The 983,139-nt window shown below is 45.5% G+C and overlaps 1 protein-coding gene and 1 long non-coding RNA gene across 2 annotated transcripts; one reads left to right on the top strand and one right to left on the bottom strand.

Moving 5' to 3' along the window:
* Positions 1–4,706: 4,706 nt before the first annotated feature.
* On the bottom strand, positions 4,707–510,800 carry LOC143808072 (putative cation-transporting ATPase 13A4). The gene is made up of 30 exons (XM_077290329.1): positions 510,657–510,800; positions 382,709–382,882; positions 376,610–376,744; positions 352,264–352,334; positions 351,952–352,032; positions 351,774–351,843; positions 348,496–348,630; positions 333,424–333,496; positions 304,001–304,132; positions 278,427–278,597; positions 277,262–277,419; positions 267,221–267,409; positions 262,282–262,343; positions 261,486–261,636; positions 252,299–252,385; positions 250,630–250,786; positions 249,621–249,738; positions 249,365–249,489; positions 247,179–247,342; positions 91,116–91,220; positions 89,578–89,657; positions 86,663–86,705; positions 81,645–81,754; positions 80,984–81,080; positions 80,496–80,568; positions 58,546–58,720; positions 42,941–43,113; positions 28,762–28,850; positions 22,507–22,587; positions 4,707–5,243 (listed from the first exon to the last, which is right to left on the bottom strand). Exons 1-30 carry the CDS (start codon positions 510,714–510,716, stop codon positions 4,995–4,997), a joined length of 3,588 nt encoding a protein of 1,195 aa, XP_077146444.1. The 5' UTR covers positions 510,717–510,800; the 3' UTR covers positions 4,707–4,994.
* Positions 484,855–485,512, top strand: LOC143809994 (uncharacterized). The gene is made up of 3 exons (XR_013222580.1): positions 484,855–484,919; positions 485,156–485,215; positions 485,321–485,512. It is a non-coding gene; the product is annotated as an uncharacterized LOC143809994 (long non-coding RNA).
* Positions 510,801–983,139: the final 472,339 nt, after the last annotated feature.

A 983,139-nucleotide genomic window follows, 5' to 3' on the forward strand; every position in this document is an offset into this window, starting at 1 on the left:
CGTTCCTTTTTGGGACGCTCGCCCACGTTGTCATGGTCAGGCGACGTGGGGGCGTCGGCTCAGCCGCGTCTGCGGTCGCAGCCGTAACACTAATCTTGACATTTTGGGCTAGGTGCCAAAAGGTTACACAGTGATATTCCAAAATGGTGACCTCCACTTGCTGGATGATGTGTTCATCAATAGCAGAGTGGGGTCGCCCTGGAATTGGAGCTGTTTGCACTGCAAGTTCGACCACATTTGAATTGACAATGCCAGTTCTTGACTACATCATATCATGGGGAATTATCACCATAAACCTCTTTCATCTGATCGAATGGCCTTGTGGACATTCAAGTAGAGGAACTTGATGACTGCTCTGTATTCCGCTGGCTCCATTATCAAACCTCACACCACTTCAATACCAGTAAAATCAAGTTCGGTATCAGTTCTGAGTTGCAAATTGGCACGTAACCCATAGAGACATATCATTACAAGTGCAGTTTCAGCGTCTTGTGATAAATAGAAGTGGGTCAGGAGAAATCTTTAATGAACGCTCCTCGTATAAAGCATGTAAGGGTCCTAAAAGCCCGAACAAACTTTTGTATCTGCAAAAATGCATTTTAATATAAAAAGGAAAGCTTTTCGGAAAGACACATGAAAGTATGGAATCCCCATGTCTATCTCTGTTAAAATAACCTCATAGCTATAACCAATCTTTTTTATATTGATAAAGTACAAAATAATAAAGTGTGGGCTTAAAAACACTGCTGTGTAGGGATGAGCGAACCTGAGCTAACATTCAGGGTTTGTATGTCCGAATGCAGACTTTGTACCAGAAGTCTGTTTTTCTGCTCGGATTCGGTGTCAAATTAAGTATGTTGAAAAGCTCTAGCACAGACCATCAACAAGCTTTTAGGCTGTGAGCACTTCTGGAGGGAGTGCTCCGTGGGAGTACTGTGCCAAAAAGTCCCTGTATACTCTGCACCCGTGTCTGTGGGAGTACTGTGCCAAAAAGCCTCTGTGTACTCTCCATCCACGTCAGTGGGAGGACTGTGCCAAAAAGCCTCTGTGTTCTATGCATCCATGTCAGTGGCAGGACTGTGCCAAAAAGCCTCTGTGTACTCTGCACCCATGTCTGTGGGAGTATTGTGGGACTACTCTGAAAAAAAGCCTCTGTGGGCGTACTCTGCAAAAAAAAAGAATGTGTGTGTCTGTACTCTACAAGGGTGACTACTATGCCCAAAAGTCTGTGTGTGAACTCTACAGGCATCTCTGTGGGAGTACTCTGAAAAACGCCTCTGTGGTGGTAATCTGCAAAAAAGCCTCTGCGTGTGTACTATGCACCGTCTCTGCGGGAGTAGTCTGGAAAAATGTCTGGAAAAAGTCTTGTGGGATCCACACCTGGTTCATTTTGATGATTATGAGCTTGCCCACTGTGTCTGTAGACAGTTGGATGCGCGGGTCCACAGATCACAACCCCTGCTATGCTAAACACAAGTTCCGAAAGTACACTTTCCACAGGGCAGGCCAAAACCTCCAAGGCGTAACAGGCAAGCTCAGACCATGTGTCCAATTTGGAGATACCAATGTTTAATGGGACAGATTCATCACTCAGTACGTGGAGATATGTGGATACATACTCTTCCATTAGATTGTTGAAACTGTCTGTGGTTGGCATCTCTTTCTGCCAAACTACAGGAGACACATGTTTCTCTGGGTATTTGGGTTCTGTTTTCTGGCTGCAGTCTATGTACACAGCAAAGAAGTGAAGTATAAAAGTTAACTTTTAATAATTAATAATAAAAGAGTGCTGCTTAAAAAAATTGAAAAGTGGCTAACACAAGAGGCCCATTTCCCATAAAATAGTCAGATATACCATAATAGGTGTTCAGACTATAGTGGTAAATATGAGCAACTCCTAAGCTGTCTATTTTGTGGAAAACACTATTATGATTATGGTCAGGTACTTCCAATGTATTCTAATTATGGTTCGATAGGATTCCTGCTGACCTCAAGGCTGGTATTTAGTATTTGGAGCACAGTGCGTTCCATGGCCTGGATATAATGTCACAAGTTAACCTCAATGTAGGAAGCAAGCACAATGCATTCCACAGATCGAATGTGATGTCACCGGTCAGCCGGATATAGCATTTGGTGCACATTTGTGGTCCAAAGACCGGATGTGATGTCATCCGGTAGACTGGAAATAGGAGATAGGGGTGCTTGTGAATGCACTGCATTCCAAAAGGATGATGGGGTGGCATGCATTCCAGTGAAGGTAATACATGGATTCTAACTGATCTTGTGGCTTTCCCTTGGGGATTGGACTAGCCTAAATGATACGGAAGCATTTTTTCAAGCAGGCATTGCTGTGGGGTAGTAACACTGATGATGGCATCATCAGCGCTGGCCATGTTGATGGAGTACTTGAAGCAACACAACACCGCACAGTTGTCCTGCTTGGAGGATCACTCTTTGGTGGTGATGTTGCTCAGCAGAGCGACTCAACCATGCATGCTGCAGCTGAAATTCCAGTATCGCCTGCTGCTGCTCACAGTCTATCCTTTATATGCAAGGTGGATTTCCCCCTTGTGGGTATGTCACATATGAGGTGGTTAGTGAAAAGGCAGGAGTGATGCTGCAGCGTAGGCAGGCGAGCAGTAGCAGCAGGTTGAGAATACCGAAAGAGCCTGCACTTTCTGCAGCAGCTCTGACATCTCAGGGTAATTTTTCAGGAAGCTCTGCACCACCAAATTCAGGCAAGGCATGTGCATGAAACCGACTAGGCCCAAACTACTACAAGATTTTGCCCGTTATCACACTCCACCAGGCCAGGCTTGAGATTCAGCGGCACCAACCACTCATCGATTGGTTTCACAACAGCCTACTGTTGTTTTACCCTGTGTGTGCAGAAGTTGGCCCTGCGTATGAGGAAACAGTAGAGGAAGCAGAGAAGGAGGTAGAGACAACATAGAGAAAGAAACATAAAAAAATCCAACAATCCTCGGTGGTGGTAGGGCATACATCAAAACGCTTTCTACCTCAGGCCCAGCCACCACAACATTTACAAAGTGTTCAGTTAGAGAGATATAACTTTCCTGACCATACTTATAGGTCCACATTTTGGTGGTTATGTTGACCTTTACACTGATGGCGTTGTGCGGCACCCGATTTTGCACGCAACTTGTTCGTGATCGACAGGGATGGCCCACCTGGAAAAGTAGTGGCAGCTGAAACCACATACTGTGGTTCCCTGTGATCTCAATGTATAGTTAGCCTTTGTGAGGCCACATGTAAAAAATCCAATGTTTAGAGGATGTACAGCTGAATGCTTCAATGGGATGTTATGGAGATGTTCGGTGACGCGGTTGGTGGTGATGCTGTCACCATCTCTCTTTGGTGGAGCCAGGAGGCCCTGTTGCTAGGGAGAATCATTAAGAGGCTAAGACTGCAGCAGAAGAGGGAATGGGAGGAGGCTCAGATATTTCAGAGGAGGTGTGTACTCCACTACAGTTCGTGCTTTGCATTCAGATGCCTAGTCATGCAGGTGGTGCTCAGGTTAAGAACATTTATGCCTCGCTTCAGTCTCTGATGGCACTGCATGCAAACCACCCATGTCTTGTTAGGGATCTCCTTTGAGCTGGCTTTGGTGTGCTCAGTTTGTCAGCGCGGTGGGCAGTAGCAGCCAACACACTGGCTAGGGGCTGCCCCCAGTTAGATATGGATAAAAAAACCTGAAATATAAAATGTATTAAACATAACAGTTTAAAACTAATTAGTATAAACAGATTTGTAATATTTTTTATTAAATAAATATCACAACAGTAAATGAAAGCTTACACAATACAGTAAAAAGGTTGCACTAACACCACTCCTCCTAACCTTATCTTTTATTCTGAAAAACAGTTCAAATCAGTTTTTGTCAAATCAATATTTACTGACAGCTGAATGAAGAGTGTCCATCCTTTTACAGTTTCAAATAGAACCTTTGGAGAGGGGATAAGGAGGAAGAGACACTGACACAGGTGAAGAAACAGATCACAGTTGCAGCTGTCAGCAATTAATTTATCTCACTCTAGTGCTGGATTCACAACTACACTACTCAATACTGCTGTATAATATCTTCCATGGTGCTGCATCTGCTTGTGTGCTACACAAAGAGAAGAGCAGTATTATTGTTTCTGTGTGTACAGTGTATGTGAGACATCATAGTATCTAGTTTCAGCCCACTAGCTCATAGACAACTGAAAATTACAGATGGAGCATGAATATGTAGGGAAGACTGATGAAAAATACTGCTGTAAGGGGAACTGTTATCTGTCTTGACGTGTGTTTTAATAATTCACCTCATTTTCCACAATGCAAGTCTGAAGGCTCATTTCTTAGATCTATGTAATGTTGAGCTCCTTTGTTAGTCCTACTAAACATTTATGAAGAAATTGACAGCTAAAGTGGTGGAAATAAGTATTTGATCCCTTGCTGATTTTGTAAGTTTGCCCACTGACAAGAACATGAACAGTCTATAATTTTAAGCATAGGTTAATTTTAACATTGAGAGATAGAATATCGAAAATAAAATTAAGAAAATCATATTGTATAAATTATATATATTTATTTGCATTTCGCAGTGAGAAATAAGTATTTGATCCCCAACCAACCATTAACAGTTCTGGCTCCTACAGACCAGTTAGACGCTCTTTTGCCAGTGTGTTCTTTCATTGTCTCACACTGTCCAATCAGAGCTTACAATATCAAACTTTGTGGAGACACGCCCTTTTGACAAGGGGAATGGTAACTCCTAGTTGTCATTGAATCCATTAATTTTTGAAAGGAAATATAAGAAGAATGGCACAAACCAATGTTTGAAAAAAAGATACTTCAAACTGGTATTTGGTAACACAGCCATATCAGGAAAGCCGACAAGTCTTTTCTAACCCTCTTTGTATATGTGCAAACAGTTCCAATTGCAGACGGATTTTTGGCAATGCTTCTGCTCTGTGCAGTGTAGGCATTGATTATGGTCGATGCTTAGTTCCATTGTAAAGAGTTTTCTCCGTTTCGCCAACAAACATTGGGTTATCATATACACATTTCTGTACATCTTTTCCAAGTTCTGATTGGTTAGAGTAGTAAGTTTGGCTTATTGGGGGCCACATTGGGTCATCACAGAGAGCTCTTTCTAATACTCTATATTGGCTCCTTGATCGGTAGTTAAAACATGATTTTATCATTAGCCACAGTCTTCGGTTTTCAATAAATCCTTCCTGTAAGATAGTGGAAAATATTATTGTTACCGCTTGACTTGCATCCATAGATTATCTCTATATGTGCACAGATATGTAAAAATACATTTATCCTTGTGTGTGTTTGACTAGGCTGCAACTATCTAAATACAGATGTATCCAATTCCTAGTCCACTTTATAGGGAAGTAGCAAACCAACTTCAGTTTGCTCCCCCTAGTGGTAACATTGTGGTGCACATACTTAGCTGTGTGCGCTGTATAAAGGGAACAATATTTGTATCATAGGTAGTGTTGAGCGATACCTTCTGATACTTGAAAGTATCGGTATCGGATAGTATCGGCCGATACCCGAAAAATATCGGATATCGCCGATACTGATACCCGATACCAATACAAGTCAATGGGACACAAGTATCGGAAGCTATCCTGGATGGTTCCCAGGGTCTGAAGGAGAGGAAACTCTCCTTCAGGCCCTGGGATCCATATTCATGTAAAAAATAAAGAATTAAAATAAAAAATATGGATATACTCACCCGTCCGGCGGCCCCTGGACCTTACCGATTGTAACCGGCAGCCTCCATTCCTAAGAATGAGGAGTTTAGGACCCTCGATGACGTCACGGCTTGTGATTGGTCGCGTGCCGCTCATGTGACCGCTCACGCGACCAATCACAAGCCGCTACGTCATCGCAGGTCCTAAACTCCTCATTCTTAGGAACGGAGGCTGCCGGTTACAATCGGTAAGGTCCAGGGCCGCCGGACGGGCGAGTATATCCATATTTTTTATTTTAATTCTTTATTTTTTACATGAATATGGATCCCAGGGCCTGAAGGAGAGTCTCCTCTCCTCCAGACCCTGGGAACCATACACTGGGAACTTCCGATTCCGATTTCCAATACCACAAAAATATCGGAACTCGGTATCGGAATTCCGATACCGCAAGTATCGGCCGATACCCGATACTTGCGGTATCGGAATGCTCAACAATAATCATAGGTAGTTGAGAACCATGTCACAAAATAGTATTACATTTATCTATTTGGCTCAGGTTATACATTTGAAAAAATATAATGAAAATTACACTTTTCCCATTCCCTGATATCAATTTAAGGTACAATTTTCAGTTGTATAATGTTTGCCATGGACATTGTTCATTTTAATGGAATTTAAATTAATATTTATTTTATTTATTGGATGGATGTGCTGTTTTCCCTCTCGTTTTATCATGTGCTACTTCACCGGCTGGATCTAGCACCCACCTGTCACAAGTTTTCCAGCTATCTGCACAACCAGAAAACATGGTGAGCTCTCTCTTGCCCCTATAATTTTATTTTGCTTAAATGCATATATTTTGACAAAAAAATATTTTTGCAAAAGGATTTTTGACTTCTATGGCTTCTAATTATAACGACAACATACATAGCAAACTGTGGAATGCAATAACACTACCTCTATCAGAGTTCTAGCAAAGGGTCTGTAACCCTTACATTCCTTCTCCTATGCTATGTTAGAAGATAATATCTGCCCACATCAAAGTTCCAGTTTGATGCGGTTATAGATCATTTTACAATTTAAAAATCTAAAATCAATAACCAATGGTGCTAGCGTGACTGGGGTCCATGCTGCAAATATTGAGACAATACCACCCTTTTGTCACAGTTTGTCTAGATGAATGAAAAAGATACATATTTGTGCTCAGATATGCCCCTAGTAAATGCCAAAACTTGAATGGAAGATACACGGTCAGTGAACCTTGACAGCCATTAATGGTAGTGTGGCAATGAGCCGTTTGGCTCAGGGCACTTAGGTTAGAAATTGGTACCGCCGTGGAACAGGTATTTGTATCTATCTATTTCTAACCTAAGTGCCCTGATTTACCCAAATTGTATTTCAGACATTTATCTACGACGTGGGGCACAGGATAAATACGACTTTTACTCTTTGCTGTCAGCCAAATGTCTCATTGCCACACTACCGTTACTGGCTGTCAAGGTTCACTGACTGTGTTTGTATCTTCCATTCAAGTTTTGGCATTTACTAGGGGTATATCCGAGCACAAATATATATATATATATATATATATATATATATATATATATATATATATATATATATATATATATAGGTATATAGATATATATATAGGTATATAGATAGATATATATATATATATACAGTACATATATATATATATATATATATATATATATATATATATATATATAATCTTTTGCATTTTAAAATATAGTTCAAGAGAAGAAAGATAAAGATTACAAACCCTTGAGATTGAGCTCATTTTTTAATTTAATTGTAAACCCATTCTGCAATATGCTATGCACTGTGTGTTAGAGTTGGCGGAACCTACTGCTAGTAAAGGCGGTACTATATGGCGGTATAAAAGAACTCTGCTACTTCACAGAGTCCGTTAGCAAAGAGAACTCTGTGCCCTGTTAAGTTCACAGAGGAACACAGCTACTTAGTAGAGCCGATAGTGGTCATGCAGTCAATAGCAAACACGCAGCTCCTCTCCGGTGGAGCCGGAATTCTAATGGCTATACGCCAGCCCTGAATCCAAACACACAAAACTCCTCACCGGAGGTGCCAGCATTCTAGGGGCTTATTTCAGCCAAACCCTGACCGCATACAAACATGACCACACTGGCGCTGAGCTCATACATAAATTGACACTAGCGCATAGCCGTGTGGCCATGCGAACATTTTATAGTTGCAGCACTAGAGGACCTTCCTGGAGGACCAATGGGAGCTGCTACAGGGCCTGAGCGTGTGACCCCCGACCTCCAATGAGAGGTCCTCTCGTGGGCATGCTTAGTGTGTGCAAACCAGGACTTAGTCCGAGAAAAGCCTGCACACCACAGACCAGTTGTCATGTCGGACACTGTTCAGACCAGGTCGTTCGACAGACAGCGGTAATTCCGCTTTTGACCACTATGTGCTCATTGGCGTCGGCTAGATTTTATCTAGCTGGTCCGGGGTTAGTTTACCTGATGCTCGGATTGGAAGCTGGGCCATGCCCATTGCCTTTAAATAGTTCTCTTGAACATTGGGCGTCGCCGATTATAGCTTCTGTCTTGTGCGTTGTTATCTCGGTCTGGAGTGGTGAGCTAGTAGTTGGAGTATCGTATCTGGTGGTGTATTTTCCCTTTGTCTTATTTACTCCTTCCTATATTTGTATTTATTTTGCCCTGCGCATTTATAGTGTATTCCTGAGTGACTGCGGCGTGGTGTATATTTTCCGTTATCCTTGTCTGTGCTAACTGTGGATATTGGTGTATCTTTTCACTGGTTAGTGGGCGGTGGTTTCAGCCTAGGGTTGAAACAGGAGACAGGGTGAGGGTCGAGGCCTAGACATGCACACCATCAGTGTAAACTCTAGGTAGAGGGTCAGTCAGGATTTCCCTAGTCTGAGGGAAATTGCAGGGGCCCGGGTTATTAGCTCTTGCCCACCTAGTCTCCCCGTGACATTATAATTGGTCTTTAAAAAAAAAAAAAAAAAAAAGGGGGTTTCCTTTTTTTTTTGTTTTGTCATGGATCCCATGACTTCCATAACCCGTCAGTTGGAGGCGCTGTCCCTACAGGTCACTGAGTTGAGGGGGGCAGTGCAGCAACAGGGACTAGCAGTATCTAATGTGCAAGCTGGAGCGACAGGTAGAATTGCTGAGCCTAAGTTTCCTTTGCCTGAAAAATTTGCTGGGGAACGCAGTAAATTTGTTTCTTTTCGTGAAGCTTGCAAACTATATTTCCATTTGCGCCCGATCTCCTCAGGTAATGAGTCTCAGCGTGTGGGCCTGGTGTTGTCATTGTTAAGCGGGGATCCCCAAGCATGGGCATTTTCTTTGCCATCTGATTCTGCTGCATTTGACTCTGTGGAGAGTTTTTTTTCCTTTCTTGGAAACATTTACGATGAGCCAGACAGAATGGCTCTAGCAGAATCTAAGATACGCACTATTCGCCAGAGGGAGTGAGTTGCAGAGGATTACTGTTCTGAATTTCATCGCTGGGCGATCGATACACAGTGGAATGATCCAGCGCTGCAGAGTCAGTTTATTCATGGGGTTACTGGAAGGGTTAAAAAAGCCCTTCTGATGTACAAGACTCCTACTTCTCTAGATTCCGCTATGAGTCTGGTTGTCCGCATTGATCTCCTTTTGCGTCAGGGGGAGCATGAGACATCGCCTATGGGAGAGGGTTTAGGTTCACGTGTGGTTGCTGCAGGTGAGCCCATGGAGCCTATGCAAATCGCAGGGGTGTCACATGTGAATTGTCGAGCCCCTGAGCTCAGGAAGCAGGGAGCCTGTTTTTACTGTGGTAAGACTGGTCATTTTATTAACATCTGTCATCTACTGTCTAAGAAAAACGCAAACGGCGGAAAACTTCTAAGCTCAGAGGGTGTGGAGGAGACCAATCTGAGCTAATGTATATCCTCCATGGTGGTTTCTCAATGCATGCTCCATGCTAAGGTTATAATTGCTGGCAGTGAGCTGCCAATTACTGTTTTTGTGGATAGTGGTTCAGCCACAAATCTCATTGATGAGGAGTTTGCGCGCACAGCAGGTTTTAGGATTGAAAAACTGCCTCATCCTATCTGCGTGGTCACCATCAATGCTGCTCCTCTCTCACAGGGGGAGATTACTGAATTTGTGGCTGAGGTAAAACTCCACATTGGGGTTCTTCATTCCGAGCAGGTTACATGTAAGGTGCTCAGGAATCTTCCTGCTCAGGTGGTTTTGGGTTTTCCATGGTTGTCGATGCACAACCCGGTAATTGACTGGAAAACTCAGGACATAATCCAGTGGAGCTAATTCTGCCAGGAGAATTGCCTGGCCACATGTGTGTCTGCTGTGACTTCAAGCGTTCCGGAGTCACTTCTGGATTTTGTGGATGTGTTCTCTGAGAAGGGTTGTTCAGAGTTGCCGCCACATCGCCCCTATGACTGTACTATCAGGTTTAAACCAGGGTTCAAATTGCCTAAAGCAAGGATGTTTAACATCTCCGGTCTGGAGAGACAAGCATTAAAGGATTACATTGCTGAAAGTTTGAGCAAAGGGCACATCAGGCCTTCATCCTCGCCTGTGGCAGCAGGGTTCTTCTTCGTGAAGAAGAAAGATGGCGGATTACGCCCGTGTTTGGATTTCAGGGAATTGAACCAGATTACGGTTCGTGATCCATACCCTATGCCACTAATACCAGATTTGTTCAACCAGGTGGCAGGTGCTAAGTGGTTTACCAAGCTTGACCTCAGGGGGGCGTACAACCTCATAAGAGTCCGTCAAGGTGATGAGTGGAAGACGGCTTTTAATACCCCTGAGGGTCATTTTGAAAGTTTGGTGATGCCATTTGGGTTGACTAACGCACCTGCAGTGTTCCAACATTTCATTAATGATGTGTTTTCACATGTTTTGGGGAAATTAGTTATCGTGTACCTAGATGACATTCTCATATATTCTTGCGACTGTGATACTCATTTAGATCATGTCAGGCAGGTGTTACAGCTTCTCAGAGAGAATAAGCTGTATGCTAAACTTGAGAAATGTGTATTTTCTGTTCAAGAGTTGCCTTTCTTGGGTTATATTGTGTCTGCTTCTGGTTTTAAAATAGACGCCGCTAAGGTGCAAGCGGTGCTGCATTGGGAACGGCCTGATAACCTGAAAGCACTTCAGCGGTTCCTTGGGTTTTCTAACTACTATAGGAAATGTATCAAGGATTTTTCCATCATTGCTAAACCGCTAACTGACATGACTAAAAAGGGTACCAATTTCTCCGTTTGGCCTGAGGCTGCTGTGCGCGCATTTGAATTTCTTAAGAACAGTTTTGTTTCGGCCCCCATGCTTGTGCAGCCAGACGTGTCAAAACCTTTTGTTGTGGAAGTCGATGCGTCTGAGGTTGGTGTGGGGGCGGTACTGTCACAAGGCTCATCTTTGAGTGATTTGCGTCCATGCGCCTATTTCTCCAGGAAACTGTCGTCCGCCGAACGTAACTACGATATCGGCAACAGGGAGTTGTTGGCAATCAAGTTGGCCTTTGAGGAATGGCGGCACATCTTGGAGGGGTCGGTTCATCAGGTTACTGCTATTACCGATCATAAGAATCTGCTGTATTTGGAGTCAGCCAAGCGTCTGTCCCCCAGGCAGGCTCGCTGGGCATTGTTTTTCACGCGGTTCAATTTTGTTGTCACTTACAGACCGTGGTCTAAAAACACTAAGGCGGATGCTCTGTCCAGGTGTTTTCTGGGGGGAGAACCTCGGGAGGATCCAGTACCCATCCTCCAAAAGGGTGTTGTGGTTTCGGCTCTCACTACCGAGGTTGAGGCTGAGATTGCCGAGGCTCAGGAGGTGGTACCATCTGAGCTTCCCATCAACAAATCTTTTGTACCGCTTCATCTCCACTTAAAGGTTTTGGCGGAGCATCATGATGCTGTCCTGGCTGGCCACCCAGGGGTTAGAGGTACCTTGGAGTTGGTGTCACGTCAGTTTTGGTGGCACAAGATCCGACAGGACGTGGTCTCATACGTGTCAGCTTGTACCACGTGCGCTAGGGCTAAGACGCCCCGCTCCCGTCCTGTTGGCACACTACTTCTTCTTGAGGTACCTAGTAAGCCATGGACGGAAATCTCCATGGATTTCATCACTGATTTGCCCTCCTCAGCTGGGAACACGGTCATCTTGGTGATTGTTGATCGGTTTTCAAAAATGTTGCACTTTGTGTCTTTGCCTTCGTTGCCTAACGCTAAAACTCTGGCTCAGGTATTTGTGCAGGAGGTGGTCAGACTTCATGGGGTTCCGTCTGACATTATGTCTGATAGGGGTACTCAGTTTGTGGCAAAATTTTGGAAAGCATTTTGCTCACGGCTGGGGATCAAGTTGTCCCATTCTTCGGCGTTTCATCCTCAGTCAAATGGTCAGACTGAGCGTATGAACCAAAATTTGGAACAGTACTTACGCTGCTTTGTCTCTGATAAGAAGGAGGAGTGGTCTACCTTCCTTCTTTTGGCTGAGTTTGCCATCAATAATCACCGCCAGGAGTCGTCTGGGGAGTCTCCATTTTTTTGTGTTTACGGGCTACATCCTCAATTTTGTACTTTGAGTCAGAGGGGCTCTTCCGGTGTTCCGGAGGAAGACCAGTTAGGAGCACAATTGTCATCAATCTGGAGGAGAGTTAAACAGCGCCTGTTAAGTGTGGGTGCCAGGTACAAACGTGTGGCTGACAGTAGGCGTATGCCAGGTCCGGACCTGAGTGTGGATGACTGGGTGTGGTTATCCACAAAAAACATAAGACTCAAAATACCATCCCTTAAATTGGGTCCACGGTTTATTGGTCCATTTAGGGTCACCGCTGTCATTAACCCAGTAGCGTCCCGATTGGAGCTTCCTACGGTGTATAAGATACACAACGTGTTCCACAGGTCTCTTTTAAAGAAGGTGGTGGGTTCTGTGGACGTGGCGCCTATGCCACCTCCAGTCTTGGTGCATGGTAATTTGGAATTTGAAGTCTCCAAGGTGGTTGACTCTCATGTAGTGCGCCGCACTTTACAGTACTTGGTACACTGGCGTGGTTATGGGCCTGAGGAGAGGTTCTGGGTTCCAGCCTCGGACATTCATGCGGATCGGCTGGTCAGGTTTTTTCACCGCCGCCATCCGGACAAGCCGGGTCCTATAAGCCGTGAGGGCCCTGGGGTCCCTCGTAGAAGGCGGGGTACTGTCATGTCGGATGCTGTTCAGACCAGGTCGTTCGACAGACAGCGGTAATTCCGCTTTTGACCACTATGTGCTCATTGGCATCGGCTAGATTTTATCTAGCTGGTCCGTGGTTAATTTACCTGATGCTCGGATTGGAAGCTGGGCCATGCCCATTGCCTTTAAATAGTTCTCCTGAACATTGGGCGTCGCCGATTATAGCTTCTGTCTTGTGCGTTGTTATCTCGGTCTGGAGTGGTGAGCTAGTAGTTGGAGTATCGTATCTGGTGGTGTATTTTCCCTTTGTCTTATTTACTCCTTCCTATATTTGTACTTATTTTGCCCTGCGCATTTATAGTGTATTCCTGAGTGAGCGTGCGGTATATTTTCCGTTATCCTTGTCTGTGCTAACTGTTTGTATTGGTGTATTATCTTTTCACTGGGTGGTGGGCGGTGGTTTCAGCCTAGGGTTGAAACAGGAGACAGGGCGAGGGTCGAGGCCTAGACATGCACACCATCAGTGTAAACTCTAGGTAGAGGGTCAGTCAGGATTTCCCTAGTCTGAGGGAAATTGCAGGGGCCCGGGTTATTAGCTCTTGCCCACCTAGTCTCCCCATGACACCAGTGCAGGGTACAATAGCAGAGCCGGGAAAGGCAGCAGTAACCCTTTGCACAGTATCAGGCAGAGCAAGACGCTGGGACCGACGTCTAAGCTGCAGAATGGGAGACCGCAGAAGACATGGTTCGAGATTCCCCCTGTGCAGAGGTGGGAACTCGACCCCTAACATTACCCCCCTTGAGCCTCACTATGCTCAAAGGCTGCAATGAGTAACGGAGCCCGAATGTGCTCCACAGGTTCCCAGGTTCTGTCCTCTGGGCCGTGGCCCTTCCAGTCCACCAGTAGTATTTTTTTGTCACGCACTACCTTTGAACCCACAATAGCATTCAGCTCATACTCGTCCGTGGACAAAGCCGATGTCCCGGCAGATGACTCGGAAAACCGGGACATATAGATGGGCTTTAAGAGGGAAATGTGGAAAGGTGTCGGTGATAACAAGGCATGGAGTAGAAGCCAAACGGTAGACCACAGGGTTAACCTGTTCCAGAACTTTGAAAGAACCAATGTAGCGAGGCGCAAACTTAGTGGACTCTACTCGAAGCCTGATGTTATGGGCGGAAAGCCACACTAAGTCACCAATAGCGAAGGTCAGAGCGGGGCGCCGGTGAGCATCGGCAGAAACCCTCATTCTCTCCTTCGAAGCCCGAATGGCATCCTGTGTGCGGTCCCAAATGTCACGTGCCTCCACTGCCCAGTCTGCCACCCTGGAATCAGTGGATGGCATGGGCACAGGGACACGCGGATGCTGGCTGTAATTAAGGAGAAAAGGAGTCTGCCCAGTGGAATTGGCTACGGCGTTGTTCAGAGCAAATTCCGCCCAAGGTAGCAAAGATGCCCAGTCATCCTGTTCAAGAGACAAAATGACGCAAATATGTCACCAGAGTCTGGTTTGCCCTCTCTACCAACCAATTCATCTCGGGATGATATGCAGAGGAGAGATTCAGTTCTATGCTGAGTAAATGACAGAGCTCTCTCCAAAACCGAGACGCGAACTGGGGACCCCGGCCACTGACAATTTTATCAGACATGCCATGTAAACGGAAAATATGTTTTACGAACAACGCCACCAAGGCCCCTGCATAAAGTAACCGTGGAAGTGGCACCAAGTGCACCATCTTAGAGAAATGATCAGTGACTACCCATATAATGGTGCAGTTACGAGACATGGGTAAGCCCACCACGAAGTCCATTCCGACCATCTCCCAGGGCCTGTCTGCCACCGGTAAGGGGTAACGTAGCGCAGCCGGCCGTTGCTAAGAAGGCTGACTCTTGGCGCAGGAGACACACGCCCAAATATAGTCCCCGAAGTCATTGGCCATATGCGGCCACCAGTACGTCTTCGCCAAAAGCTCAGATGTCCTCTTGGTCCCAAAATCTCCACTCACTCTGGAGGAGTGAGCCCAAGAGAGAACCTCTGGTCGCAAATTGGATGGAACAAAAGTCTTGCCTGGGGGCACAGACTGTAGCGAAATCGGAGAGTAAAATGAAACCGGGAGAAGAACAGGGACGATCTAGCCTGGCGAGAATTCAGCTGCTGGGCCGTCTGTAAATATATCAAGTTCTTGTGGTCTGTGAACACTTGGAAGGGAAAGCGGGCTCCCTCCAAGAGGTGTCTCCACTCTGAGAATGCCAACTTCATGGCTAGCAACTCCCTGTCCCCAATGGAGTAATTCCTCTCCGCTGGTGAAAAGGTCTTGGAGAAGAAGAAGCAAGGATGCTTCCGACCTTGAGCATCCTTTTGGAAGAGGACTGCTCCAGCACCAACGGATGAGGCATCCACCTCCATCCATAATAAATGGCTTATCTACATCAGTGCGATGTAGGAAAGGGAGCGCTAGTGAAGTGTGACTTAATCGAGAGTAAGGCCTTGGAGACCTCCTCTGACCACAACTTGGGATTTGCTCCCTTCTTGGTGAGGGCAACCAAGGGAGCTACCAAAGTTGAGAAGTGTAGGATGAACTGGTGATAGTAATTAATGAACCCCATAAAGCGCTGCACCGCTTTAAGAGAATGGGGTTCCTGCCAGTCCATCACAGCCTGTAGCTTGGCAGGATCCATAGCCAATCCCTGGGCAGAGATGATATAACCAAGGAAAGGCAAGGACTCCTGCTCAAACACACACTTCTCCAACTTGGCATAGAGGGAGTTTGCCCGTAAGAGGTCAAAGACTTTGCGAACATCTCTCCGATGGGAGTCAATATCTGGAGAGTAGATGAGGATATCATCCAGATAGACTACGACCGAGGTGGTGAGCATATCCCAGAAGATGTCATTCACAAAGTCTTGGAAAACGGCTGAGCCATTACAGAGCCCAAAGGGCATCACTAGATATTCATAGTGCCCATCCCAGGTGTTAAAGCCATCTTCCATTTGTCCCCCTCAAGGATGCAAATCAGGTTGTAAGCACCCTGCAGATCTAATTTAGCAAATACCCTTTCTCCCCGTAGCCTATCAAAGAGCTCAGATATCAGAGGTAGTGGGTAGGGTTGAGCTAAACGGGACGGCAATTTTCAGAAGTCGCCGACTTTTGGCAAAGTCGGGTTTCATGAAACCCGACCCCTGTGTGGGGTCGGCCATGAAGTCGGCGATCTTCTGAATCTGGAATCGGAATTCCGATACCGATTCCCGATATGTTTAAGATATCGGGAATTGGTATCGGAATTCAGATTTAAGTGTAAAATAAAGAATTAAAATAAAAAATATCGCTATACTTATCCTCTGACGGGCCCTGGTACTAACCGGGAACCTTTCTTCCTTAGAATCAGCCTTCCAGGACCTTGCGGTGACGTAGCGGGAACGTCGCGGCTTGTGATTGGTCGCGCGGCCGCCCATGTGACTGCTCACGCGACCAATCACAAGCCGCGACGTCACCGTGACGTCACCGAAGGTCCTGGAAGGGCTGATTCTTAGGAAGGAAGGCTGCCGGAACGAAGCCGAGGGTGAGTATATTCCTATTAGGTATATACTCACCCTCGGACACGCCCTGCTTCTTTCCGGCAGCCTTCCTTCCTAAGAATCAGCCCTTCCAGGACCTTCGGTGACGTCACGGTGACGTCGCGGCTTGTGATTGGTCGCACGAGCGGTCACATGGGCGGCCGCGCGACCAATCACAAGCCGCGACGTCACCGTGACGTCACTGCAAGGTCCTGGAAGGCTGATTCTAAGGAAGGAAGGTTCCCGGTTAGTACCAGGGCGCATCAGAGTGTAAGTATAGCGATATTTTTTATTTTAATTCTTTATTTTACTCTTAAATATGGATCCCAGGGCCTGAAGGAGAGTTTCCGCTCCTTCAGACCCTGGGAACCATTGGAAACCCAATGCACTGCATTGGGTTTCGTGTTTCGGCCGACCCTGACTTTTTTATAGGATCGGCCGATTTCACTCGACCCGACTTTTGAAAAAGTCGGGTTCCGTGAAACCCGACCCGATCCTATAAAAGTAAAGGTCGCTCAACCCTAGTAGTGGGTACTTGCTCTTAACGGTGATGGTGTTAAGACCTCTGTACTCTATGCATGGATGTAGTTCTCCACTCTTCTTCTCCACGAAGAAGAACCCAGCCCCTGCAGGTGACACTGACTTCCTAATGAATCCTCTTGACAGATTCTCTTGGATATACTGAGACATTGCCTCCGTCTCCGGGAGAGATAACAGATAGACTCGACACCGGGGAGGCTCTGCACCAGGCACGAAGTCAATAGGACAGTGATGGGGCGGTGAGGTGGAGGGGTCTCCGCAGCCCTTTTGGAGAACACATCCGCATAGGGCCAATAGTGCTTGAGGAGAGAGGAAAGATCTGCGGGTACCTCTGTTGTAGCAAACTGAACGCACTCCCTCTGACATCTACCCTCACAGGATTTACTCCACCCCAAAATTCTCCCTGAGGACCACTCTATATGAGGAGAATGATAGCGTAGCCATGGTATCCCCAACAGGACCTCATCAATTCCCTCAGGAATGACTAGTAGAGAGATAATCTCCTGATGTGATGGAGACATAGAAAGAGTGAAAGGAATGGTTTGGTGTGTAATCTGGGTAGGTAGTGTCAACCCATTTACTACTCGGTTACTGGTTTGGTGAGCATCACCAGGGGTATTGCGTGTCGCTGGGCGAAAGCGGATGACATAAAATTACCCTCCGCCCCAGAGTCCACGCAAAGCTCTACGATCAAAGTGGATGGGCCTATGTTAATTGTCCCCTTGAAGGACAACTTAGAGGAAAACGTCGCCATGTCTAGTGTACCTCCTCCATCTACCACTAGATGCTGACGTTCCCCCAATCACTGAGGACACCTGGAGGCAAGATGTTCTGACTGCCAGCAAACATGACAGACCTCAAATGTACGAGCGGACAGGGACTTGGATCCCTCTCGTGACACCTCTATGGCCTCATGTGACTCGGGCGCCTGGACCAGAGATTCCAAAGGTTTAGCGAAGGTGGGAGCCAGCCAAAACCTCTGCCTACACTGGGCTCGCTCCAACCTTCGCTCGTGAAAACTAAGGTCGATGCAAGTTGATATAGCTTTGAGCTCCTCCAGTGTGGCGGGAATCTCCCTAGTGGACAAAGCATCTGTTAGGTGTCGAGTTCCTGCCTCTACACAGGGGGAATCTTGAACCATCTCCGCTGCATTCTCCGATTCTTCTCCAGCCGCAGTGGAGCCTGCTCAGCAGATTCGTCGGTCCTAGCGTCTGGCTCAGGCTGATACTGTGCGACTGGATACTGCTGCCATTCCAGCCTCTGCCTTTGTAGCCAGCACTGCTCAGCAGTGAGCAGGTCTTTCTGGGACTAAGTCCTGCTTTTCTCATACTGAGCATGCCCACGGGACGACCTCCCATTGGAGGTCGGGGGTCACATGTTCAGGTCCTGTTGCGGCTCCTATTAGACCATCTGGAAGGTCTTGTAGCACTGCTGCTATAAAAGGTTTGCATGGCCGCTCGGCCATGCGCTAGTGTATACTTGAAAACTTGTGTGTGTGTTGATGTGTAAAAGTTGCTCATTAATCATCCCCTCCATTGTGTATGACTGCTTGTGTAAGGAGGATGATTGCTATCTAGCGCATATTGCTGTGACCGCCAGTGCGGCGCCGTGCGCTATTAGAGCGCTTTCCTGACCCAAGTCTGGGTGGTTAGTGGCATCTGCCAGAGCGGCACTGCATGCACTCTTGTGCATAAAGATTATTATTTAAGTTATATTCTGACACCCACTAGCGGTGTCGAGCGCAAGTGGTCTAGACAAACTCTAATCCTGATTTTTGGGATTGAGTTCTGTGACTCCTTGCTTGTGCTTTTTGTGCGGTACCGTGGCCCTGTGATGCAACAGGGTTCACTTCTTTCATACAGGGTGAAGCTAACCTGTGTGTGTATCCTCATTGTACAGCAATATAGTCCGTCATTACTCATCAGCAGGTTCCATCTCTGCACGGTGGACCCGGGGCTACGAACGCACCTTTTACCATCTCTCTAATTATTTGGTGCATTCCGCTAGCCCTAACAGGATCCTTCACATGGTCAGCCACCCCCTCCAAAATACCGGGATGAGGGCTTTATCCGACCACTCCAGCTCAGATGCTAATGTCCAGAAGTGGACGGCAAAATGGCTGACCATGTTCGAACCCTGAGTCAATGCCAGCAGTTGGAGCGCTGTATCATAGGTGACTCAAGGTCCCAAAAAGACCTGTTTCAGAGTGCTCAGAGACTGAGGAACACTCTGCACCACATAATCGTTGCGCTTCCACAGTGGCGTAGCCCACTGCAAACCTCTGTCCGACAGAAGAGAGATTATGAATCCCACCTTTGCCCGCTCCATGGGAAAACCTGCAGCCAGGAGCACGAGGTGTATACCGCACTGGCCCATGAAACCCCTACAGGATTTACTGTCACCAGAGTATTTTTTGGGCAGCGGGAGGTGAGATAAAGTCGGAACAGAGGTGGTAGTGGGTAAAATTGCTGCAGCCACGCTAGCAGCCTGAACAGCTATTGCGGTAACATCCACTGCTGAGGTTGCACGCTCGAGAGCCGCCAACCTGCCCTCCAGCAGCTGGATCTACCCCTGCAATCGCTCTTTATCCGCCATTATTTAACTAGACCCTGGCGGAACGCACCGAATATATATATCAGAAGCAGTAGGTGCGTTCGCAACCCGGGGTCCACCGTGCAGGAAAAAACCTACTGCTAGTAAAGGCGGTACTATATGGCGGTATAAATGAACTGTGCTACTTCAAAGTCCGTTAGCAAAGAGAAAGCTGTGCCCTGCTAAGTTCACAGAGGAACACAGCTACTTAGTAGAGCCGATAGTGGCCATGCAGTCAATAGCAAACACGCAGCTCCTCTCCGGTGGAGCCAGAATTCTAATGGCTATATGCCAGCCCTGAATCCACACAGCCTTATAGGGGCTTATTTCATCCAAACTCTGACCACATACAAACATGACCACACTGGCGCTGAGCTCATACATAAATTGACACTAGCGTATGGCCGTGCAAACGTTTTATAGTTGCAGCACTACAGGACCTTCCTGGAGGACCAATGGGAGCTGCTACAGGGCTGAGCGTGAGAGGTCCCCCCGTGGGCATGCTCAGTGTGTGCAAAATAGGACTTAGTCCCAGAAAAGCCTGCTCACCGCAGACCAGTGCAGGGTACAATAGCAGAGCCGGGAAGGGCAGCAGTAACCCTTTGCACAGTATCAGGCTGAGCAAGACGCTGGGACAGACATCTCCGCTGAGCAGACTCCACTGCGGCTGATGCAGAATGGGAGACCGCAGCAGACATAGTTCGAGATTCCCCCTGTGCAGAGGCAGGAACTCAACCCCTAACACTGTGGTACATAGTGGCTGCAGAAGCCAAATGGTCCAAAACTTTTAATGCACCTCAATTGCAAATATTATGTTCAGTCAAAAATACATAAATTTAAGTAAAATAAATGCCCCAAAGGAATCCATATCATTTAAGCACCGGTTTCTGTATTCATTATAGCAATAAAATAAATCAATCTCAAATGTGCACATGTATCCTTTTAGAACTATTATTTATTTGTTATAACTGATTATGCTATTATAGCATATGAAGATTTATTTTGTATTTTTATTTTGTTTTATTTTATTTTTTTTCTCCAAGGGTGCACACATGTATTTTGTTATTGATCTAAATATTCTATCTGGCATATACAGTATATTGTGTGTCACAGAAACATGTAAACTGTGCTTATTGTTCCACTATAATAATTGAATTGATTTCATACAGCAAAGGAACAGTGGATGCTAAAGGAAGACAATAAAAATAGCCCATTGCTCACATTTGAGTAAAGTATAAAGTAGCTTTGTTGAAATGCAGAAAAGGAATGTAAACCTGAGCAAGGATGACTGACCATTAGTGTTGAGCATTCCGATACCGCAGGTATCGGGTATCGGCCGATATTTGCTGTATCGGAATTCCGATACCGAGTTCCAATATTTTTGTGATATCGGAAATCGGAATCGGAAGTTCCCAGTGTATGGTTCCCAGGGTCTGGAGGAGAGGACACTCTCTTTCAGGCCCTGGGATCCATATTCATGTAAAAAATAAAGAATAAAAATAAAATATATGGATATACTCACCCGTCCGGCAGACCCTGGACCTTAGCGATGTAACCGGCAGCCTCCGTTCCTAAGAATGCAGTGAGTGTAGGACCTGCAATGACGTCGCGGCTTGTGATTGGTCGCGTGAGCGGTCACATGAGCGGTCACGCGACCAATCACAAGCCGCGACGTCATCGAAGGTCCTTCACTCTGCATTCTTAGGACCGGAGGCTGCCGGTTACATCGCTAAGGTCCAGGGTCCGCCGGAGGGGTGAGTATATCCATATTTTTTATTTTTATTCTTTATTTTTTACATGAATATGGATCCCAGGGCCTGAAGGAGAGTTTCCTCTCCTTCAGACCCTGGGAACCATCCAGGATACCTTCCGATATTTGTGTCCCATTGACTTGTATTGGTATCGGTATCGGTGAGATCCGATATTTTGCCGGTATCGGCCGATCCAATCTGATACCGATATTTTCGAATATCGGAAGGTATCGCTCAACACTACTGACCATTGCTACTAATCAAAAACATCTCATCTCCAGAATACTGGAAAACTAATGTCAGTTTAAACCAGCACAAATTACTACAAAATAGCGTAGGGTACCCAGGCTTTGACTGGCCCTCAGGAGAACATGAGAATCCTCTGGTGGGCCCCTGTGCAGGAGTGGACCACCGTCCTCTTATATGAGTAGTACTTGGTACTATATTCTTGAATCACTACATACAGACATAGACGGCATCGTATTCATTTAACAATGTACCCAGTTCATTGTTAGATACATTTGGGATTGAGGATAATGTCACATTTGCATCTAGCTGAAAAGTGAGGCCCTGGACTTGGTTTCTGTGCCCTTGGCACCCCAGTCCGACACTGGATATACCACTAATAGACCATGCGGCTGCTATGGGGCCCGTGAGTCTGGGGTGCCTGATGCCAGCACGTGCCCTGTCAGCCCAACTTTCAACTGTATCTGCATCCTGAATGCAGATACAGCTGAAAACAATAATGATTATGTATCTTTTAAATCAATGAGCACTTTGTGGGGCCATCATACTATGTGAATGGTTATTTATGGGGTCATCATATTATGGGGAGGGCTATTAATGGAGCAATCGTACGTCATACTATGTGGAGGACTATATATGGGGACATCATACTATGTGGAGGTCTATTTATGGGTCTACCATACTATGTGGAGGACTATTTGTTGGGTCATCAGACTATGTGGAGAAAAATGGGTTTTTTTATGGGGTCATCATAATATGTTGAGAACTCTTTTGCTATAGGGCCCCATGATTTTTATGTACGTCCCTGACAAAATATGTCCATTTAAGAACAACAGTAATAATAGCAATAAAGTAACAAAGATAATTGCATAGTTGCACTGTGTTAAAATAAATAAAATAAGAAGTATTACCTCAACTAGATATGAAACCACAAATAGAGCAGCCACCATAATTATGGTATTCCTCCTCCAATAATATGGTGTGCAGACAAGCTGAGTAGGAAAATAAACAAGACTAATATTATCTGTTTCATTATTCTAGCAATTAACACAACTGTCACTTATGTCATTTGCTGGTTTAATTAGGGTCCAACAAAAGGATTATAAAGTGGTAAAAAGCAAAATAACGTTTAGTTAGTAGAAGTCGGATAGAAAATACAAACCAGAATAGCCTCTGTACAGTAAAATAAGCTGTTCTGAATCTATTGACATGTGTGTGTATATATATATATATATATATATATATATATATATATATATATATATATATATACACTCACCGGCCACTTTATTAGGTACACCATGCTAGTAACGGGTTGGACCCCCTTTTGCCTTCAGAACTGCCTCAATTCTTCGTGGCATAGATTCAACAAGGTGCTGGAAGCATTCCTCAGAGATTTTGGTCCATATTAACATGATGGCATCACACAGTTGCCGCAGATTTGTCGGCTGCACATCCCTGATGCGAATCTCCCATTCCACCACATCCCAAAGATTTAATGTTGTTTACGCCAAATTCTGACCCTACCATCCGAATGTCGCAGCAGAAATCGAGACTCATCAGACCAAGCAACGTTTTTCCAATCTTCTACTGTCCAATTTCGATGAGCTTGTGCAAATTGTAGCCTCAGTTTCCTGTTCTTAGCTGAAAGGAGTGGTACCCAGTGTGGTCTTCTGCTGCTGTAGCCCATCTGCCTCAAAGTTCGACGCACTGTGCGTTCAGAGATGCTCTTAGGCCTACCTTGGTTGTAACGGGTGGCGATTTGAGTCACTGTTGCCTTTCTATCAGCTCGAACCAGTCTGCCCATTCTCCTCTGACCTCTGGCATCAACAAGGCATTTCCGCCCACAGAACTGCCGCTCACTGGATTTTTTTTCTTTTTCGGACCATTCTCTGTAAACCTTAGAGATGGTTGTGCGTGAAAATCCCAGTAGATCAGCAGTTTCTGAAATACTCAGACCAGCCCTTCTGGCACCAACAACCATGCCACATTCAAAGGCACTCAAATCACCTTTCTTCCCCATACTGATACTCGGTTTGAACTGCAGGAGATTGTCTTGACCATGTCTACATGCCTAAATGCACTGAGTTGCCGCCATGTGATTGGCTGATTAGAAATTAAGTGTTAACAAGAAGTTGGACAGGTGTACCTAATAAAGTGGCCAGTGAGTGTATATATATATATATATATATATATATATATATATATATATATACTTATATATCTATCTATAAATATATATATGTTTGATCAGATACTGATCAAAAGTTCACATACGCTGGTAATTTTGGCCTGATGACATGCACAGAAGTTGACACAAATTTGTGTGAATGGCTACTCAGGTAACATCCTCACCTGAATAATTCCGGAAATGCTCGGTGCTCACTGTGTAGACTGAGCACAGTGATACTCGGGCAAGTATCGAGTAGTGGCGAGCACATTCGCTCATCACTAATGAACATGTGTTCTTTTTCAGACCAGCAGAGCTATCAGTGCCATCGGTTTGTTACCGCAGCTGCTGGAGCTTTCTCACTTCTTGGCATATTTCAAAATAAAAAAGACAAGGACAATATTGATAAGCAATAAATAAACTGAAACTTAGCACAATAAAAACGTAGAACAAAGCTATTTAATTGATCAATATTTTTAAAGAACATCCTTACGGCTCATGCTTCTGTACACCTGTGAAGCACAAGAAAAACTTATGTTTTTAATTTAATGCATGCATTATAGTTTGTTCATTTCTTTGCTTTTCCTGCTGATCTGCCATGTTGCTTTACATTAGTTCTTTTACTTCTTTTCCAGATGTCATATGAATAAATCAAAACCTTTGAAAAAGAAACCAATCAGCCAAACAAGAATTGTCTAAATGTTAATGCTACAGAGGAACAGAAAATTTCAAAAGCATGCAAAATTGGCTCCGATCAATTACTGAATATTATAATTACTCGATAATGGCAATGCCTCTCACCAATCATCATCCCAAGCAAAGTTAAGAATACTTTCCCCTTTAATCCAACCATCATTATGACTTTTAGAAGAAAAAAAAAAGTATAAAGTTGACACTAATTGAAATATTTCACAAAATGTCAGTTTCTTTGGAGAGAAAGCCACTATGAAGAGCCTCTCTAATCTATCTTCATCCTTTCCATTTTTTACATTTAATGCCCATTGATGTCAACATGTATTCATAAGCCCTTTCCTTTAGCAATAACATCTAATCACCAATCATCTTCTTTAGAAGGTCAAACACTTTACACGTGGATGTATATTTTTGCAAATAACACACTTAGGAAGCATGGACTAGATTGCAATATTACAGAAGAGATTGTACACAATGCTAGGAATGCGAGAAAAATTAGCAATGCTCAGAGCATGAGAAAACTGCTCAACATTGGTCATTCTTCTCAATACATATCTGCTCATGAAGCTCTTGTGATTACTCCCTTCCCAAATGTAATGTGCTGCTGCAGTGCAGTATAGTGCAACCTCCACAAGAAGGTGCTGGGGAGGGAAGAGATTTTGCACACACAGCATAGCAACACTGAGCAGCAGCACAAGTGCCACAGGTAACAAAAGAGTAGTCAGACAAGCCGAATCCCAAACTGTCTGGAGCCAAAGTACCAAAGATAACAGGAAAACACGTAGTCAGGGACAAGTAAGAAGTTAGAGCCTACCGGGAATGAGGTAACCAAAACGTGAGATGAAAGATGAAGTCAGGGTACAGGCCGGAGTCGAAGCCAGTCATGGAGAGTGGTATCAGATGGAAAACAAAGGGCGAAGTCCAGAGATCAGGTTGAGTCATACATGGGTACAGGCAGTCAGAAGCATAAGGAACACTAAGGTTTTCAGATCAGAGGCTCAAGCCAGGAAGCATGAACTATAGCTGACACTGGCCTGCAGGCTGCAGAGGACTGAATTAGCTCAGCCAGCTTCAAAAGGAGGCAGAGGGGATAAACTCCTGCATGAGCATTCCAAAGACGAGACAGCTGAAAACAAACTCAGGACTGGATAATGACACCAACATAGTAATTTTCCGTTTTTTCCATTTTTGCTTTCTTCCTCCACTTCTACTAAGATCATAAGTTTTTTTTTATTACTCCATTCACATAGTCATATGAGGGCTTTGATTTTTGCCAAATGTTTTGTAATTTTAAATATCACCATACATTTTACCATTCAGTGTAATGGAACACAGGAAAAATTACAAGTCAAGTGATGTGAAATTCTACACACAAAAAAAAAACAATCACGCAATTGTTTTATAGGTTGTTTATTTACAACAGTCATTGTTTGGCTGTGTCACCATGTTTAAAGGTCTGTAACATTTTCATTTTTGGTCAATGGAGCTTTGTGAAGGCTTGTTTTTTTACACCGTGACCTGATGTTTTTATTGATACAATTTTGAGGTAAATACATTTTGATTTTCTCTTATTGCATTTTTTTGCTGCTTTTCGGCAACCAAAAAAAAAGCTATTATGGAATTTTCTTTTTTTATCATACCATTTACTGATTTTGATATATTATTTTACATTTAGATAAACTTTTATGGAAGATATTAAATGGAGAAGAAAATCGGTGACATGTCCAATTTTGACCGAAGTTTTGGATCAAAATCAGTAATGCCAGTCTGTGGGTCCGTGGAAAACATCGGACAGCACTCAGATGACATCTGATCCGATTTTCACAGACTGACAGAATTGAGAAGGTGGGAAAACTTTTTTTTCTCTCCACCTCCAAGAAAAAATTATCTCACTCTGATCAAACTCTAATCAGAGTCTGATCAGCATAATAGAACCGTTTTTCTCGGATTGAGAGAAAAACGGTCGTGGGCCCCTGACCTTGTAGAGGTGTAAAGGATGGTTTATTTCTTGGCAGAACAAAGGATCAGAATGGTTAAACCCAACAATGCCTGTTATTCATTCAGGACTGGCCCTACTAGTGTGTGCCATTTACCACAAAACAGAGAACCTTGATCATGCACAGAAGTTGACACAAATTTGTGTGAATGGCTACTAAAGGTAACATCCTCACCTGTGACCTTTTTGCTTGCAATAAGTGTGTGCATAAAAGCTTAGTGAGTTCTGGGATGCAGAAAGACCCTTGCATCTTTCATTCAGTCACTGACATTTCTGAATTGTGAATCATGGGGAAAGCAAAAGAATTGTCAATGGATCTATGGGAAAATGTAGTTGAACTGTATAAAACAGGAAAGGGATACAAAAAGATATCCAAGGAATTGATAATTCCAGTCTGCAGCGTTCAAAATGTGATTAACAAATGGAAAATCAGTGGCTCTGTAAAAACAAAACCACAGTGAGGAAGATCAACAAAAATGTCATCCACAATTGCCAGGAAAATTGTTCGGGATTCAAAGAAAAGCCCACAAATAACATCAGCTGATATACAGGACTCTCTGAAAACTAGCAGTGTGGCTGTTTCAACATGCACAATAAGGAGGCACTTGAAGAAAAATGGGCTGCATGGTCAATTCGCCACGAGAAAACCATTACTGCGCAAATGCCACAAAGTATCTCACCTACAATACGGAAAACAGCACATAGACAAGCCTCAAAACTTCTGAAACAAGGTAATATGGAGTGATGCAAACAAAATTAACCTTTTTGGCCACAACCAAAAACGTTACATTTGGAGAGAGGTCAACAAGGCCTATGATGAAAGGAACAACATTCCTACTGTAAAGCACGGAGGTGGATCGCTGATGTTTTGGGGATGCGTGAGCTACAAAGGCACAGGAAACTTGGTCAAAGTTGAAGGAAAGATGAATGCAGCATGTTATCAGCAAATGCTAGAGGCAAATTTGCACTCATCAGCTTGGAAGATACGCACAGGATGCACTTGGACGTTCCAACATGACAACGATCCAAAACACAAGGTCAAGTTGACCTGTCATTGGCTACAGCAGAACAAAGTGAAGGTTCTGAAGTATCCACCTCAGTCTCCTGACCTCAGTATCATTGAGACACTCTGGGGAGATATCAAGACTGCAATTCATGCTATACAGCCCAGGAATTTACAGGAACTGGAGGCTTTCTGACAAGAAGAGTGGGCAGCTTTACCATCTGTGTAAATAAAGAAGTTCATCCACAACTACAACAAAAGACTTTAAGCTGTTATTGATGTTAGAGGGGGCAATACATGGTATTAAGAAATGGGGTATGTGAACTTTTGGTCAGGGTTATTTGGATATTTTGGGTTGTCATTATGATTTAAAAAGAGAAAGTAGTTTGACAATAAATGGTTTCACCCAAACACTAACCATGAGTGGAGAAAAAGTTTTGGTGTTATCATTCATATTCTCTGAAAAAAGGCCAAGAAAGCAAACATTCTGCCGGGGTATGTATACTTTTGAGCACAACTGTATATATATTCATGTATTTCATACATAAACATATGTATATATGTATAGATTTGAACACATAGCTACAGATCTATGGAACATAATTCATTTTTCAAAAAATAGATACCATGGACAGGCTAAGCCACTCTATCTACCAGATCCCGGGGCTTGCCCTGGCCTTCACACTTAAGCCCCTGTACAGGGAGCTAGACTTACACAGGGGCCCCAGGGTTAAGGTCACAAGACTGGCTGCTGGTTGATGATGCATGCTGGCAGAAAGCAAGCATAGTCTGGTAGCCAGGTAAGCACAGAACATGCATGTAGGGACAAAATCGTAAGGCAAGAGAATAGTCAGTAAACAAGGCAAGCTCAGAAACAGGAATATCCATTGGAAATACAAGTAAAGCACACAGTCATTCTCCAAATTAAAATGGAGAGCAACATTTCGGGAGCTCAAATCAGCCTAGGCAACATAGCAGAGAGTAAACACTGACCGAAATTAACTATTGAACTCTTGAACTCCCAGCCTGGGTGGAACTACAAATCCCAGAAAACAAAGAACTAAAGTTGTTGCCCATGTTGCCCTCGATGTGAGCACAGTGCCGCCCGGCGACAGAAGAGACAGGAAGTGCAGGCACCAATACCGATGTCACTCCAGTGTTTTAATCCTCAACATTTAGAAGATAGTGGGCAGTCAAGAAAAAATCTCTACTATTAGTTGCTGTAAGTTAGTGGAATAAGCAAAAAACACAAATAGGCACATTACACTCTATATAAGATACACAAATTTAAAAGTGGTTCTCACCTGCATATCTTGATACAAGGATTCAATATTCGCAAAATAGATAAATAAATAGGCGATCAGTTGTGCAATCATTATTATGGTAAACACATCTACAAATGAAAAATGGAAATATAAAACATTGAAATTATAGAATGGAGATTAGTACTTTAGATTTCAATCTAGAAAAACTGTGGTATTGTTGACCTGTACAATAAGAAGATATAATGTACCTTCTGCTTAGAATATTGTAACAAAAATTCATTAGATATAAAAAGAATTACAAGGGAGCCATTACTCAATATGTAAAAATAACAAATAAAATCTAATACCTACAATACAGTACTATACTGTGCTTAAGTAAATACCATTATGGATTAACTAAATAACTCCTAATAGCTCCAATCATAAAGTAATATGTTATCAGCCATTTCTAAATCTAAATAATCCTACTATAATATGATTAATTTTGAAGGTAACACATCTTGGATGCCAGGTGAACATAAATTTCTCTTTCAGTTGGAGAGGTTGATGGGCTCTTGTGCACATGCATGTGTTTCCCCAAAAACAATACCTACCTCGACAATAAGCCCTAGTATGATTTTATAGGATGTTTGGAGTATGTTTAAAATATAAGCCCTGTTCAAAAAATAAACCCTAGTTACAGTCATGGCAGGCATAAGAGGGAGTACAAACTGGAAAATTGCCCAAGGTCCTCACTCTCTTAGGAGGGCCCAGCATTTCTATTCCGAGGTAAAACTACTTAAAGATCTTTGGTGGCATCATGGTCATGTGACCATCATGTCACCAAAGGTCTTTTACCTGCATGAATCTAGAGGAATTGAAGTGGAGACAGGCTGGAAATAGGGACCAGTGTTAGGTGGGGAATTGGGAAATTACCCAAGGTTCTCACTCTCTTAAGGGCCTCCAGCATTTCTATTCCAAGGTTAAGATTACTTAAGGATCTTTGGTGACATCATAGTCATGTGACCATGATGTAACAAATGGTCTTTTAACTCCAAAAGTCTAGAGGAACTGAACATGAGACAGGCTGGTATGTATGTGCAGTGTGTATAAACATTTGTATGTACAGCGTGTGTATGTATATACATGTGTATGTGTAGTGTGTGTATATACATGTGTATGTGCAATGTGAATACATACATGTGTATGTGCAGTGTGGGTATATAAATGTGTATGTGCAGTGTTTGTGTGAATGTACATGTGTATGTACAGTGTGTGTGATTACAATTATACTGTGTGTGAATAAATAATTTTTTTTTCAAGAATAAATGTGGATGTTGGTCATGGAAAAAAATAAGACATTCCCTGAAAATAAACCCTAACCCATCTTTCAGAGCAAAAATAATATAAGGCCCTGTCTTAATTATGGGGAAACGTAGTATGACAATGAATTGTCCAATGCACAAATATTACACAGATGGTGGCCCGATTCTAAGGTATCGGGTATTCTAGAATATGTATGTGTGTATGTACATCGCGCTGTGAGTGGGGGTTAAATTCCATGCCAATATCGCTGATTGGCCATGCCCAGCTGGCGGATCAGCGAAGCATGGTTCAAATCCGGGGCCAATTCGCGGCCGGACTGTGCCTGTCGCTGATTGGTCATAGCCGGCCATGCGCGACCAATCAATGAAGCGGTGTTTATATCCCGCACCAATGTCGCTGAATGGTTGCGGCCGGCCGGGTGCGACCAGTCAGCGCAGCGTGGTTTAAATCCCACGTCAATTTGCGGCTGGACTGCCTCTGTCGCTGATTGGTTGCAGGATGTCGGGGGTTTGGGGTGCTGGATGTCGGGGGTGCGGGATATAGTACAGCCACATAGTATATAACACAGCCATGTAGTATACAGCACAGCCACGTAGTATATAGCACAGCCACGTAGTATATAGCACAGCCCGTAGTATATAGCACACCCACATAGTATATAGCACAGCCTGTAGTATATAGCAGCCACGTAGTATATAGCACAGCGACGTAGTATATAGCACAGCCACATAGTATATAACACAGCCCACGTAGTATATAACACAGCTAAGTAGCATATAGCACAGCCACGTAGTATATAGGACAGCCACGTAGTATATTGCACAGCCACGTAGTACATAGCACAGCCACGTAGTACATAGCACAGCCACATAGTATATAGCACAGCCACGTAGTATATAGCACAGCCCGTAGTATATAGCACAGCCATGTAGTATATAGCACAGCCACGTAGTATATAGCACAGCCACATAGTATATTGCACAGCCATGTAGTATTGCACAGCCATGTAGTATATAGCACAGCCACGTAGTATATAGCACAGCCAGGTAGTATATAGCACAGCCACATAGTGTATAACACAGACAGCCATGTAGTATATAGCAGAGCCACGTAGTATATAGCAGAGCCACGTATTATATAACACAGCCTCATAGTATGTAACACAGCTACGTAGTATATATCACAGCCTCGTAGTATATAGGACAGCCACGTAGTATATTGCACAGCCACGTAGTACATAGCACAGCCACGTAGTACATAGCCCAGCCACATAGTATATAGCACAGCCCGCAGTATATAGCACAGCCATGTAGTATATAGCACAGTCATGTAGTATATAGCACAGCCACGTAGTATATAGCACAGCCACATAGTATATTGCACAGCCATGTAGTATTGCACAGCCACGTAGTATATAGCACAGCCACGTAGTATATAGCACAGCCAGGTAGTATATAGCACAGCCACGTAGTATATAACACAGACAGCCATGTAGTATATAGCAGAGCCACATAGTATATAGCAGAGCCATGTAGTATATAACACAGCCACGTAGTATATAGCACAGCCACGTAGTATATAGCAGCCACATAGTATATAGCACAGCCCACGTAACACAGACAACCACGTAGTATATAGCACAGCCACGTAGTATATAGCAGCCACGTAGTATATAACACAGCCCATGCAGTAAATAACACAGCCCATGCAGTATATAGCATTGCCCACGTAGTATATATCAGTCAGCAGTATATAACACACCCCACGTAGTATATAACACAGCTCACATAGTATAGTGTGGGCACCATATCCCTGTTAAAAAAAGAATTAAAATAAAAAATAGTTATATAGTCACCCTCCAGGTGTCCAGCGAGACCGCTAAATCATCTGGGTAATTTCGCAATGCATCACTGGGAACAGAAGCTGGTGGCAGCCTCGCCGCTCGCACGCATCGGATGATGCCGGAGGGTGAGAATAGCACCATTTTTTTTTTTTAATTATTTTAACATTGTATCTTTTTACTATTGATGCTGCATAGGCAGCATCAATAGTAGAAAGTTCATCACACAGGTTTAATAGCAGCGTTAACAGATTGCGTTACACTGCGTTATGCCACGGTGAAAAGCAGTCGGTTTAATGGACTGTTAAAGCGCTATGTGGGCGGCGGGTGCTGACTGGGTGGGAGTATGGAGGGGGCACTGACTGCAGGGGAGTAGGGAGTGGCCAATTCATGGCCGGACTGTGCCCGCCGCTGATTGGTCGTGGCCATTTGGCCGCGACTAGTGTTGAGCATTCCGATACTGAAAATATTGGGTATCGACCGATATTCGTGGTATCGGAGTTCCGATACTGAGTTCCGATACTTTTAGTATATCAAATACCGAAATCGGAAGTTCACATAATGCATTGAGCCCGTTTGATTTTATTCAGCCAATGAGGATCCTAAAAAGTGTGGGCACATCCTTTTAGGCATGTTAGGCATGTTAACTAATGGCATGGCTGTGATTGGCTGCTGAAATGATGTCATGATGCACTATGAAAGCCGCCACCGCCATTTTGTGTTCACTCAGCTGTGAATTCAGTTAGGGACAGGACACTGCTGTTCTGAGGGACAGTTTGAGCTAGCGATTTGCTTTATTGTGCTTTACCCAGGCTACTTTATCAACCGCTGTGTGAGAGGCTTTCTTTTGCCTTGCAGCGCTGTTCATGGCTGTCTGCGAGGTCTCTGTGTGTGAGTGCAGCTCACACTGTAGTGTGTTCTGCATCCACCTATGGTTTTAGTCCGCTCAGCGTGCGTCACTGCCTCATACATTGTCCTTTTTTGCATTAGTGCTGCTCATTTTTCCTGATTTCTCCTGTTAGTGTGGTTCCATCCGTATCCAGCTGAATGGGCACATCCAGTGTCTTTTTGTGAAAAAAAAACAAAAAGTTAATAAAGTTCACCAAACACTCCTCTTTACAGTTGTGTAGGCCACATTAGCTCATATTAAAGTCTAGTCCACACTTTATAAAATTAGTGTTTCTTATACCTGTTAGCAGCTGTTCAGGAATAAGCACACTAAGCCCTTAGTACTTTTCTGCCTATCCTTATCAGTCTACCAAGATGAAGAAGGCAGGGAGTAAGGCACGTGGTCGTGGGCATGGAGTTTCTGCAGGGAGAGGATGTGGGGATTCTGTGCCTGCTGCGGGCACCAGTGACTCAGCATCCCCCAGTTTTACCAGGGAACAGTCCTTTATGCACAGCTTTGTAGGAGCTCGCTGTACCCCACTGCTGCGGGAGGAACAAATTGAAGCTGTTGTCGGATGGATGGCAGCTAACACATCGACTTCAATTAGTTCCAGATCCTCTCAGGTCCAGAGCACTGAAGAGCACCCATCTGTCTCTTCACCACCTGCCAAATTGCCCAGGAAGTCAGAGAGCCCTGGACAGGAGCCATCTCTACTTCTGTTCTCTGAGTCTCTTGACTTGGAAAGAGGGGACAAGCCAAGCAGCATTCTAGAATTTGAAGAATAGGTAGTATGCAGTGATGCGCAACAGCTTTGTCTCTCTGAATCTGAAGAGGTGGGTGGGCCAGTGCCTTTGGTCAGCACACCTCAGTACGCATCTGATGATCAGGTGCTACTTTCTGGTGCGTACTGTGCTGTCGAGACTACCCAGGAGAAGCAGTTGTTTGAAGAGGGTAGTGTAGATGATGAGGTCCTTGACCCATCATGGCGTGAGGTACAGGAAGGTGGTGGGAGCAGCTCTGAGGAAGAGATTACCTGATTGGCCCAAAAAGGAGGGAGAGGGAGGGGGCAGACTTGGTTGCCTGTAGCCTCCACTTCGGCACCCATTAGGAGCATGCATCTTCCAAAACCCAAAATGGGCACTCCCAAGACTTGCAGTGCCTGGTCCTTTTTTGACGCAGTTGCAGATGACATTTGCTTTGTCAAGCTGTGTAATCAAAAAGTGAAAAGAGGGAAAAGTGTCAGCAACCTCAATACCACAAATATGTGGAAACATGTGCGGACCAAGCACGTGGTGGAGTTACAAAGACACACTGAAGACCTAGGCCAACCTACAGTGCCACCTACCACCTCTTCAGCTCGTGTTGTAGCCTCTTCCTCCTGCTCACACACAGCTGGTTCGGCTTCCTCACAGGATCGCCATGGAAGAACCTCTGGCACTGTTGTACAGAGACACAGTTTCATTCCACCCACAGCACCACGTTCCCTGTCATCCTCACATTCCCAGGCCAGTCTATAGCCATTGGAAGCACAGGCATGGGAGAAAAGGTGGCCCATACTCGGCAAACCACCCCCGAGCACAGGCTCTGAATGCTGGCATTGCAAAACTACTGTCCCTTGAAATGCTCTCATTCAGGCTGGTGGAGACTGACACCTTCCATAACTTCATGACATTGGCTGTCCCACAATACAATGTGCCCAGCCGCTTTTATTTCAGCAGGCAGGCCGTCCTTGCCCTGCAAAAGCATGTGGAGGGAAAAATTAAACATGCGCTACTAAATGCCGTCAGTAGCAAGGTCCACCTGACCACCGATGCGTGGACCAGTAACCATGGACAGGGACAATACCTTTCCCTCACTGCCCATTGGGTAAAAGTTGTGGAGCCGGGTACAGATCTTGAGAGTGGCGCTGTACATGTTCTGCCAACTCCAAGGATTGCAGGAATCCAGTCTGTACACATTGACTCCTCCTCATACTCCAGTTTCTCTGAATCAGCGCTGCAGGAGCCATCACGGTCTACATGCACATGGACCCGTGAATGCTTACCTGTTATGACCGATATGAGCACAGCCGTGGCCAAATGTCAACAGGCCGTATTGAAATTAATTTCTTTGGGGAATCGAAGCCACACAGCGCAGGAACTCTGGAATGCCATCAAGCAGCAGAGCGACATGTGGTTTGAGCCAGCGAATCTCCAGCCAGGCATGGTAGTGTGTGACAATGGCCGAAATCTGGTGGCAGCTCTGGGCCTAGGCAACTTCACTCACATCACATGTCTGGCACATGTGCTTAACTTGGTCATGCAGAGTTTTTTGAGGGACTATCCGGATCTTGATGCACTGCTGCACAAGGTCCACATAGAGTGCGCTCACTTGCGGCGTTCCAACATGGCAAGATCGCACATTGCAGCTCTGCAGCACCGATTCCGCCTTCCGGAACATCGCATCATATGTGACCTACCCACCAGGTGGAATTCAACGTTACATATGTTGGAGAGGTTGTGTGAGCAGCAGTCAGCAGTAATGGAGTACCAGCTGCATTAGGCGCAAACAAGTCGCACTGCGCGCCGTTCACACTTCACCACCACTGAGTGGGCCTCTATGAAAGACATCTGCCACGTTTTGCATGCCTTCGATGATTCCACGCGAATGGCGAGTGCAGATGATGCACAAGTCAGCATGACTATCCCCCTTATCTGCCTGCTTCAAAAAACACTGCAAGTGCTAAGGGATGAGGTTGTGGAAGAGGTGGAGGATGAGGAGTCACAAATGCCATCTGCTTCTGAGCAGTCTGCGCAACATGGTTCCTCACAAAGGCCTAGGCAGGGGACACTTTGTGAGGAGGATAAGGAGGAGTCAATGGAGGAGGAAGACATCTGTCCAGAGGAGGGAGGCACACAATGCTCTAGTAGTCAGTATGTAGAGCGAGGGTGAGGTGATACAGAGCAGACAGAGATGACGCCTCAAGCAGGGGACATCGTTTCTTGGCCAGTTGGCAGTCTGCAGCACATGGTTGATTTCATGCTGCAGTGCCTGAGAAACGATCGCTGCATCGCCCACATTCTCAAGACGGCTGATTATTGGGTGTACACCCTCCTAGATCCTCGCTACCGGGACAACTTACAAAGCCTCATAACACCGTTGAATCGGTAGCTTAAAATGCGGGAGTACCAAGACACGCTGGTGCACTCCATCATGTTCTCCATTCCACCCGAGAGCAGTGCTGCTAGTGCTTTACAAAGCAGCTCAGTGCATCGAGGCAGTGGAGGAAGCTCTGCACAAAGAGGAAGCAGAAGCAGCGCCTCAGCAGAAGGCAAGACCAAATGTGGCAAAGTTTTGTGTCCCCGCCACAAATGTCTACACCATCACAGACGGCTCCAGTCAGCAGGAGGCAACATTTCCGTCAGATGGTGACAGACTGCATGTCTTGCCCTCTCTGTGTACTCCGAGACAGCTCTTCCCCCTTCAAGTTTTGGGGGATACATGGCCAGAGCTTAGCCAGTATGCATTGGAGGTGCTGGCTTGCCCTGCTGCTAGTGTATTAACGGAAAGTGTCTTTAGTGCCGCAGGTGGTGTACTAACAGACCGTCGCATGTGACTATCCTCCGATATCATTGACCGGCTTACTTTTCTGAAAATGAACATGGCCTGGATCTCACAGGAATTTGCCAGTCTTCTTCCAGATTAAATGATTGGTTGGCAACAGTATCCAGGTCTCCTGTTGTGTTCATGTTTCTACCACCTGAACTGTAATCCCTGGGCTCCAACACCGCCAGTTGCTGCTCAGAAGTGCCGTCTGCACAGTCAACACATGCTCCAGTGTTATTGGGGTTCAGTAACATCAGCTGATCCCCTGCTGTGTGTCCGGCAATTTCTCCTGCTCTGTCCACATTCACACTACTAATGATTTTAAACTTGCTCCAAATAGGCCTCTGGCTACACTCTGTTTCTAGTATTTACCCTGGGCTCCAACACCGCCAGTTGCTGCTCAGAAGTGCCGTCTGCACAGTCAACACATGCTCCAGTGTTATTGGGGTTCAGTAACCTCAGCTGATCCCCTGCTCTGCGTCTGGCAATTTCTCCTGCTCTGTCCACATTCACACTACTACTGATTTTAAACTTGCTCCAAATAGGCCTCTGGCTACACTCTGTTTCTAGTATTTACCCTGGGCTCCAACACCGCCAGTTGCTGCTCAGAAGTGCCATCTGCTCAGTCAACACATGCTCCAGTGTTATTGGGGTTTAGTAATGTCAGCTGATCCCCTGCTCTGTGTCTGGCAATTTCTCCTGCTCTGTCCACATTCACACTACTATTGATTGGTAACTCCGTCCGGCTCACGGCCTTGCAACTTTTTTTTTCATGTGTACCTTCTGCTGCCTATCTGAGTTCCAGTACCATTAGCTGGTTCTTTGGAAGTCAATCTTGAATATGTCCCCTTGGGTTCCATTAACATCAGCTGGTTCCAGGCAGTGCCTTAGGCTTAGGTGCCTCCTTCTCGGTATCCGAGTTCCACCAACATCTGCTTGTCCTTGGTAGTGCTTTCTGGCACAGGTACCTGCTGCTGAGTAACCGGGTTCCAGTACCATCAGCTGGTCCTCGGTAGTTCCATTGGCTCTTGTACCTTCTGCTACCCATCCGGGTTCCAGTACCGTCAGCTGGTTCTCGGCAGTTCTTCAGTCTTCTTGTACCTTCTGCTACATTTCCAAGTTCAAGCTTTTTTAAATGGTTTTTGGTAATCACTCTGGATCTCCCTGACAATGACCCTGAAGACGATGACCCTGAAGACCACCCCGAAGAAGACGACGATGACCCTGAAGTCGACGACCCTGAAGACCACCCCTAAGAAGACGATGACCCGAAAGACGACGACCCTGAAGACCACCCTGAAGAAGACGACGACCCCGAAGATGATGACCCTGAAGACGACGACGCTGAAGACCACCCCAAAGAAGACCAAGAAGATGACCAAGAGGACAAAGAACAAGAAGACAACCACCAGAACATTAAGCATAAGACTAAAAATCAGAGCAAAAGATATTATCTAAATTATAAGCAGAAGAAGACTAAGCAGTGAATGGGGGTGAGTCCATTCCTCCTCATGGTGCCCCTGGAAAAAACCTGCTGCTGCATGCAAAACTGAATGCGGACAAATCCTGTTGTAAAACTTTTATGACAGGCAGAACGGAAGGTGTAATCTTCAAATGTTTATAGATAGCAACTACAGGAATGCCTGTCACAAATAAGAATATGAAGAAGAAGAAGAATATAAAGAATATGAAGAAGCAGAATATGAAGAATAATAATAGTTGAATAAGAAGAATGTAAAAAAAAGAATAATAAGAAGGTAAAGAAGAATAAGAGGAATAAGATGAAGAAAAAGTTGATGAAAAAGATGTTGCTGCTGAGGATGATGAAGGAGAAAGTGTGGGAGAAGTAAAAAAGTAGGTGAAGAGCATGGAAGTAGTGAAACATAAATATCTGACAAAATATAAAAAAGCTTAACATAGTCAATATCTTTGTAACTCCGAATGTCTTAAAAAAAAATAATTCCTGCTATTCCATATGATTTGGATAAACCTCTATGCCTTTAATGTCTCCTCCACCTCCCCCAATTCATTCTACATTATTCTTAGTTGTTTTCCTTCATGTAGAATTAACCTACAAGGAAATAAAGGGTTTATTTTCATTCTGATATTTGTGTCCCATTGACTTGCATTGGTTTTCGATATCCGATATTTTTTGGGTATCGGTCCAATCCAATCCTATACGATATTTCCCGATATCGGAAGGTATCACTCAACACTAGCCGTGACCAATCAGCGACTTGGTATTTCCGTGACAGACAGACAAACAGACAGACAGACAGACAGAAGGAAGTGCCCCTTAGACGATTATATATACAGGTCCTTCTCAAAAAATTAGCATATAGTGTTAAATTTCATTATTTACCATAATGTAATGATTACAATTAAACTTTCATATATTATAGATTCATTATCCACCAACTGAAATTTGTCAGGTCTTTTATTGTTTTAATACTGATGATTTTGGCATACAACTCCTGATAACCCAAAAAACCTGTCTCAATAAATTAGCATATCAAGAAAAGGTTCTCTAAACGACCTATTACCCTAATCTTCTGAATCAACTAATTAACTCTAAACACATGCAAAAGATACCTGAGGCTTTTAAAAACTCCCTGCCTGGTTCATTACTCAAAACCCCCATCATGGGTAAGACTAGCGACCTGACAGATGTCAAGAAGGCCATCATTGACACCCTCAAGCAAGAGGGTAAGACCCAGAAAGAAATTTCTCAACAAATAGGCTGTTCCCAGAGTGCTGTATCAAGGCACCTCAATGGTAAGTCTGTTGGAAGGAAACAATGTGGCAGAAAACGCTGTACAACGAGAAGAGGAGACAGGACCCTGAGGAAGATTGTGGAGAAGGACCGATTCCAGACCTTGGGGAACCTGAGGAAGCAGTGGACTGAGTCTGGTGTGGAAACATCCAGAGCCACCGTGCACAGGCGTGTGCAGGAAATGGGCTACAGGTGCCGCATTCCCCAGGTAAAGCCACTTTTGAACTTTTGAACCATAAACAACGGCAGAAGCGCCTGACCTGGGCTACAGAGAAGCAGCACTGGACTGTTGCTAAGTGGTCCCAAGTACTTTTTTCTGATGAAAGCAAATTTTGCATGTCATTCGGAAATCAAGGTGCCAGAGTCTGGAGGAAGACTGGGGAGAAGGAAATGCCAAAATGCCTGAAGTCCAGTGTCAAGTACCCACAGTCAGTGATGGTGTGGGGTGCCATGTCAGCTGCTGGTGTTGGTCCACTGTGTTTCATCAAGGGCAGGGTCAATGCAGCTAGCTATCAGGAGATTTTGGAGCACTTCATGCTTCCATCGGCTGAAATGCTTTATGGAGATGAAGATTTCATTTTTCAGCACGACCTGGCACCTGCTCACAGTGCCAAAACCACTGGTAAATGGTTTACTGACCATGGTATTACTGTGCTCAATTGGCCTGCCAACTCTCCTGACCTGAACCCCATAGAGAATCTGTGGGATATTGTGAAGAGAAAGTTGAGAGACGCAAGACCCAACACTCTGGATGAGCTTAAGGCCGCTATTGAAGCATCCTGGGCCTCCATAACATATCAGCAGTGTCACAGGCTGATTGCCTCCATGCCACGCCGCATTGAAGCAGTCATTTCTGCCAAAGGATTCCCGACCAAGTATTGAGTGCATAACTGAACATTATTATTTGATGGTTTTTTTGTTTGTTATTAAAAAACACTTTTATTTGATTGGACGGGTGAAATATGCTAATTTATTGAGACAGGTTTTTTGGGTTATCAGGAGTTGTATGCCAAAATCATCAGTATTAAAACAATAAAAGACCTGACAAATTTCAGTTGGTGGATAATGAATCTATAATATATGAAAGTTTAATTGTAATCATTAAATTATGGTAAATAATGAAATTTAACACTATATGCTAATTTTTTGAGAAGGACCTGTATACTAGCTATTGAAGCCGTTCTACGCCCGGGTGGCGAGCATTTATATTGGTATATGGTCTCCATCCTGGTATGTGCTGCTGCCATCTTGCTCTCCCATCCTGTCATGTGCTGCTCCATCCTGCGCCCCCATCCTGTCATGTGCTGCTCCACCCTGTCATGTACTGCTCCATCCTGCATCCCCATCCTGTCATGTGCTCCCATCCTGCGCCCCCATCCTATCATGTGCTGCTCCATCCTGCGCCCCCATCAGTGCGGGCGGCTGTGCTGAGTGCGGGCGGCTGTATGTGGCTGTGCTGTGCGTGGGCGGCTGCGCGTGGCTGTGCTGGGTGCGGGTGGCTGCGCGTGGCTGTGCTGGGTTTGGGCGGCTGGGCGTGGCTGTGCTGGGTTCGGGCGGCTGGGCGTGGCTGTGCTGGGTGCGGGTGGCTGCGTGGCTGTGCTGAGTGCGGGCGGCTGTGCGTGGCGGTACTGAGTGCGGGCGGCTGTGCGTGGCGGTACTGAGTGCAGGCGGCTGTGCGTGGCTGCGGGCGGCTGTGCATGGCTGTGCTGGGTGCGGCGGCTGTGCGTGGCTGTGCTTGGTGTGGGCGGCTGTGCGTGGCTGTGCTGGGTGCGGGCGGCTGTGCGTGGCTGTGCTTGGTGTGGGCGGCTGTGCGTGGCTGTGCTGGGTGCGGCGGCTGTGCTGGGTGCGGCAGCTGTGCGTGGCGGTGCTGGGTGTGCGGTGGCTGTGCGTGGCTATGCTGGGTGCGGCGGCTGTATATGGCTGTGCTGTGCGTGGGCGGCTGTGCGTGGCGGTGCTGAGTGCGGGCGGCTGTGCGTGGCGGTGCTGAGTGCTGGCGGCTGTGCTGGGTGTGGGCGGCTGTGCTGAGTGCAGGCGGCTGTGCGTGGCTGTGGGTGGGTGTGCGTGGCTGTGCTGGGTGCGGTGGCTGTGCTGGGTGCGGCGGCTGTGCTGGGTGCGGTGGCTGTGCTGGGTGCGGCGGCTGTGCGTGGCTGTGCTGGGTGCGGTGGCTCAGGCTGTGCTGGGTGCGGGCGGCTGTGCTGGGTGCGGTGGCTGTGCTGGGTGCGGTGGCTGTGCTGCTCCATCCTGCGCCCCCATCCTGTCATGTGCTGCTCCACCCTGTCATGTGCTGCTCCATCCTGCGCCCCCATCCTGTCATGTGCTGCTCCATCCTATCATGTGCTGCTCCATCCTGCACCCCATCAGTGCAGGCGGCTGTGCTAAGTGCGGGCGGCTGTATGTGGCTGTGCTGTGCGTGGGCGGCTGTGCGTGGCAGTGCTGAGTGCGGGCAGCTGTGCGCGGCGGTGCTGAGTGCAGGGGGCTGTGCGTGGCTGTGGGCAGCTGTGCGTGGCTGTGCTGAGTGCAGGCGGCTGTGCTGGGTGCGGGCGGCTGTGCGTGGCTGTGCTGGGTGTGGGCGGCTGTGCGTGGCTGTGCTGGGTGCGGCGGCTGTGCGTGGCTGTGCTGGGTGCGGTGGCTGTGCGTGGCTATGCTGGGTGCGGCGGCTGTGCGTGGCCATGCTGGGTGCGGCAGCTGTATGTGGCTGTGCTGTGTGTGGCGGTGCTGAGTGCGGGCGGCTGTGCGTGGCGGTGCTGAGTGCGGGCGGCTGTGCGTGGCTGTGCTGAGTGCAGGCGGCTGTGCTGGGTGCGGTGGCTGTGCGTGGCTAACCTGGGTGCGGCGGCTGTATGTGGCTGTGCTGTGCGTGGGCGGCTGTGCGTGGCGGTGCTGAATGCGGGCGGCTGTGTGTGGCGGTGCTGAGTGCGGGCGGCTGTGCTGGGTGCGGGCGGCTGTGCTAGGTGTGCGTGGCTGTGCTGGGTGCGGTGGCTGTGCGTGGCTGTGCTGGGTGCGGCGGCTGTATGTGGCTGTGCTGTGCGTGGGCGGCTGTGTGTGGCGGTGCTGAGTGCGGGCGGCTGTGTGTGGCGGTGCTGAGTGCGGGCGGCTGTGCTGGGTGCGGGCGGCTGTGCTAGGTGTGTGTGGCTGTGCTGGGTGCGGTGGCTGTGCGTGGCTGTGCTGGGTGCGGCGGCTGTGCGTGGCTGTGCTGGGTGCGGTGGCTCAGGCTGTGCTGGGTGCGGTGGCTCAGGCTGTGCTGGGTGCGGTGGCTCAGGCTGTGCTGGGTGCGGTGGCTCAGGCTGTGCTGGGTGCGGTGGCTGTGCGCGGCGGTGCTGGGGGCCTGAGCAGGCAGGGACACCGGCGCGCTGTGGGGGGTCAGGTGTCGGAGTCGCCACTAGCTCAGGCCCCCGGCACTTGCTATAGTTACCTGGGCCTGATCCAGCGCTGCGCGCCGGTCTGTCTTCCGGGTCCTCTGGCTGTGACTGTTCAGTCAGAGGGCGGCGCGCATTAAGCGCGTCATCGCGCCCTCTGAACTGTGAACGTCACAGGCAGAGGATGTGGACCGGAGGACGGAGGAGCAGCGCGCAACGGAGGAACGGGACAGGTAAATATATCATACTTACCCTCCTGGCGGTCCCTGCTTCTCCGTTGGAGATCGCGGTGTGCGTTCAGTGTTTACGCATACCGCGATCTCCTGGGAGCGTCGCTCTGTGGGGCCTAGACTGCGCCGGCGCGTGCGCTTGCGCAGTCTATAGAGGCTTCGGACAGAGTGACGCTCCCAGCGTTATATTATAGATATATATATATATATATAGATAATTGCTTTGTTACATTTCATACTTACAGTTAGTGTAGATTGGCTTCCTGAAAGGTTTTCCTTTACAAAATACAAATTCTACAGTCATGAGATTCATCCCACTTATGAACCACATTGTGGTCGTTAAAAAATTTTGACTAACCAATATTGCATCATCTACAGTATTGTTCAGTGCACTGTGATTCGAAGTAAGACATCCACTGCAAAAGAGAATGGATCTCAAAATAGGTCAAATAATTTATAAATATACCACAGTTCAAAAGTTTTAGGCAGGTATGAAAGAAATGCTGCATAGTAAAAACTCTTAAAATAAAAATAAGTAAATAAATAAATAAAAGTTTTAATAGTTTGCATTTTGCTAATTAATGAAAGCAAAGTGAATTAACAAAACAGAAATCTAAATCAAATCAATATCGGGTGCAACCACCTTTTCCCTTCCAAACAGCATCAAAGCATCAATTCTTCTAGGTTTACTTTGATTAAATTTTTGAATGAACTTGGCAGAGAGGTTGTTCTAGATATCTTGGTGAACTAAACACAGATTTTTCCTTCTGTATCTTCATTTAATAAATACAGACTTTATGATTTTGAGATCAGAGTTCTGTGAGGGTCATATCATCACTTTCAGAACTCTGTGTTCTTATTTACACTAAAGATTGTTCTTAATGACACCTGCCTAAAATTTTTCCACAGTAAAGTTTACAAATAAAATATAAGTCAATAGTTTGGACACACCTCTTCATGCAATGGTTTTCCTTATTCTTATTGTAATGTGAGTGTTGTAGATTCAGATGAAAGCAGCAAACTACAAAGGAAAACCAAGAATTACCTTTGCTGTGGCAGATAAGTTCATCAGAGTTCCCAGCCTCAGAAAATACAAATTAACAGCACTTCAGATACAGGCCGTCATAAATTATGCACAGACATCAAGTAGTAAAAATTTATCAACATCAAATGTGCAGAGGAGACTGCAAGAACAAGGTTTTATGGTCAAATTGCTGCAAAGAAACCACTACTGAGGACCACAAACAAGAAGAGACAAGCCACACAAGGACTAGACATTAGATAACTGGAAATTTGTACTGTGGTCTGATGAGTCAAAATTTGAGATTTTTGATACCAACTGCCATGTCTTTGTGAGATGTAGGAAAGGTGAGCAGATGGTTTCTACATCTATGGGGCCCACTGTGAAGCCTTCAGTCTGTATCTACAATGTGCACATTTCAATTATGAACACAGAAAACCACTGGATGAGCAGGTGTGTCCAAACTTGTGATAAGTGCAGTAAATACTTTTGTTAACAATGCATGTTAGCTAAATTATATTCAGGTGATTCTCATAAAATTAGAATATCATCAAAAAGGTCCTTTATTTCAGTTCTTCGATACAAAAAGTGAAACTCCTATATTATATAGAGTCATAAACAAATGCCTCACTTTATTTGTAATTTCTGTTAATGTTGATGATTATGGATTACAGCCAATGAAAACCCAAAAGTCATTATCTCAGTTAATTAGAATAACTAATGAAAAACACCTGCAAAGGCTTCATAAGCATTTAAAAAGATCATTTAGTCTGTTTCAGTAGGCTCCACAATCATGGGGAAGACTGCTGTCTTGACAGATGTCCAGAAGCAGTCATAGACACACTCCACATGGAGAGCAAGCCACAAAAGGTCATTGCTAATGAAGCTGGCTATTCACAGAGTGCTGTATCCAAGCATATTAATGGAAGGTTAAGTGGAAGGAAAACATGTGGTACAAAAAGGTGCACAAGGATAGCCGCAGATTTGAAAGGATTATTAAGAAAAGGCCATTCAAAAATTTTGGGGAGATTCATAAGGAGTGGACTGCTCGATTCATTGATTCAAGAGACACCACACACAGACATATCCAGAACATGGGCTACAAGTGTCACATTCCTTTTGTCAAGCCACTCATGACCAGTAGGCAACGTCAGAAGGGTCTTACCTGGGCCAAGGAGAAAAAGAACTAGGCTGTTGATCAGTGGTCTAAGGTGTTGTTTTCAGATGAAAGAAATTTTACATTTCATTTGGAAATCAAGATCCCAGAGTCTGTAGGAAGAGTGGAGAGGCACACAATCCAAGTGTCCTGAGATCTAGTGTGAAATTTCCACCATCAGTGATGGTTTGAGGAGCCATGTCATCTGATGGTGTAGGTCCAGGGTGTTTTATGAAGACCAAAGTCAGAGCAGCCATCTGTTAGGGTTTGCGGAACGCACCGAATATATTTATTGATGTGATTGGTGCGTTCGCAACCCGGGATCCACCGTGCAGGAAATATCCTGCCGCTAAGTAAATGGCGGCACTATATGGCGGTATTAACCAGCTCTGTTAGCTTCACAGAGCGGCCAAGAAAGCAACGCTCTGTGCCCTGTTAACTCTCACAGAGACACAGGCTAACTACCCAGAAGAGAGCAGTCAGTGGTCATGCATGCACACAACACTCCTCGCCGGAGGTGCCAGCATTCTAGGGGCTTATTTCATCCGGGTCCCTGAATACTCTCATACACAATCTCCTCACCGGAGGTGCCAGCATTCTAGGGGCTTATTTCAGCTAGGTCCCTGAACACATTCACGCATATGACCACAGTGGCGCAAAGCATGTAACTTTAGAAGATACTAGCGCATGGCCGTGCGGCCATGCGAGCCTTAAATAGCTGTAGCACGTTCAGGACCTTAAAGAAGAGGACCAATGAGAGATTGCTACAGAGTCTGCGTACCTACAGGACCTTCCTAGAAAGACCAATAGACTTGGCTGCAGTACCTGAACATGTGACCCTTGATCTCCACTGAGAGATCTTACCCTGGGCATGCTCAGTATGTGCAAAGCAGGACTTAGTCCCAGAAAAGCCTGTTCGCCGTAGATCAGTGCAGGGTACAATAGCAGAGCCTGGAGAGGCAGCAAAAACCCTTTGCACTGAATCAGACTCAGTGAGACGCTGGGACCAACGTCTCCGCTGAGCAGGCTCCACTGCGGCCGAAGGAGAATGGGAGACCGCAGCAGAGGCGGATCGAGATTCCCCCTGTGCAGCAGAGGAAACTTGACTCCTAACACCATCTACCAGGAAATTTTAGAGCAATTCATGCTTCCCTCTGCCAACAAGCTTTTTGGAGATGGAAATTTCATTCTCCAGCAGGACTTGGCACCTGTCCACACTGCCAAAAGTACCAATACTTAGTTTATAAACAACCGTGTCACTGTACTTGATTGACCAGGAAACTCGCCTGACCTTAAGCACATAGAGAATCTATGGGATATTGTCAAGAGGAAAATGAGACACGCCAGACTCAACAATGTATATGAACTGAAGGCTGCTATCAAAGCAACCTGGGCTTCCATAACACCTCAGCAGTGCCACAGGCTGGTCGCCTCCATGCCACGCCACATTGATGCAGTAATTGATGGAAAAGGAACCCCGACCAAGTATTGAGTGCATTTACTGAACATACATTTCAGTAGGCCAACATTTTGGATTTTACAATCATTTTTCAAGCTGGTGTTATAAAGTATTCTAATTTACTGAGATATTGACTTTTAGGTTTTCATTGTCTGTAAGCCATAATCATCAACATTGACATAAATAAATACTTGAAATAGATCTCTCTATTTGTAATGACTCTATATAAGATATGAGTTTCACTTTTTGTATTGAATAGCTGAAATTACGGTTGAGCGAAACGGATCGAACATTTTCAAAAGTCGTCGACTTTTGGCAAAGTCGGGTTTCGTGAAACCCGACCTGATCCCAGTGTGGGATCGGCCACGCGGTCGGCGATCTTAGCGCCAAAGTCACGTTTCGTATGACGCTTTCAGCGCCTTTTCTCAGCCAATGAAGGTGGACGCAGAGTGTGGGCAGCGTGATGACATAGCTCTCGGTCCCCACCATCTTAGAGAAGAGCATGGCAGTGATTGGCTTGCTCTCTGTGGCGTCACAGGGGCTATAAAGGGGCATGCACGCCGACCGCCATCTTACTGCTGCCAAGCTGAGCATAGGGAGAGGTTGCTGCAGCTTCGTCAGAAGCAGGGATAGCATTAGGCAGGGTACATTAACCCCCAAACTGCTTGTGCTGTAGCGATTTCCACTGTCCAACACCACCTTTTCTTTGCAGGGACAGTGGAGGCTAGATTTCTCTTCATCAGCTCTGTAGCTTATTGGGCTGCCTTAGAAGGCTCCCTGATAGCTGCATTGCTGTTTGTACGCCGCTGTGCAAACCAACTGCTTTTTTAAAAACACAAATCCTGTTGCTCCTTCCTTTCTGCACAGCTATCCTTTGCACAGCAGTCCTTTTTATTGCTGCCAGCCATACTTTTCAGAGATTATTGTAGGGAGATAGTAATTGTAGTACAGTCCCTTTTGTTTTTTATTTATATATCTTCCAGCCACTTTCTGCCCCTGAAACTGTGTAGTGTAAAACAGTGGGCCTGTATTTTTCTGCACTGTCCCACACCTGAAAAGGGAGATTAATATTGCCAATCAGTGCATCTGCGCCAGTCCTGTCTGTGGTATCTCTGTCAGTCATTTTGTGCCACAGAAACTATATTGTAATATAGTGGGCCTGATTTATTCACTAGTCTCCCATAAAAAAAAATAAAAATAAAGGGAGAGTAATATTGCCAAATCTGTGCATCTGTGCCAGTCGTGTCTGTGGTATCTCTGTCAGTCATTTTGTGCCACAGAAACTATACTGTAATATAGTGGGCCTGATTTATTCACTAGTCTCCCATATAAAAAAATAAATAAAGGGAGAATAATATTGCCAACCAGTGCATCTGTGCCAGTCCTGTCTGTGGTATCTCTGTCAGTCATTTTGTGCCACAGAAACTATACTGTTATATAGTGGGCCTGATTCATTCACTAGTCTCCCATATAAAAAAAATTAAAATAAAGGGAGAATAATATTGCCAAATCTGTGCATCTGTGCTAGTCGTGTCTGTGGTATCTCTGTCAGTCATTTTGTGCCACAGAAACTATACTGTAATATAGTGGGCCTGATTTATTCACTAGTCTCCCATATAAAAAAAAAAATAAAGGGTGAAGAATATTGCCAAATCTGTGCATCTGTGCCAGTCGTGTCTGTGGTATCTCTGTCAGTCATTTTGTGCCACAGAAACTATACTGTAATATAGTGGGCCTGATTTATTCACTAGTCTCCCATATAAAAAAATAAAAATAAAGGGAGAATAATATTGCCAAATCTGTGCATCTGTGCCAGTCGTGTCTGTGGTACCTCTGTCAGTCATGTTGTGCCACAGAAACTATACTGTAATATAGTGGGCCTGATTTATTCACTAGTCTCCCATATAAAAAAAAAATAAAGGGAGAATAATATTGCCAATCAGTGCATCTGTGCCCGTCCTGTCTGTGGTATCTCTGTCAGTCATTTTGTGCCACAGAAACTATACTGTAATATAGTGGTCCTGATTTATTCACTAGTCTCCCTTTTAAAAAAATAAATAAATAAAGGGAGAATAATATTGCCAAATCTGTGCATCTGTGCCAGTCGTGTCTGTGGTATCTCTGTCAGTCATTTTGTGCCACAGAAACTAAACTGTCATACATTGGGCCTGATTTATTCACTAGTCTCCCATTTAAAAAAACAAAAATAAAGGGAGAATAATATTGCCAAATCTGTGCATCTGTGCTAGTCGTGTCTGTGGTATCTCTGTCAGTCACTTTGTGCCACAGAAAATATACTGTCATACATTGGGCCTGATTTATTCACTAGTCTCCCCCAAAAAAATTAAAATAAAGGGTGAAGAATATTGCCAAATCTGTGCATCTGTGCTAGTCGTGTCTGTGGTATCTCTGTCAGTCATTTTGTGCCACAGAAACTATACTGTAATATAGTGGGCCTGATTTATTCACTAGTCTCCCATAAAAAAAAATAAAAATAAAGGGAGAGTAATATTGCCAAATCTGTGCATCTGTGCCAGTCGTGTCTGTGGTATCTCTGTCAGTCATTTTGTGCCACAGAAACTATACTGTAATATAGTGGGCCTGATTTATTCACTAGTCTCCCATATAAAAAAATAAATAAAGGGAGAATAATATTGCCAACCAGTGCATCTGTGCCAGTCCTGTCTGTGGTATCTCTGTCAGTCATTTTGTGCCACAGAAACTATACTGTTATATAGTGGGCCTGATTCATTCACTAGTCTCCCATATAAAAAAAATTAAAATAAAGGGAGAATAATATTGCCAAATCTGTGCATCTGTGCTAGTCGTGTCTGTGGTATCTCTGTCAGTCATTTTGTGCCACAGAAACTATACTGTCATACATTGGGCCTGATTTATTCACTAGTCTCCCATTTAAAAAAACAAAAATAAAGGGTGAAGAATATTGCCAAATCTGTGCATCTGTGCCAGTCGTGTCTGTGGTATCTCTGTCAGTCATTTTGTGCCACAGAAACTATATTGTAATATAGTGGGCCTGATTTATTCACTAGTCTCCCTTATAAAAAAAAATAAAAATAAAGGGAGAATAATATTGCCAAATCTGTGCATCTGTGCCAGTCGTGTCTGTGGTACCTCTGTCAGTCATGTTGTGCCACAGAAACTATACTGTAATATAGTGGGCCTGATTTATTCACTAGTCTCCCATATAAAAAAAAAAATAAAGGGAGAATAATATTGCCAATCAGTGCATCTGTGCCCGTCCTGTCTGTGGTATCTCTGTCAGTCATTTTGTGCCACAGAAACTATACTGTAATATAGTGGGCCTGATTTATTCACTAGTCTCCCTTTTAAAAAAATAAATAAATAAAGGGAGAATAATATTGCCAAATCTGTGCATCTGTGCCAGTCGTGTCTGTGGTATCTCTGTCAGTCATTTTGTGCCACAGAAACTATACTGTAATATAGTGGGCCTGATTCATTCACTAGTCTCCCATATAAAAAAATTAAAATAAAGGGAGAATAATATTGCCAAATCTGTGCATCTGTGCTAGTCGTGTCTGTGGTATCTCTGTCAGTCATTTTGTGCCACAGAAACTATACTGTCATACATTGGGCCTGATTTATTCACTAGTCTCCCATTTAAAAAAACAAAAATAAAGGGAGAATAATATTGCCAAATCTGTGCATCTGTGCTAGTCGTGTCTGTGGTATCTCTGTCAGTCATTTTGTGCCACAGAAAATATACTGTCATACATTGGGCCTGATTTATTCACTAGTCTCCCCCCAAAAAATTAAAATAAAGGGTGAAGAATATTGCCAAATCTGTGCATCTGTGCTAGTCGTGTCTGTGGTATCTCTGTCAGTCATTTTGTGCCACAGAAACTATACTGTAATATAGAGGGCCTGATTTATTCACTAGTCTCCCATTTAAAAAAAATAAAAATAAAGGGAGAATAATATTGCCAGATCTGTGCATCTGTGCCAGTCGTGTCTGTGGTACCTCTGTCAGTCATTTTGTGCCACAGAAACTACTGTAATATAGTGGGCCTGATTTATTCAGCACTCACCCACACATAAAAAGGGAGATTTATATTCACAACAAGTTGACATACAGCTTCTACCTTGTTTTTCAGTACCATATAACGGTTGTTAGTTTGGTTACATTTTCCCAAGAATGAGGAAGGCTGGTGGAAGAGGTCGTGGCCGTGGGCGGTCAATGCCATCTGGTAATGCTGATGGTGGTGGTGCTGCTGGTGGAGCATCGGATGGGAGAGGGAAAATCAAAATAGCACCTAAGTCTTGAGTTTTTGAGCCAGCATCATCGTCCGGCTACACAAGGCCTCGAACGCTACCTTTTCTGGGAGTTAAAACCCGAATGATCAGTGCAAAGTGATCTGTCAGAATGTCAAAAGTTTAAATACAACTTGCATGTGTCGACATTTAACCACCATGCACTTGCAAGCCTGGACTAGCTACCAAACATCCCGTAACATTGTTGCACCCGCTCACAATGAAGCTAGTCAGCAACGCTACATTCCTTCCCTCACTGTAAGCCCACCGGTTAGAACAACGACAGCAGCAAATGTGGAGGTGTCGTCGCTAGGGTAAAGCAGTCAGGGAATCACAAGTTTATTGGTAGGAAACACAGCATGTAGGCCTAGATCGAGAATTTCATCACCAACTCTCTCTCAATCTGCCATGTCCACCACCACCACCACCGCAAGTCCCACCATATGCACCTCGCCAGTCCAGCTCACCCTCCAAGAGACTCTCATTAGGAAAAGAAGGTACTCACCCTCTCATCCGCATACACAGGGTTTGAACGCCCACATTGCTAGACTTATATCGTTAGAGATGATGCCCTACCGCTTGGTTGAAAGCGAAGCTTTGAAAGCCTTGATGGCCTACGCAGTACCATGCTATGAGCTACCCAGTCGACACTTCTTTTCGAGAAAAGCCATCCCAGCCCTCCACCAGCATGTCAAAGACAGCATTCTCCATGCACTGAGGCAATCAGTCAGTAGAAAGGTGAACCTCACAACTGATGCATGGACCAGTAGGCATGGTCAGGGACGTTACGTGTCCATCACGGCACACTTGGTTAATGTGGTGGATGCAGGGTCCACAGGGGACAGCCACAGTGGGACAGTTCTGCCTAGCCCACGGTCTAGGAAACAGTTGGCTGTAGGTGTTATGGAAATATTAGGGTTGGATAAATATATCCCTGTGTGTGCTGTGGCCGCTCCCAATTAGACTGAGTATTTTGAGCGCTCATCAAGAATGGACTGTACACAACTGTGACAGAACAACATTCCATCAATACTGATACTTTATTGTACATACATAGTTTTATATTTTCACATAGAAAGGAGTGGTTAGGGGTTGTCAGGGGTGGTTAGTTAATTATCATATTGTCTAGCTCCTCTGTCATTGGTTATCTAAAACATATATGGAATATTGTGATTAATGCTCATATGACTGCTGATCAAGCAACTAAACTCGAGTTCTCTGTCTAGGACAAAGTGGAGACACCTGACCAGCAGTCACCAAACATCTGACTCTCTTCTGCTTTTAGGGGTGGAAAACCCCATATGATCTGTCTGGGTTATATCAGGCTTATATCAGTTCAGTTTGTGTCAGCCATTTTAAACCATTGATTATAATATATATATTAGCTGTGAGCATATAAGTATATATTTGATTATAGAGGAGTATACATGCAAGTGAGATCTACATGATATATATATTTCTATCACATAGGCGTTTGCCACCCCTCCTCCTCCTCCTCTTCCAGCCTAAGCGAAAGCTCATCCACAGAGCGCAGTCGCACGACCACTCCATCCACAGCTGCCAGTGTTGCACACGAAGTGTCCCATTATGGACAGCTAGTGGTAAGCATCAGCAGGCTGTGTTGGAAATGAAGTGCTTGGGTGACAACAGACACACCGCGGAAGTTTTGGCCAAGTTCTTACAGCAAGAAACTCAGTCATGACTGGGCAGTGTACATCTTGAGGCAGGCAAGGTAGTCAGTGATAACGGGAGGAATTTTATGGCTGCCATAGCCCTTTCAGAACTGAAACACATACCTTGCCTGGCTCACACCTTGAACCTGGTGGTGCAGTGCTTCCTGAAAAGTTATCCGGGGTTACCAGTCCTGCTCCTCAAGGTGTGACGACTTTGCTCTCACATCCGCCGTTCGCCCGTACACTCCAGCTGTATGCAGAACCATCAGCGATCGTTGAAGCTTCCCCAGCACTGCCTAATAATCGACGTTGCAACAAGGTGGAACTCTACACTGCACATGCTTCAGAGGCTGTGCGAACAGTGGCGTGCTGTCATGTATTTGTGGGAGGATACACATACATGGGCAGGCAGTTGGATGGCAGACATGGAGTTTTCTGCTGTGCAGTAGTCGAAGCTCCAAGACCTGTGTCAAGTCCTTCAGTGTTTTGAGGAAGGCACACGGCTGGTCAGTGCGGACGACGCCATCATAAGCAAGAGCATTGCACTAATGCGTCTGCTGATGCAAAGTTTGACGCACATTAAGGAGCAGGCGTCTGCAGCTGAGGAGGAGGGAAGCCTTGATGACAGTCAGCCATTGTGCGCTCAGGGAAGTCTCGGGGACGAGGTTGCGGACGAAGAGGAGGAGGAGGAGGAAGATGGGGATGATTATTTATGGGAGGAGGAAGCATCTCAGGGGGAAATAGAAAGTGTTGGTGGTGCAAGGTCAGGTACAGGTTTTTTGCGGGAGACAAGTGATGTGGATTTTCCAGAAAGTGCTCCTCAACCCAGCACAAGCATTGATTTGACACCTGTAACATTGGCCCACATGGCTGATTATGCCTTGCGTATCCTAACAAGGGACCGCATTATCAAAATGATGACCGATGAGGATTACTGGTTGGCCTGCCTCCTGGATCCACGCTATAAAGGGAAATTGCAAAATATCATGCCACATGAGAACCTTGAGCAAATATTGGCTACCAAACAAGCAACTCTTGTAGACCATTTGGTTCAGGCATTCCCAGCACACAGCGGCGGTGATGGTTCTGACAAGAGCTGCAGGGGGCAACATGCAAGAGGTGTTAGAGGGGCACAAATCCCCTCTAGGCACGTCAGAGGGTGAGTATATCCCTATTTTTAATTTTAATTCTTTATTTTTTACATGGATATGGATCCCAGGGCCTGAAGCAGAGTTTCCTCTCCTTCAGACCCTGGGAACCATACACTGGGAACTTCCGATTCCGATTCCCGATACCACAAAAGTATCGGATCTCGGTATCGGAATTCCGATACCGCAAGTATCGGCCGATACCCGATACTTGCGGTATCGGAATGCTCAACACTAGAAGTGGCATTAGACAGAGGGGTTTTATGACCAGGTTGTGGAGTAATTTCGCAATGACCGCAGACACGACAGGTACTGCAGCATCGATTTAAAGTGACAGGAGACAACATTTGTCCAGTATGGTTACTAACTATTTTTCCTCCCTTATCGATGTTCTCCCTCACACGTCATTCCCCTTTGATTACTGGGCATCTAAAATAGACACCTGGCCTGAATTGGCAGAATATGCATTACAGGAGCTCGCTTGCCCAGCTGCTAGTGTGCTATCAGAAAGAGTATTCAGTGCTGCTGGTTCAATACTGACCAAAAAATGGACTTGTCTGGCTATCCAAAATGTTGATGATCTAACCTTCATTAAAATTAACCAATCATGGATTTCTAATTATTTTGCCCCACCTTTCCCTGCTGACACCTAGCTTTCCTGTAAAAAAGGTCTTGCTTTTGGACTCGTCTTACTGACTGCTCCAATTTCTCCATTTGCAGCTGCTGTATGTCCACCATAGGCCTTTTTTACACCTCCCTAAATGGGCTGACTCCCCCCATGGGGCCGTGGTCACCACTTGATGAAAGCACCCGTGCGAGTGCCGTTTGGCTAAACAGGTGGGTGTGCCCACTTTTGGGTGACGGCACTGGCACAGGGTCCCTCATAGTACAATGAAGTGTCTCTGACGGGGGTGGTGCACACCCAATGTCAGACACACCGTCGTAACATGAGGGGCCCTGGGCCAGTACCGCCGCCCACGAGAGAGTGTCCCCCCCAGCTCAAACAGTGCTCTACCACTTGCAAAATTACCTCTCACTGCTCCACCACTGTTTAGTCTGTGCTGTTAAATCCTTCAATGGCACTGCCAATACCAATTTGTTGACATGATTATTGATAGTAAAAATATTCAGGGGCCCTGCCCTACATTTACACCAGTTAATACTTTGCGCCAACTACCACTGTCTGCAAGTCAGCAGAGGAGCCCACCCCTGTACCTAGGTATGCCACCTGTTTATTTGTGAATTTTTTGGGGGGCTAGACATTAACCTCACTTTATTATTTTGGCCTACTAACTGTGTCAGACACTCCTTACAGTTGTCCTCCACTGAACAAAGCTAGGCCGCCTGCGTACTCCTGTAACCTATTTTTAACTGCATTTTGCCTATTACTTTTTGGCCCTACTAACTGTGTCTGCCCCTTGGTGCAATCGTCCTCCGCTGACCACACCAATGCTGCCTGTGTAACCCTGTAACCTATTTAAACCTGCATAGAGCCTACATTTTTATTTTAGGCCTAGTAAGTCTGTCTGCGGTCCCTCCTTGCAATCGTCCTCCGCTGACCACACCAATGCTGCCTGTGTAACCCTGTAACCTATTTAAACCTGCATAGAGCCTACATTTTATTTTAGGCCTAGTAAGTCTGTCTGCGGTCCCCCCTTGCAATCGTCCTCCGCTGACCACACCAATGCTGCCTGTGTAACCCTGTAACCTATTTAAACCTGCATAGAGCCTACATTTTATTTTAGGCCTAGTAAGTCTGTCTGCGGTCCCTCCTTGCAATCGTCCTCCGCTGACCACACCAATGCTGCCTGTGTAACCCTGTAACCTATTTAAACCTGCATAGAGCCTACATTTTATTTTAGGCCTAGTAAGTCTGTCTGCGGTCCCCCCTTGCAATCGTCCTCCGCTGACCACACCAATGCTGCCTGTGTAACCCTGTAACCTATTTAAACCTGCATAGAGCCTACTTTTTTATTTTAGGCCTAGTAAGTCTGTCTGCAGTCCCGCCTTGCAATCGTCCTCCGCTGACCACACCAATGCTGCCTGTGTAACCCTGTAACCTATTTAAACCTGCATAGAGCCTACATTTTATTTTAGGCCTAGTAAGTCTGTCTGCGGTCCCCCCTTGCAATCGTCCTCCGCTGACCACACCAATGCTGCCTGTGTAACCCTGTAACCTATTTAAACCTGCATAGAGCCTACATTTTTATTTTAGGCCTAGTAAGTCTGTCTGCGGTCCCTCCTTGCAATCGTCCTCCGCTGACCACACCAATGCTGCCTGTGTAACCCTGTAACCTATTTAAACCTGCATAGAGCCTACTTTTTTAATTCAGGCCTAGTAAGTCTGCGCCAGTCCTTCCAATTGTCCTCCGCTGACCACACCAATGATGCCTGTGTACCCCTGTAACCTGTTTAAACCTGCATAGAGCCTACATTTTTACTTTAGGCCTAGTAAGTCTGTCTGCAGTCCCTCCTTGCAATCGTCCTCCGCTGACCACACCAATGCTGCCTGTGTAACCCTGTAACCTATTTAAACCTGCATAGAGCCTACATTTTTATTTTAGGCCTAGTAAGTCTGCCTGCGGTCCCTCCTTGCAATCGTCCTCCACTGACCACACCAATGCTGCCTGTGTAACCCTGTAACCTATTTAAACCTGCATAGAGCCTACTTTTTTACTTTAGGCCTAGTAAGTCTGCGCCACTCCTTCCAATTGTCCTCCGCTGACCACACCAATGCTGCCTGTGTATGCCTGTAACCTTTTTTAAACTGCATTGAGCCAACTTTTTTGTTTAAGGCCTACTACCTGTGTCTGTCTGCGCCACTCAATACAGCTGTCCTCCTCTGAAAAAGCTGAGCTTCAATTGTCAGGTTTTCAGCCTATAGGAATTTGAAAACTGCATTGGGCCTACTAGTTTGGTTGGGGCCTACTAACCGTGTCTGCCGCTCCTTGGTGTTCTCCTGGTTTTTTTTCCTGAGCTTCAATCTTCAGGCTTTCGGCCTATATTTGAAATATGAAACTGCATTTAGGATACTAGTTGGGTTGGGCCTACTAACGGTGTCTGCCGCTCCCTAGTGTTGTCCTCCACTGAACAAAGCTGAGCTTCAATCTTCAGGCTCTCGTTAAGTAGTTGTTAATATAACACTGCAGTTGGCCTACTAGTTTGGTTGGGGCCTACTAACGGTGTCTGCCGCTCCAAGTTGTTCTCCAGGTTTACTTGCCTGAGCTTCAATCTTCATGCTCTCATTAAGTAGTTGTTAATATAACACTGCAGTTGGCCTACTAGTTTGGTTGGGGCCTACTAACGGTGTCTGCCGCTCAAAGGTGTTCTCCTTCACTGAACAAAGCAGTGCCGCCTGTTTACTCCTGTTACCAATTTTGAACTTTATTTTGCACACTTTATTATTTGGGCCTACTAACTGTGTCTGCTTCTCATTACAGTTGTCCTCCACTGAACTAAGCAATGACGCCTGGTTAGTCCTGTTACCAATTTTGAACTGCATTTAGCCCACTTTATTATTTGGGCCTATATCTGTGTTTCCTCCTCATCCTGCCCATTGCCCAGCCAGTGCTAGATGACTCTTGTGGTACATTGACCCAGACCACTAAATTCCCCTTGCACGCTACACAGCCACAATCTGACCCTGCTGAAAGTCAGGTTCCCCTTCCCGCATACTATACCACCTTACACAGGGACAAAGAGGAAGGTGCAGATGAAAGTGCAGGTTCCTTCATCAGGGGTGCATACTCGTTGGCGACGTCACTGGCACAGGGCCCCTAATAGTATGCAAAAGTGTCGCTGCCGGTGGGAGGCGCCCCCACCGTGCAAACACACCACCGTACTTTAAGGGGCCCTGTGCCAGTGCCAATGCGAACGAGTGGGCCCCCCTGCTTGCTCAGGATCACAGCACTTGCAAAGTTGAAATACTTACCTTTCACTGCTCCACCGCCGTGATGTAGTCCACGTTTCTTGGGCCCACTAAAAACTTGAACCAGCCCTACCCCCCACAACTTTAGCCAAATGACCCCCAATTTCCAATGCCTAACTATTATTATAAAGTAAATTAAGATTGACAAGCTTCAGTAACAAGAATGGATGTTTTTGCCATTAAAATGGGCACTGTAGGTGTTTTCCTGGCCTCCATTCACTGCCGACTATGCTTCCCCATTGACTTGCATTGGGTTTTGTGTTTCGATTGATCCCCGACTTTTGGCGATAATTGGACGATTTCACTCGACTCGACTTTTGACAAAGTCGGGTTTCGCGAAACCCGACTTGATCCTAAAAAAGTGAAAGTTGCTCAACCCTAACTGAAATAAATTAACTTTTTGATGATATTCTAATTTTGTGAGAAGCACCTGTATGTAACTTCACTGCACACTCCCAAAATGATGCAACTAAAAGAATCTTAATTTTGTAATCCCACAGGGTATTTGAAAACTAATTCAGTACTGTTCGATGTTTCGACTATCCTGAATCTTTGTCACGGTGTTGCATTTTTGGAATTGAATAAACTTTGGGTTGATTGTGGCTGCACTGATGTGAAGAGAGAGGCTGTGCAGTGTTGGGAGATTCACAACAATTTATCTAGTCACCTATATAAGCGAATTATTTTTCATTCATCCTGTGTTATTATGAAATAAAGATCCATTTATTTGCATAGTTTTGGGAGTGTGCAGTGAAGTTTCTTATATGTGTCATGGGACCCATTCTGATCTGCTTGCACCCCCGTCCCATTGACACAGAGTGCACCCCAAATTATTCTTACTTGCTAGCAATATTATTATAGACTGTGTATAGTAGTAGTCTAAACCTTGTTTCATATTTTTTTAATCTTTTTTTAGAACGTATTAGACAATCTCAGCTTACAGGGGTTCTGTTTCATGTTCCATTGATATACAGTTTAGCCACCTACCCACAATTAAAGAAATGTATTATTCTTTGTGGAGAACATCAAATTTGCATCATTGTTAGTGAAATATTAAATTCTAATACAAATTTAACGTCCAGCTTGCTCTGGTATAATTTTAATTTAGCATATAATAAATGTTAACACAATCAGTGCCATCCTATGTCTGTAGACAGGGTAATATAAATTTACCTGAAAACATCATAATCATCATAAAATGGCTGCGTCTGAACCACTGTGAAAGCAATTGATTGCACAATCAAACTAAAGATGGTGTGCAGAACAATTGACAATAGCAAAGGTGGAGAAATGAGCTGTCCAGAAGGCCGATAAGGAGCCAATTTCTGAGCTGGGCCAGTTAAACTCACTGAAAAAGAATATTATCTGATAAGTAAATGACAGCACAATTTTATTAGAAACACAAATTTCCATCAACCATCTACTAGGATATGGCATAGAAGTAATCGATTTACTTTTGAGGCATACAGAAAATTCTAAATATTACAACATTAGATGAGAGAATTGATTAAATAAATGGAACTAGAGTCAGTTTCAAAAGCATTTGTTAAATTTCCTGAATCCAGTGGCAGATAGCCACACTTTTGTTAGATTAGTTGTAGGGTTAGGGTACCGTCACACATTGAAATTTTCACGATTCGTGACGTCGCAGCGTCGTATAATCATCGCTCCAGCGTCGTAGACGTGCGGTCACACGTTGCAATCACGGCGCTGGAGCGATGCCGAAGTCCCCGGGTAACCAGGGTAAACATCGGGTAACTAAGCGCAGGGCCGCGATGTTTACCCTGGTTACCAGCGTAAACGTAAAAAAACAAACAGTACATACTCACCCGTCGGTGTCCTTCAGGTCCCTTGCCGTCTGCTTCCTGCTCTGAGTGCAGCCGTACAGTGAGAGCAGATCGCAGCACCGCTGCGCTCTGCTCTCACTTTCAGGCCGGCACTCAGAGCAGGAAGCAGACGGCAAGGGACCTGAAGGACACCGACGGGTGAGTATGTACTGTTTGTTTTTTTACGTTTACGCTTGTAACCAGGGTAAACATCGGGTTACTAAGCGCGGCCCTGCGCTTAGTTACCCGATGTTTACCCTGGTTACAAGCGAAGACATCGCTGGATCGCTGTCACACACAACGATCCAGCGATGTCAGCGGGTGATCAAGCGACGAAAGAAAGTTCCAAACGATCTGCTACGACGTACGATTCTCAGCAGGGTGTCTGATCGCAGTAGCGTGTCAGACACTACGATATCGTAACGATATCGCTAGAACGTCACGAATCGTAACGTCGTAGCGATGGAAATTTCAATGTGTGACGGTACCCTTAGGAATAGAAAAACAAATAAATAAATGAGGCCTGATTAGTGCCAGAGCCTAAAAAGCCCTGATGTGCAACTGGATCAAAAACTTTGTGCAGTGGTACAAGTGAAGGCCAAGAAGAGGTATTGTGCTAATGTTCTTTTTCAATTATGCGCCATGGTCTGAGTGACCTCAGATCATAATAAACGTTTGTTTTCACATCTAATCTAATTTAGGCAGATTTGCTCATTATAATTACAAATATCGTAAATCATTATTAAAAAAACGTTCACTTTATTCCCACAGAAATTAAGATACCTAGATATACAATAAAGATATAAAATTTCTGTGAAAAAGATATATGTAGAAAATATCTTTATAGCTACTATCTATATATATAAGAGGCATCGTAATTACTAGCTAATCCCACCCCCTGCACAGTAGCTCTGCCCCCACACATCACCACACACAATCCCGCCCCCACCACATTACCACACACAATACCGCCTCCCACCACATTACCACACACAATCCCGCCCCCCACCACATTACCACACATAATCCCGCCCCCCACCACATTACCACACACAATCCTGCCCCCCACCACATTACCACACATAATCCCGCCCCCCACCACTTTACCACACACAATCCCGCCCCCCACCACATTACCACAAATAATCCCGCCCCACCACATTCCCATACATAATCCCGCCCCCCCCCAAATTACCACACACAATCCCGCCCCCCACCACATTACCACACACAATCCCGCCCCCACCACATTACCACACACAATCCCGCCCCCCACCACATTACCACACACAATCCCACCCCCCACATTACCACACACAATCCCGCGCCCCACCACATTACCACACACAATCACGCCACCCACCACATTACCACACATAATCCCACCCCCCACCACATTACTACACAATATCCCGCCCCCCACCACATTACCACAAACAATCCCGCCCCCCACCACATTACCACACACAATCCCGCCCCCCACCACATTACCACACACAATCCCACCCCACACCACATTACCACACACAATCCTGCCCCCACCACATTACCACACACAATCCCGCCCCCCACCACATTACCACACACAATCCAGCCCTCCACCACATTACCACACATAATCCTGCCCCCCACCACATTACCACACACAATCCCGCCCCCCCACCACATTACAACACACAATCCCGCCCCCCACCACATTACCACACACAATCCCGCCCCCCCACCACATTACCACACACAATCCCGCCCCCCACCATATTACCACACACAATCCCGCCCCACACCACATCACCACACACAATCGCGCCCCCCACCACATTACCACACACAATCCCGCCCCCCACCACATCACCACACATAATCCCGCCCCCACCACATTACCACACACAATCCCGCCCCCCACCACATTACCACACACACTCCCGCCCCCAACCACACCACCACACACAATCCCGCCCCCACCACATTACCACACATAATCCCGCCCCCCACCACACCACCACACATAATCCCGCCCCCCACCACATTACCACACACAATCCCGCCCCCCACCACATTAACACACACAATCCCGCCCCCCACCACATTACCACATATAATCCCGCCTCCCCACCACCTTACCACACACAATCCTGCCCCCCACCAAATTACCACACACAATCCCGCCCCCCACCACATTACCACACATAATCACACCCCCCACCACATTACCACACACAATCCTGCCCCCCACCACATTACCACACACAATCTCGTCCCCCCACCACATCACCACATTACCACACACAATTCTGCCCCCACCACATTACCACACGCAATCCAGCCCCACACCACATTACCACACACAATCCCGCCCCCCCACCACATTACCACACATAATCCCAGCCCCAACCACATTACCACACACAATCCCGCCCCCATCACATTACCACACACAATCCCGCACACCACCACATTACCACGCACAATCCCGCACCCCCACCACATTACCACACATAATCCCACCCCCCACCACAGTACCACACACAATCCCGCCCCCCATCACATTACCACACATAATCCCGCCCCCCAACACACCACCACACATAATCCCGCACCCCACCACATTACCACACACAATCCCGCCCCCCACCACATTACCACACACAATCCCACCCCCCACCACATTACCACACATAATCCTGCCCCCCACCACACCACCACACATAATCCCGCCCCCACCACATTACCACACACAATCCCGCCCCCCACCACATTACCACATATAATCCCGCCTCCCCACCACATTACCACACACAATCCTGCCACCCACCACATTACCACACACAATCCCGCCCCCACCACATTACCACACATAATCCCACCCCCCACCACATTACCACACACAATCCTGCCCCCCAGCACATTACCAAACACAATCCTGCCCCCCACCACATTACCACACATAATCCCGCCCCCCACCATATTACCACACACAATCCCACCCCCCTACCACATTACCACACACAATCCCGCCCTCCACCACATTACCACACACAATCCCGCCCCCCACCACACCACCACACATAATCCCGCCCCCCACCACATTACCACACACAATCCCGCCCCCCACCACATTACCACATATAATCCCGCCTCCCCACCACATTACCACACACAATCCTGCCCCCCACCAAATTACCACACACAATCCCGCCCCCCACCACATTACCACACATAATCACACCCCCCACCACATTACCACACACAATCCTGCCCCCCACCACATTACCACACACAATCTCCTCCCCCCACCACATCACCACATTACCACACACAATTCCGCCCCCACCACATTACCACACGCAATCCAGCCCCACACCACATTACCACACACAATCCCGCCCCCCCACCACATTACCACACATAATCCCAGCCCCCACCACATTACCGCACACAATCCCGCCCCCCATCACATTACCACACACAATCCCGCCCACCACCACATTACCACGCACAATCCCGCACCCCCACCACATTACCACACACAATCCCACCCCCCACCACAGTACCACACATAATCCCGCCCCCCACCACAGTACCACACACAATCCCGCCCCCCATCACATTACCACACATAATCCCGCCCCCCAACACACCACCACACATAATCCCGCACCCCACCACATTACCACACACAATCCCGCCCCCCACCACATTACCACACACAATCCCACCCCCCACCACATTACCACACATAATCCTGCCCCCCACCACACCACCACACATAATCCCGCCCCCCACCACATTACCACACACAATCCCGCCCCCCACCACATTACCACATATAATCCCGCCTCCCCACCACATTACCACACACAATCCTGCCCCCCACCACATTACCACACACAATCCCGCCCCCACCACATTACCACACATAATCCCACCCCCCACCACATTACCACACACAATCCTGCCCCCCAGCACATTACCAAACACAATCCTGCCCCCCACCACATTACCACACATAATCCCGCCCCCCACCATATTACCACACACAATCCCACCCCCCTACCACATTACCACACACAATCCCGCCCTCCACCACATTACCACACACAATCCCGCCCCCCACCACACCACCACACATAATCCCGCCCCCACCACATTACCACACACAATCCCGCCCCCCCACCACATCACCACATTACCACACAAAATCCCGCCCCCCACCACATCACCACATTACCACACAAAATCCCGCCCCCCACCACATTACCACACACAATCCAGCCCCACACCACATTACCACACACAATCCTGCCCCCCACCATATTACCACACACAATCCACCTCAAACCACATTACCACACATAATCCCGCCCCCCACCATATTACCACACAAAATACCGCCCCCCTACCACATTACCACACACAATCCCGCCCTCCACCACATTACCACACACAATCCTGCCCCCCACCACATTACCACACACAATCCCGCCCCCCACCACATTACCACACACAATCCCGCCCCCCAACACATCACCACACACAATCCCGCCCCCACCACATTACCACAGACAATCCATCCCCACACCACATTACCACACACAATCCCGACCCCCACCACATTACCACACATAATCCCACCCCCCACCACATTACCCTACATAATCCCGCCCCCCCACACCATTACCACACACAATCCCGCCCCCCACCACATTACCACAAATAATCCAGACCCCCACCACATTACCACACATAATCCCACTTCCCCACATTACCACACACAATCCCGCCCCCCACCACATTACCACACATAATTCCACCCCCCCACATTACCACACACAATCCCGCCCCCCCACCACATTACCACACACAATCCCGACCCACCACATTACCACACACAATCCCACCCCCACCACATTACCACACACAATCCCGCCCCCACCACATTACCACACACAATCCCGCCTCCCCACCACATTACCACACATAAACCCGCCCCCCCACCACATTACCACACACAATCCCGCCCCCCACCACATTACCACACATAATCCCGCCCCCCACCACATTACCACACAGAATCCCGCCCCCCCACCACATTACCACACATAATCCCGCCCCCAACAACACCACCACACATAATCCCGCCCCCCACCACATTACCACACACAATCCCGCCCCCCACCACATTACCACACACAATCCCGCACCCCATCACATTACCACACATAATCCCGCCCCCCACCACACCACCACACATAATCCCGCCACCCACCACACCACCACACATAATCCCGCCCCCACCACATTACCACATATAATCCCGCCTCCCCACCACATTACCACACACAATCCCGCCCCCCACCACATTACCACACACAATCCCACCCCCCACCTCATTACCACATATAATCCCGCCTCACCACCACATTACCACACACAATCCTGCCCCCCACCACATTACAACACACAATCCCGCCCCCCACCACATTACCACACATAATATCACCCCCCCACCACATTACCACACACAATCCTGCCCCCCACCACATTACCACACACAATCCCGTCCCACCACCACATCACCACAATACCACACACAATTCCGCACCCCACCACATTACCACACACAACCCAGCCCCACACAACATTATTACACACAATCCCGCCCCCCCACCACATTACCACACATAATCCCACCCCCCACCACATTACCACACACAATCCCGCCCCCCACCACATTACCACACACAATCCCGCCCCCACCACATTACCACACACAATCCCGCCCCCCACCACCTTACCACACACAATCCCGCCCCCCACATTACCACACACAATCCCGCCCCCCACCACATTACCGCACATAATCCCGCCCCCCCACCACATTACCACACACAATCCCGCTCCCCCACCACATTACCACCCATAATCCCGCCCCCCACCACACCACCACACATAATCCCACCTCCCACCACATTACCACACACAATCCCGCCCCCACCACATTACCACACACAATCCCGCCCCCCACCACATTGCCACCCATAATCCCGCCCCCCACCAAACCAGCACACAAAATCCCGCCCCCCACCACATTACCACACACAATCCCGCCCCCCACCACATTACCACACATAATCTCGCCCCGCCCCCCAACCACACCACCACACATAATCCCGCCGCCCACCACATTACCACACACAATCCCGCCCCCCACCACATTACCACACACAATCCCGCCCACCACCACATTACCACACATAATCCCGCCCCCCACCACACCACCACACAGAATCCCGCCCCCCACCACATTACTACTCACAATCCCGCCCCCCACCACATTACAACACACAATCCCTCCCCCCACCACATTACCACACACAATCCCGCCCCCCCACCACATTACAACACACAATCCCACCCCCCACCACATTACCCTACATAATCCTGCCCCCCTACAACATTACCACACACAATCCCACCCCCCGCCACATTACCCCAAATAATCCCGCCCCCCACCACATTACCACACATAATCCCACTCCCCCACATTACCACACACAATCCCGCCCCCCACCACATTACCACACACAATCCCGCCCCCACCACATTACCACACATAATCCCACCCCCCCACATTACCACACACAATCCTGCCCCCCACCACATTACCACACACAATCCCGCCCCCACCACATTACCACACACAATCCCACCCCCCCACCACATTACCACACACAATCCCGCCCCCCACCACATTACCACGCACAATCCCGACCCCCACCACATTACCACACACAATCCCGCCCCCCACCACATTACCACACACAATCCCGCCTCCCACCACATTACCACACATAATCCCGCCCCCCCACCACATTACCACACAGAATCCCGCCCCCCCACTACATTACCACACATAGTCCCGCCCCCACCACACCACCACACATAATCCCGCCCCCCACCACATTACCACACACAATCCCGCCCCCCACCACATTACCACACATAATCCCGCCTCCCATCACATTACCACACACAATCCCGCCCCCCACCACATCACCACACACAATCCCGCCCCCCCACCACATTACCACACACAATCCAGCCCCACACCACATTACCACACACAATCCCGCCCCACACCACATTACCACACACAATCCCGCCCCCCACCACATTACCACACATAATCCCACACCCCAACACAATACCACACACAATCCCGCCCCCCCACCACATTACCACAGAGAATCCCGCCCCCCACCACATTACCACACAGAATCACGCCCCTCCACCACATTACAACACACAATCCCACCCCTCACCACATTACCCTACATAATCCCGCCCCCCTCAACATTACCACACAAAATCCCGCCCCCCACCACATTACCACAAATAATCCCGCCCCCCCTCCACATTACCACACATAATCTGGCCCCCCACCACAATACCACGCATAATCCCGCCCCCCACCACATTACCACACACAATCCCGCCCCCCTCCTCATCACCACACATAATCCTGCCCCCCACCACATTACCACACACAATCCCGCCCCCCACCACATTACCACACATACTCCTGCTCCCCACAACATTACCACACATAATCCAACCCCCCCACATTACCACACACAATCCCGCCCCCCACCACATTACCACACACAATCCCGCCCCCACCACATTAGCACACACAATCCCACCCCCCCACCACATTACCACACACAGTCCCGCCCCCACCACATTACCACACATAATCCCACCCTCCACCATATTACCACACACAATCCCGCCCTCCACCACATTACCACACACAATCCCGCCCCACACCACATTACCACACACAATCCCGCCCCCCACCACATCACCACACACAATCCTGCCCCCCACCACATTACCACACACAATCCCGCCCCCCCACCACATTACCACACATAATCCCGCCCCCCTACAACATTACCACACACAATCTCGCCCCACACCACATTACCACACACAATCCCGCCCCCCACCACATTACCACACACAATCCTGCCCCCCACCACATTACAACACACAATCCCGCCCCCCACCACATTACCACACATAATATCACCCCCCCACCACATTACCACACACAATCCTGCCCCCCACCACATTACCACACACAATCCCGTCCCACCACCACATCACCACAATACCACACACAATTCCGCACCCCACCACATTACCACACACAACCCAGCCCCACACAACATTATTACACACAATCCCGCCCCCCCACCACATTACCACACATAATCCCACCCCCACCACATTACCACACACAATCCCGCCCCCCACCACATTACCACACACAATCCCGCCCCCACCACATTACCACACACAATCCCGCCCCCCACCACCTTACCACACACAATCCCGCCCCCCACATTACAACACACAATCCCGCCCCCCACCACATTACCGCACATAATCCCGCCCCCCCACCACATTACCACACACAATCCCGCTCCCCCACCACATTACCACCCATAATCCCGCCCCCCACCACACCACCACACATAATCCCTCCTCCCACCACATTACCACACACAATCCCGCCCCCACCACATTACCACACACAATCCCGCCCCCCACCACATTGCCACCCATAATCCCGCCCCCCACCAAACCAGCACACAAAATCCCGCCCCCCACCACATTACCACACACAATCCCGCCCCCCACCACATTACCACACATAATCTCGCCCCGCCCCCCACCACACCACCACACATAATCCCGCCGCCCACCACATTACCACACACAATCCCGCCCCCCACCACATTACCACACACAATCCCGCCCACCACCACATTACCACACATAATCCCGCCCCCCACCACACCACCACACAGAATCCCGCCCCCCACCACATTACTACTCACAATCCCGCCCCCCACCACATTACAACACACAATCCCTCCCCCCACCACATTACCACACACAATCCCGCCCCCCCACCACATTACAACACACAATCCCACCCCCCACCACATTACCCTACATAATCCTGCCCCCCTACAACATTACCACACACAATCCCACCCCCCGCCACATTACCCCAAATAATCCCGCCCCCCACCACATTACCACACATAATCCCACTCCCCCACATTACCACACACAATCCCGCCCCCCCACCACATTACCACACACAATCCCGCTCCCCCACCACATTACCACCCATAATCCCGCCCCCCACCACACCACCACACATAATCCCTCCTCCCACCACATTACCACACACAATCCCGCCCCCACCACATTACCACACACAATCCCGCCCCCCACCACATTGCCACCCATAATCCCGCCCCCCACCAAACCAGCACACAAAATCCCGCCCCCCACCACATTACCACACACAATCCCGCCCCCCACCACATTACCACACATAATCTCGCCCCGCCCCCCACCACACCACCACACATAATCCCGCCGCCCACCACATTACCACACACAATCCCGCCCCCCACCACATTACCACACACAATCCCGCCCACCACCACATTACCACACATAATCCCGCCCCCCACCACACCACCACACAGAATCCCGCCCCCCACCACATTACTACTCACAATCCCGCCCCCCACCACATTACAACACACAATCCCTCCCCCCACCACATTACCACACACAATCCCGCCCCCCCACCACATTACAACACACAATCCCACCCCCCACCACATTACCCTACATAATCCTGCCCCCCTACAACATTACCACACACAATCCCACCCCCCGCCACATTACCCCAAATAATCCCGCCCCCCACCACATTACCACACATAATCCCACTCCCCCACATTACCACACACAATCCCGCCCCCCACCACATTACCACACACAATCCCGCCCCCACCACATTACCACACATAATCCCACCCCCCCACATTACCACACACAATCCTGCCCCCCACCACATTACCACACACAATCCCGCCCCCACCACATTACCACACACAATCCCACCCCCCCACCACATTACCACACACAATCCCGCCCCCCACCACATTACCACGCACAATCCCGACCCCCACCACATTACCACACACAATCCCGCCCCCCACCACATTACCACACACAATCCCGCCCCCCACCACATTACCACGCACAATCCCGACCCCCACCACATTACCACACACAATCCCGCCCCCCACCACATTACCACACACAATCCCGCCCCCCACCACATTACCACACATAATCCTGCCCCCCCACCACATTACCACACATAATCCCACCCCCCCACATTACCACACACAATCCTGCCCCCCACCACATTACCACACACAATCCCGCCCCCACCACATTACCACACACAATCCCACCCCCCCACCACATTACCACACACAATCCCGCCCCCCACCACATTACCACACAAAATCCCGCCCCCCACCACATTACCACACACAATCCCGCCCCCCACCACATTACCACACATAATCTCGCCCCGCCCCCCACCACACCACCACACATAATCCCGCCGCCCACCACATTACCACACACAATCCCGCCCCCCACCACATTACCACACACAATCCCGCCCACCACCACATTACCACACATAATCCCGCCCCCCACCACACCACCACACAGAATCCCGCCCCCCACCACATTACTACTCACAATCCCGCCCCCCACCACATTACAACACACAATCCCTCCCCCCACCACATTACCACACACAATCCCGCCCCCCCACCACATTACAACACACAATCCCACCCCCCACCACATTACCCTACATAATCCTGCCCCCCTACAACATTACCACACACAATCCCACCCCCCGCCACATTACCCCAAATAATCCTGCCCCCCACCACATTACCACACATAATCCCACTCCCCCACATTACCACACACAATCCCGCCCCCCACCACATTACCACACACAATCCCGCCCCCACCACATTACCACACATAATCCCACCCCCCCACATTACCACACACAATCCTGCCCCCCACCACATTACCACACACAATCCCGCCCCCACCACATTACCACACACAATCCCACCCCCCCACCACATTACCACACACAATCCCGCCCCCCACCACATTACCACGCACAATCCCGACCCCCACCACATTACCACACACAATCCCGCCCCCCACCACATTACCACACACAATCCCGCCCCCCACCACATTACCACACATAATCCTGCCCCCCCACCACATTACCACACAGAATCCCGCCCCCCCACTACATTACCACACATAGTCCCGCCCCCACCACACCACCACACATAATCCCGCCCCCCACCACATTACCACACACAATCCCGCCCCCCACCACATTACCACACATAATCCCGCCTCCCATCACATTACCACACACAATCCCGCCCCCCACCACATCACCACACACAATGCCGCCCCCCCACCACATTACCACACACAATCCAGCCCCACACCACATTACCACACACAATCCCGCCCCACACCACATTACCACACACAATCCCGCCCCCCACCACATTACCACACATAATCCCACACCCCAACACAATACCACACACAATCCCGCCCCCCCACCACATTACCACACAGAATCCCGCCCCCCACCACATTACCACACAGAATCACGCCCCTCCACCACATTACAACACACAATCCCACCCCTCACCACATTACCCTACATAATCCCGCCCCCCTCAACATTACCACACAAAATCCCGCCCCCCACCACATTACCACAAATAATCCCGCCCCCCCTCCACATTACCACACATAATCTGGCCCCCCACCACAATACCACGCATAATCCCGCCCCCCACCACATTACCACACACAATCCCGCCCCCCTCCTCATCACCACACATAATCCTGCCCCCCACCACATTACCACACACAATCCCGCCCCCCACCACATTACCACACATACTCCTGCTCCCCACAACATTACCACACATAATCCAACCCCCCCACATTACCACACACAATCCCGCCCCCCACCACATTACCACACAAAATCCCGCCCCCCCAACATTAGCACACACAATCCCACCCCCCCACCACATTACCACACACAGTCCCGCCCCCACCACATTACCACACATAATCCCACCCTCCACCATATTACCACACACAATCCCGCCCTCCACCACATTACCACACACAATCCCGCCCCACACCACATTACCACACACAATCCCGCCCCCCACCACATCACCACACACAATCCTGCCCCCCACCACATTACTACACACAATCCCGCCCCCCCACCACATTACCACACATAATCCCGCCCCCCTACAACATTACCACACACAATCTCGCCCCCACCACATTACCACACACAATCCCGCCCCCACCACATTAGCACACACAATCCCACCCCCCACCACATTACCACACACAATCCCGCCCCCCACCACATTACCACACAGAATCCTGCCCCCACCACATTAGCACACACAATCCCACCCCCCTACCACATTACCACACACAATCCCGCCCCCACCACATTACCACACATAATCTCACCCTCCACCATATTACCACAAACAATCCCGCCCCCCACCACATTACCACACACAATCCCGCCCCACACCACATTACCACACACAATCCCACCCCCACCACATCACCACACACAATCCCGCCCCCCACCACATTACCACACACAATCCCGCCCTCCCACATTACCACACACAATCCCGCCCCCCACCACATTACCACACACAATCCCACCCCCCCACCACATTACAACACACAATCCCACCCCTCACCACATTACCCTACATAACCCCGCCCCCCACAACATTACCACACACAATCCCGCCCCCCACCACATTACCACAAATAATCCCGCCCCCCACCACAATACCACGCATAATCCCGCCCCCACCACATTACCACACACAATCCCGCCCCCCACCACATTACCACACATAATCCCACCCCCCCACATTACCACACACAATCGCGCCCCCCCACCACACCACCACACACAATCCCGCCCCCACCACATTACCACACACAATCCCACCACGCCACCACATTACCACACACAATCCCGCCCCCCACCACATTACCACACTTAAACCCACCCCCCACCACATTACCAAACATAATCCCACCCCCACCACATTACCACACATAATCCTGCCCACCACCACATTACCACACATAATCCCGCCCCCGCACCACATTACCACACATATTTCCGCCCCGCACCACACATAATCCCACCCCCCACGTTACAACACATAATCCCGCCCCGCCACCACATTACCACACATAATCCCGGCCCCCACCACTTTACCACACATAATCCCACCCCCCCACCACATTACCACACATAATCCCGCCCCTCACCACATTACCACACATAATCTCGCCCCCCACCACATTACCACAAATAATCCCGTCCCCCACCACATTACCACACATAATCCCGCCCCCCACCACATTACCACACATAAACACATTTTCACACATAATCCCACCCCTCACCACATTTCCACACATAATTCCACCCCACCACATTACCACACACAATCCCACCCCCACCACATTACCACACATAAACACATTTTCACACATAATCCCACCCCTCACCACATTACCACCCACTATCACGCCCCCACCACATTACCACACACAATCCCACCCCCACCACATTACCACACATAATCCCACCCCCCCACCATATTACCACACTGTTATGGTTCTCAATGGCAAGAGAACATAGCCCAGCAAACATACGAACTAGCTCTTGGAAGGATGGAAACTAAACTGACCATGAACTAAACCTGCCGCACAACTAACAGTAGCCGGGTAGCGTAGCCTGCGTTTTATCCCTAGACGCCCAGCGCCGGCCGGAGGACTAACTAATCCTGGCAGAGGAAAATATAGTCCTGGCTCACCTCTAGAGAAAATTCCCCGAAAGGCAGACAGAGGCCCCCACAAATATTGGCGGTGATTTTAGATGAAATGACAAACGTAGTATGAAAATAGGTTTAGCAAAATTGAGGTCCGCTTACTAGATAGCAGGAAGACAGAAAGGGCACTTTCATGGTCAGCTGAAAACCCTATCAAAATACCATCCTGAAATTACTTTAAGACTCTAGTATTAACTCATAACATCAGAGTGGCAATTTCAGATCACAAGAGCTTTCCAGACACAGAAACGAAACTGCAGCTGTGAACTGGAACAAAATGCAAAAACAAACAAGGACTAAGTCCAACTTAGCTGGGAGTTGTCTAGCAGCAGGAACATGCACAGAAAGGCTTCTGATTACAATGTTGACCGGCATGGAAGTGACAGAGGAGCAAGGCTAAATAGCGACTCCCACATCCTGATGGAAACAGGTGAACAGAGAGGATGATGCACACCAGTTCAATTCCACCAGTGGCCACCGGGGGAGCCCAAAATCCAATTTCACAACAGTACCCCCCCCTCAAGGAGGGGGCACCGAACCCTCACCAGAACCACCAGGGCGATCAGGATGAGCCCTATGAAAGGCACGGACCAAATCGGAGGCATGAACATCAGAGGCAGTCACCCAAGAATTATCCTCCTGACCGTATCCCTTCCATTTGACCAGATACTGGAGTTTCCGTCTGGAAACACGGGAGTCCAAGATTTTTTCCACAACGTACTCCAACTCGCCCTCAACCAACACCGGAGCAGGAGGCTCAACGGAAGGCACAACCGGTACCTCATACCTGCGCAATAATGACCGATGAAAAACATTATGAATAGAAAAAGATGCAGGGAGGTCCAAACGGAAGGACACAGGGTTAAGAATCTCCAATATCTTGTACGGGCCGATGAACCGAGGCTTAAACTTGGGAGAAGAAACCCTCATAGGGACAAAACGAGAAGACAACCACACCAAGTCCCCAACACAAAGCCGAGGACCAACCCGACGCCGGCGGTTGGCAAAAAGCTGAGTCTTCTCCTGGGACAACTTCAAATTGTCCACTACCTGCCCCCAAATCTGATGCAACCTCTCCACCACAGCATCCACTCCAGGACAATCCGAAGATTCCACCTGACCAGAAGAAAATCGAGGATGAAACCCCGAATTACAGAAAAAGGGAGACACCAAGGTGGCAGAACTGGCCCGATTATTGAGGGCAAACTCCGCTAAAGGCAAAAAAGCAACCCAATCATCCTGATCTGCAGACACAAAACACCTCAAATATGTCTCCAAGGTCTGATTCGTCCGCTCGGTCTGGCCATTAGTCTGAGGATGGAAAGCAGACGAGAAAGACAAATCTATGCCCATCCTAGCACAGAATGCTCGCCAAAATCTAGACACGAATTGGGTACCTCTGTCAGAAACGATATTCTCCGGAATACCATGCAAACGGACCACATTTTGAAAAAACAGAGGAACCAACTCGGAAGAAGAAGGCAACTTAGGCAGGGGAACCAAATGGACCATCTTAGAGAAACGATCACACACCACCCAGATGACAGACATCTTCTGAGAAACAGGAAGATCCGAAATAAAATCCATCGAGATGTGCGTCCAGGGCCTCTTCGGGATAGGCAAGGGCAACAACAATCCACTAGCCCGAGAACAACAAGGCTTGGCCCGAGCACAAACGTCACAAGACTGCACAAAGCCTCGCACATCTCGAGACAGGGAAGGCCACCAGAAGGACCTTGCCACCAAATCCCTGGTACCAAAGATTCCAGGATGACCTGCCAACGCAGAAGAATGAACCTCAGAAATGACTTTACTGGTCCAATCATCAGGAACAAACAGTCTACCAGGTGGGCAACGATCAGGTCTATCCGCCTGAAACTCCTGCAAGGCCCGCCGCAGGTCTGGAGAAATGGCAGACAATATCACTCCATCCTTAAGGATACCTGTAGGTTTAGAATTACCAGGGGAGTCAGGCTCAAAACTCCTAGAAAGGGCATCCGCCTTAACATTCTTAGAACCCGGCAGGTAGGACACCACAAAATTAAACCGAGAGAAAAACAACGACCAGCGCGCCTGTCTAGGATTCAGGCGTCTGGCGGACTCAAGATAAATTAGATTTTTGTGGTCAGTCAATACCACCACCTGATGTCTAGCCCCCTCAAGCCAATGACGCCACTCCTCAAAAGCCCACTTCATGGCCAAAAGCTCCCGATTCCCAACATCATAATTCCGCTCGGCGGGCGAAAATTTACGCGAGAAAAAAGCACAAGGTCTCATCACGGAGCAATCGGAACTTCTCTGCGACAAAACCGCCCCAGCTCCGATTTCAGAAGCGTCGACCTCAACCTGAAAAGGAAGAGCAACATCAGGCTGACGCAACACAGGGGCGGAAGAAAAGCGGCGCTTAAGCTCCCGAAAGGCCTCCACAGCAGCAGGGGACCAATCAGCAACATCAGCACCCTTCTTAGTCAAATCAGTCAATGGTTTAACAACATCAGAAAAACCAGCAATAAATCGACGATAAAAGTTAGCAAAGCCCAAAAATTTCTGAAGACTCTTAAGAGAAGAGGGTTGCGTCCAATCACAAATAGCCTGAACCTTGACAGGATCCATCTCGATGGAAGAGGGGGAAAAAATATATCCCAAAAAGGAAATCTTTTGAACCCCAAAAACGCACTTAGAACCCTTCACACACAAGGAATTAGACCGCAAAACCTGAAAAACCCTCCTGACCTGCTGGACATGAGAGTCCCAGTCATCCGAAAAAATCAAAATATCATCCAGATACACAATCATAAATTTATCCAAATAATCACGGAAAATGTCATGCATAAAGGACTGAAAGACTGAAGGGGCATTTGAAAGACCAAAAGGCATCACCAAATACTCAAAGTGGCCCTAGGGCGTATTAAATGCGGTTTTCCACTCATCCCCCTGCTTAATTCGCACCAAATTATACGCCCCACGAAGATCTATCTTAGAGAACCACTTGGCCCCCTTTATGCGAGCAAACAAATCAGTCAGCAGTGGCAACGGATATTGATATTTAACCGTGATTTTATTCAAAAGCCGATAATCAATGCACGGCCTCAAAGAGCCATCTTTCTTAGCCACAAAGAAAAAACCGGCTCCTAAGGGAGATGACGAAGGACGAATATGTCCCTTTTCCAAGGACTCCTTTATATATTCTCGCATAGCAGCATGTTCAGGCACAGACAGATTAAATAAACGACCCTTAGGGTATTTACTACCCGGAATCAAATCTATGGCACAATCGCACTCCCGGTGCGGAGGTAATGAACCAAGCTTAGGTTCTTCAAAAACGTCACGATATTCAGTCAAGAATTCAGGAATCTCAGAGGGAATAGATGATAAAATGGAAACCACAGGTACATCCCCATGCGTCCCCTTACATCCCCAGCTTAACACAGACATAGCTTTCCAGTCAAGGACTGGGTTATGAGATTGCAGCCATGGCAATCCAAGCACCAACACATCATGTAGGTTATACAGCACAAGAAAGCGAATAATCTCCTGGTGATCCGGATTAATCCGCATAGTTACTTGTGTCCAGTATTGTGGTTTATTGCTAGCCAATGGGGTGGAGTCAATCCCCTTCAGGGGTATAGGAGTTTCAAGAGGCTCCAAATCATACCCACAGCGTTTGGCAAAGGACCAATCCATAAGACTCAAAGCGGCGCCAGAGTCGACATAGGCATCCGCGGTAATAGATGATAAAGAACAAATCAGGGTCACAGATAGAATAAACTTAGACTGTAAAGTGCCAATTGAAACAGACTTATCAAGCTTCTTAGTACGCTTAGAGCATGCTGATATAACATGAGTTGAATCACCGCAATAGAAGCACAACCCATTTTTTCGTCTAAAATTCTGCCGTTCACTTCTGGACAGAATTCTATCACATTGCATATTCTCTGGCGTCTTCTCAGTAGACACCGCCAAATGGTGCACAGGTTTGCGCTCCCGCAGACGCCTATCGATCTGTATAGCCATTGTCATGGACTCATTCAGACCCGCAGGCACAGGGAACCCCACCATAACATCCTTAATGGCATCAGAGAGACCCTCTCTGAAATTCGCCGCCAGGGCGCACTCATTCCACTGAGTAAGCACAGCCCATTTACGGAATTTCTGGCAGTATATTTCAGCTTCGTCTTGCCCCTGAGATAGGGACATCAAGGCCTTTTCCGCCTGAAGTTCTAACTGAGGTTCCTCATAAAGCAACCCCAAGGCCAGAAAAAACGCATCCACATTGAGCAACGCAGGATCCCCTGGAGCCAATGCAAAAGCCCAATCCTGAGGGTCGCCCCGGAGCAAAGAAATCACAATCCTGACCTGCTGAGCAGGATCTCCAGCAGAGCGAGATTTCAGGGACAAAAACAACTTGCAATTATTTTTGAAATTTTGAAAGCAAGATCTATTCCCCGAGAAAAATTCAGGCAAAGGAATTCTAGGTTCAGATATAGGAACATGAACAACAAAATCTTGTAAGTTTTGAACTTTCGTGGTGAGATTATTCAAACCTGCAGCTAAACTCTGAATATCCATTTTAAACAGGTGAACACAGAGCCATTCCAGGATTAGAAGGAGAGAGAGAGAGAAAGGCTGCAATATAGGCAGACTTGCAAGAGATTCAATTACAAGCACACTCAGAACTGAGAAAAAAAAAAAAAAAAAAATCTTCAGCAGACTTCTCTATTCTCTCCTTTCTCTGTCAATTAATTTAACCCTTTTAGGCCGGTCAAACTGTTATGGTTCTCAATGGCAAGAGAACATAGCCCAGCAAACATACGAACTAGCTCTTGGAAGGATGGAAACTAAACTGACCATGAACTAAACCTGCCGCACAACTAACAGTAGCCGGGTAGCGTAGCCTGCGTTTTATCCCTAGACGCCCAGCGCCGGCCGGAGGACTAACTAATCCTGGCAGAGGAAAATATAGTCCTGGCTCACCTCTAGAGAAAATTCCCCGAAAGGCAGACAGAGGCCCCCACAAATATTGGCGGTGATTTTAGATGAAATGACAAACGTAGTATGAAAATAGGTTTAGCAAAATTGAGGTCCGCTTACTAGATAGCAGGAAGACAGAAAGGGCACTTTCATGGTCAGCTGAAAACCCTATCAAAATACCATCCTGAAATTACTTTAAGACTCTAGTATTAACTCATAACATCAGAGTGGCAATTTCAGATCACAAGAGCTTTCCAGACACAGAAACGAAACTACAGCTGTGAACTGGAACAAAATGCAAAAACAAACAAGGACTAAGTCCAACTTAGCTGGGAGTTGTCTAGCAGCAGGAACATGCACAGAAAGGCTTCTGATTACAATGTTGACCGGCATGGAAGTGACAGAGGAGCAAGGCTAAATAGCGACTCCCACATCCTGATGGAAACAGGTGAACAGAGAGGATGATGCACACCAGTTCAATTCCACCAGTGGCCACCGGGGGAGCCCAAAATCCAATTTCACAACACCACACATAATCCCGCCCTCCCACATTACCACACGAGGCTCCGTCCCCACACATTACCACACAAGGCTCCGTCCCCACACATTACCACACAAGGCTCTGTCCCGACACATTACCATACGAGGCTCCGTTCCTCCACATTAACACATGAGGCTCCATCCCTCCACATTACCACACGAGGCTCCGTCCTCACACATTACCACATGAGGCTCCGTACCCACACATTACCACACGAGGCTCAGTACCCACACATTACCACATGAGGCTCCGTACCCACACGTTACCACACGAGGCTCCGTCTTCACACATTACCATACGAGGCTCTGTCCTCACACATGACCACACGAGGCTCTGTCCCCACACATTACCACACGAGTCTCTGTCCTCACACATTACCACACGAGGCTCTGTCCGCACACATTACCATATGAGGCTCCGTCCCTCCACATTACCATATGAGGCTCCGTCCCTCCACATTACCACACGAGACTCCGTCCCCACACATTACCACACGAGGCTCCGTCCCCACACATTACCACACGAGGCTCCGTCCTCACACATTACCACACGAGGCTGCATCCCCACACATTACCACACGAGGCTCAGTCCCCACACATTACCACACGAATCCAGTTTGCTTTTTATTTTACACTGTGATTAAAATGTATTAGTATTATTCTGATTTTGAATAATTATTATTATTATTATTATTATTAACTTCATTTTAAGTTAATTTACCACCTGCGTAAGCGCTATCGAATGTTGTCATTATTTACTTTAGTTTAATCACTAGCAGCGTTAATTAGATAGCAATGAGCATGCCGAGCGTTAGCTGGCTGGAAACAGCTAGTTATTTTATTAAAGTGTGTGTAAGGTTGGTTGATTGCACTAAATAAAATAAATAATAAAGCACAATCGCCACCCGATGTCCACCGTGCAGAGATGGAAAACTGCTGCTAGTGAATAATGACGGAATACACGGCAAGCGATTACCCGTACACACTGGGTTAAATGCCGCTCAGTGTGAACAGCAAGTGAACTGAACTCACACGCATTAACAAAACAAATGCTCTGCAACTGAGCTGTGTCACTCGCACACAGAAACAAAACAGATGCGCTGAGCTTAATACCCTGACTAGGGTTGTGCTTGCTCTGGAACTCTACTGTGCTAACTGCACACATGTAGGAACCAGATGCTAAGCCAACTACTAAATGCCCCCAATGTCGCTAGCTGCCTGCCCACATGTACAGTCCCAAGCTACACAGACACAAAACACTTACAGACAGAGTGGTAATAATAATAATTTTATTTATATAGCACCAACATATTCCGCAGTGCTATAGAGATTCCACTCACATAGCCATACATAAAATGATACTAGTGCACCCGTGTGTGCCGCTGAGGGCTTTTTATACATAAGGCTCCACCTCAAACACTTGCGCCCAGTCAGGAGAGTCATCGCACGTGGGACAATCCGGAGCTGCCACGTGACCAGAGCTGGAGATGTCCGACAACCAATAGGAAGACACCACATCACGGACATGCTCAGTAGGGTGATTTCTGGAATTTAGACTCAAGAGCATCTGGTCGCCACTGCCTATTGCTGGTTATGATAGACTTGGCTGGAGAGCCAGCAGTAACTAAACGAGCAGCACGAGCCTGAACAAGATGCTGGGACCGACGTCTATGGTCAGCAGCACCTGCAGCATCCAAAGCTGAATGGGAGACCACAGAGGCAGATAAGGCTTGGGATCTATCCCGTGCAGCAGGAGAATCCTGATGCCTAACAGTGTGAACACAGTTTATCATAAAGTACAGCAAAATTATAATAATTCACGTACATGCATTCATTTTTCATGGATTTCCCTCAGCATACTTACTTAATAAAGTGACGGCAATGGTTATAGCCACATCTTGCATCATAAAAAGATAGACTCCAACAACCTTGCTTTTCTACATAAATAGAAAAAGCAAAAGGTATAAACTTTTTAGCAAAACTACAGCAAAAAAAGATAACCGAAAGTTTGGGAGCAAGATTATTATGCAACCTATAATATTATTATGCATAAATCTGCAATGTAAGTTACACATCTACAATGTTAGTTTTTAGTTGTAATATACCCAGTGTGCATGCCCTATTGTTGAAGCTCTCATATAAGGGCCTAGCGTTGTTTTCCGATAATTTTCAAGTTAGGAAAGTAGCAGAAATGTTAAAGGCTTATTCACTATATTGAAAATGATCACTTGTCCACTTATATGCTCCGTTCACCCTCTATTTTTAATGGGACTATTGGGAAATAAACAATTAATTAAACAATTGCCAACAAAAGATGGCAACAATTTAACATATTATAGTATATAATCATACCCAAAACAGAATCAGCATACATATGCATCCAATGATAGCATACATCGCTATATACTTGAACACGCAGAATGATGTTACAAGGCAGTTTCTTCCTTCTCTGAAAAGAAAAATAAATACCTAACTAAATAGAAATAAGTGGCATAATTGATTAGTTTTTATTTACCAATTAATTAACTGCCATACTTTTATCTTGATGGTAATAAACATTTTATCTTGAAGATAACTAGTGGTGTTTTGCCGGAATGAAATGTGTATTGTAGACAATAGTTTCTAATTTATACCGTATATGATCTATTAGTGCTATATTTATGACTCATAATTGCATGAGTGCTATAAGTATGCTCTTAAATAAAACTTGATATAATGTCATGGTGAGAAAAATAATTCATTGCTTTGTGATTCAAATAAAAAAAAATGACTAAAGTTTGCACACTGAATTTGTAGTAAGGTAAAGAAAATAATATCTATGAGACTAGAAAACATATGAACTGGCAAACCTGAAACTGTATTTGTGTTTAGTCTGTTAAATTGAATGCCTATTGTTTAAATTTTTTAATAGCTCAAAACATTGGCTGCAACTCAATACAGAAAATTTGGGATGATCCTTATTAAAATGGTACTTTCTATAGTTATTAGAAGCCTTCACTTTAGTAAAACTCACTTGATCAGTTTTGGCACACATTCAATATTTGGGATTTTCGAAGTAAATGGCGAGGCTACAGAGGCCTCCAGTTCTGATAAAGCGATTCCAGCATGAGCCACCTTTAAGGCCTGAAAAAATACAACAATGTTTAGCTGAGAAAGTGAATATTTAGGCAGTGCCATATTCCTCTCACATGCTGCTCGTGCCAGTTGGTATTGATTCTTAATCTGAAATTGTTGTACTGATACATCACCCATTAATTCTCTTGTAGTTATCAATAAATGCCTCCATATTTATTACAGCTCAATAAACATCTACGTAATGTTCTGACAGTAAGAACCAACATAGCTAATAATTCATTTACTTGAAGGGGTTGTTCAGACTTTTCACCAAAGTGTTTAGTGACTCTATGTAATTGAATCCTCCTAGAGTGCATTAGCGGTGAAACTGAGGAGTCACGTGATCGTAAGTATGAGATATGGCACATTCCAACTAGACATGTGTGGTAGCACTGAGTGCAAGTGAATTGAGCACTTCAAGTTGGAATGTGGCTGGGAGTAAACATATGGCACACTTTCATGATAAACCTGTACAACCCCTTTAAAGAAGTTATTCCTTGTATCCTCCCACCAGCTCAGAGTCAATTGCAAATTAGGAATAGAGCCTGCCGAAGGGAAAATGGTGATAATTCAAGTTATATACCAGCCAAAGATAGTGTTGTTCTTCATGTACACATGTGGGACAGTTTATTTTGAAAAGTTTCATGAAAGTATAGTTATATACTTTCATGAAACTTTTCAAAATAAACTGTCCCACATGTGTACATGAAGAACAACACTATCTTTGGCTGGTATATAACTTGAATTATCACCATTTTCCCTTCGGCAGGCTCTATTCCTAATTTGCAATTGACTCTGAGCTGGTGGGAGGATACAAGGTGCTATGATGTCTCCCATACACAGAAAAGCACAGAACAGCACATAGACAGTTCTGCAATGTTGATAATCAAGTAAAATACATGTAAGAAAGCTCTACATGATATTTATTTAATCTGCTGTCATGAATGTGCCACACCCTGCTGGAACCTGTGGTGCTTCTGGGATTAGAAGATCATGGCGTTTAGCTGACCACAGGTCCTCTTTGGTATCGGAGTGGCCATTTATGAGTTAAACAGGTTTATGGTTTCTTGTGGTAAGAATGTTGTTAAGAATTCCTTGTTTGAACTCTGCTGAGTTTTCCATTGGCTTCTGTCTCAGCAGCGGCTTATTGAGACTACTCCCCTTTCATTATTTAAACCCTCTCCTAGCTTCTTTTTATTCCAGCTATAGAGTTTCTATCCTGTGCATTACATCTCTGGAGACGGTGATCCTGCAGAAGCCGTTGTGTTCCTTTTGAAACCAGTGTAGTTCCAAAAATGTATAATAACAATAATAATTTGTTTGTGTGGTTGTCTCCTGTCTGTCTCTTTCCCGTTGTTGTCTTATCATAGTAGTAAGACAAGTGTCTTGCTGTCCTTCCACTATCTGAGGCTAAGCCCAGGGTCAGCCAGGGCTTAGGCACATGATGGTGCATGGGGGAAGGACCCATTTAGGGTGATTAGGTGAGTGTTTAGGGGGTCACCATCCTTTCCCTCTCTCTATCGTCAGTGCTCATCTTGTGCTGTTTCCCCACTTCTTTGCATAGTACATCGGGCATCTATCAGTACCATTTATTATATATTATACAAAAAAAATTACCATTTATTATTTTATTTTTGGGGGAAAGTGAAGTTTAGAACATTTGTTGTGATACTGTTAGAACAATTGGACTAGAACTCTCTGTTAGAGGAAATTATCATGGCGAATTAATCAAAATAATAAAAAAATGGAACAAAATGCCTTTTGTGAAGAATAATAATACAAATGTTATGCACTAAATTGCAGAGATGGGTTGATGATGCATAAATTTATTCTTATTCTGTGATACTGTGATATTTGGAGTCAGGAAGGAATATTTCCCTACAATATGTCTTTTGTTTTACTCAGTAGCGTAGCTACCAGGGGGGCTGAGGGTGCAGGCACCCTGGGCCCGTAGCTCAGAGGGGGCCCACCCGGAGCTACGCTATACAGTTACAGTTACATTCTGCGGCAGAGCAGGGAGAATCGATCTCCCTGCTCTTCCGCCTAGCCGCTATGGGGACCCTGAGCAGGCGGGGGGGCCCTGGTGCCAGCAGTGGGCCCCCCGCCGTCATCGGAAGATCAGCTGTACCGGCATTTAGCCGATACAGCTGATCGCATTGATGGGTGAAGAAGCGCTGCGCTCCTTCTCCCATCATCCCCCTGTCAGTGTCGGCGTCTGATGTCACCGACACTGACAGCTGGCGCGATGACGTCACTGCCCGTCGCCCGCTGTCAGGAAATCAGGAAATCAGCAGGGGCAGCGCAGGAACCAGGAAGAAGAGAGGTATTTATTTATTTTTTTTATGGGTGTTGCTGCCTTATTACAGGGTCTGCCTATGGGGGGCTGCCATATCACAGGGTCTGACTATAGGGGTGCTGCCTCATTACAGGGTCTGAGTATGGGGGTGCTGCCTTATTATAGGGTCAGCCTATGGGGGCTGCCTTATTACAGGGTCTGACTATAGGGGTGCTACCTTATCACAGGGTCTGACTATAGGGGGTGCTGCCTTATTACAGGGTCTGACTATAGAGGTGCTACCTTATTACAGGGTCAGACTATAGGGGTGCTGCCTTATTACAGCGTCTGACTGTAGGGGCTGCCTTATTACAGGGTCTGACTGTGGGGGTGCTGCCTTATTACAGGGTCTGCCTATAGGGTTGCTGCCTTATTACAGGGTCTGACTATGGGGATGCTGCCTTATTACAGGGTCTGCCGCCTTATTACAGGGTCTGCCTATGGTGGGCTGCCTTATCACAGGGTCTGACTATGGGGGTGCTGCCTTATTACAGGGCCTGCCTATGGGGGTGTTGCATTATTACAGGGTCTGACTATGGGGGCTGCCTTATTACAGGGCCTGCCTATGATGTGATGCCTTATCACAGGGTCTGACTATGGGGGCTGCTTCATTACAGTGTCTGCCTGTGGGGGCTGCCTTATTACAGGGTCTGACTATGGGGGCTGCCTTATTACAGGGCCTGCCTATGATGTGATGCCTTATTACAGGGTCTGACTATGGGGGCTGCCTTATGATACAGTATAAAGTCTGCCTATGGGGAGTGCATTACACTATATTGTGGACTATTTGGTGCATTATGCTACTGTATATGGAGGCTATCTAGGAGGCCATCATACAGTATGGAGATTACAGTGAAGGAGCCATCATACAGTGTTGGAACTGTCAAACAGTTTGGGGGCTACTAAGGGGTCAGTATACTGTGTGGGTGGTACTATACAGTGAGGGGGTGCATTTTACTGTGTATATGAGAGCATCATGCTGTGTATAGGGGAGCTTTACAGGGGGAGACTTGGGACATTATTAAATGTAAAGTGGGCACTTATTGTTATAGGGGAACTCAGGTTACTGTGACTATCAAAGGGGCACACAGGGCAATATTACTTTCTAGGGGGCAAAATATGGGCACTGTTTTCTGGGGCACTTGCACCCTGCATTACTACATTATAGAGGGGTGCTTTAGAATTTAGAGAGCACAGAGAACCACACAGCAGGTGTAGTAATAGGGTCACATACGGCAGCAGCGGCTCAGTATTGGGGTATCAGGTGCAGTAATAGGGACACATACGGCAGCAGCGGCTCAGTATTGGGGTATCAGGGGAAGTAATAGGGACACATACGGCAGCAGCAGCTCAGTATTGGGGTATCAGGGGCAGTAATAGGGACACATGGCAGCAGTAGCTCAGTATTGGGGTATCAGGGTCAGTAATAGGGACATACCTCAGCAGTGCCTCAGTATTGGGGTATCAGGTGCAGTAATAGGGACACATACGGCAGCAGTGGCTCAGTATTGGGGTATCAGGTGCAATAATAGGGGCACATATGGCAGCAGCGGCTCAGTATTGGAGTATCAGGTGCAGTAATAGGGACACATACGGCAGCAGTGGCTCAGCATTGGGGTATCAGGGGCAGTAATAGGGACACATATGGCAGCAGCGGCTCAGCATTGGGGTATCAGGGGCAGTAATAGGGACACATATGGCAGCAGCAGCTCAGTATTGGGGTATCAGGTGCAGTAATAGAGGCACATACGGCAGCATCAGCTCAGTATTGGGGTATCAGGTGCAGTAATAGGGACACATACAGCAGCAGCGGCTCAGTATTGGGGTATCAGCAGGATGAGGAGTTTGTGCAGGTTGGGAATAGATGGTGATGGGGCTGGAATATGAGAAGTTAAATGTGTCTTTGCTGCAGACGATTTGTACTTGAAGAAGTTGTCATGTTGGTTGGGCCAGATGGAAAAGACGGGAAAAATGAACGATTCCATCAGAAAGAACATCAGCGGTAAGACATTATTTGTAACTGTGCTGTGATCTATGTTCTGTAGGGCTGGTATCTACCACTGACAATATGGCGGTAATATCCATGTTGGTCTTTATATAGAGATTATTTTCAGTAACAGCACGGTCATCTGCTGAGGCTCTCCTCCACTATTAGGGTGCGTCACCCAGTTATAATCAAAGTTACCTGGTTAGGGGCCCACTCCGAAGTTTCGCCCCCCCCGAACCAAAACCCTAGCTATGCCTCTGGTCTTACCGAAGAAAAGAGGGTTTGTCTTCCACTGATTCAATATTGCAATAGAATAGGTTGAACTAGATGGACTTAAGGTTTGTAGACTGTATTGCTATATTGTTGAATTAGATGGACTTAAGGTCTGTAGACTGTATTGCTATGTTTGTCATTGTTAATGATAATTTTATTCATTGCATAGCTCACTGTTAATATGACCCATATTTATTGATCAATATTAGTTTGACGAGATTCAGAAAACTATGGATCACTCCATTTAGAATGAAAAACAAATGGAAGAACTTATGGAAAATCTAAGCATAAGTTATAACAAAGAATTCTAAATGTTACTCACCCCGCAGTCATTTGCTCCATCACCACACATTCCAGCATAATAACTAAAGAAAATTGGATATTAATTTATTTCATATTTGTATAATGTACTGTAAGTCTTTGCTAAGTTTCTTCTTTAAAATCTTAAACATATAAACCAGGGGTCCCAAACCTATGGCTTGGAACCACATGTGGCTTGCGTGCTTATATTGTGTGCCTTGTGGCTGTTCTCCAGCTTGGTGTATTAGCACCAGGATTAGCAAATAATTATGAGGAACAGGTTTACAGATGGTGACTTTTGTGAGTAGCCCTGCACAGAAGGGCAGAACTGGATGCACATATACTGAAGAGAGGATGATACTTCCAGTTAGAGGGCTGCATGAAGCTAGATGCAATGGTGTGATGGCTGTGCTTAATGCAAGAATGCCAAAAGGGAGCAATGTGGAAACCCCTGGTTGAAAATATACTGCATATAAGGGAAGAGAAGAGATAGGGTTTTGTTGTGTTTCCTGTGAGGAATCTATCGCTGTTATTATATTGGGACTGTAGGGCTCTTGGTCTCACAATGGCATAAGTGGGAGGAGGGTTCCTGCTTAATGTGACTTGCTCTATCTACAGTTGTGCTCAAAAGTTTACATACCAAGTCAGAATTTTTGCTTTCTTTGCCCTTTTTCAGAGAATATGAATGATAACACCAAAACTTTTTCTCCACTCATGGTTAGTGGTTGGGTGAAGCCATTTATTGTCAAACTACTGTGTTTTCTCTTTTTAAATCATAATAACAACCCAAAACATCCAAATGACCCTGACCAAAAGTTCACATACCACATTTCTTAATATTGTGTATTGCCCCCTCTACCATCAATGACAGCATTAAGTCTTTTGTGGTAGTTGTGGACGAATTTCTTTATTTTCTCAAATGGTAAAGCTACCCACTCTTCTTGGCAAAAAGCTTCCAGTTTCTGTAAATTCCTGGGCTGTTTAGCATGAACTGCACTCTTGAGTTCTCCCTAGAGTGGCTCAATGATATTGAGGTCAGGAGACTGAGATGGCCACTCCAGAACCTTAACCTTCACGTCGGCACGTCCCATTCGTAGCTTTTGGGCTGATGAGTGCAAATTTGCCTCCAGTATTTGCTGAAAACATGCTGCATTCATCTTTCCTTCAACTTTGACCAGGTTTCCTGTGCCTTTGTAGGGCACACATGTCCAAAACATCAGTGATCCACCTGCTTTACAGTAGGAATGGTGTTCCTTTCATCATAGGCTTTGTTGACCTCTCTCCAAATGTAACATTTATCGTTGTGGCCAAAAAGTTCAATTTTGGTCTCATTACTCCAAACTACCTTGTTCCAGAAGTTTTGAGGCTTGTCTCTGTGCTGATTTGGGTATTGTAGGTGAGATACTTTGTGGTATTTGTGCATTAATGGCTTTCCTCTGGCTACTCGACCATGCAGACCATTTTTCTTCAAGTGCCTCCTTAGGGTTCTTTCACACTTCAGTTGTTTGGCGTCAGTCTGCTCCGACATAGTGATGGATCGACGGATCCGTCACAATTGTTAAGAAAATGGTTCTAACAGATCCGTTTTTTTGACGGATCCATTACTTGGGGGTTGTCTGGGGAAAGTATCTACTTTTTGGAGCATGCACAATTGAAAAAGCAGATTGGGGCTACGGATCCGCCGAAATGACGGTCGCGACGGATCCGTTGTCCATAGGCGGCCATTATATGGAATGGCGGACGCGACAAATCCGTCGCGAACCGCCAGTTCGGCGCAGATAAAAAACTTTATAATGTCCGTCTATGTCTAGATGACGTCTGCCAAATTTCGAAGGATCCGTCACATGGCGGATGGAACGGACGACCATCCGTCACAATCTGTCACTAATGCAAATCTATGGGAAAATAGTGGATCCGCCCCCAAAAAATGGCAGATCCGCTATTTGATGAAGACGGCGGATTCAAATTGACGCCAAACAACTGAAGTATGAAAGAAGCCTTATTGTGCATCTTGAAACAGCCACACCACTAGTTTTCAGAGAGTCCTGTATTTCAGCTGGTGTTATTTGTGAGTCTTTCTTTGCATCCCGAGCAATTTTCCTGGCAGTTGTGGATGACATTTCTGTTGGTCTACTTGAACTTGGTTATGTTTTTACAGAGCCCCTGATTTTCCATTTGATAATCACAGTTTGAACACTGCTGACTGGCATTATCAATTCCTTGGATATTTTTTTGTATCCCTTTCCTGTCTTATACAGTTCAATACATTTTCCTGTAAATCCATTGACAATTATTTTGCTTTCCCTATTACTCACAATCCAGAAACATCAATGGCTGGATGAAAGATGCAAAAGTCTGTCTGGATCACAGAAACTCACTCAGCTTTTATGCACACACACTGAATACAAGCAAACAGGTCACAAATGAGGATGTTACATTTAGTAGCCATTTAAACCCATTTGTGTCAACTTCTGTGCATGTTATCAGGCCAAAATCACCAGGGTACGTGAACTTCTCATCAGGGTCATTTGGATGCTTTGGGTTGTCATTATTATTTAAAAAAGATAAAACAAACTATCCATGAGTGGAGAAAACATTTTGGTGTTATCATTCATATTCTCTGAAAAAAGGCCAAGAATGCACAAATTCTGCCAGTGTATGTAAACTTTTGAGCACAACTGTATCAAAGATGAATGTGGCTCGAGGCAAAAAAGGTTGTGAGCCACTGATATACACATGTTCATTTGCAGTATTATGGTACATTGATGTGTTTTAGTAAAGCTGTCTCATCCGTGTAGTAACTCTTACGTCATTTGAATATGTAGCATTCATGTTCCCAGCAAAGTCATGCCTTTTCTGAATATGTGTTAAAAGGTAAATTGCATAAACATACAATCTCCTACATATCAGCTTGTTAACATCACTAACTAAACTTACTCTATTTTTTGTAATTCTTCAACAAGATTGGATTTTTGTCCTGGATTCATTCTAGCAAAAATTGTGCCTTTGAGAAGGATCTGTAAAATAATTATATGTTATACTTAATACGTAAATTATTGATGTAGCACAAAAAAGTTAAGTGGATTTCACATTTAAGCATTGCAATCATCCGGCTGATGTTTCTGTGGATAGGCAAGAAATGCAATTTTCGGGACAGCTGTTGTAAAGCGGTTGTCCACTACTTTAACATTCATGACCTATCCTTGGGTGTCTTGTTTTTTTTTTCCTTGATAACTGTGATTCATTTATTTTAATTGATTTAATTAAAGGTTGTATTTTAACTTCTCACATTTTGCTGGATATATAGAGATAGAAAGACATAAAAGACAGTATGATGTATTACTGCAGCAGTTAAGAACATACATAGAAAATGGAAGTTGTAGTCTCAGTCTGTGAATAATAGTACACAGATTCAGGTTCTAGGGAGGTGCAGGCCCGATAGAGTCTGTGTGACTGTGTTGATTGATATGTGAAATACTACATTTTAGCACCTTCATATTACAGTTTTTTTCATTCTTGATGAACTACAGAAAAAGAGAACAAATAATGAACTCTCAGGCTTATTTTTTCCACTGAAGAAAAATACTGAAAACAAGGATTGAATGGCACAGAAAATATTATTCCTGACTTGTGAGGAAGACAAGCCATAAGCTATACAATGTTTTGCATTTCTTTTGCACTTTATTTGTAAAGTTTGTAAAGTTGTTTTTTTGTTTTGTTTAATTTATTTACTTATTTATTTATTTAAGACAATATAAGACAAATGAAAAATCTCAACATTCCAGAAATCTAAATTTAAATGTCTACCGCAAAATTTTTAATACTATAACAGTAAAATATTTGATTCATAAACGGTCTCCCGAATACAGTAGCATGTTACAGGCGCTTGCTGTTGGGACGTAAGCCTACCTAGATTTCCTTGTCATATCCTTTTTCGTAAAGGACTAAGGGGATGGTTTTTTTGTTTTTTTTTTAATCTTTAAAAAATTTGCCATCTTAATATTTGCATGTATGTTTTACTAGTCCAATTTTGCAACTGTATACGCGACAACAATACTGTTTGACTTTTGTTGCATCTTACTTTCTGTGTGTATGCAACAATGTAGGTTTTTTTGTGTTAAATATTTTTTTCAAGGGAGAAGATAATTTAATAGAAACAACAATATATGCAATGAAGGGCAAATCTCTTGGTGGGAATCAGATGGCGGGGCAAGCAGCTCCTGCCATTTTCCACAAAGAGGCAATTTTCAACCAAATCAGGGATGACTATGATGATGATGATGATTCTGTGGTGGCCAAGACTTGGAAACCAGATAGGGGAACTATTTTTGTACAGTTGTGCGTTATGTCCTTCTCTTGAACACATTTGTGGCTTTTGCCTTAAATGCATTAAAAACTTGAAGGCGAGAACACAGACTAAGCCATTATTTCTATATTGAAAATAGTGCAAGTGATACAAATGTTGTTATACTCACTTTAGGAAGTAATTCATAGAAATGATTTACAATAACCTGATATGATTTTCCAGTCATAGCAAAATGAAAACTCGTTTTTGCGTCACAGATGCTGATACATGAGTCCTGGATATCAAAATAAAAAACAAATATTATCAACTTGACAACAAAATATTTTGAAATTGTAATTTACTGGCTTTGCTGAAGTCTTCCAAGAAATGTGATTTGTAGCAGAGCAATTCACCTAGAATTACAAGTATCCAATCACCCAGAAAAGACACAAATAACACTCAGGTCCTTTAGCCCCTGTGTCCAATCCTTTAGTAATGTAACCTCAACACATTTGCCTATGGGTAAATGGAGGGTTAGTGTTCTTCACTGCCCTGCTATCACAAACACAACCTGCACAGGTCCACCTAAGTTGATAGCATAAGCCACTCAGTGCTGCAGAGCTCACCTATTAGCTGCAGCACTGTCAACTTGATGTCAGTACTAGAGATAAGCAAATTTTCAATGTTTGGTTTGAATTACGATTGCCGAATTGCCAATATTCGCCAATTAATTCTTCAAATATTTGCATAACATTACCGAATGCCATTCATCTCAATGGGAGACAAAAACAAATGCATGCACAACACCTTATAACAGCTCCAACACATGCAGCCAAAACACATCAAATGAGGGACAGACACCAGGAAAGTGACCTCAATTCACCCACAGTACAAATTGCAGCATGGCACTGCAGCAATCAGCCAGGCATGAGGTATCGGGGTCTGGAAGAGCATTTACAGCTTTCAATTGAAAGTCACAGTAAGACTAGGTCAGTGAGGGATCGGTGTAGGCCTCCTTTGCTGGGATCCCTGATACCACATGCAGGGCCGCCATCAGGGCATTACTGCCCTGAGTGGCATATGGGGCACAATCAACAGAGAGGGCCTACATCAAGCCCTGTCTCTTCTGCTCCGGGCTCCAGCGGCAGGATTCTGCCTGTGCAGTAACTGAACCTGTATCAGAGATGCAGGTTCAGTTACTCTATTGCCGTGAGGAATCTTATGGCCAAAACAAAAGCTGCTGGCTATATGTGTGATCTGGTGATGGGAAATGTTAATGTGCGATTGTGAGAAGTGGAATTTTTCAAAGAGAGCAGTGGGACTGTGGCCATTTCGAGAAGTGGAGGTGGGGCTGGGGTGGAGCCTGGGTGGAGTCTCAAGGGGGGCCTGAAAATTTTGCCAGTATGGGGCCCCGAAATTCCAAGTGGCAACCCTGACCACATGCAACACCTCTACCTGCTTTCATGCTGAGCCACACTCAGGTGGCACAAATATCAGTTTTGTAGACTACCATTGTTAGAAAAATTTAAGGGTAGTAAGTTAGTAACATGTTGAGTCCAAGGAAGTGGATGCTTGACGGTCTCGGAGGTCTACTACTACAGGCAACAAGCATGAAGGAGACCCAATCAGGAGTGTTTACATTTACAAAAATTATTGACAGACAATGCCAAAGTGGCATCAAATTCACCACAGTATAGATAGTATAATAGAGATCGACAGGTCTTCCACTACACCCAATCCAACAGATGGACACAAAACCAGGAGTGTTCATAATTCAAAAAATTACTGGCAGACACCACAAAAGTGACATCAATTTCACCACAGTAGAAATAGTATAACAGGAACAGACAGGTCTTTCACTTCACCCAATCCAGCAGATGGACACCCAACCAGGAGTGTTCACATTTAAACAAATGAGGACCTTACACCACAGGAGTGGCATAAATTTCACGAGAGTAGAAATAGTATAACAGGCACTGACAGGTCTTCCACTACACCCATTTGAACAGATGGATACACAACTAGGAGTGTTCACATTTCCAAAAATTGCTGGCAGACATCACAAAAGTGGCATCAATTTCACCACAGTAGAAATAGTATAATAGGGACCGACAGGTCTTCCACATCACCGAATCCAGAAGATGGACACCCAGCCAGGAGAGTTCAGATTTAAACAAATGAGGGCCTTACACCACAGAAGTGGTATCAATTTCACGAGAGTAGAAATAGTATAATAAAGACCAACAGGTCTTCCATTACACCCAATTCAACAGATGGACACACAACCAGGAGTGTTCACATTTCAAAACATTACTGGCCGACACCACAAAAATGGCATCAATTTCATCACAGTAGAAATAGTATAACAGGGACTTAAAGGTCTTCCACTACACCCAATCCAGCATATGGAAACCCAACCAGGTGTGTTTAAATTTTCCTAAATTATTGGCAGACAATACCAAAGTGGCATCAATCTCACAAAAGTATGGATAGTATAATAAGGATTGACAGATGTTCCACTACACCCAATCTAGCAGGTGGACACCCAACCAAGAGGGTTCACATTTCCAAAAAATACTAGCAGACACCACAAAAGTGGCATCAATTTAGCCAGAGTAGAAAGAGTATAATAGAGTCTGACAGGTCTTCCAGTACACCATATCTGTAAGATGGACACCCAACCCGTTACACCCTGATTTGCTCTCTGCCCATTTACTCAGTTCCCCTCACTTCCCATTCCTACTTCCCCACTCGTCTTGCTGTGTGGTCCCCATGCTCTGACCTTGGTATCTGACCCAGCTTGTCCTCTGACCTGTTTTTCTTTCTCATGTCTTTGACATCTCCGCTCCTGACTGGCTCCAACTTTACCTTGTATCTGACCATGTGTATTGCTATTTCCCCTGGTACTGCGTTTCCTGTCAGTTCCTGACCCGGCTTGTCTGACCACTCTCGCCACCTAGTGTCACCTGCCCTGCCGCACTGTAGTGTTACACTGTGAGTACAACCTATCTTCCCTAACCAGCATCCCCCGTGGTATAGGATGACAAGGCAACTGTTAGGTGGATTCATAAATGGCTTAGTGATCGGACCCAAAGAGTGGTCATAAATAGCTGCACATCCAGTTGGAAGAATGTCTCAAGTGGGGTACCACAAAGCTTTGTCCTGGGCCCTGTATTGTTCAACATCTTTATCAATGATTTAGATGAAGGAATTGAGGGTAAACTGATTGAATTTGCTGATGACACAAAGCTAGGAGGGGTAGCTAATACTAGGGAAGAGAGAGAGAGGATTCAAAAAGATATAAATAAACTGGAGCAGTGGGCAGCAACTAACAGAATGGTTTTTAACCCCTTCACCCCCAAGGGTGGTTTGCACGTTAATGACCAGGCCAATTTTTACAATTCTGACCACTGTCCCTTTATGAGGTTATAACTCTGGAACGCTTCAACAAATCCTGGTGATTCTGACACTGTTTTCTCGTGACATATTGTACTTCATGATAGTGGTAAAATTTCTTTGATATTACCTGCGTTTATTTGTGAAAAAAACGGAAATTTGGCAAAAATTTAGAAAATTTCGCAATTCTCCAACTTTGAATTTTTATGCAATTAAATCACAGTGATGTGTCACACAAAATACTTAATAAGTAACATTTGCACCATGTCTACTTTACATCAGCACAATTTTGGAACCAAAATTTTTTTTGTTAGGGAGTTATAAGGGTTAAAAGTTGACCAGCAATTTCTCATTTTTACAACACCATTTTTTTTAGGGACCACATCTCATTTGAAGTAGTTTTGAGGGGTCTATATGATAGAAAATAACCAAGTGTGACACCATTCTAAAAACTGCACCCCTCAAGGTGCTCAAAATCACATTCAAGAAGTTTATTAACCCTTCAGGTGTTTCACAGGAATTTTTGGAATGTTTAAATAAAAATGAACATTTAACTTTTTTTCACAGAAAATTTATTTCAGCTCCAATTTATTTTATTTTACCAAAGGTAACAGGAGAAAATGGACCCCAAAAGATGTTGTACAATTTTTCCTGAGTACGCTAATACCCCATATATGGGGGTAAACCACTGTTTGGGCGCATGACAGAGCTCGGAAGCGAAGGAGTGCCATTTAACTTTTCAATGCAAAATTGACCGGAATTGAGATGGGACGCCATGTTGCGTTTGGAGAGCCCCTGATGTGCCTAAACATTGAAACCCCCCACAAGTGACACCATTTTGGAAAGTAGACCCCCTAAGGAACTGATCTAGAGGTGTGGTGAGTAGGGTTGAGCGACTTTTATTTTTATAGGATCGGGTCGGGTTTCACGAAACCCGACTTTATCAAAAGTCGGGTCGAGTGAAATCGGCCGATCCTATAAAAAAGTCGGGGTCGGGGTCGGCCGAAACCCGAAACCCTATGCAGTGCAATGGGATACTATGGTTCCCAGGGTCTGAAGGAGAGGAAACTCTCCTTCAGGCCCTGGGAACCATATTTAAGTGTAAAATAAAGAATCAAAATAAAAAATATTGATATACTCACCCCCGGACGAGCCCTGGTACTAACCGGCAGCCTTCCTTCCTAAGAATGAGCGCGTGAATGACCTGCGGTGACGTCACGGCTTGTGATTGGTCGCGTGAGCGGTCACATGGGCGGCCGCGACCAATCACAAGCTGTGACGTCATCTAAGGCCCTTCACGTGCTCATTCTTAGAAAGGAAGGCCGAGGGTGAGTATATTCCTACTAAGTATATACTCACCCTCGGACGTGCCCTGCTTCTTTCCGGCAGCCTTCCTTCTTAAGAATGAGCACGTGAAGGGCCTTAGATGACGTCACGGCTTGTGATTGGTCGCGGCCGCCCATGTGACCGCTCACGCGACCAATCACAAGCCGTGACGTAATTCTCAGGTCCTAAATTCCTAAATTAGGAATTTAGGACCTGAGAATTACGTCACGGCATGTGATTGGTCGCGTGGCGGTCACATGAGCGGCACGTGACCAATCAGAAGCCGTGACATCATGGAAGGCCCTAAACGCGCTCATTTTAAGCAAAGAAGGCTGCCGGTTACCAGCGGCGATGTCCAGGGGCCTCCGGAGAGGTGAGTATATCAATATTTTTTATTTTAATTCTTTATTTTACACTTAAATGTGGATTCTGATACCGATTTCCGATATCGCAAACATATCGGAACTCGGTATCGGAATTCCGATACCAGATTCAGAAGATCGCCGACCTCATGGCCGACCCCACACAGGGGTCGGGTCGGGTTTCATGAAACCCGACTTTGCCAAAAGTCGGCGACTTCTGAAAATGGCTGACCCGTTTCGCTCAACCCTAGTGGTGAGCACTTTGACCCACCAAGTGCTTCACAGAAGTTTATAATGCAGAACCGTAAAAATAAAAAATCATATTTTTTCAAAAAAATTATCTTTTCGCCCCCAATTTTTTTTCCCAAGGGTAAGAGAAGAAATTGGACCCTAAACGTTGTTGTACAATTTGTCCTGAGTACGCTGATACCCCATATGTGGGGGTAAACCACTGTTTGGGCGCATGGGAGAGCTTGGAAGGGAAGGAGCGCCGTTTGACTTTTCACTGCAAAATTGACAGGAATTGAGATCGGACTCTGGCGTCTGGAGAGCCACTGATGTGCCTAAACATTGAAACCCCCCCAAGTGACACCATTTTGGAAAGTAGACCCCCTAAGGAACTTATCTAGAGGTGTGGTGAGCACTTTGACCCACCAAGTGCTTCACAGAAGTGTATAATGCAGAGCCGTAAAAATGAAACAAAAATTTTTTCCCACAAAAATTATTTTTTAGCCCCCAGTATTGTATTTTCCCGAGGGTAACAGGAGAAATTGGACCCGAAAAGTTGTTGTTAAATTTGTCGTGAGTACGCTGATACCCCATATGTGGGGGGAATCACCGTTTGGGCGCATGGGAGGGCTCGGAAGGGATGGAGAGCAATTTGGAATGCAGACTTAGATAGAATGCTCTGCATGCGTCACATTGCGTTTGCAGAGCCCCTAATGTACCTAAACAGTAAAACCTCCCCAAAAGTGACACCATTTTGGAAAGTAGACCCCCTAAGGAACTCATCTAGATGTGTTGTGAGAGCTTTGAACCCCCAAGTGTTTCAATACAGTTTATAACGCAGAGCCGTGCAAATAAAAAATATTTTTTTTCCACAAAAATTATTTTTTAGCCCCCAGTTTTGAATTTTTCCAAGGGTAACAGGAGAAATTGGACCCTAAATATTGTTGTCCAATTTGTCGTGAGTACGCTGATACCTGATATGTGGGGGGGAACCACCGTTTGAGTGCATGGCAGAGCTTGGAAGGGAAGGAGCATCATTTGGAATGCAGACTTAGATGGATTGGTCTGCAGGCGTCACATTGCGTTTGCAGAGCCCCTAATGTACCTAAACAGTAGAAACCCCCCAATATTGGAAAATAGACCCCCCTAGGAACTTATCTAGTTGTGCTGTGAGAACTTTGAACCCCCAAGTGTTTCACTACAGTTTATAACGCAGAGCCATGAAAATTTAAAAAAAAAAAATTCCCCCCAAAAATATTTTTTAGCCCCCAGTTTTCTATTTTCCCGAGGGTAACAGGAGAAATTGGACCCCAAAAGTTGTTCTCCAATGTGATCCGAGTACGCTGATACCCCATATGTTGGGGTAAACCCCTGTTTGGGCGCATGGGAGAGCTCAGAAGGGAAGGAGCACTGTTTTACTTTTTCAATGCAGAAATGGCTGGAATTGAGATCGGACGCCATGTCGCGTTTGGAGAGCCCCTGATGTGCCTAAACAGTGGAAACCCCCCAATTATAACTGAAACCCTAATCCAAACACACCCCTAACCCTAATCCCAACGGTAACCCTAACCACACCTCTAACCCAGACACACCCCTAACCCTAATCCCAACCCTATTCCCAACCGTAAATGTAATCCAAACCCTATTATTTCAGCCCCAACCCTAACCCTAACTTTAGCCCCAACCCTAACTGTAGCCTTTACCCTAGCCCCAACCCTAGCCCTAACCCTAACCCTAGCCCTAACCCTAACCCTAGCCCTAACCCTAGCCCTAACCCTAGCCCTAACCCTAACACTAGCCCTATCCCTAGCCCTAGCCCTAATCCTAACCCTAGCCCTAACCCTAGCCCTTACCCTAGCCCTAGCACTAGCCCTAGCCCTAACCCTAGCCCTAATGGGAAAATGGAAATAAATACATTTTTTTAATTTTTTTAATTTTTCCCTAACTAAGCGAGTGATGTAGGGGGGATTGATTTACTTTTATAGTGGGTTTTTTAGCGGATTTTTATGATTGGCAGCCGTCACACACTGAAAGACGCTTTTTATTGCAAAAAATATTTTTTGCGTTACCACATTTTGAGAGCTATAATTTTTCCATATTTTGGTCCACAGAGTCATGTGAGGTCTTGTTTTTTGTGGGACGAGTTGACGTTTTTATTGGTAACATGTTCGGGCACGGGAGTATTTTGATCGCTTTTTATTCCGATTTTTGTGAGGCAGAATGACCAAAAACCAGCTATTCATTAATTTCTTTTGGGGGAGGCGTTTATACCGTTCCGCGTTTGGTAAAATTGATAAAGCAATTTTATTCTTCGGGTCAGTACGATTACAGTGATGCCTCATTTATATCAGTTTTTTATGTTTTGGCGCTTTTATACGATAAAAACTATTTTATAGAAAAAATAATTATTTTGTCATTGCTTTATTCTGAGGACTATAACTTTTTTATTTTTTTGCTGATGATGCTGTATGGCAGCCCGTTTTTTGTGGGATAAGATGATGTTTTCAGTGGTACCATGGTTATTTATATCCGTCTTTTTAATCACGTGTTATTCCACTTTTTGTTTGGCGGTATGAGAATAAAGCGTTGTTTTTTGGCTCGTTTTTTTTGGTTTTTTTTACGTTGTTCACTGAAGGGGTTAAGTAGTGATATAGTTTTATAGGTGGGGTCGTTACCGACGTGGAGATACTAAATATGTGTACTTTTATTGTTTGATTTTTTTATTTAGATAAAGAAATGTATTTATGGGAATATTTTTTTTTAATTTATTTATTTAAGATTTTTTTTTTCTTTTTTTTTTACACTTATGGAAAAATTTTTTTTAACTTTTTTACTTTGTCCCAGGGGGGGACATCACAGATCGGTGATCTTACAATTTGCACAGCACTCTGTCAGATCACCGATCTGAGTTCCAGTGCTGCAGGCTTACCAGAGCCTGGTCTGCACCCGGAAGTAATCCCTGCAGGATCCGGATGTAGCTCCGTGGCCATTTTGGATCTGGGGTCTGCAGGGATAGGAGGTAAGAGACCCTCGCAGCAACGCAATTACATCGTGTTGCTCCGGGGGTCTCAGGGAAGCCCGCAGGGAGCCCCCTCCCTGCGCGATGCTTCCCTGTACCGCCGGCACACAGCGATCATGTTTGATGGCGGTGTGCCGGGGGTTAGTGTGCCGGGGGAGGTCCGTGACCGCTCCTGGCACATAGTGCCGGATGTCAGCTGTGATAATCAGCTGACACCCGGCCGCGATCGGCCGCGCTCCCCCCGTGAGCGCGGCCGATCGCGCTGGACGTACTAATCCGTCCTTGGGAATTAGGGCCCACCCCACATGGACGGAATAGTACGTCCAATGGCAGAATGGGGTTAACAAGGAAAAATGCAAAGTACTGCATCTGGGCAATAAAAATGAAAAAGCATATACAGAATGGGAGGAATAGAACTAAGCAACAGCACATGTAAAAAAGACTTGGGTATACTAATAGATCACAGACTGAACATGAGTCAACAGTGTGATGCAGCAGCAAAAAAGGCAAATGCAATTCTAGGATGTATTAACAGAAGTATACAGTCTAGATAACATAAAGTCATTATTGCCCTCTACTCCTCTTTGGTCAGACCTCATCTGGAATACAGTGTCCAGTTTTGGGCACCACATTTTAAAAAAGACATCAACAAACTGGAGCAAGTTCGGAGAAGAGCAACCAAAATGGTGACCGGTCTGCAAACCATGTCCTATGAGGAACATTTACAGGATTTGGGATTGTTTAGCTTGCAAAAAAGCAGACTGAGAGGAGACTTAATAGCGGTCTACAAATATCTCAAGGGCTGTCACATTCTAGAAGAATCATCTTTATTCTCGTTTGCACAAGGAAAGACTAGAAGCAATGGGATGAAACTGAATGGGAGGAGACACAGATAGATATTAGAAAAAACTTTTTGACAGTTAGGGTGATCAATGAGTGGAACAGGCTGCCACAAGAGGTGGTGAGTGAGTTCTCCTTCAATGGAAGTCTTCAAACAGAGGCTGGACAGACATCTGTCTGGGATGATTTAGTGAATCCTGCTTTGAGCAGGGTGTTGGACGAGATGACCCAGGAGGTCCCTTCCAACTCTACCATTCTATAATTCTATGCACGATACTGCACTGCGGCAGCATTACAGACAGGTCTTCCACTACACCAAATCCAACAGATGGACACACAACCAATAGTGTTCATGTTTCAAAAAATTACTGGCAGACACCACAAATGTGGCACCAATTTTACCACAATAGAAATAGTATAATAGGGACCGACAGGCCTTCCACTACACACAATCAAGCAGATGTACAAGCAACCAGGAGTGTTCACATTTAAACAAATGTTGGCCTTAAACCACAAGTGGCATCAATTTCACAAAAGTAGAAATAGTATAGTACGACTGACAGGTCTTCCACAACACCCAATCCAGCAGATGGACATCCAACCAGGAGTGTTCACATTTAAACAAATGTGGGCCTTACAGCACAGAAGTGGCATCAATTTCACGAGAGTAGAAATAGTATAATAGGGACCTACAGTTATTCCACTACACCCAATCCATCAGAAGGACACCAACCAGGAGTGTTCACATTTTAAAAAATGAGGGCCTGACACAACCAAAGTGGAATAACTGTCACGGGAATAGAAATAGTATAATTGGGACCGAGATGTCTTCCACTACAGCTAAACCAGCAGATGTAGACCAACCATGACTGTTCACATTTTCATAAATTTGAGTTAACATCAGTAACAGCAACAGCCACAGTAGGCACAGAAGCCACACTAAAGATATCACAGAGTGCAGTTACGTGACATTAATGCATCACACTAAAAAATGCAATATCACCTAGTCTGTATGGTCTGCAATTGGGGTACAAAAGTCCTTGGAGATCCATGACGTGTTCATAATGATGAAAGTTAGGTGGTCTACACTTTCAGGGGACAGCTGGCTGCGCTTATCCGTCAGGATACCACCAGCAGCGCTGAAGACTCGTTCTGAGGGAACTCTGGCTGCCAGGCATGATAAAAACCCCAAGGCAAGTGAAGCGAGCTCAGGCCACTCATTCATTTTGGAAGACCAAAGTGTAAAAGGGTCCAAACCCTCCCTGATGGTATTTATACTGTAGATACTCCTTCACCATCCTCTCCATTCATTCACCAAGTGTAAGACTTGGACTCTGTTGTGCTGGTGCACAAGTTGGTCTAAAAAAAAGTGTCAAAGGACTCACAGAAATGTCTTCTTCCACTTCCACCACTACTGTTGCTGCTGCTGCTAATGTTTTGGCATTGACAAATTGGCATGCCGGAGGTTGGAAGCCTAGACCTGCGATGTGCACTGTGTGCTTCACTGCTGTCTTGGGTGAAAGCTCTCTTAACCCCTTAGCGACCGCCGATACATGTTTTAACGGCGGTAGTTAAGGGTACTTAAACCACAGCGCCATTAATTAACGGCGCTGTGGAAAAAGTGTATCGCGCCCCCCAGAGTCAGATTTTCTCTGAGGTTTCGGTTGCCGGGGGTAGGTGAGACCCCAGAGAACATGATTCGGGATGGTTTTTACCATTAGCCATTTACCGGTGACCGCAAAAAAAACCCCGCGATTTGCCATTACATTTCTCTGTCCTCCAATGTGATTGCACATCAGAGGACAGAGAAATAGGGGAATCAGGGACCCTGTCATACTTACCTTTGTCCCTGGGTCCTCCTGCTTCTTCTCCTGGCTGCCGGCTTCTTCCTCCGGTAAGAAAATGGCGGGCGAATGCACAGTGCGCCTGCCGTGGTCTGCTGGCTGGCAGAGGAAAATTCTTCCTCTTGTTTCATTTTGGTCACTGTGATAGATCCTATCACAGTGATGAAAAAAAAATAGTAAATAAACCCTTCCTTTATCACCCCCTTAGTTAGGAAAAAATAATACAATAAAAAAGTATATATTTCCATTTTCCAATTAGGTTTAGGGCTAGGGTTAGGGTCAGTGTTGTGAATTCTGCTCTTGGGCTCCCTCCAGTGGTTATAAGTGGTAGCGCTGCTGTCTTCAATCACAGCATTTCATCAGGTGGGCCCACTTAATGCATTTCTCTGGGCTATTTAGTTTTGTTCCACCCTTTAGTCAGTGCCAGTTGTCCATTGTTTTTGGAGGATTCACATCTCTGCCTGGTCTGTCCTGCTTTGCAGTTCATTTCTACAAAGATAAGTTCTGGTTTTGTTTTTGCAGTCCACATGCTGTGGCTTTATAGTTCAAGTGCATTTCTATGTTTTGTCTTGTCCAGCTTGGTTTGTATAAGGACTTGCTCATCCAAGCTGGTATCTCTGGAGATGCAGATATACCCTCTATATCTTTAGTTAAATGTGAGACTTTGTATTTTCTGTGGTGGATATTTTCTAGTATTTTAATACTGACCGCATAGTACTCTGTCCTATCTTTTCTATCTAGCTAGAATGGCCTCCTTTGCTAAATCCTGATTTCAGTCTGTGTATGTTAATTCCCTCTCCTCTCACCGTCAATATTTGTGGGGGGCTGTCTATCCTTTGGGGATTTTCTCAGAGGCAAGATAGTTTTCCCTTTTCTATCTTTAGGGGTATTTAGTCCTCCAGCTGTGACGAGGTGTCTAGGGAGTGTCAGGAACATCCCACGGCTACTTCTAGTTGCGGTGTTAAGTTCAGGGTGCGTGGTCAGTACAGGTACCACCTTCTCCAGGGTACGTCTCATGCTGCTCCTAGGCCACCAGATCATAACAGGTCGGGGCTAAAGCTAGGGTTAGGGTTGGGGCCAGGGTTAGGGTTATGGCTAGGGTTAGGGTTGGGGCTAAAGTTAGGGTTAGGGTTAGGGTTGGGGCTAAAGATGGTGTTAGGGCTAGGGTTGAGGCTAGATTTAGGGTTAGAGTTGGGGTTAGGGTTAAGTTTGGGATTAGGGTTTTTATTAGGGTTAGGGTTGGCATTAGGGTTAGGGTTGGCATTAGGGTTACGTTTGGGATTAGGGTTAGGTTTCGGATTAGGGTTATGGTTAGGGTTGGGATTAGGATTAGGGGTGTATTGGGTTTAGTGTTAGGTTTGAGATTAGGGTTGAGATTAGGATTAGGGGTGTGTTGGGCTTAGGGTTTTGATTAGAGTTATGGTTAGGGTTGGGATTAGGGTTAGGGGTGTTCTGGGGTTAGGGTTGTGATTGGGGTTATGGTTAGGGTTGTGATTAGAATTATGGATCGGGTTGGGATTAGGGTTAGGGTTGTGTTGGGGTGAGGGTTGGAGTGAGAATTGGGGGGTTTCCACTGTTTAGGTAGATCAGGGGGTCTCCAAACGTGACAGCCAATTTTGCGCTCAAAAAGTCAAATGGTGTGCCCTCCCTTCTGAGCTCTGCCGTGCACCCAAACAGTGGTTTAACCCACATATGCGGCATCAGCGTACTAAGTACTAATTGGACAACAATTTTTGGCGTCCAGTTTCTCCTGTTACTCTTGCAAAAATTAAAAAAAGGGGAAATTTTTGTGGAATTTTTTTTTTTATTTTCACGGCTCTGCGTCAAACTTCTGTGAAACACTCGGGTGTTCAAAATGCTCCCACATATCTAGATAAGTTTCTTGGGGGGTCTAGTTTCCAAAGTGGGGTCACTTGTGGGGGGTTTCTACTGTTTAGGTACATCAGGGGCTCTGGAAATGCAACATGACACCCGCAGACCATTCCATAAAAGTCTGCATTTTAAAACATCACTACTTCCCTTTCGAGCCCCGATGTGTGCCCTAACAATGGGATCCCACACATGGGGTATCAACGTGCTCAGGACAAATTGGACAACAACTGTTGGGGTCCAATTTCTCCTGTTACCCTTGGGAAAATAAAAAATTGGGGGCTAAAAAAAATCATTTTTGTGGAAAAAATTTTTTTTTTATTTTCACAACGACGAATGGGGTCACTTGTGTGTGGTTTCTACCGATTAGGTACATCAGGGGCCCTGCAAATGCAACATAATGCCAACAGATTATTCTATCAAAGTCTGCATTCCAAAATGGCGTACCTTCCTTGCAAGCTCTGCCATGTGCCCAAACAGTGGTCCCCCCACATATGGGGTATCAGCGTACAAACTGGACAACAAATTCTGGGGTCCAATTTCTCCTGTTACTCTTGAAAAAATAAAAAATTGTGAGCTAAAAAATCATTTTTGAGGAAAAAAAAGGATTTTTTATTTTCACGGCTCTACGTTATAAATTTCTGTGAAGCACTTGGGGGTTCAAAGTGCTCACCACTAGTGTTGAGCGATACCGTCCGATGCTTGAAAGTATCGGTATCGGATAGTATCGGCCGATACCCGAAAAATATCGGATATCGCCGATACCGATACCCGATACCAATGCAAGTCAATGGGACACAAGTATCGGAAGGTATCCCTGGATGGTTCCCAGGGTCTGAAGGAGAGGAAACTCTCCTTCAGGCCCTGGGATCCATATTTATGTGTAAAATAAAGAATTAAAATAAAAAATATGGATATACTCACCTCTCCGGCAGCCCCTGGACCTTACCGCTGTAACCGCCAGCCTCCGTTCCTAAGAATGAGGAGTTTAGGACCTTCGATGCCGTCACGGCTGACGTTGCGGCTTCTGATTGGTCGCGTGAGCGGTCACATGAGCGCTTACGCGACCGATCACAAGCTGCGACATCAGCCGCGACGTCATCGAAGGTCCTAAACTCCTCATTCTTAGGAACGGAGGCTGGCGGTTACAGCGGTAAGGTCCAGGGGCCGCCGGAGAGGTGAGTATATCCCTATTTTTTATTTTAATTCTGTATTTTTTACATGAATATGGATCCGATTCCGATTTCCGATATCACAAAAGTATCGGAACTCGGTATCAGAATTCCGATACCGCAAGTATCGGCCGATACCCGATACTTGCGGTATCGGAATGCTCAACACTAGTGGTGAGTAGTGTTGAGCATTCCGATACCGCAAGTATCGGGTATCGGCCGATACTTGCGGGTATCGGAATTCCGATACCGAGATCCGATACTTTTGTAGTATCGGGTATCGGTATCGAAACAACATTAATGTAATAATGTGTAAAAGAAAGAATTAAAATAAAAATATTGCTATGCTCACCTCTCCGACGCAGCCTGGACCTCACCGAGGGAACCGGCAGCGTTCTTTGCTTAAAATTCGCGCGTTTACTTCGTTCCGTGAAGTCCCGGCTTGTGATTGGTCGCGTGCCGCCCATGTGGCCGCGACGCGACCAATCACAAGCCGGGACGTCACGGGAGGCAGGACACGCGCGCATTTTAAAATGCGCGCGTTTCCTGCCTCCCGTGACGTCACGGCTTGTGATTGGTCGCGTCGCCCATGTGACCGTGACGCGACCAATCACAAGCCAGAACGTAATTTTAAAATCCTGAAGGACCTGAAATTACGTCACGGCTTGCTGTGATTGGTCGCGTCGCGGCCACATGGGCGGCACGCGACCAATCACAAGCCGGGACTTCACGGAAGGAAGTAAACGCGCAAATTTTAAGCAAAGAACGCTGCCGGTTCCCTCGGTGAGGTCCAGGCTGCGTCGGAGAGGTGAGTATAGCAATATTTTTTATTTTAATTCTTTCTTTTACACATTAATATGGATCCCAGGGCCTGAAGGAGAGTTTCCTCTCCTTCAGACCCTGGGAAAAATCAGGGATACCATCCGATACTTGAGTCCCATTGACTTGTATTGGTATCGGGTATCGGTATCGGATTGGATCCGATACTTTGCCGGTATCGGCCGATACTTTCCGATACCGATACTTTCAAGTATCGGACGGTATCGCTCAACACTACTCACCACACATCTAAATAAGTTCCTTAATGAGCCTAGTTTCCAAAATAGGGTCAATTGTGAGGGGTTTCCACTGTTTAGGCACATCAGGGGCTCCCCAAATGCGACATGACGTCAATATGGGGTTTGTGGTCTAATTTCTCCTGTTACCCTTGTGAAAATAAAAACTTGGGGGCAAAAATATCATTTTTGTGCAAAAAATGTGATTTTTTATTTTCATGGCTCTACGTTATAAACTTCTGTGAAACACTTAGGGGTTCAAAGTGCTCACCACACATCTAGATAGGTTCCTTAAGGGGTCTAGTTTCCAAAATGGTGTCACTTGTGAGGGGTTTCCACTGTTTAGGCAAATCAGGGGCTCTCCAAACGTGACATGGCGTCTGATCTCAATTCCAGCCAATTCTGCATTGAAAAAGTCAAACGGTGCTCCTTCTCTTCCAAGCCCTGCCTTGAGCCCAAACAGTTTTTTACCCCCATATATGGGGTATCGACGTATTCAGGAGAAATTGCACAATACATTTTGTGGTTCATTTTCTCTTTATACACTTGTGAAAATAAAAAAAATTGGTTCTGAATTAAAATGTTTGCAAAAAAAAGTTAAATGTTCATTTTTTCCTTCCACATTGTTTCAGTTCCTGTGAAGCACGTAAAGAGTTAATAAACTTCTTGAATGTCGATTTTATCACATTGAGGGGTGTAGTTTTTAGAATGGTGTCATGTTTAGGCATTTTTGGTCATGTACACCCCTCAAAGTGACTTTAAATGTGAGATGGTCCCTAAAAAAATGGTTTTGTAAATGTTGTTGTAAAAATAAGAAATCGCTGGTCAACTTTTAACCCTTATAACTTCCTAACAAAAAAATGTTGTTTCCGAAATTGTGCTGATGTAAAGTAGATATGTGGGAAATGTTATTTATTAACTCTCTTGTGTGACATATCTCTCTGATTTACGGGTATAAAAATTCGAAGTTTGAAAATTGCAAAATCTTAAAAATTTTCAGCATATTTCGCTTTTTTCATAAATAAGCGTAAGAAATAGCAAAGAAATTTTACCACTAACACAAATTCAGTATGTCACGAAATAACAATCTCAGAATCATCAGGATCCATTAAAGTGTTCCAGAGTAATAACCTCATAGAGTGACAGTGGTCAGAATTGTATTTATTAACTATTTTATGTGACATATCTTTCTGATTTAAGAACATAAAAATTAAAAGTTTGAAAATTGCAAAATTTTAATTTTTTTTTGTTTTTTCATAAATAATTCTAAGTAATATCGAGTAAATGTTACAAATATCATGAAGTACCATATGTCACGAAAAAACATTCTTAGAATCAGCGGGATCTGTTAAAGCGTTCCAGAGTTACAACCTCATAAAGTGACAGTGGTCAGAATTGTAAAAATTGTCTCGGTCATTAAGTAGCAAATTGACTCTGTCACTAAGGGGTTAAGGTTGTGTAAAAATGCGTTTTAATACTCCAGCATTCGCGGGTCCTTTCTATTGTGGGAATCATCTGGCAGAATATGGTTTTATAACGTGCATCTACCAGATGGCAGGGCTGCCACTAGGAATTTTGGGGCACCAAACTGGCAAAATTTTCAGGGCTCCCTTGAGACTCTGGCCAAGCCCCACCCCAGCCCCGCCTCCACCCCTTGAACTGTCCAAAGTCAAAAGATTTTTAAAGCCGCCACCACGACAAGGTCAGGCCCTACCCTACTCTAACCTATTAAACATTTGTTAAAGTATCCAATACAATTTAGGTATATTTTTATTTTTCAATTTTTAAAATGACCAATAACACATACAGGGGACAATTACCACTGCACCATGACCAGACGACATATTACCACCACATATTACCAACACATAGTGACCAAATAATAGCACATATAAGGAACAAATACCGCCACACCATGGCCGGACAACATATTACCACCACATAGTGACTCAATGCTACAATACTGATCAGTAAAAAAAAAAAATACTAATATCACTATAAGTGCCAGTATTCACAGGAGATCTGTAGTTAGTATGCAGTGTCTGTGTACAGGTAATACAGTGATCACCGGTGACATTATACACTGGTGCTCTGTATATAGTGCATGATGTAAAGGTAATTCAGTGATCACTCGGGTTGAGCGACTTTCATTTTTTTAAGGTCGAGTTGGGTTTTGTGAAACCCGACTTTGTCCAGAGTCGAGTCGAGTGCAGTCGGCCGATTATCGCTAAAAGTCGGGGATCGACCGAAACATGAAACCCAATGCAAGTCAATGGGGAAGTGTTGTGAAATTGGATTTGGGCTCCCCCGGTGGCCACTGGTGGAATTGAACTTGTGTGCATCATCCCCTCTGTTCACCTGTTCCCATCAGGATGTGGGAGTCGCTATTTAACCTTGCTCCTCTGTCACTTCCATGCCGGTCAACATTGTAATCAGAAGCCTTTCTGTGCATGTTCCTGCTACCAGACAACTTCCAGCTAAGTCGGACTTTTGTCCTTGTTTGTTTTTTGCATTTTGTTCCAGTTCACAGCTGCAGTTTCATTTCTGTGTCTGGAAAGCTCTTGTGATCTGAAATTGCCACTCTGATGTTATGAGTTAATACTAGAGTCTTAAAGTAATTTCAGGATGGTGTATTGATAGGGTTTTCAGCTGACCATGAAAGTACCCTTTCTGTCTTCCTGCTATCTAGTAAGCGGACCTCGATTTTGCTAAACCTATTTTCATACTACGTTTGTCATTTTCATCTTAAATCACCGCCAATATATGTGGGGGCCTCTGTCTGCCTTTCGGGGAAATTTCTCTAGAGGTGAGCCAGGACTATATTTTCCTCTGCCAGGATTAGTTAGTCCTCCGGCCGGCGCTGGGCGTCTAGGGATAAAACGCAGGCTACGCTACCCGGCTACTGTTAGTTGTGCGGCAGGTTTAGTTCATGGTCAGTTTAAGTTTCCATCCTTCCAAGAGCTAGTTCCTATGTATGCTGGGCTATGTTCTCTTGCCATTGAGAACCATAACAGTTTGACCGGCCCACAAAGGGTTAAATTAATTGGCAGAGAAAGGAGAGAAAAAAGAAGTCTGCTGAAAAATTTTTTTTTTTTTTTTTTCCTTCAGTTCTGAGTGTGCTTTCAATTGAATCACTTGCAAGTCTGCCTATATTGCAGCCTTCCTCTCTCTCTCTCCTTCTAATCCTGGAATGGCTCTGTGTTCACCTGTTTAAAATGGATATTCAGAGTTTAGCTGCAGGTTTGAATAATCTCACCACGAAAGTTCAAAATTTACAAGATTTTGTTGTTCATGTTCCTATATCTGAACCTAGAATTCCTTTGCCTGAATTTTTCTCGGGGAATAGATCTTGCTTTCAAAATTTCAAAAATAATTGCAAGTTGTTTTTGTCCCTGAAATCTCACTCTGCTGGAGATCCTGCTCAGCAGGTCAGGATTGTGATTTCCTTGCTCCGGGGCGACCCTCAAGATTGGGCTTTTGCATTGGCTCCAGGGGATCCTGCGTTGCTCAATGTGGATGCGTTTTTTCTGGCCTTGGGGTTGCTTTATGAGGAACCTCATTTAGAGCTTCAGGCGGAAAAAGCCTTGATGTCCCTATCTCAGGGGCAAGATGAAGTTGAAATATACTGCCAAAAATTCCGTAAATGGTCTGTGCTTACTCAGTGGAATGAGTGCGCCCTGGCGGCGAATTTCAGAGAGGGTCTCTCTGATGCCGTTAAGGATGTTATGGTGGGGTTCCCTGTGCCTGCGGGTCTGAATGAGTCCATGACAATGGCTATCCAGATCGATAGACGTCTGCGGGAGCGCAAACCTGTGCACCATTTGGCGGTGTCTACTGAGAAGACGCCAGAGAATATGCAATGTGATAGAATTCTGTCCAGAAGCGAACGGCAGAATTTTAGACGAAAAAATGGGTTGTGCTTTTATTGTGGTGATTCAACTCATGTTATATCAGCATGCTCTAAGCGTACTAAGAAGCTTGATAAGTCAGTTTCAATTGGCACTTTTCAGTCTAAGTTTATTCTATCTGTGACCCTGATTTGTTCTTTATCATCTATTACCGCGGATGCCTATGTCGACTCTGGCGCCGCTTTGAGTCTTATGGATTGGTCCTTTGCCAAACGCTGTGGGTATGATTTAGAGCCTCTTGAAACTCCTATACCTCTGAAGGGGATTGACTCCACCCCATTGGCTAGTAATAAACCACAATACTGGACACAAGTAACTATGCGAATTAATCCGGATCATCAGGAGATTATTCGCTTTCTTGTGCTGTATAATCTACATGATGTGTTGGTGCTTGGATTGCCATGGCTGCAATCTCATAACCCAGTCCTCGACTGGAACGCTATGTCTGTGTTAAGCTGGGGATGTAAGGGGATGCATGGGGACGTACCTTTGGTTTCCATTTCGTCATCTATTCCCTCTGAGATTCCTGAATTCTTGTCTGACTATCGTGACGTTTTTGAAGAACCTAAGCTTGGTTCATTACCTCCGCACCGGGAGTGCGATTGTGCCATAGATTTGATTCCGGGTAGTAAATACCCTAAGGGTCGTTTATTTAATCTGTCTGTGCCTGAACATGCTGCTATGCGAGAATATATAAAGGAGTCCTTGGAAAAGGGACATATTCGTCCTTCGTCATCTCCCTTAGGAGCCCGTTTTTTCTTTGTGTCTAAGAAAGATGGCTCTTTGAGGCCGTGTATTGATTATCGGCTTTTGAATAAAATCACGGTTAAATATCAATATCCGTTGCCACTGCTGACTGATTTGTTTGCTCGCATAAAGGGGGCCAAGTGGTTCTCTAAGATAGATCTCCGTGGGGCGTATAATTTGGTGCGAATTAAGCAGGGGGATGAGTGGAAAACCGCATTTAATACGCCCGAGGGCCACTTTGAGTATTTGGTGATGCCTTTTGGCCTTTCAAATGCCCCTTCAGTCTTTCAGTCCTTTATGCATGACATTTTCCGTGATTATTTGGATAAATTTATGATCGTGTATCTGGATGATATTCTGATTTTTTCGGATGACTGGGACTCTCATGTCCAGCAGGTCAGGAGGGTTTTTCAGGTTTTGCGGTCTAATTCCTTGTGTGTGAAGGGTTCTAAGTGCGTTTTTGGGGTTCAAAAGATTTCCTTCTTGGGATACATTTTTTCCCCCTCTTCCATCGAGATGGATCCTGTCAAGGTTCGGGCTATTTGTGATTGGACGCAACCCTCTTCTCTTAAGAGTCTTCAGAAATTTTTGGGCTTTGCTAACTTTTATCGTCGATTTATTGCTGGTTTTTCTGATGTTGTTAAACCATTGACTGATTTGACTAAGAAGGGTGCTGATGTTGCTGATTGGTCCCCTGCTGCTGTGGAGGCCTTTCGGGAGCTTAAGCGCCGCTTTTCTTCCGCCCCTGTGTTGCGTCAGCCTGATGTTGCTCTTCCTTTTCAGGTTGAGGTCGACGCTTCTGAAATCGGAGCTGGGGCGGTTTTGTCGCAAAGAAGTTCCGACTGCTCCGTGATGAAACCTTGTGCTTTTTTTTCTCGTAAATTTTCGCCCGCCGAGCGGAATTATGATATTGGGAATCGGGAGCTTTTGGCCATGAAGTGGGCTTTTGAGGAGTGGCGTCATTGGCTTGAGGGGGCTAGACATCAGGTGGTGGTATTGACCGACCACAAAAATTTAATTTATCTTGAGTCCGCCAGACGCCTGAATCCTAGACAGGCGCGCTGGTCGTTGTTTTTCTCTCGGTTTAATTTTGTGGTGTCATACTTACCGGGTTCTAAGAATGTTAAGGCTGATGCCCTTTCTAGGAGTTTTGAGCCTGACTCCCCTGGTAATTCTGAACCTACAGGTATCCTTAAGGATGGAGTGATATTGTCTGCCGTTTCTCCAGACCTGCGGCGGGCCTTGCAGGATTTTCAGGCGGATAGACCTGATCGTTGCCCACCTGGTAGACTGTTTGTTCCTGATGATTGGACCAGTAAAGTCATTTCTGAGGTTCATTCTTCTGCGTTGGCAGGTCATCCTGGAATCTTTGGTACCAGGGATTTGGTGGCAAGGTCCTTCTGGTGGCCTTCCCTGTCACGAGATGTACGAGGCTTTGTGCAGTCTTGTGACGTTTGTGCTCGGGCCAAGCCTTGTTGTTCTCGGGCTAGTGGATTGTTGTTGCCCTTGCCTATCCTGAAGAGGCCTTGGACGCACATCTCGATGGATTTTATTTCGGATCTTCCTGTTTCTCAGAAGATGTCTGTCATCTGGGTGGTGTGTGACCGTTTCTCTAAGATGGTCCATTTGGTTCCCTGCCTAAGTTGCCTTCTTCTTCCGAGTTGGTTCCTCTGTTTTTTCAAAATGTGGTTCGATTGCATGGTATTCCGGAGAATATCGTTTCTGACAGAGGAACCCAATTCGTGTCTAGATTTTGGCGGGCATTCTGTGCTAGGATGGGCATAGATTTGTCTTTCTCGTCTGCTTTCCATCCTCAGACTAATGGCCAGACCGAGCGGACGAATCAGACTTTGGAGACATATTTGAGGTGTTTTGTGTCTGCAGATCAGGATGATTGGGTTGCTTTTTTGCCTTTAGCGGAGTTTGCCCTCAATAATCGGGCCAGCTCTGCCACCTTGGTGTCTCCTTTTTTCTGTAATTCCGGGTTTCATCCTCGATTTTCCTCCGGTCAGGTGGAATCTTCGGATTGTCCTGGAGTGGATGCTGTGGTGGAGAGGTTGCATCAGATTTGGGGGCAGGTGGTGGACAATTTGAAGTTGTCCCAGGAGAAGACTCAGCTTTTTGCCAACCGCCGGCGTCGGGTTGGTCCTCGGCTTTGTGTCGGGGACTTGGTGTGGTTGTCTTCTCGTTTTGTCCCTATGAGGGTTTCTTCTCCCAAGTTTAAGCCTCGGTTCATCGGCCCGTACAAGATATTGGAGATTCTTAACCCTGTGTCCTTCCGTTTGGACCTCCCTGCATCTTTTTCTATTCATAATGTTTTTCATCGGTCATTGTTGCACAGGTATGAGGTACCGGTTGTGCCTTCCGTTGAGCCTCCTGCTCCGGTGTTGGTTGAGGGCGAGTTGGAGTACGTTGTGGAAAAAATCTTGGACTCCCGTGTTTCCAGACGGAAACTCCAGTATCTGGTCAAATGGAAGGGATACGGTCAGGAGGATAATTCTTGGGTGACTGCCTCTGATGTTCATGCCTCCGATCTGGTCCGTGCTTTTCATAGGGCTCATCCTGATCGCCCTGGTGGTTCTGGTGAGGGTTCGGTGCCCCCTCCTTGAGGGGGGGGTACTGTTGTGAAATTGGATTTGGGCTCCCCCGGTGGCCACTGGTGGAATTGAACTTGTGTGCATCATCCCCTCTGTTCACCTGTTCCCATCAGGATGTGGGAGTCGCTATTTAACCTTGCTCCTCTGTCACTTCCATGCCGGTCAACATTGTAATCAGAAGCCTTTCTGTGCATGTTCCTGCTACCAGACAACTTCCAGCTAAGTCGGACTTTTGTCCTTGTTTGTTTTTTGCATTTTGTTCCAGTTCACAGCTGCAGTTTCGTTTCTGTGTCTGGAAAGCTCTTGTGATCTGAAATTGCCACTCTGATGTTATGAGTTAATACTAGAGTCTTAAAGTAATTTCAGGATGGTGTATTGATAGGGTTTTCAGCTGACCATGAAAGTACCCTTTCTGTCTTCCTGCTATCTAGTAAGCGGACCTCGATTTTGCTAAACCTATTTTCATACTACGTTTGTCATTTTCATCTTAAATCACCGCCAATATATGTGTGGGCCTCTGTCTGCCTTTCGGGGAAATTTCTCTAGAGGTGAGCCAGGACTATATTTTCCTCTGCCAGGATTAGTTAGTCCTCCGGCCAGCGCTGGGCGTCTAGGGATAAAACGCAGGCTACGCTACCCGGCTACTGTTAGTTGTGCGGCAGGTTTAGTTCATGGTCAGTTTAAGTTTCCATCCTTCCAAGAGCTAGTTCCTATGTATGCTGGGCTATTGTTGTGAATTTGCTTTTTGCTCCCTCTAGTGGTTACTAGTTTTTTGACTCTGGTTTTTCTGTCATTCCTTTTATCCGCACCTGGGTCGTTAGTTAGGGGTGTTGCTATTTAAGCTCCCTGGACCTTCAGTTCAATGCCTGGCAACGTAGTTATCAGAGCTAGTCTGCTGTGCTCTTGTCTACTGATCCTGGTTCCAGTTATATCAGCTAAGTCTGCCTTTTGCTTTTTGCTATTTGTTTTGGTTTTGTATTTTTGTCCAGCTTGTTCCTAATCTATATCCTGACCTTTGCTGGAAGCTCTAGGGGGCTGGTGTTCTCCCCCCGGACCGTTAGACGGTTCGGGGGTTCTTGAATTTCCAGTGTGGATTTTGATAGGGTTTTTGTTGACCATATAAGTTACCTTTCTTTATTCTGCTATCAGTAAGCGGGCCTCTCTGTGCTAAACCTGATTCATTTCTGTGTTTGTCATTTCCTCTTACCTCACCGTCATTATTTGTGGGGGGCTTCTATCCAGCTTTGGGGTCCCCTTCTATGGAGGCAAGAAAGGTCTTTGTTTTCCTCTACTAGGGGTAGCTAGATTCTCCGGCTGGCGCGTGTCATCTAGAATCAACGTAGGAATGATCCCCGGCTACGTCTAGTGTTGGCGTTAGGAGTAGATATATGGTCAACCCAGTTACCACTGCCCTATGAGCTGGATTTTTGTATTCTGCAGACTTCCACGTTCCTCTGAGACCCTCGCCATTGGGGTCATAACAGTTTGCCAGGCCAGTATTAAATGTTTAATGCATTGCAGAAGAGGGATTATAAGAAAGAAGATTCTGAGTTTTTTTTGGCTATGCTTGCTGCAGACATGAATGTCCAGACCTTGATTACAAGTGTGGACCAGCTGGCTACTCGTGTGCAGGGCATACAAGACTATGTTATCAGAAATCCTAGGTCAGAACCTAAAATACCGATTCCTGAACTGTTTTCCGGAGACAGGTTTAAGTTTAGGAATTTCGTGAATAATTGTAAATTGTTTTTGTCCCTGAGACCCTGTTCATCTGGAGATTCTGCTCAGCAAGTAAAAATTGTTTGCCCGGATTAAGGGTGCCAAGTGGTTCACCAAGATAGACCTTCGTGGTGCGTACAACCTTGTGCGCATTAAGCAAGGTGATGAATGGAAAACCGCATTCAATACGCCCGAAGGTCATTTTGAGTACTTGGTGATGCCTTTTGGGCTCTCCAATGCGCCTTCAGTTTTTCAGTCCTTTATGCATGACATTTTCCGGAAGTATCTGGATAAATTTTTGATTGTTTATCTGGATGATATTTTGGTTTTTTCTGATAATTGGGATTCGCATGTGGAGCAGGTCAGGTTGGTCTTTAAAATTTTGCGTGAAAATTCTTTGTTTGTCAAGGGCTCAAAGTGTCTCTTTGGTGTACAGAAGGTTCCCTTTTTGGGGTTCATTTTTTCCCCTTCTGCTGTGGAGATGGACCCAGTCAAGGTCCAAGCTATTCTTGATTGGACTCAGCCCTCGTCAGTTAAGAGTCTTCAGAAGTTCTTGGGCTTCGCTAACTTTTACCGTCGTTTTATTGCTAATTTTTCTAGCATTGTGAAACCTTTGACGGATATGACCAAGAAGGGCTCCGATGTAGCTAACTGGGCTCCTGCTGCCGTGGAGGCTTTCCAGGAGTTGAAACGCCGGTTTACTTCGGCGCCTGTTTTGTGCCAGCCTGACGTCTCACTTCCCTTTCAGGTTGAGGTGGATGCTTCGGAGATTGGGGCAGGGGCCGTTTTGTCGCAGAGAGGCCCTGGTTGCTCTGTTATGAAACCTTGTGCCTTTTTCTCTAGGAAGTTTTCGCCTGCCGAGCGAAATTATGATGTGGGCAATCGGGAGTTGTTGGCCATGAAATGGGCATTTGAGGAGTGGCGTCATTGGCTCGAGGGTGCTAAGCATCGTGTGGTGGTCTTGACTGATCACAAAAATCTGATGTATCTCGAGTCTGCTAAACGCCTTAATCCGAGACAGGCCCGCTGGTCATTGTTTTTCTCCCGCTTTGATTTTGTTGTCTCGTATTTACCAGGTTCAAAGAATGTGAAGGCCGATGCTCTTTCTAGGAGCTTTGTGCCTGATGCTCCTGGAGTCGCTGATCCTGTTGGTATTCTTAAAGATGGAGTTATCTTGTCAGCTATTTCTCCGGATCTGCGACGTGTGTTGCAGAGATTTCAGGCTGATAGGCCTGAGTCTTGTCCACCTGACAGACTGTTTGTCCCGGATAAGTGGACCAGCAGAGTCATTTCCGAGGTTCATTCCTCGGTGTTGGCAGGTCACCCGGGAATTTTTGGCACCAGAGATCTGGTGGCCAGGTCCTTTTGGTGGCCTTCCTTGTCAAGGGATGTGCGGTCATTTGTGCAGTCCTGTGGGACTTGTGCTCGAGCTAAGCCTTGCTGTTCTCGTGCCAGCGGTTTGCTCTTGCCCTTGCCTGTCCCGAAGAGACCTTGGACACATATCTCCATGGATTTCATTTCTGATCTTCCGCTATCTCAGGGCATGTCTGTTATCTGGGTGATATGTGATCGCTTCTCCAAGATGGTCCATTTGGTTCCTTTGCCTAAGCTGCCTTCCTCTTCCGATCTGGTTCCTGTGTTTTTCCAGAACGTGGTTCGTTTGCACGGCATCCCTGAGAATATTGTGTCAGACAGAGGATCCCAGTTCGTTTCCAGGTTCTGGCGATCCTTTTGTAGTAGGATGGGCATTGATTTGTCGTTTTCGTCTGCTTTCCATCCTCAGACTAATGGACAGACGGAGCGAACCAATCAGACTTTGGAGGCTTATTTGAGGTGTTTTGTCTCTGCTGATCAGGACGATTGGGTGACATTCTTGCCGTTGGCTGAGTTTGCCCTTAATAATCGGGCTAGTTCCGCCACCTTGGTTTCGCCTTTTTTCTGCAACTCTGGTTTCCATCCTCGCTTTTCTTCGGGTCATGTGGAGCCTTCTGACTGTCCTGGGGTGGATTCTGTGGTGGATAGGTTGCAGCAGATCTGGAATCATGTGGTGGACAACTTGAAGTTGTCACAGGAGAAGGCTCAGCGCTTTGCCAACCGCCGCCGCGGTGTGGGTCCCCGACTACGCGTTGGGGATTTGGTATGGCTTTCTTCCCGCTTTGTTCCTATGAAGGTCTCCTTTCCCAAATTTAAGCCTCGTTTTATTGGGCCTTACAAGATATTGGAAATCCTTAATCCTGTATCTTTTCGTCTGGATCTTCCTGTGTCGTTTGCTATTCACAATGTATTTCATAGGTCCTTGTTGCGGCGGTACATTGTGCCTGTAGTTCCTTCTGCTGAGCCTCCTGCTCCGGTGTTGGTTGAGGGCGAGTTGGAGTACGTGGTGGAGAAGATCTTGGATTCTCGCCTCTCCAGGCGGAGGCTTCAGTACCTGGTCAAGTGGAAGGGCTATGGTCAGGAGGATAATTCCTGGGTGGTCGCCTCTGATGTTCATGCGGCCGATTTAGTTCGTGCCTTTCATGCCGCTCATCCTGATCGCCCTGGTGGTCGTGGTGAGGGTTCGGTGACCCCTCACTAAGGGGGGGTACTGTTGTGAATTTGCTTTTTGCTCCCTCTAGTGGTTACTAGTTTTTTGACTCTGGTTTTTCTGTCATTCCTTTTATCCGCACCTGGGTCGTTAGTTAGGGGTGTTGCTATATAAGCTCCCTGGACCTTCAGTTCAATGCCTGGCAACGTAGTTATCAGAGCTAGTCTACTGTGCTCTTGTCTACTGATCCTGGTTCCAGTTATATCAGCTAAGTCTGCCTTTTGCTTTTTGCTATTTGTTTTGGTTTTGTATTTTTGTCCAGCTTGTTCCTAATCTATATCCTGACCTTTGCTGGAAGCTCTAGGGGGCTGGTGTTCTCCCCCCGGACCGTTAGACGGTTCGGGGGTTCTTGAATTTCCAGTGTGGATTTTGATAGGGTTTTTGTTGACCATATAAGTTACCTTTCTTTATTCTGCTATCAGTAAGCGGGCCTCTCTGTGCTAAACCTGATTCATTTCTGTGTTTGTCATTTCCTCTTACCTCACCGTCATTATTTGTGGGGGGCTTCTATCCAGCTTTGGGGTCCCCTTCTCTGGAGGCAAGAAAGGTCTTTGTTTTCCTCTACTAGGGGTAGCTAGATTCTCCGGCTGGCGCGTGTCATCTAGAATCAACGTAGGAATGATCCCCGGCTACTTCTAGTGTTGGCGTTAGGAGTAGATATATGGTCAACCCAGTTACCACTGCCCTATGAGCTGGATTTTTGTATTCTGCAGACTTCCACGTTCCTCTGAGACCCTCGCCATTGGGGTCATAACAGGCTATGTTCTCTTGCCATTGAGAACCATAACAGGGAAGCATAGTCGGCAGTGAGTGGAGGCCAGGAAAACACCTACAGTGCCCATTTTAATGCCAAAAACATCCATTCTTGTTTCTGAAGCTTGTCAATCTTAATTAACTTTATAATAATAGTTGTTCAATGGAACTTGGGGGTCATTTGGCAAATTTGTGGGGGGTAGGGTTGGTTCAAGGTTTTAGTGGGCCCAGGAATCGTGGACTACGTCACGGCGGTGGAGCAGGGAGAGGAAAGTATTTCAACGTTGCAAGTGCTGTGATCCTGAGCAAGCAGGGGGGCACACTTGTTCGCATTGGCACTGGCACAGGGCCCCTCAAAGTACAGCGGTGTGTTTGCACGGCGGGGGCGCCTCCCACCAGCAGCGACACTTTTGCGTACTCTGAGGGGCCCTGTGCCAGTGACATCGCCAACGAGTATGCCCCCCCCACCTGATGAAGGAACCTGCACTTTCATCTGCACCTTCCTCTTTGTCCCTGTGTAAGGTGATATAACATGCGGGAAGGGGAACCTTACTTTCAGCAGGGTCAGATTCTGGCTGTGTAGAGTGCAAGGGGAATGTAGTGGTCTAGGTCAATGTACCAGCAGACTCATGTAGCAGTGGCTGGGCAGTGGGCAGGATGAGGAGGAAACAGATATAGGGCCAAAGAATAAAGTAGGCTAAATGCAGTTCAAAATTGGTAACAGGACAGGACTAAACAGGCGGCATTGTTTTGTTCAGTGGAGTAGCAAACTCAGGAGCAGCAGACACTGTTTTAAGGGCCCAACCACACTAGTAGGCCAAATGCAGTTTAATATCTGATACTATAGGCCCAAAGCCAGAAGGCGAAGCTCAGCTTTATTCAGTTTAGGGCAAACACCAGGGAGGGGCAGACACCGTTAGTAGGCCCTAACCACCAATGTTTAAAATAACAGCACTTAATGAGAGCCAGAAGGTTGAAGCTCAGCTTTATTCAGTTGAGGAAAAACACCAGGGAGGGGCAGACACCGTTAGTAGGCCCTAACCACCAATTTTTAAAATAACAGCACTTAATGAGAGCCAGAAGGTTGAAGCTCAGCTGTATTCAGTTGAGGAAAAACACCAGGCAGGGGCAGACACCGTTAGTAGGCCGTAACCAAAGTTGAAGGCCAAATGCAGTTTAATATCTGATACTATAGGCCCAAAGCCAGAAGGTTGAAGCTCAGCTTTATTCAGTTGAGAGCAAACACCAGGGAGGGGCAGACACCGTTAGTAGGCCCTAACCACCAATTTTTGAAAACACAGCACTTAATGAGAGCCAGAAGGATGAAGCTCAGCTTTATTCAGTTGAGGACAAACACCAGGCAGGGGCAGACACCGTTATTAGGCCCTAACCACCAATTTTTAAAATAACAGCACTTAATTAGAGCCAGAAGGTTGAAGCTCAGCTTTATTCAGTTGAGGAAAAACACTAGGCAGGGGCAGACACCGTTAGTAGGCCGTAACCAAAGTTGAAGGCCAAATGCAGTTTAATTTCTGATACTATAGGCCGAAAGCCAGAAGGTGGAAGCTCCGATTTAGACAGTGGAGGACAATTTGAATTAGGGACTGCAGACAGACTTAGTAGGCTGTCCCCTGTGGACCATGCATCCAACACATTAACCCATTGCGCCGTAATGGACACGTAATCTTCCGTGGCCATGCCTACAGGTCCATGCGTCTGTTGTCAGGTGCACCTTTGTACTCACAGATTGCCAGAGTGCATGGACAATGCGGTCTTTTACATGCTGGTGGAGGGTTGGGATGGCTTTTCTCGCAAAAGAAGTGTCGACTGGTTAGCTTGTAGCGTGGTACAGCGTAGTCCATCATGGCCTTATTAATAGTGAATAAAATATATAACTAGGCTCTATGAACTTTTAAATAGGTTCCAGGGGTACACGGGCAGCATTGGTGTGGTCAGTGGAGGAGTATTGCAAGTAGGGGCCGCAGACAGGCTCACAAAGGCCTAAAATAACAAACAGTAGGCAGTCATGGCAGTTTTACATCGGTTACATGGATACACAGGCAGGCAGCATTGTGGTCAGTGGAGGAGTATTGCAAGTAGGGGCCGCAGACAGGCTCACAAAGGCCTAAAATAACAAACAGTAGGCAGTCATGGCAGTTTTACATCGGTTACATGGATACACAGGCAGGCACTCCAGGCAGCATTGTGGTCAGTGGAGGAGTATTGCAAGTAGGGGCCGCAGACAGGCTCACAAAGGCCTAAAATAACAAACAGTAGGCAGTCATGGCAGTTTTACATCGGTTACATGGATACACAGGCAGGCAGCATTGTGGTCAGTGGAGGAGTATTGCAAGTAGGGGCCGCAGACAGGCTATCAAAGGCCTAAAATAACAAACAATAGGCTCATGGCAGTTTTACATCGGTTACATGGATGCACAGGCAGGCAGCATTGTGGTCAGTGGAGGAGTAATGCAAGTAGGGACGGCAGACAGGCTATCAAAAGCCTAAAATAACAAACAATAGGCTCATGGCAGTTTTACATCGGTTACATGTATACACAGGCAGGCAGCATTGTGGTCAGTGGAGGAGTATTGCAAGGAGTGTCTGACACAGTTAGTACTCCAAAAAAATAAATAGATGTTAATGTCTCGCAAAACAACTATAAGTAAAAAAAGGGTGGCATGCTTAGGTACAGGGGTGGGCTCATCTGCAGAGTTTATGACAAAGTAATTTGGCAGTAAATTAGTATTTACTGGTGTCAATATAGGACACTGACCCAGACTACTTTAACTAGCATCATAGATGCAAACAAATTGGTATTGTTTGTCAGTGCCAGGCATTGAATGATGTCAGTGCATAGACTAAACATTGGTGGAGCTGTGCGAGATAATTTTGCACCTGGTAGAGCACAGTTTGAGCTGGGGGGGGGGGAACTCTCTTGTGGCCGGCGGTACCGCCCCAGGGCCCCTCATGTTACAACGGTGTGTCTGACGTTGGGTGCGCACCACCACCGCCAGAGACACTACATTGTACTATGAGGGACCCAGTGGCAATGCAGTCAACCAAAAGTGGGCACACCCGCCTCCTCAGACAATCAGCACTGTAACGGGTGCTTGCGCCAAGTGGCGAGACAACGGCCCCGTGGGGGTATTTTTCCCATTGGGGGAGGTGTAAACATGTCGTATGCTGGACAAACAGCTGCTGCAAATTAACAGATTGGAACACTTAGTAAGACCAGTCCACAAGCAAGACCTTTTTATAGGAAAGCTAGGTGTCAGCCGGGAAAGGTGGGGCAAAATAATTGGAAATCCAGGAGTGGTTCATTTTAATGAAGGTGAGATCATCCACATTTTGGGTAGCCAGACGAGTCCTTTTTTCGGTTAATATTGAACCAGCAGCACTGAATACTCTTTCTGATAGCACACTAGCTGCTGGGCAAGCAAGCTCCTGCAATGCATATTCTGCCAATTCAGGCCAGGTGTCTAATTTTGATGCCCAGTAATCAAATGGGAATGACGGTTGAGGGAGAACATCGATAAGGGAAGAAAAATAGTTAGTAACCATACTGGACAAATGTTGTCTCCTGTCACTTTTGAATAGATGCTGCAGTACCTGTCCTGTCTGCGGTCATTGCGAAATCACTCCACAACCTGGTCAGAAAACCCCTCTGTCCAACGCCACTTCTGATCTGTGCACCTCTAACACCTCTGCCATGTAGCCCCCTGCAGCTTGTGTGAGAACCATCACCGGCGCTGTGTGCTGGGAATGCCTGAATCAAACGGTCTACAAGAGTAGCTTGTTTGGTTGTTAAGATTTGTTCGAGGTTCTCATGTGGCATAATATTTTGCAATTTGCCTTTATAGCGAGGGTCAAGGATGCAGGCCAACCAGTAATCGTCATCGCTCATCATTTTAGTAATGCGTGGGTCCTTTTTGAGGATACGTAAGGCATAATCCGCCATGTGGGCCAAAGTTCCTGTTGGCAAATCTGCGGTTGTGCTGGTTTGAGGGGCAGTTACAGGCAAATCTACGTCACTTGTCTCCCTTAAAAAAACAGAACCCGGCCTTGCAACGCCACTAATTTCTGTTGGCCCAGGAGAAGCTTCCTCATTAAAAAAGTACTCATCCCCATCATCCTCCTCCTCTTCGCCCGCTACCGCGTCCTCTACATGGCCCTGACCAGACAATGGCTGACTGTCATCAAGGCTTTCCTCTTCCTCTGCTTCAGACGCCTTCTCCTTTATGTGCGTCAAACTTTGCATCAGTAGACGCATTAGGGGGATGCTCATGCTTATTATGGCGTTGTCTGCACTAACCAGCCATGTGCATTCCTCAAAACACTGAAGGACTTGACACAGGTCTTGTAGCTTCGACCACTGCACACTTGACAACTCCATGTCTGCCATCCAACTGCCTGCCCGTGTATGTGTATCCTCCCACAAAAACATAACAGCACGCCTCTGTTCGCACAGTCTCTGAAGCATGTGCAGTGTGGAGTTCCACCTTGTTGAAATGTCGATGATTAGGCGATGCTGGGGAAGGTTCAAAGACCGCTGATAGTTCTGCATACGGCTGGAGTGTACGGGCGAACGGCGGATATGCGAGCAAAGTCTGCGCACTTTGAGGAGCAGGTCGGGTAACCCCGGGTAACTTTTCAGGAAGCACTGCACCACCAGGTTTAAGGTGTGAGCCAGGCAAGGAATGTGTTTCAGTTGGGAAAGGGCTATGGCAGCCATGAAATTCCTTCCGTTATCACTCACAACCTTGCCTGCCTCAAGATGTACAGTGCCCAGCCATGACTGAGTTTCATTCTGCAAGAACTCTGACAGAACTTCCGCGGTGTGTCTGTTATCGCCCAAACACTTCATTGCCAATACAGCCTGCTGACGCTTGCCACTAGCTGTCCCATAATGGCACACCTGGTGTGCAACAGTGGCAGCTGCGGATGGAGTGGATGTGCGACTGCGGTGTGTGGACGAGCTCTTGCTTCTGCATGAGGAGGAGGAAGAGGAGGAGGGGGGGCGAACGCCTACAGCCAACTCTTTCCTTGACCGTGGACTAGGCAAAACTGTCCCAATATTGCTGTCCCCTGTGGACCCTGCATCCACCACATTCACCCAGTGTGCCGTGATGGACACGTAACGTCCCTGGCCATGCCTACTGGTCCAGGCATCTGTTGTCAGGTGCACCTTTGTAGTCACAGACTGCCTGAGTGCATGGACGATGCGGTCTTTAACATGCTGTTGGAGGGCTGGGATGGCTTTTCTAGAAAAGAAGTGCCGACTGGGTAGTTCGTAGCGTGGTACAGCGTAGTCCATCAGCGCTTTGAAAGCTTCGCTTTCAACTAACCGGTAGGGCATCATCTCTAATGAGATTAGTCTAGCAATGTGGGCGTTCAAACCCTGTGTACGCGGATGCGAGGATGAGTACTTCCTTTTCCTAACAAGAGTCTCATGTAGGGTGAGCTGGACTGGAGAGCTGGAGATCGTGGAACTACCGGTGGTGCCGGTGGACATGGGTGACTGAGAGAGGGTTGGAGATGGTATTCTTGCCTTTGCCCTACATGCAGTGTTTCCTACTGCAAACCTGGTGATTCCCTGACTGCTTTGGCCTGGCGACGAAAGCTGCACAGATACTGCAGGTGGTGTGGGAAATGGTCGGCTTACAGGGAGGGAAGGGATGTAGCGTTGCTGACTAGCTTCATTGGCCGAGGGTGCTGCAACCTTTAGGGACGTTTGGTAGTTAGTCCAGGCTTGCAAATGCATGGTGGATAAATGTCTATGCATGCAACTTGTATTTAGACTTTTAAGATTCTGACCTCTGCTTAAGGTTGTTGAACATTTTTGACAGATGACTTTGCGCTGATCATTTGGATGTTGTTTAAAAAAATGCCAGACTGCACTCTTTCTACTATCGGATACCTTTTCAGGCATTGCAGATTGAGCTTCTTTAACCGAATGGCCACGCTGTCCTCCAACTGGTTTTGGTTTTGCCACGCGTTTTTGGCCAGATACAGGCCCGGTAGATGGAACCTGTTGTGATGTTGATGCCTGCTGCGGCTCCTCCTCCTCCGCTTCAGAACTACTGCCGCCAGCACCCTGTTCCCCCAATGGCTGCCAATCGGGGTCCACAACTGGGTCATCTATGACCTCCTCTTCTATGTCGTGTGCGATTTCGTCTGTGTCACTGTGTAAGCCGGTGGTATAGCGTCCGTGACGGGGCACCATAGTCTCCGCTGGGTTTGATTCTGCCTCAGTACACTGCGAGGGCAATGTTCTGGTCTGAGTCAAAGGAACAGCATAGTAATCTGGCTGTGGCTGTGCATCTGTGCACTCCATGTCCGATTCAACTTCTAATGGACATGGCCTGTTAACTGTTTCACTGTCTAACCCAGGAACGGTATGTGTAAAGAGCTCCATGGAGTAACCCGTTGTGTCTCCTGACGCATCCTTCTCTCTTGTTCTGGGTGAAGAAGACAAGGAAGCGACTTGTCCCTGACCGGGAGCATCCACTGACGATGCACTGCTCTGACATTTGGCACTTTGCGAGGAGGAGGCGAAAGAGCTAGAGGCAGAGTCAGCAATGAAAGCCAATACTTGTTCCTGCTGCTCCGGCTTCAAAAGTGGTTTTCCTACTCCCAGAAAAGAGAGCGTTCGAGGCCTTGTGTAGCCAGTCAACGAACCTGGCTCAACAACTCGAGACTTAGGTGCTGTACTGCTTTTACCACGACCACCTGATGCTCCACCACCACTACCATCATTACCAGCTGACAATGACCGCCCACGGCCACGACCTCTTCCACTAGACTTCCTCATTGCTTGCAAAACGTAACCAAAGTAACACTATTTGTTACTGTAAAACAACTTATAAGGTGAACTCAAACTTCTGTAGGATTTATATATACCTTTATAGGTGCCTGACACTGAAAGGAAAATCAGGCCCAATGTCACACACTAGGTTTTCTGTGGCCCAATAATTTGAGACAGATGGCACACACAAGCCCAGCACTCAAGCAGAAATGCCAATCTTAATCTCCCACTATTTTTTTTCTGGGAGAATTTACCCTAAAAAAAAAAATAAAAAGGGACAGTATTACACAGTGTTTTCGGTGCCACACAATGAGAGAGAGATGCCACACACAGCAATGGCACGGAGGCAGACTTGACAATATTTATCTCCCACTAATTTTTTTTTTTGGAAAAGGGAGAATTTAGAAAAAAAAAAAAAAAGGCCAAGTATTACACAGTGTTTTCGGTGCCACACAATGAGAGAGAGATGCCACACACAGCAATGGCACGGAGGCAGACTTGACAATATTTATCTCCCACTAATTTTTTTTGGGAAAAGGGAGAATTTAGAAAAAAAAAAAAAAAAAGGCCAAGTATTACACAGTGTTTTCGGTGCCACACAATGAGAGAGAGATGCCACACACAGCAATGGCACGGAGGCAGACTTGCCAATATTTACCGTATCTCCCAATAATTTTTTTTTTTTTTTTAAAGGGAGAATGTACCCCCCCCCAAAAAAAATGGCCAACTATTACACAGTGTTTTCAGTGCCACACAATGAGAGAGAGATGCCACACACAGCAATGGCACGGAGGCAGACTTGACAATATTTATCTCCCACTAATTTTTTTTTTGGAAAAGGGAGAATTTAGAAAAAAAAAAAAAAAAAGGCCAAGTATTACACAGTGTTTTCGGTGCCACACAATGAGAGAGAGATGACACACACAGCAATGGCACGGAGGCAGACTTGACAATATTTATCTCCCACTAATTTTTTTTGGGGAAAAGGGAGAATTTAGAAAAAAAAAAAAAAAGGCCAAGTATTACACAGTGTTTTCGGTGCCACACAATGAGAGAGAGATGCCACACACAGCAATGGCACGGAGGCAGACTTGCCAATATTTATCTCCCAATATTTTTTTTTTTTTTAAAGGGAGAATGTACCCCCCCCCAAAAAAATGGCCAACTATTACACAGTGTTTTCAGTGCCACACAATGAGAGAGAGATGCCACACACAGCAATGGCACGGAGGCAGACTTGACAATATTTATCTCCCACTAATTTTTTTTTTTTGGAAAAGGGAGAATTTAGAAAAAAAAAAAAAAAAGGCCAAGTATTACACAGTGTTTTCGGTGCCACACAATGAGAGAGAGATTCCACACACAGCAATGGCACGGAGGCAGACTTGCCAATATTTATCTCCCACTAATTTTTTTTGGGGGAAAAGGGAGAATTTAGGAAAAAAAAAAAAAGGCCAAGTATTACACAGTGTTTTCGGTGCCACACAATGAGAGAGAGATGCCACACACAGCAATGGCACGGAGGCAGACTTGACAATATTTATCTCCCACTAATTTTTTTTTTTTTGGAAAAGGGAGAATTTAGAAAAAAAAAAAAAAAAGGCCAAGTATTACACAGTGTTTTCAGTGCCACACAATGAGAGAGAGATGCCACACACAGCAATGGCACGGAGGCAGACTTGCCAATATTTATCTCCCACTAATTTTTTTGGGGGGAAAAGGGAGAATTTAGGAAAAAAAAATAAAAGGCCAAGTATTACACAGTGTTTTCGGTGCCACACAATGAGAGAGAGATGCCACACACAGCAATGGCACGGAGGCAGACTTACCCATATTTATCTCCCTGCAGTTATCTCAGAAAAGTATGGCAGGCAGCTGTAAAAAGGACTGCTGCACACAAAAGTGTGGACAAACACACAAGATAGCTGTGCAGAAAGGAAGGAAAAACGGGATTTGTGCTTTGAAAAAAGCAGTTGGTTTACACAGCGGCGTACACACAAAGCAACACAGCTATCAGGGAGCCTTCTAGGGCAGCCCAATGAGCTACAGCGCTGAGGAAAAAAAAATGTAGCTTCCACTGTCCTGCAAACAAAAGGTGGTATTGGACAGTGGAAATCGCTACAGCACAAGCGGTTTGTGGCTTTATGTACCCTGCCTATCACTATCCCTGCTTCCGAAGAAGCTGCAGCAACCTCTCCCTACGCTCAGATCAGCAGCAGTAAGATGGCGGTCGGCGGGAACGCCCCTTTATAGCCCCTGTGACGCCGCAGAAAGCAAGCCAATCACTGCAATGCCCTTCTCTAAGATGGTGGGGACTGAGATCTATGTCATGACTAGTGTTGAGCATTCCGATGCTGCAAGTATCGGGTATCGGCCGATACTTGCTGTATCGGAATTCCGATACCGGGATTCCGATACTCTTGTGGTATCGGGTATCGGGTATCGCAACAACATTAATGTTAAAATGTGTAAAAGAGAGAATTAAAATAAAAAATATCGCTATACTCACCTCTCCGACGCAGCCGGGACTTCAGCGAGGGAACCGGCAGCGTTGTTTGTTTAAAATTCGCGCTATTACTTGGTTACGTGAATTCCCGGCTTGTGATTGGTCAGGTCGGCCACGTTGCCGGGACACGGACCAATCACAGCAAGCCGTGACGAAATTACGTCACGGCTTGCTGTGATTGGTCCGCGTCCCGGCAATATGGCCGCCCTGACCAATCACAAGCCGTGACGTCACGGGAGGCTGGACACGCGCCCATTTTAAAATGAGCGCGTCCAGCCTCCCGGCTTGTGATTGGTTGACCGCGGCGCAACCAATCACAAGCCGTGACGTCACGGGAGGCTGGACACGCGCCCATTTTAAAATGAGCGCGTCCAGCCTCCCGGCTTGTGATTGGTTGACCGCGGCGCAACCAATCACAAGCCGTGACGTCACGGGAGGCTGGACACGCGCCCATTTTAAAATGAGCGCGTGTCCAGCCTCCCGTGACGTCACGGCTTGTGATTGGTCAGGGCGGCCATATTGCCGGGACGCGGACCAATCACAGCAAGCCGTGACGTAATTTCGTCACGGCTTGCTGTGATTGGTCCGCGTCCCGGCAACATGGCCGACCTGACCAATCACAAGCCGGGAATTCACGTAACCAAGTAATAGCGCGAATTTTAAACAAACAACGCTGCCGGTTCCCTCGCTGAAGTCCCGGCTGCGTCGGACAGGTGAGTATAGCGATATTTTTTATTTTAATTCTTTCTTTTACACATTTATATGGTTCCCAGGGCCTGAAGGAGAGTTTCCTCTCCTTCAGACCCTGGGAACCATCAGGAATACCGTCCGATACCTGAGTCCCATTGACTTGTATTGGTATCGGGTATCGGTATCGGATTGGATCCGATACTTTGCCGGTATCGGCCGATACTTTCCGATACCGATACTTTCAAGTATCGGACGGTATCGCTCAACACTAGTCATGACGCTGCCCACACTCTGCGTCCACCTTCATTGGCTGAGAAATGGCGCTTTTAGCGTCATTGAAATGCGACTTTGGCGCGAAAGTCGCGTACCTTATATCCTGAGACATAAAAGTACACAAAGAAAATGGGAGACATTTATTAGCATCCTGGATAGGACCTGTGCACAGTATATACCGTATGGGAATAAACATACTAGAAATAGGAGGAAACCAATATGGCTAAATAAAGCTGTAAGGGGCGCAATAAGTGACAAAAGGAAAGCATTTAGAGAATTAAAGGAAGTATGTAGTGAGGAGGCATTAAATAAATACAAAAATTTAAATAAATTATGTAAAAAGCAAATCAAGGCAGCAAAGATTGAGACAGAGAGACTCATTGCTAGAGAGAGCAAAAATAACCCCAAAATATTCTTTAACTACATAAATAGTAAGAAACTAAAAAATGATAGTGTTGGCCCCCTTAAAAATAGTCTGGGTGAAATGGTGGATGAGGATGAGGAAAAAGCCAGTATGCTAAATGACTTTTTTTCATCAGTATTTACAAAAGAAAATCCCATGGCAGCCAATATGACTAGTGATAATAATTCCCAATTTAATGTTACCTGCTTAACCCAGCAGGAAGTACGGCGGCGTCTAAAAATCACAAAAATTGACAAATCTCCGGGCCCGGATGGGATACACCCCCGAGTACTGCAGGAATTAAGTACAGTCATTGATAGACCATTATTTTTAATCTTTAAAGAGTCCATAATAACAGGGTCTGTACCACAGGACTGGCGTATAGCAAATGTGGTGCCAATATTCAAAAAGGGGAGAAAAACTGAACTCGGAAATTATAGGCCAGTAAGTTTAACCTCTACTGTGGGTAAAATCCTGGAGGGCATTCTAAGGGATGCTATACTGGAGTATCTGAAGAGGAATAACCTCATGACCCAGTATCAGCACGGGTTTACTAGGGACCGTTCATGTCAGACTAATTTGATCAGCTTCTATGAAGAGGTAAGTTCCGGACTGGACCAAGGGAGCCCAGTGGATGTAGTGTATATGGACTTTTCAAAAGCTTTTGATACGGTGCCACACAAAAGGTTGATACATAAAATGAGAATAATGGGGATAGGGGAAAATATGTGCAAGTGGGTTGAGAGTTGGCTCAGGGATAGGAAACAAAGGGTGGTTAATAATGGAGCACACTCGGACTGTTTCACGGTTAGTAGTGGGGTACCACAGGGGTCAGTATTGGGCCCTCTTCTTTTTAACATATTTATTAATGACCTTGTAGGGGGCATTCAGAGTAGAATTTCAATATTTGCAGATGACACTAAACTCTGCAGGGTAATCAATACAGGGGAGGACAATTTTATATTACAGGCTGATTTATGTAAACTAGAAGCTTGGGCTGATAAATGGCAAATGAGCTTTAATGGGGATAAATGTAAGGTCATGCACTTGGTTAGAAGTAATAAGATCAACCAATAAAGAGAAGCACCAAATGAACCTAATTTATATAAAAGTAACAATTTTATTGACATACAAAATACATAAACAATGAAAAGAGAGATAACAGGGAGATGACAGGAAACTCACCAAATAAAGTGGCAAAGCGGTACCCACCAGGTAAATACTATTTAACATGAATTAATAGCTCTAGAAAAAGTGCCAATGCTTTGTGCAGAAATTTCCATAAAGGAGTAAACAAAGCCCATTTGTAAGGGATACATAGGACATCAACCGATCATAGCAGCAGCAAAATTCAACCATAATAAGAGAGCATAACCCAAGTGGGAAAAATGGATAAATGATAAGTGTAATTACCTGGGGGACCACGATGCCACTCACCCCAACGCGCGTTTCGGCGCGTTGGGGTGAGTGGCATCGTGGTCCCCCAGGTAATTACACTTATCATTTATCCATTTTTCCCACTTGGGTTATGCTCTCTTATTATGGTTGAATTTTGCTGCTGCTATGATCGGTTGATGTCCTATGTATCCCTTACAAATGGGCTTTGTTTACTCCTTTATGGAAATTTCTGCACAAAGCATTGGCACTTTTTCTAGAGCTATTAATTCATGTTAAATAGTATTTACCTGGTGGGTACCGCTTTGCCACTTTATTTGGTGAGTTTCCTGTCATCTCCCTGTTATCTCTCTTTTCATTGTTTATGTATTTTGTATGTCAATAAAATTGTTACTTTTATATAAATTAGGTTCATTTGGTGCTTCTCTTTATTGGTTGATCTATGTGCATGCACTGAACCGTTTTCTTTAGATCCTGGCACTTTATAATTTGGTGTTATAGTGCTGTTTTTGGGTTAGGTTTATATGAGAAGTAATAATATGTATAACTATGTGCTTAATTCTAAAACTCTGGGCAAAACCGTCAATGAAAAAGACCTGGGTGTATGGGTGGATGACAAACTAATATTCAGTGGCCAGTGTCAGGCAGCTGCTACAAAGGCAAATAAAATAATGGGATGCATTAAAAGAGGCATAGATGCTCATGAGGAGAACATAATTTTACCTCTATACAAGTCACTAGTGCGACCACACTTAGAATACTGTGCACAGTTCTGGTCTCCGGTGTATAAGAAAGACATAGCTGAACTGGAGCGGGTGCAGAGAAGAGCAACCAAGGTTATTAGAGGACTGGGGGGTCTGCAATACCAAGATAGGTTATTACACTTGGGGCTATTTAGTTTGGAAAAAAGAAGACTAAGGGGTGATCTTATGTTAATGTATAAATATATGAGGGGACAGTACAAAGACCTTTCTGCTGATCTTTTTAATCATAGACCGGTGACAGGGACAAGGGGGCATCCTCTACGTCTGGAGGAAAAAAGGTTTAAGCATAATAACAGACGCGGATTCTTTACTGTAAGAGCAGTGAGACTATGGAACTCTCTGCCATATGATGTTGTAATGAGTGACTCATTGCTTCAATTTAAGAGGGGACTGGATGCCTTTCTGGAAAAGTATAATGTTACAGGGTATATACACTAGATTCCTTGATAAGGCGTTGATCCAGGGAACTAGTCAGATTGCCGTATGTGGAGTCGGGAAGGAATTTTTTTCCCCATGATGGAGCTTACTCTTACCACATGGGGTTTTTTTGCCTTCCCCTGGATCAACATGTTAGGGCATGTTAGGTTAGGCTATGGGTTGAACTAGATGGACTTAAAGTCTTCCTTCAACCTTAATAACTATGTAACTATGTAACTATGTACCGCATGGCAGACCCCACACAGGGATCGGCTCGGTTTCATGAGACGCCGACTTTGCCAAAAGTTGGCGACTTATGAAAATGAACGATCCGTTTCGCTCCACCCTAGTGATCACTGGTGACATTGTACACAGGACCACTGTATATAGTATACAGTGTATAGCATCAGTGTACAGGTAACACACTGACTCACTAGTGACATCTCTAGGTGAAGTCCTTCATCTTTGCTTTTAATCTTCAGCACAGACTGCCGTTACTTCATCCAGCCAGGGCTTGTCTCTGCAGGAAATAACAGTTATCTAGAGGACTGCTTTCAGGACACATTACTTATTTTTTTTCCCAAATTCTAAGCTACAACAAAAGAAGAAAAAAATCTACAGTCTTGGTCTGCACAATAACAGGACTGCCCCCCCATTTAAAACAGTATCCTCAAAAGATAAAATTAATACATTACTGCAGTAATAATATCCCTTAATTAGCCCTTATAGTAACAATATCCCCCATCCTGGCCCCCGTGTGTCTCATTCCTGGCTCCAGCCATATGTTCTCCTATCCTGTCCCCATGTGATGTCCCATCCTCCCCATGATCCTGCCCCATCTGTCCCATGATCCTGCCCCATCTGTCTCCATCCTGCCCGATCTTTCTCCATTCTGCCCCTTGTCTCCATTCTGGCCCTTGTCTCCATTATGCCCCTGTCTCCATTCTTGCCCCGTGTCTCCATTCTGCCCCATGTCTGCATTCTGCCCCCATGTCTCCATTCTTCCCCCTTGTCTCCATTCTGCCCCAGGGTCTGCATTCTGCCCCGTGTCTCCATTCTGCCCTCTGTCTCCCATCCTGCCCCTGTGTCTCCCATCCTGCCCCTGTGTCTCCCATCCTGCCCCAGTGTCTCCTATCCTGCCCCTGTGTCTCCCATCCTGCCCCAGTGTCTCCCATCCTGCCCTTGCGTCTGCATTCTGCCCCATGTCTCCATTCTTCCCCCGTGTCTCCCTTCCTGCTCCCGTGTCTGCATTCTGCCCCCGTGTCTGCATTCTACCCCAGTGTCTGCATTCTGCCCCCTTGTCTCTATTCCACCCCCTTGTCTCCATTCTGCCCCAGTGTCTCCATTCTGCCCCAAAGTCTGCATTCTGCCCCAGTGTCACCATTCTGCCCCAGTGTCTCCATTCTGCCCCAGTGTCTGCATTCTGCCCCAGTGTCTGCATTCTGCCGCCTTGTCTCCAATCCTGCCCCCGTCCTTGTGTCTCCATCTTGAAACATTGCGGCAAAGAAATTATGCTACAAGCAATTTGAAAGTCAGGTCCCCTACTTTATGACACAAGGAAGAGAATAATTTTTATGTGGCAAATGGATCAGGCCTTTCTAACAAACTAGATGATACAAACTATTTTAAAGTCAGGTCCCCTACTATATGACGCAAGAAACAGAAGAATTTTTATATGGCCTATGGATCAGGCCTCTATTACACACTAGTTGGTACAAACTATTTTAAATTCAGGTCCCCTACTGTATGACACAAGGAGCAGAAGGATTTTTTTGTGAACTATGGATCAGGCCTCTAAAACACACTGGATGCTACAAACAATTTGAAAGCCAGGTCCCCTACTGTATGACACTAGGAACAGAAGAATTTATTTGTGGCCTATGGATCAGACCTCTGTAACACACTAGATTCTACAAAATTAGATTTTAAACTCTGCACCACCTCTGCAAACAGCTGAATTTCAGCGACAGTAAATTCAAAGTTGAAATATGACATGTTGTATCGTGTTAGTCACAGAACAAAAACTGTTTGAGTGTGAATGGGGCTAGTATGACAAAGAAGTTATGCTACAAACAATTTTAAAGTTAGGTTCCTTACTGTATGATGTTAATAACAGAAGACTTTTTTGTGGTCTATGGATCAGGCCTCTATAACCATCTAGATGCTACAAACTATTTTAAAGTCAGGTCCCCTACTGTATGACACTAGGAACAGAAGAATTTGTTTGTGGCCTATGGATCAGGCCTCTGCAAAACACTAGATGCTGCAAAATACAAAAAGGATGTGAAAACCACAAACAAACACGTGACCGTATAGTCCAATATATAAAATATAAACTTTATTAGGAACATTCAAGTTTAAGTAAATGACAGGGACGGTACTGCATAAAGTGCTAACACTGAAAAACGTGCAACATTTTAAGAGATACCCCAGGCCACATAATTAACATGATATGTGTCGAATGCAATCCAATATTTATATAGCTAGAGTCAAAAAGCCCCTACAAATGGGCTCAACAGTTGTTCACAAAGTAATGCTAGATTATCAAGGTCCGTAAGGTCCGTTGCAGGGCTAGCACATTGGGGTGATGCGCTAGCCCTGCAATCCTGGTGTGTCACATTTATGAGGTAAACATATAAATACCGTTGTTTATTATACACCCCCCATTTACTATGTGGCGCTGGTTGGACCTTATGGACCTTGATATTCTAGCATTACTTTGTGAACATCTGTTGAGCCCATTCGTAGGGGCTTTTTGACTCTAGCTATATAAATATTGGATTGCATTCGACACATGTCATGTTAATTATGTGGGCTGGGGTATCTCTTTTAATGTTGCACGTTTTTCAGTGTTAGCACTTTGTGCAGTATGTTCCCTGTCATTTACTTAAACTTGAATGTTCCTAACAAAGTTTATATTTTATATATTGGACTATATGGTCACGTGTTTGTTTGTGGTTTATACATCCTTTTTGTATCATATGGTTTATGGTGACCAGTCCTTATTTAAGTCCTGGTGTGAATGCAACAGTACTTAGTTTGATCTATAGTTCTATATATATTGTAGGGTATTTCTAGATAGTTGTGACATGTTGCTGTTTCTGGTCTTTGGCATCCTTTATATTTGTATGACACTAGAAACAGAAGAATTTTTTGTGGCCTAAGGAACAGGCCTTTATAACACACTAGATGCTGCAAACAATTTGAAAGTCAGGTCCCCTACTGTATGACACTAGGAACAGAAGATTTTTTTGTGGCCTATGGATCAGGCCTCTTTAACATACTAGAAGCTACAAACGATTTTAAAATCAGGTCCCACACTGTATCACACTAGGTACAGAATAATTTTTTGCGGCATATGGATCAGAATTCTATAACAAACTAGATGTTACAAACTATTTTAAAGTCAGGTCCTCTATTGTATAACACTAAGAACAGAAGAATGTTTTTGTGGCCTATGGATCAGGCCTCTATAACACACTATATGGTGCAAACTATTTTAAAGTCAGGTCCTCTAATGTATGACACTAGGAACAGAAGAATTTTTTGTAGCCTATGGATCAGGCCTTTATAACAAACTAGATGCTACAAACAATTTGAAAGTCAGGTCCCCTACTGTAACACACTAGGTACAGAATAATTTTTTGTGGCATATGGATCAGAATTCTATAACAAACTATACACAATGGATACACATGATGAGAGCATGGATATACATGATGAGAGCATTATACTGCCTCTGTACAAATCCCTAGTTAGACCGCACATGGAGTACTGTGTCCAGTTTTGGGCACCGGTGCTCAGGAAGGATATAATGGAACTAGAGAGAGTACAAAGGATGGCAACAAAATTAATAAAGGGGATGGGAGAACTACAATACCCAGATAGATTAGCGAAATTAGGATTATTTAGTCTAGAAAAAAGACGACTGAGGGGCGATCTAATAACCATGTATAAGTATATAAGGGGACAATACAAATATCTCGCTGAGGATCTGTTTATACCAAGGAAGGTGACGGACACAAGGGGGCATTCTTTGCGTCTGGAGGAGAGAAGGTTTTTCCACCAACATAGAAGAGGATTCTTTACTGTTAGGGCAGTGAGAATCTGGAATTGCTTGCCGGAGGAGGTGGTGATGGCGAACTCAGTCGAGGGGTTCAAGACAGGCCTGGATGTCTTCCTGGAGCAGAACAATATTGTATCATACAATTATTAGGTTCTGTAGAAGGATGTAGATCTGGGGATTTATTATGATGGAATATAGGCTGAACTGGATGGACAAATGTATTTTTTCGGCCTTACTAACTATACTATACTATACTATACTATACTATACTATACTATATGCTACAAACTATTTTAAAGTCAGGTCCCCTACTGTATGACACTAGGTACAGAATAATTTTTCGTGGCCTATGGATCAGGCCTCTATAATAGACTAGAAGCTACAAACTATTTTAAAGTCAGATCTGTAAGGCACTATGAACAGAATCATTTTTTGTGGCCTATGTATCAGGCCTCAATAACACACTAGATGCTACAAACAATATGAAAGTCAGGTCCCCTACTGTATGACACTAGGTACCGAAGAATTTTTGTGGTGCCTCTGGATCAGGACTCCACAGCTTAATTTCTACCCAACAAAATGACAAAGTGTGATACGGTGGGTTGTCTAACTTTTTGCAACTGAAAAATTATATTTTATTTTAATATGCCTTAGGTCTGCAGACAGGTTCGTGTCACCACCACAAAATGACAACATGGGTTACAGCAGTCTGTTTCACATTTAGCAACAGAAAAAGTTATATATTTTTTTAATATGACTTAGGACTGCAGACAGTTTCATATCACCACAGCACTAAATGACAAGATGGGATACAGCAGGCTGATTCTGTTTTGATCCAGTGACCTTGGAGCAGCATGAGACTTTCTCTGGAGTAGGTGGAACCTGTACTGACCGCAAACCCTAAACTGACACCGCAACTAGAAGTAGCCGTGGGGTGTACCTAACACATCCTAGACACCTCGACACAGCCGGAGGACTGAATACCCCTATAGATGGAAATGGGAATTCTATCTTGCCTCAGAGCAGAACCCCAAAGGATAGGCAGCCCCCCACAAATATTGACTGTGAGTAGGAGAGGATAGACACACGCAGGCAGAAAACAGGACTTAGCAAAAGAGGCCACTCTAGCTAAATAGGAAAGGATAGGACAGAATACTAAGCGGTCAGTATTAAAACCCTAAAAATATCCACAGCAGATAATACAAAAATTCCACCATCTACCTAAAGACATGGAATGTATATCTGCATCTCCTGAGAATCCAACTTGACTGAAAAAATCCTAACACAGTCTAAGCTGGACAAGAAAAAACAATGAATAGCACTGAATAGTAAAGCACACAGCATGTGTGCTGCAGAAACAAAAACCAGACACTTATCTTTGCTGACTTGGCAACAGGGCAGGAGGAACCAGACAGAGGTGCAAAACCTCCAAGAACAATGGACAACTGGCAAGGACTAATGACTCCTGCACACCTAAATATCCCAGTCAGAGCTGCAATCAGCAGAGACACCTGACCAAGATTGCAACCCAGGGACAACTGCATTACCACCAACAACCACCGGAGGGAACCCAAGAGCAGAATTCACAACAGATTCACATTTAGCTAGTGAAAATATAGCAAAATAGAAGCAGTGCACAACACACTTGTAGGACATGTGCCCTCTTTGCTTTGTCTGTGTACCTCAGTATTGGACAAAATAAAGTATTGCTGGAAGGTAAATTTAACAGCCACACTAGACACTAGCTAGCTGCACTATTTCACTGATATACAACCACCTAACTAGCTAAAATCTTGCTGTTAACATTGCCAGAATCAGGAGCAACCTCTTTGCGCTGTTGTAAGGAGAAGAACCGGATAAGGTGTACATTCTCCGTGACAGATCCGGAACTGTCGGGACTGTCACCCAGGTTGCATGGGGGAAAACATAAGGCCAAGGACCAACCTTTGCATCCAGGTGTAGGGGACATGACTAAGTTAAAAGAGCTTCAGCACTCCAGAAAGCAGTCAGTTAGAGCAGGAATGCACAGCGCATAGGAGGGCAATGTCAGGGCTCTTACTTTCGGACCTCCAGGCAAGGCAGACCACAATCAGATGGTTTTGCAAGCCGTGACCAGACACTGCCGACAGGGTCGTAGCCGGTCATCCCTGACAGCATTGACCATGAGTGACAAGCTCTGTAGTCAGGACATAGACACGAGCATTTTTCTTTGGGGAAGTCATGACACCAGCCATGAGTGGTTTCCCGCTACACGTGCTTCCAACCAGTTACGGTCTCTGGACTCTGACAAGACAAAGTACTGTGTTCCCTACTGCTCACCACTTCTAGACTCACCGATTGCAGACCAGATCACAAGGATTCACCACCGCCGCCTGGATCCAGGACGCCACCTTCTCCAGAACTGCACTGGACCCCTCATGCGCCAGGGCCTTGGCGCCAACATACACCGCCTGGAAACTGCGTTCTAAAGTCGTCGGACTGATAAGTTTTGCCTTACTGGAACTTACTATCCTATCCCCTACACCTATAACTCTGAGTTTCAATCCCTTGTTCATATGTGCTGTTTATTATATTTTCTCCCTGCGAGGAGTATATCTGTTAAAGTAAACCCCACGTTAACCCTTGCTCTGCCTTCGACCCGTTAATGCATCCCACAACCTGCTTACACTCTTATAGTGTCAAGATGGTGCTAAAACAAGATGTCCGCTATTTATATGGACACGGACATGTGATTTCAGCAGCCAATGGCACAAGCCGCTGTGTCAGGACATTGTGGGTGTTTCCTGTGCCCTGATTGGCTACCTGCAATGTGCACACATAAAAAAATACTATTTACAAGAACACCGAGACTCAAAGCTCTGCAAACCACCTTCCCTCATTAAACACGTGCCAAAGGCTCATGATACACCACCATTATCAATACTAAAATGCTGAAAATATTTCTGTGGCAAAACAAATACTTTCCCGCACTTTTCCCGAATGTTACCGTTTTTTCCCAATTTTATAAAATTTTGCTTGGGTTTCCGATCACGAATCTGAATGTGCCATATTGGTGCCAAATTTATGTTTGGTGATCGTTTTCTGAACAAATTCGCTCACCACTAGTCAATACTGCAAATAATAACAGTCAATTAGAACAGCTGTGAAGACTCATTGCTGGACTCGAGAATGGTTAGTAATGCACAGTTGTTGTTTTTTTTGTTTTGTTTTAATAAACAGCAGCCTGGGACACAGGTTTTACAGAACTGTAAAACCCTTTTAACCCCTTCAAGACATGCGTGTCACTTATCCCGCCCATCGTTTCCTGTGTCACATGATAACAGATCGCTAATGGGATGGCATGACAACCCGGGGTCTGCACCAGCGGTCAACGCTTATAGTAAGTGAGCATTTCTGCTACACAGAGCAGGGTTGTAGCCCTTCTGGGTGTAGCACAAGTAGTCATAATATCGCAGATGATTAAAGCAAGTATAAAGTTAAAAAAAGTTTTAAAAAATATTTAAAACCAAAAAAAAATTAAATAATGAATTCACCCCCCTTTCAAAATAACACAATTAAAAAAATGCAAATATATTTATATATAAAACTAATTATTCCAATCGGTAAGTGGTGTGAAGCAAAAAAATATTCAAATCTTCAGAATTAGTTTATTTGTCGCCAAAACATTGCATTAAAATGCAATAATGGGTGCGATCAAAACATGATATCTACACCAAAATGATATAAAAAAACCCCATCAGCTTGGCAAGTAAGCCCTCACTCAGATGCAGATCCCAAAAGACGGAGATGCTATGGGTCTTGGGAAATTAAGCTTTTTTTTTATAACAAACTTTGGAATTTTTTTTAGCACTACTTAAATAAAAAAGAATCTACATATGTCTGCTATCTACGAACTGATAATGACCTGGAGAATCATAATGGCAGGTCAGTTTTAGCATTTGGTGAACATGGTGAATAAAAACAGTTGTGGAATTGCACTTTTTTTGCAATTTCCCCGCACTTGGATTTTTTCCCCCATTTTACAGTACACCATATGGTAAAACCAATGGTGCTATTCAAAAATAAAGTTATGGCTATAGGAAGAAGGAGAGCAAAAACCAGAAACGCAAAAATGGAAAATGGCTCAGGGGTGACATACCATAAAACAGTGTGACCATAATTAATGAATTGGAAAATGCAGTGGTTCAGCGGTTGAGAGAATCTCTATGTAGAGCCTATTCAGGGATGGACTGACTTACTAGAAGTCTAGCACATCCAACATCATGTTCATATGGAGTATCTGTTAGAGTGGGTACAGAAAGTATTGAGACTAGTGATGAGCGAATATACTCGTTGCTCTGGTTTTCCCGAGCATGCTCGGGTGGTCTCCGAGTATTTATGACTGCTCGGAGATTTTGTTTTCCTTGCCTCAGCTGCATGATTTGCGGCTATTAGACAGCTTGATTACATGTGGGGATTCCCTAGCAACCAGGCAACCCCCACATGTACTCAGGCTGGCTAGCAGCCGTAAATCATGCAGCTGCGTCAACAAAAACGAAATCTCCGAGCAGTCACAAATACTCGGAGACCAACCAAGCATGCTCAGGAAAACCCGAGCAACGAGTACACTCGCTCATCACTAATTGAGACGCCTTTAAATTTTTCACTCTTTGTTTCATTGTAGCCATTTGGTAAATTTAAAAAAGTTCATATTTTTCTCATTAATGTATACTCTGCACCCCATCTTGACTGAAAAAAAACATAAATGTAGTAATTTTTGCTAATTTTAAAAAAAAGAAAAACTGAAATATCATATGGTTATAAGTAGTGTTGAGCGATACCGTCCGATACTTGAAAGTATCGGTATCGGATAGTATCGGCCGATACCCGAAAAATATCGGATATCGCCGATACCGATACCCGATACCAATGCAAGTCAATGGGACACAAGTATCGGAAGGTATCCCTGGATGGTTCCCAGGGTCTGAAGGAGAGGAAACTCTCCTTCAGGCCCTGGGATCCATATTTATGTGTAAAATATAGAATTAAAATAAAAAAATATGGATATACTCACCTCTCCGGCGGCCCCTGGACCTTACCGCTGTAACCGCCAGCCTCCGTTCCTAAGAATGAGGAGTTTAGGACCTTCGATGACGTCGCGGCTGACATCGCGGCTTCTGATTGGTCGCGTGAGCGGTCACATGAACGGAGGCTGGCGGTTACAGCGGTAAGGTCCAGGGGCCGCCGGAGAGGTGAGTATATCCATATTTTTTATTTAAATTCTTTATTTTGTACATGAATATGGATCCGATTCCAATTTCCGATATCACAAAAGTATCGGAACTCGGTATTGGAATTCCGATACCGCAAGTATCGGCCAATACCCGATACTTGCGGTATCGGAATGCTCAACACTAGTCATAAGTATTCAGACCCTTTGTTCAGTATTGAATAGAAGCATCCTTTTGAGCTAGTACAGCCATGAGTCTTCTTGGGAATGATGCAACAAGTTTTTCACACCTGGATTTGGGGATTCTCTGCTATTCTTCCTTGCAGATCCTCTCCAGTTCCATCAGGTTGGATGGTGAACATTGGTGGACAGCGATTTTCAGGTCTCTCTAGAGATGCTCAATTGGGTTTAGGTCAGGGCTCTGGCTGGGCCAGTCAAGAATGGTCACAGAGTTGTTCTGAAACCACTCCTTTGTTTTTTTAGCTGTGTGCTTAGGGTCATTGTCTTGTTGGAAGGTGAACCTTCGGCCAAGCCTGAGGTCCAGAGCACTCTGGAAGAGGTTTTCATCCAGGATATCTCTGTATTTCACCGCATTCATGTTTCCTTCAATTGCAACTAGTCGTCCTGTCCCTGCAGCTGAAAATTACTCTCATAGCATGATGCTGCTATCACCATGTTTCATTTTTGGTATTGTATTAGGCAGGTGATGAGCAGTGCCTCGTTTTCTCCACACATACCACTTAGAATTATCAGAAAAATGTTCTATCTTCATTTCATCAGACCAAGGAATCTTGTTTCTCATAGTCTGGGAGTCGTTCATGTGTATTTTAGCAATCTCTATGCGGGCATTTATATGTCTTGCACTAAGGAGAGGCTTCCGTCAGGCCACTCTGCCATAAAGTCCTGACTGGTTGAGGGCTGCAGTGATAGTTGACTTTGTGGAACTTTCTCCTATCTCCCTACTTCATCTCTGGAGCTCAGCCACAGTGATTTTGGGGTTTTTCTTTACCTCTCTCACCAAGGCTCTTCTCCCACTATTGCTCAGTTTGACTGGACAGCCAGGTCTAGGAAGACTTCTGTTGGTCCCAAACTTCTTCCATTTTAGGATTATGGAGGCCACTGTGCTCTTAGGAACCTTGAATACAGCAGAAATAATTTTGTAACCTTGGCCAGATCTGTGTCATTCCACAATTCTGTCTCTGAGCTCCTTGGCCACTTCCTTTGACCTCATGATTCTCATTTGGTCTGACATGCACTGCGAGCTGTGAGGTCTTAAACAGACAGGTGTGTGCCTTTCCAAATCTAGTCCTATCAGTTTAATTTAACACAGCTGGACTCCATTGAAGGAGTAGAACCATCTTAAGGAGGATCACAAGGAAATGGGAAGCATGTGACTTAAATATGAGTGTCTGAGCAAAGAGTCTGAATACTTATGACCATTAGTGTTGAGCATTCCGATACCACAACTATCGGGTATCGGCCGATACTTGCGGTATCGGAATTCCGATACCGAGATCCGATACTTGCCGCATATCGGATACCGGAATCGGAAGTTCCCAGGATTCAAACTGCACTAATTCAGCCAATGAGGAATGATTCTGAGTGTGGGCACATCCTGTTCAGCATGGTGGGCATGAAACTACTGGCAAGGCTGTGATTGGCTGCTGAAATGATGAAATGCTGCAGTTTAAAAGTCACTGGTGCCATTTTGTGCTCACTCTGCTGTGAATTCAGTTAGACATAGGACGCTGTGTTCTGACTGAGGGCCAGTTGAGATAGCGATTGGCTTCATTGTTCTTTTCCAAGCCTAATTTAGCAACCGCTGTGTTCACCTAATAATCACCTTGCTTTTGCCTTGCAGTGCTGTTTTCACAGCGATCTGCAAGGTCTGTGTGTGTGAGAGAGTGCAGCCCACTCTCTAGTTTGTGTGCAGCCATAGGCCATAGCTGGTTGTATTCAGTTCAGGGAGGGTGGTTCACTGCCCCATACTGTTCTATCCAATTTTTTTTTGTTCAAGTAGTGCAGGCTGCTGCACATTTTTTCTAATAATTCCTATTAGTGACTTTCTACCCGTATCCAGCTAAATTGTGGAAAAACACTACATAGGATAACGTAGAGGAGTGTTTTTGGGCCTTGCAGCGCCGTTTACGGCTGTCTGCACAGTCTCCGTGTGACTGCAGCTTGCCCTGTAGTCTGTGTGCAGCCATAGCCGGTTGTATCCAGCTCAGGGTGCGTCACTGCGTCATACCGTAAAATCCATTTTCCTTTTTTTAAGTAGTGCAGGCTGCTGCACATTTTTTCAAAAAATTCCTATTAGTGTCTTTCCACCCGTATCCAGCTATATTGTGGAAAAACACTACATAGGATAACGTAGAGTAGTTTTTTTGGGCCTTGCAGCGCCGTTTACGGCTGTCTGCATGGTCTCCGTGTGAGTGCAGCTCTCCCTGTTGTCAGTTCAGCCCCCCAAAAATAAATAAATAATAAAGTTCACCAAACGCACCACTTTACAGTTGTGTAGGCCACATTAGCTCATATTAAAGTCTAGTCCACACTTTAGAAAATTAGTGTTTCTTATACCTGTTAGGAGCTGTTCAGGAATAAGCACACAAAGCCGTTAGTACTTTTCTGCTTATCTTTATCAGTCAACCAAGATGAAGAAGGCAGGGAGTAAAGGTACCTTCACATTAAGCGACGCTGCAGCGATAGCGACAACGATGCCGATCGCTGCAGCGTCACTGTGTGGTCGCTGGGTAGCTGTCACACAGACCGCTCTCCAGCGACCAACGATGCCGAGGTCCCCGGGTAACCAGGGTAAACATCGGGTTGCTAAGTGCAGGGCCGCGCTTAGTAACCCGATGTTTACCCTGGTTACCAGCGTAAAATGTAAAAAAACAAACAGTACATACTTACATGCGTCCCCCGGCGTCCGCTTCCTGCACTGACTGAGCGCCGGCAGTAGCAACGCACAGTGGTGACGTCACCGCTGTGCTGTGCTTTCACTTTCACTTTGCGGCGCTCAGTCAGTGTGGGAAGCGGACGCCGGGGGACGCATGTAAGTATGTACTGTTTGTTTTTTTTACATTTTACGCTGGTAACCAGGGTAAACATCGGGGTACTACGCGCGGCCCTGCGCTTAGTAACCCGATGTTTACCCTGGTTACCAGTGTAAAATATCGCTGGTATCGTTGCTTTTGCTGTCAAACACAATGATACACGGCGATCGGACGACCAAATAAAGTTCTGAACTTTATTCAGCGACCAGCGACATCACAGCAGGATCCTGATCGCTGCTGCGTGTCAAACTAAACAATATCGCTAGCCAGGATGCTGCAACGTCACGGATCGCTAGCGATATCGTTTCGTGTGAAGGTACCTTAAGGCACATGGGCGTGGGCGCAGAGCAGGGAGAGGACGTGGGGATTCTGTGCCTGCTGCGGGCACCGGTGAATCATCAGCACCCAGTTTCAGCAGGGAACAGTCCTTCATGCGCAGCTTTGTCGGAGAGAGCTGTACACCGCTGCTACGTGAAGACCAAATTGAAGCCGTTGTCAGATGGATGGCAGCTAACGCATCGACTTCAATTAGTGCCACATCCTCTCAGACACAGAGCACTGGAGAGCACCCATCTGTCTCTTCACCACCTGCCAAATTGCCCAGGCAGACAGAGAGCCCAGGACAGGTGCCATCTCTACTTCTGTTCTCTGAATCTCTTGGCTTGGAAACAGGGGGCCAGCCAAGCAGCATTGGAGAAATGGAAGAAGAGGCAGTGTGCAGTGATGCCCAACAGCTTTTTCTCTCTGAGTCTGAAGAGGCGGGTGGGCCAGTGCCTCCGGTCACCACAACGCAGAACGCATCCGCTGATGACACTCAGGTGCCACTTTCTGGTGCATGCTCTGCTGCTGAGACTACCCAGGAGGAGCAGTTGGTGGCAGAGGGTAGTGTAGATGATGAGGTCCTTGACCCATCGTGGCTTGAGGGACAGGAAGGTGGTGGGAGCAGCTCTGAGGAAGAGATTCCCCGAATGGGCCGGAGAGGGAGGGGGAAGACTGCAGATCCTGTAGCCTCCAATTTGGCACCCGTTAGGAGCATGTCTCTTCCAAAAGCCAAAAAGGGCGCTCCCAAGACTTGCAGCGCCTGGGCCTTTTTTGACACAGTTGCAGATGACATTTGCTATGTCAAATGCAAGGTGTGTCATCAGAAAGTCAAAAGAGGGAGAAATGTCAGCTTCCTCAATACCTCCAACATGTGGAAACATGTGCGGACCAGGCACGTGGCGGGGTTACAAAAACACACTGAAGAGCTAGGCCAACCAACAGCGGCAGCTACCACCTCTTCAGCTCATGTTGCCTTTTCCTCCAGCTCACACGCAGCTGGTTCGGCTTCCTCACAGGATCGCCATGGAAGAACCTCTGGCACTGTTGTCCAGAGACCCACTGTAATTCCACCCGCAGAACCACGTTCCCAGTCATCCTCACACTCCCAGCCCAGTCTACAGTCATCGGTAGGGTTGAGCGACTTTCATTTTTTTAAGATCGAGTAGGGTTTTGGGAAACCCGATTTTGTCCAGAGTCGAGTCGAGTGCAGTCGGCCGATTATCGCTAAAAGTCGGGGATCGACCGAAACACGAAACCCAATGCAAGTCAATGGGGAAGCATAGTCGGCAGTGAGTGGAGGCCAGGAAAACACCTACAGTGCCCATTTTAATGCCAAAAACATCCATTCTTGTTTCTGAAGCTTGCCAATCTTAATTAACTGTATAATAATAGTTGGGCATAGGGAATTGGGGGAAAGTTGTGGGGGGAGTAGGGCTGGCTCAAGTTTTTCGTGGGCCCAGGAAATGCGGACTACGTCACGGCGGTGTTGCAGGGAAAGGTAAGTATTTAAAAGTTGCAAGTGCTGTGATCCTGAGCAAGCAGGGGGGGGCCCACTCGTTCGCATTGCCACTGGCACAGGGCCCCTCAAAGTACGGCGGTGTGTTTGCATGGCGGGGGCGCCTCCCACCAGCAGCGACACTTTTGCGTACTCTGAGGGGCCCTGTTCCAGTGACGTCGCCAACGAGTATGCCCCCCCACCTGATGAAGGAACCTGCACTTTCATCTGCACCTTCCTCTTTGTCCCTGTGTAAGGTGGTATAACATGCGGGAAGGGGAACCTTACTTTCAGCAGGGACAGATTCTGGCTGTGTAGAGTACAAGGGGAATGTAGTGGTCTAGGTCAATGTACCAGCAGACTCATTTAGCAGTGGCTGGGCAATGGGCAGGATGAGGAGGAAACAGATATAGGGCCAAAGAATAAAGTAGGCTACATGCAGTTCAAAATTGGTAACAGGACTAAACAGGCGGCATTGCTTTGTTCAGTGGAGTAGCAAACCCAAGAGCAGCAGACACTGTTTCAAGGGCCTAACCACACTAGTAGGCCAAATGCAGTTTAATATCTGATAGTATAGGGTGAAAGCCAGAATGTGGAAGCTCAGCTTTGTTCAGTTGAGGACAACACCAGGGAGGGGCAGACACCTTTAGTAGGCCGGAAAAGCCTATTGCATTTTTTAAAATGGTAATTTGGAGCAGAAGGTTGAAGCTCAGCTTTATTTAGTTGAGGGCAACACCAGGGAGGGGCACACAGACAGACACCTTTAGTAGGCCGGAAAAGCCTATTGCATTTTTTAAAATGGTAATTTGGAGCAGAAGGTTGAAGCTCAGCTTTATTTAGTTGAGGGCAACACCAGGGAGGGGCAGAAGCCGTTAGTAGGCCCTAACCACCATTTTTTTTTTTTAAAACCACTTAATGAGAGCCGGAAGGTTGAAGCTCAGCTTTATTTAGTTGAGGACAACACCAGGCAGGGGCACACAGACAGACACCTTTAGTAGGCCGGAAAAGCCTATTGCATTTTTTAAAATGGTAATTTGGAGCAGAAGGTTGAAGCTCAGCTTTATTTAGTTGAGGGCAACACCAGGGAGGGGCACACAGACAGACACCTTTAGTAGGCCGGAAAAGCCTATTGCATTTTTTAAAATGGTAATTTGGAGCAGAAGGTTGAAGCTCAGCTTTATTTAGTTGAGGACAACACCAGGCAGGGGCACACAGACAGACACCTTTAGTAGGCTGGAAAAGCCTATTGCATTTTTTAAAATGGTAATTTGGAGCAGAAGGTTGAAGCTCAGCTTTATTTAGTTGAGGGCAACACCAGGGAGGGGCAGAAGCCGTTAGTAGGCCCTAACCACCATTTTTTTTTTTTAAAACCACTTAATGAGAGCCGGAAGGTTGAAGCTCAGCTTTATTTAGTTGAGGACAACACCAGGCAGGGGCACACAGACAGACACCTTTAGTAGGCCGGAAAAGCCTATTGCATTTTTTAAAATGGTAATTTGGAGCAGAAGGTTGAAGCTCAGCTTTATTTAGTTGAGGGCAACACCAGGCAGGGGCAGAAGCCGTTACTAGGCCCTAACCACCATTTTTTTTTTTTTTAACCACTTAATGAGAGCCGGAAGGTTGAAGCTCAGCTTTATTTAGTTGAGGACAACACCAGGCAGGGGCACACAGACAGACACCTTTAGTAGGCCGGAAAAGCCTATTGCATTTTTTAAAATGGTAATTTGGAGCAGAAGGTTGAAGCTCAGCTTTATTTAGTTGAGGGCAACACCAGGGAGGGGCAGAAGCCGTTAGTAGGCCCTAACCACCATTATTTTTTTTAAAACCACTTAATGAGAGCCGGAAGGTTGAAGCTCAGCTTTATTTAGTTGAGGACAACACCAGGCAGGGGCACACAGACAGACACCTTTAGTAGGCCGGAAAAGCCTATTGCATTTTTCAAAATGGTAATTTGGAGCAGAAGGTTGAAGCTCAGCTTTATTTAGTTGAGGGCAACACCAGGCAGGGGCACACAGACAGACACCTTTAGTAGGCCGGAAAAGCCTATTGCATTTTTTAAAATGGTAATTTGGAGCAGAAGGTTGAAGCTCAGCTTTATTTAGTTGAGGACAACACCAGGCAGGGGCACACAGACAGACACCTTTAGTAGGCCGGAAAAGCCTATTGCATTTTTTAAAATGGTAATTTGGAGCAGAAGGTTGAAGCTCAGCTTTATTTAGTTGAGGGCAACACCAGGCAGGGGCACACAGACAGACACCTTTAGTAGGCCGGAAAAGCCTATTGCATTTTTTAAAATGGTAATTTGGAGCAGAAGGTTGAAGCTCAGCTTTATTTAGTTGAGGACAACACCAGGCAGGGGCACACAGACAGACACCTTTAGTAGGCCGGAAAAGCCTATTGCATTTTTTAAAATGGTAATTTGGAGCAGAAGGTTGAAGCTCAGCTTTATTTAGTTGAGGGCAACACCAGGGAGGGGCAGAAGCCGTTAGTAGGCCCTAACCAAAGTTGAAGGCCAAATGCAGTTTAATTTCTGATACTATAGGCCGAAAGCCAGAAGGTGGAAGCTCCGATTTAGACAGTGGAGGACAATTTGAATTAGGGACTGCAGACAGACTTAGTAGGCTGTCCCCTGTGGACCATGCATCCACCACATTAACCCATTGCGCCGTAATGGACACGTAATCTTCCGTGGCCATGCCTACAGGTCCATGCGTCTGTTGTCAGGTGCACTTTTGTACTCACAGATTGCCAGAGTGCATGGACAATGCGGTCTTCTACATGCTGGTGGAGGGTTGGGATGGCTTTTCTCGCAAAAGAAGTGTCGACTGGTTAGCTTGTAGCGTGGTACAGCGTAGTCCATCATGGCCTTATTAATAGTAAATAAAATATATAACTAGGCTCTATGAACTTTTAAATAGGTTCCAGGGGTACACGGGCAGCATTGGTGTGGTCAGTGGAGGAGTATTGCAAGTAGGGGCCGCAGACAGGCTATCAAAGGCCTAAAATAACAAACAGTAGGCAGTCATGGCAGTTTTACATCGGTTACATGGATACACAGGCAGGCACTCCAGGCAGCATTGTGGTCAGTGGAGGAGTATTGCAAGTAGGGGCCGCAGACAGGCTATCAAAGGCCTAAAATAACAAACAGTAGGCAGTCATGGCAGTTTTACATCGGTTACATGGATACACAGGCAGGCACTCCAGGCAGCATTGTGGTCAGTGGAGGAGTATTGCAAGTAGGGGCCGCAGACAGGCTATCAAAGGCCTAAAATAACAAACAGTAGGCAGTCATGGCAGTTTTACATCGGTTACATGGATACACAGGCAGGCACTCCAGGCAGCATTGTGGTCAGTGGAGGAGTATTGCAAGTAGGGGCCGCAGACAGGCTATCAAAGGCCTAAAATAACAAACAATAGGCTCATTGCAGTTTTACAGCGGTTACATGGATACACAGGCAGGCACTCCAGGCAGCATTGTGGTCAGTGGAGGAGTATTGCAAGTAGGGGCCGCAGACAGGCTATCAAAGGCCTAAAATAACAAACAGTAGGCAGTCATGGCAGTTTTACATCGGTTACATGGATACACAGGCAGGCACTCCAGGCAGCATTGTGGTCAGTGGAGGAGTATTGCAAGTAGGGGCCGCAGACAGGCTATCAAAGGCCTAAAATAACAAACAGTAGGCAGTCATGGCAGTTTGACATCGGTTACATGGATACACAGGCAGGCACTCCAGGCAGCATTGTGGTCAGTGGAGGAGTATTGCAAGTAGGGGCCGCAGACAGGCTATCAAAGGCCTAAAATAACAAACAGTAGGCAGTCATGGCAGTTTTACATCGGTTACATGGATACACAGGCAGGCACTCCAGGCAGCATTGTGGTCAGTGGAGGAGTATTGCAAGTAGGGGCCGCAGACAGGCTATCAAAGGCCTAAAATAACAAACAGTAGGCAGTCATGGCAGTTTTACATCGGTTACATGGATACACAGGCAGGCACTCCAGGCAGCATTGTGGTCAGTGGAGGAGTATTGCAAGTAGGGGCCGCAGACAGGCTATCAAAGGCCTAAAATAACAAACAGTAGGCAGTCATGGCAGTTTTACATCGGTTACATGGATACACAGGCAGGCACTCCAGGCAGCATTGTGGTCAGTGGAGGAGTATTGCAAGTAGGGGCCGCAGACAGGCTATCAAAGGCCTAAAATAACAAACAATAGGCTCATTGCAGTTTTACAGCGGTTACATGGATACACAGGCAGCTAGGTGGTGAGTGGAGGAGTATTTAAAGTAAGGACCGCAGACAGGCTATCAAAGGCCTAACATAACAAACAATAGGCTCATGGCAGTTTTACAGCGGTTACATGGATACACGGGCAGGCAGCTTGGTGGTCAGTGGAGGAGTATTTAAAGTAGGGACCGCAGACAGGCTTCAAAGGCCTAACATAAGAAAATGGGCTGGCTGTAGGCACTTTATAATTGGTTCCAGGGGTACACGGGCAGCAGTGGTCTGGCCAGTGGAGGACTAGTGGAAGGAGGGACCGCAGACAGGCTTCAAAGGCCTAACATAAAAAAATGGGCTGGCTGTAGGCACTTTATAATTGGTTCCAGGGGTACACGGGCAGCAGTGGTCTGGTCAGTGGAGGACTAGTGGAAGGAGGGACCGCAGACAGGCTTCAAAGGCCTAACATAAAAAAATGGGCTGGCTGTAGGCACTTTATAATTGGTTCCAGGGGTACACGGGCAGCAGTGGTCTGGCCAGTGGAGGACTAGTGGAAGGAGGGACCGCAGACAGGCTTCAAAGGCCTAACATAAAAAAATGGGCTGGCTGTAGGCACTTTATAATTGGTTCCAGGGGTACACGGGCAGCAGTGGTCTGGCCAGTGGAGGACTAGTGGAAGGAGGGACCGCAGACAGGCTTCAAAGGCCTAACATAAAAAAATGGGCTGGCTGTAGGCACTTTATAATTGGTTCCAGGGGTACACGGGCAGCAGTGGTCTGGTCAGTGGAGGACTAGTGGAAGGAGGGACCGCAGACAGGCTTCAAAGGCCTAAAATAACAAACAATAGGCTCATGGCAGTTTTACAGCGGTTACATGGATACACGGGCAGCTTGGTGGTGAGTGGAGGAGTAGTGCAAGGAGTGTCTGTCCCAGTACTCCCAAAATATAAATAGATGTTAATGTCTCGCAAAACAACCAAAACAAAAAAAAAGGTGGCATACTTAGGTACAGGGGTGGGCTCATCTGCTGAGTTTCTGACATAGTAATTTGGCAGTAACTATTTAATGGTGCCAATATAGGACACAGACACAGACTACTTTAAGTTGCATCATAGATGTCTACAAATTTGTATTGTCAGTGCCAGACATTGAATGATGTCAGCGAATAGACTAAAGATTGGTGGAGCTGTGCGACATAATTTTGCACGTGGTAGAGCACATTTTGAGCTGGGGTAGGGGGGAACTCTCTTGAGGCCGGCGGGACCGCCCCAGGGCCCCTCATGTTACAACGGTGTGTCTGACGTTGGGTGCGCACCACCACCGCCAGAGACACTACATTGTACTATGAGGGACCCAGTAGCAATGCCGTCAACCAAAAGCGAGCACACCCACCTCTTCAGACAAACAGCAGTCTCACGGGTGCTTGCGCCAAGTCGCGATACCACGGCCCCGTGTGGGGAGTTTTGCCATTTAGGGAGGTGTAAACATGTCATATGCTGTACAATCAGCTGCAGCAAATTAGACATTAGAAAAGTAATTCACAGGCAAGAGCTTTTCATAGGAAAGCTAGGTGTCGGCCGGGCAAGGTGGGGCAAAAGATTTCGAAATCCAGTTGTGGTTCATTTTAATGAATGTTAGATCGTCAACATTTTGGGTAGCCAGACGAGTCCTTTTTTCGGTTAATATTGAACCTGCAGCACTGAATACTCTTTCTGATAGGACACTTGCTGCCGGGCAAGCAAGCTCCTGCAATGCATATTCTGCCAATTCTGGCCAGGTGTCTAATTTGGAGGCCCAGTAATCAAATGGGAATGACGGTTGAGGGAGAACATCGATAAGGGATGAAAAATAGTTAGTAACCATACTGGACAAATGTTGTCTCCTGTCACTTTCAATTGATGCAGCAGTACCTGTCCTGTCTGCGGTCATAGCAAAATCACTCCACAACCTGGTCAGAAAACCCCTCTGTCCAACGCCACTTCTGATGTGTGCACCCCTAACACTCCTAGTCTGCTGCCCCCTGGAGCTCGTGTGAGAACGATCACGTGCGCTGTGTGCTGGGAATGCCTGAAGCAAACGGTCAACAAGAGTTGATTGTTTGGTTGCTAATATTAGTTCCAAGTTCTCATGTGGCATAATATTTAGCAATTTGCCTTTATAGCGTGGATCAAGGAGGCAGGCCAACCAGTAATCGTCATCGTTCATCATTTTCGTAATGCGTGTGTCCCTTTTTAGGATACGTAAGGCATAATCCGCCATGTGGGCCAAAGTTCCAGTTGTCAAATCTCCGGTTGTGATTGGTTGAGGGGCAGTTGCAGGCAAATCTACGTCACTTGTGTCCCTCAAAAAACCAGAACCCGGGCGTGACACGCAACCAATTTCCTGTGCCCCCGGGAAAGGTTCGGCATTAAAAATATACTCATCCCCATCATCCTCCTCGTCCTCCACCTCCTCTTCGCCCGCTACCTCGTCCTGTACACTGCCCTGACCAGACAATGGCTGACTGTCATCAAGGCTTTCCTCTTCCTCTGGTGCAGACGCCTGCTCCTTTATGTGCGTCAAACTTTGCATCAGCAGACGCATTAGGGGGATGCTCATGCTTATTACGGCGTTGTCTGCACTAACCAGCCGTGTGCATTCCTCAAAACACTGAAGGACTTGACACATGTCTTGTATCTTAGACCACTGCACACCTGACAACTCCATGTCTGCCATCCTACTGCCTGCCCGTGTATCCTCCCACAAATAAATAACAGCACGCCTCTGTTCGCACAGTCTCTGAAGCATGTGCAGTGTTGAGTTCCACCTTGTTGCAACGTCTATGATTAGGCGATGCTGGGGAAGGTTCAAAGACCGCTGATAGGTCTGCATACGGCTGGCGTGTACAGGCGAACGTCGGATATGTGAGCAAAGTGCACGCACTTTGAGGAGCAGGTCGGAGAACCCAGGATAAGTTTTCAATAAGCACTGCACCACCAGGTTTAAGGTGTGAGCCAGGCAAGGAATGTGTTTCAGTTGGGAAAGGGAGATGGCAGCCATGAAATTCCTTCCGTTATCACTCACTACCTTGCCTGCCTCAAGATCTACTGTGCCCAGCCACGACTGCGTTTCTTGTTGCAAGAACTCGGATAAAACTTCCGCGGTGTGTCTGTTGTCGCCCAAACACTTCATAGCCAATACAGCCTGCTGACGCTTGGCAGTAGCTGGCCCATAATGGGACAACTGGTGTGCAACAGTGTCATCTGCCGATGGAGTGGTTGGCAGACTGCGTTCTGTGGAAGAGCTGTAGCTTCTGCAGGAGGACGAGGAGGAGGAGGAGGAGGGGGTGCGAACGCCTACAGCCAACTGTTTCCTAGACCGTGGGCTAGGCACAACTGTCCCTAAATTGATGTCGCCTGTGGACCCTGCATCCACCACATTCACCCAGTGTGCCGTGATGGACACATAACGTCCCTGGCCATGCCTACTGGTCCATGCATCTGTAGTCAGGTGCACCTTTGTACTCACAGATTGCCTGAGTGCATGGGCGATGCGCTGTTTAACATGCTGGTGCAGGGCTGGGATGGCTTTTCTGGAAAAAAAGTGTCGACTGGGTAGCTCGTATCGTGGTTCAGCGTACTCCATCAGGGCTTTGAAAGCTTCGCTTTCAACTAACCGGTAGGGCATCATCTCTAACGAGATTAGTCTAGCTATGTGGGCGTTAAAACCCTGTGTACGCGGATGCGAGGATAAGTACTTCCTTTTTCTAACCAGAGTCTCATGTAGGGTGAGCTGGACTGGAGAGCTGGAGATCGTGGAACTTTCGGGTGTGCCGGTGTACATGGCAGACTGAGAGACGGTTGGAGACGGTATTGTTTCCGCCGGTGCCCTAGATGCAATATTTCCTCCTACAAAACTGGTGGTTCCCTGACCCTGACTGCTTTTGGCTGGCAAAGAAACCTGCACAGATACTGCCGGTGGTGCGGAAAATGGTGGCCTTACAGTGACGGAAGGGATGTTGCGTTGCTGACTAGCTTCATTGGCCGAGGGTGCTACAACCTTAAGGGACGTTTGGTAGTTAGTCCAGGCTTGAAAATGCATGGTGGTTAAGTGTCTATGCATGCAACTAGTATTTAGACTTTTCAGATTCTGACCTCTGCTTAAGCTAGTTGAACATTTTTGACAGATGACTTTGCGCTGATCAGTTGGATGTTGTTTAAAAAAATGCCAGACTGCACTCTTCCTAGACTCGGATCCCTTTTCAGGGATTGCAGACTGAGCTTTAACCGGATGGCCACGCTGTCCTCCAACAGGTTTTGGCTTTGACACGCGTTTTGGGCCAGATACGGGCCCGGCAGATGGAACCTGTTGCGATGTTGATGCCTGCTGCGGCCCCTCCTCCACCTCCGCTTCTGAACTACTGCCGCCTGCACCCTGTTCCCCCAATGGCTGCCAATCGGGGTCAATAACTGGGTCATCTATTACCTCCTCTTCGAGCTCGTGTGCAACTTCGTCTGTGTCACTGTGTCGGTCGGTGGTATAGCGTTCGTGGCGGGGCAACATAGTCTCATCAGGGTCTGATTGTGGATCTGTACCCTGAGAGGGCAATGTGGTGGTCTGAGTCAAAGGAGCAGCATAGTACTCTGGCTGTGGCTGTGCATCAGTGCACTCCATGTCAGAATATACTTGTAATGGGCATGGCCTGTTAAATGTTTCACTTTCTAAGCCAGGGACGGTATGTGTAAAGAGCTCCATGGAGTGACCCGTTGTGTCGCCTGCTGCATCCTTCTCTCTTGTTGTAGTTTTTGCTGAGGAGGACAAGGAAGCGACTTGTCCCTGACCGTGAACATCCACAAGCGACGCGCTGCTTTTACATTTACCAGTTTCGGAAGAGGAGGCAAAAGAGCTAGAGGCTGAGTCTGCAATGTAAGCCAAAACTTGCTGTTGCTGCTCCGCCTTTAAAAGCGGTTTTCCTACTCCCAGAAAAGAGAGCGTTCGAGGCCTTGTGTAGCCTGACGACGAAACTGGCTCCACAGCTCCAGACTTAGGTGGAATATTTTTATCCCCACGACCACCTGATGCTCCACTACCACTACCATCATTACCAGCTGACAATGAACGCCCACGACGACCTCTTGCACCAGACTTCCTCATTGTTTTAAAATCTTAACCAAAGTAACTTTATTTGTTGCTGTCAAACAACTTACACGGTGAGCTATAACTTCAGTATGATTTCAATATCCCTTAACAGGTTGGTGAGACCACAAGGAAAATCAGGCACAATGTTACACACTCTGTTTTCTGTGGCACAAAATCACAGAGATGACACACACGCAGGACTGTCACTCAAGCACTAATGTCAATATTAATCTCCCACCTAATTTTTTTTTTTTTTTTCTCAGGGAGACTTTAGAAACCAAATAATATTAAAAAAAAAAAAAAAAGGCTTTCTATGGCCCACAATTAGAGAGAGAGAGGTGGCACACCCAGGAGTCAAGACTGGCGCACAAGCTGAAAGGGCAATATTACTCTCCCACTGTTTTTTTAAGTTTTTTTTTTTATTTCAGGGAGACTTTAGAAACCAAATAATATTAAAAAAACCACAAAAAAAAATAGCCTTTCTATGGCCCACAATTAGAGAGAGAGAGGTGGCACACCCAGGAGTCAAGACTGGCACACAAGCTGAAAGGGCAATATTACTCTCCCACTGTTTTTTTATGGTTTTTTTTTTTTTTTTCAGGGAGACTTTAGAAACCAAATAATAAGAAAAAAAATAAATAAATAAATAGGCTTTCTATAGCCCACTGAATGAGAGATAGCACACACAGCAGTGGCACACAAGCCCTGATTGAGGCCAATATTTTTCTCCCACTGATTGATGTAGTGTTTTTGTGTTGAGGTAGATTTTAGAACACAAATCAAGGAAAAAAAAAAAAAAATGCTTTCTATGGCCCACTGAATGAGAGAGAGGTGGCACACCCAGGAGTCAAGACTGGCACACAAGCTGAAAGGGCAATATTACTCTCCCACTGTTTTTTTATGTATTTTTTGTTTTTTAAGGGAGACTTTAGAAACCCAATAATATTAAAAAAAAAAAAAAATAGGCTTTCTATGGCCCACAATTAGGCCGGAGACACACTGGTGCGAGATACGGCCGAGTCTCGCTGGTTAAAAGCAAGCTGTGGCACCGGCATTCCGGAGCGGAGCGTGCAGCTGCATAGCAATACATGGAGCCGCACGCTCCGCTCCGGAGTGCCGGTGCCACAGCTTGCTTTTAACCACCGAGACTCGGCCGTATCTCGCACCAGTGTGTCTCCGGCCTTAGAGAGAGAGAGGTGGCACACCCAGGAGTCAAGACTGGCGCACAAGCTGAAAGGGCAATATTACTCTCCCACTGTTTTTTTATGTATTTTTTGTTTTTTAAGGGAGACTTTAGAAACCCAATAATATTTAAAAAAAAAAAAATATAGGCTTTCTATGGCCCACAATTAGAGAGAGAGAGGTGGCACACCCAGGAGTCAAGACTGGCGCACAAGCTGAAAGGGCAATATTACTCTCCCACTGTTTTTTTAAGTTTTTTTTTTATTTCAGGGAGACTTTAGAAACCAAATAATATTAAAAAAACCACAAAAAAAAATAGCCTTTCTATGGCCCACTGAATGAGAGAGAGAGGTGGCACACCCAGGAGTCAAGACTGGCACACAAGCTGAAAGGGCAATATTACTCTCCCACTGTTTTTTTATTTTTTATTTTTTTTTTTCAGGGAGACTTTAGAAACCAAATAATAAGAAAAAAAAAAATAAATAAATAGGCTTTCTATAGCCCACTGAATGAGAGATAGCACACACAGCAGTGGCACACAAGCCCTGACTGAGGCCAATATTTTTCTCCCACTGATTGATGTAGTGTTTTTGTGTTGAGGTAGATTTTAGAACACAAATCAAGGAATAAAAAAAAAATGCTTTCTATGGCCCACTGAATGAGAGAGAGGTGGCACACCCAGGAGTCAAGACTGGCACACAAGCTGAAAGGGCAATATTACTCTCCCACTGTTTTTTTATGTATTTTTTGTTTTTTAAGGGAGACTTTAGAAACCCAATAATATTTAAAAAAATAAATAAATAGGCTTTCTATGGCCCACTGAATGAAAGGGAGAGAGGTGGCACACCCAGGAGTCAAGACTGGCACACAAGCTGAAAGGGCAATATTACTCTCCCACTGTTTTTTTATGTATTTTTTGTTTTTTAAGGGAGACTTTAGAAACCCAATAATATTTAAAAAAATAAATAAATAGGCTTTCTATGGCCCACTGAATGAAAGGGAGAGAGGTGGCACACCCAGGAGTCAAGACTGGCACACAAGCTGAAAGGGCAATATTACTCTCCCACTGTTTTTTGTATGTTTTTTTTTTTTTTTTTCAGGGAGACTTTAGAAACCAAATAATATTAAAAAAACCAAAAAAAAAATAGCCTTTCTATGGGCCACTGAATGAGAGAGAGACGTGGCACACCCAGGAGTCAAGACTGGCACACAAGCTGAAAGGGCAATATTACTCTCCCACTGTTTTTTTTATGTATTTTTTGTTTTTTAAGGGAGACTTTAGAAACCCAATAATATTTAAAAAAAAAAATAAATAGCCTTTCTATGGCCCACTGAATGAGAGAGAGAGGTGGCACACCCAGGAGTCAAGACTGGCACACAAGCTGAAAGGGCAATATTACTCTCCCACTGTTTTTTTTATGTATTTTTTGTTTTTTAAGGGAGACTTTAGAAACCCAATAATATTTAAAAAAAAAAATAAATAGCCTTTCTATGGCCCACTGAATGAGAGAGAGAGGTGGCACACCCAGGAGTCAAGACTGGCACACAAGCTGAAAGGGCAATATTACTCTCCCACTGTTTTTTGTATGGTTTTTTTTTTTTTTTTTCAGGGAGACTTTAGAAACCAAATAATATTAAAAAAACCAAAAAAAAAATAGCCTTTCTATGGCCCACTGAATGAGAGAGAGAGGTGGCACACCCAGGAGTCAAGACTGGCACACAAGCTGAAAGGGCAATATTACTCTCCCACTGTTTTTTTATGTATTTTTTGTTTTTTAAGGGAGACTTTAGAAACCCAATAATATTTAAAAAAAAAAATAAATAGGCTTTCTATGGCCCACTGAATGAAAGGGAGGGAGGTGGCACACCCAGGAGTCAAGACTGGCACACAAGCTGAAAGGGCAATATTACTCTCCCACTGTTTTTTGTATGTTTTTTTTTTTTTCAGGGAGACTTTAGAAACCAAATAATATTAAAAAAACCAAAAAAAAAATAGCCTTTCTATGGCCCACTGAATGAGAGAGAGAGGTGGCACACCCCGGAGTCAAGACTGGCACACAAGCTGAAAGGGCAATATTACTCTCCCACTGTTTTTTTATGTATTTTTTGTTTTTTAAGGGAGACTTTAGAAACCCAATAATATTTAAAAAAAAAAATAAATAGGCTTTCTATGGCCCACTGAATGAGAGGGAGAGAGGTGGCACACCCAGGAGTCAAGACTGGCACACAAGCTGAAAGGGCAATATTACTCTCCCACTGTTTTTTTAGGTTTTTGTTTTTTTTTCAGGGAGACTTTAGAAACCAAATAATATTAAAAAAAAATAAAAAATAAATAGGCTTTCTATGACCCACTGAGTGAGACATGGCGCTCACAGGAGTCAGGATCAGGAGCGGCACACAAGCACTGAGGACAATATTAATCTCCCACTGATTGATGTAGTGTTTTTTTTCAGGTAGATTTTAGAACCCAAATCAAGCAAAAAAATAAATAGGCTTTCTATGGCCCACTGAGTGAGAGATGGCGCGCACAGGAGTTAGGATCAGGAGTGGCACACAAGCCCTGAGGACAATATTAATCTCCCATTGATTGATGTAGTGTTTTTTTTTCAGGTAGATTTTAGAACCCAAATCAAGCAAAAAAATAAATAGGCTTTCTATTGCCCACTGAGTGAGAGATGGCGCGCACAGGAGTCAGGATCAGGAGTGGCACACAAGCCCTGAGGACAGTATTAATCTCCCACTGATGGATGTAGTGATTTTTTTTTCAGGTAGATTTTAGAACCCAAATCAAGCAAAAAAATAAATAGGCTTTCTATGGCCCACTCAGTGAGAGATGGCACACACAGGGATGGCACTGTAGCAGAAATGCCAATCTTAATCTCCCACAAAAAAAAAAAAAAAAAAAAAAAAAAAACTGTCCTACAATTACTATCTCCCTGCAGTAATGTAAGCCAGGTATGGCAGGCAGCAATAGGAGTGGACTGATGCACAAATTAAATAAAAAGTGTGGACAAACAAAAAAGATAGCTGTGCAGAAAGGAAGGAACAAGAGGATATGTGCTTTGAAAAAAGCAGTTGGTTTCCACAGTGGCGTACACACAGCAATACAGCTATCACGGAGCCTTCTAGGGCAGCCCAATGAGCTACAGCGCTGAGGGGAAAAAAAAAAAAAAATAGCTTCCACAGTCCCTGCACACCGAAGGTGGTGTTGGACAGTGGAAATCGCTGCAGCACAAGCGGTTTGGTGGTTAGTGGACCCTGCCTAACGCTCTCCCTGCTTCTGACGAAGCGGCAGCAACCTGTCCCTAAGCTCAGATCAGCAGCAGTAAGATGGCGGTCGGCGGGAACGCCCCTTTATAGCCCCTGTGACGCCGCAGACAGCAAGCCAATCACTGCAATGCCCTTCTCTAAGATGGTGGGGACCAGGATCTATGTCATCACGCTGCCCACACTCTGCGTTCACCTTCATTGGCTGAGAAATGGCGCTTTTCGCGTCATTGAAACGCGACTTTGGCGCGAAAGTCGCGTACCGCATGGCCGACAAGCACAGGGGTCGGATCGGGTTTCATGAGACGCCGACTTAGCCAAAAGTCGGCGACTTTTGAAAATGATCGACCCGTTTCGCTCAACCCTAGTCATCGGTAGTACAGGCATGGGAGAAAAGGCGGCCTTTCTCGGCAAACCACCCAAGAGCACAGGCTCTGACTGCAGGCATTGCCAAGCTTCTGTCACTGGAAATGCTGTCATTCAGGCTGGTGGAGACTGACAGCTTCCGTGACTTGATGTCATTGGCAGTCCCACAGTATATTGTGCCCAGCCGCTTTTATTTCAGCAGGCAAGCCATCCCTGCCCTGCACAAGCATGTGGAGGGACACATAAAACACGCGCTACTGAACGCCGTCAGTAGCAAGGTCCACCTCACCACCGATGCGTGGACCAGTCAACATGGACAGGGGCGATACCTTTCCCTCACTGCCCATTGGGTTAATGTTGTTGAGCCGGGTACAGATCGTGCGAGTGGCGCAGGACCTGTCCTGCCCACTCCAAGGATTGCAGGAATCCAGTCTGTACGCATTGACTCCTCCTCTTACACAAGTTCCTCAGAATCATCGCTGCAGGAGCCATCACAGTCCACCTCCACATGGACCCGTGAACGTTTACCTGTTATGACCGACATGAGCACAGCCATGGCCAAACGTCAACAGGCCGTCTTGAAATTCATTTCTTTGGGGAATCGAAGCCACACAGCGCAGGAGCTCTGGAATGCCATCAAGCAGGAGAGCGATGTGTGGTTTGTGCCAGGGAATATCCAGCCAGGCATGGTAGTGTGTGACAATGGCCGAAATCTGGTGGCAGCTCTGGGCCTCGGCAACCTCACTCACATCCCATGTCTGGCACATGTGCTCAACTTGGTCGTGCAGAGTTTTTTGAGGGACTATCCGGATCTTGATGCACTGCTGCACAAGGTCCGCCTAGAGTGTGCTCACTTGCGGCGTTCCAGCACGGCAAAATTGCGCATTGCGGCTCTGCAGCGCCGATTCCGCCTTCCGGAACATCGCATCATATGTGACCTACCTACCAGGTGGAATTTCCACGTTACATATGTTGGAGCGGTTTTGTGAGCAGCAGCAAGCAGTAATGGAGTACCAGCTGCATCAGGCGCAAAGAAGTCGCACTCCGCGCCGTTCAGACTTCACAACCACAGAGTGGGCCACTATGAAGGACGTCTGCCAGGTTTTGCGTCCCTTCGATTATTCCATGCGGATGGCGAGTGCAGATGATGCACTAGTCAGCATGACTGTCCCCCTTATCTGCCTGCTTGAAAAATCACTGCAAGCGCTAAGGGATGATGTTGTGGAAGAGGTGGAGGATGAGGAGTCACCAATTCCAATTGCTTCTGGACAGTCCACGCCACGTGGTTCCTCACAAAGCCGTAGGCAGGGGACACTTTGTGAGGAGGTTGAGGAGGAGTCAATGGAGGAGGAAGACATCCGTCCAGAGGAGGGAGTTACACAATTGTCCAGTACTCAGTGTGTACAGCGAGGGTGGGGTGATGAAGAGTGGGCAGAGATCACACCTCAAGCAGGGGACAGCGTTTCTTGGCCAGTTGGCAGTCTGCAGCACATGGTGGATTACATGCTGCAGTGCCTGAGAAACGACCGCCGCATCTCCCACATTCTCAACATGGGTGACTACTGGGTGTACACCCTCCTCGATCCTCGCTACCGGGACAACGTACAAAGCCTCATCACACCGTTGAACCGGGATCGTAAAATGCGGGAGTACCAAGACACACTGGTGAATTCCATCATCTTCTCCAGTCCAACTGAGAGCAGTGCTGCTAGTGCTTTACAAAGCAGCTCAGTGCGTCCAGGCAGTGGAGGAGGCTCTGCACAAAGAGGGAGCAGAAGCAGTGCCTCTGCCCAAGGCAAGACCAGTATGGCCCAACTGTGGCACAGTTTTCTGTGCCCGCCACAAATGTCTACACCATCACAGGCGGCTCCGGTCAGCAGGAGGCAACGGTTCCATCAGATGGTGACAGACTACATGTCTTGTCCTCTTGCTGTACTCCCAGACGGCTCTTCCCCTTTCAAATTTTGGGTCTCTAAGCTGGATACATGGTCAGAGCTAAGCCAGTATGCATTGGAGGTGCTGGCTTGCCCTGTGTCTAGTGTATTATCGGAACGCGTCTTTAGTGCAGCAGGTGGTGTACTAACAGACCGTCGCATGCGACTATCCTCCGATAATGTTGACCGGCTTACTTTCCTGAAAATGAACAAGGCCTGGATCTCGCAGGAATTTGCCACTCCTCTTCCTGATTAAATAATTGGATGATTGTCTACAGTATCCAGGCCTCCTGTTGTGTTCATATTTCTACACCCTGAACTGTAATTCCTGGGCTCCAACAACGCCAGTTGAGGCCCAGAAGTGCCGCCTGCATAGTCAAAACATACGACCCAGTGTTATTGGGTTTCAGTAACGTCAGCTGATCCCCAGCTGTGTAGCCGGCAATGTGTCCTGCGACCGCCACGCTGACTTAACTTAAATGTAAGGGAACCTGTCCCCCCCAAAGGCGTTTGTTACTGAAAGAGCCACCTTGTGCAGCAGTAATGCTGCACAAGGAAAATGTAGCTCTTTTACTTTTGCTCCTTGCACATGCAGAACTTAACACTATTCTAAAATGTGTCCACTGATACCGTGAGACCGTCCCGGAGGTGGGACTTTCCTTCGTAATGGGACGCAGCGCAGCCGTCATTCCTACCCCCTTGGTGCCGTGCGCCACCTCCTCAGCGTTGTTTGAATCTGTCCCGGAGCCTGCCCTGTTATGTTATCCCTTAGCCATGCACACTTAGCGCTGCCCGTCTTCTGACATTATTTGGTGTCAGGCTGGCTGCGCCTGTACGGCCGCGCTGGACGAGATCCCGCCTCGCAGTTTCTTCTGATTTAATCCCACTGCGGGCCTGTGATCCATGGACATGCGCAGTGCATATCTTAACCTCCGCCTCTCACTCATCTCCCTACGCCTTCTTCAGAATGTGCGCCGTCAGCTGATCCCTAATAGCATGCCACGGCCGTGACGCCGCACAGTCTGAAGAAGCCGTAGGGAGGGGAGTGAGAGGCGAGGATATGCACTGCTCATGCCCATGGATCCCAGGTCCGCAGAGTGATTAAATTAGATGACACAGCGAGGCGGGATCTCGTCCAGCGCAGCCGCACAGGCGCAGCCAGCCTGACACCAAATGATGTCAGAAGACGGGCAGCGCAAAATGTGCATGGCCAAGGGATAACATAACAGCGCAGGCTCCGGGACAGATTCAAACAAGGCTGAGGAGGCGGCGCACGGCTCCAAGGGGGTAAGAATGATGGCTGTGCTGCGTCACATGACAAAGGAAAGTTCCACCTACCGGACGGTTTAACAGTGTGAGGGGACACATTTCATAAGTGTCAAGTTCAGCGTTTGCAAGGACCATAACTAAAAGAGCTAAGTTTACCTTTTTCAGCATTAGTGCTGTACAAGATGGCTCTTTCAGCTACAAACACCTGGGGGGGGTTAAAGGTTTCCTTTCAACTTGCTCCAGTGCAGGCTTCGGCCTACACTCTGCTCCTCCTGCTGACCCTGGGCTCTAACACCGCCAGTTGGCGCCCGGAAGTGCTGGCTGCACAGAGCAAAACACCCACCACTCTGTCAGTGTTGTTCAGCACCGCCAGCTGTTCCCCTGCTGTGTAGCCGGCAACGTGTCCTGCAAAAGCCACGCAGACACAAAGCTGCCGCCATTGCAGGCTTCGGCCTACACTCTGCTCCCTCTGCTCCTCCTGCTGACCCCGGGCTCTAACACTGCCAGTTGGTGCCCCGAAGTGCTGGCTGCACAGAGAAAAACACCAGCCAATGTGTCAGTGGGGTTCAGCAACGCCAGCTGTTCCCCCGCTGTGTAGCCGGCATCGTGTCCTGCAACAGCCATGCAGACACAAAGCTGCCGCCAGTGCAGGCTTCGGCCTACACTCTGCTCCCTCTGCTCCTCCTGCTGACCCCGGGCTCTAACACCGCCAGTTGGTGCCCCGAAGTGCTGGCTGCACAGAGAAAAACACCCGCCAATGTGTCAGTGAGGTTCAGCAATGCCAGCTGTTCCCCCGCTGTGTAGCCGGCATTGTGTCCTGCAACAGCCACGCAGACACAAAGATGCCGCCAGTGCAGGCTTCGGCCTACACTCTGCTCCCTCTGCTCCTCCTGATGACCCCGGGCTCTAACACCGCCAGTTGGTGCCCAGAAGTGCTAGCTGCACAGAGAAAAACACCAGCCAATGTGTCAGTGGGGTTCAGCAACGCCAGCTGTGCCCCTGCTGTGTAGCCGGCATTGTGTCCTGCAAACGCCTCGCAGACACAAGAACTGAAATTGAAGGGAACCTGTCCCCCCTCCTCCAGGCATTTGTATGTTTTACAGCCACCTTGTCCAGCAGTAATGCTGCATGTGTGCAAGGTGGCTCATAAACTTATTCTCCTTGCACACGTGGAACTGAACACGTCTAAAATGTGTCCCCTGAGACCATTAAAATGTCCCTCAGGTGTGAGTTTCCTTTGTAAAGACACGCAGCAACCCCCTTGGTAGCGCTGCCCATCTTCTGGAATCATTGGTTGGCTGGCTGCGCCTCTGCTGCCGCCCTGCCCGACACAACGGCCCTCGGTGTCTTATTTATGTAGACTGCGAGGGTGTGATTGATGGGCATGAGCAGTGCATATCTTCGCCTGTCCCTCATCTCCTTCCGCCTTCTTCAGACTGTGCGGCTTCATGGCCGTGGCATGCGATAAGGGATCAGCTGATGCCGCTCAGTCTGAAGCAGGTGTAAGGACTCGAGTGAGAGGCGAACATATGTACTGCGCAAGGCCATGAATCCCAGCCCCGCAGTGTGAATTAATAAAAAGACACTGCGCGGCTGGTATTCATGGGCATCGCGAACCGCACCAGCCGACATGAAATGATGTAAGAAGACGGGCAGCGCTAACAGCGCAGGGCCAAGGGATAACACGACAGCGCAGACTCCTGTGCAGCAAAATGCGATGCTCAGGAGCCCGCGCCCAGCACCAAGGTGGTTTTTTTCACAGCTGTGCTGCGTCTCATTAAGAAGGAAACTTCCACCTCCAACACAGTTTGACTGTATAAAGGGCTAAATGTTATATGTGTTTCATTCAGCGTGTGCAAGGAGAAAAATTAAAAGAGCAACCTTTGACTTGTGCAGCACTACTGCTGCACAAGGTGGCTCTTGTAGTTTGTAACACCTGAGGGGGGGTTAAAGGCTACCTTTAAAATTGGTTCAATTAGGCTTCAGCCTAAACTCTGCTCCTCCTGCAGAGCCCGGGCTCCAACACCGCCAGTTGGTGCCTGGAAGTGCTGGCTGCACAGAGAAAAACACCCGCCAATGTGTCAGTGGGGTTCAGCAACGCCAGCTGTTCCCCCGCTGTGTAGCCGGCAACGTGTCCTGCAAACGCCACGCAGACACCAAGCTGCCACCAGTGCAGGCTTCGGCCTACACTCAGCTCCCCCTGCTGACCCTTTGCTCCAACACCGCTAGTTGGGGCTCTAGGAAGACAATCTTAAATAGGTCCCCATCCTGGTTCCAGTACCGTCAGCTGGTTCTCGGCAGTGTCTTTTGCTCTTGTACCTTCTGCTCCCCATCCTGGTTCCAGTACCGTCAGCTGGTTCTGGGCAGAGCCTTTAGCTTAGGTGCCTCCTTCTGGGTATCCGAGTTCCACCAATGTCAGGTGGTCCTTGGTAGTGCTTTTAGGCACAGGTACCTCCTGCTTAGTAACCGGGTTCCAGTAATGTCAGCTGGTCCTCGGTAGTTCCATTGGCTCTTGGACTTTCGGGTAGCCATCCGAGTTCCAGTTCCATCAGCTGTTTCTCGGCATTTTCTCAGTTTTCTTGTACCTTCTGCTACATTTCCAAGTTCAACACCCTAAAGACGATGACCCAGAAGACCACCCCTAAGATGACGACGACACCAGAGACGACAACCACTGAGATGACGACGACCCTGGAGACGATGACCCTGAAGACCACCCCGATGACGACGAGCCCAAAGACGACGACCCTGGAGACGACGACGACATGGGAGACCGAGAAGCAGAAGAACAAGAGGCTGCAGAACAAAGAGCAAAAGAACATTAAGCATAACACTAAATATCAGAGCAAAAGATATTATCTAAATTATAAGCAGAAGAAGACTAAGGCTAGGGTCACACTGCGTTAGGGCAATCCGTTTAGCGCTAAGCGCTAGCAGATTGCGCTAACGCAATGTCTTTTTCGGGGTCGCGTTAAACGTCCCTGCTAGCGCAGATCCCCGATCTGCGAGAGTGGGGGAACGGACCTCGGGCGCGCCGCGGGCGCTGCAAGCAGCGTCCAAGGCGCGCTACAGAAGAACGGCACATTGCTAGCGCCCGCCCAATGTGGGCGGGCGCTAGCGACGCATTCACCATTAGAGGCAATGGCGGCGTTAATGGACTACGTTAACCCGCGTTATGCCGCGGTGTAACGTAGTCCGTTTAACGCGGTCACATTAACGCAATGTGACCCTAGCCTAAGTAGTGTATGGGGGTGAGTCCGTTCCTCCTCGTGGTGCCCCTGGATAAAGCCTGATGCTGCAGGCCAAACTGAACGCGGACAAAAGTATTTTTTTTGTGACAGGCAGAACGGAAGGTGTAATCTTCAAACTTTTATAGATAACAACTACAGGAATGCCTGTCACAAATAAGAATATGATGAAGAAGTAGAATATGAAGAATAATAATAGTTGAATAAAAAGAATATGAAGAATGTAACAAAAAAAATTATAGGTAGAAGATGAAGAAGAAGATGAATAAGGTGAAGAAGAACTTGATGTCAAAGATGCTGCTGCTGAGGATGATGAAGAAGAAAGTGTGGGAGAAGTAAAAAAAAAGGTGGAGGGCATGGAAGTAGTGAAACATCAATATCTGACAAAATAAAAATCTTAACATAGTCAATATCTTTGTAACTCCGAACGTCTTAAAAAAAAATTAAAATTCCTGCTATTCTATTTGATTGGGCTAAACCTCTATGCTTTTAATGTCTCCGCCACGTCCCCCAATACATCCTACATTATTCTTAGTTGTTTTCCTTCATGTAGAATGAACCTACAAGGAAAGAAAGGGTTTATTTTAATTCCGATATTTTCGTCCCATTGACTTGCATTGGTATCGGGTATCGGAATCGGCGAGATCCGATACTTTGCCGGTATCGGCCGATACTTTCTGATACCGATACTTTCCGATATCGGACGGTATCGCTCAACACTAATGACCATGTGATATTTCAGTTTTTCTTTTTTAATACATTTGCAAAAATTTCTACATTTCTGTTTTTTTCAGTCAAGATCAGGTGCACAGTACACATTAATGAGAAAAAAAAACTTTTTTGAATTTACAAAATGGCTGCAATGAAACAATGAGTGAAAATGTTAAAGGGGTCTGAATACTTTACGTACCCACTGTATATCTGATGAAGAAGTTTACACTTTAAAATACATTTAAAGCTTAAAGGTACTCTGTCAGTAGGTTTCCGCTGTGTAATCTGAGACCATCATGATGTATAGGCACATAGCCTGATTCCAGCAATGTGTCACTTACTGGACTGCTAATTGTTGTTCTGTTGCTCAGAATGCTGAGCTGTGTAAAACCCCTCCCACACCCCTGATTGGAAGCTGTCTGACAATGCACAGTGTAAACAGGAAGCGGCCAATCAGTGGTGGGGCGGAGCTACACAGATTAGTGCTACTATCCAGCACATGAGATCTAGTCAGGTAGTGACAATCTAATACTGATCAAACACTCATTCTATTGAAACTACAACACTCAGCCTAATAAGTGATATATCACTGGAATCAGGATTTCTTGCTCTATTTTATGTTGCTCTCAGATTATATAACAAATACCTGCTGACATATTCCCAAATACCTGCTGACAGACCTCATTCAGAAGTCTGTGAATTTTCTCATACATAAAAACATGGACTGTAGTTCATCAGTGTTTTGGATCCGAGTTTCATCTTTTTTTTGTCTTTGTTTCAGTTTTCATTATCAGTGTTTCATCAGTGATTTTTTGCTGATTAAAAAAATAAATAAACTGTAATGCCTCTGCTATATATTTAAATGTTAACCACAGACATCACATTCTGTCTGTGATTTTTATGGAACCATAGATTTTCATGGGTAATTTTGATTTGTGACTTGGATTAAATATATATATATATATATATATATATATATATATATATATATATATATATATATATATATTTTGCTGTGAATTTTCGTGGTAACAGACATGTGAAAAGTACCACAGACTTTAATGGGTATGTGCTCTATCAGGGAAAATCATTAATAGAAACTGTACATGATTCACAGACATCTAAAACATATCACTAAAACATTTTTACAAGGGTCAAAAATCGACCCCGACAAATGTTTGTAAGAACTCTGGTTCTGATTATTGGCTCAAGTAAAAACATCACCAAAAAAACAGCAAATGCAAATCTACTTGCCAACTGGCTGATCATATCTTTAATATAGCCTACAAATCAATCATCATCTGCAACAAGTCTCCCTTTTTAAACAAGGGATCTGCTTCCGACCATATGCTGTCTTGGGAATGAACAATTGTAATAACAATTGTCCCCATACAGATTGCATTGGACTGCATAAAATGGCTTTTAAATTATATAATCATTGATCGATGATCTTTATGTTGGCAGATATGCAACAGATACAGACTTATTTGTGTGCAGAAGGAGTTTACACTTTTCTGACAGTAGATGGTGATGTTTTACTGTTATATGCTTAGTTGAATGTAATGCATATACTTGTACTTTGGTTTCATTTTCTCTCTGGTAAAAGGTCTTTTCAGACTACCTGTTATGCTGCATTAAGAAGTTGATGCATGTACTTCATGTTCTGTGAAGATAAAACTTGAATTATCCCATATAATCTACTCTCACAAGTTTCTTCTGGGACCAAACTATGCAACAGGTTATGGGCCCAGCATAGAAGACAAAAGGGACTTGATGAATGCAAAAGAATACTTCAGAGCAATTCTCTCCAAAAAAAATAAGACAAATAAGTTAAAGGTGAGCAGCAGTTCAGAGCTAAGACTCACAGTGGCTAAGCTGAACAATGAGAACTATCAGTGGAGATGTTATGGTTTAAAGATGATTTATGGGAGGTAATCACTACAGACAGACTCAATGATAATAATCAAACATGGGATAAGAAAAACAGACTAGCAAGAGCCACTATCAGCTTATAAATTGAGGATGATCAGTTAATCCACATAAGGAATGAGAATACAGCAAAGGGAATGTGGGAAGCATTGAGAAAGCTACTTGAAAGATCCAGCTTAAATCACAAACTATTCCTGCAAAGAAAACTTTACAAGATGAGATTAAGTGCAAAGAAAGACATGCAGGTGCATCTAAACTTCTTGATGGAGATGGTAACACAGCTGAAATCAGTCGGTGAAGACATTAATGAAAGCCATATAGCAGCAATATTATTGTGCAGTTTATCAGATTCATACACTGCTCTGATAAGTGCACTAGAGACAAGACTTAAAGCAGACATTACACTATAGTTTGTAAAGACCAGACTTATAGATGAATATCATAGGAGAAAAGAGCAAACGATTCCATTGAAAGGGATAGTGAAAATGATCTTAAAGTGACAGACAAGAAGCCCCATAATACAGAGACAAGAGATTTTTTCTGATGTAAGAAAAAGGGACATTTAGGCTAAGTGCACACGTCGCAGAATTTCCGCAGAAATTTCCACAGCAATTCTGCAACACCTGCCGCGGATATATCATATGCGGAATTGGCATGCATATTCCTGCTAAACACTAGCATTTTGCAAGCATAATTAGCTTGCAGAATGCTAGCGTTTTCCAAGCGATCTGTAGCATCGCTTGGAAAACTGATTGACAAGTTGGTCACACATGTCAAACAAAGTGTTTGACAAGTGTGCCCAGCTTTTTACTATTGATGCTGCCTATGCAGCATCAATAGTAAAAATATCTAATGTTAAAAATAATAAAAAAATTAAAAAATGGTTATTCTCACCTTCCGAAGGCCCCCGATCTCCTCAGCAATGCACGCGGTGGCTTCTGTTCCTATAGATGCTTTGTGTGCAGGACCTGCAATGAAGTCACAGTCATGTGACCGCGACATCATCACAGGTCCTTCACACAAAGCATCCATGGGAATGGAAGCAGCCACGTGCACCGCTGAGAGGCGGGAGGACTCCGGGGGCCATCAGAAGGTGAGTATATCACTATTTTGTATTTTAATTCTATTTTTTAACAATTATGTGGTGCCCAGTCCATGGAGGAAAGTCTCCTCTCCTTCACCCTGGGTACCAACCGCACATGATCCGCTTATTTCCTGTATGGTGGGCATTAGCCCATGCGGGAAGTAAGCGGATCAATGCATTCCTATGTGTGCAGAATCCCTAATAAACAGAAAGTAAAAAGCACAATTTCTAACCCACATGCAGATCACTGGAATGGTACATTCAAAGTAACTGATAATGAGTCATTGTCAGGCTGGTTTATTGACTCAGGAGCAACAAGTCACATGACTAGTAATAAAAGCTTTACTGAACTTGATGAACATAAGAAGGAAGCAATGTATCTTGCAGATGGAAGTAAAATAACCGCAGAAGGTATTGGACAAGGAATGCTTATCTGTCCTGATAGATCTGGGCATAATTCAAAATTACTAGTAAAGGATTTGTTACATGTTCCAGGACTAGAAGGAGGATTGCTATCCTTAAAGCGTCTGACAACCAAAGGACTTACTGTAAAATTCAAAGATGATAATTGTACAATACTAGCGGTTAGGGTTGAGCGACTTTCATTTTTTTAAGATCGAGTAGGGTTTTGGGAAACCCGATTTTGTCCAGAGTCGAGTCGAGTGCAGTCGGCCGATTATCGCTAAAAGTCGGGGATCGACCGAAACACGAAACCCAATGCAAGTCAATGGGGAAGCATAGTCGGCAGTGAGTGGAGGCCAGGAAAACACCTACAGTGCCCATTTTAATGCCAAAAACATCCATTCTTGTTTCTGAAGCTTGCCAATCTTAATTAACTGTATAATAATAGTTGGGCATAGGGAATTGGGGGAAAGTTGTGGGGGGAGTAGGGCTGGCTCAAGTTTTTCGTGGGCCCAGGAAATGCGGACTACGTCACGGCGGTGTTGCAGGGAAAGGTAAGTATTTAAAAGTTGCAAGTGCTGTGATCCTGAGCAAGCAGGGGGGGCCCACTCGTTCGCATTGCCACTGGCACAGGGCCCCTCAAAGTACGGCGGTGTGTTTGCATGGCGGGGGCGCCTCCCACCAGCAGCGACACTTTTGCGTACTCTGAGGGGCCCTGTGCCAGTGACGTCGCCAACGAGTATGCCCCCCCACCTGATGAAGGAACCTGCACTTTCATCTGCACCTTCCTCTTTGTCCCTGTGTAAGGTGGTATAACATGCGGGAAGGGGAACCTTACTTTCAGCAGGGACAGATTCTGGCTGTGTAGAGTACAAGGGGAATGTAGTGGTCTAGGTCAATGTACCAGCAGACTCATTTAGCAGTGGCTGGGCAATGGGCAGGATGAGGAGGAAACAGATATAGGGCCAAAGAATAAAGTAGGCTACATGCAGTTCAAAATTGGTAACAGGACTAAACAGGCGGCATTGCTTTGTTCAGTGGAGTAGCAAACCCAAGAGCAGCAGACACTGTTTCAAGGGCCTAACCACACTAGTAGGCCAAATGCAGTTTAATATCTGATAGTATAGGGCGAAAGCCAGAATGTGGAAGCTCAGCTTTGTTCAGTTGAGGACAACACCAGGGAGGGGCAGACACCTTTAGTAGGCCGGAAAAGCCTATTGCATTTTTTAAAATGGTAATTTGGAGCAGAAGGTTGAAGCTCAGCTTTATTTACTTGAGGGCAACACCAGGGAGGGGCAGAAGCCGTTAGTAGGCCCTAACCACCATTTTTTTTTTTTAAACCACATAATGAGAGCCGGAAGGTTGAAGCTCAGCTTTATTTAGTTGAGGACAACACCAGGGAGGGGCACACAGACAGACACCTTTAGTAGGCCTGAAAAGCCTATTGCATTTTTCAAAATGGTAATTTGGAGCAGAAGGTTGAAGCTCAGCTTTATTTAGTTGAGGGCAACACCAGGGAGGGGCAGAAGCCGTTAGTAGGCCCTAACCACCATTTTTTTTTTAAAACCACATAATGAGAGCCGGAAGGTTGAAGCTCAGCTTTGTTCAGTTGAGGACAACACCAGGGAGGGGCAGACACCTTTAGTAGGCCGGAAAAGCCTATTGCATTTTTTAAAATGGTAATTTGGAGCAGAAGGTTGAAGCTCAGCTTTATTTAGTTGAGGGCAACACCAGGGAGGGGCAGAAGCCGTTAGTAGGCCCTAACCACCATTTTTTTTTTAAAACCACATAATGAGAGCCGGAAGGTTGAAGCTCAGCTTTATTTAGTTGAGGACAACACCAGGGAGGGGCAGAAGCCGTTAGTAGGCCCTAACCACCATTTTTTTTTTTAAAACCACATAATGAGAGCCGGAAGGTTGAAGCTCAGCTTTATTTAGTTGAGGACAACACCAGGGAGGGGCACACAGACAGACACCTTTAGTAGGCCTGAAAAGCCTATTGCATTTTTCAAAATGGTAATTTGGAGCAGAAGGTTGAAGCTCAGCTTTATTTAGTTGAGGGCAACACCAGGGAGGGGCAGAAGCCGTTAGTAGGCCCTAACCACCATTTTTTTTTTAAAACCACATAATGAGAGCCGGAAGGTTGAAGCTCAGCTTTATTTAGTTGAGGACAACACCAGGGAGGGGCAGAAGCCGTTAGTAGGCCCTAACCACCATTTTTTTTTTAAAACCACATAATGAGAGCCGGAAGGTTGAAGCTCAGCTTTATTTAGTTGAGGACAACACCAGGGAGGGGCAGAAGCCGTTAGTAGGCCCTAACCACCATTTTTTTTTTTAAAACCACATAATGAGAGCCGGAAGGTTGAAGCTCAGCTTTATTTAGTTGAGGACAACACCAGGGAGGGGCACACAGACAGACACCTTTTGTAGGCCTGAAAAGCCTATTGCATTTTTCAAAATGGTAATTTGGAGCAGAAGGTTGAAGCTCAGCTTTATTTAGTTGAGGGCAACACCAGGGAGGGGCAGAAGCCGTTAGTAGGCCCTAACCACCATTTTTTTTTTAAAACCACATAATGAGAGCCGGAAGGTTGAAGCTCAGCTTTATTTAGTTGAGGACAACACCAGGGAGGGGCAGAAGCCGTTAGTAGGCCCTAACCACCATTTTTTTTTTTAAAACCACATAATGAGAGCCGGAAGGTTGAAGCTCAGCTTTATTTAGTTGAGGACAACACCAGGGAGGGGCAGAAGCCGTTAGTAGGCCCTAACCACCATTTTTTTTTTTAAAACCACATAATGAGAGCCGGAAGGTTGAAGCTCAGCTTTATTTAGTTGAGGACAACACCAGGGAGGGGCACACAGACAGACACCTTTAGTAGGCCTGAAAAGCCTATTGCATTTTTCAAAATGGTAATTTGGAGCAGAAGGTTGAAGCTCAGCTTTATTTAGTTGAGGGCAACACCAGGGAGGGGCAGAAGCCGTTAGTAGGCCCTAACCACCATTTTTTTTTTAAAACCACATAATGAGAGCCGGAAGGTTGAAGCTCAGCTTTATTTAGTTGAGGACAACACCAGGGAGGGGCAGAAGCCGTTAGTAGGCCCTAACCACCATTTTTTTTTTAAAACCACATAATGAGAGCCGGAAGGTTGAAGCTCAGCTTTATTTAGTTGAGGACAACACCAGGGAGGGGCAGAAGCCGTTAGTAGGCCCTAACCACCATTTTTTTTTTTAAAACCACATAATGAGAGCCGGAAGGTTGAAGCTCAGCTTTATTTAGTTGAGGACAACACCAGGGAGGGGCACACAGACAGACACCTTTTGTAGGCCTGAAAAGCCTATTGCATTTTTCAAAATGGTAATTTGGAGCAGAAGGTTGAAGCTCAGCTTTATTTAGTTGAGGGCAACACCAGGGAGGGGCAGAAGCCGTTAGTAGGCCCTAACCACCATTTTTTTTTTAAAACCACATAATGAGAGCCGGAAGGTTGAAGCTCAGCTTTATTTAGTTGAGGACAACACCAGGGAGGGGCAGAAGCCGTTAGTAGGCCCTAACCACCATTTTTTTTTTTAAAACCACATAATGAGAGCCGGAAGGTTGAAGCTCAGCTTTATTTAGTTGAGGACAACACCAGGGAGGGGCAGAAGCCGTTAGTAGGCCCTAACCACCATTTTTTTTTTTAAAACCACATAATGAGAGCCGGAAGGTTGAAGCTCAGCTTTATTTAGTTGAGGACAACACCAGGGAGGGGCACACAGACAGACACCTTTAGTAGGCCTGAAAAGCCTATTGCATTTTTCAAAATGGTAATTTGGAGCAGAAGGTTGAAGCTCAGCTTTATTTAGTTGAGGGCAACACCAGGGAGGGGCAGAAGCCGTTAGTAGGCCCTAACCACCATTTTTTTTTTAAAACCACATAATGAGAGCCGGAAGGTTGAAGCTCAGCTTTATTTAGTTGAGGACAACACCAGGGAGGGGCAGAAGCCGTTAGTAGGCCCTAACCACCATTTTTTTTTTAAAACCACATAATGAGAGCCGGAAGGTTGAAGCTCAGCTTTATTTAGTTGAGGACAACACCAGGGAGGGGCAGAAGCCGTTAGTAGGCCCTAACCACCATTTTTTTTTTTAAAACCACATAATGAGAGCCGGAAGGTTGAAGCTCAGCTTTATTTAGTTGAGGACAACACCAGGGAGGGGCACACAGACAGACACCTTTTGTAGGCCTGAAAAGCCTATTGCATTTTTCAAAATGGTAATTTGGAGCAGAAGGTTGAAGCTCAGCTTTATTTAGTTGAGGGCAACACCAGGGAGGGGCAGAAGCCGTTAGTAGGCCCTAACCACCATTTTTTTTTTAAAACCACATAATGAGAGCCGGAAGGTTGAAGCTCAGCTTTATTTAGTTGAGGACAACACCAGGGAGGGGCAGAAGCCGTTAGTAGGCCCTAACCACCATTTTTTTTTTTAAAACCACATAATGAGAGCCGGAAGGTTGAAGCTCAGCTTTATTTAGTTGAGGACAACACCAGGGAGGGGCAGAAGCCGTTAGTAGGCCCTAACCACCATTTTTTTTTTTAAAACCACATAATGAGAGCCGGAAGGTTGAAGCTCAGCTTTATTTAGTTGAGGACAACACCAGGGAGGGGCACACAGACAGACACCTTTAGTAGGCCTGAAAAGCCTATTGCATTTTTTAAAATGGTAATTTGGAGCAGAAGGTTGAAGCTCAGCTTTATTTAGTTGAGGGCAACACCAGGGAGGGGCAGAAGCCGTTAGTAGGCCCTAACCACCATTTTTTTTTTTTAAACCACATAATGAGAGCCGGAAGGTTGAAGCTCAGCTTTATTTAGTTGAGGGCAACACCAGGGAGGGGCAGAAGCCGTTAGTAGGCCCTAACCAAAGTTGAAGGCCAAATGCAGTTTAATTTCTGATACTATAGGCCGAAAGCCAGAAGGTGGAAGTTCCGATTTAGACAGTGGAGGACAATTTGAATTAGGGACTGCAGACAGACTTAGTAGGCTGTCCCCTGTGGACCATGCATCCACCACATTAACCCATTGCGCCGTAATGGACACGTAATCTTCCGTGGCCATGCCTACAGGTCCATGCGTCTGTTGTCAGGTGCACCTTTGTACTCACAGATTGCCAGAGTGCATGGACAATGCGGTCTTCTACATGCTGGTGGAGGGTTGGGATGGCTTTTCTCGCAAAAGAAGTGTCGACTGGTTAGCTTGTAGCGTGGTACAGCGTAGTCCATCATGGCCTTATTAATAGTAAATAAAATATATAACTAGGCTCTATGAACTTTTAAATAGGTTCCAGGGGTACACGGGCAGCATTGGTGTGGTCAGTGGAGGAGTATTGCAAGTAGGGGCTGCAGACAGGCTATCAAAGGCCTAAAATAACAAACAGTAGGCAGTCATGGCAGTTTTACATCGGTTACATGGATACACAGGCAGGCACTCCAGGCAGCATTGTGGTCAGTGGAGGAGTATTGCAAGTAGGGGCCGCAGACAGGCTATCAAAGGCCTAAAATAACAAACAATAGGCTCATGGCAGTTTTACAGCGGTTACATGGATACACGGGCAGGCAGCTTGGTGGTCAGTGGAGGAGTATTTAAAGTAGGGACCGCAGACAGGCTTCAAAGGCCTAACATAAGAAAATGGGCTGGCTGTAGGCACTTTATAATTGGTTCCAGGGGTACACGGGCAGCAGTGGTCTGGTCAGTGGAGGAGTATTTAAAGTAGGGACCGCAGACAGGCTATCAAAGGCCTAACATAACAAACAATAGGCTCATGGCAGTTTCACAGCGGTTACATGGATACACGGGCAGGCAGCTTGGTGGTCAGTGGAGGAGTATTGCAAGTAGGGGCTGCAGACAGGCTATCAAAGGCCTAAAATAACAAACAGTAGGCAGTCATGGCAGTTTTACATCGGTTACATGGATACACAGGCAGGCACTCCAGGCAGCATTGTGGTCAGTGGAGGAGTATTGCAAGTAGGGGCCGCAGACAGGCTATCAAAGGCCTAAAATAACAAACAATAGGCTCATGGCAGTTTTACAGCGGTTACATGGATACACGGGCAGGCAGCTTGGTGGTCAGTGGAGGAGTATTTAAAGTAGGGACCGCAGACAGGCTTCAAAGGCCTAACATAAGAAAATGGGCTGGCTGTAGGCACTTTATAATTGGTTCCAGGGGTACACGGGCAGCAGTGGTCTGGTCAGTGGAGGAGTATTTAAAGTAGGGACCGCAGACAGGCTATCAAAGGCCTAACATAACAAACAATAGGCTCATGGCAGTTTCACAGCGGTTACATGGATACACGGGCAGGCAGCTTGGTGGTCAGTGGAGGAGTATTGCAAGTAGGGGCCGCAGACAGGCTATCAAAGGCCTAAAATAACAAACAATAGGCTCATGGCAGTTTTACAGCGGTTACATGGATACACAGGCAGCTTGGTGGTGAGTGGAGGAGTAGTGCAAGGAGTGTCTGTCCCAGTACTCCCAAAATATAAATAGATGTTAATGTCTCGCAAAACAACCAAAACAAAAAAAAAAGGTGGCATACTTAGGTACAGGGGTGGGCTCATCTACTGAGTTTCTGACATAGTAATTTGGCAGTAACTATTTAATGGTGCCAATATAGGACACAGACACAGACTACTTTAAGTTGCATCATAGATGTCTACAAATTTGTATTGTCAGTGCCAGACATTGAATGATGTCAGCGAATAGACTAAAGATTGGTGGAGCTGTGCGACATAATTTTGCACGTGGTAGAGCACATTTTGAGCTGGGGTAGGGGGGAACTCTCTTGAGGCCGGCGGGACCGCCCCAGGGCCCCTCATGTTACAACGGTGTGTCTGACGTTGGGTGCGCACCACCACCGCCAGAGACACTACATTGTACTATGAGGGACCCAGTAGCAATGCCGTCAACCAAAAGCGAGCACACCCACCTCTTCAGACAAACAGCAGTCTCACGGGTGCTTGCGCCAAGTCGCGATACCACGGCCCCGTGTGGGGAGTTTTGCCATTTAGGGAGGTGTAAACATGTCGTATGCTGTACAATCAGCTGCAGCAAATTAGACATTAGAAAAGTAATTCACAGGCAAGAGCTTTTCATAGGAAAGCTAGGTGTCGGCCGGGCAAGGTGGGGCAAAAGATTTCGAAATCCAGTTGTGGTTCATTTTAATGAATGTTAGATCGTCAACATTTTGGGTAGCCAGACGAGTCCTTTTTTCGGTTAATATTGAACCTGCAGCACTGAATACTCTTTCTGATAGGACACTTGCTGCCGGGCAAGCAAGCTCCTGCAATGCATATTCTGCCAATTCTGGCCAGGTGTCTAATTTGGAGGCCCAGTAATCAAATGGGAATGACGGTTGAGGGAGAACATCGATAAGGGATGAAAAATAGTTAGTAACCATACTGGACAAATGTTGTCTCCTGTCACTTTCAATTGATGCAGCAGTACCTGTCCTGTCTGCGGTCATAGCAAAATCACTCCACAACCTGGTCAGAAAACCCCTCTGTCCAATGCCACTTCTGATGTGTGCACCCCTAACACTCCTAGTCTGCTGCCCCCTGGAGCTCGTGTGAGAACGATCACGTGCGCTGTGTGCTGGGAATGCCTGAAGCAAACGGTCAACAAGAGTTGATTGTTTGGTTGCTAATATTAGTTCCAAGTTCTCATGTGGCATAATATTTTGCAATTTGCCTTTATAGCGTGGATCAAGGAGGCAGGCCAACCAGTAATCGTCATCGTTCATCATTTTCGTAATGCGTGTGTCCCTTTTTAGGATACGTAAGGCATAATCCGCCATGTGGGCCAAAGTTCCAGTTGTCAAATCTCCGGTTGTGATTGGTTGAGGGGCAGTTGCAGGCAAATCTACGTCACTTGTGTCCCTCAAAAAACCAGAACCCGGCCGTGACACGCAACCAAATTCCTGTGCCCCCGGGAAAGGTTCGGCATTAAAAATATACTCATCCCCATCATCCTCCTCGTCCTCCACCTCCTCTTCGCCCGCTACCTCGTCCTGTACACTGCCCTGACCAGACAATGGCTGACTGTCATCAAGGCTTTCCTCTTCCTCTGGTGCAGACGCCTGCTCCTTTATGTGCGTCAAACTTTGCATCAGCAGACGCATTAGGGGGATGCTCATGCTTATTACGGCGTTGTCTGCACTAACCAGCCGTGTGCATTCCTCAAAGCACTGAAGGACTTGACACATGTCTTGTATCTTAGACCACTGCACACCTGACAACTCCATGTCTGCCATCCTACTGCCTGCCCGTGTATCCTCCCACAAATAAATAACAGCACGCCTCTGTTCGCACAGTCTCTGAAGCATGTGCAGTGTTGAGTTCCACCTTGTTGCAACGTCTATGATTAGGCGATGCTGGGGAAGGTTCAAAGACCGCTGATAGGTCTGCATACGGCTGGCGTGTACAGGCGAACGTCGGATATGTGAGCAAAGTGCACGCACTTTGAGGAGCAGGTCGGAGAACCCAGGATAAGTTTTCAATAAGCACTGCACCACCAGGTTTAAGGTGTGAGCCAGGCAAGGAATGTGTTTCAGTTGGGAAAGGGAGATGGCAGCCATGAAATTCCTTCCGTTATCACTCACTACCTTGCCTGCCTCAAGATCTACTGTGCCCAGCCACGACTGCGTTTCTTGTTGCAAGAACTCGGACAGAACTTCCGCGGTGTGTCTATTGTCGCCCAAGCACTTCATAGCCAATACAGCCTGCTGACGCTTGGCAGTAGCTGGCCCATAATGGGACAACTGGTGTGCAACAGTGTCATCTGCCGATGGAGTGGTTGGCAGACTGCGTTCTGTGGAAGAGCTGTAGCTTCTGCAGGAGGACGAGGAGGAGGAGGAGGAGGGGGTGCGAACGCCTACAGCCAACTGTTTCCTAGACCGTGGGCTAGGCACAACTGTCCCTAAATTGATGTCGCCTGTGGACCCTGCATCCACCACATTCACCCAGTGTGCCGTGATGGACACATAACGTCCCTGGCCATGCCTACTGGTCCATGCATCTGTAGTCAGGTGCACCTTTGTACTCACAGATTGCCTGAGTGCATGGACGATGCGCTGTTTAACATGCTGGTGCAGGGCTGGGATGGCTTTTCTGGAAAAAAAGTGTCGACTGGGTAGCTCGTATCGTGGTTCAGCGTACTCCATCAGGGCTTTGAAAGCTTCGCTTTCAACTAACCGGTAGGGCATCATCTCTAACGAGATTAGTCTAGCTATGTGGGCGTTAAAACCCTGTGTACGCGGATGCGAGGATAAGTACTTCCTTTTTCTAACCAGAGTCTCATGTAGGGTGAGCTGGACTGGAGAGCTGGAGATCGTGGAACTTTCGGGTGTGCCGGTGTACATGGCAGACTGAGAGACGGTTGGAGACGGTATTGTTTCCGCCGGTGCCCTAGATGCAATATTTCCTCCTACAAAACTGGTGATTCCCTGACCCTGACTGCTTTTGGCTGGCAAAGAAACCTGCACAGATACTGCCTGTGGTGCGGAAAATGGTGGCCTTACAGTGACGGAAGGGATGTTGCGTTGCTGACTAGCTTCATTGGCCGAGGGTGCTACAACCTTGAGGGACGTTTGGTAGTTAGTCCAGGCTTGAAAATGCATGGTGGTTAAGTGTCTATGCATGCAACTAGTATTTAGACTTTTCAGATTCTGACCTCTGCTTAAGCTAGTTGAACATTTTTGACAGATGACTTTGCGCTGATCAGTTGGATGTTGTTTAAAAAAATGCCAGACTGCACTCTTCCTAGACTCGGATCCCTTTTCAGGGATTGCAGACTGAGCTTTAACCGGATGGCAACGCTGTGCTCCAACAGGTTTTGGCTTTGACACGCGTTTTGGGCCAGATACGGGCCCGGCAGATGTAACCTGTTGCGATGTTGATGCCTGCTGCGGCCCCTCCTCCACCTCCGCTTCTGAACTACTGCCGCCTGCACCCTGTTCCCCCAATGGCTGCCAATCGGGGTCAATAACTGGGTCATCTATTACCTCCTCTTCGAGCTCGTGTGCAACTTCGTCTGTGTCACTGTGTCGGTCGGTGGTATAGCGTTCGTGGCGGGGCAACATAGTCTCATCAGGGTCTGATTGTGGATCTGTACCCTGAGAGGGCAATGTGGTGGTCTGAGTCAAAGGAGCAGCATAGTACTCTGGCTGTGGCTGTGCATCAGTGCACTCCATGTCAGAATATACTTGTAATGGGCATGGCCTGTTAAATGTTTCACTTTCTAAGCCAGGGACGGTATGTGTAAAGAGCTCCATGGAGTGACCCGTTGTGTCGCCTGCTGCATCCTTCTCTCTTGTTGTAGTTTTTGCTGAGGAGGACAAGGAAGCGACTTGTCCCTGACCGTGAACATCCACAAGCGACGCGCTGCTTTTACATTTACCAGTTTCGGAAGAGGAGGCAAAAGAGCTAGAGGCTGAGTCTGCAATGTAAGCCAAAACTTGCTGTTGCTGCTCCGCCTTTAAAAGCGGTTTTCCTACTCCCAGAAAAGAGAGCGTTCGAGGCCTTGTGTAGCCTGACGACGAAACTGGCTCCACAGCTCCAGACTTAGGTGGAATATTTTTATCCCCACGACCACCTGATGCTCCTCTACCACTACCATCATTACCAGCTGACAATGAACGCCCACGACGACCTCTTGCACCAGACTTCCTCATTGTTTTAAAATCTTAACCAAAGTAACTTTATTTGTTGCTGTCAAACAACTTACACGGTGAGCTATAACTTCAGTATGATTTCAATATCCCTTAACAGGTTGGTGAGACCACAAGGAAAATCAGGCACAATGTTACACACTCTGTTTTCTGTGGCACAAAATCACAGAGATGACACACACGCAGGACTGTCACTCAAGCACTAATGTCAATATTAATCTCCCACCTAATTTATTTTTTTTTTTTTCTCAGGGAGACTTTAGAAACCAAATAATATTAAAAAAAAAAAAAAAAAAGGCTTTCTATGGCCCACAATTAGAGAGAGAGAGGTGGCACACCCAGGAGTCAAGACTGGCACACAAGCTGAGAGGGCAATATTACTCTCCCACTGTTTTTTTATGTATTTTTTGTTTTTTCAGGGAGACTTTAGAAACCCAATAATATTTTAAAAAAAAAATAAATAGGCTTTCTATGGCCCACTGAATGAGAGGGAGAGAGGTGGCACACCCAGGAGTCAAGACTGGCACACAAGCTGAAAGGGCAATATTACTCTCCCACTGTTTTTTTATGTATTTTTTGTTTTTTCAGGGAGACTTTAGAAACCCAATAATATTTTTTAAAAAAAATAAATAGGCTTTCTATGGCCCGCTGAATGAGAGGGAGAGAGGTGGCACACCCAGGAGTCAAGACTGGCACACAAGCTGAAAGGGCAATATTATTCTCCCACTGTTTTTTTAGGTTTTTTTTTTTTTTTCAGGGAGAATTAGAAACCAAATAATATTAAAAAAAAAAAATAAATAGGCTTTCTATGGCCCACTGAATGAGAGGGAGAGAGGTGGCACACCCAGGAGTCAAGACTGGCACACAAGCTGAAAGGGCAATATTACTCTCCCACTGTTTTTTTATGTATTTTTTGTTTTTTCAGGGAGACTTTAGAAACCCAATAATATTTAAAAAAAAAAATAAATAGGCTTTCTATGGCCCACTGAATGAGAGGGAGAGAGGTGGCACACCCAGGAGTCAAGACTGGCACACAAGCTGAAAGGGCAATATTACTCTCCCACTGTTTTTTTAGGTTTTTTTTTTTTTTTCAGGGAGACTTTAGAAACCAAATAATATAAAAAAAAAAAAAAAAAATAGGCTTGCTATAGCCCACTGAATGAGAGATAGCACACACAGCAGTGGCACACAAGCCCTGACTGAGGCCAATATTTTTCTCCCACTGATTGATGTAGTGTTTTTGTGTTGAGGTAGAATTTAGAACACAAATCACGGAAAAAATAAATAGGCTTTCTATGGCCCACTGAATGAAAGGGAGAGAGGTGGCACACCCAGGAGTCAAGACTGGCACACAAGCTGAAAGGGCAATATTACTCTCCCACTGTTTTTTTATGTATTTTTTGTTTTTTCAGGGAGACTTTAGAAACCCAATAATATTTAAAAAAAAAAATAAATAGGCTTTCTATGGCCCACTGAATGAGAGGGAGAGAGGTGGCACACCCAGGAGTCAAGACTGGCACACAAGCTGAAAGGGCAATATTACTCTCCCACTGTTTTTTTAGGTTTTTTTTTTTTTTTTCAGGGAGACTTTAGAAACCCAATAATATTTTAAAAAAAAAATAAATAGGCTTTCTATGGCCCACTGAATGAGAGGGAGAGAGGTGGCACACCCAGGAGTCAAGACTGGCACACAAGCTGAAAGGGCAATATTACTCTCCCACTGTTTTTTTAGGTTTTTTTTTTTTTTTCAGGGAGACTTTAGAAACCCAATAATATTTAAAAAAAAAAATAAATAGGCTTTCTATGGCCCACTGAATGAAAGGGAGAGAGGTGGCACACCCAGGAGTCAAGACTGGCACACAAGCTGAAAGGGCAATATTACTCTCCCACTGTTTTTTTATGTATTTTTTGTTTTTTCAGGGAGACTTTAGAAACCCAATAATATTTTTTAAAAAAAATAAATAGGCTTTCTATGGCCCGCTGAATGAGAGGGAGAGAGGTGGCACACCCAGGAGTCAAGACTGGCACACAAGCTGAAAGGGCAATATTATTCTCCCACTGTTTTTTTAGGTTTTTTTTTTTTTTTCAGGGAGAATTAGAAACCAAATAATATTAAAAAAAAAAAATAAATAGGCTTTCTATGGCCCACTGAATGAGAGGGAGAGAGGTGGCACACCCAGGAGTCAAGACTGGCACACAAGCTGAAAGGGCAATATTACTCTCCCACTGTTTTTTTAGGTTTTTTTTTTTTTTTCAGGGAGACTTTAGAAACCAAATAATATTAAAAAAAAAAAAAAAAAAAAAAAAAATAGGCTTGCTATAGCCCACTGAATGAGAGATAGCACACACAGCAGTGGCACACAAGCCCTGACTGAGGCCAATATTTTTCTCCCACTGATTGATGTAGTGTTTTTGTGTTGAGGTAGAATTTAGAACACAAATCACGGAAAAAATAAATAGGCTTTCTATGGCCCACTGAATGAAAGGGAGAGAGGTGGCACACCCAGGAGTCAAGACTGGCACACAAGCTGAAAGGGCAATATTACTCTCCCACTGTTTTTTTATGTATTTTTTGTTTTTTCAGGGAGACTTTAGAAACCCAATAATATTTTTTAAAAAAAATAAATAGGCTTTCTATGGCCCACTGAATGAGAGGGAGAGAGGTGGCACACCCAGGAGTCAAGACTGGCACACAAGCTGAAAGGGCAATATTACTCTCCCACTGTTTTTTTAGGTTTTTTTTTTTTTTCAGGGAGACTTTAGAAACCAAATAATATTAAAAAAAAAAAAAAAAAATAGGCTTGCTATAGCCCACTGAATGAGAGATAGCACACACAGCAGTGGCACACAAGCCCTGACTGAGGCCAATATTTTTCTCCCACTGATTGATGTAGTGTTTTTGTGTTGAGGTAGATTTTAGAACACAAATCACGGAAAAAATAAATAGGCTTTCTATGGCCCACTCAGTGAGAGATGGCACACACAGGGATGGCACTGTAGCAGAAATGCCAATCTTAATCTCCCACAAAAAAAAAAAAAAAAAAAAAAAAAAACTGTCCTACAATTACTATCTCCCTGCAGTAATGTAAGCCAGGTATGGCAGGCAGCAATAGGAGTGGACTGATGCACAAATTAAATAAAAAGTGTGGACAAACAAAAAAGATAGCTGTGCAGAAAGGAAGGAACAAGAGGATATGTGCTTTGAAAAAAGCAGTTGGTTTCCACAGTGGCGTACACACAGCAATACAGCTATCACGGAGCCTTCTAGGGCAGCCCAATGAGCTACAGCGCTGAGGGGAAAAAAAAAAAAAAATAGCTTCCACAGTCCCTGCACACCGAAGGTGGTGTTGGACAGTGGAAATCGCTGCAGCACAAGCGGTTTGGTGGTTAGTGGACCCTGCCTAACGCTCTCCCTGCTTCTGACGAAGCGGCAGCAACCTCTCCCTAAGCTCAGATCAGCAGCAGTAAGATGGCGGTCGGCGGGAACGCCCCTTTATAGCCCCTGTGACGCCGCAGACAGCAAGCCAATCACTGCAATGCCCTTCTCTAAGATGGTGGGGACCAGGATCTATGTCATCACGCTGCCCACACTCTGCGTTCACCTTCATTGGCTGAGAAATGGCGCTTTTCGCGTCATTGAAACGCGACTTTGGCGCGAAAGTCGCGTACCGCATGGCCGACAAGCACAGGGGTCGGATCGGGTTTCATGAGACGCCGACTTAGCCAAAAGTCGGCGACTTTTGAAAATGATCGACCCGTTTCGCTCAACCCTACTAGCGGTAGTTAAGGTAATAATGTCAAAGCAGGTGAACAATTATATAATCTAGACACATTAAAGAAACAGATGAAGTTGTGTACACATGATCACAAGAATTGTATTCACATGCTGCATAGATGTCGAGGACACAGACATTCTGAAAGTATAATGGTGTTACAAAAGAAGAATTTGACAAAAGACCTATTGATATCTGATTGCTCAATTACCGTAAAATGTGAATGTTATATAAAATCTAAAGCTACAAGAGTATCTATACCTAAAGAGAGTGAGACAAAAAGCACAAGAAAACTTGACTTGGTACACACTGATGTATGTGGACCCATGAAAGTGACCACATCAGGAGGTAATAGATATACAGTATAGTGACCTTCATAGATGACTACTCAAGATATATAGTCATGTACTTGATAAAGAACAAAAGTGAAGTTTTTGAAAAATTAGAACACTATGTGACAGTCAAATAACAAGTTTCAGAGGAACCCAGTCATCATCAGAAGTGATAATGAAGGTGAATTTACCAGACACCAAATATAAAACTACTTAAGACAGAATGGAATAGAGCATCAAAAGACTGTTCCATACACACCTGAATAAAACAGGATAGAAGAAAGAAAAAAACAGAACTCTTACTGAAATGATAAGATGTATACTAACAGACTCCAAACTACCAGAGAAATACTGGGGTGAATGTTGTGAATTCTGCTTTTGGGCTCCCTCTGATGGTTGTAGGTGGTAATGCAGTTGTCTCTGGGTTGCAGCCCTGGTCAGGTGTTTCCGCTGATTGCAGTTCTGACTGGGGTATTTAGGCGTGCAGGATTCATTAGTCCTTGCCAGTTGTCCATTGTTTTTGGAGGTTTTGTCCTTGCCTGGTTCCTTCTGCCTTGCTGCCAAATCTGCAAAGATAAGTGTCTGGTTTTTGTGGCACACATGCTGTGTGCTTAACAATTTAGTGCTATTCAGTGTTTTTTTGTCCAGCTTAGATTGTATCAGTATTTTCTCAGTCTTGTTGGATTCTCAGGAGCTGCAGATATACCTTCCATGTCTCCAGTTAGATTGTGGAACTTTTAGTATTTTCTGCTGTGGATAGTTTTAGAGTTTTAATACTGACCGCTTAGTATTCTGTCCTATCTTTCCCTGTTTAGCTAGAGTGGCCTCTTTTGCTGAAATCTGTTTTCTGCCTGTGTGTGTCTTTCCTCTCCTATTCACAGTCAATATTTGTGGGGGGCTGCCTATCCTTTGGGGTTCTGCTCTGAGGCAAGATAGTATTCCTAATTCTATCTATAGGGGTATTTAGTCCTCCGGCTGTGACGAGGTGTCTAGGGTTTTGTTAGGCACACCCCACGGCTACTTCTAGTTGCGGTGTTAGTTCAGGGTTTGCGGTCAGTATAGATTCCACTTCTCCTGAGAAAGTCTCATGCGGCTCCAAAGTCACCGGATCATAACAGTACAACTGTCCGACAATGAGTTAAATGCATCTCAGAAGAAGGGAAGAAAGGTGTTGAGTCATTTTTTTTTTCTGTAGTCTGTTTTGCCTGTTCCTCCCTCTTTTTCCCTGGGTGGCTGAGGAGTCTTGTGTTAGCATGGATGTTCATGAATTAGCTTCTCGTGTAGACCAGCTTGCTGCTAGGGTGCAGGGAATTTCTGATTATATTGTTCATACTCCGGTTTTGGAGCCGAAGATTCCTACTCCTGATTTGTTTTTTGGTGACAGGTCTAAATTTCTGAGTTTTAAAAACAACTGTAAACTGTTTTTTGCTTTGAGACCTCGATCCTCTGGTGATTCCATTCAGCAGGTTAAAATCGTTATTTCCCTGTTGCGTGGCGATCCACAGGATTGGGCATTTTCCCTGGAATCTGGGAGTCCTGCTTTGCTTAATGTAGATTCCTTTTTGCAGGCTTTAGGACTATTGTATGATGAACCTAATTCTGTGGATCAAGCGGAGAAGACCTTGTTGGTTCTGTCTCAGGGCCAAGAGGCGACAGAATTGAATTGTCAGAAATATAGAAAATGGTCTGTGTTGACTAAATGGAATGATGATGCTTTGGCGGCAATTTTCAGAAAGGGTCTTTCTGAATCCATTAAAGATGTTATGGTGGGGTTTCCCACGCCTGTCGGTCTGAGTGATTCTATGTCTCTGGCCATTCAGATTGATCGGTGCTTGCGGGAGAGCAGAACTATGCATACTGTGGCGTTGTCCTCACAGCAGAGTCCTGAGCCAATGCAGTGTGATAGCATTCTGTCTAGAACAGAAAGACAAGGATTCAGACATCAGAATAAGTTGTGATATTATTGTGGCGACGCTTCTCATGTCATTTCAGTCTGCCCTAAGCGGACAAAGAAGATCGCTAGTTCATTTACCATCAGTACTGTACAACCTAAATTTCTGTTATCTGTGTCCTTGATCTGCTCATTGTCATCATTTTCTGTCATGGCATTTGTGGATTCAGGCGCCGCTTTGAACTTAATGGACTTTGAGTTTGCCAGGCGTTGTGGTTTTCCCTTGCAGCCTTTGCAGAACCTTATTCCTTTAAGGGGCATTGATGCTACACCTTTGGCTAAAAATAAGCCCCAGTTTTGGACTCAGGTGACCATGCGCATGGCGCCAGCCCATCAGGAAGATTGTCGATTTCTGGTGTTGCATAATTTGCATGATGCTATCGTGCTGGGTTTTCCGTGGTTGCAGGTACATAATCCTGTGTTGGATTGGAAGTCTATGTCTGTGACTAGTTGGGGTTGTCAGGGGGTTCATAATGAGGTTCCTTTAATGTCCATCTCCTCTTCTTCCTCTTCCAAAATTCCAGAGTTTTTGTCTGATTTTCAGGATGTATTCGATGAGCCCAAGTCCTGTTCTCTTCCACCGCACAGGGACTGTGATTGTGCTATTGATTTGATTCTAGGTTGTAAGTTTCTTAAGGGCCAACTTTTCAACCTGTCTGTGCCTGAACATACCGCTATGCGGAGTTATGTTAAGGAGTCTTTGGAGAAAGGGCATATTCGGCCATCTTCTTCACCGATGGGAGCAGGTTTTTTTTTTGTTGCTAAGAAGGATGGCTCCTTGAGACCCTGTATTGATTATCGCCTCTTGAATAAGATCACGGTCAAATTTCAATACCCTTTACCCTTGCTTTCCGATTTGTTTGCTAGGATTAAGGGGGCTAGTTGGTTTACAAAGATTGACCTTCGAGGGGCGTATAATCTTGTTCGTATTAAGCAGGGTGATGAATGGAAAACTGCGTTCAATATGCCCGAAGGCCATTTTGAATATCTTGTGATGCCGTTCGGGCTCACTAATGCTCCATCTGTTTTTCAATCTTTCATGCATGATATCTTCTGGACGTATATTGATAAATTCTTGATTGTATATCTGGACGATATTTTGATTTTTTCTGATGATTGGGAGTCTCATGTGGAGCAGGTCAGGATGGTGTTTCAGATCCTTCGTGACAATGCTTTGTTTGTGAAGGGGTCTAAGTGTCTCTTTGGGGTGCAGAGGGTTTCTTTCTTGGGTTTTATTTTTTCTCCTTCATCTATTGAGATGGACCCGGTTAAGGTTCATGCCATTCATGATTGGATTCAACCCACGTCCATAAAGAGCCTTCAGAAATTTTTGGGTTTTGCAAATTTTTATCGCCGTTTCATTGCTAACTTTTCCAGCGTGGTTAAACCCTTGACCGATTTGACTAAGAAAGGAGCTGATGTGGCGAATTGGTCCTCTGCGGCTGTTTCTGCCTTTCAGGAGCTTAAACGTCGATTTACTTCTGCTCCGGTGTTGCGTCAACCTGATGTTTCTCTTCCATTTCAGGTTGAGGTTGACGCTTCTGAGATTGGGGCAGGGGCCGTTTTGTCTCAGAGGGATCCTGCTGGTTCCTTGATGAAACCGTGTGCCTTCTTTTCCCATAAATTTTCGCCTGCTGAACGCAATTATGATGTCGGCAATCGGGAGTTATTGGCTATGAAGTGGGCGTTTGAGGAGTGGCGACATTGGCTTGAGGGATTAAGCACCGTATTGTGGTCTTGACCGATCATAAGAATCTGATTTACCTTGAGTCTGCCAAACGGTTGAATCCTAGACAGGCTCGATGGTCTTTGTTTTTTTCCCGTTTTGATTTTGTGGTCTCGTATCTTCCGGGTTCTAAGAATATTAAGGCTGATGCCCTTTCTAGGAGTTTTTTGCCTGATTCTCCTGAGGTCCTGGAACCGGTCGGCATTCTGAAAGAAGGGGTGGTTCTTTCTGCCATTTTCCTTGATTTACGACGGGTTCTTCAGGAATTTCAGGCTGACAGACCTGACCGCTGTCCAGTGGGGAAACTGTTTGTTCCTGACAGATGGACTAGTAGAGTGATTTCTGAGGTTCATTGTTCTGTGTTGGCTGGTCATCCTGGTATTTTTGGTACCAGAGACTTGGTTGGTAGGTCCTTTTGGTGGCTTTCTTTATCACGTGATGTGAGTTCTTTTGTGCAGTCCTGTGGGACTTGTGTGCGGGCCAAGCCTTGTTGTTCCCATGCTAGTGGGTTGCTTTTGCCGTTGCCGGTCCCTGAGAGGCCTTGGACGCATATTTCTATGGATTTTATTTCTGATCTTCCGGTTTCCCAGAAGATGTTGGTTATCTGGGTTGTTTGTGACCGGTTTTCTAAGATGGTTCATTTGGTGCCTTTGCCTAAATTGCCTTCCTCCTCAGATTTGGTTTAGTTGTTTTTCCAGCATGTGGTTCGTTTGCATGGTATTCCGGAGAATATTGTGTCTGACAGAGGTTCCCAGTTTGTTTCTAGGTTTTGGCGAGCCTTTTGTGCTAGGCTGGGCATTGATTTAACTTTTTCCTCTGCATTTCATCCTCAGACAAATGGCCAAACCGAGCGAACTAATCAGACCTTGGAGACTTATTTGAGATGCTTTGTGTTTGCTGATCAGGATGATTGGGTGGCCTTTTTGCCATTGGCCGAGTTTGCCCTTAATAATCGGGCTAGTTCTGCTACTTTGGTTTCGCCTTTTTTTGTAATTTTGGTTTTCATTTTCGTTTTTCTTCTGGGCAGGTTGAGCCTTCTGACTGTCCTGGTGTGGATTCTGTGGTTGACAGGTTGCAGCAGATTTGGACTCATGTGGTAGACAATTTGGTGTTGTCTCAGGAGAAGGCTCAACGTTTTGCTAACCGTCGTCGGGGTGTTGGTTCCCGGCTTCGTGTTGGTGATCTGGTCTGGTTGTCTTCCCGTCATGTTCCTATGAAGGTTTCTTCTCTTAAGTTTATGCCTCGGTTTATTGGTCCTTATAGGATTTCTGAGATTATTAATCCGGTGTCTTTTCGATTGGCGCTTCCGGCCTCTTTTGCTATCCATAATGTCTTCCATAGATCTTTATTGCGGAAATATGTGGTACAAGTTGTTCCCTCTGTTGATCCTCCGGCCCCTGTGTTGGTTGATGGGGAGTTGGAGTATGTGGTTGAGAAGATTTTGGATTCTTGTTTTTCGAGGCGGAGGCTTCAGTATCTTGTTAAATGGAAGGGTTATGGCCAGGAGAATAATTCTTGGGTTTTTGCCTCCGATGTCCATGCTGCTGATTTGGTTCATGCTTTTCATCTGGCTCGTCCTGATCGGCCTGGGGGCTCTAGTGAGGGTTAGGTGACCCCTCCTCAAGGGGGGGTACTGTTGTGAATTCTGCTTTTGGGCTCCCTCCGGTGGTTGTAGGTGGTAATGCAGTTGTCTCTGGGTTGCAGCCCTGGTCAGGTGTTTCCGCTGATTGCAGTTCTGACTGGGGTTTTTAGGTGTGCAGGATTCATTAGTCCTTGCCAGTTGTCCATTGTTTTTGGAGGTTTTGTCCTTGCCTGGTTCCTTCTGCCTTGCTGCCAAACCTGCAAAGATAAGTGTCTGGTTTTTGTGGCACACATGCTGTGTGCTTAACAATTTAGTGCTATTCAGTGTTTTTTTGTCCAGCTTAGATTGTATCAGTATTTTCTCAGTCTTGTTGGATTCTCAGGAGCTGCAGATATACATTCCATGTCTTTAGTTAGATTGTGGAACTTTTTGTATTTTCTGCTGTGGATATTTTTAGAGTTTTAATACTGACCGCTTAGTATTCTGTCCTATCTTTCCCTGTTTAGCTAGAGTGGCCTCTTTTGCTGAAATCTGTTTTCTGCCTGTGTGTGTCTTTCCTCTCCTATTCACAGTCAATATTTGTGGGGGGCTGCCTATCCTTTGGGGTTCTGCTCTGAGGCAAGATAGTATTCCTATTTCTATCTATAGGGGTATTTAGTCCTCCGGCTGTGACGAAGTGTCTAGGGTTTTGTTAGGCACACCCCACGGCTACTTCTAGTTGCAGTGTTAGTTCAGGGTTTGCGGTCAGTATAGATTCCACTTCTCCTGAGAAAGTCTCATGCGGCTCCAAAGTCACCGGATCATAACAGTACAACTGTCCGACAATGAGTTAAACGCATCTCAGAAGAAGGGAAGAAAGGTGTTGAGTCATTTTTTTTTCTGTAGTCTGTTTTGCCTGTTCCTCCCTCTTTTTCCCTGGGTGGCTGAGGAGTCTTGTGTTAGCATGGATGTTCATGAATTAGCTTCTCGTGTAGACCAGCTTGCTGCTAGGGTGCAGGGAATTTCTGATTATATTGTTCATACTCCGGTTTTGGAGCCGAAGATTCCTACTCCTGATTTGTTTTTTGGTGACAGGTCTAAATTTCTGAGTTTTAAAAACAACTGTAAACTGTTTTTTGCTTTGAGACCTCGATCCTCTGGTGATTCCATTCAGCAGGTTAAAATCGTTATTTCCCTGTTGCGTGGCGATCCACAGGATTGGGCATTTTCCCTGGAATCTGGGAGTCCTGCTTTGCTTAATGTAGATTCCTTTTTGCAGGCTTTAGGACTATTGTATGATGAACCTAATTCTGTGGATCAAGCGGAGAAGACCTTGTTGGTTCTGTCTCAGGGCCAAGAGGCGGCAGAATTGAATTGTCAGAAATTTAGAAAATGGTCTGTGTTGACTAAATGGAATGATGATGCTTTGGTGGCAATTTTCAGAAAGGGTCTTTCTGAATCCGTTAAAGATGTTATGGTGGGGTTTCCCACGCCTGTCGGTCTGAGTGATTCTATGTCTCTGGCCATTCAGATTGATCGGTGCTTGCGGGAGAGCAGAACTATGCGTACTGTGGCGTTGTCCTCAGAGCAGAGTCCTGAGCCAATGCAGTGTGATAGCATTCTGTCTAGAACAGAAAGACAAGGATTCAGACGTCAGAATAAGTTGTGTTATTATTGTGGCGACGCTTCTCATGTCATTTCAGTCTGCCCTAAGCGGACAAAGAAGATCGCTAGTTCATTTACCATCAGTACTGTACAACCTAAATTTCTGTTATCTGTGTCTTTGATCTGCTCATTGTCATCATTTTCTGTCATGGCGTTTGTGGATTCAGGCGCCGCTTTGAACTTAATGGACTTTGAGTTTGCCAGGCGTTGTGGTTTTCCCTTGCAGCCTTTGCAGAACCTTATTCCTTTAAGGGGCATTGATGCTACACCTTTGGCTAAAAATAAGCCCCAGTTTTGGACTCAGGTGACCATGCGCATGGCGCCAGCCCATCAGGAAGATTGTCGATTTCTGGTGTTGCATAATTTGCATGATGCTATCGTGCTGGGTTTTCCGTGGTTGCAGGTACATAATCCTGGGTTGGATTGGAAGTCTATGTCTGTGACTAGTTGGGGTTGTCAGGGGGTTCATAATGAGGTTCCTTTAATGTCCATCTCCTCTTCTTCCTCTTCCGAAATTCCAGAGTTTTTGTCTGATTTTCAGGATGTATTCGATGAGCCCAAGTCCTGTTCTCTTCCACTGCACAGGGACTGTGATTGTGCTATTGATTTGATTCTAGGTTGTAAGTTTCTTAAGGGCCAACTTTTCAACCTGTCTGTGCCTGAACATACCGCTATGCGGAGTTATGTTAAGGAGTCTTTGGAGAAAGGGCATATTCGGCCATCTTCTTCACCGATGGGAGCAGGTTTTTTTTTTGTTGCTAAGAAGGATGGCTCCTTGAGACCCTGTATTGATTATCGCCTCTTGAATAAGATCACGGTCAAATTTCAATACCCTTTACCCTTGCTTTCCGATTTGTTTGCTAGGATTAAGGGGGCTAGTTGGTTTACAAAGATTGACCTTCGAGGGGCGTATAATCTTGTTCGTATTAAGCAGGGTGATGAATGGAAAACTGCGTTCAATATGCCCGAAGGCCATTTTGAATATCTTGTGATGCCGTTCGGGCTCACTAATGCTCCATCTGTTTTTCAATCTTTCATGCATGATATCTTCTGGACGTATATTGATAAATTCTTGATTGTATATCTGGACGATATTTTGATTTTTTCTGATGATTGGGAGTCTCATGTGGAGCAGGTCAGGATGGTGTTTCAGATCCTTCGTGACAATGCTTTGTTTGTGAAGGGGTCTAAGTGTCTCTTTGGGGTGCAGAGGGTTTCTTTCTTGGGTTTTATTTTTTCTCCTTCATCTATTGAGATGGACCCGGTTAAGGTTCATGCCATTCATGATTGGATTCAACCCACGTCCATAAAGAGCCTTCAGAAATTTTTGGGTTTTGCAAATTTTTATCGCCGTTTCATTGCTAACTTTTCCAGCGTGGTTAAACCCTTGACCGATTTGACTAAGAAAGGAGCTGATGTGGCGAATTGGTCCTCTGCGGCTGTTTCTGCCTTTCAGGAGCTTAAACGTCGATTTACTTCTGCTCCGGTGTTGCGTCAACCTGATGTTTCTCTTCCGTTTCAGGTTGAGGTTGACGCTTCTGAGATTGGGGCAGGGGCCGTTTTGTCTCAGAGGGATCCTGCTGGTTCCTTGATGAAACCGTGTGCCTTCTTTTCCCATAAATTTTTGCCTGCTGAACGCAATTATGATGTCGGCAATCGGGAGTTATTGGCTATGAAGTGGGCGTTTGAGGAGTGGCGACATTGGCTTGAGGGACTAAGCACCGTATTGTGGTCTTGACCGATCATAAGAATCTGATTTACCTTGAGTCTGCCAAAAGGTTGAATCCTAGACAGGCTCGATGGTCTTTGTTTTTTTCCCGTTTTGATTTTGTGGTCTCGTATCTTCCGGGTTCTAAGAATATTAAGGCTGATGCCCTTTCTAGGAGTTTTTTGCCTGATTCTCCTGAGGTCCTGGAACCGGTCGGCATTCTGAAAGAAGGGGTGGTTCTTTCTGCCATTTTCCTTGATTTACGACGGGTTCTTCAGGAATTTCAGGCTGACAGACCTGACCGCTGTCCAGTGGGGAAACTGTTTGTTCCTGACAGATGGACTAGTAGAGTGATTTCTGAGGTTCATTGTTCTGTGTTGGCTGGTCATCCTGGTATTTTTGGTACCAGAGACTTGGTTGGTAGGTCCTTTTGGTGGCTTTCTTTATCACGTGATGTGCGTTCTTTTGTGCAGTCCTGTGGGACTTGTGTGCGGGCCAAGCCTTGTTGTTCCCATGCTAGTGGGTTGCTTTTGCCGTTGCCGGTCCCTGAGAGGCCTTGGACGCATATTTCTATGGATTTTATTTCTGATCTTCCGGTTTCCCAGAAGATGTTGGTTATCTGGGTGGTTTGTGACCGGTTTTCTAAGATGGTTCATTTGGTGCCTTTGCCTAAATTGCCTTCCTCCTCAGATTTGGTTTAGTTGTTTTTCCAGCATGTGGTTCGTTTGCATGGTATTCCGGAGAATATTGTGTCTGACAGAGGTTCCCAGTTTGTTTCTAGGTTTTGGCGAGCCTTTTGTGCTAGGCTGGGCATTGATTTAACTTTTTCCTCTGCATTTCATCCTCAGACAAATGGCCAAACCGAGCGAACTAATCAGACCTTGGAGACTTATTTGAGATGCTTTGTGTTTGCTGATCAGGATGATTGGGTGGCCTTTTTGCCATTGGCCGAGTTTGCCCTTAATAATCGGGCTAGTTCTGCTACTTTGGTTTCGCCTTTTTTTGTAATTTTGGTTTTCATCTTCGTTTTCTTCTGGGCAGGTTGAGCCTTCTGACTGTCCTGGTGTGGATTCTGCGGTTGACAGGTTGCAGCAGATTTGGACTCATGTGGTAGACAATTTGGTGTTGTCTCAGGAGAAGGCTCAACGTTTTGCTCACCGTCGTCGGGGTGTAGGTTCCCGGCTTCGTGTTGGTGATCTGGTCTGGTTGTCTTCCCGTCATGTTCCTATGAAGGTTTCTTCTCTTAAGTTTATGCCTCGGTTTATTGGTCCTTATAGGATTTCTGAGATTATTAATCCGGTGTCTTTTCGATTGGCGCTTCCGGCCTCTTTTGCTATCCATAATGTCTTCCATAGATCTTTATTGCGGAAATATGTGGTACAAGTTGTTCCCTCTGTTGATCCTCCGGCCCCTGTGTTTGTTGATGGGGAGTTGGAGTATGTGGTTGAGAAGATTTTGGATTCTTGTTTTTCGAGGCGGAGGCTTCAGTATCTTGCTAAATGGAAGGGTTATGGCCAGGAGAATAATTCTTGGGTTTTTGCCTCTGATGTCCATGCTGCTGATTTGGTTCATGCTTTTCATCTGGCTCGTCCTGATCGGCCTGGGGGCTCTAGTGAGGGTTAGGTGACCCCTCCTCAAGGGGGGGTACTGTTGTGAATTCTGCTTTTGGGCTCCCTCCGGTGGTTGTAGGTGGTAATGCAGTTGTCTCTGGGTTGCAGCCCTGGTCAGGTGTTTCCGCTGATTGCAGTTCTGACTGGGGTTTTTAGGCGTGCAGGATTCATTAGTCCTTGCCAGTTGTCCATTGTTTTTGGAGGTTTTGTCCGTGCCTGGTTCCTTCTGCCTTGCTGCCAAACCTGCAAATATAAGTGTCTGGTTTTTGTGGCACACATGCTGTGTGCTTAACAATTTAGTGCTATTCAGTGTTTTTTTGTCCAGCTTAGATTGTATCAGTATTTTCTCAGTCTTGTTGGATTCTCAGGAGCTGCAGATATACATTCCATGTCTTTAGTTAGATTGTGGAACTTTTTGTATTTTCTGCTGTGGATATTTTTAGAGTTTTAATACTGACCGCTTAGTATTCTGTCCTATCTTTCCCTGTTTAGCTAGAGTGGCCTCTTTTGCTGAAATCTGTTTTCTGCCTGTGTGTGTCTTTCCTCTCCTATTCACAGTCAATATTTGTGGGGGGCTGCCTATCCTTTGGGGTTCTGCTCTGAGGCAAGATAGTATTCCTAATTCTATCTATAGGGTTATTTAGTCCTCCGGCTGTGACGAGGTGTCTAGGGTTTTGTTAGGCACACCCCACGGCTACTTCTAGTTGCAGTGTTAGTTCAGGGTTTGGGGTCAGTATAGATTCCACTTCTCCTGAGAAAGTCTCATGCGGCTCCAAAGTCACCGGATCATAACAGGTGAAGCAGCAAAGACAGGTACTTGTCAGCAAAACAGACTTTTTTTAAGAAAACTAAAAAAAAAACATATGAACTGTTTCAAGGTAAGAAACCAAGTGTATATCATTTAAGAGATTTTGGTTGCAAAGTTTTTGTGTCTTTTCCAGAAGAAAAACACTCCAAACTTCTAAAATAGAGCCATTGAAGGAATATTTGTTGGATATAGTGACAATTGCAAAGGATACAGAATCCTAGATCCCAAGACAGACAGAATCACAGTGAGTAACAGTGTAACATACATTGAAGATCTAAATGATGACATAACAACATCACTGGAAATGAAAAATGAGAGAAACAACAGTGATATAACTGTAGAAACATCTGATGAGAAAGAAGTGGAAATCAATGAAAATAAAAAAAACTAAAAGTCAAGAGATATAGCTCCATACAGACATAGAACCAAGACACTCATTAAGAGAAAACAATGGAAGACCACCTCGATGTCTTTCATACAAGGCAAGTACAAATAAAATTTATGAACCTACATCTTGGGAGGACATATCTCAACAGATGCAAGCTGGAGTATCTGAAGAATAACCTCATGACTAGTGTTGAGCATTCCGATACCGCAAGTATCGGGTATCGGCCGATACTTAGTGGTATCGGAATTCCGATACCGAGATCCGATACTTGCCGCGTATCGGATACCGGAATCGGAAGTTCCCAGGATTCAAACTGCACAAATTTGCACGAAATCAGCCAATGAGAATGATTCCAAGTGTGGGCACATCCTGTTCAGCATGGAGGGCCTGAAACTACTGGCAAGGCTGTGATTGGCTGCTGAAATGATGTCATGATGCAGTTTAAAAGTCGCTGGCGCCATTTTTCGCTCACTCTGCTGTGAATTCAGTTAGTGACAGGACGCTGTTTGCTGACTGAGGGCCAGTTTAGAGATAGCGATTTGCTTCTTTGTGCTTTTCCAAGGCTAATTTACCAACCGCTGTGATCACCTACTAATCACCTTGCTTTTGCCTTGCAGCGCTGTTTTCACAGCGATCTGCAAGGTCTGTGTGTGTGTGTGTGAGTGCAGCCCACTCTCTAGTCTGTGTGCAGCCATAGGCCATCCATAGCTGGTTGTATTCAGTTCAGGGAGGGTGGTTCATTGCCTCATACTGTTCTTTTTTTTTTTTTTTTTTTCAAGTAGTGTAGTCTGCTGCTCATTTTTTCTAATAATACCTATTAGTGACTTTCCACCCGTATCCAGCTAACTTGTGGAAAAACACTACATAGGATAAAGTAGAGGAGGTTTTTTGGGCCTTGCAGCACCGTTTACGGCTGTCTGCAGGTCTCTGTGTGACTGCAGCTCGCCCTGTAGTCTGTGAGCAGCCATAGCCTGGTTGTATCCAGCTCAGGGTTGTTCACTGCGTCATACCGTAAAATCAATTTTCCTTTTGTTTTAAGTAGTGCAGGCTGCTGCACATTTTTTCAAAAAATTCCTATTAGTGTCTTTCCACCCGTATCCAGCTAACTTGTGGAAAAACACTACATAGGATAACGTAGAGGAGGGTTTTTGGGCGTTGCAGCGCCGTTTACGGCTGTCTGCACGGTCTCCGTGTGACTGCAGCTCGCCCTGTAGTCTGTGAGCAGCCATAGCCTGGTTGTATCCAGCTCAGGGTTGTTCACTGCGTCATACCGTAAAATCAATTTTCCTTTTGTTTTAAGTAGTGCAGGCTGCTGCTCATTGTTTCAAAAAATTCCTATTAGTGTCTTTCCACCCGTATCCAGCTAACTTGTGGAAAAACACTATATAGGATAACGTAGAGGGGGGTTTTTGGGCGTTGCAGTGCCGTTTACGGCTGTCTGCACGGTCTCCGTGTGACTGCAGCTCGCCCTGTAGTCTGTGAGCAGCCATAGCCTGGTTGTATCCAGCTCAGGGTTGTTCACTGCGTCATACCGTAAAATCAATTTTCCTTTTGTTTTAAGTAGTGCAGGCTGCTGCACATTTTTTCAAAAAATCCCTATTAGTGTCTTTCCACCCGTATCCAGCTAACTTGTGGAAAAACACTACATAGGATAAAGTAGAGGAGGTTTTTTGGGCCTTGCAGCGCCGTTTACGGCTGTCTGCACGGTCTCCGTGTGACTGCAGCTCGCCCTGTAGTCTGTGAGCAGCCATAGCCAGGTAGTATCCAGCTCAGGGTTCTTCACTGCGTCATACCGTAAAATCAATTTTCCTTTTGTTTTAAGTAGTGCAGGCTGCTGCACATTTTTTCAAAAAATTCCTATTAGTGTCTTTCCACCCGTATCCAGCTAACTTGTGGAAAAACACTACATAGGATAAAGTAGAGGAGGTTTTTTGGGCCTTGCAGCGCCGTTTATGGCTGTCTGCATGGTCTCCTTGTGACTGCAGCTCGCCCTGTAGTCTGTGAGCAGCCATAGCCTGGTTGTATCCAGCTCAGGGTTCTTCACTGCGTCATACCGTAAAATCAATTTTCCTTTTGTTTTAAGTAGTGCAGGCTGCTGCACATTTTTTCAAAAAATTCCTATTAGCGTCTTTCCACCCGTATCCAGCTAACTTGTGGAAAAACACTACATAGGATAAAGTAGAGGAGGTTTTTTGGGCCTTGCAGCGCCGTTTACGGCTGTCTGCACGGTCTCCGTGTGACTGCAGCTCTCTCTGTTGTCAGTTCAGCCCCCAAAAAAATAAATAAATAATAAAGTTCACCAAACACACCACTTTATATTTGTGTAGGCCACATTAGCTCATATTAAAGTCTAGTCCACACTTTAGAAAATTAGTGTTTCCTATACCTGTTAGGACTCGGAGCTACTCAGGAATAAGCACACAAAGCCGTTAGTACTTTTCTGCTTATCTTTATCAGTCAACCAAGATGAAGAAGGCACGTGGGCGTGGGCACGGAGCAGGGAGAGGACGTGGGGATTCTGTGCCTGCTGCGGGCACCGGTGACTCCTCAGCACCCAGTTTCAGCAGGGAACAGTCCTTCATGCGCAGCTTTGTCGCAGAGAGCCGTACACCGCTGCTGCGTGAAGACCAAATTGAAGCCGTTGTCGGATGGATGGCAGCTAACGCATCGACTTCAATTAGTGCCACATCCTCTCAGACACAGAGCACTGGAGAGCAGCCATCTGTCTCTTCACCACCTGCCAAATTGGCCAGGCAGACAGAGAGTCCAGGATAGGAGCCGTCTCTACTTCTGTTCTCTGAATCTCTTGGCTTGGAAACAGGGGGCCAGCCAAGCAGCATTGGAGAAATGGAAGAAGAGGCAGGGTGCAGTGATGCCTAACAGCTTTTTCTCTCTTCCTCTGAAGAGGCGGGTGGGCCAGTGCCTCCGGTCACCACATCGCAGGCCGCATCCGCTGATGATGACACTCAGGTGCCACTTTCTGGTGCGTGCTCTGCTGCTGAGACTACCCAGGAGGAGCAGTTGGTGGCAGAGGGTAGTGTAGATGATGAGGTCCTTGACCCATCATGGCGTGAGGGACAGGAAGGTGGTGGGAGCAGCTCCGAGGAAGAGATTCCTAGAACGGGCCAAAGAGGTAGAGGGAGGGGGAAGACTGCGCAGCCTGTAGCCTCCACTTTGGCATCCGTTAGGAGCATGTCTGTTCCAAAAGCTAAAAAGGGCGCTCCCAAGACTTGCAGTGTCTGGCCCTTTTTTGACACAGTTGCAGATGACATCTGCTATGTCAAATGCAAGGTGTGTCATCACAAAGTCAAAAGAGGTCGAAATGTCAGCAACCTCAATACCTCCAACATGTGGAAACATGTGCGCAACAGGCACGCGGCGGAGTTAGAAAAACACACTGAAGAGCTAGGCCAACCAACAGCGGCAGCTACCACCTCTTCAGCTCGTGTTGCCTCTTCCTCCAGCTCACACGCAGCTGGTTCGGCTTCCTCCCAGGATCGCCGTGGAAGAACCTCTGGCCCTGTTGTCCAGAGACCTACTGTAATTCCACCCGCAGCACCACTTTCCCAGTCATCCACACACTCCCAGCCCAGTCTACAGCCATCGGTAGTACAGGCATGGGAGAAAAGGCGGCCTTTCTCGTCAAACCACCCACGAGCACAGGCTCTGACTGCAGGCATTGCCAAACTTCTGTCATTGGAAATGCTGTCATTCAGGCTGGTGGAGACTGACAGCTTCCGTGACTTGATGTCATTGGCAGTCCCACAGTACAATGTGCCCAGCCGCTTTTACTTCAGCAGTCAAGCTGTCCCTGCCCTGCACAAGCATGTGGAGGGACACATAAAACACGCGCTACTGAATGCCGTCAGTAGCAAGGTCCACCTCACCACCGATGCGTGGACCAGTCAACATAGACAGGGGCGATACATTTCCCTCACTGCCCATTGGGTTAATGTTGTTGAGCCGGGTACAGATCGTGCGAGTGGCGCAGGACGTGTCCTGCCCACTCCAAGGATTGCAGGAATCCATTCTGTATGCATTGACTCCTCCTCTTACACCAGTTCCTCAGAATCATCGCTGCAGGATCCGTCACAGTCCACCTCCACATGGACCCGTGATGAACGTTTACCTGTTATGACCGACATGAGCACAGCCATGGCCAAACGTCAACAGGCCGTCTTGAAATTAATTTCTTTGGGGAATCGAAGCCACACAGCGCAGGAGCTCTGGAATGCCATCAAGCAGGAGAGCGATGTGTGGTTTGTGCCAGCGAATCTCCAGCCAGGCATGGTAGTGTGTGATAATGGCCGAAATCTGGTGGCAGCTCTGGGCCTCGGCAACCTCACTCACATCCCATGTCTGGCACATGTGCTCAATTTGGTCGTGCAGAGTTTTTTGAGGGACTATCCGGATCTTGATGCACTGCTGCACAAGGTCCGCCTAGAGTGTGCTCACTTGCGGCGTTCCAGCACGGCAAAATCGCGCATTGCGGCTCTGCAGTGCCGACACCGCCTGCCGGAATATCGCATCATATGTGACCTACCTACCAGGTGGAATTCCACGTTACATATGTTGGAGCGGTTGTGTGAGCAGCAGCAAGCTGTAATGAAGTACCAGCTGCATCAGGCGCAAAGAAGTCGCACTCCGCGCCGTTCAGACTTCACAACCACAGAGTGGGCCACTATGAAGGACGTCTGCCAGGTTTTGCGTCCCTTCGATTATTCCACGCGGATGGCGAGTGCAGATGATGCACTAGTCAGCATGACTGTCCCCCTTATCTGCCTGCTTGAAAAATCACTGCAAGCGCTAAGGGATGATGTTGTGGAAGAGGTGGAAGATGAGGAGTCACCATTTCCATCATCTTCTGGACAGTCAGCGCCACGTGGTTCCTCACAAACGCGTAGGCAGGGGACACTTTGTGAGGAGGATGAGGAGGAGACAATGGAGGAGGAAGACATCTGTCCAGAGGAGGGAGTTACACAATTGTCCAGTACTCAGTGTGTACAGCGAGGGTGGGGTGATGACGAGCGGGCAGAGATCACGCCTCCAGCAGGGGACAGCGTTTCTTGGCCAGTTGGCAGTCTGCAGCACATGGTGGATTACATGCTACAGTGCCTGAGAAACGACCGCCACATCGCCCACATTCTCAACATGTCTGATTATTGGGTGTTCACCCTCCTCGATCCTCGCTACCGGGACAATGTAGAAAGCCTCATCACACTGTTGAACCGGGAGCGAAAAATGCGGGAGTACCAAGACACACTGGTAAATTCCATCATCTTCTCCATTCCAACTGAGAGAAGTGCTGCTAGTGCATTACAAAGCAGCTCAGTGCGTCCAGGCAGTGGAGGAGGCGCTGCACAAAGAGGGAGCAGAAGCAGTGCCTCTGCCCAAGGCAAGACCAGTATGGCCCAACTGTGGCACAGTTTTGTGTGCCCGCCACAAAAGTCTACACCATCACAGACGGCTCCAGTCAGCAGGAGGCAACGGTTCCGTCAGATGGTGACAGACTACATGTCTTGCCCTCTTGCTGTACTCCCAGACGGCTCTTCCCCTTTCAAGTTTTGGGTCTCAAAGCTGGATACATGGCCAGAGCTAAGCCAGTATGCATTGGAGGTGCTGGCTTGCCCTGCGGCTAGTGTATTATCGGAACGCGTCTTTAGTGCTGCAGGTGGTGTACTAACTGACCGTCGCATGCGACTATCCTCCGATAACATTGACCGGCTTGCTTTCCTGAAAATGAACAAGGCCTGGATCTCGCAGGAATTTGCCACTCCTCTTCCTGATTAAATAATTAGGAGACTGTCTACAGTATCCAGGTCTCCTGTTGTGTTCATCTTTCTACCACCTGAACTTTAATTCCTGGGCTCCAACACCGCCAGTTGAGGCTCAGAAGTGCCATCTGCACAGTCAAAACATACGACCCAGTGTAATTGGGTTTCAGTAACGTCAGCTTATCCCCAGCTGTGTAGCCGGCAATGTGTCCTGCGACCGCCATGCTGACACAACAACTGAAATGTAAGGGAACTTGTCCCCCCCCCCCAAGGCGTTTGTTACTGAAAGAGCCACCTTGTGCAGCAGTAATGCTGCACAAGGAAAAGGTAGCTATTTTTGTTTAGCTCCTTGCACACGCAGAACTTAACACTTATAAAATGTGTCCACTGATACCATAAAACCGTCCCGGAGGTGGGACTTTCCTTCGTAATATGACGCAGCACAGCTGTCATTCCTACCCCCTTGGCGCCGTGCCCTGGCTCCTCAGCGTTGTTTGATTCCGTCCCGGAGCCTGCGCTGTTATGTTATCCCTTGGCCAGGCACACTTAGCGCTGCCCCTCTTCTGACATCATTTGGTGTCAGGCTGACTGCGCCTGTGCGGCCGCGCTGGCCGAGAGCCCGCCTCGCAGTTTCTTCTGATTTAATCCCACTGGGGGCCTGAGATCCATGGACATGCGCAGTGCATATCTGAACCTCCGCCTCTCACTCATCTCCCTACGCCTTCTTCAGACTGTGCACCGTCAGCTGATCCGTAATAGCATGCCACGGCTGTGACGCCGCACAGTCTGAAGAAGCCGTAGGGAGGGGAGTGAGAGGCGAGGATATGCACTGCGCATGGCCACGGTTCCCAGGCCCGCGGTGGGATTACATTAGACGACACTGCGAGGCGGGCTTTCGGCCAGCGCGGCCACACAGGCGCAGCCAGCCTGACACCAAATGATGTCAGAAGATGGGCAGCGCTAAGTGTGCCTGGCCAAGGGATAACATAGCGCAGGCTCCGGGACGGAATCAAACAACGCTGAGGAGCCGGGGCACGGCGCCAAGGGGGTAGGAATGACAGCTGTGCTACGTCATATTACGAAGGAAAGTCCCACCTCCGGGACGGTCTCACGGTATCAGGGGACACATTTTATAAGTGTTTAGTTCTGTGTTTGCAAGGAGCATAATGAAAAGAGCCACCTTTTCCTTTTGCATCCTTTGTGCTGCACAAGCTGGCTCTTTCAGCTACAAACGCCTTGGGGGGGTTAAAGGTTCCCTTTCGACTTTCTCCAATCAGGCTTCGGCCTACACTGTGTTCCTCTGCTCCTCCTGCTGTCCCTGGGCTCCAACACCGCTAGTTGTTGCCTGGTAGTGCTGTACGCACAGTCAACAGTCGCTCCTCTGTTATTGGGGTTCAGTAACGTCAGCTGTTCCCCAGCTGTGTGTGTGGCAATCCCTCCTATCTCCTCCACCTCCTCCTCCTCCTGTCCCTGGGCTCCAACACCGCTAGTTGTTGCCTGGTAGTGCTGTACGCACAGTCAACAGTCGCTCCTCTGTTATTGGGGTTCAATAACGTCAGCTGTTCCCCAGCTGTGTGTGTGGCAATCCCTCCTATCTCCTCCACCTCCTCCTCCTGCTGTCCCTGGGCTCCAACACCGCTAGTTGTTGCCTGGTAGTGCTGTACGCACAGTCAACAGTCGCTCCTCTGTTATTGGGGTTCAGTAACGTCAGCTGTTCCCCAGCTGTGTGTGTGGCAATCCCTCCTATCTCCTCCACCTCCTCCTCCTCCTGTCCCTGGGCTCCAACACCGCTATTTGTTGCCTGGTAGTGCTGTACGCACAGTCAACAGTCGCTCCTCTGTTATTGGGGTTCAGTAACGTCAGCTGTTCCCCAGCTGTGTGTGTGGCTATCCCTCCTATCTCCTCCACCTCCTCATCCTCCTGTCCCTGGGCTCCAACACCGCTAGTTGTTGCCTGGTAGTGCTGTACGCACAGTCAACAGTTGCTCCTCTGTTATTGGGGTTCAGTAACGTCAGCTGTTCCCCAGCTGTGTGTGTGGCAATCCCTCCTATCTCCTCCACCTCCTCCTCCTCCTGTCCCTGGGCTCCAACACCGCTAGTTGTTGCCTGGTAGTGCTGTACGCACAGTCAACAGTCGCTCCTCTGTTATTGGGGTTTAGTAACGTCTGCTGTTCCCCAGCTGTGTGTGTGGCAATCCCTCCTATCTCCTCCACCTCCTCCTCCTCCTGTCCCTGGGCTCCAACACCGCTAGTTGTTGCCTGGTAGTGCTGTACGCACAGTCAACAGTCGCTCCTCTGTTATTGGGGTTCAGTAACGTCAGCTGTTCCCCAGCTGTGTGTGTGGCAATCCCTCCTATCTCCTCCACCTCCTCCTCCTCCTGTCCCTGGGCTCCAACACCGCTAGTTGTTGCCTGGTAGTGCTGTACGCACAGTCAACAGTCGCTCCTCTGTTATTGGGGTTCAGTAACGTCAGCTGTTCCCCAGCTGTGTGTGTGGCAATCCCTCCTATCTCCTCCACCTCCTCCTCCTCCTGTCCCTGGGCTCCAACACCACTAGTTGTTGTCCAGAAGTGCTGTCGGCACAGAGCCAAACACCTCGCCAATGTGTTTGTGGGGTTCAGTAATGCCTGCTGCTCCCCTGCTGTGTATATGGCAACGTGTCATGCGACCGCCACGCAGGCACAACAACTTAAATTTAAGGGAACCTGCCCCCCCCAAGGCGTTTGTTACTGAAAGAGCCACCTTGTGCAGCAGTAATGATGCAAAAGTAAAAAGTGCCTCTTTTCGTGGTGCTCCTTGCACATGCTGAACCTAACACTTATGAAATGGAACTTTCCTTTGTCATGTGACGCAGCACAGCCGTCATTCTTACCCCCTTGGCGCCGTGCGCTGTCTCCTCAGCGTTGTTTGAATCTGTTCCGGAGCCTGCGCTGTTAGGTTACCCCTTGGCCATGCACACATTTTGCGCTGCCAGTCTTCTGACATCATTTGGTGTCAGGCTGGCTGCGCCTGTGCGACCGCGCTGGCCGAGATCCCGCCTCGCAGTGTCTTCTGATTTAATCCCACTGGGGGCCTATGATCCATGGACATGCGCAGTGCATATCTGAACCTCCACCTCTCACTCATCTCCCTACGGCTTCTTCAGACTGTGCGGTGTCAGCTGATCCCTAATAGCATGCCACGGCCGTGACACCGCACAGTCTAAAGAAGCCATAGGGAGGGGAGTGAGAGGTGAGGATATGCACTGCGCATGGCCACGGATCCCAGGCCCGCGGTGGGATTACATTAGACGACACTGCGAGGCGGGCTCTCGGCCAGCGCGGCCGCACAGGCGCAGCCAGCCTGACACCAAATGATGTCAGAAGACGGGCAGCGCAAAATGTGTGCATGGCCAAGGGCTAACCTAACAGCGCAGGCTCCGGGACAGATTCAAACAAAGCTGAGGAGGCGGCGCACAGCGCCAAGGGGGTATGAATGATGGCTGTGCTGCGTCACATGACAAAGGAAAGTTCCACCGACCGGACGGTTTAACGGTGTGAGGGGACACATTTCATAAGTGTTAGGTTCAGCATGTGCAAGGACCATAATTAAAAGAGCTAAGTTTACCTTTTCCAGCATTAGTGCTGTACAAGATGGCTCTTTCAGCTACAAACGCCTGGGGGGGGGGGTTAAAGGTTCCCTTTCAACTTGCTCCAGTGCAGGCTTCGGCCTACACTGTGTTCCTCTGCTCCTCCTGCTGTGCCTGGGCTCCAACGCCAGTTGGCGCCCGGTACTGCTGGCTGCACAGAGCCAAACACCTCGCCAATGTGTCAGTGGGGTTCAGCACCGCCAGCTGTTCCCCTGCTGTGTAGCCGGCAACGTGTCCTGCAACAGCCACGCAGACACAAAGCTGCCGCCAGTGCAGGCTTCGGCCTACACTCTGCTCCCTCTCCTCCTGCTGACCCCGGGCTCTAACACCGCCAGTTGGGGCCCGGTACTGCTACCGCCCTGCCCCACACAACGCCCCTCGGTGTCTTATTTATTTTGACTGCGAGGGTGTGATAGATGGGCATGAGCAGTGCATATGTTCGCCTGTCCCTCATCTCCTTCCGCCTTCTTCAGACTGTGCGGCTTCATGGCCGTGGCATGCGATAAGGGATCAGCTGACGCCGCACAGTCTGAAACAGGTGTAAGGACCCGAGTGTGAGAGGCGAACATATGTACTGCACAAGGCCATGAATCCCAGCCCCGCAGTGTTTTAACAATGTAAAGACACTGCGGGGCTGGGATTCATGGGCATCGCGAACCGCATTGGCCGACATTAAATGATGTCAGAAGATGGGTAGCGCTAACAGCGCAAGGCGAAGGGATAACACGACAGCGCAGACTCCTGTGCAGCAAATAAGGCCGCTCAGGAGGCCACGCCCAGCACCAAGGTGGGATTTTTGACAGCTGTGCTGCATCTCATTTTGAAGGGAACTCTCGCCTCCAAAACAGTTTGACTGCTTAAGGGCCTAAATGTTATACGTGTTTCTTTCTGCGTGTGCAAGGAGCAAAATTAAAAGAGCAACCTTAGACTTGTGCAGCATTAATGCTGCCCAAGCTGTGGCTCTTGTAGTTTGTAACCCCTGAGGGGGGGTTAAAGGTTAACTTTAAAATCGGTTCAATTAGGCTTCGGCCTACACTCTGCTCCACCTGCAGAGCCCGGGCTCCAACACTGCTAGTTGCTGTCCGGAAGTGCTGGCTGCACAGAGCAAAACACCCGCCACTCTGTCAGTGGGGTTCAGCACCGCCAGTTGTTCCCCTGCTGTGTAGCCGGCAACGTGTCCTGCAACAGCCACGCAGACACAAAGCTGCCGCCAGTGCAGGCTTCGGCCTACACTCTGCTCCCTCTCCTCCTGCTGACCCCGGGCTCTAACACCGCCAGTTGGGGCCCGGTACTGCTAGCTGCACAGAGAAAAACACCAGCCAATGTGTCAGTGGGGTTCAGCACCGCCAGCTGTTCCCCTGCTGTGTAGCCGGCAACGTGTCCTGCAACAGCCACGCAGACACAAGAACTGAAATTGAAGGGAACCTGTCCCCCCTCTCCCAGGCGTTTGTATGTTTCACCGCCACCTTGTACAGCAGTAATGCTGCATGTGTGCAAGGTGGCTCAGAAACTTATTCCCCTTGCACACGTGGAACTGAACACGTCTAAAATGTGTCCTCTGTGACCATTAAACCGTCCCTGAGGTGTGACTTTCCTTTGTAATGACACGCTGCAACCCCCTTGGTAGCGCTGCCCGTCTTCTGGCATCATTGTTTGGCTGGCTGCGCCTCTGCGGCCGCCATGGCCCACACAACGCCCCTCGGTGTCTTATTTATTTTGACTGCGAGGGTGTGATTGATGGGCATGAGCAGTGCATATGTTCGCCTGTCCCTCATCTCCTTCCGCCTTCTTCAGACTGTGCGGCTTCATGGCCGTGGCATGCGATAAGGGATCAGCTGACGCCGCACAGTCTGAAGCAGGTGTAAGGACCCGAGTGTGAGAGGCGAACATATGTACTGCGCAAGGCCATGAATCCCAGCCCCGCAGTGTTTTAACAATGTAAAGACACTGTGGGGCTGGGATTCATGGGCATCGCGAACCGCACCGGCCGACATCAAATGATGTCAGAGGACGGGCAGCGCTAACATCGCAAGGCCAAGGGATAACACGACAGCGCAGACTCCTGTGCAGCAAATAACAATGCTCAGGAGGCCACGCCAAGCACCAAGGTGGGATGTTTGCCAGCTGTGCTACGTCTCATTATGAAGGGAACTCTCGCCTCCAACACAGTTTGACTGTATAAAGGGCTAAATGTTATACGTGTTTCATTCAGCGTGTGCAAGGAGAAAAATTAAAAGAGCAACCTTTGACTTGTGCAGCACTACTGCTGCATAAGGTATGGCTCTTCTAGTTTGTAACACCTGAGGGGGGGTTAAAGGTTACCTTTGAAATTGGTTCAATTAGGCTTCAGCCTACACTCTGCTCCCTCTCCTCCTCCTGCTGACCCTGGGCTCCAACACCGCTAGTTGCTGTCCGGAAGTGCTGGCTGCACAGAGCAAAACACCCGCAACTCTGTCAGTGGGGTTCAGCACCGCCAGCTGTTCCCCTGCTGTGTAGCCGGCAACGTGTCCTGCAACAGCCACACAGACACAACAGACCCAAAGCTGCCGCCAGTGCAGGCTTCGGCCTACACTCTGCTCCCCTGCTGACCCTTTGCTCCAACACTGCTAGTTGGGGCTCTAGGAAGACAAGCTTGAATAGGTCCCCATCCTGGTTCCAGCACCGTCAGCTGGTTCCGGGCAGAGTCTTTGGCTTAGGTGCCTCCTTCTGGGTATCCGAGTTCCAGCAACGTCAGGTGGTCCTTGGTAGTGGTTTCAGGCACGGGTACCTCCTGCTTAGTAACCGGGTTCCAGTAACGTCAGCTGGTCCACGGTAGTTCCATTGGCTCTTGGACATTCGGCTACCCATCCGGGTTCCAGTACCGTCAGCTGGTTCTCGGCAGTGTCTTTTGCTCTTGTACCTTCTTCTCCCCATCCTGGTTCCAGTACCGTCAGCTGGTTCCAGGCAGAGCCTTTGGCTTAGGTGCCTCCCTCTGGGTATCCGAGTTCCACCAACGTCAGGTGGTCCTTGGTAGTGCTTTCAGGCACGGGTACCTCCTGCTTAGTAACCGGGTTCCAGTAACGTCAGCTGGTCCTCGGTAGTTCCATTGGCTCTTGGACCTTCGGGTAGCCATCCGAGTTCCAGTTCCATCAGCTGTTTCTCAGCATTTTCTCAGCCTTCTTGTACCTTCTGCTACATTTCCTAGTTCAAGAGAATAAAGACGATGACCCGGAAGACCACCCCTAAGATGACGACGACACCAGAGACGACAACCACTGAGATGACGACGACCCTGGAGACGATGACCCTGAAGACCACCCCGATGACGACGACCCCGGAGACGACGACCCTGGAGACGACGATGACCTGGAAGACCGAGAAGCAGAAGAACAAGAGGCTGCAGAACAAAGAGCAGAAGAACATTAAGCATAAGACTAAATATCAGAGCAAAAGATATTATCTAAATTATAAGCAGAAGAAGACTAAGCAGTGTATGGGGGTGAGTCCGTTCCTCCTCGTGGTGCCCCTGGATAAAGCCTGATGCTGCAGGCCAAACTGAACGCGGACAAATGTAACTCTTTTGTGACAGGCGGAACGGAAGGTGTAATCTTCAAACTTTTATAGATAACAACTTTGGGAATACCTGTCACAAATAAGAATATGATGAAGAAGTTGAATATGAAGAAGATAATAGTTAAATAAAAAGAATATGAACAATGTAACAAAAAAATAATAGGTAGAAGATGAAGAAGATGAATAAGGTGAAGAAGTTGATGTCAAAGAAGCTGATGATGAGGATAATGAAGAAGAAAGTGTGGGAGAAGTAAAAAAGAAGGTGAAGGGCGTGGAAGTAGTGAAACATCAATATCTGACAAAATAAAAAAAAAATTAACATAGTCAAAATCTTTCTAACGCCGAACGTCATAAAAAAAAATAAAATTCCTGCTATTCTATTTGATTGGGCTAAACCTCTGTGCCTTTAATGTCTCCGCCACCTCCACCAATACATCCTACATTATTCTTAGTTGTTTTCCTTCATGTAGAATGAACCTACAAGGAAAGAAAGGGTTTATTTTAATTCCGATATTTTCGTCCCATTGACTTGCATTGGGATCGGGTATCGGTATCGGATTAGATCCGATACTTTGACGGTATCGGCCGATACTTTCCGATACCGATACTTTCCAATATCGGAAGGTATCGCTCAACACTACTCATGACCCAATATCAATATGGGTTTTACATTCATGTCAAACTAATCTGATAAGCTCCTATGAAGAGGTATGTTACAGACTGGGCAAAGGGAATGCAATGGACGTGGTGTATATGAACTTTTCAAAAGCTTTTGAAACAGTGCCACACAAAAAGTTGGCACATAACATGAGAACATGAGAACAATGAGAATGGGGAAAATATGTGTAAGTGGGTTAAGACCTGGCTCAGGGATAGTACACAAAGGGGTCACAGTTAACAGTGGGGTACTACAGGGGTCAGTATTAGGCCCACTTCTTTTTAACATATTTATTCATGATCTTGTAGGGGGCATTCAGAGTAGAATTTCAATATTTGCAGATGACACTAAACTCTGCAGGGTAATCAATACAGAGGAGAACAATTTTATATTGCATGAGGATTTATGTAAACTAGAAGCTTGGGCTGATAAATGGCAAATGAGCTTTAATGAGGTTAAATATAAGGTGTATAATTATGTGCTTAATTGTAAAACACTGGGCAAAACTGTCACTGAAAATGACCTGAGTGTATGGGTGGATGACAAACTCACATTTAGTGGCCAGTGTCAGGCAGCTGCTTCAAAGGCAAATAAAATGGGATGCATTAAAAGAGGTATAGATGTTCATGAGGAAAACATAATTTTACCTTTATACAAGTCACTAGTGCGACCACACTTAGAATACTGTGTACAGTTCTGGATTCCGGTGTATAAGAAAGACATAGCTGAACTAGAGCGGGTGCAGAGAAGAGTGACCAAGGTTATTAGAGGACTGGGGGGTCTGCAATACCAAGATAGGTTATTACACTTGGGGCTATTTAGTTTGGAAAAATGAAGACTAAGGGGTGATCTTATTTTAATGTATAAATACATGAGGGGACAGTACAAGACCTTTCTGATGATCTTCTTAATCGTAGACCTGAGACAGGGACAAAGGGGCATCCTCTACGTCTGGAGGAAAGAAAGTTTAATCATAATAACAGACGAAGATTCTTTACTGTAAGAGCAGTGAGACTATGGAACTCTCTGCCGTATGATGTTGCAATGAGTGATTCATTACTAAAATTTAAGAAGGGACTGGATGCCGTTCTTGAAAATTGTAATGTTACAAGTCATATACACTAGATTCCTTGATAGGGCGTTGATCCAGAAAACTAGTCTGATTGCCGTATGTGGAGTCGGGAAGGAATTTTTTCCCCAATGTGGAGCTTACTGTTTGCCACATGGGTATTCTTTTTTACTTCCTCTGGATCAACATATTAGACTATGGGTTGAACTATATGGACTTAAAGTCTTCCTTCAACCTTAAAAAAACAAACAAAATAAAACTATGGTAACTAAAACTTTCAGAAGAAGAGGCCAACAAATGAACAAAGGCTGTGGAAACAGAAATAAAATCAATGCATGATTCAAAGACATGGACACTGACCGAACTACCAAAGGAATAAAAGGCTATAGGATGTAAATGGGTTTTTAAAGTAAAATACCAAGGAGACAGCACAGCTGATCGATACCAAGCAAGACTCGTAGCTTAAGGCTATTCTCAGAAACATGGAGAAGACTATGATGAGACATTTGCTCCAGTTCTCAAACATACCACAATCAGAACTTTGTTTGCAGTTGCAGCAATGAAACAAATGCAGTTGAAACATCTGGATGTAAAGGCAGCATTTCCAAATGGAGGCTTAATCCCTTAGTGACCGAGCCAATTTGCAGCTTAATGACCAGGCCAATTTTTACAATTCTGACCTTTGTCACTCTATGAGGTTATTACTCTGGAATGCTTTAATGGATCCTGATGATTCTGAGATTGTTATTTCGTGACATATTGTATTCATGTTAGTGGTAAAATTTATTTGCCATTTCTTGCATTTATTTATAAAAAAAACGGAAATATGCTGAAACTGTTTAAGATTTAGCAATTTTCAAACTTCAAATTTTTATGCCCTTAAATCAGAGAGATATGTCACACAAGATAGTTAATACATAACATTTCCCACATGTCTACTTTACATCAGCCCAATTTTGGAAACAACATTTTTTTTGGTTCCGAAGTTATAAGGGTTAAAAGTTGACCAGCGATTTCTCATTTTTACAACAAAATTTATAAAACCATTTTTTTAAGGACCACATTTACAGTCACTGTGAGGGGTGTACACGACAGAAAATACCCAAAAGTGACACCATTCTAAAAACTGCACCCTTCAAGGTGCTCAAAACCACATTCAAGAAGTTTATTAACCCTTTACGTGCTTCACAGGAACTGAAGCAATGTGGAAGGAAAAAATTAACATTTAACTTTATTTACAAACATTTTACTTGAGAACTAATTTTGTTTTATTTTCACAAGTGCAAAAAGAGAAAGTGAACCACAAAATTTGTTGTGCAATGTCTACTGAATACGGCGATACACCATATGAGGGAGAAAACCACTGTTTGGGCGCACGGCAGAGCTTGGAAGAGAAGGAGCGCCGTTTGACTTTTTCAATGCAGAATTGACTGGTATTTAGATCGGACACCATGTTGCATTTGGAGAGCCCCTGATGTGCCTAAACAGTGGAAACCCCCCACAAGTGAAAGCATTTTGGAAACTAGACCCCTTAAGGAACTTATCTAGATGTCTGGTGAGCACTTTGAACACCCATGTATGTCACAGATTTTTATAACGTAGAGCCATTAAAATAAAAAATCTTTTTTTCCTCAAAAATGATTTTTTAGCCGGCAGATTATTATTTTCATAAGTCTAACAGGAGAAATTGGACCACAAAAGTTGTTGTCCAGTTTATCCTGAGTACTCTGATACTCTACATGTGAGGGAGCCACTGTTTGAGCACATGGCAGAGCTCGGAAGGGAAGTAGTGCCATTTTGGAATGTAGACTTTGATAGAATGCTTTGCAGGCATCATGTTGCATTTGCAGAGCCCCTGATGTGCCTAAACAGTAAACCCCCCAAAAAATTACCCCATTTTGGAAAATAGACCCCCCAAGGCACTTATCTAGATGTGTTGTGTGAAATTTGAACCCCCAAGTGTTTCACTAAAGTTTATAACGCAGAGTGGTGAAAATAAAAAAATCATTTTTTTCCACAAAAATTATTTTTTAGTCTGCAATTTTTTATTTTCCCAAGGGTAACAGGAGAAATTGGACCCCAAAAGTTTTCCAATTTGTCATGAGTATGCTGATACCCCATATGTGGGAGAAAACTACTTTTTTGGGCACACATCCGGGCTCAGAAGGGAAGTAGTGATCTTTTGGAATGCAGACTTTGATGGAATGGTCTGCAGGTGTCATGTCACATTTGCAGAGCCCCTGATGTGCATAAACAGTAGAAACACCCCTCAAGTGACCTCATTTTGGAAAACCCACCATGGAGCTTATCTAGATGTGTGGTGAGCACTTTGAACGCCCAAGTGCTTCACAGAAGTTTAAGACAGAGAGCCGTGAAAATAAAGTCATTTTTTTCCACAAATGATTTTTTAGCCCCCAATTTTTTATTTTCCAAGGGTAACAGGGGAAATTGAACCCCATGAGTTGCTGTCCAATTTATTCTGAGAACGATGATGCCCCATATGTGGGGGTAAACCACTGTTTGTGCGCACGGCAGAGCTCAGAAAGGAGAGAGCACCATTGACTTTTTGAACGCAAAATTGGCTGGAATCAATGGTGGCGCCATGTCACGTTTGGAGACCCCTTGATGTACTTAAACAGTGGAAATCCCCCAATTCTAACTCTAACCCGAACCCCAATATACACCTAACCCTAATCCCAACCCTAACCATAACCCTACTCACAACCCTAACCCCAACACTAGCCATAACCCTAATCACAACCCTAACCCCAACACACCCCTAACCCTAATCACAACCCTAACCCTAATCCCAACCATAACCCTAATCCTAACCCTAATCCCAACATACCCCTAACCCTAATCCTAAACACAATCCTAACCCTAAGGGGGTGATAAAAGGGGAGTTTATTTACTATATTTTTTATTTTGATCACTGTGATAGGGTCTATCACAGTGACCAAAATAAACCAATAGGAAAAATCTTCCTATTGTTGCCGGGTGCCGGCTGGCAGATCTCGGCGGGTGTGCACTGCACATGCGCCCACTATTTTCTTACCAGAAGAAGTCACCAGCAGCCGTGGGGGAAGCAGGAGGACCCAGGGACACCGGGAGACACTGGTAAGTATCGGTGTGGGGATCGGGGATCCTATTTCTCTGTCCTCTGGTGTGCGATCACATCAGAGGACAGGGAAATTAAATGGCAAATGGTGCATTTGTTTTTGTGGTTGCCGTTATACGGTTAATAATTACGATTGCAACCTGGTGGTCAGCAGCCGAGAACCCAGAGAAAATCTGAGTCTGGGGGGCGCTATACACTTCTTCCACTGCTCTGTTAACTAATGGCACTGTGGTTTAAGTACCCTTAACTGCCGCCGTTAAGATGTGTATTGGCGGATGTTCAGTGGTTAACAGAAGATATTTACATGGAACAACCCCCAGGATACAAGGATAAAAGGAAACCAAATATGGTTTGTAAGTTACAGAAAAGTATATATGGTTTAAAATAAGCCGCTAAAGCGTGGAATGATAAAATCACAGAAGTACTCCTAAATGAACATTTTCAACTACGCAAAGTGGATCCTTTTCTATATACAAAGAGACTGACAGACAGATGGATCTAAGTGCTAATATATGTGGACAATATTTTTGTTTGTTTTGAAAAAGAAAGGGATGAAGTGGATATAGTGAAAGTTTTGGATGAACACTTCGAGATCAAAGATCTGGGAAATGTGAAACAGTACCTAGGAATACAGATAGAAAGAGAAGAAGACGGGAGTTTCCTTCTTAATCAAAATCACATGACTCAACACATAATCAAAACATTTGGATTGAAAGATGCAAAACCAGTAAAGTCTCCAATGGAAACAAACTATCTGAAGGAAATAAATAGTGAACAGAATTTGTTACCGAATAATGAACAATGCAGAAAGGCAATGGGAAAATTATTATATCTTGCGACTGCTACAAGGACAGACATTGCAGCAGCAGTGGGAATTTTGAGCAGGAAGGTGTCAAAGCCAAACAAAATGGATCGGAATGCAGTGAAGAGAGTAATCCACCATTTTTTGAAAGGGACTAGCAGTGTTAAACTGAAACTACCTGCAAGGGAGAAATGAATTTTAACCGGATACGTTGATGCAGACTGGGCTGGAGATCCAATTGACAGGAAATCTACCAGTGGCTTTCTTTTCTTGCTCTCAGGCGGACTAATTAGTTGGAATAGTAAGAAACAATCTATAGTATCACTGTCGCCAACAGAAGCAGAATATGTCACTTCAGCACATTCCAGTCAAGAAGTTATATGGATAAGACAACTGCTAACAGACTTAAGACAACAATTGGGACCAACAACGATGTCTGAGGACAATCAAGGATGTCCAGTTCTTGCTCAGATTGAAAGAGTTAATCCAAGAACTAAACACATTGATGTGAAGTTTCACTTCTTGAGAGATCACCAGGAACAAGGAATCCTAAATTTGGAGAACTGCTCAACTGAAGATATGACTGCAGATATTTTAACAATGGCATTTAATGCTGAAAGACATCAGAGACTGATGAAGAAATTAGGCTTAACTGAATAAGTCCTTACTGTTGAGAAAGGGTGTTGGTGATGTGCAACAGATACAGACTTATTTGTGTGCAGGAGGAGTTTACACTTTTCTGACAGTAGATGGTGATGTTGTTACTGTTATATGCTTAGTTGAATGTAATTCATATACTTGTTGTACTTAGGTTTCATTTTCTCTCTCGTAAAAGATCTTTTCAGACTTCCTGTTATGCTGTATTAAGAAGCTAATGCATGTACATCATGTTCTGTGAAAATAAAAGTTGAATTACCCCATATAATCTACTCTCACAAGATTTTTCTGCGACCTAACTGTACAACACTTTATGGGCAGAAATCTGTGAAAAGGACCCTTAGAAATCAATGTAGTCTACACATTGTGGATTTGTCTTCTCCCAAGTACAAGAGTAGGTTGCAACTGAAATCCATTTTCATACACCAAAAATGTCATAGTGGCCAACTGCAGTTTATAATACTTTAAAGGGTATCTGTCACCAGGATTTTGCTACCCCATTTGAGAGCAGAATGATATAAGGGTAGACACACTAATTCATGCGATATATTGTGTAATGGTTTGCTTGCTATACTTTTAATAAAATCACAGTTTTTTCAGCAGATTATAAATAGAGGAATAGTAAACCTGCTGCCATATAGTCCTCCATATTCATAAGCTCTGTGTAAGCACACCTCACCACTGATTGGCAGCTGTCTGTGAGCACTGTATATGGGGGGAGAGTTGCCAATCAGTGATGTGGGAAGGGTTATTCACAGCTCAGCATTCTGAGAAATGATAAATCTGTAATAGATAAAACAGTAATTTTATAAAAAATACAGCAAGCAGACTATTAAGTGATACATTGCAGGAATCAGTTTCCCTGCACCTATAGCATTCTGATCTCAGATGGGGTTGCAAAAACTTGGTGATAGATTCCCTTTAAATCTGTCACCCCCTGGATGCTTTACTATGGATATACAGTTAATAGAATTGTTAAAGTGAACCTGTCAGCAGAATTTTACTCAGTAAAATACAGATATTGTCAGGTTGGTGCCGTTATACTGATTAAAATGATACCTAAGTTGATTAAATATTGTGCGTAAAAAAATATAACATTCATCAAAATGGCTGCGGCAGTATCATGATACAATGGCTAATATACATATATTAATTTATGAATTAGTCACATAGTATTGTGAGGAGGAAAAAAAAATATCGTCATCTAGATGACAGAACCGGTCACCTGCTCAGTAGCATCTATTGCATTCCGATAGATTCTACAGCGCATGCCCCGCAGCCAATATTTCGCCAGAGAAAAAAACATTGGATCCATCAAAAAGGCGTAGGATTATTATTATTAGTATTATTATTATTATAGCAGGATTGCTATAATGAAGAATACTGCCCATAGAAGGGTATTAACCCAATGTCTCTATCCAAATTTGGCTGACATTAGGTTTCAAGAAACTATCTTAGTATCTTTAAGTAGTAATGACTCATAATTATAAATGTTGTCAGCAAGGATGGGTAGGGTTGAGCGACTTTTACTTTTTTAGGATCGAGTCAGGTTTCGCGAAACCCGACTTCGTCAAAAGTCGAGTCGAGTGAAATTGGCTGATTATCGCGCAAAGTCGGGGATCGACCGAAACACGAAACCCAATGAAAGTCAATGGGGAAGCAAAGTTGTAAGGGGGTAGGGCTGGCCAGTGGCGTAGGAAGGGGGGTGCGGGGGGGGCGGGCCGCCCCGGGCGGCACAATGCGGGGGGGGCGGCACAATGCGGCGGTGAGTCAGTGGCGTACTTAGGGGGGAGCAGCCGGCAGGGGGGCGCAGTCGGGCCGCCTAAAGCGGCGGTCCGCAGTGTCTCCCCCGGCGGCTGCATTCTGCCACCCCCCCCGCACTGGGAGTCAGCTGTTCTCTGTGCCGACTGTCAAGCTGACAGCCGGCACAGAGAAGCTGCGGCGCGCCGGCTCCCAGTGTTCAATTGTACTCGTATCTGTGATGCGAGTACAATTGAAGCTCTGACTGCCGGGTCAGAGCGACGCCAGCAGCGTGATCAGGTCATGTGATCACGCTGCTGACGTCACTCACCTGCGCGGCAGAGCAGGAGACACAGAGCGGTGGTAAGTGCTCCTGTGGAGCTGAAGACACCGAAGGTGCAGGGGGGGATTTACTGTAAGTGGGAATGGGGGGGGGATATATTGTGGGGGGGGGATTTACTGTGAGTGGATGGGGGGCATATATTGTGGGGGGGGGATTTACTGTGAGTGGATGGGGGGCATATATTGTGGGGGGGGATTTACTGTGAGTGGGGATGGGGGCATATATTGTGGGGGGGGATTTACTGTGAGTGGGGATGGGGGCATATATTGTGGGGGGGATTTACTGTGAGTGGGGATGGGGGCATATATTGTGGGGGGGATTTACTGTGAGTGGGGATGGGGGCATATATTGTGGGGGGATTTACTGTGAGGGGATGGGGGGCATATATTGTGGGGGGGATTTACTGTGAGGGGATGGGGGGCATATATTGTGGGGGGGATTTACTGTGAGTGGGGATGGGGGCATATATTGTGGGGGGGATTTAATGTGAGTGGGGATGGGGGGATATATTGTGGGGGGGATTTACTGTGACTGGGGGGGATTTAATGTGAGTGGGGATAGTGGGATATATTATTGGATTGGGGATTTACTGTGAGTGGAGATGGGGGGATTTATTGTGGGGGGAGATTTAATGTGAGTGGAGATGGGGGATTGAATGTGTGGGGGGAGATTTGTCATGGGAATGGGGGGATTTAATGTGTGGGGGAGATCTGAGGACACAAAATGAAGAGCAAAGGGGGAGATGGGGGGCATATATGAGGAAACAGTATGGGGGATGGGTGCAGACAGCTTGGGGTCAAACGGGGGAATGTATGCAGACACAGTATGAGTAGCGATGTGAAAAACGTATGTGGACAGAGTACGGGGAGTGAGGGTGTTGGGATGTGTGCATGCGTAGCATGGGAGACAGTGTAAGGGCACAGCCAGGAGGGGACAGTATACCAAGGAGGGGGAGTGTGATGAGAGAGTACAGTATAAATACTGGGCCCTATAGGGGGACACAGTGTGAGAGGACAGTGTGAAGAGGGGTCCGGTATAGAAAGGAGAGGTCAGTGTGAAGAGCATGTACCATAAGAGGGACAGTGTGGGGGTCATATTTTGTGCAGACAATATAGTGAGGGGAAATTTTTCATTCAGGAGCATTATAATGACACTTGTATCTTTAAGGGCGTCATGTGGAGATTTTCTGCAAAAGAACAGAGAAGATGGAAGTCTGCAGAGACGGCTGTGGATGAGAAAACTCATCATGGGGTCTGGATAAGATGAAGAAAAGGAGAACGACTCCAGAGACGACGCCATCTATCAGGTACCTGGATGTAAATGTTATTTGTGATACTGACTAACTCTCATGTTTTTATTTATGTTAGGAGCATTAAAGGGGATGTCCAGGTTTGTGATGAGTCTGCAGTCATTCTTTGTGACTGCAGACTTCTGAGTTCTCACAGTGCGCCCTGCACACTGTCAGGATTCTCTGGTGCTGGCGATTTACATACATGCGGTCACGTGCTGACTAGACACGTGTGGCCTCACTCTATGAAAATGAACTGAGCGAGGCCAGGCACGTCTAGTCGGAATGTGGTCAGAAGTATACAAATCGCATGCTTGTGCTGACATGACTGTCCACCGGCCAGGGAGAATCCTAAAAGTGTGCAGTGCATTAGTTGTGAGAATTCAGAAGCGTGCGATGTCAGGATTCAGCTCCGCAGGTTCCAGTCGTCGACACATGGACACGTCACTCATATGCGATTTTCATACTCATAGTCCTGTAACAACGAGCTTCTCTTCTGCTTCTCTCAGTTTTTCACTGAACATTGAGAGCTTAAGGGAGAGGAGCTCGTCGGTACATGACTAAGTGTGAAAATCGCATACGTTCTGGGGGGGGGGGGGGCGCCAAACTCGGGAACAGCCCCGGGCGGCAAAAGCTCTAGCTACGCCCCTGGGGCTGGCTCAAGTTTTTCGTGGGCCCAGGAAACGCGGACTACGTCACGGCGGTGGAGCAGGGAGAGGTCAGTATTTCAACTTTGCAAGTGCTGTGATCCTTAGCAAGCAGGGGGGGCCACTCGTTCGCATTGGCACTGGCACAGGGCCCCTCAAAGTACGGCATTGTGTTTGACGGCGGGGGCACCTCCCACCGGCAGAGACACTTTTGCGTACTATGAGGGGCCCTGTGACAGTGACGTCACCAACGAGTATGCCCTCCCCACTTGATGAAGGAACCTGCACTTTCATCTGCGCCTTCCTCTTTGTCCCCATGTAAGGTGGTAAAGTATGCAGGAAGGGGAACCTGACTTTCAGCAGGGTCAGATTCTGGCTGTGTAGAATGCAAGGGGAATGTAGTGGTCTGGGTCAATGTACCAGCAGACTCATGTAGCACTGGCTGGGCAATGGGCAGGATGAGAAGGAAACACAGATATAGGCCCAAATAATAAAGTGGGCTAAATGCAGTTCAAAATTGGTAACAGGACTAATCAGGCGGCATTGCTTTGTTCAGTGGAGGACAACTGTAATGAAAGGCAGACACAGTTAGTAGGCCCAAATAATAAAGTGGGCCAAATAAAGTTCAAAATTGGTAACAGGAGTAAACAGGCGGCACTGCTTTGTTCAGTGGAGGAGAACACAAAAGAGCGGCAGACACCGTTAGTAGGGCCCAAACAAACTAGTAGGCCAAATGCAGTTTAAAATTTGTAAATATAGGCCGAAAACCTGAAGATTGAAGCTCAGCTTTGTTCAGTGGAGGAGAACACCAAGGAGCGGCAGACACCGTTAGTAGGGCCCAACCAAACTAGTCGGCCAAATGCAGTTTAAAATTTGTAAATATAGGCCGAAAGCCTGAAGATTGAAGCTCAGCTTTGTTCAGTGGAGGAGAACACCAAGGAGCGGCAGACACCGTTAGTAGGGCCCAACCAAACTAGTAGGCCAAATGCAGTTTAAAATTTGTAAATATAGGCCGAAAGCCTGAAGATTGAAGCTCAGCTTTGTTCAGTGGAGGAGAACACCAAGGAGCGGCAGACACCGTTAGTAGGGCCCAACCAAACTAGTAGGTAGGCCAAATGCAGTTTTAAATTTGTAAATATAGGCTGAAAGCCTGAAGATTGAAGCTCAGCTTTGTTCAGTGGAGGAGAACACCAAAGAGCGGCAGACACCGTTAGTAGGCCCAACCAAACTAGTAGCCCCAATGCAGTTTCCAAATTCCTATAGGCTGAAAACCTGACAATTGAAGCTCAGCTTTTTTCAGAGGAGGACAGCTGTATTGAGTTGCGCAGACAGACACAGGTAGTAGGCCTTAACCAAAAAGTTGGCTCAATGCACTTTAAAAAAAGGTTACAGGGGTACACAGGCAGCATTGGCGTGGTCAGTGGAGGACAATTGGAAGGAAGGACCGCAGACAGACTTACTAGGCCTAAAATAAAAAAGTAGGCTCTATGCAGTTTTAAATAGGTTACAGGGGTACAAAGGCAGCATTGGTTTGGTCAGCGGAGGACGATTGCAAGGAGGGACCGCAGACAGACTTCCTAGGCCTAAAATAAAAAAGTAGGCTCTATGCGGTTTAAAATAGGTTACAGAGGTACACAGGCAGCATTGGTTTGGTCACCGGAGGACGATTGCAAGGAGGGACCGCAGACAGACTTACTAGGCCTAAAATAAAAAAGTAGGCTCTAGGCTGTTTAAAATAGGTTACAGGGGTACACAAGCTGCATTGGTTTGGTCAGCGGAGGACGATAGCAAGGAGGGACTGCAGACAGACTTACTAAGCATAAAATAAAAAAGTAGGCTCTATGCAGTTTAAAATAGGTCACAGGGGTACACAGGCAGCATTGGTGTGGTCAGCGGAGGACGACTGCAAGGAGGGACCACAGACAGACTTACTAGGCCTAAAATAAAAAAGTAGGCTCTATGCAGTTTAAAATAGGTTACAGGGGTACACAGGCAGCATTGGTGTGGTCAGCGGAGGACGATTGCAAGGAGGGACCGCAGACAGACTTACTAGGCCTAAAATAAAAAGGTTGGCTCTATGCAGTTTAAAATAGGTTACAGGCGTACACAGGCAGCATTGGTGTGGTCAGCGGAGGACAATTGCAAAGAGGGACCGCAGACAGACTTACTAGGCCTAAAATAAAAAAGTTGGCTCTATGCAGTTTAAAATAGGTTACAGGGGTACACAGGCAGCATTGGTGTGTTCAGTGGAGGACGATTGCAATGAGGGGCAGACCCAGTTAGTAGGGCCAAAAAAGTAATAGGCAAAATGCAGTTAAAAATAGGTTACAGGAGTACCCAGGCGGCCTAGCTTTGTTCAGTGGAGGACAACTATGAGAAGTGTCTGACACAGTTAGTAGGCTAAATTAATAAAGTGAGGTTAATGTCTGGCAAAAATATTTTTTCACAAATAAACAGGTGGCATACCTAGGTACAAGGGTGGGCTCCTCTGCTGACTTGCAGACAGTGGTAGTTGGTGCAAAGTATTAACTTTGGTGTTATGGTGTAAATGTAGGACAGGGCCCCTGAATATTTTTACTAGCATCAATCATATCAACAAATTGGTATTGCCAGTGCTATTGAAGGATTTAACAGCACAGACTAAACAGTGGTGGAGCAGTGAGAGGTAATTTTGCAAGTGGTAGAGCACTGTTTGAGATGGAGGGGGGAACACTCTCTCATCGGCGGCGGTACTGGCCCAGGGACCCTCATGTTATAACGGTGTGTCTGACGTTGGGTGTGCACCACCACCGCCAGAGACACTTCATTGTACTATGAGGGACCCTGTGCCAGTGCCGTCGCCCAAAAGTGGGCACACCCACCTGTTCAGCCAAACGGCACTCGCACGGGTGCTTGCGCCAAGTGGTGACCATGGCCCCGTGGGGGGAGTCAGCCCATTTAGGGAGGTGTAAAAATGGCCTATGGTGGACATACAGCAGCTGCAAATGGAGAAATTGGAGCAGTCAGTAAGACGAGTCCAAAAGCAAGACCTTTTTACAGGAAAGCAAGGTGTCAGCAGGGAAAGGTGGGGCAAAATAATTAGAAATCCATGATTGGTTCATTTTAATGAAGGTTAGATCATCAACATTTTGGGTAGCCAGACGAGTCCTTTTTTCGGTCAGTATTGAACCAGCAGCTGAATACTCTTTCTGATAGCACACTAGCAGCTGGACAAGCAAGCTCCTGTAATGCATATTCTGCCAATTCAGGCCAGGTGTCTATTTTGGATGCCCAGTAATCAAATAGGAATGACATGTGAGGGAGAACATCGATAAGGGAGGAAAAATAGTTAGTAACCATACTGGACAAATGTTGTCTCCTGTCACTTTGAATTGATGCTGCAGTACCTGTCTTGTCTGCGGTCATTGCGAAATCACTCCACAACCTGGTCATAAAAACCCTCTGTCCAACGCCACTTCTGATTTGTGCACCTCTAACACCTCTGCCATGTTTCCCTCTGCAGCTCGTGTGAGAACCATGACCGCCGCTGTGTGCTGGGAATGCCTGAACCAAACGGTCTACAAGAGTTGCTTGTTTGGTAGCCAATATGTGCTCAAGGTTCTCATGTGGCATGATATTTAGCAATTTCCCTTTATAGCGTGGATCCAGGAGGCAGGCCAACCAGTAATCGTCATCGGTCATCATTTTGATAATGCGGGGTTCCCTTTTTAGGATACGCAAGGCATAATCCGCCATGTGGGCCAATGTTCCAGGTGTCAATTCACTGCTTGTGCTGGGTTGAGGAGCACTTTCTGGCAAATCAACATCACTTGTCTCCCTCAAAAACCCTGTACCTGACCTTGCAACGCCACCAGTTTCTATTGCCCCCTGAGAAGCTTCCTCCTCCCATAAATATTCATCCCCATCATCCTCCTCGTCCTCCTCCTCTTCGTCCGCCACCTCGTCCAGGAGACTTCCCTGAGCAGACAATGGCTGACTGTCATCAAGGCTTCCCTCGTCCTCGGCTGCAGACGCCTGCTCCTTTATGTGCGTCAAACTTTGCATCAGCAGACGCATTAGGGGGATGCTCATGCTTATGATGGCGTCGTCTCCACTAACCAGGCGTGTGCATTCCTCAAAACACTGAAGGACTTGACACAGGTCTTGTAGCTTCGACCACTGCACACCTGACAACTCCATGTCTGCCATCCAACTGCCTGCCCGTGTATGTGTATCCTCCCACAAATACATCACAGTACGCCTCTGTTCGCATAGCATCTGAAGCATGTGCAGTGTGGAGTTCCACCTTGTTGCAACGTCGATTATTAGGCGGTGCTGGGGAAGCTGCAAAGATCGCTGATGGTTGTGCATATGGCTGGAGTGTACGGTCGAATGGCGGATGTGCGAGCAAAGTCGTCGCACCTTCAGGAGCAGGGCGGGTAACCCCGGATAACTTTTCAGGAAGCACTGCACCACCAGGTTCAAGGTGTGAGCCAGGCAAGGAAAGTGTTTCAGTTGTGAAAGGGCTATGGCAGCCATAAAATTCCTTCCGTTATCACTGACTACCTTGCCTGCCTCAAGATGTACACTGCCCAGCCATGACTGAGTTTCTTGCTGCAAGAACTCGGACAGAACTTCCACAGTGTGTCTGTTGTCGTCCAAACACTTCATTTCCAACACAGCCTGCTGACACTTACCACTAGCTGTTCCATAATGGGACACCTCGTGTGCAACACTGGCAGCTGCGGATGGAGTGGTCATTTGACTGCGGTCTGTGGACGAGCACTCGCTTCTGCTGGAGGAGGAGGAGGAGGGGTGGCGAATGCCTACAGCCAACTGTTTCCTAGACCGTGGGCTAGGCAGAACTGTCCCACTATGGCTGTCCCCTGTGGACCCTGCATCCACCACATTAACCCAGTGTGCCGTGATGGACACGTAACGTCCCTGGCCATGCCTACTGGTCTATGCATCTGTTGTGAGGTGCACCTTTCTACTGACAGATTGCCTGAGTGCATGGACAATGCGGTCTTTGACATGCTGGTGGAGGGCTGGGATGGCTTTTCTCGCAAAGAAGTGTCGACTGGGTAGGTCATAGCGTGGTACTGCGTAGGCCATCAGGGCTTTGAAAGCTTCGCTTTCAACTAACCGGTAGGACATCATCTCTAACGAGATTAGTCAAGCAATGTGGGCGTTCAAACCCTGTGTACGCGGATGAGAGGACGAGTACTTCCTTTTCCTAAAAAGAGTCTCTTGTAGGGTGAGCTGGACTGCAGAGCTGCACATGGTGGAACTAGCGGGGGTGGTGGTGGACATGGCAGACTGAGAGAGGGTTGGTGATGGTATTCTCGCTCTTGGCCTACATACAGTGTTTCCTGCCAAGAACCTGGTGATTCCCTGACTGCTTTGGCCTTGCGACGATACCTCCACATTTGCTGCAGGTGGTGTCGTAAACGGTGGGCTTACAGTGAGGGAAGGAATGTAGCATTGCTGACTAGCTTCATTGTGAGCGGGTGCAACAACGTTATGGGACGTTTGGTTAGTCCAGGCTTGCAAGTGCATGGTGGTTAAATGTCTACGCATGCAAGTTGTATTTAAATTTTTGACATTCTGACCTCTGCTAAAGGTCCTTGAGCATTTCTTACAGCACACTTTGCACTGATCATTCGGATATTGGTTAAAAAATTGCCAGACTGCACTCTTCCTACTATCAAATACCTTTTCAGGCATTGCACACTGTGCTACTTTAACCGGATGGCCACAGTGTCCTACAACTGTTTTGGTTTTGACACATGTTTTTGGCCAGATACGGGCCTGCCAGATGAAAGCTGTTGTGATGTTGATGGCTGCTGCGGCTCCTCCTCCTCCGCTTCAGAGCTACTCCCAGCGGCACCCTGTTCCCTGTTATGATCCTTAGTGGCTGAGGATCACAGAACTGACGAGCTAAGTAACTGAACATAGAACGAGCTCTAGGGAGGTGGTAACTGGACTGACCGCAATCCTGATCCTAACCAAACACACTAAAGGTAGCCGGTGAACGTGCCTGAATTCCTAGACGTCACGACGCAGCCTGAGAAACTAGCTACCCCTAGAGATAGAAAGTCAGACCTCACTTGCCTCAGAGAATTAACCCCAAAGATATAGAAAGCCCCCAACAAATAATAACGGTGAGGTAAGGGGAAAATACAAACGTAGAAATGAAAACAGATTCAGCAAATGAGGCCCGCTAGTACTAGATAGCAGAAGACAGATAGGAAACTGTGCGGTCAGTAGAAAAACCTATACAAAATATCCACGCTGAGAATTCAAGAACCCCCACACCAACTAATGGTGTGAGGGGAGAAACTCAGTCCTCTAGAGCTACCAGCAAGCAAGGAAATCACATATTAGCAAGCTGGACAAGGACAGATAATAAACCAAGAAACATATTGAACACTGATGATCAAAAAATAAACAAACAGAAACTTAGCTTCTCTTGGAGAGACTGATAATGAAGGTAATCAGGAGACATCGAAATAGCACTGAATACATCGGCAGCAGGCAACAACTGAAAGTCCAGGTGAGCTAAATAGGAAACCATCTAGCAGATAACGAGACAGCTGATCCCAGCCACAGACCTGCAGAATGACAAAAAGAGCCACCAGAGGGAGCCCAATGATAGCACTCACACAGTACCACTTGTGACCACAAGAGGGAGCCCAAAAACAGAGTTCACAACAGTACCCCCCTTGAGGAGGGGTCACCGAACCCTCATCAAAACCCCAGGGCGATCAGGATGAGCAACATGGAAGGCATGAACCAAATCGGCCGCATGAACATCAGAGGCGACAACCCAGGAATTATCCTCCTGACCATAGCCCTTCCACTTAACCAAATACTGAAGCCTCCATCTAGAAATACGAGAATCCAAGATCTTCTCCACCACGTACTCCAATTCGCCCTCAACCAGCACCGGAGCAGGGGGCTCAATGGAAGGAACCACAGGCACCACATACCTCCGCAACAAAGACCTATGGAACACATTATGAATGGCAAACGACGCTGGGAGGTTTAAACGAAATGACACAGGGTTAAGGATTTCCAAAATCTTATAAGGACCGATGAAGCGAGGTTTGAACTTAGGAGAGGAGACCTTCATAGGAACATACCGAGAAGACAGCCATACCAAATCCCCAACACGAAGTCGGGGACCCACACCGCGACGACGGTTGGCAAAGCGCTGAGCCTTCTCCTGTGACAACTTCAAATTGTCCACCACATGGTTCCAAATCTGCTGCAACCTATCCACCACAGAATCCACCCCAGGACAGTCAGACGGCTCCACCTGACCCGAGGAAAAACGAGGATGAAACCCTGAATTACAAAAAAAAGGCGAAACCAAAGTAGCAGAACTAGCCCGATTATTAAGGGCAATCTCGGCCAATGGCAAAAAAGTAACCCAATCATCCTGATAAGCAGAAACAAAACATCTTAAATAAGTCTCCAAGGTCTGATTAGTTCGCTCGGTTTGGCCATTCGTCTGAGGATGGAAGGCAGATGAAAAAGACAAATCAATGCCCATCTTAGCACAAAAGATCCGCCAAAATCTGGACACAAACTGGGATCCTCTGTCAGACACAATATTTTCAGGGATGCCGTGCAAGCGAACCACATTCTGAAAAAATAGAGGAACCAAATCGGAGGAGGAAGGCAACTTAGGCAAGGGCACCAAATGGACCATTTTAGAAAAACGATCACACACCACCCAGATGACAGACATTCTCTGAGAGACTGGAAGATCCGAAATAAAATCCATGGAAATGTGCGTCCAAGGCCTCTTCGGGACAGGCAAAGGCAAAAGCAAACCGCTGGCACGAGAACAGCAAGGCTTTGCCCGAGCACAAATCCCACAGGACTGCACAAAGGAACGCACATCCCGCAACAAGGAAGGCCACCAGAAGGATCTAGCCACCAAATCTCTGGTACCAAAAATCCCAGGATGACCTGCCAACACTGAAGAATGAACCTCGGAAATAACTCTGCTGGTCCATCTATCTGGGACAAACAGTCTCTCTGGTGGACAACGGTCAGGTCTATCCGCCTGAAATTCCTGCAGCACTCGTCGCAAATCTGGGGAAATGGCAGACAAAATCACTCCCTCTCTGAGGATACCAGCCGGCTCTGAAACTCCCAGAGAGTCAGGCACAAAACTCCTAGAAAGAGCATCAGCCTTCACGTTCTTCGAACCAGGCAGGTACGAGACCACAAAATCGAAACGGGAGAAAAACAACGACCAACGAGCCTGTCTAGGATTCAGCCGCTTGGCAGACTCGAGATAGATCAGATTTTTGTGATCAGTCAAGACCACCACACGATGCTTAGCTCCCTCGAGCCAATGTCACCACTCCTCAAATGCCCACTTCATAGCCAACAACTCCCGATTACCAACATCATAATTCCGCTCGGCAGGCGAAAACTTTCTTGAAAAGAAAGCACAAGGCTTCATCACAGAGCAATCAGAGCTTCTCTGCAACAAAACAGCCCCTGCTCCAATCTCAGAAGCATCAACCTCGACCTGAAAAGGAAGAGAGACATCAGGCTGACATAAAACTGGAGCCGAAGAAAACCGGCGCTTCAGCTCCTGAAAGGCTTCCACGGCCGCAGAAGACCAATTAGTCACATCAGAACCCTTCTTGGTCAAATCCGTCAAGGGTTTAACCACGCCAGAAAAATTAGCAATGAAGCGACAGTAAAAATTAGCAAAACCCAAGAACTTCTGGAGACTCTTAACAGATGTAGGCCGAGTCCAGTCATGAATAGCCTGGAACTTGACCGGGTCCATCTCAATAGTAGAAGGAGAAAAAATAAAACCCAAAAAGGAAACCTTCTGTACTCCGAAGAGACATCTTGAGCCCTTCACAAATAAGGCATTAGCACGCAGGACCTGAAATACCATCCTGACCTGCTTCACATGGGACTCCCAATCCTCAGAAAAGACCAAAATGTCATCCAGATACACAATCATAAATTTATCCAGATATTCTCGGAAGATGTCATGCATGAAGGACTGAAACACAGAAGGAGCATTAGAGAGTCCAAAAGGCATCACCAAGTACTCAAAATGGCCTTCGGGCGTATTAAATGCTGTTTTCCATTCATCCCCCTGCTTAATACGCACAAGGTTATACGCACCACGAAGATCTATCTTGGTGAACCAACTGGACCCCTTAATCCGAGCAAGCAGATCAGACAATAATGACAAAGGATACTGAAATTTGACCGTGATTTTATTTAGAAGACGATAATCTATACAAGGTCTCAGAGAACCATCCTTCTTGGCCACAAAAAAGAATCCTGCACCAAGAGGGGATGAGGACGGCTGAATATGTCCCTTCTCCAAAGACTCCTTTATATAACTCCGCATAGTGGCATGTTCTGGTACAGACAAATTAAAAAGTCGTCCCTTAGGGAACTTACTACCAGGAATCAAATTTATAGCACAATCACAATCCCTATGAGGAGGCAGGGCACCGGATCTGGGCTCATCAAATACATCCTGGTAGTCCGACAAAAACTCAGGGACCTCAGAAGGAGTGGAAGAAGCAATTGACACCAAAGGAGCATCGCCATGAATCCCCTGGCAACCCCAACTTGACACAGACATAGCTTTCCAATCCAAAACTGGATTATGGGCCTGCAACCATGGCAGACCCAAAACGACAACATCATGCAAATTATGCAGCACAAGAAAGCGAATCACCTCCTGATGTACAGGAGTCATTCACATGGTCACTTGAGTCCAATACTGAGGCTTATTCTCAGCCAATGGTGTAGCATCAATTCCCCTCAGAGGAATAGGGAATTTCAAGGGCTTGTTCACACGATCCTTTTTTTGCTGCGGATCCGCAGCGGATTTGCAGCTGCGGATCCGCAGCCGTTTTCCATGCAGGGTACAGTACAATGTTACCCTATGGAAAACAAAAACCGCTGTGCCCACTATCCTTTTTTTCGCATGCAAATCCGTGCGGATTTGCCTGCAGAAAAAAAGAAGTACAATGTCTATTCTTTCTGCGGATTCCGCTCCTGTTTTCAACATGCACCAATAGGAAAGTGCTGTTGAAAACCCGCAGAGGAATCCGCAGAAGAATCCACAGGAAAATCAGCAGTGCAGTTTTGCACTGCGGGTTTTCCAAATCAGGACCTGAAAAAAACTGCAGCAAAAAAAGGATCGTGTGAACATAGCCCAAAGGCTCCAGGACCAAACCACAGTGCCTGGCAAACGACAAATCCATCAGATTCAGGGCAGCACCTGAATCCACAAAAGCCATAACCGAGTAGGATGACAAAGAACAAATTAAAGTAACAGACAAAATGAATTTAGGCTGTATAGTACCAACGGTGACAGATTTAGCGATTTTTTTTAAGCGCTTAGAGCATACTGAGATAACATGAGTAGAATCACCACAGTAAAAGCACAACCCATTTTGACGTCTATGACTTTGCCGCTCAATTCTGGTCAGAATTCTGTCACATTGCATAGACTCAGGTCTCTGTTCAGAAAACACCGCCAGATGGTGCGCAGATTTGCGCTCCCACAAACGCCTATCAATCTGAATGGCCAAAGCCATTGAGTCATTCAGACTTGCAGGCGTGGGGAACCCCTCCATAACATTCTTAATGGCTTCAGAAAGACCTTCTCTGAAATTTGCAGCCAGGGCACACTCATTTCATTGAGTAAGCACTGACCATTTCCTAAATTTTTGACAATACACCTCTGCTTCATCCTGTCCCTGAGATAGGGCCAGCAAAGCCTTTTCTGCCTGGTTCTCAAGATTAGGTTCCTCATAAAGCAGTCCAAGCGCCAGAAAAAACGCATCCACATTCAGCAAGGCAGGATATCCTGGCGCCAGGGAGAAAGCCCAATCTTGAGGGTCACCACGTAACAAGGAGATAACAATTTTAACTTGCTGAGCGGAATCACCAGAGGAACGAGGTCTCAAGGAAAGAAATAATTTACAATTATTCTTAAAAATTCAGAAACCTAGATCTATCTCCAGAAAACAACTCAGGAATAGGTATTTTTGGCTCTGACATAGGACTGTGAACAGCAAAATCCTGAATGCTTTGCACCCTTGCAGCAAGATGATCCACACTAGAAGTCAGACTCTGAATATCCATGTCTGCAGCTGAACTCAAAGCCACCCAGAGATTAAGGGGATGAGAGAAGCTGGACAGACTGCAGCAAAGGGAGAAAAAAAAAAATTGCACTCAGGACTTCTCTTATCCCACTTCTGCGATGCATTAAACACTCTTTGGCCTGCTGTACTAGATAGCAGAAGACAAATAGGAAACTGTGCGGTCAGTAGAAAAACCCTATACAAAATATCCACGCTGAGAATTCAAGAACCCCCACACCAACTAACGGTGTGAGGGGAGAAACTCAGTCCTCTAGAGCTACCAGCAAGCAAGGAAATCACATATTAGCAAGCTGGACAAGGACAGATAATAAACCAAGAAACATATTGAGCACTGATGATCAAAAAATGAACAAACAGAAACTTAGCTTCTCTTGGAGAGACTGATAACGAAGGTAGTCAGGAGAGATCAAAATAGCACTGAATACATCGGCAGCAGGCAACAACTGAAAGTCCAGGTGAGCTAAATAGGAAACCAACTAGCGGATAACGAGACAGCTGATCCCAGCCACAGACCTGCAGAATGACAAAAAGAGCCACCAGAGGGAGCCCAAAGATAGCACTCACACAGTACCACTTGTGACCACAAGAGGGAGCCCAAAAACAGAGTTCACAACAGTTCCCCCAATGGCTGCCAATCGGGGTCAACAACTGGGTCATCTATCACCTCCTCTTCTATGTCCTGTGCACCTTCCTCTGTGTCACCGTGTAAGCCGGTGCTATAGCGTTCGGGACGGGGCACCATAGTCTCATCAGGGTCAGATTGTGGCTCAGTACACTGTTGTGATCTGAGTCAATGGAACAGCATAATAATCTAGCTGTGGCTGTGTATCTGTGCACTTCATGTCCAATTCATCTTGTAATGGGCATGGCCTGTTAACAATTTCCCTTTCTAACCCAGGCACGGTATGTGTAAAGAGCTCCATGGAGTAACCTGTTGTGTCGCCTGACGCATCCTTCACTGTTGTTCTGGGTGAAGGACACAAGGAAGTGACTTGTTCCTGACCGGGAGCATCCACTGACGACGCGCTGCTTTTAAATTTTGCACTTTCCAAAGAGGAGGTGAAAGAGCTAGAGGCAGAGTCAGCAAGGAAAGCCAAAACGTTTTCAGACGATGACGCTGGCTCAACAACTCGAGACTTAGGTGCTATTTTGCTTTTCCCACGACCACCTGATGCTCCACCACCACTACCATCATTACCAGCTGGCAATGACCGCCCACGGCCACGACCTCTTCCACCAGACTTCCTCATTCTTGGCAAAATGTAACCAAACTAACAACCGTTATATGGTACTGTAAAACCAGGTAGAAGGTGTACGTAAACTTGTTGTGAATTTAAATCTCCCTTTATAGGTGTGGGAGACTGTTTGAAAAATCTGGCCCACTGTATTACACTACACAGTTTCAGTGTCAGAAAGTGGCTGACAGATATGCCACAAACAGGACTGATGCAGATGCCCTTAGTGGCAATAGTAATTTCCCTTAATAGGTGTGGGAGACTTCTGGGAAAATCAGGCCCACTGTATTACATTACACAGTTTCAGTGTCAGAAAGAGGCTGACAGATATGCCAGAAACAAGACTGACACAGATGCACTTTGTGGCAATAGAAATTTCCCTTTATAGGTGTGGGAGACTGCTGGGAAAATCAGGCCCACTGTATTACACTACACAGTTTCAGTGTCAGAAAGTGGCTGACAGATATGCCACAAACAGGACTGACGCAGATGCACTTAGTGGCAATATAAATCTCCCTTTTTATGTGTGGGATACAGCAGAAAGAAATCAGGCCCACTGTATTATACTACACAGTTTGAGTGGCAGAAGGTGGCTGGCAGATATGCCACAAACAGGACTGAAGCAGATGCACTCAGTGGCAATATAAATCTCCCTTTTTATGTGTGGGAGACAGCAGAAAAATCAGGCCCACTGTATTACACTACACAGTTTGAGTGGCAGAAACTGGCTGGCAGATATGCCACAAACAGGACTGATGCAGATGCACTCAGTAGTAATATAAATCTCCCATTTTATGTGTAGGAAAAGGCAGAATGAAATCAGGCCCACTGTATTACACTACACAGTTTAAGTGGCAAAAAGTGGCTGGCAGATATGCCTCAAACAGGACTGACACAGATGCACTCAGTGGCAATATAAATCTCCCTTTTTATGTGTGGGAGACAGCAGAAATATCAGGCCCACTGTATCACACTACACAGTTTGAGTGACAGAAAGTGGCTGGCAGATATGCCACAAACAGGACTGACGCAGATGCACTCAGTGGCAATATAAATCTCCCTTTTTATGTGTGGGAGACAGCAGAAAGAAATCAGGCCCACTGTATTACACTACACAGTTTGATTGGCAGAAAGTGGCTGGCAGATATATCAAAAAATACAAGGGCTGTAGTAGAATTTCAATCTCCCTACAACGATCAAAGGACAAGTATGGCAGCAATAAAAAGGACTGCTGCACACAAGAGTGTGGACAAATGCAGCGCCCCAGAGTCCTGGTCGTTGCAGTACTGATGCTCCGCCACTAAGGGGGGCTATGGTACATCTGATGGCACTGAAGGAGTTCACCTGACCAGGTATCACAGACACCAATACACTTCACAGTCTGGCCTCCAGGGGGAGCTAAGGGTGCTATGTATTAGGCCACTCCTCACAGTCTGGTAAAACTGGGGATTAGATAGGAAGTTAGAAGCTGACTGGGTTGGAACCAGGCAACATCCTGTGGCAGAGGGTGTTGCAGGGGAAGATTCAGGGGGTCCCTGTCAGGAGTGGGATCCTGACAGAGGCCTAGCGAACAGAAAGAATGTTACGGGACCGCGCCTGCACTTCATCGCGGTGGTACGGTACCCCAAGAAAGGACAAGAAGCGAGGTTTATTGTGCTGAGTGAGAAACGAGATCAACGCAACAAGGAGAAACACCCGTAGGAGTCGTGCTGTAAGACGAGGCAACATCTTACTGAGGCGCGCAGCCGGTGGCCGGAACACCAAGGAAGTATTGAGCTCCAGGCCTTACTTCAAACCTATGGCAGGACAGTCAGTTATAGGCGGGCTGTCTCACTCAAATCACCTAATTACACAAAGGGGGCAACATTTGGAGAGGGGCGACACTAGGGTCCTGGAAGAACTCCGAGCCTACCCGTCATACGGGTGCGTCCTAGCCATATCATCTGGGGGACAAAGAAGAACATCATAATCAAGTTGTGAGGGAACTTCAGAAACAGACACAACAGTTGTGGGGACTATCCCATAAGCACAGCAGGGGAGGACCACAACACACAAGTGCTAGAAGGTAGGCACAGATTTCCACCTGCAAAGGGAACTCTGGAGGTGCCATCGGACCGGCCGGACTTACGCAGCCCGGTTAACCGTATTCCGGACTGAGGATCCTGAAGCCATCAGTAAAGAGGTAAAGAGACTGCAACCTGATGTCCTTTTAATTTACTGCGACCTGCACCGCACCACGACAACACCACCAAACACTCCTTTCATTGGACGCCCCTCAGCAGGGTCACGGACCGGGTCTAGCCACCGTGACAACCCCAGAGCAGAGACTCAGAGGCCCGGTACCGGGTACCCCTCGGCCCTGCTGCAGTGGTGGCGCTCCACAAAGAAACAAGATAACTGTGCAGAAAGAAGCAACATGATATTTGCTTTGAAAAAAGCAGTTGGTTTGTACAGCGGCGTACAAACAGCAATGCAGCTATCAGGGAGCCTTATAAGCTACAGAGCTGATGCACAGAAATCTAGCCTCCGCTGTCCCTGCAAAGAAAAGATGGTGATGGACAGTGGAAATCGCTACAGCACAAGCGGTTTGGGGGTTAATCTTTCCTCCCTAACAATATCCCTGCTTCTGACGAAGCTGCAGCAACCTCTTCCTATGCTACGATCGGCAGAAGTAAGATGGTGGTAGGCATGCATGCCCCTTTATAGCCCCTGTGAGGACGCTGAAAGCAAGTCAATCACTGTAATGCCCTTCTCTACGATGGTGGAGACCGAGACCTATGTCATCACGCTGCCCACACTCTGCGTCCACCTTCATTGGCTGAGAAATGGCGCTGAACGCGTCATATGAAACGCGACTTTGGCACGAAGATCGTCGACCACATGGCCGATCCCACACTGGGATCAGCTCTGGTTTCACGAAAGCCAACTTTGCTGAATGTCGGCGATTTATGAAATTGACCGATCCGTTTCGCTCAACCCTAGTTATGGGCAAGCACTAAAATGCTCGGGTGCTCGTTGCTCAGGTCGAGCAAATTGAAATGCTTGGGTTCTCGACCTGAGCAACGAGCCCAATATATGTCTATGGGAAATGCAAGCATTTTTGCCGCATCCTCCCCCGGGGGTCTTTTGACAGACTAAAAATGGCGGAATTCGATGGAAAGTGCTCAAATGACATGGGAACATCATGCGGAAGACCCGTGGAAGCATTTCTGACTCACAGGTCACTGCTGTGAATAATGTTGTCAAAGTCGTACGCCACTTTTACAGGCGCACAATAAAACATACAAAAACTAAACCAAAATGCATTCCTGGGAAATATGTTAAGGAACATCCTTTCCAAAGTTACACGCACCCAAATAACCCTTTGAACAGGCGTCCTGGATGGTTACATGAAAACAAAGTTCCCATTATTACTCATTTGGTACTCCCATACTCTTTGCCCAGGCTGAAATACCTGAAGTGGAGAATTTCAGTGTTGAGGCTGAAGAACATACAGTGGAGAATTTCAGTGTTGAGGCTGAAGAAACTGCAGTGGAGTATTGCAGCTTTGAGGCTGAAGACATGGCAGTGGAGCAATGCAGTGTTGAAGCTGAACACCTGGCAGTGGAGCATTGCAGTGTTTAGGCTGAACGCCCAGCAGTGGAGCATTTCAGTGTTGAGGATGAAGACCCAGCAGTAGAGAATTGCATTGTTGAGGCTGAAGAACCTGAAGTGGAGAATTTCAGTGTTGAGGCTGAAGAAATTGCAGTGGAGAATTGCAGTGTTGAGGCTGAAAACCTGCATGGGTGAATTGCAGTGGGGAGCCTGAAGAACCTGCAGTGGACAATTGCAGTGTTGAGGCTGGAGACACAGCAGTGGAGCACTGTAGTGTTGAGGCTGAGCAGGCTGCAGTGAAGCATTGCAGCGTTGAGGCTGAACACCCGGCAGTGGAGCATTTTCAGTGTTGAGCCTGAAGAACCTGCATTGGAGAATTGCAGTTTTGAGGATGAAGACCCGGCAGTGGAGAATGTCAGTGTTGAGGCTGAAAAACCTGCAGTGGAGAATTGCAGTGTTGAGGATGAAAAACCTGCATTGGTGAATTGCATTTGTGAGCCCAAATAACCTGCAGTGGACAATTGCAGTGTTGAGGCTGAAGACACAGCAATGGAGCATTGCAGTGTTGAGGCTGAACACCTGAGAGTGGAGCATTGCAATGTTGAGGCTGAACACCTGGCAGTGGAGCATTTCAGTGTTGAGCCTGAAGAACCTGCATTGGAGAATTGCATTGTTGAGGCTGAAGAACCTGCAGTGGAGAATTGCATTGTTGAGGCTGAAGAACCTGCATTGGAGAATGTCAGTGTTGAGGCTGAAGACCCGGCAGTGGAGAATTGCAGTGTTGAGGCTGGACACCTGGCAGTGGAGCATTGCAGTGTTGAGCCTGAAGAACCTGCATTGGAGAATGTCAGTGTTGAGGCTGAAAACCCGGCAGTGGAGAATTGCATTGTTGAAGATGACCAACCCCTACATTTCCCATTATTAGGAAGTGGGTCTCCTGTACTGTGGCCTACCATGCCTATGAATTGAATGCAAGCCCCAAATTTGGACACACCCTAATACCCCTTAGAAGAGATGTGGAGAAGGACCTCCTAAAAATATTTTCCCATTACAAAGGAGTGGGTCTCCTATACTCATAATGCCCATGCAGTAAGTGTATGGGCTGGCAAACATTTTCCCCTGGGGGAGTATACATCAATATACTGCATAAAAAAAAATTGTTTACGGACATCATAAACACCCTTTACAACACTAATGTGGGTGTTACATCATGCACAATGGTCACCCTGGTGATCTAGTAGTGGTGGATGAAGAGATGTTGAGGAGGGCCTCCTAAAAATCTGTTCCCATTACAAAGGAGCGGGTCTCCTATACTTGTAATGCCCATGCTCTAAGTGTATGGGCTGAAAAAGATTTCCCCCTAGGGGGTATACATCAACATACTGTATTAAATACAGTACTGTATTGTACGGGCATCATAAACACCCTTTACAACACTAATGCGGGTGGTGCACCATGGAGCACGGTCACCATGATGATCTAGTGGTGGTGTGGATGATGATGGATGAACAAGGGCCCTCTGGTACTGCACCATTTTAGTACACCTGTCTGCCTCTGGAATAAGAGATAGAAAGTTCTCCTTGTAGCCTAAATCTAGAAGTGTCACCAACCAGTAATGACTGTCACCAAAAATTTTGAGAATGTGAGGGTCACCAGAAACATAAACTCAGCCATGCGTGCCAGACTGCTAACAGGGAGACGATTTCCACAGCACTTAACCTCTATACCAGGGTTGGACACGAGGTGGATGGTGACAGAGGAATAGCTGGGGATGACGAACATGTGGTGAGATCTACCCAAGCACATGGGATTAGTCCATATATGTGATCGCATGCATCTCAGTGTTCCTATAACACTCCACCTGTATTAACCCTTGTAGGTGCCACAAACGAACCCATTTGGGAACACTCATGTAACATGAAATGAGAAATATATGTATCCCATAGGTTTATGGATGGGTAATTGGTTATATATGGCATCTTTACAGGTTGGGTATATGTGCTGCTACTCTGCACTGACAGGGCTCCAATCCTGGATATGGCATTTTTCTTTATGAACATCTAAATGTAATGGTAATATGCTGTGTCTTGGAAATTGTATAGTACACAAAGCATAATGCATTTTGTTGTTTAGAGGCCATTTAACAGTACATCACAGAGACTGCATATCTTGTGTAGTCGGGTAGACACAAATACAGAGAGTGACCTAATTATAGGACAGCAATCTGTGTCCAATATACCCTAGTTTTTTGAGCTGTACATACAATTTATTGGCTCATGGTCAGTGAGCTTATGGAAACTATTGTGGATTGGAAGCCATTTCAATACTGGCAGTGTTGTTTGTTTTTTTTGTTATTTGTCTTGTATTGTTTCCCCATTCTGTGAAGGTAATAGGGCACTAATCACATAGGTTTTTGTTTTGTCTGTATTTTTGGTTTGTATTAGTGTGCCATATTTGGCTTTTAAAGAGTACCTAATAAAGGTTATTTTTTATCCAGTTGCTAATACATACAGACTGCTAACAGGCAAGACTTCTGTGTCCTCACCAAGAGGACAACCGACCATGCTCTCCTCCTCCTTTTCCTCTTCCCTGTCCTCAGATCATCCATACTAAACAAACGGTATGACAGTTGTGCTTGTTGTACCATAGTATATAGCACATGAAACTAGCTCCTGTTCTTCCTCCTCCTCCTCTTCCTGATTGTCATCCAATCCACGCTAGGAGGAGATGAGGCTGGGCTGTGTGTAATCACCCTGAATGGTTCCTTGCTCCGTCTCATCATGCTCCAGCAGCAATGCACCCTCTTTGATTGTGAGCAGAGAGCACTTCAGAACACAAGTGGACAGAAGTGGAATGGTGCTGCTAATTATGGCATCATCACCGCTCACCATCTTGGTGGAGTCCTCAAAGTTTTGGAGCATGGTACATTTGTCTGACATCCATGTCCACTCCTGAGGTCTTATGTGTGGAGTCTGTACTGAATACCGACGGCCTTGTTGATGCTGGTAGTCAACAACTGCCCCCTTCTGCTCACAAATTCTTTCCAACATATGCAGTGTAGAGTTCCAACATGTGGGGACATCACGCAAAAGTCGGTGAGCAGGAAGCTGCAAAAGCTGCTGAAGCACAGTAAGGGTGGTGGAAGCTGTAGCTGATTTTCTAAAATGGGTACACAGTTGGCGTACTTTCACAAGCAGATCTGGCAGCTATGGGCAGCTTTTGAGAAACCGTTGAACAACGAGGTTAAGCACATAAGCCAGGCACAGTACGTGTGTGAGCTCGCCTCTCTTCAAAGCCGCCATAAGGTTTCAGCCATTGTCACACATGACCATGCCTGGCTGGAGGTTCAGTGGTGTCAGCCACAGATCTGCCTGCTCTTTCAGAGCTGTCCACAACTCTTCAGCATTGGCTGAGGCATTTGCTGCAGTGCTTCCAGCTTGTGACTGATGTGGTCATTTTGGATATGGAGGCTGAAGAGGAGGAGGTGCAGGAGCTGTAGGCAACCCTGATTGACGAAGGACCCACAAGGGAGGATGTGTTCCATTCCAAAGTCAAACTGGGTCCCGGCTTCCACTATGTTAACCCAGTGTGTCGTCAGCGAGATGTACCGGCCCTGGCCATTAGCACTTGTCCACATGTCCGTGGTTAGGTGGACTTTCCCAGTAACTGCATTGTTGAGGGCATGGCTAATGTTGTGGGACACGTGCTTATGTAGTGCAGGGACGGCACACCGGGAGAAATAGAGGTGACTGGTTACCAAGGACCGATGGACGGCCACCTCCATCAGGTTGTGGAAAGCGTCCATCTTCACGAGCATAAAAGGCAAGATTTGGAGAGCAAGCAGATTAAAAATGTGTGAATACAGTAGTGTGGCCTGTGGGTCTTTGGCTGCATATTTGTGCTTGCATTCCAAGGACTGGGGAATGGACAACTGTGCTGGGAAAAGGACATGGATGTGCTTGTTGATGGTGGTAACAGGTGCAGAGCAGGAGGTATCTTCGCATGCACCATGGACAGTATCTTTCATGCACAACAGCAGAAGATGCAGTGGTGTCGCAGATACTGTTCATGGATCCTGGGGTTCGGCCCAAAAAGTGATTTGCTGCTATGAGCCTGATCATGCTGGTGGTGGTGAGGCTGGCAGGTTTGCTACCCCTGCTGATGCTGGCCTGCCAGGTGGTGATTTGAAGTCTCCCATAATAATGACTTCCTTGAGTCTCAGCTTCATCTATTTAATTTACTAGGATATTCTCCGTTGCTTCAATTATTTTTGGAGACTTATAACAAACCACTATCAGTAATTTATTAATTTTTCCCCCCTTCCCTTTTCTCCACCCACAGGGACTCTACATTTTCATTAGAGTCACCTATATTATCACGCCGGATGGGTTTTAAGGATGATTTTACATATAGACACACACCTCCCCCTCTCTTATCTGTATGGCAATTTCTGAACAGGCTATAGCCCTGCAAGTTAACAGCCCAGTCATGGCTCTCATCCAGCCATGTCTCAGATATCCCCACCATGTCATAATTATGCTCCAACAACATTAATTCTAATTCGTCCTTTTTGTTGGTGAGGCTTCTGGCATTAGTATACATACATTTTATGTATCTCTCTGTACCTCTATTCTTTCTTAAATTATTAATTGTTCTAACCCCACCCCCCATGCCACTACCACCCCCAACTTCCTTATTTGTGCCCAGGTCTCTATCTGCACTATCTTCCCCTAATATAAAATGAATACCCTCCACACCAATCCCTAGTTTAAACACTCCTCTAACCTTCTAGCCATTTTCTCCCCCAGCACAGCTGCACCTTCCCCATTGAGGTGCAGCCCATCCCTAGCATAGAACCTGTAGCCAACTGAGAAGTTGGCCCAGTTCTGCAGGAACCCAAACCCCTCCTTCCTACACCAATTCTTGAGCCACTTATTAACCTCCCTAATCTCCCATTGCCTCTCTGGCATGGCACGTGGTACAGGCAGTATTTTGGAAAATAACACCTTGGAGGTCCTTGCTTTCAGTTTGCAGCCTAAGTCCCTGAAATCATCTTTAACCCCTTCACCCCCAAGGGTGGTTTGCACGTTAATGACCGGGCCAATTTTTACAATTCTGACCACTGTCCCTTTATGAGGTTATAACTCTGGAACGCTTCAACGAATCTTGGCGATTCTGACATTGTTTTCTCGAGACATATTGTACTTCATGATAGTGGTAAAATTTCTTCGATATAACTTGCATTTATTTGTGAAAAAAATGAATATTTGGCGAAAATTTTGAAAATTTCGCAATTTTCCAACTTTGAATTTTTATGCCCTTAAATCACAGACATATGTCATGCAAAATACTTAATAAGTAACATTTCCCACATGTCTACTTTACATCAGCACAATTTTGGAACCAAAATTTTTTTTTGTGACGGAGTTATAAGGGTTAAAAGTTGACCAGCAATTTCTCATTTTTACAACACCATTTTTTTTTAGGGACCACATCTCATTTGAAGTCATTTTGAGGGGTCTATATGATAGAAAATACCCAAGTGTGACACCATTCTAAAAACTGCACCCCTCAAGGTACTCAAAACCACTTTCAAGAAGTTTATTAACCCTTCAGGTGTTTCACAGGAATTTTTGGAATGTTTAAATAAAAATAAACATTTAACTTTTTTTCACACAAAATTTATTTCAGCTCCAATTTGTTTTATTTTACCAAGGGTAACAGGAGAAAATAGACCCCAAAATTTGTTGTACAATTTGTCCTGAGTACGCTGATACCCCAAATGTGGGGGTAAACCACTGTTTGGGCGCATGGCAGAGCTCGGAAGGAAAGGAGCGCCATTTGACTTTTCAATGCAAAATTGACTGGAATTGAGATGGGACGCCATGTTGCATTTGGAGAGCCCCTGATGTGCCTAAACATTGAAACCCCCCACAAGTGACACCATTTTGGAAAGTAGACCCCCTAAGGATCTTATCTAGATGTGTGGTGAGCACTTTGACCCAACAAGTGCTTCACAGAAGTTTATAATGCAGAGCCGTAAAAATAAAAAATCATATTTTTTCACAAAAATGATCTTTTCGCCCCCAATTTTTTATTTTCCCAAGGGTAAGAGAAGAAATTGGACCCCAAAAATTGTTGTGCAATTTGTCCTGAGTACGCTGATACCCCATATGTGGGTGTAAACCATTGTTTGGGCGCAGGGCAGAGCTCGGAAGGGAAGGAGCGCCATTTGACTTTTCAATGCAAAATTGACTGGAATTGAGATGGGACGCCATGTTGCGTTTGGAGAGCCCCTGATGTGCCTAAACATTGAAACCCCCCACAAGTGACACCATTTTGGAAAGTAGACCCCTTAAGGAACTTATCTAGATGTGTGTTGAGCACTTTGACCCAACAAGTGCTTCACAGAAGTTTATAATGCAGAGCCGTAAAAATAAAAAATCATATTTTTTCACAAAAATGATCTTTTCACCCCCGTTTTTTTATTTCCCCAAGGGTAAGAGAAGAAATTAGACCACAAAAGTTGTTGTGCAATTTGTCCTGAGTATGACGATACCCCATATGTGGGGGTAAACCACTGTTTGGGTGCATAGCAGAGCTCGGAAGGGAAGGAGCGCTATTTTACTTTTCAATGCAAAATTGACTGGAATTAAGATGGGATGCCATGTTGCGTTTGGAGAGCCCCTGATGTGCCTAAACATTAAAAACCCCCACAAGTGACACCATTTTGGAAAGTAGACCCCCTAAGGAACTTATCTAGATGTGTTTTGATAGCTTTGAACCCCCAAGTGTTTCACTACAGTTTATAACGCAGAGCCGTGAAAATAAAAATTCTTTTTTTTCACAAAAATGATTTTTAGCCCCCAGTTTTGTATTTTCACAAGGGTATCAGGATAAATTGGACTCCAAAAGTTGTTGTTCAATTTGTCCTGAGTACGCTGATACCCCATATGTGGGGGGGAATCACTGTTTGGGCGCATGACAGAGCTCGGAAGGGAAGGAGCGCCATTTGGAATGCAGACTTAAATGGATTGGTCTGCAGGCGTCACGTTGCATTTGCAGAGCCCCTGATGTACCCAAACAGTACAAACCCCCCACAAGTGACCCCATATTGGAAATTAGACCTCCCAAGGAACTTATCTAGATGTGTTGTGAGAACTTTGAACCCCCAAGTGTTTCACTACAGTTTACAACGCAGAGCCGTGAAAATAAAAAATCCTTTTTTTCCCACAAAACTTATTTTTTGGCCCCCAGTTTTGTATTTTCCCAAGCGTAGCAGGATAAATTGGACCCCAAAAGATGATGTCCAATTTGTCCTGAGTACGCTGATACCCCATATGTTGGGGTAAACCCCTGTTTGGGCACACGGGAGAGCTCTGAAGGGAAGGAGCACTGTTTTCCTTTTTCAACGCAGAATTGGCTGGAATTCAGATCGGATGCCATGTCCCGTTTGGAGAGCCCCTGATGTGCCTAAACAGTGGAAACCCCCCAATTATAACTGAAACCCTAATCCAAACACACCCCTTACCCTAATCCCAACAGTAACCCTAACCACTCCTCTAACCCAGACACACCCAACCCTATTCCCAACCGTAAATGTAATCCAAACCCTAACCCTAGCTTTAGCCCCAACCCTAACTGTAGCCCCAACCCTAGCCCCAACCCTAGCCCTAACCCTAGCAATAACCCTAGCCCTAACTCTAGTCCTAACTCTAGCCCTAACCCTAACCCTAATGGGAAAATGGAAATAAATACATTTTTTATTTTTTTTATTTTTCCCTAACTAAGGGGGTGATAAAGGGGGGTTTGATTTACTTTTATAGTGGGTTTTTTAGCGGATTTTTATGATTGGCAGCCGTCACACACTGAAAGACACTTTTCATTGCAAAAAATATTTTTTGCGTTACCACATTTTGAGAGCTGTAATTTTTCCATATTTGAGTCCACAGAGTCATGTGAGATCTTGTTTTTTGCGGGATGCGTTGACGTTTTTATTGGTAACATTTTCGGACACGTGACATTTTTTGATCGCTTTTTATTCCGATTTTTGTGAGGCAGAGTGATCAAAAACCAGCTATTCATGAATTTCTTTTGGGGGAGGCGTTTATACCGTTCCGCGTTTGGTAAAATTGATAAAGCAGTTTTATTCGTCGGGCCAGTACGATTACAGCGATATCTCATTTATATCATTTTTTTTATGTTTTGGCGCTTTTATACGATAAAAACTATTTTATAGAAAAAATAATTATTTTGGTATTGCTTTATTCTCAGGACTATAACTTTTTAATTTTTTTGCTGATGATGCTGTATGGTGGCTCGTTTTTTGCGGGACAAGATGACGTTTTCAGCGGTACCATGGTTATTTATATCAGTCTTTTTGATCGCGTGTTATTCCACTTTTTGTTTGGCGGTATGATAATAAAGCGTTGTTTTTTGCCTCGTTTTTTTTTTTTTTTTCTTACGGTGTTTACTGAAGGGGTTAACTAGTGGGGCAGTTTTATAGGTTGGGTCGTTTTGGACGCGGCGATGCTAAATATGTGTACTTTTATTGTTTTTTTTATTTTATTTAGCTAAAGAAATGTATTTATGGGAATAATATATATATTTTTTTTCTTTATTTAGGATATTTTTTTTATTTTTTTTTTACACACATGTGGGGAATTTTTTTTTACTTTTTTACTTTGTCCCAGGGGGGGGACATCACAGATCATTGATCTGGCAGTGTGCACAGCACTCTGCCAGATCTGCGATCTGCTGTGCAGGGCTGCAGGCTTACCAAGTGTCTGCTCTGAGCAGACACTCGGTAAGCCACCTCCCTCCCTGCAGGACCCGGATGCCGCGGCCATCTTGGATCCGGGACCTGCGGCGAGGAGGGAGGTAGGAGACCCTCAGAGCAACGCAATCACATCGCGTTGCTCCGGGGGTCTCAGGGAAGCCCGCTGGGAGCCCCCTCCCTGCGCGATGCTTCCCTATACCGCCGGTACACCGCGATCATGTTTGATCGCGGTGTGCCGGGGGTTAATGTGCCGGGGGCGGTCCGTGACCACTCCTGGCACATAGTGCCGGATGTCAGCTGCGATATGCAGCTGACACCCGGCCGTGATCGGCCGCGCTCCCCCCATGAGCGCCGCTGATCGGTGATGACGTACTATCCCGTCGGCGGTCATACGGGCCCACCCCACCTCGACGGGATAGTACGTCAAATGTCGGGAAGGGGTTAAGGACCTTCCACCTACCTCTAACTTTGTTATTTGTGCCAATGTGCACAATGACCGCTGGGTCCTCACCAGCCCCTCCCAGTAATCTGTCAATCCAATCAGCGATGTGTCGGACTCGAGCGCCAGGTAGGCAGCACACCGTTCGATGATCCCTGACTTTGTGACAGATTGCCCTATCTGTTCCCCTAATAATTGAGTCCCCCACTACCAGCACCTGTCTGGCCTGCCCTGCTCTCCTATTTCCCCCCTTACTGTAGCAGTCTCTCCTTCGGCTTTCAGAGGACATGCCTGGCTGCAGCAGTGTACCCCTGTACTGGCAGCCCCCTCATCTGCCAACTTAGCAAACTTATTGGGGTGTGCCAGATCAGGACTAGCCTCCCTGGCACTCTTCCCTCTACCCGGCCTTCTAACTGTCACCCAGCTTGCTGCTCCACTGTCCTGCAGCTCCATCCTACCATCCCCCCTCTTCTATCCCATTGAGCATATGCTCAGTGAGCAGAAGACTCCTTTCCATATTGTCAATGGATCTCAGTGTTGCCAGCTGCACATTTAGATCCGGAATCTGGGTTTCCAAATGCACAACGTGCTCCCATCTAGGATTGCATACATGTGGCAAGAAGTGCACTGGATGATATTGTCGAATATGGTGCACATTTCCTAATGGGAATTGCACCAGACAGAAAAGTTAAATAAAAAATACTGTAAATGCAAAGTATTAATAAAATACAGACAGCAATTCAGTTATTCCTCCCTTGGAAACTCCCAGAATCCAAAGTCACAGAATCACAAGTCACACACTTACCGCGGTTCGCACTTACGCTCAGGTCACACTCAGCTCATTCACACTCACTAAGATGAAGATTTAAAGATTTTTTTTTCTTTTTCCCCTGAGCAGCAATCCACCTTGCTGTTCAATGCACTTCGAAATGGGGCCTGTGTGTTTTTTTTTTGCAGCAAATGGATGTCAATAACTAGGCTAAGATACAGCAAAAAAAAAAAAGGAATGGAGTCCTGAAACGGCACAATTTTGAGCGCACTGATATGTGAGGTTACAGAGATACTTTCAAATATCTGGCCTGCATTATTTTTTTCTCCAAACGAGTGTCAGTAACTTGGCTAAGTCACAGCAAAAAAAATGCAATGGAGCCCTTAAATGGCACAATTTTGACCACACTGATATGTGAGACGTGTGACTCGCACAACCCAGTGAAAAATACCTGCCCTCTAGTTAACTATTTTTTTCACCAAACTTGTGTCAATAAATTGTATCACACACACCAACAAAATTTTACAGTAGCACAGAAATGGCAGAATTTTCTGCGCACTCAGATGTGATTGTTGTGACAGCAAAACCCCTGTTTAAAATAGCTGGATTTTCACGCAGTACTATGGAAAGGATCTGGCTGTATTTTGCAGTGCCAACAAGCTAATGGAGAAAATAAACCGTGTGCTTTGGATTGCTTTTTTAGAAAATAATCAGGATTAAGATACAAACATTTTTTTCCTGGCCACTGATACCTGGGGCTATGTATATACAGTAAATATCTGTAATAGGCAGCAGCAGACAGTAATGGAATGGACCATCTTGCTGCATGCAATGAAGTCTGCCACATACACTGCCTGTCTAGCACTGATACATATATATACCATAGTTAGTCCTCAGAAGGACTTTTGGTTTAGCTGGATTTGTGTATTCTATATGGTATACCCACACTAATTATACACCACCAAATCTGTCCGTATCTCAGCAGCACCTCTCCCTACACTGCCCGATTCCGGAGTAGACTGTGACGAGCAGGACGGCACCAAGTCTGATATAGACCTGATGACACTGTGCGGGCAGCCAATCACTGTAATTCACAACCAACATGGCTGCGGCATTACAGTGCGTAGCAGACAGTTCCAAGCTACCGACGAACAAACCAGGAAATGCTCGGTGCTTGCCCATGACTAGTTATTAGTTCTGTAAGAAGACTTTGGGACTTTATTGGTACGCGAATAAGTGGTAACTTAAAATACTGAACCATACCTGTGGAGCTTTACTCTTGTCTTGGATCATCTCACTACTTCTCCAAGTAATTGATGCAGGAGAACTTTCTTTTGGAGCATTCGCTTCTATGACAATCAACTCACTCCCTGGAGGAATCATGTCTGAAGCTTTCCCAATAGTACAAGCAGTCTGGAGGTTGTCACCTAAGAAAAACAACTGCAAGTAAATAGAATGTCCTACTTGCTCTTGTCTCTGTCTCTGCTGATGTGCTGTAATTGTTTAGCCAAAAGAACATGGTTTGAATGCAATCCAGAGGATAGAAACGTATCTTATTTTTTAGTTATATTATTATTATTTATTTATATAGCACCATGGTGCCGTATATTATTTATATTTTATTATTAATGTTATATATTATTTGCTTCAGTAGATAACACTTTGGACAATTGTCAAATATTACATAATGAAATATTCAATGGCGCCACAGTGAAACTTCAAGCCAATCACATACAATAATGAGCCATTCTTATAATATATACGATACGATGCGATACACTTTATTGATCCCGGGGGAAATTACGGTATTACAGCAGCAATACAAACAGCAGTACATAAGATATTAGGACACAAATCTTGCACAAGTATACCAACATTACATAACAAATAAATGTGGGTAGTTCAGGAATGTGAGTCACTGTTAATTGAAATTAGTACACCTGCAATCAGTCAATGTTGTCTACCACTCTTAGGAAATTATTATACATTCCTGAATTTCTCCTTCTTACACCTTAGTAGGATTAGACGGCTACTGAATGTGCTCCTCTGCTTCAAGAACAGCTCGTATAGTGGGTGTGTGTTATTGTTCATTATAGCCCTACACTTCTTCTGAGTCCTATCCTCCAATAACTCCTCAAAAGAGTCCAGATGGAAGCCAATAACTGCGCTTGCCTTAAGGCCCCGTCTCACATAGCGAGATCGCTAGCGAGATCGCTGCTGAGTCACAAGTTTTGTGACGCAACAGCGACCTCCATAGCGATCTCGCTATGTGTGACACGTACCAGCGATCAGGCCCCTGCTGCGAGATCGCTGGTCGTGTCAGAATGGCCTGGACCTTTTTTTGGTCGTTGAGGCCCCGCTGACATCGCTGAATCGGTGTGTGTGACACCGATCCAGCGATGTCTTCACTGGTAACCAGGGTAAACATCGGGTTACTAAGCGCAGGGCCGCGCTTAGTAACCCGATGTTTACCCTGGTTACCAAAAAAAACAAACAGTACATACTCGCCTTTCGGTGTCCCTTGCCGTCTGCTTCCTGCTCTCACTGACTCCCGGCCGTACAGTGAGAAGTGAGAGCGCAGCAGTGACGTCACCGCTGCGCTCTGCTCTCACAGTACGGCGGCTCAGTCAGAGCAGGAAGCAGACGCCAAGGGACCTGGACACCGAAAGGCGAGTATGTAGTGTTTGTTTTTTTTGGTAACCAGGGTAAACATCGGGTTACTAAGCGCGGCCCTGCGCTTAGTAACCCGATGTTTACCCTGGTTACCCGGGTGCTGCAGGGGGACTTTGGCATCGTTGAAGACAGTTTCAACGATGCCGAAGTCGTTCCCCTGATCGTTGGTCGCTGGGGAGAGCGGTCTGTGTGACAGCTCCCCAGCGACCACACAGCGACTTACCAACGATCACGGCCAGGTTATATCGCTGGTCGTGATCGTTGGTAAATCGCTTAGTGAGACGGGGCCTTTACTGATAAGTTTGTTGAGCTTATTAGCGTCAGCTACTTGCACACTACTGCCCCAGCATGTGATAGCAAAAAAAATGGTACTTGCCAAAATGGACTGGTAGAACATTTCCAGCATTTTACTGCACACATTGAACGCCCTGAGTGTCCGAAGAAAGTAGAGTCTGCTCATTCCCTTCTTGTAAATCTTCTCTGTATGATACCTCCAATCGAGTTTACTGACAAGGTGAACCCCCAAATATTTGTAGCTCTCAACCATCTCCAACTCCTGGCCTGCAATATTGATCGGTAAGTAATCCTCCTTTTTCCTTCTATAACTCACCACCAACTCCTTGGTTTTCTTTACATATAGTTCTAGACGTAGTCCGGGACCAATCCACAAAGTCAGAAACCACCCTTCTATATTCCTCTTCTCCCCGACCTCCCACAATGACCCCTACAATCTTATTATATAGATTTGTAGTAGTAGTAGTAAAATACAAATGTACCAGTTATCATGACAGTCCTTATTTTTGCTTCCGTAAGTTCCTGAATCACTAGTTTTGTCTCAGGTTTTATTTTATTTTCCATTATAAGAAATCCAAGAAACACTAAATCAGACTCTACTTCTTCCCTAAGAAAACATAATAAGAATGAATGAGGAAATAAATAAAATGGTATGGAATGTACTGATAATATGTAAAGACGATGATCATTTCCGACAAACATAAAAAGCTTATAATTACTCGCATTGTATTACTTTACCTTTCTAAGCTTTCTATGATCTGGGCATTATTTGTAGCTAGCGTCTTGTATGCCAGCGCAATCACTCGGAAACCTTGTGAAGTATAAAGTTCAAGTTCTCTGTGGTAATTTAGTGGCACTGCACAACAAAAAAATATATTCTTGGAGTTATTAACATTAAAGATGTTATTTCTGATCGATTTTCACATATACTAATTTGCACTGTCACATGCCCCATGTTATTTCTACACAATGATATCTGATCTTGATTGGCCTGCACAGTTCATGCTGAAGATCAATAAATAATTTATGCAATAATTTAACACTGTATTCATCTATAAATAATTGGTAAAAATACAAATTTTGATTTATTGAATTTATTAAACTGAAAGCTATATACAGATAAAACCACAAGTTTACATTCACTATATAAAAAGACACATGTATTTCTCAATATCTGACATGAAATCAGAATAAATCTTTCCAGTTTTACGTCAATTACGATTACCATAATTATTAAATATTTTCCAAATGCCAGAACAATGAGAAGGGGAAATAATGTTTTAAGACATTTTTATTACTTTAAATGGGAAATCATAACCATTCTTACATTTTATATATTTATTGTTTTTTCCATAAAAAACTTTTCCCTATTTTCCTTGATTCTTTCATTTTAATCATGTGTTAAATGGGTGAAATCTATGATGCAATTGTAATTAGACACAACCTGTATTTTAGCTCATTTATTGGACTGGGATAGTTGCTGTGAATGGTAAAGGTAAAGCTTGAATAGTATAATCAGTAAAAAGCCTGCACCTTTTCATTTTTGGATTTAAAAAAAGTGTTACTAATAAAATAGGGTTTTTTAATCTTCTGGATGCTGGACTCAACTTTCTACTTTTAAGAGTAGTGTATATTCTTGCATTCTACACAAGCTAAATTTCTTATATTGGTAAAAGTACATTCACTGCAGTACAAAAAATGTATTTAAAGATGTCAATGGCTTCAATTTTTGTTCTTGTAACAATACCTGTGTCTGGTGCACAAAAGTGCTCTACCATTTCCGGAGCTCCTTTCATAAAAACGAGAAATTCATCTTCTCCCATGATCTCCACAATGACTGACATGCGCTGTAGGCTGGATGAGAAAGGAAACTGGTGCAGGATGGCAATACCTTCCACTGGAACCTGATCGATGATAATCAGTTTTGTCACTAAATATATTATTCAATAAGGTTTTCACAGCTTTGTTCTATTAAGTTCATGCTTAGACATGTAGAATAATATTGTCTACTGCAATACGTGCAATATTGTGCCAAATTTTAGTAAGCAAATAAGATCGCCAACAGGCTGTGTAAATTTAAATGCAAATGTCTGAAGATGCTCCTAGTATATTACCCTGCACGAGCCATTACAATGAATTTATATTTATTTTAAAGATAACATGTGATGTCAGAAAATACCCATACCTGCATATATGGGGTTAATCTTCAGGTTTATAGTGTTCTGAAGCTGTGCGGCCACCACACTGAAAGCCCAGCTTGCAAGAGGAAATTAATTTTATTTTTCTCCCACAAATCTTGGGCTTTCAGTCAAAGAGGTGCAGCCAGTGTGGCTTCAGTCACCCCTCAATCCATAGTGAGAGGTGGCTGAAACCATGTCCCAGCACTGACTGACAGCCAGCTCTTCAGTGCATCAGTGCAGAGACAGCTGTCAGTTGCCTGGTTTCAGCCATCGCTCATGATCACTGAAGCTACGTGTCTATGACTGAATGCCCAAGGCTCCCAGTAGGAATAATACTGATTACTAGTGTTGAGCATTCCGATACTGCAAATATCGGGTATCGGCCGATATTCGCTATATCGGAATTCCGATACCGAGTTCCGATACTTTTGCGATATCGGATACCGGAATCAGAAGTTCCTATAGTGCAATTATGCACTATAATGGAGTGTGGGCGGAGACTGCATGTGTATGTGTGTGCAGGCGAGGTCTGTGTGTGACCGTGGGGGGTCTGTTCGTGCCTGCCGGGGCTCTGTGCGGGCTGCCGGGGGTCTGTGCAGGCACGCACTGAGCCCCGGCAGCCCCGCACAGAGCCTCGGCAGCCCGCACAGAGCCCCGGCAGGCACTCACAGAGCCCCTGCGGGCCCGCACAGAGTCCCGGAAGCCCGCACAGAGCCCCGGCAGCCCGCATAGAGCCCCGGCAGGCACGCACAGACCCCCAGCAGCCCGCACAGACCCCCCGAGAGGCCCGTACAGATCCCCAGCAGGCACGCACAGACCCCGCCCACACACACAGACACGCACAGTGTCCGCCCACACTCTTCCCCCCTCCGGAACAGGAAGGACAAGGACAGAAAGGGCTTATTTACATTCCGATATTTGTCCCATTGACTTGCATTGGTATCGGGTATCGGTATCGGCGATATCCGATATTTTTTGGATATCGGCCGATCCAATCCGATACCGATACTTCTGGATATCGGAAGGTATCGCTCAACACTACTGATTACCTATTGCAAATATTAATCTTCACCATTGTTTAAATAATCTTTATAATAATTACATTTTATATAAAATCATCAACATACTATAAAACTACGAATAAGAAACAATTATATCATACTGCTATATGTACATTTGCTAAGCTATATGCAATAGAAGAACATGTTTGAACAAGGTGCGTTCTGGAGAATTTACCTTTTCAGAATCTAATCCAGGTTTAACAATTTTATATGACTGCGAGTCCTCCTCTTCTTTGGTTTTTATGTCAGCATCTTGTAAAACCTAAACACATAATCACATATTATTAATATGTACATAGTATATACTGTGCTGACATCATCACACACTTGTTTTGCTAACCTAATTGTTTTATGAACTTTGAATAAGCACCCATAAATGTAAAAGCAGAAATTATGAAACAGAAGTTTCACAAAATAGATAACATTTTTGTTTACATAGTAAGGATACTGAATGCTTGCATTCAGGCATTACTTTGTATGTTCCACTTTTAGGAATCAAATAAAATACATTTTCAAAATTTATAATTGATACAACTGATCCAGGGAGACCCCATTCATTATTGTGGGGTCAGCCTTGGTTCCATTATGTGTCCCTTTTTAGAATGGAAAAAAAATGTACATTTTACAGAACCTTTTTTTCCCTTTCTAAAAACTGACATAAATGAATCCAAATCCTTTAAACTGGAGTGCACTGAATCATCTGGTGAATAGAGGTGCTAGTAGACAGAGGTGCAGCCCCAACATACATAGAAATGAACTTCACTGTACAATCCCAATTGTTAATGGTTTGTTTAGTGCAGCAAGTACCTATCATGAATACATAGAAATATTCAGTACTTCAGGTGAAAATGAATATGAAACGTTTCGACTCTCCTGAGTCTTTGTTAGATGCCACATAGAAGTCCTCTATGTCTAAAATCCACAGAAACAGTGTATGTATGGGGTTGTACTGGTGTAATATGCTTTAAGCAGTGCTATAAGTAGGAGCTCCCATTCATCGCTGCTTAGAGCCCATTACACCCAAACTCCTCCTTAGGGCTGTCCCACACGTCCAGATAATTCCGGTACCGGAATAAATCGGTACCGGAGTTATCCATGTCCGTGTGCCTGGGAACTCACGTAGGCCATACGGGCGGCACACGTGTGCCGCCCGTATGGAGAGTGGGTACCACACGGAGCGTGTGGTACCCACGCGTGTGGTACCCTGCATCGCGCTGAAGCCGCGATTCATATGTTCCCTGCAGCAGCGTTTGCTGCAGAGAAAATATGAATAATAGTGTTTAAAATAAAGATCTATGTGTCCGCCGCCCTCCCACCCCCTGTGCGCCCCCCCGCTGTTCAGAAAATACTTACCCGCCTCCCTCGTTGCTTCCTGGTCTGGCCGCGGCTTCTAGTGTTTGCGATCACGTGGGGCCGATCATTTACAGTCATGAATATGTGGCTCCACCTCCCATAGGGGCGGAGCCGACTATTCATGATTGTAAATGATCGGCCCCACGTGACCGCATACAGTAGGAGGCGCGGGGCAGAGAGGAAGGAGTGACAGCCAACGTGGGAGCGGGTGAGTATTTTCAGGACAGCGGGGGGGCGCACAGGGGGTGGGAGGGCGGGGGACACATAGATCTTTATTTTAAACACTATTATTCATATTTTCTCTGCAGCAAACACTGCTGCAGGGAACATATGAATGGCAGCTTCAGCACCATGTGGGGGGGACAGCGCTTACTGTAGCGCTGTCTCCTGCATGCACACGGACCCCAGACGGAGAAGGTCCATGTGAGGTCCGTGTTTTACACGGACCCATTGACTTTAATGGGTCCGTGTAATACGTGCGCTCCCACGAACACTGACATGTCTCCGTGTTTGGCACACGGAGACACGGTCCGCAAAAAATCAATGACATCTGCACAGATGCATTGATTTTTATGGGTCTACGTGTGTCAGTGTCTCCGGTACATGAGGAAACTGTCACCTCACGTACCGGAGCCACTGACGTGTGAAACCAGCCTTAGGCCAATTTCAGACATCAGTGTGTCCAGTACATGTAGTGACCACTTCCACACATAGCAGAGACACTTACACAGGTAGACTCATTCAAGTGTAGAGGTTTGTGGACATGTCAGTGTGTTTCCACAGACCATGTATCCACTGGCAAAATACTGTACATGTCCATTTTTTAACAGCTGCAAAACGTCCTGCACACATGCGCACTGGTGACACATGGATGACATCTGAATGTCATCAGTGTGACATGCACCGGCGCCTGGGACGCAACAGTACAGTTAGCGCTGTTACCCAGCACCAGGTACTGAAGACGATCAGCCTGAGCAGGGGTGAAAGATGAGATTTATATTCAAGTGACAACAGCGAGAGCAAGCAGTGGCCGAAGGGAATATAACTCGACTATAACATCGGCCTATACCTGCTGCCGCTAGTAACAGTGAGAACAGGAGGCCGCTGATGGCAGTATTCATCAGCCGCTGACTGCGCTTTAAATAAATAATATAGAATTATATAACATTATAAATAAAATGGCGTGGGTTCCCTTGTATTTTTGCTAACCAGACAGGCAAACTGACAGCTGTGTGCTGCAACCTTCAGCTGTCAGCTTAGAGGGGTCCCCACGCTGTTTTTCTTTGTAATTTGAAAAAAATAATCAAAACAAAAAGGGATGTGGTACCCCCATTTTTGAAAACCAGCCTTGCTAAAGCAGACAGCTGGGGGCTGGTATTCTCAGGCTATTAAGGAGACATGGATATTGACCCCCAGCCTACAAATAGCAGCCCACATCCAGCCCAGAAAAGGCAAATCTATTAGATGCGCCAATTCTGGAGCTTTGTCTGGCTCTTCCCAGTTGCCCTGTAACAGTGGCAATTGGGGTAATATTTGTGGGGTTGATGTCACTTTTGTATTGTCTGGTGACATCAAGCCCACGGGTTAGTAATGGACACCTGTCTATTACTAATCCTATAGTTGTAGTGTAAATAAAGACACAGCAATATAAAGTCTTTTATTAGAAGTAAAACAAAACACAATTTTTCATTTTTGTTTAAAAATAATAAACGTAGTTATACTCACCTAACACTCATTTCTATTGAAGCGCTCATCTCCTGTAATAAAATAAAAAATAAAAACAACAATATTCCTCACCTGTCCGACATTCTGTCCCACGTTGAAATCCATGTCTGGGGATTAATAGCTTTCAACTTGGATGGTGTCAAGATGCGACCGTCCAGTCTGAGAACCACTGGTGAATGAGCTGCTGAGAGTGCAGCATCAATTACTAGCGGTGACCTCATCAAGGTTACCGTGAGTCACTGAGGCTGCGTTCCCAGCCGGGCTGCAGTGCAGTGACTTCAGCACTGTGATAAAAAGTCACTGAGTTCAACGCAGTTCAGCTCAGTGAGTTCAGGTCAGATCACTGTGAGAATTTACTATGAGAATTCACGGTGATCTACGCTGAACTCACTGAGCTGAACTGTGGTGAACTCAGTGACTTTTTCTCATGGTGCTGAAGTCACTGCTGTTCAGCCCAGCTAGGAATACAGCTTCAGTGACCCGCAGTAAGCTGGATGATGTCACCACTAGTCATTGATGCTGCACTAAGTGCCAGGAGCGGTCACACACCGCTTCCAACACTATTACCCCCTAAATGCTGTGATCAAATGTGATTGCAGCATTCCAGGAGCCAGAAGAGAGATGACAGCTCCTCTGCCTTAGGATCGGAGACCACGTGACGCGGGGTCCCGATCATTGCCATGGTGATCCGATGTCATCATGACGACATCCGGGTGACCAGAGGTAGGAACATTGCTTGATCATGCGCAGTGCATGATCTGCAACTTTCTCTGTCAGTGCAGAGCTGACAGTTTGCAAAGCATGGGAATGCTGCTGCATCCCCATGCTGTACAAGCAATCAGCCTTCAAAAAATTACAGTCCCATAGTGGGACAAACTAAAAAAGTAAAAAAAAAAAAAAATGTTTTAAATAATTGTAAATATATATATATTTTTAAATATAAAATAGTAATAAAATTCAAAAGTTATTGTATCCATAGATAAATATTGGTATGAAAAAAAAATATAAACAATAAAAGTACACATAATTGGTATCGCCACGTCCGCAACGACCCGACCTATAAAACTTTCCCACTACTTAACCCCTTTAGTGAGCACCATAAAAAATAAATAAAAACCAAAGCAAAAAACAATGCTTTATCATCATGCCACCGAACTAAAAAGTGGAATAAAACGCGATAAAATAGATGGATATAAATATCCATTGTGCTGCTGAAAACATCATCTTATCCCTCAAAAAACAAGCCACCATACAGCTCCATCAGCAGAAAAATAAAAATGTTATAGCTCTCAGAGTAAAGCAATGCAAAAATAACTATTTTTTCTATAAAACACTTTTCAATGTGTAAAAGCGCCAAAACATAAAAAAATACAAATATGGTATCACTAACATTGTACTGATCCTACAATAAAACTGCCTCATCAATTTTAGTACACATGGAATGGCATAATCCCACGAAAAAATTCCTGAATTGCTGGGTTTTGTTCATTCTGTCTCCCTAAAATCAAATTAGAAAGCAATAAAAAAGTCATGTGCTCATCATGTGCAATAAAAACATCAACTTGTCCCGCAAAACACAAGCCCTCACAAGACTGTGTGGACCAATCGTATATTGGAAAATTATAGCTTGCAAAATATGGTGATACAAAAACTATTTTTTCAAATAAAAAGTGTCTTTTACTGTGACAGCAGCCAAACATAAAAACCCAATATAAATAGGTATCTCTGTAATTGCACCGACCTGAAGAATAAAGTCGCCTAATCACTTATACCATACGAGGAATGGCATAAAAAAAAATTCTTCACCTGCGGTTATTTTTTTCATTCTGCCTTCCAAAGATCGCAGTAATGCTCGGCGCACATTTATCATGCACTATGCACTGAGTGCTTGCACCTGGGTTTTCATGTAAATCTCTGAAATACATCAATCAGATGGAACCCCTGGATGAAGATTCAATATATGAGGCAGATGAAGGCACTGTGGACGCCGTCTGTGATCCGGTGGTTTGAGTCTTTTTAGGACTGCATAAAAATGCCGTCGGCCACAGTTTTGTGCATTTGTAAAAAGAAAGACACCGCTGAACAGAGGTTAGACGGAATCCAATAGTACCTCTGGTGCCTCATTATAGTGAATGTATCCCTCAGGGGTTTCATCTGAATCACATCACTCAGAGATTTAGATGGAAACCCCAAAGTAAGTGGTCAGTGTAAAGCACTGGATAATGTGATCCCAAACGTTATGTAAAATGTTCCAAATAAAATTTTCAATTTAATCCACAAAAAAAGCAAGTCCCCACTCAGGTCTGCCATCTGTTAACAGATGCAGGGCTTCCACGTTAGTGGTAGCACAAAGGATTTGGAAAAGTGAAATGGCTCCTCATGAGCCAAAAGAAATTCAGCAAATTCTCTGCTCCCAAATCCAAATGCCCCTTCCTTTCTGAGCCCTACAGTGTACCTAAACTACATATACTGTTGACTGCAATGTTCTGGTGACTGCAATGTACTGGTCATTACAGCATACTGGTCACTACAACGTCAGTTTGCAATTTTCACTAGGCAACATTAATTGCTGCATGTTTTTGGAAAATGCCCATGGAGTCAAAATCATCACTACACCTGTAGATAAATTCTCCACGGGGTATATTTTCCAAAATGGGTCATTGAGGGGGAATTTTGCTCTTCAAGCAATCAGATGCTCTGTATATGGAGTTCTGCAAACTGTTCTAGGAACATCTGCGCTCCATGAGGCAAGAGTGTTCCATCCATCCCGAGTCTCTCCGTATGGCTAAGTAGTACTGTACAGCCACATATGGGGTATTGCCAAGTTCAGTAGAAATTATGGGACAAATTTTGCTGCCATTTTTACCCACTTCTTTTGTGACAATGTAAAATCCGGGGCTAAACTAAATTTTTGTGGTAAAAATGTAGTTATCTTTTTTTCACTGACCAATGGTATAAAATTATATGACACACCAGTGGTGTCAATATGATCATTGCACCCCTAGATAAATTCATTGCGAGGTGCAGTTTACAAAATGGGGTCACTTATGGTTCTGCTGTGAGGGCATCTCATGGGCTCTCCCAGTGTGTCATGTTACTTGCAAACCATAATAGTAAAATCTGGCACACCTTGCCTTCTGAGCTCTGAACTGTGCCTGAAAAATATTTCCTGAATACATGTAGAAAAACATGTACCTCAGTTGATTGTGAAATAAATCATATTAGCCCTTAGAAAAATGAAAAACATGGGGCTAAAACATTTTACTGGTAAAAATGTAATTTATTATTTCTTTACCGCTCAATGGTATAAAATTCTGTGAGGCACATGTGTTGTCAATATGATCATTGAACTACTAGATGAATTCATTGGGGAATGTAGTTTGCAAAATGAGTTCACATAAAGGGGGTTTCAGTTGTTCTGGCATCTCTGGGGCTCTGACAATGTGACATGGCACCCTCAAACCATTCCAGCAAAATCTTCACTCCAATATGGCGCATTTTCCCTTCTGAGCTTTGTACTTTGCCTCAAAAGTAGTATTCCGCCACATATGAGGTAGCTGTGTACTCAGCAGAAATTGCACAAAAAATTGTATGGCGCAATTTCTCCTGTTCACCTTATGAAAATGCATAATTTGGGGCCAAAATAACATTTTTGTAGAGAAATTTGATTTTTTTATTTTCATGGCTCAATGTTATAAACTTTTATAAAGCACCCTGGGGTTCAAGGTGCTCACTACTCATCTAAATGCATTCCTTAACCCATTACTTGCCAAAATAAAATGTTTACAAGTACGGATTTTTCAGAAAAGGGCGTCCCAATATTCAATTAAAAATGACATTGACATGATTTCCTATTTTAAAAACATTCATTTTACAAACACAACACCAAAAATTGGACCTAATTATAAAAACTATAAAATCTTAGGGTTAAGGGGTATAGTTTCCAAAATGGGGTGACTTATGGGGGGTTTCCACTGTTTAGGGACATCAGAGGCTCTTCAACCGCGACATTGAGGCCGCCAATTGTTCCAGCAAATTTTGCATTCAAAAAGTCAAATGGCGCACCTTCCCTTCTGAGCTCTGCAGTGTGCTCAAACAGTGGTTTTCTCCCCCATATGAGGTATTGTTATGCTCAGGAGAAATTACAAAAAAAAAATTGGGGTGCATTTTTTCTTGTTAATAAAAATAATAAATTTAAAAAAAAAATTGGATCTGATGTAAATATTTTGTGAAAAAAGCTAAATGTTTATTTATTTTTCCACATTCCAAAAATTCCTGTGAAGCACCTGAAGGGTTAAAAAACTTCTTGAAAGTGGCATTGAGCACCTTGAGGGGTTTTTACAATGGTGTCGCTTTTGGGTATCTTCTATCATATAGACCCTTTCAAAGTTATTTTGAATATGATGTGGTCCCTAAAAAAATGTTTTTGTAAATTTTGTTGGAAAAATGACAAATTGCTGGTCAAATGATGACCCTTATAACTTCCTAACAAAAAAAATTGGGTTCCAAAATTGTGCTGATGTAAAGTAGACATGTGGAAAATGTTACTTATTAACTATTTTGTGTGACATATTTCTGTGATTTCAGGGCATAAAAATTCAAGAAATATTAACACTATCATAAAGTACAATAAATTCTGAAAAAAAATATCTCAGAATTAGTGGGATCCGTTGAAGCGTTCCAGAGTTATTACCTCATAAAGTGACAGTGGTCAAAATTGTAAAAATTGGTCTGGTCATTAATGTGCAAGCCACCTTAGGGGGCAAAGAGGTTAATCATCAGATATGGATTACACCATGAGACAGAACAACGGAGATGTGAGGGTTATTTTTTTATTTTTGTTTTATTAAAGGAGACAAGGGTTTCAATGGAATGGACCCTAGGTGAGTATAACTGTGTTCGTTATTTTTAAATAAAAAAGAAAAAATGTGCTTTGTTTTATTTCAAATAAAAGACTTTATACTGGCTGTGCCTTTATTTACAATACAACTATAGAACTATAGCATTAGTAATGGAAAGATGTCTCATAGATGCCTCTCCATTACTAACCCATGAGCTTTATGTCACCAGGCAATACAAAGGTGACATCAACCCCACAAATATTACCCAATTGCCACCGCTACAGAGCAAGTGGGAAGAGCCAGACAAAGCTCCAGAATTAGTGCATCTATTGGAAGTGTCTTTTCTGGGTGGCTTCTGGCTGCTATTTTTAGGCTGTGAGGTCAATATCCATGGTCCCTTACCAGCCTGAGAATACTAGCCTCCAGTTGTCTGCTTTAGCAAGGCTAAAGCGGACCCACATCATTTTTTTAAATTATGTATTTAAATAATTTAAAAAAAGAGCATGGGGACCACTCTATTCTTGATAACTACCCTTGCTAATGCTGCAGCTGAGGGTTGCAGCCCCCAGCTGTCAGTTCTGTTGTGCTGGTTCTCAAAAAAATAGGAGAACCCAAGCTGGATTTTCTATTAATTTATTTATAGCACAGGCGATGGCTGATGAATGCCCCCATCAGCTGCCACCTGCTCTGACTATTATCAGCAGCAAGTGTAGGCTGAAGGGAGTAATTGTCCCATCAGCCTACTCCTGCTCTAGCTGTTATCACTTTAATAAAACTCTCATCATTCTACCCTGCTCTCACGGATCGCTGGCAGAGCAGGGGAGAATGATGAGAGCTAACTGTACCACTGCTTCCCTGGCACCGGTACGTATGGTACTGATGTGGCTCTCGGGTGGTATACGGTTGCCGTAAGTTTTACACATGGACACATGGACGCGGATATCTCAGTACCATTTTTTATGGTACCGGGAATATTAGAACTTGTGAAACAGGCCTTACATATATTGTGCTGTTGCATTTAGACAAAAAATCAGGAGAGTCAAAATGTCTCTTATTCAGTGTCTCCCGAAGCACTAAATATTTTTAGCCATTCATGATATGTACATGCTGCACTAAATATATCCCTCAGGATTGCATTTACTTGGGAGTGTGCATTGAAGTTCTTTTCCACATAATGAAATCGAGACAACTAGTAGCGTCCTTCTGATTTTGTTTACATCAGTTATGCAAGGGATTCATTGTGGACCTGCATTCTGTTTTGTTTTTTTTTTCACAGAAAAATAATTCAGCTAGTGTGGTGCTAGAGGGACTTCTGCTGTAAGGGCTAAGTGGCATAGGGAGAATATAACAAGACCCTTAAATAAGAAATTTAGATACTGAGCAGGTATATCAGGGAACATTTCCAGAAACTTCCTTTTTGAATTTTTTTTATAGAGAACATACCCAGCCTGTACCCTCGAACATTTTCAGGTCTAGTGGGTCTCCCTGTATTTTGCCATCCAGGAAAATCAATGAATGACAACTGACCATTCCTACTAGAACCGGACTCCATGGCAAGCTACTCCCTGGTGTAAATAAGTAAACTCCCTGGAAGCTGCAAGACAGTTCAAATGTTATCATAAAAATATTTTAGACATACAGCAAAATGTTGCATTAAATCAGTCAAAAATAATGAGTGATTTAACCTTAAAGTACAGGAAAAATATATTTATTTCCGTCCATTCTAGTCAACTACATATTTTCCAAAGAAATGTTAATGATCCAAACTCTTCACAATACTGACCCAATATTGCTGTTTCTGATTTCTGAGCTATTCCACATTCACATTCTATTAGGATATTATTTCTATTAGTTTTATTAGGCTCAGATCACAGAGCTCACTGGTTGGGAAAATACAGATGAAGAGAGAATGGGACTCATGATGAACGACATGGTCAGTTGTTAAGTGTTAGGCGTTAGGCAGTGGACATTCACCCTCATAGCTAAAGAAGTGATATTGAGTGGCCTGATATACTATTAATGTCTTTTATCAATGAAAATTGAGCAAAACTGACCAAGGTCAATCAGAATGTAACTCTAATGTAGGTACTGAGAAAGTATTTCTACTAATGAATGTTGTGGATTGTGTAATGTCAATGGACTTTTTCTCATTTTACCATATTTCTTGTTTCTTCTCCCACTTACTCAAACACATACTGTATATTGTCAATTTGTGTCCTATTATGCAGTACAAACTTACCTTCTCTTATCAGAAGGAACAATACCCCATAATTCCATTCCATCTTCTGTTAAAGTGCCTGTCTGTACAAAAAAATCATTATTAAATATAAAAATGTTCATGGATATCTGAAAAAAGGAAGTCGCAAAAGATCTTAAAAAGCGGGTTGACAATCAAAACCATAGCTCAAAAACATTTCATTGGTATGAAAATTAGCATTTTTTAAATTTATTGAAATTAAATATTTGCCACTATTCTCCACCTAACTTTTGGCTGTCAGTACTGGTTCTAATTCTGATGATACTCCACTTGTAATCTCAAGCATGCCTAGTGTAGTCTCAAATAGAATGCCATTACTGCCATCAGATGTTTAAGGCTGGCTATTGCATTTAGCAGTGAGCATTCAAATCACCAGTCAGGTATTACGAGTCGACGTAAGCTCAGTGGAGTCTTCTTCCAGAGTCACTCTCCATTTTAGTATGAAATACTCTTCATTACCAGTGCCAGTGCAGTCTGTGTCTAAGGCAGGCCGACAGGTCAAAAGAGAAGAGTGATAGAAAGTTAGAAAAGTAGGCTTGACCAGACCGTACAAACACTGTATGAAAACAAGCACTTAGCTTTATGAGAAATGTGATCAATTGGGTGGCAAGAAAGCCTGTGTGTAGACAAGCTGACCTATAACACTGATATGGAGGAAAGGGGTGAGTACAGTATAAAATGGAAACACTTTGGGGGACATTAATAAGTATCTTAGAAAATAGATTGTGGTTTTGAAAAATGAATTGGATATTGGACAATTGTTTAATGCCCATTGATTTCGAGGTGGCTGTAACAATATGGTCATTTGTCCATCATCAATGTCTGAACTATAAGCTCTAAAGATCTATAAAGGATCAGCTAAGCTCACAGCTCATCTAAAATGTGTATGACTAGCTGTAGAGGCCTAGCTCCTAGCTTGTTACTTTATTTTTAAGAGCACATTAAAAACACAAAGAACCCTGTAAATGGCAAATATACCGTATATACTCGAGTATAAGCCGACCCGAGTATAAGCCGACCCCCCTAATTTTGCCACAAAAAACTGGGAAAACTTATTGACTCGAGTATAAGCCTAGGGTGGAAAATGCAGCAGGTATCGGTGAATTTCAAAATTAAAAATAGATACTCCATACCATTCATTATGGCCCCATAGACGCTCCACATAAAGCTGTGCCACATATAATGCTCTGCACCGTTCATTATGGCCCCATAGATGCTCCATAGAAAGCTGTGCCATATATAATGCTCTGCACCGTTCATTATGGCCCCATAGATGCTCCACATAAAGCTGTGCCATATATAATGCTCTGCACCGTTGCCCCATAGATACTCCACATAAAGCTGTGCCATATATATAATGCTCTGCACCGTTGCCCCATAGCTGTGCCATATATATAATGCTCTGCACCGTTGCCCCATAGCTGTGCCATATATATAATGCTCTGCACCGTTGCCCCATAGCTGTGCCATATAGTGCTCTGCACCGTTGCCCTATAGCTGTGCCATATATATAATGCTCTGCACCGTTGCCCCATAGCTGTGCCATATAGTGCTCTGCACCGTTGCCCCATAGCTGTGCCATATAGTGCTCTGCACCGTTGCCCCATAGATACTCCACATAAACCTGTGCCATTGCTGCTGCTGCAATAAAAAAAAAAAACACATACTCACCTCTCTTGCTTGCAGCTCCTCGGCGCCATCTTCCCGGCGTCTCTCCACACTGACTGATCAGGCAGAGGGCGCCGCGCACACTATATGCGTCATCGCGCCCTCTGACCTGCACAGTCAGTGCAGAGAGACGCCGGGAAGATGGCGCGGCGCCCGGCGTGTGGAACGAGGGAAGGTAAATATGACATACTTACCTGCTCCCGGCATCCCGCTCCTTCCCCCGGACAGCTGGTCTTCGGTGCCGCAGCCTCTTCCTCTGTCAGCGGTCACCGGCACCGCTGATTAGAGAAATGAATTATGCGGCTCCGCCCCTATGGGAGGTGGAGCAGCCTATTCATTTCTCTAATGAGCGGTCCCACGTGACCGCTCAGGGGAAGAGCCTGCGGCACCCGGAGACCGTGGGACGGGCAGGGGGAGCGTCAGGATCGCCAGGACTAGGTAAGTATGCCTCAGCGCCCTCTCCCCCTCACCCGCCGACCGTGACTCGAGTATAAGCCGAGAGGGGCACTTTCAGCCCAAAAATTTGGGCTGAAAATCTCGGCTTATACTCAAGTATATACGGTAACTTTATATCTGGTCATTATTTAGAAAATTGCACTTAATTCTCTAACATATGTCTAAGTCAAATCAAATGAATCAGACTTATTTTAATACCACAGTGTGCATGGCTCATGTGTTTGTTTAAACCCATTTTTTTCTTGTTTCTACAAGACTAGGGAGGTTCCCACCCCTCCTTTATGAGCCATGCACATAAAAGCCGTTCTATACTACGTGTCCACATTGGACATTTCCTTTCTGCATCCTACTCACACAGGTACTATACATATGACCAGGTTTTAAAATACATCAGATAGGGATTACATACATTAGTTAGGACTGATCTAATATGGGTATGCCTTGACATTTGGTAGCGTGGCTTAATATACATTTTTTGCAAAAAACGTATTAACCAAATACCCTGTGTTTTTCCATCTTTTTACTAGCACTTGCTGTTTACTGATATTTCCTGCAACAGAGTGTTTTTTGGTTTTACTGTGCCTTTTTTGTGCTTCAGTTTCTTGGTGGTGTGAACGGTGTCCCTACAGGCCTGTTCACAGTGTGAATGGATCATGTGTTTGTTTTATTTTAATATCAGTACAATTTAAATTTTCAGCTATACAATTTGTGTTTGCAAAAAAAACATTTCTCAAGCAACTGGTCAATAAACATACCTACATATACTGAATAGTATGCTAAACATGTACAGTACAGACCAAATTATTTACTTAACAAAAAAGTGTGAAACAACTGAAAATATGTCTTATATTCTAGGTTCTTCAAAGCAGCCACCTTTTGCTTTGATTATTGCTTTGCACACTCTTGGCACTCTCTTGATGAGCTTCAATACGAGTGGCAGGTTCCAGTGCTAAGGATTGTATGCTATCATGTGACCGCGATGTCATCACAGGCCCTGCGCGCCTGCGCGAGAAGGACCTGCCATGATGTCACGGTCATGTGACCGCGATGTCAATGGTCATGTGACCGCAATGTTATCACAGGCCCTGCGCGCCTGTGCGTAGGACCTGCCATGACGTCACGGTCATGTGACTGCGACGTCATCACACCCTGGGACCGGAAGCTGTAGTGTCACAGCACACAGGCGACAGAACTACAAGGGTACCCTCGGAAGGTGAGTATATGTTTATTTTTAATTTTTTAACCTGTGACATACGTGCCTGGGCAATATACTATGTAGCTGGGCAATATACTATGTGACTGGCCAATATACTACGTGGCTGGGCAATATACTATGTGGCTCTGTGCTGTATACTACGTCGCTGTGCAATATAATACGTGGCTCTGTGCTGTATACTACGTAACTGGGCAATATACTACGTGACTGGGCAATATACTATGTCACTGGGCAATGTACTACGTAACTGGGCAATATACTATGTGGCTGGGCAATATACTATGTGGACATGAATATTCTAGAATACCCGATGCGTTAGAATCGGGCCACCATCTAGTACAGTATATGTAGGTAGGAAATTCAACTATTGCACACAATGGCCGCAGTTCATCAAGACTTGAACTTTTCATGTTGGTTTTGATGAGGGCTCAAGGCTGGAGTGTGAGGCACCTGATTCAATAAGAAGTTATTAATGAATCAAGCAAGGCGCAATGTGGCATGCACGTCTGTGTGCACCTCACCACAAATCTTACTCCAGTTGGAGAATGGACTAAGAATTCTGGAGTAAGGAACACTGCCACTCATTACAAATGTGACAAGTGCGGTCACCCCAACTCTGCCCACTTTGTCAGTGTTAGGGCTAGTGGAACGCACCGAGTAAATAGAGATGTTTTTATTGATATTGGTGCGTTTGCAGCCCGGGGTCCACCATGCAGGAGTACCTGCTGCTAGCAAACGGCGGCACTATATGGCGGTATGGACTAACTCAGTTAATTCACCGAGTAGCTGTGAAAGCAAAGCACTGTGCCCTGTTAGACTTCACAGAGGCACAGGCTAACTGCCCAAACAGAGAGCAGTCAGTGGTCACGCATGCACACAAAACTCCTCGCCGGAGGTGCCAGCATTCTAGGGGCTTATTTCAGCCGGGTCCCTGAACACAATCTCACGTGACCACACTGGCGCAAAGTACATAATAAAGGACAATACTAGCGCATGGCCATTGCAGCACGTACAGGACCTTCCTAGAAGGACCAATGAGAGGCTGCCACAGAGCGTGAGCACCTACAGGACCTTCCTGAAGGACCAATGGCCTTAGCTGCAGTATCTGATCATGTGACCCTCGATCTCCACTGAGAGATCTTACTCTGGGCATGCTCAGAACAAAAAAAGCAGGACTTAGTCCCAGAAGCGTCTGCTCGCCGCTGCCCAGCACTGACTTCAATGGCAGAAGCAGGAAAGGCATCAGTAACTCTTTGTAAAGAGTCAGACTGAGTGAGACGCTGGGACCGACGTCTCCGCTGAGCAGGCTCCACTGCAGCAGGAGAAGAATGGGAGACTGCAGTGGAGATGGCCCGAAATTCCCTTTGTGCAGAGGCGGGAACTTGACCCCTAACAATCAGTGCCAGGCAAAAACGGTGGGAAAAAGTTGCAAAAATTTAAAACAGCCTTGGTTGAGCAAACATTTTACGATTTTTCAAAGTTTTTATGCTAGAATTCTGGCACAAAATCATTGATGAATAGGGGCCATTAAATGTTTGATCATAAAATAATTAGACAACAAAACACATAATGATAATTTACCTTATCAAAACAAATAATGTTTAGTTGTCCGCACATATTAATCCGCTGTGCACTTAGACAAAATATGCCATTCCTCTGAAGCCTTATTTGGGAATAAAGTATACAGACTTGGATAGCTGCTGGAAGAGCTGCAGGAATGCCGCCAGTAATGATATTGAATGTCCAGATGACAATTTCGAAAGTGGAAGCCTAAATCATAAACATGAGACTGAATTTATCAAAATCGTAAATGAAATATCTTATACTTACATCATAATTCACATAATAAGTTTATACGGCTTTATAGCTGCAAAAACACTAACGGATGATAAAATACTAAACAACGTGGCTCTACCATGTATCATAATAATACTGATAGTCAATATAGAAACTGTTTTATTACTATTGTCAGAAATGATATTAGGAGAAAATTCTATGTAAACTCTATAGTATGTCCTGAAAACAGACGTTTGTTTTGTTATGTTATGTATAAACTTCTTCATCTACAGCCAAGTAGAGCAACATAGGATCTCGAAAAATGCGCCATGAATGTAAGTAAAAATAGTGTAAACTCCGTATGTCTGAACACAAGCTAAAATGTAATTGTTGGATAACTAAAATGGGAATTTGTTTTTCAGATGGAGTTTCTCCTTAATCCCTTTACCTCTGAGCGTGGTTTGCATGATAATGACAGGGCCAATTTTTTACAATACTGACCATTGTCCCTTTATTAAGTAATATCTCTGGAATGCTTTAACGGATCAAGGCGATTCTGAGATTTTTATGGTGGGACATATTGTACTTCACGTTAGTGGTAAAATTTCTTTGATATAACTTGAGTTTGTATAAAAAATGGAAATTTGGTGAAAATTTGGAACATTTTGCAATTTTTAAACTTAGAATTTGTATGCCCTTATTCAAATTAAATATGTCACACATCAGAACAATTTTGGAAACAAAACTTTTTTTCATTAAGAAGTTATAAAGGTTGACCAGCGATTTCTAATTTTTACAACAAAATTTACAAAACCATTTTTTTAGGCTAGTTTCAGACTAGCGTTTACCTGATCTGCGGCGAGCTGCGGACTTCCTCCGTGAAGCCCCGCCCCCCACCGCACCTCCGCCGCTAGCTCCGCCTACTTCTGCATGTGGCCTGTGTACCTATATTTAACATTAGGTACGCAGGTCGTGCCGCAGTATGCGGATGGTGCCGCATGCGTCTGCGTCTACGCTGGTCGCCGCATCGTCAAAATGACGCATGCGGCACCATCCGCATACTGCGGTGGGGGGCAGGGCTTCATGGAGGAAGTCCGCAGCCCGCCGCAGATCAGGTAAACGCTAGTGTGAAACTAGCCTTAGGGACCACCTCACATTTGAAGTCACTTTGAGAGGTCTATATGGCAGAAAATACCCAAAAGTTACATCATTCTAAAAACTGCACCCCTCAGACTGACCAAAACCACATTCAAGAAGTTTATTATCCCTTCAGGTGCTCCACAGGAATTGATGGAATGTGAAAGGAAAAAATGAACATGTAACTTTTTTTCAATAAAATGTAACTTTAGACAATTTTTTTTATTTTCACGAGGGTAAGAGGAAAAAATGAACCCCAAAATATATAATGCAATTCCTCCTGAACATTCCGATTTCCAATATATGGGGAAAAACCACTGTTTAGGCACATGGCGGAGTTCAGAAATGAAGGAGCGCCGTTTGACTTTTTCAATGCAAAATTGGCTGAAATTGAGATCAGATGCCATGCCGCATTTGGAGAGCTCCTGATGTGCCTAAACAGTGGAACGCCCCCACAATTGACCCCAATTTGGAAACTAGACCCCCTAAGGAACTTATCTAGATGTGTGGTGAGAACTCTTAGCCCGCAAGTGTTTCACTAAAGTTTATAATGTAGAGTTGTGAAAATAAAAAATCATACAGCTCTGGCAAAAATTAAGAGACCACCACATCAAAACCCTGTCACGGGCAGCCGAACCTCCAGACCTGATCCCCATTGAAAACCTCTGGAATGTAATCAAGAGGATGATGGATAGTCACAAGCCATCAAACAAAGAACTGCTAAAATTTTTTGCACCAGAAGCAGAGTGAGACTCGTGGAAAGCATGCCAAGACGCATTAAAGCTGTGATTAAAAATCATGGTTTTCCATAAAATATTGATTTCTGAACTCTTCCTAGTATTGTTGTTTCTAAATGATTATGAACTTGTTTTCTTTGCATTATTTGAGGTCTGAAAGCACTGGGTTCATTTTGTAATTTTGACCATTTCTCCTTTCCGGAAAAAAAATCCAAAATGTATTGCTTGGAAATTCGGAGACATGTTGTCAGTAGTTTACAGAATAAAAGAAAAAAATTACATGTTACTCAAAAATATACCTATAAAGAGAAAAATCAGACAAACTGAACATTTTACAGTGGTCTCTTAATTTTTGCCAGAGCTATATTTTTTCCACAAAATATGATCTTTTAGCCCCTATTTTTTTTCACAAGGGTACCAGGAAACATTTGACCCCAAAAGTTGTCCAATTTGTCCTCGGTATGCTGATACCCCATATGTGGACGAAAACTACTGTTTGGGCACACGTCCGGGCTCGGAAGGGAAGTAGTGATGTTTTGAAATGCAGACTTTAATGGAATGGTCTACGGACATCATGTCGCTTTTGCAGAGTCCATGATTTGCCTAAACAGTAAAAAAAATCCACAAGTGACCCCATTTTGGAAACTAGACCCCCATAGGAGCTTATCTAGGGGTGCCTAAACAATGGCAATGCCCAACAAGTGCCCCTTTTTGGAACTAATCTACTGTTTCCTTGTATGGGAATTTTATAATGTAGTGGAATACGTGAGTTGTGCAGTATTTGTCAGGTTGTCATATGTCAATTGTGTAGTGTTCATCAGGTTATCATACGTCAGTTGGTTATGTCAGAATTGAATTTAGTAGTGTATAGAGGTGTGGTACAGTCTGGAGCATTCTTTCATACTCGGGCCAGGTTTCTTGGGGCAGGTGTCACATTGACAAATGGTTTCCTTGTGCATTCCCCTTTTGTAACACACTCAGCACCACTTTTGCGACTTGCCTTTTATTTTCACTTTAAGGGACCTCCCCCGGGAAATGGTGACCTGGTACGATCCGAGCACCTTCAGTTCCAGAGGTACTGGGGCCCGCTCCTTCCTGATCTTCAATGATTAAGGCCTTACTCACTGCCTCCTGGAACTGAGGGTATGGCGTAACGGTCTGGCCGGCACATCGTGACAGCAGTAAAGCATTGAGCATTGCCATCTGTATGATGTGCATGGCCAGCTTCTTTTACCACACCTTGGCCTTTCTCAAAGCACTGTATGACTGGAGGAGTTGATTAGAGAGATCAACACCCTCTATGTTTTTGTTGTACCCCAGTGCACAGTCCAGTTTGTAGATCTGCACAGAGGTACCTCGTACAGTGCCAAGGGCGCTGCCATCACCGTGTATGGTGGTAAAAAAAATACATCCCTCTTGTCCTTTTACTTGACCACCAGTAGGTGGTTGCTACATTGGGCTCTGCTGTCACCCCTTCTGAGCATCTGCCCAATTAGTCTTTTTGGAGGCCTCTTATTTTTGCAGACAGTACTGTAGACTGCGGTACCTCACGCAGAGAGTGATTTGACAAGTGGGAACCCCGTATAAAAGTTATCCACATAGTGGTGATAACCTTTATCCAGCAGTGAGTGCACCAAATCCCACACATTTTTTGTACTCACTCCCAGGACAGGGGGGCATTCAGGGGGTTCAATTTGAGTGTCTTTCCCTTCATAAACTCTAAACCTGTGGGTGTACCTTGAGGTACTCTCACACAGCTTATAGAGTTTAATTCCATACCTGGCCCTCTTACTGGCAGGTACTGATGGAATTTGAGCCTCCCCTTGAAATGAATTAGGAACTCTTCCATGCAGATGTCCCTTTGGGGCATGTACACTTCACCAAACATTTTGTTGAAGTGTTAGATGACCGGCCGAACTTTGAACAGACGTCAAAGTTGGGGTCATCTCAAGGAAGACACCGAGCATTATCGTTATAATGCAGGAATTTGTGGATGGCCTCAAAACGTGTCCGGGTCATACTCATTCGGAACACTGGATTGTTGTATAAAACATCAATACTCCAATATAGCTGAATTTCTGGCTTCTTCAGGATCCTCATGTTTAGGACCAGGCCCCAAAACTGCATCCTTTCAACTATAGGAGACCAGTTAGAAACTGTTGAATTGGGGTTTTGTGCCCAAAATTGATGACCATCAAATTAGTTTGACCCACCATGAGGTTAACAAAATCCTCGGAGAAAAGACTTTGAACAAGGCTACTTCTGTGAGGCCGGTAGTGTCAAACTTGATTCCTGATTTTGCCACAAAATCAGGAATCAGTGGCTCATTATTTTTGAGGGGGCGAGGTCCATATGGGATCAGGAATGAGGGGCACTGGTTCATCTTCTGAAATGGGGAGCGCTGCTTCATCTTCTTTCCTGGAACATCTGTGTGACGGTTCAGCAGCACCTGAAGAGGAAGATGATGAGGAGGAAGATTCTGAAAAATAAAGAAATGTGGGATCCTCTCCATCGCTATCAGTGTCGTAGGCAAGGAAAGCATATGCCTCCTCCCCTGAATAGCATTTTTGGGATGATAAGCTAGACAACATTTTTTTATATATGTTGTCATTGTTTCAGTACTTTATTTAACTGTTTGTGTGTGAGATAGTGCTTGGTGTTAACTTTTTTGTTTGAAAAGAAAAACCTGAAAGAAAAAAGCAGCAACCAGGAAAAAAAAGTAAGCGAAAAGAAAAGTGTAAAACAGCAGGCATGAGGTCTGATGAGTGAACGGCATCATTAATCAAAGCTCAGCAGCTGCTGGATGTGCATATGGGAGTGGAGAAAAAGAAAAGTGTTTGTGTGTGCGAGATAGTGCTTGGTGTAAACTTTTTTGTTTCAAAAGGAAAAGCTAAAAGAAGCTGAAAAAAGCAGCAACCAGGGAAAGTAAGTGAAAAGAAAAGTGTAAAACAGCAGGCACAAGCTCTGAAGAGTGAGCTGCGTCACTAATAAAAGCTCAGCGGCTGCTGGATGTGCACACTGAGGTGGCGCAAAAGGGGGTGAGAAAGAAAAGTGGATAACAGCAGGCACGAGCTCTAGTGAGTGAACTGCGTCACTAATCAAAGCTCAGTGACTGCTGTATGTGCGCAAGAGGGTGGCGCAAAGGGGAGTGAAAAAGAAAAGTGGAAAACAGTGAGCATGAGTGCTGAGTAAACCAATCAATGCTTGACGGCTACTGGATGTGCGCACTAGGGTGAATAACAAAAGAAAAAAGGAATGTAGTCAGCTTACCGGTCTTAGACGAAAACCCCAGACCTGCCAACGCCCAGCACTGTTTGGGGTGAGCGCCCACAGCAAATGAAGACAAAAAGAGAAATGATCCAGCTGGAGGTGGAGGCAGTTCAGACTTTGTGAGACTTTATTAGACAACTAAAGCAATAAATATTTCTTCAAAAAGAAAAATCTTTACATAGCAAACACCTAAGCACACCAGTGAGGAGGATCAACGCGTTTCAACTATGAAGTCTTACTCATGATCATGAGTCTCACAAAGTCTGAACTGCCTCCACCTCCAGCTGGATCATTTCTCTTTTTGTCTTCGTGCGTTCTAGGGTGGCGCAAAGGGGGTGAAAGAAAAGTGAAAGACAGCGAGCACAAGTGCTGATCAGTGATCTGCGTCACCAATCAATGCTTGGTGGCTGCTGGATGTGCACTTGGAGGTGGCGCAAAGGGGGTGAAAGAAAAGTGGAAAACAGTGAGCATGAGTGTTGATCGTGAACTGCGTCACTAATCAATGCTCAGCGGCTGCTGGATGTGCGCACGGGGTGGTGCAAAGGGGGATGGAGGGTGGTAAAAAGAGGAGGAAGGGGGATGGGGGAAGGGGGAAGAGGGGATTGGGGTGGATGGGGAGAGATCGGGCAGGGATCAGGGATCAAAACACTTAACATAGTAACATAGTAACATAGTTAGTAAGGCCGAAAAAAGATTCCAGATTCTCACTGCCCTAACAGTAAAGAATCCTCTTCTATGTTGGTGGAAAAACCTTCTCTCCTCCAGACGCAAAGAATGCCCCCTTGTGCCCGTCACCTTCCTTGGTATAAACAGATCCTCAGCAAGATATTTGTATTGTCCCCTTATATACTTATACATGGTTATTAGATCGCCCCTCAATCGTCTTTTTTCTAGACTAAATAATCCTAATTTCGCTAATCTATCTGGGTATTGTAGTTCTCCCATCCCCTTTATTCATTTTGTTGCCCTCCTTTGTACTCTCTCTAGTTCCATTATATCCTTCCTGAGCACCGGTGCCCAAAACTGGACACAGTACTCTATGTGCGGTCTAACTAGGGATTTGTACAGAGGCAGTATAATGCTCTCATCATGTGTATCCAGACCTCTTTTAATGCACCCCATGATCCTGTTTGCCTTGGCAGCTGCTGCCTGGCACTGGCTGCTCCAGGTAAGTTTATCATTAACTAGGATCCCCAAGTCCTTCTCCCTGTCAGATTTACCCAGTGGTTTCCCGTTCAGTGTGTAATGGTGATATTGATTCCTTCTTCCAATGTGTATAACCTTACATTTATCATTGTTAAACCTCATCTGCCACCTTTCAGCCCAAGTTTCCAACTTATCCAGATCCATCTGTAGCAGAATACTATCTTTTGTATTAACTGCTTTACATAGTTTTGTATCATCTGCAAATATCAATATTTTACTGTGTAAACCTTCTACCAGATCATTAATGAATATGTTGAAGAGAACAGGTCCCAATACCGACCCCTGCGGTACCCCACTGGTCACAGCGACCCAGTTAGAGACTATACCATTTATAACCACCCTCTGCTTTCTATCACTAAGCCACTTACACTTGTTGTCTTTCTTCTTTCTTCTTTGTTCTTCTTTCTTCAGCAGGAATGGTGGTATCACAGGCTTATGTGGCACCACATGGCCAAGCACAGTGTAGATTGTACTGTGAGGACCTGCAGAGCGATTACAAACAAGTCATAGAGCAGTCACACCGCTGCTGTGCCTTGTCATTGGTGCAATCAATGATTATATCGATCGCACCAATCAGAGCTGGCCCTGATGACGCTGGCATTGCCAGGCAACAGCCTAGAATTGGAGCTCTCACAGCTCCGATCCTTGGCAGGTCACATCCAGAGCACAGCCAGGTCACAGCACGGTCACACTGCGGCTGTGCTCTGTGATTGGCGCGATCGATGTAATCGTCGATCTCGCCAATCAGAGTTGGTTCAGGCAATGTCTGGCATTGCAAGACACCAGCCTAGGAATCGTGCTCCTGAAGTACCTATCGTGGGCTGGGGCATCAGTGTTTCAGGCAATCTGAGTGCTTGAAATGCTGAGAAATTAACAGCCAATCACAGTGATCTTGGTTGCGGGAGGGCATTAGAATTAGGAATTTAGGACCTGAGAATTACGTCACGGCTTGTGATTGGTCGCGTGGCGGTCACATGAGCGTCTCGCGACCAATCAGAAGCCGTGACGTCATGGAAGGCCCTGAACGCGCTCATTTTAAGCAAAGAAGGCTGCCGGTTACCAGCGGTGATGTCCAGGGACCTCCGGACAGGTGAGTATATCAATATTTTTTATTTTAATTCTTTATTTTACACAGTAATATGGATCCCAGGGCCTGAAGGAGAGTTTCCTCTCCTTCAGACCCTGGGAACCATCAGGATACCGTCCGATACTTGGTGTCCCATTGACTTGCATGGGTATCGGGTATCGGAATCGGCGAGATCCGATACTTTGCCGGTATCGGCCGATACTATCCGATACCGATACTTTCAAGTATCGGACGGTATCGCTCAACACTACTCATAAATATCAAAGCTTAATATTTTTGGAAGTTGGAGTGGTTTTTTTAGATTTGGCTATCTTAGGAGGAAATCTGTTTGTGCAAGTAACTATTACTGTGCAGAATTATTAGGCAAAAGCAAATATATTCCCATCTCACTTCTTTATTTTCACCAGGTACAGTAAACCAATGTAACTGCACAAAATTTAGAAATAAACATTTTTGACATGCAAAAACAAAACCCCAAAAAATTAGTGAGCAATATAGCCACCTTTCTTTATGAAACTCAACTGCCTTCCATCCATAGATTCTGTCAGTTGCTTGATCTGTTTACGATCAACATTTTGTGCAGCAGCCACCACAGCCTCCCAGACACTGTTCCGAGAGGTGGACTGTTTTCCCTCCCTGTAGATCTCACATTTTATGAGGGACCACAGTTTCTCTATGGCGTTCAGAACAGGTGAACAAGGGGGCCATGTCATTATTTGCTTTTCTTTGAGACCTTTACTGGCCAGCCACGCTGTGGAGTAGTTGGAGGCATGTGATGGAGCATTGTCCTGCATGAAAATCATGTTTTTCTTGAACGATATCGACTTCTTCCTGTACCGCTGCTTGAAGAAGTTATCTTCCAGAAACTGGCAGTGGGTTTGGGAGTTGAGCTTCACTCCACCCTCAACGCGAAAAGGTCCCACAAGTTCATCTTTGATGATGCCCATACCAGTACCCCACCTCCACCTTGCTGGCATCTGAGTCGGAGTGGAGCTCTCAGTCACTCTCATTTCATCAGTCCATAAAACCTTTGAAAAGTCAGTCTTAAGATATTTCTTGGCCCAGTCTTGACGTTTTATCTTATGTTTCTTGTTCAAAGTTGGTCGTTTTTCGGCCTTCCTTACCTTGGCCATGTCCCTGAGTATCACACACCTTGTGCTTTTTGCTACTCCAGTAACGTTACAGCTCTGAAATATGGCATAACTGGTGGCAAATGGCATCTTGGCAGCTTCACGCTTGATTTTCCTCAATTCATGGGCAGTTATTTTGCGCCTTTTTTGCCCAACACGCTTCTTGCGACCCTGTTGGCTATTTGCCATGAAATGCTTGATTGTTCAGTGATCACTCTTCAAAAGTTTGGCAATTTCAAGTTTGCTGCATCCCTCTGCAAGACATCTCACAATTTTGGACTTTTCAGAGCCCGTCAAATCTCTCTTCTGACCCATTTTGCCAAAGGAAAGGAAGCTGTCTAAAAATTAAGCACACCTTATATAGGATTTTGATATCATTAGACAACACCCCTCCTCATTACAGAGATGCACATCACCTGATTTACTTAATTAGTAGTTGGCTCTTAAGCCTGAACAGCTTTGAGTAGGACAACATGTATAAAAAGTATTGTGTGATCAAAATACAACTTGCCTAATAATTCTGCACACAGTGTATTTCTATGCAGCTGTCAAGCTCAGGTCAGGAGAGCAGGCAGCCAGAATGAGGATTGTGATGCCATCCTCACAAGAGTTATATGATGCCTGTCTGTGCCCGAAGAATTAAGCTCAGCTGTTCAGTCATCAGTGGCTTTTTATGGGTGAATTAATGTTATCATCGTATTTAATATAGAAATAACAGGGCATTTGAACAAGCACATAGCTCAGTGAGATCTGTGATTATGAGACCTGCTCTGAAAGCTACTGTAGGTGGGGACTGTTCATTTTGCAAAGTTTAAAACAATAACTTAGGGACAGTTTTAAGTGTATGAAATGTTTGACAAACATCTCTAAATCTAATGGAATAAAACATTTTATTTTTTCATCTCTGACAGATAGCTCCAATCTGCTGGTCTGTAATGTTTTGTAATATGAACCAGATAAACTCAGCTGCACTGCCCCCCCCCCCACTGAATACTGCAAGAGTTTAGAAAAGGAGATAAATTCTGCCTGTCATATCTCACACACTGCTTATGATTGGTCAGCAATGTATCATAACAGAGAGACAAAAAATATTACATTGTGTGCCCAGTTCAACATGAACAATTTGGTGAGTTGACCTCATTAATTTTATTGTTATGGAAGGTTCTTTTGAGAATGCACATACAGTAGAGCTTTGAGAATACCTATTTCAGTCTGAAAAAAACCTTTTAGTTATTACCTGCTAAAACAATTTATTATCACAAAACTGAAAACAACTTACTCCATTTTTTTTAAAGACAATAGGTGTGTAAATCATTCCAATCAACGTAACTGCCACAAGCCCCAGTAAAAATCTGATTGCATCTCTATGAAGTTTAAAGTTTACTGGTTTGGGGTAGAGGATAGACCTGACAAGATCACCTTTTGCTGTATTGAATCCTAAAATATAAAAAGAATGTTAACTAAAAATAGAGAATTATTTGAAGAGTTTATACATGAATCATTCTACAACTTGGTACCTATAATACAATTTGTTGCTGTTTATTTGATAAGTCATTGACAAGTCTACTTAAACAATAGTTTTCTTAAGCCTTAACCCAATGGCAGGTCAGTTTTAGCATTTAGTGAACCTAGCAAAAAGGTCAAACAAAAAACAAGTGCAATTTTTTATGCAATTTCACCACACTTGGATTTTTTTTTTCCCATTTTGTAGTACATGACAAGGTAAAACCAAAGATGTAGTTCAAAAGTACAACTCGTCCTGCAAAAAATAAGCCCTCACATGGCCATATTGACAGAAAAATAAAAAAATAATGGCTCTGGGAAGGAGGAGAGCGAAAACCGAAAACACAAAATTGAAAAAAGCTCCATAGGTTAAGGGTTAAGACTAGTGATGAGTGAGTATACTCGTTACTCGAGATTCCCAGAGCATGCTCGGGTGGTCTCCAAGTTTTTTGTAGTGCTTGAAGATTTAGTTTTCATAGCTGCATCTGCATGATTTGTGACTGCTAGACAGGCTGAATACATGAGGGGATTCCCTATTCCCTAACAAACAGGCATTCCTCACATGTATTCAGCCTGGCTAGCAGCATTAAATCATGCAGCTGAGACAAGGAAAACTAAATGTCCGAGCACTACAAAATACTCGGAGAACACCCAAGCGTGCTGCGGAAAACCCGAGCAATGAGTATACTCTCTCATCACTAGTTAAGATGTACCCAAAAGACCAAATGTTGAATGGTCAGTCCACATGATATACTGCACACTCAATTTGCTTATATGCTTACATTACTTTTTGTATTTATAGTATATCATATTATATTGTATCTTATCATTAAAATTGAATCTGTTCTTAGTACATTAGCAAGAATCATAAAATTATCAGTTTATCTTTTTTTGCATATGTGTCCTCCTTAATATAGAATAGTTATCTTATATTCTTATACCTGTTCTTAATACGACAGCTTTCACCAGACATTTATTAGGAGCTTGAGTTTGGATGACGTCTGTGCCACAGAAGAGGACATGTCTCTTGTAATCTTCACCACTGTGTATTTTCCAAGGAATGGAATTATCAACATTTGGCAATGATGTCTTAGTCACAGGAACACTTTCCCCTGAAATACAACTCAATATTTATTTACAAACATACAAATATTGCTTCCGGAACAAATTCCCTTTTCTGATGCCAAATAACTGACTGTAAACTATCATTTTACATCTTGTGTAGATACAAAGTAGCATCTCGGCCATATCCAAATATCCAACTGTAATGCAATGCATTAGTTCTACAAAGTGGACTGACTAAGAGTTGTTGGTACTGTAAATCCTTGGAGCTTTCTATAGATAATAACCGATATATTTTCATCTTTTAGGCTGTGAGCACATGTTGCGGATTTTGAGGCAGATCCGCAGTGTTTTTGGACACGCGGAATTGCATCAAATCCGCAGTGTGGTGCACAAGCAATGTTAGTCAATGTCAAATTGACATTTGGTGTGCACATGCTGCGGAAAAAAAAGCGCAGAATCGCAGCTTTTTTTTCCCCGCAGCATGTCAATTCTTTTTGCGGATCTGCAGCGTTTCTGCACCCATTGACTTCCATTGTGTCAGGCCAATCCGCAGCAAAACTGCAGGTTTAAAAAAGATCTGCGGATTTGGTGCGGATGTGCCTGCGAGAAATGCTGCAGATCTGGAGGGGGAAGAGTGTGTGGGTGGAGTGTGGGTGGATACTGTGTGTTTGGGCGGAAACTGCGTGTGTGCGGAGAATATGTGCCGGGCTATGTGCGGGTGTGTGTGTGTGTGGGTGTGTGGGGCTGTATGTGTGTGTCCGGGGCTGTGTGTGTGTGCGTGTGGGTCTGTGTGTAAGCAGGCATCATGCTATGCCTGCTACAGTGACAGGTAGCCGGATGATGGGACAGTAGTAGTCCCATCATCCGGCTACTGTGTTCAAGTGTTAACAAAAAAAACACATACACACATATACACATACAGTACATCTCACATTGGCAGATGCAACTGCTCTCCAGGGGCTCCAGGATACAATGACGGAAGGTATCCTTCCACACTGCATCCCTCCGCCGCTGTGAGTACAGTATAGTTCATATTGTCACTTGCGGCACTGCTGTGTGGGAAAATTCTCACTGTCTACTGTCAGTGTGTCACTGGAGGCCTATAGAGCTGTCACATCAAGGCCTCTATAGGGGAGATCGTCGTGGGACACTCCTTGTTAAATGGACTGCATCGAAACAGGGAGTATTTGTGTTGGTTTATTATTTTTTCTTTTTTACCAGGAGATCGAGGGTGTCCCATGGATTGGCAGAAAAATAAGGATGGCAAAACTGTGTGGTGTTTTATTTCATTAAAATACTTTATTCTGTATGTGTGTGTGTTTATTTAACACATTAACAATTATAGGATTAGTAATGGATAGGTGTCTTATATCCATGGTCCCTTCCTGGGCTATGAATATCAGCCCGCAGCTGTCTGCATAGCTTTTTCTGGCTATTAATTATAGTGGGCCCCCACATTGTTTTTTGGGGGTTCCCCTATTTTAATAGCCAGTAAAGGCTAAATATACAGCTGTGGGCTGATATGCATAGCCCGGGAAGATCCATGGGTATTAACCCCTTCCAAGGCTATAAACATTGGCCCCTAGTCACTGGCTTTCCCTCTCTGGAGCAGAAAATTGCGCCGGAGCCTACGCCATTTTTTAAATAAATTAAACAGATATTGCGTTTAAGGCTGGAGTCACACTTGTGAGAAACTCGCACGAGTCTCTTGCATCAATACCCGGCACTGCCGCCGGCACTCGGACCAGAGCATGCGGCTGCATGTATTTCTATAAATATATCTATAGATAGATGGATAGACATATCTATAGCTAGATGGATAAAAAAAATGTATAGATAGATGGATAGATATAGCGATAGATAGATAGATAGATAGATAGATAGATAGATAGATAGATAGATAATAGATAGATATAGATAGATATATCTATAGATCTATAGATCTATCTATTATCTATCTTTCTGTGTGTGTAAACATTATTCTTCAATTGAGTATGTAAATGAAGAGGTTGGACAAGAAATTACATCACAATTCTTTTTTTTTTTTTGCTCAATAATAGATCTCTATTTAGCTTTCAAAAAACGCATTCAAATTCGCATGAAAATCCGCATAAAAAATGCATCAAAAATGCATCAACTCCACACAGGTTTTTACCTGTGTTTTCTGCCAAGAGATGCAGAATCTGAGCAGAAAATTCCACAGACAAATCTGCAATGTGTGCACTAGTGTTGAGCGATACCGTCCGATACTTGAAAGTATCGGTATCGGATAGTATCGGCCGATACCGATACCCGATACCAATACAAGTCAATGGGACACCAAGTATCGGAAGGTATCCTGATGGTTCCCAGGGTCTGAAGGAGAGGAAACTTCAGGCCCTGTTATCCATATTAATGTGTAAAATAAAGAATAAAAATAAAAAAAATATTGATATACTCACCTCTCCGACACGCCCTGGTTGTAACCGCCAGCCTCCGTTCATAAGAATGAGCGCTTGAAAGTCCTTAGATGACGTCGCGGCCTGTGATTGGTCGCGGAGCGGTCACGTGACCGCAACGCGACCAATCACAAGCCGTGACGTCATCTAAGGTCTTTCAAGCGCTCATTCTTATGAACGGAGGCTGGCGGTTACAACCAGGGCGCGTCAGAGGGTGAGTATATCCCTATTTTTTATTTTAATTCTTTATTTTACACATTAATATCGATACCGATTCCCGATATCACTAAAGTATCGGATCTCGGTATACTTGCGGTATCGGAATGCTCAACACTAGTGTGCACATACCCTCAAAGAGGACCTTTTACTACTTTTAGCATGACAAACTGACCACATCATAAAAAATAATGGCTGGAGAGCTGAATAAGCCATCTTTTTTATTTGTTAATTTCTCATCTCCATCGTGGAGATATTAGCTTACAAAATTTAAATTCTAATTTATACTAAGTCTAAGGACATACAGTTAGGTCCATATATATTTGGACAGAGACAGCATTTTTCTAATTTTGGTTATAGACATTACCACAACGAATTTTTAAAAAAACTATTCAGATGCAATTGAAGTTCAGACTTTCAGCCTTCATTTGAGGGTATCCACATTAAACTTGAATGAAGGGTTTAGGAGTTTCAGCTCCTTAACATGTGCCTCCCTGTTTTTAAAGGGACCAAAAGTTAATTGGACAGATTCAATAATTTTAAATAAAATGTTCATTTTTAGTACTTGGTTGAAAACCTTTTGTTGGCAATGACTGCCTGAAGTCTTGAATTCATGGACATCACCAGATGCTGTGTTTCCTCCTTTTTGATGCTCTGCCAGGCCTTCACTGCGGTGGTGTTCAGTTGCTGTATGTTTGTGGGCCTTTCTGTCTGAAGTTTAGTCTTTAATAAGTGAAATGCATGCTCAATTGGGTTGAGATCAGGTGACTGACTTGGCTATTCAAGAATATTCCACTTCTTTGCTTTAATAAACTCCTGGGTTGCTTTGGATTTATGTTTTGGGTCATTGTCCATCTGTAGTATGAAACGAGGACCAATAAGTTTTGCTGCATTTGGCTGGATCTGAGCACACAGTATGTCTCTGAATACCTCAGAATTCATTCGGCTGCTTCTGTCCTGTGTCACATCATCAATAAATACTAGTGACCCAGTGCCACTGGCAGCCATGCATGCCCAAGCCATCCACTGCCTCCGCCGTGTTTTACAGATGATGTGGTATGCTTTGGATCATGAGCTGTACCAAGCCTTCGCCATACTTTTCTCTTTCCATCATTCTGGTAGAGGTTGATCTTGCTTTCATCTGTCCAAAGAATGTTATTTCAGAACTGTGCTGGCTTTTTTAGATGTTTTTTATCAAAGTCCAGTCTAGCCTTTTTATTCTTGATGCTTATGAGTGGCTTGCACCGTGCAGTGAACCCTCTGTATTTACTTTCATGCAGTCTGCTCTTTATGGTAGATTTGGATATTGATACGCCGACCTCCTGGAGAGTGTTGGTCACTTGGTTGGCTGTTGTGAAGGGGTTTCTCTTCACCATGGACATTATTCTGCGATCATCCACCACTGTTGTCTTCCGTGGGTGCCCAGGTCTTTTTGAATTGATGAGTTCACCAGTGCTTTCTTTCTTTCTCAGGATGTACCAAACTGTAGATTTTGCCACTCCAATTTCTCGGATGGTTTTTTTCTGTTGTCGCAGCTTAAGGATGGCTTGTTTCACCTGCATGGAGAGCTCCTTTGACCGCATGTTTACGTCACAGCAAAACCTTCCAAATGCAAGCACCACACCTCAAATCAACTCCAGGCCTTTTATCTGCTTAATTGAGAATGACATAATGAAGGGATTGCCCTCACCTGTCCATGAAATAGCCTTGGAGTCAATTGTCCAATTACTTTTGGTCCCTTTAAAAACAGGGTGGCACATGTTAAGGCGCAAAAAATCCTAAACCCTTCATCCAATTTTAATGTGGATACCCTCAAATGAAAGCTGAAAGTCTGAACTTCAACTGCATCTGAAATGTTTTGTTTAAAATTCATTGTGGTAATGTCTATAACCAAAATTAGAAAAATATTGTCTCTGTCCAAATATATATGGACCTAACTGTATTATCATAGAATTGTCTCTGTGAGTATGCACTTTTTTCCCTGAATGACGTGGATCAATTATAAGCAGAAGGTGTCATGTATAGAAGAAAAAAAGAATATGCCTCCAGAGAAGGTCAGCACGGTCTTTCCTGTGAGACATGTAAAGACACAGCCATTTGATATCTTACTGCCAGCAACTAGGGTTGAGTGAAACGGATCGGTCATTTTCATAAGTCGACGACTTTTGGCAAAGTCGGGTTTCATGAAACCCGACCTGATCCCAGCGTGGGATCGGCCATGCGGTACACGATCTTCGCGCCAAAGTCGCGTTTCCTATGACGCTTAAAGCGCCATTTCTCAGCCAATGAAGGTGCACGCAGAGTGTGGGCAGCATGATGACATAGGTCCTGGTCCCCACCATCTTAGAGAAGGGCATGGCAGTGATTGGCTTGCTCTCTGCAGCGTCACAGGGGCTATAAAGGGGCATTCCCGCCAACCGCCATGTTACTGCTGCTGATCTGAGCATAGGGAGAGGATGCTGCTGCTTTGTCAGAAGCAGGGATAGCGTTAGGCAGGGTAAATTAAGCCCCAAACCGCTTGTGCTGTAGCGATTTCCACTGCAACACCACCTTTTCTTTTTGGGACAGTGGAGGCTCGATTTCTGTGCAACAGCTCTGTAGGTTATAAGGCTCCCTGATAGCTGCGTTGCTGTGTGTACGCCGCTGTACAAACCAACTGCTTTTTTCAAAGCACAAATCCTGTTGCTCCTTCCTTTCTGCACAGCTATCTTGTTTGTTTGTCCACACTTTTGACTTTTGTGTGCAGCAGTCCTTTTTATTGCTGCCTGACATAGAGGGAGATAGTAATTGTAGTACGGTCCCTTTTTTTTTTTTCTTTTTTTGTTATATCTCTTTAAGCCACTTTTTGCCACAGAAAATATACTCTAATACAGTGGCCCCGATTTATTCACAATTCTCCCAGAAAAAAAAATAAAAGTGGGAGATTAAGATTGCCAAATCTGCATCAGTGCCAGTCCTGTGAGTGGCATCTGTCTTTGTTTTTCTGCCACAGAAAACCTACTGTATAACAGTGGGCCTGATTTCTTCACAATTCTCCCAGAAAAAAAATAAAATTGGGAGATTAAGATTGGCAAATCTGCATTAGTGCCAGTCCTGTGTGTGGCATCTGTCTTTGTTTTTCTGCCACAGAAAACCTACTGTCTAATAGTGGGCCGGATTTCTTCACAATTCTCCCAGAAAAAAAAATAAAAGTGGGAGATTAAGATTGGCAAATCTGCATTAGTGCCAGTCCTGTGTGTGGCATCTGTCTTTGTTTTTCTGCCACAGAAAACCTACTGTCTAATAGTGGGCCGGATTTCTTCACAATTCTCCCAGAAAAAAAAATAAAAGTGGGAGATTAAGATTGGCAAATCTGCATTAGTGCCAGTCCTGTGTGTGGCATCTTTTTTTTTTCTGCCACAGAAAACCTACTGTATAACAGTGGGCCTGATTTCTTCACAATTCTCCCAGAAAAAAAAGTAAAAGTGGGAGATTAAGATTGGCAAATCTGCATTAGTGCCAGTCCTGTATGTGGCATCTGTCTTTGTTTTTCTGCCACAGAAAGCCTACTGTATAACAGTGGGCCAGATTAAATAACTTGTCTCACATATTCCCCCAAAAAATTAAAATAAAGGGAGAATAATCTTGCCAAACCTGTGCATCTGTGCGAGTGCTGTCTGTGGTATCTGTCAGTCATTTTGTGCCACAGGAACTATACCGTGATATAGTGGGCCTGATTCAATCCCTTGTCTCCCATATCAAAAAAAAGAGGGACATTTCTATTGCCAGTGTGTGCATCTGCGTCAGTCCGGCTAGTGACATATCTGCCAGCCTCTTTCTGCTAATCAAACTGTGTTGTTGTGTAATACAGTGGGCCTGATTTTTCCCTGCATTCTCCCACACATAAAGAGGGACATTTCTATTGCCAGTGTTTTTATCTGCGTCACTCCTGTTAGTGCCATATCTTCCAGCCTCTTTCTGCCAATCAAACACTGTAGTGTAATACAGTGGGCCTCATTTTTCACTGCATTCTCCCACACATAAAGAGGGACATTTCTATTGCCAGTGTGTGCATCTGCGTCAGTCCTGTTAGTGTCATATCTGCCAGCCTCTTTCTGCCAATCAAACTGTCTAGTGTAATACAGTGGGCCTGATTTTTCCCTGCATTCTCCCACACATAAAAAAGGGAGATTTACATTCACAACAAGTTCACGCACACCTTGTACCTGGTTTTACAGGACCACATAATGGTTGTTAGTTTGGTAACATTTTTCCAAGAATGAGGAAGTCTGGTGGAAGAGGTCGTGGCCGTGGGCGTTCATTGCCAGCTGGTAATGATGGTAGTGGTGGTGGTCGTGGAGCATCAGGTGGTCGTGGGAAAAGCAATATAGCCCCTAAGTCTCGAGTTGTTGAGCCAGCGTCATCGTCTGGCTACACAAGGCCTCGAAAGCTCCCTTTTCTGGGAGTAGGAAAACCGCTTTTGAAGCCAGAGCACCAGGAACAAGTATTGGCTTTCATTGCTGACTCTGCCTCTAGCTCTTTCGCCTCCTCCTCGGAAAGTGCCAAATGTCAGAGCAGTGCGTCGTCAGTGGGTGCTCCCGGTCAGGAACAAGTCACTTCCTTGTGTCCTTAACCCAGAACAACAGTGAAGGATGTGTCAGGCGACACAACTGGTTACTCCATGGAGCTCTTTACACATACCGTGCCTGGGTTAGAAAGGGAAATTGTTAACAGGCCATGCCCATTACAAGATGAATTGGACATGGAGTGCACAGATGCACAGCCACAGCCAGATTATTATGCTGTTCCTTTGGCTCAGATCAGAACATTGCCCTCGCAGTGTACTGATCCAGAATCTGACCCCGATGAGACTATGGAGCCCCGTCACGAACGCTATAGCACTGGCTTACACGGTGACCCAGAGGAAGGTGCACAGGACATAGAAGAGGAGGTCATAGATGACCCAGTTGTTGGCCCTGATTGGCAGCCATTGGGGGAACAGGGAGCAAGCGGCAGTAGCTCTAAAGCGGAGGAGGAGGAGCCACAGCAGTCATCAACATCACAACAGGTTCAATCTGGCAGGCCCGTATCTGGACAAAAACGTGTGGCAAATCCAAAACCAGTTGTAGGACAGCGTGGCCGTCCGGTTAAAGTAGCTGAGTGTGCAATGCCTGAAAAGGTATCCGATAGTAGAAAGAGTGCAGTCACCAAGATCCCAATGATCAGTGCAAAGTCATCTGTAAGAAATGCTCAAGGACCTTCAGCAGAGGTCAGAATGTTAAAAACCTAAATACAAGTTGCATGCGTAGATATTTAACCACCATGCACTTGCAAGCCTGGACAAACTACCAAACGTACCTTAACGTTGTAGCACCCTCTCACAATGAAGCTAGTCAGCAAAGCGACATCCCTTCCCTCACTGTAAACCCACCGTTTACCACACCACCTGCAGGTAATGTGGTGGTTTCGTCGCAAGGCCAAAGCAGTCATGGAATCACCAGGTTCGTGGTAGCAAAAACTGTATGTAGGGCAACAGCAAGAATACCATCACCAACCCTCTCTCAGTCACCCGTGTCCACCGGCACCCCCGCTAGTTCCACCCTATGCAGCTCACCAGTCCAGCTCACCCTACATGAGACTCTCGTTAGGAAAAGGAAGTACTCATCCTCGCATCCGCATACACAGGGTTTGAACGCCCACATTGCTAGACTAATCTCGTTAGAGATGATGCCCTACCGGTTAGTTGAAAGCGAAGCTTTCAAAGCCCTGATGGACTACGCTGTACCACGCTACGAGCTACCCAGTCGACACTTTTTTTCCAGAAAAGCCATCCCAGCCCTCCACCAGAATGTAAAAGACCACATTGTCCATGCTCTCAGGCAATCTGTCAGTAGAAAGGTGCACCTGACAACAGATGCATGGACCAGTAGGCATGGCCAGGGGCGTTACGTCTCCATCATGGCACACTGGGTTAATGTGGTGGATGCAGGGTCCACAGGGGACAGTAATATTGGGACAGTTCTGCCTAGCCCACGGTCTAGGAAACAGTTGGCTGTAGGTGTTCGTCACCCCTCCTCCTCCTCGTCCTCCAGCAGAAGTGAGAGCTCATCCACAGACCGCAGTCGCATGACCACTCCATCCGCAGTTGCCACTGTAGCACACGAGGTGTCCAATTATGGAACAGCTAGTGGCAAGCGTCAGCAGGCTTTATTGGCAATGAAGTGTTTGGGCGACAACAGACACACCGTGGAAGTTCTGTCCGAGTTCTTGCAGCAAGAAACTCAGTCATGGCTGGGCACTGTACATCTTGAGGCAGGCAAGGTAGTGAGTGATAACGGAAGGAATTTTATGGCTGCCATAGCCCTTTCACAACTGAAACACATTCCTTGCCTGGCTCACACCTTAAACATGGTGGTGCAGTGCTTCCTGAAAAGTTATCCGGGGTTACCCGACCTGCTGCTGAAAGTGCGCAGACTTTGCTCTCACATCCGCCGTTCGCCCGTACACTCCAGCCGTATGCAGAACCATCAGCGGTCTTTGAACCTTCCCCAGCATCGCCTAATCATCGACGTTGCAACAAGGTGGAACTCCACACTGCACATGCTTCATAGACTGTGCGAACAGAGGCGTGCTGTTATGCATTTGTGGGAGGATACACATACACGGGCAGGCAGTTGGATGGCAGACATGGAGTTGTAAGCTGTGCAGTGGTTGAAGCTCCAAGACCTGTGTCAAGTCCTTCAGTGTTTTGAGGAATGCACACGGCTGGTAAGTGCAGACAACGCTGTAATAAGCATGAGCATCCCCCTAATGCGTCTGCTGATGCAAAGTTTGACGCACAAAAAGGAACAGGCGTCTGCAGCCGAGGACGAGGGAAGCCATTGTCTGCTCAGGGAAGTCTACAGGACGAGGTGGCGGGCGAAGAGGAGGAGGACGAGGAGGATGATGGGGATGAGTATTTTTGGGATGAGGAAGCTTCTCAGGGGGCAATAGAAACTGTTGGCGGTGCAAGGCCGGGTTCAGGGTTTTTGAGGGAGACAAGTGACGTTGATTTGCCAGAAAGTGCTCCTCAACCCAGCATATGCACTGAGTTGACACCTGGAACATTGGCCCACATGGCGGATTATGCCTTGCGTATCCTCAAAAAGGACCCACGCATTATAAAAATGATGACCGATGGCGATTACTGGTTGGCCTGCCTCCTTGATCCTCGCTATAAAGGCAAATTGCAAAATATCATGCCACATGAGAACCTCGAACAGATATTGTCAACCAAACAAGCTACTCTTGTAGACCGTTTGATTCAGGCATTCCCAGCACACAGCGCCGGTGATGGTTCTCACATGAGATGCAGGGGGCAACAGGGCAGAGGTGTTAGAGGTGCACAAATCAGAAGTGGTGTAGGACAGAGGGGTTTTCTGACCAGGTTGTGGAGTGATTTCGCAATGACCGCAGACATGACAGGTACAGCAGCATCAGCCATTCAAAGTGACAGGAGACAACATTTGTCCAGTATGGTTCCTAACTATTTTTCCTCCATTACCGATGTTCTCCCTCAACCGTCATTCCCCTTTGATTACTGGGCATCCAAAATAGACACCTGACCTGAATTGGCCGAATATGCATTGCAGGAGCTTGCTTGCCCAGCAGCTAGTGTGCTATCAGAAAGAGTATTCAGTGCTGCTGGTTCAATCCTGACCAAAAAAAGGACTCGTCTGGCTACCCAAAATGTTGATGATCTAACCTTCATTAAAATGAACCACTCATGGATTTCAAATTATTTTGCCCCACCTTTCCCGGCTGACACCTAGCTTTTATGTAAAAAGGTCTTGCTTTGGGACTGGTGTTACTGACTGTTCCAATCTCTTAATTTGCAGCTGCTGTTTGTCCAGCATACGACATGTTTACACCTCCCTAAATGGCCTAACTCCCCCCGCAGAGCCGTGGTCTCGCCACTTGTCGCAAGCACACGTCAGAGTGCCGTTTGTCTGAAGAGGTGGGTGTGCCCACTTTTGGTCGACGGCACTGGCACTGGGTCCCTCATAGTACAATGAAGTGTCTCTGGCGGTGGTGGCGCGCACCCAACGTCAGACACACCGTTGTAACATGAGGGGCCCTGGGCTTGTACCACCGGCCAGGAAAGAGTGTCCCCCCCCTAAGGTCAAACAGTGCTCTACCACTGGCAAAATTATCTGTCGCTGCTCCACCACTGTTTAGTCTATGCGCTGAAATCCTTCAATGCCTGGCACAGACAATAACAATTTGTTGACATGTATGATACTAATTAAAATAGTCAGGGGCCCTGTCCTACATTTACACCAGTAAATACTTTGAGCCCAATTACAATGTCCACCCTTTTTTATTTTTTTTTTGTTTTGTTTTTTTTTTGGGACACATTAACATCAATTTAGGTTTTCGGACTCGGAGTACTTACTGTGTCAGACACTCCTTCCAATTGTCCACCGCTGACCACACCAATGCTGCCTGTGTACCCCTGCCACCTAATGGAAGCTGCATAGAGCCTATTTTATTATTTTAGGCCTAGGAAGTCTGTCTGCGGTCCCTCCTTCCAATTGTCCTCCACTGACCACACCAATGCTGCCTGTGTACCCCTGCCACCTAATGGAAGCTGCATAGAGCCTATTTTAGTATTTTGGGCCTAGGAAGTCTGTCTGCGGTCCCTCCTTCCAATTGTCCTCCACTGACCACACCAATGCTGCCTGTGTACCCCTGTAACTAATTTAAAAATGCATAGAGTCAACTTTTTTAGTTAACGCATACTACCTTTGTCTGTCTGCGGCACCACTCAATCACGCTGTCCTCTACTGAAAAAGCTGAACTTCAACCTTCAGGCTCTCATTAAGTAGTTGTTTATATAAGACAGCAGTTGCCCTAATACTTTGGTTGGGGCCTAGTAACGGTGTCTTCCTCTCCTTGGTGTTCTCCTCCAGGTTTCCTTGTCTGAGCTTCAACCTTCAGGCTCTCATTAAGTATTTTTTAATGTCACACTGCAGTTGCCCTACTACTTTGGTTGGGGCCTAGTAACGATGTCTGCCGCTCCTTGGTGTTCTCATCCTCCTTGGTGTTCTCCTCCAGGTTTCCTTGTCTGAGCTTCAACCTTCAGGCTCTCATTAAATATTTTTTATTGTCACACTGCAGTTGCCCTACTACTTTGGTTGGGGCCTAGTAACGGTGTCTGCCACTCCTTGGTGTTCTCCTCCAGGTTTCCTTGTCTGAGCTTCAACCTTCAGGCTCTCATTAAGTATTTTTTAATGTCACACTGCAGTTGCCCTACTACTTTGGTTGGGGCCTAGTAACGGTGTCTGCCGCTCCTTGGTGTTCTCCTCTTCCTTGGTGTTCTCCAGGTTTCCTTGTCTGAGCTTCAACCTTCAAGCTCTCATTGAGAATTTTTTAATGTCACACTGCAGTTGCCCTACTACTTTGGTTGGGGCCTAGTAATGGTGTCTGCCACTCCTTGGTGTTCTCCTCCTCCTTGGTGTTCTCCTCCAGGTTTCCTTGTCTGAGCTTCAACCTTCAGGCTCTCATTAAGTATTTTTTAATGTCACACTGCAGTTGCCCTACTACTTTGGTTGGGGCCTAGTAACGGTGTCTGCCGCTCCTTGGTGTTCTCCTCCTCCTTGGTGTTCTCCTCCAGGTTTCCTTGTCTGAGCTTCAACCTTCAGGCTCTCATTAAGTATTTTTTAATGTCACACTGCAGTTGCCCTACTACTTTGGTTGGGGCCTAGTAACGGTGTCTGCCGCTCCTTGGTGTTCTCCTCCAGGTTTCCTTGTCTGAGCTTCAACCTTCAGGCTCTCATTAAGTATTTTTTAATGTCACACTGCAGTTGCCCTACTACTTTGGTTGGGGCCTAGTAACGGTGTCTGCCGCTCCTTGGTGTTCTCCTCCAGGTTTCCTTGTCTGAGCTTCAACCTTCAGGCTCTCATTAAGTATTGTTTAATGTCACACTGCAGTTGCCCTACTACTTTGGTTGGGGCCTAGTAACGGTGTCTGCCGCTCCTTGGTGTTCTCCTCCACTGAACAAAGCAGTGCCGCCTGTTTACTCCTGTTACCAATTTTGAACTTCGTTTGGCCCACTTTATTACTTGGGCCTACTAACTGTGTCAGCCTCTCATTAAAGTTGTCCTCCACTGAACAAAGCAATGCCCCCTGGTTAGTCCTGTTACCAATTTTGAACTGCATTTAGCCTACTTTATTCTTTGGCCCTATATCTGTGTTTCCTCCTCACCCTGCCCATTGCCCAGCCACTGCTAGATGAGTCTGCTGGTACATTGACCCAGACCACTACATTCCCCTTGCACTTTACACAGCCAGAATCTGACCCTGCTGAAAGTAAGGTTCCCCTTCCCGCATGCTATACCACCTTACACAGGGACAAAGAGGAAGGTGCAGATGAAAGTGCAGGTTCCTTCATCAGGTGGGGGGGCATACTCCTTGGCGACATAACTGGCACAGGGCCCCTCAGAGTACGCAAAAGTGTCACTGCCGGTGGGAGGCGCCCCCGCCGTGCAAACACACCGCTGTACTTTGAGGGTCCCTGTGCCAGTGCCAATGCCATCTAGTGGTCCCCCCCTGCTTGCTCAGGATCACAGCACTTGCAAACTTGACATACTTACCTCTCACTGCTCCACCGCCGTGACATAGTCCACGTTTCCTGGGCCCGCTAAACACTTGAACCAGCCCTACCCCCCACAACTTTAGCCAAATGACCCCCAATTTCCAATGCCTATCTATTATTATAAAGTAAATTAAGATTGACAAGCTTCAGTAACAAGAATGGATGTTTTTGCCATTAAAATGGGCACTGTAGGTGTTTTCCTGGCCTCCACTCACTGCCGACTATGCTTCCCCATTGACTTGCATTAGGTTTAGGACTTTTTGCGATAATCGGCCGACTTCACTCGACTCGACTTTTGACAAAGTTGGGTTTCGCAAAACCCGTCTCGACCCCCATAAAGTAAAAGTCGCTCAACCCTACCAGCAACTACTGCATCTTATAGAACAGAGCAGAGCTGAGTGTCTGTAATGAGATGGATAAGAGAGACTGAGTAACTGTAAGCTAACACTGCCATCTGCTGGACCAAACTGAAAGTGAAAGTAAAAAAAGAAATAATTCTGTTAGCAGGAGCCAAATTGTGCTGGGAGATTTGCACTTGCAGGGGAAGTGAATTAACCTGCTGAACATGATCAGGTAAAATACAGGAAGGACTTCCTGAATATAAAAGGACTGGCCAGGCTGAGAAGGGGAGTTGGCACCAGAACCTGCACCAGGGCAGGTTGTATGTCTGCGAGGTGGGCTTGCAGCTACCATACGCACAGAAGAGTCAGAGAGCAATCAGTTGCTGGAGAAGGCCTAAGTTGTGAGGAAGATCAATGCCCCACGTGAGTGGTAAGCAAGGCCCTAGAGACTGGGACATGCTTGGAGAGCGAGACAGGCAGGACATTGTGAGTCAGTGAGCGAGATTCGGATGGCTCCAAAGCATCGCCGGTCAGGACCTGGAACCCAGACAATGCCAGTTAAGAGTCAAGGACCAGTCCCCCACTCTACCAGATCAAGGAGATTCCCGTCAATGGTCAATGTTATGGACCTGGTGGTTAGGTGCACCAGGAATGACCTGATAGTTAAACACGGAATTGGGACGAGCTCTGGGGAAATGGGAACTCTGCTGACCGCAAACCCTACTCCTATCAACACAACTAGAAATAGCCGTGGAGCGTGCCTGACTCTGCCTAGACGCCTCTTCACAGCCTAAGAGCTAACTACCCCTAAAGAAAGGAAAGAAAGCCTCACTTGCCTCAGAGAAATTTCCCCAAAGGTAAAAGCAGCCCCCCACAAGTATTGACTGTGAGTTAAGAGGAAATCACAAACACAGGATGAAATAGGTTTTAGCAAAGAGAGGCCAGTCTAACTAAACAGATTGAGGATAGAAAAGGGATCTTTGCGGTCAACACAAAAAGCTACAAAAACCACGCAGAGTGTGCAAAAAATACCCCCGCACCGACTCACGGTGCGGTGGTGCCACTCTGCACCCCCAGAGCTTCCAGCTAGCCAGGCAGTTTCATGAGAGCAAGCTGGACTAGAACTTAGCAAGAAAAACCATATGTAACAAATGAACAAGCAGGAACTTAGCTTGTGCTGGAGTAGACAGGTCCTCTGAAAGATCCAGGAGAGATCTGAACCAGTACTAGAACATTGACAGCTGGCATGGAGTAACGATCTGAGTGGAGTTAAATAGAGAATCCAGCCTAGCCCTAAACGAGGGCAGCTGGAGAAGGAATCTCAGAACCAGCAGCTCCACTCACAGCCACCAGAGGGAGTCCACGGACAGAACTCACCGAAGTACCATTCATGACCACAGGAGGGAGTTCGAGAACGGAATTCACAACAGTACCCCCCCCTTGAGGAGGGGTCACCGAACCCTCACCAGAGCCCCCAGGCCGATCAGGACGAGCCAAATGAAAGGCACGAACTAAATCGGCAGCATGGACATCAGAGGCAACAACCCAGGAATTATCCTCCTGACCATAGCCCTTCCATTTGACCAAGTACTGAAGTTTTCGTCTCGAAATACGAGAATCCAAAATCTTCTCCACCACATACTCCAACTCCCCCTCGACCAACACTGGAGCAGGAGTATCAACGGAGGGAACCATAGGTGCCACATATCTCTGCAGCAACGACCTATGGAACACATTATGGATGGCAAAAGAAGCAGGAAGGGCCAAACGAAATGATACAGGATTAAGAATTTCAGAAATCTTATAAGGACCAATGAAATGAGGCTTAAACTTAGGAGAAGAAACCTTCATAGGAACATAACGAGATGATAACCAAACCAAATCCCCAACACGAAGTCGGGGACCAACACGGCGATGGCGGTTAGCGAAACGTTGAGCCTTCTCTTGGGACAAGGTCAAATTGTCCACCACATGAGTCCAAATTTGTTGCAACCTGTCCACCACAGAATCCACACCAGGACAGTCCGAAGGCTCAACCTGCCCTGAAGAAAAACGAGGATGAAAACCAGAATTACAAAAAAAAGGCAAAACCAAAGTAGCCGAACTGGCCCGATTATTAAGGGCGAACTCAGCCAATGGCAAGAAGGTCACCCAATCATCCTGATCCGCAGAAACAAAGCATCTCAGATAAGTTTTCAAAGTCTGATTGGTTCATTCGGTTTGGCCATTTGTCTGAGGATGGAAAGCCGAAGAAAAAGACAAATCAATGCCCATCTTAGCACAAAAGGACCGCCAAAACCTTGAAACAAACTGGGAACCTCTGTCAGACACGATGTTCTCCGGAATGCCATGCAAACGAACCACATGTTGGAAAAATAATGGAACCAAATCAGAGGAAGAAGGCAATTTAGGCAAGGGTACCAAATTAACCATTTTAGAGAAGCGATCGCAAACCACCCAGATGACCGACATCCTTTGAGAAACAGGAAGATCTGAAATAAAATCCATGGAAACATGCGTCCAAGGCCTTTTCGGGACCAGCAAGGGCAAAAGTAACCCACTGGCATGAGAACAGCAGGGCTTAGCCCGAGCACAAGTCCCACAAGACTGCACAAAAGAACGCACATCCCGCGACAAGGAAGGCCACCAAAAGGACCTAGCCACCAAATCTCTGGTACCAAAAATCCCAGGATGACCAGCCAACACCGAACAATGAACCTCAGAGATAACTCTATTAGTCCATCTATCAGGGACAAACAGTTTCTCCGCTGGACAACAGGTCTATCAGCCTGGAACTCCTGCAGCACCCGCCGCAAATCAGGGGAGATGGCAGACAGAACTACCCCCTCTCTGAGAATACCAGCCGGCTCAGGAACCCCAGGAGAATCAGGCACAAAACTCCTTGAAAGGGCATCAGCCTTCACATTCTTAGAACCCGGAAGGTACGAAACCACAAAATTGAAACGGGAGAAAAACAGCGACCAACGAGCCTGTCTAGGATTCAACCGCTTGGCAGACTCGAGATAAGTCAGATTCTTGTGATCTGTCAAGACCACCACGTGATGCTTGGCTCCTTCAAGCCAATGTCGCCACTCCTCGAATGCCCACTTCATAGCCAACAACTCCCGATTGCCAACATCATAATTACGCTCAGCAGGCGAAAACTTTCTCGAAAAGAAAGCGCATGGCTTCATTACAGAGCAATCAGAACTTCTCTGAGACAAAACAGCCCCTGCTCCAATTTCAGAAGCATCAACCTCGACCTGAAAAGGGAGCGAAACATCTGGCTGACACAACACAGGAGCTGAAGAGAAACGACGTTTCAACTCCTGAAAAGCCTCAACGGCCGCAGAGGACCAATTCACCACATCAGCACCCTTCTTGGTCAAATCAGTCAACGGTTTAACTACACTAGAAAAATTAGCGATAAAGCGACGGTAAAAATTGGCAAAGCCCAGAAACTTCTGAAGGCTCTTCACAGATGTAGGCCGAGTCCAATCATAAATAGCTTGGACTTTAACAGGATCCATCTCGATAGTAGAAGGGGAAAAAATGAAGCCCAAAAAGGAAACCTTCTGAACTCCAAAGAGACACTTAGATCCCTTCACAAACAAGGAATTAGCACAAAGGACCTGGAACACCATTCTGACCTGCTTCACATGGGACTCCCAATCATCCGAAAAGACCAAAATATCATCCAAATATACGATCATGAATCTATCCAGATACTTTCGGAAGATGTCATGCATAAAGGACTGAAACACAGAGGGAGCATTAGAAAGGCCGAATGGCATCACCAGGTACTCAAAATGGCCCTCGGGCGTATTAAATGCTGTTTTCCATTCATCGCCCTGTTTAATACGCACGAGATTATACGCCCCTCGAAGGTCTATCTTGGTGAACCAACTAGCCCCCTTAATCCGAGCAAATAAATCAGACAGTAGAGGCAAAGGGTACTGAAATTTGACCGTGATTTTATTAAGAAGGTGATAATCTATACAAGGTCTCAGAGAACCATCCTTCTTGGCCACAAAAAAGAACCCTGCTCCCAATGGTGACGACGACGGGCGAATATGCCCTTTCTCCAAGGACTCCTTTATATAACTCCGCATAGCGGCGTGTTCTGGCACAGACAAATTGAAAGGTCGTCCCTTAGGGAACTTGCTACCAGGAATCAAATTAATAGCACAATCACAATCCCTATGAGGAGGTAAGGCACTGGATTTGGGCTCATCAAATACATCCCGGTAATCTGACAAAAACTCAGGGACTTCAGAAGGAGTGGAGGAAGAAATTGACAATAATGAAACATCCCCATGTACCCCTTGACAACCCCAACTGGACACCGACATTGATTTCCAATCCAATACTGGATTATGGACCTGCAGCCATGGCAAACCCAACACGACCACATCATGCAGATTATGCAACACCAAAAAGCGAATATCCTCCTGATGCACAGGAGCCATGCACATGGTCAACTGGGTCCAGTACTGAGGCTTATTCTTGGCCAAAGGCGTAGCATCAATTCCCCTCAAAGGAATGGGATGCTGCAAGGGCTCCAAGAAAAAACCACAGCGCCTGGCAAACTCGGTAAGTCCATCAAATTCAGGGCAGCGCCTGAATCCACAAATGCCATAACAGAATAGGATGACAAAGAACAAATCAGAGTAACGGACAGAAGAAATTTAGGCTGTACAGTACCAATGGTGACGGACCTAGCGAACCGCTTAGTGCGCTTAGGACAATCAGAGATAGCATGAGTGGAGTCACCACAGTAAAAACCCAGCCCATTCTGACGTCTATGTTCTTGCCGTTCAGCTCTGGTCAAAGTCCTATCACATTGCATAGGCTCAGGCCTCTGCTCAGAGGATACCGCCAAATGGTGTACAGTTTTGCGCTCACGTAAGCGCCGATCGATCTGTATGGCCAAGGACATTGATTCATTCAGACCAGCAGGCGTGGGGAACCCCACCCTAACATCCTTAAGGGCTTCAGAAAGACCCTTTCTGAAAATTGCTGCCAGGGCACACTCATTCCACTGAGTAAGCACAGACCACTTTCTGAACTTCTGGCAATATACCTCCGCTTCATCCTGACCCTGACACAAAGCCAGCAAAATTTTCTCTGCCTGATCCACAGAATTCGGTTCATCATAAAGCAAACCCAGCGCCAGAAAAAACGCATCTACATTATGCAATGCAGGATCTCCTGGCGCCAGGGCGAATGCCCAGTCTTGAGGGTCGCCACGCAACAAAGAAATAATGATTCTTACTTGCTGAATAGGGTCACCAGAAGAGCAGGGTTTCAGAGCAAGAAACAGTTTACAATTGTTTTTGAAATTCTGAAATTTAGATCTATCCCCAGAAAACAAATCAGGAATTGGAATTCTAGGCTCCAACATAGGATTCTGAACTACATAATCTTGAATGTTTTGTACCCTTGCAGCGAGTTGATCTACACTAGAGGACAGACCTTGAATGTCCATATCCACACCTGAGTTCTGAACCACCCAGAGTTTAAGGGGAAAAGAAAGGCAAAACACACTGCAGAGAAAAAAAAATGGTCTCAGAACTTCTCTTTTCCCTCTATTGAGATGCATTAACACTTTGTGGGCCAGCTGTACAGTTATGGACCTGGTGGTTAGGTGCACCAGGAATGACCTGATAGTTAAACACGGAATTGGGACGAGCTCTGGGGAAATGGGAACTCTGCTGACCGCAAACCCTACTCCTATCAACACAACTAGAAATAGCCGTGGAGCGTGCCTGACTCTGCCTAGACGCCTCTTCACAGCCTAAGAGCTAACTACCCCTAAAGAAAGGAAAGAAAGCCTCACTTGCCTCAGAGAAATTTCCCCAAAGGTAAAAGCAGCCCCCCACAAGTATTGACTGTGAGTTAAGAGGAAATCACAAACACAGGATGAAATAGGTTTTAGCAAAGAGAGGCCAGTCTAACTAAACAGATTGAGGATAGAAAAGGGATCTTTGCGGTCAACACAAAAAGCTACAAAAACCACGCAGAGTGTGCAAAAAATACCCCCGCACCGACTCACGGTGCGGTGGTGCCACTCTGCACCCCCAGAGCTTCCAGCTAGCCAGGCAGTTTCATGAGAGCAAGCTGGACTAGAACTTAGCAAGAAAAACCATATGTAACAAATGAACAAGCAGGAACTTAGCTTGTGCTGGAGTAGGCAGGTCCTCTGAAAGATCCAGGAGAGATCTGAACCAGTACTAGAACATTGACAGCTGGCATGGAGTAACGATCTGAGTGGAGTTAAATAGAGAATCCAGCCTAGCCCTAAACGAGGGCAGCTGGAGAAGGAATCTCAGAACCAGCAGCTCCACTCACAGCCACCAGAGGGAGTCCACGGACAGAACTCACCGAAGTACCATTCATGACCACAGGAGGGAGTTCGAGAACGGAATTCACAACAGGTCAAGCATCGAAAAAAATCTGAAGAAAACACAAAAAGAGACTCTCACCTCAGTTTGTGATCAGAGGATGAGAGTGAGCAGGGTCGTTGCTTTAAGCGCAGACTCACGGTTTTGGGTGTGGGCAGGGGGAGGCTGCAAATGAGTCGGGGCTTGACTGATGATAAAGAGCCTCAGAAAGCGTTATTAGACTTTGGCAGGACCTGGAAAGCTGCAAGGGTGTCCTAGAGAATGTTCCTGCTAAATACAGCGTTTGCCCCCTTCCTGGTTAGACCAAATTTGTACTGTAGTCCCCAAGCTGATCTTGAGAACATATCTCTTGTAATGTAGTAACCAATATATCTCTATGCATATAATTGCCTGTTGCTTGTAAATGATACTGTGACTATTATTCTTGTGAATTTACCTGTGATAATAATCTTTCCCGCATTTATCCCTGTTAAGTGAATAAAGTAGAAGTAGATTGTTGATCCCACCAGTTGTCTCCGCTGTTGCATTAAGATCACCTGCATTACATTTGGCATAGTCGTCAGGATGCAACAATCTAGTGCAGAGATGGCAGATCAGTCTGAGTCCGAACCCACCGAGGGAGGCATTACCCCTTGGATCTATGCTTAGCAATATACCAAAATGTATGGGTGACAATGTAATGATGTGGGACTGGGTTGAGCGTTTGAGAAGTATGTTACGTATGTACCGCATGACACCTGCCTTACAGACAGAGTTAGCCTTGTTGACTTTGGATGGAGAAGCCCAACAGATGATCATGTTCAGGCAACCACAAAACCATAATACAGTAGATAAAGTGATCAAGATTTCAGAGGACATGCACGGTGACACAACTGATTTAGGTGATTTATACACTCACCTCTTTCGTCGGGTTCAGAGAGAGGGATAGACAGTTACTCAATATGTGACCTCTCAGCAGGAGGTAATGTCCCACATCACCAAGAAAACCGGTGGTAAATATAGAGGAGCAGGTGCCTTGGATGAAGTATTGAGAGATCAGTTGGTTGCAGGCCTGAGCCCTGAAAGAACGCCTGAGCTATAATCACAACATGAGCTTCATCGAGATTGGAGCAGAAGCCAAGAAGTAACCATCTTGGGGGCCCTCCATGCTGAACTAGAATGAGCCCATGAATTATGGCAGGAAATTAGAACAAAATTATGGAGCAAAAAGAAGCTCTTGCTGCTACCCTGGAATTTAATCCCATACCCTGGGGTGACTTGCGACAGGAGATGACAAAAATTAGAGGAGAGATATGGAGCATAAGAAAAACCCAAGCAGCAACTCCAGAATCTAATCTTATATCCTGGAATGAAGAAGGATTACATAGGAGGTATGCCTCTCCTGGAGGACAGCAATGGAGACCGAGGCACCCACCATACAGGCTCAGAATTTAAAAAAAATGGGACACATGTCCCAGAAAAATGGGACACATGTCAAGGAGTTGCCCCATACGAGGCAGCTAACGATGAAGACTCGCCTATTCTTTCAACAGTCATGTCCACCGGAGAGAATGCTGTGCCTGGAGGAGTCGGTCCTTGGAGAGGAATGCCCCCCCCCGTAGGACAGAGTGGAGAGAGAAGGTCCACCCATTGCAGAGTGACCACAGAAGACAGACTGAGACCTGTAAGACCTGTAAGAAATGGATTGGTGAGCAGAGGGGAGCCTCACCCACAGCAAGGCAGAGTCATGGTGCAGGATGCCGAGAAGTGAGGGAGATGGCATCATTTGCCTGTAGCAAGATTTCTGCATTACCCAGTAACATGGAAGTGAATGGGGTGGAACCAGTGTGCACCATGAAAGTTAAAGTTGGCGGCGGCCCCAGCAAAGAGGCGGAGGTAGGACTCACAAATAATTTGCAGTCAAGTGTTAAGGACAGCACGCTAACGCAGCTGAAGGAGGTATCGAGTACATGGGTGTCACTCCATGTTCTGGATGGCTGTGAGGCTGGAGAAACCCTGATGATGAGATGCAGTCAGACAACTTAGTGGAGGGGGCCAGTGAATGCCAAGGAGAGCCAGACGTCAAAATTCTGCATGAGGTACCTGAAGTTCTGAGTACTCCTGACAAGAAAATTCAAGAGGGGCCTCGAAATAATCAGTGTGTCCACGCTGGCATCCTGCCCATGGGATATGCACAGAATGATTTTCTCTGGCAACTCATAGTGCAAGAAAGGCAGGGAATGGGGGGTGAAAACTGTGGGCATCTGGCCCACCTCTGGGGAACATTAAGGGGCACAAAGACTCTTCTCGCCCGAGGACTGGTGAGTTTAAAGAAGAGAGGAATGTAAAGAGATGGATGAGAGAGATTGAGTAACTGTAAGCGAAAACCGCCATCTGCTGGACTAAACTGAAAGTGAAAGTAAAAAAGAAAGAATTGTGTTAGCAGGAAGAAATTCTGCTGGGAGATTTGCAGGGGGAATTAATTATCCTGCTAAACCTGTTAAGGTAACACACAGGAAGGACTTCCTGAATATAAAAGGTCTGACCAGGCTGAGAAGGGGAGTTGGCGCCCGAATCTGCACCAGGGCAGGTTGTATGCCTTGCAGCCACCATTGGCACAGAAGAGTATGAAAGTGGTCAGATGCCGGAGAAGGCCTAAGTTGTGAGGCAGATCCATGCCCTGCTCAAGTGGAGGGCCATGATAAGAGCCAAGCCAGGCCCAAGAGATGCTGCGGCCAAGTTACTGGACATGTTTGGAGAATGAGACAGGCAGGAAAATGTGAGTCAGAGAGCAAGATTCGGATGACTCCAGTAGAGGTGTGGACTCCAGACTACGCTGGTCAAGTATTGAAGACCAGAGCAATGCTGGTCAAGACCTGGAACCCAGATGACCCTAGTTAAGAGTCGAAGACCAGTCTCCTACTTTACCAGATCAAGGAGACGCATGTCGGCATTACACTGGCTGCCCATTCATTACAGGATACAATTCAAAGTACTTGTTCTCACCCACAAAGCTCTCCACAGTGCGGCACCCCCTTACATCTCCTCCCTCATTTCTGTCTATCGGCCTAGCCGACCGCTGCGCTCTGCAAACGACTTTTGACTAACCTCTGCACTAATCCGTACCTCCCACTCCCGACTCCAAGACTTCTCCCGTGCTGCGCCAATCCTCTGGAATGCTCTACCCCAAGATATTAGGACCATCCACAACTTGCATAGCTTTAGGCGCTCACTCAAAACTCATTTGTTCAGAGCGGCCTATCACGTTCCCTAATCAGTCATTTTATGTTTGTGTGTGTGTGTAGCCCATTCACTATCTCATCTACCCCCACCCCCTGAAGATGGCTGGACCATCATTGTAAATACACACCTGTACTTTGTATCTCCCCACCTCATTGTAGATTGTAAGCTCTCACGAGCAGGGTTGTCTTATTTTGCTTTATTGCTGTATTGTTAACATTGTTACCTATGACTGTTGTGTTTGAAACTGTTAAACTGTAAAGCGCTGCGGAATATGTTGGCGCTATATAAATAAAGATTATTATTATTATTATTATTATGTCGGCGGTCAAGCACCCAAGATTCCCAAAGAATACACGACCAGAGACTCTCTTCTCAGCTAGTGATTGGAGGATGCAAGTGAGCAGGGCTGTTGCTTTCAGCACAGACTCACTGTATTAGGTGTGTGCAGGGGAAGGCTGCAAATGGGATGGGGCCTGGCTAATGATATACAGCCCCAGAAAGTGCTATTAGACTTTGTCAGGGCCTGGAAAGCTGCAAGGGTGCCCTAGAGACTGTTCCTGCTAAATACAGCGTTTGCCCCCTTCCTGGTTGGACCAAGGTTGAACTGAAGACCCCGAGCTGATCTCGAGGACATATCTCTCGTAATGTACTAACCTATATATTGCCTGTTGCTTGTAAATAATACTGTGAATATTGTTCTTGTGCATTTATCTGTGATAATGATTTTTCCCGCATTTAACCCTGTTAATTGAATAAAGTAGAAGTAGATTGTTGATTCCACCTGTTAGCCCTGCTATGCGTAGCAAAATTTACGACCTCCTATGAATGCCAGCCACAAGCCAGCATTCACAGGAGATTCATAATGACAGGCACGGGGGTCTTCGGCAGAATAATGGCTATCATGGCAGGCTTTGTGACGCTCTTCCAGCTGATGCGTGTTAAATCCCACTGTCAGTAATTGACTGCGAGATTTAACTGCTTAACAGGCACAAGTGAAGCCATTCAGCATCATTAGATTAGCCATCTAGTGCGCGGATAGATGCGGGACTAGCATTGAAGCCCGCATCAAAGTCAGGAATAATACTTTTTTGACATGAATATCTCTCAAAGGTCATAAAGGGGTTAATTGCAGTATTTAGAAACACCCTCACTTCCACTCTGAAGGACATTCATGTATTTTGCCATTTATTTAGCTATTACATTAAAACAAACTCTTCACCATAGTTTAGATCATAGAACAGACCTCCATACACTCATCACTGCTACATAATACCCAGTGGCTATTAAATGGTCTAATAAATTCTTGGCTAAAAAAGTTATTAAGAAAAAGCTTTGAAGGTGGTGCAATATTTTGTGTCAATTCACCAAATTTTCTCCAACTAGAGATGAGTGGATTAGCCAAATTCGAGTTCGCCTGTTCACAATGATGTTCGATTCTCAGAGAAGTTATACTCTGGGAATTTAATATCTCTTATTATGTACTGATTTATGCTCTACATTTTGCTTATGCTTCCTTACACTCACTTCAACGCTCACTTTTACAGACCCCTGTCTCCTCATCATCACCCATCCGATCCTCTCCTCATCTTCATATTATCTCTGCTCTCGCAGTATCTCGCATGCTGTACTGGGACTTCTGGCTTTGATAGGGTCCAGGAAGGTTCTGCGCATGCATGCTCATGACAGAGTGACCTTTTGCATAGAACTCTCCTGAGCCCTGATCAAAGCCAGAAGTCTCTTACCAGTATGAGAGGGCCCAGGGAATTCAGCACAAAATTAGATGATCTGGAGATATGACAGGGGCCAGACTGGTGACATGGAGAGCCCGGAGATGTGAGTAAAATGATTTTTTTATATTTTTATACCCTTTAATGGTTGAGAAATGGTCTTTTACAGTCCAATTTGCTGAATCGGCATGGAAGCAATTCATAAAAAACTGCATTCTGGCAATTGCTAATTTTTGTACAATTCAAGTAGAATTCAAATCCACTCAAATTTATCTGCTCATCTCTATCTCCAACCTCAACAGTAACTCATTGCTGGAGAGTTTGTTGTGCTTGTTGCTATCTGATACCTGATACATAACATGCACAATAGTTAATGCTAGGGCTGAGCCATAAGTTTATGCTTTGTTTTTTACTTCCATTGTACTTTGTTTTATATGTAGAGTATACAGCAAACAAGAAGGCATCTGTCCATGCAGACATTTTTACCTGTTAGCATTCCTTCATTAACAACGCAGCTTCCTGTAATTAATATGGAGTCACAGGGCAAATAGAATTTCCTTCCAGTTAAAACAATAACATCTCCAGGTACCAAATCCTGAGATTCTACTTCTTGTATATCTGAAGAAAAATTTAATTACCATCATTACTTCCACTGCAGAAATTGTGCAATTTATGCAAAATAATGTTTAAATCATACACTTTAGGATACAATATTAAAGCATATTGTTGAGTTACAAATAACAAAGAAATTTTCTGGTTTTATATTAATAAAGCTTAATCACTGTTAAAAGTGTTATCACTTTTTTACACCATAGACATTCTCTAGTAAACAATATCAAAATGAACCATAATGTCTGCAGTGCCAGCATCGCCTCACCACCGCTGCCTTGGTCTTTGCTGACAGCTACAGACTTGTGACACCATGTCTACAGCATGTCACAATGTTGTTTGAAGATTTATATACTATAAAATTGTTCTGTAAAAAAAAAAATGCTGGACTATAATGGTAAGGCAAATATACCATGTTTGTTACACATGCACTTTGTTTATTCATCTATCATTATTTATATACCGCATTTTTCGGATTATAAGACGCACTTTTGTTCCCCCAAATTTTTGGGGAAAGTGGGGGGTGCGTCTTATAATCCGAATCTGTGTGATGTGCTGTAGAGGAGGGGTAGCAGCTCTGGAGTGGTGTCAGGGGGCTGGCTGTGGGCTGCCTGTGGGCTGCAGAGACAGCAGGAGGTCCTGTGCTCCCACTCATTAGCCTCATGTAATATTCACTGCACCCGCTGTCCATCACCTTGGTGCTGAAGCTGCACAAGTTGATTCACAGGGGAGCAGCAAATATTACCTGTGCCTGCATCTCCCCCTCCCATCATGGATATGGCCCCCCGGTCACTCATATGCCCCCTGTGCCGCTGGCAGACACATGCCCCCTTGTGCTGCTGGCAGGCTCATGCACCCCCCTGTGTTGCTGGCAGGCACATGCCCCCCTCTGCTGCTGGCAGGCACATGCCCCCCTGTGCTGCTGGCAGGAACATGCACCCCCCTGTGCTGCTGGCAGGCACATCCCCCCTGTGCTGCTGGCAGGCACATGCCCCCCTCTGCTGCTGGCAGGCACATGCACCCCCCTGTGCTGCTGGCAGGCTCATGCACCCCCTGTGCTGCTGGCAGGCACATGCCCCCCCTGTGCTGCTGGCAGGCACATGCCCCCACCCTGTGCTCCAATTTCACCCGACCTACAGGAACAGGGGGAGTGGTACTTCAGCCCTGGGGTGTGGCTTCGCCCCCCATAGCTATGATCACTCTGATTGGCTGTTGAAAGTGAAACAGCCAATCAGAGCAATTTGGAATATTTCACCAATGAAAATTGGTGAAATATTACAATCCAGCCATGGCCGATGCTGCAATATCATCGGCCACGGCTGGAGACACCGATCTGACCCTGCCACCGACTGACAGCGGCGATCTGCTGCTGCTGTCAGTCTTTCCTCAACCTGTCTGGCGCCCCCCCCACTGTCTGATCCCACCCCCCCATACTTCCTGAGTCCCGGAGTCCCTCCCGGTGTCCGTCCGGCTTGTAGCATGGGCACCACCATCTTCCAAAATGGCAGATTCATTCATTCATTTTGATCACTATGATAAAACCTATCACAGTGATCAAAATAAAAAAAATAGTAAATATCCCCCCTATCACCCCTGTTGTGAAATTGGATTCTGGGCTCCCCCGGTGGCCACTTGTGGAATTGTACTTGTGTGCATCATCCCCTCTGTTCACCTGCTCCTATCAGGATGTGGGAGTCGCTATATAACCTTGCTCCTCTGTCAGTTTCATGCCGGTCATCAATGTAATCAGAAGCCTTTCTGTGCATGTTCCTGCTACTAGACAACTCCCAGCTAAGTTGGACTTTTGTCCTTGTGTGTTTTTGCATTTTGTTCCTGTTCACAGCTGCTGTTTCGTTACTGTGTCTGGAAAGCTCTTGTGAGCGGAAATTGCCACTCTGGTGTTATGAGTTAATGCTAGAGTCTTAAAGTAATTTCTGGATGGTGTTTTGATAGGGTTTTCTGCTGACCATGAAAGTGCCCTTTCTGTCTTCTTTCTATCTAGTAAGCGGACCTCGATTTTTGCTAAACCTATTTTCATACTACGTTTGTCATTTCATCTAAAATCACCGCCAATATATGTGGGGGCCTCTGTCTGCCTTTTGGGAAAATTTCTCTAGAGGTGAGCCAGGACTGTCTTTTCCTCTGCTAGGATTAGGTAGTTCTCCGGCTGGCGCTGGGCATCTAGGGATAAAAAAACGTAGGCATGCTACCCGGCCACTTCTAGTTGTGCGGCAGGTTTAGTTCATGGTCAGTATAGTTTCCATCTTCCAAGAGCTAGTTCTCATATATGCTGGGCTATGTTCTCTCGCCATTGAGAATCATGACAGTTTGACCGGCCCAAAAAAAAGGGTTAAATTACTGGCTGAGAAAGGAGAGAAAAAAGAAGTCTGCTACAATTTTTTTTTTTTTTTTTTTTTTCCTCTAGTTCTGAGTGTGCTCTTAATTGAATCACTTGCTAGTCTGCCTATACTGCAGCCTTCCTCTCTTTCTCTCCTTCTTATCCTTGAATGGCTCTGTGTTCACCTGTTTCAAATGGATCTTCAGAGTGTAGCTACAGGTTTGAATAATCTCGCCACAAAGGTACAAAATTTGCAAGATTTCGTTGTTCATGCACCTATGTCTGAGCCTAGAATTCCTTTGCCTGAATTCTTCTCGGGGAATAGATCTCACTTTCAAAATTTTAAAAATAATTGCAAATTGTTTTTGTCCCTGAAGTCTCGCTCTGCCGGAGACCCTGCACAGCAGGTCAGGATTGTAATTTCCTTGCTCCGGGGCGACCCTCAAGACTGGGCTTTTGCATTGGCACCAGGGGATCCTGCGTTGCTCAATGTGGATGCGTTTTTTCTGGCCTTGGGGTTGCTTTATGAGGAACCTCATTTAGAGCTTCAGGCAGAAAAGGCCTTGATGTCCTTGTCTCAGGGGCAAGATGAAGCTGAAATATACTGCCAAAAATTCCGCAAATGGTCTGTGCTTACTCAGTGGAATGAGTGCGCCCTGGCGGCGATTTTCAGAGAAGGTCTCTCTGATGCCATTAAGGATGTTATGGTGGGGTTCCCTGTGCCTGCGAGTCTGAATGAGTCCATGACGATGGCTATTCAGATCGATAGGCGTCTGCGGGAGCGCAAACCTGTGCACCATTTGGCGGTGTCTACTGAGAAAACGCCAGAAAATATGCAATGTGATAGAATTCTGTCCAGAAGCGAGCGGCAGAATTTTAGACGAAAAAATGGGTTGTGCTTCTATTGTGGTGATTCAACTCATGTTATATCAGCATGCTTTAAGCGTACTAAGAAGCCTGACAAGTCTGTTTCAATTAGCACTTTACAGTCTAAGTTTATTCTATCTGTGACCCTGATTTGTTCTTTGTCATCTATTACCGCGGACGCCTATGTCGACTCTGGCGCTGCTTTGAGTCTTATGGATTGGTCCTTTGCCAAACGCTGTGGGTATGATTTGGAGCCATTGGAGGCTCCGATACCTCTGAAAGGGATTGACTCCACCCCATTGGCTAGTAATAAACCACAATACTGGACACAAGTGACTATGCGTGTTAATCCGGATCACCAGGAGGTTATTCGCTTTCTGGTGCTGTATAATCTACATGATGTTTTGGTGCTGGGATTGCCATGGCTGCAATCTCATAACCCAGTCCTCGACTGGAGAGCTATGTCTGTGTTAAGCTGGGGATGTAAAGGAACTCATGGGGACGTACCTTTGGTTTCCATTTCATCATCTATTCCCTCTGAGATTCCTGAATTCTTGTCTGACTTTCGTGACGTTTTTGAAGAACCCAAGGTTGGTTCACTACCTCCGCACCGGGAGTGCGATTGTGCCATAGACTTGTGTTATGACCCCAATGGCGAGGGTCTCAGAGGAACGTGGAAGTCTGCAGAATACAAAAATCCAGCTCATAGGGCAGTGGTAGCTGGGTTGACCATATATCTACTCCTAACGCCAACACTAGAAGTAGCCGGGGATCATTCCTACGTTGATTCTAGATGACACGCTCCAGCCGGAGAATCTAGCTACCCCTAGTAGAGGAAAACAAAAGACCTTTCTTGCCTCCAGAGAAGGGGACCCCAAAGCTGGATAGAAGCCCCCCACAAATAATAACGGTGAGGTAAGAGGAAATGACAAACACAGAAATGAACCAGGTTTAGCACAGAGAGGCCCGCTAACTGATAGCAGAATAAAGAAAGGTAACTTATATGGTCAACAAAAACCCTATCAAAATCCACACTGGAAATTCAAGAACCCCCGAACCGTCTAACGGTCCGGGGGGAGAACACCAGCCCCCTAGAGCTTCCAGCAAAGGTCAGGATATATATTTGGAACAAGCTGGACAAAAATACAAAACCAAAACAAAATAGCAAAAAGCAAAAAGCGGACTTAGCTGATATAACTGGAACCAGGATCAGTAGACAAGAGCACAGCAGACTAGCTCTGATAACTACGTTGCCAGGCATTGAACTGAAGGTCCAGGGAGCTAAAATAGCAACACCCTTAACTAACGACCCAGGTGCGGATAAAAGGAATGACAGAAAAACCAGAGTAAAAAAACTAGTAACCACTAGAGGGAGCAAAAAGTAAATTCACAACAGACTTGATCCCGGGTAGTAAATTGTTGTGAATTTGGATTCTGGGCTCCCCCGGTGGCTACTGGTGGAATTGAACTGGTGTCTTCATCTTCTCTGTTTCACCTGTTCCCATCAAGATGTGGGAGTCGCTATATAACCTTGCTTCTCTGTTAGTTGCTTGCCGGTCAACAATGTTATCAGAAGCCTCTCTGTGCTTGTTCCTGCTCCTAGACAACTACTAGATAAGTTGGACTTTTGTCCATGTTTGTTTGTGCATTTTTGTTCCAGTTCACAGCTGTAGTTTTGTTACTGTGTCTGGAAAGCTCTTGTGAACAGTAATTGCCACTCTGGTGTTATGAGTTAATGTCAGAGTCTTAAAGTAATTTCTGGATGGTGTTTTGATAGGGTTTTCCGCTGACCATGAAAGTGTCCTTTCTGTCTTCTGCTATCTAGTAAGTGGACCTCAAATTTGCTAAACCTACTTTCATACTACGTTTGTTATTTCATCTTAATTCACCGCCAATACATGTGGGGGGCCTCTGTCTCCTTTCTGGGTATTTCTCTAGAGGTGAGCTAGGACTAATTTTCCCTCTGCTAGCATTATTTAGTCCTCCGGCTGGCGCTGGGCATCTAGGGATAAAACGTAGGAATGCTACCCGGCCACTGCTAGTTGTGCGGTAGGTTTAGTTCATGGTCAGCTCAGTTCCCATCTTCCAAGAGCTAGTTTCTATATATGCTGATGCTATGTTCTCTTGCCATTGAGATCATGACAGTTTGACCGGCCCTGCCAGTCTGTTTATGCTGCAGCCTTTTTTTTTTTCTCTCTCTCTCCTTCTAATCTTTGAATGGCTCTGTGTCCACCTGTTTGTAATGGATCTTCAGAGTGTAACTGCAGGTTTGAATGATCTCGCCACGAAGGTACAACATTGGCAAGATTTTGTTTGTCATGCACCCGTATCTGAGCCGAGAATTCCTTTGCCGGAATTATTCTCGGGGAATAGATCTGGGTTTCAGAATTTTCGAAATAATTGCAAATTATTTTTGTCCCTGAAATCTCGCTCTGCCGGAGACCCTGCACAGCAGGTCAGGATTGTGATTTCCTTGCTCCGGGGCGACCCTCAAGACTGGGCTTTTTTTTTTTTGACACCAGGGGATCCTGCGTTGCTCAATGTGGATGCGTTTTTTCTGGCCTTGGGGTTGCTTTATGACGAACCTCATTTGGAGCTTCAGGCAGAAAAAACTTTGATGTCCCTTTCTCAGGGGCAAGATGAAGCTGAAATTTACTGCCAAAGATTCCGTAAATGGTCTGTGCTTACTCAGTGGAATGAGTGCGCCCTGGCGGCGACTTTCAGAGAGGGTCTCTCTGATGCCATTAAGGATGTTATGGTGGGGTTCCCTGTGCCTGCGGGTCTGAATGAGTCCATGACAATGGCTATTCAGATCGATAGGCGTTTGCGGGAGCGCAAACCAGTGCACCATCTGGCGGTGTCCACTGAGAAGACGCCAGAGAGTATGCAGTGTGATAGAATTCTGTCCAGAAGCGAGCGGCAGAATTTTAGACGGAAAAACGGGTTGTGTTTCTATTGTGGTGATTCTACTCATGTTATATCAGCATGCTCTAAGCGCACTAAAAAGCTTGATAAATCTGTTTCCGTTTGCACTTTACAGTCTAAGTTTATTCTATCTGTGACCCTGATTTGCTCTTTGTCATCTATTACCACGGACGCCTATGTCGACTCTGGCGCCGCTTTGAGTCTTATGGATTGGTCCTTTGCCAAACGTTGTGGGTATGATTTAGAGCCTTTGGAGACTCCTATTCCTCTGAAGGGGATTGACTCCACCCCATTGGCTAATAATAAACCACAATACTGGACACAAGTAACTATGCGTATTAATCCAGATCACCAGGAGATTGTTCGCTTTCTGGTGCTGTATAATCTGCATGATGATTTGGTGCTAGGATTGCCATGGCTGCAATCTCACAACCCAGTCCTTGACTGGAGAGCTATGTCTGTGTTGAGCTGGGGATGTAAGGGGGTTCATGGGGATGTACCTTTGGTTTCCATTTCATCATCTATTCCCTCTGAAATTCCTGAGTTCCTGTCTGACTATCGTGACGTCTTTGAAGAACCCAAGCTTGGTTCGTTACCTCCGCACCGAGAGTGCGATTGTGCCATAGATTTAATCCCGGGTAGTAAATACCCAAAGGGTCGTTTATTTAATCTGTCTGTGCCTGAACATGCTGCTATGCGAGAATATATAAAGGAGTCCTTGGAAAAGGGACATATTCGTCCATCGTCATCTCCCTTAGGAGCCGGTTTTTTCTTTGTGTCAAAAAAAGACGGCTCTTTGAGACCATGTATTGATTATCGGCTTTTGAATAAAATCACTGTTAAATATCAATACCCATTGCCGTTGCTGACTGATTTGTTTGCTCGCATAAAGGGGGCCAAGTGGTTCTCTAAGATTGACCTTCGTGGGGCGTATAATTTGGTGCGAATCAGGCAGGGGGATGAGTGGAAAACCGCATTTAATACGCCCGAGGGCCACTTTGAGTATTTGGTGATGCCTTTTGGTCTTTCAAATGCTCCGTCAGTTTTCCAGTCCTTTATGCATGATATTTTTCGCGATTATTTGGATAAATTTATGATTGTGTATCTGGATGATATTCTGATTTTTTCGGATGACTGGGACTCTCATGTCCAGCAAGTCAGGAGGGTTTTTCAGGTTTTGCGGTCTAATTCTTTGTGTGTGAAGGGTTCTAAGTGTGTTTTTGGGGTACAGAGGATTTCCTTTTTGGGATATATTTTTTCTCCCTCTTCCATTGAAATGGATCCTGTCAAGGTTCAAGCTATTTGTGATTGGACGCAGCCCTCTTCTCTTAAGAGTCTTCAGAAATTTTTGGGCTTTGCTAACTTTTATCGTCGATTTATTGCTGGTTTTTCGGATATTGTTAAGCCATTGACCGATTTGACTAAGAAGGGTGCTGATGTTGCTGATTGGTCCCCTGATGCTGTGGAGGCCTTTCGGGAGCTTAAGCGCCGTTTTTCCTCTGCCCCTGTGTTGCGTCAGCCTGATGTTGCTCTTCCTTTTCAGGTTGAGGTCGACGCTTCTGAGATCGGAGCTGGGGCAGTGTTGTCGCAGAAAAGTTCCGACTGCTCCGTGATGAGGCCTTGTGCCTTCTTTTCCCGTAAATTTTCGCCCGCTGAGCGGAATTATGATGTTGGGAATCGGGAGCTTTTGGCCACGAAGTGGGCTTTTGAGGAGTGGCGCCATTGGCTTGAGGGGGCCAGACATCAGGTGGTGGTATTGACTGACCACAAAAATTTGATTTATCTTGAGACCGCCAGGCGCCTGAATCCTAGACAGGCGCGCTGGTCATTATTTTTCTCTCGGTTTAATTTTGTGGTGTCATACCTACCGGGTTCTAAGAATGTTAAGGCGGATGCCCTTTCTAGGAGTTTTGAACCTAACTCGCCTGGTAACTCTGAGCCCACAGGTATCCTTAAGGATGGAGTGATATTGTCAGCCGTTTCTCCAGACCTGCGGCGGGCCTTGCAGGAGTTTCAGGCGGATAGACCGGATCGTTGCCCACCTGATAAACTGTTTGTTCCTGATGATTGGACCAGTAGAGTCATCTCTGAGGTTCATTCTTCTGCGTTGGCAGGTCATCCTGGAATTTTTGGTACCAGGGATTTGGTGGCAAGGTCCTTCTGGTGGCCTTCCCTGTCACGAGATGTGCGAGGCTTTGTGCAGTCTTGTGACGTTTGTGCTCGGGCCAAGCCTTGTTGTTCTCGGGCTAGTGGATTATTGTTGCCCTTGCCTATTCCTAAGAGGCCTTGGACGCACATCTCGATGGATTTTATTTCAGATCTGCCTGTTTCTCAGAAGATGTCTGTCATCTGGGTGGTGTGTGACCGTTTCTCTAAGATGGTCCATTTGGTTCCCCTGCCCAAGTTGCCTTCTTCTTCCGAGTTGGTTCCTCTGTTTTTTCAAAATGTTGTTCGTTTGCATGGTATTCCTGAGAATATCGTTTCTGACAGAGGAACCCAATTTGTGTCTAGATTTTGGCGGGCATTCTGTGCTAGGATGGGCATAGATTTGTCTTTTTCGTCCGCTTTCCATCCTCAGACTAATGGCCAGACCGAACGGACTAATCAGACCCTGGAGACATATCTGAGGTGTTTTGTGTCTGCTGACCAGGATGATTGGGTTGCTTTTTTGCCATTGGCGGAGTTCGCTCTCAATAATCGGGCCAGCTCTGCCACTTTGGTGTCCCCGTTTTTCTGTAATTCGGGGTTTCATCCTCGATTTTCCTCTGGTCAGGTGGAATCTTCGGATTGTCCTGGAGTGGATGCTGTGGTGGAGAGATTGCATCAGATCTGGGGGCAGGTGGTGGACAATTTGAAGTTGTCCCAGGAGAAGACTCAGCTTTTTGCCAACCGCCACCGTCGTGTTGGTCCTCGGCTTTGTGTTGGGGATTTGGTGTGGTTGTCTTCTCGTTTTGTCCCTATGAGGGTCTCTTCTCCTAAGTTTAAGCCTCGGTTCATCGGCCCGTATAAGATATTGGAGATTCTTAACCCTGTTTCCTTCCGTTTGGACCTCCCTGCATCCTTTTCTATTCATAACGTTTTTCATCGGTCATTATTGCGCAGGTATGAGGTACCGGTTGTGCCTTCCGTTGAGCCTCCTGCTCCGGTGTTGGTTGAGGGTGAGTTGGAGTACGTTGTGGAGAAAATCTTAGACTCCCGTGTTTCCAGACGGAGACTCCAGTATCTGGTCAAGTGGAAGGGATACGGCCAGGAGGATAATTCTTGGGTGAATGCATCTGATGTTCATGCCTCTGATCTGGTTCGTGCCTTTCATAGGGCCCGTCCTGATCGCCCTGGTGGTTCTGGTGAGGGTTCGGTGCCCCCTCCTTGAGGGGGGGGTACTGTTGTGAATTTGGATTCTGGGCTCCCCCGGTGGCTACTGGTGGAATTGAACTGGTGTCTTCATCTTCTCTGTTTCACCTGTTCCCATCAAGATGTGGGAGTCGCTATCTAACCTTGCTTCTCTGTTAGTTGCTTGCCGGTCAACAATGTTATCAGAAGCCTCTCTGTGCTTGTTCCTGCTCCTAGACAACTACTAGATAAGTTGGACTTTTGTCCATGTTTGTTTGTGCATTTTTGTTCCAGTTCACAGCTGTAGTTTTGTTACTGTGTCTGGAAAGCTCTTGTGAACAGTAATTGCCACTCTGGTGTTATGAGTTAATGTCAGAGTCTTAAAGTAATTTCTGGATGGTGTTTTGATAGGGTTTTCCGCTGACCATGAAAGTGTCCTTTCTGTCTTCTGCTATCTAGTAAGTGGACCTCAAATTTGCTAAACCTACTTTCATACTACGTTTGTTATTTCATCTTAATTCACCGCCAATACATGTGGGGGGCCTCTGTCTCCTTTCTGGGTATTTCTCTAGAGGTGAGCTAGGACTAATTTTCCCTCTGCTAGCATTATTTAGTCCTCCGGCTGGCGCTGGGCATCTAGGGATAAAACGTAGGAATGCTACCCGGCCACTGCTAGTTGTGCGGTAGGTTTAGTTCATGGTCAGCTCAGTTCCCATCTTCCAAGAGCTAGTTTCTATATATGCTGATGCTATGTTCTCTTGCCATTGAGATCATGACAGTAAATACCCTAAGGGTCGTTTATTTAATCTGTCTGTGCCTGAACACGCGGCTATGCGAGAATATATAAAGGAGTCCTTGGAAAAGGGACATATTCGTCCTTCGTCATCTCCCTTAGGAGCCGGTTTTTTCTTTGTGTCTAAGAAAGACGGCTCTTTGAGGCCGTGTATTGATTATCGACTTTTGAATAAAATCACGGTTAAATATCAATATCCGTTACCACTGCTTACTGATTTGTTTGCTCGTATAAAGGGGGCCAAGTGGTTCTCTAAGATTGATCTCCGTGGGGCGTATAATTTGGTGCGAATCAAGCAGGGGGATGAGTGGAAAACCGCATTTAATACGCCCGAGGGCCATTTTGAGTATTTGGTGATGCCTTTTGGTCTTTCAAATGCCCCTTCAGTCTTCCAGTCCTTTATGCATGACATTTTCCGCGATTATTTGGACAAATTTATGATTGTGTATCTGGATGATATTCTGATTTTTTCGGATGACTGGGACTCTCATGTCCAGCAGGTCAGGAGGGTTTTTCAGGTTTTGCGGTCTAATTCCTTGTGTGTGAAGGGTTCTAAGTGTGTTTTTGGGGTTCAAAAGATTTCCTTCTTGGGATACATTTTTTCCCCCTCTTCCATCGAGATGGATCCTGTCAAGGTTCAGGCTATTGGTGATTGGACGCAACCCTCTTCTCTTAAGAGTCTTCAGAAATTTTTGGGCTTTGCTAACTTTTATCGTCGATTTATTGCTGGTTTTTCTGATGTTGTAAAACCATTGACTGATTTGACTAAGAAGGGTGCTGATGTTGCTGATTGGTCCCCTGATGCTGTGGAGGCCTTTCGGGAGCTCAAGCGCCGCTTTTCTTCCGCCCCAGTGTTGCGTCAGCCTGATGTTGCTCTTCCTTTTCAGGTTGAGGTCGACGCTTCTGAAATCGGAGCTGGGGCGGTGTTGTCGCAGAGAAGTTCCGACTGCTCCGTGATGAGACCTTGTGCTTTTTTTTCCCGCAAATTTTCGCCCGCCGAGCGGAATTATGATATTGGGAATCGGGAGCTTTTGGCCATGAAGTGGGCTTTTGAGGAGTGGCGTCACTGGCTTGAGGGGGCCAGACATCAGGTGGTGGTATTGACTGACCACAAAAATTTAATTTACCTTGAGTCTGCCAGGCGCCTGAATCCTAGACAGGCGCGCTGGTCGTTGTTTTTCTCTCGGTTTAATTTTGTGGTGTCTTACCTACCGGGTTCTAAGAATGTTAAGGCGGATGCCCTTTCTAGGAGTTTTGAGCTTGACTCCCCTGGTAATTCTGAGCCCACAGGTATCCTTAAAGATGGAGTGATATTGTCTGCCGTTTCTCCAGACCTGCGGCGGGCCTTGCAGGAGTTTCAGGCGGATAGACCTGATCGTTGCCCACCTGGTAGACTGTTTGTTCCTGATGATTGGACCAGTAGAGTCATCTCTGAGGTTCATTCTTCTGCGTTGGCAGGTCATCCTGGAATCTTTGGTACCAGGGATTTGGTGGCAAGGTCCTTCTGGTGGCCTTCCCTGTCACGAGATGTGCGAGGCTTTGTGCAGTCTTGTGACGTTTGTGCTCGGGCCAAGCCTTGTTGTTCTCGGGCTAGTGGATTGTTGTTACCCTTGCCTATCCCGAAGAGGCCTTGGACGCACATCTCGATGGATTTTATTTCGGATCTGCCTGTTTCTCAGAAGATGTCTGTCATCTGGGTGGTGTGTGACCGTTTCTCTAAGATGGTCCATCTGGTTCCCTTGCCTAAGTTGCCTTCTTCTTCCGAGTTGGTTCCTCTGTTTTTTCAAAATGTTGTTCGTTTGCATGGTATTCCGGAGAATATCGTTTCTGACAGAGGGACCCAATTCGTGTCTAGATTTTGGCGGGCATTCTGTGCTAGGATGGGCATAGATTTGTCTTTTTCGTCTGCTTTCCATCCTCAGACTAATGGCCAGACCGAGCGGACTAATCAGACCTTGGAGACATATTTGAGGTGTTTTGTGTCTGCGGATCAGGATGATTGGGTTGCTTTTTTGCCTTTGGCGGAGTTCGCCCTCAATAATCGGGCCAGCTCTGCCACCTTGGTGTCCCCGTTTTTCTGTAATTCGGGGTTTCATCCTCGATTTTCCTCCGGTCAAGTGGAATCTTCGGATTGTCCTGGAGTGGATGCTGTGGTGGAGAGGTTGCATCAGATTTGGGGGCAGGTGGTGGACAATTTGAAGTTGTCCCAGGAGAAGACTCAGCTTTTTGCCAACCGCCGTCGTCGTGTTGGTCCTCGGCTTTGTGTTGGGGACTTGGTGTGGTTGTCTTCTCGTTTTGTCCCTATGAGGGTTTCTTCTCCTAAGTTTAAGCCTCGGTTCATCGGCCCGTACAAGATATTGGAGATTCTTAACCCTGTGTCCTTCCGTTTGGACCTCCCTGCATCCTTTTCGATTCATAATGTTTTTCATCGGTCATTGTTGCGCAGGTATGAGGTACCGGCTGTGCCTTCCGTTGAGCCTCCTGCTCCGGTGTTGGTTGAGGGTGAGTTGGAGTACGTTGTGGAAAAGATCTTGGACTCTCGTGTTTCCAGACGGAAACTCCAGTATCTGGTCAAATGGAAGGGATACGGTCAGGAGGATAATTCTTGGGTCACTGCCTCTGATGTTCATGCCTCCGATCTTGTCCGTGCCTTTCATAGGGCTCATCCTGATCGCCCTGGTGGTTCTGGTGAGGGTTCGGTGCCCCCTCCTTGAGGGGGGGGTACTGTTGTGAAATTGGATTCTGGGCTCCCCCGGTGGCCACTTGTGGAATTGTACTTGTGTGCATCATCCCCTCTGTTCACCTGCTCCTATCAGGATGTGGGAGTCGCTATATAACCTTGCTCCTCTGTCAGTTTCATGCCGGTCATCAATGTAATCAGAAGCCTTTCTGTGCATGTTCCTGCTACTAGACAACTCCCAGCTAAGTTGGACTTTTGTCCTTGTGTGTTTTTGCATTTTGTTCCTGTTCACAGCTGCTGTTTCGTTACTGTGTCTGGAAAGCTCTTGTGAGCGGAAATTGCCACTCTGGTGTTATGAGTTAATGCTAGAGTCTTAAAGTAATTTCTGGATGGTGTTTTGATAGGGTTTTCTGCTGACCATGAAAGTGCCCTTTCTGTCTTCTTTCTATCTAGTAAGCGGACCTCGATTTTTGCTAAACCTATTTTCATACTACGTTTGTCATTTCATCTAAAATCACCGCCAATATATGTGGGGGCCTCTGTCTGCCTTTTGGGAAAATTTCTCTAGAGGTGAGCCAGGACTGTCTTTTCCTCTGCTAGGATTAGGTAGTTCTCCGGCTGGCGCTGGGCATCTAGGGATAAAAAAACGTAGGCATGCTACCCGGCCACTTCTAGTTGTGCGGCAGGTTTAGTTCATGGTCAGTATAGTTTCCATCTTCCAAGAGCTAGTTCTCATATATGCTGGGCTATGTTCTCTCGCCATTGAGAATCATGACACACCCCCATAGGTAGAGAGCAGCATAAAATAAAGAAAATATATTTAGTTTTAATTTTTCACTAGGGTTAGGGTTAGGGCTAGGGTTAGGCTTAGGGCTAGGGTTAGGGTTAGGGTTAGGGTTAGAACTAGGGTTAGGGTTGCAATTAGGCTTAGGGTTAGAATTAGGGTTGGAATTAGGGTATGTGCACACGGTGTGGATTTGGCTGCGGATCTGCTGCGGATTCGCAGCAGTTTTCCATGCATTGTACAGTACATGTAAACCTATGGAAAACCAAATCTGCTGTGCCCATGGTGAGGAAAATACCGCGCGGAAACGCTGAGTTGTATTTTTCACAGCATGTCAATTCTTTTGCGGATTCCACAGCGATTTACACCTGCTCATCAATAGGAATCCGCAGGTGTAAAACCGCAACGGTGCGGAAAAATCTGCACACAAATCCGCAACGTGGGCACATAGCCTTAGGGTTAGGGTTGGAATTAGAGTTAGGGTTGGAATTAGAGTTGGGGTTGGAATTAGGGTTAAGATTAGGGATAGGGGTGTGTTGGGGTTAGGGTTAGGCTTGTGGTTAGGGTTATGGTTAGGGTTGGGATTAGGGTTAGGGGTATGTTGGGGTTAGGGTTATGCTTAGGGTTGGGTTTAGGGTTATGGTTAGGGTTGGGATTAGGGTTTGGGGTGTGTTGGGGTTAGTGTTGGAGTTAGAATTGAGGGGTTTCCACTGTTTAGGCACATCAAGGGGTCCCAAACACGACATGGTGCCACCAATCTTGAATTCAAAAAGTCAAATGGTGCTCCCTCCCTTCCGAGCTCAGACGTGTGCCCAAACAGTGGTTTATCCAAACATATGGGGCATAAGCGTACTCTGGAAAAATTGCAGAAGAACGTTGTGGTCTAATTTCTCTTGTTACCCTTGGGAAAAAAAACTTGGGGGCTAAAAATGCATTTTTGTGGGGAAAAAAAATATTTTTTATTTTCACTCCTCTACGTTATAAAATTCTGTAAAGCACTTAGGAGTTCAAAGTGGTCACCACACATCTAGATAAGTTCCATGGGGGGTCTATTTTCCAAAATGGGGTCACTTGTGGGGGGTTTCTACTGTTTAGGCACATCAGGGGCTCTGCAAACGCAATATGACACCCTCAGATCATTCCATTAAAGTCTGCATTTCAAAACGTCACTACTTCCCTTCCATGCCCCGCCGTGTGCCCAAATAGTGGTATACCCCCACATGTGGGGTATTAGCGTACTCAGGACAAACTGTACAACAACTTTTGGGGTCCAATTTCTCCTATTACCCTTGTGAAAATAAACAATTGTGGGCTAAAAATCATTTTTGAGGAATAAAAAATATTTTTTATTTTCACAGCTCTACGTTATAAACTTCTGTGAAGCACTTGGAGCTTCAAAGTGCTCACCACACATCTAGATAAGTTCCTTGGGGGGTCCAGTTTTCAAAATGGGGTTACTTGTGGGGGGCTTCTACTTTTTAGGCACATCAGGGGCTCTGCAAACGCAACGTGACACCCGCAGACCATTCCATCAAAGTCTGCATTTCAAAATGTCACTACTTCCCTTCTGAGCCCAGACGTGTGCCCAAACAGTGGTTTACCCCCACATATGGGGTATCAGCATACTCAGGAAAAAGTGGACAACAACTTTGTTGTCAATTTCTCATGTTACCCTTGAGAAAATAAAAAAACTGCGGGCTAAAAAATTATTTTTGAGGAAGGAAAAATTATTTTTTATTTTCACGGCTCTGCGTTATAAACTTCTGTGAAGCACTTGGTGGTTCAAAGTGCTCATCACACATCTAGATTAGTTCCTTGGGAGGTCTAGTTTCCAAAATGGGGTCAATTGTGGGGGAGCTCGAATGTTTAGGCACACAGGTGCTCTCCAAACGCGACATGGTGTCGCTAATGGTGGAGATAATTTTTCATTCAAAAAGTCAAATGGCACTCCTTTCGTTCCGAGCCCTGCTGTGCACCCAAACAGTGGTTTACCCCCACATTTGAGGTATTGCTGTACTCAGAAGAAATAGCCCAACAAGTTTTCGGATCCATTTTATCCTGTTGCCCATGTAAAAATGAAAAAATTGAGGCTAAAATAATTTTTTGTGTGAAAAAAAAGTAGTTTTTCATTTAAGGATCAATTTGTGCAGCACCTGGGGGTTCAAAGTGCTCACTATGCATCTAGATAAGTTCCGTGGGGGGTCTAGTTTCCAAAATGGGGTCACTTGTGATGGAGCTCCAGTGTTTAGGCACACAGGAGCTCTCCAAATGCGACATGGTGTCCGCTAACAATTGGAGCTAATTTTTCATTCAAAAATCAAATGGCGCTCTTTCCATTCTGAGCCTTGCCGTGTGCCCAAACAGTGGTTTACCCCGACATGTGAGGTATCGGTGTACTCAGCAGTAATTGCCCAACAAATTTTAGGATCCATTTTGTCCTGTTGCCCATGAGAAAATTAAAAGTTTAGGCTAAAAGAATTTTTTTGTGAAAAAAAGTACTTTTTCATTTTTACAGATCAATTTGTGAAGCACCTTGGGGTTTAAAGTGCTCAATATGCATCTAGGTAAGTTCCTTTGGGGGTCTAGTTTCAAAAATGGGGTCACTTGTGGGGGAGCTCCAATATTTAGGCACACGGGGGCTCTCCAAACGCGACATGGTGTCCGCAATTTTTCATTCAAAAAGTCAAATGGCGCTCCTTCCCTTCCGAGCCCTGTCGTGTGCCCAAGCAGTGGTTCCCCCCATATATGGGGTATTGGCGTACTCAGGACAAATTTTACAATAACTTTCGGGGTCCAGTTTCTTCTTTTTACCCTTGGGAAAATAAAAAAAATGTTGCTAAAAGATCATTTTTGTGACTAAAAAGTGAAATGTTTATTTTTTCCTTCCATGTTGCTTCTGCTTCTCTGAAGGGTTAATAAACTCCTTGTATGTGGTTTTGAGCACCTTGAGGGGTGCAGTTTTTAGAATGGTGTCACTTTGGGGTATTTTCAGCCTTATAGACCCCTCAAACTAACTTCAAATGTGAGGTGGTCCTTAAAAAAATGGTTTTGTAAATTTTGTTGTAAAATGATAAATCGCTGGTCAAATTTTAACCCTTATAAATTCCTAGCAAAAAAAAAATTTTGTCTCCAAAATTGTGCCGATGTAAAGTAGACATGTGGTAATGTTATTTATTAACTATTTTGTGTCACATAACTCTCTGGTTTAACAGAATTAAAATTAAAAATTTGAAAATTGCGAAATTTTCAAAATTTTCGTCAAATTTCAGATTTTTTCACAAATAAATGCAAAAATTAATAACCTAAATTTACTACTAACATGAAGCCCAATATGTCTCGAAAAAACAACCTCAGAATTGCTAGGATCCATTGAAGCGTTGTTGAGTTATTACCTCATAAACGGACACTGGTCAGAATTGCAAAAAATGGCCAGGTCATTAAGGTCAAAATAGGCTGGTCATGAAGGGGTTAAGATCAGTGAGTTAGCAATTTAGACCACGCCCAATTGAGGAAGCGAGTATACTTGCGAATCGTATGTTGGGTTTGCGGTCACATCGTGGACAAGAGGAGACACAATATGGGTAATTAACCCTTGATTTATTGATGCATATCTTATGCTACTTATGTCTGATACATTGTAATTGTTTTTAGCAATGCATGCTAGCACTAAACATGGTGATAGATATAGGTGGAACTCATTAGTCTTGGTACAAACAAGTGACTAACTGATTGTCCTACCTGTTTAAGTTACATTGCTTATGTGCATTGCTTTTTACATGTATATGTAATTATTTAGCACAATATGTTGTCCTGATCCACCCTGTGACTGTTACTACTCTTTTTTGGGATCACACTACTTTATCATATTCTATTATATGTAATTGTATTTAGTTTGTGGTAAATATCTACCTTTATATTTTGAGATACATTATGACTCAAGTTCTCCTCATATTCAATTGTTCTTTTTGAGTCTGTATTTTTTTATATCTTTGTGTGTATATATACTGGTGACCTATATAATCAGTTGTCTTTCTGTGTTTTTCACAGCCGTAAAACCCAGTTCTAATTTGGATTTTAAAGCCCCTGAACAGACGTGGCTTTCTCAACTAAAAGATGTTTTTAGTGATGATCCTAAAATATCATCTTATGGAGGTGGTAAAGATACGCAAGAACTTATTAAGAAATTAAAAGATTTATTACATAAGCGCACACGCACTTGGTGGAATTGTGCTTTTTTAAATAAATATCTGGAGAGGGGTCTCATACCCAGGGGACTTCGAGTTCAAGTGTTCCCATCATTTGATGTCGAGGATATTGTTTTCCATGAAAAGTGGGAGGATTTGGCCAATACTTGTTCCAGGGGATTTATGGGATTATTGGCACAAATGAATCAGACATCTTTAAATGATTTGGATAGGGACATTGAGGATATACAAGTTAAATTAAAACAGGATTTATCTAATGAAGCTTTGATTATCCTCAATAAGGAATTGGAAGTCAAATTCTCAAAATGGGAAAAAAAATATCTGTGAAGTTAAAGCAAAAAAAATCCAAAGTGATATTAAGAATTATCAGTCCAACTCTATGTATCAATGAAATAGTAGGCGTCCTTCAACATAGAGGGTCCTCGCGTGCTCGATCCGCCTCCACTGTCTCTGTAACCTCAAGTGAGGAGTTTCCACATTATCTCTGCCCCAGATCCACAATATTCCCCCCTTGTCAGCGGTTCCTGACGTTGATATTTTTACACGTCTTGTTGTACAAGATTTTCAACAAATTACAACAAGACGTAAATTTGATAATTTAACAGCAAAACAACGGAAAGCTTTGCAGGAATTAAGATCATTTGATGACATTGTCATCAAACCAGCTGACAAGGTGAATGTGGTTCTGTGGCCGACAATTATGTATGAACGTGAGGCTAGCAGACATCTGAAGGATACTGACACTTATCAAAAGTTGGATTCTAATCCTCTTAATGTTTTTCAATATGAACTTGAAGAAATTCTAACTGCAGCTTTTGAGAGGGGTACTGTTCCTAAGAAAATTGTTGATGGCCTTCTTACAAAATATCCGAAGGTCCCTACCCTATATTTCATTCCAAAAGTACATAAGGACCCCGTCTGTACTCCTCGACGTCCAATTGTCTCTGGCGTGGGAGGGTTATGTGATCCAGTATGCAAATTCATTGATTACATCTCAAACCCTTGGTGGAGTTGCTCCCCTCCTACGCCAGAGACACTTCCGATGTCCTTACCAGAATTAATGGCATTCAATTGGAATCAGATATGATTTTAGTGACTGCCGATATCAAGGCATAACACACATGTATACGAAATGAGGATGGTTTGGAGGCGGTCCGCTTCTTTCTGGGAACCAACAGCTTGGATGGCCTTGTTTGTGATCTCATTATGGAACTTTTACATTTTATTCTGACAAAGAATTTTTTTGTATTTAAAAACATTTTTTATTTACAGAAACGTGGCACTGCCATGGACGCGGCCTGTGCGCCCTCTTTTGCCAGCCTCTTCCTGGGATTCTGGGAGCTGGGGGTATTTGGCGGGGAGGGCGCGCTGGGCGCGGACCATGTGCAGTGCTGGTTATGTTATATCGATGACTTGTTCATCATCTGGCAAGGGTCTGAATCACAACTCCTTAACTTTATGCAGCAGTTGAATTCTAATAATTATAATATAAAACTTTCATATGTTATGATTGGTTCTTCTGTTGACTTCTTGGACATTAAAATCCAAGTGGATCAGAATCTTTTTTTGCAAACTGATGTAATAATAATAATAATAATAATAATCTTTATTTATATAGCGCCAACATATTCCGCAGCGCTTTACAGTTTACAGGAAACCAACTTCAACTAATTCACTGCTTCATGCAGAATCAAGTCATCCTTACAGCACAATCAGGGCCATCCGTGTTGGTCAATTTCTTAGGATGAGGCGGATCTGCTCTACTGAACCAAAATTTGATCTACAAGCTAAAGATCTCCGTGATAAATTTCGGGCAAGAGGGTATTCACATAGATGCATCAAGGCAGGGTACAATAGGGCTAAAAGATGTTATCAGGATGATCTATTGTGTCCAAGGGCCAAAAAAACTTGGTGGAGGATAAAATCAGGTATATATCCACATACAATAGTGAGTGGCCTACAATGCGTGCATGTTTACAGAAGAATTGGGATATATGAAAAGCGGACCCAACCCTAGCCAAATGTATTACTGATGTTCCCCTTATGACCTCAAGACGAGATATCTTGATGAGTAGTCATTATGTTCCTAAATTGATCAAAGAAAAAAAAACCTTTTGGTACCCATGGACCAGTTAAAGGATGTTTCCCTTATGGGAACTGTATTGCATGTGTGAATATTGTTTGCTCTTCAACATTCAAATCTACTAATGGCAAAAAACAGTTTTGTATCAAACAATATATAACATACAACATGACTCAAGTGATTTATTATGCCACTTGCACGTGTCCCAAAACCTATATTGGGTTAACATCAAGGCGCCTTGGTACGCGAACACGAGAACATGTTCGGGACATTATGGCAGCAAAAACAGAAACGGATGTTTCTCAATTAAAAACACTGCCTAGACATTTTCATCAATTTCACAATTGTGGTCCCAAACAATTTTTTGTAAAAGGTATTGAGCATGTGCAATGTGGCATTTGCAGTGGTGATATCCACCGCTTGTTAGCACAAAAAGAGTGTAGGTGGATTTTTGTTCTAGATTCTATGGTGCCCAAGGGGTTAAACAAGAGTATGGGCTACTCTTCCTTTTTGTAATTCTTGTGCCTCGGGATCCTTAAATGCATGGTGTGGGCCCCTTCTCCAGATATATTCTTACCACCTTTTGGTTGGTCTCTTTATTATATTTTATGTTTTTTAACACGTTTGTCTTCTGACTTTTAGTTTTATATGTGATCCATGTTGGAATTGGACAACAAAGACGAACTGTGGATGCACATTTTTCACTTGCAAGTCACTACACGATCAAGTCTGGCATAATTAACCATAATGGACTTTGTAATCTTTGTATCACTTTTTAAATATTTATATATTGTTGTGTAATTTATAAGTATGCACAATGTTAAGGGCTGAGTTCCCACCTCTGCACAGGGGAAATCTCGAACCATGTCTGCTGTGGTCTCCCATTCTGCATCAGCCACAGTGGAGTCTGCTCAGCGAAGACATCAGTCCCAGTGTATTGATCAGCCTGATACTGTGCAAAGGGTTACTGTTGCCTTTCCAGGCTCTGCTATTGTACCCTGCACTGGTCTGCGGTGAGCAGGCTTTTCTGGAACTAAGTCCTGCTTTGCACACACTGAGCATGCCCACGGGAGGAACTCTCCTTGGAGGTCAGGTGTCACATGCTCAGGCCCTGTAGCAGCTCCCATTGGTCCTCCAGGAAGGTCCTGTAATGCTGCAACTATAAAACGTTGCGCTAGTGTCAATTTATGTATGAGCTCAGCGCCAGTGTGGACATGTTTGTATGCGGTCAGGGTTTGGCTGAAATAAGCCCCTAGAATGTTGGCACCTCCGGCGAGGAGTTTTGTGTGTGTGGATTCAGGGCTGCCATATAGCCATTAGAATTCCGGCTCCACCGGAGAGGAGCTGAGTGTTTGCTATTGACTGTATGACCACTATCGGCTCTACTAAGTAGCTGTGTTCCTATGTGAACTTAACAGGGCATAGTGTTCTCTTTGCTAACGGACTCTGTGAAGTAACAGAGTTCGTTTATACCGCCATATAGTACCGCCTTTACTAGCAGCAGGTTCTTTCCTGCATGGTGAACCCCTGGTTGCGAACTCACCTACTACTTCGGATATATATTCTGTGCGTTCTGCCAACCCTAACAGATATTTGAACTTGGGGTTTTTCTGTGACACGGATCAGTTATCAGTGCCCCCTAAATTGTGCCATTTCAGACCTCAATTTAAATTTTGTTGCATTGTCTTAGGCAAGTTATTGACACCAGTTTGCTGAAAAAAGAAATTGTTATCTACAGGCTAGATATTTTAAACTTGGGTTTTCCCTCACGTGGCTCACATATAAGTTCGCTCCAATTTCAGCCATTTGTAGTGAGCGTGGAAAATATTGTACTCCATTTAAAATCGGTAAGGTGCGTGGCAAGGGACGGGTTAGTGGATGTGAAGGTGATGGTGCATGCAGAGGCCGAGCCCGTGGCTGTGGGCATGCTGAAATTGTGGCAAAACTTAACCAACATCTTCTCACCTGACCTTACTAGGGGACCTCAGCAGCACACCACTATTGAACCCAGAGCAGAGTCAAAAGTTTGCTGGTTGGATAGTGGATAATGCTTCCAGTCACTTTGCCACTACCACCACCACCAAACTGTCTTCCACACGGTCAAGTTTGAGTAGCCATGAGTCCGGACCACATATTTATCACCCTGATCCTCCTTCCTCCCACCATGCTGAGTGCCCGGAGGCAACTGAAAATTCCTAACAGATGTTCACTTTTCCATTTATAGATTTGGGCCTCTCGCTTGGTACAGTTGAAGCAAGGCAAGAAGAGATTGCATGTAGCGATGCCAAAATATTTGAGCAGCCATGGTCACACAAAGGCGACAATGGGAATGTGTCACAAGAGGTGGACAATGATGAGACACAATTGCTAGAAAGTCAGGAGGAGGACCAGGGTGGAGGACGAGGTAGTGGATGATATAGTAACTGACCCAAGCTGGCAGGAGGACATGCAGAGCGATAACATCAGCACACAGGGAGGGGGAGGCATAGCACCCCAACAGGCAAGAAAAAGCAGTGTGGTGGCCACAGACAGAAGGCGGGCAACTGTTCCCTGTAACACCAACATGATGGAAGTTGCCAGTCTAACTGTTAGGTCTTCACGAGTCTGGTTGTTTTTTAAAGACTCTGCCGATAACCCCAAAAAGGCCACTTACACCACCTTCCAGGCCAGCATCAGCATGGTAGCAAAACTACCAGCCTGACCACCACCAGCATGATCAGGCATATGGCAGCAAAGAACCTGACTTTGTGGGCCAAACCCCAGGCTCCAGGAACACTGTCTGTAGGTGACACCACTGCGTCTTCCACTGTTTTGCGTAGAATCCAATCCCCAGTCCACCGTGCATGTGAAGATGCCTCTAGCCCTGCACCTGTTTTTGCCCACAGTCAAGCAGCATCAGCAGTATGATCAGGCACATCGTGACTAAGCACCCGACTTTGTGGCCCGAATCCCAGGGTCCAGGAACAGTGTCTGCGGGTGACATAACTGCTTCTTCCACTGTTGTGCATGCAAACCGATCCTCTGTCCATGGGGCATGCGAAAATGCCTCCTGCCCTGAACCTGTCATTGCTCACACTCAACTAGCACCATCATCAAGCACGTCCTCGTCCTTGTCCCAGCGCAGCATTCAGTTGTCCATACCTCAGTCCTTGGAAAGCAAGCGCAAACAATGCAGACAATGCCCCACAGGCCACAATACTAAATTCACACATTTCTCAACTGCTTGCGCTCGAAATGTTGCCTTTTAGGCTCATGGAGATGGAAGCTTTCCGCAACATGATGTCAGCGGCCATCCCTCAGTACTCTGTACCCAGCTGCCAATATTTTTCCAGGTGTGCCATCCCCGCATTACACAAGCACGTGTCCCACATCATTAGCCGTGCCCTCAACAATGCAGTTACTGTGAAAGTCCACCTAACCATGGACACGTGGACAAGTGCTTGTGGGCAGGGATGGTACATCTAGCTGATGGCACACTGGGTTAACATAGTGGAAGCTGGGACCCAGTTGGACCTTGGGATGGAACACGTCCTCCTGACGCCGGAATTGCAGGCTCTACATCAGTCAGGGTTGCCCCCACAGTCTATTGCTCCTGCACTTCATCTTCCTCCTCTCCAGCTTCCATCTCTGAAATGACCACATCAGTCACTAGCTGGAGGCACTGCAGCAGTGCCTCAACCAAGTGGCAACAGGTTGTGCTGAAGCTAATATGCTTAGGTGACAAACCACATAATGCTTAAGAGTTGTGGACAGCTGTAAAAGAGCAAGCAGATCTGTGCTGTCACCACTAAACCTATAGCCAGGCATGGTCATGTGTGACAATGGCCAGAACCTGTTGGAAGCTTTGAGGCAAGGCGAGCTCAAACATGTACCTTTCCTGGCCCATGTGCTTAACCTCATAGTTCAGCAGTTTCTTGAAACCTTCCCGGAGTTACCGAATCTGCTTGTCAAAGTACTCTGCATGTGTGCCCATTTTAGAAAGTCAGCTACAGCCTCCACTGCCCTTGCCATGCTTCAGCAGCGTTTTCAGCTTCCGGCTCACCGACTGTTGTGTGATGTCCCCATTCATTGGAACTCTCCACTGCAGATGGTGGAAAGGATTTGTGAGCAGAAGAGGGCAGTTTTGACTACCAGCATCAACAAGGCCATCGGTATTTAGTTTAGACTTCACACTTAAGGCCTCAGCAGTGGACATGGATGTCAGACATATGTACCATCCTCCAAAACTTTGAGGACTCCACCAACATGGAGAGTGGCGATGACATCATAATTAGCATCACCATCCTGCTTCTCTGTGTTCTGAAATGCTCTTTGCTCACAATCAAAGAGGATGCATTGCAGGCAGAGCACGATATGATGGAGCAAGGAGCCATACAGGGTGATTACACACAGCCCAGCCTCATCTCATCTCAATGTGAATTGGGTGGCAATGAGGAAGATGATAAGGAGGAAGAACAGGAGCTACTTTAATGCCCTATAGACGGTACTGCAAGCACAACTGTCGTACAGTCTGTTCAGCGTGGATGGCATGAGGACAGAGAGGAGGAGGATGAGAGCATGGTCAGTCGTCCTCTTGGTGAGGACACAGAAGTCTGGCCTGTTAGCAGTCTGGCACGCATGGATGAGTTTATGTTATGCTGCCTTTCCCATGACCCTGGCATTCTCAAAATTTTGGATGACATTCATTACTGCTTGGTGACACTTCTAGACCCACACTACAAGGAGAACTTTCTATCTCATATTCCAGAGGCAGACACATACTAAAATGGGGTAGTACCATAGGGCCCTTGTTGCGGAATTATTAAAACAATTCCCATCTGAAAACGCTGGCGACAGAGGTCACAGTTCATTGGCAAACTAAGGGGAACAGGTGAGAGACACAACTCCAATCCAGCAGAGGAAGGGGAACATTGTCAAAGTTCTGGGAGCGGTTTCTCAGACCCTCCAATTGCACAGGCCCTGAGGTGGGGGTACTCTCACAAGGAGTGCAAAGTTTTGGAAGATGCTGAGGGGTTACCTTGGTGACCGTACCAACGTCCTCCATGATTCCTTTGTGCCTTATAATTATTGGGTTTCCAAGCTGGACACGTAGCATGAATCGGCTTTCTATGCCTTGGAGGTCCTGGCCTGCCCTGCCGCTACTTTTTGTCAGAGTGCAAAAGAAACCCCAAAGAATGGACTTTTATATAAATACTGGACCAAATATATAAAATATAATATTGCCTTTATTAAACGAATGTTGGCAAACAGTAATACTGATAAAAAAAGAAACATGCACGTGTCAAGACAAATACTCCAACAAAATAAATATATAAAAAATATATCATAAAATCATGAAATAGAAACCGGACCAAGTGGATCACGTAAATCTATATAGCTGTCAAATTAATTAAATATATAATAATATGTGAGCCACACTATAAAAAGGGTGGGTGGGGGGAATGTAACACTCAAGGAAATTTAATTATGCATTAAAACAGTGTAAATGCCAGAATAATTTGCATAAAAAATCACCATAATATAAACTGAAAAAGTGTGTTACTGAATTGAGGGCAAAAAAGTAAATAAACGAAGATACACTCCTTGTGAGTGATAGAAAAGTGAAGCAAAAACAACACATTTCATATACCGTAGATCCATATTGGATAGCAAAAGTGCAAGAGTGCAAACAAAAAATTCCCAGAGATATTAAGACAATTATGGGGCAATATAGCTTTAAGGTCCTGTGGAGTCACAGACACGCGCACACCCCGACGCGCGTTTTGGAATGGATTCCTTCGTCAGGGGATGGCGTCCTGTAAAACCTGTGGATTTATATATAGTGACCGATAATGCTGACCCCGGCATGAAAGGGGCCACTTGCGAAACCCGGAAGTCCTACCATCCGCATCATGTGACCGGACGCACGGGATCAGAGTACCCAGCATTGCCTAGGACACATTGGTGTAGGATGCCAAGAAAGTGGAACACGAGCGGTGCATGCGCTCAGCACAGGCCACACAGTATTGGTAAATAATAGATTATCAAGTAAACGGTAATCAATTATGTTAAACAAGCTAATAGAGAAAATATCGCTCAAAATCACAGCACAAAAGGGGGCAAATAAAGAAAAAATGCATGAAGTGAAACAATATATATAATGATAAATTAAAGGGGAATTGTCCTGATGCAACAGGAGGAGCAGGTTGTGTAATTGAAAACAAAGAACTAATAAATGAGCATGTGAGGTGACAAATATATATATATGCAAAGAATGAATCGTTGTAAACATACATAAGAAGTTATTTTGCAAGTGAGACAAGTATATATATATATAGGACAAAAGTCAAATATATATATGCAGAGGTTAACATGTTATAGGCAAATAAACATGAGCAAAAAATAAATATATGAAAAATAAATAATAGAAAATAAAATAAAAATTAATAAGAAAAATAATAATAATAAATATAAATAACAATAATAATAGAAATAGAAGTAAAAATATAAATATAAAAATAAAAAATATTAAATAAAAAGTAATAAAAATAAAAATAATAATAAATAAAAACAAAAAAATATTGTATAATAATGCATAATAAATAAATAAATGGAAAATAATACAAAATAATAATAAATCCAAAATAAAAAATATATAATAATTAATAAAAAATCTAAAGTTACTATACAGTAAGTATTAAATAATATACATTAACATATGTAACATATTTCTAATAATGGGAACATTGCTTTCAGGTGGCCCTCCTGTATGTTTCTTCAAAGGGGTATTGGGGTGCATATACATTTGGTGCAGGGCAGAGGGCAGGCCTTTCATTCAATGCATAGGCAAACAGTGTGTGAGTACCAACTTCCTAATAATGGGAACATTGCTTTCAGGAGGCCCTCCTGTACTGCTCTTCAAAAAGGTTTTGGGTTGCGTCTAAATTTGGTGCGGGGCACGCCTTGTATTCAAGGCATAGGCAAACAGTATGGGAGTACCAACTTCCTAATAATGGGAACATTGCTTTCAGGTGGTCCTCCTGTACAACTCTTCAAAGGGGTTTTGGGGTACATCCAAATTTGGGGGCAGGTGTTGCATTCACTGCATAGACAAACAGGATGGAACTACCAATTTCCTAATGATGGGAACATTGCCTTCAGGTGATCCTCCTGAACGACTCTTCAAAGGGGTATTAGGGTGTGTCTACATTTGGTGCAGGGCAGAGGGCAGGCCTTTAATTCAATGCATAGTCAAACAGTATGGGAGTATCAACTTCCTAATAACGGGAATATTGCTTTAAGGTGGCCCTCCTGTGCGGCTCTTAACCCCTTTACTCCAAGGGTGGTTTGCACGTTAATGACCGGGCCAATTTTTACAATTCCAACCACTGTCCATTTATGAGGTTATAACTCTGGAACACTTCAAAAGATCACATTGATTCTGACACTGTTTTCTCGTGACACATTGTACTTCATGATAGTGGTAAAAATTCTGTGATATTACTTGCGTTTATTTGTGGAAAAAAACGAAATTTGTCAAAACCTTTGAAAATTTCTCTTTTTCCAACTTTGAATTTTCATGCCCTTAAATCAGAGATATGTTACACAAAATACTTAATAAGTAACATTTCCTATATGTCTACTTTACATCAGCACAATTTTGGAACCAAATTTTGTTTTTTGTTAGGAAGTTATAAGGGTTAAAAGTTGACCAGCGATTTCTCATTTTTACAACACCATTTTTTTTTAGGGACCGCATCACATTTGAGGGGTCTATATGAAAGAAAATACCAAAACGTGACATTATTCTAAAAACTGGACCCCTCAAGGTGCTCAAAACCACATTTGAGAAGTTTATTAACCCTTCAGGTGCTTCACAGGAGTTTTTGGAATGTTTTAAAAAAAAAACCACAAGTGACATCATTTTGGAAAGTAGACACCCTAAGGAACTTATCTAGATGTGTGGTGAGCACTTTGAACCCCCAAGTGCTTCACAGAAGTTTATAATGTAGAGCCATAAAAATAAAAGACCTTATTTTTTTCACAAAAAATGATCTTTTCGCCCCCAATTTTTTATTTTCCCAAGGGTAACAGGAGAAATTGGACCCCAAAAGTTGTTGTCCAATTTGTCCTGAGTTCTCTGATACCCCATATGTGGGGGTAAGCCACTGTTTGGGCACATGGCTGAGCTCGGAAGGGAAGGAGTACCATTTGACTTTTTCAACGCAGAATTGGCTGGAACTGAGATCAGACGCCATTTCACGTTTGGAGAGCCCCTGATGTGCCTAAACAGTGGAAACCCCCTAAAAGTGACCCCATTTTGGAAACTAGACCACCTAAGGAACTTATCTAGATGTGTAGTGTGCACTTTGAACCTGCAATTGTTTCACTAAAGTTTATAATGTAGAGCCATGAAAGTTAAAAAACATTTTTTTCTCACAAAAATGATCTTTTAGCCCCCAATTTTGTATTTTCCCAAGGGTATCCGGAGAAATTGCACCCCAAAAGTTGTTGTGCAATTTGTCCTGAGTACGCTAATACCCCATATGTGGGAGAAAACTACTGGAAGGTGTCGGCGATGTTCAGATGTGGAGGAAGGCAGAGATGATGTACCACAGGATTCCCCTTTTCCAGAACCTTGAATGGACCCAGATAGCGGGGAGCAAATTTAGTGGACTCTACATGCAGCCTGATGATACGAGCAGAGAATCACACTAAATCGCCAGGGGCAAAAACCGGAGCGGGACAATGATGCACGTTGGCGGAGACCCTCATTCTTTCCTTAGAGGCCTTAATAGCATCCTGCATGCGATCCCAGATGTCACACGCCTCCACTGCCCAATCCACCACCCTAGGATCGGAGGACAAGATGGGCATAGGCACAGGTACCTGCGAGTGCTAATAGTAATAAAGGAGGAACGGCGTCTGCCCAGTGGAATCAGCGATGGAGTTTTCAAAGCAAACTGCGCCCAGGGCAGCAAGGATGCCCAGTCGTCATGCCTGGCAGAAACAAAGTGCCGTAAATATGTGATAAGAGTCTGGTTGGCACTCTCCACCAGCCCATTCGACTTGGGATGGTACGCTGAAGAGAGATTGAGCTCTATGCGTAGCAGCCGATAAAGCTCCCTCCAGAATAGAGATGCAAATTGGGGACCCTGATCGCTGAAAATCTTGTCAGGCATCCCATGAACGTGAAAGATATGTTGGTACACATGCTCTTTAAAAATTGTACAAAAATTATACATTTAACATGAATAAAGAGTTTCCTTTTATTTTTTTAGCTAAATGTTGAAAATCAGGTGTTTATGTCACTCACCTCCATTTTTGTTTAGTATAGTAACCTTCATACTGTTATGAGATGAAACCATCTTGTGCAATTTTACAGATTGCTAGTAAAAAGTATATTGATAAAGTTAATTGCAACATAAACACACAAGTTATACATAAACTTATCATTAGAGACAAGCAGATTGAGCTGCGGAAGATCGAGTTTGAGATGAATATCTCGAAATTTGCTTTTTCACAATAATTCAAACAACTTGAGACTCTATTTGTGGTATGACAAAAAAATCCTTGTCTGGCACCATTTCTCAGACTGCTTCATCAGAGAGTGGGCTCACATTGTTTGTGTGATCGCATGGGCCTCCCCATAATGCTCTGCAGGTAATTAAGTTTTACTGATAATAATAACTTATACAGTGCTGTACAGTACAGTGCTGGTTAATACTTGAGCCATCCCAGGTCAGCGATTCCCAGAGGAGCACAACTTATGTGGAAGAGTCATTTTTTTTATCTCCAGAATCACTGGGAAAATCTCTCTGTCCTTTAGAGTGTAAGATCTTATGATGAGCAGGATCCTCTTTCTCTCGCCTGTAAAGTATAAGCTCTTATGATCAGCAGGGTCCTCTGTCTTGTAGAGTGTAAGCTCTTATGGACAGTGGAGTTCTCTCTCTCTCTCTCTCTCTCTCTCTCTCTCTCCTCTTCCCTTATATGTATTTTCTGAGCAATTACAAGTCGAGATGGGTGGACACCTGGATGCTCAGGCCTGGCGGGTTAAAAAATTTCGGGTTCGGAGGACCAGAACAATACCTGGACCTGAATCGGACTCTATTCACTTGAATGGGGGGGCATGAACATTTACTGTTTTCCATGTTTATTTATGCATGACAGCGCAGCAAGCACTGCATCTGATCTGCAGTAAATCATTAAAGTTGATCAGAGAACCGTGGTCCTCACTCTGTGAAATGAGAGCATGAGCCCGCAGCTGTGATCAGATGTGTAAAATTTACCTCTGGACACTGGTGTGGACTGATGGGACTACCACTCCCATCAGCCTACGCCTGCTACCGCTAGTAACAGCAAGAGTGGCTGATGGGAGTATTCATCAGACAGCTCCTGTGCTCTAAATAAATAATATATAAAAAACTGCATGGGTTCCCCTGTATTTTTGATAAACAGCCATGAAAAACTGATAGCTGTGGGCTGCAATCCTCAGCTATCAGCTTCAGTAAGGTTGGTTGTCAATAATGGAGGGGTCCCCATATTGATTTTTAATTATATAAATAAATAATTTAAAAAAATGGCATGAGGTCTCCCCATTTTTGTCAACCAGATTTGCTAAAGCAGACAGCTGGGGACTGGTATTCTCAGGCTAGTAAGGAGCCACAATATTGACCCCCCGGCCTAAAAATATCTATTAAATGCGCCAATTCTAGATACTTCCCATTTTCCCTGTAGTGGTGGCAAGTGGGGTTCACATTTGTGGGGATAATGTCACCTTTGTATTGTTTGGTGGCATCAAGCCCATGGATTAATAATGGAGAGGCATCTATTACTAATTCAATAGTTGGGGTCTAAGGGGTAACTATACCAGCTCTGGCTTGTCAAGGTAAGGAGGCTTATTCGCCGTGCAATGCTCCTCTGGAAATATAATATGCAAATTGCCTCTTCAGGGAAAAAGAGGACTTAAATTCTATAGCGCCACCCATTGGAAGTAGCGATCCTACAAGTCACAATCAACCCTCCAATGAGTCGTGCAATATGACTTAATAAAAGCAAAATCAGTAGCTCAATTCGCAGACACGGTGCCCCTTAGACCCCAGTCCAGAGCCTCTCACCTAGCCAAATCAGATCTCATGCTTCGCACTGACGAGGGCCAACAGCCTGAAACACCGTGTCTGCGAATTGAGATACTGATTTGGCTTTTATCCTAATTTATATTGCACGACTCGTTGGAGGGTTGGTTGTGACTTGTATGATCGCTACTTCCAATAGGTGGCGCTATAGAGTTTAAGTCCTCTTTTTCCTTGAAGAGGCAAATTGCATAATTCAATAGTTATATTGTAAATAAACACAAAGCCAGAATTAAGTCTTTTATTTGAAATAAAAACAAAACACACTTTTCCTTTTTATTTAAAAATAACACATTCCATTGAGTCCCTCGTCTCCTGTAATAAAACAAAATTAAAAAACACCAATATCCCTCACCTGTCCATCATTCTGTTTCACGCCGTAATCCATGACTAGGAATAAATAGCTTTCAACCTGGATGGTGCCAAGATGTGACCATCCAGGTTGAAAACTGTTGATGAATGAGCTGCTGCGAGTGCAGCATCAGTGACTAGCGGTGACTAGAGATGAGCAAATATTTCAGTGTTTGCCGAATTTGCAATATTCGCCAATTAATTTGATGAATATTTACAGAACATATCCGAACGACTTTCACGTCAATAGGAGGCAAAAACAAACGCATGCACAACACCTTATAACCGCCTTAAACGCTGCCAAAACACATGAAATTAGGGGCAGAAACCAGGAAAGTGGCCTTAATTCACCCACAGTACAAACTGTAGCATGGCACTGCAGCAATCAGCCAGGCATGAGGTATCGGGGTCTGGGACAGCGTTTACAGCTTTCAATTGAACATCACAGTAAGACGAGGTGGGCGAGGGATCAGTGTAGGTCCCCTTTGCTAGGAGCCCTGATACCACATGCAATAACTCTACCTGCTTTCATGCTGAGCCACATTCACGTGGTACAAATATCAGTTTTGTAGACTACCATTGTCAGAAAATTTGAAGGACAGTAACACGGGTAGTTGAGTCCAATAGGTACCGATAGGTCTTTCACTACACCCAATCCAGCAAATGGACACCCCACCAGGAGTGTCCAAAAATTATTGGCAGACACCAACAAAGTGGCATCAATTTCACCACAGTAGAAATAGTATAATAGGGACTGACAATTCTTCCATTATACCAAATTCAGCAGATGAACACCCAACAAGGAGTGTTCAAATTTAAAGAAATGAGGGCCTTACACCACAGAAGTGGCATAAATTTCACCCCAGTACAAATAGAATAATAGGAAGCGACATTTCTTCCACTACACCCAATCCAGCAGATGGACACCCAACAAGGAGTGTTCACATTTAAAGAAATGAGGACCTTACATCACAGAAGTGGCATCATTTTCATCACAGTAGAAATAGTATAATAGTGACTGACAGTTCTTCCACTACACCTAATACAGCAGATGGACACCCAACCAGGAGTGTTCACATTTTAAAAAGTGAGTGTCTGACACCACCGAAGTGGAATAACTGTCACGAGAATAGAAATTGTATAATTGGGACCAAGACGTCTTCCAGTACAGCTAACCCAGCAGATGAAGACCAACCATGACTGTTCACATTTCCACAAACTTGTGTTAGCAGCAGCAGCCACAGCAAGCACAGAAGCCACACTAAAGATATCACAAATCTCAAATACAGATACCATACTATATCAAGAAAGACGGTCCCAAGGTCGTCAGCCGGGACCAAAGTGGATAGTATCCAATGGAGCTCCCAAACAATATGTATCCACCAGAAAAATGGAGCATATCACCACAAGAAAAAAAGTATCATAAAAACATGTTTTTATTTCAAAATCAATTATGACACATAATAAATATACAACACAGAGTAATCATTTAGAAGCAGAGCAATTGACTAAGGTTAAGGGTGCACCAAAAAATAAGGTGTTACCCCAGGAACACAGACATGGGGAGAAAATATCTCACAGGACCTCATGCATAAATATACAATGTAAAGTGACAGTGCACTAAGTACCATCCATGCTTTTTAGTCCTGAATAAGGTGGGCCACATTATTAATAATGCTAAAATATAATCATAAAAATTATTACTGGTCAGTGACCATATAGAAATTGTAGCCTAAATAATGAAAAAAACCCATGGTCCCAGCCATTCATTCTTACCCATATTAGCGTCCATGCGTATAAACACGCATCATGTCCCCTACTGTTTGACACCAGGAACAGAAGAATTTTTGTGGCCTCTAGATCAGACCTCTAACCCACTAGATGATACAAACTATATTAAAGTAAGGTCCCCTACTGAATGACGTTAATAACAAAATAATTTTTTGTGGTCTGTGGATCAGGCCTCTATAACACACTAGATGCTACAAAGTATTTTAAAGTGAAGTCCCCTACTGAATTTAGATAATAACAGAATAATTTTAATTTTTGTGGCCTATGAATCAGGCCTCTATAACACAATAGATGTTACAAACTATTTTAAAGTCTGATGCTTTACTGTATGACAATAGGAACAAAATAATTTTTGTGGCCTCTAGAACAGGCCTCTATAACACACTAAATGCTACAAATTATTTTAAATTTAGGTCACCTACTGTATAACTTTAATAATAGATGAATTTTTTGTGGCCTATGGATCAGGCCTCTATAGCACACTAGATGCTACAAACTATTTTAGAGTCAAGTCCCATACTGTATGACACTAGGAACAGAAGAATTTTTGTGGCCTCTTGATCAGGCCTCTATAACACACTAGATGCTACAAACTTTTTTAAAGTCAGGTGCTTTACTGTATATGTTAATAACAGAACAATGTTTGTGGCCTATAGATCAGGCTTTTATGACACACTAGATAGTACAAACAATTTTGAAATCAGGACCCTTACTGTATAACGTTAATAACAAAATAATTTTTTGTGGCCTATGGATCAGGCCTCTATAACACACCAGATGCTACAAACTATTTTAAAGTCAGGACCCCTACTATATGACATTAATAACAGAATATTATTTTGTGGCCTGTAGCTCAGGATGGATTATTGGGGAGGGGCAGGACAAGGGAATAGGATGGATGCATATATGTGGTACTGCCAGGATGCATATATATGGGAGGCCAAGATGGATTTATGGGGGAGGGGGGCAGGACAAGGGACCAGAATGTATATATATGGGGGGCAGGATGGATATTTGGGGAGGGGGAGGACAAGGGATCAGGATAGATGCATATATATATGTTACAGCCATGATGCGTATATATGGGGGGTCAAGATGGATTTATGTGGGACGGGGAAAGGACAAGGGACCAAGATGGATGTATGGGATGCCAAGATGGATATATGGGGGAGCCAAGATGCATATATATGGGGGTTCAGGATGGATTTATGGGGGGCAGGACAAGGGACCAGGATGCATATATGAGGCGGCTAGGATGGATATATCGGGGGGCCGGGATGGATATATGGGGGGGTAGGATGGATATATGGGGGGTAGGATGGATATATGGAGGGGGCAGGATGGATATACAGTACAGACCAAAAGTTTAGACACACCTTCTCATTCAAATATTTTTCTGTATTTTCATGACTAAGAAAACTGTACATTCACACTGAAGGCATCAAAACTATGAATTAACACATGTGGAATTATATACTTAACAAAAAAGTGTGAAACAACTGAAAATATGTCTTATATTCTAGGTTCTTCAAAGTAGCCACCTTTTGCTTTGATTACTGATTTGTACACTCTTGAACATTCTCTTGATGAGCGTCAAGAGGTAGTCACCGGAAATGGTCTTCCAACAGTCTTGAAGGAGTTCCCAGAGATGCTAAGCACTTGCTGGCCCTTTTGCCTTCACTCTGCAGTCCAGCTCACCCCAAACCATCTCGATTGGGTTCAGGTCTGGTGACTGTGGAGGCCAGGTCATCTGGCGCAGCACCCCATCACTCTCCTTCTTGGTTAATTAGCCCTTACACAGACTGGAGGTGTGTTTCGGGTCATTGTCCTGTTGAAAAATAAATGATGGTCCAACTAAACGCAAACCGGATGGAATAACATGCCGCTGCAAGATGCTGTGGTAACCATGCTGGTTTAGTATGCCTTCAATTTTGAATAAATCCCCAACAGTGTCACCAGCAAAGCACCCCCACACCATCACACCTCCTCCTCCATGCTTCACGGTGGGAACCAGGCATGTAGAGTCCATTTATTCACCTTTTCTGCGTCGCACAAAGACACGGTGGTTGGAACCAAAGATCTCAAATTTAGACTCATCAGACCAAAGCACAGATTTCCACTGGTCTAATGTCCATTTCTTGTCTTTTTTAGCCCAAACAAGTTTCTTCTGCTTGTTGCCTGTCCTTAGCAGTGGTTTCCTAGCAGCTATTTTACCATGAAGGCCTGCTGCACAAAGTCTCCTCTTAACAGTTGTTGTAGAGATGTGTCTGCTGCTAGAACTCTGTGTGGCATTGACCTGGTCTCTAATCTGAGCTTCTGTTAACCTGCGATTTCTGAGGCTGGTGACTCGGACACACTTATCCTCAGAAGCAGAGGTGACTCTTGATCTTCCTTTCCTGGGGCGGTCCTCATGTGAGCCATTTTCTTTGTAGCGCTTGATGGTTTTTGCAACAACACTCGGGGACACTTTCAAAGTTTTCCCAATTTTTCGGACTGACTGACCTTCATTTCTTAAAGTAATGATGGCCACTCGTTTTTCTTTACTTAGCTGCTTTTTTCTTGCCATAATACAAATTCTAACAGTCTATTCAGTAGGACTATCAGCTGTGTATCCACCAGACTTCTGCACAACACAATTGATGGTCCCAACCCCATTTAGGGCACGAAATCACACTTATTAAACCTGACAGGGCACACCTGTGAAGTAAAAACCATTTCCGGTGACTACCTTTTGACGCTCATCAAGTGAATGCCAAGAGTGTGCAAAGCAGTAATCAAAGCAAAAGGAGGCTACTTGGAAGAACCTTGAATATAAGACATATTTTAAGTTGTTTCACACTTTTTTGTATATAGTATATAATTCCATATGTGTTAATTCATAGTTTTGATGCCTTCAGTGTGAATGTACAGTTTTAATAGTCATGAAAATACAGATAAATATTTGAATGCGAAGGTGTGTCCAAACTTTTGGTCTGTACTGTATATGAGGGGGCCAGAATGCATATATGGGGGGCCAAGATGGATATATGGGGGAGGGGCTTGACAAGGGACCAGGATGGATATATGGGGAGCCAGGATTCATATACATGGTAGAGCCAGGATGCATATATATAGGAGGCCAAGATGGATTTTTGGGGGAGGGAGCAGCACAAGAGACCAGAATGCATATATATGGGGGGCAGGATGGATACATGGGGAGGGGCCAGGATGGATATATATGGAGGAAGCATAGTTGCATATATGTGGGGCCAGGATGTATATATGCAGGGGCAGGGCAAGAGACCAGGAAGCATATATATGGGGGGCCAGGATGGATATATTGGGGTGGCAGGACAAGGGATCAGGATGGACATATGGGGTGCAAAGATGGATATATGGGGGAGCCAGGATGCATATATATGGGGGGCGAGGATGGATTTATGGGGGGCATTACAAGGGACCAGGATGCATATATATGATGGGGGAGGGGGGCAGGACAAAGGACCAGGAGGCATATGTATTGGAGGGGGCAGGATGGATATATATGGAGGGGCCAGGATGGATATATATGGGGGGGCAGGTTGCCTATATGTGGGGCAAGGATGGATATATGGGGGGCAGGACAAGAGACCAGAAAGCATATATATGGGGGGGCCAGTGTTATGATCCCAGTGGCTTAGGATCACAAATCTAACCAGCTAAGTCAGAGACAATAGGACGAGCTCTGGGGATGTGGTAACTGGACTGACCGCAAAGCTGATCCTAACCAAACACACTAAAGGTAGCCGTGGAACGTTTCCTGAAATCCTAGACGTCTCTTCACGGCCTGAGAAACTGACTACCCCTAGAGATAAAGTAAGACCTCACTTGCCTCAGAGAAATAACCCCAAAGAAATAGAACAGCCCCCCACAAATAATAACGGTGAGTTAAGAGGAAAAGACAAACGCAGAGATGAAACAGGTTAAGCAAATGAGGCCCGCTAACACTAGATAGCAGAAAATAGCAAGGGATCTGTGCGGTCAGTAAAAAACCCTATACAAAAATATCCACACAGAGAATGCGAGAACCCCCACACCAACTAACGATGTGGGGGGAGCAACTCAGCACCCCAGAGCTACCAGCAAGCAGAGAAATCACATATTAGCAAGCTGGACAAAACTCATAATATTCTAGGAACATATTGAACACAGATGAGCAAGAATAAGCAAACAGAACTTAGCTTCTCTTGAAGAGACTGGTAACGGATGTAGACAGGAGCAAACAGAATAGCACTGAATACAACGACAGCAGGCATAGACTGAGATTCCAAGTGAGCTTAAATAGAAAACCAGCCCACAGATAACGAGACAGCTGATGCCAGTCACAAACCTGCAGAAAGACAGCACTCACACAGTACCACTTGTGACCACAAGAGGGAGCCCAGAAATAGAGTTCACAACAGGCCAGGATGGATATATGGGGAGCCAGGACAAGGGACCAGGAAGAATATATGAGAGTCCAGAAGAGATACATGGTGAGGCAGGACAAGGGACATATGAGGGCCAGTATGTACAGGTGGGGAAGCGGGATGGATATCTAGGGGCCAGGCTGGAAAAGGGACATAGGGGGCCAGGCTGGAGCATATTATAAAAAATAGGAGGCCAGGCTGGGAGAGATTATTAAATAAAGGGGGCCAGGATGAGGGACTTAATTACTGTTCGAGGGCCAGATTGAGGAACATGCTATATTAGTTTATGGTGACAAGTGGGGAACATTATTTAGGGTCCAATTAGGGACATTCTTACTACATTATTACGACTGTAATATAATTTACTTTTTAGGAAACTGTTTTCCATGGAGGGAACAAAAGGGAGGTCCTGTTACTGTGCAGGGCGGAACTATGTCGCTTTTCTTCTTCATCTGATGTATTGTAGAAGTCAGGGAAAAAGTGGAGAAAGCGCTCTGGAAGCAATCAGCTAGTGATGACTGTGTTATTTTTTGCAGAGACGAGTCCTATCTGGAAGAAGTGGTTGAAGAAGAAAAGCGAAGATGAAGGACTTCAACTAGAGACATCACTGGTGAGTCAGTGTATTACATGTACATGCACACTGTACACTAAATACTTTGTATAGGGCTCCTGTATATCATGTCACTGGTGAACACTGTACTACCTGTGTATTTACACTATATACAGAGCTCCTGTGTATAATGTCACTGGTGATCACTGTATTACGCGTACACTATACACTATATACAGAGCTCCTGTGTATAATGTCACTGGTGATCACTGTATTACCTGTACACTGACACTATATCCCAGATCTTCTGTGTATAGTGTCACTGGTGATCACTGCATTACCTGTACACTGACACTATATACAGAACTCCTGTGTCAGTATAGCGTCAGACCAGGGAATGCTGCCCCTCGGGAAGGCAGAAATGAGAGACACAGGATACAGGTGCAGGCCAGGGTACGAAGCCCCCTAGGTGGCACAAATGAGAGACACAGCAGGAAAGGACCTGGCAACTCAGCAGCAAGACACTAATTGAGAAAGTACATTGCTCAGGCAACCTCTATGGGTGGGGATGCCTTAAGTACCTGAGGCTTCTTGGCAATTGGCTAGGGACACCTTAGGAAGGTGCACATTGTCTCTATAAGAAACAGGAAGTGCCGGGGCCACCGCCCTAAGCATACAGCCAGGAAGTATTCAGCAAGCAAGGACATGAGGCCCAGAGCATAAAGCCGTCAGAGGACAGAACTCACAGCATGACCCACAGTGGTGAGTAAGAGGGGAGATGGGAAGCCATACATTGAAGCTGGCAGGGATGTTACACAATGCATAGGCTAACTGTATGGGATTGCCAAATTACTAATAATGGGAACTTTGGTTGCATGAGTACATCCTGTACATCTGGTCAAAGGGTTATTGGGATGCTTCCAAACTTTGGGCAGCCCTGCCACTCACTGCATGAGGAATAACATGATAGGAGACCCACTGTTTTATAATGGGAACAACAAAGCATAGCCAGCTGATGGCTCTCTAAGAATAGTGAGGGCTGACTGCTGGCCCTTTAAGAATAGCAAAGGCCGCCTGATGGCTCTATAAAAATAGGCTTTGTGACTTTCAGAGTCCCTCCTTCATAAATGAAACAGGATGTGTCTGTTCATGTGTCAAAGACCACATGGCCAGATAAGGTTGTAAAATGTTAAAATTACATTTCCAACTGAATGCATTTGTCTTGGTTGAAAGCAATGCTAAAGTTGAAAAACACATCAAAAACACTACATATGAACATAGTCCAAAAGGTGGAGGAGCATTTTTGTTTGGAGTTATTTATTTTGCCTTATATACAAAGCATTACCCTGGAAAGGATGTTCCTCAACATATTTCCAGGAAAATCCATTTTGGCTTCCTTTTTGTATGTTTTATTGTGAGTCTGTAAAAGTGGCGTAACACTCTGAAAACATTCTTCACAGCAGTGACCTGGGAGTCAGAAAAGCTTCCAGGGGTCTTCTGCATGATGTTCACATGTCATTTGAGCACTGTTCCCATTGTTTTCAGCAGTTGTTGGACCCTCTAAAGAACCCAGGGGGGGGAGGGGGGGCACAGCAAATATTCTCGAGTTTCCCATAGACTTACATTGGGCTTGTTGCTCGGGTCGAGCACCCGAGCATTTCAAAATGCTAGACCCGAGCAACGAGCACCTGAGCATCACTAGTTATAATGTTTATCTGTCCTGTAATTTCAATAATTTACAGTGCCTTGCGAAAGTATTCGGCCCCCTGGAACTTTTCAACCTTTTCCCATATATCATGCTTCAAACATAAAGATACCAAATGTAAATTTTTGGTGACGAATCAACAAGTGGAACACAATTGTGAAGTTGAACGAAATTTATTGGTTATTTAAAAATAGGTTCGTTGGGGGGTCGCGTGAGATGGGGGAAAGACAATGAATTCTGTTTTGTCCATGTTAAGTTTTAGAAATCTAGAGGAGAAGAAGGATGAAATAGCGGATAGACATTGAGGGAATCTGGTTAGTAGGGTTGTGATATCTGGTCCAGAGATGTAGATCGGTGTGTCATCATCAGCATAGAGATGATACTGAAAATTGTGAGATTCAATGAACTTCTGGAGTGAGTTTGCTGCACTGAAAGTAAAGGGGATGATAAATATTGCAAGCCACCTGGGAGACACACGGCTCATCACCCTGAACACACCATCCCCACTGTGAAACATGCTCATGGTTTGGGCCTGCTTTTCTTCAGCAAGGACAGGAAAGATGGTTAAAATTGATGGGAAGATGGATGGAGAGAAATACAGGACCATTCTTGAAGAAAACCTGTTGGAGTCTGCTAAAGACCTGAGACTGGGATGGAGATTTGTCTTCTAACAAGACAATGATCCCATACATAAAGCAAAATCTACAATGGAATGGTTCACAAATAAAAGTATCCAGGTGTTAGAATGGCCAAGTCAAAGTCCAGACCTCAATCCAATCGAGAATCTGTGGAAAGAGCTGAAAACTGCTCTTCACAAACGATTTCCATCAAACTGAGCTCGAGCTGTTTGCCAAGGAAGAATGGGCAAGAATTTCAGTCTGTCGATGTACAAAACTGATATAGACATACCCCAAGCGACTTGCAGCTGTAATCGCAGCAAAAGGTGGCACAACAAAGTATTAAATTAAAGGTGCCTAATAATATTGCACGCCCCATGTTTCAGTTTTTGAATTTCCACAAAAATTTAAAATAACCAATAAATGTCGTTCAACTTCACAATTGTGTTCCACTTGTTGATTCTTCATCACAAATTTACATTTGGTATCTTTATGTTTGAAGCATGATATATGGGAAAAGGTTGAAAAGTTTCAGGTGGCGGAATACTTTCGCAAGGCACTGTAATAACTTTCCTGAAAGAGAGAGAGAGAGAAAAAGAGACTAGCATACAGCTGAAAGATATGTTGGGGAAGCCCATGCAGCAGTCTGTGAAGGTATAATCTACTACAATGTTTAAAATGGTGATGACCTTCCCTTGAGAATTTTCCATAAATCAAAACACACCTTGTTCAAATTTGGTGGGACCTGCAGATTTCAGGAAATTTGACTCACATTTGATTTCTGTCAACTCGATTCGATATTCTCTAATTAATTGCATTTAAAATTCATATATTCTGCATACACCGTACCTTGTTATAGAGTGCTACTGTATTCTTTGGCTATTTACAATAAAATCATGTCACATTTGCTTCACTCATTTTAGGTGGTGCTGGTCTATATATATATACACTCACCGGCCACTTTATTAGGTACACCATGCTAGTAACGGGTTGGACCCCCTTTTGCCTTCAGAACTGCCTCAATTCTTCGTGGCATAGATTCAACAAGGTGCTGGAAGCATTCCTCAGAGATTTTGGTCCATATTGACATGATGGCATCACACAGTTGCCGCAGATTTGTCGGCTGCACATCCCAAAGATGCTCCATACAAGGCAGGATGGATCCATGCTTTCATGTTGTTTACGCCAAATTCTGACCTTACCATCCGAATGTCGCAGCAGAAATCGAGACTCATCAGACCAAGCAATGGTTATCCAATCTTCTACTGTCCAATTTCGATGAGCTTGTACAAATTGTAGCCTCAGTTTCCTGTTCTTAGCTGAAAGGAGTGGTACCCGGTGTGGTCTTCTGCTGCTGTAGCCCATCTGCCTCAAAGTTCGACGCACTGTGCGTTCAGAGATGCTCTTAGGCCTACCTTGGTTGTAACGGGTGGCGATTTGAGTCACTGTTGCCTTTCTATCAGCTCGAACCAGTCTGCCCATTCTCCTCTGACCTCTGGCATCAACAAGGCATTTCCGCCCACAGAACTGCCGCTCACTGGATTTTTTTTCTTTTTCGGACCATTCTCTGTAAACCCTAGAGATGGTTGTGCATGAAAATCCCAGTAGATCAGCAGTTTCTGAAATACTCAGACCAGCCCCTCTGGCACCAACAACCATGCCACGTTCAAAGGCACTCAAATCACCTTTCTTCCCCATACTGATGCTCGGTTTGAACTGCAGGAGATTGTCTTGACCATGTCTACATGCCTAAATGCACTGAGTTGCCGCCATGTGATTGGCTGATTAGAAATTAAGTGTTAACAAGAAGTTGGACAGGTGTACCTAATAAAGTGGCCAGTGAGTGTATATATATATATATATATATATATATATATATATATATATATATACACACACAGTACAGATACATATCTAAATCTATATACAGCTCTGGCAAAAATTAGCAGACCATTTCAAAATGTTCAGTTTGTCTGATCTTTCTCTTTTTAGGTATATTTGTGAGCAAAGTGAAAGTTACTTTAATCTATAAACTTCTGACAACTTGTCTCTGAATTCCCAGCAATAAATTTTTTATTTTTTTTCTGAAAAAGAAAAATGGTCAAAATTAAAGAAAACAAAAAAAAACAGTTCAATCGATAGGATGATGAATATTGAGGTTTTCAGAGGGGTTAAGGTCTGGAGATTGGGCTGCCCAGGACAGGGTTTTGATGTGGTGGTCTCTTAATCTTTGCCAGAGCTGTATATATATATATATATATATATATATATATATATATATATATATATATACATATATATACACACACACACACACACTGCTAAAAAGATAAAGGGAACAATAAACAACAGGATATAACTATGTTATATAACGATGTTTTGGTCACTTTTGAATGTTGGTTGTGCTTTCACACTCTTGATAGCATGAGACGGACTCTACAATCCACACAAGTGGCTCAGGCAGTGCAGCTCATCCAGGATGGCACATCAATGCGAGCTGTGGCAAGAAAGTTTGCTGTGTCTGTCAGCATAGTTTCCAGAGGCTGGAGGAGCTACCAGGAGAGAGGCCAGTACACCAGGAGATGTGGATGGGCTGTAGGAGGGCAACAACCCAGCAGAAGGACTGCTACCTCAGCCTTTGTGCAAGGAGGAACAGGAGGAGCAATGCCAGAGCCCTGCAAAATGACCTCCAGCAGGCCACAAATGTGCACGTGTCTGCACAAATGGTTAGAAACCGACTCCATGAGGATGGTCTGAGTGCCCGATGTCCACAGATGGGGGTTGTGCTCACAGCCCAACACCGTACAGGACGCTTGGCATTTGCCACAGAACACCAGGATTGGCAAATTCGCCACTGGCATCCTGTGCTCTTCACAGATGAAAGCAGGTTCCCAATGAGCACATGTGACAGATGTTACAGAGTCTGGAGACGCTGTGGAGAGCGACCTGCTACCTGCAACATCCTTCAGCATGACCGGTTTGGCAGTGGGTCAGTAATGATGTGGGGTGGCATTTCTGTGGAGGGCCGCACAGCCCTCCAGGCGCTCGCCAAAGGTAGCCTGACTGCCATTAGGAACCTAGATGAGATCCTCAGACCCCTTGTGAGACCATATGCTGTTGCGGTTGGCCCTGGGTTACTCCTAATGCAGGACAATGCCAGGCCTCATGTGGCTGAAGTGTGTCAGCAGTTCCTGCAACATGAAGGCATTGAAGCTATCGACTGACCCGCCCTTTTCCCAGACCTGAATCCGATTGAACACATCTGGGACATCATGTCTCGCACCATCCACCAGCGTTACGTTGCACCACAGACTGTCCAGGAGTTGGCGGATGCTTTAGTCCAGGTCTGGGAGGAGATCCCTCAGGAGACCATCCGCCACCTCATCAGGAGCATGCCCAGGTGTTGTAGCACGTGGAGGCCGCACACACTACTAAGCATCATTTCCTTGTCTTGAGGCATTTCCACTGAAGTTGGATCAGCCTTTAACTTCATTTTCCACTTTGATTTTGAGCATCATTCCAACTCTAGAACTTCGTGGGATATTAGTTGTGATTTACATTGTTCATTTTTAGGTTTTATTGTTCTCAACACATTCCACTTTGTAATGAATAAAGATTTACAACTGGAATATTTCATTCAGTGATATCTATATGTGGGATTTTAGTGTTCTCTTTATTTTTTTGAGAAGTGTATATAGATTTAGGTTTAGATATTAGTGTATAATTTATCGTATATACTGTATTTGTATATATCTATATATCCATATATATGTATATATATGATGCCTAGTCATTACAGCTATAAGATCACTTACCTTCCTCATATTAAATATTGTGGCAGAAATGGAAACCAAGGTTATCACAAGAAGAATTGCAGTATACTGATAGTAGGCAACAGCAAACCATAAACTTAAAGAATAAGCTTGAAAAATGTAATATGGATTTAAAACCTATACAAAATAAAATAAAGGGAAAAAGAATTATTTGAAAATAGTTACTTAGTAACAATGCATAGCTTTACTGCATACCATGAATAGGGGAAAAGCTGCAATAATAAATACAGTACTGAATAACACAGTCCTGCGGTGAAACATGCTTCATGGTCACCAAGAAATCTAAGCTCTTAAAACTTAAAACTTGAAACACTTCCCCTTGAGTAAGCAAATGTGAAACGCACATCGGGGCAGTGTGGGGCGTTCCATCTCCATACACCATGGGTAAGTTGCAAATCTTACTACCGATTTGCGATTATGATTGACATTATTATATATATGGACACTTGTGCGCTTTGACTGCTGACTCTTTTTTGTGAATTCATAAAATTCGAGTAACTTGTAGTTCATATTATGCCGGCACATCTATAGTTACTCTTTCTATTCTCACTTTTACCCTTCTGATTTTCTATGCGAACTGAATTTTTCCTATGCTTTAATCTATGAACGTCTAGTTATCTTGTCACCTGACACCTATATATTTGAATTCAGTACTTGGTGATTTTCGCTTTCATGGATGACATCTTTGATGGATAGGAATGCCCCTTTATATTTTTTGTTCCTCCTTTTGCTATAAGACCTATTTTGTAATGTTAATTGTTTTTTATATATCTGTGGTGCCTCTGAGGGTCCAGTCACCACAGAGGTACTGCACCTCAGCCAGAGGTGTGGTACCCCACGCTACCCGGTACCCGCACACTAGCATCTAACACAGGGCCGGCTCCAGGTTTTTGAGGGCCCCGGGCGAAAGAGTCTCAGTGGGCCCCCTCTTTAACACATACAATGATTCATAATGCACAGATACAGGAGAGAAATATAGCACAGCCATGTAGCATATAACACAGTCCACGTAATATATAGCACAGCCCACGTGGTATATAGCACAGCCATGTAGTGTATAACATCCCACATAGCATATAACACAGCCCACGTAGTATATAGCACAGCCCCCGTAGTATATTGCCCAGCTCACGTAGTATATAGCACAGCCCACATAGTATATAGCACAGCCAGTCATGTAGTATATAGTCTATAAGTCCCACCCACACCCAGCAACACTCAGATGCCACACTGTAGGTCTGTGGTGGCCCCGTACAGTCGCACCTTGTCCTCCCAGGCTGCATCCCCCCCGCAATGCTTTGGTTTGGGACCAGCCTGGAACTTGGAAGGAAGACTCACTGCTTTCACCATCACTCACGCCGTCGCCCCTGTTGTACAGGGACGGCCCGGGTGCACCGTTCACTGACTGCTCGCTGCTCATGCTCGTCGTTGTCTTCCTGCTTGGCGCCGGACCTGGTTGGAGAGTGGACGATTCCTGAGCTCACCTGGAAGTGACGACACAGATGACCGCCGGCCCGGAAGTGACTCTTCATATCCATGGTGACGGTGTGGTGAGTATTCCAGCACCTGCACAGCAAAACTCAGTCACAGAGAGAGCTCTGTGCCGCGCCTGCTGCCAGGGATGGCTCCGCCTCCGAGTCCTGGCAGGGAGACTGAGATCACGGAGCTGATCTTGTAAACACACACACAGCACAGCTGGATGAAGTCTGGCTGCAGGGGCCCCCAGGAGCACATCAGTGTAGAACCGTCCATGTCTGTACTGTAGTGTTACTACCTTAAATGGGCCCCGCCATCTTGCCAGGGTTCTGGCACTTGCCCAGGTATGCCGGGTGCTGACGCCAGCCCTGATCTAACACCACACCCCTCCAGGCCAGGGGATCTGGGTGGACCCTATTTAGGGAGGGCTCCATCTAAGGCTGGAGGGGGGAACAAGGTAGAGGGTGTGGATGGAGGGAGGAGATAAGGGTAGGAGACCAGGGGTAGAGTGACAGTTGGGAGTGAAGTGTTGTTATGGAAACAGGAGGGAGGTTGAGTCAGTTGGTGAGGAGAAGAGGAGACAGAGGAGCAATGGTGGAAAAGGAGCTCTAGAGAGAGAAGGAGTCCTAGGGGCCAGGTGTTAGGTGTCGAGTTCCTGCCTCTGCACAGGGGGAATCTCGAACCCCCTCCGCTGCAGTCTCCCATTCTTCTTCAGCCGCAGTGGAGCCTGCTCAGCGGAGATGTCGGTCCCAACATCTGGCTCAGGCTGATACTGAGCAACTGGATACTACTGTTCTTCTAGGCTCTGACTTTGTAGCCAGTACTGGTCAGCGGCGAGCAGACGTCTCTGGTCCTGCTTTTCCCCTTCTGAGCATTCCCAGGGTAAGACCTCTCATTGGACGTCGGGGGTCACATGCTCAGATACTGCAGCAGCTCCCACTGGTTCTCTAGGAAGGTCCTGAAGTTTCTGCAGCTATAAAAGGTTTGCATGGCTGCATGGCCATGCACTAGTATTATGTTAGGGTTGGTGGAATGCACCGAGTATATATACATGTATTATTAGGTGCGTTCACAACCCGGGGTCCACTGTGCAGGAGAGGAACCTGCTGCTGGCAAATGGTGGCTCTATATGGCGGTATAAGCGAACTCTGTTAACTCCACAGAGTCGCTAGGAACAAGATGCTGTGCCCTGTTAACCTCACAGAGGTACACAGCTACCAACCAGAGCAAACTGTGGTCATGCACTCAGAGAAAACAGACAAACAACTCATCACCAGAGGTGCCGGTATTCTAGCGGCTTATTTCAGCCAAGGCCCTGAATACACTAATACAAACTCCTCACTGGAGGTGCCAGTATTCTAGGGGCTTATTTCAGCCAAACCCTAACCGCATCCAGACATGACCGCACTGGCGCTGAGCTCATAGACATTGGTTTGAAACTAGCGCATGGCCGTGCAGCAATGTGAACCTTTCATAGCTGCAGCAACTTCAGGACCTTCCTAGAGGACCAATGGGAGCTGCTACAGTACCTGAGCAACTTCAGCAAATTGTTTTACAACATAACTGAACATGCTGCTGATTTAAAATCTGCTTTACAAGTAAATGTTCATGATTTCTGCAGCAAGTAGATGAAATTCAGGAAAACCTCATCCTTTTTACTTGTACTGCAAAACGTTACATATTTTCTGCCTCAAAAATTTGGATGACAAAGTCCACACCATTTCTGTCCCTTAATTTAGAAAGTGAAGAACAGTATTAGGAGAAAAGAAACATAAATCCCTCACCTCTTTGAAAAACAGCTTCCAGATTGGAGTAACTTCTACCTCAAGTTTGTTCAATCCACATATTTGTTTTCTGCATTTCAAAATTAAGTATAGTGAAATATTGACATATTAGTAAACCTTGAACAACAAAGTAACAAACATCTAACACAAAATGTTGTAATGTAATGTCTACATATACCGGATTTCCTGCTCTTCTTGAGATAAACCAAAACCAAACCTTGCTTGTATATCTGAACAAGAGTATTCATCTTCTAGAACCCTAAATAAAAAAAGAAAATTATTCTCAAATGTATTAAAAAAACAATTAAATATAAATCAGGAAAATAATACATTTAAAAAAAATCTATATTTTTAAAATATTATTATTTTTATTCAATATAGACAAACATTTGCTTGAATAACTTTTGTGCTTTGTTTGACCAAAGGCAACTTTTTGGTGAATCTGTTTGTCATTGGTCCTTCTTAAATATTATATATTTCTTAGACTTACCCAATTTTTTGAAAATGTCCTTCTAATGTGTTCCAAACATATCTAATTTTCTGTACTCTTAAACAGCGTACCTAAAAAAAAAGAATTGATGTAAAATATAGACTATGTACTGCTAATTAGACACACCACTAGTGAACCCTCGGTGCACCTCCAGGCAGATTTACAAATTATTTCTACATTAGATTTCTGATGACGGTCACATCAGATCTCTATAAAAAAGGTAAAATTTTAATGGGTGCAAGCCCTGATACAGCCATACTTCTACTTCTTTATGTAAAAAATGTTCTGACAGGTTGACTTCAACATCATAGCAGGGCACATTATTTTAATAAGCGAACAGGGGAGTAACGGCCGGACCCATGGAGGATGGAGGCCCACCGATGCCAGCTCTATTTCCACCTGAATGGGTGTTCTCCACAAGCCTCAAGCCTTTCAGAGGTCAGCAGGTGGTGCAATGACATCAGTGCATTGCACCACCTGCCTGCATCAGAATTGGAGGAGGAAGAAGAAGATGCTGCTATTTGTGGGAGCAGAGATATGTGAGAAGAGTCTTTGTTTTATTCCAAGAAGAGGGACATTAATACTATACTAGAGCAAGGATGGGGGGGAATTATTACAGTATTGGGGCCAAAATTAGAGACATTATTAGTGTATAGGACCAATTGGCAGGCAATATTACTGTATGGGGCCAACTGGGGACATTATAATTATATGATGCCAATTGGCTGGACATTATTACAATATAGTTCCAATTTGGGATACTATTACTACATGGGGTCAATTGAAAGACATTATTACTGTATGGGGCCAATTGGGGTAAATTATTATTGTATAGGGTCAATTGGGGACATTATTACTTTATGGGGACAATTGAGGAACACTATGTATGTATAGAATAGGGGCCAGAATAGGCCTCACTATTGCTCTACAATGAGGGTTAATGATAATATTCCTCATTGTGGTACAAACAATATTTTAAGCTATTTCAACTGTATCTAGGAACAAGAGGTGTACGCTATTACTGTATTGGTGCCACTGCGGGGGAGTATTACTGCTGTATTTGAGTATAAAGACAGACATTACTACTTTGGGGGGGCAAAGGGGAAATATTACTAATTTATGGGTGCCACATACAAAGACAAATGCAGACATCATCTGTGAGTCATTGTACTATATACTCCTACACTATCTACAGAGCTTCTGTGTGTATTTATCACTAGTGTATATATTAATGTCAGCACAGTAATTTTTGTTAATGAAAACTGTGGTGATATTAGTTGGTCAGTATGTGGTGGTAATATGTGGCCTGGCCATCATGTGGCAGTATTTATACATCTTATGTGGTATTATTGGGATATTGCTCATAGTATAGTGAATTTTGCTCAATAACAGCATGGAAGTTATATTCAGACTTTATATGGTGATAATAACATATGATCATGTTGTGACATTATTTCTTTTTTATGCAGTGTTATTGGTATATTAGATTTGGCATAACAATATAGTGATAATACTTGCTTTTTGGTAATTGTATGACTTTATTATTTAGATGTATTACTTACGAAATGATCTTAATACTGCATTTTCTGTGAGCCCCATTTTTTCTACATTTACAAGGAATGGCATGAGAAAATGGACCTCACAATTTGTTACCCACTTTCTTCTGACAGTGCTGATTGGACAAATGGCAGAACTCAGAAAGGATGGAGCATCATTTGAATTTGTTGTCCCATGTGCCACAGCCCTAAGATCCCTAAACAGCAGAAACCCCAAACAAGTGACCCCATTTTGGAAACTCGACCCTCCCAAGAAACTTAATCTGGGGGGTATAGTGAATACTTTGAACTCCCAGTTACTAAACAGAATTTGATAACATTAGGTTGTCATATTGAAAATGTACGCTTTTATTTACAAAAGTGATTCTTTATCTCTAAACTTCTTTCATTTTTGCAAGAGGAAACCAGAAAAAGTGCCATAGGCGCTTCACAGAACTTTTTAAAATTCGAAGTGAAAATTAAAATGATGTGTTTTTCCAATAAAATGTTATTTTAGCCCCCACATTTTTAATTATGACAATGGATAATAGAAGCAAACAGACTCCAAAATTTTTTGTGCAATTTCTCCTGAACATGAAACTATGCCATATATTGTTAAAAACTGCTGTTTGGGCACATGGCAGGGTTCAGAAATGCAAGAATCATTTGAAATTTGATATTTGTAGCGTAAGATTTTCTGAAGTCAATTGTGAATCCTCTAATGTAATTGCTGACCTCCTGACATAAAAAAACAGCAGAAACTCTCCAAAACTTTCCCCATTTTGTTAAACTAGACCCCTGAAGGAATTCTGTTTAGGTGTGGGATAAGTTAGGTTTTTCATTGGTAACATTATGGGGTACATAATAATTTTTGCTCGCTTTCAGTATAGGGCTGGGATCATATTCTTCTTTTCTATGCTGAGTACGTACGTCAGGGTTTCCGCTTAAATCCCACAATATTGCAATTCAGACGAAACCCTCGATGGAACCACTTACTATAATAGGGCTAATACAGACACTTTGGAAACTGTTTGGCATCTGTTATGGTGGTATCCATCTTTTTAGGCATGTATAGAAGTGTGGACGTCCACACTTGTGCTCTAAAAATGCCTAAAATAATACAACACCACTGGAACAAAGACCAAAGTGTCTCCATCTTCCTCATAAGTGAGTGGTTCCATTGAGGATATTGTCTGAATCACATTGTTTCGGGATTTACACCGAAACAATGATATAAGCACTCAGGGGAGAGCGCAGAATAAATGTGATCGATCCGATAGATGCTACTCCGCAGGCGCCTGTGGTGCCATCTTGGAGAAGGCATTTTTTTTCTGTCTCTAGCAAGAGAGATGCTTGCGCAGTAGCATCTATTGCATCGCCGATAGCTGGAACTGCACAGGCATGGCCAGTGCCATTTTGTAACAGTTTCTTTTTCTTATGAATTTATTTATACCAGCAACAATATTAATAAAATTATATATAATAAGGAGAAATCAAGAGTTTTTACGTATAAAAATATATATTTTATTACATATAATATTTACAATTTTTCATCATTACAATAGTACTCAAGACAATATGTCAATATGGAAAAAATGATCCAACTCGGTGATAGCGCTGTGCGATCACTAACAGGGGGCTGACCAAGTGCCAAGGTTCCAAAAAATATTAATAAAATGCACATTACACATGCGATAAAGCCGCCGCTGGTGCATGACTCCTGAAGATGATTTTTTTGTTCAATATATATAAAATTCATTATGTAAAATAGGGAGCAGGTCACTGAGGGATCAGTGACCTGTCAGAAGCCATAAAGATGAATAGCTAAGCAGAGCACCACATGAAGACCCCCCCCCCCCCCGCACAGCCCCGCCCAGGAGTACGAGCATATCATTTACTGAAAATTGAAAATAAAGATTATACAACAGCCACAAGATGGCTTTCATCGACAAAGGTATCATTTTAATCAGTATAACGGTGCCAACCTGACAATGTCTGTAGGTTACTGTACACAATCCTGCTGACAGGTTCCCTTAAATCAACTTCTTGGGAGGCAGAATGAACAAATAGACAGCAACACAAGAATAGGTGCTATTTTTATTTTTGCTCAATTTTCTGTGAGATACTAGGGAATAGACAGATTTATTCTTCTAGTCTGTATGATTATAATGAAACCAGATTAATACTTTTTTAATGTTTTTGCTGCTGTCACAATAATTTCTTTTTTATTAAAAAAAATAGCTAATTTATCATCATATTCTGAGAGCTGTAACTTTAATTTTTTTTGTCGAACAGAGCTGTATGAGGATTTATTTTTTTGCGTAACGAGTTGGACATTATTTTATTATGATGTTGGGACACATAACATTTTTTGCTCACTTTTGTTCAGATTTTTGAGACACTGAATGATCAAAAACCAGCATTTTTTTGTTTTTACACATTCTGTGCCATGGGCAGCCACTGACAGCTTGGGGCCCTGTGCAAGAAATGTGCTTGGGACCCCCTCCTTTTACAGCAACCAAGATACAGAGGCCTCGCCTCTGTCCACTCCACCGGAGGTCAAGTTCTTCAGGGCCTGCGCTCCGACAGGTAAGCTCACCGCAGATGGCTTGTCACTGTGATGTAACCTGGAGTATTTTATCTAGTGCATGAAAGCACTAAGAGGTTCGTTTGTTGCACCTGGGACTGGGTTATGGGTAGCTGTGAGAGATAGGCGGGTCTAGTTACCCACATACCTCACCTCTGCGTGTCGTTAACAGCCTATATAATGGAGGCTGTTTGGCACATGGTCTGTATGTTGGGAGGGAGAAGGCCTCCTGTGTGTGTTTGGCTCCAAACCAAGCCTGAAAGTGGGACACTACCCCAGCCTGTGTGCCCACAGGCCTGATGGAGCAGAGCCCTGCTATGGACATATGGACTTTGTTTGCCTGCTTATGAAGTAATAACCCCACATGAATTTTTAATGGAACAAGCCCCCCGTCTTCCTCCAGACGCACCCAAGTGAGAACAACCCCTACAATATATATATATATATATATATATATATATATATATATATACTATATATATATATACATATAAGTATACATATACATATATATATATATATATATATATATATATATATATATATATATATATATATATATATATATATTTACACACAATACAGACCAAAAGTTTGGACACACCTTCTCATTCAAAGATTTTTCTATTTTTCTGTATTTTCATGACTATGAAAATTGTACATTCACACTGAAGGCATCAAAACGATGAATTAACGCATGTGGAATTATATACTTATGAAAGAAGTGTGAAACAACTGAAAATATGTGTTATATTCTAGGTTCTTCAAAGTAGCCACCTTTTGCTTTGAATACTGCTTTGCACACTCTTGGCTTTCTCTTGATGAGCTTCAAGAGGTAGTCACCGGAAATGGTCTTCCAACAGTCTTGAAGGAGTTCCCAGAGATGCATAGCAATTGTTGGCCCTTCACTCTGCGGTCCTGCTCACTCCAAACCATCTCGATTGGGTTCAGGTCTAGTGACTGTGGAAGCCAGGTCATCTGGCGTAGCACCCCATCACTCTCCTTCTTAGTCAAATAGCCCTTACACAGCCTGGAGGTGTGTTTGGGGTCATTGTCCTGTAGAAAAATAAATAATGGTCCAACTAAACGCAAACCGGATGGAATAGCATGCCGCTGCGATATGCTGTGGTAGCCATGCTGGTTCAGTATGCCTTCAATTTTTAATAAATCCCCAACAGTGTCACCAGCAAAGCACCCCCACACCATCACACCACCTCCTCCTCCATGCTTCACGGTGGGAACCAGGCATGTAGAGTCCATCCGTTCTCCTTGTCTGCATTGCACAGAGGCATGGTGGTTGGAACCAAAAATCTCAAATTTGGACTCATCAGAACAAAGCACAGATTTTCACTGGTCTAATGTCCATTTCTTGTGTTCTAAAGCCCAAACAAGTATCCTCTGCTTGTTACAAGGAAAAAAAACGATGTTTCAGCTCACCCTTAGTTCAAACGAGATGGTGGAAATCAGTCCGAGCACGGAGACAAAGTGTTGCTGCCACAACACTGATTGACATGTAGAAAAAGACGGTGTGAATCCAGCTCCAGGATAAAATGCGAAAATTTTATTTGAAAATTTTAAAACGCTGCTAGAACATGACCGGCATGAAAGGTGACGGAGAGCAACCAGCACCTGACTGGACGCGTTTCGGGCAACGGATGTGCCCTTAGTCCTCAGTATCACTCAGTATCATACTGAGGACTAAGGGCACATCCGTTGCACATCATGTTCTAGCAGCGTTTAAAAATTTTCAAATAAAATTTTTGCATTTTATCCTGGAGCTGGATTCACACCGTCTTTTTCTACATCTTCTGCTTGTTGCCTGTTCTTAGCAGTGGTTTCCTAGCAGCTATTTTACCATGAAGGCCTGCTGCACAAAGTCTCCTCTTAACAGTTGTTGTAGAGATGTGTCTGCTGCTAGAACTCTGTGTGGCATTGACCTGGTCTCTAATCTGAGCTGCTGTTAACCTGCGATTTCTGAGGATGGTGACTTGGATACACTTATCCTCAGAAGCGGAAATGACTCTTGGTCTTCCTTTCCTGGGGCAGTCATCATGTGAGCCAGTTTCTTTGAAGAACTTAATGTTTTTTGCAACTGCACTTGGGGACACTTTCAAAGTTTTCCCAATTTTTCGTACTAACTGACCTTCATTTCTTAAAGTAAAGATGGCCACTCATTTTTCTTTACTTAGCTGCTTTTTTTGCCATAATACAAATTCTAACAGTGTATTCAGTAGGACTATCAGCTGTGTTTCCACCAGAATTCTGCACAACACAACTGATGGTCCCAACCCAATTTACAAGGCAAGAAATCACATTTATTAAACCTGACAGGGCACACCTATGAAGTGAAAACAATTTCTGGTGATACCTCTTGAAGCTCATCAAGAGAATGCCAATAGTGTGCAAAGCAGTAATCAAAGCAAATGGTGGCTACTTGGAAGAACCTAGAATATAAGACACTAGACTGTGGCCTGATTCTATCGCATCGGGTATTCTAGAATATGCATGTCCCCGTAGTATATGGACAATGATGATTCCAGAATTCGCGGCAGACTGTGCCCGTCGCTGATTGGTCGAGGCAACCTTTCTGACATCATCGTTGCCATGGCAACCATTATGACATCTACGTCGATACTGTGCCCGTCGCTGATTGGTCGAGGCAAATTCGTGGCAGACTGTGCCCGTCGCTGATTGGTCGAGGCAACCTTTATGACATCATCGTCGCCATGCTGTTGCTGATTGGTCGAGGCCTGGCGGCATCAAAGCAGGGACATGTCAGCTGTTTTGAACAACTGACATGTGCCCGTAATAGGCACGGGCAGAATCGCAATCTGCCCGCGCCTATTAACTAGTTAAATGCCGCTGTCAAACGCAGACAGCAGCATTTAACTACAGCTTCCGGCCGGGTATTTTGAACTCCCAGTTACTAAACAGAATTTGATAACATTAGGTTGTCATATTGAAAATGTACGCTTTTATTTACAAAAATGTTGCTTTATCCCTAAAATTCTTTCACTTTTGCAAGAGGAAACCAGAAAAAGTGCCATATGCGCTTCACAGAGCTTTATAAAATTAGAAGTGGAAATGAAAATTATGCTTTTTTTCCAATAAAATGCTATTTTAGCCCTCACATTTTTAATTATGACAATGGTTAATAGAAGCAAACAGACTCCAAAATTTGTTGTATAATTTCTCCTGAACATGAAACTATGCCATATATTGTTAAAACTGCTGTTTGGGCACATGGCAGGGTTCAGAAATGCAAGAATCATTTGAAATTTGATTTTTGTAGCGTGAGATTTTCAGAATTCAATTGTGAATCCCCTGACGTATTTGCTGACCTCCTGACATAACAAAACTGCAGAAAATCCCCCAAACTTGCCCCATTTTGTTAAACTAGACCCCTCAAGGTATTTTAATTATGTGTGGGATAAGTTAGGTGTTTAATTGGTAACATTTTGGGGTACATAATAATTTTTGCTCGCTTTCAGTATAGAGCTGGGATCGTATTCTTGCGTTCTATGCTGAGCACATACGTCAGGGTTTCCGTTTAAATCCCATAATATTGCAATTCAGACGAAACCCTTGATAGAACCACTTACTATAATATGGCTAATACAGCCACTTTGGAAACTGTTTGGCATCTATTCTGGTGGTATCCATCCTTTTAGGTATGCATAGAACTGTGGTAGTGCACAGTTGTGCTCTAAAAATGCCTAAAATTATTCGACACAGCTGGTACAAAGACCAAAGTGTCTCTGTCTTCCTCATACGTGAGTGTTTCCATTGAGGATATTGCCTGAATCGCGCTGTTTTGAGATTTACACTGAAACCTCGATATAAGCACTCAGAGGAGAGAGCAGGATAAATGCGATCGATCTGATAAATGCTACTGTGCAGGCGCCAGTGGCGCCATCTTGGGGAAGGCATTTTTTTTCTAGCAAGAGAGATGCTTGCACAGTAGCATCTATTGCATCTCCGATAGCTGCAACTGCAGAGGAGTGGCCGGCACCATTTTGTGACCAAATTTTTTTTTTTAATGAATTTATTTATACCAGCAATTAAAATAATTGAATTCACATTACACATGCGATCAAGCTTTAGCGCAGGCGCCGCCGCTGGTGCCTGCCTCCTGAAGGTGATTTTTTTTGTTCAGTATATATAAAATTCATTATGTAAAATAGGGAGCAGGTCACTGCAGGATCAGTCACCTGACAGAATCCATAAAGATGAATAGCACAGCCCTGCCCCGGAGCACGAGCATATCATTTACTGAAAACTGAAAATAAAGTTTAAACAACACTCACAAGACGGATTTAATCAACAAAGGTATCATTTTAATCAGTATATCGGTGTCAACCTGACAATGTCTGTAGGTTACTGTACACAATCCTGCTGACAGGCTCCCTTTAGTCAACTTCTTGGGAGACAGAATGAACAAATAGACAGCAACACAAGAATAGGTGCTATTTTTATTTTTGCTGAATTTTCTGTGAGATACTAGGGAACAGACGGATTTATTCTTCTTTTCTGTATGATTATAATGATACCACATTAATATATTTTTAATGTTTTTGCTGCTGTCACAATAATTTCTTTTTTACAAAAAAAATAGCTAATTCATCATCATATTCTGAGAGCTGTAACTTTAATTTTTTATGTAGAACAGAGCTGTATGAGGATTTATTTTTTTGCGTAACGAGTTGGACATTATTTTATTATGATGCTGGGATACATAATGTTTTTTGCTCACCTTTTGTTCAGATTTTTCAGACACTGAATGAACAAAAAACAGCAATTCACTTTTTGTTTTTATATATTCTGTGCCAGGGGCAGCCACTGACAACTTTGGGCCCTGTACAAGAAATGTGCTTGGGACCCCCTCTTTTACAGCAACCAAGATACAGATGTATGTATATATGTATGTGGGCATACAGGCTGGGGTAGTGTTCCGCACTCAGGCTTAGTCTGGAGCCAAACACACAGGAGGCCTTCTCCCTCCCAACATACAGACCATGTGCCAAACAACAGCATCCATTATATAGGCTGTTAACCACACGCAGAGGTGAGGTATGTGGGTAGCTAGACCGGCCTATCTCTCACATTTACCCATAACCCAGTCCCAGCACGTGACCTCCGGGGAGTGGACAGAGGCGGGGCCAGACGCCAAGTAGCGGCGGTGACTGGCGAAGCCGGAGAGTAGTCTGAATGTGCCGAGGTCATGCTGGGGGGTAGATGAAGTGCCAGAAGGGTGAGAAGTAAGCGTGGTCGAGACGCAGCAAAAAGGTTGGGGATGCGAAGATAGTACAGACAGGAGCGAAGTTAGAGTACCAAGCCTAAGGTCAGAGCCAGAAACAGACAATAGCATGTAGTCACAAGCCAAAGCACAGAACGAGAAAACAGGCCGAGTCATACACAAGAAAGCAAATGGACTGAACAGCAGGCAAGCACACCAGGGGGTCAGACACACAGCCAAGACAGAGGTATCACTGACAAGGATCCCCAGATGAAGGCGGGTAGATGTAGCCCTCCTCAAACCAAAAGGAGGCTATACAAATTAACCTTGAAAGAACAGGGAAGGAACCCTGTCCACAACCATGACAGTACCCCCCTCTTAATGGGGGGTCACTGAACCCCCCAGGCTTCTCAGGATGCCTGGCATGAAAAGCTCGAACAAACCGATCAGCATGCTCTGAATCAGTCGAGACCCATACCCCTTCCAGTGCACCAAATACTGCAGATTCCATCGTACCCACTGAGAATCAACAAAACGCCCCACTTCATACTCCAGATGACCTTCCACTAACACAGGAGGAATGATGACCGAGGAGTCCTCCTCGACTGCTCCCAATGGTTTCAAATGGACCTGTGAAAAACGTTGGATATTTTGAAGGAGGTGGGAAGCTGTAACCTGTAGGCCACTGGGTTGACAACCTCAATAATTGTATATGGGAAAATGAACTTAGGACCCAGTATGGCCAAGGGGACCTTAAGCTTAATATTACAGGTGGATAACCACACCTTCTTGCCCACTCCGAACGCAGGACCCGACATGGTAGTTATATTCAGACTTTATATGGTGATAATAATATTATGATCATGTTGTGACATTATTTCTTTTATATGTAGTGTTATTGCTACATTAGATTTGGCATAGCAATATTGTGATAATATTTGCTATTTGGTAGCTGTATGACTTTATTATTTAGATGTAGTACTTACAAAATGATCTTATTACCTCATTTTCTGTGAGATCTATATGTTTGACCTTTATGACTATGCCAAATTTTTTAAATCTGACCAGTGTCGATTCATGTGGCAATAACACTGGAACACTTCAACGCATTCAAGTGAATCTGATATTATGGTTTTCGTAACACATTGTACTTTATAACTGTGGTAAATTTAGGTGGATATGTTTTGTTTTTATTTGTAAAAATAGTGGAAATTTGGTGAAAATATAGAAAAATTTGCACCTTTCAAACTTTCAATTTTTATCTTCTTAAGTCAGGGAGACATGCTGTACAAAATAATTAATAAATAACTTTTCCCATATGTCTACTTTACATCTGCATAATTTTTCAAACATTGTATTATTTTGTTAGGATGTTAGAAGGGTTAAAAGTTGAGCAGCAATATCTCATTTTTTCAATTCTCTTGCAAAACCTGTTTCTTCACGGAACTTTCTACATTTACATTTTCTTTAAGGGGCCTATATGTTGGAAACTCTCCAAAAGTGATAACATCTTATAAACTGCACGCCTCAAATATTTCAAAACTGTTGTCAGGAAATTTTTAAGACTTTAGATGCCACACCTGAATTAAAGCAAAGTGGAATGCAAAAAAAAAAATAACTTTTCCTATAACATGTCACTTTAGCCCCATTTTTTCACTTTTACAAGGAATAGCAGGATAAAATGGACCTCACAATTTGTTACCCACTTTCTTCTGACAGTGCTGATACCAAACATGTGGTCAGAAACCTCTAATTGGACAGATGGCAGAACTCAGAAGGGAAGGAGCATCATTTGAATTTGTTGTCCCATGTGCCGCGGCCCTAAGATGCCTAAACAAGCAGAAACCCCAAACAAGTGATCGCATTTTGGAAACTCGAACCTCCAGGAAATTTAATCTGCGGAGTATAGTGAGTATTTTGTACTCCCAGTTACTAAACAGAATTTGATAACATTAGGTTGTCATATTGAAAGTGTACGCTTTTATTCACAAAAATGTTGCTTTATCCCTAAACTTCTTTCACTTTTGCAAAAGGAAACCAGAAAAAGTGCCATTGTCGCTTCACAGAACTTTTTAAAATTTGAAGTGAAAATGAAAATTATGTTTTTTTCAATAAAATATTATTTTAGCCCCCCCATTTTTAATTTTGATAATGGATAATAGAAGCAAACAGATGCCATAATTTGTTGTGCAATTTCTCCTGAGCATGAAACTACCCCATATATTGTTAAAAACTGCTGTTTGGGCACATGGCAGGGTTCAGAAATGCAAGAATCAGTTGAAATTTGATTTCTGTAGGGTAATATTTCAGAAATCAATTGTGAATTTCCTGACATCTTTGCTGACCTCCTCACATAACAAAACAGCAGAAACTCCCCCAAACGTGTCCCATTTTGGTAAACTAGACCCCTCAAGGAATTCTACTAACGTGTGGGATAATTAACGTTTTTAATTGGTAACATTATGGGGCACATAATCATTTTTGCTCACTTTCAGTATAGTGCTGGGATCATATTCTTGTGTTCTATGCTGAGCACGCACGTCAGGGTTTCCGTTTAAATCCCACAATATTGCAATTCAGACGAAACCCTCGATGGAACCACTTACTATAATAGGGCTAATACAGACACTTTGGAAACTGTTTGGCATGTGTTCTGGTGGTATCCATCTTTTTAGGCATGTATAGAAGTGTGGACGTCCACGCCTGTGATCTAAAACGCCTAAAATAATACAACACCACTGGAACAAAGACCAAAGTGTCTCCATCTTCCTCATAAGTGAGTGGTTCCATTGAGGAAATTGTCTGAATCGAGTTGCTTTGGGATTTACACTGAAACCCAGATATAAACTCAGGGGAGAGCACAGGATAATTGTGATCGATTTGATAGATGCTACTACGCAGGCGCCGGTGATGCCATCTTGGAGAAGGCACTTTTTTTTCTTTCTCTAGCATGAGAGATGCTTGCGCAGTAGCATCTATTGCATCGCCATTAACTGAAACTACACAGGCATGGCCAGCGCCATTTTGTGACACATTTTTTTTTCTTATGAATTTATTTATACCAGCAATTAAAATAATTAAATGCATTTTATACATGCGATCAAGCTGCAGCTCAGGCACCACCGCTGGTGCCTGCATCCTGAAGTTGATTTTTTTGTTCAATATATAAAAAATCATTATGTAAAATAGGGAGCAGGTCACTGAGTGATCAGTGACCTGTCAGAAACCATGCAGATGAACAGCTAAGCAGATTACCACATGAAGACCCCCCGCACAGCCCCTCCCCAGAGCACGAGCATATCATTTTACTGAAAACTGAAAATAAAGATTAAATAACAACCACAAGACGAATTTCATCAACAAAGGTATCATTTTAATCAGTATATCAGTGCCAACCTGACAATGTCTGTAGGTTACTGTACACAATCCTGCTGACAGGTTCCCTTTAATCAGATTCTTGGGAGGCAGAACAAAAAAATAGACAGCAACACAAGAATAGGTCCTATTTTTATTTTTGCTCAATTTTCCATGAGATACTAGGAAATAGATGGATTTATTCTTCCTGTCAGTATGATTATAATGATACCAGATTAATATTTTAATGTTATTGCTGCTGTCACACACTAATAATGCCTTTTTTTATTTAAAAAAAAATGTCTAATTCAGCGTCATATTCTGAGAGCTGTAACTTTTTAATTTTTTTGGTGAACAGAGATGTATGAGGACTTATTTTTTGCGCAACAAGTTGGAAATCATTTTGTTACGGTTTCGGGACATGTAAAGTTTTTTGTTCACCTTTTGTTCAGATTTTTCAGACACTGAATGAACAAAAAACACAATTTACTTTTTGTGTTTATACATTCTGTGCAGGGGCAGACACTGACAGCTCGGGACCCTGTGCAAGAAATGTGCTTTTGGCCCCCACCTTTGACGGCAACCAAGATACAGATATACGAGATATATATATAGCTCTGTCAAAAATTAAGAGACCACTGCAAAATTTTCAGTTTGTCTGATTTTTCTCTTTATAGGTATATTTTTGAGTAAAATGTAAATTGTTCTTTTATTCTGTAAACTACTGACAATGTCACCGAAGTTCCAAGCAATACATTTTGTATTTATTTTTGGAAAATGGGAAATGCTCAAAATAACAAAAAATGCATTGCTTGCAGACCACAAATAAAAAAAAAACAAGTTCATAATCATTTAGAAACAGCAATACTAATGTTTTAACTGAAGAAGAGATCAGAAATCAATATTTCGTGGAATAACCATGATTTTTATTCACAGCTTTCTTGTGTCCTGGCATGCTTTCCACCAGTCTTTCACACTGCTTTTGAGTGACCTTATGCCACCCCTGGTACACAAATTAAAACAGCTCTTCTTTGTTTGATGGCTTGAGACTATTCATCTTCCTCTTGATTACATTCCAGAGGTCTTAAATGGGGTTCAGGTCTGGAGATTGGCCTGGCCATGACAGGGATTTGATGTGGTGGTCCTTCATCCACACCTTGATTGACCTATTTGTGTGACATGGTGCATTGTCCTGCTGGAAAAGAACAGTACTAAGAGTTGGGGAAGATTGCCTGAGAAGAAGGAATCAACTGTTTTTCCAGGATAACCTATTATGCGGCTTGATTCATACGTCCTTCACAAAGAACAGCCTGCCCAATTCCAGCCTTGCTGAAGCATCTCTAGATCATCACCGATCCTCCACCAAATTTCACAGTGGGTGCAAGACACTGTGGTTTGAATGCCTCTCCAGGACTCTGTCTAAATATTAGATGACCAGGTGTTGATCTGGGAATGCTTCAGCATTTGTTATTTTGACCACTTCACATTTTTATAAAATATATATTCAAAATGAAATGCTTGGAATGTCAGAGACATGTTGTCAGTAGTTAATAGCATAAAAGAACAATTTAGATTTTACTCAAAAATATACCTATACAGAGAAAAATCAGACAAACTGAAAATTTTACAGTGGTCTATTCATTTTTGCCAGAGTATATACATAGAGCTATGGCAAAAAGTAAGAGACCATCACATCAAAACCCTGTCATTGGCAGCCCAATCTCCAGACCTGAACACCATTGAAAATGTCATGACTCAGGACGGGGTGGTTCTGGCTCCATCCAGATCAGGTCAGGGTTAAGTTGGTTCGGCTTACCTCCAGTGACACTTTACCAGTGTCATTACATTATAACCAACCAGACATTTTGCGAGGGCTTTGCGATTCACTGTATGCCATGGACCCGCTCCATGCTCTGTCGGATCAGGTGGCTAAAATGATGCAGTACCTCTCTGTTGAGAAAAGAGATTTGGTCGTTTTTCACCAACAGGTGCAAAGGGAGTTGGCTGATACAGTTAACTCTGTTCGAGGTGCCTCTTTTCTGTCTGGCAATGTGCTGTGTCAGATATTTCCTTGTCCTCTACTGAACCTTCTGTCAAACTTCCAGATACCTTTTCTGGGGATAAAAGTAAATTTTGGGTGTTTAGAGAGAGTTGCAAATTACTGTTTACCCTGCGCCCTCAGTCCTCGGGTGATGAGAATGAGAGGGTGGGGATAGTGATAATTCTGTTACGCGAGGGGCCGCAGTCTCAGGCTTTCTCCCTACCCCCCACCTCCCCTGAGAGATTGTCTGTTGATCAGTTCTTCGAGGACTTGGGTCTGATTTACGATGAACCCGATCGAGTGACATTGGCTGAAGACACGATTATGGGTCTCACCCAGGGAAAGCTCTCTGCTGAGTTACACTGTTCTGAGTATAGGTGATGGGCACCAGAAGTGTCTTGGAACGATTAAGCACTCAGAGGGTTTTTCTGTAGGGGTCTATCTGAGCACTTAAAGGATGCATTGGCCCTACATCCACCACCCAACTCTCTGGAGGAGGCTATCACACAGGCCGTCTGTCGCAGGCTGTGGGAGAGAGGAGTGGTGCAACGTGAGGCTTCGTTGTTGCCAGTTAAACATGAACCTTTATCATCGGTTGAGCCCATGGAGATGGGGGCTGTCTCCATGAAAAAAAAGGGAGAGAAGACGTCAAAGGGAAAACAAACTCTACTCTTATTGTGAAGCTCTGGGCCATTGGAGAAGGGACTGTCCCTCCTGTCAACAGGTTTCCAAGGTCTCGGAAAATGCCTAGGTCTGGGTAGCTGCCGAGGAGATTACCCAGACCTACCCTCAGTTACATTTTTCCTCAGTCTCCAAGTTATTGCTAAAAGTGGAAGTTGGTGTGAACAATTGTTTTTTTTTCCTCTTCAGCTTTTGTGGACTGTAGATCTTCTGTAAATATGATTGACTCAAAATTGGTTTCCAATTGTGAGATAGGGGCATTCAGGTTGGGGAAACCCATGAAGGTTGTGGCCATTGACTCTACACCTTTCACCAAGGATGGGATTCATTCCGTTACTAAGGAACTCATCCTTAAGGTGGGCCCTGTTCATTTGGAGCATATAGCCTGTTTCATTCTGGACAACCTCCCTGCCGGGTTGGTTTTGGGATTCCCATAGCTACAATGTTATAATCCAGTCTTTGACTGGGAGGCTCGGGACATTGTTAAATGGCAGACGAATTGTGAAAATAAATGTCTGATTTCTGTGTCTGTGTCGTCCATCGGTCTGGAGGGTATTCCGGAGTACCTAAAGGACTTTGAGGATGTGTTCTCTGAAAGTCAGGCCAAGGGGTTACCACTGCAACGCCCTTTTGATTGTGCCATCGACCTGATTCCAGGGGCAAAATTGCCTAAAGCCCAGTTGTTCAAACTTTCTGGTCCCGAGCGGGCCGATATGATGGAATATATATCTGAGAATCTCCACAAGGGACATATCCGCCCTTCTATGTCTCCTTTTGCTGCAGGATTCTTTTTTGTAAAAAAAAAAGATGGTGGTCTTTGCCCATGCCTTGACTTTTGGGAACTTAATAAGATTACCATAAGAAAAACATATCCCCTTCCACTCATTCCTGATTTGTGTAATCAATTGTCGGGGGCCAAATAGTTTTCTAAGCTGCACTTGCGGGGTACATATTACCTGATCCGGGTACGGGAGGGGGATGAGTGGAAGTCTGCGTTTCTCACCTCTGAAGGGTGTTCAGAAATCTAGTTATGCTTTTTGGTTTGACCAATGTTCCTGCGGTCTTCCAGAACTTTGTCAATTATGTGTAGTCTGATTTCATTGGGCAGTTTGTGATTATATACTTAGATGATATTCTGGTTTATTCATCTGATAAACAAGCCCATATTGGTCATCTTCGGCCAGTTCTCCAGAGACTCAGGGAGAACAAGCTCTTCACTAAATTAGAGAAATGCTCATTTTTGGTCCAGAAACTGTCTTTTTTGGGGTTCATTGTCTCTGGGGAAGGGTTCCGCATGGATCCCAAGTAGGTTCAGGCCATTAGGGATTGGGTGCAGCCCCGTGACCTAAAGGGTCTTCAGCGCTCCTTGGGATTTGCCAATTATTACTGGAGGTTTATTAAGGGGTTCTCACAAATGGTCAAATCCCTCACCAACTTGATGCAGAAAGGGACTGATGTTAAGAACTGGTGAGCCTCAGCGGCAGCGGCGTTTCTGTCCTTGACAAAATGTTTCATGACTGCCCCGATTCTGGTTCAACCAGATCCATCTGAACCCTTTGTGGTAGAGGTTGACACATCATAGGTGGGGGTGGGGGTGGTGTTGTCCAAGGGGCCCACCACGCTGACCAATCTGAGACCATGCGCCTTTTTCTCTAAGAGGTTCTTCCTGGCAGAAAGAAAGCCAACTGCTGGTGGTTAAGTTGGGTTTTTAGGAATGGAGGCATTTTTTGGAAGGGGTGGCTCATCCCATTACAGTGGTTACTGATCACAAGAACCTGGTATACATTTAGTCTGCTAAAAGGTTGACCACTAGGCAGGCAGTCTCAAGCTCCCCACTCCAAACTGGTTGATAAACTGTTCTTTCCAATTTCAGTTTCACCTCAGGGTTCTTCAGGAGTTCCATGACTCAGCTCTGAGTGGACATCCTGGGATCTCGGCTACACGTGGGGCCGTCGTGAGGGTTTTCTGGTGGTCCTCGCTTACATCTGATGTGAAGAAGTTTGTGTCTGCCTGTGAAGTTTGTGCCCATGCTAAGAGCTCTCATAACTGGTCGGCCAGAAAATTGGTGCCTTTGCCAGTTCCTGATAGACCATGGACACATTTGTCCATGGATTTTATGACCAATCTTCACCCTTCCAAAGGGTAATACTGTCATATGGATGGTGGTGGATAGGTTACTAAACAAGCACAGTTCGTACCCTTGGTGGCATTTGCCTTCTGCGGAAACCAGGTTGTTTGTACAGCATGTGGTTTGTTTTCATGGTGTGTCCTTGAGTGTTGTGTTTGATCATGGAGTACAGTTTGTTGTCCAGGTTTTGGAGGGCGTTTTGCAAAAGGCTTTGCATTGTAATATCCTTTTCATCCGCTTACCATCCAGAGACCAATGGTCAGACTGAACGGACCAACCAGTCGTTGGTGCAAATATTGCACTGTCTTTCCATTTCCAGACAGGGTGATTAGTGTGATGCCTTGCCATTAGCAGAGTTTGCATTCAATAACCATGTTAATCTCACCACAGGCATTTTGTCTTTCTTCTGCTACTACAAGTTCAATCCACACTTCGGGGAGTTCTCCAGTTTGGACTCCAGTTGCACTGGTGCTGATGTAGCGGTACAGCAGTTGAGGGAGTTATGGCGGGAGGTCCAGAGGAATATTGGGGAGGCTCAAAGGAAGTTCAAGGCTTTGGCAGACAGGACTGTGGGACCTTCTCTCTTGGTTGAGGATAAAGTTTGGCTGTCTACTAAGAACATTAAGCTTATGGTTCCTTCGGTGAAATTGGGGCCTACGTTTATTGGCCTCTATGAGATAACAGAAATAGTTAACCCAGTGGTGTTACGGGTGCACCTCCCATCGTCTTTTAGGATATCCAATGTATTCCATAGGGCCCTGTTGAAACCTTTGGGAACTGTTGAGGAAGGGTCATTCGGTCCTTCTCCACCCGTTTCAGATGGCGGTCAGATGGAGTAAGAGGTGGAATGTATCATGGATTCTCGGATGGTCCATCATACCATTCAATATCTTGTGCACTGGAAAGGGTATGGTTCGGAGTACCGATCTTGGTTTCCTGCCCGATCAGTTAATGCTGATCACCTGGTGTGGTCCTTTCATGACTGGTTTCCTGGGAGGCCTGGGGGTCCAGTGGCTCCCCGTTGAGAGGAGGGTACTGTCATGACTCAGGACGGGGTGGTTCTGGCTCTGCTGTAGTCAGGTCAGGGTTAAGTTAGTTTGCCTCTCTTTGGCTTCTGGGGCAGCTATTTAATGCTGGTAGTCCCTGGGTCCAGTGTCGGCTATACTTCCATTTACTCGGCTAGAGATAGCTGGCCCTGGTTACTCATCTGTATTCGTTGTGCCTCTGCGTGTGTGAACTTTTGCTGTGTATGACCTAGTTTGTCCCTTTAACCTCTGCCTCTGTCTACTGCTCTGTACTACTCCTTCCTTCCTGGTTCTCTGAATCCTTGGCTAGTCTCTATTTACTCTGCTGTCTTGCCCCTGGTTACCTTGCTCCTGTCTGGCTTCTGACCCTCAGCTCACCTTTGATTACATTATCATCTTGTTCCCTGTATTCGGTGCCATCAGCCGGTTTCCTGTCCTAATGTGTGGTAGTTCCGCCCCCATCGTCTCTCCTGGAATCACGTGACCAGCTAGGCTCAAGTCCTGTGCGCATGGTGCTCCATGGGCTCTCGACTCCATGCGTGCGGGCCTGATTTCCCTGCTAGAGCCCTGTAGGCTTACCCCCCAGTGACACTTTCCCAGTGTCATTGCAAAAAACCTCTGGAATGTAATCAAGAGGATGATGAATAGTCACAAGCCATCAAACAAAGACGAACTGCCTACATTTTTGTGCCAAAAGCAGTGTGAAAGACTGGTGGAAAGCATGCCAAGACGCATGAAAGCTGTGATTAAAAATCATGGTTATTCCACAAAATATTGATTTCTGAACTCTTCCTGAGTTAAAAACATTAGTATAGTTGTTTCTAAATGATTATGAACTTGTTTTCTTTGGATTATTTGAGGTCTGAAAGTACTTTTTTTTTTTTACCATTTTTCTTTTTCAGAAAAAAATACAAAAATTTTTGCTTGGAAATTCAGAGACATGTTGTTAGAAGTTTACAGATTAAATGAACAATTTACATTTTACTCAAAAATATACCTATTAAAAGAAAAATCAGACAAGCTGAACATTTTGCAGCGGTCTCTTAATTTTTGCCAGAGCTGCATATAATTATATACACTACCGTTCAAAAGTTTGGGGTCACTTAGAAATGTCCGTATTTTTGAAAGAAAAGCACAGTTTTTTCCAATGAAGCTAACATTAAATGATTCAGAAATACACTCTATACATTGTTAATGTGGTAAATGACTATTTTAGCTGCAAACGTCCGGCTTGAATTGCAATATCTTCATAGGTGTATAGAGGCCCATTTCCAACAACCATCACTCCAGTGGTCTTATGGTACTTTGTGCTTTCTAACTGTGTAAAAAGGCTAATGGATGGTTAGAATACCCTTGAAAACCCTTGTGCAAGTGTGTTAGCACAGCTGAAAACAGTTTGGCTGATTAGAGAACCTTCTAAACCTGACCTTCCTTTGAGCTAGTTGAGAATCTGGAGCATTACATTTGTTGGTTCCATTAAACTCTCAAAATGGCCAGAAAAAAAGAACTTTCATGTGGAACTCGATAGTCTATTCTTGTTCTTAGAAAATAAGGCAGTTCCATGTGAGAAATTTCCAAGAAACTGAAGATTTCCTACAACGGTGTGTGCTACTCCTTTCAGAGGAGAGCACAAACAGGCTCTAACCAGAGTAGAAAGAGAAGTGAGAGGCCCCGCTGCACAACTGAGCAACAAGACAAGTACATAAAAGTCTGTAGTTTGAGAAATCGATGACTCACAGGTCCTCAACTGGCAGCTTCATTAAATAGTACACACAAAACGCCAGTGTCAACGTCTACAATGAAGAGGCGGCTTCGGGATGCTGGCTCTCAGGGCAGAGTAGCAAAGAAAATGCCATATCTGAGACTGGCTAATAAAAGGAAAAGATTAATATGGGCAAAATAACACAGACATTGGACAGAGGAAGACTGGAAAAAAGTGTTATGAACAGGCGAATCCACGTTTGAGGTGTTTGGATCACACAGAAGAACCTTTGTGAGAGGCAGGACAACTGAAAAGATGCTGGAAGAGTGCCTGACGCCATCTGTCAAGCATGGTGGAGGTAATGTGATTGTCTGGGATTGCTTTGGTGCTGGTAAAGTGGGAGATTTGTGCAAGGTAAAAGGGATTTTGAATAAGGAAGGCTATCACTCCATTTTGTAACACAATGTCATACCCTGTGGACAGCGCTTGATTGGAACCAATTTCATCCAACAACAGGACAATGACCCAAAGCACACCTCCAAATTATGAATTATGCAAGAATTATTTAGGGAAGAAGCAGGCAGCTGGTATTCTACCTGTAATGGAGTGACTAGCGCGGTCACCATATCTCAAACTCATTGAGCTGTTGTGGGAGCAGCTTGACCGTATGGTACACAAAAAGTGCCCATCAAGCCAAACCAACTTGTGGGAGGGGCTTCTGGATGCATGGGGTGAAATTTCTCCAAATTACCTCAGCAAATCAACTGCTAGAATGCTAAAGGTCTGCAATGCTGTAATTGCTGCAAATGGTGCATTCTTTGACGAAAGCAAAGTTTGAAGAAGAAAATTATTATTTCACATAAAAATCTTTTTTTCTAACCTTTCAATATCTGGACTAGATTTTCAATTCATTTGGCAACTCATTTGATTAATAAAAATATGAGTTTTCATGGAAAATACGAAATTGTCTGGGTGACCCTAAACTTTTGAACTGTAATATATATATATATACTAGATGGTGGCCCGATTCTAACGCATCGGGTATTCTAGAATATGTATGTCCACGTAGTATATTGCCCAGCCACGTAGTATATTGCCCAGCCATGTAGTAGATTGCCCAGCCACGTAGTAGATTGCCCAGCCACGTAGTAGATTGCCCAGCCACGTAGTATATTGCCCAGTTACATTGTATATTGCCCAGTTACATTGTATATTGCCCAGTGACGTAGTATACAGCAGAGCCACATAGTATATTGCCCAGTTACATAGTATATTGCCCAGTGACGTAGTATATTGCCCAGTGACGTAGTATACAGCACAGAGCCACGTAGTATATTGCACAGCCCATGTAGTATATTGCCCAGCCACTTATGACACAGGTTAAAAAAATAAAAAACAAACATATACTCACCTTCCGCAGGCACATTGTAGCACTGTCACCTGTGTGGGGTGCAGGCGGCAGCTTCCAGTCCCAAGGTGTGATGACGTCATGGTCACGTGACCGTGATGTCACGGCAGGTCCTTGTCATGCAGGACCTGTCATGACGTCGCGGTCACATGACAGTGAAGTCACGGCAGGTCCTTTCCGCGCAGGCCTTGTGATGACGTCACGGTCACATGACTGTGACGTCATGGCAGGTCCTTCTTCCAGACCATCCGTGCTACCGGAACAAGCCGGTTGCATCGCGAGGAGCGGGAAAGGCGGCGTAGGTGAGTATTAGTGTTGAGCGATACCGTCCGATACTTGAAAGTATCGGTATCGGAAAGTAACGGCCGATACAGGCAAAGTATCGGATCTGATCCGATACCGATACCCGATACCAATACAAGTCAATGGGACTCAAGTATTGGAAGGTATCCCTGATGGTTCTCAGGGTCTGAAGGAGAGGAAACTCTCCTTCAGGCCCTGGGATCCATATTAATGTGTAAAATAAAGAATTAAAATAAAAAATATTGATATACTCACCTCTCCGACGCAGCCTGCACCTTACCGAGGGAACCGGCAGCCTTCTTTGCTTAAAATGCGCGCGTTTAGTGCCTTCGGTGACATCATGGCTTCTGATTGGTCGCGTGCCGCCCATGTGACCGCGACGCGACCAATCACAAGCCGTGACGTAATGCTCAGGTCCTAAATTCCTAATTCTAGGAATTTAGGACCTGAGAATTACGTCACGGCTTGTGATTGGTCGCGTCGCGGTCACATGGGCGGCACGCGACCAATCAGAAGCCGTGACATCACGGAAGGCACTAAACGCGCGCATTTTAAGCAAAGAAGGCTGCCGGTTCCCTCGGTAAGGTGCAGGCTGCGTCGGAGAGGTGAGTATATCAATATTTTTTATTTTAATCCTTTATTTTACACATTATATTGATCCCGATACCGATTCCCGATACAACAAAAGCATCGGATCTCGGTATCGGAATTCCGATACCGCAAATATCGGCCGATACCCGAGACTTGCGGTATCGGAATGCTCAATACTAGTGAGTATATAATCATTTTTTATTTTTTTTATTATTTTTAATATTAGATGTTTTAACTATTGGCGCTGCATAGGCTGTGTCAACAGTAAAAAACTTGGTCACACAGGGTTAATAGCAGCGGTAACGCCCATCTCTCACAGCTACCTGTAACCCAGTCCCAGGTACAACAAACGAACCTGTTAGTGCTTTCATGCCCTAGAGAAAATACTTCGGGTTACATCACAGAGACAAGCCATCTCTGCGACACATACCTCCCATCGACTACATAACCTTTAGTCACACTACAATATATATATATATATCTGATTGGCCGGCAGTGTGTATTGAAGCACATCCAGCTGAAATAGTCTCTAGTACCTGCAGACCCCCTCCAGCTTTGGTGCAGCTGCATAGGTTGCACTGACGATATGTCCTTCATTGTTTTGTGCGGTTTACCATATGTTAAAGTTATAAGCCAGATTGATTCTGCAGGTCATGAAGATTACAGCCATACCAGATTCAAGTTTTTTCTGCTTAGAAACTTTTACAGTCTATAAACAATATTTGAGAATAGTGAATTTGTTTTTGCATCACCATATTCTGAAAGCTGTAACTTATTTTTTTGCTTAATGGGCCATAATAGGGCTTGTTTTTTTGTGGGACACTTTGGTGTTAACATTTGTACCATTTTTTTTTACACATGATTTTTAGATCTCTTTCTATTAAATTTTGTGTGTGTCATGATGATGAAAAATATACATTTTTGCCAGGTCTATTTTTAATTTTTTTAAGGTGTTCGCTGTACAGAATAAATAACACAACATTTTTATAGATCGAGTCATTTCAGAAGCGGGGATACCAATTATGTGTAATTTTTTTTGTATGATCACAAAGGCTGTATTTTTAGTGACTAATTGGCTTTTTGAACAATTTTTTTTGTTTACATATTTTATTTAAATTTTTTTTTACTTTTTCACTAAGTAACACTGTGGGACATGAATATTTTTTACTTTATCCTTTGGTCTTATGCATTGCAGTAATCGTATACTGCAGTGCCAGAGACTTGTCAGTGTCTCACCCAGCCTGTTAGACTCGGAGTCAGTGAGATCTAACAGGCCACCAGATCTTGAGGGTCATCAGATTATCTCAGTGAACTATGGCAATAATCAGCACCCATGATTACAAATGCGGGTGGTTAATCTGCGGGGCAGCGTTATTCACTTATTCCCGATCATTGTTTTAACACGGTGATGAGGAAATAAGGCATGATAACGACCGTTGTTTTAATGTGTATCGGCGGTCGATAAGGGGTTTAACACATATGTTTGTATAAGGTCAAAAAAATTACAAAGGCCCATGCATCTGGCCAACATGCTGGAGGGGTAGAAGCAGGTTTATATTTTTCAATGGGGTCCATAGAACTCTACAGTAGTTACGCTTTTGTGTGTGAATGGCATATTCATAATTTCTAGCAACATTTACTTACTGCCCAATCTGTCTAACAAATGTCATATTGTTCATGATAAACATCTAGTGTGAACAATCTATAGTGTGTTAATTATGAACATATAATGTTATGATTAATTAAAGAACAAACCTTGCATTCTGGCATGATCAAAGCTTTGTTGATTAGAGATTTCACATCAGAGTTCAACTCTTCTGATCCTTTATTTGTTGTTTTTAAAGGTTTTACCCAAAATACTTTTTTCTTGACATGTTTTTTAAAATCGTCCTAAAAGGAAGACAGATTGTGGTGAAGTCAGAAAATATAGGAGAAAGGGTATTCAGATATAATTAAAATGTATATATGTGGTAAATATATTTTTATATCTATTCCTCATGCCTTACAAGAGTTCAGACTTTGTGTTATTCAATAGATTTCATTGTTCTCTCTCGGAGAATAAAAGTTTGTCCTGACAATGTGATGACACATATGTCATTAGTGCATCATCATACAAATCTCAGATAACTATATTGAAATTGGTATCAGTTTTCTGTTTCAATCATCAAATATAAAGCTGCCAACTGTCTGAATTTGCAAAGATTTTTTTTTTTGTAATCCAGACAAATTCTAGGTTGTGCAGGGTGGAAAATAAAAAGAGCTTATGTAAACCTCAACCAAAGTTGGCTGCGCAAAAAAGTTTTGGCTGCTCCTTGTTGGAACAAGGGTTATTTCTGGGCAGGACTTAAACATTCCTCTTCTGCAAGCTGTTATATTTGTAAAGGCCATATATATTAGGCAAAGGTAGGCTGGGGAACAATCATCCATCTGTCAGTTGAACAACCATTCATTGTTAGTATTAAAAAAAAAAAAGGATCTCAGACTACATTGGACAGGTTGGATTTTCTGACCAAAAATAAAACCAGTTTACGATCAACTGAAAAACTCCAAGTTGACTGATAGATTTTTGAAATGATAGTGAATGTTTGTTGATTAGCAATAGTCTAAATCAAGGGTGGGGAAACTCAGGTCCATGGACTGTTAACGGTCCTCGATGAGCTTTTATCTGTCCCCTGGGCAGATTCCTGGGGACCACACTGCTTGGGCCTGCAGCTTAATTTTAATGTCCTCTGGCCCATTAATTTCTGTTAGCATGCTCATGCAGTCTTCACTACTGAACACTGAGTAGTGTGCAATGAAAGATTATTATTATTATTATTATTTATTTATTTATATAGCACCATTAATTCCATGGTGCTGTACATGAGAAGGGGTTACATCAAAATACAAATATCACTTACAGTAAACAAAACTAACAATGACAGACTGGTACAGAGGGGCGAGGACCCTGCCCTTGCGGGCTTACATGCTACAGGATTATGGGGAAGGAGACAGTAGGTCGAGCGTTGCGGTAGCTCCAATGGTGTTGAGGTGGCCATGTGGTCTTTAGAGGCTGTAAGCTTCTTTGAAGAAGATTACGTCTTGACATGAATACCAGGGTCAGGATGTATTTTGTTGGTGGAGATAGCGTGCATTTTTGTACGGCCCCCGAAGGATGGCCGAAATATCCAAAATAGATCCCCCACTCTGGTCTAAATGAACACTTGATCATTTCATCTTGGTAACTGAAATCCGCTCATTATGGTTGAAATCGGCCATTTTGTCTCAATAGCAGCTGATGCCTATGGAGGCTTTAGTTTTGTGATTAAAAATCTTGATATACACAAGGAAGTAAGACAGAAAATGTATTGGAAATAGTTAAGAAATACTTTATGAGAATTCCATATTCCAGTTTTCTACAATTATTGAACAACCATGTGTAGTATATATATGCATTTTTGATACAGGAAAGATATACACTCACTGGCCACTTTATTAGGTACACCTGTCCAACTTCTTGTTAACACTTAATTTCTAATCAGCCAATCACATGGCGGCAACTCAGTGCATTTAGGCATGTAGACATGATCAAGACAATCTCCTGCAGTTCAAACTGAGCATCAGTATGGGGAAGAAAGGTGATTTGAGTGCCTTTGAACGTGGCATGGTTGTTGGTGCCAGAGGGGCTGGTCTGAGTATTTCAGAAACTGCTGATCTACTGGGATTTTCACGCACAACCATCTCTAGGGTTTACAGAGAATGGTCCGAAAAAGAAAAAAAATCCAGTGAGCGGCAGTTCTGTGGGCGGAAATGCCTTGTTGATGCCAGAGGTCAGAGGAGAATGGGCAGACTGGTTCGAGCTGATAGAAAGGCAACAGTGACTCAAATCGCCATCCGTTACAACCAAGGTAGGCCTAAGAGCATCTCTGAACACACTGTGCGTCGAACTTTGAAGCAGATGGGCTACAGCAGCAGAAGACCACACCGGGTACCACTCCTTTCAGCTAAGAACAGGAAACTGAGGCTACAATTTGTACAAGCTCATCGAAATTGGACAGTAGAAGATTGGAAAAACGTTGCTTGGTCTGATGAGTCTCGATTTCTGCTGCGACATTCGGATGGTAGGGTCAGAATTTGGCGTAAACAACATGAAAGCATGGATCCATCCTGCCTTGTATGGAGCATCTTTGGGATGTGCAGCCGACAAATCTGCGGCAACTGTGTGATGCCATCATGTCAATATGGACCAAAATCTCTGAGGAATGCTTCCAGCACCTTGTTGAATCTATGCCACGAAGAATTGAGGCAGTTCTGAAGGCAAAAGGGGGTCCAACCCGTTACTAGCATGGTGTACCTAATAAAGTGGCCGGTGAGTGTATATCTTGGTACCGTGTTAGCCAGTGGATATTTAGAATTGAGAATCCTCAGTGGTTGATACCTTTTAATGGCTAACTGAAAAGATGGTAACAAATTGCAAGCTTTCGAGACTACTCAGGTCTCTTCATCAGTCATAGACTAAAAGAAATTCTGAAGGATCACATATTTATGCACAACACAGCACAGAAAAATGCCATAGATGAGACAGGTGACATGAAGCAGAATTACCATTATGTGAGTGATAAACAGTTATGCCCATAAATATTGGAACAGTTCACAGATAAGGAATGTTTTATTGTAATCTGATTAGGGTCTGGTTCTGTTATGATGACCCCACAAGGTCTGAGGAGCAAATTCCTTAGTTGATGTAAAAATACAGTGTTAAGTTGATGGTAGGATAAAATTGATTACACTGTTCATGGAAAGTCTTTAGCTGTGGCTCAGACTGGACATGACTGGAAAATCATCTGGGTGGAGTCTGAGCCACAGCTAAAGACATTCCATGAACAGTTTATTCAATTTCATCCTACCATCAACTTAACACTCAACTACTCCTGCATTGAAATTAACTTTTTGGACACCATCATTAAGCTGCAGAACAATGAAATAGAAACATACCTGTATCAGAAGCCAATCAACCATCCAACATACCTTAAATGTGACAGTTTCCATCCAAAACACATAAAAAATTCTATTGTCTACAGCTAAGCCATCAGATATAATCGTATATGTTCCAACCCCATGGATAGAGATGAACACCTTGGTCGCCTCAGAAAGACCTTTTTGAAAGCAGGGCTGCCATCCAAGAACAATTGGAAACCAGATTACAAGAGCCACCAGAATATCAAGGAATCACCTGCTACATTAAAAATCTAAAGAAGAAAACAACCGGGTGCCTCTAGTGGTCACCTATAATCCAAATCTGGAGGTGCTAAGGGGTGCTGCACTGAAATTGCAAAATGATGCCCGCTTACAATCCATTTTTCCAGACCCCCGACCCCCCCCACTACTGTGTTTTAGGCAGCCCCCAAATCTAAGAAGTATCATTGTCAGAAGCCCGCTGTCCTCTCCAACAGCTGCAGGAACCTTTCCTTGCAACCGGAAAAAATTTAAAACCTGTCCATTTATAATGACCACAGACAAGATAAAAATCCCCAATTCACATCTGGACTATAAGACACCAGGTACTTTCAGCTGTGTCACTTCTAATGTGGTGTACTTAATTATTTGTACGAAATGTCCAACTGGGGGTCTGTATGTAGGGGAGACAGGGCAGAAACTGAAAACAATGATGAACTCTCACAGCCATACAATAAGAGAAAAAAGAATGGATCTACCTGTGGCAATAAAGTTTTGTCTCCCCAATCATAGCATTATGGACATGAAATTACTTGTATTAAAAGGCAACTTCCAATCTCAGAGAGACAGAAGAGTATGGGAATATAAGCTGATGATGACCTTTGACACTCTCAGTGCAGGAATGAATGTGTCGCATGGATTTATGTCTTTTTACATCAACTAAGGAATTTGCTCCTCAGACCATGTGGGGTCATCATAACAGAACCAGACCCCAATCAGAGGACAATAAAACATTCTTTATCTATGAACTGTTCCAATATTTATGGACATAACTGTTTATCAATCACATAATGTTAATTCTGCTTCATGTCACCTGTCTTATCTATGGCATTTTTCTGTGCTGTGTTGTCCATAAATATGTGATTCTTCAGAATTTCTTTTAGTCTATGCCTGATGAAGAGATCTGAGTAGTCTTGAAAGCTTGCAATTTGTTACCATCTTTTCAGTTAGCCATTAAAAGGTATCAACCACTGAGGACTCTCAATTCTAAATATTTTTCTATGCATTTTTGATAATTGTTTTTCCTTTTTGTTTAAAAAACCCTGATTGGCTAAATCCCTCCATACACAATAGTGCTAAAGTAGCCAATATTGTTCAGATTGGTCAAGTGTCTAATGTGCATGGCGGCCTCCTAGCTTTCATCCAGGAAATGATGTTGGAGGAAAGAAGGAATCAGCCTGTTGAATTCCTAAAAGCTAATCCTTTTGTTCACCCTAGAGATGAACATCTGCAAGGAGAGTCCAGCAGCAATTCTCTTAAAGAGAATATAGGAACACAAGCACTGTGTATGGAGAGTGAGGAAAGATAGGTGTTTAGCCAACAAATATCTATCATGTAATAATGCTCTCCAGAGGGGGTGCACACCTTTAAGTACTTGATCAATCAGTCAAAAATGTCAACAAATACGGAGAGTGACACAGCATATCCAATGAAATGAAGCTTTTGTTAAAGCCTGCAACGTTTCATGTTGCAGGGGTTAATAGAAGGGTCATTTCACTGAATCTACTGAAGCTCTCCACATGCAGTATGCCTCTAACTAAGGTCAAGTGCAATGTTTGCTTATTTCTTTGGATTTGGCCTGGCCTACTGATGCAAAATGCAGACACACTAATGCACACTAAGTGAAAGTTTTAGGGTATGCGCTAGGTGACTTATATAACTATATGATCAAGTGATTTCCACCTCCAGAATTTAAGCCAGAGCAGTTTGAGAGCCCATGGTACAGACATGCTCCAAGAGTGAGGACCCTGGGGTGCCTTAAGTCACTGAGTGTGAGACCCCACTGGAATTATTAGCACATTTGCATGCACTTCACTTTCATTCTTAGCAGAGCATGTTCTTTTTTCAAGCCTTTTGCCTAAAATCGGGAATTTTTAACTTTCCCAGTTGAAGGTACAGTCACATTTTAACTGTAAAACCTTAACTGTAAAACTGTTTAAAACCTTGTCACAAGGACTTTTCAGAGTATGGTTCCACTATGAGTTCCCTCATGATTGGCATAAGAGGGAAATATGTGGCTTTCAGGTTCTGCTTCTCCCTTGAAACCCCTGGCTATCCTACTGAAAGAGAGTTAGTTTAGATTGAGCTCCTAGTTTCACTAGTGAGATAGGGCAAATGGATGCTGGGAGCACCCTAACGTCTGCAATAGAAGGCTACTGATCCCTTATTCTTATTGTGGCGTCTTTGGGGCCTTTCTTTTTAGACAGTGGACTGTAATATAATACATCCTTTTTTGTTGTGCTAGACAATATTTTAAGCACTCTTGGGTCCTTAAAGAAAAAAAATAACCCTGAAACAGCTGTCTATGGATAGGTAAGTGCATGTGTTTAAATAACATACCTTACTTTTTAAAATATCAGATATTGATTTATAAAGTACTTCTCTCCAATAGAGAGCATTAGCGAGCTAGGTTTATTCACTTTAGAGAAGAACTAATTTACAAGGAAGTCTTGCCTGGCCTTTGACAACTTGTCACAAGAAAAAACTGTATCCACTAGACCCCAGGTTGTGTCATTAACAAAGGACCAAACAATTGAAAAAACAAGTTTCATTGCTGGTATATAGTCAACAAACAACAGTATTTAAATAAGCACACAGTGTCATTGTCCAAGAAACATAAGAATAAGCATAAATACACACCGTGGTTCTCAGTAAAATAACATTAGCTTTCTCAAGGGCACATGGAGCACATTGACACCAGACGTCCCATTCAGGTTTCCAATAAAATAGGAGTAGAAGAAATCCTAGGGAAAAAATGTACCCAATAATGCAAAGTGCTTGTCTCCACATCAGTGTTCTGTATCCAAACAGCTCCTGGGAAATTAAAAAAACAATAGGACTGGATGAAAATGGGTTTCACCAAATACCTTCTCTTTTTAGCAAAGTTCTTAACAGAAGGCACTTTTTTTAATCTTAAACTTCTTATAGCAAAAGGTTTTTCTAGTCGATATTTTTACATATATATATGGATACTATTAAGAGATGGTTGCTGTGATAAATTAAACAATAATTACATTAAATATGTCTTTTTAAAAATAAACCTATTATAGAAATCACACTGCATTATACACTGCATACTAACACTGAACGGTGCATCTCATTTAATGCAGATGTAGAAATCGCAGGAACGTTAGATGTCCTCACGGACATGAGGCAGATCAAGAGTTAACAGGTTTATTAACAACATGTATACTCCGCGCAGGAAGTGGCAGGACTTGGGAGGTGTCTTAGGGAGAAGGGCAGAACTGGGAGCTAAGACGGAGTAGAGCAGGAACGAACGATAGTTCGATAAGAAGAAGCAAAGGCAAAAAAACTTATCAGTCTGTAGTATTCTTGATTGCAGCGTCTCAGTTCTCCAACTGTGGCACAGACAACAGCGGCATGTGAAGTCTCGTAGGTGTCTGTAGAGGACGGGGCTCCAATCCACGGAATGGGTGAAGAGTCTCTGAAGGGCTGAATGCCAAATGTTGTGCTCAGTCCAGTATGTAGTAGCACCGGAACAAGGCTTTGCTGCACGGTGTATACAGGTACCTGGCTAAGGATCTAGGGCCTAGTCACCTGCTTCTCACTTGCGCTGCGTGCACGATACAGTCTCTGGTTTCAAACGTGAGTCACCTCCTGGTGTGGAGGTTAGTGGGAAACTGGCAGTCTGTCATCCATTTACAGTAGACTGATACGCAGGAGATATGTCAAGTCTGTAGACCCGTAGAAGCGCTGTAATAGCGCGAAACGGCCGTCGTCGATCCCTGCTCACCTCCCCTCCATCTGCACTCCCCCGAGCCATGAACATGCTGTCGTGAACAATTGTCTTCAATAAAAGGATCGAACCACACTAAACCTGGTGAGTGCTATCGCAATCTTCTTTCATATTCATGATTGGTTTATCTTTTTCTATGCGAGCACCTCCAGCACTGAAGTGAGGCTTTGTTTAAATACACCGCACTTGGACTGTTTGTTATCCGCTCTAGGTTGAGAGGCTGTGCAGCACTACTTTTTTCCTTTTTTTCATATCAGATATGTCAAGTCTGCCTGCGCTCAAGGGATGCACTGCTTTCACAGCTGACACTGCACCCCACTGTCCGCTTAGCTTTCCTGCCTGGACTCTAACCTTTTTCTCATGTGCAGCGCTTTTTTACATGGCCCTGCCTACTGCAGTCACATGCAAGGGTCAGTATTTGTCTGAAAATCTTCCCTGCTGCAACATTAGTGACAGTCCCGGTAGTTCCAGGACCGGTGTGAGAATGGTATACCCGATCTTGTTCTTCCTCTTACATTCCCCCTTTCTTTTAGCTCACCATTCCACAGGTGAGAGTCTTCTTAGCTCACGATGACAGTCTTCCAGTCCTTGAACTATTTGCCCCCAAACAAACTGATCCTGATTGTATTGGTTAGGGGTTACGCCTACTGTAGATCGTTCAGAGTGCCATAGGATAAAAGGAGCAATAGATTCCATTGGAGCAACTGCATCAGGTTGTCCTCAGTGCATGGAAGACACATTTTCCCCGAATGAACCATCGGCATCGGATTTTTCCTCTTCATATTCACTCAGGACTAGCGGAACCACATTTGGAGCATCCAGTGTCTCCTATTCTTGTTGGGATCTCTTGATAAGCAGGGTCGTAACATGTTTTGATGGACTCTGTGAGTGCGGCACCTTCAACTCCCTCAGGCGGAATCTCATAGACGAGTCCCTTAGCGTCGACTCTACGCTTCACCAGATACGGGTCCTTTTCCCACCGGGACTCCAGCTAATCTTGAGGGCGCCTTTCTCATACCAGGACACGGTCTCCAGCCTGGAGAGCTGTCCCTCGCAGAGGAGCGGCCCTGGGATGTTCAAATTCTTGAAACTTGGTCCATACCAGACGATGCAAAGTCTGCAACCGATGTCGATGTTTTCGAACTCAAGTAGACACCCCCGTCCGTGGGTAGTCTTCCTCGGGCTCTAGCTCCAGTTCAGTAATTTCTTTCCCCATTGACCAAACAGGAGAGTATATGGCATGTAACCGGTGGTGGTATGCTTTTGATTGTTATACACTCATACCAACTTGGCCACATACTCGGACCATCGGGCCTTCCTATCCTCTTCCCAGGTCCTCACCATTTGGATCAGAGAATGGTTGACCCATTTGCAGGCCCCAATTCCCTGAGGGTGGTAGGGCATCATCCAAGATTCCCGATCTTGTACAACCGATGTAACTCTTCCATCACCCTTCCAAGAAAACAGGCGCCTTGATCCGAGTGTATGCACTTTGGACACCCATACACCAGGATGAAGTTCTTACAGATGGCGTATGCCATGGATTCAGCAGTCTGATCTTGCATTGAAATCACAATGGCAGACTTCGTGAAGTGATCCGTCATCACCAAGCAATGTTCATATTCCTGATGCACTGAGCTAACGGTCAGATAATATATTATTAGCAACTCTAGAGGAGCAGATGTCACTATGGTCTGTGTGGGGGCCCTTTGTTCAGGTGGCTTGGCCAACTCACAGCTCTTACATAGTTGACAGATTTCCTCCACTCCAGTTTTTAATTGAGGATGATAAATTAGTCGTTGTAACCACTGGAAGGTCTTTTCTGGTCTGAAATTAACTTTTCTTTCATATGCCTCTGTAGCCGCCTGGGGCAGCAACGTTTCAGGGACCACCATTTGCCAGGTGACCCTAAGCTCCTGTGGCAGTAGAACTTTCTGTTACAGAACTCCATCATGCAGCTGTAGTTTCTCACACTGCCATAGCATCTGCAGAGCACCAAAGGACAGAGCATATCTTTCTTCCCAATCATCATTGGATTTTCCCAGTAGACCATCACGAGTCGGCATCTGAACTTGCTCCAGGCCCTGAATCTAGGAACCTCTTCAGCCTCCAGTTCCTTATCATGGTTAGTTCACTCGGGACAAAGCATCGGCATTGTTATTCTCTGCTCCTCTCTTGTAAGTGATTTTATAATGAAACTTCGCCATCTGAGCTACCCAGCAATGTCCCAGGACCCCAAGTTTTGCTCTTTCCAGATGAGCCAGCGGATTGTTAGCCATGCGCACGTGAATTTCAGAACCGGACAGATATTCAGCAAACTTCTCCATCATGGTCCACACCAATGCCAACAACTCCAACTTGAAGGAACTGTAATTATGCAGGTTCTTCTCAGAATCATGAAGAGATCGACTTGCATAAGCCATCAATCGCTCCTCTCCAATCTGAATCTGGGACAGCACTGCTCCGAGTCCATGCAAGCTTCCATCCATATGTAGAATGAACACCTGTGTAAAGTAAGCATAGGCCAGCACTGGGGCCTCCATCAAGGCCAATTTCAGGGCTTGAAATGCTCCCTCTTGTCGCTCGCTACCATTGTACAGTGCTGTTTTTAGCACTAGTTGGTACCCCCTTCAATAGTTCCAGCAGCGGGTTCACGATGCAGGTAAAGTTCTTCACAAAACGTCTGAAATACCCTGTGAGTCCTAGGAAAGCCCACATGTTTTTCATGGTTTTCAGGGTAGGCCAATCTTGTACCGCAGCAATCTTTTCTTCAGAGATAACGTGTACCAGATACTCAATTTGAGTGCGAAACAGATGACACTTCTGAGGCTTCACTTTTAGACCATGCTGTTGTAGATGACTCAATACCTGTTCCAGTCTCCGAGGATGTTGTTCAAATGAGAAAGCAAAGACAATAATGTCATCCAGATAGATCAGAGTGGCCTCAAGTTTAAATCTCCCAAACTCCTCTCCATGAGTCGCTGAAACGTACCTGGGGCATTGGCCAGGCCGAATGGCATTCAATCAAACTCAAATAATCCCATGGCAAGTATGAAGGCTGTTTTGGCTTGGTCTTGTTCGGACCTCAGCACTTGCCAGTAGCCACTGGCAAGATCCAACGTGGAAAAGTATTTAGCATTCCCCAGGGTGGACAGGGACTCCTCAATCCTTGGCAGCAGATAAGAATCACATACCGTACAGGCGTTGAGTTTCCGGTAATCCACATAGAAGCGTAACGTCCCATCTTTCTTCCACACCAGCATGATGAGGGCAGCCCATGGGCTCAAATTAACCGCTTATGTAGCATCTGGGTCAGTATTCTTTTCACTTCCTGGTGCATTTGAGGAGGAATTTGACAATAGTGCTCTCTTTTGGGCACAGCACTTCAAATTGGAGTCTCATGTGTGATTGCCATCATGCATGCAAAGTCATCCTCGTGTCTCGCAAACACATCCTGGTATCTTCCCAAATATGCCTCCAACTGCTGTACCTGTTGTGATGTGAGTTGAGTAAGCTCAGCTCTCATCTATTCCAGGATTCATCATCCCTCCTTCAAATGTCGAGGGTAGGGTGACAAAGCAGTGTCCACGGTCACCATCCAAGGATACCCTTGTTAACTCTTCTGGCATACACAGGAGATGTGAGCCACTTTGCTTCTGGGGGTAGTATGACATCATTTTTCCCAAAATTCACACAGCGCACAAGAACTGATCCGTCACGCAAAGTAGCTAATGTCCAGGCCACAAGAATTCCTTGCGGTAACTGGTCAGCATTACTCGGCTCGATCTGAACCTCGACAACTTCCAGGAGGGTACATGCTCGGACGAGCAGGGTAAGCACTGTTTGACCAGGCGGTAGGACCCTATTGATTGAAATGGGGCAATTACTTTCCCCAGTGTCTTTCCACTGCTGGAGGTCTTTTGGGCTTGGGCCGCCCTAATCAGGTGTTGGAAGACTCTCTTTTGTGATGTATGGGTACTCCATTGTTTAAGGAACCTGTCTGGGGACTCATTAATAAGACTGATGAACTCTCTCAACACATTCATGCCTAGCATGACAGTATGTTCATTACACTCCTCTCCATCTGTTAGCACCACTCCTTTTCATCCTAAGTCTTTCCCACAGACCACTTTAGTCATCCAGACCACCCCTGCGATGGGATGGGCAATTGATTGACGGCCGTGAGCTTGATCGCTGGTTACTATTCAGGCCGCATTGCTTCAGTATATATATTAACATATACACTATATATATATATATATATATATATATATATATATATATATATATATATACAATAAATCCCATGTGCAGTATTATGAAAATCTAAATACCATATTTTTCGCTTTGTAAGACGCACTTTTTTCCCCCCAAAATTGGGGGGAAAATGGGGGTGCGTCTTACAATGCGGATATATCTTATCTGTGCTACCGCTGCGGGTGTCCGATACTTGCCGCCGCGCTCTGTCCCTGGTGCTTACAAGTGCTGCTGCCACGTTCTGTCCCCCAGTGCTTGCTGCCACCACCGCGCTCTGTTTCATGCTGCGTGGGGGGCTCTGCCATTCCATCCATGCTTTCCTGTGCGTGGGCGATGGATTCCTTCCGGGAAAATGGCCGCCATGCACAGGAAAGCATGGATGGAATGGCAAAGCCCCCCATGCAGCACGGGACAGAGAGCGGCGGCGGCGGTAAGCACCGGGGGACAGAGCGTGGCAGCAACACCCGGCAGCACCCTGGACAGAGCACAGCGGCAGCAGCACCAGGGACAGAGCATGGTGACAGCAACACCTGGCAGCACCAGGGACAGAACGCGGCAGCAGGAGCACTCGGCAGCACCAGGGACAGAGCGAGGTGACAGCAACACCGGGGACAGAGCACAGTGGCAGCATTGGACACCCACAGCGGCATGCCCCACATCAGAACACCCCATCATCCCAGCCTGCATCCTGCAGCAATATTCCACTCCTGCCTCCATCAGCAGCAACCCTGGGACCCCGCTTCACCGCAGCCACCACCCCCCGGAAAGCAATAAGACGCATGGATTATAAGAACCACCATTTTATAAAACAAAAGGTTTTTCCCTATTTTTCTCCTCAAAATTTGGGGTGCGTCTTATAATCCGGAGCGAAAAATACGGTAATTGACTGCTGGGATTACTGTAGTTCAATTAAGACAGTAAGTAAAATTGAAAATTATGCAGCATACACAATTTCATCAATGTCATCAGTCTAACAGATATGGCACATGAGTTCTGGCCCATTCTGCCTGGTCAATAGCATCAATAATCTGGATAGGGTACTTATCCAAAGTTATTGATCATTTAGTGGTGTTTGGATCACTGAGAGCACGGTTTAAATGCTTCCGGACTGACTTTAAGTGTCTTGGCGGTTCTGCTCCTACTCTGCAGTTACATTAGAAATTGTAAGTGTATAGGAACTTATCTAAAAGTGATCATGTAGCTACGGGACTGGATATTTGGCTGTCAGAGACAACAAGAGAAAATAAATTGGGAAAAACAGACACTTATTTCCTTTTTTTTTATTGATATTGCCGGACACCAGCTAATATGAATGTGACATAAACATGAAGCCGCAAGTGTCACAAAAAAATGCGCAAAATGTACTTGATTATCCTAAAGTGATGAAATGTTAAAGCTCTTTAAACCATATGTATATAATATATATATATATATATATATATATATATATATATATATATATTCGTCTAAGGGGTACTTCCGTCTGTTTGTCTGTCTGTAACAGAAATTCCACGCCGCTGATTGGTCGCGACGGGCACAGTCTGGCCGTTAATTCGCCCCTCCCTACTTCTGTCCAGTCAGTGCCCGCTCCATACTCCCCTCCAGTCAGCGGTCACACAGGGTTAATAGCAGCATTAACGGGCCGCGTTGATAGACTGCTATTACCCCTGTGTGACAAACTTTTAACTATTGATGCTGCCTATGCAGTAACAATAATAAAAAGATCTAATGTTAAAAAAAATAAAAAAAATAAAAAATCATGCTATTCTCACCTTCCATTGTCGGGAAGGTGAGTATATAACTATATTTTATTTTAATTATTTTTTTTAACAGCAATATTGTGCCCACATTGCTATATACTACGTGGACTGTGCTATATATTATGTGGGCTGTTATATACTGCATGGGCTGTGTTATATACTGCATGGGCTGTGTTATATACTACTTTGTTGTGCTATATACTACATGGACTGTGCTCTATACTATGTGGCTATGCAATATATTACGTGGCTGGGCAATATACTACGTGGCTGTGTTATATACTGCGTGAGCTGTGCTATATACTACGTGGGCTGTGCTATATACTACGTGGCTGTGTTATATACTATGTGGGCTGTGCTATATACTAGGTAGCTGTGCAATATATGTGGCTGGGCAATATACTACATGGCTGTGTTATATACTACGTGGGCTGTGATATGTACTACGTGGCTGTGTTATATACTACGTGGGCTGTGCTATATACTACATAGCTGTGCAATATATGTGGCTGGGCAATCTACTACGTGGCTGTGTTATATACTACGTGGCTGTGTTATATACTATGTGGGCTGTGCTATATACTAGGTCACTGTGCTATATACTATGTGGGCTGTGCTCTATACTACGAGGCTGTGCAATATATTATGTGGCTGGGTAATATGCAATATACTATGTGGCTGTGTAATATACTTTGTGAGCTGTGCTATTTACTTTGTGGGCTGTGCTATATACTACGTGGCTGTGCAATATATTACATGGCTGGGCAATATACTATGTGGCTGTGTTATATACTGCATGAGCTGTGCTATATACTACATGTGCTGTGCTATATACTATGTGGCTGTGTTATATACTATGTGGGCTGTGCTATATACTACATAGCTGTGCAATATATGTGGTTGTGTTATATACTACATGGCTGTGTTATATACTATGTGGGCTGTGGTATGTACTACGCAGGCTGTGTTATATACTACGTGGCCTGTACAATATGCTACGTGGCTGTGCTATATGCTATGTGGGCTGTGTTATATGCTACTTGGCTGTGGTATATTTCTCTGCTGTATCTGTGCATCATGAATCGTGGTATGTGTTAAAGAGTAGGGCCCACTGAGACTCTTTCGCCCGGGGCCCTCAAAAACCTGGAGAAGGCCCTGGCTTCACTGATTGATCACGCCCAGCCGGCCATGAACAATCAGCGACAGGTGAAGTCCAGCTGCGAATTGGCACAGAATTTGAACCACACTTCGCTAATTGGTTGCGCCCGGCTGGCCGAATCCTGTGTATAAATTGCATTATTCTGAAAACTTCATAAATAAACTACATACATATTCTAAAATAGCTGATGCATTAGAATCAGGCCACCATCTAGTATATATATACATATGGTCAGGAACGGGGAAATTTTGCCCGGTCTTTAACTGGTTAATAATAGAGAACTAAGAAGCTGTTTTCTGATAAATATAGCCATGAATTAATAATAATTATAGTAATTTTAATATATATAGCATCAACTTATTCTGCATCACTTTACAATTAAGTGGGGACATGTACAAACAATGAAGACAATACAAAATAAGTCATAGTTCAACAGATACAGGAGGAGTGAGGGCCCTGATGTCAACATTTTAGGATTTGTTCACTTGAGATGAATAAACGCGCCTTAAAGAGGTTTTCCAAGCTTCTGATTGTGATGACCTCTCATTAGGAAAGGTCATTAATATCAGATTGTTGGTGGTCCAACACCTTGCACACCTACTGCTAGTTGATATCAGCTCTGGAGGTAGCTAGAGATACACAAGGAAAAGAGCCCCACAGCACAGCTCCTTTCACTGTATAGTGGCTGTTCTTGTATACAGCAGCTTAGCTCCAATTTCCTTCAATAGAAGCGGAGCTGCGACACCTGAACAATGTATAGAGCTCTGGTGTTCCAGCTCTATTCAATGTTTACATCCAGACACTGCTGGAGCTGATACCATCTGATAAGTGAGGCTGCAGGGTGTAGGGCCCAGGCCGGCATTTGAGGCAGGCAAACTAGGCATTGCCCAGGGCCCCCACACCACAGGGGCCCCCAGCACGTGGCATGCCGCTAATAGTGGCAAACCACACAGCTGCTATAGGACCTGTGAGTCAGGGGGGCTGCTGCCAGAGCCTGCTTCACCTCCACCTCTCTCATGCACCCAGCACTGCACATTCAACTGTATCAGCAACCTAGATGCTGATACAGTTGAAAGCAATGATGGAGGAGGGTGCATCAAGTGATACTTCCTCTCCCATCATTCCCCCTGACATCACTTCATTATGCCATGCCGTGTAAGGTGGTGGAACTGTTGAGGAGGTACACTGCAAAGACCAGAGCAGTGGGGGAATGGGAAGAGGTGAGTGGGTTTTTTTTTAAATCAGAGACTACATGGTGGCTGCATTATACTATATGGGGGCTGCATTATACTATATGGGAACTGCAGTATACTATATGGGACTGCATTATACTATATAGGAGCTATATTATACTATATGGGGGCTTCACTATACTATATGGGGCTGCATTATACTATGTGGGGACTGTAGTATACTATATGGGACTGCATTATACTATATGGGAGCTGCATTATACTATATGGGGCTGCACTATACTATATTGGAGCTGCATTACACTATGTGGGGACTGCAGTATACTATATGAGACTGCAATATACTATATGGGAGCTGCATTATACTACATGGGGCTGCATTATATTATATGAAGCTGCATTATACTATATGGGGAGGCATTACACTATAGGGGCTGCATTATACTATATGCAAGGCTGCATTATACCATATGGGGGCTGCATTATATCACATGAGGGCTGCATTATAATATATGCATGGCAGCATTATACTTTATGGGGGCTTCATTACACTATATACGGGGCTACATTATACTATATGGGGTCTGCATAATACCATATGGGGCTGCATGATAATCTATAGGGGCTGCATTATACTATATGGTGCTGCATTATACAGTATAGGGGCTGCATTGTACTTTATAGGGGCTGCACTATATTATAAGGGGCTGCATTATACTATGTGGGGACTGCAGTATACTACATGGGACTGCATTTTACTATATGGGACTGCATTGTCAGGTGAAATCAAGCCCCGAGGTTAGTAATGGAGAGGCGTCAACAAGACACCGCCATTACTAACCCCATAGTAACATTGTATGAAACCACAGCCACCCAGAAGAAAGCCATGTAATTTAAAGAATTATACAGACTCCTTTAATAAATCTTAATTAAACCATACTTACAACCTTGCCCATTCCACCAATGACTTTGTCATCTGCAAAAGAGTTAAAAAATAGAAAACAACCATATTCCTCACCTTTCCGCAGAGATGCTGCTAATCCATTTGTCCCACGACGGGTCTAGTTTTGCTACATTTAGATGGCAGGCTCCATGGTTGCATGATGTGACCCTACAGACTGTCATCCAGCAGAGACACTGAGCAGCGTCTGCTACTGCTGCCCAGTATCTTGTGGTGAACTGATAAGACTTGTCTGACATCACCACGAACATGAGAAGGTTTTCACGCTCCCGGTGCCTTCAAACAGGTCCTGGGAGTTCACATCCAGTGAACTCACTTCACCTTTCTTATGATAGCGTGAGTGCCGTGGAGAATTTTCCCACAGCGCTCACACTAATGTCAAGACAGCACAGGAGATGTCAGTGTTTGTGTGTTTTATACTTGCAGCACACATGTGGCAACTGTGTGCTACTTGTGTGCTGCAGCAGTACCACATGGCGGGCGCAAGGGATGCAGCTGTACAGTAAGTGCTGAAGGCAGCTCTCATCATTCTCCCTGCTCTGCCAGTGATCAGCGCAAGCAGGGGAGAATGATGAGAGTTGTATTCAAGTGAGAACAATGACAGCAGGTGGCGGCTTTTGGGAGTATTACTCCCATCATCTGACACTTGCTGGCGCTAATGACAATGACAGTAGAAGTGACTGATGGGACTACACATCAGCCGGCTCCTACGCTATATATAAATGAAAAATCCGGCATGCGTTCATCTGTATTTATGATAATCAGACAGGTAAAACTCCCAGCTGGGGGCTGCAACCCTCAACCTTCAGCTTCAGCAAGGCTGGTTATTAAGAATAGAGGGATCCCCATGCCTTATTTTTAATTATTTAAATAAATATATTTTTTTTAACCCCTTCATGACCCAGCCTATTTTGGCCTTAATGACCTTGCCGTTTTTTGCAATTCTGACCAGTGTCCCTTTATGAGGTAATAACTCAGGAACGCTTCAACGGATCCTAGCGATTCTGAGATTGTTTTTTCGTGACATATTGGGCTTCATGTTAGTGGTAAATTTAGGTCGATAATTTCTGAGTTTATTTGTGAAAAAAACGGAAATTTGGCAAAAATTTTGAAAATTTTGCAATTTTCACATTTTGAATTTTTATTCTGTTAAACCAGAGAGTTATGTGACACAAAATAGTTAATAAATAACATTTCCCACATGTCTACTTTACATCAGCTCAATTTTGGAAACAATTATTTTTTTTGCTAAGAAGTTATAAGGGTTAAAATTTGACCAGTGATTTCTCATTTTTACAACAAAATTTACAAAACCATTTTTTTTCGGGACCACCTCACATTTGAAGTCAGTTTGAGGGTTCTATATGGCTGAAAATACCCAAAAGTGACACCATTCTAAAAACTGCACCCCTCAAGGTGCTCAAAACCACATTCAAGAAGTTTATTAACCCTTCGTGTGTTTCACAGCAGCAGAAGCAACATGGAAGGAAAAAATGAACATTTAACTTTTTAGTCACAAAAATGATCTTTTAGAGAAATTTTTTTTATTTTCCCAAGGGTAAAAGGAGAAACTGGACAACGAACGTTGTTGTCCAATTTGTCCTGAGTACGCTGATACTTCATATGTGGGGGTAAACCACTGTTTGGGCGCACGGCAGGGCTCGGAAGGGAAGGAGCGCCATTTGACTTTTTCAATGAAAAATTGGCTCCAATCTTTAGCGGACACCATGTCGCGTTTGGAGAGCCCCCGTGTGCCTAAACATTAGAGCTCCCCCACAAGTGACCCCATTTTGGAAACTAGACCCCCCAAGGAACTTATCTAGAAGCATAGTGAGCACTTTAAACCCCCAGGTGCTTCACAAATTGATCCGTAAAAATGAAACAGTACTTTTTTTTTCACAAAAAAATTATTTTAGCCTCAATTTTTTCATTTTCACATGGGCAACAGGATAAAATGGATCCTACAATTTGTTGGACAATTTCTCCTGAGTACACCGATACCTCACATGTGGGGGTAAACCACTGTTTGGGCACATGGTAAGGCTCGGAAGGGAAGGAGCGCCATTTGACTTTTTGAATGAAAAATTATCTCCATCGCTAGCAGACACCATGTCACGTTTGGAGAGCCCCTGTGTGCCTAAACATTGGAGCGCTCCCACAAGTGACCCCATTTTGGAAACTAGACCCCCCAAGGAACTTATCTAGAAGCATAGTGAGCACTTTAAACTCTCAGGTGCTTCACAAATTGATCCGTAAAAATGAAAAAGTACTTTTTTTTCACACAAAATTTCTTTTAGCCTTAATTTTTTCATTTTCACATGGGCAACAGGATAAAATGGATCCTAAAATTTGTTGGGCAATTTCTCCTGAGTATGTTGATACCTCATATGTGGGGGTAAACCACTGTTTGGGTGCACGGCAAGGCTCGGAAGGGGAGGCGTGCCATTTGACTTTTTGAATGGAAAATTAGCTCCAATCGTTAGCGGACACCATGTCGCGTTTGGAGAGCCCCTGTGTGCCTAAACATTGGAGCTCCCCTACAAGTTACCCCATTTTGGAAACTAGACCCCCAAAGGAACTTATCTAGATGCATAGTGAGCACTTATAACCCCCAGGTGCTTCACAGAAGTTTATAACGCAGAGCCGTGAAAATAAAAAATAATTTTTCTTTCCTCAAAAATGATTTTTAGCCCAGAATTTTTTATTTTCCCAAGGGTAATAGGAGAAATTGGACTCCAAAGGTTGTTGTCCAGTTTGTCCTGAGTACGATGATACCCCATATGTGGGGGTAAACCACTGTTTGGGCGCACGGCAGGGCTCGGAAGGGAAGGCACGCCATTTGGCTTTTTGAATGGAAAATTAGCTCCAATCATTAGCGGACACCATGTCGCGTTTGGAGAGCCCCTGTGTGCCTAAACATTGGAGCTCCCGCACAAGTGACCCCATTTTGGAAACTAGACCTCCCAAGGAACTAATCTAGATGTGTGGTGAGCACTTTGAACCCCCAAGTGCTTCGCAGAAGTTTATAACGCAGAGCCGTGAAAATAAAAAATAATTTTTCTTTTCTCAAAAATGATTTTTTAGCCCACAATTTTTTATTTTCCCAAAGGTAACAGGAGAAATTGGACCACAAAAGTTGTTGTCCAGTTTCTCCTGAGTACGCTGATACCCCATATGTGGGGGTAAACCACTGTTTTGGCACACGTCGGGGTTCGGAAGGGAAGTAGTGACGTTTTGAAATGCAGACTTTGATGGAATGCTCTGCGGGCGTCAGGTTGCGTTTGCAGAGCCCCTGATGTGCCTAAACAGTAGGAACTCCCCACAAGTGACTCCATTTTGTAAACTAGACCCCCAAGGGAACTTATCTAGATGTGTGGTGAGCACTTTGAACCCCCAAGTGCTTCACAGAAGTTTATAACGCAGAGCCGTGAAAATAATAAATGTGTTTCCTTTCCTCAAAAATATTTTTTTAGCCCAGAATTTTTTATTTTTGCAAGGGTAACAGGAGAAATTGGACCCCAAAAGTTGTTGTCCAGTTTCTCCTGAGTACGCTGATACCCCATATGTGGGGGTAAACCACTGTTTGGGCACATGCCGGGGCTCGGAAGGGAAGTAGTGACGTTTTGGAATGCAGACTTTGATGGAATGGTCTGCGGGCATCATGTTACGTTTGCAGAGCCCCTGATATCCCTAAACAGTAGAAACCCCCCACAAGTGACCCCATTTTGGAAACTAGACCCCCTAGGAACTTATCTAGATGTGTGGTGAGCACGTTCAACCCCCAAGTGCTTCACAGAAGTTTACAACGCAGAGCCGTGAAAATAAAAAATCATTTTTCTTTCCTCAAAAAAGATGTTTTAGCAAGCAATTTTTTATTTTCTCAAGGGTAACAGGAGAAATTAGACCCCAATATTTGTTGCCCAGTTTGTTGTGAGTACGCTGATACCCTATATGTGGGGGTAAACCACTGTTTGGGCACACGTCAGGGCTCGGAAGGGAAGTAGTGACATTTGAAATGCAGACTTTGATGGAATGGTCTGCGGGTGTCACATTGCATTTGCAGAGCCCCTGATGTGCCTAAACAGTAGAAACACCCTACAAGTGACCCAATTTTGGAAACTAGACCCCGCAAGGAACTTATCTAGATGTGTGATGAGCACGTTCAACCCCCAAGTGCTTCACAGAAGTTTACAACGCAGAGCCGTGAAAATAAAAAATAATTTTTCTTTCCTCAAAAAAGATGTTTTAGCAAGCAATTTTTTATTTTCACAAGGGTAACAGGAGAAATTGGGCCCCAATGTTTGTTGCCCAGTTTGTTGTGAGTACAGTGATACCCCATATGTGGGGGTAAACCACTGTTTGGGCGCACGTCAGGGCTCGGAAGGGAAGTAGTGACATTTGAAATGCAGACTTTGATGGAATGGTCTGCGGGCGTCACGTTGCATTTGCAGAGCCCCTGATGTGCCTAAACAGTAGAAACACCCCACAAGTGACCCCATTTTGGAAACTAGACCCCCGAAGGAACTTATCTAGATGTGTGGTGAGCACTTTCAACCCCCAAGCGCTTCACAGAAGTTTATAACGCAGAGCCATGAAAATAAAAAATAATTGTTCTTTCCTCAAAAATTATGTCTTAGCAAGTAATTTTTTATTTTTGCAAGGGTAACAGGAGAAATTGGACCCCAACAGTTGTTGCCCAGTTTGTCCTGAGTACGCTGGTACCCCAAATGTGGGGGTAAACCACTGTTTGGGCGCATTTCGGGGCTTGGAAGGGAGGGAGCACCATTTGACTTTTTGAATGCAAGATTGGCTGGAATCAATGGTGGCGCCATGTTGCGTTTGCAGAGCCCCTGATGTGCCTAAACAGTGGAAACCCCTCAATTCTAACTTCAACACTAGCCCCAACACACCCCTAATCCTAATCCCAACTGTAGCCATAACCCTAATCCCAACCCTAACCCCAACACACCCCTAACCACAACCCTAACCCCAACACACCCGTAACCCTAATTCCAACCCTAATCCTAACCCTAATCCCAACCCTAACCCTAATCCCAACCCTAACCACAACTGTAACCCCAACACACCCCTAACCCTATCCGTAACCCTAACCACAAGCCTATTCTTAACCCTATTTCCAACCCTAGCCCTAATTCCAACCCTAACCCTAAGGGTATGTGCCCACGTTGCGGATTCGTGTAAGATTTTTCCGCACGATTTTTGAAAAATCTGCAGGTAAAAGGCACTGCGTTTTACCTGCGGATTTACAGCAGATTTCCAGTGTTTTTTTGTGCGGATTTCACCTGCGGATTCCTATTGAGGAACAGGTGTAAAACGCTGCGGAATCCGCACAAAGAATTGACATGCTGCGGAAAATACAACGCAGCGTTTCTGCACGGAATTTTCCGCACCATGGGCACAGCGGATTTGGTTTTCCATAGGTGTACATGGTACTGTAAACCTGATGGAAAACTGCTATGAATTCGCAGCGGCCAATCCGCTGCGGATCCACGGCCAATCCGCTGCGGATCCGCGGCCAATCCGCTGCGGATCCGCAGCCAAATCCGCACATGCCATAACCCTAACCCTACCCCTACCCCTAACCCTACCTGTAACCCTAACCCTACCCCTAACCCTAACCCTACCCGTAACCCTAACCCTAGTTCTAACCCTAACCCTAGTGGAAAAAGAAAAAAAAAATATATATATTTTCTTTATTTTATTATTGTCCCTACCTATGGGGGTGATAAAGGGGGGGGTTTATTTATTATTTTTTTTATTTTGATCGCTGTGATAGAACCTATTCACAGCGATCAAAATGTACTTTTAACGCATCTGCCGACTGGAATTTTTGGACATTTTGGAAGATGGCTGCGCCCAGCGAGGAGGCGGACGGACAACGGGAGCCTCGGTGAGTATAAGGGGGGGAGATCGGGGCACGGGGGGGGCATCGGAGCACAGGGGGGTGGCATAGCAGCACGGGGGGAGCGGGCAGGAGCACGGGGCAGCGGAGCACAGGACCGAGGGGACCGGACCCCATAACGGAGCACTGGGGGGGCGATCGGTGGGGTGGGGGGGGGTCACATTAGTGTTTCCAGCCATGGCCGATGATATTGCAGCATCGGCCATGGCTGGATTGTAATATTTCACCAGTTTTTCAGGTGAAATATTACAAATCGCTCTGATTGGCAGTTTCACTTTCAACAGCCAATCAGAGCGATCTTAGCCACGGGGGGGTGAAGCCACCCCCCCTGGGCTGAAGCACCACTCCCCCTGTCTCTGCAGATCGGGTGAAATCGGAGTTAACCCCTTCACCCGATCTGCAGGGACGCGATCATTCCATGACGCCACATAGGTGTCATGGGTCGGATTGGCACGGGTTTTCATGACGCCTACGTGGCGTCATGGGTCGGGAAGGGGTTAAATGGCGTGGGGTCCCCCCCATTTTTGACAACCAGCCTTGCTAAAGCTGATAGCTGGGGGCTGGTATTCTTAGGCTGGTAAGGGGCCATTGATATTGACCCCACAGCCTAAAATAGCAGCCCTCAGCCATCCAGAAAAGGTGCATCTCATAGATACACTAATTCTGGTGCTTTGCTCAGTTCTTCCCCCTTGCCCTGTAGTGGTGGCTATTGCGGGTGTTATTGGGGTTCAGTAACGTCAGCTGTTCCCCTGCTGTGTGTGTGGCAATCCCTCCTACCTCCTCCACCTCCTCCTCCTCCACCTGTCCCTGGGCTCCAACACCGCTAGTTGTTGCCTGGTAGTGCTGTACGCACAGTCCCAACAGTCCCTCCTCTGTTATTGGGGTTCAGTAACGTCAGCTGTTCCCCTGCTGTGTGTGTGGCAATCCCTCCTACCTCCTCCACCTCCTCCTCCTCCACCTGTCCCTGGGCTCCAACACCGCTAGTTGTTGCCTGGTAGTGCTGTACGCACAGTCCCAACAGTCCCTCCTCTGTTATTGGGGTTCAGTAAATTCAGCTGTTCCCCTGCTGTGTGTGTGGCAATCCCTCCTACCTCCTCCACCTCCTCCTCCTCCACCTGTCCCTGGGCTCCAACACCGCTAGTTGTTGCCTGGTAGTGCTGTACGCACAGTCCCAACAGTCCCTCCTCTGTTATTGGGGTTCAGTAACGTCAGCTGTTCCCCTGCTGTGTGTGTGGCAATCCCTCCTACCTCCTCCACCTCCTCCTCCTCCACCTGTCCCTGGGCTCCAACACCGCTAGTTGTTGCCTGGTAGTGCTGTACGCACAGTCCCAACAGTCCCTCCTCTGTTATTGGGGTTCAGTAACGTCAGCTGTTCCCCTGCTGTGTGTGTGGCAATCCCTCCTACCACCTCCACCTCCTCCTCCTCCACCTGTCCCTGGGCTCCAACACCGCTAGTTGTTGCCTGGTAGTGCTGTACGCACAGTCCCAACAGTCCCTCCTCTGTTATTGGGGTTCAGTAACGTCAGCTGTTCCCCTGCTGTGTGTGTGGCAATCCCTCCTACCTCCTCCACCTCCTCCTCCTCCACCTGTCCCTGGGCTCCAACACCGCTAGTTGTTGCCTGGTAGTGCTGTACGCACAGTCCCAACAGTCCCTCCTCTGTTATTGGGGTTCAGTAACGTCAGCTGTTCCCCTGCTGTGTGTGTGGCAATCCCTCCTACCTCCTCCTCCTCCACCTGTCCCTGGGCTCCAACACCGCTAGTTGTTGCCTGGTAGTGCTGTACGCACAGTCCCAACAGTCCCTCCTCTGTTATTGGGGTTCAGTAACGTCAGCTGTTCCCCTGCTGTGTGTGTGGCAATCCCTCCTACCTCCTCCACCTCCTCCTCCTCCACCTGTCCCAATGTGTTAGTGGGGTTCAGCACCGCCAGCTGTTCCCCTGCTGTGCAGCCGGCAACGTGTACTGCGACCGCCACGCAGGCACAACAAGTTAAATTTAAGGGAACCTGCCCCCCCCCCCAGGCGTTTGTTACTGAAGGAGCCACCTTGTGCAGCAGTAATGATGCAAAGGGAAAAAGTGCCTCTTTTCGTGGTGCTCCTTGCACATGCTGATCCTAACACTTATGAAAAGTGCCCCCTCCTACCGTGATACCGTACGGTTGGTGGAACTTTCCTTTGTGATGTGACGCAGCACAGCCGTCATTCTTACCCCCTTGGAGCCGTGCGCCGCCTCCTCAGCGTTGTTTGAATCAGTCCCGGAGCCTGCGCTGTTAGGTTAGCCCTTGGCCATGCACACATTTTGCGCTGCCCGTCTTCTGACATCATTTGGTGCCAGGCTGGCTGCGCCTGTGCGGCCGCGCTGGCCGAGAGCCCGCCTCGTACTGTCTTCTGATTTAATCCCACTGGGGGCCTGAGATCCATGGACATGCGCAGTGCATATCTGAACCTCCACCTCTCACTCATCTCCCTATGGCTTCTTCAGACTGTTCGGTGTCAGCTGGTCCCTAATAGCATGCCACGGCCGTGACACCGCACAGTCAGAAGAAGCTGTAGGGAGATGAGTGAGAGGTGGAGGTTCAGATATGCACTGCGCATGTCCATGGATCTCAGGCCCCCAGTGGGATTAAATCAGAAGACAGTACGAGGCGGGCTCTCGGCCAGCGCGGCCGCACAGGCGCAGCCAGCCTGACACCAAATGATGTCAGAAGACGGGCAGCGCAAAATGTGTGCATGGCCAAGGGCTAACCTAACAGCGCAGGCTCCGGGACTGATTCAAACAACGCTGAGGAGGCGGCGCACGGCGCCAAGGGGGTAAGAATGATGGCTGTGCTGCGTCACATCACAAAGGAAAGTTCCACCTACCGGACGGTATCACGGTAGGAGGGGACACTTTTTATAAGTGTTAGGTTCAGCATGTGCAAGGACCATAATTAAAAGAGCTAAGTTTACCTTTTCCAGCATTAGTGCTGTACACGATGGCTCTTTCAGCTACAAACGCCTGGGGGGGGGTTAAAGTTTCCCTTTCAACTTGCTCCAGTGCAGGCTTCGGCCTACACTCTGCTCCCTCTCCTCCTCCTGCTGACCCTGGGCTCTAACACCGCCAGTTGGGGCCCAGATGTGCTAGCTGCACAGAGCCAAACACCAGCCAATGTGTTAGTGGGGTTCAGCACCGCCAGCTGTTCCCCTGCTGTGCAGCCGGCAACGTGTCCTGCAACTGCCACGCAGGCACAACAGACCCAAAGCTGCCGCCAGTGCAGGCTTCGGCCTACACTCTGCTCCATCTCCTCCTCCTGCTGACCCCGGGCTCTAACACCGCCAGTTGGGGCCCGGTACTGCTAGCTGTTGTGAATTTGGATTCTGGGCTCCCCCGGTGGCTACTGGTGGAATTGAACTGGTGTCTTCATCTTCTCTGTTCACCTGTTCCCATCAAGATGTGGGAGTCGCTATATAACCTTGCTGCTCTGTTAGTTGCTTGCCGGTCAACAATGTTATCAGAAGCCTCTCTGTGCTTGTTCCTGCTCCTAGACAACTACTAGATAAGTTGGACTCTTGTCCATGTTTGTTTTTGCATTTTTGTTCCAGTTCACAGCTGTAGTTTCGTTACTGTGTCTGGAAAGCTCTTGTGAACAGGAATTGCCACTCTGGTGTTATGAGTTAATGCCAGAGTTTTAAAGTAATTTCTGGATGGTGTTTTTGATAGGGTTTTCAGCTGACCATGAAAGTGTCCTTTCTGTCTTCTGCTATGTAGTAAGTGGACCTCAAATTTGCTAAACCTATTTTCATACTACGTTTGTTATTTCATCTCAACTCACCGCCAATACATGTGGGGGGCCTCTGTCTCCTTTCGGGGTATTTCTCTAGAGGTGAGCTAGGACTAATATTTTCCTCTGCTAGCTTTATTTAGTCCTCCGGCTGGTGCTGGGCATCTAGAATCAACGTAGGCATGCTACCTGGCCACTGCTAGTTGTGCGTTAGGTTTAGTTCATGGTCAGCTCAGTTCCCATCTTCCAAGAGCTAGATCCTATATATGCTTATGCTATGTTCTCTTGCCATTGAGATCATGACAGCTAGCTGCACAGAGAAAAACACCAGCCAATGTGTCAGTGGGGTTCAGCACCGCCAGCTGTTCCCCTGCTGTGCAGCCGGCATCGTGTCCTGCAAAAGCCACGCAGACACAAGAACTGAAATTGAAGGGAACCTGTCCCCCCTCCCCCAGGCGTTTGTACGTTTTTAAGGCCACCTTGTACAGCGGTAATGCTGCATGTGTGCAAGGTGGCTCATAAACGTATTCTCCTCGCACATGTGGAACTGAAAACACGTCTAAAATGTGTCCTCTGTGTGACCATTTAACCGTCCCGGTGGTGTGACTTTCCTTTGTAATGACACGCTGCAACCCCCTTGGTAGCGCTGCCCGTCTTCTGGCATCATTGTTTGGCTGCCTGCGCCTCTGCGGCCGCCCTGACCCACACAACGCCCCTCGGTGTCTTATTTCTTGGGACTGCGAGGGTGTGATTGATGGGCATGAGCGGTGCATCACTTCACCTGTCCCTCATCTCCTTCCGCCTTCTTCAGACTGTGCGGCTTCATGGCCGCGGCATGCGATAAGGGATCAGCTGACGCCGCACAGTCTGAAGCGGGTGTAAGGACCCGAGTGCGAGAGGTGAACATATGTGCTGCGCCAGGCCATAAATCCCAGCCCCGCAGTGTTTTAACAATGTTAAGACACTGCGGGGCTGGGATTCATGGTCATCGCGAACCGCACCGGCCGACATTAAATGAGGTCAGAAGATGGGCAGCGCTAACAGCGCTAGGCCGGGGGATAACACGACAGCGCAGACTCCTGTACAGCAAATAACAACGCTCAGGAGGCTGCACCCAGCACCAAGGTGGGATTCTTGACATCTGTGCTGCGTCTCATTACAAAGGGAACTCGCACCTCCAACACAGTTTGACTGTATAAAGGGCTAAATGTTATACGTGTTTCATTCAGCGTGTGCAAGGAGCAAAATTAAAAGAGCAACCTTTGACTTGTGCAGCACTACTGCTGCATAAGCTGTGGCTCTTCTACTTTGTAACCCCTGAGGGGGGGTTAAAGGTTACCTTTGAAATTGGTTCAAGTAGGCTTCGGCCTACACTCTGCTCCCCCTGCAGAGCCCGGGCTCCAACACCGCCAGTTGGGGCCCGGTACTGCTAGCTGCACAGAGCCAAACACCAGCCAATGTGTCAGTGGGGTTCAGCACCGCCAGCTGTTCCCCTGCTGTGCAGCCGGCATCGTGTCCTGCAAAAGCCATGCAGACACAAGAACTGAAATTGAAGGGAACCTGTCCCCCCTCCCCCAGGCGTTTGTACGTTTTTAAGGCCACCTTGTACAGCGGTAATGCTGCATGTGTGCAAGGTGGCTCATAAACGTATTCTCCTCGCACATGTGGAACTGAAAACACGTCTAAAATGTGTCCTCTGTGTGACCATTTAACCGTCCCGGTGGTGTGACTTTCCTTTGTAATGACACGCTGCAACCCCCTTGGTAGCGCTGCCCGTCTTCTGGCATCATTGTTTGGCTGCCTGCGCCTCTGCGGCCGCCCTGACCCACACAACGCCCCTCGGTGTCTTATTTCTTGGGACTGCGAGGGTGTGATTGATGGGCATGAGCGGTGCATCACTTCACCTGTCCCTCATCTCCTTCCGCCTTCTTCAGACTGTGCGGCTTCATGGCCGCGGCATGCGATAAGGGATCAGCTGACGCCGCACACTCTGAAGCGGGTGTAAGGACCCGAGTGCGAGAGGCGAACATATGTGCTGCGCCAGGCCATGAATCCCAGCCCCGCAGTGTTTTAACAATGTTAAGACACTGCGGGGCTGGGATTCATGGTCATCGCGAACCGCACCGGCCGACATTAAATGAGGTCAGAAGATGGGCAGCGCTAACAGCGCTAGGCCGGGGGATAACACGACAGCGCAGACTCCTGTACAGCAAATAACAACGCTCAGGAGGCTGCACCCAGCACCAAGGTGGGATTCTTGACATCTGTGCTGCGTCTCATTACAAAGGGAACTCGCGCCTCCAACACAGTTTGACTGTATAAAGGGCTAAATGTTATACGTGTTTCATTCAGCGTGTGCAAGGAGCAAAATTAAAAGAGCAACCTTTGACTTGTGCAGCACTACTGCTGCATAAGCTGTGGCTCTACTACTTTGTAACCCCTGAGGGGGGGTTAAAGGTTACCTTTGAAATTGGTTCAAGTAGGCTTCGGCCTACACTCTGCTCCCCCTGCAGAGCCCGGGCTCCAACACCGCCAGTTGGGGCCCGGTACTGCTAGCTGCACAGAGCCAAACACCAGCCAATGTGTCAGTGGGGTTCAGCACCGCCAGCTGTTCCCCTGCTGTGCAGCCGGCAACGTGTCCTGCAACTGCCACGCAGGCACAACAGACCCAAAGCTGCCGCCAGTGCAGGCTTCGGCCTACACTCTGCTCCATCTCCTCCTCCTGCTGACCCCGGGCTCTAACACTGCCAGTTGGGGCCCGGTACTGCTAGCTGCACAGAGAAAAACACCAGCCAATGTGTCAGTGGGGTTCAGCACCGCCAGCTGTTCCCCTGCTGTGCAGCTGGCATCGTGTCCTGCAAAAGCCACGCAGACACAAGAACTGAAATTGAAGGGAACCTGTCCCCCCTCCCCCAGGCGTTTGTACGTTTTTAAGGCCACCTTGTACAGCGGTAATGCTGCATGTGTGCAAGGTGGCTCATAAACGTATTCTCCTCGCACATGTGGAACTGAAAACACGTCTAAAATGTGTCCTCTGTGTGACCATTTAACCGTCCCGGTGGTGTGACTTTCCTTTGTAATGACACGCTGCAACCCCCTTGGTAGCGCTGCCCGTCTTCTGGCATCATTGTTTGGCTGCCTGCGCCTCTGCGGCCGCCCTGACCCACACAACGCCCCTCGGTGTCTTATTTCTTGGGACTGCGAGGGTGTGATTGATGGGCATGAGCGGTGCATCACTTCGCCTGTCCCTCATCTCCTTCCGCCTTCTTCAGACTGTGCGGCTTCATGGCCGCGGCATGCGATAAGGGATCAGCTGACGCCGCACAGTCTGAAGCGGGTGTAAGGACCCGAGTGCGAGAGGCGAACATATGTGCTGCGCCAGGCCATGAATCCCAGCCCCGCAGTGTTTTAACAATGTTAAGACACTGCGGGGCTGGGATTCATGGTCATCGCGAACCGCACCGGCCGACATTAAATGAGGTCAGAAGATGGGCAGCGCTAACAGCGCTAGGCCGGGGGATAACACGACAGCGCAGACTCCTGTACAGCAAATAACAACGCTCAGGAGGCTGCACCCAGCACCAAGGTGGGATTCTTGACATCTGTGCTGCGTCTCATTACAAAGGGAACTCGCGCCTCCAACACAGTTTGACTGTATAAAGGGCTAAATGTTATACGTGTTTCATTCAGCGTGTGCAAGGAGCAAAATTAAAAGAGCAACCTTTGACTTGTGCAGCACTACTGCTGCATAAGCTGTGGCTCTTCTACTTTGTAACCCCTGAGGGGGGGTTAAAGGTTACCTTTGAAATTGGTTCAAGTAGGCTTCGGCCTACACTCTGCTCCCCCTGCAGAGCCCGGGCTCCAACACCGCCAGTTGGGGCCCGGTACTGCTAGCTGCACAGAGCCAAACACCAGCCAATGTGTCAGTGGGGTTCAGCACCGCCAGCTGTTCCCCTGCTGTGCAGCCGGCAACGTGTCCTGCAACTGCCACGCAGGCACAACAGACCCAAAGCTGCCGCCAGTGCAGGCTTCGGCCTACACTCTGCTCCATCTCCTCCTCCTGCTGACCCCGGGCTCTAACACCGCCAGTTGGGGCCCGGTACTGCTAGCTGCACAGAGAAAAACACCAGCCAATGTGTCAGTGGGGTTCAGCACCGCCAGCTGTTCCCCTGCTGTGCAGCCGGCATCGTGTCCTGCAAAAGCCACGCAGACACTTGCTCTTGTACCTTCTGCTCCCCATCCTGGTTCCAGTACCGTCAGCTGGTTCTCGGCAGTGTCTTTTGCTCTTGTACCTTCTGCTCCCCATCCTGGTTCCAGTACCGTCAGCTGGTTCCGGGCAGAGCCTTTGGCTTAGGTGCCTCCCTCTGGGTATCCGAGTTCCACCAACGTCAGGTGGTCCTTGGTAGTGCTTTCAGGCACGGGTACCTCCTGCTTAGTAACCGGGTTCCAGTAACGTCAGCTGGTCCTCGGTAGTTCCATTGGCTCTTGGACCTTCGGGTAGCCATCCGAGTTCCAGTTCCATCAGCTGGTTCTCGGCATTTTCTCAGCCTTCTTGTACCTTCTGCTACATTTCCAAGTTCAAGAGACTAAACACGATGACCCGGAAGACCACCCCTAAGATGACGACGACACCAGAGACGACAACCACCGAGATGACGACGACCCTGGAGACGATGACCCTGAAGACGACCCCGATGACGACGATCCCGATGACGACGACCCCGGAGACGACGACCCTGGAGACGACGACGACATGGGAGACCGAGAAGCAGAAGAACAAGAGGCTGCAGAACAAAGAGCAGAAGAACATTAAGCATAAGACTAAATATCAGAGCAAAAGATATTATCTAAATTATAAGCAGAAGAAGACTAAGCAGTGTATGGGGGTGAGTCCGTTCCTCCTCGTGGTGCCCCTGGATAAAGCCTGATGCTGCAGGCCAAACTGAACGCGGACAAATGTAACTCTTTTGTGACAGGCAGAACGGAAGGTGTAATCTTCAAACTTTTATAGATAACAACTACGGGAATGCCTGTCACAAATAAGAATATGATGAAGAAGTAGAATATGATGAAGATAATAGTAAAATAAAAAGAATATGAACAATGTAACCAAAAAAATAATAGGTAGAAGATGAAGAAGAAGATGAATAAGGCGAAGAAGTTGATGTCAAAGAAGCTGATGATGAGGATAATGAAGAAGAAAGTGTGGAAGAAGTAAAAAAGAAGGTGAAGGGCGTGGAAGTAGTGAAACATCAATATCTGACAAAATAAAAAAAAAATTAACATAGTCAAAATCTTTCTACCGCCGAACGTCATAAAAAAAAACAAAATCCTGCTATTCTTTTACATTGGGCTAAACCTCTGTGCCTTTAATGTCTCCGCCACATCCCCCAATACATCCTACATTATTCTTAGTTGTTTTCCTTCATGTAGAATGAACCTACAAGTTTATAAAGGGTTTATTTTAATTCCGATATTTTCGTCCCATTGACTTGCATTGGGATCGGGTATCGGTATCGGATTAGATCCGATATTTTGACGGTATCGGCCGATACTTTCCGATACCGATACTTTCCGATATCGGAAAGTATCGCTCAACACTAGTCATGAGTTGACAACGGAGTTAAAGTAATTCCAGGATGGCTGTTCAGGGTTTTGAGGTGACCGCGAAGTCCTCTTTTGTATATTCCGCTATCTAGTCAGAGGGCCTCACTTTGCTGAATCTATATTCATACTGCGTTTGTGTTTTCCTCTTACCTAACTGTTGTTATATGTGGGGGGCTACTATAACCTTTGGGGTTTCCCTGGAGGCAAGTCAGGTCTGTGTATTCCTCTATTAGGGGTAGTTAGTTCTCCGGCTGGCGCGAGGTGTCTAGAGACAACGTAGGCACACCCCCTGGCTATTTTTAGTTGCGTGTTAGGTTCAGTATCGCGGTTACCTAAGATACCATCCTTCCTAGAGCTTGTCCGTTTTTGCCTAAGTCCCTGCCATTGGGAATCATGACAGTATTGCCGGCCTAATGTATTAAGAGTATTGGCTGAAGAAAGAGAGTAAAAAGAAGTTTCTGACACTTTTTTTTTTTTTTTTTTGCTCAGAAGTTCTCCTAGCCATAATTGCAGTCTGCTGTTTTTTTTCTCTCTCCTCTTAACCCCTGAATGGCTCAGATCTCTGCTGTTGAAAAATGGATATCCAGAGCTTAGCTTCAAACCTAAATGCTCTCGTTTCTAAGGTTCAAAATATCCAAGACTATGTTATGCATGCTCCTGTGTCTGAACCCAAGATTCCTATACCCGAGTTCTTTTCTGGAGATAGATCTCGTTTTTTGAATTTTAAGCACAATTGTAAATTGTATCTTTCTCTGAGATCTCGCTCCGCTGGAGATTCCGCTCAGCAGGTTAAAATTGTTATTTCCTTGTTGCGGGGTGACCCCCAGAATTGGGCATTTGCATTGGCACCAGGGGATCCTGCGCTGCTCAGTGTGGATGCGTTTTTTCTGGCACTGGGGTTGCTCTATGAGGATCCTAATTTGGAGATTCAGGCTGAAAAGGCCTTAATAGCCCTCTCTCAAGGGCATGATGAAGCTGAAATATATTGTCAAAAATTTCGAAAATGGTCTGTGCTTACTCAGTGGAATGAGTGCGCCCTGGTGGCGAATTTCAGAGAAGGTCTCTCTGACGCCGTTAAAGATGTCATGGTGGGGTTTCCTACGCCCACAGGTCTGAATGAATCCATGACTATGGCTATTCAGATTGATCGGCGTTTACGGGAGCGCAAACCTGTGCACCATTTGGCGGTGTCTTCTGAGCAGGCACCAGAGATTATGCAATGTGATAGAATTCTGTCCAGAGGTGAACGGCAGAATTATAGGCGCAAAAATGGGTTGTGCTTCTACTGTGGTGATTCTGCTCATGTTATATCAGCATGCTCTAAACGCACAAAAAAGGTTGATAAGTCTTTTTCAATTGGCACCTTACAATCTAAGTTTATTTTGTCTGTAACTTTGATTTGTTCATTGTCATCTATCACTGTGGATGCCTATGTGGATTCGGGCGCTTCTGGCTTCGGGCCCCTTGAGTCTTATGGATTGGTCCTTTGCAAGACGTTGTGGGTTTAGCCTAGAGCCTTTGGAAGTTCCTATCCCTCTGAAGGGTATCGACTCCACACCTTTGGCTAGGAATAAACCACAATTCTGGACACAAGTGACTATGTGTATGACTCCTGACCATCGGGAGGTGATTCGCTTCCTTGTGTTGCATAACTTTCATGATGTCTTAGTGCTTGGATTGCCATGGTTGCAAACTCATAATCCAGTCCTCGACTGGAAAACAATGTCTGTGTTAAGCTGGGGATGTTGGGGGGCTCATGGGGAAGTACCTTTGGTTTCCATTGCTTCATCTACTTCCTCTGAAATTCCGGCATTTTTGTCTGATTATGGTGATGTTTTTGAGGAGCCTAAACTTGGTTCTCTTCCCCCTCACCAGGATTGTGATTGCGCTATAGAATTGATTCCTGGCAGCAAGTTTCCCAAGGGTTGTTTGTTCAATCTGTCTGTGCCTGAGCATGCTGCTATGCGAGAGTATATTAAGGAGTCCTTGGAAAAGGGACATATCCGTCCATCCTCATCCCCTTTAGGAGCAGGTTTTTTTTTCGTGGGTAAAAAAGATGGCTCCCTGAGGCCCTGTATTGATTATCGCTTGTTGAATAAGATTACAGTCAAATATCAGTATCCTTTGCCACTATTGACTGATTTATTTGCTCGTATTAAAGGGGCAAAGTGGTTCTCTAAGGTTGATCTTCGGGGTGCGTATAATTTGGTGCGGATTAAGCAGGGAGATGAGTGGAAAACTGCATTTAATATGCCCGAGGGCCATTTTGAGTATTTGGTAATGCCTTTTGGTCTTTCTAATGCTCCTTCAGTCTTTCAGTCCTTTATGCACGATATTTTCCGTAAATACCTGGATAAATTTATGATTGTGTATTTGGATGATATTTTGATTTTTTCGGATGACTGGGAGTCGCATGTTCAACAGGTTAGGAAGGTTTTTCAGGTTTTGTGGTCCAATTCTTTGTTTGTAAAGGGTTCAAAGTGCATTTTTGGGGTATATTTTTTCCCCTTCTTCTGTTGAGATGGATCCTGTCAAGGTTCGGGCTATTTGTGATTGGACGCAGCCTACTTCCCTGAAGAGTCTTCAGAAGTTCTTGGGCTTTGCTAATTTCTATCGTCGATTTATAACTGGGTTTTCAAGTGTGGTTAGACCTCTGACTGATTTGACAAAGAAGGGTGCTGATGTTGCCAATTGGTCCTCTGCGGCTGTGGAGGCCTTTCGGGAGCTTAAGCGCCGCTTTTCTTCTGCCCCTGTGTTGCGTCAGCCTGATGTTTCGCTCCCTTTTCAGGTTGAGGTTGATGCTTCCGAGATTGGAGCAGGGGCGGTTTTGTCGCAGAAAGGTCCCGATTGCTCAGTGATGAGACCATGTGCATTCTTCTCTCGAAAATTTTCGCCCGCCGAGCGAAATTATGATGTCGGTAATCGGGAGCTCTTGGCTATGAAGTGGGCATTTGAGGAGTGGTGTCATTGGCTTGAGGGTGCTAGACATCAGGTGGTGGTCTTGACTGATCACAAGAATCTGATTTACCTTGAGTCTGCCAGGCGTCTGAATCCTAGACAGGCGCGCTGGTCTTTGTTTTTCTCCCGGTTTAATTTTGTGGTTTCATACTTGCCGGGCTCGAAAAATGTGAAGGCAGATGCTCTTTCTAGGAGTTTTGAGCCTGACTCCTCTGGTGATTCTGAGCCTACGGGTATCCTTAAGGATGGAGTGATTTTGTCTGCTGTCTCCCCAGACTTGCGGCGTGCTTTGCAGGAGTTTCAGATTGATAGGCCTGATTGTTGTCCGCCTGGGAGACTGTTTGTTCCAGATGAATGGACCAGTAGAGTCATCTCAGAGGTTCATTCTTCTGTGTTGGCAGGTCACCCTGGAATTTTTGGTACCAGAGATTTGGTGGCCAGGTCCTTCTGGTGGCCTTCCCTGTCTCGGGATGTGCGTACCTTTGTACAGTCTTGTGATGTTTGTGCTCGGGCCAAGCCTTGCTGTTCTCGGGCTAGTGGATTGTTGTTGTCCTTGCCTATTCCGAAGAGGCCGTGGACGCACATCTCTATGGACTTTATCTCTGACCTCCCGGTTTCTCAGAAAATGTCCGTTATTTGGGTGGTGTGTGACCGTTTTTCTAAGATGGTTCATTTGGTACCCTTGCCCAAATTGCCTTCTTCATCGGAGTTGGTTCCTTTATTTTTTCAGAATGTGGTTCGTTTACATGGTATCCCGGAAAACATCGTTTCTGACAGGGGATCTCAATTTGTGTCCAGGTTCTGGCGAGCGTTCTGTGCCAGGATGGGCATTGATTTGTCTTTTTCGTCTGCGTTCCATCCCCAGACTAATGGCCAGACGGAGCGAACTAATCAGACCTTGGAGACTTGTTTGAGGTGTTTTGTGTCTGCTGATCAGGATGATTGGGTCGCCTTTTTGCCGTTGGCAGAGTTTGCTCTCAATAATCGGGCCAGTTCTGCCACTCTGGTTTCTCCTTTCTTTTGCAATTCAGGGTTTCACCCTCGTTTTTCATCTGGCCAGGTGGAATCTTCGGATTGTCCTGGAGTGGACACTGTGGTGGATAGACTGCACCAGATTTGGAGTCATGTGGTGGACAATTTGAAGCTGTCTCAGGAGAAGACTCAGCAGTTTGCTAATCGTCATCGTCGTGTGGGTCATCATCTCCATGTTGGGGACTTGGTGTGGTTGTCTTCTCGTTTTGTCCCTATGAAGGTCTCCTCTCCTAAGTTTAAGCCTCGGTTTATAGGTCCTTATAAGATTTTGGAGATTCTTAATCCTGTATCTTTTCGTTTGGATCTACCAGCATCTTTCACCATTCATAATGTCTTCCATCGGTCGTTGTTGCGGAGGTACGAGGTACCGGTTGTTCCTTCTGTTGAGCCTCCTGCTCCTGTGCTGGTGGAGGGTGAATTGGAGTATGTTGTGGAGAAGATTTTGGACTCTCGCATTTCCAGACGGAGACTTCAGTATTTGGTTAAATGGAAGGGATACGGTCAGGAGGATAATTCTTGGGTGACTGCCTCTGATGTTCATGCTTCGGATTTGGTTCGCGCCTTTCATAGGGCGCATCCAGATCGCCCTGGTGGTTCTCATGAGGGTTCGGTGCCCCCTCCTTAAGGGGGGGGTACTGTTGTGAATTCTGTTTTTGGGCTCCCTCTGGTGGTTACTGGTGGTACTGGTTGACTGGTGTCTTGTTTTTTCCAGTGCACCTGTTTCCATTAGGAAATTGGGAGTCTCCTATTTAGTCTGGCTTCCCAGTCATTGCAGTGCCGGCAATCAATGTTATCAGAGCACCTTGTTGCTTGCTTCCTGCTTCAAGTCTGCAAGTCAGCTAAGTTGAATCTTTGGCTTTTGTGTTTGTTTTGTCCAGCATGCATTTTCATATCTCGTGCGGCTGGAAGCTCTAGTGATCTGGAATTGCTACTCCGGTGTCATGAGTTGACAACGGAGTTAAAGTAATTCCAGGATGGCTGTTCAGGGTTTTGAGGTGACCGCGAAGTCCTCTTTTGTATATTCCGCTATCTAGTCAGAGGGCCTCACTTTGCTGAATCTATATTCATACTGCGTTTGTGTTTTCCTCTTACCTAACCGTTGTTATATGTGGGGGGCTACTATAACCTTTGGGGTTTCCCTGGAGGCAAGTCAGGTCTGTGTATTCCTCTATTAGGGGTAGTTAGTTCTCCGGCTGGCGCGAGGTGTCTAGAGACAACGTAGGCACACCCCCTGGCTATTTTTAGTTGCGTGTTAGGTTCAGTATCGCGGTTACCTAAGATACCATCCTTCCTAGAGCTTGTCCGTTTTTGCCTAAGTCCCTGCCATTGGGAATCATGACATCATGCATGAAGGACTGAAACACAGATGGAGCATTAGAGAGCCCGAATGGCATCACAAGGTATTCAAAATGGCCTTCGGGCGTATTAAACGCAGTTTTCCATTCGTCACCCTGCTTAATATGAACAAGATTATATGCCCCTCGAAGGTCAATCTTAGTAAACCAACTAGCCCCCTTAATCCTAGCAAACAAATCAGAAAGCAAAGGCAAAGGGTATTGGAATTTGACCGTGATCTTATTCAAGAGGCGATAATCAATACAGGGTCTCAAGGAGCCATCCTTCTTGGCAACAAAAAAAAAACCTGCTCCCAATGGTGAAGAAGATGGCCAAATATGCCCCTTCTCCAAAGACTCCTTAACATAACTCTGCATGGCGGCATGTTCTGGCACAGACAAGTTGAAAAGTCGGCCCTTAGGGAACTTACAGCCTGGAATCAAGTCAATAGCACAATCACAGTCCCTATGCGGTGGAAGGGAACTGGACTTGGGTTCATCGAATACATCCTGGAAATCTGACAAAAACTCAGGAATTTCAGAACAGAGGGAAGAGGAAATTGACATCAAAGGAATGTCACCATGAACCCCCTGACAACCCCAACTAGTCACAGACATAGATTTCCAATCTAACACCGGATTATGTACCTGTAACCACGGGAAACCCAGCACAATAGCATCATGCAAATTATGCAACACCAGAAAACGACAATCTTCCTGATGGGCGGGCGCCATGCACATGGTCAGCTGTGTCCAAAACTGAGGTTTATTTTTAGCCAACGGTGTAGCATCAACCCTCAAAGGAATAGGGTTCTGCAAAGGCTGTAAGGGGAAACCACAACGTTTGGCAAATTCTAAGTCCATTAAGTTCAAAGCGGCGCCTGAATCCACAAATGCCATGACAGAAAATGACGATAATGAGCAGATCAGGGTTACAGATAACAGAAATTTATGTTGTACTGTACTGATGGTAACGGAACTAGCGATTCTCTATGTACGCTTAGGGCAATCAGAAATAACATGAGCAGAATCACCGCAGTAAAAACACAACCTATTCTGACGTCTGAATCCTTGTCGTTCAGCTCTAGACAAAATCCTATCACACTGCATAGGCTCAGTACTCCGCTCGGAAGACAAAGCCATAGTGTGCACAACTCAGCGCTCACGCAAGCGCCGATCAGTCTGAATGGCCAGAGACATAGAATCACTCAGACCAGCAGGCGTGGGGAACCCCACCATAACATCTTTAACGGATTCAGAAAGACCTTTTCTGAAAATTGCCGCCAAGGCATCCTCATTCCATTTAGTCAGCACAGACTATTTTCGAAATTTCTGACAATACGATTCTGCCGCTTCTTGACCCTGAGACAGGGCCAACAAGGTCTTCTCAGCATGATCCACTGAATTAGGTTCATCATACAATAACCCTAGCACCTGAAAAAAGGCGTCTACATTAAGCAAAGCCGGATTCCCAGATTCCAGGGAAAATGCCCAATCCTGAGGATCACCGCGCAGCAGAGAGATGACAATTTTAACCTGCTGAATGGGATCACCAGAGGAACGGGGTTTCAGAGCAAAAAACAGTTTACAGTTATTTTTAAAGCTCAAAAATTTGGACCTGTCCCCAAAAAACAAATCAGGAGTTGGAATTCTAGGCTCTTAAATGGAGTCTGAACGATATAATCGGAAATACCCTGTACTCTAGCAGCAAGCTGATCCACACGAGAAGCCAATCCCTGAACATCCATGCCAGCGCCAAACTCGTGAGCCACCCAGAGGTAAAGAGGGAAAAAAAGACACAACAGACTACAGAAAAAAAAAATGGCTCAGCACTTTCCTTCCCTTCTTTTGAGATGCAATTAACTCATTGTTGGCCAGTTGTACTGTTATTATCTGGTAGCCTAGGAGCAGCATGAGACGTACTCTGGAGAAGGTGGTACCTGTACTGACCGCGGACCCTGAACTTAACACCGCAACTAGAAGTAGCCGTGGGATGTTCCTGTCACTCCCTAGACACTTCGTCACAGCCGGACGACTAAATACCCCTAGAGAAAGAAACGGAAAAACTATCTTGCCTCAGAGAAAATCCCCAAAGGATAGACAGCCCCCCACAAATATTGACTGTGAGAGGAGAGGGAATAAACATACACAGACTGAAATCAGGATTTAGCAAAGGAGGCCATTCTAGCTAGATAGAAAGGATAGGACAGAGTACTATGCGGTCAGTATTAAAACACTAGAAAATATCCACCACCCAAAATACCAAATCTCCACATCTAACTAAAGGTATGGAGGGTATATCTGCATCTCCAGAGATACCAGCTTGGATGAGCAAGTCTTTATACAGACCAAGCTGGACAAGACAAAACATAGAAATGCACTGAACTATAAGGCCCACAGCATGTGGACTGCAAAACAAAGCCAGAACTTATCTTTGTTGAAATAAACAGCAAAGCAGGAGAGACCAGAAAGAGATGTGAATCCTTCAGGAACAATGGGCAACTGGCACTGACTAAAGGATGAAGCGAAACTAAATAGCCCAGTGGATTGAATTAAGTGGACACACCTGATGAAATGCTGCAATCGAAAACAGCAGGCTACCACTTATAACCACCGGAGGGAGCCCAAGAGCAGAATTCACAACAATGCCCCATGTGTTGCTCCATAGAGGTTGATGACCCATAAGATGCTCCATAGAATAATATGCCCCATATGCTGCTGCGATTAAAAAAATGACATACTCACCTCTTGTTGCTGGGGGCCAGGTGCCGATGTCGTCGGCACTTGTGATATTCACCTGTTCCCGTTCCACCGCCGCACGCCGCTGTGTCTTCCGGGTCCTCTGGTGGCTGTGACTGTTCAGGCAGAGGGTGCACACTAAACACGTCATTGCCCCCTTTGACCTGAACGTCACAGCCAGAGGATGCAGAAGACAGAGCCCGGCAGTGGAATGGAGACAGGTGAATATCACATGGCTCACCCTCCCCGTCATACTCAAACCCTCCTGGCATGGTCTCTGCACATCCCTGCTTCTCTGATGATCTCCGGCACCAGCAGCTTGTTCCTGTGTTCAGCGGTCACGTGGTACCACTCATTAAAGTAATGAATCTGTGCTCCACATCTATGGAAGTGGAGTCACGTGCATATTCATTACTTTAATGAGTGGTACCATGTGACCGCTGAACACAGAAAAAGCTGCCGGCATCGGAGACCATCTGAGAAGCAGGGACTTGCAGAGACCATGCCAGAAGGGGATGAGTATGATGTGACAGCCGCCACTGCTGCTGCTCCCCCTCCCCGCCGACCCCCTGGGACTGTGACTTGAGTATAAGCTGAAAGGGGCACGTTCAGCCTAAAAAAATAGGCTGAAAATCTCAGCTTATACTCGAGTATATACGGTATTTTGAGTTATGAGATTTGTAAAATAGTAGCACATTAAATGTGGGAGTCTCAAACCTCCTCTAAACTCACTTTTCCGAAGGATCTTTTTCAAAATTCTTTCCCTTTTGTTATTTCAAATAAAATTACTAAGCAAAATCTGAAGTTTACTAATATAGTTAAAATGAATTGGAATAAGAATAAGTAAGGCCCTGAAAATATATAAAATTTTTATAAGAGAAAACATTTTAAAAGATATAATTCTTCCCATCTAGGTGTTAGGGATAGCGGAATGCACCAAATAATTAGAATAGATAGAGTAAGGTGCGTTCGCAGCCCGGGGTCCACCGTTCGGAGATGGAACCTGCTGCTAAGTAATGATGGAATATATGGCGGTACAATGTGGATACACACACGGGTTAACCTCACCCTGTGTGAAGGAAGCGAACCCTGTTGCATCACAGGGCTGCGGTACCGCACCAAGAGCGCAAGCAAGGAGTCTCAGAACTCAAACCCAAGACACAGGATTTGAGTTCATATAGACCTCTTGCGCTCGACACTGCAACTGAGGTGTCAGAGTGAAGGAAATAATATTAATAAAGATGCACGAGAGTGCATGCAGTGCCGCACTGGCGGACGCCACTAACCACCCAGGCTTGGGTCAGGAAAGCGCTGTGAAAGCGCACGGCTCCGCACTGGCGGTCACAGCAATAGACACTGTTTTGTGTGTTACGTGCTGATTGCTAAGTGGGGCGCTAGAATGCAAACATCCACCTTACGCTAGCAGTCATACCATAGGGATGGGATATTTATGGACGACTTGCACTCATCAACATATACAAATGTACACTAGCGCATGGCCGTGCGGTCATGCAAACTTTTTATAGCTGCTACATGTACAGGACCTTCCCAGAAGGACCAATAGGAAGCTGCCACAGAAGTTAAGCACCTTCAGGACTTTCCTGGAGGACCAATGGGATCTGCTGCAGTATCTGAGCATGTGACCCTCGATCTCCAATGGGAGATCTTGCCCTGGGCATGCTCAGAAGGGGAAAAGCAGGACTTAGTCCCAAAAGCACCTGCTCGCCGCTGCCCAGCACTGGCTTCAATGGCAGAAGCTGGAAAAGCAGCAGTTACCCTATGCACAGAGTGAGACTGAGCAATACGCTGGGACCAACGTCTCTGCTGAGCAGACTCCACTGAGGCTGGAGAAGAATGGGAGACCACAGCGGTGATGGTTCAAGATTCCCCCTGTGCAGAGGCGGGAACTCGACACCTAACACTAGGTAAGGTCAGAATTTTCCAAATTATATAGCTCTTTTGAAATATTGCTACATAGCAAATCCAAATTGGATGAAATAATTGTTTTAAAATTTTTAGTCAGTAAAATCCCTAAATATTGGATCGAATCATTCTCCCAGTCCAATGCTGAAATATCCTTAATTTTATTTACTAAGTGATCATCGATATTGAACCATAATATTTTAGAATGCTCTAGTGAAACTATCCATACTTCCTGAACTGCTTTTAGTTAGTTACATGGTCAGTTAGAGAAATGAATATATTGTCCACAAATAAATTAATTTTGAAGATTTCATTAGTAGTATTGACCCCTTTTATTATATCTAACTTTTTCTGCTAGTGGTTATAATGCTAAAGCGAACAACAAAGGTGACAAGGATCATCCCTGTATTGTTCCGTTCGAGATTGGTATTGGATTGGAAAAATTATTGCTAACAAAATTTCTCACACTTGATTCAGAGTATAAAGCAAATATTGAAGAGATAAAAATTGTTGTTAAAGCCAAATTTAATTAAAGTAGTTTTGAGATCAGATAATCCCAGTTAAGCCTGTCAAAGGCTTTCTCAACGTCAAGTGTAAAAAGTATTGCTGGAAGTTTTGTTTTATCTATTAAATTAATAATATTCAGTGCTCTCCTCATGCCATCAGAGGTTTGACGATAAAACCTAATTGGTCGTTATTAGTGTTGAGCATTCCGATACCGCAAGTATCGGGTATCGGCCGATACTTGCGGTATCGGAATTCCGATACCGAGATCCGATACTTTTGTGGTATCGGGAATCAGTATCGGATCCATATTACTGTGTAAAATAAAGAATTAAAATAAAAAATATTGATATACTCACCTCTCCGGAGGCCCCTGGACATCACCGCTGGTAACCGGCAGCCTTCTTTGCTTAAAATGAGCGCGTTTAGGGCCTTCCATGACGTCACGGCTTCTGATTGGTTGCGTGCCGCTCATGGGACCACCACACGACCAATCACAAGCCGTGAGGTCATTCTCAGGTCCTAAATTCCTAGAATTCAGAATTTAGGACCTGAGAATGACGTCACGGCTTGTGATTGGTCGTGTGGCGGTCACATGAGCGGCATGCAACCAATCAGAAGCCGTGACGTCATGGAAAGCCCTAAACGCGCTCATTTTAAGCAAAGAAGGCTGCCGGTTACCAGCGGTGATGTCCAGGGGCCTCCGGAGAGGTGAGTATATCAATATTTTTTATTTTAATTCTTTGTTTTACACAGTAATATGGATCCCAGGGCCTGAAGGAGAGTTTCCTCTCCTTCAGACCCTGGGAACCATCAGGATACCTTCCGATACTTGGTGTCCCATTGACTTGTATTAGTATCGGGTATTGGTGTCGGCGATATCCGATACTTTTCGGGTATCGGCCGATACTATCCGATACCGATACTTTCAAGTATCGGACGGTATCACTCAACACTAGTCGTTATTAATTAATTTAGGGAGAATATTTTTTAGTCTATTAGTAATGATTTTTTAATAGATTTTAACATTCGAATTTATAAATGAGATTGGTATGTAGTTTTTAATAGAGTTAGGGTCCCCTTTAGGTTTGGGAATAAGATTGATGGATGCCTGCAACATTTCAGAAGGGATGGATCCTGTTTGAGATGCTTTATTAAAAATTATTTTAAATGCAGAGTAAAGATAGAACAAAATCTTTTATTGTATTCATTACTAAATCCATCAGGACCAGGTGACTTTTTCAGTTTCAAATTTTTAATTGCATCTGATATTTTTATTTCTGTAAATGTGGCAGTTAATAGACTTAACTCGTCTTGTGGCATAGTTGGAAGACTAATTTTCAAAAGAAATTTGTTAATGCTCTCTTCATTTGGTTGAGGGCAATATTTATTATATTTAAATAATATTATATAAATTATAATAGTCAGCAAAATATCCTTTGGTACTACCATCTGAGAGTGTAAGCTTATTAACTTTATTTTTAATTCTAGCTTGTTTTATTCTATTAGTCATGAATCTATTAGGTTTATTAACCCCTTTCTGACATCTGACTTACTATCCCGTCGAGGTGGGGTGGGCCCGTATGACCACCGACGGGATAGTACGTCATCACCGATCAGCGGCGCTCACGGGGGGAGCGCGGCCGATCGCGGCCGGGTGTCAGCTGCATATTGCAGCTGACATCCGGCACTATGTGCCAGGAGCAGTCACGGACCGCCCCCGGCACATTAACCCCCGGCACACCGCGATCAAACATGATCGCGGTGTACCGGCGGTATAGGGAAGCATCGCGCAGGGAGGGGGCTCCCTGCGGGCTTCCCTGAGACCCCCGTAGCAACGCGATGTGATCGCGTTGCTCTGAGGGTCTCCTACCTCCCTCCTCGCCGCAGGTCCCGGATCCAAGATGGCCGCGGCATCCGGGTCCTGCAGGGAGGGAGGTGGCTTACCGAGTGTCTGCTCAGAGCAGACACTTGGTAAGCCTGCAGCCCTGCACAGCAGATCGCAGATCTGGCAGAGTGCTGTGCACACTGCCAGATCAATGATCTGTGATGTCCCCCCCTGGGACAAAGTAAAAAAGTTAAAAAAAATTCCCCACATGTGTGTAAAAAAAAAATTAAAAAAATATCCTAAATAAAGAAAAAAAAAATATATATATTATTCCCATAAATACATTTCTTTAGCTAAATAAAATAAAAAAAACAATAAAAGTACACATATTTAGTATCGCCGCGTCCGTAACGACCCAACCTATAAAACTGCCCCACTAGTTAACCCCTTCAGTAAACACCGTAAGAAAAGAAAAAAAAAAACGAGGCAAAAAACAACGCTTTATTATCATACCGCCAAACAAAAAGTGGAATAACACGCGATCAAAAAGACTGATATAAATAACCATGGTACCGCTGAAAACGACATCTTGTCCCGCAAAAAACGAGCCACCATACAGCATCATCAGCAAAAAAATAAAAAAGTTATAGTCCTGAGAATAAAGCAATACCAAAATAATTATTTTTTCTATAAAATAGTTTTTATCGTATAAAAGCGCCAAAACATAAAAAAAATGATATAAATGAGATATCGCTGTAATCGTACTGACCCGATGAATAAAACTGCTTTATCAATTTTACCAAACGCGGAACGGTATAAACGCCTCCCCCAAAAGAAATTCATGAATAGCTGGTTTTTGATCACTCTGCCTCACAAAAATCGGAATAAAAAGCGATAAAAAAATGTCACGTGTCCGAAAATGTTACCAATAAAAACGTCAACTCGTCCCACAAGAAACAAGATCTCACATGACTCTGTGTACTCAAATATGGAAAAATTACAGCTCTCAAAATGTGGTAACGCAAAAAATATTTTTTGCAATGAAAAGCGTCTTTCAGTGTGTGACAGCTGCCAATCATAAAAATCCGCTAAATAACCCGCTATAAAATTAAATCAAACCCCCCTTCATCACCCCCTTAGTTAGGGAAAAATAAAAAAATTAAAAAATGTATTTATTTCCATTTTCCCATTAGGGTTAGGGCTAGAGTTAGGACTAGAGTTAGGGCTAGGGTTAGGGTTAGGGCAAGGGTTAGGGCTAGGGTTAGGGTTAGGGCTACGGTTGGGGCTAGGGTTAGGGCTAGGGTTAGGGCTAGGGTTGGGGCTAGGGTTAGGGCTATGGTTAGGGTTGGGGCTAGGGTTGGGGCTAGGGTTAGGGCTAGGGTTAGGGCTAGGGTTAGGGCTAGTGTTACGGCTAGTGTTAGGGCTAGTGATAGGGCTAGGGTTATTGCTAGGGTTAGGGTTAGGGTTAGGGCTAGAGTTGGGGCTAGGGTTGGGGCTACAGTTAGGGTTGGGGCTTAAGATAGGGTTAGGGTTTGGATTACATTTACGGTTGGGAATAGGGTTGGGTGTGTCTGGGTTAGAGGAGTGGTTAGGGTTACTGTTGGGATTAGGGTAAGGGGTGTGTTTGGATTAGGGTTTCAGTTATAATTGGGGGGTTTCCACTGTTTAGGCACATCAGGGGCTCTCCAAACGGGACATGGCATCCGATCTGAATTCCAGCCAATTCTGCGTTGAAAAAGGAAAACAGTGCTCCTTCCCTTCAGAGCTCTCCCGTGTGCCCAAACAGGGGTTTACCCCAACATATGGGGTATCAGCGTACTCAGGACAAATTGGAAATCATCTTTTGGGGTCCAATTTATCCTGCTACCCTTGGGAAAATACAAAACTGGGGGCCAAAAAATAAGTTTTGTGGGAAAAAAAAGATTTTTTTATTTTCACGGCTCTGCGTTGTAAACTGTAGTGAAACACTTGGGGGTTCAAAGTTCTCACAACACATCTAGATAAGTTCCTTGGAGGGTCTAGTTTCCGATATGGGGTCACTTGTGGGGGGTTTGTACTGTTTGGGTACATCAGGGGCTCTGCAAATGCAACGTGACGCTTGCAGACCAATCCATTTAAGTCTGCATTCCAAATGGCGCTCCTTCCATTCCGAGCTCTGTCATGCGCCCAAACAGTGGTTCCCCCCCACATATGGGGTATCAGCGTACTCAGGACAAATTGAACAACAACTTTTGGGGTCCAATTTATCCTGATACCCTTGTGAAAATACAAAACTGGGGGCTAAAAAATCATTTTTGTGAAAAAAAAAGAATTTTTATTTTCACGGCTCTGCGTTATAAACTGTAGTGAAACACTTGGGGGTTCAAAGTTCTCACAACACATCTAGATAAGTTCCTTGGGGGGTCTAGTTTCAAATATGGGGTCACTTGTGGGGGGTTTGTTCTGTTTGGGTACATCAGGGGCTCTGCAAATGCAACGTGACGCCTGCAGACCAATCCATTTAAGTCTGCATTCCAAATGGCGCTCCTTCCCTTCCGAGCTCTGTCATGCGCCCAAACAGTGATTCCCCCCCACATATGGGGTATCAGCGTACTCAGGACAAATTGAACAACAACTTTTGGGGTCCAATTTATCCTGATACCCTTGTGAAAATACAAAACTGGGGGCTAAAAAATCATTTTTGTGAAAAAAAAAAGAAATTTTATTTTCACGGCTCTGCGTTATAAACTGTAGTGAAACACTTGGGGGTTCAAAGTTCTCACAACACATCTAGATAAGTTCCTTGGGGGGTCTAGTTTCCAATATGGGGTCACTTGTGGGGGGTTTGTACTGTTTGGGTACATCAGGGGCTCTGCAAATGCAACGTGACGCCTGCAGACCAATCCATTTAAGTCTGCATTCCAAATGGCGCTCCTTCCCTTCCGAGCTCTGTCATGCGCCCAAACAGTGGTTCCCACCCACATATGGGGTATCAGCGTACTCAGGACAAATTGGACAACAATGTTTGGGGTCCAATTTATCCTGATACCCTTGTGAAAATACAAAACTGGGGGCTAAAAATCATTTTTGTGAAAAAAAAAAGGATTTTTTATTTTCACGGCTCTGCGTTATAAACTGTAGTGAAACACTTGGGGGTTCAAAGCTACCAAAACACATCTAGATAGGTTCCTTAGGGGGTCTACTTTCCAAAATGGTGTCACTTGTGGGGGTTTTTAATGTTTAGGCACTCAGGGGCTCTCCAAACGCAACATGGCATCCCATCTTAATTCCAGTCAATTTTGCATTGAAAAGTAAAATAGCGCTCCTTCCCTTCCGAGCTCTGCTATGCACCCAAACAGTGGTTTACCCCCACATATGGGGTATCGTCGTACTCAGGACAAATTTCACAACAACTTTTGTGGTCTAATTTCTTCTCTTACCCTTGGGGAAATAAAAAAATGGGGGCGAAAAGATCATTTTTGTGAAAAAATATGATTTTTTTATTTTTACGGCTCTGCCTTATAAACTTCTGTGAAGCACTTGTTGGGTCAAAGTGCTCACCACACATCTAGATAAGATCCTTAGGGGGTCTACTTTCCAAAATGGTGTCACTTGTGGGGGTTTCAATGTTTAGGCACATCAGGGGCTCTCCAAATGCAACATGGCGTCCCATCTCAATTCCAGTCAATTTTGCATTGAAAAGTCAAATGGCGCTCCTTCCCTTCCGAGCTCTGCCCTGCGCCCAAACAATGGTTTACACCCACATATGGGGTATCAGTGTACTCAGGACAAATTGCACAACAATTTTTGGGGTCCAATTTCTTCTCTTACCCTTGGGAAAATAAAAAATTGGGGGCAAAAAATCATTTTTGTGAAAAAATATGATTTTTTATTTTTACGGCTCTGCATTATAAACTTCTGTGAAGCACTTGTTGGGTCAAAGTGCTCACCACACATCTAGATAAGATCCTTAGGGGGTCTACTTTCCAAAATGGTGTCACTTGTGGGGGGTTTCAATGTTTAGGCACATCAGGGGCTCTCCAAATGCAACATGGCGTCCCATCTCAATTCCAGTCAATTTTGCATTGAAAAGTCAAATGGCGCTCCTTTCCTTCCGAGCTCTGCCATGCGCCCAAACAGTGGTTTACCCCCACATTTGGGGTATCAGCGTACTCAGGACAAATTGTACAACAAATTTTGGGGTCTATTTTCTCCTGTTACCCTTGGTAAAATAAAACAAATTGGAGCTGAAATAAATTTTGTGTGAAAAAAAGTTAAATGTTTATTTTTATTTAAACATTCCAAAAATTCCTGTGATACACCTGAAGGGTTAATAAACTTCTTTTAAGTGGTTTTGAGTACCTTGAGGGGTGCAGTTTTTAGAATGGTGTCACACTTGGGTATTTTCTATCATATAGACCCCTCAAAATGACTTCAAATGAGATGTGGTCCCTAAAAAAAAATGGTGTTGTAAAAATGAGAAAGTGCTGGTCAACTTTTAACCCTTATAACTCCGTCACAAAAAAAAATTTTGGTTCCAAAATTGTGCTGATGTAAAGTAGACATGTGGGAAATGTTACTTATTAAGTATTTTGCGTGACATATGTCTGTGATTTAAGGGCATAAAAATTCAAAGTTGGAAAATTGCGAAATTTTCAAAATTTTCGCCAAATATTCGTTTTTTTCAAAAATAAATGCAAGTTATATCGAAGAAATTTTACCACTATCATGAAGTACAATATGTCTCGAGAAAACAATGTCAGAATCGCCAAGATCCGTTGAAGCGTTCCAGAGTTATAACCTCATAAAGGGACAGTGGTCAGAATTGTAAAAATTGGCCCGGTCATTAACGTGCAAACCACCCTTGGGGGTGAAGGGGTTAATTGAAGCCTTTTATTTGGATTTTGAATATTTTAAATAAGCATCAAACTCAATGAAGTTTTCATTTTTGATATCACTCAAGTCATTAGTTTAAGAATTTCAAGATGTAATGATTAAGATGGAAAAGGAAGACTTTGTTGGAGTTTTTCTTTATTTTTAGATCTAATTGTATTTTTTTTTAATTCTTCCTCTTTTCAATCTTTTAATTCTGGGTGACACTTGCATTAAGACGCCTCTTAATACTGTCTGATGGACATTCCAGATGATGATTGGGCAAATTTTCTCAGAAATATTTTCTTTAAAATAATTATTCAATGCTAATTCAATGTCTATCTTCAGATCTGGATTTTATAGGTAGTAAGCATTACACTTCCAGAAAAGACCTGCTTGTGAAGGAGGACCAATCAATAGCTCGGCTAATACTGAAGAATGGTTAGAGAAAGACTTCAGATTTATTATTACACTTTTGAATTTGGAGATGGAAAAGGAATCTGTCAAAATAAGATCAATACATGAAGAAGTTTTGTGGGCTATAGAAAAACTAGTGAACTCTTTTGATGATGTATTTACATACCTAAAAATACATCTAAAGGTACCATCACACTAAACGATATCGCTAGCGATCCGTGACATTGCAGTGTCCTGGCTAGCGATATCGTTGTGTTTTGACAGGCAGCAGCGATCAGGATCCTGCTGTGCCATCGCTGGTCGTTGCTGAAAGTCCAGAACTTTATTTCGTCACTGGATCTCCCATAGACATCGCTGGATCGGTGTGTGTGACACCGATCCAGCGATCTCTTCACTGGTAACCAGGGTAAACATCGGGTTACTAAGCGCAGGGCCGAGCTTAGTAACCCGATGTTTACCCTGGTTACCAGCGTAAACGTAAAAAAAAAAACAGTACATACTCACATTCCGGTGTCCGTCAGGTCCCTCGCCGTCTGCTTCCTGCACTGACTGAGTGCCGGCCGTAAAGCAAAAGCAGAGCGCAGCGGTGACGTCACCGCTGTGCCCTGCTACTGCCGGCGCTCACACAGTGAAGGGAAGCGGACGCCGGGGGACGCGAATGTAAGTATGTACTGTTTGTTTTTTTACGTTTACGCTGGTAACCAGGGTAAACATTGGGTTACTAAGCGCGGCCCTGCGCTTAGCAACCCGATGTTTACCCTGGTTACCCGGGGACCTCGGCATCGTTGGTCGCTGGAGAGCTGTCTGTGTGACAGCTCTCCAGCGACCACACAGCGACGCTGCAGCGATCGGCATCATTGTCGATATCGCTGCAGCATCGCTTAGTGTGAAGGTACCTTAAGAGTTCGTGCTTACAGATCCAATTGATTAGCGTAGCGGAAAGTGAGCGAGTAGGGGAGGTAGAGTCTAATACACCATCAGAAACTAGGTTGAAATCTCCAAGTAGCAGAATTTCCCCTTTCTTTACTTCTTGGATTTTAGACATAAGTTTCTCTAAGGATTTTAACTGCTTTTTATTTGCTGTGTATGTGTTAATGTGTATGGCTGTTTTTTTAGATTGTTTAGTTTACAAATCAAGATTTGAAATCTTTCTTCTGTATTTTGGAATTCTTCCAATAAAGGTACATTCACACTAAACGATTTACCAACGATCACGACCAGCGATACGACCTGGCCGTGATCGTTGGTAAGTCATTGTGTGGTCACTGGGGAGCTGTCACACAGACAGCTCTCCAGCGACCAACGATGCCGAAGTCCCCGGGTAACCAGGGTAAACATCGGGTTACTAAGCGCAGGGCCGCACTTAGTAACCCAATGTTTACCCTGGTTACCATTGTAAATGTAAAAAAAACAAACAGTACATACTCACCTTCTGATGTCTGTCACACGTCCCTCGCCGTCTGCTTCCCGCACTGACTGTGAGTGCCGGCCGTAAAGTACAGCACAGCGGCCGACACTCACAGTCAGTGCGGGAAGCAGACGGCGAGGGACGCGCTTAGTAACCCGATATTTACCCTGGTTACCATTGTAAAACATCGCTGGCATGGTTGCTTTTGCTGTCAAACACAACGATACACGCGGATCTGATGACCAAATAAAGTTCTGAAATTTCAGCAACGACCAGCGATATCACAGCAGGATCCAGATCGCTGCTGCGTGTTAAACACAACGATATCACTATCCAGGACGCTGCAATGTCACGGATCGCTATCGTTATCGTTGCAAAGTCGCTTAGTGTGAAGGTACCTTAACTCAAAGGATATTGAGTCTTTTACAATCGTGGCAACTCCAGCTTTTTTTTCGTTTTTATTTAAAGATTCATATATATGGGTAACTTTTGTGTGAGAATTTGGGATGGTTCTCCTTAGTAAACTTTGTTTCTTGTAAACAAATGAGATCGGCATTATAGCTTTTATTTTCCTTCCAAGTCAAAAATATTCTCTTAAAGCTATTAATTCCCTCAACATTAAAAGTGAGAATTTTAGCACCCATATCTTAGTTATGAATAAAACTATAACTCTGCTGTTGTTTTAAATGTTAATATCTGGAAAGTATGATTACTGTAGCTGAAAGGATGAAGCCTTTTACCTGTTATGTAAAAAGATTACATTTATCTTACTTTAAATACTCTACTCTAAATAATAATAATAATAATAATAGAAAGTAAAAATGAGCAAACAAAAAATACAATAAAGTAGTATCTAACACTTGATACTTGACAGTTATGCAAAACCAAAGTCCTCCTAAACAATTATAAAAACTTAATTCCATCTCACCCATTTGCTCTATGCTCATCCACCGGCGTCGCCTTGGCCTCACATCAAGGAAAATGGAAAAAATTGGAGTCCGGCTCAACAGGACTGGATTTTCCTTTTACTCATGACTCATGAGTAAGACTGCCTAGTGCAGTCAAAATGCGTTGACTGGGTCATGTCGGCCATGTAAATTTTTCTTTTGTATGCACCATATTTTCCTTTGAAAAATAAAAAGAAAAGGAAAATCCAGTCCTGTTGAGCCGGACTCCAATTTTTTCTATTTTACTCATAAACAAACCTAATACACCTGCTAGGTTCACTTCCTATTTGGGTTTAGAGTTCGAGAGATAGATTCCGGTAATACATCTTACAATATCTTAATAGAAGATTAACCAGTATAAAACGGTAAAAAAGAGAGAGAAAAAATGAATCATAGAATACAACATAAATCATGGCTAGCAGACATCAAAATAGACATCAATAATTTTCCCTCCTTTTGTTTTCTTTTTTAGAAATTAAAGACCTCAATAAAGTAACACTTAATACCATCAAACTCTCAATGCTTAAATTTAGTTGAATGGATATTGTGAAGAGAAGAGATAAATTCCATGCCTTCCTCAGTTGAAAAATGGGAGCAGTTTATCCTCTATTAAATATCGAAAGTTTCATCGGGAATCCCTATTTATAGACAATGCTCATTTGCTTAAGTGTGGTTGTTATTTCAGTAAATGATCTACTGGCAAAGATTGTATCCTTTGATAGATCAGAAAAAATCTTAATATCTTAATATCTTTATATGGTTCTGGCAATTGTTTATTCTCTTTCATAAAGATGAGTAAGTTTTCTTTTGAGTTAAAATTACATCCCTAGGTATATCCGCTGATATGGTGAGAGGGCGTGGGAGATGATGTATTCTGTCTATAGTTGTCTCCAGGTCCGATAAAGAACGATTTAGCGTAATCAGCTAAATTATTAGGGGCAATATTTTCGGGAACTCCTCTCAGTTTTAAAATATTCCTCCTGTTACGGTCCTCCAGGTCAATTAACTAGGACTGTAACCTTTCAATTTCTGTTTCCATGTCTTTGCTTTCCATGGATAAAATCTCTGTTTTTTCTCCACTTTGTCAATGTTCTTATCACTTTCTTCAAATCTTTGGTTTATTGAGAAGCTAATAGCAGACATGCTTGCTTCTAAAAGTTTTGTTTGTCTCTCAAATGCTATTTCTATGTTATCGTTAAGTGCTTTAGTTAGACTTCTCATGTAATTTTCAGATGTGTTTTTCTCTGTAGATGGGAGGTCATCTAATTGTTGTGAAGATTTTTGGTCTAGCATCACAAGATGAAACTGCTAGACCATTTTGTTCTAACCTAGGCCTATTTCTTCCAGGACTTTGATTGGGAAATGAATCCTCCATGTCCTGATCTTCTTCTGAGTCTACATTATAAATAAAATCTCTCATTCCCCAAGTTCTTGGTTCTTTCCTTTTAGCTGATACAGATGTATCCATACCTTCTTGAGAAGAAGTATGTAAGTCTGGGGGTTTAAATCTGAACTGGTTTTCTGTGCTAACAGTGGTGCCAATTGTAGACTCAACTAAGGACCCAGTAGAAGGATGTTTATTTGAAAGACTCTCCTTTACAATGTTGCAATAAGAGGCTCTTCTTATGATGATGATGGAATCCTCGGGTCTTTTGTTGTTGCAGTGGAACATCAGTGGCAAGTTTTTTTTATTGCAAATGGAGTCGCTGTGTGCTTTATTGAGTTACAGCTCCAATGCTTCTTCAGCGTCTCTTACTGAGGAGATGTAGGGCCAGTCACCCAATCCACACGGCCCCTGGACTCACCTCACATAACTTTTCTTGCTGGTGAAATCAGCTCCGCATGATATTTACCTTAATATCTCTGGTTTACTTTAACTCAAAGAGATGTTTAAGGTCTCTAATTAATCCTTATGATGTCCTAAGTCCTTCCAGATGTTAATGGGAACTGGCAATCCTCTCTTAGTTGCTTTTATGTGTGCTATTAAAGATGTATCTTCAGAGCTCTAGTATTCAGCTGCTCACATGTCCAGGAACCCAGGCCACGCCCCGTGGACATAGGTTTAGACTATTCTGTGAAAGAGTTGGAATCTCTGTGTTTTGGCATCTTCATCACTAGAATACCTTTATGATGCTATTAGGATCTGGCATTAGTTTTGCTTTAAAGGCTTTAAGCAGGATTGTGCACAGCAACTTACAGACAGTGTAAGATTGGTGCCGTTATACTGATAAAAAGGATACCTTGGTTGATGAAATCCATCTTGTGGTTGTTGTTTAATCTTTATTTTCAGTTTAGAGTTAATGTTATGGTCGTGCTCTGGGGTGGCCTGTGGGGGGATCTTTATGTCATGCTTTGATCAGATATTCATACAGAAGACTGCTGACAAGTCACTGATCCCTCACTGACCTACCCCCTAGTTTACATAATGAGAATTATATATATACATATACACTCACCGGCCACTTTATTAGGTACACCATGCTAGTAACGGGTTGGACCCCCTTTTGCCTTCAGAACTGCCTCAATTCTTCGTGGCATAGATTCAACAAGGTGCTGGAAGCATTCCTCAGAGATTTTGGTCCATATTGACATGATGGCATCACACAGTTGCCGCAGATTTGTCTGCTGCACATCCCAAAGATGCTCCATACAAGGCAGGATGGATCCATGCTTTCATGTTGTTTACGCCAAATTCTGACCCTACCATCCGAATGTTGCAGCAGAAATCGAGACTCATCAGACCAAGCAACGTTTTTCCAATCTTCTACTGTCCAATTTCAATGAGCTTGTACAAATTGTAGCCTCAGTTTCCTGTTCTTAGCTGAAAGGAGTGGTACCCAGTGTGGTCTTCTGCTGCTGTAGCCCATCTGCCTCAAAGTTCGACGCACTGTGCGTTCAGAGATGCTCTTAGGCCTACCTTGGTTGTAACGGGTGGCGATTTGAGTCACTGTTGCCTTTCTATCAGCTCGAACCAGTCTGCCCATTCTCCTCTGACCTCTGGCATCAACAAGGCATTTCCGCCCACAGAACTGCCGCTCACTGGATTTTTTTTCTTTTTCGGACCATTCTCTGTAAACCCTAGAGATGGTTGTGCGTGAAAATCCCAGTAGATCAGCAGTTTCTGAAATACTCAGACCAGCCCTTCTGGCACCAACAACCATGCCACGTTCAAATGCACTCAAATCACCTTTCTTCCCCATACTGATGCTCGGTTTGAACTGCAGGAGATTGTCTTGACCATGTCTACATGCCTAAATGCACTGAGTTGCCGCCATGTGATTGGCTGATTAGAAATTAAGTGTTAACAAGAAGTTGGACAGGTGTACCTAATAAAGTGGCCAGTGAGTGTATATATATATATATATCTTGAAATAATGAAAATCTTTATTTTTCTATAGCGCTAACACATTCCGCAGCATTCTACAGTTTGAACACATTATCATCACTGTCCCCATTCCCTATCAGTATGTCTTTGGAATGTGGGAGGAAACCGGAGAACTCAGAGAAAACCCACGCAAACATGGGGAGAGCATACAAACTCCTTGCAGATCTACAAATATGTCCAAAAGCATATCAATAATACATAGGGACCTTCACTAATAGAGTGAATCCCAAGGTGCATTTACACAGGCAGTGTGTTAAAATTTAACAACCTAAAAAATGGATAACTAATTCCACACACACCACTCACCAAAGAGATATGTATAAAATATTAAAGTGTATTATGTTGCAAAAAATCTAGACAATACACACATTGAATAAAATCTCATACAGTCACAGTTGACATGAAAAGATAGGTAAAAGGAAAAGAGTTTAACTCATGTAAGACACACGTGGTGGCAAGGTAGAAAACAACAGGCACTAGGTCATTGCAAACTATCTAACATGATGCAGACCTATCCCCATCAACCCAGCAAGTGCTGTTCAGATAACATAATAAAGTTCTAAAAGTGCAAATATATAGGTCTGCAGAGTATGTATTAAGAGATTCAAAGCATATCCATATGTGTAGAAGCCCATCCACGATGCCACAGAGACCCCGACGCACGTTTCACTGTTCGCTTCCTTGCAGATGTTGTCCTTGGTGGGATTTGACACCAGAAAAAAATTGGATCAGACTGCCAGTGTCTGCATGAAGTAACAGACAGTTTCCCACCGTCAAGGAGAGTGCAGCAGTTTGTGGAGCGCGCTCCTCACTCAGTGCAACAGAGCCGATATGTGCCGCAACTAGGCTTATCCGAATGCTCCAGCAGGACAGTGACTGGCTAAATGTCAGGCACTGCTCGTAGTGTGGGCCAGTTACAGGACTCTGAGGTGCAGTTCTCTCTGCTGGCTAGCATGCATCAGCTCACTATTGATACAGGTACACCTGCAGCTTCCTTCACTTTGGCCGCCCAGGCTTATGGACTAAGGGCTCAGTGGGTAAAACTGGAGACCGCCTGCTGCCGCCAGAAGTTAGACCATTGACAGGGGACCCCATTTCAGGACTCTAATTATGATAATTGCTGTTTAAACCTCAGACTGTCACATTAATCTTTGTTCTCCCTTTAATTCTTGTTTTACTGTTTACTAATGCCCTGCGAGGAGTGTACTTTCATCTTTACTGTTAAATTAAATAATATTGTTATACCGCGTTGCTCTGCGATCCCTGCTTACTGCATCTCAGCACCTGCTTACATTTGATATAGTCAGCAGGATGCAGTCTACGAACGCAGAGGCATGGGTGCCCCAAGGACTAGCTTACCACTGGGGCCATGTTCAGAAATTTCCCAAAATTTACTGGGAGCAATTCACTGCTGTAGGACTAGACTGAGCGGATTAAGTGTATGCTGAGGTTGCACGCTATGACCCCCGCTATGCAGGCAGAGATTGCTGTGATGGTCCTGGACGAGGAGGCTATATGTTTTGTAATGTTTTGGCCCCCTCATGAAGGAACACCTTCACCAAAGTGTTGCAAATTAAATTTTAGAAGAGATGCATGGAGATCCCACAGATATCAGAGAATTGCGTATGTGATTGTTTAGCTGTGTTGAGAGAGAGGGAGAGTCCATGACCCAATACATGAATGCATTACACATGGCGACCACCAAGTGGGATGATGTGGGCATGGGACCCCTTGATGTGATCTTGAGAGACCAACTTGTAGCGGGCCTCAGAGATGCGTAGCTTAAACAAGCTTTGCGGGAGCACCTGCATACCAATCCATGCATGACAATCTTAGAAATTGGGGCGAAAACACATGTGTGAGAGCAATAGCAGGGGACGGCAGCCTTAGCAGGGATGGTTCAGAGCAGTGCGGTACCCGCCCCACCCGTGGCTGAGCCGGGATGGGCCGAAGAGATCCGAAAGGAAATACAGTAGATGTGGGAACAGTGGACCAGCCTCAGAAGAGTCCCCACTGTGGCTCCAAATTCATCCAGAGATAGGACTGACCCCGAGTCCCACTTGCCCTTGGTACCTCACCAGGAAATGGGGCAATCCCGAGCAGAGAGACTGCCGACTTGTTTCAAGTGTGGGGACATCGGACACTATGCCCAAAGGGTGTGCGAGACAGGGTGTCCACTTGCTCGGCAGCTGTTAAACTAGTTTTATTTCTATAAGTTCCCTCGCATGGGCTGAAATGAATGGTCCAGCTGTTCACTGACTAGTTGACACCAGTTCACAGGTGACCACCAGGCTGGAAATGTATTTCAGATGTCATTTTACTGAAGTGAATCGGCCAGAGTGGGGCCCAGTAATCAAGCTGACTGCAGTCAATCAGTTACCCATCATGGTCGCAGGCGTGGTCTGGATGCAAATTACAGTGTATGGCAAAGCTGGGGGCCGGAAAGGAGTCATGTTGACCGCCGGAGATACTAGCATTGATGGAAGTCTACATGGTCTGGGGGATGTGCTGTTTCAGGAAGGGAAGGGACAAGTGATTGCTTATGCAAGCCAGTCCCTCCATATCTCGGAACAGAACACAGGCAATTACAGTTCTTTCAAGAAGGAATTGCTAGCGTTAGTGTGGGCGATGACCAAAAAGTTTGCCAAATACTTGTTGGGGTCCAAAGTCTTGGTGCTCACTGATAACAATCCCCTAGCCCACCTGGAAAATGCCAAACTGGGGGCCTTGGAGCAACGATGGGTGGCCCGCTTGGCGAAGTATCAGTATAAGATCGAATATCGGGCTGAAGCCAAGAACACGCATGCTGATGCTCTGTCAAGAGTGACCCATGAGCGACCTGCATGCAACCAAGATGAAGAGTTGGAGGCAGAAGAGATTCTTGACTTTCGGCACCTCGCCAGGTCATTGGTGGCGATGCAGGGACAGATCGGAAATGCATCTGGAGAACAGGTGCTGTGACGACCTCGGGATGACTGGGTGCAACTCCAGCAAGAAGATAAGGAACTCACCCAGTTGAGACAGTGGGTGGCTTTAAAGCGACTTCCCAGCGGAAGTGAAAGCCATGCTCTGTCCCCGGGGACTCTGCAGATTCTAAGGCAGTGGGAGAGGCTCCAGTTAGAGGATGGCTTGCTGTATCGAGTGCAGTTGATGCAAGAGTTTGGGTAACCTGGCAAGTGGTGCTCCCAGAAAAGTTGATCTGTGTAGTGGCTATGGAGGCCCATGAGAGAGGGGCTCACATTGGTCCAAAGAAGACATTCCAGTGGTTACAAAAGCTGGTATATCACCCCCAATTGAAGGCTGTAGTAGGGGAGGTCTGTCAGCGATGTCGGAGCTGTGAACTGGCTAAACCCCGGAGCAGAGAACCCGAACACAGACCACCTTGGAGTTATTGATGATCAACTACTTGACCGTGGGCCCAGCTCATCTCGGGTATGAACATTGTCTGATGATGACTGACCACTTTACCAAGCTCGCTGTGGTGACTCTGACTTGAGATCAGACTGCTAAGTCAGCTGCGCAGGCTATCTGCCAAGACTTCATTCTGGTGTGCGGTTGCCCGTAGAGGATCCATTACGACCAAGGCTCTTGTTTTCAAGGTCGAGTGATGGAGAAGTTACATCGTCTGTACCAGATTGAGAAGTCAAGGACGATGCCCTATCATCCTCAGTGGAATGGAGCCTGTGAACTTTTCAATAGGACATTAATTCAGATTCTCTGAACATTGGAGGAAGATCGGAAAATACGGTGGCCTGAGTACATGGCTGAATTGGTCTGGGTGTACAACAACAGTGGATGAAAGGGACGGGAAATCACAGAATTGGAGTTGGATCCAGAAGAACACTACCCACTGATGGGGGTGTCTTCCTGGGTCCGAGAACATTAACATTGGCTGCAGACTCTCCACGAGTTGGTGCAGACTAAGTTCCGGTAACTCCAACACCATGAAACAACCCTTGTTCGAGGGACAGCTCTCAAGGCCGGAGATCGAGTGTTGGTCCGAGACAAGCAGCCTTGGGACAAGTTGGGACATCGATGGTAAAAAAAAACCTGTATCAGATGATAGGCCAAGTTGGGTCCGATGTGCCAGTGTATGAAGTTCAACCAGAATGGGAAGAAGGAGCACCTACTCAAATAGTTCACTGAATTATGTTGCATCCTTGCCTGTCCCAGGGTCCTGAAAAAGGGGAGAGAGTGCCAGACACCACCGAAACGCTTACCCCCACAGTTCCCGACTGTGATGAGGAAGAGCCCCTTGCCTCGTTCTCAGACTTGGGTAGTCCGCCGCCCACCGGTCCAAGGGAAGTGCATAGGCCTGAAACCCCAGAGATGGCTGATTTAATTGATCCGGATGTCCTCCCATCTTCCACAACTGCACCTGACTCTGCCACTCAACCTGAAATATGCCACACTGAGCAGACAACAGCTCGAACAACTTCCACTCATTATGAACAAGACCAGTTTATTTGGCAGTGAATTATTCAAGAAATGGAAGAGTGTGAGCGTCTTATGAAGGAACTCTCGCCCATGGAATGGAAATCTAAAGGAGAGGGGGATTATAAGGAGGAAGACCGGGCTGCGGGTGCCTGCATCATGCCGGGTCTGGAACTGTTGAGGCTGCGTCACATGTTGTCCGGGGGAAAGAATAGGGGACCGGACAGGTCCCATGACCAGGTGAGAGGGGGAGTGGCTAGGCCTGGCAGTGAGGGGAAAGCAAGCGAAGTAGCAGCCAGGTTCCCGCTGTCAGGGTGAATGCAGAGCTGTGTGCTGCTCACTCCACACCCAGTGCAGCTGAGCTAAGATGTCCTGCAACCAGGCTTATCCGAACACTTCAGCGGGACAGTGACCGAAGTGTTAGCACCATGCCAGTTTCCCGGCATGTCAGTTCCCTCTCCCGCACTGCAGTTGGTTCCTCTTCCTCTTATGCTCCACATGCTCCCAGCAGCACTTCCAGCCAGGCCTCTGGCCATGTTCTAAGGGCACGCGTGCGCTCTCCTGCCCTCTTAAAGGGCCAGTGCGTGCTCCTGCTATTTCCTCCCCAGACAAAGGTTTTGAAGCATTTTGTATATATTGCTTCCTCTCCACTGCGAAGGTGCTTGAGCAACATTCCTGCTTCAGTCTATGTTGTGTAAGGTAGCATACCAGTGCAGGTCCTGTCTGCTATAGTCTAAATACAAATCCTGTCTGCTGAACTCCAAGTACAAATCCTGTCTGCTGAACTCCAAGTACAAATCCTGCCTGCTGTACTCCAAGTACAAATCCCGCTTGCTGCGAAACTAATCCTGCTGCACTCAGAATCAAATCCTGCTGCATTCAGAAGCTAATCCTGCTAGCTGCACTTAGATGCAAACTCTGTCTCTGATACAAGCTCTGCCTGCTGCTCCAATCAGTCTATACTTTGGGTCCAACTGCTGCTTGACCGTTGATCTGCTCTGGAGTGGTACCTGGCATTCATCGGGAGCCAAGTCTAACCTCTCCATCAGAGGCTCTAGTGAATAGTCAGGTGATCGCTTAGTCACACCCCTCCAGGCTCTCAGCAGCCCAGTGGTTCCATAAACCATGAGCGTGACACGAGGAGAGCGCCGGGCACCCGGATAAATGTCGGTCACTGCTCATATGGAGAAGTGGGGGCCGGTTACAGGACACTGATGTGCAGTTTGGCAGGATGCAGTCTACAAGTGCAGAGGCAGCAGACCAAGCAGTCTTGGATGCCCCAAGGGCTAGCTTACTGCTGGGGGCCCTGTTCAGCAATCTCCCAAAATTTAATGGGAGCAATTCACTACTGTGGGACTCGACTGAGTGAGTTAAGGGTATGCTGAGGATGCACCTTATGAACCCCACTATACAGGCAGAGATTGCTGTGATGGCCCTGGATGAGGAGGTTAGATGTTCTGTATGTTTCGGCCCCCTCATGAATGGAACACTTTCACTTTTAGAAGATCCCACGGGTGTTGGAGAATTGTGCATGTAATTATTTTGCCAAGTTAAGAGAGAGAGAGAGAGAGAATCCTTGACTCAATACATGAATGCATTACAAGAGGTGCTTGCGGCGATTGCCAAGTGAGATGATGTGGGCATGGGATCCCCTGATGTGATCTTGAGAGGCCAACTTGTAGAGGGCCTCAGAGATGCATCGCAGAAATGGTCGAGAAAATGTGCAACAAAAAATTTGCTGAATACTAATTGTGAGAGCATAGTCTCAATGACCAAAAGCTGGCACAGCAAGCAAAGTTAATTGCCTGTAATTAGTAGGTAACATTTTTGCAGATGTCCCCATATCTAGTGGTAATTACAGTTCGTGCCCATGCAGTACATAAATATTTGAATTATGGGTGCATATTATCACAGGGAATCATCTCCGATGGACTATGTGTTTAAATTTTGTCTTGGCAGGTTATGCAATACCATGTGAAAACAGTATTCCAGAATCCTACCTGGCCAGACCGGTTGTACTGCTCTACTTATAGTTCACTGATCAAATTCAGATATAGAGAAAATGTAATCATCATATAATACATATTAGTATGTACTGACTGATATATCCAATTCTGAATGTATTTGAATGCTGTATCTATATCTTTATAGGGTTCATGCACATTACTATAAGATTCATGTGATATGTACAGTCCTCAGTGGTTGATACCTTTATAAAGGTATCAACCACTGAGGACTCTCAATTCTAAATATTTTTCTATCTACTGGCTAACACGGTACTAAGATATATTTCTTTCCTGTGATATGTACGACATTTATGGTGACAATGCTTTCCAACTTGGACATTCATATAGCTATATTGTGATAGAGCGGAATGTTTTATACGTGGGGTATGCTCCATCTGATTAACTTCATCAGTACACTTTTCCCCTTGCAAATACTGCTACAGTTACTATCTATGGGGAAACAGCACAGTATATAGAGCGCAGTACCGTTCTCTACCATTTCCCATAGTTTGCTCCTGGCCTCACAAGTTGTGTGTTCTACCAAGTTGTGGGCTTTTTCCAATCAGGTTTACAAGTGCTTCTTACTAAATTAGAATATCACAAAAAAGGTAATTTATTTCAGTTCTTCAATACAAAAAGTGAAACTCATAGATTATATAGAGTCTAGTGTTGAGCATTCCGATACTGCAAATATCGGGTATCGGCCGATATTCGCTGTATCGGAATTCCGATACCGAGTTCCGATATTTTTGTGATATCGGAAATTGGAATCGGAAGTTCCTATAAGTTCCGTGAGCGGTCACGTGAGCGGTCACGCGACCAATCACAAGCCGCGACGTCATCGAAGGTCCTTCACTCTGCATTCTTAGGAACGGAGACAGACGCTTGCAGTGGTGACAGCCAGGGCTCGTCCGAGGGTAAGTATATCCATATTTTTTATTTTTATTCTTTATTTTTTAAATGAATATGAATTTCAGGGCCTGAAGGAGAGTTTCCTCTCCTTCAGAGCCTGGGAACCATCCAGGATCACTTCCGATATTTGTGTCCCATTGACTTGTATTGGTATCGGGTATCGGTATCGGCGATATCCGATATTTTTTGGATATCGGCCGATCCAATCCGATACCGATACTTTCAAATATCGGAAGGTATCGCTCAACACTAATAGAGTCATTACAGACAGAGTGATCTATTTCAAGTGTTTATTTCTGTTAATGTTGATGATTATGCCTTATAGGCAATGAAAACCCAAATGTCATTATCTCGGTAAATTAGAATACTTTATAACATCAGCTTGAAAAATGATTTTAAAATACAAAATATTGGCCTACTGAAATGTATGTTCAGAAAATGCACTCAATACTTGGTCGGGGCTCCTTTTGCATCAATGCGGCGTGGCATGGAGGCGATCAGCTTGAGGCACCGCTGAAGTGTTATGGAAGCCCAGGTTGCTTTGATAGCAGCCTTCAGCTTGTTAATATTGTTGGGTCTGGTGTCTCTCGTATTCCTCTTTACAATACCCCATAGATTCTCTATGGGGTTAAAGTCAGGCGAGTTTGCTGGCCAATCAAGCACAATGATTCTGTTGTTTTTAAATCATTTATTGGTACTTTTGGCAGTGAGCACAGGTGACAAGTTCTGTTGAAGAATGAAATTTCCATCTCCAAAAAGCTTGTCGGCAGAGGGAAGCAGGAAGCGCTCTAAAATTTCCAGGTAGACAGCTGCACCATCAGATGACATGGCTTCCCAAACCATTCCTGATTGTGGAAACTTCACACTAGACTTCCAGCAGCTTTGATTGTATGCCTCTCCACTCTTACTCCAGACTCTGGGACCTTGATTTTCAAATAAAATGCAAAATTTACTTTCATCTGAAAACAACACCATGGATAACTGAGCAACAGTCCAGTTCTTTTTCTCCTTGGCCGAGGTAAGACGCTTCTGGCGTTGTCTTTTGGTCATCATGAGCGGCTTGACACATGGCATGTGACACTTGTAGTCCATGTCCTGGATCCGTCTATGTGTGGTGGCTCTTGAAGCAATGTCTCCAGCAGCAGTTCACTCCTTGTGAATCTCCCCCAAATTTTTGAATAGTCATTTCTTAACAATCCTTTTAAGGCTGTGGTTATCCTAACTGCTTGTGTACATTTTTCTACCACACTTTCCCTTCCACTCAACTTTCCATTAATATGCTTGGAAACAGCACTTTGTGAACAGCCAGCTTTTTTAGCAATGACCTTTTGTGGCTTACCCTCCCTGTGGAGTGTGTCAATGACTGCCTTCTGGACATCTGTCAACTCAGCAGTCTTTACCATTATTGTGAAGCCTACTGAAACAGGCTAAGGGACTTTTTAAATGCGGCTAAACCCTGTCCCCGCTGCTAAAGAGAAATTAATAATCACTCTTCCCTACACCCCCACCCCTGGGTGTGGAGAGGGGTGAATATTCATTTCACTTTAATAGCAGGCAGTGTTAGCTGCAGGCTGCAGCTAAAACTACCCACTATCAGTGGTGGCAAACCAGGACATACGCTCCCCCAGGGGCCCTCAGCCCACACAGCCACTATGGAGTAAGTCGGGGGCCTTGCACCAACGCTGCCCCTAGTGCATGCCGCATTCAGCTATATCAGCATCATAGACGCCAATACAGTTGAAAGCAACAATGGAGGAGAGAGCGTCAGATGACGCTCATTCTCCCATCATTCCCCTCTGCCTCTGACACAGCTGGTGCGTGATGATGTCACTTCATCGCGTACCTGCTGTGTGCAGACGGCAGTGCAGCTCCTGACTCATTTAAAGATATTTCTTTATTTTCATGACTATGAAAATTGTATGTTCACACTGAAGGTGTCAAAACTGTGAAATAACACATGTGGAATTATATACTTAACAAAAAAGTGTGAAACAACTGAAATTATGTATTATATTTTAGGTTCTTCAAAGTAGTCACCTTTTGCTTTGATGACTGCTTTGCACACTCTTGGCCTTCTCTTGATGAGCTTCAAGAGGTAGTTACCAGGAATGGTCTTCCAACAATCTTGAAGGAGTTCCCAGAGATGCTTAGCACTTGTTTGCCCTTTTGCCTTCACTCTGCAGTCCAGCTCACCCCAAACCATGTCGATTGGGTTCAGTTCTGGTGACTGTGGAGGCCAGGTCATCTGGCGTAGCACCCCATCACAAATAGCCCTTACACAGCCTGGAGGTGTGTTTGGGGTCAATGTCCTGTTGAAAAATAAATGATGGTCCAACTAAATGCAAACTGGATGGAATACCATGCTGCTGCAAGATGCTGTGGTAGCCATGCTGGTTCAGTATGCCTTCAATTTTGAATATATTCCCAACAGTGTCACCAGCAAAGCACCCCCACACCATCACATCTCCTCCTCCATGCTTCTCGGTTGGAACCAGGCATGTAGAGTCCATCTGTTCACCTTTTCTGCGTCGCACAAAGACACGGTGGTCGGAACCAAAGATCTCAAATTTGGACTCATCTGACTAAAGCACATATTTCCCTGGTTTAATGTCCATTCCTTGTGTTCTTTAGCCCAAACAAGTCTCTTCTGCTTGTTGCCTGTCCCTAGCAGTGGTTTCCTAGCAGCTATTTTACCATGAATGCCTGCTGCACAAAGTCTCCTCTTAACAGTGGTTGTAGAGATGTGTCTGCTGCTAGAACTCTGTGTGGCATTGACATGGTCTCTAATCTGAGCTGCTGTTATCCTGCGATTTCTGAGGCTGGTGACTCGGATATGCTTATCCTCAGAAGCAGAGGTGATCTTGGTCTTCCTTTCCTCATGTGAGCCAGTTTCTTTGTAGCGCTTGATGGTTTTTGCCACTGCACTTGGGGACACTTTCAAAGTTTTCCCAATTTTTCGGACTGACTGACCTTCATTTCTTAAAGTAATGATGGCCACTCGTTTTTCTTTACTTAGCTGCTTTTTTCTTGCCACAATACAAATTCTAACAGTCTATTCAGTAGGACTACCAGCTGTGTATCCACCAGACTTCTGCACAACACAACTGATGGTCCCAACACCATTTATAAGGCAAGAAATCCCACTTATTAAACCTGACAGGGCACACCTGTGATGTGAAAACTATTCCCAGTGACTACCTCTTTAAGCTCATCCAAAGAATGCCAAGAGTGTGCAAAGCAGTCATCAAAGCAAAAGGTGTCTACTTTGAAGAACCTAGAATATAAGACATCATTTCAGTTGCTTCACCCTAATTTGTTAAGTATATAATTCCACAAGTGTTAATTCATAGTTTTGATGCCTTCAGTGTGAATGTACAATTTTCAGTCATGAAAATACAGAAAAATCTTTAAATGAGAAGGTGTGTCCAAACTTTTGGTCTATACAGTATATACAGTATATATATATATATATATATATATATATATATATATATATACTGTATATATATATATATATATATATATATATATATAGATTAAAGAAAAGAAGGCAGCACTCCAAGTCCTTTTCAAAGTGGAAACGTGCAGTTTATTCAAACCCACATCTCTCTTGTGCGACGTTTCGGCTCGCAATGAGCCTTTCTCAAGCAGTGGGTGTAACCAACTATTGTGCTTTTATAGGTATAATCTACACCCATTTACATAAATAGCCATTAATATTCATTTACATACTCTTACAAAATCCATCATTAATAGCATTAATCCTCAGTGCAGTTCCCTTATACATAAAGTGCGATGTGCTTAAGTGCTGTTATAGCTCATATATCTTCACAATTATATTTGTCATTCTTTAACCAATATTGCGTTTGGTTATTATGTTTATATCACGTATTTATATACATATTTATCGTTTTTTCCTTTCCTTACCCTGCTGTATCTGGGTGAACACACATGGAGGACACTGTATACGCCATTATCGGCGTTCTCCTGTGCATACTGCGCATGTCATAATCTAACTCCTCCCCATCATAGATTATCAGCCAATCACAATATATCTGAATTCCCTTCTCTTAGCGCTTGCGCACTGTTACTTTTGTCTTCAGATAGGCGCCATCTTTAGTGGGGCTTTGTATGTCCGACTTTTTAACCTCTTCCTCTGCTCTCAAACCATTTTTTTCTTTTTTGGCTCACCGGACTGCGCCCAACAGCACCTATTACTGCTTGTCCACTATTAGCTTAATGCTATTTACTGCTATATTTATTTATCTCTTGTTGATTTTCAACTCACTTTATTACCACTCTGACATACCGGACGGCACCTTATTCAGGCTGTCTCCAATTGGTATTTAGCAGAATAGGTATATTCTTGGATAGAATTCTTAACCCCCTTGCTAAAAATTCAAAATCATATATCCAAGATACCACTGACTTCTTAAATAAATTGGAAACAATACAATTGGAGGGGGAGGTGATCCTGGCATCATTTGATGTCATTTCACTCTATACCTCGATTAAACATAGCTCAGGTATAGGAGCAGTTACCAAAAAATTGAATACAACTGAGATCTCTATAGAAGGGAAAAATTTCTTGATTAAATTGTTGGAAATAATTTTAGGGCAGAGCTACTTCTTATTTGGAGATACTTATTACTCACAACAGCGTGGTACTTCAATGGGGGCCAATATGGCCCCCGCTTATGCATATATTGTCATGAGTGTCCTGGAGGAGGACCTCGTCTATGTATCCCACCACTTTAGGCATGTGGAGATGTGGTGGAGGTACATAGACGATGTCTTCCTCCTATGGAAGGGCACAGAAAAAGAATTGGAGGAGTTCCACCAGTATCTTAATGAAATAGATGAAACCATAAAATTTACATTGATCTTTTCTAGATCTAATATTCAATTTTTAGATGTCTTGATTAGACAAGAAAATGGGGAATTGATAACCACTTTGTTTGTAAAAGAAACAGATAAAAACAATCTGTTAACCTATGATAGTCAACACCCTCGCAATATGGTGAGATCAATACCTCTCAGCCAGTTGCTTAGAGTCCGCAGAATTGTGAAAGAAGAGAGAGAAATAAAGGAAGTTGTGGATACACTTGTAAATAAATTTTTAGAAAGAGGGTATCCACAGAAAATACTTAATACAGCTAAATCTGTGGCTCTAAAGAAGGATAGGAAGGGACTACTGGCTAAAAGTAATAAGAGAAAAGTACTAACAAGAATACCATGTGTCATGACATATACAGAAGAGAGTAAAAGTATAGTTGGAGTCATCAGAAAACACTGGGGCATGCTAAAAAATTGTCTGCCAACAATAAGGGAATTTGTGGAACCTCCATTGTTCTCTTATTGTAGAGGTAAAAATATTAAAGACTATGTAGTAAAATCAGATATAGGCCCCTTAAAAAATTCTTGTCAGACCACGATCACGGGAACTAGTCGAAAAGGCTGCTTCCCATGCCTCTCTTGCGTGAATTGTACCCATATGATAAAAGGTTCCACTTTTAAACATCCAGACACGGGTAGGGAATATAAGATCAGACAGTTCCTAACCTGCAATTCAGACCATGTGATATATTTATTAGAATGTCCATGTAAATTATGGTACGTAGGAGAAACTACTTGCGACTTAAAAGTGCGGATTAACAATCATCGGCATTCCATCAGGAAAAAAAGATTAGACCTCCCGGTCTCTAAACATTTCACGGAATTTAAACATGCGGAGAAGGATCTCAAGTTCAGAATAATAGATCAAATCCCTATACAGAGGAGAGGGGGGGATAGAGTATGCCTACTAAAAAAACAAGAACTCAAATGGATCTATGAATTAAATACTTTAAAACCAAAAGGACTTAATGCAGAATTTAAAATCCAGTCTAATATGTATTAGCCCCTATAGGGATACACTTATGAATCAGGTATATATAGACTCCGGTTTGAAAATATTGAGACAAGGGACATAATTATATTGTGTTGTGTTGCCTCAATTTTTAATTTTGTATATTTATTTTTTAATTTTAGGGATGTCTTCACAACGTATGATCACCTACCTGCGTGAGAACGGGATAGAACCACATGGAGGATAAAGATTTTTTCTCCTCCCTTCCTCCCCATATATGTTTATTATAATTTTTTATACAATTTTTTCAAGTTAGTTAATATGTTATGATTGATAGTCAACCAGTCACAATAATGAAATAAAGTGAATATATAGTGAAAGCTGGATGTGTTCGACTAAATCTTGTTCAAATATGTAAATTATCCACTTTTATGGATCCTCTATATGATGGTGTTGTGGTCCGGAGGGGTTACACATTTATGTGGAGGTCCATTGGCAATCGGAGACAGCCTGAATAAGGTGCCGTCCGGTATGTCAGAGTGGTAATAAAGTGAGTTGAAAATCAACAAGAGATAAATAAATATAGCAGTAAATAGCATTAAGCTAATAGTGGACAAGCAGTAATAGGTGCTGTTGGGCGCAGTCCGGTGAGCCAAAAAAGAAAAAAATGGTTTGAGAGCAGAGGAAGAGGTTAAAAAGTCGGACATACAAAGCCCCACTAAAGATGGCGCCTATCTGAAGACAAAAGTAACAGTGCGCAAGCGCTAAGAGAAGGGAATTCAGATATATTGTGATTGGCTGATAATCTATGATGGGGAGGAGTTAGATTATGACATGCGAAGTATGCGCAGGAGAACGCCGATAATGGCGTATACAGTGTCCTCCATGTGTGTTCACCCAGATACAGCAGGGTAAGGAAAGGAAAAAACGATAAATATGTATATAAACACGTGATATAAACATAATAACCAAACGCAATATTGGTTAAAGAATGAGAAATATAATTGTGAAGATATATGAGCTATAACAGCACTTAAGCACATCGCACTTTATGTATAAGGGAACTGCACTGAGGATTAATGCTATTAATGATGGATTTTGTAAGAGTATGTAAATGAATATTAATGGCTATTTATGTAAATGGGTGTAGATTATACCTATAAAAGCACAATAGTTGGTTACACCCACTGCTTGAGAAAGGCTCATTGCGAGCCGAAACGTCGCACAAGAGAGATGTGGGTTTGAATAAACTGCACATGTTTCCACTTTGAAAAGGACTTGGAGTGCTGCCTTCTTTTCTTTAATCTGTATGCAACTTGGGTGGATGATTGGACCATCTTACCCAGGAGGCCGGGCACCCGCTGGTGAGCATTGTGCTGTTCCAATTTTTTTGTCTATATATATATATATATATATATATATATATATATATATATATATTTCTGTATTTCTGTGTGTCCTAGTTGCATTATACCCTATGAGGGGGCAGCATTATACCATATAAGGGGGTGAATTATACCCTAAGTGGGGGTGCATTATACCCTATGAGGGGGGTGCATTATACCCTATGAAAAGGGCAGCATTATACCCTATGATGCAGTAGCATTATACCCTATGAGGGGACAGCATTATACCCTATGAGGGGGCAGCATTATACCCTATGAGGGGTAGCATTATACCCTATGACGGGGCAGCATTATACCCTATGAAGGGTAGCAACATACCCTATGAGGGGACAGCATTATACCATATAAGGGGGTGAGTTATACTCTATGCAGTGTTGCATTATGCCCTATGAGAGGGGTGCACTATACCCTATAAATGGGCTGCAATATTCCCTATGAGGGTGATGTATTATACCCTATGAGGGGGCAACATTATACCCTATGAGGAGAGCTGCATTATACCCTATGAGGGTGCAGCATTATACCCTATGAGGAGAGCTGCATTATACCCTATGAGGGGGCAACATTATACCCTATGAGAAGGCAGCATTATACCCTATGAACAGCCTGCATTATTCCCTATGAGGGTGCTGCATTATACCCTATGAGGGGAGCTGCATTATACCCATTTGAAGAGGGCAGCATTATACCCTATGAGGGGGGCTGCATTATACCCTATCAAAAGGGCAGCATTATACCCTATGATGCAGTAGCATTATACCCTATGAGGGGACAGCATTATACCCTATAAGGCGGTAGCATTATACCCTATGAGGGGCAGCATTATACCCTATGAGGGGTTGCATTATACCCTATGAAGGGGCAGCATTATACCCTATGAAGGGGTGCATTATACCCTATGAGGGTGCAGCATTATACCCTATGAAGGGTTGCATTATACCCTATGAAGGGGCAGAATTATACAATATAATGGGGTGAATTATACCCTATGTGGGGGTGCATTATACCCTATGAGGGGGCAGCATTATACCCTATGAAGGGGTGCATTATACCCTATGAGGGTGCAGCATTATACCCTATGAAGGTTTGCATTATGCCCTTTGAAGGGGCAGAATTATACAATATAATGGGGTGAATTATACCCTATTCGGGGGTGCATTATACCCTATAAAGGTGCAGCATTATACCCTATGAGGGGAGCTGCATTATACCCTATGAGGAGGCAACATTATACCCTATGAGGAGGCAGCATTATACCCTATGAACGGGCTGCATTATTCCCTATGAGGGTGCTGCATTATACCCTATGAGGGGAGCTCTGCATTGTACCCATTTGAGGAGGGCAGCATTATACCCTATGAGGAGGGCAGCATTATACCCTATGATGTGGTAGCATTATACCCTATGAGGAGACAGCATTATACCCTATGAGGGGGCAGCATTATACTCTATGAGGGGCAGCATTATACCCTATGAGGGGATATCATTATACCTTATGAAGGGTAGCATTATACCCTATGAGGGGGCAGCATTATACCATATAAGGGGTGAATTATATCCTATATGGGGGTGCATTATACCCTATGAGGGGGCTGCATTATAACCTATGAGGGGGCAGAATTATACCCTATGAGGGGCAGCATTATATCCTATGAGGGGGCAGCATTATACCCTATGAGGGGCAACATTATACCATTTGAGATGGGTGCATTATACCCAATGCGGGGGGTGCATTATACCCTATGAGGGATCAGCATTATACCCTATGAGGGGCAGCATTATACTCTATGAGGGGGATACATTATACCCTATGAGGGGGCAGGATTTTACCCTATGAACGGGCTGCATTATTCCCTATGAGGGTGCTGCATTATACCCAATGAGAGGGGCTGCATTATACCCTATAAGGGGGCAGCATTATACCTTTTGAAAGGGGCAGCATTATACCCTATCAGGGGGCTGCATTATACCCTATGATGGGGCAGAATTATACCCTATGAGGGGCAGAATTATATCCTATGAGGGGGCAGCATTATACCCTATGAGGGGCAACATTATACCATTTGAGGTGGGTACATTATACCCTATGCGGGGGGTGCATTATACCCTATGAGGGAGCAGCATTATACCCTATGAGGGGCAGCATTATACTCTATGAGGGGGGCTACATTATACCCTATGAGGGGGCAGGATTATACCCTATGAACGGGCTGCATTATTCCCTATGAGGGTGCTGCATTATACCCTATGAGGGGAGCTGCATTATACCCATTTGAGGAGGGCAGCATTATACCCTATAAGGGGGCAGCATTATACCTTTTGAGGGGGCAGCATTATACCCTATTAGGGGGACTGCTTTATATTCTGTGGGGTTACATTATATTCTGTGGGTGGACTGCATTATACTATATGAAGGGGGCTGCATTATACCCTATGAGAGGGCTACATTATATTCTATGGGGAGCTGCATTATACCTTATTTTTATTTTTTTATTTTTTACTTTTTTTAATACATAGCGCTAACATATTCGCAGTGCTTTACAGTTTTGCACACATTATCATCGCTGTCCCCAATGGGGCTCACAATCTAAATTTTCCATCAGTATGTCTTTGGAATGTGGGAGGAAACCAGAGTGCCCGGAGGAAACCCACGCAAACACGGGGAGAACATGCAACTCTTTGCAGATGTTGTCCAAGGATTAGAACCCAGGACTCCAGCGTTGCAAGGCTGCAGTGCTATGAGGGGGTTGCATTATACTCTGAGGGGGCTACATTATATTCTGTGGGGGGCTGCATTATACTGCATCCGGCTGGCTGCATTATACTTTATGAGGGGGCTACATTATATTCTATCAGGGGATACATCATATTCTATGGTGGGCTACATTTTACTATATGATGGTGCTGAATTATATTCTATGTGGGGGCTACATTATATTCTATGGGGGCTTATTTATATTCTATGAGGGGGCTACATTGTATTCTATGAGGGGGCTACATTATATTCTATGAGGGGACTACATTATATTCTATGAGGGAGCTACATTATACCATATGAGGGGACTACATTATATTCTATGAGGGGGCTACATTATACTATACTAGCTATTGAACCCGTTCTACGCCCGGGTGGCGAGCATTTATATTGGTATATGGTCTCCATCCTGGTATGTGCTGCTCCCATCTTGCTCTCCCATCCTGTCATGTGTTGCTCCATCCTGTGCCCCCATCCTGTCATGTGCTGCTCCACCGTGTCATGTGCTGCTCCATCCTGCATCCCATCCTGTCATGTGCTGCTCCACCGTGCCATGTGCTGCTCCATCCTGCGCCCCATCCTGTCATGTGCTGCTCCACCGTGCCATGTGCTGCTCCATCCTGCACCCCATCCTGTCATGTGCTGCTCCACCGTGTCATGTGCTGCTCCATCCTGCATCCCCATCCTGTCATGTGCTCCCATCCTGCGCCCCCATCCTATCACGTGCTGCTCCATCCTGCACCCCCATCATTGCGGGCGGCTGTGCGGAGTGCGGGCGGCTGTGCGGAGTGCGGGCGGCTGTGCTGAGTGCGGGCGGCTGTGCTGAGTGCGGGCGGCTGTGCTGAGTGCGGGCGGCTGTGTGTGGCGCTGCTGGGTGCGGGCAGCTGTGGGTGGCTGTGCTGGGTGCGGTGGCTGTGCTGGGTGCAGCGGCTGTGTGTGGCTGTGGGCGGCGGCTGTGCTGGGTGCGGTGGCTGTGCTGGGTGTGGCGGCTGTGCTGGGTGCGGCGGCTGTGGGTGGCTGTGCTGGGTGCAGCGGCTGTGCGTGGCTCTAGGCAGCTGTGCGTGGCTGTGGGCGGCTGTGCGTGGCTGTGCTGGGTGCGGCGGCTGTGCTGGGTGCGGCGGCTGTGCGTGGCTGTGCTGGATGCAGCGGCTGTGCTGGGTGCGGCGGCTGTGCTGGGTGCGGCGGCTGTGCTGGGTGCGGCGGCTGTGCGTGGCTGTGGGCGGCTGTGCTGGGTGCGGTGGCTGTGCTGAGTGCGGCGGCTGTGCTGAGTGCAGGCGGCTGTATGTGGCGCGGCTGTGCGTGGCTGTGCTGGGTGCGGGCGGCTGTGGGTGGCTGTGCTGGGTGCGGCGGCTGTGGACGGCTGTGCTGGGTGCGGTGGCTGTGCTAGGTGCAGTGGCTGTGCATGGCTGTGGGTGGCTGTGGGCGGCTGTGCTGGGTGCGTCGCTGTGCTGGGTGCGGTGGCTGTGGTTGGTGCGGCGGCTGTGCGTGGCTGTGCTGGGTGCGGCGGCTGTGGACGGCTGTGCTGGGTGCGGTGGCTGTGCTGGGTGCAGCGGCTGTGCGTGGCTGTAGGCGGCTGTGCGTGGCTGTGCTGGGTGCGGCAGCTGTGCTGGGTGCGGTGGCTGTGCGTGGCTGTAGGCGGCTGTGTGTGGCTGTAGGCGGCTGTGCGTGGCTGTGCTGGGTGTGGCGGCTGTGGACGGCTGTGCTGGGTGCGGTGGCTGTGCTGGGTGCGGCGGCTGTGCGTGGCTGTGGGCGGCTGTGCTGGGTGCGGCGGTTGTGCTGGGTGCGGCGGTTGTGCTGGGTGCGGCGGCTGTGCTGGGTGCGGCGGCTGTGCGTGGCTGTGGGCGGCTGTGCGTGGCTGTGCTGGGTGTGGCGGCTGTGGACGGCTGTGCTGAGTGTGGCGGCTGTGCTGGGTGCGGCGGCTGTGGGCGGCTGTGCGTGGCTGTGCTGGGTGCGGTGGCTGTGCTGGGTGCGGCGGCTGTGCGTGGCTGTAGGCGCCTGTGCGTGGCTATGGGCGGCTGTGCTGGGTGCAGCGGCTGTGCGTGGCTGTGCTGGGTGCAGTGGCTGTGGTGGGTGCGGCGGCTGTGGGTGGCTGTGCTGGGTGCGGCGGCTGTGGGCGGCTGTGCGTGGCTGTGGGCGGCTGTGCGTGGCTGTGGGCGGCTGTGCGTGGCTGTGCTGGGTGCGGTGGCTGTGCTGGGTGCGGCGGCTGTGCGTGGCTGTGCTGGGTGCGGTGGCTGTGGTGGGTGCGGTGGCTGTGGACGTAAGTGGCATAAGTAACAAATAGCTGTGGCATGAAGTGCCACAGCCTCATGGCACAGCAATTTGTTACTTGCGGAGGGTGAGTATACTTACCTGTCCCGTTCCACCGACGCCATTCCGGGCCATGAATATCCCCCTGCTCCCGAAATTGGCGCCTGCGCAGTCCGCGCTTTCCGGCGCCATTTTCTTGAAGACACATTGCAGTGTGTCTTCAAGAAAATGGCGCCGGAAAGCGCGGACTGCGCAGGCCCCTTTTCCGGCACCAGGAGGACAGATTTTCTGTGTCCTCCTGGTGCCGGAAAAGGCGCCTGCGCAGTCTGCACTTTCCGGCGCCATTTTCTTGAAGACACACTGCAATGTGTCTTCAAGAAAATGGCGCCGGAAAGCGCGGACTGCGCAGGCGCCGATTCCGGGAGCAGGGGGATATTCATGGCCCGGAATGGCGTCGGTGGAGCGGGACAGGTAAGTATACTCACCCTCCGCCTCCTGGCTCGTCCCTGTTTCTCTGTTGGAGATCGCGGTGTGCGTTCAGCGCTTACGCATACCGCGATCTCCTGGGAGCGTCGCTCTGTGGGGTCCAGACTGCGCCGGCGCTTGCGCTTGCGCAGTCTATAAAGGCTTCGGACAGAGTGACGCTCCCAGCGTTATATTATAGATGAGGGCTACATTATATTATATGGGGGGCTATTTTATATTCTATGAGGGGGGCTATCCCAACTCCTGCTACATAATTAAGACGTGTACCACCTTATATTATAACCGGTTATTAGCGCATTTTACTGCACAATTGGTGGTCTTGTATTTCTATGTAGCTAAATAGTGTGCCCCAAGAATGATTTTCTCTGGATCACCCAAGGTGCTCCAGTCCGATGCTGTATATTGGTAGATTTAGATAACATTAGGTCGTCATTTTGAAAATGTCATTTTTTTTTTACAAAATTGTTATTTTAGCCCCGAATTTGAAATGTTCGCAATGGATAATAGGAGAAAACAGACCTCATAATTTGTTACGTAATTTCTCCTACATGCAAAGATATCTCATTTAGGGCTCATACTCACCTGTGAGGAACTCGGATGCATCTCGGATGTTAATACCCGGCACTGCACCCGGCACTCAGATTGGAGCGTGCGGCCGCAAAGGAATACATGCAGCTGCACGCTCCGCTCCTGAGTGCCGGCAGCAGCACCGGGTATTTATGTGTGAGACTCATCCGAGTTACTCGCAGGTGAGTATGAGCCTTTATGGTTAAAAACTTCTGTTTGGGCACATGGCAGGGCTAGGAAAGGAAATAGCGCTATTTGCCTGGGATATATTGTGAATGCCATGTCGTATTTGGAGAGCTCCTGACATGCGAAAACAGCGGAAAGGCCACACAAGTGACCCTATTTTGGAAACGAAACCATCAAGAAATTTACTGAGCATTTTTAACCTGCAGGTGATTCACAAAACTTTATAACATTTAGATATGAGAACAAAAAACAATTCCACTAAAATATTGTTTTAGCACCAAATTTATAATTTACACTGTTTTAGCATCAAATTTAAAATTATAATTTAGGTAGTAGGACAAATTGGACCCCACAGTTTTTTTACACAAATTCTTGGCAGTACCCCATATGTAGTTGTTCACTACTGTTAGGTATATGATGGGAATCTGATGGGAAGTAATGCAATCGGCTTTTAGAATGCAGATTTCATTTGAATAGATTGTGGACTCCATTAGCTGAGCCCCTGAGGTGCCAGAACAACAGAAACCCTCCCAAGTAACTAAGTAATTAATCTAAGGGTGTAATAAATATTTTATCCCATAGGTGCCTCACAAAATTTAATAACATTGAGATGGGGAATATGACATTTTAGTGGTAAAATTATTTTTTTTTTATTTGCTGCAAAATTGTCAGATACACAAAAGTAAATAGGTGAGACTGGACCTCATAATTTCTTCCGAACGCGGTGATGCCTCATATGTCGTCAGAAATTACTATAAGGCCAGGGTCACACTTGCGAGTGCAATGCGAGAAACTCGCGCAAGTCTCTCGCCTCAATACTCGGCACTGCCGCCGGCATTTGAGACCAGAGTGTGCGGCTGCCACGTGCCGGCAGCAGTGCCGAGTATTGAGGCGAGAGACTCGAGCGAGTTTCTCACATTGAACTCGCAAGTGTGACCCCGGCCTAAGGCCATGTGTCAGGGCTGAGAAGGAAGGAGCACTATTTGGCTTTTGGAGCACAGATTTGGCTAGAAAAGTTTGCAGTTGACATTTGTGGAGCCCCTAAGGTGCCAGAACAGTAGAAAAACCTCAAAAGTGACCCCACTGTAGAAATTGCACCTCTCAATGAATTCATCTACAGCTGCAGTGACTATTTTGTAGCATCCATACCAGGCTCTTTTTCTGTAGAATTGCAAATGTGCCAGTTTAGTGGCCATACATTGTGCACTCATAAAGTCTGGAGCCTCCAAATATTGTAGAGCCCCATACATTGTGCCCAGCTTGTGCTTCTGGTGATATGCACCCTGAAGATTAAGTGCTCTGTCCCCACTACAATAATACCAAATATGTGGCCGCTTACAATTGTTTAGACACAGTGGGGCTCAGAAGGAGAGGGGCATTTGGATTTGGAAAAGCAGAATTAACTGGATATTATTTAAAGGGGCGTGAGCCATGTCGCTTTTCCATAGTCTTTGTTCTGCCAGTAACGTGGGAACTATCTATAGTTCCAGTGACAGATGACGGACTTGAGTGGGGGCGGGTTTTGTGCGAATAAAATTAGGGTTATTATTGGTAACATTTTGGGGTGCATAATATTTTTGGATTGCTTCTAAAATAAGGCTGGGATCACATTCTTGTATTCAATGCTGATCACTTACATCAGGGTTTCCTTGTAAATTGCATAAAATGCTATTTAGACCAAACCCCTGATGGAACCAGCCACCATATTGAGGCTGATGGAAACACTTTTTACTCCGTTTGGCATCTGCTTTGGTGGTATCCATCTTTTTAGGTGTTTACAGATCTGTGGTCGCCCACACGCTGAAAAGACACCTAAAATGATGGGACACTGTTGAAACACAGACCACTCGAAAGGGTCTCCATCTGCCTCATAAGTGAGTGGTTCCATCTGGGGTTTTGTCTAAACCATGTTTTTTGGGAATTTACAAGGAAACCTCGATGTAAGTGCTTATAGGATAGCGCAGGATAAATGTGAGCTGAGTTTTATTCAGACTTTTGGGAGATAGAATGAACAATTAGACACCAGTAGAAAAATAGTACTTCTTTTTTATTTTTATGTTATTCACCTTGCAGTATAAGTGATAAGGCAGATCTATTGTTCGGGTGATAAAAAGTAGTCTTTTTGTCACCATATTCTGTGAGCTGTAACTTTTTTTTTTCTACCGATCTGTATGAGGGCTTATTTTTTGCAGGACAAGTAGCAAATATTTTTGGTACTATTTTGGGGTATACACAGTTTTTGATCGCTTTTTATACAGATTTTTTAGACACAGAATAAGCAAAACCAGCAATTCAGTTTTTGTTTTTTATTTTTTTTAACACCGTTCACCGTGCATCACAAGTGATAAGACTGAATTGTGTGTTGAATTAGTAAGATTACAGCGATATCAGATTTATATAGTTTTTCTATGCTTTTACAAAAATGAATTTGCATTGTCATATTCTGAGAGCAGTAACCTTTTATTTTTTTGCCGAATGAGCCACATTAGGGCTTGTTTTTTGTGGGACAGTTTGGCTTTTTCTTTTATATCATTTTTTTTTACAAATAACTTTGATCACTTTTTATAAACTTTTTTTGTGAGTCAGAATGAAGAAAAAGCAATATTTTGGGGGGGTGTTTTTTTATAAATAAAAAAATAACGTGCCAATTTTATTGAGCGGGTCATTCTGGATGTGGCAATACCTATTATGTGTACTTTTTTCTTTATTTTTGTTTTATCACAAACACTGCGTTTTGAGTGGCGAAACAGATTTTTGTGATTTGTGTGGACTTTTTTTTTTCATATTTTATATAGCTTTTTTTCACTTAGTCCTACTGTGGGACATGCATATTTTTTACTTTGATTTTAGGTCTCATACACTACAGTACTGCAGTTGGCATTGACAGCCTGTGAGACCCAGCTTATGGCTGGATCTCAAAGGACACCAAAACCTGAAGTCATCACAGTGCTATTCCCTTATTCCCGATTTATTTAAAGAAATAAAGCCCTTAATGACAGACGTTTTAATGCATATTAAAGCCACTGCTGATGAATCAAACACTTAGGTTTTATAACTGATCACAGTGGATAGCTGATGAGTTCAGCAATAGCTTCGGTCAATTACAGTGGTAAGCACTGATTATTTCTTTTTCAAGAAAACTTTAAAAAGTAGCAAAAAGACCTGTTAAAAAATAGTGTTTCTTTAGCCCTTAGCGCTTAGTCTAAAGAAGGAGCTTACAAAACACATTAATTTTAGTGATCCAATAGATCTTGAAATTTACTTCCAATAAATAATACATTTGGTAAGGCGAAATAAATTTGAAATAACATATAAAATGGCACTTTAAAAAAAGATTATTTGTTTTTACTGGTAAAGCAACTGAAATTAAGCTTTGCTATGTTTATCAAAATGTCTGCTTTTCCTCAGACCTTTCTCCATGAATGGAGGCATACAGGCAGGAGGTACACACATGGTCAAAATTGTTGGTACCCCTCGTTTAAAGAGAAAAACACCCACAATGGTCACAAAAAAAAACACCCATGAATGGCTAAGAGGAAAACATTGGACTATTCCAAAGTGGCCTTCTATGAGCCATATTGAGCATCTTTGGAAAGAGCTGAAACATGCCGTCTGGAAAAGGCAACCTTCAAACACGAGACAACTGGAGCAGTTTGCTCTTGAGGAGTGCAGAAGTCTCATTACAGTTACAGGAATCGTTTGATTTCAGTGATTGCCTCAAAAGGTTGTGCAACAAAATATTAAGTTAAGGGTAACATCATTTCTGCCCAGGCCTATTTCGTGAGTTTTATTTTCTTAATAATTCTGTGGAAGCATGGTTGAACATTACTGTATGACTTTCATTTGTTCATTTTCATAGATTTTTTATTTATTATTACTTTTGTCAGATTCGAGTTATTTCTATGACCACTGTGGGCTATTCTGTCATTAAACGAGGGGCACCAACAATTGTGACCACATGTGTATATATCATGCAGGCACCACAAATTTTGTGACCTCAGTCTTTGTAGGAATTTTATGCAAATCCATGACCCTTCAGTCATGGTAATCTAAGTCTGGGGAAGTCTGGCATTGGGCCTGGAAAATCACATAAAGTGGGCTATCAACATTAAATCAGTGGGGATCCTACTATCAGAACATCAAGCAATCAACTTACTGAATGGAAAAATAAAGTGAATGCGAGGGAGCTGCAGTACCATTCAGGGTTACTACGTAATGGACAGAGCTGAAAGCATGTAGACCTATAGAACTGTACCCTGAAGAAGCACAATGAGTGAAACGTGCATTTGGGCACTGTTCTAGACAACAACTCGGCATATTCACCACATGGGTAAGCACTTTATGCACTTTTCCTGCACATTTCCCCCCACTTTGGGAGAGGAATCATGTTATGCTTCACACTTTTCCCTTCCTCTCCTTTCTAATTACTGCTTCTTTTCACCTACAGTATATGTGATCAAAAATAAATGATTATCTTCGGTCTGGTTCTGCTTTGCTGCTTGTTTACTCTTTTGGCATGGTCCACAATAATTTGCAATTGCTATATGTACCACATAGTTGCATAAGCGGCAGCAGAACTAGACTTAAACTACTGTGGCGCCCCTAGGGGTATTTGCCACAAAAATAGTTATTGACACCAAATACAAATACTAGAATAGCAAGACTGCACTACCATCTCCGGCCAGAAGGGGGAGCTCCAGAGACTCCCCTTGATCTATTCTGGTCTGAGAAAAGGACTGGCAGTTGGGTTGAGGAGCTGAAAGTGAGAGGTCGTATAACTGAACTCCTAACAGCCCTATGACGGATTATAGGCCCGTAATACCCATAGTAGGAAAAGAGGAATAGAGAAAAAGGACATTGTGAGAACCGGGTAGCATTAACCTCTACCCAGAATAGGCGCAGAGACGGATACCGGATCCGTGGCTATATTCATTATATATAATACAGCAACTTGAAGGAAGTGAGGTGATATCAGCTTCACCAGGGTAAGACGCAGCAACAGACACAGAGTTCAGCGGTACTCCCAGAGGGGGTAAGCCGACAAAAAAAAAAGACTCGGGTTGTCCGTCGAACCAGAGCACAGAAGAGACAGATTGGGTCGGCAGCCAGTTCACACACAGCAGCAGGGCCATACAGAAACTGCGCATAATAAGAGGTAGAAATCCTGACAGGATCAAAGTAATTCAGAGTACTCATACAGACTCCGGTGACAGTATTGGTTGCAAATCCCTCTTTGTTGAAGTAAACTGGTTAAACGTTTCAGCGCCTCAGTCTTTCATTTGGACAATAACCATCGATCCAGTATCGGGGTCATCACAGCTGAGAGGACCTGCTGCTGATCAAGTAAGTGTCTGTTCCTTCATGATATCACTTACATTATGCATCGCCTGAGGCCACAGCACCGGGTCAAGCCACTAGTGACATCCCCCTCAAGAGACGGACCTCATTGATCTGGTGCTGGGTACCTCGGTCTCCCGGGCGTCACAACTGGCGTCATGAACAGGATTGGGCCAGCCCGTACACCGGGTATTGTGTGCCGTAATTGGAGTCTGAAACTGTGAAAATTTGGATGAAAAATCTTGGAAATTGACTTTATTAAAGAAAATCCCGTTCCCCATTGAAAACTATTGAAAGTGACTTTTCTCCATTGGTTATAAAGGGGTAAAAATGGCCGCCATCCCCTGATATAATCATCTCATAACCGTTAGGCACAAAACTGTTAATCGAGCTACGTCATTACCCAAGCCCCAGTCTAACTGAAAAACTTCAAAATCCACCATCACAGAGCGTGCGGCAGTTAGAGGCAGCAGGGGGCGTGTCATTGTCATCCTGCTGCACAGAGGAACGAATCTACATTATCTAGACGGAAGCTGGGACCGGAGGGGTCTGGATTAACTAAGGGGGTACAGTATGTCGCAGCACGGAGATGCCGCAGCACCCGGCGACGCTAATGCAGCTGAAAGACAGAATGTCGATAGAGAGCCTGGCAGCGCAGCAGTGCAAGGAGTGGTGCCCATCATGCCGGTGTTGATGCCATATACCCCGGGTGGCCCGTGGCTTCCAATATATGAAGGTGAACCTAATACCCTTGACGGTTTCAGGGAAAAGATGCTGGCTCATTTTGATATGTTCCCCGTGGGTGAAGCTCAGCGTGTTAGTCTCCTGATGATGCAGTTAAGTGGCCATGCTAAGCGAGAAGTCACGGCATGGGCAACTGATCTAAAAGGTACTGTTGAACGCATATTTGCTGGATTAAAAGCTACATTTGAAACCACTACCAGCAGCAAAGCTAAAGTACGATTCTTTAATTGCAAACAAAAAGCTAATGAGGGCGTGAGAGATTTTGCCTTAAACCTGCAGGAAGCCCTTAAATCACTTACACTGGCTGAACCCATTTTTAACACAGGAGCCGATAAACTGCTAAGAGACCAATTTATTGAAGGACTCTACACCCCTTCTCACCGGGGGCATGTGAGCATGCTTGTTTTTAAGAACCCTGAATTGACATTTGCCCAATTAAAGGAGAGCGCTATACGTCTCCAGCTGGCAGAGGCACTTCGGGATCAGGATCTCACACAACCCATGGCAGATGTACTTCAGCAACAGGGAATGCCAGTGACATCAGCTACGTCCGGTGCCAGTGCTAAGTCCCTGGGGCCCATTACTAATGAGGCTCTTCAGAAAAAGCTTGACTCTTTAACTGATGTTGTTGCTTCAATGGCTAAAACCATGCAGGAGATGAGAGAACCCAAGATGGAGTTGGCAAACCGTAGAGAGGATGTTCCATGGATGAGGTCCCGGAGATACCCGACATGGAGAGGACGACCCCGTGACCGCTACCAACCGGATGGACAGCCCATTTGCCGCCGTTGCCAGCAGCCAGGCCACTTTGAACGAAATTGTGATTTAAACGGGAATCCCCTGAGAATGCGGGCCGCTTCGCAGGAATGAATTTTCAAGGCCCAACACCCTGGCACGACAGGTACATCGGAGGGCGACCCATCATCCCTATCGTGCTGGACGGAATTCCCCTCAATGATTTGCTGGATAGAGGTTCCCAGATTTCATCTATACCATATATCCTTTATAAGAGGTACTGGGCTGAGGTAGATATTGATAAAGGACCCTCTGATGTTGAACTAAATATATGGGCCAGTAATGGTAAGTTGATACCGAAACTAGGATTCAGGGAGATGACCATAAAGATTGGTAAAGCAGAATTGAAGAAACAGGGTATAATTGTCATTGATGTTGACCGACAGAACTGTGAACCAACTGTATTGATAGGAATGAATGTGTTAGAGAACTGCTTTTCCGAAGTTATTTCTGTCTTACAACAAATTGCTGAAACTACCCGATCCTGACAGCAGAGAGTTCTCTGGAGGGAAATAAAAGTATTAATGTTAACCCTTATCCGGCTGAATAGGTACAATTGTAACTATTCCGTTTTAAAATTGCAATAACTTTTTTTTGAAAAGACGTAGAGGGCTGAAATTTCGTGACATCTCTACATTTTTGGTCCAGAATATATTGGCCAAATTTCAATAAAATATCTCCACCCGCTTCCGAGATAAGGGGTCGAGATCTTTTTGCATCCATAACAAGCTGCATAGGTACAAATGTACCTCATATATTTTGAATGAAGATAATGCAAGGGAAAAAGCATAAATTTTTTTTTAATGATAATGCTATTTAACTATTATAAACAAGTAAAAAACTGTTCATTTACATTATAAAAGAAAATGTAAGAAACTTTTTTTTATTGATTTTCTTTGCAAGTAATGCATGTTGGCTTTGCTACAGAGTGTTCATCGCAAATGGGTTTCACACAAACCACACAAGACTTTCTAGTCTTGCGTTGTTTTCGCCTCAGGTCTCTGCAGACATAGCAACTACCAACAACAGGGGAGGGTCCACGACTACCATGAGGTATGTTGGGGCCAGCTGCTGGCTGCGATGCTACCACAATGCATCGTCCAAGCACCATTTCTACTGCACCTCGAAGAAAATGGTTTCTCATTATCATTTTGTTTGTACTACGATCTTCAATTGCAATCATACACAGCTGATTTGCGAGATCTTTCAGGAACTTTCTTCGTTGATCCTTTGCCCTGAAGCTTGGATTGTGTTCTCTGTAGATGATGTAGGATGCTAACCCACTGACATCAATCATATTGTAGAAAAATGCCAAAGTCCAACGTGATGTTCGTCGTTTCACAGTGTACTCTCCCAACATTTTATCCATAACATCAACGCCACCTTTTGTTATGTTGTAGTATTTTATTATCTCTGGCTTGGCTGCTAGTGTCTCTTCAACTTCTCCCGTCATGTGCATAGATGATAGAAGCACGACTGATTTGTTCTTCTTTGGTACATATGAACAGACTGTTGCATCATGATTGTAGGCAAAATTTGTCGAGTTTACAGGCCTTTCTTTGGCAGGCTGCATGTTGTTAGGTAGGAACCTTTTGTTTTTTCTCACTGTACCAACTAGTGTCATGTTCCAGGAGTTCAATACCTTAGCTAGTTCCATGGTTGTAAAGAAGTTATCGGTGGTGACATTTCTTCCAGAGCCTTTATACGAGCTCACTAGGTCCAATACTGTTCGTTCTCCAATGTTTACTTGTCGAGGACCATCAGTTGGTTTCCCAGTGTAGAGCTGACCTTGTAAAGGGTAGGCATTTGATGAGTCACAAGCCCAGAAAATCTTTATGCCATATTTAGCTGGTTTTGAAGGTATATACTGGGTAAATTTAGTATGACCTCTAAATGGAAATAATTGCTCGTCGACGGTGATACAATGATATGGCTTGTAGGCTCTCTCCAGATTACTGTTCAGCATTGTCCAGATGTCCCGTATTGGTGCAGCTTTATCTGTTTGCACACGTTCTGCACGTGTATTTTCGTTGTCAAACCTGATAAATCTGAGTATCATCTTGAAGCGGTCACGAGACATGGCTGCACGTATAAGAGGCAGAGCAGCAACATTCCACATTTCCTCCAGATTCTCTTTGTTGGCTCTGTGCACACCAGCAGCAATCAGTATGCCCAAAAATGCATGAAGTTCAGTTTCAGTAAATTGCTTGAATGTTTTTTGTGGTGGCCGTTTGGAAGAATCAGGAAAACGTTGTACCAGTTCGTTGTTGTAAGCATCACAAACTCTCTTGGCCTTTCGATTCGTTTCCCGTAATATGATGTCACACATCTCGGGAGTCATGATGGACTTGAATAGCTCTTTTGCTGTATATAGGTTGCTGATTGCTGCAGGGCCATCTCTTTGTCGTAGGACATTACGAGATTTTGTTTGTGCATTTGGCAGTGGATTACTGCACCATTGAGTTTCATCCTTAGCAGTCCAAATGTCGCCTGCACTTTGAGGCACAGAATCATCCTCAACACTTTCGTCTGATTCGTATTCATTTTCATGCTCTATGACCATTTCTTGTTCAATGTCTGAATCTTCTTCAGTAACATCCACTTGTGGTACATAGTTTTCATCATCAGATGCAACATATGGTTCATCCTCAAGCTCAGAATCAGATTCTTCTAGCATTCGCATTATTTCGTCAGACGTAAATCTGTAAATATGAAAAAATGTAAAATAAATAATTTTCCGAAATACTACATTATTGGCTTTTCACAAAATTATACTAACCTGCAAACACGTTTTCTTGGATTATGGCGGAAACTAGATCCAGCATTACTATCACTCATGATGACTTGCTAGATGAATTTTGGCTTCGTATTTTGTGCTGAATATAAATAAAACATCGTAAAACAATACGTAGATACTAATTATTATCCATTTTTCGTATAAAAATTATACCTATAGTGATAAGTTTCATACAAAATATATGTAAGCCAAGTCCAGGCTGAAAGACAATTTGACTGTTCTGTCCCCACATAATGAGAATAAAGGTATAACTGGCTGTTAGATGCTGTGAGACTTTCCTACCTTCGTTTCCAAGAAATTGAAGACTTCACAAGCCTAGAAATGTGTGCTCACAGCAATGAGATGAACAGCAAAATGGCTAATGAGAGGAGGGAGGCAGGAAGACAAGTAGAAGCCACTCCCAGTTTGAATTAACTTAATTGACAGCAACATAAGTGACCAGTAACAACACTGAACAATAGATATCAGCATAACATTTGTAGCTGAATGAACTTTAGTTTCTGAAACCAAGTAAAGTCTTCCCACAGTGGAGGTATATGTGAAGGTACAATTGTACCTATGCAGCCTGTTAAGGTTGTAAAATTATGCAGCCTGACAAGGGTTAAGGCAACAGATAGAAGTTGCAGGTGGAGAAATCAGCAGTGTGAGGGTGAGTGATCCAACGTCTATTGTAATCCCACCAAAAACAGAAATGCTGGTATGGTGTAGAGCGGCCATTGGTACTAAAGGACGAGACTATCAAGCCTTAATAGAACCAGTGTACACCGACAGCAGGCCCACTATACTCACGGCACGAGGGGTGGTCGAGGTACAATGGGGACGGGTGCCGGTACGACTTTTGAACTGTGGAGAGGAAGAGGTCACTTTGCCAAGGTATGCTACCATGGCAAAGTTATATACTGTTGACAACAATGCCATCACAACCGTTGAGCCCTTAGAATCGACCTGTCAGGTGGAAAATAATGGCTCAGATGGAGAATCGGAGGATTGGTGCCAACAGCTAGACGTGGGTCTAGATTCAACACCTACCCATCAAAGACAAGGGGTGTATAGATTAGTGACGGAATATGAACAGGTCTTCAGTAAACACCCATTGGACTTTGGACGGATAGAAGGGGTGGAACATACAATCCCCACCGGTGACCATCCCCCGATAAAAGAAAGATATAGACCCATACCGCCCGCTCACTATCAATGCGCGAAGGACATGCTGAGAGAGATGAAACAGGCCGGGGTAATAAGAGATAGTTGTAGCCCTTGGGCGGCCCCTCTGGTGATTGTCAAAAAAAAGGACGGAACCATGAGAATGTGCGTAGACTACCGGTGGATTAATAACATCACCCATAAAGACGCCTATCCCTTGCCTAGGATAGAAGAGTCCTTGACTGCTTTGAAATCTGCTAATTATTTTTCCACCTTAGACTTAACAAGTGGGTATTGGCAAGTCCCTGTGGCTGAGAGAGATAAAGAAAAAATGGCATTCACCACACCAATGGGTCTAAGCGAATTTAATCGCATGCCGTTCGGACTCTGCAACGCGTCCGGTACTTTCCAGCGACTGATGGAATGTTGCCTCGGACACAAGAACTTCGAGACCGTCCTCCTGTACCTAGATGATGTGATTGTCTACTCAAAGACTTACGAACAGCACTTAACAGACCTGGCAGAGGTGTTCGAAGCCTTATCCAAGTATGGTATGAAAATCAAACCATCCAAATGTCACCTTCTCAAGCCAAAGGTGCAATACTTAGGGCACATCGTGAGTTCGGAGGGAGTAGCACTGGATCCCGAGAAAATAACTGCCATAAGGGATTGGCCAAGACCTACCAACGCAAAAGAAGTGAGGCAATTCTTGGGATTAGTGGGTTACTATCGTAGATTTATAAAAGGATTTACCAAATTGGCAGCACCCTTGCAAGATACTTCGATAGGGCAGACGAAGAAACCTTCAAACCGAAACCCTCCTTTTCAGTGGAACGACGAAAGAGAAGACTCCTTTGAACAACTAAAGAAGGCACTAACCGGAGAAGAAGTTCTGGCGTACCCGGATTACCATCAACCTTTCATCCTCTACACCGATGCCAGTAATGTGGGATTGGGAGCGGTGCTGTCACAAAAGCAAGAAGGTCGGGAGAAAGTCATCGCCTTTGCAAGTAGAAAACTCCGGCCTACTGAAAGAAATTCTGAAAATTATAGCTCCTTCAAATTGGAGCTACTGGCAGTAGTTTGGGCTGTGACTGAACGTTTCAAACACTATTTGACTGGTGCAGAATTTATTGTCTATACTGACAACAATCCATTGACCCACCTAGACACGGCTAAATTAGGTGCGTTAGAACAGCGATGGATAGCCCGGTTATCTAATTACAACTTCGTGATCAAGTATCGAGCAGGTCGCAAGAATGAAAATGCCGATGCCCTATCCCGGATGCCACACTTGAGAGATGTAGAAGAAGAAACGGGGGAGCTTGAAGAAATTGAACTACCAGCCTTTCATCAGCCCAAGGTAAAACATCGTCAGTCAAATACATATCAGAAACAACAAGAAGTGAATTTTAATCCGTTAGCACACCATAGATGGGCTGACACCCAAGATAGCAATCCGGCTGTGAAGCTAGTGAAGGAACTATTGACTGAGCAAAGTGCATATCCCGATGAGGATGCCCCAGAAGAGACGCATCAACTCTGGAAAGAGAGAGGCAAAATGTTCCTGTATCAAGTGAAACTCTGTAGAAGATACACCAATCCGAAAACACATGAATTGGTTTGGCAGATTATCGTGCCTAAACAAGATGTGAGGATGGTCCTCGAGGCTTACCACAATGGTGCTGGTCACTTTGGTTGGAAAAAGCTAGAAGTACTTCTGAGAGAAAGATTTTATTGGGTCGGGATGAGAAAATCAATCGAACAGTGGTGTAGAAACTGTGGCCCGTTCAACCTCAGAAGGAATGATCAAAAGAGCCAAAGGGCACCACTGCAGCCCATAATCACCAAACAACCACTTGAACTGGTAGCCATGGACCACGTGAAGTTGACACCGAGCCGGTCCGGTTACGTCTATGCCTTGACCATCGTGGATCATTATTCGCGCTTCTTGGTAGTAGTACCTGTAAATATCTGACTGCAAAAACAGCAGCCAAAGCGTTCCAAACATACTTTTGTAGACTCCACGGATATCCAGAACAGGTTCTCACTGACCAGGGTACAGCCTTTGAATCAGAGATCTTCAGAGAATTCTGTAATATGTATGGTTGCAAAAAGATCCGGACGACGGCCTATCATCCGCAAACAAACGGCTTATGTGAGAAGATGAACCATATTGTGATAGACCTACTAAAGACTTTACCTGAAACGGAAAGGAATCTATGGCCAGAGAAATTGCCTGACTTGGTGGATCTGTATAATCATGTCCCGGTGAGCTCTACCAACTGCACCCCAGCATATCTTATGCGTGCAAGACCTTGCCAATTGCCAATAGATCTAGAAATGGGAATTCTGAAACCAGATGCAGAAGTTCAAGACTCCAATTGGGATGTCGTACGGCAAAAGCAGTATCGCCAAGCGCAAGAGAGTGTGGAAAGAAGCCTCCAGCAAACCAGAGAAAGACAAGAGCGAACTTTCAACCAGAATGCTCTAGCAACTCCATTAAGACCGGGTGACCAAGTACTCAAGAGGAATCGTCGAACCAATAAACTGGATAATCAATGGGAAGCCGTACCCAACACAGTTTTACCAACAAGAATGGATAATCCTAAAATGTGTCTGATTAGCAAAAACGGAGGTTTAACATCTGTACTAGTGTCAAGAGACAATCTTAAATTATGTCCGGAAACGTTGAAAGAGCCAGAAGTTGTCCAGCCAGAATCAGAAGTTATCCAACCTATACAGGTTCAACCAGTAAAGGAAAAAGAGGAGGAAATGTATCACACCTGTATAGGAGACTTTCCCAAAACCCTACTAACATACCATGGTGCAGTAGTGGTTCCCATGGTGGCCTTTTATCCAACACCGAATCCAATATTAGAAGTCCCAAGACAGGAAGAGGCTGACCCCGTACTACAAGAGGTTCCAGGTCAGGAAGAACAGATTCCTGATCAGAGTGATCCCATTCACGGTGGACTTGCCAACCCCATAGTGGTGGAATTATCTTTAGCAGAGATGGCAGATACTATATCCGCAGTAGACAGTAGTACACCACATAAAGAGACACCGCTATTACGTAGATCCCAGCGTAGTACCCAGGGTCAATTGCCGGCCAGGTATGCGGATTACCAACTATAAGACTATAGTCATTGTTATCGTTCTGTAACGTTTAAGCCCAGTACCTACAGAGACTTACCTGTATGAACTTTTTGCATATTCTTGAACTTTTTATCAGCCCAGAAACACTAAATCAAAGCTCCAGAAAGACTGCTTTGTGAACTTTGCTTCCTAGTACCTTCAAGGATAGAACAGTATTAATGGACGCTATTTGAAGTGACTTTTTACAGAATTCCATTTTTTTTGTTTCTTTGAGTGGTTTTTGTAACTTTTCATTTTTAAGACTCTGTACATATCAATTGTTATTTCAAAATGTTATCATCCCACAGTCCCGGAGTACTGTTCTTAACTAAGGGGGGATGTGGCGCCCCTAGGGGTATTTGCCACAAAAATAGTTATTGACACCAAATACAAATACTAGAATAGCAAGACTGCACTACCATCTCCGGCCAGAAGGGGGAGCTCCAGAGACTCCCCTTGATCTATTCTGGTCTGAGAAAAGGACTGGCAGTTGGGTTGAGGAGCTGAAAGTGAGAGGTCGTATAACTGAACTCCTAACAGCCCTATGACGGATTATAGGCCCGCAATACCCATAGTAGGAAAAGAGGAATAGAGAAAAAGGACATTGTGAGAACCGGGTGGCAATAACCTCTACCCAGAATAGGCGCAGAGACAGATACCGGATCCGTGGCTATATTCATTATATATAATACAGCAACCGGAAGGAAGTGAGGTGATATCAGCTTCACCAGGGTAAGACGCAGCAACAGACACAGAGTTCAGCGGTACTCCCAGAGGGGGTAAGCCGACAAAAAAAAAAAGACTCGGGTTGTCCGTCGAACCAGAGCACAGAAGAGACAGATTGGGTCGGCAGCCAGTTCACACACAGCAGCAGGGCCATACAGAAACTGCGCATAATAAGAGGTAGAAATCCTGACAGGATCAAAGTAATTCAGAGTGCTCATACAGACTCCAGTGACAGTATTGGTTGCAAATCCCTCTTTGTTGAAGTAAACTGGTTAAACGTTTCAGCGCCTCAGTCTTTCATTTGGACAATAACCATCGATCCAGTATCGGGGTCATCACAGCTGAGAGGACCTGCTGCTGATCAAGTAAGTGTCTGTTCCTTCATGATATCACTTACATTGTGCATCGCCTGAGGCCACAGCACCGGGTCAAGCCACTAGTGACATCCCCCTCAAGAGACGGAGCTCATTGATCTGGTGCTGGGTACCTCGGTCTCCCGGGCGTCACACTACTTAGTACCTGATATCTATTGATCTAAGGGGTTTTTGGCATTGTTTTAAGGGAATGTATGCAGTATTTGTGTAGTTGCTGGATTTTTACCTCCAGGTCCTGTTTTGTATTCTCACCTACACTTACCGTATTTGTAATTATGATCCTTGTCTTTTTAAATTTGACTCCAATAAAATACAGTTTTATTCATATCTATAGTCTTCATACTTTGTTCTATAGGGCTACATGCTTCCCTGTTTTCTGTAGGTTTCTGATGATGTAGGGAGTTGCCCCTGTTCCACTAGGAACATGTTGATTAACTCTACCCAGTGTGTCGGTCTTGTTCAATAAGGTACAGAGCTGCACTAGTTTGGGAGAGCTTCAGCCACTTCAATGTGATCCCCATGATCTAATATTGATCTCTTATCTATAGTCATAAGTATTAAAATAGAACTTTACAGCTGATACCGTGATTTGTGCACAATGTATCAGAACATGGCTGCACGATTTCAGCCATGCGTGGTATGTGCCCATGTTAATTATTTCCTGCAGAAACTTCTGCACCATTTCTGCAACTGTATTTTGTCCCCTTCTTTACATTTGTTTTTGGTGCAAAAAAGGTACGTGCCGAAGATCAGGAATAGCAGCGTTTTGGACACGGCACATTTATAGAAATCCCATGCCCACTGTGCTTCTATTTGATGCTGCATAAACTCACCCACGGTGGCGGTTTACGAGCCGCAGGATGTGAATTTCTGCTACGGAGGCACTGGTTTCCACAAAAGATTTTTCCCCAATACAATGTACTGGATTCGGTATAGCCATATTGTTCAGTGGATTACCTGCGCGTTTAGAACGCAGAGTTTTGGAAGCAGCGAAAATACTCTGCAACCCAAGCGTTGTTACTTCCTGATCATGGTAAAGTAGCCTTATTAGTAGGGTTGAGCGAAACGGGTCGACCATTTTCAGAAGTCGCCGACTTTTGGCAAAGTCGGGTTTCATGAAACCCGACCCGACCCCTGTGTGGGGTCGGCCATGAGGTCGGCGATCTTCTGAATCTGGTATCGGAATTCCGATACCGAGTTCCGATATGTTTGCGATATCGGAAATCGGTATCGGAATCCACATTTAAGTGTAAAATAAAGAATTAAAATAAAAAATATTGATATACTCACCTCTCCGGAGGCCCCTGGACATCGCCGCTGGTAACCGGCAGCCTTCTTTGCTTAAAATGAGCGCGTTTAGGGCCTTCCATGATGTCACGGCTTCTGATTGGTTGCGTGCCGCTCATGTGACCGCCACGCGACCAATCACAAGCCGTGACGTAATTCTCAGGTCCTAAATTCATAATTCTAGGAATTTAGGACCTGAGAATTACGTCACGGCTTGTGATTGGTCGCGTGAGCGGTCACATGGGCGGCCGCGACCAATCACAAGCCGTGACGTCATCTAAGGCCCTTCATGCGCTCATTCTTAAGAAGGAAGGCTGCCGGAAAGAAGCAGGGCACATCTGAGGGTGAGTATATACCTAATAGGAATATACTCACCCTCGGCTTCTTTCCGGCAGCCTTCCTTCCTAAGAATGAGCGCGTGAAGGGCCTTAGATGACGTCACAGCTTGTGATTGGTCGCGGCCGCCCATGTGACCGCTCACGCGACCAATCACAAGCCGTGACGTAATTCTCAGATCCTAAATTCCTAGATTTAGGAATTTAGGACCTGAGCATTACGTCACGGCTTGTGATTGGTCGCGGCCGCCCATGTGACTGCTCACGCGACCAATCACAAGCCGTGACGTCACCGCAGGTCATTCACGCACTCATTCTTAGGAAGGAAGGCTGCCGGTTAGTACCAGGGCTCGTCCAAGGGTGAGTATATCAATATTTTTTATTTTGATTCTTTATTTTACACTTAAATATGGTTCCCAGGGCCTGAAGGAGAAATCCGACCCGATCCTATAAAAATAAAAGTCGCTCAACCCTACTTATTAGTATTGGAGAAATGTGCAGCGAAAATTGTGAAAGAATTGACAAGCTGCAGATTAAAATGTGCTGCAAATCTGCAAGTAAAAAAGAAGCAACGTGTGCATGAGACTTCAGGAATCTTATTCACTTTGCTGGGGCTAGTAAACTTCAGATTTTGAAACAAAACTGGACAGAAAAAACAGGCAGATCGGCTAACAATTATATAATCTGTCTGGTTAAAGAATAGCTTTAAATCAATGTTAATTGCACTGCATATACATTTGCCTAGTTAATTTTTTTGCACTTTGTACAGATGCAATGGAAACTAATTTTACATTTATAAATTTCAATAGCCATTACATTTAATAAGTAACCATCCCACCATCTATTAACAGAAGCAAAGGAAAGGTTCTCTGGGGACAGGTGGTGAGGTCTGGCAGCCTCTTCAGTTTTTTTTTAAACAACATCCACATTCGTTCAAGCAGAATGTTCATGGTTTTTGTGGAGTTGAAGAATAAATCTGTCAGTTATAAATCTCATGCAGATAGCTGGCATAATACTTTCGGTAACATAATTTTTATATGATGATAACTCTTTAGGTACAATAACCCAGTGGTCAAATACCATACAGTGCTATACATAATACATCATACATATACTGTACCATACAGTACGTAATACATTTAGCAAATACCATTCAATACTGAATAATACATCATACATATACAAAACAGTACTGTACATAATACATATACCATATACCATTTAGTACTAAATAGTAAATCATACATTTACCATAAAGTACTGCACATAAATATATCATACATATAGCATCCAGTACTGCACACAATTCATCATTCATTTACCATAGAATGCTGCACATAATATATCATCATAGTACATCAACTATATATCACATAGTACTGCACATCATACTTATACCGTCCAGTACTGCACATAATACATCATTATAATACATCATACATATACCATAAAGTACTGCACATAAATCATACATATACCATGCAGTGCTGCACATAATACATCATCATAATACATCATACATATACCATATACTACTGCACATGTACCTCGTGAAATAAATGGCTAATTTCTATCTCCTAAGTTGAATAAAATACAAGAGGATAGCATTATAGAGGATTGACCTATGTTCTCAGTTATCATCTGTCTACCTGTGGATATTTTTATGGCCAGTGGTCAGCCCCTCAATTTCCAGAAATTGTCAAGGACATATTGTAGTTTCCAATTTTATAGCGATATAGTCCGTAATAATCACCCCAAATTCTGTGGATTCAGCCCAAATTATCTTGAGAACTTCAACTCTTGAACCAGGACATGTGGACATATGGAAAGTCCCCCCGCATTTCCTCATGTAACTTATCTTGTGTCTCAGGATGTTTGAGAACTCATTGTATAACTCATATTTCTGCCAGATTATTGTGTAATGCCTCATTTCCCTTTGATCTTGTACTATAAAAGATCACCCTTTCAATAAACCATACCTCCCAACCGTCCCGATTTCAGCGGGACAGTCCCGCTTTGGCACCGGGGTCCCGCTGTCCCGCTTCGGGCATTTAAAATCCCGAATTTGCGGCCGCCGGTGAAGCCCCGCCCACTTCCGGGACGTAGAGACGATTAGGACTAGTCCCGCACTCCGGGCGGGGTCAGTGACGTAAGCGGCCGGCATGATCACACTCTGCAGCCTTTGTTTAGTAAATCTGGGCCAGGAGATCGGGGAAGGAGGGACCAGCTGCGTGCGCGGCGCCGACTCCAGCCTGGTGTCTCCCCCACCACGCACCGCAACGCGCATGCGCGGGAATCTGTGGTACCCGATGCTGAGGCGCAGAGTCTGGTCCTTGTGTCACTCGGAGGCGGCAGCGGCGTGTGAGGGGGAGGGAGGCGGTCATCATTACCGGCACACACCGGCATGCATTGTGTATGGCGGATAAGGGGCGGCAGGGAGAAGCCTGCAAACCAGATAGTGCAGTGTGTCCATGCACCTCTCCATCCACAGGTAGCACTGTAACACCTCTAACAGTGCCAGCCAGCACCCTCCTAGTGCCAACCTGGCTGTGGGTGTGTGTGTGTGATGGCTGGGTGTGTGTGTGATGGCTGGGTGTGTGTGTGATGGCTGGGTGTGTGTGTGTGTGATGGCTGGGTGTGTGTGTGTGATGGCTGGGTGTGTGTGTGTGATGGCTGCGTGTGTGTGATGGCTGGGTGTGTGTGTGTGATGGCTGCGCGTGTGTGTGTGATGGCTGCGTGTGTGTGTGTGTGATGGCTGCGTGTGTGTGTGTGATGACTGCGTGTGTGTGTGTGATGACTGCGTGTGTGTGTGATGGGTGTGTGTGTGAAGGCTGCGTATGTGATGCATTTGTGTCAAAGCTGCATGTGTTTGTGAGCTGCGTTTGTGATGCTGCGTGTGTATGTGTGATACTGTGTGTGTGATGCTGCATGTGTGTGAGCTGCGTGCGTGTGTGAGCTGTGTGTGTGCTGCGTGTGTGTGGGCCGTGTGTGTGAGCTGTGTGCGTGTGCATGTGTGTGAGCGTGTGTGTGTGAGCTGCGTGCCTGTATGTCATTATACAGTATGGAGAACTGTGGCCATTATACAGTATGGAGCATCATGTGCGGTCATTATACAGTATGCAGCATCATGTGCGGTCATTATACAGTATGGAGCATCATGTGTGGTCATTATACAGTATGAAGCATCATGTGCACCCAGCATACAGTATGGAGCATCATGTGTGGTCATCATACAGTATGGAGCATCATGTGCGGTCATTATACAGTATGGAGCGTCATGTGCGGCCATTATACGGTATGGAGCATCATGTGGGGCCATTATACGGTATGCATGCCGTCATTATACAGTATGGAGCGTCATGTGTGTTCATTATACAGTATGGAGCGTCATGTGTGGCAATTATACAGTATGGGGCATCATGTGCGGTCATTATACAGTATGGAGCGTCATGTGTGGCAATTATACAGTATGGGGCATCATGTGCGGTCATTATACAGTATGGAGCATCATGTGCGGTCATTATACAGTATGGAGCATCATGTGCGGCCATTATACAGTATGGAGCATCATGTGCAGTCATTATACAATATGGAGCATCATGTGCAGCCAGTATACAGTATGCAGCATCATGTGCGGTCAATATACAATACGGAGCATCATGTGCGGTCATTATACAGTATGGAGCATCATGTGCGGTCATTATACAGTATGGGGCATCATGTGCGGCCATTATACAGTATGGAGCATCATGTGCGGTCATTATACAGTATGGAGCATCATGTGCGGCCATTATACAGTATGGAGCATCATGTGCGGTCATTATACAGTATGGAGCGTCATGTGTGGCCATTATACAGTATGGGGCATCATGTGCAGTCATTATACAATATGGAGCATCATGTGCAGCCAGTATACAGTATGCAGCATCATGTGCGGTCAATATACAATACGGAGCATCATGTGCGGTCATTATACAGTATGGAGCATCATGTGTGGCCATTATACAGTATGGAGCGTCATGTGTGGCCATTATACAGTATGGGGCATCATGTGTGGTCATTATACGGTCTGGAGCATCATGTGCAGTCATTATACAGTATGGAGCATCATGTGCGGCCATTATACGGTATGGGGCATCATGTGCGGTCATTATACAGTATGGAGCATCATGTGCGGTCATTATACAGTATGGAGCATCATGTGCGGTCATTATACAGTATGGAGCATCATGTGCGGTCATTATACAGTATGGAGCGTCATGTGCGGCCATTATACAGTATGGAGCGTCATGTGTGGCCATTATACAGTATGGAGCGTCATGTGTGGTCATTATACAGTATGGAGCATCATGTGCGGTCATTATACAGTATGGAGCGTCATGTGCGGCCATTATACAGTATGGAGCGTCATGTGTGGCCATTATACAGTATGGAGCGTCATGTGTGGCCATTATACAGTATGGAGCGTCATGTGTGGCCATTATACAGTATGGAGCGTCATGTGCGGTCATTATACAGTATGGAGCACTGTGTGGCCATATTTTTTTGTTTATAACTATTGTATATGAAACAGTGTGATCAGCAGTGCTAAATGGGTGTAGTTGGGACGTGGATATGGGTGTGACTAATTATGAATGGGTGTGGTCAGAGGCGTGGCCTAAAATTTGCCGCGGCGCGCGAAGCGCGCCGCTAACTTTGTCCCTCTTTCCCATCTTCAAAAGTTGGGAGGTATGAATAAACATTAGAGACTATTTGGTAAGACAACGAGTAGTCTGTCTCCCTGATTATTGCTTCGTAGCTTTGGTACCTAAGACAGAAAAACCTCTAACAATTTGGAGGCCTTCAGTGGGATATAATATTCCCCTTCGACTTGCATCTCAGATGAATAATTGACTGCCTCCCTACTGAACAGAAAACCAGATCCCGGGTAAATGAGTAGATTTATTACTCACACTTTTCTCTCTGGGAAAGGAGGCTTTCTAGAGTCAGTCTTTAGGGATTTGTAACTGGAAAGCACTCAGGTAAAAGAAAATATCTCTTATTTGTTATCTCTTGTTTGTATGTTGTTTGTTTAAGTGCTGTTAACAAGTGTGTTTGTTTCATTACGAAGTGTCTGTCTGTAACAATGTCAGTGTTTATTAATACTGTAAATATTGTAATCAAATTGTCTTCATCCTGGTCTGCTATGCTCCGCTATACTTGTTCTATGTTTCTTTATTATTTTTATTCTGCTTATTACTTTTATTCTGCTTTTGTTAGCTAATTATACTATTTCAGTTTATTGGTGCCTAATCAGTACTGATAGTGCTGTGCTGAACTGTTCTGATTATGCTGTGGTTCTGATATATTGCTGAATCTGTGCTGTAGGGTATTAAGCAGCACTGGTGATATATGACGACTAAATGATTTGTGCTCAGTGTATAAATAGCCTTCTCATTAAAAGCAGTGAGCAAGATAAAACTCTTCGGTTCGTTGCTACTTGAAAAAACTTACAGGAAAGTACTGGGTGGGAGTTGTAGTGAAGTGGGAAAAATCATGTGAAGTTAATCTATGTGAACATAATTGATCATTTTTGTTGTGCAATCCAGTACTAAGATAGGACATGAATTAGGGTACTGTCACACATTGGCACTTTGATCGCTACGACGGTACGATCTGTGACGTTCCAGCGATATCCATACGATATCGCTGTGTCTGACACGTAGCAGCGATCAGGGACCCTGCTGAGAATCGTACGTCATAGCAGATCGTTTGGAACTTTCTTTCGTCGCTGGATCTCCCGCTGTCATCGCTGGATCGTTGTGTGTGACAGAGATCCAGCGATGCGTTCGCTTGTAACCAGGGTAAACATCGGGTTACTAAGCGCAGGGCCGCGCTTAGTAACCCGATGTTTACCATGGTTACCAGCGTAAAAGTAAAAAAAAACAAAAAACGTACATACTCACATTCTGGTGTCCTTCAGGTCCCTTGCCGTCTGCTTCCCGCTCTGACTGACTGCCGGCCAGAAAGTAAGAGCAGAGCGCAGCGGTGACGTCGCCGCTGTGATCTGCTTTCACTTTACGGCGGCACTCAGTCAGAGCGGGAAGCAGACTGCGAGGGACCTGGCGGACACCGGAATGTGAGTATGTACGTTTTTGTTTTTTTTTACTTTTACGCTGGTAACCAGGGTAAACATCGGGTTACTAAGCGCGGCCCTGCGCTTAGTAACCCGATGTTTACCCTGGTTACCCGGGGACCTCGGCATCGTTGGTCGCTGGAGAGCGGTCTGTGTGACAGCTCCTCAGCGACCACACGACTTTCCAACGATCACGGCCAGGTCGTATCGCTGGTCGTGATCATTGGAAAGTTGCAGAGTGTGACAGTACCCTTAGAGGATATAGTGAACCAAGCAAGATATAAAACAGAGGTGATTTAAGTTTTTGTCCATTAGCACTAGAGCATTTTGATAAGATGTGGGGAGAAGGAGAGTACAAAAGAGACTTCGTGTATGGATGTGATTGAATTATCAGACAAATGCTTACCATGTGTGTACCACATGCTGTGTGAAAAGTGTCTGTGTTTGGTTCACCAGTATAGGCGCAGAGTACTCCTGTCATATAGTCACTCACCCTCATGGATTGTTCAAAAGCTGGACATATAAATTGGACTTTAGATAGTACAGTGTATGCCAAGGTGGCAAGATAATATCATGCATAAATATTATTTTATTGAACCCGGAGTGGATTCAGGAATAGACCTTGCATATTCAGAGTCTCATGGGGACTCAGATCCAGATGTATGAAGAGTATATAGCGCTTGTGGTTGGAACTGTGTTTTTTATTGTGATATATATCTACTTGTTCAGGAAAGTGTGCATCAGCATCAGGACAGAACAGAGAGTTGTGGTTCAGCTTATTGCTTTGGAAGCAGGATTGCTGGCTATCATGGTAGACCAGTGGGATCCAGATAATACATAAGGCTACGTTCACATTTGCGTTGCGTTGGGCGCAGGTTCGGCGATGCATAGCGACGCATGCGTCATGCGTCTCTATATTTAACATGGGGGTGCATGGACATGCGTTGTCTAGCGTTTTGTGACGCATGCGTCATTTTTGGCGCAAGCGTCAGGGCGCAGAGGACGCTGCATGATGCAGTTTTTTTGCGCCAAAAATCATGCCAAAAATGGATGCATGCGTCACAAAACGCTGCGTTGTGCATGCGTTTTGCATGCGTTGTGCGTTGCGTCGCCGACGCTGCGCCGCAAAACGCAAATGTGAACGTAGCCTAACAGGGCTGAAGATAGGGGTCACTACCTTTGACAGCTGTTATGAATGCTAGGCACACCAGGTTAGGACAGACTACGGATCCGAGATATAAGATGAAGGATCCCGTGTGTCATGAGCATAGTCAGAAAGCAGTTAAGAAATACCGCTAACATTTGTGAAAGGGCAAAAATGCAAAGAAATGGAAGCTTGGATAATGACAGATGGAAATATTTGAGTAAGGGGCATGCTGCGTGGATCTATAAAAATGACTATGGGATGCAAGTTGCAGCGTGGATCAGAACCTCTGCATGACATGGTCCGTTTTTAAATACTGAGAATGAGAGATTGTGGGAGGCAATCTGCAGCGTCTCCACACACACAGGCAGCTCCCCTTCACAAAGTCAGTCTGTGTCTGTGTCACTTTCCACCCCTGTAAGGGGGGAATGAGATTATCTTCACCCTCTAGCAGCAGCCCTGAGAAGAGTGAAGCTGCAAAGCTACCTGTGAGAAGGAAATTTCTTCTGTGTCCTCTAGGTCTGCAGGCTCAACATCTGTTGCTAGTACATTACCTTACTTGCCTGGCTCATATAGCTTTGCTTCTACCCCCTCACCTCCATCCCCAATGAGACTTCGATCACCTGGACTCTGCTATGTGCAGCCCACAGTGATATACTAACAGCCAGGGTCCCATGGTGTCGGTCACGGAGGAGGGCTGATCCCCATGTTTCCACAGATGCAAACTAGCTCATTTGTATATGATGCTTCTCCTCCTCTATACTCATTATCTGGGTTGTCACAGGGGTCCACAGACAGTTTCTCCACTCTGGTAAAGAACAGCCCCAAACACTAAATGTAATTCATAAGGTGGGGAGAAATGAGGAAATATTTCCTTTGCAGACAACCCTTACCCCTCATAACTATGATTTGAAAAACCCCAGAGAGACCAGATTTTTTTTAAAACAAAGCATTTCTGACAGGATTGAAAGAAGATCTAGGAACAGAAGTGATGATGGTATGGCTAGAATGCACTGTAGAGCAATCCCTTCTCATGTTCAGGGGGATAGAGGAGCAGATTAAAAGTAGGAAAGCAAAGAAGCAGCAAAAGTCAATTCTTGTTATGGCGAATATTCCTCCGGATGCATTTAATAATGCTGTGAAAACTGCTGTGCATGCGGCAGGTATGCATCACAGGGGGACGGGGGGGGGGGGGAAGTAAAGGAAAAATAGGATAATTGGTCAGAAGAAGTGTAAACATAAAGAGCTTTGCTTTGGATGTGGCAACAAAGGTAGGAAACACCTCAAACTAGGAATTTGGCAGCCCCCAACATAATTCTGTAATAGCAGTTCCCCCATGGGATGGTCCAATGCCTATCACATAATTACAACTACCTAATGGGAAACAATTAAAATGCCTAATTGACACGGGGTGAGTCGTACTATTATAAGAAAAAAGGATATGCCACAACGATTCATGACAGGAAAAACGGTCCAGGGTTTAGGAGCAGGTGGAACAGTCCATCCCTTGCATGAGACAGAAAGCATGAATGTGTGAATCGCTTATGCCACAGACTTGTATACCCAATTGCTAATCTTAGATAAATGTCCTCTAAACTTGAAAGGTGCTGATATACTGAGAGCTATGAATGCAGTTATTAAGTTGTGAAGAAAGGCATTACTGTTACAGGCCTATTGTCGGAAGCTATTATCTCCACCATGATGTCGCTAATTCATCTAGATGACGAAAAACTGCAAATTGACCAAGATGAGCACATTCAGCAAATGCTCGAGCAAATACCAGCTGCACTATGAGTAAAGGATAAGACATACTTTGGTTTTGTTAGGGATAACACCAGTATCCATCAAATTGAAACCAGGAATTGTACCGGTATGTATTACACAATATTCCCTGAGCAGAGAGCAAACAGGTACAGTACAGACCAAAAGTTTGGACACACCTTCCCATTCAAAGATTTTTCTGCATTTTCATGACTAAGAAAATTGTACATTCACACTGAAGGCATCAAAACTATGAATTAACACATGTGGAATTATATACTTAACAAAAAAAGTGTGAAACAACTGAAAATATGTCTTATATTCTAGGTTCTTCAAAGTAGCCACCTTTTGCTGTGATTACTGCTTTGCACACTCTTGGCATTCTCTTGATGAGCTTCAAGAGGTAGTCACCGGGAATGGTTTTCACTTCACAGGTGTGCCCTGTCAGGTTTAATAAGTGGGATTTCTTGCCTTATAAGTGGGGTTGGGACCATCAGTTGTGTTGTGCTGAAGTCTGGTGGATACACAACTGATAGTCCTACTGAATAGACTGTTAGAATATGTATTATGGCAAGAAAAAAGCCTGCATGTCTAATCAAAACAGCTTCCTTGCTAATCTTTTTGTACCACGAAGGATGAAAACTGTCAAAAGATAAACTGCATATAGTAAAAGGTTGTTTTCTTAGGCCATTGCATTTCTCCTCAGTTGAAACACATAACACCAGAAAGTAAAAAGGCCATAAGCCAAACAATTGAGCCCACTTCAATCAGTACACTGAGAACATTCCTAGGGCTCATCGGCTACTGTAGAGAATAAGTTCCTGCTGCATCACAATTGATGCTGCCTCTCTTTGATGTGTTATCCATGTGCAACAAGGGACAGCCATACCAACTGACCCCAGAAGCCAAAGAGGGGTTCAGGGACCTGAAGGAATCCATTCTCTCAGCCCCAGCACTAGAAATTCCAAATTATGACCTCCCTTGACGTTTGTACTGTCATGAATCAGGGGGACATGCTAAAGGTGTACTGTTCTTAACCCAGCCACTTTGTTACCAGACACAGATTATGACAGAGAAACTGAAGCTCAGCATGATTGCTTTGATCTAATGGATGCAGAAGCAAAGCCACTTGCCAATGTGAAAGAGACACCAATTCCTAATGCAGATCTAGAGTTTTATGTAGATGGGTCACAGTTTTACCAGGATGGTGTACTGTATCTCATATAGGTTGTGCACTAGTTAACCAATTTTGAGGTTATAAAAAGTGAAGCTTTACCTTCTAGGATGTCTGCACAGGAAGCTGAATTTAAAGAACTCGAGGCATGTATAATGGCAGTGCATTTACCGATAGTCGCCACGTTTTGGCATCTGCCATGATTGCGGTCAAATATGGAAGAGCAGATAGTTTATTGGTTCTTCTGTTAAACCCATTAAAATTGCAGACTTAGTGTCTCAATTCCTCAGAGCACTGGAACTTCCCAAAAAAATTGCTATAGTCAAGGTGCAAGCTCACACTAAAGAGCGTGCTAGAGAAGCTAAAGGTAATAACCGAGCTGACATTGCAGCAGAAGCTGTTGCTTTGCTTTACCTCCCCGCAGAAATATACACTGTGCAGATGTCCAGGGGAATTGACCTACAACCACTTCAGAGCCTGCAAGATCAGGCCTCTGCACTGGAAAAAGAAGAATGGCAGAATCACTCAGGATGGACTGGAAAGCAGCAGGTTAGCCATCAGGGCTTTACTGCCCTTAGTGCTGTATGGGGCCTGGTGAGCAGCAGCACACAGAGGGGCCCACATGTCTAGGGCCCTGCTCTTATGTTTCTCTGATTGAGCCCCATCGTGCACTAAAATAATGTGCACTGCGGTGCACACATCGGCGCTGGGGCCCGGGAGCCTTTATGAAGCTGTGCACGGCCGTCTAACCTAGTCGGCTGTGCAGCTCCTGCTCGGCTGTAGCTAGAATGTATGGGCTCCTGTCAGGTCCTGACTATAGCCCATACATTCTAACTGCTTCACTGCTGAAACACTAGACACCCCTGGTATGACTGAGGCAAGTATAAAAAAAGTTTTAGGTTTTTTAAATGGGTGAGGTGCGGGGAGTGAGACTGCACATGATGACATGTGTATGAGGGGGTACTGCACATGGTGAAATGATAGGGCGATAGGGGGCTGCAAATGATGAAGTAAGGGGGATTGCAGATGAAATGAAGGGAGGATAGGCGGGTGCAAATGATGAAGTAATGTGGACTGCAAATGATGAAGTGGGGTGATGGGGACTGCAAATGATGATGTGGGGGTGATGGCGACTGAAAATGATGAAGTGGGGGTGATGGGGACTGCAAATAAAGTAAGGGGGACTGCAGATGAAGTGAAGGGGGATAGAGGACTGTCAACGATGAAGTAATGTGGACTGCAAATGATGAAGTGGGGGTGATGGGGACTGCAAATGATGATGGGGTGATGGGGACTGCAAATGGATATGTGGGCGTGATGTGAACTGCAAATTATGATGTGGGGGTGATGGAGACTACAAATAATGAAGTGGGGGTGATGGGAACTGCAAATGATTATGTGGGGGTCATGGGGACTGAACATGATGAAGTGGGGGTGATAAGGACTGCAAATGGTGAAGTTAGGGTGATGGGGACTGCAAATGATGATGTGGGGTTGATGGGGTATTAGGGTTGGCGGAACGCACCACATAAATATAAAGATAGTAATAAGGTGCAATCGCAGCCCGGGGTTCACCGTGCAGAGATGTTAACTACTGCACAGTAATGGCAGACACAAAGTGGCCATCGCACTGGACACATGTGGGTTAACAGCCACCGGGTGTGTAGTTGCGACGGACTCTGTTACTTCACAGAGCTACAATACCTCAGAATACGGATACCGTACCGTTAGCCATCACAGGGCACAGCGGAATCAGCGCTAGTGTAAGGTCACAAGACTCAGCCCCAAGACGCAGGGGTTAGAGTCTATCCAGACCCACTAGACACTCAGTGTTGAACTAGTGATGCCTTTATGAACACTAAACAAAGCCTGCGCACGTTGTGTGCATGGCGTTGCCCTGGCGAATGCCACTAATAAGGACTAAACTAAGCCCTGCGTGCTAGGTGCGCACGGCGTCACACTGGTAAACGCCACTAACCTAGACTTGGATAGAACCCTGCTCATGGAGTGCGCTCGGCATCGCACTGGCGTACACCTCTAATGGACGCTGAGTGTTATGTTCAGTGCAGACACACATACACCACAATAAGGATATACTCGCGCATGGCCGAGTGATCCTTTTATAGCCGCAGCCTTCCGGGACCTTGCTGATGACCCAATCCAAATTGCTTGAGGACCTGAGGATGTGACCTCTGACCACCAATGAACGGTTGTCTCACGGGCATGCTCAGATGGAGAAAAGCAGGACTTAGTCTCAGGAGCGTCTGCTCACCGCTGACAAATGCTGGTTGCTCTAGCTGGACCTGGGACAGCAGCAGCTACCAGACATACAGCATAAGCCTGAGCAAGACGCCGGGACTGACTTCTCTGCTGAGCAGGATCTTCTGTGGCTGAGGAACAATGGGTGACTGCAGAGGACATGGTTCATGATCCACCCTGTGCAGTGGCGGGAACTCAACGCCTAACATTACCCCACCTCCTTGGGCCTCGCTATGACGCAAAGGCAATTGCCGCAATGAGCTGAGGAGCCCGAATGTGCTCAATAGGTTCCCAGGTCCAGTTCTCTGGGCCATGACCCTTCCAATCCACCAGATAGAACTTTTTGCCACGTACCATCTTGAACCCAAAAATGGCATTCATCTCATAATTGTCCGTGGATGAGCCCGATATCCCGGCAGATGACTTAGAAAAGCAGGACATGTGAATGGGTTTTAGGAGGGACACATGAAAGGTGGCAGTGATACCTAGGCGTGGAGGAAGAGACAGATAGTAGACCACAAGGTTGACCTGTTCGAGGACCTTTAGGGGACCTATGTAGCGAGGAGCAAACTTAGTGGACTCAACTCACAGCCTGATATTACGGGCAGAGAGCCACACTAAGTCGACAGAGGCAAAAGTCAGAGCAGGGTGCCGATGCGCATCGGCGGAGACCCTCATTCTCTCCTTGGAGGCCCAGATGGCATCCTGTGTGCTTTCCCAAATGTCACATGCCTCCACCGCCCAGTCTACAACAATAGTAGACACGGCACTCAAGGCTTCTTGGTGGTGCACAAGTTAGGTATCCAACCCGTCAAATGTAAGCAATAAAGTACTTGGCACTCAGAAGATCATATTTGCAGACAAGAAGTTCATTTATTTGGTGCATCCAGTCAAAAAATTTTTTAAACGTTTTCGGTCACAAGACCTTCATCAGAAACAATTTTTGAATACTGAAATACATGTAAAGGAACAAACAAAAAATTCTTTAGACAAAAGAATCATGATGCACAGTATAAATATAAACAAGATACATTCTGCTCAAAAAAGACAAAATACAAAATACATCACTTGTTGGGTGACAAACAACAACTATGGCGGTCTGAGCGAATCCGGCCTGGTGTTCCGTGAGCCGTGAGTCTTGTTCAGAAGCTACTAAGGACTGTGAACGTGTTTAAGAAAATGGTAGTGAAGTGAGCGTATCAGAGTTTTAACAAAGGGTTATCAACAAAGGAGATACCAAATGAGTAATCACCCCAAAGGATACAGTTACGAGATGATCCCGCAAGGAACGGGGTCACTTGGTTACAGTGCACAGTGAGCTGCCTAAAATGAAGAATAAAGACACATGAATACAAAACATAAAAGACAATGCCATAGTGCAGGTGTCATGCAGAGCGGCTGGGCCCAAAGCCCTGTTGAATATACTGTGATGACTACCCGTCTAAGGTGTGACCACCAGGAGCCTAAATGTTCAGAAGCTGTGCATGTCAGCATTGCCACATAACGTAGTTCACATAACAGAGGTATAGAGCCCCCCAGAAGAAATTTAAAACTAGTACCTGGAGACCACAACTGTGTGCATGGGCCCAAACAGGTGCCAGTGGCAAAAGGAGACCGGGAGAAGATAGCGCCTAAAAAAACGTAATGGGAGTGCATGTCATGATGCAAGGTATAGACTCGTAGGACCACAATAAAGATATTCCCCTAGTGGGCACATTCCCCTGTTTAAACTGTCTGCAGTGTAGCAACGTACAAAAAGGCCCCTCGGTCTTCCACCCCCAAACTGGCAAGGCTATCTCCATCAAAGGTTTTTTTACCTGCAAATCCACATACGTAGTCTATGTCATCAAATGCCCATGCGGCTTGGCATATGTGGGGGAGACTACACAGACAGTGCGGGATAGAGTGGCCCAACATAAATCTACCATTCGGTGTAATAAAACTCACCTTCCCCTGCCATACCATTTCTCAGAAAAAAATCATAGCATTGCCCAACTCCGTTTCCAAGTTCTAGAACAGGTGGACATCCCGAGAAGGGGCCAAAACCGCATCAGAATGCTCCAAAGAAAGGAAGCTTACTGGATTTACACACTACAGACTCTAGAACCTAAGGGATTAAACAGGGACTATGACGTCTCGGCTTTTTTGTAACATACTGTATACGTGCAAGAATGTATTGGCAATATATTTTGACCCTAGTGGACTAATAATGTCTTGATTTTAACTGGCTTTCTAACTAATTCACTTCTCTTGTCCCTTCACAGAACCGTTAGTTGCACTTTGCACTGAGCACCACACATGGTACAGTATTCGTGTACAATGCAGTAATATAGATTGTCTAACTGTATCTTTGTATCGCTAGTGTGACCACCTTGTAGGGACCTATTCAGATTAGCATGATTATCAGCGCCACAGGGCATGTTTTCCTATGTGTGTGTCCTTAGTTTGGTCCACTTATTAACCGCTCTGTGCTACATGTCCTCTTTTTCATACAGCCTTCATTTACATACACATAACTCGGCTGCCCCCCATTCCACATAGTAACTAGCTCGCACTGCGCTATATACGTCTCTCCTGAAACGTATTCTCTATTCCTAGATGCGCAGCTTGTCTGCTCCTTAGTCCCTGTGCGCAGGCGCCGCCATCGCTGTTGTTCTGCCTGATCTCCCTTTTATCCCGGCACTCCCTCTGCGCACGCGCAGCTCGTCCGATCATGTGACCCTCATGACGCGGCGAATCAGGTGACCTGTTGGTGGCGCGCACTTAAACCCGGAAGTGCCGCTACCTGGCAGCAGTCCCGGGAGCAGTGCGACCCCTGCATCACGGCGCCAGCGTCCTCTGAAGTCACAGGTACGGCTACATTCTCCCTTTACAAGCGCTCGCTGGTTCCTCGTCTTGCACCTCCTTGGCCCGGTTACCAATTCCCTGTGCTCTCCTCCACAGCGCTACTGCCTCTGCGAATACCTCACTTCTCTACAGCACTTACTCCTCATACCTCCAGACTGACCAAGGTACTAGTTATGACACTAGGGGAATATCTTTATTGTGGTCCTACGAGTCTATACCTTGCATCATGACATGCACTCCCATTACGTTTTTTTAGGCGCTATCTTCTCCCGGTCTCCTTTTGCCACTGGCACCTGTTTGGGCCCATGCACACAGTTGTGGTCTCCAGGTACTAGTTTTAAATTTCTTCTGGGGGGCTCTATACCTCTGTTATGTGAACTACGTTATGTGGCAATGCTGACATGCACAGCTTCTGAACATTTAGGCTCCTGGTGGTCACACCTTAGACGGGTAGTCATCACAGTATATTCAACAGGGCTTTGGGCCCAGCCGCTCTGCATGACACCTGCACTATGGCATTGTCTTTTATGTTTTGTATTCATGTGTCTTTATTCTTCATTTTAGGCAGCTCACTGTGCACTGTAACCAAGTGACCCCGTTCCTTGCGGGATCATCTCGTAACCTGTATCCTTTGGGGTGATTACTCATTTGGTATCTCCTTTGTTGATAACCCTTTGTTAAAACTCTGATACGCTCACTTCACTACCATTTTCTTAAACACGTTCACAGTCCTTAGTAGCTTCTGAACAAGACTCACGGCTCACGGAACACCAGGCCGGATTCGCTCAGACCGCCATAGTTGTTGTTTGTCACCCAACAAGTGATGTATTTTGTATTTTGTCTTTTTTGAGCAGAATGTATCTTGTTTATATTTATACTGTGCATCATGATTCTTTTGTCTAAAGAATTTTTTGTTTGTTCCTTTACATGTATTTCAGTATTCAAAAATTGTTTCTGATGAAGGTCTTGTGACTGAAAACGTTTAAAAATTTTTTTGACTGGATGCACCAAATAAATGAACTTCTTGTCTTGCAAATATGATCTTCTGAGTGCCAAGTACTTTATTGCTTCCACCGCCCAGTCTGACACCCTAGAGTCGATGGATTACACGGGCATGGGCACAGGGACACACAGATGCAGGCCATAATTAAGGAGGAATGTGGTCTGCCCAGTGGAGTTGGTTATGAAGTTGGTGAGCGCAAACTCCGCCCACGATAGCAAGGATGCCCAGTCATCCTGCCTGGTGAAGACAAAATGTCGCAGATATGTGACCAGGGTCTGGTTGGTTCTCTCTACCAACCCGTTCATCTCAGGATGATAAGCTGAAGAGATATTTAGCTCAATTCTGACCAAACGACAAAGCTCTCTCCAGAATCGAGACGCAAACTGGGGACCCCGGTCACTGACTATTTTGTCAGGCATGCCGTGTAGGCAAAAGGCATGTTTGATGAACAATACAACCAAAGACTGTGCAGAAGGTACCTGTGGAAGTGGCAACAAGTGCACCATTTTAGAGAAATAGTCAGTGACTACCCAGATAATGGTGCAGTTATGGGACTTGGGTAAGCCCACTACAAAGTCCATCCCAACCATTTCCCAGGGCCTATCTGCCACCAGCAGGGAGTACAGTAAACCAGCAGGTCACTGCCGAGGAGACCAATTCTTGGTGCAGGAGACACAAGCCAGAATATAGTTTCCGATGTCACGAGCCATATGCCGCCACCAGTAGGTCATCACCAGGAGCTCAGATGTCCTCTTAGTCCTAAAATGTCCACTCACCCTGGACAAATGAGCCCAAGAGAAAACCTCCAGTCGCAAATTAGGTGGAACAAAAGTTTTGCCCGGGGGCACAGACTCTAGCAAAACCAGAGCCACGGTTTTCAGGCTCTCTGAAGGGACAATAAACTGAGGCTCCTCTCCCTCCTCAGATGACACTATGGAGTTGGAGAGAGCGTCTGCACAAGTGTTCTTCTCCCCAGTGAGAAAATGGAGGGTTGAAACAGGAGAAGAATCATCTGGCCTGGCAAGAGTTCAGCCACTGGGCAGTCTGCAAATACACCAAATTCTTGTGGTCAGTGCAGATCTGGAAGGGATAACGGGACCCTCTCCAGTAGATGTCTCCACTCAGAAAAGGCCAACTTCATTGCTAGCAACTCCCTATCCCTGATGGAATAATTCCTCTCTGCCAGTGACAAGGTCTTGGAGAAGAAGAAGCAAAGATGCTTTCAACCTTGAGCATCCTTCTGAAAGAGGACAGCTCCAGCACCGATGGAAGAGGCATCCACCTCCATGATAAATAGCTTATCGACATCGGGGCGGTGTAAAATGGGAGCACTAGTGAAGTGTGTCTATATGGACCAAAAGGCCTTGGAGACCTCTTCCGACAATAATTTGGGGTTAGCTCACTTCTTGATGAGGGCAACCAGGGGAGCTACCAAAGTTGAGAAGTGGGGAATGAACTGGCAGTAATAATTGATGAACCCCATAAAGCGCTGCACCACTTTAAGAGAATTGGGTTTCTGCCAGTTCATTACAGACTCTAGTTTGGCTGGATCCATGGCCAATCCCTGGACCGAGATGATATATGTTGTGAATTCCGTTCTCGGGCTCCCTCCTGTGGTCATGAGTGGTACTGTGTGAGTTCTGTTCTTGGGCTCCGTCTGGTGGCTTTGAGCTATACGGCTGGTGTCTAGCTGGGCTCAGCTGCCTCGTTTTCTGCTAGTCTGGCTCCTATTTAACTCCACCTGGACCTTTACTTGTTGCCTGCTGTTGTTGTATTCAGTACTGGTTCTGATCTCTCTTGGACTTCCCTTGTGACCTGTCTCCTTCTGGAGAAGCTAAGTTTTGCTAGTTCATGTTTGCTCATTATTTCCTTGAAAATGTTTCTCAGTATATTATGAGTTCAGTCCAGCTTGCTTATATGTGATTTCCTCGCTCGCTGGAAGCTCTGGGGTGCGGAGTTGCACCCCTCACATCGTGAGTCGGTGTGGGTTTTTTTTGTATTCTCTGCGTGGATAATTTTGATAGTATTTTATACTGACCGCACAGATTCCTTGCTATCTTCTGTCTATTTAGAGTTAGCGGGCCTCATTTGCTAAAACCTGTTTTCACTCCTACGTTTGTGTTTTCCCCTTAACTCACCGTTATTATTTGTGGGGGGCTGTCTAAAACTTTGGGGTAATTTCTCTGAGGCAAGTGAGGCTTTATTTCTCTCTATGGGTAGCTAGTTTCTCAGGCTGTGAAGAGGCGTCTAGGTTTTCAGGTACGCTCCACGGCTGCCTTTAGTGTGTGTCGATAGGTTCAGAGTTGCGGTCAGTATAGTTCCCACATTTCCCAGAGCTTGTCTTATTTTCTGGTTTACCTATCAGGTCAGTTTTGTGGTCCTTACCACCAGGATCATAACAGTACAGCAGGCCAGTAAAGTGTTAATGCATCGCAGAAGAGGGATAAGAGAAGTCCTGAGTTCATTTTTTTTTTCCTCTGTAGTTTGTCTAGCCTCTCTCCTCCCCTTAATCTCTGGGTGGTTCAGAATTCAGCTGCAGATATGGACATTCAGAGTCTGTCCTCTAGTGTGGATCATCTCACTGCAAGGGTGCAAAGCATTCAGGATTATGTAGTTCACAGTCTGATGTCAGAGCCTAAGATACCAATTCCTGAGTGTTTCTCTGGAGATAGATCTAGGTTTTTGAACTTCAAAAATAATTGCAAATTATTCCTTTCTCTGAGACCTCGTTCCTCTGGTGACCCTGTTCAGCAAGTTAAAATTATTATTTCTTTGTTACATGGTGACCCTCAAGATTGGGCATTCTCCCTGACGCCAGGAGATCCTGCATTGCTAAATCTGGATGCGTTTTTTCTGGCGCTTGGATTGCTTTATGAGGAACGTAATCTTGTAGACCAGGCAGAAAAGGTTTTGCTGGCTCTCTCTCAGGGTCAGGATGAAGCAGAGGTTTATTGTCAGAAGTTTAGGAAATGGTCTGTGCTCACTCAGTGGAATGAGTGTGCCCTGGCAGCGATTTTCAGAAGGGGTCTTTCTGAAGCCATTAAGGATGTTATGGTGCGGTTCCCCACGCCTGCGGGTCTGAATGAGTCAATGTCTTTGGCCATTCAGATTGATCGGCGTTTGCGGGAGCGCAAACCTGTGCACTATCTGGTGGTATTTTCTGAGCAGAAGCCTGAGTCTATGCAATGTGACAGGATTCTGACCAGAATTGAAAGGCAAAATCACAGACGTCAGAATGGGTTGTGCTTTTACTGTGGTGATTCTGCTCATGTTATCTCAGATTGTTCTAAGCACACAAATAGGTTTGCTAAGTCTGTCACCATTGGTACCGTACAGCCTAAATTCATTTTGTCTGTTACTTTGATTTGCTCCCTGTCATCCTACTCAGTTATGGCTTTTGTGGATTCAGGTGCTGCCCTGAATTTGATGGATTTGTCATTTGCCAGGCGCTGTGGTTTTATCTTGGAGCCTTTGCAATTTCCTATTCCACTAAAGGGAATTGATGCTACGCCATTGGCCAATAATAAGCCTCAGTACTGGACTCAAGTGACTATGTGCATGACTCCTGCACATCAGGAGGAGATTCGCTTTCTTGTGTTACATAATTTGCATGACGTTGTCGTGTTGGGTCTGCCATGGCTGCAGGCTCATAATCCAGTCCTGGATTGGAAAGCAATGTCTGTGTCAGGTTGGGGTTGCAAGGGAATTCATGGCGATGCTCCTTTGGTGTCAATTGCTTCTTCTACTCCTTCTGAAGTCCCTGAGTTTTTGTCGGACTACCAGGATGTATTTGATGAGCCCAAATCCAGTGCCCTACCTCCTCATAGGGATTGTGATTGTGCTATAAATTTGATTCCTGGTAGTAAGTTCCCTAAGGGACGACTTTTTAATTTATCTGTACCAGAACATGCCGCTATGCGGAGTTATATAAAGGAGTCTTTGGAGAAAGGGCATATTTGCCCGTCCTCGTCACCTTTGGGTGTGGGGTTCTTTTTTGTGGCCAAGAAGGACGGTTCTCTGAGACCCTGTATAGATTATCGCCTTCTAAATAAAATCACAGTCAAATTTCAGTATCCTTTGCCACTGCTGTCCGATCTGTTTGCTCGGATTAGGGGGGCTAGTTGGTTCACCAAGATAGATCTTCGTGGAGCTTATAATCTTGTGCGTATAAAGCAGGGCGATTAATGGAAAACAGCATTTAATACGCCTGAAGGTCATTTCGAGTACTTGGTGATGCCTTTTGGGCTTTCTAATGCCCCTTCCGTGTTCCAGTCCTTCATGCACGACATCTTCCGAGAGTATCTGGATAGATTTATGATTGTGTATGATGATATTTTGGTCTTTTCTGATGATTGGGAATCTCATGTGAAGCAGGTCAGGATGGTTTTTCAGGTCCTGCGTGCCAATGCCTTGTTTGTGAAGGGCTCTAAATGTCTCTTCGGAGTCCAGAAGGTTTCCTTTTTGGGCTTTATTTTTTCTCCTTCTACTATCGAGATGGATCCAGTCAAGGTCCAGGCTATTTATGATTGGACTCAACCTACATCGGTGAAGAGTCTTCAGAAGTTCTTGGGCTTTGCTAATTTTTACCGTCGCTTTATCACTAATTTTTCTAGTGTGGTTAAGCCTTTGACGGATTTGACCAAAAAGGGTTCTGATGTGACGAATTGGTCTCCTGCGGCCATGGAGGCCTTTCAGGAGCTGAAATGTCGGTTTTCTTCAGCTCCTGTCTTGCGTCAGCCGGATGTCTCTCTTCCCTTCCAGGTCGAGGTTGATGCTTCTGAGATTGGAGCAGGGGCTGTCTTGTCTCAGAAAAGCTCTGATGGCTCTGTGATGAGGCCATGTGCTTTCTTTTCTAGAAAGTTTTCGCCTGCCGAGCGGAATTATGATGTTGGTAATCGGGAGTTGTTGGCAATGAAGTGGGCATTCGAGGAGTGGCGACATTGGCTTGAGGGAGCCAAACATCGTGTGGTGGTCTTGACGGATCACAAGAATTTGACTTACCTCGAGTCTGCCAAACGGTTAAATCCTAGACAGGCTCGATGGTCGCTGTTTTTCTCCCGTTTCGATTTCGTGGTTTCATATCTTCCGGGCTCAAAGAATGTGAAGGCTGATGCCCTTTCCAGGAGTTTTGTGCCTGACTCTCCAGGAGTTTCTGAACCAGCTGGTATCCTCAGAGAGGGGGTGATTTTGTCTGCCATCTCCCCTGATTTGCGGCGGGTGCTGCAGGAATTTCAGACCAATAGACCTGACCGTTGTCCACCGGAGAGACTGTTTGTCCCGGATAGATGGACCAGTAGAGTTATTTCCGAGGTTCATTCTTCGGTGTTGGCGGGTCATCCTGGAATTTTTGGTACCAGGGATTTGGTGGCTAGGTCCTTTTGGTGGCTTTCCTTGTCGCGGGATGTGCGTTCCTTTGTGCAGTCCTGTGGGATTTGTGCCCGGGCCAAGCCTTGCTGTTCTCGTGCCAGTGGATTGCTTTTGCCTTTGCCTGTCCCTAAGAGGCCCTGGACGCATATTTCCATGGATTTTATTTCAGATCTTCCAGTCTCTCAGAGGATGTCTGTCATCTGGGTGGTTTGTGATCATTTTTCTAAAATGGTCCATTTGGTGCCCTTGCCTAAGCTGCCTTCCTCCTCCGATTTGGTTCCGCTGTTTTTTCAGAATGTGGTTCATTTGCATGGTATTCCAGAGAACATTGTGTCTCACAGAGGATCCCAGTTTGTGTCCAGATTTTGGCGGTCCTTTTGTGCTAAGATGGGCATTGATTTGTCTTTTTCGTCGGCCTTCCATCCTCAGACGAATGGCCAAACCGAACGAACTAATCAGACCTTGGAAACTTAGCTGAGATGTTTTGTTTCTGCTGATCAGGAGGATTGGGTGACTTTTTTGCCATTGGCTGAGTTCGCCCTCAATAATCGGGCTAGCTCTGCTACTTTGGTTTCGCCTTTTTTTTGTAATTCTGGTTTTCATCCTCGTTTTTCCTCAGGTCAGGTTGAGCCCTCTGACTGTCCTGGGGTAGATTCTGTGGTGGATAGGTTGCAGCAGATTTGGAACCACGTAGTGGACAATTTGACGTTGTCACAAGAGAAGGCTCAGCGCTTTGCTAACCGCCGTCGCTGTGTGGGTCCCCGACTTCGTGTGGGGGATTTGGTGTGGTTGTCTTCTCGTTATGTTCCTATGAAGGTTTCCTCTCCTAAGTTCAAGCCTCATTTCATCGGTCCTTATAAGATTTTAGAAATCCTCAACCCTGTGTCTTTTCGTTTGGACCTCCCAGCATTGTTTGCCATTCATAATGTGTTCCATAGGTCATTGTTGCGGAGGTATGTTATGCCTGTGGTTCCTTCTGTTGATCCTCCTGATCCGGTGTTGGTCGAGGGAGAATTGGAGTATGTGGTGGAAAAGATCTTGGATTCTCGTATTTCGAGACGGAAGCTTCAGTACTTAGTTAAATGGAAGGGCTATGGTCAGGAGGATAATTCCTGGGTTGTTGCCTCTGATGTCCATGCGGCCGATTTGGTTCGTGCCTTTCATTTGGCTTGTCCTGATCGGCCTGGGGGCTCTGGTGAGGGTTCGGTGACCCCTCCTCAAGGGGGGGGTACTGTTGTGAATTCCGTTCTCGGGCTCCCTCCTGTGGTCATGAGTGGTACTGTGTGAGTTCTGTTCTTGGGCTCCCTCTGGTGGCTTTGAGCTATACGGCTGGTGTCTAGCTGGGCTCAGCTGCCTCCTTTTCTGCTAGTCTGGCTCCTATTTAACTCCACCTGGACCTTTACTTGTTGCCTGCTGTCGTATTCAGTACTGGTTCTGATCTCTCTTGGACTTCCCTTGTGACCTGTCTCCTTCTGGAGAAGCTAAGTTTTGCTAGTTCATGTTTGCTCATTATTTCCTTGAAAATGTTTCTCAGTATATTATGAGTTCAGTCCAGCTTGCTTATATGTGATTTCCTCGCTCGCTGGAAGCTCTGGGGTGCGGAGTTGCGCCCCTCACATCGTGAGTCGGTGTGGGGGTTTTTTGTATTCTCTGCGTGGATAATTTTGATAGTATTTTATACTGACCGCACAGATTCCTTGCTATCTTCTGTCTATTTAGAGTTAGCGGGCCTCATTTGCTAAAACCTGTTTTCACTCCTACGTTTGTGTTTTCCCCTTAACTCACCATTATTATTTGTGGGGGCTGTCTAAAACTTTGGGGTAATTTCTCTGAGGCAAGTGAGGCTTTATTTCTCTCTAGGGGTAGCTAGTTTCTCAGGCTGTGAAGAGGCATCTAGGTTTTCAGGTACGCTCCACGGCTGCCTTTAGTGTGTGTCGATAGGTTCAGAGTTGCGGTCAGTATAGTTCCCACATTTCCCAGAGCTTGTCTTATTTTCTGGTTTACCTATCAGGTCAGTTTTGTGGTCCTTACCACCAGGATCATAACAGATATAGCCCAGAAAAGGCAAGGACTCCTGCTCAAACACACACTTCTCAAGCTTGGCATAGAGGGAGTTTGCCCATTGGACGTCAAAGACTTTGCAAACATCTCTCCGGTGGGAGTCAATATCTGGAGAGTAGATGAGAATATCATCCAGGTGGATAGCATATCCCGGAAGATATCATTCACAAAGTCTTGGAAAATGGCAGGGGCATTACAGAGCCCAAAGGGCATCACCAGGTATTCAAAGTTGCCATCCCTGCTGTTAAATGCCATCTTCTACTCGTCCCCTCACAGATGCGTATCAGGTTATAGGCCCCCGCAGAACTAATTTTGTAAATACCCTTGCTCCCCGCAACCTATCAAAGAGTTCGGAGATTAGAGGCAGAGGGTATTTATTTTTTATGGTAATAGCATTAAGACCACCATAGTCAATGATTGGACGTAATTCCCTGTTCTTCTGCACGAACAAGAAACCAGCCCCTTCTGATGACACTGACTTCCTAATGAATCCTCTTGCCAGATTCTCCTTGATGTACTGACACATTGCCTCTGTCTCCAGGAGAGATAATGGGTAGACATGCTCAGTACCAGGCAAGAGGTTAATAGAACAGTTATAGGAGCGGTGAGGAAGAAGGATCTCTGCAGCTCTCTTGGAGAAAACGTCCACATATGACCAATAGTATTTGGTGAGAGAGGATAGATCTGCAGGCACTGGTGTAGAAGCCACCTGAATGCACTCCCTCTGACATCTACCCTCACAAGGCTCACTCCATCCCAAAATTCTCCCTGAGGACTAATCAGTATGAGGAGAATGGTGGCGTAACCAAGGTACCCCTAATAAAACATCATCAATACCCTCGGATATGACTAATAGGGAGATTATCTCCTGATGGGGTAGAGACATGGTGAAAGTAAGTGGGATGGTCTGGTGTGTGATCTGTGAGGGCAGTGTTGTCCCGTTTACCACTCGTACGGTCACTGGCTTGGTGAGCATCATCAGAGATATTGTGTGCCATTGGGCGAAGGCAGAAGATGTGAAATTGTCCTCTGCCATGGAATCTACACAAACCTCCACCACATGAGTGGATGACCCTATTGCAAGTGTCCCCTTGAAGGACAATTTGGAGGAAAACACTAGTGTCTAGTGAGCCTCCTCCTATGGCCACTAGACATGGTCATTTCCCGACCTCCGAGGACATTTGGTAGCAAAATGTCCTGACTGCTGGCAGACATGACAGACCATGAGTGCATGAGCGAACCAGGACTTAGATCACGCTCGAGAAAACTCCATGGTTTCTTGAGGCTTGGACACTTGAGCTGGGGATTCCAGAGGTCTGGCGAAGTTACAAGCCACACAACACCAATGATATACCCTTCGGTGGTTAACCGCACATCAAATGTATACCTATAGAGAAAGGCACCACGCATAAATGATATAAAAATCACTTTATTAGTATCAAAAATAGAAACCATAAATGGTCATAAAAAAGCCAAAAAATAGGCCGCAGGTAAGAGACAACAAACACAGAAAAAAAGGTAGACACCTGGTACAAAATCATAGCAATGTATACATACATATACTAATACATCCATAACGCTCACATTGCATATTATTTAATATCAAACATTTCAATCCATAGTTGGGTATAGTATAACAGTTTTTTACATAAAAAAATATCTAATAAGAGTATAACATACTATTTGATATTTTTTTCTGTAAAAAACTGTTATACTATACCCAACTATGGATTGAAATGTTTGATATTAAATAATATGCAATGTGAGCGTTATGGATGTATTAGTATATGTATGTATACATTGCTATGATTTTGTACCAGGTGTCTACCTTTTTTTTTGTGTTTGTTGCCTCTTACCTGCGGCCTATTTTTTGGCTTGTTTATGACCATTTATGGTTTCTATTTTTGATACTAATAAAGTGATTTTTATATCATTTATGCGTGAAGTTACAAGCCAGCCAAAACCTCTGCCGAAACTGGGCTTGCTTTAACCTTTGCTCGGAGAAATGAAGGTCAATGTAGTTGGAGACGAATATTAGCTCCTCCAGTGTGGTCGGAATCTCCCTTGTGGCCAGAGTGTCCTTCAGATGGTCAGCCAGCCCCTTCCAAAAGACAGGGGTGAGGACTTTACCTTGCTCTTCAGCTCAGATGCTAAAGTCCGGAAGTGGATGGCAAAGCGACTGACCATGGATGAGCCCTGTGTCAATGCCAGCAGTTGGAGCGCCATATCATGGGTGACTCACGATCTTAAGAAGACCTGCTTCAGAGTGCTCAGAAACCGTGGAGCAGCCTGCACTACATGATCGTCACGCTCCCACAGTGGCATAGCCCACTCTAACGCCTTATTCGACTGAAGGGATATAATAAACCCTATTTTAGCCCTCTCTGAGGGGAAAAGTGAAGCCAGTAGCTCCAGGTGTATCGCACACTGGTTCACAAATCCCCTACATGACTTGCTATCGCCTGAGAACCTCTCTGGCAGAGAGAGGCAGGATAAGGTCAGAACAGTGGTGGCATCGGACATACTGGCTGCAGCCTCACTAGCTGCATGAACAGCTACTGCAGTCACATCCACAGCTGAGGTTGTGAGCTCGAGAGCCGCCAACCTGCCCTCCAGCTGCTGGATGTACCGCTGTAGTGGCTGTTCATCCGCCATTACTAGCATACCCTATCTATGGAGAAATGTGAACCATGTATAGCAAAAAAAGTGCCCATAGTCTACTGAGGTGAAACTAGGTGCAAACTAATATCCAGATGTTGAGAGGAGTAGATGTGCACTATGGGCACTTATTTTGCTATACATGGTTCACATTTCTCCATAGAAGTGTATGATCCACCCACCCTCTTGCCCACTGCTGCTCCCTGCAACACCCCTCTCACTTTGTCCCCATCATACATCTCATGTCACCTGTCCCCCTAGCTACTTCCATTTAACCCACTGTCTTATTCCTGCTATTCGCGGTTACCAGCTTGCAGCCAGGTTTTATTATAGTTCGCTCTCTATCTACAACATTGCTATATCCATTTTTTTTTCCCCTCCGTAGCGATATGTCACTTCTGGCCAGGGCTCCTCACTCGTTGGTTGCCGGCTAAGGTGTCCCGCCCCTTCCCTTCGTAAACTCCATTCGGAGTCTACATCCCCATCTGGCGGCATGCACACCTACACCTCGCTCTCCTAAAGGTAATTCAACCCCTCCTCGCATGGTTAATGTTTTTACCTCCATTTCACCCACTTACCATCATTATTTTAATATCCTACAGCACTTCTCTCTGCATACCTCAGCTGTGGTGTAAGTAGCATATCCATCTATATTTCTCCCTCTTTAGTCCTTTGTTTAACCCTCCGGTTACCCCGTTATTTTCTACAGTCCCCAGCATATCATTTTTTGTGGCCCACTGACTTCCGGCCCCATTTATCACATGAATTCCGTATACGGTATGTTCTCTAGATACCTTTTACCACACGGACACGTATCTAACGTTTGTCCTGCACATCCCCTCTTCCTCACACCTACAGTACAGACCAAAAGTTTGGACACACCTTCTCATTTAAAGATTTTTCTGTATTTTCATGACTATGAAAATTGTAAATTCACACTGAAGGCTTCAAAACTATGAATTACCGTATTTTTCGGACTATAAGATGCACTTTTTTTCCTCCAAATTTGGGAGGAAAGTGTGGGTGTGTCTTATGGTCCGGATGTAGCATGTGGGGAGGGGGGCAGCAGTGAGTGGGATCGCACTGTTATCCCACTTCAGGATGTCCCCGCTGCCCGGAATCAGCTGCTGGGGAAACCACATGGCCCCGCTGATTAAGTGCAGTGAATATTTATTAGCTGCTCCCCGCCCACCGATCAGCTGAGCGGTGAGCCGGAGCAGCAAATGAATACTGCACTTATGCAGGGACACACAGTTTCCCCAGCACTGATTCCGGGGAGATTTGTGTGTCCTGGGGAGGAGGAGGCAGCAGCAGGGGCCAGGAGATCGCTGCGTACCTGCCTGCCATGCCTGGATGCCGAGTGTTGTGCACAAACAGGACCTGTGATGATGTCAGAAGTGGGCGGGCTGGAGCATCACATGGCAGCTCAGAGCCCTCCCTCTTCTTGACATCATCACAGGTCCTTCAGGCTCCCCACTAGAATCTGCAGCTTCCTCATTACCTGTGCTGTGGAGAGGCAACAAGAGGGAGGGCTCTGTGTGTGCAGTCATGGGATGCTTGTACCTCACCACAGTGTGGCTGGCTGCCACAATTAAGAGGTTAGTCTACAAAACACAATAAAGCACTCTGCCACTCCTTTGGTGAACTATAACTCCCAGCATGTCATAGGATCTGCAGGACATGCTGGGAGTTATAGTTCTCCCATGGGATTTTAAAGCAGCACTCCAGTGCTATTTTGCAGTGCTGGAGTGGTGCTTTCAATATAAGCCCTGTGCCCCCATTCTTATACTCACCCTCCAGCGTCTTCATATAGTACTGTACAGACACCACACTGGTCCCGCAGCTTCCAACATAATAACATACTATTATATATAATAACACCACATATAATAGTATGTTATTTATGTTATTAAATATTTTACAACATTTTTTGCTTCAAATATTTTTTTTCCCTATTTTCCACCTCTAAAACCTGGGTGCGCCTTATAGTCCGGTGCGTCTTATAGTCCGAAAAATACGGTAACACATGTGGAATTATATACTTAACAAAAAAGTGTGAAACAACTGAAAATATGTCTTATATTCTAGGTTCTTCAAAGTAGCCACCTTTTGCTTTGATTGTCTTCCAACAATCTTGAAGGAGTTCCCAGAGATGCTTAGCACTTGTTGGCTCTTTTGGCTTCACTCTGTGGTCCAGCTCACCCAAACCATCAGGTCATCTGGCGTAGCACCCCATCACTCTCCTTCTTGGTCAAATAGCCCTTACACAGCCTGGAAGTGTGTTTGGGGTCATTGTCCTGTTGAAAAATAAATGATCGTCCAACTAAACGCAAACCAGATGGAATAGCATGCGGCTGCAAGATGCTGAGGTAGCCATGCTGGCTCAGTATGCCTTCAATTTTGACTAAATCCCCAACAGTGTCACCAATAAAGCACCCCCACACCATCACACCTCCTCCTCCATGCTTCACGGTGGGAACCAGGCATGTAGAGTCCATCAGTTCACCTTTTCTGCATCGCACAAAGACACGGTGGTTGGAACCAAAGATCTCAAATTTGGACTCATCAGTCCAAAGCACAGATTTCCTCTGGTCTATTGTCCATTCCTTGTGTTCTTTAGCCCAAACAAGTCTCTTCTGCTTGTTGCCTGTCCTTAGCAGTGGTTTCCTAGCAGCTATTTTACCATGAATGCCTGCTGCACAAAGTCTTCTCTTAACAGTTGTTGTAGAGATGTGTCTGCTGCTAGAACTCTGTGTGGCATTGACCTGGTCTCTAATCTGAGCTTCTGTTAACCTGCGATTTCTGAGGCTGGTGACTCGGATAAACCTATCCTCAGAAGCAGAGGTGACTCTTGGTCTTCCTTTCCTGGGGCAGTCCTCATGTGAGCCAGGTTCTTTGTAGCGCTTGATGGTTTTTGCAACTGCACTTGAGGACACTTTCAAAGTTTTCCCAATTTTTAGGACTGACTGACCTTCATTTCTTAAAGTAATGATGGCCACTCGTTTTTCTTTACTTAGCTGCTTTTTTCTTGCCATTATACAAATTCTAACAGTCTATTCAGAAGGGCTATCAGCTGTGTATCCACCAGACTTCTGCTCAACACAACTGATGGTCCCAACACCATTTATAAGGCAAGAGATCCCACTTATTAAACCTGACAGGGCACACCTGTGAAGTGAAAACCATTCCCGGTGACTACCTCTTGGACCTCATCAAGAGAATGCCAAGAGTGTGCAAAGCAGTCATCAAAGCAAAAGGTGGCTACTTTGAAGAACCTAGAATATAAGACATAATTTCAGTTGTTTCACACTTTTTTGTTAAGTATATCATTCCACATGTGTTAATTCATAGTTTTGATGCCTTCAGTGTGAATTTACAATTTTCATAGTCATGAAAATATGGAAAAATCTTTAAACGAGAAGGTGTGTCCAAACTATTACTACTGTAATATTGGATTGTGCTCAGACTTTGGCTTGTATTCTCTACCAGATTCACTTCTGCTGAGTATCATGTATGATTACATTGTATTTGACCGATTGTTTCTCCTTTTTGTACATACTTTGGTTATTTTGGTTTTCTGCATTTATTTGCACTTTTTACATTTTGTAGTAACTGAAGAAGGTTCATGTTGAACTGAAACATTTTGAGTATACTGCAAAATAAATTCTTCTGTTCCAGCATCTTAAGTTGAGTGGTAAGTAACTATAGCACCACTTCGTAGCTGTGCTCACGGTGTTGTTTCACTTTCTTATGGACTGACGCATCAGTCTAACGACGCAATGGTAAGTCAGATAAAAGCTAATTGGGTAGCCCCAGAATTCCATTATGCTGCTGCTGAATTCGTACAGGGATGCATATTCTGGTATGCCTAAATGTGAGAAAAAATGGTGCAAGTGCCACCAAAGTGCACAGCCAGACAATTGTACCCATTTCAGCTACCTCAAATTGATTTCAAACAGCTTCCAAAGGTAAGCATCTATGAATATGTGTTGTTATGCATCGACTAGGTAACATTTTTTTTAATATTACTGATTATTTATTTGACGCTCTAAATGATGAATTAGCCTACATGAAACAGCTCATTGTTATTACTAATCAGCATTCCATGATACATAATTATCTCACATCCTCTCAAGGAGGTTTTTGTCAGGTGATAGGACCTGCATGTTGCCACCACATAGATCCTTCAGGACTAATGAGAGTTACCCATGATATAGAGAAAGGTGCAAAGATAAAAGAAGGGGTGCAAAAAGCTAATTAACTTGATGATTTACCCCTCCCTGTTTGGCTCTCATGGTTAAATCCCTTGAACCTGTTCAAAGGAATAGGTGGATGGATATCAGGTGTAATCATTTTCTAAGCAGTTTTTGTGATAATGATCATTGCAGAGATGATAAAGTTATTTGTTATGCTTATAAAGAAAATTCTCAGTTCTAATTACAAATGTTTTCCAGGTAAATGTAAAACTAATATCGATACTGACTCTGAGATAAAGCAAACCCACGTGATGACTACCTCTATAACTGCGCTCCAACGTGAATGCATATTCTACAACAAGCAAACTTCAGTAGATTTGGCTGATTGTATGTTTTGTGGAAGACCGATGGTGTAATAGGAGCCAAGACTCCACAAAAAACTTACATAGACTTGGACAATATGGACTATGAATTATGCTAACAAATAAAAACTATATTCTATTTCCTAACACATATTTTAATATATTAATAAAAATGTCTATATTATATGTCATAAAGATATATCTATATCATCCCCTCATAGTAGCTCCTTGATAGAAATAGGGTTAGAAGGGACAGAAGGTCTGACCCACAAGTATGATATGAATGGATACGCAGTAAGACTGGTATCCCATGACATACTATAGTGTAAGCCATGAATTTCGTGAAGTAAGGTTATCTGTCTTGCATGCCTGAGTGTAACACAGTGTCATCCCCAGCCTGTACACATGGACTATACTGTAATGAGGCTTAGGCTACTTTCACACTAGCATCGTACGACGCACATCGCAATGCGATGTGCTGACGTACCGTCACATACTGTGAATAAAAAACACAACGGGGGCAGTGGATGCAGTTTTACAACACATCCGCTGCCCCATTGTGATGTCCGAGGAGGGAGGTGGGGGCGGAGTTCCGGCCGTGCATGCGCGGTCAGAAATGGCAGACACGACGCACAAAAAAAGTTACTTGTAACTTTTTTTGTGCTGACGGTCTGCCACAACATGATGCATCCATCGCACGACGGATGCAACGTGTGGCAATTTGTCGCAATGCGTCGCTAATGCAAGTGTATGGAGAAAAAACGCATCCTGCAGGCAATTTTGCAGGATGCGGTTTTTTCTCCAAAACTACGCATTGCAACGTGTGTCATACGACGCTAGTGTGAAAGCACCCTAACATTAGCATTCCTTGTCCTGTGTCTGGTGGGGGCATGCTTGTCATTGTTCCCCTATTCAGGGGGCATCTCCAATACACAAACCTGTAGAGAGATGGCAGACAAGGTTTCTGGAAACTTCTTAATCCTTGGAGCTATGTTTAAGGGGGGGGGTGTAGCTGCAGCTGGATCCTGGTATCATGTATGGAGATTGGAGATCATTTTGCTACATGAAATTGTGATGTCTCACCACCCTACTGGATTTAAGGACTGAATCTGAAGACTGTTATTGTGTGGTGATTTACGAAGGGCTGGGATCTTATGCTGAGGCGAGATCCTGTTGCCCATGTGTGAAGGGTTAAAAGCTGCCACGTGGAATGGTGTTATGTGTTGTGAATTGAACTTTTTGGCTCCCTCTTGTGGTCACTAGCGACATGACACTTTGAGCTTCTTTCTCTAGCTTGGTACCCACCTGGCTCGTTAGTCCAGGGGTGTTGCTATTTAAGCTTCCTGGATTTTCAGTCTGGTGCCTGGCATCGTTGTAATCAGTTCCTTTCTGTTTGCTCCTGTCTGCTGGTCCTGGTTCTTGCAAAATAAGCTAAGTCCTGCTTCCTTATTTTTTGGTTATTTGCATTTGTTCTTATTTCTGTCCAGCTTGTACCAAATGTGATTCCTGATATAGCTGGAAGCTCTAGGGGGCTGATATTCTCCCCCCGTGCCGTTAGACGGTTCGGGGGTTCTTGAATATCCAGCGTGGAAATTTTGATAGGGTTTTTGCTGACCGTATAAGTCATCTTCCTATATTCTGCTATTAGTCAGTGGGCCTCTGTTTGCTAAAAACCTAGTTCATCCTTACGTTTGTCTTTTCTTCTTACCTCACCGTTATTATTTGTTGGGGGCTTGTATCCAACTTTTGGGGTCTTTTCTCTGGAGGCAAGAAAGGTCTATCTTTTCCCTTCTAGGGTTAGTTAGTTAGTTCTCCGGCTGGCGCGAGACGTCTAGAACCAACGTAGGTACGTTCCCCGGCTGCTGCTATTTGTGGTGTTAGGTTCAGGTATACGGTCAGCCTAGTTACCACTGCCCTATGAGCTGGTTATTTGTGTTTGCAGACTTGGTAATAAATTCTGAGACCCTCTGCCATTGGGGTCATAACAGTATGCCAGGCCGAAGGTGAATGTTTAATGCATTGCAGAAGTGGGATAATAAGAAAGGAAATTCTGAGTTTTTTTTTTCTTTCTTCCTCCCCTTTACCTCAGAGTGGCTTGAGCTTGCTGCAGACATGAATGTCCAGACCTTGATTACTAGTGTGGATCAGCTTGCTGCTCGTGTGCAGGGTATTCAAGATTTTTTTTACCAGTAGTCCTATGTCAGAACCTAAAATACCTATTCCTGAACTGTTTTCTGGAGACCGATTTAAGTTTAGGAATTTCAGGAATAATTGTAAATTGTTTCTATCTCTGAGACCCCGTTCGTCTGGAGACTCAGCTCAGCAAGTTAAAATTGTTATCTCTTTCTTGCGGGGCGACCCTCAGGATTGGGCTTTCTCGTTAGCGCCAGGAGATCCGGCATTGGCAAATATTGATGCGTTTTTTCTGGCGCTCGGGTTGCTTTACGAGGAACCCAATCTTGAAATTCAGGCAGAAAAAGCCTTGCTGGCTATCTCTCAGGGCCAGGATGAAGCTGAAGTGTATTGCCAAAAATTTCGGAAATGGTCCGTTCTTACTCAGTGGAATGAGTGTGCTCTGGCCGCAAATTTCAGAAATGGCCTTTCTGAAGCCATTAAGAATGTGATGGTGGGTTTCTCCATTCCTACAAGTCTAAATGATTCCATGGCGCTGGCTATTCAGATTGACCGGCGTTTGCGGGAGCGCAAAGCCGCTAATCCTCTGGTGGTGTTGTCTGAACTAACACCTGATTTAATGCAATGTGGTAGAATTCAGACTAGAAATGAACGGAAAAATCATAGACGTCTGAATGGGTTGTGTTTTTACTGTGGTGATTCTACACATGTTATATCAGCATGCTCTAAACGCCTAACAAGGGTTGTTAGTCCTGTCGCCATTGGTAATCTGCAACCTAAATTTATTTTGTCTGTGACTTTAATTTGCTCATTGTCTTCCTACCCTGCTATGGCGTTTGTGGATTCAGGTGCTGCCCTGAGTCTTATGGATCTGTCGTTTGCCAAGCGCTGTGGTTTTGTACTTGAGCCGTTGGTAAATCCTATCCCTCTTAGAGGTATTGATGCTACGCCATTGGCGGAAAATAAGCCGCAGTTTTGGACACAGGTAACCATGTGCATGACTCCTGAACATCGGGAGGTGATTCGTTTTCTTGTTCTGCATAAAATGCATGATTTGGTCGTTTTGGGTCTGCCATGGTTACAGACCCATAATCCAGTTTTGGATTGGAAGGCAATGTCAGTGTCAAGTTGGGGCTGTCAGGGAATTCATGGTGATTCCCCGCCGGTGTCTATTGCTTCCTCTACTCCTTCGGAAGTTCCTGAGTATTTGTCTGATTATCAGGATGTTTTCAGCGAGTCCAGGTCCAGTGCTCTTCCTCCTCATAGGGATTGTGACTGCGCTATAGATTTGATTCCAGGTAGTAAATTTCCTAAGGGAAGATTATTTAATCTGTCTGTACCTGAGCATACCGCAATGCGTTTGTATATCAAGGAGTCTCTGGAGAAGGGGCATATCCGTCCATCCTCTTCCCCTCTTGGTGCGGGATTCTTTTTTGTGGCCAAGAAGGACGGATCTTTGAGACCTTGTATAGACTATCGGCTTCTGAATAAAATCACTGTTAAATTTCAGTATCCTTTGCCTCTGTTGTCAGACTTGTTTGCCCGGATTAAGGGTGCCAAGTGGTTCACCAAGATAGATCTTCGTGGTGCGTACAACCTTGTGCGCATTAAGCAGGGAGATGAATGGAAAACTGCATTTAATACGCCCGAAGGTCATTTTGAGTACTTGGTGATGCCTTTTGGGCTCTCTAATGCTCCTTCAGTTTTTCAGTCCTTTATGCATGATATCTTCCGGAAGTATCTGGATAAATTTATGATTGTTTATCTGGATGATATTCTGTTTTTTTCTGATGATTGGGACTCCCATGTTAAGCAGGTCAGGACGGTGTTTCAGGTTTTGCGTGAGAATGCTTTGTTCGTTAAGGGCTCAAAGTGTCTCTTTGGAGTACAGAAGGTTCCCTTTTTGGGTTTTATTTTTTCCCCTTCTGCGGTGGAGATGGACCCAGTCAAGGTCCGAGCTATTCATGATTGGACTCAACCCACGTCAGTTAAGAGTCTTCAGAAGTTCTTGGGTTTTGCTAACTTCTACCGTCGTTTTATCGCTAACTTTTCTAGCGTTGTTAAACCTTTGACGGATATGACCAAGAAAGGTTCTGATGTTGCTAACTGGGCTCCTGCAGCCGTGGAAGCTTTCCAAGAGCTGAAGCGCCGGTTTACTTCGGCGCCTGTTTTGTGCCAGCCTGATGTCTCACTTCCCTTTCAGGTTGAAGTGGATGCTTCAGAGATCGGGGCAGGGGCCGTTTTGTCGCAGAGAGGCCCTGGTTGCTCTGTAATGAGACCATGTGCTTTTTTTTCTAGGAAGTTTTCGCCTGCTGAGCGGAACTATGATGTTGGCAATTGGGAGTTGTTGGCCATGAAGTGGGCATTTGAGGAGTGGCATCATTGGCTCGAGGGTGCTAAGCATCGTGTGATGGTCTTGACGGATCACAAGAATCTGATGTATCTCGAGTCTGCTAAACGCCTGAATCCTAGACAGGCCCGTTGGTCATTGTTTTTCTCCCGTTTTGACTTTGTGGTCTCGTACCTACCAGGTTCAAAGAATGTGAAGGCTGATGCTCTTTCAAGGAGCTTTGTGCCTGACTCTCCTGGAGTTTCAGAGCCAGCTGGTATTCTTAAAGAGGGAGTAATCTTGTCAGCCATTTCTCCGGATTTGCGATGTGTGTTGCAGAGATTTCAGGCTGGTAGACCTGACTCTTGTCCACCTGACAGACTGTTTGTTCCTGATAAATGGACCAGCAGAGTCATTTCCGAGGTTCATTCCTCGGTGTTGGCAGGGCATCCGGGAATTTTTGGCACCAGAGATTTGGTGGCTAGGTCCTTTTGGTGGCCTTCCTTGTCACGGGATGTGCGGTCATTTGTGCAGTCCTGTGGGACTTGTGCTCGAGCTAAGCCTTGCTGTTCTCGTGCCAGCGGGTTGCTCTGGCCTTTGCCTGTCCCGAAGAGGCCTTGGACACACATTTCCATGGATTTCATTTCAGATCTTCCGGTGTCTCAGGGCATGTCTGTCATCTGGGTGGTATGTGATTGCTTTTCCAAGATGGTCCATTTGGTGTCTTTGCCTAAGCTGCCTTCCTCTTCCGATCTGGTTCCTTTATTCTTTCAGAATGTGGTTCGCTTGCACGGCATTCCTGAGAATATCGTGTCTGATAGAGGATCCCAGTTTGTTTCCAGGTTCTGGCGATCCTTTTGTGCTAAGATGGGCATTGATTTGTCATTTTCGTCTGCCTTTCATCCTCAGACTAATGGCCAAACGGAGCGAACAAATCAGACTCTAGAGGCTTATTTGAGGTGTTTTGTTTCTGCAGATCAGGATGATTGGGTGACCTTCTTGCCATTGGCTGAGTTTGCCCTTAATAATCGGGCTAGTTCCGCTACTTTGGTTTCGCCATTTTTCTGCAACTCTGGTTTTCATCCTCGTTTTTCCTCGGGACATGTTGAGCCCTCTGACTGTCCTGGGGTAGATTCTGTGGTGGATAGGTTGCAGCGGATCTGGAATCATGTGGTGGACAACCTAAAGTTGTCACAGGAGAAGGCTCAGCGTTTTGCCAACCGCCGCCGCGGTGTGGGTCCCCGACTTTGTGTTGGGGATTTGGTGTGGCTGTCTTCTCGGTTTGTTCCTATGAAGGTCTCCTCTCCTAAATTTAAGCCTCGCTTCATCGGTCCTTATAAGATTTTGGAAATCCTTAATCCAGTGTCCTTTCGCTTGGATCTTCCGGTGTCGTTTGCCATTCACAACGTGTTCCATAGGTCTTTGTTGCGGCGCTACGTTGTGCCTGTGGTTCCTTCTGCTGAGCCTCCTGCTCCGGTGTTGGTTGAGGGCGAGTTGGAGTACGTGGTGGAGAAGATCTTGGATTCTTGTCTCTCCAGACGGAGGCTTCAGTATCTGGTCAAGTGGAAGGGCTATGGTCAGGAGGATAATTCCTGGGTGGTCGCCTCTGATGTTCATGCGGCCGATTTAGTTCGTGCCTTTCACGCTGCTCATCCTGATCATCCTGGTGATCTTGGTGAGGGTTCGGTGACCCCTCCTTAAGGGGGGGGTACTGTTGTGAATTGAACTTTTTGGCTCCCTCTAGTGGTCACTAGCGACATGACACTTTGAGCTTCTTTCTCTAGCTTGGTACCCACCTGGCTCGTTAGTCCAGGGGTGTTGCTATTTAAGCTTCCTGGATTTTCAGTCTGGTGCCTGGCATCGTTGTAATCAGTTCCTTTCTGTTTGCTCCTGTCTGCTGGTCCTGGTTCTTGCAAAATAAGCTAAGTCCTGCTTCCTTATTTTTTGGTTATTTGCATTTGTTCTTATTTCTGTCCAGCTTGTACCAAATGTGATTCCTGATATAGCTGTAAGCTCTAGGGGGCTGATATTCTCCCCCCGTGCCGTTAGACGGTTCGGGGGTTCTTGAATATCCAGCGTGGAAATTTTGATAGGGTTTTTGCTGACCGTATAAGTCATCTTCCTATATTCTGCTATTAGTCAGTGGGCCTCTGTTTGCTAAAAACCTAGTTCATCCTTACGTTTGTCTTTTCTTCTTACCTCACCGTTATTATTTGTTGGGGGCTTGTATCCAACTTTTGGGGTCTTTTCTCTGGAGGCAAGAAAGGTCTATCTTTTCCCTTCTAGGGTTAGTTAGTTCTCTGGCTGGCGCGAGACGTCTAGAACCAACGTAGGTACGTTCCCCGGCTGCTGCTATTTGTGGTGTTAGGTTCAGGTATACGGTCAGCCTAGTTACCACTGCCCTATGAGCTGGTTTTTTGTGTTTGCAGACTTGGTAATATATTCTGAGACCCTCTGCCATTGGGGTCATAACAGTTATGCTCCTCATCTATTGGATCCAGTTAACCCATCCCAGGATTATTTGTCTTTTCCCTGGCATCGGATTACCAGGTGGCACCCCCGGAACTGTTCCCCCCTTTGTGTGGACTCATTGTGGACTCATTACGGACACTGCAAAATTACTTTCATTTGTGTTGTCCCAGTTCCCTGTTCCAATAAATCTTGTTGGATTGTTTATTGGCCCGATGTCTCTTTCTGGTCTGTCGCATACTCCATCACACTGAGTAACAGGAAGGGATCAGCTAGGGCAAGGTAGATCAGATGATAAAAATAGGGGAAATGTGAAAGAAATGGTTAATTTCTATCTCTTAAGTTGAATAGAATACAAAAGAATAGCATTATAGAGGAATGACCTATGTTCTCAGTTATCATCTGTCTACGTGTAGATATTTTTATGGCCACTGGTCACTCCCTTCAAATACCAGAAATTGTGAAGGGTATATTGTTGCTTCCTCTTTTATAGCGATATAGTCTGTAATCACCCAAAATTCCTTGGATCCAGTCCAAATTCTCTTGAGACCTTTAACTCTTGAATCAGGACAACTTAACATAAGGATAGTCCCCGGACATTTTCTCTCGTAATTTATCTTGTGTCTCAGGCTGTGTTTTACAACTCATTGTATAACTAATATTTCTGCCGGATTATTGTGTAATGCCTCATTTCCCTTTGATTTTGTACTATAAAAGATCACCCTATCTTTAAACTTTAGAGACTATTTGGAAAGACAACGAGCAGTCTGTCACTATGATTATTGCGTTATAGCTTGGCTACATAAGACAGAAAAACCTGTGAAGAAATAGAAATCCCTCCTTCCCTAACATCCTTTACCACCCAGAACTGCAGATAATACATCATACATATACCATATAGTACTGCACATATTATACCTATACCACCCAGAACTGCACATAACACATCTTACATATACCATATACTCCTGCACATAAATCATACCTATACCATCGAGTACTGTACATAATACCTTAAGTTAGCACTGCGGGGGTTTCCTCCCACACTCTAAAGACATACTGATTATGAGTCCCATTGGGGACAGTGATAATGATTTCTGTTAAGTGAATATGATAGTGCTATATAAGCAAATAAAATAAATAATACATACTATTCCAGAATATGACCATTCTCTACTAGATAAATGTCTTCAACAGACCACTGACACCTCTATTTAAAACTAATGTTTAGAACACCACTGACCATTTTATAGATATATTGGCCCAATTCTCTTTGTTGAACTTCCCTGTAAAAGTCAGTGTTTGGGTATGTACCCATATGTGAGAAAAACAGACGAGTGCAATCAGATAAAAAAAATTGGATTGCACTCTGACCAATGTTATTCAATGAGTTACATTTCATCTGCGATTTTTTTCTGAGCTCAAATCGGACTGAGAAAAAAATCACAACATGCTGCTATTTGCATCATATCTTGGATGAGACTCGCCAATGCCAGCCAATGGATGCAAGAAATAAATGCACAGCACTCGCACCATGTGAGTGCTGTCCGTTTTTTCCACACCGGTAATTCATGTGTACATGTACAGTAAAATCACAGTGCATTTTCCCATGGTCCAGAGTTCAATGCAGTTCAGGCTGTGAGGGAGTGCAGCTTCAGTGACATCACCGCTAGTCACTGAAGCTCTGCTCCCAGCATCTCTCATTCACCAGTGGTTTTCAGCCGGGATTGTCACATCTTGGCACCATCCAGGTTGAAAATTGTATATTCCCCAGATATGGATTACTGCGTGGAACACAACGATGGACAGGTATGGGTTTATTGTTGGTTTGTTATTTTACTTTTGTTACAGAAGATTGAGGGCTTTGCAGGAATTAGGTGTGGTTGTAAGTGTGGTTTATTTAAGAATATTAAAGGAGTCTGTGTCTTTATTTCAATTAAAGTATTTTTTACTGGGTGTCTGTGTTTTCTTAAAAATTTGACTATGAGGTCAGTAATAGGGGCGTCTTATTGATGCCTCTCCATTGCTAACCTTGGGGCTTGATGTCACAAAGGTGTCATCAACTCCCACAACTATTACCCCACTTGCCACCGCTACAGGGCAAGTGGGAAGAGTGAGGTTAAGTGCCAGAATTGGCACATCTTAGAGATACGCATTTTCTGAGGGGGCTCAGTGCTGATGTTTTTGGCCAGGGGGGCCAATATCCATGGCCCCTTTCTAGGCTATTAATATCATCCCACAGCTGTCTGCATAGCCTTTGCTGGTTATTAATTATAGGGAGACCCCACGTCATTTTTTGGGGGACTCCCCTATTTTAATAGCCAGTAAAGGCTAAGTATACAGATGTGATCTGATATTAATAGCCTGGGAAGCTCCATTGGTATTACCCCCTTCCCAGGCTATAAACATCTCCCCCCAGTCATTTGCTTTCCCTCTGCTGGTTGGGAAAATTGCTCGGGAGCCCACGCCTTTTTTTTCCTTAAAATAATCTTTTATTAATTAAATACATGTCCAGTAATTTGCACACACAATGTACTAATTGTATTTGTCACTTGTCATCTATATATCTACATATTCTATATGTATTTACTGTATGTAATCCATCTCTTCTATCCTGTCGGTTCCTGCAGTGAATTTACAGAACCCGACAGATGTATTACCGGCTTTTCTTCTATCTATCTCTATGCAATATAAATACATATATATATTTATATATTTATAAGTGTGTGTCACCGACATATATATATATATATATATATATATATATATATATATATATATATATATATATATTATACGTGTATATATATTTTCTATTCTAACCTGTCAGTGTGATTTATATACAGTATATATATATATATATATAATATATATTTATTTATGTGTGTTTTGACGAACATTGCTTTTGACAATGATGTGTAAATGACAGAGAACTGCTGTATGTAAAAGATCATGTTATAATCGCATTGCCATTGGATAGCAATCGCAATGCAATGGGATGTAAATCGGATGCTAGGTGTGAAAATCGCATTGTACTCACATGACACTTGCATGGCACTTGTCCGTTTTTTCGATCCAGATTACGGAACTTTTTTTTCTCTTATATGGGTATGTACACTTTCACTTATGGATTAGTTGCTTCAAAGAGTTTTCACTATAGACATCACATATATTTTTTCAGGGACAAACACAGGCAGAAGAGTGCCTTTGTGCAAGAACAGTGTGTTGGCCCTTTGCAGTCCGATAATGTGTCTATGTCAGAAGCTTCTTGCTGCTTTGGAAATAGAAATGTGCCCCCCTTACATCTTGGTCCCCTGTGCAGCTGCCAAGGTTGCAACATTATTATGTCAGCACCTGTTTATAATACATGACTATGACAATATTCATCTTACTTAACTTTACCCAAGACTCTAGTAATCAATATTAGTAAATTGAAGATGTATATTATGATACTGTGATCTTGATCTCATATTGAATGTCATCTTACCATTTCATTCTCCTCCCCCGGGTTCAGCAGGGCACGTGTACCTGTCTTCTTGGCATCCATCTCTTGGGTCTTCTGTATAACTAGGACACCAGGAGCTTCAGTATGTGCACAGCTGTCTCTCAGGGCTCAGAGTGGATGTCTTCAGTAGCTCCTATTCTTTTAACATTTCTACTAAGAACACGCCCTTCATTAAATCATTTCCATTAAATGTCCAATAGGCTTTGGTGCTGCACTTCTCTCTAATGTATTCATACAGAAGTTTTTCCGTCAGACTGGCATGTGCTGAAACTATTAATACACTTGTTCTGTGTTATGCTGATTTCCCTGGTAAATCGTGGAAAGTTCTTAGCTTCTTCAGCATTTGAATTGTAATGCTACAGATTTCAGAAATAATTGGGTCAGATAAGAAAACTACAGCACAATGCTGGAATCGAACAGTGTTCGAATGAAAATGTCTTAAAGAGGCTTTACATTTTCTCCCGAGTTCCCAGTTCAACTTTTTAAAAATGTACTTTATTTACCCTCAGTGGCTTAACTAGAGTCCATTGGCACCCAGGGCTAAAGTTGGACCTGTTTCCCCCTCCTCACTTGCACACACTCGCTTGTTGCTTAGACATGTGAGTTCCAGTAGCATTGGTAGAATCTGTGTCAGCTTCCCAAAACAAAATAATGTAAGTACCATAATTAAATCTGAAAGAAATCCATGGCAATAAGATCACTTTCTAAGTAATACTTCTAAATAATTCAGTCATCTAGTTACCAAATATCAGATGTTATCCCTTGTGAGACAGTGACCGGCGTTATTGTGAATGGTCGGTATGTGTCGCAGGGGCGGAGGTCCTGGATTGTTGCTCTGGGACCTGTAGTTCCATGAGCTTTGTTTAGTTTATAAGGGGCTGGGCTTGCAGGCTAGCCGGAGAGCTGGGCGGGTCTGGCTAATTGTCACGGATGTGGTTTGTGGAACCACTGTTCCATGAACCGTGGAGAGCCTGGAGGGGCATGACTAAGTGAGTACCTGACTTTTTACTAGAGCCTCTGATGGTGAGGTTAGACTTGGCTTCCGATGAACTCTAGGTGCCACTCCAGGACAGACGTACGGATTCCTAGCAGCTGGACCCAGAGGACAGACTGAATGGAGCAGCAGGCAGAACTTATATCAGAGTGCAGCAGACCAAGTTCATATCTGAGTGCAGCAGACAGGATCTGCATCAGAGTGCAGCAAGCAGGATTTGCACTTAGAGTGTAGCAGGACAAATTTGCCTCATAGTGCAGCAGGCAGCAATTGCATCAGAGTGCAGCAGGGAGAATTTGCACTTAGAGTGCAACACGCAGGAATTGCATCATAGTGCAGCAGGCAGGATTTGTACCAGGGTGAAGCAAAAATAATTTGCTCTGGTATGCAACCTTACACAACTTAGATTGTAAACAGGAAGGTTGCTCAGACACCTCCCAAATGGGAAGGAAGCAATATATACATACTGCCACACAGCCATTGGCTTGGGAGGATATAGCAAGTGAAAGAGCTGGCCCTTTAAGAGGACAGGAGTGTATGCGCATGCTCTAAGAACATGGCTAGGGGCCCAGCTGGAAGCTCTGCTGGTAGCATGCGGAGCACGAGAAAAGGGAGAACCGACTGCAGCGTGGGTGAGTGAAGTGACACGCCAGGAGCCCTGCAAGTGCAGCGCCCCAGAGTCCTGGTTGTTGCAGTAATGTCGCTCTGCCACTAAGGGGAGTGATGTTACGTCTGATTGTACTAAAGGAGTTCACCTGACCAGGTATCACAGTCACACACTACACTTCACACTCCGGCCACCAGGGGGAGCAAAGGGTTCTATGTATTAGGCCACTCCTCACACTCTGGTAAAACTGGGGGTTGGATAGGAAGTTAGAGAGAACGCTCCTGGGTGAGACCCAGGAAAGACCTGTCAGGCAGACAGGGGGAGAAGGAGGAACATCTGAGCTGCAGACAGAGGTCTCTGTCAGGGGTGGGATCCTGGCAGAGACTGAGCGAGAGATAGAACGTTACGGAGCTGCGCCTGCACCTCATTGCGGCAGCATCTTAAGAAAGGACAAGAAGCGGAGTATATTGTGGAGAAGTGAGAAACAAGATCACAGCACAAGGAGATAACACCAGGAGGAGTCTTGCCTTAAGATCGTGGCAACATCCTTCTGAGGCGCATAGCCGGTGGCCGGAATACTGAGGGAGTAATAGGCTCTACGCATTACTTCAGACAATGGCAGGGCAGTTAACTCTAGGTTGGCTGTCTCACCTTTACACCTATGAAGACAACGGAGGCAAATTGTGGGAGAGGGGCGTCACTAGGGTCCCTATAAAATAGCTCCAGGCCTACCCCGTCAAACGGGAGCGTCCTAGCCATATCATCTGGGGGACGAATAGAGAACATCAGAAATAGACACAAGAGTTGTGAGGACTATCCCGTGGTGCTCAGCAGGGAGGTACTACAACACCCAGGCGCTAGTAGGAAGGCTACTGATTTCCACCTGCAAAGGGAACTCTGGATGTGCCTTTGGACCGGCCGGACTCAGCCAGCCCTGTTAGAAGTGCCCTGGATTGTGGATGCTGAAGTCTACAGTAAAAGGTAAAGAGACTGCAACCTTGTGTCCTCTTTATTTACTGCGATCTACACCATCATCATCTACCTTACCGGGAAGCCCTGGGGACATACTTCACCTGTGGGAAGGTATACCATCTAGCTGCCATAACATCACCCCAGTGGACCCCTAAGCAGCGTCGGTCACCCTGACCGAATACCACAGGTGGCGTCATGAACACTTGACAAACTTTCATCACCTTTAATTGGGCGCCCCTTAGCAGGGCCACGGACTGGCTTGGGCCACTGTGACATCCCCAGAACCGAGACCGAGGGACCAGTTACCGAGTACCCCACTGCCCTGCACCTGGGGTCGCTCCAAATTTTGGCGTCATGAACAGGATCTACTTAAGCCTGAAGATCAGGTCATGTGTGCCTAAGAATTGTGTCAGAACTGTATTGGAACTGTGATTTGCTTAAAGACTGTGAATTGCACTTTGCCGCCAAAAATTCCTGCCAAAACCGCCGCCATTACAGCGCCACGAGGAGCGCAGGAGAAGAAGAAGGGTGTGGATTTGTGGGCGTGAACAAACTGAGAGGTGCGAAGAACAATCGCCGCCCAGTCTAAATATTTCTGTACCTTGGGGATGTGTCCATCAGCAGCTGAGATCCGCCTCCTGATCCTCAATGGAGGGCGGAGACAAAGAAAGCAAAACCACCCACGAAGGAGAGAGCAGGAAAAAGACCAGGAAGCGAGCCACGTGGAGGACGCCATGGCCAGCCGCTCAGAACCAGAGTGTGGGGTCGAAGCGGAGGACTCCCCCAGCTACCCGGAAGAACACAGCAGCCAAACCTCCACGGTCGGCACCGATCTCCTGCCGAGTGAGATGGAGGAATTGATCGACCAGCTCCTGCAACTACGGGTGAAGACCAAGGACCCGAACCAGGTGGCGCCGGCAGAGAACCCCCCGACATCAGTCCCTGTACCGCTATCAGAGCTGCTGCCGAAATTTCCGCCGATGCCGTCGCCAGCAGAGCCAGCCGCTAAGGAGGACGCCACGTCAGGCGGTAAGCACGCCAACCCTGCCCCGCCAGCAGAGGACCTGCTGATTGGCCCCGTCGCAGCACCACCTTCCCCTGGGACCCATAAACTCCAGCGCCTTGAACCCTGGGACCGGGCCACGGGTATGGAGCGGTTCCTAAAGGTCCCGATTTCACCAACCACCTTGCCGGGTGAGGTCTATGCGGAGCGGACTGTGTGCAGCTGGGTGAACCCAGGGTCAGACTTCATGGGGTTCCCCGGGGTGACAACGCATGAAGGGGAGATGGTGGAAGCCCTTAGCTGGGAGGAATACCAGGCCCAGCTTAACCAACAGTGGAAAGAGGCGGATGAGAAGTACCAGGCCTGACGCGAGGCCCATCACCAGCGGGACCTAGCAGTTAAGGCCCAAGCCTGAAAGGACCACGTCACCCACCAGGCCCCGCCTCGGCAAGTCACCGTCATAGCCTTTAGACTCTGTGGGGGTTGGGGCTTCATTATGGAGCCAGGCCTGTACGCCGAGGTCTTCGTGAATCGGAGAGAAGTGGAGTCCCATCTCAGAGAAGGCCACCCAGATCAAGATCTTTACCCGGGGGACATAGTCACCTATACCAAGCACTTCGGTGAAAGGGGCTGGTTTGCCCTGGACGTGCACAAAAAGCAAGACTCTGCAGCACCTCCAACTAAAGTGCCAGTAAAATTGTCTCCCATGGCAGTGGTGCCACCTTGTGGCCAGGCTACCATTACTACAAAGACTACCGTTGTTACTCCGACGTGTACTATCATCAAAACCACGACCTGTACCATCGCCACTACCACCACTGTCGTGGCTAAAGAGTTGACCTCAATGATGGCTAGTGCCCCAGCCATCTCTGGATGGAAGACTGTCGGTACCCAGACCCCTGTCTGAAGTGAGGGAGCTCCTTGTACGGCACCTAGTAGCCGCAGGTATCCGGGCGGATGGCCTCACCCATTGCTACCTGCGGAGCTACGTCCGCCAGAACAAGAATAAACCTCGGAACCACAAGTATGTATATAGTTCTTTAAACTGTCTTCTGTTTTGCTGCTTTAAACCCATCTAGGGTTACTTCTTAAAGGGATCCCTTTGTTGACCCGGGATCCCTATTGTTTTAAAGTTTTCAGCGTTTATCAAAGACTGCCGAATCATGGATGGTGAATGATTCACAAACTGTTGCTGTACATAGTTTGCACCTTCTTAAAGGTGCTCCCTACTGGTTTTACAAAAAGAAGAGCTTTTTGAAGAGACTGTTCCTGATTACAGCGCAGAAGTTCTTGCTTTAAACAGACTTGCAACTTGAGAGTTTGCACTACCTCAGAAGAGACTTGGTCTCCCCTTAAAGGGGATGTTCAAGTGTTGCACTTAGCTTAAAACATGATAATGTTGCCTTAAATAGTTAGATAGTAATAATGTTTTATATAGTGATAGTATGTAGTTAGAAATAGAAATGTCTTATAATGTTATTGATGAGAGGAAAGCTGAAGAAAGATGCAGTAGACCCGTAGGGGTAGACAAAAGATTCCTGCATATGAGAAAGAGAACTAAAGAAAATGTTAATTTGCACTTGAGAGTTTTATAGTATACCTTTAGTGGGTCTAGCATACGCCCTTAAAGGAAAAGTTAAATTATTGTTCAAGAAAAGTTTGCACTTAGTAGATAGTAGATAGCATACCCGGCTGGGTAAAAACAGTTAGTTATAGCTAGTTAAATTAATGAGTGTTATTTAAAATCTTAAGCACAATGTAAATATGCTCTTGTTTGCAACGTTCAAGTGTTCTCACCTCCCATAAAGGGAAGCACTGTTATTTTATTGGTTATAGCATTTCAAAAATGTTGTATGTCTTTTACTAACATGTACTGTTGTTCTTCTTTTCCCAGTCCGGGAGTACTGGATTTAACTGGGGGGGGGAGTGCAGTGCCCCAGAGTCCTGGTCGTTGCAGTAATGTCGCTCTGCCACTAAGGGGAGTGATATTACATCTGATTGTACTAAAGGAGTTCACCTGACCAGGTATCACAGTCACACACTACACTTCACACTCCGGCCACCAGGGGGAGCAAAGGGTTCTATGTATTAGGCCACTCCTCACACTCTGGTAAAACTGGGGGTTGGATAGGAAGTTAGAGAGAACGCTCCTGGGTGAGACCCAGGAAAGACCTGTCAGGCAGACAGGGGGAGAAGGAGGAACATCTGAGCTGCAGACAGGTCTCTGTCAGGGGTGGGATCCTGGCAGAGACTGAGCGAGAGATAGAACATTACAGAGCTGCGCCTGCACCTCATTGCGGCAGCATCTTAAGAAAGGACAAGAAGCGGAGTACATTGTGGAGAAGTGAGAAACGAGATCACAGCACAAGGAGATAACTGTTGTGAACTCCGTTTTCGGGCTCCCTCTTGTGGTCACAGATGGTATTGTGTGACTTTGGTTTTTTGGCTCCCCCTGGTGGTTTGGTTTATTATCCTGCGGGTCTGCTGGATCAGCTGCCTCGTTATTCACCAGGGAGGCTCCTATTTAGCTCTGCTTCACTTCCACTTGTTGCCGGCTGTCAATGTATTCAGTGCTATTCTGATTACTCCTGATTATCTCGTTTTCTGCCTCTTTAGGATAAGCTAAGTTCTGTTTGAATATTTTTTGCTCATCTGCCTGCAATATGATTTCTGTGTATGATGAGTCTAGTCCAGCTTGCTAACATGTGATTTCTTTTTGCTGGTAAGCTCTGGGGTACGGAGTTGCTTCCCCCGCACCGTTAGTTGGTGGGGGGGCTCAAGCAATCTCTGCGTGGATATTTTGAATAGGGTTTTTTTATTGACCGCACAGTTTCCTTCCTATTTTCTGCTATCTAGTATTAGCGGGCCTCATTTGCTAAATCTGATTTCATCTCTGCGTTTGTGCTTTCCCCTTAACTCACCGTTAATATTTGTGGGGGGCTATTCTATATCTTTGGGGTCTTCCACTGAGGCAAGTGAGGACTTACTTTCCCTCCAGGAATAGTCAGTTTCTCAGGCCGTGACGAGACGTCTAGGATTTTTAGGTAACGTTCCACGGCTGCCTATAGTTGTTTGCGGATAGGATCAGGTTGCGGTCAATCTAGTTACCACTTCCCCAGAGCTAGTAGTCTGTTCAGTTACTTAGCTAGTCCGACCTGCGATCCTTGCCACTAGGATCATAACAGTACAGCCGGCCTATAAAGTGTTAATTGCATGGCAGAAGCAGGAGAAAAGAAGCTTGGTGTGGCTCTGAGTTCAGCTGCTGATATGGATATCCAGAGTTTAGCCTCCAGTGTAGATCATCTTGCTGCAAGGGTACAAAGTATTCAGAATTTTGTTGTGCACAGTCCTATGTCAGAGCCTAGAATACCTATTCCGGAGTTGTTTTCTGGAGATAGATCTAGGTTCCTGAATTTTAAGAACAATTGCAAGTTGTTTCTTTCTTTGAAACCTCGTTCCTCTGGGGATTCTGTTCAGCAAGTTAAGATTATTATTTATTTCTTGCGTGGCGATCCTCAAGATTGGGCTTTCGCATTGGCTCCAGGGGATCCTGCATTGCTCAGTGTGGATGCGTTTTTTCTGGCCCTTGGATTGCTCTATGAGGAACCTAATCTTGAGAACCAGGCTGAAAAAGCGTTGTTGGTCCTCTCTCAGGGGCAAGATGATGCAAAGGTGTACTGCCAGAAATATCGGAAATGGTCGGTGCTTACTCAATGGAATGAGTGTGCCCTGGCTGCAAATTTCAGAAAAGGTCTTTCTGAAGCCATTAAGAATGTCATGGTGGGGTTCCCTACGCCTGCAGGTCTGAATGAGTCAATGACTCTGGCCATTCAGATTGATCGGCGTTTGCGGGAGCGCAAACCTGCACACCATTTGGCGGTGTCTTCTGAACAGACACCTGAGTCTATGCAATGTGATAGAATTCTGACCAGAAGTGAACGGCAAAATTATAGACGGCAAAATGGATTGTGCTTTTACTGTGGTGACTCAGCTCATGTTATCTCAGCATGCTCTAAGCGCACAAAAAAGATTGATAAATCTGTCACCATCGGTACTTTACAGCCTAAGTTTATTTTGTCTGTTACCCTGATTTGTTCCCTGTCATCTTACCCGGTTATGGCTTTTGTGGATTCAGGTGCTGCCCTGAGTCTGATGGATTTGTCATTTGCCAGGCGCTGTGGTTTTGTTTTGGAGCCTTTAAAATTCCCTATTCCACTAAGGGGAATTGATGCTACACCATTGGCTATGAATAAACCTCAGTACTGGACACAAGTGACCATGTGCATGACTCCTGTTCATCAGGAGGTGATTCGCTTTCTTGTATTGCATAATTTGCATGATGTCGTCGTGTTGGGCCTGCCACGGTTGCAGACTCATAATCCAGTCCTGGATTGGAAAGCAATGTCTGTGTCAAGTTGGGGTTGTCAGGGAATTCATGGCGATGCTCCTGTGGTGTCAATTGCTTAATCCACTCCTTCTGAGGTCCCTGCGTTTTTGTCAGATTACCAGGATGTATTTGATGAGCCCAAACTCAGGTCTCTACCTCCTCATAGGGATTGTGATTGTGCTATAAATTTGATTCCTGGTAGTAAGTTTCCTAAGGGACGACTTTTCAATTTGTCAGTGCCGGAGCATGCTGCTATGCGGAGTTATATAAAGGAGTCTTTGGAGAAAGGACATATTCGCCCGTCCTCCTCCCCTCTTGGTGCGGGGTTCTTTTTTGTGGCTAAGAAGGATGGTTCCTTGAGACCTTGTATTGATTATCGCCTTCTAAACAAAATCACGGTCAAATTTCAGTATCCTTTGCCATTGTTATCTGATCTGTTTGCTCGCATTAGGGGATCTAGTTGGTTCACCAAGATAGATCTTCGTGGTGCGTATAACCTTGTGCGTATTAAGCAGGGTGATGAATGGAAAACTGCATTTAATACGCCCGAAGGCCATTTTGAGTACTTGGTGATGCCTTTTGGACTTTCTAACGCTCCTTCTGTCTTTCAGTCCTTTATGCACGACATCTTCCGCGAAAATCTGGATAAATTTATGATTGTGTATCTGGATGATATTCTGGTTTTTTCGGATGATTGGGAGTCCCATGTTAAGCAGGTCAGGATGGTGTTTCAGGTCCTGCGTGCCAATGCTTTATTTGTGAAGGGCTCAAAATGTCTTTTTGGAGTCCAGAAGGTCTCTTTTTTGGGTTTCATTTTTTCTCCTTCTGCTATTGAGATGGACCCAGTCAAGGTTCAGGCTATTCATGACTGGACTCAGCCTACATCTGTTAAGAGTCTTCAGAAGTTCTTGGGTTTTGCTAATTTTTACCGTTGCTTCATCGCTAATTTTTCTGGTGTTGTTAAGCCATTGATGGATTTGACCAAGAAGCGTTCTGATGTTACTAATTGGTCTCCTGCGGCAGTGGAGGCCTTTCGGGAGCTGAAGCGCCGGTTTTCTTCGGCTCCGGTCTTATGTCAGCCAGACGTCTCTCTTCCTTTCCAGGTCGAGGTTGATGCTTCTGAGATTGGAGCGGGGGCTGTTTTGTCGCAGAGAAGCTCTGATGGCTCTGTGATGAAGCCATGTGCTTTCTTTTCAAGAAAGTTTTCGCCTGCCGAGCGGAATTATGATGTTGGTAATCGGGAGTTGTTGGCTATGAAGTGGGCATTTGAGGAGTGGCGACATTGGCTCGAGAGAGCTAAGCATCGTGTGGTGGTCTTGACTGATCACAAGAATTTGATTTATCTCGAGTCGGCCAAGCGGCTGAATCCTAGACAGGCTCGTTGGTTGTTGTTTTTCTCTCGTTTTGATTTCGTGGTCTCATACCTGCCTGGTTCGAAGAATGTGAAGGCTGATGCTCTTTCTAGGAGTTTTGTGCCTGACTCTCCTGGTGATTCAGAGCCAGCTGGTATCCTCAGAGAAGGGGTGATTTTGTCTGCCATTTCCCCAGATTTGCGACGAGTGCTGCAGGAGTTTCAGGCGGATAGACCTGACCGTTGTCCACCGGAGAGACTGTTTGTCCCGGATAGATGGACCAGCAGAGTTATTTCCGAGGTTCATTCTTCGGTGTTGGCAGGCCATCCTGGGATTTTTGGTACCAGAGATTTGGTGGCTAGGTCCTTCTGGTGGCCTTCCTTGTCGCGGGATGTGCGTTCCTTTGTGCAGTCTTGTGGAATTTGTGCTCTGGCTAAGCCTTGCTGTTCTCGTGCCAGTGGCTTGTTGTTGCCTTTGCCTGTCCCGAAGAGGCCTTGGACGCACATTTCCATGGATTTTATTTCAGATCTCCCTGTCTCTCAGAGAATGTCGGTCATTTGGGTGGTGTGTGATCGTTTTTCTAAAATGGTCCATTTGGTGCCCTTGCCTAAGTTGCCTTCCTTCTCCGAGTTGGTTCCTCTGTTTTTTCAAAATGTGGTTCGTTTGCACGGGATCCCTGAAAATATTGTTTCCGACAGAGGATCCCAGTTTGTGTCTAGATTTTGGCGGACCTTTTGTGCTAAGATGGGCATTAATTTGTCTTTTTCGTCGGCCTTCCATCCTCAGACGAATGGCCAAACCGAGTGCACTAATCAGACTTTGGAAACATATTTAAGATGTTTTGTTTCTGCTGATCAGGACGACTGGGTGACTTTTTTGCCATTGGCCGAGTTTGCCCTTAATAATCGGGCTAGTTCTGCTACTTTGGTTTCGCCTTTTTTTTGTCATTCAGGGTTTCATCCTCGTTTTTCCTCGGGTCAGGTGGAGTCTTCTGACTGTCCTGGAGTGGATGTTGTGGTGGATAGGTTGCATCAGATTTGGAATCATGTGGTGGACAATTTGAAGCTGTCACAAGAGAAGGCTCAGCGCTTTGCCAACCGCCGTCGCTGTGTGGGTCCCCGATTTCGCGTTGGGGATTTGGTGTGGTTGTCTTCTCGCTTTGTTCCTATGAAGGTCTCCTCTCCTAAGTTTAAGCCTCGGTTTATCGGTCCTTATAAGATTTTGGAAGTCCTTAACCCTGTGTCATTTCGTTTAGACCTCCCGGCATCGTTTGCTATTCATAATGTGTTCCATCGGTCGTTGTTGCGGAGGTATGTGGTGCCTGTGGTTCCTTCGGTTGAGCCTCCTGCCCCTGTGCTGGTTGAGGGAGAACTGGAATACATGGTGGAGAAGATCTTGGATTCTCGTATTTCTAGACGGAGGCTTCAGTATTTGGTTAAGTGGAAAGGCTATGGTCAGGAGGATAATTCCTGGGTTGTCGCCTCTGATGTTCATGCGGCCGATTTGGTTCGTGCCTTCCATGTGGCTCACCCTGATCGTCTTGGGGGTTTTGATAAGGGTTCGGTGACCCCTCCTCAAGGGGGGGGTACTGTTGTGAACTCCGTTTTCGGGCTCCCTCTTGTGGTCACAGATGGTATTGTGTGACTTTGGTTTTTTGGCTCCCCCTGGTGGTTTGGTTTATTATCCTGCGGGTCTGCTGGATCAGCTGCCTCGTTATTCACCAGGGAGGCTCCTATTTAGCTCTGCTTCACTTCCACTTGTTGCCGGCTGTCCATGTATTCAGTGCTATTCTGATTACTCCTGATTATCTCGTTTTCTGCCTCTTCAGGATAAGCTAAGTTCTGTTTGAATATATTTTGCTCATCTGCCTGCAATATGATTTCTGTGTATGATGAGTCTAGTCCAGCTTGCTAACATGTGATTTCTTTTTGCTGGTAAGCTCTGGGGTACGGAGTTGCTTCCCCCGCACCGTTAGTTGGTGGGGGGGCTCGAGCAATCTCTGCGTGGATATTTTGAATAGGGTTTTTTTATTGACCGCACAGTTTCCTTCCTATTTTCTGCTATCTAGTATTAGCGGGCCTCATTTGCTAAATCTGATTTCATCTCTGTGTTTGTGCTTTCCCCTTAACTCACCGTTAATATTTGTGGGGGGCTATTCTATATCTTTGGGGTCTTCCACTGAGGCAAGTGAGGACTTACTTTCCCTCCAGGAATAGTCAGTTTCTCAGGCCGTGACGAGACGTCTAGGATTTTTAGGTAACGTTCCACGGCTGCCTATAATTGTTTGCGGATAGGATCAGGTTGCGGTCAATCTAGTTACCACTTCCCCAGAGCTAGTAGTCTGTTCAGTTACTTAGCTAGTCCGACCTGCGATCCTTGCCACTAGGATCATAACAGATAACACCAGGAGTAGTCTTGCCTTAAGATCGTGGCAACATCCTTCTGAGGCGTGTAGCCGGTGGCCGGAATACCGAGGGAGTAATAGGCTCTACGCATTACTTCACACAACGGCAGGGCAGTTAACTCTAGGTTGGCTGTCTCACCTTTACACCTGTGAAGACAACGGAGGCAAATTGTGGGAGAGGGGCGTCACTAGGGTCCCTATAAAATAGCTCCAGGCCTACCCCGTCAAACGGGAGCGTCCTAGCCATATCATCTGGGGGACGAATAGAGAACATCAGAAATAGACACAAGAGTTGTGAGGACTATCCCATGGTGCTCAACAGGGAGGTACTACAACACCCAGGTGCTAATAGGAAGGCTACTGATTTCCACCTGCAAAGGGAACTCTGGATGTGCCTTCGGACCGCCGGACTCAGCCAGCCCTGTTAGCAGTGCTCTGGATTGTGGATGCTGAAATCTACAGTAAAAGGTAAAGAGACTGCAACCTTGTGTTCTCGTTATTTACTGCGACCTACACCATCATCATCTACCTTACTGGGAAGCACTGGGGACATACTTCACCTGTGGGAGGGTATACCATCTAGCTGCCATAACAATACCCCAGTGGACCCCTAAGCAGCGTCGGTCACCCTGACCGAATACCACAGGTGGCGTCACGAACACTTGACAAATTTTCATCACCTTTAATTGGGCGCCCCTTAGCAGGGCCACGGACCGGGTCGGGCCACCATGACATTCCCAGAACCGAGACCGAGGGACCCGGTACTGAGTACCCCACTGCCCTGCGCCTGGGGGCGCTCCACTAACACTAACCACCAACCTCCCATCAATGCGTGTGTCTCATGGGATATAATGAGGCTGTTGTTTGGTCACATGGTGTCTGTGTTGAAAGGTCCTGGAAGCGGACAGATTTCCTGGATAGCACATATAGGCCATGTGCACACGCTGCGGATTCCATTGTGGAATTTTCCGCAGCGGATTTGATTAAATCTGCAGTGCAAAAAGTACTGCAGATTTATCGCGTTTTTTTGTGCGGTTTCCACTGCGGTTTTAGACACCTGCATTTTTTAATATGGAGCAGGTGCGGATTCCGCACAAAGAATTGACATGCTGCGGAAAATAAACCGCAGCGTTTCCGTGTGTTTTTTTCCACAGCATGTGCACAGTGGTTTTTGTTTTCCATAAGTTAACATTGTACTGTACACCGCATGGAAAACTGCTGCGGATCCACAGCGTCAAAAACGCTGCGGATCCGCAGCAAAAACCGCAACGTGTGCACATAGCCGAAGGTTCTGAGGGTCTGGAACTGACAGGTTGAAGTTGCTGCCGAGATAGGGTCAGAATAGGTTACATCCACAACTCCGCAGAAACCAAAAGTCATTTTTAGGGCTAATTTGTGGGTCCCGATATTGCAGCGCTATGTAGGCATGGCACGGCATATCCATATCAGTGCAAGGCCTGCAGGCACTGTATGTGCCTCCATTGCTCCCACTGCATCCTTCCCAAAGCTCCATAACTGCCTGCTGCTGCTGCTGCTGCTGCAGCTTATTTACTGTCTATATACCTTTTTTTTTTTTCAAAAATTCCCCCCCCCCCAAAAAAAAATATATATAGTCTGTTCTGTTAGACTGAGGCCTGTTGAAACAAAATAGTTTATCAGGCATATGTAGCATAGTTGTGTGTGCTACCCTTGTGCCCTTTTTTTTTCTTTTTTTGGTGGTTTAGATTCACCGAAAAAGGCCTCATATATCTCTGTGCTCCAAGTTTGGGCATTGGAGGCCGGTGTACTAACTTTGTGGCTGTGTGATACTCAAATTCTATACAGCGCTGTTTAGCATCCAAAAAAATTGAAAGGCCACAGGTTTGCCAGTGTGGTATTTCTGTTACAGGCGTCATATCTCTGCTCCAAGTTTTGGCATTGGAGGCCGGTGTATTTATTTTTTGGCTGTGTGAAAATCAAATTCTATATAGCGCTATTCAGCCTAAAAAAAATTGTAAAGGCCACAGATTTGCCAGTGTGGTATTTCTGTTACAGCCGTCATATGTCTCTGCTCCAAGTTTTAGCATTGAAGGCCGGTGTACTTATTTTTTGGCTGTGTGATACTCAGGGCCGTATTTAGAGTTTCTGCTGCCCTAGGCACTTTTAGTGCTGCCTCCCCCTTTGGTGAGTATGACACTATCGGCAGTGACTTTGGCAAGAATCGCTGATGTGAAAGTCGCCTTTTGCAACAGATTGGGCAGTTTTTCTGCATCTGCCGCGTAACGTATCACTTATGGCACCACTGCATTTGGCCTCATTCATTCCCTATGGGATTTGCAGCACTTGCCATGATCTAGTAAATGCAGTACCATACCTCCCAACTTTTGAAGAAGGGAAGGAGGTATAAAGTTTGCGGTGCGCGTAGTGCGCCACGGCAAATTTTAGGCCACACCTCTGACCACACCCATTTCACAACTAGTCACACCCATATACACGTCCCAACCACAGCCATTTAGCACTGCTGATCACACTGTTTTATATACAATAATTATAAACAAAAAAAATATGGCCACAGTGCTCCATACTGTATAATGGCGAGACATGATGCTCAATACTGTATAACGGCCACCACACATGATGCTCCATACTGTATAATGGCCACACACAGTTTTCCATACTGTATAATGGCCCCACATGATGCTCAATACTGTATAATGGCCACACATGATGCTCCATACTGTATAATGGCCCCACATGATGCTCAATACTGTATAATGGCCACACATGATGCTCCATAGTGTATAATGGCCACACATGATGCTCCATAATGTATAATGGCCAAACATGATGCTCCATACTGTATAATGGCCACACATAATGCTCCATACTGTATAATGGCCACACATAGTGCTCCATTCTGTATGATGGCCACACACAGTTCTCCATACTGTATAATGATCCCACATGATGCTCAATACTGTATAATGGCCACACATGATGCTCCATACTGTATAATGGCCATTGGCCACACATGATGCTCCATACTGTATAACGGCCACACATGATGCTCCATACTGTATAATGGCCATTGGCCACACATGATGCTCCATACTGTATAATGGCCACACATGATGCTCAATACTGTACAATGGCCACACAGTTCTTCATACTGTATAATGATCCCACATGATACTTAATACTGTATAATGACCCCCTCCTGTATGCATGGCTCATATTCCCCCCTGTATGCATGGCTCATATTCCCCCTCCTGTATGCATGGCTCATATTTCACCCCCCTGTATGCATGGCTCATATTTCCCCCACCCCTGTATGCATGGCTCATATCCCCCCCCTGTATGCATGGCTCATATTCCCCCTCCTGTATGCATGGCTCATATTCCCCCCCCGTATGCATGGCTCATATTCCCCCCTGTATGTGTGGTTCATATTCCCCATCCTGTATGCATGGCTCATATTCCCCCCTGTATGCATGGCTCATATCTCCCCCTGTATGCATGGCTCATATTCCCCCTCATGTATGCATGGCTCATATTCCCCCCCTGTAAGCATGACTCATATTCCCCCCTCCTGTATGCCCCTGTAAGCATGACTCATATTTCCCCCCCTGTATGCATGGCTCATCTCTCCACCCCACCCCCATCTTGAATGGCGCGGCTTACCGTCCTCCTTCATCCCCCCTCCCCGTCCCTCCGTCCCTCATACTTACCTGTTCCTCACCATCCGGCCGCGCCGACATCCCTCTTGCTCTGTCCCGACTCCTGGCACAGCAACTTCTTCCTGCGTGAGCGGTCATATGATACCACTCATTAATGTCATGAATATGCACATATTCATGACCTTAATGAGCGGTACCACGTGACCGCTCATTCAGGAGCGCTGCAGAAGCCGAGACTAGGCATCGCTGGAGCAGGGTGAGTATCGTCTTCAAGGAGGGTGGGTGTTAGGAGGGCGGGCGGCCGGGAGGGGAGGCAGGGGGAAGACAGGGGGGCGGGGTCGGTTGGGAGGTGACCCAGCTTTTATAAAAAAAAAATACGACAAACCTTGCTCAGGTGCCGCCCCCTGTATTGTCCCCGCCCTAGGCACGTGCCCTCACATGCCTAGTGGCAAATACGGCCCTGGTGATACTCAAATTCTATACAGCACTATTTAGGATTAAAAAAAAATCAAACGCCACAGATTTGCCAGTGTGGTATTTCTGTGAGAGCCCTCATATCTCTGCTCCAAGTTTGGTCATTGGAGGCCGGTGTACTAATTTTTTGGTTGTGTGATACTCAAATTCTATACATCGCTATTTAGCCCAAACATTTTTTTTAAAGGCCACAGGTTTGCCAGAGTGGTATTTCTGTTACAGCCATCATATATCTCTACTCCAAGTTTTGCCATTGGAGGCCGGTGTACTTATTTTTTGGCTGTGTGATATTCAAATTCTATACAGCACTATTTAGCATACAAAATTCAAACGTCACATATTTGCCAGTGTGGTATTTCTGTTACAGCTGTCATATATTTCTGCTCCAAGTTTGGGCATTGGAGGCCGGTGTACTTATTTTTTGGCTGTGTGATACTCAAATTCTATACAGCGCTATTTCTCATCCAAAAAATTGTAAAGGCCAGAGATTTGCCAGTGTGGTATTTATGTTACAACCGTCAAATATCTCTGCTCCAAGTTTGGGCATTGGAGGCCGGTGTACTTATTTTTTGGCTGTGTTATACTCAAATTCTGTACAGCGCTATTTAGCGTAAAAAAAATTGTAAAGGCCACAGATTTGCCAGTGTGGTATTTCTGTTACAGCCGTCATATATCTCTGCTCCAAGTTTGGGCATTGGAGGCCGGTGTACTTATTTTTTGGCTGTGTGACACTCAAATTCTATACAGCACTATTTCTTATCCAAAAAATTGTAAAGGCCACAGATTTGCCAGTGTGGTATTTCTGTTACAGCCGTCATATATCTCTGCTCCAAGTTTGGGCATTGGAGGCTGGTGTACTTATTTTTTGGCTGTGTGATACTCAAATTCTATACAGCGCTATTTAGCCTAAAAAAAATTGTAAAGGCCACAGATTTGCCAGTGTGGTATTTCTGCTCCCCGCTCCAATCTGTCCTGAATGCTGCTGCCAGGATCATATTCCTCAACAACCGTTACACCGATGCCTCTACCTTGTGCCAGTCATTACACTGGCTACCCATCCACTCCAGAATCCAGTACAAAACTACTACCCTCATCCACAAAGCACTCCATGGCTCAGCACCACCCTACATCTCCTCTCTGGTCTCAGTCTACCACCCTACCCGTGCCCTCCGCTCCGCTAATGACCTCAGGTTAGCATCCTCAATAATCAGAACCTCCCATTCCCGTATCCAAATCTTTACACGTGCTGTGCAGATTCTTTGGAATGCACTACCCAGGTTAATACGATTAATCCCCAATCCCCACAGTTTTAAGCATGCCCTAAAAACGCATTTGTTCAGACTGGCCTACCACCTCAACGCATTAACCTAACTATCCCTGTGTGGCCTATTAAAAAAAAAAATACATAATCAGGTTCCGTGCATCATGTTCTCATACACTTTATGCAGGTAATAGCACTCTGTGTCTGTACTGCTACATACTTAGGCAGTTAACTGGTTCATGCAGCTTTACATGAACACCCGAGCCTTACACTATGGCTGGTCCAAATAACTAAAGCAATTGTTACCATCCACCTCTCGTGTCTCCCCTTTTCCTCATAGTTTGTAAGCTTGCGAGCAGGGCCCTCATTCCTCCTGGTATCTGTTTTGAACTGTGATTTCTGTTATACTGTAATGTCTATTGTCTGTACAAGTCCCCTCTATAAGTTGTAAAGCGCTGCGGAATATGTTGGCGCTATATAAATAAAAATTATTATTATTATTATTATTTATTATTTTGTTACAGCCGTCATATATCTCTGCTTCAAGTTTGGGCATTGAAGGCCGGTGTACTTATTTTTTGGCTGTGTGACATTCAAATTCTATACAGCACTATTTCTCTTTAAAAAAATTGTAAATGCCACAGATTTGCCAGTGTGGTATTTCTGTTACAGCCATCATATATCTCTGCTCCAAGTTTGGGCATTGGAGGCCGGTGTACTTATTTTTTGGCTGTGTGATACTCAAATTCTCTACAGCACTATTTAAGATAAATTAACTTTAAAAAAAAACAGCTAAAAATGGAATACAGTCTGTTAGGTCAGGCTGAGGCCTGCCTGGTATTTGGGTTTGAAAAATCGTAGATTTGCAGTCATACTGATCACAGATTATTTCTCTACTAATAAAGACATTTCTGCTGAGCATTTGAAACAGTGCAGTAGTCCATTTAAAATGGTTAAGGCAAGGAGCAGGGGACGGGGAAGTGGACGTGATACTGATGGTGCATCCAGAGGACGAGGCCATGGGCAAGGTGAAAGTGGCCAACAGCAAAGACCCACATCTTCTCGCTCGACCTTCCTGTCCCAGTTTCTATGGGACCGCAGCACACCACTATTGAAGCCAGAGCCGTGTGAAACGGTTGTTGGTTGGATAGCGGATAATGCTTCCAGTCATTTCACCGCCACCACCACCTTGTCTTCCACATGGTCAAGTCTGAGTAGCCGTGAGTGTGGCCAGGATATTCCTCACCCTGATCCTCCTTCCTTCCACCATGCCGAGTGCCCTGAGACAACTGATCCCACACTTGGACACTCTGAAGAGCTGTTCAGTTTTCCATTTCAAGATTCAGAAATCTCTGCCAGTCGACTTGAAGTGGGGAAAGATGAGATCGCATGTAGAGCTGCCCAAAGCTTTGACCAGCCCCGGTCACACAAAGGCAATGGTGGTAAAGTGTCACAAGAGGTGGACGATGATGTGACACAATTGCCAGAAAGTCAGGAGGAGGAGCAGGGTGTAGATGTGGAAGATGAGGTTGGATGACATAGTGACTGACCCAACCTGGCAGGAGGACATGCATAGTGAGGACAGCAGCACAAATGGGGAAAGAGGCATATCCCCCCAACAGGCAGGAAGAAGCAGTGTGGGGGCCACAGACAGAAGGCGTTGTGCACCCATTCCCGTAACACCAACATGAGTGAAGTTGCCATTCCACCTGTGAGATCTTCCCAAGTCTGGCTATTTTTTAAAGACTCTGCCAATAACCCCAAACAGGCCATTTGCAGTACCTAGCACCTACAAAACAACTAGTCTGACCACCACCAGCATGATCAGGCACATGCAAGGAAAGCACCCGACTTTGTGGGCCGAACCCCAGGCTCCAGGACCACTGCCTGCTGGTCACACCACTGCTTCTTCCTCTGTTTTGCATAGAAGCCAATCCTCAGTACACCGTGCATGTGAAGATGCCTCTAGCCCCGCACCTGTTGTGGCCCACAGTCAAGCAGCACCATAAGCAAGCCTGCCAACGTTCTTGTCTCAGCACAGCGTTCAGTTGTCTATAACCCAGTCTTTGGAACGCAAGTGGAAATACCCATCCAATGCCCCACAGGCCACAGTCCTCAATTCTAATATTTCTCTTCTGCTTGCGCTAGAAATGCTGCCTTTTAGGCTTGTTGAGATGGAAGCTTTTTGCAACCTGATGGTGGCAGCCGTCCCAAGGTACTCGGTCCCCAGTCGCCACTATTTGTCCCGGTGTGCCGTAACAGCATTACACCAGCATGTGTCTCACAACATTACCCGTGCCCTCAACAATGCTGTTACAAGGAGAGTCCACCTAACCATGGACACGTGGACAAGTGCTTGTGGGCAGGGACGGTACATCTCAATGACGACACACTGGGTTAACATAGTTGAGGTTGGGACCCAGTCGGCCCTTGGGATGGAACACATCCTCCCCACGCCGAGGATTGCTGGCCCTATGTCAATCAGTGTTGCCCCCACAGTCTACAGCTCCTGCACCTCCTCCTCCTCTTCATCCTTCATCTTTGTAATCAACACATCAGTCAGAAGCTGGAAGCACTGCAGCACTGCCTCAGCCAAGTGGCAACAGGCTGTGCTGAAGCTAATCTGCATAGGTGACAAACCAAACAATGCTAAAGAGTTGTGGACAGCATTGAAAGAGCAGTCAGATGTTTGGATGACACCGCTGAATCTACATAAGCAGTAATTTACTTGGCACTCAGGAGAACTTTGTAGTAAAGTAAAACATGATTTATTCAGTGCATCCAGTTCAACATGAACGTTTTCGATCCCAACATAGGACCTTCATCAGACAGGATTTTTGAACACTGCAATATACATATACAAAAAATACAAAAAGATTTTTTTAGGGACAAAATTGCAAAACACGTGATGCACATCAAGGTTACAATGTATTCACTTTAGAAAAGTGAATACATTGTAACCTTGATGTGCATCACGTGTTTTGCAATTTTGTCCCTAAAAAAATCTTTTTGTATTTTTTGTATATGTATATTGCAGTGTTCAAAAATCCTGTCTGATGAAGGTCCTATGTTGGGATCGAAAACGTTCATGTTGAACTGGATGCACTGAATAAATCATGTTTTACTTTACTACAAAGTTCTCCTGAGTGCCAAGTAAATTATTGCTTATGTACCACGGGTTGGATACCTAACTTGAGCACCTCCCAGATACCCAGAGTGCCGTGCTTTACTACACTACCGCTGAATCTACAGCCAGGCATGGTCGTGTGTGACAATGGCCGTAACCTGTTGGCGGCTCTGAGGCTAGGTGAGCTCACACACGTACCTTTCTTGGCCCATGTGCTTAACCTCGTGGTTCAACATTTTCTGAAAAGCTACCCAGAGCTGCCGTATCTGCTTGTGAAAGTACGCCATCTGTCTGCCCATTTTAGAAAGCCAGCTACAGCTTAAGCCGCCCTTGCCGTGCTTCAGCGACATTTTCAGCTTCCAGCTCACTGACTGTTGTGTGATATCCCCACGCGCTGGAACTCTACACTGCATATGTTGGAAAGGACTTGTGAGCAGAAGAGGGCCCTTGTTGACTACCAGCATCAACAAGGCCGTCGAATTTCAGGTCAGACTCCACACATAAGACCTCAGGAGTGGACATGGATGTCAGACATATGTAACATCCTCCAAAACTTTGAGGACTGCACCAAGATGGTGAGCAGCAATGATGCCATAATTAGCATCACCATCCCACTTCTCAGCATTCTGAAAAACTCTCTGCTCACAATCAAAGAGGAGGCATTGCAGGCGGAGCACGAGGACATGGAGCAAGGAAACATATAGGGGGATTACAGTCAGCCCAGCCTCATGTCTTCTCAACGTGGATTGGTAGGCAACGTGGAGGAGGAAGAGGAAGAACAGAAGCTACTTTTATGCGCTATAGACCGTTCTATAAACACATCTGTATTAGCTTCTGTTCAGTGGGGATGGCCTGAGAACGGGGAGGAGGAGGATGAGGATGAGGAGGAGGAGGACAGCATGGTCAGTCGTCCTGTTGGTGAGGACACAGAAGTCTTGCCTGTTAGCAGTCTGGCATGCATGGCTGACTTTATGTTGCTCTGCATTTCACCCTCGGATTATCAAAATTTTGGGTGACACTCATTACTGGTTGGTGACACTTCTAGACCCACGCTACAAGGAGAACTTTCAATCTCTTCTGCCTGAGGCAGAGAGGTGTACTAAAATGTTGCAGTACCAGAGGGCCCTTGTAGTGGAATTACTTAGAAAATTCTCATGTGAGAACGCTGGCAGCAGACGTCAGAGTTTGTTGTACAACCAAGGAGTCCAAGCGAGAGAGACAGAAGTACAATCCAGCTCAGGCAGGGGAACAATGGCCAAATTCTGAGACAGTTTCGCATCTCGGCTTCAGGAAAATGGCCGCCGCGATCTCCATCTGCGCATGCGCGGCATCCCGCGGCCATTTTCCTGAAGCCGCGGCCAGCAGAGCGCCGCTTCTGCGCACGCGCGGCCAAAGGAAGATGGCCGCCCCCACCGATCACCAATGAAATAGTGCACATCGCGCTCTTTTCACTCCCCTGTGCAGCGGATTCGGGACCTTGGGCATGCGCACACCACTACGCCACCAACGGAAAACTAAGCAAGATCTGGGGGAAGACACCACGCCCTTTTGACCAGACCAGCCTGATTGACAGGTGAAAACGACTACTTTGGTAACGTATTTCGGCAGCATAGGTGGGGAATCGGGTCCACAAAATACACTATTGTAATGCTCAGCTCAGGCCCTATTTAACAGTATTTTTATCTCAGACGGAAAAAACGGGGTGACAGGTTCCCTTTAATAAAATTTATTGGTTTTACATTGAAACCGATTATGTTACATATCTTTTGGTATGGGGCATTATGCTCTTTGGAATTTATAGGTTTATACATATAGTCATGCGAAAAAAAAAGAGGTGGAGGAGTAAAAGGAGGAGGAGACAAAGATATAGGCATGTCATACCCTTCTAAAATCAAGAAAGGCTGGAGTAAAAATCTAAACTCACTCTACCAACACCCAGACGTCTTGACAAAAAAAATAAAAGAATAAATATCTTTAGGTAGAATGGCGGCGGGTCCATTCAGAACACTTTTCTTAGAAGACGTAGTGGTACCCCCATTGGGAGTTGTGCCAAAAAATTAACCCAATACATTCAGACTAATCCACCATTTGTCATATCCAAGGGGCAGGTCAGTAAACGACAACATCAATGCGGAACCAAGTGCAGTACTATGTACTGTACCTCCTTTGACGAGGCAATCAGGCAGGTCAACAAGTTGGTAAGGGGCACCCTAATGGCCAAAACAGACATTGAGGGGGCATTCCGGTTACTACCTGTGCCTCCGAATAGTGTCCTCCCATTGGGCTGCTTCTGTGAAGGAGCATACTACATAGATTGCTGTTTGCCCATGGGGTGCTCCATATCCTGCTCACGTCCATCATCATGGGGAATGTTCAATCACTGGGAAATAAGTTGGATGAACTGCTGGCATTAATACGGACCCAGAGGGATTACAAGGAATGCAGTTTGATGTGTTTTACTGAAACATGGTTATGTGGCGAGATCCCTGACTCAAGTGTCTCAGACTCAGTACCAGGATTTCACATGGTCCAGGTGGACAGAGACACTATGAAGAGTGGCAAAAAAAAGGGCGGTGGAGTTATACTCTACATAAACAATGGATGGTGCAATCAGGGGCATGTGACAGTAAGGGAGCGCCATTGTTGACCTAACATTGAATTGCTAGCTGTTGGCCTCAGACCTTACTATATTCCTAGAGAATTCTCGCTTGTTATTGCAATAGTGTTGTACATACCACCAACTGCAAACCATGAGGCTGCAGGTGAAGTGCTGTCAGGAGTCATTGCCCGGCTCCAGTTGAAACACCCCAACTCGCTTACTGTAATCTCTGGGGATTTTAATCGGGCTAAAATTTCTACTGCCTTACCTAAATTCTACCAATTTGTTAAATGTACAACACGTGACAAAATTATTTTGGACTTACTCTATGCGAATGTCAAGAATGCTTATTCATCGTCTACCCTACCGCCCTTGGGGAAGTCTGATCATAATCTTATACTATTGTCACCAGTCTACCAACCTGTTGTTAGTAAACAGCCTGCTAGGATTAAATCTGTTAAGGTACCTTCACACTAAACGATATCGCTAGCGATCCGTGACGTTGCAGCGTCCTGGCTAGCGATATCGTTTAGTTTGACACGCAGCAGCGATCAGGATCCCGCTGTGATATCGCTGGTCGTTGAATAAAGTTCAGAACTTTATTTGGTCGTCAGACCGGCATTTATCGTCAGGTTTGACACCAAAAGCAACAATACCAGCGATGTTTTACGCTGGTAACCAGGGTAAATATCGGGTTACTAAGCGCAGGGCCGCGCTTAGTAACCCAATGTTTACCCTGGTTACCAGCGTAAAAGTAAAAAAAACAAACAGTACATACTCACCTGCGCGTCCCCTGCCGTCCGCTTCCTGCTCTGACTGAGCAGCGCCGGCCTAAAGTGAAAGTAAAAGCACAGCGGTGACGTCACCGCTCTGCTGTTAGGGCAGACGCTCACACAGTGCAGGAAGCGGACGCCGGGGGACGCGCAGGTGAGTATGTACTGTTTGTTTTTTTTACTTTTACGATGGTAACCAGGGTAAACATCGGGTTACTAAGCGCGGCCCTGCGCTTAGCAACCCGATGTATACCCTGGTTACCCGGGGACCTCGGCATCGTTGGTCGCTGGAGAGCGGTCTGTGTGACAGCTCTCCAGCGATCAAACAGCGACGCTGCAGCGATCGGCATCGTTGTCGCTATCACTGCAGCATCGCTTAATGTGAAGGTACCTTTAGAATGTGGAGTCCAACAAATGAACAGGCTTTACAGGATTGCTTTCATCTTACAGACAGGGATGTGTTGCTTGGGACAATGGACGAGTATACAAATGTTAATGAAGTGGTTGGTAGAGTGACTGACTACATTAACTTCTGCACTGATATGTTGGTGTCCGCTAAAAAGATTAGGTGTTTTGCAAATAACAAGCCATGGATAACAAAGGAATTGAAGCATTTGCTCAACAGGAAAAAAAAGGCATTTAAATTAAGTGACAAAAAGGAAATTAAAATGATACAGCATGAATTGAAGCATAAAATAAGGGAGGCCCAGGAAGCATTCAGAATTAAACTTGAAAAGAAACTGTCCCACAATAATACCAGGGAGGTTTGGTCAGGATTCAGGAATGAAATTACTGACTGGGCTTAAGGTGAGGTCTGAACATGGGGGAGGAAAACTGGACAAGGCTAATGAGATGAACGAGTATTTCAATAGGTTTAGCAGTACATGTGTACTGCCAACTGTTAGTGGATGGGAATTGGGTGCAAATTCTGCAACATCGATATTGGAGGATGAGCAGTCTAATTTTAGAGTATCCGAAAATGATGTGAGGAGGCAGTTTAAGTCACTTAACATTGGTAAAGCTGCAGGACCTGATGGACTCAGTCCACGTGTCCTTAAAGTGTGTGCAGACCAACTGTGTACTGTCTTTACACTCCTATTTAATGGAAGTCTACAAACACAGAGGGTACCTGTGTTATGGAAAACTTCCTGTCTGGTGCTGGTACCCAAGAATTCTTCTCCTGCAACCCTAAATGACTATCGTCCTGTAGCCTTAACATCTCACGCTATGAAGGCCTTGGAAAGATTAGTGCTTGCTCACTTAAGACCAAGGGTCAATGCTTTTATTGATCCCCTTCAGTTTGCTTACCGACATAGATTGGGGTGGATGATGCTATTCTTTCTCTGTTACATAGGGTACATTAATTTCTGGAGAATGACGGAACCATGGTGCGAGCGATGTTCTTCGATTTCTCGAGTGCATTTAACTCCCTGCAGCCACTTTTACTACACAAAAAAATGACTGATATGAAGGTGAGGGGATTAGAAACTGGATAACTGACTACCTATCAGATCGGCCACAGTTTGTACAGATGGGAGCTGTTGTGTCAAGCAGATTATTGAGCAGTGTAGGTGCCCCCCAGGGAACGGTGCTTGCGCCCTTTCTTTTCACACTGTATACTTCAGACTTTCTGATCTTTGCCACCTTCAAAAATTTTCGGATGACTCCGTGGTTGTGGGATGCATTAGAGGAGATCAGGGGGATGAGGAATACAGAAGGGTGGTGTCGAATTTCGTGGATTGGTGCAATGGTAACTATTAGGGTTGAGCAAAACGGATAGGTCATTTTCATAAGTCGCCGACTTTTAGCAAAGTCGGCGTCTCATGAAACCCGAGCCGATCCCTGTGTGGGGTCGGCCATGCGGTACGCGACTTTCGCGCCAAAGTCGCGTTTCAATGACGCTAAAAGCGCCATTTCTCAGCCAATGAAGGTGGACGCAGAGTGTGGGCAGCGTGATGACATAGATCTCAGTCCCCACCATCTTAGAGAAGGGCATTGCAGTGATTGGCTTGCTTTCTGCCGCGTCACAGGGGCTATAAAGGGGCGTTCCCGCCGACCGCCATCTTACTGCTGCTGATCTGAGCGTAGGGAGAGGTGCCGCTTCGTTAGAAGCAGGGATAGTGTCAGGCAGGGGACATAAAAAAACAAACCGCTTGTGCTGTAGCGATTTCCACTGTCCAACACCACCTTTTGTTTGCAGGGACAGTGGAAGCTACATTTTTTTTTCCTCAGCGCTGTAGCTCATTGGGCTGCCCTAGAAGGCTCCCTGACCCTGATAGCTGCGTTGCTGTGTGTGTACGCCGCTGTGCAAACCAACTGCTTTTTTCAAAGCACAAATCCTGTTGTTCCTTCCTTTCTGCACAGCTATCTTGTGTGTTTGTCCACACTTTTGTGTGCAGCAGTCCTTTTTATAGCTGCCTGCCATACATTTCTGAGATTACTGCAGGGAGATAAAGATTGGCAAGTCTGCCTCTGTGCCATTGCTGTGTGTGGCATCTGTCTCTCATTGTGTGCCACAGAAAACCAGTGTGTAATACTGGGCCTTTTTTTTTTTTTTTTGGTAAATTCTCCCTGAAAAAAAAAATTAATAGTGGGAGATAAAGATTGGCAAGTCTGCCTCTGTGCCATTGCTGTGTATGGCATCTGTCTCTCATTGTGTGCCACAGAAAACCAGTGTGTAATACTGAGCCTTTTTTTTTTTTTTTGGTAAATTCTCCCTGAAAAAAAAAAATTAATAGTGGGAGATAAAGATTGGCAAGTCTTCCTCTGTGCCATTTCTGTGTGTGGCATCTGTCTCTCATTGTGTGCCACAGAAAACCAGTGTGTAATACTGGGCCATTTTTTTTTTGGTAAATTCTCCCTGAAAAAAAATAATAATAGTGGGAGATAAAGATTGGCAAGTCTGCCTCTGTGCCATTGCTGTGTGTGGCATCTGTCTCTCATTGTGTGCCACAGAAAACCCGTGTGTAATACTGGGCCATTTTTTTGGGGGGGGGTAAATTCTCCCTGAAAAAAAATAAATAAATAGTGGGAGATAAAGATTGGCAAGTCTGCCTCTGTGCCATTGCTGTGTGTGGCATCTGTCTCTCATTGTGTGCCACAGAAAACCAGTGTGTAATACTGGGCCATTTTTTTTTTTTTTTGGAAATTATCCCTGAAAAAAAATAATTAAATAGTGGGAGATAAAGATTGGCAAGTCTGCCTCTGTGCCATTGCTGTGTGTGGCATCTGTCTCTCATTGTGTGCCACAGAAAACCAGTGTGTAATACTGGGCCATTTTTTTTTTGGTAAATTCTCCCTGAAAAAAAATAATTAAATAGTGGGAGATAAAGATTGGCAAGTCTGCCTCTGTGCCATTGCTGTGTGTGGCATCTGTCTCTCATTGTGTGCCACAGAAAACCAGTGTGTAATACTGGGCCTTTTTTTTGGGGGGGGAAATTCTCCCTGAAAAAAAAAAATTAATAGTGGGAGATAAAGATTGGCAAGTCTGCCTCTGTGCCATTGCTGTGTGTGGCATCTGTCTCTCATTGTGTGCCACAGAAAACCAGTGTGTAATACTGGGCCATTTTTTTTTTTTTTTGTAAATTCTCCCTGGAAAAAAAAAATAAATAGTGGGAGATAAAGATTGGCAAGTCTGCCTCTCTGCCATTGCTGTGTGTGGCATCTGTCTCTCATTGTGTGCCACAGAAAACCAGTGTGTAATACTGGGCCATTTCTTGGGGGGGGTAAATTCTCCCTGAAAAAAAAAAATAATAGTGGGTGATAAAGATAGGCAAGTCTGCCTCTGTGCCATTGCTGTGTGTGGCATCTGTCTCTCATTGTGTGCCACAGAAAACCAGTGTGTAATACTGGGCCATTTTTTTGGGGGGTAAATTCTCCCTGAAAAAAAATAATTAAATAGTGGGAGATAAAGATTGGCAAGTCTGCCTCTGTGCCATTGCTGTGTGTGGCATCTGTCTCTCATTGTGTGCCACAGAAAACCAGTGTGTAATACTGGGCCATTTTTTTGGGGGGTAAATTCTCCCTGAAAAAAAAAAATAAATAGTGGGAGATAAAGATTGGCAAGTCTGCCTCTGTGCCATTGCTGTGTGTGGCATCTGTCTCTCATTGTGTGCCACAGAAAACCAGTGTGTAATACTGGGCCATTTTTTGGGGGGTAAATTCTCCCTGAAAAAAAATAAATAAATAGTGGGAGATAAAGATTGGCAAGTCTGCCTCTGTGCCATTGCTGTGTGTGGCATCTGTCTCTCATTGTGTGCCACAGAAAACCAGTGTGTAATACTGGGCCATTTTTTTTTTTTGGTAAATTCTCCCTGAAAAAAAAAATAATAGTGGGTGATAAAGATAAGCAAGTCTGCCTCTGTGCCATTGCTGTGTGTGGCATCTGTCTCTCATTGTGTGCCACAGAAAACCAGTGTGTAATACTGGGCCATTTTTTTTTTTGGTAAATTCTCCCTGAAAAAAAATAATTAAATAGTGGGAGATAAAGATTGGCAAGTCTGCCTCTGTGCCATTGCTGTGTGTGGCATCTGTCTCTCATTGTGTGCCACAGAAAACCAGTGTGTAATACTGGGCCATTTTTTTGGGGGGGTAAATTCTCCCTGAAAAAAAAAAATAAATAGTGGGAGATAAAGATTGGCAAGTCTGCCTCTGTGCCATTGCTGTGTGTGGCATCTGTCTCTCATTGTGTGCCACAGAAAACCAGTGTGTAATACTGGGCCATTTTTTTTTTTAGGTAAATTCTCCCTGAAAAAAAATAATTAAATAGTGGGAGATAAAGATTGGCAAGTCTGCCTCTGTGCCATTGCTGTGTGTGGCATCTGTCTCTCATTGTGTGCCACAGAAAACCAGTGTGTAATACTGGGTCTTTTTTTTGGGGGGGGAAATTCTCCCTGAAAAAAAAAAAAATGAATAGTGGGAGATAAAGATTGGCAAGTCTGCCTCTGTGCCATTGCTGTGTGTGGCATCTGTCTCTCATTGTGTGCCACAGAAAACCAGTGTGTAATACTGGGCCATTTTTTTTGTTGGAAATTCTCCCTGAAAAAAAATAATTAAATAGTGGGAGATGAAGATTGGCAAGTCTGCCTCTGTGCCATTGCTGTGTGTGGCATCTGTCTCTCATTGTGTGCCACAGAAAACCAGTGTGTAATACTGGGCCATTTTTTTTTTTTTTTGGTAAATTCTCCCTGAAAAAAAATAATTAAATAGTGGGAGATAAAGATTGGCAAGTCTGCCTCTGTGCCATTGCTGTGTGTGGCATCTGTCTCTCATTGTGTGCCACGGAAAACCAGTGTGTAATACTGGGCCATTTTTTTTTTTTTGGTAAATTCTCCCTGAAAAAAAATAATTAAATAGTGGGAGATAAAGATTGGCAAGTCTGCCTCTGTGCCATTGCTGTGTGTAGCATCTGTCTCTCATTGTGTGCCACAGAAAACCAGTGTGTAATACTGGGCCATTTTTTTGGGGGGTAAATTCTCCCTGAAAAAAAAAAATTAATAGTGGGAGATAAAGATTGGCATTTCTGCTTGAGTGCCGGTCCTGTGTGTGCCATCTGTCTCAAATTATTGGGGCACAGAAAACCTAGTGTGTCATACTGTTAATTTTTTTTTTTTTTAATTCTCCCTGAAAACAAAAAACAGTGGAAGATTAAGATTGGCATTTCTGTTTGAGTGCCGGTCGTGTGTGTGCCATCTGTCTCAAATTATTGTGGCACAAAAAACCTAGTGTGTAACATTGGGCCTGGTTTTCCTTTCAGTGTCAGCCAGTCAGCCACCTATAAAGGTATATATAAATCCTACAGAAGTTAGAGTTCTCCTTATAAGTTGTTTTACAGTAACAAATACCGTTACTTTGGTTACGTTTTGCAAACAATGAGGAAGTCTGGTGGAAGAGGTCGTGGCCGTGGGCGGTCATTGTCAGCTGGTAATGATGGTAGTGGTGGTGGAGCATCAGGTGGTCGTGGTAAAAGCAGTACAGCACCTAAGTCTCGAGTTGTTGAGCCAAAAACGTCGTCTGGCTACACAAGGCCACGAACGCTCCCTTTTCTGGGAGTAGGAAAACCGCTTTTAAAGCCGGAGCAGCAAGAACAAGTTTTGGCTTTCATTGCTGACTCAGCCTCTAGCTCTTTTGCCTCCTCTTCTGAAAGTGCTAAATGTAAAAGCAGCGCGTCATTAGTGGATGTTCACGGTCAGGGACAAGTCGCTTCCTTGTCTTCTTCACCCAGAACAAGAGAGAAGAATGCGTAAGGAGACACAACGGGTTACTCCATGGAGCTCTTTACACATACCGTTCCTGGGTTAGACATTGAAACAGTTAACAGGCCATGCCCATTAGAAGTTGATTCGGACATGGAGTGCACTGATGCACAGCCACAGCCAGATTACTATGCTGTTCCTTTGACTCAGACCCGAACATTGCCCTCACAGTGTACTGAGCCAGAATCAAACCCTGCTGAGACTATGGTGCCCCGTCACGAATGCTATACCACCGGCTTACACGGTGACACAGACGAAGTTGCACACGAGATAGAAGAGGAGGTCATAGATGACCCAGTTGTTGACCCCGATTGGCAGCCATTGGGGGAACAGGGTGCAGGCGGCAGTAGTTCTGAAGTGGAGGAGGAGGAGGAGCCGCAGCAGGCATCAACATCACAACAGGTTCCATCTGCCGGGCCCGTATCTGGCCAAAAACGCGTGGCAAAACCAAAACCAGTTGGAGGACAGCGTGGCCATCCGGTTAAAGAAGCTCAGTCTGCAATGCCTGAAAAGGTATCCGAGACTAGAAAGAGTGCAGTCTGGCATTTTTTTAAACAACATCCAAATGATCAGCGCAAAGTCATCTGTCAAAAATGTTCAACTACCTTAAGCAGAGGTCAGAATCTTAAAAGTCTAAATACAAGTTGCATGCATAGACATTTATCCACCATGCATTTGCAAGCCTGGACTAACTACCAAACGTGCCTAAAAGTTGCAGCACCCTCGGCCAATGAAGCTAGTCAGCAACGCTCCATCCCTTCCCCCACTGTAAGCCCACCTTTTCCCGCAACACCTGCAGTATCTGTGCAGCTTTTGTCTCCAGGCCAAAGCAGTCAGTGAATCACCAGGTTTGTAGTAGGAAACACTGCATGTAGGGCACCGGCAAGAATACCATCTCCAAACCTCTCTCAGTCTGCAATGTCGACCGGCACCACCGCTAGTTCCACGATCTCCAGCTCTCCAGTCCAGCTCACCCTACATGAGACTCTTGTTAGGAAAAGGAAGTACTTATCCTCGCATCCGCGTACACAGGGTTTGAACGCCCACATTGCTAGACTAATCTCATTAGAGATGATGCCCTACCGGTTAGTTGAAAGCAAAGCTTTCAAAGCTCTGATGGACTACGCTGTACCACGCTACGAGCTACCCAGTCGACACTTCTTTTCTAGAAAACCCATCCCAGCCCTCCAACAGCATGTTAAAGACCGCATCGTCAATGCACTCAGGCATTCTGTGACTACAAAGGTGCACCTGACAACAGATGCATGGACCAGTAGGCATGGCCAGGGACGTTACATGTCCATCATGGCACACTGGGTGAATGTGGTGGAAGCAGGGTCCACAGGCGACAGCAAAATTGGGACAGTTCTGCCTAGCCCACGGTCAAGGAAAGAGTTGGCTGTAGGCATTCGCCCCCCCTCCTCCTCTTCCTCCTCCTCCTGCAGAAGCGAGAGCTCGTCCACAGACCGCAGTCGCACATCCACTCCATCCGCAGCTGCCACTGTTGCACACCAGGTGTGCCATTATGGGACAGCTAGTGGCAAGCGTCAGCAGGCTGTATTGGCAATGAAGTGTTTGGGCGACAACAGACACACCGCGGAAGTTCTGTCAGAGTTCTTGCAGCAAGAAACTCGGTCATGGCTGGGCACTGTACATCTTGAGGCAGGCAAGGCAGTGAGTGATAACGGAAGCAATTTCATGGCTGCCATAGCCCTTTCCCAACTGAAACACATTCCTTGCCTGGCTCACACCTTAAACCTGGTGGTGCAGTGCTTCCTGAAAAGTTATCCGGGGTTACCCGACCTGCTCCTCAAAGTGCGCAGACTTTGCTCGCATATCCGCCGTTCGCCCGTACACTCCAGCCGTATGCAGAACTATCAGCGGTCTTTGAACCTTCCCCAGCATTGCCTAATCATCGACGTTGCAACAAGGTGGAACTCCACACTGCACATGCTTCAGAGACTGTGCGAACAGAGGCGTGCTGTTATGTATTTGTGGGAGGATACACGGGCAGGCAGTTTGATGGCAGACATGGAGTTGTCAGGTGTGCAGTGGTCGAAGGTACAAGACCTGTGTCAAGTCCTTCAGTGTTTTGAGGAATGCACATGGCTGGTTAGTGCAGACAATGCCATAATAAGCATGAGCATCCCCCTAATGCGTCTGCTGATGCAAAGTTTGACGCACATAAAGGAGCAGGCGTCTGCAGCCGAGGAAGAGGAAAGCCTTGATGACAGTCAGCCATTGTCTGGTCAGGGCCGTGTAGAGGACGTGGTAGCGGGCGAAGAGGATGAGGAGGACGAGGAGGATAATGGGGATGAGTACTTTTTTAATGAGGAAGCTTTTCCTGGGCCAACAGAAATTAGTGGCGTTGCAAGGCCGGGTTCTGTTTTTTTAAGGGAGACAAGTGACGTAGATCTGCCTGTAACTGCCCCTATAACCAGCCCAACCGCAGATTTTACAACTGGAACTTTGGCCCACATGGCGGATTATGCCTTACGTATCCTCAAAAGGGACCCACGCATTCTTAAAATGATGACCGATGACGATTACTGGTTGGCCTGCATCCTTGACCCTCGCTATAAAGGCAAATTGCAAAATATTATGCCACATGAGAACCTCGAACAAATATTAGCAACCAAACAAGCTACTCTTCTAGACCGTTTGATTCAGGCATTCCCAGCACACAGCGCCGGTGATGGTTCTCACACGAGCTGCAGGGGGCAACAGGGCAGAGGTGGTAGAGGTGCACAAATCAGAAGTGGCGTTGGACAGAGGGGTTTTCTGACCAGGTTGTGGAGTGATTTCGCAATGACCGCAGACAGGACAGGTACTGCAGCATCTATTCAAAGTGACAGGAGACAACATTTGTCCAGTATGGTTACTAACTATTTTTCATCCCTTATCAATGTTCTACCTCAACCGTCATTCCCATTTGATTACTGGGCATCCAAATTAGACACCTGGCCTGAATTGGCAGAATATGCATTGCAGGAGCTTGCTTGCCCAGCAGCTAGTGTGCTATCAGAAAGAGTATTCAGTGCTGCTGGTTCAATATTAACCGAAAACAGGACTCGTCTGGCTACCCAAAATGTGGATGATCTAACCTTCATTAAAATGAACCACTCCTGGATTTCAAATTTTTTTGCCCCACCTTTCCCGGCTGACACCTAGCTTTCCTATAAAAAGGTCTTGCTTGTGGACTGGTCTTACTAAGTGTTCCAATCTCTTAATTTGCAGCAGCTGTTTGTCCAGCATACGACATGATTACACCTCCCTCAATGGGAAAACTCCCCCCACGGGGCCGTGGTCTCGCCACTTGGCGCAAGCACCCGTTAGAGTGCCGTTTGTCTGAAGAGGTGGGTGTGCCCGCTTTTGGTCGACGCCGACGGCACTGCCACTGGGTCCCTCATAGTGCAATAAAGTGTCTCTGGCGGTGGTGGCGCGCACCCAACGTCAGACACACCGTTGTAACATGAGGGGGCCTGGGACGGTACCGCCGGCCACAAGAGAGTTCACCCCCCCCAGCTCTAACTGTGCTCTACCACGTGTAAAATTATCTCTCACAGCTCCACCAATGTTTAGTCTATGCGCTGACATCATTCAATGCCTGGCACTGACAATACCAATTTGTTGACATCTATGATGCTAGTTAAAGTAGTCTGGGTCAGAGTACTATATTGACACCAGTAAATACTTACTGCCAAATTACTGTCAGAAACTCAGCAGATGAGCCCACCCCTGTACCTAAGTATGCCGCACTTTTTTTTTTTTTTTTTGGGGGGGGGGTTGCGAGACATTAACATCTATTTATTTTTTGTGAGTACTAACTGTGTCAGACACTCCTTGCAATCGTCCTCCGCTGACCACACCAATGCTGCCTGTGTACCCCTGCGAGATAACTCTAAGTGCCTTAAGCCTATTTTTAGTTATTTTAGGCCTAGTAAGCCTGTCTGTGGTCCCTCCTTGCAATCCTCCTCCACTGACCACAACGATGCTGCCTGTGTACCCCTGCGAGATAACTCTAAGTGCCTTAAGCCTATTTTTAGTTATTTTAGGCCTAGTAAACCTGTCTGTGGTGCCTCCTTGCAATCCTCCTCCACTGACCACAACGATGCTGCCTGTGTACCCATGTAACCTATTTAAAACTGCCTTGAGCCTATTTTTAGTTATTTTAGGCCTAGTAAGCCTGTCTGCGGTGCCTCCTTGCAATCCTCGTCCACTGACCACACCAATGCTGCCCGTGTACCCCTGGAACCTATTTTACAGTGCATAGAGCCTATTTTTTTATTTTATTTAATATTAATAAAGCCATGATGGACTACGCTGTACCACGCTATGAGCTACCCAGTTGACAATTCTTTTGTGAGAAAAGCCATCCCAACCCTCCACCAGCATGTAAAAGACCGCATTGTCCATGCACTCTGTCAATCTGTCAGTCCAAAGGTACACCTGACAACAGACGCATGGACCTGTAGGCATGGCCACGGAAGGTTACGTGTCCTTTACGGCGCAATGGGTTAATGTGTTGGATGCATGGTCCACAGGGGACAGCCTACTAAGTCTGTCTGCAGTCCCTAATTCAAGTTGTCCTCAACTGAATAAATCTGAGCTTCAACCTTCTGGCTCTCATTAAGTGCTTTTTTAAAAAAAATTGGTGGTTGGGGCCTAATAACTCTGTTTGCCGCTCCCTGGTGTTGTCCTCAACTGAATAAATTTGAGCTTCAACCTTCTGGCTCTCATTAAGTGCTTTTTTTTAAAAAAATGGTGGTTGGGGCCTAATAACTCTGTTTGCCGCTCCCTGGTGTTGTCCTCAACTGAATAAATCTGAGCTTCAACCTTCTGGCTCTCATTAAGTGCTATTTTTAAAAAAATTGGTGGTTGGGGCCTACTAACGGTGTCTGACGCTCCCTGGTGTTGTCCTCAACTGAATAAATCTGAGCTTCAACCTTCTGGCTCTCATTAAGTGCTATTTTTTAAAAAATTGGTGGTTGGGGCCTAATAACTCTGTTTGCCGCTCCCTGGTGTTGTCCTCAACTGAATAAATCTGAGCTTCAACCTTCTGGCTCTCATTAAGTGCTTTTTTAAAAAAATTGGTAGTTGGGGCCTACTAACGGTGTCTGCCGCTCAAAGGTGTTCTCCTCCACTGAACAAAGCAGTGCCGCCTGTTTACTCCTGTTACCAATTTTGAACTTTATTTTGCCCACTTTATTATTTGGGCCTACTAACTGTGTCTGCCTCTCTTTACAGTTGTCCTCCAGTGAACTAAGCAATGCCGCCTGGTTAGTCCTTTTAACAATTTTGAACTGCATTTAGCCCACTTTATTATTTGGGCCTATATCAGTGTTTCCTCCTCATCCTGCCCATTGCCCAGCCGGTGCTAGATGAGTCTTGTGGTACTTTGACCCAGACCACTACATTCCCCTTGCATGCTACACAGCCACAATCTGACCCTGCTGAAAGTCAGGTTCCCCTTCCCGCATACTATACCACCTTACACAGGGACAAAGAGGAAGGTGCAGATGAAAGTGCAGGTTTCTTCAACAGGTATGGGGGCATACTCGTTGGCGACGTCACAGGCACAGGGCCCCTCAGAGTACGCAAAAGTGTCGCTGCCGGTGGGAGGCACCTGTTATGACCTGGTGGTTAGGAGCACCTGGAAAGACCTGATGGTTAAACTAGATGACAGGACAAGCTCTGGGGAGTGGAATCTGTGCTGACCGCAAACTCTAATCCCATCACACACACTAGAAATAGCCGTGGAGCGTACCTAACTCTCCCTAGACGCCTCTTCACAGCCTAAGAGCTAACTACCCCTAAAGATAGAAAATATAGCCTTACCTTGCCTCAGAGAAATTCCCCAAAGGTAAAGGCAGCCCCCCACAAATATTGACTGTGAGTTAAGAGGAAAAACCACAAACACAGGAATGAAACAGGTTTCAGCAAAGGAGGCCAGACTTACTAAATAGACTGAGGATAGAAAAGGGATCTATGCGGTCAGCACAAAAAACTACAAAAAGCCACGCAGAGTGTGCAAAAAGACCCCCGCACCGACTCACGGTGCGGAGGTGCCACTCTGCACCCCAGAGCTTCCAGCTAGCAAGGTAATATCATATTAGCAAGCTGGACTAGAACTTAGCAGTACTGAGAAATATATTCAGTACACAATGAACAACAAATGAACTAGCAGGGACTTAGCTTCTGCTGGAGTAGACAGGTCATCAGAAAGATCCGAGAGAGATCTGAACCAGTACTGATACATTGACAGCTGGCATCAAGTAACGATCTGAGTGGAGATAAATAGAAAAGCCAGCCTAGCCGCAAACGAGGTCAGCTGATGAAGCAACCTCAGAGCCAGCAGTTCCACTCACAGCCACCAGAGGGAGTCCACGGACAGAACTCACCGAAGTACCATTCATGACCACAGGAGGGAGTTCGAGAACGGAATTCACAACAGTACCCCCCCCTTGAGGAGGGGTCACCGAACCCTCACCAGAGCCCCCAGGCCGATCAGGACGAGCCAAATGAAAGGCACGAACCAAATCGGCAGCATGGACATCGAAGGCAACAACCCAGGAATTATCCTCCTGACCATAGCCCTTCCACTTGACCAGGTACTGAAGTTTCCGTCTCGAAATACGAGAATCTAAAATCTTCTCCACCACATACTCCAACTCCCCCTCGACCAACACCGGAGCAGGAGGGTCAACGGAGGGAACCATAGGCGCCACATATCTCCACAACAACGACCTATGGAACACATTATGGATGGCAAAAGAAGCTGGAAGGGCCAAACGAAACGACACAGGATTGAGAATTTCAGAAATCTTATAAGGACCAATGAAACGAGGTTTAAACTTAGGAGAAGAAACCTTCATAGGGACATAACGAGATGACAACCAAACCAAATCCCCAACACGAAGTCGGGGACCAACACAGCGACGGCGGTTGGCGAAACGCTGAGCCTTCTCCTGGGACAACGTCAAATTGTTCACCACATGAGTCCAAATCTGCTGCAACCTGTCCACCACAGAATCCACACCAGGACAGTCCGAAGGCTCAACCTGCCCTGAAGAAAAACGAGGATGAAAACCAGAATTACAAAAAAAAGGCGAAACCAAAGTAGCCGAACTAGCCCGATTATTAAGGGCGAACTCAGCCAATGGCAAGAAGGTCACCCAATCATCCTGATCAGCAGAAACAAAGCATCTCAGATAGGTCTCCAAAGTCTGATTAGTTCGTTCGGTTTGGCCATTTGTCTGAGGATGGAAAGCCGAAGAAAAAGACAAATCAATGCCCATCTTAGCACAAAAGGACCGCCAAAACCTTGAAACCAACTGGGAACCTCTGTCCGACACGATGTTCTCCGGAATGCCATGCAAACGAACCACATGCTGGAAAAATAATGGAACCAAATCAGAGGAGGAGGGTAATTTAGGCAAGGGTACCAAATGGACCATCTTAGAGAAGCGATCACAAACCACCCAGATGACCGACATCCTTTGAGAGACAGGGAGATCTGAAATAAAATCCATGGAAACATGCGTCCAAGGCCTTTTCGGGACTGGCATGGGCAAAAGTAACCCACTGGCACGAGAACAGCAGGGCTTGGCCCGAGCACAAGTCCCACAGGACTGCACAAAAGAACGCACATCCCGTGACAAGGAAGGCCACCAAAAGGACCTAGCCACCAAATCTCTGGTACCAAAAATCCCAGGATGACCAGCCAACACCGAACAATGAACCTCAGAGATAACTCTACTAGTCCATCTATCAGGGACAAACAGTTTCTCCGCTGGACAACGGTCAGGTTTATCAGCCTGAAACTCCTGCAGCACCCGCCGCAAATCAGGTGAGATGGCAGACAGAATTACCCCCTCCTTGAGAATACCAGCCGGCTCAGAAACTCCCGGAGAATCAGGCACAAAACTCCTTGAAAGGGCATCGGCCTTCACATTCTTAGAACCCGGAAGGTATGAAACCACAAAATTGAAACGGGAGAAAAACAGCGACCATCGAGCCTGTCTAGGATTCAACCGCTTGGCAGACTCGAGATAAGTCAGATTCTTGTGATCCGTCAAGACCACCACGCGATGCTTGGCTCCCTCAAGCCAATGACTTTTTTAGGGTCGAGTCATGTTTCGCGAAACCCGACTTTTTGAAAACTCGAGTCGGGCGTAATCGGCCGATTACTGCGAAAAGTCAAGGATCGGCCAGAACACGAAACCCTATGCACGTCAATGGGGATTTTTTTTTTTAATTTTTTTTCTCTCTCTCTCTCTCTCTCTCTCTCCCCCTCTGTCCCAGCCCCGAAAATTTCGTTTTACACATTGCAAATCCCTACTGCGCACAAGCGATAAAATGATGATAGGCGTGCACACCCTAACCCCATGTCATCACTCTGCCCACACTCCTTCATTGGCTGAAAAAATGGCACTAAACGCGTCATACGAAATGCAACTTTGGCGCCAAGATCGCGTACCGCATGGCCGACCCCACACAGGGATCGGGTCGGGTTTCATGAGACGCCGACTTTGCCAAAAGTCGGTGACTTATGAAAATGAACGATCCGTTTCGCTCAACCCTAGTCGCCACGCTTCGAATGCCCACTTCATAGCCAACAACTCCCGATTGCCAACATCATAATTACGCTCAGCAGGCGAAAACTTTCTAGAAAAGAAAGCACATGGCTTCATCACAGAGCCATCAGAACTTCTTTGAGTCAAAACAGCCCCTGCTCCAATCTCAGAAGCATCAACCTCGACCTGAAAAGATAGCGAAACATCTGGCTGACACAACACAGGGGCCGAAGAAAAACGACGTTTCAACTCCTGAAAAGCCTCAACGGCCGAAGAGGACCAATTCCCCACATCAGCACCTTTCTTAGTCAAATCAGTCAACGGATTAACAACACATAAAAAAATTAGCGATGAAGCGACGGTAAAAATTAGCAAAGCCCAGGAATTTCTGAAGGCTCTTCAAAGATGCAGGCTGAGTCCAATCAAAAATGGCCTGAACTTTAACAGGATCCATCTCGATAGTAGAAGGGGAAAAAATGAAGCCCAAAAGGGAAACCTTCTGAACTCCAAAAAGAGATTTAGACCCCTTCACAAACAAAGAATTAGCACGAAGGACCTGGAACACCATTCTGACCTGCTTCACATGAGACTCCCAATCATCCGAAAAGACCAAAATATTATCCAAATATACAATCATGAATCTATCCAAATACTTTCGGAAGATGTCATGCATAAAGGACACTGAAACACAGATGGAGCATTAGAAAGCCCGAATGGCATCACCAGGTACTCAAAATGGCCCTCGGGCGTATTAAATGCTGTTTTCCATTCATCGCCCTGTTTAATACGCACAAGATTATACGCCCCTCGAAGATCTATCTTGGTGAACCAACTAGCCCCCTTAATCCGAATAAACAAATCAGACAGTAGAGGCAAAGGGTACTGAAATTTGACCGTGATTTTATTGAGAAGGCGGTACAAGGTCTCAGAGAACCATCCTTCTTGGCCACAAAAAAGAACCCTGCTCCCAACGGTGACGACGACGGGCAAATATGCCCTTTCTCCAAGGACTCCTTTATATAACTCCGCATAGCGGCGTGTTCCGGCACAGATAAATTGAAAAGTCATCCCTTAGGAAATTTACTACCAGGGATCAAATTAATAGCACAATCACAATCCCTATGAGGAGGTAGGGCACTGGATTTGGGCTCATCAAATACATCTCGGTAATCCGACAAAAACTCAGGGACTTCAGAAGGAGTAAAGGAAGAAATTGACAACAACGGAACATCACCATGTACCCCTTGACAACCCCAAATGGACACAGACATAGATTTCCAATCCAATACTGGATTATGGACCTGTAGCCATGGCAAACCCAACACGACCACATCATGCAAATTATGCAACACCAAAAAACGAATATCTTCCTGATGTGCAGGAGCCATGCACATGGTCAACTGAGTCCAATACTGAGGTTTATTCCTGGCCAAAGGCGTAGCATCTATTCCCCTTAATGGAATAGGATACTGCAAGGGCTCCAAGAAAAAACCACAGCGCCTGGCAAACTCCAAGTCCATCAAATTCAGGGCAGCGCCTGAATCCACAAATTCCATAACAGAGTAGGACGACAAAGAGCAAATCAGAGTAACAGACAAAAGAAATTTAGGCTGTACAGTACCAATGGTGACAGACCTAGCGAACCGCTTAGTGCGCTTAGGACAATCAGAGATAGCATGAGTGGAGTCACCACAGTAAAAACACAGCCCATTCTTACGTCTGTGTTCTTGCCGTTCAGCTCTGGTCAAAGTCCTATCACGTTGCATAGGCTCAGGCCTCTGCTCAGAGGATACCGCCAAATGGTGCACAACCGTGCGCTCACGCAAGCGCCGATCGATCTGAATGGCCAAGGACATTGATTCATTCAGACCAGCAGGCGTGGGGAACCCCACCAAAACATCCTTAAGGGCTTCAGAAAGACCCTTTCTGAAAATTGCTGCAAGGGCACACTCATTCCATTGAGTAAGCACAGACCACTTTCTAAACTTCTGGCAATATACCTCCGCTTCATCCTGACCCTGACACAAAGCCAGCAAGATTTTCTCTGCCTGATCCACAGAGTTAGGTTCGTCATAAAGCAATCCAAGCGCCAGAAAAAACGCATCTACATTAAGCAATGCAGGATCTCCTGGCGCAAGGGAGAATGCCCAGTCTTGAGGGTCGCCACGCAACAAAGAAATAATGATTTTTACTTGCTGAATGGGGTCACCAGAGGAGCGGGGTTTCAAAGCAAGAAACAGTCTACAATTATTTTTGAAATTCAGAAATTTAGATCTATCCCCAGAAAACAAATCAGGAATTGGAATTCTAGGCTCTAACATAGGATTCTGAACTACGTAATCTTGAATGCTTTGTACCCTTGCAGTGAGTTGATCAACACAAGAGGACAGACCTTGAATATCCACATCTACACCTGAGTCCTGAACCACCCAGAGATTAAGGGGAAAAGAAAGGCAAAACACACTGCAGAAAAAAAAATGGTCTCAGAACTTCTCTTATCCCTCTATTGAGATGCATTAACACTTTGATGGCCAGCTGTACTGTTATGACCTGGTGGTTAGGAGCACCTGGAAAGACCTGATGGTTAAACTAGACGACAGGACAAGCTCTGGGGAGTGGAATCTGTGCTGACCGCAAACTCTAATCCCATCACACACACTTGAAATAGCCGTGGAGCGTACCTAACTCTCCCTAGACGCCTCTTCACAGCCTAAGAGCTAACTACCCCTAAAGATAGAAAATATAGCCTTACCTTGCCTCAGAGAAATTTCCCAAAGGTAAAGGCAGCCCCCCACAAATATTGACTGTGAGTTAAGAGGAAAAACCACAAACACAGGAATGAAACAGGTTTCAGCAAAGGAGGCCAGACTTACTAAATAGACTGAGGATAGAAAAGGGATCTATGCGGTCAGCACAAAAAACTACAAAAAGCCACGCAGAGTGTGCAAAAAGACCCCCGCACCGACTCACGGTGCGGAGGTGCCACTCTGCACCCTAGAGCTTCCAGCTAGCAAGGTAATATCATATTAGCAAGCTGGACTAGAACTTAGCAGTACTAAGAAATATATTCAGTACACAATGAACAACAAATGAACTAGCAGGGACTTAGCTTCTGCTGGAGTAGACAGGTCATCAGAAAGATCCGAGAGAGATCTGAACCAGTACTGATACATTGACAGCTGGCATCAAGTAACGATCTGAGTGGAGTTAAATAGAAAAGCCAGCCTAGCCGCAAACGAGGTCAGCTGATGAAGCAACCTCAGAGCCAGCAGTTCCACTCACAGCCACCAGAGGGAGTCCACGGACAGAACTCACCGAAGTACCATTCATGACCACAGGAGGGAGTTCGAGAACGGAATTCACAACAGGCGCCCCAGCCGTGCAAACACACTGCCTTACTTTGAGGGGCCCTGTGCCAGTGCCAATTCGAACGAGTGGGCCTCCCTGCTTGCTCAGGATCACAGCACTTGCAAAGTTGAAATACTTACCTCTCACTGCTCCACCGCCGTGACGTAGTCCACGTTTCCTGGGCCCACTAAAACCTTGAACCAGCCCTACCCCTCACAACTTTTGCCAAATGACCTCCAATTTCCAATGCCCAACTATTATTATAAAGTTAATTAAGATTGACAAGCTTCAGAAACAAGAATGGATGTTTTTGGCATTAAAATGGGCACTGTAGGTGTTTTCCTGGCCTCCACTCACTGCCGACTATGCTTCCCCATTGACTTGCATTGGATTTCATGTTTCGGTCGATCCCCGACTTTTCGCGATAATCGGCCGACTTCACTCGACTCGACTTTGCACAAAGTCGGGTTTCGCAAAACCCGACTCGATCTTAAAAAAATGAAAGTCGCTCAACCCTAGTAACTATCTACAACTAAATGTTAAGAAAACTAAGGAGTTGGTGGCCAGCTATAGCACGATAAAGATGGAATGCTTACCGATCACTATTGCTGGGCAAAAGGTAGAGAGTTACAAATATTTGGGGGTCCATTTGGATAGCAAACTGGACTGGAGATGCTACTCAGAGTTTGTCTACAAGAAGGGGATGAGCAGATTGTATTTCCTAAGGAAACTGAGGTCTTTTAATGTGTGCAGCAAAATGTTAGAAATGTTCTACCAGTCTCTAGTGGCAAGTGCCATCTTTTTCGCAATCATATGCTGGGGTAGTAGTGTGCGAGCCTCTGATGCTAATAAGCTGAATAAGATTATCAAGAAGGCAAGTTCTGCTGTTGGCTGCAATCTGGACTCTTTTGAGGAGGTAGTGGAGAGATGAACTCTGAAAAAGTGTATGGCAATTATGAACAATAATGCACATCCATTATATGAGCTATTCATGAGACAGAAGAGCACCTTCAGTAACCGGCTAATACTTCTGAGGTGTAAGAAGGAATAATATAGGAAATCGTTTGTGCCAACTGCTATGGGAATGTATAAAAATAACATTAGGGTTAAATCATCAAGGTGAATGTCTACTTTATTTCTCTACATTTCAGTTCACTCGTTGTGTATGTCCTATTCTAATGTATAATGTTCTTCTGTCAACTCCACTGTCATGTCAATTAAGTAATTCATTTTATGATTTTTATGATTTAAGTTGTGCTGCTGTGATACCATGATTTCCCACGGGATCAATAAAGTGTATCGTATTGTATCGTACTATTTGAGGCGTTTAGTTGCTTCCTCGAATGTGTCGTCATGAACGTTTGTAAGGCAGCACATATTATCCATTACCTCGACGACTTCTTATGCCTGGGCCCAAAAGATTCGCCACCGTGTGAAAACACGCGGTAGTCCACCTGTGAGAAGAAGAGAGCTGGGGGGAGAGTGGATACCCCAGAGCCAAGGGGTTAGAGAAAGAAAGAAGGCGTTGTAGCTTGCTTCATGGATGGGATACTCTGCTGACTAGCAGAAATTGCTACTAGGCCCAAAAGGATTTCCTGGGCCAGATGCTGTTAAAAAATAGTACTTAGGTAAACAGGCGGTGTAGCTAGCTTCATGGGTGGGGTATGCTGCTGAGTAGCACTAAATTCTACTAGGCCCAAAAGGATTTCCTGGGCTAGATGCCGTTACAAAACAGTAGTTAGGTAAACAGGCGGTGCAGCTTGCTTCATGGGTGAAGTATGCTGCTGAGTAGCACCAAATTCTACTAGGCCCAAAAGGATTTCCTGGGCTAGATGCAGTTAAAAATTAGTAATTAGATCAACAGGTGGTGTAGCTTGCTTCATGGGTGGGGTACGCTGCTGAATAGCACTAAATTCTACTAGGCCCAAAAGGATTTCCTGGGCTAGATGCCGTTAAAAAATAGTACTTAGGTAAACAGGTGGTGTAGCTTGCTTCATGGGTGGGGTACACTGCTGAGTAGCACTAAATTCTACTAGGCCCAAAAGGATTTCCTGGGCTAGATGCCGTTACAAAACAGTAGTTAGGTAAACAGGCGGTGCAGCTTGCTTCATGGGTGAAGTATGCTGCTGAGTAGCACCAAATTCTACTAGGCCCAAAAGGATTTCCTGGGCTAGATGCAGTTAAAAATTAGTAATTAGATCAACAGGTGGTGTAGCTTGCTTCATGGGTGGGGTACGCTGCTGAATAGCACTAAATTCTACTAGGCCCAAAAGGATTTCCTGGGCCAGATTCCGTTAAAAATAGTACTTAGGTAAACAGGCGGTGGTTGGCTGGGCTACTCTGCTGACTAGCAAACACTGAAGCTTTGGAGCAGATCTCTGAATCCCAGGCCATAGTATGAGTAAACAACTCTGCAGACGATCCCACCCACCTGGAATTGACGATGGCAACGTCATGTAAAACTCAGCAAGGGGACTAAATAAGAGTCTCCATTTTTTCAAAACATTCGGCCACAGACACCACTTAAGTGGCATCAATTTCGTCAGAGTTTTTTTAAAACAGTTGGTGAGGTGATTTTTAAAAATCATCAAGCTTTTAGTCTCCCCAAGATGGTACAGGGGTAGAAAAGTCCTTGAGGATCCAGGATTTGTTCATCTTGATGAACGTTAGTCTGTCTACATTGTCACTGGACAGCCGCGTGCGCTTATCTATCAGCACACCACCAGTAGCGCTGAACACACGTTCAGAGAGAACGCTGGCTGCGGGGCACGACAAGATCTCCATGGCGTGAGTGGCGAGCTCAGGCCATTTTTCAAGATTGGAAGCCCAAAATGAGCAAGGGTCCAGTTCCACAGTCATGGCATCGATGTTAACTTGGAGATACTGTTGTACAATGCTCTCTAGGCATTGGCTATGCGTCAGACTTCTTGTCTCCTTTGGCCTTGCAAAGGATGGTCTAAAAAAATCTTGAGACGATTGGAAAAAATTGCTGTTACCACCAGATACGATGTTACTCTTATGGTTAGAGTGATGACTCGATAGTTGGCAAGTTAGAACTCAGAGATTGATTACCTGCACCACTGGTGTTTTGTGGAAAAGCAGATGTTAGATTCTGTAACAGTCTCTGCTGATACTCCTGCATGCGTGAATCCCTTTCTATGGTAGGAATTATTTTGCCAAATTTGCTTTTGATTGGGGATCTAAGAGTGTGGCAACCCAGTAGTCGGCATTACTTCGGATTCTGACAATCCGAGGGTCATGTTGCAGGTAGTGCAGCAAGAAGGCACTCATGTGTCTTGAGCATCCAGGAGGACCAAGTCCTTGTTGTCTTGGTGGTGGCGAGGTGAGAATCATGCTTCCTTCGTCTGCCCTCTCCCCCCAACCTCGCACAACAGAAATTTGATCAAGGTCTCCCTCATCTGATGAGTCTTCCATGCCCAGCGCCAGTTCATCCTCCACTTCTTTCTCACCTCCTGCACCTTCCTCAACAGTGTTGCTGCTACCATGCGCCCTCGGTAATCACTCTACCCCAGCCTCCAATGCCAGCCACCTTGTGCTGCCAACCTTCTTTACCTTGGAGATATGATCCCTTCCGCATATGAATCCTCCTGTTCCTCCTCCACCTCCTCCTCCTCTTGTTCCACTACCTGACTCCGGACACTGTATAAGGTGTGCTCCAGCATGTAAATCACCGGAATGGTCATGCTGATAATGGCATCGTCAGCACTAGGGTTGAGCGACTTTTACTTTTTTGGAGTCGATTTTGCGAAACCCGACTTTGTCAAAAGTCGAGTCGAGTGAAATCGGCCGATCTTCTTGAAAAGTCGGGGTCGTTGTTTGGCCGAAACACGAAACCCAATGCAAGTTAATGGGGAAGCATAGTCGGCAGTGAGTGGAGGCCAGGAAAACACCTACAGTGCCCATTTTAATGCCAAAAACATAAATTCTTGTTACTTAAGCTTGTGAATCTTAATTTACCTTACAATAATAGGTAGCCATTGAAAATTGGGGGGTCATTTGGCTAAAGTTGTGGGGGGTAGGGCTGGTTCAAGTTTTTAGTGGGCCCAGGAAACGTGGACTATGTCACGGCGGTGGAGCAGTTAGAGGTAAGAATTGCAACGTTGCAAGTGCTGTGATCCTGAGCAAGCAGGGGTTCCCACTCGTTCGCATTGGCACTGGCACAGGGCCCCTCACAGTACGGCGGTGTGCGTACTTTTGCATACTATGAGGGGCCCTGTGCCAGTGACATCGCCAACGAGTGGGCCCCCCCACCTGATGAAGGAACCTGCACTTTCACATGCACCTTCCTCTTTGTCCCCGTGTAAGGTGGTATAGTATGCGGGAAGAGGAACCAGACTTTCAGCAAGGTCAGATTCAGGCTGTGTAGAGTGCAAGGAGAATGTAGTGGTCTGGGTCAGTGTACCAGCGGGCTAATCTAGCAGTGGCTGGGCAATGGGCAGGATGAGGAGGAAACACAGATCTAGGCCCAAATAATAAAGTGGCCTAAATGCAGTTCAAAATTGGTAACAGGACTAACCAGGCGGCATTGCTTTGTTCAGTGGAGGACAACTGTAATGAGAGGCTGACACAGTGAGTAGGGCCAAATAAGTAACTAGGCTAAATGCAGTTCTAAATTGCTAACAGTAGGAAACAGGCGGCACTGCTTTGTTCAGTGGAGGAGAACACCAAGCAGCGGCAGACACCGTTACTAGGCCCCAACCCAAGTAGTAGGGCAACTGCAGTGTTACATTTAAAAATACTTAATGAGAGCCTGAAGGTTGACGCTCAGACAAGGAAACCTGGAGGAGAACACCAAGGAGCGGCAGACACCGTTACTAGGCCGCAACCCAAGTAGTAGAGCAACAAAAGTGTTACAATTAAAAATACTTAATGAGAGCCAGAAGGTTGAAGCTCAGACAAGGAAACCTGGAGTAGAACACCAAGGAGGAGGAGAACACCAAGGAGCGGCAGACACCGTTACTAGGCCCCAACCAAAGTAGTAGGTCAACTGCAGTGTTACATTTAAAAATACTTAATGAGAGTCTGAAGGTTGAAGCTCAGACAAGGAAACCTGGAGGAGAACACTAAGGAGGAGGAGAACACCAAGGAGCGGCAGACACCGTTACTAGGCCCCAACCCAAGTATTAGGGCAACAAAAGTGTTACAGTTAAAAAATACTTAATGAGAGCCTGAAGGTTGAAGCTCAGCTTTTTCAGTGGAGGACAGCGTGATTTAGTGGCGCAGACAGACAAAGGTAGTATGTGTTAACTAAAAAAGTTGGCTCTATGCAGTATTAAATTGGTTACAAGGGTACACAGGCAGCACTGGTGTGGTCAGTGGGGGACAATTGGAAGGAGGGACCGCAGACAGACTTCCTAAGCCTAAAATAATAAAATAGGCTCTATGCAGCTTAAATTTGGCAAAAGGGGTACACAGGCAGCATTGGTGTGGTCAGTGGAGGACAATTGGAAGGAGGGACCGCAGACAGACTTCCTAGGCGTAAAATAATAAAATAGGCTCTATGCAGTTTTAAATTGGTAACAGGGGTACACAGGCAGCATTGGTGTGGTCAGTGGAGGACAATTGGAAGGAGGGACCGCAGACAGACTTCCTAGGCCTAAAATAATAAAATAGGCTCTATGCAGCTTCCATTAGGTGGCCGGGGTACACAGGCAGCATTGGTGTGGTCAACGTAGGACAATTGGAAGGAGGGACCGCAGACAGAATTCCTAGGCCTAAAATATTAAAATAGGCTATATGCAGCTTCCATTAGGTGGCAGGGGTACACAGGAAGCATTGGTGTGGTCAGTGGAGGACAATTGGAAGGAGGGACTGCACACAGACTTCCTAGGCCTAAAATAATAAAATAGGCTCTATGCAGATTCCATTAGGTGGCAGGGGTACACAGGCAGCATTGGTGTGGTCAGCGGAGGACAATTGGAAGGAGGGACCGCAGACAGAATTCCTAGGCCTAAAATAATAAAATAGGCTTTATGCAGCTTTCATTAGGTGGCAGGGGTACACAGGCAGCATTGGTGTGGTCAGCGGAGGACAATTGGAAGGAGTGTCTGACACCGTAAGTACTCCGAGTCCCAAAACCTAAATTGATGTTAATGTATCCCAAACAAAAACAAACAAAAAAAAAAAGGTGGCATACTTAGGTACAGGGGTGTGCTCCTATGCTGATTTTCAGACATTGTAATTTGGCGCAAAGTATTTACTGGTGTAAATGTAGGACAGGGCCCCTGACTATTTTAACTATCATCATACATGTCAACAAATTGTTATTGTCTGTGCCAGGCATGGAAGGATTTCAGCGCATAGACTAAACAGTGGTGGAGCAGCGACAGATAATTTTGCAAGTGGTAGAGCACTGTTTGACCTTGGGGGGGGACACTCTCTCCTGGCCGGCGGTACAAGCCCAGGGCTCCTCATGTTACAACGGTGTGTATGACGTTGGGTGCGCGCCACCACCGCCAGAGACACTTCACTGTACTATGAGGGACCCAGTGCCAGTGCCGTCGACCAAAAGTGGGCACACCCACCTCTTCAGACAAACAGCACTCTGACGGGTGCTTGCGACAAGTGGCGAGACCACGGCCCCGTGGGGGGAGTTAGGCTATTTAGGGAGGTGTAAACATGTTGTATGCTGGACAAACAGCAGCTGCAAATTAAGAGATTGGAACAGTCAGTAACACCAGTCCCAAAGCAAGACCTTTTTACAGGAAAGCTAGGTGTCAGCCGGGAAAGGTGGGGCAAAATAATTTGAAATCCATGAGTGGTTCATTTTAATGAAGGTTAGATCATCAACATTTTGAGTAGCCAGACGAGTCCTTTTTTCGGTCAGTATTGAACCAGCAGCACTGAATACTCTTTCTGATAGCACACTAGCTGCTGGGCAAGCAAGCTCCTGCAATGCATATTCAGCCAATTCAGGCCAGGTGTCTATTTTGGATGCCCAGTAATCAAAGGGGAATGACGGTTGAGGGAGAACATCGGTAATGGAGGAAAAATAGTTAGGAACCATACTGGACAAATGTTGTCTCCTGTCACTTTGAATGGGTGCTGCTGTACCTGTCGTGTCTGCGGTCATTGCGAAATCACTCCACAACCTGGTCAGAAAACCCCTCTGTCCTATGCCACTTCTGATCTGTGCACCTCTAACACCTCTGCCCTGTTGCCCCCTGCAGCTCCTGTGAGAACCAGCACCGGCGCTGTGTGCTGGGAATGCCTGAATCAAACGGTCTAGAAGAGTAGCTTGTTTGGTTGCCAATATCTGTTCGAGGTTCTCATGTGGCATGATATTTTGCAATTTGCCTTTATAGCGAGGATCAAGGAGGCAGGCCAACCAGTAATCGTCATCTGTCATCATTTTTATAATGCGTGGGTCCCTTTTGAGGATACTCAAGGCATAATCCGCCATGTGGGCCAATGTTCCAGTTGTCAAGTCAGTGCATATGCTGGGTTGAGGAGCACTTTCTGGCAAATCAACGTCACTTGTCTCCCTCAAAAACCCTGAACCCGGCCTTGCACTGCCAGCAGTTTCTATTGGCCCCTGAGAAGCTTCCTCATCCAAAAAATAGTCATCCCCATCATCCTCCTCGTCCTCCTCCTCTTCGCCCGCCACCTCATCCTGTAGACGTCCCTGAGCAGACAATGGCTGACTTTCATCAAGGCTTCCCTCCTCCTTGGCTGCAGACGCCTGTTCCTTTATGTGCGTCAAACTTTGCATCAGCAGACGCATTAGGGGGATGCTCATGCTTATTACGGCGTTGTCTGCACTAACCAGCCATGTGCATTCCTCAAAACACTGAAGGACTTGACACAGGTCTTGGAGCTTCGACCACTGCACAGCTGACAACTCCATGTCTGCCATCCAACTGCCTCCCCGTGTATGTGTATCCTCCCACAAATACATAGCAGCACGCCTCTGTTCGCACAGTCTATGAAGCATGTGCAGTGTGGAGTTCCACCTTGTTGCAACGTCAATGATTAGGTGATGCTGGGGAAGGTTCAAAGACCACTGATGGTTCTGCATACGGCTGGAGTGTACGGGCGAATGGCGGATGTGAGAGCAAAGTCTGCGCACTTTCAGCAGCAGGTCGGGTAACCCCGGATAACTTTTCAGGAAGCACTGCACCACCAGGTTTAAGGTGTGAGCCAGGCAAGGAATGTGTTTCAGTTGTGAAAGGGCTATGGCAGCCATAAAATTCCTTCCGTTATCACTCACTACCTTGCCTGCCTCAAGATGTACAGTGCCCAGCCATGACCGAGTTTCTTGCTGCAAGAACTCGGACAGAACTTCCGCGGTGTGTCTGTTGTCGCCCAAACACTTCATTGCCAATACAGCCTGCTGACCCTTTCCACTAGCTGTTCCATAATTGGATGCCTTGTGTGCAACAGTGGCAGCTGCGGATGGAGTGGATGTGCGACTGCGGTCTGTGGACGAGCTCTCGCTTCTGCTGGAAGACAAGGAGGAGGAGGGGGACGAACGCCTACAGCCAACTGTTTCCTAGACCGTGGGCTAGGCAGAACTGTCCCAATATTACTGTCCCCTGTGGACCCTGCATCCACCACATTAACCCAGTGTGCCGTGATGGAGACGTAACGCCCCTGGCCATGCCTACTGGTCCATGCATCTGTTGTCAGGTGCACCTTTCTACTCACAGATTGCCTGAGCGCATGGACAATGCGGTCTTTTACATGCTGGTGGAGGGCTCGGATGGCTTTTTGTTGTGAATTCCGTTCTTGGGCTCCCTCCGGTGGTTGTAAATGGCACTTTTGTGAATTCTGCCCTTGGGCTCCCTCCGCTGGTTTTAAGTCGAACTGCTGCTCCTTGGATTTAGCTTAGCAGCTGCTTCCACTGATCGTCTCTCCTGCTCTGTTATTTAGCCTGGCTCTGACCTTCAGCCAGTGCCAGCTGTCAATGTTTCTTGGTTGGATTCAGATCTCTCCTTGGATTTCCTTGATAATCGGTCCAGTTCAGCAAAGATAAGTCCTTGCATGTTCATTTGTTGTCCACTTGCTGTGGACTTAATCGTTCAGCTCATTTTATGTTTGCTCTAGTCCAGCTTGTCAGTATTCTATATTCGGTTAAGCTGGAAGCTCTGGGGAAGCAGATTTGCCCTCCACACCGTTAGTCAGGTGTGGAGATTTTTTGTAAACTCTGTGATGAATTTTTCTAGCTTTTAATACTGACCGCACAGTATCCTTTCCTATTCTGTCTATCTAGTTAGAAGTGGCCTCCTTTGCTAAATCCTGGTTTCATTCTGTGTATGTCATTTCCCTCTCCACTCACAGTCCATATTTGTGGGGGGCTGTCTGTCCTTTGGGAATTTTCTCTGAGGCAAGATAGCTTTCCTAATTCCATCTTTAGGGGTAGTTAGTTCTCCGGCTGTGACGAGGTGTCTAGGGAGTGACAGGAACATCCCACAGCTACTTCTAGTGTTGTGTTAGGTTCAGGAATTGCGGTCAGTAAAGATACCATCTCCTCAGAGCTCGTCCCATGTTGCTCCTTAACCACCAGGTCATAACAGCTTTTCTCGAAAAGAAGTGTCGAATGAGTAGCTCGTAGCGTGGTACAGCGTAGTCCATCAGGGCTTTGAAAGCTTCGGTTTCAACTAACCGGTAGGGCATCATCTCTAACGAGATTAGTCTAGCAATGTGGGCGTTCAAACCCTGTGTACGCGGATGCGAGGATGAGTACTTCCTTTTCCTAACGAGTCTCATGTAGGGTGAGCTGGACTGGAGAGCTGCATACGGTGGAACTAGCGGGGGTGCCGGTGGACATGGGTGACTGAGAGAGGGTTGGGGATGGTATTCTTGATGGTGCCCTACATACAGTTTTTCCGACCACGAATCTGGTGATTCCCTGACTGCTTTGGCCTTGCGACGAAATCGCAACATTACCTGCAGGTGGTGTGGTAAACGGTGGGTTTACAGTGAGGGAAGGGATGTTGCCTTGCTGATTAGCTTCATTGTGAGAGGGTGCTACAACATTAAGGGACGTTTGGTAGTTTGTCCAGGCTTGCAAGTGCATGGTGGTTAAATGTCTATGCATGCAACTTGTATTTAAATTTTTAACATTCTGACCTCTGCTGAAGGTCCTTGAGCATCTCTTACAGATGACTTTGCGCTGATCATTGGGATCTTGGTTAAAAAAATTCCAGACTGCACTCTTCCTATCGGATACCTTTTCAGGCATTGCACACTGAGCTACTTTAACCTGATGGCCACGCTGTCCTACAACTTGTTTTGGTTTTGCCACACGTTTTTGGCCAGATACGGGCCTGCCAGATGGAACCTGTTGCGATGTTGATGCCTGCTGCGGCTCCTCCTCCGCTTCAGAGCTACTGCCGCCTACACCCTGTTCCCCCAATGGCTGCCAATCGGGGTCAACAACTGGGTCATCTATGACCTCCTCTTGTATGTTCTGTGCACCTTCCTCTGGGTCACCGTGTAAGCCGGTGCTATAGCGTTCGTGACGGGGCTCCATAGTCTCATCGGGGTCAGATTCTGGATCAGTACACTGTGAGGGCAATGTTCTGATCTGAGTCAAAGGAACAGCATAATAATCTGGCTGTGGCTGTGCATCTGTGCACTCCATGTCCGATTCATCTTGTAATTGCATTGGCCTGTTAACAATTTCCCTTTCTAACCCAGGCACGGTATGTGTAAAGAGCTCCATGGAGTAACCAGTTGTGTCGCCTGAAGCATCCTTCACTGTTGTTCTGGGTGAAGGACACAAGGAAGCGACCTGTTCCTGACCGGAAGCATCCACTGACGACACACTGCTCTGATATTTGGCACTTTCCGAGGAGGAGGCGAAAGACCTAGAGGCAGAGTCAGCAATGAAAGCCAATACTTGTTCCTGCTGCTCCGGCTTCAAAAGCGGTTTTCCTACTCCCAGAAAAGGGAGCCTTTGAGGCCTTGTGCAGTCAGACGATGACGCTGGCTCAACAACTCGAGACTTAGGGGCTATACTGCTTTTCCCACGACCACCTGATGCTCCATGACCACCACCACTACCATCATTACCAGCTGCCAATGACTGCCCACGGCCACGACCTCTTCGACCAGACTTCCTCATTCTTGGAAAAATGTTACCAAACTAACAACCGTTATGTGGTCCTGTAAAACCAGGTACAAGGTGTGCGTGAACTTGTTGGGAATGTAAATATCCCTTTTTTATGTGTGGGAGAATGCAGTGAAAAATGAGGCCCACTGTATTACACTAGACAGTTTGATTGGCAGAAAGAGGCTGGCAGATATGGCACTATCAGGATTGACGCAGATAAAAACACTGGCAATAGAAATGTCCCTCTTTATGTGTGGGAGAATGCAGGGAAAAATCAGGCCCACTGTATTACACAACACAGTTTGATTAGCAGAAAGAGGCTGGCAGATATGTCACTAACAGGAGTGACGCAGATGAAAACACTGGCAATAGAAATGTCCCTCTTTATGTGTGGGAGAATCCAGGGAAAAATCAGGCCCACTGTATTACACAACAACACCGTTTGATTAGCAGAAAGAGGCTGGCAGATATGTCACTAACAGGAGTGACGCAGATAAAAACACTGGCAATAGAAATGTCCCTCTTTATGTGTGGGAGAATGCAGGGAAAAATCAGGCCCACTGTATTACACAACACAGTTTGATTAGCAGAAAGAGGCTGGCAGATATGGCACTAACAGGAGTGATGCAGATGAACACACTGGCAATAGAAATGTCCCTCTTTTTTTTGATATGGGAGACAAGGGATTGAATCAGGCCCACTATATCACGGTATAGTTCCTGTGGCACAAAATGTCTGACAGTTACCACAGACAGCACTCGCACACATGCACAGGTTTGGCAAGATTAATCTCCCTTTATTTTAATTTTTTTTGAGGATATGTGAGACAAGTGATTTAATCTGGCCCACTGTTACACAGTAGGTTTTCTGTGGCAGAAAAAAATAAATAAATGCCACACACAGGACTGGCACTAATGCAGATTTGCCAGTCTGAATCTCCCACTTTTTTTGTGTTTTATGGGAGAATTAGGAAGAAATCAGGCACACTGTCATACAGTAGGTTTTCTGTGGCAGAAAAAAAAAAGATGCCACACACAGGACTGGCACTAATGCAGATTTGCAGTCTTAATCTCCCACTTTTGTTGTTTTATGGGAGAATTAGGAAGAAATCAGGCACACTGTTATACAGTAGGTTTTCTGTGGCAGAAAAAAAAAAGATGCCACACACAGGACTGGCACTAATGCAGATTTGCCAGTCTTAATCTCCCATTTTTTATTTATTTTTATGGGAGAATTAGGAAGAAATTAGTCACACTGTTATACAGTAGGTTTTCTGTGGCAGAAAAAAAAGAAAGACAGAAGCCACACACAGGACTGGCACAATGCAGATTTGCCAGTCTTAATCTCCCACTTTTTTTTGTCTTATGGGAGAATTAGGAAGAAATCAGGCACACTGTTATACAGTAGGTTTTCTGTGGCAGAAAAAAAAAGACAGATGCCACACACAGGACTGGCACTAATGCAGATTTGCCAGTCTTAATCTCCCACTTTTTTTTTGTTTTATGGGAGAATTAGGAAGAAATCAGGCACACTGTTATACAGTAGGTTTTCTGTGGCAGAAAAAAAAAACAGATGCCACACACAGGACTGGCACTAATGCAGATTTGCCAGTCTTAATCTCCCAATTTTTTTTTTTTTTATGGGAGAATTAGGAAGAAATCAGGCACACTGTTATACAGTAGGTTTTCTGTGGCAGAAAAAAAAGACAGATGCCACACGCAGGACTGGCACTAATGCAGATTTGCCAGTCTTAATCTCCCAAGTTTTTTGTTTTATGGGAGAATTAGGAACAAATCAGGCACACTGTTATACAGTAGGTTTTCTGTGGCAGAAAAAAAAACAGATGCCACACACAGGACTGGCACTAATGCAGATTTGCCAGTCTTAATCTCCCACTTTGTTTTTGTTTTATGGGAGAATTAGGAAGAAATCAGGCACACTGTTATACAGTAGGTTTTCTGTGGCAGAAAAAAAAAACAGATGCCACACACAGGACTGGCACTAATGCAGATTTGCCAGTCTTAATCTCCCACTTTTTTTTTTGTTTCATGGGAGAATTAGGAAAAAATCAGGCACACTGTTATACAGTAGGTTTTCTGTGGCAGAAAAAAAAAACAGATGCCACACACAGGACTGGCACTAATGCAGATTTGCCAGTCTTAATCTCCCAATTTTTTTTTTTTTATGGGAGAATTAGGAAGAAATCAGACACACTGTTATACAGTAGGTATTCTTTGGCAGAAAAAAAAGACAGAAGCCACACACAGGACTGGCACTAATGCAGATTTGCCAGTCTTAATCTCCCACTTTTTTTTTGTTTCATGGAAGAATTAGGAAAAAATCAGGCACACTGTTATACAGTAGGTTTTCTGTGGCAGAAAAAAAAAACAGATGCCACACACAGGACTGGCACTAATGCAGATTTGCCTGTCTTAATCTCCCAATTAATTTTTTTTTATGGGGGAATTAGGAAGAAATCAGGCACACTGTTATACAGTAGGTTTTCTGTGGCAGAAAAAAAAGACAGAAGCCACACTCAGGACTGGCACTAATGCAGATTTGCCAGTCTTAATCTCCCATTTTTTATTTTTTTTTATGGGAGAATTAGGAAGAAATTAGTCACACTGTTATACAGTAGGTTTTCTGTGGCAGAAAAAAAAGACAGAAGCCACACACAGGACTGGCACTAATGCAGATTTGCCAGTCTTAATCTCCCACTTTTTTTTGTTTTATGGAAGAATTAGGAAAAAATCAGGCACACTGTTATACTGTAGGTTTTCTGTGGCAGAAAAAAAAAACAGATGCCACACAAAGGACTGGCACTAATGCAGATTTGCCTGTCTTAATCTCCCAATTTTTTTTTGTCTTATGGGAGAATTAGGAACAAATCAGGCACACTGTTATACAGTAGGTTTTCTGTGGCAGAAAAAAAAACAGATGCCACACACAGGACTGGCACTAATGCAGATTTGCAGTCTTAATCTCCCACTTTTTTTGTTTTATGGGAGAATTAGGAAGAAATCAGGCACACTGTTATACAGTAGGTTTTCTGTGGCAGAAAAAAAAAAGATGCCACACACAGGACTGGCACTAATGCAGATTTGCCAGTCTTAATCTCCCATTTTTTATTTTTTTTTATGGGAGAATTAGGAAGAAATTAGTCACACTGTTATACAGTAGGTTTTCTGTGGCAGAAAAAAAAGACAGAAGCCACACACAGGACTGGCACAATGCAGATTTGCCAGTCTTAATCTCCCACTTTTTTTTGTCTTATGGGAGAATTAGGAAGAAATCAGGCACACTGTTATACAGTAGGTTTTCTGTGGCAGAAAAAAAAGACAGATGCCACACACAGGACTGGCACTAATGCAGATTTGCCAGTCTTAATCTCCCACTTTTTTTTTTGTTTTATGGGAGAATTAGGAAGAAATCAGGCACACTGTTATACAGTAGGTTTTCTGTGGCAGAAAAAAAAACAGATGCCACACACAGGACTGGCACTAATGCAGATTTGCCAGTCTTAATCTCCCAATTTTTTTTTTTTTATGGGAGAATTAGGAAGAAATCAGGCACACTGTTATACAGTAGGTTTTCTGTGGCAGAAAAAAAAGACAGATGCCACACGCAGGACTGGCACTAATGTAGATTTGCCAGTCTTAATCTCCCAAGTTTTTTGTTTTATGGGAGAATTAGGAACAAATCAGGCACACTGTTATACAGTAGGTTTTCTGTGGCAGAAAAAAAAACAGATGCCACACACAGGACTGGCACTAATGCAGATTTGCCATTCTTAATCTCCCACTTTGTTTTTGTTTTATGGGAGAATTAGGAAGAAATCAGGCACACTGTTATACAGTAGGTTTTCTGTGGCAGAAAAAAAAAACCAATGCCACACACAGGACTGGCACTAATGCAGATTTGCCAGTCTTAATCTCCCACTTTTTTTTTGTTTCATGGGAGAATTAGGAAAAAATCAGGCACACTGTTATACAGTAGGTTTTCTGTGGCAGAAAAAAAAAACAGATGCCACACACAGGACTGGCACTAATGCAGATTTGCCAGTCTTAATCTCCCAATTTTTTTTTTGTATGGGAGAATTAGGAAGAAATCAGGCACACTGTTATACAGTAGGTATTCTTTGGCTGAAAAAAAAGACAGAAGCCACACACAGGACTGGCACTAATGCAGATTTGCCTGTCTTAATCTCCCAATTTTATTTTTTTTATGGGGGAATTAGGAAGAAATCAGGCACACTGTTATACAGTAGGTTTTCTGTGGCAGAAAAAAAAGACAGAAGCCACACACAGGACTGGCACTAATGCAGATTTGCCAGTCTTAATCTCCCATTTTTTATTTTTTTTTATGGGAGAATTAGGAAGAAATTAGTCACACTGTTATACAGTAGGTTTTCTGTGGCAGAAAAAAATAAATAAATGCCACACACAGGACTGGCACTAATGCAGATTTGCCAGTCTTAATCTCCCACTTTTTTTTTGTTTTATGGAAGAATTAGGAAAAAATCAGGCACACTGTTATACAGTAGGTTTTCTGTGGCAGAAAAAAAAACAGATGCCACACACAGGACTGGCACTAATGCAGATTTGCCTGTCTTAATCTCCCAATTTATTTTTTTTTATGGGGGAATTAGGAAGAAATCAGGCACACTGTTATACAGTAGGTTTTCTGTGGCAGAAAAAAAAGACAGAAGCCACACACAGGACTGGCACTAATGCAGATTTGCCAGTCTTAATCTCCCACTTTTTTTTGTTTTATGGGAGAATTAGGAAGAAATCAGGCACACTGTTATACAGTAGGTTTTCTGTGGCAGAAAAAAAAGACAGATGCCACACACAGGACTGGCACTAATGCAGATTTGCCAGTCTTAATCTCCCACTTTTTTTTTTGTTTTATGGGAGAATTAGGAAGAAATCAGGCACACTGTTATACAGTAGGTTTTCTGTGGCAGAAAAAAAAGACAGATGCCACACGCAGGACTGGCACTAATGCAGATTTGCCAGTCTTAATCTCCCAAGTTTTTTGTTTTATGGGAGAATTAGGAACAAATCAGGCACACTGTTATACAGTAGGTTTTCAGTGGCAGAAAAAAAAATAGATGCCACACACAGGACTGGCACTAATGCAGATTTGCCAGTCTTAATCTCCCACTTTTTTTTGTTTTATGGGAGAATTAGGAAGAAATCAGGCACACTGTTATACAGTAGGTTTTCTGTGACAGAAAAAAAAGACAGAAGCCACACACAGGACTGGCACTAATGCAGATTTGCCAGTCTTAATCTCCCACTTTTTTTGTTTTATGGGAGAATTAGGAACAAATCAGGCACACTGTTATACAGTAGGTTTTCTGTGGCAGAAAGTGGCTTGAAGAGATATAACAAAAAAAAAAAGTACTACAATTACTATCTCCCTACAGTAATCTCAGACAAATGTGTCAGGCAGCAATAAAAAGGAGTGCTGCACACAAAAGTCAAAAGTGTGGACAAACAAACAAGATAGCTGTGCAGAAAGGAAGGAGCAACAGGATTTGTGCTTTGAAAAAAGCAGTTGGTTTGCACAGCGGTGTACACACAGCAATGCAGCTATCAGGGAGCCTTATAACCTACAGAGCTGATGAAGAGAAATCTAGCCTCCACTGTCCCTGCAAAGAAAAGGTGGTGTTGGACAGTGGAAATTGCTACAGCACAAGCGGTTTTGGGGTCAATTTACCCTGCCTAACGCTATCCCTGCTTCTGACGAAGCGACAGCATCCTCTCGCTACGCTCAGATCAGCAGCAGTAAGATGGCGGTCGGCGGGAACGCCCCTTTATAGCCCCTGTGACGCCACAGAAAGCAAGCCAATCATTGCCATGCCCTTCTCTAAGATGGTGGGGACCAGGACCTATGTCATCACGCTGCCCACACTCTGTGTGCACCTTCATTGGCTGAAAAATGGCGCTTTAAGCGTCATATGAAACGCGACTTTGGCGCGAAGATCGTGTACCGCATGGCCGATCTCACGCTGGGATCGGGTCTGGTTTCATGAAACCCGACTTTGCCAAAAGTCGGCGACTTATGAAAATGACCGATCCGTTTTGCTCAACCCTAGTCAGCACTAAACATCTTCGTTGCTATTTCAAAACTGTGCAGAAGGGTGCATAGGTCCCTGATCTGAGAACCACTCATGCAGCTTGATTTGCCCCACCTCTTGATCTCGTTGGCCCAGGCTATACATCATAACATATTGCACCAGGGCTCGTCGGTGCTGCCACAGTCGCTGCAACATGTGCAGAGTTGAATTCCACCGTGTGGACACATCGCATTTCAGCCGGTGAACTGGCAGGCCCAACGACTTCTGTAGAGATGCAAGTCGTCGAGCTGCGGGATGCGAACGGTGGAAGTGAGCACACAGCGACCATGCCCTCTGCAGAAGCCCATCTAGTCCGGGATAGTGGGACAAAAATTGCTGGAGAACAAGGTTCAAAACATGAACCATACAAGCCACGTGTGTGACATTGCCCCGGCGAAGGGCCGCACCCAGGTTTGCAGCATTGTCGCACACAGCCTTCCCTGGCTGCAGGTTGAGTGGAGACAACCATTGATGGAACTCGGTCTCCAGAGCTGACCACAACTCCTCAGCTGTGTGACTCACATTTCCCAGCCATTTCAATGTAAACCCTGCCTGATGCTGTTGAGCCCTGGTGACAGCATAGTGAGGAGGTGTGCAGGATTCCTTCTGCGCAGTTACAATGCTGGTGGCATTACCAGACAGGCTTTTGGTGCAGGTGGAGAACAGAGAGGAGGTTGAGGATGCAGAAGCAGTGGAGGAACTTCTAGATGCAGAGGATCGACGAGCAGCTCATGGGGATGGCAAGACTTGGACAGCAGCCCCTTCTCCTGATGTCGCCGTAGTTACCCAGTGCCCAGTCACTGACATGTAATGCCCCTGTCCATGTCTACTCGTCCAAGTGTCTGTGGTGAAATGCACCCTGTCACACACAGAGTTTCTCAAGGAAGTGGTGATGTTGTGTGCGACATGCAGGTGTAGCGCAGGCACAGCTTTCTTTGAGAAGTAGTGGCGACTGGGCATCTGATACTGGAGCACTGCGATGGACATAAGGTCTCAAAAATCCTTTGTGTCCACCAGGCGGAAAGGCAGCATTTCTGTAGCCAACAGCTTGCAGATGGAGAAATTCAACCTCTTAGCTTTGTCATGGCTAGGAGGAAATGGTCTTTTACTTGTCCACATCTGAGGGACTGAGGGCTGGTTGCTGTGCTTAGACGGGGTTGAGTAGGGTGTCCCTGGCAAACTGCTGGTCTGTGAGGAAGGTGCAGGTGGAGATGTTATGTTGCCTTGATCAAAATGTGGTGTCGATGTCCGAGAGTGCTCAACACCAGCAGGTGTTTCCACTTGCAAATGTCCTGACGACCTGCCAATCACACTGGCTGTTGCGGGTAAAGAGGTGGAAGGTCTGCATCCAAAACCAAGTGCGACTGCTGTCCCCACAGTCACAGAGGATGAAGAGGATGCTGATGCACGTGATGGGGCAGACGGTGGTTGACCCGGCCCACTAGGCCGCATTGTAGCACAGTGAGCTTTCCACTGCAACTTATGCATCATATCCATGTGACGGTTCATGAATGAAGTACTCAAGCTAGTGATTTTTTGGCCTCTACTGAGATTTTGTTGACAAATCTTACAGACAACATGAGTTGGGTCATCTTTTGCGATGTCCAAAAATGCCCAGGCTATGCAAGGCTTAGAGCCTGTGCGACCTGAAGAGCCACCACGACTTCTGGTCTGAGGCACAGTTGGGATTGAGGATGCAGTTGTTGACGTGCTTCCAGTACTCCGTCTCTGTTCAGGAAGGTGCACCGTTACCTCATCGTCAGACTCGTCACTAGCATCCGTCTCCACCTCCTCTGCTGACCTCATGGACTGGCGGACTGGGGGTTGACAGTAAATGGGGTCTTCAACCTCGTCATCATCATCCTGTGTGTTCTCACATCCGTCGTCCTCAGAGCCAACCTCTTCCTGCCCCACGAAAAGTCAAGTTTTCATTCCAATCAGGTATCTCAGTCTCATCATCATCTTCCTCATTGTCTCCACCAACAGGAGTTACAGTTTGGGATCGAGGGTCTACATTATGCTCAGAACCTTCTTCATCTGGGCCTGGATCCGACTCACAAAGATTCTGGGCATCAGTGCAGTTCATTTCCTCATCTTGATTCACAGAAGCTCTGGAGAAGACCTCTGATTCCAGGCTATAGTATGCGTAAACAGCTCTACTGACTCAACCATGTGTTTTACCCCATGCTCAGATGGGCAGCTGGAGACTTGGGAGCTGTGAGGTAGCAAGTGCGATTGGGGTGACAACTCTGAGGACTGGAGTAGTTGTGATGTTGAAGTTGACATGGAGGAGAGCCCACTTGAACGAGCACTTGATATCCGTTCAAGCACCTGCTTTTTTTGTGCCTCATCTGGAATTTTTGGCGATGCTTGTAGCGATGGTCGTAAGAAAGGGATCATATCAGATTGTCCACGAAAAGAAGTAGACATCTTACTTTGGCTGGAAGATGGTCTTTCTTCTGCCGATGTTACTGTTGCTTTACCACCTACCCATGGACACAACCTTTTTTTCCCTTTCCAACACGCCTATTCCCCATTCCACCAGCAGCAGGCCTTTTGACACTCATTTTAGTGCTTAACTAATTGGCAACTCTGTATCTGTAGTTGTTGGCACAACAACCGATGGATGAAAACCGAGCAGAACTGAGTGGCCAAACTGTGGTACTAGGCCCCAAACTATTAACTGGATTAGATGCAGTGAAAATAGAGATACACAGGCGGTGTAGTTAGTTTCACATGTGGGCTACTCTGCTGACGTGCAGACACTGCTCCTAGGCCTAAAACTATTAACTAGATTAGATGCAGTGAAAATAGAGATGCACAGGCAGTGTAGTTAGTTTCACATGTGGGCTACTCTGCTGACGTGCAGACACTGCTCCTAGTCCCAAAACCCCAAAACGATTTCCTGGGTTAGATGCAGTAAAAATTGAGATACACAGGCGGTGTAGCTAGCTTCACAGGTGGGCTACTCTGCTGACATGCAAGCACTGCTACTAAGCCCAAAACCCCAAAACGATTTACTGGGTTAGATGCAGTAAAAATTGAGATACACAGGCAGTGTAGTTAGTTTCACAGGCGGGCTACTCTGCTGACGTGCAGACACCGCTCCTAGGCCCAAAACTATTAACTGGATTAGATGAAGTGAAAATTGAGATACACAGGCGGTATAGTTTGTTTCACAGGCGGGCTACTCTGCTGATGTGTAGACACTGCTCCTAGGCCCAAAACTATTAACTGGATTAGATGCAGTGAAAATTGAGATACACAGGCGGTATAGTTTGTTTCACAGGCAGGCTACTCTGCTGACGTGCAAACACTGCTCCTAGGCCCAAAACTATTAACTGGATTAGATGCAGTGAAAATTGAGATACACAGGCAGTATAGTTTGTTTCACAGGCGGGCTACTCTGCTGACGTGCAGACACTGCTCCTAGGCCCAAAACTATTAACTGGATTAGATGCAGTGAAAATAGAGATACACAGGCGGTGTAGTTAGTTTTGCAGGCGGGCTACTCTGCTGACGTGCAGACACTGCTCCTAGGCCCAAAACTATTAACTAGATTAGATGCAATGAAAATAGAGATACACAGGCAGTGTAGTTAGTTTCACAGGCGGGCTACTCTGCTGACGTGCAGACACTGCTCCTAGGCCCAAAACTATTAACTAGATTAGATGCAATGAAAATAGAGATACACAGGCAGTGTAGTTAGTTTCACAGGCGGGCTACTCTGCTGACGTGCAGACACTCCTCCTAGGCCCAAAACCCCAAAATGATTTACTGGGTTAGATGCAGTAAAAATTGAGATACACAGGCGGTGTCGCTAGCTCCACAGGCGGGCTACTCTGCTGACGTGCAGACACTGCTACTAAGCCCAAAACCCCAAAACGATTTACTGGGTTAGTTGCAGTAAAAATTGAGATACACAGGCGGTATAGCTAGCTTCACAGGCGGGCTACTCAGATGACTATCAAACAATGGTACTAGCCCAAAAGGATTGGCTGAGCTAGATTACACCAAATGCTGTGACTAACACTTGCACAGCACTGGCTCAGACCTGCCTGGCAAACAGTGCTATTAACTGCTGTAACCTACCCTGAAAAGGGCTGATATTACAACTAGTCCCGACTCCTCCCGACTCCCTAAACCTATCTCTCTGACAATTCGCTTAAAAAAAACCACTCTTAGTCTGTATGGTGCCCACAGTAGCAGCGGTGCCGTCTAACACTAAGCTGCAGCAGTGAGGAAATGGTGGTGACGGGGGAAATGGCTGGTTCTTATAGGGCAAGGACATGTGACATACACAGCCAATGACACATGCCCTTGCTTGTGTGCATCACATGCACATTGCTGTGTGTGTGTGTGCACTGCTGATAGGCTGAGAGACTGCACTGCCACTCTGTAAATGCCCCCCCCCCCCCCTGCCCACTATACACTGAAACAGTCCATTAACAATGATAAACAGTTTTAATGTGCTAATCAAGCTAGGCTTTTGGTGAACGAACAGTTATCGAACTGAAACTCGAACAGCTGAATTTTAAACAAATTGTTCTGGTTCGTCGAACGACTCGAACACTGCCCAAAACAGCTCAAATTTGAAATTGGTGAACAGTTCGACTTGAACACCGCTCATCTCTAATACGGAGTACAAAATGCATATTGTGAAGTGGATTTTCATGGGCCCATCCACTATGTGGGTTCAAAGGCCTAATGCGGTGAATATGACTATGCAGCAGGGCTCGCCTTCCTGCCAATGTGTAAAACAAAGGAGTATGGAGCACAAAATGCATATTGTGAAGTGGATTTTCTTGGGCCCATCCAGTATGTGGGTTCAAAGGCTTATTGGGGTGCATATGAATTGGTAGCAGGGCAGGCCTTGAATTCAATGCAACACTTTTTCAGGAGTCCCCCCTGGATATCTTATGACAGCGGTATTGTGGTGCGTCGTAATTGTTGGCAGCCCATCCACTCACAGCATAGGCTACAACAGCTTAGGAGACCCACTGTTTCACAATGGCCCTTTAAGAAGATTAATGCCGCCTGATGCAGCAGTAAAAATAGGCCCTGTGACTTTAAGAGTCCATCCTTCATAAATGAAACAAGATGGGTCTGCTTATGTGTCACACACCACATGGCCAGCTAGGGGTGTTAAATGTTACAATGACATTTCCCAGTGAATGCATTTGTAGTTGTTGAAAGCAATGTTAAAGTTGAAAAACGCTTCAAACACGCAGCGTCTGAACTAAGCCTGAATGGGAGACGAAATTTTCGGTCTGGGGTTAAATATTTGGCCTTACAGGCAAGTCATTAACCTGTAAAGGATGTACCTTGACATATTTCCAAGCAAAACCCGTTTTGGTTTCGCTTTCATGTGTTTTTTGTGGCACCGGGAAAAATGTCATGAAAAAATTATTAAGGCCATGTGCACACGTTCAGGATTTTTAGCGTTTTTTTCGCGTTTTTTCGCTATAAAAACGTGATAAAAACGCGAAAAAAACGCTAACATATGCCTCCTATTATTTACAAGGTATTCCGCATTTTTTGTGCAAATGTTGCGATTTTTTCCGCGAAAAAATCGCATAGCGGAAAAAAAAGCAACATGTTCATTAAAAATGCGGAATTGCGGGGATTCCGCACACCTAGGGGTCCATTGATCTGCTTACTTCCCGCACGGGGCTGTGCACACCATGCGGGAAGTAAGCAGATTATGTGCGGTTGGTACCCAGGGTGGAGGAGAGGAAACTCTCCTCCACGCACTGGGCACCATATAAGTGGTCAAAAAATAAGAAATAAAATAAAAAACAGTCCTATACTCACCCTCGATGTCCAGCGCAGTGTTCCCGCCTCTGTGCTGCACGCTGGCTGGTTCCTGTAGCTGGTGTGCGGAGAAGGACCTTGCCGAATGACGTCACTGTCCTGTGATTGGTCGAGACCGCTCACGTGACCGTGACGTCATGGAAGGCCCTGCGCGCACATATCAGCTATAGGAATGGATGCCGGTGAGGAGATCTGATGTCTGCGGGTGAGTATAAGCATTTTTTTTATTTTTTTTATTATTTTTAAACGTTCTATCTTTTACTATAGATGCTGCAAAAGCAGCATCTATAGTAACAAGTTGGTCACACTTGTCAAACGCTATGTTTGACAAGTGTGACCAACTTGTCAGTCAGTTTTCCAAGCGATGCTACAGATCGCTTGGAAAACTTTAGCATTCTGCAAGCTAATTACGCTTGCAGAATGTTAAAAAAATGCAAAAAAAACGGAAAAAAAACGCAAAAAAAAAAATGCGGATTTCTTGCAGAAAATTTCCGGTTTTCTTCAGGAAATTTCTGCAAGAAATCCTGAACGTGTGCACATACCCTAAAGCTGTGAACTAGGAGTCAGGAATGCTTCCAGGGGCGATCCCCATGAGGTCCCTGTGTCATTTGAACAGTGTTTCCATCATTTTCAGATGTTTTTAGACCTTAAATGACCCCGAGGGGATCGTGGTAAAAATACTCGGGTCTCCCATAGACTTACATTGGGCTCGTTGTTCTGGCCAAGTACCCGAGTATTCCAATTTGCTCAACCCGTGCAACAAGCACCCAAGCATTTTAGTGCTCGCCCATCACTAGTGGTCCTAACAGGTTCCGTTGATGTAATAAAATGGACTATACTTTATGCGATTTATGCTGTGTAAATAAGCTGAATAGACTGTTTCAGTGGAAAATCGTTCCTGTGTGCCTTAACCCCTTCATGACCCAGTCTATTTTCACCTTAATGACCTGGTCATTTTTTGCAATTCTGACCAGTGTCTTTTTATGAGGTAATAACTCAGGAACGCTTCAACGCATCCTAGCATTTCTGAGAAGATTTTTTTGAGACATATCGGGCTTCATGATAGTGGTAAACTTAGTTCGATAATTTTGCGTTTATTTGTGAAAAAATTGGAAATTTGGCAAAAATTTTGAAAATTTCGCAATTTTGAAATTTTGAATTCTTATTCTCTTAAACCAGAGAGTTATGTGACAAAAAAATAGTTAATAAATAACATTTCCCACATGTCTACTTTACATCAGCACAATTTTGGAATCAACATTTTTTTTTGTTAGGAAGTTAAAAGGGTTAAAAGTTGACCAACGATTTCTCATTTTTACAACAAAATTTACAAAACCATTTTTTTAGGGACCACCTCACATTTGAGTCAGTTTGAGGGCTCTATATGGCTGAAAATACACAAAAGTGACACCATTCTGAAAACTGCACCCCTCAAGATGCTAAAAACCACATTCAATAAGTTTATTAAGTCTTCAGATGTTTTACAGCAACAGAAGCAACATGGAAGGAAAAAATTAACATTTAACTTCTTAGTCAAAAAAATTATCTTTTAGCAACAATTTTTTTATTTTCCCAAGGGTAAAAAGAGAAAGTGGACCCCAAAAGTTGTTGTCCAATTTGTACGCTGAAACCCCACATGTGGGGGGGGGCACTGTTAGGGCGCATGGCTGGGCTTGGAAGGGAAGGAGCGCCATTTGCCTTTTTTGAATGAAAAATTAGCACTGTGTGCCTAAACATTGGAGCTCCCCCACAAGTAACCCCACTTTGGAAATTAGACTCCCAAAGGAACATATGTAGATGCATAGTGAGCACTTTTAACCCCCAGGTGCTTCATAAATTGATCCGTAAATATGAAAAAGTACTTTTTTTCGCAAAAAAAATTATTTTAGCCTTAATTGTTTTCATTTTCACAAGGGCAATAGGATAAAATGAATCTTAAAATTTGTTGAGCAATTTTTCCTGAGTACACCGATACCTCATATGTGGTCATAAACTACTGTTTGGGCGCATGGCAGGGCTCGGAAGGGAAGGAGCACCATTTGACTTTTTGAATGAAAAATTAGCTCCAATCGTTAGCGGACACCATGTCGCATTTGGAGAGCCCCTGTGTGCCTAAACATTGGAGCTCCTCCACAATTGACCACATTTTGGAAACTAGATCCCCCAAGGAACTTATCAAGATGCATAGTGAGCACTTTGAACCCCACAGGTGCTTCACAAATTGATCCGTAAAAATGAAAAATAACTTTTTTTTCACAACAATTTTCATTTAGCCTCAATTGTTTTAATTTTCACATGGGCAACAGGATAAAATGGATCCAAACATTTGTTGGGAAATTTCTCCTGAGTACACCGATACCTCATATGTGGGGGTAAACCACTGTTTGGGCGCACAACAGAGCTCGGAAGAGAAGGAGCGCCATTTGACTTTTTGAATCGAAAATTAGCTCCAATCACTAGCGGAAACCATGTCGCGTTTGGAGTGCCCCTGTGTGCCTATTGGATCTCCCCCACAAGTAACCCCATTTTGGAAACTAGTCCCCTCAAGGAACTTATCTAGATGTGTGCTGAGTAGTGTTGAGCATTCCGATACTGCAAATATCGGGTATCGGCCGATATTCGCTGTATCGGAATTCCGATACCGAGTTCCGATATTTTTGTGATATCGGAAATCGGAATCGGAAGTTCCCAGTGTGTGGTTCCCAGGGTCTGGAGGAGAGGAGACTCTCCTTCAGGCCATGGGATCCATATTTATGTAAAAAATAAAGAATAAAAATAAAAAATATGGATATACTCACCCCTCCGGCGGACCCTGGACCTTAGCGGTGTAACCGGCAGCCTCCGTTCCTAAGAATGCAGTGAGTGTAGGACCTGCGATGATGTCGCGGCTTGTGATTGGTCGTGTGAGCGGTCACATGAGCGGTCACGCAACCAATCACAAGCCGCGACGTCATCGAAGGTCCTTCACTCTGCATTCTTAGGAACGGAGGCAGACGCTTTCAGCGGTGACAGCCAGGGGCCGTCCGAGGGTGAGTATATCCATATTTTTTATTTTTATTCTTTATTTTTTACATGAATATGGATCCCAGGGCCTGAAGGAGAGTTTCCTCTCCTTCAGACACTGGGAACCATCCAGGATACCTTCCGATATTTGTGTCCCATTGACTTGTATTGGTATCGGGTATTGGTATCGGCGAGATCCGATATTTTGCCGGTATCGGCCGATCCAATCCGATACCGGTACTTTTGAATATCGGAAGGTATCGCTCAACACTAGCGCTGAGCACTTTCAACCCCCAAGTGCTTCACAGAAGTTTATAATGCAGAGCCATGAAAATAAAAAATCATTTTTTTCCTTAAAAATTATTTTTCAGCCCGCATTTTTTAAAAGGAGAACAGGAGAAATTGGACCCCTGATGTGCATAAACATTAGAAACTCCCCACAAGTGACATCATTTTGGAAAATAGACCCCCCCAAGGAACTTATCTAGGAGTGTGGTGAGCACTTTTTACCCCCAAGTGTTTCACAGAAGTTTATAACGCAGAGCCGTGAAAATAAAAAAAAAATCTTTTTTTCCTCAAAAATGATTTTTAGCCCGCAATTTTTTATTTTCACAAGGATAACAGGAGAAATTGGACCCCAAAAGTTGTTGTCCAGTTTGTCCTCAGTATTCTGGTACCCCATATGTGGGGGGACCACTGTTTGGGCACACGTCGGGGCTCAGAAGGGAGGTAATGATGTTTTGGAATGCAGACTTTGATGAAATAGTCTGGGGGCATCTTGTCACATTTGAAGAGCCCCTGATGTGCCTAAACAGTGGAAACCCCCCAATTCTAACTCCAACCCTAACCCCAACACACCCCTAACCATAATCCCAACCCTAACCACAAACCTAACCCTAACATACCCCTAACCCTAATCCCAACCCTAATCCTAACCCTACCCCTAATCCCAACCCTAACTTTCGCCCCAACCCTAACACTAACCCTAACTTTAGCTCCAAACCCAATCCTAATTTTAGCCCCAACCCTAACCCTAACTTTAGCCCAACTCACTTTAGCCCAACTCTAACCCTAATGGCAAAACTGGGGAGAGGGTGATCACTGGGGAAGGGGGGTGTTCAACAGGGCAGGGGGCGATCATAGGGCAGGGGAGAGATCAGCAGGGCAGGGGGCAGATCCATGGGGCAGGTGGCAGATCAGCAGGGCGGGGGTGATCTGCGGGGCAGATCAGTGAGGCAGAGGGGAGATCAATGGGGCAGGGGGCAGATTCATGGGGCAGAGGGCAGATCCGTGGGGCAGGGGGCAGATCAGCGGGGCAGGGGGCAGATCTGTGGGGCAGGGAGAGATCAGCAGGGCAGGGGGCAGATCAGCGGGGTGGGAGTGATCAGCAGGACAGGGGGCAGACATGCAGGGCATATCCACGGTGCAGGGGGCAGATCTGAGGAGCAGGGGGCAGATTCGTGGGGCAGGGGGAGATCAACAGTGCAAGGGCAAGATCAGCAGGGCAGGGGGCAAATCAGAGGGGCAGGGGGGAGATCAGCAGGGCAGGGACAGATCAGCGGGGCAGGGTGTACATCAGCGGGGCAGGGGGAGATCTGTGGGGCAGGGGGGATGATCAGCAGGGCAGGGGGCAGATCAGCGGGGCAGGGGGTGATCAGGGGGGCAGGTGGGTAATCAGGGGTCCGGTGGGCAATCAGGGGAGCAGGGCATGATCAGGGTGATCACCGGGGCAGGGGGTGATCAATGGGGCAAGAGGGGGCTGTCAGGCATGGGGGGCTGAAATGCAGCAGCAGAGGGAGCCGGGAGCAGCAGCAGGGGAGGTGATCAGGGGGTGAGCACCGGGGCAGGGGGAAGGGAGCAGACGGTGGGGGGAGTGGAGGACAGCAGAGTGGAGTACCTGGCAGAGGTGGCGATGATGGCAGTGGCGGCGATTGCGGTATGTGGCAGAGCAGCAAGCAGGCACATCGCTGTTCAGCTTCCATGGACAGCAAGAAGCTGGACAGCGAGGCAGCCATGGTTTTCTCTGCCCCTCCACATCTGAATGGAGAGATAGTGTCACATGGACACTAGCTCCAAGCAGATCTGGGGGGTGGTGACAAAGTGGTCACCAGAGCGATCATAGCCAATGGGGGGGGGGGGCAAAGCCACCCCCCACTCGGGCTCAAGTACAAGTCCACGTGTTCCTGCAGGTCGAGTGAAATTTCAGTTAACCCTTTCACCCGACCTGCAGGAACGTGATCCCACCATGGTGCATATGCTGCATCACAGGTCGGATTGGCACCGACTTTCATGATGCATACGCTGCATCATAGGTCGGGAAGGGGCTAATCCGGCTGTCAAGTGAGTGTCCCTTAACACATTCAGTGAGCACTATCTCACACCTCATACCATAAAGTTAAAAAGTCCACTCTACTAAGACCAATATACCAATTATACCACATAGAAGAGACGAATACCGCCACACCATGACCATGTAGTATTACCATTGAGCATCTGAATATAACCACCATCCTGATACAGAGCAAAACTCACTATAAGAAGACCAATATACCAATAAAACAACATGCAAGAAACAAATAATGCCAGCACTCCATTACCATATATTGCCACCACACAGTATCTGAATATAACCATCATCCTCTAAGGGTACGTGTCCACGGTCAGGAAACGCTGCGTGTTTGACGCTGCGCAGAGCTGCAGCGTCAAACACGCAGCGTCCAGATGTTCCAGCATAGTGGAGGGGATTTTATGAAATCCCGTGTCCACTATGCATGGAAACACACATCTGGCTTCCCTGCGACTCCAGAAATGCTGCGCATCTTTTCAGATCGCAGCATGTCCGTTTACCTTGCGGGGACGCTGCGTCCCTGCAAGGCATAACACAGGGCCCTATGGCGAGGGGTGCGATGATCCCGGATGTGTACAATGAACACATCCGGCATCATTGCGTCCCAAAAGGGGGTGGGGCTTAGCGCCGAGTGGCTTTGCCGCTCCGACGATACCGCCGGCCATCCTGACTGTGGACACGTACCCTTACTGAGCAAAAGACATTGCCCCAAAATCAATATACCAATAATACCACATAAATGGAAAAAATACCAACACATCATGACTAGCGTTGAGCGAAACGGATCTGTCATTTTCATAAATCGCCGACTTTTAGGCAAAGTCGGGTTTCATGAAACCCGTATCGATCCTAGTGTGGGATCGGCCATGCGGTACACGATCAGAGCGCCAACGTCGTGTTTCGTATGACGCTGTTACCGCTGTTTTTCATCCAATGAAGGAGAACGCAGAGTGTGGGCAGCGTGATGACATAGGTCTCTGTCCCCACCATCTTAGACAAGGGCATGGTAGTGACTGGCTTGCTGTCTGTGGCGTCACAGGGGCTATAAAGGGGCGTGCACGCCGACCACCATCTTACTTCTGCCGATCTGAGCATAGGGAGAGTTTGCTGCAGTTAGTCAGAAGCAGGGACAGAGTTAGGGAGGAAATATAAACCCCCCCAAACCGCTTGTGCTGGAGCGATTTTCACTGTCCCACACCACCTTTTTGTGCAGGGACAGTGGAGGTCATATTTTAGTGCAGCAGCTGCATAGCTGTGTGCACGGTGCTGTGCAAACCAACTGCTTTTTTAAAAGCAAAATTCCTGTTGCTCCTTTCTGCACAGTTACCTGTCGTGTGTAGTTGTCTACCAATTTCTTTGTTCAGCAGTCCTTTTTATTGCTGCCATACTTGCCCTGAGCTCATTGTAGGAAGCTTGTTATTGCATTTTTTTTAATAATAATTACAGCCACTAGGGTTGAGCGACTTTCATTTTTTTAAGATCGAGTCGGGTTTTGTGAAACCCGACTTTGTCCAGAGTCGAGTCGAGTGCAGTCGGCCGATTATCGCTGAAAGTCGGGGATCGACCGAAACACGAAACCCAATGCAAGTCAATGGGGAAGCATAGTCGGCAGTGAGTGGAGGCCAGGAAAACACCTACAGTGCCCATTTTAATGCCAAAAACATCCATTCTTGTTTCTGAAGCTTGTCAATCTTAATTAACTTTATAATAATAGTTGGGCATTGGAAATTGGGGGTCATTTGGCAAAAGTTGTGGGGGGAGTAGGGCTGGCTCAAGTTTTTCGTGGGCCCAGGAAACGCGGACTACGTCACGGCGGTGGAGCAGGGAGAGATAAGTATTTCAACGTTGCAAGTGCTGTGATCCTGAGCAAGCAGGGGGGGCCCACTCGTTCGCATTGGCACTGGCACAGGGCCCCTCAAAGTACGGCGGTGTGTTTGCATGGCGGGGGCGCCTCCCACCAGCAGCGACACTTTTGCGTACTCTGAGGGGCCCTGTGCCAGTGACGTCGCCAACGAGTATGCCCCCCCCCCCACCTGATGAAGGAACCTGCACTTTCATCTGCACCTTCCTCTTTGTCCCTGTGTAAGGTGGTATAACATGCGGGAAGGGGAACCTTACTTTCAGCAGGGTCAGATTCTGGCTGTGTAGAGTGCAAGGGGAATGTAGTGGTCTAGGTCAATGTACCAGCAGACTCATCTAGCAGTGGCTGGGCAATGGGCAGGATGAAGAGGAAACAGATATAGGGCCAAAGAATAAAGTAGGCTAAATGCAGTTCAAAATTGGTAACAGGACTAAACAGGCGGCATTGCTTTGTTCAGTGGAGTAGCAAACCCAAGAGCAGCAGACACTGTTTCAAGGGCCCAACCACACTAGTAGGCCAAATGCAGTTTAATATCTGATAGTATAGGCCGAAAGCCAGAAGGTAGAAGCTCAGCTTTATTCAGTTGAGGACAACACCAGGCAGGGGCAGACACCGTTAGTAGGCCGGAACCACCAATTTTTTAAAAAACAGCAGTTAATCAGAGCCAGAAGGTAGAAGCTCAGCTTTATTCAGTTGAGGACAACACCAGGCAGGGGCAGACACCGTTTGTAGGCAGGAACCACCAATTTTTTAAAAAACAGCAGTTAATCAGAGCCAGAAGGTAGAAGCTCAGCTTTATTCAGTTGAGGGCAACACCAGGGAGGGGCAGACACCGTTAGTAGGCCGGAACCACCAATTTTTAAAAAAACAGCAGTTAATCAGAGCCAGAAGGTAGAAGCTCAGCTTTATTCAGTTGAGGACAAACACCAGGGAGCAGCAAACAGAGGTATTAGGCCCCATCCAGCAATTAAAAAAAAAAAAAAAAAAAAAACTTAATCAGAGCCAGAAGGTAGAAGCTCAGCTTTATTCAGTTGAGGACAACACCATGCAGGGGCAGACACCGTTAGTAGGCCGGAACCACCAATTTTTTAAAAAAACAGCAGTTAATCAGAGCCAGAAGGTAGAAGCTCAGCTTTATTCAGTTGAGGACAACACCAGGCAGGGGCAGACACCGTTAGTAGGCCGGAACCACCAATTTTTTAAAAAACAGCAGTTAATCAGAGCCAGAAGGGAGAAGCTCAGCTTTATTCAGTTGAGGGCAACACCAGGGAGGGGCAGACACCGTTAGTAGGCCGGAACCACCAATTTTTAAAAAAACAGCAGTTAATCAGAGCCAGAAGGTAGAAGCTCAGCTTTATTCAGTTGAGGACAAACACCAGGGAGCAGCAAACAGAGGTATTAGGCCCCATCCAGCAATTAAAAAAAAAAAAAAAAAAAAAACTTAATCAGAGCCAGAAGGTAGAAGCTCAGCTTTATTCAGTTGAGGACAACACCATGCAGGGGCAGACACCGTTAGTAGGCCGGAACCACCAATTTTTTTAAAAAACAGCAGTTAATCAGAGCCAGAAGGTAGAAGCTCAGCTTTATTCAGTTGAGGACAACACCAGGCAGGGGCAGACACCGTTAGTAGGCCGGAACCACCAATTTTTAAAAAAACAGCAGTTAATCAGAGCGAGAAGGTAGAAGCTCAGCTGTATTCAGTTGAGGACAACTTGAATTAGGGACTGCAGACAGACTTAGCAGGCTGTCCCCTGTGTGGACCATGCATCCAATACATTAACCCATTGCGCCACAAAGGACACGTAACCTTCCGTGGCCATGCCTACAGGTCCATGTGTCTGTTGTCAGGTGTACCTTTGGACTCACAGATTGACAGAATGCAAGGACAATGCGGTCTTTAACATGCTGGTGGAGGGGTGGGATGGCTTTTCTCGCAAAAGAATTGTCAACTGGGTAGCTCATAGCGTGGTACAGCGTAGTCCATCATGGCTTTATTAATATTAAAAAAAAAAATAGGCTCTATGCACTGTAAATTAGGTTCCAGGGGTACACAGGCAGCAGTGGTCTGGTCAGTGGAGGCCTAGTGGAAGGAGGGACCGCAAACAGGCTTCGAAGGCCTAACATTATAAAATGGGCTGGCTGTAGGCACTTTATAATTGGTTCCAGGGGTACACGGGCAGCAGTGGTCTGGTCAGTGGAGGCCTAGTGGAAGGAGGGACCGCAGACAGGCTTCAAAGGCCTAACATGATAAAATGGGCTGGCTGTAGGCACTGTAAAATAGGTTCCAAGGGTACACGGGCAGCAGTGGTCTGGTCAGTGGAGGCCTAGTGGAAGGAGGGACCGCAGACAGGCTTCGAAGGCCTAACATAATAAAATGGGCTGGCTGTAGGCACTGTAAAATAGGTTCCAGGGGTACACGGGCAGCAGTGGTCTGGTCAGTGGAGGCCTAGTGGAAGGAGGGACCGCAGACAGGCTTCGAAGGCCTAACATAATAAAATGGGCTGGCTGTAGGCACTGTAAAATAGGTTCCAGGGGTACACGGGCAGCAGTGGTCTGGTCAGTGGAGGCCTAGTGGAAGGAGGGACCGCAGACAGGCTTCGAAGGCCTAACATAATAAAATGGGCTGGCTGTAGGCACTGTAAAATAGGTTCCAGGGGTACACGGGCAGCAGTGGTCTGGTCAGTGGAGGCCTAGTGGAAGGAGGGACCGCAGACAGGCTTCGAAGGCCTAACATAATAAAATGGGCTGGCTGTAGGCACTGTAAAATAGGTTCCAGGGGTACACGGGCAGCAGTGGTCTGGTCAGTGGAGGCCTAGTGGAAGGAGGGACCGCAGACAGGCTTCGAAGGCCTAACACAATAAAATGGGCTGGCTGTAGGCACTTTATAATTGTTTCCAGGGGTACACGGGCAGCAGTGGTCTGGTCAGTGGAGGCCTAGTGGAAGGAGGGACCGCAAACAGGCTTCGAAGGCCTAACATTATAAAATGGGCTGGCTGTAGGCACTTTATAATTGGTTCCAGGGGTACACGGGCAGCAGTGGTCTGGTCAGTGGAGGCCTAGTGGAAGGAGGGACCGCAGACAGGCTTCAAAGGCCTAACATGATAAAATGGGCTGGCTGTAGGCACTGTAAAATAGGTTCCAAGGGTACACGGGCAGCAGTGGTCTGGTCAGTGGAGGCCTAGTGGAAGGAGGGACCGCAGACAGGCTTCGAAGGCCTAACATAATAAAATGGGCTGGCTGTAGGCACTGTAAAATAGGTTCCAGGGGTACACGGGCAGCAGTGGTCTGGTCAGTGGAGGCCTAGTGGAAGGAGGGACCGCAGACAGGCTTCGAAGGCCTAACATAATAAAATGGGCTGGCTGTAGGCACTGTAAAATAGGTTCCAGGGGTACACGGGCAGCAGTGGTCTGGTCAGTGGAGGCCTAGTGGAAGGAGGGACCGCAGACAGGCTTCGAAGGCCTAACACAATAAAATGGGCTGGCTGTAGGCACTTTATAATTGTTTCCAGGGGTACACGGGCAGCAGTGGTCTGGTCAGTGGAGGCCTAGTGGAAGGAGGGACCGCAGACAGGCTTCGAAGGCCTAACACAATAAAATGGGCTGGCTGTAGGCACTTTATAATTGTTTCCAGGGGTACACGGGCAGCAGTGGTCTGGTCAGTGGAGGCCTAGTGGAAGGAGGGACCGCAGACAGGCTTCGAAGGCCTAACATAATAAAATGGGCTGGCTGTAGGCACTGTAAAAAAGGTTCCAGGGGTACACGGGCAGCAGTGGTCTGGTCAGTGAAGGCCTAGTGGAAGGAGGGACCGCAGACAGGCTTCGAAGGCCTAACACAATAAAATGGGCTGGCTGTAGGCACTTTATAATTGTTTCCAGGGGTACACGGGCAGCAGTGGTCTGGTCAGTGGAGGCCTAGTGGAAGGAGGGACCGCAGACAGGCTTCGAAGGCCTAACACAATAAAATGGGCTGGCTGTAGGCACTTTATAATTGTTTCCAGGGGTACACGGGCAGCAGTGGTCTGGTCAGTGGAGGCCTAGTGGAAGGAGGGACCGCAGACAGGCTTCGAAGGCCTAACACAATAAAATGGGCTGGCTGTAGGCACTTTATAATTGTTTCCAGGGGTACACGGGCAGCAGTGGTCTGGTCAGTGGAGGCCTAGTGGAAGGAGGGACCGCAGACAGGCTTCGAAGGCCTAACACAATAAAATGGGCTGGCTGTAGGCACTTTATAATTGTTTCCAGGGGTACACGGGCAGCAGTGGTCTGGTCAGTGGAGGCCTAGTGGAAGGAGGGACCGCAGACAGGCTTCGAAGGTCTAACACAATAAAATGGGCTGGCTGTAGGCACTTTATAATTGTTTCCAGGGGTACACGGGCAGCAGTGGTCTGGTCAGTGGAGGCCTAGTGGAAGGAGGGACCGCAGACAGGCTTCGAAGGCCTAACACAATAAAATGGGCTGGCTGTAGGCACTTTATAATTGGTTCCAGGGGTACACGGGCAGCAGTGGTCTGGTCAACGGAGGCTGATTGTAATGAGTGTCTGCCAGTTAGTAGTCAAAAACAACAATTAAATGTGAATGTCTCGCATTAAAACAAAACAAAAACACTAAAGGGTGCAATCATTAGGTTCAGGGGTGGGATCCTCTGCGTTGTTTCAGACCTACTAATTTAGTGCAAAGTATTTACTGTGGTAAATAGAGGACACTGCCCCTGACTATGTTAAGTACCATCATACATGTCAACACAATGGTATTGTCAGTGGCAGGTATGGAAGGATGTCAGCGCATAGACTAAACATTGGTGGAAGTGTGAGAGATAACTGTGGAAGTGGTAGAGCAATGTTTGACCTGGGGGTGGGTGAACTCTCTTGTGGCCGGCGGTACAGGCCCAGGGCCCCTCATGTTACAACAGTGTGTCTGACGTTGGGTGCGCACCACCACCGCCAGAGACACTTTATTGTACTATGAGGGACCCAGTAGCAATGCCGTCGACCAAAAGCAAGCACACCCACCTCTTCAGACAAACAGCAGTCTCACGGGTGCTTGCGCCAAGTCGCGATACCACGGCCCCATGTGGGGAGTTTGGCCATTTAGGGAGGTGTAAACATGTCGTATGCTGGACAATCAGCTGCAGAAAATTAGACATTAGAAAAGTAATTCACAGTAGTCCACAGGCAAGAGCTTTTCATAGGAAAGCTAGGTGTCGGCCGGGCAAGGTGGGGCAAAAGATTTTGAAATCCAGTTGTGGTTCATTTTAATGAATGTTAGATCGTCAACATTTTGGGTAGCCAGACGAGTCCTTTTTTCGGTTAATATTGAACCTGCAGCACTGAATACTCTTTCTGATAGGACACTTGCTGCCGGGCAAGCAAGCTCCTGCAATGCATATTCTGCCAATTCTGGCCAGGTGTCTAATTTTGATGCCCAGTAATCAAATGGGAATGACGGTTGAGGGATAACATCGATAAGGGATGAAAAATAGTTAGTAACCATACTGGACAAATGTTGTCGCCTGTCACTTTCAATTGATGCAGCAGTACCTGTCCTGTCTGTGGTCATAGCAAAATCACTCCACAACCTGGTCAGAAAACCCCTCTGTCCAACACCACTTCTGATGTGTGCACCCCTAACACTCCTAGTCTGCTGCCCCCTGGAGCTCGTGTGAGAACGATCACGTGCGCTGTGTGCTGGGAATGCCTGAAGCAAACGGTCAACAAGAGTTGATTGTTTGGTTGCTAATATTAGTTCCAAGTTCTCATGTGGCATAATATTTAGCAATTTGCCTTTATAGCGTGGATCGAGGAGGCAGGCCAACCAGTAATCGTCATCGTTCATCATTTTCGTAATGCGTGTGTCCCTTTTTAGGATACGTAAGGCATAATCCGCCATGTGGGCCAAAGTTCCAGTTGTCAAATCTCCGGTTGTGATTGGTTGAGGGGCAGTTTCAGGCAAATCTACGTCACTTGTGTCCCTCAAAAAACCAGAACCCGGCCTTGCCACGCAACCAATTTCCAGTGCCCCCGGGAAAGCTTCCGCATTAAAAATATACTCATCCCCATCATCCTCCTCGTCCTCCACCTCCTCTTCGCCCGCTACCTCGTCCTGTACACTGCCCTGACCAGACAATGGCTGACTGTCATCAAGGCTTTCCTCTTCCTCTGGTGCAGACGCCTGATCCTTTATGTGCGTCAAACTTTGCATCAGCAGACGCATTAGGGGGATGCTCATGCTTATTATGGCATTGTCTGCACTAACCAGCCGTGTGCATTCCTCAAAACACTGAAGGACTTGACACATGTCTTGTATCTTCGACCACTGCACACCTGACAACTCCATGTCTGCCATCCTACTGCCTGCCCGTGTATGTGTATCCTCCCACAAAAACATAACAGCCCGCCTCTGTTGGCACAGTCTCTGAAGCATGTGCAGTGTTGAGTTCCACCTTGTTGCAACATCTATGATTAGGCGATGCTGGGGAAGGTTCAAAGACCGCTGATAGGTCTGCATACGGCTGGAGTGTACAGGCGAACGTCGGATATGTGAGTAAAGTCCACACACTTTGAGGAGCAGGTCGGAGAACCCAGGATAAGTTTTCAATAAGCACTGTACCACCAGGTTTAAGGTGTGAGCCAGGCAAGGAATGTGTTTCAGTTGGGAAAGGGAGATGGCAGCCATGAAATTCCTTCCGTTATCACTCACTACCTTGCCTGCCTCAAGATCTACTGTGCCCAGCCACGACTGCGTTTCTTGTTGCAAGAACTCGGACAGAACTTCCGCGGTGTGTCTGTTGTCGCCTAAACACTTCATAGCCAATACAGCCTGCTGACGCTTGCCAGTAGCTGGCCCATAATGGGACCACTGGTGTGCAACAGTGTCATCTGCCGATGGAGTGGTTGGCCGACTGCGGTCTGTGGAAGAGCTGTAGCTTCTGCAGGAGGACGAGGAGGAGGAGGAGGGGGTGCGAACGCCTACAGCCAACTGTTTCCTAGACCGTGGGCTAGGCACAACTGTCCCGAAATTGATGTCCCCTGTGGACCCTGCATCCACCACATTCACCCAGTGTGCCGTGATGGACACATAACGTCCCTGGCCATGCCTACTGGTCCATGCATCTGTAGTCAGGTGCACCTTTGTACTCACAGATTGCCTGAGTGCATGGACGATGCGCTGTTTAACATGCTGGTGCAGGGCTGGGATGGCTTTTCTTGAAAAAAAGTGTCGACTGAGTAGCTCATATCGTGGTTCAGCGTACTCCATCAGGGCTTTGAAAGCTTCGCTTTCAACTAACCGGTAGGGCATCATCTCTAACGAGATTAGTCTAGCTATGTGGGCGTTAAAACCCTGTGTACGCGGATGCGAGGATAAGTACTTCCTTTTTCTAACCAGAGTCTCATGTAGTGTGAGCTGGACTGGAGAGCTGGAGATCGTGGAACTTTCGGGTGTGCCGGTGGACATGGCAGACTGAGAGACGGTTGGAGACGGTATTGTTTCCGCCGGTGCCCTAGATGCAATATTTCCTCCTACAAAACTGGTGATTCCCTGACCCTGACTGCTTTTGGCTGGCAAAGAAACCTGCACAGATACTGCCGGTGGTGCGGAAAATGGTGGCCTTACAGTGACGGAAGGGATGTTGCGTTGCTGACTAGCTTCATTGGCCGAGGGTGCTACAATCTTAAGGGACATTTGGTAGTTAGTCCAGGCTTGAAAATGCATGGTGGTTAAGTGTCTATGCATGCAACTAGTATTGAGACTTTTCAGATTCTGACCTCTGCTTAAGCTAGTTGAACATTTTTGACAGATGACTTTGCGCTGATCAATTGGATGTTGTTTAAAAAAAATGCCAGACTGCACTCTTCCTAGCATCGGATCCCTTTTCAGGGATTGCAGACTGAGCTTTAACCGGATGGCCACGCTGTCCTCCAACAGGTTTTGGCTTTGACACGCGTTTTGGGCCAGATACGGGCCCGGCAGATGGAACCTGTTGCGATGTTGATTCCTGCTGCGGCCCCTCCTCCACCTCCACTTCTGAACTACTGCCGCCTGCACCCTGTTCCCCCAATGGCTGCCAATCGGGGTCAACAACTGGGTCATCTATTACCTCCTCTTCGAGCTCGTGTGCAACTTCGTCTGTGTCACTGTGTCGGTCGGTGGTATAGCGTTCGTGGCGGGGCAACATAGTCTCATCAGGGTCTGATTGTGGATCAGTACCCTGAGAGGGCAATGTGGTGGTCTGAGTCAAAGGAGCAGCATAGTACTCTGGCTGTGGCTGTGCATCAGTGCACTCCATGTCAGAATCTACTTGTAATGGGCATGGCCTGTTAAGTGTTTCACTTTCTAAGCCAGGGACGGTATGTGTAAAGAGCTCCATGGAGTAACCCGTTGTGTCGCCTGCTGCATCCTTCTCTCTTGTTGTAGTTTTTGCTGAAGAGGACAAGGAAGCGACTTGTCCCTGACCGTGAACATCCACAAGCGACGCGATGCTTTTACATTTACCAGTTTCAGAAGAGGAGGCAAAAGAGCTAGAGGCTGAGTCTGCAATGTAAGCCAAAACTTGCTGTTGCTGCTCCGCCTTTAAAAGCGGTTTTCGTACTCCCAGAAAAGAGAGCGTTCGAGGCCTTGTGTAGCCAGACGACGAAACTGGCTCCACAGCTCCAGACTTAGGTGGAATATTTTTATCCCCACGACCACCTGATGCTCCACTACCACTACCATCATTACCAGCTGACAATGAACGCCCACGGCCACGACGACCTCTTGCACCAGACTTCCTCATTGTTTTAAAAACTTAACCAAAGTAACTTTATTTGTTGCTGTCAAACAACTTAAACGGTGAGCTATAACTTCAGTATGATTTCAATATCCCTTAACAGGTTGGTGAGACCACAAGGAAAATCAGGCACAATGTTACACACTCTGTTTTCTGTGGCACCAAATCACAGAAATGGCACACACGCAGGACTGTCACTCAAGCACAAATGTCAATATTAATCTCCCACTGTTTTCTTTTTTTTTTCTTTTTCAGGGAGACTTTAGAAACCAAATAATAAAAAATAAATAGGCTTTCTATGGCCCACTGAGTGAGAGATGGCACACACAGGAGTCAGGAGTGGCACACAAGCAGAAAGGGCAATATTAATCTCCCACTGTTTTATTTTTTTTTATTTTTCAGGGAGACTTTAGAAACCAAATAATAAAAAATAAATAGGCTTTCTATGGCCCACTGAGTGAGAGATGGCACACACAGGAGTCAGGAGTGGCACACAAGCCCTGACTGAGGCCAATATTTTTCTCCCACTGATTGATGTAGTGATTTTTTTTCAGGTAGATTTTAGAACCCAAATCAAGCAAAAAAATTAATAGGCTTTCTATGGCCCACTGAGTGAGAGATGGCACACACAGGAGTCAGGAGTGGCACACAAGCAGAAAGGGCAATATTAATCTCCCACTGTTTTCTTTTTTTTTTCTTTTTCAGGGAGACTTTAGAAACCAAATAATAAAAAATAAATAGGCTTTCTATGGCCCACTGAGTGAGAGATGGCACACACAGGAGTCAGGAGTGGCACACAAGCAGAAAGGGCAATATTAATCTCCCACTGTTTTCTTTTTTTTTTCTATTTCAGGGAGACTTTAGAAACCAAATAATAAAAAATAAATAGGCTTTCTATGGCCCACTGAGTGAGAGATGGCACACACAGGAGTCAGGAGTGGCACACAAGCAGAAAGGGCAATATTAATCTCCCACTGTTTTATTTTTTTTTTCTTTTTCAGGGAGACTTTAGAAACCAAATAATAAAAAATAAATAGGCTTTCTATGGCCCACTGAGTAAGAGATGGCACACACAGGAGTCAGGAGTGGCACACAAGCCCTGACTGAGGCCAATGTTTTTCTCCCACTGATTGATGTAGTGTTTTTTTTCAGGTAGATTTTAGAACCCAAATCAAGCAAAAAAATTAATAGGCTTTCTATGGCCCACTGAGTGAGAGATGGCACACACAGGAGTCAGGAGTGGCACACAAGCCCTGACTGAGGCCAATATTTTTCTCCCACTGATTGATGTAGTGTTTTTTTTCAGGTAGATTTTAGAACCCAAATCAAGCAAAAAAATTAATAGGCTTTCTATGGCCCACTGAGTGAGAGATGGCACACACAGGAGTCAGGATTGGCACACAAGCCCTGACTGAGGCCAATATTTTTCTCCCACTGTTGTGAATTTACCTTTTGGCTCCCTCTAGTGGCTACTAGTGTTTTTACTCTGGGTATGTCTATCATCCCTTGTATGCTCACCTGGGTCGTTAGGTCAGGGGTGTTGCTATATTAGCTCCATGGACCTTCAGTTCAATGCCTGGCAACGTTGATAACAGAGCTAATCTGTAGTGCTCTTGTCTACTGATCCTGGTTCCTGCTTGATTAAGCTAAGTCTGCTTTCTTGCTTTTTGCTATTGTTTTTGTTTGCATTTTTGTCCAGCTTGTACATAATCTGTATCCTATCCTTGCTGGAAGCTCTAGGGAGGCTGGAGTTCTCCCCCCGGCCGTTAGACGGTTCGGGGGTTCTTGAATCTCCAGTGTGGATTTTTGTAGGGTTTTTGTTGACCATATAAGTTATCTTACTACATTCTGCTATTAGTGAGTGGGCCTCTCTTTGCTAAACCTAGTTCATCTCTGTGTTTGTCATTTCCTCTTACCTCACCGTTATTATTTGTGGGGGGCTTGTATCCAACTTTTGGGGTCTATTCTCTGGAGGCAAGAGAGGTCTTTGTTTTCCTCTTCTAGGGGTAGTTAGTCCTCCGGCTGGCGCGAGACATCTAGCGACCAACGTAGGCATGTTCCCCGGCTACTTCTAGTGTTGGCGTTAGGAGTAGATATATGGTCAACCCAGTTACCACTGCCCTATGAGCTGGATTTTTGTACTTCGCAGACTTGCTGATATCTCTGAGACCCTCGCCATTGGGGTCATAACAGTTTGCCAGGCCAGTATTAAATGTTAAATGCATTGCAGAAGCGGGATTATAAGAAAGAAAGTTCAGAGTTTTTTTTTTCTCTCTCTCATTTTTTTTTTCTTTTCCCCTTTACCTCTGAGTGGCTTGTGATTGCTGCAGACATGAATGTCCAGACCTTGATTACAAGTGTGGACCAGCTTGCTGCTCGTGTGCAGGGCATACAAGATTATGTTACCAGAAATCCTATGTCAGAACCTAAGATACCGATTCCTGAATTGTTTTCCGGAGACCGATTTAAGTTTAGAAATTTCAGGAATAATTGTAAATTGTTTTTGTCCCTGAGACCCTGTTCCTCTGGAGACTCCGCTCAGCAAGTGAAGATTGTTATTTCTTTTTTACGGGGCGACCCTCAGGATTGGGCTTTCTCGCTGGCGCCAGGAGATCCGGCATTGGCTGATATTGATGCGTTTTTTCTGGCGCTCGGTTTGCTTTATGAGGAACCCAATCTTGAGATTCAGGCAGAAAAAGCCTTGCTGGCTATGTCTCAGGGCCAGGACGAGGCTGAAGTGTATTGCCAAAAATTTCGGAAATGGTCCGTGCTGACCCAGTGGAACGAGTGTGCATTGGCTGCAAATTTTAGAAATGGTCTTTCTGAAGCCATTAAGAATGTGATGGTGGGTTTTCCCATTCCCACAGGTCTGAATGATTCTATGGCCCTGGCTATTCAAATCGACCGGCGGTTGCGGGAGCGCAAAACCGCAAATTCCCTCATGGTATTGTCTGAACAGGCACCTGAATTAATGCAATGTGACAGAATCCTGACTAGAAATGAGCGGAAAATTCATAGACGCCAGAATGGCTTGTGTTACTACTGTGGTGATTCTACACATGTTATGAACAAGAAGAAAAACCAGCGCACAGCTATGAAAGTTAATCTCAACAGGGGGTGCAAGTAGCAGAAAAAACACAGCACTAGAAAAGAGAAAAAAAGGCACTGCTACAAAATGCACACCACCAATGGTCTATATATAACAAAACACAACACTTTATTGGCATAATAAAAACAGTTAAAAACAACAATAAGCCACTGTGAAACACCTGGATACATGATCACTATAAATATGACAATAATAAATTATACAGCCCGTCAATGTATCAGTATGTCAAAAAAAGGCGCAAAACCAAATACAATAACAATGGCGCCATATAGACCTGCCTAACGGCTCATGGGGTCCCTATACACCTGTGCAAAGCATGGTAATCATCCATACCCAAAAGTGAATAGATTAATAACTAGCACAGGGTACCTATATCCTAATGGAAAGAGAAATCCCCAAACATAAATATAGAGCCTATAAGGCTAGTGTATTCATCTGATACTAACCGATCTCTAAATGGACAGGCTGGAGTATCCAGGAGGCCCAGTGGCTGTGGCCCCACGCGTATCGCCTCCCGAATGAGGCTTCATCAGGGGAAGTACGCCATAGCCAATACACAAGTGGATATATATATAACGCTAATAAATGTCTTAAACGCCTACCGGTGTGCACGCACATGTAACCATGGCCCCAGAGTCGGCATGAACCTCCGGAACCGGAAGTGACGTCCTATCAGGGCTATAGGGACGCCCATGTCCATGTAAGGGATACCCAGCAACATAATAAGGCGCGCCTGCGCAAATGGATCCAAAAGAGCGCAGCTCATCAACAGACTGCGCCTGCGTGTATATCCCCGTTCATTTCGGGGATAAAACCTATATAGTGCGCCTGCGCAAATAAGTCCACCCAAATAATTAATGGATAGACCGCGCCCGCATGAGTAACTATGCCCATATAAACTGAGCACACATAAAGACGGTGCGCGTGCGCAGACCCGTCACGCATCTGTCCAACCCAAGGTAGGGCCATACAGGTGGGGGTAGTCAGAGGGGGGGTTTTTTCTCGTATACCCGGAGCTAGGGAACCATAAAGAAAATAATATGGAAAATAAAAGACCAAATGTCTAAAGCCAGCGCGCGTCCGCGACTTGGCTAGAACAAGAGGGGGAGAAAGTAGAAAACCAAAAAGGAGGGGGAAGAGGGAAGATCAAGGGGACAAGGAATGGCATGCAACTTTGATGGCTAACCAATAGTGGATGGGTTGAAGAAGAAGAAACATTCCTGCAACAACCTCACATCACCTGTATACATACATGAAAACAATTCACACCTGGCGCCAACTCACATATATCCCCGGGGATGCAGCAACCAACATGCTCACTGACCCATTCAACTTATTAATGTTATAGACAGATAGTTTGAATAGAAAACGTTTATTGATTATATTATATTGTGCATATAAATAGATAATAGCATATAATAATATTTATATAAATGGTATTCCCCACACCTCCCTGGGAGGTTCCTATACTAGTAAAAAAAAGGAAGAGGAAACCTCAAGAACTCCCCATTTCGGATAAATAATGCGAACATGTGGATAACACTGTCATGATCAAACGGTCCATTGAATAAGGACCTAAATCCTTTCTAAGATACTAAATAACTCCATGCTAAAAGCCCCACCTAGCTCTCAGTAAAAATCCCCTGAGGGGGGGGGGGGGGAAAGGGGAAGGGGGGAGAGAGAAGGGGGGCAACCTGATGTACCCTGACATACCTCAACACTAACAAACTGCCCCATGAACTGGTGAAAGAAGGCCAAACTACCCCCATGAGCCAAAAGGACCAAGGTACTAAAACTGATCTGATGGCATAAGCGATTGAAACCTATATTGACATGGCAATAACGACGGTCCATAAATGGTCTCGACTCCAAAGTCCTATTTCCAGTAGGATAAGGTCCGGATGAAATGCATGATACCTACTCCATATACATCCAAAGTAGCACTTATAGTCCATAAACGTTCCAACTCCACAGGACAGACATATATATAGATGGTTCACAATTAATCCATAGTGAGTACTTCATGTATGTCCAAAGATCCGTATGCTGTCCATGAGTATCCCCACACTTATAAATGGGATATATATGCCAGTAGTCCATACGTGAGAAATATATATTAACCAAGGAATCCGGTGAATAATAGTTCTTCGTTCAAACCTGCGGGGGTAACAGATCCCAAATTAAAAATCCACCGTGATTCCACTTGAAGCAACCGTTTCTTAGGAGAACCCCCCCTCTCAGAAATAAAGATCTTCTCCAGTCCAACCACCCGTATATTAGTGGTACTACCTGAGTGGTATGTAAGAAAATGGGTCGCTACTGAGGTCAAGGTCCTCCCTTTCTCAACATCATTTCTGGCCAAATTGATTGTTGAAAAATGCTTTTGAACCCTCCGACGTAATTCCTGGGAGGTCTGGCCCACATAGACCATCTGACATGGGCAAATAAGCGCATAGATGACATTTCTAGTTCTACAGTTTATATATCCCCCCAGTTTATATGTTTGGCCATCAACGGGATTTTGGAAGGAATCTCTAACTGGATCCATGTGAGGACAAATATTACAGTCCCCACATGGGAACGACCCCCTGAGTCTGACTCCTCGATTGAGTCTAGTTGTCTGTCGTTTATAATGACTCCTGACCAGGAGATCCCTGAAATTGGGCGCTCTCCTGGCCACAAGCATGGGTCGTTCACCCACAATATTGGACGTATTCAGGTCCGTAGTAAGGATACCCCAATGTTTTCGTAGAATACCTCCTAATTGTGACCAATGAGTATTATAATTGGTTATAAACTTGGGGGTATTGTCCCGTACCTTATGTTCCGTACTCAACAGGGACTCCTGTGTTTGGGTCCTCGCCCTCTGGAATGCCCGGGATATACATCTCTGGGGGTACTTTCTTTCCTTGAAGCGGGAAGTCAATGCCAAAGCCTCGGTCCTAAAATCCTCCTCACGTGTGCAATTCCTTCGTGATCTCAAAAATTGTCCAATGGGGACTCCGTATTTAGTGTGTTGAGGGTGGAAGCTTCTGAAGTCCAGAAGGCTGTTGGTCGCTGTTGGTTTGCGATACAGCTTGGTAATGATAGCACCATCTTCCATCATGACCTCTAAATCCAAAAACGTGACTGAGGAGGAAGATATAGAATATGTTAAGAAAATATTAAGTGAATTGTGATTCAACAGTTCTATGAAACTCCTACACTCAGCCTCCGTCCCGGACCACACAAAGAAAACGTCATCAATAAAGCGCGTCCAATGACGCACCTTATCCCTAAACATGTCAAGCACATAAACCCTGGTGGCCTCCCACCATCCTAAAAATAGGTTGGCGAGAGCCGGGGCACATCTCGCCCCCATGGCCACACCAGAGGTTTGAAGATAGTATGTCCTATCAAATGTAAAATAATTGTGCTTGAGAACAAACTCCATGAGGTCCACGATTAGAGAGTCGTGCATTCTATCAGAATGCCCTGACTGATCCAGAAAGTAGAGAACTGCTCTAACTGCATCGTCATGTGCAATATTCGAGTAGAGAGCCTCTACGTCACATGTAACCAATAACGTGTCAGATGGTAACTCAATATCCTGGCTCCTCCTGATGAAATGGGAAGAGTCCAATATAAAGGAGGGTAGTGTCTTGACCACAGGCTGCAGAAAATGGTCCACGTAAATGCAAATCTTTTCGCATAAGCTTCCAATACTGGCCACTATTGGACGGCCGGGAGGTTTACAAAGATCCTTATGCACCTTAGGGAGCATGTAAAAGGTGGCAATAACTGGATCCTCAACCCACATGAAGTTAAATTCATGGCCATTAATAATCCCCAAGTCCCGGGCTTTTTCCAAAAGACCTCTCAATTTAGCTGAGAACACTCCTGTTGGGTCAGATGGCAATTTTCTATAGAAACGGGTGTTGTTCAACTGACGATGGGCCTCCTCCAGATAGAGGGCATGTGGCCACAAGACCACATTGCCCCCTTTATCAGCCTCCTTGATTATGAAGGCAGGGTTGGATTTCAAATTCATGATGGCCCGTTGTTCCTCTTTCCCAAGATTATTTGGTGTTCCAGTACGGGGACGTAGTTGGAGAATGTCCTTCTTAACTAACTCAAAAAATACTCTTATGGCAGGTACCAATGAGAAGGGGGGGGCCACCATAGACTTATTTTTATGAGGAAAACGATCCTTACCACTATCAATGGTGTCCTCTTGTAATAAGTGTAGTAGATCCTGTAGAACTCGTTGGTCCGTCTGATCCAGTCCATCCCTGTCTTGTGGTCTGCTATGCAAAACTTGCAAAACCAAACATCTACAAAATAAATATAGGTCTTTAACCAGTGTAAATTTATCTACCTTTTGTACAGGGGAAAACGTCAAACCCCTCTCTAACACTGATAACTCCACCGAAGTAAGGTGATATTCAGATAGATTAATGATCTGCAATTTACCTGATGGTCCATGTAGAACAGGTGGCAGGGTCTCGGACTCAATTGATGATTCTACTTGTGGAAGAATTTGTGTCGTTTCGGTGTTCTGCGGCCCCCAAATCTGGTGAACCGTCGAGGTGGTTGGGCGACGTTTGCGGCCCCTTCTAACCCTATGTCGGGTTCGCTTTCGGCCGATGATAAAAAATCGCTGCCAGATGTGTTATACCCCCCTCCCTCTCCTTTAGATGTCCCTGGTACTGCCCCAGAATGTTTGGATATCTGTGGAACCTGTCTACGATTCCCCTGATGTTTCCATTGAAACGCTTGTTGGGAGTCAAAGTCCCTCCGATCTCTGAAGAACTTGGATCTTTTTTTATCCCTTATATCATGATCGTATTTATCCAGGGTATCTTTAAGCCTGGTCTTAAAGGGCTGAACTTGCATTTTGTCATCATAGTTAAGTAGTTTGGACTCCAGGTCCTTAATTCGACTTTTAGTGTTCATTAATAACTCCCTGTCATGCTCAAGGAGCATATTCATAATAATATTTGAACAACGTAACAGTCCTTGCTCCCATGTGGACCGAAAGGTCTCAGAGGGCTCCCAAGCGGGAAAAATAGGGACCCTGAGGCCACGGGGCACAATGTTAGCTTTAAGATATTCCTCTAAGCTACGAATATTCCACCACAACCTAATCCCCAATCTATGGGCTGTGGTGAGCTCAGATGATAAGTTAGAAAAATCAGAACCCGGTGCACTAGTCTCCATAGAGGAAAAAACATTGGTCGATTCAGCCCGCCAGGCTGCTTCTCGGGCATCCCAGTCCATAGTGGATACACACCAGTCATAGGCTATAAAACACAAAGTACACAGAATATAAGGTCAATGAACAATATAATTTTACCGACCCTAAACCCCCAGAATGGGGTGCGTGCCGCCAGAAAGAAAACCTGCTAAAAGAGCCAGGTTATAAATTGTCATGAACAAGAAGAAAAACCAGCGCACAGCTATGAAAGTTAATCTCAACAGGGGGTGCAAGTAGCAGAAAAAACACAGCACTAGAAAAGAGAAAAAAAGGCACTGCTACAAAATGCACACCACCAATGGTCTATATATAACAAAACACAACACTTTATTGGCATAATAAAAACAGTTAAAAACAACAATAAGCCACTGTGAAACACCTGGATACATGATCACTATAAATATGACAATAATAAATTATACAGCCCGTCAATGTATCAGTATGTCAAAAAAAGGCGCAAAACCAAATACAATAACAATGGCGCCATATAGACCTGCCTAACGGCTCATGGGGTCCCTATACACCTGTGCAAAGCATGGTAATCATCCATACCCAAAAGTGAATAGATTAATAACTAGCACAGGGTACCTATATCCTAATGGAAAGAGAAATCCCCAAACATAAATATAGAGCCTATAAGGCTAGTGTATTCATCTGATACTAACCGATCTCTAAATGGACAGGCTGGAGTATCCAGGAGGCCCAGTGGCTGTGGCCCCACGCGTATCGCCTCCCGAATGAGGCTTCATCAGGGGAAGTACGCCATAGCCAATACACAAGTGGATATATATATAACGCTAATAAATGTCTTAAACGCCTACCGGTGTGCACGCACATGTAACCATGGCCCCAGAGTCGGCATGAACCTCCGGAACCGGAAGTGACGTCCTATCAGGGCTATAGGGACGCCCATGTCCATGTAAGGGATACCCAGCAGCATAATAAGGCGCGCCTGCGCAAATGGATCCAAAAGAGCGCAGCTCATCAACAGACTGCGCCTGCGTGTATATCCCCGTTCATTTCGGGGATAAAACCTATATAGTGCGCCTGCGCAAATAAGTCCACCCAAATAATTAATGGATAGACCGCGCCCGCATGAGTAACTATGCCCATATAAACTGAGCACACATAAAGACGGTGCGCGTGCGCAGACCCGTCACGCATCTGTCCAACCCAAGGTAGGGCCATACAGGTGGGGGTAGTCAGAGGGGGGGTTTTTTCTCGTATACCCGGAGCTAGGGAACCATAAAGAAAATAATATGGAAAATAAAAGACCAAATGTCTAAAGCCAGCGCGCGTCCGCGACTTGGCTAGAACAAGAGGGGGAGAAAGTAGAAAACCAAAAAGGAGGGGGAAGAGGGAAGATCAAGGGGACAAGGAATGGCATGCAACTTTGATGGCTAACCAATAGTGGATGGGTTGAAGAAGAAGAAACATTCCTGCAACAACCTCACATCACCTGTATACATACATGAAAACAATTCACACCTGGCGCCAACTCACATATATCCCCGGGGATGCAGCAACCAACATGCTCACTGACCCATTCAACTTATTAATGTTATAGACAGATAGTTTGAATAGAAAACGTTTATTGATTATATTATATTGTGCATATAAATAGATAATAGCATATAATAATATTTATATAAATGGTATTCCCCACACCTCCCTGGGAGGTTCCTATACTAGTAAAAAAAAGGAAGAGGAAACCTCAAAAACTCCCCATTTCGGATAAATAATGCGAACATGTGGATAACACTGTCATGATCAAACGGTCCATTGAATAAGGACCTAAATCCTTTCTAAGATACTAAATAACTCCATGCTAAAAGCCCCACCTAGCTCTCAGTTTGCCCATGTCAGATGGTCTATGTGGGCCAGACCTCCCAGGAATTACGTCGGAGGGTTCAAAAGCATTTTTCAACAATCAATTTGGCCAGAAATGATGTTGAGAAAGGGAGGACCTTGACCTCAGTAGCGACCCATTTTCTTACATACCACTCAGGTAGTACCACTAATATACGGGTGGTTGGACTGGAGAAGATCTTTATTTCTGAGAGGGGGGGTTCTCCTAAGAAACGGTTGCTTCAAGTGGAATCACGGTGGATTTTTAATTTGGGATCTGTTACCCCCGCAGGTTTGAACGAAGAACTATTATTCACCGGATTCCTTGGTTAATATATATTTCTCACGTATGGACTACTGGCATATATATCCCATTTATAAGTGTGGGGATACTCATGGACAGCATACGGATCTTTGGACATACATGAAGTACTCACTATGGATTAATTGTGAACCATCTATATATATGTCTGTCCTGTGGAGTTGGAACGTTTATGGACTATAAGTGCTACTTTGGATGTATATGGAGTAGGTATCATGCATTTCATCCGGACCTTATCCTACTGGAAATAGGACTTTGGAGTCGAGACCATTTATGGACCGTCGTTATTGCCATGTCAATATAGGTTTCAATCGCTTATGCCATCAGATCAGTTTTAGTACCTTGGTCCTTTTGGCTCATGGGGGTAGTTTGGCCTTCTTTCACCAGTTCATGGGGCAGTTTGTTAGTGTTGAGGTATGTCAGGGTACATCAGGTTGCCCCCCTTCTCTCTCCCCCCTTCCCCTTTCCCCCCCCCCCCCCTCAGGGGATTTTTACTGAGAGCTAGGTGGGGCTTTTAGCATGGAGTTATTTAGTATCTTAGAAAGGATTTAGGTCCTTATTCAATGGACCGTTTGATCATGACAGTGTTATCCACATGTTCGCATTATTTATCCGAAATGGGGAGTTCTTGAGGTTTCCTCTTCCTTTTTTTTACTAGTATAGGAACCTCCCAGGGAGGTGTGGGGAATACCATTTATATAAATATTATTATATGCTATTATCTATTTATATGCACAATATAATATAATCAATAAACGTTTTCTATTCAAACTATCTGTCTATAACATTAATAAGTTGAATGGGTCAGTGAGCATGTTGGTTGCTGCATCCCCGGGGATATATGTGAGTTGGCGCCAGGTGTGAATTGTTTTCATGTATGTATACAGGTGATGTGAGGTTGTTGCAGGAATGTTTCTTCTTCTTCAACCCATCCACTATTGGTTAGCCATCAAAGTTGCATGCCATTCCTTGTCCCCTTGATCTTCCCTCTTCCCCCTCCTTTTTGGTTTTCTACTTTCTCCCCCTCTTGTTCTAGCCAAGTCGCGGACGCGCGCTGGCTTTAGACATTTGGTCTTTTATTTTCCATATTATTTTCTTTATGGTTCCCTAGCTCCGGGTATACGAGAAAAAACCCCCCCTCTGACTACCCCCACCTGTATGGCCCTACCTTGGGTTGGACAGATGCGTGACGGGTCTGCGCACGCGCACCGTCTTTATGTGTGCTCAGTTTATATGGGCATAGTTACTCATGCGGGCGCGGTCTATCCATTAATTATTTGGGTGGACTTATTTGCGCAGGCGCACTATATAGGTTTTATCCCCGAAATGAACGGGGATATACACGCAGGCGCAGTCTGTTGATGAGCTGCGCTCTTTTGGATCCATTTGCGCAGGCGCGCCTTATTATGCTGCTGGGTATCCCTTACATGGACATGGGCGTCCCTATAGCCCTGATAGGACGTCACTTCCGGTTCCGGAGGTTCATGCCGACTCTGGGGCCATGGTTACATGTGCGTGCACACCGGTAGGCGTTTAAGACATTTATTAGCGTTATATATATATCCACTTGTGTATTGGCTATGGCGTACTTCCCCTGATGAAGCCTCATTCGGGAGGCGATACGCGTGGGGCCACAGCCACTGGGCCTCCTGGATAATCCAGCCTGTCCATTTAGAGATCGGTTAGTATCAGATGAATACACTAGCCTTATAGGCTCTATATTTATGTTTGGGGATTTCTCTTTCCATTAGGATATAGGTACCCTGTGCTAGTTATTAATCTATTCACTTTTGGGTATGGATGATTACCATGCTTTGCACAGGTGTATAGGGACCCCATGAGCCGTTAGGCAGGTCTATATGGCGCCATTGTTATTGTATTTGGTTTTGCGCCTTTTTTTGACATACTGATACATTGACGGGCTGTATAATTTATTATTGTCATATTTATAGTGATCATGTATCCAGGTGTTTCACAGTGGCTTATTGTTGTTTTTAACTGTTTTTATTATGCCAATAAAGTGTTGTGTTTTGTTATATATAGACCATTGGTGGTGTGCATTTTGTAGCAGTGCCTTTTTTTCTCTTTTCTGATTCTACACATGTTATCTCAGCATGCTCTAAACGTCTTACTAAGGTTGTTAGTCCGGTCGTCATTGGTAATTTGCAACCTAAATTTATTCTATCTGTAACTTTGATTTGCTCACTGTCATCGTATCCTGTCATGGCGTTTGTGGACTCAGGTGCGGCCCTGAGCCTTATGAATCTGTCATTTGCCAAGCGCTGCGGATTTGTTCTTGAGCCATTGGAAAATCCTATCCCTCTTAGGGGTATTGATTCTACGCCATTGGCAAAAAATAAACCGCAGTTTTGGACACAGGTTACCATGTGCATGACTCCCGAACATCGGGAGGTAATACGTTTTCTTGTTCTGCATAAAATGCATGATTTGGTTGTTTTGGGTTTGCCATGGTTACAGACCCATAATCCAGTCTTGGACTGGAAGGCTATGTCAGTGTCAAGTTGGGGCTGCCATGGAATTCATGGAGATTCCCTGCCCTTGTCTATTGCTTCTTCTACGCCTTCGGAAGTTCCGGCGTATTTGTCTGATTATCAGGATGTCTTCAGCGAGTCTAAGTCCAGTGCACTGCCTCCTCATAGGGAATGTGACTGTGCAATAGATTTGATCCCTGGCAGTAAGTTTCCTAAGGGGAGACTGTTTAATCTGTCGGTACCTGAACATACCGCGATGCGTTCATATATCAAGGAGTCTCTTGAGAAGGGGCATATCCGTCCTTCTTCTTCCCCTCTTGGTGCGGGATTCTTTTTTGTGGCCAAAAAGGACGGATCTTTGAGGCCTTGTATTGACTATCGGCTTTTAAATAAGATCACTGTCAAATTTCAGTATCCTTTGCCGTTGTTGTCAGATTTGTTTGCCCGGATTAAAGGTGCCAAGTGGTTCACCAAGATAGACCTTCGTGGTGCGTACAACCTTGTGCGCATTAGGCAGGGCGATGAATGGAAAACCGCATTCAATACGCCCGAAGGTCATTTTGAGTACTTGGTGATGCCATTTGGGCTCTCTAATGCACCTTCAGTTTTTCAGTCCTTCATGCATGACATTTTCCGGAAGTATCTGGATAAATTTTTGATTGTTTATCTGGATGATATTCTGGTTTTTTCTGATGATTGGGACTCGCATGTGGAGCAGGTCAGGATGGTTTTTGAGATTTTGCGTGAAAATTCTTTGTTTGTAAAAAGCTCAAAGTGTCTCTTTGGTGTACAGAAGGTTCCCTTTTTGGGGTTCATTTTTTCCCCTTCTGCTGTGGAGATGGATCCAGTCAAGGTCCGAGCTATTCATGATTGGACTCAACCCTCGTCAGTTAAGAGTCTTCAGAAGTTCTTGGGTTTTGCTAACTTCTACCGTCGTTTTATCGCAAATTTCTCTAGCGTTGTTAAACCGCTGACGGATATGACCAAGAAAGGCTCTGATGTAGCTAACTGGGCTCCTGCTGCCGTGGAGGCTTTCCAGGAGTTGAAACGCCGGTTTACTTCGGCGCCTGTTTTGTGCCAGCCTGATGTCTCACTTCCCTTTCAGGTTGAGGTGGATGCTTCGGAGATTGGGGCAGGGGCCGTTTTGTCGCAGAGAGGCCCTGGTTGCTCTACTATGAGACCTTGTGCCTTTTTCTCTAGGAAGTTTTCGCCGGCAGAGCGAAATTATGATGTGGGCAATCGGGAGTTATTGGCCATGAAGTGGGCATTTGAGGAGTGGCGTCATTGGCTCGAGGGTGCCAAGCATCGGGTGGTGGTCTTGACTGATCACAAAAATTTGATGTATCTCGAGTCTGCTAAACGCCTGAATCCTAGACAGGCCCGCTGGTCATTGTTTTTCTCCCGTTTTGACTTTGTGGTCTCGTATTTACCAGGTTCTAAGAATGTGAAGGCCGATGCTCTGTCTAGGAGCTTTGTGCCTGATGCTCCTGGAGTCGCTGAACCTGAGGGTATTCTTAAGGAAGGAGTTATCTTGTCAGCGATTTCTCCAGATCTGCGACGTGTGTTGCAGAGATTTCAGGCTGATAGGCCTGACTCTTGTCCACCTGACAGATTGTTTGTGCCTGCTAAATGGACCAGCAGAGTCATTTCCGAGGTTCATTCCTCAGTGTTGGCAGGGCACCCGGGAATTTTTGGCACCAGAGATCTGGTGGTCAGGTCCTTTTGGTGGCCTTCCTTGTCAAGGGATGTGCGGTCATTTGTGCAGTCCTGCGGTACTTGTGCTCGAGCTAAGCCTTGCTGTTCTCGTGCCAGCGGGTTGCTCTTGCCCTTGCCTGTCCCGAAGAGACCTTGGACACACATCTCTATGGATTTCATTTCGGATCTCCCGGTGTCTAAAGGCATGTCTGTCATCTGGGTGATATGTGATCGTTTCTCCAAGATGGTCCATCTGGTTCCTTTGCCTAAGCTGCCTTCCTCTGCTGATCTGGTTCCTGTGTTCTTCCAGAACGTGGTTCGTTTGCACGGCATTCCTGAGAATATTGTGTCGGACAGAGGATCCCAGTTTGTTTCCAGGTTCTGGCGATCCTTTTGTGGTAGGATGGGCATTGATTTGTCGTTTTCGTCCGCTTTTCATCCACAGACTAACGGACAAACGGAACGAACTAATCAGACTCTGGAGGCGTATTTGAGGTGTTTTGTCTCTTCTGATCAGGATGATTGGGTGATCTTCTTGCCGTTGGCTGAATTTGCCCTTAATAATCTGGCTAGTTCTGCCACCTTGGTTTCGCCATTTTTCTGCAACTCCGGTTTCCATCCTCGTTTTTCCTCGGGACATGTGGAGCCTTCTGACTGTCCTGGAGTGGATTCTGTGGTGGATAGGTTGCAGCGGATCTGGAATCATGTGGTGGACAACTTGAAGTTGTCACAGGAGAAGGCTCAGCGTTTTGCCAATCGCCGCCGCGGTGTGGGTCCCCGACTTCGTGTTGGGGATTTGGTATGGCTGTCTTCTCGATTTGTTCCTATGAAGGTCTCCTATCCCAAATTTAAGCCTCGATTCATTGGTCCTTACAAGATATTGGAGATCCTTAATCCTGTATCCTTTCGCCTGGATCTTCCGGTGTCGTTTGCCATTCACAACGTATTTCATAGGTCCTTGTTGCGGCGGTACGTTGTGCCTGTGGTTCCTTCTGCTGAGCCTCCTGCTCCGGTGTTGGTTGAGGGCGAGTTGGAGTACGTGGTGGAGAAGATCTTAGATTCTCGTCTCTCCAGGCGGAGGCTTCAGAACCTGGTCAAGTGGAAGGGCTATGGTCAGGAGGATAATTCCTGGGTGGTCGCCTCTGATGTGCATGCGGCCGATTTAGTTCGCGCCTTTCACGCCGCTCATCCTGATCGCCCTGGTGGTCTTGGTGAGGGTTCGGTGACCCCTCACTAAGGGGGGGGTACTGTTGTGAATTTACCTTTTGGCTCCCTCTAGTGGCTACTAGTGTTTTTACTCTGGGTATGTCTATCATCCCTTGTATGCTCACCTGGGTCGTTAGGTCAGGGGTGTTGCTATATTAGCTCCCTGGACCTTCAGTTCAATGCCTGGCAACGTTGATATCAGAGCTAATCTGTAGTGCTCTTGTCTACTGATCCTGGTTCCTGCTTGATTAAGCTAAGTCTGCTTTCTTGCTTTTTGCTATTGTTTTTGTTTGCATTTTTGTCCAGCTTGTACATAATCTGTATCCTATCCTTGCTGGAAGCTCTAGGGAGGCTGGAGTTCTCCCCCCGGGCCGTTAGACGGTTCGGGGGTTCTTGAATCTCCAGTGTGGATTTTTGTAGGGTTTTTGTTGACCATATAAGTTATCTTACTACATTCTGCTATTAGTGAGTGGGCCTCTCTTTGCTAAACCTAGTTCATCTCTGTGTTTGTCATTTCCTCTTACCTCACTGTTATTATTTGTGGGGGGCTTGTATCCAACTTTTGGGGTCTATTCTCTGGAGGCAAGAGAGGTCTTTGTTTTCCTCTTCTAGGGGTAGTTAGTCCTCCGACCAACGTAGGCATGTTCCCCGGCTACTTCTAGTGTTGGCGTTAGGAGTAGATATATGGTCAACCCAGTTACCACTGCCCTATGAGCTGGATTTTTGTACTTCGCAGACTTGCTGATATCTCTGAGACCCTCGCCATTGGGGTCATAACACCCACTGATTGATGTAGTGTTTTTTTTTCAGGTAGATTTTAGAACCCAAATCAAGCAAAAAAATTAATAGGCTTTCTATGGCCCACTGAGTGAGAGATGGCACACACAGGAGTCAGGAGTGGCACACAAGCCCTGACTGAGGCCAATATTTTTCTCCCACTGATTGATGTAGTGTTTTTTTTTCAGGTAGATTTTAGAACCCAAATCAAGCAAAAAAAATAATAGGCTTTCTATGGCCCACTGAGTGAGAGATGGCACACACAGGAGTCAGGAGTGGCACACAAGCCCTGACTGAGGCCAATATTTTTCTCCCACTGATTGATGTAGTGTTTTTTTTCAGGTAGATTTTAGAACCCAAATCAAGCAAAAAAATTAATAGGCTTTCTATGGCCCACTGAGTGAGAGATGGCACACACAGGAGTCAGGAGTGGCACACAAGCCCTGACTGAGGCCAATATTTTTCTCCCACTGATTGATGTAGTGTTTTTTTCAGGTAGATTTTAGAACCCAAATCAAGCAAAAAAATTAATAGGCTTTCTATGGCCCACTGAGTGAGAGATGGCACACACAGGAGTCAGGAGTGGCACACAAGCCCTGACTGAGGCCAATATTTTTCTCCCACTGATTGATGTAGTGTTTTTTTTTTCAGGTAGATTTTAGAACCCAAATCAAGCAAAAAAATTAATAGGCTTTCTATGGCCCACTGAGTGAGAGATGGCACACACAGGAGTCAGGAGTGGCACACAAGCCCTGACTGAGGCCAATATTTTTCTCCCACTGATTGATGTAGTGTTTTTTTTTCAGGTAGATTTTAGAACCCAAATCAAGCAAAAAAATTAATAGGCTTTCTATAGCCCACTGAGTGAGAGATGGCACACACAGGAGTCAGGAGTGGCACACAAGCCCTGACTGAGGCTAATATTTTTCTCCCACTGATTGATGTAGTGTTTTTTTTCAGGTAGATTTTAGAACCCAAATCAAACAAAAAAATTAATAGGCTTTCTATGGCCCACTGAGTGAGAGATGGCACACACAGGAGTCAGGAGTGGCACACAAGCCCTGACTGAGGCCAATATTTTTCTCCCACTGATTGATGTAGTGTTTTTTTTTCAGGTAGATTTTAGAACCCAAATCAAGCAAAAAAATTAATAGGCTTTCTATGGCCCACTGAGTGAGAGATGGCACACACAGGAGTCAGGAGTGGCACACAAGCCCTGACTGAGGCCAATATTTTTCTCCCACTGATTGATGTAGTGTTTTTTTTCAGGTAGATTTTAGAACCCAAATCAAGCAAAAAAATTAATAGGCTTTCTATGGCCCACTGAGTGAGAGATGGCACACACAGGAGTCAGGAGTGGCACACAAGCCCTGACTGAGGCCAATATTTTTCTCCCACTGATTGATGTAGTGTTTTTTTTTCAGGTAGATTTTAGAACCCAAATCAAGCAAAAAAATTAATAGGCTTTCTATGGCCCACTGAGTGAGAGATGGCACACACAGGAGTCAGGAGTGGCACACAAGCCCTGACTGAGGCCAATATTTTTCTCACACTGATTGATGTAGTGTTTTTTTTTTCAGGTAGATTTTAGAACCCAAATCAAGCAAAAAAATTAATAGGCTTTCTATGGCCCACTGAGTGAGAGATGGCACACACAGGAGTCAGGAGTGGCACACAAGCAGAAAGGGCAATATTAATCTCCCACTGTTTTCTTTTTTTTTTCTTTTTCAGGGAGACTTTAGAAACCAAATAATAAAAAATAAATAGGCTTTCTATGGCCCACTGAGTGCGAGATGGCACACACAGGAGTCAGGAGTGGCACACAAGCAGAAAGGGCAATATTAATCTCCCACTGTTTTATTTTTTTTTTCTTTTTCAGGGAGACTTTAGAAACAAAATAATAAAAAATAAATTGGCTTTCTATGGCCCACTGAGTGAGAGATGGCACACACAGGAGTCAGGAGTGGCACACAAGCAGAAAGGGCAATATTAATCTCCCACTGTTTTCTTTTTTTTTTCTTTTTCAGGGAGACTTTAGAAACAAAATAATAAAAAATAAATAGGCTTTCTATGGCCCACTGAGTGAGAGATGGCACACACAGGAGTCAGGAGTGGCACACAAGCAGAAAGGGCAATATTAATCTCCCACTGATTGATGTAGTGATTTTTTTTCAGGTAGATTTTAGAACCCAAATCAAGCAAAAAAATTAATAGGCTTTCTATGGCCCACTGAGTGAGAGATGGAACACACAGGGATGGCACTCTAGCAGAAATGCCAATCTTAATCTCCCACAAAAAAAAAAAAAAAGAAACTGTCCTACAATTACTATCTCCCTGCAGTAATCTCAGCCAGGTATGGCAGGCAGCAATAAGGAGTGGACTGATGCACAAATTAAATAAAAAGTGTGGACAAACAAAAAAGATAGCTGTGCAGAAAGGAAGGAACAAGAGGATATGTGCTTTGAAAAAAGCAGTTGGTTTGCACAGTGGCGTACACACAGCAATACAGCTATCAGGGAGCCTTCTAGGGCAGCCCAATGAGCTACAGCGCTGAGAGAAAAAAAAAATGTAGCTTCCACTGTCCCTGCACACCGAAGGTGGTGTTGGACAGTGGAAATCGCTACAGCACAAGCGGTTTGGTGGTTAATGGACCCTGCCTAACGCTCTCCCTGCTTCTAATGAAGCGGCAGCAACCTCTCCCTAAGCTCAGAGCAGCAGCAGTGAGATGGCGGTCGGCGGGAACGCCCCTTTTTAGCCCCTGTGACGCCACAGACAGCAAGCCAATCACTGCAATGCCCTTCTCTAAGATGGTGGGGACCAGGACCTATGTCATCACGCTGCTCACACTCTGCGTTCACCTTCATTGGATGAGAAATGGCGCTTTTCGCGTCATTGAAATGCGACTTTGGCGCGAAAGTCGCGTACCGCATGGCCGATGCAACGCTGGGATCGGCTCGGTTTCATGAGACCCCGACTTTGCCAAAAGTCGGCGACTTTTGAAAATGAACGACCCGTTTCGCTCAACCCTAACAGCCACTTTCTGCCACGTTCATAGTGTTGTGTTATACCACTGGGCCAGAGTTGTGGTTCAGAGTCTCCCCACAAAAGTGAGATAGTAATTCTCACACAGTTTATATTCTGCTGTACTGCTAGTGTGTCATATATCAGGCAGCCACTTTCTGCCACGTTCATAGTGTTGTGTTATCCCACAGGGCCAGAGTTAAGGTTCAGTGTCTCCCCCCCAAAAAATGGAGATTCAAATTCTCACACAGTGTATATTCAGCTGTACTGCTAGTGCGTCGTATATCAGGCAGCCACTTTCTGCCACGTTCATAGTGTTGTGTTATCCCACAGGGCCAGAGTTAGAGTTCAGTGTCTCCCCCCCAAAAATGGAGATTCAAATTCTCACACGGTGTATATTCAGCTGTACTGCTAGTGTGTCGTATATCAGGCTCTACGTTCATAGTGTTGTGTTATCCCACAGGGCCAGAGTTAGGGTTCAGTGTCTCCCCCCCAAAAATGGAGATTCAAATTCTCACACAGTGTATATTCAGCTGTACTGCTAGTGCGTCGTATATCAGGCAGACACTTTCTGCCACGTTCATAGTGTTGTGTTATCCCACAGGGCCAGAGTTAGGGTTCAGTGTCTCCCCCCAAAAAATGGAGATTCAAATTCTCACACAGTGTATATTCAGCTGTACTGCTAGTGCGTCGTATATCAGGCAGCCACTTTCTGCCACGTTCATAGTGTTGTGTTATCCCACAGGGCCAGAGTTTTGGGTCAGAGTCTCCCCCAAAAAATGGAGATTCAAATTCTCACACAGTGTATATTCAGCTGTACTGCTAGTGCGTTGTATATCAGGCAGACACTTTCTGCCACGTTCATAGTGTTGTGTTATCCCACAGGGCCAGAGTTAGGGTTCAGTGTCTCCCCCCCAAAAATGGAGATTCAAATTCTCACACAGTGTATATTCAGCTGTACTGCTAGTGCGTCGTATATCAGGCAGCCACTTTCTGCCACGTTCATAGTGTTGTGCTATACCACAGGGCCAGAGTTGGGGTTCTGTGTCTCCCCCCAAAAGCAAGACATCTTTCAGGCAAGCTACGTGTCAGCAGGGGAAGGTGGGGCAAAAGAATGTGAAATCCATGATTGGTTAATTTAAATGAAGGTTAGCTAATCAACATTTTTGGTAGGCAGACGTGTCCTTTTTTCGGTCAGTATTGAACCAGCAGCACTGAACACTCTTTCTGAAAGCACACTGACAGCAGGGCAATCGAGATTCTGTAATCCATATTCTGGCAATTCAGACCAGGTGTCTAGTTTTGATGCCCAGTAAGCAAAGGGGAATGACCTGTGAGGGAGAACATCGATAAGGGCGGAAAAGTAGTTTGTAACCATACTGGACAAATGCTGTCTCCTGTCACTTTGAATCGATGCAGCTGTCCCTGTCATGTCAGCAGTCATTGCGAAATCATTCCACAACCTTTTCATAAAACCCCACTGTCCAATGCCACTTCGGATTTCTGCACCTCTAGCACCTCTGCCATGTTGCCCCCTGCAGCTCGTGTGAGAACCATCACCAGCGCTGTGTGCTGGGAATGCCTGAACCAAACGGTCTACAAGAGTTGCTTGTTTGGTAGCCAATATTTGACCTAGGTTCTCATGTGGCATGATATTTTGCAGTTTTCCTTTATATCTTGTATCCAGGAGGCAGGCCAACCAGTTGTCGTCATTAGAGTTGAGCGACTTTCATTTTTTTAAGATCGAGTCGGGTTTTGTGAAACCCGATTTTGTCCAGAGTCGAGTCGAGTGCAGTCGGCCGATTATCGCTAAAAGTCGGGGATCGACCGAAACACGAAACCCAATGCAAGTCAATGGGGAAGCATAGTCGGCAGTGAGTGGAGGCCAGGAAAACACCTACAGTGCCCATTTTAATGCCAAAAACATCCATTCTTGTTTCTGAAGCTTGTCAATCTTAATTAACTTTATAATAATAGTTGGGCATAGGGAATTGGGGGTCATTTGGCAAAAGTTGTGGGGGGAGTAGGGCTGGCTCAAGTTTTTCGTGGGCCCAGGAAATGCGGACTACGTCACGGCGGTGTTGCAGGGAAAGGTAAGTATTTCAACGTTGCAAGTGCTGTGATCCTGAGCAAGCAGGGGGGGCCCACTCGTTCGCATTGGCACTGGCACAGGGCCCCTCAAAGTACAGCGGTGTGTTTGCATGGCGGGGGCGCCTCCCACCAGCAGCGACACTTTTGCGTACTCTGAGGGGCCCTGTGCCAGTGATGTCGCCAACGAGTATGCCCCCCCACCTGATGAAGGAACCTGCACTTTCATCTGCACCTTCCTCTCTGTCCCTGTGTAAGGTGGTATAACATGCGGGAAGGGGAACCTTACTTTCAGCAGGGTCAGATTCTGGCTGTGTAGAGTATAAGGGGAATGTAGTGGTCTAGGTCAATGTACCAGCAGACTCATCTAGCAGTGGCTGGGCAATGGGCAGGATGAGGAGGAAACAGATATAGGGCCAAAGAATAAAGTAGGCTAAATGCAGTTCAAAATTGGTAACAGGACTAAACAGGCGGCATTGCTTTGTTCAGTGGAGTAGCAAACCCAAGAGCAGCAGACACTGTCATGATTCTCAATGGCGAGAGAACATAGCCCAGCATATATGAGAACTAGCTCTTGGAAGATGGAAACTATACTGACCATGAACTAAACCTGCCGCACAACTGGAAGTGGCCGGGTAGCATGCCTACGTTTTTTATCCCTAGATGCCCAGCGCCAGCCGGAGAACTACCTAATCCTAGCAGAGGAAAAGACAGTCCTGACTCACCTCTAGAGAAATTTTCCCAAAAGGCAGACAGAGGCCCCCACATATATTGGCGGTGATTTTAGATGAAATGACAAACGTAGTATGAAAATAGGTTTAGCAAAATCGAGGTCCGCTTTACTAGATAGCAGGAAGACAGAAAGGGCACTTTCATGGTCAGCAGAAAACCCTATCAAAACACCATCCAGAAATTACTTTAAGACTCTAGCATTAACTCATAACACCAGAGTGGCAATTTCCGATCACAAGAGCTTTCCAGACACAGTAACGAAACAGCAGCTGTGAACAGGAACAAAATGCAAAAACACACAAGGACAAAAGTCCAACTTAGCTGGGAGTTGTCTAGTAGCAGGAACATGCACAGAAAGGCTTCTGATTACATTGTTGACCGGCAAGAAACTGACAGAGGAGCAAGGTTATATAGCGACTCCCACATCCTGATAGGAGCAGGTGAACAGAGGGGATGATGCACACAAGTTCAATTCCACAAGTGGCCACCGGGGGAGCCCAGAATCCAATTTCACAACAGTACCCCCCCCCTCAAGGAGGGGGCACCGAACCCTCACCAGAACCACCAGGGCGATCAGGATGAGCCCTATGAAAGGCACGGACAAGATCGGAGGCATGAACATCAGAGGCAGTGACCCAAGAATTATCCTCCTGACCGTATCCCTTCCACTTGACCAGATACTGGAGTTTCCGTCTGGAAACACGAGAGTCTAAGATCTTTTCCACAACGTACTCCAACTCACCCTCAACCAACACCGGAGCAGGAGGCTCAACGGAAGGCACAACCGGTACCTCATACCTGCGCAACAATGACCGATGAAAAACATTATGAATCGAAAAGGATGCAGGGAGGTCCAAACGGAAGGACACAGGGTTAAGAATCTCCAATATCTTGTTCGGGCCGATGAACCGAGGCTTAAACTTAGGAGAAGAAACCCTCATAGGGACAAAACGAGAAGACAACCACACCAAGTCCCCAACACAAAGCCGAGGACCAACACGACGACGGCGGTTGGCAAAAAGCTGAGTCTTCTCCTGGGACAACTTCAAATTGTCCACCACCTGCCCCCAAATCTGATGCAACCTCTCCACCACAGCATCCACTCCAGGACAATCCGAAGATTCCACCTGACCGGAGGAAAATCGAGGATGAAACCCCGAATTACAGAAAAACGGGGACACCAAGGTGGCAGAGCTGGCCCGATTATTGAGGGCGAACTCCGCCAAAGGCAAAAAAGCAACCCAATCATCCTGATCCGCAGACACAAAACACCTCAAATATGTCTCCAAGGTCTGATTAGTCCGCTCGGTCTGGCCATTAGTCTGAGGATGGAAAGCAGACGAAAAAGACAAATCTATGCCCATCCTAGCACAGAATGCCCGCCAAAATCTAGACACGAATTGGGTCCCTCTGTCAGAAACGATATTCTCCGGAATACCATGCAAACGAACAACATTTTGAAAAAACAGAGGAACCAACTCGGAAGAAGAAGGCAACTTAGGCAAGGGAACCAGATGGACCATCTTAGAGAAACTGTCACACACCACCCAGATGACAGACATATTCTGAGAAACAGGCAGATCCGAAATAAAATCCATCGAGATGTGCGTCCAAGGCCTCTTCGGGATAGGCAAGGGTAACAACAATCCACTAGCCCGAGAACAACAAGGCTTGGCCCGAGCACAAACGTCACAAGACTGCACAAAGCCTCGCACATCTCGTGACAGGGAAGGCCACCAGAAGGACCTTGCCACCAAATCCCTGGTACCAAAGATTCCAGGATGACCTGCCAACGCAGAAGAATGAACCTCAGAGATGACTTTACTGGTCCAATCATCAGGAACAAACAGTCTACCAGGTGGGCAACGATCAGGTCTATCCGCCTGAAACTCCTGCAAGGCCCGCCGCAGGTCTGGAGAAACGGCAGACAATATCACTCCATCTTTAAGGATACCTGTGGGCTCAGAATTACCAGGGGAGTCAGGCTCAAAACTCCTAGAAAGGGCATCCGCCTTAACATTCTTAGAACCCGGTAGGTACGACACCACAAAATTAAACCGAGAGAAAAACAACGACCAGCGCGCCTGTCTAGGATTCATGCGCCTGGCAGACTCAAGGTAAATTAAATTTTTGTGGTCAGTCAATACCACCACCTGATGTCTGGCCCCCTCAAGCCAGTGACGCCACTCCTCAAAAGCCCACTTCATGGCCAAAAGCTCCCGATTCCCAATATCATAATTCCGCTCGGCGGGCGAAAATTTACGGGAAAAAAAGGCACAAGGTCTCATCACGGAGCAGTCGGAACTTCTCTGCGACAACACCGCCCCAGCTCCGATTTCAGAAGCGTCGACCTCAACCTGAAAAGGAAGAGCAACATCAGGCTGACGCAACACTGGGGCGGAAGAAAAGCGGCGCTTGAGCTCCCGAAAGGCCTCCACAGCATCAGGGGACCAATCAGCAACATCAGCACCCTTCTTAGTCAAATCAGTCAATGGTTTTACAACATCAGAAAAACCAGCAATAAATCGACGATAAAAGTTAGCAAAGCCCAAAAATTTCTGAAGACTCTTAAGAGAAGAGGGTTGCGACCAATCACCAATAGCCTGAACCTTGACAGGATCCATCTCGATGGAAGAGGGGGAAAAAATGTATCCCAAGGAGGAAATCTTTTGAACCCCAAAAACACACTTAGAACCCTTCACACACAAGGAATTAGACCGCAAAACCTGAAAAACCCTCCTGACCTGCTGGACATGAGAGTCCCAGTCATCCGAAAAAATCAGAATATCATCCAGATACACAATCATAAATTTATCCAAATAATCGCGGAAAATGTCATGCATAAAGGACTGGAAGACTGAAGGGGCATTTGAAAGACCAAAAGGCATCACCAAATACTCAAAATGGCCCTCGGGCGTATTAAATGCGGTTTTCCACTCATCCCCCTGCTTGATTCGCACCAAATTATACGCCCCACGGAGATCAATCTTAGAGAACCACTTGGCCCCCTTTATACGAGCAAACAAGTCAGTAAGCAGTGGTAACGGATATTGATATTTAACCGTGATTTTATTCAAAAGTCGATAATCAATACACGGCCTCAAAGAGCCGTCTTTCTTAGACACGAAGAAAAAACCGGCTCCTAAGGGAGATGACGAAGGACGAATATGTCCCTTTTCCAAGGACTCCTTTATATATTCTCGCATAGCAGCGTGTTCAGGTACAGACAGATTAAATAAACGACCCTTAGGGTATTTACTACCCGGGATCAAGTCTATGGCACAATCGCACTCCCGGTGCGGAGGTAGTGAACCAACCTTGGGTTCTTCAAAAACGTCACGAAAGTCAGACAAGAATTCAGGAATCTCAGAGGGAATAGATGATGAAATGGAAACCAAAGGTACGTCCCCATGAGTTCCTTTACATCCCCAGCTTAACACAGACATAGCTCTCCAGTCGAGGACTGGGTTATGAGATTGCAGCCATGGCAATCCCAGCACCAAAACATCATGTAGATTATACAGCACCAGAAAGCGAATAACCTCCTGGTGATCCGGATTAACACGCATAGTCACTTGTGTCCAGTATTGTGGTTTATTACTAGCCAATGGGGTGGAGTCAATCCCTTTCAGAGGTATCGGAGCCTCCAATGGCTCCAAATCATACCCACAGCGTTTGGCAAAGGACCAATCCATAAGACTCAAAGCAGCGCCAGAGTCGACATAGGCGTCCGCGGTAATAGATGACAAAGAACAAATCAGGGTCACAGATAGAATAAACTTAGACTGTAAAGTGCTAATTGAAACAGACTTGTCAGGCTTCTTAGTACGCTTAAAGCATGCTGATATAACATGAGTTGAATCACCACAATAGAAGCACAACCCATTTTTTCGTCTAAAATTCTGCCGCTCGCTTCTGGACAGAATTCTATCACATTGCATATTTTCTGGCGATTTCTCAGTAGACACCGCCAAATGGTGCACAGGTTTGCGCTCCCGCAGACGCCTATCGATCTGAATAGCCATCGTCATGGACTCATTCAGACTCGCAGGCACAGGGAACCCCACCATAACATCCTTAATGGCATCAGAGAGACCTTCTCTGAAAATCGCCGCCAGGGCGCACTCATTCCACTGAGTAAGCACAGACCATTTGCGGAATTTTTGGCAGTATATTTCAGCTTCATCTTGCCCCTGAGACAAGGACATCAAGGCCTTTTCCGCCTGAAGCTCTAAATGAGGTTCCTCATAAAGCAACCCCAAGGCCAGAAAAAACGCATCCACATTGAGCAACGCAGGATCCCCTGGTGCCAATGCAAAAGCCCAGTCTTGAGGGTCGCCCCGGAGCAAGGAAATTACAATGCTGACCTGCTGTGCAGGGTCTCCGGCAGAGCGAGACTTCAGGGACAAAAACAATTTGCAATTATTTTTAAAATTTTGAAAGTGAGATCTATTCCCCGAGAAGAATTCAGGCAAAGGAATTCTAGGCTCAGACATAGGTGCATGAACAACAAAATCTTGCAAATTTTGTACCTTTGTGGCGAGATTATTCAAACCTGTAGCTACACTCTGAAGATCCATTTGAAACAGGTGAACACAGAGCCATTCAAGGATTAGAAGGAGAGAAAGAGAGGAAGGCTGCAGTATAGGCAGACTAGCAAGTGATTCAATTAAGAGCACACTCAGAACTAGAGGGAAAAAAAAAAAAAAAAAAATTGTAGCAGACTTCTTTTTTCTCTCCTTTCTCAGCCAGTAATTTAACCCTTTTTTTTTTTGGGCCGGTCAAACTGTCATGATTCTCAATGGCGAGAGAACATAGCCCAGCATATATGAGAACTAGCTCTTGGAAGATGGAAACTATACTGACCATGAACTAAACCTGCCGCACAACTGGAAGTGGCCGGGTAGCATGCCTACGTTTTTTATCCCTAGATGCCCAGCGCCAGCCGGAGAACTACCTAATCCTAGTAGAGGAAAAGACAGTCCTGACTCACCTCTAGAGAAATTTTCCCAAAAGGCAGACAGAGGCCCCCACATATATTGGCGGTGATTTTAGATGAAATGACAAATGTAGTATGAAAATAGGTTTAGCAAAATCGAGGTCCGCTTTACTAGATAGCAGGAAGACAGAAAGGGCACTTTCATGGTCAGCAGAAAACCCTATCAAAACACCATCCAGAAATTACTTTAAGACTCTAGCATTAACTCATAACACCAGAGTGGCAATTTCCGATCACAAGAGCTTTCCAGACACAGTAACGAAACAGCAGCTGTGAACAGGAACAAAATGCAAAAACACACAAGGACAAAAGTCCAACTTAGCTGGGAGTTGTCTAGTAGCAGGAACATGCACAGAAAGGCTTCTGATTACATTGTTGACCGGCAAGAAACTGACAGAGGAGCAAGGTTATATAGCGACTCCCACATCCTGATAGGAGCAGGTGAACAGAGGGGATGATGCACACAAGTTCAATTCCACAAGTGGCCACCGGGGGAGCCCAGAATCCAATTTCACAACAAGACACTGTTTCAAGGGCCTAACCACACTAGTAGGCCAAATGCAGTTTAATATCTGATAGTATAGGGCGAAAGCCAGAATGTGGAAGCTCAGCTTTGTTCAGTTGAGGACAACACCAGGCAGGGGCAGACAGACACCTTTAGTAGGCCGGAACAGCCAATTTTTTTAAAAAACAGCAGTTAGTAAGAGGCAGAAGGTAGAAGCTCAGCTTTATTCAGTTGAGGACAACACCAGGCAGGGGCAGACCCCTTTAGTAGGCCGGAACAGCCAATTGCATTTTTAAAAATGGTAATTTGGAACTGAAGGTTGAAGCTCAGCTTTATTCAGTTGAGGACAACACCAGGCAGGGGCAGACAGACACCTTTAGTAGGCCGGAACAGCCAATTGCATTTTTAAAAATGGTAATTTGGAACTGAAGGTTGAAGCTCAGCTGTATTCAGTTGAGGACAACACCAGGCAGGGGCAGACAGACACCTTTAGTAGGCCGGAACAGCCAATTGCATTTTTAAAAATGGTAATTTGGAACAGAAGGTAGAAGCTCAGCTTTATTCAGTTGAGGACAACACCAGGCAGGGGCAGACATTCACCTTTAGTAGGCCAGAACAGCCAATTGCATTTTTAAAAATGGTAATTTGGAACTGAAGGTTGAAGCTCAGCTTTATTCAGTTGAGGACAACACCAGGCAGGGGCAGACAGATACCTTTAGTAGGCCGGAACAGCCAATTGCATTTTTAAAAATGGTAATTTGGAACTGAAGGTTGAAGCTCAGCTTTATTCAGTTGAGGACAACACCAGGCAGGGGCAGACAGACACCTTTAGTAGGCCGGAACAGCCAATTGCATTTTTAAAAATGGTAATTTGGAACAGAAGGTAGAAGTTCAGCTTTATTCAGTTGAGGACAACACCAGGCAGGGGCAGACATTCACCTTTAGTAGGCCGGAACAGCCAATTGCATTTTTAAAAATGGTAATTTGGAACTGAAGGTTGAAGCTCAGCTTTATTCAGTTGAGGACAACACCAGGCAGGGGCAGACAGACACCTTTAGTAGGCCGGAACAGCCAATTGCATTTTTAAAAATGGTAATTTGGAACTGAAGGTTGAAGCTCAGCTTTATTCAGTTGAGGACAACACCAGGCAGGGGCAGACAGACACCTTTAGTAGGCCGGAACAGCCAATTGCATTTTTAAAAATGGTAATTTGGAACAGAAGGTAGAAGCTCAGCTTTATTCAGTTGAGGACAACACCAGGCAGGGGCAGACATTCACCTTTAGTAGGCCGGAACAGCCAATGGCATTTTTAAAAATGGTAATTTGGAACTGAAGGTTGAAGCTCAGCTTTATTCAGTTGAGGACAACACCAGGCAGGGGCAGACAGACACCTTTAGTAGGCCGGAACAGCCAATTGCATTTTTAAAAATGGTAATTTGGAACTGAAGGTTGAAGCTCAGCTTTATTCAGTTGAGGACAACACCAGGCAGGGGCAGACAGACACCTTTAGTAGGCCGGAACAGCCAATTGCATTTTTAAAAATGGTAATTTGGAACTGAAGGTTGAAGCTCAGCTTTATTCAGTTGAGGACAACACCAGGCAGGGGCAGACAGACACCTTTAGTAGGCCGGAACAGCCAATTGCATTTTTAAAAATGGTAATTTGGAACAGAAGGTAGAAGCTCAGCTTTATTCAGTTGAGGACAACACCAGGCAGGGGCAGACATTCACCTTTAGTAGGCCGGAACAGCCAATTGCATTTTTAAAAATGGTAATTTGGAACTGAAGGTTGAAGCTCAGCTTTATTCAGTTGAGGACAACACCAGGCAGGGGCAGACAGACACCTTTAGTAGGCCGGAACAGCCAATTGCATTTTTAAAAATGGTAATTTGGAACAGAAGGTAGAAGCTCAGCTTTATTCAGTTGAGGACAACACCAGGCAGGGGCAGACATTCACCTTTAGTAGGCCGGAACAGCCAATTGCATTTTTAAAAATGGTAATTTGGAACTGAAGGTTGAAGCTCAGCTTTATTCAGTTGAGGACAACACCAGGCAGGGGCAGACAGACACCTTTAGTAGGCCGGAACAGCCAATTGCATTTTTAAAAATGGTAATTTGGAACTGAAGGTTGAAGCACAGCTTTATTCAGTTGCAGCTTCTTGGCAATAATATAAAGAAGACGAGACAGGACAACACTCGTTGGATGCCATATCTGTGTTTTCACTGGAAAAAAAACTGTCATTTAACTACTTGTAGGAGAAAGTTTTTGTAGCTGGAGGCCACTTTTTGTATTGTACCAGTTTTTGGTTGTATGTTTGGAACTGAAGGTTGAAGCTCAGCTTTATTCAGTTGAGGACAACACAAGGCAGGGGCAGACAGACACCTTTAGTAGGCCGGAACAGCCAATTGCATTTTTAAAAATGGTAATTTGGAACTGAAGGTTGAAGCTCAGCTTTATTCAGTTGAGGACAACACCAGGCAGGGGCAAACAGACACCTTTAGTAGGCCGGAACAGCCAATTGCATTTTTAAAAATGGTAATTTGGAACTGAAGGTTGAAGCTCAGCTTTATTCAGTTGAGGACAACACCAGGCAGGGGCAGACAGACACCTTTAGTAGGCCGGAACAGCCAATGGCATTTTTAAAAATGGTAATTTGGAACAGAAGGTAGAAGCTCAGCTTTATTCAGTTGAGGACAACACCAGGCAGGGGCAGACATTCACCTTTAGTAGGCCGGAACAGCCAATGGCATTTTTAAAAATGGTAATTTGGAACTGAAGGTTGAAGCTCAGCTTTATTCAGTTGAGGACAACACCAGGCAGGGGCAGACAGACACCTTTAGTAGGCCGGAACAGCCAATTGCATTTTTAAAAATGGTAATTTGGAACTGAAGGTTGAAGCTCAGCTTTATTCAGTTGAGGACAACACCAGGCAGGGGCAGACAGACACCTTTAGTAGGCCGGAACAGCCAATTGCATTTTTAAAAATGGTAATTTGGAACTGAAGGTTGAAGCTCAGCTTTATTCAGTTGAGGACAACACCAGGCAGGGGCAGACATTCACCTTTAGTAGGCCGGAACAGCCAATTGCATTTTTAAAAATGGTAATTTGGAACTGAAGGTTGAAGCTCAGCTTTATTCAGTTGAGGACAACACCAGGCAGGGGCAGACAGACACCTTTAGTAGGCCGGAACAGCCAATTGCATTTTTAAAAATGGTAATTTGGAACAGAAGGTAGAAGCTCAGCTTTATTCAGTTGAGGACAACACCAGGCAGGGGCAGACATTCACCTTTAGTAGGCCGGAACAGCCAATTGCATTTTTAAAAATGGTAATTTGGAACTGAAGGTTGAAGCTCAGCTTTATTCAGTTGAGGACAACACCAGGCAGGGGCAGACAGACACCTTTAGTAGGCCGGAACAGCCAATTGCATTTTTAAAAATGGTAATTTGGAACTGAAGGTTGAAGCACAGCTTTATTCAGTTGCAGCTTCTTGGCAATAATATAAAGAAGACGAGACAGGACAACACTCGTTGGATGCCATATCTGTGTTTTCACTGGAAAAAAAACTGTCATTTAACTACTTGTAGGAGAAAGTTTTTGTAGCTGGAGGCCACTTTTTGTATTGTACCAGTTTTTGGTTGTATGTTTGGAACTGAAGGTTGAAGCTCAGCTTTATTCAGTTGAGGACAACACCAGGCAGGGGCAGACAGACACCTTTAGTATGCCGGAACAGCCAATTGCATTTTTAAAAATGGTAATTTGGAACTGAAGGTTGAAGCTCAGCTTTATTCAGTTGAGGACAACACCAGGCAGGGGCAAACAGACACCTTTAGTAGGCCGGAACAGCCAATTGCATTTTTAAAAATGGTAATTTGGAACTGAAGGTTGAAGCTCAGCTTTATTCAGTTGAGGACAACACCAGGCAGGGGCAGACAGACACCTTTAGTAGGCCGGAACAGCCAATTGCATTTTTAAAAATGGTAATTTGGAACAGAAGGTAGAAGCTCAGCTTTATTCAGTTGAGGACAACACCAGGCAGGGGCAGACATTCACCTTTAGTAGGCCGGAACAGCCAATTGCATTTTTAAAAATGGTAATTTGGAACTGAAGGTTGAAGCTCAGCTTTATTCAGTTGAGGACAACACCAGGCAGGGGCAGACCCCTTTAGTAGGCCGGAACAGCCAATTGCATTTTTAAAAATGGTAATTTGGAACTGAAGGTTGAAGCTCAGCTTTATTCAGTTGAGGACAACACCAGGCAGGGGCAGACAGACACCTTTAGTAGGCCGGAACAGCCAATTGCATTTTTAAAAATGGTAATTTGGAACTGAAGGTTGAAGCTCAGCTTTATTCAGTTGAGGACAACACCAGGCAGGGGCAGACATTCACCTTTAGTAGGCCGGAACAGCCAATGGCATTTTTAAAAATGGTAATTTGGAACAGAAGGTAGAAGCTCAGCTTTATTCAGTTGAGGACAACACCAGGCAGGGGCAGACATTCACCTTTAGTAGGCCGGAACAGCCAATTGCATTTTTAAAAATGGTAATTTGGAACTGAAGGTTGAAGCTCAGCTTTATTCAGTTGAGGACAACACCAGGCAGGGGCAGACAGACACCTTTAGTAGGCCGGAACAGCCAATTGCATTTTTAAAAATGGTAATTTGGAACTGAAGGTTGAAGCTCAGCTTTATTCAGTTGAGGACAACACCAGGCAGGGGCAGACATTCACCTTTAGTAGGCCGGAACAGCCAATTGCATTTTTAAAAATGGTAATTTGGAACTGAAGGTTGAAGCTCAGCTTTATTCAGTTGAGGACAACACCAGGCAGGGGCAGACAGACACCTTTAGTAGGCCGGAACAGCCAATTGCATTTTTAAAAATGGTAATTTGGAACAGAAGGTAGAAGCTCAGCTTTATTCAGTTGAGGACAACACCAGGCAGGGGCAGACATTCACCTTTAGTAGGCCGGAACAGCCAATTGCATTTTTAAAAATGGTAATTTGGAACTGAAGGTTGAAGCTCAGCTTTATTCAGTTGAGGACAACACCAGGCAGGGGCAGACAGACACCTTTAGTAGGCCGGAACAGCCAATTGCATTTTTAAAAATGGTAATTTGGAACTGAAGGTTGAAGCACAGCTTTATTCAGTTGCAGCTTCTTGGCAATAATATAAAGAAGACGAGACAGGACAACACTCGTTGGATGCCATATCTGTGTTTTCACTGGAAAAAAAACTGTCATTTAACTACTTGTAGGAGAAAGTTTTTGTAGCTGGAGGCCACTTTTTGTATTGTACCAGTTTTTGGTTGTATGTTTGGAACTGAAGGTTGAAGCTCAGCTTTATTCAGTTGAGGACAACACCAGGCAGGGGCAGACAGACACCTTTAGTATGCCGGAACAGCCAATTGCATTTTTAAAAATGGTAATTTGGAACTGAAGGTTGAAGCTCAGCTTTATTCAGTTGAGGACAACACCAGGCAGGGGCAAACAGACACCTTTAGTAGGCCGGAACAGCCAATTGCATTTTTAAAAATGGTAATTTGGAACTGAAGGTTGAAGCTCAGCTTTATTCAGTTGAGGACAACACCAGGCAGGGGCAGACAGACACCTTTAGTAGGCCGGAACAGCCAATTGCATTTTTAAAAATGGTAATTTGGAACAGAAGGTAGAAGCTCAGCTTTATTCAGTTGAGGACAACACCAGGCAGGGGCAGACATTCACCTTTAGTAGGCCGGAACAGCCAATTGCATTTTTAAAAATGGTAATTTGGAACTGAAGGTTGAAGCTCAGCTTTATTCAGTTGAGGACAACACCAGGCAGGGGCAGACCCCTTTAGTAGGCCGGAACAGCCAATTGCATTTTTAAAAATGGTAATTTGGAACTGAAGGTTGAAGCTCAGCTTTATTCAGTTGAGGACAACACCAGGCAGGGGCAGACAGACACCTTTAGTAGGCCGGAACAGCCAATTGCATTTTTAAAAATGGTAATTTGGAACTGAAGGTTGAAGCTCAGCTTTATTCAGTTGAGGACAACACCAGGCAGGGGCAGACAGACCCCTTTAGTAGGCCGGAACAGCCAATTGCATTTTTAAAAATGGTAATTTGGAACAGAAGGTAGAAGCTCAGCTTTATTCAGTTGAGGACAACACCAGGCAGGGGCAGACATTCACCTTTAGTAGGCCGGAACAGCCAATTGCATTTTTAAAAATGGTAATTTGGAACTGAAGGTTGAAGCTCAGCTTTATTCAGTTGAGGACAACACCAGGCAGGGGCAGACAGACACCTTTAGTAGGCCGGAACAGCCAATTGCATTTTTAAAAATGGTAATTTGGAACTGAAGGTTGAAGCACAGCTTTATTCAGTTGCAGCTTCTTGGCAATAATATAAAGAAGACGAGACAGGACAACACTCGTTGGATGCCATATCTGTGTTTTCACTGGAAAAAAAACTGTCATTTAACTACTTGTAGGAGAAAGTTTTTGTAGCTGGAGGCCACTTTTTGTATTGTACCAGTTTTTGGTTGTATGTTTGGAACTGAAGGTTGAAGCTCAGCTTTATTCAGTTGAGGACAACACCAGGCAGGGGCAGACAGACACCTTTAGTAGGCCGGAACAGCCAATTGCATTTTTAAAAATGGTAATTTGGAACTGAAGGTTGAAGCTCAGCTTTATTCAGTTGAGGACAACACCAGGCAGGGGCAAACAGACACCTTTAGTAGGCCGGAACAGCCAATTGCATTTTTAAAAATGGTAATTTGGAACTGAAGGTTGAAGCTCAGCTTTATTCATTTGAGGACAACACCAGGCAGGGGCAGACAGACACCTTTAGTAGGCCGGAACAGCCAATTGCATTTTTAAAAATGGTAATTTGGAACAGAAGGTAGAAGCTCAGCTTTATTCAGTTGAGGACAACACCAGGCAGGGGCAGACATTCACCTTTAGTAGGCCGGAACTGTTGTGAATTTGCTTTTTGCTCCCTCTAGTGGTTGCTAGTTTTTTGACTCTGGTTTTTCTGTCATTCCTTTTATCCGCACCTGGGTCGTTAGTTAGGGGTGTTGCTATATAAGCTCCCTGGACCTTCAGTTCAATGCCTGGCAACGTAGTTATCAGAGCTAGTCTGCTGTGCTCTTGTCTACTGATCCTGGTTCCAGTTATATCAGCTAAGTCTGCCTTTTGCTTTTTGCTATTTGTTTTGGTTTTGTATTTTTGTCCAGCTTGTTCCAAATCTATAACCTGACCTTTGCTGGAAGCTCTAGGGGGGCTGGTGTTCTCCCCCCGGACCGTTAGACGGTTCGGGGGTTCTTGAATTTCCAGTGTGGATTTTGATAGGGTTTTTGTTGACCATATAAGTTACCTTTCTTTATTCTGCTATCAGTAAGCGGGCCTCTCTGTGCTAAACCTGGTTCATTTCTGTGTTTGTCATTTCCTCTTACCTAACCGTCATTATTTGTGGGGGGCTTCTATCCAGCTTTGGGGTCCCCTTCTCTGGAGGCAAGAAAGGTCTTTGTTTTCCTCTACTAGGGGTAGCTAGATTCTCCGGCTGGCGCGTGTCATCTAGAATCAACGTAGGAATGATCCCCGGCTACTTCTAGTGTTGGCGTTAGGAGTAGATATATGGTCAACCCAGTTACCACTGCCCTATGAGCTGGATTTTTGTACTCTGCAGACTACCACGTTCCTCTGAGACCCTCGCCATTGGGGTCATAACACGGAACAGCCAATTGCATTTTTAAAAATGGTAATTTGAAACTGAAGGTTGAAGCTCAGCTTTATTCAGTTGAGGACAACACCAGGCAGGGGCAGACCCCTTTAGTAGGCCGGAACAGCCAATTGCATTTTTAAAAATGGTAATTTGGAACTGAAGGTTGAAGCTCAGCTTTATTCAGTTGAGGACAACACCAGGCAGGGGCAGACAGACACCTTTAGTAGGCCGGAACAGCCAATTGCATTTTTAAAAATGGTAATTTGGAACTGAAGGTTGAAGCTCAGCTTTATTCAGTTGAGGACAACACCAGGCAGGGGCAGACAGACCCCTTTAGTAGGCCGGAACAGCCAATTGCATTTTTAAAAATGGTAATTTGGAACTGAAGGTTGAAGCTCAGCTTTATTCAGTTGAGGACAACACCAGGCAGGGGCAGACAGACACCTTTAGTAGGCCGGAACAGCCAATGGCATTTTTAAAAATGGTAATTTGGAACTGAAGGTTGAAGCTCAGCTTTATTCAGTTGAGGACAACACCAGGCAGGGGCAGACAGACACCTTTAGTAGGCCGGAACAGCCAATGGCATTTTTAAAAATGGTAATTTGGAACAGAAGGTAGAAGCTCAGCTTTATTCAGTTGAGGACAACACCAGGCAGGGGCAGACATTCACCTTTAGTAGGCCGGAACAGCCAATTGCATTTTTAAAAATGGTAATTTGGAACTGAAGGTTGAAGCTCAGCTTTATTCAGTTGAGGACAACACCAGGCAGGGGCAGACAGACACCTTTAGTAGGCCGGAACAGCCAATTGCATTTTTAAAAATGGTAATTTGGAACTGAAGGTTGAAGCACAGCTTTATTCAGTTGCAGCTTCTTGGCAATAATATAAAGAAGACGAGACAGGACAACACTCGTTGGATGCCATATCTGTGTTTTCACTGGAAAAAAAACTGTCATTTAACTACTTGTAGGAGAAAGTTTTTGTAGCTGGAGGCCACTTTTTGTATTGTACCAGTTTTTGGTTGTATGTTTGGAACTGAAGGTTGAAGCTCAGCTTTATTCAGTTGAGGACAACACCAGGCAGGGGCAGACAGACACCTTTAGTAGGCCGGAACAGCCAATTGCATTTTTAAAAATGGTAATTTGGAACTGAAGGTTGAAGCTCAGCTTTATTCAGTTGAGGACAACACCAGGCAGGGGCAGACACCTTTAGTAGGCCGGAACAGCCAATTTCATTTTTAAAATTCGTAATTTGGAACAGAAGGTTGAAGCACAGCTTTATTCAGTTGCAGCTTCTTGGCAATAATATAAAGAAGACGCGACAGGACAACACTCGGTGGATGCCATATCTGTGTTTTCAATGGAAAAAAACCTTTCAGTTAACTACTTGCAGGAGAAAGTTTTTGTAGCTGGTGGACAATTTTTTTTAAAAAAAGCAGTTAATAAGAGGCAGAAGGTAGAAGCTCAGCTTTATTCAGTTGCAGCTTCTTGGCAATAATATAAAGAAGATGCGACAGGACAACACTCGGTGGATGCCATATCTGTGTTTTCAATGGAAAAAAACCTTTCAGTTAACTACTTGCAGGAGAAAGTTTTTGTAGCTGGTGGCCAATTTTTGTACTTTACCAGTTTTTTGTTGTATGTGTTTTTGTTTTTAATGTTAAAATGTCTGCATTTGATATCTCTCCAGTATTTTCTTTTTTATAAGCAAAATACTGCAGTTTTACATCGGTTACATGGATACACGGGCAGGCAGCTTGGTGGTCAGTGGAGGAGTATTTAAAGTAGGGACCGCAGACAGGCTATCAAAGGCCTAAAATAACAAACAATAGGCTCATGGCAGTTTTAAATCGGTTACATGGATACACGGGCAGGCAGCTTGGTGGTCAGTGGAGGAGTATTTAAAGTAGGGACCGCAGACAGGCTATCAAAGGCCTAAAATAACAAACAATAGGCTCATGGCTGTTTTACATCGGTTACATGGATACACGGGCAGGCAGCTTGGTGGTCAGTGGAGGAGTATTTAAAGTAGGGACCGCAGACAGGCTATCAAAGGCCTAAAATAACAAACAATAGGCTCATGGCTGTTTTACATCGGTTACATGGATACACGGGCAGGCAGCTTGGTGGTCAGTGGAGGAGTATTTAAAGTAGGGACCGCAGACAGGCTATCAAAGGCCTAAAATAACAAACAATAGGCTCATGGCAGTTATACATCGGTTACATGGATACACAGGCAGCTTGGTGGTCAGTGGAGGAGTATTTAAAGTAGGGACCGCAGACAGGCTATCAAAGGCCTAAAATAACAAACAATAGGCTCATGGCTGTTTTACATCGGTTACATGGATACACGGGCAGGCAGCTTGGTGGTCAGTGGAGGAGTATTTAAAGTAGGGACCGCAGACAGGCTATCAAAGGCCTAAAATAACAAACAATAGGCTCATGGCTGTTTTACATCGGTTACATGGATACACGGGCAGGCAGCTTGGTGGTCAGTGGAGGAGTATTGCAAGGAGTGTCTGTTCCAGTACTCCCAAAATATAAATAGATGTTAATGTCTCGCAAAACAACCAAAAAAAAAAAAAAGGTGGCATACTTAGGTACAGGGGTGGGCTCATCTGCTGAGTTTCTGACATAGTAATTTGGCAGTAACTATTTAATGGTGCCAATATAGGACACAGACACAGACTACTTTAAGTTGCATCATAGATGTCTACAAATTTGTATTGTCAGTGCCAGACATTGAATGATGTCAGCGAATAGACTAAAGATTGGTGGAGCTGTGCGACATAATTTTGCACATGGTAGAGCACAGTTTGAGCTGGGGGAGGGGGGAACTCTCTTGAGGCCGGCGGGACCGCCCCAGGGCCCCTCATGTTACAACGGTGTGTCTGACGTTGGGTGCGCACCACCACCGCCAGAGACACTACATTGTACTATGAGGGACCCAGTAGCAATGCCGTCAACCAAAAGCGAGCACACCCAACTCTTCAGACAAACAGCAGTCTCACGGGTGCTTGCGCCAAGTCGCGATACCACGGCCCCGTGTGGGGAGTTTGGCCATTTAGGGAGGTGTAAACATGTCGTATGCTGTACAATCAGCTGCAGCTAATTAGACATTAGAAAAGTAATTCACAGGCAAGAGCTTTTCATAGGAAAGCTAGGTGTCGGCCGGGCAAGGTGGGGCAAAAGATTTCGAAATCCAGTTGTGGTTCATTTTAATGAATGTTAGATCGTCAACATTTTGGGTAGCCAGACGAGTCCTTTTTTCGGTTAATATTGAACCTGCAGCACTGAATACTCTTTCTGATAGGACACTTGCTGCCGGGCAAGCAAGCTCCTGCAATGCATATTCTGCCAATTCTGGCCAGGTGTCTAATTTTGATGCCCAGTAATCAAATGGGAATGACGGTTGAGGGAGAACATCGATAAGGGATGAAAAATAGTTAGTAACCATACTGGACAAATGTTGTCTCCTGTCACTTTCAATTGATGCAGCAGTACCTGTCCTGTCTGCGGTCATAGCAAAATCACTCCACAACCTGGTCAGAAAACCCCTCTGTCCAACGCCACTTCTGATGTGTGCACCCCTAACACTCCTAGTCTGTTGCCCCCTTGAGCTCGTGTGAGAACGATCACGTGCGCTGTGTGCTGGGAATGCCTGAAGCAAACGGTCAACAAGAGTTGATTGTTTGGTTGCTAATATTAGTTCCAAGTTCTCATGTGGCATAATATTTTGCAATTTGCCTTTATAGCGTGGATCAAGGAGGCAGGCCAACCAGTAATCGTCATCGTTCATCATTTTCGTTATGCGTGTGTCCCTTTTTAGGATACGTAAGGCATAATCCGCCATGTGGGCCAAAGTTCCAGTTGTCAAATCTCCGGTTGTGATTGGGTGAGGGGCAGTTGCAGGCAAATCTACGTCACTTGTGTCCCTCAAAAAACCAGAACCCGGCCTTGACACGCAACCAATTTCCAGTGCCCCCGGGAAAGGTTCCGCATTAAAAATATACTCATCCCCATCATCCTCCTCGTCCTCCACCTCCTCTTCGCCCGCTACCTCGTCCTGTACACTGCCCTGACCAGACAATGGCTGACTGTCATCAAGGCTTTCCTCTTCCTCTGGTGCAGACGCCTGCTCCTTTATGTGCGTCAAACTTTGCATCAGCAGACGCATTAGGGGGATGCTCATGCTTATTACGGCGTTGTCTGCACTAACCAGCCGTGTGCATTCCTCAAAACACTAAAGGACTTGACACATGTCTTGTATCTTCGACCACTGCACACCTGACAACTCCATGTCTGCCATCCTACTGCCTGCCCGTGTATGTGTATCCTCCCACAAAAACATAACAGCCCGCCTCTGTTGGCACAGTCTCTGAAGCATGTGCAGTGTTGAGTTCCACCTTGTTGCAACGTCTATGATTAGGCGATGCTGGGGAAGGTTCAAAGACCGCTGATAGGTCTGCATACGGCTGGCGTGTACAGGCGAACGTCGGATATGTGAGCAAAGTCCACGCACTTTGAGGAGCAGGTCGGAGAACCCAGGATAAGTTTTCAATAAGCACTGCACCACCAGGTTTAAGGTGTGAGCCAGGCAAGGAATGTGTTTCAGTTGGGAAAGGGAGATGGCAGCCATGAAATTCCTTCCGTTATCACTAACTACCTTGCCTGCCTCAAGATCTACTGTGCCCAGCCACGACTGCGTTTCTTGTTGCAAGAACTCGGACAGAACTTCCGCGGTGTGTCTGTTGTCGCCCAAACACTTCATAGCCAATACAGCCTGCTGACGCTTGCCAGTAGCTGGCCCATAATGGGACAACTGGTGTGCAACAGTGTCATCTGCCGATGGAGTGGTTGGCCGACTGCGGTCTGTGGAAGAGCTGTAGCTTCTGCAGGAGGACGAGGAGGAGGAGGAGGAGGGGGTGCGAACGCCTACAGCCAACTGTTTCCTAGACCGTGGGCTAGGCACAACTGTCCCGAAATTGATGTCCCCTGAGGACCCTGCATCCACCACATTCACCCAGTGTGCCGTGATGGACACATAACTTCCCTGGCCATGCCTACTGGTCCATGCATCTGTAGTCAGGTGCACCTTTGTAGTCACAGATTGCCTGAGTGCATGGACGATGCGCTGTTTAACATGCTGGTGCAGGGCCGGGATGGCTTTTCTGGAAAAAAAGTGTCGACTGGGTAGCTCGTATCGTGGTTCAGCGTACTCCATCAGGGCTTTGAAAGCTTCGCTTTCAACTAACCGGTAGGGCATCATCTCTAACGATATTAGTCTAGCTATGTGGGCGTTAAAACCCTGTGTACGCGGATGCGAGCATAAGTACTTCCTTTTTCTAACCAGAGTCTCATGTAGTGTGAGCTGAACTGGAGAGATGGAGATCGTGGAACTTGCGGGTGTGCCGGTGGACATGGCAGACTGCGAGACGGTTGGAGATGGTATTGTTTCCACCGGTAACCTAGATGCAATATTTCCTCCTACAAAACTGGTGATTCCCTGACCCTGAGTGCTTTTGGCTGGCAAAGAAACCTGCACAGATACTGCCAGTGGTGCGGAAAATGGTGGCCTTACAGTGACGGAAGGGATGTTGCGTTGCTGACTAGCTTCATTGGCCGAGGGTGCTACAACCTTAAGGGACGTTTGGTAGTTAGTCCAGGCTTGAAAATGCATGGTGGTTAAGTGTCTATGCATGCAACTAGTATTGAGACTTTTCAGATTCTGACCTCTGCTTAAGCTAGTTGAACATTTTTGACAGATGACTTTGCGCTGATCAATTGGATGTTGTTTAAAAAAATGCCAGACTGCACTCTTCCTAGCATCGGATCCCTTTTCAGGGATTGCAGACTGAGCTTTAACCGGATGGCCACGCTGTCTTCCAACAGGTTTTGGCTTTGACACGCGTTTTGGGCCAGATACGGGCCCGGCAGATGGAACCTGTTGCGATGTTGATGCCTGCTGTGGCCCCTCCTCCACCTCCGCTTCTGAACTACTGCCGCCTGCACCCTGTTCCCCCAATGGCTGCCAATCGGGGTCAATAACTGGGTCATCTATTAACTCCTCTTCGAGCTCGTGTGCAACTTCGTCTGTGTCACTGTGTCGGTCGGTGGTATAGCGTTCGTGGCGGGGCAACATAGTCTCATCAGGGTCTGATTGTGGATCATTACCCTGAGAGGGCAATGTGGTGGTCTGAGTCAAAGGAGCAGCATAGTACTCTGGCTGTGGCTGTGCATCAGTGCACTCCATGTCAGAATCAACTTGTAATGGGCATGGCCTGTTAAGTGTTTCACTTTGTAAGCCAGGGACGGTATGTGTAAAGAGCTCCATGGAGTAACCCGTTGTGTCGCCTGCTGCATCCTTCTCTCTTGTTGTAGTTTTTGCTGAAGAGGACAAGGAAGCGACTTGTCCCTGACCGTGGACATCCACAAGTGACGCGCTGCTTTTACATTTACCAGTTTCAGAAGAGGAGGCAAAAGAGCTAGAGGCTGAGTCTGCAATGTAAGCCAAAACTTGCTGTTGCTGCTCCGCCTTTAAAAGCGGTTTTCCTACTCTCAGAAAAGAGAGCGTTAGAGGCCTTGTGTAGCCAGACGACGAAACTGGCTCCACAGCTCCAGACTTAGGTGGAATATTTTTATCCCCACGACCACCTGATGCTCCACTACCACTACCATCATTACCAGCTGACAATGAACGCCCACGACGACCTCTTGCACCAGACTTCCTCATTGTTTTAAAAACTTAACCAAAGTAACTTTATTTGTTGCTGTCAAACAACTTACACGGTGCGCTATAACTTCAGTATGATTTCAATATCCCTTAACAGGTTGGTGAGACCACAAGGAAAATCAGGCACAATGTTACACACTCTGTTTTCTGTGGCACCAAATCACAGAGATGCCACACACGCAGGAATGTCACTCAAACACAAATGTCAATATTAATCTCCCACCTATTTTTTTTTTTTTTTTCCCTCAGGGAGACTTTAGAAACCAAATAAGATAAATTGTTTTTTTCAGGGACAATTTAGAAACCAAATAATAATAAAAAAAAAAAAAAAGCTTTCTATGGCCCAGTGCCCACTGAGTGAGAGATGGCACACACAGGAGTCAGGATAAGGAGTGGCACACAAGCCCTGAGGACAGTATTAATCTCCCACTGATGGATGTAGTGTTTTTTTTTTCAGGTAGATTTTAGAACCCAAATCAAGCAAAAAAATAAATAGGCTTTCTATGGCCCACTGAGTGAGAGATGGCGCGCACAGGAGTCAGGATCAGGAGTGGCACACAAGCCCTGAGGACAGTATTAATCTCCCACTGATGGATGTAGTGTTTTTTTTTTCAGGTAGATTTTAGAACCCAAATCAAGCAAAAAAATAAATAGGCTTTCTATGGCCCACTGAGTGAGAGATGGCGCGCACAGGAGTCAGGATCAGGAGTGGCACACAAGCCCTGAGGACAGTATTAATCTCCCACTGATGGATGTAGTGTTTTTTTTTTCAGGTAGATTTTAGAACCCAAATCAAGCAAAAAAATAAATAGGCTTTCTATGGCCCACTGAGTGAGAGATGGCGCGCACAGGAGTCAGGATCAGGAGTGGCACACAAGCCCTGAGGACAGTATTAATCTCCCACTGATGGATGTAGTGATTTTTTTTTCAGTTAGATTTTAGAACCCAAATCAAGCAAAAAAATAAATAGGCTTTCTATGGCCCACTGAGTGAGAGATGGCGCTCACAGGAGTCAGGATCAGGAGTGGCACACAAGCCCTGAGGACAGTATTAATCTCCCACTGATGGATGTAGTGATTTTTTTTTCAGTTAGATTTTAGAAAACAAATCAAGCAAAAAAATAAATAGGCTTTCTATGGCCCACTGAGTGAGAGATGACGCTCACAGGAGTCAGGATCAGGAGTGGCACACAAGCCCTGAGGACAGTATTAATCTCCCACTGATGGATGTAGTGTTTTTTTTTTCAGGTAGATTTTAGAACCCAAATCAAGGAAAAAAATAAATAGGCTTTCTATGGCCCACTGAGTGAGAGATGGCGCGCACAGGAGTCAGGATCAGGAGTGGCACACAAGCCCTGAGGACAGTATTAATCTCCCACTGATGGATGTAGTGTTTTTTTTTTCAGGTAGATTTTAGAACCCAAATCAAGCAAAAAAATAAATAGGCTTTCTATGGCCCACTGAGTGAGAGATGGCGCGCACAGGAGTCAGGATCAGGAGTGGCACACAAGCCCTGAGGACAGCATTAATCTCCCACTGATGGATGTAGTGTTTTTTTTTTCAGGTAGATTTTAGAACCCAAATCAAGCAAAAAAATAAATAGGCTTTCTATGGCCCACTGAGTGAGAGATGGCGCTCACAGGAGTCAGGATCAGGAGTGGCACACAAGCCCTGAGGACAGTATTAATCTCCCACTGATGGATGTAGTGTTTTTTTTTCAGGTAGATTTTAGAACCCAAATCAAGCAAAAAAATAAATAGGCTTTCTATGGCCCACTGAGTGAGAGATGGCGCTCACAGGAGTCAGGATCAGGAGTGGCACACAAGCCCTGAGGACAGTATTAATCTCCCACTGATGGATGTAGTGATTTTTTTTTCAGTTAGATTTTAGAAAACAAATCAAGCAAAAAAATAAATAGGCTTTCTATGGCCCACTGAGTGAGAGATGACGCTCACAGGAGTCAGGATCAGGAGTGGCACACAAGCCCTGAGGACAGTATTAATCTCCCACTGATGGATGTAGTGTTTTTTTTTTCAGGTAGATTTTAGAACCCAAATCAAGGAAAAAAATAAATAGGCTTTCTATGGCCCACTGAGTGAGAGATGGCGCGCACAGGAGTCAGGATCAGGAGTGGCACACAAGCCCCGAGGACAATATTAATCTCCCACTGATTGATGTAGTGTTTTTATTTCAGGTAGATTTTAGAACCCAAATCAAGCAAAAAAATAAATAGGCTTTCTATGGCCCACTGAGTGAGAGATGGCGCTCACAGGAGTCAGGATCAGGAGTGGCACACAAGCCCTGAGGACAGTACAAGGCTACTTTCACACTAGCGTCGGGAACAACCCGTCGCCGTGCGTCGGGCCGACGTTCCCGATGCTAGCGTGGTCTCCGCCGCACAACGGGGGCAGCGGATGCATTTTTCCCACGCATCCGCTGCCCCATTGTGAGGTGCGGGGAAGTGCGGGGAGGTGGGGGCGGAGTTCCGGCCGCGCATGCGCGGTCAGAAAAAGCGGACCGTCGGGAGCAAAAAACGTTACATGTAACGTTTTTTTCTCCCGACGGTCCGCTACCACACGCCCAAGCGTCGCAAAACGGACGCACCGTTTGGCAATGCGTCGCAAATGCGTCGCTAATGTTAGTCTATGACGAAAAAACGTATCCAGCAAGAACTTTTGCTGGATGCGTAGTTTCGGCAAAACGACGCATTTGCGACGTATTGCAGTTAACGCTAGTGTGAAAGTAGCCTTAATCTCCCACTGATGGATGTAGTGATTTTTTTTTCAGTTAGATTTTAGAACCCATATCAAGCAAAAAAATAAATAGGCTTTATATGGCCCACTGAGTGAGAGATGGCGCTCACAGGAGTCAGGATCAGGAGTGGCACACAAGCCCTGAGGACAGTATTAATCTCCCACTGATGGATGTAGTGATTTTTTTTTCAGTTAGATTTTAGAACCCAAATCAAGCAAAAAAATAAATAGGCTTTCTATGGCCCACTGAGTGAGAGATGGCGCTCACAGGAGTCAGGATCAGGAGTGGCACACAAGCCCTGAGGACAGTATTAATCTCCCACTGATGGATGTAGTGATTTTTTTTTCAGTTAGATTTTAGAACCCAAATCAAGCAAAAAAATAAATAGGCTTTCTATGGCCCACTGAGTGAGAGATGGCGCTCACAGGAGTCAGGATCAGGAGTGGCACACAAGCCCTGAGGACAGTATTAATCTCCCACTGATGGATGTAGTGTTTTTTTTTTCAGGTAGATTTTAGAACCCAAATCAAGCAAAAAAATAAATAGGCTTTCTATGGCCCACTGAGTGAGAGATGGCGCGCACAGGAGTCAGGATCAGGAGTGGCACACAAGCCCTGAGAACAATATTAATCTCCCACTGATTGATGTAGTGTTTTTATTTCAGGTAGATTTTAGAACCCAAATCAAGCAAAAAAATAAATAGGCTTTCTATGGCCCACTGAGTGAGAGATGGCGCGCACAGGAGTCAGGATCAGGAGTGGCACACAAGCCCCGAGGACAATATTAATCTCCCACTGATTGATGTAGTGTTTTTTTTTTTCAGGTAGATTTTAGAACCCAAATCAAGCAAAAAAATAAATAGGCTTTCTATGGCCCACTGAGTGAGAGATGGCGCGCACAGGAGTCAGGATCAGGAGTGGCACACAAGCCCTGAGGACAGTATTAATCTCCCACTGATGGATGTAGTGTTTTTTTTTCAGGTAGATTTTAGAACCCAAATCAAGCAAAAAAATAAATAGGCTTTCTATGGCCCACTGAGTGAGAGATGGCGCGCACAGGAGTCAGGATCAGGAGTGGCACACAAGCCCTGAGGACAGTATTAATCTCCCACTGATGGATGTAGTGTTTTTTTTTTCAGGTAGATTTTAGAACCCAAATCAAGCAAAAAAATAAATAGGCTTTCTATGGCCCACTGAGTGAGAGATGGCGCGCACAGGAGTCAGGATCAGGAGTGGCACACAAGCCCTGAGGACAGCATTAATCTCCCACTGATGGATGTAGTGTTTTTTTTTTCAGGTAGATTTTAGAACCCAAATCAAGCAAAAAAATAAATAGGCTTTCTATGGCCCACTGAGTGAGAGATGGCGCTCACAGGAGTCAGGATCAGGAGTGGCACACAAGCCCTGAGGACAGTATTAATCTCCCACTGATGGATGTAGTGTTTTTTTTTCAGGTAGATTTTAGAACCCAAATCAAGCAAAAAAATAAATAGGCTTTCTATGGCCCACAATTAGAGAGAGAGAGGTGGCACACCCAGGAGTCAAGACTGGCACACAAGCTGAAAGGGCAATATTACTCTCCCACTGTTTTTTTATGTATTTTTTTTTTTTCAGGGAGACTTTAGAAACCAAATAATATTAAACAAAGCAAAAAAATAAATAGGCTTTCTATGGCCCACAATTAGAGAGAGAGAGGTGGCACACCCAGGAGTCAAGACTGGCACACAAGCTGAAAGGGCAATATTACTCTCCCACTGTTTTTTTATGTACTTTTTTTTTTTTTTCAGGGAGACTTTAGAAACCACATAATATTAAAAAAAGCAAAAAAATAAATAGGCTTTCTATGGCCCACAATTAGAGAGAGAGAGGTGGCACACCCAGGAGTCAAGACTGGCACACAAGCTGAAAGGGCAATATTACTCTCCCACTGTTTTTTTATGTATTTTTTTTTTTCAGGGAGACTTTAGAAACCAAATAATATTAAACAAAGCAAAAAAATAAATAGGCTTTCTATGGCCCACAATTAGAGAGAGAGAGGTGGCACACCCAGGAGTCAAGACTGGCACACAAGCTGAAAGGGCAATATTACTCTCCCACTGTTTTTTTATGTATTTTTTTTTTTTCAGGGAGACTTTAGAAACCAAATAATATTAAACAAAGCAAAAAAATAAATAGGCTTTCTATGGCCCACAATTAGAGAGAGAGAGGTGGCACACCCAGGAGTCAAGACTGGCACACAAGCTGAAAGGGCAATATTACTCTCCCACTGTTTTTTTATGTATTTTTTTTTTTTTCAGGGAGACTTTAGAAACCAAATAATATTAAAAAAAGCAAAAAAATAAATAGGCTTTCTATGGCCCACAATTAGAGAGAGAGAGGTGGCACACCCAGGAGTCAAGACTGGCACACAAGCTGAAAGGGCAATATTACTCTCCCACTGTTTTTTTATGTATTTTTTTTTTTCACGGAGACTTTAGAAACCCAATAATATTAAAAAAAACAAAAAAATAAATAGGCTTTGTATGGCCCACTGAATGAGAGATGGCACACACAGGAGTGGCACACAAGCCCTGACTGAGGCCAATATTTTTCTCCCACTGATTGATGTAGTGTTTTTGTGTTGAGGTAGACTTTAGAACACAAATCAAGGAAAAAAATAAATAGGCTTTCTATGGCCCACTCAGTGAGAGATGGCACACACAGGGATGGCACTGTAGCAGAAATGCCAATCTTAATCTTCCACAAAAAAAAAAAAAAAAAAAAAACAGGGACTGTCCTACAATTACTATCTCCCTGCAGTAATGTAAGCCAGGTATGGCAGGCAGCAATAGGAGTGGACTGATGCACAAATTAAATAAAAAGTGTGGACAAACAAAAAAGATAGCTGTGCAGAAAGGAAGGAACAAGAGGATATGTGCTTTGAAAAAAGCAGTTGGTTTGCACAGTGGCGTACACACTGCAATACAGCTATCACGGAGCCTTCTAGGGCAGCCCAATGAGCTACAGCGCTGAGGGAAAAAAAAAAATGTAGCTTCCAGTGTCCCTGCACACCGAAGGTGGTGTTGGACAGTGGAAATCGCTACAGCACAAGCGGTTTGGTGGTTAGTGGACCCTGCCTAACGCTATCCCTGCTTCTGACGAAGCGGCAGCAACCTCTCCCTAAGCTCAGATCAGCAGCAGTAAGATGGCGGTCGGCGGGAACGACCCTTTATAGCCCCTGTGACGCCGCAGACAGCAAGCCAATCACTGCAATGCCCTTCTCTAAGATGGTGGGGACCAGGACCTATGTCATCACGCTGCCCACACTCTGCGTTCACCTTCATTGGCTGAGAAATGGCGCTTTTCGCGTCATTGAAACGCGACTTTGGCGCGAAAGTCGCGTACCGCATGGCCGACAAGCACAGGGGTCGGATCGGGTTTCATGAGACGCCGACTTAGCCAAAAGTCGGCGACTTTTGAAAATGAACGACCCATTTCGCTCAACCCTAGTCGTCATCGGTCATCATTTTAACAATGCGGGGGTCCCTTTTTAGGCTACGCAAGGCATACTCAGCCTTGTGGGCCAATGTTCCAGGTGTGAATTAACTGTTTCTCCTGGGTTGAGGCCCACTTTCTTGCAAATCAACATCACAAGTGTCCCGCAATAAACCTGTACCAGACCTTGCAATGCCACCAGTTTCTATTGCCACCTGAGAATCATCCTCCTCCCATACATATTCATCCCCATCATCCTCCTCCTCATCCTCTTCGTCCCCAATTCGTCCTGGACAGTTCCCTGAGCAGACAATGGCTGACTGTCATCAAGGCTTCCCTTCTCCTCGGCTGCAGACGCCTGCTCCTTAATGTGCGTCAAACTTTGCATCAGCAGATGCATAAGTGGGATGTTAATGCTTATGATGACGTCGACCACTGCACACTAGACAACTCCATGTCTGCCATCCAAGTGCCTGCCCGTGTATCGTCCCACAAATTTATAACAGCACGCCTCTGCTCGCACAGCCTCTGAATCATGTGCAGTGTGGAGTTCCACCTTGTTGCAACGTCAATTATTAGGCGGTGCTGGGGAAGATTCAGCGATCGCTGATGGTTCAGCATACGGCTGGAGTGTATGGGCATCCGGCAGATGTGCGAGCAAAGTCTTCGCACCTTCAGGAGCAGGGCTGGTAACTTTGGATAATTTTTGAGGAAGCCCTGCACCACCAGGTTAAAGGTGTGAGCCAGGCAAGGTATGTGTTTCAGTTCTGAAAGGGCTATGGCAGCCATAAAATTCCTTCTGTTATCACTGAATACCTTGCCTGCCTCAAGATGTACACTGCCCAGCCATGACTGAGTTTGTTGCTGCAAGTACTCCACCAGTACTTCCGCAGTGTGTCTGTTGTCGCCCAAACACTTCATTTGAAACACAGCCTGCTGACGCTTACCACTACCTGTTCGATAATGGGACACCCCGTGTGCAACACTGGCAGCTGCGGATGGAGTGGTAGGACGACTGCGCTCTGTGCACGAGCTTTCGCTTCTGGAGGAGGAGGAGGAAGAGGAGTGGCGAACACCTTATGCCAACTTTTTCCTGAGAATGTGGGATAGGCTGAACTGTCGCACTATGGCTGCCCCCTGCATCCTACACATTAACCCAGTGCACCGTGATGGACATGTAATGTCCCCGGCCATGCCTACTGGTCCATGCATCTGTTGTGAGGTGCACCTTTCCACTGACTGATTGCCTCAAGGCATGGACAATGCGGTCTTTGACATGCTGGTGTCATGTCGGACGCTGTTCAGACCAGGTCGTTCGACAGATAGCGGTAATTCCGCTTTTGACCACTATGTGCTCAATGGTGTCGGCTAGATTTTATCTAGCTGGTCCGGGGTTAATTTACCTGATTCTCGGATTGGAAGCTGGGCCATGCCCATTGCCTTTACATAGTTCTCCTGAACATTGGGCGTCGCCGATTATAGCTTCTGTCTTGTGCGTTGTTATCTCGGTCTGGAGTGGTGAGCTAGTAATTGGAGTATCGTTGCTGGTGGTGTATTTCCCTTTGTCTTATTTACTCCTTCCTATATTTGTATTTATTTTGCCCTGCGCATTTATAGTGTATTCCTGAGTGATTGCGGCGTGGTGTATATTTTCCGTTATCCTTGTCTGTTCTAACTGTGGGTATTGGTGTATGATCTTTCACTGGGTGGTGGGCGGTGGTTTCAGCCTAGGGTTGAAACAGGAGACAGGGTGAGGGTCGAGGCCTAGACATGCACACCATCAGTGTAAACTCTAGGTAGAGGGTCAGTCAGGATTTCCCTAATCTGAGGGAAATTTGCAGGGGCCCGGGTTATTAGCTCTTGCCCACCTAGTCTCCCCGTGACAGCTGGTGGAGGGCTGGGATGGCTTTTCTCGCAATAAGTGTCAACTGGGTAGGTCATAGCGGGGTACTGCGTGGGCCATCAGGTCTTTGAAATCTTCGCTTTCAACCAAACTGCTGGTGGTGTCCTAACCGGTGGGCTTACAGTGAGGGAAGCAATGTAGCATTGCTGACTACCTTCATTCCGAGCAGGTGCACCAACGGTACGGGACGTTTCGTAGTTAGTCCAGGCTTGCAAGTGCATGGTGGTTAAATGTCTAAGCATGCACGTTGTATTTAAAGTTTGAAGATTCTTCTCTCTGCTAAAGGTCTTTGAGCATTTCTTACAGATAACTTTTGACTGATCATTCTGACCTTGGTTAAAAAATTGCTACACTACACTCTTCCTACTATCGAAAACCTTTTCAGGCATTGTGCACTGTGCTACTTTCACCGAATGGCCACGCTCTCCTAAAACTGTTTTTGTTTTTCGTAAACATTTTTGGCCTGATACGGGCCTGCCAGATGACAGCTGTTGCAATGTAGATGGCTGCTGCGGATCATCCTCCTCCGCTTCTGAGCTAGTGGCAGCGGCACCCTCTTCCACCAATGGCTGCCAATATGGGTCAACAACTGGGTCAACTATCACCTCCTCCTCAATGTCATGTGCACCTTCCTCAGTGTCACAGTGTAAGGTGCTATAGCGTTCGGGACAGGGCACCATAGTCTCATCAGGGTCACATTCTGGCTCAGAAACTGCGAGGGCAATGTGGTCATCAGAATCAGTGGAACAGCATCACAATCTAGCTGTGGCTGTGCATCAGTGCACTCCATGTCCGATTCTTCTTGTAATTGGCAGTGTACAATTTCCCTTTCTAACCCAGGCACGGTATGTGTAAAGAGCTCCATGGAGTAACCTGTAGTGTCGCCTGCTCCATCCTTCACTTTTGGTTTGGGAGAAGGACACAAGGAAACGTCTTTTTCCTGACCGGGAGCATCCACTGACGACTGGCTGCTCTTACATTTAGAACTTTGGGAAGAGGAGGCGAAAGAGCTGGAGGGTGAGTCAGCAAGGAAAGACAACACTTTTTCCTGCTTCTCCGGCTTTAAAAGCTGTTTTCCTACTCCCAGGTAAGGGAGCCTTCAAGGCCTTGTGTAGCCAGACAATGACGCAGGCTGAACACCTCCAGCCTTAGGTGCTACTGTGCTTTTGCCACTACCACGAGATGCAGCACCACCAGCACCATCAGTACCAGCTGGCAACCCCCGCCCACGGCCTCTTCCACCAGACTTCCTCATTTTTTGGGGGGAGACACTGAACCACAACTCATATTACACCCTTTGTAATATGAGGGGCCCTGTGCCAGTACCGCTGCCCACGAGAGAGTGTTCCCCCCCAGATTGAACAGTGCTCTACCACTTGCAATACTACCTCTCCCAGCTCCACCACTGTGTAGTCTGTGCGGGTAAAACCTGAAATGGCACTGCCAATACGAAATATTTGAAATGATCGATGATAGTTAAAATATACAGGGGCCCTGGACTCCATTTAATACTTTGCGCCTACTACCACTGTCTTTATTATTTGGGCGTAATAACGGTGTCTGCCGCTGCTTCTTTTTTTTCCTTCACTGAACAAAGCTGAACTTCAACTGTTGTCCCGTTTCAAATATTAAACTGCATTTGGCCTACTTGTTGGGTTGGGGCCTACTAACGATGTCTGCCGTTCCTTGGTGTTCTCCTGGTTTATTTTTCTTGCGCTTCAATCTTCAGGCTTTCGTTTAAATATTTTTTATATTAAACTGCATTTGGCCTACTTGTTGGGTTGGGCCTAGTAACATTGTCTGCTGCTGCCTCTTGTTTTCCTCTACTAAACAAATCTGAGCTTGAAGCTTCAGGCTTTCGGCCTGTAACAACAATATGAAACTACATTTGGCCTAGTTCTTGGTTTGGGCCTAGTAACGTTGTCTGCTGCTGCCTCTTGTTTTCCTCTACTACACAAAGCTGAGCTTCAATCTTCAGGCTTTCGGCCTATATTTAGAATATGAAACTGCATTTGGCCTACTTGTTTGGTTAGGCCTACTAACGGTGTCTGCAGCTGATTGTTGTTCTCCTCCACTGAACAAACCAATGCCGCCTGTTTACTCCTGTTACTAATTTTTAATAGCTTTCAGCCAACTTTTTTTATTTTAGGCCTATATCTGTGTTTCCTCCTCATTCCTGCTTATTGCCCAGCCACTGCTAGAGGAGTCTGCTAGTACATTAACACAGACCACTACATTCCCCTTGCACTCTACACAGCCTGAATCTGACCCTGCTGAAACTCAGATTCCCTTTCCCGCATACTATACCACCTTACATGGGGACAAAGAGGAAGGTGCAGATGAAAGTGCAGGTTCCTTCAACAGGTGGGGGGGGCATACTCATTGGCGACGTCACTGGCACAGGGCCCCTCATAGTACGCAAAAGTGTCTCTGCCAGTGGGAGGCGCCCCCGCCGTCAATCACAACGCCGTACTTTGAGGGGCCCTGTGCCAGTGGCAATGCGAACGAGTGTGCCCCCCCTGCTTGCTCAGGATCACAGCACTTGCAAAGTTGAAATACTTACCTCTCCCTGCTCCACCGCCGTGACGTAGTCCACGTTTCCTGGGCCCACAAAAAACTTGAGCCAGCCCTACTCCCCCCATAACTGTTGCCAAATGACCCCCACATTTTCAATGGCTAACTATTATTATAAGGTAAATTAAGATTGACAAGCTAAAGTAACAAGAATTGATGTTTTTGGCATTCAAATGGGCTCTGTTGGTGTTTTCCTGTCCTCCACTCACTGCCGACTTTGATTCTCCATTGACTTGCATTGTGTTTCGTATTTCGGTCGGATCCCCGACTTTTCGCAATAATCAGCCGATTTCACCCGACCCGACTTTTGACAAAGTCGGGTTTCACAAAACCCAAAACGATCCTGAAAAAGTAAAAGTCGCTCAACCCTAATCATGACCATATACTGTCATGGCCGAAAGTGCTGACACCCTTGAAATTGTTCCAGAAAATTAAGTATTCTCCCAGAAAATTATTGCAATTGCTCATGTTTTGTTATAAACATTTATTTCCTTTGTGTTTATTAAAAGTTAGAACCCACTGAGAGGTTGACCGTTACGTGGTAGTGGACCTCATACAGTCTGATCAGAATGTTAAACTAAGAACCTCATGTTCAGTTATATACTAGCTATATATATATATATATATATATATATATATATATATATATATATGTATATATATATGTATATATATATATATATATGTATATATATATATATATATATATATATATATATATATATATATATATATATATATATATATGTATATATATATATATATATATATATATATATATATATATATATATATATATGTATATATATATATATTTAGCTCTGGCAAAAATTAAGAGACAATCACATCAAAACCCTGTCATGGGCAGCCCAATCTCCAGACCTGAACCACATTGAAAACCTATGGAATGTAATCAAGAGGATGATAGTCACAAACCATCAAACAAAGAACTGCATACATTTTTGTTCCAGAAGCAGTGTGAAAGACTGGTGGAAAGCATGTCAAGACGCATGAAAGCTGTGATTAAAAGTATTGGTTGTTCCACAAACTATTGATTTCTGAACTCTTTTTGAGGTAAGACATTCGTATTGTTGTTTCTAAATGATTACGAACTTGTTTTCTTTGCATTATTTGTGGTCTGAAAGCCCTGGGTTTTCTTTTAATTTTTTCTTTGTCAGAAAAAAAAAATACAAAAATGAGACATGTTGTAGGAAGTTTATAGACTAAAAGAACAATTTATATTTTACTCAAAAATATACCTTTAGGCTATGTGCACACGTCCGGAAAGTATGCAGACATTTACTGAGATAATCCTAAGGTTTTCCGCAGGAATTCTGCATGCGTTTTTATCGCATATTTTGCGTGTTTTTTGTGCGGATTTTTCTCGTTTTATTCCGGAGGTTCCCAATGCAATAAAACAGTGGGAAATTTGCAAAAAAATCGGCAAAATTAATGAACATGCTGCGTATTTTTCCACATGCGTTTTTCTTGCGGAAAAATATGCAACTTGTGCACAAAAATTGCGGAATGCATTATAAATGATGGGAAGCTTAATGTATGCGTTTTTAAAGTGTTTTTAAGCGTTTTGCTGGCAAAAAAATTCGAAAAATCCGCGAATAATCTGGAAAGTGTGCACATACCCTTAAAGAGAAAAATCAGACAAACTGAACATTTTGCAGTGGTCTCTTAATTTTTGCCAGAGCTGTATATTTTTGCCTAGCGGCATTAGATCAATGAGTGAGTTTTGGACTTGCTGTCTATTCTCTTTTACAGCATATTACTACTACATAGTATCTGAATATAACGAACATCCCGGTACTGAGCAAAGGACATTGCACTAAGTTTAATATACCAATTATACCACATAAATGGGACAAATACCACCATGTCATAACCATATACAGTCATGGACGAAAGTGTGGACACTGTGAACGCCTTGACTGAATTGCTATGCTTGTCCTTGGAGTTGGCAGCCATCAAGCAGCAACAACAGCAGTTCAGACACTGGGCAGTGGAAACCTGAAATGACCCAGCTCTTTGCAGTCAATTGTGCCAGGGTTTTTCTAGCCACATATAAGGGTATTTTGTTTTACATTTCCCCCCTGTTCCTGGATGACACCGTGTCACTGCATTTAGACAGACGTCTTAGGGATAAGAAAACATTCAAGAGTGTTTTTGTGACTTCTTCATCTCACCCTATTGAAGCAGATGAACTGATGCAACTTATGGCGTGCAGAAAGTGCATGGAAGGAATTAAACTTGAAAAACCTGTTCTTTTCAGGCTATACTGCCTTTGGAACGGTCTTGTAATGGCTCAGTGTATCAGATACAATAATTAAATTCTTAACATTTAAGAGAAAGAAGTGAGTCATCAATATGAAACAATGCTGATTCTAAAGGTTTGAGGTTATCTCTGATGCATATTTCTGGTTATTTTTTGCAAGCGTCCTTCGTTACCAAATCTGTAGTGATAGGTATGTCTGCATTTGACATGCCCACCAGGGTCGGGGGTGCTCGAAACCGGTCCAGACAGTTCTTTGGGGGAGGTCACCGGGCTGTAATCCGTCTCTGTGGCTCTGGCAATATCATAAAATGAGGGATAGTTATATGGGATTGAGTTGTGACGCCACCTGTGGTGTTCGGTAATGGGTGGCCGACGCTGTGGTTCAGGTTCACTGGGGCCGATGGTGATGCAGCAAAAATGGTACAGCTTACCACAGGTAGAGCGGGCCCCAGGGCAAATGTTTTTGGCTGTTCAGGTGGTGGTGAACATTGAGGTGCAGAGAATGAGTAAGGGACACAGAGAAATGCAGTTTTCTTTACCCTTTAATTCTTGGTAGATGAAAATGCAATCTGGGGTACCAGTTACAGATGACAGAAGGAGTCCGGCTAGCCTGGAAGCATTCGGGGGGTCCACCCTGCCAGATGGGGTTGGGGACCTTCCTGCTGCTCTCTCTTTTTGGGTCTCTGCTGCCTGTAGCTAAGCTGCGGCCCTCTCCTGCATGTTGGTTTTAACCTGTAATGCAGACAGCGTAAACCTGTCACGGGCACTGCCTTTTCACTTACAGTCCCGGGCTCTTGGTCTGCTGTGGTGCCTCCAGGAGCTTGCATTCCCCTGCTCTTCAGATTCGGCTGTCAGGGCATACAGCACCTGCACAGCCAAGGACTCTGGCATCCTTCTTCTCAGCACTCTGCTCCGGGGTCAGCTCTGACGCAACTGCAATTCCCCAGAGCCCTTGTCTCCACTCCTGTCCTTTCCCTCTCCCCAGACTAACTGCCCAACAGACTTAACTGACTCCTCCTCCCAACCAGAGAGAACATCTCCCCTGAAGTCAGGTCTAAAGCTCCCCCTTCTGTCCTGGAGCAGTTATGGTGATGCATGCTGTGTATTACCTGGCATGGGGACAACTCCCTGCCTCCAGGCATAACATCACCCCTCAGAGGGAGGCAATGTCACCCCGGCAACTGAACTCTGGGATGCCACACATTTGTTGACTGAGGTTTCACTTTTGATCTCTTTGACAGTGATTTTGCAACTGAATGCTGGTACAGAGCTTCAACTCTTGGTCATCCTTTTCAAGTATCCGCAATTGATAATTCTTCCCTTTCTCAAAGTCATGCTACTTCTAAGGTTGAGAATTTGTGCATGAATGTGGGTGTGTTACACACAGAATCTATTTCATTCATTGGGCTTCCTTCCTTGCCAGCTAACATTGTGTTGGGTATGGCCAGGTTGCTAAAACAAAATCCTACCATCAATTGGGAGACTTGCAAAGGTAATTTTCTGAGAAAGCTTTGTTTTTCCAGTTAAAATTCTTAGTGAAGGGGTGCTGGTGGGTGCTCTGGGGATTGATCTCAAACAGTGCAATATGGAGACTCAGGTTGTTGTACAAGAGGGCTTACCACCTTGTAGGCTTTGTGTGCCATCCTTGCTTTGCACTGATCCTCTTAATTAAGTGCATGACTCTGTCTTGACTGGGCATCCTAGTTCCTTTGCCACATGGAGAGCTGTTTCCAGGTGATTTTTGTGGCAGAGTGCTCAAAAGGATGTTGATATGTAAGGTCTAAAGCCTGTTGCCAGGCCCTGACAGGGTTTGTTTTGCCTAATGAAGTATGAAGTGGAACAAGAGTTGGGTTCCAGACGTCTCAGACATTGACTGCAACATCGTATGTAACAGAAAGGTTTTGCTACGGAGGATAGAGTCTGGGTTGGTCAGGTAGACTTTCATGAAGGTCACTAGTTCTGTCATCAGTATCAGTGGTTGGGGATCTATATGGGTCCAGTGGCCCCTCTAAGAAGTTACTGACATGTTCCTAGGTTCTAATCCTTGAGCCTGTGTTTTGTGGTTGGCTTCTCTTCTGCTCAGCCACAGCAGACACTCCTTTTCTCTATGTGTTTTGGTTCTGTTATTCTGGCTACAGTCTGTTTAGCATAACACAGGTTTTTATTTGTCTGCCTATCACCTTTTGGGTGCAGCTTTATATTCTTTCCATCTGCTGACATTTCCTGCTGGTGATAGTCTTTTGGGTATCCAGCCATTCTGGTGTAGTTTAAAGCCAGTCAGTAGGGTTGAGCGACTTTTCCTTTTTTGAGGTCGAGTCGGGTTTCATGAAACCCGACTTTCTCAAAAGTCGAGTCGAGTGAAATCGGCCGATCTTCTTGAAAAGTCGGGGTCGGGGATCGGCCGAAACACGAAACCCAATGCAAGTTACTGGAAAATCTATATATTTTTATATTTACTTCAGCGCGATATATGTGAAAAGCCGGTAATTCAATTGCCGGCTTTTAATTTCTCCTGCCTAAACCCGACATGATATGAGACATGGTTTACATACAGTAAACCATGTCATATCCCCCTTTTTCTTTTTGCATATTCCACACTACTAATGTTAGTAGTGTCTATGTGCAAAATTTTGGCGCTGTAGCTATTAAATTTAAGGGTTAAATCGCGGAAAAAATTGGCATGGGCTCCCGCGCAATTTTCTCCACCAGAGTGGTAAAGCCAGTGACTGAGGGCAGATATTAATAGCCTAGAGAAGGTCCATGGTTATTGGCCCCCCCTGGCTACAAACATCTGCCCCCAGCCACCCCAGAAAAGGCACATCTGGAAGATGCGCCTATTCTGGCACTTGGCCACTCTCTTCCCACTCCCGTGTAGCGGTGGGATATGGGGTAATGAAGGGTTAATGTCACCTTGCTATTGTAAGGTGACATTAAGCCAGATTAATAATGGAGAGGCGTCAATTATGACACCTATCCATTATTAATCCAATTGTATGAAATGGTTAAAAAAAACACTCACAATATTGCAAAGTATTTTAATGAAATAAAGACACAGGTTGTTGTAATATTTTATTATACTGGTAATCCACTTGAAGACCATCGTTCTGTAACAAAGGAAAAATAATAAACCAACAATATACATACCATCCGTAGATCTGTAACGTCCCACGATGTAAATCCATCTGAAGGGGTTAAAATATTTTACAGGCAGGAGCTTTGCTATAATGCAGCTGTGCTCCTGCCTGTAAAACCCCAGGAATGAAGGTAATGTAGGTCAATGACCTGTATTTACCTTCATTCGCGATGATGCGCCCTCTGCTGGATGTCCTCATGAAATGCAGCCTTGGGAACTTTTTCCCACGCTCGAGGTCATATGAGGACATCCAGCAGGGGGCGCATCACCGCGAATGAAGCTAATGTAGGTCAATGATCTGTAGTTACCTTCAGTCGCGGTGATGCGCCGGCCGGCGCTGACACAGTGCAGGGAAGCGGACGCCGGGGGACGCGACAGACATCAGAAGGTGAGTATGTACTGTTTGGGTTTTTTTACATTTACAATGGTAACCAGGGTAAATATCAGGTTACTAAGCGCGGCCCTGCGCTTAGTAACCCGATGTTTACCCTGGTTACCAGTGAAGACATCGCTGGATCGGTGTCACACACACCGATCCAGCGATGTAAGCGGGTGATCCAGCGACGAAATAAGGTGCTGGCCTTCTAGCTCCGACCAACAATATCACAGCAGGATCCTGATCGCTGCTACGTGTCAAACACAATGATATCGCTATCCAGGACGCTGTAACGTCACGGATCGCTATCATTATCGTTGTTAAGTTGTTCAGTGTGAAGGTACCTTAAGCAGTGTATAATTAAACAGTAATTGCTGTTTTGTTTGTTTTTGTATTTTGAAATTTATTCTACTCACTCTAGGATCATTACATTTTCAGCACATGTCCCCTTTTGCAGGTAATTCACAATCTGCTCTGCCCTCTGGTTCTTTAGGAGTAGAGATGACCAAAAATGTCAATGTTCTGTTTGGATTACGAATGCCAAACTTGCAATATTTGCAGATTAATTCATTAATTAATTCGCCGAACATAGCCAAACGCCATTGGACTCAATGGGAGGCAAAAACAAACTGTTACGCCTCAGGCCGACTGTTATGTCAGAGACGGTGGTGGACAAGAGTGAACCCACTGGACCGTGATACCGAACCTCCTCCAAGTGAGCGATCCAGTATAGACTACCCCTATACAGGGACAGTTAGGAAGCAAACTCGGAGGCCTCAAGTACCACAGATGCCAGGACCAGGGATCGGCTCAGGAAGGGAAGGAAAGAGGACAGGACAGGTGAACTGGACAGGGAAGGCGGAGCGGAGGATGTATGGGAAAGGAGACCTGGAAAGAGGTGAACAGAGAAAGCAGGAGATTGGCAGAGGCACGGGGAGTGTATAGACCAAGGAGCTAGGGAAGTGGTATAGAGACTGCGATCAAAGGAGAAACCAAAGACAGCAAGATGGGCCTGGAAAAACGAGCAAAACTAGAGCAGGAACTCAGAGTAAAACTCAACAGTCAGGTGCCTCCACAAGGAGAGGGCAGCCTGAAATACAAGATGCCAACCCCCCATTGGCCAACAAACACTGCTGAGTCAGGTCGCAGCCCAGGATAAGGAGAAGGAGTGTGCGTGCGCCCAATCTTTAAGGAGAGGACGGGAGGAGACAGGGCATGTGACAGACTGCAGAGGGGAGGCACGCCGACGTGCCTGAAGAGACACACGCCGGGAAACAGACCAGGAAGAAGCAGAGGCTGGAGCAACGACTGTGGAGAAAGAAGGAGCAGCGAGCACGGCGTCGGCAGAGACAGCCCCGGGACCGGCAGAGGTAAGTATAGCGGTAACAGAAACACATATGTACTACCTTCAAACAGGCCCAAAACCTGCCAAAACACATCAAATGAGGGGCAGAAACCAGGTAAGTGGCCTCAATTCATGCACAAAACACATTTTAGAATGGCACAGCAGCAATCAGCCATGCATGAGGTATCAGGGTCTGGGTCAGCATTTACAGCTTTCAATTGAACTTCAAATTAAGATGAGGTGGGTTATTTATCAGTGTTGGCCTGCTCTGCTGGGATCCCTTATACCACATGCAACAGCTCAACCTGCTTTCATGCTCATCCACCCTCAGGTGGCACAAATTTCAGTTTCATAGACTACTATTGTCTGAAAAATCTAAGGATAGTAACATGGGTAGTTGACTCAAAGGAAGTGGAGGCCTGCAGGTCTCGGAGGACTACTGCTACAGGCAACACACATGAAGGAGACCCAATCAGGAGTCTTCACATTTACAAAAATTAGTGGCAGACATGAATAAAGAGGCATAAATTTCACCACAGTAGAAATAGTATAATAGGAAGTGATATCTCTCCCATGTCAGCCAACCCAGCAGTTGGACACCCAACCAGGAGTGTACACATTTCCAAAAATTATTGGCAGACACCAACAAAGTAGCATCAATTTCATGAGAGTAGAAATAGTATAATAGGGACTGACACGTCTTCCACTACAGCCAACACAGCAGATGGACACACAACCAGAAGTGTTCACATTTCCAAAAATTATTAGCAAACATCACCAAAGAGGCATCAATTTCACCATAGTAGAAAAAGTACAATAGGGACCGACACATCTTCCACTTAAGCCAATCCAGTACATGGAGAGACCCAATCAGGAGTGTTCACATTTCAAACAATTATTGGCAGACAACACCAAAGTGGCATCAATTTCACAAGAGTAGAAGTAGTATAATAGGGACTGACACGTCTTCCAATACAGTCAACACAGCAGATGGACACCCAACCAGAAGTGTTCACATTTCCAAAAATTATTAGCAAACATCACCAAAGAGGCATCAATTTCACCATAGTTGAAAAAGTACAATAGGGACCGACACATCTTCCACTTCAGTCAACCCAGCACATGGAGAGACCCAATCAGGAGTGTTCACTAGGGTTGAGCGAAACGGATCGGTCAATTTCATAAATTGCCGACTTTCGGCAAAGTCGGGTTTTGTGAAACCCGACCCAATCCCAGTGTGGGATCGGCCATGCGGTCGGCGATCTTAGCGCCAAAGTCGCGTTTCATATGACGCGTTCAGCTCCATTTCTCAGCCAATGAAGGAGAACGCAGAGTGTGGGCAGAGTGATGACATAGGTCTCGGTCCCCACCATCTTAGAGAAGGGCATGACAGTGATTGGCTTGCTTTCTTCAGCGTCACAGGGGCTATAAAGGGGCGTGCACACCGACCGCCATCTTACTGCTGCCGATCTGAGCATAGGGAGAGGTTGCTGCAGTTTCGTCTGAAGCAGGGATATTGTTAGGGAGGAAAGATAAACCCCCAAACCGCTTGTGCTGTAGCGATTTCCACTGTCCAACACCACCTTTTCTTTGCAGGCACAGTGGAGGCTAGATTTCTGTGCATCAGCTCTGTAGCTTATAAGGCTCCCTGATAGCTGCATTGCTGTTTGTACGCCGCTGTGCAAACCAACTGCTTTTTTCAAAGCAAAAATCCTGTTTCTTCTTTCTGCACAGTTCTCTTGTTTCTTTGTCCACACTCTTGTGTGCAGCAGTCCTTTTTGTTGCTGTCATACTTGTCCTTTGATCATTGTAGGGAGATTGAAATTCTTCTACAGCACTTGCATTTTTTTATATATCTGCCAGCCACTTTCTGCCACTCAAACTGTGTAGTGTAATACAGTGGGCCTGATTTTTTCCCTGCATTCTCCCACATATAAAAAAGGGAGATTTATATTGCCACTGAGTGCATCTGTGTCAGTCCTGTTTGTGGCATATCTGCCAGCCACTTTCTGCCACTCAAACTGTGTAGTGTAATACAGAGGGCCTGATTTTTCTGCTGTCTCCCACACATAAAAAGGTAGATTTATATTGCCAATAAGTGCATCTGCGTCAGTCCTGTTTGTGGCGTTTATCTGCAAGTCACTTTCTACCACTCAAACTGTGTAGTGTAATACAGTGTGCCTGATTTTTTCCTGCATTCTCCCACACATAAAAAGGGGAGATTTATATTGCCACTGAGTGCATCTGCGTCAGTCCTGTTTGTGGCATATCTGCCAGCCACTTTCTGCCACTCAAACTGTGCAGTGTAATACAGTGGGCCTGATTTTTCTGCTGTCTCCCACACATAAAAAGGGGAGATTTACATTCACTGGCCACTTTATTAGGTACACCTGTCCAACTTCTTGTTAACACTTAATTTCTAATCAGCCAATCACATGGCGGCAACTCAGTGCATTTAGGCATGTAGACATGGTCAAGACAATCTCCTGCAGTTCAAACCGAGCATCAGTATGGGGAAGAAAGGTGATTTGAGTGCCTTTGAACGTGGCATGGTTGTTGGTGCCAGAAGGGCTGGTCTGAGTATTTCAGAAACTGCTGATCTACTGGGATTTTCACGCACAACCATCTCTAGGGTTTATAGAGAATGGTCCGAAAAAGAAAAAAAATCCAGTGAGCGGCAGTTCTGTGGGCGGAAATGCCTTGTTGATGCCAGAGGTCAGAGGAGAATGGGCAGACTGGTTCGAGCTGATAGAAAGGCAACAGTGACTCAAATCGCCACCCGTTACAACCAAGGTAGGCCTAAGAGCATCTCTGAACGCACAGTGCGTCGAACTTTGAGGCAGATGGGCTACAACAGCAGAAGACCACACCGGGTACCACTCCTTTCAGCTAAGAACAGGAAACTGAGGCTACAATTTGTACAAGCTCATCGAAATTGGACAGTAGAAGATTGGAAAAACGTTGCTTGGTCTGATGAGTCTCGATTTCTGCTGCGACATTCGGATGGTAGGGTCAGAATTTGGCGTAAACAACATGAAAGCATGGATCCATCCTGCCTTGTATGGAGCATCTTTGGGATGTGCAGCCGACAAATCTGCGGCAACTCTGTGATGCCATCATGTCAATATGGACCAAAATCTCTGAGGAATGCTTCCAGCACCTTGTTGAATCTATGCCACGAAGAATTGAGGCAGTTCTGAAGGCAAAAGGGGGTCCAACCCGTTACTAGCATGGTGTACCTAATAAAGTGGCCGGTGAGTGTATATTGCCACTGAGTGCATCTGCGTCAGTCCTGTTTGTTGCGTGTATCTGCCAGCCACTTTCTGCCACTCAAACTGTGTAGTGTAATACAGTGGGCCTGATTTTTTTCCTGCATTCTCCCACACATAAAAAAGGGAGATTTATATTGCCACTGAGTGCATCTGCGTCAGTCCTGTTTGTGGCGTATATTTGCCAGTCAATTTCTGCCATTCAAACTGTGTAGTGTAATACAGTCGGCCTGAATTTTGCAGCAGTCTCCCACACATATAGAAAGGGAGATTTAAATTCACAACAAGTTTACATACACCTTCCACCTTGTTTTACAGGACCAGATAATGGTTGTTAGTTTGGTTACATTTTCCCAAGAATGAGGAAGTCTGGTGGAAGAGGTCGTGGCCATGTGCGGTCATTGCCAGCTGGTAATGATGGTAGTGGTAGTGGTCGTGGAGCATCAGGTGGTCGTGGGAAAAGCAATATAGCACCTAATTCTTGAGTTGTTGAGCCAGCGTCATCGTCTGGCTACACAAGGCCTCGAACGCTCCCTTTTCTGGGAGTAGGAAAACCGCTTTTAAAGCCGGAGTAGCAGGAAAAAGTTTTGGCTTTCCTTGCTGACTCTGCCTCTAGCTCTTTCGCCTCCTCTTCAGAAAGTGTAAAATTTAAAAGCAGAGCGTCATCAGTGGATGCTCCCGGTCAGGAACAAGTCGCTTCCTTGTGTCCTTCACCCAGAACAACAGTGATGGATGCGTCAGGCGACACAACAGGTTACTCCATGGAGCTCTTTATACATACCGTGCCTGGGTTAGAAAGGGAAATTGTTAACAGGCCATGCCCATAACAAGATGAATCGGACATGGAGTGCACAGATGCACAGCCACAGCTAGATGATTATGCTGTTCCATTGACTCAGATCACAACATTGCCCTCGCAGTGTACTGAGCCAGAATCTGACCCTGATGAGACTATGGTGCCCCGTCCCGAACACTATAGCACCGGTCAAACCAAAAACAGTTGTAGGACAGCGTGGCCATCTGGTTAAAGTAGCACAGTGTGCAATGCCTGAAAAGGTATTTGATAGTAGGATGAGTGCAGTCTGGCAATTTTTTAACCAAGATCCGAATGATCAGTGCAAAGTGATCTGTAAGAAATGCTCAAGGACCTTTAGCAGAGGTCAGAATGTCAAAAATGTAAATACAACTTGCATGCATAGACATTTAACCACCATGCACTTGCAAGCCTGGACTAACTACCTAACATCCCGTAACTTTGTTGCACCCGCTCACAATGAAGCTAGTCAGCAATGCTACATTCCTTCCCTCACTGTAAGCCCACCGTTTACGACACCACCTGCAGCAAATGTGGAGGTATCGTCGCAAGGCCAAAGCAGTTAGGGAATCACCAGGTTCTTGGTAGGAAACACTGTATATAGGCCAACAGCAAGCAAGAATATCATCACCAACCCTCTCTCAGTCTGCCATGTCCACCACCACCCCCGCTAGTTCCACCATATGCAGCTCTCCAGTCCAGCTCACCCTACAAGAGACTCTCGTTAGGAAAAGGAAGTACTCATCCTCTCATCCGCGTACACATGGTTTGAACGCCCACATTGCTAGACTAATCTCGTTAGAGATGATGCCCTACCAGTTGGTTGAAAGCGAAGCTTTCAAAGCCCTGATGGCCTACGCAGTACCACGCTATGACCTACCCAGTCGACACTTTTTTTTAAAAGAAAACCCATCCCAGCCCTCCATCAGCATGTCAAAGACCGCATTGTCCATGCACACAGGCAATCTGTCAGTAGAAAGGTGCACCTCACAACAGATGCATGGACCAGTAGGCTTTGCCAGGGAAGTTACGTGTCCATCACGGCACACTGGGTTAATGTGGTGGATGCAGGGTCTACAGGGGACAGCCATATTGGGACAGTTCTGCCTAGCCCACGGTCTAGGAAACAGTTGGCTGTAGGCGTTCGCCACCCCTCCTCCTCGTCCTCCAGCAGCAGCAAGAGCTCGTCCACAGACCGCAGTCGCATGACCACTCCATCCGCAGCTGCCAGTGTTGCACATGAGGTGTCCCATTATGGAACAGTTAGTGGTAAGCGTCAGCAGGCTGTGTTGGAAATGAAGTGTTTGGGCGACAACAGACACACCGCGGAAGTTCTGTCCGAGTTCTTGCAGCAAGAAACTCAGTCATGGCTGGGCAGTGTACATCTTGAGGCAGGCAAGGTAGTCAGTGATAATGGAAGGAATTTTATGGCTGCCATAGCCCTTTCACAACTGAAACACATTCCTTGCCTGGCTCACACCTTGAACCTGGTGGTGCAGTGCTTCCTGAAAAGTTATCCGGGGTTACCCGCCCTGCTCCTGAAGGTGCGAAGACTTTGCTCGCACATCCGCCGTTCGCCCGTACACTCCAGCCCTATGCAGAACCATCAGCGATCTTTGAAGCTTCCCCAGCATCGCCTAATAATCGACATTGCAACAAGGTGGAACTCCACACTGCATATGCTTCAGAGGCTGTGCGAACAGAGGCATGCTGTTATGTATTTGTGGGAGGATACACATACACGGGCAGGCAGATGGATGGCAGACATGGAGTTGTCAGGTGTGCAGTGGTCAAAGCTACAAGACCTGTGTCAAGTCCTTCAGTGTTTTGAGGAATGCACACACCTGGTTAGTGCAGACGACGCCATCATAAGCATGAGCATCCCCCTAATGCATCTGCTGATGCAAAGTTTGACGCACATAAAGGAGCAGGCGTCTGCAGCCGAGGACGAGGGAAGCACTTGATGACAGTCAGCCATTGTCTGCTCAGGGAAGTCTCCTGGACGAGGTGGCGGACAAAGAGGAGGAGGACGAGGAGGATGATGGGGATGAATATTTATGGGAGGAGGAAGCTTCTCAGGGGGCAATAGAAACTGGTGGCGTTGCAAGGTCAGGTACAGGGTTTTTGAGGGAGACAAGTGATGTTGATTTGCCAGAAAGTGCTCCTCAACCCAGCACAAGCAGTAAATTGACACCTGGAACATTGGCCCACATGGCGGATTATGCCTTGCATATCCTAAAAAGGGACCCCCGCATTATCAAAATGATGACCGATGACGATTACTGGTTGACCTGCCTCCTGGATCCACGCTATAAAGGGAAATTGCAAAATATCATGCCACATGAGAACCCTGAGCAAATATTGGCTACCAAACAAGCAACTCTTGTAGACCGCTTGGTTCAGGCATTCCCAGCACACAGCGGCGGTGATGGTTCTCACATGAGCTGCAGGGGGCAACATGGCAGAGGTGTTAGAGGTGCACAAATCAGAAGTGGTGTTGGACAGAGGGGTTTTATGACCAGGTTGTGGAGTGATTTCGCAATGACCGCAGACACGACAGGTACTGCAGCATCAATTCAAAGTGACAGGAGACAACATTTGTTCAGTATGGTTACTAACTATTTTCCTCCCTTATCGATGTTATCCCTCACACGTCATTCCCATTTGAATACTCGGCATCCAAAATAGACACCAGGCCTGAATTGGCAGAATATGCTTTACAGGAGCTTGCTTGCCCAGCTGCTAGTGTGCTATCAGAAAGAGTATTCAGTGCTGCTGGTTCAATACTGACCGAAAAAAGGACTCGTCTGGCTACCCAAAATGTTGATGAGCTAACCTTCATTAAAATGAACCAATCATGGATTTCTAATTATTTTGCCCCAACTTTCCCTGCTGACACCTAGCCTTCCTGTAAAAAGGTCTTGCTTTTGGACTCGTCTTACTGACTGCTCCAATTTCTCCATTTGCAGCTGCTGTATGTCCATCATAGGCCATTTTTACACCTCCCTAAATGGGCTGACTCCCCCCACGGGGCCGTGGTCACCACTTGGCGCAAGCACCCGTGTGAGTGCCGTTTGGCTGAACAGGTGGGTGTGCCCAATTTTGGGCGACGGCACTGGCACAGGGTCCCTCATAGTACAATGAAGTGTCTCTGGCCGTGGTGGTGCACACCCAACATCAGACACCCCATCATAACATGAGGGGCCCTGGGCCAGTACCGCCGCCCACGAGAGAGTGTTCCCCCTCAGCTCAAACAGTGCTCTACCACTTGCAAAATTACTTCTCACTGCTCTACCACTGTTTAGTTTGTGCTGTTAAATCCTTCAATGGCACTGCCAATACCAATTTGTTGACATGATTGATGCTAGTAAAAATATTCAGGGGCCCTGTCCTACATTTACACCAGTTAATACTTTGCGCCAACTACCACTGTCTGCAAGTCAGCAGAGGAGCCCACCCCTGTACCTAGGTATGCCACCTGTTTATTTGTGAATTTTTTTTTTTTGCCAGACATTAACCTCACTTTATTATTTTGGCCTACTAACTGTGTCAGATGCTCCTTACAGTTGTCCTCCACTGAACAAAGCTAGGCTGCCTGCGTACTCCTGTAACCTATTTTTAACTGCATTTTGCCTATTACTATTTTGGCCCTACTAACTGTATCTGCCCCTCGGTGCTATCATCCTCCGCTGACCACACCAATGCTGCCTGTGTACCCCTGTAACCTATTTAAACCTGCATAGAGCCTACATTTTTATTTTAGGCCTAGTAAGTCTGTCTGCGGTCCCTCCTTGCAGTCGTCCTCCGCTGACCACACCAATGCTGCCTGTGTACCCCTGTAACCTATTTAAACCTGCATAGAGCCCTTTTTTTATTTTAGACCTAGTAAGTCTGCGCCACTCCTTCCAATTGTCCTCCGCTGACCACACCATTGCTGCCTGGGTACCCCTGTAACCTATTTAAACCTGCATAGAGCCTACTTTTTTATTTTAGGCCTAGTAAGTCTGTCTGCGGTCCCTCCTTGCAATCGTCCTCCGCTGACCACACCAATGCTGCCTGTGTACCCATGTAACCTTTTTTAAACTGCATTGAGCCACCTTTTTGGTTTAAGGCCTACTACTATGTCTGCGCCACTCAATACAGCTGTCCTCCTCTGAAAAAAGCTGAGCTTCAATTGTCAGGTTTTCAGGCTATAGGAATTTGAAAACTGCATTGGGGCTACTAATTTGGTTGGGCCTACTAACGGTGTCTGCCGCTCCTTGGTGTTCTCCAGGTTTTTTTTCCTGAGCTTCAATCTTCAGGCTTTTGGCCTATATTTGTAATATGAAACTGCATTTGGGATACTAGTTAGGTTTGGCCTACTAACGGTCTCTGCTAGGGTTGAGCGAAACAGGTCGTTCATTTTCAAAAGTCGCCGACTTTTGGCTAAGTCGGCGTCTCATGAAACCCGATCCGACCCCTGTGCTTGTCGGCCATGCGGTACGCGACTTTCGCGCCAAAGTCGCGTTTCAATGACGCTAAAAGCGCCATTTCTCAGCCAATGAAGGTGAACGCAGAGTGTGGGCAGCGTGATGACATAGGTCCTGGTCCCCAACATCTTAGAGAAGGGCATTGCAGTGATTGGCTTGCTGTCTGCGGCGTCACAGGGGCTATAAAGGGGCGTTCCCGCCGACCGCCATCTCACTGCTGCTGATCTGAGCTTAGGGAGAGGTTGCTGCCGCTTCGTCAGAAGCAGGGAGAGCGTTAGGCAGGGTCCACTAACCACCAAACCGCTTGTGCTGTAGCGATTTCCACTGTCCAACACCACCTTCGGTGTGCAGGGACAGTGGAAGCTACATTTTTTTTTTTTCTCTCAGCGCTGTAGCTCATTGGGCTGCCCTAGAAGGCTCCGTGATAGCTGTATTGCTGTGTGTACGCCACTGTGCAAACCAACTGCTTTTTTCAAAGCACATATCCTCTTGTTCCTTCCTTTCTGCACAGCTATCTTTTTTGTTTGTCCACACTTTTTATTTAATTTGTGCATCAGTCCACTCCTATTGCTGCCTGCCATACCTGGCTGAGATTACTGCAGGGAGATAGTAATTGTAGGACAGTCCCTGTTTTTTTTTTTTTTTTTTTGTGGGAGATTAAGATTTGAATTTCTGCTACAGTGCCATCCGTGTGTGTGCCATCCCTGTGTGCGCCATCTCTCACTCAGTGGGCCATAGAAAGCCTATTTATTTTTTTGCTTGATTTGGGTTCTAAAATCTACCTGAAAAAAAAACACTACATCCATCAGTGGGAGATTAATATTGTCCTCAGGGCTTGTGTGCCACTCCTGATCCTGACTCCTGTGAGCGCCATCTCTCACTCAGTGGGCCATAGAAAGCCTATTTATTTTTTTGCTTGATTTGGGTTCTAAAATCTACCTGAAAAAAAAATCACTACATCCATCAGTGGGAGATTAATACTGTCCTCAGGGCTTGTGTGCCACTCCTGATCCTGACTCCTGTGCGCGCCATCTCTCACTCAGTGGGCCATAGAAAGCCTATTTATTTTTTTGCTTGATTTGGGTTCTAAAATCTACCTGAAAAAAAACACTACATCAATCAGTGGGAGATTAATATTGTCCTCAGGGCTTGTGTGCCACTCCTGATCCTGACTCCTGTGAGCGCCATCTCTCACTCAGTGGGCCATAGAAAGCCTATTTATTTTTTTGCTTGATTTGGGTTCTAAAATCTACCTGAAAAAAAAACACTACATCAATCAGTGGGAGATTAATATTGTCCTCAGGGCTTGTGTGCCACTCCTGATCCTGACTCCTGTGAGCGCCATCTCTCACTCAGTGGGCCATAGAAAGCCTATTTATTTTTTTGCTTGATTTGGGTTCTAAAATCTACCTGAAAAAAAAAACACTACATCCATCAGTGGGAGATTAATGCTGTCCTCAGGGCTTGTGTGCCACTCCTGATCCTGACTCCTGTGCGCGCCATCTCTCACTCAGTGGGCCATAGAAAGCCTATTTATTTTTTTGCTTGATTTGGGTTCTAAAATCTACCTGAAAAAAAAACACTACATCCATCAGTGGGAGATTAATATTGTCCTCAGGGCTTGTGTGCCACTCCTGATCCTGACTCCTGTGAGCGCCATCTCTCATTCAGTGGGCCATAGAAAGCCTATTTATTTTTTGCTTGATTTGGGTTCTAAAATCTACCTGAAAAAAAAACCACTACATCCATCAGTGGGAGATTAATGCTGTCCTCAGGGCTTGTGTGCCACTCCTGATCCTGACTCCTGTGCGCGCCATCTCTCACTCAGTGGGCCATAGAAAGCCTATATATTTTTTTGCTTGATTTGGGTTCTAAAATCTACCTGAAAAAAAAACACTACATCCATCAGTGGGAGATTAATATTGTCCTCAGGGCTTGTGTGCCACTCCTGATCCTGACTCCTGTGAGCGCCATCTCTCACTCAGTGGGCCATAGAAAGCCTATTTATTTTTTTGCTTGATTTGGGTTCTAAAATCTACCTGAAAAAAAAAACACTACATCCATCAGTGGGAGATTAATGCTGTCCTCAGGGCTTGTGTGCCACTCCTGATCCTGACTCCTGTGCGCACCATCTCTCACTCAGTGGGCCATAGAAAGCCTATTTATTTTTTTGCTTGATTTGGGTTCTAAAATCTACCTGAAAAAAAAACACTACATCCATCAGTGGGAGATTAATATTGTCTTCAGGGCTTGTGTGCCACTCCTGATCCTGACTCTTGTGAGCGCCATCTCTCACTCAGTGGGCCATAGAAAGCCTATTTATTTTTTTGCTTGATTTGGGTTCTAAAATCTACCTGAAAAAAAAAACACTACATCCATCAGTGGGAGATTAATGCTGTCCTCAGGGCTTGTGTGCCACTCCTGATCCTGACTCCTGTGCGCGCCATCTCTCACTCAGTGGGCCATAGAAAGCCTATTTATTTTTTTGCTTGATTTGGGTTCTAAAATCTACCTGAAAAAAAAACACTACATCCATCAGTGGGAGATTAATATTGTCCTCAGGGCTTGTGTGCCACTCCTGATCCTGACTCCTGTGAGCGCCATCTCTCACTCAGTGGGCCATAGAAAGCCTATTTATTTTTTTGCTTGATTTGGGTTCTAAAATCTACCTGAAAAAAAAACACTACATCAATCAGTGGGAGATTAATATTGTCCTCGGGGCTTGTGTGCCACTCCTGATCCTGACTCCTGTGAGCGCCATCTCTCACTCAGTGGGCCATAGAAAGCCTATTTATTTTTTTGCTTGATTTGGGTTCTAAAATCTACCTGAAAAAAAAAAACACTACATCCATCAGTGGGAGATTAATATTGTCCTCAGGGCTTGTGTGCCACTCCTGATCCTGACTCCTGTGAGCGCCATCTCTCACTCAGTGGGCCATAGAAAGCCTATTTATTTTTTTGCTTGATTTGGGTTCTAAAATCTACCTGAAAAAAAAACACTACATCCATCAGTGGGAGATTAATATTGTCCTCAGGGCTTGTGTGCCACTCCTGATCCTGACTCCTGTGAGCGCCATCTCTCACTCAGTGGGCCATAGAAAGCCTATTTATTTTTTTGCTTGATTTGGGTTCTAAAATCTACCTGAAAAAAAAAACACTACATCCATCAGTGGGAGATTAATGCTGTCCTCAGGGCTTGTGTGCCACTCCTGATCCTGACTCCTGTGCGCGCCATCTCTCACTCAGTGGGCCATAGAAAGCCTATTTATTTTTTTGCTTGATTTGGGTTCTAAAATCTACCTGAAAAAAAAACACTACATCCATCAGTGGGAGATTAATATTGTCCTCAGGGCTTGTGTGCCACTCCTGATCCTGACTCCTGTGAGCGCCATCTCTCACTCAGTGGGCCATAGAAAGCCTATTTATTTTTTTGCTTGATTTGGGTTCTAAAATCTACCTAAAAAAAACACTACATCCATCAGTGGGAGATTAATGCTGTCCTCAGGGCTTGTGTGCCACTCCTGATCCTGACTCCTGTGCGCGCCATCTCTCACTCAGTGGGCCATAGAAAGCCTATTTATTTTTTTGCTTGATTTGGGTTCTAAAATCTACCTGAAAAAAAAACACTACATCCATCAGTGGGAAATTAATATTGTCCTCAGGGCTTGTGTGCCACTCCTGATCCTGACTCCTGTGAGCGCCATCTCTCACTCAGTGGGCCATAGAAAGCCTATTTATTTTTTTGCTTGATTTGGGTTCTAAAATCTACCTGAAAAAAAAAACACTACATCCATCAGTGGGAGATTAATGCTGTCCTCAGGGCTTGTGTGCCACTCCTGATCCTGACTCCTGTGCGCGCCATCTCTCACTCAGTGGGCCATAGAAAGCCTATTTATTTTTTTGCTTGATTTGGGTTCTAAAATCTACCTGAAAAAAAAAACACTACATCCATAAGTGGGAGATTAATGCTGTCCTCAGGGCTTGTGTGCCACTCCTGATCCTGACTCCTGTGCGCGCCATCTCTCACTCAGTGGGCCATAGAAAGCCTATTTATTTTTTTGCTTGATTTGGGTTCTAAAATCTACCTGAAAAAAAAAACACTACATCCATCAGTGGGAGATTAATGCTGTCCTCAGGGCTTGTGTGCCACTCCTGATCCTGACTCCTGTGAGCGCCATCTCTCACTCAGTGGGCCATAGAAAGCCTATTTATTTTTTTGCTTGATTTGGGTTCTAAAATCTACCTGAAAAAAAAACACTACATCCATCAGTGGGAGATTAATGCTGTCCTCAGGGCTTGTGTGCCACTCCTGATCCTGACTCCTGTGCGCGCCATCTCTCACTCAGTGGGCCATAGAAAGCCTATTTATTTTTTTGCTTGATTTGGGTTCTAAAATCTACCTGAAAAAAAAAACACTACATCCATCAGTGGGAGATTAATGCTGTCCTCAGGGCTTGTGTGCCACTCCTGATCCTGACTCCTGTGCGCGCCATCTCTCACTCAGTGGGCCATAGAAAGCCTATTTATTTTTTTGCTTGATTTGGGTTCTAAAATCTACCTGAAAAAAAAACACTACATCCATCAGTGGGAGATTAATGCTGTCCTCAGGGCTTGTGTGCCACTCCTGATCCTGACTCCTGTGAGCGCCATCTCTCACTCAGTGGGCCATAGAAAGCCTATTTATTTTTTTGCTTGATTTGGGTTCTAAAATCTACCTGAAAAAAAAACACTACATCCATCAGTGGGAGATTAATGCTGTCCTCAGGGCTTGTGTGCCACTCCTGATCCTGACTCCTGTGCGCGCCATCTCTCACTCAGTGGGCCATAGAAAGCCTATTTATTTTTTAGCTTGATTTGGGTTCTAAAATCTACCTGAAAAAAAAACACTACATCCATCAGTGGGAGATTAATATTGTCCTCAGGGCTTGTGTGCCACTCCTGATCCTGACTCCTGTGAGCGCCATCTCTCACTCAGTGGGCCATAGAAAGCCTATTTATTTTTTTGCTTGATTTGGGTTCTAAAATCTACCTGAAAAAAAAACCACTACATCCATCAGTGGGAGATTAATGCTGTCCTCAGGGCTTGTGTGCCACTCCTGATCCTGACTCCTGTGCGCGCCATTTCTCACTCAGTGGGCCATAGAAAGCCTATTTATTTTTTTGCTTGATTTGGGTTCTAAAATCTACCTGAAAAAAAAACCACTACATCCATCAGTGGGAGATTAATGCTGTCCTCAGGGCTTGTGTGCCACTCCTGATCCTGACTCCTGTGCGCGCCATCTCTCACTCAGTGGGCCATAGAAAGCCTATTTATTTTTTTGCTTGATTTGGGTTCTAAAATCTACCTGAAAAAAAAAAACACTACATCCATCAGTGGGAGATTAATACTGTCCTCAGGGCTTGTGTGCCACTCCTTATCCTGACTCCTGTGTGTGCCATCTCTCACTCAGTGGGCACTGGGCCATAGAAAGCTTTTTTTTTTTTTTATTGTTATTTGGTTTCTAAATTGTCCCTGAAAAAAACAATTTATCTTATTTGGTTTCTAAAGTCTCCCTGAGGAAAAAAAAAAAAAAAAAAATAGGTGGGAGATTAATATTGACATTTGTGCTTGAGTGACAGTCCTGCGTGTGTGGCATCTCTGTGATTTTGTGCCACAGAAAACAGAGTGTGTAACATTGTGCCTGATTTTCCTTGTGGTCTCACCAACCTGTTAAGGGATATTGAAATCATACTGAAGTTATAGCTTACCGTGTAAGTTGTTTGACAGCAACAAATAAAGTTACTTTGGTTAAGTTTTTAAAACAATGAGGAAGTCTGGTGCAAGAGGTCGTGGCCGTGGGCGTTCATTGTCAGCTGGTAATGATGGTAGTGGTAGTGGAGCATCAGGTGGTCGTGGGGATAAAAATATTCCACGTAAGTCTGGAGCTGTGGAGCCAGTTTCGTCGTCTGGCTACACAAGGCCTCGAACGCTCTCTTTTCTGGGAGTAGGAAAACCGCTTTTAAAGGCGGAGCAGCAACAGCAAGTTTTGGCTTACATTGCAGACTCAGCCTCTAGCTCTTTTGCCTCCTCTTCTGAAACTGGAAAATGTAAAAGCAGCGCGTCGCTTGTGGATGTCCACGGTCAGGGACAAGTCGCTTCCTTGTCCTCTTCAGCAAAAACTACAACAAGAGAGAAGGATGCAGCAGGCGACACAACGGGTTACTCCATGGAGCTCTTTACACATACCGTCCCTGGCTTACAAAGTGAAACACTTAACAGGCCATGCCCATTACAAGTTGATTCTGACATGGAGTGCACTGATGCACAGCCACAGCCAGAGTACTATGCTGCTCCTTTTACTCAGACCACCACATTGCCCTCTCAGGGTACTGATCCACAATCAGACCCTGATGAGACTATGTTGCCCCACCACGAACGCTATACCACCGACCGACACAGTGACACAGATGAAGTTGCACACGAGCTCGAAGAGGAGTTAATAGATGACCCAGGTATTGACCCCGATTGGCAGCCATTGGGGGAACAGGGTGCAGGCGGCAGTAGTTCAGAAGCGGAGGTGGAGGAGGGGCCACAGCAGGCATCAACATCGCAACAGGTTCCATCTGCCGGGCCCGTATCTGGCCCAAAACGCGTGTCAAAGCCAAAACCTGTTGGAGGACAGCGTGGCCATCCGGTTAAAGCTCAGTCTGCAATCCCTGAAAAGGGATCCAATGCTAGGAAGAGTGCAGTCTGGCATTTTTTTAAACAACATCCAATTGATCAGCGCAATGTCATCTGTCAAAAATGTTCAACTAGCTTAAGCAGAGGTCAGAATCTGAAATGTCTCAATACTAGTTGCATGCATAGACACTTAACCACCATGCATTTTCAAGCCTGGACTAACTACCAAACGTCCCTTAAGGTTGTAGCACCCTCGGCCAATGAAGCTAGTCAGCAACGCAACATCCCTTCCGTCACTGTAAGGCCACCATTTTCCGCACCACCGGCAGTATCTGTGCAGGTTTCTTTGCCTGCCAAAAGCACTCAGGGTCAGGGAATCACCAGTTTTGTAGGAGGAAATATTGCATCTAGGTCACCGGCGGAAACAATACCATCTCCAACCGTCTCGAAGTCTGCCATGTCCACCGGCACACCCGCAAGTTCCACGATCTCCATCTCTCCAGTTCAGCTCACACTAGATAAGACTCTGGTTAGAAAAAGGAAGTACTTATCCTCGCATCCACGTACACAGGGTTTTAACGCCCACATAGCTAGACTAATATCGTTAGAGATGATGCCCTACCGGTTAGTTGAAAGCGAAGCTTTCAAAGCCCTGATGGAGTACGCTGAACCACGATACGAGCTACCCAGTCGACACTTTTTTTCCAGAAAAGCCATCCCGGCCCTGCACCAGCATGTTAAACAGCGCATCGTCCATGCACTCAGGCAATCTGTGAGTACAAAGGTGCACCTGACTACAGATGCATGGAGCAGTAGGCATGGCCAGGGACGTTATTTGTCCATCACGGCACACTGGGTGAATGTGGTGGATGCAGGGTCCTCAGGGGACATCAATTTCGGGACAGTTGTGCCTAGCCCACGGTCTAGGAAACAGTTGGCTGTAGGCGTTCGCACCACCTCCTCCTCCTCCTCCTCGTCCTCCTGCAGAAGCTACAGCTCTTCCACAGACCACAGTCAGCCAACCACTCCATCGGCAGATGACACTGTTGCACACCAGTTGTCCCATTATGGGCCAGCTACTGCCAAGCGTCAGCAGGCTGTATTGGCTATGAAGTGTTTGGGCGACAACAGACACACCGCGGAAGTTCTGTCCGAGATCTTGCAACAAGAAACGCAGTCGTGGCTGGGCACAGTAGATCTTGAGGCAGGCAAGGTAGTGAGTGATAACGGAAGGAATTTCATGGCTGCCATCTCCCTTTCCCAACTGAAACACATTCCTTGCCTGGCTCACACCTTAAACCTGGTGGTGCAGTGCTTAGTGAAAACTTATCCTGGGTTCTCCGACCTGCTCCTCAAAGTGCGTGGACTTTGCTCACATATCCGACGTTCGCCTGTACACTCCAGCCGTATGCAGACCTATCAGCGGTCTTTGAACCTTCCCCAGCATCGCCTAATCATAGACGTTGCAACAAGGTGGAACTCAACACTGCACATGCTTCAGAGACTGTGCCAACAGAGGCGGGCTGTTATGTTTTTGTGGGAGGATACACATACACGGGCAGGCAGTAGGATGGCAGACATGGAGTTGTCTGGTGTGCAGTGGTCCAAGATACAAGACATGTGTCAAGTCCTTCAGTGTTTTGAGGAATGCACACGGCTGGTTAGTGCAGACAACGCAGTAATAAGCATGAGCATCCCCCTAATGCGTCTGCTGATGCAAAGTTTGACGCACATAAAGGAGCAGGCGTCTGCACCAGAGGAAGAGGAAAGCCTTGATGACAGTCAGCCATTGTCTGGTCAGGGCAGTGTACAGGACGAAGTAGCGGGCGAAGAGGAGGTGGAGGACGAGGAGGATGATGGGGATGAGTATATTTTTAATGCGGAAGCTTTCCCGGGGGCACTGGAAATTGGTTGCGTGGCAAGGCCGGGTTCTGGTTTTTTGAGGGACACAAGTGACGTAGATTTGCCTGAAACTGCCCCTCAACCAATCACAACTGGAGATTTGACAACTGGAACTTTGGCCCACATGGCGGATTATGCCTTACGTATCCTAAAAAGGGACACACGCATAACGAAAATGATGAACGATGACGATTACTGGTTGGCCTGCCTCCTTGATCCACGCTATAAAGGCAAATTGCAAAATATTATGCCACATGAGAACTTGGAACTAATATTAGCAACCAAACAATCAACTCTTGTTGACCGTTTGCTTCAGGCATTCCCAGCACACAGCGCACGTGATCGTTATCACACGAGCTCCAGGGGGCAGCAGATTAGTAGTGTTAGGGGTGCACACATCAGAAGTGGCGTTGGACAGAGGGGTTTTCTGACCAGGTTGTGGAGTGATTTTGCTATGACCGCAGACAGGAGAGGTACTGCTGCATCAATTGAAAGTGACAGGAGACAACATTTTCCAGTATGGTTACTAACTATTTTTCATCCCTTATCGATGTTCTCCCTCAACCGTCATTCCCATTTGATTACTGGGCCTCAAAATTAGACACCTGGCCAGAATTGGCAGAATATGCATTGCAGGAGCTGGCTTGCCCGGCAGCAAGTGTCCTATCAGAAAGAGTATTCAGTGCTGCAGGTTCAATATTAACCGAAAAAAGGACTCGTCTGGCTACCCAAAATGTTGACGATCTAACATTCATTAAAATGAACCACAACTGGATTTCAAAATCTTTTGCCCCACCTTGCCCGGCCGACACCTAGCTTTCCTATGAAAAGCTCTTGCCTGTGGACTACTGTGAATTACTTTTCTAATGTCTAATTTTCTGCAGCTGATTGTCCGGCATATGACATGTTTACACCTCCCTAAATGGCCAAACTCACCACACGGGGCCGTGGTATCGCGACTTGGCGCAAGCACCCGTGAGACAGCTGTTTGCCTGAAGAGGTGGGTGTGCTCGCTTTTGGTCGACAGCATTGGTACTGGGTCCCTCATAGTACAATAAAGTGTCTCTGGCGGTGGTGGTGCGCACCCAACGTCAGACACACTGTTGTAACATGAGGGGCCCTGGGCCTGTACCGCCGGCCACAAGAGAGTTCACCCACCCCCAGGTCAAACATTGCTCTACCACTTCCACAGTTATCTCTCACACTTCCACCAATGTTTAGTCTATGCGCTGACATCCTTCCATACCTGCCACTGACAATACCATTGTGTTGACATGTATGATGGTACATAACATAGTCAGGGGCAGTGTCCTCTATTTACCACAGTAAATACTTTGCGCTAAATTAGTAGGTCTGAAACAACGCAGAGGATCCCACCCCTGAACCTAATGATTGCACCCTTTAGTGTCTTTGTTTTAATGCGAGACATTCACATTTATTTGTTGTTTTTTGACTACTAACTGGCAGACACTCATTACAATCGGCCTCCGTTGACCACACCACTGCTGCCCGTGTACCCCTGGAACCTATTTTACAGTGCCTACAGCCAGCCCATTTTATTATGTTAGGCCTTCGAAGCCTGTCTGCGGTCCCTCCTTCCACTAGGCCTCCACTGACCAGACCACTGCTGCCCGTGTACCCCTGGAACCTATTTTACAGTGCCTACAGCCAGCCCATTTTATTATGTTAGGCCTTCGAAGCCTGTCTGCGGTCCCTCCTTCCACTAGGCCTCCACTGACCAGACCACTGCTGCCCGTGTACCCCTGGAACCAATTATAAAGTGCCTACAGCCAGCCCATTTTATTATGTTAGGCCTTCGAAGCCTATCTGCGGTCCCTCCTTCCACTAGGCCTCCACTGACCAGACCACTGCTGCCCGTGTACCCCTGGAACCTATTTTACAGTGCCTACAGCCAGCCCATTTTATTATTTTAGGCCTTCGAAGCCTGTCTGCGGTCCCTCCTTCCACTAGGCCTCCACTGACCAGACCACTGCTGCCCGTGTACCCCTGCAACCAATTATAAAGTGCCTACAGCCAGCCCATTTTATCATGTTAGGCCTTCGAAGCCTGTCTGCGGTCCCTCCTTCCACTAGGCCTCCACTGACCAGACCACTGCTGCCCGTGTACCCCTGGAACCAATTATAAAGTGCCTACAGCCAGCCCATTTTATTATGTTAGGCCTTCGAAGCCTGTCTGCGGTCCCTCCTTCCACTAGGCCTCCACTGACCAGACCACTGCTGCCCGTGTACCCCTGGAACCAATTATAAAGTGCCTACAGCCAGCCCATTTTATCATGTTAGGCCTTCGAAGCCTGTCTGCGGTCCCTCCTTCCACTAGGCCTCCACTGACCAGACCACTGCTGCCCGTGTACCCCTGGAACCTATTTTACAGTGCCTACAGCCAGCCCATTTTATTATGTTAGGCCTTCGAAGCCTGTCTGCGGTCCCTCCTTCCACTAGGCCTCCACTGACCAGACCACTGCTGCCCGTGTACCCCTGGAACCAATTATAAAGTGCCTACAGCCAGCCCATTTTATCATGTTAGGCCTTCGAAGCCTGTCTGCGGTCCCTCCTTCCACTAGGCCTCCACTGACCAGACCACTGCTGCCCGTGTACCCCTGGAACCAATTATAAAGTGCCTACAGCCAGCCCATTTTATTATGTTAGGCCTTCGAAGCCTGTCTGCGGTCCCTCCTTCCACTAGGCCTCCACTGACCAGACCACTGCTGCCCGTGTACCCCTGGAACCAATTATAAAGTGCCTACAGCCAGCCCATATTGTCATGTTAGGCCTTCGAAGCCTGTCTGCGGTCCCTCCTTCCACTAGGCCTCCACTGACCAGACCACTGCTGCCCGTGTACCCCTGGAACCAATTATAAAGTGCCTACAGCCAGCCCATTTTATTATGTTAGGCCTTCGAAGCCTGTCTGCGGTCCCTCCTTCCACTAGGCCTCCACTGACCAGACCACTGCTGCCCGTGTACCCCTGGAACCAATTATAAAGTGCCTACAGCCAGCCCATTTTATCATGTTAGGCCTTCGAAGCCTATCTGCGGTCCTTCCTTCCAGTAGGCCTCCACTGACCAGACCACTGCTGCCCGTGTACCCCTGGAACCTATTTTAAAGTGCCTACAGCCAGCCCATTGTATTGTGTTAGGCCTCCGAAGCCTGTCTGCGGTCCCTCCTTCCACTAGGCCTCCACTGACCAGACCACTGCTGCCCGTGTACCCCTGGAACCTATTTTACAGTGCCTACAGCCAGCCCATTTTATCATGTTAGGCCTTCAAAGCCTGTCTGCGGTCCTTCCTTCCACTAGGCCTCCACTGACCAGACCACTGCTGCCCGTGTACCCCTGGAACCAATTATAAAGTGCCTACAGCCAGCCCATTTTATCATGTTAGGCCTTCGAAGCCTGTCTGCGGTCCCTCCTTCCACTAGGCCTCCACTGACCAGACCACTGCTGCCCGTGTACCCCTGGAACCTATTTTACAGTGCCTACAGCCAGCCCATTTTATTATGTTAGGCCTTCGAAGCCTGTCTGCAGTCCCTCCTTCCACTAGGCCTCCACTGACCAGACCACTGCTGCCCATGTACCCCTGGAACCTATTTTACAGTGCCCACAGCCAGCCCATTTTATTATGTTAGGCCTTCGAAGCCTGTCTGCGGGATCTCCTTTCACTAGGCCTCCTCTGACCTGACCACTGCTGCCCGTGTACCCCTGGAACCTATTTTACAGTGCCTACAGCCAGCCCATTTTATTATGTTAAGCCTTCGAAGCCTGTCTGCGGTCCCTCCTTCCACTAGGCCTCCACTGACCAGACCACTGCTGCCCGTGTACCCCTGAAACCAATTTTACAGTGCCTACAGCCAGCCCATTTTATTATGTTAGGCCTTCGAAGCCTGTCTGCGGTCCCTCCTTCCACTAGGCCTCCACTGACCAGACCACTGCTGCCCGTGTACCCTTGGAACCAATTATAAAGTGCCTACAGCCAGCCCATTTTATTATGTTAGGCCTTCGAAGCCTGTCTGCGGTCCCTCCTTCCACTAGGCCTCCACTGACCAGACCACTGCTGCCCGTGTACCCCTGGAACCTATTTTACAGTGCCTACAGCCAGCCCTTTTTATTATGTTAGGCCTTCGAAGCCTGTCTGCGGTCCCTCCTTCCACTAGGCCTCCACTGACCAGACCACTGCTGCCCGTGTACCCCTGGAACCAATTATAAAGTGCCTACAGCCAGCCCATTTTATCATGTTAGGCCTTCGAAGCCTGTCTGCGGTCCCTCCTTCCACTAGGCCTCCACTGACCAGACCACTGCTGCCCGTGTACCCCTGGAACCTATTATAAAGTGCCTACAGCCAGCCCATTTTATCATGTTAGGCCTTCGAAGCCTGTCTGCGGTCCCTCCTTCCACTAGGCCTCCACTGACCAGACCACTGCTGCCCGTGTACCCCTGGAACCAATTATAAAGTGCCTACAGCCAGCCCATTTTATTATGTTAGGCCTTCGAAGCCTGTCTGCGGTCCCTCCTTCCACTAGGCCTCCACTGACCAGACCACTGCTGCCCGTGTACCCCTGGAACCAATTATAAAGTGCCTACAGCCAGCCCATTTTATTATGTTAGGCCTTCGAAGCCTGTCTGCGGTCCCTCCTTCCACTAGGCCTCCACTGACCAGACCACTGCTGCCCGTGTACCCCTGGAACCAATTATAAAGTGCCTACAGCCAGCCCATTTTATCATGTTAGGCCTTCGAAGCCTGTCTGCGGTCCCTCCTTCCACTAGGCCTCCACTGACCAGACCACTGCTGCCCGTGTACCCCTGGAACCAATTATAAAGTGCCTACAGCCAGCCCATTTTATCATGTTAGGCCTTCGAAGCCTGTCTGCGGTCCTTCCTTCCAGTAGGCCTCCACTGACCAGACCACTGCTGCCCGTGTACCCCTGGAACCTATTTTAAAGTGCCTACAGCCAGCCCATTTTATTGTGTTAGGCCTCCGAAGCCTGTCTGCGGTCCCTCCTTCCACTAGGCCTCCACTGACCAGACCACTGCTGCCCGTGTACCCCTGGAACCTATTTTACAGTGCCTACAGCCAGCCCATTTTATCATGTTAGGCCTTCAAAGCCTGTCTGCGGTCCTTCCTTCCACTAGGCCTCCACTGACCAGACCACTGCTGCCCGTGTACCCCTGGAACCAATTATAAAGTGCCTACAGCCAGCCCATTTTATTGTGTTAGGCCTCCGAAGCCTGTCTGCGGTCCCTCCTTCCACTAGGCCTCCACTGACCAGACCACTGCTGCCCGTGTACCCCTGGAACCTATTTTACAGTGCCTACAGCCAGCCCATTTTATCATGTTAGGCCTTCGAAGCCTGTCTGCGGTCCCTCCTTCCACTAGGCCTCCACTGACCAGACCACTGCTGCCCGTGTACCCCTGGAACCAATTATCAAGTTTATAAGCGTGTCCCGAGGAACACTCCGGTATAAAACATCAGAAAATATAAAAATAAGTATTTTGCTTATAATAAAGAAAATACTGGAGAGATATCAAATGCATACATTTTAACATTAAAAACAAAAACACATACAACCAAAAACTGGTACAGTACCAAAATTGGCCACCAGCTACAAAAACTTTCTCCTGCAAGTAGTTAACTGAAAGGTTTTTTTCCATTGAAAACACAGATATGGCATCCACCGAGTGTTGTCCTGTCGCGTCTTCTTTATATTATTGCAAAGAAGCTGCAACTGAATAAAGCTGTGCTTCAACCTTCTGGCTTTCGGCCTATAGTATCAGATATTAAACTGCATTTGGCCTTCAACTTTGGTTACGGCCTACTAACGGTGTCTGCCCCTCCCTGGTGTTGCCCTCAACTGAATAAAGCTGTGCTTCAACCTTCTGGCTTTCGGCCTATAGTATCAGATATTAAACTGCATTTGGCCTTCAACTTTGGTTACGGCCTACTAACGGTGTCTGCCCCTCCCTGGTGTTGCCCTCAACTGAATAAAGCTGTGCTTCAACCTTGTGGCTTTCGGCCTATAGTATCAGATATTAAACTGCATTTGGCCTTCAACTTTGGTTACGGCCTACTAACGGTGTCTGCCCCTCCCTGGTGTTGTCCTCAACTGAATACAGCTGAGCTTCAACCTTCTGGCTCTCATTAAGTGTTTTTTAAAAAACAAAATGGTGGTTAGGGCCTACTAACGGTGTCTGCCCCTCCCTGGTGTTGCCCTCAACTGAATAAAGCTGAGCTTCAACCTTCTGGCTCTCATTAAGTGTTTTTTAAAAAACAAAATGGTGGTTAGGGCTCTCATTAAGTGCTGTGTTTTTAAAAATTGGTGGTTAGGGCCTACTAACGGTGTCTGCCCCTGCCTGGTGTTGTCCTCCACTGAACAAAGCTGAGTTTCCACCTTCTGGCTCTTTTTTTTTTTTTTAAATTGCTGGATGGGGCCTAATAGCTCTGTTTGCTCCTCCCTGGTGTTTGTCCTCAACTAAAAAAAGCTGAGCTTCAACCTTATGGCTTTCGGTCTATAGTATCAGATATTAAACTGCATTTGGCCTATTAGTGTGTTTGGGCCCTTAAAACAGTGTCTGCTGCTCCTGGGTTTGCTATTCCACTCAACAAAGCAATGCCGCCTGTTTAGTCCTGTTACCAATTTTGAACTGCATTTAGCCTACTTTATTCTTTGGCCCTATATCTGTTTCCTCCTCATCCTGCCCACTGCCCAGCCACTGCTATATGAGTCTGCTGGTACATTGACCTAGACCACTACATTCCCCTTGCACTCTACACAGCCAGAATCTGACCCTGCTGAAAGTCAGGTTCCCCTTCCCGCATGTTATACCACCTTACACAGGGACAAAGAGGAAGGTGCAGATGAAAGTGCAGGTTCCTTCATCAGGTGGGGGGCATACTCGTTGGCGACGTCACTGGCACATGGCCCCTCAGAGTACGCAAAAGTGTCGCTGCTGGTGGGAGGCGCCCCCGCCGTGCAAACACACCGCTGTACTTTGAGGGGCCTTGTGCCAGTGCCAATGCCAACGAGTGGGCCCCCCTGCTTGCTTAGGATCACAGCACTTGCAAACTTGACATACTTACCTCTCACTGCTCCACCACCGTGACGTAGTCCATGTTTCCTGTGCCCACTAAAACCTTGAACCAGCCCTACCCCCCACAACTTTTGCCAAATCACCCCCAATTTCCAGTGCCCAACTATTATTATAAAGTTAATTTAGATTGACAAGCTTCAGAAAACAAGAATGGATGTTTTTGGCATTAAAATGGGCACTGTAGGTGTTTTCCTGGCCTCCACTCACTGCCGGCTATGCTTCCCCATTGACTTGCATTGGGTTTCGTGTTTCGGTCGATCCCCGACTTTTAGCGATAATCGGCCGACTTCACTCGACTCGACTCTGGACTAAGTCGGGTTTCACAAAACCCGACTCGATCTTAAAAAAATGAAAGTCGCTCAACCCTAGTCTCTGCCGCTCCTTGGTGTTCTCCTCCACTGAACAAAGCTGAGCTTCAATCTTCAGGCTTTCGGCCTATATCACATATTAAACTGCATTTGGCCTACTAGTTTGGTTGGGGCCTACTAACAGTGTCTGCCGCTCCTTGGTGTTCTCCACTAAACAAAGCTGAGCTTCAATCTTCAGGCTTTCGGCCTATATTTACAAATTTTAAACTGCATTTGGCCTACTACTGTGGTTGGGCCCTACTAGCGGTGTCTGCCGCTCCTTGGTGTTCTCCTCCACTGAACAAAGCTGAGCTTCAATCTTCAGGCTTTCGGCCTATATCAGATATTAAACTGCATTTGGCTTACTAGTTTGGTTGGGGCCTACTAACGGTGTCTGCCGCTCCTTGGTGTTCTCCTCCACTGAACAAAGCTGAGCTTCAATCTTCAGGCTTTCGGCCTATATCAGATATTAAACTGCATTTGGCCTACTAGTTTGTTTGGGGCCTACTAGTTTGTTTGGGGCCTATTAACGGTATCTGCCGCTCCTTGGTGTTCTCCTCCACTGAACTAAGCTGAGCTTCAATCTTCAGGCTATCGGCCTATATCAGATATTAAACTGCATTTGGCCTACTAGTTTGGTTGGGCCCTACTAACGGTGTCTGCCGCTCCTTGGTGTTCTCCTCCACTGAACAAAGCTGAGCTTCAATGTTCAGCCTTTCAGCCTACATTTACAAATTTTAAACTGCATTTGGCCTACCAGTTTGGTTGGGCCCTACTAACGGTGTCTGCCACTCTTTGGTGTTCTCCTCCACTAAACAAAGCAGTACCGCCTGTTTACTCCTGTTACCAATTTTTAACTTTATTTGGCCCACTTTATTATTTGGGCCTACTAACTGTGTCTGCCTCTCATTACAGTTGTCCTCCACTGAACAAAGCAATGCTGCCTGGTTAGTCCTGTTACCAATTTTGAACTGCATGTAGCCTACTTTATTCTTTGGGACTATATCTGTGTTTCCTCCTCATCCTGCCCATTGCCCAGCCACTGCTAGAGGAGTCTGCTGGTACATTGACCCAAACCACTACATTCCCCTTGCACTCTACACAGCCAGAATCTAACCCTGCTGAAAGTCAGGTTCCCCTTCCAGCATAACTATACCACCTTACACGGGGACAAAGAGGAAGGCGCAGATGAAAGTGCAGGTTCCTTCATCAGGTGGGGAGGGCATACTCGTTGGCGACGTCACTGTCACAGGGCCCCTCATAGTACGCAAAATGTGTCTCTGCAGGTGGGAGGCGCCCCCGCCATCAAACACAACGCCGTACTTTGAGGGGCCCTGTGCCAGTGCCAATGCGAACGAGTGGGCCCCCCTGCTTGCTCAGGATCACAGCACTTGCAAAGTTGAAATACTGACCTCTCCCTGCTCCACCACCGTGACGTAGTTAGCGTTTCCTGGGCCCATGAAAAACTTGAGCCAGCCCTACCCCCCCACAACTTTAGCCAAATGACCCCCAATTTTCAATGCCTAACTATCATTATAAGGTAAATTAAGATTCACAAGCTTAAGTGACACAAATTGATGTTTTAGACATTAAAATGGGCACTGTAGGTGTTTTCCTGTCCTCCACTCACTGCCGACTTTGCTTCCCCATTGACTTACATTGGTTTTCTTGTTTCGGTCGATCCCCGACTTTGTGCGATAATCGGCCGATTTCACTCGACTCGACTTTTGACAAAGTCGGGTTTCGCGAAACCCAACTCAATCCTAAAAAAGTAAAAGTCGCTCAACCCTAGTGTTCACATTTCCAAAAATTATTAGCAAACATCACCAAAGAGGCATCAATTTCAGCATAGTAGAAATAGTATAATAGGGACCGACACATCTTCCACTACAGCCAACACAGCAGATGGACATCCAAGCAGGAGTGCACAGATTTCCAAAATTTGTGGCAGACACCAACAAAGTGGCACCAATTTCACTACAGTAGAAATAGTATAATGGAGAGATCATTTTGGTAGCACCAACTACAGCCTCCCAGACTCTATTCAGACAATTGTATGGTTTTTCCTCACCTCAAATCTCCCATTTAAGAAAGTCTCACAATTTCTTAAAAGGGTTTATTTCAGGTATGGAAGGGGCCAAGTCATTATTCCTTCATCTTTATGACCTTTACTGGCAGTCAAGCAGTTGAGACTTTAACCCCTTCATGACCAGGGCCGTATTTGCCACTAGGCACTTGAGGACACGTGCCTAGGGCGGAACGATGCGGGGAGGCGGCACCTGAGCAAGTTTTTTTCTGTGTTTTTTTATTAACCCCTTAAGCCCCGATGGTGGTTTGCTCGTTAATCACTGGGCCAATTTTTATAATTCTGACCATTGTCGTTTATGAGGTTATAACTCTGGAACGCTTCAATGGATTCCAGTGATTCTTACATAGTTTTCTCGAGACATATTGTACTTCATGATAGTTGTAAAATTTCTTTGGTATTTTCTGCGTTTATTTGTGAAAAAAATGGAAATTTGATGAAAATTTTGAAAATTTTGCAATTTTCCAACTTTGAATTTTTATGCCCTTAAATCACAGAGATATGTCACACAAAATACTTACTAAGTAACATTTTCCACATGTCTTCTTTACATTAGCACAATTTTTGAAACAAAATTTTTTTTTGTTATGGACTTATAAGGGTTAAAAGTTGACCAGCAATTTCTCATTTTTACAACACCATTATTTTTTTAGGGACCACATCACATTTGAAGTCATTTTGAGGGCTCTATATGATAGGAAATAACCAAGTGTGACACCATTCTTAAAACTGCACCCCTGAAGGTGCTCAAAACCACATTTAAGAAGTTTATTAACCCTTCTGATGCTTCACAGGAATTTTTGGAATGTTTAAAAAAAATGAACATTTAATTTTTTTTCACAAAAAATTTACAATCAGCTCAAATTTGTTTTATTTTACCAAGGGTAACAGGAGAAAATGGACCCCAAAAGTTGTTGTACAATTTGTCCTGAGTACCTCGATACCCCATATGTGGGGGTAAACCACTTTTTTGGCGCAAGGCAAAGCTCGGATGGGAAGGAGCGCCATTTGACTTTTCAATGTAAAATTGGCTGGAATTGAGATGGGACGCCATGTTGCGTTTGGAGAGCCACTGTTACGCCCACAGGGTGTGGGGAAATATAGTGGACTTACTAGACCACTGATGGAGCAGTGGTAGCTGTATACCCAGTACACAAGAGACAGGAGAATGTGCTTCCAAAAAGCAAAGGCATTTATTTAAATGAAGCTTAAACAAACAGAAAGAGGTGCCTGAGAGAAGAACCCTCTGGACCACAACACAGAACCACATAGTGGAGCACCGGGCAAGGTATACCCTTATACAGGGATTCCCCCGTCACAACACCAGATGGCCGAAATGCCGCAGCCTCCGGACCAGAGGGACGACCCGTACAGACCGTATTAACAAGACGGTGGAATTCAGGCTCTATCAGTGATGAAAATCCTGGAAGCTCTGTGTAGTTTAAGAAAGGCTGATCCAGCCGGCAGCAATATCTGGATGGTTCAGTGAGGAGCAGCTTAGTCAGCCTGGAGTGGAAGCCGGAGAGTCCAAAAGGATCCAGAATAGGGAACTGCCAGCGGAGGATACTGAGGAGACAGAGGGATTTGAAAACCAAAAGTAATAAACTACACTTTGAAGAGCAGAGCACAGCAGAGTGTGGTCTGAGCAGAAGGCCACAAACAATAGAATGAACACATTGCCCAGGCACCTCCCATAATGAGAGGATGCCTTTTATGCACAGAGCATCATAGCACAGATAACCTTAACAGAGAACAGGTGCTCTGCTGTTTTAAGTATGTGCAGGAAGCGGGGCGTGCTTCCTAAGAGCATTTCCAGGAGACCTGCCAAAAGAATGCTGGTTCTTAGCAGAGAAAGGAGCCGCTGATCATCTGGAGCCATGGACAGGGTGAGTAGTACCAGTGGAGCTGTGTGAAAGGTGCCGGTCTCCCTTCGCAGCAGAGACCAGACCTGCAGCTGAGGGCATGACAGCCACTAATGTGCATAAACATTGAAACCCCCACAAGTGACACCATTTTGAAAATTAGACCTCCTAAGGAACTTACCTAGATGTGTGGTGAGCACTTTGACCCACAAAGTGCTTCACAGAAGTTTATAATGTAGAGCCATAAAAATAAATTAAATAAATATTAAATAAAATAAATAATATTTTTTCACAAAAATGAATTTTCGCCCACAATATTTTATATTCCCAAGGGTAAGAGAAGAAATTGGACCCCAAAAGTTGTTGTGCAATTTGTCTTGATTACGCCAATACCCCATATGTGGGGGTAAACCACTGTTTGGGTGCATGGCAGAGCTCGGAAGGGAAGGAGCGCCATTTGATTGTTCAATGCAAAATTGGCTGGTATTGAGATGGGACACCATGTTGCGTTGGGTAGCCCCTGATTTGCCTAAACATTGAAACCCCCACAAGTGACATCGATTTGGAAAGTAGACCCCCTGTCATGATTCTCAATGGCGAGAGAACATAGCCCAGCATATATGAGAACTAGCTCTTGGAAGATGGAAACTATACTGACCATGAACTAAACCTGCCGCACAACTAGAAGTGGCCGGGTAGCATGCCTACATTTTTTTATCCCTAGATGCCCAGCGCCAGCCGGAGAACTACCTAATCCTAGCAGAGGAAAAGACAGTCCTGGCTCACCTCTAGAGAAATTTTCCCAAAAGGCAGACAGAGGCCCCCACATATATTGGCGGTGATTTTAGATGAAATGACAAACGTAGTATGAAAATAGGTTTAGCAAAATCGAGGTCCGCTTACTAGATAGCATGAAGACAGAAAGGGCACTTTCATGGTCAGCAGAAAACCCTATCAAAACACCATCCAGAAATTACTTTAAGACTCTAGCATTAACTCATAACACCAGAGTGGCAATTTCCGCTCACAAGAGCTTTCCAGACACAGTAACGAAACAGCAGCTGTGAACAGGAACAAAATGCAAAAACACACAAGGACAAAAGTCCAACTTAGCTGGGAGTTGTCTAGTAGCAGGAACATGCACAGAAAGGCTACTGATTACATTGTTGACCGGCATGAAACTGACAGACGAGCAAGGTTATATAGCGACTCCCACATCCTGATAGGAGCAGGTGAACAGAGGGGATGATGCACACAAGTTAAATTCCACAAGTGGCCACCGGGGGAGCCCAGAATCCAATTTCACAACAGTACCCCCCCCTCAAAGAGGGGGCACCGAACCCTCACCAGAACCACCAGGGCGATCAGGATGAGCCCTATGAAAGGCACGGACAAGATCGGAGGCATGAACATCAGAGGCAGTGACCCAAGAATTATCCTCCTGACCGTATCCCTTCCATTTGACCAGATACTGGAGTTTCCGTCTGGAAACACGAGAGTCCAAGATCTTTTCCACAACGTACTCCAACTCACCCTCAACCAACACCGGAGCAGGAGGCTCAACGGAAGGCACAGATGGTACCTCATACCTGCGCAACAATGACCGATGAAAAACATTATGAATCGAAAAGGATGCAGGGAGGTCCAAACGGAAGGACACAGGGTTAAGAATCTCCAATATCTTGTACGGGCCGATGAACCGAGGCTTAAACTTAGGAGAAGAAACCCTCATAGGGACAAAACGAGAAGACAACCACACCAAGTCCCCAACACAAAGCCGAGGACCAACACGACGACGGCGGTTGGCAAAAAGCTGAGTCTTCTCCTGGGACAACTTCAAATTGTCCACCACCTGCCCCCAAATCTGATGCAACCTCTCCACCACAGCATCCACTCCAGGACAATCCGAAGATTCCACTTGACCGGAGGAAAATCGAGGATGAAACCCCGAATTACAGAAAAACGGGGACACCAAGGTGGCAGAGCTGGCCCGATTATTGAGGGCGAACTCCGCCAAAGGCAAAAAAGCAACCCAATCATCCTGATCCGCAGACACAAAACACCTCAAATATGTCTCCAAGGTCTGATTAGTCCGCTCGGTCTGGCCATTAGTCTGAGGATGGAAAGCAGACAAAAAAGACAAATCTATGCCCATCCTAGCACAGAATGCCCGCCAAAATCTAGACACGAATTGGGTCCCTCTGTCAGAAACGATATTCTCCGGAATACCATGCAAACGAACAACATTTTGAAAAAACAGAGGAACCAACTCGGAAGAAGAAGGCAACTTAGGCAAGGGAACCAGATGGACCATCTTAGAGAAACGGTCACACACCACCCAGATGACAGACATCTTCTGAGAAACAGGCAGATCCGAAATAAAATCCATCGAGATGTGCGTCCAAGGCCTCTTCGGGATAGGCAAGGGTAACAACAATCCACTAGCCCGAGAACAACAAAGCTTGGCCCGAGCACAAACGTCACAAGACTGCACAAAGCCTCGCACATCTCGTGACAGGGAAGGCCACCAGAAGGACCTTGCCACCAAATCCCTGGTACCAAAGATTCCAGGATGACCTGCCAACGCAGAAGAATGAACCTCAGAGATGACTCTACTGGTCCAATCATCAGGAACAAACAGTCTACCAGGTGGGCAACGATCAGGTCTATCCGCCTGAAACTCCTGCAAGGCCCGCCGCAGGTCTGGAGAAACGGCAGACAATATCACCCCATCTTTAAGGATACCTGTGGGCTCAGAATTACCAGGGGAGTCAGGCTCAAAACTCCTAGAAAGGGCATCCGCCTTAACATTCTTAGAACCCGGTAGGTAAGACACCACAAAATTAAACTGAGAGAAAAACAACGACCAGCGCGCTTGTCTAGGATTCAGGCGCCTGGCAGACTCAAGGTAAATTAAATTTTTGTGGTCAGTCAATACCACCACCTGATGTCTGGCCCCCTCAAGCCAGTGACGCCACTCCTCAAAAGCCGACTTCATGGCCAAAAGCTCCCGATTCCCAATATCATAATTCCGCTCGGCGGGCGAAAATTTACGGGAAAAAAAAGCACAAGGTCTCATCACGGAGCAGTCGGAACTTCTCTGCGACAACACCGCCCCAGCTCCGATTTCAGAAGCGTCGACCTCAACCTGAAAAGGAAGAGCAACATCAGGCTGACGCAACACTGGGGCGGAAGAAAAGCGGCGCTTGAGCTCCCGAAAGGCCTCCACAGCATCAGGGGACCAATCAGCAACATCAGCACCCTTCTTAGTCAAATCAGTCAATGGTTTTACAACATCAGAAAAACCAGCAATAAATCGACGATAAAAGTTAGCAAAGCCCAAAAATTTCTGAAGACTCTTAAGAGAAGAGGGTTGCGTCCAATCACCAATAGCCTGAACCTTGACAGGATCCATCTCGATGGAAGAGGGGGAAAAAATGTATCCCAAGAAGGAAATCTTCTGAACCCCAAAAACACACTTAGAACCCTTCACACACAAGGAATTAGACCGCAAAACCTGAAAAACCCTCCTGACCTGCTGGACATGAGAGTCCCAGTCATCCGAAAAAATCAGAATATCATCCAGATACACAATCATAAATTTATCCAAATAATCGCGGAAAATGTCATGCATAAAGGACTGGAAGACTGAAGGGGCATTAGAAAGACCAAAAGGCATCACCAAATACTCAAAATGGCCCTCGGGCGTATTAAATGCGGTTTTCCACTCATCCCCCTGCTTGATTCGCACCAAATTATACGCCCCACGGAGATCAATCTTAGAGAACCACTTGGCCCCCTTTATACGAGCAAACAAATCAGTAAGCAGTGGTAACGGATATTGATATTTAACCGTGATTTTATTCAAAAGTCGATAATCAATACACGGCCTCAAAGAGCCGTCTTTCTTAGACACAAAGAAAAAACCGGCTCCTAAGGGAGATGACGAAGGACGAATATGTCCCTTTTCCAAGGACTCCTTTATATATTCTCGCATAGCAGCGTGTTCAGGCACAGACAGATTAAATAAACGACCCTTAGGGTATTTACTACCCGGGATCAAGTCTATGGCACAATCGCACTCCCGGTGCGGAGGTAGTGAACCAACCTTGGGTTCTTCAAAAACGTCACGAAAGTCAGACAAGAATTCAGGAATCTCAGAGGGAATAGATGATGAAATGGAAACCAAAGGTACATCCCCATGAGTTCCTTTACATCCCCAGCTTAACACAGACATAGCTCTCCAGTCGAGGACTGGGTTATGAGATTGCAGCCATGGCAATCCCAGCACCAAAACATCATGTAGATTATACAGCACCAGAAAGCGAATAACCTCCTGGTGATCCGGATTAACACGCATAGTCACTTGTGTCCAGTATTGTGGTTTATTACTAGCCAATGGGGTGGAGTCAATCCCTTTCAGAGGTATCGGAGCCTCCAATGGCTCCAAATCATACCCACAGCGTTTGGCAAAGGACCAATCCATAAGACTCAAAGCAGCGCCAGAGTCGACATAGGCGTCCGCGGTAATAGATGACAAAGAACAAATCAGGGTCACAGATGGAAAAAACTTAGACTGTAAAGTGCTAATTGAAACAGACTTGTCAGGCTTCTTAGTACGCTTAAAGCATGCTGATATAACATGAGTTGAATCACCACAATAGAAGCACAACCCATTTTTTCGTCTAAAATTCTGCCGCTCGCTTCTGGACAGAATTCTATCACATTGCATATTTTCTGGCGATTTCTCAGTAGACACCGCCAAATGGTGCACAGGTTTGCGCTCCCGCAGACGCCTATCGATCTGAATAGCCATCGTCATGGACTCATTCAGACTCGCAGGCACAGGGAACCCCACCATAACATCCTTAATGGCATCAGAGAGACCTTCTCTGAAAATCGCCGCCAGGGCGCACTCATTCCACTGAGTAAGCACAGACCATTTGCGGAATTTTTGGCAGTATATTTCAGCTTCATCTTGCCCCTGAGACAAGGACATCAAGGCCTTTTCCGCCTGAAGCTCTAAATGAGGTTCCTCATAAAGCAACCCCAAGGCCAGAAAAAACGCATCCACATTGAGCAACGCAGGATCCCCTGGTGCCAATGCAAAAGCCCAATCCTGAGGGTCGCCCCGGAGCAAGGAAATCACAATCCTGACCTGCTGTGCAGGATCTCCAGCAGAGCGAGATTTCAGGGACAAAAACAACTTGCAATTATTTTAAAAATTTTGAAAGTGAGATCTATTCCCCGAGAAGAATTCCGGCAAAGGAATTCTAGGCTCAGACATAGGTGCATGAACAACAAAATCTTGCAAATTTTGTACCTTTGTGGCGAGATTATTCAAACCTGTAGCTACACTCTGAAGATCCATTTGAAACAGGTGAACACAGAGCCATTCAAGGATTAGAAGGAGAGGAAGAGAGGAAGGCTGCAGTATAGGCAGACTAGCAAGTGATTCAATTAAGAGCACACTCAGAACTAGAGGGAAAAAAAAAAAAAAAAAAACAATTGTAGCAGACTTCTTTTTTCTCTCCTTTCTCAGCCAGTAATTTAACCCTTTTTTGGGCCGGTCAAACTGTCATGATTCTCAATGGCGAGAGAACATAGCCCAGCATATATGAGAACTAGCTCTTGGAAGATGGAAACTATACTGACCATGAACTAAACCTGCCGCACAACTAGAAGTGGCCGGGTAGCATGCCTACGTTTTTTTATCCCTAGATGCCCAGCGCCAGCCGGAGAACTACCTAATCCTAGCAGAGGAAAAGACAGTCCTGGCTCACCTCTAGAGAAATTTTCCCAAAAGGCAGACAGAGGCCCCCACATATATTGGCGGTGATTTTAGATGAAATGACAAACGTAGTATGAAAATAGGTTTAGCAAAATCGAGGTCCGCTTACTAGATAGCATGAAGACAGAAAGGGCACTTTCATGGTCAGCAGAAAACCCTATCAAAACACCATCCAGAAATTACTTTAAGACTCTAGCATTAACTCATAACACCAGAGTGGCAATTTCCGCTCACAAGAGCTTTCCAGACACAGTAACGAAACAGCAGCTGTGAACAGGAACAAAATGCAAAAACACACAAGGACAAAAGTCCAACTTAGCTGGGAGTTGTCTAGTAGCAGGAACATGCACAGAAAGGCTACTGATTACATTGTTGACCGGCATGAAACTGACAAACGAGCAAGGTTATATAGCGACTCCCACATCCTGATAGGAGCAGGTGAACAGAGGGGATGATGCACACAAGTTAAATTCCACAAGTGGCCACCGGGGGAGCCCAGAATCCAATTTCACAACAACCCCCTAAGGAACTTATCTAGATGTGTGGTGAGCACTTTTATCCACCAAGTGCTTCACAGAAGTTTATAATGAAGATCCATAAAAATAAAAAATAGTATTTTTTCACAAAAATGAATATTTCGCCCTCAATTTTTTATTTTCCCAAGGGTAAGAGAAGAAACTGGACCCCAAAATTTGTTGTGCAATTTGTCTTGAGTACGCCGATATGCCATATATGGGGGTAAACCACTGTTTGGGTGCACGGCAGAGCTCGGAAGGGAAGGAGCGTCTTTTGACTTTTCAATGCAAAATTGACTGGAATTGAAATGGGACACCATGTTGTGTTTGGAGAGCCCCTGATGTGCCTAAACATTGAAACCCCTCACAAGTGACACCATTTTGGAAAGTAGACCTCCTAAGGATCTTATCTAGATGTGTTGTGAAAGCTTTGAACCCCCAAGTGTTTCACTACAGTTTATGACGCAGAGCCGTGAAAATAAAAATTCTTTTTTTTCCACAAAAATTATATTTTAGCCCCCGGTTTTGTATTTTCCCAAGGGTAACAGGAGAAATTGGACCGCAAAAGTTGTTGTGCATTTTGTCCTGAGTACATTGATACCCAATATGTGAGGGGTAACCACTGTTTAGGCACATGGCAGAGCTCGGAAGGGAAGGAACGCCATTTGGAATGCAGACTTAGATGGAATGGCCTGCGGGCATCATATTGCGTTTGCAGAGCCTCTAATGTACCTAAACAGTAGAAACCCCCCACAAATGACCCCATATTGGAAACTAGACCCCCAAAGAACTTATCTAGATGTGTTGTGAGAACTTTGAACCCCCAAGTGTTTCAGTACAGTTAATAAAGCAGAGCCATGAAAATAAAAAATCCTTTTTTTTCCACAAAAATTACCTTTAACACCCAGTTTTGTATTTTCCCAAGGGTAACAGGCAAAATTGGTCCCCAAAAGTTGTTGTCCAATTTGTCCTGAGTACGCTGATACCCCATATGTGGGGGGAACCACCGTTTGGGTGCATGGCAGAGCTCGGAAGGGAAGGAGCACCATTTGGAATGCAGACTTAGATGGATATGGATGCAGGCGTCACCTTGCATTTGCAGAGCCCCTGATCTAACTAAACAGTAGAAACCCCCCACAAGTGACCCCATATTGGAACCTAGACCCCCAAGGAACTTATCTAGATGTGTTGTGAGAACTTTTAACCCCCAAATATTTCACTACAGTTTATAACGCAGAGCAGTGAAAATAAAAAATCAATTTTTCCTACAAAAATGTTTATTTAGCCCCCCAAATTTTTATTTTCCCAAGGGTAACAAGAGAAATTGGACCCCAATAGTTGTTGTCCAATATTTCCTGAGTACACTGACACCCCATATGTTGGGGAAAACCCCTGTTTGGGTGCATGGGAGAACTCGGAAGGGAAGGAGCACTGTTTTACTTTTTCAACGCAGAATTGGCTGTAATTGAGATCGGACGCCATGTCGCGTTTGGAGAGCCCTGATGTGCCTAAACAGTGGAAACCCCCAATTCTAACTGCAACCCTAACCCAACCACACCCCTAACCCTGACACATCCCTAACCCTAATCCCAACCGTAAATGTAATCCAAACCCTAACCCAAGCCAAAACCCCAACCCTAGCCCCAACCCTAACCCTAGCCCTAACCCTAGCCCTAACTCTAGCCCTAGCACTAACCCTAACCCTAGCCCTAACTCTAACCCTAACTCTAGCCCTAGCCCTAACCCTAGCCCTAACACTAACCCTAGCCCTAACCATAATGTGAAAATGGAAATAAATACATTTTTTTAATTTTTTTAATTTTTCCCTAACTAAGGGGGTGATGAAGGCGGGCTTGATTTACTTTTATAGCGTTTTTTTTTAGCAGATTTTTATGACTGGCAGCCATCACACACTAAAAGACGCTTTTTATTGCAAAAAATATTTTTTTGCATTAACTTACCACATTTTGAGAGCTATAATTTTTCCATATTTTGTTCCACAGAGTCATGTGAGGTCTTGTTTTTTACGGGACGAGTTGACGTTTTTATTGGTGACATTTTTAGGCTCGTGACATTTTTTGATCGCTTTTTATTCTGATTTTTGTGAGGCAGTATGACCAAAAACCAGCTATTCATGAATTTCTTTTGGGGGGGCGTTTATACCGTTTTGCATTTGGTAAAATGGATAAAGCAGTTTTATTCTTCGGGTCAGTACGATTACAGAGATACCTCATTTATATTTTTTTATGTTTTGGCGCTTTTATATGATAAAAACTATTTTATAGAAAAAATAATTATTTTTGCATCGCTTTTAGTGTTGAGCGGTACCTTCCGATATCCAGAAGTATCGGTATCGGATTGGATCGGCCGATATTAAAAAAATATCGGGTATCGCCGGTACCGATACCCGATTCAAGTCAATGGGACAAAAATATCGGAATTAAAATATACCCTTTCTTTCCTTCTAGGTTAATTCTACATGAAGGAAAACAACTAAGAATAATGTAGGATGTATTGGGGGAGGTGAAGGAGGCATTAAAGGCATAGAGGTTTAGGCCAATCAAATGGAATACCAGGAATTTTTTTTTTTTAAGACGTTCGGAGTTACAAAGATATTGACTATGTTAAGATTTTTGATATTTTGTCAGATATTTATGTTTCACTACTTTCACGCTCTTCACCTTTTTTTAACTTCTCCCACACTTTCTTCTTCATCATCCTCAGCAGCAGCATCTTTTTCATCAACTTCTTTTTCACCTTCTTCATCTTCTTCTTCTTCTTCACCTTCTTTGTATTATTCTTTCTTTACATTCTTCATATTCTTTTTATTCAACTATTATTCTTCTTCATATTCAACTTCTTCATCTTCTTCATATTCTTCTTCTTCATCATATTCCTATTTGTGACAGGCCTTCCTGTAGTTGTTATATATAAACGTTTGAAGATTACACCTTCCATTCTGCCTGTCACAAAAGATTTACAACAGGATTTGTCCGCGTTCAGTTTGGCCTGCAGCAGCAGGTTTTTTCCAGGGGCACCACGAGGAGGAACGGACTCACCCCCGTACACTGCTTAGTCTACTTCTGCTTATAATTTAGATAATATCTTTTGCTCTGATTTTTAGTCTTATGCTTAATGTTCTTCTGCTTTTTGTTCTGCAGCTTCTTGTTCTTCTGCTTCTCGGTCTTCATGGACGTCGTCTCCAGGGTCGTCGTCTCCGGGGTCGTCGTCTTCTTCGGGGTGGTCTTCAGGGTCGTCGTCTCCAGGCTCGTCGTCTCAGGGGCTGTTGTCTCTGGGGTCGTCGTCGTCTTCGGGGTGGTCTTCAGGGTCGTCTTCTTTAGGGTCTTGAACTTGGAAATGTAGCAAAAGGTACAAGAAGGCTAAGGAACTGCCGAGATCCAGCTGACAGTACTGGAACCCGGATGGCTACCCGAAGGTACAAGAGCCAATGGAACTACCAAGGACCAGCTGACGGTACTGGAACCCGGATACTAAGCAGGAGGTACCCATGCCAGAAAGCACTAATAAGGACCACCAGACGTTGGTGGAACTCGGATACCCAGAAGGAGGCACCTAAGCTAAAGGCTCTGCCCAGAACCAGCTGACGGTACTGGAACCAGGATGGGGAGCAGAGGGTACAAGAGCAAAAGACACTGCCGAGAACCAGCTGACGGTACTGGAACCCAGATGGGTAGCAGAAGGTACAAGAGCCAATGGAACTAGCGAAGACCAGCTGATGGTACTGGAACCCGGTTACTAAGCAGGAGGTACCAATGCCAGAAAGCACTACCAAGGACCACCAGACATTGGTGGAACTCAGATACCCAGAAGGAGGCACCTAAGCCAAAGGCTCTGCACGGAACCAGCTGATGGTACTGGAACCAGGATGGGGAGAAGAAGGTACAAGAGCAAAAGATACTGCCGAGAACCAGCTCACGGTACTGGAACCCGGATGGGTAGCAGAAGGTACAAGAGCCAATGGAACAATTGAGGACCAGCTGACTGTACTGGAAACCTGTTACTAAGCAGGAGGTACCCATGCCAGAAAGCACTACCAAGGACCACCAGACGTTGGTGGAACTCTGATACCCAGAAGGAGGCACCTAAGCCAAAGGCTCTGCCCGGAACCAGCTGACGGTACTGGAACCAGGATGGGGAGAAGAAGGTACAAGAGCAAAAGACACTGCCGAGAACCAGCTCACGGTACTGGAACCTGGATGGGTAGCAGAAGGTACAAGAGCCAATGGAACAATTGAGGACCAGCTGACTGTACTGGAAACCTGTTACTAAGCAGGAGGTACCCGTGCCAGAAAGCACAACCAAGGACCATCAGACGTTGGTGGAGCTCGGATACTCAGAAGGAGGCACCTAAGCCAAAGGCTCTGCCCGGAACCCGCTGACAGTACTGGAACCAGGATGGGGAGCAGAAGGTACAAGAGCAAAAGACACTGCCGAGAACCAGCTCATGGTACTGGAACCCGGATGGGTAGCAGAAGGTACAAGAGCCAATGGAACAATTGAGAACCAGCTGACGGTACTGGAAACCTGTTACTAAGCAGGAGGTACCCATGCCAGAAAGCACTACCAAGGACCACCAGACGTTGGTGGAACTCGGATACCCAGAAGGAGGCACCTAAGCCAAAGGCTCTGCCCGGAAACAGCTGACGGTACTGGAACCAGGATGGGGAGAAGAAGGTACAAGAGCAAAAGACACTGCTGAGAACCAGCTGACGGTACTGGAACCCAGATGGGTAGCAGAAGGTACAAGAGCCAATGGAACTACCGAGGACCAGCTGATGGTACTGGAACCCGGTTACTAAGCAGGAGGTACCCATGCCAGAAAGCACTACCAAGGACCACCACTAGTGTTGAGCATTCCGATGCTGCAAGTATCGGGTATCGGCCGATACTTGCTGTATCGGAATTCCGATACCGGGATTCCGATACTCTTGTGGTATCGGATATCGGGTATCGCAACAACATTAATGTTAAAATGTGTAAAAGAGAGAATTAAAATAAAAAATATCGCTATACTCACCTGTCCGACGCAGCCGGGACTTCAGCGAGGGAACCGGCAGCGTTGTTTGTTTAAAATTCGCGCTATTACTTGGTTACGTGAATTCCCGGCTTGTGATTGGTCAGGTCGGCCATGTTGCCGGGATGCGGACCAATCACAGCAAGCCGTGACGAAATTACGTCACGGCTTGCTGTGATTGGTCCGCGTCCCGGCAATATGGCCGCCCTGACCAATCACAAGCCGTGACGTCACGGGAGGCTGGACACGCGCCCATTTTAAAATGAGCGCGTCCAGCCTCCCGGCTTGTGATTGGTTGACCGCGGCGCAACCAATCACAAGCCGTGACGTCACGGGAGGCTGGACACGCGCCCATTTTAAAATGAGCGCGTCCAGCCTCCCGGCTTGTGATTGGTTGACCGCGGCGCAACCAATCACAAGCCGTGACGTCACGGGAGGCTGGACACGCGCCCATTTTAAAATGAGCGCGTGTCCAGCCTCCCGTGACGTCACGGCTTGTGATTGGTCAGGGCGGCCATATTGCCGGGACGCGGACCAATCACAGCAAGCCGTGACGTAATTTCGTCACGGCTTGCTGTGATTGGTCCGCGTCCCGGCAACATGGCCGACCTGACCAATCACAAGCCGGGAATTCACGTAACCAAGTAATAGCGCGAATTTTAAACAAACAACGCTGCCGGTTCCCTCGCTGAAGTCCCGGCTGCGTCGGACAGGTGAGTATAGCGATATTTTTTATTTTAATTCTTTCTTTTACACATTTATATGGTTCCCAGGGCCTGAAGGAGAGTTTCCTCTCCTTCAGACCCTGGGAACCATCAGGAATACCGTCCGATACATGAGTCCCATTGACTTGTATTGGTATCGGGTATCGGTATCGGATTGGATCCGATATTTTGCCGGTATCGGCCGATACTTTCCGATACCGATACTTTCAAGTATCGGACGGTATCGCTCAACACTAACCACCACACGTTGGTGGAACTCGGATACAGAGTAGGAGGCACCTAAGCCAAAGGCTCTGCCCGGAACCAGCTGACGGTACTGGAACCAGGATGGGGAGCAGAAAGTGCAAGAGCAAAAGACACTACCGAGAACCTGCTGATGGTACTGGAACCCGGATGGGTAGCCGAATGTACAGGAGCCAATGGAACTAGCAAGGACCAGCTGACGGTACTGGAACCCGGTTACTAAGCAGGAGGTACCCATGCCAGAAAGCACTACGAAGGACCACCAGACATTGGTGGAACTCAGATACCCAGCAGGAGGCACCTAAGCCAAAGGCTCTGCCTGGAACAGCTGATGGTACTGGAACCAGGGGAAGCTATTCAAGCTTGTCTTCCTAAGAACCAGGTAATGGTACTGGAACTTGCAGTGTTCTTTCAAGCAGGCAAATAAGGGGGATAGTCATGCTGATTAGTGCGTCATCTGCACTCGCCATCCGCATGGAATCATTGAAGGCACGCAAAACCTGGCATATGTCCTTCATAGTGGCCCACTCAGTGGTTGTGAAGTCTGAACGGCACGCAGTGCGACTTCTTTGCGCCTGATGCAGCTGGTACTCTATTACTGCTGGCTGCTGCTCACACAACCACTCCAACATATGTAACGTTGAATTCCACCTGGTGGGTAGGTCACATATGATGCGATGTTCCGGAAGGCGGAATCGGCGCTGCAGAGCTGCAATGCGCGATCTTGCCATGCTGGAATGCCACAAGTAAGCGCACTCTATGTGGATCTTGTGCAGCAGTGCATCAGTATCCGGATAGTCCCTAAAAAAACTCTGCACGACCAAGTTGAGCACATGTGCCAGACATGTGATGTGAGTGAAGTTGTCTAGGGCCAGAGCTGCCACCAGATTTCGGTCATTGTCACACTACCATGCCTGGCTGGAGATTCACTGGCACAAACTACATGTCGCTCTCCTGCTTGATGGCATTCCAGAGCTCCTGCGCTGTGTGGCTTCGATTCCCCAAAGAAATTAATTTCAATACGGCCTGTTGATGTTTGGCCACGGCTGTGCTCATATCGGTCGTAACAGGTAAACGTTCACGGGTCCATGTGGAGGTGGACTGTGATGGCTCCTGCAGCGCTGATTCAGAGGCACTGGAGTATGAGGAGGAGTCAATGTGTATAGACTGGATACCTGCAATCCTTGGAGTTGGCAGAACATGTACAGCGCCACTCTCACGATCTGTACCTGGCTCCACAACATTTACCCAATGGGCAGTGAGGGAAAGGTATCATCCCTGTCCATGGTGACTGGTCCACGCATTGGTGGTGAGGTGGACCTTGCTACTGATGGCGTTTAATAGCGCATGTTTACTGTTTCCCTCCACATGCTTTTGCAGGGCAGGGACGGCTTGCCTGCAGAAATAAAAGCGGCTAGGCATGTTGTATTGTGGGACTACCAATGCCATCAAGTTACGGAAGCTGTCAATCTCCACCAGCCTGAATGACATCATTTCAAGGGACAATAGTTTTGCAATGACAGCATTCAGAGCCTGTGGTCGGGGGTGGTTTGAGAGAATGGCCGCCTTTTCTTCCATGCCTGTGCTACCGATGGCTGTAGACTGGGCTGGGAGTGTGAGGATGACTGGAAACGTGGTGCTGTGGGTGGAATTACACTGGGTCTCTGTACAACAGTGCCAGAGGTTCTTCCATGGCAATCCTGTGAGGAAGCTGAACCAGCTGTGTGTGAGCTGGAGGAAAAGGCTACAACATGAGCTGAAGAGGTGGTAGGTGCCGCTGTAGGTTGGCCTAGATCTTCAGTGTGTTTTTGTAACTCCACCACGTGCTTGCTCCGCACATGTTTCCACATATTTGTGGTATTGAGGTTGCTGACACTTTTCCCTCTTTTGACTTTCTGATGACACAGCTTGCATTTGACAAAGCAAATGTCATCTGCAACTGTGTCAAAAAAGGACCAGGCACTGCAAGTCTTGGGAGTGCCCGTTTTGGCTTTTGGAAGAGGCATGCTCCTAATGGGTGCCAAAGTGGAGGCTACAGGCAACACAGTGTTCCCCCTCCCTCTCCCTCTTTGGGCCGTTCGGGGAATCTCTTCCTCAGAGCTGCTCTCACCACCTTCCTATACCTCACGCCATGATGGGTCAAGGACCTCATCATCTACACTACCCTCTTCCACCAACTACTTCTCCTGGGTAGCCTCGGCAGCACAGTACACACCAGAAAGTGGCACCTGAGTCTCATCATCAGATGCGTACTGAGGTGTGCTGACCGGAGGCACTGGCCCACCCGCCTCTTCAGATTCAGAGAGACAAAGCTGTTGGGCATCACTGCATATTGCCTCTTCTTCCATTTCTCGAATGCTGCTTGGCTGGCTCCCTCTTTCCAAGCCAAGAGATTCAGAGAACAGAAGTAGAGATGGCTCCTGTCCTGGGCTCTCTGACTGCCTGGGCAATTTGGCACGTGGTGAAGAGACAGATGGGTGCTTTTTAGTGCTCTGTGCCTGAGAGGATGTAGCACTAATTGAAGTCGATGCATTAGCTGCCATCCATCCGACAACGGCTTCAATATGTTCGTCCCGCAGCAGCGGGGTATGGCAAGCTCCTATAAAGCTGTGCATGAAGGACTGTTCCCTGCTAAAACTGGGGGATGATGAGTCACCGGTGCCCACAGCAGGCACAGAATCTCCACGTCCTCTCCCTGCTCCACCTCCACACCCACGCTCACGTGCCTTACTCCCTGCATTCTTCATCTTGATAGACTGATAAAGATAGGCAGAAAAGTACTAAGGGCTTAGTGTGCTTATTCGTGAACAGCTGCTAACAGGTATAAGAAACACTAATTTTATCAAGTGTGGACTAGACTTTAATATGAGCTAATGTGGCCTACAAAACTGTAAAGTGGAGTGTTTGGTGAACTTTATTAACTTTTTGTTTTTTTCACAGAACAGACTACAGAGTGAGCTGCACACAGAGACCGTGCAGACAGCCGTGAATGGCGCTGCAAGGCCAAAAAAATCTCCTCTGTGTAATCCTATATAGTGTTTTTCCACAATCTAGCAGGATATGGATGGAAAGGAACTGATAGGATAAATTTGAAAAAATGTGCAGCAGGCTGCACTAATTGAAAAAGGACAATGGAACGGTATGAGGCAGTGACGCACCCTGAGCTGACTACAACCGGCTGTGGCGGCAGAACAGACTACAGAGTGAGCTGCACTCACACAGAGACCGTGCAGACAGCCGTGAAAGGCGCTGCAAGGCCAAAAAAAGCTCCTCTATGTGGTTTTCCACAATCTAGCAGGATACGGATGGATAAATTTGAAAAAATGTGCAGCAGGCTGCACTAATTGAAAAAAGGACAACGGAACAGTATGAGGCAGTGACGCACCCTGAGCTGACTACAACTGGCTGTGGTGGCAGAACAGACTACAGAGTGAGCTGCACTCACACAGAGACCGTGCAGACAGCCGTGAACGGCACTGCAAGGCCAACAACAGCTCCTCTAAGTAATCCTATATAGTGTTTTTCCACAATCTAGCAGGATACGGATGGAAAGCCACTAATAGGATAAATTTGAAAAAATGTGCAGCAGGCTGCACTAATTGAAAAAAGGACAATGGAACAGTATGAGGCAGTGACGCACCCTGAGCTGACTACAACTGGCTGTGGAGGCAGAACAGACTACAGAGTGAGCTGCACTCACACAGATGCCTTGCAGACAGCCGTGAACAGTGCTGCAAGGCAAAAACAAGGTTCTCACACAGCGGTTGCTAAATTAGCCTGGGTAAAGCACAATGAAGCAAATCGCTATATAAAAACTGGCCCTCAGTCAGAACACAGCGTCCTGTCCCTAACTGAATTCACAGCAGAGTGAACCCAAAATGTCGGCGGCGACTTTTATAGTGCATCATGACATCATTTCAGCAGCCAATCACAGCCATGCCAGTAGTTTCATGCCTAAGGCCGGGGACACACACAACGTATAAAAAAACGGTCCGTATTTTACTGCCGTAATACGCAGAAAAAGTCCCCAAAATAGTGATCCATATGTCATCCGTAGGCAGGGTGTGTCAGCGTATTTTGCGCATGGCATCCTCCGTATGTAATCCGTATGGCATCCGTACTGCGAGACTTTCTCGCAGGCTTGCAAAACTGACATCGAATGTATTTATGTGCTCAAATGTTCGGTAAAATATATATACAGTATATATGTATATATGTCATTGAGACACATATATATATTCTGTATTTATATTTCATTCAGCGCGATATATGTGAAAAGCCGGTAATTCAATTGCCGGCTTTTCATTTCTCCTTCACAAACCCGACAGGATATGAGACATGGTTTTCATACAGTAAACCATCTCATGTCCCCTTTTTTTTTGCATATTCCACACTACTAATGTTAGTAGTGTGTATGTGCAAAATTTGGGCGCTGTAGCTGCTAAAATAAAGGGTTAAATGGCGGAAAAAATTGGCGTGGGCTCCTGCGCAATTTTCTCCGCCAGAGTGGTAAAGCCAGTGACTGAGGGCAGATATTAATAGCCTAGAGAGGGTCCACGGTTATTGGCCCCCCCTGGCTACAAACATCTGCCCCCAGCCACCCCAGAAAAGGCACATCTGGAAGATGCGCCTATTCTGGCACTTGGCCACTCTCTTCCCACTCCCGTGTAGCAGTGGGATATGGGGTAATGAAGGGTTAATGCCACCTTGCTATTGTAAGGTGACATTAAGCCAGATTAATAATGGAGAGGCATCAATTATGACACCTATCCATTATTAATCCAATTGTCTGAAAGGGTTAACAAACACACACACACATTATTAAAAATTATTTTAATGAAATAAACACACAGGTTGTTTTAGTATTTTATTGTTCTCTCAATCCATCAGAAGACCCTCGCTTGGCAAAATAATAAACCCACAAAATACATACCCTCTGTTGACCTGTCACGTCCAACGAGGTAATCCATCTGAAGGGGTTAAATCATTTTACAGCCAGGAGCTGTGCTAATGCACTCGCTTGTGCCTGTAAACCCCGGGTACTGAAAGGAAAGCTGGGTGATCTGTACTTACATTGAGTCGCGGTGAGGCGCCCTCTGGTGGATGAACTCATATGAACTCGAGCGTGGGAACTTTTCCAAGGCTCCAGTTCATGAGAACATCCACCAGAGGGCGCCTCACCGCAACTCAATGTAAGTACAGATCACTCAGCTTTCCTTTCATTACCCGGGGGATTACAGACACGAGCGAGTGCTTTAGAGCAGCTCCTGGCTGTAAAATAATTAACCCCTTTCAGATGGATTACCTCATTGGACGTGACAGGTCATCAGAGGGTATGTATCTTGTGGGTTTATTATTTTGCCAAGCGAGGGTCTTCTGATGGATTGAGAGAACAATAAAATACTAAAACAACCTGTGTGTTTATTTCATTAAAATAATTTTTAATAATGTGTGTGTGTGTTTGTTAACCCTTTCAGACAATTGGATTAATAATGGATAGGTTTCATAATTGACGCCTCTCCATTATTAATCTGGCTTAATGTCACCTTACAATAGCAAGGTGGCATTAACCCTTCATTACCCCATATCCCACTGCTACACGGGAGTGGGAAGAGAGTGGCCAAGTGCCAGAATAGGCGCATCTTCCAGATGTGCCTTTTCTGGGGTGGCTGGGGGCAGATGTTTGTAGCCAGGTGGGGCCAATAACCGTGGACCCTCTCTAGGCTATTAATATCTGCCCTCAGTCACTGGCTTTACCACTCTGGCGGAGAAAATTGCGCGGGAGCCCACGCCAATTTTTTCCGCCATTTAACCCTTTATTTTAGCAGCTACAGCGCCCAAATTTTGCACATACACAATACTAACATTAGTAGTGTGGAATATGCAAAAAAAAAGGGGATATGAGATGGTTTACTGTATGTAAACCATGTCTCATATCCTGTCGGGTTTGTGAAGGAGAAATGAAAAGCCGGCAATTGAATTACCGACTTTTCTATAGAACACCGCTGCGTATTTCCCGCAAGTCACACTGCTGGTCCGTGTGTAATCCGATTTATTCTCGCCCCCATAGACTTTCATTGGCGAGTCTCGGCCGAGATACGCTGACAATCGCAGCATGCTGCGCTTTCACTCGGATCCTGAATACGGTGGAGAAAATATCGGATGATGGGAGCTGCACCATAGGTTAACATTGGGCCGAGTGCTATGCGATTTTTTATCGCATAGCACTCGTCCGTATTACGGTCTAGTGTGACGCCAGCCTAACATGCAGAACAGGATGTGCCCACACTTCTAATGAATCCTCATTGGCTGAATTAAATGAAACTGGCTCTTTGCATTATGGGAACTACCGATTCCAGTCTCCAATTTACTGAAAGTATCGGAACTTGGTATCGGAATTCCGATAACCCGAATATCGTCCGATACCCGATACTTGCGGTATCGGAATGCTAAACACTAATCTCTTTATTCTGAGGACTATAACTTTTTTATTTTTTCACTGATGACACTGTATTGTGGCTCGTTTTTTGCGGGACAAGATGACGTTTTCAGCGGTTCCATGTTTATTTATATCTGTCTTCTTGATCGCGTGCTGTTCCACTTTTTGTTCGGTGGTATGATAATAAAGCGTTATTTTTTGCCTTTTTTTTAATTTTTTTTACTGTGTTCACTGAAGTGATTAACTAGTGGGACAGTTTTATTGGTCGGGTTGTTACGGACGCGGCGATACTAAATATGTGTACTTTTATTGTTTTTTTTTTATTTAGATAATGGAATGTATTTATTGGAACAATATATATATTTTTTATTTAGGAATTTATTTTTTTTATTTTTTGGCACATGTAAATTTTTTTTTTACTTTTTTACTTTACCCCAGGGGAGGCATCACAGTAAAGTGACAGATCGCTGATTTGACACTTTGCTGTGCACTGTGTCAGATCAGCGACCTGACGTGCACAGCAGGGAGGCTTCCCGGCGACTGCTCTGAGCAGGTGCTGGTAAGCCACCTCCTGCAAGACCCGGATGCAGCCTTGCGGCCATTTTGGATCGGGGCTTGCAGGAAGGAGGAGGTAAGAGACCCTCTGAGCAATGCGATCACATCGCGTTGCTCCGAGGGTCTCAGGGAAGCCCGCAGGGAGCCCCCCTCCCTGCGCGATGCTTCCCTATGCCCCCGGAATGCTGTGATCATGTTTGATCACAGTGCGCCGGGGGTTAATGTGCCAGGGGCAGTCCGTGACCGCTCCTGGCACATAGTGCCAGTTATCAGCTGCGATAGTCAGCTGATACCCGGCTGTGATCGGCCGCGCTCCCCCCGTGAGTGCAGCTGATCGCGCTGGACATACTATCCCATCACTGGGAATTAAGTCCCAGGTCACCTTGATGGGATAATGCATGTAGGATAGCTGCAGAGACACCATCACGTGTTTCTCAACGCAAGCAGTGAATAGCCAGACCTTTCCCCGGGAAGGAACAACCAAGGGAAGGGCAGCATCCAATAAAGGAAAAAATCCAATACAGGAAAACTACCTATGCCAAGCATGGTATCCATCCACAGACAGCTGTTTCGGGGTGTTTGCCCCTCATCAGTGTGGAGTAGGAATCTGGCTATTAGGAGCAGTGCCTAGTAAAAGGCTGTGAAGGAACAGATGATTGGCCTCGGGGAGACCAAAACATCCAACACCGCGGAGACACCATCACGTGTTTCTCAACGCAGTGATCCAGAACACTGCCCCCATCCCTTATGGGAAATATGCAAATGCATGTAGGATAGCTGCGGAGACACCATCACGTGTTTCTCAACGCAAGCAGAGAATAGCCAGACCTTTCCCTGGGAAGGAACAACCAAGGGAAGGGCAGCATCCAATAAAGGAAAACATCCAATACAGGAAAACCACCTATGCCAAGCATGGTATCCATCCACAGACAGCTGTTTCGGGGTGTTTGCCCCTCCTCAGTGTGGAGTAGGAATCTGGCTATTAGGAGCAGTGCCTAGTAAAAGGCTGTGAAGGAACAGATGATTGGCCTCGGGGAGACCTTTATTGGATGCTGCCCTTCCCTTGGTTGTTCCTTCCCGGGGAAAGGTCTGGCTATTCACTGCTTGCGTTGAGAAACACGTGATGGTGTCTCCGCAGCTATCCTACATGCATTTGCATATTTCCCATAAGAGATGGGGGCAGTGTTCTGGATCACTGCGTTGAGAAACACGTGATGGTGTCTCCGCGGTGTTGGATGTTTTGGTCTCCCCGAGGCCAATCATCTGTTCCTTCACAGCCTTTTACTAGGCACTGCTCCTAATAGCCAGATTCCTACTCCACACTGATGAGGGGCAAACACCCCGAAACAGCTGTCTGTGGATGGATACCATGCTTGGCATAGGTAGTTTTCCTGTATTGGATTTTTTCCTTTATTGGATGCTGCCCTTCCCTTGGTTGTTCCTTCCCGGGGAAAGGTCTGGCTATTCACTGCTTGCGTTGAGAAACTTGTGATGGTGTCTCCGCAGCTATCCTACATGCATTTGCATATTTCCCATAAGAGATGGGGGCAGTGTTCTGGATCACTGCGTTGAGAAACACATGATGGTGTCTCTGCAGTGTTGGATGTTTTGGTCTCCCCGAGGCCAATCATCTGTTCCTTCACAGCCTTTTACTAGGCACTGCTCCTAATAGCCAGATTCCTACTCCACACTGATGAGGGGCAAACACCCCGAAACAGCTGTCTGTGGATGTATACCATGCTTGGCATAGGTGGTTTTCCTGTGTTGGATGTTTTCCTTTATTGGATGCTGCCCTTCCCTTGGTTGTTCCTTCCCGGGGAAAGGTCTGGCTATTCACTGCTTGCGTTGAGAAACACGTGATGGTGTCTCCGCAGCTATCCTACATGCATTTGCATATTTCCCATAAGGGATGGGGGCAGTGTTCTGGATCACTGCGTTGAGAAAGACGTGATGGTGTCTCCGCGGTGTTGGATGTTTTGGTCTCCCTGAGGCCAATCATCTGTTCCTTCACAACCTTGATGGGATAAAACGTCCAATGGGATTAAGGGGTTAAAGTCCGGGGTCCCCCCAGCCACCTGCCCACCCGCCTGCCTTCTTGAAGACGTCATTCTAACCCTACTCCAGCGATGCCTGGTCTCAGCATCGGCAGCTCATCCTGTGCGAGCGGTCCCATGGTACCACTAATTAAGGTGATGAATATGGATGCATATTCATGACCTTAATTAGCGGTACCACATGACCGCTCACGCAGGAAGAAGATGCTGCGTCGGGACAGAGATGGAGGGATGTTCGGTGGTGTGGCGCGGTGTGGGAAAGGTGAGTATGACAGCCAGGGAGGATGGGGGGAGGATGAAGGAGGACAGGGAGCCGAGCCATGCAAGATGGGAGCCGAGCCATGCATACAGGATGGGAGGGGGGAGATGAGCCATGCATACAGGATGGGAGGGGGGGAGATGAGCCATGCATACAGGATGGGAGGGGGAAGAAGATGAGCCATGCATACAGGATGGGATGGGATGGAGATGAGTCATACATACAAGATGTGAGGGGGGAGATGAGCCATGCATACAGGATGGTAGGGGGAGATGAGCCATGCATACAGGATGGGAGCAGGGGGAGATGAGCCATGCATACAGGATGGGAGGGGGGAGATGTGCCATGCATACAGTACGGGAGGGGGGAGATGAGCCATGCATACAGGAAGGGAGGGGAGATGAGCCATGCATACAGTCGGGGGGATATGAGCTATGCATACAGGGAGGGGGAGATGAGCCATGCATACAAGATGGAGGGGCATTATACAGTATGGAGCATCATGTGGGGTCATTATACAGCATGGAGCATCATGTGTGGCCATTATACAGTATTGAGCATCATGTGTGGCGATTATACAGTATAGAGCACTGTATGGCCATTATACAGTATGGAGCATCATATGGGGACATTATACAGTATGGAGCATCATGTGGGTTCACTATACAGTATGGAGCATCATGTGGGGCCATTATACAGTATGGAGCATCATGTGGGGTGATAATACAGTATGGAGCATCATGTGTGGCCCTTATACAGTATGGAGCATCATGTGTAGCCATTATACAATATTGAGCATCATGTGGGGCCATTATACAGTATGGAGCATCATGTGACGTGATTATACAGTACTAGATGGCAGCCCGATTCTAAAGAATCGGGAGTCTAGAATCCATATATACTTTATTTATTCAAATGTAAGAATAATACAATTAATAAATAATAGTAAGAAAGAACAAAAAATGGCTGCACTCACCAGCTCTTGACAATTCTTGTTATTTAAGGTACAGTTACACAGGATCCATGAACATGCTTATGAGGGGAGTGATGAAAGACATCAGACAACAACTTTGCGTGTTGTGGCAAATGCCACAACAACGGTTCTTTGCTTAAGAACAATAATGTAAATAATAAATAACATGTATCAATAACTATGTATATTGTTATGTTCTATGACATTTTAAAATATTTCATTATTATGTGGAAAAGCTCTTAGTACTAGTGTTGAGCATTCCGATACTGCAAGTATCGGGTATCGGCCGATACTTGCTGTATCGGAATTTCCGATACCGAGATCCGATACTTTTGTGGTATCGGGTATCGGGTATCGCAACAACATTAATGTAATAATGTGTAAAAAAGAGAATTAAAATAAAAAATATCGCTATACTCACCTGTCCGACGCAGCCTGGACCTCAGCGAGGGAAGCGGCAGCGTTGTTTGTTTAAATTTCGCGCTTTTACTTGGTTACGTGAAGTCCCGGCTTGTGATTGGTCAGGGCGGCCATGTTGCCGGGACGCGGACCAATCACAGCAAGCCGTGACGAAATTACGTCACGGCTTGCTGTGATTGGTCCGCGTCCCGGCAACATGGCCGCCATTAACCAATCACAAGCCGTGACGTCACGGGAGGCTGGACATGCGCGTATTTTGAAAAGCGCGCGTGTCCAGCCTCCAGTGAGGTCCCGGCAACATGGCCGCCATTAACCAATCACAAGCCGTGACGTCACGGGAGGCTGGACATGCGCGTATTTTGAAAAGCGCGCGTGTCCAGCCTCCAGTGACGTCCCGGCAACATGGCCGCCATTAACCAATCACAAGCCGGGACGTCACGGGAGGCTGGACATGCGCGTATTTTGAAAAGCGCGCGTGTCCAGCCTCCAGTGACGTCCCGGCAACATGGCCGCCATTAACCAATCACAAGCCGGGACGTCACTGGAGGCTGGACACGCGCGCTTTTTAAAATACGCGCGTGTCCAGCCTCCCGTGACGTCACGGCTTGTGATTGGTTAATGGCGGCCATGTTGCCGGGACGCGGACCAATCACAGCAAGCCGTGACGTAATTTCGTCACGGCTTGCTGTGATTGGTCCGCGTCCCGGCAACATGGCCGCCCTGACCAATCACAAGCCGGGACTTCACGTAACCAAGTAAAAGCGCGAATTTTAAACAAACAACGCTGCCGCTTCCCTCGCTGAGGTCCCGGCTGCGTCGGACAGGTGAGTATAGCGATATTTTTTATTTTAATTCTTTATTTTACACATTAATATGGTTCCCAGGGCCTGAAGGAGAGTTTCCTCTCCTTCAGACCCTGGGAACCATCAGGAATACCGTCCGATACTTGAGTCCCATTGACTTGTATTGGTATCGGGTATCGGTATCGGATTGGATCCGATACTTTGCCGGTATCGGCCGATACTTTCCGATACCGATACTTTCAAGTATCGGACGGTATCGCTCAACACTACTTAGTACCCATACTGGCGCATACTTGTGTGCCCATCAGGTATTTTCACAGTAATTTTACATCTGATGGGTTGGTATGAAACGTTTTTAATCATCTCTTGGGCTTAGCTAAGCCTTCATTTTAAATAATTCTAATAAGTACAACAGAAATAAAAGCCTTTTTGTGTATCCAAATTTTTTGTGTTTATTTTTACAGAAGTGTAAAATTTAAGAAATCAACGTTCATAGTACACCGATGGGCTAATATAAGCATGCCCATCAACCACGTCACGGTAGCCTTTGAACTGATGGGTCCTAACTAACTGATTCCTATTTCTTAATACTCAAACCTCTTTCACATCTGCATGTTTCTGATATTTGCAGAAGTAATGTTAAAAACAATACAACTTCCACACTTGGCACCAAACAACTGACCTACAACACACTTTCAGCAAGTGCCATGCAATGTAGCTGAAGCTTGGAGTTAACTTGCAGTAAATGCGGCAAACGCGGCTTCGACAATTGCATTAAATGCAGCCACAACAAAAACACTGGTAAGTGGAGATTTTGTGGCGAAAACTGCAGAAACCACATGTGCCGCACCTGCCGCAAGTGAAGTACAAATTCCGTATACATTGCATGCAACTTACAGCAAGAGTGGCGTGGGTCAGCCCTTAGGCAGGAAGTGCAGAAATAGCCTTTTTTCCACCATAAATTCTCGAAATAGCAGAAAAATGTTGATGTGAAAGCAAAATCTCTATTCTTTCCCTATCTCTCTAAATATGTACCTATCTATATATCTATTTCTATGTACAGAACACACCTGGAGATAGAGATGTGTGTGAACAGCCATCCCACCCGTCTCTTACCTGTTCACAAAAACCTCACCCTTTTTAAAAACAAAATGAAATCTCTCAGCAGCTATACTGCTGGAGCTTCAAATACAGGTTCCTATCACCAAATACAGGCATTTGGATGATACACATCTTACATCTTGTACTTAATGTGTGTTCTACTTACCTATAAAAATATGTATTGATATATCATATTTCTAAATTTATGTAGATATGATATAGAGTTATTAACCCTATATGCTAATGAGTACGTATGTTATATACATATTTCCTACATAAGTACTTAAAATCTATATGTCTATGGCTACACTAATTTTTTTTTGTTTTTGTTTTTTTTCCTTATCTCTATACATAAAATTTGCCTATTGCTGTCTATGTTATTAGAAAAACTGAATAATGAAAAAAAAGAAAAGTAACTTTAAACTAAAATATTTTTGTAGATAATATTACGTGTGAAGACTTTAGTACTATCAGCCAATAATTGTCCTTGAAGTGGTGTATTAACCACTTTAACCCTCACATTGCAACATCGCTTCACCCTGGAAAAAGCAACATACAATTGACCATGGGCAAAAGCAGGTTCTGGTAGATAAATGCCAACTCGATGGAGGGTCTGGCCTTGAGATTTATTTATGGTCATTGCAAATGCGGGCTTGATGGGAAATTGTCTCCGTCTTAATTTAAAAGGTAATCCAGTCTCTGATGGACACAAATCAATTCGTGGAATGAATACCACATTTCCTGCTGCTGACCCACTAATTACTTTAGCCAGTATGATATTGGCATGTAAGGCAGTGACAATGAGCCGCGTACCATTGCAGAGACCTTTGTTCGTGTTCAGATTACGTAATAACATGACAATGGTGCCAATTTTAAGTTTCAGCCGATGTGAAGGCATTCCAGTTGGTGTTAGTGAATTCAAAAACTCAAGTGGGTATTGATCGAGGTCATCAGCTTCATCAGGATCGATGGAATCATCACTGATATATTCAGTATAGTCACCTATCAATAAATCCATGACTTGGGAATTGACTTTCTCAACGTCCTCATTTTTTGGTCATAAAATTGCATGAGATGCGGCTGTATTTATGCTTTCGGTGTCATTCACATCAATACAAAGATTATCTCCAAAAATTTCAATTATTAAAGAGCCAGTGCATACCATGTCTGGAGGAATTTCAATTACATCATCTCCAAGGTTATGTTCATTAGATAGTTCACCATTTCCCAGTTGAAGCAACCAACTGCTGTAGTGAGGATCAATGGAGCGCATGTTGTTAATAAGTGGCAGGCGAGTAAAATGTTGCCAGTGTTGTGAATATTTTATACAGCTCTCTACAACATCAGTTCTTGTCCCATGAGGGATGACAGGAAGACATTGTCTAAAGTCGCCTCCAAAAACAATCACTTTACCTCCAAACGGTGTTTTTTCTTTGTGAGCTACATTTGTTGTCATGACATCACGTAAAACTCTATCAATGACATGCAATGCATAGTTGGATAGCATTGTGCACTCATCAATAATAAAAAGTTTAGTGCTGTGCAAATCTTTTGCTGCATCGGTATCATTCTTAATCCTGGAAACAGATGTTTCATTCACAGGAATTGGAATCCCATAAAGAGAATGAATGGTTCGTCCACCTTGTAGCAAGTTGGCGGCAATTCCAGTAGTGGCAGCAGGTGACACAATGTCTCCTTGTCCTCTTAGCTGATGTAGGAGTAGATGATATAGGTACGTTTTTCCGCTGCCACCAGGACCATCAAGGAAAAAACACTTTGCTGTAGAATTAGTGTCTTCTAAAGCTTGAGTGATAGCATCAAAAGCAAAAAGTTGGTCCTCATTTAGAGTAGCTTTCATTTCAGCAGCTGCTGATAACTCATAATCTTTATCATACTGTGGGAGGAGGTGTTGTTTCTTGACTGGACGTGGCAAATTAAAATCAGTATAAGTTTTGCCATGAGCTTTAAGAACATGTTGGACATCTGTCATAGCATAGCCTTCACAATTGACACACTCCAGAGTGTCGGAGCGGTATGCATAGCAGTAGTCTTCTACAAAGTGTTCCTTAAATTCATCCCATAAGTCCCGAGGTTTAGCTGGAGGACCAAAAATACAAATGTAGGCAAACATGTCACGTAGCTGTGCTGGCATGTTGAGAATACTGGCATCAAGTAATGTATTTCTCCACAGACTATCATCAAATAGTAAGCCAAGAGCTAATGCCGCATCTTTGAAGGTTTCATGTGTGACTCCGTGTACAGTTTTTATGCTGTCAAAATTGGTTGCACCTTTGACATGTAACAATAACAATCTTAAATAGTAGCGTTCTTGGTCTTTCACACTGACAGTATACATTTGTCCAATCACAGAACCACCTGCTCGCTTTCTAACTTCCCAAGAACCTTCTTTCCAAACATAGTTTTCGGGAATTTCACGGTATAAATAAATATGAGCATGATGGTCGTTCTGATTAAGCTTGAAGTAGGCCATAAGTGTAGAATTTTGATGGAGCTTTTGTTTGATGTTTCCAATAGAGTCATCCTCATGAAAATAGAGTGGCTGAGAATGCGGTAGATGTACAGCAAGGCGAATGATGCTATGAGATTGTTTATGCATTGGATATGAGAATATTCGCCAAGCTGCCTCTGGTGCACTGACATATCTTGAATCCATGAATTGGTGTGTTTCATCATGTTGGATGTTAGTCTGGCAGATTTCAAGATTGGCTTTATCATGTCCTTTGTAGACGTATTTAAATAAATATTTCACAACCTGAATGGAACCACAAACTTCGACATTTATATGGCACTTGTATTTTAATAGCAGGAATGGATTATATGGAACCACCCACGAATTGTCAATCATGTTAGAATGGTGTTGAAAAGATGGGCCAAAGTGTCTGCGATAAGTAGGATAGGCGTCCTTAGCTATGATGGTTCTTGGTTGCAAATCTTTAGGGAAACCTTTTGTACACTTCCCCAGATCCATACAGGGAGAATTTGGGTTGTGTTCTCCACACGGACGATGAATCATATGTTGGAGAACAATTTTATGGAGCTGAGGGTAGTGGGTAGGATTGGGAATTTCAGCCCACACTGTATTGTCTATGTCCTCCTCAGTCCTTAATTTGGAGTTGCTGTCCAGAATAATCAAAATGTGAGCGTGTGGAAGGCCACGTTTTTGAAATTCAATTACATGAACCATAGCGCAAACTTTCCCAAATAATCCGTTGTTAATGTCTTTTAAGAGTGCTTCCAGTTTTATTTTGAAAACACGTGCCACCAAATCAGGTCTATGTTCCACACGCTGCCAAGGTTCCAAATTCTCAGTAATCTCATTCCATTTCGCATTACAGGTCATGGTGATGAATAGATCAGGATGACCATATTTAGTCACAATAGCCATGGCATCCTGGTACCGCTGCTGCATATTCCTGGGACTGCCTTCAAACGAAGATGGTAAAATGACCGTTTTTCCAATGGGGATGCCCTTCTCAATGGATTTTTTCTGGAGATGTTCCTGGAGTACACAATAATCCTCTACTTTCAAATCCTTTTGGTGTTGACGGATATAATTTAGGCGATTTGCCTCGATTTTCACATAAGCATCCACTAAGTACTGCTGAGTGAGTTTGCCACCATTCAGGAGTGGATTAAACTGATTACGGACAGACAGCACATAGCAGTAATATTGCAGTTGTGTAACTCTGCGTGGACTTTGCCCTTGTTGCTTGAGGCCATCATGCCAGCCCTGGTCTCCGTAAGGGAAAAATAAAGGATAGAGTAAAGCATCTAAATTACTGTGTAGAATGCTGACCTGTTGTGTTCTTGGCGCCAAAGGATTTTTGGGGTCCGGTTGTAAATGTATTAAAATATCACGATTAAATGGTGGCTCTCCATTGTCATTTTCAAATACGACAGCAACTTCATTGACAGTTGGATTATTATATCGGCGAGGGTCTTGATTCCGATCTTGTTTAAGGGCCATGATGATATTTGGCATGAGAGTGCCATTAGCTTCAGCTTTAAGATGTTCTTCATGTTCCACATCTCGTAACATTTTGTAGGCAGCAACAAAGGGATTCACATTGTCTAACTGAAGAGCAATTATACTCATCAAAGTGGGATGACATTTTTGATTTTGTTCACAGTTTAAACGTTGTTCATTCGCGGTAGCGGTATCCAAAATATACAGTTGGGCATAAGCTGGAACTTGATCATCACTGGGATGTAGGGTTCCAGTACGATGATATATTTGTCCATGTATACGGAAACAGTAAGGGCCATGTCCAGGTGGAGGGGATATATTGGCACCCATGGAGGCGAAAGCAAATGAGCTGTTAATACTACGAATATTTTCCATGAGATTCTTACTGAACTCACTCTCCCCTGTCAGCAATCGTTTAAAGACCTCGGGATATTGGGGTATAGGTATATGCACTTTACTCTTGTGACAACACAGAGTAAAATTTTTATCTGCTGGTATCTCAGCATTAAAATGTAATGCTTGACAATGTTCACATAAATAGTTCATAGGACCACAGGAGTGTTCTACTATGGTACTGTCATCATTAGTAAAACCTGTAGGATGTTGAGGTACAGGTTGTGGTAACGGAGCATTGGAATGTTTCTTTAAGCCAACATATATAAAGCGTGGACCTGGTAGAGGATCTTCACTGTCCACAGATTCAATCACTGAGGAGTTGGAAGGTGTATCGTGGTCAGGGTTTATTAATATGGAGGTGCAAGCGGTTTTTTTGCGCCGTTCACAGCGTGCACCAGCTGCATTTGGTAATGGTTTGTTTGTTGCCTTAGAAGACTCAGGTGTGAAGCATGACTTATAAGCAGACTTAACGGTGTGCAGGCGACGGCGTTTATCATTTGGAGTGTAAGTAGGACAGTGTTTGCGCTTACGTGCAGATTTACCAACGGTTAAAGGAGCTTCAGGCTGCACACATTCTATGAATGGAGACAAAGAAGCTGTATTGTGGGCAGAATCTATGACTGAGGACGTGGAAATATTATGTTTGCAACGTTGAGAGCGTGCAGCAGCAGCTTTATTACTTAATCGATTAGTTTTGTCCTCAAAAGACTCATTAGTAATGCGTTTATTGCAAGCAGCATTAACAGTGTCCAGGCGCTTCTGTCTGACCTCTGTAGTCTCGTTAGCACGCTGTTTGCGCTTACGTGCGGCATCGGCGGCTTTTCGCTCTGCGTCATTGGTATACTTATTATCAGACCTGATGTTACGTGCGCCATCAGCAGCTTTGGGCTCTGTGTCATTAGTATACTTAACAGTGTCCAGGCGCTTGCATCTATCCTCTGTACTCTTGTTAGCACGCTGTTTGCGCTTACGTGCAGCATCGGTGTCTTTTCGCTGTGCGTCATTGGTATACTTATTATCAGACCTGATGTTACGTGCGCCATCAGCAGCTTTGGGCTCTGTGTCATTAGTATACTTAACAGTGTCCAGGCGCTTGCATCTATCCTCTGTACTCTTGTTAGCACGCTGTTTACGCTTACGTGCAGCATCGGCGGCTTTTCGCTCTGCGTCATTGGTATACTTATTATCAGACCTGATGTTACGTGCGCCATCAGCAGCTTTGGGCTCTGTGTCATTAGTATACTTAACAGTGTCCAGGCGCTTGCATCTCTCCTCTATACTCTTGTTAGCACGCTGTTTGCGCTTACGTGCAGCATCGGCGGCTTTTCGCTCTGCATCATTACCATACTTTATATCAGACCTGATCTTACGTGCGCCATCAGCAGCTTTGGACTGTGTGTCATTAGTATACTTAACAGTATCCAGGCACTTGCATCTATCCTCTGTACTCTTGTTAACACGCTGTTTGCGCTTACGTGTGGCATCGGCGGCTTTTCGCTCTGCATCATTACCATACTTTATATCAGACCTGATCTTACGTGCGCCATCAGCAGCTTTACACTCTGTGTCATTAGTATACTTAACAGTATCCAGGCGCTTGCATCTATCCTCTGTACTCTTGTTAACACGCTGTTTGCGCTTACGTGCGGCATCGGCGGCTTTTCGCTCTGCATCATTACCATACTTTATATCACACCTGATCTTACGTGCGCCATCAGCAGCTTTGGGCTCTGTGTCATTAGTATACTTAACAGTATCCAGGCACTTGCATCTATCCTCTGTACTCTTGTTAACACGCTGTTTACGCTTACGTGCGGCATCGGCGGCTTTTCGCTCTGCATCATTACCATAATTTATATCAGACCTGATCTTACGTGCGCCATCAGCAGCTTTGGACTCTGTGTCATTACTATACTTAACAGTGTCCAGGCGCTTGCATCTATCCTCTGTACTCTTGTTAGCACGCTGTTTACGCTTACGTGCGGCATCGGCGGCTTTTCGCTCTGCATCATTACCATACTTTATATCAGACCTAATCTTACATGCGCCATCAGCAGCTTTGGGCTCTGTGTCATTAGTATCCTTACTATTAGAGCTCATGTTGGCTAAGCTAAACAGCTTTAAGCGTGGTGGTGGCAAACAACAGGTTAATAAGAGGCAGTGTCAGGTAGTAGGAAAATAGCCAGTTAATAATAGGCAATAGTTCTTTGCAGGAATACAGATATTAATAAATAGGCAGTTTATATTGCAGAGAAATTGCTGGGCAATAATGGACAATGTCCTTATGTGGCAAATAATAGAGCAATATACCCAGTGTGGCAAAGAAGAGGTTAATAAACGGCAGTCTCTCAGTATAACAGTCAGTGAATAATAGGCAGTATATGGAGAAAACACCAAACAAAAGTTCAAAATTGGTGTGAAAATGTCACTGAACCACTTCACAACTAAATATATATAGTTTTGGTAAATGGTATTATCATTTTTTTGACGAAATTCGGCAGGAGCTTGAAGAGCGACGTCACTGGGACCGCCTCCACGCAGTAGAAACTTGCTGTGAGGTAAAAATTCAAAAATCACACCAAAATGGCGGGCGGAGTGTGTCACAGTACGGCACATTTCTGATTGGTCGCTCGCGGCAGGCGGCAACCAATCAGAAAAGTGCCGCGCACCACGAAGGCATATATCTTTGTCCACCCTGAGCAGGTGTAGGACGCTGGTGACGTCACTTATCTCCGGACATTATCTCCGGACAAAGCCACGGAAGTTGGCACAAATTGCCGGAAGTAGTATTCTAGGCAATTATATATTAGATTTTAATGTTATCAGTGTTTACCTTTGAACGTTTATATTGTATTGTCCTGTCACCAGCCATGGGTACGATTATCGGCCGAAGGCCTCTCTGGAACCAATAATCACCCCATGTAAAGGTATCTTTATAAGTTAAAGATTCAGAATACTATGACTTTTATCATATCCTGAACAGTCAAGTTTTTTATGAACCGTTAAGGTTTTCTGGTTGAAGTAAAAAAAACTCTGAGTGTTTACAGTTTGAAACCATAAAATGTTGAAAAATTATGTCATTCTTGAGTATATCACTCAATGGTGCTCATAAACGTGTCAAATTTGATCTATAATATACTTTAATATACGTTACTTTAATCTTTAATATACTTAAGAACAGGGCCCCAGACATCACACAGGGGGTCTGAAACACCGCACAGTGGTCCAAAATATCGCTGTGCTCTGCCTGGGGCCCCATATGCTGCCTGGGGCCCCTGTGCTCTGCCTGGGGCCCCATATGCTGCCTGGGGCCCCTGTGCTCTGCCTGGGGCCCCTGTGCTCTGCCTAGGGCCCCATGTTCTGCCTGGGGCCCCTGTGCTCTGCCTGGGGCCACTGTGCTCTGCCTGGGGCCCCATATGCTGCCTGGGACCCCTGTGCTCTGCCTGGGGCCCCATATGCTGCCTGGGGCCCCTGTGCTCTGCCTGGGGCCCCATAGGCTGCCTGGGGCCCCTGTGCTCTACCTGGGACCACTGTGCTCTGCCTGGGGCCCCATATGCTGCCTGGGGCCCCTGTGCTCTGCCTGGGGCCACTGTGCTCTGCCTGGGGCCCCATATGCTGCCTGGGGCCCCTGTGCTCTGCCTGGGGCCCCATATGCTGCCTGGGGCCCCTGTGCTCTGCCTGGGGCCCCTGTGCTCTGCCTGGGGCCCCATGTTCTGCCTGGGGCCCCTGTGCTCTGCCTGGGGCCGCTGTGCTCTGCCTGGGGCCCCATATGCTGCCTGGGGCCCCTGTGCTCTGCCTGGGGCCCCATATGCTGCCTGGGGCCCCTGTGCTCTGCCTGGGCCCCCTGTGCTCTGCCTGGGCCCCCATGTTCTGCCTGGGGCCACTGTGCTCTGCCTGGGGCCCCATAGGCTGCCTGGGGCCCCTGTGCTCTGCCTGGGACCACTGTGCTCTGCCTGGGGCCCCATATGCTGCCTTGGGCCCCTGTGCTCTGCCTGGGGCCACTGTGCTCTGCCTGGGGCCCCATATGCTGCCTGGGGCCCCTGTGCTCTGCCTGGGGCCCCTGTGCTCTGCCTGGGGCCACTGTGATCTGCCTGGGGCCCCATAAGCTGCCTGGGGCCCCTGTGCTCTGCCTGGGACCACTGTGCTCTGCATGGGGCCCCATATGCTGCCTGGGGCCCCTGTGCTCTGCCTGGGGCCACTGTGCTCTGCCTGGGGCCCCATATGCTGCCTGGGGCCCCTGTGCTCTGCCTGGGGCCACTGTGCTCTGCCTGGGGCCCCATATGCTGCCTGGGGCCCCTGTGCTCTGCCTGGGGCCCCATATGCTGCCTGGGGCCCCTGTGCTCTGCCTGGGACCACTGTGCTCTGCCTGGGGCCCCATATGCTGCCTGGGGCCCCTGTGCTCTGCCTGGGGCCACTGTGCTCTGCCTGGGGCCCCATATGCTGCCTGGGGCCCCTGTGCTCTGCCTGGGGCCCCTGTGCTCTGCCTGGGGCCCCATGTTCTGCCTGGGGCCCCTGTGCTCTGCCTGGGGCCACTGTGCTCTGCCTGGGGCCCCATATGCTGCCTGGGGCCCCTGTGCTCTGCCTGGGGCCCCATATGCTGCCTGGGGCCCCTGTGCTCTGCCTGGAGCCCCTGTGCTCTGCCTGGGGCCCCATGTTCTGCCTGGGGCCACTGTGCTCTGCCTGGGGCCCCATAGGCTGCCTGGGGCCCCTGTGCTCTGCCTGGGACCACTGTGCTCTGCCTGGGGCCCCATATGCTGCCTGGGGCCCCTGTGCTCTGCCTGGGGCCACTGTGCTCTGCCTGGGGCCCCATATGCTGCCTGGGGCCCCTGTGCTCTGCCTGGGGCCCCATATGCTGCCTGGGGCCCCTGTGCTCTGCCTGGGGCCCCATATGCTGCCTGGGGCCCCTGTGCTCTGCCTGGGGCCCCATAGGCTGCCTGGGGCCCCTGTGCTCTACCTGGGACCACTGTGCTCTGCCTGGGGCCCCATATGCTGCCTGGGGCCCCTGTGCTCTGCCTGGGGCCACTGTGCTCTGCCTGGGGCCCCATATGCTGCCTGGGGCCCCTGTGCTCTGCCTGGGGCCCCATATGCTGCCTGGGGCCCCTGTGCTCTGCCTGGGGCCCCTGTGCTCTGCCTGGGGCCCCATGTTCTGCCTGGGGCCCCTGTGCTCTGCCTGGGGCCACTGTGCTCTGCCTGGGGCCCCATATGCTGCCTGGGGCCCCTGTGCTCTGCCTGGGGCCCCATATGCTGCCTGGGGCCCCTGTGCTCTGCCTGGGGCCCCATAGGCTGCCTGGTGCCCCTGTGCTCTACCTGGGACCACTGTGCTCTGCCTGGGGCCCCATATGCTGCCTGGGGCCCCTGTGCTCTGCCTGGGGCCCCATATGCTGCCTGGGGCCCCTGTGCTCTGCCTGGGGCCCCTGTGCTCTGCCTGGGGCCCCATGTTCTGCCTGGGGCCACTGTGCTCTGCCTGGGGCCCCATAGGCTGCCTGGGGCCCCTGTGCTCTGCCTGGGACCACTGTGCTCTGCCTGGGGCCCCATATGCTGCCTGGGGCCCCTGTGCTCTGCCTGGGGCCCCATATGCTGCCTGGGGCCCCTGTGCTCTGCCTGGGGCCCCATAGGCTGCCTGGGGCCCCTGTGCTCTACCTGGGACCACTTGGCTCTGCCTGGGGCCCCATATGCTGCCTGGGGCCCCTGTGCTCTGCCTGGGGCCACTGTGCTCTGCCTTGGGCCCCATATGCTGCCTTGGGCCCCTGTGCTCTGCCTGGGTGTAGGACACTGGTGACGTCACTTATCTCCGGACATTAGCTCCGGACATTAGCTCCGGACATTATCTCCGGACATTAGCTCCGGACAAAGCCACGGAAGTTGGCACAAATTGCAGGAAGTAGTATTCTAGGCAATTATATATTAGATGGAGCATCATGTGTGGCCCTTATACAGTATGGAGCATCATGTGTGGCCATTATACAGTATTGAGCATCATGTGGGGTCGTTATACAGTATGGAGCACTGTGTGGCCATATTTTTTTGTTTATAATTATTGTTTATGAAACAGTGTGTTCAGCAGTACTAAATGGGTGTGGTTGGGACGTGGATATGAGTGTGACTAGTTGTGAAATGGGTGTAGTCAGAGGCGTGGCCTAAAATTTGCCGTGGCACGCTATGCGCGCTGCAAACTTTATCCCTCTTTCCCTTCAAAAGTTGGGAGGTATGATACCGCATTTGTCAGATCGTGGCAAGTGCCGCAAATGTCTGCAAATCCCTTAGGGAATGAATGAGGCTGAACGCAGTGTTGCCGTAAGTGATCCGTTATGCAACAGATGAGGAAAAACTGCCCAATCTGCTGCAAAAGGCTACTTGGATATCAGCGATTTTGCCAAAGTCACTGCCAATAGTGTCATACTCACCAATGGGGAGGCAGCACTAAAAGTGCCTAGGGCAGCATAAACTCTAAATACGGCCCTGTTCATGACCCAGCCTATTTTGACCTTAATGACCTGGCTATTTTTTTGCAATTCTGACCAGTGTCTATTTATGAGGTAATAACTCAAGAATGCTTCAGCGGATCCTAGCAATTCTGAGATTGTTTTTTCGTGACATATTGGACGTCATGATAGTGGTAAATTTAGGTCGATAATTTTTGCGTTTATTTGTGAAAAAATTGGAAATTTGGCGAAAATTTTGAAAATTTAGCAATTTTCAAATTTTTATTTTTGTTCTGTTAAACCAGAGAGTTATGTGACACAAAATAGTTAATAAATAACATTTCCCACATGTCTACTTTACATCAGCACAATTTTGGAAACAAATTTTTTTTTTGTTAGGAAGCTATGAGGGTTAAAATTTGACCAGCAATTTCTCATTTTTACCACAAAATTTACAAAACCTTTTTTTAGGGACCACCTCACATTTGAAGTCAGTTTGAAGGCTCTATATAGCTGAAAATTCCCCAAAAGTGACACTATTCTAAAACCTGCACCACTGCAGGTGCTCAAAACCACATTCAAGAAGTTTATTAACTCATCAGGTGCTTCACAGCAGCAGAAGCAACATGGAAGAAAAAAATGAACATTTAACTATCACAAGTACGATGGTACCCCATATGTGGGGGAGAACCACTGTTTGGGCACACGTCGGGGCTCGGAAGGTAAGTAGTGATGTTTTGAAATGCAGACTTTGATGGAATGGTCTGCGGGCGTCATGTTACATTTGGAGAGCCCCTGATGTGCCTAAACAGTAGAAACCCCCCACAAGTGACATCATTTTGGAAACTAGACCCCCCAAGGAACTTATCTAGATGTGTTGTGAGCACTTTTTACCCCCAAGCGCTTCACAGAAGTTTATAACGCAGAGCCGTGAACATGAAAAATCTTTTTTCCCTCAAAAATGAATTTTTAGCCCGCAATTTTTTTTTTGCAAATGTAACAGGAGAAATTGGACCACAAAAGTTGTTTTCCAGTATGTCCTGAGTATGCTGGTACCACATATGTGGGGGGAACCACTGTTTGGGCACATGTTGGGGCTTGGAAGGGAAGTAGTGACGTTTTGGAATGCAGACTTTGATGAAATGGTCCGCGGGCATCATGTCATGTTTGAAGAGCCCCTGATGTGCCTAAACAGTGGAAACCCCCCAATTCTAACTCCAACCCGCATCCCAACACACCCCTAACCCTAATCCCAACCCTAACCACAAACCTAACCCTAACATACCCCTAACCCTAATCCCAACCCTAACCCTACCCCTAATCCCAACCCTAACTTTAGCCCCAACCCTAACCCAAACTTTAGCCCCAACCCTAACCCTAATTTTAGCCCCAACCCTAACCCTAACTTTAGCCCAACTCACTTTAGCCAAACTCTAACCCTAATGGCAAAACTATGGGGAGGGTGATCACTGGGGCAGGGGGGTTATCACTGGGGCAGGGAGCGATTACCAGGGCAGGGGGAGATCAGTGGGGCAGGGGACGATCACTGGGATAGAGGGAGATCACTGGGGCAGAGGGCAAACAGCGGAACAAGTGGCAGATCAGAGGAGCAGGGGGCAGATCAGCGGGGCAGGGTGCATATCAGTGGGGCAGGGGGTGGATCACAGGGGTGGAGGGCAATCACCAGTGCAGGGGGCAGATCAGTGGGGCAGGGGGCAGATCAGCGGGGCAGGTGGCAGATCAGCGGGGCAGGGGGCAGATTAGCAGGGCAGGGGGCAGTTCAGCGGGGCAGGGGGCAGATCCGTGAGGCAGTCGGGAGATCAGCTGGGCAGGGGGCAGATCCGTGGGGCAGATCCGTGGGGCAGGGGGAAGATAAGCGGGGCAGGGGGCAGATGAGCGGGGCAGGGGGAAGATCCTTGGGGCAGGGGGGAGATCAGCAGAGCAGTGGCAGATCAGCAGGGTGGGGGTGATCAGCGAGGCAGGGGGTAGATCCAAAGGGAAGAGGCGAGATCAGCAGGCAGGGGCGAGATCCGCAGGGTAGGGGGCTGATAAGTGGGGCATGGGGGAGACCAGCAGGGCAGGGGGCAGATCAGCATAGCAGGGGTGATAAGAGGGGAAGGGGGCAGATCAGCGGGGCAGCGGACAGATCAGTGGGGCAGGGGGAGATCTGTGGGGCAAGGGCAAGATCAGCAGGGCAGGGGGAGATCTGCATGGCAGGGGGATGATCAGCAGGGCAGGGGGCAGATAAGCGGGGTGGGGGTGATCAGTGGGGCAGGGAACAGATCCGCAGGGCAGATCCACGGGGCAGGGAGCAGATCTGAGGGGCAGGGGGAGATCAGCAGTGCAAGGGCGAGATCAGCAAGGCAATGGTGACATCAGCGGGGCAGGGGGTAGATCAGCAGTGCAGGGGGAAGATCAGTGGGGCAAGGGGCAGATTAGCGAGGTGGGGGTGATCAGCGAGGCAGGGGGTAGATCCACAGGGCAGGGGCGAGATCAGCAGGGCAGGGGGCTGATCAGTGGGGTATGGGGGAGATCAGCGGGGCAGGGGGCAGATCAGCGGAGCAGGGGTGATAAGAGGGGCAGGGGGCAGATTGGCGGGGCAGGGGGAGATCTGTGGGGAAGGAGGGATCTGCGGGGCAGGGGGCAGATCAGGGGGGCACATGGGTGATCAGGGGTGCAGAAGGGTGATCAAGGGGGCAGGGGGGATCAGGGTGATCACTGGGGCAGGAGAGGGCTGTCAGTTGCGGGGGGCTGAGAAGCAGCAGCAGATGGAGCTGGCAGCAGCAGCAGGGGGGTGATCAGGGGGTGAACACCAGGGCAGGGGAAGGGAGCAGAAGGTGGAGAAAGTGGAGGGCAGCAGAGTGGAGTACCTGGCGGTGGCGATCGCGGTATGTGGCAGCGCAGCAAGCAGGCACCTCGCTGTTCAGCTTCCATGGACAGCATGAAGCTGGACAGCGAGGCAGCCATGGTTTTCTCCACCTCTCCACATCTGAATGGAGAGATAGCATCACAAGGATGCTAGCTTCAATTAAATCTGGGGGGTGGTGACAAAGTGGTCACCGGAGCGATCGTAGCCATGGGGGGGGCAAAGCCACCCCCCGGGCTCAAGTACAAGTCCCCCTGTTCCTGCGGGTCAGGTGAAATTTCAGTTAACCCTTTCACCCGACCTGCAGGAACGCGATTCCACCATGATGCATACGCTGCATCACAGGTCGGATTGGCACCGACTTTCATGACGCATACACTGTGTCATAGGTCGGGAAGGGGTTAATCCTGCTGTCAAGTGAGTGTCCCCTAACACAATCAGTGAGCACTATCTCACACCTTCTACCATTATGTTAAAAAGTCCACTCTACTAAGACCAATATACCAATTATACCACATGCAAGAGACGAATACAGCCACACCATGACCATGTAGTATTACCATAGAGCATCTGAATATAACCACCATCCTGATACAGAGCAAAACTCACTATACAAAGACCAATATACCAATAAAACAACATGCAAGAAACAAATAATGCCAACACTCCATTACCATATATTGCCACCACACAGTATCTGTATATAACCATCCTCCTCTTACTGAGCAAAATACATTGCACCAAAATCAATATACCAATAATACCACATAAATGGAACAAATACCATCACATCATGACCATATACAGTCATGACCAAAAGTGTTGACATCCTTGAAATTGTTCCAGAAAGTTAAGTATTCTCCCAGAAAATTACCGTGACGTGGCAGTGGACTTCATACAGTCTGATCAGAATGTTAAACTAAGAACCTCATGTTCAGTTATACAGCTCTGGCAAAAATTAAGAGACAACCACATCAAAACCCTGTCATGGGCAGCCCAATCTCCAGACCTGAACCACATTAAAAACCTCTGGAATGTAGTCTAGAGGATGATAGTCACAAACCATCAAACAAAAAACTGCTTACATTCTTGTGTCAGAAGCAGTGTGAAAGACTGGTGGAAGGCATGTCAAGACGCATAAAAGCTGTGATTAAAAATTTTGGTTATTCCACACACTATTGATTTCTGATCTGTTCCTGAGGTAAGACGTTAGTATTGTTGTTTCTAAATTATTACAAACTTGTTTTCTTTGCATTATTTGAAGTCTGAAAGCCCTGGGTTTTCTTTTAATTTTGACCATTTTTCTTTGTTAGAAGAAAAAAAATACAAAAATGAGACATGTCGGAAGTTTATAGACTAAAAGAACAATTTACATTTTACTCAAAAATATACCTTTAACCCCTTAATGACCGCCGATATGCCTTTTAATGGCGGCAGTTAAGGGTACTTAACGCTGTGGAAAAAGTGGAAATAGCGCACCCCAGAGTCAGATTTTCTCTGGGGTCTTGGTTACCGGGGGGAGTCGAGACCCCAGAGAACATGATTTGGGGGGGTTTTACCGACCCCTGGGTTGCGATCCCCGGTAATTAACCGTTTACTGGCAGTCGCAAAAAAAACCGCGATTTCCCATAAAATTTCTCTGTCCTCCGATGTGATCGTACATCAGAGGACAGAGAAATGGGGTCCCCAAACACCCCCCGATACTCACCTGTCTCTCCCGGTGCTCCTCGTGGCTCCCGATGGGCGCCGCCATCTTCTTCCAGCCAAAAAATGGCGGGCGCATGCGCAGTGCACCCGCCAGCCGGCACCCGGAAGATCTTTGGGGTCTCGGCTGCCGGGGGTAGCTGAGACCCCAAAGAACATGATCAGGGTTGGTATTAACCGACCCCTGTTTTGCGATCGCCGGTAATTAACTGTTTACCGGCGACCGCAAAAAAAAAAAGCGATGTGTAACTCTCTGTCCTCTGATGTGATCGCACATCAGAGGACTCCAATAGGGGAATTCGTGGACCCTGTTATACTTACCGGTGTCCCTGGGTCCTCCTGCATTCCCTCCTGGCCGCCGGCTTCTTCCTTTGGTAACAAAATGGTGGGCGCGGGCGCACTGCGCCCGCCATGTTCTGCTGGCCAGCAGCTGGAGGAGTTGGGCTAAATTTAGGGTTAACGTTAGGGTTGGGGCTAAAGTTAGGGTTAGGGTTAGGGTTGGGGCTAAAGTTAGGGTTAGGGTTGGGGCTAAATTTAGGGTTAGGGTTAGAATTGGGGCTAAATTTAGGGTTAGGGTAAGGGCTGGGGCTAAAGTTAGAGCTATGGTTAGGGTTGGGCTAAAGTTAGGGCTAAGGTTAGGGTTGTGGCTAAATTTAGGGTTAGGGTTAGGGTTGGGGCTAAAGTTAGGGTTAGGGTTGGGGCTAAAGTTAGGGTTAGAGCTGGGATTAGGGTTAGGGTTTGGATTAGAGTTGGCATTAGGGTTACGTTTGGGATTAGGGTTAGGTTTGGGATTAGGGTTAAGGTTAGGGTTGGTATTAGAGTTAGGGGTGTATTGGGATTAGGGTTAGGTTTGAGGTTAGGGTTGAGATTAGGATTAGGGGTGTGTTGGATTTAGGGTTCTAATTAGGGTTATGGTTGTTTTTTGGTTAGGGTTGTGATGAAGATTATGGATCGGGTTGGGATTAAGGTTAGGGGTGTGTTGGGGTTAGGGTTTGAGTTAGAATTGGGGAGTTTCCACTGTTTAGGTACATCAGGGGGTCTCTAAAAGCCACAGCCAATTTTGCGCTCAAAAAGTCAAATGGTGCTCCCTCCCTTCTGAGCTCTGCCGTGCGCCCAAACAGTGGTTTACCCCCCCTTATGGGGCATCGGCGTACTCGGGATAAATTGGACAACAACTATTGGGGTCCAATTTCTCCTGTTACCCTTGTGAAAATAAAAACTTTTTTTGTGGAAAAAAAATATTTTTTATTTTCACGACTCTGCATTGTAAACTTCTGTGAAGCACTTGGGCATTCAAAGTTCTCACCACTCATCTAGATAAGTTCCTTCAGGGGTCTAGTTTCCAAAATGGGGTCACTTGTGGGGGGTTTCTACTGTTTAGGTACATCAGGCGCTCTGCAAACGCAACATAACGCCCTCAGACCATTCCATCAAAGTCTGCATTCCAAAACGTCGCTCCTTCCCTTCTGAGCTCTGCCGTGCACCCAAACAGTGGTCCCCCCACACATGGGATATCCGTGTACTCAGGACAAATTGGACAACAACTTTCGGGGTACAATTTCTCTTGTTACCCTTGTGAAAATATAAACTTGGGGGCTAAAAAAAATTTTTTGTGGAAAATTTTTATTTTTTTATTTTCACAACTCTGCATTACAAACTTCTGTGAAGCACTTGGGCATTCAAAGTTCTCACCCCACATCTAGATAAGTTCATTGTACAACAACATTTTTGTGTAAACAAATGCGATTTTTTATTTTCATGGCTCTACTTTATAAACTTCTGTGAAGCACTTGGGGGCTGTTTAGGTACATCGGGGCTCTGCAAATGCAACATAACACCTGCAGACCATTCTATCAAAGTCTGCATTCCAAAATGGCACTCCTTCCCTTCCGAGCTCTGCCATGCGCCCAAACAGTGGTTTACCCCCACATGTGGGGTATCAGCCTACTCAGCATAAATTGCACAATACATTTTGAGATCTAATTTCTCCTGAAAGTAAAAATTTGGGGGTGAAAATATCATTTTTGTGGAAAAAATATGATTTTTTTTCTTTTCATGGCTCAACATTATAAAATTCTGTGAAGCACCTGGGGGTTTAAAGTGCTCACCACACATCTAATTAAGTTCCTTAAGGGGTCTAGTTTCCAAAATGGTGTCACTTGTGGGGATTTCCACTGTTTAGGCACATCAGGGGCTCTCAAAACGTGACATGGCATCCGATCTCAACTCCAGCCAATTCTACGTTGAAAAAGTAAAACGGCACTCCTTCTCTTCCAAGCTCTGCAGTGCGCCCAAATAGTGGTTTACCCCCACATATGGGGTATCAACGTACTCAAGAGAAATTGTACAACAACTTTCGGGGTCTAATTTCTCCTGTTACCCTTGTGAAAATAAGAATTTGTGGGCGAAAAGATAATTTTTGTGTAAACAAATGCGATTTTTTATTTTCATGGCTCTACTTTATAAACTTCTGTGAAGCACTTGGGGGCTCCAAGTGCTCACCACACATCTAGTTAAGTTCCTTAAGGGGTCTAGTTTCCAAAATGGTGACACTTGTGGAGCATTTCCACTGGCTCTCTAAACGTAACATGGCATCCGATCTCAATTCCAGCCAATTCTGCATTGAAAAAGTCAAACGGTGCTCCTTCTCTTCCAAGCTCTGCGGTGCGCCCAACCAGTGGTTTACCCCCACATATGGGGTATCAGCGTATTCAGGAGAAATTGCACAACAAAAATTATGGTTAAATTTCTGTTTTTACACTTGTGAAAATAAAATGTTTGCAAAAAAAGTTAAATGTTAATTTTTTCCTTCCACATTGTTTCAGTTCCTGTGAAGCACGTAAAGGGTTAATAAAATCCTTGAATGTGGTTTTGAGCACCTTGACGGGTGCAGTTTTTAGAATGGTGTCACACTTGGTTATTTTCTATCATATAGACCCCTCAAAATGACTTCAAATGTGATGTGGTCCCTAAAAAAAAATGGTGTTGTAAAAATGAGAAATTGCTGGTCAACTTTTAACCCTTATAACTCCCTAACAAAAAAAATTGTTTCCAAAATTGTGCTGATGTAAAGTAGACATGTGTGAAATGTTATTTATTAACTATTTTTTGTGACATATCTCTCTGATTTAAGGGCATAAAAATACAAAGTTTGAAAATTGCAAAATTTTAAAAATGTTCGCCATATTTCCGTTTTTTATATAAGTAATCGCAAGTAATATCAAAGAAATGTTACCACTATCATAAAGTACAATATGTTATGAAAAAACAATCTCAGAATCAGCAGGATCTGTTAAAGCGTTCCAGAGTTATAACCTCATACAGTGACAGTGGTCAGAATTGTAAAACTTGACTCGGTCACTAAGGGGTTAAAGAGAAAAATCAGACAAACTGAACATTTTGCAGTGGTTTCTTAATTTTTGCCAGAGCTGTATATTTTTGCCTAGTGGCATTAGATCAATGAGTGATTTTTGGACATGCTGTCTATTCTCTTTTATAGAATATTACTACCACACAGTATCTGAATATAACAAACATCCTGGTACTGAGCAAAGGACATTGCACCAAGATTAACCCCTTAATCCCATATGATGTACTATCTCGTCAAGGTGACCTGGGACTTAATTCCCAGTAACGGGATAGTACGTCATATGCGATTGGCCGCGCTCACGGGGGGAGCGTGGCCGATCGCGTCCGGGTGTCAGCTGACTATCGCAGCTGACATCCAGCACTATGTGCCAGGAGTGGTCACGGACCACCCCCAGCACATTAACCCCCAGCACACTGCGATCAAACATGATCGCAGTGTTCCAGCGGTATAGGGAAGCATCGCACAAGGAGGGGTGTTATGACCCCAATGGCGAGGGTCTCAGAGGAACGTGGAAGTCTGCAGAATACAAAAATCCAGCTCATAGGGCAGTGGTAACTGGGTTGACCATATATCTACTCCTAACGCCAACACTAGAAGTAGCCGGGGATCATTCCTACGTTGATTCTAGATGACACGCGCCAGCCGGAGAATCTAGCTACCCCTAGTAGAGGAAAACAAAGACCTTTCTTGCCTCCAGAGAAGGGGACCCCAAAGCTGGATAGAAGCCCCCCACAAATAATGACGGTGAGGTAAGAGGAAATGACAAACACAGAAATGAATCAGGTTTAGCACAGAGAGGCCCGCTTACTGATAGCAGAATTAAAGAAAGGTAACTTATATGGTCAACAAAAACCCTATCAAAATCCACACTGGAAATTCAAGAACCCCCGAACCGTCTAACGGTCCGGGGGGAGAACACCAGCCCCCTAGAGCTTCCAGCAAAGGTCAGGATATAGATTTGGAACAAGCTGGACAAAAATACAAAACCAAAACAAATAGCAAAAAGCAAAAGGCAGACTTAGCTGATATAACTGGAACCAGGATCAGTAGACAAGAGCACAGCAGACTAGCTCTGATAACTACGTTGCCAGGCATTGAACTGAAGGTCCAGGGAGCTTATATAGCAACACCCCTAACTAACGACCCAGGTGCGGATAAAAGGAATGACAGAAAAACCAGAGTCAAAAAACTAGTAACCACTAGAGGGAGCAAAAAGCAAATTCACAACAGTACCCCCCCCTCAGTGAGGGGTCACCGAACCCTCACCACGACCACCAGGGCGATCAGGATGAGCGGCATGAAAGGCACGAATCAAATCGGCCGCATGAACATCAGAGGCGACCACCCAGGAATTATCCTCTTGACCATAGCCCTTCCACCTGACCAGGTACTGAAGCCTCCGCCTGGAGAGGCGAGAATCCAAGATCTTCTCCACCACGTACTCCAACTCGCCCTCAACCAACACCGGAGCAGGAGGCTCAGCAGAAGGAACTACAGGCACAATGTACCGCCGCAACAAGGACCTATGAAATACATTGTGAATAGCAAACGACACAGGAAGATCCAGACGAAAAGATACAGGATTAAGAATTTCCAATATCTTGTAAGGCCCAATAAAACGAGGTTTAAATTTGGGAGAGGAGACCTTCATAGGAACAAAGCGGGAAGAAAGCCATACCAAATCCCCAACGCGTAGTCGGGGACCCACACCGCGGCGGCGGTTGGCAAAGCGCTGAGCCTTCTCCTGTGACAACTTCAAGTTGTCCACCACATGATTCCAGATCTGCTGCAACCTATCCACCACAGAATCCACCCCAGGACAGTCAGAAGGCTCCACATGACCCGAAGAAAAGCGAGGATGGAAACCAGAGTTGCAGAAAAAAGGCGAAACCAAGGTGGCGGAACTAGCCCGATTATTAAGGGCAAACTCAGCCAACGGCAAGAATGTCACCCAATCGTCCTGATCAGCAGAGACAAAACACCTCAAATAAGCCTCCAAAGTCTGATTGGTTCGCTCCGTCTGTCCATTAGTCTGAGGATGGAAAGCAGACGAAAACGACAAATCAATGCCCATCCTACTACAAAAGGATCGCCAGAACCTGGAAACGAACTGGGATCCTCTGTCTGACACAATATTCTCAGGGATGCCGTGCAAACGAACCACGTTCTGGAAAAACACAGGAACCAGATCGGAAGAGGAAGGCAGCTTAGGCAAAGGAACCAAATGGACCATCTTGGAGAAGCGATCACATATCACCCAGATAACGGACATGCCCTGAGATAGCGGAAGATCAGAAATGAAATCCATGGAGATATGTGTCCAAGGTCTCTTCGGGACAGGCAAGGGCAAGAGCAAACCGCTGGCACGAGAACAGCAAGGCTTAGCTCGAGCACAAGTCCCACAGGACTGCACAAATGACCGCACATCCCTTGACAAGGAAGGCCACCAAAAGGACCTGGCCACCAGATCTCTGGTGCCAAAAATTCCCGGGTGACCTGCCAACACCGAGGAATGAACCTCGGAAATGACTCTGCTGGTCCACTTATCCGGGACAAACAGTCTGTCAGGTGGACAAGACTCAGGCCTATCAGCCTGAAATCTCTGCAACACACGTCGCAGATCCGGAGAAATAGCTGACAAGATAACTCCATCTTTAAGAATACCAACAGGATCAGCGACTCCAGGAGCATCAGGCACAAAGCTCCTAGAAAGAGCATCGGCCTTCACATTCTTTGAACCTGGTAAATACGAGACAACAAAATCAAAGCGGGAGAAAAACAATGACCAGCGGGCCTGTCTCGGATTAAGGCGTTTAGCAGACTCGAGATACATCAGATTTTTGTGATCAGTCAAGACCACCACACGATGCTTAGCACCCTCGAGCCAATGACGCCACTCCTCAAATGCCCATTTCATGGCCAACAACTCCCGATTGCCCACATCATAATTTCGCTCGGCAGGCGAAAACTTCCTAGAGAAAAAGGCACAAGGTTTCATAACAGAGCAACCAGGGCCTCTCTGCGACAAAACGGCCCCTGCCCCAATCTCCGAAGCATCCACCTCAACCTGAAAGGGAAGTGAGACGTCAGGCTGGCACAAAACAGGCGCCGAAGTAAACCGGCGTTTCAACTCCTGGAAAGCCTCCACGGCAGCAGGAGCCCAGTTAGCTACATCGGAGCCCTTCTTGGTCATATCCGTCAAAGGTTTCACAATGCTAGAAAAATTAGCAATAAAACGACGGTAGAAGTTAGCGAAGCCCAAGAACTTCTGAAGACTCTTAACTGACGAGGGCTGAGTCCAATCAAGAATAGCTCGGACCTTGACTGGGTCCATCTCCACAGCAGAAGGGGAAAAAATGAACCCCAAAAAGGGAACCTTCTGTACACCAAAGAGACACTTTGAGCCCTTGACAAACAAAGAATTTTCACGCAAAATTTTAAAGACCAACCTGACCTGCTCCACATGCGAATCCCAATTATCAGAAAAAACCAAAATATCATCCAGATAAACAATCAAAAATTTATCCAGATACTTCCGGAAAATGTCATGCATAAAGGACAGAAAAACTGAAGGCGCATTGGAGAGCCCAAAAGGCATCACCAAGTACTCAAAATGACCTTCGGGCGTATTGAATGCGGTTTTCCATTCATCACCTTGCTTAATGCGCACAAGGTTGTACGCACCACGAAGGTCTATCTTGGTGAACCACTTGGCACCCTTAATCCGGGCAAACAAGTCAGACAACAGCGGTAAAGGATACTGAAATTTGACAGTGATCTTATTTAAAAGCCGATAATCAATACAAGGTCTCAAAGATCCGTCCTTTTTTGCCACAAAAAAGAATCCCGCACCAAGAGGGGAAGAAGACGGACGAATATGTCCTTTCTCCAGAGACTCCTTGATATATGAACGCATAGCGGTATGTTCAGGTACTGACAGATTAAACAGTCTTCCCTTAGGAAACTTACTGCCTGGGATCAAATCTATAGCACAGTCACAGTCCCTATGAGGAGGCAGTGCACTGGACTCAGACTCACTGAAGACATCCTGATAATCAGACAAATACTCCGGAACTTCCGAAGGCGTAGAAGAAGCAATAGACACAGGCAGGGAATCCCCATGAATACCACGACAGCCCCAACTTGAGACTGACATAGCCTTCCAGTCCAGGACTGGATTATGGGTCTGTAACCATGGCAGCCCTAAAACAACCAAATCATGCATTTTATGTAAAACCAGGAAACGTATCACCTCGCGGTGTTCAGGAGTCATGCACATGGTAACCTGTGTCCAATACTGCGGTTTATTTGCTGCCAATGGTGTAGCATCAATACCCCTAAGAGGAATAGGATTTTCCAATGGTTCAAGAGCAAAACCACAGCGCTTAGCAAATGAGAGATCCATGAGACTCAGGGCAGCACCTGAATCTACAAACGCCATGACAGGATAAGATGACAGTGAGCAAATCAAAGTTACAGACAGAATAAATTTAGGTTGCAAATTACCAACGGTGACAGGACTAACAACCTTAGCTATACGTTTAGAGCATGCTGAGATAACATGTGTAGAATCACCACAGTAGTAGCACAAGCCATTCCGGCGTCTATGAATTTTCCGCTCATTTCTAGTCAGGATTCTATCACATTGCATTAAATCAGGTGTCTGTTCAGACAACACCATGAGGGAATTTGCGGTTTTTCTATCACATTGCACCGAATTAGGTGTCTGTTCAGACAACACCATGAGGGAATTTGCGGTTTTGCGCTCCCGCAACCGCCGGTCAATTTGAATAGCCAGTGCCATAGTATCATTCAGACCTGTGGGAATGGGAAAACCCACCATAACATTCTTAATGGCTTCAGAAAGGCCATTTCTAAAATTAGCGGCCAGTGCACACTCGTTCCAATGTGTCAGCACGGACCATTTCCGAAATTTTTGGCAATACACTTCAGCCTCGTCCTGCCCCTGAGACATAGCCAGCAAGGCCTTTTCTGCCTGAATCTCAAGATTGGGTTCCTCATAAAGTAAACCGAGCGCCAGAAAAAACGCATCAAGATCAGCCAATGCCGGATCTCCTGGCGCCAGCGAAAAAGCCCAATCCTGAGGGTCGCCCCGTAAGAACGAAATAACAATTTTTACTTGCTGAGCAGAATCTCCAGATGAACAGGGTCTCAGGGACAAAAACAATTTACAATTATTCACGAAATTCCTAAACTTAAACCTGTCTCCGGAAAACAGTTCAGGAATCGGTATTTTAGGTTCTGACCTAGGATTTCTGATAACATAGTCTTGTATGCCCTGCACACGAGTAGCCAGCTGGTCCACACTTGTAATCAAGGTCTGGACATTCATGTCTGCAGCAAGCATAGCCACTCTGAGGTAAAGGGGAAGAAGAAAAAAAAAAAAAAACTCAGAATCTTCTTTCTTATAATCCCTCTTCTGCAATGCATTAAACATTTAATACTGGCCTGGCAAACTGTTATGACCCCAATGGCGAGGGTCTCAGAGGAACGTGGAAGTCTGCAGAATACAAAAATCCAGCTCATAGGGCAGTGGTAACTGGGTTGACCATATATCTACTCCTAACGCCAACACTAGAAGTAGCCGGGGATCATTCCTACGTTGATTCTAGATGACACGCGCCAGCCGGAGAATCTAGCTACCCCTAGTAGAGGAAAACAAAGACCTTTCTTGCCTCCAGAGAAGGGGACCCCAAAGCTGGATAGAAGCCCCCCACAAATAATGACGGTGAGGTAAGAGGAAATGACAAACACAGAAATGAATCAGGTTTAGCACAGAGAGGCCCGCTTACTGATAGCAGAATTAAAGAAAGGTAACTTATATGGTCAACAAAAACCCTATCAAAATCCACACTGGAAATTCAAGAACCCCCGAACCGTCTAACGGTCCGGGGGGAGAACACCAGCCCCCTAGAGCTTCCAGCAAAGGTCAGGATATAGATTTGGAACAAGCTGGACAAAAATACAAAACCAAAACAAATAGCAAAAAGCAAAAGGCAGACTTAGCTGATATAACTGGAACCAGGATCAGTAGACAAGAGCACAGCAGACTAGCTCTGATAACTACGTTGCCAGGCATTGAACTGAAGGTCCAGGGAGCTTATATAGCAACACCCCTAACTAACGACCCAGGTGCGGATAAAAGGAATGACAGAAAAACCAGAGTCAAAAAACTAGTAACCACTAGAGGGAGCAAAAAGCAAATTCACAACAGAGGGGGCTCCCTGCGTGCTTCCCTGAGACGATCAGTACAAGGCGATGTGCTCACCTTGTACCGAGCGTCTCCTCCCTGCAGGCTCCGGATCCAAAATGGTCATGGGTAGTGTTGAGCTATACCTTCCGATATGCATTGGTATCGGTATCGGATAGTATCGGCCGATACCGGCAAAATATCGGATCTCACCGATACCAATACCCGATACCAATGCATTTCAATGGGATGCAAAGTATCGGAATGGTTCCCAGGGTCTGAAGGAGAGGAAACTCTCCTTCAGGCCCTGGGATCCATATTCATGTGTAAAATAAAGAATTAAAATAAAAAATATGGATATACTCACCTCTCCGGCGGCCCCTGGACTTTACCGATGTAACCGGGAGCCTCCGTTCCTAAGAATGAGCGCGTGAAGGGCCTTCGATGATGTCGCGGCTTCTGATTGGTCGTGTGACCGCTCATGTGACCGCTCACGCGACCAATCACAAGCTGCGACGTCATCACAGGTCCTTCAGGCGCTCATTCTTAGGAACGGAGGCTGCCGGTTACAGCGGTAAGGTCCAGGAGCCGCCGGAGAGGTGAGTATATCCATATTTTTTATTTTAATTCTTCATTTTACACATGAATATGGTTCCGATACCGATTCCCGATATCACAAAAGTAACGGAACTCGGTATCGGAATTCCGATACCGCAAGTATCGGCCGATACCCGATACTTGCGGTATCGGAATGCTCAACACTAGTCGTGGGGCTACTTCCGGGTCCTGCAGGGAGGTGGCTTACCAAGTACCTGCTCAGAGCAGGCACTGGCAAGCCAGGAGCTCTGCATGTGAGATTGCTGATCTGACACAGTGCTCTGCAAAGTGTCGGATCAGGGATCTGTCACTATACAGTGATGTCCCCCCTGGGACAAAGTAAAAAAGTAAAAAAAAAAAAAAAATTAAATGTGTAAAAAAAAATAAAAAAAAATTCCTAAATAAAGAAAAAAAAATATTGTTCCCATAAATACATTTCTTTATCTAAATTAAAAAAATAATAATAACAGTACACATATTTAGTATCGCTGCGTCTTTAATGACCCGACCTATAAAACTGTCCCATTAGTTAACCCCTTCAGTGAACACCGTAAAAAAAAAGCAAAAAACAACGCTTTATTATCATACCGCCGAACAAAAAGTGGAATAACACGCAAACAAAAAAAAAGACATAAAAAGCCATGGCACCGCTGAAAACGCCATCTTGTCCTGCAAAAAACCAACTGCAATACAGCATCTTCAGCAAAAAAATAAAAAAGTTATAGTCCTCAGAATAAAGCGATGCAAAAATAATTATTTTTTCTATAAAATAGTTTTTATCATATAAAAGCGCCAAAACATAAAAAAAGATGTAAATGAGGTATCGCTGTAATCGTACTGACCCGAAGAATAAAATTGCTTTATCCATTTTACCAAACGCGGAACAGTATAAATGTTCCTCCCCCCCCCAAATGAAATTCATGAATAGCTGATTTTTGGTCATTCTGCCTCACAATCATCTGAATAAAAAGCGATCAAAAATGTAACGTGCCCGAAAATGTTACCAATAAAAACATCAACTTTTCCCGCAAAAAACAAGACCTCACATGACTCTGTGGACCAAAATATGGAAAAATTATAGGTCTCAAAATGTGGTAACGCAAAAAATATTTTTTGCAATAAAAAGCGTCTTTTAGTATGTGACAGCTGCCAATCATAAAAATCAGCTAAAAAACCTTAGCTAGGGAAACATAAAAAAAAATTAAAAATGTATTTATTTCCATTTTCCCATTGGGGCTAGGGTTAGGGTTAGAGTTAGGGCTAGGGTTAGGGTTAGGGCTAGGGATGGGGTTAGGGCTAGGGTTAGGGCTAGGGTTATGGTTAGGGTTGGGGCTAGGGTTAGGGTTGGGGCTAGGGCTAGAATTGGGGCTAGGGCTAGAGTTAGGACTAGGGTTAGGGCTAGGGTTAGGACTAGGGCTAGGGTTGGGGCTAGGGTTAGAGTTGGGGCTTGGGTTAGGGCCACAGTTAGGGTTAGGGCTGGAGCTAAAGTTAGGTTTAGGGTTGGAGCTAAAGTTAAGGTTAGGGCTACAGTTAGGGTTGGGACTAAAGTTAGAGTTAGAGTTGGGGCTAAAGTTAGGGTTAGGGTTGGGGCTAAAGTTTCTCCCACATATGAGGTATTAGTGTACTCAGGACAAATTGGAAAACAACTATAGGGCTCCAATTTCTCTTGTTACCCTTGGGAAAATAAAAATTTGGGGGGCTAAAAAAACATTTTTGTGGGAAAAAAAATTATTTTTATTTTCACGACTCTGCGTTATAAACTGTAGTGAAACACTTGGGGGTTCAAAGTTCTCACAACACATATAGATAAGTTCCTTGGGGGGTCTAGTTTCCAATATGGGGTCACTTGTGGGGAATTTCTACTGTTAAGGTGCATCAGGGGCTCTGCAAATGCAACGTGACACCAGCAGACCAATTCATCTAAGTCTGCATTCCAATGATGCTCCTTCCCTTCCAAGCTCTGCCATGAGCCCTAACGGTGGTTCCCCCCCACATATGGGGTATCAGCGCACTCAGGACAAATTAGACAACAACTTGTGTTGTCCAATTTCTCCTGTTACCCTTGGAAAAATACAAAACTGGGGGCTAAAAAATAATTTTTGTGGAAAAAAAATGATTTTTTATTTTAACAGCTCTGCGTTATAAACTGTAGTGAAACACTTGGGAGTTCAAAGTTCTCACAACACATCTAGATAAGTTCCATGGGGGGTCTAGTTTCCAATATGGGGTCACTTGTGGGGGATTTCTACTGTTAAGGTGCATCAGGGGCTCTGAAAATGCAACATACATGACACCAGCAGACCAATTCATCTAAGTCTGCATTCTAAATGACGCTCCTTTCCTACCGAGCTCTCCCATGTGCCCTAACGGTGGTTCCCCCCCACATGTGGGGTATCAGCGCACTCAGGACAAATTGGACAACAACATTTATGGTCCAATTTCTCCTGTTACCCTTGGAAAAATACAAAACTGTGGGCTAAAAAATAATTTTTGTGGAAAAAAAATGATTTTTTATTTTCACAGCTCTGCTTTATAAACTGTAGTGAAACACTTGGGAGTTCAAAGTTCTCACAACACATCTGAATAAGTTCCTTGGGGGGTCTAGTTTCCAAAATGGTGTCACTTGTGGGGGTTTCTACTGTTTAGGTGCATCAGGGGCTCTGCAAATGCAACGTGATGCCAGCAGACTAATCCATCTAAGTCTGCATTCCAAATGGCGCTCCTTCCCTTCCGAGCTCTGCCATGTGCCAAAAAAGTGGTTCTCCCCCACATATGGGGCATGAGCGTACTCAGGACAAATTGGACAACTTTTTTGGGTCCAATTTATCCTGTTACCCTTGGAAAAATACAACACTGGGGGCTAAAAAATAATTTTTGTGGAAAAAATATATTTTTTATTTTCATGGCTCAGCCTTATAAACTGCAGTGAAACACTTGGGGGTTTAAAGTTCTCACAACACATCTAGATAAGCTCCTTGGGGGGTCTAGTTTTCAAAATGGTGTCACTAGTGGGGGGTTTCTACTGTTTAGGTGCATCAGGGGCTCTGCAAATGCAACGTGACACCAGCAGACCAATCCATCTAAGTCTGCATACCAAATGGCACTCCTTCCCTTCCGAGCTCTGCCATGCGCCCAAACGGTGGTTCCCACCCACATATGGGGCATCAGCATACTCAGGATAAATTGGACAACAACTTTTGTGGTCCAATTTCTCCTGTTACCCTTGGAAAAATACAAAACTGGGGGCTAAAAATAATTTTTGTGAAAAAAAAAGATTTTTTATTTTCACGGCTCTGCGTTATAAACTGTAGTGAAACACTTGGGGGTTCAAAGCTGTCAAAACACATCTAGATAAGTTCCTTAGGGGGTCTAATGTCCAAAATGGTGTCACATGTGGGGGTTTCAATGTTTGGGCACATCAGGGGCTCTCCAAACGTGACATGGTGTCCCATCTCAATTCCAGTCAAGTTTGCATTGAAAAGTCAAACGGCGCTCCTTCCATTCCGAGCTGTGCCATGCGTCCAAACAGTAGTTTACCCCACATATGTGGTATCGGTGTACTCAGAACAAATGGCACAACAACTTTTGGGGTCCAATTTCTTCTCTTACCCTTGGGAAAAAAAATTGGGGGAAAAAATCATATTTGTGAAAAAATATGATTTTTTTATTTTTACGGCTCTGCATTATAAAATTCTGTGAAGCACTTGGTGGATTAAAGTGCTCACAACACATCTAGATAAGTTCCTTAGGGGGTCTACTTTCCAAAATTGTGTCATTTGTGGGGGGTTCCAATGGTTAAGCACATCAGGGGCTCTCCAAACGTAATATGGCGTCCCATCTCAATTCCAGTCAATTTTGCATTGAAAAGTCAAACGGCGCTCCTTCCCTTCCGAGCTCTGCCATGCACCCAAACAGTGGTTTACCCCCATATATTGGGTATCAGCGTACTCAGAACAAATTGTCCAGCAACTTTTGGGGTCCATTTTCTCCTGTTACCCTTGGTAAAATAAAATAAATTGGAGCTGAAGTAAATTTTTTGTGAAAAAAAGTTAAATGTTCATTTTTAAAAAAAATTCCAAAAATTCCTGTAAAACACCTGAAGGGTTAATAAACTTCTAGAATGTGGTTTCGAGCACCTTGAGGGGTGCAGTTTTTAGAATGGTGTCACACTTGGTTATTTTCTATCATATAGACCCCTCAAAATGACTTCAAATGTGATGTGGTCCCTAAAAAATATTGGTGTTGTAAAAATGAGAAATTGCTGGTCAATTTTTAACCCTTATAACTCCATAACAAAAAAAAATTTTGGTTCGAAAATTGTACTAATGTAAAGTAGACATGTGGGAAATGTTACTTATTAATTATTTTTTGTGACATATCTCTATGATTTAAGGGCATAAAAATTCAAATTTGGAAAATTGCAAAGTTTTTCTTTCACTAATAAACGCAAGTTATATCGAAGAAATTTTACCAGTATCATGAAGTACAATATGTCACGAGAAAACAGTGTCAGAATCGCCAAGATCCGTTGAAGCATTCCAGAGTTATAACCTCATAAAGGGACAGTGGTCAGAATTGTAAAAATTGGCCCTGTCATTAACATGCAAACCACCCTTGGGGCTTAAGGGGTTAATATACCAATAGTACCACATAAATGGGACAAATACCACCATGTCATAACCATATACAGTCATGGACGAAAGTGTGGACACTGTGAACGCCTTGACTGAATTGCTATGCTTGTCCTTGGAGTTGGCAGCCATCAAGCAGCAACAACAGCAGTTCAGAAACTGGGCAGTGGAAACCTGAAATGACCCAGCACTTTGCAGTCAATTGTGCCAGGGTTTTTCTAGCCACATATAAGGGTATTTTGTTTTACATTGCCCCCCTGTTCCTGGATGACACAGTGTCACTGCATTTAGACAGACGTCTTAGGGATAAGAAAACATTCAAGAGTGTTTTTGTGACTTCTTCATCTCACCCTATTGAAGCAGATGAACCGATGCAACTTATGGCGTGCAGAAAGTGCATGGAAGGAATTAAACTTCAAAAACCTGTTCTTTTCAGGCTATACTGCCTTTGGAAAGGTCTTGTAATAACTCAGTGAATCAGATACAATAATTAAATTCTTAACATTAAAGAGAAAGAAAAGAGTCATCAATATGTAACAATGCTGATTCTAAAGGTTTGAGGTTATCTCTTATACATATTTCTGTTTATTTTTTGCAAGCGTCCTTCGTTGCCAAATCTGTAGTGATAGTTACGTCTGCATTTGACATGCCCACCAGGGTCGAGGCTACTCGAAACCGATCCAGACAGTTCTTTGGGGGAGGTCACGGGGCTGTGATCTGTCTCTGTGGCTCTGGCCATGTCATAAAATGGGGGATAGTTATATGGGATTGAGTCGTGACGCCACCCGTGGTGTTCGGCAATGGGTGGCCGACACTGCGGTTCAGGTCCACTGGGGCCAATGGTGACGCAGCAAAGATGGTACAGCTCCGCACGGGTAGAGCGGGCCCCAGGGCAAATGTTTTTGGCTGTTCAGGTGGTGGTGAATGTTGAGGTGCAGAGAATAAGTAAGGGACACAGAGAAGTGCAGTTTTCTTTACCTTTTACTTCTTGGTAGATGAAAATGCAATCCGGGTTACCAGTTACAGATGACAGAAGGAGTCCGGCTAGCCTGGAAGCATTCAGGGGGTCCACCCTGCCAGATGGGGTTGGGGACATTCCTGCTGCTCTCTCTTTCGGGTCCCTGCTGCCTGTAGCTAAGCTGCGGCCCTTTCCTGCGTGTTGGTTTTAACCTTTATGGCAGACAGCGTAAGCCTATCACGGGCACTGCCTTTTCACTGACAGTCCCGGGCTCTTGGTCTGCTGTGGTGGATCCAGGTGTTTAGTGTGGCCAGAGAGATTGCATTCCCCTGCTCTTAATATTTGGCTGTCGGGGCATACAGCACCCGCATAGCCAAGGACTCTGGCGTCCTTCTTGTCAGCGCTCTGCTCCAGGGTCAGCTCTGACGCAACTGAAATTCCCCAGAGCCCTTGTCTCCACTCCTGTCCCTTCTCTCTCCCCAGACTAACTGCCCAAAGACTAAACTGATGCATCCTCACAACCAGAGAGAACAGTGTTGTGAATTCTGCTTTTGGGCTCCCTCCGGTGGTTGTAGGTGGTAATGCAGTTGTCCCTGAGTTGCAGTCCTGGTCAGGTGTATCTGCTGATTGCAGTTCTGACTGGGGTATTTAGGCATGCAGGATTCATTAGTCCTTGCCAGTTGTCCATGGTTGTTGGGAGGTTTTGGTCCTGGTTTGGTTCCTTCTGCTTTCTGCCAAATCAGCAAAGATAAGTGTCTGGTTTTGTTTCTGTGGCACACATGCTGTGTGCTTAATAATTCTGTGCTGTCCATTGTTTTTTGCCCAGCTTAGATTGTGTCAGTATTTTCTCAGTCTTGTTGGATTCTCTGGAGTGGCAGATACACATTCCATGTCTTTAGTTAGATTGTGGAACTTTTTATATTATCTGCTGTGGATATTTTTGGAAGGGTTTTAATACTGACCACTTAGTATTCTGTCCTATCTTTCCCTATTTAGCTAGAGTGGCCTCTTTTGCTGAATCCTGTTTTCTGCCTGCGTGTGTCTTTCCTCTCCTACTCACAGTCAATATTCGTGGGGGGCTGCCTATCCTTTGGGGTTCTGCTCTGAGGCAAGGTAGTATTCCTATTTCCATCTATAGGGGTATTTAGTCCTCCGGCTGTCTTGAGGTGTCTAGGGTTTGTTAGGCACACCCCACGGCTACTACTAGTTGCGGTGTTAGATCAGGTTTTGCGGTCAGTACAGTTTCCACCTACTCCAGAGAAAGTTCATGCGGCTCCAAAGTCACTGGATCATAACAGAACAGCTCCCTGAAGTCAGGTCTAAAGCTCCCCCTTCTGTCCTAGAGCAGGTATCGTGATGCATGCTGTGTATTACCTGGCATGGGGACAGCTCCCTGCCTTCAGGCATGACATCACCACTCAGAGGTAGGCAATGTCACCATGGTAACCAGACTCTGGGATGCCACACATTTGTTGACTCAGGTTTCACTTTTGATCTCTCTGACAGTGATTTTGCAATTGAGTGTTGGTACACAGCTTCAACTCTTGGTCATCCTTTTCAAGTATCCGCAATTGATAATTCTTCCCTTTCTCAAAGTCATGCTACTTCTAAGGTTGAGAATTTGTGCATGAATGTGGGTCTGTTACACACAGAATCTATTTCATTCATTTGGCTTCCTTCCTTGCCAGCTAACATTGTGTTGGGTACGGCTAGGTTGTTAAACAAAATCCTACTATCAGTTGGGAGATTTGCGAAGGTAAGTTTCTGAGAAAGCTTTGTTTTTCCAGTCAAAATTCTTAGTGAAGGGGTGCTGGTGGGTGCTCTGGGGATTGATCTCAGACAGTGCAATATGGAGGCTCAGGTTGTTGTACAAGAGGGCTTACCACCTTGAAGGCTTTGTGTGCCATCCTTGCTTTGCACTGATCCTCTTAATTAAGTGCATGACTGTCTTGACTGGGCATCCTGGTTCCTCTGCCACATGGAGAGCTGATTCCAGGTCATTTTGGTGGCAGAGTGCTCAAAAGGATGTTGATATGTAAGGTCTAAAGCCTGTTGGCAGGCCCTGACAGGGTTTATTTTGCCTAATGAAGTATGAAGTGGAACAAGAGTTGGGTTCCAGACATCTCAGACATTGACTGCAACATCGCATTTAGCAGAAAAGTTTTGCTATGGAGGATAGATCCTGGGTTGATCTGGAAGACTTGCATGAAGGTCACGTAGTGAGGGAGATATGTCAGCAGCTTCAGCGGTTGGGGATCTATGTGGGTCCAGTGGCCCCTCTAAGAAGTTACTGACATGTTCCTAGGTTCGAATCCTTGAGCCTGTGTTTTGTGGTTGGCTTCTCTTCTGCTCAGCCACAGCAGACACTCATTTTCTCCATGTGTTTAGGTTCAGTTATTCTGGCTACAGTCTGTTTAGCAAAACGCAGGTGTTTTCATTTGTCTGCCTGTCACCTTTTGGTTGCAGCTAGGGTTGAGCGAAACGGATCGTTCATTTTCATAAGTCGCCGACTTTTGGCAAAGTCGGCGTCTCATGAAACCGAGCCGATCCCTGTGTGGGGTCGGCCATGCGGTACGCGACTTTCGCGCCAAAGTCGTGTTTCGATGACGCTAAAAGCGCCATTTCTCAGCCAATGAAGACGGACGCAGAGTGTGGGCAGCATGATGACATAGTTCTCAGTCCCCACCATCTTAGAGAAGGGCATTGCAGTGATTGGCTTGCTTTCTGCGGCGTCACAGGGGCTATAAAGGGGCGTTCCCGCCGACCGCCATCTTACTGCTGCTGCTCTGAGCGTAGGGAGAGGTTGCTGCCGCTTCTTCAGAAGCAGGGATAGTGATAGGCAGGGTACATAAAGCTACAAACCGCTTGTGCTGTAGCGATTTCCACTGTCCAACACCACCTTTTGTTTGCAGGGACAGTGGAAGCTACATTTTTTTTCCTCAGTGCTGTCGCTCATTGGGCTGCCCTAGAAGGCTCCCTGACCCTGATAGCTGCGTTGCTGTGCCTGTGTGTACGCCGCTGTGCAAACCAACTGCTTTTTTCAAAGCACAAATCCTGTTTTTCCTTCCTTTCTGCACAGCTATCTTGTGTGTTTGTCCACACTTTTGTGTGCAGCAGTCCTTATTATAGCTGTCTGCCATACTTTTCTGAGATTACTGCAGGGAGATAAATATTGGCAAGTCTGCCTCTGTGCCATTGCTGTGGGTGGCATCTCTCTCTCATTGTGTGCCACCGAAAAACACTGTGTGATACTTGGCCATTTTTTTTTTTTTTCTAAATTCTCCCTTTTCAAAAAAAAAAATTAGTGGGAGATAAATATTGGCAAGTCTGCCTCCGTGCCATTGCTGTGGGTGGCATCTCTCTCTCATTGTGTGCCACTGAAAAACACTGTGTGATACTTGGCCATTTTTTTTTTTCTAAATTCTCCCTTTTCAAAAAAAAAAATTAGTGGGAGATAAATATTGGCAAGTCTGCCTCCGTGCCAGTCCTGAGTGTGGCATCTGTCTCTCATTGTGTGCCACCAAAAACCAGTGTGTGATAATTGGCCATTTTTTTTGTTTTTGGGTACATTCTCCATTTTAAAAAAAAATAATTAGTGGGAGATAAATATTGGCAAGTCTGCCTCTGTGCCATTGCTGTGGGTGGCATCTCTCTCTCATTGTGTGCCACCGAAAACCACTGTGTAATACTGGGCATTTTTTTTGGGGGGGTAAATTCTCCCGTTAAAAAAAAAAAAAAATAAGTGGGAGATAAATATTGGCAACTCTGCCTCTGTGCCAGTCCTGTGTGTGGCATCTGTCTCTCATTGTGTGCCACCGAAAACCAGTGTGTGATACTTGGCCATTTTTTTTGTTTTTGGGGACATTCTCCCTTTTCAAAAAAAAATAGTTAGTGGGAGATAGATATTGGCAAGTCTGCCTCCGTGCCAGTCCTGTGTGTGGCATCTGTCTCTCATTGTGTGCCACCGAAAACCAGTGTGTGATACTTGGCCATTTTTTTTGTTTTTGGGGACATTCTCCCTTTTCAAAAAAAAATAATTAGTGGGAGATAAATATTGGCAAGTCTGCTTGAGTGCTGCTCCTGTGTGTGCCATATGTCTCAAATTATTGGGGCACAGAAAGCCTAGTGTGTAACATTGGGCCTGATTTTCCTTTCAGTGTCAGGCACCTATAAAGGTATATATAAATCCTACAGAAGTTTGAGTTCACCTTATAAGTTGTTTTACAGTAACAAATAGCGTTACTTTGGTTACGTTTTGCAAACAATGAGGAAGTCTAGTGGAAGAGGTCGTGGCCGTGGGCGGTCATTGTCAGCTGGTAATGATGGTAGTGGTGGTGGAGCATCAGGTGGTCGTGGTAAAAGCAGTACAGCACCAAAGTCTCGAGTTGTTGAGCCAAAAACGTCGTCTGCCTACACAAGGCCTCGAACGCTCTCTTTTCTGGGAGTAGGAAAACCACTTTTGAAGCCGGAGCAGGAGGAACAAGTATTGGCTTTCATTGCTCACTCTGCCTCTAGCTCTTTCGCCTCCTCCTCGGAAAGTGCCAAATGTCAGAGCAGTGCATCATCAGTGGATGCTCCCGGTCAGGAACAAGTCGCTTCCTTGTGTCCTTCACCCAGAACAACAGTGAAGGATGCGTCAGTCCACACAACAGGTTATTCCATGGAGCTCTTTACACATACCGTTCCTGGGTTAGACAGTGAAACAGTTAACAGGCCATGCCAATTAGAAGTTGAATCGGACATGGAGTGCACAGATGCACAGCCACAGCCAGATTACTATGCTGTTCCTTTGACTCAGACCAGAACATTGCCCTCGCAGTGTACTGAGGCAGAATCAAACCCAGCGGAGACTATGGTGCCCCGTCACGAACGCTATACCACCGGCTTACACGGTGACACAGACGAAGTTGCACACGACATAGAAGAGGAGGTCATAGATGACCCAGTTGTTGACCCCGATTGGCAGCCATTGGGGGAACAGGGTGCAGGCGGCAGTAGTTCAGAAGTGGAGGAGGAGGAGCCGCAGCAGGCATCAACATCACAACAGGTTCCATCTACCGGGCCCGTATCTGGCCAAAAACGCGTGGCAAAACCAAAACCTTTTGGAGGACAGCGTGGCCATCCGGTTAAAGAAGCTCAGTCTGCAATGCCTGAAAAGTTATCCGATAGTAGAAAGAGTGCAGTCTGGCATTTTTTTAAACAACATCCAAATGATCAGCGCAAAGTCATCTGTCAAAAATGTTCAACTACCTTAAGCAGAGGTCAGAATCTTAAAAGTCTAAATACAAGTTGCATGCATAGACATTTATCCACCATGCATTTGCAAGCCTGGAATAACTACCAAATGTCCCTAAAGGTTGCAGCACCCTCGGCCAATGAAGCTAGTCAACAAAGCTACATCCCTTCCCTCACTGTAAACCCACCATTTCCCGCACCACCGGCAGTATCTGTGCAGCTTTCGTCGCCAGGCCAAAGCAGTCAGGGAATCACCAGGTTTGCAGTAGGAAACACTGCATGTAGGGCACCGGCAAGAATACCATCTCCAACCCTCTCTCACTCACCCATGTCCACCGGCACCACCGCTAGTTCCACGATCTCCAGCTCTCCAGTCCAGCTCACCCTACATGAGACTTGTTAGGAAAAGGAAGTACTCATCCTCGCATCCGCGTACACAGGGTTTGAACGCCCACATTGCTAGACTAATCTCATTAGAGATGATGCCCTACCGGTTAGTTGAAAGTGAAGCTTTCAAAGCGCTGATGGACTACGCTGTACCACGCTACGAGCTACCCAGTCGGCACTTCTTTTCTAGAAAAGCCATCCCAGCCCTCCAACAGCATGTTAAAGACCGCATCGTCCATGCACTCAGGCAGTCTGTGACTACAAAGGTGCACCTGACAACAGATGCATGGACCAGTAGGCATGGCCAGGGACGTTACGTGTCCATCACGGCACACTGGGTGAATGTGGTGGATGCAGGGTCCACAGGGGACAGCAATATTGGGACAGTTTTGCCTAGTCCACGGTCAAGCGAGAGCTAGTCCAAACACCGCAGTCGCACATCCACTCCATCCGCAGCTGCCACTGTTGTACACCAGGTGTGCCATTATGGGACAGCTAGTGGCAAGCGTCAGCAGGCTGTATTGGCAATGAAGTGTTTGGGCGACAACAGACACACCGCGGAAGTTCTGTCCGAGTTCTTGCAGAATGAAACTCAGTCATGGCTGGGCACTGTACATCTTGAGGCAGGCAAGGTTGTGAGTGATAACGGAAGGAATTTCATGGCTGCCATAGCCCTTTCCCAACTGAAACACATTCCTTGCCTGGCTCACACCTTAAACCTGGTGGTGCAGTGCTTCCTGAAAAGTTACCCGGGGTTACCCGACCTGCTCCTCAAAGTGCGCAGACTTTGCTCGCATATCCGCCGTTCGCCCGTACACTCCAGCCGTATGCAGAACTATCAGCGGTCTTTGAACCTTCCCCAGCATCGCCTAATCATCGACATTTCAACAAGGTGGAACTCCACACTGCACATGCTTCAGAGACTGTGCGAACAGAGGCGTGCTGTTATGTTTTTGTGGGAGGATACACATACACGGGCAGGCAGTTGGATGGCAGACATGGAGTTGTCAGGTGTGCAGTGGTCGAAGCTACAAGACCTGTGTCAAGTCCTTCAGTGTTTTGAGGAATGCACACGGCTGGTTAGTGCAGACAACGCCATAATAAGCATGAGCATCCCCCTAATGCGTCTGCTGATGCAAAGTTTGACGCACATAAAGGAGCAGGCGAGGAAGAGGAAAGCCTTGATGACAGTCAGCCATTGTCTGGTCAGGGCCATGTAGAGGACGCGGTAGCGGGCGAAGAGGAGGAGGAGGACGAGGAGGATGATGGGGATGAGTACTTTTTGAATGAGGAAGCTTCTCCTGGGCCAACAGAAATTAGTGGCGTTGCAAGGCTGGGTTCTGTTTTTTTAAGGGAGACAAGTGACGTAGATTTGCCTGTAACAGCCCCTCCAACCAGCACAACCGCAGATTTGACAACTGGAACTTTGGCCCACATGGCGGATTATGCCTTACGTATCCTCAAAAGGGACACACGCATTATTAAAATGATGAGCGATGACGATTATTGGTTGGCCTGCATCCTTGACCCTCGCTATAAAGGCAAATTGCAAAATATTATGCCACATGAGAACCTCGAACAAATATTAGCAACCAAATAAGCTACTCTTGTCGACCGTTTGATTCAGGCATTCCCAGCACACAGCGCCGGTGATGGTTCTCATATACAAAAAAGGTTGCACTCTATCGTGCCAAAGCATGTCTAATATGGAATACTTGAAATTTGAATAGCAAAATGGCTTTTGAACATTAGAAAATTATTTAAGAGACGCTTAGCACAGAATTTGATATAATCAAATAGTGTGTGCCCATCAACCGACGTCAAGGTGGTCTCATAAACTGATGGGTCCCTGACCTCCCTGTCCAAATGTGAATACTTACCAAAGGCCAATGTCTGTATGCCTGGGTGAATGTGAAAACCTCTGTTCAGCACAGCCTACATATGAGTTGGCCGGGACCAAGTGTAATGAGATGCAATTAAAAACCACATGGTGATGGGAGGAGTGCTCAGTCAATAAGCTAGCATTGAAATGACAGAAAAAAGACTCGCACATCCTAACTAGTGTGAATAGGTGCATACCAGGAGCAGCTACCCCCATACATAAATATACAAAAAAGGTTGCACTCTATCGTGCCAAAGCATGTCTAATATGGAATACTTGAAATTTGAATAGCAAAATGGCTTTTGAACATTAGAAAATTATTTAAGAGACGCTTAGCACAGAATTTGATATAATCAAATAGTGTGTGCCCATCAACCGACGTCAAGGTGGTCTCATAAACTGATGGGTCCCTGACCTCCCTGTCCAAATGTGAACACTTACCAAAGGCCAATGTCTGTATGCCTGGGTGAATGTGAAAACCTCTGTTCAGCACAGCCTACATATGAGTTGGCCGGGACCAAGTGTAATGAGATGCAATTAAAAACCACATGGTGATGGGAGGAGTGCTCCATATTAGACATGCTTTGGCACGATAGAGTGCAACCTTTTTTGTATATTTATGTATGGAGGTAGCTGCTCCTGGTATGCACCTATTCACACTAGTTAGGATGTGCGAGTCTTTTTTCTGTCATTTCGGTGATGGTTCTCAAACAAGCTGCAGGGGGCTACATGGCAGAGGTGTTAGAGGTGCACAAATCAGAAGTGGCATTGGACAGAGGGGTTTTCTGACCAGGTTGTGGAGTGATTTTGCAATGACCGCAGACAGGACAGGTACTGCAGCATCTATTCAAAGTGACAGGAGACAACATTTGTCCAGTATGGTTACTAACTATTTTTCTTCCCTTATCGATGTTCTCCCTCAACCGTCATTCCCATTTGATTACTGGGCATCAAAATTAGACACCTGGCCTGAATTGGCAGAATATGCGTTGCATGAGCTTGCTTGCCCAGCAGCTAGTGTGCTATCAGAAAGAGTATTCAGTGCTGCTGGTTCAATATTAACCGAAAAAAGGACTCGTCTGGCTACCCAAAATGTGGATGATCTCACCTTCATTAAAATGAACCACTCCTGGATTTCAAATTATTTTGCCCCACCTTTCCCGGCTGACACCTAGCTTTCCTATAAAAAGGTCTTGCTTGTGGACTGGTCTTACTGAGTGTTCCAATCTGTTAATTTGCAGCAGCTGTTTGTCCAGCATACGACATGTTTACACCTCCCCCAATGGGAAAAATCCCCCCACGGGGCCGTTGTCTCGCCACTTGGCGCAAGCACCCGTTACAGTGCTGATTGTCTGAAGAGGTGGGCGTGCCCGCTTTTGGTCGACGGCACTGCCACTGGGTCCCTCATAGTACAATGTAGTGTCTCTGGCGGTGGTGGTGCGCACCCAACGTCAGACACACCATTGTAACATGAGGGGCCCTGGGGCGGTACCGCCGGCCACAAGAGAGTTCCCCCCAGCTCAAACTGTGCTCTACCACGTGCAAAATTATCTCGCACAGCTCCACCAATGTTTAGTCTATGCACTGACATCATTCAATGCCTGGCACAGACAAACAATACCAATTTGTTTGCATCTATGATGCTAGTTAAAGTAGTCTGGGTCAGTGTCCTATATTGACACCAGTAAATACTAATTTACTGCCAAATTACTTTGTCATAAACTCTGCAGTTGAGCCCACCCCTGTACCTAAGCATGACACCCTTTTTTTACTTATAGTTGTTTTGCGAGACATTAACATCTATTTATTTTTTTGGAGTACTAACTGTGTCACACACTCCTTGCAATACTCCTCCATTGACCACAATGCTGCCTGCCTGTGTATCCATGTAACCGATTTAAAACTGCCATGAGCCTAGTGTTTGTTATTTTAGGCCTTTGATAGCCTGTCTGCGGTCCCTACTTGCATTACTCCTCCACTGACCACAATGCTGCCTGCCTGTGCATCCATGTAACCGATGTAAAACTGCCATGAGCCTATTGTTTGTTATTTTAGGCCTTTGATAGCCTGTCTGCGGTCCCTACTTGCATTACTCCTCCACTGACCACAATGCTGCCTGCCTGTGCATCCATGTAACCGATGTAAAACTGCCATGAGCCTATTGTTTGTTATTTTAGGCCTTTGATAGCCTGTCTGCAGTCCCTACTTGCATTACTCCTCCACTGACCACACCAATGCTGCCCGTTTACCCCTGGAACCTATTTTACAGTGCATAGAGCCTATTTTTTTATTTTATTTAATATTAATAAAGCCATGATGGACTACGCTGTACCACGCTATGGGCTACCCAGTTGACAATTCTTTTGCGAGAAAAGCCTCCACCAGCATGTAAAAGACCGCATTGTCCATGCACTATGTCAATCTGTGAGTCCAAAGGTACACCTGACAACAGACACATGGACCTGTAGGCATGGCCACGGAAGGTTACGTGTCCTTTGTGGCGCAATGGGTTAATGTATTGGATGCATGGTCCTCACAGGGGACAGCCTGGTAAGTCTGTCTGCAGTCCCTAATTCAAGTTGTCCTCAAATGAATAAATCTGAGCTTCAACCTTCTGGCTCTCATTAAGTGCTGTTGTTTAAAAAAAAAAATTGGTGTTTAGGGCCTACTAACGGTGTCTGCCCCTGCCTGGTGTTTGTCCTCAACTGAATAAAGCTGAGCTTCTACCTTCTGGCTCTCATTAAGTGCTGTTTTTTTTTTAAAAAATGGTGTTTAGGGCCTACTAACGGTGTCTGCCCCTCCCTGGTGTTTGCCCTCAACTGAATACAGCTGAGCTTCAACCTTCTGGCTTTCGGCCTATAGTATCAGATATTAAACTGCATTTGGCCTTCAACTTTGGTTATGGGCTACTAACGGTGTCTGCCCCTCCATGGTGTTGACCTCAACTGAATACAGCTGAGCTTCAACCTTCTGGATCTCATTAAGTGCTGTGTTTTTAAAAATTGGTGGTTAGGGCCTACTAACGGTGTCTGCCCCTCCATGTTGTTTGTCCTCAACTGAATAAAGCTGAGCTTCAACGTTCCGGCTTTTGGCCTACAGTAGCAGATATTAAACTGCATTTGGCCTACTAGTGTGGTTGGGCCCTTAAAACAGTGTCTGCTGCTCTTGGGTTTGCTACTCCACTGAACAAAGCAATGCCGCCTGTTTAGTCCTGTTACCAATTTTGAACTGCATTTAGCCTACTTTATTCTTTGGCCCTATATCTGTTTCCTCCTCATCCTGCCCATTGCCCAGCCACTGCTAGAAGAGTCTGCTTGTACATTGACCTAGACCACTACATTCCCCTTGCACTCTACACAGCCAGAATCTGACCCTGCTGAAAGTAAGGTTCCCCTTCCCGCATGTTATACCACCTTACACAGGGACAAAGAGGAAGGTGCAGATGAAAGTGCAGGTTCCTTCATCAGGTGGGGGGGCATACTCGTTGGCGACGTCACGGGCACAGGGCCCCTCAGAGTACGCAAAAGTGTCGCTGCCGGTGGGAGGCGCCCCCGCCATGCAAACACACCGCTGTACTTTGAGGGGCCCTGTGCCAGTGCCAATGCGAATGAGTGGGCCCCCCCTGCTTGCTCAGGATCACAGCACTTGCAACGTTGAAATACTTACCTCTCCCTGCTCCACCGCCGTGACGTAGTCCACATTTCCTGGGCCCACTAAAGCCTTGAACCAGCCCTACCCCCCACAACTTTTGCCAAATGACCCCCAATTTCCTATGCCCAACTATTATTATAAAGTTAATTAAGATTGACAAGCTTCAGAAACAAGAATGGATGTTTTTGGCATTACAATGGGCACTGTAGGTGTTTTCCTGGCCTCCACGCACTGCCGACTATGCTTCCCCATTGACTTGCATTGGGTTTCGTGTTTCGGTCGATCCCCGACTTTTACCGATAATCGACCGACTGCACTCGACTCGACTCTGGACAAAGTCGGGTTTCACAAAACCCGACTCGATCTTAAAAAAATGAAAGTCGCTCAACCCTATTGCTGACCATACCAATGTCCTCTGTGAATCCTCTGTGCCTCCTTTTAATTATTGGGTATCCAAGCTTGACTGGCTTTCTACGCCTTGGAGGTCCTGGCCTGCCCTGCCGCTAGCATTTTGTCAGAGCGGGTTTATCACAGATAATTATCACAGATAAGACAGATCACAGATACAGTAATTGCATTTGCCTGTCAATGGAAAATGCAGTCAGGCTAACTCTTATAAAAATGAACAATGGCTGGATTGGGCCAGACTCCTCTATACCACCAAATGACAGTGAAACATAACCTCCAATACAGTGTCTTTTTGGGAGGTGTATTCCCATGCAGCAATTCAAACCCAGACATGGGTATACGATTCCTGATTTTGGCTATTTGGTGTTCTCCTCCCCCTTGTCCTCATCCTCATCATCCACCACTAGAACACCAGGGTGAATGTGTTCTATGCTGCTACAGCCAGTCAATTTTTTGGCAAGGGTGTCTATGATCCCCATAAAAAAATAAAAAAAATGTACCCACCCATGGGGAAATGTCTGTCAGTCCATCATCTACTGCCACTAGATCACCAGGTTAATGTGTTCCATGCTGCTGCAGTCACTCTAGTTTTTTGCAAGGGTATTTATGATGTCCGTCAACAATTTTTTTAAAGCCACTAGATCACTAGGGTTAACGTGTTCCGTGCTGCTACAGCCACTCTAGTTTTTTGCAAGTGTGTTTATGATGCCCGTAATAAAAATAATTAGGAGCGATCTCTCCTAGGTATAATCAATAGCAACAGATGACCAGTGAACGGAGGAACCCCCAGGGTATAGCAAGGAACATGTACTATGAAATCCTCAATGTAAAGTACACACACATGAATCCAAAATATAGCTTCGTCAGGGGAAATGAGCTTCCGTACCAAATAGAGCCTATAAATGCCTAAAATTGCGGCGATATCCGGACTCCGGTGTGTGGTTGTGACAAGCAGGAAATGGGATGACCGGAAGTAGACCGCATAGAAAGGGCAGACATCTCTACCAGTACTAGTCTACTGCGCACGCGCTGGACATATGCCAGCGGTCCGCAAGAGACCAGGTAAAAATAAGTAAAGCGCATGTGCAGCGCCCCAGAGTCCTGGTCGTTGCAGTAATGTCGCTCTGCCACTAAGGGGAGTGATGGTACGTCTGATTGTACTAAAAGGGTTCACCTGACCAGGTATCACAGTCACACACTACACTTCACACTCCGGCCACCAGGGGGAGCAAAAGGTCCTATCTATTAGGCCACTCCTCACACTCGGGTAAAACTGGGGGTTGGATAGGAAGTTAGAGAGAGAACGCTACTGGGTGAGACCCAGGAAAGACCTGTCAGGCAGACAGGGGGAGAAGGAGGAACATCTGAGCTGCAGACAGAGGTCCCTGTCAGGGGTGGGATCCTGGCAGAGACTGAGCGAGAGATAGAATGTTATGGAGCTGCGCCTGCACATCATTGCGGCAGCATCTTAAGAAAGGACAAGAAACAGAGTATATTGTGGAGAAGTGAGAAAAGAGATCACAGCACTAGGAGATAACACCAGGAGGAGTCTTGCCTTAAGATCGTGGCAACATCCTTCTGAGGCCCGTAGCCGGTGGCCAGAACACCGAGGGAGTACAGAACACCGAGGGAGTAATAGGCTCTACACATTACTTCAGACAATGGCAGGGCAGTTAACTCTACTGTCTCACCTTTACACCTATGAAGACAACGGAGGCAAATTGTGGGAGAGGGGCGTCACTAGGGTCCCTATAAAATAGCTCCAGAAATATACACAAGAGTTGTGAGGACTATCCCGTGGTGCTCAGCAGGGAAGTAATACAACACACAGGCGCTAGTAGGAAGGCTACTGATTTCCACCTGCAAAGGGAACTCTGAATGTGCCTTCGGACCAGCCAGACTCAGCCAGCCCTGTTAGCAGTGCTCTGGATTGTGGACGCTGAAGTCTGCAGTAAAAGGTAAAGAGACTGCAACCTTGTGTCCTTGTTATTTACTGCGACCTACACCATCATCATCTACCTTACTGGGAAGCCCTGGGGACACACTTCACCTGTGGGAAGGTATTCCATCCAGCTGCCATAACATCACCCCAGCAGACCCCTAAGCAGCGTCAATCACCCTGACCATATACCACAGGTGGCGTCACAAACACTTGACAAACTACACCTTTAATTGGGCACCCCTTAGAAGGGCCACGGACCGGGTCGGGCCACCATGACATCCCCAGAACCGCGACAGAGGGACCCAGTACCGAGTACCCCACTGCCCTGTGCCTGGGGGCGATCCAACTTTGGCATCACGAACAGGATCTACTTAAGCCTGAAGATCAGGTCATGTGTGCCTAAGAATTGTGTCAGAACTGTATTGGAATTGTGATTTGCTTAAAGACTGTGTATTGCCACTTGCTGCCAAAAATTCCGGCCAAAACCGCTGCCATTACAGCGCCACGAGGAGCGCAGAAGAAGAAGAAGGGCGTGGAGTTGTGGGCGTGAACGAACTGAAGAGCGTGAAGAACAATGGCCGCCCAGTCTAAATATTTCTGTATCCTGAGGACATGTCCGTCAGCAGCCGAGGTCCGCCTTCTCATCCTCTATGGAGGGTGGAGAGCATGGAGACGGGGCCACCCCCGAAAGAGAGCACGGGAAGAAGATCCAGAGGAGGGGACAAACATGGCGACCTCCAGGCAGCCACGTGGGGACATTCCGGCCCGGCGTGGGGCCTTATCACCAGAGATGTACCCGGATCTACCGTCGCCGAGGGGGCTGACCTTCGCAGAGATGCCCATGGGAAGACCCAGCAGTCAGTCGCCGGATGACTGGGTGGCCGTGGCCCGACAGCTGGCGTCCTGCCGAGAAGCCCACCCTCATGTGGGTTCCCAGCTTGGCCACCCTGCAGAGATCTGCCTGTTTCCCGTGTCCCCCTCTTCACCCGCTCCGGCCGCGGAGGACCCAAGGACCCCACCACCGGGTCGTGAGTCGCGGGAACAGGATTTGAAGATCCTGCCCTGGATGGAACACCGGCGGCGCCTGGTGGCTGCGTGGAGAAAGGAGGTCCGAAAGACGGTCCCGATCGACCTGAAGGACGACTTGAACGCCCCCTCGCCGAAATGGGGAGTCGTTGTGGTCTTCAATCCCCGGGAAGGAAGGGGATCGGTACAAGAAATTGAACTACCCGTGAGGGACCATGTCAGGAGGGACGAGGTGGAACCCTGCCACGGAGAGGATGACGCGGACCACGATCTGCGTCCTGGAGATGCCGTGACCTATGATCGGTATCGGAAGGGGGCTAGCTGGTGGGCTCGGAACGTTCAGCGGTGCGCCGCTCTCCTAGCAACGCCGGAAGCCCAGGAGACCGGGCCTGCAACAGAAACGATCGCTGCTCCCGACCAAGCTGTGCAGACCCCTGCGCAGAGCTCGGACTCCACCCTTTCCCGGCCAGGGAGGATGGTGTGCAGGGTAAGACCTTTGTTATTGCCAGAATAAACCTCGGAGCCAGGAGTATGTAAATAGTTAACTGTTTGTTTTCCTGCTGTTTTGCTGCTAAACCCGACTAGGGTTAATTCTTAAAGGGATCCCTTTGTTGACCCGGGATTCCTATTGTTTTCAAGTTTTGCACTGGTTTATCATTGTTTCTCAAAGAACACTGGAATCATGAACTGTGCATGATTACAAACTGCTGCTTGTACATAGTTTGCACCTTCTTAAAGGTGCTCCCTACTGGTTTTACAAAAAGAAGAGCTTTTTGAAGAGACTGTTCCTGATTACAGCGTAGAAGTTCTTGCTTTTAAACTGACTTGCAAATTGAGAGTTTGCACTACCTCAGAAGAGACTTGGTTTCCTCTTAGGGGGAATGTTCAATTGTTGCACTTAGCTTAAAACATGATAATGTTGCCTTAAATAGTTAGATAGTGATAATGTGTTATATAGTGATAGTATGTAGTTAGAAAGATAGTGATAAGGAATAGAAATGTTGATAATGTTCTTTGAATAAAACTGAAGTTAAAGTGATTATTAGAACTGATGATAGAAAGCCAAGGAAGGATGCAGTAGGCCCGTAGGGTGTTGTGAATTCCGCTCTTGGGCTCCCTCCGGTGGTTGTAAGGGGCACTTTTGTGAGTTCTGCTCTTGGGCTCCCTCCGGTGGTTTTGAGTGGAACTGCTGCTCCTTGGATTTAGCAGTCAGCAGCTGCTTCCACTGATCGTCTTTCTGGCTCGGCTATTTATCCTGGCTCTATCCTTCAGCCTGGGCCAGTTGTCAATGGTTCCTGCTTGGATTCACATCTCTGCCTGGATTTCCCTGATATTCTGACCAGTTCAGCAAAGATAAGTCCTTGCTTGTTCTTTTGCTGTCCACATATTGTGGACTTAATCGTTCAGCTCTTTCTATGTTTTTTCTTGTCCAGCTTGTCAATATGGATTTATTCAGTTAAGCTGGAAGCTCTGGGAAGCAGATTTACCCTCCACACCTTTAGTCAGGTGTGGAGATTTTTGTAAACTCTGTGGTGGATATTTCTAGTTTTTATATACTGACCGCATAGTATTCTGTCCTGTTCTATCTATCTAGCTAGACTGGCCTCCTTTGCTACATTCTGATTTCATTCTGCGTATGTCATTTCCCTCTCCACTCACAGTCAATATTTGTGGGGGGCTGCCTTTCCTTTGGGGATTTTCTCTGAGGCAAGATAGCTTTCCTGTTTCCATCTTTAGGGGTAGTCAGTCCTCCGGCTGTGACGAGGTGTTTAGGGAGTGACAGGAACATCCCACAGCTACTTCTAGTGTTGTGATAAGCTCAGGAACTGCGGTTAGTACAGGTACCACCTCCCTCCTCCAGAGCTCGTCCCATGTTGCTCCTAAACCACCAGTTCATAACAGTAGGGGTAGACAAGAGAGTCCTGCATATGAGAAAGAGAACTAAAGAAAAATGTTGATTTGCACTTTTAGTTTTATAGTATACCTTTAGTGGGTCCAGTATTCGCCCTTAAAGGAAAAGTTAAATTATTGTTCAAGAAAAGTTTGCACTTAGTAGATTGTAGATGGTATACCCGGCTGGGTAATAACAGTTATTTATAGCTAGTTATTTAATAAGTGTTATTTAAAATCTTAAGCACAATGTAAATATGTTCTTGTTTGTAACGTTCAAGTGTTCTCCCCTCCCTTAAAGGGAAGCCTTGTTATATTTAATTTTTACAGCATTTCAAAAATTTTGTATGTCTTTTACGAACATGTATTGTTGTTCTTCTTTTCCCAGTCCGGGAGTACTAGATTTAATGGGGGGGAGTGCAGCGCCCCAGAGTCCTGGTCGTTGCAGTAATGTCGCTCTGCCACTAAGGGGAGTGATGGTACGTCTGATTGTACTAAAAGAGTTCACCTGACCAGGTATCACAGTCACACACTACACTTCACACTCCGGCCACCAGGGGGAGCAAAGGGTTCTATGTATTAGGCCACTCCTCACACTCTGGTAAAACTGGGGGTTGGATAGAAAGGTAGAGAGAGAACGCTACTGGGTGAGACCCAGGAAAGGCCTCTCAGGCAGACAGGGGGAGAAGGAGGAACATCTGAGCTGCAGACAGAGGTCCCTGTCAGGGGTGGGATCCTGGCAGAGACTGAGCGAGAGATAGAACATTACAGAGCTGCACCTGCACCTCATTGCGGCAGAAAGGACAAGAAGCGGAGTATATTGTGGAGAAGTGAGAGACGAGATCACAGCACTAGGAGATAACACCAGGAGGAGTCTTGCCTTAAGATTGTGGCAACATCCTTCTGAGGCGTGTAGCCGGTGGCCAGAATACCGAGGGAGTAATAGGCTCTACGCATTACTTCAGACAATGGCAGGGTAGTTAACTCTAGGTTGGCTGTCTCACCTTTACACCTATGAAGACAACGGAGGCAAATTGTGGGAGAGGGGCGTCACTAGGGTCCCTATAAAATAGCTCCAGGCCTACCCCGTCATACGGGTGCATCCTAGCCATGTCATGTGGGGGACGGAAAGAGAACATCCGAAATATACACAAGTTGTGAGGACTATCCCGTGGTGCTCAGCAGGGAAGCACTACAACACACAGGCGCTAGTAGGAAGGCTACTGATTACCACCTGCAAAGGGAACTCTGGATGTGCCTTCGGACCGGCCGGACTCAGCCAGCCCTGTTAGCAGTGCTCTGGATTGTGGACGCTGAAGTCTACAGTAAAAGGTAAAGAGACTGCAACCTTGTGTCCTCGTTATTTACTGCGACCTACACCATCATCATCTAACTTACTGGGAAGCCCTGGGCCCAGGGCCGGACTGGGACTAAAATTCAGCCCTGGCATTTGAAGTTACACAGGCCCACTTGTCACATGGTGACTTTATGATATGTTTGTACACTTGTAGGCAGGGCCGGTTTTAGGCAAAGTGGGGCCCTACGCCTTGGCAAAGTTTAAAATGGGGCCGCAATGCTAACATATTGCACATTACACCAAAGCATTTCGGTTATATTTACAAGCGCTGAGTTCAGGCCGCTAAATGAGTTTGATGATCGACAATACTGAAGTTGTTCAACACTTGTTTCCCCGCCTCTTTCACAGGTTTTTGGGTCTACAAGATGGACTTTAGAGCCAGAGACAAGACTTGGCTCAGCGAGGTGGACAAGGTTTTTGGTAGTGGTGGGGCGGCTACCCAGCAGCCGGTTGACAGAACTTGGGAGGACAAATTCCATACCATTAATGATCTCATTCTCAAGAGATCATGTCTATGGTGGAATCGTTTATTTCTTGAGAGATATAGAACAAGCGAAATGATCCCCAGAGGACTGCGAGTTAGGGTTATTCCTTCTTACCCGGTGGATGACTCTATCTTCATTGATAAGTGGGAGGAGTCTTGTAATAAGTGCTCAAATACACTTATGCAACTCTTGATTGAATTAAACACAACAAAAATTAATGAATTGGCATATTGATTGATACCGTGCAAACGGAAATACGGGCTGGTTGTCCATTAGACAAGGTTCAAAAATTTGAGGCTGAACTGGATAAATCAATTGATATATTGATTAAGAAGATACAAGATTCCCAAATGTTAAAATTCAATAGGGACCAAAAAGATTACCAGTCTAAGAAAGTTTATCTATGGAGAAAAACTGACAGTGTGCCTCTGTGTAAGAGTACATCTAATACTTCTGTGCAGATGAAGTGGCCGAGGGCAAGGTCGCCCACGTATATCCTTATCTGGCCCAGCAAAACTTCCACACTCAGATTCCATCTTAACAAACGTATCTTTACTGTTATACATTTTCCTTAACACAGCGGAACAAAATAATAGACAATACAAAATATGCCTATTCACAGAGATAACGTGTAATGACAAACTGTCCCTCACTGTTCCTATCCACACGTTACCAGTTTCTTTGCTCCAGGAGGTTATCTTCCCACGTCGCAGGCCTGTCTGTCACTGCAGGGAGACGCTCCAGCCGAAGAGAAAACAATAGGGATTAAACAAACTCTGTCTCTCAGGTCCAGACTGTAGTCCTTGGGGTTCAGCAGGTAAGGGTGGAATGTTCGGCCTCTCAACACAGGACCCGCTTACAGTTCATGGGCTCCAGAATCTGTGAATATGTCACCGCTGAGTGCTCCGCAGTGTGGCAACTGGGAACAATCTGGATGTCAGCTTCCAAGAGAGAGAGGTCATCCAGGCAATCTTCTATATCGCATCTACAGGAGGACGCCAGCACACACCGACTTCTCTCTGCACAGAAAAGTTTCCCGGGCTCTCTCTTTCCCTCCCCTTCCTGTTCACATGACACCACAGGGGGAAGTTTAGCCAATACAGTTTGTTTCTCTGTAATCACATTCGGCATAGGTATAACTTCTGGCCACACGGGGGCAGTGTCTGTCACAGATTCTATGTCAATGATAATAGAACAGTCACAGCCGGCCAGCTCACTACACGCTCCCCCACTCAAAGGTTGGCCGTCCCTGTCAACGACTGAGTCCAGGGCGGCGATGGCTGTGGAGGTTGTAGGACCCGGCTGTGAAGAGGGCCACACATATTGGTCTCTGTAGGACTGTCCCGGGGGCACTCCTGCGGTGGTCCTTGCCGTCCGCCTAACGGGTGCTAGTCTCTCTCCCCGATCGGTCACCCCACTCTCTACCCCAGTCGGTAAGTTAGTCAGGCGAGCAGGGGTAGGGATGTCTTCCACCTCTACATCCCTGGTATCGGTGTCTCCCACAGTATTAGTGATATCTATCTCTCTAGGTATCACAGGAGGGGAGTCAGACTGAGAACGACAGGGGCGCAACATGTTACGGTGCAGAGTGCGGAGGCTGCCGCTGTCTTCGCCTTGTACTTGGTAGACGGGGCCACCAGGGTACGGGTGTCCAATTATTCGATAGACTTCGGTCTCCCACTTGGGCCGGAGTTTTCCTTGCGGTTTCTTTATACGAACTAGGACTAGTTGACCCACATTCAGTAGGTCTTCTTGTACTGGAAGTGGATCAGCGTGGACCTGATCCTGGATCTGCTGTTCCACCAGCCGGTAGACAGTCTCCATCCTTTGGCGGTGTGCTTGTAGCCAGGAAGGATAGGTACCACAGGTGTCTTCATCAGAGTTAGACAGGTGTAGCTCATGGATGCCCTTGCCTGGGCGGCCAAAAAGGAGGGTGTAAGGCGTGTATCCGGTAACAGAATGGACTTGATTGTTATAGGCCCACAGCAGTTCTGGGAGGAATCGAGGCCAGTCGGGTTTTTTGTCTTCTGCTAAGGTTCGGATCAGTTGTAAGAGGGTCCGGTTGAAACGTTCACACGCGCCATTCCCTTGTGGATGATACGGGGTGGTCCTGGACTTCTTGATTCCATACATCTGTTGAAGTTCTTCAATGACTCGCCCTTCGAAACATGCCCCCTGATCAGAGTGTAGCCGCTCCGGACACCCGTAGACCCGAACGAAGTGTTGACAGATGGCCTGTGCAGCTGATTCGGCAGTCTGATCTTTGGTAGCAACAGCGACGTAGAATTTCGTGAAGTGGTCCACCATCACCAGACAGTACTGGTAGCCACTATTCGCCGTTCCGATCAACAGATAGTCCACCATCAACAATTCGAGGGGCCTGGATGTGCTAATAGTCTGGACGGCTGCACGCTGCTCAGTAGACTTGTGGAGTTCACATGTACGACATCTTAAGCAGACGTTTTCAACCAGCTTACGGAGTCCTGGGCAAAAAATGAATTGCTGGGTCCACCGGAGGGTCTTGTCTATGCCGAAGTGGCCGTTCCTTCTGTGGGCTTCAGCCACCATCTCATGGGCTAGCTGCACCGGGACGACAATCTGCAAACATTCTTCCAGCATATGGGATAAAAGGGCCCTGCGATACAAGACTCCATCCTTCACGTACAGCCGATCCCATTGGGCAAGTAAGGCAGAGGCCCTGGTTGATAGTCGGGCTCTTACTTCGGAGGGTGGTTTCTCTTGTGTCTTCACGTACTGTTTCAGTAAGACGTGTTCAGGGTCTCGATCTTGAAGCTTGGCCCATTCTTGTTGGGACAGGGGGGACCCCGCTACGGCTTCGATCCCGCCTACAGCATGCTGGCGGCCATCTTCTATTTGTTTAGCTAGCCGGGCAAAGTCGGGCAGTTCATCTTCCTCCAACTCTTCATCCCGGTCCCCCACTGGCGGGGATGATGTCACTCTGGAAAGGCTGTCAGCATTCTGATTCTGCGTCCCCGCTCTGTATTTAATTTTGTATTGGAATCTAGAGAGCCTTGCCATCCAGCGCTGTTCCATTGCCCCTAGTTTGGCATTTTCTAGGTGGGCAAGAGGATTGTTGTCTGTCACGACCAGCACCTACACCCCCGTCAGGTAGCCAGCAAATTTCTCTGTCATAGCCCAGGTCAGGGCCAGGAGTTCCAGGCGGAAAGAGCTGTAGTTGATGGGGTTCTTTTCGGTGTCACGGAGGGATCTACTGGCATAGGCTATTACGCGTTCCTTGTTATCTTGGACTTGGGAGAGGACCGCCCCGAGACCTTGAAGGCTGGCGTCGGTGTATAACTGGAACGGCAAGGTGTAGTCTGCATATGCCAGAATAGGGGGTGATGTCAGAGCAGCTTGAAGCGCCAGGAAGGATTTTTCTTGGTCGGGCCCCCAGCTGATGCGTCGTCCTCTGGGACTGTTCGCGGTCCCTCGGAGGGTCTCATGCAGTGGTTCCGCAAGCCGGGCAAAGTCCTTGACAAATCGGCGGTAATAGCCCGCTAGCCCCAGGAAAGCCTGGACTTCTTTGATGGTAGTTGGTTGTGGCCACTCTCGGACAGCTGCTATCTTCTCTGGAGAGGGTTGGACACCTTCGGCCGAGATCCGGTGTCCCAGGTAATCGATCTCCTGCTGGAATAGACGGCACTTGCTGGGCTTCAACTTCAAGTCGTGTCTCTTCAAGCGCTGGAACACTTTGCCAAGCTTGTGAAGATGATCCTCAAAGGTGGCGGAGTATACCACGATGTCATCAAGGTATATCAGCGTGAATTCGAAGTTGAAATCTCCCAGGCAGCGTTCCATCAGTCTCTGAAAGGTCCCTGGTGCATTACTCAAGCCGAATGGCATCCGGTCAAACTCGTACAGGCCCATGGGAAGGATGAAGGCGGTCTTTTCTCTGTCCTTCTCACTCATGGGGACCTGCCAATATCCACTGGCCAAGTCTAGAGACGAAAAATATTTGGCCTTTTTCAGGGCGGTCAGTGACTCTTCGATCTGGGGGAGTGGATAGGAGTCCCGGATCGTACAAGCGTTCAGCCGACGGTAGTCTACGCAAAATCTCAGGGATCCATCTTTCTTTTTGACTATCACCACGGGTGCAGCCCATTGGCTCTGGCTCTCCTGCACCACTCCGGCGTGTAGCATAGATTCTAAGAGGCTTTTCACCTCCTGGTATTGTTGAGGTGGTATTTGTCGGTACCTCTCGCGAATAGGGGCAGTATCGCCCGTGGGAATCTCGTGTTGGATACTGGTGGTGTACCCGAAGTCGGTGTCATGCTTTGCAAAGGAGTCTTGGTGTTCTCGCAGTAGTTTCTCCACTTGAGACACTTCCTGTTTGGTGTACTGGGACGAGTCCAGTTGCACTTTTTCTAGTAGTTTTCGCCCAATGTCTTCATCATCTGCTTGAGCGTTTATGGCTGAGACAGTTACCGTCCAGCCATCGTCTGTAGACTGGGTGAATTGTAAGGGTCCCATGGGGTTCACTTCTGTGGGTAGAGCATATACTCTGGCAAGTTGCGTGCCAGCTTCAAGGGCTACACCTACGTCTGCGGTGTTGTTCAGCCTGACAGGGACTCTTCCGTTCCTCACGATGGCCAGGGTGCGGGCGACTAGTGGGTTTAGCTTACTCCCACTTGGAGCCCTCGGCTCGATTAACACTTCAACTCCTTCAAGCTGTCGGTTGGTGTTAAGAGGTAGGGAAATGACTGTCTCTTTTTCAGCGGGCAAAGTAATCCGGGTACAGCGGGGCACTTTAATGGCTGCTAGGGGTAGTTGTTCCTTTGCCATCTGTTGAAGTCCAACGGTCCGGATTACGCGCTGGAACGCCAGACGAGTCGGTTTATGTTTGGTAACTTTCTGCCAGTACTTGGGTCCTTTTCTTGTCAACAGCATAAGATCCAGGTCTTTCAAGATATTCATTCCGATTATTACTGGGATCTCGGAGCCGAAGCCTTCCTTGACAATGACGATTCCTCGTTTCCCTAGGTCTTGTCCACAGGCCTTCGTATCCATCCAGGCGACTCCAGTTACTGGAATGGGTAGGTTATTAGCCGCAATTATCTTAATGGTGGTATCTGGATCACAAGCAGTTCTTGGTTTGAGGTACTTTTCATAAAACTGTTCAGAGATCGTGGTCACTTGCGACCCAGTGTCCATCAATCCTTGCACTGCAACTCCCTCCAGAATAACTTCAAGTGTAGGACTACTTGAGGCAAGAATATTCCGCTGCTGGCTCTGTTTTGCTACACCCCATTCTCTGTCCCCCCCTGCTGCTCGAACCTCAGCTGCAGGGGTGTCTAGTTTAACGGCGGCCATTGTGGTGAGACCTGGCGTGGTGGCTCTGCTCGTGGATGTAGCTGATATTCTGTTCGTCGTGGTAACTGATGGTTTGTTCGTTGAGGACAACAATTCGCCCTATGGCGAGGGTCACCACATGACCAACACGGTCCCGCGGGACGGCTAGGTTGCATCCGCTGGTCTCTCTGTCGTTCTAGTGTTAACTGTGACACCTGTTGCTGTAAATCTGCTACCATCTGTTTCAGCTCCTCAGTGTCACTGTTGGGCTGTTTAATGTCTAATATGGATCTGCACGCAGTGCTTTGAGTCCCCACATCCATGACGGGTCCCCTAGAACGTTCTATGGCTTCCTGCTTGACTTCAGCAAAGGTGAGAGTCGGCGTCATCCGAATCAAGTCCTGTAGCGTACGGTTAAGATACTGGTCTCTCAGCCCTATAACGAATTGGTCTCTCACTACCAGGTCACGAGGAGCTATATTAGCCAGTTGTTCCATTTTTGCACAGACTTGTTCAAGGAGTACCTGAAGGGCATTTGCATATTGGGGAATGTCCTCCCATTCAAGCTGTGTCCGTCTAAAGAACAGGTATCGCAGTGTTCCCTGGTACGTAGTAGGCCCATAGGTCTTTTCCAGTACCCGCACCAAATCCTCCAACGCACGCTGCCCCCTGACCGTCTCCAGTCTGACTGTCGTCCATGCCTCCCCCTCTAGCATCAGTACCGCCATTTCTGCCAAGGTCTTAGGGTCAATATTATACATTTCTCCCAGTATCCGCACTTGTTCCGCCCACTCTGGTACGGGGTAGTTTCACCCGCCAAACTTCCTGACCTGGTTTACAATGGACACCGGCGGCGGTTTCTGACTGTACACTGGGCCTGGGTGGGAATCTTGCCGGGCACAGATCCTGCCGACTACGCCAGATGAAGTGGCCGAGGGCAAGGTCGCCCATGTATATCCATGATCTGGCCCAGCAAAACATGCACACTCAGATTCCATCTTAACAAACGTATCTTTACTGTTATACATTTTCCTTAACACAGCGGAACACAATAATAGACAATACAAAATATGCCTATTCACAGAGATAACGTGTAATGACAAACTGTCCCTCACTGTCCCTATCCACACGTTACCAGTTCCTTTGCTCCAGGAGGTTATCTTCCCATGTCGCAGGCCTGTCTGTCACTGCAGGGAGACACTCCAGCCGAAGAGAAAACAACAGGGATTAAACAAACTCTGTCTCTCAGGTCCAGACTGTAGCCCTTGGGGTTCAGCAGGTAAAGGTGGAATGTTCGGCCTCTCAACAGAGGACTCGCTTACAGTTCATGGGCTCCAGAATCTGTGAATATGTCACCGCTGAGTGCTCCGCAGTGTGGGAACTGGGAACAATCTGGATGTCAGCTTCCAAGAGAGAGAGGTCATCCAGGCAATCTTCTATATCGCATCTACAGGAGGACGCCAGCACACACCGACTTCTCTCTGCACAGAAAAGTTTCCCGAGCTCTCTCTTTCCCTCCCCTTCCTGTTCACATGACACCACAGGGGGAAGTTTAGCCAATACAGTTTGTTTCTCTGTAATCACATTCGGCATAGGTATAACTTCTGGCCACACGGGGGCAGTATCTGTCACAGATTCTATGTCAATGATAATAGAACAGTCACAGCCGGCCAGCTCACTACACAATCTTTGAGTGGTCGTTCTGATGTCTCGGGTGCCTCTGTGTCCACTGTTGGATCTGATGCAAGACTCCGGGATCACTCTTTTCATCCCTACAAACGAAATGCAGCCCCCTCGAAAATGCATAGGGACAACAAGGTGATTAATTTAAGTGATCTCATACTTTCAGAGGCAGACTTGAGTCTGCTGGGAAGGGGTCTTTCTTATATGCCTACGTCTGGTTTTGATTTATTTTCAACTATCAAAGATTTGCATATTTTTGCGCGGTCGTTGCTGTTTAAAAGGTATTTTCACAACAATGCTCTAAATTCCCTTTTTTCCTACAAAGGAGGAACAAGAGGCCCTAAGAATCCTAGAAGAACTATCTATTGAACACGTGGGAGAAGGAGGTAAGATTCCTCCATCCATCCGCCCATAATCCAAGAAATTCCCCCCTCTATCTGCCTGTGCAAATATTGAGCTTTTAGTCCAGGTGGTTGTGGCAGAGCTATATAAGATCCCTAAATTTACAATCAGTGATAATCTCTCTAGAGATGAGAGGAGCAGGTTAAATTATCTTCAGGAACTGCCCGACATTGTGCTAAAACCTGCCGATAAGGGGGTAATGTCGTTCTCTGGCCCCGTGTGATGTATGAGAGAGAGGCGTTTCACCAGTTAAATAATACAACGTGTTATAGGAAACTTTCCTATAACCCCCTCTCGGCATACTCTTCACAACTGGAGGCAATTATCCAGCGGGCACTTGAGGACGGCATTATAGTTAAAGATCTGGCACTGGCATTGGTTGTTTCTGAACCCACGATTTCCACTCTGTACCTGCTCCCTAAGCTTCATAAGAACTGTGCCACACCACCTGGCAGACCAATCATTTCTGGGGTTGGTAATTTCTTGGAAAACATCAACAAGTGGATTGATTATTACCTCCAACCACTTGTTTCGGGCCTCCCTTCCTTCCTCCAACATACAGGGGATTTTCTGCGCAGGGTCGACGGATTGTTTATTGAGGGTGATACTCTGATGGCTTCAGCGGATGTGGAGTCATTATATACAAACATCAAACATTCTGATGGTATAGCGGCGGTGAAATTTTTTCTAGAAATGTCATCTTTGTCTATTGGTATCCGCACACTTCTGCTGGAGCTGTTAGAGTTCACCCTCACGCACAATTTTTTTGTCTTTAAGGGGTGCTTCTACCTTCAGCTCCAGGGTACCGCCATGGGGGCGGCCTTCGCGCCATCCTATGCCAGTCTCTTTCTTGGGCTGTGGGAGAGGGACCTCTTCCTGTCCGACAGATTGGGGTCAATCGAGCGTGTCCAGTTATGGACACGCTATATTGACGATATCTTTTTTGTCTGGCAGGGCACTCCGTTCGACCTTGCGCAGTTTATTGACATGTTAAACAGCAACGACCGCAATATTCACCTGATGTTTTGTTCAAGTAATGTGGCACTTGATTTCTTAGATGTGACAATAAGGAGGGATTCATCTGGCGTTCTACAGACAGATGTCTTTAGAAAGGCAACAGCCACGAATACCCTCCTCCATGCCACATCTGGCCACCTCAGGCACATGATCAAGTCGGTCCCCACCGGCCAGTTCCTCCGTATCTGTAGAATTTGTTTTACGGATGTTGACTTTGAACATAGGGCGGAGGAACTGAAACAACGTTTTCTATCCAGGGGTTATAGCCGACGTATGCTCAAGAGGGCATATTATAGGGCCAAGTACTCCTCTAGACAGGAACTTCTCTATAACCAATCGCGACTCCAGTCCTCTCCCACTAAGCAAGTAACACGTTTTGTTACCACTTTCAACTCCCAGTCTAACAGGGTTCATTACGCTATTTTAAATGCTTGGCCTATACTCAAAGTGGATACCACTCTTGCCAAAATCATTCCTGATAGACCGTCTATTGCATATAGACGAGGCAAGAATTTGGGGGATCTTCTAGTCTCCAGTCATTATGATAATTATCATAAGACAACATTTTTGGACAGATTTCCTAGGAGGGTTGGCTGTGTTCCGTGTGGTGGTTGTGTTGCCTGCCCAAACATAGACCGTACTGATACATTTACCAACTTTGATGGGACCAGGACCTATAAAATCAACCAGTATATTACATGTACAACAAGATACGTGGTATACCATGCCACTTGTCCTTGTGGTCTTGTGTATATTGGATTGACATCTAGACAATTTAAGGTCCGTATCAGGGAACATGTTTTGGGCATTGAGGCAGCGGCAACCCATGCGGAACCGGCCACCCTCAAAACCATTCCTCGCCATTTTAAATTGTTCCATAATTGCAATAGTGCCCTTTTGAGAGTACGGTTCATAGATTGCATTAAGATTAATATACGTGGTGGAAATCTGTCCAAACGTCTTAGTCAACTGGAGGCTAGATGGATCTGGCGGCTTAACACTGTTCATCCGCATGACCTAAATGAATGTCTTTCATTCGCTCCCTTTGTTTGAATCGGCTGCTTCTTTGGGTATACGCTGTCTGCGGGCTTATACATGGTTCTTTTATCATTGTTTATATACATGTGTGTTTTTTATTTTTTATTAATTTTGTTTTTTATTTTGTAGCACTATTACGCCATTGGTCATGTCATTTATCCGCAATTGGTATCTTCTTCATCATTTAATGGGACTACCGTGGGACTCATCTTCTATATTTCTTCCACAATTAACTGCGAACTCAACCTTGAACCATTTGCCACCATGCTTTATGTATATGCATTTAATTGTTGTCCTCCTACTGATGGGCACCTGTAGTCTATTATTTTAGGATGTTTTGCGTCATATGCTTCCTTATATTTATTGTTATGGCTGTAGTATAATTTATTGTTTCTTATAAAGTAATATTATGCCTCATATACTGCCATCTATTATATATATCGACATTATTATGTGTCTTTTATGCATGATATTCTATTATTATTATTTATTTATTTATATAGCACCATTAATTCCATGGTGCTGTACATGAGAAAGGGGTTACATACAGGGTTATAGCTATCATTTACAGAAAACAGGTTTACAGTGACACACTGGTACAGAGGGGAGAGAACCCTGTCCTTGCGGACTTACATTCTATGGGATAGTGGGGAAGATACAGAAGGTAGGGGTGGGCGGCGGCGGCTCTGGCGGTGGTGAGACGGCGGCTCGGTTATTGTAGGCTGTAGGCTTTCCTGAAGAGATGGGTTTTCAGGTTCCGTCTGAAGGATCCGAGGGTGGTGGATAATCGGAAGTGTTGAGGCATGGAATTCCAGAGGATGGGGGATATTCGGGAGAAATCTTGGAGGCGATTGTGTGAGGAACGAATAAGTGCGGAGGAGAGTAGGAGGTCTTGAGATGAACGAAGATTACGTGAAGGATGATATTGGGAGATTAGTTCAGAGATATAGGGAGGGGATAGGTTGTGGATGGCTTTGTAGATCAGTGTTAGTAGTTTGAACTGGATTCGTTGGGGGATTGGGAGCCAGTGGAGGGATTTGCAGAGGGGAGAAGCAGGGGAGTAGCGAGGAGAGAGGTGGATTAGGCGGGCAGCAGAGTTGAGGACAGACTGGAGTGGTGCAAGAGAGTTAGTGGGGAGGCCACAGAGGAGGGTGTTGCAGTAATCGAGGCGGGAGATGATGAGAGCATGTACAAGAGTTTTGGTAGATTGTGGGCTGAGGAAGGGACGGATTCTGGCAATATTTTTGAGTTGGAGGCGACAGGAGGTGGCAAGAGATTGGACGTGAGGTTTGAAGGACAGGGCAGAGTCAAGAGTTACCCCGAGGCAGCGGATTTCAGGAGCAGGAGAGAGCGTGATGCCGTTTACTATAATAGATAGATTGGGTAGGTGGGATACGTGAGGTGGGGGAAAGATGATGAGTTCGGTTTTGTATACATTGAGTTTTAGGAAGCGAGAGGTGATCTTTTCTTTATATACATTGACATTGCCATTTGCCATCTGCGCATATCATCGCGCCTTATATACTGTTATTTGTTATATGCTTGGACATCGCTATTTATTTTTTAAGTATATGAGTAATCTATGTGTACTGTTTTTTATTATTAATATTATCTTTTGGTTTCATATATTACTATGACGCATACATTGCTATATGTGCCCATATATATTTACATTGTTTCCTTTTTGATTCTTTCGGTGGTATATTATTCTAAGCTGTTTTCTGGATATTTATTTTTGTGCACAGGATATTTTACTTACTTGCCGCTCGGCCCATCTAAAAATGGCCGCTAGTGAGCTTCTGGTCCTGTGCATTGTCACATTATCATGCGTTCCGTATGTTATTTTCTTTAATATGTCCGCGGGTCCCTTCCGGTCATGCGCACTAGTTGCCGTTTCACCCCCTACTTCTGGGTCGCGGCCTGGCGCCGGATTGCATGGGCCCGATGCATGGGTGCCGGTCTTAGCGCCCGAACGTCTCGGGTTGTTTGCACATTGGCTAATCATAGCCCCTTGTGACTATATAAACTACTTGCAGTGATGTCATGACACACCCCCTGAGGAAGGACATCTCCGAAACTCGCGTCGGGGTGGGTCTGGAGCGGACGTTCTCCCCATGTCACCAGCTTATCGGGTACTTCTCTGTGTTAGTACTGCAGCCATGTGCCATCTGGCTTCTTATTTGTGCGGGCTCTGGTTATCATATTGTTACCATTAAGTACTATTATTATGGAGTGCACAGGGGCTACCATTGCCCTTTATTTCCAGTGCATTCTACCTGGCTGCTGACGTGGGGAGCTTGTTCCGTCTCCATGCGTGCTGTGTATGTTGTGAGCAGATTTTAACCCACTACTATCCTTTGATCCCTTGTTTTGTATAATTATATTTAATATAGATTTTGGTACATTCTTTGGACTTTGTGACACCATTTTTTCTTTGTGGTTTAGCCACCCCACAGAGTATAATGTAACCCCATAGAATATAATACAGCCCACCTCCCCATAATATATAATGTAGCCCCCCATAGAATATAATGCAGCCCCCCATAGTATATAACACAACCTCCCCCATAGTATATAACCCAACCTCCCCCATAGAATATAATATACCCCCACAATAGTTTATACCACAGCCACATAGTACATAACATGGCCTCCCCATAGAAGATAATATACTCCCATAGTATATTATTATTATTATTATTATTTATTTATATAGCACCATTGATTCCATGGTGCTGTACATGAGAAGGGGTTACATACAAGTTACAGATATCACTTACAGTAAACAAACTAACAATAATGGACTGATACAGAGGGGTGAGGACCCTGCCCTTGCGGGCTTACATTCTACAGGATTATGGGGAAGGAGACAGTAGGTTGGGGGTTGCAGGAGCTCCGGTGTTGGTGAGGCGGTAGCTTCGATAGTGATGAGGTGGCAACGGTGTCAGTGCAGGCTGTAGGCTTTCCTGGTATAGTATATAGCAAAGCCCGCATAGTATATAGCACAGCCCGCATAGTAGATAATACAGCCCACACAGCAGTATACAGCACAGCCTACACAGTAGTATTTACAGCACAGCCCACACAATAGTATATACAGCACAGCCCACACAGTAGTATATACAGCACAGCCCGCACACTAGTATATACAGCACAGCCCACACAGTGGTATATACAGCACAGCCCGCACAGTGGTATATACAGCACAGCCCGCACAGTAGTATATCCAGCACAGCCCACACAGTGGTATATCCAGCACAGTGGTATATACAGCACAGCCCGCACAGTGGTATATCCAGCACAGCCCGCATAGTGGTATATCCAGCACAGTGGTATATCCAGCACAGCCCGCACAGTGGTATATCCAGCACAGCCCGCACAGTGGTATACCCAGCACAGCCCGCACAGTGGTATATACAGCACAGCCCGCACAGTGGTATATCCAGCACAGCCCGCAGTGGTATATCCAGCACAGCCCACACAGGGGTATATACAGCACAGCCCGCACAGTGGTATATCCAGCACAGCCCGCACAGTGGTATACCCAGCACAGCCCGCACAGTGGTATATACAGCACAGCCCGCACAGTGGTATATACAGCACAGCCCGCACAGTGGTATATCCAGCACAGCCCGCACAGTGGTATATCCAGCACAGCCCGCACAGTGGTATATCCAGCACAGCCCGCACAGTGGTATATCCAGCACAGCCCGCACAGTGGTATATCCAGCACAGCCCGCACAGTGTTATATACAGCACAGCCCGCACAGTGGTATATACAGCACAGCCCACACAGTGGTATATCCAGCACAGCCCACATCTCTCCTCCTCCCCCCCCCCGAGAATGTCCCCACAGTCCAGTGAAAAAAAAAACACTCTCCTCACCTTTCCTCTTGCCAGCGTTGCTTCCTGCTCCTGTCTCAGCGGCTGCAGTCTGCCCGGGACACAGCAGGTGCGCGATGATATGACGTCATTGCGCACCTGCAGTGTCAGAGGCAGAGCGGGGAATCATGGGAGAGGGAGCGTCTGTAGACGCTCTCTCCTCCATCATTGCATTTGACTGTACCGGCGTCATAGACGCTGGTATAGTTGAATGCGGCGGCAGGGGGGTGAGTCGTCGGCGGCGGGGGGAGGCGGATCGAGCGGCCCACAACTGGCACCGGCCCTTCTGGCATTTGCTAGAAGTGCCCGATGGCCAGTCTGGCCCTGCTGGGGACACACTTCACCTGTGGGAAGGTAATCCATCCAGCTGCCATAACATCACCCCAGCGGACCCCTAAGCAGCGTCGGTCACCCTGACCGAATACCACAGGTGGCGTCACGAACACTTGACAAACTACACCTTTAATTGGGCACCCCTTAGCAGGGCCACGGACCGGGTCGGGCCACCGTGACATCCCCAGAACCACGACAGAGGGACCAGGTACCGAGTACCCCACTGCCCTGCGCCTGGGGGCGATCCACATGCACAGATCTCGGGAGCAGATGACAAGGAGCCCAATAGCAAAGTCAGGAGTGCCTGTAAAGCAAGATGTAATGCAATGGCCCGCCCAGAATAATGGAGGGGAAAAATAACTGTAGTATAGTGATGTTGTCAAATTGGATAATAAAAACTGACATCTGAAAGGAAAACCATGATTAAGTCACAAAAATATATAATAGCAATAACGGTTAGAAAAAGTGAAGAGAATAACAATAATAATTTGTGTAGAACAAGTCTAACATTCCAGAGTAAAGTGAGAAATGAGGCAAAAAAGCAGAACTATGACCAGCACTTAGGAGATTAACCACATAACCTGTGATACTACAAGAGTACCCAGGTAATGCAAAAGGGCAGGGACATATATGCCCCATAATACGAGTACAAATGTGAGAAAGGTAACAAAACAAGATAATGATGCCATGTGAAAATGAACATGGGTAAATACATTGTAGAAAAAAAAAGGGGGAATGCTAAACCCACTATATATAGAGACCTAGGATGTAAGATGTAAAGAGAAGCAATTGCATACAGTCCATGTACAAATAATCCAAAGTTCCAGCCTGATTCTGCAAACTTGATCCGGCCAAAAGAGGAGAGTGTCCATGGCAGATAATTCACATGTTGACAAGGAGTCATCCCCGCACTTCCACTAGACAGAGTCGTTACGGAGACCTGCAGCAAAAAGTTCAGCCCAAAAAGCCTGTAAAAAGGAGATCCTCATTAATACCTTGGGGTGCTTTAGAGTGGAGCAAATAAATCCAGCGGGATTCGACCTGTAATAGCTTCTTATGTAGGGATCAGGGCCGTATTTGCCACCAGGCACTTGAGGGCATGTGTCTAGGGGTGGGAGGATGCTGGGGGGTGGCGCCTGAGCAAAGATTTTTTTTTTTTTAATAATAGTGCGGGGTAGCGCCCACCCAACCCCACCCGCCCTCCCTATCTCCCTTTACCCTATCTCCCTCTTCTGGCTGCTGCAGTGCTATCGGATCCTGCGCTGCGCTATCACATATGCTGCAGTGGAGGCCGGGAGCTGGAAGAGGAACACGTCACACTGCAGGCCCCGCCCCCTCCTCGCTGTGGCGCCAAGTTCAGTTCCTGCCTGAGCAGCTTCGGGGGAGGATGGTGTGAGGTGTGTTGTGTCCAGGTCAGTTGTGCGGTGCTTGGTGTGGAAGTGCTAGACCCAGCATATCCGGCAGCTTCAGCGCTAGCAGGAGAGGCCGGCCCGCTCAGCTACAGACTACACAAGATTATGCTGAGAGGGGCCCTGTCCTCCCCTGGTAGTGTTGATGCTGCGGTCTGCGGGGAGGGAAGGAGCATCACACGGAGCCTCATGCTGTGATTCCCTCTACTGCTGCCTGTGCCCTGCTGCTGACATGAGGATGTGAACAGAGGGGGAGGTGCTGAGAGGAACATCACTGAAGCAGGACATTAACCATGTCCTGATCACTATTCTAATTATGGAGATGTAGGACTGCAAATTCCAGCAAGCCCTGTGGTTGATACTGTAGGGACTGCAAATCCCAGCATGCCCTGTGGTTGATACTGTAGGGACTGCAAATCCCAGCATGCCCTGTGGTTGATTCACTAGGGACAGGTAGTGATGGCTACTTGCCAACATGTGCGGCACTTGCGGTGAGACAAAAAAACACTGCTAGCAGTGTTTTTTTTCCGTTGCTGCAAGTGCCGCACATGTCCGCAACTCCCATAGGGAATGAATGAGGCCGTGTGATTTTACTGTACACCGGACATGAATTACCGGCTTTTCAAAGGACGCTGGTGCATAAAGATCGGACAGCACTCGCATGGTGCGAGTGCTTTAGGATTTTTTTTCTTTGCACCCATTGACTTGCATTGGCAAGTCTCGGCTGATATACAAGTGAAATCACTCACGCTGATAATACGGCCGAGAAAAAAAATGATGATGGGAGCGACCCATAGATTTATACTGGTCCGAGTGTGATGTGATTTTTTATTTTTTTTTTCTCACATAGCACTCGCCCGTATTCCTCGCTAGTGTAACTCCAGCCTTAGGGCTCATTTCCACTTGTGAGAAACGCGTCCGTGTCTCGCATGTGGAAACCAAGCTGTGGCGCCGGCACTCCAGAGCGGAGCGTGCGGCCGCATAGGAACACATGGAGCTGCACGCTCTGCTCCAAAGTGCCGGCGCCACAGCTTGGTTTCCACATGCGAGACACGGACACATTTCTCGCAAGTGGAAATGAGCCCTTACTCATACTCACCAATGGGGGAGGCAGCACTAAAACTGCCTAGGGCAGCAGAAACTCTAAATACGGCCCTGGTAGGGAGCCACCCCTCCCAGAATGCCTGATGTGTTCCAAACCAACTACCCTCGTATTGGCACAACTACCTGCATGATGGGATGAAAATGGGACGCCACCATCGTGAGAGCCTTACCTTTCCGACAATCCACTGTAGCTGCATTAATTGTAGAAAAATGTCCTTGAATCCTCTGACGTAACTCCTGTGAGGTCTAGCCTACAAAAACACGAGGGCAGGGGCAGATAAGAGCATATATCACATTTGTAGTTTTACAGTTAATATACGTCTTCAGTTTATGCTGCACCTGGTCATTGGGATTACAGAAGGAATCACGGGTGGGATGCATGTATGGACAAACATTGCAATCCACACATGGAGAAGAGCCTCTAAAGCAGATTCCACGATTAACCTATGTGTAGGCCTAACATAATGACTCCTGTTGATTATGTCCCTAAAATTAGGAGCCCTTCTGGCCGTTATCAGTGGCTGAGCACTAACCACTTGGGACGTCTGCACATTCGTGGTCAAAATCCTCCAATGATCCTTTAAAATCTTCCTTACCTGAGTCCACTGTGTGTGATAACTCGTAATAAATTGCAAATAGTTGTCCGATTTTTTTTGTAGTGGAGACAAGCAAGGAGTCTTGTGTCTGTTGGTTGGCCCTTTGATATGCCCGGGAGATCCATTCGCAGTGCCCCAGGGTCCTGGTCATTGCAGTAATGTCATTTTCCTCTAGGGGAGAGTGATTTTACATTTGGAGGCAAAGAATAACTGCATCCAGGTATCACAAACATGCAACACATTTCACACTCCAGACCACCAGGGGAAGCTCTTGACTCTATTTACTAGGTCACTCTCCACATAGGTAAAACTGGTAGTCTGTAGGGAACGTTAGGCAGTTCCAGACAGGAGTTGGTTCCTGACAGACCTCCAGTCAGGAGTTCTGTTAGTGAGTTCCAGACAGAGTCTGATGAGGACGAGGGTCCAAGGAGCTGTGCATGCCCTCAGAGCGGCAGCTCCCAGAAGGAGAAATCTTGAAGGAGAACTGTATTGTTGCGAGCATGAAAGAAGTTACTGCAAAGGAGTGGATACCAGAAGGGGACCAGCCCTGCACAGGCTGCCTCCTTCTGAGGTGCAGAATCCCTGTAGCCAGAATACTGAGGGAGTACTGTTGTGAATTTACCTTTTGGCTCCCTTTAGTGGCTACTAGTGTTTTTACTCTGGGTATGTCTATCATCCCTTGTATGCTCACCTGGGTCGTTAGGTCAGGGGTGTTGCTATATTAGCTCCCTGGACCTTCAGTTCAATGCCTGGCAACGTTGATATCAGAGCTAATCTGTAGTGCTCTTGTCTACTGATCCTGGTTCCTGCTTGATTAAGCTAAGTCTGCTTTCTTGCTTTTTGCTATTGTTTTTGTTTTGCATTTGTGTCCAGCTTGTACATAATCTGTATCCTGTCCTTGCTGGAAGCTCTAGGGAGGCTGGAGTTCTCCCCCCGGGCCGTTAGACGGTTCGGGGGTTCTTGAATCTCCAGTGTGGATTTTTGTTAGGGCCAGTACCTGGTCGGTGTTGGTTGAGGGCGAGTTGGAGTACGTGGTGGAGAAGATCTTAGATTCTCGTCTCTCCAGGCGGAGGCTTCAGTACCTGGTCAAGTGGAAGGGCTATGGTCAGGAGGATAATTCCTGGGTGGTCGCCTCTGATGTGCATGCGGCCGATTTAGTTCGCGCCTTTCACGCCGCTCATCCTGATCGCCCTGGTGGTCTTGGTGAGGGTTCGGTGACCCCTCACTAAGGGGGGGGTACTGTTGTGAATTTACCTTTTGGCTCCCTCTAGTGGCTACTAGTGTTTTTACTCTGGGTATGTCTATCATCCCTTGTATGCTCACCTGGGTCGTTAGGTCAGGGGTGTTGCTATATTAGCTCCCTGGACCTTCAGTTCAATGCCTGGCAACGTTGATATCAGAGCTAATCTGTAGTGCTCTTGTCTACTGATCCTGGTTCCTGCTTGATTAAGCTAAGTCTGCTTTCTTGCTTTTTGCTATTGTTTTTGTTTTGCATTTTTGTCCAGCTTGTACATACTCTGTATCCTGTCCTTGCTGGAAGCTCTAGGGAGGCTGGAGTTCTCCCCCTGGGCCGTTAGACGGTTCGGGGGTTCTTGAATCTCCAGTGTGGATTTTTGTTAGGGCCAGTACCTGGTCGGTGTTGGTTGAGGGCGAGTTGGAGTACGTGGTGGAGAAGATCTTAGATTCTCGTCTCTCCAGGCGGAGGCTTCAGTACCTGGTCAAGTGGAAGGGCTATGGTCAGGAGGATAATTCCTGGGTGGTCGCCTCTGATGTGCATGCGGCCGATTTAGTTCGCGCCTTTCACGCCGCTCATCCTGATCGCCCTGGTGGTCTTGGTGAGGGTTCGGTGACCCCTCACTAAGGGGGGGGGTACTGTTGTGAATTTACCTTTTGGCTCCCTCTAGTGGCTACTAGTGTTTTTACTCTGGGTATGTCTATCATCCCTTGTATGCTCACCTGGGTCGTTAGGTCAGGGGTGTTGCTATATTAGCTCCCTGGACCTTCAGTTCAATGCCTGGCAACGTTGATATCAGAGCTAATCTGTAGTGCTCTTGTCTACTGATCCTGGTTCCTGCTTGATTAAGCTAAGTCTGCTTTCTTGCTTTTTGCTATTGTTTTTGTTTTGCATTTTTGTCCAGCTTGTACATACTCTGTATCCTGTCCTTGCTGGAAGCTCTAGGGAGGCTGGAGTTCTCCCCCCGGGCCGTTAGACGGTTCGGGGGTTCTTGAATCTCCAGTGTGGATTTTTGTTAGGGTTTTTGTTGACCATATAAGTTCTCTTCCTACATTCTGCTATTAGTGAGTGGGCCTCTCTTTGCTAAACCTAGTTCATCTCTGTGTTTGTCATTTCCTCTTACCTCACCGTTATTATTTGTGGGGGGCTTGTATCCAACTTTTGGGGTCTATTCTCTGGAGGCAAGAGAGGTCTTTGTTTTCCTCTTCTAGGGGTAGTTAGTCCTCCGGCTGGCGCGAGACATCTAGCGACCAACGTAGGCATGTTCCCCGGCTACTTCTAGTGTTGGCGTTAGGAGTAGATATATGGTCAACCCAGTTACCACTGCCCTATGAGCTGGATTTTTGTACTTTGCAGACTTGCTGATATCTCTGAGACCCTCGCCATTGGGGTCATAACAGAGTACGGACCTCTATGCTTTACTCCAGAGACTGGCAGGACAGCTAATTCCATGTTACCTGTCCGACCTAACACCCACGAGGCACGGTGGCAACTCTTGGAGGCCAAGGCATGCTAGAGTCCCTGCAAACGGGTTTTGTCCTATCCGACCACGGGGACAGAGAGAGACATTACATCTGTGAGGACCTTATGTGAAGCCTTAGGCAGTAAAGACCTACAACATGACAGCGCAAGGGAAGGCTACTTATTTCCACCTGGACAAGGGAACTCTGGACTTGCCTCCAAACCGTTCAGACTCTGACTGCCCTGTGATCTGGTACTGTGGATGCTGAAGCCTTGAGTAAAAGGTAAAGAGACTGCAACCTTGTGTCCTCGTTCTTCACTGCACCACTCCCCATCCACCATTTCCACACTGGGAAGCCCTAGGGACATACTTCACCTGTGGGAAGGTATTCCATCTAGCTGCCATAACATCACCCCAGAGGACCCCTTAAAGCAACGTTGGTCACCCTGACCGAACACCACAGGTGGTGTCATGAACTTTCCCCTTTAAAGACCTTTCCCCCTTTTATACAGACGTCCCAGGGCCACGGACTGGGTCAGCCTCTGTGACATCCCCCTGTGAACTGAAGGACCCGGTACTGAGTACCCCACGGCCCAATGGGGGCGATCCAACTTTGGTGTCACGAACAGGATCTACTAAAGCCTGAAAATCGGGTCATGTGTGCCTAGAGACTGTACCAGAACTGTGTCTGAACCATGATTTATTGAGAGACTGTGTATTGCAAAAGACCGCAAAAAATTGCCGCCAAAACTACCGCCATTACAGCACCACGAGGAACGCTGGAGAAGAAGGGCGTGCCATCGTGGGCGGGAACTAACTGAGAAGCATGAAAAATAATGGCCGCCCAGTCCAAATACCTCTGTACCTTGAGGACATGTCCGTCAGCAGCAGAGATCCGCCTACTGATCCAAAATGGCGGGAGGAGACAGAGAAAAAGGAACCTCCCCCGGAGGAGAGAGCGGGAAAAAGACCAGGAAGGAGCAAGCCACTAGGAGAACGCCATGGCCAGCAGCCCGGAACCAGAGCATGGGGTGGAAGCGGAGGACTCCCCCAGCGACTTGGAGAGACACCGCGGCCAGGCATCACCAGTGGGCCCTAACTTTCTGCAAGCCAGAGTGGAGGAGCTCATAGACCAGCTCCTGCAGATGCATCTAAGCACCAAGACCACGTGTTGGGTGGCACATGCCGAAGACTCACCAGCACCGCTTCCAGCAGCGCTCCCAGCACCGTCTCAAGCACCGCTTCCCGCCAAACAGTCTCCGCCACCGACGGGACAGACCAGCACCGGAGACACCGCTGTGGCAGGAAAGGACGCCGACCCTGCCCCGGTGACCGAGGAACTTTTAATAGGCCCCGTAGCAGCGCCACCTCCCCGAGGGTCCAATCGGCTACAACATCTTGAACCATGGGACCAGGCCACGGGGATGGAACAGTTCTTAAAGGCCCCGATCCAACCCACCAGCCTGCCTGGAGTAGTATACGCGGAGAAAGCAATTTACCGTTGGGTCAACCCTGGACCCAACCTTATGGGGTTCCCCGGGACTGCTAAGCAGAAGGGAGAAACTTTGGAGGTCCTGAACTGGGACGAGTACCAGTATCAACTCATCCGTAAATGGGAGGCCTGGGAGGAGGAACACCAGGCCCAGCGCAGAGCTTTTGATAAGAGAGATCTGCAGGCCAAGGCCCAGGCCCACAAGGACTGCTCTGTTAACCAGGCCCCGCATAAGCAGGGCACTGTAGTAGCCTTCCTTTTACAAAAAGGCTGGGGCTTCATCAAAGAGCAAGGACTCTATACGGAGATCTTTGTTAACAGGAGAGATGTGGAGTCTCACTTGTGGGAAGGACACCCGGATAGGGATCTATACCCAGGGGATTGTGTCACCTACACCAGACACTTTGGCCAAAGGGGTTGGTTTGCCTTGAATGTCCATACACACAGGGACTCTATGAACAAGCCGCCTTGCTCCAATGCACCAGCAGTGTCACCTCACACAGAAACAGCGCCCCCTTGTGCTAAAGCAGCTGCCACTACCACTACCCCTACTGTCACCCCTGCTTGCACCACTACAAGGACTATGGTGTGTACCATTACTACTACAGAGACTGCAGTAACTACAGGATCAACTATCACCTGCACACCAGCCGTTGTGGAACAGAAATCAGTGAGCACTCAGACCCCCGTCTGGAGTGAAAGAGCACCATACGTAGCACCTGGTAGCCACCCGTACCCTGAGGGACTGCCATTACCAGTGCTACCTCCAGAATTACTTAATTAGAAGAAACCTGAAATGACTGTAAATAGTTAACTGTTTAAACTGCCATTTGCTGCTTGAACCTGGCCAGGGTTATTCCTTAAAGGGGTCCTCAGTTCCAGGAGGATCCTACGTTCTGCACATGTTTTGCACAGTTGTCTTAAAGAACATTGGAATCATGGACGGTGAATGATTCACAAACTGTCTGGTAAATAGTTTGCACCTTCTAAAGGTGCTTCCTACTGGTTTTACAAAAAGAAGCTTTTACAGAGACTGCTTCTATGGAGACTGTTTCTAATCTTGTTGTTAGAAAGTGTTTTGTCTTACAGAGACCTGAAGAAAAACCCGTTGGTGTGGCACAATTCCGGGTCAGGATACAAGCCTTGTAGCCCGCCCAAGCCAACGTTGGGGGTTCGTAACGGGTCCCTCGCATCTCGTCAATTTTGTTGCTAAACTAACTTGAATATTGATGCGATTGATACTTTGCATTACCTCATTACAAAAGACTTGAATGCTATTTGAACCCTTAAAGGGAATGTTGAATCGTTGCTCTTTAGCAGAGTATATTAAAGAATTAATTTAGTAAATTGTCATGGAAGCCGAAATTTGAATTTAGTCAGCATGATGCATGATAGTGTTCTAAAAGTTAGAAGAATTGTATTTTTGCATAGCAGATAGTGAGTTAATGTAATGAGAAAGACCAAATTAAAGATTATGTACTTTTGATAAGCTGAAAAAGATATAATAAACCCTTGGGGGTTAGAGAAAAGTTTTGCACTTGAATAAGGTAACTCGTGGGGGTTAGTCGGAAAATTTGCACTTGGTAGAGATGGAGTGTTTGCCTTTGCGCTTAACAGATAGTATACCCGTAAGGGTCGTGGCATATCATAGTTAGTTAATGTACTGTTTTGCTAAATTGTTCTATTTCCAAAAGTAGGCCTACAATGTAAATATATTTTGTTATGCAATGTTCAAGTGTCCTCACCTCCCTTAAAGTGAAGCTTTAGTATTAATTTGGTTTATAGCATTTCAAAAATGTGTATGTCTTTTGCTAATGTACTGTTGTTTTCTTTTCCCAGTCTGGCAGTACTAGATTTAACGGGGGGGAGTGCAGCGCCCCAGGGTCCTGGTCATTGCAGTAATGTCATTTTCCTCTAGGGGAGAGTGATATTATGTTTGGAGGCAAAGAAGGATAACTGCATCCAGGTATCACAAACATGCAACACATTTCGCACTCCCGACCACCAGGGGGAGCTCTTGACTAGGTCACTCCCCACATAGGTAAAACTGGTAGTCTGTGGGGAACGTTAGGCAGTTCCAGACAGGAGTTGGTTCCTGACAGAGCTCCAGTCAGGAGTTCTGTTAGTGAGTTCCAGACAGAGTCTGATGAGGACGAGGGTCCAAGGAGCTGTGCATGCCCTCAGAGCTGCAGCTCCCAGAAGGAGACATCTTGAAGGAGAACTGTATTGTAGCGAGCGTGAAGGAAGTTATAGCAAAGGAGTGGATACCAGAAGGGGACCAGCCCTACACAGGCTGCCTCCTTCTGAGGCGCAGAATCCCGGTAGAGGGAATACCGAGGGAGTACGGACCTCTATGCTTTACTCCAGAGACCGGCAGGACAGCTAATTCCACGTTACGTGTCCGACCTAACACCCAGGAGGCACGGTGGCAACTCTCGGAGGCCAAGGCATGCTAGAGTCCCTGTAAAACGCCTCAAGCCACCAGTCATATGGGTTTTGTCCTATCCGACCACGGGGGACAGAGAGAGAGACATTATATCTGTGAGGACCTTATGTGAAGCCTTAGGCAGTAAGGACCTACAACACGACAGCGCAAGGGAAGGCTACTGATTTCCACCTGGACAAGGGAACTTGCCTCCAAAACGGCCGGACTCTGCCTGCCCTGTGATCTGGTGCTCTGGACTGTGGATGCTGAAGCCTTGAGTAAAAGGTAAAGAGACTGCAAACTTGTGTCCTCGTTCTTCACTGCGCCATTCACCATCCACCATTTCCACACTGGGAAGCCCTGGGGACATACTTCACCTGTGGGAAGGTATTCCATCTAGCTGCCATAACATCACCCCCTGCGGACCCCTTAAAGCAGCGTCGGTCATCCTGACCGAGTACCACAGGTGGCGTCACGAACTTTCCCCTTTAAAGACCTTTCCCCCCTTTTATACTGACGTCCCAGGGCCACGGACTGTGTCAGCCACTGTGACATCCCCCTGTGAACTGAAGGACCCGGTACCAAGTACCCCACAGCCCCATGGGGACGATTCACTTTTCTTAGGGTAATTCCTTCTCCTGAATCTTGTCGTGAGGTCCTGAGCTTCCCTCCGGAAGTCTTGGTCATGTGTGCCATTGTGTCTGTCCCAGTAACAGCGACACGCGTCGAGTTCTCCCTCTTTTTTGCCTTGTTCCCTCCACTGGCTTCTTAGGTTATCATTCTTCTGAGGATCACCAGGCTATTTTTTGTGCAGCCTGGTGATTTTCTGCGCTGTGGTCTTTTATTCTAACTCCACAGTGGCTGACCCCTCTTTGCTTCGACTCTTATTTCAGGTATTATCCCATTTTGGATTCATGTATGTTTACTTTACATTGAGGATTTCATAGTACATGTTCCTTGCTATACCCTGGTTGTTCCTCAGTACACTGGTCATCTATTGCTATTGATTATACCTAGGAGAGATAGCTCACTATCAAAACAGTATTGTCTGTATGTGATGCATTTCACCTGGTGGTAACTTTTAGGATCAACCTTATAGGCTTTGTACTGTAATTTTTCTATGTGCCTACTGGTAGTTTTCTGCATGCCATGTGGGGTAATTTGTGGAAACAGGCCTAATGAGGGAGTGTTTTTGCACTGTTTTTAATTGTTTTTATGACTGTAACCAATAAAACTTGTCATTTTTTCACATACTCATGTGGTGGTGTGCAGATTTTATAGTGGCTTCTTTTTCTTTCTCATGATTGCTACTATTGGCCACTGTTTCTTCACCCACTGTGATAATTTATTTATGTATTGTGGTGAGCCAGCAGCATCCCTTTGACAGTATGTTGATGTGTACCCCCCAGGAGAAAATGTTTGTCAGCCCATTCACTTAGTGTATGGGCATTACGAGTCTATGAGACCCTCTCCTTTGTAATGGGACAGTTTTTTTATGAGGCCATGCTCCATGATTCTTCCAAGGGGGGATTGGGATGTGTGCAAATTTGGGTCACGACGGCCATTGCATTCAATGCATAAGGAAATAGTATGGCAGGACCATCTGAAGAATGTGAAGTGGGTTTTCCTGTGGCCATCCAGTACCTGGATTCAAAGGCTTATTGGGGTGCATATGACTTGGTAGCAGGGCAGGCCTTGCAGTCAATGCATAATAAAACAGTATGGGAGTACAAAATGAATAATGTGAAGTGGATTTTCCTGTATCTATCCAGTACCTGGGTTCAAAGGCTTATTGGGGTGCATATGACTTGGTAGCAGGGCAGGCCTTCCAGTCCATGCACAAGAAAACAGTATGGGAGTACAAAATGAATAATGTGAAGTGGATTTTCCTGTGGCTATCCAGTATGTGGTTTCAAAGGCATATTGGGGTGCATATGAATTGCTAGCAGTGCAGGCCTTGCATTCAATGCAACATTTTTTTCAGGAAGCCCTCCTGTACCTCTCGTGAAAGGAGTATTGGGGTGCGTCGTAATTCTGAGCAGCCCAGCCTCTCACTGCATAGGCAATAACAGTATAGGAGACCTACTGTTTAATAATGGCCCTTTAAAAAGATTAATGCCACCTGATGCCCCTCTAAAAATGGGCTTTGTGACTTTAAGAGTCCCTCCTTCATAAATGAAACAAGATGGGTTTGCTTATGTGCACACATCACATGTCCAGCTAGGGTTGTTAAATGTTACAATGACATTTCCCAATGAATGCATTTGTATTGGTTAAAAGCAATGTTAAAGTTGAAAAACGCATCAAAAACACTGTGTGTGAACATAGCCCAAGTGCTGGAGGAACATTTTGGATTAGGTTTAATTATTTTGCCTTCTATACAATTACCCTGAAAAGGATGTACCTTAACATATTCCCCAGCAAAATGCATTTTGGTTAAGTTTTTGTATGTTTTTTGATGCACCTGTAAAAATGGAGTGAAACTCTGACAACATTGTTTACAGCTGTGACCTAGGAGTCAGGAATGCTTCCAGAGGTGATCACCATGATGTTCCCATGTCATTTGAGCAGTGTTTCTATCATTTTCAGTCGTTTTTAGACCTTAAAAGGACCCCCGGGGGGATCGCGGTAAAAATACTCGGGTCTCCCATAGACTTACATTGGGCTCATTGTTCTGTTCGAGTACCTGAGTATTCCAATTTGCTCGACTCGAGAAACAGGCACCCGAGCATTTTAGTGCTCACTCATCACTAATTATTTAGTCTAGAAAAAGACGACTGAGGGGCGATCTAATAACCATGTATAAGTATATAAGGGGACAATACAAATATCTCTCCGAGGATCTGTTTATACCAAGGAAGGTGACGGTCACAAGGGGGCATTCTCTGCGCCCGGAGGAGAGAAGGTTTTTCCACCAACATAGAAAAGGATTCTTTACTGTTAGGGCAGTGAGAATCTGAAATTCCTTGCCTGAAGATGTGGTGATGGCAAACTCAGTTGAGGGGTTCAAGAGAGGCCTCTCTGTCTTCCTGGAGCATAATAATATTGTATCTTACAGGTATTAGGTTCTTTAGAAGTACGTAGATCTGGAGATTTATTCTGATGGAATATAGGCTGAACTGGATGGGCACATGTCTTTTACCCTTCGCCATGACAGCACCCACTGGAGAGATAGGGATCCGCCCCAAGGAAGAGGAAACCTACAGAGACATAAAAGGGGGCGGTCCCCCTCTCCTCCTCAGTTTAGGTTTCCTGTTCCCAGGGGACAGGAGCTCTGAGAAAACTACAGAAGATCATACCTGGGCTAGGAGCATCCGCCTGTGCGGTTTCTGCGGGAACGGCAGGGGATGCAGTCCAGAAGCAGCGTCGGGGGAGACTCCGTTAGACGGCTCCCCCCTCGTCTGTCCGGCATGTGGGATGGCTGGGTCTGGGAAGACGCTGCCCGATTCCACAGAGCAACGCTGCAGAGGTGCGGCCTTGAAGAGGCTCCAGATACGGGCCAGCAGGTAAAAGGGTCCGGGATCTGCGGCACAGCTGCAGCGGCAGCCGGTACACCGCTCCATAGCGCAGGCCGGGATAAGATGGCGGCCGCACATGCGTGGAGCGGTGTAAGAATCACCATACTGACCCGGAGGTATGGGAACACTTCCGGGTCACTCACACAGCGGTGAGGGAAAGCGCGGTTTCGCGCATGCGCAGTACACCGCTGTGGAAAGAAAAAAAAAAAAAAAAAAAGGGAAACTGACCGGATCTTGGCCTATAAAAAGGGGGAAGTTGCAAACGCACAGGCGATGCAACATGTCGTCCCCAGGCAAAACAGTGGACCCAGCAGGTGAGCCAGCCAGCAGAAGGTCCTCAGATGCCAGCCACAGGAGCGAGACCAAGGATTCAAGATCCAGAAAGTCGCAGCCTCCTATTTCGGTACCGTACAGCTTCACTGGGTGAGTGTAATTTCCCCTCTGCCTATAAAGCTGACACCCTTTTCCACAAATGTCTTCTTCTCCCAGGCCAAAAAGAGACAGAAATCTAAGCACAAACAGTGTGCGTTATGTGACGAGCCCCTCCCAGATTCCCACCCAAAAAAACTCTGCAATCAATGTATGGCGGAAACAATGCAGAGTCCATCTATGTCGGTCACAGATATACGGGCCATAATTAGAGAGGAATTACAGGCCATCTCACAAGCCAGTACGCCCCCTAAAAAATCCGGGAAAGAAAAGGCTATGTCCAGCTCTGAGTCCGAGGAGGAAGGCGTTATCCACTCAGACTCCTCGCAGGCATCATCCTCTTCCTCAACACAATCCGACATTGAGGGTCGAGCTTGTTTTCCCCTTGATGGGGTGGACAACCTAGTAAAATCCATCAGGAATACTATAGGTTGTGAGGATGCAAAAGACGACCAAACTGCACAAGACATCATGTTTGCAGGGTTGGCAGAGAGGAAGAGAAGAGCATTCCCAGTAATTCCTGCGGTTAAGGCACTGATAAAGAGGGAGTGGGAGAAACAGGACCAGAGAGGTTTTCTCCCGTCAGCCTCCAAAAGGAAGTACCCCTTTAATGATGAGGAGTTAATTTCATGGACTAAAATCCCTAAGGTGGACGCTGCAGTCGCCTCCACCTCAAAACAGTCAGCTCTACCAGTCGAGGATGCGGGCCTACTTTCTGATCCTCTAGATCGGAAGGCAGAATCGTCACTAAAACGATCATGGGAGGCTTCCACGGGCATATTTAAACCATCAATTGCCAGTACATGCACTGCTAGATCCATGCTTGTTTGGATTGATCAGCTGGATCAACAGATCGAACAGGGGGTCTCCAGACAAAAATTGCGGGATGTGATACCACTGATTAGAGGTGCAGCAGCATTCATGGCCGATGCTTCAGCTGACTCTCTTCGCCTTGCAGCAAGATCAGCCGGTCTGATTAATAATGCCAGACGTGCGTTATGGATGAAGAGCTGGAAGGGGGATACGCAGTCAAAGGCTAAGATCTGTGCTATTCCGTGTGAGGGTGAGTTTTTGTTTGGGAAAGCATTAGACGAGATCCTCAAAAAAGCAAAAGAGAGGAAAAAAGCCTTCCCTGACCCCTCAATTCCTTTCTATAGGAAGACCTTTAGGAAGAGGCCGTTCGGGAAAAGAACACAAAATGAAAGATCGTCACGATGGGCCACAAGAGAGGGAAAACAGGGTGGCACTATGTTTAAAGGCCCCCCCTTCCGTAGAGACAATAAATTCTGAAACACCAGACACCCCAGTAGGGGGTAGGTTAAAATTTTTCTTTCCCCAATGGCGAAAAATCACGTCAAGTTCCTGGGTGCTAAATATTATTAAGGAAGGAATGAAAATAGAATTCCTCCAAATTCCCCATGATTCTTTTATTTTAACAGCCCTTTCCTCACCAGTGCAACAGAAGGCCCTTGAACTGGAAATTAGAAGTCTTATAGTTAAAAATGTTTTAGTTAGGGTGCCAAAGGGACAAGAGGGTAAAGGGTTCTACTCTCCGTTATTTTTAATCCCTAAACCCGATGGTTCATTTCGAACAATTATAAATCTTAAAAAACTCAATACGTTTATTAAACATTATACGTTTAAAATGGAGTCTATTAGATCGGCCATTAAGCTCCTTTTCCCAAATTGTAGAATGGGCGGCATTGATTTAAAAGATGCCTACTACCATCTCCCTATCCATAGTAGGTATCAAAAATACTTAAGAGTGGCAGTAACTCTTGAGAGGGAGATTCATCATTTCCAGTATACAGCCATGCCCTTCGGTCTCTCCACGGCACCCAGGATCTTCACGAAGGTAATGTTAGAAGTAATGGCCTACCTTCGCCAGAGAGACACATTAATCATTCCCTACTTAGATGATTTTTTTAGTTGTAGGAAATTCGTCCCTTCAGTGTGCGGAACGATTAGCTGACACTGTCTCGTCCTTAGAAAGCCTGGGCTGGATCGTCAACTATAAAAAATCCAGACTCATCCCACTCTCTCTTCAGACATTTTTGGGGTTCAATCTAGATTCCATAAAGCAAAAATGTCTACTTCCCCAAGAAAAAATATCTCTTATAGAGGGTAAAGTAGTGGCGGCCATTCACAAACCTCAAATGTCCCTGAGAGCAGGAATGTCCTTGCTAGGATCCCTCTCCTCCTGTACTCCAGCCGTTCAGTGGGCACAACTTCATACCCGAACATTACAACATCAGATACTTCGGGAACAGAGAAAATTTCTGGGGCACCTTGAATCAAAAATAACTTTATCCGAGAAAGTCTTATCTTCCTTAGAGTGGTGGCTAGATAAAGACAACCTAGCGGGGGGTGTCTCTTGGGTAATATCACCATCCCACATGATAACTACGGACGCTAGTCCCCACGGGTGGGGCGCACACATGGGAGATAGATTCTGCCAGGGAACCTGGGATAAGAATGAGGATTTATATTCATCAAACCTGAAAGAATTGAATGCGGTAAACTATGCACTGCGTCAATTTCTCCCACAGCTACGAGGAAGCCACGTCAGAATCTGTTCAGACAACACTACGACAGTGGCGTATTTAAACAAACAAGGCGGCACAAGATCAGACGCTCTAATGTCTTCCGCAAACAGTACCTTAATCCTGGCCGAAAAGCATCTGTTGTCCCTCTCGGCAGTCCACATCAAAGGAGAGGACAATCAGCAAACGGACTTTCTAAGTCGACACACTCTTCATCAAGGAGAATGGTGTCTCAATCCTCACATTTTCCACAAAATAACATTGTTATGGGGCAAGCCCCAAATAGACCTGTTCGCTACAAAACAAAACAAACAAGTCCAGAAATTCGCATCTCGGTCCCATGCAGATCACCCGGACATTTTAGATGCTCTTCAAACACCCTGGCAATTCAAGCTAGCGTATGCTTTCCCTCCGATAATTCTGCTTCCACAAGTAATACGGAAGATCAGGGAAGAGCAGGCCAGGATAATACTGATAGCACCATTCTGGCCCAAGAGACCATGGTTCTCGTGCCTGCGGTCAATGTCGGTGACGGATCCTTGGGTCCTTCCCTCAATCCCAAACCTTCTCTCTCAGGGACCTTTCTTCCACCCTCAGGTGGACAGCCTCCACCTGACGGCCTGGAATTTGAAAGGCAGATATTAAATTCCAGGGGGTTTTCAAAAGGCCTAATTGATACACTCCTGCTTAGCAGGAAACCATCTACAACAAAAATTTACACCAAAGTATGGAAGAAGTTTCTTCAGTTCCATACTAGTTCAAACCCCTCTGAAGTCCCAATAAAATCTATACTAGAATTTCTACAGAAAGGGAAAGAGTTAGGTCTGTCAGTTAACACACTAAAGGTCCAGGTGTCCGCTCTGGGTGCCCTCTATGGCCATAATATTGCTGGTAATAAATGGGTATCCCGCTTCATCATGGCCTGTGAACGAGTTACTCCTGTCCACATACCTAGGGTAGCTCCTTGGGATCTAAATCTAGTCTTAGACTCTCTAACAGAATCTCCGTTTGAGCCTATAGACACAGCATCTTTGAAACACTTGTCGTTAAAAACAGCCTTCTTAGTAGCCTTAACATCGGCTAGAAGAGTCAGCGACATTCAGGCCTTGTCGATAGATCAACCTTACCTTCTCACATTTCATGACAGACTAATCTTAAAACCGGACCCCTTATACCTTCCTAAGGTAGCAGGGAAGTTCCACAGGTCACAAGAGATACATCTTCCTACTTTCTTTAAAAACCCCTCTACTCCTGAAGAACAAAAATTTCATACTCTAGACGTCAGGAGAGTAGTTTTGCAATATATTGAGAAAACTAGTAGTTGGAGGCAGAGTAGGGCTCTGTTCATATCCTTCCAGGGCAAAAAGAAAGGATATGGAGTCACAAGAGCAACATTATCCAGGTGGATAAGAGACGCTATCCGGTTGGCCTATTCCATGAAAAATGAAGAACCTCCGGAGGGTATCAAAGCACATTCCACCAGAGCCATGGCTTCTTCCTGGGCCGAAAAAGGGAACGTGCCAATCGAGGATATATGTAAGGCTGCAACTTGGTTGGCTCCTTCCACTTTCTATAATGACTACAGGCTTGACCTGTCTTCCGACTCTGACCTACACTTTGGCAGGACTATCCTCAGCACGGTGGTCCCCCCCTAGGTGTTGGTCTCTGGAAATCTCTCCAATGGGTGCTGTCATGGCGAAGGGTAAATAGCCGGATTACTTACGGTAATGCTCTTTTAATGAGTCCATGACAGCACCCAGTCACATCCCTCCCTAATAAAAGCCAATGTAATTACTTCTATGAAGTTTATATTCTGATGATACATTGTGATGGTTGACTAACACTGGCGGTCCTCCGGGTACTCTGAAATTAAACTGAGGAGGAGAGGGGGACCGCCCCCTTTTATGTCTCTGTAGGTTTCCTGTTCCTTGGGGCGGATCCCTATCTCTCCAGTGGGTGCTGTCATGGACTCATTAAAAGAGCATTACCGTAAGTAATCCGGCTATTTTTTGGCCTTGCTAACTTTGTTACTATGTGACTATGTTACGACCTTCTGGGAAATAACTGTGAACATTTTGTCACACTGCTTCTTTATGGAGAAGGTGTATCTGACTAGGTAATATGTTGTCATCCTGTTAAAATATTATGCATTCATAGTGTATAATAATACAGTAGCGGCGCTCGTGAGATGGAAAAAGATGGCTGCGGGTACTGCTCCTTACCACACCAAGGAGAAAGATGGAGGGATAACTGCAAAAAATTATATATAATGTACTTCAAAAACAATGTCTTTAGAGTTGCATATATATCTGTACCTGCGCTAAACTTATAGTGCACCGGTAAAAGAACACAATGGAATTAGTTTACCTTTACGATGTGGAGTTCGTTTAAAATAGATTTGCTTGTGGATATGGATATCAGGTCATGGAATAAACATGAAGAGGGACTAGGGAGGGAAGAGTTGGAAATTAAGAGTATAAATAGATAGAAATAAAGTCACAAATATTTAGCATTTGGTATATAACTTCCTTCCCAAAAAGAGCTACTATAATAGTATAGGAGCTGTGGAGGATATATAGTGATCCGTGAGGCTGGATCGCTAAAGTGCAAGTTAGAGGACTAAAACTAAAAAACTGACACCCTGTGAATGCATTCCTTGGATTAAAAAAGGGTGCGTGCAATATTACTTGCAGATTTCAATACCTGAGATGCAGGCGTTGGTTAGAAAGAGGGAGAGACAATCTCCATTAAAAACTTGATGGTAGGCTAGAAAACAGTTTGTACTTAGCTGGATCGGAGATTTTCTTTCTATTAATCAGGCGGCTTCTGCAGGCGCCGTCCCGGCCGGTGACGAGCGCTAGCGCGGCCTGAGTTCTGTGAGTCCGGAGTATTGCTTCGCAGGACCTGCAGTGAACTTCGGGTCACGTGATCTCTGATCACGTGGTGCCCTTGGTATTGGTACGGAGCGCTGTGGGAGCCAAAAAACCAACGCGTTTCGGAAATGCTGCGGTTTCCTTCCTCAGGGTTGGCTCCCCCTGCGCTTTCTGGCCTTTTATAGATGTGTGCTCTGTGATCTTGTCCTTTAAGGGCTCAGTTGAATGCGAATAGTTCTACTTCGTTGTTTAAGCCCCTTGGTTTTAGGGTATCTAATTCAAAGATGTACCTAGTCTCTTCCCTGGACATCTGTTGTATAAAGTCCCCATTTCGCCAATCCTGTTGGACTGCTTTTATTCCTATCACATTGATTCCTTGTGTGGATCCTTTGTGGTAATATGCAAAATGTTTAGATAATGGATGTGCATCATACTTTTTACGTATATTTCTCAGATGTTCATTGATTCTTTTATGTAGAGGGCGTTTAGTGCGCCCAACGTACTGTTTTCCACATGGGCACTCTAAAACATAGATGACTCCATGTGTGTTGCATGTTATAAAGTCTGTGATGGAAAATTCCTTACCGGTATTTGATAACACACATTTTTGTTTCTTTAGTTTCAAAGTTTTGCACATTTTGCACTTATGGCAAGGGAAGAAGCCATTAATTAATTGCTTAAATGGACCTTTTTTATTTGCTACAGGGTTGGGATTGCGTACCGTTGGGGCAATAATTAAACCCAAATTACGTGCTTTTCTAAACACGAACCGCGGATGTTTTGATAGTAAATCCCCTATTGTTTTATCTTCCTTTAATAGGCCCCAGTGTCTTTTTACAATTTTCTTCAATATATGGGTATTGGAATTATACTGCATTATAATTGGTGTTGTGATTTGGGTTTGTCGCTCCAGGGGACAGACTGTGTTTTTACCTATTGTTATATCATTAATAACCTTTTCTCCCACGAGCTCTATTCTGGGGATTTCATTCACCTCATTTTTTGCCAGAAGTAGAGATTTCCTATCATACCCCTTATTTATAAATCTTTTAATCAATTCATCCGCCTCATCCTCATAGTCCGTGGTGCTGGTGCAGTTCCGTTTTGCTCTTATGAGCTGACTACGGGGGACATTAAGTAGCCACCTTGGTAGGTGGCAGCTGTTTAAAGAAATAAAGCTGTTAGAATCTGTAGGTTTCTTGTACGTGCATGTCTGTAGTTTTCCATTATTGATCGATACGTTAAGATCTAGGAATTGTACCATCTCCTTACTAGTGTGGGCACTAAATTGTAAATAAAATTCATTTTTATTCAAAACATTTAAAAATTGGTTCAGATCAGATTCCCCTCCCTCCCAGATAAAAAAGATATCGTCTATAAAACGCAGCCACAGGGCCAGACCCGCGCGCAGACTACCCCCCTGGTAGATGTGGGATTCCTCCCACCTACCTACATACAGGTTTGCATAGCTGGGCGCGAATCTGGTCCCCATGGCTGTTCCCCATTGCTGGGTGTAGTAGTCCTCCTTATGTTTAAAAAAATTGTGAGTGAGGATAAAATTAGCACATTCTTTGATAAAATTCACCTTACTTGTTGATAAAACTTGTGACTTATTCAGAAAGTGTCCCATCGCCTCTGTTCCTTTCTCATGCTGTATCACTGTGTATAGTGATACAATATCCAGAGTACCAAGGATATAATGGTTCTTCCAATTAAAATTGTCCAATATTTGTAAAATATGTTTTGTATCTTTAAGATAAGCAGGCAATGACGTTACTATAGTCTGTAAAAAACAGTCCACATAGTGTGACAGATTTGATGTTAGATTCCCGATGCCTGAAATAATGGGACGGCCTGGTGGGCATTTCAGGTCTTTGTGAATCTTAGGAAGGTGGTAAAAAACCGATAACCTTGGGTGCGGTGTGTATATGTACTCGTATTCTTGTTTATTTATATGACCATTATCCAGGCCTTTAGTTAGAAGTTTTCTCAAGTCGTCCGTGAATTGAGCTGAGGGATCACTAGGCAACTTCATATAAGTCCTTGTGTCGCCTAGGAGGCGTTGGGCTTCTTTCTCATATTGTGATTGATCAAGAATCACAATACCGCCCCCTTTGTCGGCAGGGCGTATTATTAGTTCTTCCTTTTGTTGCAGTGCACAGATGGCATTTCTTTCTTTTTTTGTAAGGTTGTATCTAATGTTTGAGCATTTTCTGTCACTTGCTTTTTTTATGTCAAGTATCACATTCCTTTGAAATGCTTCAAAGGGTTCCGAATATTCGTTTAATGGGTTGAATTTCGACTTGGCTCTTAGATTAGTGAAGCCATTGGGTTGTATCCCATGTATTTCGGCCACTGATTTGATCTCCGCATATGGGTTTGGGTTTTTCTTTATAAAGTACTTTTTTATGGCCAATTTACGCATAAATTGCTTGACTCCAATGAACGCCTGAAATTTGTTGAAACTTGCTGCGGGTGCGAATTTTAAACCTTTTTGTAATAATGCTATTTCATCATCCTTCAATTTATATGTACTTAAATTAAAAATTTTTTGGTTCTCATTATTTATTTCCTTTGGGGTCTTCTTTTTTTGGGCGAGTTTCCCCCCTCTGCAGCCTCGGTACCGTTTCTTTTGTGACCTAACTGAAAAACCGGATAAGTATTTTTGCGCCCATTCCTTGTACTAAATCTCTGGCTGCTATGTGATTTTGCGAGTATGCTAGTATGTGGTTCTGCCATATCTTTATCTGTCTGTGGCTGTTCCACTATAGTATCTAATGCTTCGAACCGGTTCTGAGTTGTAATTGGAGTGGAGATAGTCTCTATATTGTTGGTTTCAACTGTTACACTAACTTCACGGTGCCCTCCTTGAAGTAGAACTATTCGCATTCAACTGAGCCCTTAAAGGACAAGATCACAGAGCACACATCTATAAAAGGCCAGAAAGCGCAGGGGGAGCCAACCCTGAGGAAGGAAACCGCAGCATTTCCGAAACGCGTTGGTTTTTTGGCTCCCACAGCGCTCCGTACCAATACCAAGGGCACCACGTGATCAGAGATCACGTGACCCGAAGTTCACTGCAGGTCCTGCGAAGCAATACTCCGGACTCACAGAACTCAGGCCGCGCTAGCGCTCGTCACCGGCCGGGACGGCGCCTGCAGAAGCCGCCTGATTAATAGAAAGAAAATCTCCGATCCAGCTAAGTACAAACTGTTTTCTAGCCTACCATCAAGTTTTTAATGGAGATTGTCTCTCCCTCTTTCTAACCAACGCCTGCATCTCAGGTATTGAAATCTGCAAGTAATATTGCACGCACCCTTTTTTAATCCAAGGAACGCATTCACAGGGTGTCAGTTTTTTAGTTTTAGTCCTCTAACTTGCACTTTAGCGATCCAGCCTCACGGATCACTATATATCCTCCACAGCTCCTATACTATTATAGTAGCTCTTTTTGGGAAGGAAGTTATATACCAAATGCTAAATATTTGTGACTTTATTTCTATCTATTTATACTCTTAATTTCCAACTCTTCCCTCCCTAGTCCCTCTTCATGTTTATTCCATGACCTGATATCCATATCCACAAGCAAATCTATTTTAAACGAACTCCACATCGTAAAGGTAAACTAATTCCATTGTGTTCTTTTACCGGTGCACTATAAGTTTAGCGCAGGTACAGATATATATGCAACTCTAAAGACATTGTTTTTGAAGTACATTATATATCATTTTTTGCTATTATGCATTCATGTGTAAAATATGCCTAAGGGCTGTCCCACACGTCCAGATAATTCCGGTACCGGAAAATTTGGTACCGGAGTTATCCGTGTCCGTGTGCCCCTACGTTTCTTGTGTACATCAGTGTGGCACACTTGCGGCACACGTGTGCCGCCCGTGTGCCCACTGGGTACCACACGCACCGTGCTGGGTACCACACGTACGAGCATCTGGTGCTGAATCCGCGGTTCATATGTTCCCTGCAGCAGCAATTGCTGCAGAGAAAATATGAATAATAGTGTTTAAAATAAAGATCTATCTGTCCGCCGCCCTCCCACCCCCTGTGCGCCCCCCCGCTGTTCAGAAAATACTCACCCGGTCCCTCGTTGGCTGTCGGTGCTTCCTGGTCTGGCCGCGGCTTCCACTGCATGCGGTCACGTGGGGCCGCTCATTTACACTCATGAATAGGCGGCTCCACCCCTATGGGAGGTGGAGCCACATATTCATGAGTCTAATCGGCGGCCCCACGTGACAGCATACAGTAGAAGGGGCGGCCGGCACAGAACACTGCGAGGGAAGCGGGTGAGTGTTTTCTGAACAGCGGGGGGGCGCACAGGGGGTGGGGGGGCGGCGGACACATAGATCTTTATTTTAAACACTATTATTCATATTTTCTCTGCAGCAAGCGTGCTGCAGAGAAGATATGAATGGCAGCTTCAGCACCATGTGGGGGGGACAGCGCTTACTGTAGCGCTGTCTCCTGCACGCACACGGACTGCAGACGGACAACGTCCGTGTGCGGTCCGTGTTTTACACGGACCCATTGACTTTAACCCCTTCCCGACATTTGACGTACTATCCCGTCGAGGTGGGGTGGGCCCGTATGACCGCCGACGGGATAGTACGTCATCATCGATCAGCGGCGCTCACGGGGGGAGCGCGGCCGATCGCGGCCGGGTGTCAGCTGCATATCGCAGCTGACATCCGGCACTATGTGCCAGGAGCGGTCACGGACCGCCCCCGGCACATTAACCCCCGGCACACCGCGATCAAACATGATCGCAGTGTACCGGCGGTATAGGGAAGCATCGCGCAGGGAGGGGGCTCCCTGCGGGCTTCCCTGAGACCCCCGGAGCAACGCGATGTGATCGCGTTGCTCTGAGGGTCTCCTACCTCCCTCCTCGCCGCAGGTCCCGGATCCAAGATGGCCGCGGCATCCGGGTCCTGCAGGGAGGGAGGTGGCTTACCGAGTGTCTGCTCAGAGCAGACACTTGGAAAGCCTGCAGCCCTGCACAGCAGATCGTCGATCTGGCAGAGTGCTGTGCACACTGCCAGATCAATGATCTGTGATGTCCCCCCCTGGGACAAAGTAAAAAAGTAAAAAAAAAATTTTTCCACATGTGTAAAAAAAAATTTAAAAAAAATTCCTAAATAAATAATAATAAAAAAAATATATTATTCCCATAAATACATTTCTTTATCTAAATAAAAAAAACAAAACAATAAAAGTACACATATTTAGTATCGCCGCGTCCGTAACGACCCAACCTATAAAACTGCCCCACTAGTTAACCCCTTCAGTAAACACCGTAAGAAAAAAAAAAAAAAAACGAGGCAAAAAACAACGCTTTATTACCATACCGCCGAACAAAAAGTGGAATAACACACGATCAAAAAGACTGATATAAATATCCATGGTACCGCTGAAAACGTCATCTTGTCCCGCAAAAAAAAAGCCGCCATACAGCATCATCAGCAAAAAAATAAAAAAGTTATAGTCCTGAGAATAAAGCGATACCAAAATAATTATTTTTTCTATATTTTAGTTTTTATCGTATAAAAGCGCCAAAACATAAAAAAATGATATAAATGAGATATCGCTGTAATCGTACTGACCCGACGAATAAAACTGCTTTATCAATTTTACCAAACGCGGAACGGTATAAACGCCTCTCCCAAAAGAAATTCATGAATAGCAGGTTTTTGGTCATTCTGCCTCACAAAAATCGGAATAAAAAGCGATCAAAAATGGTCACGTGTCCGAAAATGTTACCAATAAAAACGTCAACTCGTCCCGCAAAAAACAAGACCTCACATGACTCTGTGGAGCAAAATGTGGAAAAATTATAGGTCTCAAAATGTGGAGACGCAAAAACTTTTTTGCTATAAAAAGCGTCGCTGGTTTCACACTTGCGTTTTTGTCTGCAGCGTTTTTTGCACAAAAAACCGCATGCGTTTTTTCCCTATATTTGACATTGAAAACGCATGCGGTTTTTTTGTACGCGTTTGGTCGCGTTTTCAAACGCATGCGGTTTTTTTCTGCATGCGTTCATTTTCAGAAATACAACCTGCAGTATTTTCTTGCGTTTTTAAGCACATGCGTTTGTTTGCGTTAAAAACGCATGCATTTTTATCGAAAAAAAACAGAAAACACACTGAAAAGCCACCCACCACCATCAAGGTGATAAAGGGATCCAAACCCTAACCCTAACTCTACCCCTAACCTCACCCCTAACCGTTTAATGAACATTTTCTGACAGTCATAGTGCCACGTATTTCAGTGCCACGTATTTCAGTGCCACGTATTTCAGTGCCACGTATTTCAGTGCCACGTATTTCAGTGCCACGTATTTCAGTGCCACGTGTTTCAGTGCCACGTATTTCAGTGCCACGTATCACGTATTTCAGTGCCACGTATTTCAGTGCCACGTATTTCAGTGCCACGTATTTCAGTGCCACGTATTTCAGTGCCACGTATTTCAGTGCCACGTATTTCAGTGCCACGTGTTTCAGTGCCACGTGTTTCAGTGCCACGTATTTAAGTGCCACGTATCACATATTTCAGTGCCACGTATTTCAGTGCCACGTATTTCAGTGCCACGTATTTCAGTGCCACGTATTTCAGTGCCACGTATTTCATTGCCACGTATTTCAGTGCCACGTATCACATATTTCAGTGCCACGTATTTAAGTGCCACGTATTTCAGTGCCACATATTTCAGTGCCACGTATCACGTATTTCAGTGCCACGTGTTTCAGTGCCACGTATTTCAGTGCCACGTATTTCAGTGCCACATATTTCAGTGCCACGTATTTCAGTGCCACGTATTTTAGGGCCACGTATTTCAGTGCCACGTGTTTCAGTGCCACGTGTTTCAGTGCCACGTGTTTCAGTGCCACGTATTTCAGTGCCACGTATTTCAGTGCCACGTATTTCAGTGCCACGTATTTCAGTGCCACGTATTTCAGTGCCACGTATCACGTATTTCAGTGCCACGTGTTTCAGTGCCACGTATTTAAGTGCCACGTATCACGTATTTCAGTGCCACGTATTTCAGTGCCACGTATTTCAGTGCCACGTATTTCAGTGCCACGTATTTCAGTGCCACGTATTTCAGTGCCACGTATTTTAGTGACACGTATTTTAGTGACACGTATTTCAGTCACGTTTAGGGTTAGGGTGAGGGGTAGGGTTAGGGTTAGGGCTAGGGTTGGAGGTAAAGTTAGGGTTAGGGTTTGGATTACATTTACGTTTGGATTAGGGTTGGGATTAGAATTATGGGTGTGTCAGGGCTAGGGGTGTGGTTAGGGTTACCGTTGGGATTAGGGTTAGGGGTGTGTTTGGGTTAGGGTTTCAGGTAGAATTGGGGAGTTTCCACTGTCCAGGCACATCAGGGGCTCTCCAAGCGCGACATGGCGTCCAATCTCAATTCCAGCCAATTCTGCGTTGAAAAAGTAAAACAGTGCTCCTTCCCTTCCGAGCTCTCCCGTGCGCCCAAAAAGGGGTTTACCCCAACATATGTGTTATCAGCGTACTCGGGACAAATTGAACAACAACTTCTGGGGTCCAAGTTCTCTTGTTATCCTTAGGAAAATAAAAATTTGGGGGGCTAAAAATCATTTTTGTGGGAAAAAAAAGATGTTTTATTTTCACGGCTCTGCGTTATAAACTGTAGTGAAACACTTGGGGGTTCAAAGTTCTCACAACACATCTAGATAAGTTCCTTGGGAGGTCTAGTTTCCAATATGGGGTCACTTGTGGGGGGTTTGTACTGTTTGGGTACATCAGGGGCTCTGCAAATGCAACGTGACGCCTGCAGACCAATCCATTTAAGGCTGCATTCCAAATGGCGCTCCTTCCCTTCCGAGCTCTGTCATGCACCCAAACAGTGGTTCCCCCCCACATATGGGGTATCAGCGTACTCAGGACAAATTGGACAACAACTTTTGGGGTCTAATTTATCCTGTTACCCTTGTAAAAATACAAAACTGGGGGCTAAAAAATCATTTTTGTGAAAAAAAAAAAGAATTTTTATTTTCACGGCTTTGCGCTATAAACTTTAGTGAAACACTTGGGGGTTCAAAGTTCTCAAAACACATCTAGATAAGTTCCTTGGGAGGTCTAGTTTCCAATATGGGGTCACTTGTGGGGGGTTTGTACTGTTTGGGTACATCAGGGGCTCTGCAAATGCAACGTGACGGCTGCTGACCAATCCATTTAAGTCTGCATTCCAAATGGCGCTCCTTCCCTTCCGAGCTCTGTCATGCGCCCAAACAGTGGTTCCCCCCCACATATGGGGTATCAGCGTACTCAGGACAAATTGGAAAACAAATTTTGGGGTCCAATTTATTCTGTTACCCTTGTAAAAATACAAAGCTGGGTGCTAAAAAAATCATTTTTGAGAAAAAAAATAAAAATTATTTTCACGGCTCTGCGTTATAATCTGTAGTGAAACACTTGGGGGTTCAAAGCTCTCAAAACACATCTAGATAAGATCCTTAGGGGGTCTACTTTCCAAAATGGTGTCACTTGTAGGGAGTTTCAATGTTTAGGCACATCAGGGGCTCTCCAAACGCAACATGGCGTCCCATCTCAATTCCAGTCAATTTTGCATTGAAAAGTCAAATGGCGCTCCTTCCCTTCCAAGCTCTGCCATGCGCCCAAACAATGGTTTACACCCACATATGGGGTATCAGCGTACTCAGGACAAATTGGCCAACATTTTTTGGGGTCCAATTTCTTCTCTTACCCTTGGGAAAATAAAAAATTGGGGGCGAAAAGATCATTTTTGTGAAAAAATATGATTTTTTATTTTTACGGCTCTGCATTATAAACTTCTGTGAAGCACTTGGTGGGTCAAAGTGCTCACCACACATCTAGATAAGTTCCTTAGGGGGTCTACTTTCCAAAATGGTGTCACTTGTAGGGAGTTTCAATGTTTAGGCACATCAGGGGCTCTCCAAACGCAACATGGCGTCCCATCTCAATTCCAGTCAATTTTGCATTGAAAAGTCAAATGGCGCTCCTTCCCTTCCAAGCTCTGCCATGCGCCCAAACAATGGTTTACACCCACATATGGGGTATCATCGTACTCAGGACAAATTGCACAACATTTTTTGGGGTCCAATTTCTTCTCTTACCCTTGGGAAAATAAAAAATTGGGGGCGAAAAGATCATTTTTGTGAAAAAATATGATTTTTTATTTTTACGGCTCTGCATTATAAACTTCTGTGAAGCACTTGGTGGGTCAAAGTGCTCACCACACATCTAGATAAGTTCCTTAGGGGGTCTACTTTCCAAAATGGTGTCACTTGTAGGGAGTTTCAATGTTTAGGCACATCAGGGGCTCTCCAAACGCAACATGGCGTCCCATCTCAATTCCAGTCAATTTTGCATTGAAAAGTCAAATGGCGCTCCTTCCCTTCCAAGCTCTGCCATGCGCCCAAACAATGGTTTACACCCACATATGGGGTATCATCGTACTCAGGACAAATTGGCCAACATTTTTTGGGGTCCAATTTCTTCTCTTACCCTTGGGAAAATAAAAAATTGGGGGCGAAAAGATCATTTTTGTGAAAAAATATGATTTTTTATTTTTACGGCTCTGCATTATAAACTTCTGTGAAGCACTTGGTGGGTCAAAGTGCTCACCACACATCTAGATAAGTTCCTTAGGGGGTCTACTTTCCAAAATGGTGTCACTTGTAGGGAGTTTCAATGTTTAGGCACATCAGGGGCTCTCCAAACGCAACATGGCGTCCCATCTCAATTCCAGTCAATTTTGCATTGAAAAGTCAAATGGCGCTCCTTCCCTTCCAAGCTCTGCCATGCGCCCAAACAATGGTTTACACCCACATATGGGGTATCATCGTACTCAGGACAAATTGCACATCATTTTTTGGGGTCCAATTTCTTCTCTTACCCTTGGGAAAATAAAAAATTGGGGGCAAAAAGATCATTTTTGTGAAACAATATGATTTTTTATTTTTACGGCTCTGCATTATAAACTTCTGTGAAGCACTTGGTGGGTCAAAGTGCTCACCACACATCTAGATAAGTTCCTTAGGGGGTCTACTTTCCAAAATGGTGTCACTTGTAGGGAGTTTCAATGTTTAGGCACATCAGGGGCTCTCCAAACGCAACATGGCGTCCCATCTCAATTCCAGTCAATTTTGCATTGAAAAGTCAAATGGCGCTCCTTCCCTTCCAAGCTCTGCCATGCGCCCAAACAATGGTTTACACCCACATATGGGGTATCATCGTACTCAGGACAAATTGCACATCATTTTTTGGGGTCCAATTTCTTCTCTTACCCTTGGGAAAATAAAAAATTGGGGGCGAAAAGATCATTTTTGTGAAACAATATGATTTTTTATTTTTACGGCTCTGCATTATAAACTTCTGTGAAGCACTTGGTGGGTCAAAGTGCTCACCACACATCAAGATAAGTTCCTTAGGGGGTCTACTTTCCAAAATGGTGTCACTTGTAGGGGGTTTCAGTGTTTAGGCACATCAGGGGCTCTCCAAACGCAACATGGCGTCCCATCTCAATTCCAGTCAATTTTGCATTGAAAAGTCAAATGGCGCTCCTTTCCTTCCGAGCTCTGCCATACGCCCAAACAGTGGTTTACCCCCACATATGGGGTATCAGCGTACTCAGGACAAATTGTACAACAACTTTGGGGGTCCATTTTCTCCTGTTACCCTTGGTAAAATAAAACAAATTGGAGCTGAAATAAATTTTGTGTGAAAAAAAGTTAAATGTTCATTTTTATTTAAACATTCCAAAAATTCCTGTGAAACACCTGAAGGGTTAATAAACTTCTTGAATGTGGTTTTGAGCACCTTGAGGGGTGCAGTTTTTAGAATGGTGTCACACTTGGGTATTTTCTATCATATAGACCCCTCAAAATGACTTCAAATGAGATGTGGTCCCTAAAAAAAAATGGTGTTGTAAAAATGAGAAATTGCTGGTCAACTTTTAACCCTTATAACTCCGTCACAAAAAAAAATTTTGGTTCCAAAATTGTACTGATGTAAAGTAGACATGTGGGAAATGTTACTTATTAAGTATTTTGCGTGACATATGTCTGTGATTTAAGGGCATAAAAATTCAAAGTTGGAAAATTGCAAAATTTTCAAAATTTTCGCCAAATTTCCATTTTTTTCACAAATAAACGCAAGTTATATCGAATAAATTTTACCACTAACATGAAGTACAATATGTCACGAGAAAACAATGTCAGAATCGCCAAGATCCGTCAAAGCGTTCCAGAGTTATAGCCTCATAAAGGGACAGTGGTCAGAATTGTAAAAATTGGCCCGGTCATTAACGTGCAAACCACCCTTGGGGGTGAAGGGGTTAATGGGTCCGTGTAATACGTGCGCTCCCACAAACACTGACATGTCTCCGTGTTTGGCACACGGAGACACGGTCCGCAAAAAATCAATGACATCAGCACAGATGCATTGATTTTTATGGGTCTACGTGTGTCAGTGTCTCCGGTACGTGAGGAAACTGTCACCTCACGTACCGGAGCCACTGACGTGTGAAACCGGCCTTAATGAATTATGTAAGAAAAAAAAATGTATTTGCATTTATGAGTTAGTCCTGATAAAAATATTATGGGTCAAATACTGATCAGACCCACAAGTGTGCATGAGGTCTTAATAAGCTCAAACACACAGATGAATAAAAAATATCATGCTGTACTAAGAACCTTTTATTTCATATTTTTGCATCATGATCCAGCAGTTATTTTAATCTCATTACTCAAAGCATGGACTCCACAAGACCACAATTCCAAAAGGTGTCCATTAAAGCATAACTAATCTTTCTTTATGTTTTAATTATGAAACTTTGCAAATCACTTTACTGGATTTTGTCTTCAATTATGTAAAACACTGCATGCAATTGTTTTCCAAACGATTTCCCAGTCTATTTGCCTGCTTTGGGAGAACTGATGCTGGCAGTGAGAGGGTCTGTATATTCTTCTGAGTGTTCTGCTGCTGCTCTGATAAGATCTCAGAAGACACAGGAGCTGAAACTATCAGGCCTGCGTCACACTAGAGAGGAATACTGACGAGCGAGAGGCGCAAAAGGAACGCATTGCACATAGACCAATGTTTCTCTATGGGTCAGCTTCCATCAGCCGTATATTTCTCGCCTGTATTTTACGGGCTGAGAAATCACAGCATGCTGCGTTTGTCAGCGTATTGCGCAAAAAATCCACCAATGAAAGTCTATGGGGGCGAGAAAAATACGGATTGCACATGACACGGACCATCAGTGTGACTTGCGAGAAATATGCAAGACTTTTCCAGGTGACAGGAAATATGCCAAGCCCTCCATCAGGAAGCATAGACATGCTACCGTATATACTCGAGTATAAGCCGACCCGAGTATAAGCCGACCCCCCTAATTTTGCCACAAAAAACTGGGAAAACTTGTTGATTCGAATATAAGCCTAGGGTAGGAAATGCAGCAGCTACCGGTGAACCGGTGAATTTCAAAAATAAAAATAGATATCAATAAACGTAAAATTAATTGAGACATCAGTAGGTTAAGTGTTTTTTTGAATATTTATTTAAAATAAAAGATGCTCCATCTCAATCTGTGCCATATACAATGCTCTGCACCGTTTATTATTGCCCCATAGATGCTCCATCTCAATCTGTGCCATATATATAATGCTCTGCACCGTTTATTATTGCCCCATAGATGCTCAATCTCAATCCGTGCCATATACAATGCTCTGCACCGTTTATTATTGCCCCATAGATGCTCCATCTCAATCTGTGCCATACATATAATGCTCTGCACCGTTTATTATTGCCCCATAGATGCTCCATCTCAATCTGTGCCATATACAATGCTCTGCACCGTTTATTATTGCCCCATAGATGCTCCATCTCAATCTGTGCCATATACAATGCTCTGCACCGTTTATTATTGCCCCATAGATGCTCCACATAAAGCTGTGCCATATATAATGCTCTGCACCGTTTATTATTGCCCCATAGATACTCCATCTCAATCTGTGCCATATATAATGCTCTGCACCGTTTATTATTGCCCCATAGATGCTCCATCTCAATCTGTGCCATATATATAATGATCTGCACCATTTATTATTGCCCCATAGATGCTCCACATAAAGCTGTGCCATATATAATGCTCTGCACCGTTTATTATTGCCCCATAGATGCTCCACATAAAGCTGTGCCATATATAATGCTCTGCACCGTTTATTATTGCCCCATAGATGCTCCATCTCAATCTGTGCCATATACAATGCTCTGCACCGTTTATTATTGCCCCATAGATGCTCCATCTCAATCTGTGCCATACATATAATGCTCTGCACCGTTTATTATTGCCCCATAGATGCTCCATCTCAATCTGTGTTATATATAATGCTGCTGCTGCTGTAATAAAAAAAAAAAAAAAACACATACTCACCTCTCTTGCTTGCAGCTTCTCAGCGTCCCGTCTCGGCGTCTCTCCGCACTGACTGTTCAGGCAGAGGGCGGTGCGCACACTATATGCGTCATCGCGCCCTCTGACCTGAACAGTCACTGCAGGAGGACGGGAAGACAGAGCGGCGCCCAGCGTGTGGATCGTGGACAGGTGAATATGACATACTTACCTGCTCCTGGCATCCCTGGCTCCTTCTCCCGGACAGATGGCCTCCGGGCACGGCAGCGTCTAACTCTGTCAGCGGTCACCGTTACCGCATATTACAGAAATGAATATGCGGCTCCACCCCTATGGGGGTGGAGCCGCGTATTCATAAGTTTAATGAGCGGTCCCACGTGAACAGGGGACGAGCTGCGGCACCCGGAGACAGTGTGACAGGCAGGGACAGCGTCAGGAGCGCCGGGACTAGGTGAATATATGACAGACCTCTCGCCCCCTCACCCGCCGACCCCACCGCCGATCATGACTCGAGTATAAGCCGAGAGGGGCACTTTCAGCCCAAAAATTTGGGCTGAAAATCTCGGCTTATACTCGAGTATATACGGTAATTAGCTTAAAAAGCCAGACAGACATCCCGGAAGTACGCCACATGCCTCCACGGAGTCTCCTGCAGCATGGCTTCCCTAATTAATGTTGAAATGCTGCTGGTCCTGGTGCAAGAAAGGCCAGAAATCTGGGATCAGCGAGATGTCCACTATTTAACCGGGCTAGAAAAGAGGCGGCATGGAGGAGCATATGTGGCCTCCTTTTTCAGGATTTTGGACAGCGGCCATGTGAGGGACAGAAGCAAATAAGTAAGTTCACTCTTGTTTCTCAAATATTATTCTAAACTGCAGTAACTAACAGGTTTTCACACTATCCCCTTAAATGCTATTCTGATGTTTGCAATCAAATTATTAGTAATAATGAAGATAATTTTTTTTTAAAATCCATCTTACTAGGCCACATGACTATGTAAAATCTCTGGAAACTTGTTGTACCACTGTGCACAATGGCCTTATACATTATTTTCTTCTCTGTCATTGCAGTGGAAGATGTTATGACTCATGAGACGATGGCACAACATAAGGGACCAGTACAGGAGGGATAGACAGCAGTGGGCCATGAGTGGTGCTTCCGCACCTACAAAGCGGAAATATATCTATTACAACAGCTGTCATTTCTTGATCCCAGTATGCAGGGGTGAACCTAGCCACACTGCTGCCTGAGGCGAACTTCAAAAAGGCGCCCCCCCAAACACATATAGAGTACAACCCCCCTATAGGGCTCCCATCTTATATACAGTCCCCCCATACATTACATGAGTGATAACTATTGTACATTCTACAATAGGTCATAAATCAGACAGTATAGTCCTCAATACAGTATTCTGGGCACCACAGTTCTCCATATAGAATATTGAGCCCCATATATTTCTCCATACAGTATAATGAGCCCCATATATTGGTCCATACAGTATTGTGGGCACCGCACAGTGCGCCATACAGAATAACATGCCCCATATATTGGTCCATACAGTATAATGAGCCCTATATATTGCTCCATACAGTATAATGAGCCCCACATGATGCTCCATACTGTATAATGGCCACACAGTGCTCCATACTTTATAATGGCCACACATGATGCTCCATACTGTATAATGGCCACACAGTCCTCCATACTGTATAATGGCCACACATGATGATCCATACTGTATAATGGCGACACAGTGCTCCATACTGTATAATGGCCACTGTCATGATTCTCAATGGCGAGAGAACATAGCCCAGCATATATAAGAACTAGCTCTTGGAAGATGGAATCTAAACTGACCATGAACTAAACCTGCCGCACAATTAACAGTGGCCGGGTAGCGTGCCTACGTTTTATCCCTAGACGCCCAGCGCCAGCCGGAGGACTAACTAATCCTAGCAGAGAAAAATACAGTCCTGGCTCACCTCCAGAGAAATTTTCCCAAAAGGCAGACAGAGGCCCCCACATATATTGGCGGTGATTTTAGATGAAATGACAAACGTAGTATGAAAATAGGTTTAGCAAAATCGAGGTCCGCTTACTAGATAGCAGGAAGACAGAAAGGGCACTTTCATGGTCAGTTGAAAACCCTATCAAAACACCATCCAGAAATTACTTTAAGACTCTAGTATTAACTCATAACACCAGAGTGGCAATTTCAGATCACAAGAGCTTTCCAGACACAGTAACGAAACAGCAGCTGTGAACTGGAACAAAATGCAAAAACAAACAAGGACGAAAGTCCAACTTAGCTGGGAGTTGTCTAGTAGCAGGAACATGCAAAGAAAGGCTTCTGATTACATTGTTGACCGGCATGAAACTGACAGAGGAGCAAGGTTATATAGAGACTCCCACATCCTGATGGGAACAGGTGAACAGAGAGGATGATGCACACAAGTTCAATTCCACCAGTGGCCACCGGGGGAGCCCAGAATCCAATTTCACAACAGTACCCCCCCCTCAAGGAGGGGGCACCGAACCCTCACCAGAACCACCAGGGCGATCAGGATGAGCCCTATGAAAGGCATGGACAAGATCGGAGGCATGAACATAAGAGGCAGTCACCCAAGAATTATCCTCCTGACCGTATCCCTTCCATTTGACCAGATACTGGAGTTTCCGTCTGGAAACACGGGAGTCTAAGATCTTTTCCACAACGTACTCCAACTCACCCTCAACCAACACCGGAGCAGGAGGCTCAACGGAAGGCACAACCGGTACCTCATACCTGCGCAATAATGACCGATGAAAAACATTATGAATAGAAAAAGATGCAGGGAGGTCCAAACGGAAGGACACAGGGTTAAGAATCTCCAATATCTTGTACGGGCCGATGAACCGAGGCTTAAACTTAGGAGAAGAAACCCTCATAGGGACAAAACGAGAAGACAACCACACCAAGTCCCCAACACAAAGCCGAGGACCAACACGACGACGGCGGTTGGCAAAAAGCTGAGTCTTCTCCTGGGACAACTTCAAATTGTCCACTACCTGCCCCCAAATCTGATGCAACCTCTCCACCACAGCATCCACTCCAGGACAATCCGAAGATTCCACCTGACCGGAGGAAAATCGAGGATGAAACCCCGAATTACAGAAAAACGGGGACACCAAGGTGGCAGAGCTGGCCCGATTATTGAGGGCGAACTCCGCCAATGGCAAAAAAGCAACCCAATCATCCTGATCCGCAGACACAAAACACCTCAAATATGTCTCCAAGGTCTGATTAGTCCGCTCGGTCTGGCCATTAGTCTGAGGATGGAAAGCAGACGAAAAAGACAAATCTATGCCCATCCTAGCACAGAATGCCCGCCAAAATCTAGACACGAATTGGGTCCCTCTGTCAGAAACGATATTCTCCGGAATACCATGCAAACGAACAACATTTTGAAAAAACAGAGGAACCAACTCGGAAGAAGAAGGCAACTTAGGCAAGGGAACCAAATGGACCATCTTAGAGAAAGGTCACACACCACCCAGATGACAGACATCTTCTGAGAAACAGGCAGATCCGAAATAAAATCCATCGAGATGTGCGTCCAAGGCCTCTTCGGAATAGGCAAGGGCAACAACAATCCACTAGCCTGAGAACAACAAGGCTTGGCCCGAGCACAAACGTCACAAGACTGCACAAAGCCTCGCACATCTCGTGACAGGGAAGGCCACCAGAAGGACCTTGCCACCAAATCCCTGGTACCAAAGATTCCAGGATGACCTGCCAACGCAGAAGAATGAACCTCAGAGATGACTCTACTGGTCCAATCATCAGGAACAAACAGTCTACCAGGTGGGCAACGATCCGGTCTATCCGCCTGAAACTCCTGCAAGGCCCGCCGCAGGTCTGGAGAAACTGCAGACAATATCACTCCATCCTTAAGGATACCTGTGGGCTCAGAATTACCAGGGGAGTCAGGCTCAAAACTCCTAGAAAGGGCATCCGCCTTAACATTCTTAGAACCCGGTAGGTATGACACCACAAAATTAAACCGAGAGAAAAACAACGACCAGCGCGCCTGTCTAGGATTCAGGCACCTGGCAGACTCAAGGTAAATTAAATTTTTGTGGTCAGTCAATACCACCACCTGATGTCTGGCCCCCTCAAGCCAGTGACGCCACTCCTCAAAAGCCCACTTCATGGCCAAAAGCTCCCGATTCCCAATATCATAATTCCGCTCGGCGGGTGAAAATTTACGGGAAAAAAAAGCACAAGGTCTCATCACGGGGCAGTCGGAACTTCTCTGCAACAACACCGCCCCAGCTCCGATTTCAGAAGCGTCGACCTCAACCTGAAAAGGAAGAGCAACATCAGGCTGACGCAACACAGGGGCGGAAGAAAAGCGGCGCTTAAGCTCCCGAAAGGCCTCCACAGCATCAGGGGACCAATCAGCAACATCAGCACCCTTCTTAGTCAAATCACTCAATGGTTTAACAACATCAGAAAAACCAGCAATAAATCGACAATAAAAGTTAGCAAAGCCCAAAAATTTCTGAAGACTCTTAAGAGAAGAGGGTTGCGTCCAATCACAAATAGCCTGAACCTTGACAGGATCCATCTCGATGGAAGAGGGGGAAAAAATGTATCCCAAGAAGGAAATCTTTTGAACCCCAAAAACGCACTTAGAACCCTTCACACACAAGGAATTAGACCGCAAAACCTGAAAAACCCTCCTGACCTGCTGGACATGAGAGTCCCAGTCATCCGAAAAAATCAGAATATCATCCAGATACACAATCATAAATTTATCCAAATAATCGCGGAAAATGTCATGCATAAAGGACTGGAAGACTGAAGGGGCATTTGAAAGACCAAAAGGCATCACCAAATACTCAAAGTGGCCCTCGGGCGTATTAAATGCGGTTTTCCACTCATCCCCCTGCTTGATTCGCACCAAATTATACGCCCCACGGAGATCAATCTTAGAGAACCACTTGGCCCCCTTTATACGAGCAAACAAATCAGTCAGCAGTGGTAACGGATATTGATATTTAACCGTGATTTTATTCAAAAGCCGATAATCAATACACGGCCTCAAAGAGCCATCTTTCTTAGACACAAAGAAAAAAACGGCTCCTAAGGGAGATGACGAAGGACGAATATGTCCCTTTTCCAAGGACTCCTTTATATATTCTCGCATAGCAGCGTGTTCAGGCACAGACAGATTAAATAAACGACCCTTAGGGTATTTACTACCCGGGATCAAATCTATGGCACAATCGCACTCCCGGTGCGGAGGTAGTGAACCAAGCTTGGGTTCTTCAAAAACGTCAGGATAGTCAGACAAGAATTCAGGAATCTCAGAGGGAATAGATGATGAAATGGAAACCAAAGGTATGTCCCCATGAGTCCCTTTACATCCCCAGCTTAACACAGACATAGCTTTCCAGTCGAGGACTGGGTTATGAGATTGCAGCCATGGCAATCCTAGCACCAAAACATCATGTAGATTATACAGCACCAGAAAGCGAATAATCTCCTGGTGATCCGGATTAATACGCATAGTTACTTGTGTCCAGTATTGTGGTTTATTACTAGCCAATGGGGTGGAGTCAATCCCCTTCAGAGGTATAGGAGCTTCCAAAGGCTCCAAATCATACCCACAGCGTTTGGCAAAGGACCAATCCATAAGACTCAAAGCGGCGCCAGAGTCGACATAGGCGTCCGCGGTAATAGATGATAAAGAACAAATCAGGGTCACAGATAGAATAAACTTAGACTGTAAAGTGCTAATTGAAACAGACTTGTCAAGCTTCTTAGTACGCTTAGAGCATTGTTGTGAATTTGCTTTTTGCTCCCTCTAGTGGTTACTAGTTTTTTGACTCTGGTTTTTCTGTCATTCCTTTTATCCGCACCTGGGTCATTAGTTAGGGGTGTTGCTATAAGCTCCCTGGACCTTCAGTTCAATGCCTGGCAACGTAGTTATCAGAGCTAGTCTGCTGTGCTCTTGTCTACTGATCCTGGTTCCAGTTATATCAGCTAAGTCTGCCTTTTGCTTTTTGCTATTTGTTTTGGTTTTGTATTTTTGTCCAGCTTGTTCCTAATCTATATCCTGACCTTTGCTGGAAGCTCTAGGGGGCTGGTGTTCTCCCCCCGGACCGTTAGACGGTTCGGGGGTTCTTGAATTTCCAGTGTGGATTTTGATAGGGTTTTTGTTGACCATATAAGTTACCTTTCTTTATTCTGCTATCAGTAAGCGGGCCTCTCTGTGCTAAACCTGGTTCATTTCTGTGTTTGTCATTTCCTCTTACCTCACCGTCATTATTTGTGGGGGGCTTCTATCCAGCTTTGGGGTCCCCTTCTCTGGAGGCAAGAAAGGTCTTTGTTTTCCTCTACTAGGGGTAGCTAGATTCTCCGGCTGGCGCGTGTCATCTAGAATCAACGTAGGAATGATCCCCGGCTACTTCTAGTGTTGGCGTTAGGAGTAGATATATGGTCAACCCAGTTACCACTGCCCTATGAGCTGGATTTTTGTATTCTGCAGACTTCCACGTTCCTCTGAGACCCTCGCCATTGGGGTCATAACAGAGCATGCTGATATAACATGAGTTGAATCACCACAATAGAAGCACAACCCATTTTTTCGTCTAAAATTCTGCCGCTCGCTTCTGGACAGAATTCTATCACATTGCATATTTTCTGGCGTCTTCTCAGTAGACACCGCCAAATGGTGCACAGGTTTGCGCTCCCGCAGACGCCTATCGATCTGAATAGCCATTGTCATGGACTCATTCAGACCCGCAGGCACAGGGAACCCCACCATAACATCCTTAATGGCATCAGAGAGACCTTCTCTGAAAATCGCCGCCAGGGCGCACTCATTCCACTGAGTAAGCACAGACCATTTACGGAATTTTTGGCAGTATATTTCAGCTTCATCTTGCCCCTGAGATAGGGACATCAAAGCTTTTTCCGCCTGAAGCTCTAAATGAGGTTCCTCATAAAGCAACCCCAAGGCCAGAAAAAACGCATCCACATTGAGCAACGCAGGATCCCCTGGTGTCAATGCAAAAGCCCAATCTTGAGGGTCGCCCCGGAGCAAGGAAATTACAATCCTGACCTGCTGTGCAGGATCTCCGGCAGAGCGAGACTTCAGGGACAAAAACAATTTGCAATTATTTTTAAAATTTTGAAAGCAAGATCTATTCCCTGAAAAAAATTCAGGCAAAGGAATTCTAGGTTCAGACATAGGTGCATGAACAACAAAATCTTGCAAATTTTGTACCTTCGTGGCGAGATTATTCAAACCTGTAGCTACACTCTGAAGATCCATTTCAAACAGGTGAACACAGAGCCATTCAAGGATTAGAAGGAGAGAAAGAGAGGAAGGCTGCAGTATAGGCAGACTAGCAAGTGATTCAATTATGAGCACACTCAGAACTAGAGAAAAAAAAAAAATTTTCAGCAGACTTCTTTTTTCTCTCCTTTCTCAGCCAATAATTTAACCCTTTTGGGCCGGTCAAACTGTCATGATTCTCAATGGCGAGAGAACATAGCCCAGCATATATAAGAACTAGCTCTTGGAAGATGGAATCTAAACTGACCATGAACTAAACCTGCCGCACAATTAACAGTGGCCGGGTAGCGTGCCTACGTTTTATCCCTAGACGCCCAGCGCCAGCCGGAGGACTAACTAATCCTAGCAGAGAAAAATACAGTCCTGGCTCACCTCCAGAGAAATTTTCCCAAAAGGCAGACAGAGGCCCCCACATATATTGGCGGTGATTTTAGATGAAATGACAAACGTAGTATGAAAATAGGTTTAGCAAAATCGAGGTCCGCTTACTAGATAGCAGGAAGACAGAAAGGGCACTTTCATGGTCAGTTGAAAACCCTATCAAAACACCATCCAGAAATTACTTTAAGACTCTAGTATTAACTCATAACACCAGAGTGGCAATTTCAGATCACAAGAGCTTTCCAGACACAGTAACGAAACAGCAGCTGTGAACTGGAACAAAATGCAAAAACAAACAAGGACGAAAGTCCAACTTAGCTGGGAGTTGTCTAGTAGCAGGAACATGCAAAGAAAGGCTTCTGATTACATTGTTGACCGGCATGAAACTGACAGAGGAGCAAGGTTATATAGAGACTCCCACATCCTGATGGGAACAGGTGAACAGAGAGGATGATGCACACAAGTTCAATTCCACCAGTGGCCACCGGGGGAGCCCAGAATCCAATTTCACAACAGGCCACACATGATGCTCCATACTGTATAATGGTCACACATGATGCTTCATACTGTATAATGGCCACACAGTGCTCCATACTGTATAATGGACACACATGATGCTCCATACTGTATAATGGCCACACAGTGCTCCAACTGTATAATGGGCACACATAATGCTCCATACTGTATAATGGTCACACATGATGCTCCATACTGTATAATGGCCTCACATGATGCTCCATACTGTATAATGGGCCCACGTGATGCTCCATACTGTATAATGGCCACACATAGTTACTCCTACACACGTGGCTGCGCTCCGTACACCTTGCACACACGGCGCCACTCCGTACTCCCGCGGATCGGCTCCATACACCTCGCACACACCCGGCTCTGCTCCATACACCTTATACACACCCGGATCCGCTCCATACACTTCATACACACCTGGCTCTGCTCCGTGCACCTCATACACATGCAGCTCCGTACACTGAATACACACCCGGATCCGCTCCGTACACCTCATACACACCCTGCTCCATTCCGTACACCTCATACACTCCTAGCTCTGCTCCGTACACCTCATACACTCCCGGCTCCACTCCATACACCTCATACACACGCGGCTCCACTCCATACACCTCATACACATGCAGCTCTGCTCCGTACACCTCGTACACATTCAGCTCCGCTCCATGCACCTCATACACACACGACTCCACTCCATACACCTCGTACACATTCAGCTCTGCTCCATACACCTCATACACACACGGCTCCACTCCATACACCTCATACACACATGGCTCCGCTCCATACACCTCATAAACATTCAGCTCTGCTCCATACACCTCATACACACATGGCTCTGCTCCATACACCTCATAAACACATGGCTCCGCTCTATACACCTCATACACATTCAGCTCTGCTCCATACACCTCATACACACATGGCTCCGCTCCATACACCTCATACACACACATCTCTGCTCCATACACCTCATACACACGGCTCCACTCCATACACCTCATACACACACTTACCATGGCAACCAGCACAGCAGAGTCCTGCAATCCATGGAGGTCCCGATCATGTGACCCGTGACTCCTCCCCTCCTGTGACCTCATCACAGGTCCTGTTTGCACAGAGCAGCCAATATGCATACCTCCCAACTTTTGAAGATGGGAAAGAGGGACGAAGTTAGCAGCGCGCCGCGGCAAATTTTAAGCCATGCCTCTGACCACACCCATTCATAACTAGCTACACCCATATCCACGTCCCAACCACACCCATTTAGCACTGCTGATCACACTGTTTCATATACAATAATTATAAACAAAAAAATATGGCCACACAGTGTTCCATACTGTATAATGGCCACACATGATGCCCCATACTGTATAATGGCCACACATGATGCTCCATACTGTATAATGACCGCACATGATGCTCCATACTGTATAATGACCACACATGATGCTCCATACTGTAAAATGACCGCACATGATGCTCCATACTGTATAATGACCCCACATGATGCTCCATACTGTATAATGACCGCACATGATGCTCCATACTGTATATTGGCCGCACATGATGCTCCATACTGTATAATGACCCCACATGATGCTCCATACTGTATAAAGACCCCACATGATGCTCCATACTGTAAAATGACCGCACATGATGCTCCATACTGTATAATGACCGCACATGATGCTCCATACTGTATATTGGCCGCACATGATGCTCCATACTGTATAATGACCCCACATGATGCTCCATACTGTATAATGACCCCACATGATGCTCCATACTGTATAATGACCGCACATGATGCTCCATACTGTATAATGACCCCACATGATGCTCTATACTGTATATTGGCCGCACATGATGCTCCATACTGTATATTGGCTGCACATGATGCTCCATACTGTATATTGGCTGCACATGATGCTCCATACTGTATATTGGCTGCACATGATGCTCCATACTGTATATTGGCTGCACATGATACTTCGTACCATATAATGGCCACACATAGCTACTCCTACACACGTGGCTGCGCTCCTTACACTTTGCACACACGGCTCCGCTCCATACACCTCATACACATTTAGCTCCGCTCCATGCACCTCGTGCACACACACGGCTCCTCTCCATACACCTCGCACAGACACGGCTCCGCTCCATACAGCTCGCACACACACGGCTCCGCTAAATACACCTCGCACACACACGGCTCCGCTCCACTCCGTACACCTCGTACACACACGGCTCCGCTCCGTACACCTCGTACACATGGCTCCGCTCCATACATCTCGTACACACACGGCTCCGCTCCATACACCTCGCACACACGCGGCTCCGCTCCGTACACCTCGTACACAGACGGCTCCACTCCGTACACCTCGTACACACACGGCTCCGCTCCATACATCTCGTACACACACGGCTCCGCTCCATACATCTCGTACACACACGGCTCCGCTCCATACATCTCGTACACACACGGCTCCGCTCCATACATTTTGCACACACGCGGCTCCGCTCCATACATTTTGCACACACGCGGCTCCGCTCCGTACACCTCATACACACACGGCTCCAGTCCGTACACCTCGTACACACACGGCTCCATTCTGTACACCTCGTACACACACGGCTCCGCTCCATACACCTCGTACACACATGGCTCTGCTCCATACACCTCGTACACACACGGCTCCGCTCCGTACACTTCGTACACACACGGCTCCGCTCCATACACCTCATACACACACGGCTCCGCTCTGTACACCTCGTACACACACGGCTCTGCTCCATACACCTCATACACACACGGCTCCACTCCATACACCTCACACACACACGGTTCCGCTCCATACACCTTGCACACACACCTTAATTGTGCCATGATTTGCTGTCTCATTATAGCACATGATGATAGTGTCAAACTGTCACAGGGGCTTTGGCTTTGCCCTTTTTTGCGTGGGGAAAAAAAGCAGCCACAATAGCGTCATCACCCTCTCCTCCTCTGAAATGCACTGACTGGAGTGTCAGTGAGTCATCGATCTGTGAGCACTGAGCAGCCGAGGCAAATAGGGAGGCTGTGAGTGTGCCCTCCATCCCTCCCTGCTCAGCCCCAGACTCATTCCACGCACGATTTATACTAGCAGGCATTGTCAGCAGTCCACACTGGTCTGCTGGCAGCTGCTTACATTGCCGCCGGCACCCAGGCTCTGCTGTTACATACCTCAAACTAGAAGTGTCCCCTCTCTCTCCCTCTCTCTGAACAGTAACGCTGGGAGACTCAGGAACATGGGAAGGGGCGTGGCCTAACAAAAGGGGGCGTGGCCGAGTTTCTCCTGCTCTGTGTTCGGGATCACAGCGTCCTGCGCTGGACAGCGGGGCACAGCATGAAATCCGGGACAATCCTGCACAATGAGGGACGGTTGGGAGCTATGAATATGTGGTGTGCTGCTCTGCGGGTGCAGGGATGACTGGCTGATGTTGCACACAGTGGGTTGTGAGCAGGGGCACGCGCACCACACTAGTGACAGCAAATGTCCGGGATTATGGAGAGTCGGCACCACGTGTTCTGACCGCCGCTCTGCCGCCCCGTCTTTCAGTGATGACTGCCGCCTGAAGCAAAGGGCTCAACTTGCCCCATGATAGCAGCGCCCCTGCCAGTATGGATCTGAGACCATAAGTTCAAACCTCACACCACATTACACATGTATTTTATGCTCATATATTAAATATCATTTTATTATTGCCATACTTTCATTACAGCACTCAGTCCAACCTCACTGAGAGGGAGACAGGGTCCGACTCAGAGGCCGTCATTGATCCAGTTGGGGAAGGTGAATTGGTGGCTGGTCCATCTTCGATCCTTCCAGCTGCATCCCTCCAGGACCATCTTCCTCAGCACCAGAAGCTCTGCCAACAACATGCCCAGATGCTTCACCAGCACCCACAGCTGCACCAGCTCCAGTCAGCCATGAAGATCCTGGGAACAGCAGCAGCCCTACTGTCCCGCAGGAGGCCTCCCCACAGCCTGCTGTTATAACTCGCCGTGGCTGCAGAAGAAGAGAGCTACTGGAAACAAGGAGGCATGTGGATATGGGGGTTCTAAACTATCTTTCCGGGCTGCCCAGGATGAGGGTGAGGAGGCCTATTCCCGCAGCCTGGCCCGGTACTTCCGTCCCCTACCCCGTGAGGTGAGGCTACGTGTGAGAGGGTGCTTTCATATCCTTCTTGATGCATGCACCCTCCATAGCCCATATGAGTTGTTTGAATACTTGGAGAGGTGGCAGCTGTCACCCCTTAACCTCATGCGTCTTCAACCAACCCCACAAGTGCATGCTCAAGAGGGATCTGATGCACCTCCTTCACATGTGATGGATCAAAATGTATTCAATTGTTTCAGACCCCCACAAAAAAGGTTCAGCAATATATCTGCCGACGGACTGCACCTGTGACTATCTCTCCTTCCCTATGCTAAATGCAGATTTTATGTAATACAAACAGTAGAAAATGATTGACCCTTAGATGGGCTATTAGTATGATATCTCAGCTTCAGCACTAGTATCAAAATTACAGGTCTCTGATCCATTATGCTGTGCACACAGGCCTAGACAAGCACTCTCTCCCTCCAATACGAAGTGTCACAGAGCTGTCCAATGGCATCAGTGTGGCCATTTCTAAAGTAGGAACAAGTGTGGCAACCCATAATTATGCACTTAAGTGACAACTAGTGAGGGAAATTGTATTGCCAGTGCAGGCATACCTGCACAGTTCCTCTTTCTCCTCCCAGCAGGGATGCCGACTTACCACCAGGGCTGCTCTATGGTGTCTCCTTCCCCTGCCACAGTTTCCTGCTCCCAGGGCCTGCACATGTCATCCACATCTCCCTCCATTGTGCTTAGGGCACATATGCTCCCATTTTTTAAAGGGGCAGCGCATGCACTCCTGGGAATGCCCACAGTCAGTAGCTGGGAGGCATTAAGTATTTAAGACACCCTCCCCTGTGGTGAGGTGCCTGAGCAACATTAGTTTTCTAGTTAGTAGTAGTCAGTTGTCAGGTCCCTGTTTCTGAACCCATCCTGTCTTTTTCTGAATATGTCACTGAACCTGTTCTGCCTGAACCTGATCCTGAATCCATCCTTTCTGAACTTGTACCTATATTTTTTTTTTAACAAGCGATTCAGAACTTACCTAAACCCTGAGTCTGTCCTGTTCTTCTGGAGCCCTATCCTGTTCTGTCTGAATAGATATCTGTCTCTGTCTGGATAGATACTCCTATATCTGTTCCACTACTTATCCAAATTCTGTCCTGTCAGTGACTCCGAGTCCGTGTCCATGACTGCTAGGTAGCCAAGAATGGTTACAATCACAGAAGTTCTAAATAGCGGAAAATTCCAATAAGTAGAAATTCTCAACCCATCAAATACAAAGCAACAAATCTTTATTGAACAAATACATTCAACAACTAAAGCACATAAAAGAGATAAATACATTCAACAACTAAAACACATAAAAGAGATATTCTGCGGAAAAAATATAGGTTGGTTTTGACATGATCAACACATAAAAAATATATTTATGGCACCATGCTCATGTGCAATGCATATGACTAAAAAAATATTTCTGCATATATTGCAGGTATATACAGTCTGGAAAAAAGCATTTAGTCAGCCACCAATTGTGCACGTTCTCCCAGTTAAAAAGATGAAAGAGGCCTGTAATTGACATCATAGGTAGACCACAACTATGAGAGCCAAAATGAGAAAACAAATCCATAAAATCACCTTGTCTGAATTGGCAAGATTTATTTTGCAAATTATGGTGGAAAATAAGTATTTGGTCAATAACAATGACAATGACAGAGGTCAAGCGTTTCTGTAAGTCTTCACAAGGTTGGCCGACACTGTTGGTGGCATGTTGGCCCATTCATCCATGCAGATCTCCTCTAGAGCAGTGATGTTTTTTGGCCTATTGCTGGGCAAAAAGGACTTTCAACTCCCTCCAAAGGTTTTCTATGGGGTTGAGTTCTGGAGACTGGCTAGGCCACTCCAGGACCTTCTTATGCTTCTTACAAAGCCACTCCAACGTTGCCCTGGCGGTGTGCTTGGGATCATTATCATGCTGAAAGACCCATCCACATTTCATCTTCAATGGCCTTGCTGATAGAAGGAGGTTTACTCTCAAAATGTCACGATACATAGCCCCATTCATTCTTTCATGTACACGGATCAGTCATCCCGGTCCCTTTTCTTAGAAACAGCCCCAAAGCATGATGATGCCACCCCCATACTTCACAGTAGATATGGTGTTCTGTTGTGAATTTGCTTTTTGCTCCCTCTAGTGGTTACTAGTTTTTTGACTCTGGTTTTTCTGTCATTCCTTTTATCCGCACCTGGGTCGTTAGTTAGGGGTGTTGCTATATAAGCTCCCTGGACCTTCAGTTCAATGCCTGGCAACATAGTTATCAGAGCTAGTCTGCTGTGCTCTTGTCTACTGATCCTGGTTCCAGTTATATCAGCTAAGTCTGCCTTTTGCTTTTTGCTATTTGTTTTGGTTTTGTATTTTTGTCCAGCTTGTTCCAAATCTATATCCTGACCTTTGCTGGAAGCTCTAGGGGGCTGGTGTTCTCCCCCCGGACCGTTAGACGGTTCGGGGGTTCTTGAATTTCCAGTGTGGATTTTGATAGGGTTTTTGTTGACCATATAAGTTACCTTTCTTTATTCTGCTATCAGTAAGCGGGCCTCTCTGTGCTAAACCTGGTTCATTTCTGTGTTTGTCATTTCCTCTTACCTCACCGTTATTATTTGTGGGGGGCTTCTATCCAGCTTTGGGGTCCCCTTCTCTGGAGGCAAGAAAGGTCTTTGTTTTCCTCTACTAGGGGTAGCTAGATTCTCCGGCTGGCGCGTGTCATCTAGAATCAACGTAGGAATGATCCCCGGCTACTTCTAGTGTTGGCGTTAGGAGTAGATATATGGTCAACCCAGTTACCACTGCCCTATGAGCTGGATTTTTGTATTCTGCAGACTTCCACGTTCCTCTGAGACCCTCGCCATTGGGGTCATAACAGTTTGCCAGGACCGTATTAAATGTTTAATGCATTGCAGAAGAGGGATTATAAGAAAGAAGATTCTGAGTTTTTTTTTTTTTTCTTCTTCCCCTTTACCTCAGAGTGGCTATGCTTGCTGCAGACATGAATGTCCAGACCTTGATTACAAGTGTGGACCAGCTGGCTACTCGTGTGCAGGGCATACAAGACTATGTTATCAGAAATCCTAGGTCAGAACCTAAAATACCGATTCCTGAACTGTTTTCCGGAGACAGGTTTAAGTTTAGGAATTTCAGGAATAATTGTAAATTGTTTTTGTCCCTGAGACCCTGTTCATCTGGAGACTCTGCTCAGCAAGTAAAAATTGTTATTTCGTTCTTACGGGGCGACCCTCAGGATTGGGCTTTTTCGCTGGCGCCAGGAGATCCGGCATTGGCTGATATTGATGCGTTTTTTCTGGCGCTCGGTTTACTTTATGAGGAACCCAATCTTGAGATTCAGGCAGAAAAGGCCTTGCTGGCTATGTCTCAGGGGCAGGACGAGGCTGAAGTGTATTGCCAAAAATTTCGGAAATGGTCCGTGCTGACACATTGGAACGAGTGTGCACTGGCCGCTAATTTTAGAAATGGCCTTTCTGAAGCCATTAAGAATGTTATGGTGGGTTTTCCCATTCCCACAGGTCTGAATGATACTATGGCACTGGCTATTCAAATTGACCGGCGGTTGCGGGAGCGCAAAACCGCAAATTCCCTCATGGTGTTGTCTGAACAGACACCTAATTCGGTGCAATGTGATAGAATCCTGACTAGAAATGAGAGGAAAATTCATAGACGCCGGAATGGCTTGTGCTACTACTGTGGTGATTCTACACATGTTATCTCAGCATGCTCTAAACGTATAGCTAAGGTTGTTAGTCCTGTCACCGTTGGTAATTTTCAACCTAAATTTATTCTGTCTGTAACTTTGATTTGCTCACTGTCGTCTTATCCTGTCATGGCGTTTGTTGATTCAGGTGCTGCCCTGAGTCTTATGGATCTGTCATTTGCTAAGCGCTGTGGTTTTACTCTTGAACCATTAGAAAATCCTATTCCTCTTAGGGGTATTGATGCTACGCCATTGGCAGCAAATAAACCGCAGTATTGGACACAGGTTACCATGTGCATGACTCCTGAACACCGCGAGGTGATACGTTTCCTGGTTTTACATAAAATGCATGATTTGGTTGTTTTAGGGCTGCCATGGTTACAGACCCATAATCCAGTCCTGGACTGGAAGGCTATGTCAATCTCTAGTTGGGGCTGTCGTGGTATTCATGGGGATTCCCTGCCTGTGTCTATTGCTTCTTCTACGCCTTCGGAAGTTCCTGAGTATTTGCCTGATTATCAGGATGTCTTCAGTGAGTCTGAGTCCAGTGCTCTGCCTCCTCATAGGGACTGTGACTGTGCCATAGATTTGATCCCAGGCAGTAAATTTCCTAAGGGAAGACTGTTTAATCTGTCGGTACCTGAACATACCGCTATGCGTTCATATATCAAGGAGTCTCTGAAGAAAGGACATATTCGTCCGTCTTCTTCCCCTCTTGGTGCGGGATTCTTTTTTGTGGCAAAAAAGGACGGATCTTTGAGGCCTTGTATTGATTATCGGCTTTTAAATAAGATCACTGTCAAATTTCAGTATCCTTTACCGCTGTTGTCTGACTTGTTTGCCCGGATTAAAGGTGCCAAGTGGTTCACCAAGATAGACCTTCGTGGTGCGTACAACCTTGTGCGCATTAAGCAAGGTGATGAATGGAAAACCGCATTCAATACGCCCGAAGGTCATTTTGAGTACTTGGTGATGCCTTTTGGGCTCTCCAATGCGCCTTCAGTTTTTCAGTCCTTTATGCATGACATTTTCCGGAAGTATCTGGATAAATTTTTGATTGTTTATCTGGATGATATTTTGGTTTTTTCTGATAATTGGGATTCGCATGTGGAGCAGGTCAGGTTGGTCTTTAAAATTTTGCGTGAAAATTCTTTGTTTGTCAAGGGCTCAAAGTGTCTCTTTGGTGTACAGAAGGTTCCCTTTTTGGGGTTCATTTTTTCCCCTTCTGCTGTGGAGATGGACCCAGTCAAGGTCCGAGCTATTCTTGATTGGACTCAGCCCTCGTCAGTTAAGAGTCTTCAGAAGTTCTTGGGTTTCGCTAACTTCTACCGTCGTTTTATCGCTAATTTTTCTAGCATTGTGAAACCTTTGACGGATATGACCAAGAAGGGCTCCGATGTAGCTAACTGGGCTCCTGCTGCCGTGGAGGCTTTCCAGGAGTTGAAACGCCGGTTTACTTCGGCGCCTGTTTTGTGCCAGCCCGATGTCTCACTTCCCTTTCAGGTTGAGGTGGATGCTTCAGAGATTGGAGCAGGGGCCGTTTTGTCGCAGAGAGGCCCTGGTTGCTCTGTTATGAAACCTTGTGCCTTTTTCTCTAGGAAGTTTTCGCCTGCCGAGCGAAATTATGATGTGGGCAATCGGGAGTTGTTGGCCATGAAATGGGCATTTGAGGAGTGGCGTCATTGGCTCGAGGGTGCTAAGCATCGTGTGGTGGTCTTGACTGATCACAAAAATCTGATGTATCTCGAGTCTGCTAAACGCCTTAATCCGAGACAGGCCCGCTGGTCATTGTTTTTCTCCCGCTTTGATTTTGTTGTCTCGTATTTACCAGGTTCAAAGAATGTGAAGGCCGATGCTCTTTCTAGGAGCTTTGTGCCTGATGCTCCTGAAGTCGCTGATCCTGTTGGTATTCTTAAAGATGGAGTTATCTTGTCAGCTATTTCTCCGGATCTGCGACGTGTGTTGCAGAGATTTCAGGCTGATAGGCCTGAGTTTTGTCCACCTGACAGACTGTTTGTCCCGGATAAGTGGACCAGCAGAGTCATTTCCGAGGTTCATTCCTCGGTGTTGGCAGGTCACCCGGGAATTTTTGGCACCAGAGATCTGGTGGCCAGGTCCTTTTGGTGGCCTTCCTTGTCAAGGGATGTGCGGTCATTTGTGCAGTCCTGTGGGACTTGTGCTCGAGCTAAGCCTTGCTGTTCTCGTGCCAGCGGTTTGCTCTTGCCCTTGCCTGTCCCGAAGAGACCTTGGACACATATCTCCATGGATTTCATTTCTGATCTTCCGCTATCTCAGGGCATGTCCGTTATCTGGGTGATATGTGATCGCTTCTCCAAGATGGTCCATTTGGTTCCTTTGCCTAAGCTGCCTTCCTCTTCCGATCTGGTTCCTGTGTTTTTCCAGAACGTGGTTCGTTTGCACGGCATCCCTGAGAATATTGTGTCAGACAGAGGATCCCAGTTCGTTTCCAGGTTCTGGCGATCCTTTTGTAGTAGGATGGGCATTGATTTGTCGTTTTCGTCGGCTTTCCATCCTCAGACTAATGGACAGACGGAGCGAACCAATCAGACTTTGGAGGCTTATTTGAGGTGTTTTGTCTCTGCTGATCAGGACGATTGGGTGACATTCTTGCCGTTGGCTGAGTTTGCCCTTAACAATCGGGCTAGTTCCGCCACCTTGGTTTCGCCTTTTTTCTGCAACTCTGGTTTCCATCCTCGCTTTTCTTCGGGTCATGTGGAGCCTTCTGACTGTCCTGGGGTGGATTCTGTGGTGGATAGGTTGCAGCGGATCTGGAATCATGTGGTGGACAACTTGAAGTTGTCTGTCATGATCTCAATGGCAAGAGAACATAGCATCAGCATATATATGAACTAGCTCTTGGAAGATGGGAACTGAGCTGACCATGAGCTAAACCTAACGCACAACTAGCAGTGGCCGGGTAGCATGCCTACGTTGATTCTAGATGCCCAGCACCAGCCGGAGGACTAAATAAAGCTAGCAGAGGAAAATATTAGTCCCAGCTCACCTCTAGAGAAATACCCCGAAAGGAGACAGAGGCCCCCCACATGTATTGGCGGTGAGTTAAGAAGAAATAACAAACGTAGTATGAAAATAGGTTTAGCAAATTTGAGGTCCACTTACTACATAGCAGAAGACAGAAAGGACACTTTCATGGTCAGCTAAAAACCCTATCAAAACACCATCCAGAAATTACTTTAAAACTCTGGCATTAACTCATAACACCAGAGTGGCAATTCCTGTTCACAAGAGCTTTCCAGACACAGTAACGAAACTACAGCTGTGAACTGGAACAAAAATGCAAAAACAAACATGGACAAGAGTCCAACTTATCTAGTAGTTGTCTAGGAGCAGGAACAAGCACAGAGAGGCTTCTGATAACATTGTTGACCGGCAAGCAACTAACAAAGCAGCAAGGTTATATAGCGACTCCCACATCTTGATGGGAACAGGTGAACAGAGAAGATGAAGACACCAGTACAATTCCACCAGTAGCCACCGGGGGAGCCCAGAATCCAAATTCACAACAGTACCCCCCCCTCAAGGAGGGGGCACCGAACCCTCACCAGAACCACCAGGGCGATCAGGATGGGCCCTATGAAAGGCACGAACCAGATCAGAGGCATGAACATCAGATGCATTCACCCAAGAATTATCCTCCTGGCCGTATCCCTTCCACTTGACCAGATACTGGAGTCTCCGTCTGGAAACACGAGAGTCTAAGATTTTCTCCACAACGTACTCCAACTCACCCTCAACCAACACCGGAGCAGGAGGCTCAACGGAAGGCACAACCGGTACCTCATACCTGCGCAATAATGACCGATGAAAAACGTTATGAATAGAAAAGGATGCAGGGAGGTCCAAACGGAAGGAAACAGGGTTAAGAATCTCCAATATCTTATACGGGCCGATGAACCGAGGCTTAAACTTAGGAGAAGAGACCCTCATAGGGACAAAACGAGAAGACAACCACACCAAATCCCCAACACAAAGCCGAGGACCAACACGACGGTGGCGGTTGGCAAAAAGCTGAGTCTTCTCCTGGGACAACCTCAAATTGTCCACCACCTGCCCCCAGATCTGATGCAATCTCTCCACCACAGCATCCACTCCAGGACAATCCGAAGATTCCACCTGACCAGAGGAAAATCGAGGATGAAACCCCGAATTACAGAAAAACGGGGACACCAAAGTGGCAGAGCTGGCCCGATTATTGAGAGCGAACTCCGCCAATGGCAAAAAAGCAACCCAATCATCCTGGTCAGCAGACACAAAACACCTCAGATATGTCTCCAGGGTCTGATTAATCCGCTCGGTCTGGCCATTCGTCTGAGGATGGAAAGCGGACGAAAAAGATAAATCTATGCCCATCCTAGCACAGAATGCCCGCCAAAATCTAGACACGAATTGAGTCCCTCTGTCAGAAACGATATTCTCAGGAATACCATGCAAACGAACAACATTTTGAAAAAACAGAGGAACCAACTCGGAAGAAGAAGGCAACTTGGGCAGAGGAACCAAATGGACCATCTTAGAGAAACGGTCACACACCACCCAGATGACAGACATCTTCTGAGAAACAGGCAGATCTGAAATAAAATCCATCGAGATGTGCGTCCAAGGCCTCTTAGGAATAGGCAAGGGCAACAATAATCCACTAGCCCGAGAACAACAAGGCTTGGCCCGAGCACAAACGTCACAAGACTGCACAAAGCCTCGCACATCTCGTGACAGGGAAGGCCACCAGAAGGACCTTGCCACCAAATCCCTGGTACCAAAAATGCCAGGATGACCTGCCAACGCAGAAGAATGAACCTCAGAGATTACTCTACTGGTCCAATCATCAGGAACAAACAGTTTATCAGGTGGGCAACGATCAGGTCTATCCGCCTGAAACTCCTGCAAGGCCCGCCGCAGGTCTGGAGAAACGGCTGACAATACCACTCCATCCTTAAGGATACCTGTGGGCTCAGAGTTACCAGGCGAGTCAGGCTCAAAACTCCTAGAAAGGGCATCCGCCTTAACATTCTTAGAACCCGGTAGGTATGACACCACAAAATTAAACCGAGAGAAAAATAATGACCAGCGCGCCTGTCTAGGATTCAGGCGCCTGGCGGTCTCAAGATAAATCAAATTTTTGTGGTCCGTCAATACCACCACCTGATGTCTGGCCCCCTCAAGCCAATGGCGCCACTCCTCAAAAGCCCACTTCATGGCCAAAAGCTCCCGATTCCCAACATCATAATTCCGCTCAGCGGGCGAAAATTTACGGGAAAAGAAGGCACAAGGCCTCATCACGGAGCAGTCAGAACTTTTCTGCGACAACACTGCCCCAGCTCCGATCTCAGAAGCGTCGACCTCAACCTGAAAAGGTAGAGCAACATCAGGCTGACGCAACACAGGGGCAGAGGAAAAACGGCGCTTAAGCTCCCGAAAGGCCTCCACAGCATCAGGGGACCAATCAGCAACATCAGCACCCTTCTTAGTCAAATCGGTCAATGGCTTAGCAATATCCGAAAAACCAGCAATAAATCGACGATAAAAGTTAGCAAAGCCCAAAAATTTCTGAAGACTCTTAAGAGAAGAGGGCTGCGTCCAATCACAAATAGCTTGAACCTTGACAGGATCCATTTCAATGGAAGAGGGGGAAAAAATATATCCCAAAAAGGAAATCCTCTGTACCCCAAAAACACACTTAGACCCCTTCACACACAAAGAATTAGACCGCAAAACCTGAAAAACCCTCCTGACTTGCTGGACATGAGAGTCCCAGTCATCCGAAAAAATCAGAATATCATCCAGATACACAATCATAAATTTATCCAAATAATCGCGAAAAATATCATGCATAAAGGACTGGAAAACTGACGGAGCATTTGAAAGACCAAAAGGCATCACTAAATACTCAAAGTGGCCCTCGGGCGTATTAAATGCGGTTTTCCACTCATCCCCCTGCCTGATTCGCACCAAATTATACGCCCCACGAAGGTCAATCTTAGAGAACCACTTGGCCCCCTTTATGCGAGCAAACAAATCAGTCAGCAACGGCAATGGGTATTGATATTTAACAGTGATTTTATTCAAAAGCCGATAATCAATACATGGTCTCAAAGAGCCGTCTTTTTTTGACACAAAGAAAAAACCGGCTCCTAAGGGAGATGACGATGGACGAATATGTCCCTTTTCCAAGGACTCCTTTATATATTCTCGCATAGCAGCATGTTCAGGCACAGACAGATTAAATAAACGACCCTTTGGGTATTTACTACCCGGGATTAAATCTATGGCACAATCGCACTCTCGGTGCGGAGGTAACGAACCAAGCTTGGATTCTTCAAAGACGTCACGATAGTCAGACAGGAACTCAGGAATTTCAGAGGGAATAGATGATGAAATGGAAACCACAGGTACATCCCCATGAGCCCCCTTACATCCCCAGCTCAACACAGACATAGCTCTCCAGTCGAGGACTGGGTTGTGAGATTGCAGCCAAGGCAATCCTAGCACCAAATCATCATGTAGATTATACAGCACCAGAAAGCGAATAATCTCCTGGTGATCCGGATTAATACGCATAGTTACTTGTGTCCAGTATTGTGGTTTATTATTAGCCAATGGGGTGGAGTCAATCCCCTTCAGAGGAATAGGAGTCTCCAAAGGCTCTAAATCATACCCACAGCGTTTGGCAAAGGACCAATCCATAAGACTCAAAGCGGCGCCAGAGTCGACATAGGCGTCCGTGGTAATAGATGACAAAGAGCAAATCAGGGTCACAGATAGAATAAACTTAGACGGTGAGGTGCAAATGGAAACAGATTTACCAAGCTTTTTAGTGCGTTTAGAGCATGCTGATATAACATGAGTAGAATCACCACAATAGAAACACAACCCATTTTTCCGTCTAAAATTCTGCCGCTCGCTTCGGGACAGAATTCTATCACACTGCATACTCTCTGGCGACTTCTCAGTGGACACCGCCAGATGGTGCACTGGTTTGCGCTCCCGCAAACGCCTATCGATCTGAATAGCCATTGTCATGGACTCATTCAGACCCGCAGGCACAGGGAACCCCACCATAACATCCTTAATGGCATCAGAGAGACCCTCTCTGAAAGTCGCCGCCAGGGCGCACTCATTCCACTGAGTAAGCACAGACCATTTACGGAATCTTTGGCAGTAAATTTCCGCTTCATCTTGCCCCTGAGATAGGGACATCAAAGTTTTTTCTGCCTGAAGCTCCAAATGAGGTTCGTCATAAAGCAACCCCAAGGCCAGAAAAAACGCATCCACATTGAGCAACGCAGGATCCCCTGGTGTCAATGAAAAAGCCCAGTCTTGAGGGTCGCCCCGGAGCAAGGAAATCACAATCCTGACCTGCTGTGCAGGGTCTCCGGCAGAGCGAGATTTCAGGGACAAAAATAATTTGCAATTATTTCGAAAATTCTGAAACCCAGATCTATTCCCCGAGAAAAATTCCGGCAAAGGAATTCTCGGCTCAGATACAGGTGCATGACAAACAAAATCTTGCAAATTTTGTACCTTCGTGGCGAGATTATTCAAACCTGCAGTTACACTCTGAAGATCCATTACAAACAGGTGGACACAGAGCCATTCAAGGGTTAAGAGGAGGTAAGAAGCAGCTAGACAGCAATTAAGGGCTAGGCAGCAAAACTCTGAAGGGAAAAAAAAAAAAAAAAAAAAAAATTCCCTTAAACACTTCTCTATCTCCTGCTTCAGCCCAAACAATTAACACTTTGTGGGCCGGTCAAACTGTCATGATCTCAATGGCAAGAGAACATAGCATCAGCATATATATGAACTAGCTCTTGGAAGATGGGAACTGAGCTGACCATGAGCTAAACCTAACGCACAACTAGCAGTGGCCGGGTAGCATGCCTACGTTGATTCTAGATGCCCAGCACCAGCCGGAGGACTAAATAAAGCTAGCAGAGGAAAATATTAGTCCCAGCTCACCTCTAGAGAAATACCCCGAAAGGAGACAGAGGCCCCCCACATGTATTGGCGGTGAGTTAAGAAGAAATAACAAACGTAGTATGAAAATAGGTTTAGCAAATTTGAGGTCCACTTACTACATAGCAGAAGACAGAAAGGACACTTTCATGGTCAGCTAAAAACCCTATCAAAACACCATCCAGAAATTACTTTAAAACTCTGGCATTAACTCATAACACCAGAGTGGCAATTCCTGTTCACAAGAGCTTTCCAGACACAGTAACGAAACTACAGCTGTGAACTGGAACAAAAATGCAAAAACAAACATGGACAAGAGTCCAACTTATCTAGTAGTTGTCTAGGAGCAGGAACAAGCACAGAGAGGCTTCTGATAACATTGTTGACCGGCAAGCAACTAACAAAGCAGCAAGGTTATATAGCGACTCCCACATCTTGATGGGAACAGGTGAACAGAGAAGATGAAGACACCAGTACAATTCCACCAGTAGCCACCGGGGGAGCCCAGAATCCAAATTCACAACAGTTGTCACAGGAGAGGGCTCAGCGCTTTGCCAACCGCCGCCGCGGTGTGGGTCCCCGACTACGCGTTGGGGATTTGGTATGGCTTTCTTCCCGCTTTGTTCCTATGAAGGTCTCCTCTCCCAAATTTAAACCTCGTTTTATTGGGCCTTACAAGATATTGGAAATCCTTAATCCTGTATCTTTTCGTCTGGATCTTCCTGTGTCGTTTGCTATTCACAATGTATTTCATAGGTCCTTGTTGCGGCGGTACATTGTGCCTGTAGTTCCTTCTGCTGAGCCTCCTGCTCCGGTGTTGGTTGAGGGCGAGTTGGAGTACGTGGTGGAGAAGATCTTGGATTCTCGCCTCTCCAGGCGGAGGCTTCAGTACCTGGTCAAGTGGAAGGGCTATGGTCAGGAGGATAATTCCTGGGTGGTCGCCTCTGATGTTCATGCGGCCGATTTAGTTCGTGCCTTTCATGCCGCTCATCCTGATCGCCCTGGTGGTCGTGGTGAGGGTTCGGTGACCCCTCACTAAGGGGGGGGTACTGTTGTGAATTTGCTTTTTGCTCCCTCTAGTGGTTACTAGTTTTTTGACTCTGGTTTTTCTGTCATTCCTTTTATCCGCACCTGGGTCGTTAGTTAGGGGTGTTGCTATATAAGCTCCCTGGACCTTCAGTTCAATGCCTGGCAACATAGTTATCAGAGCTAGTCTGCTGTGCTCTTGTCTACTGATCCTGGTTCCAGTTATATCAGCTAAGTCTGCCTTTTGCTTTTTGCTATTTGTTTTGGTTTTGTATTTTTGTCCAGCTTGTTCCAAATCTATATCCTGACCTTTGCTGGAAGCTCTAGGGGGCTGGTGTTCTCCCCCCGGACCGTTAGACGGTTCGGGGGTTCTTGAATTTCCAGTGTGGATTTTGATAGGGTTTTTGTTGACCATATAAGTTACCTTTCTTTATTCTGCTATCAGTAAGCGGGCCTCTCTGTGCTAAACCTGGTTCATTTCTGTGTTTGTCATTTCCTCTTACCTCACCGTTATTATTTGTGGGGGGCTTCTATCCAGCTTTGGGGTCCCCTTCTCTGGAGGCAAGAAAGGTCTTTGTTTTCCTCTACTAGGGGTAGCTAGATTCTCCGGCTGGCGCGTGTCATCTAGAATCAACGTAGGAATGATCCCCGGCTACTTCTAGTGTTGGCGTTAGGAGTAGATATATGGTCAACCCAGTTACCACTGCCCTATGAGCTGGATTTTTGTATTCTGCAGACTTCCACGTTCCTCTGAGACCCTCGCCATTGGGGTCATAACAGTGTTCTTTGGATGCAACTCAGCATTCTGTCTTCTCCAAACACAACAAGTTTTGTTTCTACCAAACTCTATATGACATTCGCCAAATACTCTTCTGGATAATCCAAATGCTCTCTAGCAAACTACAGATGGGCCTGGACATGTACTGGCTTAAGCAGGGGGACACTGCAGGGTCTGAGGCCCTGGCGGTGTAGTGTGTTACTGATGGTAGACTTTGTTACAGTGGTCCCAGCTCTATGCAGGTCATTTACTGGTCCCCCCATGTGTTCTAGGATTTTTGCTCACCGTTCTTTTGATCATTTTGACCCCACAGGGTAAGATCTTGTGTGGAGCCCCAGATCGAGGGAGATTATCAGTGGTCTTATATGTCTTCCATTTTCTTATTATTGCTCCCACAGTTGATTTTGTCACACCAAGCTGCTTGCCTATTGCCTATTTAGTCTTCCCAGCCTGGTGCAGGGCTACAATTTTGTTTCTGGTGTCCTTCAACAGTTCTTTGATCTTCACCATAGTTGAGTTTGTAGTGTGACTGTTTGAGGTTGTGGACAGGTGTCTTTTATACTGATAACAAGTTCAAACAGGTGCTATTACTGCAGATAATGAGTGGAGGACAGAGAAGCCTCTTAACCTCTTAACCCCAAGGGTGGTTTGCACGTTAATGACCAGGCCAATTTTTACAATTCTGACCACTGTCCCTTTATGAGGTTACAACTGGAACACTTCAATGAATCCTGATGATTCTGACATCGTTTTCTCGTTACATATTGTACTTCATGATAGTGGTAAAATTTCTTCGATAAGACTTGCGTTTATTTTTTTAAAAAAAGGAAGTTTAGCGAAAATTTTAAAAATTTCGCAATTTTCCAAATTTGAATTTTTATGCCCTTAAATCACAGAGATATGTCACACAAAATACTTAATAAGTAACATTTTCCACATGTCTACTTTACATCAGCACAATTTTGGAACCAATTTTTTTTCTGTGTTAGGGAGTTATAAGGGTTAAAAGTTGACCAGCAATTTCTCATTTTTTCAACACCATTTATTTTTAGGGACTACATCACATTTGAAGTCACTTTGAGGGGTCTATATGATACAAAATACCCAAGTGTGACACCATTCTAAAAACTGTACCCCTCAAGGTGCTCAAAACCACATTCAAGAAGTTTGTTAACCCTTCAGGTGTTTCACATGAATTTTCGGAATGTTTAAAAAAAATGAACATTTAACTTTTTTTCACAAAAAAGTTATTCAGCTCCAATTTGTTTTATTTTACCAAGGGTAACAGGAGAAATTGGACCCCAAAAGTTGTTGTGCAATTTGTCCTCCTGAGTACGCTGATACCCCATATGTGGGGGTAAACCACTGTTTGGGCGCACAGCAGAGCTCGGAAGGGAAGGAGCGCCATTTGACTTTTCAATGCAAAATTGACTGGAATTGAGATAGGATGCCATGTCGCGTTTGGAGAGCCCCTGATGTGCCTAAACATTGAAACCCCCCACAAGTGACACCATTTTGGAAAGTATGCCCCCCTAAGGAACTTATCTAGATGTGTGGTGAGCACTTTGACCCACCAAGTGCTTCACAGAAGTTTATAATGCAGAGCCATAAAAATAAAAAAATCATATTTTTTCACAAAAACAATCTTTTCGCCCCCAATTTTTTATTTTCCCAAGGGTAACAGAAGAAATGTGTTCTGCAATTGTGCAAATTGAGCAAAAGTTGTTGTGCAATTTGTCCTGGGTACGCTGATACCACATATGTGAGGGTAAACCACTGTTTGGCCGCATGGCAGAGCTCGGAAGGGAAGAAGCGCCGTTTGATTTTTCAATGCAAAATTGACTGGAATTGAGATGGGACACCATGTCACGTTTGGAGAGCCCCTGATGTGCCTAAACATTGAAACCCCCCAGAGGTGACACCATTTTGGAAAGTAGACCCCCTAAGGAACTTATGTAGATGTTTTCTGAGAACTTTGATCCCCCAAGTGTTTTACTACAGTTAATAACGCAGAGCCGTGAAAATAAATATTTTTTTCCCACAAAAATGATTTTTAAGCCCACCAAACTTTTATTTTTTCAAGGGTAACAAGAGAACTTGGAATCCACAAGTTGTTTTCCAATTTGTCATGAGTATGCTGATACCCCATATGTTGGGGTAAACCCCTATTTGGGTGCACGGGAGAGCTCAGAAGGGAAGGAGCACTGTTTTACTTTTTCAACGCAGAATTGGCTGGAATTGAGATCGGACGCCATGTCACATTTGGAGAGCCCCTGATGTGCCTAAACAGTGGAAGCCCCCCACTTCTAACTGAAACTCTAATCCAATCACACCCCTAACCCTAATCCCAACCCTAACCACACCCCTACCTCCAACACACCCCTAACCCTAATCCCAACAGTAACCCTAACCACACCTCTAACACACTCCTAACCCTAATCCCAACCCTAATCCCAACCGTAAATGTAATCCAAACCCTAACCCTAAGTTTAGCACCAACCCTAATTTTAGCCTGAACCCTAACTTTAGCCCTAACCCTAACTTTAGCCCTAATCCTAACTGTAGCCCCAACCCTAACTGTAGCCCCAACCCTAACTGTAGCCCCAACCCTAACTGTAGCCCTAACTCTAACTTTAGCCCCAACCCTAACCCTAATTTTATTCCCAACCCAAACTGTAGCCCCAACCCTAACTGTAGCCCTAACATTAACTTTAGCCCCAACCCTAACCCTAATTTTAGCCCCAACCCTAACCTTAACTTTAGCCCACCTTAACCCTAACTGTAGCCCCAACCCTAACTGTAACCCTAACTGTTGTGAATTTGCTTTTTGCTCCCTCTAGTGGTTACTAGTTTTTTGACTCTGGTTTTTCTGTCATTCCTTTTATCCGCACCTGGGTCGTTAGTTAGGGGTGTTGCTATATAAGCTCCCTGGACCTTCAGTTCAATGCCTGGCAACGTAGTTATCAGAGCTAGTCTGCTGTGCTCTTGTCTACTGATCCTGGTTCCAGTTATATCAGCTAAGTCTGCCTTTTGCTTTTTGCTATTTGTTTTGGTTTTGTATTTTTGTCCAGCTTGTTCCAAATCTATAACCTAACCTTTGCTGGAAGCTCTAGGGGGCTGGTGTTCTCCCCCCGGACCGTTAGACGGTTCGGGGGTTCTTGAATTTCCAGTGTGGATTTTGATAGGGTTTTTGTTGACCATATAAGTTACCTTTCTTTATTCTGCTATCAGTAAGCGGGCCTCTCTGTGCTAAACCTGGTTCATTTCTGTGTTTGTCATTTCCTCTTACCTCACCGTCATTATTTGTGGGGGGCTTCTGTCCAGCTTTGGGGTCCCCTTCTCTGGAGGCAAGAAAGGTCTTTGTTTTCCTCTACTAGGGGTAGCTAGATTCTCCGGCTGGCGCGTGTCATCTAGAATCAACGTAGGAATGATCCCCGGCTACTTCTAGTGTTGGCGTTAGGAGTAGATATATGGTCAACCCAGTTACCACTGCCCTATGAGCTGGATTTTTGTATTCTGCAGACTTCCACGTTCCTCTGAGACCCTCGCCATTGGGGTCATAACACCTAACCCTAACTTTAGCCCCAACCCTAACTTTAGCCCCATCCCTAAATGTAGCCCTAACCCTAACTTTAGACCCAACCCCAACCTTAACCCTAATGGGAGAATGGAAATAAATACATTTTTTTAATTTTATTATTTTTCCCTAACTAGGGGGGTGATGAAGGGGAGTTTGATTTACTATTTACAGCGGGTATTTTAGCGGATTTTTATGATTGGCAGCTGTCACACACTAAAAGACTCTTTTTATTGCAAAAAAATAGTTTTTGCGTCTCCACAGTTTGAGAGCTATAATTTTTCCATATTTTGGTCCACAGAGTGATGTGAGGTCTTGTTCTTTGCAGGATGAGTTGATGTCTTTATTGGAACCATTTTCAGGCACGTGAAATTTTTTGATCGCTTTTTATTCCAATTTTTGTGAGGCAGAATGACCAAAAACGAGCTTTTCATGAATTTCTTTTTTTTTTTGGGGGGGGCGCGTTTATACCATTCCGCGTTTGGTAAAATTGATAAAGCAGTTTTATTCTTCAGGTCAGTATGATTACAGCAATACCTCATTTATATTATTTTTTATGTTTTGGCGCTTTTATACGATAAAAACTATTTTATATAAAAAATTATTATTTTTGCATTGCTTTATTCTGAGGACTATAATTTTCTTATTTTTTCACTGATGATGCTGTATGGTGGTTCATTTTTTGCGGGACAAGATGATGTTTTCAGCGGTACCATGGATATTTTTATCCATCTTCTGATTGCATGTTATTCCACTTTTTGTTTGGCGGTATGATAATAAAGCGTTGTTTTTTGCCTGTTTTTTTTTTGTGACGGTGTTCACTGAAGAGGTTAACTAATGAGACAGTTTTATAGGTTGGGTCATTAAGGACGCAGCAATACTAAATATGTGTACTTTTTTTTTTATTTAGATAAATTTATTTATTGGAACAATTTTTTTTTTCTTTGTTTAGGAATTATTTTTTATTTATGTTTTTTTTACACATGTAGATATATATTTTTTTACTCTTTTACTTTGTCCCAGGGGGGACATCACACTATAGGTCAGATCGCTGATCTGACACTTTGCCATGCACTGTGTCAGATCAGCGATCTGACAGGCAGTGCTCCAGGCTTACCAGCGCCTGCTCTGAGCAGGCCACCTCCCTGCAGGACCCGGAAGAAGCCCTGTGGCCATTTTGGATCCAAGGCCTGCAGGGAGGAGACGATTGGTACAACGCGAGCACTGTTGTGAATTCTGTTTGTGGGCTCCCCCGGTGGTGTTTTATGGTAGTGCCACTTATTTGCCTTCTTCTATCCTTGATCACCTGTTGACACCCATTAGGGGAGTTTCCTATTTAAGGCTGCTTGGCTGCTGGTCTGATGCCGGCCAACAATGTATCAGTAGCATTCTGTTGCATTCTCCTGCCTCAAGATCCTTTTCAGCTAAGTTGAATTTTGTTTCTAGTTTATGCTATTTTTGTCCAGCTATTTGCAATGTGACTCTCTGTAGCTGGAAGCTCTCGTGGACTGAAATTGCCACTCCAGTGGCATGAGTTGTCACTGGAGTTTTAAAGTAATTTCAGGATGGTGTTTTTGAGTAGTGTTTTGAAGTTGACCGTGAAGTGACTCTTTCCTGTACTTCTGCTATCTAGTAAGCGGACCTCACTGTGCTAAATCTGCTGTTCATCCTACGTATGTCTTTTCCTCTTGACTCACCGTCAATATCTGTGGGGGGCTGCTATCTCCTTTTGGGGTTCATCTCTGGAGGTAAGGCAGGCCTGTATATTCCTCTGATAGGGGTAGTTAGATCTCCGGCTGGCGCGTGGTGTCTAGGGCATCGTAGGAAACACTCCCCGGCTACTTCCAGTGTCGTGTCAGGTTCAGGTCACGGTCACTTTAGTTCCCATCACCCGAGAGCTAGTCCGTTGTTATTTTGATTTCCCTGCCATTGGGAAAATCATAATAGTTTGGCCGGCCCACATGTGTTAAAACTATGCACTAAAGCAGGAAAGGATATGAAAAGGTTTTTTTTTCCTTCTGTGTTTGGAAAGTGCACCTTAGTGCTTATTTGTACTCCTTGCTTAAACTGCAGTCTTCAGCCTTTTTTTTTTTTTTCTCCTCTCCTCTTAATCTCTGAATGGCTTTGGTTACACCTGTTTGAATCATGGATCCACAGAGTTTGGTTGCAGGTCTGAATAACCTGGCTACAAAGGTCCAGAACTTACAAGATTTTGTTATACGTGCTCCAATGTCTGAACCTAAGATCCCTATGCCTGAATTTTTTACCGGAGACAGATCCCGTTTTTTGAATTTCAGAGAGAATTGTAAATTGTTTTTGTCTCTGAAATCTCACTCTGCTGGTGATCCTGCGCAACAGGTTAAAATTGTTATTTCTCTATTGCGGGGTGACCCACAAAGTTGGGCATTTGCATTGTCGCCAGGGGATCCTGCGTTATTAAATGTAGATGCGTTTTTTCTGGCTTTGGGGTTGCTTTATGAAGAACCTAATTTAGAGATTTTGGCTGAGAAAGCCTTGATAGCTCTTTCCCAAGGGCAAGATGAAGCTGAGATATACTGCCAAAAATTTCGTAAATGGTCGGTGCTTACTAAATGGAATGAGTGCGCTCTAGCAGCTAATTTCAGAGAAGGTCTCTCTGATGCCGTGAAGGATGTCATGGTGGGGTTCCCTGTGCCTACAGGTCTGAATGATGCCATGAAATTGGCTATCCAGATTGATCGGCGTTTACGGGAGCGCAAATCTGTGCACCATATGGCGGTATCTTCTGAGCAAAAATCTGTGCACCATATGGCGGTATCTTTTGAGCAAAAATCTGTGCACCATATGGCGGTATCTTCTGAGCAAAAACCTGTGCATCATTTGGCGGTGACCTCTGAAAAGGCACCAGAGCATATGCAATGCGATAGTGTATTGTCTAGAGGCGAACGACAGAATTACAGGCGCAAAAATGGGTTGTGCTTCTATTGTGGAGATCCAGCTCATGTTATATCAGCATGCTCTAAACGCATAAAGAAGGTTGATAAAAAGGTTGATAAATCTTTTTCTATGGGTACCTTGCAGTCTAAATTTCTTTTGTCCGTAACATTGATTTGTACTTTATCATCTGTTACTGTGGATGCTTATGTGGATTCTGGCGCCGCTCTGAGTCTCATGGATTGGTCCTTTGCCAAGCGTTGTGGGTTTGATTTAGAGCCTCTGGAGGTTTCTATTCCCTTAAAGGGTATTGATTCTACACCTTTGGCTAGCAATAAACCACAATATTGGACACAAGTGACTATGCATCTTTCCCCAGACCATCAGGAGATTATTCGTTTCCTTGTGTTATATAATCTACATGACGTATTAGTACTTGGATTACCATGGTTACAAATTCATAATCCAGTCTTGGACTGGAGATCAATGTCTGTGCTGAGCTGGGGATGTCAGGGGATTCATGGGGATGCACCTTTGGTTCCCATTTCTTCATCTACTCCCTCTGAGATCCCAGCATTTCTGTCAGATTTTTATGATGTCTTTCAGGAGCCTAAAACTGATTCTCTCCCCCCTCACAGAGAGTGTGACTGCGCTATTGAGTTGATTCCCGGTAGTAAATTTCCTAAGGGTCGCTTGTTTAATTTGTCTGTACCTGAACATACTGCTATGCGGGAGTATATCAGAGAATCTTTGGAAAAGGGTCATATTCGCCCCTCTTTGTCTCCACTGGGGGCAGGGTTTTTCTTTGTGGGTAAAAAGGATGGTTCATTGAGACCTTGTATCGACTATCGACTTCTGAATAAGATTACAGTTAAATACCAGTACCCGTTACCTTTACTGACTGATCTTTTTGCTCGCATAAAGGGGGCGAAGTGGTTCACTAAGATCGATCTACGGGGTGCGTATAATTTGGTGCGGATTAAGCAGGGGGATGAGTGGAAGACCGCATTTAATACGCCTGAAGGCCATTTTGAGTATTTGGTAATGCCTTTCGGTCTCGCGAATGCCCCTTCCATTTTTCAGTCCTTTATGCACGATATTTTCCGTGAATATCTGGATAAATTTATGATTGTGTATTTGGATGATATTTTGATTTTTTCGGAGGACTGGGAATCTCATGTTCAACAGGTCAGGAGAGTTTTTCAGGTTTTACGAGCTAATTCTCTATTTGTGAAGGGCTCAAAGTGTATTTTTGGGGTTCAGAGAATTTCCTTTTTGGGATATATTTTTTCCCCTTCATCTATGGAGATGGACCCTGTTAAGGTTCAGGCTATTTGTGATTGGGTACAACCTACTTCTCTAAAGAGTCTTCAGAAATTCTTGGGATTTGCTAATTTCTATCGCCGATTCATAGCGGGTTTTTCTGCCATTGCTAAACCTTTGACTGATTTGACCAAGAAGGGTGCTGATGTTGCTAATTGGTCCTCTGCGGCTGTGGAGGCCTTTCGGGAGCTTAAGCGCCGCTTTTCTTCTGCTCCTGTGTTGCGCCAGCCTGATGTTTCGCTCCCGTTCCAGGTTGAAGTAGATGCTTCCGAGATCGGAGCAGGTGCAGTTTTGTCGCAGAAAGGTCCTGACTGCTCAGTGATGAGACCATGTGCGTTTTTCTCTCGAAAGTTTTCGCCCGCTGAGCGAAATTATGATGTTGGAAATCGGGAGCTCTTGGCCATGAAGTGGGCATTTGAGGAGTGGCGTCATTGGCTTGAGGGTGCTAGACACCAGGTGGTGGTCTTGACTGACCACAAAAATCTAATTTATCTTGAGTCAGCCAGGCGTCTGAATCCTAGACAGGCGCGCTGGTCGTTGTTTTTCTCTCGATTTAACTTTGTGGTTTCATATCTGCCTGGGTCTAAGAATGTGAGGGCGGATGCCCTCTCTAGGAGTTTTGAGCCTGACTCGCCTGGTGAGTCCGAACCTACTGGCATCCTGAAGGATGGGGTGATATTGTCAGCTGTCTCCCCAGACCTGCGGCGCTCTTTGCAGGAGTTTCAGGTGGATAGGCCTGATCGCTGTCCGCCTGGTAGACTGTTTGTCCCTGATGACTGGACCAGTAGAGTTATTTCGGAGGTTCACTCTTCCGCGTTGGCAGGTCATCCTGGAATTTTTGGCACCAGGGATCTGGTGTCTAGGTCCTTCTGGTGGCCTTCCTTGTCTCGAGATGTACGTATTTTTGTGCAGTCTTGTGATGTTTGTGCTCGGGCTAAGCCCTGCTGTTCCCGGGCCAGCGGGTTGTTGTTGCCCTTGCCTATTCCTAAGAGGCCTTGGACGCACATCTCTATGGACTTTATTTCTGACCTTCCTGTTTCTCGTAGGATGTCCGTCATCTGGGTGGTGTGTGACCGTTTTTCCAAGATGGTTCACTTGGTACCTTTGCCCAAATTGCCCTCCTCCTCTGAGCTGGTCCCTCTATTTTTTCAGAATGTTGTGCGTTTGCATGGTATTCCTGAGAATATAGTGTCTGACAGGGGTACTCAGTTTGTGTCTAGATTTTGGCGGGCGTTCTGTGCCAGGATGGGCATCGACTTGTCTTTTTCGTCTGCATTCCATCCTCAGACTAATGGCCAGACTGAGCGTACTAATCAGACCTTGGAGACTTACTTGAGGTGTTTTGTGTCCGCTGATCAGGACGATTGGCTTGATTTTTTGCCATTGGCAGAGTTTGCCCTTAACAATCGGGCCAGTTCTGCCACTTTGGTTTCTCCATTTTTTTGTAATTCAGGGTTTCACCCTCGCTTTTCGTCCGGTCAATTGGAGTCTTCGGATTGTCCTGGAGTAGATGCTGTGGTTGATAGAATGCATCAGATTTGGGGACAGGTTGTGGACAATCTGAAGTTGTCCCAGGAGAAGACTCAACAGTTCACTAATCGTCATCGGCGTGTCGGTCCTCGTCTTTGTGTTGGGGACCTGGTTTGGTTGTCTTCTCGATTTGTTCCTATGAAGGTCTCGTCTCCTAAGTTTAAGCCTCGGTTTATCGGCCCTTATAGGATTCTGGAGGTTCTCAATCCTGTGTCCTTTCGTTTGGACCTCCCAGCATCTTTTACTATTCATAATGTTTTTCATCGGTCATTGTTGCGGAGGTATGAGGTGCCGGTTGTTCCGTCTGCTGATCCTCCTGCTCCTGTGCTGGTTGAGGGTGAGTTGGAGTATGTGGTGGAAAAGATCTTGGACTCCCGTGTTTCCAGACGGAAACTTCAGTATCTGGTTAAGTGGAAAGGCTATGGTCAGGAGGATAATTCTTGGGTGACAGCATCTGATGTTCATGCTCCTGATTTGGTTCGTGCATTTCATAGTGCTCATCCAGATCGCCCTGGTGGTTCTGGTGAGGGTTCGGTGCCCCCTCCTTAAGGGGGGGGTACTGTTGTGAATTCTGTTTGTGGGCTCCCCCGGTGGTGTTTTATGGTAGTGCCACTTATTTGCCTTCTTCTATCCTTGATCACCTGTTGACACCCATTAGGGGAGTTTCCTATTTAAGGCTGCTTGGCTGCTGGTCTGATGCCGGCCAACAATGTATCAGTAGCATTCTGTTGCATTCTCCTGCCTCAAGATCCTTTTCAGCTAAGTTGAATTTTGTTTCTAGTTTATGCTATTTTTGTCCAGCTATTTGCAATGTGACTCTCTGTAGCTGGAAGCTCTCGTGGACTGAAATTGCCACTCCAGTGGCATGAGTTGTCACTGGAGTTTTAAAGTAATTTCAGGATGGTGTTTTTGAGTAGTGTTTTGAAGTTGACCGTGAAGTGACTCTTTCCTGTACTTCTGCTATCTAGTAAGCGGACCTCACTGTGCTAAATCTGCTGTTCATCCTACGTATGTCTTTTCCTCTTGACTCACCGTCAATATCTGTGGGGGGCTGCTATCTCCTTTTGGGGTTCATCTCTGGAGGTAAGGCAGGCCTGTATATTCCTCTGATAGGGGTAGTTAGATCTCCGGCTGGCGCGTGGTGTCTAGGGCATCGTAGGAAACACTCCCCGGCTACTTCCAGTGTCGTGTCAGGTTCAGGTCACGGTCACTTTAGTTCCCATCACCCGAGAGCTAGTCCGTTGTTATTTTGATTTCCCTGCCATTGGGAAAATCATAATAGAGCACATCGCGTTGTACCGAGGGTCTCAGGGAAGCACGCAGGGAGCCCCCTCCCTGCGCGATGCTTCCCTATGCCGCCAAAACGCTGCAATCATGTTTGATCGCAGTGTTCCAGGGGTTAATGTGCCAGAGCGGTCCGTGATTGCTCCTGGCACATAGTGCCGGATGTTAGCTGTGATAGTCAGCTGACACTCGGCCGCGATCGGCCGTGCTCCCCTGATCGCGTTAGACGGACTATCCCGTCGGTGGTTATATGGGCCCGTGCCACTTCGACAGGATAGTACGTCTGATGTCAGAAAGGGGTTAAAGAAGAAGTTACAGGTCTGTGAGAGCCAGGAATCTTGCATGTTTTTAGGTGACCAAACACTTATTTTCTACCAAAATTTGAAAAATAAATCTTGCCAAATCAGATTCCTGTCTGCCAAATCAGACACAGCGATTTTCTGGATTTGTTTGCTTATTTTGACTCTAATAGTTGTGGTCTACCTATGATGTCAATTACAGGCGTAACTCATCTATTTTAGTGGGAAAACTAGCCCATTTGGCGGCTGACTAAATACTTTTTTTCCCCACTGCACTGACAAAATGGGAAAAATAAGAATATAAATTAATATGGTGATATAAAATACAATCATGTACATATGATATGCTCTTTCATAGATGGTTTTTAGAAGTGTATATTAGGTTAAAACACATCAGGTATTCATCCACTTGCAAACAAGGGGGTATACAGCTGCTGTAAAATAACAAAAATGAGTGAACATATCAAAAAAGAGTATGACATCATGAATGTATTTAAATAATTGCCACTAAAAAAAAATAAAAACATTGATATTTGGCAGTTATAATGTATGAGAGAGCATATCAGTTTTACATGCACATCTCTTATTATGACAACAGTACTATTTTAAATGACCACTAGGGGGAAACTGTGTACTGTGATTTAAAAAAATATTTAGAATTGAGAGTCCTAGGTGGTTGATACCTTTTCATGGCTAACTGAAAAGATGGAAACAAATTGCAAGCTTTCGAGACTACTCCGGTATTACGAGCAGGAACGAAACAAGAGTGGACCCTCTGGACCGTGGGGGAACTACCCCTGGGCGAGCGGACCTAGATAGGAAACCAACCCCTATACAGGGATCGTTTAGGAGCAAGCCCAGAGGTCTCTTACCCACGGTGGAGTACCAAGAGGGACGGCTCCAGGAAGGAAGATGGGAGAGGCTGGAGGAGAACAAGGCTGAAGGTGTTTTGAAAGGCTGGAAACCGGAGCAGGGAGACTGAAGGAAAGAAACAAAGGAACAAAGACAAGGGAAGGAAGGAGCGGGTACTGGAAGGGAAAGGAGGGCAATGGTGAGACTAGACGAGGAACCAAACGGAGTAGGTACACAGCACAGTAGCGGAAGGGGCCAGACGCACAAGCAAAAGCTAATGACAATCAGGCACAGAGGAACAGGTGAAGCAGCCTTTTGTAGCAGGAGCAAGAACAGGATAGGATGAGAGAGACCCCATGACCTCAGGGGGCGGTGGCCGAGAGGCTGTACCTGCGTCCAGGAGGGAAGCTAGAGCGCCTGCATTGAGACAGGACACCAGCCGAGGACCTGGAGACCGGAAGTGCCGGGAAGGCGGAGGAGCGTGCAAACCGGGACGCAGCAGAGGTGGAATGAGAACGCAGGAGAGTGGCGGTTGTAACAGGCGCAACGCTGGAGAGGTGAGAACCGCGCCGCAGGAGAGTGGCGGTTGTAACATCCGGTCTCTTCATCAGGCATAGAATAATACAAAATCTGAAGAATCACATATTTATGCACAATACAGCCCAGAAATAATGCAATAGACAAGACAAGTGACGTGAAGCAGAACTATCATTATCATTATCTCGAAAGCTTGCAATTTGTTATCATCTTCTCAGTTAGCCATTAAAAAGGTATCAACCACTGAGGACTCTCAAATACAAAGGTAAAAAGAGATAGGTCACCTGCGCTTGTGGAGTAGTACTGCTAGAAAGTGTCCTGCGTAATGACTTCTACCATAGGGAAGTCCAAAAGATAGACAAACACAGTAATTAAATAATGAGCCTGGAACCTCAAAGAATTGTGCACATATGGAGACGGACAAACCCTCCCAGGATAATCCACCCGATAGTAGCCGGTGATGCAAGCGTTCTTATTGGTGTGAACAAATGTACTCACTGGGTGTGGAAGCAGGAATGGTCACAGCGTGGAGAGTGCCAGTCGTCCTGACTAGTTGGTAAGTGCGGGCTGCACTGTAGGGTTGCAGGATAGTGCCGTGGCCGGCTAGGCTAGAGGAGCCTCTGCTCACTTAGCGATGGGTGTGAGCGAGAACCGCCAACTCCTAGCATGCCCCGGCCGGAAGCAACGCCGGAGCCGTGGCGGTGTTTGTTGGGGGCGTGGTACCTGATGTGACGTCACAGGGTAGGAGGACGGGAGCTTGACAGGGCAACCAATCCGACGCGTTTCAAAATATACACTCCTTCTTCGTCAGGGATGGAGTTCCCTGTCTGGCCCGGCCTTATATGGTCTACACCCTCTTTGCTCATAGCCTGCCTGAATAGCCCGCACATTGATTCACCCAAGTATTGGAACTTGTGGGCGTTTAACTTTACCGCACTAAATTATAGTATGAACTATAGTATGGCATGTGTATTCTGCACCTATATCGAACTTAGATGGTAATTGATGGGACCACTTGGTTCCTCCTTAAGTGGGACTATGGAGGCCTATACCAGAATTTGCTGCTTAAAAGTACACAGTCTGCCCCATATCGCTATAGATACAGTATGTGGGAACATAGTCAAAGGAGGATAAGTAAGGGGAGGGGGAAAGATTAAATGGAAAGGGGATTAGGAATCATATGGTTATAACAATTAAAAACTCGAAGTTTATTTATAATGAAACTAAAAATCATACATATTAAAAACCCATATATGGGTATATCTAGTATACTCATAAAATTACTCATTATAAAAGAATTGATAAAAACATAAAATTAAGTATATGTATGGAATGCTATATCTCATTATTCGTCATAGGCTGTAGGGTCACCAGAGGAGATTCCCACATAAGCATATGGCCACCTAATATTAAATTGTTGGTAAAAGAGTCGTGTTGGACTAGTTGGGTAACGAACACACTTAAAGTTACCCTTAGTGTTTAAAACGCATACAGCTCTATTTCTTGATTTAAGCCCTTTGGGGGCCAGGGTGTCCAGTGTAAAAATCCACTTGGATTCAATCCTGGACATTATTTTGATAAAGTCCCCTCCCCTAGGGTTTTGCTGAACTGTGTGAATCCCACAAAACATGATATTAGTACATGATCGGTTGTGCTTCTCCACAAAATGGCGGGATAAAGGGTGCCCTGTAAAACCCTTTTGAATGTTGTCCAGATGCTCTTTTATTCTCACTTTTAGTGGTCTTTTTGTGCGGCCCACATAAATTTTATTGCACGGACATGTGAGTGTATAAATGACCCGTGTTTCACAGGAAATTTTGCTCTCAATAAGGAAACTTTTTGTACCGCTTGAATCCTTAAATGTAGTTTGAATATACCTCTTGCGGGATGTCCGTTTACAGTATGACCACCAACCACATGACATAAATCCCAGATTACGGGGATCTACTTTTTTGCTAGATAAATCTTTGCTTAACATAATCGGTTTTGTGGTTGGTGCCAAAAGAAGACCCAGATTTTGCGCCTTTGTATAAACGAATCTGGGGTTCTTGGGTAGAAGGTCCCCAATACACTTATCACTTTGCAAAATCGGCCAATGCTTTCTGACTATACTTGTAAATTTTTTATACCCTGAATGGAATTGGGTTACTATAGGTAATTTGTTTATTTGCTGATGGATGTCTAGGGAAGGATTATTTATACTTACTTTATGGACCAGACTTTCCCTAGAAACTTGGCTTACTGTGTGCCTAGCTAGGTCCAAGGTTTGTGGATCATACCCCTTGGCTTCGAATTGTTTAGTGATATGTGCCGATTCTTCAATATAATCTTTCAAATCTGTACAATTCCTCCTAATACGTGTAAATTCGCCTTTAGGGATGTTTGTCAGCCAGACTGGGAGGTGACAGCTTGTGATCTGTATAAAGCTATTAGAATCAACCTCCTTGTGAAAACATTTGGTCTTTAATGTGTCATTTTCTACATAGATGGTTAGATCTAGAAAGTTAACTCTGGTGTTACTAATGGTGGGTGTAAACTCCAGACCAAACTGGTTATTATTGAGGTTGGCAATAAAGAGATTGAGTTCAGTCGTTGTGCCCTCCCAAATAAACAAAATATTGTCGATGAAACGACGCCAGAGTTTCAAACCTGTTTGAAGTGAGCCTTCCTTAAAGATGTATTGTTGCTCCTAGTTACCAACATACAGATTCGCATAACTGGGTGCAAAACGTGTGCCCATTGCGGTGCCCCACGTTTGCAGGTAGTATTGTTCCTCATATTTGAAATAGTTGTGTTTGAGTATAAACTCTATACTTTCTAGAAGAAATTGTATTTGGGATTCCTTGTATATACCTAAGGAATGTAAGAATAGGTGTGCTGACTCACAACCTTTCTCATGGTTAATTACAGTGTACAAGGATTTAATATCTAGTGTACCTAGAATATTATGACTTTGCCAAGTGATGGATTCCAAAATTTGTATGGTATGTGTAGTGTCCTTTAGGTAAGCCAGAATCAGAGGCATACACTTTTGTAAGTGCAGATCCACGTACTTGGAAAGATTGGCTGTCAGACAATTTATGCCCGATATGATGGGGCGACCTGGTGGGTTTATCGTGTCTTTGTGAATTTTTGGTATGTGGTAGAAAATGGCTACTGTTGGAGTTCGGTTACTAATGAAATGGAACTCTTTTTTGTTCAGGATCCCCAGCGATTTGCCCTTTAGGGCCAGATTATTTAGCTTTTTAGTATAATTGACTGTAGGATTGGATTTCAGTTTTTTATATGTTATAGTATCATTAAGGAGTCTTAATGACTCGTTATGGTATGCAGCACAATCCAACACCACAATGCCCCCACCCTTGTCTGCAGGGCGGATGACAATATTGTGGTTGGTTTGGAGGTCAATGATTGCCTTCTTTTCACTTGTGCTAAGGTTATGTGGCACATATTTGGAACTATTTACCCTGATCTTTTTAATATCTGTAGTTACCAGGGTCTCGAAGGACCTGAAAAAATTGGAGTATTCATTGATTGGATTGAATGAGAATTTAGGTGCCAAATCAGTATGGATGAAATTCATAGTTGAGTTATGATGGGTACTGTTTGTGCTAGATCCCTTTTTGAGGAAATACTTTTTCAAGGCTAAATTTCGCATGAATTTTTTGATGCTGATAAATAAATTGAATGGGTTAGCTTTGACCGTAGGGGCAAATTTTAAACCTTTTTGTAAGAGGTTTTCCTCACTCTGGGTCAATTGGTGTGAACTGAGATTAAAAATCTTTTGGATATGTGCTTGTGATTTAATATTTTTACTTATATTTTTCTTTTTGGTGAGTTTCCCACCCCTTTTGCCTCTTTTGGTTTTGAATTTTGAGGATGGAAAAAATCCCGTTTGATTGTGGAATGTACAACAGGTTTTATGCTTTTTCTGTTGGTCAAATAATTTCTATTGATTAACCTATTCGGAACCCTTTTTGGGTTGATACTGGAATTAATATGTCCTGTTTGCTTAATTCTGTCATCTGTTTTACTAAGATGTTTTCTGTTGGATTTACTCGGTGAAATTTGGTGTGGCAAATAGTTATTCGTACTTGTAGGAGGGGTGGGTTCTTCCCATTCATTAGTTGTTTCAACATCATCCCCTCTTGTGGAAAGATGGGAAAATTTGTTGGAGATAGGGATTTGAATACTTTCCACAATATTGGACACCATTGGTGGAGGAGTGGCCTCCATAGTATACCCAATTGGAATAACTTCATTGTTAGGGGAATTGGTTTGTGAGTTTTCGCCATTGTTCCTATTGCGAATAGACATGGGAGTATATTGTGTGAAGTTGGTGTTTGTGTACGTGGAAAAAACTAGGGAAACATCTTCCAGATTATTTGTTGGAGATAAATTATACTCGTCCAGTGTTACGAATTTGTTATTCGGACTAGGTGTAGGTTGGTGACACGGTAACATATTTTCGAATGGTAAGTTATCCCTGGCAAATTTCCTCATTTTTTTGGTGATAATTTCCTTTTCCTTTTCTTTTATTCTGTACATAATTTTGGGAATAAGGTCATGCAAATCTTCAATGTGGTTGTATGCATTTAATTGGTCAAATAGTTCCGTAATAGATAGATTAATCTTAGCTAGGTTAATCCGGCGTTTGTCTATTATAAAGTAGAAGGCTTGTTTAGAAAAGGTTTGAAATAGGGAATCCCACTCTTTTTGAGTTTCTGGGTCACCAAAATAACAAGCCCTTTAGGGACAATGCCTGCTTCCGCGTATTTCTCTAGTGAGGCAATCTCCCACAGATTCCTCATTTCGTTCACCAGTTGTTTCTCTAAAGACCTTAAAAGGGTTTTAACCTGATCCAATTCATTTACTGATAATTTCTGATAAGAAAATTGGGTCTGGATAAATCTGCATCTGAAGTCTCTATCATCTTTTAATGCATCTAATGCCATAGTGCAGCTGCCTTAATGTAGAATGCACAGCGGTTTTAATGAATAGAAATAATATACACTGGCGCTGCACTTAACAAAACAAAAGGGAAATTAATATAGAGCAGGCAGCGAGGGAAAGGGAGCAAAGAGTAGTGAGCAGCTGGTGAGATGACGGGGTCTGTGCTGCACTGCGTCTAAAATAGATACTAAGGTAAAAAGAGATAGGTCACCTGCGCTTGTGGAGTAGTACTGCTAGAAAGTGTCCTGCGTAATGACTTCTACCATAGGGAAGTCCAGAAGATAGACAAACACAGTAATTAAATAATGAGCCTGGAACCTCTCAAATACAAATATTTGGCTAAGACGGTACAAATATATATCTTTCCTGTACTGTGATTTAATACATTTCTATGTTCACTCTGAATGGTATGTAAAATCATTATATTTGACTAGATGGCAGCCCGATTCTAAAGAATCGGGAGTCTAGAATCCATATATACTTTATTTATTCAAATTTAAGAATAATACAATTAATAAATAATAGTAAGAAAGAACAAAAAATGGCTGCACTCACCAGCTCTTGACAATTCTTGTTATTTAAGGTACAGTTACACAGGATCCATGAACATGCTTATGAGGGGAGTGATGAAAGACATCAGACAACAACTTTGCGTGTTGTGGCAAATGCCACAACAACGGTTCTTTGCTTAAGAACAATAATGTAAATAATAAATAATATGTATCAATAACTATGTATATTGGTATGTTCTATGACATTTTAAAATATTTCATTATTATGTGGAAGGGCTCTTAGTACCCATACTGGCGCATACTTGTGTGCCCATGAGGTATTTTCACATTAATTTTACATCTGATGGGTTGGTATGAAACGTTTTTAATCATCTCTTGGGCTTAGCTAAGCCTTCATTTTAAATAATTCTAATAGGTACAACAGAAATAAAAGCCTTTTTGTGTACCCAAATTTTTTGTGTTTATTTTTACAGAAGTGTAAAATTTAAGAAATCAACGTTCATAGTACACCGATGGGCTAATATAAACATGCCCATCAACCACGTCACGGTAGCCTTTGAACTGATGGGTCCTAACTAACTGATTCCTATTTCTTAATACTCAGACCTCTTTCACATCTGCATGTTTCTGATATTTGCAGAAGTAATGTTAAAAACAATACAACTTCCACACTTGGCACCAAACAACTGACCTACAACACACTTTCAGCAAGTGCCATGCAATGTAGATGAAGCTTGGAGTTAACTTGCAGTAAATGCGGCAAACGCGGCTTCGGCAATTGCATTAAATGCAGCCACAACAAAAACACTGGTAAGTGGAGATTTTGTGGCGAAAACTGCAGAAACCACATGTGCCGCACCTGCCGCAAGTGAAGTACAAATTCCGTATACATTGCATGCAACTTACAGCAAGAGTGGCGTGGGTCAGCCCTTAGGCAGGAAGTGCAGAAATAGCCTTTTTTCCACCATAAATTCTCCAAATAGCAGAAAAATGTTGATGTGAAAGCAAAATCTCTATTCATTCCCTATCTATCTAAATATTTACCTATCTATATATCTATTTCTATGTACAGAACACACCTGGAGATAGAGATGTGTGTGAACAGCCATCCCACCCATCTCTTACCTGTTCACAAAAACCTCACCCTTTTTAAAAACAAAATGAAATCTCTCAGCAGCTATACTGCTGGAGCTTCAAATACAGGTTCCTATCACCAAATACAGGCATTTGGATGATACACATCTTACATCTTGTACTTAATATGTGTTCTACTTACCTATAAAAATATGTATTGATATATCATATTTCTAAATTTATGTAGATATGATATAGAGTTATTAACCCTATATGCTAATGAGTACGTATGTTATATACGTATTTCCTACATAAGTACTTAAACTCTATATGTCTATGGCTACACTAATTTTTTTTTTGTTTTGTTTTTTTTCCTTATCTCTATACATAGAATTTACCTATTGCTGTCTATGTTATTAGAAAAACTGAATAATGAAAAAAAAGAAAAGTAACTTTAAACTAAAATATTTTTGTACACAATATTACGTGTGAAGACTTTAGTACTATCAGCCAATAATTGTCCTTGAAGTGGTGTATTAACCACTTTAACCCTCACATTGCAACATTGCTTCACCCTGGAAAAAGCAACATACAATTGACCATGGGCAAAAGCAGGTTCTGGTAGATAAATGCCAACTCGATGGAGGGTCTGGCCTTGAGATTTATTTATGGTCATTGCAAATGCGGGCTTGATGGGAAATTGTCTCCGTCTTAATTTAAAAGGTAATCCAGTCTCTGATGGACACAAATCAATTCGTGGAATGAATACCACATTTCCTGCTGCTGACTCACTAATTACTTTAGCCAGTATGATATTGGCATGTAAGGCAGTGACAATGAGCCGCGTACCATTGAAGAGACCTTTGTTCGTGTTCAGATTACGTAATAACATGACAATGGTGCCAATTTTAAGTTTCAGCCGATGTGAAGGCATTCCAGTTGGTGTTAGTGAATTCAAAAACTCAAGTGGGTATTGATCGAGGTCATCAGCTTCATCAGGATCGATGGAATCATCACTGATATATTCAGTATAGTCACCTATCAATAAATCCATGACTTGGGAATTGACTTTCTCAACGTCCTAATTTTTTGGACATAAAATTGCATGAGATGCAGCTGTATTTATGCTTTCGGTGTCATTCACATCAATACAAAGATTATCTCCAAAAATTTCAATTATTAAACAGCCAGTGCATACCATGTCTGGAGGAATTTCAATTACATCATCTCCAAGATTATGTTCATTAGATAGTTCACCATTTCCCAGTTGAAGCAACCAACTGCTGTAGTGAGGATCAATGGAGCGCATGTTGTTAATAAGTGGCAGGCGAGTAAAATGTTGCCAGTGTTGTGAATATTTTATACAGCTCTCTACAACATCAGTTCTTGTCCCATGAGGGATGACAGGAAGACATTGTCTAAAGTCGCCTCCAAAAACAATCACTTTACCTCCAAACGGTGTTTTTTCTTTGTGAGCTTTGTGAGATTTGTTGTCATGACATCACGTAAAACTCTATCAATGACATGCAATGCATATTTGGATAGCATTGTGCACTCATCAATAATAAAAAGTTTAGTGCTGTGCAAATCTTTTGCTGCATCGGTATCATTCTTAATCCTGGAAACAGATGTTTCATTCACAGGAATTGGAATCCCATAAAGAGAATGAATGGTTCGTCCACCTTGTAGCAAGTTGGCAGCAATTCCAGTAGTGGCAGCAGGTGACACAATGTCTCCTTGTCCTCTTAGCTGATGTAGGAGTAGATGATATAAGTACGTTTTTCCGCTGCCACCAGGACCATCAAGGAAAAAACACTTTGCTGTAGAATTAGTGTCTTCTAAAGCTTGAGTGATAGCATCAAAAGCAAAAAGTTGGTCCTCATTTAGAGTAGCTTTAATTTCAGCAGCTGCTGATAACTCATAATCTTTATCATACTGTGGGAGGGGGTGTTGTTTCTTGACTGGACGTGGCAAATTAAAATCAGTATAAGTTTTGCCATGAGCTTTAAGAACATGTTGGACATCTGTCATAGCATAGCCTTCACAATTGACACACTCCAGAGTGTCGGAGTGGTATGCATGGCAGTAGTCTTCTACAAAGTGTTCCTTAAATTCATCCCATAAGTCCCGAGGTTTAGCTGGAGGACCAAAAATACAAATGTAGGCAAACATGTCACGTAGCTGTGCTGGCATGTTGAGAATACTGGCATCAAGTAATGTATTTCTCCACAGCCTATTATCAAATAGTAAGCCAAGAGCTAATGCCGCATCTTTAAAGGTTTCATGTGTGACTCCGTGTACAGTTTTTATGCTGTCAAAACTGGTTGCACCTTTCACATGTAACAATAACAATCTTAAATAGTAGCGTTCTTGGTCTTTCACACTGACAGTATACATTCGTCCAATCACAGAACCACCTGCTCGCTTTCTAACTTCCCAAGAACCTTCTTTCCAAACATAGTTTTCGGGAATTTCACGGTATAAATAAATATGAGCATGATGGTCGTTCTGATTAAGCTTGAAGTAGGCCATAAGTGTAGAATTTTGATGGAGCTTTTGTTTGATGTTTCCAATAGAGTCATCCTCATGAAAATAGAGTGGCTGAGAATGCGGTAGATGTACAGCAAGGCGAATGATGCTATGAGATTGTTTATGCATTGGATATGAGAATATTCGCCAAGCTGCCTCTGGTGCACTGACATATCTTGAATCCATGAATTGGTGTGTTTCATCATGTTGGATGTTAGTCTGGCAGATTTCAAGATTGGCTTTATCATGTCCTTTGTAGACGTATTTAAATAAATATTTCACAGCCTGAATGGAACCACAAACTTCGACATTTATATGACACTTGTATTTTAATAGCAGGAACGGATTATATGGAACCACCCACGAATTGTCAATCATGTTAGAATGGTGTTGAAAAGATGGGCCAAAGTGTCTGCGATAAGTAGGATAGGCATCCTTAGCTATGATGGTTCTTGGTTGCAAATCTTTAGGGAAACCTTTTGTACACTTCCCCAGATCCATACAGGGAGAATTTGGGTTGTGTTCTCCACACGGACCATGAATCATATGTTGGAGAACAATTTTATGGAGGTGAGGGTAGTGGGTAGGATTGGGAATTTCAGCCCACACTGTATTGTCTATGTCCTCCTCAGTCCTTAATTTGGAGTTGCTGTCCATAATAATCAAAATGTGAGTGTGTGGAAGGCCACGTTTTTGAAATTCAATTACATGAACCATAGCGCAAACTTTCCCAAATAATCCGTTGTTAATGTCTTTTAAGAGTGCTTCCAGTTTTATTTTGAAAACACGTGCCACCAAATCAGGTCTATGTTCCACATGCTGCCAAGGTTCCAAATTCTCAGTAATCTCATTCCATTTCGGATTACAGGTCATGGTGATGAATAGATCAGGACGACCATATTTAGTCACAATAGCCATGGCATCCTGGTACCGCTGCTGCATATTCCTGGGACTGCCTTCAAACGAAGATGGTAAAATGACCGTTTTTCCAATGGGGATGCCCTTCTCAATGGATTTTTTCTGGAGATGTTCCTGGAGTACACAATAATCCTCTACTTTCAAATCCTTTTGGTGTTGACGGATATAATTTAGGCGATTTGCCTTAATTTTCACATAAGCATCCACTAAGTACTGCTGAGTGAGTTTGCCACCATTCAGGAGTGGATTAAACTGATTACGGACAGACAGCACATAGCAGTAATATTGCAGTTGTGTAACTCTGCGTGGACTTTGCCCTTGTTGCTTGAGGCCATCATGCAAGCCCTGGTCTCCATAAGGGAAAAATAAAGGATAGAGTAAAGCATCTAAATTACTGTGTAGAATGCTGACCTGTTGTGTTCTTGGCGCCAAAGGATTTTTGGGGTCCGGTTGTAAATGTATTAAAATATCACGATTAAATGGTGGCTCTCCATTGTCATTTTCAAATACGACAGCAACTTCATTGACAGTTGGATTATTATATCGGCGAGGGTCTTGATTCCGATCTTGTTTAAGGGTCATGATGATATTTGGCATAAGAGTGCCATTAGCTTCAGCTTTAAGATGTTCTTCATGTTCCACATCTCGTAACATTTTGTAGGCAGCAACAAAGGGATTCACATTGTCTAACTGAAGAGCAATTATACTCATCAAAGTGGGATGACATTTTTGATTTTGTTCACAGTTTAAACGTTGTTCATTCGCGGTAGCGGTATCCAAAATATACAGTTGGGCATAAGCTGGAACTTGATCATCACTGGGATGTAGGGTTCCAGTACGATGATATATTTGTCCATGTATACGGAAACAGTAAGGGCCATGTCCAGGTGGAGGGGATATATTGGCACCCATGGAGGCGAAAGCAAATGAGCTGTTAATACTACGAATATTTTCCATGAGATTCTTACTGAACTCACTCTCCCCTGTCAGCAATCGTTTAAAGACCTCGGGATATTGGGGTATAGGTATATGCACTTTACTCTTGTGACAACACAGAGTAAAATTTTTATCTGCTGGTATCTCAGCATTAAAATGTAATGCTTGACAATGTTCACATAAATAGTTCATAGGACCACAGGAGTGTTCTACTATGGTACTGTCATCATTAGTAAAACCTGTAGGATGTTGAGGTACAGGTTGTGGTAACGGAGCATTGGAATGTTTCTGTAAGCCAACATATATAAAACGTGGACCTGGTAGAGGATCGTCACTGTCCACAGATTCAATCACTGAGGAGTTGGAAGGTATATCGTGGTCAGGGTTTATTAATATGGAGGTGCAAGCGGTTTTTTTGCGCTGTTCACGGCGTGCACCAGCTGCATTTGGTAATGGTTTGTTTGTTGCCTTAGAAGAGTCAGGTGTGAAGCATGTCTTATAAGCAGACTTAACGGTGTGCAGGCGACGGCGTTTATCATTTGGAGTGTAAGTAGGACAGTGTTTGCGCTTACGTGCAGATTTACCAACGGTTAAAGGAGCTTCAGGCTGCACACATTCTATGAATGGAGACAAAGAAGCTGTATTGTGGGCAGAATCTATAACTGAGGACGTGGAAATATTATGTTTGCAACGTTGAGAGCGTGCAGCAGCAGCTTTATTACTTAATCGATTAGTTTTGTCCTCAAAAGACTCATTAGTAATGCATTTATTGCAAGCAGCATTAACAGTGTCCAGGCGCTTGTGTCTGTCCTCTGTAGTCTCGTTAGCACACTGTTTGCGCTTACGTGCGGCATCGGCGGCTTTTCGCTCTGCGTCATTGGTATACTTATTATCAGACCTGATGTTACGTGCGCCATCAGCAGCTTTGGGCTCTGTGTCATTAGTATACTTAACAGTGTCCAGGTGCTTGCATCTATCCTCTGTACTCTTGTTAGCACGCTGTTTACGCTTACGTGCAGCATCAGCGGCTTTTCGCTCTGCGTCATTGGTATACTTATTATCAGACCTGATGTTACGTGCGCCATCAGCAGCTTTGGGCTCTGTGTCATTAGTATACTTAACAGTGTCCAGGCGCTTGCATCTCTCCTCTGTACTCTTGTTAGCACGCTGTTTGCGCTTACGTGCGGCATCGGCGGCTTTTCGCTCTGCATCATTACCATACTTTATATCAGACCTGATCTTACGTGCGCCATCAGCAGCTTTGGACTCTGTGTCATTGGTATACTTAACAGTATCCAGGCGCTTGCATCTATCCTCTGTACTCTTGTTAACACGCTGTTTGCGCTTACGTGCGGCATCGGCGGCTTTTCGCTCTGCATCATTACCATACTTTATATCAGACCTGATCTTACGTGCGCCATCAGCAGCTTTGGACTCTGTGTCATTAGTATACTTAACAGTGTCCAGGCGCTTGCATCTATCCTCTGTACTTTTGTTAGCACGCTGTTTGCGCTTACGTGCGGCATCGGCGTCTTTTTGCTCTGCATTATTAGTATACTTTATATCAGACCTAATCTTACGTGCGCCATCAGCAGCTTTGGGCTGTGTGTCATTAGTATCCTTACTATTAGAGCTCATGTTGGCTAAGCTAAACAGCTTTAAACGTGGTGGTGGCAAACAACAGGTTAATAAGAGGCAGTGTCAGGTAGTAGGAAAATAGCCAGTTAATGATAGGCAATAGTTCTTTGCAGGAATGCAGATATTAATAAATAGGCAGTTTATATTGCAGAGAAATTGCTGGGCAATAATGGACAATGTCCTTATGTGGCAAATAATAGAACAATATACCCAGTGTGGCAAAGAAGAGGTTAATAAACGGCAGTCTCTCAGTATAACAGTCAGTGAATAATAGGCAGTATATGGAGAAAACACCAAACAAAAGTTCAAAATTGGTGTGAAAATGTCACTGAACCACTTCACAACTAAATATATATAGTTTTGGTAAATGGTATTATCATTTTTTTGACGAAATTCGGCAGGAGCTTGAAGAGCGACGTCACTGGGACCGCCTCCACGCAGTACAAACTTGCTGTGAGGTAAAAATTCAAAAATCACACCAAAATGGCGGGCGGAGTGTGTCACAGTACGGCACGTTTCTGATTGGTCGCTCGCGGCAGGCGGCAACCAATCAGAAAAGTGCCACGCACCACGAAGGCATATATCTTTGTCCACCCTGAGCAGGTGTAGGACGCTGGTGACGTCACTTGTCTCCGGACATTATCTCCGGACAAAGCCACGGAAGTTGGCACAAATTGCCGGAAGTAGTATTCTAGGCAATTATATATTAGATTTTAATGTTATCAGTGTTTACCTTTGAACGTTTATATTGTATTGTCCTGTCACCAGCCATGTGTACAATTATCGGCCGAAAGCCTCTCTGGAACCAATAATCACCCCATGTAAAGGTATCTTTATAAGTTAAAGATTCAGAATACTATGACTTTTATCATATCCTGAACAGTCAAGTTTTTTATGAACCGTTAAGGTTTTCTGGTTGAAGTAAAAAAAACTCTGAGTGTTTACAGTTTGAAACCATAAAATGTTGAAAAATTATGTGCTCATAAACGTGTAAAATTTGATCTATATTATACTTTAATATACGTTACTTTAATCTTTAATATACTTAAGAACGGGGCCCCAGACATCACACAGGGGGTCTGAAACACCGCACAGTGGTCCAAAATATCGCTGTGCTCTGCCTGGGGCCCCATATGCTGCCTGGGGCCCCATATGCTGCCTGGGGCCCCTGTGCTCTGCCTGGGGCCCCTGTGCTCTGCCTGGGGCCACTGTGCTCTGCCTGGGGCCCCATATGCTGCCTGGGGCCCCTGTGCTCTGCCTGGGGCCACTGTGCTCTGCCTGGGGCCCAATATGCTGCCTGGGGCCCCTGTGCTCTGCCTGGGGCCACTGTGCTCTGCCTGGGGCCACATATGCTGCCTGGGGCCCCTGTGCTCTGCCTGGGGCCCCATATGCTGCCTGGGGCCCCTGTGCTCTGCCTGGGGCCACTGTGCTCTGCCTGGGGCCCCATATGCTGTCTGGGGCCCCTGTGCTCTGCCTTTGGCTCCGTGTGCTGCCTGGGGCCCCTGTGCTCTGCCTGGGGCCCCATGTTCTGCTTGGGCCACTGTGCTCTAACTGGGGCCCCATATGCTGCCTGGGGCCCCTGTGCTCTGCCTGGGGCCCCTGTGCTCTGCCTGGGGCCCCATATGCTACCTGGGGCCCCTGTGCTCTGCCTGGGGCCCCATATGCTGCCTGGGGCCCCTGTGCTATGCCTGGGGCCCCTGTGCTCTGCCTGGGGCCACTGTGCTCTGCCTGGGGCCCCATATGCTGACTGGGGCCCCTGTGCTCTGCCTGGGGCCCCGTGTGCTGCCTGGGGCCCCTGTGCTCTACCTGGGGCCCCATGTTCTGCCTGGGCCACTGTGCTCTAACTGGGGCCCCATATGCTCCCTGGGGCCCCTGTGCTCTGCCTGGGGCCACTGTGCTCTAACTGGGGCCCCATATGCTGCCTGGGGCCCCTATGCTCTGCCTGGGGCCACTGTGCTCTGCCTGGGGCCCCATATGCTGCCTGGGGCCCCTGTGCTCTGCCTGGGGCCCCATATGCTGCCTGGGGCCCCTGTGCTCTGCCTGGGGCCCCTGTGCTCTGCCTGGGGCCCCATGTTCTGTCTGGGGCACACGGAGCCCCTGTGCTCTGCCTGGGGCCCCATGTTCTGCCTGGGGCCACTGTGCTCTGCCTGGGGCCCCATATGCTGCCTGGGGCCCCTGTGCTCTGCCTGGGGCCACTGTGCTCTGCCTGGGGCCCCATATGCTGCCTGGGGCCCCTGTGCTCTGCCTGGGGCCCCATATGCTGCCTGGGGCCCCTGTGCTATGCCTGGGGCCCCTGTGCTCTGCCTGGGGCCACTGTGCTCTGCCTGGGGCCCCATATGCTGCCTGGGGCCCCTGTGCTCTGCCTGGGGCCCCATATGCTGCGTGGGGCCCCTGTGCTCTGCTTGGGGCCCCATGTGCTGCCTGGGGTCCCTGTGCTCTGCCTGGGGCCACATGTTCTGCCTGGGCCACTGTGCTCTAACTGGGGCCCCATATGCTGCCTGGGGCCCCTGTGCTCTGCCTGGGGCCACTGTGCTCTAACTGGGGCCCCATATGCTGCCTGGAACCCCTGTGCTCTGCCTGGGGCCCCTGTGCTCTGCCTGGGGCCCCATGTTCTGCCTGGGGCACACGGAGCCCCTGTGCTCTGCCTGGGGCCCCATGTTCTGCCTGGGGCCACTGTGCTCTGCCTGGGGCCCCATATGCTGCCTGGGGCCCCTGTGCTCTGCCTGGGACCACTGTGCTCTGCCTGGGGCCCCATATGCTGCCTGGGGCCCCTGTGCTCTGCCTGGGGCCACTATGCTCTGCCTGGGGCCCCATATGCTGCCTGGGGCCCCTGTGCTCTGCCTGGGGCCCCATATGCTGCCTGGGGCCCCTGTGCTATGCCTGGGGCCCCTGTGCTCTGCCTGGGGCCACTGTGCTCTGCCTAGGGCCCCATATGCTGCCTGGGGCCCCTGTGCTCTGCCTGGGGCCCCATATGCTGCCTGGGGCCCCTGTGCTCTGCCTGGGGCCCCGTGTGCTACCTGTGGCCCCTGTGCTCTGCCTGGGGCCCCATGTTCTGCCTGGGCCACTGTGCTCTAACTGGGGCCCCATATGCTGCCTGGGGCCCCTGTGCTCTGCCTGGGGCCACTGTGCTCTAACTGGGGCCCCATATGCTGCCTATGGCCCCTGTGCTCTGCCTGGGGCCACTGTGCTCTGCCTGGGGCCCCATATGCTGCCTGGGGCCCCTGTGCTCTTCCTGGGGTCCCATATGCTGCCTGGGGCCCCTGTGCTCTGCCTGGGGCCCCATATGCTGCCTGGGGCCCCTGTGCTCTGCCTAGAGCCCCTGTGCTCTGCCTGGGGCCCCATGTTCTGCCTGGGGCCACTGTGCTCTGCCTGGGGCCCCATATGCTGCCTGGGGCCCCTGTGCTCTGCCTGGGACCACTGTGCTCTGCCTGGGGCCCCATATGCTGCCTGGGGCCCCTGTGCTCTGCCTGGGGCCCCATATGCTGCCTGGGGCCCCTGTGCTCTGCCTGGGGCCCCATATGCTGCCTGGGGCCCCTGTGCTATGCCTGGGGCCCCTGTGCTCTGCCTGGGGCCACTGTGCTCTGACTGGGGCCCCATATGCTGCCTGGGGCCCCTGTGCTCTGCCTGGGGCCCCATATGCTGCCTGGGGCCCCTGTGCTCTGCCTGGGGCCCCGTGTGCTGCCTGGGGCCCCTGTGCTCTGCCTGGGGCCCCATGTTCTGCCTGGGCCACTGTGCTCTAACTGGGGCCCCATATGCTGCCTGGGGCCCCTGTGCTCTGCCTGGGGCCACTGTGCTCTAACTGGGGCCCCATATGCTGCCTGGGGCCCCTGTTCTCTGCCTGGGGCCCCATGTTCTGCCTGGGGCACACGGAGCCCCTGTGCTCTGCCTGGGGCCCCATGTTCTGCCTGGGGCCACTGTGCTCTGCCTGGGGCCCCATATGCTGCCTGGGGCCCCTGTGCTCTGCCTGGGACCACTGTGCTCTGCCTGGGGCCCCATATGCTGCCTGGGGCCCCTGTGCTCTGCCTGGGGCCACTGTGCTCTGCCTGGGGCCCCATATGCTGCCTGGGTGCCCCTGTGCTCTGCCTGGGGCCCCATATGCTGCCTGGGGCCCCTGTGCTCTGCCTGGGGCCCCTGTGCTCTGCCTGGGGCCACTGTGCTCTGCCTGGGGCCCCATATGCTGCCTGGAGCCCCTGTGCTCTGCCTGGGGCCACATATGCTGCCTGGGGCCCCTGTGCTCTGCCTGGGGCCCCATGTTCTGCCTGGGCCACTGTGCTCTAACTGGGGCTCCATATGCTGCCTGGGGCCCCTGTGCTCTGCCTGGGGCCACTGTGCTCTAACTGGGGCCCCATATGCTGCCTGGGGCCCCTGTGCTCTGCCTGGGGCCACTGTGCTCTGCCTGGGGCCCCATATGCTGCCTGGGGCCCCTGTGCTCTGCCTGGGGCCCCATATGCTGCCTGGGGCCCCTGTGCTCTGCCTGGGGCCCCATATGCTGCCTGGGGCCCCTGTGCTCTGCCTGGAGCCCCTGTGCTCTGCCTGGGGCCCCATGTTCTGCCTGGGGCCCCTGTGCTCTGCCTGGGGCCCCATATGCTGCCTGGGGCCCCTGTGCTCTGCCTGGGACCACTGTGCTCTGCCTGGGGTACCATATGCTGCCTGGGGCCCCTGTGCTCTGCCTGGGGCCACTGTGCTCTGCCTGGGGCCCCATATGCTGCCTGGGGCCCCTGTGCTCTGCCTTGGGCCCCATATGCTGCCTCTGGCCACTGTGCTCTGCCTGGGTGTAGGACACTGGTGACGTCACTTGTCTCCGGACATTAGCTCCGGACATTAGCTCCGGACATTAGCTCCGGACATTAGCTCCGGACAAAGCCACGGAAGTTGGCACAATTTGCAGAAAGTAGTATTCTAGGCAATTAATCTCCGGACATTAGCTCCGGACATTAGCTCCGGACATTAGCTCCGGACATTAGCTCCGAACATTATCTCCGGACATTAGCTCCGGACAAAGCCACGGAAGTTGGCACAAATTGCAGGAAGTAGTATTCTAGGCAATTATAGCTCCGAACATTATCTCCGGACATTAGCTCCAGACAAAGCCACGGAAGTTGGCACAAATTGCAGGAAGTAGTATTCTAGGCAATTATATATTAGATTCTTCAGCTGCCTAATATATTATACTCCAAAATTATTTGGTATCTTGTGCTTGTATATTGGTACAAATTTTTGTGGATTTTGTGCAGTGCCTATTTTTGCATTTATTTTAACCGTGAAAACTGCATTAAAAATGAACTAGTGTGCTCTCTGGAGAAGAATTTATGCATGGAGATATATACATACATGATTTAATTTTATCACATATTTATACTTGTAGTATAAGCATAAATGTTTTCTATGGTCATATGCATTACATGTGAGCATGGCACCTATACTTTTTCTGCAGAACATATCTTCTTATGTGTTTTTAGTTGTATGTATTTATTTAATAAAGATTTACTGTTATGTATTTGATACTTTGAGATCTACTTTTTTGGATTGTCCTTGACTGCTATCCTGACCATCGTGGTCAGCTGTCACAGTACTGAGGACTGCCCTGGATTGGTACCTGGTGGATACGTGCAGCTCAAGCCTAACTCCACCATCAGGGGCTCTAGTGAAAACAAGGTAGCCACGTCACTCCAAAGTTAAGTCCGGAGCGGGCGCAGTTGGTCCTCAAACCACCAGAGTAACTAAAAATAGTAAAAAGATGAAAATAGTGTAAGAAACATCATATATAGTTATTAAAGTACTAAATGCATCAGAGAAAGATATAAATAGTAAGGCGACACTTGAAATGAAGTAAATGGTGCAAGATTAATCATTAGGATTACCTAAAAGAGATCAATAACATAAACACACAAAAATAAGGAAAAAGGGAAGGAGGGGAAAAAGAAACAGGAAAAACACAGGTACATAAATGACATATGTGTTAAATAAATGTCAATCGATTGGAGTCCCAGAAACTGAGAAAAAGGCCAAAATACAGGATGTAAATCCTGATGACCCAATGGGAAGAAAGTAAAATATAGCCGTGCCCATGCCAAAAGCCAGTGTCACAAACAACTTCTAGACTAAAAAGAAAAAGATAAAAACACACAATTAAAATTCACAGGCACATACTGATAGCCTAATTCAAACAGATGTTTTCTGCAAAGAAACATTAGTGAATTCCCTATTACATGCTACATGTCTTCTACTATTCGGCGATACCTGTGGGAGAGTTTTTTTAGGATTCAACAGATAATGATTTTGACAATAGGGCTTGAAACCTCAGAGATATAACCGCATGCTCGGAACCTAGCAATAGAAGCATTAAAAAGGAGTACTATTGTGCCAAAATTACACCTCGTAACCAAATTGTTATTAAATGATTCACGGGAATACAGATAAAAGCTATATAAATTATCATTGCCAATCACATAGCTACTGTATTATCAAAAACTACGAATTATTATGCTACGAAGAAAGCAGAAAGAAACTCCATACAGATATTTTAAAGAAAAAAAAGGGAGTGCTGACTTCAAAATATGATACATATAAATTAATTTATTGAAAACAAGAAGACAATACAACATCACTAGTAAAACAGAGGTGAACAAATCAAGATTCCTAAATACACCCTGGGGCCATATAAATCAGGGGTCCATACTGAACAGAGAACACAAAGTGTAATCAAGTCACCTGTATACTCATAAGAATTAGTCATATCCACAGCACAACATATAAAGTGCAAATCAAAAGTCCTCCATGATCAGATCAGCATAGCTTACCCATAATAGAATGCAAGTGCACTGTCCCCAGGAGCGTCTCCGGACGCGCATTTGGCGTGCAGCTTTTTCAACAGGGATCAAACCAATTGTTGTCTATCACCCAGAATAAATTTGAAAAACATCACCTTGCCAAATTCATTTTTTTTTACTTTTAATAATCAGTGGGAAACCATTGGCAAAACTTTACAAACACATAAACACAACCAACTCAGAATAAAACAGTACCTGATTGGTCTCTATTAATGTCTATGAAAGGTACGAATTTAACAGATATTCTAGTCAGAAGCCACTATGTAGCCAAACTTTAAGGCTATGTGTGCACGTTGCGGATTTGCTTGTGTAAAATTCTACGCGGTTTCTGCCTCACTTCTCAGAAAACGCAGTTGAAAATATTTGCGTTTTTTGTGCGGGTTTGATGCATTTTTGATGGGGATTTGATGCAGATTTTCATGTGAATTTGCATGCGTTTTTGTAAACTAAATAAAGATATATAACAAAAAAAAAAAAGAATTGCATTGTCATTTCCTTGTTCAGCCTCTTTCTCATTCTCCATTGAAGACTTTAAAATCATTGCATACCATGTTCAAATATAATGTTTACACACACAAAACAAATATAAGTAAATAATATATATCTATATATACATCCTAGATATCACTGAGTGAAATATCCCAGTTGTAAATCTTTATACATTACATAGTGGAATGTTTTGAGAACAATAAAACCTAAAAATTATGAACGTAAATCACAACTAATATTCCACGGAGGTCTGGAGTTGGAATGATGCTCAAAATCAAAGTGGAAAATTAAGTTATAGGCTGATCCAACTTCAGTGGAAATGCTTCAAGACAAGGAAATGATGCCCAGTAGTGTGTGTGGCCTCCAAGTGCCTATATGACCTCCCTACAATGCCTGGGCATGCTCCTGATGAGGCAGCAGATGGTCTCCTAAGGGATCTCCTCCCAGACCTGGACTAAAGCATCTGCCAACTCCTGGACAGTCTGTGGTGCAACGTGACTTTGGTGGATGGTGCAAGACATGATGTCCCAGATGTGTTCAATCGGATTCAGGTCTGGGGAACAGGCGGGCCAGTCCATAGCTTCAATGCCTTCATCTTGCAGGAACTGCTAACACACTCCAGCCACATGAGGTCTGACATTGTCCTGCATTAGGAGGAACCCAGGGCCAACCACACCAGCATATGGTCTCACATGTGGTCTGAGGATCTCATCTTGGTACCTAATGGCAGTCAGTCTACCTCTGGCGAGCACATGGAGGGCTGTGTGACCCTCCAAAAAAATGCCACCCCACACCATTACTGACCCACTGCCAAACCAGTCATGCTAAAGGATGTTGCAGGCAGCAGATCGCTCTCCACAGCGTCTCCAGACATTGTCACGTCTGTCACATGTACTCAGTGTGAAACTGCTTTCATCTGTGAAGAGCACAGGGCACCAGTGGCGAATTTACTAATCCTGGTGTTCTGTGGCAAATGCCAAGCATCCTGCATGGGGTTGGCTGTGAGCACAACCCCATCTGTGGATGTCGGGCACTCAGATCATCCTCATGGAGTCAGTTTCTAACAGTTTATGCAGACACATGCACATTTGTTCCCTGCTGGAGGCCATTTTGCAGGGCTATGGCAGTGGTACTCCTGTTCCTCCTTGCACAAAGGCTGAGGTAGCAGTCCTGCTGCTGGGTTGTTGCCCTCCTACTGCCCCCTCCATGTCTCCTGGTGTGCTGGCCTGTCTCCTGGCAGTGCCTCCAGCCTCTGGACACTACGCTGACAGACACAGCAAACCTTCTTGCCACAGTTCACATTGATGTGCCATCCTGAATGAGCTGCACTACCTGAGCCACTTGTGTGGGTTGTAGAGTCCGTCTCATGCTACTATGAGTGTGAAAGCAGAACCAGCATTCAAAAGTGACCAAAACATCAGCCAGAAAGCGTTGGTACAGAGATGTGGTCTGTGGTCCCCACCTGCAGAACCACTCCTTTATTGAGTGTTTCTTGATAATTGGCAATAATTTCCATCTGTTGTTTATTTCATTTGCACAACAGCATGTGAAATTGATTGTCAAACAGTGTTTCTTCCTAAGTGGACAGTTTGATTTCACAGAAGTTTGATTTACTTGGAGTTACATTCTGTTGTTTAAGTGTTCCCTTTATTTTTTGAGCAGTGTATATACACACAGCTCTGGCAAAAATTAAGAGACCACTGCAAAATCTTCAATTTGTCAGATTTTTCTTTTTATAGGTATACTAGATGGTGGCCCGATGCAAATGCATCGGGTATTGTAGAGTATGCATGTCCACGTAGTATATTGCCCATTTACGTAGTATATTGCCCAGCCACGTAGTATATTGCCCTGCCACATAGTATATTGCCCTGCTACATAGTATACAGCACAGCGACGTAGGATATTGCGCAGCTACGTAGTATATTGCACAGAGCCACATAGTATATTGCACAGCTTTGTAGTATATTGCCCAGCCTTGTAGTATATTGTCCAGCCACGTAGTATATTGCCCAGCCTTGTAGTATACAGCAGAGCCACGTAGGATATTGCCCAGTGACGTAGTATATTACCGAGGCACGTATGTCACAGGTCCAAAAAATAAAAAATAAACATACTCACCCAACGATCCGAGGGCCCCTTGTAGTGTATCATACTCACCATTCTTATCGCTGCTCCTCTGCGTCCCGCCTCTCCTCTTCCTGGGATCCTGTGCAGATGGTAGTGCTCGGCTTCAGGAAAATGGCCGCGGGATGCCGCGCGTGCGCAGATCGAGATCACGGTGGCCATTTTCCTGAAGCCGAGATCCATTGCAAGTGCCAGGGCTGGTGGGAGCAGGACCTATGAAGACGTCGCGGTCACATGACCGTGACGTCACGGCAGGTCCTTGCCGCACACCAACCCTGGGACGGGACCTCACCGCAAGCTGACGCTTGTAATGGAGCGGTCCGGGGAGCGTGGCAAGGAGCGAGAAAGGCGGCGGAGGGTAAGTATAGCAGGTTTTTTTTTTATTATTATTTTTAATATGCATATTTTTACTATTGATGCTGCATAGGCAGCATCAATAGTAAATAGTTGGGGGACACATAGGGTTAATAGCAGCGGTAACGGAGCCCGTTACACCGCGGGCCGTTACCGCTGCCATTAACCCTGTGTGAGGGAGATTACGGAGCGGGCGCCGGCCAGTGAGTGCAGGGAAGTAGGGGAGGGACTAATCGGACTGTGGCCGTTGCTGATTGGTCGCGGCAGCCATGACAGGCAGCTGCCGAGACCAATCAGCGAACGAATAACGGTGACAGAAGGACAGAAAGATGGAAGTACCCCTTAGACAATTATATATATAGATTTTTGAATAAAATGTAAATTGTTCTTTTATTCTATAAACTTCTGACATCATGTCTCTGAATTTCCAAGCAATACATTTTGTATTATTTTTCTTTTTTTCTGACAAAGAAAAATTGTCAAAATAAAAAAAAACAATGCTTTCAGACCTCAAATAATGCAAAGAAAACAAGTTCATAATCATTTAGAAACAACAATACTAATGTTTTAACTCAGGAAGAGTTCAGAAATCAATATTTTGTGGAATAACAATGATTTTTAATCACAGCTTTCATGCGTCTTGGCATGCTTTCCACCAGTCTTTCACACTGCTTCTGGTGCAAAAATGTAAGCAGTTCTTCTTTGTTTGATGGCTTGTGACTATCCATCATCCTCTTGATTACATTCCAGAGGTTTTCAATGGGGGTCAGGTCTGGAGATTGGGCTGGCCATGGCAGGTAGGGTTGAGCGACTTTCATTTTTTTAAGATCGAGTAGGGTTTTGGGAAACCCGATTTTGTCCAGAGTCGAGTCGAGTGCAGTAGGCCGATTATCGCTAAAAGTCGGGGATCGACCGAAACACGAAACCCAATGCAAGTCAATGGGGAAGCATAGTCGGCAGTGAGTGGAGGCCAGGAAAACACCTACAGTGCCCATTTTAATGCCAAAAACATCCATTCTTGTTTCTGAAGCTTGCCAATCTTAATTAACTGTATAATAATAGTTGGGCATAGGGAATTGGGGGAAAGTTGTGGGGGGAGTAGGGCTGGCTCAAGTTTTTCGTGGGCCCAGGAAATGCGGACTACGTCACGGCGGTGTTGCAGGGAAAGGTAAGTATTTAAACGTTGCAAGTGCTGTGATCCTGAGCAAGCAGGGGGGGGCCCACTCGTTCGCATTGCCACTGGCACAGGGCCCCTCAAAGTACGGCGGTGTGTTTGCATGGCGGGGGCGCCTCCCACCAGCAGCGACACTTTTGCGTACTCTGAGGGGCCCTGTGCCAGTGACGTCGCCAACGAGTATGCCCCCCACCTGATGAAGGAACCTGCACTTTCATCTGCACCTTCCTCTTTGTCCCTGTGTAAGGTGGTATAACATGCGGGAAGGGGAACCTTACTTTCAGCAGGGTCAGATTCTGGCTGTGTAGAGTACAAGGGGAATGTAGTGGTCTAGGTCAATGTACCAGCAGACTCATTTAGCAGTGGCTGGGCAATGGGCAGGATGAGGAGGAAACAGATATAGGGCCAAAGAATAAAGTAGGCTACATGCAGTTCAAAATTGGTAACAGGACTAAACAGGCGGCATTGCTTTGTTCAGTGGAGTAGCAAACCCAAGAGCAGCAGACACTGTTTCAAGGGCCTAACCACACTAGTAGGCCAAATGCAGTTTAATATCTGATAGTATAGGGCGAAAGCCAGAATGTGGAAGCTCAGCTTTGTTCAGTTGAGGACAACACCAGGGAGGGGCAGACACCTTTAGTAGGCCGGAAAAGCCTATTGCATTTTTTAAAATGGTAATTTGGAGCAGAAGGTTGAAGCTCAGCTTTATTTAGTTGAGGACAACACCAGGCAGGGGCACACAGACAGACACCTTTAGTAGGCCGGAAAAGCCTATTGCATTTTTTAAAATGGTAATTTGGAGCAGAAGGTTGAAGCTCAGCTTTATTTAGTTGAGGGCAACACCAGGGAGGGGCAGAAGCCGTTAGTAGGCCCTAACCACCATTTTTTTTTTTAAAACCACTTAATGAGAGCCGGAAGGTTGAAGCTCAGCTTTATTTAGTTGAGGACAACACCAGGCAGGGGCACACAGACAGACACCTTTAGTAGGCCGGAAAAGCCTATTGCATTTTTTAAAATGGTAATTTGGAGCAGAAGGTTGAAGCTCAGCTTTATTTAGTTGAGGGCAACACCAGGGAGGGGCAGAAGCCGTTAGTAGGCCCTAACCACCATTTTTTTTTTTTAAAACCACTTAATGAGAGCCGGAAGGTTGAAGCTCAGCTTTATTTAGTTGAGGACAACACCAGGCAGGGGCACACAGACAGACACCTTTAGTAGGCCGGAAAAGCCTATTGCATTTTTTAAAATGGTAATTTGGAGCAGAAGGTTGAAGCTCAGCTTTATTTAGTTGAGGGCAACACCAGGGAGGGGCAGAAGCCGTTAGTAGGCCCTAACCACCATTTTTTTTTTTTTAAAACCACTTAATGAGAGCCGGAAGGTTGAAGCTCAGCTTTATTTAGTTGAGGACAACACCAGGCAGGGGCACACAGACAGACACCTTTAGTAGGCCGGAAAAGCCTATTGCATTTTTTAAAATGGTAATTTGGAGCAGAAGGTTGAAGCTCAGCTTTATTTAGTTGAGGGCAACACCAGGGAGGGGCAGAAGCCGTTAGTAGGCCCTAACCACCATTTTTTTTTTTTTAAACCACTTAATGAGAGCCGGAAGGTTGAAGCTCAGCTTTATTTAGTTGAGGACAACACCAGGCAGGGGCACACAGACAGACACCTTTAGTAGGCCGGAAAAGCCTATTGCATTTTTTAAAATAGTAATTTGGAGCAGAAGGTTGAAGCTCAGCTTTATTTAGTTGAGGACAACACCAGGCAGGGGCACACAGACAGACACCTTTAGTAGGCCGGAAAAGCCTATTGCATTTTTTAAAATGGTAATTTGGAGCAGAAGGTTGAAGCTCAGCTTTATTTAGTTGAGGACAACACCAGGGAGGGGCAGAAGCCGTTAGTAGGCCCTAACCACCATTTTTTTTTTTTTAAAACCACTTAATGAGAGCCGGAAGGTTGAAGCTCAGCTTTATTTAGTTGAGGACAACACCAGGCAGGGGCACACAGACAGACACCTTTAGTAGGCCGGAAAAGCCTATTGCATTTTTTAAAATGGTAATTTGGAGCAGAAGGTTGAAGCTCAGCTTTATTTAGTTGAGGACAACACCAGGGAGGGGCAGAAGCCGTTAGTAGGCCCTAACCACCATTTTTTTTTTTTAAAACCACTTAATGAGAGCCGGAAGGTTGAAGCTCAGCTTTATTTAGTTGAGGACAACACCAGGCAGGGGCACACAGACAGACACCTTTAGTAGGCCGGAAAAGCCTATTGCATTTTTTAAAATGGTAATTTGGAGCAGAAGGTTGAAGCTCAGCTTTATTTAGTTGAGGACAACACCAGGCAGGGGCACACAGACAGACACCTTTAGTAGGCCGGAAAAGCCTATTGCATTTTTTAAAATGGTAATTTGGAGCAGAAGGTTGAAGCTCAGCTTTATTTAGTTGAGGACAACACCAGGGAGGGGCAGAAGCCGTTAGTAGGCCCTAACCACCATTTTTTTTTTTTAAAACCACTTAATGAGAGCCGGAAGGTTGAAGCTCAGCTTTATTTAGTTGAGGACAACACCAGGGAGGGGCAGAAGCCGTTAGTAGGCCCTAACCACCATTTTTTTTTTTAAAACCACTTAATGAGAGCCGGAAGGTTGAAGCTCAGCTTTATTTAGTTGAGGACAACACCAGGCAGGGGCACACAGACAGACACCTTTAGTAGGCCGGAAAAGCCTATTGCATTTTTTAAAATGGTAATTTGGAGCAGAAGGTTGAAGCTCAGCTTTATTTAGTTGAGGACAACACCAGGCAGGGGCACACAGACAGACACCTTTAGTAGGCCTGAAAAGCCTATTGCATTTTTTAAAATGGTAATTTGGAGCAGAAGGTTGAAGCTCAGCTTTATTTAGTTGAGGACAACACCAGGCAGGGGCACACAGACAGACACCTTTAGTAGGCCGGAAAAGCCTATTGCATTTTTTAAAATGGTAATTTGGAGCAGAAGGTTGAAGCTCAGCTTTATTTAGTTGAGGACAACACCAGGCAGGGGCACACAGACAGACACCTTTAGTAGGCCGGAAAAGCCTATTGCATTTTTTAAAATGGTAATTTGGAGCAGAAGGTTGAAGCTCAGCTTTATTTAGTTGAGGGCAACACCAGGCAGGGGCACACAGACAGACACCTTTAGTAGGCCGGAAAAGCCTATTGCATTTTTTAAAATGGTAATTTGGAGCAGAAGGTTGAAGCTCAGCTTTATTTAGTTGAGGACAACACCAGGGAGGGGCAGAAGCCGTTAGTAGGCCCTAACCACCATTTTTTTTTTTTAAAACCACTTAATGAGAGCCGGAAGGTTGAAGCTCAGCTTTATTTAGTTGAGGACAACACCAGGGAGGGGCAGAAGCCGTTAGTAGGCCCTAACCACCATTTTTTTTTTTAAAAAACACTTAATGAGAGCCGGAAGGTTGAAGCTCAGCTTTATTTAGTTGAGGACAACACCAGGCAGGGGCACACAGACAGACACCTTTAGTAGGCCTGAAAAGCCTATTGCATTTTTTAAAATGGTAATTTGGAGCAGAAGGTTGAAGCTCAGCTTTATTTAGTTGAGGGCAACACCAGGCAGGGGCACACAGACAGACACCTTTAGTAGGCCGGAAAAGCCTATTGCATTTTTTAAAATGGTAATTTGGAGCAGAAGGTTGAAGCTCAGCTTTATTTAGTTGAGGACAACACCAGGGAGGGGCAGAAGCCGTTAGTAGGCCCTAACCAAAGTTGAAGGCCAAATGCAGTTTAATTTCTGATACTATAGGCCGAAAGCCAGAAGGTGGAAGCTCCGATTTAGACAGTGGAGGACAATTTGAATTAGGGACTGCAGACAGACTTAGTAGGCTGTCCCCTGTGGACCATGCATCCACCACATTAACCCATTGCGCCGTAATGGACACGTAATCTTCCGTGGCCATGCCTACAGGTCCATGCGTCTGTTGTCAGGTGCACCTTTGTACTCACAGATTGCCAGAGTGCATAGACAATGCGGTCTTCTACATGCTGGTGGAGGGTTGGGATGGCTTTTCTCGCAAAAGAAGTGTCGACTGGTTAGCTTGTAGCGTGGTACAGCGTAGTCCATCATGGCCTTATTAATAGTAAATAAAATATATAACTAGGCTCTATGAACTTTTAAATAGGTTCCAGGGGTACACGGGCAGCATTGGTGTGGTCAGTGGAGGAGTATTGCAAGTAGGGGCTGCAGACAGGCTATCAAAGGCCTAAAATAACAAACAGTAGGCAGTCATGGCAGTTTTACATCGGTTACGTGGATACGCAGGCAGGCACTCCAGGCAGCATTGTGGTCAGTGGAGGAGTATTGCAAGTAGGGGCCGCAGACAGGCTATCAAAGGCCTAAAATAACAAACAATAGGCTCATTGCAGTTTTACAGCGGTTACATGGATAGACGGGCAGGCAGCTTGGTGGTGAGTGGAGGAGTATTTAAAGTAGGGACCGCAGACAGGCTATCAAAGGCCTAACATAACAAACAATAGGCTCATGGCAGTTTTACAGCAGTTACATGGATACACGGGCAGGCAGCTTGGTGGTCAGTGGAGGAGTATTTAAAGTAGGGACCGCAGACAGGCTTCAAAGGCCTAACATAAGAAAATGGGCTGGCTGTAGGCACTTTATAATTGGTTCCAGGGGTACACGGGCAGCAGTGGTCTGGCCAGTGGAAGACTAGTGGAAGGAGGGACCGCAGACAGGCTTCAAAGGCCTAACATAAAAAAATGGGCTGGCTGTAGGCACTTTATAATTGGTTCCAGGGGTACACGGGCAGCAGTGGTCTGGCCAGTGGAGGACTAGTGGAAGGAGGGACCGCAGACAGGCTTCAAAGGCCTAACATAAAAAAATGGGCTGGCTGTAGGCACTTTATAATTGGTTCCAGGGGTACACGGGCAGCAGTGGTCTGGCCAGTGGAGGACTAGTGGAAGGAGGGACCGCAGACAGGCTTCAAAGGCCTAACATAAAAAATGGGCTGGCTGTAGGCACTTTATAATTGGTTCCAGGGGTACACGGGCAGCAGTGGTCTGGTCAGTGGAGGACTAGTGGAAGGAGGGACCGCAGACAGGCTTCAAAGGCCTAACATAAAAAAATGGGCTGGCTGTAGGCACTTTATAATTGGTTCCAGGGGTACACGGGCAGCAGTGGTCTGGTCAGTGGAGGACTAGTGGAAGGAGGGACCGCAGACAGGCTTCAAAGGCCTAACATAAAAAAATGGGCTGGCTGTAGGCACTTTATAATTGGTTCCAGGGGTACACGGGCAGCAGTGGTCTGGCCAGTGGAGGACTAGTGGAAGGAGGGACCGCAGACAGGCTTCAAAGGCCTAACATAAAAAAATGGGCTGGCTGTAGGCACTTTATAATTGGTTCCAGGGGTACACGGGCAGCAGTGGTCTGGCCAGTGGAGGACTAGTGGAAGGAGGGACCGCAGACAGGCTTCAAAGGCCTAACATAAAAATGGGCTGGCTGTAGGAACTTTATAATTGGTTCCAGGGGTACACGGGCAGCAGTGGTCTGGTCAGTGGAGGACTAGTGGAAGGAGGGACCGCAGACAGGCTTCAAAGGCCTAACATAAAAAAATGGGCTGGCTGTAGGCACTTTATAATTGGTTCCAGGGGTACACGGGCAGCAGTGGTCTGGTCAGTGGAGGACTAGTGGAAGGAGGGACCGCAGACAGGCTTCAAAGGCCTAACATAAAAAAATGGGCTGGCTGTAGGCACTTTATAATTGGTTCCAGGGGTACACGGGCAGCAGTGGTCTGGTCAGTGGAGGACTAGTGGAAGGAGGGACCGCAGACAGGCTTCAAAGGCCTAACATAAAAAAATGGGCTGGCTGTAGGCACTTTATAATTGGTTCCAGGGGTACACGGGCAGCAGTGGTCTGGTCAGTGGAGGACTAGTGGAAGGAGGGACCGCAGACAGGCTTCAAAGGCCTAACATAAAAAAATGGGCTGGCTGTAGGCACTTTATAATTGGTTCCAGGGGTACACGGGCAGCAGTGGTCTGGTCAGTGGAGGACTAGTGGAAGGAGGGACCGCAGACAGGCTTCAAAGGCCTAACATAAAAAAATGGGCTGGCTGTAGGCACTTTATAATTGGTTCCAGGGGTACACGGGCAGCAGTGGTCTGGTCAGTGGAGGACTAGTGGAAGGAGGGACCGCAGACAGGCTTCAAAGGCCTAAAATAACAAACAATAGGCTCATGGCAGTTTTACAGCGGTTACATGGATACACGGGCAGCTTGGTGGTGAGTGGAGGAGTAGTGCAAGGAGTGTCTGTCCCAGTACTCCCAAAATATAAATAGATGTTAATGTCTCGCAAAACAACCAAAACAAAAAAAAAGGTGGCATACTTAGGTACAGGGGTGGGCTCATCTGCTGAGTTTCTGACATAGTAATTTGGCAGTAACTATTTAATGGTGCCAATATAGGACACAGACACAGACTACTTTAAGTTGCATCATAGATGTCTACAAATTTGTATTGTCAGTGCCAGACATTGAATGATGTCAGCGAATAGACTAAAGATTGGTGGAGCTGTGCGACATAATTTTGCATGTGGTAGAGCACATTTTGAGCTGGGGTACGGGGGGAACTCTCTAGAGGCCGGCGGGACCGCCCCAGGGCCCCTCATGTTACAACGGTGTGTCTGACGTTGGGTGCGCACCACCACCGCCAGAGACACTACATTGTACTATGAGGGACCCAGTAGCAATGCCGTCAACCAAAAGCGAGCACACCCACCTCTTCAGACAAACAGCAGTCTCACGGGTGCTTGCGCCAAGTCGCGATACCACGGCCCCGTGTGGGGAGTTTGGCCATTTAGGGAGGTGTAAACATGTCGTATGCTGTACAATCAGCTGCAGCAAATTAGACATTAGAAAAGTAATTCACAGGCAAGAGCCTTTCATAGGAAAGCTAGGTGTCGGCCGGGCAAGGTGGGGCAAAAGATTTCGAAATCCAGTTGTGGTTCATTTTAATGAATGTTAGATCGTCAACATTTTGGGTAGCCAGACGAGTCCTTTTTTCGGTTAATATTGAACCTGCAGCACTGAATACTCTTTCTGATAGGACACTTGCTGCCGGGCAAGCAAGCTCCTGCAATGCATATTCTGCCAATTCTGGCCAGGTGTCTAATTTGGAGGCCCAGTAATCAAATGGGAATGACGGTTGAGGGAGAACATCGATAAGGGATGAAAAATAGTTAGTAACCATACTGGACAAATGTTGTCTCCTGTCACTTTCAATTGATGCAGCAGTACCTGTCCTGTCTGCGGTCATAGCAAAATCACTCCACAACCTGGTCAGAAAACCCCTCTGTCCAACACCACTTCTGATGTGTGCACCCCTAACACTCCTAGTCTGCTGCCCCCTGGAGCTCGTGTGAGAACGATCACGTGCGCTGTGTGCTGGGAATGCCTGAAGCAAACGGTCAACAAGAGTTGATTGTTTGGTTGCTAATATTAGTTCCAAGTTCTCATGTGGCATAATATTTTGCAATTTGCCTTTATAGCGTGGATCAAGGAGGCAGGCCAACCAGTAATCGTCATCGTTCATCATTTTCGTAATGCGTGTGTCCCTTTTTAGGATACGTAAGGCATAATACGCCATGTGGGCCAAAGTTCCAGTTGTCAAATCTCCGGTTGTGATTGGTTGAGGGGCAGTTGCAGGCAAATCTACGTCACTTGTGTCCCTCAAAAAACCAGAACCCGGCCGTGACACGCAACCAATTTCCTGTGCCCCCGGGAAAGGTTCGGCATTAAAAATATACTCATCCCCATCATCCTCCTCGTCCTCCACCTCCTCTTCGCCCGCTACCTCGTCCTGTACACTGCCCTGACCAGACAATGGCTGACTGTCATCAAGGCTTTCCTCTTCCTCTGGTGCAGACGCCTGCTCCTTTATGTGCGTCAAACTTTGCATCAGCAGACGCATTAGGGGGATGCTCATGCTTATTACGGCGTTGTCTGCACTAACCAGCCGTGTGCATTCCTCAAAACACTGAAGGACTTGACACATGTCTTGTATCTTAGACCACTGCACACCTGACAACTCCATGTCTGCCATCCTACTGCCTGCCCGTGTATCCTCCCACAAATAAATAACAGCACGCCTCTGTTCGCACAGTCTCTGAAGCATGTGCAGTGTTGAGTTCCACCTTGTTGCAACGTCTATGATTAGGCGATGCTGGGGAAGGTTCAAAGACCGCTGATAGGTCTGCATACGGCTGGCGTGTACAGGCGAACGTCGGATATGTGAGCAAAGTGCACGCACTTTGAGGAGCAGGTCGGAGAACCCAGGATAAGTTTTCAATAAGCACTGCACCACCAGGTTTAAGGTGTGAGCCAGGCAAGGAATGTGTTTCAGTTGGGAAAGGGAGATGGCAGCCATGAAATTCCTTCCGTTATCACTCACTACCTTGCCTGCCTCAAGATCTACTGTGCCCAGCCACGACTGCGTTTCTTGTTGCAAGAACTCGGATAGAACTTCCGCGGTGTGTCTGTTGTCGCCCAAACACTTCATAGCCAATACAGCCTGCTGACGCTTGGCAGTAGCTGGCCCATAATGGGACAACTGGTGTGCAACAGTGTCATCTGCCGATGGAGTGGTTGGCAGACTGCGTTCTGTGGAAGAGCTGTAGCTTCTGCAGGAGGACGAGGAGGAGGAGGAGGAGGGGGTGCGAACGCCTACAGCCAACTGTTTCCTAGACCGTGGGCTAGGCACAACTGTCCCTAAATTGATGTCGCCTGTGGACCCTGCATCCACCACATTCACCCAGTGTGCCGTGATGGACACATAACGTCCCTGGCCATGCCTACTGGTCCATGCATCTGTAGTCAGGTGCACCTTTGTACTCACAGATTGCCTGAGTGCATGGACGATGCGCTGTTTAACATGCTGGTGCAGGGCTGGGATGGCTTTTCTGGAAAAAAAGTGTCGACTGGGTAGCTCGTATCGTGGTTCAGCGTACTCCATCAGGGCTTTGAAAGCTTCGCTTTCAACTAACCGGTAGGGCATCATCTCTAACGAGATTAGTCTAGCTATGTGGGCGTTAAAACACTGTGTACGCGGATGCGAGGATAAGTACTTCCTTTTTCTAACCAGAGTCTCATGTAGGGTGAGCTGGACTGGAGAGCTGGAGATCGTGGAACTTTCGGGTGTGCCGGTGTACATGGCAGACTGAGAGACGGTTGGAGACGGTATTGTTTCCGCCGGTGCCCTAGATGCAATATTTCCTCCTACAAAACTGGTGATTCCCTGACCCTGACTGCTTTTGGCTGGCAAAGAAACCTGCACAGATACTGCCGGTGGTGCGGAAAATGGTGGCCTTACAGTGACGGAAGGGATGTTGCGTTGCTGACTAGCTTCATTGGCCGAGGGTGCTACAACCTTGAGGGACGTTTGGTAGTTAGTCCAGGCTTGAAAATGCATGGTGGTTAAGTGTCTATGCATGCAACTAGTATATTTAGACTTTTCAGATTCTGACCTCTGCTTAAGCTAGTTGAACATTTTTGACAGATGACTTTGCGCTGATCAGTTGGATGTTGTTTAAAAAAATGCCAGACTGCACTCTTCCTAGACTCGGATCCCTTTTCAGGGATTGCAGACTGAGCTTTAACCGGATGGCAACGCTGTGCTCCAACAGGTTTTGGCTTTGACACGCGTTTTGGGCCAGATACGGGCCCGGCAGATGGAACCTGTTGCGATGTTGATGCCTGCTGCGGCCCCTCCTCCACCTCCGCTTCTGAACTACTGCCGCCTGCACCCTGTTCCCCCAATGGCTGCCAATCGGGGTCAATAACTGGGTCATCTATTACCTCCTCTTCGAGCTCGTGTGCAACTTCGTCTGTGTCACTGTGTCGGTCGGTGGTATAGCGTTCGTGGCGGGGCAACATAGTCTCATCAGGGTCTGATTGTGGATCTGTACCCTGAGAGGGCAATGTGGTGGTCTGAGTCAAAGGAGCAGCATAGTACTCTGGCTGTGGCTGTGCATCAGTGCACTCCATGTCAGAATATACTTGTAATGGGCATGGCCTGTTAAATGTTTCACTTTCTAAGCCAGGGACGGTATGTGTAAAGAGCTCCATGGAGTGACCCGTTGTGTCGCCTGCTGCATCCTTCTCTCTTGTTGTAGTTTTTGCTGAGGAGGACAAGGAAGCGACTTGTCCCTGACCGTGAACATCCACAAGCAACGCGCTGCTTTTACATTTACCAGTTTCGGAAGAGGAGGCAAAAGAGCTAGAGGCTGAGTCTGCAATGTAAGCCAAAACTTGCTGTTGCTGCTCCGCCTTTAAAAGCGGTTTTCCTACTCCCAGAAAAGAGAGCGTTCGAGGCCTTGTGTAGCCTGACGACGAAACTGGCTCCACAGCTCCAGACTTAGGTGGAATATTTTTATCCCCACGACCACCTGATGCTCCACTACCACTACCATCATTACCAGCTGACAATGAACGCCCACGACGACCTCTTGCACCAGACTTCCTCATTGTTTTAAAATCTTAACCAAAGTAACTTTATTTGTTGCTGTCAAACAACTTACACGGTGAGCTATAACTTCAGTATGATTTCAATATCCCTTAACAGGTTGGTGAGACCACAAGGAAAATCAGGCACAATGTTACACACTCTGTTTTCTGTGGCACAAAATCACAGAGATGACACACACGCAGGACTGTCACTCAAGCACTAATGTCAATATTAATCTCCCACCTAATTTATTTTTTTTTTTTTCTCAGGGAGACTTTAGAAACCAAATAATATAAAAAAAATAAAAAATAAAAATAGGCTTTCTATAGCCCACTGATTGAGAGAGAGAGGTGGCACACCCAGGAGTCAAGACTGGCACACAAGCTGAAAGGGCAATATTACTCTCCCACTGTTTTTTTATGTATTTTTTGTTTTTTAAGGGAGACTTTAGAAACCCAATAATATTTAAAAAAAAAAATAAATAGGCTTTCTATGGCCCACTGAATGAGAGGGAGAGAGGTGGCACACCCAGGAGTCAAGACTGGCACACAAGCTGAAAGGGCAATATTACTCTCCCTCTGTTTTTTTATTTATTTTTTGTTTTTTAAGGGAGACTTTAGAAACCCAATAATATTTAAAAAAAAAAATAAATAGGCTTTCTATGGCCCACTGAATGAGAGGGAGAGAGGTGGCACACCCAGGAGTCAAGACTGGCACACACGCTGAAAGGGCAATATTACTCTCCCACTGTTTTTTTATGTATTTTTTGTTTTTTAAGGGAGACTTTAGAAACCCAATAATATTTAAAAAAAAAAATAAATGGGCTTTCTATGGCCCACTGAATGAGAGGGAGAGAGGTGGCACACCCAGGAGTCAAGCCTGGCACACAAGCTGAAAGGGCAATATTACTCTCCCACTGTTTTTTTATGTATTTTTTGTTTTTTAAGGGAGACTTTAGAAACCCAATAATATTTAAAAAAAAAAATAAATAGGCTTTCTATGGCCCACTGAATGAGAGGGAGAGAGGTGGCACACCCAGGAGTCAAGACTGGCACACAAGCTGAAAGGGCAATATTAATCTCCCACCTAATTTTTTTATTTTTTTTTCTCAGGGAGACTTTAGAAACCAAATAATATTAAAAAAACCAAAAAAATAAATAGCCTTTCTATGGCCCACTGAATGAGAGAGAGAGGTGGCACACCCAGTAGTCAAGACTGGCACACAAGCTGAAAGGGCAATATTACTCTCCCACTGTTTTTTTATGTATTTTTTGTTTTTTAAGGGAGACTTTAGAAACCCAATAATATTAAAAAATAAAAATAAATAGGCTTTCTATGGCCCACTGAATGAGAGGGAGAGAGGTGGCACACCCAGGAGTCAAGCCTGGCACACAAGCTGAAAGGGCAATATTACTCTCCCACTGTTTTTTTATGTATTTTTTGTTTTTTAAGGGAGACTTTAGAAACCCAATAATATTTAAAAAAAAAAATAAACAGGCTTTCTATGGCCCACTGAATGAGAGGGAGAGAGGTGGCACACCCAGGAGTCAAGACTGGCACACAAGCTGAAAGGGCAATATTACTCTCCCACTGTTTTTTTATGTTTTTTTTTTTTTTCAGGGAGACTTTAGAAACCAAATAATATTAAAAAAACCAAAAAAAAAAATAGCCTTTCTATGGCCCACTGAATGAGAGAGAGAGGTGGCACACCCAGGAGTCAAGACTGGCACACAAGCTGAAAGGGCAATATTACTCTCCCACTGTTTTTTTATGTATTTTTTGTTTTTTCAGGGAGACTTTAGAAACCAAATAATATTAAAAAAACCAAAAAAAAAAATAGCCTTTCTATGGCCCACTGAATGAGAGAGAGAGGTGGCACACCCAGGAGTCAAGACTGGCACACAAGCTGAAAGGGCAATATTACTCTCCCACTGTTTTTTTATGTATTTTTTGTTTTTTAAGGGAGACTTTAGAAACCCAATAATATTTAAAAAAATAAATAAATAGGCTTTCTATGGCCCACTGAATGAGAGGGAGAGAGGTGGCACACCCAGGAGTCAAGACTGGCACACAAGCTGAAAGGGCAATATTACTCTCCCACTGTTTTTTTAGGTTTTTTTTTTTTTTTTTCAGGGAGACTTTAGAAACCAAATAATATTAAAAAAAAAAAAAAAATAGGCTTTCTATAGCCCACTGAATGAGAGATAGCACACACAGCAGTGGCACACAAGCCCTGACTGAGGCCAATATTTTTCTCCCACTGATTGATGTAGTGTTTTTGTGTTGAGGTAGAATTTAGAACACAAATCACGGAAAAAATAAATAGGCTTTCTATGGCCCACTCAGTGAGAGATGGCACACACAGGGATGGCACTGTAGCAGAAATGCCAATCTTAATCTCCCACAAAAAAAAAAAAAAAAAAAAAACAGGGACTGTCCTACAATTACTATCTCCCTGCAGTAATCTAAGCCAGGTATGGCAGGCAGCAATAGGAGTGGACTGATGCACAAATTAAATAAAAAGTGTGGACAAACAAAAAAGATAGCTGTGCAGAAAGGAAGGAACAAGAGGATATGTGCTTTGAAAAAAGCAGTTGGTTTCCACAGTGGCGTACACACAGCAATACAGCTATCACGGAGCCTTCTAGGGCAGCCCAATGAGCTACAGCGCTGAGGGGAAAAAAAAAAAAAAATAGCTTCCACAGTCCCTGCACACCGAAGGTGGTGTTGGACAGTGGAAATCGCTGCAGCACAAGCGGTTTGGTGGTTAGTGGACCCTGCCTAACGCTCTCCCTGCTTCTGACGAAGCGGCAGCAACCTGTCCCTAAGCTCAGATCAGCAGCAGTAAGATGGCGGTCGGCGGGAACGCCCCTTTATAGCCCCTGTGACGCCGCAGACAGCAAGCCAATCACTGCAATGCCCTTCTCTAAGATGGTGGGGACCAGGATCTATGTCATCACGCTGCCCACACTCTGCGTTCACCTTCATTGGCTGAGAAATGGCGCTTTTCGCGTCATTGAAACGCGACTTTGGCGCGAAAGTCGCGTACCGCATGGCCGACAAGCACAGGGGTCGGATCGGGTTTCATGAGACGCCGACTTAGCCAAAAGTCGGCGACTTTTGAAAATGATCGACCCGTTTCGCTCAACCCTAATGGCAGGGTTTCGATGTGGTAGTTTCTTATTTTTTGCCAGAGCTATATTATATATATATTATTTATTATATAATATATGTGTGTATATATATATATATATATATATATATATATATATATATATATATATATAGGATAAACATAGACAGGCACGTTTTTTTCACACAAACAGTCCATGTGGTTTATTATCCACTCAGCATAAACCACTAGGGTTGAGCAAAACGGGTCGACCATTTTCAGAAGTTTGGCAAAGTCGGGTTTCATGAAACCCGACCCGACCCCTGTGTGGGGTCGGCCATGAGGTCGGCGATCTTCTGAATCTGGTGTCGGGATTCCGATACCGAGTTCCGATATGTTTGCGATATCGGAAATTGGTATCAGAATCCACATTTAAGTGTAAAATAAAGAATTAAAATAAAAATATTGATATACTCACCTCTCCGACGCAGCCTGGACATTGCCGCTGGTAACCGGCATCTTCCGTTCCTAAAAATGGCGCTTGAAAGACCTTTCAAATGCTTCACGGCTTGTGATTGGTCGCGGCGGCCCACGTGACCGCTGAGCGACCAATCCCAAGCCGGTGACGTAATTCTCAGGTCCTGTTCTGGTTCTCAGGTACATGAGAATTACGGCACGGCTTGTGATTGGTTGCTGAGCGGTCACGTGGGCCGCCGCGACCAATCACAAAACCGTGACGTCATCGGAAGGTCCTTCACGCGTTCATTCTTAAGAAGGAAGGCTGCCGGAAAGAAGCCGAGGGTGAGTATATTCCTATTAGGTATATACTCACCCTCGTACGTGCCCTGCTTCTTTCCGGCAGCCTTCCTTCTTAAGAATGAACGCGTGAAGGACCTTCCGATGACGTCACGGCTTTGTGATTGGTCGCGGCGGCCCAAGTGACCGCTCAGCGACCAATCACAAGCCGTGCCGTAATTCTCATGTACCTGAGAACCAGAACAGGACCTGAGAATTACGTCACCGGCTTGTGATTGGTCGCTCAGCGGTCACGTGGGCCGCCGCGACCAATCACAAGCCGTGAAGCATTCGAAAGGTCTTTCAAGCGCCATTTTTAGGAACGGAAGATGCCGGTTACTACCAGGGCGCGTCAGAGTGTGAGTATATCAATTTTTTTTATTTTAATTCTTTATTTTACACGTAAATATGGATCCCAGGGCCTGAAGGAGAGTTTCCTCTCCTTCAGACCCTGGGAACCATAGTATCCCATTGCACTGCATTGGGTTTCGCGTTTTGGCCGACCCCGACCCCGACTTTTTTATAGGATCGGCCGATTTCACTCGACCCGACTTTTGAGAAAGTCGGGTTTCGTGAAACCCGACCCGATCCTATAAAAATAAAAGTCGCTCAACCCTATAAACTACTATAGGCCATGTTACACATCACAGACCTCACATAACACAGCAGTTCACAGTACACGGTTTTGAAGCACAGTCAGTAACCACGCAGGACCTTACTTTGTCCTGTCGCCATGGGTGACTGCATGCCGCACAGTTCAGTAACTATCCTTTATCAAGGCACATAGTCCTTTCCCCATACACGGGGTTACCTCTTAGTAGCTCCTGCTCCACAGGCTGACTCCTCGTCAGTCTAAGTCCTCACCACAGGTGACCTGTCCGGGTGCTATTCAGGGCTTCCATCGCCCGACTGGGACCGTCCAACACCCCAGGCCGCCAGTACCAGAGTCTCACACACTTAGGCTTCCAGCACAGAACCACTCAGGTCCACACTCAGAGAGCATACAGGAACGCTCTGTAGTGTCTCGCCTGTACACATGGAAGTCTGTCCATGGTGACAGACTCACAGACAACTCTCTATGTGCCAAACACACCTCCATTATGTAGTTTGTAACCACACCCACAGGTGAGGTAAGGATCACATGGGCTGATCACGTGATCCTGACATCACTGCAGGTCCTCAAACACCTGCACTTCCCACAGGAAAAAAAGGGGTACAGTGAGCACCCTCACCCAGTGGTGAGGTATGTGGGTAGCCAGACCCTCCCATCTCTCATAGCTACCCGCAACCCGGACCCAGATGCACTAAACAACATCTTAGTGCTCATGTGCACCAAAGACCAAAATACTCCTGGTTGCATTGTAGGGAGCATCTCCCCATATCAAGGGAGACTTACAGCACAGAAGACCTCCTCCTCTGCGACACATACCGGCCTTTCACCACAATGCAGGACACTGTCTCACAATCCCCATTACGCCTCCTTGCATGTCCTGGGGAGCACATACAGCGCCCCCAAGCTATAACAGGGGTCACTGCATCACAATATACATATATATATATATATTGTAGCGTGGCTAAAGGTTGTCTAGTCGACGGGAGACATGTGTCACATAGGTGGCTTGCCGCTGTGATGTAACCATGCCTAGCTATATGTGTTTCAGGACCTGTGGTGATGTCATAACCACATGTCTAATCATGTGATGGGTTCTGGGTGTGGTTAGACTTATAAAAGAAAGGCTAATACTTAACACAGGGGATATATGTGTGGAGGTGTTAGCCTCCAGAGTGTGTTAAGGCTCCAGGACTTAGCCTGAAGGACTGGACATTTGTTTTTCCTTTTCCTGAGCTAAAGGCTATTTGTTTTCTGTTGTTTCTATGTGGTTTATGGAGCAATAAACCCTTTGAACTTTTAATGGAACGTGCCTTCTGAATGTCAGCCATCGCACCTGAGCGAGTGAAACCCCATAATTGGTGATAGACGTGCGGACAGCGTTCCCAGCGGAGACGTAAGTCTATTATTGAATGTCCTGGGTCAAGTCTGTTGTAAGCCAGCAAGCATTGACAGGGAAAATGGAGGACCTGCTGAAACACTTGGTCCAGTCGCAGTCACAGCAACAAGAGACCAACAGGCTGTTGATGCAGCAGATACAACAGAGCCAGCAGGAGCAACGGCAGAGCCAGCAGGAGCAGCAGCAGCAGATGCAACAGAACCAGCAGGAGCAACGGCAGCAGATGCAGCTTCTGGCAACCACCATCCAGGGCAAGACGAGCGCCCCAACCCCAGGTCTGGCTGATGACACCCACGTCCGGAAGATGGTAAGACGCACATTGCAGAAAATGACTCCCGGGGATGATGTTGAGGCCTTCCTGATGGTGTTTGAGAGGGTCGCTGAGAGGGAAAAACTTCCGCCAGAGCAGTGGGCAGAGGTATTGGAGCTTTACCTCACGGGGGAACCTCAGAAGGCGTACTATGATTTGACCTTGCAGGATGCCAAGGAGTATCACAAATTGAAAGCTGAGATTCTCGCACGTTTGGGGGTGACAATGACTGTTAGGGCACAGCAAATTCACTGCTGGGCCTATCACTGGGACAAACCGCCTCGCTCCCAAATGTTTGACCTGTTGCACCTGGTCCAAAAATAGCTGCAGCCAGAGACCTCTACGCCTACTATGGTAGAACGAGTGGTGATGGATCGGTTTGTGCATTCCCTCCCGAGGCCCATACAGACTTGGGTTGCCCAGGGTGATCCCCAGAATGCCGACGAGCTGGTCGGACTGGTTGAAAGATACCAAGGGGTGGAAGGCTGCTTTGCGAGGCAGCCCGTGCCGTACTGGGGGTCCCAGAAGGGGGCTGATTCCCAAAAAGGGGTGGGGCATCCAAGGTCACAAAGGGCGGGGGAGGTGGTGCCCAAGGTCCCTATGGGTGATACAGTCATATGAAAAAGTTTGGGCACCCCTATTAATCTTAAGTTTAATGTTTTATAAAAATTGTTTTTTTTGCAACAGCTATTTCAGTTTCATATATCTAATAACTGTTGGACACTAATGTTTCTGCCTTGAAATGAGGTTTATTGTACTAACAGAAAATGTGCAACCTGCATTCAAACAAAATTTGACAGGTGCATAAGTATGGGCACCCTTATCATTTTCTTGTTTTAAATACTCCTACCTACTTTTTACTGACTTAATAAAGCACTTTTTTGGGTTTTGTAACCTCATTGAGCTTTGAACTTCATAGCTAGGTGTGTGCAATCATGAGAAAAGCTACTTAAAGTGGCCACTTGCAAGTTGTTCTCCCGTTTGAATCTCATCTGAAGAGTGGCATCATGGGCTCCTCAAAACAACTGTCAAATGATCTGAAAACAAAGATTATTCAACATAGTTGTGCACAGTGACACCATCTGCAGCAAGTTGATGCTGCAGCTCTCTGGAGGTGGTCTGAGGATTGTCCTTGACTAATCTCACCATTCTTCTTCTCTGCCTTTCTGATGTTTTTCTTGGCCTGCCACTTCTGGCCTTAACAAGAACTGTACCTGTGTTCTTCCATTTCCTTACTATGTTCCTCACAGTGGAAATTGACAGGTTAAACCTCTGAGACAGCTTTTTGTATCCTTCCCCTGAACAACTATCAATAATAGGAGGAAATTGGGAGTTTTTAAGTATAAAAAATATATTTTATTACATATAAAACATTGATTTGAACAAATATTTATAATTACAATAGTATTAAGACAATGTGTCAATTGTATGGAAATAGACGCGATCCAACCAGGTGGCAGCGCAGCGTGATCGCTAGCTCAGGGCTGACAATATACCAAGTTTCAAAGCAATTACAGCCAAATAGGCATATAAAAAATAGCACAAAGTGCTCTTATTTATGCATGTGCGACTGAAGTAAGGATATAGTGATACCAACAGTGCTAGTATAACATCGGTAAGTATCGCACATATAATCAAATGAAACAGTGCACATATAGAGTACTATGATACAAGAGTTAATTACCCATGTTCTCAGAGTGTCAGACCTGGGAGCGGTCACTCTCCCCAACGCGCGTTTCACGAGAAAGATTCTCGCTTCCTCAAGGGGGCGTGGTGAACTGTACCTGTGTTCTTCCATTTCCTTACTATGTTCCTCACAGTGGAAATTGACAGGTTAAATCTCTGAGACAGCTTTTTGTATCCTTCCCCTGAACAACTATGTTGAATAATCTTTGTTTTCAGATCATTTGACAGTTGTTTTGAGGAGCCCATGATGCCACTCTTCAGATGAGATTCAAACAGGAGAACAACTTGCAAGTGGCCACTTTAAGTAGCTTTTCTCATGATTGCATACACCTAGCTATGAAGTTCAAAGCTCAATGAGGTTACAAAACAAAAAAAAGTGCTTTAGTAAGTCAGTAAAAAGTAGGTAGGAGTATTTAAAACAAGAAAATGATAAGGGTTCCCATACTTATGCACCTGTCAAATTTTGTTTGAATGCAGATTGCACATTTTCTGTTAGTACAATAAACCTCATTTCAAGGCAGAAACATTACTGTGTCCAACATTTATTAGATATATGAAACTGAAATAGCTGTTGCAAAAAAAACTATTTTTATAAAACATTAAGCTTAAGATTAATAGGGGTGCCCAAACTTTTTTCATATGACTGTATTATTTGCTGGAGGTGCCACGGGCCAGGACATAAAGCTGCCCGTTGTTCCCAGACCACTGAGCAGATGGACTGCAGCATGGGACGTCGTAGTTCATACTATGCATATCCTGCCTGCAGTGTGAACTCTCCGCCCAACGAGGGGCCTCAAGCGTGTCCCGTAAAGGTGAACGGTCGAGCAGTAACGGCGCTGTTAGACTCGGGGAGCTTAGTGACACTGGTGAGGGCAACTTTCCCTTTCCACCTGCTCTCATGAAAGAAGGTCAGAGTGCAGTGCATACATGGTGATGCAAAAGACTACCCTATGGCCAGGGTGGATATTGAAACGGCATGTGGCACTGAGTCCCATGAATTCGGCGTCGTTCAGGACTTGTTGCACCCTATAATTATTGGTCGGGATTTCTGTTTGTTTTGGGATTTGTGGGCTAAGGGTTCTGAGGTCGCTACCAAGAGTAGGGAACCAATGAACCCTAAAAAGGTATCGCCACACCCAGAGACAGACAGGTTTCCTTTTTGTGTCCTGGTTGGGGATGAGGTGGAAGTGTCCCCTGCATCTGACATTCTGGAGTTAGAGGTAACCGGTGAAAATTTTGGGACTGCTCAACATAGGGACCCAACTCTGAGGGAAGCCTTTAATAATGTCACAGTTATTAATGGGGTTATACAGGACCCGGGGGCAGACACAAGATTTCCCCATTTTCTGATGAATGGTGAGTTGTTGTACCGAGTCACGAAAATAAGGGAGGAGTTGATAGAGCAGTTGGTAGTGCCGGGTCCATATAGACGGAAGGTATTGGATATGGCCCATTCACACATCTTGGGTGGACACCTAGGGGTGGAAAAAATGCAGGAACGGGTTGTGCAGAGGTTCTATTGGCCTGGGTGTCACCGGGAAATAGTGAACTATTGCAGGTCTTGCCCTACATGTCAGCTAACTGCCCCCACTCCTCATTTCCGGAGCCCCCGTGTGCCATTGCCCATTATTGAGGTGCCATTCGAGAGAATTGCCATGGACTTGGTCGGTCCCTTAGTTAAATCAGCCCGGGGCCATCAGTATATATTAGTCATACTGGACTATGCCACACGCTATCCTGAGGCAATCCCTCTGAGAAATTCTTCCTCGAAGAGTATAGCCCGCGAGTTGGTCCATGTGTTTTCCCGGACAGGTCTGCCAAAGGAGATTCTGACGGACCAGGGGACACCTTTCATGAGCAAGGTGATGAGGGAGTTATGCAAAGTCCTGAAAATCTCCCAGTTGAGGACCTCAGTGTACCATCCCCAGTCAGATGGTCTTGATGAGAGATTTAACAAGACACTGAAGCACATACTGAGAAAAGCTATAGAGAAAGACAGTAGAGACTGGGACTGTCTCTTACCATATCTGATGTTTTCCATTCGTGAAGTTCCACAGGCCTCTACAGGGTTCTCACCGTTTGAGCTTCTATATGGCCGACATCCCAGAGGACTCCTGGATATAGCCAAGGAAACTTGGGAAGCCGAAGTTACGCCCCACAGAAGCGTCATTGAGCATGTGGCCCTGATGCAGCAGAGGATTGCAAAGGTGATGCCTATCGTGAAGGAACAAATCCTCCAGGCACAAGAAGCTCAGGCCAGGGTCTACAACCGGTCTGCAAGAGTTAGGCAGTTCAATCCGGGAGACCGAGTTCTTGTGTTAGTTCCAACGGTGGAGAGCAAGTTCTTGGCCAAATGGCAAGGGCCATATGAGGTCGTAGAGAAGCTTGGTGAGGTAAACTATAAAATTCACCAACCAGGTAGACAGAAACCAATCCAAGTCTACCATGTCAACCTCATCAAACCATGGCAAGATAGAGAGCCGGCAGTAACTCCATCTTTGCTAAGCAACCCAGAAGGTGAGATTGGAGGGGTTACTATAGCAGAGATGCTATCGAAGGCCCAGAAACAGCAGTGCCAGGAGTTACTCCAGAAGAACAGGATCCTGTTTTCAGAGTTGCCAGGGTACACGAAGGTCATAGAGCACGAAGTCCTGACAGAGCCATATGTGCGGGTGAACGTGAAGCCCTATCGAATTCCTGAGGCCCGTTGAGAAGTAATCTCCAAGGAAGTGGAGCATATGTTGAAGCTTGGAGTCATTGAGGAATCCAAGAGTAGTTGGTCGAGCACAATTGTCCTGGTCCCAAAACCTGATGGGGAGTGGAGATTTTGCAACGACTATAGGAAGTTGAATGAGGTCTCCAAGTTCGACGCATATCCCATGCCACGCGTTGATGAGCTCATAAAAGGCTTGGGCCCGCCAGGTATATAACCACCTTGGATTTGACGAAGGGGTATTGGCAGATCCCCATGGCACAGGAAGCCAAGGAGAAGACGGCGTTTTCTACACCAGATGGGTGCTTTCAGTATGTCCGGATGCCGTTTGGCCTACATGGGGCTCCGGCGACCGTCCAGAGGGCTATGGATAGAATCCTTGCACCCCATAAGGCATACGCTGCTGCATACCTGGATATCGTCATCTTTAGCCCGGACTGGGAGAGTCATCTGGAAAAGGTCCAAGCGGTGTTTGATGCTATAAGAGAGGCGGGGTTTACAATAAACCCGAAGAAGTGTGCCTTGGGTAAAGAAGAAGCTAAGTACCTTGGATATATAGTGGGTCATGGAGAAATAAAACCCCAAATCAGTAAAGTGGAGGCAATTCAAACATGGCCAAAACCAGTTTCCAAAAAACAAGTTAAAGCCTTCCTGGGAATCGTGGGATATCACAGGAGGTTCATCCCAAACTTCGCCTTGATGGCTGCGCCTCTGGCTGATCTGCTAAAAGGGACAAAATCAGTAATGGTTAAATGGTCCGAAGAAACAGAGTCAGCCTTCCAAGAAATGAAAGAGGCTCTGTGTAAGCAACCTGTTCTGATGGCCCCAAACTTCAAGAAAGAGTTTATTCTTCAGACAGATGCCTCAGATGTTGGGGTAGGAGCAGTCCTTTCCCAAGAACTACGTGGGGAGGAGCATCCTGTTCTCTATCTGTGTAGGAAGCTGTCCTCGTCTGAAAAGAACTACTCAGTCGTAGAGAAGGAGTGTTTGGCCATAAAGTGGGCAGTGGACACATTATGGTACTGTCTGCTGGGACGTAAATTTAGACTGATATCTGACCATGCCCCACTTAGATGGATGAGGGAAACGAAGGGTAGAAATGCTAGGGTCACCCGTTGGTTCTTAGCCCTGCAGGACTTCAGTTTCCATGTGGAACATGGGGCTGGGAAGCTGCACGGTAATGCTGATGCCCTGTCAAGAATCACTTGTCTAGTGGGGGAAAGTACCAAGCCCCACGGCTTTAGGCAGAGGGGGGAGGTATGTAGCGTGGCTAAAGGTTGTCTAGTTGATGGGAGTTATGTGTCACATAGGTGGCTTGCCGCTGTGATGTAACCATGCCTAACTATATGTGTTTCAGGACCTGTGGTGATGTCATAACCACATGTCTAATCATGTGATGGGTTCTGGGTGTTGTTAGACCTATAAAAGAAAGGCTAATACTTAACACAGGGGATATATGTGTGGAGGTGTTAGCCTCCAGAGTGTGTTAAGGCTCCAGGACTGAGCCTGAAGGACTGGACATTTGTTTTTCCTTTTCCTGAGCTAAAGGCTATTTGTTTTCTGTTGTTTCTATGTGGTTTATGGAGCAATAAACCCTTTGAACTTTTAATGGAACGTGCCTTCTAAATGTCAGTCGTCGCACCTGAGCGAGTGAAACCCCACACATATATATATATATATATACACTCACCGGCCACTTTATTAGGTACACCTGTCCAACTTCTTGTTAACACTTAATTTCTAATCAGCCAATCACATGGCGGCAACTCAGTGCATTTAGGCATATAGACATGGTCAAGACAATCTCCTGCAGTTCAAACCGAGCATCAGTATGGGGAAGAAAGGTGATTTGAGTGCCTTTGAACGTGGCATGGTTGTTGGTGCCAGAAGGGCTGGTCTGAGTATTTCAGAAACTGCTGATCTACTGGGATTTTCACGCACAACCATCTCTAGGGTTTACAGAGAATGGTCCGAAAAAGAAAAAAAATCCAGTGAGCGGCAGTTCTGTGGGCGGAAATGCCTTGTTGATGCCAGAGGTCAGAGGAGAATGGGCAGACTGGTTCGAGCTGATAGAAAGGCAACAGTGACTCAAATCGCCACCCGTTACAACCAAGGTAGGCCTAAGAGCATCTCTGAACGCACAGTGCGTCGAACTTTGAGGCAGATGGGCTACAGCAGCAGAAGACCACACCGGGTACCACTCCTTTCAGCTAAGAACAGGAAACTGAGGCTACAATTTGTACAAGCTCATCGAAATTGGACAGTAGAAGATTGGAAAAACGTTGCTTGGTCTGATGAGTCTCGATTTCTGCTGCGACATTCGGATGGTAGGGTCAGAATTTGGCGTAAACAACATGAAAGCATGGATCCATCCTGCCTTGTATGGAGCATCTTTGGGATGTGCAGCCGACAAATCTGCGGCAACTGTGTGATGCCATCATGTCAATATGGACCAAAATCTCTGAGGAATGCTTCCAGCACCTTGTTGAATCTATGCCACGAAGAATTGAGGCAGTTCTGAAGGCAAAAGGGGGTCCAACCCGTTACTAGCATGGTGTACCTAATAAAGTGGCCGGTGAGTGTATATCTATATATATATATCTATATATAGATATATATATATATATATATATATATATATATATATATATATACACATATATACACTCACCGGCCACTTTATTAGGTACACCATGCTAGTAACGGGTTGGACCCCCTTTTGCCTTCAGAACTGCCTCAATTCTTCGTGGCATAGATTCAACAAGGTGCTGGAAGCATTCCTCAGAGATTTTGGTCCATATTGACATGATGGCATCACACAGTTGCCGATTTGTCGACTGCACATCCCAAAGATGCTCCATACAAGGCAGGATGGATCCATGCTTTCATGTTGTTTACGCCAAATTCTGACCCTACCATCCGAATGTCGCAGCAGAAATCGAGACTCATCAGACCTAGCAACGTTTTTCCAATCTTCTACTGTCCAATTTCGATGAGCTTGTACAAATTGTAGCCTCAGTTTCCTGTTCTTAGCTGAAAGGAGTGGTACCCGGTGTGGTCTTCTGCTGCTGTAGCCCATCTGCCTCAAAGTTCGACGCACTGTGCGTTCAGAGATGCTCTTAGGCCTACCTTGGTTGTAACGGGTGGCGATTTGAGTCACTGTTGCCTTTCTATCAGCTCAAACCAGTCTGCCCATTCTCCTCTGACCTCTGGCATCAACAAGGCATTTCCGCCCACAGAACTGCCGCTCACTGGATTTTTTTTCTTTTTCGGACCATTCTCAGTAAACCCTAGAGATGGTTGTGCGTGAAAATCCCAGTAGATCAGCAGTTTCTGAAATACTCAGACCAGCCCTTCTGGCACCAACAACCATGCCACGTTCAAAGGCACTCAAATCACCTTTCTTCCCCATACTGATGCTCGGTTTGAACTGCAGGAGATTGTCTTGACCATGTCTACATGCCTAAATGCACTGAGTTGCCGCCATGTGATTGGCTGATTAGAAATTAAGTGTTAACAAGAAGTTGGACAGGTGTACCTAATAAAGTGGCCAGTGAGTGTATATAATATCAAGCCAGAGGTTTAGTAATGAACAGGTATCAGCCAGGTACCCTCATTAATAAAATGGTACATAAAGAGTTAAATAAATACACACACAACATTGTTTTATTAAAATTTTTAATTTTTACCATTTTTCTTTGTCAGAAAGAAAAATACAAGATTTATTGCTTGGAAATTTGAAGACATGTTGTCAGAAGTTTATAGAATAAAAGAACAATTTACATTTTACTCAAAAATATACCTATAAAGAAAAAAATTAGACAAACTGAACATTTTGCAGTGGTCTCTTAATTTTTGCCAGAGCTGTATATTCGGGATTTGGATTTTTGGCCCCCAGCAGTTTGCCCTCAGCAGTTTGCCCCCAGCAGTTCGCCCCCAGCAGTTCACCCCTGGGTACATTTCGCCCCAAAACATTTCATCCCCAGCATTTGGCCCCCAGGATGTCTCGCGCTCGCACAATTCATCCCCAGCATTTGGCCCCCAGGATGTCTCGCGCTCGCACATTTCGCCCCCAGCAGTTCGCCCCTGCATACATTTCGCCCCCGCACATTTTGTCCCCAGCATTTGGCCCCCGGATGTTTCGCCCCTGGCACTTCACCCCCGGATGTTTGTACCCTTGTGATTCATGAATTCCCGTCCGTCATCAATGTTTCACCCCTAGCAGTTGGCCCCCGGTAGTTCGCCCCCGGATGTTTGTACAATTGTGGTTCATGAATTCCTGTCAATCATCAATGTTTCGCCCCAAGAAGAACACCCCCGGCAGTTCGCCCCCGGATGTTTGTACCCTTGTGATTCATGAATTCCCGTCCGTCATTAATGTTTCGCCCCCAGCAGTTCGCCCCTGGTAGTTCACCCCCAGATGTTTGTACCCTTGTGGTTCATGAATTCCTGTCGGTCATCAATGTTTCGCCCCTGGCAGTTTGCCCCCGGATGTTTGTACCCTTGTGGTTCATGAAATCCTGTCCATCATCAATTTTTCGCCAACGGCAGTTTGCCCCCAGCAGTTCTCCCCCAGATGTTTGTACCCTTGTGATTCATGAATTCCCGTCCGTCATCAATTCTTCGCCCCCAGCAATTCGCCCCCGTCAGTTCCCCCAGATGTTTGTACCCTTGTGGTTCATGAGTTCCTGTCCGTCATCAATGTTTTACCCACAGCAGTTTGCCCCAGGCAGTTCGCCCCCAGATGTTTCTACCCTTGTGATTCATGAATTCCAGTCCGTCATCAATGTTTCTCCCCCCAGAAGTTCACCCCGGTAGTTCGCCCCCAGATGTTTGTACCCTTGTGGTTCATGAATTCCTGTCCGTCATCAATGTTTCGCCCCCAGCAGTTCACCCCTGGCAGTTTACCCCCGGATGCTTGTACCCTTGTGGTTCATGAATTCCTGTCTGTCATAAATGTTTCGCCCCCAGCAATTCGCCCCTGGCAGTTCGCTCCCAGATGTTTCTACCCCTGTTGTTCTTGAATTCCTGTCCATCATCAATGTTTCGCCCCTGGCAGTTCACCCCCAGATGTTTGTTCCCTTGTAATTCATAAATTCCTGTCCGTCATCAATGTTTTGCCCCCAGCAGAACGCCCCAGGCAGTTCGCCCCGGATGTTTCTACCCTTGTGATTCATGAATTCCGTCCGTCATCAATGTTTCACCCCCAGCTGTTCGCCCCCAGCATTTCACCGCCGGCAGTTTGCCCCCGGATGTTTGTACACTTAAGATTCATGAATTCCTGTCCGTCATCAATGTTTCGACCCCAGCAATTCGCCCCCGGCAGTTCGCCTCCGGATGTTTGTACCCTTGTGGTTCTTGAATTCCTCTCCATCATCAATGTTTCGCCCCCGACAATTTGCCCCCAAATGTTTGTACCCTTGTGGTTCATGAATTCCTGTCCATCATCAATTTTTTGCCCCCAGTAGTTTTCCCCCTGCAGTTCACCCCCGGGTGTTTGTACCCTTGTGATTCATGAATTCCCGTCCATCATCAATGTTTCACCCCCAGCAATTCACCCTCAGCAGTTCACCCCCGGCAGTTTGCCCCCGGATGTATGTATCCTTGTGGTTCATGAATTCCTGTCCGTCATCAATGTTTCACCCACAGCAATTCGCCCCCGGCAGTTCGCCCCCAGATGTTTGTACCCTTGTGGTTCATGAATTTCTGTCCGTCATCAATGTTTCACCCCCAGCAGTTCTCCCCCGGTAGTTCGCCCCCGGATGTTTGTACCCTTCTGGTTCATGAATTCCCGTCCGTCATCAATGTTTTGCCCCCTGCAGTTCACCCTCAGCAGTTCACCCCCGGCAGTTTGCCCCCGGATGTTTGTATCCTTGTGGTTCATGAATTCCTGTCCGTAATCAATGTTTCACCCCCAGCAATTCGCCCCCGGCAGTTCGCCCCTGGATGTTTGTACCCTTGTCTTTTTGAATTCCTGTCCGTCATCAATGTTTTGCACCCAGCAGTTCACTCCCGGCAGTTCGCCCCTGGATGTTTGTACCCTTGTGGTTCATGAATTCCCATCCGTCATCAATGTTGTGCCCCCAGCAGTTAACCCCCGGGAGTTCATTCCCGAATATTTGTACCCTGTTTTGCCCCCAGAATTTTGTTTTTGGATGTTTTGCTAGTTTGTGCTTGTGGTTCATCAATTCCCGTCCATCATCAATCCACATGCCACAAAAGTACTGTACAGAGTGCTGCACTTTTTTGACATGTTATATCAACTGTTTCCATCTGTTAACCTCACAACTGATTGCATTATAGTGTCCGAGCATTTTGCCCGCAAATTTAACAAGACATTTTCCAAAACACTTTTGTGTTACAAAAACATAACACACAAAAAAAAACGGATTAAAAAAAATGTAGTGTGAATGAGGCCTGATTTAGGTGGGGAATGTAAACCACTCTAAAATCAAAACATTTTGTGAACTTTTACCTGTCCCAACACTGACCTGCTTGTTTGCAAGTTTTGTTGAAGATGTAACAATTTTCATGTCAGGTTTCCTCCTGCAAGTTACATTAGACTAGCTCTTATTCCATCTTTACATCAGAATATAGCAGTGTCTAAAATCTCTACAAAGAGAGAGGTGTACCAGCACAAAAAAAAATCAGTCAGCTTCCACAGCAATTCACTTTCTACAAGTATGAATTCAGTTCTATCCAAACGTGGGAGAAAGAAGTTGGTCTACGAGAATCACATTTACGTATTTTCCAAACGAACGGTTGACGATGTCCATTCCATCTGGGTGTGTGAAAAACGGTCGGCTTGCAAGGGACGTGTTTGGACCAATGAAGCATCTGGTGAAGTGGTGAAAGTAACCAATCCCCACAACCACGCAGCACAAGCAGCAAGACCTGAAACAATCCAACTTGTCAATGAGGCGGTCACCAGGGCAAGGACAACACAGGAGACGCCACAACAGATTCTCACAGAAGTCATTTCAGGAGCCCATTCTAATGTTGTAGCACTTCTCCCAAAGAAAGCATCACTGAAGAGAACAATACAATTATCGAGGCAAATTGGCAATGTTCTAAGGTTGCCCCAAACCCTTGATCAACATGTTATTCCCTAGGAGTTCCAGGGGATCAATATTGATGGCATTCAGCAGCAGTTCCTTCTGCATGACTCTGGTAAGCATTTAACATTTCCATTATGCAGAATTATTGCAAAGTTTATGTTGCACAAATGTGAAAAATTATATATTACAAAGAGCTGATATAGAATACTATGCGATTTTTTTGCCTTAAAGGGAAACTTTGAGGATAGTATAATGTAGGATGAGACCTACTGATTCCCACTATGCCTCACTTGTTTAGTTGCAGTTTAATTCTCTGCTCTGCTTCAAAGTGGAAGTCCTGCCTTCAAGATACAGTGGTCTGCCATGTTCATAAGCAGATTGGTAACCTTGTCCACCAACCATGATTTGCAGGTATCTAGCCATTGTCAATCACAGCCAGAAGACAAGGTTGTCGCATCAAACCGGCATCACTAGATGTTAATTTTAGTGTAGAATTTTCTGCTATAAATTAACTGCAGATTGTCTGCTGCAACTACTTAGTGCATGTGAATGGACCTTAAAGGGAACCTGTCGCCCAATTTTTCACCTATAACCTGTGGCCACCGGCATCAGGTTCTTATCTACAGCATTCTGTAATGCTGTAGATAAGCCCCCGATGTATCCTGAAAGATGAGAAAAAGAGGTTAGATTATACTCACCCAGGGGCGGTCCCGGTTCTGTTCTGGTCCGATGGGTGTCCGGTCCGAGGCCTCCCATCTTCTTACGATGACATCCTCTTCTTGTCTTTACGCTGCGGCTCCGGCGCAGGCATACTTTTCCTGCCCTGTTGAGGGCAGAGCAAAGTACTGCAGTGCGCAGGCGCCTGGAAAGGTCAGAGAGGCCCGGCGCCTGTGCACTGCAGTACAATCTCCATCTACTGGCCCAAAGTAAAGAGTGGTTTGCTGATGGCATTTTTTCCACTACACTATCTTTGTTCAAGCAACTTTGTACAAATCATGCAGTCCACAGTGGCCTTGTTGTTCCTGTAGTGTACGCCTTACTGACGGACAAGAGCTGTTCAACATACCAGAGATTGTTAAAAGAGCTGAAGAACATGCAACCTGGACTGCAGCCACACAACCTGATGTTGGATTTTGAACTAGCTGCAATCCAGGCATTTGAGAATGAATTCCTCAACCTCAAGAAGACCGGTTGCTTCTTCCACCTATCACAGTCAGTTTGGCGTAAAGTTCAAAATGAAGGACTCAAGGTGCAATATCAAGGTGACCATGAATTTGCTCATTGGATATGCATGATACCCGCCCTTGCCTTTCTACCAACACAGAATGTTGTGCCTTCATTTGAAGAGTTAGTGGAAAATCCTGAATTTCCACAAGAAACCATACCCATTGCCAACTATTTTGAAGATACCTATATTGGTCAAATGACTCGCAGAGGACGTCAGGCACCTTTGTTTTCAGTTGAACTTTGGAATATGTATGAACGAACATTAAATGATCAACAGCGAACAAATAATGATGTTGAAGGATGGCACCGTAGCTTTCAAGAAACATGTGGTACTCTTTTCCCAAATATATACCAGTTCATTAACTGTCTGAAACATCAGCAAGAGCTCCACAGTCTAGAAATTATTCAGATAAAAGCAGGAAATCCCACCACTGCAAGAAACAAAAAATACGTTGCAATTTCAGCAAGGGTTAAACGTTTTGTGCAAGATTTCAGCAATAGAAGCTTGATAGATTATCTGAGAGTCATCGCCTACACCTTTGAATTTTAGTTGATGGTCATATACTGTATTTAGCTGTAACATAATTCAAACATTGACACCTGCAATTTTTGTTTTCTTTCCTCTTTTTCTCTACCCCTTCCCCCTCTATACCGTTTATGTTTGTTGTTTAACAGTTTTAATTTATACAGTTAAAGCGTAACTCTAAAAAAAAACAAGTTTTGCTATGTTATTGTACCTGTGGCACTAATCTTCTTTTCCAATGGAGAACCCCTTCTAGCAACTTCACTTCTGTGTGAAAAGTCTCATCCAAGTTCCAGCAGTAGGCTCCATGTGATGCAGGATTTCAGTGGCTAATAAGGAGGTTGTTTCACCTTAGTAGCAGAACTTGTGGATGGACTCTAGGGGGCATGGCTACATGGGACGTGCAACTTTCAGGCCTCTTTCAGACTAATGGTTTTGCTGGCGATTATCACAGCAGTTTAAAACCGCGGTGGAAGTCGCTAGCAAAACCACTACATAGTACTTGATCTGCCCAATGCAAGTCAATGGGCTCAAATCGCGGGAAAACCGTGCAGCAAAAGCCACACGGTTTTCCATTTTAAAAATGTTCTATCTTCCCGGTCGATTACCGCCGCGGTTTTAAACTGCCAGGAAAACAGCAAGTCTGAAAGAGACATCAACGTGCTCCCTATGATGTATACAGAGCTGCTGGTTCACAGCCCGCTGCAATGCTCCCCAACTCCCCATGTGCTCAGTCCTTTACTGGCTTTACACAGGGGGGAAGCCCTACTCTTGTCCAGGATCTAGCACATGAGGGGAGGGGGAAGGGGAACTTTCCAGAGGGATGTGATCTAGCAGCCCTGAATGTATCACAGGAAGCCTAAATCCGCCCACAATTTCTGCTACCAAGGGGGCCCGACTTCCTTAGTACCACTGAAATCCTGCAGCACATAGAGCCTGCTGCTGTAACTCGGATGCAACTTTTCACACAAAACTAACTAAAATTTACAAAATATTATATTAAAAAAAATAAACTAAAGCTGCTGGAAGGGGTTCTCCATTGGAAAAGATCAGTGACCCAGGTACTATAACATATCAAAAGTTTTTGGGCTTGTTTTAGAGTTACGCTTTAAATATATTGTTCTGCAATGTTGGTTGGTTTGACCAATTGTTAATATTTTTCTGTCTGTTTGTAAAGTTACTTATCTAGAAAACTAAAAGTTTTGGAATTAAAAAAAGACTGTAACTTGATCATATTTATACATCTTAGACCCAAAATATGATTAGTGATTAGTGAACCTGCCAGATTCAGCACCCCCAAACTATCATCTTCATTGAAATCAATAGGGTATGGAGACTCAGAGGAGTGGAGGATCTGTCCACCACATCCTCATCACTAACCCGATAGTAAAAAGAAGATATATATATTGCTACTTACCCCTTTGCTGAGGTACCGGCAGACATGGAGGGTTCTCTTCAGTCCTCTTCCATGCATTTCCACATTGTGTGAATAGGTCATCCTACCCGAGTAAATCCCTTTCAGGATTCCTAGCTAGGAATTTCCTTGGTAAAGAACAGTAGTGTAGCTACTGGGAGGGCAGAGGGGGCCATCGCTCCGGGCCCTGACACATGAAGGGGCCCACTGGGAGCCAGGCGAGGCCACTTCTGTGACGAGGCAGCATAGGAGCAAAGCAGTATGTCTGCTCCCGTCTGACGGAGACTCTGCAAGCTGGCTAGCACAGTGGCCGGCTACAGAGTCTCCCTCCTGCAGTGAATGGTATTGCCTGTCTGACCTGATGATGAAGCTTAAGCTTTTCCCGGGCTGCAGTTCTGAATCTTGACTCTGTGCAGTGTGCACGCTGGGTCCTAGTGCCATTTCACTGACACTTAGACACTTCCTGGTCCTGCCTGCAAACTTCATCAGTAAGTGGGGATGAAACTTATTATGCTTACTGAATTCAGGTATGTCTCTGTCACGTGAATGTGACACCATTGGGGTATTGTGGGGGCTAAAAGTGGGTGAGGGGGACAGGGTATGGGGGGGTGAATGTGAGACCATGGGGGTATTGTGGGGGAGGGGAGACAGGGCACTGGGGGGTGAATGTGAGGCCATGGGTGTATTGTGGGGGAGGGGAGACAATTCACTGGGGGTGAATGTGAGACCATGGGGGTATTGTGGGGGAGGGAGGGGAGACAAGGCACTGGGGGGGCGAATGTGAGACCATGGAGATATTGTGGGGGAGGGGAGACAGGGCACTGGGGGGGTGAATGTGAGGCCATGGGGGTATTGTCGGGGGGGAGACAGGGCACTGGGGGTGAATGTGAGGCCATGGGGGTATTGTGGGGGGAGGGGAGACAGGGCACTGGGGGGCTGAATGTGAGGCCATGGGGGTATTGTGGGGGAGGGGAGACAGGGCACTGGGGGTGAATGTGAGGCCATGGGGGTATTGTGGGGGAGGGGAGACAGGGCACTGGGGGGTGAATGTGAGACCATGGGGGTGTTGTGGGTGAGGTGTGGACAGGGCACTGAAGGGGTGGATGTGAGATGATGGGGGTATTTGGGGGGCTGAAATGGGGGAGGGGGACAGGGCACTGGGGGCTGAATATTATGTTTTGTTATGTTATTTTATTATATGTACTCCATCACATGTAATATTTGCTGTCTGGGGAGGCTGGAGGGGGGTAGGGGGCTTTTGATACATACCAACTGGGTCTTTTATGAGTATTAGTATAAAAAGCCCCATTCAGTAACCAAGAGCTGCATCACATTTACAGCACCACTCCAGTATTTTTTTTTTATTTCACTGCTGGAGCAGAGCTGAAAATCCAGGTCCCTTGCCCCCTGTCTAATACTCACCTTCTGGTGTTTTCATCGGTTTTCACCTCGGCTCCGTCTCCTGCGGTTTGTGACCTGACCGTGGCTCCAGTGTTTAATGGAGCGGTGCAGAGGTCACTAATTATGTAAGTCTATGGGAGCCTCGTTCTGGCCTGTTCCTCGCTCTCATAGTCTTACATTGAGCACTTGTGACATAGCTTCTAACTTCTGACCAGTCAGAAGCTGCACTCACAAGTTTGAGCTGTGGGTTTGCAGCAGTGCCCCAAAATAGTGAATACGCCAGAGGATGAGTAAATGACCGGGGGCAGGGGACTTGCGCTTAAAGCACCATTCCAGCGGTAGAAAAAAAAAACTCTGCTAAAGAGGTGCTTTAATCTATATATATAATTGTCTAAGGGTTTTTCCGTCTGTCTGTCTGTCTGTCTTTCTGTCTGTCTGTCCTGGAAATCCCGCGTCTCTGATTGGTCGAGGCCGCCAGGCCTCGACCAATCAGAGACGGGCACAGCATGGCGACGATGATGTCATAATGGAAATCCCACGTCTCTGATTGGTCGAGGCCGCCAGGCCTCGACCAATCAGCGACGGGCACAGTATCGACGTAGATGTCATAATGGTTGCCATGGCGACGATGATGTCATAAGGGTTGCCTCGACCAATCAGCGACGGGCACAGTCTGCCGCGAATTCTGGAATCATCATTGTCCATATACTATGGGGACATGCATACTCTAGAATACCCGATGCGTTAGAGTCGGGCCACAATCTAGTAATTTAATAATAAGCAATTTTTTACTATAAAGTTGATAAAGTCTTGGAATAAATTTCTGCCATCACTTTATATGACTGCAGACTGCCAAATTATGATTGGGAGCTGTGGGACCATCATACTGTGTACAAGGGAGCTGCGGGATGAATCATACTGTGTATAAGGGAGCTGCAGGCCAATCATACTGTGGATAAGGGAGCTGCAGGCCAATCATACTGTATATAAGGGAGCTGCGGGCCAATCATACTATGTATAAGGGAGCTGCAGGCCAATCATACTGTGTAAAAGGGAGCTGTGGGCCAATCATACTGTGTAAAAGGGAGCTGTGGGCCAATCATACTGTGTATAAGGGAGCTGTGGGCCAATCATACTGTGTATACGGGAGCTACGGGCCAATCATACTGTGTATAAGGGAGCTGTGGGCCAATCATACTGTGTATACGGGAGCTGCAGGCCAATCATACTGTGTATAAGGGAGCTGTGGGCCCATCATATTGTGTATAAGGGAGCTATGGGCCCATTATACTGTGTGTAAGGGAGCTGCGGGCTCATCATACTGTGTATAAGGGAGCTGCGGGCCAATCATACTGTGTATACGGGAGCTGCGGGCCCATCATACTGTGTATAAGGGAGCTGCGGGCCAATCATACTGTGTATACGGGAGCTGCGGGCCAATCATACTGTGTATAAGGGAGCTGTGGGCCCATCATATTGTGTATAAGGGAGCTATGGGCCCATTATACTGTGTGTAAAGGAGCTGAGGGCCAATCATACTGTGTATAAAGGAGCTATGGGCCCATTATACTGTGTGTAAAGGAGCTGAGGGCCAATCATACTGTGTATAAAGGAGCTGTGGGCCCATCATACTGTGTATAAGGGAGCTGTGGGCCAATCATACTGTGTATAAGGGAGCTATGGGCCCATCATATTCTGTATAAGGGAGCTGTGGGCCAATCATACTGTGTATAAGGGAGCTGCAGGCCCATCATATTGTGTATAAGGGAGCTGTGGGCCCATCATACTGTGTATAAGGGAGCTGCGGGCCAATCATACTGTGTATAAGGGAGCTGCAGGACAATCATACTGTGTATACAGGAGCTGCTGGCCAATCATACTTTGTATATGGGAGCTATGGGTCCACCATATTTAGTATAGGGAACTGTGAAGGCATTAAATTGTGCATATGGGAGCTATTGACTTATTACACTATATATAGGGGGGCTCAGGGGGTGATTATACTTTCTATAGTGGAGATCTGTCAGCATTATACTGTGTAAAGGGGAGCATTGGGCTTATACTTTCAATAGGGGAGTGTAATAATTATAGGGGATAACTCAGGAGACTCTTTGCGTGGAACAAGACAACTACAGGACACAGTTTTATAAGTGGTAAAGTCTATATTATCACATGGTGATTCAAACAGGTGCAGAGAGAAACTCAAGTCCACAACACTTGAAGTGAATATTAAATGCAGCTTAGCAGTCTATAGGAAACTTCAGAGGAAAATGCAATCACACAGAAAGTCTATGAAGCACAATTATTCTTGAGGATACTTGACACGAATAAGTCCTTGCTTAGTCCAAAACACAGATAGATATGCTTATAAGGCAGTTCAAATAATATCTTAGCTCAACCAGGGAGGCCTGGGTAATAGTCTCAGGTTCTTGCAGAGCAGAAACAGCTTACATGTCCAGCAAATGCAGATGGAAGTAAACACGAGCAGCAGATGAAGGAGGATTACTGGAACTGGTGTATGCAGCAGGAACTCAGAGCAGGGTAGCAGGATAACCCCACAGGTTAACAGGAGCAGGTATATAGCCAGGGAGTCACCAGAGGTCAGGAGCTGGATGCAAGGCAGAATACTCTAGCACAGACTGAAGGCTGGGGTGGAGTTTTATAGCAGGAAGACACAGTGCACATGAGGCCAAAGACACCATCTTGGAAAAGGGCAGTAATGCACAAAAGGTAATAAAAAATGTTCAGAGTCCTGACAGGGAGCAGTGGGAACATCATACTGGGTAAAGGGGAGCAGTGGCAATATACGGTATATAGGGGAGTTGTAGAATCATCATAATGTGTATAGGGGAGCTGTGGGGCCTTATACTGTATATATGGAAGCTTTGAGCTCACCATACTGTGTATAATGGAGCAGTACATGGGGGAACTTAGTGGACATTATTAAGTGGGCACTTAAGCATTATTGTTATAGGGGCACTCAGACTATTGTGACCATCAAAGTTGCATATGGGGTATTATTACTTTCTAGGTCAATAATGTGGAGGGCACTAGCAAAGGGCATTAATATTTTCTAGGAGGCAATTTTACTCTCTAGAGAGCACAAAGGAGTCATTATTAGTATGTAAGGGGCACACAGTGGTGGCATTATTATGTGGGGCAGTAAGTTGAGCCGTTATTGTACCACACAGTAGGTGCAGTAATAGGGAAACATACGGCAGCAGTGGCTCAGTATTGGGATATCAGCAGGATGAGGAGTTTGTGCAGATTGGGGAAAGATGGGGACAGTACAGGAAATGTGAGGAGTCAGATGTGTTGTTGTTGTATTCTCTGTAGCCGAGTCCTGGCTGGAGAAATCGTCATGTCAGTGTGGGCCAGATGGAAAAGATGGGAAAGTGAACGACTCCATCAGAGAAAACGTCAGCTGTAAGTCACCATCTATGACTGTAGTATAATCTCTTATATGGTCTGCAGAACTGTTATCTACCACTATATGGTCACAATATGGCAGTAAAATCAATGTTTGTTTTTGTGTATAGATTTATTTTCAATAACAGTGCAGTCATATTCTGAGGTTCCACTATATTCACAATTAGAGTGCGCAACCGTAGTTGTAATCAGGGTTAGCTGGTTAGGGGCCCACTCAGGTGTTTCGCCCCCCCTAAGTTGAAACCCCAGCTACACCTCTGGTCAAGAAGACTCTCCACACAGGTCGGGACCTCAGCAAAAGGGAGAGAAGTAATTTTTATTTTCTGATGAGCAAACTCTGAACATTGCCTGTTTGGGGTTGGTGTGGTTGAACCCGAGCAGGAAATGTTTGATACAAACCCTGAACTTTCCAGATCGGGTTTGCTCATCACTAGATACAGTATGATATGTAATGGATGACAAAAAAAAGCCATTAAGTGTAACACCACTAGTACATGACAGTAAAATGAAGGTCACTTGTCTTAGATCAGGGGTGGCAAACTCATATTCACCAAGGGCCACACCAATTTAATGGTTGTCCCCAAAGGGCCATTTGTTGCTGAAAGACCGGATGCACACAACCAAGTCCCATCCAGAACATGCACTTCTCTGCACAGAGCAGTGCATGCCCCTGTATAAGCATGGCACGGTGGATCAGCTCTTTGCCAGGCACTGTCACATCTTCCCCGGATCTCACTGAAATCATGGAGAGCTATGGCTGCAGATTCCAGTCACTTGTCATTGTCGTTGGCACTGAAGGTCGCTGATAAACAGCTGGTTCAATGCAGAATACAATTGGACCCTATTTTTGGCCTTATGTGAGGAATGGGTATCTATAGAAAAACGGATCCTGAAGTGAGAATACCACTTTTTTTCTGCTGCTCCATTCTTTTGTATAATGGCAGAGTGTTCTGTGAGGGCTAATCCCAAAACCCCCCATCTGAAGACCTGATAAAGAGGTTCTGTAGAAGCTGGTTAACCACCTCTTTAGTTCAGCAAAGCCAATATCTCAGTTCTGCAGAGATGGTTGGTGGGATTAACCCTGTAGTCAGTCAACAATCCCCCTGCTTAAAGGGGTATTCTCATGCCGAACAGCAAAATCAAAATAAAGCAGCATGCTTCAGCAATCATGTTGCAGTAAGCATGCTGCCGATCTTCCCCTCCTGGTACTTACCTAGAGGTCTTCTGCTCATCTTTGACTAATCTTCCCCTGGCTGTGTGGGCTGGTGATGGCCATGCTGGATCCAGAGGCCACCACGAGTCTTGGTGACAGGAGATAGAAGAAAAAGCCGGTCCTAGGAGCGCAGAAAAAAGGACTCTGACACCAGGTTGAGATGAGCCACAACGCGTTTCAACGGCATACACCGTCTTCTTCAGGTGGACCACCTGAAGAAGATGGTGTATGCCGTTGAAATGCATTGTAGCTCAACTCAACCTGGTGTCAGATTCCTTTTTTCTGCGCTCCTAGGACTGGCTTTTTCTTCTATAACCTGTTATTATATCCTCTATTGGGGGTGCCCGGCTGGAGCTGCTGGGACTCGACTGTCTACCTTCCCCTTCCTGGGACTACTTCCAGCGCTCTACTTACAAACCGCCAACTATTGATCTATATATACAATTCCTTGGTGACAGGAGAGGCATACTGCCCTCTGGATTGACTGATGAATGGGGCAGGAGTGACGTCATGTTCAGTGAGCAGCCTGGAGACATTTGCCCTCACTGCTGTGGCATTCATCATGCTTCATGGATCAGTGATACAGAAAAGATGAAAAGACAGCCAGAAGCCGGAGAATACATCACAGGAAACTGCTAGACTGCACTCCATGACCCAAGGAGCTGCAGCTGTGACAGGTAAATATGTCCATTTTTTTGTTCTAGGGTGATACCACTCCATTAAGGCCAGCAAGAAGAGACGCTGAGTGAACTGCTGAAAAGGCAGCCACAGGAATCCCCAGCAATTGGGGTCCTGTATATTTTACCCCTAGGTATGTTCAGCCCGAGATTTTTTGATCCCTGCATGTTGACCCCAAAAGTTGAGGGTGAAACATCTGGGGTTAAAATTTTAGGTACGAAACATCAGATGGCGACACATCCAGGGACAAAATGCTGTAGGAGAAACATTCGGGGGTGAAATTTCCGGGTGCAAACTGCTGGGGACAAACTGCTGGGGGCGAAACATTGATGACGGATGGGAATTCATGAACCACAAGGGTACAAACATCTGGGGTGAACTGCCAGGGGCGAACTGCTGGGGGCGAAACATTGATCACGGACAGGAATTCAAGAACCACAAGGGTACAAACATCCGGGGCGAACTGCGGGAGGCGAATTGCTGGGGACGAAACATTGATGACGGACAGGAATTCATGAACCACAAGGGTACAAACATCCTGGGGCGAACACCGGGGGCCAACTGCTGGGGTGAAACATTGATGACGGACAGGAATTCATCAATCACAAGGGTACAAACATCTGGGGGCAAACTGCCGGGGCTGAACTGCTGTGGGAGAAACATTGATGACGGACGGGAATTCATGAATCACAAAGGTACAAACATCCGGGGGCGAACTGCCGGGGGCGAAACATCCGGGGGCCAAATGCTGGGGATGAAATGTGCGGTGGTGAAATGTGCGGGTGCGAAGCATCCTGGGGCCAAATTCTGGGGACGAAATGTGCGGGGGTGAAATGTGCCCAGGGGCGAACTGCTGGGGGCAGACTGCTGGGGTCAAACTGCTGGGGGTGAACTGCTGGGGGCGAACTGCTGGGTGCAAAATGTGCGGGGGTGAATTGTGCGGGGGCGAAACATCCTGGGGGCCAAAGGCTAGGGATGAAATGTTCCAGGGGCGAAATGTACCCAGGGGCGATCTGCTGGGGTCAAACTGCTGGGCGCAAATTGCTGGGGGCGAACTGCTGGGGGCGAAACTTCTTAGAACCGTATATTCTGTGCATTTTTTTTTGGTCACTTTTGTATTTTGTCATTGCTCTCACCACTAGAGGTACAGTAGCATGAAGCTGTATCTACAGTACAACCCACTGTAGTTGCTCAGGTAGTGCAGCTCATCGAGAATGGCACATCAATGCCAGCTGTGGCAAAAAGGGTATCTGTGCCTGTCAGCACAGTGTCCAGAGTATGGCGCAGATACCAGGAGACAGGTCAGTGCACCAGGAGACGTGGAGGAGGCCATAGTAGGGCAACAACCCAGCATCAAGACTGCTACCTCCTTTTTGTAAGCAAGGTGGAGCAGGGCCAGAGCCCTGCAAAATGACCTCCAACAGGCCACAAACATCCATGTGTCTGGTCAAACTGTCAGAAACAGACTCCATGAGGGTGATATGAGTGTCTGACATTCATAAGTGGGTGTTGTGATAACAGTCCAACATCATGCAGGGTGAATGGCATCTGCCAGAGAACATGAAGATTGGCAGATTTCACAGATTTCACATTGGTGCCCTGTGGTCTTCACAGATGAGAGCAGGTTCACATTGAGCAGATGTGACAGACGTGACAGAGTCTGGAGACACCATGGAGAATGTTCTACTGCCTGCAACATCCTCCAGCATAACAGATTTGGCAGTGGGTCAATAATAGTGTAGTGAGGCATTTCTTTGAAAGGCCACATAACCCTCCATATGCTAGTCATTGATATTCTGACTGTCATTAGGTACCTGGATGAGATACTCAGACCCATAATGAGACCATAGGTAGACGCAGTGGCCCTGGGTTCCTTCAGAAACATAGCAATGCTATGCATCATGTGGCTGGTGTGTCAGCAGTTCCTACATGATGAAGGCATTGATGCTATGAATTGGCCTGCCCATTCCCCAGAACTGAATCCAATCGAGCACATCTGGGACATTATGTCTCATTCCATCCACTAATGCCAGATTGCACCCCAGACTGTCCAGTTGAACTGATGCTTCAATCTAGGTTTGGGAGAAGATCCCTCAAGAGAACATCTGCTGAATCAGGATCATGACCAGGCACGTGGAGGCCACACACACTACTGAACATCATTTCCTTTTCTTGAGACATTTCCACTGAAGTTGGATCAGCCTGTAATTCTATTTTCCACTTTGATATTGAGTATCATTCCAAATCCAGATCTCATGGATCATGGATCCAGATCTCTTACTGTTGACTGTAGAAACTCATTATTCTACCACTCTCCAGCCCTTCGTCAAATAAACTACTTTCAGATTTGATTTATCAGTCCAGAACTGTTGCCATTTTCTGCACCCCATGCAGTTTCTTTGTTTTGTGGCCAGTTAAGTTAGTTGACCCAGTTTCCATGTTGAAAGTAAGGCTTTTAGCTGCAATTCTTCAATGAAAACAACTTTTTGGCTAGATTTCTTTGAACAGTAGATCAGTCATGCTGGGTTTGTTTATAGTTTTGAGCTGATGGCACTGCTAGACATCTCCCAGTTTCAAATCGAAGTAGGCATGATGTGTTTTTCATCTGCTAAACTAAAAGTCATTGTCTGCCACTGCATCAATGGTCATCAACATTTTCCATTTCATGGTGCTTCTTCAAAAGAGCATGAACAGTAAATCTTTAAACCATAGTTTTCTTTAAAATCTTTGCCTGGGAGAGACCTTGCTGATGCAATATAAATAACATGTGTCTTATTGCTATATTGCCATGGTGTATGACCTATGCATTAACCTATCTTCCAGAACCTCACCTTTTGTAGCAAAATTTGGATGCTCTTCACTCAGTTTTAAGCCTCTGTTTTACCTGAGTGTATTTCAACCTACGTGTGAAAATTATGATCATTATCTCCTGTTTGGCATAATTAATTATTCAGCTATTCATATATCTGACTATACATCTACAAAATCTCCAACTTTGTGCAAGTGAACTTAGAAGAATAAATGCCTTTTTTAAGACAAAGGGTGGACATTCCAAATATTCAAATCCACATCAATGGTTTATACTTCTATATTTTAATTTACTTTCCCTTTTTTCATAATTTCTTATTTTACTTCCAATAGAACCTAAGCATTCACTAGGGATTCTCAGACAGGATGTCATCAGGAGGATGACAATGCGGTCACTTTTCCTCAGCGTCAATCGTCCCCCAACCTACCTGATCCAGGACATCATCAGTGGGCAGTGATCTGTTCACAACGATTTGATGATGTCGCCAATCAATTTTTTTTTTTAAAAGAAGCAAGAAGTGACTGCAGTGCTGTTCCACAGTTTCTATCACTGTCCTGTAATGGATGGTCATCAGGGGACAGCAAGTGATAGTAGTGGGGGTAGAAGTTGTATCACCACCTCCTGATAACCATTTCATTCCAAGGCGGAGGTAGTCATGACTGCTCCCTGCTTCTTTAACTGTGATTTATTAAGGATATTTTGCTATGGTGAAATAAGTGAACAAAGCACTGTCCCAGAGGGTGTCCTATTTCAGGGGCAATGATCAAACGTATGCGGAAGTGGATGCAAGTCCATCAAACTGATGCAGAACTATTTGAAGATCCCCAGTGAATGCTGGGACTTAAAAGGAACATCACTAGTGATGAGCGAACGTCGCCACTACTCGTTACTCGCCCGAGTATCAGTATGCTTGGTGTACTCGGCGAGCACCGAGCATTTCTGGGATTATTCGGTGGTAACTGGTGTCTCCACCCAGCATTTTTGGTGGACTTTAGAGACCCAATCATGCTGCAGGGATTGTCTTCCAAGCCATGAAACGCCGCAGCCATCTTTGTTGTGGTCGTGCAGTTATTGGCATGGCCGCACAGCATCATCCCGAGTATAAGAGACCTGGCGCCGCCCTGCTCGGCGCATTATGCTCCGGATTCAGTGAGACTAGGGAGAGCTGCTGCCGAGATAGGGTCAGAATCGTGGTTTTTAGAGTTAGTGTAGGTCTGCAACTCTTAAATCCACAACTCGTGAGAAACCAACAGTCCTTTTTAGGGCTAATTTGTGGGTCCCGATATTGCAGCGCTAGGTAGGCAGGGCACAGCATATCCACTTAAGTGCAAGGCCTTAAGGCACTGTATGCGCGTACATAGCTCCCACTGCATCCCTCCCAAAGCTCCATAACTGTCTGCTGCTGCTGCAGCTTGTTTACTATATACCTAGTTGCATTCTTTTTCCCAAAAATTCACCCCCCAAAAAAAAATATATACAGTCTGTTCTGTCAGACTGAGGCCTGTTTAAAAATATTATTTTTTTGGTGTTTTAAATTCACCAAAAAAGGCCTCATATATCTGCGTGCTCCAAGTTTTTGCATTTTAGGCCATCTTGCCACTGTTTTTTCTGTCTGTTACTCTAATTATGTACAGCACTATTTGGCATTTAAAAAAAAAACAGGCCACATATTTGCCAGTGTGGTATTTCCGTGACAGCCCTCACATATCTGCATGCTCCAAGTTTGGTCATTGTAGGACGGAGGACCACTTTTTTTGCTGTCTGTTACTCAAATTATATACAGCACTATTTAGCATAAAAAAATATAAAAAGACCACATATTTGCCAGTGTGGTATTTCCGTGACAGCCCTCATATATCTACATGATCCAAGTTTTGGAATTGTAGGCCGGTGGACCCCTTTTTTTGCTGTCTGTTATTCTACTTATATACAACACTATTTTGCATAAATTAACTTCACAAAAAAAGCCCCCAAAAATTGAATACAGTCTGTTATGTCAGGCTGAGGCCTGCTTGGTGTTTGGGTTTGAAAAATCGTAGATTTGCAGGCATACTGATCAGATATTATTTTGCTGCTAATAAATATATTTGTGTTGAGCATTTTAAATAGTGCAGTAGTCCATTTAAAATGGGCAAGGGAAGGGGCAAGGGACGGGGAAGTGGACGTGATGATGATGGTATTATATATACTGATAGAGAACACCTCATATAGAGATAAAGAAAAAACACCTAAGGGGATGATACCTTCACTAACACATAAATGCCACAAAAGAGACACCAGAAGGAGTAGTTCCCAATATTGCAAATTTTATTAAATCTTAAATAGTACTCACATATAATATAATATAAATCATCTAAAGATAATCACAAGAAGTACAAAACAGGTGGTACAACCACCTAAAAACCGGTAACAGCAGAAAGAGAAAAACAGAACAGCAACAGGGCCAAAAGTGTCCAGACCACACCATGAGACAATCAATTTCCACAGGGTGCAATACCACAAAGAGAGGACCTAAATATATCCCTAATGTAGGGTAGATAGCGGGTAGTGTGTAAAGACAATAATAATAAGCCCTAAATCGATACAGGCTAAGTCTCCGCAGGAATGAACAAAAGCGGCTGAATAATCCTACCACAATCCTGCTATTGCACATACCCCACAAGCCTAATAATAACAAGAATGGTCCCAAAAAATAACAACTAATGTGGTAAACACATAATACCTGCAGTCATGGTGGCCTGGATCTGGTCCCGTCGTGTAGAACGCCTCGACGCGCGTTTCACTACAGCAACGGTGGCTTCGTCAGGAGGTAACCTCCTGACGAAGCCACCGTTGCTGTGGTGAAATGCGCACAGGTATTATGTGTTTACCACATTAGATGACACCGCTGATCCTACAGCCAGGCATGGTTGTGTGTGACAATGGCCATAACCTTGTGGCAGCTCTGAGGCAAGGTGATCTCACACACGTACCTTGCTTGGCCTTGGTGTGTGATGTCCCCACGCGCGGGAACTCTACGCTGCATATGTTGCAAAGGATTTGTGAGCAGAAGAGGACATTTGTTGACTACCAACATCAACAAGGCCATCGATATTCAGACCTCAGGAGTGGACATGGATGTCCGACATATGTACCATCCTCCAAAATTTTGAGGACTGCACCAAGATGGTGAGAGGCGATGACGCCATAATTAGCGTCACTATCCCGCTTCTCAGCATTATGAAAACTTCTCTGGTCACAATTAAAGAGGATGCATTGCAGGCAGAGCACGAGGACATGGGAAAGGAGCCATACAGGGGGATTACACTTAGCTCAGCCTCATGTCTTCTCATCGTGGATTGGTAGTCAATGAGGAGGAGGAAGAACAGGAGCTACTTTCATGCGCAATAAACGGTACTACAAACACAGCTGTCATACCGTCTGTTCAGCAGTTATGGCCTGAGGACAGGGAGGAGGAGGAGGAGGACAGCATGGTCAGTCGTCATGTTGGTGAGGACACAGAAGTCTTGCCTCTTAGCAGTCTGGCATGCATGGCTGACTTTATGTTGTGCTGCATTTCATGTGACCCTCGCATTATAAAATTTTGGGTGACACTCATTACTGGTCGGTGACACTTCTAGACCCACACTACAAGGAGAACTTTCAATCTCTTCTACCAGAGGCAGAGAGGTGTACTAAGAAGTTGCTGTACCAGAGGGCCCTTGTAGTGGAATTACTTGTGAGAACGCTGGCAGCAGAAATCAGAGTTTGTTGTACAACCAAGGATTCCAAGCAAGAGAGACAGAAGTACAATCTAGCTCAGGCAGGGGAGCTGGAGCGCCCCCACACCGCCGCAGGGCCGAGGGGTACCCGGAGCCGGGCCTCTGGGATCTCAGTCCTGGGGTTGTCACGGTGGCTAGACCCGGTCCGTGGCCCTGTCCGTCAGTGGGGGACGTCCGGTGCAATAAGTGGTGTGGCAACGGTGCAGTTGTGGGGTGCAGGTCGCGGTAAATAACGAGGACACCAGGTTGCAGTCTCTTTACCTCTTTACTGGAGATCTCTCGGTCCTCAGTCCGGAATCCGGCCCACCAGGCTGCGCAAGTCCGGCCGGTCCAATGGCACCTCCAGAGTTCTCCTCACAGGTGGAAATCAGTGCCTTCCTTCTTAGCGCTGTGTGTTGTAGTCCTTCCCTGCTGTGCTCACGGAAAGTACCCCACAACTGTTGTGTCTGTTTCTTAAGTTCCCTCACAACTCGATTAGATGTTCCTCTCTTATTCCGTCCCTCCCTGGTATTCAGGTTGGAACGGCACCCGTTTGTCAGGTAGGCCTGGAGTTCTTCCGGGACCCTAGAGATGCCCCTCTCCCGCAATTGCCCCCCAAGACTTCATAGGTGATATGTGGTAGACAGCCCGCCTGAGACTGACTGTCCTGCCGCTGTTTGGAGTATGGCTTAAAGCTGTATATTATTCCACTCCCTCGGCGTTCCGGCCACCGGTAATGCGCCTCAGCAAGGTGCTGCCTCTTTCAATAAAACCCCTGCTGGTATTCTCCGTCTGCTTGATCTCGTTTCTCACTCAGCACAATCTATCTCGCTTCTAGTCCTTTCTTGGGCACCGCCGCTATGCTGAGCAGGCACGGTCCCGTTACGTTCTTTCCAATGCCAAGCCTCTGCCAGGATCCCACCCCTGGCAGAGACCCTACTGTCTCTTCCTCCACAACACCCTCTCTCACTAGGTGTTGCTTCGTTCAATCCAGTCAGCTTTCTCTACTAACTTCCTGCCTGACCCCCAGTTTACCCACTATGGTGGGGAGTGGCCTAATGAATAGCACCCTTAGCTCCCCCCGGAAGCCCAGCTGTGAAACATATTGGTGTCTGTGATACCTGATTGGAGGAACTCCTTCAGTGCCATCGAACGCACCATGGCTCCCCTTAGTGGCGGAGCCACAGTACTGCAACGACCAGGACTCTGGGGCGCTGCACTCCCCCCTGGTTAAACACAGTACTCCGGGACTGGGAAGAAAACAACAATACAGGTTAGCAAAAAGACATACAAATTTGTTGAGTGCAAAACAATAAGCATACTTGAACAGGCTTCCCTTTATGGGAGGTGAGGACACTTTAACGTTACAAAACATAATCAAATATCATAGCAACAGGCTACAATTAACTCTCATTACCCAACCGGGTATTCTACTAAGTGCAAATGCTGGAACAATAAATTAACATTGCCTTTAAGAAACATACACTCTTAGTTTATCAAAGGCCTTCCTATAATCACATTACAGGGCAAGGTAACTCTTCATTCTCCTACTTTTGAACCTGCAGGACCGCCTGTCCCTATGGCACCAGACCTACTGCCTCTCCTTTCTTTTACAGGACCGCCCCGTTCAGCCAGGGCCTACTGCCTTTCTCTACTATACATAGTATAGACATAACATTCCTTTCAGTTTGAGAACATGGAGCCCACTCTGCCTGGCTCCTATAAGGACTCACTCACTAACCCCTACGGGTCTACTTTCTGTCCTTAGTAACGAACTAACTTTCTATGGGGACGCAGGGTTTACCTTCTATCCTCACCTTCATTATTACTTTCTTACGTTTCTAGTTATGCAGAACTCTAGTCTACCTCAACAGGCTTTCTGCATCTTTCCTTTTAAAGAACATTATTCAAATTTCACATTTCAAACATATTAAACACATATAACTTTTCATGTAAAACGGTTACATTTCTTTCAGAGCATCATCATGACATTACTGTTCGGAAACAATATCACTTTCCAAGTTCAATTCTAACCTCCCCTTTAAGAGGAGATCAAGTCTCTCTGAGGTAGCTCGTCTTCTCAGCCTACCAGTTCATGCCAGAGCTCCGGAATGGCATCTTCGCAAAGTGTCTTTAACTAAAACCAGTAGGAAGCACCTTTAAGAAGGTGCAAACTATTTACAGGAAAGTTCGAATCATGCACAGTCCATGATTACTGCAGTTTGTGTAACTTTGTGCAAAACTTCTGCAAAACAACAATAGTGACCCCGGGTCAACAAAGGGGTCACCTTTTTAAAGTTTACCCTGGACGGGTTTAGCAGCAACTTAAAGAACAAACAGTAACTATTTACATTTTCATAAAAGAGCATTCAATTCAGAATCCCCCACGAGGCGCCACCTGGCGGGGGAACCCCTGCAATACAGGCAGGTCAGGTTCCAGATTCACTCCCGCGGCCAGGTACACCCCATGGGTGCGGGTCTGTTGCACAACCAGATCGTGTGCGGTGATGAGGGTCTGCGTTCCCACGTCTTTCTGCGCTGGTACATCAGGAACATCGGTCACTTGGAAAGGCACTTCCTTGGCCACTACGGTGGTTGCGGGGGTCATGCGGCAGATCGCAGGTTCTGTGATCAGACAGGTGGGGGCGACCGGGGTGGTTACGGATCGATCACACGGTGGCACCTTGGCTACAGGGGCTGGTTTCTCTTTCTTGTAGACGTTCAGAGCAAACCACCCCTTTTCCCCAAAATGCCGGGTGTAAGTAACGCTATCCCCCGGGTAGAGGTCCCGATCGGGGTGGCCCTCTCTAAGGTGTGACTCAACATCCCGTCGGTTGACAAAGATCTCCGCATATAGCCCCGGTTCCTTAATAAAGCCCCAGCCTCCTCGGAGCTTAAAGGTGGTGACGATGCCCTGCCTGCGCGGGGCCTGGTGAGTGGTGGGGTCCTTGCGGGCCCGATCCTTGACCGCCAAATCCTTTTGATGGTGAGCCTCCCGCCCAGCCTGATGTACTTTCTCCTCCTCTCGCCACTGATGTTCTAGCTGGATTTGGTATTCCTCCCAGCTTAGGGCCTGTACCATCTCCCCCTTCTGGGTCTCCACCCCGGGGAACCCCATAAGATTGGATCCGGGGTTCACCCAGCGGCACACCGTGCGCTCCGCGTGGACCTCACACAGCAAGGGAGTAGGGGTGATTGGGGCTCGCATACGGTGTTCCATGCCCGTGGCTTCCTCCCATGGTAGCAGGCGTTGGAGTCTATGGGTTCCCGGGAGAGGTGGTTCCGCTACAGGACCCACTAACACACCCTCGGCTGGCGGGGCAGGATCGGCGGACTCACCAACTGGTACGAGTTCACTTTCCGTAGCAGGTCCCGCTGGTTCTTCCGGTGAGAACTCCGATGTCCGGGAACCCTCTACCGGCTCCACCGGGTGCGGAGCCTGGACTCTCACATTCAGTTGGAGGAGCTGGTTATATAAGTCCTCCATCTCAGCTCTCAGGAATCTGGTGTTATCCACGGAGGACGGGCTACTGGGCTCATCCGGGTAGTCGGGGGAGACTTCCACTTCAACCCCACTGTCGGGTTCGGAGCTGCTGGCCATAGCGTCCTCCACGCGGGTCACTTCCTGGTCTTTTTCCCGCTCTCTCCTTCGGGAGCGGTTTCGTTTTCTCTGCCTCCACCCCCCATTAAGAATTAGGAGGCGGATCTCTGCTGCTGACGGACACGTCCTCACCGTGCAGAAATACTTAGACTGGGCGGCCATTGCTGTTCGCGCTCTCCAACTTGTCTACGCCCACTCCACGCCCCTCTTCTCTTCCTGCGCTCTCCTCAGCGCTGCAATGGTGGCGGATTTTGGCGGCAAATGGCACAACACACAGTCTTTTCAATAAAGTACGGTTCAAGTACAGTAAATCACAGTCTCTAGGCACACATGACCTGATTCTTCAGGCTTAAGTAGATCCTGTTCGTGACGCCAAGTTGGAGCGCCCCCACACCGCCGCAGGGCCGAGGGGTACCCGGAGCCGGGCCTCTGGGATCTCAGTCCTGGGGTTGTCACGGTGGCTAGACCCGGTCCGTGGCCCTGTCCGTCAGTGGGGGACGTCCGGTGCAATAAGTGGTGTGGTAACGGTGCAGTTGTGGGGTGCAGGTCGCGGTAAATAACGAGGACACCAGGTTGCAGTCTCTTTACCTCTTTACTGGAGATCTCTCGGTCCTCAGTCCGGAATCCGGCCCACCAGGCTGCGCAAGTCCGGCCGGTCCAATGGCACCTCCAGAGTTCTCCTCACAGGTGGAAATCAGTGCCTTCCTTCTTAGCGCTGTGTGTTGTAGTCCTTCCCTGCTGTGCTCACGGAAAGTACCCCACAACTGTTGTGTCTGTTTCTTAAGTTCCCTCACAACTCGATTAGATGTTCCTCTCTTATTCCGTCCCTCCCTGGTATTCAGGTTGGAACGGCACCCGTTTGTCAGGTAGGCCTGGAGTTCTTCCGGGACCCTAGAGACGCCCCTCTCCCGCAATTGCCCCCCAAGACTTCATAGGTGATATGTGGTAGACAGCCCGCCTGAGACTGACTGTCCTGCCGCTGTTTGGAGTATGGCTTAAAGCTGTATATTATTCCACTCCCTCGGCGTTCCGGCCACCGGTAATGCGCCTCAGCAAGGTGCTGCCTCTTTCAACAAAACCCCTGCTGGTATTCTCCGTCTGCTTGATCTCGTTTCTCACTCAGCACAATCTATCTCGCTTCTAGTCCTTTCTTGGGCACCGCCGCTATGCTGAGCAGGCACGGTCCCGTTACGTTCTTTCCAATGCCAAGCCTCTGCCAGGATCCCACCCCTGGCAGAGACCCTACTGTCTCTTCCTCCACAACACCCTCTCTCACTAGGTGTTGCTTCGTTCAATCCAGTCAGCTTTCTCTACTAACTTCCTGCCTGACCCCCAGTTTACCCACTATGGTGGGGAGTGGCCTAATGAATAGCACCCTTAGCTCCCCCCGGAAGCCCAGCTGTGAAACATATTGGTGTCTGTGATACCTGATTGGAGGAACTCCTTCAGTGCCATCGAACGCACCATGGCTCCCCTTAGTGGCGGAGCCACAGTACTGCAACGACCAGGACTCTGGGGCGCTGCAGAACAATGGCAAAATTCTGGGACAGTTTTCTCAGACCCTTCCATTGTGATTGCACAGAGGCAAAGGGCGCTGTCACAAGAAGTGCAATGTTTGGGAAGATGGTGAGGGAGTACCTTGCAGATCGTACAAACGTCCTCCGTGATTCCTCTGTACCTTTTAATTATTGGGTATCCAAGCTGGACACATGGCTTGAACTGGCTCTCTATGCCTTGGACGTCCTGCCTGCCCTGCTGCTAGTGTTCTGTCAGAGCGAGTTTTTCCGCTGGTGGAATTATAACAGATAAATGCATCCGCCTGTCAACTGTAAATGCTGACAGGCTGACTCTTATAAAAATTAACATGGGCTGGATTGGGAAAGACTTCTGTACACCACCAAGCGAAAACAGCAAAACATAACCTCAAATACATTCTCTCTTTTGGGGAGGTGTATTCTCATGCACCTCTTCACAACCACACATGGGTATATGCTTCCAGATTTGGTCTGTTTGTTGTTATCCTCCTCATTATCCTCGTCCTCATCATCCAGAACCACTAGATGACCAGGGTGAATGTGCTTCGTACTGTTATAGGCCGGTGAATTTTGGGCAAGGGGGCTGTGATGGCCCTATTTTAATTATTAATAAAAGGACCTCACATTGGGAAATTGGGCATTACATTACATTGGGCCTACTTCTTATTTCTGTCTCCTGCAATGTATCCTTTAATTGCCACTAGATCACCAGAGTGAACTTTCTCTGTACGGTGCATTTTGGGCAAAGGGGCTGTGATGGCACTTTTTTATTTTGTTAAAAAAGGACCCCACATTGGGGAATTGGGCATAACATTTAATTGGGCCTACTTCTTAATTCTGTCTCCTGCAATGTGTCCTTTAACTGCCACTAGATCACCAGGGTGAACATGCTCTCTACGGTGCATTTTGGGCAAGGGGGCTGTGATAGCATTATTTTATTTAGTAAAGAAAGGACCCCACATTGAGGAATTGGGCATTACATAAAATTGGGCCTACTTCTTAACTCTGTCTCCTGCAATGTGTACTTTAACTGCCATTAGATCACCAGGGTGAATGTTCTCTGTACAGTGAATTTTGGGCAAGGGGGCTGTAATGGCACTATTATATTTAGTAAAGAAAGGACCCCACATTGGTGAATTAGGCATGACATTACTTTGGGCCTACTTCTTAACTCTTTTTCCTGCAATCTCTCTTCCTTATCTTCGACGACATGACCTGGGTGAACGTGTTCTGTACTTTTATAGGCCCCAGAATTTTGAGCAAGGGGGGCTGTGATGGCAATAGTATATTTTTTTAAATATACCCCTCATTGATGAAACCACATCCTCGTTGGCAAAGACTTCATAATATTTGTGTACCTTAAAGAGCTCACTTGAAAAGCTCCTTTTTGTGTTGACTGGTTGCTCACATTGGACACACTACACTTCATATAAGTTTGATAAAGCAATGCTGTTAGTTTGGCTCAGTAGTTCATACAAATATTTCTTTGTCGACTATATTAGTTTCCTTGAGAGCCATAACTTTGGCTGCCTCAAATGTACAAATGGCGAATATACAAATGTGTTGTGAATTCTGCTCTTGGGCTCCCTCCGGTGGTTATAAGTGGTAGCACTGCTGTCTGTCATTCACAGCAGTCATCAGGTGTGTCCACTTCAGACTGGGCTATTTAGTCTTGTTTCACCCTTTAGCCAGTGCCAGTTGTCCATTGTTCCTGGAGGATTCACATCCTTTCCTGGTCTCTCCTGCTTGCTGTTCATTTCATCAAAGATAAGTTCTGGCTTTGCTTTTTGCAGTCCAAATGCTGTGGGCTTAATAGTTCAGTTCATTTCTACGTTTTGTTTTGTCCAGCTTGGTCTGTGCAAGGATTTGTTCAGCCATGCTGGTATCTCTGGAGATTCAGATATACCCTCCATATCTTTAGTTGGATGTGGAGATTTTGTGTGACTTTCTGTGGTGGATATTTTCTAGTGTTTTTTAATACTGACCGCATAGCACTCTGTTCTATGCTTTCAATCTTTTCTATCTAGCTAGAATGGCCTCCTTTGCTAAATCCTGATTTCAGTCTGCGTATGTTATTTCCCTCTCCTCTCACAGTCAATATTTGTGGGGGGCTGTCTATCCTTTGGGGATTTTCTCTGAGGCAAGATAGTTTTCCTTTTCTTATCTCTAGGGGTATTTAGACCTCCGGCTGTGACGCGGTGTCTAGGGAGTGTTAGGAACATCCCACGGCTGCTTCTAGTTGCGGTGTTAAGTTCAGGGTCTGCGGTCAGTACAGGTACCACCTTCTCCAGAGTGTTCCTCATGCTGCTCCTAGGTCACCAGTTCATAACACAAATGGCAAATTGGAATCCAGATTAAAATACTGTATACCGAATGAATTCAGACAACCACATAGCTGCATTTCTTGTAAAACATTTACAGATGTTACAGACATTGATCATAGTGACACAATCTTGAGAAATGTTTGTTTATTCACTTCACAAACAGCTCTAAGCCTCTATATCAGGGGTCTCAAACGTGCAGCCTGCGGGCCGCATGCGGCCCCTCCGGCTGCTTCATGCGGCCCGCAGGCACATAGGCCCTGTAACGATCGTGCTTGCTCTAGCAGCCGCCGACATCCGCACTGTAGTGCAGTGTATTGCCGTGCAGAGACCGGCACTCTGCACAGCAATACTAGTGTCAGCCGCCGGCCTATCAGAGGCCAGCAGCTGCTATCTGCGCATGGCAGTGACGTCATACGCCGCTGCGCCGGGAAGCAGATGTCAGCTGCTGGCCTCTGATAGGCCGGCGGCTGACACTAGTATTGCCGTGCAGAGAGCCGGTCTCTGCGCGGCAATACACTGCACTACAGTGCGGATGTTGGTGGCTGCTGGAGCGAGCACGATCATCAAGGGGTCTATGTGCCGGCGAGCCACAGGAGCAGAAAGGTCGCAGAGGGAACGGTGGACAGGTGAGAAGAATCTTTTTTTTTTCTTCTCTGTAATGTCTATGTGAAAATGGGGGAGACCTGGATGGGGGACTTGTCTGCAATATGAGGGGGGCCTGTGCAATATATGGGGGGGACCTGCCTGCAATATGAGGGGGCCTTGATGGGGGACATGTCTGCAATATATGGGGGGGACCTGGATGGGGACATGTCTGCAATATATGGGGGGGACCAGGATGGGGGACATGTCTGCAATATATGGGGGGGACCTGGATCGGAGACATGTCTGCAATATATGGGGGGTCCTGGATGGGGGACATGTCTGTAGTATATGGGGATGTGAAACAACACCGTGAGCACAGCTACGAAGTGGTGCTATAGTTAGGCTCCCACGCCATATACTTAATCAACATAAAACTTAGCACTCAACTTAGGATGCTGGAACAGAAGAATTTATTTTGCAGTATACTCAAAACGTTTCGGTTCAACATGAACCTTCTTCAGTTACGCATACGGAATTCATGTGATGAATGGGGCCGGAAGTCAGTGGGCCACAAAAATTCTATGCTGGGGAACCACAGCCGAGGTATGCAGAGAGAAGTGCTTTAGGAGAGCGAGGTGCAGGCGTGCATGCCGCTAGACGTGGAGTCCACCGCTAGTTAATCTTCATATATACGTAATCACTATATGTATTTAATCCTTATATGTACTTATTAACCTTTGTATGTTAACATATACAAAAGTGTATGCACTCACACTATTGAATCATATTATTCCTTGAATTTTGTAGTTTGCAATAAAATTGCATTGTATTGCAAGTATTAGCCTTATTTAAAGCCATATCTGAAACTTAGTGTTAAAAACATGGCAAATAAAATTGCCAAATTCTCCTGTAAATAATTCAGCAAAGAGGGAACCATCATACTATTAAAAAATACGAGTGGATTTTCATGGGCACATCCAGTATGTGGGATCCAAGGCGTAATGGAGTGCATATCACTGACTATGCAGCAGGGCTGGCTTTGCTGCCAATGTGTAAAACAAAGGAGTACCAAGTACAAAATGCATATTGTGAAGTTGATTTTCATAGGCCCATCCACTATGTGAGTTCAAAGGCTTATTGGGGTGCATATGAATTGGTAGCAGGGCAGGCCTTGCATTCAATGCAACACTTTTTCTGGAGTCCCCCCTGGACATCTTATGACAGGGGTATTGTGGTGCGTCATTATTCTTGGCAGCCCATCCACTCACAGCATAGGCTATAACAGCTTAGGAGACCCACTGTTTCATAATGGCCTTTTAAGAAGATTAATGCCGCCTGATGCACCAGTAAAAATAGTCTCTGTGACTTTAAGAGTCCCTCCTTCATAAATGAAACAAGATGGTCTGCTTATGTGTCACACACCACATGGCCAGCTAGGGGTGTTAAATGTTATAATGACATTTCCCAGTGAATGCATTTGTAGTGGTTGAAAGCAATGTTAAAGCTGAAAAACGTTTCAAAAACGCTGCGTCAGAACTAAGCCCAAGTGGTGGAGGAAATTTTCGGTCTGGGGTTAAATATTTGGCCTTACGGGCAAGTCATTAACCTGCAAATGATGTACCTTGACATATTTCCCAGCAAAATCCATTTTGGTTTCGTTTTAGTGTGTTTTTTGTGGCATTGGGAAAAATGGCATGAATCTCAGAAAAAAATGATTAAGGTTGTGACCTAGGAGTCAGGAATGCTTCCAGGGGTGATCCCCATTATGTTCCTGTGTCATTTGAGCAGTGTTTCCATCATTTTCAGATGTTTTTAGACCTTAAAAGGACCCCCGGGGGGGATATCGCGGTAAAAATACTCGAGTCTCCCATAGACTTTCAATGGGCTTGTTGTTCTGTCTGAGCACCCGAATATTCCAATCTGTTCGACAAGAGCAACGAGCATCTAAGCGTTTTAGTAATCGCTCATCCAGAGGTGTATCTAGGGTTTCTGGCACCCGGGGCAAGAATTCATTTTGGCCCCCCCCCCAGGACATATGGGATTTGCACTCTTAGTCATGTACCCACGAGCCGCTCTCCTTAATGCTCTCAATATTCAGTGAAAAACTGAGAGAAGCAGGAAGAGAAGCTTGTTGTCACAGGACCATGAGTATGAAAATCGCATATGAGTGAAGTGTCCATGTGACGACTACTGGAACCTGCAGAGACAATTCAGAAAAAGGAGGAGGGGGGAAGAGGAAGGGTTGAAGCTTGACACGCCGAGGCATACATCTGAGAACCGTTGCAAATGAATGTAACTGATGGGTGCCGTACCTGCCGGTGATTAACAGCTGCTGTAGACGAAGGGAGAAATGGGGATTTCCAGCACATCCATCCAGTTTGAGTAAAATAATCAAAATTTATTTAGAACATTTTAAAAAACAACATTAAAAAGAAAGAGAGAGGAACTCTCTTTGCCTGACGCGTTTCTGGCGCACCACGGCGCCCTTAGTCATAGGAACTAATATGACATGAATACACAGGTTTATATATGACAAGGAACCAATCACAGACATAGCAATTAAATTTCATTGGAAAAAGCTGCAGCTAAATTCACATAACAAAACTTTACCTTAATTATCAAATGTCTTAGAAATACACTAACATCTGTTCTAAATTACCAAAAAATTCATTAGTTGTTCAATATATGTAAAAAAAATCATTTTTGTAATTCATACCATGTGGATATTTGGTGTCTAAAGTTAGAATCCAAAAGGCTTCCCGCAGAGCTAATCGCTTCCTCCAATCTCTACCTCTAGGTGACTGACTAACCCTTTCAATGCCAAAAAAGGAAAAATCTGACAGATCTCCCTGGTGCACAGAGATAAAACTTTACCTTATTTATCAAATGTCTTAGAAATACACTAATATCTGTTCTAAATTACCAAAAAATTCATTAGTTGTTCAATATAAGTAAAAAAGATCATTTTTGTAATTCATACCATGTGGATATTTGGTGTCTAAAGTTAGAATCCAAAAGGCTTCCCGCAGAGCTAATTGCTTCCTCCAATCTCCACCTCTAGGTGACTGACTAACCCTTTCAATGCCAAAAAAGGAAAAATCTGACAGATCTCCCTGGTGCACGGAGATAAAACTTTACCTTATTTATCAAATATCTTAGAAATACACTAATATCTATTTTAAATTACCAAAAATTTCATTAGTTGTTCAATATATGTAAAAAAGATCATTTTTGTAATTCATACCATGTGGATATTTGGTGTCTAAAGTTAGAATCCAAAAGGCTTCCCGCAGAGCCAATTGCTTCCTCCAATCTCCACCTCTAGGTGACTGACTAACCCTTTCAATGCCAAAAAAGGAAAAATCTGACAGATCTCCCTGGTGCACGGAGATAAAATGTTTTGTGGCCCCAGAATAACCTGGATTTCTATTCCTTACATTGGCTATATGTTCAGAAATTCTCTTTTTGATTTTCCTAGTGGTATAACCTATATAACAAATATTACAGGCTTTGCATTTTATACAGTATATAACATGATCAGAATCACAGTTGATAAATGATTTTATATTATAAGTAACATTGTGATTTGAAGAAAAAGAAGTTCTCTTATTGTCTGCAAATTGGCAGACATTACATCTATTGCCAGAACATTTAAAGAAACCCTTCACTGATAGCCATGATGTGGGAGTTTTTTTCGGGTGCACCATACTGGGAGATAAAATATTCCCCAGTGTGCAACCTCTTTTGGCCACTACCCTGCAACCATTTTGGAGAATTGTGCACAAAGAACTATCTTGATTGACTACAGGAAGATATTTAAGAATAATCTGTCTGATTTTGTTGTATTGACTGCTGTACGCAGTAGAAAATGTAATGTGCGCTTCAGAAGCAGCATTTACTTTTTTGTTTTCAGAATGTAACAAATTGGTACGTGGAATTTTGGAAACCTGTCTGAATGCATGTTTTATATTAGATTGTTTGTACCCTCTGTCCAGCAGTCTATCAGAAATAATGCGACTTTCTTTATGAAACTTTTCATCGCTAGAGCAGATTCTTCTCGCTCTAGTAAGTTCCCCCCTAGGAATGGCGTGAATGGTGTGGCGAGGGTGTGAGCTCGAGGACATCAGGATCGTGTTACCAGAGTTGTCTTTTCTATAGAGTGAGGTGTTAACCCTTTGTGTTGTATTACTGCCTGTAAGGAGAACATCCAAAAATGAGACTTCATCTGAAGGAATGCCACTGGTGAAGCGTAGATTACACTGATTGTCATTGAGATAGGACATAAAATCAGGAAATTTTGTCACCTCCCCCTGCCAAATTAACAAAATATCATCCACAAATCTCCCATACCAATTAAGGCATGGGAGAAATGGATTATCATCCGTAAATATATAAATTTCTTCCCACCATGCCATAAATAAAATTGCTAAAGATGGAGAGAACTTAGACCCCATAGGAGCACCCATGGTTTGAATATAGTAGTTATTTTGGAACATGAAAAAATTGTGTTTTAGTAGATAATGTAAGGACGCAAGAATAAACCATTTCAATGAATCTGAGTAACTGCTATACTTATTTAGATGATATTCAATTGCTGTCATAGCCAAAGAGTGGGGAATACACGAATATAAATTTGTGACATCACAAGTCACAAAAGAATAATTGTGACACCACTGGAAGGTGTCAAAAACCTTCAAAACTGATGAGGTGTCTTTGAGATACCCTGGAATCCTTGGGATTAAAGGCTGAAGATATTCATCAATCAAATGACTGAGATTCTCATTTAGGGAACCCATCCCAGAGATTATAGGTCGTAAGGGTGGAGGGAAAACATTTTTATGTGTTTTTGGGAGCCCATGAAAAATTGGAATAATTGGATGTTCCGGAAGCAGCCATTTATAAATTTTGTTATCAATGACCCCCAATCTCTGTGCATTATTCAGTATATCAGTCATATCATATTTGAAAGACAATGTGGGGTCAGATTTTATAGAAGTGTATGTGCTGGTATCCTGTATAATAGATGTTATCAATTTACAGTATAATGCAGTATCTATAACTACTATGCAACCTCCTTTGTCTGACTGGCGAATTGTCAGATCATAATTGTGTTGTAAATCTCTCACAGCCTGGGATTGAATTTTACTCAAGTTACTTCGATGGTTAGTATTTCGTGTTTCAGCATGTAGTTTTTTCAAATCCTGTTCTACTAAGGTCTGAAACAAGTCTAGAGCAGGGACTCTTGATTGGAGGGGATAATATGCAGGATTAGATGAAAGCACCTGCACATCTTTGTCCTGTATTTTTTCTTCATCAAAATTTTCCTCTTGGAGGGAGGTTAAAGTAAGTAGCATGCATTGTTCCATAAATGAAAGAGACGCATTATTTTCTTTAGTGCAATATGATTTTTTGCTGCTAGGATTGAAGTCATTTAGATTTTCTGAAAAAAAATGTCTTTTAATCGTAAGAAGACGAGTAAATTTGTTGACATCTTTGATAGTCTCAAATAAATTGAAGTTACCAGATGGAACAAAGTTCAGACCTTTGGCCAATACCTCAATTTGTGTAGAAGATAAAATGGTCGGAGTCAAAACTATGACACTGTTCAGATGCTGGTTCAATACTGATGTCTGCGTTTTCTTTCCCTCCTGGGATATCTTCTCCATTCGTCTCTTGCGGGCTCTCCTGCCCCCCCTCCTCCTCCGGCGTTTTTTGACATAGCAGTGTTGTGAGCATGTCTGGCATCCGCACTGGAGAAGGACACATCTGTTTCACACTCCGATGGATTATACTCCGATGAAGAGAAAGACACAGATTTTCTACGTGCATATTCACATTGATGCCACTGAGGTTGGTTTCTAAGTATAGGCTTGGGTGTGTGATCAATCCGTTTTTTCCATGAGTACACTTTATCATTTTTGTAGTCAAAAGAGTCTCTATTAAATTTAGATTTTTTCATTTTGATAATGGAATCCTCCATTATCTTCAAGTGATCAGTCATTTTTTTAGAAAGCATATCAAAATCAGGCTGGTCAGTATATTTAGAAAGTTCTTTGTTAGTATTGTCAATGTCCATCTTGAGTTGGTGAAGTTTTATTTCTTCATATGATATAATCAAACTCATAAGCTTTAGCGAACATTGTGAAAGAATCATATTCCACTCAGAAAGAAACTTGTCAGAAAAAATATAAGTGGGAGATTTCTTCATACGCAAACCCCTGGGAATCATTTCTTTTTCAACATATTTTTTGAGAGTATTATGGTCCCACCAGGTGCGTATTTCTTGCTGAAAAAACTTCTCCAGCTTCGAATAGAGATCTTTCAGTTCACTAGGTGGTGCAGAGATACCATCTGTATTATCAAACACTAAAGCTAATTTAGCCATGCGGGAGTCCATGATTATATAGGAAACTGCACAGTGTGTATGAATACAAACCACACTTGTGAGCTAGTTGCTGCTTTTCCCAAACATTAGAAATTTTGCAACGGAATAAATAATAGTATTGTATAATATCATCCGTATAATCAGACAAATATATAAAAAAAACTCACTTGAGCTTTTTGAAAGAAAACTTCGGCGGAGCTCCAAATCACTGCATAAACAATTCAGAAAAAGGAGGAGGGGGGAAGAGGAAGGGTTGAAGCTTGACACGCCGAGACATACATCTGAGAACCGTTGCAAATGAATGTAACTGATGGGTGCCGTACCTGCCGGTGATTAACAGCTGCTGTAGACGAAGGGAGAAATGGGGATTTCCAGCACATCCATCCAGTTTGAGTAAAATAATCAAGGTTTCCAAAATTCCACGTACCAAATTGTTACATTCTGAAAACAAAAAAGTAAATGCTGCTTCTGAAGCGCACATTACATTTTCTACTGCGTACAGCAGTCAATACAACAAAATCAGACAGATTATTCTTAAATATCTTCCTGTAGTCAATCAAGATAGTTCTTTGTGCACAATTCTCCAAAATGGTTGCAGGGTAGTGGCCAAAAGAGGTTGCACACTGGGGAATATTTTATCTCCCAGTATGGTGCACCCGAAAAAAACTCCCACATCATGGCTATCAGTGAAGGGTTTCTTTAAATGTTCTGGCAATAGATGTAATGTCTGCCAATTTGCAGACAATAAGAGAACTTCTTTTTCTTCAAATCACAATGTTACTTATAATATAAAATCATTTATCAACTGTGATTCTGATCATGTTATATACTGTATAAAATGCAAAGCCTGTAATATTTGTTATATAGGTTATACCACTAGGAAAATCAAAAAGAGAATTTCTGAACATATAGCCAATGTAAGGAATAGAAATCCAGGTTATTCTGGGGCCACAAAACATTTTATCTCCGTGCACCAGGGAGATCTGTCAGATTTTTCCTTTTTTGGCATTGAAAGGGTTAGTCAGTCACCTAGAGGTGGAGATTGGAGGAAGCAATTGGCTCTGCGGGAAGCCTTTTGGATTCTAACTTTAGACACCAAATATCCACATGGTATGAATTACAAAAATGATCTTTTTTACATATATTGAACAACTAATGAAATTTTTGGTAATTTAAAATAGATATTAGTGTATTTCTAAGATATTTGATAAATAAGGTAAAGTTTTATCTCCGTGCACCAGGGAGATCTGTCAGATTTTTCCTTTTTTGGCATTGAAAGGGTTAGTCAGTCACCTAGAGGTGGAGATTGGAGGAAGCAATTAGCTCTGCGGGAAGCCTTTTGGATTCTAACTTTAGACACCAAATATCCACATGGTATGAATTACAAAAATGATCTTTTTTACTTATATTGAACAACTAATGAATTTTTTGGTAATTTAGAACAGATATTAGTGTATTTCTAAGACATTTGATAAATAAGGTAAAGTTTTATCTCTGTGCACCAGGGAGATCTGTCAGATTTTTCCTTTTTTGGCATTGAAAGGGTTAGTCAGTCACCTAGAGGTAGAGATTGGAGGAAGCGATTAGCTCTGCGGGAAGCCTTTTGGATTCTAACTTTAGACACCAAATATCCACATGGTATGAATTACAAAAATGATTTTTTTTACATATATTGAACAACTAATGAATTTTTTGGTAATTTAGAACAGATGTTAGTGTATTTCTAAGACATTTGATAAATAAGGTAAAGTTTTGTTATGTGAATTTAGCTGCAGCTTTTTCCAATGAAATTTAATTGCTATGTCTGTGATTGGTTCCTTGTCATATATAAACCTGTGTATTCATGTCATATTAGTTCCTATGACTAAGGGCGCCGTGGTGCGCCAGAAACGCGTCAGGCAAAGAGAGTTCCTCTCTCTTTCTTTTTAATGTTGTTTTTTAAAATGTTCTAAATAAATTTTGATTATTTTACTCAAACTGGATGGATGTGCTGGAAATCCCCATTTCTCCCTTCGTCTACAGCAGCTGTTAATCACCGGCAGGTACGGCACCCATCAGTTACATTCATTTGCAACGGTTCTCAGATGTATGTCTCGGCGTGTCAAGCTTCAACCCTTCCTCTTCCCCCCTCCTCCTTTTTCTGAATTGTTTATGCAGTGATTTGGAGCTCCGCCGAAGTTTTCTTTCAAAAAGCTCAAGTGAGTTTTTTTTTATATATTTGTCTGATTATACGGATGATATTATACAATACTATTATTTATTCCGTTGCAAAATTTCTAATGTTTGGGAAAAGCAGCAACTAGCTCACAAGTGTGGTTTGTATTCATACACACTGTGCAGTTTCCTATATAATCATGGACTCCCGCATGGCTAAATTAGCTTTAGTGTTTGATAATACAGATGGTATCTCTGCACCACCTAGTGAACTGAAAGATCTCTATTCGAAGCTGGAGAAGTTTTCTCAGCAAGAAATACGCACCTGGTGGGACCATAATACTCTCAAAAAATATGTTGAAAAAGAAATGATTCCCAGGGGTTTGCGTATGAAGAAATCTCCCACTTATATTTTTTCTGACAAGTTTCTTTCTGAGTGGAATATGATTCTTTCACAATGTTCGCTAAAGCTTATGAGTTTGATTATATCATATGAAGAAATAAAACTTCACCAACTCAAGATGGACATTGACAATACTAACAAAGAACTTTCTAAATATACTGACCAGCCTGATTTTGATATGCTTTCTAAAAAAATGACTGATCACTTGAAGATAATGGAGGATTCCATTATCAAAATGAAAAAATCTAAATTTAATAGAGACTCTTTTGACTACAAAAATGATAAAGTGTACTCATGGAAAAAACGGATTGATCACACACCCAAGCCTATACTTAGAAACCAACCTCAGTGGCATCAATGTGAATATGCACGTAGAAAATCTGTGTCTTTCTCTTCATCGGAGTATAATCCATCGGAGTGTGAAACAGATGTGTCCTTCTCCAGTGCGGATGCCAGACATGCTCACAACACTGCTATGTCAAAAAACGCCGGAGGAGGAGGGGGGGCAGGAGAGCCCGCAAGAGACGAATGGAGAAGATATCCCAGGAGGGAAAGAAAACGCAGACATCAGTATTGAACCAGCATCTGAACAGTGTCATAGTTTTGACTCCGACCATTTTATCTTCTACACAAATTGAGGTATTGGCCAAAGGTCTGAACTTTGTTCCATCTGGTAACTTCAATTTATTTGAGACTATCAAAGATGTCAACAAATTTACTCGTCTTCTTACGATTAAAAGACATTTTTTTTCAGAAAATCTAAATGACTTCAATCCTAGCAGCAAAAAATCATATTGCACTAAAGAAAATAATGCGTCTCTTTCATTTATGGAACAATGCATGCTACTTACTTTAACCTCCCTCCAAGAGGAAAATTTTGATGAAGAAAAAATACAGGACAAAGATGTGCAGGTGCTTTCATCTAATCCTGCATATTATCCCCTCCAATCAAGAGTCCCTGCTCTAGACTTGTTTCAGACCTTAGTAGAACAGGATTTGAAAAAACTACATGCTGAAACACGAAATACTAACCATCGAAGTAACTTGAGTAAAATTCAATCCCAGGCTGTGAGAGATTTACAACACAATTATGATCTGACAATTCGCCAGTCAGACAAAGGAGGTTGCATAGTAGTTATAGATACTGCATTATACTGTAAATTGATAACATCTATTATACAGGATACCAGCACATACACTTCTATAAAATCTGACCCCACATTGTCTTTCAAATATGATATGACTGATATACTGAATAATGCACAGAGATTGGGGGTCATTGATAACAAAATTTATAAATGGCTGCTTCCGGAACATCCAATTATTCCAATTTTTCATGGGCTCCCAAAAACACATAAAAATGTTTTCCCTCCACCCTTACGACCTATAATCTCTGGGATGGGTTCCCTAAATGAGAATCTCAGTCATTTGATTGATGAATATCTTCAGCCTTTAATCCCAAGGATTCCAGGGTATCTCAAAGACACCTCATCAGTTTTGAAGGTTTTTGACACCTTCCAGTGGTGTCACAATTATTCTTTTGTGACTTGTGATGTCACAAATTTATATTCGTGTATTCCCCACTCTTTGGCTATGACAGCAATTGAATATCATCTAAATAAGTATAGCAGTTACTCAGATTCATTGAAATGGTTTATTCTTGCGTCCTTACATTATCTACTAAAACACAATTTTTTCATGTTCCAAAATAACTACTATATTCAAACCATGGGTGCTCCTATGGGGTCTAAGTTCTCTCCATCTTTAGCAATTTTATTTATGGCATGGTGGGAAGAAATTTATATATTTACGGATGATAATCCATTTCTCCCATGCCTTAATTGGTATGGGAGATTTGTGGATGATATTTTGTTAATTTGGCAGGGGGAGGTGACAAAATTTCCTGATTTTATGTCCTATCTCAATGACAATCAGTGTAATCTACGCTTCACCAGTGGCATTCCTTCAGATGAAGTCTCATTTTTGGATGTTCTCCTTACAGGCAGTAATACAACACAAAGGGTTAACACCTCACTCTATAGAAAAGACAACTCTGGTAACACGATCCTGATGTCCTCGAGCTCACACCCTCGCCACACCATTCACGCCATTCCTAGGGGGGAACTTACTAGAGCGAGAAGAATCTGCTCTAGCGATGAAAAGTTTCATAAAGAAAGTCGCATTATTTCTGATAGACTGCTGGACAGAGGGTACAAACAATCTAATATAAAACATGCATTCAGACAGGTTTCCAAAATTCCACGTACCAATTTGTTACATTCTGAAAACAAAAAAGTAAATGCTGCTTCTGAAGCGCACATTACATTTTCTACTGCGTACAGCAGTCAATACAACAAAATCAGACAGATTATTCTTAAATATCTTCCTGTAGTCAATCAAGATAGTTCTTTGTGCACAATTCTCCAAAATGGTTGCAGGGTAGTGGCCAAAAGAGGTTGCACACTGGGGAATATTTTATCTCCCAGTATGGTGCACCCGAAAAAAACTCCCACATCATGGCTATCAGTGAAGGGTTTCTTTAAATGTTCTGGCAATAGATGTAATGTCTGCCAATTTGCAGACAATAAGAGAACTTCTTTTTCTTCAAATCACAATGTTACTTATAATATAAAATCATTTATCAACTGTGATTCTGATCATGTTATATACTGTATAAAATGCAAAGCCTGTAATATTTGTTATATAGGTTATACCACTAGGAAAATCAAAAAGAGAATTTCTGAACATATAGCCAATGTAAGGAATAGAAATCCAGGTTATTCTGGGGCCACAAAACATTTTATCTCCGTGCACCAGGGAGATCTGTCAGATTTTTCCTTTTTTGGCATTGAAAGGGTTAGTCAGTCACCTAGAGGTGGAGATTGGAGGAAGCAATTGGCTCTGCGGGAAGCCTTTTGGATTCTAACTTTAGACACCAAATATCCACATGGTATGAATTACAAAAATGATCTTTTTTACTTATATTGAACAACTAATGAATTTTTTGGTAATTTAGAACAGATATTAGTGTATTTCTAAGACATTTGATAAATAAGGTAAAGTTTTATCTCTGTGCACCAGGGAGATCTGTCAGATTTTTCCTTTTTTGGCATTGAAAGGGTTAGTCAGTCACCTAGAGGTAGAGATTGGAGGAAGCGATTAGCTCTGCGGGAAGCCTTTTGGATTCTAACTTTAGACACCAAATATCCACATGGTATGAATTACAAAAATGATTTTTTTTACATATATTGAACAACTAATGAATTTTTTGGTAATTTAGAACAGATGTTAGTGTATTTCTAAGACATTTGATAAATAAGGTAAAGTTTTGTTATGTGAATTTAGCTGCAGCTTTTTCCAATGAAATTTAATTGCTATGTCTGTGATTGGTTCCTTGTCATATATAAACCTGTGTATTCATGTCATATTAGTTCCTATGACTAAGGGCGCCGTGGTGCGCCAGAAACGCGTCAGGCAAAGAGAGTTCCTCTCTCTTTCTTTTTAATGTTGTTTTTTAAAATGTTCTAAATAAATTTTGATTATTTTACTCAAACTGGATGGATGTGCTGGAAATCCCCATTTCTCCCTTCGTCTGGAACCTGCAGAGCTGAATCCTGACATAGCAGGCTTCTGAATTCTCACAACGCATGCACTGCACACTTTTAGGATTCTCCCTTGCCGGTGGACAGTCATGTCAGCACAAGCATGCAATTTGTATACTTCTGACCACATTCCGACCAGACGTGTTTGGCCTCACTCAGTTCATTTTCATAGAGTAAGGCCACACATGTCTGGTCAGCACGTGACCGCATGTATGTAAATCGCTGGCACGAGAGAATCCTGACAGCGTGCAGGGCGCACTGTGAGAAGTCAGAAGTCTGCAGTCACATAGAATGACTGCAGACTCATTACAAACCTGGACATCCCCTTTAATGCTCCTAACAAATAAAAACATGAGAATTAGTCAGTATCACAAATAACATTTACATCCAGGTACCTTATAGATGACGTCGTCTCTGGAGCCGATCTCCTTCTTTTCTTCATCTTGTCCAGATCCCATGATGAGTTTTCTCATCCACAGCCATCTCTGCAGACTTCCATCTTCTCCGTTCTTTTGCAGAAAATCTCCACATGATGCCCTTAAAGATACAAGTGTCATTATAATGCTCCTGATTAAAAAATTGCCCCTCACTATATTGTCTGCATAAAATATGACCCCCACACTGTCCCTCTTATGGTACATGCTCTTTACACTGACCTCTCCTTTCCATACCGGACCCCTCTTCACACTGTCCTCTCATACTGTGTCCCCCCCTATAGGGCCCAGTATTTATACTGTACTCTCTCATCACACTCCCCCACCTTGGTATACTGTCCCCTCCTGGCTGTGCCCTTACACTGTCCCTCCATGCTACGCCCCCACTACTCAGTTTCTATTCTATGCCCAATCACTTTTCTCCCCCCATACTGTCTCCTCACACTATTCCCCTCCCTCCTCATACTGTCTCCTCTCACATCCCTCCTGCACCATACTGTCTCCTCATATATTTACCCCCTCACTTTCTATACTGCCTGCTCACCTGACTCCCCATTGTGTCTGCACACATCTCATCACCCTCACTCCCCATACTCTGTAAACATGCATTTTTCGCTACTCATACTGTGCCCGCATACATTCCCCCATTCGCTCCCCATACTGTCTGCACCCATCCCCCATACTGTTTCCTCATACATGCCCCCCATTGCCCATACATGCCCCCCATTCTCCTGTACTGTTTCCTCATATATGCCTATTATTTTCCTCTACCCCACCCCATCATTGCTCTCTTCACCACCTCCATCTTCGCCTTCTCCACCATCACTATCATTGCTTTCTCCCCCACCACCCCATAATTTCCCATTCCACCACCTCAATCATTTCCTCCTTTGTCTTTTCCACCATATCCATAATTTTCTCTTCCCACACCATCCCCATCATTGCCCTTTCCACCACGATCATCATTGTCCTTTCCTCCACCATCACCATACTTGCCCATTCCACCACCTCCATCATTTTCTCCCCCTCCAATATCATCAGTGTGCTTTCCACCACCACCATCCTTGTCCATTCTACCACGTCCATAATTTCTTCCCCCCCCATTATTGCCCTTTCCACCACCTCCAAGATTTCCTCCTCCCCACCATCATTGCATTCTCCCCCACCACCATCGACCATTCCAATTTCCACCTCCATCATTGCCCATTCCACCGCCTCCATCATTTCCTCCCCCCATCATTGCCTATTCCACCTCCATCATTGCCCATTCCACCACATCCATCATTTCCTCCTCTCCCTCCATCCCAATTATTGCACTCTCCCCGTCAGCCCCATCATTGCCCTCGCCTCTCCTCCCCGTACACACTCACACAAAACCATTTACCTCTCTGCACATTCACCCGCAGCACTACGCATGCACGCACAAACACACACACACATATTGCATACAGTATAATGGCCACACCTAGTTACTCCTACACACGCGGCTGAGCTCCGTACACCTTGCACATACGGCTCCGCTCCGTACACCTCGTACACACCCAGCTCCGCTCCATACACCTTGCACACACGGCTTCTGCTCCACACACCTCGTACACACCCAGCTCCGCTCCATACACCTTGCACACACGGCTCCGCTCTGTACACCTCGTACACACCCAGCTCCGCTCCATACACCTTGCACACATGGCTTCCGCTCCGCACACCTCGTACACACCCAGCTCTGCTCCATACACCTTGCACACACGGCTCCGCTCTGTACACCTCGTACACACCCAGCTCCGCTCCATACACCTTGCACACACGGCTTTTGCTCCGCACACCTCGTACACACCCAGCTCCACTCCATACACCTTGCACACACGGCTCCGCTCTGTACACCTCATACACACCCAGCTCCGCTCCATACACCTTGCACACGGCTTCTGCTCTGTACAACTCATACACACCCAGCTCCCACTCCATACACCTTGCACACACGGCTTCCGCTCCGCACACCTCGTACACACCCAGCTCCGCTCCATACACCTTGCACACATGGCTCCGCTCTGTACACCTCGTACACACCCAGCTCTGCCCCATACACCTTGCACACACGGCTTCCGCTCTGTACACCTCGTACACACCCAGCTCCGCTCCATACACCTTGCACACACGGCTTCCGCTCCGCACACCTCGTACACACCCAGCTCCGCTCCATACACCTTGCACACACGGCTGCGTCCCGTCCCGATCATGTGACTCTGACTCCTCCCCTCCTGTGACCTCATGCTAGGTCCTGTGCGCACAGAGCAGCATCAGCCATAGTTGCACATGCCCCGGCTGCCCCCCCCCTGGATACGCCACTGCGCTCATCACTAAACATCACAGAAATTATAGTAAAAAATTAATTGGGATTAGATGCATATTGAGAACAGTAAGGCATTTTCAAATACAGAAAATTCCAAAAGGGATTAGGATATTATTTTTTATATAGGACAACCATATTAAGGACTTCAATTTCTCATTAAATAAATGCAGTATTTCAACAAGGTAGCAAAACGCTTGACAGGCTGCAATTCAAATCATAACCACTGGGTGGCCACACATAACCACTCATAGGATAGGCTTGCAATTTGTTACCATCTTTTCAGTTAGCCATTAAAAGGTATCAACCACTGAGGACTCTCAATTCTAAATATTTTTCACTCATAGGATAGGCATAGTGTGATGTTTGTATTACTGTATATGAGTTTAACAATGTAATTTTTTGTTTGCTTGTCTGGTTGTTTTGTGACGAACATTCTGGGACATGTTGAACCAAAAGGAACAATAAGGCTGGGGTCACACTTGGCGTAAGACAATACGCCACGTATTATACGTCCGTACTACGGCCGTAATACGGAGAAATGTTCCCAAAATAGTGATCCGTAGTCAGGGTGTGTCAGCGTATTTTGCGCATGGCATCCTCCGTATGTAATCCGTATGGCATCCGTACTGCGAGATTTTCGCGCAGGCTTGCAAAACCGACATCTAATGGATTTATGTGCTCAAATGTTCGGGAAAACATATATACAGTATATATATATATATATATGTCATTGAGACACATATATATATATTCTGTATTTAGATTTCATTCAGCGCGATATCTGTGAAAAGTCGGTAATTCAATTGCCGGCTTTTCATTTCTCCTGCACAAACCCGACAGGATATGACACATGGTTTACATACAGTAAACCATCTCATATCCCCTTTTTTTTGCATATTCCACACTACTAATGTTAGTATTGTGTATGTGCAAAATTTGGGCGCTGTAGCTGCTAAAATAAAGGGTTAAATGGCGGAAAAAATTGGCGTGGGCTCCCGCGCAATTTTCTCCGCCAGAATGGTAAAGCCAGTGACTGAGGGCAGATATTAATAGCCAGGAGAGGGTCCATGGTTATTGCCCCCCCCCCTGGCTAAAAACATCTGCCCCCAGCCACCCCAGAAAAGGCACATCTGGAAGATGCGCCTATTCTGGTACTTAGCCACTCTCTTCCCACTCCCTGTAGCGGTGGGATATGGGGTAATGAAGGGTTAATGCCACCTTGCTATTGTAAGGTGATATTAAGCCAGATTAATAATGGAGAGGCGTCAATTATGACACCTATCCATTATTAATCCAATTGTATGAAAGGGTTAAAAAACACACACACACATGATTTAAAAGTATTTTAATGAAATAAACACAGCGGTTGTTTTAATAATTTATTGCTCTCTCAATCCATCAGCAACACCCTCGCTTGGCAAAATAATAAACGCACAAGATACATACCTTCTGATGTCCGATCACGTCCCACGATGTAATCCATCTGAAGGGGTTAACTAATATTACAGGCACGAGCTGCGATAAACCACTCGCTCGTGCCTGTAATCCCCGGGTGCTGAAAGGAAAGCTGGATCTGTACTTACATTGAGTCGCGGTGATGCGCCCCTGCTGGATGTTCTCATGAACTGCAGCCTGGGAACTTTTTCCCACGCTCCAGGTCATATGAGGACATCCACCAGGGGGCGCATCACCGCGACTGAAGGAAATGTAGGTCAATGACCTACATTTCATTCATTCGCCGGGGATTACAGGCACGGAGCACAGCTGCATTTGCAGGGCTCCTGCCTGTAAAATATTTTAACCCCTTAAGATGGATTACCTCGTGGGACGTGACGGTTCAGCTGAGGGTATGTATCTTGTGCGTTTATTATTTTGCCAAGCGAGGGCCTGCAAATGGATTGAGAGAGCAATAAATTATTAAAGCAACCGCTGTGTTTATTTCATTAAAATACTTTTAAATCATGTGTGTGTGTTTTTTTTAACCCTTTCATACAATTGGATTAATAATGGATAGGTGTCATAATTGACGCCTCTCCATTATTAATCTGGCTTAATGTCACCTTACAATAGCAAGGTGGCATTAACCCTTCATTACCCCATATCCCACCGCTACAGGGAGTGGGAAGAGAGTGGCCAAGTGCCAGAATAGGCGCATCTTCCAGATGTGCCTTTTCTGGGGTGGCTGGGGGCAGATGTTTGTAGCCAGGGGGGACCAATAACCATGGACCCTCTCCTGGCTATTAATATCTGCCCTCAGTCACTGGCTTTACCACTCTGGCGGAGAAAATTGCGCGGGAGCCCACGCCAATTTTTTCCGCCATTTAACCCTTTATTTTAGCAGCTACAGCGCTGAAATTTTGCACATATACACTACTAACATTAGTAGTGTGGAATATGCAAAAAAAATGGGGATATGAGATGGTTTACTGTATGTAAACCATGTCTCATATCATGTCGGGTTTGTGCAGGAGAAATGAAAAGCCGGCAATTGAATTACCGACTTTTCACTAACACCGCTGCGTATTTCTCGCAAGTCACACTGCTGGACCGTGTGGAATCCGTATTTTTCTCGCCCCCATAGACTTTCATTGGCGATTTTTTTGCGCAATACGCTGACAAACGCAGCATGCTGCGATTTTGTACGGCCGTAGAAAGCCGTATATTACGGATCCGTAATATACGGCTGATAGGAGCAGCCCCATTGAGAATAATTGTGCCGTATGTAATGCGAGTTTTACGGACGTAGTTTCTGCGCTCTTACGTCCGTAAAACACGCATGTGTGACCCCAGCCTAAGGAAGAACAAAATCTGCAGAGTCATGTTACATATTCTTACATGAACTACTAGTGCCATCGGGTTTGTTACCATAGCTGCTGGACCTTTCTCACTTTTTGGCATATTTTAAAATAAATTAAGAAAAGGACAATATTGACATAGAATAAATAAAATGAAACTTCGCACAATAAAAGCATACAACAAAGCTATTTAATTGATCAAGATTTTTTATGAACATCCTTACAGCCCATGCTTCTGTACACCTGTGAAGCACAAGAAAATATTATGTTTTTAATTTATTATACAGTTATATGAAAAAGTTTGGGCACCCCTATTAATCTTAAGCTTAACCCCTTCACCCCCAAGGGTGGTTTGCACGTTAATGACCGGGCCAATTTTTACAATTCTGACCACTGTCCCTTTATGAGGTTATAACTCTGGAACGCTTCAACGGATCTTGGCGATTCTGACACTGTTTTCTCGTGACATATTGTACTTCATGATAGTGGTAAAATTTATTTGATATTACCTGTGTTTATTTGCAAAAAAAATGGAAATTTGGCGAACATTTTGAAAATTTAGCAATTTTCCAACTTTGAATTTTTATGCCCTTAAATCACAGAGATATGTCACACAAAATACTTAATAAGTAACATTTCCCACATGTCTACTTTACATCAGCACAATTTTGGAACCAAAATTTTTTTTTGTTAGGGAGTTATAAGGGTTAAAATTTGACCAGCAATTTCTCATTTTTACAACACCATTTTTTTTTAGGGACCACATCTCATTTGAAGTCATTTTGAGGGGTCTATATGATAGAAAATACCCAAGTGTGACACCATTCTAAAAACTGCACCCCTCAAGGTGCTCAAAACCATATTCAAGAAGTTTATTAACCCTTCTGGTGCTTCACAGGAATTTTTGGAATGTTTAAATAAAAATGAACATTTAACTTTTTTTCACAAAAAATTTACTTCAGCTCCAATTTGTTTTATTTTACCAAGGGTAACAGGAGAAAATAGACCCCAAAAGTTGTTGTACAATTTGTCCTGAGTACGCCGATACCCCATATGTGGGGGTAAACCACTGTTTGGGCGCATGACAGAGCTCGGAAGCGAAGGAGCGCCATTTGACTTTTCAATGCAAAATTGACTGGAATTGAGATGGGACGCCATGTTAAAACCCTGTGTACGCGGATGCGAGGATAAGTACTTCCTTTTTCTAACCAGAGTCTCATGTAGTGTGAGCTGAACTGGAGAGATGGAGATCGTGGAACTTGCGGGTGTGCCGGTGGACATGGCAGACTGAGAGACGGTTGGAGACGGTATTGTTTCCGCCGGTGCCCTAGATGCAATATTTCCGCCTACAAAACTGGTGATTCCCTGACCCTGACTGCTTTTGGCTGGCAAAGAAACCTGCACAGATACTGCCGGTGGTGCGGAAAATGGTGGCCTTACAGTGACGGAAGGGATGTTGCGTTGATGACTAGCTTCATTGGCCGAGGGTGCTACAACCTTAAGGGACGTTTGGTAGTTAGTCCAGGCTTGAAAATGCATGGTGGTTAAGTGTCTATGCATGCAACTAGTATTGAGACTTTTCAGATTCTGACCTCTGCTTAAGCTAGTAGAACATTTTTGACAGATGACTTTGCGCTGATCAATTGGATGTTGTTTAAAAAAATGCCAGACTGCACTCTTCCTAGCATCGGATCCCTTTTCAGGGATTGCAGACTGAGCTTTAACCGGATGGCAACGCTGTGCTCCAACAGGTTTTGGCTTTGACACGCGTTTTGGGCCAGATAGGGGCCCGGCAGATGGAACCTGTTGCGATGTTGATGCCTGCTGCGGCCCCTCCTCCACCTCCGCTTCTGAACTACTGCTGCCTGCACCCTGTTCCCCCAATGGCTGCCAATCGGGGTCAACAACCGGGTCATCTATTACCTCCTCTTCGAGCTCGTGTGCAACTTCGTCTGTGTCACTGTGTCGGTCTGTGGTATAGCGTTCGTGGCGGGGCAACATAGTCTCATCAGGGTCTGATTGTGGATCTGTACCCTGAGAGGGCAATGTGGTGGTCTGAGTCAAAGGAGCAGCATAGTACTCTGGCTGTGGCTGTGCATCAGTGCACTCCATGTCAGAATCTACTTGTAATGGGCATGGCCTGTTAAATGTTTCACTTTCTAAGCCAGGGACGGTATGTGTAAAGAGCTCCATGGAGTGACCCGTTGTGTCGCCTGCTGCATCCTTCTCTCTTGTTGTAGTTTTTGCTGAGGAGGACAAGGAAGCGACTTGTCCCTGACCGTGAACATCCACAAGCGACGCGCTGCTTTTACATTTACCAGTTTCAGAAGAGGAGGCAAAAGAGCTAGAGGCTGAGTCTGCAATGTAAGCCAAAACTTGCTGTTGCTGCTCCGGCTTTAAAAGCGTTTTTCCTACTCCCAGAAAAGAGAGCGTTCGAGGCCTTGTGTAGCCAGACGACGAAACTGGCTCCACAGCTCCAGACTTAGGTGGAATATTTTTATCCCCACGACCACCTGATGCTCCACTACCACTACCATCATTACCAGCTGACAATGAACGCCCACGACGACCTCTTGCACCAGACTTCCTCATTGTTTTAAAAAATTAACCAAAGTAACTTTATTTGTTGCTGTCAAACAACTTACACGGTGAGCTATAACTTCAGTATGATTTCTATATCCCTTAACAGGTTGGTGAGACCACAAGGAAAATCAGGCACAATGTTACACACTCTGTTTTCTGTGGCACAAAATCACAGAGATGACACACACGCAGGACTGTCACTCAAGCACTAATGTCAATATTATTCTCCCACCTAATTTTTTTTTTTTTTTTTTTTCTCAGGGAGACTTTAGAAACCAAATAAGATAAAAAAAATTTTTCAGGGACAATTTAGAAACCAAATACTAATAAAAAAAAAAAAATAGCCTTTCTATGGCCCACAATTAGAGAGAGAGAGGTGGCACACCCAGGAGTCAAGACTGGCACACAAGCTGAAAGGGCAATATTACTCTCCCACTGTTTTTTTATGTATTTTTTTTTTTTCAGGGAGACTTTAGAAACCAAATAATATTAAAAAAAGCAAAAAAATAAATAGGCTTTCTATGGCCCACAATTAGAGAGAGAGAGGTGGCACACCCAGGAGTCAAGACTGGCACACAAGCTGAAAGGGCAATATTACTCTCCCACTGTTTTTTTATGTATTTTTTTTTTCAGGGAGACTTTAGAAACCAAATAATATTAAACAAAGCAAAAAAAGAAATAGGCTTTCTATGGCCCACAATTAGAGAGAGAGAGGGGTGGCACACCCAGGAGTCAAGACTGGCACACAAGCTGAAAGGGCAATATTACTCTCCCACTGTTTTTTTATGTTTTTTTTTTTTTCAGGGAGACTTTAGAAACCCAATAATATTAAAAAAAAACAAAAAAATAAATAGGCTTTGTATGGCCCACTGAATGAGAGATGGCACACACAGGAGTGGCACACAAGCCCTGACTGAGGCCAATATTTTTCTCGCTCTGATTGATGTACTGTTTTTGTGTTGAGGTAGATTTTAGAACACAAATCTAGGAAAAAAATAAATAGGCTTTCTATGGCCCACAATTAGAGAGAGAGAGGTGGCACACCCAGGAGTCAAGACTGGCACACAAGCTGAAAGGGCAATATTACTCTCCCACTGTTTTTTTATGTATTTTTTTTTTTTCATGGAGACTTTAGAAACCCAATAATATTAAAAAAAACAAAAAAATAAATAGGCTTTGTATGGCCCACTGAATGAGAGATGGCACACACAGGAGTGGCACACAAGCCCTGACTGAGGCCAATATTTTTCTCCCACTGATTGATGTAGTGTTTTTGTGTTGAGGTAGATTTTAGAACACAAATCAAGGAAAAAAATAAATAGGCTTTCTATGGCCCACTCAGTGAGAGATGGCACACACAGGGATGGCACTGTAGCAGAAATGCCAATCTTAATCTTCCACAAAAAAAAAAAAAAAACAGGGACTGTCCTACAATTACTATCTCCCTGCAGTAATGTAAGCCAGGTATTTTATATTACAGGATGATTTATGTAAACTAGAAGCTTGGGCTGATAAATGGCAAATGAGCTTTAATGGGGATAAATGTAAGGTCATGCACTTGGGTAGAAGTAATAAGATGTATAACTATGTGCTTAATTCTAAAACTCTGGGCAAAACCGTCAATGAAAAAGACCTGGGTGTATGGGTGGATGACAAACTCATATTCAGTGGCCAGTGTCAGGCAGCTGCTACAAAGGCAAATAAAATAATGGGATGTATTAAAAGAGGCATAGATGCTCAGGAGGAGAACATAATTTTACCTCTATACAAGTCACTAGTTCGACCACACTTAGAATACTGTGCACAGTTCTGGTCTCCGGTGTATAAGAAAGACATAGCTGAACTGGAGCCGGTGCAGAGAAGAGCGACCAAGGTTATTAGAGGACTGGGGGGTCTGCCATACCAAGATAGGTTATTACACTTGGGGCTATTTAGTTTGGAAAAACGAAGACTAAGGGGTGATCTTATTTTAATGTATAAATATATGAGGTGACAGTACAAAGACCTTTCTGATGATCTTTTTAATCATAGACCTGAGACAGGGACAAGGGGGCATCCTCTACGTCTGGAGGAAAGAAGGTTTAAGCATAATAACAGACGCGGATTCTTTACTGTAAGAGCAGTGAGACTATGGAACTCTCTGCCGTATGATGTTGTAATGAGTGACTCATTGCTTCAATTTAAGAGGGGACTGGATACCTTTCTGGAAAAGTATAATATTACAGGGTATATATATTAGATTCCTTGATAAGGCGTTGATCCAGGGAACTAGTCTGATTGCCGTATGTGGAGTCGGGAAGGAATTTTTTTCCCCATGGTGGAGTTACTCTTTGCCACATTGGGTTTTTTTGCCTTCCCCTGGATCAACATGTTAGGGCATGTTAGGTTAGGCTATGGGTTGAACTAGATGGACTTACAGTCTTCCTTCAACCTTAATAACTATGTAACTATGTAACTATGTAAGGTATGGCAGGCAGCAATAGGAGTGGACTGATGCACAAATTAAATAAAAAGTGTGGACAAACAAAAAAGATAGCTGTGCAGAAAGGAAGGAACAAGAGGATATGTGCTTTGAAAAAAGTAGTTGGTTTCCACAGTGGCGTACACACAGCAATACAGCTATCACGGAGCCTTCTAGGGCAGCCCAATGAGCTACAGCGCTGAGGGAAAAATAAAAAAAAAATAGCTTCCACTGTCCCTGCACACCGAAGGTGGTGTTGGACAGTGGAAATCGCTACAGCACAAGCGGTTTGGTGGTTAGTGGACCCTGCCTAACGCTATCCCTGCTTCTGACGAAGCGGCAGCAACCTCTCCCTAAGCTCAGATCAGCAGCAGTAAGATGGCGGTCGGCGGGAACGCCCCTTTATAGCCCCTGTGACGCCGCAGACAGCAAGCCAATCACTGCAATGCCCTTCTCTAAGATGGTGGGGACCAGGACCTATGTCATCACGCTGCCCACACTCTGCGTTCACCTTCATTGGCTGAGAAATGGCGCTTTTCGCGTCATTGAAACGCGACTTTGGCGCGAAAGTCGCGTACCGCATGGCCGACAAGCACAGGGGTCGGATCGGGTTTCATGAGACGCCGACTTAGCCAAAAGTCGGCGACTTTTGAAAATGAACGACCGTTTCGCTCAACCCTAGTGGTGAGCACTTTGACCCACCAAGTGCTTCACAGAAGTTTATAATGCAGAACCGTAAAAATAAAAAAATCATATTTTTTCACAAAAATTATTTTTCGCCCCCAATTTTTTATTTTCCCAAGGGTAAGAGAAGAAATTGGACCCCAAAAGTTGTTGTAAAATTTGTCCTGAGTACGCTGATACCCCATATGTGGGGATAAACCACTGTTTGGGCGCATGGGAGACCTCGGAAGGGAAGGAGCGCCGTTTGACTTTTCAATGCAAAATTGACAGGAATTGAGATGGGACGTCATGTTGCGTTTGGAGAGCCCCTGATGTGCGTAAACATTGAAACCCCCCACAAGTGACACCATTTTGGAAAGTAGACCCCCTAAGGAACTTATCTAGATGTGTTTTGAGCGCTTTGACCCACCAAGGGCTTCACAGAAGTTAATAATGCAGAGCCGTAAAAATAAAACAAAAATTTTTTCCCACAAAAATTATTTTTTTAGCCCCCAGTTTTGTATTTTCCCGAGGGTAACAGGAGAAATTGGACCCCAAAATTTGTTGTCCAATTTGTCCTGAGTGCGCTGATACCCCATATGTGGGGGGGAACCACCGTTTGGACGCATGGAAGGTCTCGGAAGTGAAGGAGCGCCATTTGGAATGCAGACTTAGATGGAATGGTCTGCAGGCGTCACATTGCGTTTGCAGAGCCCCTAATGTACCTAAACAGTAGAAACCCCCCACAAGTGACACCATGTTGGAAAGTAAACCCCCTAAGGAACTTATCTAGATGTGTGGTGAGTGCTTTGACCCACCAAGGGCTTCACAGAAGTTTATAATGCAGAGCCGTAAAAATAAAACAAAATTTTTTTCCCACAAAAATTATTTTTCAGCCCCCAGTTTTGTATTTTCCCGAGGGTAACAGGAGAAATTGGACCCCAAAAGTTGTTGTCCAATTTGTCCTGAGTGCGCTGATACCCCATATGTGGGCGGAACCACCGTTTGGATGCATGGGAGGGCTCGGAAGTGAAGGAGCGCCATTTGGAATGCAGACTTAGATGGAATGGTCTGCAGGCGTCACATTGCGTTTGCAGAGCCTCTAATGTACCTAAACAGTAGAAGCCCCACACAAGTGACCCCATTTTGGAAACTAGACCCCCCAAGGAAATTATCTAGATGTGTTGTAAGAACTTTGAACCCCCAAGTGTTTCACTACAGTTTATAACGCAGAGCCGTGAAAATAAAAAATCTTTTTTTTTCCCACAAAAATTATTTTTTAGCCCCCAGTTTTGTATTTTCCCAGGGGTAACAGGAGAAATTGGACCCCAAAGGATGTTGTCCTATTTGTCCTGAGTACGCTGATACCCCATATGTTGGGGTAAACCCCTGTTTGGGCACACGGGAGAGCTCGGAAGGGAAGGAGCACTGTTTTACTTTTTCAACGCAGAATTGGCTGGAATTGAGATCGGACGCCATGTCGCGTTTGGAGAGCCCCTGATGTGCCGAAACAGTGGAAACCCCCCAATTATAACTGAAACCCTAATTCAAACACACCCCTAACCCTAATCCCAACAGTAACCCTAACCACACCTCTAACCCTGACACACCCCCTAACCCTAATCCCAACCCTATTCCCAACCGTAAATGTAATCTAAACCCTAACCATAACTTTAGCCCCAACCCTAACCCTAACTTTAGCCCCAACCCTAACTGTAGCCTTAACCCTAGCCCCAACCCTAGCCCTAACCCTAATGGGAAAATGGAAATAAATACATTTTTTTTATTTTTCACTAACTAAGGGGGTGATGAAGGGGGGTTTGATTTACTTTTATAGCGAGTTTTTTAGCGGATTTTTATGATTGGCAGCCGTCACACACTGAAAGACGCTTTTTATTGCAAAAAAATATTTTTTGCGTTACCACATTTTGAGAGCTATAAATTTTCCATATTTTGGTCCACAGAGTCATGTGAGGTCTTGCTTTTTGCGGGACGAGTTGACGTTTTTATTGGTAACTTTTTGGGCACGTCACATTTTTTGATCGCTTTTTATTCCGATTTTTGTGAGGCAGAATGACCAAAAACCAGCTATTCATGAATTTCTTTTGGGAGAGGCGTTTATACTGTTCCGCGTTTGGTAAAATTGATAAAGCAGTTTTATTCTTCGGGTCAGTACGATTACAGCGATACCTCATTTATATTATTTTTTTTATGTTTTGGCGCTTTTATACGATAAAAACTATTTTATGGAAAAAATAATTATTTTTGCATCGCTTTATTCTCAGGACTGTAACTTTTTTATTTTTTTGCTGATCATGCTGTATTGCAGCTCGTTATTTGCGGGACAAGATGACGCTTTCAGCGGTACCATGGTTATTTATATCTGTCTTTTTGATCGCGTGTTATTCCACTTTTTATTTGGCGGTATGATAATAAAGCGTTGTTTTTTGCCTCGTTTTTTTTTTTTTTCTTACGGTGTTTACTGAAGGGGTTAACTAGTGGGTAGTTTTATAGGTCGGGTCGTTACGGACGCGGCGATACTAAATATGTGTACTTTTATTGTTTTGTTTTTTTTATTTAGATAAAGAAATGTATTTATGGGAATAATATATTTTTTTTTTTTTCATTATTTTGGAATATTTTTTTTTATTTTTTTTTAGACATTTGGAAAATTTTTTTTTTACTTTTTTACTTTGCCCCAGGGGGGGACAATACAGATCGGTGATCTGCCAGTTTGCATAGCACTCTGACAGATCACCGATCTGAGAGAAGTGCAGGCTGCTTCACAGTGCCTGCTCTGAGCAGGCTTCTGTGAAGCCACCTCCCTCCCTGCAGGACCCGGATCCGCGGCCATCTTGGATCTGGGTCTGGAGCAGGCAGGGAGGGAGGTAAGACCCTCGCAGCAACGCGATCACATCGCGTTGCTGCAGGGGGCTCAGGGAAGCCCGCAGGGAGCCCCCTCCCTGCGTGATGCTTCCCTGCACCGCCGGCACATCGCGATCATGTTTGATCGCGGTGTGCCGGGGGTTAATGTGCCGGGGGCGGTCCGTGACCGCTCCTGGCACATAGTGCCGGATGTCAGCTGCGATAGGCAGCTGACACCCGGCCGCGATCGGCCGCGCTCCCCCCGTGAGCGCCGCCGATCGCGCTGGACGTACTATCCCGTCGGCGGTCATACGGGCCCACCCCACCTCGACGGGATAGTACGTCCGATGTCAGGAAGGGGTTAATGTATTATAAAAAAAAAATTTTTTGCAACAGCTATTTCAGTTTCATATATCTAATAACTGTTGGACACAGTAATGTTTCTGCCTTGAAATGAGATTTATTGTACTAACAGAAAGTGTGCAATCTGCATTCAAACAAAATTTGACAGGTGCATAAGTATGGGCACCTCACCAGAAAAGTGACATTAATATTCAGTAGATCCTCCTTTTGCAAAAATAACAGCCTCTAGTCGCTTCCTGTAGCTTTTAATGAGTTCCTGGATCCTGGATGAAGGTATTTTTGACCATTCCTCTTTACAAAACAATTCCAGATCAGTTAAGATTGATGGTCGCCGAGCATGGACAGCCCTTTTCAAATGATCCCACAGATGTTCAATGATATTCAGGTCTGGGGACTGGGATGGCCATTCCAGAACAGTGTAATTGTTCCTCTGCATGAATGCCTAAGTAGATTTGGAGTGGTGTTTTGGATGATTGTCTTGCTGAAAGATCCATCCCCTGCGTAACTTCAACTTTGTCACTGATTCATGAACATTATTGTCAAGAATCTGCTGATACTGAGAGGAATCCATGCGTCCCTCAACTTTAACAAGATTCCCGGTGCCGGCATTGGCCACAGAGCCCCAAAGCATAATGGAACCTCCAACAAATTTAACTGTGGGTAGCAAGTGTTTTTCTTGGAATGCTGTGTTTTTTTGCCGCCATGCATAACGCTTTTTTGTATGACCAAACAACTCAATCTTGGTTTCATCAGTCCACGGGACCTTCTTCCAAAAAGAAATTGGCTTCTCCAAATGTGCTTTTGCATACCTCAGCCGACTCTGTTTGTGGCGTGTTTGCAGAAACGGCTTCTTTCGCATCACTCTCCCATACAGCTTCTCCTTGTGCAAAGTGTGTTGTATAGTTGACCGATGCACAGTGACACCATCTGCAGCAAGTTGATGCTGCAGTTCTCTGGAGGTTGTCTGAGGATTGTCCTTGACTGATCTCACCATTCTTCTTCTCTGCCTTTCTAATGTTTTTCTTGGCCTGCCATTTCTGGTCTTAACAAGAACTGTACCTGTGTTCTTCCATTTCCTTACTATGTTCCTCACAGTGGAAATTGACAGGTTAAATCTCTGAGACAGCTTTTTGTATCCTTCCCCTGAACAACTATGTTGAATAATCTTTGTTTTCAGATCATTTGACAGTTGTTTTGAGGAGCCCATGATGCCACTCTTCAGAGGAGATTCAAACAGGAGAGCAACTTGCAAGTGGCCGCTTTAAGTAGCTTTTCTCATAATTGCATACACCTGGCTATGAAGTTCAAAGCTCAATGAGGTTACAAAACAAAAAAAGTGCGTTAGTAAGTCAGTAAAAAGTAGGTAGGAGTATTTAAAACAAGAAAATGATAAGGGTGCCCATACTTATGCACCTGTCAAATTTTGTTTGAATGCAGATTGCACATTTTCTGTTAGTACAATAAACCTCATTTCAAGGCAGAAACATTACTGTGTCCAACAGTTATTAGATATATGAAACTGAAATAGCTGTTGCAAAAAAAACAATTTTTATAAAACATTAAGCTTAAGATTAATAGCGTCACGAACCCCTGACCGCTTTCACCAATATGTCAGGGATCCACACCGTGACCGTCACCCCTACATCACGGATTGGGGTGACTTTAGGCCGACAGATGGCTATCACATGTGCAGGGGGCTTATCTTAGTTATCCCTCCACTGCTACAATGTGACAAAAGAAACACACACAAGGCTATTGACCTCTTAGTTTACAGCAGGGGCTTATTTTAGGTATCACACTGCTCTTCAATATACCATGAACTGGAGGGATCTATGAATATCCCGCTTACAGTTCCACTTAAACCTGGCAGCTCTCTGGCGCCCCCCTTTCTGTCAGGTCAGATTAGGTACTGCACCTAGGGCAATTAGTCGCCAGAAAGGCTGCCTGCTATGTACTGGCTATTGGGCACGCTGCAGCGACGTGATAAACTACTCCCACTCAGGCAGGAACAATAATTATCAACACCGCAGTTGCTACCATGACACCCAAAGGTCTGCACACGGTATTGCTGCCACCAGCTTCGATTAAACAGGTCCAAAGCTAACCCAAAACAGTAGCATAATTCCCTTCAAGAGACAGGGTACGTTTTAGAACAGGAGAATGAATCTAGTATTAATTGTTATACTCCATAAAGTTTAGGCAGTGCTTTATCAAAATATTTTACAAAGTTGTTACAAAAGAGACAATTGCAATTATGTACAAGGTAATTATAAAAAAACAGGGATTACAATAAGAAAATAACACTTACATGTGGTCAGATCATTTGTGGCAACCAGGCTAGTGGAGTTTCCATCTGTCCCAGTGCATTAGGACTTGCTCAGGGCTCTTCAGGTAAAAACTAAAAACTGACTCCTGGAAGCCTGCCAGAAACTTATAACCTGCAGCCTGTGACATAACCAAAAAGGGCTGGGTTACCAGACCCCCCTATCTCTTCAGTTTAACTAAATGTACCTTAAATTTATCTAATGCCCGTAACCCCGCTCCAGTACATGTCCCAATCATAACACACCCAGCATTCATCTCGTATTAACGTTGGCCTTTTAATGAGATCAAATATGTCCTATCTGTGATGCATATTTACAGAGAAATCCCTACTTCTTTACCAGATGGAGTTAGAAGCCCGTGTTTAGAGTGGTGGATAGCTCCACCGAGGGAGATTAAGAGTATGTATTTTCCGGTTCCTAACTTAAATGGTTTGCCTAATATCTTACACAAACAGAACACAGGACTTTCACGGATTCTGGAAGCTTCTCTACCAGTTTAAGCTGGTCACTTTCCACTGCAGGGATGCCGGTCGTAAATACCTTGGCGAAGGGGATGAGGGCTTTGGAGCTGAAAGTCAGGAATTCGCAGCTACAAGCCATAAAAGCTGTTGCAGAATCACTCCAAGAAGGGGGGCTTAGCCCACAGCAAGCTAGCAAGAAAAACTAAACTTATATGATATTTCATACCATATCGTGACAAATAGGGGTGCCCAAACTTTTTCATATAACTGTATGCATTATAGTTTGTTCATTTCTTTGCTTTTCCTGCTGATCTGCCATGTTGCTTTACATTAGTTATTTTATTTATCTTCCAATGTCATATGAATAACTGAAAACCAAAAGAAACCAATAAGCCAAACAACAATTGTCTAAATGTTAATGCTACTAAGGAACAGAAAATTGCAAAAGCATGCAACATTGGCTCCGATCAATTACTGAATGTTAGAATTACTTGATAACAGTAGTGCCTCTCACCAATCGTCATCCTGAGCAAAGTTAAGAATATTTTCCCCTTTAATCCCATCTTTAATATGACTTTTGTAAGAAAAAAAAACAGTATAAAGTTGACACTAATTGAATTATTTCACAAAATGTTACTTTCTTTGGAGGGAAAGAATCCTATTTACAGCACTCTGACTACTCCACGTTTAAAAGGGCAATGAGGACAATCTCGATTTCACCACTCTTTTAAATGGTGTTATCTGGGACTTTGAGATCTTTTTTGCGATGAGGCTAAGAACATACCGGTAGGTAGGGTTGAGCGACTTTTATTTTTATAGGATCGGGTCGGGTTTCACGAAACCTGACTTTCTCAAAAGTCGGGTCGAGTGAAATCGGCCGATCCTATAAAAAAGTCGGGGTCGGGGTCGGCCGAAGCACGAAACCCAATGCAGTGCAATGGGATACTATGGTTCCCAGGGTCTGAAGGAGAGGAAACTCTCCTTCAGGCCCTGGGATCCATATTTAAGTGTAAAATAAAGAATCAAAATAAAAAATATTGATATACTCACCCTCGGACGCGCCCTGGTACTAACTGGCAGCCTTCCTTCCTAAGAATGAGCGCGTGAATGACCTGCGGTGACGTCGCGGCTTGTGATTGGTCGCGTGAGCGGTCACATGGGCGGTCGCGACCAATCACAAGCCGTGATGTCATCTAAGGCCCTTCACGCGCTCATTCTTAGGAAGGAAGGCTGCCGGAAAGAAGCCGAGGGTGAGTATATTCCTATTAGGTATATACTCACCCTCGGACGCGCCCTGCTTCTTTCTGGCAGCCTTCCTTTTTAAGAATGAGCGCGTGAAGGGCCTTAGATGACGTCACGGCTTGTGATTGGTCGCGGCCACCCATGTGACCGCTGACGCGACCAATCACAAGCCGCGACGTCACCGCAGGTCATTCACGTGCTCATTCTTAGGAAGGAAGGCTGCCAGTTAGTACCAGGGCGCGTCCGAGGGTGAGTATATCAATATTTTTTATTTTGATTCTTTATTTTACACTTAAATATGGATTCTGATACCGATTCCCGATATCGCAAACATATCGGAACTCGGTATCGGAGTTCCGATACCAGATTCAGAAGATCGCCGACCTCATGGCCGACCCCACACAGGGGTCGGGTCGGGTTTCATGAAACCCGACTTTGCCAAAAGTCGGCGACTTCTGAAAATGGCCGACCCGTTTCGCTCAACCCTACCGGTAGGTAGTTGCTAACTAACTCCCTGTTCTGTCCTGCAACATCTTTCCCATCTCAGGCATCGATTGTCTGGCTTCACAGGATCTCACATCAACAGGGCAGCTTTTTCTCTTCCGGTCTGTTCTGTGGATGGAACGCCACTGCCGAAGTCATGTTAATTGCCAGTCGGCTCCCCACAGATAGAAAAAGGGGAGGCAGCTCTCAAACAACATAACGTCATCAGTGACACCCCCTTGACAAAGCAGAGCAGAACAGGCTGGTAATTAGAAACAACCAGCTGGTAAACTCTTAGCCCCATCGCAAAGTAAAAACCAAGTCACGGGTAAGCCCTTTAATGTTCAATAGACACCATGGATATATTATGTCACACACGCCCAAATTCCATACAGCGCACTGTAATAAAGAGCTGCAACATTTGCAATCAGCTCTTGTGATCAAATTGAATGTTAATATATAGATTGATTGGAGAGTAAATCAACTTTTTAACATTGTGGTTTAGAGAATTTTGATATAGTGCAGTTTGGAACATGAGCTTATAGACATGGTGTCCTATTGTATATCCTACTCCTACCTACAGCAGAAAGCCACTATGAAGAGACTCTCTAATCTATCTGTAAGAGGGCAGTGCAGTTATGGACAGTAGGAACAGGCTGTCACTTTAAGAGGCTGCACCCCCTTGTCTGGCGTGATGGAATGTTCTGCTTCTCCCCTGCAATAATTGTTGTAATGAACTAGTCTGGCAGAGTGCAGGTGTGGAGGAGCTAGAGCAGTGTGGGTGAGCTAAGGCTGCTGCAGAAAGGACTTTTTGTGCTGATAGCTGAAAGAGAGAAGAACTGTGCCCTGATATAGCTGCAAGAGAGCCACAAAGATACAGAGAAAGGGATTTACAGTTTACAGGAGCATCTTTACGATCCAGAAGCAAGGAGAAGACCACGCTTCACAGAGCTGACAGAAAGCTGTGCACACCACCGTATTAGACTGCTGGGGGGCCCCCTGGGACTGGATCTGATTCTCCAACATCACCGTGAGTCTGTTCCTGTTTGATGCACCTTTTAGGACCTAGTGTAGGCTTCAATAGTCAGTACACGGGAGCCGTGTGGCCTGCTTAGTAAAGGCCAGGGAGGTTATATGTAGAGTAGCATCATCACCTGTTTATCGTTTACATTTGCTGATTAGACATATTTTGAGTCTGTAATAGCTGGAGCACCTTGCTGTTTTATGGAAAAGTTAAAGTTTATTACTCTTGTAAATTGTCTTTTACCATTGCATACCTCTGTTTGCATCTTCCTCATTCCCTTCATTCCTTGCCTTCCAATAAATCTACCCTTTGTTGTTTGCACCTCATCTTGTGTACAGTAGTCTTCCTGCACCGTGGTGGTCCCCCGGCCATCGCTTCAAGTGGCGCTGTGAGCAGGGTACTGTCACCAAGATGGAGGCAGCAGACAGCAATGGCAGGAATGCTAATGTTAATGGAGATGCTGTGGGCATTGGTGAAACCCCTGCAAGGACACTCCCTATGGGCACCATATTTAGTGTGCTACCAAAGTTTGACGGCAAGAATATGCCACTGTCCAACTGGGTGTCCCGGCTGCAAAACACCCTGAAGATTTATAACATCAGCCCAGACCTTGAAGTGGACATTGCGTTAACTGCCCTAGAGGGAGAAGCCCATAGAAATGTCTGCCTACAACCAGAACTCACCCGCAGTACCCTGAAGGAGCTAGTGAAGTTCCTGGAAGAGATCTACGGCAAGACTGCTAGCACCGGACACCTTCGCACCAAATTTTTCTCTAGGCTGCAGCGGGAAGAAGAAAAAGGAATTTCTCAGTATGCAACAGCACTGCAAGAAGTGTTAGCAGAGGTGCAGAGATAGGAGGTGGATGGATTTGGCGGCATGGGCTCTAAAGACCGGATACTCTGGGAGCAATTTATTCTGGGACTGCACAGCACATCCTTGAGGCGAGCACTGTCAGAATGGGTCCGGGCAGATCCGGCTCTTACGTTTCATCTAATCCTGGCGGAAACAGTGGCCCAAAGTAAAGAAGAGAGCTATGCATCTGGGGTGATGTGTGTCCAGGGCGCCAATACCAGAGGGGACCTGTTGTGAATTCTGTTCTCGAACTCCCTCCTGTGGTCATGAATGGTACTTCGGTGAGTTCTGTCCTTGGACTCCCTCTGGTGGCTGTGAGGGGAGCTGCTGGTTCTGAGATTCCTTCCCCAGCTGCCCTCGTTTAGGGCTAGGCTAGGATTCTCTATTTAACTCCACTCAGATCGTTACTCCATGCCAGCTGTCAATGTTCTAGTACTGGTTCAGATCTCTCCTGGATCTTTCTGAGGACCTGTCTACTCCAGCAAAAGCTAAGTTCCGGCTTGTTCATTTGTTACTTATGGTTTTTCTTGCTAAGTTCTAGTCCAGCTTGCTATCATGAAACTGCCTGGCTAGCTGGAAGCTCTGGGGGTGCAGAGTGGCACCACCGCACAGTGAGTCGGTGCGGGGGTATTTTTTGCACACTCTGCGTGGTTTTTGTAGTTTGTTGTGTTGACTGCAAAGATCCCTTTTCTATCCTCAATCTGTTTAGTTAGACTGGCCTCTCTTTGCTAAAGCCTATTTCATCCTGTGTTTGTGATTTCCTCTTAACTCACAGTCAATACTTGTGGGGGGCTGCTTTTACCTTTGGGGAAATTTCTCTGAGGCAAGTGAGGCTTTGTTTCCTTTCTTTAGGGGTAGTTAGCTCTTAGGCTGTGAAGAGGCATCTAGGCAGAGTCAGGCACGCTCCACGGCTATTTCTAGTTGTGTTGATAGGAGTAGGGTTTGCGGTCAGCAGAGTTCCCATTTCCCCAGAGCTCGTCCCGATTCTGTGTTTAACTATCAGGTCATTCATGGTGCACCTAACCACCAGGTCCATAACAGGGACCAAAACCATCAGGAGGTGCTGGTGCAGGCGGTGCAAGACTTGCAGCGGTCCCTTGTCAACGTGCAAGAGAAACTGACCCAGATGGAGCGAAGAGTGGGAGAACTACAACAGTCTGACCCACCGTACTCATGCAACCATACTTCAGCCCGACCGATAAGGGATCAGTGGGAGCAAGTCCCCTCCAGTCAGGCATTGGAGGAATGAGCACAGGCTCGAGGGACCCCCTGGCGAGGATGAGGCATCCAATACTGGGAATGTGGAGGATGGGGGCACCTTGCCAGAGACTGTCGGAACTATACTCAAGGCCAGCGGAAGCCACCGTTAAACTACCAACCCCCGCAGTAGTGCGGCACTCTGCAGGGAAGGAGAGGAGAGAGGCCGCTCCATATCATAGCGAACACTTGATTGCTGGGAGCACCATCCTCCATGCTGAATTTGAAGGAGTTCTAGTGGATTGCCTGATAGATACCGGGTCACAAGTGACAACAATGCCAGAAACGTATTTCAAGCAGCATTTCCAGGACCTCGCCAAGCCAGAAAAAGAGACATTGATCTGGTTGTTTGCTGCCAACCAACAACCGATCCCGGTCACAGGGGTCGTGTGGATGAATACTCGAATCTGTGGGCAAGAAGTTGGAAGAAAAGGGATCCTGCTAGTCCCTGAGCCTATCAAGGAAGATGTGCTTGTAGTACTGGGAATGAACATCCTACGTGATCTCGATCAGATTATGTTTACCAAATGGGGACCTGGATATTGGAAGAAGGCTACTACACATAAGCCTACTCAAGAAGCCCTTCAACGACTGATCCGCGTCTGTGGGACGCAGAAGAGTGTGCCATCTTATCAGACGGTAGGGCTCATCAGGGCTCCTGGTAAAGAACCTGTAATCCTACCTCCCGAGCGAGAAACTATAGTATACCTTCCAGTGGGGACTCACCGCAACCTTGACGGGTTGGAAGTGGTTGTTCAGCCTGTGGTAGGCAGAGAAGTGGACCAAGAAGTCATGATAGCTCGTACGATAGCTGTGGTCCAGCGAGGACATGTCCCCATAAGAGCTTTGAATGTGGGCCCCGGGGAGGTCACCTTGCCACGAGGGACAGATCTGGCCCTGGTGTACCTACATAAGGGTGAATTGGTGAGTCAGAAGGAGATGTCTTTATCACCGAAAGAAGGCATGGGGTGGACCCTAGCAGTTGCTGTGGGGGACGAAGAGATGCCATCCCCGGAGTGGACGTGTCATCCTTGATCAAATGGAAGTGGATGTGAAGGCTCTGGGCCCTGAAAGTGTGCAAGCAATATAAACTATGCTGTGGGAAAGTCAGACTGCATTCGCCCGTCACGCTGAAAATTTCGGCTGTATTGAAGCCATCACACATGAGATACCGACTGGGGAAGCTCGTCCAATTCGAGAACGATACCGGCAGATCCCTCCCAAGATGTATCAAGAGGTGAAAACATTACTGAGGCAGATGCTGGATTCAGGAGTGGTGCAGAGTAGTCAGAGCCCTTGAGCAGCCCCGGTGGTGCTCATCAAGAAAAAGGATGGGACCATCCGGTTCTGTGTAGATTACAGGAAACTCAATGCCTGCACTGTTTGAGACTCGTATCCATTGCCCCGCATCGAGGAGTCCATGACAGTGTTGGGGAAAGCCAAGTACTTCTCCACCCTGGACCTAGCAAGCAGATACTGGCAAGTAGCCGTGGCAGAGAAAGACAAAGAGAAAATCGCCTTCATCCTCCCTATGGGGCTGTTCTAGTTTAACTGGATGCCCTTCGGGCTCTCCAATGCTCCAGGCACATTTCAATGGCTGATGGAAAAGTGTTTGGGAAACTTAAATTTTGAGGCTACCCTGATCTATCTGGATGACATCATTGTGTATTTGGCCTCATTCGAAGAACACCTGGCCTGGCTTGGACAGGTACTCAGAAGACTGCGTGCTCATAACCTGAAGGTGAAGCCAAAGAAGTGCCACCTCTTCAAGGGAGAGATCGAGTATCTGGGCCACATAGTGTCACAAGATGGTGTTCTACCCTCGCCAGAAAAAGTGGCTGCTATCCAGAAGTGGCCAGTCCTTCGAACAGTGAGAGAACTCCAGGCCTTCCTGGGACTCGCTGGGTACTACCGCCGGTTTGTTAAGAACTTCGCAAAGGTGGCGGGTCCTCTCAATGAGTTGCTGAGGGGGACCGCTGGAGTGCTGAAGACCCAGCGCATCCCCTGGGCACAGGGACAAGATGAGTCCTTCCAGGCTATAAAGAATGCCCTTACTTCAGCCCCGATTTTGGCATCTGCAGACTTCGATCAACCGTTCCTGTTGTACACAGATGGTAGCCTTCATGGACTCGGTGCAGTACTTTCTCAGATACAGGATGGACATGAGAGAGTCATCAGGTATGCCAGCAGGTCCCTGCGAGACAGCGAAAGAAACCCTCACAATTACAGCTCCTTCCGGTTAGAGCTCCTGGCCCTGGTGTGGGCCATGACAGAAAAGTTTGCAGGCTTCCTGACAGGTACCAAGATTCAAGTTCGAACAGACAATAATCCCCTGGCCCACCTTGAGAATGCTAAATTGGGGGCCTTAGAACAACGGTGGGTGGCTCGCCTAGCCAAGTTCGATTTTACCATCCGTTATCGCTCTGCTGCTGAAAACGCAAATCCTGATGTGCTGTCAAGAGTGACTGTGGAGACTCCAGTGGGGGATCTTGATGAGCAACTTGAATGAAGAGGAGGAAATCCCAGACTTTCGTAAGTTTAAGCCCCCAATGGTTGCGGCCCAGTCAAGAAGGGAGGCCTGCGCATTACCCCGGTCCCTGGCGAGAACCAATGAGGAATGGGGACACGTTCAGGATGAAGACGAAGGGCTGAGACAGATGAAATGGTGGGTAATGCAAAAGCGGAAGCCTGGCAAACAAGAAAGAGATGATCTGAACTCAGAAATGAGGAGTGTGTTACACCAGTGGGATAGACTGGAAGTGCGAGAGTCAGTGCTATATTGTAAGAGGCAACGGCCAAAAGATATGGAAGTAAGGTGGCAAGTGGTCATCCCAGGAACAATGGCTCAAGTAGCTAAAGAAGCCCACAAATTTGGAGCACACTTCGGCCCCACAAAGACCTACCAATGGTTACAATGGTATGTGTATTGCCCCCAGTTGGAGCTTGTGGTGGAAGAGGTTTGCCGGCAATGTCGAGTATGTGACCTCATTAAGAGTACCGAACAGAGGGCACCCATCCAGACCATACAAACTAAGGAACCGCTAGAAGTCTTGATGATTTACTATCTCCTTGTGGGACACTCAGCCCGGGGGCTGCAATACTGTTTGGTGATGACCGATCATTTCTCTAAGTTCGCAGTAGTCTCTCCGACTAGAGATCAGACTGCGGAATCGGCGGTGCGAGCCATCTGTCAAGACTTCATCCGGGTGTATGGGTGCCCAAAGCATATCCACTCCGACCAAGGCGCATGTTTACAAGGCAAGGTGATGGAAGAATTGTATCGCATGTATGGCATTGAGCGGTCCTGGAACACCCCTTACCACAGTCAAGGCAACGGACCTTGTGAACACTTCAACCGAACCTTACTTCAAATGCTAAGAAAGTTGGAGGACGATAAGAAGGCGTGTTGGCCAGACTATCTGCCGGAATTGGTCTGGACCTACAACAATTGGGTCCACTCCACAATGGGTTATACCTCCTATCTACTGTTGTTTGGAAGAGCTGGGCGAGAGATCATTGAGCTGAATTTGGAACAGCCAGAGGCGCTGATGGAGCGAACTGTCACCTCATGGGTGAAAGAGCATCGGCAACGATTGCAAACGATACGGCGGTTGGCGGGTCAGCAGCTGCAAGAAAAAGAACATACGGGCCGCAAACCGACTCAAGAGTTACCGCTCCAACCTGGAGACCGAGTATCAGTCAGAGAGAAATGCCCCAAGGGAAAACTAAGTGAGAGATGGGAAGTTCAGCCATACAAGGTTATTGAGTGAGTGTGTGCTAACGGCCCTGTCTACAAGGTACAGATTGAGAATGGGGCTTCCGCCCCTAGAGTACTTCACAGAAATATGCTGTGGCCTTGCCGGTCTGAGGTCTGTTCTACGTCATTGTCGCCTGAAGGCGTCACTCCACTTCCTGAATCTGTCATGCCTGATGGTGAAATTGATGATGAGTGGTGGACCGTCCCTGACACAGTAGGGGGTCCTCAGCCGCACAGAGACGGTAATCCCATGGATGTACCAGTACCGCCATGCGAGGACGAGACCAGACAAGAGCTCACAATGTCTCCTGCAACAAGTGTTCCTCTGGAAGATAGTCAAGCCTTGCCTGACAGCCAAGAGCTTCGGAGATCCCAGAGGTCTAATGCAGGGGTTCCAACAGTCCAATATGTAGCACAGTGTGCTCTGTCTGTTTTTACACCTTTGTTGCCTCCTCTATAGGTGCTGTTTCTGCATTGCACATTCCTCCATTACACTTTGACCCTGATGCTGTGATGGCCGAGGATGACCATCATTAAGAAGGGAGGCATGTAAGAGGGTAGTGCTGTTATGAACAGTAGGAACAGGCTGTCACTTTAAGAGGCTGCACCCCCTTGTCTGGTGTGATGGAATGTTCTTCTTCTCCCCTGCAATAATTGTTGTAATGAACTAGTCTGGCAGAGTGCAGGTGTGGAGGAGCTGGAATAGCATGAGTGAGCTAAGGCTGCTGCAGAAAGGACTTTTTGTGCTGATAGCTGAAAGAGAGAAGAACTGTGCCCTGATATAGCTGTAAGAGAGCCACGATGATACAGAGAAAGGGATTTACAGTTTCCAGGAGCATCCGTAGGATCCAGAAGCAAGAAGACCATGTTTCACAGAGCTGACAGAAAGCCATGCGCACCACCGTATAGACTGCTGGGGCCCCCCCTGGGACTGGATCTGATTCTCCAACATCACCGTGAGTCTGTTCCTGTTAAAGTTTATTACTCTTGTAAATTGTCTGTTGCCATTGTATACCCCTGTTTGCATCTTCCTCATTCCCTTCATTCCTTGCCTTCCAATAAATCTACCCTCTGTTGTTTGCACCTCAACTTGTGTACAGTAGTCTTCCTGCACCGTGGTGGTCCCCCGGCCATCGCTTCATATCTTTCCATTTTTTGTGTCAACTTTGATGTCAACTCTTTCCAATAGCAATAACATCTATTCACCAATCATCTAATCATCTTCTTTAAAAGGTCAAAACACTTTACACGTGGATTTGTATTTTTGCAAATAACACACTTAGGCAACACGGCCTAGACTGCAATATTATAGAAGAGATTGTACACAATGCTAAGAATGCGGGAAAAATGAGCAATGCTCAGAGCATGAGAAAATTGCACAGCATTGGTCATTCGTCTCAATACATTTCTGATCATAAAGCTCTTGTGATTATTCCCTTCCCAACATAGTGATTTTCTGTTTTTGCATGTTTGCTTTTTTTCCTCCCCTTTTACTGAGACTCCTAAGTTTTTTTATTTCTCCATCCACATACTCATAAGAGGGCTTTGATCTTTTGCTGAATGTTTTGTAATTTTGTATATCACCATTCATTTTACCATTCAATGTAATGGAACACAGAAGAAATTACAAGTGAGGTGAAATTCTACACAAAAAAAACTATTACACAATTGTTTTATGGGTTGTTTATTTACAGCAGTCATTGTTTGAGGAACATGACCAGGCAACATAATTCTCCAGGTCAGTACGATTACTGTGATACCAAAGTTGTATATTTTTTATTTTAGTAGTAAAACATATTTTAAATTAAAAAAAAAAAAAAAATGGCTGTGTTGCCATGTTTCAAGGTCTGTAGCATTTTCATTTTTGGTCAATGGAGCTTTATGAGATTTTGTTTTTTGCACCGTGACCTGATGTTTTTATTGATACCATTTTGAAGGTAAATAAATTTTGATTTTCTCTTGTTGCATTTTTTGCAGTATTTCAGCAACCAAAAAAAATCACAATTATGGATTTTTTTTTTTATCATACCATTTACTGATTGGGTTATATCATTTTATTTTTTGATAGACTTTTATGGAAGATATCAAATGGAGAAGAAAATCGGTGACATACCCAATTTTGATCCAAGTGTTGGATCAAAATCAGTAATGCCAGTCTATGGGTCCGTGGAAAATATCGGACCGCCCTCACATGACATCCGATCTGATTTTCACAGACTGACATGTATTGGGGGAGGTGGAGGCGACATTAAAGGCATAGAGGTTTAGCCCAATCAAATGGAATAGCAGGAATTAATTTTTTTTTAAGACGTTCGGAGTTACAAAGATATTGACTATGTTAAACTTTTTTAGATTTTGTCAGATATTTATGTTTCACTGCTTCCATGCTCTTCGCCTTCTTTTTTACTTCTCCCACACTCTCTCCTTCATCATCCTCAGCAGCAGCATCTTTTTCATCAACTTCTTCTTGACCTTATTCATCTTCTTCTTTTCCACCTTCTTCCTATTATTCTTTTTTTTTTACATTATTCATATTCTTCTTATTCAACTATTATTCTTATTCTGTCCCTGGGGCCTGTGGCTGCAAATATGGCTCTGTGAGATGCTGGATCTCTTCACCTTACTTACAATTGGCCTCCTTCGCAGATAGCTTAACTCAGCTGCCGGCACACATGCTTTCAAGAATCCAGAGAGACTTTGATTTCTTTAAGAATCCTTGTTGAATGCATAAACAGCAGCAGCAGGTAAAAAAGACTTTCTTAGAGACAAGCTGAAAGCACATGTGCCTCTAATGAAGCCAAGATGGAGACTGAGACACAGGTAGAAGAAGAAGGAAGTGACATGACACCTAGCAGGGGGAGACAGGGAGACAGAAGGGACAAACTTGATGGAAAGGGAGGATTTCAGCTATGCAAAACACAGGAACACATAGCAACAATGAACAATATGAGAGACTGCAATACAGCATATAAAATGTACAGGACAGTCTGTAAAATGTCTCATTCATGGGACATAACAATTCTTCTTCATATTCTACTTCTTCATCTTCATATTCTTCTTCTTCATCATATTCTTATTTGTGACAGGCATTCCTGTAGTTGTTATCTATAAAAGTTTGAAGATTACACCTTCCGTTCTGCCTGTCACAAAAGATTTACAACAGGATTTGTCCTTGTTCAGTTTGGCCTGCAGCAGCAGGTATTTTTCAGGGGCACCACGAGGAGGAACGGACTCACCCCCATACACTGCTTAGTATTCTTCTGCTTATAATTTAGATAATATCTTTTGCTCTGATTTTTAGTCTTATGCTTAATGTTCTGCTTTTTGTTCTGCAGCTTCTTGTTCCTCTGCTTCTTGGACTTCTGTCTCTTGTTCTTCTGTATCTTGGTGGTTGTCTTCTTGTTCTTTGTCCTCTTGGTCATCTTCTTCAGGGTCATCTTCTTGGTCTTCTTTGGGGTGGTCTTCAGGGTCGTCATCTTCAGGGTCATCGTCTTTGGGGTCATTTTCTTTGGGGTGGTCTTCAGGGTCATCGTCTTCAGGGTCGTCGTCTTCGGGTTCGTCGTCTTCTTCGGGGTGGTCTTCAGGGTTGTCATCTTCGGGGTTTTCATCTTCCGGGTGGTTTTCAGGGTCGACGTCTACAGGGTCATCGTCAGAGGGATCCAGAGTGATTACCAAAAACCATTTCAAAAAGCTTGAACTTGGAAATGTAGCGGAAGGTACAAGAAGGCTGAGGAACTGCCGAGAACCAGCTGATGGTACTGGAACCCGGATGGGTAACAGAAGGTACAAGAGCCAATGGAACTACCGAAGACCAGCTGATGGTACTGGAACCTGGTTACGAATACAAAACTCCCAAATACATTTTGTGAGCGCACGAGGTCTGGCAGTAGATACGCCAAAAGACCCCGACCTCACCAAATCAGCTCAAAACAAACCATGCCAAAAGGAGAAAAATTCAAAGCAATGATTTATAAAACAAACTTTAAACTTTTCCCCCTTAAGAAGTGGCACTGGTGGCCACGAAACGTGCGTTGGGGACCATCGCCCGACCGCCCCCTCCTACCTCTGTGTAGTGGTAAGTGCTAGCACCCTCTTTCCACCACCATCCTTTATGGCATTACTATAGAATCCCACTGTTTTGGGGTGACCTTGGTTGGATAGTGTAGGTGATTTTCCTTATGCATACCATTACAAGGGTATTTTAGGGTTGAGCGAAACGGGTCGTTCATTTTCAAAAGTCGCCGACTTTTGGCAAAGTCGGTGTCTCATGAAACCGAGCCGATCCCAGCGTTGCATCGGCCATGCGGTACGCGACTTTCGTGCCAAAGTCGCGTTTCAATGACGTGAAAAGCGCCATTTCTCAGCCAATGAAGGTGAACGCAGAGTGTGGGCAGCGTGATGACATAGATCTCAGTCCCCACCATCTTAGAGAAGGGCATTGCAGTGATTGGCTTGCTTTCTGCGGCGTCACAGGGGATATAAAGGGGCGTTCCCGCCGACCGCCATCTTACTGCTGCTGATCTGAGCATAGGAAGAGGTTGCTGTCGCTTCTTCAGAAGCAGGGATAGTGATAGGCAGGGTACATAAAGCTGCAAACCACTTGTGCTGTAGCGATTTCCACTGTCCAACACCACCTTTTGTTTGCAGGGACAGTGGAAGCTACATTTTTTTTCCTCAGCGCTGTCGCTCATTGGGCTGCCCTAAAAGGCTCCCTGACCCTGATAGCTGCGTTGCTGTGCCTGTGTGTGTACGACGCTGTGCAAACCAACTGCTTTTTTCAAAGCACAAATCCTCTTGTTCCTTCCTTTCTGCACAGCTATCTTTTTTGTTTGTCCACACTTTTTATTTAATTTGTGCATCAGTCCACTCCTTATTGCTGCCTGCCATACCTGGCTGAGATTACTGCAGGGAGATAGTAATTGTAGGACAGTCCCTGGTTTTTTTTGTTGTTTTTTTGTGGGAGATTAAGATTGGCATTTCTGCTAGAGTGCCATCCCTGTGTGTGCCATCTCTCACTCAGTGGGCCATAGAAAGCCTTTTTTTTTATTATTATTTGGTTTCTAAAGTCTCCCTGAAAAAAAAAAAAATTCAAACAGTGGGAGATTAATATTGCCCTTTCTGCTTGTCTGCCACTCCTGACTCCTGTGTGTGCCATCTCTCACTCAGTGGGCCATAGAAAGCCTTTTTTTTTATTATTTGGTTTCTAAAGTCTCCCTGAAAAAAAAAAAAAAATCAAACAGTAGGAGATTAATATTGCCCTTTCTGCTTGTGTGCCACTCCTGACTCCTGTGTGTGCCATCTCTCACTCAGTGGGCCATAGAAAGCCTTTGTTTTTTTAATTATTTGGTTTCTAAAGTCTCCCTGAAAAAAAAAATAAAAATCAAACAGTAGGAGATTAATATTGCCCTTTCTGCTTGTGTGCCACCCCTGACTCCTGTGTGTGCCATCTCTCACTCAGTGGGCCATAGAAAGCCTTTTTTTTTATTATTTGGTTTCTAAAGTCTCCCTGAAAAAAAAAAAAAAATTCAAACAGTAGGAGATTAATATTGCCCTTTCTGCTTGTGTGCCACTCCTGACTCCTGTGTGTGCCATCTCTCGCTCAGTGGGCCATAGAAAGCCTTTGTTTTTTTTATTATTTGGTTTCTAAAGTCTCCCTGAAAAAAAAAAAAAAATTCAAACAGTGGGAGATTAAAGGGAACCTATCACCCCGTTTTTTTCGGTATGAGATAAAAATACTGTTAAATATGGCCTGAGCTGTGCATTACAATAGTGTAGTTTGTGGACCCCGATTCCCCACCTATGCTGCCGAAATACGTTACCAAAGTAGTCATTTTCGCCTGTCAATCAGGCTGGTCAGGTCGGATGGGCGTGGCTTCTTCCCCCAGATATTGCGTAGTTTTCCGTTGGTGGCGTAGTGGTGTGCGCATGTCCAACGTCCCCAATCCTGCACGGGGGGGTGAAAATAGCAGCGATGTCCGTTATTCCATTGGTGGTCGGTGGGCGCGGCCATCTTCCTTTGGCCGCGCGTGCGCAGAAGCGGCGCTCTGCTGGCCGCGGCTTCAGGAAAATGGCCGCCGCGATCTCCATCTGCGCACGCGCGGCATCCCGCGGCCATTTTCCTGAAGCCGCGGCCAGCAGAGCGCCGCTTCTGCGCACGCGCGGCCAAAGGAAGATGGCCGCGCCCACCGACCACCAATGGAATAACGGACATCGCTGCTATTTTCACCCCCCCGTGCAGGATTGGGGACCTTGGACATGCGCACACCACTACGCCACCAACGGAAAACTACGCAATATCTGGGGGAAGAAGCCACGCCCATCCGACCTGACCAGCCTGATTGACAGGCGAAAATGACTACTTTGGTAACGTATTTCGGCAGCATAGGTGGGGAATCGGGGTCCACAAACTACACTATTGTAATGCACAGCTCAGGCCCTATTTAACAGTATTTTTATCTCATACCGAAAAAAACGGGGTGATAGGTTCCCTTTAATATTGCCCTTTCTGCTTGTCTGCCACTCCTGACTCCTGTGTGTGCCATCTCTCACTCAGTGGGCCATAGAAAGCCTTTGTTTTTTTTATTATTTGGTTTCTAAAGTCTCCCTGAAAAAAAAAAAAAAAAATTCAAACAGTAGGAGATTAATATTGCCCTTTCTGCTTGTGTGCCACTCCTGACTCCTGTGTGTGCCATCTCTCACTCAGTGGGCCATAGAAAGCCTTTGTTTTTTTATTATTTGGCTTCTAAAGTCTCCCTGAAAAAAAAAAAAAAATTCAAACAGTGGGAGATTAATATTGCCCTTTCTGCTTGTCTGCCACTCCTGACTCCTGTGTGTGCCATCTCTCACTCAGTGGGCCATAGAAAGCCTTTTTTTATTATTATTTGGTTTCTAAAGTCTCCCTGAAAAAAAAAAAAATCAAACAGTAGGAGATTAATATTGCCCTTTCTGCTTGTGTGCCACTCCTGACTCCTGTGTGTGCCATCTCTCACTCAGTGGGCCATAGAAAGCCTTTGTTTTTTTTATTATTTGGTTTCTAAAGTCTCCCTGAAAAAAAAAAAAATTCCAACAGTAGGAGATTAATATTGCCCTTTCTGCTTGTGTGCCACTCCTGACTCCTGTGTGTGCCATCTCTCACTCAGTGGGCCATAGAAAGCCAATTAATTTTTTTGCTTGATTTGGATTCTAAAATCTACCTGAAAAAAAAACACTACAACAATCAGTGGGAGAAAAATATTGGCCTCAGTCAGGGCTTGTGTGCCACTCCTGACTCCTGTGTGTGCCATCTCTCACTCAGTGGGCCATAGAAAGCCTATTAATTTTTTTGCTTGATTTGGGTTCTAAAATCTACCTGAAAAAAAACACTACATCAATCAGTGGGAGAAAAATATTGGCCTCAGTCAGGGCTTGTGTGCCACTCCTGACTCCTGTGTGTGCCATCTCTCACTCAGTGGGCCATAGAAAGCCTATTAATTTTTTTGCTTGATTTGGGTTCTAAAATCTACCTGAAAAAAAACACTACATCAATCGGTGGGAGAAAAATATTGGCCTCAGGCAGGGCTTGTGTGCCACTCCTGACTCCTGTGTGTGCCATCTCTCACTCAGTGGGCCATAGAAAGCCTATTAATTTTTTTGCTTGATTTGGGTTCTAAAATCTACCTGAAAAAAAAACACTACATCAATCAGTGGGAGAAAAATATTGGCCTCAGTCAGGGCTTGTGTGCCACTCCTGACTCCTGTGTGTGCCATCTCTCACTCAGTGGGCCACAGAAAGCCTATTAATTTTTTATTATTTGGTTTCTAAAGTCTCCCTGAAAAAGAAAAAAAAAATAAAACAGTGGGAGATTAATATTGCCCTTTCTGCTTGTGTGCCACTCCTGACTCCTGTGTGTGCCATCTCTCACTCAGTGGGCCATAGAAAGCCTTTGTTTTTTTTATTATTTGGTTTCTAAAGTCTCCCTGAAAAAAAAAAAAATTCAAACAGTAGGAGATTAATATTGCCCTTTCTGCTTGTGTGCCACTCCTGACTCCTGTGTGTGCCATCTCTCACTCAGTGGGCCATAGAAAGCCTATTAATTTTTTATTATTTGGTTTCTAAAGTCTCCCTGAAAATAAAAAAAAAATAAAACAGTGGGAGATTAATATTGCCCTTTCTGCTTGTGTGCCACTCCTGACTCCTGTGTGTGCCATCTCTCACTCAGTGGGCCCTAGAAAGCCTATTTATTTTTTATTATTTTGTTTCTAAAGTCTCCCTGAAAAAGAAAAAAAAAAGAAAACAGTGGGAGATTAATATTGACATTTGTGCTTGAGTGACAGTCCTGCGTGTGTGGCATCTCTGTGATTTGGTGCCACAGAAAACAGAGTGTGTAACATTGTGCCTGATTTTCCTTGTGGTCTCACCCACCTGTTAAGGGATATTGAAATCATACTGAAGTTATAGCTCACCGTGTAAGTTGTTTGACAGCAACAAATAAAGTTACTTTGGTTAAGATTTTAAAACAATGAGGAAGTCTGGTGCAAGAGGTCGTCGTGGGCGTTCATTGTCAGCTGGTAATGATGGTAGTGGTAGTGGAGCATCAGTTGGTCGTGGGGATAAAAATATTCCACCTAAGTCTGGAGCTGTGGAGCCAGTTTCGTCGTCTGGCTACACAAGGCCTCGAACGCTCTCTTTTCTGGGAGTACGAAAACCGCTTTTAAAGGCGGAGCAGCAACAGCAAGTTTTGGCTTACATTGCAGACTCAGCCTCTAGCTCTTTTGCCTCCTCTTCTGAAACTGGTAAATGTGAAAGCAGCGCGTCGCTTGTGGATGTTCACGGTCAGGGACAAGTCGCTTCCTTGTCCTCTTCAGCAAAAACTACAACAAGAGAGAAGGATGCAGCAGGCGACACAACGGGTTACTCCATGGAGCTCTTTACACATACCGTCCCTGGCTTAGAAAGTGAAACACTTAACAGGCCATGCCCATTACAAGTAGATTCTGACATGGAGTGCACTGATGCACAGCCACAGCCAGAGTACTATGCTGCTCCTTTGACTCAGACCACCACATTGCCCTCTCAGGGTACTGATCCACAATCAGACCCTGATGAGACTATGTTGCCCCGCCACGAACGCTATACCACCGACCGACACAGTGACACAGACGAAGTTGCACACGAGCTCGAAGAGGAGGTAATAGATGACCCAGTTGTTGACCCCGATTGGCAGCCATTGGGGGAACAGGGTGCAGGCGGCAGTAGTTCAGAAGCGGAGGTGGAGGAGGGGCCGCAGCAGGCATCAACATCGCAACAGGTTCCATCTGCCGGGCCCGTATCTGGCCCAAAACGCGTGTCAAAGCCAAAACCTGTTGGAGGACAGCGTGGCCATCCGGTTAAAGCTCAGTCTGCAATCCCTGAAAAGGGATCCGATGCTAGGAAGAGTGCAGTCTGGCATTTTTTTAAACAACATCCAATTGATCAGCGCAAAGTCATCTGTCAAAAATGTTCAACTAGCTTAAGCAGAGGTCAGAATCTGAAAAGTCTAAATACTAGTTGCATGCATAGACACTTAACCACCATGCATTTTCAAGCCTGGACTAACTACCAAACGTCCCTTAAGGTTGTAGCACCCTCAGCCAATGAAGCTAGTCAGCAACGCAACATCCCTTCCGTCACTGTAAGGCCACCATTTTCTGCACCACCGGCAGTATCTGTGCAGGTTTCTTTGCCAGCCAAAAGCAGTCAGGGTCAGGGAATCACCAGTTTTGTAGGAGGAAATATTACATCTAGGGCACCGGCGGAAACAATACCGTCTCCAACCGTCTCTCAGTCTGCCATGTACACCGGCACACCCGAAAGTTCCACGATCTCCAGCTCTCCAGTCCAGCTCACCCTACATGAGACTCTGGTTAGAAAAAGGAAGTACTTATCCTCGCATCCGCGTACACAGGGTTTTAATGCCCACATAGCTAGACTAATCTCTTTAGAGATGATGCCCTACCGGTTAGTTGAAAGCGAAGCTTTCAAAGCCCTGATGGAGTACGCTGAACCACGATACGAGCTACCCAGTCGACACTTTTTTTCCAGAAAAGCCATCCCAGCCCTGCACCAGCATGTTAAACAGCGCATCGTCCATGCACTCAGGCAATCTGTGAGTACAAAGGTGCACCTGACTACAGATGCATGGACCAGTAGGCATGGCCAGGGACGTTATGTGTCCATCACGGCACACTGGGTGAATGTGGTGGATGCAGGGTCCACAGGGGACATCAATTTCGGGACAGTTGTGCCTAGCCCACGGTCTAGGAAACAGTTGGCTGTAGGCGTTCGCACCCCCTCCTCCTCCTCCTCCTCGTCCTCCTGCAGAAGCTACAGCTCTTCCACAGACCGCAGTCGGCCAACCACTCCATCGGCAGATGACACTGTTGCACACCAGTTGTCCCATTATGGGCCAGCTACTGGCAAGCGTCAGCAGGCTGTATTGGCTATGAAGTGTTTGGGCGACAACAGACACACCGCGGAAGTTCTGTCCGAGTTCTTGCAACAAGAAACGCAGTCGTGGCTGGGCACAGTAGATCTTGAGGTAGGCAAGGTAGTGAGTGATAACGGAAGGAATTTCATGGCTGCCATCTCCCTTTCCCAACTGAAACACATTCCTTGCCTGGCTCACACCTTAAACCTGGTGGTGCAGTGCTTATTGAAAACTTATCCTGGTTTCTCCGACCTGCTCCTCAAAGTGCGTGGACTTTGCTCACATATCCGACGTTCGCCTATACACTCCAGCCGTATGCAGACCTATCAGCGGTCTTTGAACCTTCCCCAGCATCGCCTAATCATAGACGTTGCAACAAGGTGGAACTCAACACTGCACATGCTTCAGAGACTGTGCCAACAGAGGCGGGCTGTTATGTTTTTGTGGGAGGATACACATACACGGGCAGGCAGTAGGATGGCAGACATGGAGTTGTCAGGTGTGCAGTGGTCGAAGATACAAGACATGTGTCAAGTCCTTCAGTGTTTTGAGGAATGCACACAGCTGGTTAGTGCAGACAACGCCATAATAAGCATGAGCATCCCCCTAATGCGTCTGCTGATGCAAAGTTTGACGCACATAAAGGATCAGGCTTCTGCACCAGAGGAAGAGGAAAGCCTTGATGACAGTCAGCCATTGTCTGGTCAGGGCAGTGTACAGGACGAGGTAGCGGGCGAAGAGGAGGTGGAGGACGAGGAGGATGATGGGGATGAGTATATTTTTAATGCGGAAGCTTTCCCGGGGGCACTGGAAATTGGTTGCGTGGCAAGGCCGGGTTCTGGTTTTTTGAGGGACACAAGTGACGTAGATTTGCCTGAAACTGCCCCTCAACCAATCCCAACGGGGATTTGACAACTGGAACTTTGGCCCACATGGCGGATTATGCCTTACGTATCCTAAAAAGGGACACACGCATTACGAAAATGATGAACGATGACGATTACTGGTTGGCCTGCCTCCTTGATCCACGCTATAAAGGCAAACTGCAAAATATTATGCCACATGAGAACTTGGAACTAATATTAGCAACCAAACAATCAACTCTTGTTGACCGTTTGCTTCAGGCATTCCCAGCACACAGCGCATGTGATCGTTCTCACACGAGCTCCAGGGGGCAGCAGACTAGGAGTGTTAGGGGTGCACACATCAGAAGTGGCGTTGGACAGAGGGGTTTTCTGACCAGGTTGTGGAGTGATTTTGCTATGACCGCAGACAGGACAGGTACTGCTGCATCAATTGAAAGTGACAGGCGACAACATTTGTCCAGTATGGTTACTAACTATTTTTCATCCATTATCGATGTTATCCCTCAACCGTCATTCCCATTTGATTACTGGGCATCAAAATTAGACACCTGGCCAGAATTGGCAGAATATGCATTGCAGGAGCTTGCTTGCCCGGCAGCAAGTGTCCTATCAGAAAGAGTATTCAGTGCTGCAGGTTCAATATTAACCGAAAAAAGGACTCGTCTGGCTACCCAAAATGTTGACGATCTAACATTCATTAAAATGAACCACAACTGGATTTCGAAATCTTTTGCCCCACCTTGCCCGGCCGACACCTAGCTTTCCTATGAAAAGCTCTTGCCTGTGGACTACTGTGAATTACTTTTCTAATGTCTAATTTTCTGCAGCTGATTGTCCAGCATACGACATGTTTACACCTCCCTAAATGGCCAAACTCCCCACACGGGGCCGTGGTATCGCGACTTGGCGCAAGCACCCGTGAGACTGCTGTTTGTCTGAAGAGGTGGGTGTGCTCGCTTTTGGTCGACGGCATTGCTACTGGGTCCCTCATAGTACAATAAAGTGTCTCTGGCGGTGGTGGTGCGCACCCAACGTCAGACACACTGTTGTAACATGAGGGGCCCTGGGCCTGTACCGCCGGCCACAAGAGAGTTCACCCACCCCCAGGTCAAACATTGCTCTACCACTTCCACAGTTATCTCTCACACTTCCACCAATGTTTAGTCTATGCGATGACATCCTTCCACACCTGCCACTGACAATACCATTGTGTTGACATGTATGATGGTACTTAACATAGTCAGGGGCAGTGTCCTCTATTTACCACAGTAAATACTTTGCGCTAAATTAGTAGGTCTGAAACAACGCAGAGGATCCCACCCCTGAACCTAATGATTGCACCCTTTAGTGTTTTTGTTTTGTTTTAATGTGAGACATTCACATTTAATTGTTGTTTTTGACTACTAACTGGCAGACACTCATTACAATCGGCCTCCGTTGACCAGACCACTGCTGCCCGTGTACCCCTGGAACCAATTATAAAGTGCCTACAGCCAGCCCATTTTATTGTGTTAGGCCTTCGAAGCCTGTCTGCGGTCCCTCCTTCCACTAGGCCTACACTGACCAGACCACTGCTGCCCGTGTACCCCTGGAACCAATATTAAAGTGCCTACAGCCAGCCCATTTTATTGTGTTAGGCCTTCGAAGCCTGTCTGCGGTCTCTCCTTCCACTAGGCCTCCACTGACCAGACCACTGCTGCCCGTGTACCCCTGGAACCAATTATAAAGTGCCTACAGCCAGCCCATTTTATTGTGTTAGGCCTTCAAAGCCTGTCTGCGGTCCCTCCTTCCACTAGGCCTCCACTGACCAGACCACTGCTGCCCGTGTAACCCTGGAACCAATTATAAAGTGCCTACAGCCAGCCCATTTTATTGTGTTAGGCCTTCGAAGCCTGTCTGCGGTCCCTCCTTCCACTAGGCCTCCACTAACCAGACCACTGCTGCCCGTGTAACCCTGGAACCAATTATAAAGTGCCTACAGCCAGCCCATTTTATTGTGTTAGGCCTTCGAAGCCTGTCTGCGGTCCCTCCTTCCACTAGGCCTACACTGACAAAGGTACACCTGACAACAGACACATGGACCTGTAGGCATGGCCACGGAAGGTTACGTGTCCTTTGTGGCTCAATGGGTTAATGTATTGGATGCATGGTCCACACAGGGGACAGCCTGCTAATTCTGTCTGCAGTCCCTAATTCAAGTTGTCCTCAACTGAATAAAGCTGAGCTTCTACCTTCCGGCTCTGATTAACTGCTGTTTTTAAACACATTGGTGGTTCCGGCCTACTAACGGTGTCTGCCCCTGCCTGGTGTTGTCCTCAACTGAATAAAGCTGAGCTTCTACCTTCTGGCTCTGATTAAGCTTTTTTTTTTTTTTTTAATTGCTGGATGGGGCCTAATACCTCTGTTTGCTGCTCCCTGGTGTTTGTCCTCAACTGAATAAAGCTGAGCTTCTACCTTCTGCCTTTGATTAACTGCTGTTTTTAAAAAAAAATGGTGGTTCCGGCCTACTAACGGTGTCTGCCCCTGCCTTCTGTTGTCCTCAACTGAATAAAGCTGAGCTTCTACCTTCCGGCTCTGATTAACTGCAGTTTTTAAACACATTGGTGGTTCCGGCCTACTAACGGTGTCTGCCCCTGCCTTCTGTTGTCCTCAACTGAATAAAGCTGAGCTTCTACCTTCTGGCTTTGATTAACTGCTGTTTTTAAAAAAAAATGGTGGTTCCGGCCTACTAACGGTGTCTGCCCCTCCCTGGTGTTGTCGTCAACTGAATACAGCTGAGCTTCAACCTTCTGCCTCTCATTAACTGCTGTTTTTTTTTAAACAAAATGGTGTTTAGGGCCTACTAACGGTTTCTGCCCCTCCCTGGTGTTGCCCTCAACTGAATACAGCAGAGCTTCAACCTTCTGCCTCTCATTAAGTGTTTTTTAAAAAACAAAATGGTGGTTAGGGCCTACTAACGGTTTCTGCCGCTCCCTGGTGTTGTCCTCAACTGTATAAAGCTGAGCTTCAACCTTCTGGCTTTTGGCCTACAGTAGCAGATATTAAACTGCATTTGGCCTATTAGTGTGTTTGGGCCCTTAAAACAGTGTCTGCTGCTCCTGGGTTTGCTACTCCACTGAACAAAGCAATGCCGCCTGTTTAGTCCTGTTACCAATTTTGAACTGCATTTAGCCCACTTTATTCTTTGGGCCCATATCTGTTTCCCCCTCATCCTGCCCATTGCCCAGCCAGTGATAGATGAGTCTGCTGGTACATTGACCCATAATGCAACATTCCCCGTGCACGCTACACTGCAAGATTGTGACCCTGCTGAAAGTCAGGTCCCCCTTCCCGCATAAAATACCACCTTACATGGGGACAAAGAGGAAGGTGCAGATGAAGGTGCAGGTTCCTTCATCAGGTGGGGGGAGGAATACTCGTTGGCGACGTCACTGCCACAGGGCCCCTCATAGTACGCAAAAGTGTTGCTACCGGTGGGAGGCGCCCCCGCCGTGCAAACACACCGCTGTACTTTGATCGGTGACTACCCAGATAACGGTGCAGCTACGACACTTAAGTAAGCCCACCACGAAGTCCATCCCGACCATCTCCCAGGGTCTGTCTGCCACTGGCAGGGGGTAAAGTAGCCCAGCAGGCCGTTGCCGAGTAGACCGATTCTTGGCGCAGGAGACACATGCCCGAATATTATCCCCGACGTCACGAGCCATATGCGGCCACCAGTATGTTCTCGCCAGAAGCTCAAATGTCCTCTTGATCCCGAAATGTGTACCCTCCTTGGACAAAGGAGCCCAACAAAGAAACTCCGGTCGCAAATTTGATGGTACAAAAGTCTTGCCCGGGGAACAGACTAGTGAATCCGGAGCCACGGTTCTCAGGCTCTCAGAAGGGACAATAAGCCAAGGCTCCTCCTCCTCTGATGACACTACGGAGCGGGAGAGAGCGTCGGCACGAATGTTCTTCAACCTGGAGAAAAAAGTTAGGGTGAAATGGAACCGGGAGAAGAACAGGGACCATCTGGCCTGGCGAATATTTTGCCGCTGGGCTGTCTGTTAGTACACAAAATTTTTTTGGTCTGTAAAAACTTTAGGAGGTGTCTCCACTCTGAGAAAGCCAACTTCATGGCTAGCAACTCCCTGTCCACGATGGAATAATTCCTCTCCGCTGGTGAGAAGGTCTTGGAGAAGAAGCAAGGATGCTTCCGACCTTGAGCATCCTTTTGGAAGAGGACTGCTCCAGCACCAACGGATGAGGCATCCACCTCTATTATAAATGGCTTATCTACATCGGGGCGATGTAGGATGGGAGCGCTAGCGAAGTGTGACTTAATAGTGAGTAGGGCCTTGGAGACCTCCTCCGACCACAACTTGGGATTTGCTCCCTTCTTGGTGAGGGCAACCAAGGGAGCTACCAAAGATGAGAAGTGTGGGATGAACTGGAGATAGTAATTAATGAACCCCATAAAGCGCTGCACTGCTTTAAGAGAATGGGGTTCTTGCCAGTCCATTACAGCCTGTAGCTTGGCAGGATCCATAGCCAATCCCTGGTCAGAGATGATATAGCCAAGGAAAGGCATAGACTCCTGCTCAAACACACACTTCAGTTTGCCCGTAAGAGGTCAAAAACTTTGCAAACATCTCTCTGATTGGAGTCAATATCTGTAGAGTAGATGAGAATATCATCCAGATAGACTACGACCGAGGTGGTGAGCATCACCCGGAAGATGTCGTTCACAAAGTCTTGGAAAACGGCTGGGGCATTACAGAGTCTATCAAAGAGCTCAGATATCAAGGGCAAAGGATACTTATTCTTAAGTGATGGCGTTAAGACCCCAGTAGTCTATGCATGGACGTAGTTCTCCCCATATTGACAGCAGCATCAGAGGGGCTAAACGCCCACGATCAATGCTAGCAGGGCGTCACCTCTCATATTGAGTTGACACCCACATTTGATCGTGACGGTGCTTTGTGTGAGCTCATATGATCCCACAGCACTGTACATATATGGCGAATGTTGGGAAGGGGTTAAGAAAGAAGTGTGGAAAGACAGAAGACACAACCTTCAAAGAAGTCATGCATTTTGGAAATTAAGAAAAGTAAACACTGAATCAGAAGGCAAACATTTTAATAAAATTCACAATACTAATAACAATACCACACACAATACAATACAACCACTCACCGATTCATCAAACCTACATACTAAAGATGACCTGCTAATAGTTGTTATCACATTTTACTGTCTTTATAAGTATAACAGCAGCTCTAGAATGTTGTCTTTATGTTGTTTTTTATCTATTTTGAAACACTACTGCTTTTGACAGAACAAACTTGACATTTCAGTCTGTCTTAAAATATTGTGCACAGGGCAACAAGCTCAGAGTACAAAACCAGCACTAAAACTACATATAAATTATGCAAAAGGAATCAATGAAGAAAGTAATGCAATAAAAGGAACAAATAATGTCATGTCAAATGCATACAGGTTGCTGGGGAGAGGATGTATGCCTACAAAAAAGTGCTGAATGATTGTTCACTGTCCTTAAAAGGTGATGATACCTATGGTGATAATTACAATCAGTTCCTTCTATAAAATCTTGCAATGGCTTTAAAATATAACACATTAAGTAGCAATGAAGAAAGTGTTTAAGTAGGAAAGATGGATATGCTTCTTAGACCAGCTAATTTTCCTTACTGCTCAGTTCACAGATCTGGGGGTATGACCTAGAATAATGGCCCAACAGACGGAACTTGATAACATTTCACCTGAGAAGAGCTGACAAGTGTCCATTCAGTTTTTATTATATATAACAGTAAAGGCATAACAATCATTTCCAAACCATGAAATCTTTGAGATCTCTTAGAGCCACAATTACAAAAAATATATAATGTGACTCATTAGAAACACATATATAAGACACTTTATAAGCGTGTCCCGAGGAACACTCCGGTATAAAACATCAGAAAATATAAAAATAAGTATTTTGCTTATAAAAAAGAAAATACTGGAGAGATATCAAATGCAGACATTTTAACATTAAAAACAAAAACACATACAACAAAAAACTGGTACAGTACAAAAATTGGCCACCAGCTACAAAAACTTTCTCCTGCAAGTAGTTAACTGAAAGGTTTTTTTCAGTTGAAAACACAGATATGGCATCCACCGAGTGTTGTTCTGTCGCGTCTTCTTTATATTATTGCCAAGAAGCTGCAACTGAATAAAGCTGTGCTTCAACCTTATGGCTTTCGGCCTATAGTATCAGATATTAAACTGCATTTGGCCTTCAACTTTGGTTACGGCCTACTAACGGTGTCTGCCCCTCCCTGGTGTTGTCCTCAACTGAATAAAGCTGTGCTTCAACCTTCTGTTCCAAATTAAGATTTTTAAAAAAGAAATTGGGTGTTTAGGGCCTACTAACGGTGTCTGCCCCTCCCTGGTGTTGTCCTCAACTGAATAAAGCTGTGCTTCAACCTTCTGGCTCTTATTAACTGCTGTTTTTTAAAAGATTGGTGGTTCCGGCCTACTAACGGTGTCTGCCCCTCCCTGGTGTTGTCCTCAACTGAATAAAGCTGTGCTTCAACCTTCTGTTCCAAATTAAGATTTTTAAAAAATAAATTGGGTGTTTAGGGCCTACTAACGGTGTCTGCCCCTCCCTGGTGTTGTCCTCCACTGAACAAAGCTGTGCTTCAACCTTCTGGCTCTTATTAACTGCTGTTTTTTAAAAGATTGGTGGTTCCGGCCTACTAACGGTGTCTGCCCCTCCCTGGTGTTGTCCTCAACTGAATAAAGCTGTGCTTCAACCTTCTGTTCCTGATTAAGATTTAAAAAAAAAAAAATAATGTTTAGGGCCTACTAACGGTGTCTGCCCCTGCCTGGTGTTGTCCTCCACTGAACAAAGCTGAGCTTCTACCTTCTGGCTCTTATTAAGATTTAAAAAAAAAAAAAAATGTTTAGGGCCTACTAACGGTGTCTGCCCCTGCCTGGTGTTGTCCTCCACTGAACAAAGCTGAGTTTCCACCTTCTGGCTCTTTTTTTTTTTTTTTTTTTTTTAAATTGCTGGATGGGGCCTAATAGCTCTGTTTGCTCCTCCCTGGTGTTTGTCCTCAACTAAAAAAAGCTGAGCTTCAACCTTCTGGCTTTCGGCCTATAGTATCAGATATTAAACTGCATTTGGCCTTCAACTTTGGTTCCGGCCTACTAACGGTGTCTGCCCCTGCGTGGTGTTTGTCCTCAACTGAATAAAGCTGAGCTTCAACCTTCTGGCTTTTGGCCTACAGTAGCAGATATTAAACTGCATTTGGCCTATTAGTGTGTTTGGGCCCTTAAAACAGTGTCTGCTGCTCCTGGGTTTGCTACTCCACTCAACAAAGCAATGCCGCCTGTTTAGTCCTGTTACCAATTTTGAACTGCATTTAGCCTACTTTATTCTTTGGCCCTATATCTGTTTCCTCCTCATCCTGCCCACTGCCCAGCCACTGCTACATGAGTCTGCTGGTACATTGACCTAGACCACTACATTCCCCTTGCACTCTACACAGCCAGAATCTGACCCTGCTGAAAGTCAGGTTCCCCTTCCCGCATGTTATACCACCTTACACAGGGACAAAGAGGAAGGTGCAGATGAAAGTGCAGGTTCCTTCATCAGGTGGGGGGGCATACTCGTTGGCGACGTCACTGGCACAGGGCCCCTCAGAGTACGCAAAAGTGTCGCTGCTGGTGGGAGGCGCCCCCGCCATGCAAACACACATCGCTGTACTTTGAGGGGCCCTGTGCCAGTGCCAATGCGAACGAGTGCCCCCCCCCTGCTTGCTCAGGATCACAGCACTTGCAACGTTGAAATACTTACCTCTCCCTGCTCCACCGCCGTGACGTAGTCCACGTTTCCTGGGCCCACTAAAACCTTGAACCAGCCCTACCCCCCACAACTTTTGCCAAATGACCCCCAATTTCCAGTGCCCAACTATTATTATAAAGTTAATTAAGATTGACAAGCTTCAGAAAACAAGAATGGATGTTTTTGGCATTAAAATGGGCACTGTAGGTGTTTTCCTGGCCTCCACTCACTGCCGACTATGCTTCCCCATTGACTTGCATTGGGTTTCGTGTTTCGGTCGATCCCCGACTTTTAGCAATAATCGGCCGACTGCACTCGACTCGACTCTGGACTAAGTCGGGTTTCACAAAACCCGACTCGATCTTAAAAAAATGAAAATCGCTCAACCCTAAATGTAATGTTTTGATATATATTTTTGTACTATTTATGGCAATTAAAGTTTGTTTTATAAATCATTGCTCTGAATTTTTCTCCTTTTGGCATGGAACCTGGTTACTAAGCAGGAGGTACCTGTGCCAGAAAACACTACCAAGGACCAGCAGACTTTGGTGGAACTCGGATACCGAGAAGGAGGCACCTAAGCCAAAGGCTCTGCCTGGAATCAGCTGATGTTACTGGAACCCAGGGGGACATATTCAAGATTGACTTCCAAAGAACCAGATAATGGTACTGGAACTCAGATAGGCAGCAGAAGGTACACATGAAAAAAAAAGTTGCAAGGCCATGAGCTGGCCGGAGTTACCAAAACCTACAGTCCTACAGGGGGTGCTTGTCCTGTTGGCACTACGGAACCAGCCTTCATTGCCAGATCCCGCAGCCCACATAGGAAGCACCTAAACTGCAGGCACCATATAGTTGGCTAACCCGACCGCAAACCAACAGGACAACATATTGGAGGCAAAGTGACGTTGACACTACCCGGAAACAGCTGGAATGCTGGAACCAGGCTGGGCAGGAGGGAGTACCCGTGCCAAAGACACTTCTGAGCAGCAACTGGCGGTGTTGGAGCCCAAGGTAAGTACTAGAAATACAGTGTAGCCAGAGGCCTAGTTAGAGCAAGTTTAAAATCAGTAGTAGTGTGATTGTGGACAGAGCAGGAGAAATTGTCAGACACACAGCAGGGGATCAGCTGGCGTTACTGAACCCCAATAACACTGCAGCATGTGTTGACTGTGCAGACGGCACTTCTGAGCAGCAACTGGCGGTGTTGGAGCCCAGGGATTGCAGTTCAGGTCGTAGAAACATGAACACAACAGGAGACCTGGATACTGTTGCAAACCAATTATTTAATCTGGAAGAGGACTGGCAAATTCCTGTGAGATCCAGGCCTTGTTCATTTTCAGAACAGTAAAGCACTAAAGACGCCTTCCGATAATACACTAGCAGCAGGGCAAGCCAGCACCTCCAATGCATACTAGCTAAGATCTGGCCATGTATCCAACTTAGAGACCCAAAACTTGAAGGGGGAAGAGCCATGTGAGAGAACACTGAGAGGGCAAGACATGTAGTCTGTCACCATCTGACGGAAACGTTGCCTCCTGCTGACTGGAGCCATCTGTGACAGTGTAGACATTTGTGGCGGGGACACAAAACTTTGCCACATTTGGGCAATACTGGTCTTGCCTTGTGCTGAGGCGCTGCTTCTGCTCCCTCTTTGTGCAGAGCTTCCTCCACTGCCTCAATGCACTTAGCTGCTTTGTAAAGCACTAGCAGCACTGCTCTCGGGTGGAATGGAGAACATGATGGAATGCACCAGTGTGTCTTGGTACTCCCGCATTTTACGCTCCTGGTTCAACAGTGTTATGAGGCTTTGTAAGTTGTCCCGGTAGCGAGGATCTAGGATAGTGAACACCCAATAATCAGCCATGTTGAGAATGTGGGAGATGCGGCGGTTGTTTCTCAGGCACTGCAGCATGAAATAAACCATGTGCTGCAGACTTCCAACTGGCCAAGAAACGCTGTCCCCTGCTTGGGGCTTCATCTCTGCCTGCTCTGCATCACCCCACCCTCGCTCTACATACTGACTACTAGAGCATTGTGCACCTCCCTCCTCTGGACAGATGTCTTCCTCCTCCAGTGACTTCTCTTCATCCTCCTCACAAAGTGTCCCCTGCCTAGGCCTTTGTGAGGAACCACATTGCGCAGACTGTCCAGAAGCAGATTGCATTTGTGACTCCTCTTCCTCCACCTCTTCCAAAACCTCCTCCCTTAGGCCTTTTTCACATTTCCGTTTTTTGCCATCCATCGCAATCTGTCGTTTTGGTAAAAAAACGGATCCTGCAAATGTGCCCGCAGGATCCGTTTTTTTGCCATTGACTTTTATTGACGACGGATTGCGATGGATGGCCACACGTCGCATCCATCGTGCAACGGATGCGTCGTGTTTTTGAGGTCCGTCGTGACGAAAAAATGTTCAAGGGAATGTTTTTTCATCCGTTGGATCCGCCATTTCCGAACCCGCATGCGCAGCCGAAACTCCGCCCCCTCCTCCCCGGACTTCATAATGGGCAGCGGATGTGTCATTAAACTGCATCCGCTGCCCACGTTGTGCACAATTGTGCACAACGTCCGTCGGTACGTCGGGCCGACGGTTTGCGACGGCCCCATACCAACGGAAATGTGAAAGAGGCCTTAGTGCTTGCAGTGTTTTTTTCAAGCAGGCAGATAAGGGGGATAGTCATGCTGACTATAGCATCATCTGCACTCGCCATCCGCGTGGAATCATCGAAGGCACGCAGAACGTGGCAGATGTCCTTCATAGAGGCCCACTCAGTGGTGGTGAACGGCGCAGTGTGACTTGTTTGCGCCTGATGCAGCTGGTACTCCATTACTGCTGCCTGCTGCTCACACAACCTCTCCAACATATGTAACATTGAATTCCACCTGGTGGGTAGGTCACATATGATGCGATGTTCTGGAAGGCGGAATCTGCGCTGCAGAGCTGCAATGCGCGATCTTGCCATGCTGGAACGCCGCAAGTGAGCGCACTCTATGCGGACCTTGTGCAGCGGTGCATCAAGATCCGGATAGTCCCTCAAAAAATTCTGCACAACCAAGTTGAGCACATGTGCCAGACATGGGATGTGAGTGAGGTTGTCTAGGCCCCGAGCTGCCACCAGATTTCGGCCATTGTCACACACTACTATGCCTGGCTGGAGATTAGCTGACACAAACCACACGTCGCTCTGCTGCTTGATTGCATTCCAGAGCTCCTGCGCTGTGTGGCTTCGATTCCCCAAAGAAATTAATTTAAATATGGCCTGTTGACGTTTGGCCACGGCTGTGCTCATATCGGTCGTAACAGGTAAGCGTTCACGGGTCTATGTGGAGGTAAACTGTGACGGCTCCTGCAGCATTGATTCAGAGGATCTGGAGTATGAGGAGGAGTCAATGTGTACAGACTGGATTCCCGCAATCCTTGGAGTTGGCAGAACATGTACAGAGCCACTCTCTATTTCATTATTGGAATGCTCAACACTACTGATCAGCATAATAGGACTGTTTTTCTCAGATTGAGAGAAAAATGGTTGTGTGCCCCTGGCCTTGTAGGGGAGAAAAGAATGGCGTATCTCTTGGCAGAACAAAGGAACAGAGTGATTAAACCCAACAATGCCTGTTATTTATTCAGGACTGGCCCATTCATTCATGGACAGGAGGCAGATCAAGAGTTAACAGGTTTATTAACAATATGACTGCTCCACAGAGGGAGTGTAAGGACTCGGGAGGTGTGTAAGGGAGTAGGGCAGAACTGGGAGCTAGGAAAGGACAGGGACAAACGATAGTTTGATAAGAAGAAACAAAGGCAATGAAACTTATCAGTCTGTTGTTTCTTTGATTGCAGCATCTCGGTTCTCCAATGGTGGCACCGACAACAGCGGCATGTAAAATCTCAGAGGTGTCTGTAGAGGATGAGGTTTCAATCCACGGAGTGGGAGACAGGTTTTTGAAGGATGCGGAGTGCTACTGCACTGCCGAATGCCAAATGCTGTGGTCAGTCCAGTACGTAGTACCATCGGAATGAAGCCTCATTCCGTTGTGTACACAGGTTCTTGGCTAAGAGGCTCTGGCCTAGTCACCTGCCTCTCACTGTGTAGCGGTGGGATATGGGGTAATAAGGGGTTAATGTCACCTTGCTATTGTAAGGTGACATTAAGCCGGGTTAATAACGGAGAGGCGTCAATAAGACGCCTATCCTTTATTAATCCAATAGTAAGAAAGGGTTAATAAAACACACACACATTAGAAAAAAGTATTTTAATATTCTTCATTTCACCATACTTACCATACTTCAGCGCCTGCAAAAAATGTAAAATAATAAACCGTATACTACCTGTCCGCCGTAGTCCAATTAATAACGAGTGTCTCACGACGATCTCCCCTATAGAACAGTGACATCGGGTGATGTCACTGCTCTATAGGTGTCATGTCGGATGCTGTTCAGACCAGGTAGTTCGACAGACAGCAGTAATTCCGCTTTTGACCACTATGCGCTCATTGGCGTCGGCTAGATTTTATCTAGCTGGTCCAGGGTTAAATTACCTGGTGCTCGGATTGGAAGCTGGGCCATGCCCACTGCCTTTAAATAGTTCTCCTGAACATTGGGCGTCGCCGATTATAGCTTCTGTCTTGTGCATGTTATCTCTGTCTGGAGTGGTGAGCTAGTAGTTGGAGTATCGTTGCTGGTGGTGTATTTCCCTTTGTCTTATTTGCTCCTTCCTATATTTGTATTTGTTTTGCCCTTTGCATTTATAGTGTATTCCTGAGTGACTGCGGCGTGGTGCTTATTTTTCCGTTATCCTTGTCTGTGCTAACTGTGGGTATTGGAGTGTGGACTCTTTCACTGGGTGGTGGGTTGTGGTTTCAGCCTAGGGTTGAAACAGGAGATAGGGCGAGGGTGGAGGCTCAGACATGCACACCATCAGTGTAAACTCTGGGTAGAGGGTCAGTCAGGGTTTCCCTAGTCTGAGGGAAATCGCAGGGGCCCGGGTTATTAGCTCTATCCTACCTAGGTCTCCCGTGACAATAGGACCCTCAGTGACACACTGACAGGAGACAGTGGCTCCTGCAGTGTATCACTGAGGTTACCTGAGTTCAAAGTCTCACTTTATGGCAATTGCTGCCTGGGAAAATTTCTCATACAGCAATGGCATAAAGTGAGACTAGGGACTTTTTTTTTTACAGCGGTGGAGGAATACCTTCCTCGCATCATTGTGTATTTGATTCCCCTGGAGAGCGGTTGCAACAGCTGTTGCTGCCGTTCTCCACGGCAGATCGTCGTGGGACACTCGTGGATTTCTGCGGACAGGGAGTATATTGGTTGTTTGTTTTTTTCATATTTTTTACAGATGACACTGGCTTCGGGGATCAAAATGTCAAGTAATGGTGAGTATGTAATCTATGTTTAATGTACTGTATGTCTATATGTACTGTATGTCATGTATGAATGTACTGTATGTATGTATGTATGCAGTATGTATGTAGTATGTATGTATGTATGCACGTACGCAGTATGTATGTATGTAGTGTGTATGTAGCATGTATGTAGCATGTATGTAGCATGTATATAGCATGTATGTAGCATGTATGCAGTATGAATGTATGTAGTATGTATGTAGCATGCATGTATGTATGCATGTAGTATGCATGTAGTATGTATGTATGTATGTAGTATGTATGCAGTATGTATGTAGTATGTATGTAGCATGTATGTATGTAGCAAGTATGTATGTAGCATATATGTAGCATGTATGTATGTATGGAGTATTTCTTTTTTTTTTTTTTTCATTCAACACATTAGCCGGATGATGGGACTACTACTGTCCCATCATTGGCTAATGTGTCAATCACTGTCATTGTAGCAGGCATCTTCCGATGGGACTTGTAGTCCCATCGGACGATGCCCACACTGAGACACCCCGCACGCCGCAGAGACACCCCGCACAGAGACGCCGCTGAGACACCCCGCACGCCGCTGAGACCCCCCACGCCACACAGAGACCCCCCCGCCACACAGAGACCCCCCCATGCCGTATAGAGCCTGGGCCGCCCCGGCACGCAGCATAGATCCCCTGCATGCCGCATACAGCCCCGGAAGGCACGTACAGATCCCTGGCAGGCCTGCACAGACCCGGCCCGCAGACACAGACACTCAGTGTCCGCCCACACACCGCCCACAATCTTCCCACCTCCGGCACAGCGTATAGAAGGACAGAAAGGGCTTATTTACGTTCCGATATTTGTGTCCCATTGACTTGCATTGGTATCGGGTATCAGTATCGGCGATATCCGATATTTTTTGGATATCGACCGATCCAATCCGATACCGATACTTTTGAATATTGGAAGGTATCGCTCAACACTAGTCACCATCTTTACTTGGGCCTACTGCACCATGTTAGTGCATTTGATTTGAGGACTGAACAGGTAAGCACCTTTGCCTGTTTTTTTTGCATTGTTTTCTCCTCATTCTTTGTATTCCAAAAAAAATGCAAAGTATTACACGGCCTATATATAGAGAAAATGACCAGCAGATTATTATACTGCCTTTATGTAGAGTGCCTCCACAGAACCTGTTTTCAGTGTACCAAACAAAAAAATGAATAAAACAAAATGCAAAAACAATGTTAGTTACCTCCTCCACCTTTTCCACCTATACCTCCACCTTCACCTCAACCTCCTCCTCCACTTGGACCGCCTTCTCCTGGTTCAAGATTATTATATTTTTTATTTATTTTATTCTTTATTATTTTAAGTAATTTCCTATCCCCATTTGTTGGCAGTGCAATTGTCCTTCTCTTACCCTCATTTTGCTTCCTTTTGCAGTTCTCTAGTCCTTACAATGACCATTTTATAGCCATTCGTGTCCCCATTGACTTCTATTGGGTTTGGGTCCAAGTTCGGATGCCCGAACCGAAATTTGAACTATTGTTTGTCTGAACCCGATGAGCCCAAACATCCATGGGTACGCATATTCCTACTGCTCTGTCATTACTTTTGATTATACCATGACAATTTTTCCAATTAATCCCTGTTATACTTGAAACTGATATATCCTATATTAATACGCATTCTCACTAGATTTATATATATTTTTTGTGTTAGTGACTGATAGGTTTGTTTTTTCAAAACTGATTTGCAGGCAGCACCTCCCGAACTTGTTTCGCCAGTTCACTTGTGTCCTATGAGTTCCTAAGGCCAATGGACACCTGAGGATGCCAATTAACTGGAGAAATATGTCGGGGGAGGGTAAGAGTTTAGAAGAGTTTAGTATTAAATAAGCAGACCTCTCATTCATTGATATAATAAGCAACAAAGGTAAAATTGCAGAAAATCTTATAAGATTAAAGCACACTGACTGTAGAGGTGAAGAAAAGCCTATGGAGAAAATTCCAGAATAACACCATACATAGAACATGCTATATATAAAAATTGCCCTATAAATTCATCACAAATGTGGAAAAACAAAATGCTGTGTGTGTAAGCTTTACAACATTATCTATAAACGTTATATCTGGCTGTGGTATTGATAATTAAACAAGCTTAAGCAAACATGTATGGAACATTTTTCAAAAACCTAATGACAAGTAACTTACTGTAAATGGTTTTCTTTGATAACATGAAATTGTTTATATAGAATAGCATTAGCTTTATACTACATGGTCTGTATTACATATCTTTAAGTTTACACTCCTCCCATATTCCAAATATGATGCAGTAGGTGCCAATTTTTTGCATATGTTGTCGTCATTTAGAAAAAAAAAAAGAGTGCATGGCAAGCATTTTTCTTTACATTATTTATACTTGTAACATGTTACACATATATTTTGCTCTGGAATGTTTTCATAATTTTGAGGGACTTGCTGTTGCTTAAGGCTTGTTGCCTCCTGCAGTTATGTGAGCATGTATCCCTGACTCATGGTGCTGACTCTACCCATATAATCGAAGGCAAGGACTAAGCAACAGACATATTGAAAAAACAGCGTGTATTCTTGTCATCGCTTTCACATCCATGGGAAATGTGGACAGATTACATTCCACAAAGGAAGGTTCTAAATGTTCACATATAGGAGCCACAGCGCAACCGTAATGTGGACAAAAACTGCAGTGACATGAGCTTTCACTCCTAGATGGCATGGTTTTCAAATTGTTCCATGGCATTCAGTTGTGTGTTATGTATCTGCAAAAATTCATAGTCATTAAAATGTATTTAAATGCAAAATGTTTTGCTAAAGCTGCATACAACACAGCCACCTTCTATGTGTCAGGTAATATTTCTGTGTGAAGGAACAGATGATTGGCCTCGGGGAGACCAAAACATCCAACACTGCGGAGACACCATCACGTGTTTCTCAACGCAGTGATCCAGAACACTGCCCCCATCCCTTATGGGATGTTGGATGTTTTGGTCTCCCCGAGGCCAATCATCTGTTCCTTCACAGCCTTTTACTAGGCACTGCTCCTAATAGCCAGATTCCTACTCCACACTGATGAGGGGCAAACACCCCGAAACAGCTGTCTGTGGATGGATACCATGCTTGGCATAGGTGGTTTTCCTGTATTGGATGTTTTCCTTTATTGGATGCTGCCCTTCCCGTGGTTGTTCCTTCCCGGGGAAAGGTCTGGCTATTCACTGCTTGCGTTGAGAAACACGTGATGGTGTCTCCGCAGCTATCCTACATGCAGGTAATATTTCTGTGGCACCCCAGGAGTCCGATTGCCACAGTGACATTGCCTCCCTCACAGGGAGTAATGTCATGCCTGGAAGCAACGAGGGGTCACCTTAACAGGAGTCAGTAGGAGAGAAATAGACAGAACCTGGGGAGTGGAGCTGTGATTAAACTCGCCTCAGAGCTGAGCGCTAGAAACCAGATACCGGAGTCCGTGGTTGCGTGGGTACTGAAGTCCCGGCAGCTAAATCCGGAGGGCAGGGGACTGCAGGTCTCCTGGCCTGATCTAATTCCCGGTGGCACAGCAGCATACTAAAGCCTGGAGCCAACACAAAGGAGCGGCACCTGTGACAGGTTCGAGCTGCCTGCCATGTGGGCAATGGTTAGTTTTTAAAAACAGAGAGACAGTAAGCAGCAGGAGTGTGAGCTCTTAGGCAGCAAGGAAAAATGGAGGATAGCGCAGAAGGAAGGCCTCCGTACTACCTGGCCAGGTGTATCCAAAAATTGCTTCCAGGTTGCCCGGCTCTCCATTACAATCTGTTACCAGTACCCCAGTCTGTACTATCAACCATCAAGTAAAGGAAAAGAAAACTACAGCCCTTGTGTCATTCAGTGATCTCTTGCGCCCTGAGTCCTGCACCATAAGGTACACGAAGCCTGACATAAATGGGACCGATAGCCCTTGGGCCCCGCTTCACCTGTGGGGAGCAAAACCATCTCAGCTGCATCACCATCAGTCCCAGCAGTCTCCTTTAGCAGCACCAGCCATCCATTGCCGAACACCACAGGTGGCGTTACGCTGAATCCCATATACATGGACAAAAAAGAAGAAAAAGATCACGCCCACATATATAGGAACACCTCTGTAATGGTATGAAATAGTAATTTTTATTAAATTGGCAAAAAGACCTACAAAATACACACACATGTGCACACAAAAAAACACGACATGATGATTAAAAACACTTAAAAAATGCAAATATGCAAAAACACTGCCCAAATATATGTATACATGTCATATCCCAAGGTGGGGGTTGATGACAACCCACAAAACATGAACTTCCCACAATAAGATGACTACAATAGCCTAACTACACAAATAAAAGCGGCACACAAGTCGATATTGCAATACCATACATACCCCTGATAAGGTGCATAATAATTGTGCAGAAAATGACAAAATTGTCAAAGCTTGAATATATGGCTTATATTTATAAGAGCGTACCAATAATAAATGAGACAATTCAACATTTAAAAGAATAATCAAGCATATATAAATATGTGAATGTCTCAGTGATGGTACACATGGGACCTGCGAATGGGGGAAGGAGAGGAGGAACTAACCAACTGAGAGCCCACAACCTCAATCCAATACACAAAAAACACCCCCGTCATACCCACAGTCCAAGGCCATAAGAAAGATGTGCAGTACACAAGGGAAGCAAAGTGTGGGATAGGCTCCCACGCGTATCGCCGCCAGAATGGCGGCTTCCTCAGGGAAAGAAAATGTCATATAGTATGAAGCGTTCAATCCCATATACATATTCCCCATTTTACGGCACAGCCAGGGCCACAGAGTCGGGTCACGGCCCCGTGACTTCCCCAAAGAACTGTCTGACCTGGTTCCAAGTACCCCACGGCCC

This window comes from Ranitomeya variabilis, chromosome 2, assembly GCF_051348905.1.
Source record: "Ranitomeya variabilis isolate aRanVar5 chromosome 2, aRanVar5.hap1, whole genome shotgun sequence".
In the NCBI taxonomy this organism is placed as follows: domain Eukaryota; kingdom Metazoa; phylum Chordata; class Amphibia; order Anura; family Dendrobatidae; genus Ranitomeya; species Ranitomeya variabilis.

What these genes read in the sequence shown, in the direction of transcription:
- LOC143808072 (XM_077290329.1), bottom strand. Translation starts at nt 510,716, where the DNA reads ATGGATGCCAAGAAGACAGGTACACGTGCCCTGCTGAACCCGGGGGAG. An exon ending in ATCATAGAAAGCTTAGAAAG is followed by an intron (nt 249,490 to 249,620) that starts GTAAAGTAATAC and finishes ATGTTTTCTTAG; the next exon opens with GGAAGAAGTAGAGTCTGATT. An exon ending in TGGTTTCATATCTAGTTGAG is followed by an intron (nt 5,244 to 22,506) that starts GTAATACTTCTT and finishes ACTATCTTACAG; the next exon opens with GAAGGATTTATTGAAAACCG.